Raw genomic sequence first — 1072412 nt, forward strand, 5'->3', positions numbered from 1 at the left:
AAGAATCGATAACCGGTTCGGTAAAAATAATATCTGAGGTTTTAATAAAACGAGCGGAAGAAACTAAATGTTTTTTTGTCATTTTTATTTTTAGGGTTCCGTAATCAAAGTGTTATCTGGGCCTACACCGGCTGTGTCTGTGACAAATGGCTAGTCTGAATAAAAAAGATTATCTGTCTGGCATTTGAATTACTCAAAGAATATGTGTAAACATCTCTATCATAACAAATAACAAAAACAAAAATAAGTCAACAGTGATACGGAATGTTTAGTCGACGAGTTCGATTCGCACTTGGCCTATTTGTAATAGGAAATAGCCTACAAACGATCACTATAGACCCAGGTATTATTTCAAAATATTTATATTTTTAGATATGAATATTACAATTATGTTTCTAAGCAGAGTTTTATGAGGATTTAGAGGACATAGGTAGACATAAACAGATAAAAATAATAGAATGTTGTTAATTTTATCTAATAAAAAGATAAGCTTTATCGCCATAACAACTGTGCTGTTTTAAAGCATGAAAAAAATACTACGCACATGTTTTTTTACGTGTGTAGGAGCGTTTATTAGATAACATATCACGCGTGTGTGCGTTTAAACAAAGAGTAAAACAATAATAAATGTTTTTAATTTTTTTACGTCAAAATTAAATTTATCTTTACATTTTGAAAACATTTTGCTTATAATTAGAATTTGCTAATTACGTTATATATGAAACTAGTTGTCGCTCGCGGCTTTGATAAAGATTATAAATAAATATTCACATTTATTATATTTTGAAACGCCTGTATTTATCAATACTTTGATTTTGTGATATAAACCTAAAGTAACTCAGAGATATGATTATTTCTATAAGGTTAGGTTAGGTGAATGAATGCAACTAATGAGAATAAAAACTATTATTCTACAACGAGTTAAGAAATAAACATAAATGTTACGATAAAAAATAACTTTGTTCATTGAATTTTTTTTTAATCTGGAACGTTTCAGTTCATTATTTGCTACTTAGTATAGTCAGTTACATCTGTCAGCAAAAACAGTTACACAAGCAAAAACAGAACCTATTTACATTAAACAATCTCGTCCCATTTTTTTGAAAATCGCCGAAATCTTGTAAAATAGCAATGTATCAAATTAGACTGTTTATATATTTTCCCTGAAATATTGGTGTGAAATAAAGCAATACAATCGTATTAAATAATTTACTTAGACAGAGTTTACAGAGAATTAATCTAATATTTCAAAGGCGAAAGTTTGTATGTATGGGTGTTTGTTACTCTTTCACGGAAAAAACTACTTTTGCGTACTGAATGTTTTTCCATTAAATTTTACAATAATACCATCATAGCATATATTATGTAAAGATAATATATGAATAATACTTGTCAGCCTACCTCCAAATATTCTACCGCTAAACTACAGTACGCAGTATTGTTGTCTTCCGGTTTGAAGGGTGAGTGAGCCAGTGTAACTATATGCACAAGACATAGCATCTTAGTTCCCAAGGTTGGTGGCGCATTGATGATGTAAGGAATAGTTAATATTTCTTACAGCGTCATTGTCTATGGGTGATGGTGACCATTTACCATCAGGTGGCCCATATGCTCGTTCGCCAACCTTATCTTAAAAATACCTTAACCAACCATACCTTAAAAATCGTGAGTGAAGTTGCGGGCTAAAGCTAGTGAATAATAAATCACTTATTTACATCTATTTAATGATATAGTATGGGTCAAACTCGTTTCGAGTTATTTCCAGAGTTGTCTCTCAGAGTTACTCGAATATTATGTATAAGTAGTAATCCGTCTTATCTACGAGTATATTCAATAATAAATATTCTATGAATGTTTTGATGGTGCACACTTATACATATATCTCATGTTTACACTGTCACGGCTCTGTGTGCGGGCTAAGCGGCGAACGTATTTATTTTAGACACCGGCGTGCCTCGGCTCAGTTCTTGGCACTCCGATCAGCTAGCTGTGTGTGATTGTGATTTAATACTTTAATAAAAGGGAATATAGTTGAAAATGTCGGCGTCACCAATAGCAAGGCAAGCGACGCACAGTCAAGCCATACCTTCGAGGAGAGTCCTCGTTACAGACCCTGCCCAAATGCCCGATGTATACTCTAGCACACCAGGAGGCACCATTTACTCTACCACGCCTGGAGGTAGCGATTTATCTTAACTCTTATTTAAATACGTACAAGGTTCAGTTTTGCTATTAGCTTAGAACTGGCCATATATGAAAAACGTAAATTAAATTATCAAACTCATTGTATTAAGTGCGTCTTTATTACTAGTTGTTCTAAGCACGTGTTATTAACCTCAAACAAAAAGGTTCATTCACGCAGATATGTTTCGCATTCCATTTTTGAATTGATATCCGTTATCACTAATTACATCACTAATGTCAATAAACATCACATTACATAATACCACGTGTTCGAACTGATAGTACCATAAACTGGGTTAATAAGCGTTGTTAAGGTAAATAACCTATGGCTTAGAGTTAATTGAGTTAATTTGTTCAATAAGATTAATATAGCCTCGCTTTGCACTTGGTAAAATTAGATGTGACGACGACCGCGTGTTAATCGGTTATGTCAGACCTTGATACCGTATTGCGCTGCGCAATATATGTCGATAGGATAATTTTGGTGATTTTGTGTGTACAAAATTAATAATTAAAAAAAAGGAGGTTGCATATGACACGGATAGCAAGTGAATTAGTATATTGTTTTTTTTTTTATTATTTTCGTCAAATGCAATACACGTTAAATAAAAAAATATTATGATATGATAGTTTTGTGATGTTTGTTTAGGTGTAATCAAAATTTACATAAAATATAAAAAAAAAAAATATTTAATACAATCGATAAATTTCAAAAAAACATAATATATAATAAGTTTTTAAATAATATCAATTATACAATATTTTTATCAAGACTCTTGGTCTTAATTGATATTTAAAAAAAAATATTTGTGTCAATATCATTATTAATATATATTAAAAAAAATATTTATTTTTTTATTAAATAGCCATACCATTAAGATTATATAGAACATTATTATATATAATTTATAACACAAGACTTTTATTAGTAATAAAAAATAACTAGCCATTTTGCATTTAGTTCCGCGTCACACTTGTTTATTAACATTATGTAAATAAGACGCCATGTTTGAATTTAGAATACATATTTTATAATAGAATTTAAATTCGTTACTTGTTTTCATAACAATGTACGTCGCAAAATTTATTGCAATGTTTTTATAGTACATCGCGAATCTTCAGATACAAGAGTCTGTGAATAGAAAACGCCCACTTACATTTAAACGAACATTATGAAAAAAAACACAAGAAATTTAATTATATATCTATGTAAAATTAAATTTCTATCTATTCTATTATATAAAAATAAAAGTAACCTATAATAATTTCTTAATATAATAATTTTCTCGTTTATATTTGCTCCACTTACGCGTAAAATTACTAAAGTATTACCCGCAGAAAAAATTAAAATACTAAAAAAATATTAATAAAAAAGCTATTGATCGATAACAATCAATAATAATATATCGATATAATTTACATGGCGATACGGTTTTGTGCAAACTGATCAGATACTTTCCGCTAAACAAACAATGTTTAAGTATTTTGTGTTCCGATTAAAGAGATGATTGAGCCAGTGTAATTTCAGTTTCAAGTGACATAACATCTTCCTAGTTCTCTAGTTCCTACAGTTCAAGGTCAAATTTCTGACAGCGCCAATGTCTGTGTATAGTGATGACCACCATTTTGGAGCTTCTATTAGTCCGTCGACCTATCAATACCATAAATATATTAATAATCGTTTGAATTAATTCAAGTAACGTTGATATTTGTTCGCGAAAAGCAAATATTAGCTCATTATAAATTAAAAATAAGTGGATAACTTTATATTCTTGCAAAAGTCATGAGTTTGCTGGTCCTTCTTTAAAGGATTCTATAAGATATCTTTAAAATGGTGAAAGCATACGTTTTGTTTCTCACTAGAAATTATGATATTAGTGCCTTTTTTCAAAATTATATTGACAATAATACCGAATTATAATTATGAGTGTATTAATTTGCTTTTTGTGACATTTTCAGTAACACTGTTTTTCTTTTTTTTTCAGGCACTCGCATAGTCTATGAAAGGTCTTTTATGATGTCACTACGACAGTCACCAATATCACAGACACCACCCAAGTGTTCTCTACCTGCTGCGCTCTTAAAGAACCCATCGAACGCACAGCCATCCCCCGCGACTCCTGCGCAGAAACCACGCTCGAATTCCATTTCATTCGACGAATCACAGGAGACGTTTAGTATGGATCTCTAATTCGTATAAGTTAGTACATAATTCGTGTCTTTTAAAACCCCTGAAAAGAAAAAAAAAACAAATCAATCTCATTGGATAATATCCGTCACAGATTGGATCACACCAAACGAATAAGCGTAAACAAACTGATTTGATTGGCTATTATTTTTGTGTATTTGTTGTACATATTGTGCATATATACATAGGTATCACAGAGGTCATTGACGTTTCAATTGTAATAATATCACACGATGCTCTGGCGACTAGTCAAATGCCAAGAAACGATATCAATAATTCTTTATAATATTAGTTAGTCAGTTACAAGATCTACGATTAACATAAGTTATTTGGTTATTGTTTATGTTATTTTAAGTAACCTAAGTTAAGCCAAACTTAACATAAGATGTTTGACTGTCTATATGGATCAGTAGCTTGACCGAGCAGTGGGGTGAAATAGTTACTGAGTTTTCATAGTATCAACCCGCTGTTTTGTATGTGACTGAGTTATTTTTAGCCGTGTAAGAGTGCACCTGTATCTGCGCAAAGACTTTGTATAACTCATTGATCTCCATTTTATGTATTTTTTTAATGTAATCTGGCAAGAGACAGTATCTAAGACGAGTTTGCTGGTTCATTTTTATTCGCTTGGTGTGTCATCGACATTATTTTTTTATTAAAGGCATGATTATTTTATTGCTTGGCCAATATATTATGTAAAATTCTAGTCACATATTATGACGGGATATTTGGTTCATTTTTATTACTATTATTTGTGTAATAGTAACTGTATTAAGATCGACAATTTTGTTATTTTTTTTGGCTGTAGCAAGTATTTGTTTAGGAAGTTATTGTTAAAAATAGGTTTTATCTTACGCGTGACTGAAACGTTTGCGATAGGAATACAATTCTTTGCCAAAAAATATTAATAAAAAAAACACAATTTCTAATGGAATGGCTGATAATTGCGCTGGTTATTTATATTAAAAAAAAAAAACAAATTTTTAATGTCTAAATATGTAATGTCACACGTATTTTTTTAAAATCCTACATATGAAGCAAAGGACACATGTAAATACGACCTAGATTTAAGCTGCGTATAACGCACAATTATAAAGTATTTTTCTGTATTTTAAGCAAGTGCCATTGTACGATAGAAGATAATTTTAGGATAATTTTCTTCTTTAAATGGTGTTGCGATATGGGTAATCTCAGTATGTTTGAGATATTCGGTAAATGATATGTATAGGTCACATTATTTAATGTTTTAATTGATGTACTATAGTTACAGGTCGCTTAAACAATGAGATAATATTGAAATCAGAAACAGCTTTGTCTCTTTCTCGCTTATTGAACTATTAAATAGATTTAACAAAGTGAAAAAGAGATAAATGATTATTAGTATCCATGGTAGCGTTGAAACAAAACAACTGCGGGGCTGTTATTTTTAAAATTTTTAATTTCTGTCTGTTCTGCTGTTACTACATTGTTAACAAACACACCCAGATTATGGTGTGTAGTTATGTTTGTATCAGCATAGACAAGGGGTTGTTATGTGAATGTCATAACTAGTTTAAAGCGAAAGGGTGCATATTTTAAACAAAAAGGTCGTTTATTCTCACTAGTGAATATAGTAAGTTGTCTTAAAATCTCAAAACTTTTGGCTTATGCGGCCAGTAACTTTAGATATATTCCTAGTTTTTTAAATGTTGACTTTCTTAAAATTTAATTATGTTAATAATCAGACTGTAACTCAAAGTTATTCGATTTGTTGATATTGGTAATGGTTCTAGTGTTGAAAATAAAGTAATATTAAGTTCGTGATTATTGTCCAAATGTTGTACAAAGCATTTACCACCATTAAAGGATATTTCTTGTTTTAACCACAGAGTAAGTATGAGTATATTGTTACTATTAAATTGAAAGATACAGATAAAAAATGTACAATATACATTTTTATTTTTTTATTTCTAAGAAATATGTAACATAAAGTTCTCATAGACAAGTAATATTTTTAATAATCGATTATTATGTATTTTGATATTACATTTTATGAACTGCCAATAATTACAATTAAAAATTAAATGTTTAAGTAATATTTCTTGCTTTTTTTTTCCAACGGACATAACAGCTTATACCTTATTGAAATCTTCCTTGGTCTGGATATGTACAGTTAGGATTATTATATTACAGTTAGGACATAGGATAGCTACAGTTTATTTCAAATATAAGAGGACCGGCCAAAATAATAAGGAAAGCCAAATAAGCAATAATTGACTAAGATTTGACGTATTCGAAAGCTTGAACTACTATATACACTATGGCTTAAAAAAAATCCACTATGAACGTCGACAAACCTGTTATCTGAAAGTAAAATTCAAGGATATGTGTCGTTAATTGGAATAGCGTCGTATTATAAATAATGACATATCAAGTCACTTGAAAAACATAAATCAAATAATTGTTTATCTTAATTCCTTCTTCGATAGCAATCTTGAATCTACTATTCAGAAATATGATACTCCTTTATAATCTCTGTATTACAAGGTTATATGAGAGTTGAGATAGCCCAGTGAGAGTCGAGATGTCGCAGTGGTAAAATGCGTGCATCTTAACCGATGATTGCGGGTTCAAACCCAGGCGAGCACCGCTGTATTTTCATGTGCTTAATTTGTGTTTATAATTCATCTCGTGCTCGGCGGTGAAGGAAAACATCGAACCCTGCATGTGTCTTATTTTATAGAAGTTCTGCCACATGTGCATTCCACCAACTTGCATTGGAACAGCGTGTTGGAATATGTTCCAAACCTTCTCCTCAAAGGGGGAGGAAGCCTTAGCCCAGCAGTGGGAATGATATAAAAATAATTATCTGTTTAATGCACACCAAATCAGTCTCGCGGTACAGAGTCCCGACAACGACTTGAACTTTAATAAAATCTGAATCTTATGATTCTTTCAATATCTTTAAGGTAATATAAATGCTAATATTATGTATAGTGTTATCTTTTCGTATTGAGTTATATATGCGCTTAACATTCCCTCACCCCTCATATTGCAATCAAAAAAGCAAATTTATTTCGAGCCCTACCGTCAGTTAAAACTACATATACTTAGAATTTTAAGTACATTTCTCTTAACTCTGGAGGGTGAGTGAGGGTCAGGCTTAAAACCTCTTCAATTAAAATGACAATGCAACACCAACGTTGTTTTAGAACACATATATGATGACGACCTCCGTGGTCGAGTGGTGTGTACACCGGTTTGGATGGATACGCCACTTCGAGGTCCCGGGTTCGATTCCCGGCCTAGTCGATGTAGATTATCATTACTTTTCTATGTTGTCTTGGGTCTAGGTGCTTGTGGTACCGTCGTTATTTCTGATTTTCCATAACACAAGTGCTTTAGCTACTTACATTGGGATCAGGCTAATGTATGTGATGTTGTCTCATATTTTATTTTTATTTTTATATAGGCGTATTCGAAAAAAAGAAACGGTTTAGGTAATTAAAAAATATATATCTCTACTATTTACGTTTAAAAAATGCCTCTACATTCTACAGTCAAATCGGAGTATAGTATGTACCAACCAATAGAAATAGCTCCCTATCGCGCCATTCGACGCTATTCGTCGCTATAGATTCTCGCGTCAGAGAAAGCAAGTGCATGTAAATCGACGTGTCAAATTGACGAATATATTAGGTCATATGATATTACAAATTATTACGTTTGGGCAAAGATCATATTCGCATGAGAAATAAATATTGATAATTTGGGATAGCGTACTCAATTCGGATGTGATCGGTTTTACGAATTTTGCCGATGCTACATCTAAGTTGTGTCGTACTATAAATGAGAACTGGGTAAGCGGAAATATTCTATTAAAGAGAGTATTTATAAGTGAAAAACACAAAACTGAATAAGTGATAGGCCTCTGTAAGTGAGATTCATTGTTATACTCCTATAAGCGACATTTTAACGCGTTTAACTTTTGCTATTTATAAACCATTCATGAGCTGAGATGGGCCAGTTAGCGTGCATCTTAACCGATGATTGCAGGTTCAAATTCAGGCAAGCACCGCTATATATGTGTTTAATTTGTGTTTTATAATTCATCCCTTGCTCAGCGGTGAAGGAAATATCGTGAGGAAACCTGCATGTGTCTAATTTCATCGAAATTCTGCCACATGTGCTTCACCACGCTGTTCCAATGCAGCCCGCATTGGAACAGCGTGGTGGAATATGTTCCAAACCCTCTCCTTAATGGAAGAGTAGGCCTTGTCGGGAAATTTACAGGCTGTTACTTTTACTTTACTTCAAAACATTCATAAACTTCGAGAGACTTTTATTTAATTTCAAACCAAATGCGCGTCTGTTATTGTTTTCTCTAGTTCTTGGAACTTTCATTGTATTCAAATTTCCAAATATGAGTCTGTTATTATAGTTCGAAGAACTCATTGTTATAAATTAACTATTCAAAAATACATATATGAGCCGTATAGACCTTTATACGTTAGACAGACCCTTTCCGTAACTCTGTAAGCTAGAAACTCCGTTTAAAGAGAAAGATCTTTAAGAGAAAAAGAGTTTGTGGTCCGTTGAACTCTATTTATACAAGTTTGACTGTATTTTAAATGATTTATTTCCTTTTGTGTGAATTGTAGTCCTCCTGAGTTTTGCTATTCCCTATAATACAGTCTCAAACCGTCCCTATTAATAACTATCATTTGGAATTATAGCAAGTACTATTGTATTTAAAATTGTGACGTGACTGATAGGCTACTTCATTGGTCTTGTAGTCCGTTGCAGTAAGGAGAGGGTTAGATCAACTCCCGTCCCTGAGGAGAACTCCGCTGAGCCACGAGCGAAGCACAGTACGGGGCCGCGGATAAGTTATGTCGATAAGAACTTGCGGCTTTTAAATCTGTGTTCAAGACATTTCGAGAGTTGGAATGATTAAGAATTCCACTTTTGTGGTTTTTTTCTGCAGGTTTAGGAAAAAATATGCGTTGTATTAACTTTTGTCACCAATGATTCTTCGCCAATTACAAGATTCATAAGTTTATTATACTATAAATAATTAGGCAAATTTATTCTTCTGACGACCTCCATGGTCGAGTAGTGTGTACACCGGTTTTCATGGGTACGCCACTCCGAGGTCCCGGCTTCGATTCCCGGCCGAGTCGATGTAGACAATTCATTAGTTTTATATGTTGTCTTGGGTCTGGGTGCTTGTGGTGCCGTCGTTACTTCTGATTTTCCATAACACAAGTGCTTTAGCTACTTACAATGGGATCAGAGTAATGTATGTGATATCCAATATTTTCAGTATACTTGAATCACGATACTTTTTTCTGACCAAATATATTGATATTTGGTGAGAAAACTGTCGTCTTGTTAAAGTATAAAATAGATTTCCATTGAAATTCTAAGTCAAAAGATTCAATCAAATTAAACTATATACGACTGTTCCGTTTTAGTATATATTGGAGTGTATGTTTGTCTTTACGTTGCCTGTCTTTCTTCTATCGTCTAAACTAGTATTTTTACAAAAGTATGTTTTCATATAGGTGGCAAATATAGATGTTCACCTAATGGAAAGAAACTAGCACGGTCCATAGACATTTGCAACACCACCTTACCGAAATGTCAAGTCGTATCGGTTCGGAAAAACCGCCAGCGAAAGATTTCTCAGTGGTTACGCGAGGCAGAAATTTCTTAAAAATAGCGTTGTTGTAGACTTTCTTAAGAAAATATTGTAAGAGTACCGTTTACTCCGGGTTTAATTAAAATCTAGGTTGACTCAAAAAAAGTTATAATAACTGTTTATAGTTCTTAAGCTTACAATACATTTTTTAACTTTGTTAAAAACTGTTCCACTATTGTTCAAAATTCTCTCGAGAGCAAACAAGGCATGGTTTGTGTTACTAGTATTACTAGTACTAGTTTAGTTTGAGTTTTATAATTCCATTTATATTATAAATTTGACGCTGGTAAAAAATGCGGGCAAAGCAAGCTAGTTACAATTTTTTTTATGACATAGGTGGCAAACGAGCAATTGCCGTTGCCGGCCTTTAAGGAAGTACGGTTCGTGTAATTGTAGGGTTATCATATTATAATTTGGTAACATTTAATATTGAATTTAGTGGCATTGCCCGTCTGGGTAGGTACCACCCATTCATCAGACTCTTGTATTCCAGTTTGAAGGGTAATAGAGCCAGTGTTGGTGATCGAATTGGCAATGTGAGGAATGTTTAATATTTCTCACATGGATTTTTTTATGGGAAGTGGTGACCTATGTCATAAAAAAAATTATAACTGAGCTCATAACCGCATCGATCGACGGCAATAATGTTAATTTCAGGGAATACATTTCTAGGTTAACAAACGAACCCTCATTGTACGAAATACATTGCGTCATTCGTAGGATTGGTTTGTTTAATTAATTCACCTTTTATTTATCATCATACATAGTTTTTCAAATTCAAATAACTAACTAACTAATATAGAGAGACGCTTGCTTTTATATGCTTTAAAATATATAGCCTGTGGATTTTTATTCCCTAAGTAATTGCACATAAATATTTTCCGTACGGTAAAGCTTCAGTTGGAAAATAATAAATGGTTTATAAAGAAGAAACAACTTGAATAAATGCATTCGATTTGACTAAACATAAAATTTTACTTTCAGGAACCAGTCTATTCTGAATTAGTGACCTCCAATTTTCATCTTTAAACTAAACTCAGGGCTTTTAGTGATCGACAATGAATTGATCGACTTGAATTGTTTGTCCCTTCGAGAAAGTCTTTGTCGTTGCAGAAGTAAAATATTGCAGTACTAACGCTTTGGAAGAAATTTGTCTAAAAGGAGGACTTACTCTTTTTTTTTTCTTCATATGTTTTTTTTCTATAATATTTTCAGGTGAAATATTTTGGTTACGAACCGATTTTGCTAATTCTCTTTGTGTTGTTCAATATAACTGTTAGTTGGTTTCACCTAAATGTCATTTCTATTCTACTATTGTACATGGTCAAGTTATTGTGTGCAAGCAATTATTTTTCAATTTATGTTATCAACATTGTAAGGTTAAAAATGTATCAAACCCCTGGTAACATGTTCCCGTTAAGTTTCCCTTCCGAATCTTTTTGTGAAAAACGAACCAGCCCCCCAATTAAACGCACAGACAGTACATACGTATAAATTTAAATTAAGAGTTGCGCAATACGTGTATTTTTAGATAGTGAAAACATTATACTGCAGACCAGGCAGATTTTTAGAAAATCAATAGAAATAGAAATATGGCTCGTGTGTTCTTTGTTACAAGACAGGCACCTTCTAACTCGTGTCTCTTATCCAGATCTTGTTCAACCAAGTCGGCTGTGCAATGCAACGAAAACTCGAAAATCATTTGTACTTTTTCAACTTCCTAAAATATTTTACACTTTATTACTGACTTTTGACACACTAACACTTTCAGAGTTTAGGTTAACACTAATTCAGAAGTCAGGGCTGCACTATTGTAAGATATAACAAATGGTTAACAATAAAGTATTTTTATAATAATAATTATTATTTATTAATATTAAAAAGGTTTTATTTTACTATTTTCATTTTTATTTTAGTTAAGCCTTTACCTTTATCAGATGAGAAAAAATGTCTTTAAAGATTTCATTGTCAATTAATCTTCAAACCTTATTTCCCAATTCTTAGCCTGTCTTGTTCCAGTCTAGGCCTGTCGGACCCTTAGGCAGTTGTCTACCTAATTAATAATCCGGCCCTGTTTGTATCGAATACGAATAGTAGAATTGCCTGACAGTTGTATTGATTTCATATACCTTTAGTATGTAGTCTCAAATTTGTTCCTAGTGAAATTTAATTAAAAAAATAACATTTAGGTTTTTTGTTTTAAACTTTATGAGTTTCTCGATATTTCTTTTATATAGCAAATGCATTCAACCGCATGTTGCAATTTATTATCGAATCATAATTTAACGAAGGTCATTGGCCTTATGCGTGATGGTATACTAGCAAACCAATGCATCTGTACAATAGTATAATTTTAAGCTCTATTACGCAGTGTGAAAGTTGAAATTTGTTTGGTCACATAGTATTTTAACCCTCAATTCACCCTCGCCCTTCGTCACTAATCTGTCTGGGACTAATCGCTCTTGATATTTACTGTTTTGTGTACAATATAGGATTAGAATTGAAATGTCATGGCATTTGTAACATTTAAAAAGATTCAAAGTAAACTTTAATGTACAGTTTCGTATTTCATTTCAAATATGTGTCTATTTAATGCGTGCTATTAATAAATACTCATTAGTGTTTCTTTTGTTTTTTTTTATTACTGGTCATTTAATGGAGGCCGTTGCTTTAACATCATCAAAAATTTATCTAATAAGGAAGGGACCAGACCAAAATGTCATTTAGGTTAAGACTTATGATTTTCGCCTTGCGACGGTGCAAAAAACACTATCGGTTGCTAGTAGTTCTTTCAGGGTTTTAAAAATATAGCAAGGTTTTTTTTAAATCTCTTTCTTCTATTTATAAACATTTAACATTTAATTATTAAATATTTTTCATTATTATGTGAGTGTCATTGAAGTATATTTAAAAGTACAAAAATTGGTGTATTAGATGAAGCTACCCCGGGTCGGAAGGTAAATTCTACCTATAACTACTGATCTAACATTTAAAAAGGAGGACTTACGCCTTTCCCCACGCTTTCCGACCACTTTGTCCTTTATACACGAGCACGACTTACATATACAATTTAATACTTAATAATGTTACATTGTAATATGTCTTAATTCAAGTTTTCTACAAAACGATTACCAGCTAACAGCTATCAGCAACCTTGCTGGCGCATTGGTGATGAAATGGATTATATTTCTTGCAACGCAAAGTCTATGGTCAGTTACGAGCATTTACTATCAGGAGGGCAAACGTACCCCAATCTATTAGTACCTAAATCTTTGTTTACGTTTTTTTTTATTGTTGGCGGACGAGCATATGGACCACTTGATGGTAAGTGGTCACCATCACCCATAGACAATGTAAGCCGTAAGAAATATTAACTATTCCTCACATCGTCAATGTGTTACCAGTCTCTAGTGCCTGTAGTTACACTGGCTCACTCACCCTTCAAACCGGAACACAACAATACTAAGTACTGTTATTTGGCGGTAGAATAACTGATGAGTAGGTGGTACCTACCCAGACGGGCTTGCACAAAGCCCTACCACCAAGTAATACTATATTATAATAGTAACGTGTTTTTCATGCAATATAAACATTTAACATATACCTTTATTCTATCTGTGCGAAACAGTGACGAGTAGCATTAAAAAGTTCAAAACTTTACCTTTTACGGTACTTTAAATTCCACCTTTAAAGTTCACCTCATAAATATAAGTGTGCGTCTACCTACCTACCTTTAACATAAAAGAAATGGTGTCCGTACGACAGAGGGGATCCACTGGCACTCAAGATTTCATCTCAGATCTCTGTCATCGAGCTTTGTACTTCATATTGCGAGAGACAAAGATTTTAAAAATTGCGTCAAAATCTCTCTAGAGATGTTCGTCGCCTTGTGACGGTGACGTAATGACGATGTCAAATAATTTATACTAGTAATCCACCCGAGAAATTCTTCAATTAAATTCAATTCTTGGTTTAATGGCTTTTAGTTATGCCGACATGGCACAGACTATTTCGCCAATGTCACGTAGGAGAAGACACGAAAGAAATTAATCGGAACAGTTGAGGAAACGAACTCAATTAAATTTTGAAGACTAGCAAAGTAGCCGAGAAACTTCAATTCAATTCAATTCAAGAATTCAAAAACCTATGACACGTTTTGTTCTGATTCCATTTCAGTTTAAACCGCAGGTCATTCATCTATATTGGGCGATAAAATGATCAAACTTTATTCAAATGATTTTTTTAATGTCAAATAATTTACTTTAATTTTGTTTACGTTTTTCTTTTTTTTCTGATTTAGCCGTAGCACCGCTCTCTAACTGCCCAGTACTTTTTTTCTGCTCTCAACAATTAATTCTATGTTAAATTGTAATAATTTAGTAAATTTCAATCGAGTATCCTCTTTAATTTTCTGCACATCTGTGGCCAATTTTTCAAAATAAGACCATAACCGACTTTCTATTTGGGGCTATCGTCCCATAATCGCTGGGATAAAAATCAGCTTATGCTTATAATATATACGATGACACGACCGGAAATTACGAAATTAAAAAAAACTGGCAACTCTCAGAAACTGTTAAATATTTCGCGGCGATTAAGCCAAATATTTTTTTAAGAGAAATCTAAACTGGACTGGAAACGCCGTGTAAAACACGTATAGTATGTAATAAGTAGATCGTTACAAATAGATCGTCATGTCTGTATTGAGAGGCTTCGATAAACTCATTAGCGAAGACCTGGCAATAGTGACGTTCAATTTGTTTATATCAATTAACAACCCTTCCGATAATATTCTCGAATTATATACAATTTATGTATAAAAAAAATATATATAACAATTATAGTTAATTTATCTGTCCTTTGATATATAGGTTTCATTTAGAAACTTTTTATTACGTTTTCTAATATTCGTTGATTATATATTTCACTTTTATTATAGTATAGGTTGGCGGACGAGCATATGGGCCACCTGATGGTAAGTGGTCACCATCACCCATAGACAATGACGCTGTAAGAAATACTAACTTTTCCTTACATTGTCAATGTGCCACCAACCATGTGAAGTAAGATTTTATGTCCCTTGTGCCTGTAATTACACTGGCTCACTCACCCTTCAAACCGGAACACAACAAAACTGAGTACATTTATTTGGCGGTAGAATAACTGGTGAGTGGGTGGTACCTACCCAGACGGGCTTGCACAAAGCCCTACCACCAAGTAGAAGTCTGTTCATATATGTAGTAGTCTGTTAATGTCTAATAGCTGGCCAAATTTCTACCGCGCTTCTCTAAAGCAGTTTGGTGAAAATATGCCATGGTAGCGTGCGAAAATAATCTCGTGGGGGCCACCGAAGAGACAGGAAGGGCACCGCTGCTTTGTATATTGTAGGAGGCATTCCGGTGAATAGTACGACACAACATAGATGTAGCATCGGTAAATTCAATAAAACCGATTACTGCCGATTTATACAACCAGTAGAAATATCTTCCTATCGCGCCATTAGACGCTACTCGTCGCTATACATAGATTCTCGTGAAATCAACGTGTAAAATTGACGAGTATATTAGGTTATATGATATTACAAGTTATTATGTTTGTGTTAAAATTCATATTCACATGAGAAATAAAAATTTGGGGTAGCGTACTTTGGGGTGATCGGTTTTACAAATTTTGCCGATGATCTAAGATGTGTTTAACTATACTTGTCGTCGTGGGCGCCATCGAGACCCACGCTTGGAGGACACGCGTAATATGAGTTTTTCCAGCGAAAATAAGGTAGGTGAAGACACGTGGCAGATACTTATTCGCCACGTGCATTTCTCACGGTATTTTCCTTCGTCGCCGAGCACGAGATGAATTATAAATAGGAGCAAATACATATATTCAGTGGTACCTTGCTCCGTATTTTAACTCAGATTCAAGTCCTACAACCGAGGGGCCATTGGGTCTCCCCTTTATTAAATTAAAATAAATTAAATAATTATAATTTTTTATTACGTTAATGGTAATAATATGAGTTGAGGTGACCCAGTGGTTTGAACACGTTAATTTAACTGAGGATTGCGGACTAAACATGGAATTTGGTACTGAATTTTCACCTGATTAGTTTGGTTATAATTACACTTTGTTCGTTCGGATAATTGCATTTGTCCAATGAAAATCTGGTCCTTATGTGGACAAGCATTCTCATCAAGGAGGCATTGTTACCTTTCTATTTTAGACAAAAAAATGTTCTTTATGACGGTAAAATTATCTTAAAGAATTAAAACTAAAATGTCACAAGTCAAAAGAATGCCATCTAATATAATTGTATGGTAAATTCGTCCTAGATACGAGCTCTCTGCCCTTTGTCCATAATAATGATAACAGTTTCATAAGAAATTGCACTGAAAAAGTGGGTCACTTGACAATTCGCGTCCATTTACGTGAAATATTGCTTTTCTTAACATTAATAATAGAATACGACAAGCTCCCTGTTTCAAAGAAAAATGAAATTAAAACATTTGAAAATAGAACATTATTGTAAATTATGTTATTTATTTTATGTACGTTAAATTAAAAAAAAATTAGTCGCTGTTTTAAATCAAAATTCTTAAAAAATAAAATTTTCAAAAATAGAACATCTTTATAAATTTTGTGATTCATTTTATGAAAATTAAATTAAAAAATATTTTTCTTTTACATTTTTCTCATAAGTTAATTGAAGATTTTATATTTCTTATTCAATATTTGTTGACGTTAAGTTTGTTTGTTTTTTTTTATTATGAAATATTCAGAGGCGTTTCAGTCACGCCCACGGATGTTATGTGACAAAAATTTCAACATCAGTTGAAGGGTTTTCAACAGACATGGAATTTTACGCAACTTGTTTTTCTTTTGAAACAATTTCAACGTGATAAATACAAGCAAAGGATTTGTAATCATTTTATCGTAATATTATTTATATAATATACTCTAGTTCTGAAACAAAAGTCCTTTTGAGTTTGAAGTGTACGGTTGATTTTTCATTGTAATTCAGTACATCATACATTCGGATTAGGTTAGGTTAGCTGAGATGGCCTCGTGGGTAGAACACGTGCATCTTAACCGATGATTGCGGGTTCAAACCCAGGCAAGCACCACTATATATATGTGCTTAATCTCGTGCTCGGCGATGAAGGAAAACATCGTGTGGAAACCTGCATGTGTATAATTTCATTAAAAAATCTGCTACATGTGCATTTAACCAACCCGCATTGGAACACCTTGGTGGAATATGTTCCAAAACCTCTCCTTAATGAAAGAGGAGGCCGTATCTCAGCAGTGGGAAATGTCCAGGCCACTTTACTTTACTTTTCTAATATTTTACTAAATAAACAAAATTAAACAATTAATAATAATAAAGCAAAGAAAATTTGCACCAAATCATGATTAAAAATATACTTTTTATTTTAAATACGAATATATGAGACAATGCAAATAATTATATGTTTTAATTCTCGCAAAGTTTAAATTTTATTTTTTATATTTCATCTAACGATACAAGACAACAAAGCTAAACAATAGAACTTGGCATTTATGGCAAAATTTAAATTTACTTCATGATGAAAGAAAGTGGACAAGCGAATGACATTTTATAAGGTCCAATCTATTGAGCCAAACCAGCACTAAATCTTATATTGAACGAATCTTAACGTGTACGGAACGTTTCTAAGTGTCGAGTGACGCCACATAAGTCCTTTCTATGAGCTATTACTCTCTGGGCTATGTGGATAATCTTTTTGTCGAATCATCTCATTTCTAATACGATCCATCAAAGAAACTACAAACGCTGCACCTTTTCAGCTCTCCCTCCATGTTCTCAAAATAGAATGTGAAAATCAATACATGAATTAATAACATTTTGTAACCGGCCATAAGTGTCCATATTGAATACTTTTACATTTCGAAAATAAAGTAATGTTATTTTATACTTTATGACCTAGAATATAAGCCTCATTTTCATATAATTTTCTTTGAAGCACTCATCTTACAAATTCTTTTTGTTCACTTGCTAAAGACCCATTCTTATATTCATACAGTATTTTAAGCTCAAGATTATAATTACAGACTTTTTTTTGTATTCCCTAAGATCTAGTTCTAAAGACGTTAAACATAGGGACTAAGTTGCATTGAAGTTGAATTTTGCTTACTTGGTTCTATACGATAGCCTCTTGACCTCATACCTTCAGCTTAGTTAAAGAACTGAAATGGTATTAAAAAAAAAGAAATTCGGTCAAGGGCAAAGTTAAATTTCGAATGTTATTTATGTGTATGCGTATTATTTATTCGAATGCATTCGATATTTAAATTTTGTACAATCTTTGGAATATATCGCATGTCATTATATATTTTTTTAAATAAAATATATTTATTTGAAACACGTCATGGTGTTTCAAATAAATATATTTGACCCATGACCTCATCATAGATAGTGAAAGATTTGCTAAATTCGTTTTCTGAAATATTACAATTTAATAACCGATAAAACATAAAACTCAAACCACTAGAGTTTTCATAAACAGTTTATATAATGGTACTCTCGTATTAACACTATCGTAGCAAAAAAAAGGTTGGTTTTAGTTTTCAACCTCACGATTTTGGGAGAACGAATTGTTGTTGATATGTAGATGTTTGGTCACTGATTACAGCAGTATGACTGTTGTCGTTAATTTTGACAAATTAGCTAGTCCTCAGTCTCTACAGGAGCTGCAGCAACCGCCCGAAGGAAACTTAGTTCCGAAATTGTTGACAAAAACCCAATTTCAAGATGCAGGCCATTTCTATCAAATTATAAAATACAAATTCTGGGATTGAATACATCCATAAATTATAAAACATGACCTTGTATTTATTTTGACGAGTTAAAGACCTACCAAAAATTATTGGAAAAGTAAAGTTCAAGACACGTTTAATGCAAACGTATCTTATGTTTTGGAGCTGCTCTGTTTAACCTTTGTTCAATTTAGTAAGTGAATTTATTGGTACATTGAACTTTGTACTCACAAATTAAAATCATCTTGGTACAATGTCAGGACAAAATGAAATCATGAAATTTCCTTTTGAGTGATTACAGAGTGATGGAAATCCTGAGACTACGTGTGAGAATCCGAACAAAAGTATACTGACTCATAATTTCACCACAGATTTGGAGGTTTGAAGGTCGCGGGGCTACAAATGAGTCGAGACTCCTAATGATTATTTTACAAATAATAAATTTTTAGTGATGATTTGTTTTAGTTATCTAAACATATATTATATTAAAATTCTTAACTTCTCGGAACTTCTCTTGTTTAGGTCCCAGGCCAGTTCACGGTTCCCCTAAATTCGGCCCTGGGTAATCTGATGATAAGAGTCGAGATGGCCCACTGGTTAGAACGCGTGCATCTTAACCGATGATTGCGGGTTCAAACCCAGGCAAGCACCGCTGATTCAAGTGCTTAATTTGTCTTTATAATTCATCTCGTGCTCAGCGGTGAAGGAAAACATCGTAAGGAAACCTGCATGTGACAAATTTCATAGAAATTCTGCCACATCTGTATTCCACCAACCCGCATTGGAATAGCGTGGTTGAATATGTTCCAAACCTCAAAAGGAGAGGAGTCCTTTGGCCAGCAGTGGGAATTTACAGGCTGTTGATGTTGTAATCTGATGGGATGATTGACAATCGAAAAAAAGTTTAGATACCAAATGATTAATATATACGAGGAGCGAGAATGTTAATAAGTTGGTTGGTCTTGATTCATCAGGTTTATAGATCGTTGCCCGTACAATGCCAGTGTAATGCCAGGTCGTGAACCCGAATATGACTAATTAGTGTACATACGAGGCAATCCATCAATTTTTTACATATTAACATGAAATTTGCTAAGAGACGTAGCACATACACATATTTTTTTATGTATTTTATTCATAATAATTCAGAATGTACGTCGTGTATATAAAATTTACTTATATATTTATGAACTTTTTTTATTACCAAATATAACTTTCATGGTAAACAGGAATTTATACATAACATAGAAGAACTTGGTAGAAAAACATAATAGGGATATTGGTACTATACCATACCTTATTTTACCTTTATGCGAATGGAATGAACGCATCCAGACTATTTAAAAAAAAGAAACAACTTGTTTTTGCATTGAAAATTGAGACAAAAAATATGGCTGACTTTCGTTGTAGTTCTTCTCGGGTTATTTTCGCCAGCAGCATTTTCGGTGGCAGATTTTGAAAAATCAATAAATAAATTTAACGTTTCTATATTAATAAAGATTTTGACTTTGACTTAATATCTAAGTTGATTGAGTGACTTCGGTAGAAAGCGAAACCTGACCGTTCTATAATGGAGACAGCATCAAATTACAGTCTTTCTCTAACACGAAATATTTTTCAAGAGCTTAGTATTAATATTTTCGCTATAAGAAATTTTGTACAAAAAAAATCGAATAAAGATGAATCGTGCTTTATTTCATGTATAGTTCTTATATCAAATATTACAGGCACAAATAAACTGAACCGCACATACCTTCATCCTATGTCGATGTATAGAACTATAGATAACTATAGAAATTATAGAAGACTTGCTGTTACCCGCGGCTTTGCTTGCGTAGAATATGAATATATTTACAAATTAATTTCAAATATTACGTTGATGATTGGTATACAAAAAGGTTTTGTTTTCAAAATAGTAGCCTATGTCCTTTATCAGGCTCAAGACTATTTATGTACTAAAGTTCATTTAAATCGGATCAGTAGGTACTTTTGGCGTGAAAACGAGATAGGTAGGCAACAGAGTTACTTTTTAATATTAATATGGATTAATTAAAATATTTGCGTCATTTACGCCTTTTAACATAAAACGAAATACCTTCAAATAATCAAGAGTTACATTGGCATTTGCTTTATTTACCAAATTAGCGTAAATGAAGCAAATGATCTGATTATTTTTAATCAGAAAATCGCGGTTCGATTTACGCGTCGTGGAAATCGAACAATTAATGCGCATAACGCGACATGTTACACGAAGTGGTGTCGAATAATCTTTTAATCAGAGAAATATTGGTGTTTTTGTGTAATCTGTGTAATTAAAGTAACAGCCAGTAAATGTTACATAACTAAAGTTTCATATCCTTTTGAGGCTTTGGGCATATTCCATTGCGTTGCTCCAAATGCGGATTGTCATACGATATGTCACATGAGGCAGATGTTCATACGATACACACGGGTGATGGTGTCTGTCACCACTGAGCATAGTAAATTACAAAATATTATATACACATGAAAATAAGGTGATACTTGGTCGGGCTAAAGATCGAGGACCTTAAATCGTTGGTTAAGACTCCCGTATTCTGATCAATGGACGATCTTTTGTGTTTTGTTTGTTGGTAAATTCTGAAGAAATATTTAATCAAGCTCATTAGATCGTCTCAACGTTCGGGTGAAAAAAAAATCAAACATTTCATGATTTATTGTGAAACAGATATCAGATCAATCACTCTTATTTGTCAGCTCAGCAAAATTGTTTGAAGAGAATGGAAAATGTTTAAAGTTGCTTGTTTTTTTTTTATATCATAATAAACTGATAAAAAATGAGCATGAATTGGTCAAAATATTTTCTTATGTCTTATAAATAATAAAAATGAATACGAATTCATAATAAATATACATATAATGTTGACATCATATGAACAGTTGTACGGACTGGAAGACGCAGCGGTGATAGGCCCACAAGGTGGTCCGCCGACCTGGTGAAGGTCGCGGGAAGCCGCTGGTTGCGGGCTGCACAAGACTGGGCGTTGTGGTGACCATTGAGACAGGCCTATGTCCAGCAGTGGACGTCCTTCGGCTGAAATGATATCTTTAGGTTTAATATGTGGAGCAAAAACTTTGTATCCCATTTTAGAAATTAACGTCTTTACAATGCATACATTAAATTAATTAAAAAAAAAAATACATACTCTACAATGTGTTTGACACTACATATAGAAATGTTAATAATTAATAAGAAAAAATATTTTTATGGTTTTTATTTGTGCCTGAAAGGCACAGACTATTTCGTCAAATACACGAGATACGAAGAAGACACGATGGTGATTGATGCGATCAAGATTGCAGACTCAATTGTATTTTAGGCATAATATTAGTAGACTCTTTGTTAACACATAAACTAAAACAATATAATAATAAGTAATTGTTATTAAAATGACTCAAAAGAACAATCACAAAACTATTCATACCTTCTCTCATTACGCTCAATGTAATTTATATAAATTAATACAAAGTAGACCAAACACAAACGTTCAAAATTAATTGGACGAAGGACTTTAGGAGAGAGGACGTCGATAATGGAATGGAGGAGATTGGTTCAGGAGAACAGGTACGGGATAAGGAACTATTGTATATTCACATTCACACAAAGAGTAATAAGAAACATTCTATAGGCTTGTTTTTTGCTTTTATGTGCCTAAAAGGCATTAATTGCTGAAAAGTGACACTGCCAATTGTGAAATATATGGTGTATTAGAAGACGTTTCACGCTTGTTATAAGCATAGGTCCGTAAGCACAGTTTGAAAGGAACACTAAAATGTGAACTTAATTTACATTTATTTAATATTATTGTTTTCTATTCTATTCAACCTAAACTTAAATAAACCTAATAGATATCAGCATATAAGGAACGTGATCGCCCTTTTCTTGAAGGTTCCCAAGTCGTATCGGTTCTGAAAAACCGCCGGCAAAATCTGGTTCCGCAGAGTGGTTGTGCGGAACCAGAAACAGAAAGGCAGAAAGTGTTTAAAAAACCGCGCTGTTGTGGATTTACGGACATCTGAGTGGTGCAAAGGCTAGACTACTTATTATTTATAACAAGCTTCGCTTATCAGTTTCACTCATTTCAAATAAATACCATTGAGATGACATGCGTGAATTTCACATTTTTGTTAATAACTAAATAGTATAAAAAAAAACTCTTCTGCCCCTTTTCATTTCTGTTTCTTTGAACGTGATACACATAGGACTGTACAGATTTTTATAAAGTTTTCAAGAATGTATAGACTGTAACATGAGGAAGGTTAAATTTGTTTCTAAATCAATAATTCGACTTACATCTCTAAATAAACTTTATGTAAGTAATGATCTACAAGACGATCAAGACATGTATAGGAGTTAAAATAATATTGTGATAAACTTCAAAATGAAAAAATAAATGATTTCACACATACAAAAGCTTCTATGAAATGTCATTCTCGATAGAAAATTAGATTTGAAGGGACGTTTCAATCACATAATCAAACCTTCCTTTCGTTTTCGAGTCTCCAATTAGGGAACATCCATAAATGACGTCACACTAAGGGGAAGGGAGACCGAACGTGACGGGGTGTGATGAGGAGGCAAAGTGTTGCTAGCTTTCAGACGTGATATTTAAAAATCGAAATCGACGGAATTCCCGCGAAAAAAATAATACAATTATGAATAAAAAAATCGTGTCAAGTGTACAGGGCTCGTAACTCAGAAGGAAATCTTATAAAAGCTTTTTTTGTACTGGTCATAAATAAAGGTACCTTTTCGTAAGCCTTCAGAACTTCTGGCAATTTGAGTCATTATAGATGACGAATAATACAGGTAATATTTTTATTTGTGCGTTGACGATAATCTTCAGAAATAATTTAACTGATATAAAGCTACATTATTCTCGTAGTTATAGGAAACATCCGCACCGTATACATTGAACCCGAGCTTGGTCGGGAGTGTATAGTAAAGTATCTTGTGAACCAATCTTTATATATTTCTCAGCGATGTTGGCTCTATGAAATCCGCTTACTCGAATTCTTAATACAACAACAGCCTGTAAATTCCTACTGCTGGGCTAAAGGCCTCCTCTCACTTTGAGGAGAAGGTTTGAAACATTTTCCATCACGCTGTTCCAATGCGGGTTGGTGGAATACACATGTGGCAGAATTTCTATGAAATTTGTCACATACAGGTTTTCTCACGATGTTTTCCTTCACCGCTGAGCACGAGATGAATTATAAAGTCAAATTAAGCACATGAAACTGCGGTGCTTGCCTGGGTTTGAACCCGCAATCATCGGTTAAGATGGACACGTTCTAACCACTGGGCCATCTCGAATCTTAATAGCTGCACAGGATATCTTATAGAACCTTGTGTATTATTTGAGTGTATCTCTCTTCTCTTATGTACTTAATTATCGTACGACAGTGATTTATAGGTTACTTGTAGTTGCCTGTGACTTCGACGGCTTTTGAACTGGTCAGAAGAAGTTATGCATATCAAAGTCTGTTTTCCTTGAATTTGAAGGTTGCGTCACATAAAATTTCATAAAATTCAGTTCACGGATTTGTCCGTGAGCAACAGACTGGCAGAGTTACTTTCATATTTATAATAGTACTAGCGACCCGCCTCGACTACCCACGGGTGCAATGCTGATACTAAATATACTACAGAATTTGTTTATTTACGATATCACATAAGAAACTTCTAAAATTATTAGTGTTTCTTTAGTATTTTGGCCATGTATTATAAACAAAAACATCTCGAATCATTATATCTATTAAAAAAAAAACCGCGACAAAATCCCTTGCGTAAAGACGGTATGCGACTTTGTTTTATACTATGTAAAGATTTTCGTCATATTAAACTTCCATGTTTATTAATTTTCTTCAACTTTTATAAAAAAACCAAGCACGTTTACGAAAGGTAGTAATATTGAGCCCGTGAGACAATGGAAGTTTTCCTCATTTCGTTCAATTTATGCCGAGATAATGCAACGTGACGCGTGCCGCGGCGTGAGCAACGAACGAGCAACGAACTGTAATGACTTGATCTGAATATTCAGGATGCAATAACTATATATTGATCCTTAGATAGGTTTTCTTTAATAAAAACACATTAAAATTAACTTTACATTCAAGTAACCAAATTGGCATCAGTGTTTTATAAGATATCCTTAAATGTATATTTACTTAAAATTTTGAAATTAGATTTAATAAAAAATTAAAATGAGTGGTGTCTTGAAACACCCCTCTTTTGAAATAAGTATCAGAAGATTGAATAAATTAACAACGTCTGAGAAAAAAATGAACAATAGTAAAAATGTTATAGATTTCATGTTATTGAAAACAATAATAAAATATAAGTCTTAAAATATAATATTTAAAATACAATAGAAAGAGATAGAGGAAAAGAGAAAGAGAGGACAAGGTCGCCTGGGTGACGGCGTCTACCAGTTTACTCTATTGTAAGCTGCTCAAATTATTATAAATAGAATATATAATTCATTAAATACTTGTTTTAATCTTACACGAAACAACCAATATTCTGGGCTTTTTTATATGTACGATGACGATATTGAAAATGAAGTTGAAAAGAACTAATTGTCATAGAAAACTATATTAATAATGTACCACAAGTGTACGCACACATCCATATGTACAATAAATAAACAGCCAAAGGTTGACAACAAGTTGAAAAAATAACTGGCTACTATTGGCCACTACGGACACGCACACTAGTAAAGTAATACAACGATTGGCGAGTTTCTAGCGTAGCTGTCACACACACCAAGATAATAAAGATGGTTTGTTAGTTTTAGTTATTATGTAGTGCGATATTCTATTTAAATAAATAATTGAAGGTGAAATCAAGACTGATGGGACTCCAGATCTTGCACGACGAGAATGGTGCTTGCGTAGTTCGATTACTAAAGACTTTACGAGCTTTTTAAGAACCGTTTTGTTAGCACGGTCAACAGGGGACAAATTCTACTAACAAAATGTCAGGCACCTATTCTACTAATATAACAATCCAATTGCGGTTCGATAGAAATGTAATCTGTATCGTATCGTAATCGATATAAATAAGTGGAATTGACCCTCAGTTATGATTCAGCTGATATTTATTTTTGTAAGAAATTTTCAAAGTCGAATCAGAATCGGCAACGTATTACATAACCATTAGGTACACGTTTGCCCCCAGAATATGTCGTTGCTTAATTTAAATTATTTCTTATTGTTAAAATCCGAGGGCTCAACACAAAACCTTCTGTTTTGCGGTCATAAAAATCTACAGACTAATTAGGCAGGAAAATCAAACGACCTTTATATAATAGATAATAATATACTTATGTACTGTTACCATGCGCGTCACACTCGAAATCTACTAAAGATATTAAGTAGTCCAATGTTTTAAACTGTGCTGTATCTATTTACTGATCAAAGAAATTTGCCTTAATAAATATACAAACAAAATTTGTTGCTGCATAAGATCTATTATATTGGGTCGATCAAACGAAGTCGTTTTTATTATCCAATGCACCAAAGAACTATTTGGGTTATATATTTTTTTATTCTAGTACATATTTGCCGAAAAATGTCATATTAAAAATTCTATATTTAAATAACGCGCGAAAACGCTACTTGGACAATATGGCGCTGCAATGGGGTCGATGACGTCACTTTGCTGTATTTTAATCTATGGTACATAAAGTAGAAAAGCAAGGTTTACAAGAAAGTGACTTCATCATAAGCCCGGCCAATCAGGGGAAATAAAAGATGAATAAATTAAGTATTATTTTCAAATTTCGTTAGTAATAATGGTTATTTATAACCATTTCTAAGCTCATAATATACACTGATTCACATATAATAATATACAAAATTTAGTATTGGTATTGTCAAATAGCCTATAATTGTATCGAGTTTATTTAAATGATTTTGTATTCTTACCGATAATAAACGAGGGTAGGTATAAATAAACAAAATTCCCAGTCTATTTGAATACTAGTACTAGTAGTCGCCTACGGTTTCGCTTGCGTTTTGCGTTTAGGACGTTGTTAGACAAAAAAAGTAGTAAATGTTCTTCCTCGGAGTTCAAGTTTTCATCACACCAAATTTCATCAAACTCGATTCAGCGGTTTGTTCGTGAAAAACCGACAGACAGACAGTGGTATTTTCACATTTATAATATTGATACGGATTTTATTTATTTATACAAACTCTTTTACTCATTCATTGGTATTTAATAATAACAACTATATTTTTTTTAATATTACACGGCCTTCTTTGTCTAAAGTGTTTTTTATAACTAACCAATTTTTGAAATAAGAATAAATTAAGATTGTGACGTCACGATACAATGGACAAGTATTATATGCTTATTTGATATTTGTTTCCGCTTTTGTTTCGATTTGAAGAGTACTGGCTTGCTCTAGCTCACTTGAGCATGTGAAATATGCTCTAGAGGTCTAATTAGCTGTGTATTATCAATGTCAGGGCCTAAAGTAAAGCATCTAGAATTACGAATTTCAATAGCCCACACCACAAGCGTATTATGTTACGTGTGTATGTTACTTATAGATTATATACATGACATAATTGGTTTGTATGTATAAGTATATGTTCTTTATATTGTAATGTTAAGGTTTTATTGAATCATATTCAAGGTGAATCTTTAATGATAGATGGAGGATAACGTTTTCATTATCTTTGTGGTAAGAATTTGTGCGTTTTTTTATTGAATTACCACACTTACAATTACAATACCCACAGGCTTGCCGATGCAGTACGTCTGGGTATGTAACACCCAGTGATTACAGATACTACCGACAAGTTACAATATTTAGTATTGTTGTGTTCCGGTTTGAAGGGTGAGTGAGCAAAGTAAATCGCACGTATATAGCCGGGACGTAACACTTTACTTTCTCACGTCGATGGCACATTGGCAGTGTGGAACATGGAAGCAATAGTTAATATTGTAACAACGCCAATGTACATATATGAGCGGTGGTGACCATTCACCATAAGTGAATCATCCTACCTACTTTATTGTATATATAAATAAGTAGCTATTTATAAACATGCATAAATGTAAACGTAAATATTATTTTTATCATTTAATTTGCTACTTTTTTTAGGAAAATTGTATTCAGGTCAGTCGATGCAGATGTAGGTTGAATTTTGTCGACGAAAATACTACAGGGAAACTATTAGAGAGATTCGATTATAGAAAGCGTAGTCAGCTGTGCCGCCTGACGATGCCGCAATATTATATAACGACTGCAGGTTCATCATCTCAGTTTGATTGAATACCTTCGAATAGAGCTCAAATCAGAGCCGAGCCCATCGCTGTCGTATAGCACTCGACGCACTGGACAGCGATAGGGCCGACCGGCTTAATTGGAACCGAGTGGATTCTCGATCGGTAATTCCGTGATTTACCGCGGAGGTGGTGTTGTTTACCGGGCGGCGGGCGGCTGCGCGCGGGCGGGCAGGGTGTCGCGCGTCGTGGGGCGGCGGCCCGCGGTCAGCTGGATGCGCGCGCCGCGGTCGATACGCACGTGGCGCAAGGCGCAGGCGCGCGGCTATCGAGCCTGCAAACGGGCCGCTGCCACCGCGAGCCACACACGCGATGCATGCGGGCACCTAGCGGATACACGCGCGCGGGCCTCATGGGCACCGTGCTGAGCTTCAGCCCGCGAGAGCGGCGACCGCCCGCAGCCGCTCCGCCGCCCGACCGCGCCGCGCTCGCTTACTCCTACGAACGACTCAACAACGCCAAGAACCGGGAGAACCGCGATGAGCGCACACGGGACGAGCGTCGCGCCACCCTCGACGACGCCGCCAAGATTATCTCAGAAAAAACCGCCCTCGAGAAAAACCTCAAGAAGCATTCGTTGTTTATCAACGCGCTATCGTGGAAGAGGTTCTCAACCGCCAATAATAATAAGAAAAAGTTAGAATGCAAGAGCAAGAGCGTTTCGACGTTCCGAGCGCCCCTCACGGACAATGCCCCACTCGATAGGAACAAGAATGTCAGCGTCGGGGGTGCGATATACGCGCGGGCACCGGTGGCACCTCTTCCACCACCGCCGACGGAGGTAGCGCGCACCAATGCGCTAAATAACAATGTGTGCTACGCGGAGAAGCTGCCCACAACGGCAGTGGGGACGGCCCCGGTGCCGGCGCCGAGGAAGACGGTGATACAAGCGTCGACGTCGGAGCTGCTCAAGTGCCTGGGCATGTTCCTGCATGCGCGCTGCCACCGCCTGCGCGACTTTCAGGCTGGCGACGCCGTCATGTGGCTGCGAACTGTCGACCGATCGTTGCTCCTGCAAGGTTGGCAGGTAACTATGCTTGCAAATTTCTTTAATACTCTCACTTGAATCGTTTAATAATTAAAATAATAATTATGTATCTGTCAATAAGTTCTTTACCATTTTTTTCTCTCTTACTTAATCAGTCGTTTATTCGGAATAATGTCCTGCGCATTGCGCAATTTTCTCTGAATATGATACATTTCAGAAATTGGGTCTAGGTACTTATGACGTCCATATTTCTAAGAGAAGGTGAGTGCATAGCATCTGCATCGTGTCCGTGACATGTTTGCGAGTGGAGAGTACTTCCATAGCCATGAATGCGTAATACAACTGTTCAGCCTAATCGTACCGCTAACATTAATGCACCACATTAATATAATTACCTTTGCAATTGTAACGCGTCCTTGTTGTTAATAAACGCAATATATAATTAAAAAAATAACAACTTAATTAAAAAAAAAATTGTCTCATACAGTTTTTCATGTTAATATATCTCTCTACTAATTTAATTTATCGTGTCGATTCTCGAAATTAATTAATAACGGCAATAAGCATATGTAAATAGTGGTCAGATAAAATGATAGGCTGTTATAACCTTTTGTGTGGTTTTCGTAAGGATTTTTCTTTATTTGCATCGGTGCATTCATTTTTTCGTTTATTATTTATTTAAGCTAGGTATCCATAAAAGTACAAATGATAAAAATGTCTTATTTGTATAATAGTAAGCTTGCTAATAGCAAATGCCAAATGGACGTACATTTCATCCAAAACTTGCATGTTTCCTTATATTGTTATGTTTCACCGTCATACACGAAAGATAAATCAATAATAACAAAAATAATTTATCTCTCGTGTGAAAGAAATAAAAAACATGACAAACTTTGTGGTTCGTCCGGGCTTGAACCCGCAATCTTCGGTTAACATGTATTCTAACTACTAGACCATCTCGGCTTTTGGCGACAATCTATACAATAATTACGTCAATAAAAATGTCGGCGATAATTATGCGGGGAGAACTCCCCGAAGCGAGGAGAGGTCCCGATTTCCCGCTCCAATTTGTACATACGCAGCGCTCTTGCGCTTCAGACAACACCTGACAACACCTCACGCCATGCTGTTCTAAATATAAGTATTAAGTACGTACTACACACTATAAATATTTGTTTTTTTTTTTATTTGCAATTTGCGTATTTTGATCGTTCGATTTTTAAATATATCGAACTCTAAAGCAATGGTCAGCGAACTTACAGCCAGGGTTAATGATTTGATTTCCGGTTAAAAAATGAAACGGCGACACTGTTTGAAAAAAAACATCTAGTAACTTTATCTCACTTTATTAATAAAAAATGATGACTGTGAGTTTTTATTAAGCATAATAATTATGGTGCTATTGCATTTTTTTGGCAGATAACCTGATATACGAGCGGTATTTTATAAGTAATAAAAATAAAATAATCCTAAAGCAAAACCATATTATTTTATTGATGTGTAGAACAGATTCAATATTGTTTTCAATTGGGTGTTAGCATTACTACAAATTAAATTCTTTTGACTCTTTATAAAAAAAAAAACACGAATTATACTATATATACACATATGTTTATCAAATATATTTCATCGTCGGAATTGAGATGTTTTTAATTTTGTTAATTTCTGTTTCGGTTATATCCCCATGATACCCATCCCTAAATCTATTACTGCTTTCGCACGTACATTCCTATTAACTTATGGCTTTGCCCCCTGGTTGGATACAAAATACTTTTCTGTACCTCAGAAGTTGATGCAAAAATTAATGATGATTGCATAGTTGAATAGTTAAGACATCAAAGCGTAACAAACAAACAAACTTATTTTCGCATTTAGGTAATAATGGTACAATAATAATAATAATAATACCTGATATACTTTAATTGTCTGTCTGCCCCACTTATCAAACAGAATTATAAATTTGCTTGCCAGCCTAGAGGTAGTCTAGACTACCTCTACACTAATATCGTTATCTAACTACTAGTAGTTAGATAACGATATAAGTGCATATATATATATAAATAAATATAAATATGAGACAACATCACATACATTACTCTGATCCCAATGTAAGTAGCTAAAGCACTTGTGTTATGAAAAATCAGAAGTAGCGACGGTACCACAAACACCCAGACCCATGACAACATAGAAAGCTAATGATCTACGTTGACTCGGCCGGGAATCAAACCCGGGACCTCGGAGTGGCGTAGACATGAAAACCTGTGTACACACCACTCGACCACGGAGGTCGTCAATTTATATAGAAATGACAGGATTTAATCAAAAAATCACGAAAGAAGTCGCCGGGAACTTGTAGTTAAATAAATGAATACGTAGATCTAAATGTCAGTCGTTAGTTCAAATGATGCTTTGCGATTCGAAGCATCTCTTTTGTTTACAAAACCCACATCAGAGTAACCTGGAAATAAAGCTTTAGATTATTTTTCCTAAGAGGGGAATGGGTATGTTTGTATAGCGGAAATAAATTAAGAGTTTCATTAAAATGTAATTTTGTAAGTTAAAATCCTGCATCTGAAATGTTCATAAATTACATTCTACATCCGTTGCGGATGCGTTTTAATACGACTCCATTTGCCTTTGAGGATTTCACATTTAATTTTGTATTTTAAATGTTGCAATATAACATAAATATCATTTTTAAGCACGCAAGGCACAGATATTAAACCTAATTAAGAAGTAAAATGAAAGTAGTATAATACTTAGTATTTATTTATAAGGTTTAATGTCCTGTAATTTATTCAAGTAATATTAACTTGGTTCAAGATACAACACTAATCTACATATAAAATAGTATAGACATATATCTTATTGACTAAGGCCGTAATTCTGTGATGTAGAATAACACAATTATTTTTTATCTGTGCAAAAACATTAGGCTTTATAGAATGCAATTTATGGCAGGAAATCGAATGTTTTCAGAAGATACTGGTTTATTTTTTTATTAACGTCAGTTGTCAGTCTTCAACAACGGATTTAGTCTACAATTAAACATGGTAGAAGGCACTGGGTTACCATTAAATTACCAATAATTTTAACGACAAATATTAAAGCCTCTTTGTCACACGAATGATAACAATCGTCTCATTTTAAAAAACAAAGGTCTTTACCCTTTAACGTATTAAATACTCAATCGATCAAGAATATTACATACTTGTTGTAAGGGATACAGATAATACAAAGGGTAACAACACCTACTTTCTGGTATTCTTGACTAATGTAAATTAATACCACAAATGATTATATGTTCTAGAAATTCCTATTAACTAAAAACCTAAAAGCCGAAAAAATTAAGGCAGCTATTTTATAGCTATATATATATAATAACGAATGTTTTCCTATTTTATTATTCATTAACAATACAAAACTTGTGAAATTTATTTTGCCTTTTTTATGCAGCATGTATGTTATTATATTATCATTACAATATTATAATAACCTCATTATGTACAGATGACTTAATACTATCCAGACCTGTTTAAGAATTCAGAATGCAACCAAAACAAATATTTAAGGCAGATAACTGCCACTCCACAATAAATAAGTCATGATAAAAAAAAAAAAAAAACATAAGAATAATTTTAAACCTGAAATTTAATCGTCATCCTGGCCATAAATAAAAATATAGAAAAAAACAAACTTACGAACTCGATATAATAGAAGATGAACCAAAGACAAAATTAACACATCTGTGCAGATTTGAAAAATTGAACGTTAGCTTAGGAGTTTTAATTTTTGCACACTCTTTTCAAATTAATTTCTTGTATTCTTTATTTAAACTAACCTAAATTATTATACCTTAAATTATTATTATATTCATTTGAAGATTTCAATTCTGATATATATATTTTTTTTATTATCCGTGGCTAGAAATCGACCCATCAGACAGATAGGATTTAAAAGGAAATGTATTTAATGTCGAATATAAATAATATGAGTCGATTTCTAATGATTAAATTTACACTAATTTACAAGTATGTTTTTTTATTTAAATATCTTCACTGTAATTATTGGATTTTGGCAAAATGAAAACAAAACGCATGGCAAAGAACGGTTTCCCAATCGAGCATTCCATAAATTCCTGGAAGCAATATTGAATAAATATTTAACCTGGCCACGTGCTCTAGGAAGCCATAAATAATTTAAAACCTTCAATTGATCTGGTAAATGTCCAAAATATATATTAGTCTCACCTAGCCGAATATTTCAACTAGATATAAATAAATCCGATGATAAATACATTTTAATATTATTAGATTAAAGCGTTTTAAATATATCTCAACGTTACTGTATAATTATTTTGATCGAGTCATTACAAAAAAAAAAATACATTTAAATATAAACCTTTCGTTCGCCAGATTTTCCGTGCGATGTATTTAGCAGATTATTTATTTTTAAATTAGGAAGCCAAAGGAACATTTAAATATCGAACTTAGATACTGGGGTTTTAAGAGTTATAGGTCACTTTTTGTATCCTCAAATTGCCATCGATATTGGAATCTTAAATGTGTTGTCCTGGATTTTAGTACTGTTTGTCGGTAGAATAAATAGCGAATGGGTGGCACCCAATTTGACAGGCAGACAACCTATAATGTAGTACCGTCCTTTGAAGTTAATAATTATCAGTGAATTAATTCTTAAGTGTGGTCTAACTAAAACGTCTATATTATAAATGAAAGATTACACGATTACACTAACATTTAAAATTCTGGCTCACGAAATGTCTGAAAGATAAACATATTTATATCAATTAAGGTAATTATGAAAACGTTAATGAGAAAACAAAAAATATAATACCGGAAAAATACAGTAGCTTTTTTATTTATTAATATGTTTTTATATCCTGATATATTAATTAATGATTAATGATTCTATGGGTAATTTGCAAAGTTCATGTATGGTTAGTTAGATTAATAAAAATATTTGCAATAGGATTTTCTCTGGGTAGAAAATAAAGATTTAACTCGACCCGAATTTTCTTGGATATAGTCTCGGTGAAAATCTTTGGTGAATACTGCGGATGCCCACATTGCGGATTCGGGAAAGCAACATCACGATAAATATATGAATCAAATATTATTCTACGAAATACTTATTAATACGTACAAGGGTTAGAATAATATCCATACCTTCTCCTAAATTCATATATATGAGTAAATTCCTTATAATTCACAATACCCAAAATCTATATTATTTAATTAACTAAACATGGTTAGAACGCGCGCATCTTAACCGATGATTGCGGGTTCAAACCCAGGCAAGCACCATATATACATATGTGCTTAATTTGTGTTTATAATTCATCTCGCGCTCGGCGGTGAAGGAGAACATCGCGAGGAAACCTGCATGTGTCTAATTTCATCGTAATTCCGCCATCGTAATGGAAAGGGGAGGGGGGGACATGTGGGATTCCCCGGTTTCCTGAACGCCTAGTGCGCCCAGGTCCACCGGGTTTACCCACTAAAAAACCAGCGGTACCCTCTCCGTCTTTCGGCGGACGCCACAGGATCGCTCACGCATGCTACCGTGGCGCCCTGATTACTCTTATACCCGAACGAAGCCGCCGGTGACTACTAGTTTAAATATAGAACGCCAAAGTAAAATGTATTTTATTTCATAGTAAAATACCCCAATTCCAGTATACATTTTTTATATTCCATTGATTTTATGTTAAACATCACGTGACCACAATCGCGTTGTTACATCAGCCCTTTCATGCATTTAAATTTATTTGCGTCACGACTGTATATTGATATTTAATTAGGTCATTAAACCCTTCACATACATATGTGTATTATATAACATAACCGTCAATGTTATAAATGCCTTATGTTATTGAAACAAAACTTATTTTATTTAAGTTAGTTAAAAATTTTAACATGCTATTTCGATTACTCAAATCAAATCAAATCAAAATATACTTTATTCAAGTAGGCTTTTGCAAGCGCTTTTGAATCGTCATTTTACAATTAAGTGAACGTACCATTAGTTCGGAAAATAGGTTCTACCGAGAAGAACCGGCAAGAAACTCAGTTGTTACTCTTTTTCACCATTTAAAAATACAGTCATTTTAGTTAATTACAATTATATATGTATGTAATTTATGCTGCCTGGAAGTCCACAAGTATTATACTACAAAATTATTATAGGTTTGGTATTAAATTTATTATTACAAGTTAATTTTTGAGACGTATATTTATGACAAAGCTGTGTATTGCAAATATGATGTTTATAATTACTAAATTGCTTTATTAAACATCGTTGCGTGAAAGGTAGCAATTATGTTTGAAAATTAAATTGAAACGATATTTATTATATAGTCATTGTTCAGTTAATGTACAAAGAATATTCCAAAAAGAGAAAAATGTTGGAAAATTATTTTAGTAGCTTATGTATTTCCTTCACTAAATTTATTTTATTATTAAATCGAACTTGATAATACAAAAAAAAACTGTAAAGATATTTTTCGAAATTATGCAAAATGAAATTTCAATTTCACTTTTTGAATTAGAAACGAAAATAAAAAAGAATAAAATTTATAAGTGCATCGAGGAACAAGAAGTTTTTTCATTGAATTCGCATTCCATGAAATATATAAAATGCTTAATTTAATTGGATTAGCTTGTAGCGTTCTAGCTAACGTCTTTGAATGGGCGAATGATGCAGATATTCTGCAGTGGAATGATATAACAAGTCAGCGAGATGTGGAGCCAGGAATTATTAAAAATAACTGTATTCAATATGAATTTTTCGTAACATTTCTAGAATTTGGTTGACTTTCAAATTGAAATGTAACAAGTGATTGCCAAAATGGCGCAAAGTCTTTATTTATTTTTGTATTGGAAAACATATATCATATATATACATATGAGACAACATTACATACATTACTCTGATCCCATTGTAAGTAGCTGAAGCACTTGTGTTATGGAAATCTGAAGTAACGACGGTACCACAAACACCACAGACCCAAGACAATATATAAGTAATCTAATCTACATCAACTCGGCCGGGAATCGAACCCGGGACCTCAGAGTGGCGTACCCATGAAAACCAGTGTACACCACTCGACCATGGAGGTCGTCAAAACCCTTTTTAAATATGTAAATCGACGTGACAATATCCTATTATTGTACTAAGGGATTTTCTTCATTGAAGTTTGAATCTTAATCACGCTGTTCCAATGCGGATTTGATGCACATGTAACAGGTATACCTAGGTCGAGATATAAATTATGAATCCAAGTAAAGCACACGAAAACTCAACATTGCGTGATCGTTTTTGAACTTCATAACGTGTAACGTGCTCGAATTTTAAGAACTGTAATGATTGAATTTCCAAGAGGTCGAATAAGTTACAATAAATTTGTTATGAATAATGCTAGCTATAAATATTGTATGAAAGCAGTGGAGTTAGTGTCTTTGACAAATAAGGTGCTTTCTAGACATTCTGAGATTCATTACTTTGACAGTAACCGCCATATTAATAATTTAGTATAGTATACGGCACAACTTAGATGTAGCATCGGCAAATGCGTAAAACAGAACCACCCGAATTAAGTAAAGTAACAGCCTGTAAATTTTCCCACTGCTGAGATAAGGCCTCCTCTTCCATTAAGGAGAGTCGGGTTGGTGGAATGCACATGTGGCAGAATTTCGATGAAATTAGATACATGCAGATTTCCTCACGATGTTTTCCTTCGCCAGCGAGTACGAGATGAATTATAATCACAAATTAAGCACATATATATATAGTGGTGCTTGCCTGGGTTTGAACCCGCAATCATAGGTTAAGATGCACTCGTTCTAACCACTGGGCCATCTCGGCTCCAAATTAAGTACGCCATCCCAAATTATCAATATTGATTTCTTATGTCAATATGATATTTATACAAACGTAATAACTTGTAATATCATATGACTTAATATATACGAGTACATCAATTTGACACGTCGATGTATGTCAGTGCATGTAGCACTTGCTGTCTCGGGTTGAACTGACGCGAGGATCTATAGCGATGAATAGCGCGATAAGAAGCTACTTCTATTGGTTGTGTAAATCAGCAGTAATCGGTTTTTATTAAATTTGTAAGTTGTGTCGTACTTATAACCTAAAGCTTTAACAAAATGTCTCATAAGAAATATTAAAGTGTTTATTGTGTATGAAAGTAGTTCGTGATGATAATCGATTCTCAACTTTGTTACACGTGCCGCTTATGAATATTTTATCTCGTAATAGTGGGTGGTTAATTTGTCTTGACATTTGATAAATATAAAGTGGGGGAAATTAAAATTAAATTAACCTCAAGCGTAATTAGTCTTTAATATAATTATTAAATTGTTCCACGTGTTTCGAAATAAATATATTATATCAGAAAAAAGATTTTACTACAATATGAAATAAAATATTCCCTTTGTATTCAAGTACAGTTTAAAAATATACTGTAAATATTATCACGTCACTTTATTTAGAAATGCTCGACATGTTTAATTAACTCTAGCCTAGACTATTGTCATGGAATAGACGCGTCATATATACATACTGACATACATACATACTCTATATGCGGATGGCTAAATATATAATGTTCGTAGCGTAGGTGCCTTAAAATAGTTTCTAGTTATATAAGGCAATGTAAGGGATTCTACATATGATAACTACATATGATAAACGTTACGTGGTGTAGTCATATATACATCTATATTACAATTTATAAATAGTTAATTACATACATTTGAAGCATAATTCGATAGTTGGAAGCTGATAATTGTATAATTCAAATACTCAATCCTAATAAAAATAATATGAACATACTTATGGTATTTCACAAACGTCCTAAAACAGAGCATACTAATCTTTTAAGAAGAAGCTTTAGAATTTAACATGTTCTATATACTGGATCAATTCAGTTCGGGTATAGGTACAATATTTATAATGCTACCTATTTGAAAATCGTTATATCCCCAATATCAATTCTTCAATACAAGCAAGGAGCATACGTAATGTCTCAAATATATCAAGGCAAAAAGCGCTACTCAACTTGATAGCATAATTTTTCACCTCCAACAGCGGTTACGTTCATTCAATATGGATGGTGCGACCCCTCAATCGATACTCGTCTACGCTTTCTTGGCGTGTCGGGGTTTGTTTAGAGCGGGACGGAGATATTGCGTGAGCCGTACTTGTGTGTAAAGAGAAGCCATTAAAGAAATGCGCAGTACAATCAATAGGAAAATAAATAGTAGCGACCAATACTATACGAAATTTACAAAGTTTAACAATTGATGAACAAATCCTTATGTTAAAACAACAATTAAGGTAGAGGCTCTCTAGTATATGTAATTAACTTCTAGGTAGCTTTAAAAAAGCAAATATAAATATATATAACTTAAAGGTGACTGACTGACATAGTGATCTATCAACGCACGCCCTAACCACTGAAGGGATCGGGTTGAAAATTGGCATGCAGGTAGATGTTATGATGAAGGCATCTGCTAAGAAGGATTTTGATCAATACTATGAAGAGCCCACGAAAGTTGAACCACAAATGTGGTTTACAAAGAGGTCTGGTATTACTTATAACCAATTTCCACGCGGGCAAAGCTGCAGGCAACGGTTAGTCAAAATATGAGGAATATTTTTATTATTTAAATAGGCTCATAAAAGCTTAGCAAAAAAATTTGAAACTTCATGTTAGAGATGTCGAATTAAATGTAAAATGAATACAAAAATACAACCAAATCATATTTTGTTATAAAATTGAATGTTCAAATTCTAATTCCTTTATTCAATGTAGATGCATTACAGCTACGTATTTATAGTCAAAGAGATTTTTGTCTAATTTTGAAAATGTTTACAGTATTCAATATGATAAATAAGTAGCCAGGACATGATCGCTAGATTTTCAAGTTAATATGTATTATATAAGATACAGGAAAAGTTTGACCAATTGATGTCATAATATAAAAGAAGACTTGATGCCAAAATAGAATAACATAAAATACGACAACTCAGATTTTATCTTTGCGTGGAACAAAGACAAAGATATAAAGTGATGTTATAACATTGATAAACGTATAAATTATAAACCATAAATAAGATTTTTTGTTGAGTATTTTAATAGAGCTACGAGAACTCTACAGCTACGAAACGCTTGCACAGCTTGTTATACAGAGTTATTGTTTATTATAAAGTCTGTAACATAGTTAACTGTTATTCCATCCGCGTAGAAATGGTACGAACATTTCTATATGGATGGACATACTCATTTAATCAATTTAAATCTTCATGATTCCCCTGACTTTATCCGCGTAAAATTTATGCTTCGGTTCAGCCCTAATCGCCATTACAGGCGTCCGGATACAACCAGTGGTCTAGTGATTTCTCATAAAAGGTTTTGCTGTGTCCAAATTGAACCAACATCGGCGAGGCATCTACTAACGCGTGGCCCAATTTTGGACCCCTTGACATAAGACGGACCAGTGTCAAGTAAAAACACGCTTCACGTTTAATTTGCGAATAATCTAAATTTGAATCGGATGTAACTCAGAGGCTATTCTTACATAACAATATGATATACTAAAATCATCATTGAAATATGCTTCTTCTTCTCTTATTTATATGTGTATCGGTATAATCGTTTGTTAGTTAAACATTAAAAGAAAGGAGTCGACGACTTCCATTTATTATTCTGGATATCCTATTTCAATGCGATCGATTCAATGGCTTACTCTTGACAAGATCAACATTTAGTAAGCACATTCGCATTTCTAATTGAACCACCAATTGGAAGAAGGGAATAAACGCCACTTTTCGACATATTCACTTTTATACACTCTTACATTCTTTAGATATAGGGCTAAATATTATACATTTAAAGCAGGTCTGTCGGTGAATAAATCAGGATTGATATTTTCTTAATAATCATTGGAGAGTCGAGATGGCCCAGTGGTTAGAACGCGTGCATCTTAACCGATGATTGCGGGTTCAAACCCAGGCAAGCACCGCTGATTCATGTGCTTAATTTGTCTTTATAATTCATCTCGTGCTCAGCGGTGTAGGAAAACATCGCGAGGAAACGTGCATGTGACAAATTTCATAGAAATTCTGCCGCATGTGTATTCCACCAACCCGCATTGGAACAGTGTGGTGGAATATGTTCCAAACCTTATCCTCAAAGGGAGAGGAGGCCTTTACCCCAGCAGTGGGAATTTACAGGGTGTTGTTGATGTCCTATAAGTTTATAAGTTGAAAGCAAAAAGTTAAGATGTTTTTTTATTATCTCCGTTCCTATTTTTTGGATTTATTCCCTTCTTCCAATTGGTGGTTCAATTTTAGTATAACACAGAAACGCCTTATTTACTATTTTTATTGTCCTGAAATACTGCTGATTATAAAGTAAATATCCATTATCACTTTATGGGTGTAATACAATTCCCGCAAACAGTTTTCTTTTACATTGTTTACATTGGGTAGATATCCCCGGGATAAGCGAATTTCTTCGCTGAAGGGCTTCATTTGTATTTGCCTTTGGATACAACCCTACCGATTCAAGTGTTAATATTTGATAATGTTTGTATACATTTACTTACTAGGTCTTATTCGTAATTCGATACGGATTTTTAACAAAAACATCCGCTTGTATGAAAGAAGATATGGTTGTTAAGAATGTTAGTTGTGAAATTACGTCCGACAGAGAAGTACGGAAGGAGAAGACATGCCGACCCCAAATAAATTTGTAACGTATTGTTAATTCAAGGAGGCTTTTACAAGCACTTTTGAATGGTCATTTAACAAACTATAAGTATATTTAAGAATGCCGATTCTATCGAGAAGAACAGTAGTTACTATTTTTAATATGGTGCGTGTACAGTGAGCCGACATGTCCTAGTGGTCAGAATGCGTGCGTCGTAACCGATGATTGCGTGTTCAAACCCCGGCCAGTACAACTGCATATTCATGTGCTTAATTTGTGTTTATAATTCATCTCGTGCACGGCGGTGAAGGAAAACATTGGAATTAAGGAAGGAAAAAATTGGAGGAACGCATTGGAACAGCGTGATGGAATATGTTCTGAACCCCCTCCTAAAAGGGAGTAGAGGCCTAACCCAGCAGTGGAAAATTTACAGGCTGATGTAGTTGTTGTTGTACGTGTACAGTTGAAAACTGGTCCTTTCGATTTTCTCAGTTGCGACAGTCTATCTAAACACAAAAATAATTATAGCTCTTACATTAGTAATTTAATAGGCACTGTGGCATATGAATACAATCCAGCCCATTAGCAAGTGGAATCAATAGTGACGTTTGTTAGGCAGCGAAAAATAACATAAAAGCTGATATTATTGTCACACGTAACGACGTAATAGTATATCGATTAAATTTAAGAATCTAAAAATACCATTACTATATTTGAACTCATAATTTTCATGGCTTATGTCTTAGATAAATTTAATATTATTTTGTTTTGTTATCTGTATTTTTTCGTAATATTTTTGTAATTGAAAATTCTTTTGTTATCTCTATTTTTTTTTTAATATTTTTGCAGCTAGATAGTAATCTTCAGCAGGAAATAAATAAATTTTTGTTACATAATAGTTTAAAAGAACACTTATGTAAACCAATGAAAGTACGATGAAGATTAAAAGTGAACGGGCTTAACATAAAATGCTTCATGAAAAAATCAATCTATTTCATTGGTTATTAATAATGACTTCATACAAATACTTTTGTATGGTATACTAAAAGTGGTCGCATACATTGTGTCATATCCTTTATTTTATTTACTAAAAACATAGTACATTGGTTACGTATTGATCATCGAATATAATTGGCCAATTAAAATTCAGTTTAAATTATGAATGAAAATACATATATGTATTCGTTTGACATCTAAAGATAAGAAAGAAAAAATTGTGTCATTCATTAATAAAAATTGATACACAGAAAATAACTATTTATCATTCGATATGTAGGTTATAAATCCTCAACACTCACTAAGACTTTTATAATACATCAAACCAAAGATATTCTAAGGTCTGGTTGCACGTGTATTTTTCTAATACGATTATCACACAGATCAATAACAACATAATATAGGTCACTTGAAGGTGAATACGGCTTAATATTGTCTTTGAAATTATTCCGTAGCTGGCCATCAGAATTAATGTAGGTAATATGGATAACTGATATACTTTTTTTTCTATCGAGGTCAAAGCAATGCAAATAACTGATTTGGTATCGTATCTAATTATATTTTTTTAATTTTGTAAGTCAGGATTAATTTTAATGTTGTCTTAAATTTTTGCGATTACACATTGAAATAAAACTAGCTATAACGGATTTGAATCGCGTATATTAATTATTTTTAACATCCCGACGTTTCGAGCACTTTACAGCGTTTGTGGTCACGGGTAGACTCGTAGTATCTACCCGTGACTATGGGTTGTTGTTGTATGGGATGTTAAAAATAATTAATATACGCGATTCAAATCCGTTTTAGCTAGTTTTATTTCAGGATTAATTTTATTTTTAAAATGTTCTTTTTAAAATGTGATTTCAACTGAAACTGTTTAATTTCAGGACGTGGCGTTCATAAACCCAGCGAACGTGGTCTTCGTGTACATGCTTGTGCGTGAGCTGGTCGACGGGGAGCGGATAGCCCGTCCACAGGAGCTGCAGGCCGTGGTCCTCACCTGCCTGTACCTCTCCTACTCCTACATGGGCAACGAGATATCCTACCCCCTCAAGCCTTTCTTGGTAGAGGACTCGAAGGACAAATTCTGGGATCGTTGCCTTCTCATCGTCGACAGACTGTCATTTAACATGTTAAGAATTAACTCCGAGCCTGGTTTCTTCACTGAGGTGTTCACAGAGCTGAAGGCGTGCGGTGCTGTGGATAGCCCCCCGCCGGCCCCTCCCCACCCCGCACCCGCGCCCCCACACGCGATGACAGCTGCCTGACATACAGAGGTCGCTGTGCTCAGGCTAGCACTAACTGACCGCCCAAGTCGTGTTTGATGTCGGCTTTTTACTACAGAAGCTCTCGGTCAATCGTCGATTGTAAAGTGGACGACAAATCAGACGTATAGATAATTTAGAACAGAATTGAATATTAAATTAATATTGTATAACCTCGTGTGATCGATGTATGCAAGGCTTGTATTAGACAAAATGAAATTTCTTTAGATTCCTTCAACTAAATTCCAAGGAAATAAAGCCTTATTTATATCATAATTATATTGGGTTAGGAAATTTGAAAAAAAACGTTAAAATATAAACGATCAATTGCTAAGCATTTAACGTTTTCATATGATTGACCGAGACTTTCTAATAAAAGTAGTATCAAAACAAAATGGCGGTAACTATAACAGATGCGACTATCTAGACGAAAGCGTAATATTCCAAAGATTTTAAAATGTGATAATAGCAGAAAAATGCAATTATTAAGATCATTTAAAACAAAATCGTGAAATGTGACGATTCATGAAACAAATTACCGATGCAGTCCCGTATTGTAACTTATAGAACTGTCTCAGTTAAAATAAAAGCACCTATACCTCAATTGTTTAGTTTGAAACAGTTCTATAAATACAGCCAATCCAAACACTTGATTAAAAACATCAATAATTTTCGACTTGACTTTCGAACGTAACGGTAAGAGAATATAAAATGGGTACCTCTCGTCGTACGTTTAGAAACAATTGAAACGATAGAACATTAATACGTTCACTTGTGATTTCTTCACACTGAATAGTAAAACTGTACTTTCTATGTCTGTATTATGGTAGGTAAATGTCTGATAATCTTATTTTCCAAGCTGCTCACTTATAGCGGCGTTCTAGTCCAATAGCGCAGCGTTAGATAGTAAGTTAAGAGTTTCGTAATGTAGTGAATGATTGTATTGCCATATAGTTAGATGATATTAGCGAAATGTCTGGCAGGCGGGAGGATGCAATAATGCGGGAACACCGTCGTGATTTACCGGGAAACCCTTCTAAAATGTGTACGTACGTATGACCGGCTCAAAGCGGAATGACCTATTAAGGCAATGAAATATATTGTATTTAAAAAAATAGGTGAAATTTTGCGAATGATTAAGCGTTTTGTACAGTAATAACGATTAAATATATTAAGTCCTAATAATAGTCTAGTTTAGAGAAATGGCAGGTATTAAATACGCCTGAAGAGACACTCGGTCTAAAAAACTGAACTTCATATAGCTTAATACTTGAAATAAGATACTTATGAGCTCAGACTTTTAATATTGACGTCATAGTTACACTGTAATGATAAAAATGTATACCTTAAGATATTGTTCTTGAATTTATCGCACTTAATAAATATTTATCAAGTCGTTTGTTTTAAAGATAACTATAATTTATAGGGCGTGGCATTTCCCAATTATGAGGAATATTATATTAAAGCGATTTGTAAGTTCTGAGACTAAAATTGAACCAGACTGAAAATTGTCAACTATTAAATGTTCACCAAACGGTGAAGTGTAAAATTAGGTATTACGAACGCTGAGGTTTCTCGGTACTGAGTGTACCATTTATGAACCTTGGTGGCGAAACAACTACCTTTTTTGATTCTGTGCATGCGATTGTTAAATTTTCTATGAAAATTGTTATAAGGTATACGTTTTAGGGAAAATATTGTATAAATGCAGCATTTTTGTGACATGCAGTCTTTTCGTTTGTTTTAATTGACAATAACGTTAAGACTAAGTTATTGGATTTAAAAGATAATTAATTTGCTTCTAATTTCTTCTCTAGAAAAAAAAAAGTGTCCTATTTTGTCCATGTGACAGAACTTTCAACGTCAGAGGGGTTGCACTCAAAGATAGAACGTCTAGGCACTGAAATTTAGGCAAATAAATATTTCCATTAAGAATTTAGAGATTCCATCATAAAATCTCCAAATAACATACGGATACATACCTTAAAATAACAATTGCAGTAAGCGAATACTAATCCAAGACACATTTATGTTCGAAGAAAACAAGGTGTAATAAAATACACGTGAAAGTTTTTACGAATTTTATAATGGATGTAAATTATTTAAAACGAATTAAACTATCAAAAATTTTTTGGACAACTGTATCATCTATATCTTCTGATGTTACTGTTCTATTTGCGTCTTAAGACTATAATATGCATCATTAATCCTACTGAACTGATACTGGATTATCCGTCGACATTTTCAGTAGGAACTCGGAGCCCAGTAGGGACTGTTAATAATTATTATCAGGATCCGCTGATCCTACACTTGAACTCTTATTAATAGCGTCGGATTTGCCGTTTTATCGGTTATTATGAGGTTGCACATTATTGTGCACAATAAAACATCCTGCGCATTTAGTTAGTCTCCCCAGAGAAAGACTCTGCTGCCTAAATAGGTCAGGAGGACGTCATCATCAATTATTTATCTGTAGCTTAAAGCTTAATCGTTGATGCGATAATTAAGGCACAACTGAATACTAACGATCGTTGGAGTAGTAACTTTATACTCGAATTAACAGTAAAGAGAAAATACTTCTTTCAAATTAAATAGTATGAAAATGCTACACGTAACTTTCGAAAGGTTTAAATTATATATTAAAATTCTAAATGCGAGTCGCAGCCAAGCGTTAAAGACTATTATTATGAATATTACCTTGAACATGTTACATATAACATAGTTCTAGAAACGACTAACGTTATTTAATTATCGAATACGATAAAGCATAGTTTGAAGAAAATAAAAAAGGTTGCATAAAAAAGTTTATATGTTTAAATAAATTAATTTGTCTTCAAGAAAGCTTAATGCCTGGCCCTATAACTCGATACATATAGAGGTTAAGATTTTTTTAGTAATAAAACCGAGTGTCCTAATGTAAGGAAACTGTTTAGTCAAGTGAATGTCATAAGGATAGAAAAGTATTTATTGATTAAAAATAAAAGAATCTCAAAAAAAAAAAATATTCCAAACTCTTAATTAATTGGGTAAAGTAGATGTCTGTGATGTTTATTGAATTTAAAAAGCTTTTGTTAGTGTTATTTACGACTATTGTTTTATTTTTGTTTTTTACTTTGCGATTTTTGTTATTCTAGTATATTGCCAGATTTAAAATATAAGCTAACGATTAGGGTGACCATATAATTTGTTATCTAAAGTGTTATAATATCCCGTAGAATTAAAAATAATTTGATGCCGTCTTTATAAATATGTCCTTAGTATTTATTTTCTAAAAGTCTGTTATTGTTTAACCTGGCTGTTATTTTTGAATCATGCTGAATAAAATTAAAAAAAAAGAACCTCATTCGGCCGCACTGAGTGTTGATTGTATTATTATTTATTTTAAATTAAAATGTGGAATAATTAAGATAGTAATGTACATTCCAATTTAATTAATAATGATCTATTAAAAAAAATAAAATATAAGCCCCGAAATTCATTCATGTCCCAATGATCTCCCATAAATGTAATTCGATATTTGGAAGTGTGGATGTGCAGACTTTGAAGGTAATACAGTTCAGGTACCTCTTCTAATTATTCATGTAACTCACGTTTGTTAATTAAACTACTGTAAATAAAACCTTATTATTAAAAAAAATTTCGTATATACAACTGGTGGTGTTTTATTTTTCTTAAATCTAATAATATATCCGTCCCGGCTTCACACGGGTAGAAAAAGGTATGAGTGCCAAATGTCTATGTCAATGTGTATTTATCTACATATTTCACATTTAAAAATGAACTAATGTCAAACTGCTTTAAAATCCGTTATGTAGTTGAGTTGTTTTTAATAATCCTGAGATAGTTTGTTTTTGTCATTAAAAAAATATTTTTATATTTTTTATACATAGATTAGGTAGAAAAGGATTCTGTGATCTTGATCGTGTGCTGAAAAACGTAGTTCTTTGAAATTATATTAATTAATTTTATTAACCAACAAATAATAATGACTAATAATAAAATGTAGGTAGCTGAGATGAAGATCATGATTGATGGAATGTTTATTGTCATTGACCTATGTACTTCAAAGTAACCGCGAATACCTATATAGCATATTCCAACCACAAGGTGACAAAAGTCAAGTAAAGAACATTTATTAACATTATTAATTTCGAGATATTTACCATGTTTTTATTTTTGTTCGGCGGAGCTCGATATTTCGACATTATCTACGAATGTCAGGTTCACAACATTTACTTGGTGGTAGGGCTTTGTGCACGCCCGTCTGGGTAGGTACCACCCACTCATTAGTTATTCTACCGCCAAACAACAGTAGTCAGTATTGTTGTGTTCCGGTCTGAAGGGTGAGTGAGCCAGTGTAACTACAGGCACAAGGGACATAACATCTTAGTTCCCAAGGTTGGTGGCACATTGACGATGTAAGGAACAGTTAATAATTCTTACAGCGTCAATGTCTATGAGCGATGGTGACCACTTACCATCAGGTGGCCCATATGCTCGACCGCCAACCTATACCATAAAAAAAATAACCATGTTAATTTAAAATCTTACATAAAGAAAATTTGCATCGCAGATGCGATATCCTCTATGATATTAATTATGGATGAGCTAAGAAATGGCGTGTTCACCGTCGACAAAGCCGTTGTTGTTGAACTTTATGAAAGATAGTGTATATATGATATGTGTGTATAATAGATAAAGATATATTAATACATAACAAAATAGCTGAGCTTTCAGGAAATTGCAAGCAATACATTAATCTAAGGTACCTATTGTAATATTTCACAAACCTAATGTTCCAGAAACCAATTGTTTTGCTAATAGGGTACTATCGGTGGTAAATAACAAATTATGAAAGTTGATAAAACTTAAAGATTATACAGAAATATACTTCTTATTATTACTACTTATTCAGTCATGAAAGCCATTATTATTTTATTACACTAAATTAAAAGTCGTAATTTTTAATCTACATGTCACGTGACCTAAAACACGAGCCGTCTTGGTGTGACGTAAGTGCGGCAAATACCTGACGTATTCAGTGTTATGTTATTAACAGCTAAGCTATAGCTATTAACATTAACTTCAACAATTTACTTTAATAAATTTAAAAAAAAATCAAAGTAAGTTTTTTTGGACGTGCGTATTTATTAAAATGCAAACCGGATTTGTAGAAGCAGAATTTATGAATATGGACTGTTATTTATACAGGTGTGACGTCACCAAATGACTGACAGTGTTTTTGTGGGAATAAAAAGGCTTAAATTTTGATTTCATTTTCGGGCAAAAAAGTTTATTTTGCCAAAATATATTTTTTGTGGCTTTATATGAGGATATACATTTTGAAGTACTATTTTAAACACCGCAGAATACCCTATAGGGAAGATGCGATATTTTTTTTTTTTGTGTTTAATTCAAAGAACTCCATATAGGATAGACTACATCATCATCAGCCTGTTGTTGTCCACTGCTGGATATAGGCCTCTCCAAGCGCACGCCACTGTGGTCTTTCTCCGGCTACTCGCATCCAGCTCCTGCCTGCCGCCTTGCGCATATCGTCACTCCACCGTGCCTGAGGATATCCTACACTACGTTTGCCGAGACGCGGTCTCCACTCTAGAACACGTTTTCCCCAACGGTTGTTGGTTCTACGACAAATATGACCAGCCCACTGCCACTTCAGCTTACTAATCCGGTGGGCTATGTCGATAACTTTGGTTCTTTGACGGATCACCTCATTTCTGATGCGATCCCTCAGAGAAACGCCGAGCATAGCCCTTTCCATAGCACGCTGAGCGACTTTAAACTGGTGGACTAGCCTTGTCGTGAGTGTCCACGTTTCAAGACTTTCTTAGTCTTAAGGCACTCCGGGATTGACGATGTAAAGATCCGACGTAACTTTCCAAACGCTGCCCAACCCAGCTGAATTCTTCTATTCACCTCGTCCTCAAGGTTGTTTCTACCTAATCGCAAAGTCTGCCCGAGGTAGACATATATTTGAACAACTTCGAGGACGGTGCCGTGTATCGCAGTCGGTTCCGGTAGAACATGTTCATTGAACATGACCTTGGTTTTACCCAAGTTCATCCGTAGGCCGATACGCATAGAAGAATCAGCCAGCTCGTTCAGCATATGTTGTAGGTCCTGCAGCGTCTGCGAATCTCAAGTGAGAGATGTATTCGCCATTGATGTTGATGCCACGTCCTTTCCAGTTCAGCGTCTTGAACATATCCTTCATTGCATTAGAGAACAATTTGGGGGAAATAACGTCCCCTTGTCTCACTCCTCGATGCAATGGTATGGGATTTGTTTGCTGATTCTGTACTCGGACGGACATGGTGGCAGCTTCATAGAGACATCTCATCACTTGGATGTAGGATAGTAGGATAGACTACAAATTAATTAATTTGTAATTTACGGCAAAAAAACGGATCTATATTTTGTATGACTTCACTGTTGCCTGGCACTGCCCCTCGGATCGTATATGTCCTCGCTGACTTTCATACTTATCCATTTATTCTCGACCTTTGAGATACTTTTTTTATAAAAATTTAAAACGGACTATCGATACTTCGCAAATAAGCTTTGATGACGTATGTTTTGTGCCATTTGGTTCATCTACTTCAATAAAGTTTTCGAATAAATGATTTTTGACTGGACTTTTTTTTTCTTTTTTTTTATTGTTTATTGAGGAACAATTGCACAAAAAAAGAAGTGGTAACAAAAGTAGTAATCTAAAGATAGGCTTAGTATTTGTACAATCCACAACATTGTCCACGGATACATTAAAAAATATAAGGAACAAAGACAGACTATATAAAAGTAGATTACGCGTAAATAATTATATTCTTATAAGATAAACATCCCAACAACATCACGTTCAATCACGTAAACATTTAAGTAAATCTAATTTATACTTTCTATTGTTATTATAAACAAAAATATTAATTTTGTTAAAGGTTTCATTGTAACTTTGCAATAAGCGATATAAAGGTACTCGTTTGCCAGCATTGGAGTTACTCTTTTTGATAGCGAACAGTCTAGCCTCGCGAGTCTGTCGCAACGGTCTGGTAAGTATCAAAAAATGTATTTCACCTAATAGTTCTGCAGTCGATTTTTGCGTTACATATATTGTATAAAGTCGTCGCATCTAGGAGCTTACGCCTATTATTAGGAGAAAATAACTTGTATTTTTTAAGAAGTTGGTCATAGGATAATCGGCAGTGAGAACATTTATAGCATACGAAACGTAGGAATTTATGTTGAACGCGTTCAATTTGGGCTATGTATTTATTGTAAATAGGGTTCCAGATCTGTGAAGCATATTCAAGATGAGGTCTTATTAGATTACAATATAAACGTATTATTATTATTATTAGAGTTTTTAAAGTCATTAGTGTTTCTCATGACAAAACCATACATTTTAAACTCATTATTTACAATATTGTCTATATGAAGATAAAAAGTAAGTTTTTGATCAAGTATTAAGCCCAAGTCACGTACATTTGAAACTCTTTCCAATTCAGATTCTTGTAAACAATATTTATATTGGATAACGTTATGTTTTTTTGTAAAAGTAATTGTATTACACTTAGATGGACTAAGGTATAACTTATTTGCTGAACAGTAACTAGAAAGCCTGTCAAGGTCATCCTGCAACTTTAGGCAGTCTGATACGGTATGAATTCCTAAGTAGACCTTCATCATCATCTGTATAAAGTAAGAATCTACTGTGTTTAAAGCATTTGTATATGTCATTTATAAATATTATAAAGAGTAGGGGACCAAGAATAGATCCTTGGGGTACACCAGATGATGCAATATATGAATCTGACTCAAAGCCATTAATTACAACTTTCTGAGACCTTTTAACTATGTAAGAAGAAAACCAGCGTAAAAGATTACCTCGAATTCCGTTGAATGCAATTTTTTTTAACAGAATTTTATGATCGACCTTGTCAAAAGCTTTTCGGAAATCTGTGTACACAGCGTCTACCTGTATTCTGTTGTCCATATACTTTTGTCTGGACTTTCTGACATAAAACTGAGATAAAAGTGGTTTCAAGCTGAAAAGAGAAATCTCGAGTCTGCATTGACAAACCCAACATCTATTTTATTTCGAAAAACGCAATTAATTTTCGTTTCAATGTACAATTTTTTACAACTATAACCTCAAATAAGTAGTCATAACAGGAGTGACGTCCCTGAACGATATATTCGTGTTTTGAAATAAGTTCCGTTTCACGTTACTTTACTTCGTAATTATTGTTAAAAGACAAATATGTAACATATATAAACCTTGCAATGGGCCTTCTTTTATATTTTTTTAACATTGTAATACCAAATTTTTCATAAATATTATATTTACATGTGGATGTGGCAATCTATCACGATCACTCACACCCATTAGGCACTTGAATATATTTATCACAGATATTTAATAAAACTGGAGCATCGAATATGGATAAAAAATTACATTCAGTATCTTAATAGATATGTCTCAAGTTTCAAATCATAATATATCTAAAATATATATATATCAATAACCTAGCATATTCATCGTCAACATCACTCCAAACACGGAAATCGACATTTTTTATTCGGTTTTCTGAGCTATTTAGATGCTAGTTTATACATGTATTTTTGGTTAAATATAGTCTCAAAGGTGTAAATAATAAGGGTACCGCATTCAATTTTTATCATATTACACAATATTATAGTAATTTTTATTTAAATATTGCTTACTTTTTTGCATTCGTCGTCCATACATTTTAGTATGGAGAAAATCATTTGACGGTTTTGATTTTTTATTCGACATCGCTGTCAATAAATCTTCAGTCCCTCCCCAGAGCTCAAGGTGAGAGCACGTCAATTTTGTTTCGAGCCGAACATTATAATTACGCGAAACGTCTACGCACACATAGATAAGCGAACATAAGGGTGGGGCCCGAGTGTCGTGGGACGCAATTGTCAATTTTTACTTTTCAAGGAAGCAGATGAACTGAGCAAGTATGATTGCTAATCGGTTAATGTTTTACTTATCGTTGCTTATTAGTGCAGTCATTTCGTCGAAAAGGCAAATAAATGACGATGAAAGGCCATGAATTCCGGGGCGCTAAGGCCGCCATCTTGAAAAAATGGTAAATTTGTTCAAAAAAAATTTGTTCCCGGCAATAACTCGGCAATCCGATGAGATTCGAAAATTTTTACGAGAACCTTTTTTGTACCTTTTTTTGTGCTCTACAATGATATCTTAATCATTTTCGCGTTCGTCGTTATCGTCATCATCGTCTTCATCGTTATGAAAATGTCGATCAAAAAAGTCAAAAACTCAGCAACAATTTTTGTTTAATTTTTATTTTTGGTCATAAATATCGAAAAATTTGTAAGATGCAACGCGTAGCTCGATCGCCCGTTCGCTGGAATGGATATTCGAGTTGTGGAGATCATGTAGCACAAGTCTCGTGATTTTGTAGTTTGTCTGAGCCCTGTCTGATGAAGTAGATGGTTACCTAGTCGCTCCTGCATGAGCTGCGGAGTCTCTGCTGAAGGAATTTCTTGCCTTCATCTCGCAGAATTCCTACCACTTGTTCAAGTTTCTGGTAAACGTCGTCTGTGGCTTCCAAGGCAGGGAATCGGTTGCCATCTCCGGCTTGAAGCATGTTAGGTCTAAACGTAAACTTCATCAAATAGGCACGTGTTCGAGCTTGAAACGAATATCCAGAGTGCCTCGTACGAGTTGGTGGTCACTTCCGGTATTAAACCCGGTGACCAAAGAGACATCTCTTAGTATCCGTCGCTTGTCCATTATGATGAAATCTATCTAATTTTTGGTCATTGTATCGGGGTTTTGTCCTGTCCACTTCCGTTGGGCTGTTTCTTAAAGAATGAATTCAGATTGCTCCTCTTTTTCTAGGAAGTTCCACTCTTGATATGCCTTGGTACATATTTTTCTCTTCATCATCTGAAGGTGCCTTGTTGGGTGCGTAACCTGTACAACTTTGAAGAAGTACGCAACCCCTGTCAACTCACTGGAGATTTCGACAACGTTATTAATGAGATTTAAAATTAACATGGCTATTTTTATCATGAGACTCATGCACAAGACATTCGTAGATAATGTCGAAATATGGAGCTGCATCTAATAAACATAAAAAATATGGTAAATATCCCATTTGTATTAAAGTTATTAATGAGGTCCTTATGCACCAGAAACCAGGTCCCGCCTTGAGATTGTTGGTTTCCCTCCCTGAAGTTCATAAGAGGATCCCAATCTAAGTGATTTTGTCCTCTCCCTCTCTTCGGACTTCGCAAAGACCTCAAAGGTAATATCTTATATATTTCAGTTTCTCTTCCAGTTGCACCAGATGTTCATCAAACCTAATCGTTTGTTAATTGTACGTCACCAGTTTAGTTGAGTCGAGATGGCCCAGTAGTTAAAACGCGTGCATCTTAACCGATGATTGCGGGTTCAAACCCAGGCAAGCACCACTATATATATGTGCTTAATTTGTGTTTATAATTCATTTCGTGCTAGGCGGTGAAGGAAAACATCGTGAGGAAACCTGCATGTGTCTAATTTCATCGAGATTCTGCCACATGTGCATTCCACCAACCCGCATTGGAACAGCGTGGTGGAATATGTTCCAAACCCTCTCCTTAATGGCAGAGGAGGCCTTATCCCAGCAGTGGGAATTTACAGACTGTTGTTGTTGTTGTTGTAGGGTTTGTTTGTTTGTGGGGCCGTTTGTAACACGGAGTTTCTTAGCAGAGCCTGCCCTACTGTTACTGTGGCCACCCCCGTAACCAAGAATAGAAGTGTTGCCGTGGACTGGGGCCGTGGATATTTTGGTCCTTTTTGTGGGGTAAATGCTATACTCGCCAAGCTTGGCTTTCGGGCTAGAAATCGCAGGGCGTTCACGCATAGATGACTATGCTGCCCGTCACCGGTCTGTATCACTTATTTACGCTGTTTCAGATGGTCATACCGCCATCAATCGGTACAGGGCCAGGGCCTCGTAGATCAGGGTGCACCACGTGCAGGTGTGGATGACTTGGGGCACTGAGATGAAGTTGCGCCCCGTTAGGTACACTTTTACGAGCAATTACAGAAAATCACAAATCGCAATTCGGCATTTGGATACATGATTGCAAGCATCTTCAACTTTTAAAAGAAAAAAAAATCTTAAATCTTAATGTGCAAAATTTGTAATGTCGAATTAGAAATACAAAATTGTGAGGATGGAAATTGTGAAAACCTGAATATAAATGAGACTGCTGTGTCTGGTTTTATGTCGAAAGGTACTGGTTATGCTGGATTAAAACAGGTTTCTGCTTATTTTGCAATACCCTGTATGTCTAAAAACCTGTACGATTAATGTTATACATGGAATGGAAGAAGCTGCATAGGAATTTGATTTAGTGTTACTAGACGTCGCAGTAGACATTAACGGAATACCTGTGATCACAGTAGTAGCTGATACATGCTGGTCTTACAGATCATATAGAAAAAACTACACGGCTCTATCATTTAATCAAAGTCACTCTATCGTCATATATTTTTAAAATTATATTCCAAAGTATTATTATATTTCTCGGTTGACTTCACTGGAGAGTTTTACTGCCTTGTAGCTGCTGTTTTGTGGAGGATTTGCTGCCTCACAGTTGCCTAATTTTTTTTTCTAAATTCTAAATTTAAAACGAACGGTAACTCATACCATTGCTCATGATGTTGATGACGTTAGTCCGCTTAACTCTTAATTCTTTAACTGCTTTATGAATACATTAGTTAGTACATAGTGCTAAGCAAAAATGTTGATATACATTCCTCTGTGTATTGATGCTTAGTACCTTTTATGACCAGATCCCGTCAACGACCCAACCCCTATATTTTTATATACCTAATATAAAATAATTTTAATTGAATTATTTCATTAAAAACATTTTCTTGATTCATTTACTTGTTTAACTAAGACAAAGATTTTTTATACCCCATAATACCAAACAATTTTTTTTTGTTGTAAATGTATTATTAGTTTTTTCTGCCTCTGATTGTAATTCATAAAAAAAAATTGTGTTAGATATTTTTTTCATATCGCATTTATCGTAATAATTGTCTAATTGTAATATTTTTTGTGTTTATTTAATAGATTTTAGTGAAATGAAAAAAAAAAACAATATAATTAATATATGCTTCCGTTATTTTTATTTATTAAATATTAGTAAGTGATTATTTAATGTGTCTTAAATATTCTCAAAATAATAATTATTTATTTAGAAGCAACAAAAGGAGTTGAAAATCTAAAAATCATTAGGTACATTAGGCATCTTTTTGCACTCTGACCGCACCCTTTGCTAACAAACAATTTAAAATTCATTTTGCGAGTGACAACCTCATAGCTAAATACATTACTCGTATTTAAATGTATTTTTATAAATCCTACGTTTTGAATACGCAATGAAAATATAATTTATTTGTTGCAACGACAAAAAACAAATGATTATTTCAGGGGATGCGTACGATACACCGTGAAATGCAAATGTATTATTGTAAAATACCTAATTGTGTGTGTTCGAAAATAAATTCCCACGCTTACAGACTGCGCTCTTAAACTTCAAATAATAAAAGATAGGTGTACACAAACCGCGGTGACTGGTGTTTTCTTAAAGTTATATTCGTAAATGTGATACAGATTTTACTTTAACAGATTCATCATAATTGTTTTGTATTTTGACATACTCTGTAGATTGAATTCCTTGACAATTCATGTCAATATGACATTAGTATTGTCAAAATTGACAGAATAACATACACAAATCACAAACCAGCTGCGACCTGAGTTTTGGCGGTTAAATATTTTATTTTAACTCTAAAAGGAAAAATTAAATGTAATACTTATGAGTTACTCATCTTGATTAATCATAATACTTTTTAATTTATTAGGCTTGAGTTATTAAAATCTTGTAATCCCTTTATTTTTGATGATTTTGACTAAGTTGTTTTAAGCGAATCATTAAGTTAAAAAACCTTCAACATATAGAGTTAGTAAACTAAGTAGAAGTAAACAAGCACAATGGGTGATTATCCGGATCCCGATGAAGAATACGAGCTCATGTATTCAGACGAGCTCGATTTACTACGTGACATGGATGAAAATGCAGGTAAGGCATTATCAAATACAATGTATATACTCAAAAATGCTATGTACAAAAACCTTAATTAGTATAACTAATTTTAATTTTAGATTCGAATCCGGTCAGAAAGAAATTGTTGCCCGCAAAGAGAAGCTTGGATTTTTCAAGTCCTATTGCTACTAAGATTCCAGTTGTTAGTGAAACATGTAGCACTAAAGCCCCTGGCACTGATAATGTTTCAATCAGCTTAACTCCGAGTCTAACAGCTTTAGACGACATTCTCTCTCCAAATGTCTCCAATAAAAGGACAGTTGAGGATTTATTCGGTGATATTAATGATATTGATTTCGATAATATACAATTGCCGAGTAAAAGACAGAAGACCGAGGAAGAAAGTGACATGGAGCTAATAGATAAAATAATTGAAAGTAGGAAATTGAGGCAAATACTAGCTGAGCCAACTTCTAGAGCTGTAGCTGATAGTGGGCCAGATTATGATATAAAGGAAAATCTGACTACGAATGTTCCAACGTATGTATAATTGTTTACATTATATAGTGTTTGTAAAACTCTTCTAAGTTATTTTATTTTTATTTAAGCTGGCCTTTTATGTCATTTACCACATGGAATGGAGATCGTGCCTATGTGAGATTGGAGTGTAAAGATTTGTGGGAAAAGTCATTGGATGCTGTAACCAATCAGCTGTCACTGAAATCAACATATGCATCAGTTTGGGAAGAAGCTAGAAAAATTGTAAGATTGTAATTATTACTCTAAAATTTACTTTTTCTACACTTGTACTAAAATACTCAAGTCAAATTTAATCAATTTTATTCAAGTAAACTTCACAATGAAGTATTTTTGAATATTTATTAACATTTACATTACTTAATTAAATGTAAAGTTGGTGATAAAAAAACCTAGTAGTAACTTTTCACTAAAATGCAAGATGGTGTATGTTACTTACTTTTATATTTAAATATACTAATCCTATACAAAATAATTGCTATAGTTAACCTAATGATGATCAATATAGCTTAACTGACTACTACAGTTATGATTCTGTGATTTAAACTTTTGTAATTATGTATTATTCTATCTTATTTTCAAGCTGTGACTTTTGGTCTATATAGACTTAATACTAAGAATATTTTATCTAGTGTGGCAACACTCCCTCATTTTCATCGACAAATATTTGAAATTTTAACAATTTTTGAGAGGCAAGTTATCTGGTAGTGGAGCTTTGGTGGTGTGGTTAAAATGAAAAGAATATATATTTCTTGCACATTTATTATAGTTTACTATGTTATAATATTTGATTAATTTGACTCTCATATAATATAACTTTAGCTGGAAACCAAGAAACAGCAGCAGGATACACCTGATTTATCCGAGGAAATACTTACCAATGAAAATGTGAATGAGTTATGGGTGGAGAAGTATAAGCCAAAATCATATGTGGACTTGTTGTCTGATGAACCAGTTAATCGGGCTGTGCTGCATTGGCTGCACTTGTGGGATAAGGTACAATTATATTTAAGCAGACAATAACAAATTGGAGACTTCGATTTCTTAATGTAGATAAGATCATCAATCTTATTTTTTACTGGTGGGGTTGTGCTTAATATTCTGATGTTTATCAATTTGCAAAGCAAAAGCTGTGACAAGTAGTGCAATTTCTTAAACGCAACCCTTGTACTTTATATGAGAATAGCTATGTTATGTATTTACTAAAATTCTTTATACATTTTGTACTTACACATTAAAAATACGGAGTAAATGTTTAAATTTATTATTTTAATATCTCAATAAATGGAACAATGAAAATGGACTTATTTGCATAGTTAGACAAAGTAGCTAATAGGCCACCTGATAAATAGTCATTACCCCCTTCCAGCATGTTACCGAGCTTGGAAACTAAGCAGTGATGTCCCTTGTGCATGTAGTTACACTGACTTACTAATCATTAAAACAATCCTAAGTATTTACTTGGTGGTAGGGCTATGTGCAAGCCCGCCTGGGTAGGTACCACCCACTCATCAGATATTCTACCGCTAAACAACAGTATGCAGTATTGTTGTGTTCCAGTTTGAAGGGTGAGTGAGCCAGTGTAACTACAGGCACATGGGACATAGCATCTTAGTTCCCAAGGTTAGTGTCTTTGATGATGTAAGAAATAATTAATATTTCTTAAATCGTCATTGTCTATGGGTGATGGTGACCACTTACCATCAGGTGGCCCATATGCTCGTCCGCCAACCTATTCCATAAAAAAAGTATTAAGCTGTCAAAATGTATGGTGAGGTTACCAACTCACTGAATTGGGCTTGTATGAAGTAAGATTTTACTCTCACTCTTTCTCACTTTCGTTTTAAATATTTCAGGTTGTATTCAAGAAGGATGTCAAAACAAAAGAACCACATCAACGTAATGCATTCAGCAAGCGTACAGGACAGTTTCAATTAAGCAATAAATGGAAGGGGAAAAAGGAAGATGAACCAGAATTAGATGATGACGGACGTCCACATCACAAAGTGGTACTGCTGTGTGGACCTCCAGGTGTTGGCAAAACGACACTGGCACATCTTTTGGCTAAATTGGCAGGTAATTTGGGATCATGCATATTTGTAATAATTGTCGAGCAATTATTAAACCAATAAGTTATATGCAGAAAATGCAATTTCAGTAAAACTAAAAATTTGGTGATTAAAAAAAAAACAGATTATATATTTTTTGTATTCATTTTTACAAATTAATGTTTAATATTTTTTTGTGACCAAACCTCAAATTAATGTTATGAGATGTAGTTTTAAACACAATGGTAGCCTTACATCTATATAATAATATTTTATTTCTTTGTGCGTCCATGACATGGAAACTTTTGAACATATCAATATGAACAATTGATACATAATTGTCAAAGATCGATCGAAGCATAAGAGGTGGGTAACAGCTAGTTGTTTAATAGCATATAATTGTACTTGCTCATAATGATTTTCTTTTAAATATTGTAATGTATGTGATACCTGAACTTGGCTGACCCGCTACCGCGTGTCTAGATTATCCTTACTAATAAATGTTATAAAAAAGGCAGATCATCAGAGCATCTTCTTGAATGTCACATTCAATACAGACAAAGCATTAAGTACAAACATAATTCTATAATATCATACGCATACATTTGTATTTTTTTATTTAATAATACATATAGTGATATATTTATTTTCTTACATTATTTTTTTAAATTTAATTAATAGACTAAATATTTTATTTATTGACTTATAATTTCTAGGTTACCGACCAGTTGAACTAAACGCATCAGATGAGAGAAGTACCGAAGCCTTCCAGACAGCTTTACAGAGTGCCACACTGATGCAGTCGGTCATAGACAGGGAGAGAAGGCCTAACTGCCTTGTGTTAGGTAAACCTTTATAATCACTAAAATATTAAAATTAATAGGCTATTTGACAATGCGAAAAATAAATTGTGAATTATTGTAATCAGTGTATATTATGAGTTTAAAAATGGTTATTTACTAACGAAACTTGAAAATAATACTTAATTTATCAATAAATAAAAATGCATTTTTTTTCAAACGTTTGTCACGTGACACAAAACGCTCCTGATTGGCCGGGCTTATGATGAAGTCACTTTCTTGTAAACCTTGCTTTTCTACTATATGTACCACAGATTATAATACAGCAAAAGTGACGTCACCGACCCCGTTGCAGCGCCATATTGTCCAAGTAGCGTTTTCGCGCGTTATTTAAATATGGAATTTTTAATATGATATTTTTCGGCAAATATGTACTAGAATTAAAGAAATCAACTTTTACTGGGTTCCTTAACCCTTCTAAATAATATAAAATTGATTTCAAAAACCAGTCAAATAGCCTATTTCCATTTGTTAAAAAATATTTGGGGCTTGTATTCCTTATTTGACACATTAATAAAAAATTCAGAAGGAAAAAAATCTTTTGAAGTATAACAGCATGCTTAAGTCTTGAAATTTATCTCAGCACTTTGAAAAAGTTTATAATACAATGTAGAAAAATCAGCAGTACACTTACTGTCACTTTTCATTACTATCATTACTACTTACAAATGAGTTTTTGTGTTCATGAGGTATGATATGATCTATGATGTCATAAAAATAAGATTATATTTGTTAATGCACAACGAAAATTTAATGTGGTTAAAACAATATTATGTATATTCACAGTAACATTGATCTCTTTGATAGATTCAGTGATAATCATTGTATGTGCGAAAGAAGTAATGATAAGCTTATAACGCCAAGTTTCCGACTCCGTAAATTCAATAAATCCTTCTTGGGGCAAGATATTCGTTCCTGTAATAAAAATCCGCAGACATTTTTAACTCTGCCGTTTCGTAATTTTAAATGATTTGTAAAAAATATATTGATAAAAAGGCATATTATTTGATACAAGATTTTGTAGATGATAAAATAGGGTGGAGTTAATACCTGTTGACTTCTAGGCAGGGTATGTATGTATGTATGTATTTTTTAAATGTTGAAAAAGTACTGAGTTTTTTGTCGGTCCTTCTCAGTAGAATCTACTTTCCGAACCGGTGGTAGCTTCACTTAATTGTTAAATGACGTTTCAAAAGTGTTTGTAAAGCCGTACTTGAATAAAGTTAATTTTGATTTTGTGAGTGAACAAATTATATTGATACATATTATTTAAATCAGTATTTTATCTTGATGGTTTAATATAGTATTAGAAATAAATAAGAGGAACAAACAGTACTGATACTCATAGATTACTAAACTGCGTCCAAGAACACTTTTCTTATATTTGTAGAACATCAACCAAACAAAACGGTTAAATGATCAATACTCTTTTTTTAATTACAGATGAAATCGATGGTGCTCCAATACAAACCGTGGAGTTGTTAGTGAAGTGGTGTACCACTAGCGTAAAGAAGGAGGAAGGCAAGAAGAAAAACAAGACGCAGCCCTTAAAGAGACCCGTTATTGCGATATGCAATGATTTGTATGCAACTTCATTAAGACCTCTGAGGTACTGTCATTGTTAAAATTAATCTGTATGTATTTATGAAATTTAAAATATCTACGTATCTAGCAATTTATGAGCCAAATTTGATATGTTTATATGAAATACTTTCATGGGCCTTACCTGAGGTACTGTTAATATAAAATTGTGTATTTATGAAATTCCAAGTAGCTCGCAATTTATGAGCCAAATTTGATATGTTTAAATGAAATACTTTCATGGGCCTTAAAAATGGCATTAGATGTATTGGAGCGTGAACGTTGAACTATGTATACGTTTTTACAACAGGATCCCAGAAAACGTTCTACAATATTCAATCATAAAAAAGAAGATTCAAAAGAATCGTTAAAGAGCGTTTGTGTGCTAAAGGATATTACAGCACTAATGTCTTTCTAGTTTCTCCAGGCTGTTTCAAATAACAAAAATATGTGAAAATGTTTATTATTGTATATTGACATTATAAAAAAAAGAAAAAATTAGATCCCGCTGAGTTTCTTTCGCCGGTTCTTCTCAGGTCATATTATATTCCGAACCGGCGATAGATTTTCGACAAACAATAAGAAAGTGTAAACACTTCCATTTTGAATAAAGGTTTTGGACTTTGACTTTGACATGATTCTGTAGTACATTGCTTGACACGCTACTGTGTTTCTAGTAAGTAATCGACTGGTGCGTCTTTTTAACGTGTGCAATAACTTCAGAAACTATGTGAGTTTTACGCTATCCTCAACAGTAGATATCTTATTTCTTAAATAAGGCTTACGTGTATTTAATAATAATAATAAATATGAGACAACATCACATGCATTACTCTGATCCCAATGTAAGTAGCTGAAGCACTTGTGTTATGGAAATCAGAAGTAACGACGGTACCACAAACACCCAGACCCAAGACAACATAGAAAACTTATGGTAATCTACATCGACTCGGCCGGGAATCGAACCCGGGACCTCGGAGTGGCGTACCCATGAAAACCGGTGTACACACCACTCGACCATGGGGGTCGTCGCTACTATGACGCGGCGTGCGCAGGGCGGTGGCGCTGGTGGTGGGCGTGCGCGGCGCGGGCGCGGCGCGCGTGTGCGCGCGGCTGCGGCGCGTGGCGCGCGCGGAGGGCGTGCGCGTGTCGGCGCGAGCGCTGGCGGCGCTGGGCGCGCGCGCGGCCGGCGACGTGCGCGCAGCGCTGCAGCTGCTGGCTTTCCTCAAGAGCCGCGCCGACGGAGCGGTCGGTCATTTTATATTTGAAAGTTCACTGACCTCTCGTCTATGCCATTAGTTGTATCTTTCATTCATTTTGGATCCTTCAAGAAAACGCTCAGCGCTGCAGCTGCTGGCTTTCCTCAAGGCCCGCGCCGACGGGGCGGTCCGTCATTTTATATTTGAAACGTCACTGACCTCTCGTCTATGCCATTAGTTGTATCTTACATTACTTTTGGATCCTTCAAAAAGAGAGCTTAATAATTTCTCTAAGGCCGGCAAATTACCTGTAAGCTCCCAGGTGTTGCAAATTTCCATGGCCAGGCACTGTCTCTCCTGATGAAAATTTCATCTATGAACATCATGTATGCTTGGCACATATGCATAACATAATTTTATAATATAAAACTAATTGATATTGTACCTACACCATAAATCTGTATTACAGATAATCTCCACTAGATTCAGGGTTTCTGGAAGAGATCTCTTGTTAGAGATAAGTTATCCCTATGTACACATTTTTCATTTATATAATTCTCTGTTTACTCTGTTGGTACATAAATAAATAAATAAATATGCCATAAAAGAAAAATTATTGAACTTAGCAATTTTAAGTGCCTACATAATATCATTATTTTCGAAGGCTCTCTCACTCATTATGAGGCGTTTGTTCCAATGTTACTGCCGGTATGTGTTATTGAAAAAGAGTGTATTAGTGTAAATCGTTCACTGATTATAACTGAATAAATTAGAGCAAATAATTGGTAAATTCAAAGTCAATTTATTATTTCAGATAAATATAGAAGATGTAGAGAACGCAGCGATCGGTACCAGAGACAATACAACGAGCATGATGCAAGCGCTGCAAGCTATTTTCACCATAAACGATAACAACCCCAATTCCATACTGAAAACGATTCAGGCAGCGGGAGAATACGATAGGTTTGTCAATTATACAAATGAATACATGTTTTTATTACTTTAATCTATGTAACCAATATCGTTAGTATTTAAAATTAAAAATCTATAAACAGCTATACGTTTTTCGGCTGAATACCAATTACATTACGGTAAATTTTTTAAAGCTATCATTCGCAAAGAGGAGGCCTTTGTCTAACAGTGGGACATTTACATGCTATTACATTACCTTTTTTTAATATTATCAAGATTGAATACTTATAAGATTGTTTACTTATAATTAAGGTTAATAAAACGCAAGTCTTGCTTGCACGTTTAAATAAATCTGATAAAGTTTATTTTGATAGTTAACTAACCTAACCTAACCTTTTATTCAAATAATTTTTAAGTGTAAAATTAGTTTTTGAGTAAATTTAACAGTTAGGAATACTTAATAGAAAATTTAAACTAAGAAAGATTCTGTTCGATGTGTTTGCTTGTATGTGTGTTCGGGTGTTTCACTTGAATCTTTAATTCACAGAATAATAGAAGGAATATTCGAGAACTATCTCGCAGCGAGAGTGGACTCGAGACTGCTCATCGCGTGCGAGACGACGTCGTGGCTGCGAATGTACGACGCCATCAGCACCTGGATCCAGCGGAACCAGAACTACTCCATGTACTCCTTCCTACCGCTCTGCATAGCGAGGTGTCACGGTCTGCTGGCTTCTAGGCAGACGACTAAAGTGAAGTTTCCCATGCAAGCACAGGAGGTACTTATATCACTTAATTACAGTTTTAATTTGAAGCTACACAACCTAAGAATTCAACCCACTTGTCTTGTGCCCAATGGCGAGCAACAGCAAAGAACAACAACAGCAGCCTGTAAATTCCCACTGCTGGGCTAAAGGCCTCTCCCTTTGCGGAGAAGGTTTGGAACATATTCCACCACGCTGTTCCAAATGGTTCGTGGAATACACATGTGGCAGAATTTCTATGAAATTTGTCACATGAAGGTTTCCTCACGATGTTTTCCTTCACCGCTGAGCACGAGATGAATTATAAAGACAATTAAGCACATAATTCAGCGGTGCTTGACTGGGTTTGAACCCGCAATCATCGGTTAAGATTCACACGTTCTAACCACTGGGCCATCTCGACTCGAGCCAGTATAAAAGATGTTTTTTATTTCACAAATTAATTGGGATAACTTAGTGTGTGTAACGTGTGTGTGTAACGTGTGTGTGTGTGTGCGTGCAGGCGTCGCGACGGCGCGCGGAGTTGGAGGGCGCAGTGTGCGGCGTGCGCGCGGCGCGTGCGGACGTGTCGCGCCTGGCGCTGCGGCTCGACCTGCTGCCGCTGCTGCCCTACGTGCTGTCCCCCGCGCTGCGCTCCGCCAACGTGCAGGTGGGGAATCTTTTTTTTTTTGTGTGTTGTGTATTGCTGTTGGCCCTACTGGCCTTCACAGCGTCACCTGACTTTCGGGCGAGAACTAATGTCCCCTGCCCTGAGGTTGAGCGCGGGGCTCTAAATTAAAACTAAAGTTCGTCCTGAGGGTGTCTCCTATGAGATCGCACCTCGGGTCAGAACGAAATCGGTGGGGAACGGTGGGGAATCTACCCCCAACCTATTTATATTATCTGATATTAGCCCATCCTACCCTCAAGTGAAATCACCTTTTTGAAGTTCCCAAATGCAGCGCCATCTACCGGTTTCAAACTAAACCATCAAAGGACCCATTCAAAAACAAATAAAACATTTTAGTTCATATACAAAACAACGACTCACATAAGCAAATATATGAATTTGTAAATTTTATCCAGTTCGTGACAAATAGGTCACAGAAATGTTCATAAACACATAAAATGAAAAGTTTACTTCCGTGCCATTGAAAACTCTCGTCCTGTTTTATGTTCATGAACTCTTTAAAATAGGCTATTTGACAATGCGAAAAATAAATTGTGAATTATTGTAATCAGTGTATATTATGAGTTTAAAAATGTTTATTTACTAACGAAAGTTAAAAATAATACCTAATTTATTCAAAAATCCATAAATAAAAAAGTATTTTTTCAAACGTTTGTCACGTGACACAAAACGCTCCTGATTGGCCGGGCTTATGATGAAGTCACTTTGTTGTAAACCTTGCTTTTCTACTATATGTACCACAGATTAAAATACAGGCAAGTGACCTCACCGACCCCATTGCAGCGCCATATTGTCCAAGTAGCGTTTTTGCGCGCTATTTAAATATGGAATTTTTAAGATGATATTTTTTGGCAAATATGTACTAGAAATAAAAAATAAACTTTTACTGGGTTCCTCAACATCTACTAAACAATATAAAATGGATTTTAAAAACCAGTCAAATAGCCTATTACGTCGACCTTTACAATAGACTATGAGAGTGGCCCGTGTACTTGCGCACACACTTGACAAAATCAAAATCAAAAATCAAAATAAACTTTATTCAAGTAGGCTTTTATAAGCACTTTTGAATCGTCATTTTACAATTAAGTGAAGCTACCACCGGTTCGGAAAGTAGATTCTACCGAGAAAAACATACACACATAGAGCCATCTAGTGACTACATAACGACACTGGCTTACACGCGTGCGCGTGCGCAGCTGTTAGTGACTACATAACGATACTTGCTTATGCGCATGCGCAGCTGTGCAGCGAGGCGGAGCGTCGCTTGCTGCGCGCATGCGCGGGCGCCATGTGCGACTACGGGCTGCGCTACGTGCAGCAGCGCTCTCTCGAGGGACTGTACGCCTTCGTGCTGGAGCCCGACATATACAAAGTCGCTTTCTTTGGTATGCTTTGCTATTATTTAATTAATAAATTAATTTGTTTAATTTTTAAGATGACTAGACGCAGCTAGCACCTTTGTTTGCGCTTTACGTTTTAGGTTTTTTGTATAAAAAAGTAGGAAATGTTCTTACTTGGGTTTAATCTTGATTCGTACAAAATTTCATCAAATTCGGTTCTCCGATGACAGACAGTCAGAGTTACTTTCGTATTTATAATATGACTACAGATGGTCAAGAGGAAGAACACAACACTTTCGAGTTATTGACGTTACAGATTATTTATATTACATTTAGTTATAATTGATTTGAAGGCTGCACTAAAGATGTTTGTTTGTTAGGTAACGAAGAGAAGATAAGACCGCCTCCCGCCATCCGACAAACGATCGCGCGCGAACAACAACTTGAAATCATAAGGAGAAATGAAAATATGGTAATTATTTCAAACAACTACTACTATCTACTTGGTGGTAGGGCTTTGTGCAAGCCCGTCTGGGTAGGTACCACCCACTCATCAGTTATTCCACCGCCAAATAACAGTACTCAGTATTGTTGTGTTTCGGTCTCAAGGGTGAGTGAGCTAGTATAACTACAGGCACAAGGGACATAACATTTTAGTACCAAGGTTGGTGGCACATTGACGATGTAAAGAATAGTTAATATTTCTTACAGCGTCATTGTCTATGGGCGATGGTGACCACTTACAATCAGGTGGCCCATATGCTCGTCCGCCAACATATACCATAAAAAAACCACACACACACATAATAGAAATGGAATATGTACGCATTACAAAGGTTTTATTTAACCGTTGCAATGAAATTCCATTAATTTTTACTTACATTGCGTAACAATAAATTTCCATTCAAAAAGTTCCTTCTACTACAAGGCTCTAGTGACACTTAATTAACAACGATACGAAACGATACACTTATATTCTACTTGTTAATTTAACTGTCGCGTTTCAATATATTTTACTTAAATAAACAAATGGTGATAGGAATGACAACTAAAAGTAAAGTAACAGCCTGTAAATTTAACACTGCTGGGATAAAGCCTCCTATCCCATTAAGGAGAGGGTTTGGAACATATTCCACCACGCTGTTCCAATGAGGGTCGGTGGAATTCACATGTGGCAGAATTTCGATGAAATTAGACGCACGCAGGTTTTCTAACGATGTTTTCCTTCACCGCCGAGCTCGAGATGAATTATAGACACAAATTAAGCATATATATATAGCGGTGCTTGACTGGATTTGGACTCGCAATCATTTATTAATATGCACGCGTTCTAACCACTGGGCCATCTCAGCTCTGTATGACAGAATGACAACTGTTTCCCTTGAATAATTACTTCATAAATTAATCATAAAAAAAGTATTTATATCAACAAAATGATGATAATTTTAATGTACTTGTATTTTAGATGAACCGGATGGGCGATAAGACGCAGAGTTCCGAAGTTAAGCAGAAGACGGACAAACATACAGCTAATAAAGACTCCAAGATCCAGTTGCCAAATCACTTGCAAAGGTTGCAGCCGAAAGTCATCGAGAAGACACCCAGTGCACAAGTAAGTCACTCACTCTCAAACAAATATAGATGGCCCAGTGGTTAGAACGCGTGCATCTTAACCGATGATTGCGGGTTCAAACCCAGACAAGCACCACTTTATATATGTGCTTAATTTGTCTTTATAATTCATCTCGTGCTCGGCGGTGAAGGAAAACATCGTGAGGAAACATGCATGTTCTAAAACCTTCTCCTCAAAGGGAGAGGAGGCTTTTAGCCCAGCAGTGGGAATTTACAGGTTGTTGTTGTTGTAAATTTCTTTATACATTATAGAAGCACCCAGACGAGCTTGCATAAAGCCCTACCACCAAGTGTGTGAGTGTGTGCGTGCATTTTTGAGTGCGTACGTGAACACAGGTGCTATATCTATTCCGTTATTCTCACAAACCAATGTGACGGCAAATAAGATAAGACTGGTAAGAGTTTAAGCGCAGGACTTATTTCTTTACGTGCTTTACGGATAACGGGGATACGTACTTCCAGCCTCGGGACGATGGACTGAGAATTTTACAACAACAACAACAACAGCCTGTAAATTTCACTGCTGGGCTAAAGGCTTCCTCTCCCTTTAAGGAGAAGGTTTGGAACATATTCCACCACGCTGTTCCAATGCGGGTTGGTGGAATGCACATGTGGCAGAATTTCTATGAAATTTGCCACACGTAGGTTTTCTCACGATGTTTTCCTTGACCGCTGAGCACGAGATGAATTATAAAGACAAATTAAGCACATGAATCAGCGGTGCTTGCCTGGGTTTGAACCCGCAATCATCGGTTAAGATGCACGCGTTCTGACCACTGGGCCATCTCTGCCAATCAAATTTTGTCTGAGAATTTTTGCCAAATGAAATTTTGTCGGCCCGATCAGGGGCTTGTATCCAGCATCTTGGTATCTGCGACTTTATATCTAGATTGACGAGACACCATTTTTATATATATATTCGTTAAATTAGTTTTGAATTAAATATAAAGTGTTGCCACAAGCAATAATAAGATGAAAAAAATATTTATACTCATGAACATTGTATATTAAATGATTCAATGACAGCTGTTTTATGTGTATTATTAAGTAATTGGTAAGGACACAGGGTCAACTGATGGTAAGTGCTCACCATCGTCTATAAACATTAAACATTTCACCAAAGCACCACCCTCGGAACTAAGATGTTATGTCCTTATTGCCTGTAGATACATTGACTTACCCTTCAAACCGTAATAATATAATATTAAGTACTGCTGTTTGGTGGAAGAATATCTGTTGATACGGTGGTACCAAAGTCCTACCACCAAGTAAATATGCAAATATAAAAGTAAATAATGTGCGTTTTACTCTATAGCCTAATAGATGGCGCTGTATGTTTTAAATCGTGTTGATCAAAATTATGAAATATATTATAGATGATAAAACACATAGTTAATACTTATTGATTTCCGGTATATCCTACATATATTAAAAGAAAGTAATAAAGATTACTAGTTTTCATGCCGGTAGATGATAAAAAAGCCTGGAATGAACCTGTGGACTTTCAGGCAGGATACATTACATACATTGTATAATTGTATTTATCTAATATGATTGTATTTTTTAAATGTTGAAAAAGAGTAACTACTGAGTTTCTTGCCGGTTATTCTCGGTAGAATCTAGTTTCCGAAACGGTGGTACCTTCACTTAATTGGAGACGATTCAAAAGTGCTTGTAAAAGCCCACTAATTACAATCGATATTACTATATAAAATTAAAAAAAATCTTCGTTACATTTTTGTTTTATAGATCTTTTTTTTTTTAACAAAAATAACTGGCTACTTATAAAATATTTAAAAAAAAATCGTTTGGTCATCGCAAACACCAGTCAAATAAAGATTTCCAGTGAAAGTTTCCAGATACCACTACATCGATGCCTCAATTTCCTAAAATACGGGTCATAAACAAAATAATTGGTTTTGCGTTAACGGATTGGTATGTTCCTGATTTGTTTTTTATGTTAAAAGTTGGCAGCAAATATGCCACTTGATGGTAAATGATCACCGTCAATAGACAATGGCACTGTAAGAAATATCTATTCCTTATATTTTCAATGCGCTACTAACCACGGGACCTAAGATGTTATAGAGCCGAGATGGCCCAGTGGCTAGAACGCGTGCATCTTAGCCGATGATTGCGGGTTCAAACCCAGACAAGCACAACTATATATATGTGCTTAATTGTGTTTATAATTCATCTCGTGCTCGGCGGTGAAGGAAAACATCGTGAAGAACCCTGCATGTGTCTAATTTTATCGAAATTCTGCCACATTTGCATTCCACAAATCCGCATTGGAACAGCGTGGTGGAATATGTTCCAAACCCTCTCCTTAATGGGAGAGGAGCCCTTAGCCCAGCAGTGGATAATTTACAGGCTGTTATTTTAAGATGTTATGTCTCTTGTGCGTGTTATACAGGCACACTATACCTCACCATTTAAAACGAGACAAAATAACGCTGAATACTGTTATTTGGCGCTAAAATACCTTACCCACTCTAGATACCCCGGGTATCCGGGATAGCCGGGTTTGTACAAAGTCTTACCGCCAAGTAATCATTCTATTCCGACATTGACGATTCCTAACAAAAATTATCCTCTATTTAATCAAAATTGAGGACCAATTCTGATTACTTACATTTTGATTCCGATTTTAAAACGATCCAACTTGCCCGAAACTGGATCATTGCATTCGTAAAACAATAAAACGCCCGAAGAGCAACGATTACGTTTTGATTTGATTCGTATAATCTCGATAACGTATTACGTAACCAATTAAATGAATGCTAGGAAAACGAAGTAATTTGAAGAAATGTGTAAAATCTGAAAGTATTGGTCCAAGAATTCACACAGATTTTGTACACAGTAATAATATGCAATATTATAGTAATAACTTTTTATGGTAAGTAATTTGAAAAAAATATTGAGTTTTTTACCAAATTCAATGAAAATGTCAAAAAAAAAATGAAGTAGCAACGCCATTTAAAAAAAAAATGAATATGATGCCGAAAAAAGGATCGATACCGCGATTGAAGCGACTCATTTAGAATTGTTTGCCGTATAAAAACCCGAAAGACCTTGGCCCAGCAGTGGGAACAAGCATTATACATAGAAAAGAAATACAATCTACTTTCTAGTTGATGGCACACCTTGTGGACCTTCAGGCTGTTTCAAATAACAAAAATACGTTTGTTACTGTAAATGTAACATGATATTAATATTAAAATAAATGATCCCGCTGAGTTTCCTTCGCCGGTTCTTCTCAGGTCTGTGTTAAATTTCGAACCCGTAGTAGATTTTTGACTATCAATAAGAAAGTATAATAACTTCTATTATATTTTGAATAAACATTTTTGACTTTGAATTTTAATCCAAATCATTAAACTGTAACAAAATAATTAAAATAAGTTTCATTCTATAATAAATTATTTACATAACTCAGCTACAGATATACAAATATTAATAATTAAAGCACTAAGTACAGGGTGTTCACAAAATTTCCAGTGTCAGTGCACACAAGTCTACGAATGTCGCTAATTAAAACTGTGTTTGCTGAATCGCATCTCATTGTACGAGCCTGAAAGCTCTTTCAGGCGTCTTGTCAAAGAATAAAAACTTATTTCGATAAACCTTTTTTCTATATTACTTAAAAACCTATTTTTGTCAAAATATTAGGTTATGTTATTATTAACCAATAATGTTTTTTATAAAAGGCTTATGTATTAAGAAAACGATGCATCATGTCGCGTTACCGATCTATCTGCCTTTGTTTTAAAATCTAATATAGGATTATTAAAAAGTTATTTATTTCGAGAGTTATTTATTCACGAGACAGTCTCGTGAACAAGACATTCGTAGACAATGTCGAAATATCGAGCTCCACCGAAAAAAAATAAAAAACATGGTAAATATCCCGAAATGAATAACTTTAATATTAAAAATAATCATGTTAATTTAAAATCTGATATAGGATACCGTGTTTAAAATACGTTTTAAAAATATATATTAAACTTGAAAAACACCCTTTATTTCTGTATTTGACCTTGAAAATGAAATTTGCGGGTATTTTGGTTATCACATTCATTATCAGCGTACCAAAATACATATACCTATCAAAATTCAGGGCAATCGGAGGTATGGGCTTTTCGGAATTATATCCATTACTTTAGCTATTTAATACTTTATATGTATCTACTCTCTAAGATTTGAGTTCAGGTATGTTTCGTTATTGGATCGGTATTTCATTTGCATTAATATAATAAAAATAAATTTTCACATAAGTCAATACTATGGGGCATTTTCGTATTGTGTAACTGAAAAATTAAACCAATATACATAGAACGTATAGCGTGGGATGCCGCGCGGCTTTTGTTTAATTGTGTTAGATTAAAATGTTTTTTTTTTTTTTAAATAATAAGATAGAAAAATTAAGGTAACTAAGAAAAAAAAAGTAACAGCCTGTAAATTTCCCACTGCTCTAATAAGGCCTTTCTTGGAACATATTCCACCACGCTGTTCCAATGCGGGTTGTTGATGTTTTTCTTCACCGCCGAGCACGAAATGAATTATAATCACAAATTAAGCACATGAATTCAGCGGTGCTGGCCTGGGTTTGATCCCGCAATCATCGGTTAAGATGCACGCGTTCTAACCACTGGGCCATCTCAGAAATAATAAGAATTAATAAATTATTTTTAGTAGATGTTGCCAAAAGATACAACATTCGAAATATGACAACAACAACAACATGAACAGCCTTTAAATTCCCACTGCTGGGCTAAAGGCCTCCTCTCCCTTTGAGGAGAAGGTTTGGAACAGATTCCACCACGCTGTTCCAATACGGGTTGGTGGAATACACATGTGGCAAAATTTCTATGTAATTTGTCACATGCAGGTTTCCTCACGATGTTTTCCTTCACCGCTGAGCACGAGATGAATTATAAAGACAAATTAAGCACATGAATCAGCGGTGCTTGCCTGGGTTTGAACCCGCAATCATCGGTTAAGATGCACGCGTTCTAACCACTGGGCCATCTCGACTCATTTCGAAATATATGTAATTATAATTAAAATTACAGTTATTCATCTTCTATTTATATATCTATTATAATAACTTCGTGCAGTTAGTCTTCACTTTCCACGACAAAACATATGTTTAATAATCATAACATTTATAAAACAGTTTAATGATAAATATATGTTTATTTCTCCCAAACGAAACCGGGCTTTTATCTAGCAAAATATATCTTAGGACGTCAAATTGTATATAAATTGGTTAAATATAATCCATTTCATTATATAATTTTCCTTTATAATCTAGAATATAAAAAATTAAATAAATTTGACTTACTAGTAATAACCGGATCAATTCGGTAACAATGAACATAAATCACTGCAACAAATGGATACGTCACATATCTCAGCCCCTAATCTTTGCCACGGAGGTCGCGAGGTAATCACAGCTATCTCCCACTGAGGGCTCGCACAAAAAGAAATAATTAACCCATCTCATTCCCACTCACTCATTTCCACATTCGCGTTTCATCGCTTTCATTTAACTCTTTCAAACGTAAACCAGAAATGTAATGAAAGAAGACACGCTTCTGTCTCCATTCACACGACTCATTACAGGACTGAATGGTTTAAAGTTCAGTACGTGCAATAAATACGTTATTAACTATAATTTTATCTCTATTGTAGGACGTTAATGAGATGGCCCAGTGGTTAGAACGCGTGTATCTTAACCGATGATTTCGAGTTCAAACCCAAGCAAGCACCACTATATGTGCTTAATTTGTGTTCATAATTCATCTCGTGCTCGGCGGTGAAGTAAAACATCGTGAGAAAACCGGCATGTGTCTAATTTCAATTTCGAAATTTTACCACATGTGCATTCCACCAACCCGCATTGGAACAGCGTGGTGGATATGTTCAAAACCCTCTCCTTAAGTGGGAAAGGAGGCCTTAGCTCAGCAGTGGGATATTTACAGGCTGTTACTTTACTTTACTTACTTTTTTTACAGTTAAATTGTCATGTAATTACTTCATTTTAAAAAAAGTTGAAAACCAACTCATATTATATGCAAATGTTTTAAAAATTACAAGTAAATGGGCTATCTTCAATTGCCTATGTGACGTGGCCCAATCGAGAGTGCTTATTTGTTGTATGAACACCAGGTGGCAATTGGTCATCACCACTGTTCATGTATTATATACACATACCTTCCCCTTGAATCACACTATATATTAAAACAAAACCACAAAGAAAGAAAAAGCGACTTTGTTTTATACTATGTAAAGATTCCTTAGAGTAAAGTTAAATATAAATGGCAGTTATAAGTCAATTTTAGATATAACTATGTGATATATTCCTGGACATTTAGCGGTTTATTGTGGCTTTTTTTTTATTTACGATTCGATAATACGGTTACAATTATTGTTACACGACACTAATTATGTCATAGAGAATTGGTTGATATTCGCAAAAAAGAGAAGGTTTAGAAGACTAGAGTATCACTTTGTACCGACATCAATATACAGTACATACTTTTTAGATTATGATTTTTGCTGTTTCCCGATCAGTTTGCTATACATAGAGTGGGGATGACCGTAGAACTATACGACAGTATACAATTGATTTGAGAGCGTTATTGAAATTAAATTCCATCGATTCATAATGAATTATTAAAAGGGAAATTGGTCAGATCACTATCGAAAATTATTTCAATAAACATTACGTCTGTAAATAAAAAAATATTTATGTACATAAGAATTATTGACATTGAATGAAAATATCAAATGATAATAACAAATGAAAATGACAGTTTACATATAATTAATGTAACTTGTATCTTGGAAACGAAAACTCGTGGAACGTAAATGGTGATGTCCTTCTGGCAAATTCCGACTACAAACATTCTTAAGATTAGTGCACAAATATATCCAAGCACAGTTCTCTATTTCTAGATTCTCATAATACGTTTAAAAATCTAAAACAACCGGATATAATTCAGGTGTAAGATTATTGAAGTTACGTCCTTTTAAAAGCGAAATAGAGTAAGCATTGTCAATTTTCAGATTCTTTCGGTCCGTTACGAATAATATATTTTTTTCTGGTGTTTGCTACATAGTAAGATGGTTCAGTTTAGTGTAAATAAACTATACAAATTGAGAACGAAGTCGGGCGCATAATTAGTTACATGTATTGACTGATTTTCTAATGAGCAGGATTAAGTTGTAATGGCTAACTAATAAACATGACCGCTAATGTAATATTATGCGTATTTGCGTATGAATTGTTAATACGGCTCACGTCATTGATTGTGGATTACAAATGTCATTATGTAATGCAAACGATGCGTGCTCTAGCTATACCCACCTGTAGCCGTCACGTGGATGTGGAACAGAGAAATGTATAGGGCTGTTGTTCGTTTATAACGCTTAAATTTGATATATCTATCTCAATTCATAATGAAGAATTATTGATATTTTGGGAGCATAAAATAATACGAAATTAATATTAAGTAACTTTAATTCATTTTACTCGGTGGTAGAGCTTTTTGTAAGCCTGCCTGTGTCGTTACCCACACCCACTCATCAGAAATTTACCGCCAAACAACAGTACTTAATATTGTTGTGTTCCAGTTTGAAGGGTGAGAGAGCCAGTAACTACAGGCACATGAGCATAACATCTTAGTTCCTATAATTTGTGGCGCATTGGCGATTTTTTTTTATGGAATAGGTTTGCGGACGAGCATATGGGCCACCTGATGATATGTGGTCACCGTCACCCATAGACTTCCATTCCTTACACCGTCAATGCGCTACCAACCTTGGGAACTAAGATGCTATATCCCTTGTGTCTGTAGTTACACTGGCTCACTCACCCTTCAAACCGGAATACAACAATACTGCGCTTGCACAAGTCCTACCACCAAGAAAAATGCGGTGTAAGGAATGGTTAATATTTTTATCAGCGCCATTGCCTGTTGGCGGTGGTGACCACTTACCATTAGGTGGCCCATATGCTCGTCTACCAACCTATAGCATAAGATACAGTAACTCATTTCAACACGCTGTTCGAGTAAATACAAAGGAGAAATTAGTCTGACGCGTGCAGTGTTTTAGATGTTTTTGCTGTTAGCGACATGCGTGAAATGTATTGCAAAAAAATCAACGCTTATTTAGCCAGTGGACCATATTGATTTATTGCTATGTTAAAATTAATATCATTTTAATATTTATTGATTTTCAAGACTATAAAAACACAGATATGTAGATTTTAATATAAAAATTTTGTAAAGCAGTATATTTTAATTCTTATTTGAAATATTCATATGGGGATTGCATTTATTTTTAAATATACAAATTATTGAAAATATAAAAATGTCTTCGACGAATCTGCAAGTTTTATTAAATGAATAGCCTCTCCATTCATTTTCGCCTGTGACAATCGTTACCTTGCGTTGTAACATGATGTTTCATTATCTGTGTCATCTATACTAACATGAAAACTACAAAAGTAACTGTTTGTCTATGCTTTAGTTTTTAAAAACTATTAAACCATATTTGTAGAAATTGGTCAATTTGTAAACTTAAAGGAAGGTTAGGAGTTTTCGGCGTAACTCTTAACGACCAACCCAATAACGCGGACGACAAATTCTAAATAAATGGATCTCATGGAAAAATATATTAACAGCAAAGTATTTAAGTAATATAATATTAGAAAAGATTTATCGATTACAACTATTTGATTGAGTATATTAAAAACAACCGTTCACAGTTAGACCCTTAAGCTTTGTCTTAACTAAACGATCATTAAAGTAAAAAGTAAAGTAACAGCCTGTAAATTTCCCTCTTCCATAAAGGAGAGGGTTTGGAACATATTACACCACGCTGTTCCAATGCGGGTTGGAATGCACATGTGGCAGAATTTCGATGAAATTAGACACATGCAAGTTCCCTCACTATGTTTTCCTTCACCGCCGAGCACGAGATGAATTATAAACACAAATTAACCACATATATATAGTGGTGCTTGCCTGGATTTGAATCCGCAATCATCGGTTAAGATGCACGCGTTCTAACCACTGGGCCATCTCAGCTTACGCAACGATCATTGATACGATACATTTATTAACATAATAAGAACGTTATACTATCTGATATTATTCATAAAAATAATTTTAGTGTCAGGGTTTTTTGCAAGCCCATCTATGTATATCTACCACCTATTTATCAAAATTCTATCGCCAATCAGCAATACTTAGTATTTTTATAGTCCGGTTATAACATCTTAGATTGATAGTACATTGATAGATTGAGAAATTATTAATATTCTTGCAGTAACAATATCAAATTAATAATTAAGTGTGACAGTGGGCATTGGTGTTGCTCTTATCATAAATTTGCGATTTCACCTATCTACCTATGTGCTAATTATATAAGTGGAAAGGTGAGGATAGACTTTGTGAATGACAGTAGAGTCTACATTCCGAATTGCCAGTACCGTGACATTAAATAAAATCGATTAAAAAGTACTTACCTTAATCACAGTCCTGTCTTAAGTAGTATAGCCTAATTAAATAAATTGTTTTGAATTTATATTTTGAATGGTCAGTTTATTAGTACAAGGGTAAGTCACGTGATATGGAAGTGAAAAAAGAATCCCTCTGGCCAAGCGGTCAGTATAACCCCGTATTAGTGCACTCAGCGGCCATTAGGCGGGCGGTTCACGCCCAGCTAATAAATTTAGTCCCATTTGTCCGTGGCACGCGCTGACTATTTGTAATGCTGTGTGAGAGCATTTAGCTGTTTTTATTGTTGCTCTAATTATTTATGGGATTAATGAAGCTGCTGGGCTCCGGGTTGCGATGTATTTGTTTGTGTTAGAATTATTGTACTGTACTAAACTTTGCTAGGCTAGGCTAAATAAAACTAAATGTATTTTGCAATTTTTCAACTATTTTCTTATGGACATATTTTTATTTTTTTACTAGCTAGGAAGAACAGGGGTAATAGTTACAAGACGTGAATCTTAACCGATTAATCTGAGTTCAGACCCGGGAAAATCATCACTGATTTCATGTGCTTAATTTATATTTATAATTCAACTCGTGATCGGAGACGAAGGAAAACATCCTGAGAAAACCATTTTTATGTTTGTTTCAATCTAAAATTTTTATATAGACCATTATGGAACATTAATTTATATAGTGTAATATTATTAAGTATCTCATAATTTTACGTCAGGTAAAATATAATCTAAATATAAGTCTAAATATAATCGTTTTATGTTCTGAAATTTCGATCGAAACTCATTAACAAAATTAAAAATAGCAAAAGTATCCTTGATTGAAACATTATTAAATAAATATAAAATCATAATGCGAGTGTTTAATTCACGGCGGAGCGGATTTGTGGTGAATTGACGGCCGTTCTGCACGCCATTAGCGGACTAGAAAAAGTTATAGGAAAAACGAGACAAGCGCAATGTACACAGAGACGATTGATAACAGCTGGCATTCGATTTTTAAAATTAAATTCTGTAATTTTTATTATTGAAATAGATTGAAAGTATTGATGGTTCTCTGTGACTTATTTTCGTGAAATTTAATGATCAATTGGACATAGTTTCTCAAAAAGAATCCAACTCAAAAAAGTTACTTTTGAGTCATTCGAATTTTAAACGTTATCTGTATTTGTTCATAGTTGTGCTTGTTTATATTTATTGCTTCTTTTTATATAAAAAATCTATTGCATTGCATGATTTAAGTGGTGAACGTAATTATCATTATGAAAATAATTGTAAGGTAATAAAAATATTTGTGATGTTGTAACTTAATACTCTTAATGCATAATTCTACTTGATAATAAAACTAGCTATAACGGATTTCAATCGCGTATATAAATTATTTTTAATAATTATGTTTTACTAAAACGGTTTGATAGATTTTAAATTGCACCACCTAAACACTTTTGGGTGTTACACATTCAAACTAACCTACACAAAAACATGCTACGATAAAAGTGAATAGCGACTTTTTAAATAATTCTTTAATATCAAATAACTTTCATTGTGCGTTGCACTTCAAGTTACCCTCCAAAAGAATTCTTGGCGAGTTTTTAATAGCGTTGGTCTGAACCCTTTCACAATGATTAGATGTAACATCCAGGGGCGGGGAAACATTGACAAATTCTCCAAGCAGCCCTCGAAGTAAATTAAAAATAACAACTTTTGAATTTTGACAATAGCGATAATATCGTTGGCTCGACAACGATTTTACGTTTTTTGAAAACATTTTCAATAATAAATGTTTCGTAATTGAAGAAGTAATTTCTTGAGAGGTATCAGCGATATCTTATTTATTTCGTATCTGATTACAATAATGATTCTTTCGTAAATTCAAAATCATGATGTTTTTTATTCAAGGCTCATAAAAAGTGTTTTTTATTTAATGTTGTCTTAAATTTTCGCGATTACACATTGAAATAAAACTAGTTATAACGTATTTGAATCGCGTATATTAATTATTTTTGGCATCCCGACGTATTGAGCACTTTACAGCGTTCGTGGTCACGGGTAGACTGAGTCTCAAATCCGTTATAACTAGTTTTATTTCAGTGTTTTTTATTGTCATGTTGCATTAAAGTAAATATACCGCTACCACCTATTCGCGAAGTAGAATTAACGAGAAAACTGGCAAGGAAGTCAATACATAGTCATACACTTTTTTACATACATACCTACATTGCATATTATAGAGTATGTCAATAATGTCATAAATCTGTGTTTATCATGCTTAAATTCAAGACATAGTAAGATCACGCGTTTTATCATTAATAAAAATTGTTTTGTATATTTAATAAACCTTATTTATAATTGTATATGTATGCAGTTTGGTAATAAATTATGTTCGTTTTGGGCAGAATTCATAAAATAGACATAGTTAAATCCTGAACTAGAAAAACTTTACAATAGATAATGTATGATATAAGAAAAGTATCCAATAAAGTGATTTAAACGTGTTAATATTAAATTAAGATTGTAGGCAACACTTGACCACAACACACACGTTCCTAATATGTGTATGTAACCAATTTCATCCTCGGCTATTAAGGATAACATTGTAAGGAAATCATGTGCCCGTTGAAAACCTGCCAACATCCATTGGAACAGCGTGGAATAAGTTCCAAATCCTCTAAATAAGAGGCTCAGCTGTGGGATATTGATATTTCTGTGCTTATAAAAACTTTTACATTAATTTAAACAGATTTAAATGTATCTTACTTTTTCAAGTAAATGAATGTACTTACCTAGGTAAAGTAAAGTAAAGTAACAGCCTGTAAATTTCCCACTGCTGGGCTACGGCCTCGTCTTCCATTAAGGAGAGGGTTTGGAATTGGAATTCCACCACGCTATTCCAATGCGGGTTGGTGGAATGCACATGTGGCTGAATTTCTATGAAATTAGACACATGCAGGTTTCCTCACGATGTTTTCCTTCACCGCCGAGCACAAGATGAATTATAAACACAAATTAAGCACATATACGTATATAGTGGTGCGTGCCTGGGCTTGAACCCGAAATCATTGGTTAAGATGCACGCGTTCTAACCACTGGGCCATCTCAACTCACTATGGCTATGTTGTTGTTAAGATAGTTGCTATATAGTTGATGCTATGTTAACAATGTGATAATACTTATTAAGAAGAGGGAATAGAGATAAACACACCGTAAATATTTCATGCGATATGCATTATAAAAATTCTTGATTAATATAATATATCTTCATAAGCACTACGCGTTTTGTACAATACAATTTAAGTACTTATATCCACTTTAATTTTAATTCAAAATTCCAGATAACAACTATGCTGGCATTTTTCCGCGAATCCATAATGATATCATAGATTATACGATCTCGATCAATGATATGGTGTCAATTTAATGAAAAGTAGTTAATTCATTATTACTCCTCTTGTTGACTAAAAGGGATTACGTCATTATAGCAGGCAATCTTTATGTCGAATTTCATCGTAATAGTTTCACAAGTTTAGTCGTAAATAGAGTTAATTTTGCGCCTTCACTACCAAACCGCTGAACCCAATTTGATGAAATTTGTTATCAAGCAAACTTGAACTTCAAGACACAGACTACTTTGTTGTCACATGACTGACATGACTGACATGCGAGCGAAGCCGCGGGCAACAACTATTATCAGTTTAAAAAATCATGTAGATTTATGATCAATAACAAAACAGGCAAGTTTTGTTTTAAATATTATAAGTAACTATAAATACAATAACATCCACAAGGTTTAATATCAATTTATCATAAACGCATATTTAAGATCACGCAACAACAAACAATTAACTACATGAAAAACAGCAATAAAACGTTAAAACATTTATTTGAAACGTTAACCTCCATAAAGGCACTCCACGGAAGACTTGCCCCCTAAATGCCCCAAGTAAACGAATATACTGGGAAATTGCTCTCAGAGCAGATGTGATTGCGAGGCCCCGGATACTGGCAATCATCAATCTACCCCCTCACCCCCTCACCCGTATAAATCACGCTCACAATGGCCGGAGGAAGTTCTTAAGAAGAAAAACTATAGGTCATATCCTTCCTGGGAGGCGGCCAATCGGAAACGTTCGCTCCCTCGCGAAGGGTTATTCGCTTAGGGCGATATTTTTCCACGTCGGCCCTCTGACGTCGTATCGTTCGTCATCCCTAGATTATGTAAACGGAATTGATAGTGTATGGTAACGCGCTCCTGAATTATTAATTATGTTTTTTTTTTAAGATCATGCACAAAGTGATCTGGCTCGATTTGATTTTCGAACAATGATTAAAGTATCATTATTGTCATTCATAGACTAAATAGAATGCTATATTACTTAGTAAATTAAAAACTATACTATTCATATAAACCTGACTATTGTATTCACTGAACTATTGTATTCATATAAACCTGAAAAGCAAAAATTTATTGGGTTTGTTCATAAAATATAAAAAAGAGTCGACTGCAATATAGATATGCGTTACTCAATATTCACAAATTCTCATTAAAATAAAACCTTTTTGGAAATCGCATAAAATTAAAATTGAATAAATTAAAAAAAAAAAACTGAAAGCGTAAGCTAAAATCAACATGAAAATATCATTAGATACGATACACAAATTTCTTTTCCTAACGGATTCATTTGCGGCGCACGGTGGAATTTAGACGCTTTCCCCGCGAACAGCAAATTGTGAATTAGAACGCGTTTCCATTGTAACATTTGAGTCTCACGTTTAATAGAATTAAGGTTACAATATATTTATATGTTTGTATTATGCTATGTTCATTCGTATATGTGTTGGCTACGTCTGCTAGCTGCCTTCCCCTTTAAATGATAGTAAGCCAATAAGGACATTATTTTTTTTTTTTTTATTAGGTAGTATTGACAGTAAAATTACAATTATTCATTGTAATTTTAATTTAATTACAACTGAGAGATGATTTATTTTTGTTAAAATACCAACCTATTTGGATATTGGTGACCATTAAATTATAAAAAAAAATGGTATTTTTTCGTGCGTTTTATGAATCTCTTTACTATCTTTCCAAAATATAATCAAAAATAAAGAAACGCGAAGTAATTTTTAAAATGTTATGTCTGATACGAAGTGAGGATAGAAATTTATCTATCTTGTAAATATATGTATTTATTACATAACAATATTTTTTTGTCTAACTAATTTTGCATAAAAGGTTACTGAAACTAAAAGTAAGTCTACAATTCCCCAACTGATCGTAACTTATGGTAAGTGTCCTGCCCATTCACGCAGTGATCACTACTGATAGACCTTGCTTTCGTATGAAATATTAACCATTACCTTAAATCGAGCCAAGTTGGCCCAGTGGTTAGAACGCGTGCAACTTAACCGTGGTCGAATATGTTCCCAGCCCTCTCCTTAATGGAAGAGGAGGTCATTAGCCCAGCAGTGGGAAATTTACAGGCTTTTACTACTTACTTTTCCTTTATATCGCCAAAGCGCCACCAATAATTATTAAGATGGTGGCACTTCTGTTAAGACTGAATTTATTGCATTGAGTAGTTTTTTTTTTCTTGATTAAAGAATACGTTCTTTTTTCAAATGCAATAGAATTTTTTCGTCCGATGGGCACGGTGCGTCAGAGCGCCGCGGGCGCACCGCTCCGCTTGTTAGCTAGTTTTTACGCTGCAACCCCTTTGTGGCGAATTGCATCAATGTACATACATACGGCGGCTCGCGCTTATTTAGTCTGCCAACTGTTGTTATTATTTTGTCTTCAATCTTTCGGCTACAATTATATTTATGGTAGTTTAATTTTTAGATTACATTTTTACTAATGTAAGGTACAAAATAAGTTTTTTAATTTCAATTTTATTATAAAGCTATACTTTAATGCAAACCTGTGCGTTCCTTTTTTAATTTTAAACGACAATTTGAATGATGATACTCGATATTATTTTGATATTGTATTAAACGAGTAAATCATATAGTGTAAGAGAGGAATACGGTTTTATGTTTGATTTCTATTTGATGTAAAATAATAAAATAATTATGACAATATTTTTGCTTCGTAGAGTATTTTAATTTTATGTAATTCTTCTTTCAATATTATCAAATTATCGCTAACACCCCGGAATAGGCTTCCATAATGTCATTTGACATTACGAACATAACAATTTTCATTTCTGTCCGCATTACGAGGATTACGGTACCAATTTTCCGTCCCCTCGCACTCTATTATTGTAAATAATCTTGTCACTAATCCTAGTCCGATTACCGAACGGCGGTTCCAAATTCAAATAGGCTCAAATAATGCGGTTCGAAATTTAAACACGCGTGTAATTTACAAAATTGCCAACGCGCCATGTGCGGGGCCTGGGGCGTGACGTGTAAGTGCGTAACATTATTCCTGGCGCCGTGATGGCTACCCGTTCGGAAACCGAGCGACTTGCTAAACGAGCGTAACGCAAATATTCACGGGTGGCTTGAACAGATAATAAATTTACTGGCTTTATAGTTTTATGCCTTTGACACAAACGACAATTTGGCATGACTGCCTATTAAACGTCACGTGTAAAGAATTGCATTTTTAGTTATTAGTTCATTAGTGAAATTTTAACTATTAAACAGAAAATATTCGTATTATGTACTTTATGGTTTTAACGAGTAGTTTTATTAACACCGAGTAGGTATAGGCTACATTTGTGAATCCATATATAATATCGATTTAAATATTTTTGAAATTAATATAATTGTATGATACCTACTTGTCTAATATGGTAAGTTAAATTCTGCTAAAAAATCAGAGCAATTGTTTGAAAAGGTCAATGCCTTGTAGACAACTGATATGTAAACTAAAAAATACAGAGTAAACATTTTACGGTTAACATGCCCATTAGGTGTGCATAGGCTAACATTTTACATTATTAATTATTAAAAAAAAAAAAACTCTTTTTGAAAATGGAACAGTTGCGACGCGGTTATCGTACTCAAACATGTGCCATATTGTTGTGTGAGTTTGATTAGGGCAAACATTGAAGGGCAGGTCTCTTTGACCGAGGCGCTGCAGGCGTAATGAGTAATGACCCGCACGGGTTAACTGCAATTTGTCTGCTGGTGTTTCTTTTGTGATTTAGGGTTGACTTGATTAGGTTGTGGCTTCTGCCTTTCTGAAAAAAGTCAGAAGATATTATTATGAGGATTTCTATACACGATTTATAAATTTAAATATACCTAATGAACGTATTTACGTTATCTAAATTGGGTGAACATTAATAAGTTAGATACTTGCCGGTTTTTCTCCGTAGACTTTTCATTCCGAGCCTAGGATAGCTTTACAAATTTATAAAATTAAGATTCCAGAGCGCTTGTTAGAACTTTAATATTGATATTATCATACATGACATACATAGGTATATAATATGAATTAAGCTGATTCTCTGCGCAAGGGTAACTAAAACAATGACGCCTCAAATTCCAAGGTACTTATCGTACAACACAACTTAGATGTAGCATCGGCAAAATTCGTAAAACCGATCACATCCGAATTGAGAACTCTATCCCAAATTATCAATATTTATTTCTCATGTGAATATTATCTTTACACAAACGTTATAACTTGTAATATCATATGACCTAATATATTCGTCAATTTGCAAGTCGATTTACATGCACTTGCTTTCTCGGGTTGAACTGACGCGAGAATTTATATATAGCGACGAATAGCGTCGAATGGCGCGATAAGGAGCTATTTCTACTGATCGTGTAAATCGGCAGTAATCGGTTTTATTTTCATTTCATTGCATTTTCCGATGCTACATCTAATTTGTTGTACTATACTAGGATCAAATCCTTTTTTATATCGCTAAAAAAACGCACTATGCGTTTCTTCCACTAAAAGTTGTATGTGCCGGTGCACTGGAAGCCTAGTACGCCCTAATACCCACTAAAAACCCAGCCGTACGCCGCTTATGTGTAAGTAGCGTTCAATTTTTTAAACTTCGTTCAAATTTCAGAACGAAATTGATGAATGTTCATGTAAAGATATTAAACAGAAATCGTCTAAGATATAAAGTCACTAGCATGTATAAATTAATTCTTGCTTGTCGCGAAATCAAAAACATTATTCAATATTAAGGCATAGTTTAAACATAGTCAACATATTATTTAACATAGCGAAATGCAGCACAGAGAACTTTTAAAACAAACTAAGTTTTGGTGCTAATGGTCATAATATGTATCGATGGTATTATTTACAGGAGCATTTTTTTCAATGAACTTTAGGAGTTATGATTACCATTCACTCACCATTAGGTATTAGGTAGCTCAATATTTTAATGTTCTCCAATGTTATATTGGCACAGCTTCAACATATATTATAAATATGATTTATTTAAGTCCATTAATATAGAATTTGTTAATATACATAACAAGCCAACTGTGAAATACTGTCTAGACAAAACAAATATATTCTGTGACTTTGTCGTTCTGAAGTTATACAGACATATAACCCGCCGATCAATATATATTCATTATAAATAGAAATGGTCCGCGCGTCTGTCTGTCGTAACGTGCTAGTCATATAAACTAAAACTTGCCACATGTGTGAATGAAGAGATCATAGCTTCGTCGGTGTTTATGACAAAAATATGATATTATGTATATATATTAGAGATAACCATCATGGTATGGGCATGTAATGCAGAGGAATGAGGAACACATTGTGAGGAAGGCCTTGAGCATGGATGTGGATGGATATAGTAGCTTCACTTAATTGTTATATGGCGATTCAAAAGTACTTGACAAAAGCCCACTTGAATAAAGTATATTTTGATTTTGATTTATAGAGGTAGAGGACGACCAAGGAAACGATGGATGGATTGTGTGAAAGACGATATAGCTAGAAAGAATGTTACTTGTGAGATGACGTCTGACAGAGAAGTATGGAAAAAAAAATGATGTTAGAGATAACCATTTTACACGGGTGTATAGCTTCATTTATTACAATGACCATAAAACAGAACGTGATTAACGTTGAATAGGTTGTCAGTGGTGAAATGTCAATTGCAAAAATAAAAAAGGGACACGTGTGTTGGTTTTCTCAGCTGACTGATGGAAATATAAAGATTTATTGAGTAAAGAATAGATGGTGTTAGTATTATCCGTCAGAGTGTTCCTTTGTGGAATGAGGCACTTGGTATCTTGATCTTGAGACAGCACCAGCACCAGACGTGTGAATTGGTAAAACCTACATGTCGGGCGACAATAGATATAAACATGGCTATCCATTTGAATCACATACACGCGATATATTTATTGTATAAAGTATACTAATAGTTGCCTGAGGCTTCGCGTTTTAGGTTGTTGGTTGTCATGTGTCAGGCAAAAAAGTAACCTATGTCCTTTCTCGGAGTTTAAGTCTGCCTCATCCCAAATTTCAGCAAATTCAGTTCAGTGGTTTGGTCGTGGACAGACAGACAGACAAACAGATTTGCTTTCACATTTATAATATTAATATAGATGTGTGTATATAATTTGCACACATCGATGTATTTCGGTTAAGATGCACGCGTTCTAACCACTGGGCCTACTCGACTCAATTTTGAACCCGCAATCATGATGATTGCGGGTTCGAACCCAGGTAAGCACCGCTGATTCATGTGCTTAATTTTGTCTTTATAATTCATCTCGTGCTCAGCGGTGAAGGAAAACATCGTGAGGAAACCTGCATGTGACAAATTTCATAGAAATTCTGCCACATATGTATTCCACCAACCCGCATTGGAACAGCGTGGTGGAATATGTTCCAAACCTTCTCCTCAAAGGGAGAGGAGGCCTTTAGCCCAGCATTTTGCATGTGTCGATATTTCATTAATATAGTATTCTTGGTACACAACTATTCTACGATTTGACTTAGTGACTAGATTTTTGAGAGATATTTAATGGCTGTTTTTTATTTATAACAGAAACTTGATGTGTTTTTTTTGTCACATAGAATTAAATTCATTCAAATATAGGTACTTCATAATGACATAATCTTATTTGTGTTGAGCGTCAAAAGTTATAAAATTCGCTTCGAGAATTATCCCTCTAATATAATTGTCGAATTTTATATTTAATTCATCCGCATCGATCATTCATCCCCTTGAGGGAGTATCAGTTATTGGTTTTAACTTTATAAGAAATCGTTTTAACTAATGTAATATTTGTAAAAGTGTTTTAGAAAAAAAATACATTTTCTTTAAGATTATAAGTTAAAGCTCCAGAAATACTATAAATTATTATATTGTCGAGAATGCTAGAGCTGAGATGGCCAAGTGGTTAGAACGCAAGCACCATATATATATGTACTTAATTTGAGTTTATAATTCATCTCGTGCTCGGTGGTGAAGGAAAACATCTTGAGGAAACCTGCATGTGTCTAATTTCATCGAAATTCTGCCACATGTGCATTCCACCAACCTGCATTGGAACAGCGTGGTGAAATATGTTCCAAACCCTCTCCTTAATGGAAGGGTAGGCATTATCCCAGCAGTGGGAGATTAACAGGCTGTTACTTTACAAGAATGCTATCTAATGATAGTTGTGTATTTTTAATTATAACTAAACTTTTACTTTAAGCTTTTATAAGAAGACTGCAGTCAAAAATCAATATTATAAACAGGCATGTAAGGAAAATCTCCGGAAATCATGGTTATATTTTCACAAGTACAAATCTACATTGTTTCTGAGTGCTAAAGATATACATTATAATTAGATCATATCGATTTCTTTTTAAATTAATGCTCTGTTTCTCTCTAATTAAGCTTATATATGAACTATACATATACATATACTCTTTCACTAAGAAATATAATGTTTTAAAATATTTGATACGACATATAATCATTCACTACCAAACCGCTGAATCGAATGTGATGTAATTTCGTGTGAAGCAAATTTGAATTTTAAGAAAGGATGTAGGCTACTTTTTTTGCCTGACACATGACAACCAACACACTAAAACGCGAGTAAAGCCGCGTGCTACTACTAGTATATAATATACTAATACGACAACAGGAAAATATATATTTAAAAAAAATACCTTTAATATAGGAAAAAGGTCGAGGACACAGGCCAAGTGTATTTAACCGTTATTTCCATAATATTTTAGTTTTATCGTTGGACCTTTGTGCATTGTTTATGGGCTAAAAGGTCGGCTCTCCGGCGATATATTACCGTTCTACTTTATTACACCCACCATTAGAAATAATATGAAGACCACTTACAGTATCAATAGGATTTTGCGGAACAAAAGATACTTTTATTATAACCATGATTTTCTTAATGGAAAAACAAAATATATGCAATTATAGAATTTACTATTTCCTATATAGGTAAAAGTGAGACGCAAGCTTAAGTATATTTTGATTTTGTTGTATTTATTTACTCCTTTAAAGGGAGTAAATAAGTATTTTATTTTTTACTAGCTGAAACTGCAGCTTTTCCCGCGTCAAAATTATGAAACAAACTCCCAACGCGTTTAACCCTTTAAGGGTGCAGTTTAGTAAAATCCGTTATTTTCGGAAGTCGGTGATATAGCTTCTGAGACTTCTGTCGTTAGTCAGTGAGTGATATTTCCTTTTAAAATATACTTTAGAATTGTATGAAATGTAAAGCTAACACAGTTTCGAAACCAGTAGTGTCACGATACCACAACTAAGCTAAGGTTTTTTGTTATTTCACTCTAATCTGACTGGATACATATAATTCACAATTTTTCCTGCCACATCCGTCCATAGATCCATAATTTCCATAAATAATTGCATAATAATATTTCTTCATACAAGTATAAATTTAATTTAATAAAATAAATACTCGTGGTAATATTTATATAGTCAACAGTTTCTTTATTAATAGTCTTATAATAATTTAATTAACTATATACGTAATTATTAGCGGTGTGCTTTCATAGCGTTCAGTGTTGCGAAGGCATGCTAATAGATACAACGAGAACGTCAACATTGAAACAAAACCGTCAGTACCACTAATGTATCAGCTAGCAATAAGAATATAATACGAAATAATTTACATTTGAACAATTGGAAACCTTTCAACCCTATCTCTCGGGGTTGTTTGTCAATTTATCTTTCACTATTCCCATAAAAAGTTTCCAAATAACCTCCGCCCGTTCGAATCGCTCGTAAACACAATATCGTAAGTATTGTGTATTTACGAACAAATAAGTATTGGGAGCGGGCCTCGGGCTCCGGGAAACTATGAAAAATGACCGGCGGAAAATTGTACGGATTCTAGAGGATTCGAAAACGATACGACCTGATCTTGAAAGAAACTTGGGCCGGATTCGAGACGATTTTAAATTGTAATACTTTCATTGTTTTCAGAGAATAGGTCTCTTATTAATACTTGGTGTTTATTTTGTTTCGTAATTTAATTCCATTATTACGATGTTTTTGATATCGTCAACTCAGACATCTATGTGTGTGTGTGTGACCAATCAAATAGTTGAAATAAAAATAAATTATAAACACAAATTAAGCACATGTAAATTCAGTGCTCTTCATTAAAAAATTACACGTACAATGTTGAAAAATAACAAATCTATTGTTACTGTTAAAAATGCATAATGATTTGTCAGTTAACTTATGAGTTTGTAACTGCCGAGGTTCCAAATTCAAATACCGGTTTCAGTTGGAAATTCAGTATGACGAAAGCAGTAATTCTATTTGTTTGTAGAAAACAAGAACAACGGCTGACCTTGAATTATCTTTTCCGGGTTGCCCTTTTATTGGATTTTAGGAGTCAGAGAACAGAGTACTCCTTTTAGAACAGTATTGTGCACTAATATTTACGATGGTTAGTTTTTGAAATAAAAACTTTTTGATCATCAATTATATCTTATATATTATTAGCGTAAACCGAGTTTTCTCCCAGTGATTATGGGACTGTATCTGCACATTCTACACATAGAAAATCTGTTATGTTCTCATTTTGAAGAGCTCTAGTCATGTGTAAAAAATATGTGTTAAATAAAGGCAAAGTTTCTCGGTATACCCACTATTTATGATTTAATTTCAAAACAAAATAAATAATATTATCCTTCTGCGTTTTAATCTCACGTGTGTTTCTACATATAAGTGAATGATTACTTGCCGTTAAACAATAAGTGTGAATTACATACTTGAAACAACCCTCTATACATAAAAGCAATTTAAACATAATTTGTATCAAAGCCGGTCCTGCATCATCGTGCACTCTATTTTCCTATTTGCGCGGCAGATTGGTCGTGATTGTATTGTTTGCGACCTCACCCCCGCGCCACCCCCCGCGAAGTCGCGCGGAAAATGTGTTGACTGACTGCTGAAATATAATGTTGAGATGCAAGACTAGCTTACGGTTAGACATCGCTTGGAATATTATGAAGTATAATAGGGTTGTAGATCGTATGAATATTATTAATTAAAATTAATATACTTAGGTAAATTGCTGGAAAATAGTTTCTTGCCAGTTCGATGGTAATCTTGTGATGAATAAAATAAAAATAAAATGTTTCTACGAACCTACTCGAATATAAAATTGTAAAAAATTAACAATGACTAATTTACGTAACGCTTAATCTACACAAAGATTTTGTATGTATGTGTGCAAATTTAACGTATATTGACACATACGAATACACACACACATAAGACATACGTATCTATTTAAGACAATAAACGCTTCATATTATCAGGGTCGATGTAAGAGGTAAAATCCTCTTACCCCATAAGGACTTTTTGATCATCTCGTGATTGACAATAACGATATAACATACACTTGCTAGCCAATCACCGATCGATGGGCGTTACGTGTGTCGTAATGTGTAAGGATAACTTTTATGAGAAGAAAATTGTGTTTATGCTCGCGTGTGTCGCGATTTACCGCCGCTACCGAGGCCCGTAATCAGAAATATTGCTATACAACGAAGTTACGCTCTGCCCCAAGGCATAAGTGACTCGTATCGGAAATATTACATTTACTTGATGGGGCTTTGTGCAAGCCCGTCTGTGCAGATATCAACCACGCATATTCGACCGCGATGCAGTAATACTTAGATTTGTTGTGTTCCTATTTTAAGAGTAAGTGAGTCAGTGTAGCTAAAAACGTAAAAGACATAACAACTTAATTACCAAAGTTTGTGGCATATTGGCGATGTAAGGAATGGTAAATTTTATAAGGCAGTTCTGAAAAATTATAATCTTCATTCATATCATAAATATTCTTGCATATTTTTTTCGTCTATTGAAGTATTAACATTCTCTCCAACACTCGAATGATACATAGTACCTAACTGACGTAACATAAATGTACTACTACCAATCATATCAACCAACGTGCCAAACTGTAGCTAACGTACTTATCATTAATATGTGTTCTTATCTTTGATACAATTAAAAGCCATATAATCCAAGAATTCAAACCATTTTATACGTACATATAAAACCATAATCAATAGCTACATTTTTATTTATTTTATTTAGGTTTACCAAAAGTTGTTTACACTGAATATAACACATAAAACATTTAAAATATATACATAGAATAGCGTAATAACTAATTATAGGTAAACACCGCTTGTACCAACACATAAAAAGTAAAAAGTAGCTACAGCAAATTCATTTAACACAAAATATAGATAAACTAAAACTTAATTACAAAAATAGACATGAAGAAGAAAAAAAAATTTTTAACAAAAATATGTATACATAAAAGTAGTTATTTTATTAATCAATGTAAGATAAGCCAGTACAAGTTGCTTTCAGCTTAGTGAGGGATTCATAATGTAGATCGATTTGATCACTGCAAGCATTTATCACTTTACATAATCTAGAACAGGGAGAGATGGCACCTAACACAGTCTTTCTAAGAGGTGGACAGAGTGGTGTGATCGAGCTGCGAGGGAGCCTAGAGGGTACACGCAGCTTGAATAGGCCAAGAAGCTGGGGACAGTCAATTTTGTGGCAAAAAATTTTACCCGCAAACATTGCATCCAGTATATGCCTACGATTGGCTAGGGACTTCATGTTGAAGTGTTTAAGGTGACATTTATATGAGCGTATTTTTTTAGCTATGCCATTATGAAACGCAAGGTGCCATACAAATCGTTTTTGAATACGCTCAAGTCGCAGTGAGTGTGTAGCATAATGTGGTCTCCAGACCACGCTACAATATTCCAAGACACTACGAATCAAGCTATTATAAATTAATATTTTAGTTTTTTTGTCCCGAAATATCTTACAATTTCATAGAACAAACCCCAACATGCGAGAACCTTTATTTATTATTGTGTCCATATGAGGTATAAAAGTTAATTTTTTATCATATACCACACCGAGGTCGCGAATTTGATCTACTTCCTTTATTATATCATTGTTAATGTAGTAATTAAAAGCATTCAATTTCTTTTTCCGCGAGAATTTAATATGATGACACTTTTTAGAGTTTAAGTGCATTCCATTGTATTTGCACCATAGTATGAGCCTATTGATGTCGCTTTGTAAACGTATAGAATCTTCATTTGACTTAATTACACTGACAAACTTTAAATCATCAGCAAACAAAGACGTTAGAGAAAAGAAAACAGTTTGGAAGATCATTAATAAAGTAATTGAACAACACTGGTCCCAAATGGGAACCTTGAGGAACACTTGAAGATATTTTTTTGTATATTTGACTCATAACCATTTACTACCACAAAGAATTGTCTGTTTTGTAGATATGAACTCAACCATTTTAGAAAAGAACCAGAAATCCCGTATGCACGTAGTTTGGAATTTAAAATGTTGTGAGGAACTTTATCAAAGGCCTTACTGAAGTCGGTGTATATTACATCAGCATGATGGCCCGAGTCTATTGCGTCAATTAATAATTCTGTAAATGGAACCAGATTTGAATTGGTGGATCGAGAATCGCCAAATCCATGCTGATGATCGCTTAAATATAATTTGAGGTGCCTATTGATGTAAGGACAAATTAATGATTCGAATATTTTTGCGGGTGTTGATAAATTTGAGATTGGTCTGTAGTTGGAAATAGACTCTTTTTCGTCTGATTTATAAACAGGAACCACCTTTGCAACTTTCCACACTGATGGAAAAACTCCAGACTCTACAGACTTATTAAAAATTATTGACAGTGGATGAGCTAATTCAGAGCAGCATGCAGCGATAAACATCGGTAGAATTCCATCAGGACCGGGACCCTTATTGATGTCTACATTTTTTAGTTTTTTAAGTATAGACTCTTCGTCTAAAACGGGCTGACATATAACCCATATGTAAAAAAAAAGGTAAATTGAACGCCGTAGATAACATAAAAACATGTTACGTGTAATCACAATAACATTTAAATCTTCTAAGAGATAAATATAGATGATTGACGAGTGTAATGTTTGTATTTATTGACTTTCAGGCAGGATAACTTAAATAAAAATGTCATGTAATTGAAATGAGCCCTCTCAACCTAAGTTATTATTTTGGGTAAAAAATATACAATTAAATGTACATATATATCGTCAGTTGAATATTCGCTTCAGCGTATGCTACACGTCCAGCGCCATCGCTTCGAGCCGTTTCAATGTTATTGTCGATCTCACTCGGATAACCAACAAGTTATTGGCTTGATATTGCCCGATCTTCGGTTCTGATATTGTTTTGCGATCGATCTTATTTGTCTCGATTATAGTTTATTTTAATGTTGATTTGATATGCACCCAATAAAATGTTTTAAGTAACACCCCAGTGTCCACGTACTAGACAAATATCATCTCTCCTTAAAAGGAAAAGACGCTGCTCCAAATCAGGCTTAAGCCCGTGACATCAGTGGTGTTTGTCCTAATTTGAATGAGCAAACTCGATGGTAATTATAAAAATAACGATCAAAGACAATCTCTTAAACAATCTCTCACAATCCAACCTATAAATTTTTTTGGTAAATGATCTTAAAAACGTCTTGTTTGTAAAAAATTATTTTGTTTCAATTCTAATACTACAATATAGGTACAATCTCTACGACGAATATTTGACAAACAAATATTAGTGTTCTATTATTAATTAATTGTCTCAAATCAGATGAATGATTTGTGACTTTAAAAATATAATGATGTCATCCAGACAGATTTCGGTCACGGCACAAGTGTGCACGATAATATGTAAACGCAGGGGAACTACCTTTCTTCACTCATTATCCAGTAGTCATAATCCAGTAGTCCGGAAATCGGACACGACCAGAAAGATTGTAGTGTACGGCTTCACATGCCTTTCAAGGCACGGAGGCCTAAAAACTTCTAACTTCCAGGATCTCAACTGGACTGAATTTTTTTAGACAGAAAAACCCAACAACGTTTTATTGACCCGTCCTAGGTTTGAACCCAGGACTTTAAGATCTGCGTGCTCATATCTAGCCACCGGAGTGATGAGACAGTCACTGATCAGAAAATTTTAGAAACCAATTTAAAAAAATTAAAACTTACAATAATTTATTTCCTTTAAAAAAACTGCTACGAAGTGCTACGAGTGTTTCATAGGTATCTTAAACTTTACTTTTACGATTTAATTCAATGTTGTTCATAATGAACGTTTATCAGATTACGTCTAACTTAAATAATTTAAAGATGTATCCTTTTTTAAATACACGTTAATTACCTAAAAACCTCATTGTGATAATAATTCGTAGCTCGAGTCGAGAACATTCCACTCGGAACATAGGTGTAACAACATCGTTACCACAATCACCACTAACGATGTCTCACATCTAGACACTCAACTTTACCTACATAAACTACTCGAAACAACCAACCAACTTTAAAAAAAAAACACGCACTAAATTACACCATAACACAAGACAATAGATGTCATATTGCCTTGCATTAATACTGCTTAGATGATGTGGTTACCGTACGTATTATACGAGGTTCTATAATAAAACTCGGAATTGTATACAAAAAATATTAAGCTGTTTTCGTCTTTAGTGGCTTACGAATAGGTATGAAATTAGCGTGAGGCAATAATGGAGAGTTGTGTGATACGTGTGGCCGTCTCGTTGTGATTTCTAATTGGAGCGGCAATGTGTTGTGGCCGCGGGCGCTGTGCAGAAAGCAATTTAGAGGAAAATGTGTTTTTTAATTGTACGTGACGCGACGTGGTTTTATGAGTGGAGTAATGAGACGTGTAGTATTTGTATTTTAAAAGTATTTTGCGTTTGTATCATATGTAACGTATTCTGCATTGTTTCAGGTTCATAAGGATTTCTTCGGGCGCATTGTACCGATATCTCAAGTACATAAGCAAGGTAAGATTTGTAATACACTTGATATGATAAGCATGTGTGCGTGTATCCTTGTGAATCACACACAAAATCAATAATCATAAATAATGTCAGTTTTGTTTTTATATTTTTTAAATAAGTTCAAACTCCTTGAATTTCAAAGAACATAGTTGAATGAAACCCGTAGCTTCATTAATTTCCTTAAACCCTATTATAAAAAAATTAACGCAAATCCAAAGCCTAATGCTATATAGATTTTTTGTGGTATAGATTGGCGAACAAACATATGGGCCATCTGATGGAGAGTTGTCACCACCGCCCAAACACAATGGCGCTGTAAGATATATTAATCATTCCTTACATCGCCAATGCGTTACCAACCTTGGAAACTAAGATGTTATGTCACAAGCTTGCTCACGCACCACACCGGAACACAACATTACCGAGTACTGTTACTTGGCGGTAGAATATCTAATGAGTGGGTAACCTTCCCAGACGGTCTTGCACAGAGCCTTACCACCAAAAAATGGTGGAGATAAAAGTTTAAATTAACATTAAAAGTAAGCTCTAACTATCTAAAAATCCTAGGTTGCAATGCCTTAATATCATTAAGGACATATTAAAAAAAAAAATAAACGAATATATCTCACAAGTCACGTCCGTAATTAAGATAAAACGCGTTACACGCGATCGTTGTCATTAATACGCAATGTCGTTATTACATATTATTCCGAACATTATCACATAACGCTACAAGTGAGCCTATTATTTTCAATTACGCCCGCCGCCGGGAAGGGTTGTTAATATTCATTTGACGTCACCCGCTGGAATCGAACACCTGATCCCGCCGTAATTGTCCGCGCCTAACCGATTGTCTACCATTTTGTATATTAAACGTATAATTCGGTCGGGGAAACGTCTTAATAGACATCGTGGAATTGTTCTGTTAAAAGGGTTGGAGTTCACTATTTAATATTAAAATCATTAAAAAAATTACTATTATAATATTTAATTCGATTAATATATATTGGTGCAATTGTACAATATAGTTTATACAAAAACCTTCATCTCGAATTACTCCGCAAAAAAACCGTATCAAAATTCGATGCGTAATATTAAAGATCTAAGCATACATAGGAACAGAGTGCAGTAAGCGACTTTGTTTTACACTATGTAAAGATAATGATAGTGTAAAAATTAGCCCATATAAAAAATGCCTTGCTGAGTCTCTTCTCAGTCGACATATGTACACTGTAAGCAACAATGACTGTAATCATTATGATATTAATATCATCATGATATTGATAGTATATACGAATCAAAATAGCGTATCGTGCAATTGGTGATACGAATTATCTTTAAGAATAGAACTGCAGGTCTGATATTTTTCATGTTTAAGTAGAGTTTTGTCATGACATAAATAAATAAATAAGAACTTCAAAATTGCGGTGGATACTCTGTTTTTTTTTATGGTATAAGTTGGCGGACGAGTATATGGGCCACCTGATGGTAAGTGGTCACCAACAGCCATATACAATGACGCTGTAAAAAAATATTACCTAATCCTTACATCGTCAATGCGCCACCAACATTGGGAACTAAGATGTTATGTCCCTTTTGCCTGTAGTTACACTGGCTTACTCACTCTTCAAACCGGAATACAACAATACTGATCACTGTTGTTTGGCGGTAGAATAACTGAAGAGTGGGTGGTACCGACCCAGACGGGCTTGCACAAAGCCCTGCCACTAAGTACTAAAATAACTGGCCATCTCCGTTCTGGTATAATATGTTTAGAACAAAAAAAATATCTATTGAAATCTGCATTATGGAGTTGCTTAAATCTAATTCTCAAGGTGTCATTGTTAAGGTGAAATTGCTTTGTATGGTATCTTAAAATAATATAAAATTTATACATGTATGCTACATGTATAAATTTAATAGCATTTCTAGACCGACCTTTATTCTAAACGAACACAAAATCCGCTTAGATTCTCGTGCATCCATCGCTTTATAACAATTGCTTTGACGCGCTAACTTGCCTAGTTAATAGTCTCAACGCGATTTGTAATGGAATAGAGAGAAAATTCATCCTCCACCTACGCAAATAGTAACGTCAGCTTGGAAGCGAATATTTGATACGCTTTCATACTTCTATCTTGATAATATTACGATTGGCTTTTAAATGAATTAACAACGATTTGATGAGAAACAATAAATTGGTCTTTATTTAATTAAATCCTTCGTAGCAATCTGCTACGCTGCTACGTGTCTTGTATAAAAGATACGATTTTATTTGAATATAATTATAGGTTTGTGTTTTTCTTAAAAATATTACGTTGAATATTCATTGTAAATTATATCGTATTACAATTATCAATTATGACTTCATTATTTGACATTGTATATTAACAATTTATTTAGTAAAAAAAATATTTTACTAACTAAATTGTGCTTATCTTATTCTGTTATCTGTATTATTGCAAAATTATTAATTGCAAAATCAACTTTTTTCAAAAAATATATTTATTTTATTGAAGCTTAGTTTTTTAAAAAACTACACTTTATCCACCAACTTCTGCAGTCAAAAGAAGTAGACCCCAAGTCCCACTACAAAGTGGAAGCATGTGTAACCGATACTTTTTGTTTTAAATTTAATTTAACATAAAAACTATTTGCACTGAGATATATTTATATGTTTTTTAACATATGTACCTGAACAAAAGTAGTGTAGTCTATATCTGTGTCGATACTGATGCTAAGATTTAATGGTTTTTGGGCGATTCAGCTAATCTCAGGAACAACTGGCTTTCAAAGGTTTAAGCCTTTGTTACTCTTTACGAAGAAATAAAAACAAATCGAAGCTGCGAGGAGAAGCTATTATTTATAAATATACATACAAGGTATCGAAAGTGTCGACTGTAACTGGAGTACTTTTCCATCCATTCATTGTTGACATACTCAAAAGTCGAACTAAACGATTTGTCAGCTCGTTTTTGGTAAGAGTCGCTAAGATTTGCAACGACCTGCCTGCGTCTATTTTTCCTGATAAGTTGAACTCCGGAGCCTTTAAGAGTAGAGTGAACAGGTTTATTTTGGATGTGCGTGTACCACCTTCGTCTTTATCACTTTCCATCAGGTGTTAAGTATATATATATACTTGGTATCAAAACTGTCGACGATAACTGGAGTACTTTTCCACTGTTGACATACCCAAAAGTCGAATTAAACGATTTGTCAGCTATTTTTTGGAGAGTCGCTAAGATTTGGAACGACCTGCCTGCGTCTATTTTTCCTGATAAGTTAAACTCCGGAGCCTTTAAGAGTAGAGTGGACTGGTTTCCTTTGGATGAGCGTGTACCACCTTCGTCTTTATCACTTTTCATCAGGTGAGATGGAAGACAAACGCCTATTACATGTAAATAAGTAAAAAAAAAAAAACAAACCACTACATTACAAACAGCCAGTAATAAAAATTATATAGAGTCAAACACGCTACCATTATCTTCGATTGACATCGACTATCGCAGTGCAAGACGATTCTCATTAAACATCTATTATTTAAATGAAACATGTAATAATTTAACATCCACCAGACCGTTCCCCCGACGTAACTCCGACCAAGTTATAATGAAGCGGTCTAAGTTGATTGTTAAACGAAATCCATTGTTTGATTTAGTCTACTCCCATTGTATTCGTTTCACTCGATTTAAGTTAAATATTATTAATTCTAAGTTAACATTTATCGTTGAATTGATTTTCGTATTTTGATTGAGTTTCGGTAAGTCTATGTAATTCCATGTTATATGGGTTGTTTGCGTGTGTGGAACTAATTTTCTCGTTGTGTAATATATCTGCTTCGTATATTTGCGTTTATGGTTCAGATTTCCAATTAATTTTATTAGCGATGACAATTATTTTTTTTATAAATGGCTTAATTGATAAATTTCCATTTACGAAATTCTTTGCGACACATTTTGTTTAAAGATCCTATGGTCTAATTGGACAACTGATATCAAGTAACTTGTGAGTGTCGCACTGGTGGGCTAAGTCCTGCTTGCTTTCGCGAATTTAAAGCTTAATCCACTACTCCAATGATGGATTTATTATATAACGGTAGCTTAATATAAGAAACTGTTTAGCTACGTTCGTATAGTTATCTAACAGGCTTTCCTAAAGCTCCGTTTGAGACACTTCCTACGGATATACGAATAACATATGCTTAAAGTTATGCATAAGTTAAATGTATGAAAAAGAGACTTGCAATAAAAAAAATTGTAATCGTCAATTTTAATTGTAATTGATAACCCTTATCAAGCAAGACTAATCGTTGTTTGAGTGTAGTTAACAACCGCGCTATTGTTAAGTCAGTTATTTTAAACATATATCAGTTGATATACAACGCATTTAGATTAAAGTATATAAAATTGTTAAATTCTCACGTCTGAGATTGGGGGGGGGAGTAGATGTTAGGTTACCCCAGAGAAAACAAGGGCTTCTGTACCCATGAAGATATGGAAAAATTCGTGATTATCTTTTGAGAAGTTGCAACTTGAAAGTATAACACGAAACAAAACTTACTTTTGCATTTATATATTTATATAATAAATAATCCATTAAACTAAAATATAATGAAAATAAATTAAACCCCTTTCAGTTACCGTTTGCTTCACAAACTATTTCTATTAAAAACCCGCGTATGAATGTAGCTCATTAAAGCGATCTTCTCATCAACTCCGCCTTTAATTCACCGTCGTTCGTATAAAGCCTGCCTAAATTAAAATGCTACACTAGTTACCGAGTCTCGCTGTGAAGCGGAGCTATTAACGCGAACCGGTTAAGTGTAAGTTAGTTCATACGCTGCCGGGTCCCCGCGAATATTGTCCAATTTTTATTACCAATTTATTATCTGTGAACAGCTAACTGCATCTTCGTCTAGTAGATGGCAAATATGCCTTGACATTCTGAATGATCTGAGTTCAAATCTGGAATCTGATCAATATATTTTTTTACGCATATATTTACTTGGTTGTAGGGCTTTGTGCAATTCCGTCTCGGCAGGTACCACTAAGTCATATATTGTACCGCCATGCAGCAATACTTTGTATTTTTTGCGTTCCACTTTGAATGAGTGAGCCAGTGTAAAAAGCCAGAGTGTACAAGGAACTATGGACATAACATCTTAGTTCCCAAGATCGGTGGCGCATTGGCGATTTGAGGAATATTATTTTTAGTTTTTTTCAGTGCTGACTTCTTACCAACAGTTGGCCCATAGGCGTAATATAAAAATAATTTACATAGTAATACTATTTATTCTGGTGTCATAATCATTTTGAAAACCAATGAGCTAATTTTAATAACTAAGAAATTTATAAAACGCTGGTGAACTTCATCTGACGAAATGGGTTCATATATTACAAAACGGCTGTTTCATTTTATTATCAACATGTATTCCTATCTACAAAAACTTTAATACTTTATTAATACAAATTACAACTTAAACTACCTACAATCATTTAAACACATGTAAAAAGAGATTTTCTTTATGGAAAAATAATGTGAAAATCAGCACAGGTTTGTAGACTCGACGCGGTATTCCGAATCCCCCTCGTAAGAGATTACATAATGCGATAGGTTTGTTCAGCGCAGTCGGTGGGCGTCACAATGCGAGCTATTAGCGTGTGCAAACAGGCTCGGCCTCCGTGTAATTATACAAGTTGATTATGTTCCCGCGCACGCCTCCCGCCGCCGACTTTGACTGGCTTTCATGTTTAAAATCCTTAAGGCTACGACCATATATTCTGATAACTTTGGAACAATTTCGTTTTTGCATTTTGAAGTGAAACTTCTTGAGAATCGTTGTAATTTGAAACTCGATGTGTCGGAAATGAATTACGACAAAAAGACGCAACAAAAAACCTTATTGAGTTATGTATGTCAATTTGTCCCAAAACCTATTAAAAGAGAGAGAGAGAGAGAGAGAGAGAGGGGTTGTTAATTGTTGTTATTAGATGAATACAATAAAACAGCGTGGAATTAATACTTGTTGACTTCCAGGCAGGATAAATTACATGCATATATAATTGTAATGAACTAAAATAACTGTTGTTTTGAATGTTAAAAAAGAGTATCTATTGAGTTTCTTGCCGGTTCTTTTCGGTAGAATCTACTTTCCGAACCGGTGGTAGCTTCACTTAATATAGTTGTTGGATGTGATTCAAAAGTGCTTGTAGAAGCCTACTTGAGTAATGTTTATTTTGATTGATTGATTTTATTGTTGTTTTTCTCAATTTTATCTATTTCCCAGATGCTGTATCCGATGTCATATCTTCAAGCAACGTGTTCTACCAGTATAGAGAAGGATTCAACAACGCGGTGCGTCGTAATGTCCGTCTTCGTGACTTATTATAACATTATATTTGTCAAATAATATATTTAGTATATTGTCATCGTTATCAGGCAATTGCAGTCCATATAGTTAGACATAAGCCTCTCCTAATTTGTGTAAAAACTTCCGGTTTTCTGGTTCTCCCAGCTTCAGATAATTGGTCCAACATTGCTTAATTTATGTAATTATATAAATTGAATTTTACACTAAAAAAGCTTGGACACCAATCTGGTTGGATCGGATGTACCAACTGACCGTTTGTTCCAATCAATAGTACTTCGCATTACTGTGTTCTGATACGAAATATGCTGAGTCCGATTAGTGGCCAATGTTGGTGCCATATTGGCGATTTAAAAAATGGAACCCTCTTATAGTTAGTGCCAACTTTCAAGATGACCATCTCATAGCGGCTAAAATAAATTTTAAACAATGTATTGTCCAAAAACATGTTGTTCTAATATAAAATTAACTTTTTTACTGTAATATACTTCGATGTGTCAGTAAGTAAGCCACAGCCTATGAATGTCTCACTGCTAGGCTTTTCCGATTGAAGTGAAGATTATCCACCATGCAGCGCATTGGCGCTGGTACAATCTTGGTGGTGAACGTAATACTTGTTATAAGATAATTAGATACGTTCAGTTAGGTTCTCGATGTGTTCCTTCATGCCAGGCTCGAGATGAATTATTACCATTTAAGCAAATGGAAATTGCCACATGGAAAAAGCAAATGGTGCTTGCTAAAGTTTGAACCCGCACTGGGCTGGTCGTGTATGTGTGTAACAATAAACTTGAGTTAAACTCGTTAAATAACTTAAATGTCATTAGGAATTGTACAATCGTGTAAATTAATGTTATTTAATATTTTTAAATAAATGTAATTAAATAATACTTTGTTTTACTAATAAAATCTTTCCCCTTTTTAATTGCTATCTTTGATTTGTTTTATATGGAGAGGATTTGATTTCCTTTAAAAATACAATTAGCTAATTTCCTAAATATTTTCGAGTGTGTAGTAAAGACCACAGACTACAACAATAGCCACAGACCACAGACTACATAATCAAAATTTCGCGATTATAGCGATTCTAGAATACATATATCGGTTTCCTCTATTTCTTAGTAGTAGATCTTTGTGCCCGTTGTGGATATGTACCATCGGCTCATCAGATATTCTATCACCAAACAAAAAATACTCAGTATTGTTGCTTTCCGTTTAGAAACCAGTATAACTACAGGCACAAGGGACATAGCATATTCGTTTCCCAAAGTTGGTGGTGCTTTGGAAATGTAAGGAATGGTTAATATTTCTTACAGCGCCGTTATCTATGGGTGGTCTTACTATCAGGTGGCCCATATGCTCGTCCTCTCTAAAACTCTAATCTTCAAGGTTCTACCTTTCTGTTTGAACTAAGCTTTTATAAGACATTCGTAGCATCGAACACATATGTGTACAGATGTGTATACCAGTCGCACCTGAGTCTTGATATCTAAATAATAGAGCATTCAATTTTAATGCATTGTTCTTCCATCAACGGCCATAACTCAAAAACTTTAACGCAGCCGACATCACCTGCATTAGTGTTATTAAAAGCGTAAGCGTTGAAATCCGCTGCGAACTTATTTCATAAATTCATCACAAATATATTTACGAGTGTTCGCGTCAAATGTTATGACAAATGACTTTTGTTTTAATGAATTATTGTACTTCTTCGTAATTGTTTAACGTTCGGTTAGTAATGAGTCTTGAATGTTGCTTTGTGTAAAATATGCATCCCTATGACAGATCGTTATAGTTGTAGACTCACAACATTGTTTGTTAAAACATCTTGATCCTAAAATTGTATCTATAGAGATATATAATTATATATATACATAGTTTTTAGTGATATATGTAACTATATATATTTGCTATGTGAGGTATGGGCTTGTCAAAACAATCACATAGTTGAAAAGGAGAAACACTCAGGAATTATTGCCTGAAAAACCTAATATAGCCTTTTGTCAAGGGATAGGACACCAGGACACCAGTATACTGGGAGCAGCAGCTGAGCAATTGGACCCAGGCCTACAAAATTAAAATAAATAATATACGTCAAGCATTTATCAAGTGCCTGACGTCTTAGATTAAGATTTTGAGTAAAATCTATCGACAGGAATTATCGAGAAGAAAATTTAATGAACGTACAAGTTTTATAAATAAGATTATAAGAACTCTTACTCTACACAAAGAGTTGCATCTCGCTATCTCATCTAATTCTATGCGACGAAAAACTTGTAGTGAGTTGATGCAGACACCAATCAAAGCGAGACGCATATCAACAAAACAAAATGTATTACGTTTTCTCGATTGAGGTTTTTAAGTATTTATTTTGTATTTAATATTCATATCTTTTGTATGACATAAGTAGGCGGACGAGCTAATAAGTCACCATCAGGTACGTGGTCAGGCAATGGCTCTGTAAGACATGTTAACAATTCCTTACCAACCTTGGGAATTAAGATGTTATACCCTACCTGTAGTTATGCTGCCTCGCGCTTTAAACCGAAATATACTGGTTTGTAGTTTCTGTTTGGCAGTGGCAGTGGGTGATACCTACACAAAAGGGTTAGCGCAAAGTCTTAACACGTAAAAAGTTAATTATTTGGTTGTGATTTTGTTGTAGTGTAGTCCGTTTTCGTAAGTCAGCCGATTTAAAATTTATTGTGATTATGGTGTTAAAATATTATAAAAGTTACTCAACATCAATTCAAATATTGAATATTTTTATTAAAAAATATATTAGTGGTCCTCTCCCAAAAAATATCTAACAAATTTATGTAAATACATGTAATATGAATAAAATTAAATTGGTTTTATTCTGGAGTCGCAATTATTTTTTATCTTAGACACGTTTCAAGGTAATAAACATATCAAAAATTCGATGCCCTCGTGTACGTAACATAGATTTGAGTTGGTATGTAAAATGAAAATATTCTTTATTCAAGTGAGCTCATAAAATCACATTTGAATCGTCATTTTACAGTTTGAATTAAATGTAAAGCAAATCCGGGTTTAAAGTATTTAGATTGTACCGAGAACAACTAGAAGAAAGAAAGAATATACGTATCTTTTTAGTTTCGTTTATATTATAACGATAATATATATTGTTATTGTATTTTAACACACGCCCCTAAAAGAAATACATCTTAAAGTTGTAATATTCTTAGTAATAAATAAAGTATTTATTTGTTAACGAAAAACGTTTTTAAAATTTTATTAGTCGTAAATTAACGAACACGACTAATCACTGATGGTAGATTGAATAACAATAGTACAAGTAGTTTTTTGTAATTATTAATTCTGTGTATATAATCCCAGATCATGTCAAAATAATTATACATATTCTGGCAAGAAATCCTCAGCATTTCCTTTCGCAGTTTCCAAGGCCTTACAAAGCAACGTCGTTGATCCAGCGCCTGCCTGCTGCAGACGGAGATAACGCCTGTAGCATCGTATTGCTGCTCCATTAGATTATAAGAGTGTTTACGGATTGCGGAGTTTGTTTGTCTCTGACAATAATTCGTGTGACTGAAAACAGTCTCAAAGATTTCAACAGTCTCAAAGATATCACAATCCGCTATTACGAAAGGAGGCGATTTTCATCATAATGAAATACTGAAAATCAATAGTCAATTCCGTATGGATCAATAATCACATTACGCCAAGATTTCTACACATGCTGTCTTCTTCTTTCCAATCTCAAATCAGTGTTAACGGAAAGAGAGAAATCGATATTGAATTAAACGCCCACTGAACAATGCAGGGCGGTTTAAAATTATTTCAGTCAATATTTTATTAATTCAACTTTTAATTTGGGTAACTTCAAAAGCAATCGTTATGATTACCGTGATGTTCACGTCATTAAAGTTATTTTTCTGCAACAGATATGCGATTAAAAGTTTATTTTTCTTTCTTATTTCTTTCTTAAATGTATGCATGTTAACGCTTAACCATTTGTTTAACCCAATAAACTATAAATATGTGTAGTAAAATAGATAGCTATTAAAAAATAATTATGATTGTTTTCTATCCAATCTTTTTCTAACCAACCGTTTTAACTCTATACGAAGTAGATAAACATATTTGAATAAGAAACCACTACAAACTTTATTTTTGCAACATTTATGATTTGTGTTCTGTTGTCCTCATTTCATCGGCTTTTTCCTGTTATTAATGATTATATTTCTATAGATTTTTTTTTCCAACTCGCTATGTAGTGGATGGATTATGGACGTAATGTGTATACATATGGTTATAAGTTATTTTTTTTATTTCTCTAAGATAATAACAATTTTGGGCTAACTTTGTCGCCCCTCTAAATCTGCCGTCCTAGGCTCCAGCCTACTTAGCCTATTGGTAAATCCGCCACTGACTAAAAACTTAAATCTTACCCATTAATTAAAATTTATATTTCTTATTCATTGCACGAATTTTTATTTATATACGATTAAATCTTTACCTCATTAAATAAGTGTATATAAAAAAAGAAATTGAAGTAATATTAAATTAATCTTTACCATTAGTATAGATAGATAGGGTTGTAAATAGATAGACAGAGACACATGTACACAATATTTTTTTTATTTTTAATAATGTAAACAACTAAATACTCGAAGGTATCTACGCAAGCTAACTACAACATATTATATACAGTTAAATAAAACAACCAGACGCCACAATTCCACGTATCGTGCATAATGCAGTTCAACTTCTATCCCCACTTTCACTCGTATTTACAAAATGGCGTCCGGTTTTACATATACTATGAATAATTATATATTTGTAAGCCTTTTAAAATTTTAAATTAAATTTTTATCGTATCTTATATTAAAAATAACGGATGCTATGATTACTACAATAATACACTTCCTTCTGTAATATAACTCCGACGCCATATTTAGCTCAATTCAGTAAATTACTTACAAAGTTTGATGAGCAAATTCTATTTTGATACAATACTTTTTATGATCTTTGTCATTTATGTGAAATGAAAAAAAAAAACAATTAAATACTGTAACATCCTTGGTTCGAATGAAATGACTTAAAATTTACATATTCTTTATTGAATTTAAAATAAAATTAAATAAAAAAAAGAATCAGGCTTCTTTATTGTTATTTTTACACATATATATAATATACTACCATTATACAAAGAATAATAGTGATTTAATGTAATTCGTAAGCTAGTCCTAGGTATGTACAAAGCGATCGAACCTTTAACGTTAAAACGTATCTAAATCTAAAGATTATTATAACTGGTATTACTGATTATATTATTTACAATAAAACATTTTACTTCTACGAATAAAAAAAATATTCACAACAATTTTGGTCAAATACTGATTTCGGTAAAAGATTATTATTTACAAAAAAATATTACATTGCTTAAAAATAATGAATTAATACTGAAAAAAATATTAAAATAAGTCGACCGTATAACATTACATCTTGCGCAAAATAGTTTTACTTTAAAAAACAAAATTAATAGCTACGATTCTACAGTTAACATGATTTCAAAACAAAAAGGAATGTTTATTATGGAAGTGTGAAATATAATTGTTTATTTTATACAGCAATACTTGTTGTATTCCTATTTAAAGACTAGGTGAGCCAGTGTAACTACAGGCACAAGGATCGTATATATGTAGGCTCTCTGATGACAAGTGGCCTCTATGACCGAACGAAACCATTCCTTACATCGTTAATGCGTCAGCAACCTTATAAACTAAGATGTTAGTAGTTACACTGGCTCACTCATATAATGTATGATGTGATGAGTGAATGAAAAAAATAAAATTACCTTTTTTGACAGTGTGTCAGTTTGTTTCAGATTTTAACGAATTCGAAAGGTAAGTAAAATGAATGGCGCACAGGTAAAAATCCATCCACTTGTAATTAGCATTTCATTTCATCTTTAACTTTATTGAATACAGTTTTAAATCTATTTCATCCTCACTTCACACGTCATCGAATTCATAGCACTCAAAATACTGACAAGACTAGTTTAGGTAACTGAAATACACAAACAAACATACGTATTTACGTTCTTTATATTTTATTACATTGTATTGCTTATTTAATTAACTATTTAATATGGCACATTATAATGGCGTAAATGGCAATTATGGCAATAGAGAATTCACGATGATTTAAAGTAACTTAATATATTAATCTTTTAAACGTGTTACGTAAGTTTATGACATGCTATTATCTATATTTATATTTTTAATTATTTTCCTATTATAACAAAATGTTAACAATATTACATTGTTCATATATTATAATTCTAAATCTATTTTTGTGCAGATTTTGTGATATTTCCAAACATTTTTTAAAGTGTGACCATATCGGATAACTATATTGATATATACTTTGACGGTTGTATTCAGAGCCTTAAAGCGCGACCACATGCCACTGGAAATCGTTTTACGTACTCTTTTATTTACCTAACTTATATTCATTTGAAGTTTTGAAAGGAATGCTTATTTTTAATCTGTACTTTCTTTATTTAAATCGTCTTCCAACAAGCTATTGATTAAACGTTAATTTATCACCTTCGTTAACCGTTGAGAGTCATTACAGCGTGGTCAGTAACATGTATCTTACGTTGGTAACAAACATTGACTTTATATCCTCTTAGAATGAAATGGTACCATCTGATGGTGAACTCCAACGCAGCGCGATGATTGGTCCAATCAAATAGCGCGTTACATACTTCCGTCCCTTTTCTCGAAAGCGAGAGGGAAGATGTTACATAGCAATAAAGAAGACATTATTTATACAGTCACCCCCTACATTTATGAGTATGTTTATTTTCCTAGTAATATGTGATGTATATTAAAAGTGTTGTTTTTTTTAATTTTAAATGTGCCGCAATGGTTTCAGTTATAGAAGATTTAAATTTAGAATCTTCGAGAGCTAATATTGAAGTGCAGTAGCTACTTAGCTTTACTTAAGCCTTCTTATTCTAAGTGCTTCGGTGGGTCCGGTGGTGGCGCTGTAGACGGCGGCTCGTGCAACAGTGGCAGCGGTAACGGTGGTAACGGTAGTGGTAGCTGAAAAGCGCGTGATTGGAAATTTGCTAACGACTGCAGCAAGGCGGCGGAGTGTTCGTGCGCCTTGCGACGGAGCTCAGCTACGCTGGACGACCGCGCCTCCTCTTTGGGACAGCACGGACAGGGAGCGCCCCAGCCTGGAATACAGGAATTAATTTATCCATCCCTTTGATTTACCACTCCTAGTGTGACATACTCATACCAGTTATATAAACAACAACAACAGCCTGTAAAATTCGCACTGCTGGGCTAAAGCCTCCCCTCCCATTGAGGAGAAGGTTTGGAGAATATGCCACCACGCTGCTCAAATGCGGGATTTACATGTGACAGAATTTCGTTGAAATTAGACACATGCACGATGTTTTCCTGCACCGCTGATCATGCCTGGGATTATCCCGCAATTATTGGGTAAGATCAGTATCGGTACGCGTTCTAACCATTGGGCCATTTCGGCTCGACCAGTTATATATAACACACGTAATTCATAACTAATATCACAATATGAAAACAATAAATTGATTTTTGATTAAGAAACTGATCTTCAATTTATTGTTATTGAAAAGAATGAATAATTTTTATGTTTAAGTGTGGAGTAAATAGTGTTGTAATTTTCTATCGTATAGTTACCTTTTAAAGGGAAGAATGGCTGCGATAAATGATTCAAGTGTTGAGAGAGATGAGACAGGTGAGGTGGCAGGAACAGTGGCGGAGGTGGAGCGGGAGCGTCAGCACTGCTCGCCGGAGACGAACGGAAAGCGCCACTGTAACAGAATAACACTTGTAAATATTTCACTAGCTCATAATCTTATATATTAATAGCGTATCCGATATTTTTCCAGCGATTATGGAATAGCTGCACATAGTAAATTGGTTATGGTGTCATTATGAAAAGATTTAGCCATAAATGTGATTAAAATAATATAGAGGAGGAAATAAAGAGGATTCCTGAAGCAGGAAAATAAAGATTTTCTTGTATTTAATGAATATTTTATGTTATCTAGTTTAGATGGTGGTACTACGACTGTATGAGAGAAAAAAATGAAAAACGTAAATAAAATTAAAGACGAACTCCGATTCTTTTGAATAAACGCAAAGTTCCGTGGGACACCTACTAGTCGTAATAAAGCGGAGAATTCTTGCATTGGTAAACTATCACTTAAAAGAAACCTATTTTAAGCTACACTGCAAAATAATATTTCTGTCGATGTTTACGCACCAGCAAATATGATGGTAAGTGAACACAACGTCGTGGCATCGTATTTTCAATATGGTATTTATAACTATGTCTAAATTTCAAACAAATAAAAAAATATGAAACCAGAATTGAATATTCAATGTTTTATTTCTCTCTAAGTGAATTTACAATTCCATCTTTATTAACTTAATCGAATAAAGTGAACGTACTTCAAACGGAAATCAAAATAAAAAACCGGTATCGGAATCTGCGGTCTCACGACGGTTTGTTAGGAGGGGATTTGTGTACGTCAAAGGGCTGACGTCTCATTGCATCAGCGCTACACTCCCGTCGTTACGACCACTGATAACTTGAACTGTAAATATCGAGAGAAAATATCAATTCTATTCGACTATTAGAATTCAAGTGTCATTTAGGTATATGTTTTTTTTTTCTAGATCATGATCGGCCAGTCTAAATAGAAAAAATATTTTTACGTTAGTTAACATTCAAAATTGAGACAGATTATATACTATTACTTATAAAAACGATTTCTATTTTACGTTGTTTTAAACTGTTTAATTATGTCAAATAGAAAGTAAAAATAAATATAGAAAAAAAATCGTAATATCTTTAAATAATTTTCATCAGTATATATTATTATATTAAACAACTATAGTTTATTTGTTCAGGATTAGTAACAAGATTGATCCCAGTATAAAAGCATTTGATAGCCCATATAATCACTGCTTTAAATATGAACCAATAGAACTTCATAAGGTTACTTGCGTTACATCTTATAGTTCAACGTCAAAAATCTAGCGTTTAAACAGTGTAATGTAAATTTCAAACTATATAATAAGGCCTAATAAGGTTTTTACACACTAAAGAAACATTTACAAGGTAAGACTGTGCAAAAATATTGAATCCAGCAAGTCCTGGTATAATGTATTTATTGAATATGAAATTCTAAAAGCATCGTAAGGTAAATATAAAATCGAGTTGAATAAATCAGAATGAAAGCTAAACGACACTAGAGAGGTTCATCAGTGCAAAATTCAAAACAGTAGATCGCGTCAGAGGACAGATTGAGACAATGAAATGAATGGCCGAGGTGTCGCGCCGCTCCGACATTCCCTTAGTGCATACTTGATGTACCGCGACGGCGCGCCGCGAGACACGAGCGGCGGCGGGGACATACGTACAGTAACTTATATTTAAATATCGAATGCTCAAATCTCCAAAGAGTTTCCACTTATTCCCATTTAAAAATATAAAAAAAAAATAAAAAAAAACATACTGGTCTATAATATAGCTTTTTATTAATCACTAGTAGTCGCCCGGCTTAGCTGGCGTTACAGGGTGTTGGTTGTCATTTATCAGGGAATAAAGTAGCCTATGTTCTTTCTTGGAGTTCAAGTTTGCTTCATAAAAAATTTCATCAAATTCGGTTCAGCGGTTTGATCGTGAAAGACAGATCGACAGAGTTACTGTCACATTTATAATAATATAGATATTTAAATTTTTAATACTCAAACCTTCAAAGATTTTACATTTATCCCTATTTAACGTTTTTTAATGAAAAGAAAAACAATCATACCAATCTATTGTTGTTTATTAAAAATTGTATTGAATTTAATTTAATATATTAAAGTTATCGATAAGGAATCAATAGGTACAAGCTATGGCATTTCTGTTGCAATAATGTAATTAACTTATTATAATTACCATAAACTAAATAATTATAAAAGTCAATAACCAACATAATTCAAACAATAAAACGCTGTCAATCATCGCTTTCGCTTGTAACTTAGAAATAAAATTCCCCCGGGCACTCGTTCAATGGAATCAAAGGATTTGCGTTCATTACAGATGGTAATAATTGATGGATGGCACGGGCGCGGCCACCGCACGTCGGAGACGCTTTCACTGATACGCGAAACGCTGGCACTCTGAACGTACCTCGTGATATAATAGAATCCGACTTTGCTACGAGCTAATGCAACTTGTTTAAAATGAATGGAAAGAAATGTTTTACGCAATTTCGTTTCGTTTATCTTTTATGGAAGTTACTTTTGAAGATATTTCGATTAAGTTTTGTTAGTTTCACCTTTTTTAGTAAGATTCAAAAGATTATTTGCTGTGGTAATTGCGCGAAAACAAATAGAAGGAAAAAATCAATGAAAGAAATGTAAAAGGACAAAGTAATTACTTTACGACAACAACATTATCCTACTATAAATGATCTATTTTAAGTCTATCCATAGTATACATAAGACAATGTTGTGATCATCTTCTCTTTACATGCGTTAAATTTTCCAACAAAACTATTAAAAAACCGAAACCTACAAATGCATAGAGCGGGCATTTAAATATTTTATAATAAGAATCTCACTTTCTTAGTGATAAAACAGATTTGCCTTTTTAAATTATTTTCTTGAATGACTAGTACATTTACCGTAACATAAGAAATTGTTACTTCTGGATTTCGTTCAAATATTGTTGATTTTTTAAGAGTCAGCGTCTTAAATGAGACGACATTATGAATTAAAAGCATTAAGCATTTCTTAGATATTTCAAAGATTCTAGATCCATAGGCAGGCCAGACGTGAGAGTATATTCAACGTTTAGGAACATTCCATTACATGAGATAGAAGATACGATATAGAGACAAAAGGAAAGAGAGGTATATATTTTGAGTTTGTACGTATCAAGTGGACGGTAATGCACGCGAAAATATCTTTTTTTTACGTTTTGATAAGAACACCCAATACGGCTTATTTAAATATCTTAAAATCTAAAATGATTTCTGATGTAATAATTTAAATTGGAGTATAATAATTCGCTTCACCATCTTTAATACCTAAACACAAGATTCCATAGCAAGGGTCAATCCCAAAGTTTGTCGTGTAACGAAGCGTACCTCTATTAATTGGTTTGAGGGGGGAGATGTCTCCCAAATTGTCCTCCTTGAGGAGTTGATAATATGAATATTCAACTAGCGAATTGTATACAAGGCGTGGAACAAAGAGAATTGATGCTATCTTAATACCGTTACTAATTTTGATTAAAGCGCTCGAGGAATTGAGTGAAGTGACTGTTTGTTTTGTCTTTGATTAAATAGTTAATTAAATGTGTTTAATTTGTAATCGTGGCGTTATCAAATTGTACGAGTCACTAATTTTGATATCATATCACGTGCCTTATTTATATTGAATCCTAATATGTGTAAGTGTATACAAATCAATATTAAATATAGCTAATGTACAAATACCGCGTTGAAAAAAAAACTACCGGCATTTATAAAAAATAATTTACTAAATATTCCAACTTCTTGATCATATATAATAATTATTATTAACATATTATTGTATCTCTAAATCATTCACTTATATGATAAATATATATCATTAATAAGTTTATTGATTTGGCCGGGTTGATAGTCTTTAAATTCCGTAGCGATTTTGAGCTAATTAATAATAACTGCAAAATCTAGATGCGGCTTACTTAATCCATTCTTAATTTAAATGAGTACCGTTGATAATAACTGCAAATTGGTTGGTTATATATAAAAAATATACATATTTAACCGACTTCAAAAAAAGGAGGAGGTTCTCAATTCGTCGGAGCCTTTTTTTTTTTATTTTTTATGTATGTTACCGAATTACTCGAAGATGGCTGGGCCGATTTTGACAATTCTTTTTTTGTTTGAAAGGGCATGTTTTACAGGTGGTCCCATTGTCAGGAGATTAGGATCTGATGATGTGATCCTGGAGAAACCGAGGGAACTCCTCAAATTTTAGAGGCACACCTATAGTGATTTCGGTTTTATTCAAAGTGCCTTGGTTATATGCTCACGAAAAGTGACATTTGATGAAGTGGAACTGATGATGAAGACCACAACTAGTAATCAGAACCTATTAGTAAGTAACTATTTTACGGGCTTAGTTCTATTTCTTTAAGATAGTCGTCAAGCAATTGATGTTAGTAAACATGCCTATGATGAAGTCTAGCTGATGGTGGACTACCAGGAGAACTCCTCAATGATTAACGGCATTAAAGTGAATGACAAACACTACCAATTGTAATAATAAATAACAAAACAACACTGAAAAGCAGTAAATAAATTTTTATAAATAAAAAAAAAACCGCCTTCAAATTTTAATGCCTTTTGTGATTAAAAAATCATAAATTGGATATGGATGTAACTGATTATTTTTTTCTTTTTAGTTAATTTTTGAAGGCGGTTTTTTTTTATTTATAAAAATTTATTCAATATTATAATGACATACGCTGTTTATTGTTTTCGAATAAATTTAGGTTAATAAACACTTTGTTTTAAGTGTTAGCGTCGTAATGTTATAACAAATTAATCGGGTCTTTGTAGTTCCTAATATGAGATATACATATATCGATACTTCTACACTAATATTACGCGCACGCGTTCTACCTTTAACTATTATATATATTTTTGTAATTCTTAGCTTGTTTCATCTTATAACTTGAATTAAAGTATGGGTGTGTTAAGGAAAAGCGACTTCTGGCGCGGGAGCTCACGGCACTCAAAGGACTCCTACACTATTCTGGGTTGGCTGGCAGAAAATGCTGTTCTAGCGTTAAGTCCGCCCTTTGTACAAGTTTTATTTGTGCAATAAAGAATAATAAAAAAAAAGGAGGAAGTCAACCTTTGAGATGTTATTGTACCGTCTTGGTTATTGATGAAATAAACAGTTATTATTATTATTATTTATTATTATAAATGTGAAAATAACTCTGTGAAACTCTGTCTGCTGTTTGTCGCCTTTTCACAATCAAACCAATCGAATCGAATTTGATGAAATTTGATATGAAGCAGATTTGAACGCTAAAGACTGTATTTTCCTAACACATGACAAACTACCCTCAAAACGAGAGCAAAGCCTCAGGCGACAAATTGTTTCAATATATAATATAAATACCAAATCGTATGGAATATATAATAATAGTATATGCAGTTATATTGTGGACATATAACCGAAAATATATGTAGAATCTATCGCAAGTAACAAAATCCTTCTTATATAAAACCTTCCTCGTAGGTAGAGTGGATAAAGCACATAGGTAGAGTCGGGTGTAATAACAATGTTCAATTATTCATGCAATTAACTGATTATAGCGACACAGGGGCCACCCCGAACTATCACGCTGCGAGCGTAAAGTGTGACTGACTTCACGCTTACATACACCAAGTTATATCTTTTGCATATAAAGTTATATGTTTTGTATAAAACGGATTTTGGTCTACTTCTATGAAATTAAATGGATTTCGGTAAATATATGTATATAGGAACGTTTTTTTTTATAGATAGGAAATGTATTCATAAAAAAATCTGCCATTAAATGTTCTAATTTTGAATACGAGATATACTTACTATAATTCCGAACCGGTGGTAGATTTTTGAATATCGATAAGCAAGTGCTTCATTTCCATATTGAATAAACACTTTTGACTTTAACTTTGACTTGTTACCGGTTTAAATAATAATGATATAAATAACTGATCAGGATTACTAAACTAGTGGACATTTCAACGTTATCAACTTGAGTATGTGAAACTTATTACGGCTGATATTGATTCCGACACAAAAAAATCTGTTGAGGAGTTGTCCACAACAAAGGTAAAAGATTATAACAGTCCCACGACTTAGCTAGGTTCCAGTCTCTGTCACTTTTGAGAAGAAGGAAGAAGAAGAAAATAACTTCACAGCGATGCATCAATACGCGTTAGTATACTGTCAGATTTTCATCCGCCACAAGTAACATCGATCGCGTAAGGAATTATAATCACAAATTAAGAACTTATAAATTTCCGGATTTAAGTTAAGATTCTTGTCTTTTAATCACTGGACCACAGCTTATGATTTAATATTACATCCATCCCCAATTTTATTTCATTCCTGTCGCCTATTATTTTGTCTGCGGTGAAAATTATCGAATTACTTTACAATTATCACCAAAGCAAATAATAAATATTATACTGATATAATATTCTCATACATATAAGGCAGCTTTCATGTGGCTTTCTGCCTGCCTACTGAAAGTCTTAAGACTTGTTTCCAATATAAAATGTATCTTTATGTAATTTTTCTTACTCTGTATAAGATAGAAGCTACCCATTCGTAGAATATAAAGATAGAAGAATCGAGCTATAATTAATGGGATAAATTCATTGGCGAATTAATTAATAATGTCAAACCATTAATTCCCAATTATATTAACTCAGCTTAATATCAATATGCGATAATATACTTATAATAAAAAAAGGATATTGTAATTTTACAAATGTAAAAGTCAGTAACGTATTCGACGCGAGCCCTTGGGATTAAATCATTTTATACAAAAATGGCTTTTAACGAAGGCTCGTTAAACTCTTTCTCATTATTGTAATAATATACAATAAAACAATTCGCAATGAACACTTTTTAAGTATACTTTATACACAACAGTCTGTGAAAAACTGAAATCGAGGAAAGTTAAATATTATATAACCCTCAACAACAGTATATTATTATTAATATATTTAATATAATTATTAATTGTATCGATAAGAACATTATTAATAATGTAGAACGCTAAATTCCAATAGAATTTCATTTATTATCACAGATCGAAACTTTGTTTTATCTACAAATCTCAAATTTTATTCTTTCATCTACAAATCTTTACAAGATTATCACACATTACTCTTATTTAGAAAAGTTAAAACTATCTTCTTTAAACAAATATCTAATATCTTTTTTCTAATACTTTATGTTCTTAAGTTAAGATGCAATAAATTTAGAGAAGATAGAGAGATTGAACAATAAAGATACTTTATTTTTAATGCAAAAATAATAAAATTATGCTCAATATAAATATATCGACGAACCCGCATCGTAGCACCGCAGTGGAATAAACTTAAAGCCTCCTTATAAGCAGAAGGTCTTACACGCGCAATGTTACACATACAAGTTTAATTTTCTAAAAATAAAATCCATCATTTTTGTATATCACTCGCATTAAGTTCTGATAGTTGCGCGTTTATATTCCCGCCAAGTGTAATGCACCCGCCCCATCTTGATGTTATTAACACTTAGCGTAGATAACAAACAATAACTTTGTCACTTTGCTCCGCTCCGCTAAATTACCGCCAATTTATCGTGTTGCATAATTAATTATCATTTTGCATGTACACACGTCTTGTAACCGAACATTCAGATACATTCAAGTAATTTATTTATACGGTATTCTTTTAGACATTCGCGTGAAACTAGACGCGTATAATGCACTTAGCTAGTCTTGATATTATTACCACTTAGCGTATACAACAAACAGGAACCTTGTCGCGTCGCTTCGCTAAATTAGCGTCAATTTATCGTGTTGCATAATTAATTTTCATTTGTGAACGCGTATACTGTTACGGTACAACTATATTTTGATCATTTATTCATAGCTCCGTGTCAGGCATTTCATGACGCTGAATTTCATGTGCAATTGAATAAAGCGCATGGCTTTTGCTAGTCACTACGGAATTCGTTTTAAGGTGACGTCAGAGCTTGTTTGATTAAGGTTTATCATGTATGGAACTGAATTAGTGAATAAAATTATATCATCGCTTATGAGGTAGCAGCTTAGTTATTCATATTCAATATATATAACAAATTATTTACATTGAATTATACTTATAAAAGATAAGTATTTATTTATCAGTAAATTCTTTAAGCGGTCTCTGATTATCAATTTAAAAACAGAACTCTCGCCTTAGAATTAAACATGAATATAAAACAAATTAAAATACAAAAGTATCAATACTTATTATTTCAATAACAGGTTTAACCATATATGTATGTGAATCGTCACGATTGTGGTTAAAAACACCCATCATAACCGAAGACCATGGGCCCAACTTTAAACAAAATCCAATGACATTTGTTAATAATTTATTTTCTCGAAGTTTTCAATGAAGAGAAAAATTCTGACAAGATTCTGTAGGTATCGGTATGGAATTTGGTCTTGAATACCCACCAAAGAGGGTGATGGAACAAACTCCAAACATCAGTCATTCTTAGTGTAAACGTAATTAGTTTAAACTAGAAAAAATAACTCGAAACGCTTACACGTGACTGTAATAACTCAAAGAGAAAGCTAAAACGTTCCAACACCACTTTATGTACATCTTTAAGGAGAAAATTTAATTTTAAGTGAAAGGTAGGCATGGTAGGAGGAGCTCCTAATTGCCAATTTTCTCTTTACGCCATTTTTTTCTGCTTTTAAGGAGAAAAATTCGTTAATGCATATTTAATCGCCGTAATCGCCTCTCCCTCACGAAATTACGAGACGCCCGCTTTTTATATTTTTAATATTTAGAAAGTAATTATTAGATTTTTTTTCATTTAATGTTGATATTACTTTAGTAGATGAATTTATTATTGTCTTATTAATTAGGCACTGGTGTAGTTTTTTATTCATTTCTTATAAAGAGGGATATTATTCGTCTCTTTATGGATAAGTTTTAAATACCTGTATATTTAACCTGCCATTTACGATATAGTACTACCATATATACATTTGTGAATTGCTCATGGCTTAGTGGTAGTGATTTGTACAAAACCATCTGATTAGGTACTACCCAGCCATTTTATATTCTACCGGCAAACAGCAATTCTAGTATTCTTTTGATCCGGTTTGGCATTGGATTGGCCCAACAGTGGTCCCACGCACGTACCTATACTATAAAAAAAAGTTCAACACACTATACCCTATAATAATTTGCTTGTGACAATAGTAACTAGTGTGCTAGACTTCATGATTCTTAATGATAATATAAAATACCGCTTTAAAATATAAATACATTTTTAAATTAGAAATAGACCGGAAACAAACCCAAAGTTCTTCAATCGCTTTATGCTTTAAAGTAATTTAAATGTTTTAAATATCAGACTTCTTATTTCTCTTATTTCTTTATACATACAAAGAATAAATGAATCTTATACATAACACACACTCAAGATAATATATAAAACAATATTTTCATATGGACTTGCAATGTATGTGCTCACTTAACGCGAAAAGCTCCGTATTTATATTTTTCGCGATCAGTAACAAGCAGCGCTGGTAATCTACATTACTATCCCAGTCAACTATCCGGTCTCAGGGGCACACAATCATTTTCTTTGAGCCCGCTGTAATCCACCGTCCCACCTCATGTATAATGCGTGCATATAAATTTCAATTTTAAACCCGCGCTGGCTCCAGTTACAGCCATTTGCGGAATTACGCCGGCCGGGGGTTAGACCTCTACGTGACGGCTGTTATACTTTCTTTTTTAATATTAGATTATATAGCTCCGAGTAAGTTCATAACTTTGAGATGCTACACAATATTTATAAAGGTTTCGTGAGAATAACTCGGGAATTTTTAAGTAATGTTGCAAAGGTCATTGATGCCGCTTTTGACTTCAATCCTTTAATATACAAATAGCTACAAAATATTATACAATTGAATTGCCCGATATCACACTTATAACATTATAATACTAACTAGCGACCCGCCCCGACTAAACGTAATCTTTTTATACCTAACACCTGACCAACCTCTAAAACGTAAGCGCAGCCTAGTATGATAACTAGAATATTATATATACTACGATCTAGGATGGAGCCGTAACGTTCAGTGGGAACGTTACAGGAAATTTCCCACTGCTGGGCCTGCTCTACCTTTCTTTTGCATATTCCGCCACGCTTTCGTTAAAATTAGTCACATGCAGGTTCTCTCACGATATCCTTCCTCACCGCCTAGCACGAGATGAATTATAAACACAAATTATGCACATGAAAACAGGTGCTTGCCGGGGTTTGAATTCGTGATGATTGCTTAAGATTTACGCGTTGTAATCACGGGGCCATCTCGGATCTGCTTAGCGGTAGGTATCGTATTATATAAATTGAATAGTTATCGTATTGCAGTCGTCCCGTTGTGTGTAAAAGCATCAGGTTTCATAGTAGTGGCGCAAACGCTAGGCACGTAATCATGTAATGTGTTTGCGACGAGTACGAACACCCAAACGCTTCAGTTATATTTCACTGCGCATTCGTTTTGACGTATAAATTGTATTAAATATATTTCGCTCGCTAAGGCACGCTGAAATGAAAATTGATACGAGCTAAATTAGTTTTACTTAGATGCGAATATAATTTAACATAACGTATTTTGTAGATGAATTATGCAAAATAAGAAAATGCTTTTGAAATTTTGCGAAATGACTAATAATATATCTATCTAAAACTCTTACAAAAGGTAAAGCTATTAGGTATTAAGTGAGAATGAAAATATTTGAAGCGTCAGGATCGAAGCTAATACTGTAACATTAGATTGGGCATTTGCGCATTTAGCCCACGTATATCATAGGTCTAATAATTTAACCTTGCAAAATATCTTGCATCCTAAGAAAGGAACTTTAGGGTTCAAGATTGCCTGTGTTTGCACTGATTTAACTCTGGAAACACACAGACAAATAAACAAACTGATTTAATGTCGCATTTATAATATTAATCAACGAATAATTTAAAAAAAATGCACATGTCATATATAAGTTTCATATCAGAGGGTAAGCAATACACATATTTTACCCTTCGGGTGCACATAACTGGTTATAAAAATGATATATTCCCCAACTAAAATAAAATGAAACGAAATAAGTAACAATGGCAGCCGTCAATAAGACAAAGACTGGCAGTCAATCCGCGGTAATCCGCGGCATGATAATAACATTTGCGATCCGAGCTAATGCAGCGCCCTGCCTCCCAGCGGACTTTAAACTGCTTACGGATTTAAACGACCCGCTCGCTTTGTTTATAAGCAGCGGTGAAGGTAAGTGGTGAGGCTTACTTACGTTGAGTTCTTTTCATACATACTAACTTCGAATTTCGATATCAATTTTAGATGTACTGAAAAAAACACACGACTAAGTACATATAATCAATAAAATATGCTACAACTTTACTTTAGTCCTGTGCACTTGGTTAGTCGCTATTGCGAATAACCGCCATGATCAAAAACGATATGAAGAATATCATTACCTCTTTGACAAGATCAAGTATATAACTAAGAATGATTGATCAATAAAAAAGCATTCGATATAATTATCGGAAGCAATAATTTAAAAATATTACAAAATCTTTCATAACGAACAGCTAAGCAAGAACACATATGTAAATCTTCAAATTAAAATATTTAACATTCACAGCTTAAACTATGACAAATGAAATCACTAACTCGAACGCGTCCGTAATAAATAAAAGATTAATATAGATTAAAGAGTCGAAAAAGTCAAGAGATTCTCACAATTAGAACAATCGGTCACATTTGTTCGTATAATGTGTATAAATTGATATAACAATTTCATCTCTTCCGTGCCCCATAAATTCTAATAAAAACACAGCTCACTTATCAAATTAGAAAAATTAAATGTGATAAATAAAGTCCAATTAAAAGTTATTGCGTAAAAAAGGCATAAATTAATTCGTTGAATACGGATGCGATGACAAAAAAAAAACAAGTGAGCGAGCGCGCGTCAACTCGTGTAATTTTCGAGTGTTAAGAGGGCGGACACGTAGAGGTGTCACATTGATTTTGAATGAACGAATGAATGATAGTAACAAGATTTAAATTACGCGAATTAATTTTTTTATTAGTTTTTTTAAGTTTTAATACAATCGTTTTTTTATACGTCATGACAGTTCAAATCTATATTAAAAGATAAAACAGAATTATTTTTTTTTTGTTTGTTTGTATTTTTTTTTGTTTTGGCTCTTGATGAGCTTAAGTCATATAAAGTAAGTAAAAAGTTGCCAGTACCATTTTTTATGTATATTACTTGAGGAGTGATTCCTAACTCGCTTTTTCAATAATTATTATGGTCTAAGGAAGAACGCGTAAGTAATATGCTTATGATTCTGATGTAGACGAATTTAATGAAAACAAATACAGGCAAATTACCTTTCTTACATAAAATTAAAATAATGAGTCACTTCATCACACGTGTCTAAATTACGAGCTAAATTGTATTAATAAGGCCGCGGCTTGAAAGGGTTCTGTCAAATTAAATTGCATTACGGTCATATTCATCAATTTCCGATTTAAGCAATTTGAACCTTATCGCATTGAGAATAGAGTCATAACCACCGGAAAAAAAAATTATGTGGGTCATTACCATAATATGAACTTTATTTATTAATTGATATTTGAGTTATGTTTTAATTAAGAGTAATGAATGATGTTGATATTAAAAGGATAAAATGATAGAGTTTTAAGTACGTAAGAAAATAATTGATTTATCTGTTTTTTTCATATTCACTATACTAAAAGAAAATCAATGAAAATCGTGGTCTTTTGATTCATAGTATCACAATATTAACTGTCATTGGTTTGATATTTCCATTATCGATAAGAAAATATTCATGAGATTGGTAAACTTTTCTCTAATTAAATTACACCGTTGTTGTCTCTAAATATGTTAAGTACATGAAAATTAACGAAAACTAATTTCTTTATTACTATATGTTTAAGTAAAGTTTAAAGTTATAGTAGCATCATAATAAAATAAAATACTACGAACTAGACTTTAAATACAGGATAAGAAATTTTAATTCTTGAAAATAAAAGTTTGAAATTTCAAATCACATTTGGTTGATATCACCAAAACAATCCTACGTTCTATGTTAAAGTAAAGTAAAGTAAAGTAACAGCCTGTACATTTCCCACTGCTGAGATAAGGCCTCCTCTTCCATAACCCTCTCCGGGTTTGGAACATATTCCACCACGCTGTTCCAATGCTGGTTGGTGGAATACACATGTGGCAGAATTTCTATGAAATTTGTCACATGCAGGTTTTCTCACGATGTTTTCCTTCACCGCCGAGCACGAGATGAATTATAAATACAAATTAAGCACATATATATAGCGGTGCTTGTCAGGATTTGAACCCGCAATCATCGGTTAAGATGCATGTGTTCTATCCATCTCCATCTCAGTAAGTAATGTTAAAATAATTAATTATAATAAAACAATATTAAACATCTAAAATTGAAGAACAGAAATTAAAATATATAAAAACAATCTGGCATCATATTTCAATAAATATTCGCTTCACTCGCAGCAGTTATACAAAATAACATTACGCAATTCTGCAGCGCTTATGCTCGTATAAACGTAATTTCCAAGACAATTTCCCTCGTAGCAACGTAAAAATAAACTATAAGGATAAATAACGACGGAGGCGTGCCTGGCAAGGAGGCTATTATGAAAAATCGTAACGCATTTACTGAGCGGACTCGAATGTATTATTCATGGAAGATATTTCGCTACGGATACCTGTTATGCCTACTATTTATAAACGCTTGGGGTGCCACGCCCTAAGGTCGGTGTGCTAGTTTAGGCATGCTGTGCCTAACGTTTCTTTCATAAATTTTGTAATCTGTCAATCGTTTTTATGAATAATTTGTAAATGCAAATCCTTATTGCATATTTTCAACCTTTTACAAGCTAATCAAATCTAACTTTACCACTTTGTGTGGGTGAAAAACGAAACATGTAGCCTATGTATTTTCTTGATTGAAAATTGTCTTATATAAAATTTCGTCAAAATCGATTCACTGGTTTAGCCTTAAAACCGTAACCAACGAGAGAGTTGTTGCATTTGTAATATTGATTACTATTGTTTAGACGAAACAGTAGGTAATAATAAGAATATTATAAACCATTAAATTACTCTTAAGTTTTTTAATTAATGCAAAACCCATACATTTATAAGATTAGTAAAAATACACGTAAAACCTATTTGAATAATTTTTTTATATCTCCATAATATAGATAATATAAAGTTTGTCTTATACAAAATGTCAAGGATGTATCTCACAAAGTTCCTAATTCTTAATTTAAATAGATACCTAACAACAAAGTAGTTCTTAATTTAAATACATAACACCGATAAAGAATGTTTATCTGACAATTGTATCAACCTACATCTCAATAGAAAATCCAAATAAGAGTCGAAATAAATCCATAAAATTCGTTTTGTCGTCGTAAATCAATGCGACACGATTGAATATCAAAGAGCAACATTATCCAGTGTCGCGCGACGGTAAAGGCATACTAAAGCGAGTCACGAACGGTCGCGACGGTAACGCGTTTACCCCACAAATACCCTGATTGCTAACGACCCGGCCAGACGCCAAGGAAATCTTATTCCGTTTTTCTATTTATCAGTAATGGCCTCCGATTGTCGCTACGAATCTTAGTGTATCCTGTTAGCTGAAATAACTTTGATTTCGCTATCGAGAAACGATCGCTTTTGTACGGTTTTTATTTGGAATCGTGCATTGAAATCGATTCGATCGTTTTGAAATGTAGACAGATATTGTATCTATGTATTGATATGATCATTTAAATATATCTTATGTCTGAGTAATGTATGCGTTATTAGGTCATTAAAAATATATGAATCAAAATAATGTGCTGTTCTAGGTACTGTTTTTATATTTAATTTTTTGTCAGACGAGCAAATGAACTTTGTGGTCAATGGTTGCCGTCACCGCCATGGTGACTGTGATCTTTAGTACTCTGACGCCTAATTACTGGCTCACTTGCCATTTGAACTAGATCACAGCAACAAACTGTTCGCGGTAGAATAATTTGTTTGTGGGTAATAATGGTAACACCCATTGCACGGGTCCGTACAAAGGTCTCAAGCTGGTAAATCGAAGGTTATTATATAATAAAGTACTGAAGTCAAATTAAAAGGCTTATATAAGGCATAACACAATTATGATTTTCTTCTACCAGGTATAGAGCTAGTCAGGGTAACTTAATGTTTCTCTAAGAGAATTTCGCTCTAAAGCGATAAGCTCTCGGCGCGCAGTCTCGCTCACCGTAAGCAAAAACTCAATTATCATATTTTATACCTCATAATACTTACGAAAAAGATATTCAATTATATAATTTTCCCTCTGGAAAGGGAATCCCTTTTCATTTCTCATTTGGATTTTTCTCTTAAGCAATTACGCGCGCGCCTCGGGGAGCGCGAGATTGGTCCGCGAGTACACTCGTATTTCTGCGTCCGACGCGAACGCTCTAATTTATCTTTTAACAAGCAGTGGAATGTTATGTTAACTTATGCACGGACCGCGTTGGCTCTGTTTTCGTTTAATAAAAGTGTATTTCGCGGATGATTTTATGAGTTTCGGCGAGTTATGAATTTGTTTGCGCGCGGAATAGAAATGAGCTCATTTCATGCTCCCGGCCGATGCGTTGCGCAGATTAAGAGTTTTCTTTATTACCTGTTTACATGCATAATACTTGGAAATTAATGCTGAGATCCATCTCTATTCATGTTGGAATACAATCATTGTTCCCGACATTTATATTGCCGATCGATTTAATTCCCCATTAAAATTTATATAGAATTTCAAAACTTTTTGTGATTATAACACAACTGCTATTATAATGGATTACACAATTTCGGTCAACAATTCGATCCATCGAAGCGGTTCCCGAATTCGATTCTAGAAACTGTCGAATCGGATTCCGGGAAACTTGTGTAATCGCATCGCGCGGCCGGGAACACAAATTATTCGAGCGCCGAAAGTCGGTAACTTCGTCAACCCTATAAAGGAGGTAAAGAACAAAGCGGAACCACAATTGGCCGTACCCTGAACCGATCCTACCTGAGTAGATGGAAGTTTTAAAAATGGCGGCTCTTTGAAATGAATTCGATAAGGCCTCACCCGTGGGACGCGTAAATGCAATTTGCCAGGAATCGCTCGTTCCTTTGACGTCCTCGCGACTCTTCGTTTGAAGATTTGCTTGTTTGCTCTCGACGCTCGCGTGTGCTTACGTAAATAGGCTAGAAAAATTTAATATTGACACGAGTGGATCCGACTACGAGAAATAAGTTTATACATCGGTATAGCGATTTCTGTTTCATGAAAACTTAAATATCAATCTGCTGTATCAATAACAGCAATTACAGCGACGAAGACTTTTTCTTTCTTTTTTAATCTATCAAAATCGATACTATAGATAAAAAAGAACATATATAAAAAAAAAAATCCTTGATTATAAAAATCAGTTGTCAATAAGGAAGACAAACGACCAGATTGCTAAGACGTTTTTTTTATGTTTTCGCTAGCTTTATGTTTTATCCAGTGCACATATATAAAAAACTATTTTTTTAAATAACCTAACAATCAAAACCTTATATAATATTATGTATATACATTAAATATATTATTTAGAATAAAAGTTAATGAAAGGGAAGCGTGCTGCGCAAATTGTTAGCTAGCTGGAAGTGAGGAGAGGCGTAAATGGATCAGCATAATTTTTATTAGGTAAATCAGTCTCTGGGAGGGAGTGACGTGAATTATTTCAAATGCCAACTTTGTAAGTGCCTGCTTACTCGCCACCCGATCGTAGTGAGACCATGCTACGGCCGTTTTCAGTCACAAAATATATTTCTATGAATATGTTCCAAACCTTCTCCTCAATGTTTTTGTATTGTTGTTGTTTTTCTTAAAGCAATCTTAAATCGACGACCTCCATGGTCGAGTGAGAGTACACCGGTTTTCATGGGTACGCCACTCTGAGGTCCCGGGTTCGATTCCCGGCCGAGTCGATGTAGATTACCATCAGTTTTCTATGTTGTCTTGGGTCTGGGTGTTTGTGGTACCGTCGTTACTTCTGATTTCCATAAAACAAGTGTTTCAGCTACTTACATTGGGATCAAAGTAATGTATGTGATGTTGTCTCATATAAAAAAAAATCTTTAATTTAAAAGCTACTGAACCGAACGACATATATATAAAATCGCTGTAAATGCTAATCGAGAATATATTAAGAATTATTATCATAAAAAAGTGAGTCTATTATTAAAACTAATCACAAGTTTTAATGAAATAATAATGACAGGAAATATTCATAACATTATAAGGAACTAGTTGTGGTCCTCGGATTCGCTTGCTTTTCAGTTAGTCGTTAAGTTTTAGGCACACAATTCATAATAAATTTCATCCAATTCGGTTCAGTATTTGGTCGTGGAGCAACATACAGATTTACTTACGAATTTATAATATTAGTAAAGATTATATTCAGTTAAATTAACTTCAATGTATACAAATACCTGAGAATAAAAGAGAGATCTTCGAACAGTTGCACAAAGTATGGTTAAATAATTAAACGTCTAATTATGTTAATTAGTGATGAACAATATTATTTTGTAACAAGAAAAATGCACTCTGATTAAATATTAGAACTATATATTTTTTTAAAACAATTATTGTATACTCTCGTAATAACAATTTTCTATAAAATATCGCAAAAAAATAATAAGTTTTTTCTATATCGTCGGTAGGCGGTCTCGCAAAATAACTACCCATAGACTTTGGCCCCGTATGAAATTTTAATCATTCATTTTATTACCAATCTGTCTCCAATCTTGGGCACTGAGATGTTATGTCTCTTTGCTTGTAGTAACACTAGCTCAAACAAAACAACAAACAGCAACAGCCTGTAATTCCCACTGCTGGGTTAAAGGCCTCCTCTCCCTTTGAGAAGGTTTTGGAACATATTCCATCACGCTGTTCCAATGCGGGTTGGTGGAATACACATGTGGCAGAATTTCTATGAAATTTGTCACATGCAGGTTTCCTCACGATGTTTTCCTTCAACACTAGCGCACTAACTCGATAATACAGAAAATAACTAAATATAATTGCTCGGCGGAAGAAATAGAAGTCTCGAGGAGATTGAAAGCATGGTCACCGTAACGTCCGCATTGCGATGCAAATTGCGGGGAACGATAGCGAAACTCTGCGCAAATAACTTAGCTAAATTATAATTTGTTATTTGGTTCAGACACAATTAACGAACTCCTAACTTCGTAACGCTCTGTGACTGGCGTTTTAATTTACTGATCTGCAAGATGAGTTCCGAATCTTATTCTCTTTGTTTGTGGCTTCGTCGAGATTTCTAGTATTCATCAGGATTCAACTGGTCACCATGTATACTTATTAACATAATCTCACTTTTCTATTCAACTGTACTACAACAACACAAACAAAATTAAAAGCACACTTTAATCAAAAAGTCTACAAACACAACACAAAAGTAATGTTATCTATACATATAATAAAATTTTAGTGTCTGTTTGTAATATTAAAAAAGGCATCTCTTTTTTATTCAATGCATATGTATTTATACATGGTCCATATACCAAAATAACATTTTTTACAATTTTTGTCTGTCTGTCTGTTCCGGCTAATCTCTGGAACGGCTGGTCCACTTTCGATGGAAATTTTACTGGCAGATAACTGATATAATAAGGAGTAACTTAGGCTACAATATTTTTTTTATCAAATTCAAACGCGTACAAGGTAGAGGGCACAGCTCGTAAAATAAATAAATCCTAAGCTACATTCGATTTAGATTGTAATTTGTATTAAGAATTAATAGCAAGACACTCACGTTACTATTTACATTCAATATAATCGTACTTGTAAAAAAATCGACTCCAGATAAAAAAATAATTTTAAGTTACGTTATTAAAACTTTTTAGACACCCTAATACATTGTTAATGAGAAATAAATTTTGAAGGAGGCGTATTAAATTATTTTTTAACGTTTACGATTAAACCCTTTGAATGTTGTCTGATTTGCAGCCCGCATTGGGTCAGCGAGGGTGGTGGTGGTGCCACTCAATCCGACTGTGAGCTACTGATTTATGTTACCACTTTAAACGTTTCCTTGTATGCAGGCGTTGCTAATCTCAAAAAGGGGTAAAGGGTATAAAAGATTTAAAAATAAAAATATAAATTTTTTAGATTCCTTATGATTTGAAAATTACGAGAATACATCATACATTATATTGAACTTCTTTAGTAACTCTCGGCTGTATAAAATATGATTACTATCAAGATATATTTGCGTAATAAAAAAAAATAATAAAAGAGATCTAAATCTAAATTGTTATTGGTTTTGTAAGTCAATCACTGCCTTTGACATTATCATTTTAACACGAACACAAAGCTCTTCCACTTCAGTTCAGCGTGTCAAAATATAAAGACAAGAACACACAGGCGGGTGGCACGCGCGCGTCACGTGCTCGCCAAACTAAGAGTCCCGTGCCTCGAGCCAGCCCGCCCAGCGGGGTGCGCGCTATTACACACCCAACAGTGGTTGTTTTTGAATATTATAACAATATTGTTTGGTGTTTACGATCGTTACACTTAAATTAATCATATATTTGAAAATTTCAATATTATTTGAATAATATGTTTGATATCTAAAAACCTTCTGATTATATTTTATGACATTCATATCAACCGACTTATAACTAAGTCTAAAGAAAACTGAAAGAAATCATATATCATGAATAAAAACCCTTTAAAAATTAATTAAAAATAATGTTTTGTCAATATTGAATTGGTGCTTACGTCACTTTTATGACAGAAGGTGTATTATGTCAATCTGTTAAATGAATCAAGAAATTTTAATAAACTTCAAATGACTTAACAATAGCGTCAGCCTTCAGGAAATCCAAGATCCAATTACGGTACATTTAGCATCAATAGTGAGCGCACTCCAGCAGTCGCGTGTCATTTACTTTTTGTTTATCCACCAGAGTCGGCTCAATTTAGCGTTAAGTGATCGCTATTGCCTCTAGGGCGACACCCCTGTGGCTTAATGACTAGCTTTCCGCTTTTTTTTAACGCGCGACGGGTCGCTGCGATTATTTACGGCGAGTGTAGACGCGCCCTATTGTCCGAGCACTTGAAACGAATCTGTTACGCTGATTTTGATGAAGTCGACGATTTACGATTATTGATTATTTTGACACGATGTGATTTTTATTTTGTGGTCGTTCAAATACTCCCTTTGTTGCTTCATTTCATTGACTTGGTTTTTATATATATTACTAGTTATAGCCCGCGGCTTTGCTTGCGTTTTAGGGGTTGGTTGTCATGTGTTAGGCAAAGATTCTAGCCTGTGTCCTTTTTTTGGGGCTCAAGTTTTCTTCATAAAAAATTTCATCAAATTCGACTCTTTGGTTTGGTATTGAAAGAGCGACAGACAAACGGACAGTCTTGGAACTAGCGCGCACTGGTAACTCTTGTCACGGTGACTGTTTCGTCACTCTTATCAAGTCCGTGAATATGTACAGATGCAGACACAAATGTAACGTCGTAATGTGCGCGCACTTCCATACATATTCATGGACTCGACAAGAGTGACGAAACAGTCACCGTGACAAAAGTTACCAGTGCGCGCTAGTTCTTACTTTGCCATTTAAAATATGAGTATAGATAATAGTAATAATTATATATAAATGGTCTAGAAGGCCTTTAGTCTAAAATGTATATATATGTATGTATTATATTAACTTAACAACCTTCCAACATCTAGAATCCTAGATGTTGGAATAGAGTTACTATAAACACAATCGAAAGCAGTTGTTAAAGATTTCTTTTTTATACTTCCAGTAGTTATATAAGAAAGATTAACTAGAATTAGAAACCGACACTGTACCTTCTATATGCTATCTTTGAACAATTACGTCCCAACTCCAACATAGTAAGGATATTATAATATAGGTATAATTACCATCGCACATAGCTTTGTACGTACATAGTGTTGTGTCGGTCTGTCGGGATGCATGATCCAATTGTCGTCCGCTAAATTGATACCCTATTTGGCCCAATTAAACATTAATTAAAGCCACAAATGAACACCGAGCCGCTCCACTGTTATGCGCACTATGACATGACCACTAATCATGTTGCTTTTATGTACTGAGAGAATTGAGTTTTTAACCGACTCGGGATGTATTGTACTTTTTTATTAAGGTAAGGTGTTGCTTTTGAAGATGAATTTAAATCTACATATGCAATGTATGAGAAAAATCATTTAGCTATCATTTTGATTGACAATTTAGATATTGTAAGAGATAATGTAAAAACTCCTTTCTAAATTAAAAAAAAAAACTTTTTCTGTGAGATTTATGGTTGTATGATATGTATAATTTCAGTTGAAATATCAAATAAAGTTATATTATTTATTTTGTTTGTAGAGGATAACGACTAATGATAAAATTAAAAAAAAATAAAATTACTGGTAGAAATTTACATCATTCCTGAGTGCCACAGAGTACGACCATACCATGTATAGGCGAGTCGCAAGTATGTAATATTAGAGCTTCTTACATGCTTTTCAAAATAAATAAATATTATTATTAAAAGTCTTACAAACAAAATATTATTCTACTGATTTGCTTAAGTTTTGAAACACGAAAAACTAAGTAAGCTCTTACAATGTATGAAAAATATACATTACAGTTACCTGGGAAGTGACTGCATGTCTTAATAAAATAATCATCTGTAACTAACTACGCCAGAAGTTACTGTAACATTTATTTAAATGACAAGTTGAATGAATCGCATTTAAGTAATAATAACAATTTATTTTTTAATCCCCTACATAATAACGTAGGTACGTAAAACTATCTCTAATATTTTATTTCTATAAGCAGTTATTTAGATTAAACGTTAGTTTTGTTAAATTGGTAATTAATTAATTTTAATATATTGCTCAATAAAAAGGCGTTTGAAAAATCTACGGTTTAATAAAGTTTAAATTAAAGAGGAGGGTCAGTATAAATTACATTATTTATAAGATTAAAATATGAAAAAGAAAACATATATACAAATTTTAAATTACGTCAAATAATTAAACATTGCGTTATACCATTGAAAGTATCATAAAGATGAAATAAAATGCGTCTCAGAATCGTTTCATTAACGACATTACAACGAATTGACTTAACTAGTAAAGCAATTAGGGAATAATCAACGCGCGTCCATTGTTGCCACTGCGATGTGGATTAGGTGATCTCAGTACAGTCAATTGCAATTTAACATAGACAGAGACAGGGATTAAGAAGGGTTTCAGTTCGTAATATTATAATTATGACGTACTAGCGATCTTCCCTGAATTCCCACGGGTGCAATACTGATAATAAACATACTACAGAATTTGTGTATTTAAGACATCACATTAGAAACTTCTACAATTATCAGTGTTTCATTACTATATTGTCTACAAAAGCCTTCCTCTCGAATCACTCTATATATTAGAAAAAAACCGCATCAAAATCCGTTGCGTTATTTTAAAGATCTTAGCATACATAGCGACACACAACGGCAAGCGACTTTCTTTGATACTACATATGTAATGAAGATGATGAAGTAACAAACGTTACCTACATCCTGGAATTGTTCCACTGCTGGAAGTTTCATCCTCTGATTTGAATGGAATTTAGAGCCTATTCTTTATATATTTATAATTATGATATTCGTAAGTGCATGAGCAAATGGACCACCAGTTGGTAAGTATTCTGATAAGTTTAAGGCGCCGTAAGACATATTATACCATTCCTTGCATCGCACCTTGGGAATAAATATGTTATGTCTCTTGTGCTTGGAGTTACACTGGTTCAATGACCCTTTAAACTGTTTGCCAGTAGAAAATCAACTGACCCATTGTAAGCATGCAACAACAGCCTGTAAATTTTCCCTTCTCTCCCTTTGAGGAGATGGTTTGCAACATATTCCACCACGCCATTCCAATGCGGGTCGGTGGAATACTCGTGTGGCAGAATTTCTATGAAATTAGACACATGCAGGTTTTCTCACGTGTTTTCCTTCACCATCGAGAACGAGATGAATTATAAACACAAATTAAGTACATTAATATTCAGTGGTGCTTGACTTGGTTTGAACCCGCAATCATCGGTTAAGAAGCACGCTATTTGAAATGAATTGTACATTGAAGTGTCACAAACTATGCTTCTTAAATAATCTCGTTGTCTTTAATTAATCGTTATTAAATATGACAATTGATCTGTTTGTTGCTTTACTACAAAATGTATTATAGTATAGACGTTATTGAAGTAGTATTCAAAATACTAGCTATAATAAATCTACATTTTGGGTTACACGAGACAGTGAGTCGAACTCGCGAACTTTTGTATATGTGTATCTCATAGAGATAACCCACAATATCATTTTTATAACCCTTTTACTTGGTGGTAGGGCTTTGTGCAAGTCCGTCTGGGTAGGTACCACCCACTCACCAGTTATTCTACCGCCAAATAACAGAACTCTGTATTGTTGTGTTCCGGTTTGAAGGGTGAGTGAGCCAGTGTAACTACAGGCACAAGGGACATAACATCTTAGTTCCCAAGGTTGGTGGCACATTGACGATGTAAGAAATATTAACTATTCCTAACGCGGTCTTTTTTGTAAACCTTTTTGAGGTGTACAATACTGTACATTATTTTGGTCTATCTCGTAGGGTTCAGCCAGCATTTGCTATGTTAGCGCAAAAAATGTGTTTATTTACGACATCTTATTGGGAACCTCTAAAATAACCAATGTTTCTCTACTATGCTGTGCATGTGTTATACCTATAAATCTTCCTCTTTAATGAAATTCCATTTAAAAAAACCGCATCAAAATCCGTTGCGTAATTTTAAAGATCTAAGCATACATAGGGATAGACAGTAAGCGACTGTGTTATACTATGTTATAATGATGATGATTCATCAGTTATAAGTCATCGCGCCACCTGTTGTTATAACTGTTAGGAATTAAACTAACGACGCTTAATCTTGTTTTTCCACATTAAGCATCTGGCATCACTGGGCGTTACAGTATTAGCGAACACGTACGTCGACAAATGCGCGCTAACAACGTTAACCCGCTGAAAATCGACACACGTGGATTCCCTTTAACGCATCGGCTTTAGATACTTTTAATGTCACCGATTGTTTGTCTATTTTCATCGGTTTGATTACCGCGTTTTCAAGTTTATGCCGAATCAAGGCTCAACAATGAATTACTTCAGAATAATTGTTCGTCGTTCGTTTGTATGGCAGGTTTATTATTATTTATTCACAAACGTATATATTGTGTTGAATATAATTAAAAGGATTATTATGTCAAATTTTAAAACTGACATTGAATGCCTTGATTTAGTTTTTTGTTGGCAAGTAATTTTACAATTACTAGTATTTATTTTGAAATGAAATCCATTATTAAGAAATTACAGCAATTTACAGTCGATACAAATCGTAGCACAACTGCACACTGACGTAATTACGTCACTTTTATTGAACGAATAGCGCTGGGTCGAATGCGATGCCCTTAGCGCGAGTCGCGAACGGGTTTATTGGCGCGCGGGTGAAACGGACTGATGTAAATCTATTTGTCATATTAATGTGGGCAATTAGACCGGCATGCGGGCTGTAGGGCTGCCAATTCAATGTATACTGTATACACATATTATATTCATATCATATAAACTATATTATATATATTTTTTGTAAGTAATTGTTGTATTGCATATGTATTTTCCTTTGATTTCCATGAATAGTAACCTATTCATAAAAATACACTAGAAATGTTATTGTAATACCTTAGAAGTATTATTATTTTTCTTTTATGACAGAATAATAATATTTTTTTTGTTATTATATCACGGTGTATTTCTTGCTAAATCCATCAAACATAAATCAATATTCGGTCTGACAATCATATTGCCATTTTAAATATTTTATTATTTTTTCCATTTTAAATATTATATGTATTTCTAATTTGTTACTGGCAACCCTAACGAGAAAGGGTTGCCGCGAAACAGTCGCGGGTTCATTATACCGTACAATTGTACAAATGAAATGTTTAATTGACGCGTTTAATTAGATCTCACGATCATAATACGCTTTTTTGACTAATCAAATGAGTCACTATGATCCGTCTAAACTGGATCATGAGATAATAAAAATTAATTTGTTAGTGTATTTACTGCATGACACTTATTCCCATTATTGGACGTAGGCTTAGCCATACTTCTATCCATCCTCTGTTCTAGTCCGGGACTCAAAATGCTATCCCAGAATAATTCAGTCTTTTGAAAGTTTTTGTCATGTAACTTTTCCTCTCATTTCCTTGCAATCTGTGTGAGTGGTTTTGTGAAAAGGGACGGAAGTATCTAACAGCAAGCTGTATATACGCGCGCTATTTGATTTAACCCATAAGCACACGCGGTACTAGAGTTGGACAAAGGTACAAACTATTTTCTGACATGATATGTTAATATTGGTCATTAACAAGTTATTTCTGCATGTTGGTAGATATATTCTACCAATGATGAGTAATAAGAAATATTAGATCTTATCCCTCCTTTAACCAAGGCACTGTTTTAAGAAGAACTTGTCTTGACACTCTACCGCGTGTCTAGATAACTTTTTTTTTCTATTGAACAGTTCTCAAAATGTTTAAAACTCAAAAGATACAAAGTTATATCACCCTTTAGAAATGAACTTTATGTGTTTAGTAGGTCTGATAAAGTAAAGTAGTAAGTAAAGTAACAGTCTGTAAATTTCTCATTGCTGGGATGAGGCCTCCTCTTCCATTAAGGAGAGAGTTTGAAACATATTCCACCACGCTGTGCCAGTGCGGTTTGGTGGAATGTACATGTGGCAGAATTTCGATAAAATTAGACACATGCAGGTTTCCTCGCGATGTTTTCCTTCACCGCCGAGCATGACATGAATTATAAACACAAATTAATCACATATATATAGTAATGCTTGCCTGGGTTTGAACCCGCAATTTTAGGTTAGGATGCACGCGTTCTAACCACTGGGCCATCTCAGCTTTTTTAAATGTTACAAATTAAAATGTATTCAATATAAAATCAATCTGACCGAATGTAGGGCTCGAATACGTACGGCATATTATATTTACATGTTCGCAGATTTCGTGTGTAAATTCCTGTCATAAGCCCGACCGCTCGTCGCATTATCGTTCGGATGCTGTACGTCGTTGGATATAATCCGAACGACCGGTACGAATATAAACATATTCTCACTTACGATACAAATTACTTACAAAGACTTTTTGATTATTTTTTTCTTGTTTTTTTTTTTTAATTGAGAGGTAATAAACAAGCAAGGAGTTTGTTTTATATGGATACAAAATATACTACAGATTATTTTTTGTCACTACTGAACCGAATTTGATGAAATTATTTGCAACACTAAGGAATGATATAGACTACTTTATTATGTATAAAACAGAGTAGAAAATTGATCATAAATTTATGATTTAAAAATAATGTGTAATAAAAAAGAAAATTAAAAACTTTTTGCGTGAAAACTTTTTAATGCTTTTTCATTACAAACATCGCTTGCATCGTAAAATACCCGCGCACAATGTTTTAAAAAGGTAAACCAATTTTAAAAAAATCGGAATTAGTTTAATTCAAAAATTTAAATTTTTGTATCAATTGCGTCAAATTTAATCAAAGTTTAAACTTTGAAAATGTATTGTCTATTACACCGCACAATATATTTGATCAATAAGCCGTGATGTTAACACAGCTCCAACTCTTAAGTTATTAAGTGAAACGAACTTAACCCTAGCCGATCATTGGTAAGTAAGCTCTCTCGATTCGATTAAAGTAAATCTTTGAACAAGTTAAATAAACTTTACTAGAGCCGGGCGATGTTTCAGTTCAAAATTCAATTAATATCGACACGAAGAGATGTCAACGTCTAACTAAATTGCGTTTAATGTTTTAGATATATCCTGCCATTCATCCATTCATTTCGTTCATTTAAGCGACGTATTTGTTATACAATTCATTCATTTAAAAGCCATGTAACTTATGACAGATTTCATAGTCCAATTATCTTAGCTATACGAAATGAATTTTAAATAACTATAAATAAACATTGCTATAAATTTACATTATTTTTTTTTAAATAAACTGTTCTTAAAAATAAATTAACTAGAACACAGCAAGAAAAGAGAATTCTTTGTATGAATTCGATTATTGTATCTTCCTTGGCAGATTTTTTTATTTAATTAAAACGACAATATTACCAACCTTGACATTTAGAATCAAACAATCACTTTTTTTTATAAAAGTATTTGAAACGAATGACTTTTTGTTGAACAAGGAGAACGTAATGAAATAAAAAGAAGCATTATTTTTTAATTTTAAGTAAGTGATTTCAATTCGTCGGTATACAGATATTTTTATGTGGGTCTAGTCGTGTATAATTTTATCGTCTATGAAGATAATATTAATGATTATTTTTACGTTTAGTAAGGTGGTCTCATCCCATTGATATTGGAGTTGTTAAGTTTTATTTGAAGCGAAGAATTTTACTATAATTTACATCAACAGTAATGAAACATAGGTACTAAAACCCAAATCATACTTGATTCTATAAGTTTTATGTGTATCTGTTTCATAGTTTTCATCGGTTAGGCATTACAGTAAAACCTTGGCTCATTTATTTATTACCTTTGCTATTTCTATGTGTTCAATGAATTAAAAAAAAAGTAATATTTGTAAAAATCAAATGCCACGAAACTTCAATCAGGGCTGCCACCTTAATTCAATGGAATCTTACGACAATGAGTGACCCAAATATTGCAACATTAGATATTATTGTAGCTGATTTCAATCACTGTCAATCAATCTAAGGTTAAAATGATTTTGATGTGTCTTATTACTGTTAATTAAGTTTGTATTGTAGGCCATAGCTATTCGCGATGACCTTGAGAAATGAATCGGTAACAAATAAGTCATGAATTTTTTGTTCAATTTTGAATGCGGTATTGAAACACTAGTTGTTGCCTGCGACTTCGCTCGTATTTTAAGGTGTTGGGATGCCATGTGTCAGGCAAAGAAATTTGTCTATTTCCTTGTTCAAATTTGGCTTATACCAAATTTCATCAAATTCGGTTCAGCGGTTTTGGTAGTGAAAGAGCGACAGATGGATAGACATAGTTATGAAACCGATTTATAATATTAGTATAGATGAATGATCAACTATTTCTGGTAACATTTATTACTTATTGGTTTTTGGTAGAGGTAAAACATGTCTTAATATAATACTTGGAAATGAAAAAGATACTTATTATCTTTTACTCATCATACATATGTAGAATTTTTTTGCGTATTATCATCAGCTCACTGCTGTCCACTGCTGAACATAGGCTTACCCCAGAGCGCGCCACGTTGTTCGGTTTTTTTGCGTGTGTTACATTTATTACATGTGTGCGTAACAATCGTGAGGTAACATTATGTTATGTTTGTAGGTTAAATCAATGTTATCATAAAGTAAACACAGATTGTGGTCTATCGTATTAAACGCGAAAAATTTTCTTTATTGCCTCCATTACTCTAACCCGTTCATTTATGAGCGTCAGCGCAACATTATTACCGTTCATTAGACTAACGCTCGCAGTAGCCTTAATGAAGTAATTGCTGAACAACCCATTCTAACACCGAAATCGTGCAATGCAATTTATCCTTTAAACTTTTGATATAGAGTCTAGATTTCCAAGCAAACGTTTTACGGATAGCTGTGGGTTGTTTATGTACCCGTCGTCATAACTCGACCACCGGCAATGACGATACACGCTACGGAATTGGGTATGATTCATTTTGGTCCAGTAATTAAATTGGTTACTGTACGCTTATGAAGTAAGACAGTTGAGTAGATGAAGAGATCTAATCATTTGATCCAAACACAACGATTACAATCATATTTATATACTCTTATACACGGCCTCAAAATCAACGAATACTGACTTAACAAATATTATCTATTATTTTAATGTGGCAGACAAAATTACTCTTAGCTAGTTTGAAAGCGTGTTTGTTCCATCTTGGATTTATTCGGAATATTCTAACAGATCCTTTGCCAGAATGCTCCTGGTTATATTTAATGGCTATTAATAGTAAATAATGCGAAAACAAAATGAAGAAGGTACAATAGGACTGACGTACCTGTATAGGACAAAAGTCCCAAAATGAAATAAGAAAAAAATATATATATTATCTATGTAATTAAAGAAAATTAATGCTATGATCTCGATTTAAAGTTCCAATTTAAAAACCAAAGAGGTTAATTATTATTATTTTTGTTTTTTACGATATTTAAGTGTTCATAATGGACTTACTGGTCAAATGGTGAAAATATATGATGCGCTGGCCGTGGCTCCGGTGGCGCGTCCCGGGAGCCAGCGCTGCCCACAGACGGCGCTGGTGACGCACAGCTCGCCTCCGATCTGTAATGTTCGTTTTTAACAAAAACTGTCCATGTATTTGACAAATATCGATTTTTGTGATCTAAGATCTCTATGACAAGTCATACGAAAATACACATCAGCTATGAAAATATTAAGTTGCTATTAATGTAAAAATATTTATAATTATATTTAAAGTTAAATCTTCCATTATTTATCTCATAATATATTTATTAAATCTTTAGATTATTAAACTTGCTCTAACGATGACGAATGTAACGACATTTATGGGTTTATCCGAATTATCCACAGAGATTTTCCAAAAAGACGATTTTCGTCAAAATGCGTTCAGTTGTGTCTGTAGGAACACAAGTAATTAAAATGTATCATATAACAACAAAGTGACGTGTATCATCGTAAGTCATCATCATCATCCTCATGCCCTTATCCCAATATTATTTGGGGTCGGTGCAGCATGTCTTCTCCTTCCATACTTCTCTGTCAGACGTCATCTCACATATAGCATTCTTTCTAACCATATCTTTTTTCACATAATCCATCCATCGTTTCTTTGGTTAGTTTATTGTACAGTCAGAGTTAGAAAACCTCCTCAGTCTTCATATTCACTCCTTTATCAAGCACTTAGTATCTTTTGAATTTAAACATGAAATCATTGCGACGCGATATGTCATTCTCAATCGGTAAAGCAGATGATCGCTTATACTGAGCACACGAAAATAGATCGTAAGATGACGAAACTTTTCTCATCCCGACTTTACAAGGGACCTACAATATATACAGTAAATTTAAATAGAATCTCTGCCTACCTATCGTGTCTCGGAGACCTGTTAGGCGAGCGGTGCGGTGAGCGGCGCGGCGAGCCCGGAGTGACGGGCGGAGACGCGCGAGGCGATACGCCCGCGGACATTGGCGACGCGTCCCCTGATCCGCGAGACATGCCACACTCGGAAGAACCCTGCCAATAAAGTCACAATGGTTTTACAGATGTCACATTTTATTGGTCTCTGTCACAAAACAGACAAAGTTGTGATAAAGTGATCGATTTATACATATGAGAAGTTTGTAACAATATTTTATATAGTCCAGCAGTTGACGCCCGCATTTCAATTGCATGGATGTTCAGATTTCATCTTATGTCTTTTTTATACTACTGACAGAATGTTTAAGACGCCAAAGCGTAACAAAAATCAAATTTATTTTAACAATTAAAATATTATTTAGAATAGCATTTTTCAATAAATGACCTATGTAACGCCAAGTCTAATCGACATCCCGTATCAATTGTTTTATCACCAGACATATTGAAAAGATAATAATTTAAGTGACTATGTTAAATATACCTTGTCATCGGCAAGGTCTCTTTTCGCCATCACCTCAGCGCCCTCCCGCTTCCGTTGTTCCTCTTTCAACCTTTCCGCTTTCCGCCATTTCGCCCTTCGATTTTGAAACCAGACCTGTTAAAAAATATTTAGTATGAAAATATATTACATTTACATTTGCTTTAAATCCTAAATTAGCAAATATATGAGACAAACCTAATGAAAGAGTAGCTGACTGACATTAGGTAACAATAATAGGTAATAGCCCTACAAGAAAAAATAATGGAAAGTTCAACTGCTAAGCAAAGGTGTCTCTTAAAGGCGAAGTTTTAAAACTTGTTCCTCAACACGTGTAATAGTTAATGGATACACATGTGGCAAAATTATATCAAGCACAATTATATATAAATACATAAAACCTCCGTGGTATTTAAATTCTCAAAATTGGAACTCTCAATATTCAGAAATCTTAACTAGACTGAGACTACCGATGTGTAGGCCAATTTTTTTTTGACTGTTATAAGTATTGATATTACACCCTAAATTTTAGTAAGTTTGTTCGCTTATGTCCCCGTTCCAGTCAATACATACACCACAGTGATTTGAACACAAAAATATTAAGTGTTGCTCTTGATGGTAGAGTACCTACCCAGGTGGGTAAAAAATGGATCAATAAAAATTTCAGAAATTTGACACCTACTTTTTTAGCGATATCGTTATATTTACAATGACTTTTTACATTTTACTCGGAGTCTGTCTATTTTCCTATCACGCCGTATCATCCTAGAAGTTTGTGTGATAAGGGTGTTAGTACGCATATGATAAAGATCACAATAAAAGGTTATTTTCGCGATAAATAATCTTAAGCAATTTATATTCTGACATAAATACAACACATCTACCTATATAATGAAATTTAAAAAACCATACTAACTTTACTAAATACTTAACAAAATGTATGCTATAAATGATTTTTTAGAAAATATTAAAATTGAAAATATCATCTAACTTTTATAAACATCATAAAACACGCTATAAAAATCTATGAGCCTTTATCCTCTAGAACCGAGCTGTCAACACGAGGCTTAAATAATACATCATTACAACCCTATTTCGTTGGTATTATAACTCAAAGATTACCCATCACCAAACCATAAGGGAGCGAACCCCAACCAACGAAACCGAACTCTGTTTCAATGGCTGAAACAAACTTTTGTAGTTCAAGGTAAATTGGATGATGTGTAATCAACGCTAGGATTAAAGAGCCTTATATTAGAAGATGGATTGTGCTACGAGGGATCAAGTTGTGCTGGCTGCTGTAAGCTGGTTAGTGCGGCGAGAGGCGAGCCACATTTGCCGGTGCAATTTTCGCAATTTACTTTTAATAAGCCCTCTGCTGGGAGAGTGCTATGAAATCTCATAGCGATGGTGTCAAAATTCGTGTAGACTCGAAATTAGGCACTAACTTAAATTTGTTGTTACTTTCATGACGGCGTACAATGTTTGCTTTATTCGTATTCAAATGTTTTTAGCGTACAATGCCCGCGGCTTTGTTGATTGGAGAATGAATGTACGATTTTATGACCGTACTCTCTAGCAATAAAGTAACAATCGTACTTTGTGTTTCCGAAAGATACACAGTGAGCTTACTTTATGTGCATTATAAAACTGTTCAGCACTTTCAATCAAAGTACATTTAATAATAAATTGAATAATATTTTTTTTCAATTAAATTTAATTATTGAGAAAACTAAAAACAATTTTATGTATAAGTATGGGTGGGTGTCCTGACAGAAAATATAGATTAAATAGTTACTAAGATTTATTTTAATTTAATAAAATTCCATTCTGTAATTATAATTGATTTTCAATATTAGATACTTTGTAATTACCTATTATTAATAATAGTATTGATTTCAATTTAATAAATTAAATCATTAATGTTACGACGAAAACTATTCTGGATTAACTAGTTATTGGTTTTATACTAAAAAACTCATATAAAATTAATTTTTAAATAATATATGCGTGTAGGTATATTATACAAAGTCATACATCTACATATTGTATTAATCTTTGACACGTCTCAGCTCGTAGTGACCCTTAACGGCGGTAAGCTAATTCAGTTAAAATAATAATCCCGCCATAATCCGACGAGCCCTAATAGTTTTTATCTCTTACGAGGGTGGAATTAATATTTCAACACGTTGAGACTACCCTCCCCACTTGAATCCTTCTTGAATTACAACAGCCGGGCTATCAAATAAACCAGAGTACGTTTGTTCGTTACCGCTAATCTCAAAAACGATCAGATCCCGTTTAATGGAATTTAAATGACCTACTTAATATAATTATTATAAAATACAGTTTTAATTTCACTAAAAATATTCGGAAGTATCTTAAATTATGTTTAATAGGTATTAGTGCTAAATATTAGTAAAACCGTGGATTATCCTGTTTGCTGCCGAAGATCACGGGTTCAAACTCGGCTAAGTACAACTGTATTTTCACGTTTTAATGTCTGATTGTAAACAATTGACCTCCTGCTCGGTAGTGAAGGAAAGCCGAGTCTGATGATCATGTACCTCATAAGTACTACGCATGGAAGCAACGTAAATGAAACAAGACTTGTCCTCAGCGCAATTTTATAGGTAGTAAGAAGTAAGTAGATAGGTAGTAGTAGTCTAATCTGCAACTTCTAAATCGGAAAGAAGTCTTTGAAACATTTGCGGGTTTATTTAAAACTATTTGCTTTTGAAATATAATAAATCAAAGCATTTGTTATTTTAAACTTCAGGTAATCATGTCAAACTTGACGAAAAATATTTTCTATAATATCTGATTCATCCCCCGTTGTGACAAGGTTTTAACCTTTAAAACACATGTCACAACATAAGACTATGTCACTCTTAACTAACATCAACCATTTCTGAAAGACACCCTTCATCTCTCGCTACTACCACTTAAAGTACGCGTAAGGGGGAGTCTAATAAATTGTTATGGACCAACGTAAATTTGCCGTATTATAGCTAACTTGTAGCGCAGATTTTGGTCCTTATTTCATTCGAGTTAAGGTTGATTTTGGTGGTGATTAGTTTGATTACAAGGGGTGTTCCGAGCAGTAGGGGCGCGGTAATTACCTACTGTTCGGTAAGCAACGATTGTTTGCGTTTGCTACACGCTATGAGTGGAGTTAAATAATAACAAATACATTGTTTGTTAAGTGTAATGAGCCTTTAGCGGGCGGTCTCGTAATAGCTTCTTTTATGAAGGTGCTACAATAGATTCGAAAATAATAGCAATGTATTGTGTTGTTTCAACGAGTTTTATAGCTATTATGTTTAAGTGATTGGGTGTGATGTTTGTAAAGAGACCGACTACCGCATTTATTTTTAAATTAATTTTATAAGCTATCCTTTATTATAAAAGTTTAGACAAAAGTCAAGTACTACTGAAATTGCATGTGCTTAATCTTTGTTTATTATTTATCTCGTTCTCGGCAGTGAAGGAATCGTGACGAAACCTACATGTCTCTGAGGAATCTTCCACGTGTGTATCTATCAATCCGCATTAAAACAGCGTGATGGCATAAGTTCTAAAAGTTCTCCTCAAGAAGTCTACACAGTTTAACTTAACTATTGATATATATATATATATATATATATATATATATATATATATATATATATATATATATTATTTAAGAACATCTCAAGTAAAATTTATTAAAATTAAAATTTTCTATTTAAGGTAAAACACAAATAGGTTATGTCACATTAAAATTAATCTTAACAAATACAGACGTATAAAAACTAATTACACATTCACACAAGTCGCGAACTCGCCACTTTATGGAAACGTTAAAACTTAAACCTGCATCAGCAACTTAAAAAGACTTAAAACACGCCTGACTGACTTTAAAGTTACCAACAAGCTAATTGCGTCAACGTACCGTAATGTTTTAAAACACTTCATACGAGAGTTAACGCGAAAGTTAACGTTAAAGACCGCTGAAAATATGTTGAGAAAATCGAGGGAAATTATTTACGAGGTGACGTTTTAATGTTTCGATACGATATTTTTATTTTACTTCGGAACTTTTATTAGAAATCTTCAAAAATTAACCAAATTTTTGTAATTTTTCTATTTATATTCTAAGGTATATTTAACAAGAAAATCATACAAAGCAAACATTTTCCATCTATTCAAATTTGAGTATGGAATTACATTGAAGTACAAACAAATAAAAAATAAAGATGATTATAATTGTCAAAATTACTGTTCAATATATAAAAAATCACAGAGTAACTTTGTTTAATAGTTAAAGTATTACATAACAAATTACATTCTTCTTAAGTAAATATTATTTTGTGTTTATCGTATCGCTGGAATCTTTATCGCGTCGATACATGATTCCGTGTATCGTATCGTCTGGTATGAAGTGGATTCCGAAGACTGAGGACTGAGTGAATACGTACTCGTAGCTAAGTGACAGGTTACATGTCGGGAAGTTCTCGAGTTATAGCTAATGTATTGAAATTGCGTGTTTCAGCCTCGGCATTCGAATTTGATTGATGTAGCGTAAAATGACGTATTCCCATGCGGGGGAAGTTTAAAATCTTAATGGAAAACAATTTTGGTTTCATATATGTTTGGAAAAATATATGGATATAAGGACGTTTATGTGTTACAGTTCTAACTCACATAAACGGATATAAATATTTATTTTAAACTATAGCCCCCATATGTGAGAGCTGAGTGGTCACCGCCATAGTAGTCCATAGACACTGGCGCTGTAAGAATTGTTAACCATCCCTTGCATTAGCAATGCTCTACCAACCTTGGGAACTAAGAGGTTATGTCGCTTGTGCCCGTAATTGCACTGGCTCACTGACTCTTCAAACCGGAACACAACAATACTAAATACTCTTTCTCTGGCGGCAGAATATCTGACCACAAAGATTAAAAAGCGAGATTTATCGAATAATCTTCTGCGAAAAGAATCTTAGTGTTCTTGTGTTTTGAATTGAAAGGTGATTGAGCCAGTGTAACAAAACTTACAAATGACATTAAATCAAAGTTTCCAAGTTTGCCGGCGAAATTAAGGATTTGTTGTTATTTCTTACAGGTCAATATCTATGAGCAGTGGTACCATCAGGCCACATTTGCTCACCTACCTAGACTATAAATAAATGACAATGGTTACATAAAGCTTTAAAATTCACAGCATCAAACTGAACCAATGAAACCAATCCTAATAAAAGTAATAATTAATCTTAGTAACTGTATAAATCTTGATCGCGTGGTATTATAAGAAAGTATATATAGTATTATGAATTCCAACTTTTTAACGTATGCATTTATTATGTTCAGCTTAGGCACTATCTCAGTAAGTATTCTACCACCAAATAACAGTACTTAGTATTGTTGTGTTCCGGTCTGAAGGGTGAGTGAGCCATTGTAACTACAGGCACAAGGGACATAACATCTTACATCTTAGTTCCCAAGGTTGTTGGCACATTGACGATGTAAGGAATAGTTAATATTTCTTACAGCGTCATTGTTCACCATCAGGTGGCCCGTATGCTCGTCCGCAAACCTATACCATAAAAAAAAAACGAATATACAAAAGACTCCTTTTCATAACAGACAAAACGTGCCTTATCCGAAATTACTTGTTTAACGAAAAGCCAAAAAGTTTGCTATGTAAGTTGTATCCAGAAGATTCGACTAATCCCTAAGCGTGAGATCCAATTTGCTGATTCGACGATAAACTTTTCCGTGTTTACCTTAATAATGTATTCGAAATATTATTTATATATATTTATTGCTTACTAGTAGTCTCCCGCGCTTCGTTCGTTTTAAGGTATTGGCTGTAATGTGTTAGGCAAAAAAGGTACCCTATGTCCTTACTTGTAGTTCAAGTTTGCTTCGTACCAAATTCCATCAAATACGGTTCAGTGGTTTGTTCGTGAAAGAGCGACAGATAGATAGACAGAGATAGATATGAGAGTATAGCTTCTACCGAAATCGATGACTAATCGAATAATATCGAATAGAACAGGTTCAGGACAAATGGCTTTACGTGTCTTCAGACAATTTAAACGTAATTTTTTACAGATTTATAAGGATTAAAAGAAAGGGTAAGGACATTATAGGCGCCATTTTTAAAGTTTCAATTTTTAAATATTTACTTTTAAAAGTTCTTATCTTAAACTGCAAAACAATTTTTTGTTTGATATTGGTATTCTTTATAATCGCAATAAATACGAAATATTTCAGTAAAAAGACATAAATTTCCAAAAAATATATATATTTCGGTAATGCATTATAAATAACGCGAGCATCTTAACCGATGATTACGGGTTCAAACCCAGGCAAGCACCGCTATATGTGCTTAATTTGTGTTTATAATTCATCTCGTGCTCGACTGTGAAGGAAAACATCGTGAAGAATCCTGCATTCTACCAACCAGCATTGGTGGAACAGCGTGATGAAATGTGTTCCAAACCCTCTCCTTAATGGAAGAGGAGGCCTTTTTCCAGCAGTGGGAAATTTACAGACTGTGACTTTACTTTTACTTTTATTATAAATAATAATTCATATTTCGAACTCGATATTACCCGAATAGGAATAAAAGTTGAAAAACATTCTTATCACATCATCAACAAATTAATCTCCCGCTCGGATTATACGAATCATTCTGATCCGACTAACATCACAAACTTCTTAACGTTTTGCGCAGGATTTAAGAAACTTTGGATGTGGCTTTTTATATATTTATTACATTTATATTCATCATGATGTCAAAAATCTTTAAATTTTATTAATTAATACAAAAAGTAAGTAAAGCGGATCTCAGACCCATGAGATTGTGAATGAGTCTGTGTATACAAATCACTACATACTATAAAACAAAGCCTCCTGCGTTTGTTTGTCTTAATGTTCACGATAAACTCGAAAACTGCTAAATGGATTTTCATGCAGTTGTCACTAATAGATAGAGGTTCATAAGGAAGGTTTAGGTATATAATTTATTAAAATTATTGTATAAATAAGTTGAAATAGAACGAAAATTGTTAAAAATACTCAAAAAAAATTATGTCCACCCGTGCGAAGCTGGGACCGGCTTTTAGTAAATAAACAAAAATAGATCCTCGTTTATACTTTATTCTTGTTATAAGTACCTATTTATAATCAAAATTTAAACTTTTAATCGATATAATATTTCGTCGTAACATAACCTAACCTTACGTAGATAAAAAATACATAGTTTTTTTACCAAAAACCGCATCCGAGTTTATATAATCTTAACCACATAATAATTAGATTCCTCGTAGAGAGTGGTGTAATTCGCGTAAAATGAAACGTGTATCGTAGCTAACATGTTTACTCGCAAATTATCCACGTAGCAGCGTCTTCAGGATGAGGAAATTTTAATCGGATGTTTGCTAATTGCGGAATATTTAAGACTGGATAACAGTAATTTCGTGAACGTGATCCTGATCTCGGTTTGAGGATTCTCTAAATCAAATCAAATCAATCTTATTCAAGTAGACTTCACAATGAAGCGTTTTTGAATCGTCAATAATTAAATACTACCACCGTTTCGGAAAGCAACTTCTAGCGAGATGAAACGACAAGAAACTCGCATAGTTGCTCTTTTCAAATAAACAGATTTACAATGCTTTTATTATCTATGATGGAACCCGAGCCTAACTCCAGGCGTTTCTTTCTAAAAAAGTACTCTTTTAATGAATAATATCATTTATTTATTATTCAATATTCCGTATATCATATCACATAATTATGATTACTTATATTGCCTGTGTTTATTTATTTAATTATAAATAAACTTGTTACTTATAACTTGGTTGTGTTATTATTCTTATTTGCTAGTTTTCAATAAAATCTATGCTAGAGGTGTGTGAAATGGTTGAATTTTGTTGAAATACTGTGGGTGCATCTAACAATCCCTATTGGAGCATGGTCTGATATTTCTCAAAAACTTTCTCCGAAAGAGGAGAGAGGGTCTTTTACAGGCTGTTGTTTCATAAGGTTTTTAATTTTTTATTCATTAAAGTTATTTGTATTTCTCTATCAGTCAATGAGCTAAAATATATTCAGGGCTCAGTCATTTGGGCGTTCGTTTAAATAGATTTTTATTTAAATATAGTATTAAAATTAAATGTCAAATTCCATTTGAGATAAAGTATTAGGTACTGAAATTTCAAGATGAAACTCGTCAAAATCTACTTTTTTAAATCGGTAGTGCCAATACATTCGATAGAATATGATTTGATATTATAATATGAGCTTACATTAACGACGATATGTATAAAATAATTTCTAATTAACATGGATTTCTGTAATTAATTTTAATAAGACTTAAAGTAACTCTTTCTTCATATATTATGTCATCAAGAGAAATACAATTTAAATACAAATAAATACTTGTACTAAAGTCGCGTACAATACCAAGTTAACACAAGTATTGACTTAAAGTTGAGATGAAATTGAAAGAGCATATTAGTGGAAAATTACCTAGCCTTAATCCTTATTGCTCAGAGATTCTGTTTAGTTTCGAATATAATCTATTTGAACTTGACTCGATATGATGCTAGTTATCGTTTAAGGAATTTACTGTAAGATTTATTTAATTTCATTTTTTTTGCAATGCGTTGAAATGATTGCCAAACAATAAATGTGCTTGTTTAAAGTAGGCTGTTTTGTCATTTTGTAAAAATATATTAAATGTAAAGTGTATATGTATAATATCGTTAATATCTCTATGTTACTCCATATACGAAAAATTAACTCTGCGTGTTTAATTTAATAAGGTTAAATTGTGTGAATTTTAAAAGTAATTTACATTTTTAACATTCAAATTAACATGAAGGTAACATTGGTAATTAATAATGCAATTTTGAAAATAATACATTTTTAATATTATTTCATTGAAATCATGTATGTCAGCGTGAACACGTGTCCAGAAATGATTATTTTAATAATAATAATAATTTAAACTGTTTGATTGTTAAATTAATAATTTTTAGTGAATTTTGAAATGTTAAATTTGTCTAAAATATTTTAGTGTTTGTAAACAGCTGTTATGTTGAGTGAATAAGTCTACCCACCTATTTTTGTTATAAAAGATCAAGCGCCCGCCGGTATCGACAGGCTTGGTCGAGCCGTCGGAGCGATCGGACCGCCTCATATTGGAATAAATCAGAGAGGATTATTTCCTGAGTTTAATTTAGTTTATTCAAACTCGTAGCGTCAGCTATGCTGATACTATTCATATGAAGTTACTTATAAATAAATTCTTATTTAAAAGTTAGGCTATACTTACTTTATTGATTAATACATTTCGGGAAATTGATCATAATAATAGCAAATAAATTGAATAAAAATAGCTTTGACACCAAGTTTAAACACGAACTACGGCCCAAGGACAATAGTTAAATAATTAGGGGTAACAAAACATCCCACGCGTCTAGTGTTACATACAATGGTAAAGGATTAAATCAAATTTGTACTTATAAATTTATAATTAATTGGAAGCTGGTCTTGTATAACTCGCATACAGTTTAATACTACCTCACTTAGTGTAGCGTGTTGGTGTTTTTGTATCAACTGTCCGAAAAGATACCTATTTTTTTAAGAAAAAAATTGTAGGTACATATTATATTTTTCTGGCATTATATTGGTTACATTAGTCAAAAAAAATTAGAACCTTTTTTATGATGACCGCATGTAATTTTTTTTTTATGGTACGGGTTGGCTGACGAGCATATGGGCCACCTGGTGGTAAGTGGTCATCATCACCCATAGTCAATGACGCTGTAAGAAATATTAACTATTCCTTAAATTGTCAATGCGCCACTAACCTTGGGAACTAAGATATTATGTCCCTTGTGCCTGTAGTAACACTGGCTCACTCACCCTTCAAACCGGAACACAATAATACTGAGTACTGTTGTTTGGCGGTAGAATAAGTGCAAGCCCGTCTGGGTAGGTACCACCTGAGTGGGTGGTACCTACCCAGACGGGCTTGCACGAAGCGCTACCACCAAGAATAGCACAATATATATAAATATATTTAGGGTTTAAGCATCATTTCATTATCAGACATGATATTTAAAATGTAAGTCTAGTCTTGTCTTAAATTTTCGCGATTATTACACATTTAAATAAAACTATTTATAACGGATTTGAATCGCGTATAGTAGACGGGGTCTACCTGTGACCACGAACGCTGTAAAGTGCTCGAAACGTCGGTATGTCAAAAATAATTAATATACGCGATTCAAATCCGTTATAACTAGTTTTATTTCAATAAGTCTAGTAGTTCACGTTCGTAATCTCTTTTTTCAATATTCCATCATTCTTCTGATATTTTGACGACCTCCGTGGTCGAGTGGTGTGTACAACGGTTTTCATGGGTACGCCACTCCGAAGTCCCAGGTTAAGTAGAGTTAATGTAGATTATCACTAGTATTCTATGTTGTCTTGGGTCTGGGTGTTTTGCCGTCGTTACTTCTGATTTTCCATAACACAAGTGTGCTTTAGCTACTAACATTGGGATCAGAGTAATGTATGTGATGTTGCCTCATTTATTGCATATTATCATATCTATTTATTATATTGTCAGTATGTTCGATAAAAAATAAATAAATTCTAATTAAACTTTTTGATGCATCGATTTACATACACAAATGCGCTTTAAATTATAAATGACTATGACTTAATATATTAATACTTATTTTTTCTTATTACATTTTAATTCCCCTATATAAAGGCAATTGTTTTGAATAAAAAAATGTATTCTAAGCAAATGAGTGCGTAAGGAAAAAATGTCGTTTCATTTACACCCCCGATTTAATTTGCAAAGGGTGTGATTGATAAAGAGAGACGTGGCGCTCGAGTGCCTTACACACGAGTACGAGTAAAAATATGTTAATTAAATTGAATTCGTACATTTTTAGAATGAAATAAATACATAATAATATTTTAATTTAATAATAAGTAGTTTTAAATTTGGAATTAATTCCATTCAAAATAATTCCAATTTTAAATTTAAAATATTTTTTTGGAATGTCATTGTTTAACAATGTATGTTTCTTACTATTCGATATATTGGTAAATCAAAATTTAAATAAAGGTTGACTGACGTGCGTTTTTGTAACTATAAAAAAGTGTATTATTTACAGGTAGGTTCGATTTAGATAGTATTTTGAAACCATTCTTTGAATTCCTCATTGTTGTAAGAAAAACAATTAGCCAAGGTTACATTCTTGTTGATATGACTCACAGTAATTATTCAACTTTTTTTTATTTATGAACTTAACAAAAGACAAAATTCATGCAGCATAAATCTAAAATTATATGCATACTTCTTCATGCTACTTTTACCAATTAGCCAGAGGCTAAATTGTTTACGAAACTATATAATTTTTTTTTTTATATCAACGAATATTTGACAGTGTCGTCCCGTGTTATTCACCCCAATGGGTAAAAAACAGTGGTGCTGTGTGTCGCGTCGTTAACATTTGTCGCACGGGGTTGGGTTGCACCTTTGGGATTATCATATCACAAAACTTTATTATGATTAAATCAAATTATACTTTGACATCGGCGATAATTTTTAATTTATTATACCATTATATATTCTGTGGTATAGTTATTCAATGTCAATCCTCCGATTTTGTTCCCATTACTGTTTAACAGATTTTATGTTTAAAAAATCCAGAAATTTCATACTATTTTAGTTGGATAAATTTAGACATGATCTTCAGTAATTCTTTATTTCGATACATCACAATAAAGCTTATTTACCTGTATTCAATTAGTTTTTATATTTCGATTGATTCTGATATTTTTTTAAGCGAACAGATTCAACAGTAGTACTTTTATTCATTTATAATTAACTAATAACAGTCATATCATACACATGACATATTGAAAATCGTATTTAGGATCAACAATCGTGAACAATAAAGTTTTAAAGATAGCCAATGTACCTTAATTATATCATTCATTTTATATATATTAAATAAAGAACACGTATTCAATAAAAATTATTTTAAAATCTTACGAGTACTACTTTTTTCTGCTTGTTTAATTAATTCAATAGCTCATCATCAGCACACAGTTTACAAAGCACTCAAAAATAACAACTCAAGAACTACTTCATAATAATTAGAGCTTCATTGGCAGCCCTTAAATTCCAATAAGGTTACGCTCTTCCAGCCCCCCGTGCGAGACGAGAGCTGTTGTGACGCCCTTGTCCTTTGTTGTTTGTTGTTTACACGCCATTTGTCTCTGTTGTTTTGTTGTAGAGTGCTTCGTCAATGTCATTGAGACGGAATTGAGAATTTTTACCTCGTAATTAGAGATTTTCGCTTTTAATTTGTTTTTGAAAACAAAAATCTTGGTTCATACTTAGATTTGTTTTCCATGTAATTCAATATATCTACTTTGTAATGACTGTACTATATAAATATAGAAGCAGTATATGAAGTCCATCGATGTTTGATAAATAGTTTGGTTAACTCCAAATCCACAAAATTTAAAAGCACCCTTTAAAATAACTAGTTGAATAAAACTTTATAATTGAATAAATATAACTCAAGATTGAAAGTCAATGATAGTCTTAAAAGTAAAAAATAATGACTTAATTATTTAATTAAATTGTAACATACACATTAATTGGACCTAGTGAGCATGTAATATCAGTAAATTCCTTCTCTTCTCTTTAAAAGTCTTCGATACTATTTCTCTCCCCCTCCACAATGGGTGGTAAATTTAAATATAAAGATTGGTATGTTCCAATATAAGCAAATTTTCACAAGACATATTCCTTCACCAATTCGCTAAAATTGCGTAAGCCGGGTTCGATACCGTGATCTTCAACCAACATCCACGTATCCCACCAACTTGACCAAATATGTCAAGAAAAGCAATTGTAATATTCGTTTTGAAATAAAGTTTTCGTATAACACAAGATGTCAGAAAACATCTAATCATAACAGAAAATACTCTGTCGGAGTGAAAATTTGATACCATTTAGGGCATTTAGCGAAACGGTATGTTACTGACGTAATCCAATATGTCGGACAGCTGCGCCTTTTTATATTTTTCGGGCGAATTATCACCGACACTCCGACGAGGATGCGAATCAAATTGAAAGCCGACTCAATTATACTGCTACGAGTATAGGGATGTCTGTTTTGTTTCGGAAAGTGATTAAAATAAGCCGTTTGTGATGTTATTTATGGACGTTTTTCCTGTTTTTCAATTCTCACTTTTGACGATATAGTTTATTGCTTACTTTAATGTAAGCAATAACTACTAAATACATTAAAAAATGAATAATTATGTAACACATTCGTAGTTAAATTAAAATTTATAAAATCCTACAAGGATATCACTTCTTTGAAGTTGTTACAACGGAGTATTTTTTTATGCTATATGTTGGCGGACTAGCATATAACACTGGCGTTGTAAGAAATATTAACCATTCCTTATACCGCCAAAGCGTCACCAACTTTGGGAACTAAGATCTTGTGCCTATAGTTACACTGGCTCACTCGCCTTTCAAACCGGAACGCTACAGTTCTGAGTACTGTTAATTGGCGGTAGGTTACCTACCCAGACAGGCTTCCACAAAGCACTATCACCAAGCATCGATCAAAAATATGGAATCAAAGTATGTAAGGGATGACGTATTAAACTGGAATAAAGACAAATTACATCCATAAATATTTATAAGAAGATTGTCTCAAGTTTAGCTTCAGAACCTCTCGCAGGGTTAAGATCTGGGTCAAACCACTAAAATGTTTTTAAATATTTCTGACGTAATTAATGAAACAAATCTCAATTGAAGCTTTGTTATTTGGATTACGGATAGTTTGCCTGGATTCTTTTCTGTAGTGTTGAATTTGATCGTATCGGATAGTAAAAGTGTAAGAACAGGCAGAGTTTACGCACACAGCTAAGTCACTTCACACACTTCGCTTTATGATTTCAATTTGACGTCAAAATCAGACGACAGAAAATTGTTATAGACTTGAGACTTTTTAGAAAATGACTGAAGAATTATAAAAACTAAATTACAATTTATAGAAACTCTAACAAATTGCTTTGATAAAAAACTGTCAATGTTTACTATAATCAATATTAGAATAATAAGGTACCTTAGAATGAACTATTATCCTGTAACTAAGTAGCCGATTTAAAACTTATTATCTTTAAAAATTATGAAAAAATCTTTACCCCTCAAAATCTCCTTTTACATTACGTAAGAACATTACAATACAGAATAACTTCAAATTGTTATAGAAACGATCCAATTATTACAATAAGTTAGTTTTTTCTTATAAATTTCATGCATTGCATTCAAAGTACTCGTAGTTTTACTAAAATAATATTTACGTGACATAACGGAAATATGCCAAGAAATAAAACTTACGAAAATATAACATAAATATTTATTTATTATTTCCGGACAAAAATTCATTTCAATCTACTTAAAATCATTCAAGGTATACCAGGTAACCAGTTTAGACCCACTTAGCTAACGCGACACCCCTAATCCCAGGGCATTCGGTGGAAGGGGCATACCGTAATACCATTTCGAGATGAGCGACTTAAACGCGTTATAGATCGCCAGCATAAACTGGCCTTTGGCACGTGTGCCCTGTATATGTATGCACCAATCAAATTAAATTTATTCAAACGTTCAACCAATCGTTTGCTGATTCAATCATATTATAAATGAATTAAATAGTTTCTTTTAATCTTCTATATTCCTTAATAAAATGTTATTTTAACTAAAATTAAAACTCGCAAAATTTATATGTATACGTTATTTATATCAGTATGATATGTAATATATTAGAGTTTTCTTTCTATCTCCTTGATGCTTTCCCGTTTCAAATAAGCGATATTGATACAAACATACCGAGTAAAGTTAGTCGTCATTTCCTCATATTTAAAACGAAACTATTGTTCTTTTACACATAACACTATTACATATAACATTTATATAATGTAAATTGCATTAATAAAATAATGGTAATTGAAGAAAAATATAAATATTGCATTGCTCTATCACTAAAGCTATCATCTGGGCATAGTTTAACTTGGTGATAAGCCTTCGTTAGGTTGGGTAGGTACCACTCCAAGTCAAACAGAAATACTTAGTATATAGTTTGAAGGGTGAGTGAGCCAGTGTAACTACACGCACAAGGAAAATATCATCTTAGCTTCCAAGGTTGGTGACGCCATTTAGGATGTAAGGAATGGTTAATATTTCTTACAAGCACACATATCAAGCCGTCGAATACCAACTGAGATAAGAAAGCGTATAAAATTTTATATCGTTTGGCCTAAAAACAATGATCGTAAACCTGCCTACCTATAAAAGGACCTAGAGATATTAATAGGTTCCCTCTACAATAGCCGACAAAATAGTCAAACAATAAGCATGATCTTATACTATAAATAAAAATAATAACAGCCTGTAAATTTCCTACTGTTGGGCTCCTGTCCCTTTAAGAAGAAGGTTAGGAGCATGAGCACCAATGAGGGCTAGTATCCACTAATGAATCCTTACATGTCGCAAATTTTTGTTGAAAATAGACACAAGCAGGTTTTCTTACCAAGTTTTTCTTCACCGCAGAGCTCGAGATGAATTTTAAACACAAATAAAGCACATGAAAATTCAGTGGTGCTTGCCTCGGTTTGAACGGGCATTCATCGGTTAAGATGTACGCGTTCTAACCACTGAGCCATCTCGACTCCATGATCATATGTTATATCAAAATCTATTAAACAAATAGTTGTTAAAGTCAAAGATGTAATTCTCTTTTGAATTCTCAAGTTTGTACATAACACTGAAAGGTCAAACACGACTGGTCGCCTGGAATCCAACTCAACTGTTTTGCGGTTTTGGCAATTGAAGTGTATTCTGACAATACTAGTTAACTAATGGAAGTGGATATCGTACTACGATCGAAATTCAATATCGACTAGTTTTGCTGAGTGTACTTGTTCGGTACAATTTGACGTGTGACTGTTTTATGTGGGCTTGATGTGATATACGGCTGTATTAATACGAATGAAATGATATTTGAAATACGTTCGAATTTATTTTTCATACATCAATGCTTCGTTAAATGGTTAAGTGGTATAAAGATTGATACGTGCATTCGATATTACCTCTTAATTGACATTAAGCTTTATTTCAAGTGATTAAATTCTTATATTAATGTTCATTTAGTGATTATTTTTGTACTAAAACTCTTTGAAAATAATTGATTTATTTTTTGAAATTACTAATTCGTTATAAATTATTACAGACGATTAACGCTAATGGGCGATAAGGGTTCCTAAATGCTGTCTATAGGAATAACATTAAAACCGAACCACACACTTATTTAGTACTAAACCCCTTAGAAATCGTAAAGCGTTACCTAAAACCATTACCATTCAACTGATTTCCGAGTCACATTCAAAGACCATAAAACGCGCACGGCAGCGACAGCGAGCCACTAAATTGTAGCTTTTGCGTGCTCCGCCGGCGGAATTGGGCAATTTTTACTTCGGCATAAATAAAACACGCCCGTTGCGTCGGCCAATTTCACTAAAACCGGGCGTGACGGTACCGCCTGTAACCGGTTATATCCGGTTGAAACCAGAACGTAAGCGTACATAATGTAAAAGACATTACAGGCTTATGAGTATACTCAAGAATTGTACGATGCCTGTGACAGGCCAAGGCTTATAAGAACAGGAGCCTGAGACATTTTAACTCTATAAGTATGTATAAATACAGAGAAAACAACATGATATTAATATAAAATATTTTCAAGATGAAACACAGTTGCATGATAAATTTCGAAAACGCATGGAAATTTGCATTTACAATATCTTCAAGTATTCATGTTCTACGACACTTTCCATATGAAGGTTAAATATCGAAACAAATATATTCTAGTTTAAATTCTATAAATGAAAAAAGCAATTACTACAATCAGCAAAATGCTCTTATAAAATACGACTTGAATTATCAAATATAAATGTTTTTTCTTTATAACATTTTAAGCACAGATGGATCTTACCTGTACTCTCGCTTCAGTGAGATTGATTTTGAGGGCGAGGTCTTCTCTTGTGAAAACGTCAGGATAGTGTGTCTGCGCGAACGCAGTCTCCAGCTCCTCCAACTAGATAATAATCAATCAATCAAAATTATTCAATAAACTTACTTATTGATTTTCAAACTAAACATGACCATCGCTTTGGAAAAGAAAATACGACGGATCAACATAAAGCATTAAGTAAATGTTAAAAGTACAGTTAATATAATCGAACTTAGGAGTTTAGTAGTAGGTAAAGGATACCTTAGACGGGTTCTTACAAAGACAAAAACAATAAAAAATAAGTAACTATGGAAAAGAGGTATCTTTCGCTCTTTATAAATACGGTTTTTATTAATTTCTTTAAAAACTTTATGCTACATTACCGTGTAGCTTTCTTCAAGCTATTTTTAACAAATCATATACTGAATAAATAAAACTTTTGTGGTGTTTTTTTCACATTCAGTACTTAAATCTAATATAAAACTATTTTAATATAATTATTTTAATTGTATTCAAAACACGAATCAGTTTGAACATTATCAATAATAAATTATCTTAAAAATTGTAAAACGCAATGAGTCTGAGTATGTTGGTGAAATCATTTAAGAGTATATTAAATATCGATCACATAAAACCTTTTTTTGCCTACCATAATAATCTGCCTTTTACCTGTTGTAACGTAAACGTAGTGCGATTTCTTCGCTGTTTTCTACGAACGAAAGTGTCATCGTGTATCGCCGGGTGATAGGAGTAGCTTGTATCTGTAAAAAAAAACATTTAATTGTATATTTTAATCTTAATATAACTCATAAAGTATATTATTACAAAAATAATATATTCCAAATTGTAATATCAGTGTACGTTAGCCATAAAATAGCAAAGTCCGGAAGACCAGTCCATTACGTCAGAGTGCTAAATCGTAGATCGCCCCAGACATTATGTTTGAACGATACCAGCCGTGGAATTGATGAGGTGGAGACACCATTGTAGGGTGCATACAGAGTAGGTTTTATGACTTTCTGTTTAACCACTCGAGTGCTCTCGTGGATAATGTTTTTGAATAGAAATAAATCATGCCGTATGTTTCGTGCTTCCCTTTTTGTAGACGCTAAACCTTTTGTATGCTATAATGTTTTGCGTGTTATATACGTAGTTTGAAAATTGTTTAATAGAAACTAAATTAATTAATATAATAAGATTTAAAATAAATATACAACAAGATGTTTTTAAAATTATGATTTTATTAAACGTATTGACCTGTTTTTAGGTTTATAGCATATATGCAGTAAGTAGTAGTAGTATAGTAGTAAGTATTATAGTACATATAAACGTATACATAACAAGAATGTAACTCATCCTTGTGTCAAAAACGTTAATTAAAATTTAATAATCTTTGTTGTACATACCACTTTCGTATTTTATTGTGCGCCGTACACAAATCTTATGTGTAGTTAAAAAGCTATGTCTGCTGGATTATTTTTAGGAATAGGAAGTAGCAAGTTTGAGAGTGCGAATCTGTACCTAAGTCTACATACAAAAATCACTTAATTCCGCTGAATAATTAGACGTAAAGTTTGTACCATTATATAAAGCGTGTTTCAGAAAAGGTTTATGTTTAATTATTATCATTCAATATAAATCAAAGTAAACACTACCGCGTATATGGTGCCGGTGCTGGTGACTTATAAAATACTGCATTTAAAATTATATTTGCCTTAAAAAATGCAATATTTATAACAGGTCAATTGATATAAACTAAAGACGAGAATCGCTGTCACCCTAGTGCGATAGAATCAATGACAAACGCTAGGGCGCTCCCCTTCATAGCTTTCCTATTATTCTAGCCGGTAATGTCATTCCGTTACGAGAAGAAATTACCCTCAATGCGTTGGATTACAGCTGTCTTCGGCGGTAATGACTTTATCACTTCTGTTATTACTTGCACGATTATGTGTGTTATTGAATAAAACTTGTATAGTTTTTTATATAATTTTTATACATTTTATTTATAAATATATGAACTCAAAACCTTTTTATGTATGAGGGGTAAACGAATTGTTGTTATTAATAATCTTCTTATACATATTACACAGCGTATTTTAATAAAGTCTATGCTATAATTTAACCCTTAACCTATAAATACCTGATCGTATATGTTTAAAAATATTTTTTATTTAGTCTGACCGACATTTAATTTTTACCTTTCTGGAATGGACACGGTTCGATTTCACATATTTTTTTATAAGTGACTGCTGGTTAAATGTCGATCTTGTCGGCCGGATCGCTATGGTTACAATATTCTTATTGATCAAAAGGCTGTGTGAAAACTTTAAGAAACTATGACCCTCAATCCCGTATACAGGATAAATAATAAGCTTAATATTAATTACCCATATGTAGTGTTTTTTTCATTATACAAGTCGAAAAAAAGCACAATTATTAATCGTCTAAATAATCGCAGTAATTTAATATGCAAAATATCTAATTGTTTTTTTAAACTTATCTAAATTTATGAAACGTATTTTAATCATTCGAAAAGTCTTTACAATTTAATACTTATCCAAAGCGCAGATTACGACTTTGTAAATATTATATTAATTGAATATAAATAATTAAGCGTTCATCAGCGAGTAGAAAAATCCCTCGGCGGCGGAAATTAAAAAGTATTCAGCTTCCGGCGGAACTCGGGCCGCTTTAAGTGCAGCGGGAAAGTTTGACCGCGTCGAGAGCGATGCAATCTGTAATACTGTTGGGTTCCGCATGTTTCTTGACTATTTTTTTTATTATATATAATATTGCAATGAAATAAAATATGATTTTACTACTTAATCTATCCCTAATTTTGTTATATGAAAATATTTTTAATCAATAGTAGCAGAATATTAATTTTTAGGTCGTCGTTAAACATCAAATTTAGTCTATATTTAATATGCCTTACTATTGATAATTATATTTTCCTGATAAGAATTGTTTGTTTGTTATATAATTATAAGTAGATATAAGTGTAAATGAATAACGACTCCTTAGGAAGCTTGTTGATCTTCCCGCAGACAGTCAAATAAATATACACTTTTTAGATAGTTATTGTTTTTTTTGTATATTTTCATTAAGTCTACATCTTACAACTAATATTTTTTTAATGTTTATTATTTAGCTAAAGTACATCTAAAACTTTACTATTATTATTCTTTGTTGAGTGATATTTCGTCCGTAAATAAATAAAATCATAATTCATAAAACGAAGGTAATGAGGTGTCCAGTTATTGAGTCCGTGATTGCACTAATGAGACCGCGGCCGGCGAGAGCTTCAAATTGCCCCTACATATTTAATACTTTCGCTTAAGCCGCTTTTTATACCCGCTTTTAAAAAGTTCCTCCGCTCCCAATTCGTTAATAGATTTTAAAAATTAATAAATTTACCCAATTCGCGAAACGGACGGTCCCCGTCGTTTTACTAATAAAATAACTCATTTAAGTTCCTTTGATCGGTGCGTTAGTAAAAATGTGACGCGCCGGGGCTAATCCGAAGTGACATGATGCTTATTAGGTTAGTTTGTAACAGAGTTAAAGCGAGCGGCGGCGCGACTCAAAAACTATTTTATGAATAATAGATGGCGCCGGCGGCGACCAATCCCGGGGGACCTGCCACGCCCCCTGCCACCCTACGCAACCCCCTCTCGGCTCCCGGCACCCCGGCCTGCCTTCTATTCATTAGCACATTACCACCCCTTGGAGTTTGGACACGTGAACCGGTTAGGATGGAAGAATCTGATTTTTACCTCTTTAATTCAACTTGTTACGGAATTTGAGTTTTTCACTGGTCTATACATCGTTACTCAATGGTATCTATTTTCATTTCATACATTAAAACGAATTAATAATTTAAAATACAGTAGTTTTTAAGGATCAATTTATTCTATAAGGAAAATTTTAATTCAATTTTAAAAACTTAAACACAACTACAGATTTCTTAAAATAATAAATAACAAACAAATTATAACATTAATTTAAGTTAATTTCTAAAAATAACAAATATGATTACGTTCGAATGAAAGTAATCAAAATAGAATCCAAGAAGTGAAATTGAATAGCGAGTTGGAACAAGAGAATGATGAACCGGCGTAACGCAGTTAGTCTGGGAGCTGTGGCTTTTACAAACTGAGTTAGGGAAGTTTGCCAACCTACAAGTGAACTAATCGACGCTCTTGGACTATGCAATTACGGTATGCAGTTACTACTTTACTTGTATGTGTCGGAACGAATTTACGGACCTATCCTATGTATGTGTGACTTTACGTATCTGTTAGGCAATTCTATAACAAGAAACTTAAAATTTACCATAGAACACGAACTTAAAATATCAGAATGCAATATGTGATACTGACTAAAATATTTTTGTTCCGGTGATTATGCGATAGCACGTAGAAGATCGGTTAAGTTCTCATTTTGAAGATCTCCTGCCCCATATGTGCAGGCAAATAAAGATTATTCTTGAATGCAATTTCATTAGATATTACGTTTTTAAAAAAACTTAATTTTAGCTATAAAAATACTAGCTGGTTATAGAGCGGAGCTGTATAAAAAAAAACAAATGTAAAACGAGCGAACAGACGTCGTCAGTTTACAATGACATTGAAACCAAAACCAAAACGTCAGTCATAAGATTCGATATTCAAAAAAATCTGTAGAATAAACGAGATCTTCTCGTAGGCGACACACTAATTTATAAAATTTCCAGGTTACACGTATTAAAAATGACGTATGTCACTGTAAGTCAGTTGTCAATATTTTACGAGTTTGATTCGAAGCGATTTCTTACTGCATCGCACTGCTATAATGTAATCTTACAATTAATTTCATTTTATTTGCTAACTTTAAAGTTTCTTAACGAGAGGAGTATACTACTCCATACATATGTATACAAAAAAAATTGAAATTTGTATGCGTTGAATTATTAAATTATTAATACTTTTATTTTAATTGGTAAAATTAGGTAATACCTGATACTTTTTTAAATGACTTGAGCTTCACGTTTACTTTTACGATACAAAAGAAGATTCAAGTGTTTATAAGAACCTATTTGAATAAAGTATAGTATAATCTTGTGTACTTTTTTAACAATTTCTTCATAAGCCCTTGGGGCGTGGGTGAAGGCGAGAACTAAGACATGACCAAAAAAAACTAAGACACGGAAAAGTTGAACAACTTCGGCTGGAGGATATAACATTCTTATATGTTTTTGACATACGTCTATATGTTACTGAAATCCTACTAAACGGCTGCGGCGATTTTAATGAATCTTTGTGTGTGTCTCTAGATGATTCAGATACCCGTTAGGTGGCGCTACGATCAGGTACCACAACAGCAACAGCCTGCTAATTTCCCACTGCTGAGTTAAGAACTTCTCTACCTTTAAAGGAGAACGTTCGGAACATATTCTACTACGCTGCTCCAATACGGGTTGGTGGAATACACATGTGGCAGAATTTCTTTAAAATTAGACACATGCAGGTTTCCTCACGATGTTTTCCTTCACCGCCGAGCACGAGATGCATTATAAACACAAATTAAGCACCTGAATATTCAATGGTGCCTGCCTGTGTTTGAACCCGCAATCATCGGTTAAGATGCACGCGTTCTGACCACTAGGCCATCTCGGTGATCAGGTAATACAATACTGATGCCATGTGTTCCGTACAAAATCAGGAGAAGCCGTTGTTTATTTATAAAACTCATTTTATTAAAGATCGTTTGTTATACGGCCTTTTTCAAAGAAATATTGTTAAAGAATAATAAATGTTTATTTGGTTCTATTGCATTTAATATATTATTATCGTTACGTGGCTCATGAACGTGTTAAGAGCAAATCTAGGGTGAGCGTTAGGATCGTGTGTAACAGTTGAGTTAATAATATATTAACGTATCAAGAGACCTTAAGATCCGTTCTTTAAATGTATTTTATAGCCTGGCAACATTATTAGAATATGACAAAGGAACGAATGATTATTTTTTAAACATAGATATATTTTTTAACTATTTTTGGGCGTTAGGCAGACTTAATAATAACTTGCAGATTATTCGTTTATTCTGCCAATATTGAATATTAGATTACTCAGTGTAAATATCTCTCAAAATAATATTAGAAGCTCTTATATATAGGAAAATATTTATGATGGACTGACAAAATATTAATACAAACAGAAAACTAAATATATTTTTTTAATGTAAACAATATCGTATTAGTTTAAAATAGATATATGTATAGATGGAGCACATATTTAATTTGTATAGATAGAAAAATTGTTACTCACAAGGATGTGAAGCCGTGAAAGGATACTCCAGTGTGGGCAGGCGATGCTGGTGCGGCGGCAGGCTCGGCGGGCAGTGGTAGCAGAATAATCCACGACCAGCAGCCCCGCCGCTCGCCAGCTGGATAAATAGAAACAGAACATTATAGTTCATGTTTATAAACAAATAAGTATGTATATATTTGTCACACAACAGATATAGGAATGGTGGAAAGAATCCAAGTCTTCGATATTTAAAATTTGGTATATTAGGCAAAAAATATTCCCCAAATATTATAGTATATGATTCGGTAGCTTGGTATAAATTTAATTGTTCGATAATCTAAAAAACGCCTTTAAAAAATTTAACGTTTTACACCCTGTGTTATATAATACACTCTACGTCGATGCCTCTACATGGAGGTAAAGTCTCGAAATAGATTTTTTGAATATTAGTGATTTAAAATTTCGAATGATATTTTTATAATTGCAACACCTTCATTTAAATTAACTCACATGATGCGTAGTACACTTTTCAGTATGACTGAATGAAAAATACTGATGACGTCACATTAGAATGATTACCCAACCATATTAAATATACCTTCCAAACATATCCCATATGCATATTTAATACGAAACATTGCAAACATCGCTCTACATTCTGATCACGTATAAATATCAATGCTCTTAGCACTCCGATCTAACTACCCACATTAGCATTAGTGCAAACAGACCGACATACACTAATAATAACAAGGCGCTGCAATCAAAGGTGATCGGTATCGTGCATAGAATCGCCTATCATTTCAACAATAGCGCGATTGTATCCGCTCCGAACCCCAATACCAGATAATTTCATCTTAGTTACATAGTTTGATTGAATATTAAGTTGCTATGCTATGGACGGCTATCACGATGATAAATGAAAGTTTCCTTTCAATTTGTAACGCTGTCGTCTAAGAAATATATCGTGATTGGAATTTCAAATGAATAATATTGTTCTGAAATAGTAAACGTTATTTTTGGTATTTTATATCTTTAAAGTAAATGTATAAATTATGTAGTTTTTTTGTTATGCGTTCTATTAAACTAATATGTATAACTTATATCAGAATACACAGGAAGCAGAAATGTTTCGGCGAAGGTTTTATTGTATAGCACATCTAGTACTTTGTAGTTCAGTTGTCAAAATATTATTACAGAGATAAAAAATTACTTTATGACACTTGGGCCAATTTTTTCATATGCTCATATCGTATATAAATTATACAAACAACTTAGAAATAAATGCATTTTTAATGCGTATATTATATTTCTATCTCATGAAACCGTAACTAAAATGGTACGCGTTTATATAGTATCGGATAATTTAACTCATACAGAATTTGAAAGGCATTGGAATGCGTGCTTGTCTTATTAAGTAAATGATAAAAAAATAATAATATATGTATGTTGATTTTTTAATTTAAAAACATTCCGAACGAAACGATTTTCACTAAACTAACATTTAAGTGATGTTTTAAACGTGATAAAAGCTTTTTTAAATAAGTAACATTTTCGTTAACTTAATTTAATATCATCCTGATATAAAATAAAGTCGCTAATACGAATTATGTTATAATATAGAAGCAATACACATCCATATAATACCGCTAGTCCGTAACATCGTTCACTGCGATGCACCAAAGCAATTTGCTGATCGAAATTAATTGATTTATGTGTGTCGTGTCCTTTATTGCAATAGTAGTGATGGACCGCGTCCGCTAGCAGACCGCGCAAAAAAGTTGCATTATTTTTTTAACGCAATTGCTACGTAGTAATTTATTCAGATTTATTTTAGTACAAAATCATAGATAACTCTAAAAAAGTCTGAAACCGATTTACATATCTATATGTTTGCCAATTAATAAATATTTAGTAAAGTGTTAGGATGGCTAGGTTTGCTATGTTTAAAAATTATTAAATCATGCAAAAGTATAAAATTTTAATGATATTATTCCATTTTATAAAATATTAAATATAAAATAATTAGAAAAATATATTAACCGATTTTTTTAAAGTAACTTCTTGTCGACTATTAAAGTTACGTATGATTTTAAAAATACTTGATGGTTTTATGAAATTTCCGAGGTAAGTACCTTGATAGAATATATTCTATCTCCAAACTAAAATACTTTGTAATGTTGTGGTTTCGGGTACTAGTGTAAAAACAGTGGAACAAGTGAATCAAGGGTAATATGTGATCATGTGCTTTTAATACAAAAAAGAATTCAAAATGTAAGTAGTCTATCGAATATATCGAAATTAAAAAAAAAATATCAAATCAAAATATATTTATTCTTCTCAAAATACATATCTCACAGAGGCCCTGTTCCCTATAACTAGGAAAACCCGTATCTTAGGGGCCAGTGACTTCCCAATCAATGTTTTAGTTCAACTTTAAATTGAATGCTTAAATCAATAAAATAATTAAATTTAATGCTAAAATAGTTACATACATTTCCTCTATGTTTTTACTTCCGATCTTATTCATCTTTAATAGTTTTCTACACATACTTCGTAATATAACTTTATTTGCGAAAGGAATATGACAATGAAATTCAATTGTTCACATTACTAGTGACCCACGTGCGAATTCGCGGCGAGTCGTTTATATAAATGACATTAATGGAGCAATGAATCGACTAAGCGATGCGCGGGCGCATTCGACGCCGCTGATGACGTCAGCGCACTGTGGTGACTTCGGATTTTTTAAACAAAATATTTTACTAATTTTTGCATTTATTTTAAGGATAAATTAAGTTTCATTTTAAAATATATTTGTATTGGATACATTCACGTAATTACCAACAATTTACTCATTACAAATTTATTTCAATTATAAAAATTTTAAACTAATTTAAAAAGTTAAAAAATTGATTATGATATTATTTTAAAAGCTGCAAAAAGATTCTTATTTTAAATTAACGTTAGCGATAAATGGTTAATTTTAAATCAACATACATGTGTATTCTTTGTAAAAAATATAGCAAAATAGAAGATATTTTGCTATATTTTTATTTCCAAACTATCAGCTCAACTGTGTCGGGTCTTGTATTGGTTCGTCCTGTCTACAAGCGTGGGGTTTAATCCTCTTATCCTATCCATATTATCGACTTGTTACCACATGGAACACACGTGTTTTGCTCCAACCTTGACGGCGGGAATTTGATTAATCCAAGGTAACTTACATTTTTCTTGTTCAATGAATTTAGGCGTAATATACTTATTTTAGATTTTGTACATTTAATCACATTGACGTAATATAAATTTAATGTCTCCTAGGATTGATTTTAAGATGATCTTTCGTAGGTTTACTTATTATGTAATTTAATTACAATTTATTTTCTATTGATGATGATGAGAAAAATCCTGACTTATTAAAACCAAAGCAAAAATATCCAAGGTAATCCAACAGGAAGAAGTACATATTTATGATATATAGACAGATGAACTAGGAAATGGGATGCCTAATGGTAATAATTTTCAATACTGTAAGAAATATTAATCATTCCTCATATTATACCAACGTATAACTAAACCTCGGAAATAAGATGTTATGCTTTTGTACCTGTATTTACACTAGATCACTCATCCTTAAAACCAGAACTTAACAATTCGAGAACCGTAGCTGAGGTGTATATGAAGGCCTTATAACTCAGTATGTTTCTTCGCGGAATATACTGAAAGTATTCGAAATAACCTTAGTTTGTAGAATATGATCTCTATTTATGTTATAAATGTAAAAGTAACTCTGTCTGTTTGTCTGTCTGTCTGTCACTCTTTCGCGATTAAATCGTAGAACCGAATTTCATGAAATTTGGTATGAAGCAAACTTGAACTTCAAGACAGGACATTGGCTACTTTTTTGCTTCACATATAACAACCAACACCCCAAAACGCGCACAAAGCCGGCGACTACTAGTCTAAAATATGATGATATCTATCACACTAAGGCAAGGCATTTTAAATAACACATAAAAACATAGTGGATAAAATTTGACATATAGCTTTTTGTCTACAAGTTTTAATATAGAGATCACTGTGCTGTACAGTGTATTGGCTCGTCCTGTCTACGCGCGTGGGGCCCAAACCACTAATCCTATTTATATTATTGTGTCATTACCGCATTACACCCACCGCAGCATCCGTATCTGCTGCACCAACCTTGACAAGAGGGGGGGGGGGAGATTGCATTTCGTTACGCCAATGAAATTCGCTAATTCTATTTTTATTTCAGTTTTGGGTACATGAGAATATAATTAGTATAACATTCGATTCTCTTTTATATGAAAGGATAATTTAATTTGCTGAAATGTTTAAAAATAGGTTACATTATGACAATCAGCGCACTGTAATTTTGCTTACATCTCGAGTACAAGTTTTAAAAACCAATAATCACAAACTTGGCTTAATTTATATTGTTATTTGTCCATATTATATAAAATATAGTTCAATGATTGCTATATTTGTACTTCAATCATTATAGTAATTTGTTACGACCACGTTAAATTGTGGTAGAGATTAATCAAAATTCCTTTACGTAATTATAATAATGTGTATAAATGTTGGTCTAGTAGCTAATACAGGTGGTGCTAGTATGTTATTTGTTTAAACCAAGATCAAAATATTCTTGAATTCAAGTAATCTTTTGCAAGTACTTTTAAACGTAATTTTACAAAATAAGTATATTAAGTGAAGCTACCACCGGTTCGAAATATAGATTCTACCAACAAGAACTTCACGCAGAAAAATAAGTAATGTTAGTTAAATACAATTATCTATATTAATATTATAATTGTGAAAGTATAATATATAAGTAAGACTCTGTCTGTCTGACGCTCTTTCATGGCCAAAACGCTGAAACGAATTAGGAATTAGAAGGGACATAGGCTTATAGACTTTTTTGGCTGTCCATGACAAACAACATCCTAAATGCAAGCGAAGCCACGAGCGACTACTAGTATACAAATAGCTGGTCTCACTTAAGAATGGACTTTAGGAAGACATCATCGTAAGCTATGCAAAATTTATTCGCAAGATTACGAGCTATTATTATAAAAAATCACGTTGTCAGAGATTTTTTACTATCTTAAAGCCTATTTAAGATCCAGACATACGTCAATTCAATCTTGATTAACCATTCATTGATATTTTAAGATATAATTATAAAAGGTTCTCACGCGATTCTCGACAAAAACGAGATAGGCATCGCACTCATTCAGCTACTTATTTCATTAACAATATAATGAATATTAAATCTAAAGCTTGTCATACATTATTGTGAATTTCAAAAGGAATTTTTCGTTTTTCTAGCATTTCTTTTTTAAATTTTATTCTGAGGCGAGACTATCGACACCGGTAGGACACTTGAGTGCTATGTCAAAGCGTCTTTTGAATATTGCCGGTGTGTTCCGTGTGAGAACTGATTTTAATCTTTAAAAAAAAATTGCATCTAAAAAAAAGGTTTTAATGTTGTTCTAATTGGACTAATTATTTTTTAAATTTTTGGAACGTTCATGTGTGTGCTTAGTGTATGATATTAAAAAAGTGAATTGAATGGTGAAATTGTGTAATGTTTTACTAGCATTGTCAGGAAACATAGATTTTTCTACTGACATTGCTGTGTCCGGGCCAAAAGATGACTGAAACAGTATAATTGCATGCACAATATTATCTTAGCCAAGGCAAGTGGCGAAATCGCGCAGTATAAGGCATATTTAATATTTCTGATCAGGTCTATGGGCGATGGTAGCTATGATCCCAAATCCTAGGTAAGTCTACAAATTAAATCTTTATCTATATACTTTTGGTAGTTATTTAACACAACAGGATATCTATCTCAAAATTAAAGACTTGTAGCAGTATATGTATAAATTAGTTACTGAATAAAACATAAACAAAAAATGCTAATTTTAAAATAATAAAAAAAAATCATTGATTGTAAATAAATTTGAAAATGGAAGCTTTACCGATTTAAATTATAATAACGAATCCAATTAAAACTAAGTACAACATGAAAGCCACTGCATAATTATCCGATTTGATACGAATTAATCCAATTGATTCATCGAAGTCGAATTGAAATTAAACGATACAAAATGTAATTTCGCTGTAAATTGTGTTTGCGTTCGTTATTGAGATTGAACCCGGTATTTGATCAACGAATGCTGGCAAGATATATTTAAATTTCATTCGTTCGATTTTTAAATATTGTTACATAAAGGATTTTTTTAAATTGAACCATGATCACTATAGATTTAAGACTGGCAGGCTTTTGTTTATTTCGACCTTTATTTTTTTCTCGAGACTTAAATAAAATATATTAAAATACATTTTACGAATAAAAACAATTGAAATTAATAAATATATAAATATGTTTTCGTTAAATTATGACATAAATTTAAATTAGCGGGAGAAACGAAGGTGAAACAATATATGACATACCTAATTTAAATGCAGATCGAACGAATGACGTATAAATTCATTCAATCCAATTGAAACAAATTATTTTACGATTCAACCCGCTTGGTATCGAACAAAACAATCAATAATATTTAATCACAGTGCCTCTACAGCTCGTTCATTTAATATCGGAGTTTTATAAAGTGTAATGGAGATCAATTGAACAGTTTAAATTAACTATTAATAACGGACAATGATTCTATCGGGGCGCGACAATCGGATCCGTACAGATAAAAAATTAAACAGACTATAATAATTATCCAGACAGATTAAAAATATATCCAATTGGAACATAATATTTGCTGGATAAATTATTTTATTCTTTTTCATTGACTACATTCAGATGAAAAAATTGTCAAAGAAGGATTTAAGAGTGAGAACAACTAAATCACAGCAATCCCATTTTTTTATATCTGTGATTTTTCCCCTCTTGGAAAATGAAATCCTAACCTTTTTATATGGTTAGTCAAATAATTTGTGGTGAGTTAAGATATTCCAAAACCCAATAATTTAGAACGAATGAGAAAAATAAAACGAAAGATAATTAATTATTATTATTGATAAGGTTACAAATACAATACATTATTTTCATTACTACTTTTGATTACTGCTTGTTTTACGTTGAATACTGTAACACGGTTGGTAGAAGTGGATTAAAATTTAATAAAAAAATGAGTGTTAGCCCTGGGTGTAGCTGTCAGTCACAATTTGCGTAAACGGGTCTCTGTGGCCTCTAATCGGTTTATAGGACGATATGCTGGGAATTCCTTTTGATCTGTTCGTATTTTTTGACATTATCCATTAATACTATTAGTACTGAATTGTACAATTGAAATGCTACAATGTTTCCCTTAAGGAAACGAACTTGTGGTAAGTTATAAGTTGATACATATTTGTAAGCTAAATTTTAGTAGAAATTGATCCAAATACACAATTTGTTATACTACGTACTATAATTATAAGGTAATTGATTTTGAATTTTCATTTCGAATCTCATTTAACTTATATGTTTTGTTATTATCAAAAAAAAGATAGAAAACATGATATCGCACTAAGGTTGTGCAGGATAATAAAATCATAAAAAGATGAATTATTATACATAGGTAATGAATGGACTGGTGTTGTAATAAAAAAGTACCGACAACATAAAAATGTATGATATAAAATCTGTAGCGACAGTAAGAATTTTAGTATGAAAATCAATTACCAGCCAAACTGTTTTACTGTCGATTACGCTAAGTTGATTAATTAAGAAAGGTTACAAAAAAGTAAACTTATGTCCGTAATCATAAATATTACACATCACATCGATGAAACCTATGTAGGTACTAGATCGTACTCAAAGCAATTACAATCAATTATAATGCGGACGCAGCGTCGCGACGCAATTGTCGTTTTATTGAATAAAGATCGCTTTGTGCTCTCATGACATTGTGCTCTTTTATTACGATTATGATATCTGTGGACCTTTTTCTAGGGCTAACGTAAAAAAAATTAAAACTTTTTTTTAGGCGTTAAGTAAGTATTAAGTCCTATTTATACATGGCCAGTTTGTTTTTTAGTGTTACTAATTGATTCCATGAAAATATATTCAATAAGCTATTTATATATATCGATTATTGTAACTTTAAGCAAAAAGCGCTCACACTTAATGTTGAATTTACAAATACTACTCTTAGACTATCCCTAGGGACTCAGTCCAGTTTGATAATACTCTCGGTATTAAATCTTATTAATATCTGTTTCGATTATCTTAACTTATACTTAATTTATCTAATATTACATATAAGGAAAGCACCTTAATCAAAAATCAAAATCAAAATAAACTTTATTCAAGTAGGCTTTTATAAGCACTTTTGAATCGTCATTTTACAATTAAGTGAAGCTACCACCGGTTCGGAAAGTAGATTCTACCGAGAAGAACCGGCAAGAAACTCAGTAGTTACTCTTTTTTAACATTTAAAAAATACAACGTCATTTTAATGAAATACAATTATTTCAATTAATGTATCCTGCTTGGAAGTCAACAGGTATTAACTCCACGCTTTTTTATCATCTACAAAATCTTGTATCGAATAGTATGCTTTTTCTACCAATGTATTTTTAACAAACGATTTGAATCTACTAAACGGCAAAGTTAAAAATTTCTGCGGAATTTTATTATAGAAACGGATACCTTGCCCCAAGAAGGATCTATTGACTTTGCGGAGTCGGAAACTTGGCGTTATAAGTTTATCCTTACTTCTAGTGCATATACAATGATTATCACTGATTTTATCAAAGTGATCAATGTTACTGTGAATATACATGATATTGTTGTAAATATATTGCGACGCAACAGTAAGTATTCCTACTCTGTTAAAAACATCCCGAAGAGAGTCTCTAGCTCCAAGATTAGAAATAAACCGAATTGCTCTCTTTTGTAAAATAAAGACAGATTCAATATCTGCAGCGTTACCCCAAAGTAATATGCCATATGACATAATACTGTGAAAATAACCAAAATAAACTAAACGAGCGGTATCAATATCAGTTAGTTGTCTAACTTTTCTAACCGCGTATGTTGCGGAGCTGAGTCTTCCTGTTAGGGATGATAAATGAGAAGTCCAATGCTTTTTTTATTAAAATTTTCAATCTTGGCTCACTTGATGGTAAGTTTTCACCACCCACTAACATCGGCATATCGTGAATGCGCCATCAAACTTGGTAACTATAATGTTATGTCCCTCCTGCCATTTTTATCACAGCACTTACTAGTTAGTACTGATTAGTGGTAGAATATGATAGTAGTGATACCTTACTAGACGAGTTAATATAATCCCATTCACCCTGTAAAAGTTGCTTAACGATTATCGTTTGATATTTCTATATAATTTATTATTGGAGAAACTCTACGGATAAAGATCAATGTATATTGCTTCTGGTGAAAACTTTACAATAGAGCTACATTATCGAATTTATTTCAACAATAAATATCGATTTTTCCTCTAAATTTGTTTTATTTTATTTGCAAGACTGTTACAAACAATAAATGATGTCAAAAGACGTCTCAAGCCAGAATAAAAGTTATAAATTATAGTGTTGTCTTAAGAACGATTTTGATCGATAATTTTAAACGATATACCCCTAAATAATACAACGTTAAGGAAGCCTCTCTTAAGAAATCACGAAAAATGATTATCAATATTAAATGGTAATTAATTGATAACATTTTAAGTGATGTCTTGATATGAGCATGATTTAAACAATTAATCTATTAATACGATACGTCATACGATACGAGACCTCATAGAATATTTTTTTGTTAAATTAAATTTGAAACTGACGTCCAAATAGAGTTTTCATAAGTTGTAATTATGTATATCTGGCGTAAATGATTTTGAGTGTTAAAAAGTTGCTAAGATATAATTTCCATTTCAACAGAAACGTACCTTTAAATTATAGAATGTAAGTAAGGCTCAAAGTTCGCAACATAATTTGTCACAAACTTAATACCGAAGTATCGGGATGCTGTTCTGAAACCGAGTCAAACTGATTACATAATATCAACTTGGAACTGATAGTCTTGAATAATATTAAGATTATTATATCATGATAATCTATTAATGCTTAATATATAATACAATTTCTGTAATATATCCAGTAAAGTAAAGTAAAGTAAAGTAACAGCCTGTACATTTCCTACTGCTGAGATAAGGCCTCCTCTTCCATTAAGGAGAGGGTTTGGAACATATTCCATCACGCTGTTTCAATGCGGCTGAATGGAATGCTTATCTGGCAGAATTTCGATGAGATTAGACACATGCAGGTTTTCTCACGATGTTTTCCTTCACCGCCGAGCACGAGATGAATTATAAACACAAATTAAGCACATATATATAGTAGCGCTTTGAACCCGCAATCATCGGTTAAGATGGGTCATCTCAGTTCGATATAATAATATATCCAACATGGAGGTCTTTAATTTATAAGAATCTTAAGCACGTTATATCTCCCAGTTTGTTCTTACAATATATATCTATAATCAATTCAATGACATCACCATCATCATCATTCTCCTGCCCTTATCCCTTTTTTATTTAGGGTCAACGCTTCATGTCTTCCTCTCCCATTTTTTTCTGTTGGACATCATCTCACAAGTAACATTACTTCTAACCATATCGTCTTTCACACAATCCATCCGTTGCCTTGGTCGTTCCCTACTTCTATATCCATACACATCCACGCTCAAGACCTTCCTCACCACATGGTCCTCAATTAAATGACAGTGGAGATAATATTTATTATTATTTTAGATGTTTAGTTATTATTAAATGTCCAAAAAATGTTACACTCAAACGAACTACTGATAAAACACATTATTTTCATTTTATGTTAGTAATCGTATACACTATAGTGTATATTCTTTAAACTTTTTATTTTATCTATGTATAATTTAACATTAATTTAAAGCTATTTTTTCCAAGCTATGATATAACATACCATATTAATAATGTAAATTTGAAAAAATATTTATATAAAGGCATAAAAGTACGAAACATTTGCTAAGTATAATAATAATTAATAAGAAAAACAAATTAATACAATATTATGTGTTAAAATTAATGTTAGGTATATTAATAACCATACATAGTGCAAGGAATTCAAGAGCGATGGACAAACAACTAAATTTGTACTACTTAACTATTCACAAAAGCTCATAATACGTGGGGTAGTGTTCAAAGCGTGCACATAATTCCACCGGTAGTAGGTTTAGTGGGATCGAGTTAAAGTTAAATTTCAAAGCCTTTTCACCTTCCTCAAACAAAGTTTACCTACTTCAAAAGTTCATGTATTGGAGTTACTAATGTTAATAACAAATATACTGTTGAATATTTGAAGTAATATGAATGCTAGTGAATAAATGGTTCTAGTTTTGTATTTTATTATATGTTTTTGTTTTTTATGTTATACAAGAAAAACTGATTTAGGTAGGTGGAAAGGAAAATGGGCTATATGATGGTAAGTGGCCATCACCTATAGACGTTAGCTTTGCAAGAAATTTTAATTATTCTTTCATCTCCAATGTTATTATGTCCCTTGTGCCTGTAGTTACACAGGCTCACTTATCCTTCTAACCAAAACACAACAACACTAAGTACCGTTGTTTGGTTTTTGGTAGAACATATCATGTCTGGGTGGTACCTTCCCTTGCGTAAAGCCCTACCACCAATAAATTACTTAATTATATTTCAATTGTTTCTTACTTGAGAGATGAATATTTTGTATTCTTTTTTTTAATTTTAAACGCTGATGGAAAATGATAAATTAGCGTTCCTTTTAAACAGCGAATGACATTTATAAGTAAAGACTATAATTATTGAATTTGAATTAATGAAATTTGAGTGAATGAATAAATTTCATTCCTTCCTGCAAATCTCAGCTATATTGCATAGTAGAGTCACTAATGCATTAACTAAAACATGTTCGGCACTAACGATTTGTTAAATTGAATTTGACAAATTAAATTATTTAGCCATTGCCAGATCCGCTTCAATAATTTAATGGACCACACATAAAGTTAGCTAACTATCGTATAATAATAAATTCTAAAACGAATTAGGTATAAAAAATCGAACTCAATTAATTTGTTTACAATTCATTCTTAGGAATAAATATAAGTACTTATTATTATTCATAAAATACTTTAAAAGTAAAGCATTCGATATTCTACAAAACTATCAGATCAAAAAATAATAACTCGACTTTTTTTTATCTCAAACGAATTTACATCTTTCGTAGCACTTTCGTAGAGCCTCCGTAGATCGATATCAAAGACGTCTTAATATTGCGTAATAGATATCATTATTGCGACGGGCGCCAGTAATTATAATCCAATATGTCGATTCCAATAGGACTGGTGTAAGGCCGTTTGTAGTATATATTGAATAAAAAATAATCAATAACATTTGTAAAATATTTAAGTTAAATAAATTTCATTAAAATTAATTTCATATGAGTACATATATTTGCTGGGATAGTTTCATCTATTTTGACTATATTTTCATGGATATCATTAATGTTTTCAAACTTAAGTGTTCTATTTAACTATTTAATATCTAATCAAGTACATTGAGCGTTTTATTTCATGCGGATACAAGTAACTATTAGAAATTTAAGACACATACTGTTATATCAGTCAAGAGCTTTTTCCTAATTTATGGAAGACTGACCTCTTGACACATTACCTATGTGATTGTATGTTATAGCTTTGAGATTAAATCATTGTCACTGTAAAATTTTACACACGCGTCCTATTTCAAGGTCATTCTTCTCCAAGTAAGAATTTTGCTCTACATATGTTGTACAAAAAGATAGATGATAATTATTATAATTTCTTGGTGGTAGGGCTTTGTTCAAGCTCGTCTGGGTAGGTATCACCCACTCATCAGTTATTCTTCCGCCAAATAACAAAACTCAGTATTGTTGTGTTTCGGTTTGAAGGGTGAGTGAGCCAGTGTAACTACAGGCACAAGGGACATAACATCTTAGTTCCCAAGGTTGGTGGCACATTGATGATGTAAGGAATAGTTAATATTTCTTACAGCGTCATTGTCTATGGGTTATGGTGACCACTTACCATCAGGTGGCCCATATGCTCGTCCGCCAACGTATACCATAAAAAAAAATTACTTATAATAAAATATATAATACACTTCATTCTTTTATACTCTTACAAGCATTTTCAAATTAATATCTTATGAGATATCTCACCGATTCGAATGTAGAGTGCGGAAATCCGACTAAGAACTCAGTAGTTACCTTTCACCGACACTTATATAATATAGTTTAACTAAAAAAAAAATATAATTTCCCAGGAAATTAATCTATGCTTATATTCCTTGCTTATATTACATTACTGGCTCACTCATACTTTAGACCTGATCTCGTGGTATATTATTTAATGGCCGTACATGAAACGCTACTACGGGTGTTTTAATTATGTAACCCCGCTCAAGCTTGTAGAAGAACTTATCTTTGGAATATGTATTTAATTAATTGTATATAATTTATGTATGATCGTATGTACATCACATAGCGCCGTCATAATTGCGTCGGGCGCCTGCAATTGCATTTCAATATGTCCACTGTAATTGAGCTTATTGCTGGCGGCCTTTTATTGGCCTTTATTGTATTACGCGACTGATTGATCCCGCTTGTTCGATATTCATAATATTTGGCGTGTCGTATGCGATGTATCTATTTTATAGTCACGTACAAAATATTATAAGCATATTGCGGAGCGTTATACTTACTTTCATTTTGATAGTCAAAGTAAAGGCTCACAGAACGCAATGACTTGAGAGTACTAGCTAAAGAAACTTATCCTTGTTTCTTACTTTGCTTTAATTTGTGTCGTTTTTATAACATGGCGTGGTAGACGGGCAAATAGATGAACCACTCACAGACATTGGCGCCGTAAGAAATACTAACTATTCCATACACCATCAATGCCCTTCTAAACTCAAACTCAAATAACTTTATACAATATAGAAGCATTACACTTTCTTATTGATGGTCAATTGATACACTACCAACGGTTCGGACAAAAAAACACCCTGACCTGAGAAGAACCGGCGAAAGAAATTCAGCGGGTATATAAATAAAATTTAATATGAGATGAAATAGCCAGGAGGCGATCGTTTCATTCCCAATCGCTTTAAATCAAAGATTATTGCCTTCATATAATTACACCAGCTTATTCACGAATATACTATGAATGGGTGGTACCAGAAGGTTTTCACGTTTCCAACCACCAAAGGAATGTATAATCGGGTACAATTTTTAGTATTCCTATGTTATTTATGTTACCGATCATGAATGCTCATGGATAGTAGTACCATGAAGATCTTATAACAAGAAGATTTTTTTATTAGTGTCTGACTTTTTAATCTGCGGTTTTGCCAATTTAGCCTTTTTTTTCAATAAAAAAATGAGATTAAATGTATTGTTTTAAGTATTAATCAATTTAAGATAACTGTTTTATACATATTATCCTTTTCATCTAATGTTATCGGTGTCACTATTATTATTTAAAAAGATTTTAAATAAAACTAATTATAACGGATGAATGACGGGTAGAGTCTACCCGTGACCACGAACACTGCAAAGTGCTCGAAACGTCGGGATGTTTAAAAATAATTAATATACGCGATTCATCCGTTATAATTAGTTTTATTTAAATGTGTAATAATCGCGAAAATTTAAGACAACATTATTTAAAAAGCTTACTTAATCTCCGTTTAGAATTTAAAAAAAATATTGTTTTAAAATATCTAACCTTTTATTTTATAGATGCATATAAAATATAATCTAATAACGTAACTTTAAAACAATAAAAAAGGTTTTTATGATATTATTAAATGTTTATAAAATTAATTAAGTATTTTTTTTCGTTTTTCAATATCATCAATGTCATAACTTAAAGAAAATTTGTTTATCATTTTGGTTAAAAAAGAACACAAATTAAAAATCTCATTATAAGTGACGTATCTTAATAACAAAACTAACGCAAAAATAATTAAAAAAAATACCAATAAAATCTAAACGCAGAAACGATTAATATCCCTATTAAATATAATTTCATCCGTATTAAGTAATAAAATATATTTTTAACAATAAAATTAATTTTATTATCTTAAATATATACTCTTAATCCTCTTAGGAGCCTTTACGTGATTCTTATAACAAAACTAGATACAATTCTAGCAAAAAGTTAAAGGTAATTTGATGGAACTGGTCATAGGTCGACCAACACATACAAAAAGGTAAAGTTAAATAAAATCTTGTAAGAATAAATATAACTCTTGAACATTTCAAATTAAAAAAAAAACACTTATTATAATAAGTATTTAATCTTTATCCAATTTACCTTATTAGCGTCTGAAAATATTTTGTTGCGTTGTGGGCGGGAACTTTTCCCGCCTTACCGCGTACGAGAAAGCGCGGTCACCGCGCTGACATTATCACCGTGCGTTCAGAAACACGCAAACACTCGCGCGCCAGACGAGCGACTGGCGACCGACACCGCACTCGCCGCGAATACCGAACTGCGAGTAATCGTTCAGAAACCGCCCTCGCCAAACATAACCCCACCCGCCGTAAAGAGCATTTTAGCACGCGCCACCCCCGCTCCCGCGCCCTGATTTAATAGCGAACGCGGGCACTGATTCACTTAGCGGAACGCAACTACGTACTCCGTCTCACTCGCTCCTGCTTCGAAGTCAATCTACACAGTTCTCTTTCTCTTTCTCCCGTGCATGCACAAGACGAGCGGAGGAACGAGACGGCGACGCGGTCGCGGACACTTCTTTCTTTCAACTCGATTTGCATGCGGGGGTCGCTCAGCAAACTTTATGTCCTCGTTTCGTAAATTATTTATACGTTTGGAAATACTTTTAACGTGCTCGGGACACCGAAAAAGATTGCGAGTGAATGCGAACGAGATAAATTAAGTGACCGGCCGGTCGGATTACAGCGCGGGACGCGGCGATGATAATCAAATTTGTACTTGTTCTCTGATCAGTTCTGAAACTTAATTTTGATGTTACTCGATCCGTTCCTTCAATATAAATCAAATTGACGTCAACTTTTCTTTCAAGTTAGATTACGGTCGCCACTTCTGTCGATGCTAATATTTATCAAATTTAATAATGTTTCAATTATACAAGAAATTTTCTGAAGTAAATTAAATTAAACATATTTCGGTAACATTCAAAATTAAATTGATAAAATCTTAAGCCAAAACGAAAACTAAGAAAAAATATTATTATTACAACATAACTCAATGCTAACGCAATACTTATTTTGATATTATGAAAAAATAAATTATATCGTGCTATTTTTTATGTTAATCCAAGAAATCAGAAATCACAGATCTTATTATTATAATCATCAGAAGAATCCAATTAAGTATTATAAGCAACTTTCTTCAGAATATTATCCTTGGTGGCATAACACGTTATAAATTATTAAACAAATTCAATACATAAAAACTCTATAGGTAGTGTTCGCTCGTATTTAAGCACAAATTATATATCCATTTGTAACTAAGTTTAAATTTCTGAATAATTAATAATATAATTAATATTATTAGCAGTGCAGAGAAAATAAGGATAGTACTGAAACTAAAACTCAATTAGTGTCCGCCTAAAACGAATTCTATTTTATCTGTATTTCAGCCACTAACACACCTTATTGGTCTCAAATTCCCAGTTCAGTTAACCTATCCAATTAGCAGTATTGCATTATCTGTGGTAGAAACTAACTTCTAATGGCGCTCGTGACCCCTTTAACAACTCAAGTTACACTGGTGTTACGTTCATGGATTCTAGTATAGAAGAATAGACATTAAGTATTTTATATTGTATTAAGATTTAAGAATATTTTGAAAACAAATATAATTATAATAGAAAATGACACAAGTACATATATAGATATATAAATTATTACATAATCGCGTTAAATTATATTTTTAATAATTATAGTCCAATTGTAGTTAGGTACAAACTTCTACTAAAGAAAAATATAATTATTTATTGATGCAATGATCTTTGTGTTGACCCGTCGTGTATGGTATCACTAGTTTACTAATTATATACATCAAATAGTTTCTGATATTAGTAACTTGTATAACTGACACAGGGAATATAGCATCATCGATACCATAATTGGTTGCACGTTAAAATAAGCTTTACACGAAGAAATTTCTCATGTTCGTGTCCATTTTTAGGCAACTGTGATCACTGATTGATTAATTATTTATTTATCTAACCACCAATGTGTCCATTTGTTTTCCCAAAATAATTTCTATATACATAATTACATATGTTAATTCCAGTACGAGTATAAACAGGGAAACACGAGGGCATACCTTACTTCAAGAAAATGACACCATTGTACGCTGTACCAAGGAAGAGCTGTAGCAAATACAGGCAAAAAAGAAAAGGGTATCTACTGATAAGCTGAGATCATCTTAACAGTTGATTGCGGGTTTAAACTCAGACAAGCACTATTGATTTTTCATGTCATTTGCTGGAGCTGGTGGTGAAGGAAAACATCGTGTGAACTGCCTGTGTCGAATTCGATCGAAATTCTGCCTCATATGACTCCACCAACCCACATGGATGCAGGCTCTATGGGTAACATAATGCGAATAGTGAACATAATTATATAAAAATTCAGTTATGCAATCTGCATAAGAATATATTTTCTTAGACAAGAGACCTGTACCTATGTGTATATCATTAAGTGACATTGATTTTTCCTTATTATTTATAGCAAATTCTACTATTCTATAAAATGATAATTGAATTATCATTTTATGGAACAGAAAATGTTAACTGAAAATCTCACCAAACTACATAATAGATCGAGGTACAAATAAGCAACCAGATATATGTTACGTTCAAAAGTACTCAGAAGTTCTACTCTGAAGCCTCGAAGCAGTTCGATCGCAGACAGAGGGAAGATCTATAAAAGAGTAATTTCTAGTAATATCTTATAAATAGACTTCTAAGCTTCAACAATGTTTTTTTACCACCAATTTTCTCACTTCGGAGCGAATTATGCTCAGAATATTCTTTATCCCAAATTAGAATTATCTGGAGACGTATCAGAGTTATCGTTCAAGCTCGTATAATTGGCACACTGATGTTGCAGTGTAGCAAATAATTAGTTTCAAGTATCCAACCAAAAAAATTATGACTGAAAAAGGTCATGAACCGAGTGAATTCAAAGGACCATGAGCTTAAGCGCACCTTCAAAGATATCTTTTTCCAGGAGTGGATACAATCCCTCCGTGATGATAATTGTCACTGCAACACCAAACGTAAAATCTATAAAAAAGCGAAATATGAACCAGTCACTGATTCGTCACGAAGGAAACACCTACAAACTTGGATTTTGGCAGGCAATTACGAGCAAATTGTTATTCCCTTTAAATATGCTTACTTCCGTGCCGTTTTCAGACATGAGCCTAACACGTATGTACTTGTACCAAAATCGAAGATAATAGTACCAATGCGCCTTTATGTATCTACTTAATTTGTGTTAATAATTCTTGTAACTGGGGTATGAAAGAAAATACGAGTTTCTTTAGGAAATTTTAGTCTCTATATATATCAAAAGGACATTCTTCAGTATTGTATCGTATTTATTTTACTTTATTATATATATAATGCATAGTTACGATGCGGTTATTATTTATATTTTTTCATTGACAACTTGACGAATATTTCACAATAACTTATTTTATTTATTACTGATTTAAATGCGTTAAAATGCTTCAATTTTTTTTATAATTAAATACTTGACATATACTTAAATGGTGCGTTGGTGATAAAAATTACGAAATATTATAACAATTTTTTTCCATCATCATTTTTTCCATCCTTTTTGATATATTCCGCAGTTGGACACAATGTTTTTCCTAACTGGAATTCCCATCTCTGAAAATCAAGTATTACTTATTCCGACCACAAGGGGATAACATCCAAATACTTACATATAATTTACCACCTAATTGACGCGAAATCATATTCAATAAGTATTTGTAAAAATCACGTTTTAAACATCGACGCATCTTTATCGAAGTTTTAAATGGAATAGTGTTGCAATTATAAATAAAGATATAAAAATGTTAGAGAAGTAAAACGTCTCTTTATTTTTCTTAATTATTCCTTCGTTTGGAATATACATTACATAACACATTGGTTCATTAAATTTACATATGTACACATATAAATGTACCTATACATGTATACATATAAAAATAACTCAATCGGATGAATCGTAGACATAAGACGAACGATAAAACATAAAAAATATATTTAAGAAATTAATTTAATCACACTAAATGAATCCATAAAGGCAACCCTCTGTAGTAGTGTGCTCGGAGCCATTCTCGAATTTAAATTTTTTGACCAAATAAAAAGAATAAACAATTAAATATTACTACAACAATGATTACTATTAGTAGAATACAGAAGTTGTTTTCCGAGATCATTAAAGGAATTAATTTAAGGCAATCCCAAATAAGCTAACAAAACACAATGCCGATTTAAAATGTACTCTGTCTTATTCGTACGACGTTTGATCGCAGAAGACATTGCATTTTGAACCTTACGAGGTTCACAAACTAACTAGGATTAAAGGAAGAAGATTTTCAACAATAAACAAATCTTTGGTGAGGTGTAAGTGACAATAAAACGAGAGCTTAGCTCTCGGGGCCGTCTTGAAGTGGAACGGTGAGGGCATGTGGAAGGGGGAGAGGAGGAGTCGTACGTCTATCTCTGTCCCTCTCTGGCGGGTCGCGAGTCGAGTCATCCGTTTTATTTCTTGTTTGTCTGTTGTGCCGTCCCCATTTGCTACATAATTTATTTTGAGCGAGCCGCATTTAAAAAATTGCCGTTCGTTCATGTTTAGGCGGCAAAATGGAGTTTGCGGACACCGAGGAGTCGGAATGAAAATAATATGGTAAATGATTTCATTTGAACGGTCTTTTCATAATCGTCGGCTTAATGGCGCGTGAGCCAAGACGCCATTGTCCGTTTCTATTTACGCTGAATTTATTTCGCGGCTTTTTATTTCCCTCGGCTTTATCGTTTAAGCATCTCCATACATATTTAATATTCACTTTGTTTGTCTCATTGAGACAATGACTTTTATTATAATTACTAATATCTTGAACTATTAAATTTCTTTATATAGAGTACGACACTTGCGTCCAATAAATAATACATATATTTATTTGTTTTCGTTTCAAATTTTTTAATATAAGCAAACTGTTAGCATGAACTGATAACGTGAGATACAAATAAACCATCTTATCTACATCTCCATTGAGCCACCAATTTTTGGAACTAAAATGTTCTTTGGTCCTGTTATAACACTGGCTCTCTTACACTTAAAAAGTAAATCGGAACATCACAACACTAAGTATTACTATTTGGTGGTAGAATACGCCATGAGTGATCGGTATCTACCCCGATGAGCTTGCACGAAGCTCTACCATTAAATGATTGACAATAAATAATATCTTTACCACACAGTGTCTAAACCAAAACATTTATGGGAATACTGCGAAACACGAACTTTTCAGCTCTGACTATGTATAAAAGAAAAACGAAATACGTCATAAATCTATTATTCCTTAACAATGCATAACGACATGAGTATGTTAAATTATTTAAAAGTCGACATGTTAAGCAAGTATTTAACGTAGTAAGCATAACATTAATGCCTTAAGTTAATCAAAATTTCAACTTAAACCGGGTTATACATTATTATTAAGACAAATTAATCCGTAGATCAGCTTCGCTTAGTTAATTTTTCATGCTTTGTAATTTAAGACAATCTGTGGAGTTACTACCACAGATAATAATAGGAAAATATCTAAACATAACCTTCTTGGATTTCGTTTCAAACATTTCGTTGATTATTATTTTCATTACCTATTCCATGCATATAGTTAACTCATTCTATCGATTTTTAAATTTGTGAGAAATTTAAAATTTCAATATTTACTTATATATCTCGAATGCATTGAAACACATTTACTTGGTGGTAGGGCTTTGTGCAAGTCCGTCTGGGTAGGTACCACTCCCCAGTTAATCTACCGCCAAATAACAGTACTCATTATTATTGTGTTCCGGTTTGAAGGGTGAGTGAGCCAGTGTAACTACAGGCACAAGGGACATGACATCTTAGTTCCCAAGGTGGGTGGCACATTGACGATGTAAGGAATAGTTAATATTTCTTACATCGTCATTGTCTATGGGTGACGGTGACCACTTACCATCAGGTGGCCCATATGCTCGTCCGCCAACATATAGGTACCATAAAAAAAAATTAAAAAAAATACATGTAAACTAATTTCTCAATAAAGAGTCGAATGTTCTCAAACTCAAACTCAAATGTATACATTATGATAGCGTGGAATGCTGGCAGTGGCAAATTTAGCTCAAATTTGTTATTATGTTACAGAAATAAAAAATAACTTAAAACTATATGTATACATATTATGCCCGTAATCCATACGGATTACGGGCATATTACATATCCAACCCGCTATGTAGTGACAAGTATACACTCGTCACTACATAGCGGGTTGGAAAAGTAATTTAGTAACTGACAGAAATATCACCTAGCTTATAATCATACCAATACCGGAAAAAAAAACGATGTAATGAGGACGATAGAACACAAATCATAAATGTTGCAGAAAAAAGTAGGGGCGGCAAAAATTTAATAGCCTACTAGCCACTGAATGGTGGCAATAATGCTAGCAGCATTTCGTCGTTAAATCACAAACTGGTCTTCGAGGCAAAGAACGAACCAGCCGTTCCATCACCAATGGAAGCAATAAGACAAGATGTTATACTTTTAATGAAGATTTTTGCTCTACTATTCCAAGAGACACGTGTTATAACAACAAATGGGACAAAAAAATTGGAAATTACTTCAATTGTAATATTGGTGACAACCTGGCCAATTTGCCCACGGTACCAATCGACATATCCTACTCAACTAGTCTTTCATGAGTAAGATATTTCCGACCAGGCTACACTTTAATAGCCATTAGGGCCAACAACAATAGTCAGTCCGCAAATAAAAAGATAAATGTATATTAATCGTCAAAATTACCAATGATATGCCCCAGTAAATATACAGCCTGTTAAAATCCCACTGCTAGGCCAGGGTCTGCTCTACTCTTGAGGTGGAGGCTCATAGCCTATTTGGTCTACAAACACAACACACACACTGCTCTAGTACGATTTAGTACACTTGTGTTAGATTTTATAAAAGTACAAATTTAGGCGATAAATATTGTAATTTTCTTTTTCTTTTTTTCTTGCTACATAAATGTTAATTCAGTGTAATCAATACTCATAATATAAACGCAAAAGTTGCTCTATATGTCTGTTTATCACAGACAAACCACTAAACCGATTTTGATGGAAATTGGTACGAAGTAACTTTCAATTTAAGGAAGGACATCGGTACGCTTATATAGCCTAACAGCTGAAGATCATCAATTGATACAATATGTGTAATAGCGTACCGAGCATCACACCGTACAATTTATTAATTCCATTTGTTTATTTTATTTATGATGCCAATGACCTTTTACATCAACAAGTAAATAAAGCATAAAAACCCCTGTATGAGGGATGACAAGTGTGAGAAGGGAATAACTGAGTATATTATGTAAAGAAAACACTACACCGACAAAAGATAACAATAAATAAGTCAAATTAGGGCTAGTGTTGATGTGAAAACAAACCAAATATAAGACATTATAAACTGAAATGTGTAATCTGAAATATGTAAACGTAAGTCTTCTTCTTCAAGCCAAGCGTGTACCTATATCCTAGATCTTAGAAATAAATAATACTTAGACCAATAAAATAGACAAAAAAAAAAACAAAATTAATCGTTTTTTGATATCATTATAAAGTATTCATTTATGTATAAAATAATGTAAACTAATATTCTGTCTGTCTTTTCGTTTCTATCTCGAATTTGATGAAATTTGGATTGAAACACACTTAACCCAAAAGGAAGAACACTTAGATTACTTCCTTCTTTATACGTACTTATTTATAATCATTTATTTTACGGAGTAAAAAGTGTATTTTTATAGAGCGCCTGTATTCTATTAAAAGCATGACAATTATTAAAAATCTATAAGATGTGTTGTAGGCAAAGACGTCTTATCTCACTGTAGATACAAATTATTTGGAGAGAAATCATAAAACATAAACATATTTAACAATAAAGATAACAAAAGGAATAAAAAAAAGCATCCACGTAGATTTTTCGCAGATTATAAGGCCCGACGAGAGAATATATGTGCTATATATATACGAGGTCAATTAAAAAAAAGAGTGTATTGCGTAATTTATACTAACATTCTAAATAGATAAGATTGTTTGCTTTTTCATTATCAGCATAGTTGCGATGGGCAACATTATTAATATATTTAATTAATTGTTACAATGTTTATTAAATGTAAACCTAAAATCTGCCCAGAAAGAAGATTATGTAGAGAAAAACTGTCAAGTTAATCAGTCGTTACTCTTTTCCCCCATTAATTATAAAGTATATAAAAATTTACATATGTATATCCTGCCTAAAAATCAACAAATATAAAACCCGTGATTTTTATCGCTGACATAATTAATAATTAATTAAATTTTGTATTGAATAATGTATCTGTTTTATAAATGTTTTTTTTTTTTTTAATATTTAAGAAAATAATAGACCAAGTTTAAAATACGGTTATTTTAAACTTGAATCTAAATGAAAGAAACGAATAGTAATAATAATAAAGTAAAAGGTAAAAGTAACAAGTAGTGCACATGTGGCAGAATTTCTATGAAATTAGACACATGCTGGTTTCCTCACGATGTTTTCCTTCACCACCGAGCACGAGATGAATTATAAACGCAAATTAAGCACATAAAAATAGTGGTGCTTGCCTGGGTTTGAACCCGCAATCATCGGTTAAGACGCACGGTTCTAACCACTGGACCATCTCAGCTCAGTAATAATAATAATTGCCATTAAAAGCTTAAGAAAGATTTCATTCGATCATATGAGTAACACGTGAACGTATTTTATAGCTTTAGAAATATTTACTATTAGGTGTTTTAAACATAATGTTGGTTCTTGTCCCCATGCGCAAAAACATATCAGCAGCTTTATTAACAATAACTTTGATACTGTCTATTGCATTTTCATTTCCTGCTATCTTCCTTTTACAATAAATCTTTTTTTTCTGTCATACAAAACATCAAGCCCTATGGTATATTGGAATCCGATGCGGTCACTCAATACTTATAATAAACCCACCCCTATTAACTATATTTATAGTAATATTGGAGTGTCTGTATGAAACATTAAAATTTTACTAAACCTATTTTTTAATTTTTGTCTGTCTGTCTGTTCCAGCTGCTCTCTGAAGCGGCTGTACCGATTCTGGCTGGATTTTCACTAGCAGATAGTTGATATATCTAATAAAGAGTAACTTGGGCTATAAGAACTCTTTTGTTAAATACAAAAGCGCACGAAGTCGGGGGAAGTTTATTTATATATTTGCCACCATCTTACTCTAATTAATCTAAAATATTTTACCAAACAGTATTGGTTTTTTATTATTCAATCAATGCACTATAAATTTTGTAATAATTATCATGAAATTTACACATCAATATGAACATACAAAATATATTAAATTTACTTTTTTTTGTTAAGTCAAAATCAAAGAGTCATCGGAATACATGATTATTTCATTTTGACTTAATTACTGCACACTATTTTTTAACATTAATATAGCCTTCTATCAAGTAATATGCCTTTTTTATAAACGATTTTTTTACATAAAAATCAATGATTAAATTGAACTATTAATAAATTACTACTGAGCTTCCAACCGACTGTCTGTAATCTATGTACACCTATATAGAGTACATATTTCACATATATATATTTTTTTAATGGCTAGTAAATTAATAATTAAACTCCTTGTAGGAAAATCTATCTGTATAAAGTATACTTTAATTTTATTATTTATAAGTGATCAAGAATTTAATATCTGTCAATGAAAACCCTTATCGAAAAATCTTAATTAATACGTGCTTCTAATCATTGCTATAACAAAACTGTGTATATAAATTAAAAACCGATGTATAAAAAAAAATAAGTCACGTCCAGGCACTGATCTGTTACATACAGCTTAATTTTTTTTTTAATATTTTGTAGAACATCTTTTAAAACCATATTTTATTTCATAGAATCTATCGAATTCTATAAAACAAATCTAACTGTTTTACTAACGAAAGTATTACATTGGTGAAAAATAATGACAGTCGAATGACTCGGCGCAATGCCTAATCGCTCCATAATAACTACATCAGTGTTGCGTAATTGTATATCCTTTGTCCGCACCCCCACAACGAAGGGCTTGCTTCCAGTGATTTATTAAAGAAAGCTTTTAAACCCTTGCGGTCTTCGTAATGTTAGATATTTTTGTCTTGAATTGCATGGATCATTACGACCCGATTTGCCCTAATAATTCAATGTTGTTTGAATTATTTTTGTAATTTTATATTAATATATATTTCGATATTATTATATTGATTATTTTATTGTAAATTAGGGTTTAAAATTTATTAATTTGTTTGTTAAGTTTTAAATAAACTTAATATGTTGATAACTCTCTTATACAAAGAAATGGGACAATTCTGTCGTCCATTTCTAGTAACTAAAATTAAATGAATGTATCTTCAAAATGGAAATTTGGTATGACAATAAATTTTTGGGATTCAATACGTATTCATTTAAAACTTCTTATCATTATTAATCATCTCTTCTTATAATTATTAAGCATCTCTACAATTTTGAATTAAACACATTATTTTTAAAATGTAAAATGTCAAATTTTATTTATGTTTTCACGTTGTATTCAGTGAAAGAAAGCGTCAGGATATTTCATCAATATTTACATCACGTTAATCACCTCGTTTTAAATTTGATTTTGACATTATGATTTTAATTAACCATTAATTTATTATTTTAGAAAACCAAGTGGCATAATTTTTTTCAGACGTAGGTCATTAATGTCAACAACATTTTAAAATAAATAAAATTTAACAGTTTAATTTAGCCTTACCCACAATAACCATTTTTTATACGAGAAATAATGGATTATTTATGAATCGATTTTATGCAAAAAAAAATATTAATCATTATCCAATGTGCATTTAATATAGATAAATATGGTCCCTTGCAGTATGTAATATAAATATTTTTGAAGAACATGTAGCGATTTGTATCGTCTAACGATAAAAAAGATGTGAAAATTGTATATGAAGATATTCTGTGGAATATTTTGTATCAGTTTAGCACCCGTGCTAAGCGGGTCTGGGGCGGGTCACTTGTTATAATAAGGTTTATACCCGTTGAACGACTGTTTTTTGATAAAGTTTATAAGATCTTAACCTATAAATGGTGGGAAGCTACGTTGTTTTAAAGAGACAAGTGAGCACTAAAAGGGGTTTCCTTGCATATCTCCAAATACGTGATAAAAATGGAAGTTCAACATTCCTAATGCATGAAATATGGAAATTAGTATTTTCGCTTATATCAATTACTTTTAAAGAAATACATAAAAAGTTTTAAAAAAATCTGCTAAGAGGATGTCACTAAGGATAAAATTATCAAAGAATCAAAATATTCTTTAGTCACGTAGGCTTGTACAAGCATCTTTTAATCGTCATTTAACAGACTATTAAGTGTAGCTACCAGTTAGGAATGCCAGATACTACCAAGAAAAACCGGCAAAGAAACTCAATAGTTACTCTTTTTCAAAATTTAAAAATGCAAGGTCATGTAAGTTAAATTCAATTATATATGTATATAACAAGGTGCTCTTTTCCAGACAGGGTGTGTCTGGAAATCAACAAGTATTAGCAGCTAAGAGTATTTTTATCATCTTCATAATTATTAATTGTAAGAAAGATCGTTTTTTAAAATGAAAAAATATGAAAATCGGTATTCAGGCTTCTGAAGCGTCACTGCAGATATCTGTTTGTTACCACATCGCCCTTAAGTAGATCATAATAAAATTATATATTAATATGTGGGGACTGTCATGTGGATTAAACTTAAAATGAATAAGCTCAAAACTCTAAAAAATAAAATAAACACTACGGTTAAGTAATTTTAAAATCAAACATTTAATAGCTAACAACGCCATCTACCTAACAATAGTACTATAAATTTATAATAACAGATTATAAACAACCTTTTTGTACTGGTTAAGTTTAAATATTTCTAGTTACAATGGGATTTTACGCCAATGGATTGATAATATTTAAAAGATTTATTTTGTTTTGGTGTAAAGTGAAAATCTGATAGATCAAATAAATTATTTATTATCTGTAAAAATATCAATATGTGGAAGTTAAGTACGCGTCAACCTATGTGCTCGTGCTGCCATCTCTAAAAATTGCTGCCAAAGCTGTTGTCGGTAAAACAGTACGTATGATTACAAACGAAAATAATTTATTTTATGGTTTCTTTTTATAAATATCTCATTAATTCTTAATTTTAATATCTAAAATCGAATTTTAATTAAATCTGTAAGTCTTATTGTGAAATAATTTATTTAAAGACGTATTTTAATTTCAGAACTCATATTTCGCGCCATTAAGAGTCAGCCATTTGGCTTTACTGCGAACCCCGCGACAGGAAGTGAGTGATGAAGGTGCTACGCAGGCGCAAATTGACCTTTCGGTTGAAGAACCCGTCGGTCACATGTGAGTGTCGATAAATATCTTAGTTTTATCGTGTAACTGCTTTCAATAGTCTTAATAATTGTTTTCGTAAGTATTTTCAATAGTGAATATAAATTTGTGAAATCAGCGCAATGTAACAGTGTGATTTATGTGTAAAATTAGAAGATAAGTAATAACGCGGCGCCGGCACGTTTGTCAAAATTGCTATTTTTCTTTTATGATCTTAGTATTGCTTACAAAAGATGACATTTATTGTAAATCTTATAAATGAAATGTTTCTTTGTCATGTGTAGAGTCGTTACAGTTTTTTCGAATTTTAAAGAAATCAGTGTAGATTCGCGAAGACACGATCAAGATGTCCCTTTGAAAAAGGCACATGTTCGCTCGCATACCACACGGTGTCATACATATAAATTAAAAGTGCTATTTTAAATCCGTTTTTCCTTAATTTTCGAAGTTATTACATACATAATATTGACTATTCTGGTTTTTGTACAAAGGTTTAGGTTTTCGCTATAAAGCGCTAGGTGGGGTTAGATCGCCTGAATTTTCGTACTGCATAGGTAATATTTTCATATGTCTACTGTCTAGATAACGAAGACAGGCGTGACTAGTTATTGTCTAAAAGGCTTTTGTGATTTTTTATTTACAAGTGCGTATTTTCTATGAATATAAATTGTGTGTAATGTGTACAGCACATTTTTTCGATGTACCAAATTATATCGCTTTGCATGCTTTTCATATTTTATAGTTATATTAATTTGTAAGAACTATCATGAGTCATGTCTTAAATTATTTTTTGATGTGATTAAGAATCGTTTCTCACACTGCAGTCACGTTGTGAAAATAATTATACGTTTTCAATATTTTTTTAAAGAATCTGTGATTCACTCTACTCTGGTTAATTATTATCTGTGCTGAATATGCAAGTTCATGTAAAAATGTGATCAAATTTTAATCAATATGCTATCTGTAGAAAATACAATGTGGTTAGGTGTGATGATATATGAAATCATCATACCTTTTTCTTTGTGATATTTGAAAACAGTTCTCTTTTTGTTTTAGGTAATATTGAGATACAGATAATTAAAAATTCATTTTAAGTAGAATTGAATTTAATTTTGAATATAATCTGTGCTCTATATTAATTAATGATGAACAATAGAATTTGCACACCGAATAACATTAAGCCATATGTATTTTAAGTTATCTCTTTGTAATTGCATTAATCCTTGAACTCAAGCTAAGATAAAAGACAAATTAACAAGTAAGGCATACATTTTAATTCAAGCATTTCATGTAACATATGGATATTAATTAACACTTAATATTTATATAATCTATGAAAATAGATTAACCGTTAGTGTCTTCAAATCAACAAGGATGAAAGAAGCGTTTCAATATTAAGTGTTCATACAAATTTTGTTATTTCAAAGCATCGCATATAATTTCTTCTTACAAAAATTTGAATATTTTTCTGTTTGTAAAAAAAAAACACACTTTTTCAAACCTCATGGTAAGGTTCATTGACATTGGAGGTCAATGAACTGTGCTAATTTTGTCAGATCACTTGTGTCATGTTCCATGGTTAATGGCATTGTTTATCAATTAGAGGGTTCTATCAAAGGTATTTGACTTCTGCACTGCTCGTAATAAGTTTGGAATTAAGTATGTATTTACTTTTAGTAATTATAAATTAGTCCAAAGAATTAGATCTCTAATCTTGAGCCCATAGAGTCGCAATGGCAGTTAAATTATACTGTTATTGTGCTGCGGGTACTCAGAAATGATATACCAATTCCGACTATGCGTCTCATTTCACAACTGTGATATGGGATCACCGTCTAGGAGTACAAACTTTCTTTCAATTCTAAAATTAATAAAGTGTTGTTTCATTTTAATTCTTTATTATCTACTTTATTACAAGTTATTCTACAAATCGTTGTCATTGCATCTTTCACAGTATTTTAATATAACCAATATATTTTCAAAGTTTTTGTAACAATGTAAACATATATATTCACACTGATTACTGATTTTTGTAAATTTAGATTTATAGCCTTCCTTATACATATATAAACAAATGCATAATATTAACTAAAAATAATAAGATCAAATGAATTTTCCCAGATCCACGTATCTAAAGCACCGCACACAACATGGGTGACATCGAAGACACACACTTCGAGACCGGGGACTCCGGCGCCTCCGCGACCTTCCCCATGCAATGTTCGGCCCTCCGCAAGAACGGTTTCGTGATGCTGAAGGGACGTCCATGCAAAATCGTTGAAATGTCCACATCTAAGACAGGCAAACACGGACATGCTAAAGTCCATCTCGTCGGAATTGATATATTCAATGGAAAGAAGTGAGTACATAATCATTTCTCATTTAATTATAACAATCCATAATCATTTTTTTATAATGATTCAGGTATTAGATAAATATAAATAGTTAGGGTCATAAAAACTATACATTTTAAACAATTGTTACTAAAATCAAAAATAAGTTTTATTCAAGGAGGATATTACAACTTTGGAATTTTAATTTAAATGATATTACATATAAACTAAGACCAGTTTCAAATTTATGTTAAGTTAGTTGTATTCTAGTCATTTTTCCTTATTAATAATATTTATATATTAACAGTCAATGTAAATTATTTTAGAAAATTTTTTTTTACATGATTTGGATAAAAAAAGTAGACTTACTATTATTTTACTTTCATTTTGATATAATCTACAATTTTAATAGAAAATATATATTCAATTTGATAACCTAACATGACCATTCAAAAATGCTGAGTCAACACTTTTTTAATCTACTTGAATAAATAATATTTTGATAGTGACAAATGAACTTGACCTTTATTAAATATTCATCCTATAACATTTCAGAGGTCAACATGCCTTGGTTGGCTTTCTTTAATAGTGCTTTAGTTTATTTATTTTAATATAAGACATTATATGAAAGCTTAAAATATTTAGGCCCAGTTATATATAATATATACCTAGCCGTTTTCGGCTACAGTGACTTAGCTTTCTTGAATTTGTAATTAGTAGGTAATATTTAAAGCCTGCGATGCGACCTCACATGACTAACATACCCAATCTTTGCACTAAACGTGCGACCACATGTGTCGCAAGTGAGTGTACCATTTACATAATTGTATGTTATATTAGCAGGTGGACGTGCTTTTATTTTGTCGCGTTTGAGGTCTAGTTCTATTTTCCTGTTATCTTCATAGGCATGTACTTTTTCATGTACATGCCGTCTCCACTCAGATCTGTTTTCAGTGAGAGATTCCCAGCGAGAGGCCTCAATGCCGCAGCTCTTCATGTGTCTTTTCTGAACATCTTTAAAGCGTAGGTACTGCCCCCCGCGTTTTCGTTTACCGAACTCTAATTCAGAAAAGAAGATGCGCTTCGCCTTTCGCTCGTCTGACATTCTCGCAAGGTGCCCGCACCAACGCAACTGACGCCGCATCAAATATGCCTCAATGCCGTAAACATTAGCTCGACGAAGAACATCGGTATTGCGAATCCGATCCGACCATTTAATGTTTAAAATTTCTCGGAGGCATCTTAGATGGAATCTGTCAAGCATGCGTATTTGGCTACGATGTAGACACCACGTCTCAGATGAGTACAAGATGATGGGCAGTATGATCGCCATATACACCTGTATTTTGGTACTTAATTTGATATTATGGGATCTGAACACCCGGACTTGGAGATTACCAAAAGCAGCCATTGCAGAACCAAGTCTACTATTGATTTCCGAATCAAGGTCGCCTTTGGCTGTTATGCTGCTACCAAGATAACGGAATTTATCTACTTGCTTCAAGTTATTTCCGTTAATGTGTAGATTCAGTGGAGCCTGATTTCCGGCACCCATAGCAATCACTTCGGTTTTTGCGATGCTAATTTTTAAACCAAATCTAACACATGTGGTATTAAGTCTCGTGATAAGCGCTTGTAGTCCTTCAGAAGTATCCGCAACAAAGCACAGATCGTCGGCATACATGAGTTCGGTAATAAGATCGTATGATACCTTTGTGTGAGATTTAAGCCTAGCAAGGTTAAATATGCCACCATCCGTACGATACCGTATTCGAATACCTTCTGTGTTATTTTTTAAACTTTCCTTCACAACGACTGAGAAATACAGAGCAAAAAATGTCGGTGCCAATACGCAGCCCTGTTTTACACCACAGGTGACGGGAAACTGCTCTGACTGCGCACCGTTCACAAGCACTCTACACGTCATATTCTCATGAAGAAGCTTTATCAGACGTATAAATTTGTCAGGACACCCCAATTTCGATAGAACAATCCATAACGCCTCACGAGGCACACTGTCAAAAGCCTTCTCTAGATCTATGAAACAAAGGAACAGAGGTTGGTACTGCTCTCTGCTTTTTTCCTGCAATTGCCTTAACGAGAAAATAGCTTCACAGGTGCCTCTGTTTGGTCTAAAGCCAAATTGTGTTTCAGGTAATAACCTTTCTGAGAGATCCATTAGGCGGTTTAAGAGTACCCTAGCAAACGCTTTTCCAGCGGTGGAGAGCAATGAGATACCTCTGTACGAGTTACACTCTGAGCGACTACCTTTGTTTTTATATATGGCACAAATGAGCGAGACACCAAAATCAGAGGGAATTTCTTCCTCCTCCCACATCTTTTGAAAGAACAACCAGATCTTATGGTGTAGCGCATCTCCTCCATACTTCAGTAATTCTCCAGTTATGTCCCAGAGGCCCAGTTATGTTCACATATCTGAAAAGAAATATATTTAATTCGAATAAATAACATATTTAATTTCTAATATTCAGTGTGCTCTATATAGGTTATACAATTATAATAAAAATAATATAAATTAAATGAGTTATATGTAGGTGTTGTATCTAATAATTCATTATTGACAACATAAGATAAATTACTAATCACATAGTGGTATTAAAGTATTTTAAGTCGATGATAATCCATGGTTGATAAGGGCTCACGCCCAATTCTTGATATGATTAGTTTTACCAGTGATGGGTATACGAAAATCGAACAATCGACCAAAGAATCTTACATTCATTCAATCAATCAATGATCTTCTCAACATATCAGAAAAGCATCAGTCTTATTTTATATTGAATTATTTAGAATTCGATTAAATAGTCGTTTTCCGACAATTCCTTTCCGAAATATTCTTTTTTTTAATAAAATACGAGCCCATAGAGTCGCGAGGGCGATTTATATCGCTTTCGTGCTGAGGGTACTCGAAAATTGACCACCAGTTCCGGCTATGCGTCTCATTATACAACTGTATTATGGGATCACCGTTTAGGAACACATTTTAAATCTTATATAATAAATTCGAAATCATTCAAATTCAATAAACACATACTTTAAATACATACAAAATAAATACAATTAAATGCTTAGTAATTATTAATGGTAACATGCATTTTGGTACCAATTTAATGGTCCCATTAATATTAAGGATATATTAATAAGGTGAATCAATTACCTCTTGATGTATATGTAATCAATAATTTAAATTATGTATTTCGACAAGTCTACAATTTTTTTTTTTTAATTTCGTTTAGCAAATATTTAAAATGTAAATTTCATAATTCAATCAATAGCAAAATGCATAAATATTGATCATGTAAACAAAAGTGACATTGTTTAATATGATATGCTGAAAGAACTCCATATGTGAAATTAATAAACGGTCCCACGAAGGTTAACATTTATTATTCATGTTAAATGTTGAACCTAGTTCTTTGCGATGTAAATTATTCAGACCTGCACCTCGTGTAAACGAAACTGCAATCGTTAAAGATCGATATTATTTATGAATTCAAAAATAGAGCTCTTATTGATTTTTCTTTACATACTCTACTTATTCATAGCTTTAAGTTTCTTTTTATTTATTAAAAATTATGTTCAGAAATATACACCTTCGGCTTTTAATGTAAGATCATGACCTTATTTAAAACATTATTTTGTAATAAGCTATTATTTAATACTTAGAAAATATTACCTGCAATTCTATATTATGAGAATTATCCTTTGTTAGTTGTTCATACGAAAATTATATCTTTTCCATTAGGTCTTATTTGTTCAGTTGAAATTATACTTTCCAAATCTATTAATCAATATAAATATTGCAACAATCACATAAAATTTAATTCAGTGTCACAAAAAAATGTTAACACACTGTATTTAAACCTTCACCAGATATGAAGATATCTGTCCATCAACCCACAACATGGACGTGCCCCACGTGAAGCGCGAGGACTACCAGCTGACCGACATATCGGACGACGGCTACCTCACCCTGATGGCCGACAACGGAGACCTACGCGAGGACCTCAAGATACCCGACGGAGACCTCGGCACCCAGCTGCGTTCCGACTTCGACAGCGGCAAAGAGCTGCTGGTGAGATGACAAAGACATTCTTTTTTTTTTTTTATATTCTTTGATACACAAATAAAACATGTACAAAGGGCGGAATTAACGCTATAACAGCATTTTCTGCCAGCCAACATTCTTCTTAGTAACAAAACTATAACTAATTTTGGTTCGTGGCACATAAGATATACCAGCATTTCACACTTATTAATAGTAATGGCTCATGGCAATGGTGTAGTGATGGTTCGTGATGGTCATAAAACCAAATTAAAAAAAAATGATTCAAGCTTGCTTCATATCAAATTCAGTAAGCTAGGCCGTGTAAGCGTCAAATAGACAGGAGTTAGTTTCGCATTTAATAATATTGAGACGATCGTATATTCTTTGATGATTAAAAGATGATTTAATCGCACCTCCGTATTAAAACAAGTACAAGTAACACTAGTAGAAAAAATCAATAACAAAAAAATAACAAGTTTTGTTACATCGAATAGCCAATATTGTGTTACATCGTTTTTATACGCTTTTTTTTCTATTCAATTCGCCTGTGTCAGAAGAGGCAACTGTTCTTTCAAATTGGTTGATGATTATTCATTTAGATTATATGAAAGGTTTAAATCTGCTAATCTGAAGTATTTGAACTTCATTTTTCTTATTTATTGCTTTTAGAGTGGTCATAATCAAATACATACGGCATTGCCTCGCTCGCTTTTAATTTAATTCGCATGTAAGCTTCTGAACAAATTGGATACTTTTTTCAATCAGCGCTATACCATAAAAAGCTACCGACCGATTTACCCCACTATTACCGATTATTATAATATTTTATCTTTCTGGTTTGTTCGTTCGTTCGAGTGTAGAGTCTCTGACATATTTAATAATATGTTGGTGCTAAATTAACTCGTAGACAATAATTCCGTCCTTTACCTGAGCTAGTATTTCTTGCTGGCTATATGGACAATGGGTTTTGAAGACATGTATGATAAAATTTTAATTAGATTGTCTCTGCATATTGCATTGTTTTGTGAAGTGACGTTATTATTAATAATTTAAACTTAAAATTAGCAATCGCTTAGTACTGGTTATACTATGGTAATATTGAGAAATTGAGTGGTTTATTATTGTTAAAGTTGACACTCAGTCTAGTATCTCAACCCCAAGGGTCCATGTTAACAGAAACAATATGTACAGTATAGAACGAGTAATACACGACATTAAAACATTTTCCCAATTAAGGCTATTTTTAAAACTAACAATAAGATATATTGATTAATATTTGCTTTTATTCTGGTTTCCGATCTGTGCGTCTTTTCGATATTATTATTACTTCAATATTTAAATTTTTAATTTAATTAAAATTCGTAATCGACTCAACAAATAATACACATTTATAATATAAAGTAATATAGATTTCCCGGTAACATTATGTATGGTAATTTAGTATCTAGTCAAATAAATATATATAATAATAAATCTTATCATATCATTCACGGTTTTTTGCCTCTCGATATCTACGAAATAGAAATAATTTTTATGGTTACCCAAAATAATTATGTAACTTCATCATTTTGAATATGAGATCGTCCAACCAAATATGGTAATGATTTGACCCAAAACTTTGGACGGGTCAAATATTTATCGTTTGGCCAACGTCCACATGACCAAGGTTTTCTGAATTTTGATAATTATGGTGTCCTTTGTTTCAAGATATTTCGGTCGCGTTTAATATGAAATTACTTTCGAGAAAGCTTCTTTTATTAGAACACAAATTTTATTTAGAGCCAAGTAAAATCAAGAAAACGATTTTGTTTACGGGTATTACAATAATCTATATGATTATTTTTTTTGTTTTTTGTTAACAGCAAGATAAACAAACTTTTTATTTATGTATTCCATGTGATTTGATAATGGCGAAGGTATATTGTGTAATGCAACGAGTTCTTGATTAATATACCTCTATGTATATGTATTTTTTATTACAAAGGAATATCCCAATTTAATTCTCAACTTTAATTTCACTTATAAGAACTTCGTCGATGTTTGAAGTGCGCTTTTATCAAATACCATAAACTATGAAATTTATCTATATTTATCTGTAAACAAAACGAAAGGTTTCTTTATTAAGCATGCATTAATATTGGTGTTGGAATTTTACAAATTGTGGAAAAATATAGAATTTGTGCGCTTCTAATTATGTAATATATACCTTCCATTAATATGGGATTTTTTCTTGTAAGCTTATAGCATTTTCTTCGAGTAATCAATGAATACAAATGTATTGATAATGATGATTGATGTCATTAAAACTTATTTTATATAAATGTAGCTCATCGTTAAAATTGTTCTTATCAGGATTAACTGTTTAGGCTTACTTCTTAAAATAATAACTTTCAATACAGGTTAAAATGAAATATAACCTTGTAATGTGACTGTATTTCTCAGTCAAATAACTAATCTGACTTTATAATATCTAAGTGAAATATATGTTATAAGATTTTTACAATACTTTGTTTTGTTGTTCCAGTGCACCGTGCTGAAGTCCTGCGGCGAGGAGTGTGTGATCGCAGTGAAGGCAAACACGGCTCTCGACAAATAAACCAACTCAGCATTTATAGGGATATAACAAACATATAATTTTTTTACAATCAACAACTTACATAAATGTAAAACATAATATTATGTATAATTTAACGTAAAATATGATCGTTCGACGCCGGTCTGTCGACGGACGCGGAACTTCACGTTTGTTTTGTTTTGTTTGTTCTCTTTTCGCTTACTACGTCTCATAGTTACATTGCGAGTCGCCGAGAGTTTGCGAACGACATCGGTGCGATGCCGCGTGGACACCGTCGGGGAGATGGACGCAAACTTGAAGTTATCATCGTAATTTAACGCTAATTTAATCGATACATATAACAGGACCGATAAAAAAAAGGATAAAAAAATTTACAAAAAAATAGAAATAAAGAAAAATTCTTGAATGATGTGTGTGATTGATCTGTCCTCTGTGTGAGTGCAGCGCCGGAGACCTTCCGCGTAACACTTGTCATCTGTTCAAATTATTTCGACTCCGAAGCTTACTTTCGTATAGCGCCGTCTATGCTGCATGAATCACCTCCAAAATTCGCCGTCACGCATCGATAACGATCGGTGACAAAGACTGACCACTGTCACTTGATAATACAATATCTTCAGTCAAGACTGAAATGCATTTTATAGATAAAATAGTTGATTATTCTTATATAAACTTAGCACTAGATGAATACGTGCTGATGTCGGCCTTTCCTTGCTCTCTTTGATTTGAACATATGATCTATGTTACCGAATGGCTCGCTATAACTTTAGGTATAGTTCCGGCCGTCGTATTGCAAGTGTTGCCTTCGAAGGCCACGTAGGGTACTATGCACTTGTATATCCTTGGAATTATCGATTTTTAACATCAGATTGTCAAAGACGATATGATTTACTAAATATTATGTAAGAATGTAAGGTAAGGCCCTATAGAAAAGATATTTTTTTATGCATTCAAAATTCATACATCGCAAATTATAGTTTAAATTTTAGAATGTTCGACTAGAACGAGTAAATTTTGTTTTGTTCTCATTTTGAAATGTACATTAATTTCGAAATTGCATAATCGTTATTGTTGGTGAAGTTTTATACTTAGCAGCTTGTAATCAAGTTTTTTATTTATAAAACCGAACTAAAGTATTTGTAAGGACATCAACCGATGTAAAATAAAAATACTTTAGTAATGAGTATATTTTTCTTTTATGGACAAATTACATTTTAAACCTTCAAATCGCTTCCACTGAGTTCGTTTATAAGAATAATATTAGGTTGCATATTTTCGTAGTCTACGCTCGTAAGAGGTGAATTTGTTGTGAAACCATCTGTCTCGGTATTAGCAAACGCTGAAGCGCTTTATAATAAAATTACTAATTCAAAAGTAGCTTGGTGACGATCGAAGCGATACTTGTCAAGTTTACAATGTAAGTAACTATTAAGCAATTATTTACTTTTTTACGGGGCAAGGGTTGGATAGTTATCTGTGAGCGACGATATTAAGTGATGAATTGTATATACGTAAGAATTGAATAAAAGAATAAATATTCAACATTTGTGCAATTTTTTACGTATATTATTTTGTCATTGTGCAAATATGACCGAATTAATAGCATCGGCTAACAAATATATGTGAATGCAGTAACTATTTATTAAAAGTCTGTCGAATTAAAATCTGTACAAAATGAATTTCCGTGATTTGTAATTCTTGTTATTTTTTTTTAGTTTACCCCTTTTTGTTTTTTTTAGTAAATTAAATATTATGATTGGATTCAACGGAATTTGTGCGTTAGGATATAGAATATACCTTTTGTATGATTTGTATAGAACAGACAAATTCTCCCGCTGTAATCCTCAACAAACAAGCGTGAGTTTTAGCTATTGTGTAACCAGTAAGTTTCGTCAGAAAGCAAGTTATACGAACTATTAGTCGTCGAGCCCCTTTTTACTGATGAACAGAGATATAACGATAAATCGATATTCAGTATCATATAACACGAATGAATTTGTTTTGTTCATTTAGCCTAATCAATTTAATTCCAACCTAACCGGCCAACCAACACTTTGGTCATAAATTATCGATCGAAGTCCTCATAAACCGGCCAATCACTAGTATCGACTAATACGCAAGCGTAGAACTGAAGAGAGCTTCACGACTTTCTCCCTTATAGTCTGTAATGTATGAACGTGCACGGCCGAGCCAGCGCAGTATCCAGTTCTAAAGCAGAGTTATGGTAATTTTACGCCGCCGACTAGACTGCTATGAGCCAAAAAAAATGTTTGGTTTGTGTAATCTATAAGGTTTGATAAAAAACTGTATATTGTTCATCAACACTTACAAGTAATTTTGTATATTGAAACTTCAAGGTATTAGTATTAATAGTTCCATATCGTTGACTCGCTACTGTAATTTCAGTAGTTCGGGATGGCCAAAATAATATTATCGTTTTATAATGATGCTTCAATGTCTCTATCTTTCGTTAGAATGCCCCACGCTATCGTCCAATTGTTTTATAATGACAGCTCAATCATATTTAAAACAAGAAATAGTGTTACATGCCAGTATTAAATGCTATGCCATATAAAATAATAATAATTACAGTTTTACAAATTTATGATCAATTAATTACAATAATAATTGTATATAATAAAGTAAATTCAATAGCTCCTGCTATATTAATAATATGCAATAATAATGTGATTAAATTATGATATAGAATCAAATGTCATAAAACCGTATTGAAGGCTCAGGTAACTCTCGTAACACTATATAGTAAGTGCCGAAGGCTCCGACGCGCCTTGGGGAACGCCTATGTTCAGTAGTGGACTGATTCAGGCTGATGATTTTGAAAAAAACCAATTAAATGATAAAAAAATTAGAACGTTTTGTGCTAACAACGAAGTTTAAAGTTGCGGTATTAATTATCTGAACCACTTTTAGCAAAAGAGTTCCTGAAAAATAGATTTTTCTTCGATTGAAAAGAAAGTCCTAAAATATATATTAGTTGAATTTTTGAATTGAGTTACACTTTATTTAAAACAATATAAGAAAGTTAAAATTGTTTAAAAATATTTGTTTAATATTCTTGGGTTAATAATCAATGATGTTCTAGTAAACAGATATGTCATTAACGCGCAAAAAGTGAAGACTAGAAAACGTCCTAATTGGGATGTTTGCCTTTAGTCGTTTTCATCATAATTATGCCAGTAATACGTTATAATACATCATAATTATGTAGTAATACGTTGTACGTAATTAAAACATCTAGTTATCCCTTTTACTTATTGTTTTTATCAAGCTATCCTTTTTACATGTAACGAAATTTAAAACAAACGGTCTCCGGCGTGGCACATTTTTTTCTGTTGTTTAGTATGGGTATAACATATCTGTTTATTAGAATATCATTGGGTATAATGAAATCGTTTCTAAATTTATACCTATTATATTTCTAAAAACGTAGCGGCATATGATTTGCTGCCACAATGTCTAAACAATCAATTCAATAAGTAGTATCGTGGCATCATTTATTATCTTTATTTATTAAATTGCATTTGACACTCGTTCCGTGCGAAATATCAGAATCTATATATATAAAATAACGAGTCCTGACTGACTGACTCCTAAAGTTAGGCCCTTGAAAACTGGTGAGAAGGATGGATTTATTGAGTACGCACCCTCTAAGAAAGGAATTTTGGAAATTCTACCTCTAAGGGAGTGAAATAGGGGTTTAACGTTTGTATGGAAGTCCGTCGGTAGTTTTTACCCTACCCAATGTTAGAAAGCAAAATTATAATATATCTTTAAGCGGTGGCCCGCTTGATGTAGCCGATACTACTACGATGTTCTTGGGAATAGAATTGGATTCCAGACTTCAGTGGAGTCGCCATTTGTCGTCCCTAACAGGGAGACTCAGCTCCGCAGCATACGCGGTTAGAAAAGTTAGGCAACTAACTGATAATGATACCTAAATAAAACTAGTTATAACGGATTTTAATCGCGTATATTAATTATTTTGGACATCCCGACGTCTCGAGCACTTTACAGCGTTCGTGGTCAAGGGTAGACTCAAATATACGCGATTAAAATCCGTTAACTAGTTTTATTTAAATGAGTAATAATCGCGAAAATTTAAGACAACATTATGATATTGATACCGCTCGTTTAGTTTATTTTGGTTATTTTCACAGTGTTATGTCATATGGCATATTACTTTGGGGTAACGCTGCAGACATTGAATCTGTCTTTATTTTACAAAAGAGAGCAATTCGGTTTATTTATAATCTTATTATATTTACAACAATATCATGTATATTCACAGTAACATTGATCACTTTGATAAAATCAGTGATAATCATTGTATATGCACTAGAAGTAAGGATAAGCTTATAACGCCAAGTTTCCGACTCCGCAAAGTCAATAAATCTTTCTTGGGGCAAGGTATCCATTTCTATAATAAAATTCCGCAGACATTCTTAACTTTACCGTCTCGTAAATTCAAATCGTTTATAAAAAATACCTTGGTGAAAGAGGCGTACTATTCGATACAAGATTTTGTAGATGATAAAAAAGCGTGGAATTAATACCCGTTGACTTCCAGGCAGGATATATTAATTTTAATAATTGTATTAACTAACATGACTGTATTTTTTTAAATGTTGAAAAAGAGTAACTACTGAGTTTCTTGCCGGTTCTTCTCGGTAGAATCTACTTTCCGAACCGGTGGTAGCTTCACTTAATTGTTAAATGACGATTCAAAAGTGCTTGGAGAAGCCCACTTGAATAAAGTATACTTTGATTTTGATTTTTTGATTTTGAAAGGGGTGAAATAAGGGTTGCCATTTCATATACACGGTTATTGGTAACAAGACGTATATCCGTTAAGAGATCCTTCTTTTTATACATTTTTGGAAAGCTAAGAAAATGGTTATGTTTTTAAAATAATCTGCAGGCCAAGTTTCATAAAGATTTTTTTAGTTTTTGAAGCATTTTTGAGGAAAACAAACCAAAAAAATATTGAAATAAATTCGTTTTCCGTCTCGCATTTTTAATGATGGACCGATAATTATTATTTAAATATTGACAAAAATCCAGTTTAATCGTTTTTATAAAACAAAAGACAAAAATAAATTTTAATTGAAACTTTTTTTAAATAAATTTTTGAATATGCATTTTTGACAAATTTTGAAACAAACTGAAAAACGTGATAACTCAAAAATGGTTCACTTTTGGATTATGCATATGGTGGTTAAAATTATTGCAAATAGCCACCCTTATAACCTCCTAACAGATATACGTTGAGTTACCAATTCGAGCACTTTACAGCGTTCGTGGTCACGGGTAGACTACCCGTTTTATTTCAATGTGTAATCGCGAAAATTTAATAAAATATTTAATAAATAAAGGTCTATTATTTTGAAGAATCCAATAAATACTTGCGTTTTGTTTGTTTAATTAGCGCAAAATGGTTTTTTGATAGTACGATAAACACGTCTTTTCTTGACTTAGCGAAAAAATGTGGGGGGTTTTGAACCAGGCCAGGCGGTTAGGTAGAAATTTAGTGACAAACGAAAAATTAACAAAAAAATCTTTAAAAAAAATGGATGGTTGGGGACTTTGGCCAACTCGTATTCTTAAAATGGGTCTCCAAACACGTCCTTGATTTGTTGAACCCTCTACCAAACACTGTATATTTAATGGTAATTTTTTTACATTAACGCCTTTGTTATACATTAAAAAAAATCAAAAATAGTTTAATCATGACCACTTGAACTTGTAGCAGCATATCCCCGTTGAATCGCAATACCAACCCTGCGCAACGAACTAGCCCTTCTGTCACCAATGGAGGCAATAAGGCGGGTTTTTGCGTTACTTTTCGAGGTGCAAATTTTATTTGTTTAGGAAACTAATAGTTATCATTTCTATGGCTTAGGTCTATGTTTAGAATATTCATTCTCCACCTCTACCATCACACAGCTTGTACATCTGCCCTTATAATCTTTAAAAAACTTAAGAAAATAAATTCTGAAATAAGATCAATTAAACAAAATATCATTTCATAAATTATGTATTAAAATTATAAAATATGTTACAAAAATAATATCAATCATTTATCATACATATTATTCAGATTCATCAGAAGAGCTATCCGAAATTTCTATGATAACAAACGGATCTTCAATCTCTACTACAGTTGTATGATTTTCACCAAGCTCTTCTAAAATTTCATTCAAGCTTAATTCTGGTTCCTTTTTCACCTTTACCATAGACAAGTCATTTGTTTCAGCTTCAGTGTTTCCTTCTGTTATAACATTTTTCACATTATCGTTTTCTTGAGGTGTTTCATTGCTTGTGGACGCTGTTTGTATTAACCTATTATTTGGTGAGTCTTTATTTTCACTTTCATCAGACGAGCTGACAAAATCACTGTCTGAATTGTGAGAACATTCGTCATCATCTACTTGATTACTCACCACTTTATCTCGTTGGGGTGGCATATTTTGCATCTTCGTGTACCTGTAATTTTATACAACCCTTTTAAAATCCTGGATTATTTGTATTATTGATATTACTTGTTGACATAGTTTCATGCACATATAACACATCTATGAATAAAAATAACTATGAAAATATACCATATCCCCAGATAACCTTCAAGAATTTATTATTTAAACAATTATTATTATTTCCAAGGCAAATAATAACACTTGTTACATTGACACCCAGTCGGAACCCTGAGAACTTGTATCATAACAAAGAGATCCTTATGTTTTTGGTAAGGAACTGGACTTTATACCTTTCAAGTATCTCCTTTTCCTTCTTCACTGCGGCTAGCTTGTTGGCTTCAAGCCTCGCCAGTAGCTCCGGGTCGTTGTCAGCGGGGTCATCACACTGCTCCAGCTTCACTTTGCTGAGCAGATCACGCCATTCGCGTTTCTGCCGCCGCTTCTGCAGCGCACGACCGCAATGTGTGAACAGTGCACTAGCTGTTTACGTTTATTGTACAAATAAAATAATATTTAAGCTGGGACATAAACTTCGTAAATTTACTCATACTTCTCATGTTTATGCAATTATTGTTACTGATTTTATCAAATTAATAACAATATTATACTTTGTTTATTAAATTAATTAGTGTACAAACATTTCCATACATACTAATAAATAACTCACTCTTTAATATTAGTAACTCTTTAAAAATAGACAACAAATGGAAATACATTTCATATTTCCGAATATTTAAGTGCATAATTGACTGCAATAATAAATTTATTTTATTTTAATCTGTGAAAACTCTAAGAAATCTCAAGTTAAAATAAACCCAAATTATTATATATTCAATAACCCACAATAGTACAATGTGTTAGAAAAAATCCAAATCTATTCTTTATGGATTCTAGAGCTCCCCTTAGTGTATTGTATACATATAATACATTTAATAATTAAAGTTATTAATTCTTTATAAAGTAAAAAGTTAGTTTAATAATAAGTTAACTGATATTTTAATACCTTCTTTCATGATTTGCTGTTTACTCCATCCAAGATTATCTTTTTCATTTGCTTTTAGTACACACTTGACAACATCACGAAAGTTTGGAAACATTGGATTACCATCACTACCAACATTTTTATTAAGGAATCTTTCTAATCTCAACACAGCACCTGCCGGGTGACCATCCCTTACTTTTAAGTGTACTTTCGATGTTCTTACTGGCATTTCCCCAGTTAGCTTACACAGTTCCTTATATAACGAGACTATACGAGCTTTAAACCTTAAAGAATAGAATAATAAAAATATAAATAAAAAAATGCAGTCAGAAAATTTTGACACTTGAAATAATTTTTATAATATTAAAGTATTGTTAAAATGTAGAGCTGAGCTGAGCTGTGAGTTCAAATGCAGGCAAGTACCACTGAATTTTCATGTGCTTAAATTGTATTTAAAATTCATCTCATTTTCTGCGGTGATGGGAAACATCGTGAGGAAACTTGCATGAGATTTCTTCAGGATGTTTTCCTTTACCTTCTTGTTCCTATCTGATTTCAACTGAATTCTGCCTTGTTAGGATCCACCAACCCCCATTGTGGATTATGCTCCTAATTTTCTCATCAAAGGGAGCAGATACAATTAGAATATATTACTACCAGTTTCGATACTTTTAATTAAAAATATATGTTCTGAATGACAGACATGTTACATAAAAGATGTATAAAGTACCCTGTCAGTTATATTTAATTTCAAATACATTAATGTACATACATAAGTACCATACAAATACAGACAAGCTTACAAAAACACTAATAATGTACATTATTAAGATTTAAAAGGGAAATCATTGTTTAAATAACCAGTCTTAGTTAAACTTCATTTTATGTATTTTAACATGTTTTTCTCTATCAAATATTAATTGGTTTTATTAAAACCTCTGTTGATTGAATTTCTGCACAATAAAATGCTGCTATCGCTAATGAAATGCATTGATAATATTTAATCATTCATTGATTATCTTTTCCTTACCTTTCACATTTGAGATATGGTGAATACTTGGTATCAAAACATACTTCTGCTTCATCCAACCGAGCTACGACCTTTTTACAGTATGCTATCTCTTCTTCAATTTTAATAATTTTCTCATTGACATCAGTATGTACATTTATATCATATTCTAATTCCTTATGAGGTACAAGAAGTGTATTTTCATCAGTATTTTTGATCGGGCTGCTTATATTACTATTTTCTTTCTCTCTATCAACCAAACTATCATCTGCACCCAATTTTCCTTCCTCCTCATTATCAATTCCATTGATTGAAATATCTTCAGACAAATCTAAATCTATGATGTCTGTTTTCTGTCTTTTACTATTACCATCACTTTCACTTTTTCGTTTACATGATAATGAAGGCAGTTTATTTTCTGAAATATTTTCATATTGAAGCTTCAATTTTGAGTTGAAAAAATAATTAAAATTTTATAGAAATAATATGATGTTTTGATGTCATGCCAAGATAAGAAAAGAAAGTATTACCTTTGATATTATTAGTTAAAGTTATAATTGGCACTCTTTTCTTTGTGTTATTTGATTTAAGGATATTACATAAATCTTTTATGTGAGAATACTTATAACTTGGTTCTGTCTTTAGAAGATTATTCGCTCTTCTCAAAGCTTTTTGAAATACCTGTGATTGTGTAAACCTTGCATCTGTTTTCCTATAAATTTTCAATAATGTTTTATTGATAACTTTTATCATTTCTACTGAATTTTCTAATTTCAAACATATGTCTATAAATTCAGTCAGTAAAGGATTATCATTAACGGTTTTATTTAATTTTGCATCTTCATATATCACCGACTCTAAAATCTAAAATAGATATTGTTGATTTACATTATTTTGAATTTTATACGTTATATTCCACATGCCCATATCACTGGTTCAAGGTTAAATGGCATATTATCTAATCTTTATTTTTTCGCAAATTACCAAGCTCGAATAAACGGTACAAGGAAAAACTAATTTGGAAATAGTCCTTAAATTAATTTGTTATTTATTTAATAAAATTAATTACTCTTAATAACTAAGAATTCAAATACACTTACACAATCATCGCCTTCGTCGTTTTCTGATAATTCAACTACTTCCAGATCATTCATATTTTTTAATATTGGTCTTGGTTATTTCTATGGAACAAAACAATGCGTAAAATTATTTACAAGATTTGACACTTTGACAGTTTTAAATTTCCGTTCAGCCGTCGGCACTCGAATGTTGGCGGTCAGAGAGATGTCAATGTCATTTATTTTGTAGTTGTACATAGACTTAAGACTGTAAACCATAGATCACACTTCTATTATGAGTTTTCAGCTACGAGTGTCAACCGAAATTAGGGTCAAAATCAAAAATCAAAATAAAATTTATTCAAGTAGGCTTTTACAAGCACCTTTGAATCGTCATTTTACAATTAAGTGAAGCTACTATAAACTATATAATTTACTAGAAATGGGAAATTAACGTTGCGGTTATCAAATAATATTTGTAAATTTTGTTAAAGTTGTTTTGGACCTTGACATATAATTTAAGAATTCTATTTTCTTGTCAAATGTTATGTATTGTGACTTTACTATGTACAATTCTTTAAGTTAATTAAAGCCAAGTTCTCTTATGGTTTTGTCATTTATGTATCAGACCTATAATAATATGCCTAAAATTAAATTTGTCTCTAAATATTATTAACACCTTTAACCCCAAGCTCCATTTTGCACTGTTAATACATAAATATCCATCTTCTTGCCGTAATAAAATAATAAATTCAAATCCAATAAACAATATTAGATTTGACGGAGATATTTAACGTAAAAAACATATTCTTAGATTATTAAAAAGATCATTTTTTAATAATCTAAGAATATGTTTTTTACGTTTCCTATTGTAATAAAAAATATTTCCGGTAGAAGCTGGATGAGGGAAGCAGAAGACAGCCAACGTGGCGCGCTCGGGGGAGGCCCATTTTCAACACTGGACAACAGTAGACTGATGAATTAAAAAAAATGAATGAATTGTAATAAAATAAACTTAAAATAGAGCGAAATAGAAGAAAAACTAAGCATTTTTATTCTCCTTCTAAATTGATACCATCACTATATTTCTCATTCAAAAATAACAATAGAAGTTGAAATTATATTTTATTTATTTATTATATTTTTTTTTTATTATATTATATTAAAATGATTTAAAAGTATTTATGAGCATATGGATGAAAAAAAACGCCGTGACTAATTTATTGTATATCAAATTCAATACTGCAGATTATTGAACCCATCCTAACTTAAAAACTTAAATAATTACTACTATTTTTCTTAACAACTATAGAAGACACAGTTAATTAAAGTTGGTATTACATTTCTAAAAATATCAAATACATAGAAAAAAAAAGAAAATATATCTGCCTACCTAAGTATAAAAAAATTATGATATCTCATAGGCAACCAAATTTTTTTTGAATCACTACAAATTAACAAAATGCTAGAATGTGAGGTGAATGTGAGTTATATCGATACTACAGTCAGAATTTTTATATGAGCACTCGCACATTATATAACAGATAATTAAATTCACTTCCAACAGGAAAAACTATTTTAATCAATTCAATTATTTATTTAATGAATAATATTACTCATCAATACTTCTGCGTAGCTTGAGTGAACTGGCTTTTAGCAGTGCTTCTGCCACGTAAGGGATAAGCGTCGACGCCCGGAGGGGTATACCACTTTTCCCTTACGTGATGATTTCGATCATTCGATTCGATCAACTGCAGTATTTCAAATACTCGATTTTTTCACTATTTATTGGATAAAAACTTTATTTAATATTGGAGTTTTTCAAACTAGGTATAATACGACACAACTTAGATGTCGCATCGGCAAAATTCGTAAAACCGATCACATCCGAATTGAGTACGCTATCCCAAATTATCAATATTTATTTCTCATGCGAATATGATCTTTGCACAAACGTAATAACTTGTAATATCACATGACCTAATATATTCGCGTCGATTTACATGCACTTGCTTTCTCTGACGCGTGAATCTATAGCGACGAATAGCGTCGAATGGCGCGATAGGGAGCTATTTCTATTGGATGTATAAATCGGCAGTAATCGGTTTTATTTTCATTCCATTGCAGTTTCCGATGCTACATCTAATTTGTGTCGTACTATACATATTGATTTCTAATTTGAATTACCCCCATATCTTTAACATACTTCAAGATTGATAGTCTAAGGTTTTTTTTAAACTGACTAGGCATTTATTGTTGCCGGTCTGTTGTTTCCTGGACCATGACTGTATCATAGGAGCCTCCACGCCGAACCTTCGCGGGGTAACGCCACAAACGTCTCAAGCTATGCTGGTGCCCTTAGTAAATAATTTAGGAATATTTATATAGTTAGGCAAGGCATTAAGTATAGTTTAGTAATATTTAATTAAAAGAAATGGTGCGGTCATTTTCGTAAATTCTTAAAAATCTGATTCGACGACAATTGCTAATAAAGTCTAAAAACTTATTGTTAGACTTTGTAATCCATATAAAAATAATGATTATACAGTAGGTTTTTATTGCCTTCGTTGTTCGATTGATATGTGGCTGCGCAACTGAAGCACATTGCGATACAACTCTATCATGTGTGGAGCTCACCGACAGAAAACCGAAGAGTGAGCAAAGCAACTAACACGAATATTCGCGTTATCGCGATGAATGCGGCCCAGACCTTATCAAATTCTGTGGACTGATATTTACATAGTATTCATTTTTAACAGATACAAAAACAAAGGAGATTCTAATGTAATCTTTAGGCATGTCATCGAATACAAATAGCAACAATGTATTTTATTACTTTAAAGAAGGTTGTCTACCTTTCGCCTTGGAAAAGATACAGATAATGCAACACCGACCATCGAATCTTGAATGATTTGTCATCTCTTATGTAGCCTTTTTAAATTAGTAGTGTAATAACAGACGTGATTAATGCTCGTTTAATAGGAACGGGACCTTTACCGTCTTGAATGTGGGGTGTTACTTACGAAAAAAAAGACACACCGCAACGCATGCCGGGCATTTAATATTAAATTATTAGACTATCGTCCGTTTTGCTCATTTTAGGGGGTCGGTTGTTAAAAGTTAGATAAAAAAGCCTCCTTGGTGAGCTTGCTTCACAACAAATTAAAAAAAATCGGTTCATTGGTTTAGTCGTGTAAGAACGGAGTTACTTTCACATTTATAATATATAGATTACTAAATACATTGTTTAAACTGTAATTTAAAGTAAAAACAAAAAGAGAAAACTTTAGGGGATAGAAAATATATATAAAATCGTCAAAATCAGATAAATATACTTTATTTAGAGAGGCCAATCCAAAACTATTATTGTATTATGAAGAAAAACATTATGTTCTCTGGATACAATTAATATTGCAACATTAACAATTGGCTTAGAGCTTACCATGCATTAGAGTTACATTAATAACATACTGATATCTTAATTGTATAGAATATCTTAAATTTAAAATGCGATTTTCTAATTAACAATAAAAAATACTAAGCAATAAAAATGCAATCAAAGAGATGGACACATTATTTTGGGCTAATTACATTTTAACTAAGCTTTTATACGAACCCTCACTACTTATTTAAAATAACACAATAATATGGACATTTATGAGCACCATGACGGATGCTTATAATAAAATTTTACAATAATGAATTGTGTTGATACCAATAACTCGTATTATTTATAATAAAATACTACAATTTTCATGATTCTTGAACGTTTTCTATGTCGTTGTTAAATATTTAACCCAAAATCTCCAACTCATCTGAAACAAATGAATCCTTTATAAATTACCAACTGATCCTGTCGCTTTACTTGCGCGAAATTTATCAAACTATAAATAAACTTCAATCCCTCGTTTTACCCCTTTAGGGGAGGAATTTCGAAATATCCGTTCACAGCGGATGTGATGGGAAAATTACAAGTTATATGTATGTTTTTCTGAGATTTTATAATTAATCAGTAAGTGGTATTTCGCTTTTATATATAAAGATATTATGAGTATTTTGAGTCTCATTTTAACAGAATCGTAGCGTGCCTTGACGGGGCCCCATATAAAAAATTGTTTGGGGGCCCTTTGGAAAGATAAAGAGTTCTTACAAAAATTATTGCATAAAATTTAAAGAAATATTTATTCATCATAATTCTATTAATTACATTATATATTATATTATTCTAATAATATGTCTGTCGTAATCATAATTATCTGTCTGTCATCTGTCTTTTGTTTACGTGTGCTGGGGGCCCCCGTAGCCCGGGGGCCCCGTATAATTGATACGGTAGATACGGCGGTAGCTACGCCCCTGCATTTTAAGCACAACTAGCATCCAGTTGCAATGTTCTTATAGTATTATTATTATTTATTATATCAGATGATATTCACCAGAGTAGTCACAATCTCAGTCGGCGCGAGTGACTTGTCTGCGCTGGAGCAGTGCCTCGGCTAAGTCGTGCTGCAAGGCTGCCTTCTGTCGTGCCACATTAGCTGGCACCGTTGATCGTAGACCATTAACAATGTCTTTTGTCTTTCCTTTAAAAATACACCAAATTATATAAAACGGAGAAGAGATTAACACGAATATAATTTCAATAGTTACACTGTAACCTTTGAAATACATACATATTTCAAATGGAACATGGAGAAAAAAAATTCACACTTAGTAGCTTTCACTGGTAACCCTAGTGGGTGGTGTCATAAGTTGTAATATAAACTAAAAGTACAATTAAATATCTACAAGAATAACAATCAAATAATAAAATTCCGCAGACATTTTTAACTTTGCCGTTTCGTAAATTTAAATCGTTTAAAAAATACATTGGTAAAAAAGGCGTATTACTCGATACAAGATTATGTAGATGATTTATATCCACGCAGGATATATTAATTTAATAATTGTATAAACTAACATGACTTTGTATTTTTCAAATATTGAAAAAGAGTTTCTTGCCGGTGTGGTAGCCTCACTTAATTGTTAATTGACGATTCAAAAGTGCTTGTAAAAGCCCACTTGAACAAAGTTTATTTTGATTTTTGATTTTGATCAAAATATGATGTTATAAAATTTTATATAATTTACATGAATATTTATCCCAGTATTGCTTACAGCATATTAAATGAGTATTTATCCTCGTTTCAATATATTTTAAATTTATCCGAAAATATGTAAATTTGAATAGAAAACTTACCAAAATAAATGTCATTTAAGGTATTACGGATCTTATTTTCCATATCTTCAACCATACGGCCAATATTAGCAATGTGTGGAGTGACATCACTTACTGAAGAATCTTGTTCAGCCTGTTAGAAAAATTTCATATTGTTAATAAATATTGTTTAATTTTACATATACTAAAAGTAACATATCATATAGAAAACAAAAGTTTTAGGATATTTTTAAATATAGTTTAAGCTATATAGTATGCAAGGATAGTCTCAAGCACATATTTTTATTTATTGTGTGGTAATGATTTATGAGATTTTAAATTAACAAGGTTATTTGAATTATTAAAGTCATTAATTTCGGGATATTTACCCGTGGATATGTTTTTTTTAATTTTTATTCGTGAACAGGACATTCGTAGATAATGTCGAAATATCGAGCTCCACCGAATAAAAATATAAAACATGGTAAAGATCCCGAAATTAATAACTTTAGTAATGATTTATGAGTTATAACTATGTAGCTGAAAAAAAAAAAAAACATGACAATCAATTGCAATGAGTTAAAATCTTCGCACAGTGGCGGTTTTACCAATAGGGCGGCAGATTTAGCCCAAATTTGTTATTATCTTAGAGAAATTGAAAAACAAAACTTATAACTATATATATAGACATTACGTCCGTAATCCATATACACGTCACAACATAGCCAGTTGGAAAAATAATCTAGTAACTGACAATAATATCACCTAGTTTATAATAATACTAATAACGGGAAAAAATCGATGTAATGAGGACGATAGAACACAAATCATAAATGTTGCAAAAAAAAGTAAGGGAGGCAAAACATTGAATAGCTTACCAGCGGCAGATTTGTAAATCCACCGCTGTTTTCGCAAGAGGTATTGAGATATGTAAGTTTTCATATAATTACATGCTGTATTCACATTATAAATTTGGACATGCTCTGTAGTAATACTTCGGGACGACATTCTTACAAGACCAGTAAGTGGATTCCTTTAAGACCAGTCTCTTATTTCCTTTCCATCTTCATCCATTCCATTCTCTGTTTATCTTATATTAATTAAGTACACATATATATGTATGTAGTAAGTTAGACATTTAAAATTTCAGTTTGTCTGACTTATTGAAATATGTTCAAATCACTGAATAGTTACAAGGTCAAAATATAAATAAATATTTTATTGTCATAAACTACTAACAGATCAGAAATAAAATTAACAGACTTGAAAAGAGTTGAGTTTTTTTTTCATTACCTGTCTGGTGAGACTTCCCCCTAAGTTCATAGTTCCACTCCCCTCCTTGTTAGTTTGAAGCCAGAGCATAGCGGTTGAGGTCAGCTTGTAGTGAGCATTGCGACCTGAACTCTTTTCCACCACTTCAACGACATGGATGGAGTCCCAGCAACCTTTGATTTTTTGGGATCCATCTCCTGCTTTTTTTATTAGAATTACACCTGTAACCAATTGATTATTATGCATACATTTATCACAAAATCCATTTTTTTTAACCTCACCACAAGTATAAATACAATTGCAATGCATAAAACGTTAATAATTTATTAAGAATTGTAAAAATAATCTGTCCTTTTTATACTTTCACTTTTCAAAACCTGTTTGGATAATAAAACATATTCATTGTACATACTACAACAAAATGAACATACCTGCAAAGCCATGATCCATATCCCATAAATATACAGAGCTAACTCCACCTTCGAAATACATCTCCCTGTACTGATCGAATGCCTGATTTGCCTCCATCTCTAATTTTCTCAGTCTTTCAGATGGCATAGAGCCATCTTCTAATGGAGGATCGTACGTATTCGACCATGGAGACCGGTACGAGTCTCCATCTCTGTTGTAATCACACAGTAAGTAATCTTTTCCGTTACTACGGTCCTGTGCAATCTTTAACGGTTGGTCAACCGATGATAACAAGTCCTCACATAAACTCGGCACTAAGTCGATCAAATCTGTCAAATTTTTCTCGATTTGTTGAGGAGGCAACCTCCTCATCAAGTCTAGGGCACAATCCATCTGCTGTTCTGTCTGTAATTATATATATGTATGTATAAATACAAATTATCCTAAATAGAGCAAGTATTAGTCATCATAACAAATATATCATATTGTTATCGAATATTCGTAATATATTTACCATGGTTCAAAGCAAACTTTAAAACGCAAAGTTAAAAGTGTTTATGAAACTTAAAATTATTTTAGAATTTATCTGGAAATGCAAAACTAAAATATTACTAATTCTGTGAGTATGATTTATGAACTTCTTGAAGTTAGTAAAGTGACATTAGCTCAATGTTGCTTTCGTTAAAATTTCAAAACTACAAATATATTTCATTTCCAAGGCATTTGGTATGTTCAATATTATTTTAGGCTACGGACAAATTATAAACAATATGTTCTTTTGCAGAAATTTATGTATATTTTTAAAGTTTTGTTTTTTTATTTATATAGCAATCATATATATAACAATAATTAATAATAAGTATTACCATTCTTGTAAAATTGATAGCTCAAGTTCCTATTGAAACGTATGTTTATCTGTCCCGGTCTCATTCGATTCAATTTCTTAGGTAAGACAAGGATAACTATAGTATTGTGTTATAACTTCTATTATTTGTGCCACTCTTTCATGTTTTTTTAACCCAACTGATTCCATATCCTGTAAGTAAACTGTCAGTTTGTCAATTCAATGTTGTTGTGTCAAACTTTTGTTGATACTACTTTTTGAATAAATAGGTATTGTATGCTAATTTTCCAATAACTTTTTAAATGAAATAGTGATTTAATTGAAGCGATGTATGGTTATTCATTCATTAAAGTGTTTTTCTGTGTAAACTATTCTTTGTGCTTATCAAAATGATTCATGATATGGGAATGTTCGGTGCGATATAACACCTTAGCGCCTGTTACACTTGCCGAAACGGGAAGTAAACTTCATAACTACATACCGCTGGACTCACACAATGATCAATTATTAATTATAACGTTATCTTTTTTAATCATCTTTGAAAGGTTATGCAAAGAAACCTTCTAAGAACTTGAAACCTTATTAGAGATTTGGGAGTCTGTAAATCTTATGAGGAGTAAACAAGTAACTTTTAAAGAAAAGTTAGAATCCATTATTATTATTATTCTTACAATTTTTTTTACGGTGTCATTATTATTTAATTTTGTTTTGTATGAGTTTTAAATATATGGTTAACAAATATTGATGATTAAACTATTGTTTTCAGATAGTATAGTATAACTGTCATGATGCCAACTCAACTGGTGGGACAGGACAATCATTCTAATGATGTGCGTGTGAAGACAGTGTACAGCGGAGATGTGTTCATCACTTATATCAACCATAACATCACATTAGAGGAGTTCACGCAAGAGATGATGGCGATTTGCCGCTTTATTCCTGATCAGGTATATATAACATATCGATTTTGCTTTCAAAGAAAAGATAAAAAAGCCTAAGATTCAAATGTTTCAAGTTATATGCTAATTGTATATCTTTATTTATTAGAAAACTATTCCGTTTAACTATTTATATACAACTTTCTGATTACAACTTTATCAATATTCACAATTTCATATCTGAGATGTATTATCTTGACTACTCATTTTAAATCAAGATCAAATTTGTTTGTCTTTACTCTTCCTGTGTTCGGAATAAACATACATAAGTTCTTAAGATGTGTGGCATACCTTAGTACTGAATTAATTTTTTATTTTTATTTACTCGTCTGTTTGCAATCAGAAGTTGATATTTTACATGTGACCAATTATTTGTTTAAAACATTTTAAATTTTGTATACAAAATCATTTTTTGTCATTTCAAAATTTCCTATACAAGTCTTAATTTTAAATTTACACTACAAAGTAAAATAACCTATTGTCGACTATTATATAATGTTTGTTATAAAAATAACAACAGGAATTAAAAGGTTTGGAACGGAAGAGCTGAGAAATTTACTTTAAAAGATAATTTACACATAATATAAGTTGTTTTTAAAATTCTATAAGCTAATTTGTTTGCATATTGTTTTTTTTAAATGATGTCATAATAAACTATTGGCCCAAAGGCCTACTATGTTTACAACCTTATGTAGGTTGTGTTTTTTTAATTTTCTACATAATCCATATTTCATAATCCATATTTTCATAATATATTATTCTGTATTATATAATAGAAAAAGTTTTGTCTGTTCATATTTTATTTTTTAAGCGGTTTTTTTTTTAATTTAAATTATCAAAGCACAAATCAGAAAATAAAACTTATGTGCATTGTAGTCATTGTAATTCAAGTAACCTGGTGTCATCGCACTTGTAATGTCACGCTTCGGTGCAGTTGTTTAGGCAAAAACTAAATGAGTACAATTTTAGGTGAAATAATATAAAAAGGTGGGAATAATATATAACTTAACTCATGATTTAGGTTGAAGTGAAATCACAATTTAAAACCCGTTTTAAAAGAGTTGGGACTTCTTGTAATAGTTTGTCTTAAGAATCACAGATGGCGCCAGCAACACTGTTTCAATAATAATTGTTTAGATTTTTTAGATATTATAAAATTCGTGTTGATTACACAATTTTTTTTTTTTCAATGGATAGTTTTTAATCTATTTATTTAAGAATAATGTTTTTCAGCATAGAATTAATTTTATCATATCAGTTACTTGTTTTGTAATAAAAATGTTTCTCTATTTAATAAATATAATTATATTAAGAGATGCAAACGATGGGTCTAGCATGGTCTAGAACGAACCCAGTGGCGGATTTACAAATTTGCCGCTAGTAGGCGATTCGATTTTTGCCGCCCCTTCTGACTTAAAATTCGATACGTTTGTTTAGTTCACAATCACAATTTATTCTGAAAATGAAAATTTATGATTTGTTTTCTTTTGTCCTCATTACATTGGCTTTTTCCCGTTATTAGTATGATTATGAACTAGGTGATATTTCTGTCAGTTACTAGATAATTTTTGCAACTCATTATGTAGTGACAAGTATACGGATTACGGACGTAATGTGTATACGTATAATTATAAGATTTTTTTTATTACTGTAAGATAAAGACAATTTGGACTAAATTTGCCGCCCCTCTAAATCTGCCGCCCTAGGCTCCAGCCTACTTAGCCTATTGGTATATCCGCCACCGATCGAAACTATGAAATATTTTAAGGCAAATCATAAGGCAAGTATCCCGTTAGGCTAGCTAGATTTCAAAAGACGTATTTTAGTTTATTGGCTATATGTTAATGGCTATTAATTAGTACGTACTAACAAGCGTTTATTATAATAAAGTTTTATTTTCTTGTTTCGGTTTTATTACCTATAGGTCGTGGATTCTTTGAATAACATAATTTAAAATGGGGATATAATTTTTTCGCATAAAAGAAATAATCGTAAGTTAAATTCTGTAGGTCATAGATAATATTTTTATTCCTGTAGATTCACTTATATAAATTAGTTCATGATGACAAATTGTCTTCATCAATTTGAATATGCCTTTACAAACCGTGATAATTACATGTAAACATGTTTTGCCAGGTTTTTACGATGAAATGGGTGGACGAAGAAGGTGATCCTTGCACCATATCGACGCAGTTGGAGCTGGACGAGGCCTTGAGGCTGTACGAGCTCAACCGGGACTCGGAACTCACTGTTCACGGTAAGTTTCGTACAAATTTTAAAAATGATTCGAGTTCACACCTGCCCTAAAATAAATTCTTTGTCTATGGTTTATAGACTTACGTCGTTTATTACCAAGGAGATTCATTTATTAAATTAATGAGATTATGACGTCATTAAATTTACTGTTTTTGTTATTTTTTATCCCTAAATTATTTAAATATAACCGGCACGATAGCACTTCAGCTGTTTCAACTAGCGACGACAAAATAATTTAATACGCTCGCTGCGAGTGAATGCGTCGGGCTATTATTCAGTTTTGAGATAATTGTGTCTCATTACCAACATTAACATAGAAACATCGCTAATTATAAATAAGTATATATTTTTTTTGTTAGTAATTTTTCGAATTAAGAATAGACAAAAAAAATAACTTTTTTTTAATTGTAAGAAATTTTGTGCCAGTAGTTTATATGAATATTTTTGTTCGATTTATTTGTTTGTCATCCTCAATCGAAACATTAAAAGCAACATCGGTAACGTTATCGAGCGCGCCGCACTGCCCCGACACCGAGCTACGTACTTATCGGGACATTTCGCGTAAATGTACCTATTTTCACACTGTTTACCCGGGAGGGTATTGTGGATTTTCGCTATAAAATTCTTATCTGCCCGCATTGTGAATCCGGTCGGTCGTCATTTCCATATTGAGATTGGTATTCCGACGTTGCCGTTCCTCTGCTTTTTCACCGAAAACCCTGATCACACGTATATCGAGTCACGTCCAACGGCTGCGCGACTAATAAGTTTGTTCCTATTCGGTTGATTGGTTTTTTTGTTTCTCTATCATCGAAAACGCGACGCAACGGATCATCGAACGTTCCTACCTCAGATATTTTTACTTTTCATCCGTATGTCACATCAGCGTTATTGTCTTTGTGATGTATTTGTTTCTCGTAAATACCAAGAGCATGGAGTGGATATTGTTCGAACGTATATCCCGTGAGGATTTAGGAGGGCCGTTAAAGTTGGAACGCTCCAAACCGAGGGTAAATAAAACGGAAGCGGCCCAAACTTATATGCAAACAGGGTCGGAGAAACTTGCTCTAATAAAGAACAAACATTGCGGAACATTTTGGCGCCCAACCTGAGGTCGAGTTTGGGCGAGGCTTGTCGCTGTCGCAGCGTAATTAGGGATATTTTAATTAACTTTGTGTGCGTTATGAACGCCGATTTGAAATCCTATTTGTGTTAATTGAATGTATGGCCCGTGTGTTGAGCCGCCTTTGTTTGATATTCATTAATACGTTCGCTCCGCCAGTTTTATAATTGCTTCTCTGGCCGATGTTAGAAAATGAACAATGAAGTATGAAATGTATATTGCGATCTGATGCATTCTATTTTTAAATAACTTGTGTTTATTAAAGGCTGAAATCGAATAATAAATTATATAAGATCTGTTTTGTGCGCTGAAGATGTCTAAAATTGATAAGTTATTATTAGAGGCGCCTATAAAGTGATTTTGTCGGAAATGGGTGAGCCCCTTGCTGGTGAGATAGCGTCACGAACTTGCGCGTTAATTAATGTATCCTGGTGTAATTTCGCGCCACCCGCCTCTAAGTTTCAAGTGGCGTTTTATTAAATTCATACTTAGACTGCGTCCCGTTATTTCAGCTTCATTTGTAGTTAGATTTTTATATATAAGATTTTAAGATATAATTATCTATTATTTTTTTTATTTCATCATCATTGTTACCATCACGCCCTTCAATAATTATTATAGACTATAATAATAATTAAAAAGCATTAGTAGCGGGATTTCTTTCTGAGTTTTTCTTCTAAAATTAAATATGGCAAGATTTTAAGTTTCTTTGAATAAGTGCCAGAAAAAAAATTCGCATAATCGTTGCTATATGGTTTTTTCAACAGATATTTCCTCATTTTTGGCACCGTTAAGGCGAAAATTTTAGTACGGGAAAAAATCAGAAATAAATTTGGAATAAAATATATTCGAACATTAACAATAACGAAATAATATAAATGTTTCGTCTGTTGTCTGTTGTTTTATTTGACGTATAAAACGAAAGGCACAACTGGATGCAAGGTAAATTTGTGGAAAACAAACTCGCACGACTTCATTATACGAGTCGGGGTTTGAATATCATTACGTTCTACGCGGTTGTTGTATCACGTGACGAGGTAGAAACAGATAAATAAAATACGTTTTATAATGAACTTGGAGCATTATCATCAATGTTCCATAATTACCGACTCTCGTAAATATGATTATCAATTAGCATTCTGTAATTTGGAGGATACCGTTAAGGGTTATTTCTGGTTCGTGGGCGTACACGCACACAAACAAGATACATCTTGTATTGATAAGTTCTAGTTTGATGAGTGATTGTACCAGAGTAATTAGAGGCACAACAGACACAACATATTGGGTTATATGGGCGTGACGCTGTGTCGCTAATCATACCTGATTAGTCCTTCTTGTATTGCTAGTTTGGGGATCTATTATTAGGAGAATCAGTTGCTCCAGTTAGTTGATACAAAATTTGTTGCTGATAATTCATTTCGTGCCGTGTTTGGACCTCAGATTTTAATATACAAACATGATAAGCAATGAAATAATTTTCAGATAATTTTTCCCGTATCCTTTAGTACCTTACAGTATAATTGACTTAACATTCTCTCAAAATCAAAATATACCTTATTCAAGTAGGTTTTTACGAAAACTTTTGAATCGTCATTTAACAAGCTATATTAAGTGAAGCTACCAGTGGTTCGGAATGTAGATTCTACCGAGACGAACCGGCAAGAAACTCAGTAGTCATTCTTTTTCAACGTTTAAATTAACTGTATTCTAATCATTCTGACAGTATAATTCAACAAATATAAATTCGGTATATCTTAGCTAAGGCAAAGGTGATCATTTCCAAGTGATCTGTTCGTCTAATTTATTGCCATCCATAAAAAAGTATCTCGTCTGCTTAAACAACGCCAGCGAGTGTCGAGTTGTTAATTTAATCGTCGACTATATTGCTTCGCGCCCCAGTTACAGTTAAGTACTCTCTGTAAATAACGATATTAAATACGAACTTTAATGGTGCTACTATTATTCGAATGTCGAATACTATTTGATTCGGCCGAATATACACTTACACGTAACCTTGTTTCTCTACTAATTGACGCCTTGGAATGCAAACGTCTTTCGCGGAATATTCGGCGTTAGACTTGAGAGCGTGGCGGAATATTTGATTTTTAGTATTCGTCTAAGACTATAATCAGGACCGTAGTTTCTAGATTTTTGTTGAAATTTTTCTTTGTACGGCTTATTTTATCATCATCATTATCAACAGCCTGTAAATATCCCACTGCTGGGCTCAGGCCTTGTCTCTCTTTAAGAAGAATGTTTGGAGTACATTCCACCATGCTGCTCCAAATCGGGTTATTGGATATACATGTGGCTGCCTTTCGTTGAAATCAGACGGATGTAGGTTTCTTCACGATTTTCTTTGACCGTCGATCACGATAAGGTACAAAAACAAATTAATCACATCAAAATTCAGTGGTGCTTACCTGGACTTGGCTCGGCTATTTTATGATTACAAAAATGATCATACTTTCTAATTTACGATGCCGGTATCTTCTAGATTACAAATACGATCGCACAAAGTGTTCTTACTTGAGAAATTCTTGAGCACTGCTTTGTGAACTGGAAGCAGCGTGCCGATATTCCACAAGAATTTATCATTTAGTATTACTGGCTAACTTCGATTAATTCATTAGCTTTATTAAGATTATTGATTAACTAGGGCGTTATCCAGTCAGGTTAGGTAACCCACCCGTGTTCCAGTTAGTAACGTAAATGAATCATAGAATTAAATAAAGAATATGTATATGAAGTATTGTTAAAGACTACATAAAGTAGAATTTTTGATACTGAAGTTAGTTGATGGCCAGTAAGTGTGTAGAAAGTAGTTTGAAGTATAGGTTAGTTTAACATTAATTGCTATTAGACACCCCATACTGCATAATAATTTCAATCCATCACCAAATTCATAAAACATGGCTTAATATTATCGCTACCCGTCGTAAGCGGTCATCACAGCCAATAATTGAGCAATATACATTAATTTCCTAAGAAAATTTAACCATTCCGTACATATGAATTAATATCCTTTGTGCATGTAGTTACATTAAATCTACTCATCTCTCAAATCGCAACATAACGGTATTAAGTACCGCTTTTTTTTGTTTGTCTTTGGAATATATAATGATTGTGTGGTACCTATGACCAAAGAGACGATGGGTGATTTGTGTGATAGACGATATGGCTGAAAAGAATCTAGAAGAAGACCGGCAGTGCCGAACCAAAATTAAATTGGGATTAGGGCACGAGGACGTTGATGAAACTTACGGGTAAAGCCCTACCAAATAACACGACTATATAAAATAGTTCATTAGATAGAATGAAACGAACACAGGCCTAATACACTATTTGTATTTTGTACGATAACAATGTGTATGTTCAGAATTTAATCCGGTTTGAAAACTATCGCATAGTTGGGGGTGATTGCATTTCGGCAAATAACCGTGTATTTAATTTAGCTTAGTATAATTAATTTACTAAACAATAATTACGACCTTAAATATGCAATTTTCGCACAAAATTTGTTACACGTTTATACTTCTAATTATAAACGTATTTACAAGGTTTTTTTTAATTATCAAATCTCAGCTGAAGTTATGTTTGTGCCTTTGGTGGGTATATATATATTAATGTTTCATTTGTTGTGTTGTTTTAGTCAAGGTTGCATCACAATCAACATTCCAAGACTACTTATTGATCACTGATATAATTATTTAATTGAACTCTAAATCCTGTTATTTCATCATGATAATAATGACGCTATTTGAGTTTCGAGATAAAATAGTTACGTGTGAGATACTTAAATTGTCGAATGTTGAATATCTCATTACTTCAGAGTTGGTGTCAGAGATTTATTTAATATGTTAAATATACTCTGTGGGTAATTCTTGCAACTGAATTTAATACTTGTGGAATTGTATGGTACAGACTTTTGACGCCGGTGATAATGTAAAATTTTCTAAAATGTTTTAATCTATGATTATTAACTGATGAAATGACATCGGTTTTAGTGATTTAATCTGTTAAACGTCTAGATGAAAACTAAGTGAAATATATAAACCGAAACAAATGCGGTTTATCATTTATTTTTTATGAAATTTTCGTAAACGTTATTTTTATTAAACGTCAATATTTTCTATTTAAGATAGTAACATTCATTTTTTACATATCTTTCTGAACGCAACCGTAAATGTCAAAGATGGCCGCCCGTTAAACTGTCTTGTCATTGAATTTCATGGATTTTATATTGAAATATCTCGATTGTACGAAATTTGCGGATTATCGATTAAAAACTCATTATTTTTGACGAACTATAATTGTTTCAATCGGGTTTATGGCAGACCCTGCACGAAATTATTAATATAGATGAGCTTCCTTTTACTGGAATTTTTTTTTTAATGAATGTTTGCTGATGCCTGTCTATGTGATATTAAATTTTAAAGGAAAAAAAATCAGTTATAGCCTCACGCGCAACATTTGTTATTTCCTTGTTCCTTGTTCATGCAGCATTTTTTACACACTTCGCTCCTATTTATCATTAGTAACAGCCTGGAAATTTCCCACTGCTTGGCTAAGGCCTCCTCTTCCATTGGTTAGGTTTGGGTAGGTTTGGAACATATTCCACCACGTTGTTCTAATGCGGGTGGAATGTAAATGTGACAGAATTTCGATAAAATTAGACACTTGCAGGTTTCCTCACGATGTTTTCCTGCACCGCTGAGCACGAGATGAATTATAAACACAAATTAAGCACATGTTTATACTGGTGTTTGCCTGGGTTTGAACCCGAAATCGTTGGTTAAGATGCACGCGTTCTAACCACTGGACCATCTCAGCTCTCATATTTGTCATTAGATAGTCCTATATGGACTATAGCCTTCCTCAATAAATGGTCTACTACTTACTTACACTGAAAGAGTTTTTCAAATTGGACGAATAGTTATCGAGATTAGCGTTCTCAACAAAACAAATAAACTCTCCAACAAGTAATATAACTCAAATAGTTTTGATATAGATATTATTATTCCGTATAAGTTTACAATATGGAGAAGCATTTCGTTCATGTTGATATAAATAGTAACAGCAGAATGACTTATCGATTCTTCTCAGGATTCACATTCTTCTTGGATGAGTTATCAGAACTGAAATAGTTTTATTCAATAGAAGAATTGTTCCTATATGTTAAAAATCTCTGTACATTTCATTCATGACGTAGGTGAGGTGGCCTGAATGTAAATATGTATATGACTTTATCTCAGAACAAGGACCACCTACTTCACCTCAGATGAGATGGTTAAAGTAATTAACGGATCTTTTACATTTCTAATTGCAAGTATCAACTATCGTTTGCCTCAATCTTGCTATGAGGTTCCGATCTCGAGGTTTTGAGTCACATTCCCGTGCCTCGGATAGCACGTTGGAGGGAACCTACGCTCTTTCTGGTCGTGTCGGATTATTGAGGAGTTAGGGAACATATAGGGCACCTGTGTTTGCGCACACACTATTTTTGTATGCTATAGTAGGCGTACGCTGTTCTCCCTTAGGATTAGTCGCTGTGATCGGTTAGAACTTTCATGACATTTCTTATTTCATGATTTTTATTTATAAACATTAAATTTAAAACCAATTTTTATTCTTAACTTAAACTTGATTTCCGAGTAATTTTTAACGCTCTTTAAATTTTTTTATCTTCTTTTTAATTTGACTGATTTAAATAATGTTTAGAGTTTTATAAGTGTTATTGTTTGTAAAGTTAGTTTTTCTGTATCGGTCGATGGAAATTTAATGTTATTAGCTTTCGTAATAATAATAATGACAGCAGATACAAAACGTAGATAAGGAAAGAGATTTTAAAGGTACATTATAAAAAAAATTGAAGCACAATTTTAATTCACTGAAAGCTCTTTCTAAAGATTGGTTTCAAAGGATAGTGAAAGCCTCCGTACATTACATTACAGTTCTTTGATTTGAGTCAGCGATTTAGCTGTGACGGGTAATACCATTATGTGCCGTGTAACTCGTGCGGTAGATCTAGGCTCGCTTTGAACTCCTATCCAAATCCTTTTATGGTATTGAGCCTAAGTTAGCTTTCGTTGCAGTGCATTCGTATACAAGTAAAACGTATCTCGTGTGTATAACGGCCTTTAAATGAATACTTTATTCCTAGGTACATGCAATTCAAAATTACTTTGAACATTGACGCGAATATTTGATGTAGTCGGGCAACGTCCGCGCCTATGCGGGCTTCGTCGCTCCGATCCCGTGACGTCTCCCCGTCCCGCGCCAATTTCAACTGCTCATAAAAATTATGATCCAGTTCATACCCGACATCATTACTAGCCTTGGCCAATCATCTCGAACGATCGAGATAAAGTAATTATTCATAATTTGCGACAATTATATCGTTACACATATTATTTAGGCTTTGTTTTTGAATTATGTAAAACAACTTAGGTCATTGTTCCAACTTTGAATGTTATTTCCATTTTAATGATCGATGAAGGCCGTGACGTCTAATTGGCGGCTCCGCTCTGACTCCGCTCGCATCGCTCGAGAAACGTTCGAAACAGTGTCGCTGTGAAAATCTCTGCGCGTACGCGTGTTTTTCGCGCGCCAATGCGCCATCTGTGCTCGATCGCGGCGGCGACCGAGCCGTCGTCGGTGACAATTTCGCATTTTGTAATGTCCGCGCCGATGCAGTGAACGTGGAGTTCGCGAGTGCCGTATTTATGTGTTTCGTTGGTGATTACGTGAATTGTGTGGCCAGAATGGAAGCGTTGACCTCGACGGCGATCGTATCGTCCGGGACGTCAACGGCTCGCAGTGCGACCGGCGAGGTGGTTTTGTGTTTGTTTTTGATCGATAGCGTTGTTTTGCGCAACGTTCTCGACGCGGCACGCTGTTTCTGCTTTTGTTTATGCGGTCCCGCCGGTCCGGTGTCTGTGATAATACGGCGGTTGACCCACATCACGCTGTACCGGTCTTCGAAATTTCACCCACTTTCCGTCACGGGTTTCATTAAACACGCTCCCAGATAAGACAGTTGCGTCGTATTGTTTGGGTGTTTGTTTTGTACCGGTAAATAACCGGCGTAATGTTTGCGAGTCGTGTCGTGTTTTGGATTAAAATCGTCCGTGTTCGAATTGAATCGGTATCGATAAATAGCAGTTGTTATAGTTACGTGAGTTCGTTGAATCCTAATTGTGTACAGTTTGCTATTCATATAGAATGAATTCTCTCATGCCGTTATCTAAACTGAAATAGTTTATGAGAAATTATCAATGTTGTTTGGTACGCATTGCAAGAGCCTTTATGCAGCTGACTAGATGTAATAAATACGTACCAAGTTGACCTTCTGATTACAAAAAGTGTAAAATCTCAGCTAACAGCTCGCTCGTGTACTGTTTTCTTAAGTAAACAAAATCTTCTAACGAATTAAGCAGATTTGAAGCGCTTCAATAAAAACGAAAATACAATATATTATCCCATCTCCCGCTAAATTTCACGATGACCGCTTAAATAGTTAAGATGTGAAAACTTAAAAAATAAACAAAGTAACTTTCGCATTATGATATACTAGTTGTTTCCTATCCTGCCTTGTTATAACAAATTTCATCAAATTCGGTTCAGTAGTTTGAAGTTAAAGAATAACAAACAGACAGACCGACTTTCGCATCTATAAAATTAGTATAGATATTAGTAACACAATGCGCCCAAATTATATAGTTTAGTATAATTGTAGCTGTGTGTAGTAATTCCTTTTTTAAATTGTTTTTTTTTTAACGATGTAACGACGTTGATAAGTATCTAGCCTTGCATCGAATTGCGTTGACAGCCGGCTATTGTTATATATACACGGAATATGCATGAAAATGCATATTGCTTACTCGGTAACATAATTATTCGCGAGCCGATTCTTGATCGAATTGCATTTTGATATTTAAAAAAATAATCGCAATCAATATTTCTCTCGTATCGTATAAATTTGGAATTAATTACAATTTTAAAAATGAAAAGTGAATGAATTTTTTTTGAATAAAAATGCACTTCATTTTTGCATTTTTCAAGGTTAATTCTTAACAATAAAAGTAATACCATATTTATATTTGTCTGTGTGTATATTTGTCCCGGGTAAACTCAGGAACGGCTGGACCGATTTTGACGGGGGGATAACTGATATAATATGGAGTAACTTTGGCTACAATATTTTTTTTTGTTAAATTCAAACGCGGACAAAGTCGCGTTCTTAGCTCCTATACATATATAAAGTAACAATCGGTAAATGTTCCACTGTTTAATAAAAATCGCCTTTCTTCTTTATTTTTCTTATAAAGAAAAGGATAGTCTAATACTAAACTTCAATGTTTAAAATAGTTGTGTGTCTTTAGAGAACGACTGCTCTAATACAATTTAGATTTTGTGGCGCAATTTGATTAAACATATGTAGGTTTCTACACGATGGGTTCTTCACTCCCGAACACGAGATGAATTAAATACAAATTAAGTACATGAATACTCAGTGAGGCTTGACTGGGTTTGAACCCGCAATCTCCGGTTAGAATTAACCCACATCTGTTTGTATGTATGTGTAAAAATGAATGTTTCTTTGTCTCGCATACGATATGAAACCATTCCAACCATAAATATTGTATGTGTGTTGATACCTGTGTTGGAGGTTACCATATTATATCAAAGTAGGTACGACAGATGACGACCTCCGTAGTCGAGTAGTGTGTACAACGGTTTTCATTGTTACGCCACTCCGAGGTCCTGGGTTCGATTCTCGGCATATTCGATGTAGAAAAAGTTCATTAGTTTTCTATATTGTCTAGGGTTTGGGTGTTTGCGGTATCGTCGTTACTTCTGATTTTCCATAACACATGTGCTTTAGCTACTTAGATTAGTATCAGAGTAATGTAGGTGATGTTGTCCAATATTTATTTATTATTTATTATAGTTGGCCCATGAGTCCTATTGGATAACTGTTTACAAATTAAACTATTAGTACGTATAGCTATATGATGGACCTACCACGATTGTTTAATCGTAACACAAGAAAAGTTGAATCTTAAAAGCTGATTCATTATTTGATCGTTAAATTCTAGTTCTGTAAACATACATATGAACATATAGGTATATGGTTACCAAAGGAAAAGGATTTCCATGTGAATTGTTAACATTGGGATTTAATATGTGTGTTAAGTGTATATGTGTGTGTAAATTCATATGAGGTATGAATTACCTTTCAACGTTGATAATCAGAGGTCACTATTTCTGATGATATTGATCGACTCGAAGTGAATTGTTAATAATTAAGATACGTATTGTATATCATGCTTCAAGGTAATTAATTTTTTTATAAAGCGAGCTTATTTGACTATAGGTATTTGTATTATCTTACATTAATATTAATTTTTCTATTTCAATCTTGTCGGGAATCTGTCTTATGAATACATACTTGTACGTTTTTTTTTCCTATTCTGGCGTGTATCTATGATTGTTGACCGTAAAATATTCTGTCATTGTCACATGAGTGATGACACATGTACAAAAGTTCACGGTGATTGGTCTAACGTTATCGAAATTTGATTGTCTTTTATTCCGAATCCGAACAAACCTTCAAAAAAAGAGCGTACTCCTTCCTTTAAGGCCGGCAACGCACCTGCAAGCTCCCCGTCATTGTAGATGTCCATGGGCAGTAGTGATCGCTTTCCATCAGGTGATCCTACCGCTCGTTTGCCCCCTATAACATAAAAAAAGAACAAATCATAAACGAAGATTGCGAATTCATATCTGATCGAGCATAAGTCAATTATCATGTGCTGAATGTACTTATCTACACGTGTCGAATGATTATCTTCCACATGTAAATCTTCCATCAGTAGTGGGACTCATATACAGGCTGTTACTTTATAACAACATCAAACTTATATGTATATAGATTTGTATGTTTTATCTCGTTCGTGTATGACTCATACAGATGCGGGCCACTCAATAAACGTGTACCAACAACTGGTTCTCTTTGTTCCGAATTATTAAGTTAAGGAAGTAGTTGAATACGGTGTAATTTAGTTTGGAAATTTATAACTAAATTAATCGCAGATATTAGATTTTGTTTCTTAATTTGAAATTCTAGTAATCACGTTCAAATGTAACGCTTTACTTATCAGCCATCTACATCAACACTGGTACATAAAACGTATGTTACCATAATTAGTAAAAATAATTTTTTATAGTAGTATTTTTATAATCACAAATTGTTTAAAGAATGTCTTGAAGTGAACTCCGTATAAAATTATTACAAATAAAATTGTCGAAAACTTAATGTATTTTTTAAAAGTAATTTCCTGGATTGTCTACTGTTTGCCATTAGTAGATAATCAATAGATAAGTATCAGTAGAGAATTCCGACCATAAACAACAATGAAATTTTTTTTTCGTGTTTCGAATTTTTATTTGTCCACTCTTAATATCAATATTTTTATATACTACACTAAATCTCGTCAATGTTTCAAACAAAATGACGGAGAATCGATTGACAAACAGTGTAGAAAAAGTTAGTAACGTAAAACTTGGTGGTAGGGCTTTGTGCAAGCCCGTACCAGCCACTCATCAGTTATTCTACCGCCAAATTACAGTACTCAGTATTGTTGTGTTCCGTTTTGAAGAGAGCCAGTGTAACTACAGGCACAAGGGACGTAACATCTTAGTTCCCTAGGTTGGTGGTACATTGACGATGTAAAGAATAGTTAATATTTTTTACAGCGTCATGTCTATGGGTGATGGTGACCACTTACCATCAGGTGGCCCATATGCTCGTCCGCCAACGTATACCATAAAAAAGCGGTATTCTAGAAGAAGAGACTTATTCTTCATAATAAAATATTAGGATGCGCTTGTATATATAGACCGTAAATCGGTTGTCAGCAATTCACGAATGAGATAAAAAGTTAATTCTTACAGAATATCACGGCTGAATTGTTTCCTCTTAGCTTATTTATATCAATTGAAATCGTTTTAGTTACGTTAATCAAATGTTATAAAAAAAAATCTATAAAAAATATCTGATCTGTATTGTACATTGTAAATTACCTTTTATTTATATAAAAACTTTTTTGTTTTGGTTGTGCTAAAAGAAATGTTTTCAAGGATAAGCCTTTTATATTTAGTTGTACTTTTTGTGTTCAATTATTTTGCTTTGTTTTTAAGTGTTAGATAGGAACCTCTTTGTTGAAATTTAATCGTTTCGCATGGTTTAAGTAATATACAGCTGATTTATCAACGGTTTTTTTCTCATACAAACCCGTTTGAGTCGTGAACAACTGCTATCAGAGTGCATTATCAGATCGCCTAACCTGTACCACGACCAATAAATATACATTTATGTAATGTTTTACGCAAATAACTTTGAATATCAGTCGATATTATTGCTGTCTTTTTTTTAATTTAATTTCTAATGCGTTTGAAATCCGAATTTTGACGAAAAACAAAATAATTAAAACAAATGAGGCTATGAGTATTCGCTTTAAGTGTTATTGGGTATATAGTACGGCGTAATTAAATTAAGAAATAAATTCGAGTCATGGATCTGTTGATGTTTTTCGTTTATAATTAAACGTAGACAAAAGTTGCTTATTAATTTGAATGTTTTTTTTTTTCTAGCTTTGTATTCTTCGTATAGGTATTATTGTGTTTCGTTTCGAAAAGTAAATGAGAGATGTTGGTGTAATATATTAATTCTCAAGTTGTATCATATTGTTGAAGTAAGGGATATTTTTTTTATTCTCATTTTAAGAGCTGAGTTACTTAGGTGACTATGTTGCTCTGGTAGATTTCACAAAGAAATTATATCCTTACAATAATTACACGTATCATGTTATCTAGTGACCCTTATGTATAAGGGATAATTGATACTTACAAAAAAAAAGAAAACCTCATTTCGTCTAATTCTAAGTGGCCAGTCTGCCTTATACATTTGACATAAAATGTGTATTACATCAAATACTTCTTTTTATCGTTTTTTTTTTATTTCATACTGGTCTCAGTCCTTAATATTGTGTTTTAATGCAATTAAAGAGCTATAACAAAGGAACTGATTCAGTGTTTGCACTTGTTTGCAAGTTAACATTGCGCGTTCACACGGCTGTGTTTGAATTGCCCAACGTTTGTTGAACAACAAAAAAACTTAAAACGAATTTGTAATTTAGTTATTACCTATGTTATTTAAGTGTCGGTAAAGATTACCTAAGTCACTTGCCGCGTTAACTTTAAATTTGACTTAATATTATAATATTTTTGTGTACTTGCTTGAATAGACTTTATTATCATTTAATATGAAAATTAAGAAAGAATAAATTAGTCTTATTTTAGTTGACGATTGATTGAAATCGTCCTGTGTGAACGTTGTTTAATTTTACATTATGTATTTCAATTAAAATAGTTTACGATTTCCGCCGGAAAATAATAAAAGTATAATAATTTAATTGAGGATGACGATGATTCTTTTATGTATTCGCATATTAATGAGTGTTTATTTTTAACACTAAATAAGTTGTAATCTAATATATAGTATGATCATAAAAAAATTAACATTTATGATGGAGTTTGCTTTATTAAAATGTTTTCATACATAGCTGTTCAAATGTAGAATCAGCTTATACTTGATAGCTTTATATGTATAAATAGCGAAAGAATCGCGATGTCAAAACGAACAAAGAGCGAAACCTTTAGATTATGAGAGAACGCGTGGAAAATTTTTCAATTGAAAGAAATTCAAATCGCTTGGCGTCACGGCGCGCCGCGATAACAAAGCGCTGCCATTAGGCGCTGCGATGACACAAAGGCAGACATAAAATATATTACGAGTATAGTACGACACAGCTTACACGTAGCATCGGCAAATCCAATAAAACCGATTACTGCCGATTTATACAAACAATAGAAATAGCTCCCTATCGCGCCATTCGACGCTATTCGTCGCTATAGATTCTCGCGTCAGTTCAACCCGAGAAATACGTTTAAATCGAGTGTCAATTTTATTACATATATATATATATATATATATATATATATATTTACGTTTGTGTAAAGATCATATTCACATAAGAAATAAATGTTGATAATTAGGGAGAGCGTACTTAATTCGGATGTGATAGGTTTTACGAATTTATTTTGCCGATGCTACGTGTAAGTTGTGTCGTTCTACACCCGTTTTATATCTTGAAAGGACTATGTAAATATTTTCATCTAATTTCGAGCCTTTTGATTTTGTTTATTACGTATATATAAATATAATCAGACCGTCGACAGTCGTTCTCTGCCATTTAGTATATGCTTAAAGTGTTTGGTGTTTTTTGAGATAGGAAACCGAAATTTTTTTCGATTATAAATATAGAAGGATGTGTTGGGATATTAATTTGAAAAACAAGGAAACTGTAAAGGCTAAGAACTGAATTAGGATTGCAAAAATCTTAAATCTTGAAAAGAGTTCGTATATAATATTTTAAAGATATTTTAATTGATTTAAGATTTTTTAACTTTAAAGAATACATACAATTTTTTTTTCATATTCTCTTCGGTAAATAATTATAAACAAATTAACATACGTCATTTTGAAGTTAAAGCGTAACTTAATTTTTACATACGACCTCCACTAACAATAGTTGAATATTCTAAACAGAACTTAGGCTATTTATGTGCGATGACCTACAAATCTTTAGTTTTATTTAACATACAGTACAAATATTTCGCCTGTACCAACTTCTTTAATTTGAATGAATATTGTTAATTTTTGCTTGTTTTAAATATAAAACAGAGACCGCTGTCCGTCTCTATGTATGCTTATATCTTTAAAATTACGCAACTGATTTTGATGCGGATTTTTTTAATAGATGGAGTAATTCGAGTAAAGGATTTTGTGTATATTACATGGACTATTTAGTAAAGAAACCCTGATAATTTACATTGTAAATAAACAAAATTTTATAGTATATTTAGTATCAGCATTGCACCCGTTCGAAGCCGGAGCGGGTCACTAGGGTCTTGTTTAGAAACGTTTGCAGCAGTACCTATACTGTAATATAATCATAGGTAGGTAACATATAAATTACAAATAAGTCTAATTGTATTATTTCTAATAGCATGTCTCATTCAATTAACGACCGATTCGTTTAAAAATGCGAAATATATATTTATTTGGTCATTAAGAGTATCCGCGAATTTTAACGCTTTCGTGCTTAACGGTTGTTAAATAAAGAGGTTTGATTAATCCCTGTGGGGAACGAATTATGAAGTGCTACCTCAGGGTGTTGCTGAACAAGAAAGTTTTTTTTTTTAATTTTTTTGTTTATGAGATTTCATCATTTGTAAAAAATGTTACCATAGACTTAATTGTGTTTGATACAGAATCCAGGCGTTTGCGTTAATATTTAAAAGTTGTATGTTAACGATGTGGATTAATATACATATAAATCTTTTTTTTTTCAATGACCTAGAATTTCGAGCGATATTTAAAAATAAATATCTTCAAAAGTAAATTATAACAAGTTTATTTACACGCGTGTTACAATTACATCCGCTTTCACATTTTTCACATGCCGTTGCAGAGAGAAGTTACCTACTTAACGAATTATTCGATAATTTCAATGACTCCGAGATATAATGGTCCTTAATCGACTATTATAACATGTTTACAGTCAACCGTCAAATCTTGCAACAAACGACCATGTGTTCCGCGATTACTTTCACTCAAGGCCGAAATATCTATTCTGTCAATCTAATCTGAACTTTATTACGTTGAAATAAAATACATGTCACATAAGACATTGCGTCATTCTAATTTATATCTTATGGTATTGATATAGAGTTCAAATTGACTAAATGATTGAAGTTCTGCATCACTTGATTTCCATGCGTGCAGTGCTTGTGTCACTTTCCCTCCTATGGTATTTACTAGAGACGGAATCAGGGTTCTAGGTATAACACGATCTAGACTATCGTACTTAAGAGAAAGTGAGTAATGTGAACGTTTGACAGCTTTCTATAAATGATTTTCGTTTATTTTTAGCTTATTGTCGTTTAATTAAAATCAAGAAACAATAATACGAATGACGCTTTTCAGATCTTGATGGTAGGGCTTTGTGCAGGCCCGTCTGGGTTGGTACCACCCTCTCATCAGTTATTCTACCGCCAAACAACAGTACTCAGTACCGTTGTGTTCCGGTTTGAAGGGTGAGTGAGCCAGTGTAACTGCAGGCACAAGGGACATGACATCTTAGTTCCCAAGGTTGATGGCACATTGACGATGTAAGGAATAGTTAATATTTCTTACAGCGTCATTGTCTATGGGTGATGGTGACCACTTACCATCAGGTGGCCCATATGCTCGTCCGCCGACCTATACAATAAAAAAAAGATAAATCTGTTATTGTAAAACTGCCTTAAAGCATTTGTCATTTTACTAAATCGAAATACTTTGGGATATTTATTACTTAATCGGGTTTGAACGGTTGGATAGTTTCTAATCAAATTTGTACTATTTCATCATCAATAGTTCGGTAAGTTAATTAGCAGTTCGGTAATTTAGTTTAAAACATTCGCTTGTTACAATAAATTATTTAGAAGGAAATATTATTTGTTTATTTTTAAAATACGATCAGTACCGTAATTGTGTAGGAAATAATAAAAAAATCGTGTTAATAACTGTATTTAGCATTGATTACAATGCCAGTCAAATGGTACGTTTGATTTTAAAAAATCGGGCCAATGAGGACCGGTCGTACGCACTCGAGCAAATACTTGTAGTGTATCGAAACCGCTTTTTCTTTCGAACGCAATGTTATTTATTTAATTGCACAAATAATTATTTTTTAATTATATATATGATTTGCCGTTTCATAGATTATTTGGATTCTTTCGTTTGCACTATACAATCATTGGAGAAATAAATAATTGATATGAAACGCAGTACTAGTTTCCAGCTGGTCCCTTTAACTCGGAAATTGCGCGTACCTATAAACTTGTCTCTAAATTTGATAAAAGAAACAATAACTCTCTTGGTAAGTACTGTCTATGATCAGTGGTTACCTCGTACCGTTTGGCTACCTATCAATACATATTATAATAGAATTGAAAAAGAGTATGTACGTATGTTTACACGGTACTCATACCAAAATGGATCGGCTGGAATGATTTTGACGGGAATTTTACTGGAAGATAGCTGATGTAATAAGTAGTAACTTAGGCTACAGCAATAACTTTTTCGTTAAATTCAAACGCGGACGAAGTCGCGGGCACAGCTAGTATAACATGAAGTATTAAAACACATGCGTATTGATAAATTAAGTTAAAATTAATAACAAGAAAAAGGGTAACAGTTGTCGATATTATATTGAATTATTTTAGTTTCAGTTAATTTTGTGTCTGTTGTCTGTTGTAAAAACTGTTGTATCTTATTCAATAAATGTGTTGACCCTTGTTATATACAATAAAGGAACTCCGAATTACTTTGACCTCCAGGGAGGATATCCGAATACAAAGGAAACGGAACAATTACAAAGAATAAACAGTCATTACACACGTGCGTGTTTTTTTATTTACTTCGTTCAATTTAATTAGTATACTAGCTGAACCTGCGAATTCATGTACTCGAAATTCATAAAACTACCGATGTATATATAGTATACGTGTTCCAGGACTGAATTTTACTGACTATTTGACTGCTGAATACCCTATTTTTTTCTCTGGGATAATTTAATCAAAATCGATTCAGCGAATTAAGCGTGGAGGGGTTACAGCGGAGACAGAGTTACCTTCGCATTTATAATATTAGTAAAGATTATTTGTGCGCCGTAATACGAGTTTTTTTTTATAGTTGTAGGGTAGTTGAAGGGAGAATTTAAAATGCTATAGCAAGTTACTCTATTACAACAATAAGAGGAGAAGCGCCTTATTTGGTTATTTGACAAAAGATTGACTCGATACCAATGGTCGATTAATCCATAATATTTAATATGAAATTGCGTAAAAAGTGGCGTTTTAAACGTCAACGAAGCTGTCGGAATATTGGAAGAAAAAATATAGTGGACTATATAGCTTTAAATACTTTAAAATTTATGTCTTTGAACTTATATGATATGCAAATACTTAAAGTCAAATTGAATGTCTACTGCTTACCTACCTATGTACTTGTCCCGTTAAAAGGGCAACGAATAATTTGTTTTGATATCAAACGTCCAATTGAAGCAAGCTGTGCCCCAGTAGGAAATTCAATTATTATTAATAGCACGATTCAATAAACTTTTTCAAACAACAATCATGCCAGCATCCTTTATTAGAATGGTAAGGTTATAAATTCTCGTATATGGATTTGTGTCCCCTCTCGTTCTAATCAAGGATGACGTCAACAATCAAGATGCCCTCTCCCATGTCGCGACGAATAACTCACACGGCTAATGTACCAATTTATTTTAATATGTTAGATATTAAGATGGGGATACACCAAGATATTGTTTTTATCAACCGACTTCAAAAAGGAGGTAATTTTTTTTATGGTAACCGTAACTCATAACTTTTAACTGGGTGAACTGATTTGGATAAATTTTTTTTGGTTTAAAAGGTAGTGCCTCCCGTGTTAATTTAGTTCAGTTGTGATGGTGATATCTATGTGAAAACGATATATGTCTTACATTTGTGCATATTCATTTGTTTTAAAATAGTGCTGTTTGAAGTCGGTTTTTCTTTTTGTTACAATTTGTTAGTAATCGAATAGTATGTCCCAAAATTCAGTAGACCGGCGAAAAGGCGAAAAGTATCGTACCTCCTTACTTTTAATTCATAATAACAATTTTGTGACTTGTAATTGATTCCCGTTCGAGTCGATGTAGAAAAAGTTCATTATTTTTCTATGTTGTCTTGTGTATTTGTGGTACCGTTATTACTTCACGATCACCTTAACACAAATGCTTTAGCTACAAACATTGTGATCAGTGCAATGTACGTCACATTGTCCAATATTTATATTCATTTATTTATTTATTGTCAAAGTTTTATTTATTACATAATGTATAACGAAAGAGACTTCATATCAAACGTATGTTTCATAGCACTTATAATTACTTTTATATTTGTTTTAAATGAAACAAATAATGGGTTAAAATATGATGCGACGTTACTAAGTTTCCTTAGTGCTAAATATGTTTACAGTTCCTTTTTGTCGTTGAAATATAACATTGTGACCAAACTTTTATGTATCGGCTTGTAAAAGCTCCCACACATTTATATACGTTAATCTGCAATGGAGTAGAGTGCTGGATTTATGGCTCTACCCTTCTACGTAACGAAGGGGAATGCCTTTACTACGCAGTGACTCATTTGAGGGATATTACTAATTCAGTATGTTTATTTTTATTGAAAATTGTTAAGGGAAAGTGTGATTCAAGGGATATATTTTAGTATTTAAATAACATTATATTCACTTTAATTTATTTTGACTTGGTTTCAAGCATAACATGCTTATCTATGTATGTTAGTAAGACATCCTTACTTATACATAAGTATTAATATTATTAGTATTGTACAATATGAAAAGCAGCATATTGTATTTGTATTTATTGTAATAGTATAACACTTAATAATAATAAAATGTATAATTTTTGATCATATAAACTAAGCCTTGGAATCAATTTATCAACAGTTTTCATTAAATTCATAAAATGAATTACTAATAATTAAAACGTAATATTATCTGTAATCAAGTTTTTGATATAAATTTAGATGAAATAATGACTGCAATTAAACTAGATATACGCTTTATTACCATTTAATACAACGTTTGTTTAACGATTAATGTGTCAGATAAGGACAATGGGCTCAATTCAATAGATTGTTTGATTTGGACGCAGCAATGATAATATGTACTTTCATTTATTACGATTTGAATATTACATTACTAGCAACCCGCCCCGGCTTCGTACGGGTACAATACTGATAAGAAATATAGTAGTTTATCTGTAGTGTTTCTCAACTATATTGTGTATTTATTACTCATATAAACCTTGAATCAATCTTATCAGCATCTGCATCAAAATCCGTTCTGAAATTTTGTTGATATAAGCATACAAAGGGCAGATAGGGATAGACAGCGGCAAGCGACTTTGTTTTATATAATATGTAATGATTTTCCTAAAGTACGCATGGTTGTTGTCATTCTATCGTTATTGATTTATTATTTGTTAAACTAATCGCCCCTTAATGATATTTATTATATCTATATTCATAATTAGTAACGATCCCTGTTTGTTTATTATAATTTCGAGTATAAATCACTGAATCAATTTTAATGAAATTTGTTACGAAAAAAAAACCATGAGCCTGAACATAGGCTACTTTTTTACCCTTTAAGAGCGAAAAGTTGTAGTTTGAGGTTTTTTTGCAACTATTTGAAATATTTACATCAGAAACTTAATTCTTCGTAGGCAAAGGGAAAATATTAGTTTCATTCGGCATTCGAGCATTGATTGGGTTTTAAATTTAATATAGTTATAGCGATAATGGTTTACAAACAAAATTGAAAAATCATTGCAAAGGACAATTAATTAGTTTTAAAAACGTACTATTAATTTTCACTCATAAGTCTCATCACACTTAGATTCATACAAAAGTGAGTTTATTACTCTTAACTCCTATAAATATTATTGTTTATTTTTTTCATTTTGGTTTATAATTTATCAACGAACTGAGTGTATCTAATACCTTAATATCTGCTGAGATAATTGGCCGCAATTGCTCAGACCTCCTGTGCTGATTTAGCCCAATAAAGTGACTACATTCCAAATAGTGATTTTGATGTGTATTAATGATCAAGGAAAAAATATCGACATGTTATTCGAAGTTTTTATTCCAATACAGTTGCTTGTTGATAGAGTAAATTAACTTTACGTCTTAGCCAAATTAAAATTTATGTATCTAAATATTTGATTAGTTTGAGTGGTTTATAAGGCTAGATCCAGGTGTTCCTGGATAGGTTAATCGAAATCATTTAAATATTTACAGACATTCCATTCTTCGATAAAAATATAGAATACCGTTACCAATCAATTATTTTTAAATGTTTTTAGTGACCTTTTTTGTGATTGGTTAAAATACAACTCCTTGACTAGAATCGACACCAATATGTTTGTAAAACAGTATAGAGTATATCTTAAGCGTCTTATTTATTACTTTTATAAATCGTCGGACATTAATTTCTTATTGTTTTGAATAATCTATTATACTCCTAAATTGAAAATACTGCAAGTCCTGTTTCAATAACCACATTAAAAAACAAAACATTCGATATCTTGAATAATACGAATAACCGATTTGTTATATCCATAATTATAGTCATAAATTAATTCCATTTAATATTGATACGAATAACATATTTAAAATACAATGAAAGTATGTTTTCTAAAACGGTATTGCAGCCTAATACGAATGTTCGTGTCACATTTATCTTGTGTTTGTTTTATACATTTAGCAAATGTAGCGCTAGATGTACACAGCGTTATTTCTGTCAAAGTAACGAGACGCTCGGTCATGGATCGCTAGCCGTATCCGGTGTGAAAATAGCTTAACTAGCATCGAGCTAAGCCGCTGACACACTGGAGATGAATATAATAATCATAAATGTTTGTACATACAATGTTCTTATTGTTTGTTTTATGAAAGTCGAAAGCTGATGTCTGACCATTAACGTATGATGATTTCGCCGAAATTCGAAATACAAATGTTTTTTTTTTTCTAAATTTAAAATATGAAGTTTAAAGACTTTCAATAACATGCCGTTTTCGATTGGATTTCTATTTTTGAATTTTCAAGTTGTCTAATAATCATTCTCAATGACAATGTATACAAAGAGCCGGACACTTTCGTTTCGTAGGTAAAGTTACACAGCTAATTTTGAAAATTGTACACTTGAACACCAAAGGATGTTAGATCAAAGTGATTTCACGTTCGAGTCCTCCGCAAATAACACATGAGTTATGACGGCGTGTAACATTATAGTATTAGGTGTTTTTATTGCATTCAAAGTTTATATTTGTAGGAATATTTTGCTTGACATTTTTTATTAGAGACGCTTGGTACTTTAAAGCCCAGTAATTATAACTCATGCGACATGATTTATTTAACTTTGAATAAATCTATATTAATATTATAAATGCGAAAACTCTTTCTGTCTGTGTGTCGCTGTTTCACGACCAAACCGTTGAACCGAATTTGATGACATTTGGTATGAAGAAAACTTGAACTCCAAGAAAACCAAAACCCTAAAACGCGAGCGAAGCCGTGAGCTATTACTAGTTTAAATATAATCCATAAAAAACATTAGTAAGTAAGACTTATTACACGATATAAAAAGTATGGATGATTAAAAAGCGGGACGTTAATACTCATTGATTTCCATACTTGATATATAAATGTATAAATTGAATTGTGCGTAATGTACATTTATGTAATTTTATTTAAGTAATTATTTGATTAAGAAATTTCTTGCCAGTTCGTCGCTATTCTAAATTCAAACATGGAGCTAGATTTATTTAATCCAATGTTGTGTCGTGACTATTCATAAGTGTCTATAATAATCTACTTGAATAAAGTAGATTTTTTACTTTGAATGACCGCAAGATAATGTGATAAACGGCTTCAGTGAAAATGTCCCGTGTCGTTACCTATCAGCATAACTCTAAGATATCACGCTGTGCGAGAAAGAGTTGCAAGGTGTGTTCTTATAGAGGTTATAAACATATAAGAGACTGTATGATAGATTCCGAAGTCCTAGCTAGCTTCCGGTACGAGATAAAAAAATGTTGGTTTTTTAGTGTATTTCTTAGAGCCTACTTGGATTTATAAAGTTGGCAGATATACATTCTCGTGTCTCGTAAAGCACGTAAATCCATTACTCCGCCTGGTTTCTTTCCGGCTTTTCCGGTGGACGAGCAAATAGGCCACCCAATAGTAAGCGGTCACTACTGGCCGTAGACATTAGTGCCGTGTGATATTTTTTTTTATATTGTCAATGTGTCAAGATTGTATTGCCTTCCCATGATTGAAGGCATAAAGATGGGTTCGTGTTTTGGTACATACGCACACGTTTTACGCGAATTATACAAAGAGATTATTTTATTATGATTCTTATAACTTTTGCTTTGTAGCCCTTTACGGACTGATAATTTTGTGTTTGCTTTAATGAGTTGTGACCTACATAGATACAGCCTAACTAGAACTTCTTAAAAGCGCTAGATTCTTCGATAGTACTGTAGATTTTTATCTCGTTAGGATTTTTTTTCTTTACATAAGTGTAAAGCTTTGATTTCCATCATTAAAAAACTCACTTATCAGTATAATCATGGATACTTTTATTTCGAACCTCGAAATCATCTTGGTGATTCTTTTGAAATTTACACGGTCCTTATATTAATTAAAGAATGTATTGTTTTACCTACAAATTTCGCTTCGGAACAATTAAATTTCAATTCTTTTTTAAATTAAGAATGAGCATTTGGATAATAAAACTACGCGTACTTGGTGATGTCTCAAAGATGTGACAAGATTATCATATAAATAACGTTTTACATATTACCGAATGTGTTTCAATCATGTCGTATCAGAGCCGCCAGGAGCGAGATGGAATCGTAAACTGGAGACGACTTACTGCCTCTAGGGAGATTCCACTGAAATCAGGAAATTGCTAAAATAAAACGTTCTTTACTTTCACTGTTATTTTTAGGGTACCTATACACGTGGATCGTTAACTATCAAGGAAAAATTTATTGCCGATATGACCTTTGTTGATCTGGTGAAAATATTTGGTTTATCCAAAAATTGACAAAGTTGGCAGCCATATAGCTTTTGGCTTAATATTATTGTGTTTGCTAATTTTATATGTAAAAGTTTTGTAGACATAACAACCAACTTTGTTCGGGTACAATACTGATTTTCTCTGGATTTATAATGAAGAGACATTATTAGATCATGTATAAAAAAATATGAAGAGGTTCTAGTGAATAAACATTGAGATAATTTTATGTGAGAAATCATCATCATCCTGCTTTTATGCCAATTTTTTTGAAGTCGGCGAAGTATTCCTCTTTCCATACTTCCATATCCTCTTTCACCAATCCATCCGTCGATTCTTCGGTCGTCCCCTTCATCTATGAGAAAGGTCTTGAGCATGGATGTAAGTACATTCCTGCTTAAGACCTTTCTCATAACATGGTACTCATTCTTCTAAATATGTATTATATATAATATAATGGTAACAGTTTACCAAGTCGATCTACTGCATCATTACATAAATATAAATTGTTCAAACTGTTAAATAATTATGACCACGCGCAGTATTTTATATATCAAGATGTTTCACATTTTAATTTATTTTTATTTTTAATATCAATTTGATTGTTTTATGTTAGTCATAATAATTTCGACCTACTAATTTAACTCATGAGTGGAGCGTATGTGATCAGCTTAATGTCGACGTAACGAAATCACCTTGAGAAGACCTTGCGAATTTTTTGGAGAGGCAATATTCGACTTGATTACCAAAACGATTAGCGCATTATTTAAAGCTGTGGGAACGTCTGTTTGCATTGTTTCTTCGAACAAATACGAGAATATATTGGTTAGATTATAATATTATTTTATTTAACGTTTAATTATATTCATTTACAAAAGATATTTTTTTTGGATTTTTATTCGTGTAATTTGATTCGTTTATTAGTTGTATTATTCTCGAACAATAACTAAAAATGATCCATAACCTAATAATATAACTAAGAAGACTCGGATTGTCTATCGCTGTATGAATATTTTATATCAGACGATTCGAAGTCTTGCACGAGCGAGCCAAAATTGTTATCTGAGATTGTGTTCAAATAGCGGAGAATAATATCGATAAATTATACAATTGTTTTGGTATTATCCGTTCCTATACACTTGGTACTTGCTTTGTCCACAGTTCTTAGAGGAATAGAAAACCATTTAACTTTTCAAGCTATTGAGTATAGAAGTATTATAGAAAGGAACGGGTTGATAGCTTTTAATGTTCCTGCTGCGTCTGAATGAAATAAAATTTTACTGGTTGACACTAACGGACTCCAGATTCCATAGCATTATATATTTATACCGAACCGATCCAGAATTAACCTTTGATTCGATAGTCCGAAGTGATATGTTATCTTATAAATACTTAAGGTCTGACACATATTAGGACTGTCGTTGATAAACTAAATCGAAGCGTTTCCTAAAATGAGCATGTAACCTTTCGATCTGTCACGTATTCAGATTTATCGGGTAAAGATTTCTTGTAGTTTGCTAAGTTTTTTTACACATAATCTGGTGGCGCGTTAATTCTCCTTTTATTGGACTTCTGAAAACGAATAAAAAGTATACATTTATTATTTAATATTAAGGTTCTCTAAAATGTTGATTATATGACTCATATAAGGCACTAAGTATACAGAGAATATTTAAATATTAGTGAAAATATTCAGCTTCCGTTTTAGACCGGAGCTTGTAGGAGCATGGAGCTTTAGTATCACTGATAACGTTTACGTGTCTGTAATTTTATCACGACACCGCCCAGACAATGCCGCTTTATTCCTGGTGACAGATGGGATTTGCCACCCACCTCACCTATAACAGTCTCAACCTAAGATAAGCTGACTCACTTTGAATTTAAGATAGGACTTAATGTAAAATTTATTAACCTATTTTCTTTTTAAGCATAGTACGACTATGCAAAACCTATGTTAAACCCAAAATAACAACACGCAAACATTACATTTTCTTTTTAGAAATTTAATTGATTTTATCATCAGACACAAAATTACCTCGCGTTGATTCAGTGCAAAGCGCCAAAAGTGAAATAAGGAATGCAGTGATGGAATTTATAAGTCACCTTGGTACATTTAAGATAGTGAAAATGATCGTGCTTTCAAACATATTCCGCGGAAGCCATCCGCAACAGCAAATATCCAATGAATTGACTGAAAAAAATGTTCGAGAAAAATCATCAAAACTAATGACACAAAGTTCGTTAACTTTAAGGCAGCGAACAAAAACTCACGACAATATAAAAGAGACACTTGAATATGAAGACGAACCAAAAACAGTTGTTAGTGAAAAAAGACTTTCAACCAGTGTTGATGCCATAGTTACACACAATGATGCCAAATGTAAAGTGATATGTAGTGCCAAAGGTTTATTAGAAACAAATTTAGATGATCTTTTTAATGATATAAAAATAAATGACGACTGGAGTGTCGAACCAAAGAGTTTAGGTGCAAGCGAACCTATTTTAAGTTTTAATGAGCATGATACAAAAACTATTAACAATCGGGAATCTCTCGTGTCAGAAAATGACAGTGATGGTGATACAGCGACCGATAGTGATTGTATGGACGAAGCCGCTCGTGAACAGAGGAAATGCATGGGTGCGCGCCGCTTCGGACACATGCTGAGAAGAGTTTTATCTCGTAACGGTAAGTAATTGCCTGAACAAGATATGTTTTTTTAGAAAGTGATACTAACGTTTTTGTCAACATTAGAATGATTATCATTAGTAATAGATCGCTACTATAATGATATTCATTAAATGTCATTGTGTTCGGAAGAAAAACAAATGGTTGGAAAATATTTCCCATAACATTTAACAATGGACTATAAGTTGATGTAACTTTCTACCAAGTGATACAGATATCTTTCAATAACAAATATCTAATGGTCCATCGAAAGAAAATAAAAAATCATCGACAAAACGTCGAGGTTGAGCGTGTTGAATTGGAGCGGCGTCGTTCATTTATTTGTTTTCAATTGTAGCAAATTGCTTCTGTCGCTCTGATTGAGATTGTCTCGTAAAATCTAGTTGGGTACGTGGCGATCTTATCTTCTATCCCTTTAAATGCTTCCGTTAATATTTTTTTGGACTTATTATTTTATTTATTGCTTTTTTTTTAACCTTTTCTAATATGATCAGTATTGTGTAGTATTAAATGTTATACTATTTATCGTACATTTGTAATAACGATAGTGCTACATGCTAATATTTTCAAGTTTATTTACCCTTCTTATATGATATTATCTGAATTCTTGCAAAAATGTCCAATGAGTCTATTGTAGTCGATAAATATTTTTAATATTACGAAAAATTTGTTTGCCCCTACATCTATAAACGTACATTTCTACGATTTGTTTTATAACATATCTTGTACTAGATATTTAATCTAAAATAAAATGTAAAAATATTTATCGTTTTTATTTTATGACCAAATCATGTAATCTAATTAAAAATGGTAAGTAAGTCAGACCAGTCCTCCATTATATTTTAAATTAAGGCGCTCCGAAGAGCACTTAATGAGCAGAAAATATACTTACCCTAGTAAAATTTACACATAAGTGTGATTGCAGTGACTTGCAATGTAATATAAAAAAGTATGTGAGACTAAAATTGGTAATGGGTCCCCTAACATAGAAACGGCGCGTTTGACTTAGTTCTTTAGGCACTCACCTCAGCTTTTACTTGGTGGTAGGGCTTTGTGCAAGCCGGTCTGGGTAGGTACCACCCACTCATCAGTTATTCTACCGCCAAATAACAGTACTCAGTATTTTTGTGTTCCGGTTTGAAGGGTGAGTGAGCCAGTGTAACTACAGGCTCAAGGGACATAATATCTTAGTTCCCAAGGTTAGTGACGCATTAACGACTTAAGGAATAGTTAACATTTCTTACAGCGTCATTGTCTATGGGTAACGGTGACAACTTACCATCAGGTGGCCTATATGTTCGTCCGCCAACCTATACCATAAAAAAAGCTGCGGGCAATTTCAGACTTACTCTTTTTTACTTTATGATATAAATAAATTACGGTATTATTTAAAATTTCATATCTTATAATATTTGCTTAAAATTATCTGTAGGTCTGTTAATATTAATATTTTGTGCAATTCATATCCCGCCAGGTGACTTGTTCGTTAGTTAATTCGTCCAGCAAGTTTCTATGCTCAAGTGCCTCATCAATATTACCTGAACCGGTAGCTATATCATCGGAATTAGTTGCGCTGGAACCGTTAAGCTGTGACGTCACGATATGGTTTGGATAATTCTCTTAGTTAAGCATTTTAATAGCACTATTAAATTAACGATAATTTGCATAAAACATTGTTATAGTCAACCAAGAGAATAGTATTAATTCATAAATGTTATAATTTAACCAATAAATCTTTCCTTAAATATCGATTTTTTTTTTAAATAAATTGACCTATTGATACGCGAATTTGACGTTTAAAATTTTGTATAGTTGTTCGCTGTTGTTATTCTAAATTTAGTCGATATATGTGTAATTTTATCAATAAAATTCCTCGAAATCGAACAAGTTTCTCAGAATATACAGTAATGACAACATAAACACAGCACCAACAATATCGCCACAAGCCTTAATAAAGAAATACTGAAATAATATGTCTTCAATTCAGAAGGAAAATAATGGAGCTCATTGCAATATTTTCAAAGTAGGGGTTATTACGGTTCTTTTACTAATGTCGTCCTAACAGCCACTGATCGACTATACTAATCAGCCCCCAACTATGTAGGATTATTTCTTACCTTACCCCCAGAATTTCAAAGGACGGTTAACCGAGTTTAGTCGAGTCGGACTAGAAACAGTACAAGCGCAGACATTTCCAACTTCGGACTCTGGACTGCTACTGAGAATTTTTCGATAGAAAGACTTCCCGACCTAGGCTTTGAATCTTGGAATATGCCTGTATTATAGCCATAACACACATAAAAAAGCGTTAATGTAACATGACTTTGTTTTTTAAACGTTGAAAAACCGGTTTTTGTCTGTGGAATTTAAATTCTGAACCACTTAATATAGTTTTTATATGACGATTCAAAAGTTCTTGTAAATGCATACTTGGCTAAAGTATATTTTGATTATTGATTCTCGACTCTGTCGATCTGTCTGTCTTATCAAAAATAGAACAACGAGGTGTAAGTGTTTTTTGATTCTCGACTCTGTCGCCTAGTTGTCAAAACTAGAACAACGAGGTTTCAGAGTTCTTTTATATCTATATAAAGTGAAAAGGTTACATATAAATTCTGAAAATAACTTCTCCTTTATTTATGCCTTGTGTTGTTAAAATTAAAAAATAAACGTCTCTCGCTCTTCTAATTGTTTTTGCATCCTTGTCACTCTATATAGGTAATTATATTGTTCAACGTGAACTTTATGCGACTATTTCGTGTTTTGTCAATTTGGAACTTCGTAATTTAATTATAGAGTTTCGTATATTATACATGAGCGTGCGATTTCTGTGATGTAATGTTTGTGTTTTAAAGCATTTTTTATTCAAGCTATCATATCAAGTGTTTGAATGTTTTAATGGAATTCGAAACGATTGTATAATGCGAAAGTTAATTTATTTATTTGCTTCGCTTATACGCTTATACGTTGTCCAGTATCACAGAACCCGGAAATGGGGGTATCTAACACTTCCCTCACACTTTTCACGCGAACGGAAACTAGTTTCTGTATCAAGTGGTATGGGTAATATAGTTAGTCTATTGTTATCTTTTAAAGTAAGAAAATATTTCCATTAAAGATGATGATTTCCTGACCGATTTAATTTCGATTCGACCGGTCGACTTTCGGATTCTTTGCGACTAATGTCATTCTTTCGACGGAAAAACCAAATATTCTTTTATTTGACCGACTCGGGCTTGAATATAAGACCTCAAAATGCAGTCGAGAAAGTGGTTTTCCCTTTGTTAATGAGCGGGTGGTTAGTTTAACATATAATCTGAATTTAAATAACTTTACGTCCATTAATTGTTAATTGTAGTAACAAGAAGTTTAGCAATTTGATGATAAACCGGTTACGCCTTCAGAGCTTTCTGTTTAATAGTCGTAACAGTTAAAACTCGTTAACTAGCGGATACTGGCACCAGCAAACCAGTATACGTTACGTGAATTCTACTTGCGCTTTCAGTGTAGCAAAACTTTAAATAGAACTGCCGTTATAGTTTATTAAATTTATGAAAGTTCTATATTCGAAATTCAAATAAGTTTTTCTTTATTAATTTTATGAAAGTTCCATATTCGAAATTTAAATAAATTTTTCTTTATTAATTTTATGAAAGTTCCATATTCGAAATTATTTAAATTATTATTAAAGTATGAAATGAAATCGTATTTTTAAGGTAATAAATGATATAGAATGAATGATATATGTGGCCAGCGGCCGACCAGATTTCATTGCTATTGAATTTATTTTAATGAATATTAAATTAACCGACTGTTCCTATTGGTACAAAATATTTACACATATACTGTAAATAGAATAAAATTGGATTATTATGTAATTTATAATGTTTTTGTATCACTTATATGTACATGTGTATTTATATAGTTTGACTCATATGTTTGATATTCGTGGAGCCTCAGAGGCAGAGGAGACTTAAGACCTGCTGTTGGACATTTACAGGCTCTTAATTGTACATACTATTGTTATTTAAATCTACAATTTAAATATATTAACAACTAAATAGCCCATAATAGGATTAACAGTTTTTCTGTAAAACGAGGAGAATTTGACGTTATATTGTTTTATTTTAAAAATAGAACGACACATAAATTGATCTAGTGACCTAAAATGTCGTGAAAGGGTCACTAATTTATTTATAAACTAACAATGCACCATTCAACTGATTATGTCCGATGTGGATTCACTCATAGAGTTTACGGTCTAATTAATATGTTAAATAGGGCACAAAGTTGATTGTCAAATTGTTTTTATCAGTATCAAAGTCAATATCTACATTCAATATTTTAGCGTTAAATTTGTTTATTGATAGTCAAAAATGAAATTATTATTATTGTTTCAGCTTTATTTAATTCCACACAAAATTATAATTCAAAAATTCAACAAGATATATATAATTCATAACATGCAGATTAACAAAATATAAAAAAATAACAATCTGATTTCATTATTGAGCATTTCGGGTGCTGTTGTATTATTGTGTGGACTCCCTACGGGTAAAAGTCTCCTCCAAGGAATTCCACCTTTCTCTATCCCTGACCTATCAAAAATCAAATACCGGTTCGGAAATAAACACCTCTGACTGAAGAACTAGCGAAAATACTCCTCTGGATTTTTCTTATCTGAAATTTACAAATTTAAGCTTTTTTTTATTTGAAATGGTTTCGATTCCATTGTTTTATTACTAATTTCTTAAATGGAAATATTTTATAATAACTTTTGACTTTCTGTTTAATTGGAACATTGTTGAAATGTTGTTGCGTATTTTCAAATCAAACCAAACAATGTTTCGATACAACCAGAAGTACCAGGAGTACTCGAGAATCCAGATTGAGCCTTGAGAAAAGATGTTACATTATTTCTTTTTTTTTTTGAGATATTTTTTTCAGATATAACCTCCTTTACATATACTCCTGTAAAATAATACTCTTGCCCTTATCATTAAATGTGTAATATTATTTTTATTTATTTAAATTACTTTTCTTATCTCTTAATTATATTGGATTGCAAGGAGATACAAGCTTTACGTCTTTTTTGAAGTAAATAAAATAAATATGAGACAACATCACATACATTACTCTGATCCCAATATAAGTAGCTAACACTTGTGTTATGGAAAATCAGAAGTAACTACGGTGCCACAAACACCCAAGACAATATAGAAAACTAATGATAATCTACATCGACTTGGTCGGGGATCGAACCCGGGACCTCGGAGTTGTATACCCATGATGTACATACCACTCGATCACGGAGGTCGTTAAAAGTTGTTCTTTAGGGCGAAAAAACATAGTGTTTTTTTTATAATATATGACAAAGTTGCTCGTTTAACCGCCAATGAAGTGTCAAGACGCTATAAAGACAAATACTTGCAAAATATCATATAACAAAGATTCAAACTGTTAATGTTTAAATTTGTGAGTCTTATAGCAATGGTGATTAAAGAAATTACATTTATCATAATGATCTCTATTTCATTGTAATTAATGTAAATGCACTTGAAAATATTATTTAATAACACTTAAGAAGTGGGTAGCCTTGTGCAAGGCCATCTAGGAAGATACCTCACTCATCATATTGTACTATACCAAGTAGCAATACTTAGTGAACGAGACGTTCGTAGATAATGTCGAAATATCGAGCTCCACCGTCACCACAGCTCATAGATATTGGCACCGTTGAAAGTCTTAATGCAGAGAAATGATAAGATGTTATGTCCCCTATGCCTGTAGTTACACTGGCTCACTCACCCTTCAAACCGGAACACAACAATACTGAGTACTGTTATTTGGCGGAAGAATAACTGATGAGTGTATATGTATGTATGTAATATAGACATTATACAAGTAAGTGACTTTCATTTTTAGTGTAGTGTAAACCAACCACAGGTTGGTACCTACCCAGACGGGCTAGCACAAAGCCCTACCACAATCAGAAGTCAAACAAAATCGTTCGGAGCGTACAAACAATTAATATTACTCAATAAAAGTCTTTGATAGTATTAACAACGGAAGCATCAAACGAAATATTGTATTTCGTCTCGATGTGCGTGACCGAGTTAAGCATGGCTTTCTTTACGGCGCACCTACGCTATGGTCTATCAAGCAAATGGTGCGGGCGTGGCGGGCTTACGAGTTATGTTAGCCATGGAAAACCATAAATATTACCTAGTGTAGTGTAGGCGAACGGAGTGGAAAACGTAATAATATCATTTGCATGAAAATACTTCATTGTTACTTATGTAATTTTATATAAATTTTATGGAGAGAATTAATCACTAGTTATTTTAAACATGTGTGTAAATAAGAATAATAGTAACAGACAAAGACCACACATAGGTCTGGGTAAACTAAAGATTGCTCCCGATATGTCGAAACGACAAAAAATTAGGTATTATCTAAATGCTTATGTATGTATACACATTAAATACCAAAACTTTTTTTTTACAATTTTTGTCTGTCTGTTTGTTGCGTCTGGAACGCCTGGTCTGATTTTAACGGGACTCTCACTGGCAGATAGTAGATGTAATAAGGAGTAATTTAGGCTACAACAATAACTTTTTTCGTTAAATTCAAACGCGCACGAAGTCAAGGGTAGAGCTAGTTATACCATCTAAGAACGTCATTAAACAAATGAGACTTTTAATAATATTGTCTATGATATAAGTCATATATATACTCTGTGTATTGTAATAATGTAAAAGAGTGTATGTAGCTTCTCATTTTCTAGCGGTTTCGTCTCGGTAGAATTCACATTCCAAGCCGCTAGTAGCATTCGAAAATCAGACGAGACATGAATTGCGAAGTAACGGTACAAAAGTTCACATGAAAGTCAATTTCAGTGAAGTATTTCAAAATTTGAGTTAACATTTTATTTTTAAATACCACACATCGATCGAAGTAAAAAAAATATGGAGATAATTCTAGACGTTTCCGGCAGAATTGAAACATTGAATTATTGATGACATCTCTCATCAGTACTTGGTTGTAGGGCTTTGTGCAAGCCCGTCTGGGTAAGTACCACCCACTCATCAGTTATTCTACCGCCAAATAACAGTACTCAGTATTGTTGTGTTCCGGTTTGAAGGATGAGTGAGCCAGTGTAACTACAGGCACAAGGGACATAACATCTCAGTTCCCAAGGTTGGTGGCACATTGACGATGTAAGGGATAGTTAATATTTCTTACAGCGTCATTGTCTATGCGTGATGGTGATCACTTACCATCAGGTGGCCTATCTGCTCGTCCACCACCCTATACCATAAAAAAAAACATCAAATAAATATATTTTTCTCATTATTACAATAAATCAGTATCAAAATAGCTACTTATATTGTACTGGTAGGCGTTCGCGACTTCGCTTGTGTTTCAAAGGTTGGTGTTGGAGTTAGGCTTAGTCACGGTAGCATCCCTTGGTGCCTGCTGAAGAGATAGACAAGATACCGCTGGTTTCTTAGTGGTTATTCGGGGACAACAGCTATAACAGTTTTTAAAGTTTTTGCCTGTGTGTCTGTCTGTTTGATCCGGCCAATATCTGGAACGGCTGTACCGATTTTGGCGGGACTTCACTTGGTGTAGTAGAAGTAACTTGGAGTACTTTTATTTAAGAATTATACACAACATTTTAGTTTAACTCAAATGCTCACAGTAAAGTATAAGTCACGGTTACAGCTAGTTGATAAAATAGGCAACGTTAAGATAAAGAAAAATAAGAAAGAAAAGCAATTCTGTGTATACAATATACATGTTATAAATAAACTTCTATATATGGTAATAATCATCATTTCAATTTAACACTGCTGTACGTCTTCATAGAGACAGTTTATTTATATATTTTTTTAAAGTAAACGTGTAAACGACGCGATGGTGTCGCTTTGTGTGACCGCACAATTAACAAGCTCCAGCGCTGATTGTTCGTTAATTAAGCTAAAAACGGAAACATTTGTGAAATTTTACCTTTAATTAATCTTACTCAAATAGTATTGTATATTATAAATATGAGACAACATCACATACACTACTCTGATCCAAATGTAAGTGGCTAAATCACTTGTGTTATGGAAAATCAGAAGTAACCACAGTACCACTAACACCCAAATCCAAGACAACATAGAAAACTAATGATAATCTCATTGACTCGGCCGGGAATCGAACTCGGTACCTCGGAGTGGCGTACCCATGAAAACCTGTGTACTCACCACTCAACCATGGAAGTCGTCAAAGGAGGTATTATACGGCATAGAGTATATTTGATTGCTTCACTTTTATTTACTCAAAGTTATAAGTTTTTGGAATAATATGAATATATAATAGAAAGTGTATAGAATACATAAAATACGCTATTACCCACAGACGCAGGGCAGTATGTATAACGCAGCTGAACCCCGGAACAGCAGCTATTATATTTTATTAATACATATTTAACAAAAGTCTGGCATCTCATCGTCTATTCTCCTTCTAAAGTATAGAAGGTTGTACCTTAATATCAAGGAGTCAAACGAAGCCAAGCGGATTAGCACCTCTGTAGTATATCTTTCAGCGCAGACTAGCGATCTTAAGCCATACTAGAAGAGGATTTTGCCTTCAGACTCCCAAGATCGCGGTCTGTCACCCCCTTTGCTTTGACTTGAAGAGGATTACTTCGTAAGACATTTATAACCCTCGAAGAGCTCGGTTGCTGAGGAACGCTTCAGCTACAAACGAAATTTACTCATGATTATTGCTTGAGGAGCAAAACCAGATTCAGTTTATGTACAAATATCAGATACTAGCATAAAGCAGTGTGCCATCATATAATACGGAATATTGAGTTATTTAGAGTACAAAAGTCAGACATCATAATATTTTTTTTCGAATCAATTCATAGAAACTCTTAGTAAGATTCAAAGTAGCTTCAAAAGCATCACCAGGTGGTTGTGAGTTTTAAAGTACTGTGTCAAAATAAAGATCGACGGAAGATGCTAAAATTGATAACGTATTTATAATCTCTAGCTATTTTGACATACTCGTTCAAATGTTTGTGCATGCATTGGGAATTCTGGGCGTTTATGTGCCGGTTTGAAGGGTGAGGTAGTGTGAATACAGGCACGAGGGACATAACTTAGTTAGGGTGCTGTATTAGCGATTTAAGTAGAAGGCGTTGGTGACCACATACCATCATGGTACTACCTGTCTACTTGCCAATGGCTTAAAAGACACTTCGTTTTCGAATGTCGACACAATGAAAGCAGGAAGAGTAAAATCAGCGTTTAATTAAACATTCGCTAATACAAGTGAGATCGTTCATATATAAATACGTCACTACTATGTGAAATAAGTATATGCGTGTTAATTAAAACTTATTAAAGTGTAGCCGAGTGGAAATGTTTACGATTTTTCCTATTGGTTTGAATGTCAAGTAAAATATAAGCAGTACAGTTCAATTGATTGAGAAATACATAATGTTTCCAGCTTACTTCGCTGTGAACTATTATTATATATGCGTGTGTACAAACACTTGAAGTTTTTAAAATAAAAATAAATGTTTTATGATGTAAATATTAGCAAACCTAAACAGATACATATATTATAAATCGTACAATAATTAAAGTTTTAATTTATTAATTTTAATGTATTTAAAATAGAATCTTTTATTATATTAAAGTAGTTAATTTTTCTTTAAATGTTTTTCTTAATTAGTGATTAATAAAATACTGATTTAAAAGTATAGATTATTTTGCAAATGTAAACGATGCTTTACTAACACGAACGTACTTGACTTTAAAATGTGTTATATCTTAATTACTTATTGATAAAATATTGATTTTAGGGTGTAGATTCTCGTGGAAATATAAAGTTATAAACGCAAAACTTTTAATTACTCAATTTTAATCTTCATTAAGAAACTCACAATTAATGGCTGACTTTATGTTGGAATTTTGTTATAATTACACCGATAACTTTTAATAATTATCTTATATAAAATATCAAAATGAAATCCTAGAAGGTTTTATATTAAATGTTTCTAAGACGAAGCGACTGTAAATATATTTCTCGAGCTTCTTTTGTTGTAGACAAAATTAGTATGACGTCACGTAAATTATTTCCAACAAAGCTGGAACATTCGCTTCGGGTAAAAACGTCTTTCAGTTTATTCAAACGATGTGAATTAAAACAAAAGTACGCTAAGAAACTATTGTCCACTGTTAGAAGTGTCATCTGGAACGAGTAATCAGTGAGCCCAATCCATCGCAACAATGGATAATAATTTCCATGTTCCAAGATAGAGGCATTCATGGCGTTTCAATAGTGGCAATCTCGAGAGTGGTCCACTATCTGGACTTAGACCATTGTGCTCGATAAGGGCCGACACATACTGTGGTCTGTGTGTTATCCTCTTTTAGTCTTACTTATCTGTTTAAGGATTTCTTTCAATTATTTTTGTAGTAATGTAGCAGTTTTTTGGACTTTAAACACATTCGATTACGACTTTTTAATTGTAAATAAATGATTATTTATAATATGTAAGTTATTTATATATTAGTTTGTATACATAAAAATGTCTACTAAGATACAGCAATGAACTGATTAATTGCTGACTGATTGTAACTGATTCAATTGACACGTGTATGAATTAATGTTTATCAATATGAATCAATTTGTATTTTCGTATAGAACTTGTCAAAATTTTCTAACTCAACTGTGAGGCAACACATTGAAAGATTCTTTTTCAGTTTCATACTTTAGCGAATTTAAAATACGAGGTAAGTAAAATTATTTAGCTAACTTTATTTTATTTTCTATATAGTATTAATTTAATTCAATCATAAATATCGATCTTATATAAATAACTATTCGTAGCCTGCGGCATTTTCGGATTGTTCGTCAGGAGTTATGCATAAAACGTAGCATGTGTATTTACTTAGAGTACAAACACGCTTCATACTAATTTAGAAATAACCGCCTATACATATACAATCAGATCTTAATTAATCTATACATCAAATCTATATTAGTAAAGTTAGTTTAGAGTTTATTACATTTAACTCAACGAGAGTCCAAACTTCAGTGTTAAAATCAAAATCGTCTTCACCTTATAGTACGACACAACTTAGATGTAGCATCGGCATCGGCATTCGTCAAACCGATCACAACCTAATTTAGTACACCTTCCAAATTATCAATATTTATTTCTTACGTGAATATGATTTTTACACAAACGTATTAACTTGTAATATCATATGACCTAATATATGTGTCAATTTGACACGACGATTTACATGCACCTGATTTCTTGGGTTGAACTGACGCGAGAGTCTATAGCTATGAAAAGCGTCGAATGGCGCGATGGTGAGTTATTTCTATTGGTTGTATTAATCGGTACTAGTCGGTTTTACTGAGTTTGCCGAACTAAGTTGTGTCGTACTATATCCAACACGAAAAACCCTGAATATTTACACATTTATGTATTTATATTTTGTTTTATTTTCCATTTGGCGTTTTTGTTAACACAGTTACAATAATTGTGCAATGATATTTGACATGACATTCATTAAAACATTTTACGTTCGTTATTCGAAGTTCAAACGGTTCAAAGCTACCCGAATACCCAATTAAGTACAATCACGTTTAATTGAAATAAAGTATTTAGTTTTATACAATTATTAACAACACTGTACTTGTTAGATTATATATAACTAAAATGTTGACGTTATTTCACGGAGAGAATATTTTAGTACAAATAACTATTTAAAAAAGAAAGTTTTCGTAATATAAATATTATTATTACCTACACAATATATCACGGTACATGACAGTTAGATTACTTTGTGGGTTTAGTGGCTAAAAATTATCATTTTTTGTTTTCAATCCCATCTAAAAGTTATAAGTTCCTGAGCCTTGACTATATATGACCATATAAAATTTCCGTCTAAACGGATTATATTAATAGAGAACAGAGAGAGCATCTATGTGTTTGCAAAAACCGGAGCACACACATTTTTAATATTTCACACGTAGTTGCCTCCTGGTACAGAATGGTTCAGAAATAAATCAAAAGGATATCAGTTTCTCAAGGAAAGGTTTTTGAGTGGTAGTGCCACACTGCATACCTCTCGGTTGCAGTCGAATGGGCCGGCACGCCCGGGGAAGTACCACTCTCTCACTTAAAATCGGCGTGAAGTGGTAGCTATGCTACCGCGTTTCGTCCGGTAAGTGAGAGTTCCGGAGGCCCGATCCCTCTCCCCCCAAAACATGGTTGTGCAGAATTTGGTGACATTACCCCAGGAGGGTACCATCAGCGACTGCGATGGAGAATCCCTCTCTGGGCATCCATGCTCAGGACGTACACCGCCTGAGCAGGGATGCCCAGGCTGCCCTCCGAATTCTGGGGGGGGCAATTTTGCGCTCGCCACTGTTCGGGGCAAGCGGAGCAGGCATCATAAGGCAACCCCTACCACACTCGCTGTGGACTTCTGCAACATAAGGGGACTCAACTCCAACTTGAATGCCGTTCACTTTCACCTTGAGACGGCGAAGCCGGCCTTGCTCTTTCTTACCGAGACCCAGATATCTTCTCCTGCCGATACGTCTTTTCTCTCTTACCCCGGGTACAAATTGGAGCATACTTTTGTGCCACGAGCTGGGGTGTGCGTTTACGTCAGAGATGATATCTGCTCTCGACGCCTCGGCAGCCTTGAAGGGCAGGACCTATCAATTATCTGGCTGCGCGTAGACTGCGACGACCATCCGCGAATCTACGCGTGCCTTTATAGGTCCCATAGCGGTAATGCCGAAACCGACCGACTGGTTGAGCACGTCCAATTGGCTACAGATTCCGTGCTGCAGCAGACTCCATCCGCAGAGATCATTATTCTGGGCGATTTCAATGCTCATCATACAGAGTGGCTTGGATCACGCACCACTGATCATGCGGGTAGATCTGTTCTCGACTTCGCTTTGGCTTATGATTTGACACAACTGGTCACCTCGCCAACGCGAATACCGGACGTGGAGGATCATACACCTTCCCTGTTGGACCTTCTGCTGACTTCGCATCCGGTCGGCTATAAGATTGTCGTCGATCCCCCTCTGGGCTCGTCGGACCACTGTCTCGTCCGGAGTACAGTGCCAGTTACACGATACTCACGACCTCGTTTCGCGGGCTGTCGTCGCGTGTGGCACTACAAGTCAGCAGATTGGGATGGGATGCGGTCCTTCTTTGCATCTTACCCATGGGGGCGAGTTTGTTTCTCGATGGATGATCCGAGCGTTGTTGCTGACTCTGTCGCCGATGTGGTGCTTCAGGGTATGGAACTTTTCATTCCATATTCTGCGGTGCCCATTGGTGGCAAGTCCCAGCCCTGGTTTGGTCGCCTCTGTAAGACGGCTTCACGCCGAAAATGGGAACGCTACCAAGACTGGGCTAACGCATCGGCGTCTCGTGATACAAACACCAGCACATTCAGAAAGGAATATAACTCTGCCTCCAGGTCCTTCAAAAACGTGATAGCTGAGGCGAAGTCGAAGTACATTGGCAGAATTGGCGAGAGACTGGTGCGCTTCCCATCAGGAACACGTGCGTTCTGGTCTCTCGCTAAGGCTGTCCTAGGGAATTTCTGTCAGCCTTCTTTTCCGTCTTTGCACAGGGACGGTGAGTCATTGGCCCATACCGCGAAGGAGAAGGCCGATCTTTTAGGGTCTCTCTTCGCGTCGAACTCGACTCTGGATGACCAAGGAAAGTCACCTCCATCAATCCCGCGATGTGATACGACGATGCCGGAGGTTAAATTTCGGCAAAGTGCAGTTCGGAAAGCACTTCTTTCCTTGGACATTCACAAGTCGAGTGGACCCGATGGCATCCCTCCAATCGTGCTACGGACATGTGCTCCCGAGTTGGCACCGGTCTTAACGCGTCTCTTCCGGCAATCCTACGCATTAGGCGTCGTCCCGAACTCCTGGAAGACTGCTTTGGTGCATCCGATCCCTAAAAAAGGCAACCGCTCAGATCCGTCCAATTATAGGCCTATAGCCATCACCTCCTTGCTCTCCAAGATAATGGAGTCCCTTATTAACTGCCAGCTCCTGCGGTACCTAGAGGAGAATCAGCTGATTAGTGACCGCCAGTACGGTTTCCGTCGGGGTCGCTCAGCCGGTGATCTTCTAGTTTACCTTACTCACAGGTGGGCTGAAGCAGTTGAGAGCAAGGGGGAGGCATTAGCAGCCAGCTTGGACATAGCGAAGGCCTTCGATCGCGTATGGCACAAAGCGCTTCTTTCGAAGCTTCCTTCTTATGGGCTTCCCGGGAAATTATGCAATTGGATTACCAGCTTTTTGGCAGATCGGAGCATCAAGGTCGTTGTCGACGGTGCATGCTCTGACTTAAAATTCGTCAATGCTGGTGTTCCACAAGGCTGCGTCCTATCACCCACTCTGTTTCTTCTGCATATCAATGATTTGTTGCAAATCGGGAACATTCATTGCTATGCAGACGACAGTACCGTTGACACCTTATACACCGGCCGCGCTAATATTTCTCGGGAAAACGTCGAAGAAAACCGGAACAAACTTGTGTCTGAAATCGAGTCTTCGTTAAACGAAGTCTCGAACTGGGGCCGGCTAAATTTAGTCCATTTCAACCCTAAAAAGACGCAAGTTTGCGCGTTAACCGCTAAAAAAACACCATTTGTCGTATCTCCACGATTTGAGAACATCCCGATAGCCGCTACAGGTAGTATCGGAATACTTGGCGTTGATATTTCGAGCCTCGTTCAGTTCCGCGGTCAATTGGAAGGCAAAGCCAAATTGGCTTCAAAGAAGCTCGGTGTGCTCAGCAAGGCGAGACAGTACTTCACGTCGGCCCATCGCCTAAAACTTTACAAGGCGCAAATTCGGCCTCACATGGAGTACTGCTCTCACCTCTGGGCGGGTGCTCCCCAGTACCAGCTCCTTCCATTTGACCGCATCCAACGTAGAGCGGCTCGAATTATCGACGATCAAGCCCTTTCCGATCTCCTTGATCCTTTGGCTTTGCGTAGAGATGTTGGATCACTCTGCATCTTCTACCGAATTTTTCACGGGGAATGTTCCGAGGAATTGTTCGGATTAATCCCGGCTGCTGAATTTCACCTTCGGACATCTCGTCAAAATTCTAAGTTTCACCCGCACCATCTTGATGTCCGAAAATCCACAACAGCGCGATTTCTTAGACATTTTCTGCCTCGCACAACCACTCTGTGGAACCAGCTGTCGCCGGCGGTTTTTCCGAACCGATACGACATGGGAACCTTCAAGAAAAGAGCCTACTCCTTTCTCAAAGGCCGGCAACGCACCTGCAAGCCCCCTGGTGTTGCAGATGTCCATGGGCGGTGGTAGTCACTTTCCATCAGGTGAGCCTCCTGCTCGTTTGCCACCTATTCCATAAAAAAAAAAAAAAAAAAAAAAAAAAAGGTCGATACATTACGAGAACACCGTATTACATCCTCATCCAATGGGTACATCGATATCATATCACAAATTTAATCGTGATTCGTATAAAATGTAAATTACTAATACTGATAATAATTAGCAACCAATTTTCAATATGAGAATGTTACAATCGATGCTATTTCTATGTTATTCATTGGTATAATATATCAATCTCATCATTATTTCGTGATAGTGGTTGTTTGGCGATTGTGATCACTTTCCATCGTATCAGATGTCAATTTTAATCAAAATCATTTCAATATCGAAAACAATGATGTAATATGATGAAATAATTGAGCATGTACTGACGTTGTACAAGATTGTGTGTTTCTCAATTAAACATCACATGGTCTGTGTAACGTTTATATTTTTTCTTTATCGCGTTGGGTAATCGGTGTAGCTAATTGTTCGTTTGATCGTAGCTCACTTTCCCCATTGTTTTTGACAGGCGACCAGTAACCGATACCTGACGCTTTTACTTTATACAACATCTTTGTTGTCCGGAAATCAAAACATTAATGACCTTAATGAATATAACAGGAAAGATGCACGAAAATTAGAGAATATACGCGTATAGTTTCAATAATAGTAAAAGTTGCAATATTAACGTGAGAAATTAATAAAAAATCCTGTATTTTTCCACTCTTAGGGGGTAGCATTTTTTCATCGAATTTGAATGATACGAAATTCCCAAAATCTTTTTTTAGTTCTACGAAAAAGAGGACTTGGAGTTCTGGTGACAAACATAAAGAATAGAATCTAACTGAATTGAAAACCTCCTTCTATAATACATTTTGAATTTGGATATAATAAGGCGTTCTACATATAACTGTAAAGTTAAAAATGTTAATTCAATACAATTATTCAGTTAAAATTTATATGCTAGTATTTTAAAAAGTACTCCCTCTCATTCTGAAAAGTAAGCCCTCAGAAGAGAGAGAAGAAAAAAAAACACGAATATTAAAAAAACGAGGGTGCGTTGCAGGAAACTACTTCCACAGATTGCAGGAAATATGTTACGCGTCCAAAAACAAACGAGCGTATATGATATGTAACATATGACATCTCACGTTAGACATAAACAACATTAACATTATATCCTCTCGGAACTGTGTACCGTTTGACGCCGAAGTCAAGTACCGTGTGCTCATTGGTCAAAAAATATCGCGCACTTCCCCGATATCCCGTTACAGTCTTCCGTCCTTTTTCATTTTGTTGTAGTAAAGCGAGAGATAACATGTTAAACTATAAACACGATGGTACAAGATACCAAAGATATATGTAAACGAGTATTTAAAAGGTTGCTATATCATGGAATAATTTCAGTTAGATTATAATATAATATGTTAGATCTTATTTATTTTAGTCTTTTTTTATCCCTTTGTAGTAATTTAAGTCATTTTTATTTCATTTTTTTCTACCTTTTGTTGATTGCGTCTAGTTGTGTTTACATCTCTTACACACTGAATTGCTGTGTACAGTTGTAATTGGAAAGCAGATTTATTGTAAATATGTTAAGTACTATCTCATGTCTAATTTCATAGAAATTCTGCCACTTGTGCATTCCACCAACCCGCATTGGAACAGCGTGGTGGAATATGTTCCAAACCCTCTCCTTAATAGAAGAGGAGGCCTTATCTCAGCAGTGGGAAATGTACAGGCTGTTACTTTACTTTACTTTTACTATCTCATGTATCTAAATGTTTTAATCTGTCATCTGTTACTGTACCAAACAAAATAAATAAATAATAGTGTGAATTTATACTCAAGTGAAAGAGTAACTCGCATGTGTCCCAATCCTGGGCAAAAGCCTGCTCTCTTAAGGAAATGATCGAAGCTTAGTTCACTTCGCTGCTTTGATATCGGATGTTACACATGTGGCTGAACTTCCGCTACACATGCAGGATTTCCCAGTATGATTTAGACAAGATTTTAAAATAATATTGTTATTTTTATTATTAGGAACAGTTATATTGGTTATTTTCCATGTCTTTTATTTTTATTTCGAGGAGTGATGAATGTATAATAGAATTTACAAGTATCCTATTACATATATCTGAATTGCATTAAAGGAATTGTTTATATTTTGTGTTGTTTTTTTTATTTTTATCAATTTAAGTAGCAAAAAATTAATATACTTGTAACAGTGTGTTTTTTTATCGACATTATAAAACTTAATAAAAATTTTAAATAACGGTACAACCCTAATGGCCCATTAGACCACGATGCAGCTTATAATACTTCTTCCCTTTTTGTAAAATATATTAACATAATAAATAAAATTTCCATACCAAGAAGAAAGCTGTTAAAAAGCAAATAACGTCAGTGGTCCGGAAAATGATCTTCGTACAGAAAACCTTTGAAGTCCATAAGCCCCGTGACGTAGGAAACATTAATGTGTGTTTATCGTTTTATTGAAATTTTAATTTTATAAATTTTATTATTACAGGTAAGTGCCCCGATCTGACCTCAGGTAATATTTGGAACTTCCCGGACGATTTAATTAATGCGTTCAGCGTGAGATTAAAATGAAAATGTGAGTATGAGCAAATGTAAATTTAAAATTGAACGATCATAATTATTTTTATCTTGCATGATTTATTTGTAATTAAATAATCAACGAGGCTTAAATATTTTTATGTTTGATTGACATATATATTCAAATTAAATTTCGTGTCAACATAAATTGAGGTTAGCTTTATTTAAAAAGTTATTAGTCGCAATGCCTTAATGTTTTAATTTTGTCAAGATATTATAATCGTTTTGAGAGTTTAGGAAAAATTATACACTCAATAGTAGATATGAATATTTTTACAACCGGGTCTCACCCGCAGCTGCGCTAGCGTTTTACTTGATAGTTCTTGCTAGTTTAAAGATCAGGTATGGGTTTAAAAAAATAGCCTTTCTTGGGGTTCAAGCTTGTCTCATATTTACAACCAAATCCGAACCGAATTTAATTAAATTTGTTAGTTAAATTCGGTTCGGATTTGGTTGTAAAGCGTAAGAGACTTTAGCATATTATAAATGCTCAGTATAGATTAAGAAATCACGTACCAGGCTTGCATATGGTTTATCTTTACTATGACTTACAGTCGTATGAAGTAACATATATTTAATCTTATTTCCGCAAAATTTTTGGACATAGAATAACTTCTGAATGAAACTCTCAAATAAGACTGATTTTGGCTATAGCGCCAAACCCAAGAGAGACTTCGCACAAAATATTACTCTATATTTACCAGAAGAGATGGTCACGTCTTCTTCGACCAGTGATAGTTAAGGTACTGGACCAATGTCATTGCATTCTCTCCTAAGCAAGAAAGCTAGAACGGCCAACTGGCAAACTTCAAAGTTACACTTAGAATTTTTAAACATTAAGTCTTTTTAAGATTGATATGGCGATCTGAAACATTATTCGAGGTCCGCGAGATTTGTAATCTTATTTACATTCCTACAACCTAACCAACGGGACAGACGTTGGGAAACAGTCAGTAATACCATTATCCAAGTTCCCAAATGGTCTACAATGGGCCTTACTAAATTATTTGCTTCAACTATGTGTGTAAAGCTAAACAATTTATTAGGTTACTTCTTGGTTATATCACATTGGTAGCAATAAGCTTTATTATTATTTACGACATTCAAAATCAAAATATACTTTATTCAAATAGGCTTCTACAAGCTCTTCCGAATCGTTATTAGACAACTATATTTAGTGAAGCTACCACCGGTTCGTAAAGTTGATTCTACCGAGAAGAACTGACAAGAAACACAGTAGTTACTCTTTTTCAACATTTGAAAATACATGTTAGTTAAATACAATAAATATATAAATATTGGACAACATCACATACATTACTTTAATCTCAATGTAAGTAGCTAAAGTACTTGTGTTATGGAAACTCAGAAGTAATGAAACCCAGACAACACAGAAATCTAATGAACTTTTTCTATATTGACTCGGTCGGGAATCGAACTCGGGACTTCGGAGTGGCTTACCCATGAAAACCGATGTATACACTACTCGACCATAGAGGTCGTCAAAAATATATATATTTGTTTATATTATATCCTGCCTGAAAGTGAACAAGTAAAAAAGTATCAAATATGATTTCTGAATCCGCCCCATCATTAGTTATGTTATAACGTAACGAAATACTAGCAACATAATTATGTAAATAAAGGTACATTACAGTTATTTCTTTCCTTTCTAACAAATAATCATTCAATATTTATTTATATGTTCGAATACTGTTCACGTAGAAACACTTATAATGATCATGTATACTCGTGATCACGTGTAAGTCTTATTATGTTTTAGCGGGCTATCCATTCGGTCTCACACGGTTACAATAAGGATTGAAACTAAACATAAAAATAACTTCTTGTTTATTTCCGACTGGGAATGTTGAAATTTTCCCTTCTTCCCTAGAACAGTAATCGATTAGTAAATCTTAAAACAGTTCCATACAATATCCTTTTAAACAAACTTCTTCTCTTAGATGCATATCAAAATTGTGAAAACAATTTAAAAATAGAATTTATTCTTTCAAAACGAAACTCGAATACAATAGAGGTGAAAATTTTTACAATTTTAAAATCATCACATGTCCGCAAACAAGACATAATCCAGTACAGAATCTCATAAGCGTGCTCGGCTGCAAATATATCATAAATCTTCCGAAGATAAACTGCTTTTGAAAATGTTAAAGTTTTAGATGTATTTCAGCGCATGACGTCGTCGTACATTTTCTATATCATCTTCGAACCGATCGTCACTCATTTCATACTTGAGCCCTCAAATTCATTTTAAATTTAAATAACTTATTAACATGTGATCTTAAATGACCAGACTTTTTTGTGATAATAGGTTTATATCATAGGTTTTTGTTATTATGATACTAGTGCCGGCTACGCACGGATTCCATACTGATTTACTTAATGTACTACAGATTTAAAATTATCAGTATTTCATAACTATATTGTCTATGTATTATATAAAAAAAATCTTCCTCTGGAATGACTCTATCTAATAAAAAAAAACCACATCAAAATCCGTTGCGTAATCCTAAAGCTCTAAGCATACATAGAGACAGAAAGCGGTAAGTGACTTTGTTATATACTATGTAATGATAATGATGATGATGAGTAGCTGCGCTTTACGGTTTCATACGCTTTTAATTAAAACTATTGACGTCACAAGCGTGAATTAATGTTATTATAAATATTATTAATAAAGTATTGTATATTGAACGTCACTATATGATTTTGTAAGTGATTTAAGCGACGAAAATATCATAAATCTTTTGAAGATAAACTACTTTAAAAGTGTGAAGTTTCAGCAGGGCTTCAGCGCTGTACAGCGGAGTCGTGAATTTTTCGTAGCGTTGCGCAGCTTCGACGCTACGCTACGATGCGATTGTCACTCTCCCCTTTCATACTTTATACATATTTGAAAAGATTCTAGATGCAAACCGCTTTATGCTAAAAATTCATTCCTATTCAGATTTTATTAATCTTTGAACAAACTGAATCTTAGGCTCTGAAACTATTAATTATTATATTATTTTTATTATAACGTGTGGTTTTTCTTACGGAGTCTTATTGTTGTGAACTTTGCAAATGTTCGCCTCCGTTCTTGTAAATATAAAATAAACACATTTTTATTTACCTCTGTCAATCTGCGATCACCTGCAATTCCAAATATTGTTGAGATGAAGAGTTAATGTGTTTGTATATTTGAATGAACTTTTTCTTAATTCCCTTAAGTAAGGGTTGTATATGAGAGTCGCCGGTGATTCCAAGGCAAGGATTCCCAATGCCTTAGTACCATACCCAGTAAAAAGCTAGTCATACTCTCTCCATCTCATTGGCGGTCTCCACTGGATGGCTATCGCATGCTACCGTGATATTTGGACGCACTATTCTAAAGCTCTATATAATTAAACCAAGAGAACAGTAGGAATTCAACGCAAGTGAAATTACGAAAAAGAATTAGTTGTAGACAATACCTACTTTGAAATTATAGTGAAAGTCAAAAATCTTTATGCAATATGGAAGCGATTACACTAACTGTAATTTCAAAACGTAAATAGATATGTTATTATTAATGTATACTGAAGTTGTATAAATGAGTCGTTTGATAAATTAATGTTATGAAATTTTAATAGGTAATGTTTTATACCATCTTTCCGTTATAATAATATTATTTTTTAACAAAAGCGATGTCTCGTCTAATTTGCGCTGTCCGTTTCGCTGTGAATATTTTATTATTTCATACCGAACATTTACAAGGTAGACAAACTTTGGGCGAATCTTAACATGACAATACTTATTGGGATTGTTTAAAAGTGTATCATATTACTAAATGAGATCGTATAATTATTAATAGCATTTGATATTATACCCTAATTTTGGTTTTGGATACAAACATTTACTTTACAAAAATAAAAATTCGGTTTCTTTCCCTTATTTCTTGATAGAAGAATCACTTACAAAACTCCGACATGTTCTATTGTTGTATTTCGGATTGAAGGATCAATGAGCAATCACGAAAAAATACCTTAGTTACCTGTTGTGAGAAATACATAATACTATATGTTCCCGTGACTTGTTGGGCGTTTGAATTAAACAAATATATACGTCAGCTATCAGTCACTGAAAATTCGGTCAAAATCGGTCCAGCCATTCCAAGAATTAACAGGAACAAACAGACAGGCAGAAAAACACTTATTATAGTATATGTACCGTACAAACATGCATATGTATTTAGTAGTATCCACATTTTATTATACGTATAAATGTTTCTAGTGTGAGGGTCTAATGGCACAAATGCACATTTTTAATACTCGTATCTTGTTATATAGAAATACTTTATTACATATACTTAAGTTTTATAATCAATTAAAAATAGGCTCGGTTACTATATCAATGAGGTTAACACGTAAGCATTTTATGCCTTTGATAAATCTTCCTCTCGACTTCACTAACCCAACACACGTTTTCGTTAGGAGTTTTAACGTTCAGTATAACTCTAACAAATGCACGTAATAATTCATACATCATAACTTCAAGAATAAATACGTAACGTTGGAACCATTTATTAAAACTGGAGCAGTTAACGAACAGACAGACTGACATCTCCTTTAATAAATACTGACGTAAAATATCTTTTGGATTTATTTATTCTGTTATGTTTGTACTTTTAACATGAAATTTAAAACGACTCGTCGCGTCGCTACAATTCTCTCTAACTTCCTCGAAGAGATTACATTCGTTGTAGATTATTTAATAACTAGAATTGCTATTAAACATTTTAAAATTGAATAACTGTCATTTAAATGTTGTTTTATAAAAAAAATAATGTTATGTCTCGTGAACAAGACATTCGTAGATAATGTTGAAATATCTAGCTCCACTGAACACAAATAAAAACATGGTAAATATCCCGAAATTTATAACTTTAATAATAAAAATAACTATGTTAATTTAAAATCTTATATAAAAACTAAATGGCCTTTCGGAAAGAAGTGGTAACTTAAAACATTCTTGAGAAAAGCTTTGGATAATATTTGTATATTATGTATATTAATAATACAATGTTAGGCAAGGTTACTTATTAATAAAATATTTTATTGATTATGAAATATATTTTATACTTAATTATTTTTTTTTAAATTGGTAAACCATAAGAAGTTTTTTTAAACTTTTCATATAAAAAGTTCGTTTAAAGTACAGCTATTTTATAAATACTTAATCATTAATTGAATTGTGTCTGACAGAAAAGGTATGTTACAAGTTTCAATACTTCTATTGGGAAATGTTACTTTTCTATTGATAGATAGATTCCAGCTGATCCACCTATAGCCATAAATAAACTTCTTCCAATACTCTAAAATACTTAAGAGATTCTGGATTTGTATCTCAAGCGAAGATTGTAGCTGCAAAGCCAGACAATCGTTTATAATTCATCTCGTACTATGTGAAGGAAAACATTGTGAGGAAACCTGCTTTTGTCGGATGATCTACAATGCTTGGTCATAGTATATACCGAACAATGTGAATAATCTACATACCTTACCACATGGAGAGCGCGCTGTAACCCTTGCTGGTATATTGTAGGTTATTATTTTACCTATTTCATTGTCCTTATAACAAACAAATTCCTGCAATACGAGCTCAGTGTAATTCCATTATCTTATTTGTACTGTTCGATATTGCGAAGGAATTCAGGGGGTTAATTCTACTAACACATAATGGAGTGAATGTGTGATACGTACCCGATGCTATTCCGATCCAACTTTGACCTTTCCTCACAAAAATAAACCTCAGCTTAATCGTAACCGAGGAGTAAAACGACGGAACGGCCACGATTACGTTTTGATCCGATTGCGATAAAGTAATAATTTGTTAGTAGGATTGGCGCCCAGTATTGTTGGAAACTTTGCCTAACCATATTCGGGTTTATTGTCTCGCATATTGGTTACGATTATTGCCATTGCGAGGGTCTTTGAATTGGTATCAACATTGTATTGTATGCTAACTTTGGTTTGAAGAGTATAACGTGGCTTAGTGGATAAATTGGGAGAGTCTTAATCGATTACGAATTCATACCCGACCAAGTAGAACTGATATTCATCTGGTGACACACAAGTCTGTATGTTTTATTTCCTATTGCCCAACGCCCATAAACATTGACGGCATTGTATGTAAGAAATATTAAACGAAACAATATTAAGACTGAATTTAATCGCTCGTTTAGCTGTTTGTTGTGTGGATACCGTTTCAACTGAATCAAATCAATGTTCGCAACCAAGATTGTTTGTTGAACCTTGTTGCTCGTGAAATATATGTATGAGTTTATGTTACCTCGTATCCCATCAACTATCTTATTTTAACGGTTCTTTCACTGGCACCTGTCAAGCTATTTCAGAGATAGGCCGACTCGAAGAGACAGACAAAAATTGCAAAAAAATGTTATTTTGGTATATGTAATGTACACATACATAAACATTTAGTAAAAAGCGGTTATTTTAACATTACATACAGACATACCAATTTTATTATAGATAAAGAGTATTTGTTTGATTTTTACACGATTAATAGCATTTTTTGGCATAAGTAATATTTTCCATTACGTAAATACTTTTGAGGAAATGTAGCATCGTAATAGTGCAATATGGCATTTCAAAGTTCGAAATCCTAAATAATCGTTACTATAAACAAGCGCGAGGCTAGCAACGACGTCCCAACCTGAATTCGTAAAATACGCTAAAGGCCCTCCCGGCAGGCAATAACCAACGCCTCTCGTAGTTTTGGACCAGCACTATAAACTTACCTATTATTTAGTGCCGTGCCTTAACTTGGATAGAATTTACAACACGATGACCTGAGAGGATTTCGACCCGTGAATATATCGAGTCTTGAGACATTTATTAGCTGACTTTATGCGTCAAAACTGCTTTGAACTATATTACTTATATAATGTTTATTTAAATAGTAAAAAAGTACTTTTTATATTACTAAATATGATGAAACCTATCGGTATAAATACTTTTTATATTAATTAATAGAATGGTTCAATGTTTTTTTTTTTATAAAAGTATATAAAAAAAAACATTGTGTACACCGACATACGCTATAATTAAAATGTTAACTTGGCTGTTATGTATCTTGTCTCTAATTACACTGGCTCACCAACCTTTCTAACCGGAAAACAATACATAATATTTCTATTCGGAAATGGAATGGTGATGTGGTAAGTTTAAGAGATATCTTTATTTTCAAAATCGCACGAAGTCGCTGGCAAAGCTAGTTTCATAATAAAATTGGTTAAAATTTAAATTCAACAAAAACAAAGTTTATAGCGTATTGAAAAACATAATTAATAAAGTACAAACTAGTTCTTTATACAAATTAAATTTGGAGACGAGATAAAGTTATTTCTCGAGGGGAGCCTCCGTGTATGCGCTCGAATTCTGTTTAATTTCAGTCGCATGGGAACGTTTGCGGGCTGTAATGAGAGTAAATTAAAACTTTCAGTGCGAAAAGTTTTTTATGTACGTAAACGTTGGTTACATTAACCGTACACATCTGCGATGATAATTGTGTTTTCTGTGTGTCCTGTTGTGTAATACCGTCTAATGAACACGCCGTTATGTTTTTACTGTTTAGGTTTTTATTTTGTTTCGTGTCTGTGAGTTATTTTAATTATTAGGAGCTCAGATGCCTCAGTGTTTAGGGATGCATCTTAAACGATTTTGGCAGGTATGCAATGGTATGCATGCACCCAAGCATGCGCTACTGATTTTTCATGTGTTCTTTAGTGTTTATAATTCATCTCTTCCTCAACGGTGATGGAAATCATCGTGAGGCATGTTTCTAATTTCTGTGAAATTCTGCCACCACTCTGAAATTGTGTATCCATCAATCTGCATTGGAGTAGTGTGGTAGATAAGCTCAAAACTTCCCTTCAAATGAGAGATGTTAGCCTTGGTTTGTAAATGTACGTTTTTATAATTAAACATAATTTAAGATAATTCAATTTTAGAATTTGTTGATATTATTTTGTAATGAGATTAATGTATTTGTCCATCTACTAAATATACTAAAAATATACCCTGATAGACTTTGCGTGCGAGAAAAACGTCTAATTAATTTATAAGAAAAAGGAAAGTGATAAATAGTAAATATATAATTTATCAAATTTAATTACATCACGATCACATAAATAATCAATTTAAGTACAGTATATAAAAAATATATAAATATAACTATAGTAATAAAAGAGTTCCTTTAAAATGTAAATCGAAAAGAAATTTGATTAAAATATGTTCGAAACTTATCAAGTTTCCAAGCTAAGGATGTTTTGATTCTTATACAAATCGCTGGAGCGAGCTCGGTACCAAATTGCGCAATATGAAAATAGGTCAGTTGCATTCGTGGAGCACCGCCCGGAAAGTTTTGGAACCTATCGTCGAACAAAAACTATCAGCAAATATCGTTTTACTAAACGCTGCGGCTGAATGTAAATGAAAATTTTTTGACCTTTGCACACACATTTTATGCGGATTTTTAGTTAACGTTTAAAAATTTTGCAAGCCTTTGGTTGGTTATGTAGATATCAAAGTAAGGTATGTCGTACTAAAAAAGAATATATCTGTAATGAACTTTAATGAATTAAACATTTATCAAAATCATGATCTTCGAATATGCAAATCGGATTGGGCGATTCCTCAATTCGTTTTTATAATAAAAGTGAATTTGTTTTAACTAATTTGAATTCGTATTTATAATTTTCTTTAATTATATTCAACGACATAACAAATTAAAGTTTATTATATTTAAATGGAAACAAGTCATGACAAAAATGATATTAAACTGTGTACAGAAGACTATTTTTAAGATGTTATGTGACAACTCTTTGATCTAATGATTAATTTAGGCTATAGATTTTGAGGGTTTCCATACAAGTTTCTAATTTAGCCAATAAAAATGAGATTATTTTTTACAAATTAATAAATTCTTAGTGCCACTTAAAGTAAAAAGGATGAGCGCGTTTCATATACGTACCTTGTAATAAAGCACTTCCCCTCACTGGTCGTATCAGTTTTTCACCCCATTTTGCTCTTTTAGTGAGAGAAGAGATGACGCATCTATGTATGCATAAATAGTCTTTGATATTGGCCTTCGTGGACGAAATTAGTTTAGAAGAACATTACATTTTAATTCGAATTACAAACGCTCCAAATAAATTGTGTGTTTATGAAACGATTCTGAATATAATGTGAAGCAAAATTCAAACTTAAATATTAATCGAGAGTAAACAAGCAGGAAAGCGCTCGTAAATATTGCTCTGACTCCACGGGCGGGCCGCTTTCCGCCTGTTAAATTTAATGGCCAAATTAACCAACGTAGGACTCACATGCCCCGCTACAATGTGTTCTTTGTATCATAGTTAACAGCACATTTATTTTAGATCTTTCCCTAACATTTAGACGTGTATATTTTTGTATCTCTCAAACAAATTAACTTCGTGTTATAGTATTTAATTTGTCGGAATTCACTAGCGATAGGACTGTGTGCTGTACTGCTGAATAGCAATTGCTGTGTGTTGGACTTGAATGGTGTAGGTATGTATCTCATAATGTCTTAAATTGGTTTTTTACTCGCCAGTGCCAGCGTCTATGGTAGTTGGTCTACATGCTCGTCAACCGTCCTTTTATCAATGGCAATAACGCGTTTCCCTCGCATGAGGTTAATATGGAGCGTGAGTCTTACTGGTGATCATGATACTCTGACGATTAGCCCGCCCATGCAGACCTCCAATACCTAAGAGATATGGAGGTCTAGCCTCAATTCGCTAGCAGTTCAAACAACTTAAAAAAAATGTAAAAATAATTTTTTTTTGTTAATTACTATCAGTTTATTATACCTAATCGTCTTTATTTAAAACATTTATACAAAAAACATATTCAATGATTGTTACATACAAACCAAATAAATATGCTAATCGCCGGTAACACCTTGCTGTTGCCACCTAACACTGGCAGTACTACTAAAAAAATAACCCCAGGTAAAATAGTATAGTGTAATAAGGTGTAAGTCATAAGGAATCTCTTACAGGCAGACATATTGTCGGATTATTATTATTATTAAAATCCATAGGTTTGATAAATGGTCTTTAATTAACCCGAAACTAACAATACAGCGAGTTCAATCAGTAAGAAACACGTACGTATGTGATGCTCAATTGTCTTTATTAAAATTAGTCCTTTTGTCTAGGTAATATGCTCACATTGTCGATCGCGTCGTGAACGAGGCGTCTATAACAATAAACGTCGCCTAAGAGCCTTAACTACGATTGCCTTCTCAGGGATCTGAAACAACATACAATCAGCGACGATTGCCTATATTTTTTTAGGTTCCTTGTATATTGTATTATATAAGAAACGATGTCATTTTAGCCGGTAAATAAAGGCCACTCCAGATTGGGTGGTTATTCTGCTAGATCATGTTAGCCTTTTATAAATATTATCCGTGTAAAATGGGAAGTTAATCCCATTTTAACATTCAAGGGGTGAATTAAAATATCATGTGTCTTTTCTTAGGGCTTAAGCTTGTTCCCCACCAAATTTTGTAAGAATATGTTCGTACCATAGTCGTGAAATGTAGATCGACGGAATCACTTTTGTATTTATAACACGTTTATGAAGTTAATCTATTTTTGTTTGTATAAGCTTTTCAAAGTAGAAAATATGATTGCTAGATATAACCTGAAATGATGATTATTTTTTTGTGATTCATGTGTCCTTGTTATTGAGTCGTTTTAGTCATATGATCGTTGCTCACATGTGGAATGAATATTATTTCGTTTCTATATTATTATTATTTTTTTATTATTTACTACCGTCATCTAGTTACTGCGTGTGAGATGACAAGGTTGTGTTTAGGTGGTAGCATAAAAAGTGCTACCTTAATATACTATTGCAGACTATATACCTCTTTGCCCGATATCATCCATTCGTTCTGACGTTATGTATAAAAAAAATCATCCAATCAACTTTTCGCTTTCATCTATATTAATATTATAAATGTGAAAGTAATTGTTGTCTGTTTGTCGCTCTTTCACAACGAAATCGAATTTGATGAAATTTGATGTGAGCCAAAGTTGACCTTCAAGGAACATACGTTTTTTGCCTAACACATGACAATTAACACCCTAAAACGCGAGCAAAGTCGCGCGAGAATTAGTAATATTATAAGACAACTCAATATAATATACAAGTTTAATAACATACATTAATAAAGTTTACTTGATAAATAAGTGCATTCAGAGAATGCAATGTGCAAGTTAGTGTTACTGTTTTCTCGTCGTTTCTATCAAAGCCCCGCGTTTATTGTGCAGTAACTGAAAACAGTCCCCGTCGAGTTGAAAAAAAAAAGTTTCAATTTATTTATGTAAACGAAGAATTAGTTTGTTATTCTAGTATTTCGATACAATTTTATTAAACAAATACGTAAATGTTTTTATACGTTTTCGTATTTCTTTTATTTACTTGCCTTTGTGAAAATTTTATTATTTTTAATTGTCAAAACTTGTTGACACGTTTTCCGTTTAAAAACTTTAAAAAAAAAAGTAAAAATGTTTTGTAATTGATATAACACTTGTTTTTAATCTTGTTTGGCGCTGTTGTTGCATGTACTTGAGGGTTTTATTGTTGCTTTATATATTTTTTACGTGCCAAGGGGCGTTTTTGTAGTCGTTATTATTGTCAAATACTACAATTTATATTAAGTAAGGCTGTGCGTGCGTTATATTAAATAAAGTTTGAATTATATGTATAATTGTTTGTTATTAACATCGGGTTAAAATGTTGTATGAATTTATTATTATTACTTATGATAGAGCCAAGTGCCATGTCTTAACATAATATACTACCTTTTTGCGTTTAATTTCTTCATTTCTTAATATGGTTTTTGCTTTATTTTCAAATTTGAAATAGGTAGAATTGCAATAGGTTCCTGGGTAGTATTTGGTCACCAGCTTCCATAGATAATGGCATTGTAAGAAATATAACGTATCAAGTACAGTCGAGGAGAACAAGAAAGGATTCGTCACCTTAAGATCTATTTTCATGTGCTCAGTATAAGCGATAATCTGCTTTACCGATCCAGAATGACATATTGCGTCGCAATGATTCGATGTTTAGATTCAAAAGGTACTAAGATTTTAAGACTTGATAAAAGACTGAATTTGATGATTGGCGAAGGTTTTCTTACTCTGACTACATAATTAACGCTTCACCAACCTTGAGAACATAGTGTGTTATGTTCCTTGTGCCTGAAGTTCACTGACTAAGATACCCTTCAAATTTTAATAAACAATACTAAGTATTGCTTTTAGGGGGTCGAACATCTGTAAAGTGGGTGGAACCTCCCCTGACAGGCTAACACAATGAACAAGTAAATTAATAATTAAAAGTCAGTGAAGTTAATCATGATTAATATTAAACTTAATTCGAAGCTTAGTACACCCGCAAAATAATGGCGAATAGCCGCTTCAGGTTTGAACCTCTCTTAATAAGAGAGCCCATTAATTTAAGAAGTCGCTTACCAAATATTCCCATATTTGGTAAGCGACCTCTTAAGTCTCTCAAATCGAAAGAAAAACGAACCTACCATCAAAACAAAAGGCATCCTTTACAGAAGGGCGCACGCCTTAACGCCGATAACGGTTTGCCAAATGTTTGGCATTGAAATAAATAGCGTAAAGGCAAACGAACCTACGCCATTTGCGTATGCATAATACCCCATCACGAAGTAATCTTTTAAATTATATTGAAATCTAAACGATTCGATCGTAAATTCAATCAACATTTTATATATCGACACAATGATTGTTTATCGCTAAACACAATTAAACGTGTAAACACGTGGAACAACATTAAACAAAGTTAAATTACTTCACCCTTAAACGTTTTTCGGTCGATTCCGTAGCGATCACATTTATCGGATTTTAAATCGAATGAGTTTCGCATCGGAGGATTCAAGATTGAAATGTATGAGAACAGATAAAACACACGCCGCAATGTAGGCTAATGTGCAATTCTCGATTTCGTGCCAATTTTGAAAACGCTTCGAAGGGAAAGCTTTATAATGCCTTTGAATGATTTTTATTCAGTTATTGTTCTTGTATATCGAAGTGAATTCGCGATTAGTGCAACTATGTTCGTTTGAATTGATTATTACCTAACAACAATTTATTGATGGTTTTTTTTTAGTTATCTCCCAGTACATCTGGATTAGGTGATTTGTTTTGTCAATCAAAAGGAATACCAAGTGTATTAAGTGAAGCGACCACCCGTCAGAATAGCTTATTATAATATATTGTAATGAACTACTCTGACGAGCCAGCACAAAGCAATATCTTAATGACCTTATATTCTAATTATTAGTTTTTAAGTCTTCGAAAACTCTTTGATATTTTCCGTCGCTTCCACTATTAAAACTTTGCACAGTTTCGTCTCCAGTTTGTCCTACATATCAATAAGCCCGCTCTCGCCTTCGCCTATCACTCGCTTAATGTCATAAAATATTTTAATGACCCTAAAATATATCTTCGAATATAAACACATCAATAAAATCGAAGTGTCTGATTGTTCTATCTGTTACTTTACTAAATGTATATGATGTAAACGATACTATAACAAAACAATTTATGTATTTTTTTCGAATGTTTGGTGGTTCTAGTTAATATCGAAAACGGCCGATCCTAAAGACAATTTCAAATGCATATTTTTGGTGTTATGAGGAGTTTAGGTCAAAATAAATGAGACTCACGATATTATTATTAAAATTCTATTGAACTTCCACGCAGACGAATTCGTGGGTAACAGATAGTTGTTAATATGAATAATAAATTTTTATGACGGTTCGAGGGCGAGTATACGTAACATATTGATATCTTGTTATACAACTAGCATACTAGTCATGTAATAAAACTAACGTGGCCGAGTCTATGTATGTAATCTCCAAAGAGTTATGTTCAAGTGGCTAAATTATAACACCGCAGATATATAGGTTCTGGGATCAAACCCACGATCGAATCATTAATAATAATTTATTCGGAATAATTCTCTGAATGGTACGATTTATTCAAATTAATAAAAACTTTTATAAAAGCTTTTGTGTCGTTATTATTCGAGATATAATTAAACGTGAATCTACCAACGGTTTGGTATATATATTTTATTCAGATGGATGTTATTTAAATTACAGATACTTTTTTTTAAATACAATTGTGAATTATCATTTAAGGTATACAAAAGACGTCTTAGTTTAAAATTGCTATTGATGACATTCATGGCATTGGCAGTGTTAGCCACAAAACGATATGTATGTATATAAGTAGTATTAGTAATTAAAAAGTATTTGAAAAACGCAGTATCATTTTATTGATTATTTATTGCTTGTCAATCAATTGGTACCTTTTGTAATATGTACGCAGAGTTACATGATGATCGGTTGATTACAAATAAACTCAATTTCGTATTAAAATTGGGACTTGAATGTTTCTATGTTGTAAACAATTTCTATTCATTTAGTTATTGGCGCTGACCCAGTTGATAATTAGCTGCAGCTAAGCCAAGGCAATTTTAACTCTGACAGAGTTAATAGCCTAGATAGTAGCCGGCTTTTCGCATTTGCCGCAAAAACATTTGATATACGACCCGAGCTCCCTTCCAACTGGCCTGCGTCTAAAGTATAAACTGGTCAAGTGTTTTTAACAACTTGGTAGAACTGAAACATTGTTTTATACGAAGTTTGTGCTATCTTGTTCCAACGTAGTCGAATGTTTTATATATATATGTATTTATTTGTTTCTTTTGTTTTACTGAAATAGCGATACTCTAGTTAGTTTGGTTCGCTTTTATTTGTTACAAAAAATATATCTCGATTTCTTCTTATAGGTTCGTAGGTTTATTTTTTATTCCATACTAGTTGTTGCCCATAGTTGTTGTTGGTCGTCAGTTGTTTGGGGCGGCAAATGTAACATATGATCTTCCTCGGAGTTAAAGCTTGCTTGAAAGAACAACGATGAGGATGAGGAAAGAACAACATACATACAGATAGGCCGTAACTCGGCGTTTCGCATTTATAATATTTATTTAAAAATGGACGCGCTGTAAAATATGCCACCTTAGATAAGTAAATGGTCAACACAGCATACAAGAAATATTAATATTCTCTTACAACAGCAATGTGCTTCCAATCTTAGGAATAAATGTTTTACTATCTCACTAGCCCTTCAAACCGAAATGCAACGACCCTTTGTATTGGTGCACAAAGATCTACCAACGAGTTTGACCCTGGTGGCTAAATTTGGTGGTAGAGCTTTTCTGGTTAACATATTGTTTATAAAATGATTTTGATAATTCGCATTGAGTTCAGTAACTATCCCAAATGGAGCCATCTTAATTTCTTTGGTAGTAGATATAGTTAAGTTTATTCGGGCAATAGTTTTTTAATAAAGTCTGTTTATATTGTTGTATTGTGTGTATTGTACTCCACTTAAGGCCTTGCACATTATATTTACAAATCATTCACGAAAAAACGAGATTAATCAGAACATTATATGAAAATTCAATTTTTGAATGGAATAATATTAAATGTTCAAGCTAATTTAATAAAGATCTCTTTAATAATTTAATATTGTTATTGAGTAATATCATTCTTTATGTGTTGATTTATGTTTTGTGTTCTCGTTATATTAAGGACGTATATATCGATGTTCCTAAATTAATCTAGAAACATGAGCAAAGCTAATTTCACGCAGGAGAAAATACAAGAAACAGACGGCGTTTCAATACAGTGCATTTATTTTTACAAAGAATTTCACCCGCGTAAAGCGCAGTTGTTATTTCTCGGAGGAATTACTTCAAGTATTGAGATATTAGCCTCTTTTTTGCACTGAAAAACGTCTGCGATAACTTTAAAGGTTCTATCTTTAGTATCAAGATGCTTTAAATCTGATACAAAAATAAATCGACACAAAATGTAACGTAGCATTTTTACTGTACTGTTTAATATGATAATAATAATGAGTTGTGTTTTTTTTATTAGCTGAAGTAAAATCAACAGCCCTTTGCCTTGCAGTAGGATATGTATAATATAAGTTAACCATAACAGTATAAACAACTTTGATATTGAATTGACGCGATATAATTGGTCGAGATCTTGAATGATCTATAATATTGATTTCTGATTGGCGGATATGTGACGTTTTAAAAGTCAGCAATTTTTTTACTTTGGAACTAAAATTGACATGGCATGAATTATGTGAATTTAATATTTGTTCATTGTAATTCCTTCTTCATTTGGAAAAGCATATTATAGTTATTGTATACACATGTGGGAGAATTTCATCGGAAATTTTTCCGCAAGATGTTTTAGTTTAAAATCGATGAATGAAACTATAAACATGTTTAAAGTCTATGGAACTTTATAATTCTTGTATTTGTCTGTTTTAATAAAATTTTGCCACATATATATCCACGAATCGGCATTGTAGCGAATTGGTCAAATAAGCTCCAAACATTCTTCTTATAGGCAGATAAGACCTTGGCACAAGAGTTGGACATGAACAGGCTAATATTTTACTTTTCCCCAAATAATTGATCAAAAAAAGTCTAGAGATATGATCGTATATCTTAATGTTTTATCAAAATTCAAATGAATGAAGACTAAAAGTTAAGTCAAACACAATTCCATCTAGCAAACGACTTTTTAAAGTCTCCGTGACCTCTATACAAAGGCTAAGCGTCCTTGGCACACGACGCGATTCCTCGAGCATAGCCACTGGCCGCGGGCTCACCTCCCCTTTATAAGAAACATCAATCATCGTTAAGCGGTACTAGAGAGACATTTACACAGTGCGATACTTTCGCTTAAATCATTTAAACTATGTATGAAGAATGGATCTAAACGCGGTTTTCATCAATAATACATGTATATATTCTATTAGATAAGAGCAAAAAGGATAGGTCGTAAATTAATTGAATAAATGTATAAAATTATTTTCGATATATTTTTTGTCATGTTTTTATAATTCTTTCGAAAGAGTACATGTCCTAAGCATTGCTTATTAAACCGTTATACCACTATGCTTTGTATGGCTACGCTCAGTTTTGAAGGGTAAGTGTACCATTGTAATAATATACAAAAAAGAAATAACATCTTGTACCCGTGATCGCGTCGTTGGTGGCGTAATACCAGTAAAATGTGTGAGTTATCTTTCTGAATGTTTTACAGAAACAAAATTAAATATACTTTATTCAAGTAGGTAGGCTTATGAGCCTGATTTCCTTTACAGTAGACGTCTTAGCTACTCTTCCTAAAAGTGTTTTGTTTATACTTTTGAATGCCTATTTTCGAATCGTCTTCATACAAGAGTTCGGAAATTCGACTTATCGAATACTATAGAGAAGTGTCTCATTAGTAAACAAGAAACTTAGTAGTCTCAACTTTCAAGGGGCTTCTTAAAAACATTGAAGTGAAATATTATTTTAAGACAATTGTGTATATATTATTTTTTCAACGACAGTAAAATATCGTATCGTTTGGAAGTCGTGTCGTCGCAGTGAATTATAAAGATAATAAACTTGTTAAAAGTTTCTCGAAAGTTTGGGTAAAGAGAAAAATGTGAAATTGGACATATCTCGACTTCTAACGTTTTTAAGTATAATTTAATATAAATGGAACTAAATGACAATAAGTACGTTCTGTGTTATATTGGTTTTAATATTTTTGACAAATATCAAGAACGTGATTGGACGATTGATCAAGGAGTCGCTGTCCAATTTTGGCAATAAGGCACTTGAAGATACAGCTAAACCTTATACTTTTTTCAATTTTCTTTGTCGTGTAGTATAATGATGGTTGGAATAATGGATAGTGATTTTCGTATGTAGCATGATCTCGGTCGACCTATAATGATATTATTATGCCATCGACGATCAGTGATATTTTTATGCGTTTTATATGAAACAGTTATACGTTATAGAGAATATATTTGTAATACGTGTCATGTGAGCCGGGACGGTCCAGTGGTTAGAACGCGTACATCTTTACCGATGATTGGTTCAAACCCAGGCAAGCACCACTGAATTTCATGTGCTTCATTTGTGTTTGTAATTCATGTCGTGCTCGACGTTGAAGGAAAATATCGTCGAAAACCTGCATGACTGTGTCTAATTTCTAAGAAAATCTGCCACGTGTGAATTCACCAACCCACATTGGAGGAGCGCGGTGAAATATGCTCCAAACTTTCTCATCAAAAGGGAGAGGTATGCTTTATTTCTTACTACTTAGCTCAGCAGTGGGAAATTTACAGGCTGTTATTGTTTGTTGTGGTTATGTCAGGTACAGGTTGGTAAAGGTAAAAGAAGTAAGTCACGTGCGTTTAGGCTATTTATCTCAATGCCGTCTGTATTATAGTAAGAAAAAATATTTGGCAAAACTTTTATTGGCGCCATTCCGTCAGTTAAGCCTTATGTAAAAGGATTACCTTCATTGCATTGATGGTAGGTTGGTTTTCCTATACGAGAGTTACGAGGCTTACGTGCTCGCTTACAGAATATTCCCTGGGCTCTCTTATTGAGATACGTTGGTTAAATCTTGGCGTGGGTATTTACTAGTATTATATATATACTAGTATTTTTATATTTTTAGTATATACGGCTAGAATGTATCAAGATCATGTTTGATTTTATACATGACTAGTAGTCGCCCGCGGCTTTGCTAGTGTTTTAAGGTGTTGGTTGTCATGTGTCAGGCAAAAAAGTAGCCTATGTCATTTATTGGAGTTAAAGTTCATAGCAAATTTCATTAAATGCGGTTCAGCGGCTTGGTCGTGAAATAATGACAGACAGACAGAGTTACATTCATATTTGTAATATTATTATAGAAGTATAGATTAGCTTTACTGAGTTTGAATTATTACTTTAATGGAGTTTTGTTATAACTCATCATATGTTCTGGGGCCAAGTACTAGCACGTAGTATTGTTCTCGCTTGAACGAAGATCCTGTGGACTGTGTAAACTACAGGCACAAGAGACATTATATATTGACATCACATGACAGCTGTTCTGTCAAGATTCTATGTCCCAAGGTTGTAGACGCATTGACTATATAAAGATTGCTTAACATTTCTTACAGCGCCAATATCTATGGGCAGCGATGACCACTTTCCATCATATTATATTCGCCTGTCCGACTACATAATAGAAATCTATCCGTTTATAAAAAACAACATTTTATGTATTTTTTGTTATTTTATTAATAAAATAGTCTCTTATTTTATAGTGCTACAGAATAAACAAAAACTAACAACATATACGTGTTTCGAGTAAATATTTGCTACGGGTAAGGAAATATACGTCCCGTCAATAAATATTGACATTGTCATTCAGCAAACTTCTGATAATACATTGGTCTTTACATAGAACACAACTCATGTGTTATAACTCTTCGCAATTCATTTAGTTCTAATAAGACAAATATTGAAACCAAATGAACTAAAAATTTGCATCTTTTTTTAGATCAACCGATTCATATTCACATTCAAAATTTAGAAATTCAATTTGAAAAGGTCGAAATACCCTAAGGAGTCGAAATTTTACGTCATTTAAGTTCCGGTGACAATGTTTTTATGGAAAGCATATGATTCATTAGACAAAGGAAATCCTCAACGATGAACAACATAAAAACTATATTTTTTATAGAAAAGCTTGTATTTAAAACGGTTATTACTATTAATTTATTTCCTAATATTTCTATGATATTTAAATAACATCTTATGATAATTAAATACTAAGTAAATATATTACATTGCCGATCAGGAAGAACCAGAATAGAGCTTCCTTAATATTAATTTTAATCATAAAAACAATATGTTCTTACTTCACTCAAGTAGGTTAGTAAGCCTTTTTGAGTTATCGTTTTAAAATAAAAATACTTTAAAAATGTCTAAATTCTTTTTTTATAAATACGGTAGTATCGAATAGGTTTTGGTAGCTTTACATTTATTGCAATTTTGTAGAATGAGTTTTAAAAAACTATACTAATATTATGAATGTGAAAGCACCTTTCTATCTGTCTGTCGCTCTTTAAGCCAAATCAATTAATCAAATTTGACAAAATTGGTATGAAGTAAACTTGAACTCTATGGAAGGACATAGACTACTTTTTTGCTTAACATAAGACACCGAACTTTTATGTGATTTTAATTGGTTGATTTAGACGACTGTGGTGTTTTTGTGTCATGTTCTCACTCACTTTTCGTATAGAAAGTCAAAAAGTATTAGAAGTATCAAATTAGAGTAAATTCCACCATGCTGCAGTGTCACATTTAAGTTGTTACTAAATTATTATTTTTTTTTAAATATTCGACAACTTCACATTCATTACTTTGATCCCAATTTAAGTAGCCAAAGCACTTGTGTTATGGAAAATCAGAAGTAACGACGGTACCACAAACACCCAGACCCAAGACAACATAGAAAACTAATGATAATCTATATTGACTTGGCCGGGAATCGAACCCGGGACCTCGGAGTAGCGTCAAATTACTTTGTTTAATTAGTCACTATAACTGTATATATTATATAAGTAAATTAGCGTCTGTCACAGAGCGATGTTCGCGACAAGTTGACGTAAACCGATAGCAGAGTCCGCGCGATTTGCGGTCCTATCATGTAATTGATCAATCTGCTTCGACAGTCGCCAATGACGCCAAATTGTGTTTGTGATCTTCTACAGTCCGTGAAATGTTTTCTTAATTAAATTAAGCGCGCTCTTTGTAAATATTTGTAAGAGCTACCTGCTCAGAAATGGTCGGTCGGTATGAAGAGGCGTTTCAAATGAAAAGTGAAACTTTTCCGTTTTGATACTATATCTTATACTTATATAAAAGGTAAGATTTGTTTGTTTGTTGATCACATAAAAAATTTGAAAACGATTCTTAAAACCGTTCACTTCAAAAACCTTACTTATTCCAAAGTAACAAAGTCTATACATACTATACATATCGAGCACCGACAGCTGATTTATGTATGAACTGTGTAGTCAAACTGAATTCCAAGCGAAAGAAGTCGACGGTTTAGCTAGTCTACAGTAATGTTAAAGTTAAATATTAAATAATTTCCTTATTTTTACTTGAACAAAAAAAGGGTTATTGAGAGTAATTGTAATTCGTCAGTATTATAAATTGAATAAAGTTATTTAATTGATATCACGTTTTGCGTAAATTAAATTCTTAATATTGTTAAGTGCATAATGCACAGACGTTAGATATTTTTATTAAGAGCATAAAAATACTTGATTATTTTTTTTCTTTTTTGTATAGAACATTAATTAGCACATGTATTTTTATCCTTTGACGTTTCCACATGAGCACACGGTCTTATAAGAGCCGGCGGGGGATTTTATCGTATTACATTAAATTCACATAGAGATTGCTACGTTCAGTTATAAATTACAGCGCCCGATCGCTGGGAAATATTTTTGCTCTCCTTAAAATATACGAGAGTCGAATTCGGTGTATTCGTCTGCGTCAGTTTCCATTGTGATGCGATTTCTCCGGAAGGTAATTCTTGTTATGTTATGAACGATCTATTCCTAGCCCTTTACGATGAATTGAATCACTAGAATTAGCTTTATGTTGTAGTGTGAATGATGTTGAATAAGCATTAATACAAAGTGATTTCAATATTGAGATTATACGGGATATAAATAAAGTTGCTTTGGAAAGGTTACAATTGAATCCACCACGATTGTGTGAGTTCGTACTCAGACACGTGTAAGAATGTCATTCGACTCGTACAAATTTCCTCTTCCTAATTTCTTTATTTGTTTCATCTCCGAGCTCGGGATAAATTATTCTAAACAAATAAGACCGTGAAAACTCTGCGGCGTTCGAGCGGATTTGAACTTTCGACTTTCGATTAATTTTCACGTAACGTAATACATGACGCTCGTGAAAAATTAACTTTACGTTTTACGTTACGTTAACGTTCTAACAGAACGATACTTGGAGTTAAGGCTGTGTGCAAGCTCTTCTAGGAATCTAGGAATACATATAATTACTCATGTAAAAGTAATGTAAAGATGTATACTTAATGTGGGTATGTATCAAGTAATCTACTTCAAAACATAATTGTCATATTTCGACTTGAAGGCTGAGTTAGTTAGTATAACTTACACAAGGGCCACGAAAAGGATGCTTAATATCTCTTATATGTAATATGCCCAACAGTATCATTATCTATGGTACGTGGTGACCATCAGTGGCCGATATATCAGTCTGCTCATCTTTTATACATAATAAATGCGTTATACAACCATCTTATATACGTATACATTTTATAATTATACAAGTTTAAACATATGAACGTAATTTTAAATAAAGAAATGTTTAAATTTATACCAAATTATGCAGCTCATATTTTAAATGATGATTAATACATGTTGCTAAGAAATTATGATGAATACCTTAAAGGCTTTAAAACATGGACGATCTAACACGAGTAATAATTATATTTAATCAATTTAATTCGTTTTAATGTTACTAGTTGCATTAAATATTGTGTATTTTCTTACCTCTCTCAATAAATGTCTATATTGCAACAAAATCATATCCTCTTTGGTCCCTGAGATAAATGCGTTCATCCGTAAAAACTCTTCAACTTTATGTGATATACTATCTGATATAGAACAGATACTATATACGAAGGCGCGCGCCTCCTCATTAAATTATATTAATTTCTTAGTGTGCGTGAGACGATCAAAAGTACAGACAACAACAAAAAAATTGTTAAGAAAAAGTATTGTTTTTAAAGTAATGTTAAATTACTATAATTAACGTCGAACAAAATAATCTTATTTTAATATAGTTGTCAACGGCCTACGTTTATAGATGTACCACAGTATAAAATTATTAATTTTAAAGGTGAACTCCTAACATAATTTGAATTAATGGATTTAATAAAAGCCAATGAGTTAGAAGTTTCGTAAGTAATGAAGGGGTTATCTCAAAGAAATCAAATCGCAATATGATTTTTTGCGAGCCCTTTTTTCCGTTATATCTCATTATTTATTCTGCCCTAGAATATCAAAAATGTCGAGGCCGAACGGTGTGAGAGACCGCTGCAATAAATAAAAACCGGTGCAAAAAATATGTGGGATGAGCGTCAAGCGTCGGTTTTAATGTTGCCAGTTCGATTTTTACCACTTATATATACATTATTTAATAAATAAATCTTTATCAATATTATTACTGTGTAAATTAACTCTCTCTGTCTGTCTGCCTGTCTGTATGTCTGCCTGTCTGTCAGTCGCTCTTTCACGGCTAAACCGCTGAACCGAATTTGATGAAATTGGGTATGAAGAAAAATTGAACTCCAAGGGCGAACATACCTAGGCTACTTTTTTACGTAACACATGACAACCAACCGCCTAAAATGCTAGTAAATCATAAATTTAGATAGCTAATCTTCAAAGTTCTCCTGTCAAAAAAAAAACATACCAATATTCTTAGCGGATTTAATTTGTTTCTAATTTTACGTTTGTTATATACATTACTTGGATCGCGTGTGCCTTAAAAATCACTGACTCGAATCGCATATCGGTAATGTACACGTGCCGACAGCCTTTATATTCAAAAGCAGTTCTTTATTCAAGTTATGAAAGTTATTGGCCGATATTAAAGATCGTATTTTAAATAATTGCTTCATACACGAGCTAACACTTTGTGCTCTATTTAGTTTCCGATATGGAAGCCATATTTCTTGGTTTGGTGTCATAATGCAGTCGATGTGAGGAAGGAAGATGTTGTTTCTACCTCGTAAAAATGAATAAATTTTAAATAGATATTCGCCTTCTAACATTATAGCACAGGTTGTAAATATTATATTTTTTATTGATGTTAGAACAAACGTAGCATTCAACGAAATTATGAAAAAATGGGGAATATTAATGATGATGAGGATGAAGATAATGATGATGCTGATGATCACAATATTCAGATTCGCTGTTGGCTGGTAGAATACTTGATGAGCGACTGGTACCTACTCACACCTACTACAAAGTCCTATGATCAATTAATTTCTTCATTCTTGACTCAACGTAAATTAACTGTTCAACATTGTTTATGACGGCCTCCGTTGTCGAGCAGTGAGTTCATCGGTTTTCGTGTGTACGCCACTCCGAGGTCCTGGGTTCGATTGCCGGACGTGCCGATGTAGAAAAATTTCGTTAGTTTTCTATGTTGTCTTGTGTCTGGGTGTATGTGGTACCGTTGTTACTTCTGATTTTCCATAACATAAGTGCTTTAGCTACTTACATCAGCAGAATAATGTATGTGATGTTGTCCAATATTTATATTACTTTTTTTTAGCATACGGAGAAAAAAACTTGTTTAATTAATATGTTTCTTACGTGAACATTGGTTTGACTATTCTCGCGACTAACGTTTTCACTCCCTAATGTCTCACATATAAAAACCTTGTTTGTGTAGTTTGAATCAGGTGATAATAGTTACGTCATTATAAATCGGAACACATGTAGAGTATTCTTCTTTCGAGAATTTTTTTTTTCTTATATAAATATAGGGCCGTCGGTATCGTCTGAAAATATATTTTTACCTTTTGTCATTTTTGAGTAAAATTCTGCTGTATAGGAGGACCAAAATTCAAGAAGAGTTTGTAAAGTTGAAATCCACTTTGTCGGTCGGTGGCCGAGTGCGGTTTAAGTTATTAACTTAATTAATATTCAAGTGACATTTTAGGGAATGTAAAACATTATATTCGTATTTCGTGTCGCAAATATAAGTTAGTATTATTCACTATTATTATTTTTGTTTATTGTCCATTCGTTATGAGGGTAGGAATAATTGAACCCTTTTCCTATGCTGAGTATCATATATGATTATTGTGTATTGTGTTCAAGTGTCTAGATTTAAAGCCGCAGATCCCTAGTTATTAAGTTCAAACCTCAGGTCCGATTTATTAAGAGTTATTTGGTTTTTCTATTGGAAAATGATAAATAACAATAAAGATTAATAACCATAAAATAATGTACGACAGTTACAGTTGAATAATAATAAGTTCTTTAAAGTGAATGTCGTTTTAAAGCGGATGCTTATTTTCGTTGGGGTTTCAACGTGAAATAGTCATATAGGAAAAAAATACACTAAATATTCCTAATAAAAAAACAACAGCTTATTGTAACATACCGTTTACCAATTCGGGTTAGGAAATACATGTTTGGTAGAATTACTTCGAGTTGAATAGTAAATAGTAAAGATCTCGATAGTGATTACCCTGATAGAATCTCGCGTTTAATCTTTTAATAATAGTTTACTAATTAATTTATATTAATTTAATATTGTGTATAGAAACGGCAATTATCTCTAGGACGTAGTTGATGACTCCTTTTTTCCAAAGAGTTTTATGCAATAGCCACTGATCTTCTTTCAGGATCTGGCAAGCGTTCCCATTCGAGATACAATACAAAATGTGGCTTAAAGTACTAAGCAGGCTCAGCCGTAAAATCGGGTAAACGCTAATTCTAAAAATATTAACATACTTTAATGATCAAAACTAAATTACAAATTCTACTTTTGATGTCCGTTTTTATGTACCATTTGGTGTAAGTGATTCTTGCGTGTTCATGCACGTTCTTGCAGTGGATTGCCACTACCTAATCGTCGTATATGATACGACCAAGTACCAAATATTTAGTGTGGCTGAGTTCTGGTTTGCAGGGTATTGAAGTCTATGGGCAGTTGTGGCCACTCTCAATCAGAAGATCATTTGCTCGCCTACCGACGCTAGTTAAAAAAATCACTTCTTATCAACCGACCATTATGATATTCTGCATGTTTCAAGGGGTATATAAACGGACCTAGCCCGGTCCCGAACACATTATGGGAAATTATAGATATACGCGTTTCAGAACTAGAACCCTCAATCTCGGGCTAAAGATCAAGGTCATCTTTCCATTCACTATATAACCTTTATACAATAATATTTACCCATATTTCTTAACAAAAGGTCTTAATACAATTCTGGTTATAAATAATCCGAATAGTTTCCTGCTCCGTGATAAACTATCCTCTCGGCGCCACACTTGCCTAATTGAACTGTACTATTTTTAGAACACCTTTTTGTTTGTCTTTTAAGCTTGCCCATCAAATGTATATTTTCTTTCTGTATTTAATTGTCAATAACTGCAATGATCACAAGGAAATAGGTTATTTCTTTTAATTCTTACCAATTTAAAATGGTGAATTTCTGACAGTGATGTATGAAAAATCCATTCAGACGAATGTTGTAGAGAATTTTATACCCTACAACTTTTATAATAAGTGCAAACCTCATTTAGGCAATAGAGAGTGAGATATTCACAAAAAAAACCGTTTTTTTTTTACCTTTGAACTCCGATATCTTAAGATGCGGACACGATAGCACTTGTGATTTTTGAGACATTTAGAACGACAAAACAAAGGTTTATATCACTCTACAGCTCATTATTTTTTTTTCACCTTATTATTTTGCTTTCATTCCGAAGTGAAACTCCTAATTTGACTGGGCTATAGTGTTTATTTCGACTTTGATTTTGAAAAACAGGAACTTTTATGATTTTCTCTTGGATAAATGTAACAGATTGAGTATGTGTGCGCAATGATTTGTGGGCTACCTAGCCAAGTAAAAAGACGCAGGTTCGATCGTGACTCCTTGGGATTTTGTCGTCCTATCAATAAGTTTAAGCTTAATTGAACGCGTAAATAAGAATATTAGTAGTCTTTAAAATTGAGCATTGTTATTATGGCATATAAAAAGGTAATTTATACAATATCATCTTCCTTTATTTTAAGACGTTTGCCAGAGTTGTTTAAATTATTGATCTGATTTTTGAGTTAATGTTTGTCATATCTCAAAGACACTTATCCTAAAATAATAAAAACTCATATAATATGGATTACGTGAGCGATATCTCAATCCCTTGTCATAGTATATGACCTAAATTACCCCAACAGGCATGAACACTTACGCTGGAGATAAATCGTAAGAGAATTTTTTTACTGCCTTAATTTACTGCTTGCTCGGCGCCAACGCCAACTGTCATACCTTCGTCTCATTGTTTACACGCTTCTGACGTCACTACCTCTGGATATTACGTGATAATTTCTCGAAATTTAGTTCAACATCTCAATCCTTTCCAAATGTCAAAGATTAGAATAGATACTATAAATACAATATTATTCATATTCGTTTTTTTTATGGAAAAGGTTAGTGGACGAACATATGGTCGACCTGATGGTAAGTGGTCAACACCCCTAATAGACAATAGCGCTGTAAGAAATATTAACCATTCCTTACATCACCAATGCATTACCAATCTTGGGAACTAAAATGTTGGTTTTTTTATGGTATAGGTTGGCGGACGAGCATATGGGCCACCTGATGGTAAGTGGTCACCATCACCCATAGGCAATTATGCTGTAAGAAATATTAACTATTCCTTACTTCGTCAATGTGCCACCAACCTTGGGAACTAAGATGTTATGTCCCTTGTGCCTGTAGTTACACTGGCTCACTCACCCTTCAAACCGGAACACAATAGTACTGAGTACTGTTATTTGGCGGTAGAATAACTGATGAGTGGGTGGCACCTACCCAGACAGGCTTGCACAATGCCCTACCACCAAGTAAAGTGGTGAGTAAGTCACACTGACAGACTTACATCAAAATGTAAGTCTGTCAGGCATTACACTCACCCTTTAAACCGGATTACAACAATAGTGAGTACTGTTATTTAGATATAGAATATCTGATGAGTGGGTAGGTGCCCAGACGGGATACACAAAGCCCTACCACCAAATAAATTTAATTTGAAAGATCTTATTTAATATTGGTTTATCTATAAATTTAATTACACCTTACACGCTGCTGACTGTATATGTTGTCGGTATGATATAGACTACGTTCTATGTGTTTAGGTTTATAAATTGTTGAATTCTTTGACTTTAAACTCGTACCATATGTAAATATGAAAGCAGCTATGTTGCAGTGTAAGTGGATAGGATATAATAATTTAGGTACAGTATGTATAGGTATAGCCAATACATATTTGCATAATAATTTCGAGAAATAACTTCGCACATCTCAGAAAACTTTACTTGCACTTTAAAATATTAGTTTTTGACTTAAAATTCAGAACTTTTAAATTAGTTCGAGTGGTTCTACCGAATGTATAAAGTTTTCAGTTGTACGAGGGTAAAGACAAAATATTTTATTGTTGTTGGATTAACTAGTATAATTTGAAAATGCCGGGATTATTTTTAAGATTTCTCTGCAATATGTTTATGTTTTTGTTTCTATGTAGATACACATCTATAATATTAAAAGGGTTTCAAATATTACACAATTATAAAATCATATTCATAATAAACTACACTAATATATTTATTACGTCGCGACTTCGATTATGGAAATTGTTTTAGCTGACCGTGAGTCAGGACATGTATTAAAATATTTGAGTAAAATTTGTTAGTTTGTATGTGATAGGGCTCGGGAAATTTTTAGAACTAATGTTAGAGAACTGATAAGAGTATACATTATACTATATATATCCTTTACCATAATAATGAATTGTACCCGTGCGGAGACTACGCAGGTAGCTAGTGTATATATTTATACACATAGCAAGATATTACAATATAATATGATGTAAAAGAAATTCCTAACAAAAAGCAATACAAGTATACAAACACAATCGTTAGTGGCTTTCCGAAGAAATGAAAAAACTACAAACCCAATAATTGCTAACGGAATGAATGAATGGAAAATGTATTAATTGGTTGCGTTCGAAACAATTTCTAGACGGTTGTTTCGCCGTCGTATTCCTATATAAAGTAACTTATCAAGAGTGTAATGTTCTATTATAAATAAACAAATAGTTTCTGTTTTGTATTCTTTATCGATCGCTCACAGCCCTACGGATAGAAGAGCCCCATTGAAATGGATTCATTAGTCAAAAAGACGGGTTCCAATATTTTAGCGAGTGAATAGGAGAAATTATTTCGCATCGCGACAGCGGCGTTCATTCGATCGCGACGCGTTGCCGTTCCTGTGTTATTTGTTGGATTTTAATCTTTATTGTGTTGGAATAAAGCCTATCTAGTTAGTCATTTAAATTGACATTTCAGTGTATTCATTTTTAACTCCGCGGCTAAAGAGGGCGTTTGGTGCGTGAATTTACGTAGTTGCATGGATATTTGATGGGGTTTTCTGGCTATCGGTCCGACTGTCAGATGCGTCCACAATGCTCAGTAATAATTCAAAACCGTAATAAATATTTGTTACGGTTTTTTTTTATTTTATCACAAAGATCCAATCACTTAGGCTGTTTTTTATACCAACAAAGAATGGACCGTTCGGTGTACAGTATTTTTTTTCATTATTTTTTTCCTCGGATTGTTGAAAAGGGTAAAAAATGTTATGATCATAATGTTGTCACTATATTTTAAGGGCCTGTTTAAATAATTAATAATAATTTATTTTGTGAAATTTCACAATCTGATAAATGATATTGACTTTATTATTACAAAATTCCTTACACAGACGTTTCAAAATGGCCGCAAGGCTGTGGTCAACGTTTCACGAGTGACTTTAGAATACTGATATTTCTTTAATAAATTCGTAAAAAAGATAAATAAATCTTTTATCAATACACTTATTATTTTATTAATTTAGATAGTTTTAATTTAAGATACTACACATAAAATGCACCGGATCGTGACACTTTGAAATAAGTAATAAGAAAAGACTATTTATGTTTGCGTGTATACGTACAGACTTTCTCTACATGTTTATAGATAACAAAAATAAAATATAGGTAAGTTACTCAAAAGGCGATAATTGATAGTATTTGTATGAATAGCATATAAGAAATTATATAGAAAAATCTAGAAACAAAGTTCCATTTAAACCATCTACAAATGTTTTCGAGAAATATTTAGGGTAATATATCCTTCCATGTGTCAGTGTTCGTAAACCTGAATGGACGGTAGGTTTATTTTACATGTACCAAACAAAGCGAAGCATCAATACCAGGGTTAAGGAATACATAGGATATGTCAAAAACAGACAGTGTTTCAATGTCGGCGGTTTCTAAACGTGTTCAGTATAAACCGAACCGTTTTATTCACATTGATAGTTCAAACATTGTTTGAGAATATCGATTCATGCCTGTGATACGTGGAAATGTTCGAAATTTACAATATCTGAATTTCATAACAAAAAATAATCATATTTTTATTACGATTATTCGATGTTGATTATGATTACAATCTGTCTATGACCAATGAAGAGTCGGACTGAAGATTAATTGATTTGATTCGTTTTCTATATTAAAAATATTGTAATATTTAACATCAGTTTCTGTAACCGAGGTCTAAGTCTGTTAGCTAATCTGGCTTTTTTTATATGAGACAACATCACATGCATTACTCTGATCCCAAAGTAGCTGAAACACTTGTGTTTGGAAATCAGAAGTAACGACGGTATCACAAACACCCAGACACAACACAACATAGAAAACTAATGTTAATCTACATCGACTCGGCCGGGAATCGAACCCGGAACCTCAGAGTGGCGAACCCATAAAAACCGGTGTACACACCACTCGACCATGGAGGTCGTCAAAGGCTTGAGGCTTTTATTCTTACTGAGTTAGACTAATGAGCGAAAGTCAAATTAGTTAATCTGACTTTGATCAATGTTTCAAAAACTACAAGAACAACTGCAGCCCGCAAATTTGCCACTACTTGGATAAGGCCTCCTCTCCCTTTGAGGAGAAAGTTTGGAACATATTCCACCACGTTGTTCCAATGCGGGTTGGTGGAATACACATGTGGCAGAATGTAATTAGAGACATGCCGGTTTCCTCACGATGTTTTCCTTCACCGTCGTGACATGAATACTCATTGGCGCTTACCTGGGTTTGAATCCGTAATCATCGGTTGAGATACACGCGTTCTAACCACTGCGCCATCTCGAAGAACTAGAGTTAATTTAAAAATAAAATACAATAACAACATCATTACGACACGTCAGTGCACGGAAACAGCTTATTGTTGAGTGGTATGACTCTCCATAATCGCAGAGCGTGACAAATCACCGAAACGCTTACAAGAGCACGAGATTTATATTTGATTTATCATTCGCCATTACTTTATATTGCCACGAAGAGAACTACTGGGTCTAAATTGCTTTCGTCTTCCCCAGACACTCTGTCGACATATGAAAATGTCCATAGCCGCACGTCCCGACTTCGTTCGATAAAAGTTCTCGCAGAGTTGCCCTCCCATTTACTCCCCTAAAATTTATAATTTCTAAAAATCGTTCCTTAACGAATGCTGTGTCCTGGGTGCACAATCAGGGTATGCAAAAAAGGCATTGTCATCGGACCTCAATCAACATGCGAAATTTCCGTAAAAACTCACAAACAATGCAGGTTTTTTTTTGTTATATTGATCATGCAAATGGGCCACGTGATTGTAAGTGGTCATCACCGACCATAGACATAGTGCTGAAGAAATATTTAGCAATCCTTACATCGTTAATAGGCCACTAACCTTGAAAACTTAGGTGTTATGTCCCTTGTGGCATTTTCAACCAGTTTCATTGGCTACTTACTCTTCAGAACGGAACACAAAATTACTAAGAATAGCTATTCGGCGATAGAATATTTGATGAGTGGGTTTTACCTAACTATACGAGCTTGTCCAAAGTACTACACAGAGTACATAAAAAAGGCTCGTAATTTCTTTTTTTGAATTACTTTTCACTTCCATTATTTTGTTACATATCAATGACAAATAATTGATCGTAACAGTTGTGTAGGGTTCAGTTAATTGATAAGAAATTATTGGTGGTTTATTTGTAAAGTTGTATAGGAACGTTACTAATTCCATAATACAGAAACGGTTTGACAGACGCCATTCACGCTCACAGCGCCAGTACATCTTAGGGTTGATTACAATAAGTTTTATACGGAATTTAGTGAAGTGTTAAGATTTCAGTGAGTTTTGTTTTATTCAAAATGGACCGTAGCGTAATTAGAAATTAAGAAATTAATTGGTACTCTGTTAAGTTAATTGTACAGTTAAAATCAAAAGATTTCTAACTTAATGAGCCAATTCTAAATTTACCGTTAAGTTATTTTGGTATATAATTTCTTTATCAATAAAACTATATAACAATTTAATGTTACGTTTTCACGTAAAATTTGATGACGTCATATTTCTTTTTTGTTGGACGAATTCAATTACAAGACTTCACTTAAGAGGTTGTTTATTTCATCGCCCGTCAGTTAACAAAAACAATACGTGATACTAAAGCATAAATAAAGTTGATTCGAAGTGACAACCCTACATTCAACTCAAGCGCTCCAATTTCCTCATTTCAAAATACTCCACTCAACAAAACTATTCTTTCCTTACAGGTAAGTGACTGGCTTAATTCTACCGTGAATTAGCTCGATTCGACAACCCTACTGGATAAATAGTGGCAGTTATCAGGTATGTGCAGACTTAACGATTATACTGAGAAATACTTTTGAAAGTTTAAATGCGTGATTAACGATTTAATTAAAAAGGGAAGGGATATAATTATGATACATCAATGTAATGTATTTTGTTTTTAATTTTACGTATATCTTTTATCTTTGTACTATAGGGATTATAATAAAACTGGGTGACTTGAAATAGCGTTTTCGGATTTATTTATATAGCTGTGCTACAATCTATTGCTTCTATTAGGTCAACGGGTGATCAACTCTTTCATCATCATCACCAAAATATGTTTTAAATCCCTTTCCGAAATAAACTGTTTGCTTTTTTCAATTTAAGTGGCTACTGGCCTCAATACTTAGTATTCATTTGATTACACTGCCCAAATTTCAATCCAAGGAATACCGGCCTCAATATTTACTTGGTATTAACTTCATGATACCACTGTCAAATTAATATTTTTCTTTATACGTTTGTTTAATATAAACTTTTTATATAGATACTTTTTGGTAAGAAAAAAAATTGTTTATCTATTCTTACATATATGCTTTTAATTATATTGATTATTAGTCATAGATGTATTTTATACCACTTCTAGTATTTTTTTTGTTCTGAATTCGCTACTATCATCTGTATTCACCTTTATTGTACGGCTGACGCTATAATTTGGTTTCGTTGAGGGAATTTTAAATGAGGACTGACAAGAAATGGTCGTACTTTTGGTGAATTTACACGTAAAGTTTTTTTTTTCGATTTTTATTTCCCAGTAATGAGTTGGTTCCCAGTAATAGTAATACAATATTAACCAGTTTTGTCTGTCGTAGGGTATATTATTTTCTATGTTATTTGCAATTATGATCCAAAATCACTTTATTTATTTAAGATAACCAACTAAACAGCACACTATATCATCATACTTAATCTTAATAGGACTTAAATAGCTGTATATCTAACGCGCTACGTGTATTTATTAATATAACTATGCATATGAAAATCCGGTATCGCACGAGTGAAGTAAATACAACCAAATAAATAAAAATATGGATTAAATATCAAAACATCTCAATTATAAGGATTTTGAGAATATATGTTATCGACTAAAAAATATTGTTTTAACTATGTATAATTGTGGATAAAAGTAGAGTTCGTTTAATAGAATTTAAACTTAAACCAAGTAACTATGTATAATTGTGGATAGATTTCGACAGAGTTCATCGTAGACCTGCACGAAATTATCAATACAGATAAGCTTAAAAATATTAATTATTTACGCGAACAATTAAATATAATATAGTGACTTAAATATACTCAGAGTTCTTGTTACATTAAAACTCTCGTTATAAAATCTAATTTAAATTTTAATAAACAATGAAATGATAAAGTTTCGACATTTTAATACGCCATATAATATGTAACACAATGTAATGATCGTTACTTTATATACCCTGCAGCTTTTTGGTAGCCTGCCTTTATTATCGCTCCATAAATCCCAACTTTAATATTGATGTACCAACGTTATACAAGCAATAACAACCCTTATAACGTCAGTCCATAACCTAATATTGCTTGAAAATCAAGGATAGCTTTTAGTCGTTTTTTTACGGTTTAAAGTATTAAATATAGGGAGTTACTAAAAATCCTTTGTTATTCAGCATTAATTAAACATTTCATTTGCTCCGAGATTTCGATGGTATTTTAGAAATGTGCTGCTTTAATTTTCTTATAGTCTCATTATAATAAGTATGTGTATATTTAAAAGAAAAATACATAGTGTGAAATCCGAATATTTTTTGGTATAATATTTGTATTTTTCCGTTAATTCCTAATTTTATTTGAACTTATACAACCTCCTTTAAATTATAGTAATGATTCTTTATCCGTATAAAAATAAATGTATATTAACTATACCTGGCAGTTGTCATAATTTTTTTACTTATCAATGTGTTTCTTACTATGCCAAATGTCACTCTTCAATTGAATCATTTTTTCATATACTAGATAAGCGATATAGATATAAGCATCATCAATACGCCATACCATTTTTGAACCAAGATGTCATTCATGTCTTTTGTGTGTGTTGTTAAACCGGGTCACAACAATAATAAGTATTGTTGACGATAGAATAAATGATCGAGATGCAATAAAACTTTTTTAAATTCAATAATATTATAACTTACTATTAATTAAAATAAACTTTATTCAAGTAGGCTTTTACAAGCATTTTTGAATCATTATTTTACAATTAATTGAAGCTACCACCGGTTCGGAAAGTAGATTCTACCGAGAAGAACCGGCCAGAAACTCAGTAGTTACTCTTTTTTAACATTTAAAAAATACATATAAAGTCATGTTAGTTAATATAATTATTTAGATTAATATGTCCTACTTGGAAGTCAACAGGTATTAACTCCACGCTTTTTTATCATCTATAAAATCTTGTATCAATAATATGCTTTTTTTACCAATGTATTTTTTACAAACGGTTTGAATTTACGAAAAGGCAAAGTTAAAAATGTCTGCGGAATTTTATCATAGAAAGGGACACCTTGTCCCAAGAAGGATTTATTGAATTTGATTACATTGCCCAAATAAGTTATGAGCTTATCCTTACTTCTAGTGCACTTACAATGATTATCACTGATTTTATCAAAGTGATCAATGTTTCTGTGAATATACATAATATTGTTGTAAATATACTGTGAGGCAACAGTGAGTATTCATACTCTGTTAAAAACATCCCGAAGAGCTAGCTCCAACATTATAAATAGACCGGATTGCTCTTTTGTAAAATAAAGACATATTCAATATCTGCAATATTATTACATACGTATTTTCTTCCTATAATACTATATTATAAATGCTGGCATTAAGATTCATACATGGTAGCTTCACTTAATTGTAAAGTGACGATACAAAAGTGCTTATAAAAGCCTACTTGAATAAAGTTTATTTTGATTTTGATTGATTCACTGGTATACGAAATTAAATCAATCTAGCTTTTTACTCGCGGAAATTTAAAACAAAAGCTGTGATTATAGCCGCATTCGAAATAAATGAAGGCGTATATAACTTTCATAGACCGAAAAATTTGGTTTGAAATTATCAAACAACTTATTTATTGTTCGTATGTATTGTTCCGGCGAGTTATCGCGTTTCTGGACACTTTAAGGCACTCCAGGGTCTCCTAAATCCTTTTCGGATGTCGCCTGCGAAACTTTGCGAATGGGCTGTTATTTAACGTCATTTTTCATTTGTATATTCTATTTTCCAGTTGACAAAATATACAGCGATTGTATAGATTATGAGTTTGTTCATTTAATAGAATTTAAACTTAAACCAAGTAACGTAATCTTCTAACATTTTAACAATATTTTGATATTTTCTTAGTTTAATAGTAGGTACTACTAGTGCATATCGTCATTTATAGGTTATGTAAAAATGTTCCCATAATTATGTAGGTTTTAATAGAAAAACCGACCAGGCATTCAATAGTTCTCCTTTTGTATGTTCAGATAAAATAAAAATGTAAAGTTTATAATTTAAATATGTGTGAGCGTAGTGATATAATGCTTGTGAAATAACTTTGAAGTTTTTTCATTTATATTTCCTAATTATATATCATGGAGACCTCTAAGATCGTTTCAGCCTATCGTTGAAGCCACTTCTGGGCCAAGGCGTCCTCTCCCTTTGAGGAGAAGGTTTGGAACACATTCTACTACACTGTTCCAATGCGGGTTGGTCGAATATATACGTGGCAGAATTTTTACGAAATTATTCACATGCAGGTTTCCTCACGATGTTTCCCTTCACCGCCGATCACCAGATGAACTATAAATAGTAATTAAGCACATGAATATTCAGCGGTGCTTGCCCGGGTTTGAACACGCAACCATCGCTTAAGATGCACGCGTTCTAACCACTGGGCCATTTCGGCTCGGAATTAGAGCGACCGGGATTAATTCTCAGCCCGACTGAGAAAACACCCACAGGACAAAAACGAAACCCTTAGTCGCCAGTGATGGATGTATGTCTTTTACTTGTGGTATAGCACATTTCTACCATCGATTTGTTCGATCGACATTAAATAAGGCATGTTAGGTGTAAATAATTGGCTGTCGTTCAAAGGGTTAGCCCATAAGCGGTTTTGGACAGATCCAAAATGTATTTGTAGCAAACTAAGTCAATTGAGCTGCATTTTGTAATCGGTGAAAGTAACTGATTTGATTAGCAAGTAAAGTTGTATTGATTTTTATAGAAAACGAAATTTAAGTATGCAAAATATTTAATGATTTTCACAAATAAACTTAAAAGATTATTGATTAGAAATATTATTTTTACTCCAACCGATTTTACTGATTAAATTATAATTATGTATAATTATTTTACAAGCATAAACATTTCCAAGCTGATCAAATATCTATTTATTATCTGATAATTAATTAAATAATTCTCATCATTAAGTTTATGGGCATTGCTGGTGGATTTAGTCATGACAAAAATATATACTGACAGAATAGCTTTCGACATTTGTCTTTCTAAGAGAATATATTAAAAAAAAGTGTATTTTAAGTCGTTTTTAGTGGTTCTATTTTTAAATATATTTTTAAATTAAAATGGAATAATTAGAGCGATGGTCTGAAGTTGACGCGATTTTTTCACGATCCGCTTGGAACTGAGGCCAAGGTGTTTCTTGGGCCTCATTAAGATTCCCTCATTATCAAACCATGAGTGGATTGAATAAGAATAATATGGGATTTTGAAACTTATTCCTTTAATCCTGAGGTCAAATTCAGCTTACAGCTATTTTGGGTTACGATTTACAAAACAAAACGAAAATTATTTAGAGTACTGATTAATTTTAATAGTATATGTGTGCTTCAATATATTATATTACTCTTCTCACATTTAGTCCTTTTGAAAGAAAACTAATATCTGAATACATGTTCTGCGATTTCGGCGGTCTCTCCGGTCCTGAAGCCATAGCGCTTGATGGCGCAGCTTTTCCAGTCTGCTCCGACTTCCGGTATCTCGGTTCACTCATTCAAGGCGATGGCGAAATAGACCGAACGGTGAAGCACAGGATTAACATAGGATGGATGAAATGGCGGCAGGTTACGGGAACAATTTGTGACCCCCGTATTCCCCTTAAACTTAAGGGGAAGATCTATAAGACCATGATCAGACCTGCTGTCCTGTATGGATCAGAGTGTTGGGCTACAAAAGGGATGACTGAAAGACAATTGCATGTTGTGGAGATGAGAATGCTGAGAGGAATGTGTGGTGTTACGCGAATGGATAGAGTAAGGAATGAGTATATAAGAGGAAGTTTGAAAGTGACACCGATAGCCGAGAAGTTATGTGGAAGGCGGCTATCATGGTATGGGCATGTAATGCGGAGGAATGAGGAACACATTGTGAGGAAGGCCTTGAGCATGGATGTGGATGGATATAGAGGTAGAGGACGACCAAGGAAACGATGGATGGATTGTGTGAAAGACGTTATGGCTAGAAAGAATGTTACTTGTGAGATGACGTCTGACAGAGAAGTATGGAAGGAGAAGACATGCTGTGCCGACCCCAAATAAAATTGGGATAAGGGCAGGAGAATAATGATAATGATGATGATCTATTTACAAAAAGGCATGTTAGTTCAGTTTGTTTTTCCTCTCTTTATTAGCTTATTTACTTTGTTTTTATTTTGTAAGCTTTACTTTTCCAATATTTAATTTTGGAAATAAGATTATAAACGAAAACGTTCGAATGCATTTTCATATGATTTTTTTTTAAATCTTCAATAATTTGTTTGAATGTCAACTACCGGGTACTGTACCGGCTTCAGAAAAAGTACAATAAGTGTCTATATGCATCTTTTAGATTTAATATTGATTAAAAAAAACTTGGTTTTTTCTGTTAGGAAAGTCAAATTGGCGGCTTTTCTCTATTATAATATCTATGTGTATATATGTGTATTCTAAATATAAACCTTCTTCTTCAATCACTTAGTGTATTTATGTAAACCGCATTAAAATCCGTGTCGTCGCTTAAGAGATCTATGCGTAACGACGCGCAACGGCGGGAAACCATAATTGATTCTATGTAGAGACGTCGACAAGGAAACATATTTATTATTAGTGGTTGCCCGCGGTTTTGCTCGCGTTTTATGGGATTGGTTTTCATTTGTTAGACAGTAAAGTAGCCAAAAATAGAAATTAAAGGAAGGACATACCTTCCTTAGAGTTCAAATTTGCTTTATGCAATGTTTCAGCAGATTTCATCAAATCCATTCAGCGGTTTCGTAGTGAAAAAACGTCAGACAGATTAGTATATATATATTTATTATTATAACATATAAAGTCTCCAAAAAGTACTTAAAATTTTATTGTTTGAAAATTTTAACAATAAAAATTTCCACTATTCAATTATTTTCACGAAGGTTATATTCATATTTTAAACGGGTTTATTGGAGTCAATAAAAATATATCTTCACAATCTATGGCGAAATGCGACAATTACTTTGGAAAGTTATTTATGGAATCGGAAATGTGACGGCTGTTGTGAACGCTTTTGAAATATATGTTGGAACGCTGATGTGATAAGCGTTATTGATTAACATTTTGTACTTCATATTCTGCGTTTGTTTGTATGTTGAAGTAGTTATTCGTCAAACTGACATATCGAATTATATACTGGAAAATATAATAATAATTCACGAATTCAATTTTCATTCTCAAAATAATGTATATTGAAGCGTCAATAGCGCAATGATCTAAATGGTTTAAAAAGGCACAGGTTCGATGCTGACCAATTGAACTATTGTCGTCCCTACGCCTAGTACAAACTTTAAGCTTGGATTAACATAAAAGAGTATTAGTAATTTCTTAAAAGAAATGTTGCTTGTTTCCTTATAAAAATGGATGAGCTCAGATGGCCTAGTGGTTAGAACGCGTGCATCTCAAACGATGATTGCGGGTTCTAATCCAGGCAAGCACCACTATATATATATGCTTAATTTGTATTTATAATTCATCTCGTGCTCGGCGGTGAAGGAAAACGTCTTGAGGAAACCTGCATGTGTCTAATTTCATCGAAATTCTGCCACATGTGCATTCCATCATTCCGCAATGGAACGACGTGGTGGAATATGTTCCAAAGCCTCTCCTTAATGGAAGAGAAGGCCTTATCCCAGCTGTGGGCAATTTACAGGCTGTTACTTTACTTTACAACTTTTACTTATAAAAATATAAACATTTGAGTTTTAAAGTCAATAGCTACGAAACAAAAAAATATAGGTGTCCTTGTCTTGTTGTTGTTATACCAGTGGCGTAAATAGGGCGGTGCAACCGGTGCTCAGGCACAGGGCGTAGACTCTCGAGGGCGCAAGAATAGACAGACTGGGCAGGACTATTGTTTTTTCGTTTTGCTCTTGTTGAGATTGTGCTGAGTCGATACCAATACAAACTTACCATGCTAGTATCATTAAATCATATATCACACTCAGAAAAGGCTATTTGCGGCAATGTTCTATACCATCATTGGTTTTCTAATTACAAACTTAAACGTACTGTGTGTTTTTTGAACGCTTAATATTATATTTGCACTAAATATAGTAACTTGCATTTTAGAATGTTATTTAAAATTTCATAAAAAGGCAAAGATAGATTTAGTACTTAAAATATATTAAAATATTTATACAGCTTTTATACTCGACGATTTGATTCTACTAGTTTTACCACGCAGACGCAAATGTAAATATAGACTTTAATCGAATATTGAAATGCAAAGACTCAAACAATCAATAGCAAAAAGGAAACTGAAAGAGGCACGGACGCGAACGTCTGATGTAATGCTACCAGTTAAAAAAGACTTCAAGTTTTATATTATTTAGTCGAATTGTCCAACGAGTGTAATTTATTCGAATATTGCGGGTATAAAACCAGAGAAACATCTATAGAAAAGGAAAACATCAGTGGTGAATGCGATATTGTTAAATACGTATTCAACGGCATTGAGGCAGTCTTCTCGGAGAGAAGAAGCTTTTGCTTAGTAGTAGGATATCTACTTTTATTTCATTCATTTTTGTACACCTCGAACGCGCATCGAAATTTTTTGTTTGATAACATATCCATTTATTTATATTACTGAAATTTTTACTTTGTTTATTATGTATTATAATTTATGTCAATTAAATTTATTTTCACGTAATTATTAGAGCTTCTAGTTACAACGTAGCATTTTATGTAGGAAATTATTTATGCAGGTAATTTATTTTATTTTCCTGTGGAAATTGTTTTATATAAAGCATTGTGAACATTGCTATTATTTCTTCAGTTAACGTGAACTCCGAATTCTCGCTGTTATTACTTAAATTCAGAACAGAATTTCTTGCGAAGAATACTGTTAAAAAAAGTATTTATGAATTGTGATAAAAGAACAAACTTTTTAACATCATGTGTAAGAGAAATAGCTACTGTTTCTGTTGTCCTTTTAATATAGTATAAAGATTGTTTATATTATGTCAGTATTTCACATGTCTTTTTGTTTAGTATAGTACGATACAACTTAGATGTAGCATCGGCAAAATTCGTAAAACCGATCACATCCAAATGGTAATACGCTATCCCAAATTATCAATATTTATTTCTCATGCGAATATGATCTTTGCACAAACGTAATAACTTGTAATATCATATGACCTAATATATTCGTCAATTTGACACGTCGCTTTACTGCACTTGCTTTTTCTGACGCGAGAATCTATAGCGACGAATAGCGTCGAAAGGCGCGATAGGGAGCTATTTCTATTGGTCGTGCAAATCGGCAGGAGTCGGTTTTATTTTCATTCCATTGCATTTTCCGATGTTACATCTAATTTGTGTCGTACTATACTTGTTAAAATGTCATATTTCATAATATGTGCCTTTATGTAGACGACATGTCAGGCGCCGTTCGTGATATGCTTGTTATACATATATGTCGAAGCTCCAAGGGTGATAACTCGCTAAAATTACGACGACGCCTGCTCTTCATTAGCGGGCGCTATGGAGCGTGTTCCACGATTACTCCCCGGGACTCATTATAGATAAAATATAATTTTAATATAAATTTGAAAGATAATAATTGCTGGTAGGAATATTTTTTCCCTTACCTAAAATTTTAATCCTGATCCGATAAAATAATTAAACAATTTAATATCAAAGTTTTCTAAGGAAGACGTCTTCGTTGTGTTTTTTTTGTTCTATGAAAATAAATTTTAATTATAACATAAAAGTAATATTCAATACTTTCCATAGTTTGACTTTTTAAATTGATACCTTCCATATTTAATATTGATTTACTCAAAATGTGATGCTATTTGTACAGATTATTACTATAATAATAACTCTCAAAATATTGTTGCTTTCATAGATACAAAATATCGTTTCAATCCATTAGCTTGCGGTTGACCGGTGTTATGGAATAAGCTACAAATCTTTACAGGGGAATTACTGTACGTTAAGATGTTGTAACAGATGAAACTGTGTATCTCTAAGCTGAGCGGCTTGCTCGTATATCATCATAGTTGTCTAGAAGTTTTCGTTCTGGAATTGCATAGTTTCCCAAGTATTAATCATTACATAACAGAGATAGTACACAAAATTGCGAGTGGCTCTTAATCAAGTAAACCACCTCGCCGAAGTTGAAACTAAAAGCTAATGCACACATAAATCTAATTTACAAATTTTAACAGGTCGGTACAAATCCTCGCCGGAGGTCGGAAAAAATGTACGAAACATTTCGAACGAACGAACATTTTCTTCTTCTGTTTATTGGAGGGTTTTAAGTATTTTCTATCAAGATACTTCATAGCGGATTTGCTGTATGTACTTATGCTATATATCATACTTTTCTTTCACAAACGAACACAAATATTATTCAAATAAAAAAATGGTGCTTATTTCGCAACGTTCGGTAACATTTCACAGGTTCGATCCATTCGACTATCTTAGCTCTTAATTAATAAATATAATCATTGAATATTATTAGTATGGAATAATTTAAACAATGTATATTAAGATGCTAAATATGTGTATTAATTTCGTTCTTACATTGATTAGTAAAATTCTTAAGAAAATTCTCATGTTTTCTAAGAAAATCCTGAGCCATAAATATACGCTGGAGCGACGGAACGGTGGATTAAGCATAGATCTCTATTCTTTAAAGAAGAGGAATTCCTTCCACTTGCTTTACAATATTAAACTAGAGCCTTTTTTTGTTCTAGGTTACAAGATTCTTGAATATTTTACTTTTTGTGAGTTTAAGCACAAAACTTATAGCATACTTAGTCCGGTTTTAGAAAAATAATGATCAAATAAGACACTACATTATTGAAAAGAAAAAATAATATTTTATTAGTTATGTAAATATTAGATAGAGATATTTCCTTTCCTTAACGACATCGACAATGTTGAATTAAAAAGAATCGCTCTACTGATATGGTCGATTCGATACGGGAATCGATTTTATTCTTATCATTATATTTTATTCCGTGAGTCGCTAATTACTGCATTAATTGATTGATGAATCTTCGTTTTCTTATTCGTTATCCATATCATGGAATTGAAGAAAAAGAAATTAAAGTGAAAACTTACAAATAATAAAGAAAATAGAGATATTATTATTTTTTTAGGCTGACGACTGATTGTTTCCAAGACATATAATGATTAAAAAGCGATTATTCTTTCTTCAAATATTTTTAGTATATACTAAATATCAAAATTTTTGTGTATGTAGCTAAATTTTCACTTTTATTGTTAATTAATCCAACAAAATCAAATTACTTAATTGAATCTAAATCATTACACTCACAAAGATTGTCAAATTAAATACTATCACCGCACAAAAATCAAAAACCGCAAAAATCTTTAGTACATTTTTTTATGGTATAGGTTGGCGGACGAGCATATGGGCCACCTGATAGTAAGTGGTCACCATCACCCATAGACAATGAAGCTGTAAGAAATATTAACTATTCCTCACATCGTCAATGTGTCTTGGGAACTAAGATGTTATGTCTCTTGTGCCTGTAGTTACACTGGCTTACTCACCCTTCAAACCGGAACACAACAATACTGAGTACTATTATTTGGCGGTAGAATAACTGATGAGTGGGTGGTACCTGCCCAGACGGGCTTGCACAAAGCCCTACCACCAAGAATATGAAATGAAAATGAAAAGAATACTATTAAATTGATTATAATAAAAATAAATACAATTACTTAATTGATATTACATTTGTATAATGTGAAATGACAATTAAATTGTTACAGTAAGCCTCTACATAGTTTCAACCGATAACATTCGTTGCAGATACAACATTAAACCATGAAAAATGAATGTATTCAGACGATATAAAAGATTTTACGATTTATAATTTAATCCTACTGCTAACCACAAGCGAATATTTCGTTTTAACTTTGTGTATGTGAAATACTGGAACAAGTTACATTAATGGAATTAATAAATATTATAAAAGGGATATCAAACTTTACTTTTTTTACTGAAGTAGTTGGTGTAATATTGATTCTGTAGAATTTATTTGTTATATCCATACTAACACCCTATGCTTCACGATTTAATTTATAAAGAAAATTATATAATGTAATTATATAGTTTTTCAATTACAATTCATGAATAATATAATTTGATAACAATTTTTTTTAGAATTGGATCAATACAAAAAAAGATACTTTCAGTAAGTTAACCCTAAAATAAAAAAACCAAAATAACAAATTATTATAATTTATAACTAAAACAAATAAACAATAAAAATGCTGCTATTTTGTAGTATCATATTCGTTATTGGCGCGTCGAAATTCTTGTTTATCAAAAACTCAGATCAATCGGAGGTATGGGTTGAACAGAAATGATTAATTAAAATAATTGCATTGTATGTTAAATATATTACAATTCGGATTCTATTAGTTATGCCAGACGAATGAAAAACTTCATATAAATTTGCAAACAGTTTTTAATGATCGCTGTTGATAGTGATTCTTGGTTAGGATTCCATGTGAGCAGAAAATTTTGATTTTTTTTGTATTATATTTGCGTATACGTTAAATCTGGGAGTGGAATTACTATAAAAATAAAATAAGAAAATCAAAAGTCGTATAGCCTTATCAGTGAACAGAGAATCGGCTACAGAAACTGCTCAGAGATCATCTGAATGACGGTTTTATCCTCTACAATCTCTTTCGTATCTTCTCCATCCTAAGTGACTTTGACGAAACGATCAGTGCCTGCATGCCACAATTAAAAGCCATTAAACTAAGAATTGAATTATAATTATGTTTTATATGCCCGTAACGTATACTTGTTCTAAACGTCCCAACAAATTTGATTTTTATAGATATTCTTAAGCGAAGTCTTACCTAACATACCTAACATAAGTATCCTCCGTGAGCAGAATAGAGCTAATTCGTCAAGAGCGCTAAAGCAGCCTCGCCAGCATGAAAAAGTCGTCGTCGAAAGAAACGGTTACTAAAATATAATCTTATTATATTAAGATTCGACGTGGTACGTAGCCGTAGCTCGTGGCATTCGTAGCACGTCTACGAGTGCTTAAGTCGACCAATCGCTAAGGAATCCACTCGGAATACATTCGCACCAATATTATTTATTCATTGCTTACCTGTCGAATAAACGATTCATATTCTTATTTATACACATATTATATAATTATTTGTTTTTTATGCTTAATAATAATTAACAACAGTATACTAGAGACTTAAATGTCTAACGTATGAAGCTTTAAGTACGCATTTGTCCTTTTTATGCCATAAATTAGCTGACAGGCAAATATATTTTAAGCCTGATTATAAGTGGTCACAACTGCTGGTAGTAATAATATATAAAACAAATCATTCTTACATGCGGTACAGATAGCGATTGGCGGTTCAGCGATGTAAGAAATAGTAATTACTTCTTACATGGCCAATGTTTATGTCAATGATGACCACATACCATCCAGTACATCTTAGCGTGTTATTCTAACTAATGAAATAATAATGTATACATATGTACTCGTATATTAATAATATTCATATTTTAAGCATATGGTTTTTGAAAAAGAGTAACTACTTAGCTTACTGTTTCACCGTCGTAGGTTTAGTAGTACGCCGTCTTGTAAAATCACTATTATGCTAATAGTGCATTACTTAAATAAAGTATATTTAGTTTTTTAATAATTGTAAATATTATTAAAAAGGGAAAACCTAACTTTTTGAATTAAAAGATTTAATAAAATTACTTAATGAATCAAAAAAAGATATAAAAGCTAGTTAATCAAAATGTTCAAAGGCTATATTTAACACGATTCAATTCAATTCGATTGTAATAATATAAAATTAACAAAGAAATCCGACTTTTATATTTTCTTGATTAACCATTTTGTTGCCGTTTAAATTAATGGCAACAAAACGGGAAGAATTTTACAAATGACTTCATTAATGACGGAGTTAGGTTAGTGAATTGATAACTCAATCCCTATTTTACTGAAGTCGGTTAAAAATGAAACATTAAATGATTTAATAAACGCAAAGCCAGGGATTAGCGCGTTCGTATCGTATTGAAACGAGACGCTAAAACCGAGTTCAGTGGTTTTTTAATTAATTTTTCATCTCTGGCAAGCCTCGCGGTCGACGGATGGATCGTTAAAAATGTAACTGTCCATGTGCAAATGTATGTATTTCTTTATGTAAGGCCTAAACCTCTATGTAACGTCAGATGTTTAAGTTTTTATGCTCGAATATTTCTATAGATAAAAGGTTCATGTTTTATGTTATACATTGGCATCATACGAATGTTTATATGTTTTTTTTTTATCGGATATAAAACCGCGATTATCGGTGAAAAACTTTCCACTGAGCTTCTTCGTCGTAGGTATGTATCTTGTTGGATCCCAAGGTTGGTGGCGTATTGGTGATGTAAGGAATGACTTATATTTCTTAGATGGCCAATCGTGTCCACTTAGCATCAGTTGGCCCGTTTTTAAGCTTTTAGTCAAAATAGTAAATAAAATCAGCACATGTCGAAGATGGAATCGTATTGAATATAATCGTATTATACGAGCCCTGCATGCCCATATTTTTAGACGAATGCGTCTCTCGTCTCCATCAGTTATACAATAGTACGTGGACGAAATTGTAATTTTTCCAATTTTCTCTCACGGACGAGGGTACAAATAGATAAAGTGGGGATCGTGCTTGATGTAGGTAATGTCAGATGATTTTATTAGCCTGTTACGTTTTACTCCGATCCATTTTAATTTATATAAAAGAACAAAATGAAAAGAATACTATCGATCATCTATAATAAAAAAAAAGTTTGTCTATATTTAACTGGTGATTGTGTGTGTACTCTTTGGACAGTAACCTCCTTGACCCTCGTAGCTTGAAATGTGTTCCGGATATCCGAACGGTAAAATGTCAGTCTTTTCAAATATATCAGCCCGAAAACATCACCCGATAGTCTATTAACACGCGATTAGCCTTGATTACAAGCAACAGGTATGATTTAATTAAGGAATTACAAAAAAAACAAGTTGAACCAGTTTAAGAATTTTATAAACAAGGTGTCTTAAAAATGTACGGGTATCCCATATTAACGTTAATATTAATTAATCATTTAAATGCAAAGAAGAAAAAACTAAAAGTGCGTTTTTTGTGTCTACTAGTATCTTTATTAACATAAAAATATGTACAATTTTATTCAATATCTCAGGTCACTTCATTAGTATGTTTAAAGAGTAATGAGGTTAAACCAAGAAGACCAAATAATTGTTGGTAATAAAAATATCCACTATAAAATAACAAATACAAAAAAAAACGAGATAATCAAAATCAAAGATGGTATGTTAGTGGTGATAATAAATAATAATAAAGAAAATAATTAAAACTAAAAAAAACCCTCGTTGACCAATTCAAACTCCACCGAGACGCGTTCGGACCACGATGCTAACCGGACAGCGGATAATTATGTAAAAACCATCCTGCAACTTCACTGAATCGTTTCAAATATAGCCATCACAGGGTTTACACGAGTAGGAGGTAAATATCTCATATATCTCACTTAGCTCATGTGTCAGAGTTTTTACCTTTTCCTGTTTTTGAGTCATATGGTAAAGAAGTGTTCCGTAGCTATAGACGTTCTATTTTGAAAATCAAATAATAGGTTGTAGGAAATACAAATATTTTCTGTAATGCCAGTTTAATTTTTACCTCAGTACCTCAAAGACTGCTGGGATTTAGATTTGTAAATTTTGGATTGCAAAGCGATGTTGAATATGAAATTTTATCCTTATATCAGATAAGGATAAAATTTAAAAGCTTTTGGCTAATTTAGAGAAGACCAAAGTCAAAGTCAAAAACCTTTTTTCAAAATGGAAGTGTTTATTTACACTTTCTTATTGATAGTCATAAATCTTCCACCGATTCGGAATATAATACCTCAGACCTGAGAAGAACCAGCGAAAGAAATTCAGCGGGATCTATTTTTTTTTATAGTACCATAAATAAATTACTTAAAAAAATTCTCCATACACAACTGTTAAAATAGACAACACGTGTGATAATTGCCAAATGAAGCGAGACAACGTGTCAATTGAAACCTTGCCACTTCCTTTATTTAAAATTCTCCTTTCAGTGATCAATTAACACGCGATTAAATGCGATTACAGGCAACAGGCAGCGGTTAATCAGACATCCTCGGGTTGCAAACAAAAAACAAATTTATTTCCAGCCTGTTGTTTATCAGAGCGTTTAATTCTATCCGTCCGCGTCCGACTATAAATATTTTATTACGTCTTAATCGCTTGAACCCGAGAGTAATCTCTGTTAGATTTGTAATACATTCTCTCTTATGCGAATTTGCAATTATCATTTTCAACGCTCTATTAAGAGTCACAAACGTTTATCCATTCATTTACATTTTACTTGGTGGTAGGGCTTTGTACAAGCCCGTCTCGGTAGGTACCACCCAGTCATCAGATATTCTACCGCTAAACCACAGTACTCAATATTGTTGTGTTCCAATTTGAAAGGGGAGTGAACCAGTGTAACTAAAGGCACTAAGGACATAACATCTTAGTTCCCAAGGTTGGTGGCGCAATGTCCATGAAAGGAATGGTTAATGCGCGCGCCATTGTCTATGGCGGTGGTGACCCGTCTGCCAACCAATAGCATAAAAAAAATCTATACATACATATATTTCGCATAATATGTTTCATTAAGTAAGCTGATTCAGAGTTTCCACTTTCCCGGAGGAAGATGGATTATTTCAAGTTGACGTTCGTTGATACATGTAATGCTTGGCGGTCAAGATCTCACTGATCCCACTGAGGATAGATCTGTCGAGCCGCGGGTTGAAAGGCAATGAATGCGTACTATTTGTCCCGCGTAGCTTCCGAGCCGTGTCGAGGACGGCCATCATACGGTTTAAAGTGGTGTAAAATTCCATATACTCGCATCTGAGTACCTCCCAAAAGTGTACCTTCTGAAGATTTATTCCCCGTCACATTCGTTGATGTATCAAAATGGCCCCAGTGGCTAGACCACGTAACTCGTAACCGAATATTCCGACTTCAACTGCTTTGTGTTCATAACTAATCTTGCAATCGACTGTGAAGACAAACATTCCGACAAAACCAAGTTTCATCACGACAACGTATCGGATGCGGTCCTGGCACATATGAATCCAACAACCCGCTGTCATCTCAAGGTCACACGACGCTTGAGAAGAAGCACATTTACAGGAAGCTCAGAAAAAAAATGTATTCATGACACTTTATTAAAATTTTCTCGAAAAACAATAATATACTTGTCAAATATACACGATGATGTCAGATTATGGTGATTGCAAGATATCCCGAGAGTTTGGGATCGAACCGGCGACACTTACATTGGTAGGCGACCTGTGAACGACTGTGCTTTTGTCACTATCCATATCCACACGTTTTCATTAGAAACGGATTATGAGGTCAGGTGTATTTGCAGACGGTTTTATTAGAATTTATGTTGCAGCCACGATGCATCTGCTTTTGTGATAGCCGGTACCTTTTAATATATTGTGCTTTTAGTTTTGAAATTATTCTCGTTCATAGTATTTATATTATTATCTCTATTATAATTAATATTTATACTAATTGAGTAGTAGTAGTAATAGTGTATACTCAATTTATTAACTTATTTTTATTATTATAATTTAATAAATCTTTAAAAGGGTCCTATTGAGCTCGAATATAACTCCCTGAAAGTATTTGAGTTTATTGCGACCAATTTCTAGTAACTCCCGCCAGCAAACCTTATAGGAAACGTCATAATCATATGATAGGTGCGGCGCATTGCGCCCACCTGTCGCCGCGCGTGCGTCCCGCGGTGACGTCACACCGACCGCGCCCGACCGCCGCCGGGGCCGCCCGACCGCCAGCCAGCCAGCCGGACCGGATTGATCCGCCAACACACCACCGACACCTCGCCAACTGCTAATCAAATGAGTAAAAATTCTCGATATCTGCAACAATATAAACAACAGCGGACTTACCTACCTGGAGTTTCGTATTCTCGTAGTAAATATTTTTCAGCGCACTCCAAACCTAATAATCCCAAATTAAAACACATCAGGGAGCGATCTCATGGCATGTCTCGCTGGCTCCTTATCTAGTTCTTAATCCAAGATAAATATTACATCAATCGGGGGTGGAGACGGTGGCGCACGCAGGCGCGAACGTCGCCGGCCCAGTCCCGCTCCGGCCGCGCTGCCCGCCGCACATCGCTCTCGCGGGCGCCCGACCCGGCGGCGACTCGCTCGCTGCCTTCTAGGACTCCCGTAAATAATCGCGCTACCGTTATCGAAGTTCGGACCTCCGCTGAGCGTCGAAGTCGAAAACGCGCTTTGAAATCCACCGCCGACCGCGCCGTATCCACGTGCCCATCTCGTTGCGTAAGTCGCGAAATCTCCGAAAACGAACTGAATCTCCTTTGACACACAAGAAAAACAAATAGCACACATCGAAATCGATCAGTGTATCATTCCTGGTTTGTTATTGCAGCCATGTGTGTTTATATGGCGACCGAAGTAAATAGTGTATCGGCCTGAGCGTGTTAGGGAGGTTAGAAGTGGCTTTCTTTTTTAATAGGTTAATCCGCAGACTGCGGGCGCGGTCTTTTTAACCTTACAGTACAAAAGTGCTGGTTGACCTTAAAACCGCGCGGCGACACCTGATTTGTTTGCGGCTAGAAACGGTTACAACTATGTTCTTTAATTGACGCCCCAAACATTCAGATTTGCGTGTTTACATCACAAGATTATGTTATATGTACGCTATAAAACAAACGATACTGGTATGACATAAGGTTAATGTTTACGAGCGCCCTTATGTGTATAAAAAATAAATATCCCATCTACCACTCATCACAGGCGGTCGTTAATATAAACTACACACGTATAAGTAAATGAATAAACAAACTTAATTTGAGTTCGGAACTTTTATATTCCAAACAGCCACTTGAATTTTTTTTAACCGTCTTTAACGACTTCTTACGCTAATTAATGGCGTCTGACGCTTAAGGAATTAGAAATTTCGACAAAAATTTATATTAGCTCTTAACGCCGCCCTATTAACTTTAAACTTAACTTCGTTTTATATTTAATTATGCTAATTTTATCTGTTTCTTTTGTTTTTTTTTTTTATTATTTCATTCAAATGCAGCCTTTTGCCATTGTCTTCCTTCCTTTCCTACAGCCCTGCTATTAAACACGCACCATTGCCATTTCAGAGTGAAATGGAATAACTGCAAATAATGCTTACAAAAAGTATTTAAGGCTTTCGGTCGTTCAGAATTAATACAGTATCGATTGAGTTCGTCCGAGTATTATTTGAGCAACGTTCTTATATGCGGTAAATAAATTGGAATAAATATACACTTATTATAGTAGAGTATGCAATATTTGTGATTTGTATATTCGGGCGGCCCGACACTGCCAAGAATAGACTACAGTTATCTTCATAATGAAATAAGCAATATGAAGGCTCTCTGACCGAATTTTGGACGCAGCTTTAATCTCAAGGATTCAGTTGTGTAGGATAACTTACACTGTTTATTTACACAGATTATATCTACTTCTCTTTACTCTTATAATTAATCAGTCTATACGTTAATTTTACATGATTTCAAATGACTTCAAAAAGTAAAGAAGTTGTCAATTCGGCTCCATTTTTTTTGTATTCCTTAGGTACCTCATTATAATACGTCACATATTAACCTATTTGGAAAATTATTGTTTTCGTTTGGAAGAGTATATTCTTCTCTAGGTCTCATTTAAATAAAAAATATATGTACCACCTATAAAGGTGAAGAATACGAGATGAAGTTATTTATGGCCTCGAGCTTTTACGCTGACTCTGAATTTTAGCCCAGGACCTGATCTATGCCTTATATGATAACGCAGCAATTAATAATATACAAACATTGTACATAATTAATAAAACAACTTACCAATGAAATTCTTTTGATTGAAAATAACTTGGAAACAAAAACTGTTCAATAATAACAAATCTACGTACTTGTAAAGTTGATTAATTTCAATGTTCAATAACCTCGATACAAGGATCAATGAGGTATTGTCTTTTTTAACATATGTAGCTAATAAGCTGATTTGCTAATTTGGGCTTTAAATACGAATTAATATTTTTTTTATGCTTCATTCCTCCTAAGGCCTCTTCTCCTTTTGTGGAGAATGTTTGGAGCATTTTCCACCTTGCTACCCCAATTCGCGTTGGTGGATTTGGATGTGGCAGAATGACGTTGATATTAGACGCATGCAGGTTTTCTCACGATATTATTCTTCACCGCCGAGCTCGAGATGAATTATAAACACAAATGAAGTACATGAAAATTCAGTGGTTCTTGTCTGGACTTGAACCCGCAATCATCTGTTAAGGCTATTTTCGTTGAGGCTTTTGAGCCACCTATCCATTGGTCTACCTGTCTAGAATAGTTACATTCTTATTATTGATAAAAAAAATTGTGCATAATGTATAAATATTTATTTGAGTACGTGGAAATAGTGTTGGAACTTAATGTAAATAATGTATGTTAGTCAGACCAGTAATAATACCAACTTTAAAGCACCGAACAATCAGATTTACTATTCTGTATCAATACTAAATGCTTATTGGTTGGTTAATGCTTCATCAGCTGCCGTTGACCAATGAGCATTTAGATTAAAGTCAAATTAGTTAATCCGACTTTGATTAGCTTAACAGAGACCGGAGTATAATCTCTTAATTATTGACAGACAACCGTGATATCAATCAGACTGAGTAAAGATGATCTTTGTCTAGATATAAACTTGAAATTAAAAATTGATAAAGAAAACGATTAATGTAATTTGCTTACGTCATAATGTTGTTCTTATTTTGAATGGTATTTAACCATCTTTAAAATGTGTTTTTGTTTTTGCCTTAGAACTCGTTTATTTATGAAGCGATTTGGAAAATTCTTTGTTTGTTTGAGAGGATAAACGACCTGTTTGTGTCCCATTTAAATTTTAAGAAAAATAACTGTCGTCTAAAAAGGTTTAATATTTTTATAATTAAATTTTCAGTGTTATTTAAAATATTATTATTGCTATTTATTTTCTTATATTGATCGTAAACGAAGATAAGGTATTGGCTTTCCTATAATACGACGAGATGAAGAGATGGGTTAATTTAGTGCAATGAAGCCATTTCACAGTGTAGCAGTATTTCCTATATATTTCCACAACACAAAGGAACAATATATTCAAACGGAATTGCATTCTACCACCATCTACGAACCTAGGGTTATGTGTGTTCTAGAGTTATTGGGTACATAATACTGTGTACCTATATAATATATTGTATATGAGTAACATATAGCTGTAAAATTTCTACATCAATCAAACACTTTAATGTCAGCAATTGTTCATTAATAATGTTGATGTTTTTTTTTATTATGTAGTTAGCGGACGAGCAAATGTGCCTACTTGATGGTAAGCGGTCCAAGTACAGAATAAAAATTGGCGCTGTAAGAAATATTAACTTCTATACATTGGCAATACCTATATTGTCTCACTCACTCTTTCAATTGGAGCACAGCAATACTAAGTGTAGCTGTTTGACGGTAGAATCCAATGCTTTGGTAAGTACGCAGACGAGCTCAGAGCCCTATCATTAATAATATATTGAAAAAAAAAAAATGATACATTCAGTATTACATTGCATAAATTTAAAATATATTGTTCGCGTCGTCATAACAGACCAGTCTATCTATGTATATCTATTTGTTGTTGTTTTTGTTGTCGTAATTGTTGATGCTCTTTTATTTTTCTACATTTAGTGAATGCATATGACATTATTCATATAACTTGTTAAATGTTTGCATACGTAACGATTAAATATATCTACAGTATCCATATAACTGATTGGCAATTCAAACGATTCATAAATAAAAATAAACCCAAATGACACACCTATGCGATGCGCTCGCATTCGTCTTTTTTTCAAAGGCCCGTTTCCGATTAGCCAATTAACTTTTTTTGGCTTCTTTTAATTGATTATTTCATTTGATTTCCGCGTTTAAGCTATACGAATTTAATCGATATAACCGTTTGAATACTTTAATCGAGGTTGCGATTGAGAGAACAAAAATCGATTCGGTTAAACTTAGCCTCTTTAAACTTTTGTTGATTCTATTTTTGTATTTTTCATTTGTTAGATATTTCTTGCTGTGCAATAAAAGTTGATTATAAAATGGAACCGGGCGATCTCTCTCTGATCTAGAAACGAAACAGTAATTGTTAGTTGAAGTCACTTTGATTTAAATCAGTTTGTTTCGGTCATTTGTGGATAAATATTATTACGGCGATAATATTTTCATGTCACTTTAAAACGATGATTATAGTTTGCAGTCAATGTAAGGGATTGCGTGCAGAATCGCGATCTTACTTTGTGAACTTTGGGAACCACTGTTTAAGACGATTTATTTCTGATGCTTAGCAATAGGGGACCTCACATCCTGATGTTATCTCTTTACATCTCTCCACGTGAAACGTTTGCGCTTTATTCCGGTAACGATATCAAATAAAAAACAATGTATACATACGTGTTATTTCCGTAATCGAATGTGAAATTTGTGTTAATTACGTTTTTTCAATTTCGCCTGATAATAGTATAGGTTTGCAATGTTAGAATTTAAAAAACTTTTGCGTATAACTAAATTGTTAATAACTCAATTGTTAACTTACTTAAGCAATACACGTAAAAGGTTAGTACGTAAAAGATTTGTCGCGTTTCGAGAAAAAAATTAGCATCTGTTATTAATAAATAATTAATAAAAGATGCTAAAATTTTTCAAACATTTTTTTAAACAAAAAAGCTGTCCTTCGTAATTCCATCTGCTATTAACTATACTAGAGGCTAGATAAGGCCACAGGTCGTGGGTTCAAATTTAAATACTCAGTTAAAGTCTCCCTAACAACCCGGTGTTTGGAAGTTGGAAGTGCACACTTCCGTGCCTTGGAGAGTAGAGCCGTACTCTCTCTAAATTTCGAGAGTGACGGAATATAGAGAGTATCTGTGTTTGCGCACAAACCTTTGCACTATTACCTGTCTTGCGTAGTTGGGTAATTTTCCTTGAGATTAGCCGCCTTGTCGGAAATCGATCAAGACTAAACAATAACTTAAATTTAAAACAATGACCTCCACTGATTCCTAAATAGAACAAATTAATTATTTCTCTATCGTGCTTGAGTTTTTAGATAAGTTTTTATTATTATTAAAGTTTCTAAAGCCAACAGAAAGGCTAATGTAACCGTAAAGTGAGTAAGTGGAAAAAACTCAACGTTCAATGTTTTGATATCACGAAACCCCGACAATGTATCGAACTGCTGAAACGTTTCTTGAAAATAAAGCAATAAATTTTTTAATAGTTCAACGTAGTCTAGCAATATTAAAAAGAACGTAGGTTCAATTTTAAAACTTTATACCTATTATATGTTATAAATGATTATTTAATGGACAGTGAAAAACATTATTTAAACACGATCAGTAAAGGTATCTGTTCTCTGTTTTTGCAAGGTCGATTAATCCTTCTTTGGACAAGGTTCAAGGAGCTGAGATGGCCCAGTGGTTAGAACGAGTTTCTCTTAACCGATAATTGCGGGTTCAAACCCAGGCAAGCACCACTATATGTATGTGCTTAATTTGTGTTTATAATTCATCTCGTACTCGGCGGTGAAGGAAAACATCGTGAGGAAACCTGCATGTGACTAATTTCATCGAAATTCTGCCAACCCGCATTAGAACCGCGTGGTGGAATATGTTCCAAACTCTCTCCTTAATGGAAGAGGAGGCCTTACCCCGGCAGTGGGAAATTTACAGGCTGTTCCTTTTTTTTACTTTTTGTTTGGACAAGGTTCAACAAACACTAAGTATTTGCTTAACAATTAATATTTTTCTATCACTTGTTAATAAGGCGTATTATTCGATAAACGTTTACATAATAAAAAAGTGTAAGTTAGCCTTCGTTGATTTCCATGTGGAATAACTATATTCCTCTCTATGTAACTGACTGTCGGAAAAGAGTAATTATTCAGTTTCTCGGTAGTTCTTACGTAGAAATTAGATTTATAACCGATGGCGGTTTTTCTATGTAATTTAACAATTTAAAATAACGATTCTAAAATGTTCGCAAGGGTCAAGCTGAATATTTTGACTTATTTTGCTTTTCACGTTTGAGGTATATGCAACTAATATTAAATTTTTAAATTCGTGTACTGGAGAATATAAAAAAAGGTATTACTTTTTGTGTGTTCAGAAAATATCCAAAGTCAATCTTAAAACTACGATGAAAAACTATTCATATATTAAAGATATGTAGAGTTACATTATTAACGGCGTATAAGTTGGTTCAAACGATTGTCACAACAACAACAAGGCGCCCAGGGTGCACCACAGCTGTTCTTCTTTGCTAATGAAAGGCTTAACTAAAAGGAATGATCTTTAAAAGTGATCGAGTACATTTACCATATGTTACTGTTACTTGTAAACGTAAATTTGATAAAATGAACTTTTGAAGTTTTAGGCTCCGCTCAACATATAATAAAATTGGAGCTATACATATAATAAAATTGGAGTGTTTTGACTATAAATATTACTATATATATATATATAGTCAATCTATATATATATATATATAGTCAGTCTGTCTATTTGCTTTGCGGCTAATCTCTGGAGCGGATGGACAGATTTTGACGGGACTTTCACTGGCAGATAACTGATATAATAAGGAGTAACTTAGGCTACAATAATATTTTTTTAACTCGTGCTAGGTCGCGGGCACAGCTAGTTAATACATATAAACTCGAATGTTTTAGACACATACATATGTATTATAAATGAGAGATATTAAATGTAACGAATTTCTTGAAAGGGTTATAATACCCCGCAAGCTGCTAATCCCATCTAATTTCAACAAAAGGCGTTTAGTGTTTAATTAAACGTTCTAGTCTAGAACTCGATGACGTTAGCACAAATTGAAGAGCTCTTTGATACGCTCCTAATGAAATTTACTAATAGTTTTGAATAAGATTCAAATACCGTTGAATATATTTGGTACATTAATTGTTTACAGTTTTATGTCTTAATTTAAAATTATTTTATCTGTATTTGTATCAGTGTGTATGTGTTTATTAGTGTCTATGTATGTGTGAGTTTGTGTTTCGTCATCAAATGTTTTTTTAGTATTTCCTACTTATTTTATTTTAATATATCGACATATTTTATCAACTAGCTTGATAGGTTTTTCAATTTCGAGTTTCTTGATTCTTCTATAAGTTGATTGCAATAGATTTTGGTTTAAAAACTTACGTAGTGGAAAAAAGTTACGATGGACAATTTTACGACTTACGAATTAAAAGTTTTCCCCGTCGGTTTTATGACGTTTAATTTCTGAGGTAAAGCGCGACGTGCGTGCTAACAGACCGCCAATAAAACTAATTGAATTAAAAAAAGACTTATAATACCTCACTCGAAGTATTTCAAACTTTATTGCTATAATTTGTGAAAACGTTTAAGAAATGTACAAATTGATCTTCGAATTATTATTACTTTCAACGATAAAACCATAAGTGGATTATTTTTCTTATCAATAATGTACTTTGTACAAATATACTTCAAATTCTACTACGATTTAGTAGTAGGAAATGTTTTGTAGAAACAATAACTTAATATATATAAATAAAATTTTAACAAAAAGAAAAACCGACTTCAAACAAAACACTATTTTAAAACAAATGAATATGCACGAAAAAGTAATAAAAATAATTGCGTATTCAACATATTTTTTAGAGTCTTCCTAAGTTAAATGAAATGAAAAATATTAGACTACTTAAAAGTCGATTAACGATTATATCATGTAGTTATAGTTATTGGTATCTTTGGAGCCGGTGTCAGCCACGGTGCCCTTGCCCAACAATCAAAAGAAAGAAGCGATACGAGCCCCTTGATTGATCCAGTATATTATTGTGTAAAAGGTAATTTGCAAAAAACATATTTGTCAAAGTATTCTCGTATTGTTTTTTGATAGATATACTGTAGGGTTTTATTGGCTGACACCGACTCCAAATATAACAAACTATATATTTTAAACTTTTTTTAAAAGATAGTGTGATTCAAGGGGAAGGTTTGTGTATATAAAACATGAACAATATAGTAAAGAAACACTGATAATTTTAGAAGTTTGCGATGTGATGTCGTATATAAACAAATTCTGTAGTATATTTAGTATCAGTATTGCACCCGTGCGAAGCCGGGGTGGGTAGCTAGTTGATTATAATATTCGACTATGATAATTACATACACATAACCACATTACGGAAGGTGACTCAAATATCCAAATAACCTATAAATAAAAGATTCGACCGAGTATCGCTAACGTGCTCCTCAGAATTGTTCCGTTCCCTTCCGTTCCGTTACTTTGTCATGGATCCTGTGCTCAGAACCTTACCAAACTTTCACCAAATTACCCTTGAAGTATATATTTTATAATAAAAAAAGAATTATCAAAATTGGTTAACGTGATTTTCAGTTATTCACCTATTTGTCGCGCATATACATAATGCAAATTTAAGACTTATGTCGTTTTCACATGGATACCATCATCGGAAAAAAAAATAAAAAAAATGGGACCCCACGGGAAGCACTACCTTTCAAACAAAAAAAAAATTATCAAAATCGGTCCACCCAGTGAAAAGTTATGAGGTAACAAACATAAAAAAAAAAAAGAAAAAAATACAGACGAATTGATAACCTCCTCCTTTTGGAAGTCGGTTGAAAACAACCCTTAGGTATGTATCTCTGAAAAGTGTCTGATGTACAGTACGACACAACTGAGATGTAGCATCGGCAAAATTTGTAAAACCGATCACATACGAATTAAGTACCCTCTTCCAAATTATCTTTACACAAACTTAATAACTTATAATATCATATGACCTAATAAATTCGTCAATTTGACACGTCGATTTACATGCACTTGGTTTCTCGGGTTGAACTGACGCGAGAATCTATCTATAGCGACGAATAGCGTCGAATAGCGCGATAGGGAGCTATTTCCATTGGTTGTATAAATTGGTACTAATCGGCTTTATTAAATTTGCCGTAGCCACATCTAATTTATGTCGTACTATACAATTGTGTCTATTGAATGACCTATCTATGACGTGTACAAACAGACAGACAAATCTCAATAATAACCGAATAATTAAACGTCACTGCTAACAAATTAGTATCAAAAAAGGATGCGTGTATATCAGTGGTGACTCGAATTTCACATGAAATTGTTCCTACATAAATTTGGCTTGTATATTTATTGATGGTTAATACACTTGCTTTATAAACTTCAATAATCTAGGCATCTAGATATGCTAGGCACCTATAAACCTAGGTATGCTAGGATTACATAGTTCACCTGTGTTTTACATTCAGGTCAAGCGAGGGGATTACACGCAACGCGTTGCTAATAAACAATGAAGATTGTCTTGATTGGAAATGGTATCGAAGAGTATATCTGATCTTATATGTATAATATAACTCAATTTATAGATACCATAAATGTTATCTTTACTTAAATTAAAATATACATTTCAAATCGTCATAATTATAATACCTAATTCTACTTGATATTTTAGTTTACCTTCCTTTTAAAACTATACATATAATAGTATTATTTGTCATTAATAAGCTGTTAATTAAATGATGTAGCTTTTTCATGTGTCTGCTTTTCTTTATATCAATCAAGACGTCACACAATGGTCACGTTTAATGTTTATTTTTAATACGCCAAGATATATAAGTATGTTCATATGTTTATGAGAATACATATGATATGCACAGTTCCGCTACGAAAGAACTAATAGCTTTTTTATGATATTCGAATGTGGATGGCAAATAGGTACCGCTAATCGCCCAATAAGCAATATGAACTATTCCTTGCATCGCTAATGCGCGCCAAGCTCGCTCACCCTTCAAACCGTATCACAACAATACTTATTATGATGTTTGGCGGTAAAATATCGGAAAAGTGAGTGACCTACTCAAACGAGCTTGTACAAAGCCTCCAAGGAATGTGTGGACGAAGACAGTCACAACTAATTAGGATTATAAGAGTTACATATGCATTGCACTAGCTTAAAGACAAGCTTGGCTAACCTTAGACCATTTTACAGCCTATTTGTCGTATATACTAGTAAAGTGTATAAACGTGAACGATATCAGTACATACAAAAGCAAACCCTATGGTTTATTTCACTTAGAAGCAAATTAGTAACAGGGTTTCGCATTTCTATTAACAAGTCAGTGTTAGGCTGGGGGTCATAATCATCGTGGAATCGCTATCGCTATTCACGACTATTGATCGGAAAACACGTTAGGAGTTGTGATGTACGCTTAGTAGTTATTCTTAACAGTTAGTTGGAACTAATCATAAATTATGCAAAGAGTTTGTAATGAGCATTAACGCTCTGTTCACTTGTTTTTTTATTCTAGTGTGTGTATCCGAACGGCTTTAAAATAATACCTATAATTGAATTTTGATAAGCGTTTTCGAAATAGTATATTAATAAACAATAGCGAAGATTACCTTTAGATAATTTAAACTCGGACGTTGTGAAAGCTTAACTAACTAACGACGGGAGAAAATAAAACATAAATTTGGCATACAATAAAATTAATAATATATCGTATTATATTTAAATAAACTAGATATTTTTATCAAATGATGATGTTTAATAATTAATATTAAATATTTTCATACGTTTTCATATCCGAACACACCCGACTTATTTCCTCAACCGAGAATTAACTTACGTCGTAAAGAAATCCCGCCAAATTATTTTCACAAATCATTTTAAGAAAGAACAATGCTGGCTTTTTTATCTCTTTCTAACAAAACGGGTAATAGAGCGTAAGATAAAAGACAATTAGAGTTTCACGTGAATGGCTTTATTAAATAAAACGGGGGCTCCGTTTTAACTTGGGATAAGCATTACGTTTCCGAGAGGATCCTTCGGGCTATGTGACTATGGCTTAAAATGTGTGGTATTTTTATATGTAGCTTAGGAGTGGCAAACACCTAACACAATCAAACCGACTCTCTAAATACAGCATTATTAAGAGTACTTACGCTGATTATGATGTAAGCAAAAAATAAGGAATGGTTAAAATTTCTTACAGCACTAAGGGCGGTGGTGACCACTACCCTTCAAATGCCCTATTCGTCCGTCCGTTGTTAATAAGCAACTACTGTGAAAAAACTGAATAATATACAGAACCCCTTCGATTACTGAATGTTACATTTGAATCCAAGTATGTCTGAGATTTTCTACTTATTATTCTTACCCATAAAATGTACAATGCAATGGTTCATGTAATGAATCCTACGAACTTTCGACACATTTATACAATCCAATTAAAAGGAGAGTTGAGATAAAGTATAACGCATTTATAACACTTATTAGGGAAGAAGCTTGTATTAAACATAATAATATCTTGCTCAACATAGCCTTTGCTTGTCACTGGGAAAATGGCTGTGTTTTAATTTAACATCTTTAAGATACAGTCAATAAGACTATTTCAAAAGAGAATAGATCAGGAACGTAATGATCTCCGTCTGTTAGAATGTCGAGCATTCCTTGATTAAATATGTAATAGTTTCATTTGGTATAAAATATCCAAGAAGGGAAGGGAAGTAATTTATTTATTTAGTACTTTTAAAGATCATCTTTGTAACTGTTTTTAATATCAGAGATAAATAAAGTTAAAACTGTAAAGTTTTCGTCTTCGTAAAGTCAATAAACCCCTTCCCAGGGCGGAGCATTTAATTTTATATCTTGTAAAATATTAACCAATAAATAAACATAGAGCTCATGTAAAAATAATCAAAAATATAATTTTGTATAAGATTATATTGTTTAAGATTTTCATATAGGTGATGATATTAACAACGGTGTTCTTGCCGGGTTTTCTAAGTAGGTTCTAGATTCTGATAAATGTAAGATTGCAGTTATTTATGTCTTTTAAAGTAATATATATTTTAAAGGTTTCGAACATTATTACGGTATTAATAAGTTTTTTTTACCGTTGATACATCTGTCTGTCACACAGGTTGTATCTCAAGAACTGCAATAGTTAGACAGTTGAAAATTTAACAAATTATGTATTTTTGTTGTCGCAATAACAACAAATACTAAAAATAAAATAAATATTTAATGGAGGTCCCATACAAAGAAATATTTTTTACCTATTTTTGCTCGATATCAATAAATATCTGGTACTTGAATTTTCACAAAATGCTTAATTGTGTATTAAATTTTATAATAAATCATAAAAATATAAGGAAATAATAATAATGTTACGGAAGCCTTCGTGTGCGAGTCGACTCACACTTTTTCTCGCATTTTTTTTTAGTTTCTATCCGATCATAATAATAATTCGAAAATGATGGAGCTATATATTGTTATGCCTACAGTTTCCGGATTATGAAAACCCGTTCAATATTAACCCATATCGGCTTGTCCTAACCCAATAACACAATTCCCATACATCCTAAATAGGACCACGAGCGTGCTGGCTCTCATCGCAGCCTTAATATTAACATACATGACATTTCCATTTGTTTGCGATGCCCGTCCCCTGGCCTTGTTTTATTATGTATAATGTAAGGAAATATAGGCCCTCGGTGTATAGCGATAGAGACGCAATTTCGTCTGTTTTTTATTTACCCTTAATACCTTTGTCGATGTCCAAACGCAAGACGTAGAATAAATGTTTGGAAAATTTGATAGTGTTGAAGGGTCTTGCGAATAAATATGTACCTGCGTGTGTATTTTATTTAGTTGGTTTTGATGAAATAATTCAATATAAATTTGCTTTTAAATATGATGCTTAAGTACGCGTACTATTAATGGTCTGCATACTAATAAGCGATAACCACTCCCTATAAACATTGAAAATTCAAGAAATAATTGTTATTGCTTAATGTATCATATTCATATCGTCAATGCGCTTACTTTTGGGAACGAATATGTTATGTTACTTGTCGCTGTGGTTACACTGGCTTACTCACTCATCCAATCAGAACACAAAAATACTAAGTAATGCTGTTTATTTAGTTTAGTTTAGCTGTAGTTTATAACATTTTAGCTAGTATTGAGAGCCGCGATGACCCAGTGGTTAGAACGCGCATCTTAACCGATGATTGCGGGTTCAAACCCAGACAAGCACCACTGAATATTCATATGCTTAATTCGTGTTTATAATTCATCTCGTGCATCATGTGTCTAATGTCATAGAAATTCTGCCATATGTGTATTCCACCAACCCGCATTGGAACAGCGTGGTGGAATATGTTCCAAAACCTTCTCCTCAAAGAGAGAGGGAGCATTAGCTCAGCAGTGAGAAATTTACAGGCTTTTGTTGTTGTTTGTTGTATATATTGGAAGCTAAACATTATCTACGAAATAAATTAAAGACACATCTTTATACTAATAGCAAGGTGCGTGGTGTTATGTAAATCCGTTACATTTATGTAAGACATCTTTATAGGATATGTCTATTGATCAATCATGAGATATACATTTTTTCCGTTCGTCTGAACACAGCTCCCGTGGGTAGCAGTGTCTGACTGGAGATGGATATTAATCAAACTCTCCACAGTGATATTTATCCTTAACATTGGATAGAATTATAAAATCGTGCGCAATACTTCGTGTATTAAATAATAATGTTATTCTACTAAAAAACGAGCTATAACTTTTAACAGCAGTATAACAATTATTGAGTAAATAATAGTGTAATAATTAATTTTAATATTATGTTAAAAATAATAGAAATAAATAAAGCATATTGCTTTATATACGATGAGGTATATAAGGGTTAAAAACTTACAGTCGGTATAGCGTGATTACTCATACAATGAAGTTATTTATCAAAGAATCAGCTTAGATTTTTATTTTTTTTAATAAGTAGGGATTTTTACATATTTCCAACATGATATTATGTGGTCACCGTTATTAAACATTGGGATATGCTGTAAAAATATTAAATATTCTTGACAACGGCGATGTCTCCAACTTTGACAGCTAAGATATTTTTACACTTATATATGTAATTACAAGCTTGACTGCTCTGCACTCTTGAACACAACAAAGCTAACTACTGTTGTTTGGCGGTAGAATATGTGCTTAGAGGTTGGCACCTATCCCTATCCACCAAGTAAATTATATAATTTTGTATGATAATGAAAACGATAGTCAAAACAAATTGATTGTTTATTGATATATAACATAGGTGAAGCAGAAAGATAAAATAATAATATTACGTTGTATAGTAACAAAGAAAAGTATCTCAGTCAGTTTGTTGTACAGTATAATCCTGTTTCAAATCGTGTGGTGCAACCGCACAAGTCTGAAGAGGCTTAGTGTGTCGCTGAGGTTCGAGCGGCTCGTGGCTTCTCAAACGTTTAACTTGTAGTATTTTATGATCTTACTATTTTGAAAATACTTGGACGTCATATGAAATATTTACCGAAAGTTATACGGATGTTATAAGACACTAAGTCTTAGTATCTCTTTGGTCAAGAGGCTAGTTCATTAGGCTGCGGTTTCTGATGTATGAAGGAAATCTTCATTTTTGAGTCTGTTTTTTATTGTATTTAATACTAGTAGTCGTCCGTGGCTTCTATCGCGTATTAGAATGTTGGGTTTCCTTCCTTAGAGTCCAAGTTAGCTTAATACCAAATTTCATCAAATTCGGTTCAGTGGTTTTGTCCTGAAAGACTGACAGTCAGACTTTCACGTCTCACAGATGAAATTTACTTTCACATTTATAATATTAATATAGATATAGATTGTATTGAAACTTCTTTGACTCAAACAAATGTAGAGTAATTAATAAATACTTCTAATTCACTTATTATATGTTTGAAATTGTTCAGTCTCATCTTATATGCTACATATAATAATTGAATTTATGAATAGCGTAATTATTATTATTTAAAATTATGAACTTCCGTCGTGGTTTCATCGGACTCTTTTGAACTCTGTAATATTTTAATAACATTACTGTAATGCCTAATCGCAACGTGGTTGAAACCTTCGTCATGAGAGCTTATTGCTCGAATTTGATTTACGTGACTAAGACATTTAAATATAAGTGGTTTTTTAGTGGGGTAATTTTGTTAAAGTTACAAAGCATTAACTTCGAGGAAATGCTAGGGATCAATTAAAATTAAATGTCCTATTGCCTTGCTAAGGCATCTCGACCCTCATAGGATTTTTTTTTGGTTTTTATGCCATCACACAGTTCCAATTTAAGTTAAGATATACACATGTAGCAGAGTTTCATCTCGTAAATGTAGGTTGGCTCATGGTGCGTTCGGTTAACTCCTTTATTTTCCTGAAAAAAATATCCGTCTACGTTCGTTTTCTATATTCAACGACGATGTACACCAGTAGGTACTCGATTGTTTTTGATTCATGTATAACGAGCCTTAGAAGTCATTCCTGTGTGATAATTCACCTGAATGTGTTACAAATATATTCTCAAAATGTTTTCCTAACCCGCTGAGCATGAGACGAATAAAACATAAATTAAGCTCATTAAAACTCAGATTGGATCAGATTTGAACACGTTGTAAACGAATTAAGGTCGTCGTTTTTGATCCACTGAGCCTTCTCAGCTATATTTTTGTGATAGATTTTTAGATTTTTTTTAAATATAAGGTTTATTATACAATGTAATAGTTCGTTAGTGTTATTTAAAATTAATGAATCAGCGTTTTATAATTAACATCGCGTAACCACGCACCCTACTCAAAAGGGTCTTAATGTGTCACTCTGATCCATGGGGATTCCCGCCGTGAAAATATTGGAAAACTTTTTTACATATACCTACCAATTTACTTTTAAATATTTGACTCAATGATACATTTTGTTATAAGTGCGTATTTTAATTATAATTACATCACATGTATTACTCTGATCCCAATGTATGTAGCACTTGTGTTATGGAAAATCAAAAGTAGCGACGGTACCACAAACACCCAGACCCAAGACAACATAGAAAACTAATGATAATCTACATTGACTCGGCCGGGAATCCGGGACCTTGGAGATCCGTACTCATAAAAACCGATGTACACACCACTTGACCACAGAGGTCGTCAAACAATTACAATAATAATACAAAATTGAAATGTATTACTATTCATTAAATATTATTGTAAATATTTATATGTTGACAAGATTCAATAGAATATAGTAGTTTAAAACCGGGCATTTTCATATGCTTAATTCGTCTTTATAATTAATCATGTATGAATGTGTCAGTGTCATAATCACTGGCAGTCGTGGCAATACTGATAGGAAAGGAGGTCTCTTTTCAACTGTGATACAGATTCACACTGAAAACTTTTATTTAAAATATTCGAAACCGAAATTTAAGTGTAGGTGTATCCGTATAGAGTTAAACGAACTTGTTGATGATATAAATAACTTGTTAATTATATAATACATATAAACATGTTAATAACATTCTCAAACTCATAGTAAACTATTCTAATTCGGTATAAGGCGTGGGACCTTAAGGCAAAGGTTACACACATAAATATGAACTTTACTTGAACAGCCAAAGGATAAACGTTTATAAATATAATAATTAATATGTTACAACAATCAGAAACGTAGTAATGAATTAAACACGCTTAATGTATATATTAAGGAATGATACAGGGTGTTCAAACGGTTAATTACCAATGTGTAATTAAGAATTTATACCAATTAAATAAGAATTAACTTTTAACAAACTTTCAACTGTATACTTTATACAGTCTTTCGATATATATATAATTAATTTTATATCGTTTCTTGTTAGTTATGTTCGTACCTGCCGAGTTGTCTATTCAAACTTCATTCTCATTAAAATTTTACTTCGGAGAACTAAAAACTTGTTTTCATAATAACCATCAACCGTGTAAGCTCAACAACTCTGAGTCTCGTTCCACGCAAACAAACCCGCCGGCAACGTATAGTTGTATAATAGAAACGTAAATAACATCCAAACAAGTCCTCGTAAAAAGCGAAGGACAGCGCTCGAATGGCCCGAATGGCCGAGCTATCACGTATCGATCAAGCGTATCAATGAATAGAGCGGTCCCTTGTTTATCGCCAGTATCGGCGAAGTTTCCATCTCATTTAACGTGATCTGAAACATGCCCGGCATCGCTAAAGACGAAAAGACGCGTGTGTACATGATTATAAGATTAACTTACCGAGACTCATCTCAACACTAATAAGTAGGTTATACCTACACTAGGTGTTAGGGCTTTGTGTAAATCCGTCTGGGTAGGTACCACCCACTCATCAAATATTCTACCGCCTAACAACAGTACTAAGCATTGTAGCGATCCGGTTTGAACTGCGAGTTAGCCAGTGTAACTACAGGCACAAGATCTTAGTTCCCAAGGTTGTTGGGGCATTGACAATGTAAGGAATGTTTAATATGTCTTACAGCGACATTGTCTATGGGCGGTGATTACCGTTTATTATTAGGTGGTCCATATGCTCTTCCGCCATTCTATATCATTAAATAAAAATAAAAAATAAAATCAATGTTCATGGTCGGTGGTGAGCCATTTGCCTATAATAACTAAAAAACACATTCTCTATTTCAAGATGACCGAGTAAGCCTCGTTTATAGTTACAGCAGACGGAACTATCGTCGTAACGTCTTTGTGAACGGACAGCTGATGTCTTCTTAACCATCGATTGGTTCATTTGTAACTTTTCAATTGCATTTACATATACTTTTTGCGTGGTTTGTGTTATTTACTCCTTTCGGCTAGAATAATGTCCTGTGTTTAGCAGATCTGCTTTTCACACCATTCGTACGGAATAAATTGAGATTCAAATATATATATTTCATATGAAGTTTTTCAATACAAAATAGCGCAACAAAGTAATTCGTGTACCATCATAAATGTATACAAGATTTTATTGTTGCTGTTAGCACGAATGAGGCGATCGAGTGTAGTGAATATGCATCGTTTTTGATTAAACTATTTTGATGGTCTGTTTTAATAATTATGCAATTTTTTCGTTGTAGTGGAATACTTATTGTCTCTAATTGTATTTATTTTTTACTTCACTTTATATAAAAGTCAAATGAGTGTCTTAATCACTGTACATAGAATTTGGCGCCGTCAAATATTAACTACTCCTTTTATTGCCAAAGTCCCACCAACCTTGGGAGCTGAGATGACTTACCTTTCAAACAGGAATATATCAATGCTAAGTATTACGGCTTTGTAGAATATTTGGTCAGCGAACCTCGCAATATCATACGTAAAGTTTATTTTATGTCTGTTTCCTTGCTACAGATATTACATTATTTTATATGAATATGTTGTTTTTCTTTATAAGAACACTTCGATTCGTTTCACGAACGTGCGATGTCGGATGTTCAGTTCGACCAAATACACATTGAAACTTTTAATCATCATCATCCAACCCGAATCCACTGCTCGATGTAGGTCACTTGGTGGTAAGGCTCTATGCAAGCCCGTCTGGGTAGGTACCACCCACTCATCAGTAATTCTACCGCCAAATAACTCAGTACTCAGTATTGTTGTGTTCCGGTTTGAAGGGTGAGTGAGCCAGTGTAACAACAGGCACAAGGGACATAAAATCGATGGTGACCACTTACCATCAGATGGCCAATATGCTCGTCTGACAACCTATACCAAAGAAAAAAGAAAAGGCCTCCGCATTCGGCTTTCAATCTTCTAATCTCTGAATTAATATTTTTTGTAGTCTTAAGGCAACTGTCGTTAATTTCAATTGGTCCAGATCGTGTGGAATTGAGATTGAAAAATGGTTATAAGCAAAAGTATTTATATAATAAATAAACTTTGTTCACTAAATAACATTCGTAAAATATTAATTTTAATTATTTTTTTTCGATAAACAGAAGAATTACAAAAGAATTATAAACTTATGTTCCTTGCGTATTCTTATGACATAAATATATGTAGAAATAAATCTATACTATCTATTTTTAGGATGGTCACGAGTTTAAACAACGATATTCTTTCCAGGTTCATTTATTAGCACTATTTTCTCATTCATTTTATCCACTATTTCATGTTTTACAATACATCCCGTATTTTATATCTAAATTTAGCTCCTCATTCTCATTATTTCCAAATCAATAATATAAAATAGCACCAAACATTGCCACCGCATTCGATTTCTTGACATTCTCTTTTTTACCGGCCAGTATCAGACAATCCGCCAGTATTCATCGTGGACAATTAAAATATTACATTACAACATATTCTAAAAATAGTCAATCGACATATTATTAACTAAATTATTCTAATAAATTTTAGTTATACAATTTATAACAAAAATAACTCTAACACTATACTAATATTCTTCATGACTTTCTGTTTGGCCTAAAGGTTGACTGGTAGAGAATGCCTTCAGGCATTAAGTCCGCCTTTTGTCACAACTTATTTTGTTGGTCAATAAATAATTTTAAATTAAATTAAAATTAATATTATAAACGTGATAGTAACTCTCTCTGTTTGTCGCCCTTTGACTAACCAAACCTTTGAACTTTGGTATAAAGTAAATTTAAACTTCAAGGAAGGACATGGGTTACGTTTTTGTCTCACATATGACTATTAAACCCAAAAACATAAGCGAAGCCACGGGCGATACATAGTTTACAAAAATAATATGTAGCGTTAAAATTATGAGGCAACTGTTTTAGAATATGTCAGGCGGTATTCAAAAACTTTTGAATATGACGCATGTGCATTCAGAAAAGTTAGACCACATGTGTTAAACCGCTCGATTAATAAACTTTGTATAGTTTCATAGTATATTAATTAATAATGTTTCAGACTGTCAGTCTTAACAAATATGTTTTTTCGGTTGCTACTCGAGATACTTGCAATTCAATTTTACTCCAAAACTTTAATATTGATTAGATGGATCGAAATATAAACATTGTGCAAACACGAGAAGTAAAGATAAACAAACTCGTAACACCAAGTTTCCGTCATCGTAAAATCAATACAACCTCCTTTGAAGAAGGTTTATAGTAAAATCTTGCTATACGAATTGAAAAATTAAACTCTCATGAATAACAGCCTAATATTCGTTGGTGTTGATGATACATACATAATCATTTAATTGTATGTAATAATGTTTATTACATTAGTTAGTGGTAATTATATACTAATATTATACATGTGAAAGTTAATATGTGTGTTTCGCTTTCAAGGGTAAATCTTAAAACGAATTTGTTAAAATTTGTTATGAAGCTTTGTCCCCAAGGAAGAATATCGCCTAGTTTAATCACCCGCAAGCAATATGGTGTTGCAGATTTCTTTGGAATGTGTTAGTCCCTTTCTATCATATGAGCCTCCTGCTCGTTTGCCCTCTATAACATAAAAAAAAAATTTACTACTAGTAGGTCACAATGACTCGGATAGCAAGAATATCATATACAGCCGAACTTGCTGTAAAAATTTTGTCAGTCAGATCAATGTCATAAAACTGTCTGGCTGTTTACGAAGCTCGTGACGGATCAACGTGCGACCGCATCATTTTATCTGCATCTATGCAAGGGAGGCATTGTCCGACAGATGCCTGTTTTGACAACCCTTAGATTTTAACATTACAATTTTTTATCTGATTGCTCCTAAATAAAGTTTTGTTGGTCGATACCAATTTTTTTCACTTTTTCCTTTTTTTTTTTCTATACAGCCGTAGCCGTAGTCTCTGAATGGCCAGTAACTTTTTTCCGCTCTTTAATATTAAATCTTTGTTAAATGACAACAATTTAATAAATTTCAATTAAGAATCCTCTTCTTTTTCTTGCACATCTGTGGCCAGTGTTCTACAAAATGAGACCATAGCAACTTTTCTGTGTGCAGCTTATATCACCAAATAGCTTTCTTACAAAAAACTCAACAGTATTTGTTAATTTTTGCAAATTATAATAGAATATCAATAAATTTTGTATTATATTGTGAGTCAAACTGTTACCAGAATTAACCTCTGTGTATTTTCCAAACCGTATAAAGCGAAATATCACTCGATTTTATCAGCACAATGAGATATAAAATGAGGCTCGCCGGTCGTGAATGGAAGGATTATTCGTGTGCCCGAATTAATCTCATCGCTACTGTATCGCTAGTTTGTTCTCGGTCATTTAGAGCGTTATATCTGAAATTGCGCCAGCGTTGAAGCTTCATATATCCCATCATACGTATACGTATTTCATCAATGTTTATCTTCTATATAATTTATTTCGATTGAAACAAGCTACCCGCCCTGGCTTTGCATGAGTGCAATATATTTTCGATATTACATTAGAAACTTCTAAATTTATCAGTGTTTCTTTACTATATTGACCATGTATTATATATACACAACATCACAATACCTTATAACCCCCCTCTCAAATCACTCTATCTATTAAAAAAAACTGCATCAAAATAAGTTGCATAATTTTAAAGATCTAAGCATGAATATTGACAGATAGCGGTAAGCAACTTTGTTTTATATTATGTAATGTATATACTATGTATAAATAACATTTTGTCACAAATAAACGCCGGCAAAAAATTAAACACCACAAGAAGGCGCTCCTCTAACAAGTTTCATTTGTTTCCGTTACCGAAATACAATATTTGCGTCTCGATTACGACCGAAAACAGACACGATAAAAACGTATTACGCGGTCTGAGGGCGCCTTTCGTTCTGAAACGTAAAGGCACCACAACGGAAACTTCCGCAACGAAACGCCAAACTTTCCCCATTCGGAAGCTACGATCGTGCAATCAATAAAAAACGTACTGATTGAACGGACCGCCACGCCCGTACAACTCGGACTAGGGGATTAAAGAATAATAAGAACGGCTATTCATTTATCTAGTATTTCTTTTTTTTATTCCCTTCTCTTTTGTTATATAAACTTATACGACTGTATATCTGGTGGCCCTAGGTTGAAATTCCTTGTCGGGTCAGTGAGAACAAAATTAATAATAAGTTTGTTGTCAAGAAATTCTCAATAAGTCCTAAGAGCTATGAAGTTTGGCAGTAAAACGGTTATATTGGGACTATAGAGCGTTTTTGTGTTTGTGGCGCACATTTGTGGACTATAACATTCGGATTAACTTTGAGATTGGCCGTCGAGGCCTTTATTCGGTCAGAAGTATCAAATCAGGAAAAAGTAGAATAATCATTAATCTTGGTTTGAACTGGCAAAACTAAGAAACAAGTCTAGTAAACATATGTGAAGTAAAAATGTGCTCATTTACTTAGTAAAGGTACTTTCATAACGCGTTTATAAAGCTTTGTTTCGACTGAGTCGTCAAAGGAGATCAGGTTCGCTTACATAGTCCTCTCCCCGCTCTAATGCTTTGTATTCTTATAGTCAACTAAGTCTTCCTATATATGGCTAGTGGTCAGTGCTAAACGGTGAATAGAATATATAAATTAAAATGGCGTGGGGATATTGGTCGGCATCTTCTGTTCTGCCCGATCGCGGCCGGAGCCCGCGCCGAGCTGGCACATCGGTGGTGCACTCACACCCCAATCCGCCGACGGCGAGGGAAGTTATGGAAACACACGACGAAAGCATTATTCACACAGCGTCAACGTCTAGGGACAGCCGTGATCACTCCGCTTCCCCGCACTCGTCGTCAAATGGTGGTCACTCGCACCACCACGAAGTGCGACACGCTGTGCCCGCCAGCGCTTTATTCGGCGAGAGTTATGGAGAACTTTCTAGAAGGCCCTCACTCGATCTCGGGTCAGTGCGAAGTGCTTTAGCCTCGTGTTCGGGCGGGGGAACGCTAAGTGCAGGGTCTACTTTGACGCGTGGTGGTACACTCGCTGATTATCTCCCGCCGACGCCCTGTCCTCACCACCACAGAGTGTACGTGGACCACCACAAACACTACGAACAGCCAATTCAACCTGTACATGTGGGCGTGCCTCATCACTCACATTCTCACGGCTCGAGTAGACACCACACGGACGACGAAGACGATCTCGAACCGGCTTACGCAACAGGTACGCTTTTGTAGAGTATTGTATGAAAACAAATCCTTTCCTTTTCATATATGTGTTAGTTAGATAGATTAAGTTTTTCTTTATATTTGTCTGTCATTTGTGTAACCGTTACGGAATTGGATCGTTAGTCGGGCGTGGACGAGGACGCACCATCAGGCGCCGAATGGAAACCCGCGATGAATGGTCCGACGGAAGTAGGCCACAGGCCACGAAACACATTAACGGAGTAAGACCGAAGTTTAATTAACACGATACTTGGGAATTGTCGCCAAATTTCTGAACTTTTAGTGCGCTTGCCCACGATAACGTTCTTGAATAATAAGTTGTACTGCTGAAATATTATAGCATTCTTAGAAGTTATTTTCATCAGTCTCGTGTATGTTTTTGGCGATAAATTATTAAACAAATATTTTTTTTTAATAACTGTAAGAAAGTGTTTCATTGTTATATTTTTTATTAAAGAATTTGTATGTTTGAATGACATAGGGAATCAGATTAAAAGTGAAGCATAACTGGTACCTTCTGTATCTTATAAACAAAACACTTTTCTTTAATATACAAGATGCATAAGTGAATTATGTTTATTTAATGTATTATGTAATATAATGAGAAAGATGCATTAATTACTGAAACTACTAAGATACTTTGATCATGAATATTTTCATCTTATGCTATGATAATTTCATTATTTTTCATAAAATTTTTTTTTTTATTAAGTATATATTTAGTTATTTACCCAGCCGTGGATGTGTTTCTTTAAAAAAATATATTTTTTAAAGATAAATTGCGTATTTTTGTTTTAAGTAATGTATTTTTATAATAATTATATTGAACGATTACTTACAATATGCGACATGATAATGAATAATATCATGAATGAATGACATGAATAATTTTATTAAAACAAAGTCAAGTCAACGATACTAACAAAAGCTAGATCGGATTAAACAATAGACGTGGAAAGACATAAGCGACTGTGGGCCTTGATACGTCACTCGTCTTACTTTCCGATGACGTCAGATAATTTCTCTTGAATGCACAGGATATGGATCTATGTCGTTATAAGTTAAAATTGGATGATAAGAAAAAGTTGCAAATTTCATTTATTTGTAATACTATTTTATGTCATTCATTTGTTTTTGCCCAGTTCCCTTCGGTGATTTATCGATGTTTTTAGTCGAATGTTCCCAAAATTATCCTAAAACGAGTGGTACTTTCGAGTAAGAAAATAAATGATAATGAATAATAGGGGTATATATTAATTTATATTAGGCATATTTTAAAATTATCCCCTTTTAAGACAGGCTTGTAAAAACAGATTTTATTGTCTATTTAATTTTAGGACAATTAAGCATGTTTTGTCCATAAACATTTGCAATATGCCAGATGTAAGCAATAATTCTTATGTTATTTATTTAAAATATTTTGCATCCACCTAAAACAATACATTGCAACCCTCGTTTGTTTTTACAAACACCCACGCCATTTTACCACAACTGAATCGAGCAAAACATTTTTGCCCTCAATAAAAATATAAGAAGAGAAACGAGTCTTTAACGTAACGACAAATTTTATTCCCATAGCACAAAAGGCAGCAAGCGAAATTACTTCAAACGTTTTAACAATGTTCAGGTAACATTGTAGGCGTCCTAGCCCCTAGCGACGTAGGCCTTACTTCGACCTACTTTGAACTAGTACCTATTTGTACGAACACGTTAAAACTTTTAAAATGTTTCTTCGGGCTGTGTAAACTGAACTATTTTTACTAAGTGAAGGCAACATTCTTTTCACAGTCTAGCTGAAGTCATTAGCATCACTGTCCCTCACATCTATCTCTTATCTTTTCAAAGATATTATATATATTTTTTGTCTATTCATACGATGGCATCAGTATGATGGATGCGGTATTTTCATTCGCGAATGAAATATTTATAAATCAATCTTTTCAATTCATTTTAATAGATGATGTGCGCTTTTGAAATGTCTATTGAAGTTATTGAGTACTTTTAATATATGCATGCATTCATGTGTTTAAAAGGACTGTTTTATATTAATGTTTATCTTATACTTTTAATTTATATAATAATAATAATATTTTTCCTACTTAGGAATATAGTAAAATTTTTAATATGTATTTAGTATCGTTCTCAACAACACTATAATTTATTTTATATAAGGAATACTGTTAAATTATATTTAGTTAATTATGAAAAATATTATCATTTATGACATTAACAGTACTTAAGAACTTTTTAATTATGCAATGTTGTGTCTTATTCTTTCGAATGTTATATTACAAAAAGAGATAAAACAATGCTTAAATAAATATAGCTAAACAATGCCTATAAAGTAAGTTAGTTGATATTAACGTTTAATTATTGGCATAAATATAACAGCAAAACTAGTGGTGTTTCGACACCTTCGAAGACATTAATATTAAACAATTACCAAAGTTATTTTAAACTTACTACTAAAACTAAATATACAAGATAATATTTAACTAAGTTTGGTCGTTCTTCAAACTACAAGTATCAAATATTTTATAGAATAATTCTTATAAAAATATCGTATGATAATTGGTAGCTGAAGTCATTTGTAAGGACATTGCATAAAGCCCTCATTTATAAAATCGAGATAAAAAAACGTATAGATCTTGTCTGCAATAACACTAAAAGAAAATAAAATAACTGTCTGTATGTGGGGCACAGCTGGGCTTTAGCCTTTTCAGGAGATGGCTTAAGGTATTCCTCGATGCCATCCATCGTGTGTTCGATACATGTGGGTTTCCTCATATGTTTTTCTTCGTCTGCGAATCGAACAGGCTGCTGGATCGTCCTGTTATAATGCATCTGTGGCCCCTTTGCTCCTGATGTCCCCATGAGGCAACGGTTAATTTCGTTCCTTTGCCATTACTCGTCAGTGCGTTTTTCAGCGTGCCCATCCCAGCTGCCGATTACTTTTGTGCAGTCTTAAATAAAAAACGTGTAGTCCTCACACATCCCTGGTCCCAAGGGCTATGCCGTATTTTTTAACCTGGTAACGTCGCCTGGCGAGATCCATCCTTCTTCAAAGATATTTTCCAAAAAGCCGCGCCTGGTCGTTCCTGTGTTTGTCAGAAGGTTACTTGCCAGTAGAACTCTGTCCATAGTAACTCAGTCTTTGATAAAGTTACATCCAATTATATTCCCATGTCAAAAGTGAAACTGGAAGTTCCAGTTTCAGTCTGGAGCAGATCAATAATAAAAATTAAATTAAATTTTGTTCATAAGCGATCCACATTTTCATAGCTGAGATATGAACGGTTGACTGAATGAATGCAAGAACGTTTCGCGGCGAATGTAATTATTCTCATTCACCTGCCGGGTAAGTTAACAGCGACCGAGTTGCGACCTACTTCACTTCATTCAATTATTTATTTTACGCATTTTATAAACGGGTTACCATTTAAGTTATGGTATATTGTTTTGGAAATTGAATTTTTTATTTTTTATTGCTTTAATGGTGCATGATGCTCTTTCTATGATAAATCTTGATCCTTATATATTCGATGTATTTGAGAGTTTGTTAATGTTCAAAGGATCAAAAGTAATTAAATTCAAGACATGATGTATATTAGTTATAACTTAATTGGTATTCGCTTGAAGTAAATTTACATCCATTAAATATCTGGGCAGGATAAAGGCCTTCCTAATGGAGTTAGAAGCTTATTCTATCACGTTAATCCATTGGGGGTTGATAAATTTTCGATGTATGCAGATTATCTGATGATGTTTCCATTGCTGTAGAGCACGAAAATAAGTATAATATATGTTTTGTTTTTCACTCAATTCTTATCGTTTCTATCGATAATCGAATTGACGCCTAAAAGTTTACTTCAAAGATACAAAACCACAATCATATAGAAAAAAACACATAACATCGAAACGTCAAGAAAAATATAATTTAGTACATCAAATGAAAAAAACCTTACCTTTTCGTAACAGAAAAGTAAGGTAATTAATTTTTGTAACTACATTCGATCGTTATATATATTTTTTGTAATCGTACTCGAAACACTCGAAAAGCAAGTGTAATGTGATTATAAATCCTATTTTCTCATTAATCACAATGCAGCTCAGTTATCTAATAAAAGCAATAATTGGAAGTCGGGTGTCAGTTATATTGACTGTTGTACGTTTCGGAACGCGCGTTAATCTCTCGAATGTCATCACATATAACATTAGACGACGGTATTATTATTATCGAATATACGTCTCATTAAAGTTGAACACACGTTAGCCCCACGAATTCCACTCTGGAGACATTTCGCTCGTAACGTTCCATTCGAAAAAAGAATCTGCTATTAAATTGTTTTTTTTTATTCCTATTAATAACTGATTCAATAATCAATCTGATCTGATATCGAAGAACTGAATAATATAATATTCATTATGAATTTGTGAAAAATTGCCGTTCTGAACTTTAAAAAATTAACTTAAAATAACTTAGCATTGCTCTAGCTGTCTAAGCTGTCATATAAAAAAACAATGATGTAGATTATTTTTTTTTAATATAAATTTTGTATACATACATATATATGAATAAGTTCGTGCAGATCTACGATACATACGATAGATGTAAAATAATAGCTCGTCGAAAAAAAGACGTTTTAAATCGATAATTCACAAAATTCGTATAATCGAGATATTTTGATATGAAATAAATTCAATGACATGATAGTCCAAAGGGCGGCGTGTTTACGGGTACATTCAGAAAGTATATATATTTTTCTTTTCTTTTATTTATTTTGCCTGAGCGAAGCCAGATCTAGATCTATCCGGACTTATCTAGTTATTTATATACAACAATGATTTTTTTCCATATGAAATAATTCACTAAACAATACATTAGCGTAATTTATAATCAACTCGCGAACCAATGATTGTTCCTATAAATTCAATACTCAATTTCGTTGCGGAAGTAACCGTTCATACCGGAGCACGCGTTTATACACCATATATATGAAATATAAGCAACTTTCCTATAAATTATATATTAATATCCGAATATTATAGGCATTGTTCTGAAATGAATTAAATGCCCCCATGTTTCGCGTGACTCAATACATTGAACGTAGACGATTTTTATGTATTTAATTAACTGTAATTTATCGTTCGTAATTTAATGTGAAGTAAGCTTTTTGCGGCCAATGTGTTCTTCCAGGAAATATTAACCACTTGTAATTGAATATTTTTCGACGTGCGATAAAATCTTTGAACGAATTGATTCATGTCAAGGAAATATTCTTAACCATTTCTCTGCTAAAAAATATTTACTCTAGCCTAAATTTTTTTTTAGCCTTTTTAAATGAATTACTGTTTTTTTAATCTATCTAATAAATGGCTCGTTTTTTTGTTTCAGAATATCTATGCATAAAATAAAATTGGAGTGTCTGTTTGTAATATTAAAATATGTATTGATACACATACCAAAATAACATTTTTTACAATTTTTGTCTGTTTGTTCCGGCTAATCTCTGGGAAGCTGGACCGATTTTGACAGGACTTTCACTGGCCGATAACTGATATAATAGGGAGTAACTTAGGCTTAATTTTTTTTTTTTAATTATATTTAAAGGCGTACAAGGTCGCGGGCACAGCTAGCATTGGTATATTATGTTCCATTAAATAAAATATTAGAATTAATTGGGTCCTATAAAAGGAATTTAATAATCAGGCGAATATTTTTTCCTAACACCAGCCTTACCAAAGAATTACTAGCAATTAAGTTATGTAAGACTTATTTTAACGTTAACATTTCAACCATTAATTTTAATCGGTATGTTGGTATACCTGTATTTTAGTAATGGTACGGTTTGTTAATGTTGGCAACGCGAGTGTGGATTGACAGGATGTCATTAGACGAGCAGTGTGCAATGACCCGGAGCGATGCATCCGTAATTATAATATCGAAAACCTTGGCACCAATAGAAACCTCCGGCACTTAATCAACATCCATACAAATAATTTATGTTCACAACTCGTATACGCCCGCGGCTTCGCTTTTAAGGTGTTGGTTGTCACGTGTCAGGCAAAAATGAAGCCTATGTCCTTTCTTCGAGTTCGGTATTCGGTTTAGCGAGTTGGTCGTGAAAGACAGACAGATAGACGAGAGACAAATAGAGTTACTTTCACATTTATAAGAAATAAAATAATATAGATTCTGTCTCTATATTAAATATTAATTACTAGCTGTGCCCTCGACTTCGTGCGTGTTTAAAGTTAACAAAAAAGGTTATTGTTGTAGCCCAAGTTACTCCTTATTACATCAGCTATCTACCAGTGAAAGTCCCATCGAAATCGGTCCAATCGTTCCAGAGATTATCTGGAACAAACAGACAGTGAAAAATTTGTAAAATAATATTTTGGTATAAGTACAGCGTATACATATGTACATGTGTTAATATTACAAACATACACTACATTTTGATTATAAATGTGATAGATTATTTACCTATATGTAGGTATATCAATTATAATATATTTACAGTTGTCGCTTTAATTCTTACGAGTCAATCCTTAAAAGGAGCCCACTGAAAAAATCAGTGTTGAAGCTCGAGAGTCTGTTATGTCGGCTTTTAGGTTACGGACATAAGCTGAGTGACTATCCTGTTTGTGACGTCACACTGCTGTGAAAATAAAATGCAACCTGCTTTTGGTTATTTTATAAAATTTACTTTTTTATCTGTGTTCTTGTAATGATTTTAATAAATGATGTCGTTGTTATTTTTGTCAGTTGAATATATCTATTCTATTATATCTACAAAAAGAATAATTTACCAGATAAATAATAAGCCATACGATTCTTCGTGGTCTATTAAGCCATAACAAACGACCGCAAATATTATTTCTACTTTTGTCTTTGTGAAATATTTTTTCACCGTCTACATATTTATTTTCATTTCTTTTACAATTTCCAAACGTATAAACGAAATCGTCTTTGCAATAAAAGATGTCATTAGTATAATCTCATTTGTATTTTTTATCTGTGTTACTACTACTACTACTGCATTCATCTCACGCACACTAATACATCTTGCGAACGTGAGGGTCACTCATACTAATACACGTCTATACGACATAACGTTATACAAATATACGTTATATACTCGTAATATACTATTGTTATCAACCATAAATTATTATTGAGCAGTATTTGATGTTTAGAAAAGGTTTTTTGGATAAAAATGTTTATCAATTCGTTAATTCTTTGATATCATTGATATTATAATTTAATTTGGTTATTATGTAAAAATGCTGTTACTTGCAATATCAACGTTAATTATAATAATTTCATGTTATTGAAGATTTTATCAGGAATGAAAGGCGGTCATTCGGAAACGATCCAATATTTGAAGTGAATGGCCCCAGAGATCTATCTCAGCACTCACCAGATCCTATCTCACAGCAACAAGTTCACACTTTATTGTTACCGTTGAAAAATCGACTTTAATGTTTGTCAAATAAATCTTAAAATCAGTTGTTCAATAGCATTCGAAAATCGTCGATAAAGAAAATTCAACTTTAGGTCAAGTCGCTTAGGTATAAATTCGGTCAGAGGAATTTCGTTACAATAGATCTTGCATTTATACTCGGAAATAGAAATTACTCTTCAAGTTGTTATTTTCATTACAAAGAGTTCCTCTCGATTGAGTTTTTCGATGTTGGCGAAAGAATCGGTCTGTTGATACAGTTTTATTAATTGAATTACAAACAAGTTCGAAATTTAAAATTAATTGTAAAAAAAAAATAGCTGAATTAATTGTCAACCAGCGTCACGTGGCAAGATTTAATTTGACCCCCAATAAAAAGGTCATTTATTTTCAATGACGAGACTGACTGTATACCTTGGGATTATTAATCGTAATGTTTCTTGTACAGGCTTATACAGAACCCTACAGTCGAGTAAAGTTCAGGCTTTATCGTTAACGAAACAAATATTCAATAGTTTAATTTAAGTTTTTAACTTTTAATTATACATTGAATTCTGAAGACAAAGACTGATTTTCTACTAATTAGCAAGTATTGAAACTACAATTGTCGTCTGAAAGACTTTGTGAGTTTTTATTGATTTGGGAAACATAAATAAGAGACTTACAGTTTAGTTGATGGTGTTGAGAACGTCCGTCTGGGTAGGTACCACTTACCCAATACATACTCTACCTCTATACATCAAAACATAGTATTATTGTGGTCCGGTTTGAAGGGTGAGTGGACCAGTTGAACATGCATATGGCAATTATGTAAGGAGGGGTGAATATTTCTTACAGCATAAAGGCTATACGCGATGGTACCATCTACCATCAGGTGGTCAAGTTGTCTGGACAGACAACCTATTTACTCCGTAAATAAAAGTGATATGTGATATTTTCTATAATGATTTCGACTCGTTAAGAATACACGAATCAGAATATATCACCGTAAGTCGAGTTTAAATATTTAACGAGATACAAAGTGAATGGCACAGCTGAGAATAAAGATGAAATGTAGGATATGGTAAACATAAATTAAACACTATGACCTATTTCCGAAGATATTCCAAGAAGCATTATTAAGGTCAAACTGGATTCGATCCAAATAAAATTGGAAGCTATTCAGCAAGTAACATCGCGTAACCTAATTACTTTGCGAGCACTCGGATACTAGATCATACGAACAAATAAACATTTATCGAATCGATACGACGGGCCGTAATGGTTCAGTTGATAGAAAATTGCGTCCTAAGTGAAGGTTGGGGGTTCACAAATAACAAAAGTTCCTAATATTATTATTAATAGATCGGGGAGATTACGGTCCCCTTGGGGTCCGAGTGTCGATGACGTGATTCCAACGGCTACGCCCACCGACGGAAATTTTCACTTTATAATTATATCGAGCATTCCTCGATAATAATTCTTAATGAAAATAAATTCATCATCATTACATAGTATATAACAAAGTCGCTTATCGCAGTCTGTCCCTATGTATGCTTAGATCTCTTTAAAATTACGCAACGGATATTAATGTTTTTTTTTTTTTGTAAATACAGTGATTCGAGAGAAAGGTTTTTGTATATAACATATGGACAATATAGTAAAGAAACGCTGATAATTGTAGGAGTTTCTAATATAATGACGTAAAAAAATCCTGTAATATATTTAGTATCAGTATTGCACCCGTGCGAAGCCGAGGTGGGTCAACAACAACAACAGCCTGTAAATTCCCACTGCTGGGCTAAAGGCCTCCTCTCCCTTTAAGGAGAAGGTTTGGAACATATTCCACCACGGTGTTCCAATGCGGGTTGGTGGAATACACATGTGGCAGAATTTCTATGAAATTTGTCACATGCAGGTTTCCTCACGATGATGTCCTTCACCGCTGAGTACGAGATGAATTATAAACACAAATTAAGCACATGAAACAGCGGTGCTTGCCTGGGTTTGAACCCGCAATCATCGGTTAAGATGCACGCGTTCTAACCAATACGAACGAATGGATTAGAACTTCAAATTTAATTTGTATTCAAGCGTAATGTGATGGAAAATGTCAAAACCGGCACGTATTATTTCGGTTTTAGACGTGTTATTTGAATCTGTCCCCGCTGCTCATTTAATACACAGAGAAAGCCTTTTATAAAACACCCAGTGGAAGTATTTCGTTTACTGATTACTGGTAGTCGCCCGCGGTTTCGCTCGTATTTAAGGGTGTTGGTTTTCGTTTGTTAGACAGAAAAAGTAGCCTATGTCCGTTCTTGGAGTTCAAGTTTGCTTCATAACAAATTTCATCGAATTCGGTACAGCGGTTTGGTTGTGAAAGAGCGACATACAGACCGAGCTACTTTCACTTTTATAATATATATAGATAATGTATCTGTAAGTGTTTATGATTATAAGTATATTCAATTACCATTTGGTATATTTAGTGCAGATTTTTTTTAGTTATTTTTTTGTATACATACATGTTTCTATTTTATACGTTACTCCGCCGGATACAGGATATCGGGGTTGGTCATGCGTGAAACGTTATTTAACTCAAATAAATATATAAAGATAATAAAAATAAATGATTGTCCATTCGCTGTGACCTGCTCGAGTCGCCGGGCGCAGATTAAGATATATTATATTGTTTGTATGTAATTGTTTTGCCATCGATTCGTGCCGATTTTTGTCCTAAGTGAGGTAACCGCCTCTTTATCAGGTAGTTTAGCGTCTCACAATAAGTTCATAATTGATTGGTAGAATAAAGATACATCTATGATGATACGATTGTGTAGGACAGTCAAATGATAAAATTAATAAATTACTTCGGTTGAGAAGTTAAGCGTTACTACTACTAAAATATAAGAAACTCAGTAATTACTCTTTGTAAAAATGACTGTAAATTACATAAAGCTTAACTAGCTTTATTTAACGAACATAATATAATCAGCATAATATCAAATCTCTTAGAACGGTTAATGTATGTGAATGAATACATTTATAGTAAGAGCATCATAATTGTTCAATTAATTTAGAAATACATAATATTTAAAGCTCTTTGATGTATTTATTTGTAAAAAAAAAGAGAAAGATTAACTGCTGAAATAATTATCCAACTCAATAAAGACTAAGAGTAACTCCCCTCCTTTTACAATTAACGGATTATAATTACCGGGGCGGTCACGTCGTCCACCCTATCCGCTACGCCGACTGAATATATACGAGCCGTGCTCCTCGCGAACCTTGGCCCTAACTCCTCGCCAATATGTTTAGTTATCTAGATTTATCCCGGTCTATGAGTTACCATTAATTTGTTACGTGAGAAAAATGTTAAAGTTATGTTTATACGAGTTTTCGTGCATGACAGTACGTATGAAAGTTATGACGTTATTTTAATTATTTTGTCAAATCAGTCTTAAAAACGACTAATATAAAAGTATATATAATATATATTAGAATACCTACTTCTGTTGAGATAGGTAGACTGTATTTTTTAAATGTTGAAAAAGAGTAACTACTGAGTTTCTTGCCGGTTCTTCTCGGTATAATTTACTTTCCGAACCGGTGGTAGTTCACTTAATTGTTAAATGACGATTCAAAGTGCTTGTAAAAGCCTACTTGAATAAAGTTTATTATGATCTCTGTTTAAACGATAAGGCTGCCTGTTGTACATCTTTCTTGAATGTGACTTACGTATGTGTTCATTGGCGTACAATAAAGAGTATTTTAAATATCTGAATCTACTCGTATCTAAACATCGGATATTAAGTCAATGATTAAAAATGAAAGCTTTTGTTAAATATAATACAATAAAAGTGTTATTTGAATTTATTTAAATATATTATTATTTCATGATTGTTTAACTTCTTGTTACATGGCTTTTAGTTTAAACAGGTTTACGAATAATGTAGACTTCATAAAACAGCAGGTTTACATCGAAATTATAATATTAATTAGTTTACGCATGCCCCACACAATAGAATATCTAAATTATTTATTTGATCCCAAGTTCTCTCAGCGTTCGAGAATATTGCTATTTTGTACCGTCAACAAAACCCTTAAGCATCCTGAAAAATAAAATAAAAATATCAAACAACAATTTTAGATTCCCTTTCATTCATAAGACAATGGTTTGAATGTGAAATTCTCTTAAATTATATTAAATTTATGATTTTCATTCCTTTGCCATAATGCATTTGAAAATTCATCTCAGATTGATAAATGGCTTATAGCGTATCTATTACATTTGGAGTCGGTACTTCCTGTAAACTCTTTAGATGGGATTTTGAAGAATCATTCCAATGGTCATTTAAAAAAAAGTAAAGTAACAGCCTGTAAATTTCCCACTGCTGCTGCTGGGCTAATGGCCTCCTCTCCCATTAAGGAGAGGGCTTGGAACATATTCTACTATGCGGGTTGGTGGAATGCACATGTGGACGAATTTCAATGAGATTAGACACATGCAGGTTTCCTCATGATGTTTTCCTTCACCACCGAGCACAAGATGAATTATAAACACAAATTAAGCAAAAATATATAGTGGTCAGCTAGCCTGGGTCTGAAACCGAAATCATTGGTTAAGATGCACGTGTTTTAACCACTGGGCCATCTCGGTAATTTGATATGCGTCAATCCCTTTTTGGATGATACTTTGAGTCGAACCTTCGAAGCTACAATACGGGACGCTGTGAGGCTTCCCGGCCGTGTCGATGTGATGATGTGTGTCGTGTGGGTGTTTGTGTCCGTTGTTACTTTTGATTTTCCATAACACAAGTGCTTTAGCTACTTACATTGGGATAAAAAAAATCACTTAATATTTTTAAATAACACAGACTCTTCGATTATTTGCGTTGACTTTCGTAAAATAAAGTTTAAATACCTATTGCATGAAGATTACTTCAACAAAAACAGAAATTAAAATAAATTCATTAATCAAAATAATAATATTTACAAATCAAATTGAGACACGGATTTGAATAATGGGATATTTTTTTTTTATGATTTTTATTTTGGTTATTTTCACAGTATTATGTCATATGGCATATTACTTTGGGGTAACGCTGCAGATATTGAATCTGTCTTTATTTTACAAAAGAGAGCAATTCGGTTTATTTATCATCTTGGAGCTAGAGACTCTCTTCGGGATGTTTTTAACAGAGTAGGAATACTTACTGTTGCGTCGCAATATATTTACAACAATATCATGTATATTCACAGTAACATTGATCACTTTGATAAAATCAGTGATAATCATTGTATATGCACTAGAAGTAAGGATAAACTTATAACGCCAAGTTTCCGACTCCGCAAAGTCAATAGATCCTTCTTGGGGCAAGGTATCCGTTTCTATAATAAAATTCCGCAGAAATTTTTAACTTTGCCGTTTAGTAAATTCAAATCGTTTGTTAAAAATACATTGGTAGAAAAAGCATACTATTCGATACAAGATTTTGTAGATGACAAAAAAGCGTGGAGTTAATACCTGTTGACTTCCAAGCAGGATACATTAATTGAAATAATTGTATTTAATTAACATGACGTTGTATTTTTTAAATGTTAAAAAAGAGTAACTACTGAGTTTCTTGCCGGTTCTTCTCGGTAGAATCTACTTTCCGAACCGGTGGTAGCTTCACTTAATTGTAAAATGACGATTCAAAAGTGCTTATAAAAGCCTACTTGAATAAAGTTTATTTTGATTTTGATTTTGATTTTTGATTTAATTGTAATTAACTTGCTATTGCTGACCCTACCCTACTACCAAAGTGAGTAGTTCGCTTTGTGGAACGGGAAAGGAGCTAAAGCCACACGTCTACACTAATGAACAAAAATAATTAATGTGTAACCGTCAAGAAAAGAAAGCATCTTACCGAAAATAATATTAAAGATTTAAATTAAAAACAATCGCACTTCATCTTTTTTCAAAATGACAAATATAATAATATAGTTGTGTTTGTGTTGTGTGTTTCTCTTAGCTGCTACCAGATACCATTACCTCTGTGGAAGTCCTGTTATTTAAGTAATCTTTATTACGATTAAAAATTCAATACTATTGAATAAAAACAAAAAGTTTCCCATACAATAAATGGTTTACATTTATTTACTTACTCATTTAAAAAATAGTATATTTACAATGTATACTTTAGACTTTGTAACTAATCATAGAAGCAATCATATATCCATTCAATTTTGACCCAACATTTACAAATTTTAAAATGTAAACTAATTTTAAAATATGTTTAAATGACATCTACTTGGTGGTAGGGCTTTGTGCAAGCCCGCCTGGGTAGGTACCATCCAGTCATTAGATATTCTACCGCTAAACAACAGTACGCAGTATTGTTGTGTTCAGGTTGGAAGGGTGAGTTAGCCAGTGTAACTACAGGCACAAGGGACATAGCATCATAGTTCCCAAGGTTGGTGGCGCATTAACGATGTAAGGAATAGTTAATATTTCTTATAGCGTCATTGTCTATGGGTGATACCACTTTCCATCAGGTGGCATATATGCTCGTCCGCTAACCTATTCCATAAAAAAAAATACTCACATTACTAAAGTAAGTATCATGCTAGTGTTAGCATTATATCATTTGAAACTCAATTTCTTTTCAGAAAAACGTCTTTTGGGGAACATTTTAACACGTCAAACATCACCGCACCTCGAAGTGTTGTCGAACTTGTAACGACAAATTTTATTTCATTCGGTAACCGTGTGCAAATCTCGAACCCACAGCTGTGGACATAAAACTCGCCGACACCGTGTAACCGCATCGAGTGCTTTGAATATGCAAATACTAAGTTGGCTCTAGCCCGTAGTGCTCTCGTCTCCAACTTCCATCTCTAGTGAAAATATTATCTTACCTACCGTTATTATATTTCGGAGCTCTTCCCGAAAGGTTTGGAGTATTGTGGCGTACACTTATTCGATACATATATGTACATATGTTTATATATTCGGTTTTGTAATTGGTAATATTTATTATATACTAGTAGTCGCCCGCCTCTTCGCTTGTGTTTTATGGTGTTGGTTGTCATATGTTAGGCAACAAATATAGCCTATGTGCTTTCTTGGAGTTTAAGTTTACTTCATACTAAATTTCATTAAACGATAAGCAATTTGGTCATGAAAGAGCGACCGATATATAGACAGACAGAGCTACTTTCACATTTATAATATTAATATTGGTTACGAAATGGACTGCTGGATACGTCAGCACATGCATTTGTTTGATATGATTACTTTATTTTTTATAATCATCTCGTATTCTATGGTGAAAAAAACCTCACTAGGAAACCTGCATGTGTATTTACCAGCATAGTGGAATGATATCCAAACCTTCTCAAAAAGAGAGGAAGCTTTATGCCAGAATCGAGAGATTCACAAGCTAGTACTTTTTAGGTTTCCGGACCAAAGAGTAAAACGGGACCCTATTACTAAAATTACGCTGTCCGTCTATCACCAGGCTGTATCTCATAAATTTTTGTCGTTATAATTATATACTATAACAACGTATACTAAAAACAGAATAAATTATATTTTTGTTGTTTTTATATATAATGATACGGATCTCTAGTTTTTCTTACTTTTACATGAATATATAAAATATAATTGTTATAATATTTATGACGCATCGGCAACCAATCAGTTACGTTAGCAAATACCGAGGTTTGTTTTATTGAGTAAACGAGCTAGTGTATTTTCATACAAGGGATAATGAAATAGGTATCGTGTATTGCCTCAATTATAACTAATATCTAGAATATATACATATCAATACTGTGAAGCCGAATTTAGAAACATTTTAGAAACATTTTTTTATATGTTATAATGTACAACACATAATGAATTAATTAATTAAAATTATTATATTATATTGTATGAAGTTTTTTTTAAATTATGTTATTAACACACGCACACAAAGATGACTTAGGATGCGTTATGTTAAAACGAGCGTTGCTTTTCAGCTTGATCGGGGTTGAGTGTTTAGTGGCTGAGAATTCCAGGTAGGCAATCTGCCGCACGATTGAATAACTCTCTGGAAATCATGACCGCGTGAAAAATATCCCAATAGTTGGTAATGTTCTCGTATAATCCAAACACACCTTAATCTGTCAAGACCCTGGCAACCGCAGGGGTAACAGGGTGGCAGGGTCCTTTGTGTATATAATTACAATAGCCTACTCACCCTTTGTACCGAAACACAGCTATTCAATGCATTATTGTTTAATGGTATAATAACAAATGTGTGGGTGGAACACACACATACTGGTATATACTGGTTACTACCTGTTACGTAAGTAAATACTCGATATTGAATATAATTAGTATGAACATACAAAATAATTTAATTATTACAGTTTAAATATAGTGGTCAACTTTAATATTCCCAAGAGCAATACGTATAGTGATTATAATAAATTATTTGTCTGTCTGTAGGTACACAATAGTTTTGTTAATGTATGATAGCAAATATTTTATATCCTCATTTCGATTTTATGTAACATTTACCAGATATAAAATATTAGCATTATTGAAATAAACCGCGTAATTAAAAATATATTATACACGAGAGTCTTGAAATTTTATTCCTTTTTTTTATTTTCGATTTGATAATGGCTATTGGTGAATATTTGCCATCATATGGTCATTTACAAGTCCAACCCATGATACAGACAGACAATATTTACAAAAATCCGAAATAATATTTATAACAAGAATGTATACTATTCTGATTTACATATGTTTAATAGTTTATATAACCAATTCAACAACCTTGAGAACTAGGATGTTATGTCCCTTGTGCCTGTACCCCGGCTCACACTTATACGCTAATAATGCACGCTGTCAATAGTTTAACATAGAGGAGCGCGAGTGAATAAAAGATAAATCGATTTTAATTATGAGTTTGTTAAATTGTTTTTGTACAAGCCATAAAAACACTTATAATATCTTCGATATATTATGACGTATGCAAAACATCAATATTCATTTTATTTAAAGCAAAATAAGTGTCGAATACACAAGAATGTCAAAAATATACGTTGAAATTTTAAGATATTTCTAATATACTTTAAAGTCAGGTTCGTTTTATTTTGATACGTCTAGATTGTACTTGTTATGTTGGTAGTGAACATGATAACAAGATGCACCTTTACCCGCCAATTTAACTTGAACTACACGTAGAGGGCAACTTCCTACATATGATACTAACTTGAGAGGTGAAATATACTTGGTTATTTATTATTTCGTGTTTCTCTTAAGCCGTGGTAGAGCAATGATTATGTCGAGTAAATAATTACCGAGGATTATAGGTTCGAATCCGGTTCATAATAAACTGCTGAATTTTCAGGGATAATCCATGAATCATAGTTTAAAAATATTAGTAGCTTACGTACTTATTACTGTATATTTTTTTGTAAATTTAATCATATTTGAATGGGTGTTTGATCAAACTCAGGATCAAACTCTAGAGTAGCGTCTTTAATGTTAAGAGTCACAAAAAAAATACATTAAACGGAGTAGTAACAATTTAACTGAAAATGGGAATCTATTTACTATGAACAAGGTCTATACCGCATTCTTAATATTTGATGACCTATTTAGACATTCGAGAGAAACTAACTTCACAACTTAACGGTAAATTTATTCGGTGAAACGACTTACTATTTATAGTCCACGTACATTTCGTGCTGCTTCAACCGTGAGCTTCTACTGGGTAGAAACAATTAAGCTATACATACATAATACGGTTCTGTATGTACTGCGCTACATCGTGAATATTGTACAATTATATGGCCTTGTCTAAATAACAAATATAAGAAAAAATTTTACAAGTACAGCCCATTGATTTGCCATTTCTGAGTTTTATGGTTATACATGCTGGTTTCCTCCCTCTGTTTGCCTTCACCGAAATAAATAATAAATACAAATTAAACGAATGAAAATTCAGTATTGCTTGCTTGGATTTGAATGCAGAGTTATTTAAAACCACTGGGCTCTTACGGTTCATGTATAGTGCAGTTCCTATAAATGCGTGGTATCACACTAACCAACAAAGTCAATGTCAGTAGTAAAAATTAGTCTGAAATTGGCTTAATGTCCAAAGGAATTGGGATGCTAAGGGTTTTAAGAGTATTGCTGATTGACGGTAGATGTATATAGAAAAAGAAAAATTACTGATTTCCTGGCCAGTAATTCTCGGTAGAAGCTATATTCCAAACAGGTGCTAGCTTCGATCAATATAGTTGCCTAATGACGATTCATAAGTGCATGTAAAATCTATTTAAATAAAGTACATTTGATTTTTATATACTCAGCCGTATCACCAAGTTAAGAACGAGAATCGATTTACAAACAAAAATGTTAAACTCGAACGTACATAAAGTGAAAATCACCTTTTACCGGAAAATCCTCAAGCAAAACGGACACTGTAATAAATAAAGGATGCTCCTCACGAATGCAAACCGTTCAATAATTCAAATCAACAGCACGTCTCCAGGTCTCCAATTCGAAGGTAATGCATGAATTAATGTCGATTACCTATTAAATCCTGACAAAGCTCTGTCGGCGCAATATACACGCCTATTACAAGCGTGCATGTTTGATCTCAAATATCATCTATTGTCAAGCAACACAATATACGGTATTGAGTAAATGACAATATTCGAATCTTGTTGTTGTCACAACAAGACAACGTTATTTCTTTGTATACGGAGAGCAGAGATGGTTCAGTGGTTAGAACGCTTGGATCTTAACCGATGATTGCGGGTTCAAACCCAGGCAAGCACCGCTGTTTCATGTGCTTAATTTGTCTTTATAATTCATCTCGTGCTCGGCGGCGAAGGAAAACATCGTGAGGAAACCTGCATGTGACAAATTTCATAGAAATTCTGCCACATGTGTATTCCACCAACCCGCATTGGAACAGCGTAGTGGAATATGTTCCAAACCTTCTCCTTAAAGGGAGAAGAGGCCTTTAGCCCAGCTGTGGGAATTTACAGGCTGTTCTTGTTGTTGTATCCACCAACCCGCATTGGAACAGCGTGGTGGAATATATTCCAAACCTTCTCCTTAAAGGGAGAGGAGGCCTTTAGCCCAGCTGTGGGAATTTACAGGCTTGTTGTTGTATACGGAGATATTTCTGTGTATAGTACATTCTAATCTAAGAAGGGATAAACAAACCAAACAAGTCTTACGTACTACATGCGTTCTTGATTAATGTATACGTATTTAAAAATACAACACTATTCCACTTAACTACTTTTATATTATGTCCACTTAACTTCAGATAACAGCAGCGTCGATTTTTTCTTAAATTCATAATGATAATCATACATTATTACGTTCGATGTCAAAAGTTGATTATTTGGCATTTGTTCACTTGTGTTGGAATAGACTGTACATACATGAGTTTTTTAAGGTTAATTGACGATTATAACAGTAAATCGAATTGAGTAGCAAGTACAAACGCGTCATGCCTACTTGAATAAAGAATATTTTTTATTTTGAATCGTATTATATCTGAGGTACGTTAACTGAATCGTTTATTTCAAGGATAGACAGATATTGATTGAAAATATATTTGCTGTAAATATATGCATATGTATATTTCGAACTAAATAGGTACGTTATCAATATAAGACAACTCTAACATTACTGTCATAAAAGATTTATATGTATGTATATTTAATGAAAGCCAAGTCGTGCCTTTATGTATATACGTATTATTTTAATATACATAGATACATAAACATTTCATTATCATTGGAGCGAATTTCTTTTACGCGGCTTACACTAGAATGAACTGGCAGAAGTAGTAAAATAAGGAAAAGGTGGTATGCTCCCTCTAAGCGGCCTTTCCCTCTCTTTCTATTTCTTTCTGTCTCGCTCCCTTATCCATGTTATGTATAAAACTGGCTGATGATGTTTCGCTCGCGTAGAAGCTGAATATTGATAAATTAACTTAAAATATTACGTTATTTTAAAATTTTGTATACGACATTGGTGTGTATTTCGCCGAGTTTTGTAGTCCAGAAACGCTTAAATACGTCGATAAGTATGTAATTAAAATAGGTAGATACGATGTTAGATATACTCACTTTTATCTGTACGAGTATCCCAAAAATAAAGTATATGATAGTTTTGATATTGTTTTAGTTTACACGAGTTATAACAATTTTTTTTCTTGTCCTGTGTAATTGTTTTTAAAATAAATTTTCTTTGTGTTCGTTATTTAATCAAACTCAAACTCAAATATCTTTATTCAATATAGAAGCATTACACTTTCTTATTGATGGTCAATTGAAACACTACCACCGGTTCGGAAAGAAAATACCCTGACCTGAGAAGAACCGGCGAAAGAAACTCAGCGGGTTTTTTTTGTTGTTTGTCTTATGTAGTATATAAATAAACAATTTAATATGAGATGAAATAGCCAGGAGGCGATCGTATCATTCCCAAGGTGTGCTATCGATCATAAACTCATTAATTGTATAATAACCTTTTCCACACAAGCGTTCCTTAATATTTTTTTTAAATTTGGCAACAGAGGCATTTTGAACGCTTTCTGGGATCCTGTTGTAAAACCGTATACATTGCCCCACAAAGGAGTTACTGACTCTATGTAGTCGAGTAACAGGAGTAACAAGTTTGTGTTTGTTCCTTGTACCAATGTTATGAGTATCACATTTTCTCATGAAATCATTAATATTTTTTCGTACATACATAACATTAGAGAATATATATTGAGAAGCAACAGTCAATATCTTGATTTCTTTAAATTTATTCCTTAACGATTCTTTAGCTCCTAGGTTGTAGATTGCGCGAATAGCCCTCTTCTGTAGCACAAATATGGTATGGATAGCGGCTGCATTGCCCCACAGCACAATACCGTATGACATTATACTATGAAAGTAGCTGAAATATACTAAGCGAGCCGTATCAACATCGGTACATAATCTAATTTTTTTGACCGCGAATGCCGCAGAACTCAGTCTACTCGCCAATCCGTCAATATGGGGGCCCCATTGCAACTTGGCATCAACAGTAAGGCCAAGCAACTCAGCAGAATCAATTGGATCCATCGATTCCCCATTGATGAGTACATCGGCTTTTACATTTTGTACATTTGGCGTACTAAATTTCTCAATTTTAGTTTTATTATTATTTAGTTTAAGATTATTTACGCTAAACCAATGTACTATATCAGCTACAGCATTGTTTACGTCGTCGTACTGTACCTGTTTTCTATTAATTTTAAAAACTAAGGAGGTGTCATCAGCAAACAATACTATATCATGTTTGTTCCCAACAAGAAAGGGCAAGTCATTTATATATGTGAGAAACAGAAAAGGTCCAAGAATTGATCCCTGAGGGACCCCCATACCAACTGAGACCCCAGGAGACCTTTTTCCTTTAACGTCAACCCTCTGAATTCTATTGTTAAGATAGGAAGTCAGAAGGTCGAGCGCACATTCTCTAATTCCATAGTGATAAAGTTTCCTGACCAGAGTCTCATGTTGAACACAATCAAAGGCTTTGGATAAGCCACAGAAAATCCCTAAGGCATCCCGTGACTCTTCCCAGGCTTCATAGATATTCTTAATAAGCTCGATACCAGCGTCTGTAGTCGTCGACCCCTCGTGAAGCCAAATTGTTTACTATGAAGCAGATTATGTTTGTTAAAGTGTTCTAATAATTGGTTTAGAATTATTTTCTCAAATATTTTGCTCAGGGTAGGTAGAATTGAAATTGGCCTATAGTTGTTGGGGTCTGAAGAACTACCAGATTTAAATACATAATACATAATATAAACCGACGTTGTTGCAGCTTCTTTATCATTTTAGCTTCGAGCTCTTTTTGTCTCTTACCATTCGTAACTTTATAAATATTAATAATATGAAATAAATATCCTCTAATATATTTATTTAGTACACGCATAAAGTATATATCGAACGGCTAGTATGTTATTAAAAGAGAAAATAATGTATCTTACGAAATAAAATCTTTAATGGTATCATGTTTCAAACTCAGTAATTGAATTTGAAATACCGTTCTCTCTTTTCCGTTTGGTATTTCGCCCATTAAAATCATCCCATTGGGTGTAACGAGTATAGCTGAATACGAAATAAACAGTTAAATTTACTTCCGATATAAATTTACGATTTTTATTGGGATTCAAAATTTTTACTTCAAACATTTTCTTTATTTTAATTTTACTTACGTAACTGAAGATAATTATTAACAATTTATAAACTAAGTAATACCACTATTTTGATATCGAGGTTACTTTTCAATACTTTAAATAAAGATTTTAAAAAAATAACAGGGTCAATTTTGGGACACATGTTCTTATTGCCACCCATTGTCATATACGTTTTATAAATTGGTTATATTTTTTTCTTATGAAAATAGATATGTTATTTAAAATACAATAATACCGTGATCAATTCATTGTGTCACAAATTTGAAATTACTATAGTTTTTCAAGATACGATTCTTTGTAACGTCTACAAATGCTGATCCTAAATTCAATTTTAATTTTTGACTGTCATTGTGGCCAAAAAGGTTCATATAAGACGACATCATCGATCGTCATTTATCGTCGAGAATGTTTGCCTTTTATTTTAAAGTAATTAAACATAAATACTAATCGATATGGTAAATACATAATCTTCATTAGCGACTGTTGTCGAGTAATAAAGCGTATCCTTATCTGACGTTAATGGTGCTTCGCTATATAGAGCGACATATGACCCCCACTTGAATAGCTCTATATGATCCTTTTGGATGTCCGCCAAGCATTTGTTTATATACGCGTTTGTTTAATACCTCGTAGGTCTAGTGGCTAGATTGTAAAGTTTGCAGATCTTGAGCAGTCTTGGTGGTAGGGCTTTGTGCAAGCCCGTCTGGGTAGGTACCACCCAGTCATCAGTTATTCTACCGCCAAATAACAGTACTCAGTATTGTTGTGTTCCGGTTTGAAGGTTGAGTGAGCCAGTGTAACTATGGGCACAAAGGACATAACATCTTATTTCCCAAGGTTGGTGGCACATTGACGATGTAAGGAATAGTTAATATTTCTTACAGCGTCATTGTCTATGGGTGATGGTGACCACTTACCATCAGGTGGCAAAAAAGTCCCGGTTCGGGTCGAGAAAATTAATTTGATTTTAACTGACATTAGTCATTATTCCTAATATTTCTCAAATGGAATGGATGTTTGATCAATTGAACTATGATAACATCTCCCTCTTAGTTTGATTTCATTGTTTATTACAAGACAACGTCAGGTAAGCTTTCTTAAGCGCGTATACAAACAGAAACTCAACCGAAACCAAAAAAGGAACACTATTTATTTGTATAAAGCTCAATGTAAGCGGATTGTCGTACAGTTCGCAGTGCAATGAAAAATGCTCAATACTTATACAGTCGCGGTTCAATCACTGACGATTTTTCTTTTTGTCTATGAACCGAGGAAATCTTCGATAGCATTTTTGGCGGTTGGATTTTGTTTGAATAGTATTCAAGGGGGATACTGTAAAGAGTCCGGTTGTTGTTTACTTCAAACATTTATTTTCTACGTGTTCGTTCAATCGTACTTCGTTTTAACATTTGTTTTAGTCTATGAATTTTTCGACTGTAATGTGCTGATGTTTTTTGCCCTTTTGAACGTTACCTTTGTTCTAAAGCATAACTGGTAAAATAACAATACAATAACATTATTTATGATGAAGCAAATTATGACGTAGTTCGTATAAATGAAAACTATCGTGACGTACAAAAAGGGGCTGATGTCCAAATTTGTTACTTTATCTTAATCTAAAAAAAAATAAGTAACTTGATTTTTTTTTAAATTATAACTATATGCGTACTCTTTACTACGTTAATATAAAACTGCCACTATTAAATAAGTCTTGTTACAGTACATATGCAAATACTCACTAAACATTGGGCATACGCGATGGTAAGGCTTCGCAATTGCCTCATTAGTCTAGTGGCTTAAAAACTTGCAGATTCCGATGTCAAAGTTTAAACTTCCGGGTCAAACCGATAAAAGTTACCGGGCGTTTTCGTTGGAACTAATGAACCAATGTAATGACAAAACTCTTAACCACCTGTAATGCATTGTTGGTAAAAATAATGAGGAAAAACAAGCCAGAAGCTTAAATATTTATGATAAGGCATCATGTTACCCATTTATACAACATGTCATTTATTGTATTTTACCACAGTATTCAAATTACTTGTTAGTGATGTGCGTCACCAGCCAAATGTAATGGAAATTTATTGAACACATATTGTAAACGACTTCAAACATAATATTATTGTGTGTGTATAAATCCACTAATGAGTGACAGATACAATAGCTCGCTTTTCGTGGAATTTAATATTGTTGCTCAATAATATATATACGTTTTAATAAATAGGAAAAACGTCGTTTTCGTAAGATATGAAAGGAAGAAATAAATATTTATTTAGGACACAACGCAATTATAAAAATAAAAGTATGTAAAGTAACAGCCCGTATATTTCCCACTGCTGGACTAAGGCCTCTTCTCATATTGAGGAGAGAGTTTGGAACATATTCCACCATGCTGTTCCAATGCGGGTTTGTGGAATGCACATGTAGCAGAATTTCGATAAAATTAGACACATGCAGGTTTCCTCACGATATTTTCCTTCATTGCCGAGCACAAGATCAATTATAAATCCAATTAAGCACATATATATAGTGGTGCTTGCCTGGGTTTGGACATGCAATCATCGGTTAAGATGCACGCGTTCTAACCCAGTAGCCATCTCTTGCTAAACAGGTGTACCATTCAGATTTCAAGTTGGGATTCAAAAACTCAACGCCGATTTTCAATAGTATCCTATTATGCTCTACTTTGCTTTATTCAATTTTTTATCAGAACTATTAAAATAAACCGCTTAATTTTTGATTCTATATTTAATAATTGTGCTATTGAATTATCATAGCCAATTAGTGTCGGTTTTATTAAGTAATAAAATCAATTATTGTATAATTAGTATTAAATTATGTGACGCTACATCCGGCCTACATTCAATATATTTGTCATTTGAAACGTTTGAGTTTATGTTATTATATATTTATCATTATAAATGCATATATACGTATATAGAAAGAGAAAAAGACGAAATGGTTAGAAATAATGTTACTTGTGACATGAAGTCCGACAGAGAAGTATGGAAAAAGAAGACATGCTGACCCTGACCCCAAATCAAATTGGGATAAAGGCCGATGGTTGATGATAAGAGAGAGAGAGCGCGCAAAAAACCTCGCCGGTCTAGTGGCTTGCATTAAACGTTGGACACACTGAGTTCAAAGTCCTGCGATGAAATGTTCAATTAAAATAATTTGTCGATAAAAATCAATAGCAGCTCTTAGTCTGAAAGTGTTTAAAGTATTGGAAAGATGCCAATGGTATAAAAATGTCAGGTGTGTATTTAATATGTATCAAAAAAATTATAATATATTACACATTTAACATATTAATTTCGTAGCAAGTAATGCTAATATGAAGGATTTTTTTTACAAATATTCTTAAGTATATCCACAGAATGACTACATTTTCCAACCGCCCCTTTGTTTACGCTGTAATTTAAAAACGTGATTCAATTCCGATGCACTCTAAAAATAGGAAGCGACGAAAGCGCTTAAAGTAGTTTGAAAGAGTGAATTAAAATTTGCATAATACTCGTATCTCGCTACCGTCGACGGAATATGCTTTGACGAAATATTTCGAAGCTCACCATCCCAGATATTTATTTACCTGCCGTACTAAACGAGAAAATAAAACGGAGAAACGCGAGAAATTTGAGAAAATAGAGAAATCCATTCATCAAAGGGACGCCCAAAAATACCAACGAATGTTACACTTGCAGTACGCCTGTACCTGTGCCTTTGATTCGAGGATTTTTGTAACAAACACTTGAAAAATGTTTCGTATAATTAATTCGAGTCCGGTTACCGTGAACGTAGAAATGGGATATTTTCCACGTGAAAATGAAATGTATGAAACGAGAATAATTCGCGTGTTGGGTTCACGTCTTCCTTTTATAATTTTTAATTAATTTATTGCATACAAAGAATAATTTTACACGTTGTACTGTTATAATGCAAGGAACACTGTTGTATTTTATTACATAAACACAATCTTGCATATAAATAATTTGCCATCTTTATTCGCTCTGGACTAGTACCGATAATTATTTGACGTCACCAGTGTATTTTTTCTTATACCGACTTACAAATAACGAATCTGACTATCTGTTCCTCGAAGTACAACGACTTCGATTTGGTATGGAGCTTCCTAATAAAATATTAATTATAAATAATTCGATACTCTTCTCAGTGAGAGAATAATATCATCTTCATCGTATACCGGTCAATGACCCAGCCCATTCATCAGTGTTAAATCGCTGCTTACGTCAATCTCTTACAGATATTTGCAAAAAGAAACTTGACCACTTGACTTCCGTTTCAAGCTGGCTTCGAGCTTTATAAGCAATGCCAACAATGCGGTTAAATACAACATATAAAAACGTAATAAATTGTACCAATTTTCAAGAGAAAAACTAAAACATAAATTTAACTAAATCCGTTTGTCTGGAAACCCCATTCCGTGGACGATTAGAATGCTTGGAAGGTTTTCTGGAGCAATACGAAGTACGATACTAATTGCTTTAACGTTTTGAATGTACCGCGTACATTTGTTTTGTATTCAAATAATTTGTACATTAATCTTTTTATTTGTATATTTTAATTTAGAATTTGTATTATCCAGACATTTATTTGTAATGAAGCCTTAATATAAGACTATCAATGGAAAAATTTAGTTTTTCATAATATACTTATTTTTTCAATTTAGTAAGCGACTTTGGTCTTGTTAAAATTATAATGTAAGTTTCGATAAAAGTGTTCTATCTAAATTATATTTTAAAAACTGTTACTTTAAACTATTCCTTTTTTTCAGGTAAGTGCTGTTTCATCCTTCACGCTAAAAGCTTCATTGTGTAAGTCGCTTCATTTCTAAATATAGTAGTCTAGAAGTGAGAAATTATTTATTACTTTAATGTAAATATTCATCTTAGGCGGCAGCCTGATACTCGTGTAATATTATCAATAAATAACACTGATTGTGTTTACTTCGATTCATGTAAACTGTTAGTCAATATTAAATAAAAATCCTGTGTGCGTGTGTTCGTTAGTCTTCTATGCTTGAACGGCTTGACCGATTTCTTTAGTTTTTCACAACTGAAAATACTACCGATAGTACTTAATAACAAAATGGCTCCGAATTATACTTGGACCCGAGGTAGAGTTGCCGGCATCCAGATTCCGACAACGTATTAATTTTAAGTACATATTCAATTCTACACAAAAAGAAAACAAATACAATTTTTTTAATGAATTATTTATTTATCTACATGGTGAAGGGAGTATTAAATGCTACATAAATAAACAAGTGAAATGAAAAAATGACAAACGGCATATATGATTACAGTCGATTAAATTTTATTATATAACCGATTCTATTCATCGCATGTCGCAACTACTAAACAAATTTAAATACTGATTATGTAAATAGTTCTAGACAAGCGTGACACTTCAGCGCGACCCATCGCCACGTCAGCAATGCTCTGTATATCAGGCACGCTTGACTCGCTGTCAGACCGATATAGAATTGTATATTTAGATTTCATAAGCGTTAAAATTCTTTCATGCCTTTAAAATACTTTGATAAAATCAAATATGATTTAATGCATTAACTGTTTAGTCACAATTAGACACTATTTGTACTTGTTTGTGGTCTCTATACATAAATTAATCTATGTTGTAAATTAATTAATTTGTTTGTATCGTATGCATTCTTAATTTGAAATTTTAATCATTCGTTTATCTGTGTTGATTTTAATGACAGGAAAATTAAAGGGCAACGAGGCGTAATGGTAAATAGTTTAAAAAATAAACACACGCAAAGCAACAAGATAGTTTTAAAAAAATCAATGAGGTAAAAGCAATTATTATTATACATCAATGACTAAGCAATTCTCTACAACAAATGCCATTAGGAAGCAATAAGTACATATTGGCAGACCGTAACTCGTTTCATACTGTAACTAAAATTATCTTCACAAAAATATCAGTTTGCAGCGTATAAAGTGACTAACGAGCGCACCATTCGATCACCACTAATGTCATGAACAGAGGACGGTGTTTAATATAAGCGATTGTGGTCTATAACTGTCTATTGAACCACTGAAATCCATCACGTTATGTGATATATAGTGAGGAGATTTTGACAACGGAATACCTAATAAAAACGAAATCTGTCTTAATATATCAAGAGTACTTATTACTTTTCAAACTTGGGTATATATAGTCAATACTTTTTCATCTAACGCATTATTTTATTTCGAACATAATTGGGGATGATATGTTACGAATAAATGTCGAATTTTACTTTTGCATATTGCTAATATATACTTTTGTTTCTGTATGATACTTTTTTCACAGACGTGCTATCTGTTCTCTTTTTTCATTATATTAGCTTCAATTGTTAATATATTGTATTATCTTAATGTGCCTGCTTCTTTTGTCAGGCAGCATCAACTATAAGCATTTGCAAAATTTACTAAAAAAACTCATTTCAAAAATCTGTTTTAGGTAAAGTATTTTTATTAAAATTTCGGAAAATTATAAAAAAAATTAAAATATATTTATTCAGCTTATTTCGTCTAAACATTAAATTTCAAATTATTCATTTCAATGTAAATTTCAAAAATTCATGTTATAGTTATTTATTATAAAAGTTATACCATCGACTTATCACTAAACACTTAAAAATAATCTTTATATGTAGGTTTAAACAACATTATTAAGGGTATAACGTATTATCAATATTCTAACGAATTCAACTTCGCTAATGAGACACTAACATTACACAAAGGATATACTATCCTATAGTTCCCATGGTTAGGGTATAAGATATTATGCCATCTAAGGCAGCAGTAGTACATTCAATCTTTAGTACGAATATGTATAAGTAATGGTAATGATCTATTAATATAGAAACATAATAATATATCGTCGTATAAACATGCAGTAGACACAACAGTTTAATCTTTCTCAAAACTGAGCTTTGTTTTAAATAAATGTACGCTCAGAGAAAGCGGCTTCCGTCAAAGAGTAAAAAGTAACGTTTTTGTATCGCTCCTCTTGCAATCTATCAAACTGTCTAAATTTTCTGCAACGTCGCTTCCAAGGCATCGTCTTTTACTAGAATAGGTATACAGAATCGTGAATCTAAAATCAGAAAATGACGTTCGATCTTTGGCTTTATTCTTAAAAAAATATTTATATATATACATTTTTAATATTACTTGATGGTAGGGCTTTGTGCAAGCCCGTCTGGGTAGGTACCACCCACTCATCAGTTATTCTACCGCCAAATAACAGTACTCAGTATTGTTGTGTTCCGGTTTGATGGGTGAGTGAGCCAGTGTAACTGCAGGCACAAGGGACATAACAAGTTAGTTCCCAAGGTTGATGACACATTGACGATGTAAGGAATAGTTAATATTTCTTTCAGCGTCATTGTCTATGGGTGATGGTCACCACTTACCATCAGGTGGTCCACCTGCTCGTCCACCAACCTATTTAATTGTGTGTATTTAATGATTAAATATTATTTATGAGCCTAAATTAGTATAAATAGTATTTACCGTGTCTTGGAATGTGTTGAATTTTTTTTTTCTCAACTTTTTGTTTTATGTAGTCCTGTATATGCAATAGCGCTCTTGAGAGCTTACTTGGATTAAGAATTGAATGACGAAATGCTTACTTGAATTATATACATGTATAACAATAACACTTTTGCAGAAATATAAAACACGTGTAAAATATAAAGTACCTACCATATCTACTGTGTATTCGTACTTGTAATTTACTTGTAAACAAGTTTTTTTTATATATCTTCTAAATCTGTGATACATTTAAAGTAAATGAAAACTTCGGTCGCCCTGAATCTTTAAAGCGCAAAGCCTTTATAAAAGTTTAGAGGATAAAACGACGCCCATTCATTAAAGTTATGATAGCGTTTAAAGGCGTTCCCGTAAGATTTTCTTTCAACGGTGATATATTATCGCTGGCAAGTTGGCGAGGGTCCTTGCAGCGTTGAGCCGTTAAGTATCTTGCTCTTTTTATTGTATCGAAAAATTATCGAGCATTCATTTTAAGAGAATGAACGAGTAATGAACGATCGTTGAAGTTTGTACATTAAATGGTTTATTGCGTGTTCGTGTCGTGTTGGTGCAAATTTATCATAATTCCTCTGTTTATGGTGAAAATGTATTGTTCGGCGATAAATATATTTTTCAAGTATTGTAAGGATTAATACTTGTCCGCGTAAATGTACCACTATAGATAATCGTAGCGCTCGTAGCTATACAGCTACTGCTTACGAGCGCGTAGCACCAGCGTAGAAGATCGTAGCGTTATATTATAGCTTGTGGTGTTATGTAAAGATTATCAGTTTCATTTCTATTAAGTGCATACAGTTTATATGGCAAAAGGTATATGTTAAGTATAGGATCAAGCTTTTATTGGATACAGTTTAAGATAAACGCGTTTGTTGAGACGATTCGACCTTGCCTTCAAGATATTATCGTCTGTACAAATAGTCATTCGTAGATTATTTTATAAATATCTGCTTTAAAGTTACAGAAGAGTAAAGTAACAAATGGTGTACATATTTTAAGAAATGCATCTTTTTTTTTATAAAGTTAGTTCTCTGTATCAATATCACGTGTTTGCATTAATTTTGCATATGTTTAATATATTAACGCAATAATGTAAGCCGTTACAATCCTAATGGCACAATCAAATGGTATTAACTCTAGCGTTCCACAGCTGTGTTGCCTACACGATGCTTGCAGTAATTATCACTGCGCCGGTAATACTAACTCGAATACAATACTTATAAATGTATCGAACATTGCAGATTTTTTAATTTAAAATACTTCAATCGGAACCCAATGAATTATTATAATGGTTTTGTAGATATTTTTGATTGGCGATAAATGTATGACTTTTTAAAATATGTAATCTTTACGCTTTAAAATTTACAGTGTGCGCCTATTGTAGCTTACCGATTCATCGGCACTCCGTGCCCTCATTTAATGTATTTATAATATAAATTTATCGTTCATAATGAAGCGATAAATTTATACGGAGTTAGAGTCTCTATTATAAATTTCGTCGGTCGGTCGACCCACGAATTTGTTTTCTTACATCCGTATAATGAAGGTATCTTAGCTGAAAAAAGGGCGAAATTAACGAGAGTACAAAGACAAAGATAGGGACAGTCGGATGCTGCTGGATACGGACAATTTGCAAACTCATTTGCGCTATTAATAAGTCCAACGTCAGCGACACTGAGCCAAGAACGCGGCCACAGCTCGCTTATCACAGGTTTTTAATAGAGTCCTCGCTTTAAATAAAGGACGGTAGGACGGCAGATAAGGTTTTGTGACGTTGCCAACAGGTGTCGCCGGTGCCGATAAGACTGAATAGTTTTTGCGGTATCGGTGTGCCGAGATAGCGGCGTGAATGGACGAACGGTAACGCACTTCGGAAGAGGGCCCGTGTCACGTCCTTAATGTTAAGTAAACTGCCTTTGTTACGCCTTGTGCTGTTGTCGGCCGCCACTCGAAATGATAGATCATTTTTGTAAAACCTTTTTTTATTCTTTTTTATAATGACAATATATTATTTTTTGAGCGATAAAATTTTTTTTTAAGACGTATTTTAAAAAATATATAACAAAATATAGTTATATTAAATTCATTCATTTTATACTTTACGATATGCACTAAAAACACAAAATGTATTTATTGTTCTTTTATCTTTTGTTCAATCATTAAAAACTAAACTTCTTACTAACTTCCACAGGAAAAACTAAACTAGAATATTTTAAAATAACCCTGTTAAGTTTTATGTATGGAATTTTCAATATTCTCCGTTGAATTGGCCACCCGACTGAAGAGTTCTTATATAATCGGCTGCAGCCTCCGAAGCGTCTCGAACGCTAATAATGAGAGTCCTCGAGAAACTTACCTCTAATACTGCTTTTAAAATGATTATCTACTTATAAATTGTCTTTTAATGGTGGCCGTCTCCGTGTAATAGCTGTTTTACTATCGCTCCTAGAAGTAGTTTGCGGGCTTTTGTGTTTAAAATTTGCGGATTTTACTTCGACTTTATCGAAATAGCTTCGGATCACATTATGGGTTAATTTGAATTTCGTAGAGTACTGTTTATATTTTATAACATAGTTTTTTGTAATAGTAATGTTTGCTTGGCCATTTTTACGTATTTATGTGTAATGTATTTCATGTATGTACAAGAAATAGGGTGTAGTTTATCTATATATGTACGTACTTTATAAAGCCGCTAGTCAAGTAATTTGAATTTTGGATTTAAACCTTTCGTTAAATTTTGGGTTTAAGCCTGTAAATTTCCCACTGCTGAGATAAGGCCTCCTCTTCCATTAAGCAGAGGGTTCGGAACATATTCCACCACGCTGTTCCAATGCGGGTTGGTGGAATGCACATGTGGCAGAATTTCGATGAAATTAAACACATGCAGGTTTCCTCACGATGTTTTCCTTCACCGCCGAGCACGAGATAAATTATAAACACAAATCAAGCACATATATATAGTGGTTCTTGCCTGGGTTTGAACCCGCAATCATCGGTTAAGATGCACGTGTTCTAACCACTGGGCCATCTCAGCTCAGAATCTGTGTAAATAGAACTTAGGCTGTGATTGTTTCATTATTATTTTTTTACTTCTCTGGAGATCAAAATATGTGCACGTATTATATGAACAAGTAAGCTTAATGAATTAGTAATAGTGTAAATGATTGTATCATAATTTAATATTCAATTAATTTAGGTTTGTGCTAAATTCAATTAAAACGATTCGACTAATCTAATTGGAGAAGTTGAACTTGGAATAATCCTTGTTTAGCTTATTGCATGCATTAGACAATCATTGCGTTCAAATAATAGACTCGTTATGAATGCATGAAATATTCTATATATTTGAACTATTTACACGCTTTCAACTTGTGGAATTATTACACACACGGGAAACTTAATTAAGATTTAAGTGATTCTCATATTTGTATCAAGTGCTTCTATAATTTGAAATGTATGTTAGTGACGGATAAAGTAATAGGTAATTCAGCATTAAAACTTCCTCTTGAGTATAGAGTAAGAATGAACCACTACACAGTTATGCTGACTCACTCACTCTTTAAATTGACTTTAAACAATACTACTTATTGATGTTTATATAAGTATGTTATGTATATGCTATTTATATCTGTGTTAGTACGATGTAAGTATAACTGTAAGCCTACTATATCTATCCAATGTTTAATAATTGGACATCCCACACCTGAACAGGTATAAGATGTAACGCAATAGTTCCCGTGATAACAATGCATTGATTTTGCATGATATGATAAGGAATGGTTTATACTCGTACTCCCTACAGTGTTCATATCTGTGGGTAGATTGACCACACACTATGAACCATCACTCATCTTTTTTTTTTCATATATATCTAGCATACCATATATTTATATGCTTCAACTAATACTACAATCATATTCGGCATGATAGTTGTTAAGTAGTTGTCGGTATTATTATCACTATTCTCCAATATATAGATATATATAATAAAAGTTTTTTAAAAATTATTCATTAGTTATTTAAAAAAAAGTATAAAATCATAAAGACGATATATTAGACGAAGTTACAATATAATAATAAAATATTTGAGCTTAATTTATCTTCGCGTTTTCGACGAAATTAAAAAACTTACTAATAAAGTTTTACGGTAAAATAAAAAGGGAACTTCGAATATAATAAGCCTCGACATACGGTATAGGCTTCACAAAGATAATAAGTGTATGCGTAATATCCTTGATGGCGCAGTGGTTGAAACGCCTGAATTTTACTCAAAGATTGCGGATTCAAATCCAGACGAGAAAAATTGAAATTTGATGTACTCGACTAGTATTTAGAATTCATATCATAGATCATCATTTGTCATTATTTGTCTTAGTTCGTAAATATTAATAACGTAAATTTATTATGTGCATGGATCTCACGTTATTGTTATGTATGAATAAGATAAAAGTGGAAATTAATTAATATTGAATGCACATAACATATGCTATATAAAATAAAATAAAAACATTTACATATCAAACCCACATAGTAACGTAGCGCGGTGTGAGCTTCAAACATTTTTCTCAAAAGCCCAGCTGTGGGACATCTACAGACTGTATATATATACACATCCTTAGTAAATTATAATGTATTTTAGCAATCATTGGTATAAACTGAGAGATATCTTTTGTATCTTATTATATAATTATTATATAAAATGATGATTTACACGGTGTCGATTTTTTTTATCAACATGTGTCCGTAAAAAGAATAAATATAACATTCTTGTTTATCAAATGTACGTAAAATTTATTTAAATTCAAGCGAGTAAGCCTAACCAAGCGTAAAGCATGAAAAAACTGTAAGCCCAGTAAGTTTATTACAATTTAAAACATCTGAATGGACGCGTCAGGAAAAAAGATGTGGGCCATGTGGGAAGCTGTATAAGTATTAGCATAGAATACATTTTATACGTAATAAGTAAATCTAGCAGAAGTTTAAAATTGTTTTTAAAGATATTTTATGACTGAAAAATAAATTATTTTTCACTTACTTGACTGCTTATAACTTATAACATATTATTATTTAGTGTAACCTATTTCAGAAATGTACTAAGAAAGGGTAATTTTACCGTAAGTATTATATGATAATCTATCTTCAAGTTAAAGGAGCCTCATATTGAATAACAATATTATTCGATACAAGATTTTATAGATTTGATAGATATAGATAGAAAAAGAGTAACTACTGAGTTTCTTGCCGGTTCTTCTCAGTAGAATCTACTTTCCGAACATGGTGGTAGCATCACTTAATTGTAAAATGACGATTCAAAAGTTCTTGTAAAAACCTACTTGAATAAAGTTTATTTTGATTTTTTTTTTTGAATAAGTAACGACACAGCCTTGAAAAATCAGCAGCTAGAATTATATATTTTGAATTAAAAAATATTTAATATTCTCTTTATTTTTCTTTTTGCGTAGGTAATTTATTGTCGATTTGTCCTCGTACAAAGATTTTAGTTCTCCGATCAAGATGGGATCGGGTGTGGGGAAGTAAAATATGGTCCAAAATATTTATTACGTAAAACATATTTTTCATTATTTTTTTATCTGACGTCGAATAAATACAGACTTTTTCGATATTCGGTCCAGTTTTATAATGATTCATACAATGTTGTTCGTCACTCGAATATATGAATTATGTGTTTTAATTGGAAAAACGGAATTTTTTATTTTACTTTCAATAATCCATTTTAAATAAATGAAAATAATATAGAAGCAACGTAATTGGTCTTTTTTATTTTTGTATATGGCAATACTAAAAATGTTTATTTTGCCAATAATCTCTCGAATGCATTTTTTTTTTTTTCGTTAAAAGCATGAACCAACGTGTGATTAACTTAGATTTATTTTATTATTATTATTATTAATAAAAATATTATTTAATTGTGTTAATAGTTTTATAACAATAATTATTTGTATTTATTTTTCATATCATATAATTTATATTCAAACATTCAAATATAGAACTCAAATTTACAACAAAGAATATATAATAAAGTTCAATCATTTTTTATACGTAGACCTTCGTAAGGTATAAAGATTTATCTTAAAAGGCCGGCCCGCCCCTTCCACGTCGTCGCCGCAGCAAAAACAGACTTGACCTTCAAGAAGTTTTTGCACTATTTTGTCAACGTTCATGCGATCTAGCGCATATTGATTATTTAATATCACTTAACACTAACTAACACACTCAAAGAAAGGAACGGGACTGTAACTCCTTACTACAGATAATTTTATAAACTAGCGAGAAGTACAGTGCTACCCAATTGATTAAAATGAAATTAATTTGTACAAACTAATTATACTAACTGCTCTGTTCAATCTATTTATAAGGAATATTTTATTTATTATTATTACTTAGGGTAACGCAAACAGGAAACGGGTAAGAAATATATTAATTGATTTAATTTATTCGCTTGCATCGGTATTAGAGACTATTTTAGTAACTACTTATATTGTTCCAAACAGGTAAAATAAGGATCTGCAAAAAGGATTATATCTTATGATAAAAAGACGAAAAATAATAATAGTGCAATCATTTCTCAAAGCACGGGACGCAACTGGAAGCCCCCCGGTGTTGCAAACGTCCTTGGGTTAGTCACTTTCCATCAGTGAACCTTTTGCTCGTTTGCCACGTATGACCTTAAAAAAACATATATATGTGAAGGGTGTGAGCTAGGGTAACCACCGGCACAAGAGATAACCAATGGTTGGGTTTGGTTTGGTCTAAAGGTAGTGGTACCCCTTAGCATCACGTGGTGGCCACTTTGACCGTCCGCCTACCGATTCCATAAAAAAAAGATAAGTGGTATATACATATATATCAAATGATAGTTAATGTTTAATATTATCTTTGAAGAATATATAAATCTTCTATATTTTGAAAAATGAGAATTTTTCAATGACATAATCATAAAACTATCCAATTTACAGTTAACAATTGTCGTAAAAAATATACAATAAGAACGAATACTAAAAATTAATATAAAATCGAATATCAATTAAAAATGTAGAGCAGCGAGCTTAAAGGCTCTCAAATTAAGTGGTTTTCTCTCGTGTCGTCTGGAGTGTTCTCTACATTCTTATGGTAAATACTTCCAAGAATCACTTATGATAATGTTGAATTAAAAAGTAGGTGATGACTGATTGATCACCGTCTTTTGTTTATTCGTATAAAGCGTTTATTCGATTGGAACGAAGCGTTCAGTTGCAGGACTAAATGTTCTACGTGCTTTCCGAGGCACGGAAGTACATAATGTGGCCACATTAAAACTTAGAGCCAAAACTGAGAATTTATTAGCAGAGTAATCTAATATTAGGAAGCAAGCTTTGCCTAGCTTTGGTTTTACTAATAAGTTCCTATTATATAACCAGACTTCTTAAAACGTCCGAGTCTTATAAAAACATAAAAATCGCATAAAACCTAATACATTTTAATGTCGTTACAAACTCAACGGCAAAAACTGTATAAAAATCACTTGGTATTTTCTTATATAATCATTTAATTCTTGATTCTGTAGAAACCTTATGATAAGCTACACTCTCAAAAGTCTTCTGCAAGTCTGTGTGACTTGCAGAAGACTTTCATACGCTTGTATAGTGTTCGATTACAAATACTATTATTCGTTGGCCAGAATCAGATATTATTATTTCATCTTTAATAAAAAGAGTAATTAATTATAAGTTAATTCTAAATCCTTAAAATAAACATTTAAATAAGACTTTAAAAGTTGTTTTAAACAAATGTAAGTTTTAATTAAAATCTAACGTCGAATGTAGTTCTCTCTTCGGCCCCAGACTATTCTTTCTGAGATAAAAATAAATGTTTTCCTAATTAGGCTTTTGAAGTTTTTATTGCTTTTGTTTAATTTAAGAACACAAAATGAACGAAATCTCGAAAACTGAAAATGCCTGTTTGTAGAACACTCAAGTATACGAACGGCAAGGATTAAATCCTCGTGCATTTTATTTACAATGAGCTAACGATTTTTTCATCAGAACATTTGTGAAAGGGTTTTCATAAATAACATAAATGAAATGTTTTATTAATGGCATTAAATTGATGGTAAAGAATTACTACTAAGTTTCTTGCCAGATCTTCTAGAAGCTACCGTCTAAGACTGAAAATTAATCCTGTAAAATGATGACTTAAAACTTCTTATGAATAAAGTTTGATTTGATTTTGAGTTCTGTTACTATGCAAATGGGGGAAGATATTCGAAATTAAGAAAAGTATACCCTATGTTTAGAAGAAAAATATACCTCACGATGAGCGGTATTTCGCTTATTTAGGTATTTAATTACGCAACATTTATTTTATTGTTAGATTTTTTTTATGGAATAGTTTGGCTGACGAATATACGGGCCACCTGATGGTAAGTGGTCACCATCACCCATAGACAATGACGCTGTAAGAAATATTTACTATTCCTTACATCGTAAATGCGCCACCAACCTTGGGAACTAAGATGCTATGTCCCTTGGCTGACTGGCTCACTCACCCTTCAAACCGGAACACAACGATACTGAGTACTGTTATTTGGCGGTAGAATATCTGATGAGTGGGTGGTACCTACCCAAACGGGCATGCACAAAGCCCTACCACCAAGTAAAAGCTAAGCTAAGATTTGGACGCTTTATAAAAATTGTCAGTAGTAGTCTGACTATTTAGTGTTAAAACTATTTTCAACTCGTTTAGTTACTCGTTCGTTTAGTTTCGTTTAGTTACCTTGACCTACTTCATATTATATAGCGTACTATATATTTATAATCTATATAATGCTTGGCGCCACTCTATGCTTTGAATTTATATCCCAATACAATCAACATTAATATTCCGAGGAATTGTTCGTATTAATCCCGGCTGCTGAATTTCACCTTCAGACATCTCGTCAAATTTCGAAGTTTCACCTGCTCCACCTTGATGTCCGAAAATCAACAACAGCGCGATTCCTTAGACATTTTCTGCTTCGCACAACCACGCTGTGGTACCAGCTTTCGCCGGTGGTTTTTCCGAACCGATACGACATGGGAACCTTCACGAAAAGAGCGTACTCATTTGCTAAAGGCTGGCAACGCACCTGCAAGCCCCCTGGTGTTGCAGGTGTCCTGCCCGTTTGCCACCTATGTCATAAAAAAAAGGTTGGACAATTTTTAATTATAGTATTTCTCTGAACTATCTACATTTCTAAGGCGTGGCTTTAAATTTAATGTTTTATATTTCACACTAATTTTCTGTCTCGACTTTGTTGGGGTAAAGTTCATACAAAGCTACACTTTTAATTTCGCTTATTTATTTTCTGAAATTTTTAATTAACTACGCAATTTTCTTAAATTTGCGAAACAAAAAATTAAATCTTTAAAATAATATGACTGAAATTAGTAAAGTCGTTGTCGACTTACATTGTGACTAAGGAATATTGGGATACATTTTTATATAAGAGATTAAAGAACAAATGTCAAATAGAAGTTTCGAGTTAATTAAAAAAAAACATGGCGTCGGATATGTTCTAACTGAAAGGCAAACAGATATAGTTGGGCTATATTCATCGGATAGAAAGTTTTGGACTGAAATGTTTTTTTTTTTCTTTTTTTTGTAATCTATGCACGCTAAGCTTTTTAGGTGAACAGAGTAGTGTGTAGTGGATGGATTTAAAAGTAGAATATATGTACATATTTCGTAGTTAATAATTTAGAGGATATGATGATGGATTGGCTTTTCAGTATCACACGTTCTATAAACTCCTACTGAATCCGATTTCTATACTTATATTTTAATAAGGAAAGTAACTGTCTGTTTCACGGCCAAAATATCCAAATTTGGTGAAATTTGTTAAGGAGCAAGCTTAAACGGAGAAATAAAAGACATCGCATACTTTTTTACCCAACGACCTAACGAGAAAACTATATAATAGCGCTGCGTATTCCATTTGAAAAAGTAATTATGATCACCGATGTCATATGCACTATAGAGGCCTATGTGTGTACTTACAAACCTTTCACCGACCAATAAATACGAAACGTATTCGCATTTAACATTTTTAATTTATAGCTGTAATAATTTAGCGGCTTCTACTCAATAATCAAAATGCACCGCACATTCGTTTGACTTGTCGTTATTTACAACCACATCGCATACATCGAGGAGTCAAACATCCGAATTAGGCCGGCAAATAGCCGACCGCAATGTTCGTACATTGCAGTATATCACGACCGTATTCCGCAGTGCGCATTACATCGACGCTCAACTTAGTTGCCACGGGCCTAGCTTACATGGTAAAACGGCAATGCAGACGGAAATTAGCCGTTTAGTCGCTTACGAGGTTGAGCCTGCCAGCGGCAGTGACATTATGCCTCGATTTTGGCAGCGTTAAGACTGTAAAAGTTAGTGTAATTTTCAGAACAACGTCATATGTAAACTGTTTTAATGTACAATACGCGTTGGAAATCAAATTTAATTACAAATGAAACTCTACAACTATACAGCGATAAATATATTCGATTATTCATTTCACAATATCGAGTTGTATCTGAACGAGAAGTAGTCATATTGTATAAAAAATTGTTATGATCGAGATAATCGTAGGACCAACAGGAAAAATCGTATGTTTTTTCCTCTCGATATGATCTCAGCGAAAGAAAGAAAATTACGTGCCCTCCGGGGCACTAAAGCGTAAGTAAGATAATTAATTTCTTGCTCCCGAAACAAATAATGCTTTTTTTCTTTTTATTGTGATTGTTTATATTCAAAATCAAAATTTTATGATCCGCATCCATAGAGCGACACGGTTCCTTAAGATTAAATTTGTTATGTTAAAATTTGAAAATTGTTCGTATTGCACATTTCGATTCTTAATCATTTGTAAATATACATAAAATTGCAAATGCAATTGTAAATTTTTAAAGTTTCGACGTCTCAGTTATTTCCTTCCGCGCAAAATATTCGTCGCCGATTCGTTGAAGACTTATTCCATAATCGATTCCATAGACTATTATATTAGCTTCTTAATAAGCAAAACAAAAAAAAAACCGTAAAATTATGTTTCAGAATACGTTCGTTCGTATAGTAATAGTTTACTTCGAATGAAACTTAAAACGTCACCACACTAATAAAATTCAAGCTATTCCCGTAGCCATGAATCAGTCGGCTAAGCCACGATATAAGCTAAGCGCGTCACAAATGCTGTTTGTCGTCTTTGAGCTTATGCTAATGTTGTATAAAATGGGGATCAATGTGCATTCGTTTATCTATATTACTAGTGAAATATGTATAGTTGAAGAGGTTGTATATTATCTGTTGATTATTTTTTATATAATTGATGAGGTATTAAATGAGTTGTTTCCGTTGATGACGATGATGTTGCTCTGAACGATAAGGGCAGTCTATATCAAGAGAAACCGGCCAACACTGCACATAGGGCTTTTGTGGTCAAATATATATGCACTCTCGTTCCGTTTTTGTCATAATAAAATGAGACGCCAAATCTGACACGACAGGAAACATTTAAGGTACAGAAACAATTCCTTGCATGCTTCGTCGGCACAGGAGAGCAAACACTTCTGACATAAAAACTTTGGGGTGTAACAAACTAATAATTTTTCGGCAGAATACCCCAATAACCTATTCTCGATATCGTATATATTGAAATTGTTATTGTAAATCGTACTTAATCGTGATCGTGATAAAAAAGATTATGGTTACGTGACAATAGGCTGGTGTCTCACCTGATGTAAAGTGACTACAACAGCAAATGGACATCTGCAACACCGAGGGAGATGCCGGTCTTTAAGAAAGGTGTAAGCTCTTGTTTTGAAGGTTCCCGAGTCGTATCAGTGATGATAATGATTATTATATTTGTTATCAACACGATCAACTCTAAGAACTAGCGCGCACTGGTAAAGGTTTTGTCACGGTGACTGTTTCGTCACTCTTGTCGAGTCCATGCATATGTATGGAGGTGCGCGCACATTACGACGTGACATTTGTGTCTGCATCTATACATATTCACGGACTTGACAAAAGTGACGAAACAGTCACCGTGACAAAAGTTACCAGTGCGCGCTAGTTGTAAATGTATAATAATAGACACCATTTATAAGATATATATGTAAGATATATGTAATGAATAATGAAACCCATGAACATAACTTTAAACGTCAACCGATAGCACTTTGTATTACAAGTTTGTTACACAATCTATGCAAATTTTCATTAAAGTCGGATCCAAATCCGAAATGGTATGAATATTCAAAACTCTAAAGATTCAAAGTGAAACCATTGTAACATAACGCAAAACCTTTAGGTATTTGAATAAACTATGTAACCGTGTACCGTTATAGGTGAGGGCGTTTTGAATTTTTAAAACGTTAACTGTTTTTTTATAGTGATTACGAATTACGTTACTTGAACTATTAATCATATGAAATGTTTTTCGTATAATCTACACGAGAGATGAAGGTAGTGTAATGTTTTTCGATGTAGCTATAATGTTTGATACTGTTTTAATATATTAATTTAACAAATATATACTAGCTATATACTAGCAAATCCGATAGACAGGAGTCCATGTATATAAACACAAATGAGTAAGGCAATTGTTTAAACGGTATATTATTTGATGTGCTACATCGATTGCTACGTCTAGTAGCGACATGATGATCTTCAATTAAGTTCTTTGTATGCAAATATATACAAAAATGTGGTAAACAATTTAACTATGAAAAAATACTTTTACAAATATTCCAACTTTCATGGGACGATGTCAAAATCAATTGACCTGTAACAGATACGCACATGAAATTTTATTTTTGTAACTCTATATAATTCTAGGAATGGCTATATGAAACAAATAGTAACATATATGTATATACATATACAATATATATCTATATAAATATCGTTGTCGTAGTTCGTAATAGTATATATATCGTAATAGTGGTTTGTCATTTTTATGTAACGTTTTTAATATCGAATGGAAAACAGACAAGAGTAAGATTTCTCGTCTGAATCGTAAAATATCCAATCGTAAAGTAACCTCGTAAACCACCAATCGTTAAGTTTTATGGAACATCCACGCTTTGCCCAGGTTTCCAGGCTCCAGGCTTTGTTCGTTTCCGCGGAATATCGATAGACAATATACGTATATACATTTGATAATGTACGTCAACAGACAACAAGCTAGGTGATTTTCTTGTTCAACCTGCTTCGTTACATACTACTTACACGGAAAGAGCTGAGCCTCCTAATAAAAAAAATGGATCTGATAAAGACTATCAAGGACCTGTCCCAAGAAACATAGAGTCGTCTACGGCGATGAGCCTTAAATATTGTAATAAATAATATTTAGTTATTTCCTCTCTCTTTCCTGCAGTCTGTGGAAGTGATTTTGTGAAAAGGGACGGAAGTGAGTTACAGAAAGCCGAAGCAGCGCGCGCTAATTTGACCAATAAACGCGTGCGGTTTTAGAGTTGGCCGTTAGATTATGCCAATCCATTTTCCGAGGGCGTATTGAATGTTAAATATCCTAATTAACAAGTTAACGTGTCAGATGTTACCCATCATCTATGCGATTACTGCACACCTCACTATTGTTTATAACACAATTGTATGTAAAACTTACAGTTTAAATATAATATCTACTGTACTAAGTCTACTGTAGATACTATGCTGTATTTTATCGTCCTTCAAGAGTATTTAGCATTAAATTCACAACTTTGCACTCTTGTGGTTTGCCACATACACATTTGACTGAATTTTGTTTAACACGTACAACTCAGTGGTTCTTGCCCTTATTCAATGCATGGTATAAATATTGACAAATAATTTGCATAAATTACAATCAAAATAAACTTTATTCAAGTGGGCTTTTATAAGCACTTATGAATCGTCATTTAACAATTAAGTAAAGCTACCATAAATCAATTGATACTTCTTTATTATTTATTAATTAAAAGAAGATCATTTTCAAACGGCACGGCGCTGAAAAAGTTTGATTATATTGTGTGTAGAGAATCGTAAGTTGTGAAAACGAAATATAAATGCAGTTTGGATATTTAGACTCTGCGATGTTTTTCTTCGTTGTATTTTGTCGTTCGGGAACATGTTGCTAATCGCTCCGCTGCACGCTTTTAAATATTTGATACTGATTTTTTACCGAAATGTAGCTATTTCGAATTACGTCACCGGTGGAATTATTTGAAATTGGTTATTGCACTGGAATGTCATTTAATTCATGTTCCTTTTGTATCTTAGCTTAATGCAAAACTCAAAACTTGAATAATTGAAATCATATGCAACTCCACATAATATTTGTGTATATCAAAGGTTTGTTAAATTTCAAGTCTTAATTTATGACATATGGTTTATCCGTAATAACTCACTTAGTATTTCACTCGTTAGATATTGATAACTAAACTAGATACACTATTGTGTTAAGGCGTCATATGACGTTCTCATTCTGGTCTACAGAATGGTTATTAATATAACAATAATTTAACAAAGCCCTTTTATAATATTAAGCGTTCTAAATTTGAAATTCAAGCTCGTTATGGACTTGTAAGATTACACATGACCTCAATCACCTGTTTTGAAATGATGTTTTAGATAAAGTGTCGCTTTCGATTCTCATCTCTTACCTTCGAAATTCGAATTATAATACTCAGGAAATACAGACGCCTCATTCGTAAAATCAATTGAAAATACGAAAGTGAGTTTATGGCTTTCTTTCCTTTAAGTAGCAACAAAGCAACCGATTGACTTGATTTTTTTGCACAGAGGTTATTTTGTTTGACAACCTTTGTCTATCGGAGTCTCAATGCATATCACCAGTGTTGTATCACTCGCTTATGGACAAAGGCTTTTCTACCTTAATTCCGCAATCTAATGTTTGCTGGATAGTACCGGTCTTTTTGAAACATTGAATTTCATCCCCAAATATATGAAAAAATAAATAAACTTATAATAGCTCATGTAAAATTCAACACCGACTACAAACATTATATATATACTAGTTAACGTTTCCGTATGCCCTTTTTCTCCCTTTTAAAACATGCAAGTGGTATGTTGGAGTGGGTCTGTGGGAAAACCCACTAAAAAAACAACTAGTACACTCAGCTTTGGCATCGGTAGTATTCGTGCGACCATTTCTGTACCCTTGAGAATGTGTTTTCCAAATTTAATGATGACCGGTTAAGTAAGGCAAGAAACATGTGGCTGTGACAAAACTCACTTTCGCAATACAACAACAACAGCCTGTAAATTCCCACTGCTGGGCTAAGGCTCTCCCTTAGAGGAGAAGGATTATAACATAATCCACCTCGCTGTTTCAATGCGGGTTGGTGGAAATTTCGCATTAAGAGCGATTAAAATATAAGTATAAAATAAAACTAAATAAATTCTAAAACTCCAACAATAGCTCCACTGAAATTTTTAGTTACATTGAATCAATCAAAACTTTACAGTAACCGAGTTATATTCAAAACCGTGCACTGAATCCGTCATGAAACACGTCTAGTTTTAAAATAAAATCGAGACTGCCGTCTGTGCACTTCCACGTAACCTCACTTCACGATGTATAAACACGTTTTTCCAATTACGCCGGCAAACTGCGAAAGCCGTGCGCCCGAAAACTGTAAGCTGTGCTTCGTGTTTCAAATTGTTTTAATTCAGCCGAATATGGAGGCAGTCCATTTATTAATATGTACTCATGTGTTTCATATGTAACCAACGGTCGCTTTATTATATCACAGTTATATAATATTGTTTACTTTTAAGGTATATAACAAAGTGTATATTTCAGATGATTAATGAGTCGAGATGGCCCAGTGGTTAGAACGCGTGCATATTAACTGATGATTACCACTATATATCTTAATATATAAAAATCCAGTGTCACAATGTTTGTTCCCAGAGAACTCTTCACCAACTCAACCGATATTGATGAAATTTGGCAATTATGTGTAATTTGGTCCAACTTAAGAGATAGGATAGTTTTCATTTCGATTAATGGCCTCAATGATTTATAAATAACAATAAACTGATTATCAAAGTTGATTGTTGTTATTAATTGTAAGTTACGAAAATTTCGAACAGATGGCGCCCCACATAGGAATTTCTTACAGAAATCTGTCAGACCGTTTATCATTAACTTATCATAGATGGCGCTACCGTTGAATTTTAGATTTCATTTTCCACTACACGTGGAGCTGGCCATTTTTTGATCGATACTCTCTGTGACATCGCTTTTTCTGGATCATTTTTCATTTTATTTTCATTTGTTGTATATTATTTTGGATATCTATATAGCTACTAATTTACAGTTACATAATGCAGTGAAATATAAGAACAACAAAATAATAGTACAAGGAATTTATTCACATAAAATTTTCAGTAAAAATAAAATTTTCACCAAAAAAATCTAACCTCAACAATGCCCGTAGCAAAAAAGCTCGACAACGGCGTCTTGAAAGAGCTCACGAATCAGTCGAACAAAGAGCAGAAAGAAATGAAGCTCAAACAATTCGCATAGCTGATATTCGTGCGCATGAATCAAGAGAACAGCGTGATAATCGTCTCCAAGAATATTTATCGAGAACAAATCCAAATGCAATGTGTAACATTAAGAAAGGGAGCGGAATGGCTGCAGTATTACGGAAGAGTTCAATCATAATTTGGGATGAGTGTACCATGGCTCATAAACATTCGCTCGAAGCATTAAATAGAACTTTGCAGGATTTAAACAGTAATAACAGACTTTTTGGTGGTGCTATTTTACTATTATCTGGTGATTTCCGGCAAACATTGCCTGTCATTCCTCGCTCTACTTTTGCCGATGAAATCAATGCATGTCTAAAACAATCATTTTTATAGAGAAACGTCAAAACTCTAAGATTGACAAAAAACATGCGAGTACAACTCCAAAATGATCCGGCAGCACAAGTTTTTTCTCAGCAATTATTAGATATTGGAAACGGTGAAGTACAATTTTATCAAGATACCCAATGCATACGATTACCAGAACATTTCTGTACTGTTGTTTAAACTAAAAATGAACTGATCGAGAGTGTATTCCCAGATATAATAAATAACTATCTAAATCATAATTGGCTTAGTAATCGTGCTATTATTATTATTACCAGATACAACAACTATTACCAGGTGATTTAATGTCGTTCAAGTCAATCGACACTACTGTTGATGAAAATGAAGCAGTGAATTTTCCAATTGAATTTTTAAATTCTTTAGACATAACAGGAATGCCTCCACACAATCTTCGAATCAAAATTGGATCACCGATTATTCTTCTGCGTAATTTGAACCCCCCTAAACTATGCAACGGTACACGTTTGGTAATAAAAAAAATCACCGGAAATGTTCTCGAAGCAACTATTTTGACATGAAAGTTTAAAGGAGTAATCGTTCTGTTACCACGCATTCCAATGATACCGTCAGATTCTCCAATACCATTTAAAAGACTGCAATTTCCTATTCGTTTAGCTTTCGCGATGACTATAAATAAGTCACAAGGCCAAAAAATGTCTATTTGCGGCTTAGATTTAGAGAATCCATGTTTCTCCCATGGGCAATTATACGTGGCCTGTTCACGTGTAGGAAGACCATCACGTTTATTTGTGCTAACAAAAGACAGGTTGATCAAAAATATTGTACATCGACTGGCGCTTCAGTAAACTTTAATGTGATAAACTGTGATTTATTTTAATTTAAAGGTTATCAGAGTATTTATAAATAAAATGAAATTAAAAATGCTATGTTAATTTGTGTTAAATTTTGTCTTTTAAATCCTTCCTTAATCACTCAGCCACAGCAACGCGTGGCCGGGTCTGCTAGTACATATATATAATTCATCTCGTACTCGGTAGTGAAGGAAAACATCGTGAAGAAACCATCGACATTCCGCGTTGGAACAGCGTGGTGGAATATGGAAAACCAAGCCCTCTCCTTAATGGCAGAGAAGGCCTTAGCCCAGCAGTGGGTAATTTACAGGTTTATTTGATGCATTCGAATTCGACCTTGTATTAATTTTCGCACACAAAGGAGAGATTAATAAAAAAATATACTCGAAGACAAACAAAAATTTTAAATCTTCGTTAATATAAAATGTTTTCATAAAATAACAACATATAACCAACACGAAATATGTGTGCAAGTTTATGACTTAATCAGTAATATAGAACTGGTTTAAAATTCAATGCAGGTTCTGTCTCTCGTATACTAACAAGAGAAGTTAAGTGAAGCATGAAAATTGGGGAAATTTTCATCGTTCACTCCACGACGAACACTTTCTGATATCTAATAATCCCACGTCTTCGCTCAACTTTATTTAGTGCTATAATATGAAATAATTAAATAAATGATACGTACTTGGCATTATTAGTACTTTTTATACTAATTTTATTTATATAGATACATTTTTATTTTGTGTTGATTTATACATATATGTAATTATAAAGTTGTTCAATTCCATATACTTGAATTAATCTATTCAAATATATATAAATAAGAAAGTAACAGTACATAAGTGTGTTACACTTTCAAGACTAAAAAAAGAATGAAGTTTAGGGAAGGACGTTATTACTTTTTATACCAAACCCTATAAACAAACGCAAGCGAAGATTCAAACTATAAAAATATAAAAAGGTAATTCATTCAATAACGTATTACTTGACATAAAACTAATAGGTATATCAGACATAAAGTACCTTTACAAGTACACGTACAGTACAAATACCGTCGGTAGGAGACGTAAAACGCGGTATAAAAGAGCAATATCTTAACACACTCCGTTCGTTACTTAACTCACTCGAGTAATAAACGTCGGGTATTCCATAATTCCTGAGCCGAGTGAGAATTCAATTTTTTACCGTCGACCGACGTCGCGTGATGGAAAACAAGAAGGGTTTAACGTTATTGCCGAGCGGGATCCATGCGGTAATCGAAATGTCCTCACAGCTCACCCCTGAATCGACGTTTCGAGACTTTGATTCATTAAAATTTAATTTTCTGTTTTTAATTACCATTTCTTGTGATTCTTTTGTGATGTATTTAATTTTGATTCGGGCTTTGTTGGCAATATATTTTATAGAGTACCTTAAATAAATAGTCGTAGTCGTAGTCGGTAGGTAACAGCTACTCATCAGATATTCTCTTCCGGTTTGAAGGTGAGTGAGCCAGTCTAACTACAGGCACAAGGGACATAACATTTTTGCTCCCAAGATTGGTGGCGCATTGGCGATGAAAGGAATTGTTAATGTCCAAAGGAATTGTAATTCACTGACCACTTACCACTTAGGTACCACCAGTAGGCTCATATGCTCGTCCGCCAAACAATAAAAAAATCGATTATACGTTGTTATTTTTCAACACAAAGATTATATAACTGTTCAATTTAGTGTTCCTGGGTTTTAATTCAAATCAATGTAATATAACGTTCATTAATCAATCGTCTGTTGTGGATTAACAACGTTCTGCTGTAAATTTCAAAAGCAATTTACCCAGTAGACTTTCTTACCGTGAAATTGATGTAAAAGTATATTTATAAATGAATATTTCCAAATAGCTGCCACGAAGATTGTTCGAAACGCGAATATCACAGCGAATTGTAACGCCATAGTTTTGACGGCTCTCCACTGTTATTGATTTGTGAGAAAACCACAATTCTCGCATACCAAACATTCATGTTGAGCCGTGTTCGTATTTATATAATTTCATAACCACTTGTATGTATATACGAATGCTATTAAAATTGAAATTGTTTAATTTCCGCGTTTAATTCTGAAATCAACCACTTATTTAGTTTGCGTAATCGCTTAGCAGCTCGAATAATTATTATAGCGCGCCCCGCAATCAGGATATTTTTCGTTTGGATAGCTTTCAGTGAGAAAATGTTCGAAATTTAAAAATATTAATCATTATGAAAGAATGTTTCCAATTGAAATTAATTGTGCTTTTTATCGCCGTACTAGAAACTCTGTAGTTCGAAAATCAAAAATTAATCGAGTGTTTTTTTTTTATTTATACAAAGGAGGCGGAAGGCGTAAACGGTAGAGAATTTGTGAGATTATCTAAGTTACAATATAATTAGTGTCTGTAATTATACTCGCTCGTTCCACATTCAAACGGGTCATATTGGGTAGTAAAATAAATAGTTAGTGGCCTATGTGTTACCTACACAAAAAAAATTGTGCAAAGCCAACCACCACGCAAAAATACCACCGGTTTATATATTTTCCGGTGGTAGTATTTGCTTCTGGTATTTTTTAATCAACGCAAAAATAGGATTATATTATAATAAAGTTTTTTACCGCCGGTCTAAATTCGTCGTCTATCAATTTATATTGGATTTTTTAGGTTTTTTATACAATATTGGAAAAAATACTTTTACATATATAAAGCCAAACAGAAAGTCATTAATATACTACTTTTCGTTTCGTTCCAATTCAATAGATTTTAGCAAAAACACATCCACACACATAAATAATTCACATCTGGACTAATATTAGGGGAAAAACTGTCTGTTTTTCATTGCACTACTAAACAGAATTTTATGAAGTTTGGTATTAAAAAAGCTTAAACATTGATACAAGTTAGGAGAAACTTCTTATAAATAATACCTGACGATCGACGATTCAAGCGCAAGGGAAACCGCGGGCGGTAATTAGTTTAAAATAATTGAATATAACGACGATCAAAAATTGCTTAGGCTTCTTCAATATAGTAGTGTTTCAATTTTATATGATGATGAGCCTAGATAACTCAGTGGTGAGAACGCGTACATTTTAATCGATGATTATTTCGATAATCGATGATATTCAGTGGTACTTGAGCGGGTTTAAACCCGCTCAAGTACCACTGAATTTTTCATATGCCTAATTTGAGTTTATAATTTTTCTGGAGGTCGGCAATGACGAAAAACATCGCTGGGAAACCCAGGAAATCTACCAACCCGCATTAGAGCAGCGTGTTGAAATATGCTCCTAAACTTCTCCTAGGTCTTAGCCCAGCTGTAGGAAATTTACAGACTATTACTGTACTGTACTATTAACTAAATTTATACTTATATTTAAAATGTGAAATTAGGTATGAAGTAAATGTGAGGTCCAAGGAAGTACATAGGCTACTTTTTTGCCTAACACATGACAACAAAATCTCTAAAATGCGAGCGAAACCGCGGGCGACAACAAGTACGCCATAATAGAATGTGTGCATACCTCGCCGTAAAGTTCTAACTCGTACGGTCTGTGAAGCTCAGTGTGATAATTACACTCGGCCGCAATCTGGACGTTTGTCCTTCTCTGAGTTTAACGGCCTTCGTACGAATAGTGTTGGAACTTCTCTTTGCGCATTATCGACTTTATCACCCCACGTGTGGCTAAGCTATTAAGGTAAATCTGTTTCGTCTCTATTCCAAAATCTGCCGTGGGTTTATTGGGTACCTTAACATTGTTTTGTTTAGATAAATGACATGAATATTTCTAAGAATATAAAATAAATGAAACCTTTATGATTAATAATCATTACATAGTATAAAACAAAGTCGCGTATCGCTGCCTGTCCCTATGTATGCATAGATCTTTAAAATTACACAACGGATTTTGATGCGGTTTTTTTTAATAGGTAGATTGATTCTAGAGGAAGGTTTTCGTATAAGATACACGGACAGTATAGTAAAGAAACTCGATAATTTTAGATGTTTCTAAAATGTTGTTGTAAATAAACAAATTCTGAGGACTATTTAGTATCAGTAGTGCGACGCCGAGGCGAGTCGCTAGTTTGTATATAATTAACATGATTTTACGTTAATATAATTCATGCCCTAAAGCAATAGAATAATGTAGCTTACTACTAGTATTTTTTTTTATCAATTGGGTAACGCCAGAAGTGACATACAACCAAAAAGAAGTTTACATCTACGTGGTATATCTTTCAGCTTCAATTATTCTCATAGAATTGTATTTTTGTAATTATTTTATACTGACAAACAAATTTAGTATCATTTTTTACAGCAAAATCTCTATCAGAAACTATACAATAACAAAAACTTTAGTACAAAATGCAAATTATATTCCATAATGTATTCATGAAATGCTAAATAATAATAAAACAATATAATTACAGTATAAAGAAAAGGAAATTACTTAAGTACGGTAGATACCATCATAGATCAGATCAGCTTAGTATGAGCGATAATCTGCTTTACCGATTGAGAATGACATATTGCGACGCAATGATTCGATGTTTAGATTAAAAAATACTAAGAGTTTAAGACTTGATAATGGAATTTGGAAACTGACGAAGGTTTTCTTAATCTAACTGCACACATTTCGTAAAGAATAAACTGTTTAAACTTACTCTAAATATATTTATTACTAGCTGTGACCTCGATTTCGTATGTGTTTGAAATTAGCACAAAGAACTCCACAAAGTTACTCCTTAATACATCAGCTTTCACTCAGCGAAAGTCTCGTCCGAAACAGTCCAGCCATTCTAGATATTAACCGGAACAAAAAGAAAGACAGACAAAAATGATATAATGAAATGAAAAAAAATATATATAAGTACGATACGTAAAAAGCGGTTATTTAAATTTTACAAACAGACACTCCAATTTTATTATACGTAGTACGTTAGTAAACGTGACAATAATATCGCCGCTATGAAATTTATTATCATTATTACACAATTTTGGTTTAGTTTCAAAATAGTTGGGCACTAAATTCCAGGGTCGGGCCGACCGCGACAAGTCCGAACTAAAAGGACTCCATTAGTTTCTGTGTATGAACTAATATGCTCTAATGCATGCTCGCTTTTAACACGCTTAAGTAACATCCTTATGTGTATAATGAAGACAAATTCAGGTGGTGGTGGATTTGTGTAAGCCCGCCTGTGTAGGTAACCTCCCACTTATTCCATAATCTATCACCAAACAGTAACATGAGTTAGTTTTGTCGTGATTCGGTTTGAAAGGTTAGTGAGCTAGTGTAACTGTTAATCACTAATCACGAGGTACATGAAGCGTATTGGTGATGTAAGGAGGTGATATATATTTAAAAAAAATAGTATATTACAAATAAAATAAAATATTCCTATTACACATCAAATTAGGCTTAAAGTTTGATTACAGTGTCAATATATGGCCGCTGGTGACCACTTATCATCAGGTCATCTGATAAACGACATTTGCTAATCTGTCAAATAACACAAATAAATGTAAATGTACATATACATATACAATGCTCGAAAACAATAGCATCAAAATGCACAGTGTAGAGAAGCGATTTGTTCAATTCACAAGACAAATTTAAAGGATCTATTGCGAATAATCGAAAAGAAACGCAATACATATCTTTCATTCTTATTAGGCTTATGTAATAATGGCTTTAAGTCAATTGCCTCTGTTAACAGTTCGGCTCTTTAAAAGTTTATTATTAATACTGTTTTGTAAATGGTGTAGTTTAGCGAACTCGATTGGTCTGCGTTAGATTCATGCTGGCCAACGTATATCGCTATGTACGTGTTTATTACGATTATGGTAAATACCATTTGCGTGCCCCGAAGGAGACGTTTACCGAATCAGTCCTCTATCGCAGAACAAACATTCGGTATTAATTGTTGGCAATAGGTTCAAAGATTAACAATACGATACATTCCATGAACTAAATCAAATCGACTAAATCCAGGCGTTTTTTGAGAGTAATGTAATATGTCTATCTCACATTTGTTAATCCGCCAACATATTTATTCAAAAGAAAGTTGCCGGCTAGATCTTAAATTTAAATCTAAGATATCGGAATATGCAGCCCTGTAAGCCAAGCCATTACCTCGAAATATACATATATAATTATAAAAAAGTACATCATTTATTTGCACTAATATGTAACACCAATTCACAATACATAGCTCTACGTTACGAGACCCTGTATCAGTCTAACGTGACTCCATTAGCCTGTCTATGCTTTAATATACATTCTGTTTTTACAGCGGTCGTGTGACGCAGCCTTTTGTTTTCATGTATAAAAGCTTAAATTTGTCTCGAACAACATCTATATTTTGTATTTATTATGTTATCAAATAAGTATCAGAGGCTAAATTACTTTCAAGCGATCTCAAACAGATACCTACTAAATATACGGCTTTAAATAATATCAATGAAATTTCCAGTATTTAAAGCTAAGGCCAAAAATTAAAAAGCTAAGGCCTTCTTTCGTTTACAGGAAAAGATTTGTAGATACCTCCCCGTTGATACAATGCAAATAAAGTGGCAATTGTATCTTCACATGTAGCGAAATTTTGTTGAACTTAGACACATACAACCTGCACGTGTCTAATCTATAGTTCTTGCGTTTCCTTCACCGTAAATTAAAAAAAAAATAAACTCAGTGATGCTTGTCCCGGTTGACCCTCAATCATTGGATAAGAGATACGCGTTATAATCACTCTCATGTCAGCTGTTTTAGATGAAATACATTTTAATGGAAAATTATCTTTATATAACGAGGAGTTAGGCTTCAACTCATTATCAGACATGATGATAATCGAAATATAAGTCTAGTCGTTCTCGTTCATAATATCCCTTTCTTTTATTATTCCATTAAATATGACTTTTCGGCTGTCATGTGTTCTAGGTCATACCGACGTTGGCAGCGTGTACGATAAAAAATAAATAAGTCCTAATTAAACTTTTTGATTCTTCGACATATGTATGCATGTATATGTGTATTATCGTGAGTAGGATTAAAACAAACACTTCGTATAATGTTCATCAATATATTAATTGGTTTACTTCCAATTATGCAGGGCTGTTAACACTTAGACCTCACCCTTGTATGTAATTTACATCACAATATACATATTTCACTGTAATACAATAATGTCGATAGTATAAAATAAGTAAAAGATTCACCAAATTCGTTTATTCTATTATGTATTATAATATATTATATAATATTTCGAATGGTAACATATTATAACTCATTAACTATTCACATATACGATCTTCTGCAATATCTACTTCAAAAGTGTTTGAATTCACACACATTAAACATAGTATGAATAATATTAATCTATATAATTTGAAATGAGACGTAGAACTAACAGCTTTACGAGCTTTCCAGGCTCAGTAAATACATTAAGGCATTAGTTCCACGTCTGTTTGTTTTCAAATGCTACTAACACTTTCAACTCTTTAATTTCAATTTTTTACTGATAACTTCTAAGTGATAATTACGAAAACATTAATTGACTCAATTCGGAAATTGAATCTTGTACTTGTCACTAGACAAAGAAGTCAGTAATACATTATACAAATAGTAATTACATCGAGACTTGTTTTTAATTTTTAAGGTATTGTAGAGCCGAACATTTCAACGATGTGTAATTCTCAGCCAACCGTTCAAAAAATATTCTTTTAACTTCCCCAGTCGGCACGTCCTGTTACTAAATATAGGCGAAATTGTTTCAGCTACCTGAGCTTGGATTTTGATAAAGAGTGATGCTATTTTAAGAACGGTTTATAAAGATTTACAACGAATTAATATTAGCTGGAAATGTTTTTTGAGTTATTGATAAAATGTTTCATATTTGCAAATATTATTGTAGCATTAAAGTGGCAAGTTATAGAAATTGAAGGTATAATAATACCTGACATGGCTCAATGGCAGAACGCTTGATTTTGCGAAAATTGCGAAGATTTACATGGGCTTATTTTGTGTATGTAATTCTTCTTAGATGAAGCCATGAGTCGGCTGGAATCTTCCACGTGGGGCGACGTGGTAAATTCTAAAACATCATCCTCAAATAGAGTGGGGCTTCGCCCATAAATTGAGGGCCGTTAAAGATTCAGACGCTTTTTTTTAATTAAACCTTGTCATCATATATTCTGAATTCTATACGAAAAAAAATATGTTCGTTCTTTTTTGAATATTTGAAACAGAACTCTGTCCCAGGCCAAATTGTTTCCGAGGCGGCAAGGATAGACAAAAACGTTTTTCATTAAATCTAAATAAAGCGATGTTTTTTCGGGACGGCCTCGGATGGAGAGTTAACTTTCAGCGCCGTCCCTCCGCTGACGAGTTGGAGAGATTTTTTCACTCCACATATATCTTTTGTGCAACGCTTTTTTTGTGTTCGGAAAATTAAACTTGATATATTTTTAAGGGAAAATTTATATATCGAAGCAATCTGTATCGACATGCTATATATGTATAATAGTAGCAGTAAAACTTTTGTATTACTTGAATGAAAAAAATACCAAATTAAAAAAATCGATATGATTTTAGTATTTAATATTTAGCGTCTGTCGTCTTTGTACAAATAATAGCATATATAGAGTAACATATGTATATATGTGAGCCTAGATGGTTCAGTGTTGAGAACGCTTTTGTATACTTACTGTCTTAAAATATCTATGTGAATTTCTGTTATCTACATTTCATTATGATTAGTCAAAGTTATAATATCTTAAGATTTTAGTAGTTACATTTATTTATCAATTAATACAAACTGTACAGAATTGTAACCTCAAGATAAGCCACTCATAAAAATAAGCCACCAAGTAAAGACATAACATAAACATTTATAAAACGAACGTAAGAAATGATTTCGTCTTACAATGTTATTTATTTCAAATACCCAGTGAAACGCTCTTTAACGATGAACCCTCTCGAGCTCGATACGTCGATACGCGAACCGTATTCTCGTATCGTAAAATAATGAGTTGTTCCTCCATAAACATACATATCCTACACTCCGAGGACGTGTCGAACTCCGCTCATATTTCGACCTCGTTTCGAGAATGTCTTTCTTCGCCTAGCATTTTATCTTCGGAAACAAAAGAGGATGCTTTTTGTTTTTTTTTTATGTATACAGTTAGGACACGTTGTTCGTAGTTCTGTACGAAAATGTACAAAAACTAGCTTATAAACCGCAAGGCGCCGTTGCGATTTATAAACATAAAGAAATGCTTCTTTTTTAAAGAAACGTTTGTGCCTCCAAAATGTACGCTTTAAAATAAAATACTCTTTTTTTTGAATAAATATATAAATATTGGACTACATCTCATACAATACTCTGATCCCAATGTAGGTAGCTAAAGCACTTGTGTTATGAAAAATCAGAAGTAACGGCGATACACAAACATCCAGACCCAAGACAATACAGATATTAGTGAACGTTTTCTACATCGACTCGGCCGGGAATCGAACCCTGAACCTCGGAGTGGCATACCCATGAAAACCGGTGTACACACTACTCGACCATAGAGTCAAAAGTCTTATACATTTTTTTTAATGTAAAAAATTATGATTTCAATTACATATAAATTATATTATGTAAAAAATGAGTTCATATTTTCGTCTTATATAAACTGTAAGCGTGTTAAGTAATCTTCTACCGCGGCAGATATTACAACACTTTTCGCATCCTTATGCGGGCCCTAACCAAGATTGATTTCGTCAATAGCTGGCGGGTTGAGCATCAATCAAACTGACGGCTAGTAGAAATGAAGGGTTCCCCACTTAGAGGCGCTATTCCTCGAAAATAACTACTCATACTAACTTCATAATCTTATATGTTAAGATGGATGTTGCTTTCTTCTACGATATAAATAGACTTGACACTGGTTTACTGATCACTATGAAAGTTTGTATGTGTGAACGTCATCTGCCTCGTATGCCTTATGGCTAGATATAATTGATTATGTGTAACATATATATAAAATACTAGCGACCCGCCCCGTCTTCGCGCGCATGCAATACTGATACTAAACATTCTACAGACTTGGTTTATTTACGACATCACATTAGAAACATCAAATATTATAAGTGTTTCTTTACTATATATCTTCCATGCATTATACAAAAAATTTCCCCTCGAATCACTCTACCTATAAAAAAAACGGATAAAAATCCGGTAAGCGACTTTATTTTATACTATGTAAAATATTAATCGAAATGTAATACTGAACCAAACTTCGTGAATTTTAGTATGAAAGAAATGTATATCCCAAGGAAAGACATAAACTAACGATTAATCCCAAAAATGCAAAGCCGCAACAACTCGTAACTATGAAAGTTGTATGAGAAATAATTTATAACGATCATTGAAAGTGAATTGCGAATTTGAGTTTCAAAGATTATGAATCAAAGACCGACATCCCCGCCTGTCTTGTGTCTTGATAAATACTTCGTACGTTATGTGACGATTTGTTTTCATTTCCTCACATAGCGCATAATACTTTTACTTTGTTGACCGATTTTAAATTAATAAATAATAAATTTCTTAATTTATATAACGTGTGTATTGAAATTCTAGAGGATCGATTTGTTATATACATATTTTAGCGAGCTCATTCGTATAATTGTATTTATTAATTGAATATAGATTTAGAAGTAAGTTTATGTATACTCAATTTATGGTTCTCAAATATCATCATATGAAATAAATAATAATAAAAAGAAGTACAGCAAAGTTCTTTGAGTAAAAATCTACTTCAATACAAAGAGGTTCTAATGCAATTCCGGCTATTGAGGCTGGTAAGTGGCCGGTGAGCCACTTACGCAGTATATGCATATTATGTAATGCAAATGCATGCTCAGACGATGCCCGCTTTATTCACTTATTCTTATATTCCTATATCTAATATTATATTGTGTGAAAGATGATATGGCTGGAAATAATTTTACTTGTGAGATGACGTCAGATAGAGAACTCTGGAAGATGAAGACATGCTGCACCGACTTCAAGTAAATTGGGATAAGGACGGGAGTATAATGATCTTATATTGCAATGAAAAGTCAGTTTGACAATGATAAAGGCCATATTAGGCGTATTATTGATCTCCAATAAATTGTTGATAGTACAATTGGAACTCGACTTATACGAACTAGGAGTGATATAGTGCTCGAAGGAACGGAGAGGCTACCGCTGGTTTTTAGAAGGTAAAAAAAAGTAAAGTAACATCCTGTAAATTACCCACTGCTGGGCTAAGGCCTCGTCACCCATTAAGGAGAGGGTTTGAAACATATTCCACCACGCTGTTCCAATGCGGGTTTGTGGAATGCACATGTGGCAGAATTTCGATGAAATTAGATACATGCAGGTTTCCTCACGATGTTTTCCTTCACTGCCAAGCACGAGATGAATTATAAACACAAATTAAGCACATACATATATAGTGGTGCTTGCCTGGGTTTGAACCCGAAATCATCGATTAAGATGCACGCGTTCTAACCACTGGGCCATCGCGGCTTTTTTTAGTAGGTATTTCGGCAATATATTGCCAATCAGTCCCACTCTTTACGGGGTACGTTTTTCCAACGAATAAACCAACGCAGCGACTAATTTCCTGACCTAATACCATGCAATTTAATATACCTGTAAATGTTACTTAAATAATGTACTTAAATATTATATGTATCAGTTAACCAATATACGTGTTGTTGGTGTTTGGTTTCAAACAACTGTAATGATGTATACAACACTCGCATGTTTTATCGGTGTTTTTGTTTTCGCCGCAGAAAATCGTGCCATTTACGGCAACAGATGGATTATAACTTGCAAATAAAATATAGTAATAATATTCTATATCATGATAATAACGCTTCATATATATTATAAACCTTATTGTCACAGGTCGTGGTGCAAACCCCAGTCCGGACCGATAAACAGTTATTGGAATATTCTCTAAAATATTCTCTTAAACTCATAATTTTACGTATTACTTTCACATTGTTTTTTTTTAAACAGACATCGTAAATATTCAAATATAAGGACCGTAAATTTATGCCTATATTTCTATTTCATATAAAAAATTTTATATAGTAGAAGTAGAATATGGTAGTAGTTTTGGGTCATCGAAGTATAGTCATATTAACAGTCACACAGTGTGTACACCGGCTTTCACGGGTACGCCACACCGAGTTTCCGGTTTCGATTCCCGGCCAAGTCGATATAGAAAAAGTTCATTAGTTTTCTATGTCAACATGGGTCCGGGTCTTTGTGGTACTGTCGTTACTACTGATTTTCCATAACACAAGTGCTTTAGGTAACTAAATACATAGAGATCAGAGTAATGCATGTGATGTCCAATATTTATTTATTTATATTTATGGAATTCTCGGAAAAGCTTATTTATTATATATTTAATGTAATATTCATAGTGGCAACGGCTTAAAACCAGAGCGTCTTTTCATAGCACGGCCAGAGACAGACTCCATATAAAGTGTCGTTACATAAATTCTTTCATTCAGGAATGACATATTTTTCAATTTTTAATTTTAAAGTGCAGAGGAAAATGCTTTCAGCAAGAATTTTAATTTTAAAGGCAGTATGCAAACTTAATTAGAAACTGCTGCGGGGCACTTCTAGGTCTTTTAGACCCACACACGAGATTAATTCGCCTCGAAAATTTTATACATAAATGGATGTTAGCAGTTGTAATGAAATAACATCTAAGTGTTTCGAATGATACGAGCTTGTAGGTAATTAGGAAGTCTGGCAGTTGATTCAAAGGGATTGCCGGATTAGATGGCTCGATAATGCGTACGACCCTTGAACAATTTGTCCTAAAGGCTGTGTATAAAACGGTAAAACGTTTATTAATTTTAAACTGCCTTAGATGTTTCACGGCTAATGGTTCTTCTTTAGTAACTTTCGTATAATAAAGTTAACAGTAATTTTAATAAATGATTAAGGACACTCATTCTGTCTAAGCAAAGCTAATCTAAAACAATTTTCTCGTTTATAATGTAATAATACGTCATATATGTTTGTTGAAAACTGTAAATGAACACACATAATAAAAACATATAATTAAAATATTTTCAATAGAATCCATTATTATACTATGACCAAATAAAATTATTGAGTCATATATGATACATTTCCGTTTCAAACAAAATCGATGGCTTTATTTTGTACCTCCATAATAAAAAAAAACTGAAACCATAAACACAAAAGTACTCAACTTAATATAACGTTCATCGTCACCAAGATATTACTCAGCGATTTAGAGCTTCCACGCATTGTGTGCGCATCAGAAGTGACAACTGCCTGTGGGTACCCATAACCCATAACCCAGATGCCTCTTCTCATAATAAAAAATCCTTTTCATTCCATTTTAACCCTAACAAAATACTAATGTAACGTGTCTATTAATTATAGCGTTTTTATGCTTTTTACAGTCAGTGCGTAATCTTAACTAATTAATAATACGTAAAAGTTACCAAAGATAATTACGAAAGGGTACCAGGTGCGGGACACTGTCTAATGTGTACATAAATGAACGTAAATTGCTCTGGAAGGGCTCGTGTACGTTTGAGTGTTATAATTTACTTTGTATAAAATGTTCTGCTTTTATGTTTATTGTATACACGCACAAAGTTAAAGTGCGTGGAAGTTCTGAAAGTAGAGTAAATATTTAAAAAGGGTGAAGCGCCAATGTCTGTGGGCGTTGGTGACGAATGACTACAGTCACCTTTATCGGCCCGCCTACCTATTTTAGTATTAAACATAAAATATTTCCTTAAATCCGCCTTCGCACTGGCAGTGTGAATTAATCGTGTAATAAGTATTTCATTGAATAATCTTCAGATTACACATTTTTTTATTCACATAATATGTATCATATAAATAGTTTAACTTTAATTTAAATAACATACCATTAATGTTGGAGTTTATACCTTAATTTAAATACACCTCTAAATCGTACGTAATCCTTCGATGTAGTAAAATAAGATAGTATACTAAATGAACAAATAAGTGCTAGACAACAATACATAAGTACGTTACTCTGATGTCAATGTAAGAAGCTAAAGCACTCGTGTAATGGAAAATCATGTAACGACGGTACCACAAACAGCCAGACCCAGACAACATAGAATGATTTTTTTTTTCTACATCGAATCGGCCGGGAATTGAACCCGGGACCTCGGAGTGGCGTACCCATGAAAACTAGTTTACATGCTAGGAGATCAAGGAGGTTGTCAAATAATAATAGTTGTAATTGCGTCGAATGATAAAAAAAATTAATAATAGTTTGAACCTGCGATTCCAGAATTTCGCAAAAAAATACGAGTATTTTATTTCTACGACACGTAAGAGTATTTATGGTCATCTCAAACCATTGATACTGACAGCGCAAAATATAATGCCCTACCGGCCCTAGATCGTTAAATTGAATTTGAACGTAGCTATTCTGGCTCATAGCCATTGGCAGAGAAGAAAGAGCCATCCCATCTCCCATCGGTGTCGTAAGTGGCAATTGATGGATTTTGCGTTGAGTGCATTCAACGATGGGACACGTGCGTGCCTCACACGGAAAGTGATGGAAACACATACTCTACTACCACTTAAAATTCTGCCAAATTATCTTCTATCTCGTTCAGACACAATGCTGACGATAATGATTCAATCTGTATCCATGAAATATAAAGAAATGACTAGTCTGAGATGTCTTTTAAAGTCTGCCAATCTTTTATGGATTATAAATGTAATAATGTAAATATGCTGAAGGTCATATTTTGCAAGAACGAAAAGTGTTTTTTTTATGATATAGTTAGGCGATTGTCCAAATGGGCCAAATGATGGTAAGTGTTCACCAACGCCATTAACATTGGTGCTGTAAAAATATTAAGCAATTCTCTACATCGCCAAATACCAATCTTGGGAATTAAGATGTAATGTCCCTTGCCCCTGTATACTGGCTGACAAACTTTTCAAACCTGAATACAACAATACTAAGTTTTTCTGTGCGGTTGTAGGATATCTGATAAGTGGGTGGTACCCATACGGGTTTATTCAAAGACCAACCACCAAGTGAACAACAGCAGTAAACATAAGTGTAACGATTTTTATTAAATAGCGGGTATTGCAACGCAATATTATGCAAATGCGGGAAGACTGCGTGCCGGCGGCGATTTGGCGCCGGTCTCGTTCTGTTTGGCCTCACTGACAGCGGAATGACTATTTTGACGTTAATATTCATATAACCTTTGTTCCATTACTAATCTTTTTGCTATGCTAATTTTTATTTTTAATGCTGCGTATCTGAAATATTATGTAACTAGTTTGTGGAGTTTTTTTTGTAACTATACCAGATTATACCAGATAACGGAGTATTTATTATGACAGTACAGGGCGATTGTGACACACAATATTCACATAATACATACATATTATAATTATTTTATTTAACTGTTAAAGCGAGTTACAAAACTTTACTTGTATAAAACAAATGCGAATGAGATTATGTTCTTATGATTAATCGTTACTCAATCACGCTAAGGGCTTGTTCCCCTTTTGAAGAGAGAACAGTTAGATTTTTATGCGGTAACTTGCAATGTTTTACTTCACTTCACGAGTTATAAACAAGAAGAGAGAACAAAAAAACTCAGTTATGAGTGAATGGGTTAGGATCTCCTGAACTTCATCTAAAATTCATGTATCGTAAGCTACGGGGCTATCTTGGGTCATATCGAATAAATGTCCTATTTAATTATTAACAATTACTTTCAAGTGCCCGCTCATACTGTGGCCGCACGTCGTGACAAGCGTTTGCACCAGCTTTATGAAAATCCGTAACCCGAGTCGTTCCACTGCATTTCTCTTAGCTCGGCGATGTTTGTTTTTATGCATAAAACATGTTCATATCTAAGCTATATAAGAGATTTATGAAGAAAATGGAACATAATCTTCATATTGTTATCGTTACCAACGTATGTTTGTTCCATTGTTACATAAATATACACTACTAGATAAACCTACGGCTATACCCGCGGAAAATTTATAAAACACAAATTTTCTATCCCGTTTTACTGGCCTTAGAGGTGTAGTTTCATTAAATTCGTTCTTAGCGGATGTCTACACTATATAAGGAACTAACCTGCAAAATTTCAAGTTTGAAGGTATTATAGTTTCTGAGATATGGTGTTCGTATGTGAAATTGGCTGCTCCGCGCAGTTAGTATGTTGCGTTTAACGTTATTACTCTGTCGATCGTAACGTTATATTATGGACTTATAGACCGAAAATAAAAATAGAAATGGCCTGTTTTTTTAAACCGGATATATCATATATTACACTGACAAACAGCAGTGACTAGTATTGTTGTGTTTTTTTTTTTTTGAAGGGTGAGTGTGCCCAGTGGAAGAGTCGAGATGGCCCAGTGGTTAGAACGCGTGCATCTTAACCGATGATTGCGGGTTCAAACCCAGGCAATCACCGCAGATTCATGTGCTTAATTTGTCTTTATAATTCATCTCAAAACATGGTGAGGAAACCTGCATGTGACAAATTTCATAAAAATTCTGCCACATGTGTATTCCACCAACCCGCATTGGAACAGCGTGGTGGAACATGTTCCAAACCTTCTCCTCAAAGGGAGAGGAGGCCTTTAGCCCAGCAGTGGGAATTTACAGGCTGCTGTTGTTGTTGTTGTTGAGTGTGCCCGAGTAATTACAGGCATAAGGGTCATAGAATTTAAATTCCTAAAGTCGGTGGTGTATTGGCGATGTAAGAAAAGGTTTTGAGATTTTAATGGCTGTGGTGACAAATTCTTCAACTGTACATTATTATAGCACAGAGTTCAACTTGAAAGTTTGTTTAACATTTTTTGTCAAAGCTAAAAGTAAAATGAATTTGGCAATCTTATAGTTCAAACTATAAGTTTGCCAAATTCTGGCAACTGGTAACTGTTTTATTTGTCCATTTACAAGAGCACGTAAAAATATAGTAGTGATTGTCGGAATTTAATCCCCTACATTCGGACCCGTTTATCCCCCCGGCTATCCCCGATAATAGGCTGACGACGAGTACTATAATATATGTATTATTATAACGTTATATATACATATATAGTTGATTTATAATATAATGTTAAAGTTATTAATTTCGGGATATATACCATTAGCTGGCTATTTCATCTCATATTAAATTGTTTATCTATATAATATATGAGACAAACAAAAAAAAATGCCCGCTGAGTTTTGTTTCGCCGGTTCTATGAGTCATCTATGATGATCATATATATAAGTACAGCCAATTTTATATCGGTCCGTCTTTGAGTGTTACTCTAAACTTCTTTTATTTACATGAAAAATTAAAAAAAAAAAAATAATTAACTAACTTAAGTATATTTTAAATTAAAATTCCATCTTCTTGATTTCCTGATCTGTTTTTGACGCTGAAAATTAAGTTTAATTCAATATACATATGTACATGTTAAGGTAATTATTATTAAAAATAATTCTCATAGAAAAATAAATTCCACACTCTGAATTAAAAAGAAAATACAATATATTGCATTAAGTACCAATACATTATCATGTAAATTGAATGCATTTTACGTTCCCAAGACCTCTTGTTTAACACTCGAGTCCCGGCCACGTTTTTTATTACAGTAATTAGTTTTACTATTTCCATTCGTTTACTGTGGGATTAAATTATTTGTCTGCATTCATTCCGATTAAATAACGATATGGTTCAGTGGATATTTAAGGTTACTTTTCACCGATAATCGCAGATACAAATTCATCTTTAAGTCTTCGAATTTTAAATTAACCTTTTTTTTGGTTGGTGTACGAGCATATGGGCCACCTGGTGGTAAGTGGTTACCATCACCCATAGACAGTGACGCTGTAAGAAATATTAACTATTCCTTATATCGCCAATGCGCCACCAACCTAGGGAACTAAGATGCTATGTCGCTTGTGCCTGTAGTTACTCTTGCTCACTCACCCTTCAAACCGGAAGACAACAATACTGAGTACTGTTATTTTACGGGTGGGTGGTACCCACCCAGGCGGGCTTGCACTAAGCCCTACCACCAAGTAAACATAATATAACATTACATTTCGTGATCGATGTATATAGGGAATATTTATTCCCATCTTATTGAAGAATTTCTGATTCATATATTTGTTCCAAAGACATACAGTGGAGTGCCCTTCCCTTTGACGAGAGGACTCTCCTTAACGATCTCTCAAGACTGAAACAGCTAAGTAGTCTTAAAGGATAATCAGAATTTAGTCGTCTACAATCCCGAACAGTACAATATTGATTTAAAATACTTGGAAATGAATTCGAGTATTACTTTTTGAACTTTATATGATTTACAATGTTATAAGCAGACTTCTATGCATATAATAAAATTGGAGTGTCTTTTTGTAATATTAAAATAGCCCCTTTTTACTCAATGCAGAGATGGCCTAGTGGTTAGAATGCGTGTATCTTAACCGATGATTGCGGTGCTTGATTGGTTCAAACCCAGGCAAGCACCGCTGATTCATGTGCTTAATTTGTCTTTATAATTCATCTCGTGCTCACGGGTGAAGGAGAACATCGTGAGGAAACCTGCATGTGACAAATTTCATAGAAATTCTGCCACATGTGTATTCCACCAACCCGCTTTGGAACAGCGTGGTGGAATATGTTCCAAAAACTTTCTCCTTAAAGGGAGAGGAGGCCTTTAGCCCAGCAGTGGGAATTTATAGGCTGTTGTTGTTGTTTGTTATCTATACACGGTACATATACTAAAATAACATTGTTTACACATTTTGTCGGTCTGTCTGTCCGTCTGTTTGTTCCGGCTATTCCATGTAACAGCTGGACCGACTTTGACGGGACTTTCACTGGCAGATAACTGATATAACTGGGAGTAACTTAGGCTACAATATTTTATTTTGTTAAATTCAAACGTTTACGTTTTTACGCGGGCACAACTAGTTGTTAAATCAGATAAATCAATATTTACAATAAACCTAATAAATAATTATTAATGATTATCAACATCTAGTGAGTGTCTTGCCGGTATCTTCTCGGTAGAATATACTCTCCGATTATAGACAACGGTTGGTACGATAGATACATGCTGTTATGAACCTACTTGAATAAAGAATATTATAATTTGATTGAGATAAGTTTCTGCTTGGTGGTTGAACTAACTGATTACATAGTAGAACACCTAGACATAACGTAATTTATTATTTGAAATCGTACCATCGGTAAATTATAGATATAATAAAATATCAACAGACACGAAAAACGATTTACTTAAATATAACGACTGCGCAAGTGAAGTTAAGCACTTAAAAGGCTGAAATAAAATACAGTTTAACAACTTAAAATACCGACATTATTTTAACTTGAGCTGTAACGTTTGTATGTGAAAAATGGCAATATAATTTTCACACATTTCCACTTTTCGTTTTGCTTTAACTATGTAATTTAATTAATTGCACTGATATAATTATTTTATGGTGTCAAAAAAACCGCGTATTTTGTTTTAGAGTTGTGTGGTTCGGAGCTAAAGGAAAAATTTGATTTAAAATTAAACACATAATACACTAAGTTGAAGGCTGTTGTCTTATATTAAAGAGTGTGAATGTGTAAAACAGATATATATCTCGATTTGGACCGCCTGATAGTAAGTGATCAATGAACACAGACGATGACGCTTTAAAAACATTAACAATTTCTTACATCCCCAATGCACCAACGACCTTGGGACCTTGGCATGGCGTCTAATAAAAACATGCAAGTAAGTTAAAATAACGTTAATTCCTTTTTGTTATATATAAGACAACGCGGCTGTGTGTGCTATGTGTGTATGTATATGTCTCAGTATTCATACACATAATCTTTCCACCTAGTAACGCGATCATAGATTCAATCTGCATTGTTTGTGCATCCTTATTGACACTGTAGAAGTAGGTAACAGTTATTAAGTGCGGGATATTTACCATGTTTTTTATTTTTATCCGTTGGTGCTCGATATTTCGACATTATCTACGAATGTCTTGTTCACGAGAAAATAAAAAACTTGGTAAACATCCCGTAGTTAATAACAGTAAAAATAAAAATAACCATGTTAATTTAAAATCATCATGTAACATTGATAAACCAGTGGTGCCAACTAGTGGTTATATATTTGTATCAATTTATATGAGTGTTTGTTTACGATATAATGCTTTAATTTTTTATCGCCGAGTCTGCATACAATGGTAGCCTTCAAATAAATATAAAATGTTAAACTCCATAACTGGCCGGTAGTTTTATTTGTTTCCGATGTTAGGCATCTGCCGCCGAATAAATATTGTTATTTGCCATTTTATCGGCTGCCATAAACGGGTATCTATATTTTTGTTAAATTTAAAACGAGAAAATTGAATGCAAAGGAATATAAATGTTTTCATGTTTATTTCAGAGATTAGGAATTTTACTTTCCTCGACTCTTCTTCACCGACGCGGTAATCGGCTTAAACTCTTACCTTCCTCGTTTGAACGGATAACCTTATCGATATTAGAGTTTAATACATACGGATACAAATGTAACAAATTTTTCACAGTGCCGGTGTTATCCTTCTGAATTGAGTAGGTATAATTCCGGTTCAATTTTTCTAATCTCCCGGAAACATTTTATATTTGCTCCAGATTAAATACTTGAATTAATTATGACATTATATATTTACTATTGGCTTGGAAGAATATTTTTATTTAAATAGACCATTTAGAGTCAAGAGTCGAGATGGCCTAGTGATTAGTGATTAGATGGTTAGAACGCGTGCATCTTAACCGACTTATTCATGTGCTGAGCAATTGGTCTTTATAATTCGTCTCGGGCTCAGCGGTGAAGGAAAACATCGTGAGGAAACCAGCATGTGACAAATTTCATAAAAATTTTGCCACATGTGTATTCCAGGCCTTTAGCCCAGCAGTGGGAATTTACAGGCTGTTGTTGTTATTGCAGACCATTTATTGTGAATGGTAATAGAGTGACTTAAGTCATGACTTTAAATGAGACTATGCATTACGATACAATTTCTATGCGAATCTTTAGAAGATGTTGTAACTAATTTCGTACTCTAATAATAAGATATAGAGGTTATTTTCCAGTATGCATAAAATGAGTTGTTCCATTTTAAGATCAATTGTTGAATCGTCTACTTCGATACTATACCCTTCACAAGCTTAGTGATAAAGTTAGCAAAGAAAATTTAGAGTAATACTGATCATGCTAGCTACACTATGAGACCTTAAGTAAACAACCTTTGTTAAGGATGGCTAGGTAATGACTTTATTAAATTTAGTAAAATATTTTGTATGAGATTAGAATACTATTAATTTTTTATTACACCCTTTTCTTAGTGGTAGGGCTATGTGCAAGCCCCTCTGGGTAGGTACCACCCACTCACCAATTATTCTACCGCACAAATAACAGTACTCAGTATTGTTGTGTTCCGGTTTGAAGGGTGAGTGAGCCAGTGTAACTACAGGCACAAGGGACATAAAATAATTATTAGTTCCCAAGGTTGGTGGCACATTGACAATGTAAGGAATAATTAATATTTCTTACAAATTCATTGTCTGTGGGTGACGGTGACCACTTACCATCAGGGGGCCCATTCGCTCGTCCGCCAACCTATACCATAAAAAAACACCCATATCACACAGAGAAGCTAGGCAAGAGACTCTAGTGCAACGTAACTAAATTACGTAGGAACCTTTGAAGCACTGCGCGCTAATTTAATCTTAAGCATTAATTACAGTTTAAAGTGTATTTAATTAAATTGTATCATTTAACTCACTTTAAACTTGATTAAAACCATTTCATCTTAATGGTTTGGATCTAATAACTAAATCAAATATTACATATTTCAATTTTATTTTATAAAATTTTATACAACTGTATGGTTACCGTTTCTGAACCTTACATATTTATTATATTGGAGTAATAATTGTGTAATCTTTCTTTAAGTATTTTTGATAAATAGTAAAAAAAACGTCTGTGTTTTAAGTAGAAATAAATTATTGTATTGAATTGGAACCATGATTTATTTATTGTATTTTTGTTTTAATATTATTAATTTTTGATTAATAAATGGTTGATTTTAATGATATATTTCAAACTTTATAATATATATCTATTACCATTAAATGTGGAACCAAATACTGCATGTATGTAATATTATTTTTATATTTTAAAATCTACCATAATCCAAGCGCAAATAATTCGAATCAAATTATATTAATTAAATAACAAAGCGAATAAAAATCCCAGTAAACCAAAAATATAACTGGGCTTAATAACATTTTAAAACGACTAACATACATCGCACTGAACTGGTGGCTCTAACAGGACGATATTTAACACAAGAAATCCTTATTTGAAATCTAAGAAAGGGGTGAATTTTGTACTAAAAATTGATATCGAAGGAGATTAAATAGGGGAAGTGAAAGTCGGCGTGGAAATTCGCATTTTAACCCGAAGTCATCGGTTAAGATGCACGTGTTACCACGGGGCCATCTCAGCTCCTTCTTTCATTTTATCGTATTTTATTGTATGTATAGGTAATTATATATGCTATCGTCACATTATTTGCTAAAACACTGTTTGAATTAATGATAATGAATGGTTGATATTTGTATATAAGTTTTATTTTGTTATGTGTATGTTACGTAATCGTCGAGTGTAAAGATACAACCACATTCTCGTTTTATAATATAGTTTAAGGTTAGAATTTAACGTGACCGGATGTGTGGCATCTATTTTAGCAGGACATTTAACGCGTTGGTCCGCATGCCGTTATCAAAAGACTCCGGTTGAAATCCAACCGGTTATCCGGTCACCGTATTTGTACGCTAGATACCAAAATTGCCTGCAAAGATTTAAATGTATGTTAATTTTATCGTTAAGTTTTATTCTTTGGTTTAGTTTTCGTATAATGTTATTTTTTTTATTCAAATTTTACATTTGCAAGTTTGTGTATATTTAATTTTGATTTTCGTTTACAATTAAATTAAATTGGGATTGTACAGTTAAAGATCAATAGAGAAGGTGCTTCTCTGTGTTCTTAACCAATATGACATCGTTGTCAAATCTCTTCTCATTCTATCTTCAATGGAGACTTGGTCCTTCTCTCCGGGTCACATGAAAATTGTGTGATAATATGCTTTGTTAATTGTATCAGTTAACTCTGTAACGGGCAGAAAAAGTATATATTATTTTTAATTTGGCACATATATATGTATATGTGCTTAATTTGTGTTTGTAATTCATGTTGTGCTCGGCGATGAAGGAAAACATCGTGAGAAAACCTGCATGTGTATAATTTCATCGAAATTCTGCCACATGTGTATTCTACCAACCCGCATTGGAACAGCGTAGTGGAATATGTTCCATACCCTTTCCTTAATGGAGGCCTCAGCTCAGCAGTGGAAAATTTACGGGCTGTTACTTTACTTTATTTTTATAGCATTATTTCAAATAAACAATATTTTATGTATATTTTAATTCAAAATCACACAATTTAAAATTTTAACCACATGGCATAATTATGAACATATTTAAACGTGAATAGACTCTCGTGTAACGCTGTTAGTTGAATTAAATCGATAATCGATCAAGCCCTCATTTCGCTTCGTAACACACGTTCATACTAAATTGATATTTTAAACAAAACGTTCGCAGTAATTTAGGTGACTTTTTTTCATTGACGCGATGACGAGCGGACAGGAAAACAATTTAGGGGAACTCTGTATCGGTAAATTTACTTGGTTATTTATGTCCGAGCGATCAGGGAGCCCTTTGTGAGTTGGGAATTTAAATTAACTTAACGCTCAGGCTTTTTTTAATATATTAAATTATAACACTTATAACATTTTCTTGGTGGTAGAGCTTTGTGCAAGCCCGTCTGGGTAGCGTCATTGTCCATGGGTGATGGTGACCACTTACCATCAGGTGGCCCATATGCTCGTCCACCAACCTATACCAATAAAAATACGCATTAACTCGAAAGCTCTACGTTTGTGTGTCATCATTACATAGTATAAAACAAAGTCGATTACCGGCGTCTGCCCCTATGTATGTTTAGATCTTTAAAATTACGCAACGTATTTTGATGCTTTTTTTTAATAGATAGAGTGATACAAAAGGAAGGTTTCAATAATATACGGACAATATAGAAAATAATTTATATGATATACTAAATATTACAAAGCATATGTTAATAGCTACGAAATGATGAGCTATATGTTACTGATATAATTAATTAGAAGTTTGTATGATATAAATAATTGCCACTTTTGATAATGAAACTTTTATAATTAAAAATCGTTAATAATAGTCCTAAAATAAAAAATAAATATACATTTAACAAAACTGTTCTCAAAAAATGTATATAGACAAATTTGTAAGAATTCTCACAATTTATATGTTCGTTAATTAATAATGTAATAATTATTAACCTTTTCAGTTAAAATATTCGCAATAAATAGAGCAAATATTTTCCCCAACACTAACATCGGTAACAATATAGTTCCATTTTCTATGAATAAAAACCTCTTCATCGGTAAATAACTTTGAGAATTTCCTTTCAAAACAATACGGCGTATTGAAAACAATCCATTTCCCGGTGGAACTGGTTGAACTCATATAAATAACGTTACAATTAGAATTACGTCTAACAGGTGCTTTTAGAAGTCATTCATCAAAACAGTAACGAGTTTCGGCTATCAGTCACGCTACACGCAATAACGGACCGTAGTAACAACTGTTTCCTCTCTATAATGAGGTATATTGTTTTTCCTCAATACGTTACGTATATTTCGATGTAGGTATATCAATTTGAGCTGAGATGGCTCAGTGGTTAGAACGCGTTCATCTTAACCGATGATTGCGGGTTCAAGCCCAAGCAAGCACCGCTATGTATATGTGCTTAATTGTGTTTATAATTGATCTCATGCTCGGCGGTGAAGCAAAAGGGAAGGAAGGTGGGCTGTTACTTTACTTTACTTTATTTATATCAATTTGGGCCAGCAATCATTGTGGTTTTTACGAGGTTATAAATTTCATTAAGATTCTCTGATTTTACAGATATAGATGGTTGTTGTCCGCGACTTTGCTCATGGTTCAAGTATGCTTCACAGTAGCATGCGAAAGCAGCCCCGTTGTGCCCGCTGAAAAGACGTAGAGGGTACAGCTAGTTTTTAGTGGGCAGGTATTCCGGTGTGCCGTTTTGCACTCGGCGTCCTGGGCACCAGCGAATCCCATATACACGCTACTTCACCTGTTGGAAAGGCGTACAGCGTTTGTCCAGCGACAAAAAATGGGTTCAAATAAGCTTCACTACAAATTTTATCAAATTCTATTCATTGCAAGATTTAAAAACTTCTTTACACTTCTTCAATAATTACATAAGTAGTAGATTTCTTCCGACCCACATGCAGATTCCATCTTGACTCGAGATAATTAATATACACGAATTAAGCACATGGATGTCCATTATTCAGTATGCTCGGATTTGAATCTGGGATCCGTGGAAGATAAACGTGTTCTATACGGGTCATATCAGCGTCATTGATAAATGTAATAAATTTGAATTAACATATAAATCAGTAAATTTGAACCCTCGGGACACATAATACGATCACAAAACCCTCTCCTCGTGTACTCGTATATATGTATACAATTATTGAGTAATCAGTGTACGGGTATAGTATAATCTTAACTCCACCCAGAGCGGTCACGCACGGACTGGTATCTAGAGCTAAACGCGCCTCATGTGATCCATTAACTTACTCCCGAGGCTTCTTCGGCAATACACACGAACATCGCGAGTGTACTTATCGCTTGCAGTTTAAATATAAACATGTATTTATGCTATATCTATGTGTGTGTGTGTGTGTGTGCGTGTGTGAAAGAGAGTGGGTTAGTTGTGGTTGATTTTCAAACATATATAAATTCTATTTTATGTTTCATTTAAATTGAAACAGCGTCACTATTTTTATCTATATATGTAGTATAAAAAAGTCGTTTCCCGCCGTCTGTAGGTACAATTAGATATTTTAAACTACGATTTTGCAGTTAAATCGGTTTTCATCAATAAACATAGTGACTCAAGGGAAAGTTTCATATATACTACATCCATAATAATAACCGATGTAAATGTCTTAACCGGAAAAACATATTGGTTTTTTTTTCATGTTTGTTAGATAATCTATAAGTTATATCTATATGTTGTACTAAGAAACTGAAGAATGAGCTATGTTACAAAATCAAAATTTAATAGCGTTTGGAATATGTTACTTGAGTAAAATATGTTTTGGATTTCATAAAACATTTCAAAAGAACCGGATGGATAGAATACATGAATATTAACCGAAAATTGCGACCTTAAATCCGGCCGAGATTATGATTCATCTCGTGCTCTGTGCACGAGGAATACACAGCGAGAATCCTACATTAATCGAATTAAGTTTAACAAACTCGCAATGAAACGGCACAATGAATACGTATGTGTATTCATATTATATGTGAATGTATCTCTGTCTGGATGTCTGTTGCTCTTTCACTGTCAAAGTAAAAGTAAGTAAGTAACAGCCTGTAAATTTCCCACTGCTGGGATACGGCCTCCTCTTCCATTAAGGAGAGGGTTTGGAACATATTCCACCACGCTGTTCCAATGCGGGTTGGTGGAATGCACATGTGGCAGAATTTCTATGAAATTCGTCACATGCAGGTTTCCTCGCGATGTTTTCCTTCACCGCTGAGCACGAGATGAATTATAAAGACAAATTAAGCACATGAATCAGCGGTGCTTGCCTGGGTTTGAACCCGCAATCATCGGTTAAGATGCACGCGTTCTAACCACTGGGCCATCTCAGCTCATCTCACTGTCCAAGTACTGAATCGAATTTGATAAAACGAAGGAAGCAAGCTTCAATTCCTAGAAAGAGCATAGCGTACTCTTTTAGCCCTATCAAGCAATAAAACTCGCACCCAATAATACACATAAAATATATATTATATATTTAGGAAACTCACTTCGCCGACTAAGGGGTATTCTGTTCGTTGACTTGGTACAGGACGGTAGCTGAAAGTATTCTTGTTTGTATCACCGATTGGTGTTTTATTAACCGACTTCAAAAAAGGAGGAGGTTCTCAATTATAAAAATATAGTAATCAGAACCTATAAGTAAGTAACTATTTTACGGGCTTAGTTCTATTTCTTTAAGGTAGTCGTCAAGCAATTGATGTTAGTAAACATGCCTATGATGAAGTCTAGCTGATGGTGGATTACCAGGAGAATTCCTCAATGATTAACGGCATTGCATCGGGAAAAATGGTATTGTCTAATTGGCGATGAGCAGTTAACAGTTAACAGTTAAGGCTTTTGTAACTTAGGTAACGCTTAATTTGAGTTGCAGTCCACATCGTATTAAAACGGCGTTGAGTTATGTTTAGAGTCGAAAGCCGAAATGTACTGAGTATAATAAAGTGAATGACAAACACTACCAATTGTAATTATAAATAACAAAACAACACTGAAAAGCATTAAATAAATTTTTATAAATAAAAAAAAAAAACCGCATTCAAAAATGAACTAAAAAGAATAAAATAATCAGTTACATCCATATCCAATTTACGATTTTTTAATCGTAAATTGGATATGGATGATAATTTTTAATTTATTATTATACTCTAGTGTAAATATTCTTATATTACAGTTGTTATCTACTCTCTCTATCTCTATCTGCACTTACATGTTTTCGTTGTAAGCTCCTATCAACAAAGGTTGTCTGTGAGAGATCGCTATAAAAGATAAGACCATTTTACTAATTCTTTGTGTTTCTCATCAACACATGTGCTGTGCAATAAAGTATTTAAATAAAATAAAACTCGAACGAAGAGCGCGTAACTGCATACCTTGTATAACTATATTTCACTCGTAAATGAGATACAAAAGTGAGTTTTTGAAGTTTCAAATGGGATACGAATTTGACTTCAATTTTTTTTACTTTTGATTCCTGAAGCGATCAGTTTAAGCAAGTATAGTAACACAACTTAGATGTAGCATCGGCTAAATTCGTAAATCCGATCACATCCGAATTGAGTACGCCATCCCAAATTATCAACATTAATTTCTCATGCGAATATGATCTTTACACAAACGTAATAACTTGTAATATCATATGACCTAATATAATCGTCAATTTGACGCGTCGATTTACATGCACTTGCTTTTTCTGACGCGTGAATCTATAGCGACGAATAGAGTCGAACGGTGCGATAGGCAGCTATTTCTATTGGTTGTGTAAATCGGCATTAATCGGTTTTATTTTCATTCTATTGCATTTTCCGATGCTACATCTAAATTGTGTCGTACTATAAAGGTTCGTAACATAAGTGATATCGAAAACATTTTATATTTATGATAAATAATAAAGTCGACCGAAACTATGCTTTGACTAAATGTAATATCCGTATGTACGGAACACAGTGCCTTCGTTGAAGCGAGGACGGCCGAGATTAATAAGTTCACCGCGTCTCACATCCAAGTTGAGTCTTAAAGACAAGTTTCGACAACTTGACGCTTTCGAACCACACGACTCACAACTTAATTCGAGAACAAGTGATCTTATTCCAAATGAAAATATACGGCGTTCTATAGAACTTGTTCGTACTATCGCATTATTAGCTACTTTCTACATAAAATTGTTGTTGTTGTCCACCATAGCTATTGCTCCGGTTTAAGGGGTTGGTAGTCAGATATCAGGTATAAAAAAATACAGACGAATTGATAACCTCCTCCTTTTTGAAGTCGGTTGAAAACGTAATCAATATACTTCTTTAGAGTTTAAGCTTGCGTCATTTCGAATTTCATCAAATTCTTCTTAGTCCTATGGCTGAGTAGGAACAAAAGATAGACAGTGTTACTTTTACATTTATAATATATATTATAATAACACGAAATTTCTATTGTAACTGTCAGTTAATAAAATACAAATTAGAACACAGTGTCACACATTTAAAAAAAAAACAATTACGGTAATATTTCGTTTCTAGTGCGGGTGACAATCTAGATGTCAAATGTTTCAGCGAATGAAAGAACATCCTCCGTTATTACAGGGCTCAGGCTCAGGTGCGGTTGCCGCTCCAGTTGCCGTCGTGTTGATGTGTGAGTGACACCAAATACGTGCGACGTACCGGCGTGACCATAGCCTGTTTTAAATACACAGAGGAAATTTTTGATATAGGCTGTTTTTCTTTTGACTACATCACTCGTTTGGTATTCGATACCTAAAGAAGACGGCTTGCACTAGAGTGAACTGGCCGACATTATGATGTAAAGAAAAAGCTTTATGACCGTAGCGATATTTCTCTCTCTTTCTTTCTTTCTCCCTATCTCTTTCTATTATATAAGGTTTTGTATAACATTATGAAAAATTAAATTTACATTTACACAGGATTTAAATTAACAATTTCATTTCGTGCCATTTATACATTCTCATAGTAATTGAGAAAATAAGTTTGTTCCGTTAACCGGGTGACTAACGTTTTTATTATTTTGGAATATCACATATAAAAATTGGACTCAAATTAAAATCACGAAACTGAACTGTTCGTATATATTAATAAAATGTATTAACTCAAATATATAACTCAATATCGTCGTAATAGAGTTGAAATTCCAATAATACTAAATATTACAAACAATACTTCAAAATTAAAAAGTCAACATTATCAAAATAGTAACTTACATATTGGTAACGATTTAAAATGTTCAAGTTAAATTTATGACGCAGGTGTGCGTGCTACCCCAGTTATAGTTGCCAAAATATATCGCGTAAATATGCATTCAACGTGTGATGCAACGCTTAGACTTTTTATTTTTCTATGGAGTATGAAAATTTCAACTCTTTTATTAAGAGGAAATATATATTGTTCCCATCAACTTTCTAAATTTATCTTTACATATACAATTTTATTAGTTATACTAAAATAATACTGGATATCTTTTTTTCTTTCAATCGCTTAACAATAATTGGAAGAGTTAAAACGCTCATATAATTTCTTTGTTGTTTGAATTACCTATACCAATAAAGACGTTATGTCATAGGCAGCGTGATGGTGGATGGTACATTAATCATTTATCTTATAAACAATGCACCAACAATCTTGGAAACATACAACGTCCTTATAGCGTTGTTACTCTGGCTCACTTACCCTTCGAATTAGAAAAAATAATACCAGTTATTACTTTTTGTCGATAGAATAAGTATTGTATAATTACTACTTTACTTTTTTATACTTTGGTTTTGTTTTAGTTTTTTTTATTTTTTTATGTTATTTTTTTGTACCTACTTATATTATAGTCTTATTATATTTTGTTTCTTGTATTCAATGTTTGTCAAATATTTATGTCCCAAATAAAGATTTACTTACTTATTTACTACCAAAGCCTTACCAAGTAAAATAAACATTTGATCTTTTGTTAATTGATAATTTCGAACTATGGACTAAATAGTTTGGCAACGTATTCAACGCAAACAAATAATTATTTCTTTCTTTATTTCCAATATGAAAGAAAATCCCCGAACACTAAATCATCTCGGAACTTCGCTTCGTATTTTTCATCATGTCACTTTCGGAACGAATTATTGTAACATTCGGAGCGATTCGCTCAGCAAAAAACATAAGCCTTTGTACATGAACTCGACTTGAAAGCATGGCCAGGCCCGGGGATAAAAATAAGTGAAATATAACTCGGACTATTCCAGCGCTCGAGCCTTAAGTGACTTACCTAAAATTTTCGTTCTGACGTAAATTTTAAAAGAACTCTATATTCGTCCAATTGCTATGCAAACTTAATGTTTTATTCACCGAACCATTTATTCGAATTATCCCGAAGCCAATATTTACCTTTAACCTCGCGATGGGCACTTTTAAAAGTTTGGGTTCAAAGGAATTTTCGTAATTCGTCCCTTATTACATAGTTTTTTTTTTTCTTGCGAAAGGTAATTTTCTGTGTTTTATAGTAAACTAGTTTCCGTTAGTAGGAAAATTCTGCGCGGAAGTGATTAGAAGTTTTTGATAGTTATATATTTTTCAGTAACAACAACAACAACAACAGCCTGTAAATTCCCACTGATGGGCTAAAGGCCTCCTCTCCCTTTGAGGAGAAGGTTTTGGAACATATTCCACCACGCTGTTCCAATCCGGGTTGGTGGACCACACATGTGGCAGAATTTCTATGAAATTTGTCACATGCAGGTTTCCTCACGATGTTTTCCTTCACCGCTGAGCAGGAGATGAATTATAAAGACAAATTAAGCACATGAATCAGCGGTGCTTGCCTGGGTTTGAACCACTGGGCCATCTCGACTCAGTAAACCTGATAACATATACGCAAAATTTCACTATAATCGGTTGAGTAGTTAAGTCGTCAAATTATAACAAAGAAACAAACTCAATTTCGCTTTTTAAATATTTTTATAGCATAGTAATTAGTGTAATGCTAAACAATGTCAATTAATAGGGTTTGTTTTCAAACGTATTATATTTAACGTTACGTTAGGATTCGCGCACACCTCCCTGTGCGTTATTGATTTTATACTAATATATTACAAACATAAATGGGAGGGTTAAATAACGGTACAAAGTTTCAACTCAATTTTGGTTTTTGATATTCCTAAAAGTCAATAAAGATAATAAAAATTTAATATTTTTGATAGAAGGTTTAAAGAATCTAAAAATAAACATAACGCATTTAATATATTAAGAAGTGATACGTTTTCTCGACTATATTTCCTGACAAAAAATCATTCGTCCTTCCTTAAATACCAGAATTATCTTACAGTAACTATTTATTGTTTTATTGAATCACTCATCTATGGCATATTCTTACTTTAACCCTAATATTCATTATTCGTAGCCCTCGAAGCCTGTAGTAGCACGCCAGTGCCGTTTGTATTACGACTACTAGACAATTCTATTATCCGTAAGCAAAACGAATCGTTTCTTGAATATAGTAGCCAGGCACAACCTTTACGTATTAAACGTGTAAACATTTATTTATTATTTTTTCTTAAATCCTAAACTATGGTCATTAATTGGCTGAACCTTTAACATTTCTATATTTTCAATTTAGTATATTTAATAAAACATATGAATCGTCTCCACGCGACGGTGATGGACAGTATTTGGACATTGCAACGTGACTTTATTTATATTTTATATATAATTCTAAAATAAAGCCAGAACAAACGTCTGTCTGCGTAGACAGAGTGACAAAAATTGTTATTTTTTTATATGTACCGTGTATACATATATATGCATTTAGATCAAACAAATACTCCAAGTTTATTGTATGTAGGTAAAGATAAAATCATAAGAAAGTAAAAGGATTCAACGCAAAAAGGAGCACAAAACGTACAGAAATACAGAAAACGGCCAACAATAGAATCTGATTGAATTAAATAAATAACACACCGTCACGAGCGCGAGAAACATAAAGCTTTATTGCTCTAAGGGTGATTTAATAATGCATTAGGCCGACCACATACGAAACGTCTTAAACGACTTCGCGTTTCTTCGGCCGTTTCTCCACAAAAAGGCGTAAAAAATACCTTTTAAAAAAGAGTGGAAAATTCAAGGTCAATTTTCAGAGTATTTTTTTTAAATTTGACATTCCAAAGATTTCACTTTGAAATTATTATTTTTTTAAATGACTTTGATTCGTTTTCGTTTCATCTTTAGTTTAATGTTGAAAAAAGTATTTAATAAGGTTTTATAGGAAGGAATATGTATTAAATATTACTAAACGTCTAATAATTACTTGTTATGTGCCTTCCATGACCAAGCTGTTATATGATTAGTTACACTCGATTGATTCGATTACATCGTAACGTTGCTAATAATGCTGGTACGCCATAAAGTAGTAATAACTATTGCAACTAATAACCCACCTGTTGTAATTGTGATCAAGATTAATAAACAGACACGCCATTAACTAAGATACATAGATGAACATTTAATATTACATGATCTCGTTACAAGACTAAGATGGCTACTGTTGCAAATTTTGACGACCTCAATGGTCGAGTGGTGTGTACACCGGTTTTCATGGGTTCGCCACTCTGAGGTCCCGGGTTCGATTCCCGGCCGAGTCGATGTAGATTACCATTAGTTTTCTATGTTGTCTTGGGTCTGGGTGTTTGTGGTACCGTCGTTACTTCTGATTTCCATAACACAAGTGCTTCAGCTACTTACATTGGGATCAGAGTAATGTATGTGATGTTGTCTAATATTTATATTTTATTTATATAATTGTACTCACAGTCTGTAGTCAGCCTAAAAATTTTAATTTAAATCGTCTTGCGTTGAAATATGCTAATATTTCTCAGGCTCTGGCGACACGCGGTATTCATTAGCTAATGTTTCCAGTACAGCCTCCAAGGGAGATGCTTGAAATCTTATAAAGGTTGATGAACATTTCTCGATTAACACGTGGAGCCTTTTAGCCCTGCGGCCCTTATTGTCTATTAAAGGACCGAGCGAGCCTCACGTTCGCCATGACGGCTTAATGGCTTGGTTTTTGTAAAGCAACATTGTCGTAGCGTTGTATAGAGTTTTATCTCGGAGACTTTTCAGTAGTTTATAGTCGAGGCGGGAGAATGCCACCTTAAACTTCCCCAGTGCCTTTAATTTATCGCTCTGATATTAAGTTTGAGTTTCTCCCCAATATATAAGCGAAAAACAATTACTCTTATTAATAAGAATAATTTCTGATAAAGCTTAAATAAGAACTTAAAAAAATGTATTGGTTAAAATCACATACATTACTCTGATTGCAATGTAAGTAACTCAAGCAATTGTGTTATGGAAAATTAGAAGTAATGATAGTACCACTAACACCCAGACCTAAGACAATATAGAAAACTAAGCAATTTTTCTACATCGACCCGGCCGGGAATCGCACCCAGGACCTCGGAGGACGTACCCATGAAAACCGTAGTACACACTACTTGACCACGGAGGTCATCAGCTTAATTATTTGTGATACTAAAATAGTTATTTGAAACCTAATCTGTTAATAATAATAGATATTTCAAACCTTATAACTATACCTAGTATGTTTACTATACATAGTTGCTGTTTCGCGATAGAATATGTTATAAGTGGGTGGTATCTACTTAGACTACAGAAAAAGCCCTACTGCCAATTTATTTTCACTTAAAGCGTTATAATAAAGTATAATAGTTTTATATTGGATTTAAACCCATAAATGTTTTTATAAATGCACCGTTTATAAAAGCAATTTTTAATTTAATTAATAATTAAATTTAATTAAATTCAACATTAAAAAAATAAAACTACAGACTGCTTACTCAATCCGATATTAATTTCATTAAGAACTTACATTACGAGCGCGCTGTACAATCAAGAGAAACTTTGATCTGAAAAATATTTATTAAAAATTGCTACTTTCATTTTATTTATTTATATACATTTACGGGAAACCCGATATCATATAAAAGGTCTACTTTGCTAATTGATTGACATTGTTAATATTATTATTTACTAGCTGTTACCTACAACTTTGAACGCGTAGAATATTAATATATTTACAAATTAACTTAAAATATTACATTGATGTTTGGTATACAAAGGGGTCTTACATCTTTTTAAAAAAATAGCCTAGGCTCTAGACTATTTGTGTACCAAATTTTAAGTTAAATTTATATCATGCTAAGTAGTTTTGGCGTGAAAACGAGACAGACAAATAGAGTTACTTTCGTTATAATAATAGTATGGATGATATAGCCTTGCGTTTTTTTTTTTTGTAAGTAAAAAATTACGACGTTTTTCAGTTAGCTCTGTATATATTCCTGACCAAACCATTACTTGTGGTATCAATATACTCGCACGTAAACAAGCTTACGTACCCCGCCGTTAATATGTAAGTTACTGTATCAGCCGAGATAGCCGGATGGCTAGAACGTGGGATTCGTAAAGGAAAATTGCGCATTGGACCACGGTCAGGTATCTCTGAATTTTTAATGCATAATTTGTGTTTATATCTTTGTGTTAGGGTTTTTCACATACCCATCTGGATCACCCACTCATTATATATTTTACCGCCAAACACCAAAACAAAAGTCTGGAGAGACCTACTTGACCAGGCCATGGCCCACAAGAGACTGTAGTGCCGGAGATGATGATGATGATGATGAAACACCAAAACTTAGTAGTGGCGTGTTCTGAATTGAAAGATACTCACCCTCATCCAGTGTGGCACAGGCTTAAGGGATTTAACATCTTATCTCCAACGCTCCCAAAATTTTTGAGAAAAATCTCTTCAAGCCCAGTATTGGGATATAAATAGAATACTCACAATGCGCTTAATATTCCTTGCGTCAAATTTTACAACGTAATTTTGTAGTTCGAATTATAATCATCGTTTAAATTATGTTTTTGTGTGTGTGTGTGTGTGTGTGTTACTTGAACACATGCAAAGATATGCATGTGTTTGAGTAAAAACATGTTCGTTGTTCTTGTCCGTGTGATTGTACCTCGCGCAAACAATATACGCCTCTTATAAAATTCCATCGTCATGAATTTTTAATACTAGAGTTATGCTCCCCGCGTGTCGCTCCCAACGACTGTTTTGGGAATCACGTGATTTGCATCATTCCTACCCTATATGTGGATGTGTTCGGAATATCGGATATATGCTGTCATTTTGTACGGCATCAAGGGACTTGTATTACGTGATGTAATAAAATACTATGTGTCAATTTTATTTCGGTTTTAATAGGAATATCATGCTTATCCTTTTACCGGAGTCCAGGTTTCGATGAAGAATTACAAATATGATCATTGTTAAATATTAGAGGAAAATATCACACATGTGAAGTGTTTTTGATAGTTTTATTTCTGAATTGGTCAATACCAACCAGAAAACCGCGAAAAGCACGAAAATGCGATTTTGTGCAATCTATTACATAGTGTTGAATTTAACGTAATTATTGATTTTTTAACATTCATTAACATATTTTGTACAGTAGATATAGAGAGTTTATTCATTTGGGAAACAAGCGTTGATATTCTGCGTGGTTGATTAAACGCCAATCCACTATCCTTAGAAAATAGGAAGAGTCATTATTACTGTTTGTCTCTCTCTCTCTCTATTTGTTTCAGTGGAAGTCTATTACATATTTTATTCAAATAGTACTCTGGGACAGTCTGGCTTAATTTTAACAATTCAAAATCAATTAAACTGAAACTATTCGAAATCACCAACCCTATCGTTATATGTATCATTAATTCTACGTGTATTTAGGGAAATAATTTTCGAGCTGCTGCAACGAAGAGCGACTGAAAAAAAAAGTTAAAGCTCGTTCAACTCAGTACTCGCGACAGAGGTGAAGCTTTATTGCGTCATATAAAAACGGTGCACTCAAGTTTGGCCTTGAACTGTTACACTAGTTGAAATCAGATGTTTTTTTATTAAAAATTATTTTATATACATATATACATATTAAGAATGTGTTTAATATTTATGGAATTAAATGTTAAGCATATGCGAATGCCGTTGGTGCTCTACATCTATACAACTAAAATATATCAAGTTACTAGCACCGGCTTCGCACGAGTGCAACGCTGATACGAAATATACTACAGAATTTGTTTATTTACGACATCATATTAGAAAATTATATATTTATATATAGTATTTTATACATAAGTTCATAACGATCGAAGACTTTAATTTCGATTCGCCAAGTAACCGAAACCCAGTGTTCAGTTTAGAAGAAATTCGTTCCAAAAAAATAATTAAATGTTATACTGAATAAAGATACGCTATAATAAATAATATATATATCCAGGTATATAATAATGCACCACGTTAAAGTATTGTTATGAAAGATTTGAGGAAATGCACTCTCATGTTTCCGTCGCAATGGAACGCTTCCATTTTAAAAGTCACGTGGTGTGACAGTTGTCACCGTCCGACTCGGGTCGCCCCCGTCGAGACTAACGTTGACTCTACAACACAACATATCTAAAATTACACACAATTTGTGGAATACGAGAGGATTATTATATTGTTAACAATATAACTGTTTATTTTATTTTATTTTTAACTATTTATAATTCTCTGATTTATGGTTGTAAGAGTCGCTGCTTTAGCAATAACTTTCTTGTTCAACCAAATTCGACAACGTACATTCAATTTTTTTGTGTAGCAACCCGCCCCGCCTTTGGGTGCAATGCTGATACTAAACTTACTTAATTTACTTGGTGGTAGGGCTTTGTGTAAGCCCGTCTGTTTAGGTACCACCCACTCACCAGTTATTCTACAAACCGCTACGTCTTACGACATCATTTTGGAAACTAAAATTATCTGTGATACTCTACTATATTGTGCCAATTATACATGTAAACCATCCCCTTGAAACAATCTATCTATAAAAAACCGAGTCATAATTCGTTGTGTATTTTTAAGGATCTAAACATACATAGGGATTTTATACAATGTAAGGATAATGATATGTCGTTGGTTGTGGTGTAATAAACATATGACTAATGAATATGTTTTTTTTTTACAGGTAAGCAACTTATGAGACTCCTTCATTTTCCGGTCAAGATCCGTGAGTATAAGATATTGTATCCAAATAGAACAACAACAACACTCTGTAAGTGACCATTGCTTGGCTAGAGGCCTCCTCTCCCTTTGAGGAGAAGGTTTGGAACATATTCCACCACGCTGTTCCAATGCGGGTTGGTGGAAACACATGTGGCAGAATTTCAATGAAATTAGTCACATGCAGGTTTCCTCACGATGTTTTCCTTCACCGCTGAGCACGAGATGAATTATAAAGACAAATTAAGCACATGAATCAGCGGTGCTTGCTTGGATTTGAACCGGTAATCATCGGTTAAGATTCACGCGTTCTAACCGCTGGGCCATCTCAGCTCTTATAAATAAATTTAATCAAATTCAATTTAGTAGTTACAATCGCATTTATGATATTACTATATAGGTACTATTCAATAATTACACATATTTACATTTTGTAATATAAGTATGATAATATTTAAACAAGTTGAATGAAATGAGTAAATCAATATTATTTACTAGTTGATCATCCAGAATTAAGAATTCTGGATCAGATCACATCGCCGCGTCACATATCAAATCCAATCTAAACCGACCATCTCAAATCAAATACACGAAAAAAACATGAAAATTCGTCCAACCGTTTCAGAGTCCAATGTGTTGAACACACGGAATAATAATATATAAGAAATCACCGTAGACACATTTCCGATCGTAGCCTACTTTTCGTTTGATATATTGATGGTCATATGTCAATTATAACAGAGTTTCAGTAAATCGATCATCGCCGAACGTCGTCATAGACATTTCTAAACTTGACGTCCTTGGTTGTTATCGATAGAAATCTAGGGCAGTTGATATGTGCTCTAAATCAATATTATACCGATCATTCACGTCTCTATCTCCATACTAGCTACTACTAACTGTTACATTTCGTGCTGTATGTACTAGTGAAGTGCTCCAAATGTGTTAGTGTTCCAAGGAAATAGTTGTCGATATTTATGAATTGTTGTGATTTGAACAAAATATATCTTTAATATTTGAATATCGAAGTGAAATTTTCGAAACTTTAAGCGTAGCATATGAAGATTTTCGATGTGCAAGTTTTTAATTATTAAACAAAAAGAACTACTGATTATAAAGTTTAATCATTACGGGGTAGAATCAAAACAATATCCGGAAACGAGTAATAAGTTCTTATTCGAGCGCTTCCTGAAAAATATTTAACTTTATAATTACTGCAGCTCGTTAAAAATCAACGTTCACATTAAAAAATTAAAGGCATAAAAATATACAGACTCAGACCAATACATTCTTTATGAACAGAGAAATCCGAATACTGCATTGACTCCGACATTTCTACTCTGTATATTTAAAAAATATATGTATGCAAAAAAACATTTATTAAAGTAACACGAGTGATGGCTACATCATACTTATTTTCAATATTGTTTTAAAATCGAACAATGTAGCTTCAGTTTCAATATAATTTAAATAATAAGAAAAAACGCAATATTAGCATTGTGAAACTGTAAAGACACAGACTAATGATGGTTCAGAGCAAACACGACGACTGTCTCATCGAGCTGTTAGCTCTACTCTGTGACCAGAAAAAACCTTTAAAAAGGAAACAGACGAGGGTCGGTAAGTAAAGAAACTTAATTAAACAGAGTTTTTTTTTCTCGAGATCTTTATTGTCTTTGTATAAGATTTAAGTTTTCTGAATCAACTTAAACTTGATCTCTCTTGAGCTGAGTTCCTAAACGCTTCATTAATTTTAGTTCACATTTGGAATGATTTATTATCTGTTTTCGTAATACAAACTTTATGATGTTTTTTTAATGATATAAAGTATTTATCGTGACCTACATTTCCAATGCTCTATCATTTGTCATTGAATGAAATTACAAATTCATTTAACTGTAAACAATACGAAGAAACAAGTGCTGATTGTTCAATAATACAAAGAACTAATTCATAGTACAAGGGATATGACTAAAAGTTCATTAAAATAAACAACGAATCAAACCACTATATCCCGCGTAATCTATCACTATCTGCTGTTTCACCTAATTGTTGTGGGCGAAACTTATCAATGCGATAGCGACTACGACCTGATAACGATCCTACAGTCGCCCGCGAAGTAGCGCGGCCTGCTTACACTCAATACTAATATTTATTTCCATTAAAAACTTTTTCCTCTTGACCTCTATATTGTGACAAAACGATACCGCGATTACACTGTTATATTTAATCTGTGTCGCTTACCCGCGTTTAATTTATTTACAAACACTGACCGACGAGACGCGCGTAATAATATTTGCGAAAAACAAAACCCGGCGTAAATTTAATTCGAAGGGTTATTTCAAAAATTCTGTTGTATATTCCATTTTTAAATTTCAATATTGTAATGTGCGAGTTGAGTTAAGTGATGTGCATGATGTCGGTTATCGAGTTATCGATGCGCGCGTGATCGCGGGTGCAAAATGAGGGGGTTTTGGAGTGAGATCCTGTATGCGGCTGCAAGCCACCCATTTCCGTCGGTGCCCGGCGATCTCATATCGCCTTTCGATTTGGATCGGAATGACGACTGTTAGTATTCTGTTTGCAAATATTACCGGTTCTGTTATTGTGCGGACTCGATTGCGGCTTAATACGATTCCTTTGTGTGTATGACATACAGAAACTTGTTAGTTTTGAATTGTATTTTCAGTTATATGCTTTGTATAGTGATTATGATTTTTTCTGTGTATATCATTAGCCCTATAATCCTAATTACATTACTTTTTCGTTGCATATAAAATATTAAACAGTAGATCTTTAATACATTTAAGTTTGTCTATTGTATATGGTATAATAGTATTCTTAGTGATAGACACCCAAATGGCCATTTTTAAGAAGGAAATAATTTTCTCTTAATCTTCTTAGCTATCTTTTCTAAAGAAAATTCTTTGTCTCTCTCTTGCAATAGTGCATTTTTATATAAAAAACATACATACTTGCTTCGGTGTTTTAAAAGAAAAAGAACGTAAGAGAAAAGCAATATATTTAATTATAACCGTTAAAATAATATTCCTGTAGATATTTTCAAGTAAAGAGAAATGGTATTTTCTCTTTTTTATATGACTATTATAGATTAATATATTGTGCAAGATGTATCTTCCTATCTTATCAATCGGATTATATTTTACCTTTTCGTTTTAAGATGACAAACCAATGAAGAAATGCTATATTAAATCATATAAACATCTATCATGTATGTACACAAACATAATTGACGTTATCAAAAGATTATCACTCGTTCAGTATCCTTTGCCATCCAAAATGATTCTCTATTTCGACTGGTGAATACATATTATAATAATAACACTGTTTAGGCACTTTTTACATTTTGATATTGAAACAAACAGGCAAATGCAAGCAATTCGATTCGAAACAATTGCTATCGAATATCTTTTACGAATCTTTAACTATGCGACATCTTTTGATTAATTACCGTAGAACTATTCCTTTAAAAAAAATAGTAGCCCAAATTAATCAACAACAACAACTGCCTGTAAATTTCCCATTCCCACTGCTGAGCTACGGCCTCTGCCTTTTAAGAAGAAAGTTTAAGCATATTCCACCACGCTGTTCCAATATGGGTTGGCGGAATACACATGTGACATAATTTCTATGAAATTAGATACATACATGTTTCCTCAGGATGTTTTTCTTCACCGCCGAGCACGAGATGAATTATAAACACAAATTAAGCACATAAATATTCAGTGGTGTTTGCTGGGTTTGAACCCGCAATCATCGGTTGAGATGCACGTTTTATATCCACTGGGACATCTCGGCTCCTCCAAATTAATGAAGAAGTTACTAATAGAAGGGTAAGTAGTAAACTTACCCTCTTTTTAAGTTAAGACTTGTGTTAGGTGGGGGTACGAAAATAGCTAAAGGGATCAGAATTGATCCTGCGACGTTATATCGCTAGGCGGCCTGTAATCCATTATACTATTGAAGCTTACATTTAAATGATTATGTTATTCTATTTAAAATGATATGCGAATGTGACTCTAATGGCGATAATATACTAAGGAAACGCGCTTCAAAATAGCGCATCACTGTAAGTTTATTTGAAAAGTAAAATTCAAAGTGAATTATTGATGTTTATTGTTGTCTGACGATTTCGTCATTCGATGACTATACGCTATACAAGATAGCTTGATCTTTTTGACAAGTGTAAATTTTTCTGACTTTGTAAAGACGGACATATTATTTTCTTAATTTAGTGATTTTAAAAATTGTTAAATATTAAAAAAAATACATATAATACAAAAAGTTTGAAGCGTTACCCAAGAATTTTAAGACTACTATTACATATTTTTGCTTCAAAGTAGAGACGCTTGTACAATTTTACACCAGTCGGACGGTAGGCACGCAAATAACAGGCAGTAACTGCTACAAATATCGATTACAAAAATCCTAATTTGAGATCATTGTTACGTTATTGTTACGAACGGGGGTCCTTTTGGTTGGGGCCTCTTTAGATGGTATAACTCGTTTTAGAAAAATAAGTTATTTTTTTTAATTCTAATTTAAATTACGCATTCCATCGTTCCATCGACTGTTATTTTGTATATTTTCTGTTTCTAATCACTAGCCCGTCTGTCAAAAAGATCAAGTCAACTTCAACAGTTTGCATCTGCTATATACCTATATACGGATTTATTCTTTGTTTAATTATTTTATGGTATTTCACTTAATATGGCTTTCGCATGCTCGCAATTACAACAATACGTTATCAATGCAACTGATAAGAATTAGTAAAACGCGTTACTCTCATTGTCCTAGTTCAAAAGTAGTTAATGTTTTGAGATCATGAGACATCTTATAGAAAATAATACTTACATGTATTATATTTAATGTAGACAAATAATTATTAAGAAGATAATTAGAACTGTTATGAAATATTATGAAAATTCTATTGAATTAAAATTTTAATGTTTTCTCAAAACTTATACACATGTATCAAGGTTCAAATGATATTTACTGGAACATATTTGCTACACATAAAATAAATACAACTATTAAAAATGATAAAACATTTAATCTTAGCAATTAGGTGGAAAAAAACAAATTCAAATTAAACTTAAGCTACGTTTAAGCACACGCCTTGTACTGCTGTCAACGTATATTATCATTAATTCTTATAGTTACAAAAATAATTGTTAACCTACATCACTATAAAATAAACAAAATAATAGGAATAAGAAGATAAAAATCTTTCTAAAAGTAAGAATACATTTTATAGAAATTTACACAATAATATAAATCAACTTACATTAAAAAATATTTCACTGCAAGAAAATTTATATAAACTCAAGCGTAATCACTATACTAATTAAATAATTAACGTAGAACTGAAACTAATATGTTAATATTACGAAATAATCAACTTAATAACCAAAGTCTGGTTTGCCTCCGGCGAATATAATTATATTAAGTATAATATATCAGTTATTAATTATCGTAAATGGTGTGACGTTATTGTTTATGGTTATAGGTCTTTGTTTAGTTTCACTTCGTTGGTTATTGGGTTGGATTTATAATCATTACATAGTTTAACAGTGCATCTTAACCGATGATTGCGGGTTCAAACCCCGCAAGCACCACTATATATGTGTGCTTAATTTGTGTTTATAATTCATCTCGTGCTCGGCGGTGAAGGGAAACATCGTGAGGAAACCTGCATGTGTCTAATTTCATCGAAATTCTGCCACATGTGCATTCCACCAACTCGCATTGGAACAGCGTGATGGAATATGTTCCAAACCCTCTTGGAACTCCCTTAATGGAAGAGGAGGCCTTATCTCAGCAGTGGGTAATGTACAGGCTGTTACTTTACTTACTTTACTTTACATAGTTTAAAACAGAGGCGCTTACCGCTGTCTGTCCCTCTGTATGCTTAGATCTTTAAAATTACTCAACGGCTTTTGATGCGGTTTTTTTAATAGATGGAGATAGAGGAAGGATTTGTATATAATGCACGGACAATATAGTAAAGAAAAACTGATATTTTTTTTATGTTTCTGACGTGATGTAAATTAAAAAAAAACTGTAGAAAACTTCAGTATCAGTATTATACACGTGCGAAGCCGGGGCGTATCGCTACTAATATATTTTAAATTTGGAATATAATGCACGGACAAATATGTATAGTTAAGAAACACTGATAATTTTAGATGTTTTAACGTAATGTAAATAAAAACAATCTCTAGAAAACTTTAGTATCAGCATTATATACGTGCGAAGCCGGGACGGATCGCTACTAATATATTTTAAATTTGGAATATTAACTATTTCGTTTTTCTATGAGAAATAAAAATCTAACACTGCGGGTTCAAGCCCAGACAAGCACAACTGAATTTTCATGTGCTTCACTTGTGTTTATAATTTATCTTGTGTTCGGTGGTGAAGTAAAAAGTCTTGAGGAAAGTTTCTGCATTCCACCTCTTTGAGGCTTTGATGGGTTGAGTCTAAAATGATTTATACTCTAAGCAAAAACAACTATTGTTGTCATTGTACAATTATTGTTTACTATTATACGATAATGTTCACTATATCTATACTTATATTAGTTGTTTCTTTGTATGTGTGATTGATCTTCGATACAAAAATACCAATTTTATGTTTTATAAATAGCACCTGCACGACGCCGAGGGGGTCGCTAATGATAATATAAATACAGTTAAATATAGAAAATAACATCGTACCGATATGTATTTATTCAAATAATTTCTATGTAATGACGATACTTTTGGTTATCAAAATTTACCTACACGATAAAATATTCAAAGCAACCAAAACATACGATACAATACGAATAACCTAATTATTCGTATATTAGTGTAGTTTTGTTTGTAACGATAGCGTTACGAAAACTGAAATTTCATAGCATTATCACACCTACGGCTCTTATCTCCGAATGAAAGATAATAAGCGACCTTCCTCCAACGCATTGTACTCGTTTATGAAACCACCAAGTATGTCAGTACCATTTCCAACTCAGATGAGCTATCATACTCCTTAAGCCACATTATCTTATCGATATAAGAAATATCGATATACATTGAAATCACGCGCATTGTTGAATCGATTCTATTGGATCGCAGTTTATCTAATCTTTAGTTCAGTCAAAGTTTTACGATCGATTCGAATGGAACGTGTTCTAAAATCGAAAATGAAATTGTGAAAATGATTTATTTATAAATCGAATTTAGTGTTGTGCGTGTTTGTCGATATGCGACTGCCGTCGGTGTCGTGGTCTGAGACGGCGAACTGTTTGCGCGATTGTGCGTGGCAGTCGATGTATTGTGGGTTGAGCCTGTGCGAGCGGTTCGCTGTAGCTCAGCATTTGTTGTCGCAGCCCTACCCGATCTTCGATGTCGTCATCGGCGCCCCCACTTATAATCAGAGACGTTAGTAACCAATACCGACTTTTAATTTACATCAATTAAGAGATATATTATGACATCATTATAATATTAAAATGGCCTAGTGGTTTGTATTCATGAATCTTAACCGAAGATTTCGAGTTCAAATCCCGGAGGTACATACCTACATTTTCATGTGCCTAATTGTTTTGCGGTGAAGGAAGACTGCATTGGATATATTTTTTACATTTGTACGCACGAGCCGGCATTGGAGCGACGTGTTATGTAAACTCCATGGAGACGAAAATTTTTTAACTTTCATAAATATAATGATTTGTTTTTTATACAAACTCCTTTCCTCCTTAATCTACTTTGTTTTAAATAAAAATGGTGTCAATTTGCAGTGAAATATTTCCTGAAATCATTCGTACTTCAACCTAATCAGTCTACAAGGATAGCGTTTTCGATTGTCTGTAAATGAAATTCAATGCCTTTTAAACTTTATTGGATAATAGTTATTATTTCCTAATAAACGTAATGAGGAAACTTGCTTCTATTGGTTGAAAACTTAGTACATGTGTATTCACTGACTCGTAATTTGCTGAGAGGAGAGCTTAACTTAGTTAGGGACTAATATTTACAACATGTTCTTTCTTTATTTTCCAATAGTTACAGGCCCCGGCTTCGCACGGTTAGAATCCAGATCTACATAAAATGTCTATATCGTAATATACATCTCTATTGGTCGCCATATTTTTCCGGTAACTTTAATAATCATCATCATCACTCCGTTAGCGAAAACCGCATCAAAATTGATTTCGTCGTTCTTAAGTTTATTTTATAATGTGTGTTAGTTAAAAATATAATTGAGAACAAGTGCTGACATCTCTTAATGAGTTATAGACGTGTCCTAATAAACGTGGTCCCTTACCCTGCCATTAGGTCCAATGGACCCTGGCCCTTTGGCAATGACACGGTAGCCACGAGCTACCATAGAGGAAGCGCCCAGGTAAGGAGGTTCGCCTCGAGGCCCGCACCCAACCCTGGCCTAAGCCAAGGTGGAAGACCCGAATGTGTGTCCCTTACCCTCTGTGAAACTTATATTTCTCGAGAGATCGGTAACATTCATTTTCAATTTTCTTAATTGCTGTTTATAATTCATCTCGTACTCGAAACGATATTGTAAGTAAACCTTCATGTGTTGGATGAAATTTCTTTTCATTTGTAACTTCCTGTGAAGTGACATATTCTAAACTGTATCCTTAAATAGAGAAAACTTTCTCACCTAGCAGTAAGACCTTTACTCTCGTACAGTCGACTTTAAATCATTAATAGACCAGTAATTATATTCGTTTATATAAGTAAATTAACCGATAAAACTTATTTTTGTATATGTTGTAGGCTTTGAAATATCACTTTGAAATATCACGATTTCTTAGTGCGATCGCTGCCATTTTGAAATAAAAGGGTTGAATTTCGTATGTTAGAGATAAGTCGACTGTGAGTCGTGATATGAGAATTATGAAAATGTGCTTCTTTGATGCTTCATTTTCGCTCTACACTTAAGGTTATATACTTTTATTATATATTATAACCATCGTTGACGGTTATAGAAATATCGAGGGTAAAACTAAAAAATAAAGTCATCGTTCAATCACCTGCATTTCTCGGTTTGTGTTTTCGTATCAAATGACTGAAATTCTATCATTTTACTAATGTCTGTAACTACAGGCACAAAGGACATAACATCTTAGTTCCCAAGGTTGGTGGCACATTGACGATGTAAGGAATAGTTAATATTTTTTACAGCGTCATCGTCTATGGTCGATGTTGACCACTTACCATCAGGTGGCCCATATGCTCGTCCGCCAACTTATACCATTAAAAAAAACATATCGTCATAGACAATTTTACAAATACAATATACCTTTTATAAAATGCCTTTTTATTGTCTAAATACACGGCCATTTAAATTCAATTAAAATACTAAATTACTGGATTAATAAAATCAATTATAAATATAGTCGATAAAATTTATTCGATTGATTTAAATGCAATTACAAACTATATTTAAACATCGGAATATTCAATCAGAACAGCAAACAAATAATTGAACAGTTGGAAGGCAATCGTCAATTGTTTATTTGTAAAACTATAAACGAGAGGTAAATGATTGTTTACTTAGTTAACGAGCCGAACCGAATTACTGAACGCTGTGCAAACTTAATTTAACGTTCAGATCTTGTTTCTAAAGTCAAACATTGGGACATCTCGCCCTGTAAAAAAATATTTCGGTATTCCATTAGTTATGTTGTAGTTTCAGTGTCAAATCAACTTTTTAATTTGCCACCGCGTCCGGCATTTGTGGAACATCGGATGCGGACTTTTTGGGAAATTGTAATAAAAAAAATAATACCGAAAATTAAGTAAAAATATTATCTCGTTAATTTGATTACATTTATGTTATTTTTATATTTATTAAACGACGAAGTATACATTTATAATGAATGATGAAGTCAAGTTTTTATTCGTTTTTATTTATATACTAACTGTGCCTGCGACTTCGCAGATTTTACTGTAACTTATTAACTATATATTAGGCAGCTTTTGTGATATTAAGATGTTGGTAGGAGGCATCTGACGTGATAGCCGAGTGGTGGCATACGCGAGGGCTGCACGCGGTGTTGGACAGTATTTGGACATTGCAGCGTGACTTTATTATTATATTATATACAATTCTAATATAAACTGGCCTAAGTTACTCCTTACAACATCAGCTATCTGCCAAGTCTCGTAAACATTAGTCCAGTCGTTCCAGAGATTATTTGGAACAGAAAAACAGTCAGACAAAAATGATAAACAATGATATTTTGGCGTTTGTTCCGTGTATACATGCATTTGCATTTATAAAAAACCGCTTTTTCTAATATTACAAACAGACACTCCAATTTCATTATATGTATGATATATTTGTAGTATATACGTCTATTCAAGACAAATATTACAACAATAGGTTGAAGCGTTGAGTCGAGGAAGCAGGAAAAAACAATGAGACTTATGTTAAGGAGGAGAATGGTTGTTATAAAAAAAAATGCCCTAAAAGAAAATATAACAATACAAATGTGTGCGGACAGAAATAACATTTAAGTCCGTTGTAAATGTTCATTCATAATTCATGAATATTATTTGTTTTTGCATGCTGGGAAACAACTGCTTATTTTTTCGAAGACTGACTAGGAAATAGCCTATCTGATAGTTTGGTGATCATCTTCGACGGTAAATAATGTAATAGTATAGCCACGATCAACCGCCACATGATATATTTAATATACCCCTTTTGGCTTTAATTATACTAGCTTTATTCCCCCTACCATCAGATGGAAACACAAGAATTCATCTTAATGATGTATTGTTAAATAACGGATCGTTAGCAACAAACGCGAGGCCGGCATCACTACATGTAAATTACATTCAGCTAAAGCAGGAAGTAAAGTCATCATCATCATGATCAGTCTGTATTAGTCCAATGTTGGACATAGGGCTCCTCCAAGTTGCGCCATTGCGCCTAGTCTTTGGTCCTCCTCATCCACTTTCTACCGTATCATTGCTCCACCGCTGCCACATATATACGTGCCTATACTATGCTTTTCAAACTATTCGCGGTCGCCACTCTAGAATTTTCTTGCCTCAACAGCTATCGGTTCTTCGATAGTTGTATCCCCTGGCGTATCCACTTCAGCTGGCTAATCCTCTGAGCTATATTGATTACCTTCGTCCTCTTTCGGATCACCCCGTTCCGAATTGGATCCTTTTAAGAAAGTAAAGTATGTGTCATTTCTGGGCTAAGATCTCCTTTCACTTTGAAGAGAAAGTTTGGAAATTATTCCACAACGCTGCTCCAGTCCGGGTTGTTAGATACACGTGGCCGAATTTCATTGAAATTACGCATGCAGTTTTTCTTACGATGTTTACCTTCACCGTTGAACATGAAATTAATTATAAAGACAAATTAAGCACATGAAAATTCGGTAAAGCTTGCTTGGTTGCTACTCGGAATCATACATCTCGGTATTTCAAGTAAAAATATTGTTCAAACCAGGTACTTGAATTCCGAACACGAATTCTCTTTACTCAACTCTGTCATTTCAAGCTGTATAAATTTTATTTCGTAGTAAAATACAGCTCAAATACTTTCGAAATAATATAAATCGTATTTTAATTAATAAAAAATTCACGAATATCTCAATTACAAACTTTTCAAATAATCCGAACCAATTAACAATAAACAGATTGTAGAGAACAATGGAATGAATTCCATTTTTTTTTTGTTGTATAATGGAATTTACAACAACTGTGCTGCACAGCGCGATCCGCGATTCCACGATTTGAAATTTTAATATGAATTCCGTGATATTTTTAAAATGAAATAGCCTCCACTGTCACACACGTCGTCTGTTTGTTTCGAATTTCACTGTTTGCGATTCCCTTTGCTCGTTGCTTCTACATTTTTATGTTTAAAAAATATTTTCGTACGAAATATTCTTTTGATTTAACACATCAGTTTTTTGGATACGGTCAGTGACAAATATTGGAAAGAGAAGTTCTCCCTTTCCGATCGAGATAATGAATCGTATGTATATGTTTGCTGTATATAATCGTTTGCTGATTTAAAAACTTCAAACCAAAGTATGGGAATCTGCCATGTGTAACTATTGATTCACAATGAAGCAGCGTGGTCGAAGAAGTTCCAAACCGTCTGTACAAAATAGAGAGGAGACATTTTCCCACCAATGGGTATTTCTTTTTCTTAATAGTGTTCATTTATTACGATCGAACAAGAAAAGCAAAAAGCTGTCTTAATTAGTCAGTGACTTCATATAAGGATACTATATATAGTACTAATGTAAAGTAATGCCAGTTTCCTATACGTTTATCCACCAACTCGCATTAAAGCAGCGCGGTGTAGGAAGCACTAAAATTTGTTCCCAAAAAATAACATTTATGCTCAAACATTGGAGCCCAGCCTCAGAATATTTACTTAATACGTATTAATACAATAAAATAACCATATACATATATACCATGCATTGCCTTTGTTAAAGGTAAGGTTTGTTCTATGTAACGTTGTAACAAGAAACGCTTATCGCTGGCTTGTATAAACCAGTTTGCACAGTTAAGCGCGTTTATGCTGATACCGTACCTAATATAAGCGCGACAGGTCGTAATCGTAAAGATTTTGCCAGCACGGTATTTGAATAGTACAGCTTTACATACATACTAAGCGAAATAATATAAGATCTCTCTTTAACCAGAAACAGTATAACGTTCTGACTCCTTGCATTTTTTCGTTGTGTTTATGTGAGCTATTCGAGGTATAGAACTGTTAAATCGTTTGTGTTTACACAGCACAGGTTCATAAGTTATTTTTTTTTTCTTTTTTTTATGGAATAGGTTGCCGGACGAGCATATGGGCCACCTGATGGTAAGTGGTCACCATCACCCATAGACAATGACGCTGTAAGAAGTATTAACTATCCTTTACATCTGCAATGTGCCACCAACCTTGGGAACTAAGATTATATGTCCCTTGTGCCTGGCTCACTCACCCTTCAAACCGGAACACAACAGTACTGCGTACTGTTGTTTAGCGGTAGAATATCTGATGAGTGGGTGGTACCTACCCAGGCGAGCTTGTACAAAGCCCTACCACCAAGTGAAGTAAAGTTTTGGGTTTTATATAGTGACTTGTGAATCGAGCAGAGTTTGATGAAACACAACTACATTATACGCTTGTATTGTGGCTGTTGGACGAAAACATTTAACCTTTTTTTTAATTAGAATTTTAACATGATACAAATATTTAAAGTTTCGTTTTATTTACTTACAAATTAATAAAATATGTTTTACACTGTGTTATTAAACCAATGGAAAACTAAAAGCACATTTCAATTTCAATTGAACTATTTTGATAGGTTTTTTCGTACAATGGCTGTCATATAACTAAGTGTTGTGAATACTTGTTTGTTCCAATTTAAAAGTATTACGAAACTGTTGTATTGGTTTTATTCAAAATACTTTTAACTTAATTACATATCAATTATTAAAATAAAATATACTTGTCGCCATACCATGTAATGTCACCTTAAATTACCAAAAAAATATTTTGTAAAACGTTTTGTCCAATAAATATCTACAAACAAAGTTACGAATAAAGTATTTTGTATGACTCGTATAAAATATCAAAAGAGGTATTTCTCATTGTGATTATCTACACTCTTACCGAGGACGTGATAAGATAGGGCAGTGATAACTACTGTTGTGCCTAAAACCGAATGATTTGAACGATTCTAATCATTCGATATTACAACATCGTCTTAAATTAATTTCTGTTAAAGGAAGTCATCATGTCAGCCAAGGTTGCATTGCATGCTTTTAAATATTAATAACCTAGTTTTATTATTTTCTTTCAACAAATACTAATATTCTCACAAGTGTTTCACAAGCATCGAGACAAAAATAGTTTACGAAAATTACTTTTAAATATATGCAAGAGATACGATTTTTAATGATTATGTAATTTATTTAACAACATTGTTGTAAAATATTAGTTATTCAGAAACGCATTATGCTGTGAAATAAAACGTATGCAAGACTAGAGACTATTATATCGTCTTCATATAATCCAGTGTTATACCAAAATCAAATAACGGTACGGTTAGGTAAAGGGAATACGTAATAATGTGAGCTAATGCTACGAGGTACGTAGACCGCTAGGGGCTACGATGCTAACGCGCTACGATATTACATTCTACGCGCAATCCTGTTAATCTTACATTAGCCGAACTACTTAGCTAATTTATTAAGCAATACCCATATTAAATAATATTTTATAAATAATTATTATTTTCATATCTTCTGGTAGAATATAGACTAAGATTATTCCAACAACTTTAATCAAATTATATTTTATTCAATATTTTACTGTCTGCAATGAAATGTATGTCACTATAGACACAAATAAAAACAATAAATGCTATGGAAACCTGTTTTCCAATATGGAAATCATTATCATCAGCTAGAACTTTTAAACACGGTTTTTATTACAATGTTATTTTACAAAGAATGTTGCTAGCTCGCCAGTGTAAGATGTGTCAGTACCACATACAATCACATCACGCTTAACACTCGTTCTCATCTCGGATCTCGCTAGAAAACGCGTTTATGCCTTTTATAAATCAAGTGTGAAGAAAAAGCGATCGGCGTTTCTCATATTGTATTTTCGAAACATAAATACTTTGTATTGTTATACGACAGACCAATGAGGGATGAGAACCGCTTACAACCAAGCGGTCAATTTCCTCGTGCCTCTATTCAATCAAAAAAACACATTTTTCATATAAATATTTAATTACGTTAAATACAATTGTATTAGTAAATTATTTTGTTTAAGTTTCAAATAACAGTCTGTGCAATAGAACATGATAAATGCATTTCTTCGTGTCAATGTTGTTGCGAGTAACTAATGTTATATCGCATTATTTGTTATGCGAAGTAAATAACAAAAAAAACGTGTTGTCGTATCGATAGCATTATGCTTCGAGACTTGGAAAGTTGCTAAAGTAATGACAATAAATACTTGTACTTAGTAATTTTATTAGATGACAAAGCTAACTCCATTTTGTAAATGTAAATATAGATATGTAATATGTATGTATAAGGACTTGTAAACTAACAGTCTTTTTCTTGTATAAACGGTACATATTAATTATACTGCTAAAACTTTTTTTTATTACATTTCTATTTATTTAATATGAAATTTAAATTACATCTCAAAACTGTCATATTTAAAAATAATAAAAAGAGTTCCAAGTAAAACAAACTAATTATTTATTCTTAAAATATATAAAACATTTATTATTTCCCAGTATAAACGTACCTTATTTATTTAAATTAACTTTTATCTTTTATTTGCCCGACTATACAATATTAGCCCACAGAATCGATCTCTACAGCCTTAAAAACTAGCCACTGTGCCATAGATCAGTCATATGTATATAAAAGCTATAAAGCATATATCAAAACGTCGTCCTGTTTGTTTCGAAGCAATCTATCGTTCTAGAGCTTGATTTACAGTTTGTGAGTTAAAGCGAATTGTATGAGCTAAAATGTTCGGAACAAATGTTGTTACATTTCTGCACTTTCCATTAATTTTTACTGAAACGACGGACAATACTAGAATAATGCTTTTTTTCGTGCAGTCCGATCTAAATTGTTCTATACAAATTATCTATACTAATAATAAAATTGGAGTGTCTGTTTGTAACATTAATATAAATATGTTTTACTAAATACGTATGTATGTATATATATATATATATATATATATATATATAACAATTTAGATCCGGTCCGATCTAAATTGTTCTATACAAATTATCTATACTAATAATAAAATACGTATATATATATATATATACACGTTACATATACCAAAACTGTTTCTTTTTTCAATTTTGTTCAGGGTTTGTTCAGGGTAATCTCTGAAACGCCTGGATTGATTTCGACAGGATTTTCACTGGTAGAAAACTGATGTTATAAGGAGTAACCTAGGCTACAATAATAACATTTTTTGTTAAATTCAAACGCGTACGAAATTGTGTAAATATATAGTATACATAAATATATAATTACTTTGTAAATAATTACTATCTATTACTAGTTTCATAGTATAGAATATGTGGACTTTAACTGATGAGTGCGCACGGCTTTTCTTGTACTTAATTTGGGCTTATGATGAATTAAAAGCGCTCAACGTTGCACGAAAATATCGTGATGTATTCTACATTTGTCGGATTATATTTTGCATGTTTATCTATAAAACGTTTGAACAGCGTGTTTGAATAAGCTCCAGCTCATTAAGAACGAAGTAATCTTTGCCCGTTTGTGGGTCATTTACGAGCTGTAACTTTAGAGTAAGGAAAAGAGTACGTACTGGTTTTTTAGCTGGGTCTTTACTAGAGAGATTATGTTTTGAATACATTTATTAATTTAATTAATATGATGATTATGTACAATGATTACTAAAAAGCGCTTTAAAGCGTCGCAGATTATTACATTATTTTTTGATGGATTCTCAATTTCCAGCTCCCAGTGATTTGAGTTACAATAACTCCAAGTATTTTTCCTTGATTATATAGATTTTTTTTTAATGTAGTCTGTTTTAAACTTTTAAATCGACATGTGATTTTTAAGTTGCTATTGTAGTTTAGTATAATACATACGATATTAAAATATTGCAAAACCGGATATTAAACAGGACGTCACGTCGGTAGTTTGAAAGCATAAATGAACAAAAAAGGCATCAATTCACACGAAACCCTTGTTTAAATTACTTCGATTTGGAATGCTTATTAAGTAGATGAATATAACAGATTTTACTAATATATAAATAACGTTGTTATATCATATTGCGTTTATAAAGATTTTTTTTTTAAATTGCTGTCCAAAATTTGTAAATAAACCATTATTATATATAATACTATACATGTTTTTTTATAAATTATATTTTTTTGCACCCTTAAGTCTTAAGTCAAGTCATTTTAGTTAAAAAAAAAAAGAACTACTATAATATTTAGTTCCACTTTGCCGATTGAGCTTAATATTACTTACAGTCACTAGATATGTATAATACGACATGATTACTAAATGTTGTAATTCATTCAAAATGGACGCCGATACAAGATGGCGGATAAGCTTTTTCTTTTTAAAAAAATATTTAACTTCTGCTAAAGCCATCTAAATATATTTATATATCATCTAAAGGTATAAAACAAAAATATCATGGTTCTACTTATTTAAATTTGATTATTAAAAAAACTTGACTATAAAAAGTTTTTATGACATTATTCATGAAACTTTTATATTTTACATTAAGGTATTTATATGTAATCTATAGTCGGAGGTGTATGTGTCTACCGTAACTAAAGTTCGAAATAGCATTAGACTGCGGGTAACTAACTCAATTCTAGACTGATGAGGTAAACTAAACGTGAACAGGAAATAAGGTGGTGTGGATCACCTTGGAAATGCGATACCGTGTAGTTGTGTAAGACTCTTGATGCATTTCCATAGTATAGTTGGCAAATTCTATTCGGAATATCACCAATATTACATTAATGTTTATTAACATACGTTGGATATTATATTTGTGACCAAGATTGGTCTTTGGTCGTTGCTATAGTGACTTGATAAAAGGCCACAGATTCTGAGATTCCAAGTTCAAATCCTTAATAGGGCCGCTATCTTTAATATACCCTAAGTCTGGAAGTTAGAAGTGTGGACGCTCTGATGCCTCGAAAAACACGTAAAGCCTTTAGTCTTGCTCCTGAAATTATGGTCATGTCAGATTGGCCATAATATCTGATTGTGAGAGGGACAGAATAGAGAGAGTACCAGTGCACTATAATATGTCCTGCGTAGTTGGCTGGTCTGCCAGGATAGCCTACGTGGATGTCGGTAAACAACACATCGGTCAATCGAAATTCAGTTACACTTATTAGTATGTAAAAGCACTTTGTCATTGTATGGGGATCGTATCTCGCTATTGACAGTACATAGGGTTGGTGATACAGGACATCAAAATAAGTTTCAGATTTTCCAATGTTTTAAACAGAAAAATATAATCGTAAATACAAATCATTTGTAAATATAATCGTAACTGACTTCGTGTCTCTGTGTATTTATAACATCAATACAGTGTTTTGACGAAAAATTGAAATTAGATTCTTGCCTTGAAATATACTAAATATTATATAAAAAATAAAGCCCTGATGTCCCCAGGGATCTCGTCTGCTGGGATTTGTTCTATCACGCTGCTCCAATAAGGATTAGTGGATACAAATGTAGTAAAAATTAGACGTAAGCATGTTTTCTCACGATGTTTTCCTTAAACTCGGCGGAGTTCGACAAATTATAAACACAAATTAAACTCATGGAAATTCAGTCGTTCTTGCATGGAAAAGAAAATATATAATTGTTGTATATTTACGTACAGACTGAAGTAAAACCTTTTTGTATTTAAAATGTTACACGTGAAACATTGCACTAGACTCTATCACTTACGCCCAAAGAAGTTTCACTTCAAGTTTTAATGTAATTGAGAAGTTAGTTGCCAGCCCTAGCTCTCAATCGCATTATATCATGTGCACAACACGAAAGGCTAGTTGTTCAAATACACTAATGCATCGTATAATTGAATGGTTCCGAATTCAAATTTTCGTATCGATTTCGGATAGAATTGTACGTGAAACAGTAATTTCTAATTCGTAATGTTACTTTGACTTGAAACTTTATTTCCCGATATAATCGAACGGATTTTATAATAAACTGGCTGTCCCAACTTTGTCCATAGCATAATAAATAAACTTACACTCTGTGCAAGATCCTCTGTACAAGTACTCTCATCATTCATTATCTGTATCTTATTAATTTTCATAGCGTTTTGTTAACTTGGTATTGACTACAGTCACTTTTTAGACACTTCTTCATCTTAAACTTTTTAGCCCTCGTAAAGCCGAGGGAATACTCAAAACTAAATATAATATAACTATATATAATTAAAAATATTTTTGTCTCGTTTATTAATTATTTTTAATTAACAAACAAAAGTGAATTTTATTCCGCTATGTCATACGCAGTTATCTTTTGTGTCTACAATTCTATTTCCTTCTAAACAATTAAAGCGTTTCGTTTACGTAATTGTGCGATCGTCTCGAGATAAAACTACGCAGGATAATGAAATGGAACAAAAACGTCACATCCAATAAATCGTATTCTTTCGAAAATAAAGAGCGCGCTATCTTCCCCGTATCTCAGCAATAGACGAATATATTGTCTAGCTGTCTCGTGTATTTGTTCAATTAATTGTTGGTTTCGTAAATGTGCTGTTTTAAGTCGTTCTTTTATAAATAATCAGCAGCATAGTGTTGTTGTGTTCAGGTTTGAAAGGTTAGTGAGCCAGTGTAATAACAGGAACAAGGTATATACAAGATTTTATAGATGATAAAAAAGCGTGGAGCTAATACCTGTTGACTTCCATGCAGGATATATTAATTTAAATAATTGTATTTAACTAACATGACGTTGTATTTTTAAATGTTAAAAAAGAGTAACTACTGAGTTTCTTGCCGGTTCTTCTCGGTAGAATCTACTTTCCGAACCATTGGTAGCTTCACTTAATTATAAAATGAATGATTCAAAAGTGCTTGTAAAAGCCTACTTGAATAAAGTTTATTTTGATTGATTGATTGAAGGGATGTATGTCAGAAGGTGCTCATAATAATGGTGATGAAAGGAATGGCTATTATCCCTTCCAGCATTACAGTCTATGATCGGTGGGCCTAATTATTTTGGTGCTCAATTTGCCCAGGAAAAAGAATTAAGGTTAATGAGCAAAACCACTTAAAGCATCTGAAAATAAAACATTTGTCTATAACAAAAGTCCCGCTGAATAAATCAAATAAAATAAATCCTCCATGTAAATCCTGCAAGCGAAAACTTTTTATGCCCGTCCCAAGACGTTCCGAACTTAAGTTATTAATAAAACTTACGTTCCGCTAGTTTCCCTGTTGTTCTATTTCAAATGCATTAAACTGATTGCTCTCGGTTCTCGTCTGCGTTTATTTTTTTTCTTTCGTTGCTGTCAGCGAAATTAACTTTGCTCTTACAAATAAAGCTCCCGTAGTGCGCCGCGTCTAACGTCTCTTTGTGTTTCATCTCGTCCTCTAGGAATTCCGGGATAAGGTGCCCGTGAGCGGCTCATTATGTCCTTAACTTAGTTTGCATTAAACTACCATTTACCATTTTCAAGTTTATGTCTCATTTTTATAAATTCTCTGAATAAAAATTCTTAATAAACATTTTAGTCTGATTTGTGATTTATATCCAATAGTTAGTCAAAGTAAGTTACGGCGTATAAGTATACCACAGCTGAAATGCCACATTTTCGTTAATTGAAGGTTGGAGCATTTTTCACCACGCTGCTCCAATTCGGTTTGGTGGTTTAACTTGTGGCAAATTTGTATTTTAAACGTGAAGGTATCCTCACGACGTCTCTTTGTACTGCAAGTCAATAAATACAAATTAAGCTCTTGAAAATACAGAGCCATTATATTAGTAATGATTGCTAAAATATTATATGAAATGTTGAAATATATTTTTTCTCCTTTGTATTACATGTAGACATAATACACGTAGGCTTATTATATACAATAAAGGAAATAGGAAATCATAACACAAGAAAACGAGAATACACATGTATAGTACGTCACAAGTTAAATGTAGCATCGACAAATTAAAAAAACAAAAACAATTAATCATCAATACTTTGTTATATGATATTACAAATTATTACGTTTGAAATTAATAAACATAAATGATTCTAAAGACACTCTTAATTCGGGTGTGATCGGTTTTACGAATTTCGCCGATGTTACCTCTAAGTTGTGTCGTACTATACAGTAATAAATAAATATAAATAAATAAATATTGGACAACATCACATACATTACTCTGATCCCAATGTAAGTAGCTAAAGCACTTGTGTTATGGAATATCAGAAGTAACGACGGTACCACAAACAACCAGACCCGCGACAACATAGAAAACTAATGAATTTTCTACATCGACTCGTCCGAGAATCGAACCCGGGACCTCGGAGTGGCGTACCCATGAAAACCGGTGTACACACTACCCGACCACGGAGGTCGTAATATCATTTGTTATTGTTAGTTATTGCGATAAATACAAGAAAATATTGTGAGAACTGTCAGCTTATACAGACATATTGTGTGTGCTGCAAAACTGAGCCGCCATTCACTCCAACAATAGCGAGCGAAGTATTAGCAAACAATATTTAAAGTTAAGGTTCTTACCGTGGAAACTTATATAGAACATATTTCTACCAACAATCACATACATATGGAAAAGTAAAGGTAACAGTAAATATCCCACACTTGGACAAAATGGCTCGTCTCAAGGAGATTTTGATCTTAAACCAGAAATCTTAGTAAGCCACTTGTAACTTCATTATGTTTTTTGAATGAAAAAAAAATGAACGTGTAATCAATGTTGATTATCTGACCTTGAATCTTCATAAAAGATTCACGTTTTTTAGCCATTGACCTACCTCGGCTCTTACATACACAATCCACATAAAACGTATTATCTAAAGATTTTTAATTAGATATTTTCGATAAGATATAGTTGTAATGGTTATATATATTTTCTTTTAAGTAAAGTAAAGTAACAACCTGTAAATTTCCCACTGCTGAGATAAGGCCTACGCTTCCATTAAGGAGAGGGTTTAGAACATATTCCAGCACGCTGTCCCAATGCGGGTTGGTGGCAGAATTACGACGAAATTAGACACATGCAGGTTTTCTCACGATGTTTTCCTTCAACGCTGAGCACGAGATGAATTATAAACACAAATTAAGCACATATATATAGTGGTGCTTGCCTGGGTTTGAACCCGCAATCATCGGTTAAGATGCACGCGTTTTAACCACTGGGCCATCTCTATTTTCTTTGATTCAATATTAATATAATTAAATTCACATTAAAGGGCAAGTGTACCCTCTTCATCACAACATCAAACTGGTTTGTAAGGAGCAATGAGTACGCTAATAAGCTAGTATTTGAATTTTAGTCAAGCAATACATGATAATTTAATTAAAATAAATAGCTATCTATTCTATGCTATCCTTCCTTCGATTGGATGAGCTTTATATTAAGCAATCTATGTCAAAAATTTTACAATGTTGTAGTAGCGCCACAAGCTTAGTTGAACATTAAGCTCACAGCTCCGTTTCAAAGTTTCGATTAAATTGGTAATCAAATGCTCCAAGCCCTAACCAACTTACCCAATACCGAGTAAGTTGTATGTGAATATCTGAAACGGTTCAGTGGATACATTGATACCTAATATCGTGGGTTTATGTCTGGACAAACACCACTTAGTTGATTTTTGTTTCTAAAATCTGGAGAGCAAGAAAGATAACAGTCTCGAATATGATTAACTGACCAATGATATTAAAAGACATTCATTTAATTCCCTCCTCCCATTTGTGAATACTAACATAATGTGAATGAAGAACAAAAATGATTTTATTTTATTTTTAATAAAATAAGGCATACCTCCAATAAAGTAGCTGAGCCTTTTTTGACTGTCAGAAATATAAGACCGATTCTGAAAGAAATATCTCCAACTTTTAAGAAACAAACCGATAAACACTAATGATGAAAATGACGGATTTCTACTGATAACTTGTTCTAAAGTTACGTTGATTTATTGTCTTATTTGCAAATAGATTATCTTGTTAGTAATTTTTATCAACATGAAAATCTTTATTGTCATCACATAAACGATATATTGTCAACCTTATTTATTTAATTATAATTAAATGAAGCTCGAAGTATTAATATAATTTCCTGTTATTATACAATGATCTTATTACGGAGTCGGTCAGTTAATGGCGCTCGAATTGTCCGAGAGGTATAATTGTCCGGCGGCTATGAGGACACTCGACGCGGGGTCGAGGCATCGTAATCGCTGCTACCGACACTCGGAACTCGCCAGTATCCTTAACAGCTTACTTTTGATACCGAAAGAGCTAAATGGAGTTTTCGATTAAATATATTTCAATAAAGTTTTGATACCTTGTAAATAGTTTCGTAGGCTTTTATTTTAACCAGCGACTTAGCAAACCATAGTAGAATAAGATATGAATATTTGTCACCATACTGAGTGGTCTCGCCCAGCTGTGGGAATTCGAAGGCTTTTAAGTTTACTCTATTTTAACACTCTTCTAAAAATTATGTAATTACTTCATTCTAATTTAAATTATATTTATTTAAATGACAAAGGTTTCAAGTTACAAGCTTTACAAAAAAGAGTTTTGAATCCTTTATTAAGAAAAAAATGCGTACGCAAATTGATAATTTTAAACTATTGGTAAATAGATTTTTGCTTACAAATTAGTGGCCGCTGAAAAATAAGGTTTTTCTGTATTTAAATAAACAGAAAACATCCACCAGACAAAAAAATATGTGTACTTGTCACCACGAACCTGCGAATATATTGTTCAACAATAATAACGTTTTAATTTTGTTCCAGTGTTTCCCAATGTCCCGGCGGCGCCGGGGATGCCCTGCGCGGGGGAGGACCGTAAGTACCGCCTTTGTTTTAATTTAATTGCATCGCAAACAAAACTCCCGTAATGAGGGCCATTACTCACTCATTGAAGAAACGAAAACTGCTCAACGAAATTGCAGAGTAAATACGCTCTTTTGTAAATCAGAAACGGAGGATGTTAGGTTGGGTTGGATTACTTTCATACCGTTAAAACCATTTTGTAATACATTTATATTAATTATAATATTCAAGAACTGATGATTTTCACGCTTGTAGTGACGTCAATAGTCTAATCATTGCGAAGCATCTCTTGACTAAATCCTCCATAGTATATTGGGCGTAGTTATTCGGTTAGGCATTGCAAAGAAAACGATTGTGAATTTATGACTACAGACAAATATCATAGTATTTATAATAATATATACTATTTATATGTATATGTTATTTATTATCCTTCAAGACTTTAAAGATTATTGAGAATTAATTGCAGTCTGCTTTAGAGTTTAGACCAAGTCTATAAAATTCCCGTGTCGATATTCTCTATATACATACATATGTACTAGATTTATATTCCTGTGTATATAATACCTACTTGTAATGTTTTGTTAGTAAAAACTTCAATAGTTTTACACACAATGCAACTGTATTTTCTTCGTGACTTTAATAGAATGTCATATGTACTACATATGTGTATTCAAATTGTACCCGTCACCCCATTAATAAATCATTCACCGAATGTTACAATTTTCTTTAGAGGAACACTTGGAAAGGTCAAATAAAGGCAAAAAAAAAAGAATTGCGTACACGTAGGCGGGATTTTTTTACAATTTTTTTACCTCGAACATAAACGTTCCGTATTTCGTATCATAACGCTCGGAAAGTACTCAAACAATCTACACGAGAGGCGAGAGCGCCCGCTTGCCGCATTACCATATGAATATCGCCCTACACGCCTCCCGCTATTGTCCCTACACACAATTTGCTTGCCATAACAATACCACACGATTCAACACGTGTACACCCTCGATGCTTGTGTTACAACAAGGACTATTTTCCCGTGCACGATGAAAGTTTGAATTGTTCAAGTTATTTATTATTTAGAGGAATGTGTATGAGATACTGTTCGTTCTAGGTCAAAGTCAACGTCCTCGCTGGAGCATAATAGATCGCATACACGTTAATAACGTATGAGGTTCTAAACAGCTCATTGTGTTCCATTATATACTCATATGAAGATTTACTTTAATTTCTCCAAAGTTTCAAAGGCTTGTTGCCCAAAATTGTATTTTAACATCAGTACATAATCATTTAGATTTCTTAGATAATTTATTTATGTATTTAAAGGAAATATTCAATTGTTAAATAGTCATAAATTAACCCATTTTAATATCGTCATTAACGACTGTTGACACTGAAAATTTCGAAGTTTAAAAAACTTCTGAAACCGTCATGCTTCGCCAAAGATGGGATTTAAGACGACATAAACCTGGAGCCTGAAATCATATAATGGGAACCCAATTATACTTTGTCTTCTATTTTACTGTGTGTGTAAGTGACTTTTAGTTCCAGGTAAAGCGTAGGAGTGACTCAATTCCTTTATGATTCCCAGATGAGTTCGTTCACATCGTAAGCCTCTTCACGGTTACGTACCGTAAAATCCATTCTTATCGAAAACTTATGAAGCATAAGGAACTTGCGTACCAAATAACTAGTTAGCTAGGTCGTATCGTATCTAAGTGGTACTCGACTCGTAGTTCGCCCGCCTTTAACCTCTTTAGAGTTGATTGCCATAAAATTTATTCTTCTCGAGAATGCTCATGTTGTCTAAAGAAATAATTAGCTAATTAATTTCGAGACTGTACATCTTACATTTCAAAGAAACTTTGATGAGTGATCGAATGATAATAATAATAATAATAATAATAAAGCCATTTATTCCATATTTCAATATAACATTTCAAATGAAATTAGTAGTTTGTTAGTAAGTTTTCTTAATTTATTGTTAGTGTGGTTAGTCTCCATTGTGTGAAATATGGACCCCTTTTTGGGTAAAGGCCTCCTCCAGTTTTTTCCATGATATCATATATATATCATCGAATGATATCTCTAATTAATCTATGCTTATATTAGAAATTCAAGAATGCTCTGTCTGTCTTACTCTTTTACGTGTAAACCCCTGAACCGAATTTGATTAAATTTGATATGAAACAAGCATGAAGGAAAATTGGAAGGACAGGGTGCAATGGTGATACTAAATACACTTAATATATCTTTATATAAAATGTTCACAGCTGTTTTGCCATGAGACAATACATACCGTTATGTCCCTTGCGGTCGTCCGTTTTGTATTTTTAAAGATGATGAGATGGAAAGACAGACAGTGGGAAGCGACTTTATTTTATACTATGTAATGATAAACATCAGCGACTCATATCCGCATTCCAACACCAACATATTTTACATAATATGTTACCTCACCTCTTGTCTGGAATTGTCCTGTTTAATCGCAGGCGTAGATGTACGTCGAAAACCACTTAAATCATCTCTTGTTCGTAACAGAACCCTGATGATGTTAGTGTTCATTCGCTTACCATAATCCCCATAATTTGACGTCGGCAATGCTTTATTGCGAGTTTTGGTAGATTTCGTAGTACCAGACTCTTGAGTAACTTCCAGATTTTGTTAGTGGGTTGTTCCCACCGTAACAAGGATTGTTAAGAAGTTTTACAAGAAACAAAACCCAGAATTGTGTTGAGATAGAATATAATCCTATGATACTCTACTGGAAATCACACTTAAAATATATTAGTCACATTTATTTCCTGCTCTATATTGTCAGCCAAAATCGACTTCCGTCGACAAAACGTCGTGTATATATTGTGTTTACTTGGAGTATGACGGATGAGTAGCTGCCATCCACTTATCAGATATTCTACCGCCAAACAGCAATACTTGGTATTGCTGTGTTCCAGTTTAAAATATGAGTGAGCCAGTGCAATTACAGACACTAGGGGCATAAAATCTTGGTTCCCAAGGTTGGTAGCACATTGACGAAGTAAGGGATGGTTGATGTTTTTAACAGCGCCAATGTTTAGCGTTGGTGACCAATAAATGTCAGGTGGCCCAATTGCTGATCCCCTACATATTACATAAAAAAGATGGACTTTAAATTAAAAGAATAAATACTTTATAGTATTATTGAGAAAAACTGTTTAATTTGATTTGTTTAATATTGCATTTGATTTAAAATCGATATTATTATTGTTAATCATACGTAAGTAATGAGTGAGCTATATCTACGATTCGTTGGATTATGACGAGATTTATAATTAGCAATGATTGATCATGATAGCAATTATTATTAATAAATGTTCCTCGAAATGTATATTCATTCGTTAAGCGAGAATCTAGTTTCGATTGTCAGTCGTGGAAATTCGTTCAGTTGATAAGATATCGATAATTATGAACGACAGTCGGTACCATGCCTCGTTCCATCCATGTCTTGTTCGCTGGATATTGCAACATTTTTGACAGGTCTAACTTGTTTTTTTAATGGTTTTTAGTGATGTCAGGCTCAGATAATATCTGTGATGCCATGGAAAACGTTAATTTGAATTAACAAAGTGACTCGTTCGCCCAACTTAAATTTTGAAAATATTTCGTTTTATGTTTTTATTTTGTGGCACGTGAATACTCTAATCTAATATTTATTACAATGCTTTATCTAGTACATTACATGTGTTTTGTAGTATCTGTTATTTTATAAGAGATGAAAATTCTTCAGTGTTTTTTTAGTGTTATTTCGATTTATTTTTTGGCATATACTTGCTTGTTCAATTAAACAGTAACTGCTAGATATCGATGAGACTTATGTGTAAATAATATTAAATAAACGTATTTATTACATTGCAGGCAGCATCTACAGGCGAGGCGCTCGTCGGTGGCGGAAACTGTACAGAGTTAATGGTCACATATTTCAAGCTAAACGTTTTAATAGAGTGAGTAAAATAAATTCTACTATACCGTAACTGTCTGTTAGAAAATTGTTTTGCTAAAAAAAAAAAACAAGTAACGCCTCCTTTCAAATAATTAGTTATAGTTAAAGGGTTCAGGATATAACTAGTTGAGCTGCAGAGGATTTTCTTAATTTATTTATTTGATTTTGGAAACGATGAAAATGAGAAAGTATATCTGCCTGACAACTCGGTTGTGTTCATATACCGTTTTACAAATTAATTAGATTACCCATTCCAAGATTGTATCACGAGACAGCACGTTGCAGTGTTGTCTTTCGGTGTGGAGATTGAGTGGGCGCGGAGAGATATCAATTGAGGTCACCTTGTTGATAAAGCATCGGGATTGCAAGGCGCGCTAAATATCTCTTACTATGCTAATCTATTAAAAAAATAATAATTTCCTATCAGGTGACCCAATTATTGGCAAAATCTTCTATTAAAAATAAACTTATTTCTGTTATTTCTAAACTTCAGCGAGCCTTCTGTGCCTTCTGCCAAGACCGTATATGGGGACTGGGACGGCAAGGATTCAAGTGCATCCAGTGTAAGCTGTTGGTGCATAAGAAATGCCACAAGCTGGTCCAGAAACCTTGCTCCAATGAGCACGTCGATCCCATCGAGGTTAAAGATGACGCTAACGGGGAGAGTACGCTTGGAAGGGCTTCCTCTGTTAGGTAAGATTATTTACCTTTGCTATAGCTTACTTATATGCTTTTTGTAACATTTCAAGCATATTTGGAGTAATTTTTCTCCATCATTTATAAGTATTTTATGATTGTCAATCTTGTTCATGTCCATTATGAAAACAATTTGTTATTGTGATTTTAGGTCTCGCGCAGATCCCGAGCCGCCGTTACCGGAGACTCCGCCGGCGCCTGCCTCGGCGCCCGTCCGCAACGAGGACCTCGAGCCGGGCTCGCAGCGCCAGTACTCGCTAGATGACTTCGAGCTAATCAGAGTCATCGGTCGTGGATCTTACGCCAAGGTATATTTTACCATAGATAATTTGTAATTACAACTTCTTGACAATCATCGTCTTGTAAAACTAATTTAATAGCATATTCTGTCGTACCTTTCGTTTTATAATAATTACAATTATATTTCATTTCACAATTCTTTTCAAGAGTCGAGATGGCCCAGTGGTTAGAACGCGTGCATCTTAACGGATGATTGCGGGTTCAAACCCAGGCAAGCAGCGCTGATTCATGTGCTTAATTTGTCTTTATAATTCATCTCGTGCTCAACGGTGAAGGAAAACATCGTGAGGAAACCTGCATGTGACAAATTTCATAGAAATTCTGCCACATGTGTATTCCACCAACCCGCATTGGAATAGCGTGGTGGAATATGTTCCAAACCTTCTCCTCAAAAGGAGAGGAGGCCTTTAGCCCAACAGTGGGAATTTACAGGCTGTTGTTTGTTTTTGTTTTTTTGTCACAATTCTAATTATGTGATAACATCTCCAGGTCTTAATGGTGGAACTGAAGCGAACGAAACGCGTGTACGCAATGAAGGTGATCAAGAAAGCCCTGGTGACGGACGACGAGGACATCGACTGGGTTCAGACTGAGAAGCACGTCTTCGAAACGGCTTCGAACCACCCGTTCCTGGTGGGATTGCACTCGTGCTTCCAAACGCCGAGTCGTCTCTTCTTCGTCATCGAGTTCGTGAGGGGCGGTGATCTTATGTAAGTAAATAAATAATAAATAATAATAAATAAATATGAGACAACATCACATACATTACTCTGATCCCAATGTAAGTAGCTGAAGCACTTGTGTTATGGACATCAGAAGTAACGATACCACAAACACCCAGACCCAAGACAACATAGAAAACTAATGGTAATCTACATCGACTCGGCCGGGAATCGAACCCGGGACCTCAGAGTGGCGTACCAATGAAAACCGGTGTACACACCACTCGACCATGGAGGTCGAAGTGAATTTTAGTTTTTGGTCGTATGATTAATATGTGGAAATATGTAATAGTGTTAAATATTTACTTACATTTTAAACACGTAAAATGTTTAATAAGAATTACACTATTAATATAAGAAATGCGTCTCGAAATATATACTTCATATGTTTCTCAACAACAAATGAAAATGCTAATATATTACTATGATGGAATGTTTTCTTCTTTTTAAATAATTTGACCAGTATTTTTACCAAACATTTAGAAAAATCTCCTTAACTATTTTAAATGTTTATTTCTATATTAATTTGGAGTATTGGTTAAATATATATATTTAACCTCGACGACGACGACGACGACCTCCATGGTCGAGTGGTATGTACACCGGTTTTCATGGGTACGCCACTCTGAGGTCCCGGGTTCGATTCCCGGCCGAGTCGATGTAGACTACCATTACTTTCTATGTCTTGGGTCTGGGTGTTTGTGGTATCGTTACTTCTGATATCCATAACACAAGTGCTTCAGCTACTTACATTGGGATCAGAGTAATGTATGTGATGTTGTCTCATATTTATTTATATATATGTCTATCTCGTATGTGTGTGTTCACTCGTGTGTATGTGTGCGTGGTAGGTTCCACATGCAGCGCCAGCGCCGCCTGCCGGAGGAGCACGCGCGTTTCTATGCGGCGGAGATCTCTTTGGCGCTGCACTTCTTGCACGAGCGGGGCGTCATCTACCGCGACCTCAAATTGGACAACGTGCTTCTCGACCACGAGGGGCACATCAAGCTCACCGACTACGGCATGTGCAAGGTAACCCGATTTACCAGGGGCACATCAAGCTCACCGACTACGGCATGTGCAAGGTAACCCGATTTACCAGGGGCACATCAAGCTCACCGACTACGGCATGTGCAAGGTAACCCGATTTACCAGGGGCACATCAAGCTCACCGACTACGGCATGTGCAAGGTAACCCGATTTACCAGGGGCACATCAAGCTGACCGACTACGGCATGTGCAAGGTAACCCGATTTACCAGGGGCACATCAAGCTCACCGACTACTGCATGTGCAAGGTAACCCGATTTACCAGGGGCACATCAAGCTCACCGACTACGGCATGTGCAAGGTAACCCGATTTACCAGGGGCACATCAAGCTCACCGACTACGGCATGTGCAAGGTAACCCGATTTACCAGGGGCACATCAAGCTCACCGACTACGGCATGTGCAAGGTAACCCGATTTACCAGGGGCACATCAAGCTCACCGACTACGGCATGTGCAAGGTAACCCGATTTTACCAGGGGCACATCAAGCTGACCGACTACGGCATGTGCAAGGTAGCTCACCTTACCAATACATACATTGATCGCGAAGTTATATCTAATTATGAAATAATTATGAATCTTTTCTTAAGAGCAGAGATGGCCCAGTGGTTAGAACGCGTGCATCTTAACCGATGATTGCGGGTTCAAACCCAGGCAAGCACCGCTGATTCATGTGCTTAATTTGTCTTTATAATTCATCTCGTGAGGAAACCTGCATGTGACAAATTTCATAGAAATTCCGCCACTTGTGTATTCCACCAACTCGCATTGGAACAGCGTTGTGGAATATGTTCCAAACCTTCTCTTTAAAGGGAGAGGAGGCCTTTAGCCCAGCAGTGGGAATTTACAGGCTGTTGTTGTTTGTTGTTGTATCAGGGCTTATCGTATTGGAGTACGCCGTCTTCTCATCGTAACATAACTACGTTACGATGAGAAGACGGCGTACTCCAATACGATAAGCTTATTCTGAAAGAATTTCATGCAACATTTGCAAGTTGCATCACTATATTTACCTTTACTGCCGAGCACGACTAAATCAATACCCTAAATCAGGTATTTAAAAATTCTGTACCACATGCATAGTTTTTAACCGACTAAGCAGAGATCCAGGATCGTCAGCAAGATCCGGGTGACCTAAGCACAAGAGCATTTCATCAGTATATTATATACATACTTATAAGATTACATTTTTAAAGATAATAAATAGAAACTCTACGTCGTTAAGTGATTAAATTCAAAGCGTAACATTATTACAATAATTACTTCCCAGAAAACATATTGTACGTATTTTATGGCAAGAGAGAGTTTGCTAACTAGCAAACGCAGTGAAACCCCCTTGTCTTGTAGGAGGGCGTCCGGCCCGGCGACACGACGTCGACGTTTTGCGGCACGCCCAACTACATCGCGCCGGAGATCCTGCGCGGGGAAGAGTATGGTTTCTCGGTGGACTGGTGGGCGCTCGGCGTGCTCACCTACGAGATGCTGGCGGGCCGCTCGCCCTTCGACATCGCGCACGCGGCCGACAACCCCGACCAGAACACCGAGGACTACCTCTTCCAGGTACAAAATCAATATCAAAATAAACTTCATTCAAATAGGCCCATAAAGAAATCAAAAATCAAAATCAAAGTATACTTTATTCAAGTGGGCTTTCACAAGCACTTTTGAATCGTCATTTTACAATCAAGTGAAGCTACCACCGGTTCGGAAAGTAGATTCTACCGAGAAGAAACGGCAAGAAACTCAGTAGTTTTTTAACATTTAAAAAATACAAAGTCATGTTAATTGACAGAACACCGAGGACTATCTCTTCCAGGTACAGAATCAATATCAAAATAAACTTCATTCAAATAGGCTTTACAAGCACTTTGAATCGTTTTGCAATTAAGTGAAGCTACCACCGGTTCGGAGAGTAGATTCTACCGAGAAGAACCGGCAAGAAACTCAATAGTTTTTTAACATTTAAAAAATACAAAGTCATGTTAATTGAATACAATTATTTAAATTAATACATCCTGCTTGGAAGTCAACAGGTATTGACTCCACGCTTTTTTATCATCTATAATATATAATAAATCTATATATATATATAATCTTGTATCGAATAATATGCTTTTTCTACCAATGTATTTTTTACAAACGATTTGAATTTACTAAACGGCAAAGTTAGAAATGTCTGCGGAATACACCCCAGGCTATTAAACTTTTAGCTGTCTGCTGATTGTTCTCATTGGATCCATTTCGTAAAGTACATTTCCAAACAATATTGGAGCTGTTACAAATGATACTCCATGTTTTTCAGGTGATCCTAGAGAAGACAATTCGTATTCCCCGATCGCTGTCGGTGAAGGCGGCGTCCGTACTGAAGGGTTTCCTCAATAAGAACCCCGTGGAGCGGCTCGGCTGCGGCGAAGCGGGTTTCCTGGACATTGTCAACCATCCCTTCTTCAAGAGCATCGAGTGGGAGATGGTACGTATCTTATTTCAGTTTGTATGAATACTAACATTGGTGGACTTTGAAACAGTATCACCACCTAGTTCTATTATTTTTTTTTTTTTTTTATTTAAAATACAACATCCACAGGCTCGCAGATGCCCGTGCCTTTTTTTACATTTTATATTCAATTACATTTTGGCGTTTTATATTTATACTAAACATCAGCAGATCTTCGCTGGAAATCATTTTTGTCGTCTTCTTGGGAGACGTGGCCCACACTGATTTTTTTTTTTTTTATTTATTATTAAATAATATATACTAATGTATAATAAATAATATATAAACTATAATAAATAATATATAATTAATATATAGCAGTATATATTCTAGTTCTATTGTTTTGTAATTTACGAATGTAAATGTATTTTTCAGTTGGAGCTGAAGCAGGTGGTACCACCGTTCAAGCCGCGGCTGGAGGGAGAGCGCGACCTCGCCAACTTCCCGCCGGAGTTCACCGACGAGCCCGTGCACCTCACGCCCGACAACGAGTAAGTTGCTTCCTCGATCATCCCATACGACCGACCATTGAATGGTCATGTTATAAAACCAGTCCTCCCTCCTCAGTTCTTTAAAATCTACAAAGTACTTCTAGGCTAATGATTATAACACATGGATCCCAATGGAATAAATACTAAAGCTCGAAGCTCCAAGCATTAAGCAACTTAAGAACGCTTTTGGCCCTAAAGGCATTGAAAAAGAAATCGGACTCCTTGTGATCCAAAAGATACTACACATGTTCGTGTTATGGGATTGAGCGAGTACAAAACGCACCTGTGTTTTTGCTCATACTTTTGCACTATAATGTTTCCTGCATAGTTTGACCGTCACCATTGATATAGTTCAAGAGTTCAATGTTTGAATTCGGTCAGGAGATTACAATCATGATGTTCTTATTTGCCCGCAGTACCGTGATCGCCGATATCGACCAATCGGAGTTCGAAGGCTTCGAATACGTGAACCCGCTACTCATGTCGCTGGAGGACTGCGTGTGACAACACGCCTGCCGTCTGCACCCCCACCACCACCACTTGCACACACTACACGCGCAGGTACACACACGTGGTCGTATGACGACCCCGACAGAAGTAACAATGGTATCTCCCTCCGTAACATTAATTGAAATAATTGTATTCAATTAACATGACGTTGTATTTTTCAAATGTTAAAAAATAGTAACTACTGAGTTGCTTGCCGGTTCTTCTCGGTAGAATCAACTTTCCGAACCGGTGGTAGCTTCACTTAATTGCAAAACGATTCAAAAGTGCTCATAAAAGCCTACTTGAATAAAGTTTATTTTGATTTTGTAAATGCACGTATGGATGTCGTATATGATCATGAGTCGCGTGTCCGCAGGCCTACGGGTACGCTCCGGACTCGTCGTCGTCGGACTACGACTCGGTGTGCTCGGAGCTGCCGCGCAAGCCCACGCTGCTGCAGCACATGTTCTGCTTGCCGCTCAACTGACGCTAAGCGCCCCGCGCTGCGTGCTCACGAGGGCACGGCGTGCTCACGCGAGCCCCCGTGCTCACTGAGCACTCCGCGGCGCTGAGCACTCCTCGCCGTACGCTCACACTCGCTGCACACACATTGACGGATACTCGTTGAGTGGACGCTCGTCCGTTTGCTGTTCTACGCGTAATACGCCATCCGGTGACTCCGTTTCATTCGATATCTCTTTAGCGATCGCAGTTCTCGCGACACATTCGGGAATGTGTGTATTTATTTACTTTTAATGTGTTAGTTAATGTTATTCTCAAAAAAGTATTATCCGTGTAAATGATTCGTTAGGTTGGAATTAATTTCGTAGTTTTGTAATTTTTAATTTACGTGATTCCTGTAAATAATGAGAGTTAAACTACACATAGGTATATTAACGAAAGCAATCCTCCAGTTCTTCCATGAATAGTGAAATACGACGGAATTGATTCGATTGGTTCGTAGGGCGGACGGATGTCGGTGCTCGGAGCTGTGCGCGTCTGACGGGATAACTACATGTAGCCACGGTGCAGACCATCGGCAGGCATTTGTCAAAATTGTACATACGATATTCGACCTTAACGGTCTGTAATAAAGACGATATTAGAGATTAAAGGTTTTGCTGTTCGTATTCGCGTTGTATTCTTTCGTTATTAGATGAACGTAATCGGTTTAAATGCTTGTGTACATAAAACTATATAATGTACTATACGAAAAAATATTGTATAAATAATTTTTTGATTATCTGTAGTGTGTAACACTTTGTTATCGAAATTATTTAATAATTATAACAAATTAACGTGATGCGATCTCATCCAAAGTTTTTATAGAAATTCCGAAATATATTAATCCGATTAAAAGTACTGACTCTCGTAGAATACAATTCGCTCGACTCACACTTTACCCGTGCCAACTGTGATCAATGACAAAACGCATCACGTTTCCAAACTTATGCTAAAACGAACGTTTTAAGCAATAATTGTATTGTAGTAGTTATCTATAATGGAGACAGGCAACCTGCTCAATGAAAGGCACGTGAGGAATTAAACGTAGTGAAAAACCGCCCCGAAACGGAGCTAGTAGCGAACCGGTAGAACTTCCCTAGTATAGATTAAGCTAGTGCATAGCATCACTTCGAGCACGAGTCACGTGGCGTGTACATTTGCAAAGGTCGCTGTTAAAGTCTAAGCCTTCGTGTTACCGAAACAGATTTTCAAACGATACGACACTCGCGACGATCGTGACGTGATCGTGTCGTGGTCGTGTCGTTTTAAAACTTGTTACTCGAATTGAAAATTTCGCGTGAATTTGTTAGCAATGTGTAAAGTATATAACGAGGTCGTACGGAACACTTAAAGATTCCTATAATATTTTTAAAAGGCACGTTTCATTATCATGCTAACGTACAACGTAGACGGTTTAGCGGCATGAAAGTTTAATATTTATAAAAAAATAATATTTTTAATAGCGACGACGACGTCGATTATGTGTTACTAAAGGCATTGAAAAAGAAATCGGACTCCTTGTGATCCAAAAGATACTACACATGTTCGTGTTATGGGATTGAGCGAGTACAAAACGCACCTGTGTTTTTGCTCATACTTTTGCACTATAATGTTTCCTGCATAGTTTGACCGTCACCATTGATATAGTTCAAGAGTTCAATGTTTGAATTCGGTCAGGAGATTACAATCATGATGTTCTTATTTGCCCGCAGTACCGTGATCGCCGATATCGACCAATCGGAGTTCGAAGAATTTGTTAGCAATGTGTAAAGCATATAACGAGGTCGTACGGAACACTTAAAGATTCCTATAATATTTTTAAAAGGCACGTTTCATTATCATGCTAACGTACAACGTAGACGGTTTAGCGGCATGAAAGTTTAATATTTATAAAAAAATAATATTTTTAATAGCGACGACGACGTCGATTATGTGTTATCACACTCTTTAGATATCCTATTGCAACGTGAGATTATTCTTATAATATTAATGTAAAATATATTCCCTATCGTAGATCCTATTCTCCTCTCGAAAGCTAAATCACTCCTCTAGGTAGCCAACGAATTTTATACAACGTTTAATCGAACGATGTTATCATAAACTGCACTGAGAAAAATTTAAATCGTGTATATTATTATAAAATCTCGGAATTATAAGTCGGTTATCGAATATTATAACAGATTATTGTTAACGTAGATGAAAAGACTTTATATATTAAAAGTATCGTAACGGGGCGCCGCGAAGCGTCCACGACTATTCTAAATAGTGCGTAGAGATATCTATTAGACATTTTGCACCTATATCATAGTGATGTTCCACACGCGCGTCGATTCTTTCCGCTCGATATTATCGTATTGTTGAGTGTTGTGTTGTTGTGGTCGATGCGCCATCGGCGCTCGGAGCCTGCGCGTAGAGTTTGTGTTATTTTAAGTATTTAATTAATATTTTGATACTTTTAGGTATTAACGTTTAGTTTTTATAATTGTTAATCATTCCACGGTCCGAATGCGGCGTTGTATTGGTGCATTTTGTATTATTGAAGTGACATCACATGGCGGCGTGTTTAAGCCTAAATATTATTGCAATATTTGCGTTTTATTGCATTTCTTTGAATGTATTAAATACTGTGTATTAATTGTTTAGTTTAATTTCGTTAAGGATTCACAACCAAACATTGTTAATCGTATGTAAATCACTTACTAACTGCATGACAAATGACATTAACGATTATTGTAACGAGGATATCCCACAAATGTAACACTTACTTAAGTTCGTGCAGAACAAATATTGTATTTTAGTTTTGTGTTAAGTTAATTTAGTTACGTGAACTCGCATGGAACAGTAACGTCGCAGAAGTTTATATATTATACATTTATACGAGCTGTAAGTGGGTTTAGGTGTCGTATTTGATTTCTGTTCGTGCGTGTATTGTAAACACCAATAAATAATGTAACTTGTTACGATTTCTCTGTGAAATGCTTGGTGCGTGAATGCGACGTATTGTCAAATTAGACTGGAGAACTTGTGGTACTGTACTATTCTATGCTTAACTGAAAATAAAGAATGATTAATCTGATCGAGCTCTTTCATTGTATTCCCCTTGTTATATATTTACCCACCACATAAGAAATGAAAATACCCATTTTATTGATATTGTAATGTGAAGTTTGTTTTGCGTAAACAGATTCAAAAGGCTATACAGATTATTATATCACAACAACAACAACAACAGTCTGTAAATTCCCACTGCTGGGCTAAAGGCCTCCTCTCCCTTTGAGGAGAAGGTTTGGAACATATTCCATGAAATTTGTTATAAATTACGCTTATTGTCGTGGTTGACACATTGAGATCGCGAGTATAATTATTACGGTGTTATGTGATTATTGACGGCTATTTGTGTTGTAGACTAAATGTTTTTCTTTTGTGGTAGATTGATTTAAATTAAAGATAATTGTTTTAGAGGTTAACCTACTTCCTACTTCTGGTTCTAAAAATATTTATTTATTCAACACTTTACTAAAATGCCGGATGTTTTGACAGATATTTTACTCTCAGTCTGAACGGCATTTTTTCACGAATCCCTAATCAATACCATAAATTATAGAAGTCGACCAGAGATACTTTGTCAATTCAAGGTCAAAGTTGTTATTTTATCTTTAGTTCACATAGTACGTATATTTAATTGTAGTTAGTACAATATTAATAACATTAAATGCTTAACCCTTTCACCGCCAGAGTCGGATTTATCCGACAAAACATTTCGGGCTCATTCCGCCTGAGTCGGATTTATCCGACGCAAAACCCTGTCTATTATATATTTAATTTCTAAAGGTATTATGATGTTTTAGCCTAAAATACATATTTTTTTCGAAAGTTTATCTATTTAACCTTTTATTTAGTCTTATAATTCACATTTACTATATCAAGAAACAAAATAAAATGCTATTTCATTACGGTAAATTTACTAATATTATTCAGGAGAAAATGCATTGACTTCCAACGCCTGTGTCGTATTTATCCGACCGTAGTGATGAAACATAATGTTAAAAATTTATAAGATATGGAATATTTATTAACAAAAATATTGTATTAAAGACCAACTTATTTAATAAAAAAGCACAAAAGCAAGTTATTGTTATTTAATAACGTGTTGTTTTTACTGTGTAAATATATATTTTTCTAAGAAATTAGCGATTTAGTTATTTCTGTATGGACAACTATAAATGCAAATTCCCATTCCTAGACTGTGTCGATTTTGCTAATATAGCCAGCGCCTGTGTCGGATAAACACGACCGTTCATGACGTCACAACCGTATGGAACTTTCAATTAGTGTTGCGCGTGGTTTTGTAATAGTTTTATTTTAATTACCATGACAACTGCTGAATAATTAATGCGGATTCTAGAAGTCGATGACGATGATGAATTTGTGTCAGACGAAGATTCTATTATTGATGAACAGTAATTATAATTTTTATTTTATTTTTTTTAGTTTATAATAGTAATAGTATAGTTATTAATAATTGTAATGTATAATTTTTTAAATTTTCATTCAGTAGTAGTAGTAGAGTATACTGTAGTAGGTAAGTATGTATGTAGTTGTTGGTTAACCAAGCTCGTAAATACAATATCATTATTATAGCGAAATATCGACATCAACATAAAAAAATGTACCCACAACCCTATTTGTTGTAGGTATTATTTTATTGTTAAATGTGCCGGGCGCTGGGGGCACGCATATCGGTAAAAAGTCTGGCGGTGAAAGGGTTAAATATATGCAAATATGAACTAAACTAGTTACTGTATAAATCTTGGCCGCGTGGAATGGTGGCAAGAACGCTAGCAGCATTTCCCCGTTTAATCGCAATTCCGATCGTCTGGGCATTTTCCCCTCTGTTCACATTCATATTGATTCAGATCAAATTAAAAGAATCTTTCGCAACTGGCTTAGTTCTATCTTATATCAATAAAAAACTTGTTTTATTTCAAGAATAAGTTTATTTCAATACAAGTGCATACAAGTAAAAACAACACATAGCCTTTGGAAATACTACATAAACATAATTATGTTATTCTTAAATAATCAAAAATAAAAATAAATACTATGCGACTGTCGTACAATTAGAAGCAAAAAATACCCACGATTATTACTTGCATTTTTTTTCCTTATTTTATGCAACCATCAAATATTCTAACATTTGATATAACTTACAAAAGCATTCTAATTGTACATCAGACTATTTTTAAGTATATTTCACTTTTTTAAATGATCTAAATTAAACGTTTGTACAAATTTTGGTAGGACGCATTCAATAAGATTAAATTTTTTTAACAATACATTTATCTAAATGTAATTCTATAAATGCATTTACACAAAAACAAAACTACATTATTAAATACTGGGTTTATCTAATACATCAGATTATTTCTTAATACTGTTTCAATATTAACGGAGATTTTTTGAGATTAATAAAATTACACTATTTTTTTTTTATATTTTTCCTATTGGAGTAGGCAAACGTTTTGCACCATACAGGCTTGACTTAGTAATACAGATCCGAAAAGAATATATTAAGTCTTTAACTTTAATAGTGTATAAATATAATGTTATTTTTATAAATTTTCTATAAAAATATTGGCAGTAAATAATGATTTCTGAACAATCTAGACTGAAAGTGAGAAAAATTTATAAGATCAACACTTGGAAATGGATTTTACATTTAGGCTTTTATTTAACATCATTATTATTTTTCAATATTTGTAATCCATTCCCTTAAATATATTATTAAAATTAAGAAAATGTTGCAAGCAAAAGTCTTCGCTTAATTGAAGATTCTAAGTTATGTAAAGTCTAACTTTTTTTGCAAGTGATGAAATAATCATTTTTATTTTCATCAATTATATGTAAAGACATCAAAATATAAAATATTTTTATTAGCGTTTATTTATGATAGGAAAAATATATAATATATGACTTCTAGAAACGTCTTCGATAAGTTCTAGAATATAATATATACATACATACAACGTATGAACTTTCCTTTGCAGACTAATTTGTTCTATATGAATTAAAATAAAATGATTCTTTTTTATTTAATTTTAGATAAAATAGGAATGTAAGCGAATACTATGATGGATACTAAACTAAATTATAATGATTTCTATTCGAAATTATCTAAACAGATCACTAAAGCACAGCCGAAACAAACAACAAATAGTAACGAAAATACTTCTATGAATGATTAAAATATATGGAACTAAACAAACTTAATTCATAATACGATTATCGGTAAATTTCAACAGACTCAGCTTATACGAAAATCACAACTTAAAAGACATTAAAAAAATATAATATTTGTGTGAAAACGTCACGCTTCTGAAGCGTCCAATCGTTTGTGCTTCGCATAACTAAGGAACGATAAAAATAACTCTGAGATAAAACAAATAAATATTCTCTTCTAGAATCCAAGGCTCTCTGTCATATGTATCTTATATATATTGAAATATATTACTTATCGCCATTCTCCTGGGCTAACTTCTGCCTCTTGGTAGGCGGCGACGACTCGAACATGACACCCGAGCGCAGATCCGACATCAGGAACGGAATCTGGAATGGGAATACTCATATTATGTATCCAACAATGAGTGCGTATCGTTCGTGTAGTCCATTACAACGGGAGGAGGAGTAAAGATAAATGAACAGCTTCGAACTTCAATCGAATAATCTATCGGCGAAGGAAGTGCCTTTTACTTAAGAAGTAAATTTAAAGTATTTTTTTTTATTTATTTAAAATTCTTTATTGACCAACAACATAAGTTGTGACAAAAGGCGGACTTAATGCCTGAAGGCATTCTCTACCAGTCAACCTTTAGGCCAAACAGAAAGTCATGAAGGCGGTAACAATAAATTTTATAATAAATACGATAGTAATAATAATAAAACAAGAACATAGAGGTAATATTGTATATATGCATAAGAATACACATTTATAACTATATATACATACATGATATAAAATAACAGAGTTGTAATAGAAATTATAAAAACACAGCGTAGTGAGAAAAAAAAAGAGAAAATTAAGAGAGGTTTTTAATAAGATGATCCTGTAAACGACGCTTGAAGAATGTCTTAGTAGGAGCCTTTCTAATTTCTACCGGAAGTATAAGTCAGCTCATCAACATATCGGGCAGGTACGGTGCGTGTGCGTGTGCGTGTGCGTGCGTGTGTGCGTGTGTGTGTGTGTGTGTGCGTGTGTGCGCGTGTGTGTGTGCGCGCGTGTGTGTGCGTGTGTGTGTGCGTGTGTGTGTGTGCGGGGTGGGGGCGGCACCTTGTGCTCGAGGCGCATGCGGTGCGCGGGCGGCAGCGCGAGCGCGGCGCGCAGCAGGTCGGCGAGCGCGGCGCGCTGCACGGCGAGCGCGTGGTCGACGGGCGCGCCGCGCGGCACCAGCGGCGCCTTCAGCAGGTAGCCCAGCGCCGACAGCACGCCGTGCATGGGGCTCCACTCTGCGGGTTTATTTTTTTTATGTTATAGGTTGGCGGACGAGCATATGGGCCACCTGATGGAAAGTGGTCACCATCACCCATAGACAATGACGCTGTAAGATATCTATATACCTTACATCGTCAATGGGTCACCAACCTTGGGAACTAAGATGTTATGTCCCTTGTGCCTGTAGTTACACTGGCTCACTCACCCTTCAAACCGGAACACAACAATATTGAGTACTGTTATTTGGCGGTAGAATAACTGATGAGTGGGTGGTACCTACCCAGACGGGCTTGCACAAAGCCCTACCACCAAGTAAACACAACCATTAGTGCCTTACTGACGGAAATTACATCGTTCAAATTCACTTGTAAAATTCAAATGGTTCCATAGGGGTCCCTAGCCCCTTTATGGGTCCGAGGCCAGACAAACTTCAAATGCGGCCCCGGATCCACGTGTCGTATGTTACAGTTTTGTTGCCGGACCCGCCCCGATGGCAAATGTGACTCGATGATGATGGTCGAGTCACAGTCGAACACTATTTACTTCACCATGATTAAGATTTCTATTCTTTCAGCTTAGACTATGAATCTTCATCTTTAGTTCATACATGAGAACAAATACATAACATTACCAAAATATGACTCAAAGACAATACCCATGAAACATTTATATCAGTATCATACCTTCGGTATCGTTCTTGCGGAAGGAGAGGCGGCAGAAGAGGTCAGTGAGCACGACGAGGTCGAGTATGAGAGGCACGGCCAGCAGCGAGTCCTCGCACGTGTTGTGCACCACGAGCGTGTTGGTGCCGTGCAGAAGGATCTCCGACGTGTACTCGTCCATGGCGCGCTTCGAATCCCCTGAATCGAAACATCACACAATGTATCGTGAACTATTTAAACATGTCGGCGCATCTCTCATCGCGTGAACCGTCAAATAAAAATATCCATAACGAACACTGAGAACTAAAGGGGGGGGGGGGTCTTATAAAGTAACAGTCAGTTTTGGATCGTCGCAAAGCACGCATTCACGTGCTCAGTGAACATTACGTTTTAATTTTATGTGAACTTATATTATTATACGATGGTAGAAATCAAACTGTGTAAAATATTATTGTGTAAAATGTACTAAAACTGCTAGAACCATAAGCTGAAGTGATTATTATAGTCATTTTTATTGTTCTACCGTCTCCTTATTCGATAATCTACGCCTACCCGAAGATGACCGAAAGTTATGATAATGTTGATGACTTTAAATACATGTATTGATTTTAATTATGTAATTCTGATTTAGAGATGGTAACACTGTGGCGTCGTGGCTGGCTGGTTAAGAAAGCCGACTTTGATCGAGGAGAAATAAAAAAAAAAACAGAAGAGAGCGGTCGGTGGTCAGAATCCGGGGTTTTTAACGGGGTTATCATGAAAATTAAGGGTGATTGATTGTACAACTTGGAGTTATGCCGATTGAACCAATTATGTTAAATAAATCTAATCGAGCTGAGTTTGGATTTATATAATACATATTCAATATTTGGTAACACATCGTAGTCGTGATAATTATAATAAAAATTATGCTTTGTGATAAGTTTCACACTCAAAAAACAGAGCAAGATTGTCTTTGATTATAGCCTTAAAGGTCAAAATCTAATGCGTAAGACCTCTGTCAAGGACTTAGGAGTAATTTTTGATGAGAAATTAACCTTTAGAGATCATTATGATAGCATTATAACCAAAAGTTGCAAGCTTGGCTTCATCACTCGATCCACTGATGACTTTAAGAAGCCCTCTAGTATTATACAATTATATTACTCTATGGTTCGGAGTATACTCGAATACAATTCAGTAGTTTGGTCACCCTATTATGGTGTTCATCGCGACCGTATAGAAAAAGTCCAGAGGAAATTTATGAGGATACTCTCCTACAAACATCTGAAGTATCAGCAGTTGCTGCACTATTCTGAGAGATTAAAATACTTCCACATGCAATCCCTTGAATCTCGCAGAACATATTTCGATGTTTCATTTCTACATAAAACCATTCACGGTTGTATTGATTGTCACGATTTATTGCCCACTATCAATTTTAACATAAACTGCAGATTTAGAAATCCTAAAACATTTAATATCAATCCGTATTTAAATAAGGTATCCCATAATAACCCCATTGCGAGAATGTGTCGTACTTACAACGATATTGCCGCTAATAATGACTCCGTTGACATTTTCGAGGGTAAGTTTCGTATATTTAGAAGGTGTTTGACGAATTCAATCTTTAAGACTTAGTATGTTATATATTTGACATTGTTATGTAATATTATTTATAAAAAAAATCTGCTATTTTTTAAACTTATTGCCTAATTTCTCAAAAAAATTAATATTCGTGTGATTTTTTTTTTTCTTTAATTTTTACTTGTAATAGCTTCAGCCTTTGTTAACTGTGAATTAATGTATTCTTGCTTGATGTGTACACAAATATTAGGGTGTAACTAATCTTCGAAATTTGTAATTTATTTTCTAGATATTTATCAGTTATTACCTGTCTTGTGTGCCATACGTAATAAATAAATAAATTCAAAATGTAAATGTCCGAATACTGACCGACGTAGGGCACGTACTTGATGACGACCACGTGGTCGGGTTTCTCCCCGGGCGCGTACAGCTCCGAGTTGGAGGCCACCATGTCGTCCACAACGTTGCTCTTCGATATCTGGAGTCAGATTCATCACGTTATTTGTTAAATCTATTATTTTTAGGGTAAAGTTTGAATTTTATGGTAACTTTTCTATACCCGTGATATTGTCAATATATTAACAAACAATCATCAAAATCAAATAGTTAACACTTGATATCGTAACAAACTGATTCGATATCTGGAGTCAGGGTCGTCACGTTATTTGTTATATCTATTATTTCAAAGATAACAGAGTAAAGGTTAAATTTTATGATTGCTTTTCTATACCCGTGATATTGTCAATATATAAACAAATTGTCAAATAGTTAATACTTGATATCATAACTAAGTCACTTTTGCATTCATATTATTTTAGTTTAATCAAATCAAGTATATATCTATCTCACTAGAAACTCTTAATATAAAACTATTGAGGTAAAAAATAATATTTATAGTTTCCATAAAACGAAAGGGGGGGAGGGGTAAATATAAAATAGTATATAAAAATCGCTATAACAGAAACTGAATTGTTCATAAACATAGTTACAATACAAATAAATGTAAAAAATTATATGATTTTTTTATGTTTACATTTTATAATAAAACAAAAATGAGTGATACCGTATTTTTCGAATATCAGTGTCATTCTGAGTCTTTTGATGGTCAGGTCACCAACGCCCATAGACATTGGTAATGTAAGAAATATCAGTCATTCCATACACCACCAATGCGCTACGAACCATGGGAACTTATAAACCCTGCGTAGACACATTGCATTGAGTACCATAAAGCCTGCAACACAAAGACAATTATTCAAAATCATTAAAAACTCTTTCTTATTACCTCCTTGGAGCGAAACTGTCTCGGGGCGGAGAGGTTCTTGCCGTCGTTGTTACCGAGATGGTTGTAGCTCACGATCGACACTGGCTTCAGACCTGTTCGCGGGGATTGAATTTCAACTTATATAACAATCTAAGACCATCTTGTTAAAGAAAAATATATATTAAAAGTAATTAACGAACTAGTATGTTTTGCTGTTTATATATTTATACATACATAAATATTGAATAACATCACATACATTACTCTAATCTGAATGTAAGTAGCTAAAGCACTTGTGTTATGGAAATCTGAAGTAACGATGGTACCGCAAATACCCAGATCCAAGATAACATAGGAAACTAATTAACTTTTTCTACATCGACTCGGCCGGGAATCGAACCCGGGACCTCAGAGTGGCGTAACCTTGAAAACCGGTGTACATCTTAATCTTAATGTGACATTGTTCTTAATATTAAGTTAAAATCAAAAATCAAAATCAAAATAAACTTTATTCAAGTGGGCTTTTTAAGCACTTTTGAATCGTCATTTTACAATTAAGTGAAGCTACCACCGGTTCGGAAAGTAGATTCTACCGAGTTACTCTTTTCCAACATTTAAAAAAATACAGCCATGTTAGTTAATACTATTATTTAAATTAATATATCCTGTCTGGAAGTCAACAGATAAAAAATCAAATGTTTCACAAGCGGCGTCGCACTCACCCGCTGACACCAAGAATTCAACCAGCACGGACTTCAGCTTCGTCTGTCCGGACTTGAAGTCGTCTCCGGCGACGAACACGCCCATTTTCTCGGCTCGCTCCACGACTCCGTCGACGATCGTGTTTTGCGGCGAACCGTTGATGTAGCAACACTGGAAAAATACATACGAATATTTAATATTAATGTTGTATGTACGCATCTCCTACATAAAGATAAAAATTGTAAATGTAATGCAATCTGTATAGTCAACAAACAGTTTTATCTATACATATAATAAAATTGGAGTGTCTGTTTGTAATATTAAAATAGCCCTTTTGCTCAAATTTTTTACAATTTTTGTCTGTCTGTCTGTTTGTTCCGGCTAATCTCTGGAACGGCTGGATAGATTCGGACGGGACTTTCACTGGCAGATAACTGATATTATACGGATAACTTAGTCTACAATAATATATATATTTGTTAAATTCAAACGCGTATAAGATCGCGGGCGCAGCTAATAAATAATTAAATCAGAGGATAAATAGTTTTAAACGTAGATTCACGTGTGAAAGAGTTAGTGAGCATTTTTACTTGCAGTTAATAAAAACATAGTTCGAAAACTGATTTTAAACGTGTTTCCGTACTTTTTGTACCATTACAGTTGGTAAAATTCTGCAAGGTATTGCCAAGTATGTCTACTACAAATTCACTTACGGTGACACGCCAATTTGATGGCTCATATCAATGTCTGATACACACTCACCTGTTTTGGTGGTGACTGACGACTTTAATCTTACAGAACCGCAGACCAGAGGTTGTTTAAAAACAACTTTTATAAAGATGGAAACATTTTCCCAGCAATGTGAAAGTATCGGCCCGTTAATTCTTTTTACTCACCCCTTCGTCGATGGCTGCTAATGCGAATATCGTGGACGGCGATATTTCGAGATTATTCTGACGGAGTGCGCGCTCCAAATTTTCAGATGTGTCGTGAACTCCTTTGGTGACTTCGCAGAACCTGTAAATAACAACATTAAAAAATAAAAAAAATATCACATACCTAGCTCATATTTCTCCCGAAGTTCGGAAAATACTTGGCATTTTTCCCATACATGAAGTTGTTCAGTCCACGACAGAAGAAATAAAATGTAAACCCATACTTGTCAAAATCATATCCATATATGCATTAATGCATACCTGGAGAGTTGACTAATCTTTGTTAAGAATCACCACCATGACGTCACTTGTGCTATAACCGTACGTCATCTGCTATTTTACAACCTACCGCCTCAATAACTACCCATAGATAAGACCTATGTTATATTCACTTCTCAACCTTCTCAAATTCAGAAACAAGAAATTAAAATATATAATATTTATTTACAGCATAGACTCATCAAGTCACCCTTATAAAATTTTTAAACAGGTATTATAAAATGAATAATTATGTTTCCAATAAGCAATAAATAGGTCGATAATGTGATAACAATAACTCTATAACTTTATTTGCGATTCCTATCGATTACGCATCAGAAAGAAAATTATATTTAGTACAGTCGAATATTTAGTAGTAGAATACAGCAAAAGAGACAAGACTATTATTATTAGTTAAATTTTACCTTCATATATACTACTAACTACTTTATGCCGGCGTGATAATCGTATGATTAACAAAAATAAATAAAAAAGTGAATTCGAAAGCATGTAAAAGGTCAGTAAGTTATCTTTCACGAAACTTCTGTTTAAGATTTAGACATTAAAAATCCTGGCTATAGTTAAAAGAAAATAAAGAAACAAGTCCTTTGTTACATCTGCATAAACACACCTACATACATACTCGTAAGCATATAAATAGATGCATATATAATAATGTGCTATGCAATCTATCTACGTCGACTACGCAATACATTCGCAGTTGCAAGCTCTCGGGCGTGCCTCTACAGCCGAGCGTGCGGTAATCGCTATGATTATATTTACACCATGCACACTTCTCAATGACCTTTGAAGGACAATCGTATATAACTATATTTTCATATTGAAATAAGTTCCGGAATTTCCCTTGCCTCAATGTCCAGTATGGCTAGCATGATGTATCGGTTACTTTGTCAAGAAACTTTAAGCAGCACAATATAAAATTGGTTTAAAATCTATGTCCTGAATCTAAAGTCACTCCTGTTTGGGTATTTTTGACAACTCATAAAATTATTAGAGATAATTAAAGATTGAGGAATAGAGTGCATCCGTACTAGCGCCAACATTTGTGCCAACATCTCCTGCGTAATTGGCTCCTGCGGCATATAAATGGATGGCATTACACATTATGTACATATAACATGCACCAACCAGAAGTTTGTGCTAAATGCACAAACTTTATTAATTAATATCCTATTTCAAATTAAAGTTTATAAAATGTGTCTGTAGCACAAATATTATTGGAAGAAATCTAGTATTATGCTGGATTATTTCAAATGTGTGTGTAATTTAATTACTTGATTATATATGAAACATAAAGTGATGCAAATTACATGTCAATAACAAAGTTCCATCGTATCGTATAATTTTACATGCGTGTAGGTAAAAACCTATTAATAGTTAACCTCGAAAACTAATCACAATATCGATAGGGCTAGCGCTATATCGATAGGGCTCACAATGAAACGAATTTATTAAAGTAAACAGTATTCAATATTATGAGAAGGCTCATAATATATTGAGCCGAAGTTGTCCACATAATCAAATTAGTACAAATATATATTATGCAAATATAATCAAATAAAATATAATATTTGTTTTTATTCGGGAAGCCAACATGATTTACATATTATCTAATTCTTTAAAACATCAAAGTTTTAAGAATAGTACAATGTACAGTCGGGGTAAAAAAAGGTTCGTCACCTTAAGATCTAATTTCGTGTGCTCAGTATGAGTATCTGCTTTACCAATCGAGAATAACATATTGGGTCGCAATGTTTAGATTCAAAAGGTATGAATTGTTTAAGACTTGATAGAGGAATTAATTTGAAAACTGACGATGGTTTTCTTACTCTGACTGTACATCACTCATAAAGGCTAACTAAAAAGAAAACAAAAAAAAATCTACTGCGCAAAGAAAAGTAGCAATCAAGCACGAAAATAAATATTCGACTATCAAATAATAAAAACAAATTACACTGTACAAAAAATATTTAAGGTAAATAATCTCATGACAAGCATGAAATATAATTTAAGTAGAGAAAAATCATCAACGTTATTATTCGCGAAAGTCTTGCTTAAATAAGAACAATTTTAGATAAATATTAATTTGGAGGAAAATACATTTTTTATACAATACATTTTACGAAACGAAATTAATTTAACAAATCAAAAAACGTAAAAAACCATGTGAAATCGTTTGAAACAGTTATTGCTGCATAAATAGAAAAAAAACGTAAATAGAATTACATAGATTTGTTGAACTGTAATTACACGGTACATTGACCTATAGCCACGCAGAATTTAAAAAAAGTAGATTCGAGTGTATGGAAAAATGAATTTTATTATATTGTGTCATGGCTCAGAGTTGAATAATTATTCCGTGCGTACGATCATCGTAATACGATACTGTTAATGTAACACGGTTGCAAGTTCAATGTCATTGGAGCCTTTAGGTAGCGGAAAATTAGAGTATGATGTGTTACTGATCGCAGTTTGTATAATTTAGAATATTAATGACTTTTACTACACAATTAGTTTAACTTGCGGATCTACCCGTGAGATATTTAGACTTCATTACATAGTATATAACAAAGTCACTTACTGCTGTCAGTCCACAGTCAACTGATTTTAATACGGTCTGTTAATAGATAGATTGATTCGAGAGAGGAAGATTTTAGAATATAGTTCACAGAAAATATTGTAAAGAAACACTGATAAGTACTGCACCCGTGCGAAGCGGGGGCGGGTCGCTAGCTAACTATTATAACGCACGAACCGGACCAAACCAAAAAAAAAAACATTTCAACAACAGACCATACTAATTTCATATTTTAAAAATATATATTCCAATACAAACAATTAACAAATGAATAACGTAAATAGAGCATCCTAGTCGAGATGGCCCAGTGGTTAGAACGCGTGCATCTTAACCGATGATTGCGGGTTCAAACCCAGGCAAGCACCGCTGATTCATGTGCTTAATTTGTCTTTATAATTCATCTCGTGCTCAGCGGTGAAGGAAAACATCGTGAGGAAACCTGCATGTGACAAATTTCATAGAAATTCTGCCACATGTGCATTCCACCAACCCGCATTGGAACAGCGTGGTGGAATATGTTCCAAACTTTCTCCTAAAAGGGAGAGGAGGCCTTTAGCCCAGCAGTGGGAATTTACAGGCTGTTGTTAACTAACTAACTTGAGCATCCTAGTCTCCATTCATTCAAATGTTGGCTTTGTCACTAGCCTATTTAATCTACCTAGCCTAGCTAGTATAGTTTCACTATTCTGAATCCCTATATCAGCAACATAACAATTACCTTTCAGTGTTGGCCGTCCAAAGCACAATAACCCTGTCCAGCTTGTTCTTGTCCCGGAAGTCCTTTATGTCAGCTCGGATTTGAAGATACTGCTCATATCTGGTTCCCTTGATGAGGTTGACTGCGCGATCCGCCTGAAATACATACAAGAATCATTTTAAATAACCTGTCCCGTCTTATTACAGGGGGTGCAAACCTGACCTGACCGAAACTGATGATAGCTCATCGAAACTAGAACATTGAACATTTTTGCACCCAGACGCATGTTGTACTTAAGATGGAACCGACAACTACCTCGTAAGATTCTAAACTGAATCTTAGCTAATTATTGCAGATTCAGGCATCAATGAGTTTGAACATCTTATGCTCGGCTCGAAGGAAACTATTGTGATAACCATCCATGTGTATGATTTTGGGGGAATTCTGCCACCTGTATATCCACCTACCCGCATTGGAGAGTGGTGCTACTAAGCAGCAAATTATTTTGGCACAAAAGGCCATGTTTATATTTATAAATATATAAATATATTTGAGACAACATCACATACTTTACTATGATCCCAACATAAGTAGCTGAAGCACTTGTGTTATGGAAATTAGAAGTAACGACGGTACCACAAACACCCAGACCCAAGACAACATAGATAACTAATGGTAATCTACATCGACTCGGCCGGGAATCGAACCCGGAACCTCAGAGTGGCATACCCATGAAAACCGTTGTACACACCAATTGACCATGGAGGTCGTCATTTATGTAGCGATGGGGAATATACTAATCCTACTTTACGTATCTACATCATAAACATTTATAGATATAATAAATCTGTAAGCGGTTTAAATCATTGTATCATAATATACGGAATTATCTAAATCCTGTAATACTAATCCCAAGATTAATAATTAACAATTTAATCCCTACTATTATGTTCGTTTACATAATGTAATTAATTTTGCATTATCAATCTCTTGTGCTTCTCTTCCGGGTGGATTTATCTAATTCCTATAAATGAATCTTATAAATATTTCTTTTTTAGGTTAAGTTTCTGATACAAAAGTTTGACTGGAAAAGATTACTATTGCGAAGATTTCACACGCTTTTAAGGCATAACCTACTATGTCTTTTTTAACGCATCGGAAACCTAATGATATAAAACTTCTTTTTCAATTTGTTTGTATTTTCTTTTGATACATCAAACCTCCTCCGTCAATTATGTACCGACTGTAATCGGCTTATAAATAATGAAAAAAAAAAGTAAAACATAGTCATCATAATCTTAAAGAAGTCTACATTGAAATGAAAAATAAGTAAATAAATAATAAAATAAAAAATAAGTAATAAATTTGAGTTAATAATAAGAACGAATGACTTGACAACATTTAATAATCTAACTGAAAACAAACCCTACATGAAAACCACAAACGAAAAACAACAGGACAATTAAACACTTATGTTATAAAATGTATTAAAATTTACTTTATTAATAAAAAGACATTTCTATGAAACTAATAATATCATATATGAATCGTCTTATAACTTAGCATTTGACTTAAATAAAACAAAAACTACTCGGTTTTTTACTGTAATCCATGATAATAATATAACTGCGAAAAAAAACCCTTAATGTTACATATTCAAACCTAAACTACCTTTGACACTTCCAACAACCTGCTAATACCCGATCCAGTAGACATATAATTTTCTCAATGAAATTTTACTAACATATTTCTATTATATTTCAGTATATAAGTCATGAAAATTATTGTACCCCTCCCAAATTTGTTTTTACAAATAGTCAGCTGTCCAAAGGTTGCCTGAAGAGATCGCTGTTTTACGAGAGAAGGCCGCCTGTTGCATTTATGCAACTTTTGTAAATTTTAATCCTTATGTACTAAGTAAATAATAAATAAATAAAAATGTTCTCATTCAATGGTACTCATAGTACCAAGATATTTCAAAATGGAACCAATACTAATAGACAACTCGAATATAAAATTGATGAATGAATGAAAGAATGAATAAATAAATGAATCCAGCATAAAGATCTAACTCTCTGAATAATATCTTTGGTTATAGTTGTGGAATTTTAAAACATATATATATTTCGAATTTCAGCGAATTTGTTATCGAAATAGCAATAGCTTCTACTCTCAATTAACACAAAGGCTACCTCACACCGCTCTCTCCTCAGCACCGGACGGAAGCTAGTGTTTGATATAAATAACTCTTACACACAATTCACCGTTGGATTACAAAAAAAAACCAACAGTAACTGGAAGGAGCAAAACAAACGTGATGTTTTAAAACTATTACAGATCGACCGATGTTCTACTGACATAATATGTTACATGTTTGTAAAACATTACAACGTCTAACTTTGTAAACATACACTCACATAAGCGATCAACGATCAACCATAGATAAACAAGTCCTTTTGTGATGCCATGTTGAACAACTGTAACAATCGTTTATGTGATAAAAATCATCAATGGTATATTGTAACAATTTTCCGAACAAAGAAAATATTTGCATTTGAATTATACTAATAAAAGATTCGAATGCATTTTTCACCTGTACAAGCTGGTCAGCTATAATGAAAATGTTTATTTATACTTTCAATTATGTGGAATTTATTCAGTAAATAAAACTTAAACTAAAATTTTATAATATAATCCGACACAAACATGAATATATGCATTATATTTAACTTTTTAATCCACATAATTCCAATGCTTTAAGTTGATCATCTGGTATGGAACCATATTATTGTTATAACATTATCATTATCTTAGAGGTTGCTCATATATGTTGAATAACTAGATGAACTAATTTTCTTTAATCATAGCTAAGAAAATTCTCGATAAAATAATAAATCAAAATCCACCACAGACAATCATACAGATATAAACGTCAATCATATACCACCTCTTTTTCTACACCAGGGAATTAAAAATAAAATTAAAGAATTCCCCTGTTAGAAGTGTAACATTAAAATTTATATTTTTAAGGTAATTAACAAGTCTATCGAAACTTTAATTACAGGCTTAATTACCATGAGAGACTTCATTATTTACAAATTTTATTTATCGAAACATTTAATAAAGTTAATAAAAATTATAACACCTTTAAACCCAACAAGCAAACATAGCCATTGACTTTTTTTTTAAATAATAATAATAATGTCCCATTTAAAGAATTGATAAAATTCAGTTAAATCTAAAGCTTATGCTCAGAGTGTGTACAAGATAAGCCAACAAAGGTCAGAATCGAATCTACGAATTTAAACAAAGGTATCCCGAATACAATTGCGCTATAAACGATATAAGCGAATTTTAAGCTCTTTAACGACATTATAAGACAGTTTTGCCACAAGATCTAATATTCTGTTTCTCATGAACCATTCATCATTACATAGTATAAAACGGTGTCGCTTACGGCTGCTTGTTTCTATGTATGCTTAGATTTTTAAAATTACGCAAGGGATTTCGATGAATTTTTTTTTAAAAGATAGTATGATCCGAGAGGTAGGTTTTTGTATATAATACATGGACAATATATCTTTTGTGGTATATTTATAATGAGTATTTTACCCATGCGAAGCCGGTACAGGTCGCTAGTATACATTATAAGGTATGAATATTTCATGGACGAGAAAAACGGGTAGGTACTGGCTTATGTAAAGTGTTCCGTTTACGATCAACGCCTAGTGGACATGAATGATTTAACATCGGCAAAGGCAATACAATAGAGCCATTGAATTGACCCGTAATGCTACGCGACAGTTAATGTTTACGCAACTGTTCCGTTTCTATTTGATATTTTTTTTTATTATTAACAACATAAAAAGGTTATATAGGTTAGATTACAGATTCAAAAGTACTAACTTTTCTTATAAAATATTTGAATTTTCTTAATTTCGAAGTAATTTTGTTACCACGCAAGCACACTGAACGTACAAAGTAACTCTGTCGGTCTGTCTATTTGTTACCCTTTCACGGTTAAACGCCGAAACTAATTTGAAAAGTATATAGATTGGACATTTTTATATCTAAAATCTACGACAATACAAAGACCAACCAGCCCTTTACCGACCGAAAAATTATCGATAATAATTAAGCCCAAATAAAACTCGTAATAAATCAGAAGTGCTTAGTCAAATTTGAATCTTAGATTGCGACCCCGTGTAACCCACCAAACATCACGAATTATCAAACGACCAATTTAAAATAACAAAAAGGATATAAAAAGACGTGAAAGAGATGGAAAATAACCAAATCAACGATCATAATTTCAAAATTTTCACAAGAATAAGTAAAACAATCCGATTATACAATAACCCCCCAACTAAACTTCGTCAAAGTTCAACGAGGCCTTAGACATTTCAAGGCTCTCTCTAGTTCATGTTCTGAAACGTGCCGTAACAGCCCAACTAAGGACTAAAATAGATGTCAAACTTCGTAATGGGATTATGTGTTCTATTCCTCGAACGTTAGATACGAAAATCGTATTTGTGCTATTTCACTGTGAATAATGTCGGGTACGCTGTAACAGAGCACGTTGCACTGACGTAGGACATAGCAATTTACACGCGTTTATCGCGTTCAGATTTAAACGGAATTTGTTGCTCTTAATACAATGTATTGCGTACGACTGTTACTAAGTCATTGTTGTTTCAACATAAAGTGTAGTACTTTTTTAAAATATGTGTATCGATACAAATATTTAGTACAAAAGCCATACTCTTAAACTCAAATCAAGGTTAATCCGACTGGCGTTCTACGCATGCGTATAAGAAATATTGTTATTTTTTTGTTTATAGAAGCAAAACTTTAATTTTTTATTTATATTTCAATGAATAGCCGATATTTAAATAAGAAATATAACATTGGCAATAGTCCGAAATAAAAAATAAATAGATAATTATATCCCTATAGATAACATCTAACTACGTCGGTTGTTTTATCGTATAACGATAATCCTGCCAATATAAATTATGTATGAGACTATGAGTAAGTAATTACATAAACAAGGAATAAACTTGGCATTGCAATAGCAAATATATGATTAATAATAATTAACATAGTGCCCCAAGATCCCGCGTTTGGGAGAACTGTCTCCATTTTTAGAGCAAAATTACTCGACAATGCTCAAATACATGGAAAAAACTGGGAAAAAAATAAATGACGTTACATGAAAATCGACGTTTTTATTTACAAATTCATGAAACCCATTTACTAAAAATAATACTGATACGTTGAGAACAGTGAGGCCTAATTACAATAGTAATCCTTAAATTAGATTATGTTTGTTTCGTATTTCCTAAAAGACGTAAGCACAACACTGAAAACAGGTGTTGTAAAATATATTTACTAAACTACTTCTATCAATCTTCTTTTTATTTCTATCTTTCTACTACCTAATAAAGATTTATAAATTTTTTTGGATTTAAGCTACCTACAAACTAGATGTGTGTACCTGGCGTGATAATTATATCACTAAAACTATAGATATAGTTATAATTAATTATAACCATACGGTTATAATTAATTATTTAATCAATTTTCATATAATAATATGTTATTTAATTAAAATGCTGTTAACAGCGAAACTATTAAACGATATTTCCCTATTTGTTTTTAAATAAAATTAAATATACAAAAAGATAGCGGCAGCGCATTTGGAATTACGTTTAATATAAAGTATTAATATGTATGTAAAATTAAATTCAGTGCATTTCCCTTCTTATGTCAATATATGTATCTAATGACTCTCAAAGGTGCACTCTTGAATTATAAGCTTTTAAATCAAATTTACACACGATCCCATCTTGTACACGAGCACACGAGCACGAGTCACTCATACAAATGGAAACATGGGGAAAACGAAGGGACTGGCGAGTGAATAGATCTATAATTTAGTTCCTTTTAAATCTAACATAGCCCAGCGGCTAAACACATGAATTCTACCCGAATTTTGTAAGTTCAAATACACCATAGATATTTTTTTAATTTAAGTGAAGCTGATGTAGACTAATTTTTCTTAATATGGATAGATTAAGTGTGCCGTTTATATGAATCAGAAACTACTTCGGGGATAATTTCAAAAGAAACTTTCGAATAAAGCAAAAATAGACTTTCGAAAATGCGGCTTTAATACGTCATGCGGCATAAACTACAAATTACCACCCTCGAAAGAGCTGTAATCGACCTCAGTAAAAAACCTTTGCAAAAGAGTTAATATATGTCGTACATCATATGGCATCACATCATATACACAAAATTTGATTAAAGACAGTAAATGATACTGCCCCATATCGCACCATAACTGTAAGTCGATTAGGAGTTCCATCACTACATAGTACAATACAAAGTCGCTTTCTCTGTCCCTACATTTTTAAATCTACGCAACGGATTTTGAAGCGTTTTTTTTAATAGATAGTGTGATTCAAGGAGAAGGTTTGTGTATATAATACATGAACAATATAATAAAGAAACACTGATAATTTTAGAAGTTTGCAATGTGATGTCGTAAATAAACAAATTCTGTAGTATATTTAGTATCAGTAGCACCCGTGCAAAGCCGTGGTGGGTAGCTAGTTGATTATAATATTCGACTATGATAATTACATAAACATAACCACATTACGGAAGGTGACTCAAATATCCAAATAACCTACAAATAAAAGATTCGATCGAATATCGCTAACGTGCTCCTTAGAATTGTTACGTTCTCTTCCGTTCCGTTACTTTGTCATGGATCCTATGCTCAGAACCTTACCAAACTTTGACCCAAGTACCCTTGAAGTATATATTTTATAATAAAAAAAAGAATCATCAAAATTGGTTAACGTGATTTTCACCTATTTGTCGCGCATATACATAATGCAAATTTAAGACTTATATCGTTTTCATACGGATACCATCATCGGAAAAAAATAAAATTAAAATGGGACCCCACTACCTTTCAAACAAAAAAAAATTATGAAAATCGTTCCACCCACTGAAAAGTTACGAGGTAACAAACGTTGGTTGGATAAAATTTGCTCACTTGATTTTGACTAATTTTAAAATTCGACCAACTCATTGGTGGAATTGTTGTTAGTTTAGTGGAAGGATTTTCTTTTAAATATAACTTAAGAGAAAAGGCATCAGCTAGCATCAGGACAATTTCAATTTTTATTTATCTACTAATATGATTTAATCAATATTAACAGTAAAATACAATTATACTACATTCTAACTCTTGTGTCTTGCTTTAGGTACGGTCATTTACAATTAAGATTATAAATATATTTTTTTAATTATAATTAGAAATACAAAGAAACAATGTTCCATATAAAATACAATATTTGGCGATCACACGCAGATTTCCATAAGACGTGCCAAAACCAAACGTCATCAACTCTTATTTGAAACACGTAAGCGTTTATCAAGAATTATTGGCAACGAATCTAATATAGCAACAGATGGAAAATTATGAAGACCTATCGTCAACCAAACGACATCAAGAGATCCTTTGCCAACATGCCAACGTCAACCGAACGACTTGTAGGGATCCTTGGCAGATCCTTTGCCAATTGTAACTCATGGCCCTACTGAGAGATCTGCATGTAAACTATCGACAACATTGGCTAAATAACATAGACTTTCCGACCCGGTGTTGACATCACTGAATATAGTTGTTAAATGACGATTCAAAAGTGCTTATAAATGCCTATTTGAATAAAGTTTATTTTGATTTTGATCTTGTTTGACGTTCTTTACAAATGTCACATATTTTAAAATTTCCCTTTAAAGAGTTAAATGATTTAGAAAATCAAGAAATCACTATGAAATCATCTAAATATACAAAATGAATTAGATGCTTGGCAGGCTTGTTGAATAATATAACGCCCATCTATTATGCTTCAAACGAGGAGTCAAAACATTTTCAAAAGACAAGTGACCCAATGTAAATAAAGACACATCAACAGCAACAACAAGCAGTGGCTGATTTACAAATCTGCCGCTAGTAGGATAGTACGCTATTTAATTTTTGCCGTCCCTACTTTTTTTTTGCAACATTTGTGATTTGTATTCTATCGTCCTCATTACATCTGTTTTTTTCCGTTATTAGTATTATTATAAACTAGGCGATATTTCTGACAGTTACTAGATTATTTTTCCAACTCGGTATGTAATGACGAGTATACGGATTACGCACGTAATGTGTATACATATAATTATGAGTCTTTTAATAAACATAAAATTTGCCGCCCCTCTAAATCTACCGCCCTAGGCTCCAGCCTACTTAGCCTATTGGTATCCGCCACTCACAAAAAAATATCTTAGATAATGTTATTGATACCAATGTACCGAATGATTCATTGTTAAATAAAGCCCCATATTTTTATTATATAAAAGATAAGCTGAGGGAACCACTAATGCCAACCATAAAAGGGTGATAAAAGTGGTGAAATTGTTGTGAAAATATCGTTCCAACAGTTACTTTCATTATTACAAAACAGTTCCATAAATTTCAGGAATTTAAACTGTTAAAAAAATGGACAAAATTTGTGTCTTTTTAAATAAAATATAGCAGTTTTAATTTTTTTCAAAATCTGTTACCATAAAAGATACAATAAGGGCGTCAAAATGTGGAATAGGAGTGCAATTATTTTTATATTAAAAGTATAACAAGTGATATGTTATGTCACCATAAATAAAGAACACGTTTTTCAAGGTCTCTTATTCCTATAAAGGGTAAAATATGAACTTATAATCTGTAGAAGAACTAATAACGTCACTTTAATGTGTTCGTTCATTTTTATAATTGTTACTTATGCATGCACAGCTGTTTATGGATTAGACTACAAGGATTTAGAATAAACTTGTATATTAAGAATATTAGTCGTATACGTGAAGAACAAACGATAATTTTGTTTAAATTAAATTATACTTTTAAATATACATTTAGCGAGGCGAAGAAGCTGATAACGACTAGTGCCTCATACAATGGTGATATAGGAATCTATCAGAGGCGCATAGACCATTACTGCAATAATGGAATGGAAGACGAGTTTAGTTATCGTCAAACATAATTAAGAAATTGTATAAAAAATATCCAGTAATCTAACTTACGAATTACGGTTACGTAATTTGAGCACCAATCCTAATACTAATTGAAAGAAACAAGTATTAAATACGCCAGTAGAAAGTATAATATTTATTTATTTCAGGTTTTATTTTTATATTATTGCCCCGAAGTTTACAAATCAAATCTTTTACAATAATTATTCTAAAAAATGTTCCATGCGTGACTTTCTCTTGTTTTTTTAATAATCCGTTTTCGCGGGAAAACATCTTGTATTATTTTATACAGCCATACCAGTTTTAAAATCGATTACACTTATGAAAACGGATACACTAAAAAAATATGAGTTTATTAAATATATAATTATAATATAAATGTATTAGCATAAAGAATTATTTCTAACACAAGAAATAAAAGAACAAGTATAGAGGTTAATAAGGACACGATGTTCTTAATGTAAGTAGTTCCTTATTTAGTTAATAAGAAGCAACTACACTAACATCCAAGAAGAATCTGTGACAGTATCTAAACGAAACTTTTTTTATACCGTCCTTTTTTCAACAATAATATTTGCCATAGCATTTTTCGTATTCCTATTAAAGCGATTTTTTAATCCCGAGGTGTGTTATGATAGAAGAAGTCATAGATTTAAAAAAGATCGTAAGTATTTTTTTTAATTAAGAAAATTTTCTGTGGTGTTTTTGGTTTAAATATAAATCTTTTCCATAACAAATTATTATAGGTGTGCATTAGATGTTTTTTTTTATAAGGCGACTAGCGGTCGCCCACGGCTTCGCCCGCGTAGATAACGGTTCATAATCAGTCTTCTAATATCCCTACTGCTGAGGCACGGTTACATTTGAAGAATTACTGCAACCGGCGCTTGGATCTATTGTGATAAACCTCAAATTCGTGATCACAACACCTCAGCCAGACCAACATCAGCCACGAATCTGATGAGGTTCTTAGGGTCGGAGGCCATTATGCCCTCTAAGGACCGGAGTTAGAACATTTTATAGTTCTATCTTTTATAGTTTAGGCATCATACGCAAAAAATCAACTTTTGGTAGATTTTTTCCTTTTTTGTCGAAGAGTTTTTAAAATCGGTCCAGTAGTTTTTGAGCCTATTCATTACAACCAAACAAACAAAGTTTTCCTCTTTATGATATTAGTGTAGACTATGAGACAGTACAAGAGACAAAATAAGTGTTAAATTTTTTACATTAAAAAATAATTAAATTAACGCAGCAGGCAAGTGCCTTATTAAGTGAATAGATCAATACCTCAACCATTCACATTAAGCGGAACCATAATTAATGTACTACAAGTTACAACGCTATTTCGAGTTTAAGCCACCATTGAGTTATAACCTTTTATCCTGTAATCACTTTGTTATATTAAACCACTTAATTTTACCACAATTTTAATTACAGGATTACGATATAAATATTTACAAATAAATCATTTCATTCCGCATACATTTTTTTAATTATTTAAAACTTTTGAAGTACATGAGTAGTACAATTATTGATTTTCATACGAGATTCATAAATTGAATTGAAAATGAATATTCTGATTATCTTTCCTCTCGCTTCCTGTAGTCTTTGGGATTGATTTCATGAAAGGGACGCAAGCGTGTAACACAAGCGTGTAACACAAGCGTGTAACACAAGCGTGTGACAGGCGGGGAGCGCGCTATTTGAACTGACCAATGAGGGCGCACGGTGCTAGAGTTGCCTGTGACATAGTATCAACGTATTTTTCGAGAGGAGTAACATTTTCCTATCAATGTTATTGTTATTTAATGTTTATTGACACTTTCTATTTGCTATATATTACTAAATGAACACTCCAAGGCTTATTCTTTTTTAGTATTTTACATACACATAATTAAATCAAATCAAAATCTTTTGAAACGTCATTTAACAATTAAGTGAAGCTATTACCGGTTCGGAAAGTAGATTATACCGAGAAGAACCGGCAAGAAACTCAGTAGTTACTCTTTTTCAACATTTAAAAAATACAATCATATTAGTTAAATACAATTATATATGTATGTAATTCATCCCGCCTGGAAGTCAACAGGTATTAATTCTAAACTTTTTTATCATCTACAAAATCTTGTATCGAATAATATGCCTTTTTTACCATTGATTAAGAAGAGTTATTAGTGTCGATAATTGTTAGTGGTAACAACATTCGTAATCACAACTTAACACGCTTCAGATGCAAATGATTTAAACCTGTAATACTATTCGAATAAACACAACTTTGACTGTATTTTATTTGTTACAATATTGGTACTGACCTGGTTCGCCGCAATGAAGTCAGGGTCGTATATCGCGGGACGGGGGCGCATTGTCGCCATTTCCTTGCGAAGCTTCTGCTGTAGGTCATAGTCGATGACCTTGGCGCGGACCATGGCGTCTGCGAGATTCATTGGACTGATGTCCCATCCGTCGATCGCTATTGAGATACATGAATGAATGAATGAATGAAATATACTTTATTATACACCAGGGAAAGTACATAAAATTTTAAAACAGAAAAAAAACAATGTTATAGAGTATACAATCGGCGGCCTTATCGCTAGAAGAGCGATCTCTTCCAGGCAGGTTGGCATAGGACATTATAACAAATAAATAAATTTAGGGTGGAGGTGTACTATAATACAAATATAATAAAGTAGTAAAAATAATACATACATATATAATGAGAAAATACACACATAACTAGTAAGTAAAACATACACACAATTTTAAAATAAATGAGGATTAGAGGAGGAGAAAGGTAAGGGATTATACATTACAAATGAATGATCGAACGCAACTGAGGATCCAATCAAAACAGTTTATAGTGTGTAAATAGCTTTTCACCAATAAATACCAATTTCAAATGTTTTAATATCAAAGATAAATAACCAAATGCATCTCATAAAATAAATACTAGTTGCGTTTGCCGTATTGGGTTAAAGGTACTGTACGGTCGAAGTTGTGAACCTATACACCTTGATAGCTTTCTTTGTATGCGTGTTTCTTTCTTTGTGTGTGTTTTTCAACAGCGTGTAAACACCCCACAGCTGAGGAAGGAGTATATCTAAATGTCTTAACTGTAACTCTTGATAAAGGAATGAATTTGAAAACTGACGAAGGTTTTCTTACTCTGACTGTAGATAAATCCAATCTGTGTCGACCGCAAAACATTTAAATCATATAAGACTAAATGCTGTGTGAATAATAAATAAGACTTAGGAATAGTTTAGATGTTGAGATATATCACGTTTAATAGATGATGATTGTTATTGTTTTGTTAATCGCGATTTATTCTCTATTTTTATTCAGATATATTTTATTTTAAATTGAAACATTTGTTTTAATGTATGTTTTATCGTAAAACTACGGATTATTCATTGAGTCAATATTCGTTTTAAATAAATATAACTTTTTATTCCATTTTTGTAAAAACTAAGCATTTGGAATCATAATTCCGATTCAGCGGCATCGATTTTAGCCCGCGTTCCATTTGCTATTTGCACGTATTTAAAATAGTACGACACAACTTAGGTGTAGCATCGGCAAATTCAATAAAAAAGAAAACACCGATATGATCTAATACTAAAGAGACGCCTCAGCCTTTTAATATTCCTTAAATATTTTTTGCGTTCAACACAGATTGGATTTATGTACAATCCGAGTAAGAAAACCTTCGTCAGTTTTCTAATTCATTCCTTTATCGAGAGTTACAGTTACTATCACAATACAGAAAGAATAAAAATAATTTACAAATTGATAAACCATAAATTGAGTGGAAACGCTTGCATCTAACATTTACTGTCGATAAATTACACGTAATATGCTACGCATAAGTATTCGAAGCGATTATATCACTTTATATTGCATTGTTACAAAGAAACAAGCAATAAAATCGCTTGAGACCAGAAGTACCGACTACATTATTTTCAGGCTACACTAATTGACTTAAACCCTAATGTCCAATAACGCCAGAATAAAGAAAGATTTTTTTACTTTAATAGGCTATTGATATCAATTATCAATAGCCTATTAAGGTAAAGAAATCTTACCACTCGATAATCAAGCTCTCGACCAATGATATCGCGTCAATTCGCTATCACATGTTGTTTATTTGGCTTTCCTCCTGTTACGGTAGGAAGAAAGCATACGCAACTACATAATCCCTTAGTATTGATACATAACTTGCAATTACGATTTAGACTAGTTTTAAGGATGTAGATGTAAGGGTTTAAATACCGAATCGGGCCATTAAATTATCGGATTTTACTAAGTGACAATCCTATATATAGAAATTGGCAGCGTTTTTATTTCCGTACACGTTAACCGTTTCCATTCATGTCCGATTTACATCCGATCGGATTACGCAAATGAGATGAGTCGAGATGGCCCAGTGGTTAGAACGCGTGCATCTTAACCGATTGATTGCGGGTTCAAACCCAGGCAAGCATGTGCTTAATTTGTCTTTATAATTCATCTCCTGCTCAGCGGTGAAGGAAAACATCGTGAGGAAACTGGCATATGACAAATTTCATAGAAATTCTGACACATGTGTATTCCACCAACCCGCATTGGAACAGTGGTGGAATATGTTCCAAAACCTTCTCCTCAAAGTGATAGGAGGCCTTTAGCCCAGCTGTGGGAATTTACAGGCTGTTGTCGGATTATGCAAATGAGAGAATAGAGTGCAGTTATTAGACGCTTTATCTTCCCGAAACAATCGAAAACAAACCAAAATCTTCAAAGTAGCATTACCTAAGCCACCACACATATTACAACACTACTCACCCAAATCATCCGGATGTACCATCGGCAGGAGTTTAGACATCGTAACGAAAACATCCTGTCCTTTCTCGTCGATACCGAGACGTACCGTCGACGCTTGTGTTATGGAACCCAACCTAAACAAAAACGGTACTTTGATCAACAGAATTTAGTTCATTTATTAACTGACTTTGTTGTACACTCAAATCACTCACTAAAAAATTATTATATCTAGTATTGTATAATATTACAATGGAAAAATGAATTACGTATAATTTAGATTATACAAATCGTCAGGTTGAATGAAAAAAAATTAACATAAGGATTGATGCACATGGCGCTACAATGGGAAGCACGACTGAGCTACCTAAATTGTATCCATATAAAACCGCACCACAGCCTCATAAGCGCTGCGCGTCAGCCTTAAATTCCTACATTTAACAATAGTAATCCATTAAGCAATTACCCGAAAAAAAAAAACTGAATAACGGATATCAAAAATGATATATATTGACTTTTCACTTTGACTTTGATATTAGACAAAATTTTATTTAAAAAAAGATTTGAACTATACTTAAAACATAAAGATACTTAACTAAAAGGCTTACCGGCAGTGCCAACACAACTGCCGATGAGCTGATCATTTTTAATATTTCATTATAAACTTACAATCCATGCCCAAAGCTGTTAATGCATTAAAGTTGGTGCGGCCAGATAAAAATTATTCTTTAGTTGTTATGTTAGTTTATTCAATACTTACCAGTTGGAATCCATTTGACCATTCTTAGTGTTCCACGTGAGCTGATGCTTGTTAGCCAGGACAGCGGCTGTGAATGTGGAACCATTGTTACCCCCCCATCCCACTAGCATCACTCCCACTTTTCCTATTTTCCGGCCAGTGCGGATAGATAGCGATGTTTTGTATGGTTTGGCCTGTGGAAAATTACAAACTTTACAGAATTATTCATCAATCTTAAACTAAAATATAATTAAAAGAATTTGTTGTAATTCACATTTTTTATTAAAATACTGATGTACTCACAATAATATTTTTTTAAAAAATACACAATATTAAAAACATTCAAAAATTCATATAAAAAATGTATCTTATTTTTATTATATGAAATATTTTACAAAAGTTATTGCTTTTGGCTTATATGCCAGGCATAAAATAATCATTAATTAATTAATTTAAAAATAAAACATCTTAATGGCCCAGTGGCCGGAACAGAAGAATTACAACCAAAGGAACCAAACCAGGGACAATATTTATTGGGGATGGTGACCACTTATCATCAGGTGGTACATTTATCAATCCCTTCATAAATATTCTTTAAATATAAACCATTAAATATCATCACTATATAAATAACTGTGACTTTACTATTAGTACTAGTGCCTTTTTCATATCTATTACTTACTAAAAATCCAGTTAGATTATATACAAGTAGGATGAAATACTATTGGATCATACATAATTAAACATCTAACAAGAATCTCATTCGAATATTGAGAAAATTCTATACATCATTTTGGTGTTCACTAATTAAATGTTTAGTTTTATGTTTGGGTACTTTTCTATTATTTTATGATAATAAATTAATAAGTTCGACCATTGAGACGATTCCGTGAGTTTCCAGGAAAATCAATCAATCAATAGCCGGCGCAATTCAATACAAATATCATAACATTTTACTTACCACAATTTCATTATCCTTTTTTGTTACTAATGTTTCGTTATATTCGTATTCAGAAAATATGTAATCGTCAGTGTATTTCACGTGTGGCGATGAAACAATCAAGTTTGAGGTTGTACTCATTTTGGATTTTTTAAATATACTTTTAAATACTTATGTTTATTTCTATTTAAGTTTTATTTTGTTGATTAATATAATAAACGAGTACTACTAAGTATTAATATGTTCTATTATATTATATCAACGAAATCTTTTGCCGCAAATATTTCGTGGTTTCAAATTCAAAACCTGAATTCCTGAACCTGAACACACGTAAATCTTCGCGACAGCCAACCACAGACTAATGCAATTTTTAATTTATTACATGCGAAATGAGAATGCGATAGGTGGATGACGGAAGTCAGTATGATCTCACACCACACGTATGAAAATGATAATGGGCTAAAATTAAGTCACATGTGTAGTAAAGGCATTACGATCTAATAAGAAATGATTATAATTATTCTAAATTATAAAATATCTTTGTAGAAAATATATTATTTAATATTTTTACCGCTAAAACATAAACAATTTGATAATAGGTAACGCAAATTTTCATATTTTTACATTTCAATGTTTAAAAAGAAAAACAGGAATAGTTTTCAGCCTTTAAATAAATAATATTTATTTATTAAGTTTAAACTTTTAAAATAGTTGTATTTTATTTTACCTTTCTTACAAAGGTCTAAAATATTAATTGTTAAATCATAACTCATACTCAAATCTTTCACCATTGACAGTATCTGACAATATGATAGATTGTCATAATTTTTAATTATTCCTAAATAAATAGCTGCTGGAAAGCTAAATAGAACTTGATTTTTGTTATTCATTGTGGCGATTCATAATCTAACACATAATAATTACGCAGTATATAATACATATATTAGAATAAAGATATTTTATCCTATATTATGGCAGGTAATATAAATTACTTATAACACCGGTAAAAACATTATTAAATTAATTATTCGAAATTAAAAGTAATGTTTGTTTTATGTTTTTTATGTAAATGTTTTATTCAGACAACCAAGATACCCCAATGGCGAACAATGAAGCTGATGTAGTACAAAAAGTGGTGGCAGTCAGGGATAATAGGAAAGAAAATGACTCATCGCCACCACCACCAGCGACTCCACCACCAGGTGAAGAAGACACTCAGGAACTGATAGTGGTCAATGAAAACACCGAGCTTCTCGACCTTAACCATGGCAGAATTGGTAAAATTGAAAATCTCGAGCAACTGAAAAACTTAGAAAGGTAATTAGTATGCTATGAAAGTTTTTATTTATATAAGCAATACATATCATATTTTATTTCCAAAAATTACACTATGATAATGATTAAGCAATTTTAACTCAAGGTGAAAACCTCAACAATTCAAAAAAACATTTTGTTTAAAGAAACAGTTAGAATTTGAAGGCAAAGGCCTTCTTCTCAAAAGCTTAAAGGTTTTCATGTTAAAATAATTTAAGCGTCCATTTAAAGCATTTACCACATATTTTTCCTCCAAAATAAAATTAATAAATGGTATCAGTATCTCTTTATCATAATTAGTTTCAAATTAATGAGTTGAAAAGGTTCTCTTCTGATCAGAATCTTTTCAGAAGTATGGTTACCAAATATATTGTACAATTAATTATATATTTATTTTCAGGTTATATCTCAGATGGAATTTTATAAAAAAGATAGAAGGGCTCGACACTCTCACTAAATTGGTGGAACTAGAACTCTATGACAATCAAATTGTGGTCATTGAGAGTTTGGATAATTTGGTTAATTTGGAGTAAGTAAATATACTTATATTAAATTACCAGACTTTGCCTGGTTATAATACATATTTTATTTACTTCCCAAACACGAAGCGACCCCTTGGTCCAATTTTAACCAGCTAGGGAACCACTACATACAAACTGGTCCAATTATTTGGTATTAGTGAGTTAAACACACATATACAGGAGAATATGCATATATACAAAATGAGGAGTCCTACATTTTTTATTTTCATGGTTGTGAAATATACCTGTGTTAATATCTCCATTTTTATATAGAAAAGCTCAATCTCTTATTAACTTTTCATGAGAGTTAAGGACCTTATAACTTAGAACCTTGAAGGACACACTATGAATGAACTGTCATTTAAAACTATTTAAAATAGTAAACATACATTCTAAATCAAAACATTACATATACTTAATTGTATATGATCAAATATATTTTATTACTATAGCCACAATAGTTCTATAAAAGTTATAGGCAGTTGACTTCATTCATTGTTTGCTTGTTCTAAAATTTTAGTTACAGCTGTAGTTCAGTATGGTGCCTTGCAAAAATATTAAGGACTACTATTCATAACATTACTATTATTGTTACAATTAAAACAATATTTTATTTATTAATTCATATTCAGTGTACTTAATAAATGTCCTTACTTTTCAGGATTCTAGATTTATCATTTAACAGAATCAAAGAAATCACTGGACTGGAAAATCTTCTGAAACTGCGTAAACTATACTTAAGTTCAAATAAAATTACTGAAATTAAGAATGTTAATCATTTTCCCAAGTTAGAGACACTTGAGCTGGGGGATAATCGTATAAGGGTATGTACTTCTTTGCTGCCTTATTCTTGAGTATAATTAAATATACAATATCATTAATTATTTTTGAAACAATTTAGTGAATGAAGCATGAACATACTTGTATATTTGAATGTAATCAAAATTATATTATGTATAATAAAAAAAACTATGCCAATTATTTGGCAAGAGTACCCATCCCTTAATGAGAACCACGATTTTAAAGTCACTGAACTGCAAGAAAGTAGCAACAAAATAATGTCTTATTTTAAATACCTCAACTATTGTTTTTGCCTTTTGTTACATATCCATCTTAGCATGCTTGTCTTGGCTGCAATGCAATCAGACATAGCCTGGCACCTACTCATTATGTTTTGGATGCTATTACTAAACATAAATAAGATTAGGATTTGTAATACTTATTTTTATTATAATTTCACAGGAAATAAAAAATCTTGAAGGCTTAAAAACACTAAGAGAGCTTTATTTGGGCAAAAATAAAATAACGAAAATCCAAAACCTCGAAGACCTCTCAAGCCTAGAAATACTTGTCCTCCAAAGTAATCGCCTCACAAAATTAGAGAATCTTGAACATTTAACAAGTTTGGAACATTTGTATGTATCCGAGAATGGCTTAACTGCTATAGAAAATCTACAGAATCAGGTCAAACTGCAGACATTGGATTTGGCTGTTAATAGGATTACGGCAATTGATAATGTGAGACATATGACTGATTTGGAAGAATTATGGGTAAGTTATTCTGAAATTAAATCAATGTCCTATGAGTACTGATATGTCTATCAAAGCTTTCACTCATACCAAGATAGTAAAAATGGCTTGCTTGACTTTCAAAGTAGACTATCAAGCTACATTCGTAATATAATTCTATTCTTATATACATAAAATTTTCTGACAGCCATTTTGTTTTTGTTATATAAATTGCCCAAAAGGGTTTGACAAAATTTACTGATAACAGAACTAGAATGTTTGTAAATATAACTAATTATTCAATCTTAAATCATCATGAGTGGTAATCCAATAACTGCAACGATAAGATTGTGTGATTTTTCAGTCAAGAATAATTTATAACATCTGCTCAGTATATTTGAGTTACTTTTTCATACATATTATATATAACACAAGCTCATAACAAATTAGTACGCAACATTCTTAAGAATCATTTTGGTAAATCTGATTGCTTGTGATGGTATAACAGGAAACTTTCGCGCTTAAACTAGTGACCTTGAAAATAGTGTTCTTAAGTGATAAATTATGAATTTCTCAGTATTTAATTATATAGATTTTTTTATTTACACCAATACATACTACTTAATTACTTATGTAGAAAACATCATCACATAGATTATAACAATAAACTAATTATGATAACAAAATAATTTTTACTACTCAGTAAATTATTATCTAGTGGTTTTTTATTGAAATAGATTTTGTTATATATTAGAATCTAATTAGAATACCAATATGTTGTGACAGCCTGTGTGATTTGATATATATTTTCAGCTCAATGATAATCAAATATCCGAGTGGTCATCAGTTGAATACTTGCAAGAGAACAAGAAGTTGGCAACAATATACTTAGAGAGAAACCCTATAGCCTCGGACCCGGCTTATAGAAGAAAGATAAAATTAACCCTTCCGTCGCTGCAGCAAATCGATGCTACTTTGTGTAGATAAGAATTTAATGCATTAGTAGTTTGAGTATCATCCCAGAAATGTAAAGTATAATGCACATTATTTTGGACCAAAATTATTATTATATGTATCTATATGAACATTGCTAGAATATTTCAAATACCCAAAATCCATTTTAGTTCAGTAAATTTTAGTATTTATTTATATATTTGATGATTATCAATGTATATATATCCATAATATAGACAGACACTCTAAACATTTTATTATTTATTTTATATCTTAAACAATTAAATGGGTAGCCTATGGTAAAATTAAAGTAACGACCTGTAAATTTCCCACAGCTGGGCTAAGTCCTCCTCTCGCATTAAGGAGAGAGCTTGGAACATATTCCACCACGCTGTTCCAATGCGGGTTGGTGGAATGCACGTTTTCTCACGATGTAAGTTTCCTCACGATGTTTTCCTTCACCGCCGAACACGAGATGAATTATAAACACAAATTAAGCACATATATGTATAGTGGTGCTTGCCTAGGTTTGAACTCTAAATCATCGGTTAAGACTCACTCGTTCTAACCACTGGGCCATCTGAGATGAGATGGCCCAGTGGCCTATGGTATGTATGGCATATTCCTTGTCCTCAAATTAAATGGGCTAAAATATAATGTGTTAATGCTGGGCATTATAATAAATGATGATGGGTCTATGGAACAAAACTAAATCCATAAATAAAGTAAAAATTGTGAGGATTTCTGGAAGCTTTCTAGAGGTTGTTATTGTTTGGGTCGTAGTTGTGACTTTCTTTTATTCTAGACGATTCTTATCTCGGCAAGGGCAAAGGTAAATAAACAATTTTGACCTTGTGTTGAATTTATATCATTCGTCTTTGTAATTGTCTATGCTATTTTTTATTTTTAATGTTGGCGAAGTTTTTCGACTCTAATGAGATCAATTAAAATAAATGTAAATTGTTAAGTTGAATTGTATTTTATTAGAAATAAAGATATTATAATATTAATCAAAAAGTGTATATTGAATGATATAAAAGAGCTATAATGAGCAAAATTCATGGAATATATAAATATACTATTAATTTACACTTACTTTTCTTGCTATTAGCATATAGTATAAGCTCATGATTATATAATGTGTATAAAAATATATATGTTGCATAATTATTTGTTTTTTGTGTCTATTAAATAGTGTGGCAGTTTATTAGTTGTATTGTATTAGACATTACGAGTAGCTATAATTAATTTGCTTATATATAACATATATTTTAGACCCATTAAAAGAAATATTGTAACTTTGTTTAAACATTTATCAATGTAGCCAACTTTAGGCTACCCACATTTTGAAATATTATCTATTATAAGCAATTTATTTACAACGACATCACCTGTCGTTGTAATATTGTGCGCCTGTCGAAAATATTTCTCCTAAACCTAAGTCTCATCAATATCCGTCCGCATTTTTCTACATTTACTCGAATGAATTTAGATTTCTATTTTCGTCAATACCTAAAATGTATTATTCGTGAGATTACATCCCATGAAATTTATATAAATAAGTTCCTATAAAATTAATCCTTAATAAAAAATATTGATAAAAATAATAATTAAGAAGTTCGTGGTAGATATCGATAATGTTATAATTGTTCTTCTCATTTTTTTAATACTGATTATAACTGAACATACTCTGAATAATATTTTTGTCGAATGTTAATAATTTTCTAAACAATACTATAGGCTCGCGTTTTCAGGCAGTCGCGGAGTCGTACGCCAGCATTGTCCACAAGGATGCTCCAGATCGCCCCCTCAATGCATTTAGTAAAGTAAATTTCTAAGTATAATTACAATGTTATATGTTATGCCTTTGTAATAAATCGGATAAAACATATTTACTATTTTTTATTTCAATTCATAATTACTTTCATTTCAAAATACTTTTTAAACGTGATTGATTTAATATAATGTTAAAGTAACTGTGATTACCACAGTAAAGTGCTAGTTTATACTGAAGGAGTCAGCAAAACTATTGTCAAAGAATAAGTATTGAGTTATACATAAATATGTTACTTAATTCTGAAATTTGTGTTTGATCGAATATTATAAAATGAACAATAACTATTTAAAGTCATTAAATGATAATAAAATACGGGACATTTGTTAATGACTAATATAAATATATTTTTCATAAATTAATACAATGCATAATATCATAAAGTAATAAAAATATCTTTATCTGTACTGAAAATGACAGTAAATAAAATTTGAGACAATTTGAAGTTGGCATTATGGCAAGCTGTCATGAATCAATTGTCATTTTTTACGAAGAGAAGTATCTGTTTTTCTGCAATTTCACGATTGTACGGTTTGTTTTAATTAAGTCCAAGAAGTGAATTTATGATATAGTATCGTCGCAATTTTTATATAAATCATCGCCGAAACGCAAGTTTACATTTTTATTATATAATTGTTAGAATAGAAGCAGTACAATAAATTCGTAGCAACATAGCCGTCCACGCGGAATTGTTTGTTCATTGTAATGGAAAACCTTGATCAAAGTAACAATAAAAACGTGTCGCTCAGTTTAATTGCCGAATATGGCTCGGAATCCGACTCGGAGGACACGAGATCGAATGATAATACAGGAAATGAAGACTCAGATGCCGTGGAACTCAGCGAGATGGTATTGAAGAATAATATTATAAATGCCTGTGCTCACGGGCCGCTATCGGAAGGTAGTGAGAGCGACGTGGGGGTAACGAGACATATGATAATAGACAGCTCTGAAAGCGGAGTTGTCGAATATGATGTAACGGAGTACAGGGACGCGGACAGTGATTCGGACTCCAGTTCAGATGACTCTAGTGATAGTGATGTAGATTCAGTCAAAGATATTGAAGAATTATCTAGCGGGTAAATTTATTTACATTTTGTATGTTTAAGATCTTTTTTTAAAATCCTGTTTATTTAAGTTATCTATATAAAATCTTGTATATTTTTGCTGTTATCTTTACTATTAATTTCTAGAGATGAACTGGAGGGTAATAATCGTGGGAAGCTCGATCCTCTGAAAGTACACGGTGAACTAGGTCTGGATGACTTGCCACCTATAGAAGATCTTGCCATTAGCCTTCCAGCACAGGAAACCACTAAAATTGGAACCATTGCCAGTGTAGTTGATAGATTAGGTAAATATATATTATTTTTTTAATAGAGGTTTTTTGTTACTAAATTTTTAAAATGTATATTTCTATGTAATATATAATATATTACATAAAAAACAAAAAATCAAATTTCATAAAAAATATTAATGTAGTGTCAATAAAATCAGCCATATGTATCATAAAATGTTGTAATTTTTAAATTTAGTATTAATTTCTAAAAAAGTAGTCTATCCAAAGGCCTGTGCCTTTAACTCTCAAGGTTGTATCACATTTGTCATATCATCATCTTCCTGCCTATCCCAATTTTATTTGAGATCAGTGCAGCATTTTTTCTGTTACAATATCATCTCACAAGTAATCCTTTGTTTCTTTGGACTACCAAATATTGTTATATCCACATCTATGCTCAAAACCTTCCTCACAACATGGTCCTCTTTCCTCTGCATAAGATGCTCATATCATGACTGTTGGCTGCTACAGAGCTTCTCATTTACCAGTAAGACTTTTAAACTTCATCTTATGTATGATGATGAAACGATGATGATTAATAATTCTTGATAAGCCAATATCTTTGGGCAATGATTACCACTTACTATCAGGGGCCTTATGTGTCTACCATATTTTAAGCGAATAATTAAAAATATACAAAATTACAGTTATAGTTCGGGCATTCCCTGAGACTCCAGCTGTGGATTTGGACAGCATTCTTTTTCTAGAAAATGGAGCAAAAGCATTAGGAAAAGTTTTTGATGTTTTCGGACCAGTAAGTATACTAAATTAATAAGTTATATGATTGTTAACTGTCAAGCTTGTTTCAGTTAAAGTGGGTTCAATACATTAACATTAACTTTTAAATGAACGAAAAATTGCTCTTTCAATGTCAGTCTATTAGAGATATAATTATTAATAATATATGGTATGGTAATTGTAGTTGAATAATTATATTTTTTTAAATAATCATTTAAATTTTACACAACTAAGTATTGATTAAATTATATAGGTAACGGAGCCACATTACTGTGTACGTTTCAACTCCCTGGATCATGTGAAGGAACGCGGCGTGCATCCCGGCATGGAGGTGTTCATCGCGCCTCGCAGCCAACACACTAATTATGTCTTCCTCACTGAACTTATGAAGTGAGTTTTTATTATATTTATATCTGATTCTCCATAGAACTTTGCCATTGTTTTGATTGTATTGACTCAATTTTAAAGTGCCTGGATGTTATTATTGCCAAACAATGAAAAGCCATTGATATTTTCATAAAAACTAGCAAGACTTTCCACAAGCCTTATATATCTGCTACTTTATATTATATGTTAGTTACCCCCAAAACTCAATGTCTATGCTCTGGTCTATAAATTGACTGAGCCAACGACACAAGCACAATAAATGTAGTCGTCTACGCGATTTTACTACAATTACAGAATAAAATGTTGTTGTAAGATGGCTCATACAGTATCTTCATTTTCAGTAGTTTTAGTAGCAGTAAAACGTAATATCGAAATATACATGTTTCCAGGGTAAAAGGATCTGATGCATCATGGTTGAATGATATAGAACCTCCACCAAACCACATTGACTATTCAGATGATGAGGAAGAAAGAAAAGCTAACAAAGCAAAGAAGGATCAACAAAAACAAAATAAACAGCCCGATTCGAGTGATAATGGGGAAAATTCTAAAAACCCTCCACCAAGGAAGATGCTCGAAGCGAGGCGCAATCACCGACCTTCAGACTCGAGCAGTCGGTTTGGGGGCTCAAGTCGTGGCCGCAGTTCGGTCCCGCCCGGTTTTAGACGGAACCCTCCTCATTTTGCAAGACCTCAAAGACCATGGGACGATCAAGAGATGAGAACTCCTCCACCGCACCCCAATGTAGACCCTGGTGGTCCATATCTCGCTCCCCCAACATTCAATCCCATGTATACGCCCTTTAATCCTGTAACACCACCTCCATATGTGATGAATAACAGACTTCCATTTGGTAGAAATCCAAGAATGCATGGAATGCCCCCAATGAATATGCCTCCGCCCTTCAGACAGAATCTGCCTATATTCGGGTCTAATTATTGCAACATGCCCGGACCTCTACCGCAATGGGTCCATGGCCCACCCCCTCCCCCGGGCACGTAATTACACTCAGTTACACAGTTCAGAACATATAAATAAATATATTTAGTCAATAGCTAGTGCTGTGCTAAACAATACTGGTTTGCTTATCCAAATATCTATATTTATAATTAATAAAAACATGGTAAAGAGTGAAGCTGTTTTTATTTGTTCACTTTCAGTGTACTTAAATAAAATAAAGATATAATTGCAGGCAAATATACACTTGTAACACTGAACTGTAATGGAAAGGCATATTGTATAAACAGCTTGCGTCATCCTTATCTTCGTGTAATGTTTACACAAAATATAACGTGATTGCAAAGTTTCATATATAAGATGCGAGATTTATACAAACTATAACTCGTATTTTATTTAAGATTAATAAGATTCTGTATTAATAAAAGTACCATAATTATTTAAAATTAGTTTTTGTTCTATGGTTGAAATCCTTACACTAATTTGATAGGATTCAAGGATATTAAAGTACAATATCTTCATGTTTGGGGCTAAAATAGTCTTAGAATGTATTTCATATTATCAAATTAGTTTAAGAGTTTGTGTACAAGAGATTCGTACCATTGTCTAAAGTTGTGAATTATATCTGGTTATACAATTATTATATTTTCTTAAAAAAATAGCAGCTGTTATTGTTTTATTGTTATAAAATTTACCATCACTTCCCACTAAGCAATCTCGATTTTTTTTCAACGACCTATATGTTTTTGTACATTTTTTTATGTTACTAATATATATTTAGAGGATTTAGAAATAAAATTAATACACAAGGTAAAAATTAAAGACGAATTATATTTTGTGATTTCTTTATTAAATATTTCATTGTTAGAAATTAACTAACGATCGAATTTCATAAATGTTAAAATAATAAAAAAAAGTTTATAATAATAAAGACTACAGCTAAAAAATACTGCTCTTGGACTATGCAGAACTAAACAAATGTTATTATTTCTGCTGCCCTTATATTGACGATAGTCAACGAAACTGGTTAAAATAATTAAAAAAAAATTTTGCACTCACATGATCACAACGTAAAATGATAGCCATTTCACAATACAAGAATATAAAAATCTTCTCACATCACAACTAAACATATTTTTCATCTGTTGTCTGAATAAAATATTGATTTTTGATTGTTATAAAACATTTCGAGTATAATTGCGTAACTTAATCTCGTCAAACATTAGATTATTGATACTTAAAATACATATTATATAAATTACTAAATAGTAGGTTATGACGAGATACAAAACTATTATTAAAACAGAGTTATATAGGTCGCTTTTAATTTGAACGCAGTGGTATCGTTCAATAATTTTTGCATCAATTAATTGGCAGTGAACAAAATAAATTTCGAATATATTAGAATAAAATTGATTCTAAATTTAAAATGCACTGTATATTTGATAGTTTGAATGCGAATATAAAAATAAATGCAAATGATTTTTCTCAATTAATAATCTGATTGTACCACTGCTGATGTTTCGATAAAAAATATAATGAGGGAAACAATAATAAATGCAATCAACCGGGCAATCACTCTTCTAACATTCCATAAATAATTATTTTTCGATTATTGCCAAACCATAAGGCCTTTGTTCATCAATCAACATCTGATTCACTTAAAAACCTAAACACTTTAGTACAAGAGCGTACACGTAGAGTCACCTACAAATGTTCCTACATCTGACCACGGTTCCGTACCGCAAAGTTCTCCAGTATAAAATATATCGAGATAAAAAAGGCACGTTTCGTCATAAAGTTTCATTATAAACCACGTTTCTTTCCGATGGGATTTAAACAGTATTGACACAATGTTTCGCCTGTGTGTTTGTCATATGTCAAGGGGTTGTGTTTCAGCGTGGTTATAATTAAACAGATGTTGATTGCTAATCAAGTGGCAAAGGAAACGTACTAAACTTAACGACAACACAAAGCCAATAGGGCCCTTGTAATTTTAACTTAAAATCGAACCTAATCTACTAAATGTGGGATATAAGTTCACATTGTATGGGAGTAAATGATCGCATTAACTTATCTTTAGTTATAAAAATACAGATTCATTTCGTTAAATTAACACACAGTAATCTTAGCTTGCCGTTTGAGACTCATGACAATAAATGCCTCTTGGGCTTCTTACATTCGTAAGTCGATGAATCGGTCTTAAATAAAATATTAAAAAACCGATGAAATCAATTAGAAAACGGTACAGAGCAGTCTTCCATTAAATACGTAATAAAATATCCTTTAAAGAAAGCGTACCTCAAAACGATTCGACGATATATCACTAGTAGTGAACTACGATTTAAGAATAATTTGATCTCATAATATAAACTTAAAGACTAAAAGAAATTATATTTAATCAGCTACGATTAGTTGAAGGGTTACATTTTTGTATCGATTATACGTTAGGAACTATACTACTGTACAGATATTTGAAGAAAATAATTTCTTAAAAATATTCATAGTAGCGAGTTAATACTTTGAAGACGTCCACTATAATGCGACACTTCCACCGACATGAAGCGTAAACGAACATAGAATACACTTAAAGGAACATAAACGAACTCCCGGGGGGGGCTGTCTCACAGCCGGGGCTGTCGCGAGGGCGCTGCGGTACACTACCTACGGTTACACGTCACAGCAAAACCATTAAACAAATATATGTCACTATATATTACGTCCGTAAAACGTTCTGCTAAAATAATTAGCTAACATCGTATCACTTGTTCGTGTGGTGTTGCCGTGTTTATAATATTTAGAATATTTTTTTTTTAATCTAAGACACTACGCTCTACGATCTAATATTCACAGAGATTGATACATTTAGACATGGAAAGGCGAAACAGCGTGTGCTTACTACACGATAACTCCAATACTTCAATGGATTCGTTTTAACATCGTTTTATTATTAGCAAAATAATTCAAAAATATCTCGTCTTTATTCATAACGCGGTAACGTATCGCCTTTAACAAATATATCCCCGCGATATCGATAAACACGCTTATTAAAACTTAGTTTACGAATATTAATTATAATAGACAGCCAATCAGACGCTACTTATGAATAATTATTAAAACTACTAAAAAATTTCGATCCTAAAATAACGATTTGTCAGTATTTTTGGGGGAAAAAAGAATATTGACGTTTTCGTCAACGAAATCACCTTTTATGTTTCTTAAAGTGAACGCTACCCACGTAAGCGTACATCGTATTGTATAGACATCGTAAAATTAGGCTTGATAGTACAAGTCAAGCTCACTGAGATCTGCAAGCCGCGTCGTACAGGCGGCGGCCTAGTGGGCAACTAGCTTAACATAAGTACGAAATACGCTGAAGGCAACACAGTACAATTTTATATATCTACGTTCCACCATTACAATATTTAGTAAATATTTATTACTCCTCTATGTAGAGTTTCGGAAAATATTATAAATCTATAGTGATTATTATATATGATACATTGTACATGAAAACCTCCTTATATATATTGCATTCGAGTCTCACTAATACATAATAATATGGAACCTACGTTTTCCTACTCCACAATCCTTTTCGATTATTACAAGCAATCGTTTCGTGTACAAACTGGCAGTTCTCCCGGGTTTTCATGTAGAATGTCGACAATTGTGACTTTTGTTCTTAATGATTGTGTCTGAATGAGTATATCTGTTGTTTCAACATATAAAAAGCATGGCATCCGTGTGTGACATTAGGAAAATACCTCTACATACATATAAAATCTTAAACTATAACTATGTTTAATATGGCTCAGATTATACATACTGGAGCGACGGGCGGCGACGCGGGGCGCCGGGGCCGTTGCGTTGCTACCTGTGAAAAAATCACATCGATGCCATGCTTCCTAATGTCTCTGTAAAGCTTTAGCAATTACAATTAAATCTCCAGTTCAATAAATTACATCACCAATTTAAATGCATTTTCGACAGTCACTTAGTTTTATATTTCATTCACTTCGTAACGATCATTGTAGTAGCATTTCAGAACCACGATTAGGCCGCTGAGAGTAGACTCCGCCGAGGAACATGGCCGCAGTACGTATAGTGTACGCGATACTCAGTAAAAAGCATTAACACTAAACAGTTAGGAAGACATCATAATTCTAATTCCACACACCTGTTCCATGATTGCGATAATGATTTCCTAAGACACTTAGGGTCTCGAGAGAGATGGCACAAGCATTTTCTTATTAAACGATCAAAATCTACCATCCATTAAAGCGCTAATGAACTCGCATCAATTGCTCCGGGATATGAAACGACAACGGGCGACCGACCGGCCACACGAATGCTACCACAATAATATTTCAGCTTAGCGTCTACCCCAGAAGTACAAGAGCGGATAGTAAAGAGTTTCATCCATCTCGTTAGAGCCGTTGCAGGAAGACGTTCGACCTATACGAATATAGGATATTTTGTTCGGAACAAAATGGACGAAATCGGAAACTGGTATAGATTGTATGTCTCTATTACTTATTTAATAGCGACATATCGAAACTGTTTGGTGAACGAACTGTTTTAAGTTTTTTTTTTTTTAATATAAGCATAATTAAAAAGTTTACTTTTAAGGTATTACAATTCAGTGTAACATTAAACGAGGTCAACAAATAATAATTTCAATTACTCGATCACTCAATTAAATTATGGAATGTTGCGCAAAAACATATCAGGGGCCGAAGTTCGAAAACGTAACACAGGACACAACGTCCGTTCACTTCTCACGTTTCTCAATCTATTTCCACTTGAAGGGGATCAAGAGGACGGGGTAGACCCTAAGGTTCTCACATTATGTGTTCTCGACGGGGCGGATGGTGCAGTCGCCGACGGTCGCGATGGGCGTGATGGTGACGGCGCTGGGCGCGGGGGGGGCGGGCTCGGGGGGCGCGGGCTCGGGCCGCTCCGGATCCTCGGCGGGCAGCTTGACGATCTGGCAGTCGCCCACGGTGAGCACGCGCGCCTCCGCGTCGTCGGGCCCCGCGCGCGAGTCGTCGTCGGAGGAGGACGACGACACGTCGATCGTACGCTCCAGGTCGCCGCCCGACTGGTCAGCGTCCACGTTGCGGTCGGGGTCAACGCTCGTCACGTACGGGTACGACAGCGGGTTGTACATCATCTCGGTCAGGTACGAGAAGTCGCCGAAAGGCAGGTTCGTCGCGTTGTAGTTCTCGTTGGGACGCCCGTCTGCAACGCATTCGCGCATTCAGAGCGTGCTACGCGACGCACTCACTCCCGACTCACATACATGCATATATTAAAACTTAATATACAGGGTCACAGGTTAAGTCGACCGAAATCCTTTAAGAGAGGATAGATTCCATCATTCCTAACCGATTTGACTATGAAACCCCATATCCTAAACCTAACCCTTCTCAAGTTATTGGCCTTTGAATTTATTTTATAAAAATGACAGATTTTTTGACGATTACCTCTTTATTTTCGTTTTGTGTCCCAATTTTGAATTCTTTTTGCTATTTTTGAGTAGAAGATTAGTTGCTTTATTATTTTAAGCTACAAAACTGCCAGTAACTATACCAAATGAGTCGTAGTAGACAGTCAATTGTTAAAAAAAATAATTACATTTAAAAAATAGATTTTTTATTTCTAAGATATCTTTAAAAAAGTCTATGACATATGTACTGCAGATATTTATTTTATTTATTTATTTTATTTATTTGTAAGTAAGTGAAACAAACAGCATATTTTATATTACATAAAACTTATAAACCTTAAATAACACACATGCCAATACAGTTTCCACAAATAATTAATCTGGAAGTGAACATATATATAAAAAAGATAAAACAGTAAAATTATAAATGTATGGTAATTAAAAAAAAAAAACAAAAATCTAACAACTGTATGAATGTATATAAACCAAACTTATATCATATATATGCTAAAAAATATCTACGGCTCTTCAGCTTTCCGATAAGGTATAATAACATAGGGTATTATTAGAATCCTTGAAAAAAATCTTTAAACAAAGACGCCCGAGTAACAAACGTTAAGCCGCTCGCAGCGCCTGTTGCCTGCAATGAGTGCGAGCGGGACATTTTTCAATGTAAATAGGTACGAGAGGCGTAGGTAAAAACTATTTTGTTGTTATTGTGTGTGCTTTTTGATAATTTCTTAATTCCTTATTCAGTCTGCTTACGCGATTCGTCCGTGATAGATGCGATACATAGTGCTCTTGGTTTTTTACTCGATTTGGCTTGTTTTCTGGACTGTTTCTTCCTATTCGTGTCTGTGCTTGTTAACTTGTGTGTTATGATAATTAGTTATCCCGTCTTGGTCGAATTTTGACTCATCAGTCCACAAGATTCTTCTAAATAACAACGGATCTTCTAAATCTGCGTTGAGCATAAATCTACAGAAGTCTAGTCTCCTCGCAGGATCTCCTTCTTCGATGATATGTACTGTCGTGAAGTGGTAGGGGTAGAGACCAGCAGTATGCACTGTAAACCACATTTTCCACTGTGAGAGTCCAAGTTCTCGAGCAACAACATTAGTTGACATAGTGGGATCCTGTCGAAATCGACGAATTATCTCATTATCTTGCTCTTCGTCGTCGACATGAATTCGTGGTCTGCCTACGTCTGTTCGTTGTCTTGAAACAGAGCCAGTCTCTCTAATTTGCCGATAAGCTCCGTCAAAGACACTAATATCCGGTATACGGCGGCCAGGATAACGTACTATGTATTCTTCACGTGCTCGTGAAGATACACAGTTGCAGTACCCATAACAAATCAGAATATCAGCATATTCTTCATTTGTAAAGGTCGTCATTTTCAACAGTTCCAAATCAGAAATACAAATCAAGGTCCAGTTAACAAGCACAGACACGAATAGGAAGAAACAGTCCAGAAAACAAGCCAAATCGAGTAAAAAACCAAGAGCACTATGTATCGCATCTATCACGGACGAATCGCGTAAGCAGACTGAATAAGGAATTAAGAAATTATCAAAAAGCACACACAATAACAACAAAATAGTTTTTACCTACGCCTCTCGTACCTATTTACATTGAAAAATGTCCCGCTCGCACTCATTGCAGGACAACAGGCGCTGCGAGCGGCTTAACGTTTGTTACTCGGGCGTCTTTGTTTAAAGATTTTTTCCAAGGATTCTAATAATACCCTATGTTATTATACCTTATCGGAAAGCTGAAGAGCCGTAGATATTTTTAGCACATCTGCAGTACATCTGTCATAGACTATTTTAAATATATCTTAGAAATAAAAAATATATTTTTTAAATGTAATTATTTTTTTAACAATTGACTGTCTACTACGACTCATTTGGTATAGTTACTGGCGGTTTTGTAGCTTAAAATAATAAAGCAACTAATCTTCTACTCAAAAATAGCAAAAAGAATACAAAATTGGGACACAAAACAAAAATAAAGGGGCAATCGTCAAAAAATCTGTCATTTTTATAAAATAAATTCAAAGGCCAATAACTTGAGAAGGGTTAGGTTTAGGATATGGGGTTCCATAGTCAAATCGGTTAGGAATGATGGAATCTATCCTCTCTTAAAGGATTTCGGTCGGCTTAACCTGTAACCCTGTATATATATCACTCGGGTTTCGGATTAACGCAATGGAATCGTTGAACGACTCCATTCCATCCACATTATGTATTTTACATTCCACATGCAATATTTTATTATATTTATTATACTTACACGAGAGAGATAACATGTATACTTTGTATATAATTATGACTGGTTAGACACGGGCGAAGCAGGCATGTTAGTATAATTTTTTTATACAAGAATTCATATGGCAATTAATTTATTAAAATAAATTACATCATTTACAAGAATACTCCCCGTTATATACTTAACCTATATATAAATAAAACCATCAAATTCCCTTCAAAGATACCGCCACCAAAATAAAATAAACATATCTACAGAAGTAAAAGATTTTTTAGTATAACGTAGTATACAAATACCGATTAGTACTGACACTTTCCCAATGTATGTATTTTACAATTTAGTTTTTCATGCCATTTAATGTATGATACTAACAAAACTTGCTCATTTCCGCGGCTAGCCCGTACTGGATCGGTATTGACATATCCATACCTAAGGAAAGACTTCATTAGCTCAGCGTCTTGTGTTCAGCGCAGTCGAGTTATACTCATTAAATGTTTGCCATTTTTGTTTTAAATTCAGAAGTCGTATAATGTATAAAATAAACTCATCTACGCCAAAACACATATCACATTCAATCCATTATGTTTTAAATTCGTTTGTTACGATATTGTACTGCTGACTTAGTTATAAATCAAATCAAATCCAATTTCTATAATCATTATGGAATAATTACGATTACTGATTGATTGTCAAAGTAAATACTATCATCGGTTTAGAAAAGTAATTAAATCGAATCTGTTAAGTTATTTAACTTTACTTAAAAGCATAAGTTATGGTCCTTTTCAATACACAATGTAAGAAAGAGAGAACGCTATTGCTAATCGTTTCTAATTACAGTGTACGATAGACAATCAGCAACAATGGTATTCTAATGTGTTTCTTTACACACAAAAAACAAATGGATTGCATGAGATATAAAAAGAAATAAAAAAAAACAATAAGCAAATGCTATGAGGCACAGTATTTGCACACACACACACACACTCACTCACACGAAACAATAAACTCTGTTAAATTTAAACATCCTCGACAAATTAACGGGGAATTTGTCAATTGATTATAAATCTTATTACAAAGTAATAAGATTTATAATAGTTTTTATGTTATGATATGGAATGTTTGGTCATTGTTCATGTTTTATTAGACGATTAATCATAGGTAAAAAATGTTGAGTCACTGTAGTCTTCCGTATGAATTTTGGACAAGATTAACAAATTATAACGACCTGTATATGGGTTTTTTCCTTATTTTTTTTTTATGTATTTGTCATTTTCGTAATAAAAATTTAGTTAGTCATATCTTGTTTGTGAAAATCTACGAGGTTTTACAGTCATTATTTTTTAAGTATATATGTATATGTATGACTGCGACTTTTATTCTTTTCAATCAATTAGAACATATTGTAAATAAAAATGAATTTGTTTATTAAAAATTAACTTAAATTTTTCATTATATTTTAGTTATTAATTTTTTATTAATTTACATGTGGTGTACAAAAGATCTTTGTTAAGAAGCATTTTATAACCTAAAAATGCATAAAAAAAAACAAAAGATAATTTTAAAATAAGAACGCTTATGATTTTTCTGTTGGCACAGATTACATAAACAAAATAAAGATATGTTTCTCATAGAACCAAGAATGATCTATACCTATTGGAAATATTATGTAGTCGTTTATGAAAACAAAGACGTTGCAATTCGCTATTTACTACCGAATTAATTTATTTAAAAGGCTAACGTGTTTTTATAGAATAAAAATCCTACAAAAGACTACATATAAGAAAGCAAAGGCGATAATAATATAATAAATACACATATATAATATATTTAAAGGATTTTGCAGGCTGTTGGCGGTGACGAAATCCCCTATTCACTATCAAAATGAGTCTTTTTAAAATGTTTTTTTTTAGTGGAATTAAATCGATCGGGGTGTCATCAAGTGTACTGACCTGATCGAGGCAGGAAGTAGTTCTTCGGCGGCCGACCGCGTTTCCGTTTGAGTAGCAGCTGGTGGCCCGTGAGCGCGCCGCCGGCCACCGCGCCGCTCGTCAGCACGCAGCCCTCCATGTCTGCGGGCACAAGGGGTACACTGCGACGGCGCCCGGGGGGGGGGGGGCTCAAACTCAAATAACTTTATTCAATATGGAAGCATTACACTTTCTTATTGATGGTCAATTGAAACACTACCACCGGTTCGGAAAAGAAAATACCCTGACCTGAGAAGAACCGGCGAAAGAAACTCAGCGGGGTTTTTTTTTTTTTTTATTTGTCTCATATATTATTTAAACAATTTAATATGAGATGAAATAGCCAGGAGGCGATCGTTTCATTCCCAAGGTGTGCTATCGATCATAAACTCATTAATTGTATAGTAACCTTTTGCACACAAGCGTTCCTTAATAATTTTCTTAAATTTGGCAACAGAGGCATTTTGAACGCTTTCTGGGATCCTGTTGTAAAACCGTATACATTGCCCCACAAAGGAGTTACTGACTCTATGTTGTCGAGTAACAGGAGTAACAAGTTTGTGTTTGTTCCTTGTACCAATGCTATGAGTATCTTAGTAGTATTTTCTCATGAAATCATTAATATTTTTTCGTACATACATAAACATTGCAGAATATATATTGAGAAGCAACAGTCAATATCTTGATTTCTCTAAATTTATTCCTTAACGATTCTTTAGCTCCTAACAGAACACACCTAATGTTGTCTTAAATTTTCGCGATTATTACACATTTAAATAAAACTAATTATAACGGATGAATCGCGTATATTAATTATTTTTAAAACATCCCGACGTTTCGAGCACTTTGCAGTCTACCCGTGACCACGAACAATGCAAAGTTCTCGAAACGTCGGGATGTTTTAAAAATAATTAATATACGCGATTCATCCGTTAGAAGACACCTGAGTGCGGTACTCACCGAGCGAGGTCTTGGGCGGGCGGCCGCGGCGCTTCTTGACCTTGGGCGTGAGCGGCAGCGGCGTCTTGCGCGGGCGGCCACGGCCACGGCGCGGCGGCTCTAACAGGTCGTTGGCCAGCAGCTCGTTGCGCACGGGCTCGAGCGTGGAGTTGAGCACGACTTGCGCGCGCGGCGGCAGCATGACGTCACCGCTGGCCGTGAACACGAGGTGTCCGGACTCGCGGTGCGTGGTGCGGACCATGCCCGACGTCACCTCCGAGTTGTTCTCGCGCTTCACCTCGTTGGCCATGTCCACCGTCGGGTCCTCCTGGAGAAGTTTTATTTGTTTTGATTGCACCTAACGTTTTGAAATAATATCTGATTAGCGTTGTGTCCTCTTTGGCTTTTTGCATCGATTTTAAGCTTACGTCGATTAACCGAGATATCATAGAGATTTAGTTTTTAAAATATTTAAATTTAAATAACTTTTTACAAAATATGGGAAACTTCTAAAGTAATAAAAAATATTTTTTAAATTTCAAATAGTAATTTCATTGAAAAGCGTGCTGTTAAAATGTTAAAGAAGACAAAGAAACTTTAATCGTTGAAAGACTTATTTTTTTTTATCACTCGGTATTTGTATCGATGCAAAAAGTATATGATATTACAATAACAGAACAATCGTTTTAGTCGGATAGATATTAGTATTATTTCAAAGCGTTAGTATTGACATAGTGCAATCGTCGTTGGGTAATAGGAGCTCAGGAACAGTAAGGAGGGAAAAGGAAACATGCAGAGGGAAGTGGTAAATACAGGTGCGTGCGTACTGACCCGCTCGCAGATCTTGGTGTGCACGCGCAGCTTGTCGGAGCGCGCGAAGGAGCGTCCGCAGCCGCCGCACGTGAAGGGCCGCTCGCCCGTGTGCGTGAGGCGGTGGCGCGTCAGGTGCGACGAGCGCGCGAACCTGCGTACACGTGTACGGGGAGTTGGTTTTAGTTTATTTTCGAAACGCCGGATACTTTGTGATAGCGTATACACGTGATAGTACACTCTCAATCATGGAATCTGAATGTTGCGTCCCTTGTGATGGCTATAATTAATGGCATGGCAAATGTGAACCAGCAATACAAAGGTTTCATGTAACAAGTTCTATGGAACAAGTATTGGTACTACTAACTCAGTCGAGCCTGCATAGAATTTATCTGGATAAAACTAGATTCATAAGTCAGAATTCAGAATTTAAGAAGCTCTGAAGTTATCATCTGTAAAGACATTCTGATATTTCATGTTTGTATTTCGTTAGTTTGTCGTTTCTTATTACAGACTACCCCAATAGCTAAATATCACAGATCCTGTTCCTGATCCAGACCCCACAACAATAACAGCCTGTAAATTCCCACTGCTGGGCTAAAGGCCTCCTCTCCCTTTGAGGAGAAGGTTTGGAACATATTCCACCACGTTGTTCCGTATGAAGTATGTGGGTTGGTAGTACACATGTGGCAGAATTTCTTTGAAATTTGTCACGTGCAGGTTTCCTCACGATGTTTTCCTATACCGCTGAGCACGAGAGGAATTATAAAGACAAATTAAGCACATGAAACAGCGGTGCTTGCCTGGGTTTGAACCCGCAATCATCGCTTAAGATGCACGCGGTCTAACCACTGGGCCATCTCGACTTGCCAGACCGCACGAAGCAGCAAAATTTGTACCCATAACGTAATATGTTTCTTACCTAACGTCGCAAATGTCGCATACATGTGGCCGGCCGTCCTGCGACTCATTAGCCGCTGTGTCTGATAGTGAGCCACTCGAATCTGTTTCCTCGTCGTCGTCCATGCCTTGTTTGCCTTTTTCTGCAACATTAATCAATCAATTCCATGTGACATTGTTTCTTCTAGGCATAGCGTTTGTTATTCTACCGCCAAATAACAGTACTCAGTATTGTTGTGTTCCGGTTTAAAGGGTGAGTGAGCCAATGTAACTACAAGAACAAGGGACATAACATCTTAGTTCCCAAGGCTGGTGGCACATTGACGATGTAAGGAATAGTTAATATTTCTTACAGAGTCATTGTCTATGGGTGATGGTGACCACTTACCATCAGGTGGCATATATGCTCGTCCACCAACCTATAACATAAAAAAAAACTACTAATTAAAAGTTATATATATATGAGTTTGTTTATATCTTTGTTACGCTTTCATGTCAGTCACAATGGATTGTCATGAAAATTTTACATACACGATGTCAGGCGTACAGAAATGTATATACCTCTCCCTCACTCACGTGAGCGCTGCTGCGAGCGGTATGAGATGGAGATATGTAGTCGAAATATAAAAAGCTTTATCTGTTTTAGATGCATATATGTGTTGATATACAAATGAACAGCGAGCTCTAGCACCTCACCGTCTGAATCGTCGTGTTCATTGTTGGTGGGTTTTTGCAGAACCGCAAGCTGGACCACTTTGATGCCACCAGCCTTTAAGTCGTCAACCTTGGATTCATTGCTGCCGTTATTTGAGGTTGCACCTACAACAAAAAAAAGAATTAAAGGCATTCGAATTTTAAAAAAGACATTCGTTTGGAACGAAATCACTTTCGCCATATTATGTATTAAATAAACAAACAAATTAAATGTCAAGAAAAAACATTGTTTTTAAAAAATTTAAATGTGAATTAAAACAATAACAAAAATAATATTATATTTAACCGTATATAATAGAAAGAGACAGAAAGAGAGAGGGAAAGATTGCCTGGCATTACGCTTTTTCCTTACGTAACGATTTGCACCAGTTAACTCTACGTTTAAAAAAGGAACTTCTTTTAAAAATCGAATACAATACATGACTATAAAATAATCTTTACATATTCCGCTGGCTTCTCCTGTTACGGTTTGATGAGTTAGTTAGGCAGCGTAACTACAGGCACAAGGGACATAACATCGTAGTTTTGTCGACCTCCGTGGTCGAGTGGTGTGTATACCGGTTTTCATGGGTACGCTACTCCGAGGTCCTGGGTTCGATTCCCGGCTGAGTCGATGTAGATTATCATTAGTTTTCTATGTTGTCTTGGGTCTGGGTGTTTGTGGTACCGTCGTTACTTCTGATTCTCCATAACACAAGTGCTTTAGCTACTTACATTGGGATCAAAGTAATGTATGTGATGTTGTGATGTTGTCTAATATTTAAAAAAAAAAGTTTCCAAGGTTAATGGCACATTGATGATGAAAGGAACGGAGAAAGTTCCTACGCTAATGTGGTGGTGGTAACCATTTACCATCAAATGGCATTTACCCTTCCACCTATTTAATAAAAAAACGTGTGTATTCAATTAAGTAGGCTTATCATTTTTTGTCAAAAACCTATTATATCAGCATGAGAATTAATATTTAAATGCGTTACGAAGTTAACACGCACATAGGACACGCACTTACAAACAATTATTTTGTTCTTGATAATAAATACAAGCATTACAATTACTTGTTTCCCTTTCATATTTTCTAAATTTATATTTCGTAACTTATTTTTTTTACATCAAGTGTATTTTTATGCCATATTTGTACACTCAATGTCGTATTTTTACAAGTATTTATTTGATTTTAATTTTATTTTACAATCACTTTTTATTTAATTTACGTATCCGGTGTTTACAGACTATTTATAGATTTATATATTATTTTAAAACTCTCCAAGGTAAATCGTACTTTTTTAAGTATTTTTGACAGTTATTAATAATAAATAATAATTAATATAATATAATAATTATTCTAATATTTTTGTGTCGTATAGTTATATATAAAACAAGCCGTACCTGTGGCTATCCTTATAACATACAATCGTTAACAGACATTATATTCCCTCGAGGGGTCCACCATGTTCTTTGCGAGGACTCAAACTACCCCCACAGAAAAATTCATCTAAATCGGTTCAAGGGTATATATTAGTATAGACAAAAATGAGTATACAAAGAAAAGTAAATTACTATCCTTAATACATGAAATAAATACAGTGCTTTCAATATCTGTCCAATAATTTATAATTCAATATACTTTCGTTTTTATTTACACATTGCAGTTATTTTTGTTCTTCATTGAAATTGGATTCGATTTATTTTTTTCATCCATTGCGTCATGTAGTTTGTACAAAATTAAAAACAATAAATTCTCAATTTCCTTTTTTAAATATTCGATTTTCAAAACATTGATTGGTAAACGTATTCAAGTAAAAATATTAAAGATGTTTCCTTGATTCTATAATTTCTATTTCTCACTAATCCTTCAAATGATAATGGATAGAGAAACACAGGATTGTTTGTATGTTGAATCTTTATGTTGTAAGGCAATGATGTTGTAGTAAACAGATATGTTATTAACGCGCAAAAAGTGAAGATTAGAAAACGTCCTAATTGGGACGTTTGCCTTTAGTTGTTTTACGTAAGTAATACATCATAATTACGTAGTAATACGTTTTGCGTAATTAAAACATCTAGTTATCCCTTTTACTTATTGTTTTTATTAAGCTATCCTTTATACTTTTAACGAAATGTAAAAATAAACTAATATAATCGGTCGCCGGCGCGGCACACTTTTTACTGTTGTTTAGTATGCATATAACATATCTGTTTATTAGAATATCATTGGTTGTAAGGTAAGTTCTCTGTTACTCTTTCTCGTCTTAACAACTCAACCAAGCATTACTAAATTGGCATTCAAGTTGCCAAAGGTATCAAAAAAGGACATAGGATAACACCTGCCTAATCACGGGAACGAAGCCGCAGGCGAAAACGATTAACTTACAAGCGAGAGGCACCTTATCAGTTCAATCCTACTTATATTATAAATGCGACAGTTGAGCAGGATTGATGTATGTGTATTTGTTACTGTATCAAAACTGCTGAACGGATTTGGATGTAATTTTACAGTAATATAGATAATATATCTGAATAACAAATAAATACACTACAATTTATAATGATTTTATGTTATTTGGTCATAATATACTAAAATGTGCGAAGCCCGGTCGGGTCGCTAGTAACTCATATAGTTTTTTATACTTTTATAATTAAAAGGGCTATTGCCACCAGTTTAATAAGACCTCTGGAATAAATCGTAATAACGGCACATCTAATGGACGGATAGGTCTGAGGAAAGGAGTCCTTTTATTTCATGCGTTGTCATATTGACCCCGTCTCACATTAAGAAACAAATTTAAGCGCAAATAGTGAAGCGCAAATATTCTTCTAATTGCAAATTATATCGTTAAATTGAGTGTGTGGTATTTTGACAATTAAAAACACGAAAAAAAAAACGCTTGAATTTACTAAAAATACTTAGATACTGAAGAGAATAGAACAAAAACTTATATTAAATAATAAATAAATAAATATGAGACAACATCACATACATTACTCTGATCCCAATGTAAGTAGCTGAAGCACTTGTGTTATGGAAATCATAAGTAACGACGGTACCACAAACACCCAGACCCAAGACAACATAGAAAACTAATGGTAATCTACATCGACTCGGCCAGGAATCCAACCCGGGACCACAGAGTGGCGTACCCATGAAAACCGGTGTACACACCACTCGACCATGGAGGTCGTCGTAAATACATTATATTGTCTAGTTCTTGTTTCGCCAGAGAATCAGAATTGTGTTTCAACGACCAAATGCTACTAACATTCTTGCTACATTTGATTTGTATATAATATTTATTTAAATATACAATGTTAACAATTCTTATGTAAATACTGTTTCATAATGTCTTGTATGATTCTTGCTCTATTCGTAAGTAACATATTTTTTTATTACGCCGACGTTACATAGATTAAAGATTTACAATAACATTTATACATAATATGTAAACTACTAAAGAATTTAAAAATATTCCTCCGTAACGACTGTTCTTGCATATTAATTTCAAAATAAATTAATTTTCATATTTTTTTGAAATATATGTCGAGTTGTATGAGTTATTGCGTACTAAGAATATTATTATACATATGTCTATACTAACATCCGCTTGTATAGAAAAAAAAATCATTTTATTATCTGTATGAATTAATTCTTTTTTTGGCAAGAGTGACAATGTTCCCTATTACTAATTGTGACTTGCCATAGACATTGGTCGTATAAGAAATATAAACCATCCCAATTTCCAATGCACCAATGACCTTGAAAACTTTGTATGATCCTTTTTGGGTGAATTGAAAATGGGCACGCTCACCGTTCAAAACGTACTACGGATTGCTGACGTGATGGTAACACAATGATGTAACTACGAATATTTGAATAATTATCAGACTAATATTTAGATCATTTATATTTATTAAGTAAAAATATATACTTTATTTACAAGAACATTAAATTAGTTTTTTTACGTCAATAGTTTAAAGAGTCGCACCGGATTTCCAGACGTTGGTGTATTTATTGTATAGCTAGTTGAATTTGAAATGACATAAAAATATTTATGCTGCGAAAATTTCTCCAAAAATTCAAATGCATAAGATTTTTAAAATAAGGCGATTTGTGCTTTATTGACAAAGGTTTTCGGTATGTTCATAATAAAGACAACAATATCAAAAACGCTAATGCATTCAACGCCAACGTGTAAGCCCGGGGAGGCACTTTCAATCGGGTGAAATTTCAAAAGACAACTAACTGTCTTTAATAATAAATGTATATACAAAAACCTTTCCATTTTCGAAATACACTACATCTTCTATATTATACTTAATATTACGTTTATTAGTATTTTTTTTTAAACCGGCAAATGAAATAATACATAAATACAGTTGCTTTAAAATAAAAGACCGTTTTAAAGCATGACAGTGTTTCCCATTTTATTGCAAGTATCTACTTACAAGCGGAGACTCGCTATTAAATTGTGAGCCGTGAAAGGAAATTACACTAAATTATTGTCTTGAGACCATTCTATTGTTGTTTCGCCTCGCGAAATAAATGCGTCATTATTATCTTAAAATTATTAAACGTCCAAGTTTTATTATATTTATTTTTCGTGAAAAATATTCAAATATAATCTTTGCATAGTATAAAACAGAGTCACTTTACCTGTCCCTATATCCCTTTGTATGCTTAAATCTTTAAAATTACGCAACGGATTTTGATGTGGTATTTTTTAATAGATAGAGTGATTCGAGAGGAAGGTTTTTGTACATGTTACATGAACAATGTAGTAAAGTAACACTGATAATTTTAGAAGTTTTTAATGTGATGTCGTAAATAAACAAATTCTGTAGTATATTTAGTATCAGTATTGCACCCGTGCGAATCCGGGCGGGTCGCTAGTATTAAAAGCAGGTGGTCCAATATAACGTGCTATATTCATTTCGATTAATTTAAATTTGAATTCGTAGAGGTTGAAGTTCTTATAATACTCTCAAAATTTTTGTTAAGCTTATCTGTAATATGGCTGGCGGTAAGTGTATCTGACGATTAATACTGGCAATGTTAGCCTTAGTAATTAAAGCTGCCAGTATAGAGCCAAGAGGTTATATGTTTTGTAATTATATTGAGTAACCCTCTATATACAAAACCTTTAATAATTTTTTTGCATGCATGCATGTGTGTATGTGTGTTAAATACGAATATCACACTTTTGTTGTAACTTTGTAACGGCCTGTTATTTATTTCATGGGAAGATTTATAAACAAACCAAATAAAAAAAGTTTTTATTTTTTTATTTTAATAATAATGTATTTAATGTAATGATAATATAATTAGATTGTTTTTTTTTTTTAATTAAAATTATAGTATATTTATAATTTATGGTATAAAATGTTTTCGTTTTCGTTTATGAATAATTTGTGTCGTATATTTCATATTATATTGTGTTTCAATATACCCGTTTTCGTATTAACTGAGGATCTCATACATATTTATGAGCATAAGTCGTTTCGAGTTGCTTAAAAAAAGTATTTCAATTTTTTTTTTTCGAATAAAGCGTGTTTTTTATTAATTTTTATAAAGGATTATTTTTATGGAGGAATGTCATTTATCCTCGAAAACATATCTGTAATAACCGATGCCTAATCCGTAATATTAAATATTTAAATAATTTAAGTGTTGACCCAAAAATGACCTGTTATGATCAAAAACCTTCATTTATAAACACAGCCATAAACGACCTTAATTTAAGAATATTTAATTTTTTTTAGCCGTATTATATTTTGATGATAAATTTAAATTTTAATATTTATGTAATAAAAAATTAAAAACCTGTCACTTTAATAATTTAAAACTTGTTTAGTCGCTACAGTATAATATTATCAAAATATTTTGGAAAACCCCAAATAATATAAGCTTGGCAATTATACCAAAAATAAATTATTAAAAATAATTATGATATACTAGTTCCGCGCTGTAGAGTCTCTCATTTACATTTTTCATGTTTCATTTAAATAATTTTAGTAATTAATATGAGTACTTAAATAATTAATAAATAAATGAACCACACAATTTGTTCGTAACACGATCGGCTTCTTAAAAGAGGTAGTAAGAGTAACCATCGCACTGAACTGATCAGCGTTTTAGAGTTGCCATTAAAAATAAATATAAATTTGCGACTTTATATAATTGACACAGACGATGGCAACCTCTACGGTTTAAAAAAAAATGAATTTCAATCTTTAATAATTATCGATACTTTTATGAATATAAATATTATGCTACCATATTAATTATATTTTATATCGAGAGCTCGCTTTGCAATATTTCATGATTACCTACCAAATTTAATTTGAATTTGTTTACGTTTGGGTGTGACGGTATGACAGATAATAAAAACCTTTCACGTTTAATAATATTAAGTAACATTAAAGAGCAATAAAAATTAATTGTTTCGCAATCAATTAAAAGTATTTAACGAATTAACTCTCAATATAATTAAATTTAATAAGAAAAATATATATTAAAGCTAATATAAAATTAAAATATATATTATTTATCTGTTCATTAGCACTAATGATGTATATAATTATGTTTGAAATAATCTTAGTCGTTGAAAGTATTTTATATAGTTAATTTGTTTACGTAAAACAATGTTTGTCCGCTAATTTTAATTTTATTAAAAAAAAAATTAAGACAGACTATATGACACCGTATCCGGTTTATAAATAATAAATTATATATATAAGAAAAAAAACAGTTTCCTTCGATCGTTTATTCATTGTATTACGTTCCGGCAGTAGATTTTTGAGAATCAATAAGTGAAATGCTTACATATTGAATAAAGAAGTTGCCCTTGACTTTCGACCTTTTTGATTTATAAATATCGGGGTTAATACAAACGATCCACTACACATTACCCTCTCTTAAGAAACTACGCAGTCAACACGCGGCGTCGGATTATAAAATACTATAAAATTTATCATAATAAATATCCGGAATACCTCGTGCATATAAAATTTTAATTAAATAAACTTAATTTATAAATGTAATTTGATTAACCATTGTTCTAATTTCATCCTTATCTATCTTAATGAGATTAAAAATATATTATTCGAAATTCCATTACGCGATGAAGTCATAATTTTATTACAATCCGAGTCGCCGTCTCGGCAAATTAACGCGAGCGCTCGAAATAAAATATAAATAATGTTTGCACGAAAAATATTTTCATTTAAAAACAACAATGAAATAACGCTTTAAAAAGTGATATTTGAGAACGCGTCGGATTCAATTCGAATAGATTTAATAAAAATATTTGTTTGCAATTGATAACAAAAAAATTTATCCATCGCGTATTTGTATTAAAATAGGCTTCCATTTAACCTTGGAATCATTTCGTATTGTTATTTAAAATGATACAAATAAATAAAATCACACGTATCGTTGCTACGTACGACTGATTTATTTTAAATATTCAAATTTACATCAATTATATGTAATAAAGATTTAGTTTATCTGTAATTATATATATATTTTTTTTTTAAATATGAGACAACATCACATACATTACTTTGATCCCAATGTAAGTAGCTAAGGCACTTGCGTTATGGAAAGCAGAAGTAACGACGGTACCACAAACACCCAGAACCAAGACAACATCATTGTATATGCACTAGAAGTAAGGATAAACTTATAACGCCAAGTTTCCGACTCCGCAAAGTCAATAGATCCTTCTTGGGGCAAGGTATCCGTTTCTATAATAAAATTCCGCAGAAATTTTTAACTTTGCCGTTTAGTAAATTCAAATCGTTTGTTAAAAATACATTGGTAGAAAAAGCATACTATTCGATACAAGATTTTGTAGATGATAAAAAAGCGTGGAGTTAATACCTGTTGACTTCCAAGCAGGATACATTAATTGAAATAATTGTATTTAATTAACATGACGTTGTATTTTTTAAATATTAAAAAAGAGTAACTACTGAGTTTCTTGCCGGTTCTTCTCGGTAGAATCTACTTTCCGAACCGGTGGTAGCTTCACTTAATTGTAAAATGACGATTCAAAAGTGCTTATAAAAGCCTACTTGAATAAAGTTTATTTTGATTTTGATTTTGATCGAAAACTAATGGTAATCTACATTGACTCGGCCGGGAATCGAACCCGGGACCTCGGAGTGGCGTACCCATGAAAACCGGTGTACACACCACACGACCACGGAGGTCGTCATAATGATTGTATCATGTGTTCTACTAAAATATGGTAGATTAAATAACTATATATTAATTATAATTATGTAGTTCTACATAATATGTATTCGTTATACGTATATATTATATAGTTGACGTTTAACTGAAGCTACAAGGGTAACTATGAGAATTGACTTGTATTTACTGTCTCGTTAGTTGAATGTTCTCTAAAGAAACATCATGCGAGCTAAAGTTGCATTACTTATTGATCGGCTTTGAACTAAACCCGACGGTAACGCTCTCGTCCGCTACGATCGTGAGGAATGTATTTTCATACGTTAATACGTATATGAAATGAATATAAGACAAGAAAGAAATGCTGCTAGTATTCTTGCCACCATTCCACGCGGTCAAGATTTATACAGTAACTAATTTTATTTGAAATTTGTATATATTTAAGCATTTAATGTTATTAATTCTTATGTTAATAAATATATCTAACATGAAAAAAGTTACATACTCGTAATATTTGTCGGTTGGTGGCGTGTTGGCGATGTAAGGGTTAATATTTCGAAGTATCAATGTTTATGGTCAGTCGTTACCATCAATTGGCCTTTTAGTTAGGCAGGCAGCCTACTTATTTTAAATAAATTAAATAACATACAAAAAATTAAATCAAATAAACATTTAAATCTTGCTTGAAATTTAACTAATACATTGTTATTTATAGTCTTATTACAGCAGTGTACTGTAAAGAATTACTTTGTATATCAATCGTGAAATGTTGACAACCGACTTAGGGTTTTACGCGATTTTGATACGTGTATCAAATACATTTTATAATAATTACAATCAATGTTGCATATCAGACGTTGACATATCACGTTCGCGTTTTGTGACGAATTTCGATTTTCTTACGGAATAGCTCTCACTTACCTGGTGATAAAATTTTGGCAGGGCGTTCATCAGTCTTATTGTCTTCTTGGAAGCGAACTGTCATAGCTTTCTTCTTTGCACGTAACTTCTCGTCTTCTGGGGACATTATCGAGACGCGTTTCTTCGGTCTGTCATTCTCTAATTCGTTTTTCATTTCTGACGCTGCAGCTGCTGCGGATTGAATTTGATTTGCGACGATTTAATGATAAGAAACTATGTGAACATATTTATGGCACCTAATAATATTAAGCTATGACTACATTGCGTAATATCAGATCCCTTCTTGTTTAGGTTACACGTAGCTTTGACTATTTCAACAACAGCCTTTATATTACCCTCTGATGGGCCAAGGCCTAAGATGGTAACTAATTACAGGTTCGATAAACGTTTAAATAACGAGCCATCTGTGGGTATACTGCATAAGACATGTCTCAGAAACAGCTATAACAATTCAGCCGATATGCTTAGTAAAACGAAAGTAACCTAAACTAAAATAGACGTATGTTAGGTTACTGACTTTAACACAAATAGCATTGCACCAGATAGTTCGAGAACATATTCATTAATGAAGAAAATTAGCAAGAAAACATTATATAAAAATAATTATTACACAAGAACTGATTCGAACAAATTTTTTAAGTTAACAAGCAGAAAGTAACAGCCTGTAAATTTCCCAATGCTGGGCTAAGACCTCCTCTCCCCTTAAGTAGAGGGTTTGGAACATATTCCACCACGCTGTTGCGGGTTGGTTGAATGCAAATGTGGCAGAATTTCGATGAAATTAGACACCTGCTTTCCTCACGATGTTTTCCTTCACCGCCGAGCACGATACGAATTATAAGCACAAATTAAGCACATATATATAGTTGTGCTTGCCTGGGTTTGAAGCCGAAATCATCGGTTAAGATGTACGCGTTCTAACCGCTGGGCCATCTGAGCTAACAAGCAGAAACAAAAGACAGTACAAGCGCGAAAGTGCTATAAATGTTCTACATGAATATTTTTCACGTTCCGGAAAAATAGGAAAGGAAGCCGGACCGGTCCCCAGTCGTAGTTCACCGACATGAAAACTTTAGACTACATGCAGCGCCACTTTTCTTAATGAAAACAGAATAATCGATATTCGTATTAATGACATCCAATTATATTTTATGGATGCAATATCAATGAAAAGGATGAGATAAATGAATGTTCGAACTGCCTACGTAGTATTAGAATAAATGTTTTATTAATTCTTAATTAATAGCCCAATTAGTAAATTATTGTCGAAATATATACAAGTTTTTTTTTAAATTCATTCTAAATCACTAATGACGCCTTTATTATAAATTAAACTATTTTATTTTTTAAGTCCTTGCTCAATAACTAATTATAACGTCATTCAAAAAAATGTTTATCAACCAAAATTTTCGGAAATTTAATTCTACAGACGAATCAACAAGACTTGGTAGTTACCACTTTTATCAAAACATACATATTGTCATTATGCATGTTTTGATAAAAGTTCACATATATATTGTTGATATAAATGATCTATAGAATCTTGTATCGTGTACAGATCAATTAATTCTCTAAGACGGGGTGTCTTCCCCGTAAATTAATAGCGTTTTAATAAAAACAACTTAACTAACATGATCTTATTTGTACTTTTTTGCTGTCTCTACTTTTATTCGTCTCACACACACTAAGACACATCAAAAGCACAAGCGCACTCATACTAATGCACGTCGATAATAAATTTAACATTTAGGAAATCGTTACAAAGTACTTGTATTTATCAAAACATATTGTATGATAAAATATCATTCATACGTCTTTATTCACTTTCATAATTTTATTAAATGAAAACACGCTCAACGCTTAATATAGAAATCGGTGTTCGAATAACGTATTGAAAAACATCGCTCGTCATAATAAATTCGAAGGAAAAAATAAAATAAAAACCGTAACATTATTATGGTAAATATTGATAAAACAAAAATAGCTTTTACGCTAACGTCGTATTAAACGCTGACAACCTTCAGAGAACAAAATTATTATTGGGTCCTTAACTACTATCGAATTTCGAACATTTATTTATAAACATTATTATTATAAGCTTGACGATAAATGGGTTCTTAATTAGATTTGACGTTGATAGGATCTTACGTTTTAGCCCACACAAGCAATTTGTAGTCTGTGGCTAAAAGGACCAGAGTAGATTTTAAATTTAGAACGAATCAAACCGAAAGGACATAGGCTACAATTCTCTGCCTAAATCCAAAACGACCTACCTCTAACGAGCGAATCCACGGGCGGCATTATTTATCTTCTGATTAAAAGTAAGTGTGTTTGACATTGGACCTTTTAGCACCAGGCCACAGAACTGTTTTTGTAAATTGGCAATTATAACCCTTGAAGTTTTCAGTACCGCAGCTATTTTTAATTTTAATTTGAATATAAGCACTTATTGTCCCCAATTTAATGAAGTAAATTAAAATAATTAAGACCCAATTTAAAAGCGGGTGAAATTTAATTCTCCATCGAAGACAATAAAATGTTTTGTATATCTGAAAATATCTGTACTCTAAACTAGTTATTTATTATTTAGATTTATATATTAATTTAGAGGTTGATCATATATTTGGCATAAAAGTAGCCTATTTCTTTTCTACGAGTTCAAGTCTAGTTCATACGAAATTTCATCAAATTCGATTTAGTGGTGTAGTAGTGACAGAGCAACAAACAGATAGAGTTACTCTCACATTCATAATATTAGTAAGTGTAGATTGTTTTTAGAAACACAGCTTTTATTAATTATTATTATTGTTATCAATGCAATCGTCGAAACTAGGTATATGTCTCTCATCCTCCAACTTTCAACTTACCATCAAATTAACCTCGATGTGACATTTGTAATGGCAATATTTTGGCAACTTTACCACGACTAACCTTCTTGCTCAGTCTGTATACTGGCAACGACACGTTCCCCTGTGCGCGCCGCGTGTCTCGCCTCCTCCATCTCCCTGGCAGCTGCCGCCAGGATGTTGTTCACGGCTGTCTGGGTTGTGGGCATGTCTTCGCGACGCCGTCGTCGTACCTCCTCAGCTCGCATCATCGACTGTTGGTACATGTGTATCTGTAATAAGTTTACTAATTATCTCTGGGTATTTTTGTTGCACATCAACTCAATCAGACCCTACCCTACTACCTTAAATAAATAACTAAATATTAAAGTATTTAATAGGAATTTATAAATATCGTTTTTATAGATAAACTAGCGACCCGCCCGGCAATGCACGGGTGCAATGCTAATACTGAATATACTACAGAATTTTTATATTTTCGACATCACATTAGAAACTTCTAAAATTATCAGTGTTTCTCTATTTTATTGTCCATGTATATATACAAAAACCTTTCTCTCGAATCACATATTAAAGATCTAAACATACATAGGGACAGACAGCGGTAAGCGACTTTGTTTTATACTATGTAATGATGATATTCCAGTAATACGCTATTTAAATACACATATTCTTTAAATTTTATAATTATTAAATTCAATTTTGAACTATTAATTTCCAACATTTCATTTTTGTGATTGTTTTTAAAGAATAACCTACAAAAAGCGTTGATCTGTCACCTATGTGCTTGCATCAAGTCAGCTACATGACAATAGGAAATAGTACCTACTCCGATACTTGAATGTCGAGAGTTACTCTTTAAAAACCGTAAGTAAAACAAATAATTATTAGCAATATTACGAATATTATATTCAATTAGTAGCCGATTGTAAATAAATAATGTCCTTAAAATCGTATCGAAATGCATTTTTCGATATCAATACAAATACTATTAATAAATATTACATTCGGCTGCATTAAAACACGTGAATTCCATAACAATATATTGGTATTACGTCGTATTCCAGTTTTAAATCATTAATTAAAATTGGTTAAATATTTAAAGTCTATAAGTAGAGGTTTTAATAATTATTCGTAACATTTGACACATGGCCTCGATTTATTAAGGCGATTAAATATATTTAAACATTAAATGTATAACGCAACACTTAAAATAATGTTAACTTGTCAAAATGATTTAAAAATAAATGATATCAGCCAGTAAGTCGTGATAGTACTGTTGAATACACGAATAGCGTCGAGAGGTGCCGTTTCAAATCCGTGGGAACTTTTTAAAGTGCCAATTTATATCTTGATGTAAATTTTAATTATTAAAATAATAATTATTACAAAAAAAAACAAGATATTATAAACGTGAAGGCTAAATTTAAACTTCGAATTCTAATTGGAGTAAAAGTCATTGTATGTTTGATCTCACTCATACAATGGAAATAAAAATTATTAAAAAGTAACAAAAGCAAGGTAACGGTATATCAGATGCACAAAAACTAACAAAGCATTTGTAACAATCTTAACTCAGCTATGATACTCCTTCGTTTAATTATAAATGGAATTTAGTGAATTAATAGTCGTCCTTACCAAAAATAATTTATCGTACTAATGCAAAAGTATTACATACGTGTATACTGAAAAGCATTGGAGGCGCGTGGTGGAAAAGCTCTAAGCCCTGAGCGTGGCAGGCACAAGTAATGTAACACTTAGTTCCCAAAGTTTGTAGCGCATTGGCGATGTAAGGAATGGTTAATATTTACAGTGCCAATGTATGTGGGCGGTGGTAATCACTTACCATTGCTATTCATTAATGCGGTTACACATTTGAACTAAAAAAAAAACCTTGTACACAAAATAGGAGGTTCTACACATTTTACTGAAACGTATAACTTCATTCTCTTTTCTCTCGTCTCATTCGTTTCATATTTAAAAAAAAGAGCATCGCTTAAATTATCACTCCTTTATATTTATAAAGCCGTAAATATAAAACAAAAACAAATGACCGAGCTTTACTGTAATAGCATATTATGTGTTACATCTGAGATCTTATTTTAGTAATTAATGATATTATTAATTCATCATTATATCTCTCGGGGTTGGTAACAGCCGATAGTCAACTCTAACACCGTATGCGCTCATTGGTCAAATCAAATATTGCGCGCTTCCGAATTTCCTGTTCGACACTTCCCCTTTTACGAAAAAGGGACCAAAAATGGGAACTTCAACTTCAAATCGCTCCTACAGTTTGCAGTGAGTGGGAAGATGCATATCCAAAAATGATTATGTAATTGTTGGTGACTTTTAAATTGCCAACAATCCACAGACCATAAGTACGATTAAAAATCATCATCCTCCTGCCCTTACCCCAATTTACTTGGGTTCGGCGCAGCATGTCTCGTTCCATAGTCTATCTGACGTCATCTCCCAAGTAACATAATTTCCAGTAATAATAATAAGTACGATCTAAAATATTCTATTAAAATGAAATATTATAATAGTTCATCTATGATACCGAGTAAGTCAACTGTAGACTGCTTCGCACGAGAAGTACAAGTTATGTACGATAAAAAAGTATATATTATAGAGTTTACCGGACCGTTACAAGCTATGTATGCGATTTGTACCGTTTCATTAGTATTGCGAATCTGTTGAACCCTAGGAAAACGTTTTTTCCGGTCGTTGCTTGTTGCTTTGATTAATCAACTTGTTTATAGTATCGCTATTTGTAAACCTTCTCAATGGCAGATAAGGTTCTAGTAGCAGAAGGACATCTATGGGTCTTAACTGTTATTTATGCTCTTTCATATAAGTATATTAGATAAACAGGGAACACAAATATTTTAAGTTATTATATTATATTAAACCCTTCTAAAAAGAGAGGTCTTTCCTCAGAAGTGGGTTATTTAAATATTACTACTAATTTACTAACTAAATATAAGGGTTATTTTTTTACAAATCATTGAGTGTTTTCACAGCGATATAAGAATGGATGCATATTATTATTATTTTTATATATTAAGTGTAAATAACAGGAGGGCTTGTTCATTTATCAAACAGAGAAAAGAAATTGCTATCCAACGCGGAAATGCTTAACGAACCTCTCCCCGAGACTTCATTTGTAACGCAAGTATTTTTTCATTTTAGTTTAACTATATAAAAATACAATCGTATTATTTTGTTTTAATTTAAAAAAGATAGATATACTTGCAAAGGGTATGCCTAATGGTAAGTGGTCAGTCCAATCACCACACGTCACCACAATCCATACACATCAACGGTAAGATAAATTTAAGCAACCCTTTGATGTTATGTCCACTGGTAGTTCACAAGAGCTCACCCTCCAAACAGAAACACGAAGATACTGAGTAATGCAGTTTTTACGGTAGAAGGTGATGAAATGCTGGTATCTAGGCGACCTCCGTGGTCGAGTGTGTACGCCGGTTTTCATGGATACGCCACTCCGAGGTCCTGGGTTCGATTCCCGGCCGAGGAGATGTAATAAAAGTTCATTAGTTTTCTATGTTTTCTTGGATCTAGATGTGTGTGTGCCTGAGCTACTTATATTAGGATCAGACTAATGTATGTGGTGTTATCCAATATTCTAGATCTATCCAAACGGACTTTGAGAACACCCTACCAACAAGTAAATTAACTATTATTGTGGATTTAATATTACTATATATAATAGTTATATAACGTAACCCAACGAAATAGAGCATAGAATATTTACCTACATAAAGACACTCATGCATGTCGTACTATTAACATAACGGAATGTTTAATTTATAATATAAAATATATTATCTCAATCTAAATTCGTTGTGAAAAATTGTTTAAACTTTGTCGAGACGAAGCATAAGATCTATTATTTTTTTGTAAGTCGTTATTTTTAATTATAATACAGAACACGATTCTTCACAATTGTCAAAATATAGACCGTTAGTTACAAATGTGGTTTTGTGTTAAAATAATGGCGTTTCGAGTTCAACGACCTTATATAAGATGACGTAGCATTTTCATCGCCAAATATGTAAGTCTTTGTGAGAGGTCATATCTATTTAGTAAATAAAATTTACAATTAGTTTTTTCCGTTTAAGAACACGACTCTAAATTAGACTAAGTCAAAGATTAGATAGAATTATATTTACTTTTTCGACTAAAACTTTTTTTAAATAATAACATGTACAATCATTAGCAATACAAGAGTTTTTATGAAGAAATTAATTACTTATAAAATTATATATGACTTGTTATCTTAAGTAGTTGTAGCTGAGTGTGTTCTTAAATTCGTGAGTATTTTTTTAGCAATAAGCCCGTTATTTCATTATACTTAACAATGGCGTAAAGAAGTTATAAAATTATTTTTCGTTTATTTTCAAATTAATTTACATTTTTATTCTGTCATAATTATAACATACCTGACATATTTTATTTCATGAGAACTTTGTACTTCAGCAGACTTGTTACTATAATAAAACTTTCCTGATGTTGATATAGTATTTTTTTAATTTAAGCCTAACTCTACCCACCTAGGGTATATAAGTAAGCCCACCTATTTTGGAGACTAAGGAGTCCTTTATATCTGTAGTACATATACATTCATCCAGGCAGGCGAGCCTCGAAAAGGCCATAAAGGAATTTAAAATATTTTTTTAAGCTTGAAAAAGAAACGAGTAATCATAAATAATAAATATAATTAAAACTATATTATTAAATATAACATATGTGATGATTCGATATATATATTTTTTAATTAAACCGCGGCAGGTTTTAGAAGGTTAGACTCGGGTTGGTAACAAACGGCTGCATTAGATATTTTTTGTAACTTGGTTTATCCTCGTCATGATTTTAACATCTGCTTTACAAATCTCTTTGGAATATTTATTTAGAAACAATTGAACCACCATTTGGAAGAAGGGAATAAATTCAAAAAATAGGAACGGAGATAAGAAAAAAACTTCATAACTTTGCTTTCAACTTATAAACTTAATCATCAATGATTATTAAGGAAATATCAATCCTGATTTATTCACCGACAGACCTGCCTTAAATGTATAATATTTAGCCCTACGCCTAAAGAATTTAAGAGTGATTAAAAGTGAATATGTCGAAAAGTGGCGTTTATTCCCTTCTTCCAATTGGTGGTTCAATTATATTGATAGTCACTGCTGGTCATGGGTACGGTTTTGATTTTGTTTTTATACCGTAATCCACCACACTGTTCCATTCTAAGTTAGTGGATAAACCTATGACAGAATATATATCATCCACCACGTCCATATCTTTGATGTTTTCTTTTACCGGCGGACAAAATCAAACTAAACCACATCAAAACTCCATGGTGCTTGTATGTATTTGAACCTGCGGCCTTCGGATTATCTACCTGCGAATTCTTCCAATTTACAAAGGTTACGATTAGTCTCCTAATTTCGAGGCAATTGCATCGTTATTAGTAATTCTAGAATAGTAAAACGGCTACATATATACCTCTTCTTTTTATAAGGTCAGCTCGGTTAAATTATTTTAAATTCTGACTATAAATAACAGGATTTTTTAATCCTAATTAAGATACTTCATTAAGTTATATACAAATGCTTTTGTAATTTGATGCCTATATAAAAAATGCTTTTGTAATTTGATGCCTAATAATATGTTTTTACATATACGACCACAATAAATATTTTTATTTCGTGGCGCTTGATATTTCGACATTATCTTGTTCACGAGACACAAGGCATTCGTAGATAATGTCGAAATATCGAGCTTCAACAAGTAAAAAGTAAAATGTGGTAAATATCCCGTTTTAAATGTTTGTATAAATAAATAACCATATTAATTTATATTCTTAAAAAAAAACATTAAATATGTTTATCCTGTGACTTCCAGACCTAAAGTAGTAAAGTAACAGCCTGTAAATTTCCCACTGCTGAGATAAGGCCTCCTCTTCCATTTAGGGCAGGGTTTGGAACATATTCCACCACGCTGTTCCAATGCGGGTTGGTGAAAATGCACATGTGGCAGAATTTCGATGAAATTAGTTTGTTCCCCTCACGATGTTTTCCTTCACCGCCGAGCACGAGATGAATTATAAATACAAATTAAGCACATATATATAGTGGTGCTTGCCTAGGTTTGAACCCGCAATCATCGGTTAAGATGCACGCGTTCTAACCACTGGGCCATCTCAGCTCAACTTCCAGACCTATATTCAATATTATAAGTTCCTAACTTATCAGCATGTTTCGTTGCCTAGATCGAGTCAATAAAAACGAGATAAAATAGACTTATACAGGAGCTGAATTTAAAGCCGGTTGTAATGTAGATTGGACTAAGAAAAACCAGCAATTCGGTTGTTTATTTTCAGTTATGGTAATCACGTCTTAAGCTACCTTAAGTTACTTGAGCTACGCATATGAATTCGGTACTAACCGCCCCCAAACAGGCGTCTGAGAATGTATCGCAGCCCTCCACAAACTTTGTCATTATACATATTATTTTAAAATATCTTAAGTCAAAGGACAAATTAAGGCAAAACGTATGTGTCAAGAGTGCATAATTGACTTTTATAAAATGTTGATATAAAGATAGAACTTTGTAATATTTTATTGTATTGAGAATACTTACAAACCCGAACGAAATTGTAGTCTTCTTAAAAATAAAACGGTAAGTCTTTTTAAATGTTATTCTATTTTTTTTTTTTTTAAATGAACGCAACTTAAAATTTTAAGGGGATATAAGATACTCAAGTTTAAGTACATCTGTTATAGTTCAGCCGTTCGTGACGAAAGCGCCCAGACCGGAGATTTTCTCTGCAACTGCATTGACGCAATTAACTATATTATATTTTACAACATATGAACAAGACCAACTGGATTTCTACATGAATAAAAAAACAGGAATTGAAACTATTACCACTTGTATTGGGAGCGGATTTGTTTGCGCCAGATAGGAAAAATATCTATCTAATATTATAAATGCGAATGTAACTCTGTCCTACGACTAAATCGCTTAACCGACATTGATGAAATTCGGTATGAAGTAAGATTAAAAGCCAAGTAAGGTAAGTATAGGCTTTTAATTTTTTATATCAAAACCTATGATCGCCTCCTTAACACGTGGGCGAAGCAGTGGTCGAAAATTTGTATGTTATATTTATAGGTTTGTCGGCTCATGAAGGCGCGCCCCTCCAAGTTAAATTATCAGCGTGCACAGTGTATCACGCATGCTAAGACATCTTGTAAGGATGAACGTCGCTAAGGCAGGCTGAAAATTTTGAGTGGGGGGGCTCGCATTCGTAAGTGAATAGAATTGTACTAACATTAAAAAAAATAGAAGTTTCGGAGCATCATACAAAACATCAATTTTTTTATTGCCTTCTTATTTATAAATAAAATCAATAAACCAATATAAAGGCGTACCTTTAAAAAAAACCTAAGCGACGTATTATATAGTAAGTATATAATTTTGCTACGAAGAAGCAACGATTTACATATATATATTTCATATATAGACATATCACTAAACACACAGGCATAACAGAGCGTCGTACCGTCGGCCTTACCCCCAAAGAGCGCTAATCGATAATTTACGTAAAAAAAATTACCTCATTTAAAATCAAAGCGTTGTACACTTAAAATCTATCCTAGTCATAAAATATTCCTTAATATGTGCATGAAAATTTTTACCGATTAAGGACCCTTAGGAAATATTTAACGGATTAAGGATCTTAACTTAGGAAACAACTTAAGCGTGTTCAAGCCCGAACAAGCAGTTACTTTTTCGTATTCAAACTTCGTACTCCGTTAGGGGATAAAAACATCGACAGGAAAATGCATATGTCAGGGAAATTCGGTCACAAACCTTTTCTCAAACAGAGGGTTTTGTATATGCGTACACGTTCAATGTAAGCTTTGTTTTGAAACATAAATTTAATATTCAGTTGGAAAATAGAATTTTATATTCTATTTTAAAGTTAATCTTGATTGGGTTGTCTGGAAGGAATGGCTAATTAGCCATAAGAACTTCCTTTGTACTCCACATTAATTAGCTCTAAGCACTTTTCTTTATTATTTTCTTCTGGTGTACAATAAAGTATAAATAATATCTATGCATCGCAAGAATACTGTAATCCAGTACCATTGTTTTAATAAACATATAACATCAGTTTGTTTTAAAAAAATGAATTAAAAACATTATTTACTTATCAATATTGATTTTTTCTTATAACACTTGTTATAAGCAAATTTTCCACTTAATAACATATATACGATTATAATAAAAATAAACAAAACAAATGAAATAACTTATCGTGTGGGTGATACAATATTTTTTTTATTATTATAGCCCAAAGTTATCAGAAATTCAATATTTATCTTGAATTTAAGTAATGTTTTATATTTAAATTTGATAATACGCCTATAAAATATACGTAAGAAAAAAAATCATAAAATGTATATATAATTCTGTGTTAATACGTATTTAGTATAACAATAATAATATACATTCGGTTTATGATCGAATTGGATGCGTTTGATTATGATGCTTCATTTAAAAAGGTCAAATAGGTTGGATTTTTCAATTAACTAATAACGTTTTATTAACATTTATCTTATATCAATACAATGTTATTTGTGATACGTAATTGTAGCGACTTCAAAACCGTTTTCATCGTAGAAAATATGATGGAGAGAGCCGCACCCATTTTCCAGTTCAATTTTAAGCGTTACCATATTTACCATATATATACCATACCAATTTTACTTAAATTTGTTATAATAATAATTAATTTTTTTTTTCTAATTTGCCAGTTCGTGATCTAAGATTTTTTTTTCACGGCTACGGCAAAAGCGTGATTGACTAGATTGATTCTTAATTAATTTATACAACCGCGACTGAAATATTGTTGTATCCAATGCAAGGGAGAGTAGCAGTGCCAACTCCCTAACGTTGTGTTTTTTGACTTTTCATGCTTTTAATGACTCGAATGAGGTCTGAAATCAATGGTTCAGAGTGTACTTTATATGTACTAGATCACATAATAAGTAAATTTAAATGATGATAAAAAGTATCATGGTCTGGTTGAAAATGCTTCCTCTACAAAGTTCGTTCGGGAAAAATCTAATCTACGTACACAATAAAAACTGACACTTTCATTAGACCCACGAATGGCGTGACGCGATACGTTAAGTTCCACGACTGAACTCTCGAAGCGACGAACTTGATGAGTTTTCCTGATAAAATTTTTAATGCTAACAATATCGTAGCTCCTTTTTGACTAATATGTAATAACACAGCATTTTATAAAATAAAGTACCACGTATGTATGTCTGTACGCAAGGACTTAGCACTACTACGAGAAGTATGAATTTTTTTTTAAATAAATGACTACACTTATTGGGGACAAAGCAGTTGTTCTTTTATTTGTTATAAATGGAACTGAAATCAGTGCGCAGACTCCAATTGATAACTTCGTTAGACTTCATAAACTCATATGAATGGACCTATGTGGTAATTATTACCATATGCATGTAATATGCAGTTTTAATGCAAAGCTTCGACATTCAGCATCAGCCGTAGAGTTTTATTCAAGTATCCAAAATAAATAGCATCTCAAATTAACAAGTATGTATGCTCAGAGCACATGCATTTTACTCTATACGGGTTCAACGTTATTAGAGAGAGACATAGCCATTTGTTTTTTTTTAATTCGTAAAGGTATATAGAAAATTACCGACTTCAAATGTCGATTGGGACCAAACAAGAAGTATACAACATCAATATAAATAATTATTTCTTCCCTAAAATGAGGTAACACGCATAAAAAACACAACTAAATTGATAACCTCCTTTTTTGAAGTCGGTTGAAGTTAAACATACTTGACATCATTATTACGTCAAACATCTAAATACATTTTTTTTAACAATTTTGTTTGAAACCATTTGAAAAGTGGAATATTATAAAATTCCGAATAATTTGTAGTTTTTGTAGTAGATATATTATAATTTAATTTAAAAAGTGGTAATTAATTAAAAATTATAGATATGGACGAGTACTATCACTCAAATTAAGTAACGAGATTTAAGCAAGCGATTAATGTACGATAAATTATTCATATGTTTTAGGCGTAGCTACGTTATTTATTTTTATATATTTCTTATGTTAATTTAAACGACTCCGTATTTAATATAATACATTTGCGCAAATGATCTTTTTCGCGCGTTTTTGTGCGTAGATTATAATCTGTCTGATAATACGGGCCGTAACATTAGTACTGCGAGTGTAAAATTAAATAAATGAGTAATACTTCCCGTCATTATTAAAGTTCATTAATGCAAATTCAACTATTGTACGTAATTGTTTCCGCAGATGTTTACATAAGATGAACAAAACATTTTATGTACTCATAAAAAAATATTATGTTAAGCCATAACAGGATATCGATTTTAGAACGCAGATTTATATTTTTTTATTAGATACAAGTCAAGGAATTAATAAATCACTGGCCGAGAATGCGAAAAAAAAAGTTTTGAGATATCATAACCAGTTTTGGTTAATTTTAAAATAATTTATCGTCAGTGAAAATATCTTTTAAAATATTTAATACCAGTATTATTCGGCGAAAGTTATGAGGTATATACAATAAAATACGTAAAGAAATAAATATACTAAAAATAAGCGTGTAAAGTATTCAGTTTCGAGAAAAATGACTCAGTGCCCCATTACGTCATTTCATTCAATTTAGCAATCACGCGTAAGACTTAAATTAATCTTAATATACATAGATGAAAAATTATTACACAGTTTTAAGACGAACCACGAACATGTGTTATTTTTTATTATATAAAATTAATTGGAACCTATCTGGAAATTAACATTATAACAAAAGAGAAACAAATTATCTGCGTACATAATTATTTAAACGATCTCGAATGTTCAGTAGAAAGTATAAAAAAAATAAATGATTGTACCGACATTTCCAACGTCATGTTTATTTTATGATAATTTTAGCGATAAGCAACAAATCACAAACAAATAAAAATTCTGTTAATTAAAAAATTTTGACACATTGTAAAAAAAACGGTTTATTAAAAATATATTAAAACGTATGTGATTAATGCTTCTTTATATTTTAAGCGACTTTATTTAGACATTTTTATGCATTAATTTTCTTTCTGATGTAGTTTATTTATATTACTTTTAAATAACAACTGTTCCGACCACAGACATTTAATATTTTTTCCTTTTTTTCGCCGTTAAGGTCAAAGTCTTCAAAGTATTGTCTAGCACGCTTAATAGTTATTCGGTTTAAAATATTTTTGTTTTAAATTATTTTCGTCCAGACGTAGGTTAAATAAAAAAAAAGACATATTAAATATGAAATAAACATTAAATACCGACATTAAATAAAACGTGGCGCAATATTATATTATTTATTATTCATTACTGCTCAACCCACAACAGACTTAAACAATGAATGTTTTATTTTCATTTAAAACAACTCACAAGTATTAATATGAAAACATCTGATTTCATTGCGATTGAATTTAACAATTTTTCATTACTAAGAAACATTCGATTGCCCTTTAATAATTTATTAAATATAATTTGAAATATATTCAAGCTGATTTGATTTATGTGTAAAGCGTTTGTTTAACGCATAAGTTTATAATTGTACATAATAGATATATATAATTAACTACGATGACAGACTGCGGCACTAAATATGTGATGTTAAAGTCAATATATAAGTACAGTACCAATGCATTGCATTGTATAGTAATTCATTTGATTATTTTAATTATTACAATCGGTGTTTAAATATATCCCACATACATAAGTTTTACCTTTAATATAAAAATACTGGTTTGTTTATTTCACAGACAGCCGGGACCAATAATTCAAGACATTCGAGATTAAAGAGCTGAGATATTGTAAACCCTATGGCGTATAGCATAATATGCTTATGTGCGTCACGACACGACCTAGGACCGGCTTTTTCAGTCCACCGTAAAAGAACAAAATGGACGAAAAAATACAAATCTGACAGAATCAGTCCTACATTTTTCTCTTTGTGGAACAAGGAATTGTTTTAGCTTTTAAAAGGGCTGTGTTTTTCGATTTCATTTGCGAGACCTTTTTTTATTGTAGATACTCTGTTACGCGGTATAAATACCTGCCTTATATCATGTATAGCATTAAATACCAGCTTATATAACAACTAATTATTAAGACCAGAAAAATAAAAAAATAAAATTACGAAAACGATCCACTTCAATACTAAATTTTACTAAAAACCGACAAGTCATTCGATTATGATTCAATAACAAACATCTACGCACAAACTTTCTCATTTACAAAATTACTAAGATAATCCATACAGTGCGAGAATATATTTTGTCTATACAATAAAATAAATTATGTAATATCTCTCAGCATGTCTTGTATTCATCCATCATCCATCATCCATAACGAACCACGTTTAAGAGGGGATATTACTCTGCTCTAATATGAAGGAGTCTGTATTGTTTTGATAAGGCGGCATTTGGATAGCTCTTAGACTCACAAGTAAAGAAAGTTCGTATTAGATAAATAAATTCGAACTCGTAAACTAAAAATTGAAATGTGATGTGCATTTCAATTTTTACCATTTCAATTGGAATTACGTAGAATCATCTCCTACGAATTGACTAGTCTAAATTTAATTTAATTTCTAAGGAATTCTTTTTTTTAATAACTCATTCTATAGATAACCTATAAAGTCTATACATAAGGTATAGAATCTAAAAATAAACGTAAAAAAAAACACAAAGTTTTTTTCCTACCGCGATTATAGCATATAAATTATATGGTTATATAAATAACTAAAAACGATTTCAAATACTAATTAAATAAAAAGGTTCACAAATCGATAAAAATATTTAAATGCATATTGGAAGCCTAAAAAGTAAAAAAAATCCTGCATGATGCATGTGAAATTTTGTCGCCGATTATGTTATTAAAAACGTTTTCCATTAAAAAACATTTTATTCGAGTGCATATTTTTTTTTTTTGAATGAATTATGTTTGAAAGCGTCGGTTTGAATTAATTAGGATCTTTGCTTTTAAAAAGATAAACATCAAGCCTAATTACCATTTGAAGACCCAATTACTATAACTAAGGTACCTATTTTACAAATTATAAGAATGTAATCATTTTTATCAATTACGTGTTTCGTAATTAAGGTCGAAGTTTTATTGTAAAAACGTTTAGGGATCTTGCCGAAAATTAAAGCTTAGCTGAAGATTTTTCTATAGCTATACATGAATTGCAATTAACAATTATTATGCTAATTTAATGGGTGGAATATCAAATAAGAAATAAGGTTTAACCTACATAAAACCATTAAACTGTAAATATATTTAAAATGCTAGTTTAATTTAGCCTTTATATATTTAATGAAACATTTTCAAAGCAACTATTTAAACTTGAAAACCTTTAATTTATTGTACTTATTATTTATGTACATTAAAAGCATATCAAATGATATTTAAATACAAGTATAGTTTGGAATATTTAATTTATTTATAAAATATTCAGTACAAGTACTATTAATAATGATGAAACATCAGATTGCTATTTATTCTTATTTTAACCTCCATATTATTTAGCTTTTTATAATGTGTATTTAATGTTATTTTAGTAATAATGGGTTAGCTAATTTATACAAAGTTTAGTATTTAATATTAACCGTTTAAGTAAAAATTCAATGTCAGCAGTAAATGTAATTAATATTTGCTTATTTTTTTAAAAGTCAAAATAGTTGTCTATGACATAGGTAATTAATTCCTAAGTTCCTTCACATTTTATTGCTAGACAATTATAATTTAAAATGTATTGTTGCAGAATAAAATTAAAAAAACTGTAATATTTTTTTGCATTTATATACAAGAAACTTAATTCCAGTTTTAAACAAGCTCTACAAGTATTTCAGATCTAGGCTTGAATTCTAATGCCAGACCTGTTGATTGTCCTTTAAACATTGTGTTATATCAGCTTTGAACAAGTTATCTAATAAACTTGCTTAGGTTTAACTATATTACTTGATTCCTCAAATGTTAAAACATACTATACCTACTGTGTGAAATATTATGTTACAATTAAAGGAATTAATTATTTCAACATATTTATCCACTGAGATTTTGGTCGTCTAAATTTGTACCTTAGAATTAAACTAAATTTTATCTCACCTGTTTCAACCTCTCAACATCTGTGCGAGCTTGAGGGTATGTCTGTGATGTGGAAACTGTTGCTGATGTAGTTGCAGTTGCTGTGGAAGCTGCATTTTGTCCGTAGGCGGGATATTCCAAATTCACATTCAATAGCTGCGCAGCATTATCACGGGCCTCATAAGCAAGACCCCTGATTTCCAGTTCTGAAGCTGTGTGCATCAGTGACTGAAGATCCAATTCTTGCACATCCACAGAACCCTTGTACATGAACTCAACCAGGAGATTTATCTCCGAGAAGGGTATTCCTTTTAGAATCACGATGGGGTGCTGACATGGGTTGTCCCTAGCAGGAGTTATTTTTTGTCATATATTCAACATTTCACTAAATAACAACTTTATCAGTAATCATTTATAAATTGAATAATAAATTATCTGGATATTATTAAGTGGACATTAATTTTTTTCTTATCATTAGATAAAACTATTTTTATAAAAATATTTTTATATAACTAAATTGTAATACATAAATGATTTTATTACTTTTGTTATTTTACGTTAATTTTACAAACATTTTTCATAATTATTATCCATGTAAAATTAATAAAGTTAAACTATGATTCATTTCAAAATTACTCATTATTTTTAATGATCAGACGCAACAATGACTATTGGACTTACTTGAATATCTGTTCGAAGTAAGGGCTACAAGCTGAAAGGACGAGTTTGTGCGCCTTAAGAGTCCCATCGCGGCAGGAGAGCGTCACGTCTGCCAGCGCTGACGACGAGTAGATGGTCGTGAACAGCTGGCTCAGGTTCTGCAGGTGGTTGTTCCACTTCAAGTGGAACGTCTTATCGCTCACGAGCCCCTGCATCTGCACCACCACAAACACTATCAAGCACAAATCACTCACTTCTGTCCGTAAAATAAAAAAATCGACAGAAAACCGTCTCTGCTGCGACCGCTACATAAAATTATAATTATTACAACTTATTTTTAGAACGATGCCCGTAAAAAACACTATACGTACGCGGTATGACAGTGTAATACTGTAGGTACGCGCCGCCGACGGAATTTAGAGCTATAAAATTTTATTTATATTATATTCGGCAAAACGGAAATTTTGAATTAAACCATCGCAGTAAAAATTTCTCACCTCGTATTCACTTTTCCTACTTCCCAATTTTTCACAAATAACACCGAAACATTTCACAAAATTTTTAAATACTTATTATGTTACACAGAAAGCCGTGTCGTAAAAAACAGAGTGGGGCACGCCGTGGCCCCCTCCTTGCCCCGGCCCCCTCGCACACAATCAATATACGGAATATGAGAGCGCGGCGCGCCGCCTCGCCCCCCCGCATGCTTTATTATACCGTAATTAAATATATACAACTTTATAAATTGTACACTAACGTTCATACATTCCAAGTGAAAAGGTTCAAAGTTAAGTTATGCTAGTCATTTTATAATTTAATATTGAAATAGAAGATGAATTTATTCGACGTCTTACACGAAACACCTGCATTGATTTTCGTTGCACAGGTGTTTTTAATTTAATTGTAAATTTTGAATCAATGCGTCTACTGCAACTGTTTCTTAGTGTGCGCGCTGCACATTAATTTTTTTATAGCTTATGAAGAAATATAATTATTTTTGTTTGTATATATTTCAACCCAACTTGGCCCCTTCCTAATAATAAATTGTCGGGTGGGAAGTATGTGTGTAAAAAGTACTTCAATCTCTTTTCACTACATGCACAGACGCACGCACACATAGACAATAGATATAATAGACGGATTCAGAGTCTTCTTTTTATTAGATTCCATCCTTTCGTTTACAAGTACCTGCCGCAGAATGCATTTCTATACTATATGTACCTACATTGTATAGACAATATGTTATAGGGGTGGGATAGTAAACATCTATATTATACGTATGATGTTGAACACATACATATATAATATTATTATTTATAACATGGACTTGAAAGAGAAGGGCGCATGAGCGTTTGCATGAATAATATTTCTACCCATTACCCACACCACAAGCAATATTAATATTAAGGTGGGTTTGTTCTATTTACTTTTTGTTTTGTACCGCGTTACCGTAACCGTAGACTCGAGTTGTATTACCATCTTAGATCTGTAACTTAGGTACTTGTTATTTAACATTATGTTATTTTTTTATTATATAGTTATTGCGCGTTATATTTGGACATCATCACACATATTATTTGTTGTTTAGCCACTGTTGCTATTCTTATTTAATATATATTAATTTATACAAGTATATTTGTGTTACATTGTCGTATTTCCTATAAACTTAATCCTTTATTATTACTTGATTATGTTGATGAATGTAAAATATATATCCGCCCAGTTTAAATCACCGTTTTAAAAAAAACCTTTGAATAGACTAGTCAATTATGAAAGGACTTTAATAAAATTTCAATACTTAATATTGACCATTCATATTTTAAGTGGTTTTGTTTCTAAAATGCATATATACAAACTAATTACAATAGAGCCGGCTGCCGGCACCGTACAACTTTGGGCAAGAGTGAAAATATCGGTGATCACTCGAAATCAAATAAATGACTTCTTGTTCGTTAGTTATGTATAGGTAGGTACTCTGGATAAAAGAAATAAGAAAGTGGAGTATACTATACAGTCAGTCTGTAATATTTATGTACTAATATAATTATAAACCAACACATAACATCATTGTTATGTTATTTAAAATGACTTTAAGAAAAAAAACTTTATAAGTTGCTTTAAAAATATTTTTTGTATTGTTCAATTATTTTGTTCCTAAATCATTACTTTAATTACAAGAGTAATAGAAATTAATAGAATACCATATGTTACATATTGTAAAGGTGGAACCTTTTTAATCGTATCGTACTTATATATTTTTAATGCAGAAGTATTAACTTCTCTATGAAAACTATATAGCAACGTTGCCGAAATTTAACGATTAATATATTAACACACGTTTAATTTTTATTTAGAACAGTTTTTTTTCAATTCCACAGAGGGCGACACCTGTTCATCTCTGTACGATCTATACTCGAGTGATGTTTATGAACAAAATTAAATCATAACTTTAACAACCGCGTCAGAACGAAAGGAAATATACATTTTTTTCTTTCACAATTTATCTTGAGTAAATTGAGTAATTGAATTAAAAAAATATACTTACTTAGTTTATGTTGTGCATTAAACATAATACTGTACTTTAATTTAATCACATAATTAGTTAATTTTATGTTAATGTAACAGTCTGTAAGCATAAGTACACTTTTGGTGAACTACTTGAAAATTTTAAAATGTAATAATTTCAAGTATGTTTTAATTACTATAACTACAAAACTTTAATTTTATTTATCTTTGTGACAAGTGTCAGTTGAAAGATCACCAATTTGCAAGGTAAACTTCATACGAGAAATAGCGCGTCAATTTTAAATTAAAAATGATCAAATGCCTCGTGCCTCGGTAGGTCAAAAATTAATGTGTTCACGTACGAGTGTATCGCAACCAACAAACGTTAGATCACAGCCTCCACAAGCTTAGAGCGACTTAAGTTCTGCTAATAACGTAAGCTACTGCATTTTTTCTTCAGAAACTCATAATAATATATACGGGTGATAATAGTAGGTGAAATTACTAACTTATCAATTAGGTACGGATCAAGAGCTGGCTCTAGTAGGAATTAAGTTGGAAAGCGTTATAGTTGAAATAATTTTATAAATTATATTTCTTTCATATTTGTTTGCATAAAACAATATTTTACCCATGCTAATTCGAAAATCATGAAATGGTATCTAGATCGGTTAGTATAATCATGTGATCGTATACCTACTTGGCTTCAAATACTATTACTTTATGCTAAAACTTTGATGTAGTCGTTGTTTCATACAGTGTTAGGGATGAGTGCAAGTCTGTCTAGGGTACCCATTCATCACATATTCCACTGCTTAACATTAATACTTAAGTATTTTAATTCGATAAGTTAGCGAGTGTAACTATAGAGTATAGTCAATGGAGTTAACACCTTAGAATCCTTCGTGAGCATGGTAGCAATTAACAGATTAAGTACTGGTTAATATTTCTTACGTCACCTAAGACCACCTACAGATTGTAAAAAAAGTGTCTAAATACTAGGCATACCCACTAAATGTGTTACAAGCTCATATAATGATAGCTCTATTTATATTTCTGTTGAATGTGTGTCCTGTGATGAAAAGTAATATATGTCTTGCAGTATTCAATTTTGATGTTGCTTTATTTATTTTATAAAAATCTGGATTATTACTATGATTAATTAACTTTTATTACAAATAAATAATCAAAATATTAAGTAAAACGGAAACTAACAAAAAAAAACATTGAGGATCATTAGTTATTTAAAAAATAATAAGAAATAGTATTTTCAATTTAATTTAATTGCTAAATGAAATTAATAAAAGTATATGACACAAAAATACATTTTTCAGATACAAGGGTGACAACAATAAATATAACAAAAAACAAAACTAAAATTTTATTTATCACAATCTAAAAAAATTGCATTAAAACACACACTTGGCAGTGACACAAGGTGAGAAAAAACTAAATCACAATGGTGAAAATCTTGTATCGAGTTGAAAAATAATGATTTATTCTTTAAAAGGCAAGGCTGGCAGGAGTTTTCCTTCACATTTTCCAAAACCAATTCGGACACCCATCTCATTCACACAATAACCTCGCAGTATAACAGTGTCTCCATCTTGTAGGAATTTTCTCTCTTCACCATTTTGCAAGCGAAGAGGTTTTGTGCCTTTCCAGCTAAGTTCAAGCATGCTTCCATATGAATCAGATGTCTGTAAATAAATAAAAAAATATAACAGCATGTAAATGTCCCAATGTTATGCTCTAGGACTGGGGCTCTCCCTTTGAGGAGTTAATTCTACTTTCTAATATAATAACATCTATTTTCTGAAGTGTTGATCAAATTTAGATTGATTTAGCTTAAAGCCGAATGGTTTTCGGTCATTAATTAGTATTATGTGCAGTGAAATAATATTCATGAGGTTTTTTGTTACAATTAACGTAAAATTATTTTATAAATTAGACATAGCATACAAAACTAAAAATAACTTACGTCACCGCTAATAGTCCCAGAACCTAACAAATCGCCAGGACGCAAGTTGCAGCCAGTTATAGTTTGTTGAGCCAGTTGTTGCTTTGCTGTCCAATACAAGAAGCGGTAGTTTGATCGGCATATAGTGGTCAGCACTGATGATTTCTCAGCTAAAATTAAAAAAGAAAAACATTTTTAAAATCTTTCTTTTATAACATTAATTCAAATAACATTTAACATTTTTTTCCTTTATTAGTAATTTTTTTTCCCCGACTTTGGGGAATTTCGCCTAGATTTTTGGGGAATTAGGTGAATAGGCATTGGCAACCCTGCTCGGAATTTTAACGATATAGCTAAAAATACTTCATTGCACATACTATAAAAATGTTTAATAATGAGTAAAAATTAAAGAAATATTGTTTGCTTAGAAATAAATCTTAGTTTTGAACTAAAAGATTTATAAACGGATGCTGTTGCATTTACGTGAGCGAAAGAGACGACAATTTAAGTTCAGAGTTTCGTACGTGTTACTCCTAATTCTACGACCGGAATAAAAGAAAAGTATGGAACAAACAATGAAATATGTTATAATATAAAATTATCATTTATATGATTGTTATTAATATTCATTAAAATTAAATTAACTTACACTTTAAGTCCACCTCTAGTTTAATATCAAAGTTGAATTTGTCATCATGCTGCAAGTAAGGGAATGGAATTGGATCCTGAGGATAGTTATCCACAATGTAAGGGCGAAGAGCTTCCACAGTCACAATCCATGGTGATATAGACGTGCCCAAGTTTTTGGCTGTGAATGGTCCCAGTGGGATGTATTCCCATTTTTGGATATCGCGCGCTGGAATTATTAGAAATTGTTTATGTTAACAGTCCGCTTTCAAATAGACATTCAAAATAATTATTAGTGATTTTAATCTATTCAAGACTAAATGGACCTCACACTCATTCTAATTTCATTATAGTGAAACCTGGTTATGAAATTTGAGTGTTTTGTCTTTATTAAGTTGTCTTGATAGTTATATATATATAAGATTTGCACAAACCACTCCAATCGTTCATGAGGACAAATCCAAAAATGCGATCTTCAGCTTGTTTGGCTGTAATCCTCTCTCCAAGAGCAGTCGGGGGACCACCGATAAAGCAAGCCATTTCCAGTTCAAAGTCCATCAGACGACAAGGACCGAAATGAGGGTCGGCTCCTAAAAGAGACAGAGGATCGCAATTTGTTGATAATATCAATTATGTATTAAACTTATTTTGTCATATATCGGGTCAATAAGTTATTCTGTCATGAAATGCTTTGGGAAGCACTTACATGAACCAGAGCTTTATCAGTCGCTCATGTTGAATTACCATCTCATTGGATTATGTAAGTTCTTCTGCAATTAGCTAGTTTCCAATGAATTCTCAATTACCCAAATTAGTTAGGGAATATCATCGGCACATTGACTAAACTTGTTTCCTCGCGATGTTTTCCTTCACCGCTGAGCACGAGATGATTATAAAGACAAACTAAGCACATGAATCAGCGGTGCTTGCCTGGGTTTGAACCCGCAATCATCGGTTAAGATGCACGCGTTCTAACCACTGGGCCATCTCGACTCACAAAGTATATATGACAATGGAATCTATGGAATTCGACTTGTTGAAGAACGATTCAATAAATTGATTAAATATATACTATCGTCTAAAAATATTATAAAATTAGTGCCTGTTTGTAATATTAAGATAACCGCTATTTACTAAATGCATCCACACGATACTTATACCAAAATATCAATTTTATTTTTGTCTTTCTGTTTGTTTGTACTGGCTAATCTCTGGAACGGCTGGACGGATTTTGACGGAACTTTCAGTGGGAGATAGCTGATGTAATGTGTATTAACTTAGGCTATAACAATATCTTTTTTATTAAATTCAAACGCGCTCGAAGTAGTTGGCACAGCTTAGTAGTAGTAATGCATAATTTTAATACCACCAGGAAAAAATAAAACCTTTTTTCCGCTGTAAAACTCTAGTAATATATTTTTAATTATATCGATTTTTCTAATGTTATGTAATCTTTGTTGCATAATATACTGGTTTTATATTATTCTTGAAATTCTATACTTGAATTTATCACACATCTAATTGGAATATCGTTTTGTACAATTACCCTATTGCAACCACTTTCGCAGCGTTCTTGGCACGCATTTCGAGTGCCTTAAATGACTTGTTTTTATTTAATTTCAAGTGTATTCAAAATAAAATTAATGCGATATTATTTGTCTATCTTCAAATTCGTGGTATACGGTGGATAAGTAGTTAGGTTAAGCAGTAAATTAATCAAAAAGTGTTTGTCGTGTGTAGCAAAGCAGTTAGGAAATAGCATAAAATTCTTAAAGGAAGCCTCGTTTATCTTTACTGCTTCTTCCGTGGAATAGAACATATTCTTATGTTCTATGAGAATCGAGAGTTGGAAGAAGAGTTGAGTTATGACATTAAAAAGTTAAGTTATGCCATTTTTAGTCCAAATTTTACCTTCGACTGGCAATGTCTGTCCCATAGGTCTTGTGATTGAAGTTCCAGATATAACGATGGAGCTGGATCGGCCATGGTATCCGACTGGCAAATACTTCCTGAGGATGTACAAAACAATCTTTTAATTTTGTTTCCAATAGAAATATAAATAATTCCCCTCAATTACTTCTCATAGAAATATTTTAACATATTTTTATTTCATGCCAATTTATAGTTAGTTTGAATTTGAAAGTAATATCTTGACTGATCGCAACATTATGCTAAATCTAAAGAAATATAAATTCGATAATTAATATTACCAATTAGGCATCAAAGCATTCTCCTTGCTCCTGAACATGATTCCCACGTTGGTGGCGTGGTGGATAGAAGAGTAAAAGTCCGTGTAGTCGCCGATTTCTGCCGGCATATGCATCGTTGCATCACTCTGCTTAATAAAAGCTCTGTAAAGTTAAATATTACAATCATGATACTCCGAAGTAATGAACTTTTATTTATCGTTATTCGAATTTTAGTCAACATGTTTATACAATATTTGTCTACATTATTAGTATGACTACAGCATTTAAATATAAATGATTTACTCTCTGATTTAAAACCAGCTAAGTAGAGGATTTGTTCTTTAATGGAGTTCTTAGCCGGAAAGCACTACTGACTTTATAAGCAATCTTATTAGGAGTGACGAATAACACTGAGGAAACTTTCATGTATGGGGTAAAACTTAGTTATATGTGCATCTCGCCAAACCGCAATCGAGCAATGAGATCAATCTTTTATCTTATTCAAATTAGGTGAAAACCCTCATTTTAAAAAGAGATGTTTGTGATGTTTGTGTGTGATATTTTATTAGAATTAAATTGATTACTTTTGTCGTAGTTCGTTATCATTTTTCAATTTGGTGTTATTAGCGTCGAGAAGTTTCTGTATGGTATTTCTCGCTTCAATCCAATGTGGTTTCGTCAAACCCATAAACGCGTTCAATTTTTCTTCCTGTAAACAACAACAATTTACGTTAATAATTTAATAAAATTATTTATCATTAGTATAAATAACATGAATAAGTCTCATAAATTATGAATAAAAACTTCGTCAATAACACTAGTGGAAATTATTGTATTTACATAATGTTTTGCAATAACAAGTCTAGTAAATAACAAAATGCAAATTAAGTTTATAAAGTACCTTAAAAACATGTTGTTTGTCTTTCAAAAGCGCTCCGGTAAATAGATGCGAGATTGTATTCAGATCTAGTATCCATTCTCCAATGGCAACACCGATGTGTCTTTGGGCCTGAAAAAATAATTTATGTATAGTATTGCGTAAATATTGGCAATAATGTTTTAACAGGAAACTTTTTTGTTAGTATACGAACAAGGACATGCTAAATGTTTTCGTCCTATGAATATTAGTTTATGGTAACTTTTTTTGGAAAAAAGTGACCTAGCAAAGGATACTAAGGAATCGGCGCATTAAAATACTAAATTATTTCATGTATATACTATCAATATTGTAATATAATACGTATTCAAGTTAAATACAATATGTATGCTGTTTGCATCGTAGGTCTTGTGCTTAGATGATGTCGTTAAACTCGAGGTGCTGGCGGACCTACAGTCTAGTCAGTTATTGTTTTTTTTCAGTAGCGAAATTCTCATTAATATCTGAACTGTATTGCCGTCCTATTGGATTTTGGGAATAAGGGAATAGAAAGTGCATCTGTGTTTGCATAATATTATGTAAAGACGAGGCATGGCTCCTTCGATACTAGGTGTCGTGACCGAATAAAATTTTATAAAAAATATAGGTTAGTATTATAAATTGCTATGGAAAACAGGTTTTATATGAAATATTAAACCGGCAGGTAAGTGTTTTCAAAGACAAAAAAAAATTTACGCTTTGGGTTTTTTTTTATTTTAGGCATAGGCGGTAGTTTTTTTAATAATCGAAAGAATCGTAATTCTGTTATAATCATATCAACGTATACGTGAAATTTATACTTTAATAACCTATTTCAATTCTATATATAACTTTTAAATTCATTATTGTGTTTATATTAACCATCGAATTATAATTAGGTAGGCTTGTAGATACATAAATAAACCTGTTCACATTTGAAATAATACGTCGTTGTAAAGATTCTTATTAAAAATTATATGACTGTGCTTAAAGTGAAACTTGTATAATTAAATTTTAAAAATATATGATATTGGCAAAGGTTGTATGCCTTTATCAATATGTTTTAACTTAGGGAGTGAGTGTTTTAAAATGTTAAAAAATAAATTAAAATATATACTTAAAAGTTATTATACCTGATTAAACTAAGTATATTTAAAAATATATATATAAGTATGCCATTTCTTTTTTTCTGACCTATTTTTTTATAATTTTGCGTCTAAAAGTGATGTACCTAAACGTAAAAAGTATCTAATTATTGTAAGTAGGTATGTAGTGTAGAAGTAACTGTGAGCTACAAAATCATGAAATAGAATGATAAGATTATATATGTTTACATAACTCGACTTTCTGAGTGGAATGATACTCATTTTAATCCGTTATTTATTTAATATCTCTAAGCAGTTGTATAACGAGCGATGATTAAAAAATACTAAAGAAACAAAAGTGTGCCGCTTTAAATTTATAAATAGGCATTAAAGGTATTCCAATACCTGAGACAAGTCGGTAAAGAAAATAACAAAAGCAAAACCAACAACACTGTATAGTTGAATGATAAAAAAACCATAACAAAACAGATAACATAAACTTTTAATCTACACTCACGTTTTTAGGCGACGTGAATACACCATAAGGCAAATTTTCTATAGGAAAATCTGTGTTTGCAGAATATTCTATGAAGGATTTCATTATTACTGACACGTTAGTTTTCTTCGAGTTTCACAGTAAAAGTGTCTTCTTGATTTCGTAATTCTAATTTACGTTCGCTATGGAAATAAGGCGGAAAAACAAGTTTGGTCGCCGGCCGGCGAACACAGACTGGATTCTTTATGAAGTCAAGGTCGCACTACGCTGTTGCCTGTTAGTTGACTATGACAGTATTTGTTTAACACTTGTTTTAATATTAATTTGAATTCGTATCATATTTATGCTACTATCATCACAAGTGATAGCACGTAAGAGCCCACATAAACCATGTTTATTTTGGATTATTTTAATTAGATTTGAGTATATATATTATTATAACAAAAGTAACTTTGAAGAGTTTGCAAGGAGAAAACTTTTGGGACATGAAAACTTTAAGTTAAGACCATTGCAAATATTCAGTTGAATGCAAATCTATTTTTGCATCCAATATAAAGTGTAATGAACTGCTAATGATAATGTATCGATGCTTTGTTTTATTGTGCAATAAATAAAATAAAGAGTAAAATATTAATGTCTGAATAGGTAGGCAGGTATGAATATTCAATTTTGATTTTAAATTTAAATGAAATAAAATTAATGTTAAGATCATAAAAGTTATGATTTAATTGTTAACCATCTCGAAAATAAAATTAAAAAAAATATGATTCAATTGACAGCGAGGTTTTCTTTGTTCTAATTCCGTTCCACTCTAAAATCTCATCAGGGACATCTACTTCAGAATTAAAACGTATTGGGTGTCACTCGTTTTATATTACAATGACAATAACTAACGCAGCTTGCACCTTTAGACCAGACAATCTGGAACTGGAATAACGTAAAGTACTTAACTTTAAAACTAAAAAGTATGAGCTCAAGTAGACTTAATTTTATATCATTCTTATTTACTCGGTAAAAATAGTTCAGATTTTATGTAGTTAATTTTGTGGGTCCTAATTTAAGTAATTTAACCTGTATTGACTTCTTTATAAGATTTGGTTCTATGCGGATAGATGCTGGTGGTAAAAAATAAATTGGGGACGATGAAATAATATTGAACGGGGTTTTGTAACATGAAAAAACAATGTCATGCCATTATTTTCTTATACATTATACGTCCGCAAATATTTCTCATGGTCTTAATTTAAGATTTTAAACATATTAGTAACTCTATAATGCGTCTTTTGGTGTCGTATGAAATTTTAAGCATTTCTTACATACCAAATTCGACTTTGAAACTGAGATATTATATCCTATGCAGAAACAAGTGACAAGTAGTTTAGTTATAAACTACTGCTAGTTAGACTGGCTTATTCCGCCTTCAACCCGGAACACAACAATAGTCATTAGCTTAGTTAATTCTAGTGCCTAACTGATAGGTACTACAAAAATACTCTAAAGAATAAAATAACCTTATATTAAAAGTAGCAATTTTCTCGTAGTTGATCATGAATATAGAAGATCTCCTTCTTTTCGACAGAATTTAAGTTATCAGATAAAACCTACATCTGTAAGTTACTGTATAAGCATAAAATGAGTCTTTACTAGTAATCTTGGTCTTTAGTAGTAATAGTGTCTCTTTAATTTAATTTTGCCCTGGAAAAAGCAAGACAAATATTATCAATATAAAATATACCTGTAAATTATATTATAGTACAATATATAATCTCAATTAAAGTTCCTCTACGTAGTTCGTTTCGATAGCATAACTAAAATAAGAAAGAAAAAGAAATGGTCATGAATAATATTATTTAAATAAGTTCTATTACCTTTACTGTAAAATTACCCTATAATACTTACATAAAATATCCCGTAAATAATAATTATTGCTGATTCATAATCGATATATGTTATACTATGATCTGTTGTTTTATCGGTTGCTATTGTCAATGTCAATTGTTGATGTTTTTGTTTTGAATTAATCTCCGCCAAATTTTAAAATATTAAATAAATAAGGAAGATAATGGTAATAAAAGTTAATGATAATGTTTTTTTTTGAATAATAAAATTACTTATGGCAACAGTAAATCAAGGTGATAATGTAAAAAAATATGATTTAAAACTTAAATCTAAGCCTAAAGATGGAGTTATATTACAACTTCATCATACAATTCGAGGATCGAATGGAGAGAGTAAACGTATTCGCTTTACGATTGGAAGCTTTGAGGACACACAAAATAAGTTAGCATGCGCTGATAATGTCGGCAATATTTTTTTATTAAACTTTACCGATTTACAATTTTGGAAACTAAAAAACCTTGGTCCATGTACTGCATTGCAATTTGTTCCCTACGATTTGGAAACTCTAGTAGTCGCCACGACTAAGAACTTGGAAGTCGTATTTGTTGATAGTGAAACTACAAAGATAACGCTCACCTTGACGGGTCACACAGCTCCTATAAAACACTTATCATTTTCAAACAGCAAAGTTAACAATTTACTCACAGCTAGTTCCGTTGAGGCTATTCTATGGGAACTCAAAAATTATACTAAATATTTTACTCTGAACACTAATTCGGGCCCTCATATTCAACAGATCTTATTTACACCAGCTAGTGAATATTTGGTTGCTTGCTTTCAAAATGATACAGTTCAAATTTGGAGGCATGAGACTATGAAATCTGTTAAACAAATAATACCCAGTGAGTTGAAGCATTTAAAAAGTGTAGCGTTTACTATGAATGGCAGAGCAATGGCCATGTCTGGGCTGGCACCTGTGTTGATCTTATTCAGCATGGACACATGGAAAGCATTAAAATCTATTGATTTGCTAAAATATAATATTTCAGGAATTCAACAATTATCTTTTATACCACAAATGTTTGATGGAGGCAGTAATAAGATTCTAGCTCTGTTGAGTAGTGATTGTATTTTATATTTCTTGGATATTGAATCACTTAAGATTATACATACAATTCATCCAGAGTCATCAGGAATAAGAAAATTTGTTGTTAGTCCTACTGGGAAATATTTTCTTTGTATTTTACAGCAAGGAGAAGTGAATATTTATAATTCATCTTATGTTATGGATTATGCTAAAAGTTCATTGGATGAAACAACATCGAAAAGTATGTTGCCTTATTCTTCAATATCTCGTAAATGTGTGGAACATTCACCAAAAAAAGTAGAAGTCCAACAAAGAATGAGAATTTGTATGGACAGTGCCAGATTGAGAAGAATTTTAATGCAATATGGGGAGTATCCTGATAAATTCCGCTCTATAATTTGGAGATCACTACTGGTTACTCCGAGAAATAAAACAGCTTACTCTGCTTTAGTTGATAAAGGAATTCATCCTGCTTATAAGGAAATTGAGAATCAATTTACTATTCATAGCTCTGTCACTCTAAAGAACTTGAAAAGGCTTCTCTCTTGTCTTGCACATTGGTGTCCTTTATTTGCAGTCATGAAATTTTTACCCAGTTTTGTGTTTCCATTTGTAAAAGTACTTCAAAAAGATCCACTTTTATTGTTTGAAAGTGTGGCAACTGTGTTGTTAAATCAATGTCAGCTCTGGTTTGAATATGCTCCTTTTCCTCCAATTAGTATCTTAGCAATGATCGAGAATATACTAGCTGAACATGACCAACAACTATTAAATCATTTTTGTGATTTGGGTGTAACAAGTCAGACATATGCATTAAAAATTTTAGAGACCGCTTTTAGTGAAGTTCTGACCTGCTCAGAATGGTTAATACTCTGGGATCACATTCTTAGTAATGAACCAGCATTTATCCTAATGACTGTTGTGTCCTACAATATTGTTCAAAAAAATGCTCTTAGAAGATTACAGAGTCATGAGCAGGTTGAAAAATTCTTTCACATGCAAAACCCAATAGATAAAAAGTCTTTTTTAAAAAAAGCATATATTTTTCTAAATGAGACAAGTGATGAGATACATCCTAGAAGATTTTTCAAAAATTTTACGGCTCTGGACAAAGGAACTTGCTATCAACAATTTACTGGCTATCCAAAAGCAACAATTTGCCTTAAATTAGCTAAGAAAACAAGACAAAAAGCACAAAAAACAGATAAATATAGTTTGAGAGAACTTACAACAAGAGCTCAGGAAAAAGAAATAAACAAAAACAACTCATCTAAAAATGAGTCTATTGAATTTGAAAATAGTTCTGAAACTGATTTGGAAGAATATGATAATTTTCTAGATGGGCAATCCAAAAGTTATAAGAAAAATAATCACAATGGTCAAGGCAATGGAGATCATAGCAATGCAATAAAAGATGATTTAGTTAATAATATGCATTACCAATCTAATAAGTATCCTCACAAATGTAAACAAAAAACTCACAATAAAACAAGTAAAAAAGAGTGTACAGACTATAAAGCCTCTTCACATTCAAAATCAACTAAGCGAACATCAGAAAATAAACATATTTTGGAAAAGGAAGTTGAGAAATTGATCAAAAGTTACAAAAACTCTGATAGGTCTGAGGATTAAATAGTGTCATACAAATAAAAAAATGATTTTTATTATTATAATTAATTTCAGTATTTATTTAAATAAGAAATTTGAAGTGTTTTCACTCTTTTTTAGAAGCAGGCCTTGGTATGGTAGACTTTACATTACTAAATTTCTTTCTTGAAGAACTGAGATTGGCATTAACATCAGTAGTTGTTTTGGCTGCTCTCACTGGTGTTACTATTCTTGGCTTGAATAGACCTTAAACATATTAAAATTTTGTTAATGAATTAATTAATACTTTATATGACTCTTAAATCTTAGTAATTTAAAAAAAATAAAAAATGAAATTTGTGTGTTTAAATCTTGAGCTATTCGTGGATTATGGATATTTTTATCATTCACTGCTAAATAATGAATATATTTAGCAGTGAAAGATAAAAAATAAGTCTGGAGTGACAGTCATTTCGTTTTCATGCAAATAGTTTTTGCGTCATGTTATATGACCTAATTGTTTTTTTTTTCAAACTGCAGTATAATGTACACGCATTTTTAAATTCGATTTATATATATTTTATTAAATACTCAAAATTAAATACATACTATTTAATTTGCTGCTTTTTGCGTCATGAGGGGTTTTTTCCTTATCAGTTTTGGCAACATTAGGACTGTTTCTTAATTTAAATAGATTTGGAGATATTCGACGAAGTTTGGCCATTTTTCCATCTTTTGGTGGCGGTTTGGGAACCAAGTTGGATGTCGAGGCACTGTCAACTCGTTTTAATCTTTTCATACATTCATCTTGAACTGCTAAGCCTGATAAGTTAGGACTGGATGCAAACTGGATTTTCGAAGATTCAGTACCCTGAAGTATGATGAGGAGTATTTTTTTTATACACTTCATTTTCAATCTTAATATTTTATTATAATATATGAGAGAAGACGTACTTTACCAGGTTTATTTTTTTGTTGTTATTATTAAATTTAAATTGTAATTAAAAACGGCAAATTAATAGTATAAGTTGTGCTAAAAATAGACTCACAGATATAAACTTGGTGGTAAGGCTTTGTGCAAGCCCGCCTAGGTAGGTACCACCCACTCATCAGATATTCTACCGCTAAACAACAGTATGCGGTATTGTTGTGTTCCGTTTTGAAGGGTGAGTGAGCCAGTGTAACTACAGGCACAAGGGACATAGCATCTTAGTTCCCAAGGTTGGTGGTGCATTGACGATGTAAGGAATAGTTAATATTTCTTACAGCGTCATTGTCAATGGGTGATGGTGACCACTTACCATAAGGTGACTCATATGCTCGTCCACCAACTTATTCCATAAAAAAAAACTACAAAAATTTTACAAATTGTATAATTAAAAGTCGACCATTGAAGTGTTATAAAAAATAAATAAACAAACCCTTAAAAGTGATATTTTCGAGACGTCCAGCGCCAATGAAGACATGGAAGAGTCGAGCTTGCCATCTTCGACTATTTCTTTTATAACATTTGATATTTTATTTCTCAATTCCTCAGCCGTTTTTTCTGCTCCCATCAAGCTATCTAGTACGGAACTCGATGGGACTTGAATAGGACTAAAAATATTGTATTTAATGAACTATTTTTCTAATTTCATTTTTGTACCTCTGACAAAGTGTATGTAAAATTTTATGATTATCCGTTGAGTAGTTAAAATGTGAAAGCATTTACCTAAACAAAAAAATACTGAATCTCTTGCAAAATATAAACTTGGAATAAGCATACTTTACTTGTTGTCTTACATGTACCACCCTCTGATCATATATTCTATCATAAAGCAGCAATACCTAATATTGCGTTTCGGTTTGAAGGGCAAGTGAGCCAGAGTAACTGCAGGCATAAGGGACATAACATCTCAATCTCTAGAGTTGGCACTGTCGATGTCAGGAATAGTTTGGTTTTTTTTTTACGACGAGAATGCCTATGGGCAGTGGTAACCACGTACTAACAAGCAGACCATTCACTCTTTGACCTACCTATGCCAAAAAAGGTAACTACCTTTCTGACTAAGATCACGCCGATTAAGAAGGCAGTAAATTTATGTCAGAGAATGTAACCACAATAATAATATCATAAGATTTAATTATATTCATTTTTAACTTATTTATTATTGTTACCTTGATGTTTTGTTACGTCGTCTTGAACTGCCCGGCGTCGACGAAAGCGTATATGTACTTTGCCTTTGACACATCAACTGCAAAAAAAGAATATTAGATTTATTACCAATATTATTCAATTGTTGACAAAATATTGAATTTGATGGCAAAAATAATTTTGAATACATAAAAGTATTTTAGTTATTCCGAGGAAAATAAATATTGATACAACTTTTTTGCCGTCTGCGTTATCTTCAATCGTCTCTTTCAGTAACGGGCCGGGCGTAGGGAGTTGTTCCGGAGCCATTCCACCTGTCGTCAGCGTATCCAACGAGCGGTAACGGGTTGGCGTTTGAGATGTTATTTGGTAATGTCTGCAATATAGAGGCATTTCGTCATAAGACTATAAATTAATAACAGTTTGAAATAAGTAGTGATTTCGGTAAAGTATTAATTCTGTAAATACTGTAAATTATTCACAACAAATGACATTGTATTTACTCAATAGCTTACCGTTTTTCCGGGGTCTTTAATTCAATCATGCTAGCAGACTTATTTCCTACCCCATCCTTGTGTTTTTCCCCATCTGATTCATTGTGTTCTTTGATACAACGAACGATATCTTGTAGCTGTGACGTGAGTCGTTCTCGATGTGCTTTAGGGAGTGATCCAAGTAGGGCACTGCCACATTCCTGGAAATATTTAATAAATATAAGAAATTAATAAAACGCGTTTTCAGTGACTCCCACATTTCCGTCAGTGACAAGTGCATTTAATTTTAAATAAAATACCTTACTATACTGTTTTCCTCCTGTGACTCCAGAAACTTCCCAAAATCCGCTATTTTGGTGACTAGGAGCCATGGGACATGAGCAAGTAGCATTTGTGCTTTCCATTACAACGTGAAATCCAGAAGCCTGGAAGATAATATATTGAGTAATAATTTTAATTTATTTATGAAGTAATTAAATTAATAGCTATTTTATTTAGTATTATCTTCATATAGATTTTTCAAAATTGATTATCAGCCAAATTCAGTGTACGTTGTGTCTGTGTTCAACCAACAGACGAAAATACATACAAGAACATTTTCAACTTACCTGGCAGTTAATTACCACAGTACGCGATGCACCATCTTGGCTGATGCTCACATCGGTTGTTTCTAAAGACTTTATACTGAATCCTAGGCACTGTAATAATGCGCACAACTCCACGACATCTGTGTAGGCATTCTAAAAGAAATTATTATAATAATTCATAAATATTCTCAAAGGGCGTAAATCAAAAGCTACCAAGCGTTGCAAAGTTTAAGCAACGCTCTTTCTGTTGTCTTAAATTTTCGCGATTATTACACATTTAAATAAAACTAGTTATAAGGGATTTTAATCGCGTATATTAATTATTTTGGACATCCCGACGTTTCGAGCACTTTACAGCGTTCGTGGTCTACCCGTGACACGAAGTCGTTCTTAAGATAAACCTTTTTTTTAATAGAATGACGGCATGGGTCCTTTTTAGTTACAAGATGGGCTTATAATATAGACACTGATGATATGCAAGTAGGTATAACCAGGTTTATAAATAAATAGTATCGGTGATGAATTGATGATCGAAGACTTAAATTTAAAAGATAAACTTTATACTACTTAAGCATAATCAAAAATAATTATCTCATTGTGAATGGATTTTAATATTATGTTTTAGGACTATTTACATTTAGGTCAGTTTATTGTTTTATTAAATATACTAGACGTCAGCGCGTTTGAGTAAGATAACCGTTCATTTAAAAGTATTATACTGACAAATTAATTGTTAACGTTAATCTATGACGGGTTTTGAAATAAATAAAACAAAAAGGAAAGGCAAGTGAAAAAAGTGCCCTTCATTACATTTAAACATTGAATAACATAAGAGGTCAGATCATTATAATATATAAAGATAGTTTAAATTAGATTAATGGCAATTGAATCTATTAAATTGAAATCATATCGATTAAGTCAAAATTAAAATTAGTGGAAACTTACCGTTTGCACCATTTTTATGTTTATATATGAAAAGCGGCCGAAACACAATTATTAAATAGATATTATTACTTGAAAAATAAATAAAAAACTATTTTATTAGCTTCATGCGTAACGACCTGCGCTGACACAATTACAGCAAGTACCCTCAGTTTTTAAATAAATTTAAGCCATAGTCGAAAAGGCAATATTGCCATCATAAAAAACGCTGTTCTAATTTTCACTGTGGTTTGATTTTTTTAAATTGATCTGCAGATTTTAAAATGATGTGTAAAAATGTTTGATGTTGTGATTTTTTATTTATTTATAAATAACAGAATTACCTAGTATATACGTATTGATATTTAGTCTGTGGACAATTACATGTCGTTACTATAATGTCGATTTATATTCGTAGCAATAAACAGTTTATTACATCAAAGAAAAATATCAGGGATGAATAAAAAAAAATATTAAAAACATCAGTTTATTTATTTTTTAATTACAATTAGGAAGCAGCACAAAGGTACCACAGATATAATATAATTATTGTTAATCTAGTTGTAGGTCATATATCTCGGCGTGGCTGAAAACTTGGCATATGACTTGATGACCTTGTTGACGGCTTCCAGGAAGTCCTTCTCGGTGGCCACCTTGCGACGCGCGCGGATCGCGAACATTCCCGCCTCAGTACACACAGACCTACGACCATTATGATTACGGTTATAACATTAATAGTTTAGTGCTGATTGTGGAATAATGCAGTTAAAACATAATTATTGTAATACAGGCAGTCCAGGCAGTCAGACACGATTTCCGGCATAAAAGAATTCACTTGTAGCGAGGTAAATGTCATAGCAAGAAGAAAAAAACGAGGCAATCTCATATGTCTCGATTTGCGTAGTGTCAACTTGCGTCGCGTATTTCGAGAATCTAACATGCTTTGAGCACGAGGACTGGCTGTAATTTAATAATTTTGATCGCCCAAAATATTTATATTTCTGCTTTGAATCTGCATAAAATTTTTCTGCATTGTGTATTTATCTTTTTTATATGTAGCGTACATTAACTACAGCAAATTGTAAAATTACTCTGACATTCCTCAAGGCAGGAGACATTTTCCTAACCACTGTTTTATGTTGACAAGGAAAAATAAAAAAAAAACTACGATTGGAATGGGGGGGGGGTTACACAAGCGTCGCGATACCTGATCTCGGCGCCGGTGGAGTTGGGGCAGAGGCGCGCCAGCAGGTCGAAGCGGATGTCGCGCTCGACGCTCATGGAGCGCGCGTGGATGCGGAAGATGTGCGCGCGCCCCTCGAGCTCCGGCAGCCCGAACTCCACCTTCCGGTCCAGCCGCCCGGGCCGCATCAGCGCCGGGTCCAGCGTGTCCGGACGGTTGGTCGCCATCAGCACCTTTGAGGAACACATCTTGTTCATTTCACCTCATTTAAAATAAGTTTTGATTCCAGCATATTTCTTTAACCGAGTATCCGAATTTATTTTTCCTTTAAGATTTGATACCAGTATATTTCTTTAACCGAGTACCCGAATTTCTTTGTTTCATAAAGTTGTGCATCTGAGAAATTTCTTCATAATGTTGTCTTAAATTTTCGCGATTATTACACATTTAAATAAAACTAGTTATAACGGTTTTGAATAGCGTATATTAATTATTTTGGACATACCGACGTTTCGAGCACTTTATAGTGTTCGTGGTCACGGGTAGACTAAGGTGGCATGTGTCTTTGAATATTATTAACAACTGGTCAGTTGTTAATAATATTTCTTTTGTTCTTCAAATAGACAAATGCCACTTTAGTCTACCCGTGACCACGAACGCTGTAAAGTGCTCGAAACGTCGGGATGTTAAAAATAATTAATATACGCTATTCAAATCCGTTATAACTAGTTTTATTTAAAAAAATTCTTCATAAGAGCTTTTGAAGTGCCCTGGATAAAGATTGAAGGGCACAATACCAAGAGCTAGTTACGTGAGAACCTTCGAAGTACTGTCATCCATAAGTTGCGCTTTGACGATACTTTTAGCTTGAGTTCAATACATTTTAAGATTCCTATAATAATATTTTTATTAAACGATACAAATTAGGGGCTAGATAACTGTTTAAGTAATTTTCGCAGTAAAACGCTACACGAAAACAAGAATAGAAAATTAAATGATGACTTGCAAAAAAATAAAACTTACCTTAATATTTCCTCTTGGGTCGAAACCATCGAGCTGGTTAATTAACTCCAACATAGTTCTCTGGACTTCGTTATCACCACCGGCTCCATCATCGAATCTATTGTGTAAACAGATAAATTATTTTAGTGATTAAAGTCTTAATTACTACTACACATAAGGATATGCGGAAAATATATTGCAAGTGTCTGTGTGAAAGCACAAAATTTCTTCAAAAATTTACGTACTTACAGAGGCAAGAAATATGGACGCTGATAACGTCTAAATTCCGACCAAGAATCAATATGTATTACTGACAAATTATAGACCCATATGCATAACTACATAACATAACAATACATAACAACATAACATATGCATAACATAACCCACTATGTTTTTGTTCGTGTAACTGGCCTCTTAACTGAATATGGTAGTTCTTAGATTTACATTACCTGGCTCCACCAATAGCGTCGATTTCATCAAAGAAAATCAGACAGGCTTTCTTGCTTCGAGCCATCTCGAACAGTTCTCGTACCATTCGAGCACCTTCACCCACGTATTTCTGAACCAACTCGGAACCTAGGACATAAAGTAAAATTCAAATAACATATAATACTGAAAGAACTAAGCATATGAATGAGATGGTCACCATTGTAACTGGCATTAAATAAAAAACCTAATAACTACTCCTACTTCTTTTTTGCTTGGCTCAGGTTTAAAATTCTTACACATTATATATAAATAAATATTAGACAACATCACATCCATTACTCTGATCCCAATGTATGTAAGTAGCTGAAGCACTGCACATATGGAAAATCTAAACTAACGACGATACCATAAACACCCAAGACAACATGAAAATTTATGAACTTTTCCTGCATCGACTCGGCCAGGAATCGAACCCGGGCCCTTGATGAGTGGTTAGTATGGTAATCATTAAAACCACTCATATGTCGTTTTAGTTGTGCAAATATAAGATTGCACGATTCATTTGATAACTTTAGATTAACAAATGAGAATTATCATCTGTTTTATATGTTATGAATGTGAATAAATATTACAAATTTCCAAAATTCGTTCGATTACAGTCTGACGAGACAGATCCGATCTTACAATAAAACCGGCCAATCAAGGAGAGCTTTCGACAGTTGACAATTTGACGCGGGACAGATTGTAATCTAACAGCGACATATAGCGAAAATACTACGTTAAATTGCAATCATATTTCACAGTTCACAATATTTCGACAGTTTACAATCTGTCTCTTTAGATTGTAATGTTAAGAATTTTGTAATCTTACGGTGACATACATTTAGAACTGTTCCTCAATGTGTAGCTTTGTCAATAGAATTCAAATTGCAAAGTTGTTCAAAGAGGTTATTGTTTTAGGAGAGTTGTATCAGAATAACATCTAGGCTTATGGGTGACACTCTTTCTTTACTCTCCATGTAAATGAACATATGTTAGTATATAGGTGTTCTTACCGATGACACGAATGAAGCATGCGTCAGTGCGGTTTGCGACGGCTCTGGCGCAGAGCGTCTTTCCTGTACCAGGAGGTCCGAACAGCAGGACACCTTTAGGTGGCTCAATGCCAAGCTTCACAAACTTCTCGGGCTAAGAATTTAAAAATAAATAATCCAAAAAAGGTTTTAAAAAAAGAGTACACATTTTGGTATGAATGGTGTAAATTCGGCACCTGGCTAATCCGACACTGAATATTGTTTTGTAATTCTTTGCTTATGAAAATAATGTATGATTGTACAGGCTACAACATGCGCGCCACCACTATTGTGATCGACGCGTTTTTTGTTTTGATTCTGATTAGTCCAGGAAACCACCAAAAATCGGCCCGCTCTGCATAAAATCCTTCTATGTGATTTTTCGATTGGATTATGTCAGAGGATGCCTCCTAAGTATAAAACCGAGTTTCGGTTGCTCGAAACCGCGAGCGTTAGCCGCCATCTTGGAAACAGTTTTTTTGCATATATCTCGGAAACGGTAAGTTTTACGTTACGGACATCTAAAAATCTTGGACTAGATTGCTTAGTCTGAATTTGACTACATAGCTATCACTTCTTTATACTTCAGAGTATAACAAATAAAATCTTATCATTGGATATTTAATTTGTCAGATTACAAGGTACTACTATTTTTTTCAATTTCGACAGTCCGACACTGCCTTGCAAAACTTTGTCGGATTACCCGGGTCCACTGTATATGAATTGTTGTTGAATTAAAATAATTAGTTTGAAGTAAGAATAGTACCAAAAACAAATTTACGATATTCATCATTAAAATATGTCCACTTACATGAAGCAATGGTGTTTCGACTACTTCTCTTAGCTTTTCTATTTGTTCCTTACAACCTCCCACATCACTGTACGTAACATCTGGTTTCTCTTCAACCTGCATCATTGTCACCGTTGGATCTATCTTAGGTGGTAATGGTATGTGGATCTGGTACTTGTTGCGATCAACGCTGTGAAATAATCAATATATAAGTTAGTCAAATCTTATATATATATATATAAACATGGATATCGGTTTGATTGACAATGACACACTTTGGCACTTATGTGTATTATTTCAGGAGGCATTTTTAATATGCAACTACATGGAGCTAAATCATTGTTCTATTATCATTGTTCTTCTCCAAATATATATACATAGAAAAGTAAATGGTTGTTGGGTTTTTGCTAGTAATACATACTATTAGTTGCACACAAACTATAAGCAATACATACAATTCAAAATAAATTATGAAAAAACAAACTTTAAAGATGGTATTCTCTAGTCAATTATTTTTTGTTACTATAATGTTGTTCAAGGAAATACCTCAATAACAATTGCTTAAGTTATCAAGTGAAAGTTAAATGAACATTTTAATATCGGAGAGTTGTACCAGAAATTTGTTTATCTTAAAACAAATTAATTTCTTTACTATCCAATTACATAAAGTTATTTAATTTAAATCCGAAGCCTGGTGCTAAGAGAGTCTATTTCAATAACCCTTACTTTTAGTAATCACAATAGACAACAATGAATAGATATTAGTAATGTTAAAATATTTTACTTATAACATTTTTGGTTTAAATTTTACTCAAAAATTTGCTTTGATACTTTCAGCACCTGGCCACATATTATTTAAATCTTATCTGGTTTACTGCACAATAAAAATTGATGACATGTTTATTATTGATTTCTCTTGTAGCTTCATAAGCCAGAACTTTGATTTGGTATATGAAAGTCACAGGTTTACAAATAATTGCAATTCAACAATAATCCATACAAGAATGAGTGTGGCACCATTATAGTACTTCTGAAGTTGAGCCTTACTTTACAGGCTACTTAATACACCCTGTATTCTAATGACTAAGTTTTTGTTATTACATATATCATACATTAGAAAAAAATATATACAATTATTTTCTATTCTTTTTAAATTAGTTGGCATTATATTTTTTATTATTAATTTAATCAACATATCATTACAAAGGAATAGATTTTATAAAATGAGAATAAATTATAATACTAAATAAACATAGGAAATAGTTTGAATTTAATAAAGTAAGCAAAAGTATTTTATTACTAACAAAGACAATACATTCATAATAGATCATATTTAAACTATAAAAATAAAGTATACTCACCCAACCCTCATCCCTTCTTCAATATCGGTAGGTGCCACTGAGTCTGCTAAATCAACCACAAACTTTGCAAATTGCTTGACATTTATTATATATTTAGGGTCATTTGAATCTGCGTTTATAATTTTTGTACATCTAGCGACCTGAGGAAATGAAATTTAATATCATACACAGATTAAACTCCTCAAAGTTTTAATGCAAGAGATTAGGTAGAAATTTTTAAATGTGTTATCAATATAATGTGCATAATAATCTAACCTGTAAAGGTTGTTCATTTTGAAGTGTTTGTTTATCAGCAGCCAAATCCCACAAAGCAGGTGGGGCCAAACCAGTGTCAGATTCCTTAATGCCAGTCAATTCATTAACTCTTTTCATTACGGTCTGGATGCCATCTTCAACCTCTTTGATGATTTTTGTATACTGTCCCTGACCCTAATACAAACAAATAGCATAAGTTTTCAAAACGGGTCAAAAAAATGCCAGTCATTGTTTCAATAGCTTTGATTTTGCCAAATATTGTTATGTACTGAAAACCTTTACTTACATATGACTTCAATAATGCTATGTCTCCTTCATCCAGGGCTAAAAATATAAAAAAAATGATAAAATAAGATTACGTAGATGTTTAACAAAATGGTTATAGCGGAAAGAAGCTCCTCACATTTAATCTCTTTTTCTGGTTCTTCTTTATCATCCTTCACTTTTCGCATATCATCTCCGAGATGGTCAGGCATTTTAAGTGTTCAAAATATTTCTTGAATGATTTAAACGAGAGAAATACAAAATATAATTCGTTTCTTTTGTCAGTTTGATCCAAAACTGCTTATGGCTTATTGTCAATTTGTCACATCATAGTGTCAAATAAAAATACATTGCGTGGAATGAAGCAGACCAGAGAATTCATTAAAAATTTATTACTTTGTTTAAGTCTATAAAACTCTTTCTTAAGTTTGTTTTTTTTCCTAATATATCAACCAAATGCATATATTTTTTAAAACATTTGGTATCAAATAGTTGGCTACATTAAAAATGAAACCGAAACCAGCATTAAGCAACTATAACCGTATAAAGAAATTTAACAATGACAAGCAATAAGCATGAATGAGGGCTTCATTCAAGTTAAGGCAACCTCCTATATTAGTATTTCATTGACCGAAATTATTTAAAAGAGTATTCAAATTACTCTTTAAAAAAAATCTAATTTTATCCTTTAATTTTATAATCTCTTGTCATTGATTAAAATATCAAATACTAATTTTTGTATTTTAAATTTCAATAATATTGAAAATGACATGAGGAAAGTCAATGACGCCTCCTGGTGCCTTATGTCAGTACTAAAATTTTGTATTCGTAGTGCTGAATGGAGAATCACATTTATTCACGTTTTTCATGAATAATTTCTTCTGATATTTCAGTCTATCTTTTTTAGGTAAGATAGATAAATAACAATTCTAATGTTTATTGATAGTTTATTTTTCAAACGGTTCTTGTAAGTTGTGAATCTCATCATGACCCAGAATGTAAGTAATGTCAAATCCCGGTTTTAGAAGCGTTTTACTTTTGCTATATAGCATTTTTTTATACCAATTAGAAATTGCAATGACTACCATACGTAGGGGTAACGGCTTCAACCATATTTAAACATGTTGAGAACTTGTGAAAACAATAACACGATACGATAGTAGCCCGGTTTGTATACTAAACTGTTTCTTAGTGTCCAAAAGATTTAAGATTATCTTATTGTTATCATTAATGTTATCTTTCATCTTATTCTTTTCAAAAATACTTCAAATGGCCAGTCCGTCATATGTGTATCTACTATGTTTTGTATATTTAGGAAGGTTAGTTGAAGAAATATTCTTTGTCATATTGTGATATTATTTTCACGCAATTTGTAACCTAAAAAAAACGTTTTTGTTGATTTGGCCGTTTCACCCAATGCTTGTTGTTTAATTAGTTAAAATTTTGATTTGTTTCATCATAGTGTTGATAATTTTATTATCTTAACCTTTACAATTATTTCTGATAATAGATGTACCCTCAGTACTTATTATTATCTTTTTTATATAGGAACTTGCTTTTGTTAGATAAGTACAAAGTAATACATAATTAATAACTGTCTCAGTTTTAGTTATATTCATATATATAAAGGTATGTGTTGTACATAATAATTTGACATTATTTATGTTCTTTTATTTTATCATATAGATATATCAGTAGCATTAGTTATTGAATGTTTTTAATTACCTCTAAATTATTTGTAATGTTTAAATTGTATATAACATTTATTTCAATGTTCTATATTTAAAATTATTGTGTATACTGTATCAATAACAAAATATTTGTAGCTTAAAATAATAACACATAATCATATAAGAATTGATAATTTTTAATATTTGATGCAATATGGTTAATCTACGATCCAAGTGTGCATTGTCTATCACTTCAAGATGGTTTCTTAATAGTAGTTCTGCGACCTTGAAAAAATCACTTGTTGCTTCTTTATAAAAGTCCTCTAATAATAAATATGGATTTTATTACATATATCTGTGTGTAAATTAAAAAAAAAATGTCTCATGAATAACCTCCAATGTTCCGAATTGTATTATCAAAAAGTGCATTTCATCTTCAGTGAAAGAAAAATATCAATTGAAAATAGCAACATTCAATCTTTCACTCACAGTAGTGTGTAATAGTACAGTGTGTGTTTATAGATTAGCGTGTAAGCATCATGTGGGATGCTTTCTATAAATAACTATTCACACTCACAACTCAAATGTGTTCAGTCTTTATTCTTGCATCTAATTTATATATAAAAGAACCTAATGATATTAATTTGTGTGTCTTTATATAAAATTGCTTTTAAATTTTGCTTTTTTAACAATGGTTATCATGCAATTGTTTTTTTGACTTTTAATTAATGACAGTGAAAATGTCATTTTGTGCAGTGATGGAATTTAGCTTTATATTATTGTGTTGTAATGATTGGATTTAAGAATTTATGGAACAAGGTAGGGTTAGTATAAAAATGTATTGTTTGTGTTAAACCTATTATGACCATGAAATGTTTAAACAGCTGCATACGATCATACTATATAATTTTATATTTGTATAAAAAAAAAATTTAGTATTGGATAAAAACTTATTTTTTTGTTATTGAAAACAATGGTGATTAATGAAAATATGTGCCAATGGCTTATATTATATGTGCATTTGACCGATAAGAAATACACTAGTATTGTCTAATAAGATGTTGATCTATTTATTTTGTAAATAGCACTACAATTTCAAGTAAACTGCATGTTCTTTGTATGAATTAACTGGAATAAAAATCTAATCATTATTTTGAACCAATTAATATGTATTAATCTTTGAATGATAATGAAAAAATGTATATATATTTACAACATTATCTAATGTTGTTCATATATAGAACAAATAAATATGACCTAGTACACCTGGCACAATTTGTAATATATACCCATTTATTGAAGCTGCAACTGTATACATATTTCAAACATACAAATGTTTTTGAAAGCAGCATTTTAATATAATTCAACAAAGAGATTATAGCTCATAATCATGAGCTATTTGTCTGTTTATTTATTGTTGTATTATTGTTGGTTTCTGGGACATGTTTCTGTATATAATTATGATAGGTTATAATCAAGCATTTGTTTACATTACAAAATAACAACCTATGTGTATACCATTGCTGATCAAAAGTCAACATTGTAGTGTGCAGATAATTATATGATTGCTTTGTACCTTTGACCAGTGCTGCTGGCGAGTCGGCGAGATGCACACAGCCAGTACCGAAGGACAGTACCGCGGTGCCAATGGCGCGGCTCACGGGAAAGATAAGGTGGCCATACTCGACGCTGGATCACAGTATGGAAAGGTATCTAACAAAAACATAATATATTTTCCAAATATATAGTATCCTCTTTGGAGTTTATTAATATTAACAATACATAATCGATTTCATTTATTTTTCATGTTGTTATAACTTCTCTTTTTTTATTAAGTATTATTGTAAAAATATTCAGTTTAATTTACCAGACTAAACATTTGTTATAATCCAATTACAACACCTGATCAATATCATGGTACTATGATGTAACATGATTAAATCAAACAGCCAGTCCGTCACAAAGACTAAATAGCTAACAGTATTATAGAAATATTTAAAAGGCTTACGTTAAACGACTACTATATTCTGACATTGTGAATAATATCCAATTTCGTTAAATGAACATTTAATCCACAGGTGATTGATAGGAGAGTTCGTGAATTATGTGTGGAGTCAGATATCCTGCCTCTAGATACGCCAGCTTATCATTTAAAAGAGGCGGGATACCGCTCAATCATAATATCCGGTGGTCCGAACTCCGTATACGCAGAAGACGCTCCGAGATATGATGCAGATATATTCAAGATCGGTCTACCGGTACTAGGTAAATTAATTATCTTTTAAATATTTATATTTGAGAAATTTTGAAAAAGAAATACAAAATGACCGGAAAAGTGTACCTATTTGTAACTGTCTCATAAAGATTGTATGGCACTATACATGGTGTTTAGTTTTCTTTGAATGAAATTACATATTTTCTAATTATTTGTTACTAGTATGTTTTTAGATAACTCTACATATTTTGCTCTAATTTTTACTTATGAAATCAATTTAAATGTTTACACATGTGTGCTTATGGCTTCAGTGACGGCAAACAATAATCTACGTTAAATAAACATTTTCACAGATCATGTTTCTGTTTCCAGGTATATGTTATGGTATGCAAATGTTAAACAAAGAGTTTGGTGGTTCGGTTTTGAGGAAGGAGGCTCGTGAAGATGGACAGTATGAGGTCGAAGTTGAAACAACATGTCCTTTATTTAAGTGAGTTGTAGTTGTGTAACTTATAAGAATGTTAACATATAAAAAAAATAAAGTTCATAGTCTATGAATATGTTATTGTTTACTTGGTGGTAGGGCTTTGTGCAAGCCTGTCTGGGTAGTTACCACCCACTACTCATTATTCTACCGCCAAACAACAGTACTCGGTATTGTTGTGTTCCGGTTTGAAGGGTGAGTGAGCCAGTGTAACTACAGGCACAAGGGACATAACATCTTAGTTCCCAAGGTTAGTGACGTATTGACGATTTAAGGAATAGTTAATATTCCTTACAGAGTCATTGTCTATGGGTAGTGGTGACCACTTACCATCAGGTGGCCCATATGCTTGTCCGCCAACCTATACCAAAAAAATATATATATTAGTATAAGTATGTTGGGATTCATTAAAGTGTCTAATATATTACCAACAATGTATTAAATAGGTAGATAATCTTAATAATACTATATCAACTCAATTAGGCTAGAATTAACTGGTTTGAATGAAATCAATGAAAAATGAATGAGTTCAATTTCGTAGTATTATATATATATCAATCACTAAATTATTTAATTATTCAATGTCTTTCCTTCAAACTGGTTGCAGATAAGCTACAAATAAAGGTCAAGGATCATTTTAATTATTGAATAAAATATATTTGTAAGCAAAAATAAACATGTGTAACTTATCTGATGTATTATTATGTTTAAAAAAAAATACTAACTAAGGTAATAATTAGGAAACATAACACTTCGCTCGTGTTTTAGGGTGTTGGTTGTCATGTGTCAGACAAAAAAGTATCCTATGTCTTATTTTGGAGTTCAAGTTTGCTTCATACCAAATTTCATCAAATTCTGTTCAGCGCTTTGTTCGTGAAAGAGCGATAGTCAGACAGACGGTTACTTTCACATTTATAATATTAATATAGTATAATTTGTTTCTATTTTCAGTCGATTAGAAAAACTCCAGCCAGTACTCCTGACGCACGGTGACAGTGTACAGAAAGTCGGCGATAGGTTTAGAGTCGGAGCGCAGTCGTCCAATCACCTCATTGCTGCCATATACAATGAGCAGATGCGTTTGTACGGCGTGCAGTTCCACCCAGAGGTAGAGAATGACCACTAAGTAGCGCATCATGAAACTGTTATTTAACAATAGGCTATTTGACTGGTTTTTAAAATCCATTTTATATTATTTAGTAGAGGTAAGGAGCCCAGTAAAATTGTCTTTTTTTATTCCTAGTACATATTTGTCGAAAAATATCATATTAAAAATTCCATATTTAAATAGCGCGCAAAAACGCTACTTGCACAATATGGCGCTGCAATGGGATCGGTGACGTCACTTTCCTGTATTTTAATCTGTGGTACATATAGTAGAAAAGCAAAGTTTACAAGAAAGTTACTTCATCATAAGCCCGGCCAGTCAGGAGCGTTTTGTGTCACGTGACAAACGTTTGAATATTTGCATTTTTATTTATGGGTTTTTGAATAAATTAAGTATTATTTTCAACTTTAGTTAGTAAATAACCATTTTTAAACTCATAATATACACTGATTACAATAATTCACGATTTATTTTTCGCATTGGCAAATAGCCTATTGAACCACCAATTGGAAGAAGGGAATAAATCCAAAAAAAAGGAACATAGATAATAAAAAAACACTTCATAACTTTTTGCTTTCAACTTATAAACTTAATCATCAATGATTATTAAGAAAATATCAATCCTGATTTATTCACCGACAGACCTGCCTTAAATGTATAATATTTAGCCCGACGCCTAAAGATTGTAAGTGTTTAAAAGTGAGTATGTCGAAAAGTGGCGTTTATTCCCTTCTTACTCATAATATACACTGATTACAATAATTCATAATTAATTTTTCCTATTGTCAAATAGTCTATTCTAACTGAGTAAATCTTTCCTTGTTGTGGGCAGGTCGACCTCACACCAAAGGGCAAGCAGATGCTGTCAAACTTCCTGTTCGACATCGCCGGCATGTCGCGCACGTTCACGCTGCGCTCGCGTCGCGAGGCGTGCGTGCAGTACATACGGGACACCGTCGGCGACAACAAAGTGCTCGTGAGTGTGGCGTGACACGGCCTCTCAGGGCCAGATGCTGTCCGACTAGTTTGACATCGCAGTATGTCACGCATGTTCACTCTACGCGCTATGTCACGCTGCGTCGGAGACCATAGAGCGACCATCAGTGGTCGTTACGTCATTATTAATACGACTCCGATTTGAAATTGCCCGAGAAAGAACCTTGATACAACAACAACAGCCCGTAAATTCCCACTGCTGGGCTAAAGGCCTCCTCTCCCTTTGAGGAGAAGGTTTGGAACATATTCAGTGGCGTAGCTATCGTATGGCCAGGTGGTGCAGTGCACCAGGGCCCCTGAGTTCAGGGGGGCCTCTAAACTAAACCTTACGCTTCTGAAGCTGGAAAATAACGATCCTGCGAACAAGATTTCTCATTTGGTGTCTATAATTTTAAAGGGTAATTATTAGTTAAAGAGGTATGGGAAAGAGGAGGTGAGGGCCCGATTCTTTTTCTATGCACCGGGGCCCTTTCTCACTAAGCGAGAAAATCACGATCCTGCGAACAAGATTTCTCATTTGGTGTCTATAATTTTAAATGGTAATTATTAGTTAAAGAGGTATGGGAAAGAGGGGGTGAGGGCCCGATTCTTTTTCTATGCACCGGATCCCTTTCTCACTAAGCGAGAAAATAACGATCCTGCGCACAAGATTTCTTATTTGGTGTTAATAATTTTAAAATTATCAGTTAAAGTTCCCATCCCGGGAAGGAGGGGGTGAGGGCCCGATTCTTATTCTATGCACCGGGGCCCTTCCTTACTTAACTACGCCACTGAACATATTCCACCACGCTGTTCCAATGAGGGTTGGTGGAATACACATGAGGCAGAATTTCTATGAGACATGTGACAACATGCAGGTTTCCTCACGATGTTTTCCTTCACCGCTGAGCATGAGATGAATTATAAAAACAAATTAAGCACATGAATCAGCGGTGCTTGCCTGGGTTTGAACCCGCAATCATCGGTTAAGATGCACGCGTTCTAACCACTGGGCCATCTCGACGTCCTTACCATGTTGAATACACCGGTTCTCGTTCGATCACCGAAGTTAACCTTGATACGATTATATATAATTCAATGTCATCAGATATATGATACATGCTTTGTTATATTTTCAATGCATTAATCTATGTTAGGTATGGATGTAAAAAAAACAATTTATGTAGGTGCTAGTCAGTGGTGGTGTCGACTCAACAGTATGTGCAGCGCTATTAAGAAATGCTTTACGTGAGGACCAAGTCATCGCTTTACACATTGATAACGGTAACTTACTTTTTTTAAAATATTAAATATAATAGACGCAACTCAATTCTAAAGTTCATTGAATAAAACACCCTTAAAATATCATATACTTATTTTATTTTTATAAAATCTACTTAACCTGATTTTTAATTAGCCAATTTTTAGAGAAGGGAATAATAACACATTTAATTCTGATTTTCAGGATTCATGCGCAAAAACGAAAGCGCCAAAGTGGAGAGGTGTCTGCGAGAACTCGGAGTGCGTCTTCACGTCATCAACGCGTCGCACCAGGTGCTTACACGATAGTTATTGTATTATAATAATACTTGGATAATATTACTGAGACATAGTTTTTTCTAACATGGAATTATAATATACTATGCTATCAAATACTAATCAATATATTTTAATATTTTTTTATATTACAATGTTTTTGAAATTTCTGTAGAATTGTAACTAAAAATCGTACCGAAACTAAAACCAAAAATATTATCTATAAAAGTTTCTAGTTGTAGTTAATAAAATAAGGGTATTTTCTCCTCGTATTATACCATTTAGAATGTAGGTATTATAATATAAAGTGTAACTAAGAGTGTGTCTCGTTCGCGCAGTTCCGGCAGGGCAGCACGACGGTGCGCGAGGCGGGCGGGCGCGTGCGCCACACGCCGCTGCTGTGCCACGCCGCCGCGCCCGAGGACAAGCGCCGCATCATCGGCGACGTGTTCGTGCGCGTGGCCGAGCACGCCGTGCGCGACCTGCTGCAGCTGCAGTCAGTACCGCATCCCCCCCGCCCCGCCCGGACGCTCTTCAGGGTTGCCAGATTGGGCGATTTATCGCCATTTGGGCTACCTCGCCGACGAAACGGCGATATAAAAATATGAAAAATCGCTTGTCGCCCAAATGGGCTACATGAGATTTTATTTTGACGATTTTGGGCTACTTCGCCCAAATGGGCTACATGAGATTTAATTTTGACGATTTTGGGCTACTCCAGCTTTCTCAAAATTTTCATTAGTCATAGGGATATATATGCGTGAACATCTAGCAGGTGGCAACACTGAACTGACTGACTCGTTTGACGCTCTATATCGTAGCCGTGTCGCAGGGAGGAGCAGGTGCTGCTGGGTCAGGGCACGCTGCGGCCGGACCTCATCGAGTCGGCGTCGGCGCTGGCGTCGGGCGCGGCGGCCGCCATCAAGACGCACCACAACGACACGGAGCTCGTGCGCGCGCTGCGCCAGCGCGGCCGCGTCGTCGAGCCGCTCAGGGACTTCCACAAGGACGAGGTACGCAGCCCGCCTAAAGTAAAAAAAAGTAACAGCCTGTAAATTCCCACTGCTGGGCTAAAGGCCTCCTCTCCCTTTGAGGAGAAGGTTTGGAACATATTCCACCACGCTGTTCCAATGCGGATTGGTGGCTGCGGGTTTCCACCAACCCGCAGCCCGCCTCTTGGCGCCATAATATACGTCCGTTGGAATGTCTCTGTCTTACTTGTGAATTAAGATATTGCGATTGTAGTAACTACTACCTGGTGTTGGGAATGAAACGATCGCCACCTGGCTATTTCATCTCATATTAAATTGTTTAAATAATATATGAGACTTCTTCATATATGAGAGGTTCTTCTCAGGTCAGGGTATTTTCTTTTCCGAACCGGTGGTAGTGTTTCAATTGACCATCAATAAGAAAGTGTAATGCTTCTATATTGAATAAAGTTATTTGAATTTGAAGGCTGAATACAGTTTAGATAGAATTGAATTGAAATTAGATTTTATATTCCCTTGCACCCGTGCGCCGTAGATGGATCACCAAATGTACTACGCGCATATTAATGTAAAATGTTATATTTTATTTCATTCCGTAGGTTCGAGCTATTGGAGCAGAGTTGGGGCTTCCGCCGGCGCTGGTGGACCGACACCCGTTCCCGGGACCAGGGCTCGCCGTACGTGTGCTCTGCCAGGACGAGCCCTACGCGGACAGGGACTTTGCAGAGACACAGGTACGGGGGGAACGATGCTATTATGGTTTGTTTCGCATGAATCCATCCATCATAACTACTATGATCTATTTCAGCATCCACCCGAGGCTACAAAACTGTTTTGTCAAATAAGTTATGGATCTGAGTGAATACTGTATTTTTTTTTATTTACCTCTAGATCCAATGACAAACTCTCTTTGTCACGTATTTTACAAAATACACACGATAAAGGTTGTGATTATTTTTTATAATTTTAAACGAGTACCACTGTCTTTTAAATCTAAAAATCTCGTTTTCATGTATTGATAAGTATGCGCAAGACAATTTTCAAATACTTAAATATATTCTTATTTGCAAATGTGCAGGTGATAGTGAAGATAATGGTGGAGTACGCGTCGATGTGCCAAAAGTCGCACGCGCTGCTGGGCCGCGTGTCCAACGCCACCACGGCGCCCGAGCAGGCCGAGCTCAAGCGCATCTCGTCGTCCAGCGTCGTGGCCGCCACGCTGCTGCCCGTGCGCACGGTGGGCGTGCAAGGTACGCACTAACTTTGTTAAATTATTCGATATTTGAATTTAAAAAAAGTAACAACGTTTTTGGGAGCTGAGATGGCCCAGTGGTTAGAACGCGTGCATCTTAACCGATGATTGCGGGTTCGAACCCAGGCAAGCACCACTATATATACGTGCTTAATTGTGTTTATAATTCATCTCATGCTCGGCGGTGAAGGAAAACATTGTGAGGAAACCTGCATGTGTCTAATTTCATCGAAATTCCAGTTGTGCATTTTCACCAACCCGCATTGGAACAGCGTGGTGGAATACGTTCCAAACCCTCTCCTTAATGGAAGAGGAGGCCTTATCTCAGCAGTGGGAAATTTACAGGCTGTTACTTTACATTACTTTTTACTTTACAACGTTTTTAGTCGACAACATATCATTTTCATCGTTTTCATTTATCAAACTACCGATTTTAACTAGCGACTCAGTCTGGCTTCGCACGACTAAAATTGTTATTGTTTCTCTATATTGTGCTGAGTGTGTCTATATTATGCATGTGTTATACATTTAAACCTTTCTTTCGAATCACTCTATCTTTTAAAACAAACCGCATCAAAATCTGTTGCTTAATTTTAAAGATCTTAACATACATAGGGACAAGTAAGTGTCTTTGTTTTATACTATGTAAAGAAGAAGCTATTGCCAATGTAATGAAATAATGAATAAAAAAATTTAATGATACCTCAGGGGATTCCCGTACGTACAGCTACGCCGTGGCGCTGTCGACGGAGCGCTACCCGCCCGACTGGCAGGACATGCACTACCTCGCTAAAATCATACCGCGCGTATGTCACAACGTCAACAGGTACACATTATATGCAGAATCAGAGGGAAAGAAACTGTATATTAAGAAAGAAAGAAATGTTTACTAGGGCATGAGACACAATAAAAAGAAAAAAAGAAAGTATATTAATTAATTTATCATAATTGGAGATTATTTGACGAACGTATAACGCATGTGTGTGTATGCTAACTTGATCCTTAGACCACTTTATTGTAAAGTATTATGGTAAAGGTGAGGACCATCACACGAGGAGTCGTGGATCCCAAAGACTGGCTATAAGAAAAAAAAACTTTATTAGTAATCGATAATTTCTCTTTCTTTCTGAAAGCGCAGGAGTAGACAGCCACATTTGATTGGACATAATATTATGAGCGAACATGTTGTGTGTTTTAAATTAATCGCTTTTTTCCACTTTTTTGATTAGTAACACCATAACATTATCTTATTTTTTATCAGGGTTTGTTACGCATTCGGAGGACTCATAAAGGAACAAGTTACTGACATCACGCCTACGTTCCTCTCACAGCAGGTCATATCTACCATACGCCAGGCCGATGATCTTGCCACACAGGTCAGTGAATTGTAGATTGATATATTTGAATAAATAAAATATTAATAATTAAATGAAAACTATTAATATTTCACAGATAATAAGACACTTGTATTAAGATTTTATTTGATATAACACAGTTCATTATAATGTTGTCTTAAATTTTCGCGATTATTACACATTTAAATAAAACTAGTTATAACGGATTTTAATCGCGTATATTAATTATTTCGGATATCCCGACGTTTCGAGGTCTTTACAGCGTAGACCCAGTCTACCCGTGACCACGAACGCTGTAAAGTGCTCGAAACGTCGGGACGTCCGAAATAATTGATATACGCGATTAAAATCCGTTATAACTAGTTTTATTTAAACAGTTCATTATGTGACAATAATGTTATTGATGGAAATTTTAAAAAGTGATTTATTTCTTTTTGACGACCTCCGTGGTCGAGTGGTGTGTGCACCGGTTTTCGTGGGTACGCCACTCCGAGGTCCCGGGTTCGATTCCCGGCCGAGTCGATGTAGATTACCATAAGTTTTCTATGTTGTCTTGGGTGTTTGTGGTACCTTCGTTGCTTCTGATTTTCCATAACACAAGTGCTTTAGCTACTTGCATTGGGATCAGAGTAATGTATGTGATGTTGTCTCATATTTATTATTATTTATTTCTTTGACACTTTATCTTCTGCCTGTTTGCACGTATCACTAACGCGGGTGTGTAATCGCAGGTGCTGACGTCTAGCGGCGCGGGCGCGCGCGTGGCGCAGATGCCGGTGGTGCTGCTGCCCGTGCACTTCGACCGCGACGCCGGCGTGCGCGCGCCGTCGTGCCAGCGCTCGCTCGTGCTGCGCCCCTTCATCACCAACGACTTCATGACGGGCGTCGCCGCGCTGCCCGGCTCCGACGCCATGCCGCAGGACGTGAGTCACAAAATTCAAATAGGTTTATTCAATATGGAAGCATTACACTTTCTTATTGATGGTCAATTGAAACACTACCACCGGTTCGGAAAAGAAAATACCCTGACCTGAGAAGAACCGGCGAAAGAAACTCAGCGGGTTTTTTTTTTTTTATTTGTCTCATATATTATTTAAACAATTTAATATGAGATGAAATAGCCAGGAGGCGATCGTTTCATTCCCAAGGTGTGCTATCGATCATAAACTCAAATCACTCAATCAATCAATCAATCAAAGTATACTTTATTCAAGTGGGCCTTTACAAGCACTTTTGAATCGTCATTTAACAATTAAGTGAAGCTACCACCGGTTCGGAAAGTAGATTCTACCGAGAAGAACCGGCAAGGAACTCAGTAGTTACCCTTTTTCAACATTTAAAAAAATACAGTCATGTTAGTTAATTTTTAAGTTAATACAATTATTAAATTAATATATCCTGCCTGGAAGTCGACAGGTATTCACATATACACTCGTCTTATATACGTCTAACTTTAATTTAATTAAGCCGTATATCAAAATATACTTTGTTAAAGTATGCTTTTGTGAACACTTTTGAATCGTCGGATTCAAAAGTGCTCACAAAAACCTACTTGAATAAAATATATTTCAGAATGATATAAAGTGAACCTACCACCGGTTCGGAATGTAAAATCTACTGAGAAGAACCGATAAGAAACTCATTAGATACTCTTTTCCAACATTACTTGCATAACTTTACATTACTGACATAACTAATTAAAGTTATTTTAGTTAAATTCAATTGTGTGTATTTAATAGTCAATATTTTTACATAAAATACTTAAAGCAAATATTTCCTTATTTACTTTTGACACGAGCAATTAAGATCTTATTTTAACTGCCATAGACACAAACATAGGTAATGTAAGCATAAAACTAATCATGAAATGTGTTCGCAGGTCGTGGACCGAATGTTCAAAGAGCTGATGAGCGTGCCGGGCATATCGCGCGTGCTGTACGACCTCACGGCCAAGCCGCCCGCCACCACCGAGTGGGAATGATCGCGTACACTTTTGTATGTTTTGTACTGAGACAACGGATGCACTGGCGGCAGTGGTCACGATAGCATTTCATTACTAGCCAAATGTAAACAATATTATTCTGTTAACGTTCGTGGTGTGTGCACATGACGAAGCCCAGTGTGTCTTATACATTTCAATCCAGTTTGTACAAATCGTAAACAAAGTCGAAGCATTAAATAGATTGGAAAAAATGTAATCAAATAAAGTTTAGTATAATACATATTTGTTTATATTTTATACAAATTAGATTCAAATGAACTTAATTTTTTGCTAATTTGTGTATTAGGAAATTCGGTTTTACAAGCGTAGATCGTTGTTGTGAATGTTTACGCACTAAATACCGACTAAATATTGTTTCAGTGTATTCATGTTGTTTTATTACATTTATAGTTGAATATCTATGTTTTTTTTTTAACGGAGTTACTAGTTTTACATGTTATTAAAAGTCACTGTAATTAGTCATCGAAGGCTGAAGGCACATTCGATACGAATTGATACACTGTTTTCTTTCTACACATCACAATTTGTTTGTACACATGAAGATGAATAGTATTTGTTAATATATCCACTTTAATTTTAAAATATTAATTTGAATGTTTTGTTGAAATGTTTTAAAATAAATTAATATTCAATAAATAATAGAGCATTCAATGTGCCCTGTCTTATATTGAAAATGAACTCAATTAAGTAAATACTTTATAAGCTTTTATAAAATATAATGGACTGATATGCAATTATAAGGCTGACCCTCCAACGGATGTATAGTATTGTTGCACATCGAAATGCTATAAATTTAGTTGACATGACAGAGTAATTTTTGATGTTTTTTTTTTCATAAGAGGTAAATGCATAACATCATACTATGCATCCGATGGATTGTTAGTTTAGAATATGTTCAAGTTTAATGATTTATTTTTATTGTTTTTGGACCACTGCCCCTAAAATGAATTTTTGTAAATACATTGGTAAATAGACACAAGGAACATTATATGATATTGGTGTCACATTATTGTTAGCTCCACTGATCTGTTTTGTAACATGTAGTAAATAATATCAAAGGCTGTGTAAATTATTAAAGCCATGTATTCCGCACCCCCAACATATATAGAGGTTGCAATTTTATATGAAACTACTGTGTATGTGGCCTTAGGATAGTATAAAGATTGTTAGGACTAAAAGAGGACACTTATATGTTTCATTGAAATTGTCATCATCTATTAATCTTCTATGAAATCAGAGACATTGTGTTTTATGGAATGGTTCAGTGTTATTGACTGGAAGTTTCATAATAAAATTATATTATGCTTTATTTTCATTTTGTATTTTATTTTAAAACCTTATCATTATTTTATTTAAAAATATATCTTAGTTAAAATATTAAAAATAATACAATAAATTATATTTGATTAAAATGGTTGTGCTTAGTTTTCAGGAACCAATAAGTTAATATTTTTCCCTGCGCCTACTTGTCCACCAATGAATGTTTCTTCCTCCCCTCTTATTGATAGACCATCAGACAAGGAAGTGACTTTCTTTTCTCTCAACATTGGTGCTTTAATCCACCGAGATCCACTGCAATTGCCACAGGAATGTAATGGCAGTATTTCTAGTGACACAGTTCTATTGTTGCAATCAGCACACTTAAAGAACCTTTTAAAAGTATCCAGGACTTTAAGAGGATGCCTTTCATCCTTACAGATCTGAGCAGCCGAGAAAGCAGTGTATTTGCATTTAGCACACCGTACTGCTTTACAAGCCAGCTTGAATGTGTTGAGCATTTTTTCTTCCATAGCTTCCTTTTTCTCAAGTTTATTGAAATATTTCTCTTGTTCATCATCTTCATGCTGTTTTATTAAATTCTGATGAGCAGAAGTAGCTTCTAATATTTTTTTAAATCTTTCAGACATTACAGGTTTAAGTTTCTTGCACTGCTCCTCAGTGAGTTTAGGTTTTTTCGAGTCATTTTCATCACCACTGGAGTTATTTAACTTATCTAGTGCCCTCTTTTTGCCTGCTTCGGTACCTTTTACATTATTAGGATCTATTTTTTCTATACCTCCTTTTTGTTGAATGAGTTTTATCGCATTTAACTTTGCTTTGTCAGCAAGTTTTTGTCCGTATGACAAATTTAAATCTATCACACCACTGCCTTTCAATCCAAATCCTTTTCCTAAAGTTGGGGAATTAGCTACTTTCTCTGCTAAGCTTGGACTTTTGGAGTTAGATAAATTGTTAAGCCTCTGTGAGTCACTCAGTCTTTGCGATGTGGGACTGTGTAATATGCCATTGTTATTTTTTAATAATCCAGACCCCATTGGTGCTTTGTTTGTCATCAAAGTATCTACTTCTGTTTTGAAATAATCAGTCAAAGACATAAGCCTATTTTGATCTCTGTCTGCAAATTTCTTGTGATTACTTGGTGGTGGTGCAGTATAAGACTTCCCACCATACATGAATGTATTCTTTCCAAAGACCTTGTTTTGCAAACTCACTAGCCCTTTACCCATTGTTGATGATTGAAGCTCTTGTCTCCGTGAATATTTCTGATATTCTTGTTTAACATGATATATACAGTGTTCACACTGACTTAAATTAACGAATGAAGTACATGGTTCTCCATTCTTCTTTTTACTTCTACATATACCAAAGTCTTTTGATTGGCCTAATATCATTACTCGCTCTGGTTTTTCCACACTTAAGCAAGCCTGCTCATTGCTGTTTTGAGATCTTTCAAGTAAATTAGGATTTAAGATTGCTACAACTGTACCTTCTGGTGTCTTCCACAAGTCATTATATGCTTTACGGAATAAAAACATAGAAATAGTTTTTAAATCATCCTTTAAATCACTAAGTGTCCAAATCATAAAATTATTGCCCTTTTGGGACTTTTTAGCACTGCTTTTCTTAACAATAACTCCAGCTATTACCCAGTCTTTTGATAAATCCTCATTTTCTACATACCGTTTTATTCTGAGCATATTAACCGCTTCTCTGCCTTGCATCCGATCCAGCAAGGCAGAACTGGAGATCAAGGGCTTTGTAATTCTAATTCCAAATATAGGATCAGTGTACACGTCACTAGTAGTTTTAGCTTTTGCTTCAGGAACACAGAAGGTACTTTTGTCATTTAAATTATTTTCTGTCTTCTGGGAAATAGTGGATTTCTTAGTTTTTAAGTCAATATTTGTCTGTCGCAGTCTGGTTTCAAATTCTACTCTTCTATTTATGTGCTCTTGTTCTTGCTGGTCTAATGTTTTTTTTATTTGACTTCCATAATCGTTGTATTTTCTTTCCGTAAAATTCCTTTTTTCCTCATCATCAGAGGAGTCAGTATCACCATTGTGAATTGCAGATTTCAAATCTTTATCTTTTTGTACGTTTTCTTCGATAACTTCATTTGTTTCAAATATGTTTACCTCACGTATTTGTACGGGTTTTTCTTCACTTTCTTCATTAAGGTCAGCACGTAGCAATTCATCTAATTGATCTAATTCATCCACTTCAACCATTTTGGTTAAAAATATTATATAAAAGTTAACTTTTACTTAATAAAACATTAGAAAAATTTACCAAATAAAATGCGCGGGAAATAGTTTTGAGCTTACAGCTGGCAGCTGCTGAATGCTGACTAATGTCAACGTCAAATCACAAATGACCCAGTTGAGCTGATAAATAATAATACGCGGTGTTGCAAGCTCAAATAATTAGTTGTACCTGCTCCTGCTTATAATAACAGCTTTATATTAATTTATAATTTTTATACATTTTAAAAAAGATAAAAGGGTTTTTGCTAAATTAAAATAGCCTTCTTTTATTCAAATTGATGAATAGGAACGTATAGTACGACACTATAATCTTGGCTGTTATCCCATTCATCCTTCTCTTCAAAGGGAGAGGAGGCCTTTAGCCCAGCAGTGGAAATTTACAGGCTGTTGTTATAGTACCTAAGTTGCATCGTACTATATGTAAAGATATAAACTGATATAACATACATATAATTAAAAAACACTCCGCGTAATTAAAAACACTGAAATTTAACAATAATGTTTCCCACACCCAAATCCTTTATAGTCTCACCCTTATGATATGTTTAAAAGTATATTTTCAATAGAATTTTAATAGACTATAGCCATGATTACCCAGTGGTTGGAGAGATGAGAATCTTAAGTTACATTACTAGATCTCTATATTGTAAACTCAGGCTTTGAACTAGTGTTCAAAGCCTGAGTTTACAATATAGCGAAAAGTAAAGCGTTACATTGCAATCATGTTTCAAGGTTAACAATATTTCGAAAATTTACAAACTGAAGGTCATTTGCAGGTCTCGTCTTAAAGACAACGAGCGCCCGAACGTTTTTATGGCGATGACAAAAAAGGGTTGTTAAGTGAAAAATCACCAATGATAGTCAGCGAGGCATCAAGCACGGCGTTCGGGTTTCTTGCACCTCCTGCACCCCGAATCAAAATAGGTCAGGAGGCTGTCACACCTGCCACTAAATCTTTAACTAATCCTTACTATCGACATACTTAAATCTAACTTTGCGATGGTATTATATGTTTATCTCTCGGAGATAACCCACAATGACCATTTTTTATCCTTAACTTTTCCATAAATGCTGGTAATTACGAAGTGATTTTAAGCAATACAGCATTATTTATTAACCAATACCTTAAATCAACTGTCTATATAATAAAGATCAATATGGCGCTTTACAGAGTTTATTTAATGAAATATTTTCGAAGATATTACGTACTTGATTTGTACATAAAGACATCCGTTAATATGTACTTAGTAATACCCATGCAAAATCGGGGAGGCTAGTACCAAAATTGTGAATTATTGTAATCAGTGTACCTATATTACGAGTTAAAAAATGATTATTTACTAACGAAAGTTGAAAGTAATCCTTAATTTATTCAAAAAACCATCAATAAAAATGCATTTTTTCAAACGTGTCACGCTCCTGATTGGCCGGGCTTATGATGAGGGCTTTTCTACTATATACCAATAGCATACCATACCATATATAAAATACACGAAAGTGACGTCACCGACCCCATTGCAGTGCCATATTGTCCAAGTAGCGTTTTTGCGCGCTATTTAAATATGAAATTTTTAATCTGATATTTTTCGGCAAATAAGTACTAAAAATAAAAATAAAATCAACTGTTACTAGGTTCCTTAACTTCTACTAAATAATATGTTACCAAAATCGGCTAGCAATCGACGAAGACATCGCGTGACATGTCTTAAATTAAATCGAACTGATAACCTGTTTGTTTTTCTAAGTCGGCTGAAAGAATAAAAAATGAATATTTTTATTTATTGTTATGACGGTCAAAATCAAAATATATAGTACTATAGGAATTGTTTTAACTTCAAGCTACGACCAGTTTGGATTGCAGATTCTTACGTGAAGAACCAGCAACAAACTCAGTAGTTCATCTTTTTTAGCATTTTAAATACAACGTCAATGTTATTTTAGTTAACCAAACACAATTAGTTAAATACTGTATGTATATCATGTTTGCGATATATTGCATGTTTACACTTAAAATAATAAAAATATTGTCTTTAATTCGCTTGAGTGAAGTAGATGGTTCGTCGGCGACTTGATTAGTGACGGTCACGGGTTGTTAGCCGTCATTAGAAAAATAAAGGAAAGAAAAATATCAAAATATAAAAAGAGAATAAACGATTTTAAAAGAGTAAAAATATGCGATGTCTCATCCATAAGTACCTATACCTCCTTATATATAATACGTCGTGTAAGTCAACCAGTGCGCTTTTTTATTACTTTTATAATCTTATGATGAATAATATGCCTTATAAATTTATCAATCAGCAATGTAAGATAGATAATTAGAGAAAAACGCGTTGGCCAGTGAGAACGTTGATAAATGTAAAAAAATATATTTTTTAAGTTTTAATATAATAATTAGTATATTTTTTTATGATATGATTTATATTATAATTTGATAAATTTAACTAAGAAAACAATTCTAATATGAAAATGGATAATACGTGTTCTGATTGATATTATAGTTTTCATAGCAAGCGCTTTCCAAGTTTCCAACGCATATCGGGCAAAAGCTAGTTGCTTAATAATACTCTTAATGTTCATTTTATTATGTTTATGACAATAAATTTAAATACTATCTATCTGTTTGTAAATTTATTTATTCAATTCTATAATTCAAAATCTATAGAGCATATTTGTTTTAGTTCATTGATTTAAATAAGTTATGAAGTATTTTAATAAAAATATTATCATATTTAGTTTCCGTCTTGTATCTAAATGAAATTTAAACAAAAAAAATTAGAATAATCATTAATTTAGTTACGGGGCCACCGGTAGTCAATACATTTTGTTGGTTCGTTATTAACACAATTCCTAAACGCTGTAGATATTTTATATTTCATATAACACTTAAAACAGCATTAGCCATGGCTCGTGACACTATTTTGTCTCAGTTATGCCACATTTTCAGTGCGATAAGTTCCGTTTTTTTCGATTGTCGGGGAAATGCGAGTTAATTTGACGTAAAGCGATTACGGCCGGTCGCGCTGCGCCGGCGCAGTGTGGCTACAGACGTGACGCGCGCCACCTCCCAATATCTCTACTTAATCTGGCCGGTATTTTATCGAGTATAACGTAAAACCAATGTACTCAGTAAAATTATTCATTGCTAGCTTTCAGTCGGAAAGTTTAAATAATGAAAATTATTGAATTGCTTTCATCTTTTATTGAATTAAAATGATGTGAGATGGGGTACAATATTAATAACAAACTAATATATTACTCGGACAATGAAATGCGACAAAATTCCTATCTAACGAACCGGCTACGCGTTCAACGACGACAGTGAAATATTATATATTTTCTCTGAAAATTCTTCATGGCGAGCAGTCGGTCTTATGCGTGGTTGTAGATTTGCCGATCGACCGCATAAGACTGAATATACCGTGGGACAAAAATGTGCTTCTTAAACGTTTTACGTCTACATGTGTCTCAGAGTCAAAGGCAAAAGCGTCTTTATAAGCAATATATGGAACAATTGGCTGGAGCCTATGTCGAGAGATGTCCCGAAATGACAATGCACTGGGATTCTAGATACAACTACAGGATGCCAAGCCCTGAATGGCGTTACTCCTTGCCGTGCGACGAACGATTTTTCGAAACAGAAGAGCAACACGATCTGGCGTGTTGTTTAACGGAGTGCTCTGATAGCGGGCGGTGCTCTTCGCCCTGCTGCTCAGAAGTGATATTCAATGGTGGGCAGCATTTCAGTGGGAAAGCTGGGCATGTATGCCGACGATATCCCGTTTGCTATCCTGGAAATTTTGGGTAAGTTATATTCTAAACTTAACGATTTAAAAAATGTAAGTTGGTTATCGTCAAAGTTATAGATTATATTATTTATTATTATTTAATTCCTTCAATTAAAAAAAAAGATCATACAACAAATATATCGTCTTCACAGTGAGTAAATTATCTGCCCCAGTATTGAAAACGTTCTTGTATGTATGATGTAGTCCACTGTCAAAAATTTCATTGATTAAATAATTATTTCCAATATTATTAAGCTTAATAAGCGTCAGTGTTTCTATAAAATATTAAATGTATTGTTTGCAATTAAAATCATTTAGAAATAGATTTGTGTTAAGAGTTTTAGATAAATGCATATACACTTTTTAAAATACGTGTATCACACATGATATTTAACGAATATGCATTATAGAAATTACGACATCAAAATGTCAACATAGTATAATATGAAAAAAAAAACATAAAAAAGAATCGAAATTATTTTCAAAGCATTTCTCGTAAACGTTACACAAAACTAGGTTAACTTGTGTCAAACTCCGTTGTACAGCTTTGTTAAATGACAGCAATAGTCTGCGTATGCAATAGAAAAGTTGCATCAAAGTCAGCGAAGCGGAAGAACAGCACGCATTGACTGCTGTTTTATTAATAAGATAGCTGAGTTATTAATGTACAGTTATATACCTTATAAACAATGGCCTTATACTAATATCGGAGGTGTTTTTGTACACCTATCTATGTATGCACTTATCCACCCATGCATTCTTCTTCTGCTATTAATGTGTTCCTTTGGACAGATGTGTGTGCACGTGTCATATATGCTGAGGATAATTACCGGCCATAAAGGGGTTGCCTAGAGTGCCTTTGGTCACGTAAATGTCAAAAGAAGTTGGTCATATTATTGTAATTACTTTAAAGGTCATCGTTTTCGGAAATAAATAAATATTGGACAACATCACATACATTACTCTGATCTCATTGTAAGTAGCTAAAACACTTGTTATGGAAAATCAAAAGTAACGACGGTACCACAAACACCAAGATCCAAGACAACATAGAAAAGTAATGAGCTCTTTTCTAGGCAAAGAATCGAACCGGGGACCTCGGAGTGTCATACCGATGAAAACGGTGTACCTACACACTACTCAACCAAGGAGGTCGTCAAGTAATTCACAAGTACGGTTGTCAGTCGCGTCTCTCGTCCGCTTTAGGGGTTGGTCGCTTACATCTTTCAAGTTCAAGCTATCTAGCTTCTATCAAGTCCACGAGCGCTGCAACGCACGTGAGTTGCAGCGGACGTGCTGCGAAAGCGATCCCACAGCCTCTCCGTTTTCTGTGCTGATGGCGGCCATCGCAGGGTTTTTAGTGAGTAAAATCTCACATAACCCGACATCCCCCCCAGGAGTGGGGTATCTATGAAGAATTTCACTGCGTGAAAAAAAGAAGCTTCTTACAAGTGTCAAAATTCATTGGATTCGTATCCAGTGTTTTGTTGGCTGTAAAGGACAAGAAACAGAAAGATAGAGCTTCATTTGCATGTTTTTTCCTTGGCCTTGTACCCCTAAACTAGGAGACCTCGTATCTTATGGGTCAGTGACTTTGTGGCCCATGATTTATTATATAGGATAGATTAAAATAGCTACGAGAAAGCATCATCATTTTCTATTACATTCATTTGTATGTATGATGTTATAACTTTGTTATGTATGTGTAGTTTTATTTTTTATTTTAATGATATCTCTACATATTTTTATAACAGTGCCATTATTAGAGTGTTATTTTTTTGTTTTTTCTTTGTCGGTTCGTTGATTACCTACGAATTTCTAATATATTATATACATATTTATCTACATTTAGATATTATATAATTCTATTTAATAACATTCTTACACTTACCCAGACATTATTATAGTCACAGTTATTTGACAGACAGTTATTTGAGTCTTATTTTCGGATTAAGATGTTATGTACATAGTTTATATTCATATTTTTTTAATTTACTTTTAAATAATAATCTAAGGTTCACGAAATAAATCCTTTTTGGAACAAAAACTCTTTGATCACGATAATTTTGCATGAATATAAAAGTGTTGTTTGCATGTTTGTAACAAGAATAAACCCTATATAACTCAGTCAATGATGGCAATCATAAGTCATAAGTTTAACATATTTAAAAGGTAAACGCCGAAGAGAATATATTATAAATATAATATATATATTTTCTCTACATTTATAAGACTATTAATGACTAAATTACTTACTGATTTTTTTTTATCAAAACGATAGTTTTTTTTTTAATTATACCTGTAATACTATCGTATCAGTAAAACTTTCCGAGTGCTTCTTTTTTTATTTTGATCTTTCCGTTCGTTATTTATATAATTAGTATTTACATAAATAATAAAGTTTTTCTTTGTATTAGAAATTCAAAATAAGTCTTTAGCACATCAAGCCTATTTTTTTTTATTTCCCATAATACAAAAATATTCTAATTAATTAAAAAATGATATAATTTTTAAAAGGACGTGGACTTTTAAAAATAATTATTTTCGTGGATTAGTATGGAAACACTGATTTAAAAAAAATATAACATATAAATTTCTAATGTATTATTTTCTATTATAAAGGTGTCATATAAAAAAAACATGTTTATTAACTAAAGAGGCCGTTGTCCTCCGAGAGTACATCTAGTGTAATGAGAATCGGTAAAGCGTAAACAATGCGTGAATACTAAGTCGTGATCATGAAAGAAAATATGGTATAATTTTAATATTAATGTCTTAGCCTACTTCCGATGTAAAAAAAAAATATTTTGCATTTAAATTTATTCGAATTTTAAACAATGTCTTTACGTTTACTTATTTTTAGTAGTTTCATACTTTCCTTTCGCTATCTTCAGCGCGTAACATTTATTGTATATATGTGATCTAAGTAACTTCAATTATTTATTTCTAAGATATATTTGGAATTAAATAAATATTCGGCTTTAGATTTGTTATAAAAGTCAACTGATGTATTTCACATATGAGATGCTTACTTTTTATCATCAAATAAAAACCTGGTTAATATCCCCTTTTAATTACTTGCTGTAATAAAAATAGCCGCATTTATTTAAAATCTATTTGGGCTAAATCGTGAAATTTGTTGAAAAACGATTTCAATGTGACGAAAAATTAGAATATTTCCATGATTGCTTATTCATGATATATGCAATACCCGTTTATAGTTCATTCATTTATTTTTTAATATTTTGCTTGCTCACACTTTCTGCTACTGCTTGTTCATATGATGGTAGGGCTTTGTATAAGATTTTTATATAGGTTATCACTCATCTTAATATTTAAATATTCTACCGCCAAACAGTAATACCTTTCATTTTATATTCCGATTTAAAAGACGAGTGGACTAGTGCCGCTGTAGATTCCAGGGACATAATATCTTAACTCCCAAGGTCGGTGGTTCAATGACGATGTAAGAACTGGTTAATATTTCTAACAGCGCCAATATCTAGAAGTGGTGATGACCACTAATAATTAAAATAAAAATAAAATATCCATAATGCATAAAATTCTATATTTTAAATTTATAAAAAATATACATAGTCTATGGTTATAGTCTATGGTCGTAAATGTTATGTAATGTGTATTACAAATTCTTTCGGTGAAAACTTGAGACAATTTGCCGTCTATAAGTGTAATTTGCTCTATCCGTTAAGCACACCATTTTATAATAGGTGTTAACGACGTGCTTGGTCTTAAATCTTTTTAGGATAATCACCTCTATTTCAATATATAAAGAGTTATATTTGCGTGCATTACTATGTAATGGATATGTATATTTTGTTTTTAGTTAGATTGTATTTTTTTTTATTATGTAAATTATGAGGTTAGAGTTGGAAAGATATCGTTGTTTCTTATTTTAAAATTATACGTTATTAAGTATGGGTTAGTTTTATTCAAATGTCTGACCTGAATTACTGTTTTTTTGCTCATATGTATTTAAATTTTAAACCATTATTGTACACACTATAACATGAGGTCATAATTGCGTATGAGTTCGAATAAGAACGACTTAATTTCATGTCGTTCTGTGTTATAACTCATCTCTTATACATCGGTGAAAGCAAACATCATGAACCTGCGTGTGCTTTGACTTGTTTCTTTCGCCGGCTTTTCTCAGGTCCGAGGTTCTTATTTCCGAATTGGTTGTAGACCTTTGACAATCAACAAGCAAGTGTATAACTAGGGCTATAATATAGGGCTTATATATTGAATGAAGGTTTTTGACTTTGGCATTGGTGTATTCTTACATTTGTGTATATTTTAGCTCGCGTACCTACTAATATTATAAACGTTATTCTACTAATATTATAAACGGGTAAGCAACTCTGTCTGTTTTTGGTCGTTTCAACTCACTGAACAAAATTCGATGTTATATGGTATAAAGCAATCTTGAACTCACAGTCCAATGTCCTTCACATTAGACTTTTTCATGCCTAATGTCTTGGAACTCTTCCAACGCGAATGAAACTGCGGACAACAATAAGTGCCCTATACATGGTATCTATTACAGTAATAGATACCCTATTCGGCAAATACTTTATGCATACATAGTCTTCTGACTTCTTAGTATTCATAGATCTTAATAATTCAGTTCTATAATAAATTGAGTTGATAAAGACATATAATAATACTTACCGTAGCGGTATAAATACAAGACACGTATCTTTGAGGTTTCCAACTAACCGAGTGCAAACGAACTATTTACTATTTGTGGTAAATGAAAATATTGTGCAGAAAATTGCATATCACGCGAGAAATTGAGACATGTACTCACGTAAGCTCGATTGAATCTAGTAATTTACAAAGAATACATATTTTTGATTAACTTAGAAAATTTCTAAGGCGTAGTAGTTACTTCTTGCGGTAAAATATTCCACATGCCCACCCACGCGAAGGGTCACCGTATTTGGCCCCTTTGTTATGTTATGTAGGAATACCCAGGACGCCTAATGTGCTGTTACGCCTAGTACACCAGAATACATATTAAAAAAACCAACAGTTCCACAAATCACTTTCGCATGCCACCGTGACTTCCTGACGATTGACCTTCCCCTGTGTGGTCCTCCAATTCCTAGGGATGATTCCCAGGGTACTGAGAACCCCTAAGTACCTGAAACGCCTATTAGAGTGGATTCAAGAGTGGTCTGGTCCTTAGTTAATTTAAAATTGACATAAATATTTGACAGCGAATTGGCAATGTATAGGAAAGAAAATCTTAAGATTTTCTAAAGCGTTAACCCTGAAGATAATCGAGAGATTTTATAATGAAGCCGATTTGTTAGTCTAATTAGTATTTTTATTATTTGATCTAAATTTAATCTTAGTTCTCAAGGTTAGTGGCGCATTTGTAGATGATAAAAAAGCGTGGAATTAACACCTGTTGACTTCCAGGCAGGATACATTACATACATATATAATTGTATTTAACTAATATGATTGTATTTTTAAATGTTGAAAAAGAGTAGCTACTGAGTTTCTTGCCGGTTCTTCTCTTTCCGAACCGGTGCTAGCTTTACTTAATTGTTAAATGACGATTCAAATGTGCTTGTAAAAGCCCAGTTGCATAAAGTTAATTTTGATTTTTGATTTTGTTTGAACTTTTGCATTGGAGATGAAAGTTTGGTAATATTTCTGATAACACCATTGTCTATGACCATGTCATTGTCTATGTAGATGGTGACCACTTACCATCAGGTTTTGCTCCTCACCAACATAAGAGTATATTATAAAATAAGTTATCACGCTGCGGTGATAGTACACGATAGTAGATCCAATAAGTTTTTCATTCGGATAAATGAGGTTTTACATGAAAATTTACACCGAATATGGTTGAATGTTTAAAGCAACATTCCTGTTATGTTATATTACGTTATAGAAAATAATAAAAGCCATAATGCTTTCAAGACATACAATTACCAATCTAAGGTACAAATTCTCACGTAAATGAACCTAAAAATATCCGTGACGTATTTTTTTTTATTTTTAAAGAAAAGTCGGTCAATACGAATTGATTTCGGTCGATTACACAATCTGTTAAATAAAGAAATTGATTATCTGTGCAAAACGAGACCGCGAAGTTTTGATTGGTACTCCTTTGTAGGTGTAATTTGGATTACGAATATTACTTTCTATTGATTATTTTTTGTTTAAAATGTCAAGTAAGAAATACTGTATTGATGACCTTACTCGTTATGATTTATAAATAGAATTGGTATAAAAACTAGCTGTTCTAAATGCTGTTAGGATACGATTTCGTGAGATGCGCGCCAGTGCATGTTAAAGTGGCGTAGTGTCAGAAAAACAAACGAATAACAGATTTTTTAAACGTCAATTTTTTTATAACATAAAATGCGAAGCAATGATGCATATATAGAAATTTGTTTAAAAAGTTTATATGTAATTTAAATTGACAAATTGATCACTTGATGTAAATCTTCATTATGCCCATAAAAATATTCGTTGGAATATTAACCATTTCTTACATCCCCAATAAGATGTTATATATTTCCTCGTGCGTTCAGACACACTGCCTCACTCACCCTTCGAACAGGAACATTTATAATTATTCTTGTTTTGCGTTAGTGTGTGGTGGTTACCTACTCAGATGAGCTTATTCAAAGCCCTCCCACATAAAACACATATATTTCTTTTACAAATGCTATACTAGTTTGGAACACTACTGTTTACCCCAGAGTTGCAGATGTCCATGAGCTGTGGATATTACTTTTCATCAGATGGGTCTTCTGCTCGTTTGCCACCTACATCATAAAAAAATCTAGTTTTCAATCATAATCACCTGAGTTTAACACAGGCACTTTAGTATACTAGGATAATAGACAAATGAACAATATCGATTGTTTTGCTCACGGTACATGCATGATGTGACGTCATAAGCTCCATTCCAATAGGTCATATTCCAACAGCAACGAACAATAATATTATATGACGTAAAAGTATAAATAAAAAAGGCAAGCTTTAAAAGCATATTGAATACGTATTGCAAAACGCTACGATGGAATAATTTGAAATTGATTTCAAATGATTTATTGCATTAACTTCAAAGAGATTTAATTCACATATAATATACACTTCCATTTTACTGTACTTAAATTACACTGTATTTTTAAAGAAGCCTTAAGCTGTTTATGAGGCTTGAAGGGAATGTCAGCTGTTATTTAGACACGGCGAAGGTATTATAGGTGAGTTTATTGGTAATGACGGTTTACGTCGCCAATGAAATCTGTTTACGCTAAGGGCAATCTTTGAACTAAATAGGTAATTTTAGAGTTCGATGGACCGTGTCGAAAACACTTTCCATTCGATTATTATTTCCATTGCTTACATTTCCAGCGGTCAGTGGAAAGTTCCGAGATTAAACTAATTTGTAAATAAATAATGAAAATTTAGAAAGTTTATAAGATACTTAATGTTAATTTTAGTCTTCGGTTATGTTATATGAGATCGAGTTCTGTAATAACTAATTCGCTCAACTCAGTCAGCAAAAGTGCAATTTCGAATGTATCCTTAATACTGTTCGAACGTCTGGAAACTGCAATCAAAATCAAAATCAAAATAAACTTTATTCAAGTAGGCTTTTATAAGCACTTTTGAATCGTCATTTTACAATTAAGTGAAGCTACCACCGGTTCGGAAAGTAGATTCTACCGAGAAGAACCGGCAAGAAACTCAGTAGTTACTCTTTTTTAACATTTAAAAAATACAACGTCATGTTAATTAAATACAATTATTTCAATTAATGTATCCTGCTTGGAAGTCAACAGGTATTAACTCCACGCTTTTTTATCATCTACAAAATCTTGTATCGAATAGTATGCTTTTTCTACCAATGTATTTTTAACAAACGATTTGAATTTACTAAACGGCAAAGTTAAAAATTTCTGCGGAATTTTATTATAGAAACGGATACCTTGCCCCAAGAAGGATCCATTGACTTTGCGGAGTCGGAAACTTGGCGAACTTGAAAGATGTCGATCATATTATAAAGTAAATAATGTATAGAATTCATTCTTATTTATTATCAATAGTCTAATAAATAGTTAAATATATTTATTATTTTTTTGAGTGAATATCTATTAAAATAAAGCTAGAAATTTATATGAACAAAATAAATGTGTAAGTAACTCTGTCTGTCTGTCTGTCTGCCTGGCGTTATTTGACGACCAAACCAATCAAAACGAAGCGAATTTTATGAAATTTGGTGAGAGGCAAACTTGAACTCCAACAAAGTACATAGGCTACTTTTTTGCCTAATATATAATAGCCTACCCCTAGAACACGAGCGAACCCGCTGGCGCCAGCTAGTAAGTATTTAATATTATTCAACACTCGTGGTCGAGATTTATCCAGGCTGCATGTAGTTAAGTGAGGAACCTCCTTACTTTCTTTTTATACAACTTGCTCCGATAAGTAAGCTAAAGCTTTAGGCGTTCGTCGGGAAACTTTCCTATAAGTTTGTTTTCCACGCAATATACTTATTCGCGAGCAAGTTTTAAATATTTATTAGGTGATCTAGTCAGTCATCCTCCTGCCCCTATTCCAATTTTATTTGGGGTCGGTGCAACATGTCTTCTCCTTTCATACTTGTCAGTCAGACGTCATCTCACAAGTAACATTCTTTCTAACAATATAGTCTTCATCATCGTCCATCCAGCGTTTCCTTGGTCGTCCTCTACCTCTATATCCATCTACATCCATGCTCAAGGCCTTCCTCACAATATGTTTCTCATTCCTCCGCAATACATGCCCATACCATGATAGCCGCCTTCCACATAACTTCTCGGCTATCGGTGTCACTTTCAAACTTCCTCTTATGTACTCATTCCTTACTCTATCCATTCGCGTAACACCACACATTCCTCTCAGCATTCTCATCACCGCAACATGCAAATGTCTTTCAGTCATACCTTTTGTAGCCCAACATTCTGATCCATATAGAACAGCAGGTCTGATCATGGTCATAATTAGGTGATCTTGTATATTAATATTTTTGTAGGTACTTAATCTAGTTTTACTAACATTTTTTTTATCTTATGCTTAAAAATATTCTAAGTATTATGAAATAAAACATTTACTAAGTATAGTTAATTCAAGATGGCTTTATAAACGTCTGGCGCTGGTTAGGTAAATTGTTATGTTCCGGCACGATAGCGATTGAGCCGGTGTGATTACAGACACAGGGGGAATAACAATTTAAGCTAGGTCACACAGTGGGAAGTGCCAGTGTAGAATTGCTTCTTGCGTTGTCTATGGCAGGAGCAGCGCAGGTGCGCTTACCTAATTGCGGGGGAAGTTCGAGTTAGCGCTAAGACGACTTTTGGGTTCGCATCGTTGATTCTAACTTTATATAATTATCTTAATTTGTAATATATGTACTATACCAAAACATGAAATTGAAAAAAAAAATAGTACCATTATAGTACTACTTGTCACCTATCGTAGTATTCTTAGTGTATTTTTTAATTGATATAAATCATATAAAAATACTTTAACATTACCTATATGATTGATTGTGTACAAATAACATTTATAAGAGAAATGATAGTACATTTAACGATAACGCTTTTATAGTATTCTTAGTGTATTTTTTAATTGATATAAATCATATAAAAATACTTTAACATTACCTATATGATTGATTGTGTACAAATAACATTTATAAGAGGAATGATAGTACATTTGACGATAACGCTTTTATAGTATTCTTAGTGTATTTTTTTAATTCATATAAATCATAAAAAAATACTTTAACATAACCTATATGATTGATCTTGTACAAATAACATTTATAAGAGGAATGATAGTCTCTTTCCACTAACGCCATCTGTTAGCGATTTTATAAATTAAGCATTTAGTTTTGCTACTTAACGATAGATGGCTTTTGTTGCGATAAAATTGAAGGCTAATATTTTTCTAAGATTCACACCGGATAAAAACAGCTTTTGTTTTTTTTATAACAAATTGATTTAAATTAAAATAAAATTTAGCCACAGTTTATGTATAAGTAAAAATCTATGTAAGACAGTAAGTCAATATATAGATATGGATTACATATTAAGTCCATGATCTAGTTCATATGAAGTTATTTCTTGCGAAGACGATCACGTTATTACCTTATTTAGTCCCGTTTCTGTTAACTGTCCGTCATCAGCGTTATACTTTAGAAGATAGCCTTAACTATTATATGACAAACTTGTAAATATCTGTTTACCTAATTTGTAGCTTCGCGTCGCGGATTACACGCCTGTCAATTCGAAGACGTAAACTAATTATATAATTATACCGCGGCTTCAATCCCATTTTAGGGGTCGTTCGTCAGAGCTCATCCTTCCTTGAGGTTTAAGCTTGCTTCGTATCATATTTGGTTTGGTGGTTTGGCCGTGAAAGAGTATTACACAGACAGATAGTGTTTCTTTTGTATATACAACAAGCTGTGTCCCCGACTGCGTGTGCGTTTGAATTTAACAAAAAAGTTATTGTTCAGTTTGCTAATTTTACTATCTATAAATTATTTATTATTGTATATTGCAGCTTTTCAACCGACTTCCAAAAGGAGGAGGTTATCAATTCGTCTGTATTTTTTTTTTTAGCCAATAAAACCCTACAGTATATCTATCAAAAAACAATACGAGAATACTTTAACAAATATGTTTTTTACAAATTACCTTTTACACAATAATATACTGGATCAATCAAGGGGCTCGTATCGCTTCTTTCTTTTGATTGTTGGGGCAAGGACACCGTGGCTGACACCGGCTCCAAATATACCAATAATTATAACTACATGATATAATCGTTAATCGACTTTTAAGTAGTCTAATATTTTTCATTTCATTTAACTTAGGAAGACTCTAAAAAATATGTTGAATACGCAATTATTTTTATTACTTTTTCGTGCATATTCATTTGTTTTAAAATAGTGTTTTGTTTGAAGTCGGTTTTTCTTTTTGTTAAAATTTTTATTTTGCGATATCAAGTCGTTGCTAGGAGGCACTCGACGTCACAGCGGAGTTTATTTGAATTATTATTATTATTTTGTCTATAATTCTATAATAAAAGTTTTTACAATTTTTGTCTGTTGTTTGTTCCGGCTAATCTCTGAAACGACTTAACCGATTTTAACGAGACTTTCACTAGCAACTATCACATGTTGTAAGGAGTAACTTAAGCCACAAATATATTTAGTTTGTTAAGTCAATAGCGTACGAAGTCGCGGGCACAGCTAGTAAATATAACCCAAAGCAGGTTTGATACTTTAAACGTAATAAACTAATTTAAATGTGTCACTTTCTGACATTTTACGGTCGCGTTCTTTCGTTTCATTTTACATCGATAGACGCATTCTGTCATTATTAGCTTCTAAACACTTTCTTTCAATAAAAAAATGTTTAGTATACTTTTATTCGAACGAAAGTAGTACGATAAGCATTTAATCATTATATTATTTTAGTGTGAACGTTAGATCACAAAAAAACGTTCAGATTAATTTATTCGTAGCGGATTTTGAAGATGCAACTTTCCTATTTTATATTCATTGCCCGTGTTTTAAGTTTCTTTAAGATCCATTCAATTATTTTTGATAACTTTTTATTATTGAAATAGACAGATGAAGTATTTAAAAAATATATGTATCCATTTTTTTTTTGTAGCCAAGACTTTATTTAGGGCGCTGTTAATCTTATTAATTAAGACAATTCAAAGTGTTGCTCATCAATTAAATACATCTAACCAACAATTTATAAAATCAAAACGTCATCGATAATAACCACACTGAATAGTAGCACCACATTTTACTATAAAACAGTCAGCTTTCACAGTTTTATTACTAATGCATGCATTTAATTATAATTGAAATAGTCGTTAAATAGTTTATAATGCAAACAAAATATATTTATATGATAAACAATTAGTAATGAGAACGCAACGGGTTCGTAAAATATCTAAAATTATAATAATGAAAAATACAAAGACTGGCACTTATGTGGTGCTTAGACGAAAGAAAATTTAATTACAAAGAAAATTTGACTAGGGGTTATACACCAGGTCACACCGATGGAAAGACAGGAAAGTTATCGGGTTTTCCATTGTAACCACCAAAGTAATAGGCCGAGTATGGGAAAAAGGAAATGTGTATAATGTCGTGACTCGGAAAGCGCGTTTCGAACGTTCTATCGGATTATGAGTGAATTCGAATGCATTCAGAGAGTGTAAGTGCACCTCCCATCGCTCACATCAGTGAACCCTTGTGTATATATGTTGCATAGCTACTGTTGACGTTGAAAGGACGTCATCATCATAAGGTGAAGTAAAGTAAATACTCTTAAAAAAGATCCGAATTTTTTTCCATTATATTCATCATTACATAGTGTAAAACAAATTTTACCGCTGTCTGTACCTATGTATGCTCGGATCTTTAAAATTGCGGAACGGATTTTGATGCGGTTTTTTTCAATAAATACATTGATTCAAGTTACGATTACAAGTGTACAGTAAAGTAGGGAGACACTGATAATTTTGAAGGTTTTTTTTAAAGTTATGTCATTATTACATTAACTGTCTGTAAATTTCCCACTGCTGGGCTACGGCCTCCACTTTCTTTCAAGAGAAGGTTTGGAACATATTCTACCAAGCTGTCACACACACAAGACACAAATAGGTTTCCTAATATAGTTTCCCTTAACCAAGCATCAGACGAATTATAAGCACAAATTAAGGACGTGACAATTTAGCGGTGATTGTCTGGGGTTTGAACCCGCAAACTTCGGTTAAGATGCACGCGTTCAAACCACTGGACCAACTGGTTTTTATTTTTTAAATATATTTTTTATCTATACAAGTAATAGAGGCTGAGGCTCTTCCAAATATATTGAAAATAAAAGGGCTATATCTATAATTCTGTAATTAAATTCAACTTTGCTAATGATAATTAATCGTTCTATTTGAATTTAATTATATAATAATTATGGTTGTCAAAATGTTCGCCTTGGTCATGATTACGAAATTGTTGAAAGTATTTAAAAAAAAAAAAATCCTAAAAAGAGTTCAACTTAATTTTCTGGTATTTTTTTGTTTTTATCTGTGCACAAGCAAATTATTACATATTATATGTAACATTGCATAGTTTCCAAAACGTAAAAATGAATTTAAATCCAAATAAAATTCGAATAAGATCTTATTTAAAGGTTCCAAAAACTTTTCAACCATCATTTAACGAGTTAAACTATAAATTCTACCCAGAAATTACGATCATACAACTCGTGTACAAAGGCCAATTGTCTTACGGAGTCTGTTTTACGTCCGTGCGAAGATGGGACGTTTCACTTGCAATAAATAACAACATTCGATATGTCTGAGTTTCTATATTTAATGGAGTTTGAATCGATAGCTGGATAAATTGTTAATGTAAAACTGCGTAACCTTTTACTTTCACTAGGCATGTGATAATTTGAATAAATACATTTTATATTTTACACTTTTATGTAAAATTTCTCTCTCGTCATTTTGTAAACTACACGCGAAATACTGTTAACATTACATAATATATATACAATATCCCTTTCATATGATATATGTAAAATTAGCTGTCACCCGCGGCTTTGCTTGCGTTTTAGGTGGTTGGTTGGTGTTAGGCAAAAAAGTAGCCTATGTTCTTCTTTGGACTTCAAGTTTGCTTCATCCCAAATTTCGTCAAATATGCTTCATTGATTTCATCGTGAAAGACCGACAGACAAACACAGCTTTTACGTTTCTATTATTAGTATAGATAATAGAAGTTAATGCATAGCTGTTTTTGGTATATTCGTCTATATTTATGAAGTCAAAATGGCTAAAATTAAACAATTTAAACTTCGGCGGTGAAGGAAAACATCGCAAGGAATATTACTATTATCAGATATAATTCTGATGTGCATCTTGAAGACACGTGGTAGATTAGGCCGTAGTGTTGGCCTAATATATTCATCAAAATAATTCAGTCTTAAGTGGTCAATAGAATGAACCACTAAAATTCACTCTGAAGTCAACTTTCGTTATAAAATTGTATATGCGTTAATAGACAATACTTTCCCCTGCCGCGACCGGTTACTCAAGGTTTTTCTCTATAATTTAATTTCTAAATCTTCCTTATTTAATTAAGAGTATACTGGATTCATTCTAGATTCCTAAAGCGATCTCTTCTTGAGATGTTTTATCTTAAACGGTAACATGAAAGCCATTGAACGAATAAGCTGAATCGTATGAGCAGTTTTTCTAAATCGTTTCTAATATTCTAAATTAGAAAGTGAGTGTGTTTGTTTGTTACGCTTTTACATCTAAACTTAATGAGACAACATTACATACATTACTCTGATACAATAGTAGCTAAAGAACTTGTGTTATGGAAAATCAGAAGTCACGAAAGTACCACAAACAGCCAGACCCGAGACAACATAGAAAACTAAATATAATCTACATCGACTCGGCCGGGAATCGAACCTCGGCATGGCATACCCATGAAAACCGGTGTACACACCACTCGGCCACGGAGGTCGTCCAGTACATTTTATTAAGGGAACACATATAGCATCTTAAACCTCCAAAATATTCTCAGAAACGTAGGTGACAATGACGCTATGGGCGAAAACTTATCGTTTCAAAAATAACGTCAACAGCTATAATAGGTTATGTATCGCCTAGTATTTTAAAAAGTAGGGGATCTGTCCTGACCCTTTGGTCTTATATCATCTCCAACTCTAGAACTGCTCCGACATTAATATTGTGTAGAGGGGAATATCGGGATATGCGCAATATTCCTAGAAGAACATGTCCTTAAAAAGAAACAAATAATTAATAGTACCGTTAAATAACATTGATGTACATACTGGTGGCTCACCTGATAGAACGTGATTACCACCGCCCATAGACATCTGCAACACCGGGGGGCTTGCAGGTGCGTTGCCAGCTCTTAAGGAAGGAGTACGTTTTATTCTTGAAGGTTCGTTAATCGCATCGGTTCAGAAAAACCGTCGACTAAAGCTGGTTTCACAGAGTGGTTGTGCGAAGGAGAAAATGTCTTAAAAATCGCGTTGTTGTCGATTTCCGGACAATCATCATCAAGGTGGATAAATGTGGTTTATTCTCAAGTACCTCGTTCGTTAGTCCAGCTTGTTTGATAATTTCTATACTGAAACTTTCAGTAAAATTCAAGTCATCTTCATAAATAATGGAACAATTCAAATATATCTGAGGCTTTAACAGTGACATCCAGACACAAAAATTGCTGACAGTTTGTTTTTAAATATTAACGTGTTCATATTGACTGTGTCTCTCTTTTTCTGTCTCTGACTGTGAAAGACAGTAAATTTTAAAAGTTAATATAAATTATGTTTCTTTATATCATTTGTCATGTTATGACAATATATTATTCATACTAATAATAATTTTCAAAGTTCTTTTTTATCACGGACAGTCGCAACAAAGATTCTAGAGAGCTAACATTTGGAAAACATCAGGTTTAAATGGAAAGTTTGACTTTAAATTAACATGGTTATTTTTATTATTAAAGTTATTAATTTCGGGATATTCACCATGTTTTTTATTTTTGTTCGGTGGAGCTCGATATTTCGACATTGTCTACGAATGTCTTGTTCACGAGACTGTCTCGTATAATTTTAAAGTTTGACTTTGTATACAATCTGTTTTTTTTACGGCATAGGTTTTTTTAGGCGAGCATATGGGCCACCTGATGGTAAGTGGTCACCATCACCCATAGACAATGACGCTGTAAGTAATATTAACTATTCCTTACATCGTCAATGTGCCACCAACCTTGGGAACTGAGATGTTATGTGCCTTGTGCCTGTAGTTACACTGGCTCACTCACCCTTCAAACCGGAACACAACAATACTGAGTACTGTTATTTGGCGGTAGAATAACTGATGAGTGGGTGGTACCTACCCAGACGGGCTTGCCTAAAGCCCTACCACCAAGTAAAACGTGAATCAAGTACGAGAAATTAAAATCTTACTGAACAATGAGACACTTAAGGTTTAACAAGCCTGCACAGTAACCAGTAACTAACTAAGTCACTGTTACGCAAAATATTATCCCGTTAATGTGGAGCCTGACGTATCATAACGGTTTGGCATACAGGTTTCAGAATTTATTCCCATACACAGTTTTCCAAACTATATCTGTTGTACCGGATGAGAAATTAAATAAAACCATTGCAATTAAACTTTAGTTTAGAAGTATTTCAATAACAAGAGAAAATCTGACTTATTTAAGAGTGACGAATCACAATAATTAGAATAACAGTAGACGAATGCAGTGTGCAACCGTTACGGGAATTTACACCAAAACCTTTAAATCGCTTAAGAATGTCAGACCACGATTTGGAACCTTTTACCTTCATTTAATGGAACAGATTATATCTTCACGACTAAGGTCATTCGTAAGATGAATGATGAATGAATGTATGTGTATTACTAGTTCCCGCCGGGCTTTGCTTGCGCTATATGGATCTCACTGAGATAGTGTGAAATTGCTATTCCACCGGATTAAAATTATTTATTCGTCCTTGAAATCAAGCCCGATTTATCCATTAGGCAGAATAGTCAAATGCTTAAACCTCGCATGGATTAAAATGAGGCAAAAAAAAAAAAAACAAAAAATCTGTAACTAATATTTATTTCATTTGATACCTTCGTATTATAGTAAAACCTTTGATCAAAAACTATGAATAAAATTTTATAAAGAAAAGAAAATATTTTTGAAAATTATAAAAGTATAAAGAGGCCTCGAGATATATATTGCCTAGGCAGTGACTTAGTTAATCCGGCCTCGATCGAGATTGCTATTCGATCAGGACTTTATTCATCAACAACCAGTTACATCCATCATAGCGTCAATCTCTATTGAATATAACACGAAGAAATAATATAGATACTTTATAAAATAATATGTTATTCAATAAATTTAATTCAGTATAATTACAGTGTACACTATGTTGTGATATTACGAAATGCTAAGCTAAGAAACAAGAAATTTATTTATGCAATATACTATGTGATGTTTATTTAAAGCACGGATTGAGATCAAGTGTTCTTGTGACCGTTGAAGAAGAGCTATTTGAAAACGATTAGATACTTCGTACATAACTATTTCGCAATGTTTTGATTGTTGCATAAGTAAAGTTTTTTGTCATTCAACGAGTATCTACAATATACTCTAGCTTTGAAGGTATTTTAATGAGATATAAAATGATTTTTACTTTTTAATTTATAACCGGAACAGGGTGATATTGTTTATGCTAAAATTACCATATTTATATTTTTATAATAACAGGTTATACGGTCAGAAATAAATATTGTTATTACGGTCTTGAACTATCATTAACGTGAACAGATTTTGTGTGTTATTAAATTACAAAACAGCTCCCTAATGATTGTTTTTGTCGTCGTTTAATTCATCAAAAGGCTAGGCGGACGGCGAGTCCATTAAAAAAACGTAAGCTCGGAATTTCTGTGTTACTAAAGACAAATATTACCGTAACACGGAGCTACGTAATGTGCCATACGTGAATGCGATAGAGACGATACCATCACGGCATTCGCCGGCCAACTGAACGCAGAGCCGCGCGCCGACGATGACCGCTTATTCAAATTTCGAATGCGAAATATATTTTTTTTTTTAAATATTTGTTTTATTTTTAAAACAATGAAACTTTTTGGTTTGAACATTCTGGTGTACTTGTGTTAGTGCTGTGAATTGTGTTTCTGGATTGCGTCTATATCAGTAAGTTTTTTAATCTATGTTTTTGCATAAAGATAACGTAAACGTATTTTTATAATAACACAGTAACATTGTTACGAAATTTTTGTTATATTTGTGAATTTTACACTTTAGTTAAAATAAAAATTTATGTATAAATATAATATTAATAAATACAATATCAATATATGAAATATGAACTGTACATAACATCGAAATAGTTTGATATAAAAACGAAAATACTCTTTTTTTATCAGAAAATTGCTAGTGTTGTATTTGTTTATTTAAAGTAGATTAAAAATAGGTACAATCAGTTTGAAATATAGATACTAACAAGAGAGTAATATTCCGGTAATACAATAAAAGATCTTGATATTTAATAAACATTGCGTACACGACTGTAGGCACTTACGTGCATGATGTTACGCTAGATTATGAAAACCGTTGGGAGCAAATGATAAAATCATTACAAATTTACAGTTTTATAAATAATGTAGCCAGCTATAAAAATTTAATAATTTTTCAACGAAATAAAAATTCACTGTATCATATAATTGAAGGATTAACAAATTAAAAATCATACACAAGCGTGATCCATAACAATTGCTAGCATCTATGAAAAAAAATTGAACGATCATTTTAGCGGGAAAACTTTATTTTTTTATTCATTTTCGTAAGACAGGCAAAAGTTGTTATTAAGAGTATTTTTTAAATAAATTTTATGTTATATAAAAATAAATAAATTAATTATATAAAATAATTAAAAAAATAAACGAATACTTAAATTATAAGTAAAGTTTATTTAAATTCGGTGTTATAATGAAAGCTAAAAAATAAACCTAAATTCTTATACGAACTGAATAAAACTCGCTTTAAATGATAGTCGAATAAATTAGTTTCTTAAGAATTAGGTTTTTCATCAAACTTTGTAGTTATGTTCGAATGATCATAAACTACTTACGATTAAGAGTAAGACAGTTTATTTTTTAATAAATTTCTATTTCCATTCTAGCTTTTTGCCTTTCTTATTTTTTTATGAATTTATTTAACTGTAAGTATTAATTATGTAAGTTATCCATCGAACTCGTAATCAAAAGCAGTAATTATGTTTTTATATTTACAATTTTACAATTTTTAGTGTTACTAAGATAAAATTAAAACCTTATTGCCTTATATATATAACCTTTCAGATGAATAAAAAATTAAAGGTATCTTCGTTCATTAATTAAAAAAAATATATTTTGTTTTATTTGCTGTTCTGTGTAATAATATAATTGTGATAACTTATATTAAAGATAATTTCAAGAAATAAGAATAAACAGCCATTTAAAAAAAATGAGATTAAAAAAAGGCCAAATTTTTTTTAGCTCAAAATAAAGTATTATTTAAAAGAAGTAAATAATAAGTATAGTATAAATATTTAATAATAAGTATCCGATACGTAAACAATTTTATTAATTACTATAAATAATTCAGAACTGATGCAATAGTGATGTATCTATGATTATGAACTGTTATGTACGTTCGTTGAAAATGCGTTACGATAGTTATTTACTTGAGTTCACAAATTAACACCTACATGCGATCGTTGTGATATATTAATGAGGTTTTATTAAAACAATTTGATGGTTCCGGCGTTATGATTAAATAACCCACTGGGAATATGGACTAACTGTTTCTTAATTTTAATATTCATTAGCAATGTTTGGCTCAAAACTATAAATATAATAATAAAAACAAACGTTAAATTTACAAATTCCAGGCGATAATAAGCAAAACATATAGTTATTAATAAATACATCTATATTTATAATAGAACACTATTTCACTTAAAAAAATTATACTTTAATTTTATATCTAAAATTTCGAAAACTTTTTACAAAAATTGATAATAATTCAAGAACTCAACTAACTCAACCATGTATTATAAAATTATGATATATTTATAAATAAATAATAGGACATAGATATATATTTTTATAGTATACGCTATAAATTTAATTATAAATAATTTTTGACAACGTTAGTGTATATTGATATAAAATAGTTAGTTAAGTTATTTTATAGATCTTGACCGCGTGGAATGGTGGCAAGAATGCTAGCAGCATTTCCCCTTTGAATCCGATCCTCTGGACTAAAAACGAACTCAGTGGAGGCAATAAGGCGAGGTGTTATACTTTTGAGGAAGCTTTTTGCACTTTTATTTTTTTTATTATTGTGATGATAATTCTGATTTAATTTTTTGGACAAATAATTCGTTTATCAATTAACCAATTCAACAATTTATTATTTAAAAACAATTTAGTGGAATAAGAGACTTCTCCTTAACACAAAATAAGGCCTTTGACCAGTAGTAAGAAAAATACTGTTACAAATGTTGCCATTTTCATTAGCATTTTTTTATTTTTACATATTTTGTTAGCAACCGGTGATCATCAACGCTAGCTAGTTTTAATCATAGCGATTTATTTCTGTGTCCGATTTAATTTCTATCTGAAATAAAAAAAAATAAAACTAGAATTTCTAAGCATTATGCCACGCCTCGTCAGACTATAAACAACTTTTTTTTATTTTCTGTACTAATATTATAAATGCGAAAGTAATCTGTCTGATATCTCTCCATGTTTATTGAACCGATTTGGATTGGAGATAGTTTGAGTCAAGAAAAAGAAGACTGACTTTTAAAATTTTTCTTCGGGTAGGATAAAATGGAGGGTATAACTAAAGTTGTATAAATTAATCGCGGCTAAATTCGAAGCTGGATGCGAGTATGCGGAGAAAGACCACAGTGGCGTGCACTTGGAGAGGCCTATGTCCAGCAGTGGACGGATACGGGCTGATGATGATGATGATGATGAAATTCGAAGACTTTTTTAAATTTATAAATAGAAACAAACAATTTTGCAACGGTCCTTGTTAAATTTATGCCTTGTTTTTGTAGCTTTAGAATTAAAAATAAATTTTTGTTATGAGATTTCGTCACACCCATTTGTTTACGTACGATTTTTTTTGTGTGCTGTATCGGGAAGATCGGGAAGTAGAGGGAAAAATTAAGAAATTATAAAAAAAATACTTTTAGAATAAAATACTTAAATCCCAGACTTGGCTTACTAATTATAATTTGCCTTTTAAATTACGAAAAACAGTTTTGCAAAATTACTTTAGAAACTCAACGTTTTTCGCTCAGTTGAGTAAGTGGTAGAGTCTGGCTTAGAATCTGGCGTATGTATTTTTTTACTCTTAATGAGATATTTATGTAAATAAGGTTTTATACGCTTTTGTTTTTTTTTTTTAATATCAACTACTAGCTTATAATGAGTATGACTGAACGATTTCTTTAGTTCTTGTATTATATTCATCAAAATAAAATTTAATATTATTGTTGCGTTGATTTGAGAAACAAAGAAAGTTAGTTTCATTTTTATTCATAACTAATTAAGAAGCAGACTTGAAATTTAAAACACTTTTTTTAAGAATAAAGTACTTGAACATACGTCATTTATAAAATCAACATTTTAATTTAATTTAGATTAAAAGTAAAGTAAAAAGTAAAGTAACAGCCTGTAAATTTCCCACTGCTGAGATAAGGCCTCCTCTTCCATTAAGGAAAGGGCTTGGAACATATTCCACCACGCTGTTCCAATGCGGGTTGGTGGAATGCACATGTGGCAGAATTTCGATGAAATTAGACACATGCAGGTTTCCTCACGATGTTTTCCTTCACCGTCGAGCATGAGATGAATTATATACACAAATTAAGCACATATATATAGTGGTGCTTGCCTGGGTTTGAACCCGCAATCATCGGTTAAGATGCACGCGTTCTAACCACTGGGCCATCTCAGCTCTATTTTATTATATATTTAATTTAGATTAAAAAGTACATTAAATTCACCCATGTCACAAAAATAGCGTACTAACTTAAAGTGTTTTAAATTGCAAAGCTTTATACTAACACCTTCGTAAAATACATTGCATATTTTCGTAACAGTTTTATGTATTATGGTTCAGTAGCTTTACCATTTATTATTATACTGATATAGATATGGATATCGATATAGATATTTGAATGGTTTTACAAGAATGTGGATTCTATTATAAGGAGAACGAGTGAGGAACTGAGTAGTACTTTTTATGATAACTCTACATTCTATACAACAAAGTCGCTTCCCGCTTGTAGGCTTGGATCTTTTATAACACGCAACAGATTTTAATGCTGTCTTCACCAATAAACAGAGTGATTTCAGAGACATTTATTATATGTAGTATATTTATAGTATTTTTTTATTTTTTTTATGGTGTAGGTTAGCGGACGAGCATATGGGCCACCTGATGGTAAGTAGTCACCATCACCCATAGACAATGACGCTGAAAGAAATATTAACTATTCCTTACATCGTCAATGTGCCACCAACCTTGGGATTAAGATGTTACGTCCCTTGTGCCTGTAGTTACACTGGCTCACTCACCTTTCAAACCGGAACACAACAATACTGAGTACTGTTATTTGGCGGTAGAATAACTGATGAATGGGTGGTACCTACCCAAACGGGCTTGCACAAAGCCCTACCACCAAGTATATTATATAGAGTTGTATATATAGTATATGCTTAAGGAATATTATAGTAGAGCAAAGACGAGCATTTAAACTTTCCAAGTAGGAAATAAGCAATAGTTTTACTTTTTACGTTTGTTCTTTAATTAAGTTGTATATGTATTTACTTATTGAACCGTGTGAAGCAGCTATGCGTGTGTGTAGCTAAGATTACATAAATAAAACAATTATAAAATACGTTTTGAAAACCGTTAAGTGAAATGAGATAATTTGAAATGTAACACGCTTAACTTATCGAGGTTTTTGATCGGCGTTTCATAGTTATTATAAATAATGCCGGTCGGTCTAAAAACAGCGTTGAACACGCTCTGATTCCCTGTTGTACGGTGGGCAAAGGAAGTCTATGAAATTTTTTTAAGTACAGTCAGAGTAAGAAAACCTTCGTTAGTTTTCAAATTAATTCCTTTATCAAGTCTTAAACTCTTAGTACCTTTTGAGTCAAAGCATCAAATCATTGCGACGCAATATGTCATTCTCGATCGGTAAAGTAGATTATTGCTCATACTGAGCACACGAAAATAGATCTTAAGGTGACGAACCTTTTCTTACCCCGACTGTACAATACGGTAAGAATCGTGGTATAGAGATGATATTGATGTCATGGCAACAAGTTAACTACCGTAATCGTATAATATTTCAATAATAATATATGTTTAAGAATAAATAATAATATTTACGAGTACGATTTTTATTTTGGAATGGTAATAGATTTGGAAATTGCAAATATATTTCAAGTAGTTATTTGTAAGTAATTATAATTCAGAAATATCAATTAAAGCCTCCTTTAAGCCCAAAGGCGGAGGAGTTCAGTCTGTGTTAACGCTCTCCGTACGCAAATATATAATAATGGTTCAATTTCGATAGTTTGACTTGATCATGAAAAATATTAACAAATAAACCGTTGCTTCAATAATATGATAAAATAGTGATAACTATACACATAGTGTTATTGTTTCAGTTTTTTTAGTTAATATTTTTTTGGTATGGCAATCTTTTTTCAAATGTCAATATAAAAATGCGTTCCATATAGTTAAACTTCAATTACATAATTTGAACTTTATTATCAGAATAAGATTAAATATACTGTATTAGTAGAGAATCCCAGTAACCTAGTTAATAGATCATTGATTATAGCAGTCTGTAACAACCCACCATTGTCTACGTTATATCTATATTTTGCTGAACATAACAAAAGACAAATTATTATAGAAATTATGATATTACCTTTCTCTTTCTTGTATTGCTTGTTTTTTTTTAAAACAAGCTATGACCGCTTTTTAGGGTTCAATACTAAAAGAAACCCTATTAGGAAAGCTTCGCTATCCGTCTGTCTGTTACGAGGCTGTATCTCATGAACCGTCATAGACACTTGAAATGATCACGGATTAAATATTTAATATTGTTTCTGCTATAACAGCAAATACAAAGACAGAATAAAATAAATATTTTAGGGGTTTCCATAAAACGAACGTGATTTTTCGGCGTTTTTATAACATAAATATAATATACGATTTTCCTTAACAATAATATTATTGCAAATAAATATATTTATTTATTTATTTATTTATTAGGTTTGCTAGCAGTTGTTACATTTTAATGATACAATTTATTAATTTACATACTAATTACTTTCTAAATGTACAACTATATTAAAGCAAACACGACATGTACGATTAATATATACATCCTGTTTAAGTGGTTCTAATTTGATAAAAATGTAAAAAATGATCACATGGTAGGAAAAATTAAAATTATTACAATTACAACTATTAAAATAAAGTTAAAACGATTTTTTACAATTTAAAATTTAAAATAAATTGGTTATTTAGTTTTCGTGTGAACTGGTGTATCCTCGTTATTGCCTTTTGATACGATATAGAATAAATAACCTATCAAATATGGTCATAGAGGAATAATTTCGTATTTTGAAGAACTGACTAGAAACTTAGTCGGTAACTTGGTGTAGGGCTGAATAAATGTTCGTCTGGTTCACTGGTTCGTTCTAACGTCAAACAACAACACTTAGTAGTATCATATTCTGGTTTAAAAGGTGAGTGAGCCAGTAATTATATCGGCCAAACTTTTACAGCCAATGTTTTTGGGCGTAGGTGACTAACCATTCGGTTCATTTGTTCACTTACAAAATATATTAAATATAAAAAAGAATTAAAACAAAATTATCAAAAAATATATGATGCTAGATGTAATAAGTCATAAGTAACACGAACGGAGTCAAGATGTGTACGTATAACGAGGGTTTGAAGTGCATTTACAAAACAATACAACATTCTTAACACGTGCGGTATTGAACGCAATGATCGGTGCAAATTGCTCAATCAATAACCGTATTCCATCAGCTCGCTGTGAGCATCTAGGTTATAACCGACATAGTAGAATGAAATATATCATATTATATACGAATCAATTCTATATATTTCATTGATATTTACAAATAGTTTTGGATATTGAAGCGTTACCACTGGATCGAAATGTGATGTAGTGCAACCAGCATGAAAATTAGTAGTTATTTTTTTACAAAATATATATTTATATGTATAGATTTTCTGTACCTGGGAGGATCCTGGACCGATTTCGATTTTTAAATTTATGTTGTGTGTCTTAGAGCCTCTGAAGATAGGACTTGTTAGGTGGAGCTTGGTTGGAAAGCTAATAAAATTTTGATTTTAACTGGATGAAGTCGAAAGGGCAGCTTGTTCTGTATAAGTTATTTACTAGTGACCTGAGATGGCCCAGTGGTTTGAACGCGTGCATCTTAACCGATGGTTTCGGGTTCAAACAGTTCAGGTGAGCACCACTATATATATATATGTGCTTAATTTGTGTTTATAATTCGTCTCGTACTCGGCGGTGAAGGAAAACGTCGTGAGGAAACCGAAATTCTGGCACACGTGCATTCCACCAACCCGCATTGGAACAGGGTTTGGAACATGGAATATGTTCCTCCTTAATAGGAGAGGAGGCCTTAGCCCAGCAGTAGGAAATTTACAGGCTATTACTTTACTTACTAGTACTTTAAAATAAAAAAATAATAAAAACAATTGTTTATTGATTCTCAAATTTCTGTTACAATCATAAGGCAGAGACCTTCTTTTAAGTTTAAAACCTGTGTCAGAAGGACTCGCTCTTCCCATAAACATACAATATTAATTATAAAAATTCAAATTAATAAGATAACAATAAAATAAAATAGAAAAAAGAACATGCAAAAAATGCGGAGTGAAAGTGTGTGTGCGTGCGTGCGTGCGTGCGTGCGTGCGTGCGTGCGTGCGTGTGTGTGTGTGTGTGCGTGTGTGTCTGTCAGTATGTCTACTTTTCTAGCATCAAAAGAGCTTCTGTCTGATCATATGTTAAATTTAGTAACCATGAAAAAAGTTTGTTTTTACAATGGATAAATATCTAAAATATTGTTAATCCTGTTATATATAACACTTGATTTTTTATTAAATTGATTGGAAGCAAACACAGTTTTAGTTACAACAGTGGGGACAATAAAGCGGGTTTTTCTTTTATAAGTATATTTTGGATCGACATGTAGTTTTTTATGACGTTTAAGAATGGCATGGAGAATATATAATTGCCTTACTGTTAAAACGTTACTAATTTTATATAAAGGGTTTGTGGGGTATCTATAAGACTTAAAGTGCATTACCTTTAATAGATAGCGCTGAGCTCTTTCTGCTTCCAAGAATGTAGTTTTAGCTGCACCTCCCCAAACTGATATACAATACGTGATAACAGATTGGGCCAAAGCCACATAGATTCTATGAAGTAAGTCAGTTGGAGCAACACATCTTAGTTGTTTGAAGATCCAGGTTAATTTTCTAACTCTGTTAGCAACTAATTGTATATAAGGATACCAGGATAACTTCTGGTCGATAATGACGCCCAGATATTTAGCAGAGTATACTTTCTCAATGGTAGGGCAATAGCAGCGCTCACTAGTTGTGTCACCACATTTGTGTAAAATAATTCTAAAGTCGTTTTTAGGTTGGGAGCTATTTTTTATTGTAAAACACATAAAATTCGTTTTTCTAGAATTGAGAGTTAGTAGGTTCAAGTTAAGCCAGGTAGCGATTTTAGTCAGTCCTTCTTCGGTAAAACTTTTAAAACTAAAATGAGAGAGCACCTATTCAAATCATGCATTGTTGTCTGAAGAGGCTTTACTAATGAGATTGTTTTAATAGTAAATTGAGGCGAGCTATTTTTCAATTACGGTTCTACACTACCAAAATATTACGAGTTTTTAACAATCCGACATATTCAGCTGCATCTAGAATAGTTGTAAGATCAAGTTTATATATTCCCAAAGTAATGACGTAGCGTGAAGCTCGCAGCTCAGTTTTAGAAAGTATCATTTATTTATTAGTATAATCATTAATTTTTATTACTTTTAATCGTTATCTCCTACATTCAATAACATTTTTTAGGTCAGTCTATTTTATATCATTCTACTATTATTGTTGTATTAATTTTATAATCATTATTATAATTATATATTTATAGATTATTTTATTGGAGTAAATATAAGTTGATTTCTTCGCAGGATATATTTAAATGTAATTGTAGTTTATAGAGATAAATTGTAAATAGAGTTGTGAGAAAGAGTTACTGCTGAGTTTCTTGCCGGTTGTTCTCGTTAGAATCTACTTTCTGAACCGGTGGTAGCTTTACTTGAATAAAGAATGTTTTTGATTATGATTTCATTTCCAAACCAAACTCTCAGCACAGTTTTAGTATGTCTTTGTGTATTTCCAGTATAAATAGTGTGACAATCTAGGAAATGTGAATCTGTTTAAATAATAATTATTAAAACGCTTATTATATTTCAATCAACGAGATTGGTGAATTAATAATGGGATATAGTTCGTGCAGCTGTTTGTCTTACATATCGTGAAACCATTCCGTTTACCGCTTTACCTATCAGACCATACGTGAGAATATTCTAGCACTTGTGTTTGTATATACGTCTTTACAGAAATAAAAGCCCTGTGTGGTTTGATAGTTTATATCAAGAATAGATGGTATGACCGAATTCATCATCATTACAATGTTTTTAGAGAAGACTGCAGGCTACTTTTCGTATCATATTCGTTTACCATCCTTCATTTATAGTACGACACAACTTAGGTGTAGCATCGGCAAATTCAATAAAACCGATAACTGCCGATTTATACAACCAATAGAAATAGCTCCCTATCGCGCCATTCGACGCTATTCATCGCTATATATATAGATTCTCGCGTCAGTTCGACCCGAGTGAGCAAGTGCATGTATCAATTAATAAAAAAAGAGTAACTACTGAGTTTCTTGCCGGTTTTTCTCGGTAGAATGTACTTTCCGAACCGGTGGTAGCTTCACTTAATTGTTAAATGATGAATCAAAAATGCTTGTAAAAGCTCAAGTAGGCTTTTACAATATAAATTTTATTTTGATTTTGAAATTGACGAATATATAAGGTCAAAACACATTACAATTTATTAAGTTTGTGTAAATATTATATTCACCTAAGAAATAAGAACAACAACAACAGCCTGTAAATTCCCACTGCTGGGCTAAAGGCCTCCTCTCCCTTAGAGGAGAAGGTTTGGAACATATTCCACCACACTGTCACCTAAGAAATAAATACTGATAATTTGGGAGAGCGTACTTAATTCGGATGTGATCGGTTTTACGAATTTTGCCGATGCTACATCTAAATTGTTTCGTACTCTAACTTTATATTGATTGATTAATTATAAACAACAGCGCCATCGAGGATTATGTTCAGTAAGCAACTGTTTTAAGTCTTACATATTGCTCGTTATAATAGAGCGTGACGACGAATTGTTGATTGTTAACGTTAGATGGTAGCGCTGCGCATGCGCAAAATGGGTGCACTATTACCTATTTTAATTTTGAAATAATGATTAATCTATGTATGTATAATATATATATATATAGGAAGCAAAATACCATTCACTGATTGCGTCTGATTTTTAGAAATTTTACGAAAATCCACCCCCTAAGGAAGTAGGAAGGTTTTATTTAATAAATTTATCGTAAGTAATGTTGCAAGTCCAGTTGGTATATCTATATAAAACTAAGTTAAATGCTATGGCATATTAAAAAAAAAATCTACCGTAAATATTAAAATGAAATGAATATATAAAAATTAAATGGATATAAATAAATCCGAGAGTCAAGATAGATACAATACAAGGACTATAGACAAAGATTGTAGCTTTAAAACCATCATATCGAAATCATTGTAAGGAATCAAACATGTGTATCAATCGTAGTGATATAGCGAGGTGTTTTATAATCTAAGCCATTTATTTAATGCGGAAAAGATTCCCAGCAAGAGTTATATACGAGCTGTGCTAGTAAATAAATTGAAGTTAGCTAGCGAATTTAGATAAGTCGAACTCTCAAGATTTTATCAAAATTATATGTTATTCTAGAACTCTGTGCAAGTGAAAGTGTCATCAGTCATATTAAAACGAGTTTCCTGTTTTTAATATAACTTAATAAAGTATAATATACACCTGTCATATTGATAAATGTATGTTAGTATGTTCATATTTTAATTTCCCAATATAATAAAGATATTATATCTGTAGCTCGCCTTGGGTGTATCTTTACTTTCAATTTGGATTTTTTTTTATTTTAGTTTATTTTTTTTTGTTTAAAGATGTGTCTTGATGTTTTATTCCATTTTTGAAATTATGTTTCATCGATAATTACTTGTATTTTAAGATATATTCAATACTTAAATAATCTTCAATTTTATTGGTAATGGGGGTCAGGTAAGGTATAATATGTATAGTACGGACTATCACTGATGATCGTACACTATTCGCTCTTCCCGTCTTAGTACCACGCGTCAGAATTTCTTGCCATTCAGCAATACTTAGATTTTATGGGCAGTGGTGATCGCTTACCACCAGGTGGTAGGGAGCTTTCAAATCTTGCTATTTCTTTTAACTGCTATACATGAGAATGAGTTGACAATATTTGTAGATCTGTCAAATAGTTTAGAATTACCTCCATTGCTTAAAGGTTTTTAAGTAATAGTATTTCTTTATGTTCATTAATTCCTTAATTTTATTTTAGAAATAAATATGATCAATGTAATGAAAGTATTACAACTGTCTCCATATATGTCTAAAAGAACTTGAAATTAGTCAACCCAATTAATTAGAAAACGTAAGGAATTAATTAATAAAAATTAACTCGTCTGACGTTTGATAACCAAAGATAATTGGTATGTTATTAGTTTCAATTACGAAAGCAAAATATTTTATATTGAAACGAAAGTGTATGTATGCTCATTCCGTGAATAGTAACCAAAAACTGATGCACGACTGAGCACACAGAGCAAGTGAAATATAGAGACATCATTGCGTCGATTATTTTGACAGCTGTCATTTATAATCTGTTACAACAATAGGTATTTTCCGTTCTCATCTTTGCCATAAATAAGTATACAAATCAAAATAATAACTATGTTTTTTTATTTTAGTACTATTAGTATGTCCAAAATGAATCACAATGCTTTCTGAAAGAAAACTGTACCATCCTAATTGTTATCAGTGGAGATAAAAGAAAGGTGTTATCTATTGTAATAATGCTTTTGCATGTCACTTCAATAATATTCGATTTAATATGATACTAACAAAATATTGTAGTCTTAATTAATTATGCGCTGGTACTTTTTTTGATATTACATAAAATTAAAGGAAAACTTTCTTACTTAAAAGATTTTTGTTTTGTAGACTGTTTTTGTAGTAACTGTCTTCTTTGTACGTTACAATGAAATCGAAGGTTAACGTAATAACCTTTTAATATATTAGTAGATGTAACTTCCTATGAGTGTGAAAAAGTACGTTTGAATTATGTTTATTTAAGCAAATCTCTGTTTACGCACCCATTACACTGTTTTCTAGCGATAGTAGCGCCGCCATATTTATCGAATACATTACATAGAACCGAACAAAGCACTCAAGCGCACGTCATCTATACTTATGTACATCTGCTTTCACATACGCGCGAGACAATACTATTTTTGCATTTAGTTCACAATATTCATAGGTTACACAACGAAATTTTAAAAATAGTAATGTTAATTTGATTTTTGTGTTTTATCTGTACGTAAATACTCTGTGATCGTTGAACCTTAAGGTCGTGATATTTTGACATTGTTGTTATGTGGTATATAATAGTGACGTTGTTTTTAATATGGCTGTTGGACAACTTCCGCCGGAAAGAGATGACCGACTCGTTCTCGCATCACTGTGTACAAATGTTTGTATCGTTTATAAGGTTTAAATAGTTTTTGTTTTGTTAATAACTTAAAGAGTACAGTGACCGTATAAAGTTTGACAGTAAGTACGATTTTAATGAAAAAAAAAAACGTATTTTATAAAACGTTCGGTTTATTTCTGCTTGACGTGTATATTCAAAAAAATTAATGATTAACTTTCTATTATTACCCCTGAACGTAACGTAATAACATTATTGATTTTATAACAGTATACTTTATGCTATATTGCTTGTATACTGTATGATATATTGTAACAGATATATCTTATCTTGAATGTTAATCTAGTTTAACTATTTTATTCCGAGTTCCAATTTATATTTTTGATATTCCTTTTCCTAGCTTGATAAGAGATCTAGAATTGATCATACCATCTGTCAATGTGTCTTCGTATACCATCCATATTCAAGCAATCATTATGACATTGATCATAGTGAGAGTTATTTGTTGAGAAAAAACTTGGTTTTCTATAACTAAAACAGCAAAGTTATTAGGAGTAACTGATGTAGTAGTTTTCTCTCTACATTAAAGTACAAGGTATCAGAATCAAAAGGCTTTATAAATTGCTAGGCAATCCGTAAAACAATACGATATTAATACGGTGTGTGGTGTTTGTATGTTAATTGTTAATGTGTCAAAATCTAGATTAGTTTTTACAAATCGAACTGCCTCGTAAATCCTCATGTCTCAGTCTCTCAATCCTAAAATATAGGATTTTTCAAAATTATGGGCAGCCTACAGTTTGAGTAATGAAGTGGTTAGAACGCGTGCACCGATGATTTCGGGTTCAAATCCTGGCAAGCACCGCTATATATATGTGCTTAATTTGTGTTTATAATTAATCTCATGCTCGACGGTGAAGGAAAACATCGTGAGGAAACCAGCATGTGTCTATTATTTATTATGAAATTCTGCCACATGTGGCATTTCACCAACCACCCACCTACCCGCATTGGAACAGCGTGGTGGAATATGTTCCAAACCCTTTCCAGAAGAAGACTTATCCCAGCAGTGGGAAATTTACAGGCTGTTACTATACTTTTCTTTTTTTTTAGAGTCACTATTCACATTGCCTAACATGCGTCGAAATGCACATAAAGCTTTTTTATGTCTGTGATCTTTCTTGTCTCTGATTTTCCGGTTAATGGGAGGAAGAAGAAATTGAAGAAATGTATATAATATATATCCAGTGCAGTTAGGTAATTTCCACTAATATATCTGAAGCCAGGGGTGATTTCTTAAACAATATATTTATTGTTCTTTTATTGAGGTCTTAACACTCAGCATGTTCTTCGAATTACCATTTGGTCAAGTTTCATTATGTTTTTAGAACAGTATTTTTGTTTAGTGCTAACTGACTCATTATCTTATAACTTGACAAAAACGTACAATATTTTTTATAAACATTTTTCAATTGAAAAAAAATACAATATATTTTAATCTAGTATACCAAACCAAAATACATTTTGTCGTTGGAATCATTGGTATTTACAAGACCGCCTTTTTTTGTTAAATCTCCAGACATCTAAAAAAACGATATCAATGATAATGATAATTAAAATTTCACTTTACAAAGACGTCGCGTTATTAGATCATGAGATTATTGTTTTTGTCCATATGTTCGTTTTATAATTGATTGTCTCGTGTGATTCTTGGAAGATTGACTAACCGTGACTTACTGTGCTCTGCTCGAGTGGAGATGGGTTATTTGAATAAACATAATTTGGACGAAATTATTTCAATAATACGTTTTGATGTTCGTAGTTCAAAATTATTTTATTATTATTATTACGTCATTTTGAATGAATTCATCCACGGTGGCATAAGGGACACCAATCTCAACTAAGCAGGGTATATTATAGTGCAAAAGTGTTTGGGTAAATACAGATGTACTACCTATTGCTTCTCTCTCATAATTCGACGAAACGGCAAATCCAACACCGGAAAGACTTCAAGCGCATGACCAACTGCTTTACCAGCTTTCCTAAGCACGGTTTTTATCACTTCCAATTACTAGATTTCAGGCTGTTAGTGAGCATTTTCTGATAGAAAAACTTAATAAATTTTCGTCTGACCGACTTGGGATGTCAACCCAGAACCTCGGGATCTCATACAAGACCAAGCCTAGCATTATATCGTATTGGAAGTTCCCGTGTCAGAAAATGAGAATGAGAATTGATAGTAATTATTATTTTTTTAACTTAGGAAAACTTTTTAAAATAAGTTTGTTAATCCATTGCCTATATATATATTGGTTAATATGACGCTAATCATACGTACTTTATTATATGTCTTGTGGCTACCATTTAAATATATATCTTGCATATAACATTCAATGTTGTTTAGCGGAAGAATAAATTAACAAGTGGGTGGTACCCACCCAGACGGGTCTGGAGAAAGCTCAACTACAAATCACAAACATGAAAACTGGTTTTGTTAATAAAGAATTTAGAAAAAAAACTATTTTTCTATATTCTGTTTAAAATTATAAGCAAGTTATACGAGGCATATATTAAGCTAATAAGACAATAAGGTGATATATGTATGTGAGTGAACATGAGGTGGGAAAATATTACTACAGAGTCTTGATATAGCGCGTCAAGTGTAAGTTGGCGTGTGGCAAAAACATGTACTAATTTTTTTTGTTCATTTATATCTTATTTGTTTTATTTACCCTTATTAAGAAAACTTACCCTAAATCTATTAAAAATGATACGTAGAGAATTATTTTCTAGGGATATATTGGTAAATAAACAAAAAAGTGGCAAGACAAAGGGTGTAGCAGGTGCTGCCACAGGAACGCCAACTTATACTTGACAGTCTGTAGTAAATCTCATTATCGAAAAGACTTAAGTCATGCGTATATATCAACTCGAATGTGACGTTTGTCTATTAGTAAATGCAGTTAAAAAAAGTAATACATTAAATTAATAACTTAAAAAAAGTTTAGTAAAACTAAAATAATTCATAAATCTCATTATTAATAAAATAATACTTTTTACAAAATAACGCCTGATTTTAGGTTGGTGTTCCATCACACAATGTTTATATTCAATCTGTTTATTTGAAAAGTATGCAAGTTTCTTATCATTTCTTCTTACTAGAGGTTGGTTTTCGAAACGGTAGTGTTTAAATATTGATGATTGAAAAACGCATCATTATAAGTTAACTCGAATAAAATACATTATTTTGATTTGATTCGATGGAACTAGATCATATTTATATAAGTAAATTAGTATCTACTTATAGTAGTCCTTTCTTGGACTTCAAATTTACTGCATACCAAATTTCATCAAATTCGCTTCAGTGGTTTGATCGTGAAAAACGGCGGACAGAAAGACAGTCATAGTTACTTTCACAACTATTAATATAGAAATTCAAATCAAAAGCAAAATAAACTTTATTCAAGTAGGCTTTTACAAGCACTTTTGAATCGTCATTTTACAAATAAGTGAAGCTACTACCGGTTCGGAAAGTATATTCTACTGAGAAAAAAAAACAGACGAATTGATAACCTCCTCCTTTTTGAAGTCGGTTGAAAACCGGCAAGAAACTCAGTAGTTACTTTTTTTCAACATTTAAAAAATGTAAAGTCCAATTAGTCAAATACAATTATTTAAATTAATATATCCTGCTTTTTATCATCTAGAAATATAGATTGTAATTTCCATTTACATTACGTGTTAAACATTTAGAAGTGCAGATATTAAGCAATGTTACAATAGTATTGTATGTTGTAGGATCATTCATTATACGATTTCGCAAATGAGTTTTGGAGCGGAAAGTTAAGTTAATTTAGGTTCATCACATAAATCGTTTTGAATTTAATGTATAATAAATATATGAACTTAACTTATTTCTACAATTCATACATAGTCTTTATGTATGATATGCACAATATATTTAATCAAATGTGGAAGAATATACAAATGAAATTGTATTTTGCTAATTCTAAGCCCATCTTCATCCAGTGTGCAAAGGGAATGCAAAAAATCAAGGCGGCGCTCGTTGATCTTGCATCATTGGAATTGGCTAATTGAAATTTATATTGGGGGTCGGGAGAACGACAATATATTTTTCCCTTAAAACGGATCTGGTTTTACGGAATTGGAAACACTTTTAAATTACGATTATATTTTCTTGATCCTGGTCGCTTCGATCAATGTTAACGGAGAGTGGAACTGTTCATGACATAATACACAAGGACACACAACAGTATATATAACTATCGCCTTTATCTGATTTCGAGGCATGAGAGTATGTAAGGAACAACTTGAAGATGTCTAAGCTCTAGGCAAGGGTTTCCTCTTTTTGAAGATGGTATGGAGTTTATAGATGATAAAAAAGCATGGAGTTAATACCTCAGTGAGCTGACTTATTTACCTTTTAAAAATGATATCCCTCGATAATGAAATCCCAAGACGTCAGCCTCATGAATATTTTTTGTAACAGGATGAATCAGGTATTATTTGTTTTGTTTTATTATATAATTTAGAGGCGCTATAAATCAAATAATGAATGAACTAAATCGATTTGCATTCATCTGAATTTTAATCGTTTTCAATATCTATAATCAAGTCATAATATGTTCTGCATTGTATAAAAATTGATTTAATACTTTGCTGATCAATAGTCATTTGGAATTAATTATTTAAATAATAAATATAATTCAAATATTTTGAGCAACATTTTTTTTAAATACACTAAGAATACTTAAATAAAAATCAAAATTACAATGTACTTTATTCATGTAGGCTTTTTACAGAACTTTAGGATTTTAATTATACAGAACTGTGTTAAATGTAGAGCCATCTTCTATCAAGAAGAACTAGCAAAAAACACTTACTTTAGCAGTTACTTATTTCCAGCATCAGACATACGAAGTTACGTCAGTTAAATACAATTCATATAATATATCCTGTATGAAAGTCAAATATTAATCCACGCCTTTTTATCGTCTAATATTAATTACTTAAATTCATGCATTAAAATTGAAATAGTTAAAAAAGTCGAATCGAAACAGCTTATGTTATGTTTAAAAGTTTGTTATGCAACTTGTAATTATTGTTTTTTGTCACGGAGGTAAAAATTAAAAAACAAATTAATTACTTCCCAGAAGATGCTCATCAATTCCTCGATAGATGGCCATCGGGCGTGCGAACTACCACTCAGCTTTACCTGCCGTACTGAAACGGGTACTGGTTATACAACCAATTTTAGAGTTACATAGACAAATACTAAATCCGTATTTGTCCTGTTTTTCTGGTAGCTTCATAATTTCCTCTGGTTATAATTAATGTTGATTACATTTTGCATATCAGTATCAATGATACTGATAGATGTTACAATAATGCAAGACATCTCTTTATATGTATTTATAATTCAAAATAAGGAATATTTTTCCAAAATATATGTTGTATGAACGTTTTAAATAGCAATTTTTTTTACTATAAAACTTAATATTTATGTTTTTGGCCTAGATATAACAGGTTATTATAACATTTTAAACTGGTAGCTAGGAGATGTAATAATGCATAAATGTGAGTAACAAAATGCACAAGACACATTTAGTTACATTGCACAGACACAGGTTATCTAACGTATACGAATGTTCGGGTACAAACCCAACCATACCGTGTAAAACAAGGGGCTGTAACACTCTCTAACCCCTTGTCATTGACACTATGCTTTCAAAAAACTTATGTTGCAGAATTACAAACACCAAATTTTAATATCAAGGGCAGTTGGCGTTTATTAAATACATTTTAGAAAAAAAGACTAGTTAAATACATTTTAGAAAAAAGTTGAAAGTTATATTTTTTTTTTATAAAAAATTATAAAAGTAAATCTGCATGTCACGGATTTCACTTTTTATTTGCTTATTAACTAAAACAAACGTTTCGCGGCGGGAAAACCAGTCAACGATGATAAATTATCGTTAAATACATAAGTAATGACATGTATAAATCATAGTAACGAATTAAAAAAAAAGGAAAATTTAGATAAAACAAATATATATATGTATACTATATCTTGATAGAAAAAAAAACTATGCTATTTAAAAAAAAATTAACGTAAGAAAATTTTACCAATATTGTCTCCCTATTAACAGAATCAAAAGCAAAGGCAGTCGTTGAACAGACAAAAAATATATAAAATAATATATTTGGATCTCTTTGATAAAATCGGCGACATTATTCTGCAGTTTAATTGTTAATTACCATCAGCGTCGATCATCAGTTATGTAGGAATGGGAGAAAGAGCGAGGCTGGCCAGTGGCGCAGTCGTTACACACGCGCAATTCGACATGGTCAACTGTACTTATGAACAGTACAACATTTGGTGACCGTCAAGCAGCGTGTCCCGTGAACGATTTGGCGCGCTTTTTTTGACATTTACATTTCTTTTAATTTATGGCATAGACTATCCATGAATTATCGGAACGAGTTTCGTGTACGAAAGTGAATTAACATATTGATCGTGCCGTGAGAGTGAATGTGAAACTATGTGTTGCATAAGCGATAATATTTTTGGATGCTGATGGATTTTGTAAATTTTATTCGATATTCAATCTTTTTATGTAAATTATTATTATGTTAAGGTAATATGCATAGTACATAAATATAAAAAGCCAATAAAAAGACACATGTTTTTAATAAAACCGTAATTAATATTAACCTTCTCCGTCTCATAAAATGTAGATTTTCTTTATTTTTGATATTAACAGATGTTGAATAATATTAATAGTAATTTTTTTTGTCATCAGTATTATGTCAAAAATATAACAATTTATTATTGTCGATTTAAGATCAGAGTATTGAGTTTTTAATTGTAACAGAAAATCTCTTCTTCCAGATATTTATTATTATAAAATATTTAAGTATTTCCCTAACATATTTAGTGTTAATAATTGAAATATAAATAAAAAACTTCGTTCTATTTTTAAACGACGTAAATAATTTGTATCTGTGATGAAACTAACAAAAAATATAATTTTAAACGTTGATCGATGCGCATACTTGTGCGATAAACAACGGGGCTGTTAAAACAATACACACCACAATTAAATTTCTCTTTAAAAAAAAGCATCAAATAATTGTCTAGAATTATTTGATTTATCTTTTTAGACTATATTTCTAAAAGTAAACGGTCATCAGATACATGCATAATTAAATTCAATGGAAATTAACTTTCGTTTTATTCATATACTTTATGTATGAGGATTTTTATTTTCATGTTTACGTAAGAGCACGTCATAGATAAATCACTTTAATTTTATCTCATTATAATATTAAAAAAAATTACATTTTAAGAATAGAACGTAACGGAATTATTTTTTTTTTTTATTTGAAATTGGATTAAAAAAGAATAAAATTTAAATTTAAATGGCTGAATGGCCTTCAGTCTATTATACTCACGATATTAAAAAAAGTAGATTGTATAATGGCGGGAATTTTTATCTTTAGGGTTTGTAATTAAAAGAATATTATTAGCATGCAACATGAGATAGAAAGTAAATTGTTGAACTGGTACCGTCGTGTAGTTATTACACGCTCAGTGGGCAGGGGTTGTTAAAATCATGTCGTTAATGGTTGAAAAGCGGGAAACAACAATAAGGTAGCCATGTTTGCTGAAAAAATGGCGCGAAATATTACAAATTAATTATTTCAAGAAAAGTTGTATCTTACTTTGCAGCTATCAACTACTTTTTTTACTGGCTTTTTTATATACATATAGGACATGGCTAACGTAACTTCTTTATTTTAAACGATAAAATCTTTCGTTGTATCTTCCAACATATAGGCTTACACCAAATAAGCCAATTAAATTAAATTAAATTTTGTTGGATTTTTTTTTATGTAAAAGCATCACATTTACTCGTATTGTAATATTTTTTGAATTTATAGCTTTTTGTAACTGACTTTACATTACGGTGCAATTTTGTTTAAAATTTACACGTGATGTCTAATTATACCAACTTATACAAATAAAGATAAATAATTATATAATATATAATTGTTTATTTTTATTTGTATAAGTAGTAATAATACTAAATATAAAAAAGTTAAAATTATAATTAAGTATTTTAATTCAATAAAAAATTATCGATTTCTGAATCTGCAACTATCTTTCGCCGTTCAGTGAGATAAAAAACTATACAGCCTTAATATATTTTTAATCAAACCAGACTCTATTTCCTCATATGTGTGGGCGTTGACACTATTTTTTTTAATTCCACACCACACTGTAATTTGCCTAATGTAATTTTCTATTTATCGTGTGACATAATCAAATATGTGTATACAAGAAAATCGTTTCATTAATCGAACGATGAGTTTTTATCAATCACGCGATAAAAAAACCTGTTCTGTATAATTTATCAAACAGTTGTTAAGTGCGTGACGTTGCAAGGGGTCATTAGTTTGTAAAAGTAAGAGTTGTAGTCGAACAACTTGTTAATATTGTTTTGGGGTATCTTATGGTAGGTCTAATTAAAATATGTAAATATATTCACGTAATAACACGTCTATAAATCAGAACTGTCTTGACGACTGGAATTTTGTCACATTTTTTTTTAATCCGTTAAAGGTGTCATCTTTGTCTAGAATTTTTCACAAAAAAAAAAAATATATTTTGTAAAATTCAAATATTCGATTTACGTTCTGGAAATCCATTTTACTCGTATAGTATTAAAGTCTAAGTTTCCATTGTTTTCCTAAAGATTAAAATGGTATTAGGAAACGTACTATGCATAATACTTTAACTGTATTTCCTTATTGTTTTCACAAATTGAAAAGTAAATGGAAAACATTTCTTTACAATCATTATGATTTACATTGTCTTGGTGTTTTTTTCTTGTACTAGCTTTTAACTACGGAATTGCGTATGGTGTTGATGTTTTTGGTTGTTATTACTCATCTGTTAATGCAATTGATGCCATTATATTTTTTATTTGTTGATTTGAAATGTTTTGAATTTCGAATTTCTGTAAAAGTCAGTGTTGCTCAAAATCTCCTATTAAAGGGATGGTTTTGATTTTGACTAATTTTATGGCGCTGGTTTGTATAATGGTATATACACGTGGCATAATTTTATAGAAACACGTGGCATAATTTATTAGACATACAAATTTATTCACAATAATTATCTTTAACAATACTAGATGATTATTATAAATCTAAATACAGTAAATGAAAATTCTCGCCACAAACTTTGAATCTGTGATTAGAATTAAATTTTGTGTCTATTGGACAATTTTTTTTCATGTAATATTGCCACCAGGTTTTAGTAAACTTAGCTGGAATGTGGTTATTTAAATGATCAGACATATACGCAAAGCTTAAGTTGAAAGCTAGTATAGGCATGTTAATAGAGTTAACATCGACAAGATCTTTTCTCCTCAGCCATGATGCTTCACATTTGACGCTCGTCACTTACATAATATCATTGTATCTCTGAGAATACGGAAGTTACCGAATAAACCTCGTTTCTAATTACGTTCAACTTTATTATATGCACTCATTACAACTCTGAGTGCGCTCTCAAACATTCGTACAAGTGTGTTAAATGACGAATAAAGAGAAAAATGGAAAAATGCCCAAGGAGAGATCAAAGTCTGACAGTTGCAACGCTATCGCTAGGATTTTGAAGGATTTCTGCAGTTGTTCAGAGAACGCAGCGTGGTCACCGGATATGACGTCGGACCGCAAGGGTCCCTTCTTGAAGAGCGAACTGACAAACATGTCGGGCATGCGGAGACGAATTATGACGATAGCAAAGAGGAAGAACAGGAATACTTCACCCGAACCGAAGCTGAGTCGTGACACCTTTGACAACAAATCAACGCTGACATCGAACCTCATAAATACAACGTTAAGTTCACAGACCAGTACAATAGGCAAAAACATCGATAACTTCCTAATATCTCGGAGGATGGTCGCACTGGATGAAGACATTTACGAAAAACCAATTCAAGTCAAGAATTCATCGTACGGAGAAAATTGGTCGCTCAGCAAAGCGTGGAAGAACAATAATTTGGAATTCTTCAATCGATCACCGAATCTAGAATCGAATAGATTAATCGAACGCAACCTTCCGCTGGAAAGGATAGACGAAGTACCAAAACGGAAACGTGATAGAAAGTTAAAGGAACAACTGCGTTACGACAGGAACATCAAACGTCATATACGAATACGCGTAATGCTGTCATTAAGAATGAGACGTTACGTTAAAAAGAGATTAAGAAAGCAGCACTTACCACCCAGTCAGAATACAAATGTGCCTCCGAGAAAATTCCCGCGTGGGACGCCGGCTACTTCTAGTTTTGGGACAAGGTCGTATCGAAGTGTAATGACGGATAAGAATAGTGATGGGACGGTATTATTCGATGTGCATGAAGCAAGGAATTCAACATTAGAGTTGTGTCACGACTACGAAGAGGACCTCGACACTTTGGATGTTGCTTTACGCGCCGGTAATTTTAGGTAGGTTTTTTTGCTCGTATTAAAATGAAGCGCCAAATGTATTTATGATATTAATAATTGACCAGCCAATTTCGAATTGGGGAGATTGTAACTATTTCCAACCTTATGCGAATTAAATTCTGATTATTTGGGTGAAAATTTTGATCTTACTTATTGTTTAATTAAGTAGCTATTAGTATAAATGTTCTAAGCATGATTAAACAGTCATTTAATGGAACAGAATTCTACCATAATTTATCTTTTGCAAATATAATCTTACTGAAATAACCAAGAAGAACTAAAAGAATCTTATTATAATCTGTGGTTTTCCGGAAAGAATTAAACACCCACATAAAAGTTATTATGCAAAATTGGATACTCTCATTAACTTACGTAATTGCTTAATACCATACAATGTTCGAGATTTTTTCGCAATTAAAATATTCAAATTAATTTATGCGTGATACGGGCAAACGAAATATACGGATGTTATAATTACGAACGATGTATCTCAACTACTGTTAGTCATTGAACTTACGGGTCAGCTGACAATAGCCGCGTCACGCTGTCTACGCTCATATCCGGAGTGTCCATGTTTAGGTATTTTTTACAAAATATTAACCTAATTTGAAAAAAATACATCGTTATACGTATTGCTTATGTTAGGCTTACCGGTAAGAATAGAGGCGAGAACAATGAAAATGATTTAAGTACTCGTTGCACCACTACAGATAAGAAATTAATGACAAACATTTAACATATTTATAACAATTAAATATGTAAGATTTTAAATTGACATGGTTATATTTATTACTAAAAGTATTACTTTCGGGATATTTACAATGTTTTTTATTACGAGAATGTCAGTCTCATGAACAAGTAATTCCTAGATAATGTCGAAATATCGAGCTCCACCGAACAAAAATAAAAAACATGGTAAACATCCCGAAATTAATACCTTTAGTAATTAAATATGTATTTTTAAACTAATGCGCGTGCAACTTCTGATGTGACATAATTGCACATCATTGCGATTCTTCAATTATAGTCTTTTCGCGCCTAAAATACTACCTATCTATCTTCTTTACATAAAATAAAATTAGAGTGGCTGTTTGTAATGTCACATAATTACTTTTTACTAATCGTTTGTGCATTTATAAACGGTACATATACCAGTAACATTTTTTACAAATTTTGTCTGTCTGTTTGTTCCGCTTAATCTCTGGAACAGATGGATTGATTTTTGACGGGACTTTCCCTGGTAGATAACTGATGTAACAAGGACTAAGTTAGGCTACTTTTATTTTATAATGATATATAATATAACAATAATATCCCCTGCAATATCCAATGAGCTGAGATGGCCCAGTGGTTAGAACGCGTGCATCTTAACCGATGATTGCGGGTTCTAACCCAGGCAAGCACCGCTATATATATATGTGCTTAATTTGTGTTTATAATTCATCTCGTGCTCGGCAGTGAAGGAAGACATCGCGAGGAAACCTGCATGTGTCTAATTTCATCGAAATTCTGCCACATGTGCATTCCACCAACCCGCATTGGAGCAGCGGGGTGGAATATGTTCCAAAATTTCTCCTTAATGGAAGAGGAGGCCTTATCTCAGCAGTGGGAAATTTAATAGAAAATAGGCTGTTACTTTACTTTTTACTTTTTTACAATATCCAAATACTATCCAGTACCGCGCTATGCCCTCGTGCATGCCATCACTTTGCTTCCACGTCGGGTGCTTCCTACCAACGACATAATAACACAAAAGCTGTCAAATACAGAATTAATAAGTTATAGTGAAACTGATCAATACATTTTTGTTAACCTCAAACGAGAATGAAGTCGCGGGTACAACTAGTTTGTAATTATTAATATTATTACAAACTTACAAATTTAGTGGAGAAAAATTTAAACCAACCAATATATTTTATTGGTTAAAAATAAACTTTATATTACTTACATGTACTTTACAATAAACAGTATAATACAATTAATGTCCATTGAATAATAAAATAGCACAGAAAATCTAAAATTACACGAATGAAAACGCTCATTAGTGGTTCACGTGGGGTGGATTTGGAATGAGAACCTATAATTACGGAACGGAAGTTATTAAATAAAAATATGAATCATTGAGAGTTTTTTTTCGCGGTGTTTCCACGTTTCACCCTTGATTGACAATTTTATATAACTTATTTCAATGTATTTTTTGCGTTTTCTATCAATTAAATGAAATTTTCGAAAAATACGTAACTTTGATTAATCTCCATTAAATGATCTGTGCAACAGTATGCAAACTATCTATATTCTAGAACTAACAAAAGTATAAAAAAAGTTGTTGATTTGAGAAGAAAAAAAATATGCATATAATGTACAAATACATCAAAATAAATAAATTAAAAATGATATTTATATAAGTTATATTATTTTTTAGTTCATAAAATTATATTTTTGATTCTTCTTTATTGAAGATTAATAGTTAGATCGATTACCCTGTCGATTCTGTATATCTATATTTTATAAGGTAAAATGGTATATAGTGGTAATATACACGCTCTGATTTAAAAACAAATATATTGTAACTCGCCGCTAGATGGCAATGCAATAACTATACCATTCAAGCGAGGAATCAAATACGAAATATATAGAAAGCATGAATATAAAATACTATTTTTTCAAACATTAGTAATTTTTAATCATTTAATGTAAAATCGGTGTTAGTCCAGGAAAGAATCAAAATCAAAAGTGGGCTTCAAGTGGGCTTTTATAAGTACTTTTGAATCGTCATTTAACAATTAAGTGAAGCTTTCCAGTTCGGAAAGTAGATCCTACCAAGAAAAACCGGCAAGGAAAGTTCCTTAGTCGTTACTCTTTTTCAATATTTAAAAAATACAATCATATTAGTTAAATACAATTATATATGTATGTAATGTATCCTGCCTGACAGTCAACAGGTATTAATTCAACAAACAAACATATAATCGTAATTTTATAAACTTGTTATGATTATTTGATGAACAATCAAATATGTATCAGAATATTATAAGTAGATCGACAAATGGGCTACCTGACGGGTAAGTGGAAACCACAGATAACATCGGCGCTGTATGTAAATCCTTATACCTATAACACTGATGTGCCACCAGCCTTGGGAGCTAAGATGTTATGCTGTTGTGCCTTTAGTTACTCTGGCTCATTCACCCTACAAACTGGAATACGATAATGCTAATTATTTATGTGTAGTATAGTAGCATTAGTAGTTTCTGTCCAGACGGGCTAAGCCCGTTTGAGCAAACATGATACGAGCGAAAAAATAGAAAAGATAATATTTTTTTATATTGTAAAATTATTTTCGCTGTTGAATGAATAATGAGGCATAATTTACAATACCTATTTAAAAAAAATAGCAAATTGGGGATTTTATGTGTTAATTTGATTTTAAAATAAAAGTTGTTACTTACTTTCATTTAGAGCCATTTAATAGTGTTGTTTTAACATAATAAAACTTTAGTATTGCGTTATTAAAACAACACCACTTGATGACTCGCTTCATCGCATGTAAAGTGCTACTAAAATCATCGTAATAAAATGATTATTATATATACTACATGTGTATCAAACCGATTTAATGTTGTAAAATCGTAAAGTTCTGTATTTAATACCAGTTACGTGAAAATGGGCTAATCGTCTAACGGTTTGCATTAAGTATACGTGCAGCGCCATCTAGTGAACAGTAGCGTAACAAACAATCTCTACATTCAATATAGTTCGATCATCTGAAAATAGATGGCGTTGTGCATGTTACAAAAAAGCGTTGAAGTCTTTTATACGTGTAAAACGAAGCTTACTACGAGCTTTAAAAATGCATTGTCTACTTATTTCAGTGATTTTTAACTGATACTAAACATTTAATGTATTGGTTAATTTACACCTTAAAGAAGCTGCTTATATTAATAATAATTTGAGATAATATTTTATTGTGAAAATGTAGATTATGAGAAAAAGTGAATTCGTTATAAATACAAATTTGAAGGTTTTGATGTGAAATTCTTACAGGAGCGGTCGTTTAGCTGTCGAGGGCTGGTGGTGTGGGCGCGCGATGGCGGGCGGGCGCGCCAACAACGGCGCCTTGGCGCTCCACTACGCAGCAGCGAGGGGCTGCCTCGACTGCGTGAGGCTTCTGGCCAATACTACACCTGATGTTTCGTAAGTTTTAGAAATATAACAATAAGTAAAAATGTATCCCATTAAAAAACCTAAATGTAAAATGAGAGCCCAGTTCAATATTATGATATACGACTAGAGAAGTGAGATCTAAATAGGTGCCAAGTTTAGTGGTCCTTTATGAAATTTGTTTATTACTAAATAAAATATAATTTCTTCTTATAGCTTAGGATAATATTTTGTCTCGATGTATTTTTTGTCTCAATCAGCGCCAGAGGGAATATTGAAAAATCGTATTTTGATTCTAAATGTTCTACGTTACGAAATATATTAATTCTTATTAATAAGATTTCGTTATTACAATAAGCACAAGCTTATTGTAAAGCGCAATTACATCTGTTTTTAAAGCGTTCGTTATTTATTGAATTGAGATCAAAACCCGCAGTATGTTTTTAGTCTATTATCTATTTTCAGTAACAGTACAGTTCATAGTTTATGGAACAACGATTTACTATTTTATATAAAAATATACACAAATATTCATTACTGATTTTGTAAAAAGTAGTAATTTATAATGATATGTCATTTGGACTATTGCTACATAAAACAAAGTCGCTTTCTCTGTCCCTATATCCTTATGCTTTAATCTTTAAAACTACGCAACGGGTTTTGAGGAGACTTATTTTAAAAGATGCATTGATTTTAGAAGTTGGTAATGTGATGCCGTAAATAAACAAATTCTGTGGTATATTAAGTATCAATATTGCAACCGTGCGAAGTCGGGGCGGGTTGCTAGCTGGTAATAAATTAGTCTTGCATTCGGAGTAGGACCGTTGCACCATATCTGTATCGCCTGAGGCTGACATTACTGCCTCACGTACATAATGAATACACGAAATATATCGTACCAGTCTGTCTCAACTCCACTTGCATTTGATGCCTCGATATTAACTGTGCAATCGATAATACGTACTAAAATTTCACCACTAAATACTTGACTATATTTTGCGTGTGAGTGATTTAAAAAAAATAGCAAGCCATATTAAATTTTATCATATCAAATATGTGTACACCTCTTTTATTAACGCTGAATCTATGTTGTTTTTATTTATTTTCTGTGGTGTACAATCATTACATAGTATAAAACAAAGTCGCTTACCGCTGTCTGTCCCTTATGCTAAGATCTTTAAAATTACGCAATAATTACGCAAAATTTTGATGTGTTTTTTTTTATAGATAGTGATATTCGAGAGGAAGGTTTTTGTATATAATACATAGACAATATAGTAAAGAAACATTAATAATTTTAGTAGTTTGTAATGTGATGTTGTAAATAAACAAGTTCGGTAATATATTTAATATCAATATGGGACACGTGCGAAGCCAGGGCGGATCGGTAGTATAGTATAAAGTAAGTAATTATCTTTAATTGGCCATGCCATGTTTTAATTGATACGTGCTTTTTATATTCTCAGAAATAATAATAATTGGAAATGTAATCTCATATGCGTTTCAAAACCGTTATAAGATTTTCTAGTACGTATATTTTATAGAGGTTAATGTTTGAAAACGACTATAATACATTTTCTATCACAAGATTACTGAATCGTTGATATAGTTTAGTCACAGCTTCAATAGCACCACTGAAGCGTTGTATGTGTGGTACGTGTATGGTCATAATGACTGAGCTTTTTGTATGATTATCAGCCAATAACTGTCCAATCACGAACGGTAACGGACCCATATATAACAGTTTGTAATAATTACGAATTAATTACTATATTTATTAACCAGTACCGTGACTGGACTTTAGATAACTTTTAAGCATATATATATTGTATGATATATACAGCAGTACTATTAGCTCTCGCGTGTTAAGCGTTCATATATCATAATAAAAACGTTTGCGTTAATGACATTTGGAAAAGTGGCCATAATGATTACGTTGAAATACATATCATCATATGAATAGTTACTTTTTTATATTCATAAACATATACAACATAAATAAAAAAATACAAATCGTTGCTCAATACTTCTGGTAATAATACTCTTTGCAATTAGTAATATATTTTCATTGCTTATCATAATTAACTTTATGAATGACAGATAAAATGAAACCATTAAGTGATTTTTTTATCTATGATTACACGAAGACATCGCATCTCAATTTTTATTAAATGCTCTTATAAGAAACGCCAGTACCGGTGAAAGCGTTACCGAATTAATTGCGCTTATCCAAGATCGTACAATCAGAGCATCTTCACACTCGAAGGATCGCTACTACGCTTATGAGAGCCTGGTACTTTAGATCAGTCAATCTTTGCATATAAAGAGGCTTTTGTCTTATATTTGTTTCTTTAAACAGTCTATTCTAATCAGCAATACTGTTCTGATATAACTAACTCACTTTAAAATTCATTTGTGGAACATAAGATACTGACTGACTGATTATTTTAGTCAATGTCGTCATAAATATCTGACTTTAAAGAAAACGTTCCCTAATGTGTTTTGAGTTTGATGTTCCAGAATTACCTCTGTATAATTTGTACTTAGTTAAAACGAGAAATTTTTGGACACACAAACTCAACCAATGAATTACATTAGATTGTAATCCCAGTAGAAGTTCTTTTAAGCCTCTTCCGTGCTTTATGTATTAATCACATGAATGTGGCACGAAATCATATTATCAAGTCAAAAGGCAGAAATAAAGACGTAACCTTAGCGTGTTCGTTTAACATTTTCATAATGCCATAAATAATTGGGCTATTGTAAAATGTCAAAAGTTAAAAACAGATATTTAACTCGTGAGCCTAAAAAAAATAAAACCACAAATCACAACACAGTGAACACGAGATCGGTTCATTCTAAATATTTTTTCTTAATGTGCCTCTAATCCCTAGATATAAAATTACATAGGTATAACACATGTTAGCAACCGCTTGCCTGTAGGTGCCACTAAAAGCCTAATTCAATAAAGCATACTTTGATTCCATCATAAAAAATCGTTCGACGCGTCAAAAATTTTAGTTTTATTATTTATTTTATCTAGGTACTTTGTTCATGTAAAGTAAAGTAAAGTAAAAGCCTGTAAATTTCCCACTGCTGGGATAAGGCCTCCTCTGCCATTAAGGAGAGGGTTTGGAACATATTCCACCACGCTGTTCCAATGCGGGTTGGTGGAATGCACATGTGGCAGAATTTCGCAGAAATTAGACACATGCAGGTTTCCTCACGATGTTTTCCTTCACCGCCGAGCACGAGATGAATTATAAACACAAATTAAGCACATATATATAGTGGTGCTTGCCTGGGTTTGAACCCGCAATCATCGGTTAAGATGCACGCGTTCTAACCACTGGGCCATCTCAGCTCTGTTCATGATAAAACTATTAATTATTATTAATAGCGAGAACAGTCTTAACGACTAAAAAAATACTTTAATCGACTAATTATAACAGAAATTATTTTAAAAAGGAACTCATTATGATCTAGCCTATTATGCGTGTATAATTAATACGTATTACTTATTGTCACCGTCAGAAATAATAGCCCTAGAGGTTAAATTATATGTTTTAAATATAATGAAATATTACTTTAATATATAACTTATTATCTTTCTGGTGAAATGCTTTTAAATATATAAAAATTATGTAAAATCACGCGAAGCTCTATAAGTAAGTGGGTAAGAACTCTTTACTAGAAGGGAGAGAACATATTATTTAAGGAAGCGGATATAATACCATCACTATGAATATATTGATTTTTTCAAATTGTATTTAAATGATTGTGTATTTTAAAAATGGAATGATTGATTGAATGAATGAATGAAAAAGCAAAAGAATGATTTTGTATTTTTTTTTAATAATACGTTACCCCAACCAAAAATTACAAATTTGGCAAATTTTGTTATTATAGTTATTTATTTATTTCTAGTAGTGGTTTTCATAACAGTACACATAATATAAGGTTACCTTTATATATATTTCATATATCGCGTTACGTTGCACGCATAACAGTTATATTTAGTAGCGGACATCAAGAAAAGCGGATTAAAATTGAGGTGGAAATGGGTCGCTTGTGGCTATGTTAGCAGCTTGAAGCATAATGTCTATCACTTACAGCGCTTACCTGCAGCTACTAAAAAATCCGCTGCCGTGTCCCGCTTCGCTAAATACTATGCTACGTTCTAAGCAGAACTCATTTGCTCACCTAGAATTGCATTAGTCGAGTGAAATTTTACACTGCGAACGCTCGTACCGGGTGCAATGTGCGTGAGTGACCGATTACTGGCTGTTCTGTCGTCTGTATAATATTTTTGTTAATCTGTGCTCATTTTGTGACGATGACATTTGATTGACATTACTCATTAGGTTCTTTTCGTGTTCAGAATGCTTTTGAAGGTGTTTTTTCATGTACATACATAAATCGAAATTAATTTTTGCTTTTTAATTTCTAAGTGTTTTCCAATTAGTTTTTTTAAAAACCTTTTTATCTAGTAGTTTGATAAATTAAAATATATATATTCAATTTCCAATATAGTTTGTTATATTTTGATATGTTACAGAGTTAATCGTTATTTTTAGTCTGTACCTGTTACTTTTACGGAAGTGATATCAATCAGAACATAACAATAATATAAGTATTAAGGTCAAGTGCATACACAACAATAAGTCTCTTAACAATGAGCGTTTGTTCATCTTGCGTTCGTAATCTCTCTTCCGATTGAATTAAAAGTCGTAATAATCACAATTATATAGAGCAATGCACGTTAATTTTAGGTCACGTGATTTCGAATCAATTTTTTGCAAATAATATCAAGTCTTTAATGACAGACTTTTAATATGTTATAAACATATAGCATTTACATAATCTACTTTTTTTTTAAATTTAAGTTGAGTTTATACATCGTTCCTATGCATAATAAACCGAAGTCATATCTGTTAGATCATCATCATCATCATCATCCTCCTGCCCTTATCCCAATTTTATTTGGGGTCAGCGCAGCATGTCTTCTCCTTCCATACTTCTCTGTCAGACGTCATCTCACAAGTAACATTCTTTCTAACCATATCGTCTTTCACACAGTCCATCCATCGTTTTCTTGGTCGTCCTCTACCTCTATATCCATCCACATTCATACTCAAGGCCTTCCTCACAATATGTCCCTCATTCCTCCGCTTATTTTATTTTATTATTACAGATTATTAAGTCATATCTGTTAGATAATAACCGGCAATTTGTTATTTGGTACTGTCATTAATTCATAGTTACAACTTTATTGATTTATAATTGTTAAGTTAATGCTTAATTTGTTCAATATCCCATTAGCTTATCTTTGATTGCCTTACCAGCTGAGTACCACCCACTCATCAGATATTCAACCGCCACACAGCATAGCATTACAAGGAATACACCTTAGTTCCCAAAGTTGGTGCATAGGTAATAAAAGGAATACTTAATAATTTTTTACATCGCCGATGTCAGTGGGTGGTGGTCACCGCTTAACATCAGGTGGTCTGGTCTGTTGTCTACTTATAGCGTAAAAAATACAATCTTTCTTTACAAATTGTATTATTTTTCGGTTTGTATTCTTAATTTATTTTTACCATGTTTTTTTTTAACTTCAATCGTCAGTATTGAATACTAATACCATTTCAATCCTAATCGTAACTTAATTTCTTTTCATTTTTACTGTGTTATATAATATAAAATATCCAATGTTGTAAATAGGAAAGAGTTTGCTGTTAAAGATACGAGTATAAAAACTAGACCGTAATATTTTAAATCGTATTAATAAAATGTTTTGTTCCGTTTAATTGTAGGGAAAAAATCGTTTGTTACCGGTTTTATTCTGTATACGGTAAATGAGGCTTAATAGTCCATTAATTTCTTTCATCGTTTCAATAAAAGTAATAAATTAGCAAAATATTATCGTTAGCAGCAATTGTCTTGGAATGTTTTTTTTTTTTTAAGTATGAACAATATATTTTACGTAAATATGCAAAGGTATCATTTATGAGGTTTCATAATTAATCATTATGTATGTACATATATGTATATGAAAGCCTATATGCCGTTTTTTTAATTTTAATTATCTTTTAAGGTCTATTTTCGTGTTCAGGTAATTAATTACCTTTTTAATTTAAGGCCTTAAATTTGGTTTTATTAATTGATAATATTTGTTTATTAATAATAAGTTTAATTCGATTAGTGTAAAGTTTCAAATACCTTTCGATATTTCATACAAACTGACAATGCGCGTGCGCAAATGTGCCGCTTCGTTTCCTCTCAGCTATTTGATAAATCTTTCTGGTTCTAATGGATTACTTGTCAATTGGAAAATTGTTTTTATGTACGTCTAACTTGATTGCATATAAGTAGACGTTTTCACTTGAAACGAACGTTTGTTACAATTTATCTGTCGTATGACAGGTATCACTTAAGTAAATAATATAAGAATATATATAATGTAATGTTACAAGTTTAATTTTTGTAATCAATGTGATGTGAAGCTGTAATGTTACGCTCACTTTAAATATAGATAGTATACAGCTATAATTATGGAATAAGTAGGTGTGTTGTTAACTCTCGTGACGTCACAAAATGACCACAGATTAAAAATTGTTGTCAGGTTAAACTGAGAACTTTTGAAAAAAAGTTTTATCTTGTGTGTAACGAACACGGAGTTGTGTAAAAGAGTGCGAACCAAGCGATTTGTATAGTGATGATATTATGCTCTAAGAATTAAACTGGAAATCAAGATGGCGACTTGTCCACGCCGCGAGCGCCCTCTCCGGGCTTCGACTACGCGGCTTAAGTATTCAAAAACAATACCCGCTAGTACTGTCAGGTAATATCTATTATATGTCCTTTCAAATTATACTTATACTACTACTACTACACTGTAGTAGTGACTCGTCCTGACTTCGCGTGTATCCAATAACATATGACATTACAGTAGATACTTATAAAATTAACAGTGTTTCTTCACTAAACTCTGCATGTATTATATACAAAAACCTTCCTCTTGAATCACTATATCTATTAAAAAAAACCGTATTAAAATCCGTTGCATAATTTTAAAGATTTAAGCATACATACGGACAGAGTGATAAGCGACTCTATTTTATACTATGTAATAATTGTATACCGCACTGAAAGTACGAAAATACAATATATTTAGCGTCGCACCCCGGCTTTACACGGGTGCACGATATAAATACATATATCTTATACCATACAGTACACAAGTATTAGCTTTCTACAAGTGAAACAATTTCAAGTATTTCATCATTAGTTCCGGATGTTACCCCGTGCATACAAACAGACCAGCTTTTCCTATTAATAATGTCAGTATAGATTTAAAATTCAGTTATGCTTGTGAAAATTCGTATAAAAATGTATACAACCTCAATTAAATTGCTCAATTAATGAATGTATAATGTGAAACGTATTTTTTATAGTGTTATCGAATATTAAATCAATACACCACGTTACCCAATCACGATGGATCCGGTGTACAATTAACGTATTTCATCTTATCGCTTTTCAGTTGAACACCCTGATATATTTATGACTTAACGCGATCGCTTAGTAATAATGAGTCTATTGTTACATTTTTAGTTAAAAATCTTGCTTCCTTACTGTTTAAAATAGATTATATAATAAATAAGATATAAACTATGTAACGATTTAACTATTATACTTTTTCACTTACAAAAAATCCAATGGAATAATAATATCTTCTTTATTACTAATATGGAAATACTTATAAAAATAAACATTTTTTTTAATAATTGATGATTATACGTCTCTTTTACGTCTTTAAATATATACAAATACGAATTAAAAATAGTTACTGTATAAATCTTGATCGCGTGGAATGGTGGTAAGGCTAGCAACATTTCCCCATTGAATCGCAATTACGATCTTCTGGTTAAAAAAAAAATTAACAAAAAGAAAAACCGACTTCAAACAAACACTATTTTAAAACAAATGAATATGCACTAAAAAGTAATAAAAATAATTGCGTATTCAACATATTTTTTAGAGTCCTCCTGAGTAAAATGAAATGAAAAATATTAGACTATTTAAAAGTCGATTCACGATTATATAACGTAGTTATAGTTATTGGTATATTTGGAGGCGGTGTCACCACCTTTCAAACAAAAAAAAAATATCAAAATCGGTCCACCCAGTGAAAAGTTATGAGGTAACAAACATAAAAAAATAAATAAAAAAATACAGACGAATTGATAACCTCCTCCTTTTTGAAGTCGGTTTAAAAAGAAACAGCCCTCCTGTCACCAGAGGCAGTAAGATTGGTGTAAGGAGGTGATATATTTTTAATAAAGCTTTTTGCAAATAAAAATCGAAGATGAATCGATAGATAGAATGTAATCGAACTGAAATGGCCCAGTGCCCAGAACGCGTGCATCTTAACCGATGATTGCGGGTTCAAACCCAGACAAGCACCAATATATATATATGTGTGCTTAATTTGTGTTTATAATTCATCTCGTGCTCGACGGTGAAGGAAAACATCGTGAGGAAACCTGCATCTGTCTAATTTCATCGAAATTCTGCCACATGTGCATTCCAGCAACCGGCATTGGAACAGCGTGGTGGAATATATTCCAACCCTCTCCTTAATGGAAGAGGAGGCCTTAAGCCAGTGGGAAATTTGCAGGCTGTTACTTTACTTTACTTTTTACTTCAGACTGTAAATATTACATATATTTATAATAATCGCATCAATTATGTAACGAGCGTTATATTGAAAGATTACTCAGGAGAAATTGCGTCAATCATTTTAGCATTACAGCACGAATGTCCGCTCTAGATGGTGTTTTTTCTGAATTAAAAAATTACGAACGTGACAAGTGACCGCATTCCTCAGAAAAACTGTTCAGTAATTATAATTACAACAATGATATTGTCACTGTGGGTGGTAAGTCATTAGTGGTGATATTTATTATCATTGGGTAATTAATTATTAGTTGTGTATATGCAGACCAGGCTTTCAAGAAATAACGTGGTTTTCAGAATCTGATTATAATCGAGTTACTTAAGATGATTAAAATCCTACTAACATTATAAATGCAGAATTTTGTGAGGATGTATGAATCTTGTTACTCGTTTACGAAAAAACGATTAAACGGATTTGGATGAAATTTTGTATTAATATAGATTACACATCGGAATATCACATAGGATTTATAATGATTTTATGTCTTTTGGTTATAATATAATGATACATATTAATATCAACACAGTGTCGATCTAAATGTTACGTCCATTGCGTCCATGAAAAATATCGTACTGGGCAACAAAAATGAAGTCTAAGTTGATACATCCTGTCCCATATATATATTTATTACATCGTTTTTTTTTTTTTGTTTTTCCTTTTAATTAAGATTGAAATAATTTTCTAATTAGGTTAAGATATTGATTGTTTTCTTTTAGTGCATGCTGTGTTCTTCTATAAGTAATTGTGACACTTAGAACAGAATGTTATTTTTGTTATATTTTATTATTATAAACAGTGTATAAATTTTTGAAGAACCAAATAAAATAAATAAATAAAATAAATAAATTAAGTACCCGTTCGAAGCTGGGGCGATTCCCGATCAGTAATTAACTGAATATAATTATAATAGTAAATTTATGTATTAGTATTTCAGTAAAAAAATAATATTTTAGTGACAGTTTATTAAAGTCTCACTGCTGGGCAAAAATATTCTTTCTTCTTGAAGAGAAGGTTTAGAGATTATCCCACGCGTCCAATAATGTATTATTGTGGATATATTCGTGATAGAATTTCAATAAAATTCGATACATGTAGGCTTCCTTACGATTTCTTTCTACACAACACGTAACTACAGCACGATACCTTATAAATATATCAGATTAAAATTCAGCGGTACTTGATTGCGTTTGAAATTATCGTCTTAATTATATATATTGCATATTTATGTTATAATAATTTTATTATTAATAAGTATTATTATTAATTTTAGTAGTAGTTACAATTAATAGTAAATTTATTACGAAGTATGAAATTAAAAAAATAAATAAAAATAAACTCCAGAAGAAAGAGAAAGGAATACATAGAGAAAGAGAAACAAAATCTGATCATATAATAGCCGAATCTAGATTATAGAGTCGATAAACGTTTGGATATTTTGTATTTTTTGAAGTATAACCCGATTAATTCATAATAGTCAAAATAAAACTGCAAAAGCATTGGTCCGGAAGACGGCGTCGAAAGGAACTCAGCGGGACTTTAATCTTTTCAAACTTTCATTCATTTCATTCAGAACGTGTCATTCATTGTCATTCGATAATACTAAATGACATTTATGTTTATTTTGTCTATTAATACATTTTAATCTCACGCTAAATAACTTTAATAAATCTTATTACTCAATAAAAAATATACAGATCGTGAAGTATCGTTGTATAATTCGTTGATTTTTATCTTGAATGATTAATAGTCTATACTATAATTTTACAAATGTGAAAGTAACTCTGTCTGTGTGTCTTTAACGCTTTCACGGTCAAACCATGGAATAGAATTTTAGAAGGCACTATTGCACCTGACTTAGACTAGCACCTGACGACCATCCTTAAAATGCAAGTGGTGTCGCGTGTGATACGGAGTTCCATTCTGTTTTTTCTCGGTATCTGCGTCTCTTGTTTTACCATTTATTTTTTTACCAAATTTAATATTGCAACTTGAGCATATTAATAGCTTAAACCAATTTTTGTCCTAGTCTTTATGGGACGATAGCTGCACATAGAAAATCGGTTAAGGTCTTATTATGAAGCTCCACCCATACATGTGCAGAAAATTAAGAGGATTATTGTATGCAATTTATTAAATTGTTGCGATTTATCATATATTTAATTTAAGAGAGGGGAAAAAAAGTTACTGGCAGTATAAGAAAAAATGACAAAACCGAATTGTAACTGTACTAATGTATGTAAAAAAATTTCATTTATGAAGGTTTTATCACTTTGGCTTCACGACGAGTGACTTGCAGTTACAATGAAATTAACTCAGAACAAAACTTGTCATAGACGTCGAAATTCATAAAAATCTTTTGAATAAACGCGAAGTTTTATTGGGAGAACTCCTAGTATATACCTATTTGTTTAACGTTACTCGAAGGTAAACTTATCGTTGAATGTTTAATGTATTCGCTGTAGTAAAATTATATCAGAGAGTTTATTTTTAATACAATCGTTGTTAAGGTACGACCTCGTCAGGGTACTCATGTCACTTATTCTACAACTAGTGACCCGCCCTGGCTTCGCACGGGTGCAATGTTAGTACTATACGGACTACAGATGTACCATGTATGATGATGATGTAACATTTATAATTTACAAAAACTTTACTCTCGAACTCTACCTATTAAAAAACCGCATCAAAATCTGTTGCGTAATTTGAAACACTTAAGCATACATAGGGACAGACAGCGGTAAGCGATTTTGTTTTATACTATGTAATGATAATAATGATAATTAAATACTCGTAACTTCTTTCCTGGGTGAAGGGTTATTTAGTCAGATTAATAACACAAGAAAGATCTTTGTTCCAATGTTGGTGGCATATTGGCGTTGTAATTTTCTTGGCACGAATATCTATTGCCGTTTTTGACCAATGTCCATCAGAGAACACATGGCTCATTTGCCAAACAACCTACCAATTACAAATTTAAGTATTACGTAACATCCTTGTTTTAGAATTTGATTACATCTATTTAATTATATGTAAATTGAAGAACTTTCGAAATAATTTACATAAAACTTCGTAATTACGATTACCTGGATTTATTTCTATGTCAACTGGCTTCGTTATGAGACCCTTAACAAATACTGACGTAACATGTAAAAAATCAGTTTCGTTAAGTTACAAATAATGATTACAATATGTAACTGATCGAGCGTTACATTACAAAACGAGGTGACCATTAACAAAAACATTCGATTACTTTCCCTAATTACACATTATTCCTTACACTGCTTGCATATAATTAAATGTACATATATTACATTTAGAAGGAAATAAACTTTATATCAAACTTGATAAGGTACAAATTTGTTTAATAAATATGTAACGCTTTTTATATGTCTCCGTTAAACAATGGGTGTTTTTTACAGCGCCATCTGTTGTCGAATAGAAATGGTGGGAAATATGGAAGAAAATCTTTTGACATTGTCAGGTGTTTTCTCTTGTTGATTATGTTGTGACTATTTCAATGTTGAAGGTCAATTGCTTGAGTTGAAAGTATACTATCGTACTTGTTCAAACATGTAATATCTTAATCAATTTTAAACGTCATATACATAATTATATACATTAATGATTTTAGTTATCATTGAGTATAAAATGAATTAAAAAAGTATTAAGGAATGGAAGATACCTTAATACTTTTTTAATTCATGTTTCAATTATATTATTCTTAATAAATATCTTCTATACTTTTGAAAGAGAGAATTATTTCCATCTGTAAATTTTAATAACAAGCATAGTTAATTTATATCGCCATAATCTTACAAACTGGCATCACTTTCGTTATATATGGCTTTTACGTAACGAAAGCATAGGAAATAAAAACACTTTCATTGTTTTAGATGTCATAATAAAATAATCTGAATCTTAACAAAAGACCGCGGGTTCAAATCTACTAGCGACACTTTTGTATGTGACTAATTTGTATTTACAAATTATCTCGCGCTCCACGGTGAACATTATGAGGAAAACTACATAGAAGGGATGATAATTTACCACATCTCTATCCCGCATTGGGGTGGTGACATAGTAAACTCCCGTTCTGACGAGGAAAGGAGGTCTTAGTAATGAGACATTTTTGGCTGTATTTTTTCCTGCCTTTGTCTATATAAAAAAATATACACGTCAAGACTATTGTTATTATTTAATCGTACAAAACTGCCGTAATGCGAATCATTTTACAGCCAAATTTAAAATCTCAAAAACATCAAAGCTCATTAAAACCAAGGCTAACACTTGAAATGATTTTGCAACAGAGCGGAGATTTTATCTGAAGCAATTTGGAGGCACTCGATCGGTGTAGCGAAAGTGTTTGTACGAAACAGCCATGTCATGTAGCGTGGCGACGGACATGCTGAGAGAAACGTGTCTTGGTCCAAGTTATGAGAATGCTGAGTCGTTTAATTTTATGCTGGACGAAGATTTCTATTGTTCTGAGTTTTGTAAGGATTCTTTGAGGATGTAAATCATATATATATGACTATTAGTCGCTCATGGGTTCGCTCGTGTTTAAGGGTGTTGGTTGAGATGTGTTAGGCAAAAACGTAGACTATGTTTTTTCTTAGAGTTCAAGTTTGCTTCGGTTCGGTTGCATGAAAGAGCGACAGACAGACAAATAGTTACTTGAACATTTATAATATTAATATGAATAATAAATGAAAAAAAAACACATAATTATACTCTTAAAATTGTTGACGTAATTATACAATAGTAAAATTAAAAGTACTTAACGATGATGATTCTGTTATTTTTCTTTTGCTCACACATTTGAGAGAGATCACAATATGTGTCAATTCTTAACTTATAATAATTTACTTAACACTACTCACAGGCAAAATAACAGTGCAGACAATTATATAGTCACACGGAATGTGAATTAATCTTAGAAACAAAGTTTAAATATAAAAAAGTAATACTTGTCGTACATGTATAATTAATTATCAAGTTATTGCGTCAATAAAAGTACTAATCATTGAATTAAAATATTAGTAGTATTATTACTTGGGCCGAACGCCATTTCACGAAACGCTACGTAATTAATGTCAGACGAAATAATTCCAAGTCGAATTTGTTTCTTTTTGAAAATTTTGAAACGCTGTGATGCCTTTCTTTGTTTTTTGTCGTGTTTCATAAAATTTGTTTTTCTGTTTATTTATATATTTTAAATAACAAATATGCTCAAAAATTGTCACACGTTAAATATTGCACATTCAGTAACGGTAAATATTACCAGTTGTCGTTCACGGCCTTGAACCCGTGGGTGGAACGCGTACACCTTACCACTGAATTTTCTGTGCTCGATTTGAGTTTATAATTCAAATCGTGCTCGGCGGTGAAGGTAAACATCGTGAGAAAACCACTAATGTCAAAGAATTTCACACGTGAATCCACCAACCCGAAATGACGCAGCGTGGTGGAATATGCTTTTAACTCTCCTCAAAGGGAAAGCCTTAGCCCAGCAGTGGAAAATTTAAGGGCTGTACATACTCACAGCCTTGCATGCTTTTTAGAGGTTGCTCGTTAAATATTAAGCTAAAGAAGCATACGAGCTTGGGGTTCAAGCTTAATTCATTCCAAATTCAGTTCAATCCCATTTGTTACACCAGAAAGTAAATTATTGATAAATTAAAAAAAGAAAATAAATCTGTTGACATATAGAGTAGAAAATGTTAATAATAGATATAATGTGCATGATTTAATGTTGTGTTAGCTTTTGAAATAATTGTATGTTAACATGTTCAACATAGTAATAAATAATGGTTAAAAGAACATTGAATGTAGTAATTTATTTATTTTATTTATTTATTATGTTTTCATAAAAAAATCTCTCAAAAATAATACTTATTTGTATAATATTTGATGTTAAAAATATACGAATTATTCAAGAAAACTATCGGCTTCGAGAGGCAGGAGAGTAAATAATTATTCGTTATTTTAATACTGAGATGTTAAAACATACATAGAAATCGATTTTCTACATAAATATATACAATTAAATCTGAAACATGAACAGTTGGAGAATAATGGTGAACAAATACGTTTAAAATAAGAACGTTTCAAAACTACTGCACTTATTCGAAATAATAATTAGAATAAAATATAAGCTTCTACTATTAAATGCACTAATTATATAGCTATATATATAGTTTAGTAATCGTGGCCCAGTGGATGAAACTAGTCTAGTAGATGAAACAGATTATAATCGCGGTTTCCAAGTCGAGTTTACTCTAGCGAGTTTTAATTTGCTCATAAAATCACAATCGCTTCGATAGTCAAGTAAAATTTTTACACGTGTTGAAGTTGTGAGCTGAGATGGCCCAGTGCATTTTAACCGATGATTGCGGATCTGAATCTGAAATCGAAAAAAGAATCATGAAAACGTTGACAGTTTGACTAAGTTTGGTATTATTGTGTATTATAATATTTGTAAAAAAAAATAAACATATTCGAAGGCCCAAATGTATGGACGACGAATAAAATAAGAGATATATATAATCTAACCTGCTTATAGCACTTAAACATTGTATTAAAATATAAAACTATGCCTTGTTATATGAATTTTAAAGTTATAAAATTAATGTATCGATTATCTTATTAATTACTAAGACAATGGTAATAACAGGTTAACAGTCTAGGACTTATTTTTTTTTAGCTGAATATCTGACCTACATGTATTTAACATAGGTAAACTTTTTTTTTTAAATTATACTTACTCCAAGGTCGTTAAATATCCAATATAATAAGGCAATCTAGAATAAAACATTAATTATAAATTTAATATCCTGTCATAGTGGACGATTGTCATTAGTTATGTAATGATCTGCATAGATCAATAAACGGGAAACGTGTCATTCAACTGTTTGTGTGAAAATGTACGTGTCAACGAGAGCACTTTCGCTTTATTTTCGCGTGAAAACCTCGAAAGCCTATAAGCTCTCAGTGATTCGTCGACTCGCGGCGCGCGCGCATGTTTCATAACGATTTTTTTTTATCATTATACGATTTCGTTTCCGTTTGTGTTTGTTGTGCTGTGCGTTTGGATATGACGCTCATTTTGTTTTACAAAACGCTGCTGTCATGATAATTGGAAATATATTCTCGGATTATCGATTTTATTATTAGAACGTAAACATCGATTTTATCAGAATGACCCTCAGTAACACGCACCCGCCATACAGTCGGGTTACGAATAAATTCTTCGGTAAGAAAAGCAAGAAGACTAAGAAGTATGTGAAAATGAAAGCAGGGACATATAATGGTCGTGAACGGTAATAATTAAAATATTTAGAATATTATTATGATTCTTGAATCATTATTTTTAAAGTGAATCTGTACGTTGAATTTTATAGCGATCGAATTTAGAAGAAAAACGTTCTAAAGTTCTTGTATATTACGGTAACTTAGTTCTTTATTTAAATAAATTCAGAGTCATCCTCATATAGAAAATAATTTAATCATTCAATTGAAATAAATAAACAATATACAAGATGTTATTGTTTCCAGTGCCAAAAGTATTTGTAAGTCCTAAGAATATCATTATAATTCAAAGTAATAAATACGTTTATTTCTTCATATGATAACCATCCGGGCACTGAACCTACAATAGCTTAGACTTGTATTGTCTATTGATAAAAGTATCTAAGAAATGTTTCAGTCAATTATGTGTCTATAGCGGTAAGCTATTGTATAAAGTCAATAGAAAACTTGTTTTCTTAAACTAAGATAGACGTGTGTAATTGTCTTACGTATCGATAATGTTGGTAACTTTTTATTTTTGAAATTAGAATTATATAATTACGTTATGTTCTGTTTCATATTTTAATGTAGTTCTAAAAACGGTCTTAGTATTTTTTATTTTTTTGGAAATGTAAACATAATCTGTAGGGCAGATTATTTCCTTATACATATCATTATGTATGTAGGTATATTGTAGAACATTTTGTTTTTTTATTTTTTTTATTTAATAAATTTAACTTTAGTCACAGAAAAACTCTGCGTTGCCAAATTTATATGGCATTTTTAAAAAGTTGAAATATATATTGAAATTCGAACGACATAAATGTAATTTGTTCGTAATCGATAATAATAAGACCTGCTGTCTTTATTTACCATTTAAATTAGGCAGAGATAGCGCTATAATAGATTAACTGTGCGAGTATTTGGATTGACCGTCAACGACTGTCAAAGTGACAGTTGCATATTTCATGCAGACAGCTTCAGTTATTGCTATACTGCAACACATAACCAACATCCATGATAAGATAGGTAAAAATTGTTCTTGAAAATCAATCGTTTGTCATTTTTGTCTTGTAAAATTCGTTTAGGAAATATTTACACATGAATCGTTTCGTTTCTTTATGTAGATTATGATGTATATTCCGGCGAAAACCGGTTCTAATCGTTTCGTATTGAGCAACACTCGCTCGTGTCATCAGTGAAACGCTATAAAAGTGAAAACCTCGTAATACCTATTGATGTTTAAGTAACGGATCTTGTAACAGGTGTAAGATTATGTCATAATTACAACTAGAATATATGCATTGAGTTGACGTTCGTTGTCTGTGTGTTGGATTTGAGTAGTACTTGATTCTTGTGACGGTTTTCATGAGATTTGTTCCATATTTATAAAATACTAGCGACCCGCCCCGGCGTCGCACGGGTGCAATACTGATACTAAATATACTACAAAATTTGTTTATTTACGACATCACATTACAAACTTAGCTGAAATTGTCAGTGTTTCTTTAATATATCGTCCAAGTATTATACACAAAACTCTCCTCTCGAATCACTCTATTCATTAAAAAAAATCGCATCAAAATCCGTTGCGTAGTTTTAAGAGATTTAAGCATACATAGGGACAGAGAAAGCGTCTTTGTTTTATACTATGTAGTGTTATACATCAGTAAGATTTTTTTCAAACTAACGTCTCTTGAACATAACGAATGAATTTGAAAACGTAACTGTTTTTTATGTATTTAGTAATTCTAAATTTGAAACTCCAAGTATTTTTTTTTAAGTTACCGTTATAGATTCCTGAACAATAAGCAACTGAATAATGACAGTTAGTGATGAGTGTTTTTTAGATGCAATTAATTTTAGTATTTGATTTCAAACTGTTACTACTATTGAGGAACTGCCTATAGGTTTTTCTTATTGCTTAACCTTACAAGAACATCAAGAGTATAATATTTTACAGAACGATTATAATAATACTTAACTCGTGGAGATTTCTCATAAAAAAGTTCCTTACATAATAAGTCAGGATACATAACGAAACCGCATCCAGTTTCCTAAAAATACAACCCATAGTTTCCGTTCAAACCGAACACGCAGACCTACACGTTATACGGACAGATAGGTATGTTGAAAAAATAACAATATTACTCAATGAATATGTGCATATTAAACATGTAAATACTAAGCAAAACTAAATTAACTCGATTTTACTAATGTTATGTGACTATCAAAAAAGAAAGCTACTTTTGAACTCAGCATGTCAAAATCAACATTGCTTTTATGTTATATATTTTATTTATGTAGAACAGCTTACAATATATTTCGACAGTGCTTACATTAAATTTTGAAAAATCGACATTATATTTCGACAGTTTTTTAATTTAAAAAACCGACTATACACATCGCACGGGTGCAATACTGATACAAAATATACTACATAATTTGTTTATTTACGATATCACATTAGAAACATCTTAAATTATCAGGGTTAGTTCTAGGGGTAGGGTTAGTAATCACTCTATCTATTAAAAAAAAGGGGTTGAATCCGTTGCTTCATTTTTAAGATCTAAGCATACAAACAGGGGCAGCTGCTGTATCTCTGTAAGCGACTGTCTCAACAATAGCCTGTAAATTCCCACTGCAGGGCTAAAGGCCTCCTCTCCCTTTGAGGAGAAGGTTTGGAACACATTCCACCACGCTGTTCCAATGCGGGTTGTTAGAATACACATGTGGCAGAATTTCTATGAAATTTGTCACATGCAGGTTTCCTCACGATGATTTCCTTCACCGCTGAGCACGAGATGAATTATAAAGAAAACTTAAGCACATGAAACAGCGGTGCTTGCCTGGGTTTGAACCCGCAATCATCGGTTAAGATGCACGCGTTCTAACCACTGGGCCATCTCAACTATTTTGAATATTTTATTGCCATTTTTTCAAGAAGAGAAAGCTTAGAGGAAATAATAGTAAACAATTGCAAGTTACATTTTTGTAAGCCCTCCCGACACAATTTTTAAAGAACACATCTATAGATATAACAAAATTGAAGTGTCCGTTTGTTACATTAAAGTAACAGCTTTTTAGTAAATACTTATATATGTTTACAGGGGATATTATCTATAAAGCTATCTATCTATCTACCATAACTATCACTTTAAAGATAGCGAAGTTCATTCTTTACCAATATCCTACAGGATTTGGATACGAGTTTATGATTGGTGGAATATATTCAATGAATATTAACGCATTACAATCATTAGCTCAATTTACAGTACACGAGCAAAACATTACAACTGAATATTGATTTTATTTAGTATTCAAGGTTTCCAGTAGAAATCAAAACAATACACATTTTTATGAGTTATTTAATTTTTTATGTATTTTTGTGTATAATTTTGTATAATACAAAACTTTGCTTTTTTATGGTGGTATTCTATACTGACTATGCGCAGGAGTGGTCGCAGCGGATTTTGGGAGCTAACATATTGATTACACGTGGGGGATGTCTATCAGAAGTTATCTATCCTTATCGTTCAGTTGATATTTGAGATCTTGATTGCTCTTGACCAAATTTTAACGGCTTAACAAATATACGAAATGTAAATGTGTTTTGACGACCTCCTTGGTCGAGTGGTGTGTTGCGGTTTTCATGGGTACGCCACTCCGAGGTCTCGGGTTCGATTCCCGGCCGAGTTGTAGATTATCATTAGCTTTCTACATTGTCTTGGGTCTGGGTGTTTGTGGTACCGTCGTTACTTCTGATTTTCCATAACACAAGTGCTTTTGCTACTTACATTGGGATCAGAGTAATGTATGTGATGATGTCTCATATTTATTTATTTATTTTATTTTATTTATTATTAACAAATTATTTATACAACAACAACAACAGCCTATACATTCCCACTGCTGGGCTAAAGGCCTCCTCTCCCTTTGAGGAGAAGGTTTGGAACATATTCCACCACGCTGTTCCAATGCGGGTTGGTGGAATACACATGTGGCAGAATTTCTATGAAATTTGTCACATGCAGGTTTCCTCACGATGTTTTCCATCACCGCTGAGCACGAGACGAATTATAAAGACAAATTAAGCACATGAATCAGCGGTGCTTCCCTGGGTTTGAACCCGCAATCATCGGTTAAGATGCACGCGTTCTAATATAATCTAATATATACATTTATTAAAAAAAATCGTAAATTGTAATGACTCCTATGACCCTCACGAACACGCCTGTTTACACGTCGTTCGTTTAATTTGAAGTTGAAGTTTTTGCTGTTGTTACTTGCACGTATATTTTGGCTCCGTAACATCTAAGTAATATAGGAAACGGATATGTCGTATTGTATAACTGTATACAAAACAGGTAAAACGGGAAACGCTCGTATAGAATTGTATATTTTAATAATATTATATGCAATTATATAATCATTTTCGTATTTAATTCAATAAATTATTGATAGATTAAAGTTTGGACTATTTTCACGTGACATTGGATATGAATGTGGAAAGTGTTCCGTTTTGCATTCTTATGATGAAATTCTGCCTCATGTGTCTAACACGTATTGGAGCATGGCAGAGGAGTAATCTCCAAAATAAAATTTTGAGTTCCATTTATAAAAAATATATTATTTTGATTATTGTTTAGGATGATACGTCGATTATAAAATAAACAGATTTCAGCATGATGGTTCAATTGTTGGCTCTATTTTTACGACTTGTTGAGACCTGATCATCTGATTAACACAACAAATAATAAAAGGTCACAAAAGTTTGACATTAGAGAAATATATTGCATTTATGTGTAACTAGTTTTTGCCTGCGGTTTCGGTCGCTTTTTATGAATTAGTCGCAATCTGTCGTTGGGATTCAAGCTTGCCTTTAATCAAATTTCAGCAAATTCAGCAACAGCTAGATAAACAGGCGGAATTAAATTCGCATTTACAGAATTAGTATAGCCAAATTTAGAAAGGAAATAAATATATAAGAAATTGTCTTTATTTGTATCATTCAAGCGCCACGACGCGCTGCAATATTTTTAAATATGTACAAGTTTCTATAGTTGTAAAGCGCTGCAACGAAAGTTTTAAGTTTAGCGTAGAGAGTATTTTATCGCAGGTCATTGACACGAATATTGTTAGCGAATGATATAAGATTTACGATCGCGTGGAAGAAATTCGTTTTATCTATGTTTTATAGACTTTTATGAACTATGGTTGTAACGAGAAATAGTGATAATACGTTGAACAATCATTATTAATATTTGAATATGAGATGAGAGTCTTAGAAATTGTTATTTTACTTTTATTGAAAATAGTTTCTCTGGATGGAATTGAAGTCAGTGAAAACACAGGGTTTAATCAAAGGTCAAGCTTCGATCGGTCTTGATCTGAGCAGGCATCATTAAGTTATATTGCTTATTTCGTTGTTATTATTATGATTCGTTTCGTGCTCACGGAGAATTAATAATCGAGATGGCCCAGTGGTTAGAGCGCGTACATCTTAACAGATGATTGTGGGTTCAAAACAGGAAAGCAACACTGAATTTCTATGTGCTTGATTAGTGTTTATAATTCATCTCGTGCTCGCCGGTGATTGAAAACATCGCGAGAAAATCTACATGTTTAATTTCAACGAAACTCTGCTACATGTATCAATCAACCCGCATTGGAGCTGCGTGTTGGAATGTGCTCCAAACATTATCCTCAAAAGGGTAGCCTTAACCCAGCAGTGGGAAATTGACAGGCTGTTTATGAGGAAAATTAAAGTATTTTAAAAGTACCTACTTATTCCGGAAGAAATTGTAACAATTTTGTAAGTCATTTGTTATAGGTAGGCTGTTAAATAGGCCACATGGTGGCTGTGACCATTGCCAATGGACATAAATATTGCAAGAAGTATTAATAATTCCTCATATCACCGATGCGTCACTGATTTTGAGATTTAAGATGTTATATCTATTGTGCCTGTAATTGAATTGGCATGCACATCGTCCCAACTGTATGTACTAAGAATTGCTGTTTAGTATGAGGGTGGTTCCAATCCAGAGTGACAAGCACCAAACCCTATCACCAAGTTACATCTATAAATCCTCTGCGTTGAGGAAATCTTAATAGTGAAGGACTTTGTTCAATTAAATTTTGTTCTTGTTCTTGTTCTTATATGTTCTTTATGTAGTCATTTATTTATCAACAGTGCCAACACGGCTATGGACAATGATGTCACGCCGGTCTACCTCGCGGCGCAAGAGGGACATCTCGCTGTGCTCAAGTACCTCGTCCTCGAGGCAGGAGGACGGTTGGATGCGCGCGCGCGAGACGGAATGCTACCCATACATGCGGCTGCGCAGACTGGCTGCTTGGACTGCGTCAAATGGATGGTGAGTTTAATTATAACGTTTTTACAATTTGAATTGAGTCGAGATGGCCCAGTGGTTAGAACGCGTGCATCTTAACTGATGACTTCGGGTTCAAACCCACGCAAGCACCGCTGTTTCATCTGCTTAATTTGTCTTTATAATTCAACTTGTGCTCAGCGGTGAAGGAAACCATCGTGAGAAAACCTGTATGTGACAAACTTCATAGAAATTCTGCCACATGTGTATTCCACTAACCCGCATTGGAACAGCGTGGTGGAATATGTTCCAAGCCTTCTCCTCAAAGGGAGAGGAGGCCTTAAGCCCAGCAGTAGGAATTTACAGGCTGTTGTTGTTGTTTATTGTTACAATTTGAAGGTACTAAAGAGGTTGCAATCGAATTTATGTAATTTATATTCTCCTTGATCTTGCGATGGACCAACAGTGGGTTACATTTTTTTTTATTAAAAAAAGTAGTAGTACGCGTGGAATGAGGCAACTGATGATATCCACTACCCAATGCCGCTGACAGAAATCTGTAATAATATTATTATAAATGTGAAAGTAGCTCTGTCTGCCCGTCTGTTTGTCGCTTTATTACGACTAAACCGCTGAACCAAATTTGATGAAATTTGGTATGAAGCAAACTTTAACCCCAAGAAAGGATATACGCTACACTTTTTGCCTAACACGTGATAACCAACACCTTCAAATATGTATTCAATCCGCTTCGAAACAGAATAGCAGAAAACGTTCCAAAACTTTTTAAAGGAGAAGCATTTGGCACACATTTACATGCACTCGTTTTTCTTTTGTTTTTGTAAACAGTTTCAATCTTGTCATATATAAAGGCATTATATCACTACAGCAAATTTAAACTCAGTCATTTCATAATCCGATTAAAGATAAGAGTATGCTCAAGTCACAACAGAGTTGCACAAACACAGCACAAGATAGAATAGAAGATATTAATCAAGACACAAGACGTTTTATTTAAGAAATATCTCAGCTATATTTGTTTCCTTTGTTTCATGTTGTAATAAAAATTGGTACCATTGCTTCATAAACATTCTGTTGAACTAATGATTGTTTAATTAGTATCTATCATATTTGCAACATTTTGTAATTACTTTACTGAGAAAGGTTAATAATGAAACAGCTTATTACATGTATGGAAAATATATTTCTTAATAATTGAGTGTATATGCCAATGCCATTAATATATTATGGTCTGTTGTCAAAAGAAAGTTAAAACCCTTGAAGACGACGACCACGGAGGGTCGAGTGGTGTGTACACCGGTTTTATGGGTATGCCACTCCGAGGTCTCAGGTTTGATATCCGACCGAGTCAATGTAGAAATATTTCTTTACTTTTCTATGTTGCCTTAGGTCTGGGTGTTTGTGGTAACGTTTTTACTTCTGACATTCTATAACATAAGTGCTTTAGCTACTTGCATTGGGATCAGAGCAATGTATGTGATGTTGTCCAATAATAAAAAAAAGGCGGATACTTTAATCGCATGTTAGAGTCCCACTACTGGGTCTCGTGTCCGTTTGCACATCACGTTACTCCAATATGATAACGTGATGCAGTTATTGCGATGTTTTTCATACCGAAATGAATTATTAACTTAAAGCAACATAAAGCACATGCAAATACAGTGATACTAGTCCGGATTTAAACAACCAAACTTTTATTAAGACAATATTCAATTATAAAATTCAAGAGAATCCCTAAAAAGCGTTTGTGTGCTAAAGGATATTACAGCACTAATGACTTTCTAGTTGACTGCACACCTTGGTAATGACATGATCGCCTCCAGACTGTTTCAAATAACAAAAATATGTTTATTATTGTATATTGTAAATTGATATTATAAAAAAAAAATAGATCCCGCTGAGTTTCTTTCGCCGGTTCTTCTCATGTCTGAGGTATTATATTCCGCACCGGTGGTAAATTTTCGACAATCAATAAGAAAGTGTAAACACTTCCGTTTTGAATAAAGGCTTTTGACTTTGAAAAAAAAAAGCTTCAGTAGTTCTAACCATCGGGCTATCTCAGTTTCTGTAAATATACTCGAAAAATACATACTCGCATAAATATAACACGGTTTCTGTGGTTTCTTGTTATGTTTAAGAATTGAAAATATATCTCAACAAATGACCTATATTATTATAGATTATAATCTATTGAATATTATGATATCGAATTGCTTTTGCAGTATGTCGCAATTCTAAGCGAAGGTCTTGTATAAAGAAAAATATTGTAATTTCGTATACTTTATGTAATTCCAAGGTCTGAAACGAGATTTGCTGTGTCAAAATAGAATGTGCGAAGTTCTGTTCGACTCGATTTTTTATGCAATTGCTGTAATACAAATAGATGAAGATAACATTGCAGATTAAATCACATACAGAACCCTGCAGCTATATTTTCACAATTCATATTGCTTTGTTGAGAAACGAAGCTGCGGGCTTTAGAGATATCACGCGATTATCATAGCTCTTCCAAGTAACTAATACTTACAAACATACATACGTACAAGTAAAGCATTAATATGTTTTAGTGTTAAAGTGAAAAATTGTCTTAACTTAAAACTTTATTCTGACGTCATATTAGTAAAAATTAGTGAGCTGAAATGGCCCAGTGGTTAAAACGCGTGCATTTTAATCGATGATTTCGGGTTCAAACCCAGGCAGGCACTATTGAATGTTCATGTGCTTAATTTGTGTCTATAATACATCTCGAGCTCGGTGGTAAAGGAAAACATCACGAGGAAACCTGCATGTGTCTAATTTCAACGAATTTCTGACACTAGTGAATCAACCAATCCGCATTGGAACAGCGTGGTGGAATATGGTTCAAATCTTATCCTCAAAGGGAGAGGAGGCTTTAACCCAGCACAGCACAGCACAGCACAGCAATTGACAGTCTGTTGTTGTTGTAAAAATAAAATACGTGTGCATCTCCGGATGCCCGACAGAAGTGATAACTTAAACTCATCTGTGTAGAACTATTTAATATTTAAATTTGGAATCACTAGCTCCATTAACTTGTTTGGCGCCGTAACGCGTTACGTAACGAAGTCGTATACCCTCCCATAAGAAATTATCTCTTCTTAATAGAACAAAATGACTAATTTCCATATGTTACATAAGACATATGCATAATTATGTTTTTAAGCCACCACAATGCCTATATCTTACGTAAAAGTAACTCACAAGAGAAAATCTACTAATTAGAGTTCAATAACTTTCCGCAATCAATCACAGAGCGGGAAACGATTAGTGCGCACGCGCAGATTGTGATACCGTGATTTGTCTAATGACTTGACAGTTCGTCTGTTGGAGAATTACTCTTTATTGTTATATCTTTCTTTTTCTTTATTTACTTTTTATATGAAATGATTTTTTTGATAAACGTTTGATCTTATTTGGTTCCGTAATTGTAGACTTGCAACATCTTTAATATTAAATAAACTTATTTTCTAAATTCGTGAGTTGATTTGATTGTATTGGCTTTTGATGCGAATAAATCATTTTTATTAAAAGAAATATTTAAAATTTATAATATATAATTTATAAATATTAAAAATTTATAATAAAATATATTATTCATAAGACTACTGAACATGACGATTAAACTTAAAATAGATTTGTTAAAGATTGGCAGATGTATTTGGCATGAAAAACCTTTGTCTTTCCATGTAGTTCTAAGTGGTTTCGTCATAAAGGAACGACAGATTACTTTGGCATTCGAAAAATTAGTATAGTTTATAACTGTAAAGCGCGCTTTGCTTGTTTATAAAGCCTTGAATTAATTATTATTTATTTACATTTCCTTACTTTTTATTTTTTCTATTTTGAACCAATTACATAAAAAAATGATTGTTTATTGTTCATGGCTGTACCAATATTGCCAAGTTACATATTATGTTAAAGTAAAGAAACAAGTGGATTATAGGGAACCCTAATACATTTTTATTTTTTTGTTTTCAAAAAATCAAAATCAAAATAAACTTTATTCAAGTAGGCTTTACAAGCACTTTTGAATCGTCATTTTACAATTAAGTGAAGCTACCACCGGTTCGGAAAGTAGATTCTACCGAGAAGAACCGGCAAGAAACTCAGTAGTTACTCTTTTTTAACATTTAAAAAATACAAAGTCATGTTAATTGAATACAATTATTTAAATTAATATATCCTGCTTGGAAGTCAACAGGTATTAACTCCACGCTTTTTTATCATCTATAAAATCTTGTGTCGAATAATATGCTTTTTCTATCAATGTATTTTTTACAAACGATTTGAATTTACTGAAGGCAAAGTTAAAAATGTCTGCGGAATTTTATTATAGAAACGGATACTTTGCCCCAAGAAGGATTTATTGACTTTGCGGAGTCGGAAACTTGGCGTTATAAGCTTATCCTTACTCCTAGTGCACATACAATGACATATATACAATATTATGGATGAATTCGAAATCGAAATATCAAATGATTATATCGATATATGTTATGTTAGACTTTCATAATCGATTTCATTATACGGTTTTGTTTTTATTTTTGTTTAACTATATTGTAATTTCGAAACTAATTATTTTCGGTGAGTTACGATTTTCTCATAAGATCAAAACTATATTTAGGTTTAATCTATACCATTATATTTATATCCCGTCTAGTAGGTTTATAGAGAATTAAATACACATGTGCATCTTTAATTTCCATGTATTTATTTGTATGAACTACTAAATCAAACGTTAGTGTTTATTACTATTCGTCTCAACTTATTTTTATATTTAGATAGATTGTTGCGATATAAAAGAAGTATATTACCTTAGCAGCTATGCTTCACTCAACCCCATAATCAATAAATCTAATTTTTTATTGAAGTAGGCTATTACAAGAAATTTTTAAATCGCCAAACGCCATACAACTTTGATCATTTGCATATGCGACATCTATTCAGCTTTGACAGTCTATATATATCTAGATATATAAACAATATATCTATACATAAACAGGCCAAGATAAAACGGTTTCAAATTTCCTCTGTTTATCAAAGATTGATTTTGTTTTGTATGGTATTAACGAGAATAAGTGCTGCTAATAAATAATATTGAAAATAGCAGTAGAAATAAAGTTTAAAGATGCATATTCGTTTATTATTATATAGTTTTCCTTAAATCTATATATAAAAGCAAAATACTACTTACTGGTTAATTAAGAAATCTCAGAAACTTTAACATTTACAGACTCTGAATTTGGCAGGTAGGTTCCTTATGTGTTGACATCCGGGAATAATTTTAACCTGAAACTCTAACCATTAAGGGATAAAATGGGATTTGAAATTTTGTGTTTTCTAAATTTCGCGCGGGTAGAGACGCAGGTTCAGCTGATTTTCCATAACCATTAAGGTCAACCTACACTAGTTCTTATTAAAATTCCATCAATACTTCCCGATAAATAAAATGTTTGTAAATCGACTCCCCAATAGGCTATTTGACTAGTTTTTAAAATTCATTTTATATTATTTAGTAGAAGTTAAGGAACCCAATAAAGTTGATTTTTTTACTTCTAGTACATATTTGCCGAAAAATATCATATTAAAAATTCCATATTTAAATAGCGCGCAAAAACGCTACTTGGAAAATATGGCGCTGCAATGGCGTCGGTGACGTCACTTTCTTGTATTTTAATCTGTGGTACATATAGTAGAAAAGCAAGGTTAACAAGTGGTTATAAGTGACTTCATCATAAGCCCGGCCAATCAGGAGCGTTTTGTGTCACGTGAGAAACGTTTGAAAAATGCATTTTAATTGATGGATTTTTGAATAAATTAAGTATTATTTTCAACTTTCGTTAGTAAATAACCATTTTTAAACTTGTAATATACACTGATTACAATAATTCACAATTTATTTTTCGCATTGTCAAATAGCCTATTAGGAACGTGGCATTTCCTCGTTCAGTAACGTATGTGAATAAGTTGTACAAATCTATAGAAATGAAGCACATCGGCATGTGAGAGTAATTTTATTCTTCAATTACACTTAGAAAGGATTTCCTCGTTTCTATAGTAATGACAATTTAATGTTATTAGTTTTATGACTGTGGATGTAATGGATTCCGTTTGAAATTAGATAATAAAATCAATGAGAGGATATTCATATATCAGTCAACTTTTACTGCCTGTTATGAAAATGCCTTTTAAATAATATAGTAATGGACACACGCGACACGTAACAATTCGGTCCCACGATATCAGTTTCGACCACTTCTGAGGCTACTTAATGTATGATGTAGGAAGAAAATTGTTGTATATTATATATATATATATGTTAAACTTACTCTGTCTGTCTTTCTGCCGCTCTTTCATGACCAAACCATTGAACCGAATTTCTTGAAATTAGTTATGAAGCAAACTTGAACTTAAGAAATGAAACCAAAATAAACTTTATTTAAGTAGGCTTTTACAAGCACTTTTGAATCGTCATTTTACAATTAGGTAAGTGAAGCTACGATCGGTTCGGAAAGTAGATTCTACCGAGAAGAACCGGCAAGAAACTCAGTAGTTACTCTTTTTTAACATTTAAAAAATACAAAGTCATGTTAATTAAATACAATTATTAAAATTGATATTTAAATTAATATTCATAAGACATACATTTTGCCTGACACATGACAACCAACACCCTAAAACGCAAGCGAAGCCGCGGGCGACAAGTAGTGTAATATATGAAGATATTATTTTTAAATGTATTGTCTTCTCTTTCTAGATCGTAGAACGTGGTGTCGATCCGAATGCGAGAGACGGAGATGGCGCTACGCCACTCCACTTCGCAGCATCACGTGGTCATCTGTCGACGGTGCGTTGGCTACTGCGCCACGGAGCCCGACTACACTTGGATAGACACGGCAAGAGCCCTATCAACGATGCAGCTGAGAATCATCACTTAGAAGTAAGCCCTTTTTATCTTCACAAAATAAAGTTTTTTTTTTTAATTAATCAATCACATCGTTAGATTAACCTAGATGGCCCAGTGCTTAGAACACGTACATCATAACCGATGATTGCGGGTTCAAACCCAGACAAACACCACTGATCTTGCACGGCAGTGAAGGAAAACGTTGTAAGGAAGCCTGCTTGTGTCTAATTTTAACGAAATTCTGCCATATAAATCCACCAACCCACATTGAAACAGCGTGGTGGAACATGCTAACCTAGCCTAACCTAACCTTCTCCTCAAAGGGAGGAGGTCATAGCTTAGCAGTGAGAAATATACAGGCTGTTGTTGTTGTTGTTGTTGTTGTGGACTTACCTACCAAAGGCAATTAGGCAGGTATCATCTAATCAAATTAAATTATCTTATAAAATTGGATAAAATAATATCTGTCTAAAAATAATTTCAACGAAAACAATAGATTCGTTTGGAAAGTGTATCATTTCGAAGCGTTGTAGTTATTTGGATACATAATTGCGCACGCGCACGGCCGGGTTTTCTCTTTCACTTAATGACAGGCCCTTGTATAATAATTCATATTATATTTCAAAATGAAACTGTTTACATTTATGTGAAAGTAATTATTAAGATGAGCTCTTAGAAATTTTTAAGAGTTTGTTGAATCAGATGATGTTCCATTTTCCGATGCTGATGAGTAAGCTCTTTTATCTTTATTATACTAGAGACTCGTCCCGGCTTCGCACAGTTACTTGATATGTATTTTATTATGACCAAATTAAAATTATTATAAATTGTAGCCTGTGTTATTCTGATAAATAACCTATATTAGTGACGAATTTCATCCAAATCCATTCAGTAGTTTTTATTGAAAGAAGAACAAACATACGTACATACATCCTCATAAATTTTCACATTTATAATATTAGTAAGATGTGTGGCTAGTTGCTGTCCACGAATTCGCATTGAAATTCGCATTTAAACATATCCAGTATGATGCAAGATCTTCTTGTTAATAATGTTTTTTTTATTTCATCTTACAAAGTTGGGACGGATAGCTTGTCGTAGTGAGGCTACTTTTTTGTATAATTACATATACAACCGAGGAGCTGAGATGACCGATGATTTCGGGTTCAAACCCAGGCAAGCACCACTATATATATGTGCTTAATGTTTATAATTCATCTCGTGCTCGGCGGTGAAGGAAAATATCGTGAGGAAACCTGCATGTGTCTAATTTCATTGAAATTCTGCCACATGTGCATTCCACCAACCCGCATTGGAACAGCGTGTTGGTATATGTTCCAAGCCTTCTCCTTAATGGGAGCGGGCCTCCTCTCGCATTAGCCCAGCAGTGGGAAATTCACACTTTACTTTTTTTTTACATATACTACCATCTGTTTGTAATTTGTTTTACATATAGTTGTAGATGAGCTCTGAGAATCAGTTCTAATTATCCATAATAATTGTATATAAAATATGGTCGTGTAGAAATAATATTAACCTCTATTGTTTTTTTTTTTTTGCATTGAAATAATTCAACGTTAGCGACGAAGTTTCTAATATGTCGCAAAGGGCGATAAAGCCCATGGCGTTTTCAAATGCTTTATTGACTTACCAAGGTCTTTTAAAAACGATAAAAAATATTATCAGATATACATTTAATTGTTTGTATTACAAAATATCACCACGCAATGGACTGAGTGAAATGAAATACAAAATTGTATTGTAACATTAAAAAAACCAATAGGCTAGATATGATTTCTTTTTCATTTTAGTTACCAACTTTTCAGGAATAAATTTCTTATAGAGGTATTGTAAAAAAAAGGAACAAAAACATATTCCTTTAAACCTTCTTCAAAACGCGTTCCAACTTCTGGCATATATTATAAATGTATTGGTTGAGTAGTTTTTCATTGTAAAAAAATCCTATATATCATGGAACAGAATATAAAGAACGGTTTTACATACATCAGAGACAAATTCTACCAATAAATCGATAGTATATCGCAATCGAATTCAGTCGATTTCATATTCTATAAACTATCCAGTGGCGATGTGGTCAAAGTCCGAAATAGTATAAGTAGACATCGAACCTCTCGTCAAAATTAAAAGTTCCAGGCAAACTACCTACATGCCCGAAAATCTACAACGCGATTTCTAAGGCATTTTATGACTCACACAACCACTCTGTATAACCAGATATTGACGGCGGTTTTTCCGAATCGATGCGATATGGGAACCTTCAAAAGAAGAGCTTACACTTTTCTTAAAGGCTAGCAACGTATTTACAAACCCCACGGCTTTCAGACGCGTTGACAGTCCCTTTCCATCAAGTGCATCTGTAGTATAATATCTGTAGTATAATGTCTGTCTAGTCTTAAGATATTTTTATAAAATACGAAGCATGTTGTGTTCTCCTATAATTGTGAGTGCATAGGTATAGGTTAAGTTTGTGAATGTATTAGTGTAAGTTTTTTGTGTACTAACGTTGGAGATCCTTATAAAATAAAATAAAAAATAAGTGCCTTTCCTCCTACCTGTTTGCACCATATCTTAAAAAAAATAGTAGAATTAGTCCTCAGCTACAATTGATCTGAGATGGAAGTTAATTGCATTGTATTGCAATACATAATTATTACAGTTATAAGTTAGTAGAATTTCCCCCAGGTTAAGATTATTCCAAACTGCGTTCGTGGTGTATATTCTGTTTCTTAAGTTAATAGCAATTACAAGTATTTCCTGAGCAGTGGCTTGTATCAATCAGGCTAATGGTATTCGTTTTGCTTCATTTGACATAACCGTTGCTGAATGTGATGAGCGTTCAGTAATTAGAAAATGTTTCGATTGACTTATTTATAACGAACATGTTTATGGCAAAAATTAAGTTTTAGGTATTTGTGTTCTTTATTTAAATATATTTACAAAAATCGTTAATGACGTTTTTATAAATATTGATAATGTAATGTTTTATAACAATAACAACAGAAGCCTGTAAAATTCTCAGTGCTGGGCTAAGGCTTACTCTCCCTTTGAGGAGAAAGATAGGGGAATATTCCACCAAACTGCTCTAGTGTCAAATCAAAATAAACTTTATTTAAGTAAGCTTTTACAAGCACTTTTGAATCGTTATTTTACAATTAAGTGTAGCTACCACCGGTTCGGAAAGTAGATTCTACCGAGAAGAACCGGCAAGAAACTCAGTAGTTACTCTTTCTTAACATTTAAAAAAATACAAAGTCATGTTAGTTAAATACAATTATTTCAATCAATATATTCTGCTTGGATGTCAACAGGTATTATCTCCACGCTTTTTTATCATCTATAAAATCTTGTATCGAATAATATGCTTTTTCTACCAAATGTCGGTCGGTGGATGCACATATGTGACAGAATTTCGTCAAAATTAGACACATGCCGGTTTCCTCAGGATATTTTCCTTCACCGTCGAGCTCGAGACGAATTAGAAACACAAATTAAGCACATGAAAATTCATTGGTTTCCCTGGGTTTAATCAGCAATCACCGGTTACGAAGTACGCGCCCTAGCCAATAGGCCATCACGGTTGTTTTTGTTTACTTTACATATTTTAATTGAAATAATTGTATTGTAATTAAAAATAGGTAAAGTTAAAGAAATTTGTTTTCCTTTAAAACGCTTTGTAACGCCTTTTCCAGAGATCGAAAGAACTTCTTAAAAAAATGTAAAAACAGATGATTAAACATCCATTTTGTTCTCAGTGTTTGAACGTGCTGGTAGCTGCTGGAGCGGCCGGTGCGGACAACAAACAGCTTTCATCATACAAAGCGATTCATTCCTGCGCATGCGTACCTGGAGAGGCGAGAGTAAGTTATTTTCTAATATTCATTTTAAGTATAATACACTTTAAAGGTTTGTTGTGATAATATATACAACTTTACTATGTAATTATAATAAACTAATCTTAAATCAGAAAAGAATTATTTGAGACTTCAAATATGAAAAAAGAATTAAGCTTAGTCAAAACTAAGTTAAATGTGAATTTGTAAATGTGCATTTTTCCTTACTGTAACTAAATACGTATACCTATTTATAACCATACGTGTTACAATTATCTTAATTATATAATTATTAATATGGTATAGTTATATATATAATTTTTTATCAATATTTTATTTCGTCTAAAATATTCTAAATATGTTTAAAATAAGTCTTTATTGTTTAACTATAATAACTGAAAATTAAACTAATCTTATATACCCAACAGTGTGTATGAATGCCTGTTAAATATCTTTACAAAATATTTTCTTTTATTTCAGTGTGCTCTACAAAACTGCATAAACGCAAATGGGACCCGATCCCCGTTCTATCTCCACGCTCCCGAGCGCGAGAGACGCAGTTCACACGAACGAAGAGGATCCTTATCATCAACTGTGGGTTCCATCAGCTCGGCCAGATCGGGACCAGCTGATGGACTGTACGTCAACCCCATGCAGAGGAATTCAGCCACTAGCGCAACGAATCACAGTTCTTCTGGAGAGGAGAGTTCCGGTACGTACTATAGCTTCATTAGCTTCTAGTATTTATGTCATTCGTTTTATATAAAAGCCGAGATGGTTCAGTGGATAAAACAAATGCGTCCTAATCGATGATTGCGGGTTTAAACCCAGACAAACACCACAGAATATTCATGTGCTTAATTTGAGTTTATAATTGATTGTGAGGAAACCTGCGTGTGTCTAATTTCATAGAAATTCTGCCACGTGTGTGTTCCAACGAAACGCATTGTATCAGCGTGGTGAATAATGTTCCAAATCTTCTCCTCAAAGGGAGAGGAGGCCTTGGCCCAGCTGTGGGAAATAGGCAGTCTGTTGTTGTTGTTTTTTGTTACTTTACATAGGAAAGGTTGAGAATACTTGGACAAAAAATTGTTGCATGAATTTATATAATTATTATTGATAATTTATAACGTAAAATTGGTAAACAGGTCTCGAAAGAAAATTCTTGTGATCAGAATTGAAGGGACTTATAATAAATGATAAACTCGTACGATCTGACGTTTTAATAACAAATCTCAATCCACAGTAATTTTTTACATAAGAATGACTAATATTAACTCCTATACTGTATACGAATAAAAATTAAAAATAGTTACTGTTTACATAATGTTATCACCTATCATGTGGGTAGAATGCTATCATTTTCCCATTGAACCGCAATTTCGATCGACTGAGCAAAAAACAAAGCTCCTCTCAATTCAATTATTACATTAAATGATTAATAATAGCAAACAACTAAAATGTCATATTTTAATGATTCAGAACTGTGTGTCCAAAGCATCTAACTTTCGCGCCAAATGGACACCCTGGCGTATATGACATATGACGGGCTATCGAGCTTCTTTTTTTTTATAAATCGTGATGAAGGTTTGATGCATTGGGCGGTAAGGAGGTTTTTAGAATTTATTGACGATATTGTTTTAGGGTTCGAAATATTTATAAAAAACTATAAATTTAGAAGTATGTAATAAATATGAAGTTATAAATTTTAATTATTAGACAGGCTTATATTATGAATGGCATTTATTGTTATCGTAATTTTTGATCTGAACAATTTCAAAAAAAAGCTTTGTTCAGGAAATTGTTTTTTCTTGATATTAGATTTATATTTGTTGATTTGTTAGGTTGCTTACTTTATTCAGTCGTAGTATCTTTTAAAGGTACACCTTCTAAATTAGTGCCTTAAAATATTTGCGATTAAAATAAAATTATTGATATTGCCCACACACACAACGCGCCAGCAACATACAATCATCCTGATTTCAAGCAACACATGATGAGAACCAGAAATGATAAATTATAATGTAAACGTATTTTATTTATTTAAAATTATTATTTTATCGATATTAGCAATGGCCATTTGTAAAGTGGCCACTTAGTTAAAATTGATACTTAAATTAATTTTAGCAATTAGAGTCATTATTAATTAAAATTTAGACTTAAAAGAAACCTCACAGTGTAATAAATCTAATAAATATTAGAAATAGCATTGAATACATCGATTCATCGTGTTAAATATAATTGTTACAAGTAATTTAACGCTTTAATAATATATTAATTTATAGATAAAGACTTGAGTGGTGTAACTAATCGACAAACGCTAACGGAAGTAGGGTGTAGTGAGCTGGAAAACTCAGGAAATGTGAGTCTAGGTGCGCTGATTCGAATAACATTCTTAGTTTCGAAGCAATAGAGTCAGGTCAATTCATAAAAATGTCAAAAAAATGGAGTTTTGGTGTTGAGGGAGTTACTGAGAATGCAAAATCCATCAATAATAAGATTTAGAAGGAAAATATTAATGTTAAACTCGATATCAAACTAGTGCGATGTTGTGTTCCGGTTTTAAATGTAAGTTGTCCAAAACTTGGCATTCATTAATACTATAGACTATGTGATTATAAATAATGTCGTGATCGGTGGAAACAAAAAATATCGTGACGATACATGCATGAGTTGTCTTGTGGGTCCTATAACTTGTGTTGATGCAGCATGGTGGAGTATACTATAATACTATATACTCTTTAAAACTACTTAATAGGAAAGGTGGTTACAATACAGCCAGTCGTTACATCATGTTATTGCTTTAAAAGCATTTAACACTTCAAATAAATTCAGTACTCGGATTTCTTATTCTATCTAACAAACTAGAAAACATATTCACGACGAATAGGTACTTTTTCAGGAAAATATTTGACGCAAGTACTTTATACAAATCGTAAATATTTATTTAAAAATTTAAAAAAAGAATCAGTTTTTAAAATGGTATCTATATAGACTATCAATAATAGCAACCTATAATTTCTCAGCAAAAGCGAATAATAAACTAATTGCATGAAATTATTCGAATATGTGGGCTGTGTCGAAATATTTCGCTTGTAGCAATTAATCCAAATAGGGCGAGAAGGCCAATAGATACATCAATAGTTAGGCATTAAATTTATTATATATGGAGGTAACATATATGAGTTTGTAGATGTTCCTCTGCTGGGTTTAGTCTTTCCTTTTTTATAAGTATTGGAACCTTTTCCAATTGAGAAATGTCTAATGTCAAAATCAACACAATGATTTCCCAAAGTAAGGGGAAGACGTGGTAGGAGTTTTTGTTAGACTATCTGCAAACACTCGTCATATATTGGACTGAATAAAATACTTAGCATTGCTGTTTTATGAGTGGGTAAGCCAGTGTTGATAAAAGGGACATAAAATCTAGTTTCCAAGGTTAGTGGAATTGGTGAAGATTCTTATAAATTCTTACAGAAGCTATTTCTTTGGGGGTGATGACTGTTTACTGCAATGTGACTGTCATTTATCTGTCTGTCTTGCATTTTCATTAAAGAAAATGTTTGTTCCATATATTATATCCATTCTACTTGAGCAAAATAATCGTATACTTATTCGGTACTCAAGTCACTGCCAGATCAGCAAAACCATACCTGATTTTAATACATGGAAATCGAAGCAATTATATTATAGTTCATTCTTAATGTCGTGTCTATAGGTATATCTTAAATTACCTCTAATAGTATGTTAAGCTTATCGGTCCCGATTATTGTCACCAATATTTGTTCTTAGTGGGCAGCATCGAGTAGAATACCTGACCATTTTTACCTGTAGCCATAAGTACATTTCTAGAATATTACGAGTAATTGTTGAAATAAACTATTATTTGTCACTATAATTATTTAGATTTAATTAGTATTTTTATTACAGCTTGTTCAGCATCAGAAGCTGAAACAGCCAACACTGGGGGCTGGTTTCTTCACAACACCAACTCGAACGCCCCAGCAGCTTTATATCAGCGAGTCCGGGACCTGTTCCATTCTCGTTCACCAGGTCCACGAGTCCCGGCTGAGGGTCAGGAGGCTCCTACAATGACTGGTAAGAATCACTTACCTGACAAGTAACTTGTGGGATCCTTAGACAAAAATTTTTGGGCTGTTTTGTAATGACGAAGTACATTGATAACCAAATCATCAAAAATCATGACAGTTTTTTTTTATCTGTGCAGTAAAAGCAGAGGTCCATGGAACAACAGAAGTGACTCAAACACAGGAAAATTCAGACAGCGACAGCGGAGCCGAAGCGACCCGTCGCGACCATCACTACGAAGACATTTATTTGCCACGAGAGGAACACCAGAGGAGAAGGTACCACTACCATTCCATCTTATACGTGCTTTTTAAAAATATTTGGAATTACACGAAATATCGAGTTTATCATCATCTTTGTGACCTTTAATAATTCTTTAACAAGTCGCCATTTTGGTAATATTAAGAACTCGAGATTATTAACTTTGTAAGTGTGTCAAATAATAAAATAGATATTTAAACATATGGCGTAAAAGGTTTAAATATATATTTTTGTAGTTACATCAAAAAACGGTTCAATTAATGAAATAGATATTGAAACATATTGCGTTACTGGTTTAAATATATATTTTGAAGTTACATTAAAAAACCGTGTAAAAGTCCTTTCGATGAAAACACGTTAAAGTAGAATTTATATCAGTCAAATTTTATTTGAATTAAATGCAATAAGTTCTCATTGCCTCCTAGAACCATATTTTTAATTTAATACATGCATGACAGGAGCAGTTCTCGGGACTCAGGAAGTCACAGCAGACCTGGAAGTGCTGCCTTGATAGTTGACTACGGCACCAAAGAGAACATTGAAACGTAAGTAAATTTAAGAAAACAATGTCTATCATGATGAGATCCTATGCCTTCGTATATGACGACTTTGTTCTTGAGGATAAAGATTAATGTTAACGATATGCATTATAACTCCTAAAGATCCAGAGTTCAGCGCCATTACATAAGTTGTGAAGGTTTACAAATTCGAAAACGGTTGCTTCAAAATTATTCCCTTCAATTCAAATCTGCAACACATAATAAGCAACACCCACACGTTGAAATGTTGTAGATTGTTCCAAGCTACAGTTTCAATGGGGGAAAGCCCAGGCATAGGGCGCCGATCTTGTAAACTACCTATTATTAAAGTTACTGTCTTAACGACCATCTAATCTCCATAATATTCTCCAATAGAAGCCAAAAATAATTGTGATCCAGCGCGCCAATCGTAATCAAATAATGAATTTGTAAAACGATGAGTATATTATATTTGTTCCATTTTTTTTCTTCTTCTAGTACAAACAAAGCATACGAAGAAGTATCTCCACCAGCACCTGACAGTCAAACGAAGTCCACACTAGCAACCAAATTGGCAGCGCTCACCCACAAAGCTCAGAACTTTGTAAGTATTGACATTTTTGTAGAATTACATTACAAAATTAGATAGGAGAGTAATTGATCTTCAATCACTGAATAGTATTTAATTATTCATTCTATTATTATATTAAATAGACCATCATTTTACTATTATTTATAATGGAATTAGATATTCAGATTGTACAGCAAAACCTATATTCATGTTGTAAATATGAAACTAACTCTGTTTGTCTTTCGTTCATTCCCGACCAAACCCCTGAACCGAATTTTATGAAAATTAGGTATGATGCAAACATGAATTCCAACAAAGGACATAGCTTACTTTTTTGCCTGAAACATAACAACCAACACCGTAAAACGCGAGCGACTACTGAGCTAAAACTAGTTTTAAAATATGTCTTTTTAAACATTTAGGCTAGTCGTATATCGTCAGCCGCGGGTAGCCGTCGAGCGTCAGTTTCTGAGGAACCCATCGTAGTCCAAGCGTCCGCTTCATCCGGTGTCTCATCAGCTGGATCCACTGGCACCAGTTCTGGTGATGAAGCACCACCTCCGCCGCCACCACCTCCCCCTCCAGTGGTGTTGGAGGAACCAGCTCTCAAGCCATCAGAATTAAAAAGTAGGCTGGGTAAGTTTTCGATTATACTAACATTACCTAACATATAATATTATTAATGGTTTTTTTATTTATTACTCTAACATATATATTTCGTTTATAATGAACTTCATAATAGGATGATTTAAAATTTAAATATTAACACCTAACGTTATCTAATTCACTTTCAATCTTCCTTAAATTGGTTCTAATCAATCACTAGAAGAATGGTATAACAGAAAATGTAGAATAAAATGTAAAAAAAATTATATATTTTATAATTTTATTTATATAACAATCACATTGATGGCATAAATGTGTCTAATGAGACAAATAAATATGAATATGTACTTACTGTAGACATGAATGTCGTTATAAAATTTGACAAGCAATGCCAGAACACGAAAAAAGTTCTTCCCTGTGAAGGCAAAGATACAGGTTATATTACGTTATAAACAAAACTACAAGTAATTATTTTCACAAATCTCATCATAGTTTCTTTTTAAAACATTTGGTTAGCATATTTAAGATTGATAGCTCAGAAAAAATATTATTTATCTGTGACTTCATTTGTTGAGTTATAGAGAATTTTAGTGTCTATCGAATGTCAAAATTTGATGTCGAATATTCTAAATTTAAATATTATTTCCGGTGTAAGTTAATAAAAACTTCATCATTCATCGGTTCTTATTTTAATAAAATTGTAGCATATTTTTTTTATTTTACCATATTTGCGGTATGATAAATTCTCGTAAGAAAACTATCATAATACCGGTACTGGGCTTAAGAGACCCCGTAACCTTAAAGAAATTTACTTCTTCATTGTGTTTCGTGGTTAAAGATATCCCGTATTAAAGTATCTACATCCTAGCGCACGTTTTTTAATAGGCATCATGTTAATAATTTATCACATTCCTACAAAATATATAATCAAGTAGATATTACGATAGAAAAATTCAGAAATGCGACTTTAGTAGACAAAACATCTGTAGAAGCTGTAGAAGCTCGCGATAGATTGATATATTTTTAAAATAGAAAAATATTTTACAATTGTCTAACTACATATTTACACCTATCTACATTATGTATATTATGTTTACATGTATGTATGTAATGTATGTATCTACAATATGTGTCGTTTTGAACAATAAAATTATAACATCAAAGTCTGACTACTAATTGGCCTTGTCTACATTTTTGTTTTGTTATATTGTATTTTCGAAGGAATCAGTTTAAAGTTTATACGAACCACTAAAAGATCAAATTTTTTCAAATATAAAATCACAGTATGATTGTAAGTATACTTACATAAAACTTTAACTATAGCAAATAATTCATCTTAAGCAAAAATCTATAAGAGAGCACCAAAATTACATATAACTAGATTTTCTATGTAATGAGTAAGAAATAAAACTGTAGAAAATAATCAAAACATCACCAGTCCGGACGGAGGGGCGATTCATGTTCCTCTTCATCACCTTCATGCACTTAATTTTCTATTAAAATAGTAATTCAAGTTATTGTTAATTTTATTTAGGAATTATCCAACAGTATCAGAATCATTTGGTAAACTTTTCTATACTATGTTGTCAAAATGAGTTTCTTGGGATATAAATGGGGATTTCACCTAAGTTTAACATCTAAACAACTTAAACCCAAAGTTTTAACAGTATTTTAATGTGATTAAGATCAGCATTATTCAATGTTGGTTTAAATTTTACTTCCGTGTATTAGAATAGAGCATGACGCATTTTATATTCGTTTTTCTACTTTAAATTAAGTAATTTAACGTCAAATAACAAAATATCACAAGGTATTTAACATAGGAAGATCATTTATAACTGCCAGAAATAGAAGGGGACCTAAAATGGATCCTTGTTGCACGACTTAATAACGTTCTACCATTTTCACTTTAAAAAATTCGGTATGTAGTTAGAAAATTTCTTCACAGATGTGTTTAAGTTAATTTTTGTTTTGTTACAACCAATGAATTAAAATAAGTCCATCTGTCTGTTCTTGTTAAAAGTCAAATATACGGAAATTACATATTAATGAGATCTTACTGCCTTAATTAAGTTCGTTTACTTTCTACGTAGTTTAATAGGTTATTAGTTTCGTTCTGATTCGGACGCGTTCAGACAATAATATGTAAAATTAATTACTTTATAGAATAGTTTTACTTTCCATTTCGCCAGTTAAATTTTCTGTTGCCATCTTCAAATCGTTTTAGGGAATTATAGCATTGAATCCTACAAAAATACAATATTTTTTGATGGATTTCTCGAGTGCATTTGAATCATAGAACTATCATGGCTGTTCTTTGTGATCCCATAAACGAAGTTATCGAAGCTGATCGACATATCCGGATATGACGTCATTTACGATGATTTTTGGCAAAATATTTTTTTTTCTGATAGATCAATGTCGTTTCAATTAAACGCATTTATGCGTTATTACATGATCGTATAAATAGAATATATAATTGATGACAAGACACGATCAAAAACTCGGAAAGAAAGTCTGAAACAAGAAAAAATAATCGCATATAGAAACTTGTTTCTGTCAAAATGATATTGAAAACATTTTGCAAATTAACTGTGTGTACGAGTTGAATGACTTTGTGCATTAACATAGATTCATTAAATTTATGAATGTATTGTCAGTAAAATTTGAAAGTTTCTAACGTATTCAACTTCAGGATGTAGAACTGGATAAATCTTCTGATTGGTTCCAATATTACAGCACACTGATCAAAGAACTTTCTTGGAGTTTTCATTTCGTTCCGTGAGGATGATGCTTAGCCGTTTATCTGACTGTGTCTCAAATTTTTTGTACTTCAAGAAGAACTCTTAAAGGTCTAAAACAAAATACTTTAAGAGTTATTCACTCAGAAGTAAGTGTTTTTCCATATTTCATCGACGTGACAGTTAGGATACTAATTTTTCTTATAATGTTCGCATAGCCAAGTTTTGTCAGACTTCATCTTAGTATTAAAATCATAGTTAAACCTCTCGCTATATTTATCGTATGTTCTTTAAAATTACGTTTCATAATACAATTCGAATTTCAAATGTGGGAGATTTTTTGGTCGTTTTAAATAATTAAACATTTTCGCCTTAAATTCATAATATCCATCACAAAAAAATAATATAATTTATTTCCGAGGCATTTCTAATTAAATTGAATTACGTATTCACTAAATATTCTCGTTTCGTTTTTAAACATTTCTATAATATAAGTTGTATAATATACTGCATCCTGTGGACAGTATTTATCATTAATACACTAAAGTTATATATCGAATTATGTACTTTTAATTCAAGACTGTTAAATGCTTTCAACGTAGTGAAATAAAGCGATAAAATGTGAGGCTCGAGGCTTTTTATCTCTTTATTTTATTAATCATAACTACTTTCTACGTAAGTATCATTTGTGAAAGACACTTGTGTACGGAAAAAGAATGGCGTCACATATTGATGAACTGACTCATACAGTTTTTTGTGTTTCTTAGGATGTTTATGTGTCTGCTTCATTATTTCAGAAAATATAACAAAAATCAAAAAATTTGGACATGTTTATGAATTTGTTGATATGATTTGTAGAAACTACTTCGATTCAAATCAAATAAAATGTCAGTAAGTTGTTTTTCCAAACTGAAGACAGTTTTATTTTAACAGCGCATGTTGTTATATTGCTTGTCAACAAAATGACGTCACAATTTTCCCGATGGAAAGTCATGGTCAATAATGGCCATGAATGTCAAAGTAATGAAGCATGTCGCACATTGACAATGGTGTACGATGGGTTATTGGACTTTGTACAATAATTAAAACAAATTTGCATGAGCGAATTGAGACTTAAAAACTAGCAGATTTTTTAAATTTAATAGTTATTCTGTATGCTATGTTTCTTCGTAATACATAAAATTCAATATTCATATATGATTTTTTTTAATGATTAAATATGGAATCATTATGCGTACATTTCTGCTTTTATCATTATAGTAATGTAATTTTCATTACTTCAATGTCTCTGAGTAAATTATCTTTAAGTAAACGTCGGTCATTTAGTTAGGAGGTTAACGGAACTAGAAAATCTAATGAGAAAATATTGTTTTGTAAATAAACTTGTTGAAATGTTGACATTTTGAAAGTAAGTAAAGAGTTAGCAGTTTTTAAGTTACTATAGATTACATAGTACATTTTTATGCTGGTAGGACTTTTTGGAGCCTAGATAGATACTACCCACTGTTATATTCTACCGCTAAACACCAATGCTTAGTATTGGTGTGTTTGGATGTAAAAGTTAAGTGAACCATTGTACAGGCATAAGGCACATAACATCTTAGTAACAGTGCCAATTGCAGTGACCACTTACCATCAGGTGGCCCAGTTGTCTTTTTCTCAACCTTTATAATATTCTGGGTATTAAATAAAAAAAGTAGAAGACGAACATTCCGCGTCGATTGGTGACACTATGATCGATACTTTTAGTAGTTTTCACGTGATTACATAGAAGAAATCATAATACATCTACAGATAAATACGTTGTGAATTAATTTGTTAGTCATTTTGATGTTTTAAGATTATTAAAAAGTGTGTCAATAAACTAAGTTTTAACGAGATCGCTCAGTGCATTCACTAGAAAGTTGAGATCGCCTATGATTCATTTAGACGTTAATATTTTATGAGAGTCTAAGCAACCTTAGAAGATTTAATAAGAGACTGTCTTGAATTAATCTCATTTATGCCCGACGTCGTAAAGTAAATATGGATTTATTTGCATAATTTCTTTAATTATCGAAAATCGAAAATTACTGTCGGTTTTATTATGTTGAAAGTCGATATGGCTTTAGCATAAAACGTTGGGTCTTCGAAGATTACGGTTTCAAATCTCGGCAGTAATATAGTTAGGAGACCTGCATTTGATGTGACAGTGTCTTACGTCAGATGTTACGATACGAACTTTCGATTATGAATTATTAAACATGTTATAAATATATTGGTAGAATATTTAGCCTGAAAAACGCGCTGTATCAATAAATGTCGTGCTTAGCTTAAACTATTTGCTTAGGGTCATTGATGTATATAAAATTGAATTAAGATCTTTGCTCTTCGATTAAATTAATATTGATTAGGTCTTAAACATGTGGACTTTAACGAATCGTCCACACTTTTATATATGATTAACTCGTCCGTCTAAAATTTGATATGATTATATACATATGCACAGCTGTGCTGATAAAACATTATACATAGATCAAAATACGTGAAGTTAATTCTTGTAGACTTTCAGGCAGATATAAAATTAAGTATTGAACTAACGAAAAAACAAAAAGAGTAACTAGTAAATTTCTTGCCAGTTCTTCTCTGTGGAACGTACATTTCGAATCAGTGGTAATTTTACTTAAACTAAGTAAATTTTAATTTCGAAAATAGTAGAAGGCTTAACTTGAGAAGCAGCGTGCTTTGGATTAAGTTCGATAATGGAGTGCCATACCAATTGGATTACGGGCTGATTTTAAATGTCTTTCTTCTGGGAATAGAAACTAAATAAACTTAAATGGCCTAAATAAATAAATCAATATAAAGTGCCCCTCACACTCACACTCTCACAATATAAAATCATTCGATCTGTATCTTTCGTACTTTGCGTAATTTCGTATCAATATGAAGTGAAGTTAAGCCTGAATAAATGTCAATTATACGAAATAGTTTCTTATAAAATTTGGCCTTAGAAAAAAGTACAGTGAAACTAACTAAAATGTACTTCCATATTGCTAAATCAAGGTCGAGTTAGTTTTATGTGTTTCTAAACAGTTTTCAAGTATTACAATAAAATGCTAAATATTAAAGAACTTAAAGATTATCATTAAATGAATGTTTGTTATCGTTATTATCATTTATTCTCATTGTTTTTGTTTGGCCAAAACACATGTCTTTCAAAACCATTTTACATTATACATATAAATATAATTTATTTTATTTATTTTACAAGGTATTTGGTTAATTTAGAAAATCAAATTTCCTTTATAAAAAAATAGTATTAGTTTGTTCACGTAATTAGACGTTCTTTTGCGCTCGATCGCCTCGACTTTGGTTGTTTATTACAAGAAAACATTTTCTTTGCACCGCGAATGCGTTCGTTGAAGCATGCCGTTTCACGATCGCATTGCGTATGCTATGAATATTCTAAAATTTCAATAATTCTTCTATAATTAAATACATTCGCTCAACAGGAATTTATTTAGGTCATTATTAAGTTGCTTTGAAGCGACGTCAAAAATAGATGAAGTTTCACAATTCAGTTATGCCGTTTTTATATTTTATCATTCAGTACTTCGTCATTCATGAACCGATTGGAAAATTATTTTTTGTTTGGCAGTATGTACTTCCCGCTAAGCTCCATTACAATTTTAAGAAAAGAAATGCTTCTATTATTGAAAAAAAAACGAGAAATCGAATTTGATTTTGTCGTCCGTTTTTTTTATTAATTTTATTCAAATATTAATTTGTATATAGTATTGTTAAACGTCACAGCTCCAGTACCAAGATATCTATGCCTTTCCTATGCAAAAAGAATGCCTTATTTAATTTTGGAATTTTTGTACTACACAGATACGTCAGTCCCTAAGTACCTTCTTAATTTTGCTTTAACATTATTTACTATTTATTCATAGCCAATAAATATAACTCCAGGAGCATCCTAGTAGATTCTGATAAAGGATCTGCTGGAATACTCTGATCAAATCCAAGACCGAACAAACTAGATAAGAGTGACTTTCTCTGATTCTGAGTCTTGCCACATCCCATCAACAAGGGATATAGGTCTTTAAAAAAATAATACTTTAAAACGGTCCGATTCTTATAACAGCACGTTTGGACAAACATATTTTTCAAATTTTCTTAACGTTATGTATCTGGTGCAAGCCACATGTCCACCACAGAGCGTCTATGAACTAATGTTGTGTCTTTTTGCATGTGTGCGTAACAATGGGTCTCCATGAAACACGACACACACATACCTGTTTTGCATTAGAATAATTGATCAGTGGGCTGTACCTGCATAGATCGGCAACTATCAAGGATATCCGTTATTTTATCTCTTAACAACAATGATTTAATTTGTTCGTTCCAACGGTGTAAGGTAGTTTATGCACAATGTATATATTAGATTATATAGTATAGCGTAGTATACTTAATTCAAATATACACTTTGAATTACTATTTACGGGATATATAAAATATATAATGATATGTATCAGTCTACTACTAAACTCATTACGTTGCGCCTCGCCTTTAATCGTTGATTTGCATAATCATTGATTCTTATTATATAAAAAAAAATCTTAATGAATAAAAAAAATGAAGGAAATAATTTAGAAAGACATTATACATTAACAATTGTAATGTTACCTTTTTATCCGACTGCCCAAATAAGTGTTACAAATTTTAGTTTCCATGTATCAATGTTTCTTTATTCCAACAAAATTCCAGCAGATTTGGACGTGTCTTTAGAATCCTTATCAGCTCGTATTTCTTTTACATAGTATTTCGTATTTGTATTTCTTTTTTAACTTGGAATTGCATCCAATTGTTCGGGGTCAATTTAATCCAGAGAACATTGAGAAACATTGCTATAATTTTTGTCACGATTCTACGTCATTATGATTTGTAACAGTTACAGTAACTATTATAACTTTGATTCGTATATTCTTATTCATGTCATGTTATAAACCTACAGTTGAAATTCGCCAACACTGACTTAATTTTCTATGGCCTGATTTTTGATTGTTATGTGATTTACGTTACTTGTACAAATGTCATCCTGTTTAAAAATAATGTCCCATACAAACCTCTCTAATTAGTTACAATTAAAACGAAGATGAAGTAAATAAATCACTTCTTAATTTGTTCAAGTAATACTCATTATAATTATAGCTATAATAGCAAGCCAGTTCAGTAATGTGTATTTTATTATTAAAGCTGCTGTTTTAAAAATCAATGCGCATATAATTTCACATTCAGTGAGTTGTATTGTGCGTTTTCTAATGTTTATTCATAAAACGGCAATCAATCTTTCGACGACGCAGTATTGACATAGACGACATCCGTTTTTGTAGGTGCCAATTAATACGTCAACATTATAGATCTCAAGCATGCGATAAGTATATTCGTAAAATATGTTTAAAATTAACAAACTTCTTGGAAACAAAAATAATTAGCTAGCAACGTTTTATTTTAGTAAATCTAGACTATTCCGAGATTTAAGTTAGATTACCTAGCATATATCACGCTCAGTGCGTCGCATGCGCGGGGTGCCTGCGCGGCGATGCGCGTACTTTCTCTCCCCGCTAACGGTGCCGTGTTGCAGCGGGGCGGCGCGGCTCAGCGGCATCGGCAGACGACGAGCGACCGCGCGCGCCCAACCTCGTCAACAAGCAGCCCGCGCTCCCCTTCGTGCCGCCGGCCTTCCCGAACAACGCGCCGGACCGCCTCATCAAACCCTCGGAGTACTTGAAGACCATCACGGCGCCCTGCAAGCGCGACGACGGCGCGGCGGAGGCGCGGCCACCGCCCCCGCCGCCCGTCCCGGACAATGTGCCGCCGCCGCCGCCCCAGCCGCCCTTGACGCACCAGCCGCTGGCGGCCATCAGCAGCGCTGAGCTTACAGCTGTGCGGCTGAAGATGACGGCGACCAAGACGATGTCAGCTCCACCGCCGACGCGGTCCGTCAGTCTGCAATGCCTACCGAGTGCAGCAGATTTCAGAAGCGCAAAGACTGATCTGATCGAGGAGCTGAAGATGTCGAAGGATATCACCGGAATAAGGAAGTTGAAGGTGGAACGAGCGAGGCGGGAGAGCTTGCAGGACAAGGAGACGTTCACGGAGTTCACCAAACGTTTCACGGCGGAGAACTTTGTCGATCAGGTAAGTGGTTCAGTTCTTGCTCCCATTCGAAGTGACATTGTCTTTGTAATGTGAAAATTAAGATAAATTAATTTCTTTGTTACACTCTCTGGTGCAACTGCATCCGCGCATTTAACCCACTGATCCACTTCAGTCTTCTGTTACTCGTCTAATGACCGTGAAATAAAATGACTAGTGATTTAAACGAAATTGCGTATTTTTACGCTCCGGTGGAGTTTTTTAGAGAAGAAATGTAGTCTCAGTATCCGAGTCAAGGTTTTTTGTATCTTCAAAAGATTTGCCGTCTTTTGTAATCGCAATATTAAATTATCGTTTATCGATCACCTAGGTTGAAAATAAGTGTACCAATATAAATATTTTACAGATTTTACGTGTAATTCAAGTCACTAAACAGTTTTGTGTACCCTCTGATAGTTATCATAGCTTTCAATGTGTTTTTTGCAAAGTGTCTTCCTTTGTAGATATGGCCCATAAGTTTAAATGGATTTATTTTTTTATTTGGCGGACATTAAATTATGTCGTGGGGTAGTCATGTAAAAAGCGTAAAGAAAGTATTCTATTAGGAATTCTTGGGTTTATCTTTCTTTATAAGCAGGCAGTTTTGTGATACCGTTTTTCAAATTTTAAGTTTGTTTACTGGTCTGATGCGCATTCGCGGCCAAACCACAGAAGTAAACTTGATGAAAAAAAAAACAAGAAGCAACATAGTCATTTTATTTACCAAATTCTTAACGGCTAACCTCAGGAAACTTTGGCAAAGCTAAGAATATAAATCTTCTATACGTATAGTAGCTCATTTATTAAACGGCTGGATTGATTTCGGTGAAATTTGAAAGTAAATATATGACCCGGACAAAGTCGAGATATGTACCTGGTTTACTGTAAATAAATACATAGTTCCAAGATACTCAATGTCGTTTCAACGTTTATTTAAGACAGGAAAAACACAAATAAAACAACAACAGTCTGTAAATTTCCCACTGCTGGGCTAAGGCCTCCGCTCCCTGTGAGGAGATGATTTGGAAAATATTTTACTTTTAAAAGAAAAATGGATATTAATATATCGGAACAGTTTTTATTTTTTACCGTTTTCTAATGAAATTATCTTAAATAACCTCGTAAGTGTAGTAACCAGACTGACCGTTTGGGAATCATGAGTTCTCGAGTTCGAGTCTTTTGGTTATCTGGAAATAAATTGCCAGCAACAGCTAGCAACTTATCAGTCATATAAGTTAAGTCACAGTACACTCAATATTTTTCTGGTCCTGATGGATTGCTCCCCACCATTCTCCCATTCAGACCCTCTTTTGAGACAGGAATTAGAGAGTGCAACTGGTCGCACATAAATTTGCACACCATTATCTCTGCACAGATAACTAGACTAAGAACCAGAAATGATCAGCTGCACAGATCTATGATGCTCCATATGTCTTGCTCATGAATAGATAATATCTTAGAATCTTTATCATAATATGTATAGTTTTAATTTGAAATGTTGAAAGTTCATTGACCTATTACGACGATAATGAAAGGTTGTAAGATTATAACTGTTTTCTGAAGAAGTTTCTGGAATGCTGCCATGATATCTGATCACAACAATGAAAGCGAATTCGTCTAATTCTCAAACACACTTTGAATTAATTATGAAACACTTTTGAGAAATTTAGTGGTATACAAATATAATAAAAAGTCTATCTAAGATTGCTTTAATTAGCATAAATTAACGTTGCGAATCGGAATAGTTCGGATGATCTAGTGATTACATTTTATGGTTGAAATTTTCCTCGCAATGTTCAAGATTGGTTAACGGATATAAGTGCAATATCGCGCAAATCAGAAGCTGCAATATTAAGCAAAATAAGATCACCTTCTTTATACATTACTAGCGGCCCGTCCCAGCTTCGCATGGCTTATTTATATTTTTTGTTGATTTTTTCCGACATGTTTAACATTTGTCGTTCTATTTTAACGTATACAAAAACTTTTATAAGTGATATACCTAAACCTTTCTTATGAATCTCTCTATGTATTAGAGAAAACTACATGAAAATCCGTTCAGTAGTTTTGGAGACAGGTCTTGATTGATGATTTATACATACTATGTCTATGACAATATTGTTGACAGATAAATTCTTGTTTTAAAAGTCTAATCGATAACCATTTTTAGGTTATTTTGTACAAAGAATGACAGCTAAAGGTGGTAGTTTTAATAATCTGTGATATTACCTAAATATAAATTTAATGCAGTAAACAACCAAAATTTTTAACTGTAAGGATATGTAAGCGATTTCTGCTTATAGACAAGGATCATCGGTCGTAAGGTGTTAGTCATAAAAATGTATCGTATGTTCCAAATTTAAAATAAAAATGTTCTTTGGTTTGCCCGTGAAAGAGTAACTGAAACATAGAGAAAGATATACAGAGTACTTTCGCATTTATAAAATTAGTATAGATACATAGATGTAACATGAATTTTTAACTTAATGTTCAAACTTTATAAGCAAATAATTTCACAATTAGAGAAAGGTGGAGAATGTGTTACAATAATAGTTGCAGCGCCGAGCGATTATGCAAATCGTATCATCGTTCAAAACCAAATTAGAGGAGTTTTTGTAAATAAACATAGACAATAGAAACGGCGTAACTTTTTTTTTAAATCACTCGCAGTTCATAAATGACTATTATTAAATTAAAGTATTTTCCTTCTTAATATCATTGAATCTCGTACGAACTTTGTATAAATAAATAATTCCATAACAACTCATTATACTCTTTTACATAGCTCATTTCCGTAATGATATATTCAATAGCTTCGGGCGAAAGTTAACTTTATGTATCATGTCAATTAGGCCAAGTTTTGAATGAAAAATATTTCAATTTTTTTTTTCGTGGCAGTAAGCGCATATCCGTTTTCACGCTTTCACTGTTTCTGATGCTGCGTCTTGAATCATGATTCGGTATCACGATTTTTGTTTATCTTCGAACAAAACACTCGGATGAAATACTGTTTTACATTGTTTCAGAGTCGTTATGTTTTCAATGACTCTATAAATGTTATAGGAAATGATGAAACGCTTATAATAACATCATTTTCGATAACAATGCGGCGTTAAGTTACGCAGGCAAGTTATTTCTATTGAACTCAGTGAAACAGAATCACTCGTTCAAATTTTGTTTAATTATTTAAGATTATTCGTCATTTATTTTGGAGGTTGTGGCCACGATCATTAAAAAAATTCTTTTTAAATTATTGAAAAGAAGTAAAGTTTCTATCACATTTGATAATATACCAGAAATCTAGGTAAAATTGTGTAGTTTCAATGCTGAATAACTCACATACTAATGACAAATGGTGAACTATTTGAATTTTCATCTTTAATCGTCACCCTCATTTTACTCCCTGAGGGGGTGAATTAAAAACAAGTTGTCATTATCCGCTTGCTAGCCTTTATACCGGACCTAAATAATCTCTACAACAAATTCCATTTAATTAAGTCCCCGAAATAGGCTTTTTTTAATGCACCTCTCAAGGGAGTAACATCGGGGGGTGACAAGTGGTGTGCTATAGGTAAAGTTGGCTTTTCTCGCAAGTAAAGCCACAGCTTTATTTAGTATGTTATAATTATAAAAGTGAAACAATATTTTTAGCCTGTTAACTTTGATAAAAGCCTTTTAGCGTTTACATATTTAAATAGTTATGGTAAAATTGTCAATTAAGTTTTTCATGCCAAAGTTGTTTGCGTCCGGTCAACTTGCCTTTAGCTTAGTATCATTAGCTTTAACACATATATACACACATATATATATACACAGAAACACACACACACATCCGCTTAGGTTTACGTAAGTACACACGTACAATGTTATAAATATTAATTTGTGTTATTTAATAAGAATTTTAGTGTTGCATAATTATATAATCAGTATCTATGCTACACCTATTGTTAACAGAAAGACTTGGAAAAATAATTTTGTAGCAAGTTTTGTCTGGTATTGCAATTCATCTTATATATATTAGCAAAAGATTTGAAGATAAGTATAACTCTGTCAAATTAAATTGTCATCTATGACAATGGGCAAGTTATTTACACAAGAAATATAAATGTAACTTAATATGGTCACATAACCAGGTATAGCCATATTTTCACGTAGAGAAAACAGGCTGTGATTTTGTGAGTTTCGTCCAATGTCATAACTTAAAGCTATAAGTAAAAAATATATAAATATGTCGCAAAATTGACATTTTAATAAAGGCATCTAAACGTATGTTACATTTAGAAATTTCTTGTAGTAATATGAGAGAGTTGTATTTTAAGTTAAAAACTTTCTTTCGAGTGCGCCGGCGCCGGTGGAAATGATCGCAATCGAGAATCGTTTTCATTTCATAAGAGCTACGGCAATTATTATATATTATTTACAAACTTCAATACCTGTTTGAACAAGGCTTTCGTTGCGAACGTGTGTTTGCGTAATCGGAGAAAAAATCAATATTTCGTCGGGAGAAATTGATGAAGTCGAATATCGATTACGTGATGTCATTTTATTAATGAGGTGATAAAAGATTTATACTCGATCAATATTTATAATAACTTGACGAAGACGGATTTTGTTACCGAGATTTCTTTGAAGTCTGTTTTTCTTGTTATAATAGAATTTTTTTTGAGAGTATAATGAGCCTATAAGTAAATAGCCAATATTGGTCGAAGGCCTTCTGAGGAGGTTTAGACTTTATTCCACTACACTGCTCTAGTATGAATAAGTTGATTACACAAGTGACAGATTTACATAAAACTCATGCTTTTCCCAAGATTTAATTTATTAAAATAATGTTGAAATTAGCTAATAATTAGCGCCCAGATTTTAACCGGCAATCATCGATTAAGATTTACTTATTCTAACAACTAAGCAAAAGCAAATAATATTTTAAATTTCGAACGTAATTTCGATACTATAATTTTCACAAAAAGTTGTACCTAACTAAATTTTTTTTTAAACCAATTTATTTTGGTTGCCCTGTCAAATCTGACAGTATAATTTTCGTTTAGAGATAAACAACCACAGAGTATATTTCCCACTTGTAAATTATATATGGCCGAAATTAAAATTTAAAGAATAAAAATCTGGAATTAAATTAAGATAACGGGACATTAAAATGTATACAATTTGTTACACCTCGAGTCCAAAGATTTTCCTGGACATCCATCAAGTCCATCCAAGTTACCGTTACGGTCACGGCGTGCGTATCGCGTGTGATGTAAGCAATAATCACCGCTAACGGTATAGAATGCTATAAATATCTCGAGATATTGCTATCTCAGAATCGATTTTTTCATCGATGTTACTAAGACTTTATTGGAATTAGTTTCGGTCAGCTGGGCTTGTTTTAACATTTTTATTATACTTTTAACAAGTTAATGATTTAAGATGTGTCAAAAAACTAGACCACGGTATAATTCGCAATCAATCTTCAGTTATTTTTGTATCTTATACGCTAAAGTTTTTCATCGTACGATACGATGAATTATTATCATTACACAGTATAAAACAAAGTCGCTTACCGCTGTCTGTCCCTATGTATGCTTAGATCTTTAAAATAATGCAACGGATTTTGTATATAATAGACAATATAGTAAAGAAACATTCATAAATTTTGATCTTTCTAATGTGATGTCGTAAATCAGTATTGCTTCCGTGCGAAGTCGGGCCGGGTCGCTAGTATTAAATACTAGAATAAAACCTCGTCCGCTGTTTTCTCGCTTATCATTGATCGGGTTTTTGCACGTTACTTTTATATAAGATCGTCATGTACGTACGTATATAAATATACAAAGACGGGTATGACCGTCCGTATAAAACTATCTAGACAAATCTAAAATAATTATTCATTAAAAATTACACTCTTTGATACAAGGCTACATTTTTACTACGGGACTAAACAAATGCTAAATAGGTAGGTACGTTTATACGAGTACTAGAAGACAATTTTTGATTGTCCACTTATATAATACATGCGTGGAATATATTCTTAAACAGAGTCGGATTTGCAAGGCTCTGCGGCTGCAAAAGAGTGGAGGCCCTGGATAACAGAGGCATCTAATTATTATCATTATTTTACAAATTACTTTGAACAAATTTTGTTACTAATTTCTTAACTATTATTATCTGTATCTTTTAAAATAGAAATATTATTATTATTCGATCATATCTCCCTCTCTCGTCTCGTCAGAATTTATATTATGGAGGCCCCAGGGCATTTACCCCGGTTCCTCTCCCCCTAAATTCGGCCCAGTTCTTAAAAGAAAAGACAATGTCACTCAATATTTTATCGATATAATTTCATTATTATTTATTGAAAATATATCGATAATACAGTAGTAATTTGTCCAATATATGGACTTAAATCCGAAAACGGATACTTGAAAATGAGGCGGTTGGTCGACGGCAGGGTTTTTCACAGATCCCAGAACGAGACACGGCTGGTAACATCATACCCGCCTGGAAGCGACAGATGCTGGCACGGAGAGCTGCTGAGAAGGCAAGAAAAGATCTTGAGAGAGAGCTCGCCGGAGAGGCGGAGAGGCGACGTGCTGCGTCGGTGCCGGCTTGGAAGAGGCAGTTGCTCGCTCGGCGGGAGGAGGCGGAGAGTCGTTTGAGGTATCATACATAATTCCGTCAAGTTTTTGTAAATATTCTGGGGTATCTGACAGTGATAAAGAGTCTTGGTAATATTTAAAGCTGAAACTATAGATTTGGCCGTTTTGGTCTGTTTCCATAGCAAAGTTTATTACTTAATTTCGAAAATTAACTAAAAATATAAAGAATGATATTTATTTTGGACACGCCACACTTTTTTACATTTAAAAAAATATATTAATAATTACCATTAACATTAACCTTAGCTAACATAATAATAGATAATTCTATATAAATCTGTTAACATGTTATTCTTTATAAATTTGAATGTTCTGTCTGTATAATGTAGTAAATACAATTATTATCTCATCTGGGCGAAATCAGGAAGACCAGCTAGCATATTATAACGGACGCGTGTTTATTTTTTCAATAGACTACACGAAGCTGACCTAATATATTTTTTATTTATATTTTCAGGCAATCACTATACACTCCTAAAGTTGAAGAGACAAATGACACAATGAAACAAAACGTAGACTGGCGCGCGTACCCCGGCTCGCAGCGCGCCGTGTCCATCGACAACATTTCGCTCTGCTACGATGCGCCCGCGCAGCCCATGCGAGCGCCCTCCGAAGTCAAACTCTCCTCTGAACATTGCAATGGTAACTTACCTTTGTCGATTTACAATGGCATGTTTAATCTGTGGTTCTTGGTAATTGAGTGATGTGGTTCATTAAAAAATACATAAAACATCCACAAGTATTACCAGAACACTATTTTTGACAATATAAAATAACGGTTACATCAGTTGTGTGTGATTTGTTTCCTTGCACTTATTTCGTAATATAACCGCAATAAATTAAAAAAAAACTATACCGTTGGGTTTACCTGATTTAGGTAATATTTGTAGGTAGTAATACAAGTCTTAGAAAGACCAGGAAATCTTTGGAGAAATTGTAAATAAATTATGTAATTAATAAATATTTTTTACAGGCCACTCCACCCTCAACGGTCATCACGAGAACGAAGAAGAAAACGCTAAAATAATCCCCTGGCGAGCTCAGTTACGTAAAACAAACAGCAAACTCAATTTACTTGAGTAGGTTAATTATTGGTAGAAATGGCAGGATTCGTATAGGTCGCTAGTTACAGTAAACTTTGGTTTTTTTTATAATGGCAACGTTGTAAAATATAATCACTATATTTTATACGTTGAAATTAATATTCGAAATGTTGTAATTTTGTCTATAACTAATTTCGAGACGATTGTTTTTTTTTTCGATCTTTATTTCAAATGAGTGTTGCTATACTACGACGGTAGATTTAATTTTTATGCCTTAGGAAACTAAAGTGTGAAAATTATAACGACATTTCATGATAATTTTATAAAGAGTACCTTAGTTCTATCACGATTTTTAACTTTAAAACTTTTATACTTTTTTAATGTAACATATTATAAGAAGTAAGAAAGTAATGTAAAAATGTAAATCTTATTTTTTTTTAAATTGTATAATCACGAAATTATTCAAATCGAAGAAATATTTTTTTTTTGTTGTCATTTAAGAAATATTTATAGATTTTACTAATATGCAAGTGATATTAATGTTGCAATATTAGTTTTAAGCTTAACATACTTTTGCTACAATCATGTAAGCTACAATTACGATTGAGTAAGATTTAAATCGATTGAACAATGTTAATAAAAATGTTGCTTTAAATTTGTTGTTTCATTATATAATAATTACGTATATAATAATTATTGTTACATATTGATTAATGACTTTGGTTCTTTATGTAACTTCTAAACACGAAATTATTTTAGCCATCTAAATTGTTTTTATATTTCAAATTTATTGCTCACGGATAACTTACGTTAGAGCAAAAATCTTTAGCGGTATAAGTGTTTTTGTAGCCTTTTTATGATAATATAAAACGAATTCACATAAAACGTATGACTTTTTATTGAAATCACTATATGAAATAGTTTAAAATGCTTCGTAGAAAGAAATGTTTCAGTACGTTCTTGTATATTGGTAAGTGTTTGAGTCATAAAATTAAAAAAAAAAAAGACCTGAGTAAATTTAATTTCAAGTTTTCAATAACATTTTTTATTATAAATTTCAGTTGAATGTTTTCTAATTTCAAATATATTTATAATGGAGACCAAGAGTTCACAAGTAATAAAAGGTAGTTTACCTGATCTAAATATGCTTTTTAAATTATTCAATACATTCGTAGGACCAGTACTAAGATCTTATCCAGCTGAAAAACCAGTTATAAGATCCATAGAAACAGAAATTGACAAAGTTATTCGACAGAAAATAGCTCAATTACGTTATTTACTACAGGATAATGATGTTAAAAATCTTGAAAACAAACTTTTCCTGGAAGATCAAGATGAAACGACAATCATAGAGTTTTTACCCAAAACAGATAATAAAAATAAAGATAGGGATGACGCATTTAAAACACATCTTAAGAAATATAAAAAAATACGCGAGAAAATAAACAGGGCTCTAATAAAAGAATCGGTTTCCGACAAAACACAAAAACTCGTCGTTAAAACGTTGGACGATTTAATACGAAATCTTGTTGGGAGTCAGTGTAAATGGAAACGAAACCTTCGCGCTGACGGATATGAGGAGCCGGCTATGATAGCTGACAGGTGGAACCAAGGATTGCATAAACTTAGAAAAGTTCTAATCAATCTATTTAAAAATGATTTCAGACGAAACGATGACGTTCCTGTATTCCTAGACAATTTACAAACGTTGTTCAATACTGTTACAAAGGATGTTGATACAGTATCAAAACGATATAAAATCCAATGCGAATTTGTACCAAAATCTCGGTCCTCTCCTTTAAAACACGGACCAAATGCTTCCAATAGTTTGAGAAACAGCTGGGATAAGACAGACGATGAAGAAAATAGGTGTCAAAGTGTTGTAATATGTTCCAATGAGTTGAAAGAATTCATGCAAAAATTTTACTCAGCTCTTAACGATACATCTATCAGCGTAATTAGAAATTATGCTGAAATGTACCGTAGAGACGTAACCGGTGACGATGATAATGATAAAAATACTGTTATTGTAAAATTGAACACACTAAGTGGTAAAACCATAGATAAAATTAAAAATATATTCGTGAAAGAAACGAAAATGTTTACACTTGACAAAGGAAAAAACAGAGAAGCCAATATAGACGCTTTAACGAATTATGTAAAAAATACAGTAGAGCATGTTAAGGAAAATATTAAAATTAACTTAAATTCCGATATATTTAAACTTGGAGAGAAAATTAAAACAGTTATAAGTGACGATATAAATGTAAACTTAGTCGTCGATCTGGGTAACTTGGAAAGGGAATTTATTTCAAAAATCTGTAGTATTTTTCGATTTTGTAACGGCAAATACAGCGGCAGGCGTTTCTTGTCTCAAAATGATAAGAACAGCTTATACGTCCAAGTACAACTAACTATGGACGACGTTATGGCAGATAATAATAATTTCAGAGCAATTATCAAAGATAAGACAAATCTTCAAAATACCACGATTCATCAAAATGCGTTTGCAAACGTAACTAGAACTACGTATATTTAAAACTATGTTGCTATGACATAAATACCTTTGCCAAATATTACTAAGATTTTTAAATAAATAAAAAAAAAACAAAATAAAATAAAACCTCATTTATTCTATCTTACAAAAATATTAAATTATAGGATTTTAATTCCTCAAAGAGCCATTCCATTTTTCACATTTGTCTTAGTAAAAAGGTTGCATATTTTTCTATCAAATCCGTCTTATTTAGACTTAATAGCCATCTGTATAAATAATGGGGAAGTGTTGTATCCTCCCACTTGACCAGGCGATGGTTAAACAGGCGCCATCTGTGAAGTTTTGTTGGAATGCCAATGTTGATGGCACTTCATTTTCGATGCCGGTGATGAAACAACTAAAAACATATATTATATTATTAAATTAATTCGGCTATGTGTTACATTCATTTGTTAATGTTACGTTTTTGCTGCATTACTAGAAATCATATCAATTTTTATATGATTATATAACTCTGGGTGATAATTATGAACTTGGTCGGTAGTGAATTAAAAAATGAATCCATAGATCGTCGAAATTATTATCGATAATTCCAAGAAACAGGAGACGTTATCGCCGTGACTTCTAAACAGAATTTGTATCTGATTACTTGCAAGAGAAAACAAGGCAAGTTAATAGGCAATTTTTGAAAACAGTCAAAAAACAAAAGTTTTTCTTATAGTGATAATAATAGTTCTACAAAGCTATTAAGGTTATACAGTTATATACAATGATATTCTAATTAACAGATATGTTATACCCATACTAAACAACAGAAAAAAGTGTGCCGCGCCGGGGACCGTTTATTTTACATTTCGTTACAAGTAAAAAGGATAGCTTGATAAAAAACAATAAGTAAAAGGGATAAGTAGATGTTTTAATTACATAAAACGTATTACTACATAATTATGATGTATTATAACGTATTACTGGCATAATTATGATGAAAACGACTAAAGGCAAACGTCCCAATTAGGACGTTTTCTAGTCTTCACTTTTTGCGCGTTAATGACATATCTGTTTTCTAGAACATCATTGGGTAAATATGTATATTTTTAATTTTTTTTTATATATATTTTAATGGTGAGCTTAAGCCTTGCTTGCTTTAAGAGGTTAATAATAATGTAATACCAAGCTGGTATATTTATATACAAAACAAGAGGCAATAGCCTTTACTACAATTTAAGTACAATATATAATAAAGAGGTAATCTGACAAACATTTTGCAGAGCTGTGTTGGTCTATCGAAATTGTCAGACTATAGAGTATCCTAGGTCTAAGACCCCCAATAGTCAGGATTTTGTTACAAAAGAGTACCTTGTAAATCCGAAAAACTGTATATCCAATAATAAGATTCTATATTATAATACTCTGCAGTATAAATAAGTGATAGTTATCACATGTAGTCAAATTCAAACTAAGCAATCAGAAACAAAACAACAACAAAAAAGCTAAGTCTACAGTCACAAGTGCCTATGATTAGATGTTCTAATCATTTATCTAAAAAACAAACAAGCTTTAATGAGGTGAAAATTTTTAAACCATACTAACAGATTAATTAAATATTAAATATATATTAAAGAATAGGCGGTTTAAATTTTGTAACGGTACCAGTTCCTATGGACAATAGTGACAATATTGAATTAAAAAACCTACCATCATTGCTTGGTTAAAAAAAAGATATATAAACCAGCTAAGTTTAGAAGAGTATGTTAAGTGTAAGTAATTGTAAATTCAATTGACTCACCAGGGTGTCACACTAAGCTGCATCATGAGCTGAGTGGTACTGAACACAGCTATTATGTGTGACTCTTCAAATAGCAGAGCCAAGTAGCGACCAGACGGGTCCCAGCTCATATCAAGAATGGGTCCACCAACTAAATCTCCTGAAGGCAGTTCTACCTTCGTCACATCTAGGACTGGCTGGGCTTTACTGGTTTTTGCTCCTGAAAGTATAAATATTAAACTAAGTGTTTGTAAACAAGCAAAAAACATATTTTTTATGAACTTGTTTGTCTTTACTGACCAGCCAGAACTATTAACTTTAATAAATTGAAATTTGAACCAAATGTTAAAATTATAACGTAAGGAATTAGGAAATTAGGATTTTTGAAGATTAGCTATTTTTTTTAAAGGAAAATGGAAAAGGATGAGCAGCCAGATCAACATAAAAAACTGATTAATATTATACCGTTAGTATTTTTTTGTACTTTAAAATCTTCAAAAAAGAGTTTTCTCTCTTTTTTGAAGATTTGACAACAAAAAAAAACTAAAATAATAGAGAGAAGACAACAAAAAAAAACTAAAATAATTTATTGTCTGTTTAAAAAAGTAAACATTTATAGCTTGCTTTGTAATGCCTGTCTGTATATAGTGTAATTTTTTATAAGATTATTTTTCAACTGTAGAAATGCCTTGCTCAAAATGTAAGTTGGAAAAAGAAAAATATAATACTAGATAATTGTTGTACTGACTTACCATTCATCAAACCAGTGTTATTAAGAGCATAGACAATGGGTTCTCCCTTAGCGGCAAATAACACTACATCCTTTGGACCCCAGCATGCTGCTACCACACGACAGCCTCGGGCACACCACCTCTCTGGTGTCCAGCTTTGGGTATCCCATACTCTGAAAATTAAGTTAACTTTTTAAAATGGGTTTATTATTATAAGGAGGTATTATTTATTTTTCTTAATAATAGAAATATGTTAATTAGAATTATTAGCATTAAATTAAATATTTTAAATTGAAAACAGAACCTAGACATGTTTTATTTCTTATATATACCAATCTGTCTTTGAGTTGCTTTATGGAATAAAAAAATCTCAAAGGGAGAGAAGGCATTAGTCTAGTAGTGGGATATTAAGACACTGTTACTTTTTATGTATATCAAATGTGCTTGAAAAAAGCACATCATGCTTGATTTTGATAGGATAAGTTCTATAATTTTTTTAGTCATAATATTATTTGTTGAAATAAATTTAATTTATAAATGGAAATATCATCCCTATTATTCAACAGAAAATTAAGTTTGAGATGTTTTTTTTAATACATATAAAAATTCTTATATACAAATATATATAATTATTAAAAGTATATTGTCACCTGAATATAATGGATGAAGTAGCTGCAAATATTTTATTAGCTGTAAGTGACCACCTGGCAAATACTATGCCACCCCCAGCAACTCTACGTAATGGTATTGCTGTTTCCATGGCAACATCCCAGACTAGCATTGAGGTGTCAGCTCCACAGCAGCTAATTAAGAGATCACCATTTGGCGACCAACTGACATCTGTTACTGGACTATGACCGGCTCTGAAATATTTTTTAATTACGGGTGATTTGAGTGATTTTTTTTATTTAAATGTTTTATTCTTAGTTTATATTGACAAAATAGTTGCATTATGGTTATTATGTAACAAGGCCAGTATTTGATTTGATGTTTCCAGTCCGTACTGGTTCACATAATGTTGTCTTAAATTTTCGCGATTATTACACATTTAAATAAAACTAATTATAACGGATGAATCGGGTCTACCCGTGACCACGAACACTGCAAAGTGCTCGAAACGTCGGGATGTTTAAAAATAATTAATATACGCGATTCATCCGTTATAATTAGTTTTATTTAAATGTGTAATAATCGCGAAAATTTAAGACAAGGCCAGTATTTTTTGGTAAAAAAAATATCCATAGCAGTCGCATAATATTATGTTTTGTAACACTTATGAAAAGCGAGCCTTTAAAACATAGGTTATTAGATCTTACATATTTAAAGCAAGATCTGGTTACCCCTAAACAGTAAATCAATACTATTATTTAACAACATTATGTAGTTTGTTTGTGAATTACATTTAATTATTTTAATAATAAAGACATAGCTCACCTTTTTAAAACAACAGCATTGCTAGAAGATGGCTTTGTGAACATTGAATTAGGGTCCACTGTCCACACTATAACGCCCTGTTCACAGCCAACGGCTATTTCTGAGGCAGAGTACGGCCTCCAACTCAAAGATGAGACGTGACCTTGAGCCTTGCATTTTAATGTTGAAACAAAAGATACTTCCGAACAATAAACCCGTACATTATCATCGGCTGTGGCTAGTGCAATTTTTGTTGTATGGGGATGCCATGCTATGCATTTTACGGGAGAACTGCCCCAATTCCTCGTCCTTGAGTATTTCGATACAATCTTTGGCCCTATATCCTTTAAATGCGGTTGCATAAAGTACCTTAATGCAGTGAACAAGTTTGCCACTTTTAATGCATATGACGCTGTAATGGCGAGGGTTTTGCTATCCCTATTCACATTTGGATCAGCAGCTACACTCAATGCTTCAACAAAACCTTGTTTGTACCATACACTTGTTATCTTTTTTAATAAATTGTCCTCAACGTCAACGTACATGGATATATTTTCGTCTGATAATCTATGATGGTGTAAGTCCTTTGTCACGTTAATTTTTGGATGGTTCTTTGTCTAGAAGAAAAATATTCCATGTTAGTAACATAAAATGATAAGTAACTATTGAAACAAAAGTTAACCTTACCGAATTCGTAAATGTTGAAATATTTCCATATCGAACGTTACCGCAACAATATACCTCATTTATTTTACAAAATGCCGTTTCTTCTGGATTAGGTAACTCCGGAAATCCACTGAAAATAGACATTATTATTTATAATATTAATTCTACTTTGTCCAGCAGCGTCAAACCGGCGAGAAAACAAGTAATTCAAATTCAAATTTGACGTAGGGTGTCAACGTCGATGTCATACATTATTATACAGATAGGAAACAGAATAAAAACAAACCTTGTGTAGTATTTAAACTGTTGTGTAGTATATTCAGTGTCTATTAATAAAATAGGCAGAACAAGAATGAATTACAAAAAAATATATTTGTTGAGAATATAATTGATGAAATCCCAAACTTACGAGATATTACTAACGCAAATAACTAATAAGATATTATTATATATTACTAACGCAAAGTAAATTAATGCAAAGTTATTTTAAATAAAATATAAATGGCAAATGTAAATAATTATTTTGCTGTTTTGTAATGCAACTAAAACATGTTGCAACTTGCAAGTAAACATCAGTGTCATTTACTGGTACAAGTGAAATGCGATAGTAATTTAACGCTTTCCTGAGGATAAATCTACATTGACAGACTTATAAGCTGCATCAATACTCGAGCAATGCACCCTTTTTTTATATTCAAATATTTCATATATATTTAAATTGAGACCTACTTATATGGTTGTCACATTGAAAAAATTTGAAGTATTTTTTGTATACAGTATATATCTACAGTTATGGGAAATCGCTGTTCTTAGTAAGCACAGGATTTCTACCCTTTTTCAATACCGTAAAATTTTCGTGCATTGATCCCATGTAGCGTACCACGTGACCTCCTAAAAACTCTGTTATATAGCTTCTAAAACCCCTGTCACATCAAACCACCTCTTTTATTATTCTGACAAACCATGTCGATGAACACAAGTTCCGTTCGATTATTGATATGTCCCATCCCATACACGAACTACCTTCCAAAAGGAACACGCTTCTCAACGCCACTTTGAGCATATCTCACCCCACGTCGATGAAAGACTCTTCTGCGACTACCTGCACCAATTGACATGCCCAATGTACATTGATGAACAATGTGTACGCTTCAGCCCATTTTAAGATGTCCATGCGAATATCTTAGACGAGCTTGTCTATGTATCAGTTGCAGACGGCTTTGGACCTTTTGCTGGTCTGAGTGGTGGGCTAAAAGGGGTCATTGCAGCTTCCTTAAACCTCCCTATTATTATTCGTGTACCTCACACTTCATTCAGCTCTGCTTTAATGTTTTTTGGCGCGAGGAAACGATTTCGTAGGGAATTTATAAAAAAAACAAATCGTTCGTCAACAACTCATGGGGCTTTCTTTTATAAGAACCTGTATCTACAAATATTCGTATAATTTAGAAACCGCTAACTGGTTAAAATTAAATTTCTAGGAATCGTTCTTTAAACCAAGCCTTCCCGCACCAATGCCACAATTTGAGCAGCTTTTTTGGATAAAGCACCCATATTTATGGTTATGAAATTCTTGTTAAGTTTAATAAAAGGCTATCATTATAAAAGAAAGTAAAGGGCAAATTAATCAGTTTTAAACTTTACACTTAAAATAAGCCAGTCAGTGTATATCTCGTATACTGTTAAAGTCAAGGAAGAATCGATGCTGTTTGCAGACCCGATGCTCAGGCCTTTAACAAACCTTTAGCCGCATATAGAGCCGTGGACACGAAAGACAAAATCGTACAAAACAGTATATTCAAAGCCTGTTTGAAACACTGTTTTATTTTTATATATTCATTAAGAAAACACAGTGGCGGATTTACAAATCTGCCGGTAATAGGCTATTTAATTTTTGCCGCCCCCTACTTTTTTTTGCAACATTTATGATTTGTGTTCTATCGCCCTGATTGCATCGGTTTTTTCCCCTTATTAGTATGATTATAAACTAGGTGATATTTCTGTCCTTAACGGCTGTGTAGTGATAAGTATACGGATTACGGACGTTGTGTGTATGCATATAATTAAAAGCTTTCTTTTATTTCTGTAAGACAATAAGAAATTTGGGCTAAATTTGCCGCCCCTCTAAATCTGCCGCCCTAGGCTTACTTAGCCTATTGGTAAATCCGCCATTGACAAAACGAAACGAAAGTTGGTCCGCAATATTAATAATCATTTGCCATTTGTCGTGAAGATTATGTAAAACTTTATTAATAGTACAGTTTATTCTCCACAAACCTTATAAATTGTAATATTTTATATGATAATAATGAATATAAGAAAAGTAATCACATCCGAAAGGATTCAACTAAACAAACGTTACACTAAGTGCTCCGTATTTTCATTATCTATTAGAATAATAAAACCATAAAGAGAATTATGAAAACCATTGTCTGCATTTTCCGAGTAATTTCAAGTTACAAATATTTGAAACGCAAAGATAAAAGATTCTGCTTTCGTTTCACCGTGTAATAACGCGCTTTGGAAAATTTACAGCGGGTCCGGAAGATTTATTTGAAACGTAAGATGTGACACCGGGGTAATTGATTTCCTGTGCTTTGCAGGTGAATGAGAAAATGTCCTTATAAAATATGAATCGGTTTCGGAAATCTTAATTTCAAGGGGTTTTAATCTTTTAATTGTAGAAAAAAATCAAAATCAAAATAAACTTTATTCAAGTGGACTTTTACAAGCACTTTTGATATCGTCAATTAACAATTAAGTGAAGCTACCACCGGTTCGGAAAGTAGATTCTACCGAGAAGAACCGGCAAGGAACTCAGTAGTTATTCTTTTTCAACATTAAAAAAATACAAAGTCATGTTAGTTAATACAATTATTTAAAAATTTAAAAACGTCTGTTCGCTTTTTTCGCTACCAATTTGTGCTCAACGTTTTGGTAATTATGTCCTCCTGGTCATTTTTAGTCACGCCTGATAAAAATTGTGGGGACGTAAGACATCCTTTACTAATTACTTTTAAGTGCATTCTGTTACGACAAATCAAAGAGAGTTCAAATCGCAAGCCCAACCTCGTACGTGTTTCCAAACTCAGATTTTTTTGCTAAATAAATAGTATAAAAAAATAAACGGTTCGGGCCGAATACCTTCCGGGTTTACAACGTAAAGTCGGCATATTCATAATTAAAGGTTTAGCGACATTAGAGGTTTTTTAATCAAGTTATAAAGGTTCTTTTATTGCTTACGCTGCCTAAACAAATTATAGATATGTATATAATATTTACGCTCAACTGTATGTGTCTTAAGGAAAAATACAGAAAAGACTAATATGAAAGTATTTATATATCTTTTGTGGAAGGTCAATTCAAGGATAATATATTACTATCTTTTCAACCGACTTCAAAAAGGTGGAGGTTATCAATTCGTCTGTATTTTTTATGTTTGTTACCTCATAACTTTTCACTGGACCAATTTTAATTTTATCCTTTTCCGAGGACGGTTGAAAACGATATAAGTATTAAATTTGCATTATGTATGTGCGCGATAAATAGGTGAATATCTCACCATACCGGCTCCAAATATAACAATAAATATAACTACGTCATATAGTCGTAAATCGACTTTTAAGTAGTCTAATATTTTTCATTTAATTTTACCTAGAAGGACTCTAAAAATATGTTAAATATTCACTTATTTTTATTAATTTAATGCATTTTTATTTGTTTTAAAAAGTGTTTTGTTTGAAGTCGGTTTTTCTTTTTCTTATTTTTTTTATTTATAGTACTTCAGTTTTAATTCTTATCAACGAAGTGTTATATTATCTTAACAAAGTTTGTTGACAATAAAACAGTTATTATTATTTACAATACAAGCTTATGTTTCAAAGTCAAGTTCAGGTTTGGTACCACCATAGATATCTAATGTATCACTGATAAGATCTTTTTACTGCTAAATATAAATACGCTTAGAACGTAAGATTTCTAAAAAAACGATGCCCCGTTTTTTGTTAAATCTAACGTTCTAATTTCTTTTTTTGAAAAAAAGAAATAATGAAAATAACATCTTGTAAATAATATATTGGTAAGATTTCTTTTTTTAAAAATATTTTTTTTCGACAACTACAATTGAATCTAAATGAAATATCGTAAAAAATGTTTGTATTGTATTATATTTAAATTATTCTTTTTTAATCGAATAAAAATATTTAAACGTCTAAAGTTACTGTGGTAGATTATACCTCTTCCAGATTGATTTATAACTTAAAGTTTAACTTAATAAGATTCCGGTACAGAACAAATTAGTCAACAGAATAATCTAACTTTATTCTCACCCGCTGCAACTATACAAAGACTTTGTTTTAATTTAACTTACAAACCAATTTATTTTAAATTATCCTTCCTTTATTTAATTTTAAACTCTCATTACTGGCTTCTCATTTAAACACTTTTTTAATTATCGTTTCAGAACAGAACTGCAAATTGTGTTCGGATACATTCATGTTATTTGTCAATGTCATAAAAAAAAAGATTATCAATTTACATGATCTACATGTAAAGAGGTTTAATATTTATTTTTTTATAACTTAACATTTTATAGAATATTGTATTAAATTATTACAATGCACCGATTATAATTTTGGCTCAGACAGGCCACCACTGCCCATTTAACGCTATAAATAAAATTTACCATTTCTTAAACCGCTAATCTACCATTAACTGCAGACTGGCACTGTACCGGTACTATCACTGGCACAGACCGACAAAATTGACCTTGCAAAAATAACGATACATACAATATTCGAAGAAATCAATATTGGTATTTAGTTGATAATAAAAAAGATTTTATATAGTTATTTTATACCACGTTAATATGCGAAAAATAAAATAAGTAATAATTATTTGAAAGAATAATGAAGCTAAATTAGGAGCAAAAAATTATACGAATTGCAATAAAATATACAATGGGTTCCGTAGTGTAATTGTATTGTTTGGCTACGAATTTAGTACCAGATTTTTTTATTTCCAGTATAAAGGATTTGAAATTTAGAAGTCAACGGGCGTACGACCGAATTACCCAATAGATTTTGATGATCAGAGCGCAGAATTAGCATACTCCTAAGTCCTATAATCAATTTTAATGGCGATAGGAGTAAAAAGAGAAAAAATATAATAATTTCGTGAAACATGGAAGTTTGGAAGTAAAATAGAAGCAAGTTACAAATAAATAAATATTGGATAACATCACATACAAGTATGTAAGTAGCTATGGAAGTAGAAGTAACGACGATACCACAATAACCAAGACCAAAGACAACATAGAAAACTAATTAACTTTTTCTACATCGACTCGGCCAGGAATCGAAACCGGGACCTCGTAGTGTAACCATAAAGACCGATATTAACTCTACTCGACCACGGAGGTCGTCAAAATGTATATTAATGAAGAATGTTACTGAACATGTTTTACTGTATATTAATGAACAAAGTTAAGTTATTAGCTTGGGTTTTTCTACCTTTGCTTCTCTTACCATTGAAATATAATATGTCTAAATTCCCATAGGAGTACCGTATATTGGTCAATGTCTGTTGATGCGTTGAGAAACTTTATTGTCATTTTCCTTATGAGAATAAAAATTAACTATGTGTTATAAATTTAAATTTAGAATTGTAAAAGAAAACGAAAAAGACAGCATTTTTTTTTTTAAAAGACAAGCATGTCAAGTCATTGGTCTTAATTTATAGAGGATGAAACTGTGAAGCATATTTACATACCTACTGAATAAATACTTATCCAAAACGCACTGCATCCTATATAAGGTAAGTTCGATATAGACATACAAAATATTACACAACAACAACAACAGCCTGTAAATGCCCACTGCTGGGCTAAAGGCCTCCTCTCCCTTTGAGGAGAAGGTTTGGAACATATTGCACCACGCTGTTCCAATGCGGGTTGGTGGAATACACATGTAGCAGAATTTCTATCTATGAAATTTGTCACGTGCAGGTTTCGTCACGATGTTTTCCTTCACCGCTGAGCACGAGATGAATTATAAAGACAAATTAAGCACATGAATCAGCGGTGCTTGCCTGGATTCGAACCCGCAATCATCGGTTAAAATGCATGCGTTCTAACCACTGGGCCATCTCGATTCATACAAAATATTAGTATAGATTTTATTGTATTATAGTTTATTTAATAAATAGTGAAACACGGTTATAAAGTATTGTACGCCAAAACATAGCTTAAAAAAAATTGAGACGTGCATGCTTTCTACTCTTTCTTTGTGTTGAAATAACTGGCGTCGAGTGGTTAAGCTTCCTTCGTGAATCAATGATATTGACTTTAGGCTTATTGTAGATTAAAATATTTTTATATTCGGCATTTATAATTTGACACTTACATGAGTTTATGATCGATAGCACACCTTGGGAATGAAACGATCGCCTCCTGGCTATTTCATGTCATATTAAATTGTTTATTTATATAGTATATGAGACAAAAACAAACCCGCTGAGTTTCTTTCGCCGGTTCTTCTCAGGTCAGGGTATTTTCTTTTCCGAACCGTTGGTAGTGTTTCAATTGACCATCAATAAGAAAGTGTAATGCTTCTATATTGAATAAAGTTAATTGAGTTTGAGTTTGAGTTTAATTATCATACAAACTAACTTCTATAAATACGTGTTTACTTCTATAAATGTACGAAACCCTAATAATGAAAAATGAACCGTGAAATATTGCAGTTAATTAAAAACAAATCGTAGTCGAGAAATATTTCCGAGTGCATTTAATCGTTAAGGTTTTTAATTAATGTTTTAATTAAAGTCTAAGGATGCGGTGTATTTTCATATTAATGTCAATTGATTTGATACTTAAACAAAGTTATGTAAACACCTTTAATGCCCCTTCAATTGTTTCGATGGAAATTGACTCGGACTTCGGGAATGATAGGTTTGAAACGCCGTATCATTTTAAGGTATATTTTTTATTTATTTATTTTATGATTGATGAAAATTCACATATGCCCAACTGAAAAACAATGAAACCAACATGAATATTATTTATGTATAAGTTAATATAATATAATATAGGTTGTAGTAGGTATGTAGGCTAAATGGGCTAACTGATGTTAAGTTAAATTATCGCCATATGCGCCACCTATCTTGGGAACTAAGAAGTTACGTTTTTCACCTTCCAAGCCGAATCACAACAATACTAAGCATTGTTGTTGGATGGCACAATAACTAGTGAGTGAGTGGTAAAAAGTTCTCGAGTGGATACCACGTACCTGCAAGGGCAGCGTAGGGCGTCCCCCCACGAGATGGACAAATGATCTGATCAAGTCCGCGGGGTATCGCTGGATGTATTTTCAGCAGTGGACGTCTTGCGGCTGATATGACGATGATGATGATGTGAGTGGGTAGGTCCCAGACATCAAACCCTTACGAGAAGTTTTGTATCATCATTTTATGATTAAAAATGATAAGCCAGTTCGGAATGTAGATTATTATCGAGATAAACTTTTTATTTCATTCACGTAAAACTTCTGATCGTATCGGTATGAGCCCAATTGACGCAAAATCATATGTAGCTGTTTAAAGACTTTTTTTTTATTATATCAAGAAGACACAACAAGAAAAGTATTTACTACCTTTCGTCAATCCTAAAAATATTACAATAATTCTCAATTATTTATCTGTGTTTAATTTAAATTAAACGGGTATAATTGTTTCAGAGATATTTCATGAATCTTGATAAAGATACAATGTTAAGAAACAGACGGTTAAGCCCTTATCCCTTTGTGGAAGTCGGCCCTGGGTCGTTCAAGGCGAAAAATCCGAAATTGTCCCAAGATCATATAATAAATCAGTTCAAGAATTTACTGGCGATTAAGAAGAAAATGAAGGAAAATAATGAATAAGATTTGCGTTTATTAAAAATAAAGTTAAATTGTTTCGATTGTAAAAGTTTTTAATAAAATTTAACACTTAATACACAGGCGAGATGACCCAGTGGTTAGAATACGTACATCATAACCGATGATTGCGGGTTCAAACCTAGGCAAGCATCACTGAACAAATACAAATTAAGCACATGAATAATGTGCTTAATTTGTATTCATAATTCATCTCGTATTCGGCGGTGAAGGAAAACATCGTGAGGAAACCTGCACGTGTCAATTTTTTTAGAAATTCTGCCACGTGTGTATTCCACTAAACCGCATAGGAACAGCGTGGTACAATATGTTCCCAACCTTCTCCTCAAAGGGAAAGGATGCCTTATCCCAGCAGTGGGAAATTTAGCTGATGTTGTAAAATTTAAGGTTGTCAAGTCAACTGTTTGTTATTGTAAAATATTCTTAATTATTTAACATGTTTAAATGTGGAACAAAATCTAGATTTCAGTAATATTAAACTCTTCGATAGATTCAATTTACCTGAACGTATATTTTTCTACAAATATAATTAAAGCGGTTTAAAAAATAAACAAAATGGACACTGCTACACGTACGTACTCAGCGACATCGAAATTTTAATCAAAACTTCAAACCAATTCCTTTTAAACCTTTCTTCTCTTTATTTAATCTAAAGTTCTCATTACGGACGATAACAGCAAAAGGACTGAGATAAGAAAATGAATTTTTAAAAGCATTACGTTGAACAAAGAGATTCAGCACTGAATCTGCATTTTACTTACAACTAATTTCGTACCACGACTCTTTGTAGGTTGAGTATATTTTTTGTTTTAACCAAAAATTTTGCATACGTTTTTAATATTTCCACACGTTTAATAGCTATCATTTAATTTTTAAATAAAGAATTTGACTTATTTCTTTAATTAAAAAGTTTGGCTGAATAATGTGTTGCTATAGGTCAAAATATTATTTCAATAATGAAAAAATCGTCTTAATACAGTTAAAACTTTTTTGTTAATATTACATCTATAAATAGGTATGTTCCTAACGAAAAATCGACAAAAAAGGATCTGCTGAGTTTCTTTCGCCGGTTCTTCTCAGGTCAGGGTGTTTTTTTCCGAACGGGTGGTACTGCTTTATTTGACCATCTATAAGTAAGTGTAATGCTAATATTGACTAAAGTAATTTGAGTTTAATTTTGAGTTTAACGTCGGCATTACTCTGTTCTAAAATCTTAAAAAGTAAGAAAAAGAAAAAAAATATTAATATTTGTCAAGTAGAAACTATTAAAAAAAAAAAACGTTTTTTAGCATTCATTTGAAACGTAAACGAATTGAATAACGTTTCAAAAAACGAATGAAAATATTAAAATTTATTTTAATAAATCACGTTATCAATAATTATTAGTTGATCGTCGAGATAAACGTTGAATTTTTGTTTATTTTAAAGTCAATATAAAATGCGCTCTCCGCGCTCCGGTAGCGAACGTTATCAAATATTTGCAAAGGGGTAGATAGCGGACGTTCAGATGACTGGATTCTTTAATATCCTGTTGCATTTCATACAGATCTCGGAGAAATTTGTATAAAGATATTTATTAAAAATTGTTTGAATTTTCTCTTGAAGTTAGTTATTATTTCGGTAGAATTACGTAAAATTAAAGTAAAATATGAGTGGTTATGAGTCGAGATGGCCCAGTGGTTAGAACACGTGCATCTTAACCGATGATCGCGGGTTCAAACCCAGGCAAGCACCGCTGATTAATGTGCTTAATTTGTCTTTATAATTCATCTCGTGCTCAGCGGTGAAGGAAAACATCGTCAGGAAACCTGCATGTGACAAATTTCATAGAAATTCTGTCACACGTGTATTCCACCAACCCGCATTGGAACAGCGTGGTGGAATATGTTCCAAACCTTCTCCTCAAAGGGAGAGGAGGCCTTTAGCCCAGCAGTGGGAATTTACAGGCTGTTGTTGTTTGTTGTGTAAAGTAAAATATAACAAAACGGCTTATTTTGACCTATAAAATATTGTTAGTAGATTTATTTGAATAGATTTCAATAATTTCTTGAATTTAAGCATACCTAAATTACATATCTGGATAACAAGATACATTAAAAAAAGCAGTGTTCAACTTGTCATAAATATTCCAGATTTTTAGGTTTTGCTTTTTGTACTCAATTCTTTAGGGACTTACTCTACGCACTAAAAACTACTTAAAGCTGGTTTTCGTAAGGAATGTTTTACACTTTTCACCATCATAATTATCATGAGCCAATCTCAATCTGCAGATGGACATAGGTCTTTCCCAAAGCGCACCAAAAAACCCGATTATCTGCCTTCTGAAAAACACTGGTTGAACGAACACAGTATGGATTAATATGGTCGACCTATCCTCAAAATTAAATACACACATAGAAGTTTTTCGGGAACAGATGAAAAAACATTCGTAATATAAATCTTACTCGTCTTTTGGTTTCTAACATGTAAAAAAAAATACAATCCACGTAAGAAAATCGCCATAGCGACCCTACGGGTGTAACGTTGCAAATGTCGTAAGCAAAACTGACGCTAATGTGATTAGAAGCGCTGCGGACTCAATGTCTCGAAAGCATTTACTTTCATTTACCTGATACTGATAAACCTCGAGTTTAAGGTGCATGCGCTTATCTTACTTGTAATATGGAAATGTATAACACTTTACATAGTAGCATAATACTAGAATGAACGTTAAAGAATGACGATACATCTGACAGATAAAAAATGGATGATATTTTAGTTCATTCAATTTTTTTATGTTCACATTTTTGGTTGTCGTAATTTATACCCCCTAAGGTCCTGTTTCAGCGTCTATATATAAATACAAAGGGTCTTATCATTACTCACTTGTTCTTATCCCATTTCTTAGGGGGACCGTTATGAGCGCCACCTTAAATCCAACCTTCTATGAAATTGCTTTTCCTGGTAACTCGATCTCTGTCTTTCTCTCATAATTGCTTTGACATTCAAGAGGAGACATAATTGTTAAACTAATAATCTATATCTATACTTATTTTATAAATTGTATAGTAGTTATGTCTTGAACCGCGCAACCGATTTAGATGAAATTTGATATGGAGATACAGTTTGAGCCATAAAAAAAATCGATGTTACTTCCTGGTAATAACATCGATTTTTTTTATGGTCTAGGTTGGCAGACGAGCATATGGGCCACCTGATGGTATGCGGTCACCATCACGCATAGACGCTGTAAGAAATATTAACTTTTCCTTACATCGTCAATGTGCCACCAACCTTGGGAACTAAGATGTTAAGTTCCTTGTGCCTGTAGTTACACTGGCTCACTCACCCTTCAAACCGGAACACTGAAACTGAAAAATACTGAGTACTGTTATTTGGCGGTAGAATAACTGATGAATGGGTGTTACCTACCCAGACGGGCTCGCACAAGACCCTACCACCAAGAATGTGATTACTTTATTTTACCCCTCGAGGGGGTAAAATTTGGAGTGACAGGATTTTTCCTATTGGTAAAGTATATAAATTTCTCGCAGCAAAGCCACAAGTTTAGCAAGTATCATACAAATAACATTCCGCAATTTTGACAAATACATTTGTAATCTCAATAGCTTAAGAACTACAATTTCGATCAATTTATTCCTTCGAAACGCTATGCAGACTATTATTCATGTCCCGTCAATTTATTATTCAATGATCCTCTAAACCCACACAAAGAAATAATCCTCGATGGATACGACATTAAAAATGTTTTAAAGCATCGTATTTTTGATATTCAATCTTTAATTAAATAATATAATTTAATTTTAAGAATCAACAACAACAACATCCTGTAAATTTCCCACTGCTGGGCTAAGGCCTCTCCCTTTGAGGAGAAGATTCGGAATATATTATATCACGCTGTTCCAATGCGGGTTGGTGGAATACACATGTGGCAGAATTTCTGTGAAATTAGACCCATGCATGCAAATTAAACCCATTTTCTCACGATGTTTTCTTTCACCGTTGAACACGAGATGAATTATGAACACAAATTAATTTTAAGAATCGTTCATTTTTAATTACGATTTAAATCGGACGCTATGATTTAATATATATTTATAAGAAAAAATATAGCCAAGGTACATAAAACTTATAGTGGAAGAAGAAGGTTCTAGAATCTAATAACTGCTTTTTTCATGCACATATGATAAGGGCGCTCACTGCGCCTATTGACCGAGGAGGAAACTAATACAGATCTTCGATTATTTATCTATGTCTATGTCTAGATAGACCTGTCATGTAAACAGTTGACAAAGTGGTATGACTTTTGGAGTGTGTCAATCGTAGCTGTCATGAACATCAAGATAATAAAGTTGACCAGTTTATTTAAGTTCTTTTGTATTGACTCTATATAGATAATATGGAGTTCTATATAAAACTATAGTTGTATCTATGTATCGTATAACAGTTTCTGTAAAATATTTTTTTTCTGTAATCGTATCGTTTTCAAAAACCGTAATCATCCTTCTTGGTTGCATGTTCCACCTGATCATCTGTCAAATCAGTACACAGATATTTCGAATGTATAAAAGGATCTATCTTAATTAAATCTTACTTTCTCGCTATTAGAAGCATGCTTTTGGGTTTGATATTTTTAAAATATACATATTTTACCCTATTGTATATTCAAGCCTTAGCATGGACAGATAAAAAATATAAAATGTAATTAAAAAATCGATTTACGATTTATATTATGAAAATCGATAAAAAATTATGATTTGAAAAAAGAACAAAATATAAATCAATTACACATTTAAAAAAATAATTTTCGTATAGTAATAAGTCAAATTTTTTTTTTATTGTCTGTTTGCTAAGCACATGTTTGCACTCTCACGCGAAGAATGTTAATTATAATTGCATTACCTACATGTGGTTACCACCAGCGTCGGATGTAATTCTATTATTTTCATTCTTAAAACGGTTTAGTATAAAATGTAATCCCGGGACAACGGATCCGTAGTTGAGTGTCGTTCGCGTCTAAATTAAGACCGGGTTACGGCCTCGCGATGCGCGCGCGCACACCCACCGTTCGCTCAATAAAAACCAAACGTAGCACGTATTATATTTTTTACCATCGCGAATTTTCCGAAATCCCGTAGCTGGGTGACGATTATCCCGGACCAAGGGGATTTATCATGGTGAGTAACATCCCTAGTTTTGTGCTAAAAATAGAACACTAGAAATACTTTTCACTGCCAGTTCTATAATGGATTGATACGTTTGTATCCTAATAAAATGTTTGTTTCCAGTCTGTGATGTGAGAACGAAGTGAATTTCAAATTTCGAAGTACAAGATAACCCCAACAATATGAAGTTCACGATTGACGTTTTGGGGATATTTTTGAAAGTAGTCGTTAGGGTAAGTTCACGCTTTGAATTTCGAACATGACGAGTATTAATATTCCTTTTTTAAAATTTACATTTTAAATAAATTTAATTTTTCATTATAATACGTATATTGTGAACTTCGAAATGTAAATTATACTATTAGTTAGATATCAAAAGCAATTTTAATATTGCCACTAACCTCTAACTGAACATTAAATAATAATAGTAAATTTATGAGGAATCATATTTTTACCTTTTTTGATATTAAATGAATTATTTAACCTTTCCAATAACAAAAACAGCTGTCTTATTTGTACATATGTTCTTACTAATTTTATGTTAATTCGTTTTAACAGATAATGAAAATTTTATGTTTACATACATTTATAAAAAAAACTTTGAATTAAAGTCTTCTTAGTATATTTTTTAATATTTATTACAGCGATGCAATAAAACGGTTAGTGGGTCTAAATATATTCCTTAACACAGTTACAAACTGATTCACGGTCAAAGCCTTGTACGAAAATAATCTGCTTTCGTGCATACAAATTATAGTGCTACGTACAAACTAAACGTTTAACAAATGTTGCAAGTATTAAAAAATCTGAGCATATTAATTATTTTTCTTTATTAGTAATACACTTATAAATTCTAAAATGGACCTTTATTATATTTAACTATATTTTATGAAAGCATAATTTAGATATACTCGATGTATAAGAAATAATTAAAGGCATTTTAAATTTAATAGATTTAATTTAAGAGTAATAATTGTAATTAAAAAATCAAGACTTTTTCATCGTGTTTGTGATCCAGCTATTTCGGCAATTTCTTATATAAGATGAAACCAATAAGATGGGTTTTCAACCATGCGTCTCCCACAAAAATGCTCACCTTGTTCAAACCATTGGTACTATCTTAGCTAACTCCTAATGGCTCAATGGCGGAAATTGTCATATTTAAATAATTAATACACATATTAGAATGTGCTTGCAATGTTTTGCTAAAATGTTTAGTAGGTGTTATCGATCTAAATTATGAATCACTAATTATGAAGAAAAATGTGTTTATTATTTATTAATTATACGCATTAATTTCGTATAAAGTTCAATCGTCGAATAACTGAATAACTACTGAACTAAGTTGCGTAACTGTTAGAAGAACGCATTTTTCAGGATTACGTTTTTCAAATGTATAGTATGTATAGATAGATATATATGTATAGTGTAATGTATTGCCAACTTCTGTAATCTTGCGTGAGTGGAAACACGCATATGCTGTAAAGAGTGTTTCTTTCGTTTATTTGACGATTAAAATACCTACCTGTTTATATTTTTTTTATAAAAAAAAAAAACTGCTGAATTGGGCTTCTTCGTTCGTCTAATCGACTGGTACAAAAATACGGTGCAAATAAGAAGATTGCTGCGGTCACTTATACGGATAAAATATGGCCAAAAAATATGAAATATGAAAAAAGGAAGTTCCATTAACTCGTGTCCTTTTTGAACATTATATGCACTTTAAACTCATTTGATTTAACCTATGGAGGTGTAACAATGTACCAAAGTGAAGTCTTTGAGCAACAGCAAAAGATTGCCAGTTCGACAATATTATCCAAACAGACGCGTAGCTAGGTGAGGAAGGGCCCCGGTGCATAGAAAGAGAATCGGGCCCTCACTCCCTCTTTCCCATCACTCTTTAACTAATAATTACCCTTCAAAAACATAGATACCAAATAAAAAATCTTGTGCGCAGGGACGTGATTTTCTAGCTTCAGAAGCTTAAGGTTTAGTTAAGAGGGCCCCCTGAACTCCGGGGCCCTGGTGCACTGCACCACCTGGCCCTACGATAGCTACGCCACTGTATCCAAAATATCCATTGTAAAATTACTTTGGAAAAAGAAGAAGTAACCTCAACCTAATCCACAATATGATCTACTTATGATCTAGTTAGAGTTGATCTCGTTATATCTATTGAATATATGTTTGTCTATTCTCTGCCTGTTAAAGAGGCAGATGGATTTAGTCCTCAGTTTGGGTATTGATCAAATAGAGCTTATGTGACGATTACATTTTTTTTGTTATCTGTCAAATATCTATCTACTGTCTTAATGTTTATCTGAGGATTAAAAAATTGGCTCTTAATCGTATGAAGTTTATGTATGTTCCCGCCACCGAACCGTCTGTTTTATCGGAAGACGACGGCCGGACGTGTATTTTCACTAACATACCAGTCGGTTCTAATCAGTTTATGTTTAGTCATTGAACAAGGAAACATAGTTATACCAATGCGAGGTTACTTTTTTTTAAGCAGAAGATGTAAAACCAAATATTGGTTGCATACCACTTAGACACACACAGAATATTTTCGGCAGAATCATTATTAACATTAATGGTTGAATTCAGAAAATGATGAAACAATGATTTTACCTACTTCCTAAAGTCTCTTCCTACTTTTAATGATCTATTTGGACGAATTTTAATGATTCAGAGAGTTCATTGCATTTCTTTCGGATTATGATAGTGATAGATAGTGAACCTGTGTTTTGGCACATATTTTTCACTATGATAAAATAAACTACGCAGTACATATTATGGCCTGCGTAGTTTTATGGTCTATCTCGTTAACCGCTGTTGTAATCAATCAGGAAGATATCATCATCATAACCTCAGTAAATAGTTTATCTAATGTAAGAATATATATTATAAACTAAAATTGATAAATTCTGAAGTTTATGCATTCAAACAAACGTTTCAGCTTTATATAATAGTACAATAACATAAAAATCAAATCTAAGACTTGCTTTTATATATATATCACATAATAAAACCTACATCGTCTGTGTAAGTTTTATGTATGTAGGTATATTGTTTAAATCGGTTTTCTTAGGCATTACAACAAGATCAATCCCCAATAATTGTATTGGTAACCATGTACATATTTGAAGTGTTAAAATGATTATAACAGTAATTTCAGATGTCAAAGTTTTAACAAAATATACGTATTCCATATCAAGATTTCAACTCGTTACTTGAGAGTTGAGATTAAAAGTATTTTAAAAAGAAACGCGTCATGAGCAAGCGTACGATCCATAACTTAAACAACATCCGTTTCTGCGTTTTTGTGTAATTTATCAAAGTAATGCATTTGTAGCGTGAAATATACAAGTTTTTGAACTGTCTTGAACATAGAGGGAGTGTGAGCTGGAAATGATTAAGACGTGTGTGTTGCACAGCTAGTCAGTAAGAACAAGCTCGAAATACAGTTGATCACAATAGTGATCTACTTTAGAGAATAATGTACAGTACAGTAAATTTCCCACAGCTGGGCTCAGGCAATCCCTTTGAAGAGAAGGTTAGGAGCATATTCCATCACGATGCTCCTCTGCTTGGTTGATTCTCATGTGGAAGAATTTCGTTGAAATTAGACACATGCAGGTTTCATGATATTTTCCTTAACCGCCGAGAACGAGATGAATTATAAACACAAATTAAGCTCATAGAAATTCAGTGGTCATTGCCTGGAAACTCTCAATCATCGGCTAAGATGTTACAGGCTCTAACTATTGGGCCATCTCTGATGTTGAGAGCATGATGATTAATTATACGTTAATAAAGTCTCATAATAGATCAAATATCATAAGGGGTAGCAATGAGGCGACAGCGCCTGAATATGTTTTTAATGTTTTAGCTCCGCTAATCATAGGCCGTCTGTTAGTATGCGGTCAACTTTACTTTAAATTGCGACTTGTGCCTGTAAGTAACACTGGCTCTTTAAACATTCAAACAAAAACAAAATAATTTGTTGTAGTTAGTTAATTAGTAGTAGTTTTAAATTGATGTTTCGTCGTAGAATAATTGAATAATGGGTGATACCCAATACTCAGTCTCAGTCGTTATTAAAACTTTTGAAGAATATTTAAGAGTATATAAGTAATTAAGTATAATACAAGATGCAGATCTGTTGGAAAGTTGCATGTGTTATGAACGCTTGCTTATATTAATTCCTTCAATTGGAACAAGGAACGGATTGGAACAAAACTAGCTTTACTCGGTCTCTCGTTTGGAGGGAGATATGCCTCTGGATACTGATATGATTTCATTGTATTTCAAGTGAATGAAATGAATATACACAGAGTAAATTCAGGTACATATTAAAAGTGTTATTGTTGTTTATTTTAAACGTATGCTTGGCAACCGGCCACTGTATCTTACGTCATGTTCCTATTTGTTAATGGGTGCGAGTAGTGTTAAAATGTATGTGAAAATGAAAACTTGGTGCAAAACTATTTACCGTCTGAGATTTTTCGTGTTACTATTTGAATAAATAACTTTATCTGTATTACTTATATATACTTTTTATTTAATATAAATGTAAAAGTAACTTTGTCTGTCTGTCTGCCTGTCTGTCTTTAGCTCTTTCACTTTTCATTTGTTATGAAGCATACTTGATCTCGAAGAAAGGACATAAGCTACTTTTTTGCCAAACACTTGAAAACGAACACGCTAAAACGCGAGCAAAGACGCGTGCGACTAATGTATTTTAAAAAATTGATTGTAGTGGCAGTGTTAACACTGTGTGGTCTGGAAAGCAAGTGATGCGTCCTGCAACCATACTTTCTCCGGTCGTATCGTATTGGCCGTCTTACAAAATTTTCAGATCAGAATTGCCACAACCAAAGTCTTAAAAATATAATCATCAGTTAATAAATTTCTGTCTGATAATAAATACGCCTGTTCTTGATAATAATTATGCCTTCCAAATCGATTTTGTTCACGGAGGCCAATCATTGGAGACCAGCCCATTATTAATCTCGTTAGAGACTACTGAGGACGTAATTATCATCTCTCATAATCTGACACGATGGGAAAAAATTTAGGCACAAAATTATGTAATATCCGTTTTTCTGACCTGTTGAACCTCTAGATCCATAAAGCAGTCAAAAATACATAGACAATAAAAGTGCTATGCCAGGACTTAGCGCAAGCTTGTAAAACTATACTATTATTTTCATTATATAAGAACAAGAATGATTTCAAATTTATATATACCGAAAGAAATATTTTTTTTATCGAACCATAATCATGTCACGTCATGTCATTAAAAAATATGTCACGTTTATGATACTTATATTTCATTCGAAGTTTAAAATAAATATAATCTGTATCGTGCGTATATTCTGTGGTGTATTCGCTACCAATTCTCAGAACCGTCTAGGGAACTGGGTTTGAACGGTTGTTGCTTGTAAACATACGGTAATACTAACTGCTTTCTAATAATTACTATTTATTTTCTTTTAATTATACTTCACATGACGTTAGATGGTAACCGACAGCGAAATAAAGAATTATTACGATTTTAACTGTATATATGTATTGGAATCCATATCTGCCTACTGCTAATTTCATTAGCTATTTATAATATTTTGACATATGAGGTATAAAAACAATATTTAAAAAAAAATCAGTACGTTAATAAACTACATCCATCCAAATTACATTTTTTTTAAAATAATTTTTCGTTTCTTATTTTAAATTTAAAACGATCTTTCATATTCTGCATAATCTATATCTTTTAAATATTTATTGCTAATTACATATAATTTTATTTAGAAAAAAAAAACACATATCCCCAAACTATAACAAACTATATCATAGCACAAGCATTTTGTAATTTTAAGATAAATTATTCAACTTTAGGAGAGACTTAACATCCGTATAACTCACGAAATATTCGTCAACCGTCGAATTGGTGTGTAAACATTTTCTGACTCAAATTCGATTTGACAACTTGCCTCTGTAGAGACTACATAATACTAGCTAAAGTTAGGCGTTGAATTGAAATTCGTAACGTTAGGACAAATAGATAGAGGGATTACACGTTGGTAACCAAACAGTGAATACGGAATACGACTTAAAAATAATTACTTGTATTAACAAGTGAATTAGGTAAACAGAAGAACTATGCTTGTCGTTTTTTCTCGCTGGAGGCTCGGAAACTGTGGTAGTGTTCAAATATTCATGATTCAAATATGCTTTTGTTGTAAATTTTACTTGAATAGATTTTTACAGATTTGATTTGAGTTTTCGAAATTTCAATGTGGGAAGTTCAACGCTGATTTTCAGCGATCGCATTAGAGCAGTGATTCCCAAAGTGGTCCAGGTGGACCCCCAGGGGTCCACGGGAGACATTATGGGGGGTATTTGTACGCGTGAACTCAGAAGTGACACAAATTTTACTTTTTGGCGACTTTAAGAATGTGGTAGAAATGTAGCAACAGGAACCAATAAAATTTTGAAAGAGCTCCACGAGAAAAATAAGTTTGGGAACTACTGCATTAGAGGTTAAAAAAACATATACAATACGATGGTAAACATCGTAAGAAAACTTGTATCCTGTACAGGGTTTCTTACGATGTTTACCATCGTATTGTATATGTATTTTTATATATATTTTTATTATATATATTTTTACTCAAATTAATATGACATGTATTGTATTTAAACCTATGAAAAGTATTGTTTAGATTTAATTTCATTGTAAACTTCAAGTCACTATTGCATCAGATAATTGCTAACTTTAGTGAAAGCTTATATGTATAGATTTCAATCGAGTGATTTCGTTCCTTTTGTTTATTTGCCTTCTTTGCCTGATATTATGCGGTGCAGTGTTTAACCAAATATTTAACATCCTATTCCCGTATGAGAGGCAAACAAATGGGAATCCTTATAATTTAGTCACGTCTGTCCATCTGTCAGGCTGTTGTTCTCGTTCAGTTTGTACAAGTGTGGACAGACGTGAAATTTAAACGCAAATCAATTCGGAATATTTGCTACGACTAGGTTCTAATGTTTTTTATTTCACGATTTGGACGTGATCATGAGAGCTGATTTTACGTACTTAGTTTTTAGGAAAATGGAACAATTTCACCTGGTACCTAGATCAGATGAAATTCTTCCATATTCACATGATGGTGATGTTATTCAATTTCTGAGTAGTTTTAACCTCACCGGCTATTTTCAACGGAGAATATCTGACAGGTATTACAATGCGCAACACACTGTTTCCTACTTTACACAATTCTTTCCTATCTTTACCTATCTGCTAACAAAGTAGAAAACTGTAATGTTACGTTTCTTGTATCTACAATTGCAGTGGCTGAATCACCCTTCAAACCGGAGCATAAAAATACCACTGCTGCTTGGCGAAAGTATGTTTGATGATAAGGGAGGTACCTAAAGACGAGCCTCTTAGACTTGCATAAAGCCTTACCAACAAGTGGTAATCAATTAGTTTCGCAATCCGATATAAAGGCAATCCAAAAAGACTATCCAGTATGTTGGTTCTTATGTTCAAGCATAAGCTCAAACTGTTTAAGTGCTTCTCAATATTGTTAGAAAAATACTACGCTCAGGAGATTTTATGTTAAATACATTCATTAATACTGCTAATACAGAGTGCTTCAACTTAGAAAGCGGGAGTTTAACCAATATGGTTAGGCGTAAAAACATTTTTTTTTTATGAAATGGTAAAAGCCTTCACGCATTGTCGTAAAAGAAGCTACCCCATGAATTTACATACCACTCAAAGGACAATGCCCAGTACTCTGTAAAAATCTACCTTTGAAGTTTAGCTTGTCATATATAGCTTTTTTTTGTAGACTAGCTGTGCCCGCGACCTTGTACGCGTTTGAATTTAAAAAATAAAATATTGTAGCCTAAGTTACTCCTTATAATAACAGTTATCTGCCAGTAAAAGTTCCGTCAGAATCGGTTCCAGAGATAGGCCGGAACAAACAAACAGACCGACAAACCGCCAAAAATTGTAAAAAATGTTATTTTACCGCGCATTGAGTAAAAAAGGGCTATTTTAATATTACAAACAGACACTCTAATTTCATTATATGTTTAGATATATAATAGACATATAATAAATTATATAATAAAGATATATAAATGACATTTTTTTTATTAGACATGGTCTAGTCCGTGAGTAAGTAAACATCTGTAAACACTAATCTGTCTGACCACGCAGTTTAGGTATAAAAAGTAGCGTACCTACGTTCTTTCTTGGGTTTTGCATTCTTTCTATCAATTTTCATCTTATAAGGTTCAAAGGTTTAACCTTCAAAAGACAGACATACATAGTTCCTTTTGCATTTATAATATTAATATAAATAACTAAAAGGCCTAACACTTGCACTTTGTTTTTGTATTTTTGAATCAAAGAATAATAATTAGATTTAGTTATTTTTTATAGCAGTAGTTGCTATATAATAGGTTGGGGAAAAAGTTTCTTCGTATTTTATATGAAAATTCAAAAAGTTTTTTTTATAGTTTATTTACATTTGACTAAAGTATGTACGTGCCATTTTGTTCCATAACTTTTTGCCATCTTGTTGGTAGTGACATGATCCCATTGCTGTAAAAATTTTGGGGCTTTTGATTGAAAAACTGCGACAAGTGGTTTTGGCAGTCCTCTCGTGATGTTAACCTGACACTGCCTAAGGAATTCTGCAGAGACCGAAACAGATGAAAATCTGAAGGTGCAAGGTCAAGACTATATGGCGGATGCATTAATACCTCCCAGCCAATCTCTCGTAATTTTTGTTGAGTGGCTAAAGATGTGTGAGGTCTAGCGTTGTCGTGGTGAAAAACCACACCCCTTCTGTTGATCAATTCTGGCCGCTTTCTCTCAATTTCTTGCTTCAATCTCATCAATTGTTCGCATTACAGTTCTGAATCGATGGTCCTGCCGGGCGGTAACAGCTCATAATGAATGATGCCCTTCCAATCCCACCATACACACAGCATTACCTTGTTGCGAGTTAATCCGGGTTTTGCCACAGTCTGTGAAGCTTGACCGGTCTTTGACCACGATCTTTTTCGCACGTTCTTGTCGTATGTGATCCACTTTTCATCACCAGTTATCAGCTTCTTCAAAAATGGTTCGGTTTCATTACGTCGTAATAAAGAATCACAAATGAGTACACGGTTCATTAGGTTTCTTTCAGTGAGTTCATGAGGCACCCATATATCGAGCTTTTTTGTGTACCCAGCTTTATTCAAATGAGTCAAAACCGTTTTGTGGTCAATTGCCAGTTCTTCAGCTACATCGTAACTACTAATATGCCGATCTTGCTCCACTTTTTCAAAAATGGCATCAATTTTGTCCGTAACAGGGCGACCAGAGCGAGATGCATCTTTGATATCAAAATTTCCGGCTTGAAAACGCTTAAACCAAACTTGCGCTACTCTCACAGATACTGCATTAGGTCCATAAACATCACAAATTTTTTTCGCGGCTTGAGTTGAATTTTACCTTTTTTATAGTAAAATTTTAAAATGTATCGAATTTCTTCTTTAGATTCACTCATTTTAACAACAACAAAAACAAATGAAAATCACACAAATTCCTAATTTGAATTTGGAAGTGCCTTCTTTAAAATTAAAACTTTTTAATGATACCAAAACCAGCCAGATACAAATGGTATAGCCAAAGAGATTTTATTACAAGTTCATACATACTATATGCGAAAAGACTTTTTCCCCAACCTAATATTAATGACATGAGCTGAGATGCATATCTGTAGCATGCTGTTGATGCAAATGCGACATTTTGTGATAATGCATTACAATTATTTTATTATAAATATATATAATATATTTTTATATAATAAAAAAACGTTTGGTTTGTTCCAAATAATCCAAAACATTAAATTAGGCCCAGCATTCAGCTGAATTTCAACCTGCTAAGGATCATTAACCTGGTGTAGTCTCATCGGTCTTCTCATCGTGCCTACGTTAAGCTCTTAATTAAAGAACACGTAGTTTACACAAACTTGATATACCCCAAAGCCTTTCTTCATTCAAATTAAAATCCATAAGTAATTTATTCATACAAAATTCCTTTACATTGATAAACCTCGGGCTGAATCTTAATACGATACGTCGTATTAAGATTAAATACGGTTAATTCGAGGTTCTAGAATGTATTTAAAATTGAATCGTTTTTAGCTGAAAGTTATGAAATGGTAACCTGGCAACCATCAATATAATAACATTTTAGAATAGAATTTGAATTTGCAATACTCATGTGGTATTTTTAATTACTTAACAGATGAAATCATATTATGTTTCAGTAACTAATTGAATGTATATTTGTCATCAGAAAAAACAGGTTTCCGTCACTTTATTTACAGAGTGCACGCCAATAAAAGACAATTCTTTAAATTCAATACTTTCTGGAAATCAATAAATATGAATTACCCAGTTACATCATAATGTAACTATGTATATATATATATATATATGTATGTAATGTAATATGTATATATGTATATCAATTGTAATCCAATATATTTTAAAGTTACCGCCATTACTTAAAGTCTAGAGAAACCATAAATAAACATTCTTATAACTCTACAGTGCATCGCGTCTTAATATAATTTAGTTACACGTATAGTACGGGAGGTAGCACTGTAGTTGAGAGCCATTTTATACCGGTTGAAAATCATGAATAATAAAAAACAACAACTATTCCTGACGCATAACAGCTCCATACGTCAGCTGCTCAGACATCGGTGGAGTCAAAGGAAACTGGAGACAGCATGAAAAAGTCAATGGAAATATTATTCTCCGATGATTTTTATGCCGAGTAAAAATATATTGAATTATTCTTTCGTTTACAAAAGAGCCGATATGGCCCAGTGGTTAGAACGCATGCATGCCGGTTCAAATCCAGGTAAGCACCACTTGTTTTTCATGTGCTTAATTTGTGTTTAAATTTAATCTCGAGCTCGGCGGCGGCGTAGCAAGGAAACCTGCATGTGTCTAATTTCAACGGAGTTCGGTCACATGTGAATTCACCAGGCCGCAATGGAGCAGCGTGATGTAATATGCTCCAAACCTTCTCCTCAAGGAGGACTTGGCCCAGCAGTGGGAAATGGACAGGTTGTTTTTGTTACATTAATAAAATCGTCAATGCACACTTAGTCACGATTATGAAACATAAAATTTTGCCATAAATATAAGACTGAAACCTTATGAAAATTCTATATCTAAATTTATTTTGAAATAAAAAAATGACGACCTCCATGGTCGAGTGGTGTGTACACCGGTTTTCATGGGTACGCCACTCTGAGGTCCCGGGTTCGATTCCCGGCCGAGTCGATGTAGATTACCATTAGTTTTCTATGTTGTCTTGGGTCTGGGTGTTTGTGGTACCGTCGTTACTTCTGATTTCCATAACACAAGTGCTTCAGCTACTTACATTGGGATCAGAGTAATGTATGTGATGTTGTCTCATATTTATTATTTATTAAAAAGAATGATCATCAACCCCTTAAAAGCTAGTATAACGTTGGGCAACATGACTTCACATATAGATATATTGTACACATTTAAACTGAAAACACAATAAAATTAACAATTCAATTCGTCCGTAAAACACATTAATTTGAAAACGATATAATAGACTAAGTTATACAAGTAGGTACTATAAAATGTACGTTTATGAGTTATTTTGAAGCGATAACTCATTTCGAAGCGCATTCTATGCGAAAGCTATTTGAATGTTTACAGCTAATATATGAACGTGTTTGTTCAAATAAAATAGATCGTAACTCTATACTGTATACTTTGGAAGTGCTTGTAAACAATATTATACTTGATATCGCCCTGTTTAGTATTAATATATTCATTTAAATTATAGAATACTTTAACTGTATATAAATAAAAGTCGAGATGGCCCAGTGGTTAGAACGCGTGTATCTTAACCGATGATTGCGGGTTCAAACCCAGGCAAGCACCGCTGATTCATGTGCTTAATTTGTCTTTATAATTCATCTCGTGCTCAGCGGTGAAGGAAAACATCGTGAGGAAATCTGCATGTGACAAATTTCATAGAAATTCTGCCACATGTGTATTCCACCAACCCGCATTGGAACAGCGTGGTGGAATATGTTCCAAACTTTCTTCTCAAAGGGAGAGGAGGCCTTTAGCCCAGAAGTGGGAATTTACAGGCTGCTGTTGTAAATAAATTTTTAACCTTATCTTAAATGGAGATTTTATATTTATAATTCGTGTCGCGGTAAAGGAAATCATCGAAAGAAAACCGGTGTTAGATGAAAATTTGCCTGTTATGTACCACCAATATGCATTTGAGCAACGTGGTAGAATATACTAATGTACTCTCCAAACCTTATCTCCATCAATGGTATATTTGGAGTTGCTTTTTTTATAGTTAAAGAATTTGTTCGATGAATGGAATCACAAATCCAGTTAATCAACGTGAATTTTTATAGGTTGGCGGACGAGCATATAGACCACCTGATGGTAAGTGGTCACCATCACCCATAGACAATGACGCTGTAAGAAATATTAACTATTCCTTACATCGTTAATGTGCCACCAAGCCTGGGAACTAAGATGTTATGTCCCTTGTGCCTGTAGTTACACTGGCTCACTCACCCTTCAAACCGGAACACAACAATACTGAGTACTGTTATTTGGCGGTAGAATAACTGATGAGTGCGTGGTACCTACCCAGATGTGCTTGCACAAAGTCCTACCACCAAGTAATAGAAATAGTCGGTTTATCGAAATAATAAATTCACTTTATGCCTCGGATTTTAATATTATTTAAATTCAAATATACTTTTAAAAGTGCTTATGGATTGTCCACTATTTGGATACATGAATAATCTTAGAAGTGTACAACATATCATACACGCTACATACCTCTATCATAACTCTTAAGAATCTAGTTATAAACAATATTTTAGGTTAAATTAAAATCAGCTTACAGGGTCATCAAAGTATATAAAATAACAAAATTATAGTCTATTTACTTGTATTTTTACAGGTTTTCTATAAGTACATAAGTTACGTCTTCGATGTAATTAGTATGGCTTATTCGAGTGTTATATATGTAATAAATGCCTTTGACAATTCAAAAATCGATCAACTGTGATACGTTTATTGAATTAAGCTAGAGTATCTACGCGAGTCGCTCGTACATACTAAATGCATTGAAATATGATGCATTAGTAATTATCGAATATGATTTTGGAATTTACAAAATTAATTTGGATATTAGTAGTATAATTGAACCGTGAAACTAATTTTAATAAAATATACCTACACAAAAGTGAAATAAAAAAATACAAATTATACGATAAGATACATCAGAGGAACGGGCAAGGTGTCTGTAGAGTTACAAATATAATAATAATATAACAGAATTATGTCTTAAACATTACAAAATTCACAGTCAAATATATTATTATTATTATTTAATGAAATAGTTGACAAAAGTTGAATTCAACTATAACTCTAGATTTCAGTCACTTCAATAAACAAGTACATAAAATATTAACAAAAATATTTCTTCTTTTCAGATAAACAAAGTAACTTTCGCACCTCTCGTGGTGTCCACGCTATTCATCTTACTGACCTCTTTACTGGCGCACTGCGCGAGGCGGCTAGTGCAGAAGACGATCAAAGAACCGTTCGTAAGGCTTCTACTGGAAGAGGCGATAGCAGCTGCTGAGTTATGCGGATGCTGCTTCGAACTTATTATTGGTGAGGATTATGATGAAATAAGGATATTTTTGCCTCGTTGCAATGTTCAGATTTTGTAACGTTTGAAGAAATACTGCTTAATAAATAATGATACATTTGAGATGGTCCAATAGGATAACCACAAAACATTCAGTTCAGTAGCCTATTATGACCTTCCCTGGAGTTCAAATTTGCGTCATACCAAATTTCATTAAATTCAGTTCAGTAGTTTGATAGTGAAAGAGCGATAACCAGACGAAGTTACTTTCAATTTAAAGTAAAGTAAAGTAACAATCCTGTAAATTTCCCACTGCTGAGATAAGGCCTCCTCTTCCATTAAGGAGAGGGCTTGGAACATATTCCACCACTCTGTTCCTATGGTGGAACGCACATGTGGCGGAATTTCGATGAAATTAGACACATGCAGGTTTACTCACGAAGTTTTCCTTCACTGCCGAGCACGAGATGAATTATAAACACAAATTAAGCACGTATATAAAGTGGTGCTTGCCTGGGTTTGAACCCGCAATCATCGGTTAGGATGCACGCGTTCTAACCACTGGACCATCTCAGCTCTACTTTCACATTTATTATAATAAGTATAGATTCTAAGCAGCAATACTGAATATTGTTTTTCGGTGTCAGTGCAAGCAGAAGTATTTACAAGAGCAAGTGACATATTAGTTCCCAAGATTGAGGTAATTTATATTTCCTACAGAGCCAGTGTATATTGGCGGTTCACCTTCATCTTCACAAGACTGACAAAGATCAAAGATTCTATCTGGATTCCCATAGAAAATTAGTAGATTCTTACTAGTATTTATAAGTATAGATAGATAAAAAGTAGCCAAAGGTGTCCACTTGGTCTTGATTAGTTGTCCCTTTACTACTTGAGTAATAATTGACTAATCAATAAACAGTATCGTTTAACCTATTAATTAGTCTGCCTTAATTAAATAAATTTGAAAAAATATCTGTGTATTTAATTTTAATACCATTTTTTTAAAAATGCTATAAGCATAAAACTTTACTTTAGGCCCTTATTTGCGGCCCGAATCTTCTAACAGTGAAACATTAAAATATACGGTTTTTTTTTTCTTTTTACATTATTGTTATGTATGTCTTTCAGTTGCGGATAACTTTGGCGTGGCCACATATGCCATATACCTGTTTGCTCTCACGATTTGGTGGTCACTGAACTGGGGAGATGCGACCGCCTGCCCCTACACTCACATCGAAGATGTTATCGAAGGTAAGATGTGTTCATTAAATAATAATACCTCATCGGAAATAATGGCGGAATTTTACAAATAAACGTCGTAGCCTATTTCAACTAAAGTTGACATTTGAACATTTGGGACAACGAGTAACAGAAGTTCCTTGGCGGTTCCTGTCGATAATATCTCTTTTAATTTAACTTACATTTTTAATTTAACTTACTGCTTATATCAATCATCAAGTATTTCTGGTAGAAATGAAATAGAGAAACATTTTGGAAATATGGACGAATATTTGTGACGTATGTTCTCTTGAGTATTTTTCTCTGGCTCTGAAAATGGTTCTCTTAAATGTTTATCAACGGCCAATGTATCATGGACTTATATTGGGTATGAGGATCGTCTATAGGCAAAGTAAATAAGTAAATGTTGTGTGAAACGACATATTTTATTGTTGTTTTTCTATTTATAGGTAGAGGCGACATACGTAAGGCTCTTATAAAGACTTGGGCAGAGTTGGGTGGAGGATTATTAGTGTTTAAATATGTACAAATGTATTGGGCACTGGAAATAGCGGAGACACACAGGAATAAAGCCTTTGAAGATTGCACGGCTGATTTACAGGTAGCTCACAGTAAACTGCATTTTTTTAACTGCATTACTTATTTTTTAATTAAATATTTTTTAGTATAGCAAAGACAATTCGAATAATGTTCCATTATTGTATTATTTTTAAGTGTTTTTATAGAGCGTTATGTCAATTTGTTTAAATTTTCGAACCTTTTATTTAAATTACAATAGCCTTTATCGTATGAACGACGCTCATAGTGATCATTCAATAATTGAGAGCACTCGAAAAATATTTCAGCATTAAGATGAGTATGTTTAAAATTAATGAAATGTGTTACGTTTTAACTAGCTTTAGCCTGTCGATTTGCTTGGTAATTTAATTTATTTATTCATTTAGTTTTAGACAAATGAAAATACTTAGATTACTTTCTAGTTGGAATTGTTATAAATATCATTTAATTAGTATAGTGACAGTCCTATTCGGAAACTTATGCTCCGTTACTTTCGACAAATGATTCGTTTTAGTTATGTAATAAGCCTTTATTATGACCTTCGACGTACGAGGAAATCAAAGACTTTTTAAGGATATGGCAACAAGTATCGTTAGTATACGTTTCAATAATAAAAATAAATAAGACATTTCTAATATCCGTAAATAAAACGATTTGTTATATGATTATGGAAGTTTTAATCAACGTTTTGGAACTATTTCACTGGTATTTAATTTGTTGCTAATGTGATATTGCGTGGTCAATATTAATACACGAACTTTTGTTATCATCATTTTAGACAAATTATAATTAGTTCAGTTGATTGAATCTTAAAATAGGTTAGTGGTTTCAAATCTGCGTAAGTTTTAATTAATATTTATATGGTTTAACCCTTTTCATTATAAACTAATTGAACCCTTTATATTATTTTAAATTGTGTTGGTAAAATATCAACGTGTCATTATGAAAATTATACATTTAGTTACATAGGTGCTTACACTTAAACCGGAATTCAAAGATATTAAGTATTGATGTTTAACGGTGGAACATTTGAAGTGTGGGTGGTACCTTCTCAGACACTCTTGCATATAGTTAAAAGTAGACTTTTTTTAAATTTGTGATTTATTAACATAAGAATTAATAACATTAAATGTTTAAATATATACAATTATGAACTAAAACTAGTTACTATATAAATCTTGACCGCGTGGAATGGTGGCAAGAATGCTAGCAACATTTCCCCGTTGAATCGCAATTCAACGGGGAAATGCTGACGAACACACGACAAAAACGAACCAGCCCTCCTGTCTCCAGTGGAGGCAATGAGGCGAGGTGTTATACTTTTGATGAAGCTTTTTGCACCACTACTCCAAGGGCCAAGCGTTTCGACAAGTAGCCTTTTAATATATATACATATCATCAATACAGTCATAGTTAAAAACAAAAATACGATACACTTAAGTATGTATACATATTTTGTATATATTTTAAATATTCACAATTTTCTGTGCACCTGCCATTTCATTTAATGCTTTTCTAACCCTAGGGTTGCTTGGAAGAAATCCCTATTACGCGATCACGCTGCTTTACTGTACAAACGTGTGTATTATGATAAGTAGTACTCTATTTGATTTATGTGTGGTGTACGATAATTTATTGTCTATCTATTCATAACTAGAGGAGGCAGTCATTGTAATAATATTTATATTTTATATTAACAATGGTTTTTATTGATAACCACCGTGATCATGGTGGTACACCGGTTTTCATCGGTCCACTACGAGGTTCCGGGATCGATTCCTGGCCGAGTCGATGTTCATTAGTGTTCTATGTTGGCTTTGGTCTAAGTTTTTGTGGTACCGTTCTTACTTCTGATTTTCTAAACCAATTACATAAATTGAAATCAGAGTAATGTATGTGACGTTATCGAATGTATACTATATATGTATTTGTATATATTTTTTCTAACAAATATTGCAGCCAAAATGTAAATCGAAAGATCTAAGTCTTTTGGTTTTTACGTTGGTTGCTATATAAGTCCTTTCCAGACAAGGCTGCATTTAAATAGATGCCAGTTCAGAGTCCGTTAGGGCACATATATATAATATTTATACAAGTTTATTATATAGTAAATCTTATATTTGCTACTAATTAAATTTTAAAAGTGTCTTAATATGAATTGCAACTGTAATGTATCTAAATCTTTCCTTTATCTAAAGATTTTTTTTTATTAAGCAATTATGCTCAGGCAGAGTACTATAGAGCCATAGCATTCCATCTTTACATGCATCCTGCATGTTTTTATTGTTTTATTTATTATAACTTGTTTATGCAATAAAATTTAAAACAATAAAATTTTTTTTAATAAATTGTTCTCTATTATGTTCTTTGAAAATAGAATAATCAGTCTCGTTGCAGACTAAAGTCAACGTAATTTAAAAAAACAACATAGATATTTCAACAATTTATTCACGCTCACAGAATTAATATCAGAAGAAAACTTTATCTTTAAATTCTTCGTTTAAATTATTATATACTTATTTAATTTTCAATCGAGGACTTTTAATACGTGTCAAAAACATATTTTTTTAATTTCAGTTATGATATAATAAAAAATTATAACCCAATTCCATTTTTGAATTTTGCTCATATCGAATTTTCGTCTTATTTATTTTAGGTGCCAGCTTTATACGGAGCTATTGTTGAAGGCGTAGCTACATGTCTATGCAGGCTTGCTTCAAGGTCACTCAGCGACCTCAATCCACGTTACTCCACAGCTATCGACTCTTTCATCGGCACCTCCCTCGTCGTAGCCGGTGAGTTTATCTTCTTGTTTGCTTTTTATGGCTTTTGAGTGACTTTCCTTATTTCTCCTACATAGACTTTTTCGAGATTATAAGAAGAAATTGCGAATTTTTTATGCATAAATCGCATTTATTTTTATAATCTGTTATTAAAAAGGTGTTTGGATTAATGTCACCAAATAACATTTGAATTAACGTATTCAAAAATAAACAACCAACGTTAATTAGTGAACGTATTTTGATAATTTAATTAATTAATCTTTTTAATTTTAAACGAATATACTGGCTTTTGAAAAAGACATAGACTAAAAATCATGTAAATGAGCAGAGTTTATATTTTGACACTGAATAAATGACAGTAACTTTTCAAATAAATCCAATTCAAGTCCTCTCTATAGTAATGTCATAAACGTAAATTTTTAAAATTACTATTAATAAGTAGTCAAAATATATATATAATAATACATCGTATATAGTCCATCGCAGAATTATTTCTGGTTAGGTAGTTTTAACATTTTAATGATTACTAAGTAGTCTAATATACCCTAAGGTTACACTAACGGGTTAATTTTTCCAGGGGTCCTCACTAGGCACACGGTACTCACCTACCGCTATGAGGATAGTAGTGCTAATCCGGACCTCAGTGTGTCTGTCTATTGCAAAGTCCATGTAGGAAAAGGTACTCAATTATTTGCATTCCGAATCACATGCATTTGTTCTAAATTGAACTCTATTTTTAAAGAAATAAGAATTGTTTAATGAATGTATACAGAATCATTTATCAACAACGCCTATTCCTCTAATGAAGATTCCTTATTCGGATTAATAGACACAGTATTTTTTTTTAATAAATGTAAGGCACCCGTTACACATGATGAAGAACGATGTTGTCTACGAAACGCATTGTATAACATTTTGTGTTTATTGAGTTAGATAGTTTAGCTGAGTTTCTTTCGCCGGTTCTTCTCAGGTCAGGGTATTTTCTTTTCCGAACCGGTGGTAGTGTTTCAATTGACCATCAATAAGAAAGTGTAATGCTTCTATATTGAATAAAGTTATTTGAGTTTGAGTTTGGAAGTTTTTTCAAGTAGGTAACCAGCAGAATTTCTTCTAATTTTTAATATAAATATTGAATAAAAAGAGCTATCATTTTTTTAAGATTTTGCGTTTGATTCGGACATGTAAAACTATATGTATGTCACTTAACCTCGCCTATATTTAATTTGTAACAAAATCCCACATCGGCTAGTTGTCAAAAATGTATGCGATATAATTTTTTTTTTTTTTTCAATTGGAAAATAAAATTGTACAGCTGGAATCGTTTCATGTTAAACCTCTAAAGATATTAAGATTTTTCTTTCCACGTATAAGGAAATGTGTACAAGATTTTCCATTGAAAATTTAAATATTAACATTTTCGACGGAGCTCTCAGAATATATTATTGAAAAAGTCTTTTTTCAGAGACCTTTTGAGACCAAGTGGCATGACCTTTGGAAACCATGTTCAGAGAAAGCATGAACTGATTCCAAATGTTAATTTTAGTAGATTTAAGGCTTACTTGAAATTCAATACAACTAGCCTAAATCTTGCGTTATATAAAAAAATGATAGTTTTAATTTTAAACGTATGAGTTCGCAATTGTTTTTTATTATTAATTTATTAACTCCTTAATTAGTGAGCATGACATTTGTAAATACTAAGCTTTTGACTTACAACTTTACTAATAAGTATTGTATGTAGATACGCCTGAATAGTATACATATCTTTGTAAATATATATTATGTTATTGACGTCAGAGACTTGACCGAAACTAGACGAAGACAGCGCACTATTTTTTTATAGTATTTAATTTTATTCACCATAGCATCTTTGGTATTTGTATTTATAAATTTTAATATAGAATTGTATCTGCTTCCTAATATTTTATAAGATTGTGTGATTTTATGGGTACGTAATATTATATGCGTAGTAATATTAAAAAAAGCCCTTTTTTACTCAATGCATATGTATGTGTATAATCGGTACATAGACCAATATAACATTTTTTAAGATTTTTGTCTGTTTGTCTGTTTGTTCGGGCTAATCTCTGGGACGGCTGCACCGACTTTGACGGGACTTTCACTGGCAGATGACTGATATAATGAGTAACTTAGGCTACAATAATATTTTTTTTGTTAAATTCAAACGCGTACAAGGTCGCGGGCGCAGCTAGTAATAAGGATAATTCTGGTTAGTCGCTAGTCGCTTGATCGCACGTTAACAATCCTGTATTTTGGCGATAAGAGGCACAGATGGATTCGAGAAATGAAAATAAACTCGACTGAAATTATTTTTCTTCATATTTCATTGTACGAAATCGTTGTGGTGTAAAATTTCGATCGTCATTTGTCGAACCGTATGAGTTTCCACGTGTGTCTGCGATGCTTTATTCGAGCTACGGTTTCATATATTCACACAATTTAGTGTTTATTGTATACCAAACTTTACGCTTTGAAAAGTACTGCGATAAATTATAGGTTATATAAAGTAAAGAAGTTTCCTAGTATGAAAATATGTCAGACATATTTTTGAATTTATTTATTTACTAGATTATATTGTGTAATGTTTATTTATTTGGTCACAGCGTTCGACTATTCCGGAGGTTACTTCAACCCAGTATTGGCTACATCATTGAAGGCTGGCTGCGAAGGTCATACTTTGATGGAGCACGCAATGGTCTATTGGCTCGGCGCATGCGCGGGTTCTGTACTATCAGTGTACCTATATAAGCTGCCAGTTATCCAGAAATACGTCAGAGGCACGACTGAAGTGAACGGCGACAGCATCTGGGCAGATAAAGAAGATTAATACACAGAGTACATATTTCGAAAATATTTATATTATTTGTATAATTTTCTCTTTAAGCAAAAATATTCTAGTAATTTACATTTAACTATGTACAATCTAGTCATATGCTTAAGTTATTTATTCAAATCTTTATATACTTTATTTTAATTCTATCTGTTAAACGTTTAAAGAAAGCGAATTGTATTTTTCCGATGATTATATTTTTTTTATGAATATAATATGTGCTACGTTATCTTGTTATAAATAAAACCTTTAATTTATTATTTTGTATTTATTGAACTTATTTCATTTTCAACCGACTTCAAAAAGGAGGAGGTTATCAATTCGTCTGTATTTTTCTTTATGTTTGTTACCTCATAACTTTTCACTGGGTGGACCGATTTTGATAATTTTTTTTGTTTGAGAGGTAGTGCTTCCCATGGGGTCCCATTTTAATTTTATATTTTTCCGATGATGGTATCCGTATGAAAACGACATAAGTCTTAAATTTGCACTATGTATATGCGCGACAAATAGGTGAATAACTGAAAATCACGTAAACCAATTTTGATAATTCTTTTTGTATTATAATATATATACTTCAAGGGTAGTTTGGTGAAAGTTTGGTAAGGTTCTGAGCATAGGATCCACGACAAAGTAACGGAATGGAAGGGAACGGAACAATTCTGAGGAGCACGTTAGCGATACTCGGTCGAATCTTTTATTTATAGGTTATTTGGATATTTGATTCACCTTCCGTAAAACATAACCATGTTTATGTAATTATCATAGTCGAATATTATAATCAACTAGCTCCCCACCCCGGCTTCGCACGGGTGCAATACTGATACTAAATATACAACAGAATTTGTTTATTTACGACATCATATCGCAAACTTCTAAAATTATCAGTGTTTCTTTACTATATTGTTCATGTTTTATATATACAAACCTTCCCCTTGAATCACACTATGTATTAAAAAAAACCGCATCAAAATCCGTTGCTTAGATTTAAAGATATAGGGACAGAGAAAGCGACTTTGTTTTATACTATGTAGTGATGGAACTCCTATACGGCTCGCAGTTAGGGTGCGATATGGGGCAGAATTTCTTACTATCTTTAATCAAATTTTGTGTATGTGATGTGATGTCATATGATGTAAGACAGATGTTAGCTCTTTTTCAAAGTTTTTTTGCTGAGGTCGATTACAGCTCTTTCGAGGGATCCTTGTAGTTTATGCCGCATGACGTATTAAAGCCGCATTTTCGAAAGTCTATTTTTGCTTTATTTGCAAGTTTCCTTTGAAATTGTCCTCGAAATAGTTTCTGACTCATATAACGGAACGCTTAATCTATCGATATTAAGAAAAATTAGTTAGTCAACATCAGCTTCACTTAAAATCAAAAAATAAATAAAATTTTAACAAAAATGTTGTGCATTTTTATTTGTTTTAAAATAGTGTTTTGTTTGAAGTCGGTTTTTCTTTTTGTTAAAATTTTATTTATAGAAAAATAAAAAGAAGTGTGTATAGTGTACGTGAAATGAGAATGAATTTTGAATATAGTATAGACAAGGGAGACATCTGTAAGTAAGGCTTTATCGACCTTTTACTCTGAATTTTATCCGCCATCTTGAAAAAAGGGGTATTCTTAGATTTTGTAACTTTACAATTGATGAGGATTTAAAATATAGGTAATATGATTTTATTCCTAAAGGTCGATCAAAGTTATTTGGCCGAGTGATTTTAACTTTAAACTAAAATTTATTCAGGTGTATTAATTTAATTTCATTTTCGAATATCATAATATTCTACTTATATTCATTAGATGTAATACATATCATACATTTACTTGATTACAATGCGTCGTTAAACGATCAGTATATTTCAAAGGTATCACGTAAAAAGGCTTTGTTGTGACAACAATGTCTAATTGATATTTTGTTACTGAATGCCATCGGAAAGAGAATAGGCTTAAATTCGAATAATTTATATTATGTTACATTAATTTTTAAATATCATTATAACATATATGATTTTTGTTATTGTCTAAAATTAGTTACCCGTGCTGGCTTCTCACAAGTTAAAATGTACCGCTGCTAAGACCTCCCTTTTGAAGAGGTTTGGACTCATACCACGCTGCTCCAATGAGAAAGAATTTCATGTAACATGCACATGTAAGGTTTCTCAAGATAAATTACAAGCACATGAAAACTAAGAGATGTTTGCCTGGATTTACAAACGCAAACGCCACCCGACCTGGCCTCCCATGGGAGAAATGCTGATACTAAATATAGTAGAATGTCTAAATTATTTCTTTAATATATTGTCCACACACATATTGTATACCAAAACTTCAAATCACATAATCTATTAAAAAAACCAAATCAAAATCTAAGCATACATAGACACAGACAGCGGTAAGCGACTTTGTTTTATTATATGTAATGATGATTAAGATGAAGATGCAAGATGTTTTAAACAATCTGTTTACATTGTAATAGGATATTGGTTTGCCATTAAACCTCCTTGTTTCTTCAGATATATTCAACAATCATCATCCAGACAATTTATATGAAACCGAAATATATTATACAATGAAACCTTTTTCTTGAAACGCTGCATCTGTGGGGGGAATCATATAAAAACCCCTTAGATGTGTTCGAGTTTATTGCGTCAATACACACAGATGCAACGGGTTAACATTGTTTTATAATGTAGAATGTAATCATGAGTAATATAAACGTAATTATATAAAAAGCAAGCATAAGCTGGTACAATAAATACTAGATAGGATTTTTGATTACTTAATATATAAAAATAACTTGTAATAAATTAGATAAATTGATTTGAAACATTGTAAGAAATTTTAATCATTTTTTACAAAAGAAATCGTTGGAGACTATGATACTTTAATTCTAGTCTCAAGTCTGAATTACGTCTTGCACGAGTATAGTATAAAATAACTAACAGTGCATGATTTTTCACGGCCCATGTCTTCAAGGAAATCTTAATTAAGCACTTATATTTGTAGTTTATTTGACTGCGATTATGCGGAACCCTGGTACATAATATTATACGGATCATTGGGGTTCATCGGGCACATGCTAAGAAACCCTGCACTAATGGTTCGATAAATAATTACATATTACTATATGGGGTGATAAAACATTTTTCTTGTAAAGAAGAGTGGTTAGTTTGTCAATATCAAAACTATTAAGAAATATAAATTCTATGATACGAATATTATTGTATTTATATACAAATCTATTTTTTGTCTGTTTTTTTATACGGATCAAATTGCTATGAAATAACAAAGATAATTATGTATACTTCAATGTGTTGGATACTTTAAGGCCCAATTAACTAATATAAACATATTTAAAAAAAAAACATGAAATAATTTAACGACTTATTACTGTTGCCTATTAATTAATTATATTTGTTTTCCATCGATAAATTCAAATCCTATTTAGGTTAATTTATAATTTCTCTATGGCAACTAATAATGATTCGTTATCCTTAAAAAATCCTAATTATGACCACCTGCCCCCTTTGTTTCATATTTTCTCAGTTATATAACAATATTAAACATAAAATTTAAACCTGTATGTAGAAGCCGGGGAAATCTCTAGTTATATTTGAACATGTTTAAGTTATTCCATTCTTAGGTCAGTCGTATTTTGATCGACATGTCGTACATAGTATTGATAACTATTTTGATACATAATATACAAACCAATGCAAAATTGATTCCTCAACAAAGTGATAATAAAATTTCTCCTCTTGCGACGTGCGTTACAGAAATTTACAATATCCATGAAAACTTTTACAAACTCACACTTGTTATTTACGATACTGAAACTGACGAAAATGATCCGGAAAATATATTTAAAAGAACCATGATAAAAATGGCCATCGAAAACCACATTCCTCTCTTTAAAACTAATAAACTACACGAAATATATGAAATTAAAGATATAAATGAAAGCACGTTGATAATTGTGATTTATTTAAGATCTTGCAATGAATTAACAATGACAGAACCGCGCTCATTTGATATCAAGTTCAAGTATATAATAATAGTGGATACATTTCTAGGAGATGAATGCTCTGATGCTGTAACAACGAAACTATCTGAACTTAATAATTATGATGTAACACTTATCACAGCTGATGGAATACCTGGAAAATATAACTTCCTAACTGTCATACCTGAAATTGATGAAGTTACTTGTAATATCACTGAAACAGTACAAATGAAAGTCATAAACAATTGCACTAATGGTACTCTCGACGATAAGCAATTAACGCATATTTTCCCAGTTAAAGCTCCGTCAAATTTAAAACTGTGCAATTTTAATGTAGGTATGTCTATATTTTATCCTTATTCAATGACAGACGAACCAGATACATTAAAAGAATTCGATGATGGTGGAAACTTCTACGGAGTGGATATCGAGATAATGAAAATTATGGCAAAAAAGTTTAACAGTACTTTGAAGTTACTTTATATTTCAAGAAGCGACTATAATCCAAATCTGCGTAAAGTTTTAGTTCAATACGTACAAAATGAAACTCTGGATGCATACGCTGGTGGAGCATATAGATTATACGGGGATGAAGTTGGTTATTCTGGTATTTATAGTCGACAAACAATTATTTGGGTTTACACTGTGGAACGGAATAGAAGAACCTGGCAATCGCTTATTTTCAAAATGAACGGACTGTATATATTTTTAATAATCTATCAGTGCTATGTGATTTCATGGAATTTAATTTGTAAATTCGATCATCAGACTGTGTCAGTTCTTGATACTTTTGTTTATGGTTGGGGGGCTTTGTTTGGCGGTGTGGATTTACAGGAGGCGAGATCTTTAAAACAAAAGTTTCTTAATATAGTGTATCTGATAGCGTGTTTGCATCTATCAACTTATATCAGCACTCAAATATATTATTACCTCACAATTGATAGACCTCCTCATGTTTACTCATCAGTTGATGAATTAACATCATCAGAGAAAATACCGTATCTAATTCCAAAGGAAAAATACTTTATAGATGATAAGAAACACATCGCGTTTGCCAATACATCTCGACAATGTGAAACGTTTTTAAATTGTGAAGAACTGATGTTAAAAAATGACGGATCGACTATCATTATCGACGCAGAACTGGCTACCTTACAATCCTCATCAGCTGTAAATGACGAAGCGAGAGTTTTGCAAGTACCCGAGTATATATTAGTTGTTTATCATGAAATGATTATAAGGAAAAACAGCACTTTGGTCAAGAAGTTCCAAGAGTACACACAGAGACTGTTTGAATCTGGTATTTGTGAAATGTTGTACGTTCAAGCGATCGGTATAACAGTTGTTGATAGGGCAAAAATAGCGAATCAGAATATTTTGTCTAATAGTTATAGTTGCACGGTAGGCTGTGAAATAACTCTGTCCCAATTAGCTGGTTTTTTCTATATTTGGATGGCTGGATGCTTTATTTCGTGTATTGTTTTTATCATGGAGATTCTAATTAAAATACCTAGTCTCAAACATTAATTATCACTATGAATATGTGTTAATTTTACTGTCCAGAAAATTGTTGCAATTTGGAATGCTACTTTATATTGTGTATCCTCTTTATGTTGAAAATTTTAACAATGTATTTTCTTAGATTAAACTGAATAAGGAGAAATTCCAGCGTATTTCTCCGGGAAAGTATTTGGTTAATTAAAAAGTTAGAAAGTCTCCGTCACTTTTTTTTTTAAGAAAATACTTCCGACGTATGGAAATTATATGCTTGGAATTTCTTCTTCAAAATTAACAAAGGTTGCAGATGGGCCTTATTTTACATTGGGCCCGAATTAACTCAGACAAGAGATATTTCATAATGAAGACCATTGTGGCGTAATAATACAAATTATATTTTAAAAATAAAGAGAGAAAAAAAATTGTTAAGTATAACCTTACAAAATTAAAGATAAAGTTTAGGAAGTATAACCTTACTAAATTGAAAATATGCTTTGTGATAATAGATACTCAAAACTCTGGGTTACGTTGTTAAATTTAAGTAGGCTTTTGACTATGACAAAGGTATATTCGGGATAGCAAATTATCTTAAAATACTAATACAACTCTGTTTCTAATACCAATAAGAACTATTTTGCAATAACAATGGCACCATATGTCTCACTAGTTTTATTCAAAAATGTTTCATCAAGATTTTACACTCTTATACCAATGGTAATACGGTTCATTTTGATATAACATTAAAGGCTTACGTGATTCTGTTGCATATTAGTCTCTGCTGGCTTCAGCTTTCAACTAATGTGCTAGATGTCTAAACAAACGCGTGTTCTGTTTAGGATGATATTATTTCGTGTTTTACATTTGGAAAATGTTTGAGTTGGAATGTTTACTTAATTAATTTTCCCTCTTTATTTACTTTAGTATTATCTGAAATGCATAATAAGGGTAATGCTCCAATGCATGTCTATATTTGCTTGCATTTAATGTCAATATAATTTGTAGTGTGAGTTACAATAAATATATTATACGAGTTTCGTATTGTATTGTTATTATTTTTTTTTTATTTTATAATTTGCTTATATGTTTTATCTTAGTTATGTCTTAATTTGATTTATTAAATAATTGAGTTTGGTTTTTATTTGCGAAGGTTTATGTTGTTTACCTAGAAAGATCTCCTTGAATGTTACCTATATCGAATATTAATTTTAAGTGTTTAGTGATAAGTCGATGGTATGACTTTTACAATTAATTAATATATAAAACTAAATAATAAATATAAATAAACTACTAATAAAAATAAAATACGACGTAACTCTGTCTGCGTGTTAGTTTCTTTTGAATTGAAAAAAAAAATCATAATAATAATTATAAAAATGTGAAAACCGTCAAAGAATCCATTTTTAATGGACCGTATTGTACAAAAATGTACCAACCCACAAATATTTTTTTTAAGGTTAGCATACAATCCTAGTTATAGTGACTTTGTAAATGAGTTTTATTTCATGACATTGTTTTTCTATTTAAGACCTTAATAAGATGTTTTAGTGTTTATGTGGGAATATTATTGCAAACGGAAATAGGGTAGTGAGATATTGTTTTGATGACTCTTGTGGTGTAATCACTCTTAGGACGATATTTCTTTAATACCATATTTGTATCAAAAATTGTTATTTATTGTACGATCCAAGATTGCTTTACAAACTAATCACAATAAGAATATCTAAAAAGCTTTAATATATAGATTTCTTAGTTTTCAACCGACTTCAAAAGGGAGGAGGTTATCAATTCGTCTGTATTTATTTTTGTTACTTCATCATGATTTTATTATTTTTTGTGCCTATCAATAATTTTAATGTGAGCTGGGTGGAACTTAAGTGTGATGTGTAGTATTTTTAATATTTATATAAGTTAAATATATGATGTTGTTAGTTGAAAAAATAAATTATAACTTAAGTAATTTTGCTTGCCATTTGCGCGGGTTATTGTGCTAAGCATTTTGGCATACCAACATTGTACAGTTCAATCCGCAATAAATTGAAATACAGACGAAATTATTTTGAGCATATTATTTTAAGAATACAATGCTATTTTCTTAATGTTTTACATTTTTGTTGTTTAAAATCAGTACATATTTTTATGCTACTTTTTCAGTGTAATATACAAATTCATATACCTGTACTTTCCCGTAAATCCCGCATTTATAAAGCCTCCACCAGGTCCTAGACTCTCTCCAGGCCTCCAACTAATTATTTAACTTCTAACGTGGAATATATTATAGTGCACACATATGTGTTCATTTTCAAATCTCACTCTCATCATCCAATGGTACAGCTGATGAGAGTTTAAGAGCAGGACCGGTATATCGTGCTTTTCTAGGTTCGGGAGTTCCAACACGGTCAACGTTCCAAACTCAAGCTGTTACATAGAAAAATCCAAGACTATAATAATAGTGTGACCCAGACTTCGAACCTAGTACCTCAGCATCTGTCGTATAACCTAGCCACTGCACCAATGAGTATATAGGTATTAGTCTGATGAAAATTTTAATAAATTGAAAACAATGCTTCATCAAAGTAATAATTTAAATTGAACGCTGAAACAATGATGAAATGTGTAAAATACATTTTTCAATATGGATATGAAATGAATTTCACCGATAAGGCATAACGTGTGCTTCAAGCCGTAATGTTTTAACGTTTAAAATGTTTCCCTTCAATTCAAGAAAGAAAATAATATTCATTTGTGTAAATTATTTCATATTGTGTAAGTATAATTTTAATATTTATATTTTTATTGATCTTTTTGTACCAAGAATATATCTCTAATGATAACAATACATAATACATATTTATAGAATACATATCAGGATAAAAACTGTTGATTTCTTTAGAGTTGATGTGTAATAAAACTTAATGATTTTCCATAACACAAGTGCTTTAGCTACTTACATTGGGATCAGAGTAATGTACGTGATGTTCAGTATTTATTTATTTGGTCTGTAATATTTACTTTTGTAATATGTTTTATTTTATGTAATTTTTTATAACATCCGAAAGGTGTATTGGCAAATGGGATACCTGATGGTTATGACTATCCATAGACATTGGTCTAATCACTACATATTATAAAACAAAGTCGGCTGCGTCTGTCTGTCTGTATGTTGGCGATAAACTCCAAAACTACTGAACGAATTACATGCGATTTCCACTAACAGGTAGAGTGATTCATGAGAAAGGTGTAGGTATATAATTTCTAAAGGTTTTTGTGTAAATAAGTTGAAATAGATCGACAATCATTAAAGATGTCGAAATAAAGCAACAAAAAAATATATGTAAATAATTGGTACTGCACCGGTGCGACGCCGGGACGTGCCTCTAGTCAGAAATAATAAAAAAGCCTACCATCGACAAGGTGCCACCATTATTGGGAACTAAGATGTTCCCTTATTTATCGCTGGCTCAGACGCGTATTATTTTTTCCATTATTGTTATATTCTGGTATGAGGGAGACTCTACTGGAATTAGACAAAACCATCCCACTCAGAGGACTTATGACATGACGGCTTTGATTCTAGTTCTATGCCAAACATATTCACAAAGAAATGTCAACAACAATTACATACAAAGTTACAACATTACAAATTTTACGCATGACTGGTTTAGAAGTTCATATGGGACAAACAAAGGAACTTTTTAAAATTCAGTTGAATAGATGAATAATGATAATGATGTACCCGTGGTGGATTTAACTACTAACTTTCTCCACAAAGGCAGAAGAACGCCTAAGCCCAGAAATGTGATTTTTAAAGTTACTTTACTTATAATAATATACTTTTCTGTTTGCCCATACCAGGTCAGATGAACTATGTAGATGGTGCTGTTCCCATTGATATTGAAATAGTAAAACCAGGAGGACCAGTTCATAATGAACCAAAAATCGAAATGATGATACCAGATAAGAAGCCTTTAATTTCAAGACGAAATAGCAATAAGGATATCACATTTTAAGGCTTAGATTGCCAATATAGTATATACATATATCTGTATATAAATAGCACAAAAAAAAGTATTTTCCGTTTCTGTCTGTATTTACTAATTTCTTCTAAAGCACTCAACATATTTTGATGAATCTACAACATTTGTATCGTATCTAGATTTTTGTATCGTATCGTATGTCAGTATTTTGAAATTATATCAAGAACATAAAACAAGATTACGACTTATGCAATAAAATTAGATTCTTACAACGAAATTTAATTTGTTATTCACTTCAAAATCAATTTAGGGGATATTAAAATATCGAGAGAAATCTCTGAAAACCATCTGATTAAACGTAAAAGAGTCGGGTGAGTTGAGATTAAAACTATTTCCAGTGAAGTGAAGTGAATGCGACGGAGCGTAAACTCCATCAAAAGTTATAGAAAAGATCTCTTTGAAAAGCCTCCGAGCGTCATGAAAAGATGCAGAATAATCTCCTAAGAATGAATATCTTATCTCAAATTATATTCTAAGTGAATCTTGATACCATTTATTTTACAGGCATTGTCGTTTTTCTTAACATGACACATCATTTTAAATTCAGTAGTAGTTTATTTATTAGTTTTACTACATAAAATTACTTGTAAATGTAAACTAGTATTGATTGGTTTGTCTGTCTTATTCATATCTACACGCCATTGGAAAATCAAACCTATGTGATTATGAGTAAATTAAATTTAATTAATTATAAATATAATACACATAAAAACGAACGTGGAGCTAAAATCTAGTATTTATATGTATTTATTAAATGTGCCCATGACTTCGTGCGCGTTTGGATGCTTGGGAATTTTATTATTATTTTATACATAATTTTAAAATCAAAGTAGCTAAGATACTTCTTATTTCATTAGCTGTCTGCCAGTGTAAGTCCTATAAAAATCGGTCCAGCTGATCCAGAGATTAACCTTAACAAACGGATAGACAGACAAAAATTGTAAAAAAATATTATTTTGGTGTATGTACCATGTAAACGTATATATAGTATTAGTAAAAAGTTGTTATTATAATAACACAAACAGACATTGCAATTTAATTATATGGTATAGGTGTTCGTGTGACCGAAACTCGATTTTAATAATATTTTCAACAATCATTTTACAAATATACATGGTGATGATGACCTGTGCCACGGTACCCAATCCCAAGGGAGAACAGACAAAAACACGGGATACATTTCTCAAGTGTGATCGTAAAACACAGATTCACTCTTATAATCGGATGGGATGGCATATCCTAGACGATCAGAAATAACTCAGATGTTGGACAACAACTTTACATGCTTTCCGAGTCACGAGATTATACACACTTCCAGACTCCGGACTGTTATCAAGAATCTGACGATAGAAAACATTAACTCTTTATCAGCCCGACATGGTGTTGAAGCCAGGACTTCGGAATATGCAGCCATTTATCTAGCCACTAGACAAAGAGGCAGTCGAGACATACAAAATGGTACTTTATCAATTTATTTGTATTTAATTAATGTAATTTAAAACCCTCTTGTCTCAGAATACTTGTAAGTAAATCCTTCAACTAATAGAGCAGCTTGGCGTTATTAAATACCGAATCCTTTAATACGAAAGAGGCTTTCGGCTAGAAGTAGAAAACTTCAGTAGCGAGTATTAAAACGATTGTGACCTAAATTTGTACTTTCGTTTTTCCGTAGCCACTGCACATATCCCAGCAGTAACTTCAAATGGGTCGAAAACAACAGCAATATGTTACGAGCATTCTTGGGTTCATTCCACGCGTTCATGATTTGTACTGTATCACGTAGATTTTCCATGTAAAAAAAGCTGTCTCGTAAGGAAAAACGTTCGAAGCGTGTTGCTACGCTGAGTTAGTGATTGTGCATGTGCTCAGGGATACATATTGAGGACACAAAAGTTGTTGGTACCGTGAACGATCATCAAATCCATTGTTCAGCTATGGCGCTATTTCGTCAGCTGTTTTGGCTGAACAGAATTATAGATACTTATGCAAGGAGTTTTGATCTGTATATTGTACATTTTTCTATAGACTAAGTATATAACTTTAGTTATAATATATAAAAATTAAAGATATTATGAATTTCCTATATGAGTTCACATTTACCCCATTGTGATGAAAAATTTTGGGTTCTTCTGCTGATCAAGAAATTTCCTGGCCTAAAAACAACATAAATAAACTTCTATAAAAACTTTTTATGCAGACCTTTTTTCTATATATAGAATACCTTTTATTCTGTTTTATATAAAAATATAATATATTCTTTGTCATATGAAAGTAAAGGTAATAATAGACACATACGTAGCCTTTGATCTGTATATTTGAACTCTGGACCCCATTTTTCTCTTCAAAGGCTCAATCAAAGCCTACGATCCGAGAAATGGCCTAGATCTCCACTCAATCCACAATAGAGACTCGGAGCCTTTTTCATTTCGTCGTTAAGTCTATTTTATTAAAAGGGCATTATGAATCTTCAAATGACTTTTATTCGCTTAATTTCATGATGGAGTATTAGTTCTTCGAAGCGTGATTTAAGCTCTAACATTTTTTTAAAGGAAAACGAAAACAATAGTGATTATTTTTTCTTTTAACAAAAGTTCTTTGGTTTGATATTTCATATTTTTCATTTGTATCTTCTTTCTCTAAATATTTAATTTATGTTCATCGTATTAAAATGATTGATGATTGCGGGTTCAAACCCAGGCAAGCACCGCTGATTCATGTGCTTAATTTGTCTTTATAATTCATCTCGTGCTCAGCGGTGAAGGAAAAACATCGTGAGCAAACCTGCATGTGACAAATTTCATAGAAATTCTGCCACATGTGTATTCCACCAACCCGCATTGGAACAGCGTGGTGGAATATGTTCCAACCCTTCTCCTTAAAGGGAGAGGAGGCCTTTAGCCCAGCAGTGGGAATTTAGAGGCTGTTCTTGTTTGTTGTTGTATTGTATTAAAATATACTTCATTCAATGAGGCCTTTAAGCACTTTTGAATCGTCATTTTACACTATTTAAATGTAAAGCACCAGTTCGGTAAGAAAGAAAAGAAAAAAAAGAAATTCTTCTCTAATATTTAACTACAATTAACTTTATACAATATGAACATACAAAGCCTGAAAGTCAACAAGTTTTCGCTCCACGATTTTTATCATCTATATATATTCTTATGCTGAAAAATATTTATTAATGTTTTAAAAAATCTCTGTGAAATTTATTGCAGAAACGAAAATTTCTGGAAGGCTTTATTGACTTTTCGGAATCGGAAACTTGGCGTTATAAGCTTATTCTTGCTTATCGTATTTTTGCAGTGATTATCACAGACACTTTCAATGTGATAAATTTTACTAGGTATATAAAAATATAATTAAAATTACTTGAATATATTTTATGAAATATCGGAAACTTTTATTAGTTAAGTAAAATTATGTGTCTTTTTCTTTTGAATGTCATATTGTTGTTATCAGAAAGAGAGAAAAAGTGTTAATCAAAAAAACCACGTTACCACTGCCCAATATATCATTTTTGTATATTATTGTGTCTGAAAATGAACAGTAAGCGCCATGTGGTTTAGCAACATGGGTTCTTTTGTTAGGTTTGTGGCCTCGCATAATGTTGACCATCATCCATAGACATTGACACTGTTAGAAATGTCCCTTCCAGTATCAAAGGGCCACCCGGCGGAACTAAGATGTTATGTCCCTCAAGTAGGGATAAGATTGTAGTTACATTAGCTCACTACTCTTCAAAATGCAATAATATTAAGTATTGTTGGATGATGGTACAATATTTGATGAATGGGTGGCACTTATCTAGAAGGGATTTTTTATATACCAAGGTTTCTATAATATTTTGAAGTGATAACTTCTTATTGGAGGGTATAACGCTTCGTTACGTAACGCGTTACGGTGGATATCTAGCTTCCTTTTCTCTTACGCATACGGCACCAGTAGACAGGCTTCTTCTTTCTCTCTCTAACGCGTAGCACTAGATGTATTTCGGATATACGTTTTTTATAAGTTATCACTTCTGTTTTTCAGTCAAATAATTATTTATCAGCTCCGAAGTTTCGTTTAGCTACATTGTTTAGCTTTAATTAAAGTTATTGTTCATGTTTAGCGAACGTTTGCGAGAAACGTAATAGTATTACACTGTAATAGATGAAATATACATTTAATTAGATATAATCAACATATATGTATAGTAGGGGACGAGTAATAACTGAGTTTCGTACGAGTATTTCAATAGAGAATATTGACATGGTCACCATATACTTCTAATTAATCATTTTAAATAAATGTATCCTAAGATCAACTTCCAGGTTAGACGATGTTCTGAAGAAAGTGACGAGACCTGATTGGATGCGGAAGACGGACATTGGCGGATTTTTACATTCCCAGGGAGACGCACGCATGTCGCTGTCTATGAATGGATTGTGATAGGCGGATGATGATGAGATGGAATTTAGATTCTCTAGTGATTGCAGCGATATATTTTATAGTGGAGTTATTACGAGCAAATGGGCCACTAGATGATGGTCATCACTGACCATAGGAGTTGGCACTGCAAGAAATATGAACCATTCGTATATCACCAATGTCCCTCCAACCTTGTTATAGTCTATTCCAATGGGAAGAGGAGAAAAGGTAAATAAACAACTTTGACCTTGAATTGATATGTCATTTGCGTTCGACTAGTGAGTAGAAAATAATTGAATAAATGGGTAATTAATGCTAAAGAACGATGTATTTTTTTTATTTTAAAAGTAATTTTCCGTTTAAACAAAGTCAGGTCGTAATAAAAAACTTCAGAGAATTCCGAATATGCATCCGTGCACATGATACGAAAGATGAGAGACGAATGTCTTTCTTAACATTGTATTATTTTCAAAATTATAAAATTGCTATGCACAAAACTGATCTACATTTCGAGATAAGAGATTATTTTTAAGTAAAATAATTCTTTTAGCATTTTTGGTAAAAATATTATTTTTATGTAAAAACCTTACTGCATAAAAATTACTTTTTTATCTATCGTTAGGTAACTTTTTACGTTTCTAATAAATAATTCATATTATATATTACAACCAATTAAAGAAATATATTTAAAAAAAATATCTATAATGAATTTTAAAACTAAAATAATATATTTTTTATCTGTATAAATTCATTCGTCTACATTCGTTTAGCGAACATGCCTAGTTGAGGCCTCTATTTTTAATGTTCGTAATCGAGAAATGGCGTCTTGAATGTCGACAAAACTGTTTTCGTTACTTTGGAAGTGAAATTAAAGTGGATCTATGTAGTTTAGTGAAATATTGTTATATTACAAATGAAGATATATTAATCAAGAACTGTTTGTAGTTAATCTTATAGTGGAATTATCAACAAAACACTTGTTATATTGAAAAATACGGTATGTTTTGAATGTTTCCTTTTGTCATTGGAATGGACTATAGGTATGATTGTGCATGTAGTTACATTAACTCACTCACCGTTAACTCGGAACACATAAATACTAATTATTGTTGTTTGGCGGTATAATGTATGGTGAGTGGGTGGGTACCAAGGCGGGCAAGTATTTTTAGTGCTTATACTTAACGCCTTAATTATTGTTATTATTCTTCATAACCACATCATATTATAACGCCGCGTCTGTCTGCCTTGCGATAAACTTCAAAACTGCTGAACCGAATTTCATGAGCTTTCACTAATAGACATAAGGAAGGTTAGGTGCATAATTTTTTAAAGTTTTTGTTTAAATAAGATGAAATAGAAAAATTGTGAAACATTCGGGGGAAAACAACAAAAATACTAATGTCCCGTGCGAAGCCGGAACGGGCCATTAGTTTATATTCTAAACAAAGGTTTGATTTCGTTCGGGTTAAGATAAACATGTTCAAATTTGTTGTATTAAAACTAAGAATTAATTACGCTTTAAACGCAACACTAACCGAACTCAAGCTTAGTCAGCAAAACTATCGCTCAAACTTCTACCGCCGATGCTTTGGCTAAGTGCTAGCTAACTAATTCTGGTCTAAACTAACATTACAAAGGTCGTACTAAGGCATGTGGTTGTGGCGAAGTATTTGACTGATCTTAGAGTCTTCTTTTGAGTAAATGTCACAGAGTTATTACAATTTGTAATCTTGAAACGATGTATTTGAATCCATCGGCCTCGTATTCATCTTCCTAATGTATACCAATATTATTAACGTGAAAGTGTCTCTGTCTGTCTGTATGTCGCTCTGTCACGACCAAACCAATGAACCGAATTTGATGAAATTTGTTGTGCAGCAAACTTCAACTCCAAGAAAGAATATAGGCTACTTTTTTGCTTCAGACAGGATAACTAAGTCCTAAATACAAGATAAGTCTCGGGTGTGTGTATTATCATACAATTTATCCTGTTTTTGACGTAATTGACATCATTGGAGATTAGCGTACTGAAGGAACAGAAAATAACAGCTGAAGCAAATTATGCAAGGCAAAGTTTCAAAAGTGAAATTTATAAAACTCATACCAAAATATTTTGAGGAGATCTAAATAACAGCCATATTGTAGAATATTATATATATTATATATATATTAATATTTTTGGCTTTGCTTCAGGTATCTTTACATTAATGATATTAAATTAAGTAGCTATTTAAGGTAATAAGTAAGTATTTTTATTTAAGGTAATGTACATATTGAAACTTTGATAGTCCACCGTATGACGTACTTCCCTTCTCGTGTGGGACTCGGCAACGTGGTTATTATTAGTGCGCCGCGCTTGAAAGTTAGGTAGTGTAACTAACAATTATCCTTCTCCTATCCTACAAATAATGTGATCCATTCCTTGGCAAAATTCTTCAAGTGTACGAAGACCCAGGAACGTTACCAAGAAGAATGTGCCCTTGAAAGGAAAAGTCCAGATTTGAGGGTATCAACTCCAATTTTTACTTATCACAATGCAGTCCTTTTCTGACTAAAGACTCATTTTAGTGTTGGAGATTTTTAAAGGCAATAAATAATAAATAAATAAATGAGACAACATCACATACATTACTCTGATCCCAATGTAAGTAGCCGAAGCACTTGTGTTATGGAAATCAGAAGTAACGACGGTACCACAAACACCCAGACCCAAGACAACATAGAAAACTAATGGTCTATGTGTGTATGTGTATGGCTACATCGACTCGGCCGGGAATCGAACCCGGGACCTCAGACTGGCGTACCCATGAAAACCAGTGTACACACCAATCGACAACGGAGGTCGTCCTATAATAAAATTCAGACACATTAAAATAGCATATAAATATATTACTAGTATATATGTGAAAGTAACTTCGTCCGTCTGTCTGTCTGTTTGGTTTTTAAGACAAAAACCACTGAACTTGATGAAATTTGGTATGAAGCAAACTTGAACCCCAAGAAAGAAGGGCTACTTTCTTGTCTAACAAATGACAACAACAACAGCCTGTAAATTCCGACTGCTGGGCTAAAGGCCTCCTTTCCATTTGAGGAGAAGGTTTGGAACATATTCCACCACGCTGTTCCAATGCGGGTTGGTGGAATACAAATGTGGCAGAATTTCTTTGAAATTTGTCACATGCAGGTTTCCTCACGATGTTTTCCTTCACCGCTGAGTACGAGATGAATTATAAAGACAAATTAAGCACATGAATCAGCGGTGCTTGCCTGGGTTTGAACCCGCAATCATCGGTTAAGATGCACGTGTTCTAACCACTGGGCCATCTCGACTCTTAACACATGACAACCAACATCCTAAAACGCGAAAGCGATGCGAAGCCGCGAGCGACTACTAGATGTAAATAATTTGACATAACAAGCACTAACAGCAAGTCATTGGAGAAATAATAATACACAAGAAGGTTTTTAGATTTACTTTAATAACATTTCCATGAAAAGCGAAGATATACAAATGAATTTTCTAGAAATATCTCTATTAGTCCGTAGTTAAGACGCGTGTAATGAAGTTTCTTTGAAATGGTACATTGAATAATAAACCGCCCTCGCCTACGTTCGTGATTTTTAATATCCTATTTTTTTGTTTCCATAACAGAGTATTTATGCTAATTAATAATAGATTTAAGATGTGGAGGATTCAGAGAAAATATTTCGCATTGTCTGATATGTTGTATGACATGGTGTTAATAGCAAAATCAACATGCATTTGTTGCTGATTCTGTAGAAGTTATAGTTTTAAAGAAATTAAAAACAGAACGATGAGTATGTAAGTCTTTATAGTACATACATTTAATTTAGTTTCGCGTAGAGGTAAAACGATGAGGTAAAATTTATAACAAATACTGATGTTTACGTTTTCTTAAAGCTGTGAAAAATTTAACTTATTAGTCTACGCAATTAAAAGATAAGAACACTTATGTATATGTATTCGTATATATATACATAGATAATCAAAGTATATATGGTATAGTAATATTTCCAGCACACCATTGCATATCGGACATAGTGACCACTAACATAATATATAATATATAATGTAAATAACTGTATTTAACTAACATGACTTTGTATTTTTTAAATGTTAAAAAAGAGTAACTTCTGAATTTCTCGCCGGTTCTTCTCAGTAGAATCTACTTTCCGAACCGGTGGTAGCTTCGCTTAATTGTAAAATGACGATTCAGAAGTGCTTGTAAAAGCCTACTTGAATAAAGTTTATTTTGATTTGTTTCATAACAACTGGATGAAAAAAATCGGGATGTGGATGAAGGAATGACTAGCATCATTTATTTTTGCTATTTTATTAATCTGGGTGAGTTAGTAAATAGTGTAATAGGAAGAATATTACTTATATTACAAGATCAGCAACGGATGTGGTTCCGTAATCTTTGATCAATGTTTACTGCCAGTTAAGATAATTCCAGAACAGCTATACCTATGTCAACAGCGCTTCACAAACAAGATTTAGATGTGCTTACGTTCACTGTACTAGTATTTGAGAGCTCAGGATGTCTCCCGAATTCATTACTGATGGCTAGAAATCCTTACTGATATTATGAATGTGAAATCTGTCAATTACGTTTTCATGACTGACACTGAACCGATTTTGATGAAATTTATTACTTAGTATAGCTTAAGTCTCGAGAAAAGATATGGGGTACTACTTTCATTTACCCCTCGAGGGGTCAAAATTTGGGATGAATGTTTTTGCGTTATCGCGTTTTATAAATTTCACGCGAGTTAAGATAAGCGTTTATGTATGTTTAAGCAAGTAGCTTGTAAATTAATTTAATTCGAGTTTTGAAGGTTTTGCTCGTTTAATAAATCATTACATAGCGTTTATCGTTAGTATTTTCCTTGCGTCTAGACAAAGCAAATATTGTATGATGAAGGAAAATATTGCCTTCGAATACTTTTTAAGAGATACGATAATGTTACACATCGTATCGTCTTGCGGCATATTTTATTAACAAATAAGTTTTTCTGGTATATTTTCTTATAATAAAGTACTAAGTGCATTATGGTTAGCGATATTACTACACAGCATGAAACAAAGTCGCTTACCGCTGTTTGTCCCCATGCATGATATTATATCTATTAGATAGTATAGGTATCAGTCATAATTGTAGATATTTCTAATGTGATGTCGTAAATAAACAAATTATTTCGAATATTTAGTATCAGTATTGCGACCGTGCAAAGCCGGGCCGGGTCGCTGATATTTCATATGTTAAATTTACTAAACGTATACAGTTTATTTAACACTGTTTTTGCATAGCAGTTCTTCATACTGAGTACCACTCAGCATCTCAGCTTTGTAATACTGTAACCGTCTCATGGTGTCAGAATTGTAAAGAATTAAACATCAGATTCCTTCTATGATAGCGTCAAATGAATCGTGTTTTACTCTAGAAGGTAAACCCGCTGCTAAGGTTTTTCCAAAATAATTCTTCGTCGTCCGAAAATGTAAGAGAACTCTTAAAATAAATTCCATTTTAAAATAACATTTATATTCTGTTCATATGTGTGTTGTAAAAATCAAATTAGCTTGCTTGTTAAACACAAATTTTGGCGATACAAGTTTTTGATATAAATCGAAATTTTAAGTATTTCAGTTTCTTTCATACCTTAACGCTTTTATTTGCAGTTCTCACCCCTGTTTTAATTACTACTTATTTCCCACACTTACGATAAATTTTGTCAAGAATTGGACTCATTTCATTCATTCATTCATTCATTAGAGTCGAGATGGCCCAGTGGTAAGAAAGCGCGTATCTTAACCGATGATTGCGGGTTCGAACCCAGGCAAGCACCGCTGATTCATGTGCTTAATTTGTCTTTATAGTTCATCTCGTGCTCAGCAGAGAAGGAAAACATCGTGAGGAAAGTTTCATAGAAATTCTGCCACATGTGTATTCCACCAACCAACATTGAAACAGCGTGGTGGAATATGTTTCAAACCTTCTCCTCAAAGGGAGAGGAGGCCTTTAGCCCAGCAGTGGGAATTTACAGCCTGTTGTTGTTGTTGTTGATTTCATTTCAACGCTTAGCTAAAAGCTGCATTTCATATTGATAAAAATAACCTACTCAAGTTGAATATATTAATTGAGAACGCTCTAGAACGTTGGCCACAAGTGTGAAGAGCTCATTTCGTATTCCATATGTTAAGATAAATCGCGTCACGGTAACTCCAACTCACCTGTACTAATAGTATAAATTCGAAAGTAACTCTGTTTATTATTAATTTGCTGCTCATTCACGACCAAACTATAGTACGACACAACTTGGATGTAGCATCGGTAAAATTCGTAAAACCGATCACATCCGAATTAAATACGATATCCCATATTGTCACTATTTATTTGTTGTGTGAATATGACCTTTACACAAACGTAATTGTAATATCATATGACATAATATATGCGTCAATTTGACACATCGAGTCGAGATGGCCCAGTGGTTAGAACGCGTGCATCTTAACCGATGATTGCGGGCAAACCCAGGCAAGCACCGCTGATTCATGTGCTTAATTTGTCTTTATAATTCATCTCGTGCTCAGCGGTGAAGGAAAACATCGTGAGGAAACCTACATGTAACAATTTTCATAGAAATTCTGCCACATGTGTATTCCACCAACCAATATGTTCCAAACCTTCTCCTCAAAAGAAGAGGAGGCCTTTAGCTCAGCAGTACTAATTTACAGGCTGTTGTTATTGTTAATGTTGTTGTTGACACATCACTGACGCGAGAATCTATAGCGACGAATAGCGTCGGATGGCGCGATAGGAAACTATTTATATTGGTTGTATAAATCAACAGCAATCGGTTTTATTGAATTTGCCGATGCTACATCTAAGTTGTGTCGTACTATACCTAGGTACTAGTTCACAGAACTATATTAGATAAAATTTAGTATGAAACACGCTTGAACTCCAAGGCCATAAATATAAAATGCAAGCGAAGCCGCGGGGACAATTGGTTTAGATATAAGTTCTCCTCCAAAGAGAATTGGATCAAGAGAATATGTCGTATCAATATGTAAATTACATAGTTAGCTACGAAATAACTTAGTTGCTCAAGGTAATTATTGTTGTTTATGTATGTGGATTTGGAGATCAAATCAGTGGCTGATTTTGTGCACAGGTACCTAAACCCTTCAAACGCATTTATGTTGTAAGCATGACAAATCTTAAAGTAAATTTGAAAATAATTAAACTTTTAAGAGAGTACAGTACAACCGAAGCAAAAAAATATTTTTTGTCCTTTTTTGTGTTTACTTTGCTCATACCTACTCCCTGAAGGGTCAAATTTCGAAACAACAATCTAAGATCCGTCACACAGGAGATCATATATCACGACAAATTCTAAGTCTTCATGAGCTATAATTAGTACCTGTTGTTTACATGTACGAATTACGATATACATTAAGATGTGATAGGTAGTGTTTATTCAGTATTAAATCTCCGACCTTCAGTTAAGATTAAATCTATCGTCTACGCATCCATCTCAATATAATATGAAACAAGCGTGTTCAAACAATCAAACAAATTTCTCAATATTAAAATCGAAAGTTAACAAACTTCACTACATATTGAATATTTTTCATAGACGATATATGTTCTATATAAACACAAGTTTATTATTCAGAAGTAAACATAAACAAAGTTGATCAAACAATGGAAAGTATAATTTTTGTTATATACTATCTGAAACTGCGGCGCTACCCGCTCGAAATTTATGAAACAAAAAATCTGTCCAACGAACGTTTTACCCCCTTAGGCCACTCCTTAGTGTCGTAAAATCCATTGTTAGTGGATGTCTACACCCTATAGATGTCTGTAGGTGTTATAGTTTCAGAGATTTTGTGATTAATCAGAGAGTAGTATTTAGCTTTTACATATATTTATAGATATAGATTTCTATAGGACATAATTATAATGGATCAATATTATTTTACAATTTCATTTAGCGGTACAAGTTTTTGCAAACCCCCTTCGGTAAATCGTCTAACCCACTAATCACATATTCTACCTTCAAACAGTAATGCTTGGTATTGTTTCATTTCGATGGGCAAGTGAACTGGTACACAAGGGACTACTTACTTTCCAAGATTTTTGGCGCATTGACTCTGTAATCTATGGAAATATATAAACGCGAAAGTGTCATTGTTTGACTGTTCTTTGATAAAAAATGGTAAGTACGCTTGAGCCCCAAAGTATAGGCTACAAATATAGGCTACTTTTTGTACCTGAAACCCACGTACCCCAAACAGGCGAAACTGATGGCGAAAACAAGTTAAATATATATTCTATACTAATATTATAAATGCGAAAGTAACTCTGTATGTACAGTCTTTCACTTCTCTTCTTTAATCTTTAAATAGTTTAGAACCTGAGAAAGGACATGGGCTACTTTTTTGGTATCAAACAAGTAGGACCTCTTTGTATACCAATCAAAACGTAATATTTTAAGTTAATTTGAAAAAAAAAAATTTTTTTTTATGGTATAGGTTGGCGGTCGAGCATATGGGCCACCTGATGGTAAGTGGTCACCATCGCCCATAGACATTGACGCTGTAAGAATTATTAACTATTCCTTACATCGTCAATGTGCCACCAACCTTGGGAACTAAGATGTTATGTCCCTTTTGCCTGTAGTTATACTGGCTCACTCACCCTTCAGACCGGAACACAACAATACTGAGTACTGTTGTTTGGCGGTAGAATAAATGATGAGTGGGTGGTACCTACCCAGACGGGCTTGCACAAAGCCCTACCACCAAGACATATTCATATTCTACGAAAGTAAAACCGCGGGTAACAGCTAGTGTCAAATAAATAACTTACTGTTTTAAATAGAAAACCTTATTAAAACGTTATATAAATTCATAGGCGTATTAAGCCCACAGGATAATGATATTAGCATAAGTTTTTGTTATACGTGAATCACAGATCGAAAACAAAGAGAGGGAGATTAACTTGTTGCGTTCTGCCGAAAGTCAAAGCCAGTTAGTTACAACGGCTTGATTAAAGGCACGTAATGGGTTTAATTAGCGATGCGATGGTTCTGCGGTCGTAGATAGAGGTTCCTGGGTTTGGCTGTTCTTTGTATTTGAACTATGAATTCTAAGGTACTGTGAATATAAGCTTAATTAATACGTGTTTACTTTCTTGTAATTATAGTTTTCCTGTGATAAGTTAATTATTAAATTGATGTTTCTTTACAGCTGGGTTGATTTTATTTTGGAAGAACTTGGTGCTCATTTTAACAACTCCAATACGTGGTGATTAATCATGTATCAGATTTTGTATCAGATATGCAATATTTTTTAACACAATTTAAACACAATATATTTTTATTAGAAGGTTATCTGATAATGCTTCTTTGATATCACTAATCTGGATCACTTCTAGTGAGACAGTTCTAAGAGTAGCTCATTGGTATTTTTTTGCTACATTTAACAATGATACAATAGAATTGCCTTTGGACCCAAGTACTTTTTATTTATTAAAACGTAATAAAACGCAGAAAGATATATTTAAAATAAGACATTTTTGTTTAGGTCTAAGAACCATTAATTGACAAACATTACAAAACTATTTAAGCATATGTAAGGTATTGTCCTTTGTAATTACGTTACTTCTCGATGAATATTTGAAGTTAAAGAATCTAAACTTCTATACAAATATTATAAATGTGAAAGTAACTCTGTTTGTCTGTCTGTCTGTAGCTCTTTACAAAATTTTGGAAAAGATTAACTGCTGCTATTTTGCCGGTTCTTCTCGGGAAAATCTACATTTCGAACCGATGGCATACTTTACTTCTAATATAGTTCTGAAAAACGACTAAAAAGTCTTAAAAAGCCTACCTGAATAACGTATGTTTTGATTTTGATTTTCAATTATAGGTAAGAATTTAAAGAATACACGCAATAAATATTATGTTGAAAGGATTGCCATATTTTATTATTATTCGATGTGCTAATACTACGTGTAGTACCTGGCCTATGCAGCCGGTGTATGAGGGTTCCGATCACAAGGAGTACAATGCGTTCACTCGGTGAATACGAAGCAGGAACGTGCAAGTAACTGACCGGACATGTCGAGACCTGACGGCTTGGCTGCCTTTGTACCGAGAAATTGACAATATTGTACAAGCATGGCATAACATACAAATGGTGTTGCATGAAATTTAAAGTGATTTTTGTTATTGTATATTTATACAATTGTAGTTCTTTAATTATGTACGTATAAATACTAGTTTTGCTTGTCTGTTATTACATTTGTGTTTAATCTTATATAGTAATAGAGTAAGCCGATTTTTGTCTCAATGATTTAGGGACACATACTATATGCACATAGAAAAGGATTACAATTTATTAAATTGATGTGATTTAACCAATTTCTACTTCTATACTAATATTATAAATGTGAAAGAAACTGTGTATGTCTGGCTGCCGCTTTTTAACTGCCAAACCGCTGAATCGAATTTGACGAAATTTGCTATGAAGCGAACTTTAACTCCAAGGTAGGACATAGGCTACTGTTTGCCTAAATTATGACAAACAAACCAATAAAACGTGAAACGAAGCCCCAGGGGACAAATAGTATTTAATATTAGAGAGCGGAAAAAGTTACTGACCGGTAAGAGCGCGGTACTAAGGCTATATAAGAAAAAAAAAAACAAAAATTGCTATCGATATACAGTTCTTCGACTGAGTCGAGATGGCCCAGTGGTTAGAACGGATTATTGCGGGTTCAAACCCAGGCAAGCACCACTGATTCATGTGCTTAATTTGTCTTTATAATTCATCTCGTGCTCAGCGGTGAAGGAAAACATCGTGAGGAAACCTGCATGTGACAAATTTCATAGAAATTCTGCCACATGTGAATTCCACTAACCCGCATTGGAACAGCGTGGTGGAATATGTTCCAAACCTTCTCCTCAAAGGGAGAAGGAGGGGAGAGGCTGTTGTTGTTGTATACAGTTCTTCTAGTAGGTATTCCTTTATGGATGTATTCATGTATAATGTATAAATATATATTGATCTTAATGAAGTTATTATAACAAAGAAATAACATACAAACGTTTACTCAGTTAAATTTATCTTCTGCCGTTCTACACATAAATGTTTTAATATAAAACAGGTGCACGAAAATGTTATCCGATATCAAGAAAATAGTTCGAACAGGTAAATAAACTTCAAACTACCTCAAGCCGAGAGATATTGGGCGCTATTCTCGAACAAACTTTAACCGGTAATATATCACAGGAGAAACTTTTAAATTCTTTAATGTACTATAGTTTATGCCAAATACACGTAATTAATGAGTTTATTGTTACTTTCGAACACTAGATGGCGGTATCTTAAACTTTGACATTCCTACATCGCGATGGCGAGATTTGCTATACATAGTACATATATAGTACATTGGGAAGATGGAAGTCCGAAGACCCACCACAGTTTGCCGATCGCTCTGTGGCGTGAACCTTACCCAGATCAGATACAATGGATAGCCATAATCCACCCAATGACCCGTCTGTAGTTGCAGATGGAGTTGCTTATCGTCCCGAGCAGTTACCCCGGGACCCATGCCCGGGTCTGCGTTAATATCTCACTGGGTAGCGGTCTTCCAGAGCATTCCAGGCATCCTTAGGACGCGCGTTGTTTGAACCCTTAAGGGGATTCCCACCAGGTTTGCAACTTAAATCGCCTCCCCCACCCGGTGTTGCTGATGACGTCATAGAGCCAACAGCAAATCAGTTCGAAGATAATTCTAATTAATATGGCGTCGAATTGTTTTATTCATAAACGTTAGTGTCGTGCAGTATCCTTAGGATCCATTGAGAAAGTTCAAGATCAAGTAAAAATAAAGAGACTAATGGCTTAATAAAGATAATAATTTACTTTTTTATTAAAATGTATGTATCAAGTAACTAGTGGAATAACAGCATAAGCGTCAAAATCGATATGCCAAATTGTACGACTAAGTTATTTACTAACTATTCAAACGAAGAAAATAAAATTAAAATTAATCTTAGATTTACGTATTTTTTTCATTTGCATAAATTCTATGTGAGTAATTAAGTGTAATATACAAGAATAACATACATTTATATACCCGAGAACATTCGATATCAACTTTAAATTCAATATTGAATATCATAGATTATTCAAGCTCTCGACATCGAATGTCGAATGCTGTTTATCTGGGTTTCGTCCATCTGGGGTTGGAATAAGCTATAGCCTAATATTTCCTTTACATGCATACATACTTTGTACATATATTTTTTAAAGCTTTAAGAAAAGAAAGATATACAATGTACTTGTTTTTAAATTAATTATAATTAAATTAAATTTTAAGCATAATATAAGGATTCAAAGTTACGGGATGATAATTTATTCGCTTGAATTTTACTTATAATAGATATAGACGTAATTTTTTTTTAAATATAATATATCTGCTATTACCCGAGTCGCACACAACTACATCGTTGCGTCTAATTCGTGGCTTATAAGGCTGTAAATCACGAGATCTAAGACTCGTGCCAATAAAATATTAACAGGCTTGACCGTAAAAAATATCAGTAGTTGCTTGCAGTTTTGGAGTTGAATGTGGTAATAGCTGTTGGCATAGAACGCAACCTTATTTAATTTAACCTTTAGATAACGTTAATTTTATAACCAGCTTAATATCAATAATACGATAATACTGACCTCCTTGGTCGAGTGGTTTTCATGGGTACGCCGCTCCGAGGTCCCGAGTTCGATTCCCTTCCGAGTCAATGTAGATTATCATTAGTTTTCTATGTTGTCTTGGGTCTGGGTGTTTGTGGTACCGTCGATACTTCTGATTTCAATAACACAAGTGCTCTAGCTGTCTCATTGTTGTCTCATAATAATAGCATTCCCTTAAAAATCACATCAATCTTTGGATGAGGTCGGTGATATAGTGCACCTGTGTTACAAACACACTCGTGAGGTATATCGTCTCCTGCACTGTTGGTTGTTCTTCGGTTAGGTTACATAACCATCGATAAATCTACGCCACAAGCAATTGCGAATCTGCCGCACAGTGTACGAAGCTTCAACTCAATCGCAAAAGTCAGGAAACAATATTTTCTACGAATTATACGCTGACAGTCAACTCGTGATACCGACAATGTTTTAAAAAGTTATGACGGGGGTTAAACCGGAAAATAAATACAAACAGACAAATTATCATGTTGGATATTATATATGTTACTTAAATTCCGCAGACATTTTTAACTTTGCCGTATCGTAAATTCAAATCGTTTGTAAAAAATACATTGGTAGAAAAAGCTTATTATTCGATACAAGATTTTATAGATAAAAAAGCGTGGAGTTAATACCTGTTGACTTCCAAGTATTTAAGTAACACGACTGTGTATTTTTTAAATGTTGAAAAAGAGTAGGTAACTTCTGAGTTTCTTGCCGGTTCTTCTCGGTAGAATCTACTTTCCGAACCGGTGGTAGCTTCACTTAATTTTTTTTATGACATAGGTGGCAAACGAGCAGAAGGCTCACCTGATGGAAAGTGACTACCACCGTCCATGGACATCTGCAACACCTCATGATGAGTATGCTCTTTTCTTGAAGGTTTCCATGTCGTATCCGTTCAGAAAAACCGCCGGCGAAAGTGGTTGTGCGAGTCAGAAAATGTCTAAGAAATCGCGCTGTTGTGGATTTTCGGACATCAAGGTGGTGAGGGTGAAACTTAGAATTTTGGCGAGATGTCCGAAGGTGAAATTCAGCAGCCGGTATTAATCCGAACAATTCCTCGGAACATTCCCCGTGAAAACTTTCGGTAGAAGATGCAGAGTGATCCGACATCTCTACGCAGAGCCAAAAGATCAAGGAGATCGGAAAGGGCTTGATTTAGTTATCGACGTAACTCGAGCCGCTCTACGTTGGATACGGTCAAATGGAAGGAGCTGGTACTGGGGAGCACCCGCCCAGAGGTAAGAGCAGTACTCCATGTGAGGCCGAATTTGCGCCTTGTAAAGTTTTAGGCGATGGGCCGACGTGAAATACTTTAATTTTTAAATAACGATTCAAAAGTGCTTGTAAAAGCCTACTTGAATAAAGTTTATTTTGTTTTTAATAGATTTGATATAAAAGAAGGCAATGTTAATTTTTAATAATTAAATGAAACACCTCACACTAAAAAAAGGTTACAAGAGCGCGCTGAACATTAAAGTAAGGCCTGAAAAGCGAATACAAATGTATCACATGATACGTCAAAAGAGTTATCATTGTAATTATTAATAATTAAAGTTTTTCCAATAGGTAATTACTACGTTTTATCGAGAGTTTAATAACTAATTATTGAATTATAATAGAACTCGAGATATGTTTCGTTGCTTTTATTTCCTTCCTGGATAACCTTGCGCTAGAGATAAATTTATTTTCAATTATTTCATTTTAATAAATCTAGTTTTTTTTAAAGATATTATATTACTATTTGCAAAACAATACTAGATGCCATATAAAATACTAACTGTTAATTAGAAGATGAAGAAACAGATTCTTACTCATTTATTCTACATGAATAAGAGAATAAATATTGATAATGATTAAGAAACTATCTGCGTGCGGGTTTGATGTAACCAAAAACGTTATTGTTAAGCATAAGTTACTCCTCATTACATTACCTTTCTGCCAGTTAAAGTCTCGTAAATATAGGTCCAGCCATTTTAGACATTAGCCGGAACAAATAAACATACATACAAAAATGTTATTTTGGTGCAGGTACAGTTTATGCATACATACGCGTTTAGTAAAAAGCGTTTATTTTAATATCGCAAATATACACTCAAATTTTATAATATGTGTAAAACATAACTATGCATATTGCATATATATTTGTTTTAGAACAAGTATAGTGAGTTAATAAAATTGACAATTGAAACTTTATTTGCAAAATCGGAGAGTTGCCAACAATTCAAGCCAAATATGACACGGTCATACCACTTGAAAATTTCCGTAGCCTTTTAATTTAGTCGCATTGGATATTTAGACATACCCTTAAAAAAAATCATTGTCAGGTGTAGTAATTTATCTGAATTCGTTTAGAATTATTTTTCATTATTCACTGACATTCATAATCATCGTGTATTGCTAACTGGTTGTGTCCATATGGTCGATCCTAATCACGATCACCATTCTCTGTATGTTGAGACTATATACCAAAAGCCTTCAGAGCTATTTCTTGAAAAGTCGTAAAATGTATTTTTTATGGTAAGGTACCTGATGGAAAGTGACTACCACCGCTCATATACGTCTGCAATACCGGGAGATCTTGCAGGTGCTTTGCCGGCCCTTAAGAAAGATGGTCGCTATTTTTTTTTAAAGTTGGAAAGTCGTATCTTTTGGGAAAAACCGCCGGTGAAAGCTGGTTACACAGAGTAGTTGTGCGAAGTAGAAAATGTCTTAAAAATCGCGCTGTTGTGGATTTTCGGACATCATAATTATTACATATTAAACTTTTTGGCAAATGCTACACAAACTAAATTAAAATAAATTGTTGATGCTTCATTAGTGTCCACTTTTGGGTGTCACATCCTCAGAGGGGCCAAACTTCTCCCAAACGCAAATCCGATAAGGCTAGATATATATTGATCATCATTCGCGAAGACATTTGTTAGACAGGTATGAGATGACTGACGTCAGAATAAAGACTGCAATACATACCTATAAATGTATTTGCGGGGAGAAGGGCGTCTTCGTAATTAACCATATCTGTGCTTGCTTTCTTAGAAGGTTCTAAACAGTACCAACTTCTAGACCCCAGACTATTAAGAATTCCTTGACAAAAACTCAATAACTTTTAATGATACGATCCCGAAGTTCTATACAATATAATAGTATAGAAAAGTTTTATCCCTCATGAACTTTCTAAATATTTTAGGTCAGCTTAAAATTAGGGTATAGTTTCGAACTTAGGCCTTTAGGTATATTCTAGAACTATCTACGGCTAAAACGTGGCTTGTGACGTTTTTCATCCCATTTTCAGTAACTGGGCTATATGTTAAATACAAATTATAAAACTATAATATTTAAACGTGTTAAAATTCAAATATATTGTTTCCCACTTGCTTTTGAAAAACTTGGACTTTGGAATTGTAGTGCAAAAAGATTCATTAAAAGTGTAACACCTCACCTTATGACCTCCACTGGTAAACTGGCTGGTTTGGTTTTTACAGAAGGTTTTATCAGAAGATCAGAATGACGATTCAGCAGGGAAATGCTGGTAGCATTCTTGCCACCATTTCGTACGTCCACCATTTCAAGATTTATACAGTAACTTTTTTAATTTAATAGTTGTGTTAACATTATTCCTTAAATGGAAATAATGTTAAGAATCCTTATGTAAATAAATATGTCTATTAATAGGAATGTTAATATAGAAACTCTTTGTAACTGATACTCTTTACACGAAGTCGATCAAATGCCATGTGCTTAAGTAACAATTTGCGTCAGTTATCTCATAAATTCATCTCAATTTACCGAGAAATGTTGGAACAATTACGTACTTGTCGCTATTAATCCTAATTGTCGAACAGACATACAGAACGAGTAAAGACATAAACATAGCGTTACTATATCTGTTATTATATGCTTATAATAAAGTATATATACACATACGAATATTTAATTGTTGAATTATATTATGATGTATTAAAAGTAAACTACTAGCCTTACTTTAAGTTTATGACTACTATCAAAAATACCCTATTTTATTTAGATTAGTTTAGACACAGACTATACAACTCCCAATATTGTGTATAGTAATTGACGACTCTTTAATACGTCAATTGTTAATTAGTGAACGTAGTAGGACGTTTTCAAGAAGACATCTTTTCATTGACAATGAATATCATTCGCTTTAGATTTTGTAATCGGTTTTGTTGCTTCATTTTAATGTTGAGCGCGCTCCGCCTGTCTTTTGTTTTATTATCTGAAATTTTGTATTCAAATTATCATATGTCTATTCTGGCCGTTAGGACGTTGGGTGAGTGAGCCAAGAATTACAGCCATAAAAGGCTGCAACCTGAACCTATCTACTCAATGGATTGATCTTACCTACCAAATTTCAAGTCCCTAACTTTAATACTTTACGCTCGGCGATGATGAATCAATCTGTCAGGGCTTGTTATTTTATATATGTAGATATAAGTTATAGAAGGAACCGGAGTAAGTGTCTGTAATTGAAGTTTTTTATATATTTTAAAATATGAATAGGGCAGACTTTTAAAACGTGATCGGAGTACGTTTTAAGAGTCGTTTTTTTGCTTTTTGACTCCATGGCACGCTAAAAGGAACCCTCGATGGGAATAGTAAACCTCCATTTCAACAACAGCAGGTGAAGCAGTATACCTGACAGTAATATGGAGTTTGCTACTATAACGTAAGTCTGCCGATCACTGGCTCTTAGTCTATTATGTATATGTCAAAACAATCCTCTAAAATCTATTAAATGCAAAAGTAACTCTGTCCAACTGTCTGTAACACTTCCACTTAATTTGATGGATGATAAAGAAATTTTGAAGGAATGACTGACTTTTATATACCAAAACCTTTCACTAACTAATACCTGGGCGAAGACGCAGACGATAACTAGTAGTATCTAAAATATATTTTCATAGAAACAAAATGTATAAAAACAAAAGAAAAATAAAACTGAACCGTAAACATTTAAAGTCAGCGGAACGGAAAATATCTTTCTTTTTGTATCGTAGAGAGCATTTAAAAAAAAAAGATATTTTTATTTTTTTATCTCCAATGCAAGATTGTTGAAGGTATATTTTCATAGCATCAAAGTTTCGAAATACGTTCTGATTTGCTTTAAGCTGTTTCTTTCGACTTACCTCGCTTTTCTACTCTTTCTAGAAGTTATCGCATGGAATTCTTTTTATTTGAACACAATACATCGTTCAAGCACAAATCTCTGATGTTATTATACATAAAATATTTCATTTGTATTTCTAGTTACAGAAGTAACTTCTGCAGTGTATTTGTATATTCAGTCCTCGTCGACCTCGTGGCTATCTTATGAAACAGCTTCTTCCGAGTTCCTGAGTTCATGTTGGGTCGGCCAAATATTAGAGATACAGGGATTGACAAATTTTTAGGTTCATTTCGAATTGTGACAGTAGGCAATCTTCGAATCTCAATACTGGGTGTGAACTCCTGAACCTGATCTCACTTAAACATGTACATTATTTATTATTGAATTATGTTTTCTTAATTTAAAAATTAAATTAAATTATATAAATGAATAATATAATTTCATGCACCTATTAAATATAAAAAATTTCTTGTTTTGTACTTACTTATGATTAATTTATAAATGGAAACTGTTTTGGTTTAAGAATTGTTTTATATTTTTTATTTTATTGTAATTATTTCACTGTTTGTTTCCTGTACACTAAATAAATAAATAAATAACGTAATCTTCGTAGTTTCCAACAAATATCTTCAGTAAAACTTCAACTTTCTTCTCTTGAATGAGACGAATTTTTTTTTTGAGATTTTTAGCATCAACACGTTCACCGTTAAATATGCGTGTCGGTTTGAGTGATACTTAACAAAATGAAACAACGCGAGTCTTTTTTTGCTGTAACTTCGTAACAGGTAGAACATTCTTGAAAGGAATTTTAATTATGATTCACTTCATATATTTTAAGTAACATTAATATTCATTCTAAGCTGTTAATACATATCGAAGTGATATCTATATTTTATTACTTTATTTATCTTTCAATGCGTATTTATTGTGTCGAGTAGCGAATACAATCTCAAGAAACGACTATGCTTTCATCGTGATTACTTTTCATATACAAAGTGTATCCTTTGTGTTGCTCTTGAAATAAATAAAATAATTTAATAATAACATATTTTTAAATAAACAACAGACAAATGTTTGGTGAGTTTTGTACATAGTGCTTCAGTTTTCGGCTGGGAATGAAAGGAGGGCTTTCTCATGCCAAATTTAATTGAATAGTTATTTTTTGTCTGTGTATTTTTTGTATCTGTTACCTGACGCTAAGTGGTCACCGCAACCCATAGACATTGGCTCTATAAGAAATATAAACGATTCTTTATTCGAATGTGCTTTTGTAAATACTTTTGAATCGTTTCTAAGTAAAAAGTACGTTTTTAAGTCATGTAATTAAATGCAATTAGACTACACTACTCTCGCTTACCCAACTTATAAACTGGAACACAGCTACACTAAGTATTGCTTTGTATATTTGACGGTAGAACATATGTTACAGGTAGTAAGGTATAAAAAATCAAAATATACTTTATTCAAGTGGGATTTCCAAACACTCTTGAATAATTGTCATTGTCAACAACTATATCAAGTGAAGTAATCAACGGTTCTGAAAGTAGATTCTACCGATAAAATCGGCAAGAAACTCAGAAGTTTGGGCTTGGTTGGTAGGGTTTTTAAGCAACCCTTTTAGGCGACCAAAAAAATCCTACTACCAAGTATGTATGTATGTATGTATGTATCATCATTCTCCTGCCCTTATCCCAATTTTATTTGGGGTCGGCACAGCATGTCTTCTCCTTCCATACTTCTCTGTCAGACGTCATCTCACAAGTAACATTCTTTCTAGCCATATCGTCTTTCACACAATCCATCCATCGTTTCCTTGGTCGTCCTCTACCTCTATATCCATCCACATCCATGCTCAAGGCCTTCCTCACAATGTGTTCCTCATTCCTCCGCATTACATGCCCATACCATGATAGCCGCCTTCCACATAACTTCTCGGCTATCGGTGTCACTTTCAAACTTCCTCTTATGTACTCATTCCTTACTCTATCCATTCGCGTAACACCACACATTCCTCTCAGCATTCTCATCTCCGCAACATGCAATTGTCTTTCAGTCATCCCTTTTGTAGCCCAACACTCTGATCCATACATGACAGCAGGTCTGATCATGGTCTTATAGATCAGAGTAAGTATGTATGTATGTATGTAAGTATGTATGTATGTATGTTATTTAAAATATATAAATAGTTGAAATAATATGCATTTCGGGTTTAATATATTTAATTAACAAAAAATACATTTATTTAAATACTGTAATATAATATAAAAGTTAATTTAAACTTATAAAAGCCTGTTTGAATAAGAAATAATTTGATTCGATCGGAACTTGGTTATTCATCGGCATATTATGTAAGTATCACAAGATATATTTAATTGGTATTTATGTTGTTTTGAGCTGCTTTGTTTATATATCGTATTTACACACTATATAAAGTCATAATACATTGTATGTGCGTATAGTTGATATGTATTCGGAGTTTCCTTTGTATGGTGCTTCAGAACAAAGTAACGAATGCATCGATCTGTTTGGACAAGCTTGCTGTTCAGGTCTCAGGTCGTATGATAGCTGTGACGTCACAATGAATTTTGAATAATGTATCACACAAGCAGAGGAAATTAACGTTGTAGCAATTATGTTAATTACATATTAAAATCGTATAAACTATAAATTATACAATGTGTAGCTACTTTTATAAAAAAAAAAAAAACTATTTTTATAATTCTTAATAATCTTAATAATCTTTTTTTAAATATTTAAATGTAAATTTTTATGACAAAGCGAGTTGAAAATTAAATAAATATATATCTTCTGCTTCCTTACTATTATTAAGTAATATTACAAAGTACATTATTCTTGAACACTATTGTTAAGACGCTGTGCTTTTGATGCGAGCGAATATAAAAATTTCACGGTTCAATCATCTTAAACATCGAAATATTTCCGTCTCACTCTCGTAACGCTTCAACGCATCTTGCTATCCTGCTTTTTTGGGGATCCTAGACGCAGAGCTGATATCGACGCAGCCTTATCACTAGTATTAGCTACAACCGATAATTCGTTTTATATATTTCACAATAAAGGTTATATTCAAATGTATTAGATTTGTCTAAGAGGTTGTTCACATACCTGAATGGCCGTATCTCGTAGTATTCAAGAATGGGGCTCACGCCTCACATTCACAATCAGTATTGCTCCGACCGCGACCAGGGACGGTCGTGTGTGACGCCGTAAGCCGGCACCCGCGTGTGTAAAACATTCGAAAACGAATATCGCTTATCAATATAAAGTGCTCACATTTTAATACTTTCTAATTAAAAGTCTTAGACTATGTGTGTGTGAATGTAATTTTGTGTTTCGTGAAGTTTTATTTATTTTTTTGTTTTGGACTGCATTCGGGGAGTGGATAAACGCATCTCGGAGGTATGTCAACCAGTTTCTTGGTGTAGTTTTTAATAATTACTTATGTAGAAGCGGATACGAGTGATTTCCTTTTGGTATGCAATGTAAACCTGTTTTTCGTCCGGTCAAGCGTGGGAAGGAATTTCGTTTTCGATTTTATAATCACTATTATTTGCATTGTTAACACATCATTGTGTAATTGTTGTTTATCAATATGAGATTGTTGTGTTGTTCTAATTTCAAATTGCGTTTACGTTTTGTTATCTTCAATAGATCATGTCGTGTCTTAATATAGATTTTGAATGCTATTTGCGAACGTTTTGTGGGGTATTATGATAATGGCCCTTGGGACAAAATAACCGATTCATCTTAAGTATCAATTCTCGTAATGAGGCTCCTATTATTGAACCGGAAACAATGGGTTGTAAGATACAAATATCTACATAAATACGCACACATGCTTATAACTGAATCTCTATAACATTTATTTAAATTTTATTTACAGAATATTTTTCTTTTACTCACAATTTGTTAGGTTATGTTAGCTGACCAATATTCTAAATACGAAAGTGAGTTTGTATGTTAGTTTATTTGTTACGATTTTCGTTGTGATTGAAATTGTGCATACACGTTGTGTGGGGTATAGAAAAAAAAACATAGAGTAAACTAAAGTGAATAGTTTTGATACTTTCAAATATAGTGTAAAATTTTTGTAATGAAACAAAGAATAGTCAAATTAAATTCCCTATCAACAAACAACGAAGAGAAAGGCAAAGAAATGTCATTTATTTTCTTGTTGACATTCACTGATCCCATTGGAAGTTGCTTCATGGGTACAAACTTAACTTTATAAAGTAAGTCGAGATAGTTTTTTATTGCTTTGTCTTTTAAAATTCTTATCATTAGTTTTTATCAGAAAACTTTTGAGTAACTGGTAAGAATATACTTAACTATTATTAGGAAATAGGAACATTGTCTGTGTTTATATGATTAGTAATGTGTAGTACAAAATTTTATAGTACGTTAGAAGTATATTTTGAAAACTCTGTAGTATATTTTGAAGAATCAGTATGTACCTTAATTACCTAGTAGTTAAATAAATCAAGAACTCAATAGCGGCAACAAAAATATTGAATAAATATCAATAGGACATATTAAGTATGCATAATAATATGTAGGTAGTTAAAAAATAATAATTAAAGCGCTTTAAAGTAAATTAAATTAACAGCTGTAAATGTAACAGTGCTGGGTTAAGACTTTTTTTCCTTTAATGTTTTATCCACCACGCGGCTTTAATGCCGATCGGTGGATACACACGGCATACCATTTCAAAAAAGAAACATTCTCTAATCCTCTCAATGTTTTCCTTCACCGCTGAGCTGATTTATAAACACAAATTAAGCACTAATTTCAGTGGTGCTTACCTGAGATTGAACCCGTAGTCATAAAGCACATGTTATAGCCACGAGGTCAGATGCTCCAATATTAGTAACAACTTATCAATACAGTATTTGTATTGATCAGTTCACTTCAATCATTCTCTTTGATATCGATTTCAAATGTATTTTAAAAATAGAACTTGTATTTTCATTCAGTAGGTATTAAATTTCGCTAAAAATAAATCATTGTTCGTAAATGAAAGCGCTTAAAGCACAACGTCGGTGAAATTGCCTAAATATAATATTCTATTTTTGTGACATATTTTCCGATCATTATTTATATTTCAATAATGGGAACGTTTCGGGAGCGTTATTTATTCTTTGGTAACGTTCTGCTTCGACTTTTTAACTGATTTCGAAAAAGGAATCTTTTATAAATTCGGCTCTCTTTTTTTACATAATTCCGTTATGTTTTAATTATTCCTTACATCTCCATGCACTATCACCTTCTGGGGAACTGAGTTATTATGTCCCTTGCTGTTGTACCACTCTCCCTTAAAACCAGAAAAACAAAGAAAGTACAATATTAAAATACAAAAATTTTGTTATAATTACATTTTTTTAAATGTTATTGATATATATTTTCAATGTTTATTTATTGATATTAGTCAAGATTATCAGCCACTCGTTGACTCCCGCGGCTTCGCTTGCATTTTAGGGGTTGGTTATCATCAGTTAGGCAATAAAGTAGCCTATGTCCCTTCTTGGTGTTTAATTTGCTTCAGACCAAATTTCATCAAAGTTGGTTCATTAGTTTGTTCGAGACAGAGCGCCAGACAGACAGACAGAGTAACATACACTTTTATAACAATAGTATTAAAAAAGTTTGAGGTCCTTATACAGAATTTGAGTTTCGAACCTCAAACCTCCATCGTTTAATCTAGCGACTAAGCCATCCAGCCAGTTATTTAAAATATATAATCCCATTAAAAATAATGGTACGTCATTTACCCTAACTGCCAAGCATTTGTTATGTCTAACATTTGTTTAGGTTATAGAAGTTATTCGATAATTATCTACCGTTGAAATTAATGGCGGCCGTATAATGGAGCACATTCGGTTTATTCGGAGACAAGTTGACGGCTATTTGGATAATAATTAAAGTTATCTGCGAGCTTTGGTCATTTCTCTATTGTATCAAGTGATTAAGGTTGCGTGCTAAAATAATTCTATTATATAGGTGTATTTTTGGGATAAAGTTTTACCAAATTCAGTTCGGTGATGAAACAGACTGACGGACGGTATAGTTACTTACTATAACTTCAGTATTATAGATTGGTTTCTCTTATACAATTCTATGTATATTTTTTCTAATTTCAACGTAGATCCATCAACCCGCATAGGAATAGCGTGTTGGAATATGCGAATAGCCTTCTCAAAGGGAAGAGGGAAATTTACAGGCTGTTACTCTTACTGTTTACATAACATATAATTTTTAGATTGAAGAACAAACAATAAAATATTGTTTTTTTTTTTACGCCAGGAAAGTTAAAATGCTTGTTTTCTTTAGTCTAATATTCATTAATTCTCTTGAGTCTCTGTAAGTATTAAAATTCGTTGCGTATTTAAAAACAACCGTTTGACCGTACAGCGACTGTTTCATACTGGAAACATATATATTTGTAGAGATATAAGTACCATTATATAACTATGTCTTTCGTTCAATTGTTTTTTTTCTAGTGAAATCGCCAAACAAAACTTGTGATTGAATCTCGAAGATTTCTTTTGGGAAATGACAGTGATTTCTTTACACAATCCTGATCTCCTAAATTAGGCTACAGGGGATTCCTTCAAATTCGAAGTAATTTTTTATTTTGTTAAATTTTTTTCTATTCCATTCTCGTTTAATATAAAACGCTAGCGAACAGATGCAATTAGATACGTTATTATATGTATGATATAAATAACTTTGCCTAATTGCATAATTTCAATGTTGTTTTAAAATAATTACGCAAATAAACATTTTATTATTATAACAAAATAACTCATAAAATGTAATTAATATCAGATTGTGATTGAACCGTAAATATTTAAATACTGGAAATAAATTAATTTCACCAAGCTTTTTACTTAGGTTTCTAATGAAATTAGTACCATGAATGTGTTTTTAAAAAATAATATAGCTTCAGAATATTATACACCGGTGTGAGGAAAGAGCACGATGTAAATGATTACAGGATGTTATGTAAAAATTAGCATACTGTACATATGGCATTTTTTGCAAATTTGTTTTTTTTTTTTTATAATATGAAGACTTTTTGGTGCCGTTTCTTTTCCTGATTTAGTGAAAACGCTCTTCTGTGCAAGAACACGTGAAAATGAAAAATTTTAATACAATACTAGATTATATTAACAAATATTACTTTAAAATGGATGTAACTTGACTTTATTATATTATACCTTAAACTTTATGGAATAGAGTTGAAAGTAGTCTAAATAGCAAAAGCAGATCTGTTTAATTTCGAATCCGTTTTTTTACTAAAGCTAGACACTTTCCTTGTTCATTTAACAAAATCTCCTGTAAGAAAGTCCTGTAAAGTTTGCAAAAACTCTTGGCATAGGCTATTTATTAAGTGAGGTCATAAGCTATTGATCATATAATTGAGAGCGGAACAGTTACTTTGATACCCGAATGTAATGTATGTAACGCTGTAATGTAAGTATTAAAATACACATAATTTATTAAATATTGTTTCCCGAGTTAAGATAGTATAGTACGACAGAACTTAGACATAACATCGGCAAATTCGGTAAAATCGTTTAATGCCGATTTATACAAACAATAGAAATAGCTCCCTCTCGCGCCATTCGACGCTATTCGTCGCTATAGATTCTCGCGTCAGTTCAATCCGAGAAAGCAAGTGCATGTAAATCGATGTGTCAAAAAGGTAGTTAGTCATATGATATTACAAGTTATTACGTTTGTGTAAGGATCATATTCACATAAGAAATAAATATTGATAAATTGGGATAGCGTACTTAATTCGGATGTGATCGGTTTTGCCGATGCTACATCTAAGTTGTGTCGTACTATACATTAATGTTACAAGGTTAGTCGTAATGCAATTTTATGATATCGTAAGAACTGTAGTAAAAACCACAATTATAAACTAATTATATTGGATTGAACAAGATATGTATTGCAAATATAACGCTAAGAAAACCGCGAAGTTATTATCTTACCTATTCTATTCGAAAGTCTTATTAGATGTTTGTTTTTTATTATTTAGGCATTTTTTTAGAAGCAGCTTGTTGTTTTAGTATTTGCATAATTACATCGCTGTGATGCCACGCCACGCGCACATTTGACTAAAAATTGTAGGCTTTTAGAACGATTAAATGAAATTTATTCCTTTGTACTTATTTCGATGTAATATAGCTTCTTTTATTATTTGAGTATTTTTAGTAGATATTTACTTCATGAATTTGTGTTTTTGTTATGCTAAGTCATAATGTAAAACAAATTCGTTCACTACTGTCTGTGCCTATGTATGCGATCTTTAAAATTACGCAACGGATTTTGCTGCGGTTTTTTTATAAGATAGAGTGATTCGAGAGGTACGTTTTTGTATAAAATACATGACAATATAGTATAGAAATAAGAAAAATATGTAGTATATTTAGTATCAGCATTGCACCCGTGCGAAGTCGGGGCGGGTCGCTAGTTATTCGAATAGTTTTTTAAGTATCATATTAAATTTAAGAAAAAAGACCAATGGTCGTTTGACGAATTTTTTATTCCCTTGTTTATGTATTATGTAAAAAAAATACTGTAAAATTTCAAACACACAAAAATCTATGTATTTTCGTTATTTATAATTTAATGGTTTGATATTAAGAAATATAAAAGAAGTCAAGTTTAACGCTCGTGACATTTTAATAACCAACTCACGGTGATACTCTATGTTTACGCTAGTATACTCTAAGTTTTAATAATCATTGTAGTCAATACAGTATCCGTATTCTGTTGCGATTGTGTATTCTTGCCGGTTTGTTTAAAATAGCCCTACAGGTATTATAAAAAATATAACAGCCATGTAGTGTTTACCTACCAATATGTTAAAGTTGACGACCTCCATTGTCGAGTGGTGTGTACACCGGTTTTCATGGGTACGCCACTCTGAGGTCCCGGGTTCGATTCCCGGCCGAGTCAATGTAGATAGATAACCATTAGTTTTCTATGTTGTCTTGCGTCTGGGTGTATGTGGTACCGTCGTTACTTCTGATTTCCATAACACAAGTGCTTCAGCTACTTACATTGGGATCAGAGTAATGTATGTGATGTTGTCTCATATTTATTATTATTATTATTTATTACTAAAGTTTCGATGTAAATAATCTATACTAATATCAATGATGTTCTAGTAAACGGATATGTTATTAACGCGCAAAAATTGAAGACTAGAAAACGTCCTAATTGGGACGTTTGCCTTTAGTCGTTTTACGTAGTAATACGTTACAATACATCATAATTACGTAGTAATATGGGGTCGGCATTAGAAATTCGCATCCCGAATTTTATGATAGTAGGGGTTGTTTCTTAAAGGGGTTGTTCCCCTCTCTCGAAATTTACCACTCCCAACCCGCGGAAACCCATAGTTTTTTTTTAATGTGCGTTTAAAGTTACGTGTAACGGATCGATATTTTACATTATAATTAACCTTAAATCATTATTTTTATGTTTATTAGCTTTTTTCTGTATTATATTTTAACAAATACTATATACTATTTACTATATTATATTAATTTATAGTAAAAAAAACGTAATTTAATTTAATTTTGTAGTGAAGCGATTCTTTTGTAAAGAAAATAATAATCACCCAGAAGATTTTACGAACATGATAATAGAATACAATATAACATAAAATATAAAAAAGATCCATTTATCGCATTATTAAATTTAGTCAAGTATATATACAGATAAATGGTTCTTATAAATTTCTAAAATATACCTATTGTTGTTTCTATTTTTCAGCCAAAATTAACAGCTGTGAGGGGCACAGAAGTGGCGAAGCCACTCCGGCAACAAAAATAGTAGATAGTTATAGTAGCTAAGGATAGGTTAGGTTAGGTTAGATTTTATGACCAAACGCTGCGCAAGCCGAGCGAGCGAAGCGAGCGTGCCGCGGCAGCGGCCGGCGCAGCGCCAGAAATCACATTGTATACCAATAATTGGAATTTTATATCTCTCCCCTTCCAAAATTTAACTAACAGTACGAATTCTGATGATTTTAGTATTGAAATTTAAAAATTGAAAAAAAAAAAAATAATGATTTCCGCGTGGGGGGAGTGGTGGTGTAGGTACTACACCACCCCCCCTTACCCCCCACCCCTTCCCCAACCTTAAATTCGGGATGCGAATTTCTAATGCAATCCCGTAATATGTTTTGCGTAATTAAAACATCTAGTTATCCCTTTTACTTAATGTTTTTATCAAGCTATCCTTTTTACTTGTAACGAAATGTAAAAAAAAACGGTCAGCGGCGCGGCAAACTTTTCTGTTGTTTAGTATGGGTATAACATATCTGTTTATTAGAATATCATTGAGTAATATTATAACTGTGAAAGTAAATCTGTCCGTCCTATGAAGCAAAAGACCATCTGGCCAAGAGTCGAGATGGCCCAGTGCATGCATGCATGCGTGCATCTTAACCGATGATTGCGGGTTCAAACCCAAGCAAGCACCGCTGATTCATGTGCTTATTTTATCTTTATAATTCATCTCGTGCTCAGCGGTGAAGGAAAACGTCGTGAGGAAACATGTATGTGACAAATTTTATAGAAATTCTGCCACATGTGTATTCCACCAACCCGCATTGGAACAGCGTGGTGGAATATGTTCCAAACCTTCTCCTCAAAGGGAGAGGAGGCCTTTGGCCCAGCAGTGGGAATTTACAGGCTGTTGTTGTTTGTTGTTGTTGTTGTATGAATCAAACTTGAACTCCAACAAAGGACATGTTCTACTATTTTGCCTAACACATGACAACCAACATCCTAAAACCCGAGCGAAGTCGCAGTGGACTACTATCGTTATAAATCGTTAAAAAATAACAACTTTTAGTCAAACATATATTTATCCCGTAATTTAGATGATCGATATTAAATTCAAAAAATTCAATGACATGACAGTTCAATGGGCGGCCATGTTTGATATTTACGGGTGCGTTCAGAAAGTGTGTTCCAAATAATGATTTCGTGCAAGCGTGCAGTACTTTAAATTTATTTTTGTTTTGATTTATTTATTTTACCTTTATAAATAAATAATGTTTTATTAACTTTTAAAAGAATGATTTAACTTATTTTACTTTAAAATCGCAAATCAAACAATTGACTGAAGCTTACCTTGAACTAGTTGCCAATTTACTTATTACAAAATGACCTTAATGGATACATTTTATTATTTCATAAAAATATCAATGACGACTTTACATGACTCAGTACGTGATAATGCACGTTGCGTAAATGCCTTAATCTCTGAACGACGGAAGCTGGTGGGTAGTGACAATACGAGTTGGGAAGGTCATAAGATGGGCGTTATAGATCTCAACACTTACCTTTTGATTCTGAAACGCTTGTCAATGTCAGATTTACTAATCTGTAATCATTGGACGCTTATTCGTCATGGTTACGACTCGAATTGTGTGTTCAGCTGTAATAATACAAATTTTGACATTTCTTTATTAAATTCCAACCGTGTAAAGTCTGAGCGGATAACTAGTCTCTTTGTGTATTACTCAGTTTCAGAATATATGTAAATCTGAACATAAATTGCATGATTGCTGTTTTATTGTCAGTAATTAATATAAATGTTTTTTTTTTTTAAGATTATTTCTTGCCAGTTCTTGTCGGTAGAAACTGCTTTATACTTTGCGAATCGAAACTATTTGTAAAAAGTATGTTTGAATAAAAATATATTTTGATTTGTTCATCTACCATTTATAGGTTTGTCTGTATAACTTCCTACTTTGAACTGATGAAAAAAAAAAACAATGAGATTACATACCCGAATTATCCTCTTTTGGATTGAACATAGGTGTATTATATGAAGATAGTTAAGAGTTTCGAGCCAAATTAAAAAATAACCAAATTAATTCGGCAGTTGGCTCGCGTATAGAAAATTTCATCAATTTCGGTTCAGTGGTTTAGCCGTGAAAACGTAACAGACAGATAAACAAAACCACTCTCGTATTTATAATATTAGTAATATATATCGACAGTTAATTTAAAAGTAAACGTCTGCATAAACATTTTTGTCCGTGAGCTAGTCTTAGAATTGTATTAGTATTCGCGATCTTGGCGTTTTTATTTTTTTAATTAATTTAAATAAAGAACAATTACAGGTTTTATTCGAAAATTAAAAAAAGGAATGTTGATTACAACTAGCTTACATTAAAATACTTCAGCGAAGGTAAATGCATTTACTGAAATTATAATTCCTCTGAGAAATGTTGGTCTGCAAATCCAATGTCAGCGCTGAAAGAATGTTTACTAGGAATTCACTTCTGGCTAAATCTGAATGCGAAATTATTATTTATAATTCTTTACAATTTACATATGTTCCCAAATTCGAAATTCGAACGGAATATCTTTTATCGAATGCTCTAAACATTAAAATGAATGATACGAAATATCGTTCTGTTTTCAAATAAAAAATGAGTTTCCGTCGAAAAAGTTTGACTAGCAGTTGTTTTTTTTTTCATTTGTTAATGATTTATTTTGATCGCGATCATATTTATAACAACCATTTTAGCTTTTAAATAAGTCTTAATTACTTTGAAAAATATTTTCATTACTTTTAATAATCAACTTATAATTTTTGATCGGGTTTGGTTTAAAATGATACCATTATCAATTTATCAAGCCAACGTTATCAATCTTAGCTGTTTATCAAATATTAGCTTTAACGTTATTGGTGGGTAAATATTATTATCTATAACAATTAAACGGTGAAAATATATCAAGTGTATTTGGTGCATTATCCGCGGCATAATAAATTACTGTCAAGATATTTTTGTGATAAATAAAAATTTTAACCTATATTTTAGTTAAAAGGGTTTTATATGTGTATATATATTTCTGTTTGTAGTCTAGTATATCTATTAATTGTTATTTCAGTTAAATCAATGTTGATAAAGCAAACAGAAGTGAAATGGCTTATGTATAAGACGATTTCAAGATATCAAGCAAATCGCTGATTATATCGATCTTTTTATTATTATTCTGCAATGAGGTTACTTTAAAAGAGGTTGTACCGAATCGATTACAAAATAGGTCATCTAAATTGTTTTGAGTGTTCAATTATGGTGTTGTGTTGGAGTGAAGTGAGTGCGTATATAATGTAGGCCATATTTAGAACCATAACACGACTACGCGAAAGGACACGTTGCGAATTCGCGCGTTTTTATACGAAAAACTAAATAGAACAAAGGCCGGCAACCTCTTGGAAGGCAAAGGCTACAAGGCAAAATAAACTATAGGCAGACCTCAGTCATAATATTAACAAGCCCAATATACCTAAGCATAGTTAATGTTAATTAGTCATGTTCCATAATACTTACATTATGTTTGGGCTTTATAGCTAGAAAAATAAAGGAATGAAAACTACAAACGACCGAAATAGGAAATTATTTTTATAAATTTTAGTGTGATGTGTGTTTGAGACGCTATTTCTTGTACGTTATAGTACGGCAAAAATTTGATGTAGCATCGGCAATATTTGTAAAGCCGATCGCCATCCGTATTAAGTACGCTATCCCAAACTGACGCGAGAATCTATAGCGACGAATAGCGTCGAATGGCGCGAAAATTCTATTGGGTGTATGAATCGTCAGTTATTAAATTTGCTGATGCTATATTTAAGTTGTGTCGTACTCATACCTGTTATATTTGTCAATTTTTTTACAAAACATTGACGGGCCGCAAGGAATGTATTCGCGGGCCCCGCTGACATAGAAAATTAAACTACAAGCGGTAGTTCGTGCGACATACTGCGCTAATGGGTTTTGCCACTTAAGAATAGACTAGTGAATGAATTTGAAACGAAATTTCAGTCCGTTAACGGAGTTATTCTTAATTTTGACACGTTGACGTAATCCTTGATGTATTTTAGTGACACTTATCTCCCACGTGCTCGCCTGTGGGCACGTGCATTAATTATGTCATCGCAAATATAGGATCATCTAATTTTATCATACACTTCCTCACACATAGTTCAAAACATATAAAATTGTACGATTGTATGTGTGTGTGTTGTGCGTAATACTCTTTTGGTATTTAATATTAAATATGCATTATTTTTTAATATTCTTAAATTATTTTTTTAATTAATTCACTGTGAACCTTAAAAATATCCGCTATTTTATTACAGAAACGTATGTATAGTTTTATTAGGATTTATTGATTTTATTCTTTGATAAAACTGTCATTATTATTTTTTGTTTATAAACATTATTACACAAAACAACGATACAACGTCATAACTTAGAATATACATCATCATACGGGTTTAATAACATTCAAAGGGATCTTTATCACTAAGGCGTGATATAAACTAAACTGTAACAATAAAAATTATATAATAATTGCTAACATTAGTTCCTGCCTTTATGTTAATATAAGCTTTCTATAATTTTGGTGTCTTTAATAAATTAATCAGGCTATATCACTCAAAGAACCGATCCAACGGTCTACCCATTTCGTTACATACGGACCGATCATAGGGAGACTTCTAGAATCTTAGGATACCCACTCGATACCAAGTCTGGGACCGCTGTAATGTTCACAAATGACGTCATCGGGCATATCGCTCGGAGTACCGATTCAACGATCTTACCCATTTCGTTACATACAGACCTATCATAAGGACACTTCTAGAATCTTGGGATACGCAGACGATACCACAACTGGGACTTCTGTGGCTCTCGAATGACGAAATCACAAGAGATTGCAAAGGTATGACAAGATCTCCCATATAATGCTTCTGGAAGGGGTCAGTTCTAGACTGGCTTTAGGAAGATCCTTAGTCTTTGTTCAGCTTTGGACGTCACCCAGCTGATGTGAATAGAATAATAATTATATATAGAGTATTATCAAATGCTGTGTTTCATTATTTTTATCTCAACATGTACTTAAGTTAACATGTTCAATACGTAGTTATGATAAGTGTAAGTGTTAACTGGTATTTGATTGTTTTATTTGTTTGTTGATGGGATATAAATATACATTATTTATTGACGGAAGTAATATCAATATTTATGAGAAAATGTGATTATCTTGATTGCTAGAGGTAAATAAAATAATTGCATTAGTTACACGAAACCGAGCAAGCACCATATTTCTAGGAAAAAACCGTAAGGAAATATGTGGTGGTCGGACTTTGTACAATCTCAGCCGAGTAGGTACCACCCGTTCAATTATTTTACCATCAAACAACACTGCTTAGTGTTTCAAGGTCATAACATCTTAGTTTAGTTGCTCATTGGTGATATAAGGAATAGTTACCATATTTTACCTCTTCCAAGAGGTTACAGAGTTTACAGGTGACCACTTACCAACGAATGGCCTATTCAACCACCGCATGAAAATCAGCCACATTTTATCAATCAAACTTTAGTAGACAGTCTCCTCATTCGAGATAAATCCTAAGCCCAGCAATGGGCGATTAACGGGTTGATACTCATTCTTTGTTACCAATATCCTGTAAAGATTTTCGTAACAATATTCCATATCGATGGGAGATGCGTCATTATTCACGACCCGTAGAGTGGCTCATTGCGTGATGTATCGAGTTAGCTTTACAATATACCGTTTTATTATCCACTGAATTTTCTGAAGGAAAACCGGTTCGTAGGTTGTTTTTCTTTGAATATTTTACCTAAACTCCGTGTAATATTCATGAAGTTTCGAATTGAGGTTTATTTTGGGTATAGGTTTTTGCAGGATTGACTGTCTTAAATTATCTTTACGGTAGTTATTCAATAGAACAGATGTTCATAATTTAGTCGGTTTATAATTAATTCTATCTGACCGACTTATAGACGTGGGTAGTTACGTTTTAGTTGATTCAGCGAAATAGTAAGCCTTCTAAAGACGACTCACAACAAAGTGAATGTGTGTGTGTGTGTGTGTGTGTGTGTGTTTGTGTGTTTGCGTTTACATGGTGAGCGTGTGCATTTGCCTGATTTAATGGTGATCGGACAAAAGAAGGACCTCGAGGCTGTGTGCAAAGAGGGTTGTGTGTTTATAAAATCTTAGTGTGTAAGTATGCCACATTACCCGGCTCCTTCCACGAGACCCGGATAAACTCAAAAAAAATCACGTACATCAAAAAACAAGGTCAACCCGGACATAAATCTATTCCCCCTTTTTATAGTAATAGTGGACATATATAAACATTGAAAAAACATAAATTAATAGTGTAGCAAATACTTTAAATTCCTGATTCAACACCTGAATAGTGATAAACACAAGTTATCTAATTACGTTTTATTAATAAATGTTATAAATTGTTTACTAGTTTTATATTTGACTTTTTTTTAATAATTATACCTTTTATTTAAAAAAATTTAATACTTTTTTCCGACATGTTTAACGAGTGTCGTTTTGTTTCGACCTTCCACATTAATCATTCTCTCTATTAGTGAAAACCGCATGAAAATCCGTTCAGTAATTTAAACATACAGACAGACAGACACGACCGGGCTTTGTTTTATAATATGTAATGATTAATGAGTGAGTGAGTGTAATATAGTATGTAAAAATTGTTTTTAATAAAAAAAAAATCTCTAAATAAATAGTACTGTACTTACAGACAACGCTCGTTACAGTTTTATAGATATAACAGTTGTAGACTTAACAGTATACAGAAACATGATAGGATTGCACACATGCATAGGTTTTCCTGGATTTTCGTGTGAATTTTCACACGGCTATGAAGTTGTATTCGGATAGAATTACGACCAGTAATTGTGTCATATTAATATTCAATAAATGTATAACGTTTGTTTGAGAAAAATCAACTATTTTAGTAATTAATATTCGTGACGCATCACATGTATAGCATAAAAGATTTGAGAAAGTAGTTGTTCTCGAGTCTGTTTGTGATTTTAAAATAATCGCTTTTCACCGAATGCATATATATGTATACACCGTACATACACATCTTTGTCTGTCTGTCTATTTGTTTCGGTAAACTCCGGAACGGCTGGACCGATTTTGATGGGACTTTCGCTTTCAGATAGCTGATGTATTAAGGAGAAATTTAGGTTCTCTTGACTTAAATATAAATAGTATAATACAGTCACGTTGCAGTATCCAAATACTGTCTAGAACCTTGCACAGCCGTCGCGTCCCCTAGTCCCTACCAACAACTGCCTAGTACAGAATTATTAACATTACTAAAATCAGCGAATTAATTAAATACAAATCCGCACGAAGACGCTTGCACTGTTAGTCTGATTATAGAAGTAAAAGAATAGAAGTACACCAGTGTATTGGCACATTCACTTGCCTACAATAATATGCCCTGAGTAGTTTGCTGATCTGCCAAGAGAGTCTCCCTGGATCATTATGTATAAGAAAGTCCGCAAATGTCCTTACTAGTGTAAACAGGCACTTTGTCATTATATAGGGTACCCCGTTATTGACAACATATAAAGTTGGTACATGAAATCAAAACCTGCTTTAAGATTTCCTGGTTCTTTAAAGAGCTGGTCTTCCTCAAAATTGACCGTTATAGACGTTATTTTTCTATCTTAAGTCACATCGGTTATTAGAAACCTTCGCAAGTGAAGTTACGAAGTAAACTAACTCATCAAATAACACATCTGAATAACTTCTTAATAGAATTTACGTCAAAAAAACCTCATAATATAAGTTGTTATTTATTCAATAAACTTGCTCTGGTTAATATGTTTCGGGACGTCGAGTAAGTTTGTCTGTTAAAAGTCGGAAAGTTGGTAAAGTTAAGGGCAATGATTTAAGTTCCAATTGGATACGGGATCTTAATAAAATGCATCGTCTATTAACTGGATGTTTTCACACCGTTAAATATTTCCAATGTGTTTAAATACATTGTGTTTATGTGTGCGTTTTTAAATTTTCTGGAATATATACTTTAATGTGATACAACAACAACAACAACAACAATAGTGTACATTCCCACTGCTGGGCTAAAGGCCTCCTCTCCCTTTGATGGGAAGGTTTGGAACATATTCTACCATGCTGTTCCAATGCGGGTTGGTGGAATGCTCATGTGGCAGAATTTCTATGAAATTTGACACATGCAGGCTTCTTTAGGATGTTTTCCTTCACCGCTGAGCACGAGATGAATAATAAAGACAAATTAAGCACATGAAACAGCGGTGCTTGCCTGGGTTTGAACCCGCAATCATCGGTTAAGATGCACGCGTTCTAACCACTGGGCTATCTCGACTCTTAATGTGATAACGTAGACTTAAACATAATATAATATAAACAATGTATCTAAGAGAGATCGGTCAGTGGTTAGAACGCGTGCATCTTTTTTTATTTATTTATTTAGGTTTATCAACAGTTGTTACAATATAAAACTTACTATAGGTACAATTAAAATAAACAAAATATCAAACGCAATTGTACAACTAATTATAGATAAACACTGCATGCTAATATGATATATATATATAACCGATGATTGCAGGTACAAGCCCAGGCAAGCACGACTGTATGTTCATGTGCTTAATTTGTGTTTATAAATTCATCTCGTGCTCAGCGGTGAAGGAAAACATCGCGTGGAAACTAGCATCTGTCTAATTTCATAGAAATTCGGTCACATGTGTATTCCACCAACCCGCATTGGGACAGCATTTCTTACAACGCCATTGTCTATGACCGGTTGTGACCACTTAACCTCATGATACTTTACAAATTCCCTCTCCCTATTACGTATACATATATATAATAAAAAAAGTACTCTTGGTTTTTTATATTACAAGCTTTATTTCTATTTTTAAAAAGACTTATTTGTTCTGCAACAACAATGTTTCCTCAGAGCATAAAGTAGACTAGAAATGACACATGTATAAGTTGAGATTCCGTAAATACCTACTGAATTGATTGTTGGTTCCATATGAGTGGTAACTTTACATATTGCAACATGACGTTTCAAAAGTTCATTTATGAGCCTACTTGGGTTTGAATAAAGAATATTTTCATTTTATTGCATTGTACAGTCAGGATCGAGAATGATGTCATTTCTACAATATATTATTCTAAGTACAGTCGGGATAAGAAAAGGTTCGTCACCTTAAGATCTATTTTCGTGTGCTCAGTATGAGCGATAATCTGCTTTATCAATCGTAAATATATGACACTGACAGACATATTTTGACAATACAGTAGAAGATGCCATATCTAATTTAAATTTATAATGACTAATTACGCCATTAAAAAAAATCACATTGATATAAAACTAGACGTACTCCAAAGATTTTATACAATTATGAATCAAGTTATCATACTGTGTATGTTTAATTTTATATGCAGTTATCAGATTAGCGGTTTATATTTCAAAAGGTACTAAGAGCTTAAGAATTGATAAAGGAATTAATTTGAAAATTGACGAAGGTATTCTTACTCTGACTGTACATAAGCTCAGTCCTCTGGCACATTGCATGTATATTCAATGCGCTGCAATGAATCCCAAGGGCCGAAGCACATGAGGGCATGTGGGTGTTATTTATCGGTATACCTTATAAAGAAACTCAGTACGTTAACCCTTTATTATTCAACGCAGACTCTTCTAAGAAATGCTTAGAAATAATATTCTACAGAAAATAAAGAAACTCATATATGCTTTAAAAGTAAATCTATTCGGATTTTAGCAATATTAGTACGTACTAACTATATGTATACATATGATATAAAATATATTATACGTATACAATTTATAGATTGACGAACAGATATAAAAATATTTTTTTTTGTTTTTTTATCCGGCTAGGAAAGTTGATATTGTGAAAAAATCATTATAGTACTTTGTAGATTATTTAACTAAATTAAATTTAATTGATTCATTTGTTTACATATTTAAAGTTACGGCTAATTATAAAATATATAGTATATTAATTTAAGTTACTGTATTTAACTAACTTGACTTTGTATTTTTTAAATGTTGAAAAAGAGTAACTACTAAGTTTTCTTGCCGGTTCTTCTCAATAGAATCTACTTTCCGAACCAGATTACGATTCAAAAGTGCTCGTAGAAGCCTACTTGAATAAAGTTTATTTTGATTTTTATGTTAATGCAGTGTATGTATTACTTAAATGTGATGTAGCGTGGAGTAAAATGTTTAGTAATGGCTGAATGGCACAACACTATGGGTATATTTTATTAAAGGTACATCATCGTTAAAAAAATAGTGTAAAATAAATCCTTGATAGTGGTGTGGTGTGGTTTGATCAGCTAGTTCTCATTATAAATAAGAAGTTCGTTACAACATAAAATCTTATCTTCTTAACGAACCAGGATCAAACGTAATCGTATCTCGTCCTCCTCAACTTGATAAGAATGACATTTTCTTGAATTGTGATGAGTTATACGATAAAACATATAATTATGTGGTAGATCCAGTCCGCTGATTGGTTAATTTCAAGTGGGTACATAATCCCACGCGAAGTATGAAAAGTATGAGAAAGAACACGAAATAAAAATACACAAATTGCACTTGAAAGATTCGGAAGTTTTTATATTCACTGTGACCAACTTTTATTTAGAGAAAACAAAAACTAAAAACTTGTTTTTAAAGTGCATATTATTCGATAGACTGACTTCATCGACTTCAATTTAGAATTCATCGACCTCAACAAACCGTTAATTTGTATTAATTCCATATTTAAATATTTCGAAATGCAACGATAAATATAAAAATTCCATAGTTCTATCTTTAAATATATTTTTTTAATTTATATTACAATATTTGTTCGACTCTTTTGTTGAAAAGTGAATTAATTTTTTTGGACTCCTCGTTTTGTTTTATAACGATATTCTTGCAAAGGTATCACACTTATTATATTGAAAATAAAATCGATTAATCATTTGATTATTTCTCGAGTGTATATAAATATCAATATAAATATATGTGTATTTAAAAAAAATTATGATAGATATAATTGAAATAAATAAACGACACTGATTTTGAGACAAGATTTCAAGACGCTGTAAATAATATCCTTTTGTTAATAATACAAAAAAAAAAAAAACTTTTCAAATATATCATATGTAACTGTAAATCTGTAAAGTCGATGAAATTTAAATTATATTATATGTGCCATTTGAATTATTTTCCTTGAACAAATATTGGATTTTATATCATTATTACGGTGCGGTGTGACCACGGACCATCTCTGCAATGAATCTGTTGGTTTGCACGGTACTTGTTCGGTTTATTTATAGCAATGCCTTATATGGACCTTGTTACTATCCTTATTTATTGGGAGTGCTCCCTTGTGTTTTTACTTACAGTTTTTACACGGAACTAAAACTTTTACAGAAATGCCATCTTTCAATACCAAACTTCATATTTACTGTCAATTTTCCATTGAAATTTTATATTCTTAAATATAATATTTTGGTAAGGTATCCATAAAACTATAGCTATAATAAGTCATATAAACGAGTAAGTATAAGTTACAAATTGTATTGTTAAATATATTGACTCCACAAGAATTTGCATACCTATTTTTCGGAAAACCACGAAATATTTAAAGAAAAACCGTGGACGTAATTGAAAATATGTTATTATATTTGACCATACAAAACTACCAAGTTATCGTTGTGTATATAATACATATAATGTACATATATCTTAGGTAGAAATTAAGGAAGAAAATTTAATTTTCAAAGTAATATGAAATATCGTAACATTTTTTTTTATTTGTTGTACAAATAACAATAAACTGTTACTTATATTTTCATCACTTAAGTATGATATTACCTTCTACGCATATACAATAATTGAAATAACTTTCAATAATTACGACATTGTAACAATATATTTTTAACAATCCTTAAATTATTTTTACTGACGTAAGAAACTCTTGCGCTTTAATAATTTTTCGTTATCACTTCTGATCTATTCATGATCTAAGGTTATACCGAAGATGGTCAAGAGAGCGTCTTATTACTGATAGATTATATAGCGCTTTGGCGTGCTGGGAATTAAATAGGCTGTTTATATAAATACAAGTTATTACCCGCAACTATATCTGTGTTACGTTTTATGTTGCTATACTAACATATTATGATTGGATTTTCTTTTATTAGCCATCAAATATATAGAAAAACTATTACATTGATAAGTCTTGATACTTCTATTATTGTTTATTAATAATATAATATTTAAATGAGTTATTAATTGTGTATGAATATATTAACGTCTGAACCAGACGTGCGATTAAGGTTAATTACATTGCAATCAATACCCCGGTAGGTTCTAACCACGGATACTGGAATGTTATGTCCGTTGTGCCTGTAATTACTCGCTGGCACGGCGCTGGCTCACTGGCAAACCGGAAGACATTATTCAAAGTATTATTTCATTTATGTATTTGGGAAACATACAATTATTTGCTATTTACTAATAACATTATCATTACATTCTATAAAACAAAGTCTCTTAATGCTGTCTCTATGTATGCTTAGATCTTTAAATTTAGGCAACGGATTTTGTTTCGTTTTTTTTTATAGGTAGAGTGATCTGAGTCGAAGGTTTTTGTATATAATACATGGACAATATAGTAAAGAAACACTGGTAATTTTAGAAGTTTCTAATGTGATGTGTAAATAAACAAATCATATAGTATAATTAGTATCAGTATTGCACCCGTGCAAAGCCGGGGTGGATAGCTAGTAAATACATATACGATAGTAGATTATATTACGAAACTTTTTAAATACCCGTAAAATTTTTCAGTGTTGCCACTGTATAATAATTACAAAGAACGTACTCAGCGGACGCGACAGAATACATTACTAAGGATAATAGACAAAATTACAGTTTGTTTTTTTTTTAAAAAAAGCAAATTCTTTATTTAAATTTTGACGGTTAATGTGTTAAATTTATAACTTAACGGTTCTAGTTTCAATAAAATTTAAACATATTGTAATCTTAGTCGAAATTTTATTAAAAAAAATGTTATAAAAATACTAATAAAAAATCGACAGATATTTATGTATGCACTAAATGCTTGAGTTATCGAAGGTGGTTATAATTTTATTTGAAAACTGATGGTTGATCAGCTATTTTAAGTGTTTCTGAACGAGATCGCTTTTACGAACTACTTTCACATTTGCTAGAGAATATCAATACACATATTCGTGATTGATATAAAACTTAGACTAGGATTTAAAATCTAGGTCAAGTAAACAGAAACATTCTAGATAATTATTTTTTTAAATTATCATTTCATATATCTAGTTCCTGAGTTGTTCTTGTACCTAACTAAATGTAATTTTGACTCGACTGTGTCGAATCTGGATAACAGGCTGTCTTAGGACACAATGAGTTTGTTGGTCCTGGTTTTCAACAATTGGATAAAGATTACCTCATATTCCTTTCAAATTACTTTTACATGGTAATAATAGTTTTTTTTAATAAAAAACAATAAAATGTCTAGAAATGACTGGAAATAACGAAATCAATGATAAAGAAACGATGGCTGTACCTTAAAATTACAAAATAAATTTTTAAAAGCCTGTTTCAAAATTATTATCTATATACGGCCAGCATTATTAAGTTCCAATTTAAAAAAAAAAACAAACAAACCAAAAAACTATTATTAAAGACCTAAAAATTAGGTCTTTACAAATAATCTTTGTTTTTAAAAAACGAACACCGCCCAATTGGATGATACGGGTTAACAAAATTTTAAAAGAACGTAAGAGTACTTGAAAAGTACTATTGAATATTATTAGCATAGATTTAAAAGACGCATAACCTTCGGCTTCCAGAACCAGTTTAAAACTAAGCCATGCGGTTATCCGGTATCTGGTTCAGATAAGATCTTTAAAGTGCAGGGTCTCATTGCAATAATTAAAAACAAATATACTCGTTTTTACGCACGAACGAAACTGACCTCCATATTTATTTAATTAACAATTAATACATGTTTAAGCTTCCGTTTATCTGATGAAGAAATAGTAGGTTTAATGTTAACAGCATTTTTGTTTTTTTATTTGTAGCGACTATTTTTCGATACTCTGTGAACTAAATGAGGTAAATTTTTGAAACTTTTCTGCCATATTATGCAAATCTAATCTAGCTTCATTTTATAATTTGTTAAATGACAATTCAAAATGGCTTGTAAACGTTTACTTGTACAAGGTAAATTTAGATTTTTGTTAATATCTCTGTAATATTTTAATTATTAACAGTTCAAATTGAGTTGGGAAAATGTCATGAACACCTGTATGTATGTTGCAGTAAAAAGTAATGTCCTATTATTTATATATGTCCTGGTTATGTCTCGTTGAAGATATGGTTTGGAGCTTAGTTTAACACACAGTTTCCTCATGATTTCCTTACCGCTGAGCACAAGATAAAATATAAACACAAATAAAACAAAACACATGAAAATTCAGTAGTGCTTACTTGGGTTTCAACTTATAATCACTGGGACTCAGCTTCAAAAACCCTGTTAGTGTTGGGATGGAATAAAAAATAGGAGAATAATTTTCGTTCTCCCACTCCCTGAACTCGTCAGGGAGTGGAGTCGTATTTGTCGGTATTTGTGATCTCGGTCACGTCCGTAACAAAACGAAACCAGTAAACGTACAACTGTCAAAGGACTCTGCTTGAACGGGAATTCCCCTTTAAATCCAATCCTCTATACTTGTCCAGTATTCTTGTATTTGTGTACTGGATAAGTTTAGTTGATAGAACTACCATATGATCGTCTAAGAACAATCTTGGACTTTCTTCACTTGTTGCATATTATTTAGTTTTACTTGTGGTGTTTCTCTTTGAGAGAAATTCAAATTATTTTATATCGTTTATCTTTAAATCTGTCACTTCATCTTGATTTAAGAAAAATATCATTGTTGTAGTGCGGATGCCCAAAAATAGACTGAAATATTCTTAAATTTGTTTTGCCTAGTGAAGTAGAAGAACGACTTTTGGCACCGACGACTGCACATTTTAAGGGTTGGATAGGTTACTAATACCTGCCCGTATTAAAAGCGGATGTCCTAACTTGTTTTCAAGTTTGCTTTCAACCAAATTGTGTGAATTTAATTGGTTCATTATAGATTGGACGTGAAAGAGTAACACACATACAGACATAATTCTTATCATATTTATAATATTAGAATAGACTAACCGTGTAATATTATTGTAGCCTAAGTTACTCCCTGTTATATCAGTTATCTGGCGGAGAAAGTCCCGTCAAAATCGGTCCAGCCGTTCCAGAGATTAGCCGAAACATACAGACAGACAAAGAATAAATATTGTAAACTGAAATTTTTTTGTTATATGTACCGTGTATACATACACATTAGCCGCGACAAATAGACAAATAGACAGACCGGCAAAAATTGTAAAAAATGTTATTTTAGTATATGTACCGTGTAAGGACATATGCATTGAGTAAATAAGGGCTATTTTAATATTACATGATTAGACATAGATTAGGCATTTGTAATAGTTTTCACTTTACTGAAACATTGATACGATGTTTGTTAATGAAACATATAAATATGACCAAATGTATATGTGTGTATAAACAGGTTTTCTGTAAAATCATTTATTTTCCTTTGCACAGCAACAAACATTTTTGCATTTCTCAAGCTTGGTTGCAAAAGAATGCTTTTAGCTTTTAGCCTTTTATAACATATATTTTGTTTTGTAATATAAAGTACATAGTAGATATATTATAATATTATTGAATAAGGTATTTTTTTATAATAACTCAAGTTTATTTATTTGTTATGATTTTGTTATATTTAACGAATTAACATATGTTAGCAGTGGAAAGTGCGTGCAATTTGAAATATACGCTGTTATAGTAGATTACTTGTCGATTGATAATTGTATATCATTGTATTATTAGTAAAGATCAATTCATCTCAAGGAGACAATAAATAAAAATATAACCAAATCTATATTTTGTAGCTATGTACAGTTGTATCACTCACACTAAGACATCTTGTATGCCCGAAAGTCAGTAACGCACACTACGATAAATCTTTGCATTTCAAATGCTAATATTAATTAAATTAGCAAACACAGGCGCGCTCTCTGTCTCTTTACCCTGGGAAGGCAATCTGACACGACCAAAGACCACCATGTTCCTTCTAACTCCGGTCTGAGAAATTCTGGACAGAAAAGAAACAAATAATTTGCATTCTTTTAAGTCGCTAATACAAAAACGCGTAATAAATATTCATAATGTAAATTTTTCAATAAAAGAGTAAAGAATTTGAATTAATTTAAATTTTATTCGTTTTAAAATTAGAATATTCAAAATCGATTTCCAAATTTAAAAAAAATGTTCGATTCTTCAAATTTATTCTAGAAGAGTTATTTTACGATGTGTCTCGCGTTGGATGTTATACCAATTCTTGAAACCAGTAATATTTTGAATTTTCTGCTAATTGAAATAAGGATCATAATGCTTTGTTGTCACGTCATAAAACACGTTGACATACCTAAGCGTATTATGTAATTTATCTATTGAATTAGCTCTATCATTGAATACTAATGGCATTGCGATTAAATTTTTATGTCTAACGGCGAAAGTGACGTTACGAACCTTGGAATTTTAAACAGATAATAAAATGTTTTTTTTTTTATTACTTAATGTATACATGGGCAAAGACAAAACAATTCAGTACTTAAACATCTGTTCGTAAATTTTTTCTGTTATTCGTTAGACATTCACGTTTTTAGAGTTACCATTAAATTGCTATATTTCAACCAACGAGAAATAACAAGTCTTTTTTAAATATTATGTTGTATATAAAATATAGTTGTAATATATCAATAAGTTAATTACAAATAACAAGTAACACAGATAACATATACAGTTAAATTTTAACGACGACTAATGGAAAATTGGCTTGCTTTTAGCGTAGAAGAGATAGAAGCATATGGATTATCTTACAGATAAGCATACTGCGTATGGAATAGCTATTTCCACCCTTTTGAAAGGCTATATAAACTAGAACATTTTCATGTATTGCATATACTTTTATATGAATATAATAAAGACAAATCTATTTATATATGTATAATAATATTAATGCGAATTTTACTTTGCCTGTTACACTTTCACGGCAAAATAACTGAATCGAATTCGATCGAGGTTGTGATGCAAGTGAATGCAATAAGCAAAGAGTGCCCTATGCCCTTTATTTGGTGAACCCTAATAAAGTGCATAGGGCACTTTTTTATATCTAAACCCTGACATACAAGCAAAGTCACCGGAACACCTCGAACAATTAGAAGAATGATATAAAAAATAGATTACGTTTTGAAAAAAGAGATTGTAAATATTTTACGAATAAAATAAAAAAGTCATAAGTCATTTAGGTACTAACTCTGGTCTACTTATGATCTGATAGTGTACTCTGTATACTTGAACTGTTCCTTTAAACTTTATATATTTATCAGCTCCATTGATGGAACTGAGATGGCCCAGTGGTTAGAACGCGTGCTTCATAACCGATGATTGCGGGTACAAACCCAGGCGAGCACCACTATATAATGTGCTTAATTTGTGATTATAATTCATCTCGTGCTCGGCGGTGAAGGAAAACATCGTGAGGTAACTACTGTATCTAATTTCATGGAAATTCTGCCACATTTGCATTCCACTAACCCGTATTGGAATAGCTTGGTGGAATATGGTCCAAACCCTCACCCTTATTGGGAGAGGAGGCCTTAGCCCAGCTGTGGGTAATTTTCAGGCTGTTACTTTACTACAGTCTAACATTAGTGCATTACTTTCACGGCACTATCAATAAACTATCGATACTTACTGTCGGCACTTCTACTTAGTGTAATAAGGTGTAAATAATTGCAAGTATTCTTCTTTTACAAAGAAAATATATCTTCTGAGCTATTTCCACAATGGAGGCAATTGCCATTCCAATTTATCGCAAGCCAAATAGCAGTCGAGTTCCACAGAGTCTTGTATTATGCAATTTTAAAGAAACATCCGTTAAATATTAACGTTAAATAGTAACGTTAGCGAGCGTGGCGACTTCGCATTTTCATATTTCTCGGCAGCAAATCTTCTTTCCATTTCAATTCAGCTTCTTTGAAATGTTACGTTACTTTTTGTTATGGAATATGAGTAATATTTTTGAATGTTTATTCGCTTCAATTTGAAAATATGCTTAAATTTCATCAAACTCTGACTTATTAGTATTATTTATACAAATCATCATTACGACATAAATTCCGTAATATTTGTTAGTATTGAATTAATAAATATGTGTACTTATAACGAATAGTTTATTCATTGATCGCAAATCCTCTTATTTTAATTTACATTTATACAACAAATAATCTTCATATATGAGGTATAAAGTGACATTTGTGACGTGTATTTTATTTTAGAGCCGAGATGGCCCAGTGGTTTTAGAAAACGCATATGAACCGATGATTGTGAGTTCAAAACAAGGCAAGCATCACTGAATTTTCATGTGCTTAATTTCTGTTTATAATTCATATCGTGCTCGGCGGTGAAGAAAAACATCGCGAGGAAACCTGCATTTGATTAATTTCAACGAAATTCTGCCACATGTGTGTCCATCAATCCGCATTGTTGCAGCGTTCTGGAATATGCTCCATTCTCCTCAAAGGGATAAGGCTGTTAATATACAAATGTAAATGTATTTGACATTACAAAAACATACTTATTCAATAGAATGATCATTTGGTAATCTTGGGACAATTTTAAGCAAATGCAATGTTTTAAACAAGGGTCTTCAATTGAGAACACTGTGCAAACACAGTCTTGGAGGGACGTTTTATCTTAAGTTCAGGTAGTCTTTTACAACCATTGAGGTACCTGCTCTTATTGTATTCTGGATTAAGGCAGTGGTTTCTTGGGAAATTTGTTATGCAAAGCTTATAATTGAAACTATTTAAATAACTTATATAGATATACTGTTTATTATTAACAGGAATACTAAATATACACCTGTCACGTTATATACATACGAATATATACACTAAAGCTTTAGAAACACTCTGAACATTGTAACCGTGTATAAGCTTAATATATGTATATTGGTTTATTAAATTAGTTAGGTATTACGAAAGCTTGGATATACTTATTTTTTTAATCATGTAACTCAAAATAATTGTAATCAAAATAACTTAACGTTTAAGGTCACACAAAAACTGGTTTAGAGCAATTGTTCTATGTTAGTATCTGAAATCTGCTTAAGTCAAGTAGAAAATCAGAATTTTATATTCATTTAATAAAATGATAATATTGTTGGCTAACTGCTACTCAAAAAGAAAGTCACAAAATCCCAAACCCAACTTCTTTTTTACTTGGTAAGAAGGCGTTGTACACCGCGGTCTGGGTACCACTCACAGATAATATACCGCAGTACTTAGTGTTTCTGTGTTTTTAAGTTTGGTTGTTTAAGTCATAACTACAGGCACAAAGGACATAACATCTTAGTTCCCAAGGTTGTTGGTGCATAAATGAAAATGACGATATTTCTTACATTACCAATGTTTATATTCTGTACTAACCAAGTAACATATTTGAAAGAAAGAAAAAAATGTTTATTAGGACACAATACATAAAAGAATAAGAAGTATGAAAAATTTAAAACAAAAAAAAAGAAACACAACAAAAATAAAAACATTTTAACCAACTACTACTACTCACTAACTTAATATAAAAAAGCAACAACAACAATACAAAACAATACAATGATACTTAACGTATCTTAAAGGTTACCATTCAGCTTCCAAGTTATTTCCAAGCAGACAACCCCTATTTTCAATGGTACCCTGTGTGGGGGGGTGTGCGCCGGTCCTTTTACAAAATAAATAAGGCAATCTATCGATCTTTGTTTGCATTTTATTCTAATTGACATTTTCTAGGTACGCCTAAAATACCACGTTACTTATTCGGTATTGATAATGTTACACCTGCTCTATTAAACGTCGGTATTACATATTAGGGTAATTACTTGACTTTTTCAAGGAATGTGACGGTTACAGCACAGGTGTAAACACACCTTTAACCCTTGAATATTTGTCATGTGTAACATACTTTAATTCTCATGTGACATTTCATTAAATTAACATATATAGAGTTATAATTAACAGTTAATTTTATCCTTGAAGATATATTGCAATATTTGGCGATAGAAATATGTTTTATTATTATTTTTGTTTCATAGATTTATCGCGAAATGATATTGTGTTATTAGTCTTTGAATAATCGATTTTTTTTTTATTTATTCATATCATGTGATAGTTGATGGTTCGTAAAACAATTCCTTTCAGAGAAAATCTACTGAATTACTTACGTACGAATAAAGTTACTATGTAATAATTACTTAATGTCAGTAATTCCTATATGAAACTCACGTGCGGCTTTACCCGCGTGAAATTATAACACACAAACTTGACACCCACATATTACCCCCTTAGGGGGTGAAGTTTTGTAAAAACCGTTCTTAGTAGATATTTTATGACATTTTTTTCGACATATTAACAATATTCGTTCTATTTTAACCTATTTATAAAAAAACCTTTATGAATTATATTACAGTTTTTTTTGAATTACTCTATCTATGCATCAAAATCCGTTCGGTAGTTTTGGAGTTTATCGTGACATACAGACAAACAGAGGCGATGTTGGAACATTGTTTTATAATATGCAGTGATAAGTAAGATGTATAATATTATTTCATAATAACCAAATACTGTTTATCTTCAAGCGTGTTACAGAATTATTTTCTTTTATTTACGTTCATATTTTTAATTCCATAGACGATTATATAATAGCAACTATTGTTTGAGTTACCGGCGCTCTGCTTGCGGGAAATAGAGAAATTTTGTTCACAACTGGGTATCTTATTAAATACAATGCGGTCCTGACTGCGTTCGAGGAATTTTAATTTTGTTTGTATGTATTATACAATAAGAATATTCTTAGTGAACATAAAGTTTTAATAATTAAATTACATAAATGTTTAGCTTTGACAGTGTAAATTTTATTGTCATACATAGTCATAGTCATACAGCCTGTACATTTACCACTGCTGAGATAAGGCCTCCTCTTCCATTAAGGAGAGGGTTTGGAACGTATTCCACCACGCTGTTCCAATGCGGGTTGGTGGAATGCACATGTGGCAGAATTTCGATGAAATTAGACACATGCAGGTTTCCTCACGATGTTTTCCTTCACCGACGAGCACGAGATGAATTATAAACACAAGCACATATATATAGTAATGCTTGTCTGAGTTTGAACCCGCAATCATCGGTTAAGACGCATGCGTTCTAACCACTGGGCCATCTCAGCTCAAATTTTATTGAAAGTTTGTGATCAAATCCGCATAGACAATTATATTTTGTCGGAATCTTGGTTCTTATTTGATATGACTTTGTTTCCGATTTGAAGGATGAGCTACTAGGCGTAAGGGACATAGCATCTTAATGCCCAAGGTAAATGCCGAATTGGCCATTCAAGGAATGGTTAGTCTTTCTTACAGCGCCAATGTTTGCCACTTACCATGAGAGTGCCCATTTGCGCCTCCATCTACAATATATTGTATTGCCTTATTATTCTATACGTGTATTAACTGAACTATTTTTACAACTGATATAGATGTTTATTATTTGTGATTAAGTAAGTCCTTTAAATTGGATGCGACTGGTGTAGCTGCAGGTTCTAGGAATATACCTTCAATAAACGTTATCTTATTTCCCCTACACATCTATGTATTATTAACAAAACAAAACTAATATAAAATAATGAGAATTAATAACAAAATACTTTAATCAGTTTGTAGTTCGCTAATATAATATTATTACAAAACAATATAACAATGATACGCCTGACGCTATTTCGCGCTTCTTCCCGCCAAAATAGAATGAATTTAAAAGCTGTCAGCTTGACGTTTGACGTTCGGAAAGTCACACTAATGTTTTCCGTATAACATAATATTAAAAAAAAACATTAGTAAGACTATGAAAAATTTTCATACAATATTTTAAACCTTATTTATGATATTTAAAACATTTCAATTTCGTGTAAAAACATATTCGAAAATCTAATCGAAAATCGGCTTATATTTTACACAGTAAATTTGTAATCGAATACAAAATTGATTCGATATTAAACCATCGTCGAGTGGTTATCGACTAATGTATTAAAACACGTAAATGTATCGAGATGTAGTTTAATCATTTTAATGCATCGAACACTGAAATAGTTGAAACGATTAAAAGCAAATTGCGTGTTTTCGTTGTTCGTTTAATGTATATTTAAAATTGTGTATTTCAAACGTAAATGTCATGGATTTCGGTCGATTTAAACTTTAATATAATATTTGTATAGTATTTTAATTAAGAGTAATACTCACTCGGTACTTTAAATGGTTGGTTGTATTCAATATTTTACAATAGTCTGACTTTGTACGGGTTATTGAGATTTTATTTAGTTTTCTATTAAATGCTATCCTAAATCCAAGATCAAATGTTGACTTGGGCTCACTCAGAAACACAAAAAAACATCAAAATCGATCCAGTCATTTATCAGTCAAAATTAAAATACTCTTTTTTCAATTAGGCTCATAAAGGCATTTTTGACGAGATTGTTACATTCTTCCGACAAAAACTGACAAGAAATTTTACTTACAGAGTTGTCAGAAAACTACAAATATTTTTATCAAAAAAAAAAATTATAACCGTCATTAAAAGTGAAAAATAAATACTAAGTCAGCGCTTTTTTATCTTTAATATGAGTACGCGAGTTAGCGTCGTACACACGTAGAGGAGAATGATATATATGTTTAATATTATCAAGTAAAACCTTATGCTAAATCAAAATAAAGAATAATTTCGGTATTTCCCTTCCACGAATAAGACAAACAAAAGATCAGAACTCGTTGATGGGATTTGAAATCGCGATCCATAGTTGGCATTCCCGTATTATATCCAAATAAACTATTCGTGGTTCTCTCGTGTATATTGTATCAATATTGCGTTGCAATACATACATTGCTTTTTTAACTGGAACTTTTATAACGGCTGTCGTAAAATAGTACGAGTATTTAGTAATGAACGCGTCAGACGATTTTGATGTTTTTTTAACGAATGTTTATTTGAACGTTCGCCTTTCAATCGTGTTTTGCATTCTCTCGTGTCTTTCGAATGGGTATTCTATTTTCAAATATTCAGACGCCATCTTGATTTGTTTTATTGATTTCGCCGACCCCCGGGAGACCAAATGATAATTGAAATAACTATGATATACTGTAAACTATACTGTATCTAGCGATCCGCTTCGGCTTCAGACGGGGGTAATACTTATACTAAATATACTACAGATTTTTTCTTTAATATATTCTCTATATATTATATACGAAAACCTTCCTTTCGAATCACTATACCTATTTTTTTTTAAAAAAAAGTATCAAAATCCATTTCGTTGTTTTAAAGATCGCAGCAGGCATAGGGACAGACAGACAGCAACTTTGTTACTAACCCAAGTCGATAGAGGCGTAACCTTCCATTTCCAAAAAAAAAAAGTTGTTGCTCAAATAGTTTTAATCAATATTAAAGTAATTTATTATGATTTTATTGTATGACTTGATTGACGTCATTGTGTCGTCGTCATCGTATCATAATACCGAATGAACATATGGTATCTAACCTACTACAAATCTGTGGGCAGAAGACACTGGGTCAATAAGACCCTGAACGTCTGGGTCAAAACCCACTGACAAGGTAGCTCTTAGCCGCCGTTGATGAAAGTCCGGGCACGGAGGTATACCTCGAGGTCCGTATCCGACTTGATTTAAGACCAAGCAGGAGAAACCAACTCTCTGTAACATAATGATATAAACTTAATACGACTTCAATATATTTTCGAAATTAAATTTGTTACAAAGATTTGTGGTCAATATAACGAAAGGTTGAGTAAATTTTCAATATTTAATTTAAATTTTCACAAAGAAAAAGAATTTATATTTTCATTTTAAAATAAAGTTCGAAATAATTAATAATTCTTATTAATGTAATTAAGCTTTCATCATAATTTTTGTTAAACCTATATTAACCATTATTTATATGATATTTATATATGTCTATATTGTGAACTGAAATTGTCAAAAAATGTTATCCCGTATATGTCGTTGTCAATAGGTGGCACGTGCCACAGACTCATCATCATCATCATATCATCCATTATCCCTGAGCCCTTAGCCCAATTTTATTTGAAGTCGACGCAGCATATCTACTTCTCCCATACTTCTCTATCTGACGTCATCTCACAGGTAACATTCTTTGTACCCATATCTTCTTTCACACAATCCTTCCATCGTTCCTTTGGTCGTCCCTCTCCTCTATTCATCCAAGTCGATGCTCAAGACCTTCCTCCCAACATGGTCCTCATTCCTCTTACCACAGACGTACGCCATTAAAAATACTGTTCAATATATATCAGGGTCGATATGACTCAGTTGTTGGATTATTGATTCTTAAGTAGAGGTTACGGGTTCACACAGAGTTGGATGAAATACAACCTACTTTAGCATTTAAATATTCTATATCATGTGAAGAAAACTTATTTAACTAAGTCCTTCTAAATTTTTGTGAAGTAAAATTCATAAACATTTCATTTCCATGTAAATTGTAATCGCGCTTAAAGTTCAAAGTACGAAAGCTCGCATAAAGCTTTGTGGAGCTTCGAAAGATGAGAAAGTTGACGCGGTAACACTTGCGTCAAGTCAGAAAGCTTCTCACGCTTTCATTGTATAAACTTGGTCGCCATTTTTATAATGTATCACGTATAAAATATACTATCTTAGTTTTGTTGATATATATATATATATATGCTGAAAATCACAGGTTACACAGCTTAGAATATATTTATTATAAACTGTCAAAATATGTAAACGGTGAATATTGTTTTTAGAACAAGGGATCTGAGTTTAATGGACACGCAAAAATAATCTAAAAAACTGTTAACTATTTAAATTTTATACGTTTTGCTGTTAACTGGATGCTCCGGTCACAATTTTTTGACAGCTTTTAATCCGTCTGCATTTATATTTATTGGAAACTAACGGTGCTTACTACATGACGGTGACATACTACAAGTATAATGTTGTACTACAGAGTAACTAAAACATAATAGTTAACGCTCAACTAAACTTGACATTCGCAAAACGTCATACTACTTGACAAAACGCGTTTCGAGTTTTGACAATATATCTAGACGTATATTTAAAGATTAAGGTTACATCAAGACATTTCCACAATATGAAACTAATACAATTATTTTCAATTTAAGTTATTATTAGTTTTTAAAACACTTCAAAAATATGTGTACTTCCTATAACAATTAAAACATCACACAGAGTAATATTAGACAGATAAAATAAAACGGCGAATGCTTAAAAATATATTCGATTCAATTACCAATATTACTTTTGCAATACTCGCTACTTTCACTACCCTGCTCGGGGTCGATGACCGCTTTGTGCTCCACTTGACTCTGAATGCTGCTATTGTATAGTAATAGCTTTTATTGCAAGCTATAAATAGTCTGATCGTGACATACCTGTGAGGAATTCAATAAAAATCGTAATATACTAACAGGAACTAATGGATAAGCTGTTTTTAAGCCAGTCACAGCATACAATTGAGCTAAATAACAATAAATAACATGTTAAGCTATTTAACATGATATTTAATAGCATTATTTATTATTTAGCAACAACATAGTTATTTTTCATTGCTGCAAAAGCCTGCCGGTCTTTTGTACGGATTGGAGCGGCTGTGGCACTTATACTCGCTCTGAGGGTACGGCAGAGACACCTCTTCTCCCTTCTGGCCATCCCTTCTCTTATTTTTTTTGTTCCTAACATTCTTCTATATATTTAAAGCATTTTTTGTTCGTTAACGTATAGTACATAAGTTTTTCAACCTCATTAAAACGTCTTTACCCTCAAAATAAAAACATATCATTTATTGAAATATGAAATAGTAACTATGTATCACAGTACATGATACAATGAAAATAATAATAATAATAATATACCAATTAAGCATCATCTTCTATAATAATTATATTTTACCTTACCTTCTTAAATCTTACTTATTTAAATATTTTTATTTTACCTACAACCTACAAGCTCTCGTTCCTACATTAAGATTGCCTGACAGAGAAGCCAAGCCTTATTTACAACTTATTATAATTATATTTTGCATAAAATATATAAAGTCAGTGAATTTGCTATAAAAAAATCACACAATTTACAATCCATTGCTTGGCTATTATTCATGTGGATAATTGTTACGATTTTTGCATCTTACCTTTTTCTATAATGTAAAAATGAACATATGGTACCCAAGACCACCACACCTACTCTCAAGCGGACGAAATTAAGGGAACAACTACAATGCATTGTACTCCGCACTATATTGACAATTACAAAAGGCGTGGTTTATAGCCGTTATGTTCGTGCATCATAATTTATGGTCTATTTTTACCTAACATAGAGGAACAGTTTTCCATCGTGACTGTAGTGCCAGTTCACTTTCACTTTCATTTGAATTAAAGGTAATTAAAGCTCGTTCAGAAATAACTTGGATAATTTATGTCAGAGGAATACTCCATCCTAAATCATGGACTCATATATCTGACATTTAATTTCCCCGAAGAGAGTTTATTTATGAATCTGATGTTTCAACCAGTATTAGGCTCGGTGTTATTGGTTATCTTTGATTTTATTAATATATGTTATAAATGTGAAAGTAACTCTCTCTGTTTGTCTGTCGCTCTTTCACTACCAAAGCAATGAACCGAATTTGATGAAATTTGTTACAAAGCAAACTTGAACCTCAAGGACAAAAGCTACTTTTTTGTAACAACTAGTCTCAAAATATATGTGTTCATTTTAAGTCCTGTCTAAAAAGGTTATTTTATCTACTTTTAATCGAACACCCCTTGATAATTAATATGACCTAATCCGGAATCTTCAATCATATATTTATTTCATCGACAAGGCTGTTCCTAATTCATATAACATACACACCACAATATTTGAAAAACTAAGTAAATATCTTGCCATTGAAATTAAAACTCAATGGCAAGTACAAATAAAGGTCATAGTCCTTTTATAGATCGTACCAAAATCTCTGTCAAAAAATCTGAAATGCCAACATATAAACTCCACATGCTCCAGATAGCCATAATTCTTAACTCTGTATCACCCGAAAGTTTCCATCATCTTGCAACTCCATCGTCCGCGTTCGTAACACAAACACTCCTTAAAGCTTAATAGTGGCCTGCGTTTTAGGTTTTAATAATACTTTTAATATTTTATTTATACCTATTTTTATTAAACTAAAATTAAAGTAACTGAATAATACTTTTATGTTATGTGTATGCACTTTTAAAAACGCTCATTTATCAGTTATTAAAATCTAAATAATAATAGCTTTCGAAGTCTTTAAAATTTGTAATCATTGTTAATATTGTCATAGATTTTATGATTAAACGTTTGAAGGACAAATAAGTTAAACTAAAGATACTTGGGTTACAACTTGGGTTAACTTAGCCACATTAGATTCATTGCCAAACATTAAGAATTAAGATTTGTGACGTCTGCTAAGTTATAAGCATAACACTTTCCATTAGTATCTTTGTTTACAAAAGTAAACAGTTTTCTCTTATCTGTGGCTCGCAGAAGTTGTCACGGCGTTCTATTAAGCAATTACTGTTATACAATTATATATATATATACATATATATAAACAATTACCTTAAATAAAGGGAATTTAAATGTATTTGAATTTATCAACGAAAGATATTCCAATTAATAAAGGTGGTAAACTCCGAACCGGTGGTAGATTTTTGACAATCAATGAGAAAGTGTACACTTCTATTTTGAATGAAGATTTTTAACTTTGATTTTGACTTGATTTTATAGAATATTCAAGATATTTATAGATAGATAATGTGCGGAATCTGCAAATATGTGTAATGTAGATTGTATGCATTTCCGAAAAGGTGATAGTTTGATGGTGACGGTGCATTATTCGCATGATGATTTATACCTAACGTATGTTTGGTAAGCCACAATAACATTATATACCATTTCGAGTCAACACTAGCACCGTTCACGCTCATTGGTCAAATCGAATATAGCGCGCTTTTCCGGCTCTTGTTACGTACTTCCGTCCCTTGTTTGGAAATCACTCTCATCGACTACAGGCAAGCAAACGAGAAGAAAAGTTTTAAAATTAAATAATAAGAAATTTAATTTGGAATCATTTTTATAATTTATTATTTCTTAAAATGTGGTGCAGAAAACCAACTTCACTCCAATGCAGTCTAATTAAATATTTGATGATTCTAATTCTCTCTGCACATGCCAGTGACATCTTAATTTCGCCGCTTAATACTAAGCTGCAAAATTAAGATGCAATCATACTAAGTTCATATTATTAGCTGCTCGTGATTTTATTCGGGTTTTATCATAAAGTATTTTTTTTTAATATTGAAGAGTATATTATTTTTTTTAAAGTCATTCTTTTAAATACCCTTTGAATTTAGTAGGTTTATATCGTATTTGAATGTTGGTAACAATTTAACAACTGACATTCGATACGGATAATTTATTTGAAATTCGATCATTACAATAAAATGAAATGAATATGAATTCGATAAAAAAGCAAATTCAATCCTATAGCTTTAACAGCCTCAAGTGGAGACGAGCCTTTTGTTATTGAACATTATTACCTTCGTGAATGCATTATTTTATCACACGTGAAATTTTAAACGGTGAAAACTGAATACAATAGTTAAAATTCATACAATTTTCTGATGATATATTTGAATTTAAAGCCTGTAAATTGATTGGTCAGCTTGTAAGAGTCGAGATAAATAGACACGTGGATCTTAAGGTGGTTCTCATGTGTAAAGCAGCTTTATTTAAATCGTTTTAAAATATATCGTATATCGTATTGGAATAATCCCAGTATCTTTTCTATACAAAAAGAAGCTTTATCCCTTGGACATAAAGGCATATTTTTTACTTGGTGGTAAGGTAAACAACAGTACTCAGTATTGTTGTGTTCCAGTTTGAAGGTTGAGTGAGCCACTGTAACTACAGGTTCAAGGAACATAACATCTTAATTCCCAGGGTTAGTGACACAGTGGCGATGTAAGGAATAGTTAATATTTCTTACAGCGTCATTGCCTACGGGTGATGGTGACCGCTTATCATCAGGTGGCCCATATGCTCGTCATATCCCATAAAAAAAAATAGCTGAAGATTCCAAGATCAGGTTTTCAGTCATGCATTTATCCTGAATAGTTCGGAATCAGAATATTGTCAGTGGTTACAGTGTAGTTGCGGATAATGTCGTTTAAGCTGCCGCTATGTCATCAGATAGCTGATCCGTCTAATTATAGTGTAATGCACTCTCTGTGAGCAAAGTAACTTGCTTATAGTGAGTGCTTTTGTCCATGATATTGGATGTCGTGCCCAAAATTCGAATCGGAATAAAATAAAAAAGTCATTGTTATAGCCTGAGTTACGCCTTATCACATCAGCTATGTGCCAGTGAAAGTCCCGTAAATTTTGGTCCAGCAATTCCAGAGATTAGCTGGAACAAATAAACAGACATGAATTGTAAACAAAGTTATTTTGTTATATGTACCGTGTATACATACATATGCATTTAATAGAAAGGGGTTATTTAATTATTACAAACAGACACTCCAATTTTATTAAGGTTGTATATATATTTGTAATCTCAAATATATTGATACAAGTATTTGGAGGTTGTAACATGATCTACCACTAAGTACTTCTGATTTGAAGGGTGAGTGAGTCTGTGTAAATAATGAAACAAAGGTTACCATTTTTTTTTTATTCAAGCGTTCCTGGTGTATTGATGATGTATGGGATGCTTTATATTTTCAATAATGGCAATATTAGTTGTTGTTGGTATCCAGATATTACCTGCCAACCTACATTAATAAAAAAGTAAGAGTATTTCATGAATTGAATTAGTATTGTAAACAGTCATAGTAACGACCATGAGAACGCCTATTCATCGCTCTGTATTGCCATTGTCTTAGTAATTTCACTTTTGTTAAATAATAACAAGCATTATTCTTCTCTAATAAAGGCATGAATGAGATTTGATTTACATAATTTAGGGTTAGCCATAGCGAAATTTATAAATAGACTAAAATAAATCTGATTTTATTTTAAAAGTAACTGACAGCATCAATAAATATTATACCTTTAAATCTGTATACTTATATATTTTCTATACTTATAATTAGGATATAATGTAAAGTATATTATAGTTGTATTGAAATAATCATATATATAAATATATAGAAGAAACGAAAAACTTTTATGGTACGGTAGATACCCCGTGCTATAGGGTCATCGTAAGTGGTCATCACCACTCTCAGACACTGACCATTCAACCATTCCTTACATCACAACAATTTGCTACCAACCTTTGCAGCTAAAATGTAATGTCACTTGTACCAGCATTCTCACCCTTCAAACTTGAACACAACAATATTGGGTAATGTTGCTTCATGGTAGCCCTAACTTAAAGCCTTACCCCACCACCAAGTAAAACTGTCAGCTTAATTTTGACATTATTTGTTTAATAAGAATTATAATCAATTATGAAACCTTTTTACTCATAACCTTTTTTCTGTTACAGGTATATATCCGCTTCTACCGAAATACCAGCCATTTTGTTAATCAAGGTAAATGTCCTCATATATGACGCATGAATATACTTGAAGATCTGATGATTGATGAATTTATGAGCTTCGGCAATTACATATTGACAGTATGTAATAGATAAAAAGAGCACAAATAAATCATTTTAAAAAGCTTGCACATCTTATATACTCTATTAATTGTTTTATATTTAACGTGTTAAAACATTAAATTTACTAAGTTTAGAAAAGAAAATAAAAATACAGATTAATATACCTAAATATAGAGAGGTAAGTTTATAAACGTCTTCCACAAAAAAAAATCATTTTGTTTTTTACTTTCCTGCGAAAATATTATTTTTGCTTTTACTTTAAAACACTCTTCAAACAGACAATAGTTTTACTACTTTTATTTCAAACACGATGTATATACTTCGTCTGGAATAGATGCACATTCTTATAAAGTATATTCCCTGTTAGAAAACTTAAAAATCCATACACGCATCTCAGATAGGTACATCAGGATGTAGCCCAGTATCGTGACAGCTTACAACTTGTATAAAAATATAGTATCTTAGGAATATAAATCCCTTCTAGCTTGTCGTCAAATATGTTTATGAAGCCTCAACAGATTTCCAGTATATATACTATCGTATATACTCATATAAAATATTTTCATACAAAAACTCTCAAATACACAAAATATTGTTGGTTTACACGGTGCATGGAAGTAAAATACTCAATTTGTTTCGACAATCAGCGCCAGATTTTATTCAATTTACCCAGAAAATTATTGAATTGAACACCTAAACCTTTCTCACAACCCATTCTACCTAATAGTGAAAACTGTATAAAAATCTATTCAGTAGTTTTTTAATTTATTCATATACGAGACATTATTAAATAATGTGTAGTAATAAGAAACAGCTGTTGCATTTACATTATTTTTTTTAAATGTTTATGTATACATAGTACATATACGTAATGTGCTAGGATAATTTAATTATGGAATTAAATGAGATAAGTCACAGAGATCAGCACACAAAGCATCATTCAAATTACATTTTAAATGCCGCGTAGCATTGGATTAGCTATGAGTGTAGTTGTGTTCAAGTTCTAAGTAACAAGACATAGTGCATGTCTAAACTTTAGAAGACAATTCAAAACAACATAATTAATCCAACTGCGTTCCAACTGTAGTACGACTTACCTTACTTTTGGACTAAACATACATTGATGGATAACGTGCTTAAAATGTTTAAAAACAAAAATAGTATTTTAATGCATGTTTATCTAACATATTAAATAACATATAAATTAAAAATCATTTAAAATCCTGGCGGAATATATTATTTAAATATATAATTGTATTTAGCTAACATAACTTTGTGTTATAAATGATGAAAAAGTGTAGCTACTGTGTTTTTGCCGGTTCTTCTACGGAATCTAGATTCCGAACCTATAGTAGCTTCACTATAATTTGTAGAATGACGACTCAAAAATTCTAGTAAATGCCTACTCGAATAAAGTTTATTTTGATTTCATTTAGTTTAATATTGAAAAAAAAATATACTCATATCAACCTTATGTATTTGCTGGGGTTATTTAACATACATACATTTTCAGTATGAAGGGTTAATGCCCCAAATAACGGAACCAATTGGCATAACATCTTAGTTTACGTAGTTAGTTGGGCAATGTGCTTGTAAGGAATGATATGTATTTGTTGCAAAACCAATTTTGGTCTTTGGTCGGTGGCCATATGGTATATAGGGTAGATGGAGTATTTGCTCGTCCTTTATTAAATAAGTTGAATATATTAGTATGTAAACAGTCCTAAAAAACATGATTCTAGCAAAAAGGTTTTAAGCTTTGAATGGTTTAAGTCAATATTAAGAAATTTTGAGATTTTCGCACACATTATAATTAGATATTTATTAAACTGTAATTACATAGTTTTTTACTTGTTTCTCTCTTTTACTCTGTGCTAATGGTTGAATTAAAATCAACAGTATTTAAAAAGACTATGTCTAATCTGAAAATACACAAACGCAATATATGATATAGGAAAGTGATAAAAAGTAACAGCCACTAAATATCCCACTGTTGGGCTAAGGTTTCCTCTCATTTCTCAACGCTGTCAATACAAGTTGAAAAATGTATATAATCCCAATCATTATTTATCATCGTTTATATAATATAATAATCTTGTATATGTATATTAATGAATAGTTCCAAAAATATGGTAACGTGTAAAGTATTGTACGAATATATTAACGTCTTTGCCATATAAAAAGTAATTCATGATAAATGATAAGATAATCGCTTTGAGTGACTGACAATAAATACATAGGACGTAACGTTGTCTAATCTGCCAAAGTTATTAGCGGAATGACGGTGTAAAATATTCTTATTAATTCTTACAGCGTCAATATTCACGAGCGACCACTTACCATAAGATGTCACTTGTGCCGAAAAAATTAAAAAAAAAAACAAAACGCAATACTTGACTGGTTTTTAAAATCCATTTTATATTATTTAGTAGAAGTTAAGGAACCCAGTAAAAGTGTTTTTTTTTTTATTTCTAGAACATATTTATCGAAAAATATCATATTAAAAATTCCATATTTAAATAGCGCATAAAACGTTACTTGGACAACATGGGGCTGCAATGGGGTTGGTGACGTCACTTGCCTGTATTTTAATCTGAATTACATGTAGTAGGCAAGCAAGGTTAACAAGCAAGTGACTTCATCATAAGCCCGGCGAATTAGGAGCGTTTTGTGTCACGTGACAACCTTTTAAAAAAATGCATAATTTGCAACTTTAGTTAATAAATAACCATTTGAGTTTAAAACTCACTTGTGAAATGACGATCTTCGTGGTCGAGTGCTGTGTATACCGGTTTTTATGGGTACGCCACTCCGAGGCCCCAGGTTCGATTCTCGAACTAATAGTTTATCATTAGTTTTCTATGTTGTCTTGGGTCTGGGTGTTTGTGTTACCGTCGTTACTTCTGATTTTCCATAACACAAGTGTTTTAGCTACTTACATTGGGATCAGAGTATTGTATGTGATTTTGTCTCATGTTTATTTATTTATTTATCCTAACAAAAGCCTAACGCTAATGACATACAAAGTCTTTAAATACGAATTAATAAGTAATTGCTAAACTTAGTATCAAATATCTGAGTCGGGGTCTCATAATTCGGCCATTAATGTCTTGACAACGCCATAAATATCCCCCATTATAATACCTTGACCCTCGGGATCGTGACCGAAATATATGAGATCGGTTATTTATCATGAAGGTTTATTAAGGACCCTGGCGTTTGTCATTTAAAGATCGTTTTTACATCAACACGAAACTTATTTTCCGAACTTTTCATGTACCTAATAGTTTTATTTGTTTTTTTATTATGATTGAGTATGAGTATTTATACGTACCAAACATATATATTTTCCCTTTTTTTATATTTATATAATAGTTGACGTATTTTTATTAACATAAGAATTAACAACATTAAATGCTTAAAAATATATATGTACAAATATGAACTAAAACTAGTTACTGTATAAATCTTGCCCGCGTGGAATGGTGGCAAGAATGCTAGCAGCATTTCCCCGTTGAATCGCAATTTCGATCCTCTGGCAAAAAAAACGAACCAGCTCTCCTGTCACCAGGCAATGAGGCGAGGTGTTATACTTTTGATGAAGCTTTTTGCACCACTACTCCAAGGGCCAAGCGTTTCGACAGCAAATGGAACAAAAAAGTAATTAGATATAATACACGAATATTTAGTTATTTTTTTGGCTTCAGCTTTTTCCGCAGCGGCACCGGCTCTTAACATTGTTTCTCGGATATGAGATGGAGCCAACGTGTCAACACATGTAGCGTCCCACACAAGGGCCCGACCTCGTTCCCAGGGAACCAATGTTAATCCATCAGGTCTCTTACCATCATCGCGACTAATTCCACGAGGCTCAGTAAGAGCAGGAACGTCGATGGTGGCAAGAGCCCTTTTTATTATGTCATTAAGAGAACCGTGGCGGAAAAGCCTACCTGGGCAAGAGAGACCATATAAACCGAAAGAGTCTACCTCCTTTCCACACGGGCATCTGTGTTCAGAACACAGAGGTTTTCCCAGTCGGAGACCAATCGATATGCGAAAACATTCATTATCTAAAAGTGTCCCAATTTTCCCTTTTTGATATTAGTTAGGCAAAAGGCCACAGAAAATCATTCGGTTAAAATTACACTTGATAGTCACGAGCTAACTGCTTTAAAACAAAGGTGGTTTCATTAAATATGTATGTACAAAAGATAACCAGAATCCTGCTGATATTGTTCTTACATGTAAACTATTTTTCAATAATAGTGATATATTGACCGAAATAGAAGTTGCCAGTTATTCAAATCAAATCAATTTCATTCAAGTAAACTTCACAATTAAGCGTCTTTGATTTAAACACATTCGGAAAGTAGTCTCCAGCTTGAAGAAATTATCGCATTTTTCAAATAAACAGATTTACAATGCCGTTCTTCATAATAATTAGTGATTGATAGAGTCTAAATCCAGGCGTTAAAAATAGTCTTTTAATGAATAATATTAGCGGGTTACAACAAACGATACTCTTTATATATACGAGTATACGTTTTTTTATTTACAAACGTTATATCCGAATTTTGTTTATTTAATCTTTAATTCGTATTTGTTATTTTAATTTCCACGTTTTTACTATAGACGAAACCGGTCGAGACTCTTTCGATGTTTCTCCACAGGTTTGAGGCGTTTATTTTCAAATGGACTGCAGATATATAATAATCAATAATAAAGTGTACTGCATCTGTATGTTGCATTAATAAAATTTGATTTTAAAATTATGATAAAACTCGACTTATCTGTAACTTTGTGTATTAGAAAATGCTAGGAAATAGATAAATTGTCCCAGGTGAATAGTATGTAAGAAGGGTCAATAATACAGGGCATGTTTGAACAGAACAAAGCTGGAGCCATTAGCAAGGGAAATACGTATGGAAGTGTCGAGAGCAATCTACAGCTGACAAACGTCCCTTTGATTAACGTAGGGCGGAGATTGCAGTTTGTGTTGTATGTGCGGCGTCAATACAGCGTGATGGTAACTTCTGTGTCATCTAGAAATCTGATTGAAATGACTGACACAAGCAATTAAAGATTAACAATTTTATTAATATTGTGTGACGAGCCAACCCCCCCCCCCATTTTATGTAATTTCGTTATATTATAACGATATGTATCGTTATAATATAACGAAATTACATAAAATCATTATAATTTGTAATCTATGTTATTCTGATGTATAGGGAAAGATTAACAAACATACATACATCCAACCTCACAAATTTATGTGAAAATTTAATATTCGTAGGTAATGTCTATGGTAGAAGGTTCTAAGGTTTCTCTATATGGTATCTCTTAATTCCTCATTGAAAATATTTTTTTATGATGAGTAAATAATAATCTGTCTGTGTAATAAAATTGCGTTTGATTGTTTCGGCTTATCTCTGGAACGTCTGGACCGATTTTGACGGGACTTTCACTGGCAGATAGGTGATGTAATAAGGAATAACATAGGCTACAATAATAACTTCTTCGTAAAATTCAAACGCGTTCGAAATCGCAGGCGTAGGTAGTATAATATTTATGTACAGTAATCACACCAAGAGTTCTTAACTTGAAATAAGCAAAAGGTAAAAAATACCATATAGGTACGATTACATGTTTATCGATAAAAAAGGGTTTTATGAGAATTCCTAATTTGAAATTGGACATTACTGTTAATTATAGCATCTACCCGGGTATATCCCAGGGAACGGGTTATATTGTTTTTCATACGAACGAAAAATACAGGAAGAAAATAATAAAAAAGTATATTGGAATACGTAAAACCTTATTAATTCGAGTGCTTAATTAAAAATTTTCTCGTTTCAAATTACATCACAAATGCTCAACTTTTGCCCTGATACGATAATGTTATTTTTGAGAGTATACGACACATCTGTTACCTTATGGTAAGTGATTGTTACCATAGACAATTTCAATTCAAGACGTTAATATCACTCCTGATCATCAAAATGTTGCCCAACGTGTAAATCAAGTTGTTATATCTCTCTGGCCGAGATGGCCCACTAGTTAGAACGCGTGTATTATAACCGATGATTCCGAGTTCAAACCCATGCAACCAAAAAAATGTGATGTTTACATTTTTTTTTGTTATTTTTTTCTTCATACATGGTGGTAGGGCTTTGTTCAAGCCCGCTACCGCTAAACAACAGTACGCAGTATTGTTGTATTCTGGTTTGAAGGTTAAGTGAGCCAGTGTAACTACAGGCACAAGGGACATAGCATCTTAGTTCCCAAGGTTGTTGCATAGACGATGTAAGGAATAGTTAATATTTTTTACAGTGTCATTGTCTATGGGTAATGGTGACCACTTACCATCAGGTGGCCCATATACTCGTCCGCCAACCTATTCCATAAAAAAAATGTCGACTTCAGCGATCTTGACAATTTAATAGTGTTTAAAAAGGCTTCTTCAATAAAGTATATTTTGAGTTTGATTGCTTCTTGCAACGTAATGAAACATTTCGGCGTACGATACTTCCCTATGTATCCTCCCGCTCTTTACCTACTGCATGCATCTCGTATAAGGTACGCATAACGTACCATTAGCGAAATGTGGAAGGATGTGGGCACAACGCCGGGAAGTGTTGAGAGCAATCAGACAGCTCTCAACGAATGCCGTGTTGTTTTTCTTTTGTAATATCGGCATATGGAACGGCGAGTGGTTTTCATTTAAGTTGATTTACCTTTATTAAACTTTTGTTAAATATTCGTAAACTGCAACTGTTTCTTGACTTTTCATCGATAGTTAAATTTATAAAAAAAAATGTCTGTACATACCTTACTCTGTAAAAAAAATCGCAGCAACATATGAATTGTAAAAAACAACTCTCTTCTCTGTAGTACTGAATCACCTATGATATATTACTAACTTAAAAATATACAAATACGATACTTGGATTGGTTCGTCTATGCTTAGAAAATTTAAAAACAAAACTCTCCTTTTATAGAAGAAGGATTTTCCACCAGTTTCTTCCAAGTTTGAACGCTTACTCTTTGTTCAAAGTTCACGTGTTATAACTACTGGACCATTCAGACTTCTAAGCGGATTTATTTCAGTCTGAAGATATTTATCAAGCGACCATCTAGAAGCTATTGGAAACAATACTAGTAACTATAGTTTCGAGTTTCTACTTACGACACTTAATAGGATACCAGTATATGATTAGTCAGATTACAGAATATGACATCTTAGATCTTGATTACACTCACTCTCACACTCATACTCACAAGTGACAGGGTGAAAAGTTATTTATGATTCTTTAAATTCCTGTATATTTTAGTTTGGATAAACCAACCTATTTGTTTGTCTATCTTTCTTAGATAATTTTGTCAGAAAACTCGAGCATGAAGAATTATTACGCCATTAAATGAAAACTTTAACAGTGTATGGAGATGAAACTTCAGTCAAGATTATGCTTACAAAGTTACCTCAACTGTAAAGTAATTAGCACACTATGTAGCTGACTAACAAACTACAACATCATTATTACTAGCTAACCGTCCTGACTTCACACGCGTAAAATATACCCTATATCAAATAACTTTTAAATTGAAGAAGAAATTAAAAAATATAAAATACTATTTTTTCCTGTTGGGAAAGTTCCTGTTCCTTAAATTTATACGTGTAATACATATTCACCTTTCCTCTGGATAACTCTGTTTGTTGATGAAAGATGCATTGGATTGGATGGGCTTTCCATTGCGTAGTATAAAATATCTAAACATACAGACGGGGGAAGCGACTTCGTTTTATACTTAGTTGAGCATACATCATTCGAATAACTTAGTACCTTTTTTTTCGAATTTAAACTTTTTTTTATAGAATCAATATCATGATATACATTACAATAATATAAGATAATCTATATTAATATTATAACAACAACAGCCTGTAAATTCCCACTGCTGGGTTAAAGGCCTTCACTCCCTTTGAGGAGAAGGTTTGGAACATATTCCACCACGCTGTTCCAATGCGGGTTGGTGGAATACACATGTGACAGAACTTCTATGAAATTTGTCACATGCAGGTTTCCTCACGATGTTTTCCTTCACCGCCGAGCACGAGATGAATTACAATTAAGCACATTAATCAGCGGTGCTTGCCTGGGTTTGAACCCGCAATAATCGGTTAAGATGCACGCGTACTAACCACTGGGCCATCACGACTCTTAATTAATATTATAAATGTGAAAATGACTCTGTCTGTCTATCTGTCGCTCGTTCACGTCCGAAACAATGAACCGAATTTGATGAAATTTGGTGTGAAGTTGAAATCAAACTTAAACTTCTAGGAAGGACATACTACCTTTTTGCCTAACACGTGACAATCGACAACCCAAAACGCGAACGAAACCGCGGGCGACAACCAGTATATGATAAAAAACTTCGTTCGTTTTAATGTCTGATAAATAATGATTTACATTTTACATATACATATTATATATTATATATATTATATATACATATTATACTACGTATTTACATGTTTTAATTTGTGGTTAAGAGAAACTACTGATTTTCAAGCCGATTCTACTTGGTGGAGTCTACATCTTCGGTTGTAATTTTGTAATTAACAACTCTATAAAGTGACGCTTTCAAATGCAATCGAAATTTTTTATATTAATATTAAAAATGCGAAAACAATTATGTTACCTCTTTAAGTTTAAACCGGTGAACCGATTTTGATGAAATTCGGAACGGAGATAGTTTGAGTTCCGGGAAATGATACTCTATGTAGGCTAAAAAGGCTACGTATTTAATTAATTCATCGAGGGGTTTAATAATTTTTTGGCTAAGATTATAAGTATAATAATACTATAAATGTGAAAGTAAGTCTGTTTGTCTGTTATTTCATAGGTAATCTATTGAGACGAATTTGTTAATATTTTATTTAAAACAAGCTTGAACACTAAGGGCATAAGACGACAAGGACATTTGACGACCTCCATGGTCGAGTGGTAGGTACACCGGTTTTACATGGGTACGCCTCTCCGAGGTCCCGGGTTCGATTCCCGGCCGAGTCGATGTAGATTATCATTAGTTTCCTATGTCGTCTTGGGTCTGGGTGTTTATGGTACCGTCGTTACTTCTGATTTTCCATGACACAAGTGCTTTAGTTACTTACATTGGGATCAGAGTAATGTATGTGATGTTGTCTCATATTTATTTATTTATAAGTTTTTATAAATAGACTCTACAACCTCAAGTGTCATTATAAATATATGTGATACCATTTCTATATTTCCTCTTCTATGATTATAAACTACGTACACCCATTAGCAAAGGAAGTACGGGTAATGGGGAGTGTCGAGGGTCGTTGGTCTGCTTTCAACATACCGTGCTTGACGTTTGAGATTTCAGGGTAGTTTAAGGCGATGCAAAGTGTTACCAAGTTGTATAAATGTTACGGTATATACAAATTTACATTCTATTTTTACGAAATAGGTAAACAGACTATACATGGAATAGCAGTTGAATTGGTAACTTCACATTTGAAGTATTGTGTACTTTAAGTATAATAAAATTCCACAGACAATTTTAACTTTGCCGTGTCATAAATTTAAATCATTTGTAAAAAATACATTTTTAAAGAAGGCATATACAAGATTATACTGACGATAACAAAGGGATTAATACTTGTTGACTTTCAGCCAGGTTATATTAAAGTCATATATAATTGTAATTAACTAATAGGTATGACTTGTAAAAGCCTACTTGAATAAAGTATATTTTGATTTTTTTCAAGGAGGTATAGTTTAAATAAACTAATTGATGATATTTTTGTTGTAAGTTAACGAAAAAATTTTCAAGAATGATGAATGGAGGAAAACGATGAATCTTTCAGGGTAAGAAGGAGTGCTAGAAATGAGATAAGAGTAAAAACAAGATATCATAAGAATAAAAAGCTGTAAAGAAAGGAAGATTTTTGGAAGCCACCGTCCATCAAATTGCCTCCCCTCCCCCCACTTTCTGCTCAAGTTAATATATTATCCTTCATATCAGAACACAACACAAAGTTTTGTCATTAACATTTTTTGATGACACATTATCCGGTAGTGAAAAACTTCTCTGAAGTAGCTCATTTATCGGCATTATAGTACCGAAATTATGAACAAAAGCTTAACTTAATTGTAATCTAAAAATATATCACAAAACACCATTAATACAAGCACTAATATGATGACAGTGACGATTCAGAATTCTGATTGCGAATTGCTCGGGAATTTTCGTTTTTTTTCTTTTTTGTATTACAAACGACAGATGTAAAGACTGTTAGACAATAGAAATTTTATAATATTATGGGATTTTTTGGAAAAAATTATAGATGTATTAGAGTTGTCGCTTATGATGTTAGTAATATGGTTCTCTTTTATTATTTAGAAGGAAGTCGGCATTTAGCTTAGATTCACTTGCGTTTTATTTTACAATAAAATAATGTTATAAAGGTAAAATTGGGGTAAGAAATGGGACCCCCCATTTCTTACACCAACAATCTGTTTAATTTGCTCAATGGGTACATTTTTCCTACCATCCACGTCAGGTGTAAGTATTGAATGTGATTCTTCGTGTCATGTTACCTTATTTACATCTGGTACCTTAGGTTGTAGCTTCACTTAAAACAGTTGTTAAACGACGAATCAAAATTGCTTATAAAAGCCTACTTAAATAAAGTATATTTTAATTTGATTGGATATGCTAGTAATGCCAGTACCACCTCAGTATAAATTTCGGAAAATTTTCGCCTAAGAAAAGCTTATGAAGAAGTGATTCAAATTTTAAATGATTTATGATTTATTCCTAATCTCAAAACAAGCAAGCGAGTATATAAATTATGAAGAAAACTTTAATTCAAGTATCAAAGAAGCGGTCTAAAAGGAATGTAATGTGGCCGGCGCTGGGACCCAGCATCATTCGTCTTTCTAAGCCTGATTTAACGTCGGCAGGCGTTACTTGGCTTTTTGCCAAGGGTGTGAAGAGTAGACTTAGTTGATACACTATAATCTATTTAGTGTGGATTTTAGGGTGACAGTTTTTTTTACTTAGCAAAATGTTTTGTTGGTTAAGTAAATTAAAAAGCCTTTTTAATTTTGTCTCATATTTCTGAGTTCGTTAAAGGATATCAACTATGTTATTTGGGGAGTTATTTACGCGGCTTATAGTAGAGTTAACTGCCAGCAATCGTTACATAGAGAAAATTATATCCATAGGAATTTCCCTGCCTTTCTCTTTCGTTATATCTATTTCTATTATATGACATGGAATTTTTAAGAATATTTGATAAAAAAAGTGTTCAAACTGCAAAAAGAATAGTAAACATTTCTTATAGCAAAGAAAAGTTACATGAAAACAGTGTAGCATAATAAAAAATAATAAAATAACACCTATAATTCCCTACTGCTGGGCTTAAGATCCTCTCCTTTTGAGAATTTTAGGGGCATTTTCCACCACGCTGCTACTATGCCGGAAGTTGGATTCACATGTGGCAGAATTTCGACGAATTATAAACACAAATTAAGCACACGAAAATTCAATTTGAACCCGTATTCATCGGTAAACTTAGAACCGTTTAGGTGCAAGAGATATTATGTGTTCAATACAAAGGCATTGATGTTAGAAATACTAAACATACGATAATGCTTATATGTATCTAAGAGGGCGGTATTTAGGACATTTAGTTGAGCACCGACTATAAAAACAAACGGTATCCTCTCTATTATAGTGAGACATTATGGGATCGCTTGTTAGTATAGCTTTAGCCAACAAAGAGAGCTCAAGTAAAATGGACAATAAATAACTAACATCGTACTTTGTATTTTGGATAATTGGCTCAGGAGATTTAATGAAACTATTAAAAAGGGTATAATGGGAAAGTAAAACTAAATATTTTCTGTAAAGTTTTAGTTTTTTTTTTTTCGAAAGTTCTCAAACTTTCATCGGATGGACAACTTAGTTCAAGATAACCTGGATATGAAACGCAGTTTAAAATAGCTACTCTTAGCTTCATGTAAGAACATAGCGTTGAGTACCTTCGTTTGAAACTGTAATAAAAGTGTAAAAACGCTTAAAACTAAAGGACATGAACTCGAGTTTTCTAGCATATGGTCCGTAAAATTCATGTAAGTATCCTGGAGCGACTGTATGACTCCTGTCTCCTTATATGCTTATAATAATAAAAGAGACTATATTAGAAAATACCACTCAGAAGTTGTACTTTGACCGACCAATCCTTGTAGACAAGATTACACATTACAATAGACAACAATCCAGTCCAATATAATACCCCACTTTAAGACAGATGTGCATTTGGTCTAGGCCCGTGTTTGTCGACTATAAAAACAATGAATAATTATAACACCAAATACAATACAAAGTGTACTGATTCGTATATCAAAATTAAATCTCAGTGGTAAGTGAATAACGTAAAAACTATACCCATTATCATCTCATCAACTGGAGTTTTTCCTCATTCACTGTTCTGCAGCTTACAGGCGCTTGGTATTCATAAACTCACGTTATTTTTCGACGGAAAGCAGTCATTCTCAATACTTGAAAAATTGTTCGGAAATTCTTATCTAATGTTTAGGTAGTCCTAACCGTTTTCAACCGACTTCAAAAAGGAGGAGGTTATCAATTCGTCTGTTTTTTTTTATGTTTGTTACCTCATATCTTTTCACTGGGTGGACCGATTTTGATAATTTTGTTTTTGTTTGAAAGGTAGTGCCTCACGTAGGGTCCCATTTTAATTTTATTTTTTTCCGATGATGGTATCCGTATGAAAACGACATAAGTCTTAAATTTGCATTATGTACACTAATATTTTTCATTTCAGTTTACTTAGGAGGACTCTAAAAAATATGTTGAATACGCAATTATTTTTATTACTTTTTAACGCATATTCATTTGTTTTAAAAAAAGTATTTCGTTTGAAGTCGGTTATTCTTTTTGTTAAAATTTTTATTTATTGATTGGACGAAATTCCGCAAATACGGAAAATAAAACCTCGATAAATCGAGAGCATCAATAATAATAATAAATCATTTATTTCAGACTTCATGTCCATTTTGTTAGTAACAATTATGTTATACTATTGTTAGTTACAATAAATAATACTAAAGAAGAAGAAAGAAAAACTGCTAACAATCACTGCTGCTTCATACCATTAAAGATTGCATAGCAATGATTGATATACAAGCAGTCAAGTTTGGCGGCGATCGAGGTAAGTTGAACTGACACTTTACGCATCTTTTACGCGGCATAAAAACAATTGACCCGATCTTCCGCGAACATTCCCGATGCACAGGATCAGGGCAGCCCCATCAGCACCCCTATTCATATCAAAACGAGTAATGAGAATTAAAAGAAGAAAAGTATGTATACATTACAGACGACCTCCATGGTCGAGTGGTGTGTACACAGGTTTTCATGGGTACGCCACTCTGAGGTCCCGGGTTCGATTCCCGGCCGAGTCGATGTAGATTACCATTAGTTTTCTATGTTGTCTTGGGTGTGGGTGTTTGTGGTACCGTCGTTACTTCTGATGTTCCATAACACAAGTGCTTCAGCTACTTACATTGGGATCAGAGTAATGTATGTGATGTTGTCTCATATTTATTTATTTATATTTATTTATATGTATGTGATACATTTTGGCAAAAGTCTCTTCTTTTTTACCAGAAAGATTGGAGCCAATTCCACTTCGCTGGTTCAGTTCATATTCTTGAGGCAAATATTAACTAGACGAATTATTAGCTAAACTTAAGCGTGTAACAACTCCACATCCTGTTTCCACTTGTGGATATATTGGCTCACAAATTATATACACAATTATAATTTGTGAGCCAATGATAATGTGTAAATAAAATATGGTGTTAATGTTAGGAGGCACAGTTTTCCGAAATTTTAATATCAATCTGTTTTCTGATTTTAATTTTTCAATTCGTAAAATATATGGTACAATATGTTAGTGGCAGCTTTTTAACATTACAATTCTATATTATCAATCTGTATTCATAAGAGCTTGTTGCTATTTTATAAAAAAAAACAAATTGCTATAGGTATAAATATGTATCTTGTTTTAGCGCTCATTAAGTCAAAGTTTCTACTTATAATAGAATGTTTCTAATCCGTCCAAACGCTATGCAAAAATCTCTAAAACTTTTCAACGTACATACTTGTATTTTTAAAAGATAGCTGTTTCGTATTACAGTTTCATATAAAAGTCTGTCTCAAGTGCGCCTCCACAAAGGTGGGTAGACTGTAAGGCGCCAACATAATGCTTTCATTTGTATTCTCAGCGTCTCACCGGGATCTCCAGACAACCGTGGAAATGACCGACGTTCCGAGTACGGTTTTTCTAATTTTAGTACGGTAAAATAATAAAGTAACAACGTAACTTTATATATAATGGAAGTTTATGTTATTCTCAATTTGGTCAGAGTATATGATGTCAATTGTATGAAAAAATGCCCGGAGTGTTTGTCAAAATTTGCTTTTTAATAGTATAAGTAGACAGAACTCAAATGGAACACCTGATGGCAAATAGCCATTACTATATCACAATCATCATCGCGCTATAGATATATTAACTATTCTTAAAACGTAAATGCGCCACCAACTATAATGAGCTAAGATATTTTGTCCCTAAAAGTACTAGCTCACTCACCCTCAAAATAAGATGTAGTAGTAGCTGTTTGCCAGTAGAATAGCTGATGATTGGGGCTTGCACAAAGATCTATCGCCATGTAATTGTAATCGTTAAGATCTCGATGCTCTATCGCCTGACCAACTTGACGCTTGGAAATAAGGTTTCATTACGGAATAAAATGTAATATTGTCTAGCAGCGCCGATGAGGAGAATACTAAATGTTTATTTCTGTTCTGTGAGAAATTTTAATCTCGGTACGTCATAATTTACTTAATACTTTCTTTATACTTTTTTGTTTTTTTTTTTTTACAAACACATGGTCGTATAATTATGATAGATTTTTTTGTGAAAATAAACTTACTGTGACTTTTAATAACGTGGCGAAACATTTGATTTAAAAAAATAGTTTAATATGAATTCTTTAAACTTTTTATCTATTATATACACCAATAATATACTGGCCACTATATATTAAATTATCGATGTGAATTACGACTTATTTTTGCTGTGTTCTTACAGTAGTTCTTACACCACACACATACACTAATATATCTTGTAAGAACGTAACACACACAAATGTAAGCTGATCATTTAGCGTAGTGAGGCACTCATGCGTGAGTAAATAGATTTTATCGTTTAACACAAGTGAAATTACATGGAGCTAGTTTTGTATTAAATATATAATGCAGTCGCTACACTCAAATTGGCAGGCTTCCCAAGCCATTCAGGCTAAAGAGGCGATGAAATAAGAAATTATGATTAACATATATAAATCACGTGCCGCCTGAGACCCTAGTATATAGTCCTGATCAAAAATAAAAAAGTTTTTTAAGATTAGAACCAATGCCCAATAAAGGAGTTTTTATTATTCCTGAGTTACTAATATTAATTTTTAATCCTATATTAATGCAGGTTGTGTTAAGAGTGGGGCATGAAGGTTTTTACTTGGTGGTAGGGTTTTGTGCAAGCCAGTCTGGGTAGGTACCACCCATCAGTTATTCTACCGCCAAATAACAGTACTCAGTATTGTTGTGTTCCGGTTTGAAGGGTGAGTGAGCCAGTGTAATTACAGGCATAACGGACATAACATCTTAGTTCCCAAGGTTGGTGGCACATTGACAATGTAAGGAATAGTTAATATTTCTTACAGCGTCATTGTATATGGGTGATGGTGACCACTTACTATTAGGTGTCTCATATGCTCGTCCGCCAACATATACCATAAAAAAAATGAAGGGATGACAATAACCCAAGGGAATGAGATCAATCTGCGACTTTTACATCGGTAGATGACCTAAACACCCTTGCTCCAACGCTATTGATCGATTTTTCATTAGTCGCGCTGTGTACACACTCGTCAACACTAACGACCAAGATTTTAAAAATCCATACCAACCTGCATAATAACTTAACCGAATGAAGATTCTGATTATTAGAAGTACCAAAGAATAAGCAATAGCCATGTCTCATTGGCCGAGAACAGCCACGACATCAAATCCGCTCTCTGATAATATGGAAGTATTCCAAATATTATTGATTTCAAATATTTCTGGTCATATGGGCAATTTTAAGATACTTACATCGAAGCTTGTTAATTTAAATTTAAAAACATGAACAAAAATAGCTGACACTCTGACAGTAGAAAGAAGCCTTCTCCGCCTTCTGAATTGGCAATAGCCTTACATTTGATTTAATCATCTTAAGTGATTCAAAAATTCCAAATTCTCATTTCGGTTAACGTTTCTCAAAAGAGTTTACTTATTGCCTCCACCAGTGACAGCTTCATTTTTCGTCTAGATAATCGAAGTTGCGATTTATTTAGGAGGCCAGCGACCTAACCACCATTCCATGCCATCGTGTTTTTTTGGCATTAATTATTTTTAGTTAACTAGTAGTAGTAATATAATATTCGAACCTAATTATTTGAAAAATAAGGGAACATAATTTGTATCATAGTTTGAGTCGCTTCGTAATTCTCTGTGAGTGATTTACGAGTTTTTCCATAGTGATCTACTGTTGAGCCCATTTGTGGACAATTACCGTTTTTCACGCCCAATTTATTATGAAAATCGTTGAAAGCTACGAGCGCTGCGCTCGTTGTTTCTCTTGTGGACAATTGAGGTTGCCAAATTAACTTCATACTGTATGATACTTGAAATTTTGTGCATTTCAACGATTTGTACAGCGATAACCTTTATGTTCGATAAGTTTTCCACAATTCCATGACATTTGATTCTTTAAAAATGATATATTTTCCAATTTTATTTATATAGAAATATCTATTGGAAAATGCTTGACTTAGAATGTTAAGGAGCTCGATGCGAATAAAATAATTGGAATGTTTCAATAGCATCCTCTATTTTCTATCTCTGTCAAGTACTATATATAATAAATAATGTTCATCTGACTTATTTGAGATATTAAACCTTTTTGGTTCGTTCGTGAAGTCTACCTTCAGATACCTTGATGGCACTGGGTATTTAGTTCCAGGATATATTATAATTCATTGATAAACATATTTGATTTGTCAAATAATTATGTTAACAGTTCTTACTTATTCTTGTATATCATGTATGCTGTCCGAATATCAACTCATTTTCTGCCTAGCACAACTACTCTGTGGAAGCAGCTTTGGTCGGTTTTTCCGAACCTAGAAAAGAGTGTATACATTTCTTAAAACCCGACAACGCAAGTTCCCCGGTGTTCATCAGGAAGCCTCCTGTTCGTATACCACCAAAAGCATAAAAATGGATGACTTGCCCAAAGTCACAGATTAGAATTGAATATAACCAGTACACATTTAATATACAGATAGATATATGGGTAGATTTGGGTAGAAAATAAAGAAAGATCGAATACGCATTCGAATCCCATATCACAAGACAAGAGGCTATTTGCAGTCAACTGCAAACATCAAGTGTCATCAGCTGAGAAACCCATCTCAAACGTCTATTCCAAAATAATTGAAAAAGTTGCCATAATACGGCAGTTTATAAAATACACATGAATAATTCATATCACATAACGTTTAATGCCTTTGGAGATTTGTTGGGTTATTTTTTTTCGCGTATTTCTAACCCATATTCCGTGAAACCGTATGCCTCCGTTAGATTGATGACCGATCGTCCTTTACGTAGTCTTATCTTTTTCTAAGCTTTCTTTAATACGAAATATATATTTTCTGGAATAGTTTTTAGTTATTCCATTTACTTTAATAGCTACATTCACTGGTTAACATTTAAAATAACTTCATTTTCATGATATCACATTGAAGTTTTTTTTATAAGTACATATTCAGGTGGAATGGGCGTTTGTCTTCCATCTCACCTGAAGGAAAGTGATAAAGACGGAGGTAGTACACGCCCATTCAAACGAAACCTGTTCACTCTACTCTGAAAGGCTCCGGAGTTAAACTAATCAGGAAAAATAGACGCAGGCAGATCTTTTCAAATCTTAGCGCCTCTCGCCAAAAACGAGCTGTCAAACCGTTTAGTTCGATTGGGTATGTCAACAATGTATGGATGAAACTTTTGTCTACGCCTAGTAGTCCGATAGAGGAATGGAGATTGCTCAATCACTTTGAAAAGAGACACTCTCCAAAGTTCTATTTAGATTCCATCTAAGCAAATCAGTGTAACTTAGAAGTAATACTTGGTGGTAGGGCTTTGTGCAAGCCCGTCTGGGTAGATACCACCAACTCATCAGTTATTCTAAAGCCAAATAACAGTACTCAGTATTGTTGTGTTCCGGTTTGAACGGTGAGTGAGCCGGTGTAACTACAGACACAAGGGGCATATGCTCGTCCGGCAACCTATACCATAAAAAAAAAATGATACTGTTTTCCACCAATTCAGATATGTTAACGAAATACAGTTGAATTGTGATTCATTCCGAGTGAAAATTACAGACTACTAACACCCCGATTTTGTGATGTTTAAAATTTTTTCTCCGCCATACTTTTAATATCGTTTTTTTTATTTGTCTGTGAAACTAAAAGTAATATTTACTGCCAACAAAACTGCGGGCTGTATTGAAACTTTCATCGTGCGACCCGTTAGTTGTCTGTCTTCCTACTACTTCAACACTTCTATACAATCACTCAGCACTTTTAAAAAGAATGAGACAAGAATGATAATGGAAATAAAATAAATTGTCAGTATCACAAAGAAGTCGCAAATTTAAACTGGCCCTTAGCCTATTATCGACCACATATAGGTTAATTGGATTGTCAGTACTTACTTAAAATTAGGCGTTGCATTATTTTAATTATTGACTTTGTCCTGCTTTTATTGGAAGCCTGGCTACCCTACGTATGCAATGCTAGAATGTTGCTCATGTGTAAAGTTTGATTGAGGCTAAGTAATTAGAGACAGGGCGGACATAACAACCAGATGTCACGGTAGATTAACTATATACATGTGTATATACGTATACTTGCAGTTGTTGCTATGTGTTGTCCGTCTCTCAAAAAGTATTTTCATTTTTGTTACATGGACACTGTTAGGAGCTGAGATGGCCCAGTGGTTAGAACGCGTGCATTTTAACCGATGATTGCGGGTTCAAACCCAGGCAAGCACCACTGCAACACATACATATGTGCTTAATTTGTGTTTATAATTCATTTCGTGTTCGGCGGTGATGGAAAACATCATGAGGAAGCCTGCATGTGTCTAATTTCATCGAAATTCTGCCAAATGTGCATTCCATCAACCCGCATTGGAACCGCATGGTGGAATGTTCCAAACCCTCTCCTTAATGGAAGAGGAGGCCTTATCTCAGCAGTGGGAAATTTACAGACTGTTACTTTACTTTACTTACTACATAGAAACGCAGGTGTACACATGTGTATACATGTGGCTATTACTTAGGAAAGAAGTTGCTCAGGCCCGAGTAAAACCGAATAAAGGAAATTATAAAAATAAATCACATATTTTTGATGCAGACATATTGTGAAGCAACTCTATACACACTTTATTAAAAAAATCCCGACAAGAATCTCGAGCTCCAAGATTATAAATTCAATTTTAATATCTGTAGCGTTGATACCAAAATTCCGTGAGACTGAATACTACGAAAGTAACCAAAGTGTACTAATCGAGGAGTATCAACATCAGTTAGTTGTCTAAGTTTTCTTACCGCGTTTGCTGCAGAGCTGAGTCTCTTTGCGAGCGGCCATAAATGAGGATTGCATAGAAGCTTCGACTCGCAAAGTGATTACTAGAACTACTGCAACATCAGTTACATTTTGATCATTATTTATTGTTTAAAGATACCTCTACATTTTGCCGTCTTATAATAGGTGATTCAAATGGTACGATTTTTTGAATTCAGAACTTAATTTTTTTTAAAAACTTTGCGTTGGTGATAAAGCATTATTTATACCACCAGCATTATTAAAAATTACCTTTTTCCTGTCAACTTCAAGAAGTGACAATGTATCATCGGTTACAAATATATTATTTCAAATATCTTATTAGAAAATAGGAGTTTTAATGTTCTTACAATTCCTAAAGTTAGTTAGTAGTATAAATTAGTATTAAAGTTTTATAAATTATGTTTTGCGTTGAGCAATGCAGTATTAAATGAATGAATAAAATGTTGACAAATATTCTATAAATATTCATTAAATTTTGCAACTGCGGAGATTACAAGCCACTTATTCACAGCGTTGATTTACTATTTGCATAAAATTATTACTTATTACTGATCCGCCATTACCGGACTATAATTATTAAAGTTACTCAGACGTAGTAAAAAATTGATTGCGCATAATATAATTTGCCTACATACATCTATACTTAAATTATACATGCGAAAGGAACTTTCTCTGTCCGTCTAATAGTGCTCCACAAGCCTTGAACCTCATGGAAGACCATGGGCATAAAAAAGTCAGCAAATTTACTAGAATCTCAATGAAATAGAATCTGGGTTAAGGATATATCCAAAATTAAGGACATAATGATTTCCAGTGGCAAAATTTTGTTAAGCATTCATCTCATGTTCTGAGACGAAGAGAAGCGTTAAGAGAGCCTGCAAATGACTTTACAGAACTTTTGCCCCAATATAAACTTAATATTATCTCCTTTAATTCACGACTCGATAAAATTTAATCGCAATCAGCGTTTCAAATTTAAGAATTGTTAAAAAAACGCTCAAAACGATGTGTAGTACGACATAACTTAGATGTAGCATCGGCAAATACAATAAAACCGATTACTGTCGATCTATATTTCATCGATATATATTTCTATTGGTTATTAATAACCAATAGAAATAGTTCCCTATCGCGCCGTTCGACGCTATTCGTCGCTATAGTTTCTCGCGTCACTTTAATTCGAAAAAGCAAGTGCATGTAAATTGACGTGTGAAATTGACGAATATATTAGGTCATACGATATTCCAAGTTATTATGTTTGTGTAAAGATCCTATTCACATAAGAAATAAATATTGATAATTTAAGATAGCGTACTTAATTCGGATGTGATCGTTTTACGAATTTTGCCGATGCGACATCTAAGTTGTATCGTTCTATACAGAAATCATAAAATCAATAATCAGTTGCAATCACAGGAGTGACCGATCGCAGCTATCACTTCTGTAGCAATCATTGATTTCCTTTGTGGAACTAAAGTAATCATATCAAGTTTCAATTTCAGTTTTCAAAGCCTTTGAGAGTTGGTTTGCAATTCTTGAACGAGGTTTGGTAAAACGTTTATCAATAAAATACTATTTGTAAGCAAATATTCTGAGGACGGATCTTTTTTAACCGCCTTCAAAAAATATTAAAGTTATCAGTTCGGTTGTGTTTTATTTATTTTTAACTTTGTAACAGTGAGTTAACCGATTAGGATTAATTTCTTTTTGATAGGGCCCAATTTTATTTAAAAAAAAAAAATACGAGAGGAATGTATTAATTTAAATATTTAATTACAGTTTATTTCAATAAAAATGTGTTATATACTAACAATTACGACCTCCGTAGTCGAGTGGTGTGTACACTGGTTTTCATAGGTACGCCACTCCGAGATCCCGAGTTTGATTCCCGGCCGAGTCAATGTAGATTATCATTAGTTTTCTAACGACAACAGTCTTGGGTTAGAAGTTTGTGGTACCGTCGTTACTTCTGATTTTTCATAACACAAGTGCTTTAGCTACTTACATTGGGATCAGAGTAATGTATGTGATGTTGTCTCATATTTATTTATTTATTAATTAAAAAAATTATTGATTAGTGCTTATGCGCTTAACCCGTAATCTTCCATTAAGATTCAAGCTCGATTGGACAATCTCGGTTCTAAAAAATATAAATTTAAATTTTAGAGTCTTCGAATGACATTTACTTATAAAATAAACAAACAACTTTTAAAAGCAATATCGAATTACATTGAAATCATTAAGAGTTCTTTTCGAGACAGAAAAACAAATGACATAATTAAATGTTCAATTTAAAATATAACGAGCAATAAAGTTATCTCGGGTTTATCTTTAGCCTTTTTAAAGATGTTTGGCATTGGTTGGCATACTCGATAATTTTCAAAATGCTGAATAAAGTTATTTAGGCGGATTTTGTATATTTATCTATAACCATAGCTTTTACCATAGCTGTACATCTGGCACTAGTTTTTCAGACTATGTTTGGATAATTCAAACAAATAACCAACATAATCAGTTTGACGCTGAATGTTCCAGATTTCCGTATAACGTTTTTACGCCTGGAAAAGGTGTGACCATATCCCTCAGTTACTTATAAATTTGAACATAACTAATTATATATATAACTATAATATAATAACTAAATAAATAATAATAATAAATAAATATGAGACAACATCACATACATTACTCTGATCCCAATGTAAGCGGCAAAAGCACTTGCGTTATGGAAAATCAGAAGTAACGACAGCACCATAAACAACCAGACCCAAGAGAACATAGAAAACTAATGATAATCGACTCGGCCGGAAATCGAACCCCTGGACCTCGAAATGGCGTACGCATGAAAACCGTTATACACACCACTCGACCACGGAGGTCGTCAATATATTATATATACTTGTATTACATATTCGAAATTTAAAATCATTTGTACATATGTTTTACAATCAGTTCTCTGCTCAAAGGCTGTCTGAAAAAGATCGTTGCTTTAGCGATAAGGCCGCCTGTTGGACTTTATACGACTTTTGTTAATCCAAAGATAAAATTACATGGTACATATGCATTGATGTTCAATAAAGGCTGGTTAATAAACAAAACTATGTAGATTATACTAAATAAACATATATGATAAAAAACGCGATTATGATTATTAATTGTCGTTGATTATTGTTACTTTAAACATATTAATACTTATTGGACAATAATATATATTAAAAATCATGTCTTAAATTTGAATTAAAAATATCACGTAGTTTCCTATTTCCTTGATAGTCCTTCTTTATAGAATCTACGCTTCGAACCGACGCTATCTTAACATTTTATTTTGTAATAAGACGATTGGAACGAAATTCTATTGAAAAAAATGTAATCCTCATTAGAATTGGATAGGGAAAGACTCTTAAGCTTTCGTTAATTTAATTTAAATACTAATTAAATTGTAGATAAGCTGCTTGCAGTGTACGTTATAGCTGTATAAAAAATATATGTACTTGGTGGTGGATATTTGTGTAATAAGTATAATTAAGTACCACCCACATCATTGTATCTTGAAGAGTAAGTGAGCCAGTGTAACTACATTCATATATGTAACATCTCAGTTCCCAAGGTTGATAGGCGCATTCGTTATAGCTGTTATTTGGCGGTAGAATAACTGATGAGTGGGTGGTACCTACCCAGACGGGCTTGCACAAAGCCCTACCACCAAGTAACATTAATGCTGATTCCTAGAATACTAAACATTTATTTTACATACCTCCTCAGAGAGCCGAGATGGCCCAGTGGTTAGAACGCGTACATCTTAACCGATGATTACGGGTTCAAACCCAGCCAAACACCACTATATATATGTGCTTAATTTGTGTTTATAATTCATCTCGTGCTCGGCGTTGAAGGAAAACATCGTGAGGAAACCTGCACGTGTCTAATTTCATCGAAATTCTAAAAAAAAAAACGTCCCAAGCCCTCTCCTTAATGGAAGAGGAGGCCTTATCCCAGCAGTGGGAAATTTACAGGCTGTTACTTTACTTACCTCCTCAGTAGTTTCTTTTTAATTATGAACGTGCTATTGATTGACATAATCACCGTGTCCTATCACTAATTAGTATTATTCATCTCTGCTTGAATACTATTGCTCTATCATACTAATTAAAAAATAGCGGTCACCTTTACTATAGCTTAAGAGTAATTAGTTTCAGGTCAAAGAACTAACGCTACATAGTATCTAAGTTAACCTGTCCTTTATACCCTTAATTAAATATTTAATAGAACTAAGAAACTAGAAACTATTTTTTTAATGTTTGTATATATGTAACAAGAAATGTTATTTGAAGTTAATTAATTAACTTTAGTATAATTTATAAAGTCATTGTACGCCATAACTTAGCTGCCTTTAAAAACTAAGCGCCATAGTATGTTTTTATATTTTTGTATTTTTTAACCTACTTAGTTGATTTTTTTAAGTTTGAAAAAAATCTTATTTAAAACTGCTTTGTCCGTAAGAGTGAGAAAAATTGTCTTTTATTTCAAATTGTGTGTTCAATATATGTAATAGTAACTCAAAATTTTGATCTTTAACTTAGATTTTATAACGATTTTAGTAAATTTTTTCGTGTAATTATTTTAGAGATTATATTTCAATATAAATCAAAATTATATTTAATTTTATTTATTACTTTAATTAGCCTAATAATAGTACGAATCAAATGATTACTTTACAAAGTGGACTGTAAATTAATTTACGAATAAAATACACTAATGAGTCGGCCTGTACGTAGTCACTTCAAGCTTTCTTCTTCAACACGTGAACTTTCTCTACATGGCGGAACTCTTGTGAAATCTAGGATACCTAGACGTGTTTTTAAGCCTATCAAGCTAGGCTAGTCTAAACGATGTGACACTATAAAATATAAAAAAAACACTACGTGGTTTAAAGTAAATGTCTATTTGAAAGAACGTTTCTTTTATTTAGTTTGTATATATGTAAAATATTTGTTCAGTTTTTTAATTATACAAAATACTATGAGTTTCACGTTTCATGCTCGTTCCGTCAATAATATTATTTTTTATGATGTAGGTAGACCCCCGTGCCATCTGTTAAGTGGTTACCACCTCTCTTAGGAATTAGCTCATTCCTTACAACACCAATGTGCCACCAACATCGAGAACTAAGTTGTTGCTTTACCTTCATACCGGAACACACTAATGCAAAGAATTGCTGTTTGGCGGTACAATATATGACGTTTCCGAAATGCGCGGGAATTTCTGTCTTATAATTTGTATGTATCATGTCATTTTATTATATATATATGTATCATTTTCATTATTATTAATGGACTTTAACGAGAGCCGATATGACCCAGTGGTTAGAACACGTGCATGTTAACCAATAATTGCGGCTTCAATCCCGGTCAAGCACCACTAAATATTAATATGCCATATTTGTGTTCACAACTCATCTCGAGCTCGGCGGTGAAGGAAAACATCGTGAGGAAATTTGCACGTGTCTAATTTCATAAAAATTCTGCCACATGTGTAAAATAGATTAATAACACACTTATACATAATATATTAATATGTGTCATATTAAGCATTTGTCATAAATTTCCTAAAAACATTGATATTATTTCAAATAAAAAAATTAAACTTTATGTATATTATTCGCCATGAAAAAATCCAATAAATCACGTACCTATTGATAGATATATTTTTTTGTCTACAAAACTTGGCATCGGTCCACTGTGTGCCGGCTGTGTCCAACACTTGCTTATATAAATGGTTCCGTTGTAGTTTTCTTGGTGTCAGCTGTTTTCAAAGGGGTACGGACGGAGGTCACTTTCGATATTGACACAATATAGTTCGAAATTTACGAGTTACTGCTAATAATTATTAAATTCCTGCAAGCTCCCGAGATGGTGTGTACTTTGTTAAAATAAACTAATACAAAAACACAACCATTTAATTTTGTAGTATTGGCTAAATAGGAAAAGGCTATTTCCCAAAAATTTATTATACAGTTACAGGATGTTTTTTTTTTCATACATCTTTATCTGTACACATATTGCCTTTCTTTTTTTTAATTTTGAGATAGACTTTTAACAGACTTTATATTAGGTTTTATTGTGAAACATAATTTTATACATTGTAATTATAATATATCCTATAAATACTAAATAATTATATCCTAAGATAATTGTCGCCGCAGCAGGCGTTAAGTTAAAGTCAAGACCCTATGTCCTTTTACAGAGTTAAGTCTTGTTCATACGAAATTACATCAAAATCGGTTCAGTGGTTTAGCCGTGAAAGTGCAACAGAAAGGAAAAAATACTTCAGTTATTCACAGCACACCGACTCTATATTTTTTTCCATAAAAAATACCGCATACTATCACAATCAGAACTAAGATCTGCACTTTATTGCGTATTTAAACCTTATACTATCGTGTCTCAGTTCAGTTACAATGAAATATAAACAAAATTAGCTTTTATTATTAACATGTTAACGTTCAAATCGTTTGTCATTTCGCTCGACATGTAAGCATCAAATAACAACCGGTTGGTGACCAATTCCAAATGCGTTCACTCCGCTGAGCATTCGTGTCGGGACACACGCACCGTTAAGTTTTGTCCCAGGCTTCTCGAATTCGCACCACTGTGCAGTTCAGGTGATCTAATTTACCACTCGTTTAAGCAATAAAGGGTTCATGTTACGTCTTATTAAGAAATAATACTATGATCTATAAAGAACTATTTTATCAACACAATTGATTTATCGTGTTTTTTGATTTTAAATAAGAAATCTTTATAATTAATTTATATAAAAAAAAAGATTTTTCTTTTTACTTTTAATGACTGATAATTGAAATAATATTATAATGAGCTTAATTTTTTATTGTTTCTTCGGTATAAAAGACCCAAGTCAAGAAAAGGTTCTGTATTCCTCATTTATAGTACATAATTGTTTACATTAATAAAATGACGCCCTTGAGAAGCCAGGGCGGGTTGCTCCTTAGTATAAATCTAAAATCTATCTATTAAAATACTAATACTAGAAATGATGACGTTGTGGAAAAAGTGTTGCTAGTTATAATTTTAAATAAATAGATTAGTGTATTTTACAACCGAATCATTAATTTTTATTTTCAAAATGATTGATAATATTTGTTTTTACAATTGACTGTATTTATGTAATATTTAGTGTTGAACGATCGTACATTCAGAGTCGTACATCGTTCAAGAGCGTTCGAATGATTCCAATCCATTAAGAACTGTCAAATGAACACAATTATACCCTTGTGTTGCCATTGTTGTATGTAAAGGACATCATTAAATTTGAAAAAAACCTTTTATGTACGGATAAAAAGATTCCATTATTCTCGGGAAACCTCATTAGCAGTTTATTAACGCAGCCGACTTCAATGAAGGTCTTTTTAAAATTTCTCAAGGAAAGGTTTATTGACCCCTTTCATTTGAACTCGACTTGTGATATCCAATTAAAAATAATGACGTTTTACAAATTATCCTTTTCTCTTAAATCACACCGTTCTAACTAATAAGAAAAATACGACCATAAATATGTTTGTTGGCTGTTCAAGCTATCAATGTATAGTACGACACAACTTAGATGTCGCATCGGCAAAATTCGTAAAACCGATCACATCCGAATTAAATACGCTATCCCAAATTATCAATATTTATTTCTCACGCGAATATGATCTTTGCACAAACGTAATAACTTGTAATACCATATGACCTAACATATTCGTCAATTTGACGCGTCGATATACATGCACTTGCTTTCTCTGACGCGTGAATCTATAGCGACGAATAGCGTCGAATGGCGCGATAGGGAGCTATTACTGTTGGTTGTGTAAATCGGCAGTAATCGGTTTTATTTTCATTCCATTGCATTTTCCGATGCTACCACTAATTTGTGTCTTACTATACCAGACTGAATCTCCCTTTAAATTTGTGTATTCAAACGCAGCAAAGTCGTAGTCGGAAGCTAGTATTCAATGTATCGTTGTTTAATAAATAATACATCAATAATCTGCAAGACTGATTAAATTTAAAAAAAAAGCAATGATATATTTAGTACTAATTGTCGCCCGCGGCTTAGGGGTTTGGTTGTCATGTGTTATGCATAAAAGTAGCCTGTTCTTTTTTGGAGTTCATGCTTTCTTCATACCAAATTTCAAGAAATTCGGTTGAGCGGTTTGGCAGTGAAAGAGCGACAGACAGATTCAGAGTTAGTTTCAGATTTGTAATATTGATATAGATTAATATAAAACTGTGAACTAGGACTTTTTTCTTTATTTACATAAGAATTATTAACATTATGCTGTTATTTATGTGGAAATATGAATTAAAAATAGTTACTATGTAAACCAAGACCGGTGGAATGGTGGCAAGAATGCTAACAGCATTTCTCTGTTCAATCGCAATTCCGATCCTCTGGGCTCAATCCACTATGCACTCACTATATTTTACATATGTTTTAAACGATTATACCCAATCTAAAACGAAGGCTCTGTAAAGACACTACAAGAAAGAAGTACGTCAAGTCATTTGATCAGAAGTGTAGGTCTGTAATAATAAACTCGAGGCTTACCGCAGAACACCGTAAAATCAAAACGTATTATCTTTGGGCGCATCAACATTCCAAAAATTCACAAGTGAGATACGAATCCAATGAGTTTTATAGTACTGGTTTATTCTGGAGGAACTGTATTATTATTACGTAATGGTATTACTTCAACGAATAAAAATATCTATACGCGAATAATTTCATTTACTTTTTGTGTTTTGTTTTACTATTTCTTCATCACTATATTTGAAGACATATCCTATATAGTACTTATTACATATTCTATCAGCTATCCTTAACCTACAAACATGGTTGCCTGGAAGAGACGCTACGTAGCGATAAGGTCACCAAAATGGTATGCACCTTTCATTATGGTTAAATCTATGTTCCATTTTTAATCTATATTTTTTTTCTCTGATTTGTGTACAAAAAAGTATAAAGTAAAGTAAAAAGTATAAAGTAAACCACACCCATAAATTCTGGCAATGTAATAAATATTATATATATAATATGTTATCCCGCAACCAACCCTGGGATGATTAAGATGTTATCCCCTGTGCCTGTAGTTCATTATATCGAATAACTCCACTATCTTCCCGGAAGAAATTACGTCAATTATGGCGAACATTATTTGAGTTCTATCCCAGTTGAGAAGTAAACGAAAAGAAAAGTCGATATTATTGTTGATAATCTTCATATATTGTTAACAAAAACAAAAAGAACTATAACATTGTTTGTCCTGGGAATTCAAACTTTACCGCTATAACTTTAAGATTAATATTCCTTTACGTCTTCTTAGGGATTACCGCTGAAGTGTTTCGATATCTTCAAAATTAAATTGAATTTGTAATCTCAACCGCACCAATCAATCTCCCCGTGCCTGTTCCATCCTACGTGACAGTTAAGAAGTAATTTAATTCTTTTTTATAGAATTTATAAATAATCCTGGCAACTAGTTTGAACTAGTTTCCTAATATCGTATATTCATAAATGTACGTAATTTGAATTTAAAGTACACAAGTATGGAAATTAACACGTAATAATATCTACTACTGCGCTGTTCCATAGCATGCTGGTCAATATCTAAAATTCAAAGAGAATGGTTCCTGTAAAATCCAATAAAACCAAATCAAAATTAATCACATACATAAAACGCGTATCTGAAACCTAATCCCTGAACGGTTCAACTACAACAATTACAACAGTCTGTAAATTTCCCACTGCTGGGCTAAAGCCTCCTCTCCCTTTTTGAGGAGGAAGTTTTGAACATGTTCCACTACGCTGTTCCAATGCGGGTTGGTGGAATACACATGTGGCAGCATTTCTATGAAATTAGACACATATAAGATTCCTCACAATGATTTCCTTCAACGAGCACGAGATGAATTATAAACACAAATTAAGCACATTAATATTCAGTGATGCTTGCCTAGGTTTGAACGCACAATCATCGGTTAAGATGCACGCGTTCTAACCACTGGGCCATCTCCTGAACGGTTAGAATCGTAATATTCAATAGCAATTGTTAAATTGACGGTTCAAGAATAAAACAAATTCGCAGTAGTTTCTTGAGCAGTTCCTCCAGCTAATTGGGACGTTAAAACGTTTCCACAGTCCGAACCAATTAATACGAATTAGTTCACTCCGGGAATTAATGTCTTCGTGAAAGAAAAGTTAAGTTAAATGAAGTTATATTTCAGCTAACGAATTCTGTGTCCCATATTGTAAAGTCACCTTTAGCGAACTTTTCTGAATTACTGTTCAGTGAATATGAACACGGAATCTCCGATTATTTTGTGAAATTTACTATTTTCATGGAAATTACTGGTTTTATTATCTTTTTTGGTTTATGACTGAATTATTTTCATTTGTTAGTATTATGGTCGGACGATTTATATAATGAGTCTATTCTTCTATACTAATATGATAAATTCGAACATACTCTGTCTCTGTTTCTCTTTAACGACAAAACCGCTTAATTGAATTTGAGGAAATTTGATATGAAGCAAGTTTGTACTCTAAAGAAGGACATGGGCTACTAATTATGCGTAACATCTGACGATCACATCTAAAACCTAAAAAAATATACTTACTTAAGTTTCGTATATATAAATTTATTCGATGGTTTAAACCACCTATAAAGTTGTTATCTCGTTCTATAAAAGGAGAATTTCAACAGCTGAGCCCCAAGTGTTGTTTTTACATTGCTTATTAAAAAAAAAACTCCAAACACAAGTCTTAGGACACGGTATTATAAAATACCCTCTGGACAGGAGAATCTTTCATTAAGCAGATCGACCAGGGCCTGAGGGAAATTGTCAATAAAAAGTAATTGGAACAGAAGAACAGCTGCGACAGACAATTAATAACATAGGGGATGAAATATTCGCTTATAAAAAAAATAATACATTTTTTCCACGACAATAAATTTGAGGGCATTGTGCGGCGATTAAGTAATTGTTAAATTAAACGCTCGAAACAAATTGTGAGCATTTGTCTCTTGAAACGTTTAGTTACTTTTGACAGAGTTCATTTGTAAAACTTAGATGATTGAATACTGTTTTGAAGATGGCTCAGTCCTTTACAACAGACACATAGATATACAACAAAAGATGGATTTCGTGAATTTTATTAAAATCAGGAGGACAAATTTAGACAGGGGACGAAAGAAAGGGAGAGAGAGATAGATTCACGTTGGGGAGAATAAAGATCCAATTCCAAATGGAGCTTAATTTCAAAGTTAGATTAATTACAAGAAAATGGGACGAATGTTGATCAGAAATAAAAGGTAGGCTGCGAAAAGTAATGTAACGAACATTCGTTTTTATACGTCATTTCCAAACACAATTCCACTCCATATTTCTTCACTGTCATAATCTGATGTGACGGCAGATCCATCACTGGAAATAATTCAGGTTCAGTACGAACGCCCTTAGACCCTGAGCAACCGACATTTGTTGGATCAAATTCTGCCACGAGCCAATAAATCTGCATTCAAACAGTTTGTTCCTAGACTTTTCCTGTTCCTAGTTTAAATAGGAATATGTTCCAAACATATATTTTTATTAATGGAAGTAAAGTCTTAAATAATTTGGTGTATCACGGTTGAATTATGATTATTCTTAATGATACCAGAAAAATAGATCTTATACTATAATTATTAGATTTCCTGCACAATGTTTGACCTTGAAATAAATGATTAATGAAAATATTTCCCCTCGAAAGTGTCCCATTTTGCGGACACGTCAACAAAGTTGGAAAAGGTGACGGGTTTGATTAATTAACTGTCTTATACATTCCAACAGAATAATATACAAAGGGGACAAAACTGAGTTTCCTTTTTATATAATAGGTAAGCGGACGGTCAAATAGATCTGATGTTAAGTGGTCACCATTATTTCAATGGCCACTGCCAATGCGCCACCAACTTTGGGAGCTATTTCACACTCGTCCACTCAACCTTCAAACCGGAACACAACAATACGTTACTATTGCTGCTGAGCGGCAGAATACCTAATGAGTGCTTAATTACCAAACCAGACGGGTTTGTATTGAAAGCCCCACCCTAAAGAAAACTGTAGTAAAATAATTGATAACATTTTAAATCATCTTTACGAAAAATATTGGTGGTTCAAACATTTCACTAGATTTTGAACTATTACAATCGAACTGATTCAATTTTGAACACACTAAGTCAGAGGCGGATTTTCAAATCTGCCGCTAGTAGGATAGTTATTATTCAATTTTCGCCGCCCCTACTTTTTTTGCAACATTTATGATTTGTGTTCTATCGCCCTCATTACATTGGCTTTTTTCTGTTATTATTATGATTATAAACTGTTACTAGATTAGTTTTCGAACCCGCTATGTGACGAGTATACATATATATAGTTTTTTTAAAGATAATAACAAATTTGGGCTAAATTTACGGCTCCTCTAAATCTGCCGCCCTAGGCTCCAGCCTACTTAGCCTATTAGTAAATCCGCCACTGCACTAAGTGCTGGTAATATTTATAGTCTAAAATATCTGCTAATATTTTTTCATCAATACGATCAATCGATTCTTCCAAGATTTGTGCAGTTCTCATCACAATCGAAACGTATGTTATGTGTTATGTCAATTGGAAAAATCTTGCATCTTGCACTAGCTTCATATCAGAGATGTGCGCTTACTTTATAAAGTAGGTAATCTTTAAAGAGTTAACTGGGCTGTGAAGAACCGTTGTTTAAAAATACTTACACCAATTGATAGACATAAGACAACTGTAGTTGTAATTCATTTAATGGATAAAGAATAACATTAAAACGTGAGTCGACAAAAGTGAAAAGCGAGTGACTAATGTATCTCTTACAATGTTGATAAACGATGTTACGCCCCAAGTCTCCTAAAATAGACAGTACGCTGGAGATCTGGCAGGAAATTAAGTACGTTGACATTGTTTTTAAACTATTTAGACGATATTGTATAATTAGCTAATTTAATAACAGCAAAAATAGATATAGCACATAAATTTGAAATTATTACACACTGCAGGTGTACCTACTCGACTACCTCCGTGGTCGTGTGGTGTGTTCACTGGTTTCATGGGTACGCCACTCCGAAGACTCGGGCTCGATTCCCAGCCGAGTCGATGTTGATTTTATCATTAGTTGTCTATGTTGTCTTGGGTCTGGGTGTTTGTGGTACCGTCGTTACTTCTGATTTTCCATAATACAAGTGCTTTAAGAGTAATGTATGTGATGTTGTCACATATTTATTTATTTATTTCAGAAATCAAGTTGTATAAAGTCAAACAGTGCTTCATAAAAGCAAAGTCACGCTGTTTTACATAGTTTGACGCGCAATGAGCGTTATTGTTCCATCCCTGGGGTTTAACAGCCTGTTTTATAGTCTATAACCTTTCTCAATAAATTAGCTGTTTAATGTTTTTAAATCGAACCAATATTTCCTGTAACTAATGGAAATATTAGAATTTTCCATAGCAGAATGTTCCGTTTTGACGTCCAAATGTATTAACTCCAGCTTTGTTATATTATTGTAAACTAGATTGTACTCGTGGCTTCATTCGCGTGTTAAGGGAGGATGTCGTTGTAGCCGTGACAAACAGACAGACATTTGAATTTCTTATGTTATTAGTATACATTATTGACTTACTATTAGAGCACTGAGTCGAGATGGCCCAGTGGTAAGAACGCGTGCATCTTAACCGATGCATGCAGGTTCAAACCCAGGCAAGCACCGCTGATTCATGTGCTTAATTTGTCTTTATAATTCATCTTGTGCTCAGCGGTGATGGAAAACATCGTAAGGAAACCTGCATGTGACAAATTTCATAGAAATTCTGCCACATGTGTATTTCATCAACCCGCATTGGAACAGCGTGGTGGAATACGTTCCAAAACCTTATCCTCAAAGGGAGAGGAGACCTTCAACCCAGCAGTGGGAATTTACAGGTTGTTGCTGTTGTTGTTGTTGTTGTTATTAGACCACACGATTTTGTGCTGTTTTATAAATTATTTGTTATTTTATATACAATAATCTGATAACGAACATCTCGTTCTTCAACCAACCGAAATAACAACCAATTCGCTACGAATTACTTTGACGTCATCTGTTATTACTTTTTGACAATGTTGAATTATTTGTGAGAATTCATTTAATAGGATACAACTTATGTGATGTTTTTAAAATACTTTAGCTTTTGGATTAGGTTTTACTTTAGCATTTAGGACTAGCAACCCGCCCCGGCTTCACACGGGTGCAATACTGATACTAAATATACTACAGAATTTGCTTATTTACGACATCACATTGCAAACTTCTAAAATTATCAGGGTTTTTTACTATATTGTTCATGTATTATTCATACAAACCTTCCCCTGAAATCACAATATCTATTAAAAAAACCACATCAAAATCTGTTGCGTAGATTTAAAGATATAGGGACAGAGAAACCGACTTTGTTTTATACTATGTATTGATGGAACTAGTATAGTAAGCTCTAAAATTATCACTGTTTCTTTACTATATTATCTATGTATTATATACAATAACCTTCTTCTTGAATCATTCTATATATTTAAAAAAAAAACCCGCATCGAAATCCTTTGTGTAATTTTAAAGATCTCAGCATAGGACATAGAGTATTAAGCGACTTTGTTTTATATTGTGTGAATAAATAAAACATAAACACAATATTTTATGATTTTGTAAATTTTTTAGTACTGGTAATACTTTTCACCGAAGTTATCCAAAAACCCACTAAATGCTTAGTTATCTATTAACTGCCCAAGAGGTTCCATGTTGAATGACAACCCACATGACATTTGAAAGGTAAGGGAGTATGTGTACAGACACAAGGGGCATAACATATTAGTTCCAAAGTTTGATGATGCATATATGAGATATTAATATTTTGTAAAGTATGTGTCTATGGTTAGGCCTGAAAATTTATCCATCTTATATGTCTTAAAAGAAACATCAAAATGTGTGTGTCTACCGTTTAAGCCACTGAAAAATACCAATTTTATTTATTTTATTTCTGCGACATTGAATTTTAGACGATTGTCAAGTTATATGCAGCCTTTTAAACTATTAGACAAACAAGGCTACTATCTACCTTTTGCCTATCTAGATTACTTTTAAAAGAACATATTTACTGCATTTCTATTCCAGTATTTAAATAAGGAACTTTTACTTGCACCTTGTTGACAATTCCTTTCTCGTTGGGTATGAACACAGATTTATCCCCATTTTCTATTAAACACGTCGTATAATTTATAACTGATCTGAGTTCTACAAAAATACCGATGGACATTGTTAGTTTTTACGTTTTCGATCACACAAACAATATTTACAACAAATATGCTCTGCCACACGACTACGAACAAACATGTGAATAGAAAAATAAATTGACAATATTCAAACATAGTTTTTCGACATCAATTAAAATGTCCACGGGAAAAATATTCCAGGCAGTGGTCTATGAAGTTTATTATTCACGGTACACTTTTAATACCTTGTTTCATATAAAATAACCTTACCGTCGGAGAAAGCATCTGCATCTGTCGGATTAAATGCTACATACCTTCGACCTGCGCTGGAATAAGCTTAGGAGAATAAGCTACAAAAAAAACTTCTTCTGTGTACAGAGCATTTTTCCTGTAGTAAAAAATTGACTGACAGTCATTTATTCATTAAAAACCACGCTGATTAATGAACGAATATTCGGGTCTTTTGTTTTATTGTTGGTGCAGAGGAATTATGAAAGCTGCATAAAAATACAACGGAATCGATAACCTCCTTCGTTTGTCTCGCTTAAAAATCAACAGAATTGGTGCACGTATCTTTGCGAGAGTATTCTCTCTGTGCGTTCAGAGCGATGAGATGTACACGTAACAAATATACGAAATGTTGACTGGGAACGCACACGATCAGTTGTATTATGCAGGTGGATCCGTGTACGCCGTGTACCCTCTCTCAGGACACAATGTGGAAATACGGATTGTACACAAAGTTTGATTGACACTGAGCTGTCCCGCGAGAGTTCTCATGTTTCAATTGGATCTACTGCTCCCTGACTTCAAGGAATCTTTGGGTTTTACGAAACTTGTAGTTTATATTTTTACATTGTCGCTGCAAGAAATATTACTCATTAATATGTGATAATTTGTACCAATACACTGACTCACCCTTCAAGATACAACAATACAAATTATTACTGCTAGGCGGTAAAATAGCTGATTAGTTATACCTACCCAGACAAATTGGATAGTATTAACTCACTTCGCTTGTAACATATGTAGTAGTAACCCGTGTCTATAGCAAGTAAAGTTTATTTCCACGCCTTTCCGACACGGTTTTGGAATTATAAGAGTGAGAGAATAGAGTGTACCCAGTGGTGTAGCTACCGTAGGGCCAGGTAGTTCAGTGCACCAGGGCCCCGGAGTTCAGAGGGCCCTCTAAATTAACCTTAAGCTTCTGAAGCTAGAAGATCACGACCCTGCGCACAAGATTTCTTATTTGGTGTATATAATTTTACTGGGTAATGATTAGTTAAAGAGGGATGGGAAAGAGGATGCCCTTCCTCACCTAGCTACGCCACTGAGTGTATCTGTGTTTGCCAATCCCTTGTTCACTGTAATAAATACTGCATAGTTAGCCGGTCTTTATCATCTCTATCAACTTAGATCAAAGTGTAATCAAAGAAATTGTTCCCAAGTATGACGCTTAGATATTTTATTTTTCTTTGTTACGGAATGAGAAGATTGAAGAAGATTACTATCTGTCTGGATTGTTCGATCGCTTCATCATCTAATGTCATATGTGATCCCTTTTGCAGTCCAACTAAGTCTAGGGGATTTAGAGAACCAGACTCGCCATTACAGCCAGTAGTGGTAGTGAGATTACATTAGTTTATCATAACAATCTACTTAAAAATTTCCAAGACCAAAACCTAAATTAGTTTATGGTGGATTATGAACACTCTTGATTCAAGCTGTTATGTTATTAAATTGGATTATATGACATGACTTCTAACAATTTGTAAATCGATAAATTCTTATCAATTAATGCCTTTTTTAATTGATTAACAAGTAAAGTATATTTATTTTTCTCAAAAATCGAACAACGAAGCTTCTTTTCTAAACAATTAGTACAATTAAAATTGTTATACGAATCTCAGAACGCTGTAGCTTTAATTGTTGCAAATGAAACTCACAAAGCGCTTTGTTTACTGAACTGTCCAATCAAGGGAGATCAATTAAACGTTTATTCAAAACAGTCCTGGTTAACTCTTATCAATTCGGTTATCTGATTGCTTTCGACGTGTTTAATTATTGTTACATTTTTACGAGCGGTCATCCGCTCTGCGATAATAAATCAATTCGTGAATTTATAATCCTTATTAATATTAAAACTGTTACATTGTTGTATTATGGTGTATCGTTTGATATATTCGTTTTATTAATGAACATTATGTATGAATATATAATGTGATGTTTGTCTGTGTGTTACATACACACAGACAAACATCATGTATACATCATGTTGTTTGAAAATTTGCTCAGCTGATTTGTATAATTACTTGAAGTTTACTGTTTTAATAGCGACAATGTGTTAATGTGGCTCTGTTTTATTGGATTGTTATTTATAAAAACAATTATTAAGACATTGCAAGCTAATCCGCACATTAGATAATTATTAATAAAAAAACCAAGACGCTACTCTCCACAGTAGTCAAATTAGACGGTCTTTGCATTATTTTTTCTAAATGTGTACTTCTGAAAAGTGACAAATATATTAGTATTCAAAGCCTGTAAAGAAATATAATTGTGATGATAAAACAAAATATTACCTATATTTAAACCCTGAATGTGCTATAAATATATATACTAATAAATATATATACCACAACACTTTAACTCGATCAGACCATCAATCCTAGCTGATATTGATATTTCAATCTAGCAAAAACACAGAGAATTGCGACGTCTAAGGTAATTGTGATGAGAAAATGCTGTATAAATAAAATTTTAACAAAAAGAAAAACCGACTTCAAACAAAACAGTATTTTAAAATAAATTAAAATGCACTAAAAAGTAATAAAAGTAATTGCATATTTAACACATTTTTGAGAGTCCTCCTAGGTAAAATGAAATGAAAAATATTAGACTACTTAAAAGTCGATTTACGATTATATAATGTAGTTATAGTTATTGTTATATTTGGAGCCGGTGTCAGCCACAGGCACACGCTTCAACAATCAAAAGAAAGAAGCGATACGAGCCTCTTGATTGACCCAGTATAATATCGTATAAAAGGTAATTTGTAAGAAACATTTCTTAAAGTATTCTCGTATTGTTTTTTGATATATATATGTAGTATAGGGTTGGCTGACACCGACTCCAAATATAGCAATAATTATAACTACATTATATAATCGTAAATCGACTTTTAAGTAGTCTAACATTTTTCATTTCATTTTACCTAGGAGGACTCTCAAAAATGTGTTAAATATGCAATTATTTTTATTACTTTTTAGTGCATTTTAATTTATTTTAAAATACTGTTTTGTTTGAAGTCGGTTTTTCTTTTTGTTAAAATTTTATTTATTTTTTGATTTTAAGTGAAGCTGATGTAGACTAACATTTTTTTCTTAATATGGATAGATTAAGCGTGCCGTTTATATGAATCAGAAACTACTTCAGGGACAATTTCAAAAGAAACTTTCGAATAAAGCAAAAACAGACTTTCGAAAATGCGGCTTTAATACGTCATGCGGCATAAACTACGAGGTACCACCCTCGAATGAGCTGTAATCGACCTCAGTAAAAAAAACTTTGCAAAAGAGCTATTCGTATGCTATGTCGTACATCATATGACATCACATCATATACACAAAATTTGATTAAAGACAGAAAGAAATTCTGCCCCAAATCGCACCCTAACTGTAAGCCGTTTAGGAGTTCCGTCAATACATAGTATAAAACAAAGCCGCTTTCTCTGTCCGTATATCTTTAAATCTACGCAACGGATTTTGATGCGGTTTTTTTTAATAGATAATGTAATTCAAGGGGAAGGTTTGTGTATATAATAAATGAACAATATAGTAAAGAAACACTGACAATTTTAGAAGTTTGCAATGTGATGTCGTAAATAAACAAATTCTTTAGTACATTTAGTATCAGTATTGCACCCGTGAGAAGTCGGGGTGGGTCGCTAGTTGATTATAATATTCGATTATGACAATTACATGAACATAACCACGTTCCGGAAGGTGATTCAAATATCCAAGTAACCCATAAATAAAAGATTCGACCGAGTATTGCTAACGTGCTCCTCAGAATTGTTCCGTTCCCTCCCGTTCCCTTAATTTGTCATGGATCCTGTGCTCAGAACCTTACCAAACTTTCACCAAACTACCCTTAAAGTATATCCTTTATAATAAAAAAAGAATCATGAAAATTGGTTAACGTGATTTTGAGTTATTCACCTATTTGTCGCGCATATACATAATGCAAATTTAAGACTTATGTCGTTTTCATACGGATACCATCATCGGAAAAAAATTAAAAAAAAATGGGACCCCAAGGGAAGCACTACCTTTCAAACAAAAAAAAATTATCAAAATCGGTCCACCCAGTAAAAAGTTATGAGGTAACAAACATAAAAAAAAAAAAAAATACAGACGAATTGATAACCTCCTCCTTTTGGAAGTCGGTTGAAAATGTAATATTACTTACAATATACCAAGTTAGTTGAAGTAAATAGATTTTGAAATTTATAAACTAGCTTATTACTTGCCCGCTTGTCTCGACGTTAATTAAAATATAACACAACGTTGCTCTTTATATAACACATAATAGGATTCAGTTACAAGTTAGAAATATCGAATATAATACATAAAAGTTCAACGTGTATTACAAAGGATAAATCAGAATTTTAAATCTCTTACAGATCTTATTGAGTAGAAAATAAAGGATAAATCCTGAACTATTGTAATCCTCTAAACGGTTTCATGTAGAACTAAAAACAATAGAAGTGACTTTTCAGTAATCAAACGCAAAATAATGTGCGAAAAAGAAAAACAAATTCTCGTTATTTATATTAAATACATTTTAACTTAAACAACCACGGATCTACTCTTGAAAAATTTGTATATCACTCCTGTAATCTTCCAACCGTGTTTTCTGAATTTGTAATATTACTAATGTCATTTATATGAATGGCGTCCTTCCAGTGGTCGATTTTCGAACATAATAATAATTATTGAAAACTTGCCCGACCCGACTGTGTCTGAGCTACGGATGTAAATCGTTTACACACTCTGTATTGCTGTCCTCAGATCGAATCTGATCGATGCTTGAGTGAGCGAATGCCAATGAGCCAAAACGGGGTTAATATTTTATATCATTGCTATTGTCTATATAGAAAGAACCCACTTAACATTAGTTGACTTATTTCCTGTACACTTTTATTAAATATATATACATCATCATCATCATAAGCCCGTTTCTTTCCACTGCTGGACATAGGCCTCTTCAAGTGCACGCAACTGTGGTCTTTCTCCGGCTACTCGTATCCAACTCCTGCCTGCCGCCTTGCGTATATCGTCACTCCACCATGCCACAAAAACATATATCATATACATATAATATTTTGTTATATATACATATATGTATGTATTTAATAACACATTAAAATTATGTTCTCACTCTTGCTTTTATACAATATCTACTATTTCACAAACATATGTTGTCCTTTCTAACATATTCTCAAGTCTATGACGCACCCTACTCTTATTTAAGTCGTGTCCGAAAAGATTTACTAAAATGTAGCGTAAGTTATCCGATATCGTCCCTTTTATATACTTCATGAACGATTTAATATCAAACAGGCTGTAAATATCCCACAGCTGGGTTAGGGCCTCCTCTCCTTTCGAGGAGTCTCTCCTGCCAAATTAACTAGTCTCCCTTGAGAATTTCCGGGGTCAACATTTGTAGAAGGATATAAATAACATGACAATATTAAGTGTTTTTAGTAAATTTTCAGCCTCAAGTCAAGAGGCCAATTATTATTTATGAAACGCCTTCTCTACCGTGACCCCTTGGACCAATCATTATCGTTTCTGTTTATTCAATACTTATTCAAATTAATTCATTTTTTTATGGAATAGGTTGGCGGGCGAGCATATGGGCCACCTGATGGTAAGCGGTCACCATCACCCATAGACAATGACGCTGTAAGAAATATTAACTATTCCTTACATCGTCAATGCGCCACCAACCTTGGGAACTAAGATGCTATGTCCCTTGTGCCAGTAGTTACTCACCCTTCAAACCGGAATACAACAATACTGAGTACCGTTATATGGCGGTAGAATAACTGGTGAGTGGGTGGTACCTACCCAGACGGGCACAAAGCTTTACCACCGATTAAATACTAGACGAATTCAAATGAATTATTTAAAATATTTTAAAACCGCATCTATTTTTCAAATACATAATACGAATTATATTACACATAAATCATCTTTATAAATAAATACGTTATATTTTTTTGTTTCAGGTAATTTCGCGTAATCAAGCTCGGCGAGATGGCATCTGTGTCCAGATGTTGGGATAAGGGATTGTGTTATAATGACTATTAATTCTATTCCGGGATAACATTCATTTCGTCTGGACGCCCTGGCGCTATGCCATCCCGTGTTTATTGTATATTTTGGTTAAAATATGTTATCATAAATTATATAAATTGGCCTTATATATTTATAACATCAAAATTTTGTTTTGGTGGAAATTTTAATAAAAATAATTAAGTGAATGTTTTATGTTATTAACAATTATAAGGTATTTAAATTGTCTAACGCAATTAATTTAAATACGAGTTAGGTTTATGGAAGGTAGGTCCACACAATATGTAAACGAACATAGATTATGAATGATTTTTAGTGTACAAATAGGTATGTATATGCCTGGTGGGCTTTTCTTGTCTAGCGCTTAAATTTGTATTGCTGTGTTCCGGTTCCAAGGTTGAGTGAGCCAGTATAAAAACGGTCGCAAGAGACATGACATCTTAGTTCTGGTTCATTGAATGTAAGGAATGATTACAATTTCTAACATTATGAATCCGTAAGTATGGCGATCACTTACCATTGTGTGGCACATTTGCTTATTTTATATAAAAAACAATGTTGGGAACGAAGATTTTATACCCAGTGACGTAAATAGGGCGGTGCCACCGGTGCCCAGGCACAGGGCGTGGCCTCTCGGGGGCGCAAGAATTGGCAGACTGGGCAGGACTATTGTTTATTCATTTTGCTCTTGTTAAGATTCCGTTGAGTTGAGTACTCGATTCCAATACAAGCGTACTTACATGCTAGTATCATTAAAAACATACATCGCGTTGAAGTTTTAGTGAGTGAGACAGTAAAATAGGCGCAGGGTCTGCTTAAATAGGGCCCCGTTATAGAAGCTCACACAGAGCGCAGAAAAGGTTATTTACGGCACTCTTTATACCCCTTGTTGTTCCACTGCATCACTCATCCTTCAAACTGTAACACAACGATACTAATTATAGCTACTTGGCAATACACTCACAATGAAAGATACATTAAGTAGAAACGCCATTCCTTAATTGTTAATTAAAGCATTCAAAGGAAAACTTACAACTTTCCTTCTATTAAAACAACAACAGCCAACGAAAATAATTTAACACGAAAACATGACTTTACAGTCGCACCATGAAATAATGAATGCAATTGAATAAAAGTTTCGAAAAAAAAAATGCACGATGATAAAAAATTCTATCCTCAAAAATGTTTCCGGTTTTTCGTTATTCAGTTACGAATTTCTCACGGTGGACGAAAATTTGTCTTTGGATTTCAGCATTCCTGCTATATATACTTAAAATTTTTTTTATCTGTAGTACAGCTGAGGTTTTCCTGGACGTTTTTTCAATGTTATACCTGTAGTCACCAACCACAATACGATAAGAGCCAACAAAATCTGCCATGGAATTGACGCGACGTCATTGGTCGAAAGCATGAATAAAAAATGGCTATTTAAACGTCTGCGAAGCTATTATTAGAACTCTAGAAGAAAAAGGTGCTAAGTGTTTAAGTGGATTATAAATAATGAATTAACCAATAACTGTTAGTAGTTCACAATATAGCTAAGCTAATCAAATCGCATATAATATGTATATTTAGGTGTGTTTTCATTCCTTCTTCGATTGGAATAGATTATTGTAACTGTGCCTATTATTGCTACATTTTAGTTTCAAACCAAGTATACTTTATTTAAGTAGGCTTTTATAAGAACTTTTGTATCATTAACAATTATATTAAGTAAAGCTACCACTGGTTCGGAAAGTAGATTCTACCGAAAATAACTGACAAGAAACTCAGTAGTTATAGTGCCAGTATTTACAGGTCATGATTACCACTTACCATCAGATGGGCAATATTATTTTCCAGCTTTTCCAATATTAGGTTATAAATATATAATATACTTTAAAATAAAACTCGCATAACAGTCAATATACTGTTGGGGATTTTGTTTGGAATTTTGATCTAATAAAGAGAACAATTACAAGTTCAATTAACCAAGCTATGTTACTATGAGCTTACATTAGACGCCTCATTGGTCTAGTCTAGCTAGGCTAACTTAAAGACCCCGAGGTCTTAATGAATATAAAATATATCAGGAATTAGTTCAAATCGTGTCGCAGTTTCATCGAAATGCCCTTATGTTTGCCCAAAGAGTTATGCACTCTAATATCCCTTGCACATGACTACCCCTAGACCTAGACCCCTTAAGAAGTCTGCTTTTTTATGAAATAAGTGGCAAACGAGCAGGAGGCTCACCTGATGGAAAGTGACTACCGACGCCCATGGACATCTGCAACACCAAGGGTTAGCAGGTGCGGTGACGGCCTTCGAGGAAGGATATGATCAAAATCGCATTCACGGGCCTTTGCCCGCGAGTTAAACATCAAATTAAAGATTTTAATCGGTATTGGTGTTAATATGCGTTTATTTTAAAAACTTCAATAAACAATTAACTTAAGCCTTTCTTGTATTATACATATCAGTATGAACTTCAGTAGATATGACTTTTATTGTACTGGACGAGGTTTTGTATAAATTGTGAGTGTTTATTTGGGTCAATGGTTCGCAGAGAGCGTATGAGATATCTCCATAAAGGTATGTCTACGTAAGTATTTTCGAGAGAAGTGTTTTTGAACTTACGACAAATAAAATGGATTGTTCTAGAATAAATCGTTTAAAAAATATAAATAAATCAAAGAAAAACCTTAATCTTCGATTTATAAGCAAGTCTCATCTATTCTACAAGATATAGTTTGCAGCTTCCAATACACTATGGATTGTTTTTTTTTGTGGTTGAAATTCCATTTTTCTATGCTTTCCTATAGATTACAATTACAAATAAAGCATATGAAAACTAAGCGGTGATCGTCCGGATTTGAACCCATATACTTCAATTAAGGTTATTTTCTAATCACTCCATCCATCTTGCCACTAAAATAAAAATATAATTTCCAACGTCACGATGACGTCAGACTTCATATTATTCAAATATATTTTTGTGGCCTCAGATTGAATTACTTTTAAAAGCACGATTAGGGAGCTTAAGACCGTGACCTTTTGAACGAAGAGATTTTTACTTAAGTATTGAAAGTCGTTACTTGGAATTAAATAAGTGATTAGGTAACACTGACAGGTCAAAAAGTTTCATTAAATATGCTTACTTTATTCTTTATTGTCCACCATACATATAAAATAAATAATTATATAGAAATTTAGCTTTAATAAAACAGAATTATTTTGGCGACCTTATCGCTACATAGCGATCTATTCCATGCAACCAGCGGTGTAGAGTATAAAGAAGCCAGTATAACTACAGGCACAAGGGACATAAGATCTCAGTTCCCAAGGTTGGTGGCGCATTGGCGATGAAATGTCTATAGGGAGTGGCCTAATTGGCCAAATCATAGTATGATTTGGCCAATTAGGCCACTTGCATACTGATGCTGAAAAGATGCTTGCCAAACACGGCGACAAGGATGCTGACGCGTTTTGTTTTTGCTATTTATTTAAAGATCATCATCATATACAAACGGTATAGAAAATTGGAAATTTCTGCCAATCTCAAAACTCTGTAATGTAATGCACAAGACCCATTGCTTGGCGCCGTTAAATCGCTCACTCTTAATGATCTGAGAGGCCAACGTCCATGACGGATGACGATGACGTCACACCCTTAGAATTGCATGGTATTGCTACATATCCATTTCACCGATTTCAGACAATTCAGCAAATCTCAAACTGATCTGTCTGTCCCCTTACCCTCGTAGTCCGATCAGACGGCAAACCAAACGGGACATCACACGCAAAACCCACAGCTTTTAATGCTTTGCGAGACACGGGAATATTTCACTGCCAGGGCTGGATTTAGAAGGGCAACAGGGTCTTTACTGCTAAGCAATGTTCACATAAATAATAACGGAAATACTCTGCTATATAATTTATGACTACACGAAACCTGATCTGACACCTTCACAAGTTCATATTACTAAAATAGCCTTTATTTCCAGACAAAATTTGGAATTTACATATTGTTTTTCTTTCGTCGTAGAATTGTATACATTATCAACAGCCTGTAAATTTCCTACTGCTGGGCTAAGGCCTCCTCTCCCTTTGAGAAGAAGATTTGGAACATTTTATTCCATATACATAATATTAACGAAAGAAATTAATTAAATCCATCGAGTCAATATATTTAATGTCAGAAATTCTAAAGATATGTAAACAGTAATTGAAAAAATCAGGTAAGTTTGGACGCCCAGTGCTGGGCAAAAGCCTCCTCCACGTATTACCATTTTTGTCTCACGCACGCTGGACTATCCCTGCACATTTAAATTTAAACTATATCTAATAAACCAATGACACGGTATTCCTATCATCGTATCCAACGAATATATCTATTCACACACGAAGCCGCTCTTCAATAAATTATTTATCGTGCATTAGTGTTAGTAAGTGACGCTCGTGCTTACAATATGCTATTCTGTTGTGTGCGTGAAACGTCAAGATTAAAGACGGTAAATAAATACAACATAGATTATATTTTTTAATAAAATAAACTTAATTTATTTTGAAGTTATATACTTTAACGTGTACAGTCATGCCTTCTTCTCTTATAGTACAATTTCATGTTTTTGTGATATAGGTAGACAAGCAATGGACCATTCGATGGTAACCTACCATCGCCCATAGATAGTGGCGCTGTTTGAAAAATTAACCATTTCTTACATTACCAATGCGCCACCAACCTTGTGATTGCGATTTTATGTCCCTTGTGCCTGTAGCCCCACTGGCTCACTCACACTTCAAACCAGAACACAACAATACTGACTGCTATTTAACGGTAGAATATCTGATAAGTGGATGGTACCTACTCAGAAGGGTTTGCACATAACCTTACCGCCAAGTACATAAATGATTATAAGCATTGTTTGAGCTCTATTATAAAGATATAATTTAAAATTGAAACATGGTACGATGGTAGATTAACGTTCAAAGGTTTATTTTCTTAAGCCCTGATTATTAATCAGCTTAAGAAAGACATTACCTAACTAATTTGACTTTAAAACGTCATTGGACGATGGTAGCTCTTGACACAATAGCCAACCAATGAGGATTCAGTATTTTATATTACAGTTAATCTGACTTTAATTATGACAATTTAAAATGTTTTGAATAAAGAATATTCTCGTTTTGATTTCGACCCTATTAAATGTAGAGTTCTAGCAAAAACGAAGAGTTCGAGAGACAAAATCCCTATTTTCATAGAGCTTACACCCGATGCAGCGTTTCGTGCTCATATTACACGAGTAATCTTTCCTCCCCGCCCCAATATAAGACTCAGACAGGATAAGACACTAATCATATTGACAAGCTACAGCGATTTTGTAATTATATTTTATTTTAGTATATTTTTCAATATGTCATTTATAAACAAAACACAAATAGTTAAATTTTACGTGTAATAAGTAAATGTAAATTGTTCAATCTTTGATTTAAATCCTAAACGGTTTAACAGTTTCAATATAAAGCTTTGGTCATCTGTCCTCGGTTCAGTTAAGTAAGTTAAACAATATAATAGAAATTTAGAATCTGCAGAAAGCAGATAACATAAAATTTATTTAATATATTATTTAAAACTAGTGACCTGCCCCGGCTCCGCCCGGGTGCAATGCTGATACTGAATATACAACAAAATTTATTTATTTACGACATCAGTATTTCTTTACTATATTGTCCATGTATTACAAAAACCTCCTTCTCGAATTACTCTATCTATTAAAAAAACCGCGTCAAAATCCGTTGCGTAATTCTAAATATCTAAACATACATAGGGACGGTCGCACCGATTGCGGTGATTTTTTATGTATTTCGATGGGTGATTTAGATTGAACTCGATAGTGATCGGGAAGTTAATAAAATTCTTATTTCACCCAAATGAACTTCAAGAAACATAAAATCGTTCCATTTTTAAAATAAATAAAATTATCGAATATATAAACGCTCAAGCAATCGTCTCCGCTTCCGCCGGTACTGTGCTCTCCTACCATCTAGACAGCCTTAGTGCTTGCATGCGTACCAAATCTGAGAACATAAGCACCTCGTAAAACACCGCCTTTTCACTTACATCGGTGCTGTGAAGGTCGATAGCATTTCAGACATCATATTAAAATATTTTATAGTTCCCTATCAACACATATTAACAAACTTTGCAGCCGTTACATAATTGAAAGATTTAATTTCCTTGGTCTTGTGCAGGATTATATGGGTAGGTATTACCTACTTATCAGATATGCTACCGCTAAACTAGAGTACTCAATATTGTTTTTTCCGGTTTGAAGAATGAGTGAGACATAGTAACTACAGGCATAAGGGACATAACATATTACGTCCCAAGGTTGGTGACGCGTTGGAGGTGTATGGTTATTATATATTTTTAGCGCCATTGTCTATGGAAGATAAGCACTTACCATCAGTTGATCCATTGGTATCATTCTATCTAAAAAGTATTATGTAACATCGCTAGCATTTTTCTATCTATATATAAAAGCCAGTTTAATAACTTATATGCTCATAATTTTATGTGAATGCCTCGTTAGTCTGGTGGCTAGATATAAGATAACAGATCAGGAGGTTCCGTCTTCAAACCCCAGGTTGCCAAGGGTTGTCGAAAAATTCTAAATAACACCATGGAAGTTGGAATTGTTAACACGCTTGCCTTACAGAGCACGTAATGATGTTGATCCTGTTCTTGAACTTATTTTTTAAATGTCAATACCCAACTAACAATGATACGCCATTTTGATACATATACTCTAAACATTGTATAATCATTATATTCAATGTTGCATATCAGATTCTAAAATTTCACGTCCATATAGAATACATCTACAGACTATGTTACAATATTATCTCGGAAATGAATTCAACATTAAATCACATTACACCATCTTATATAATATACAAAAACAAAACAACTCTCATATTTTCGTAATACTACATAATAGAGGTTATATTACAAGGATTATTACACCCACAGTTCTCATACGAAAAAAAAAACAGAGTTTCGTTAAGAAATTTCAGTAAAAGCGCATTAGGAATAATGTAATATTAGGCTTAGTGTACATGGCGCCGCGAACAACAAAATCGCAAAACAGACGCATTAAATTCGCTCCAGTCCTGCGATTTACAAAGTACTACTACAAAAAGTAGCCATAAAGCTAATTATGTAAAGGTCACCGATACGCTGGTATTCCATACATATATTGGATGGTGGATCAACCAGTCCTTACATCGCCAATGCGCCACCAAACTTGGTAGCTAAGATTTTATGTCCCATGTGCCGTTACACTGTTCAGCACTGTACAGTGTAGTTTCACTGTATTGATAGGTATATATATATATACACATTACGACACATTCAATACAATGTTACACAGATGATAAAACTACATATAGTTACATAATATTGCTTATTTTCAAGATATATAACATTTTATATATTTAATTAAGCGCTACTGTATTCCTGAGTGTAGCGTTTATTATATTATTCACATCAGATATTTATTTAATTAATTCGAAGCCGGTAGAATTAATTAAAAAAAAGTGTATAATATAATAAAGTATATACAAACAAATACAACATATTATATGTATGTATGTACTATGTATGTATGTATGTATTAGTATTAAAAATTTAAGATATTTATTCACCAAATGGTTCAACAATTCGAGTCCACTATTTTGATACTCATAAAAAATACATTTGAAAAGGAGGCATTAGGATAATAAAATCAAAATCAAATGAAAATCGAAATAAACTTTATTCAAGTAGACTTTTACAAACATTTTTTTGAATCGTCATTTTATAAATAAAATTTTAACAAAAAGAAAAACCGACTTCAAACAAAACATTATTTTAAAACAAATAAAAATGCCCTAAAAAGTAATAAAAATAATTGCATATTTAACATATTTTTGAGAGTCCTCCTAGGTAAAATGAAATGAAAAATATTAGACTACTTAAAAGTCGATTTACGATTATATAACGTAGTTATAGTTATTGTTATATTTGGAGCCGGTGACAGCCACGGGTACCCGCTTCAACAATCAAAAGAAAGAAGCGATACGAGCCTCTTGATTGACCCAGTATAATATATATTTCTTAAAGTATTCTCGTATTGTTTTTTGATAGATATAGTATATATAGGTTGGCTGACACCGACTCCAAATATAGCAATAATTATAACTACATTATATAATCGTAAATCGACTTTTAAGTAGTCTAATATTTTTCATTTCATTTTACCTAGGAGGACTCTCAAAAATATGTTAAATATGCAATTATTTTTATTACTTTTTAGGGCATTTTTATTTGTTTTAAAATAATGTTTTGTTTGAAGTCGGTTTTTCTTTTTGTTAAAATTTTATTTATTTTTTGATTTTAAGTGAAGCTGATGTAGACTAACATTTTATTCTTAATATGGATAGATTAAGCGTGCCGTTTATATGAATCAGAAACTACTTCGGGGACAATTTCAAAATAAATCTTTCGAATAAAGCAAAAATAGATTTTCGAAAATGCGGCTTTAATACGTCATGCGGCATAAACTACAAGGTACCACCCTCGAATGAGCTGTAATCGACCTCAGTAAAAAAACTTTGCAAAAGAGCTATTCGTATGCTATGTCGTACATCATATGACATCACATCATATACACAAAATTTGATTAAAGACAGTAAGAAATTCTGTCCCAAATCGCACCCTAACTGTAAGCCGTTTAGGAGTTCCGTCAATACATAGTATAAAACAAAGTCGCTTTCTCTGTCCCTATATCTTTAAAACTACGCAACGGATTTTGATGCGGTTTATTTTAATAGATAGTGTGATTCAAGGGGAAGGTTTGTGTATATAATAAATGAACAATATAGTAAAGAAACACTGACAATTTTAGAAGTTTGCAATGTGATGTCGTAAATAAACAAATTCTTTAGTATATTTAGTATCAGTTTTGCACCCGTGAGAAGTCGGGGCGGGTCGCTAGTTAATTATAATATTCGATTATGACAATTACATGAACATAACCACGTTCCGGAAGGTGATTTAAATATCCAAGTAACCCATAAATAAAAGATTCGACCGAGTATTGCTAACGTGCTCCTCAGAATTGTTCCGTTCCCTCCCGTTCCCTTAATTTGTCATGAATCCTATACTCAGAACCTTACCAAACTTTCACCAAACTACCCTTAAAGTATGTCCTTTATAATTTTAAAAGATTCATCAAAATTGTGCCAACCAATTTTGAGTTATTCACCTATTTATCGCGCATATACATAATGCAAATTTAAGACTTACGTCGTTTTCATACGGATACCATCATCGGAAAAAAATAAAAAAAAAATGGGACCCCACGGGAAGCACTACCTTTCAAACAAACAAAAAAATTGTCAAAATCGGTCCACCCAGTAAAAAGTTATGAGGTAACAAACATAAAAAAAAAAAAAAAAAAAAAAAAAAAAAATACAGACGAATTGATAACCTCCTCCTTTTTGAAGTCGGTTGAAAATTAACTGAAGCTGCCGGTTCGGAAAGTAGATTCTACCGAGAAGAACCGACAAGAAACTCAGTAGTTACTCTTTTTTTAACATTTAAAAAAATACAATATTATGTTAGTTAAATACAATAATTTAAATTAATATATCCTGCTTGGAAGTCAACAGATATTAACTCCACGCTTTTTTTCATCTATAAAATCTTGCATCGAATAATATGCTTTTTCAACCAATGTATTTTTTACAAACGATTTGAATTTACAAAACGGCAAACTTAAAAATGTCTGAACTAAGTATTTTGAAATTGCCTATATAAATGTTTAGACAATGTAACAAATTGATATAATAATTATAACTCACAAAAATGTGATGTTGTGGCGGTACAGTCCTCACGAAAAAATTATTCATATACACAACGTTTTGGTGCGGCGCCGTTGCGGCTGCGGCGCCATGTACACAAAGCTTTATAGAATAACATACTTTGTTTGTATAATGAACAAGAATCTTTACTTAACATTGTGAGAACGTTTTAAGAGGTTTTTTCGTATAATCACGTTGGAGTGGGGGTACCAATAGGTTGACGAAGAGTAAAATGAAATAAACACGACAATTATTACACACACACACACACATACAAGTGATCGAAGTTTAGATTCTTTTAAAATAAGCGACCTGCCCGGATTCGCTCGTTTGCAATTCTGATACTACACACAAATACACCACAGATAGTTTTTCTTGTATATTCTAGTAGATTTTTCTTGTTAAAAACCTTGCTCTCGAATCACTCTATCTATTAAAAAAATATATTTAAAGATATAAGTATACATAGGTATAGACAGAGGTAAACGACTGGGTTTGATACTATGTAATGATAATGACGATAATATTAGTCTTTATAGATTATTTTATGACCTTTTACAATTTAACCTTTATTGGGAATGAACCAAATCGTGACGCATATTTAACACTATTTGAGAAGTTAGGTTAAGTTAGTACTACTATTCTTTTTTTAATGTAATAGTTAGACGGGCCAGCAAAGAGGCCATCTGATGTTTAATGGGCACCACTAGCCAGAAAACAGCATTTTTAGAAATAACTATAACTCATATTTCATATTCGCCACTATTCTTGGGAATATTATTCGTGTATAGTCACACGGGTGACTGGATACCAAGTTATGCTGTTTGGAGGAATATTTGATAAGTGAACCCTACCCAGACTAGCTAATACTAATTTAATACGTATTACTTAACTTGCAATAAAGTATTATTATCCTTGTAAACTCAGTATATTGTTTCAAGCCGAACTCTTTTCAAAACCACAACCTTCGGTTATGAATGGTTTCCATTTGCTGGTCCATATCTCATAAGATTTCATTCAGAGGTCATTTTGAACCAGATACAGATCTTAGCTGTTTGATAAACTTGTTTAATTTTTGCTTGGCATTTGCTTGCTCATGTGTTAGCAAGGCAAAAAGTAGCTGTTGTTATATAGGCTAATTTTTGCCTGACTCATGACAATCAAACCCTAAAATGCGAGCTAAGCGGGTGACTACTAGTAAATTATGTACCTAAACCTTTCTTATTAAGCCCTCTGTTTATTTGTAAGAATCCTGAACAGATTTTCGTGTGATTGTCACTAATAGTTTTTGAGTGTATCGCGAACATACAGACAGACATACGTTGGGGCTTTGTTTTTCTGAAGTATTTCTCTCCACTTTACATCTTATATTTCAAATTAATATCATAAATGGAATTGATCCATAATAAAATAAATGAATCCATAAAATATTTTCGACCGATCAGAGAAAGTTATAATGTACTGTTATCCGTACAATATGAATATTTAATTGATCGCTTATATTTTGTTTCGTGTAATTCATAACATATAAATTACATTTCGATTATTTATATGTTATGAATACATTAACTTTATCGAATTATATATGTTTATAGAGTAGCTCTTTCGTTATGTCAGTATTATTGGATTTTTTGTTTCTTGCTTATGGATACGGTCTTAAAAGTCGAAATGAAGCAGGATAGGAGCACATTCCACCACGCTACGCCAATGTGATTTGGTGGTTGTATGTCACATGTGACATAATATTGTTGAAATTAAACACATGCAGTTTTCATCACGATGTTTTCCTTCACTGCTGAGCTTGAGATGAATTATAAACACAAATTAAGCAAAAGAATTTTTATTAGTTCTTGACTGGTTTGAACCCACAATCGTCGGTTAAGATAAACGCGTTCTTACCAGTGGGCCATCTTGGCTCTCGTGGGTCATATTTGGCAAGTAGAGAGGCGAAATATGAAAACTCCGATTCTCCTTCTTCTCTTTAAAGGTAAGGCTTTAACCCAGCAGTGACATACTAAAATATTGTGACCATTCTTTTTTATTTTGTGCGGCATACAAGAATTGTCTACAAGACCTAATTCAAAAGCATCCCAATAAAAAACTATCCTCAAGTTTCAAAGTCGCATGCATCCCACGTATCGAAACGGTCGACTCTTTACTCGAAAACTTACTATATTATGGATGTTTTAAATAGGTAATAAAATAAAACTGCAAGTAAGTTTACACATCAGTCAATTATTTTTATTTCCGATTTCTAATCATTGAGAAAATATATTTTATATCACTAATTTAATATACAAAAAGATTTCTTGAAATATCTTTAAATCCTGTTAATAAAATTACCAAGCTAACTAATGAGATATCATAATGTAATATGTGATAGTGACTGTATAATATTATGAAACTCACAGGACACGTATAAGAATATCGCGTATAACCGTTTCATTCATCAGTCATATTTTCACGAGTGAGATACGAGGTGAGTTGTTACAGAATCGCACAGATATCAAAAAGATCTGTCATACGTAAAATGAGATACTAAATAATAATCAACCAAGCTTCTTATGAAAACCTCGAGCGACCGCAGAACAAAAAAGTTATATAACGAGTACAATTTGTCCTGTTTATTTTTCTTTAAGAGATAACAAGCTTGGTCTGGAATTTTATCTGGCTTCTGATACAGTAACTTTACAAACTCGACTCCGAATTTATTCTGAATATCATGTTTATTCCGGTTTTATATCAGGGTTAAGCATTGGGATCAGAATTTTATAACAATAGAAATTTACCCAGCAAAATTCAACTCGTTAACTACTTTTTCTTTTAAAAATCAATATATTCTTCAAAATTTTCAAGTATACTCATAACAGCACTTTTGAATAATTAGATTAGAATTGTTATCACCAGTTCAGAAAGTTGATTCTATAGAAAAGATCCGACGGGAAACTCAGTAGTCAGTAGTATAATTTTACTAACCGAAATAATAGCACCAAAGTCAGAAGAAATAATCTTTAATTTACTCACATTTCTAAACGAAATAACACAATCGTTAACAAGATAAAACAATAATTAAAACCTATGTATACTTATATACAAACAAATAATACTACAAAATGACGAAAATATCAAAATTTCAACGGGTAATCGTCCGGAGTACATAACTTGATTGTTCAGAAGTCTAAGTTGAAACCAAAGCCGAAACGCACTCGTCGCTGTCTATCTATAAGAGTGCTGGCCACCAATCGTATCATTCGCACATCGTTATGTGGCTCGTAAAACAAAACATCCCTCTGATAAGTGAAACCACCGCAACGCTGTGAGTCGACAAAAATTTTCAATTCTGATCCATTATCATAGCTCTTGTGGAGAGCCAGACCGATCGAAGCTGAGGTCCTATTATTCTCATTGAGAATGGTCGATATCCGTAAATCTGGTGTGAATTGCTTGAAAAGGCACACTTGGAATCCAATTCTGCTGATAGTGGAAGAGAGAGTGAAGGATGGCCTCTCGTATCTCGTACTAACTGAAAATTCGGGGGATATCGGATACGATAAGGGCATCAAACCGAGCTCGCTGCCAAAACTTAATTCTGGCATCACTCTATACATCCACTGTGTTACTAGTTTCAGGTTATTTGGGTCGACGTCTTTTATGGAGCACGAGATGGAACTAATCGACTTTTCGTTCTCTTTTTCGAAAACTAATTCCGTCTCTGATGATACTAAGTCTTTGATCTTTGATGTGAGTCTCATTTCGTAATCGTCCATTGTTTCCTTGTATGTAGCTGTAGCTGAACCCATTGAATCAATTATTAGGCCATCTTCAACATTTTTCGCGGCCATTTCCTTATGTAAGAGATGTGAGTAGCACTTGTATGTCTCTTTCGTTTTACTGAAGTTGTAACTTTGAACTAACTTGACCTTGTCCATTATGTCCCTGGCAATGACCAGCTTCGCGCCAACGAAGCACTTCGGGAAAACACTCTTTGCTTCAGTGTGAACATCACTCAGTTTAGTCAGTGTGGATTTGTCAGGTGCGATAAATATAATGTCCTTTTTCTTCGGTAAAAGTTTCTGCAGTCTCGAAAGAATGTTACTTACTTCCTCTTTGATTACGGAATCGTTAAGATCCATTTTGATGTTCGATTGTATTTATTTTTTGTGTTTTTATTTGTTGTGTAACAGGTTTAACGTCATTGACCCGACAACGAATATTTTTAACCGCGAGTTTGACGTGTGGCCAGTCACACGCCGCAAGAAGTCTGATTAAATTTAGTTCGTAATTAATATCGTCGACTTACGTTTGAAACTAGATTGGTTTCGATATATCATTGATCATTGTTTCTGTATTTCGCCACGTTATATGATATTAAACAACAACAACATACAACAACAACATTAGCTTGTAAATTGAGGAGAAGGTTTGCAACATATTCGACCACGCTCTTCCAATGCGGTTTGGTGCAATACACAGGTGGCAGAATTTCTATGAAACTAGACACATGCAGGTTTCCTCACGATGTTTTCCTTCGCCTGAGATGAATTATAAACACAACTTAAGCACATGAATATTCAGTGGTAATTGCCTGGGTTTGAACCCGTAATCATCGATTAAGATTCGTGCATTCTAAGCACTGGACTATCACGGCTCTTGATACATTAACCAAGAATACTAAAACGTTAAAGTAAAAGTTAAAACAATATCATTTGCTTACTCATTAAATAATTTGGTAAGTCGACTATTTTAAATGGTATGACAATTTATATACCTCCTGTATTTCCCGAGTGACGTCTTTAATTTTCCACTATCTTCCCTTAATCCTGGAACTGGGAAGCGTAATTTATTATTTCAGCCGGCAATTCGCCACCTGTCCCCTCTAGTTCTCTCGAGGAAACCCCTTTTAGGGTATTGCAATCAGTGAGTTACTACGTAAAATTGCTGCAAATAAACAATTGGCTCCATCCTTTCTACTGAGAAATTTCGTTGCAAAATACCAAAAGACTCCGGACTGTTTATACTGATTGCCCTCGGTAACTGAATGAAATATTTATCCTATTTTTAGAATCGAGATTTTACTTTTATAAGAATTTTTTTTTTACTTTTAATGTTAATTAAATTGCCTACATTTTTTTTAGTTTCGAGAGATTTGCTATCCTATGTTTTTTAATATTGTAGTTAATTTATTGCGACATGATGTCAAATCAAAATAAAAACAAGAGGTGTTATTGCCTTTTGTTTAATAAATCATAAATTATTCAAAAATATTCTTAATTACTTAAAAAATCTCCACTTTTTAAAGTAGTTGACGTCAAATGAAATTCAAAGCTACAGATACACAACAGCAGCCTGTAAACTTCCCATTGCTGGGTTAAGACTTCCTCTCCCTTTGAGAGGATTTGGTACATATTCCACCACGCTGTTCCGATGCAGGTTAGTGGAATACACGACACCTATAAAGTACACAACATAGTAAGTTCCTTATACATACGTAATACTTACTATAATGAATATGACCTTGAATTTTAAACACTTTGAGAGTATACAATGGAACGGATATGACACTACGACTTCAAAATTTTAATTTTATATTTTGTTGTACATATGATATTATATTATCAGAATCATATATGACAAGTATGCGCTTCCAGTAATCCACGTTAGTCAGATCTATTTACGATTCACTACTTAGAATCCGGGACTTTCAACTCGGATAATTCAGCTATTTCGGTTTCGCAAATTTACAAATTCTAAATTTAATAGCGTAACCAATTCATGCGGTAGTCGCCCATATTCCAACGATATATAAAACAAAATTGCGTGAATGTTACACGCATCACAACGTTCAGTGTGTTGTGAGTCGTAAATGTGTTTATTGACCGTTAAATTTTGATTACTCGATTCAATTTGTCGAATTGAAATTCGATTTCGAATTACTTAGCCGGGATCTGTCCTGTAATTATGTTCTTTAACTTTCAATTAACTTCACCCTTTTGCCACTACGCCGTTCAAATTGGATTTAAGATCGAAAAACTTATCCAGATATGTATAATAGAAAAGTGTACGAATAATCATTACTTGGTGATAGGGCTTTGTGCAAGCCCGTCTGGGTAGGTACAAACCATCAGTTATTCTACCGCTAAATAACAGTATCAGTACTCAGTATTGTTGTGTTCCGGTTTGAAGGGTGAGTGAGCCAGTGTAACTACAGACACAAGGAACATAGCATCTTAGTTTTCCATATTTTTTACAGCGTCATTGTCTTTGGGTGATGGTGACCACTTACCATCAGGTGGCCCATATGCTAGTCCGCATATTCTATTAAAAAACTCGAACGGAGTTCCTCTCCGTTGATAAGTTTTCTTGGAACAAATTCCAACACGCTGTTCCAATGCGGCTTAAATACACATGTTGCAGAATTTCATTCAAATTAGAACCAGCAGGATCTCACAATGTTTTGCTTCATCGTTGAGCACGAGATGAATTATAAACACTAATTAAGCACATGCGAATTCATTGGTGCTTGTCCGGGGTTGATATAATTATTGATTGCACTCGGTCTAACCACTGGGCCATCTCAGGTGAACAGTATTTGTAAGGGCTTCAAGCTTTCTATTAATTCTATTTCTGGTTTTGGGTTATCTTGCAAATTGATTTGGAAATATTATATTTAAATAAAACTAATTATAACGGATGAATCGCGTATATTAATTATTTTTAAACATCCCGACGTTTCGAGCACTTTGCAGTGTTCGTGGTCACGGGTAGACTTTTAGGTAGGCGATTCATCCGTTATAATTAGTTTTATTTAAATGTGTAATAATCGCGAAAATTTAAGACAACATTATGGAAATATTATATTATATTGTGATATATAAATAATCATAAATTGATATGAAAAAATCACGTAGAGTTTCTTGCACCGGTTCTTCTCAGGTCAGGGTGTTTTCTTTTCCGAACTGGTAGTGTTTACTTTACTTTATTGTACATCACACAAAAAATAAATAAATACAACATGGATTCAGTCTGAATAACAAAAGCATATAATTTTGGCGACCTTATCGCTACTTTGCAATCTCTTCCTGGTATCCAACGGTGTAGCTCATAGAATATGAGGTGGATGGTGCTGTAATAGTAATTAGTTAATAGTTTAATATGACAAAGAATAAGTAATTCCTCTTTCTTTCCTCGGAATTGAAATGTCACATTTATTCACTTTCGATATGTTTTTTTTCTGAGCTGGTTAACGCCCAAGGTTGACCCCTGACGAAAAAACTTAGATGTAATAATTATATTTCATATAATAATGTACAGTCGGGGTAAGAAAAATGTCACTATAAGATCTGTTTTCATGTGCTCAGTATGAGCGATAATCTGCTCTACTGATGGAGAATGACATATTGCGTCGTAATGATTTGATGTTTAGATTCAAAAGGTACCAAGAGTTTAAGACTTGATAAAGGAATGAATTTGAAAACTGACAAAGGTTTTCTTACTCTGGCTGTGTTTCATTTGTTTACTTTTACTACATCGATGTATTTCTATTTGTCACTATTTTTTAACTTCTAGGCGGCCTTTAAAAACTATTGTTGAAGTTTGGGAGTCATTGTGTGCTCCCCCGAATTTCAACATAAGGTGGAGACTTTATTTGATGTATCGATACACTGTGGTTTACCTTATTATAAAAATAGTCGCCCGCGATTTCGCTTTTTAGAGGTTGGTTGTCATGTGTTAAGCAAAAACCTATGTCCTTCCTTGAAGCTCAAGCTTGCTTCACACCAAATTTCACCAAATTCGTTTTATTGGCTTTATCGTGAAAGAGCGACAGCTAGGCAGCAGAGTTACTTTCACATACATAATATTAATATAGATATAGATAATATGACGTTTTTCTTTTGTTATATATTTTTTTAACTGTGTATGCAACAGCAGCCTGTAAATTCCCACTGCTGGGCTAAAGGCCTCCTCTCCCTTTAAGGAGCAGATTTGGAACATATTCCACCACGCTGTTCCAATCCGGGTTGATGGAATGCATATGTGGCAGAATTTCTATGAAATTTGTCACATGCAGGTTTCCTCACGATGTTTTCCTTCACCGCTGAGCACGAGATGAATTATAAAGACAAATTAAGCACATAAATCAGCGGTGCTTGCCTGGGTTCGAACCCTCAGTCATCGGTTAAGATGCACGCTTTCTAACCACTGGGCCATCTCGACTCTTGTTAAACTGTGTATATCACAAATAAATTCATCCATACTCTATTCATTCATTTAACAAGGTATCTTTGACTATCGTAGCGTACAGATTTAGTATGACAGTATAAGCGTGTCAATGACCTATCTCTCGATTTTAACGTTTCTCCCGATCGTTCTAAACAATCCAAACTGTAATTCCACAATTTGCTAGGATGTTAGATCCGATTCTGTTGCTTTCATGCCGAGTTATAGTATTCACAACTCACTAATTCGTGTCATATAATGATCGTTAATAATAAATTAACAGATTTGTCATATGCTATATTCATATATCTGTCAGTGCTCAATAGTTACTGATAGATTATAATCTATATCGTGAGATCGTAAACTAATCTAACTTATGCTTACAATTAAACTATTCTTTTAATGATAAAATCTATCAGAGTGAATTTTAGTTTTTTTTTTTTTAACATCTAAGGTCATTATTCACAGTTACATAACAATTCTTACATCACATTATATACATTAATTAATTTCAAAAATTTTAGGGTTTCGGAATAACTTGATTTAAACACTATTTTAACGTTTGAGGTACATTGCATATTCTTCTTTTATTATTATAAGACATACATTCGACTAAAAGATGGGAAATTGTCAGGTCGAGACCACATTTACATTTATTTTTAATACGCAGGCTAGTAATTATTTCAGTTTAGTTTGTTTTCAGTACACTCTACCGAAAAGAATCGGGAAAAAACTCAGTAGTAGTAACTACGTTTTCAACAAACAAAGTTAATATATATCCTGCCTGGAAGTCAATAAGTATTCGCTACGCTTTTTTCCATCCCTCAGAATTCATAAAGCGTTAGCTTATTCCAACCTCTGCGGTCGAGTGGTGTGTACACCGGTTTTCATGGTTACGTCACTCTGAGGTCCCGGGTTCGATTCCCGGCCGAGTCGATGTAGAAGGTTTATTAGTTTTCTATGTCGTCTTGGGTCTGGGTGTTTGTGGTACCTTCGTTACTTCTCATTTTCCATAACACAAATGCTTTAGCTACGTACATTGGGATCAGAGTAATGTATGTGATATTGTCCAATATTTATTATTATTTAGTCATGCACTCTTATCGTCATGTAGGTTTCCTCACGATGTTGTCCTGTACCGAAAAACGTGATGAGTTATAAAAAGTAATACCAGATTCTAATCACTGTCATCTCAGCCGAAACTTTCCGCTTAGCCTTAATTAAATTTTGTTTTGTCGTATTCGACATTATAATCGACTTCCACCCACGTCGCATAAGACTGATCGCGCATTAAAATTCGTTTAGTTTGATCATGATTGAGTAATAAAGTTCCTAAGATACAGACTTTTTGTACTTATAATATTAATCTTAATACTATTTGCCCGCCAAACTTCACGTTTATTCAACAGATTTTTAGGAATTTTGAAACGTATGACAGGTTTTGTTTTGATATAATTTCATTATAAACTGACGTCATCTATTCAAACGTTTTACTTTTGTTTTTATTTATATACCGCCGCTCTCTACCCGGCCAGTACCATTTTTCACTCTCTTAAATATTTCTTTCTTTAAATCGTAATCATTTGTTAAATGGCAATCAAGAATTGTTTTTATTTTTCCCCCTATTTCCGCGGGAGCTCTTGACAATAAGACCATAATCGTAGAGGAAAGAAACAGGGATAGAAAGAGGTAGTAGGTAGGGGAACATTAAATAGTAAAGTAAAGTAAAGTAACAGCCCGTACATTTCCCACTGCTGAGATAAGGCCTCCTCCATTAAGGAGAGGTTTTGGAACATATTCCACCACGCTGTTCCAATGCGGGTTGGTGGAATGCACATGTGGCAGAATTTCGATGAAATTAGACACACGCATGTTTCCTCACGATGTTTTCCTTCACCGCCGAGCACGAGATGAATTATAAACACAAATTAAGCACCTATATATAGTGGTGCTTGCTTGATTGGGCCATCTCCATTTAATCATATTTATTTATCTGTTTTGTTTAATTATATATTCTTTCAACAAACATCAATGTTGATGTTCCATGAAGCGGGTGTCCGATGTTAATATAAGAATTTCGCGACAGAAATTTACAAAACGGTGCATGCAATTTTGTAAATGGTACCTCGTAACTTTACATTTAAAATAATATTTTTAATCAACCCAAGGAATTATATTCAACGAAAGGTTCTCTTCTGTTTCAATTTTTCATTTTGATTATTTAAAAAATAAAAAAACTACCGCGAGAGACGCGTTAAATGAAAATTTAAAATTGCTCGTTGATTAAAGTAAATAGTGAAATTTAATTTATAGTTATGTATTGAGTTTCAATACAGGTTTCTCACGGTTTCGTCGCTTTTATTCATTTTTATTATATGAGGATTAAAAACATATGTATATTTTTTACCCTTTCACGAAAAAATTACTGAATGGATTTTGATAAACGTTTACACTAATTTAGGTTATACATGAGAATAACACACAGGCTTAATAATGATTTTATGAAATATTGTCATAATATAACTATACACATCAAGTATATTTAAATGTTTAAAAGAGTAACTACTGAGTTTCTTGCCGGTTCTTCTCGGTGGAATCTACTTTCCGAACCGCTGGTAGGTTCACTTAATTGTTAATTGACGATTCAAAAGTGCTTGTAAAAGCCTACTTGAATGAAGTTTATTTTGATTTTGATTTTTTTGAATAACCGTGCGAAGCCAGTGCCTGTAACTAGTATGTTGTAAAAACACGTACAACGAAAGACACTAAACAAATGATTTATTTCATCAGATATGTTTCATTCAAACGTTACATATTAAACGTTTCAATAGGGTATAACATCCATCTAAAGAAATTTCATTAATTCTTATCTAACTTACAATTTCCGTTTATAAATGAATAAATAACCTAAACACAACAAATTAATGTTAATTAAACGTTGAAACGGAACAAAATTAAACTTAATGTAATTATATTACAAGAATAAAACTTATCGGATCTGGAGATACTCAAACGGGCAACAACCATTATGTTCTCAGCGAAATTTGTCAATTTGCCTAACATTAAAAGTTTCACGATTAGAAGATCTCCTTAATTCCTTTTCGACCCTGCAAAAGAGAATTGTTGAAGTTTAAATAGATTATATCCTGATTGAGCTTATATATATCTTTATGTTGAACGTCTGTCGTTAAATGTGAAGTTTTAAATATTGATTTATATTAATGCCTACCAGCACAGGTGTTCCCCTCCACTTATAGCTTCGTTCCGTTCTTATCTATCCGTTTCTTAAAACGTATGTGAAGAGGCATGGCGGGAGCTTCCGGACTGTAAATAGGTACTGGCCGTCTACTTTTAACATTGGAGCCTACAACCACTGTTGAAATGGAGTCATATTCCCAGACCTGCCTTTTTTTCTCGCTGGAAAAACGCTTTAAGCGCTTCCCTCACATGATGAAAAGTGGGGAGTGTGTGGGATTCCCCAGCGCTCTTGACACCGAGAGCGCACAAGCACGCCGGGTTTACCCGCTAAAAAACCAGCGGTACCCTCTCCGTCTTTCGGCGGACACTAAGACCTGCCTGCCTAGCCATACAATATACAAAAGACAAATTGGGTTATTTGATTGTAACCATCAAGGGAAGATCTTTATGTCACCACACGATCACGCTGATAAAATACCTATAAAGTAGAAATACATTTTAAAAAACGTAGTTTTCCTTACGACGTGTTCGATCACAGCCAAATACGAGACAAATTATGAATATATAAACATTTCAAGATCACATTAGGCAATATCACTATATTATATAACGATAAAATACAAAAATAAATCTTATAAAAATATTCGAAAAAGTTTTAATAACGTATACGAAAATAGACTTTACAGATAAATATATTTGCATGCAAAACAAAATACATTCTCTCAAAGTTCTATCCAGTACGTCGTACACAGACATCTAAACAAAGTAGATCGAAAATACTCTCGAGAAATAACACCTCCGTGTACCGGAAATCCGCAAACAATCTCCTGGCAACTCTCCAGCGAGATACTAGACCGATATTATATTCCTGTCCGTCGGATATGTCATTCTCTCGTACTTTATTCGTATTCGTCATTATCTCGCAAAATATTTCGCAGATATCCTTCCTTAATGCCTTATTAATACTATGATAATGTCGTTTTAAACTTTTGTATAAACGAATTACACACACAACAATAACAAAATATATATGACTCTTAGCGTATATTGTCAAAAAACACTGATAAAATGTCTATGTTTTATAGTTAGCTAGTAATCGTCCGCGTATTTATGGTCGGTTAGTAACATACAACAGTTAAAGTAACTTGCAAATTGTCGTCAAATATTTAACCCTAATTAGGTCCATCTAAGTTCGATATTTAAACAGAAGATTAAATACCATATATTTCATATTCTAACTTTATTACAATACGTATAAATAGTCATTTCCTGTTTAACCCTTCTATACCTCTTATTTATTCTGTGCATTATTTCATTCTTCTCGATTTTGTGTAGGCTGTGCATTATTTATCTCGTGATAAGTTAGGGCTAAAATCTAAAAAAAATACCTCTTATAAATAAGGTTTTTATTAAATTCTGCAAAGTTAAACCGCAGATTCAGCTAGCTACATATTTATTAACACATTCTCAGACAAATACATTTTTCTATCCCGCGAACGACGTGAACCTCAAAACAAAAATAGAAATCATTCAAATTCATAACCGTGTACAAGTCAAGTTGACTTTATATAAGGTAAAAGCTGAAGGTTATTTTATCAATAGCGTAAACCCCGAAGTCGTACAAATATATTTATTTCCATTATAATACAGTAAGCCGAGATAAAGCCTTGATATTTCAGTGATTAGAACACGTCTTAACCGAGGAATGTGGATTAAAACCCTGGTAAGCATTCATATAGAACAGATATGGCCCAAAGGCCAAAGTTCATCTTAACCAATATTTAAGGGTTTAAATCCATCAATCCAATCCAATCCATCCATCACGAGTTCGGCTTGAAGGAAAACATTATGAAGAAACCTGCTTGGGTCTAATTTAAATGAAATTCTACCATAAATGATTCACCAACCCGCAATGGAGCAGCGTGGTGGAAAATGCTCCTAACCAAAACAAACTTATGGTATAAAAAATTATGCCGAGGAAATTATGCCCCAAATTTCAACCAATTGTAAGTGAACCCCATACTGGGGCAGCGGCTTGGAATAAGGTCTTAAAACACATTACCAGCTGTAACTTCACTTTACTTTTACTAAAAGTATAATTATGATCCAACGTAATGTTCCATGTAGATTTTTTGGTACCCAACGGGTTAATATCCCTACCTGTCCCTAAAGTAATTTAACATTTTAAGGACGCGTTTTCGTGATACGTTTTCCGATCTACGGGGACATGTGTAATAAATTTTGTTCAAGGTTATAAGCGTGACAAAGTTTCATACGTGAACGTTCGTGAAAAAGACAGTTTTGTGAAGAAGATTTGACAATGTCACTCAATGGTAGATCTTTATTCAAGAACGTTTAGGTAGGTCACCACCCACGCATTACTTATGCTGTAATGCATTTTAGTATCTTAACCGATGATTGCGGGTTCAAACCCAGGTAAGCGCCGTTGATTCATGTGCTTAATTTGTCTTTATACTTCATCTCGTGCTCAGCGGTGATGGAAAACATCGTGAGGAAACCTGCATGTGACAAATTTCATAAAAATTCTGCCACATATGTATTCCACCAACCCGCATTGGAACAGCGTGGTGGAATATGTTCCAAAACCTTCTCCTCAAAGTGAGAGGAGGCCTTTAGCCCAGCAGTGGGAATCTACCAGCTGTTGTTGTTGTTGATGGTGGTGAGCTAGTGTAAAGTATAGTGTAATGCGTTGATGTAAGCATTGGCTAAAAATATCGTAAGTTCAATAAATGTATATCTAAGGACAGTGGTGACCATTTACCATAAGGTGACAAATTTAATAAAAAAGACCTTGAATATACTTTAAGAAATTCTACTGTCTAAATTGAATATAGAACTTAAATGAAAAGTTCGTAAGTTGTGCTTAAAGTTAAATGAAAAATTATAAATTAAATTTTCTTCAAAATATTTAGCTACAATTTCTAGTATGAGAACGAAATTAAAAAAAAAATGTCCGATTTCGTCACATATTGGTACGTAAAGGTGCTTCTACAGTGGCTGTTTGAGATTATTCTGTAACTAAATTAATCAATTAATTTTGTTTCCACCTATTTAAAGGTGTATCTAAGTGTGTGTGTACCAACACATTTGCATTGTGTATTTTTTTATGTTTACCGCCTGAAACGGAAACTTGACTTTGGTGATTAAATTTGTTTTTTACAACTTAATCCTAACTTATATTATGCAATAGTGAATTTATCTCTTATGCTTTTACGTCTAAATTACTCTACCGATCATTGTAAACATATCACCCGTGAAAAACATAGGGTAACTAACACTTTGCCTTCAAACTAACAACAACAACAGCTTGTTAATTTCCCACTGCTGGGCTAAGGCCTCCTTCCTTTGAGAAGAAGGTTTTGAACATATCCCACCGAGCTTTTCTAATTCGGATTGCTGGAATACACATTTGGCAGAATTTCTATGAAATTAGACTCATGCAGGTTTCCTCACGATGTTTTCCTTCACGGCCGAGCACAAGATGTATTATAAACAAATTAAGCACAAGAGTATTCAGTGGTGCTTGCCTGGGTTTGAACCTGCAATCATCGGTTAAGTTGCACGCGTTTTAACCACTGGGCCATCTCGGCTCTTCATTTCACAACCTAACACTAGACTAAAATATTATTTCGACTCTACATATAGTGTAGATACAACCTTTGCCAATTTCCCATCAGTGTGAACTTAGCTTTACATATACGTAGGAAGTCTGCATGTTGCATTTTAATTTTAATCAAGCATATTGATTTTATCGTCACTCGACTAATGGGATGCACTTTGCGTTAATTAATGAGACGTATTTATTTTTACACTAGCAACACGCCCCAGCTTCGCGGTGGTGCAATGATGATACTAAATACACTACAGAATTTTAATTGAAATAATATTTATAAGTACAATTATTGATTCGGTTATCGACACTTCATTGTGGGACTCCCGTCACTTCCTTTACTGGTACTGCCTGGCACGAGAAAAACAAAAGGCGGTGGATTTTGAAAGGGCAGGGCGGAAGAAAGCTACATTCGTGGATGGGCGGGAAAAGGATATAATTATATACAATAAGCGGATAAATAATATATGTATCGATTGATAAATTAATATAGTGACATAAATTAATGTTGTGTTAGTAGTTTTATTACATATTGTACATCTATGTACATCTATTATAGACAAAATTGACGACGACGAGTAATCTGTACGCCGGTTTTCATGGGTACGCCTCTCCGAGGTATCGGGTTCGATTCCCGGCTGAGTCGATGGAGAAAATGTTGGATCTGGGTGTTAGAGGTACCGTCTTTACTTCTGATTTTCCATAACACAAATGCTTTAGCTACTCACCTTGGGATCAGAGTAACGTATGTGATGTTGTCCAAGATTTATTTATTTATTTATAAAATCCTTACTCTCGAATCACTATCAAATATAATATATAATTTTATTGATCTAAGCGTACATAGGGACAGACAGCAGTAAGCGACTTTGTTTTATACTACCTATCTAATGATAATGTCACAATGTAAACAGTCTTCATGTTTATAGTGTTGCCAATATATAACACATCATTTAATTGGTGGTAGACTTTGTGCAAGCCCGTCTGGGTAGGAACCACCCACTCATCAGATATTTTACTGCGAAACAACAGTACTCAGTATTTTTGTGTTCCGGTTTGAAGAGTGAGCCAGTGTAACTACAGGCACACGGGACATAATACCTTAGTTTCCAATTGGCGCATTGGCGATGTGAGGAATGGTTAATATTTCTTACAGCGCCATTGTTTATGGATGTTGGTGACCACTTACCATTAGGTGGCCCATATGCTGCTTGTTCTATCTATATTCTATATTATCAAACTGTAATATGAAGAACAATATCTGTGTCTTTATGTAAACCGAAAAAAGTAATACTATGTATAATAACTATGGAAAAAAATAGGCACCTAATTAGGGATATGAATATAGTTCGTTTAAAATAATCTACTTTTAATACATTACATGTTATATATTAATAATAACTGAAAGTTGAATAGGTACTGCCGGATAATTTATACCTAACAAGGGTATACGATTACAGGAAGTGGAGTATATATTTAAAACCCCAAGTTACTTTGTAGGCCCATAAAAATAATTTGACTCATCGCTACTAGCCGGCGATTTACGAGCCCTTCCGATTATATCGTTCATTTTTAAGGCTAACGACACAGAAAAGACGAAGGTTTATGCGTATAAAATATTCTCTCGTAAAAAAATATACTACAAATCGTAATATTTATATGGCACCACGCATTTTACATAATAGTATGTGTTTTGTTATTACACTGTTAGTTATTAAAAAAGTTGAGTCCATTTTTTTCTAGTGCTCCGTGATCCTGTAGTGTGTATACCAGCTTACATGGATATGCCACTCCTAGGTCCCAGGTTCGATTCCCAGCCGAGTCGATGTAAAAATCTGTTGTCTTGGGTCTTGGTGTTTTTTTGGTACCGTCGTTACTTCTAATTTTCCATAACGCAACTTTACCAGCATTGGAAAATATATTTGATGTTGTCCAATATTTATTTAATTATTTTTATAATATAAATATTTCAGTAATTGAAGGTCGGCTTACAAATGCCTCCTCAGTGTCGTTTAATTATAATTAATAAAGAAAGCAAAAGAATTGTATCGTCTGATATATCTATAAAAGATATAAATATTTTATGATGACTTGTATCAAGATCCTAGAACCATACTAATCGATTTATAATTAAGAATTTTCGTAATCGAAGAAATGTGCTAAATTTTCCCGTAGTTGGTGCGCATGCGCAATCAGCACCATTTTGAGTTTAATTCTTTACAGCGTAAAATATGTCATTACGTCCTGTGGTTATACAGTCACTACCTTGTATGTGTGCTTGTTTGCTTATAACAGACGATAATTTTGGGATATGTGTAGCGTTTGCTGTTTGTGCCTAGTTTCAAAAGAGCATCGACGGGGGATTCACCCAACGAGCGGGCTTGTTAAATTCAATTCAAACTAGTTAGTTAAACCCCAATAACTAACGGTCCTAGCGACGTGAAATCCCCTATTGTGGTGGTGGAAATCCACCTGGTATGACTTAACGCTTCGAAAATTTCAATATGACCGGTGAATATTACTTGAAAATAGTCATAATTATTTAATATTGATTAGCGCATATATTTATACTCAGAAACAAAATATAATATATTAGCATTGTTTAATACTGATTCACAAATACTTGTCTTCCAAAAACAAAAAGTCATAAGTCCGAACTAAGAATACCCTCACATCCACTTTTTGTTATTTATCAACATTTTTACTAGTGATATTCGATAATGAATACTAATCTTCATAAAATAATACTTCACTATCTAACTAACAAATCTGTATTAATATTATAAATGTGAATGTTACTTTGTCTGTATGTCTGTCCGTCGCTCTTTCACGGCCAAACCACTGAAACCAATTTGATGAAATTTGGTGTGAAGCAAACTTGAACTATCAAAGAAAATCGAATATCAAAAAAAGAAAGGACATAGGCTTCTTTTTTACCTGACACATGACAACCAATACCCAAAACCGCGAAGCCTTGGGCGACTACTTGTAATATATATAATCATATATTGAATAATATGCATTGTTTAACACAATATATACTAAAGATTTTTACTATTGTTATACATATTATGGTACTACGTATTGATATGATTATCTGATGGTGTCCAAGCAGCCTTAGGCAACCGTTACCGGTAAATTGCTGTTCACATCATTTAATTTCTGTAAGTATTATTGCAGCTTCATTGTCTATGTATACTTATATTATTTTTTCACATGTACAGTCAGTGTAAGAAAACCTTCGTCAGTTTTCGGATTCATTCGTTTATCAAGTCGTAGACTCTTAGTACCTTTTGAATCTAAACATAAAATCATTGCGACGCAATATGTCATTCTCGATCAGTAAAGCAGATTATCGCTCATACTGATCACACGAAAACGAATCTTTTCTTACTCCTCGATAGAATTTGCATATATTTTGATTTTGATTACAATTAAATAAATTAACAACCATTGAGAATAAAGAAATAAAAGTGAATGATACTGTCCATTAAATATCGCTTAAAATTAAAACCAATACAAATTAAGTTTTAATAAAACTGATCGAATAAAGGTCGCCTGAAAGGGACATATAGTTTTTTTTTCTTTGCGTAACTATTTCTGCTAGTTCACTCTGTATACCGCGTAGAAGAAATTCGTTGCAAAAAAAACTTTTTGCCGCAATAGATCGTTCCAGCCTTACGGGCATTGCTACGCTACAATAGTTTTAACTAAAAATATGTTCGTGTATCCGAAATATAAATTTAAATTTGGAATATGTATACATGTACCTATGTATTTGGAATGTGTATAATTAAGTATGTGTGTAACTTAATGCATCATTTGTAACTAAAGCAGGTGTTGACATCCATTATTATTTTGTATCCTGTGAATATTTTTATTGGGTTCGAACGAAACTGGTTAGTGTTGCCAGAATATCAGCGCTGTAGTAGTCAAACAATAGCCATATCACCGTAACAGTAACCTTTGCTAAAACGTACCTTAATGTAACACCAATCATTATATTGTTTCGTAGTTTGATACATTAGTCTTTTTATTCTGTATCTGTATTGTTACAGATAAATAAAAAACAAACTGAAAATTTAATTTAATTAGGATAGACCAAGGAGTAAAGTTAGACAGCCATGTCATAATTATTTTTATTGCAGGTTTTCTAATATTGTCTCCAATTAAATGCCATATCTAAAATTCGCAGAAATTTATAAGCCTTAATTAATTTTATGCCTTAATTAAAAGTATTAAAATTCACAATTCAAATGCCATTTGACATCTGTCATTACTGAACAATAACCCAATATAGCGTACAGAACTCAACAATAAAGATGAGTACTGTATACACGTACACGGTATACATCAATATCTTTATTCAAAACAGTATTAATTATTTTGATAGAAACAGTGTATAAACAGGAAGTACAGACAAACTTGTAACCAAATTTCCGCCTTCGCGAAGTCAACAAATTCCTTCGGCACTCGCTTCTATAATTAAGTACCACAGACACTAATAACTTTACCATTAAAAATATGTATATTTAAAAAAAGAAGTCTTAAATAATGCTATCTTTTTCTTCCAAATGTCAAATCTAGTATGACAGAGAGAAAACAGTGTCTAATTAACACACGCCTAAAAAGTTTACGTTTAATGTCGGAATTGATTTTGCACATTTTTTTTGTATTGTTAAGTTACTATCATAAAACCTGTCTAAGAGAGATTGCTATAGCGATAAGGCATACTGCACGCTTTTGACCTGTCGTATATTCCTGTACTGAAATAGCTGGGCAGTTAAAACGCATTTTAATCGATGGTAGCGGATTCAAACCCAAGCAAGCACCATTAAATTTCCAAAGAGCGTTTTTTGCAAGCCCAATCAATACATATTTTTATAGTGTTATTTTAAGGATAGGGAGGGACCCCAGGTGCACATATTGCCATTATAATATGTATAAAAATATATTCTAGGTCAAATAAGGTAGTTTAAAAGTAGAAATACTATTTTGGTGTGGTGCCAACAGGCCTTGTAGATAGAACCTACTTCGATTTGAAGTAAGCGTTTTGCTCTCCATATAAAGATTTGTTACGAAATTCAAATACCATTTTTGACAAAACACTGGCCGGTCAATGCATCATTCTATTTTTAATTTAGAAAAATAAATGTGTCCCATAGACCTAATTCTATAGATTCGTATTATACCTTTCCCTGAAATAAAGGCGTAACTGAATATATATTGTCCCTACCGTATGTAATTATATAAAATTCTATAGAAAAATGGATCGATTCTTTCTTATAGCTTACGTGATGAAAATTTTACATAGAGGGCGACCAAATACAAGATAGACAAATGTGGTCAACATTACCTTTGATCCTGCAACGTGACTGAAACGAAACGATACGTCACCAACAGCCTGTCAATTTCCCACGGCTGGATTAAGGCCTTCTCTCCCTTTAAGGACAAGGTTTGGAACATATAACACCACGCTGCTCCAATGCGGGTGGCTGGATTCACATGTGGCAGAATTATTGTGAAATTAGACACATAAAGGTTTCAACACAAGGTTTTCCTTCACTTCTGAGCTGGAAATGAATTCCAAACACGAATTAAGCACATGAAAACTAAGTGGTGCTTGCGTGGGTTTGAACCCGCAATCATCGGTTAAGATGTACGCGTTCTAACCACTGGGCTATCTCGACAATCGATTAGAGCAAATTGGAGGCATTATACTAGGGAAGGTAGATCCCACCATTAATTAGATTGGAATTATAAATGCCCTAAAACATGTAAGGACGTATTGTTAACTCCCCTAATTCGAGCGACGGTCGCCTAACTGCCTATATTAGACCTGATGTGTAAGGCTAAATATAATTACTCAATCAATTATTTACTTATATGGGCATGGAAAATGGCTTATAACAAAAATAATAATACTATCTTAAGGCAGTTTGCATAAAACAGCTGTAAATAATTGAAAACAATCTATATCACTGGTGTGAAGGTTTCATTCTTGCTCATACATCTTATTTTCGTAATATTATACTTTCACACACACAAACGTTGTTTTAATGATTGTTAAATATATTTTTAATTATATCTGTTTATTTGAAGAGAAATATGTGGATAAACGAAGATCGCGGTCTAATAGAATTGTTGATGGTTCTTTTAGGCAAAATAATTTTAGCATTAGTCATTCTTGTATGTGTGATATTAAACATTAATACTTTGTCCACAGATTTTCCTGTAAAATGTGGTCGGGCAAGAAGTGCTCGGAGGGAGGCGCTGGTACTCCCACTGAGGAGGAGATCAAAGTTGTCCTGGTCGGAGACACACAGTGCGGCAAAACGTCGCTGGTCCAGAGATTTGTCACCGACAATTTTGTGGAGGTAGGTCATTTTTAAGCAAAAAGATCAATTGGTTTTTTTTTCATAACTATATATCAATCTTATGCTATTAACATTATAGCGTACCTTTTTAATTCATAATCACCATTTATACTAATGAGTTTGTTAAATAATTCAACTATGAGTTCCAATTCTGATTAACCCGCTATCCTTTTTTTTCTACTTTACTACTATGAACTAAGATGTTATGTCCCTTGTGCCTGTAGTTACACTGACTCACTCACCCTTCAAACCGGAACACAACAATACTGAGTACTGTTATTTCGCAAGAATAACTGATGAGTGGATGCTACCAACCCAGACGGGCTAGCACAAAGCCCTACCACCAAGAAATCCTATTTCAAATGCAAAGTTGGTCGAGTATAGTCTGTTCCACAAGAGTACAAAATTCAAATATTCTACGTTTACATCGAATTGACGCGATGTCATTGATCGAGATACAAATCTATGTATAATATAATATATTCACTATTGATTTATGAAAAAATGGCGTTTTGAACTTCAATGAAAATGTCATTGCAACTTTGATTGCAAAGAGGATGTAGGTACTTAAGTGGAATATTGTTGTATTATAAATAGAGATACATTAGTAAGGAATTTAAGCTGAGATGGCCAAGTGGTTGGAACGCGTGCATCTTAACCGATGATTTCGGGTGCAAACCCAGGCAAGCACCACTACATATATATAAATATATATGCTAATTTTGTGTTTATAATTCACATCGTGCTCGACGGTAAAGGAAAACATCGTAAAAAAACCTGTATGTGTCTAATTCATGTGCATTCCACCAACCCGTATTGGGACAGCGTGGTGGATGTCCCAAACCGTCTCCTTAATGGGAGAGGATGCCTTAGCCCAGCAGTGGGAAATTTACCAGGCTGTTACTATTTAGTAAGGAATTCTCAATAGTGCGCCATATAGCAAAGGGCATACACAAATATAAGGTTTGATTAACTTTATTCTTTGTTTGAAACAAACTATAAGTAAAATATCGATATCACAAATATGACAGTAACTCTGTCTGTCTGTCTTTCATGACCAAACCAATGAACCGAATTTGATGAAATTTGTTATGATGCAAACTTGAACTCCAAGGACATTGGCTAGTTGCCTAACACTTGACAACTAACCCCAAAAATGAAGCGAAGCGGCGGGTAACACATAGTTTGTTATAAATTTCAAAAAAATAAGCCTACCAGAAGAATGTATAAATCCAGCTGAAAAAACTCGTACTATATAAAATTTTATTTTAATTAATCAAAAACACTTAACATTATCGCATGTATCTTATCGTAAAATATCAAAAACAGCCTTGATAGAGCTTTTGTTTATCGTCGTAGGGAACGAACACAATATCCGTGGAATCGTACAAACGCTATACGATAGTACGTTTTGATGAAAGCGTTCCACTTTCGAACAGAAGTAGGTCTTGCGTTTCGGACTTTGTTTTTAATTTTACATTTGTATATCGGAGGTCTTATCAATATTTCATACTGGCATGTATGAAATTATAATTTACTTGGTGGTAGGGCTTTGTGCAAACCCGTCTGGGTAGGTACCACCCACTCATCAGTTATTCTACCGCCAAATAACAGTACTCAATATTGTTGTGTTCCGGTTTGAAGGGTGAGTGAGCCAGTGTAACTACAGCCACAAGGGACATAGCATCTTAGTTCCCAAGGTTGGTGGCACGTTGACGATGCAAGGAATAGTTAATATTTCTTACAGCGTCCTTGTCTATGGGTGATCGTGACCACATATATCAGGTGGCCCATATGCTCGTCTACCAACCTATACCATAAAAAAATACATATCAGGAACGTTACGAATCTCACTTCGTACCTCACTCGTGGAGTTGAAAGCGACTTATAGTGATAGCCTGTCTTGAGCTGGATATAGTTGAAGAGGACGACCAATGAAACGATGCATGGATGGTGTGGAAGATGATATGACAAAAAAGAATGTTACTTGTAAGATAATGTTAGGTAGAGGAGCATGGAAGAAGAAGACATGGTACGCCCCAAGTGAATTGGGATAAGGGAAGGAGGATGATGTAATGTCGACGGTGATGTCACTTTCTTTTTCGATTTGCATCTGTTGATATTATTTTATTGTTTATACATAACAAAAGAAATCAAAATCAAAATGAACTTTATTCAAGTTTATTTAGACGACCTCCAATGTCGTGTGGTGTGTACACCGGTTTTCATGGGTACGCGACTCTGAGGTTACGGGTTCGATTCCTGGTCGAGTCAGTGTTGATTATCATTAGTTTCCTACGTTGTCTTGGGTCTGGGTTATTGTGCTAACGTCGTTACTTCTGATTTTCCATAACACAAGTGCTTTAGCTACTTACATTGGCATCAGAGTAATGTATGTGATGTTGTCTGATATTTATTAAAAAAAAAATTATTATTTATTATCAAGTAGGCTTTTAAAAGAACTTTTGAATCGTAATTTTACAATTTAGTGAAGCTACCACCAGTTCGGAAAGTAGATTCTACCGGGAAGAACTGGCAAGAATTTCTGTAGTTACTCTTTTTTACATTTAAAAATACAAATTCATGTTAGTTAAATACAATTATTTAAATTAATACCTATATACTGCTTGGAAGTCAGTGGGTAACAACATCGAAAAATTCAAAGTCATTGCATAAGTACTCTTAAGCCTACGAAATAGATCATAATAATGTACTCCAAATCTCTAATATTGTACACCTTAAAATATATATACATAAAAGTTCGCGATGGTATATGTCTATATCTCAGGGATAAACCACAATAACCATTTTTTATCCTTAACCTTTTACGAGAAATAATGGCTTATTCTCGAAAAGATTTTAGGCAATACAGCATTAACCCTTAATGGATAATTACTTAATGCATAACCATTAAGAACGTTAAATACATTTTGCATTAAATATATATTAAGATGGCCCTGAACTGACTGAAAAAGCAGATAATCTTATATAGTATATAGATATTCTGTAGTATATTTAGTATGAGCAATGCACATGGGTTATAAACTCAAACACAAACTCAAATAACTTTATTCAATATAGAAGCATTACACTTTCTTATTGATGGTCAATTGAAACACTACCACCGACTGAATAACTACCGGGCTATCACGGCTATGGTTGACTTTTATTTCTTATTTTACTATCAACCCGCCCCGGCTTCGCACGGGTGCAATACTGATACTAAATATACTACAGAATTTGTTCATTTACGACACCACATTACAAACTTCTACAATTATCAGTGTGTCTTTACTATATTGTCCATGTATTATATACGAAAACCTTCCACTTGAACCACTCTATCTATGAAAAAAATGCATCAAAATACGTTGCTTAGTTTTAAAGATATAAACATACAAAGCGACATAGAGACAGAGAAAACGGCTTTGTTTTATACTATATATGTGTGTGTATGTATTTATTCGGTTTGTACGTAAAAGTTATTAAATAATATATAAAATTCTTGTCCTCGTATCGTTGTTTGAAGTAAAACAGGGAGGTTGCTTCATTTTTCATCTAGGAACACAAAATTTCGATTCAATCTAGAAATGCTTTTAGCATTCTTTCCAAGCTCTCTGCGGTCGTAGTTGGTATAGTATAGTAAAACAGGCAGTTAATTTTCGACTGACCAATAGCAGACAAGCAAATTAGCTAATGGAAAAGCGATTGGTTAGTCACCATCGTTTGTTTTTTTTTTCAATGCCACACGAGACCAATTTTAAACACATATTAAGCTTGTGAAAATTCAATAATTCTTCCCTTGAACCCGCAATCATTCGTTAAGATGCGCGTGTTCTAACCACTGGGTCATATCTGAAAAAGAGTAAGTACTGAGTTTCTTGCCGGTTCCCTTGGTAGTATCTATCAATAGTAGCTTCACTTAATATAGTATGTTAAATTACAATTCAAAATGCTTATATGTAGCTTCCTAAATAAAGTATAATAAGTATGTATTTAATTAATAAATAATTAAAATATATAAGTCTGTATTTTGATTTGATTTGATTTGGCATAAATAAAATAAGACTTATTATTGTTCCACGTTAAATTTAAATTAGACAAAGTAATAACAATTACAATCTAGATCAGAAGGCACCAGACACTACGTGGAGAGATTACATAAAGGGAGACGTGTCTGAAATGATTATTACCCTGTCAAATGGAAAATATATTTCGTCTACATTCCTAGACATAGGGACTGACGTATTACTGGAAACGTTTTAATGTAATACCGATATCACTATTCCAAATTTGAAATATCTAATTTCATGGAATCAGATGGTACAGAGATTAAACGAGTGAAGTTAAACGAAAGGTCGTGAGTTCAAAGCGAGCATAATTTGGCTATATTGTGTGTAATGTTGTGTATATTTTTTTTTTCAAAATTCTTTGAAATACGGACTAAAAACTCTTTTGTTGTAACAAAAATTTATGCCTAGTACTCTTTAGGTAGAATTAGAAGAGAAATTAAAGTTTAACTTATTTATGTTCTAAACAGTACCTAAATAACTTATGATCAGTTATCAGCACCGCCAACAGGCTTTGGCTTTTTAAAAGGTATTATTTTTCAAACATCAGCAACTCTTCCCTCCACAAGGGAACTATGTAATGTCCCTTGTGCCTTTAGTTACACACACTCAAAAACCCTTAAAACAATATCATAATAATACTAAGTATTGTTGTGTGTACAAAATATGGTGGGTGGTACCTACCTATCCAAACGAGCTTACAAAAAGCAACCACTACATTAATGAAAAGTAATGAAACATAAATGATATATTATATTCAAACATTATACATATATTCTTAAATAACATAACTTTGTACTATGAATGTTGATTCTTGGTAGTATTCATCAAATTGATAATTATTGAATTTTTTTCTCAAATTAAATTTACTATATGATTTTACAAAAATTACCAATTTATCTTGTATGAAATATAGAGGCTCAATTATAAATAATTTTATTATATACTGTCGAATCTAAAAATGACTCCAGAAATTCAGTTAAATTTGATAAAAACTTATCCTGTACTGCTATCAAAAACTATTTTACGAGTAAACAGCGGTATGACTAAATTTCCATTACAAGAGTTCACGTACGAACCACAAGGGAAGCTATTAAAAGTTCAGAAACCCTCTGGCACTTACCTACATACATATACAATATAAAAATGCTATAATAATCTCTACATATAAAAAGTCACCTATACACTTCCTACTAATATTATAAATACGAAAGTTTGTGAGGATAGATCTATGTGTGATACTCTTTCACGATGAAACTACTGAACGCATTTGGATGAAACTTTACAGTTATATAGTTTATATATTAGAATAACACATAGACTACAATTTATAATTATATAAAACCGTGCAAAGCCGGGGTGGATGCTAGTAGATCATATATCTAAATGGATTCTAGTGTGGTTTATATTAATTACAAGAGTGTTTGTAAGGTTATATGTTTAATATATTATGTGTTAGGTTTATTTATATTGCCTTGATACATTACTTTTAAATATTTTGAGAAGAATTACCATTTCTTCATGACTTTATACCATTTTAAGTTTAGAAGACATTAAATTATTTTATGAAGCAATAATACTTATTCAATCATAAAATAGATTGATACTGTATCTTGATAATGGCAAAAAAATAATACATTATCAACAACTTAACAAGCAATAACATTTATATAAAACAAACACGCTTTATAATAACGTCCTTCCTAGAAAACTAATTTTACTACAAGGTTAAATCCACTTAACAATCAAAACAGCCCTTAATGTAATTACAAGCGAAATTTGAACGTGTATATCAGCTTAATATAAACAATAAACTTTCAAAACACACCCTTAAAATAACTTGACCTTGAAATTTCATTTCCATGGCTGTCAATAAATAAAAAAAACCGATGACATCGTTCGAGTCAAAATCGATTTCGGATATAATACAAAACTCGATAAAACTAGCTCATCGCCCGAAATATAATAAAATAAAAGTTTACACAACACGTCCTAAAACAACATCCTGTGGGCTGTTTGTTGCCATACTTTGTGTAATCTATATGTAAAGGATAATGGATTCCACTAAGGGTTTAGTTATTTTCAATAGACTTTTGAATTTGGAATTGTAATAAAAAATAAAAACTTTTTGTGTTTGGAAAAATAAAATAACTTCACTCATTATTAATTAATCTGTAGGCAAAGTTCTTCACCTTAAGATCTATTTTCGTGTGCTCAGTATGAGCAATAATCTGCTTTACCGATCGAGAATATATGACACTGACAGACATATTTTGTCAATTCAGTAGAAGATATCACATCTAGTTTGAATTTAATGACTAATTACATCATTAAAATATTTCATGTTGATCTAATGCTAGACGTACTCCAAAGATTGACACACTATTTTGAACCAAGTTATCATACTTTGTAAGTTTAACTTTACATGCAGTTGTCAGCTTAGTTACAAAAGGTACTAAGAGCTTATTTCTTGATAAGGCAATTTGAAAACTGACGAAGGTTTTCTTACTCTGACTGTACATAGTACAAAACAATTCGCTCTCCGCTGTGTTTTCGATTAGATCTTGTTAGCTACGCAAATGATTAAAATGCGGTTTTCATCAATAAACATATGGATTCAAGAGAAAGTTTGATATGTAAAATATGTGCATAAGAAAATTCATTTTCCTGTCCGGAAATAAATAAGAATGTTACTTATTCGTTTGTTTTTAAGTTGTATAACATATACAACTTATTGTACTCATATTTTATGTAGCTAGCCAATTCATTGTAAAAATAAAATAAAATTACCCATCATATGAATAGACGGAGACAAAAGTTCAGCCCCTCTCCTTTCTCTATGTCTTTATTTAAAGTCTTGCTTTGCATTCTTTTTTTAAATATACTATCATCTACCTAATATCAACATTAATAATTTTACTTTAAGGTAATCCTTAATTTATGTTTATAATTCATCCCGCGCTCGGCGGTGAAGGAAACTTGTATTTGTCTAATTTCATAGAAATTCTGCTACATGTGTATTCGACCAGCCTGCATTGGAACAGCATGGTGGAATATGTTCCAAACCTTCTCCTCAAAGGAAGGGGAGCCTTAGCCCAGCTGTGGGAATTTTACAAGCTATTGTTGTTGTTGCTAAAATAAGTATTTATATACGTGATTAAGGTAAAACATTACTCAAATCATGTATACTCTCCTTAATTACGTAGCACTTTGACAAATCGATTGTTTGAAGGGTGATTGGGTACATACGTCCGCTGATTCGGTGTATGCGCCACCCACTCACATAATACAGTGCTATCTTAGTGTCTGACAGTGCAATTAGTCAGTAAGTTACGTTTTTAATGACCATTACGAGTAAACATATCGCAATTGTACTGCGAGGGTCGTTATAAAAAAGTGCCAATTTAATGCTTAAAGTATGTGGTACTGTTGTGTTACGTTTTAAGTGCCGTGATGGTCCTGTAGTCTATATTGCGAGTTCAAACTGAATTTTGATGTTCAAGATTTTCTTGTCTTTTATCTCGTGCTTAGCGATGAATAAAAATATCATGACGAAACCTCCATGTGTATAATTCCAACCCGTATTAGAACGGCATTGTATTAGGCTCCAAATCACTCTAAAGAAATGGGCGGTGGTGACCACTTACCATCACGTGGCCTATTTGCTCTTTCGCCAATATATATAAAGAAAAGAGAAAGAAAAAGTTGAGAAATATTCTAATAGTCTCCTATGAGGCAAGGACTATATCTTTATTTGATACGGTGTAGTGGGGTGTTACTTTACCTTACTTAGCAAGTCATGCTAAGTAACGTAAAGTAACAGCCTGTAAATTACTCATTGCTGGGCTAAGGCCTCCTCTCCCATTGAGGAATGGGTTTGGAACATATTCCACCACACTGTTCCAATGCGAGTTGGTGGAATGCACATGTGACCGATTTCAAATTAGACACATGCGGGTTTCCTCGCGATGTTTTCCTTCACCGTCGAGCACGAGATGAATTATAAACACAAATTAAGCACAAATATATGTAGTGGTACTTGCCCGGTTTTGAACCCGAAATCATCGGTTAAGACTCACGCGTTCGAACCACTGTCCCATCTCGGCTCTGTGACTTGCTAATATGTCATATTTTAGTAACGTTAAGTTTATTAGTATCATATCTATGGTGAAGGATCATTTAACATCAGGTATAATCCGCGTATGATCAAAATTGGATCCGACGTTTCAATACTGAGACACGCGCGGTCCGGTATCGGTTTCGTTGACAAACCGGCGTCGATGACTCACGAAACGTTATAACTTGTTTGGACTGGATTTTTGATTGAGATTTGGTATTGCTTTATTTACAGTTTAAGCCATTTTTTTCCAGTGATTATGGGACGATAGTTGCACAAAAAAATTGGTTATGGTCTCATTTTGAAGGCCTCCAGCCATGTGCAGAAAATTTAGGAGTATTCTTAATTGAAATTTACTAAATTGTTACTATTTAACAATATTACTGGCCGGTTAGAGACTGGTACTATAGCTGTATAAGAAAAGAAAAAAATCAAAGGACTTTTTGCCTCATCATTTCGCCACCAAATATACATTGAATGAAATAAAAAAAAATTGTCATAAAAAAATAAAATCGAAAGAAAAAAAACGAAATTCCTAAAAAAATCGTTTGAATAAACGTGAAGTTTCGCGAGAGATCCAATAGTTATTATTTAAACTGTATCTATCTCACTCTGTCAGAGGCTGATATGTCCAAAACACTGGCTGCGAAGTTGATCCAGCCTGTGTCTCTTTAAATAACAATCTCTCACCCTTAATAGAAAAATAGTCGTCGCAGGTCTTAACTAATCGCTGTATTAATTTGATCTTTCCATATATTTTCTATTTATTAACATAGGTTATGTAAATTTACAACATTTTAATATATTTCAACAAGCCGTTCTGATATCAGCGGAGTGAATGATTTCTAAAACAAAATGGCCGAGAGCGAGTGAATGATTACAGCCATGTATTTCGAACGTGATTTGATTGATGAATGCGCGTCGCTCTTCATTCTCCGCTGGGCTATTTGTTTAGTGCATTTGATCGACGCTTTTGTCAAATATCGAAAAAAAAAAACTATCGTGGACAGCGTATATTCATTTTCTAAAACTGAAACTTTATCAGAAATGCCCATCGCTAGTTTAACGATAAATTAAAAAAAAATGTGAAAGTATTCCTTTTTTGAATTGCACATGTGGTCCAACAAGAATTAATTGGAATTATGTCAAATAATTCCGTCGAATATTTTCATAGTTCAATGACCTTTTGACATCTGTGATCCATTTGTCCCAGCCGTAATTGTTTCTGTCTAATTGTCACTGTTGCTAGCATATTGAAAGCAATTTACAGCGAAGTAATATATAGTGTTGTGTACGAATCACTTTGTGTATCTTTAACCTAAAATCATAAATATAAAAACATATTAATGTTTTTGTGGTGAGATTATTTTTTATGGTATAGTTTGGCGGTCGAAGCTGTAAGAAATTTCAACTATTCCTTACATCGTCAATGTGCCACCAACCTTGGGAACTAAGATGTTATATCCCTTGTGTCTGTAGTTACACTGGCTTCACCCTTCAAACCAGAACACAACAATACTGAGTACTGTTATTTGAATTAGCGGTAGAATCAGGCTTGCACAAAGCCGAGTAAATTCGACCTCAAATATATATAACAATATACGATTTTTAATGAACATGGTCATTTTTATTATTACTGTTATTTAGAACGGGATTTTTACCACTACTCTAAAAAAAGTCTTCTGAACAAGACATTCGTAAATAATGCCGAAATAAAAAACATAGTAAATATCCCGTTTTAAATAACCAAAATATATAACGATATTTACATAAACAAAATGACTTTATGAATAAACATTATGAAGCTTTCGTTTTAAACAAAAGTAGTAGGATTTTTTAATACGAAGTACGCACTACAAACTTAAGCTTATGTGCTATTATTAATGTTTCTAGTACCGATAAGTCTTAGAGAAAATATATGTTATTCAACCTCGATTTAAACCAATGTAGTTCGATTTTTTAATACGAAGTACGCACTACATACTTAAGCTTATGTGCTATTGTTATAAATGTGTCTAGTACCGATAAGTCTTAGAGAAAATATATGTTATTGAACCTCGATTTAATAAATCATTTTCTCTGAACACAACAAGGAGTTGCAAGATATTAAGGGGAATCAGGGAATAAACATGAGTAATCCAACTCAGTGACTTGAAGTCACGAACGTTTTGTTCTTGAAGTTATTGAAATTATTAAATTATATTCGATATAAATATAAACTGTATTGCTCTTAAGAATGCAAAGCAAGAGACCCAATGGTTAGAAGGCGTGCATCTTAACCGATATCAGGTTCAAACTCAGGCAGGCAACGCTGAATTTACATGTTTTTTTATGGTATAGGTTGACGGACGAGCATATGGGCCACCTGATGGTAAGTGGTCACCATCATTAACTATTCTTTACATCGTCAATGTGCCGCCAATCCTGGGAACTAAGATATTATGTCCCTTGTGCCTGTAGTTACACTTCAAACTGGCACACAATAATACTGAGTACTATTATTTGGCGGAAGAATAACTGATGAGTGTTTGGTACCTACCCAGGCAGGCTTTATGCAATGTGCTTGATTTCTCTCTACAATAAGCGTGGTGGAATAATCTTTAACAAACCGAAATACCCTCTGATTAGTCACGAAATCTCAGAAACGATAACATCTACAAACTTGAAATTAAACAGATAGGTTCCGTATATGGTTTAGACATCCGGTAAGGATAGATTTTACGAAACTAACCCTAAGGGGGTAAACGGGTATGGAAGTTTTTGTTTTATAAATTTCTCACTGGTAATGCTATAAGTTTAGGTAGTAATATTCTAAACCGGAATAAAGATAATCGTTTTGTTTTACTATTTATTAATAAATAAACATTTTATTAAATATATGTGAATATGTATTTTTTGCAATCTAACTTTCTTTTGCAAACGGTTTTAAACGCAATTTTCAACGTCATTAAAAGGTTTTATGTAACGCGAGAAAGGATGAATGCTTTTCTGTATGTACACATTTTATATTTACTTTTTCAAACAAGCATTTTTCAAAGGAGCTTACTATATTAACGTAATTGCCCGCCAGACGTCGAGACGACTTAAAATATTATAATATTAAAAATCTCTTTTCACTCGTGTATAAATTAATTAAATGTCGAGTCTTATGATATAGTTTTTTTATAATGTTTATTTTGTCGACGGTACTTAATATTACATGTTGTACTTAAAAATAAAGTAACATAACTAACATTTTTAAGCAGATACTGTATGTAAAATAAGAAATTTGTTTTTTTTTATTGAAGTGTGTTTCCAAAGTACATCAATCTGCTATGTACTCACGATTTTTTCCTTAACAACCAAGCACGAGATGAATTATTAACACAAATTGAGCATGATGATTGAGTGGTACTTGCGCGATTATGTACTCGGAGTCACCCTTTAATATTAAAGTCTTCTAACCCGGCTGCTTTTAACAAGCGGGTAGATACGCATGTGGCCGGATTTGATCCGACACAACAGGCAGCGGTGCTTGCCCGGACTTGATTTGAGAACCTCGGATAAGATACAGGTTAACCACTAGGCCAGTTTGAGGTAATATATACTACAAAATAAAGTGGGTTCAATGCTGCGAATTTATTGATGACGTTTTTTAATTATCGTTACAAGATTAGAAATTGTATATTATTACACTGTTCATTAAAAAGAAAAGTACCGTTGTAAAATGGCCTTAAATTTTTGAATCACATACAAATTCCTTACAAACAAAATTGGTTGAAGTTGCCAGCGTTGAGTTCAAACACTTCGTCCGCTTGATGAGATCTCTTCGTTCTTAATTAAGTATTAGGTGTAGACTTGAAATTGAAATCCATTTGTTGTAACTTTTATAATTTTCATTCGTATTTATTTTGTAAAAAAGGTTTCATATTAAAGTTAATATATATTGGACATTTTTATTGCTAGCAACATTAGTTGAAAACCCAGTATAATTATTTATTTGGTCTTATAATCTAATAGCAATTAAGTACTTATAACATATATAATTGAAGCCACAAACCAATTATTCGTAAATATACATACAATAACCATATATACGTGCGGCACATATATGCACGCCATGCTTTATTTTTAAAGTATTGCCATGTCTATCTCTGATAAATAAAGTGAATAACAATATCATTCCTGTTATTAATAATGTGTAAACTACGGATTTGTGCAAGCCCATCTTCATAGCTATCGAGCTCTCATCAGATATTTTACTACCAAACAACCATACTCAGTGTTGTATTTCGGTCTAAAGTGTGAGCAAGCCAATTTAACTACAGGCATAGGGTACAAAACATCTTAGTTTACAAGTTTGTTGACACTTTGATGAAGCACCTATAAGGCCTCCGGGATTACAGATGACCATGGGCGGTGGTGATCACATTTCATCATCATGTAATGCTCATTAGTTTCATTTTATCAATCATATTCATCGTGATTGCAACATGATATATTAAGATATCATTTGGATTTAAATATTAATTTTTCCGCTCATCAATTTATCATCTCATTCAAGCCATGTACAGAAATAGAGTCAAGTGATCTCTCTGCCCCTCTTGAGGACACTCCCACGCCATTTTTTCTGATGCTTTCTTGAGCTTAACTATCAGAAATTAATAATTCCAAATACAATTTTAAGCTACGATTATAATTTGTGAAAATTAGTTAATTTACCCGTGATTTTTCATAAAAAATAATCAAACACCTAACCTTACAAATATTATCACATTCAAATCCTAGATAGCTGTTCTAGTTGTCTTCTTTAAAATATTGTGCCCTTATTTGAGAATTTAAATGCAAATTCCTAAACTGTGTTTAAGATGAATTGTGCTTGTATAATTCTGCGCGGAAGGTTCCTCCAACTGTGACACCGGTATCTCTTTTACAATATAATAATAATATATTAAATGCTATTCTATAATTCAAATCAAGTGATGTTGAAAAACCAATGATATGTAAATTAATAAATAAAAATAAGATTATTTTTATTATGTTGGTTGACGAACATTTCGACCACCTGATAGTAAGTGCACATGGTTAATGCACCATCAAATCTGAGAGCTAAGATGTTATATCCCTTGTTTCTGTAGTTACACTGGCTCACTCACCCTTCAAACCAGAACACAACAATATAGAGTACTGTTGTTTGGCGGTAGAATATTTGAGATGTGGGTACTTACTCAGATGGGGTTGTACAAAGCTCTACCACAAAGTGAAAATTGACTTTTATGTTACTATCGAGAGGCTCAGGTATAAGCGGCTTGATTCAATTAATTCGAGAAGCACGACTTCAGATTCTCGGTAATAATAACAATTCAACAAAGGTGTGACGTTAATTAATTTTCACAGAACTTCTAAAATCGTCCTGTAAATACGTGATAAATTAATATTTAATTAAAATTGTAGTAATTTATGACTTTGAATCTAGTTGCTAATTGCTTGAGGATTTGGATTTATTTATAGTTGTGAGATTTACTGTTTAAATCGTGATTTATGATGCACCTGAAACTTATGAACAGCAAACGTATAATCAAAAGTGTCTGTCAATATCATGTTCAAATTTATGGTACACTAGCTGTGCCCGCGACCTTGTACGCGTTTGAATTTAACAGCCTAAGTTACTCCCTATTATATCAGTTATCTACCAGTGAATTACCGTCTAAATCGGTCCAACCGTTCCAGAGATTAGCCGGAGCAATCAGAAGGCAGAAAGACAAAAATTGTAAAAAAAATGTTTTGGTATCTGTACCGTGTATACGCACATATGCTTTGAGTAAAAAAGGGCTTTTAATATGACAAACAGACACTCAATTTTTAATATATGTATAGATATTGAACTAATATTGTTACCAGTTACTTATGGTTGCCTCTGAAAACTATCAAACGAGGCCGTATCACATTGCTCAAGGAAAAAAGTCGAGTTAAAGCCGTTGAATAACCCACAGGATGCAGGCTCGAACTCTTTTCATATCGCATATATGCATGGGGAAACAAACAGCAACCCTACACGAGAGAAAGTACAGAACAGGATCAATAGCTCTGCAGTATCGGCATATTTCAAACTTTAGGTTGATACTGAGAATTTACCAGGCAAAAAACTCCATAACTTTTTTCGTCCAATCCGAAAATTTTACCAAAGGTTATGTTTACAGAAAACTTAAAACCTCATTTCTGATTTACGCGTGTCGTTTAAGCTTTTCTTCCATTGATGAAAAAAATATACTTATAAATTCATAGTTTTCTTAATTTAAAATTATGAATAGACTGAACTTAAAAGTTAGTCTATTTATTATTTTGAATATTTTGGCTAGACTTGATCGAAACTAATCTACAGGGTTTGTCTATGTTGTCAAATTCATGAAACTCTAGGCAGCTGTTCTAGGTGTCTTCTTTAAAATATTGAGGCGATATTTGAGCATTTTCAAGGCATAAGAATTGAATGATTAAGTATATACAAATATGAATTAAAACTAGTTACTGTATAAATCTTGATCGCGTGGAATGATGGCAAGAATGCTAGCAGCATTTCCCCGTTGAATCGCAATTCCGATTCTCTGGGAAAAAAACGAACCAGCCCTCCTGTCACCAGTGGAGGCAATGAGGCGAGGTGTTATAATTTTGATGAAGCTTTTTGCACCACTACTCCAAGGGCCAAGCGTTTCGACAGCATATTACGCATAGATAATAATAATTATGTATTAAAGTCATAAACTGTCTCGTCCGTTTTTAGGAGAGCTATCGTCTGAAATACAGACCTAGGTTAGACGGTTGGTCCGATTGTAAAATTTTTTAAGTATGTATTGTTCGCCTAACATAGTTGTACTCTAAGATTACACTTGTAAGATTTACGCTAAAAATATTTTAATGTAAAGATTATTATTATTATAAATCAGTTCTCCCGTAATATTTTCAAGTACATGTAATACGTTTTACTCTCGATACACATCGTACTCCTTCAGAATAAACATATGAGTAAGAAATAAGATATTCCGAATGAAAATACTGTTAAAATACGACGTCAAAAATCCAAGAATGTGTTAAGAATTCAAAAACGACGCATATAAATGGCGTTTCAATATGGCTGCGAAGTAGCAAGACTTGTCTGTGCTCAACGCGAGAAAATATTTATACGTTATATATTTTATATCACACTAGCTTTCTTTTGTATCTTCGTTCGCGTGCTCTTTTGATATGTTGATATTCTCGACGGCTATTGTAAAATGGTTGTCCTAATTTGCAGTTGTGCAAAGACCGTCTCATTAAAGCTTACAAGATACTGGTATTTGATGTAGGAACGCATGGGGGGAACAATAGTCGTCACACCCATTTACTATATCTCTTTATTATTAGCCAGATGAAGTTTTAGATTTAATAGATCGGCGGCCTAGGGACTGGTTCATCTGATAACTGCGAATGCCTACAGACTTAGCTATTAAGAAATATCCACTGTTCCTCACATCGCCAAGGTGTATTAAAGTCAAAAGTGATAAGGCAATTACATACATAATAGCTGCATCTTCCTCCCTTAAAAGTCGATATAGTCAAAGGCGCGATCTAAAACATCTATTAAATGTTAGTACCAAAAGATCTGCAGATTCTTAAGCATGTTTCATTTATGGTAAAAAACACCAAGTCGTAATGCGTTTTGTTAAGCTGAGACGGTTTTCTATTGATTTATATTTTAAGGTAATTAAAATTTTAAATTGAATTTAAATTAAAATTGTTAGGGAATATATTCAACCTCATTGTATTTTGATAAAAATTCAATAATATATAAAATATTATGTATATAATAAGAAATAGTTTGTAAAATGCAACATCCCGAACAAGCGCGCGATTAAAGTTGGGTATACAAACTCAACAAATTAACATTTACTCGAAAAATGCGGAAAGTAAATGTGTAGTTACTACTTTATGTCGCAGTTTATTCAACTACCCCATTATCAAACCAAATGAACGCCATATTGAAACATAAAAAGGCTCAGTTCTCGCAAAATCAGTCCAATACTCGTTCAATAGCAAAAACGCTAATCACCTCATGGTAACGTTAACAAAACGCTTATAACCTTTCACTCGATTTCCATCTCTAACTCTGTTGTTATACGGTTGATTTCCTATTGCACGTTTACAAGAAGTTTGCAGATGAGCCTTTTATCGATAATAGACTTAAGGCTATCGAGTTAAAGTCTTAAATAGGAAAGCAGCGGTTAAGAATAACTCTGATAATACGTTCTGAAGTAGGATTTCGTTGAAATGTTTGCTAAGGCAATGAACACACGCCATAATAAGATTATTGATGGTCCATACAGGATCTCGTACCCTATTAATTAAATAACACATGTTTGGGTTGATTAGGACTCCTTTAATTAACTTTTTCTAATTAGAATTTATTCTAGTATTGTAATTGTTCTAATATTGTAAAACGATTTTTTATATTAATTTACTTTTAATTTCAAAATGGTCATCAGAAACAAAACATCAGTCATAGTACACATAGCACATTTTTCATTTACTTATGTATTATATTCAAATATATATTTTCTAGATAATTAACATTATTAACGCAACATACTGACCACAATCTTATTTTAACTCTTAATTTGTATTAAGAAAAAAACCAGGCAACTTAAACTGCATTTTTAAGTGTATATTACTTATGGGTTATTACTTATGATTAAATATGGGTAACCATAATGGTTTTACAAATTTGAAATGTTGAAACTAGAGACCTAGAAAAATGATTTCTATTACATATATGTATTACACGCAACCTGTGTATAGTGAGACAGACCTAATTGGTACTATTATGCATATTCACTTATCGGATATTAACGCCAAAACGATCGAAACTTAGCGATATAGTCTTCCGGTTTGAAGAGCGTGTGAGTCAGTGTGACTAAATTGACGTACACAGTTCCCAAGGTTAGTGGAGCATTGGTAAATACGGTGCCAATGACTAAAGGCATAGGATAATCACCATCACGTGGCCCATTTGCTCGTGAAACCCATATTGTGCAAAGAAATGATCCAAAATTTCCAAAGCAGTTGGACACTAATTTTAGTCGTAGTTAGATATCGTTCGTTAATCAACCCTTATATAAAAGACTTACGGAAGATGGTTTATATTTCAAGGGAATTAAAAATCTGTCTTCGGGTACAGTAAAGCCTTTAAAGCTCCGAGCATCGACTCGTAAATAAATCCCTAAGGAAATTAAATTGTTCTTTATATGAAGTTCCTTCAAAACTCATACCATAAATACAATGGCATTATTAAGGCTATTATGCGATATGGCAGACTTCAATTGTGATGTTTTGTATCCCCTAATTGGCTCTTTTAATTATTTATTGCTATGCTTACTAGAATAATTTGACTTTTTTGGAAATTTTGGTAAATTTCTCTTCTGATTAAATATGATACGAATTACCTACGAAGATTTGGGTATCCTTATGTTTGAGGGTGTCGTTATCGACACTAAAAAACCGTCCGTCCCTTTTGCCTGTATATGCACAAGTGTGCCCAATACTAAGTATTACTGTTTAGCAGTAGCTGGTAAGGACTTTTGTTTTATAAAAAGTCAATATATAAATGAGTAAATAAGCTCTAATTTTAAGTAACGAGAAGAAAAAAGAACTCGCATAAAGCCCTACCGCCCTGTAAATCTATATCCATAATAATATTATAAATGTGAAAGTAACTTTGTCTGTTATCTGGTGCTCTTTTACAACCAAACCGCTCAACCGAATTTGATGTAATTTGGTGTGAAGCAAACTTTAACTAGAAGGAATAAATAAAAATAAGGTTAATTTTATGCCTGACAACCAAAACCCGAACACGCAAACGAAGCCACACGCCACAACTAGTTGCATATATATCACGTCTTATGTGTCTATATGTGTACGACGACTTTTCACATTAACAGAAGCGAATAATATTTCAGTACATCACCCATCCATCAATATTCCTAAAATTCGTCAAAGGCAGTAAATATTTTTGTACAAAAACCATCCATCAATCAAACAGTCTGTCCAAACTAAAAAATTTACCAAGTAAATTTAAAAAAAATAGTCTTAATTTTTATCTGTGGTCCATTTTATATTCTGTAAAAGTGAGTCAATAAAATACGTGGATTAAACGGTGAATACCAAGTGGCTTTATAATCACAATTTTAATTGGAGTATTTATACTGCACGTTCAAGTTCCTTTCGTGGTTTTAAAAAAATATTACGAATAGAACTAATTTAAACTATTATGAAATTTATTTTCTTAATTTAAAATTGTGCAATTTTTTATTTATTTTTTTCATTTTAGACGAACATAAGTATTTCTCTATTCAGCCAAATATTAAAACCATCTCCAAAATTTCTATACCTTTTAATGTCATATCTTTTTCGTTAGGAGATAATATGTTATATCTGTATTTAAATACATTTTTGCTCTTTAGAGTAAAAAGTGACATATGTAAGGAATGGTGTCATTATGATAATTATACCTAATTAGTGGGTCGGAAACCTTTGTGTTACACAAAAGTTGCTAATCAGTGTACTAAGACGTCCCTTAAAAGCTTTATTTTTAAAAAGTGCCGCTTTTTTTTCCTCGAGAAAAGGTACATATTTAGGAATTGTAACGTTTAATTCTGCTAAATATTTCATTGTATTGAAAGCTGGACCTGTTTAATAACAACCTGTAAATATCCAAGTGCAAGACAAAAAAAAAATTCTTAATTTAAAATAAGCTGAGTAATTTGTGCAATTTTTATTCATTTTTTTCATTTAAGACGCACATAAGTATTTCGTTATTCAGCCAAATATTAATACCGTCTTCAAAATTCTATTTATTTATTTTTTTCGTCGAGAAAAGGTACATATTTAGGAATTGTAACGTTTAATTCTACTAAATATTTAACTACTAATTATTTTATTCTCAAAATACATATATTTAAGAGAATACCCACTTTTGTAGCGATTAAAATACACACAGATATTTTACTATATTCTATTCCGTTCCTAAGTATGTATAAGGCGAATATATTTTTTGTTATTGTTACATTTATCATACTGTTCTCATGTAAGTGAATCTGTCTTTTTGAGAATAAATTTTTAAACCTCAAATATTTCATTGTATTTAAACATGGACTTGTTTAATAACGTCCTGTAAATATTCAACTACAAGACAAATGATTGCTGGACATATGATATGATTAATAAATACTAAAGTACTAGTAGCTATGGGAAATAGTGACCACTTAGTATGAGGTGGTACAATTATTAATTAAGTAAACTACTAAACATTGAGTTTGTATCATTTGTGACAGTAGCTACTTAGTATCAACTCAATCCTATTGACCATTTCATCTCATATTAAATGTTTATATATGTTTATATGTATAATATATGAGACAAATAAAAAAAAACCCGATGAGATTCTTTCGCCGGTTCTTCTCAGGTCAGGTTTATTTTCTTTTCCGAACCGATGGTAGTGTTTCAATTGACCATCAATAAGAAAGTGTAATGCTTCTATATTGAATAAAGTTATTTGAGTTTGAGTTTGAGTTTGATTCTGTTTTTATTATCCACGACATATTATGTAAAACGTATTATATGGCGTTAAGTAATAAGAAAGTAATTTTTTGTGACCTATAGAACCTTATGTAATAAGTCTTTAATGGTTACCTTATCAAAGTAGCATATAGTAAGGTACCCAAAGACATTTATTCATTATAATAAGTTTTCGTAGTTCTATGACTCAGACTTCTGGTTAACAAATAATTATTATAAATTACCTAGATATTTATTTTTAATAATAAGTTCTATTAAATATTACAATCCTAAAAATTATAAGACATTCGTTATATAAAAGTTTGTATACAACTATAGATATCATACATATGTATATTTGTTAGGAGTCTAATAGATGGAACGTAAAAACACATTAAATAATGAAATAGGTATATGAATAAATCTTACTATGAATTAACTGATAGACTTAATCATTGAGAGATATTCTAGATAACAAACGAGATTACGTCTACATCTAGAAACTATAAAATTATACTTTTGCGTGTGAGTTATATGTTATTAATACAAACTCCACACGATGTATAATTGCGTGCGGAAATTAGGTCAGTTTTTGTCAATACTAATAAATTTGATTACTAATCATGTGTTGTGTGAGTAAAGTAAAAAAGTAAAAGTAAAGTAAGAGCCTGTAAATTTCCCACTGCTGAGATAAGACCTTCTCTTCCATTAAGGAGAGGGTTTTGAACATATTCCACATGTGACAGAATTTCGATGAAATTAGACACATGCAGGTTTCCTCACGATGTTTTCCTTCACCGCCGAGCACGAGATGAATTATAAACACAAATTAAGCACATATATTTAGTGGTGCTTGCCTGAGTTTGAACCCGCAATCATCGGTTAAAGTGCACGCGTTCTAACCACTGGACCATCTCAGCTCATCATGTGTTGTGTGAGTAAGAATTATATTATAAAGTATATCTATACTAATATCAGAAAAGTGACAGTAAGTTCATTTTACAATTAAGTGAAGCTACCACCGGTTCGGAAAGTAGATTCTACCGAGAAGAACCGGCAAGGAACTCAGTAGTTACTCTTTTTCAACATTTAAAAATACAAAGTCATTGTTAATATGTTGTTTTATTGTAAGTTGAATAAACGTTCACAATCTTTCGACAGTTTACAATTACGCGAGATAATATAACATAAAAATTTATGTATATATATAATTAAGATGTATAATTACGATAGGTACTATAATATAACGATATCTACAATTTTACTGTTATATATACCACTAAATGAAAACGAACTTCAAAGTACCCAAAATTGTGTTAGACATATAAAATATTCCATAAATATATTATATATTGTACGTTTCGTATCTGATGTTTAACTATGACTAAATTTCAGACGAAAACCGCAGACGACATAAATTATATTAAATTCAACATTTCTATTTAAATTTTTGAATTATTACATTTTCTTCCATGACATTAATATTTTTATGAAACATTGTATTTACGAAATTTAGGTATATTTGAAATGTGCTCATGATATATTTGTTCACTACCTGCTATAGACACAGCACAGTTAGAAATATCAAGCATTCCTTCCATCGCCAATGCGACCATGATAACTAAGATGTTATATCCCCTGTGAATGTAGTTACACTGGCTCACTCACCGTTCTAACCGGAACACAACAATACTAAGTGTTGCTGTGTGGAAATAACGATTCAAACACTATCATGTAAATATGTATGTTTTGAGTAAATATAGATCAGTAGGTGGAATTTGAAAATACAGCGTTGTTTCGTATGAAATTCTGCTACATATATACCCACTTGTGTTGGTGGAATACCATTCAAAACTGCTTATCAGGAAATAAGATCCTTGTGGGACATTTTAGTTCTATCATTGATTAATAATATCGATTAATACTTACTATAATTATCGATGCATCGGTTCAAAACCACCATTTTCAATAGACAGTAATCGGCTTTGGAATTTGAAGCAGATATTTGTTTCGATATCGTGTAATACGAACTGTTTGTACGTCTGTGCTCTTTACTTTGCACGTGGCACTAGAATATAATATCAGAGCAATTTAATTAATTACTGTAACGTGTTCATAAGTATATTAGAAACTCCTTATTACAAGTTTTTTTTTTATTTTAATTTCTCTACCAGAAATGCATCGTGAAGAAAAACATTGAGGAGAAACCTGCATGTGTCTGATTTCATAACAATTCCATCGTATTAAGTTAAAAATTAAAGTAATCTTAATTACCTACTTAGTCTTCTTCTCCGACGAGAAAGTTAGAAGGTGTTCCATCACGCTGCGCCAATACGAGTTGGTGGATGCACGCGACAGATTATTTCATCATTACATAGTATAAAACAAAATCGCTCACCGCTGTCTGTCCATATGTATGCTTAGGTCTTTAAAAATGCACAACTAATTTTGATACGGTTTTTTATTTTAATAGATAGATAGATTCAAGAGTAAGGTTTATACATATATGTAATACATGCACAATATAGTAGAGAAAATCTGATAATTTTAGTTTAGTGATGTCGTAGCGGTTTGTATTGTCAAATGACTAAAAAGTCTGAACGTTGTAAGACATTCTGTTGTATATTTAGCATCAGCATTGTACCCGTGCGAAGCCGGGGTGTCTCACTAGTTAGACATATGACGGTTTTCGTCGCCGCTAAATACAAAATGTAAACTCAAATTAAGCAAATGAAAATTCTTCGGTACCAACCCGGGAATCATTCAGTTATTCTACCCACTCATGTGTAACTCTCTTATAACTTATTAACAAACATAAGGGCCCACTTGATATTCTAATAATCAAATTACCTCACATCTGAGTAATTAAAATTTGTTATTCCATTTCGTGAACTGTTAATATTTAATCAAGAATTTTCTCGATTGTTCTACAAATGTAATTTAGTTCTGAACATCGTTTAACAAATTACGATTCGCGCCAGAATCTTAAATATTTAATTATACATGCTCATTTCTTTTGGACATACTCATTGCTTACTTATACTTTAATAATCATTTAGGATAAAATTAATTACAATTTTTATTTACAATTTTATTTTAAATATTTCACCCTTACTCATTAAACTGTATTTAATAGTTTCTGTTTAATATAGATTAATATGGTTAAAATTTTAGTGTTTAATGTTTTTGCAGTTTATACATATGTATATATTTTGTGAAAGGACTTTGAGATTTTATTTGTAATGTAATGGCTAGAATGTGAAAAATTTGAAAAAATAAATTAAATAAATAAATCATTGGCTCAGGATTCCTGGGACCTTTATTATATATTTATATAATGCTTGACGCGATTGTAAATGTGCTATGTGCACCTGTTTTCAAATGATGTACTAAATATAATAAATTTATGCTTACTTTTAGGAAGAAAAATATTTTTTTTAGAAAGAAAAAGAAAGTGAGGCATACTTACTTACTTATATATTTATTACTTATATACTTTTTCCTTACGTCACAACGCCAACTCTACTGTGAGTCGCATAAAATAAGCACATCTATCTGATACAGCATTCATTTTAAATAACTATATATAATATAGTTTCGTTAGTAATATTCCTCATTGAGATGTATATACAAAACAACTTGAATTTCGTATTGTTTCGCTGAGGACGTCGCTTACTGAATACTTAATACCCGTGGGTACGACGTCTGATAATTAAAATCACGCCACGAAAACAAACATATACTATGTCATATATGTCGACATCACAGACATCTTTGTTATTTTAATGGTCATTTACTATATTCAAGAAACTACTCATTTTGTGTACTAACACATACATTAACAGCCTGTAAATTTCCCACTGCTGGGCTAAGACTCCTTCTCCCTTTAAGAATAAGTTTTGGAACATATTCCACCACGCTGTTCCAATGCGGATTGGAATACACATGTAGCAGAATTTCGATGAAATTAGACGCGTGTAGGTTTCCTCACGACGTTTTCCTTCTCCGCCGAGCTCGAGATAAATTATTTATAAACACAAATTAAGTACATGAAAATTCAGTGGTGCTTGCCTGGGCTTGAATCCTGGGCCATTTCGGCTGTGTGGTATATACCTAATTAATAATTATTTAAATCCAACTTAACAAAAATTTTTTGCCCATTGAAAATTTGAGGCGAATTCATTAAAAAAATAAAGGATTTACGGATGAACAAAGTTCTTGATATTGTTTATCTTACTTCCCAGTAACTGAACCCATTATGGCGTTAAATGCGCCCTTATTGATCACAAAACGCGCTACCTGCGTGTGGGAACATCCTTTACAAATGTTAACATTTTGAAGACTCGCATCCCCTGTTTTTACACACTTGTATTTAAAAGCATTACAAGTGTTAAACGAATTTTGTTAAAGATAATTTAATCTTATACTTCAGTTTCATCTTATACTTATACTGTTTATAAGTTAAGTTTCCTTGAGTTACAAGATTTTGAACTTATATATTTTAAATGATTTTGAAATCAATTCTATTTATCGAGTTTTTATATTAAAAATAAAATATATCTATTTTTAATAAAACCATAGAGTTACAAACTCTTAGAGTTAACCACTACCAATTTTCGGGTATAAAAAATATATAACTTCACTTATCGACCACAGAATAAACAAACATGACGTCGTATAAAACAATGTATATATATAAATATAATACCCATTATCCGGACCACCCACTATGGTATAGTCGTATCGCACACCCACGACCGCACGACTACACACGGTGTGCAAACGAAATTAAATAACATTTATATAGTTCAATAAAAATAACATTTATTTTAATAGCTAATATAATGTTGGCTTAGTGGCTTATAATGTTATAGAACCCGTGGTTCTGGATTCAAAACAGAGTTTAATTATATTGGTTTTTCTGACTCGAAATATTTACAAGCAAATTTAACAAAAAAGTTATTTCTTTAGTCTAAGTATGTATAACTAATATAGGGTATATTATATCAGCTTTATAACAGTGAAAGTCCCATCAAAATTTGTTTAGCCATTTCTGAGATTAGCCGGAATAAACAGACAAAAATTGTAAAAAATGTTTTTGTTATATGTACTGTGTATACAATTACATATGCATTTAGTAAAAAAACGGTTATTTTAATACTACAAACAGACACTCCATTTATTTATTGTGTAGTCTTAAGTTGAGTCTTAGAGTCGGTCACATGAAGCAACCGCTACAATTGAATAGTGACGGTTCGTGTGTATGGCTAGTATGTCATAAAATTAATTATTAATTACCTTTTCACTACACAATTAACCTGAATCAATTAAAGAGTAGACTAAATCGAAACGTTACTATCACCAAAAGTACGTAATTTTTTATGAATTCGTGTCATTCATAAATTTATCGGTATATCATTTTACAGAGAACGCCTCGCTATACATCTATATGACATATGTTTGCCTTTATCCGTTCCAAATACCAATTGTGATGAAACTTAGATAATTTCTTGTTTGTGTTGTGATTTTCCAGGTAAAAAATAAACAATAATTTTGTCTTTGTATTTGTGTAATACAAAAGTTAATATAAAAGTTATGTACGGCTATTATACCCGATCACCGATGTGTCACGAGGTTTAATTAAAAAATCAAACATCAGAAGCCGCAAGCAACAATTAACTTCTATAAAGTTTTCAAACTCAGTTACAAAAGGTAATTACGTTTTCACGAACACGTCACAAATATCAGACGCAAAAAAAAAACTTTGAACTCGCCGATTCGTTTTAAACTCTGAACCAATGGCCTGTGTGGTCTGTTTTATTTGTGAGTGTCTGTGTTTAAATCTATGCTCATTTGATTTATAAAAGTTTTATAAAAATATATTAAAAAGAGTCGAGATGGCCCAGTGGTTAGAACGCATGCATCTTAACCGATGATTGTGGGTTGAAACCCAGGCAAGCACCGCTGATTCATGTGCTAAATTTGTCTTTATAATTCATCTCGTGCTCAGCGGTGAAGGAAAACATCGTGAGGAACCTGCGTGTGACAAATTTCATAGAAATTCCGTCACATGTGTACTCCACCAACCCGCATTGGAACAGCGTGGTGGAATATGTTCCAAACTTTCTCCTCAAAGGGAGATGAGGCCTTTAGCCCAGCAGTGGGAATTTGCAGTGGGAATTTGCTGTTGTTGTTGTTGTTGTTGTATATTAAAAAATCTTTTTGCCTTCTAATTACAGAATATTAGATTATCTCTCTGACTCTTATCTGAAGATCGTGTTCAATTCCTGAGAGGAGCTCCTTGAAGGAATGACGGATGCGTTATATCAAGACGATCCCGCAGCCTCTTCAATCCGTGACGAAGACCCCCACTTAACCTGCTCCCTCTACATCGTTTCTAAAGGAATTATGTTCAAATCTGAGCAAGCTCCACAATAAATGTGATTTATCTCTTACTTATGTGTCAAATATAATATGACATTTTTTTCTACAACCCGGAGTGAGCATGGTGTTGAGCCCAAGAACTCCTTACGTCAAAGTCAAAAATATTTATTCAATACAGTTAAAAATATAAAAGCGGTTTGGAAATTACCACATTGGACCTCAGAAGAACCGGCGAAAGAAACTCAGTGTAACTATGGATACAAGAGACTAGTTTTTTTTAATGGTATAGGTTGGCGGACGAGCATATGGGCCACCTGATGGTAAGTGGTCACCATCACCAATAGACATTGACGCTGTAAGAAATATTAACTATCCTTACATCGTCAATGTGCCACCAACCTTGGGAACTAAGATGTTATGTAGTTACAGGCACAAGGGACTACAATAACTAGTGTCTTAGTTTCCATGGCTGATGGAACTTTGGCGATGCAATAATCGATTACATGATATATATTTCTTTAAAATCATCAGATGTCCGGCCCGCCTTTGTTATATTTATATGTGTATAATGAAAAGATAAATATTTTCTAAACAATTTGATTTGATAGAGTTAAAACGTAAATAAATCTACGCTACCAAACGAGCGGGTTCGCGTTTATGATCTTCCCAATACCCAACAGCCAGTTTGCAAATATTTTTTGTAAAACCAATACGAGAATACAGTTATTTTTAAAGTCCAATTACAGTAAAATTCTAAAATCCTCTGAAACGATAACTGCACCTCACCAAATTTTTATTGGAGTTGAGTTCGAACCATACTAATATTATAAAAATGAAGAGTTCCTTTGGATGAACACGCTAACCACAGGAACCGCTGGTCCGATTTGGAAAATTATTTCTATGATAGACCGCTAAAAAGGCAGGCTATAGGTTATATACTATCATGGTACGACCGATAAGAGCTTAATCATAAAAGACAGAATCTCTTACATAGATCTCTAAGATAGCAACTATTATGTAATAAATGTATGGAAAAAATCATTACTTCAATAATAATCAATAGAGTAATCTTTATAATAAAAAATAAAAAGTTTGAAATTGGTGACACGAAATAAAATATTTCTACGCTTAACAAAACCATATGAACAAGAGAGACAAATATATTTTTCTTTGTTACAGGCATACACACCGACAGGCTTCGAAAAATACGGCTACACCAGTCCAGTAGCCGATTATAGAGTCAATTTCTCAGTATGGGATACTTCAGGTAAATTTACTTAATTATATAATATTAATATAACACTTTGAAACAACATTCCAATTGGATAAAACATATCACAGTTGTAGTCATTCCACAATGAATTTTCATTAGTTTTTTTTTTATGTTTAGCGTTGAAAGGATCAACCTATTTTACCAAATATGTTTTTATCAAATAATTCTGTTAGATTCAATTTAATTAAAATAACCCAAAGTGAGACATCTACTACTGATACTCATCACAACAAATATATCAAATATTGTCATATTTAACACGAAATATTTCTTGCAGTAGTTTTTATAAATTTTTTTTCGTACCTACTAAGCATATATTTTGATATAGAAATATGGACATATCACGACAAAAAATAGACATATGTATGTGTAATAAATGTGTGGCAAAGGTTATATTAATCTATCTTAAGGCCTTGAAGTCTCAAATACTTAGGGTATTATACTTACATAAATTTATACATACAGAAACAAGTCACCCAATTCGACTTCCGGCGGGAAATGCAAATTAACAGAAAAAAGATATTGTATTACAAATTAAAAAAAATACATTGCGATAAATAGTTTTAGAGCACACAGAAAAATTACGCAAACATTTCTCAAATACACTTGGATATAAAATAATATTATATAGAAGTTTATGCAAGAACAAAAAGTATATTTTTAATTAATATAACGAAGTCATATGAAATATGAATAAGGAAGTTCAAACAAGCATGTATTCAAAGTTACGACAGTCGTCTCATTATTTAAATATTTGACTTTTAAGCGACACAAGCATGTCCACCGTCTATCATACATAAAACAGTCGCTATCTCGCAAACACACGCATCCAGCGATGAAACCGCTGAAACTGTAATGCGGTGACATACGACTATTTGCATACGATGTGTACCATATTACCATTAAAAGTTTTTAACTGGCTTTAAAGTTACGAACTTATTAATTAACGTTGTCTAGCGGTAGACTCTTTCTTACAATGGTAATTTGATATATGAAAGAAAAAGACAAAACATAAACTTAGTGAACCTTCAAAGGCAGGTACACTAACAGCTTTTCTTGTTTTTTGCCAACGTTCTTTACGCTTCTATGCCGATTTATCGTTTCTGACGACAAATATTAGGTCAAAAGCTTGTGGTATTGTGATATGTATTGTCACAGAAGGTATTCTTAGGTCTCTTCATATCACCATCAGGTCAGGATTGTCTCAGAAAATGCCGACCCGATATTACTTACTAGGGCAGTAACAACAACAAACAACAGCAGTCTGTAAATTTCCCACTGCTTGGTTAAGGCCGTCCTTCCATTTTAAGGAGAAGGTGCGAAACATATTGCACCACGCTGCTCCAATGCGGGTTGATAGAATTCAAGTATGGCATAAATTCATTGAAATTAGACACATGCAGGTTTCCTCACGATATTTTCCTTCACCGCCGAGCATGAGATGAATTACAACCACAAATTAAGCCCATGAATATCCAGTGGTGTTTGCCTCGGTTTGAATGCGCAACCATTGGTTAAGATGCACTCATTCTGACCACTGGGCCATCTCGGCTCAAGGTCGGTAGACCGAACTGCAAATCACAATTCAGAACAAAAATAGACCCAATCAACTCCGCTCTGCTCCACCGGAGATAATAACAACACTGTGTGTCTTTTATTTTAAGTAGAATTGCAGAGTTCAGCTCGGAGTAAAATAGGCATTTTTGACTCACAATTTCACAAGATTAAAAGCCAAAATAACTGGTTTGAAAAGTGAATTGTACCGAAAATAAAACCTGTAACGAATTCAGAAGAAACTCTTTAAGAATTAATTATTTATTGCGTTCCAATGAACAAAACTTATTGTATAATGTATGTATTAAATTGGTGAAATGTGCAAAGTTGCATTATTTGGAACAGACGGCTTTATCAACAAAGCAGCGATCTCTTCCAGGCAACCTTTAGGTAGACCGGTTTTGAAGTATCTGAGTAACGGAACACATATAGTAATATTTATTTCAACAAATTTTACATTGCTTGCAATTATACGTTTTGTACATTGAATTCTATGAAAATAACGAGAATGTCCACGCCTTCTTAACATACACTGGTTATTTCTTGTGGCTGCACTGGCGTATCAGTAAAAAGTAGCCCGTTTTGTTCCAAAATCAGTGCAATGATTGGACGTGAATGGGCAACAAGCAGATAACAGTACAAAACAACAGCCTGTAAATTTCCACTGCTAGGCTCCTCTCCCTTTCAGGAGAAGGTTAGAAACGTATTCAGCCACGCCGCTCCAATTCAGGTTGGTGGAATACATAGGTGGCAGAAATTCGTTGAAATTAGAAATACGCAGGTGTCCTCGCGATGTTTTTCTTCACCGTCGAGCTCGAGGTGAATTAAATACATACAATACAATAAACACAAATGAAGCACGTGAAAATTCAGTGGTTGCCTGGGTTTGAACCCTCAATAATCGGTTAAGATGTGTGCGTTCTAACCACTGGGCCATCTCGGCTCACAAGTAGTAGCTCAGATAGATACTCAAACACTAGTTATTTTCGCATTTATAATATAAGTATATACATTATTGTTATCGAATGATATTGATTAAATTTCCAATATTTTTAAACGTAAAAAGTATTAAATTGAAACTGTCTTTCAGGAATTTCATTAGATAATTAATTAGACATCTTACCGCGAAGGATTAATTAACTTTACGTCGGAAACTTTGTGTAACAAACTTATCTTCGCTCCTTGTTATGAAGGAATGTTTGTCTTGGTACCTTTCACAATAGTCGATAGTATTGAAGACAATAGTTGCTCAATTGATCCTTTTATTAATCAAATTGTTTTAAACCTATATAGTTCGAAATTATTGAGTTTAATATTTGTACTTCTAGATTTTTTGGAACGATGCTTTCTACGCTAGAGTGAACTGTCAAAAAGCGTTATGCTCCAGCCATGCGGCCTCTCTCTCTTTTTCTTGTTCTATCTCTTTCTATAGGATTGAATATAAAAGAATTGAAACTCATTTTTGACATTGTTTAAATCACATGGGCACTTTAATAAAAAAATAATTTACTGTCTTCATATTGTTCTCAGAATACAGTACAGTACAATACATAACAGTTAATATATCGTTGAGCTATGCCCACTTTCTTAACAGCTCTGGCCCATTACGCTAATGCCCGTACCTACACATTAAAAACAAAGTATCTAAACAAGCATGCTGCTGAATTTCACCTTCGGACATCTCGCCAAAATTCTAAGTTTCACCCGCACCACCTTGATGTCCGAAAATCCACAACAGCGCGATTTCTCAGACATTTTCTGCCTCGCACAACTACTTTGTGGAACCAGCTTTCGCCGGCGGTTTTTCCGAACCGATACGACATGGGAACCTTTAAGAAAAGAGCGTACTCCTTTTTGAAAGGCCGGCAACGCACCTGCAAGCCCCCTGGTGTTGCAGATGTCCATGGGCGGTGGTAGTCACTTTCCATCAGGTGAGCCTCCTGCTCGTTTGCCACCTATGCCATAAAAAAAAAAAGCATTAATGTATCCAGCTGCCATAATTACAACTTAACTAAATCCGTAAATACACATAAACAAAACATCCGGAGTTTCTTAACCTATTTGTTTATTTTTATTATCAACACTGGCCAGTGTACGTATTCTGTAATAACAAACTCGAAACTCACCGCGGAACACGATCGCGCAATGGCTGACAATGATATGAAACACAGGCTATCCTTACTAATTTTATAAAGGCGAAAGTTTGTATGTGTAGGTGTTTGTTACTCTTTCACCCAAAAACTGTTATACAATAATTTATATTATTTATACTTATATTATAAATGAGAAAGTAACTCTGTATGTCTGTCGCTCTTTCACAACCAAACCGTTGAACCGAATTTCATGACATCTGGTACGAAGGCTACTTGTTTTGCCTTACACATGACAACCAATACCCTAAAACGCAAGCGAAGCCACGGGTTACAACTAGTATATTATTTATACATATTAGTTTTTAAACATACAATAATAATTGAATAAGGCTCTCATATTTATAATACGACCAAATACCAAGGCAATGTCCTATTAGGATAATATTGTCTTTCCTTTTATTTTAAGGCAATTAAGTCATATTCAAACTTACGTTCAGAATTTTTCTTTTAAACCAATTTATAATAGGGTTTTTAAAAATTATAGGGTAAAATAAAGGTCCAGATAAATAACTATGAGCCAGCATAACTATATTCAGAAGGGAACTACTCAACTTGGGAACTAAAGTATAGTTCTCAAGGTTAGTGGCGCATTGATAATGTAAATGATTGTAAATATTCCTAAAGCGCCTAAGTCTATGGGCAGTGTTTGATAGGCTACCTATTTTCAATGAATTCAATATTATTAGTAGACAAATCAAGATAAGATTTCACAGCTATATAACTCTTACTCGAAAGGCAGAATATTAAATGCAGGAAACCGCGAGTGACATCTAGTATGTTATATATACATATTAGTTTTTAGACAATGTACGTTTCGACATATTTTAAAGCGTATTCATTACGCAGTATTGTTTCCATGTTCCAATAACGCATAACGTTGTAATATTTTTCATATCCCCCGGGAAATCCCTTCAGTGCCTGGTTTAAATGTATACTATATACAACCCTATATGAGTTATTAATATAATAACTTTCAACATAGTCTATCTCATGGGAACCTCCTATTTGTGTACATCACCGTAAAATTTTGAATGCCGTTACATTATAATCTATTGGGCGATATTCAAATCAACTTTGAAACTTAATATGTTTTGTTAATTTTTTTTGTTCGCTGTAAATCGCTAAGCAAAGCAACTCGATCAGACTAAATTCGTAACGAAACGAAAAACAAATTGTTTCATATTTACAAGGAGAAACAATAATTTATACTTCGCTTAATTTTCATAGCTCGTACTTTCGTAATGGTCAATCGCGAAGTCGAACTTCTTAAAATTTAATTTGCTACAAAGATATTTGGTTGTAAATTACGAGACCCTTCGAATATTTCCGAGAATATTTCGAATTTTTTTAGAGTTCGTCTTTAACTTGACCTGAGATGGCCCAGTGGTTAGAATGCGTGCATCTTAACCGATAATTGCGGGTAAAAACCCAGGCAAGCACCACTGAATATTCATATGCTTATATTGTGTTTATAATTCATCTCGTGCTCGGTGGTGAAGGAATACATCGTGTGTCTAATGTCAAAGAAATTCTGTCACATGTGTATTCCACCAACCGGCATTGGAACAGCGTGGTGGAATATGTTCCAAGCCTCCCCTCAAAGGGAGAGGAGGCCTAAGCCTAGCAGTGGGAAATTTTCAGGCTGTTGTTGTTGTTGTTATTGTTACCTTTATACGAGGCGTTATATTCGTTACGTCTACCTTGGAAACATCTGAAATCATCGTGTAGTGTGTACACCGGTTTTTTTCCTTAGGGTTCAAGCTTGCTTCACACAAAATTCCATCAAATTCGGTTTAGTGATTTGGCTGTGAAAAAGCATAGTACATACAGACGGAGCTTTTGTCTCATTTATAATATTTCATATCTGCTTCACTCGAACGAAATTAATAAAACTTTACTACATTACATACATATATAATCGTATTTAACTAATATGATTGTATTTTTTAAATGTTGTAAAAGAGTAACTACTGAGTTTCTTGTCGGTTATTCTCAGAAGAATCTACTTTCCGAACCGGTGGTAGCTTCACTTTATTGTTAAATGACGATTCAAAAGTGCTTGTAAAAGCCCATTTGAATAAAGTTTATTTTGAATTAGATTTTTTTGATAGCACACACATCGCTAAATGAGATGTAAATAAAAAAGGGGTTTTGTATAGCCTTTTAATTCTAGGATTAAAACTACCTACAAGTTTCGTGAACTAACAGTCAGAACAGCATTTATGATATTTGTATACAAACCTACCTACATAAAATAGTTACACTTAAATGTATATAATGTATGTGTATACTATTTGATATATGAACAGAAGACTAAATGTATATGTGAATTTAGTTTGCATTCAATATTATGAACTATAACATAACAATTGATTTTCAATTAGGCACCTATTTAATATTAAAATACATGTAGCCTCATTTTAATAATAAAATTGTTTTATAGATATTCAAGCATTATATTGTGTAGTTACAATTTTGCACATAAACCTGTATTAAAGTCGATAGCTAGTAATGAATTATTAATAGGTCAATGGTTCCAAACAACTCGCGTTCATTGATACGAGGCTTTCATTACGGCGGTAATGTAAAATTTTAATTAATATCACTTGCGTTTAGCCGAGCGAATTTTATAAAACATTTTTTTTTATAGTATAGGTTGGCGAACGAGCATATGGGCCACCTGATGGTAAGTGGTCACCATAACCCATAGAGAATGACGCTGTAAGAAATATTAATTATTCCTTACATGCCACCAACCTTGGGAAGTAAGATGCTATGTCCCTTGTGCCTGTAGTTACACTGAGCCAGTGTAACCACATCAAACCGAAACCCAACAATCCTGAGTACTGTTATTTGGCGGTAGATTAACTGATGAGTGGGTGGTACCTACCCAGGCGGGCTTTCCCAAAGCCCTACTACCAAGTAACTACCTATAGAAATAAAACTTTACCACACATATAAATTATAGCACACAACCCCTAAATGAAAAGTGTATAAATAAATATGTCTTTTCCCGGAACTAAAACTCTACACCAAATTTCATCTAAATCGGTTCAGCGGTTTCAGTGAAGAGATAAAGTTACTTTCGCAAATATAGTTGAGCTATAGATTATGTAAAGTTTGTAATGTAAAGTTTTATCGACGTACATCTACAATACAAGTAAAGTAAAGTAACAGCCTGTAAATTTCCCACTGTTGGGATAAGGCCTCCTCTTCCATTAAGGAGAAGGTTTGGAACATATTCCACCATGCTGTTCCAATGTGGGTTGGTGGAATGCACATGTGGAAGAATTTCGATGAAATTAGACACATGCAGGTTTCCTTACTATGTTTTCCTTCACCGTCGAGCACGAGATGAATTATAAACACAAATATAGCATATTTAGTGGTACTTGCCTGGGTTTGAACCCGCAAACATCGGTTAAGATGCACGCGTTCTAACCATTGGGCCATCTCAGCTCAGCATCTACAATGTACGTTTAAAGAACTCACTATTTTATGGTGTTGCTACTATGGCAAGATAGTGCTGAGGACCAAGAACTGTCTCGTCTTCATCGAGTCTCGCTTTGACAGTCGGCTCGCTAATGATGATAAATTCTTGGACCAAGAGTAAGACGCCACATGTCTCTTAAGGAACTAACGACAAACCTGACAGGGGCCTCATCGCTGAGCACCAAGGCTTATCTAAAATTACATACGTTTTAAAAACAGTTAAACCTCTTGTTAAATACGTAATAAATTTGTAAGCCGTAGTTTATCACAAGGAACTTTATTTGCCTCGTTTTTTTAAATGTTTATGTTTTATTTAAAATCTCACAAAACATCGTTAGACATGGTTTCTATAAAGACATAAAAGTATAAGTAACTGTTTATTTTGTTTTATTTAGAGAGCCGAGATGGCCCAGAAATCTCCTAAAAGGGAGAAGAGGCCTTAGCCCAACAGTGGGAAATTTACGGGCCGTTGTTGTTATTTTTTCCTTTCCACATATAAAAACAGGCACAACATTTTATACACTCGAGAAGTAAAATCACAATATTGTAACACCAAGTTTCAAATTCCGCAAAGTATCTTAAGTAAAGTGTTAGTACATAAAAATCAAATTACTTTATTCAAGTAGGTTTTTCCAAGAACTTTTGAATAGTCTACGGATCGGTTTGGAATGTAGATTCTATCGATCAGAATCTAGTCTAGTCAAAGTCAAAATCTGCATTCGATACTAGTTGTTGCCTGCGGCTTTGCTGACGTTTTAAGGGCTTGTCAGCTGTTACTGATCTAAGTATCCGACGTCTTTTCATGGAGATTAAGTTTGCTTCATACCTAATTTTATCAAATTTCGTCCAGCTGTTTGACCGTATTTGTAATATTTGTTAATATAGTACATTGAACTTAAGTATCGTTTTTTCTTCATCTTAAATTAAAAAATAATGTGAAGTACATTAGTTTATTTTTATAAGTACCCTGGATGCTATCCTTTCCCAGAAATAAATTTATATTTTGCTTCGTCAATTAATTAATTAAAATTTCATGGTAAAAAAAACGTTATCAATTCAAGCGTATTTCTCAATAAAATATTTATAATTTAATTCCTGAAACAGATCCATGTTAATTTAGTCTTATAAAATAATAAATAAAAAGTACTTGTAAAAGCCTCCTTGAATAAAGTACACTTATATTATACTGAATAATTGCATTTTGGCTTAACAAAATTAGACACAGAAAGAGTCGGGATTGGCCAGTTGCCTTTTTCAAATTTTATATTTTATTTTATTATTATATTATTATTTTTTAAGTTTTATGTATAAAAACCTTTCTCTCAAATCACTCTATCTATTTAAAAACGCATCAAAATCCGTTACGAAATTTTAAGATCTAAGCATACATAGGGACAGACGGTGGGAAGCGATTCTATTTTATACTATGTAAAGATAAGCTAATGTTATGCATAGACAAAGGCTTCGTGTATCCAAAATATATATGGATCGTATATCATATAAAACAAACGGCATTTGCAATAGGCTATTGCAGTAAATCGCAGCAAAAGCAACATCGACATTACAAGCGATCGAATGACATTGCACAAGTTGAGTAATCGCATACACTGACATACATTAAGTCATACAGTAAAATATATGTCAAATTAATATGTATATAAACAATATCTATGTGATGACCACTTTAGTAGGTTTTACTTTCTCACCTCGTCCTTCGATGACAACCTCTGCGGTCGAGTAGTGGCAGGGCTTTGTGCAAGCCCCCAAATAACAGTACTCAGTATTGTTGTGTTCCGGTTTGAAGGTGTGAGCCAGTATAACTACAGGCACAAAGGACGTAACATCTTAGTTTCTAAGGTTCGGGGCACATTGATGATGTAAGGAATAGTTAATATTGTCTATGGGTGATGGTGACCACTTACCATCAGGTGGCCCATATCCTCCCCCGCCAACCTATAAAATAAAAAATAAAATAAAAATGGGTGCGCAACTCCGACGTCCTGGCTTCGATTCCCGACCGCGACGATGTAGGAAAAGTTAATTATCAAAAAAACATGTTTAATATCTCGTATTGAATAACTGTAATAATAAAAGTTAATTAGTTTTCTATGTTTTCTTGGGTCTGGGTATTTTGTGGTACCGTCGTTACTTCTTAACATAACACAAGTGTTTTAGCTACTTACATTGATATCAGAGTATGTGATGTTGTCCAATATTTATATATTAACAGATGGCCAACGTGCCTATCTGCCTACCTAATTTAAAAATCTTGCATCACGCTTCAAGCCATGAGGGCGTATCATGTACGCGGGCGATACTACGCGAAGTAACTAGTCAATATCATTACTTATAACGCCACCTACATTATGACTTAATAATTTGACAGATACATTGATCAAACTCCGAGCTCGTTATGGTATTTTCTCACGCCTCCACGCAAATGCAAGGTTGATTAATTATATTAATAATTATTTAAACCGAGATAATATAGCATAGTACGACACAACTCAGATGTAGCATCGGCAAAATTCGTAAAACCGATCATGCGAATTAAATACGCTATCCCAAATTATCAGTATTTATTTCTTATGTGAATATAATCTTTACACAAATGTAATAACTTGGAATATCATATGACCTAATATATTCGTCCATTTGACACGTCGATTTACATGCACTCGCTTCATCGGGTTGAACTGACGCGGGAATCTATAGCGACGAATAGCGTCGAATGGCCCGATAGTGAGCTATTTATATTGGTTGTAAAAATCGGCAATAATCGGTTTTATTGAATTTGCCGATGCTACATCTTAATTGTGTCGTAGTATCATTTTATGTCATAGTATATCTTACTTTGTATCTACGACACTCGATATCGCTAAAACTAATCTTGGCAAAGTAAAGAAATTTCGATGACTTTAGGCTGTATTTTATATTATAGAATACAAATGTAGTATTCATACATTTTGGTACTAATAGCATTGATAATCCGTGTGACTTTCTCTTGTTGAAATGATTCGTGATAGACTAGTATTCGCACGCGGCTTCGCTCGCTTTTTAGGGTATTGGTTGTCATGTGTTACGTAAAAAAGTAGCGTATGTATTTTCTATTAAGACAAATATATAAATAAATCATATTATTCATTAAAAGAGTACATTTTAGAAAGAAACGCCTGGAGTTAGGCTCGGGTTCCATCATAGGACACTAATTACTGTAAATTGCACATTTACAACAGCACTGTAAATCTATTTATTTAAAAAGAGCAACTATGCGAGTTTCTTGCCGTTTCTTCTCGCTAGAAGCTGCTTTCCGAAACGGTGGTAGTATTTAATTGTTGACGATTCAAAAATGCTTCATTGCGAAGTTTACTTGAATAAAATTGATTTGATTTGAAGATCATCTTCGCTTCATATTAAATTTCACGAAATTCGGTTCAGCGCGTTTGGTCTTGAAAGAACGACAGACAGACAAACAGATTTTCTTTCACATTTATAATAGTAATACAAATTAACAAACAGTACATTCGTCTTCTCTCCATGATAAAGACGATGACGACCAAACAAATGCAGATTCCTAACTGTGAATACTATTCCTTGTGAATCTGATTCTGTAAAATAGCAACAACGCGAGTTACCGTTTCTTCTTATATTGCTTTCCGAATCAATGGCAGAGATTAATTATCGACGATTTAAATGCTTTATTATAGAGTTTACTTGAATAAATATACAGAACATTACTTACATGTACAAGCTTACCTTTTTACTTATTTCAAGTTATGAGTCCTCTCTGTAATATCATCTAAGAGTCTTTATTTCATAAAACCGATCAGAACAGAACAGTAGCCATAACCGTTAAGGTAAATTAAGTGTGGACTTGTTATGTATCGTATATTTAATGTACAAATTTAAGGTCTAAACACCGCCGTCAAAACTGGTTAGTGAACATATACGTAAGTATACATAATAATATGTATAAGAAAATATTTATATCATACAGATAATGACAAGTAATACATTTATCTGTAAAATTATTTTTTTATTTTACATTATTGGGCACATAAGAATTAATAACATTAAATGAATAAATATATACAAATATGCACTAGTTACTGTAAAAATAATTGAAATATATAGAAAGCACAAATACATATAATATTTTCAACATTTATCGTATAGCCGAAATAGCTCAGTTGGGAGAGCGTTAGACTGAAGATCTAAAGGTCCCCGGTTCAATCCCGGGTTTCGGCAGATTGAATATTTTTTCATTATTTTTAATAAGAGTTTCATATCAATTATTATCTTATCTTACATGAATATAAACAAAACTACTTTAAATGATGATAAAATATAAATCTTGTATCAACGAGTACAAAACTTGTTTATAAGAGCAGTTAGCTCTAACAATATTATTAGGTCACAAACGGCATTGCTCACGGGACTTGAAAAAACTCCGTAAGGCATCCCGCTTAGAAAGCAAAGTCTAGAAAATGCATAAGTACATAGCACAGGAAAATAGCACCAATATACTTCAATTAAAATAGTTGTAATAAAGATTTCGCAGTTGATATGTAGGTGTTGGGTTTGTTATGCAATCTTACAAAATTTCATCAAATTCAGTTCAGTGGTTGAGCCGTGAAAGAGACAGACTGAGTTACTATCGCATTTACTCGTATAATATTATTTATATAATTTTTATCATGTCAAAGATTTTTTTTTCACTCGCAACTGGAAGTTATATCTCCAAGTAATTGCGTGTGGCTTCCTATAAATACACAAAAAAAAGTAAAATAAAAAGAACCTTATGGGTGAAAAATAATATTAAAATCGATTCAAGTTAATTGATTAGTAATAAACAATTGTTTGCTTTCAATAATCTATACATATAATAACATTGGAGTGACTGTTTGTAATATTAAAATAGCCCTGTTTTACTCAATGCATATCTATGTACACGGTACTTATAACAAAATAATATTTTTTACAATTTTTGCTTGTCTGTCTGTCTGTATGTTCTGGCTAATCTCTGGAACGGCTGGACCGATTTTGACGGGATTTTCACTAGCAGATAACTGATATAATAATAAGTAACTTAAGCTATAATAATGTGTTTTTTTATTAAATTCAAACGCTTACAAGGTCGCGTGCACAGCTAGTATATATATTTTTCAAGTAGCGAAAATAGTTTTGCGATGCAGTTTTTGAAATTATAATGGTATTCTTTGTTCACAGGCACAACAGCGTACGACACAGTCAGGCCACTGGCTTACCAGGACGCGAAAATATTTATGTTATGTTTTAATATCGCTGAACCGGAAAGTTTGAACAACGCTGCTGCTAAGGTAACATAGCCAATATTTATTTTATTTTATACAAAATTCATACTAATATCATAAATGAGAAAGTTACTCTGTCTGTGTTGCTTTCACGCCCAAACCTAGAGTCACGTCTTTTTTTTAAATAAAAAAGAAATTCGAATGTTATTCTGTCTATTTGCCTCTCTTTCACGCCTAAACCAACAGGAACGATTTAAATCAAATTTGTCTTTTATTTTATCACAAATAGTCTATAGCCTGAGAAAAGACATAGGACACATTTTTGGAAACAAAGACCGGTTCGTATACCGATCATAAACGTAATATTTTAGGCTAATTTGTAAATATATTTATATTCTATGTGAGCATAGCCACGCGTAACGGCTAGTACATTATATTTATAAAAAAAATCGCTTGCCAGTCTTGTATTTAGATCATAGGTTTAGCTTCAAATTCAAATGACAATTAAAATCTTAGTCTGAACGGTGAGTTTCCTTGGTTGAACGTACTAACCTCAGGAACTAGAGGACCGATTTGAAATATTATTTCAGTGTTAAATAGACCACTTATCGAGGAAGGCTATGTGCTATATATACCATTACTAACAGAAGAAAATATATGTCAGACAGAATCTGTAATATACCCAAGTGAAGTCAGGATGTGCAGCTTGCAGTTGATACTTTACAAATAACCCGTATTAACCATGATTTCGATTGTATTGAACCTCCATGGGTCACTCTTAAATACAAGTAAAATACGAAAATTTCTTTTTTAATTAGTTTCCCATCCGGCAAGCTACAACCTACATCATATATACTACCCCAAAACGACTGTACTATACCTATATATGTGTGATTGTGTTTGTGTATGAACGGTGAGTAAGTCAGTGTACAGAGTAAAGGGATTAATTGACATCTGACTTTCCAAGATTATTGGCGCGTTTTTGTAAGGACGTTTAATTCTTGTTATAATTCCAAATGCCAGTGGAGTCGCACTGGAACACTTGTCAATCTGTTTTGGTAATACAATAGAAAACCTTTACAAAGTATAAAACAAAGTCGCTTACCGTTGTCTGTCCCTATGTATGCTTAGGTCTTTAAAATTACGCGACGGATTTTGATGCGGCTTTTTTAATAGATAGAGTGATTCAAGAGGTTTATATGCATAATACATACACAATATAGCACAGAATTACTGAAAGACTGTGAACGTTGTACGACATTCTGCGGTATATTTAGTATCAGCATTGCAACCGTGTAAAGCCGGCGTGGATCGCTAGAAGAATATAAAACTATAAAATACAATAGCAGAATATCTTTGAGTTAGCCCAGTTGTTAGAACGCGTGCATCTTAACCGATGATTGCGGGTTCAAACCCAGGCAAGCACCACTATGTATATGTGCTTAATTTGTCTATATTTGTCTTATAATTCGTCTCGTGCTCGGCGGTGAAGGAAAACATCGTGAGGAAACCTGCATGTGTCTAATTTCATCGAAATTCTGCCACATGTGCATTTCACCAACCCGCATTGGAACAGCGTGGTGGAATATGTTCCAAACCCTCTCCTTAATGGAAGAGGAGGCCGTATCTCAACCGTGGGAAATGTACAGGCTGTTACGATACTTTACTTTACTACAATCTTATAATTATAATGGTACCAGTTTATCAACTGGTCCGTCGCAACTCTTCGAATCTTCAGTTAAACTTATAAAATTCTTCGAAACGATTTAAAAGATTTTCCAATAAAGTTCAAGCTGCGTTAGTTAAAAACGTATTATCATTTTATTCATTTTATTTATCACGAGATAACCACGCCTCGCTTCTGGTCAAGAAATAGTGCTTCGGATAAAAAGTTACTCGTTTCCCTGCATCCGGGAATTATAACGATCGGAATCTTTTAATACGAGCGTTTTCTTTTGTCGTTTTAATGCTTTACGGCTGTCAAAAAACAATACATTAAATTGAAAAACGTTTTCTGTTATATCGTTTGATTTATTATCTTATTTGCCCGTCCCGACTTCGCACGGGCACATAAGTTTTTTTTTAAATATTTTTATATTTCACAATTGTCGTTCCATTTCAACTTAACACACAGACACCTTAATAAATTATGTACCTAAACCTTCCTCATGCATCCCTCTATTAGTGAAAACGGCATGAAAATCGGTTTACGAGTTTTGGAGTTTATCGCAAATATTGAGACTGACTGACGCGGTCATAGCTTCGAATTTCTAGACATAAATGTCTTAACTGGTTTAACTTTTCGGGTATTGAAATAATGGTTTGATTTATTTTCGTCTAAATTATTTAATTTTTAAAATATATTAATGGATGAGTGTATAGCCAGCATCATAAGGGAATTTAAGGATTCCAACAATACACCATACATCCAAATCTGTTTAGACATTTCAAAGTTATGCTGGAGTAAAATACATCCAAGAACTCTGAACCATCGCCAAATTATTGGGGGTATTCACGTGACTTTTATTAGACAAAATCAGCTGTGAAGTTATTACTTCTTCGTCTGTTACTGGCAAACTCGCAATGCTTTCAGCTGAGTCACATTTTGTCGTGGACTGAATGTAGGATGATAATTATATTAGTGTTCAGTTATAGAGTCGTATAATTCCATCTGGTTATTTAACAGGTACTATCGCTAATGGAATATCTCCCACACTTCGCCAATAGCGCTCGTGAAACCTTTATATCTAAATTGTAGTGCGTTGGTGACAATATATGATTATGTACCATGTAATATATTATTTCAAGACACTATTAGAATGCATTTAATGTAAATATATATCTATCTTATCAAAAAACTAAGATTTTTTATGCATAATAGTAGTCGCACGTGGCTTCGCTCGTGGCTCGTTTTGTGGTGTTAGCTGTCATGTGCTAGGCAAAAAAGTAGCCTATGTCCTTTGGGAAATTGACTATGTCTGTCTGTCTGTCTTTCTGTAGCTCTTTTACTACGAAACCGCTGAATCGATGATGATTTGATGAAATTTATTATGAAGCAAACTTGAACTCCAAGAAAATTCCCCTTTTTTGTACGTATACGTACAAAAATGTTCGTAGTGGTAGAACTTTGTGCAAAACACGTCTGTGTATCTCCTATTCATCATGTACGAACGCTATGCAGGAATACTTGACATTGTTGTAATATTTTTTAATAGAATTTCTTGGCGTTCTTGCATATGGGCCACCTGATGGTAAGTGGTCACCATCACCCATAGACAATGACGCTGTAAGAAATATTAACTATTCCTTACATCGTCAATGCTCCACCAACCTTTTGAACTAAGATGTTATGTCCCTTGTGCCTGTAGTTACACTGGCTCACTCACCCTTCAAACTGGAACACAACAATACTGCGTAGTGTTGTTTAGCGGTAGAATATCTGATGAGTGGGTGGTACCTACCCAGGCGGGGTTGCACAAAGCCCTATCACCAAGAGAAAATATGTATGTATGTGTTATTGTAAAGGATGAGTGGAGATGTAAGGAATAGTTAAAATATCTTGCAGCACCAATATCTATGAGCAGTAGTCACCGCGTACTATCAGATAAGCCATTTATTCAATAAATAGTATTAAAAAAAAGTTGTACAGTGAATTTGCGTTTCGGTGAAGTTATCCAATAAAAATACTGTTATTTTCAAACGCATCACACAACATCCGCTGAATTTTTCGACGTGAAATTAATTGTTACATATTCAGCGTATTTCAGGGAAGGTTTCTAGCTAAACATTATCGTACGATATTATTCACGGTTTAACGTAGCCAGAGCAACGCGTGGCCGGGTCCGCTACTATTATAATATAGGTGCGCTGCGCAGTTTCACTCGCTTTAAATATGGACTATTTACATGACAAGCATGAATTTCACGTTCCTGTATTCATGTCATGTGTCACAATGTCGATTAACCCTTTGTCCTTATGTATGCTTAGATCTTTAAAATAACGCAACGGATTTTGACGTGTTTAAGAGTGATTCCAGAGGATTTTTTTGTATAATACATGGGCAATATAGTAAAGAAACACTGATGATTTTAACTAATGTGATCTAATAAATACACAAATTCTGTAGTATATTTAGTATCAGTATTGCACCCGAAGCTGGGCCGAGTCGCTAGTGTACTAATTTTAAACTTGCTCTTGTAAAGTCACAGTCAAAATCAAAAATCTTTATTCAATATGGAAGTAATTACACTTTCTTATTGATCGTCAACAATTATCAAGTTCGGCAATTAATAACTCCGACCTGAAAAGGACCAGTGACAGAAACTCAACGGCACTTTTTTTTATAATATTTAGATAAATTGGTTGCAATGTAACTTTGAAACTGAATAAATATATTTTTTTTGTTTCCAGTGGTATAGAGAAGTTCGCACACATGGAGGATCCGCCCCGGTACTACTATGCGGTTGTAAAGCTGACCTCAGACACGACAAGGAAACGCTCACAATGCTGTCGAAGCTAAGAACACATCCAGTCACCAGCGAAGAGGTATGTCGCATACATATTTGATAAATATAAATATTTGACAACATCACACACATTACGCTGATCCCAATGTAAGCTAAAGCACTTGTGACGCACTCGCACAAAATCAAAAATAATGACGGTAACACAAACACCCAGACCCAAATCAATGAACTTTTTCTCCATCGACTCGGGAATCGAATGAAAACTGAAAACAGGTGTATACACTACTCGACCGTGAAGGTCGTCATTTGATACAGCACAAACAATATATAACCAGTAATGTTTTGAGTAACAATCTATAAAATAGGAAACTGCTGGGCTAAAATCTACTCTTATTTTGAGGAGGTTCAAATACCAAATACACACGTGACAGAATCTCATCTGACTTATACAGGTTTCCTAACGATGGTATTGTTTCACCAATAAACTAGAGAAGACTTATAATCAACTCAAGCACACCTTCGGTTACCATAAAAATTGGTAATGCGTTTCAGTAATGAAACTCAGTATGTCTTGCCTATATACCAATGTCATGTCAAAACACATTTGTCAAATGTTCGTCTATATATAACCTTAGATTGATGGTATCGAGTAATAAATATTAATCAGCCTACGTCCAATAAGAAGATAGCTCAGTTGGTAGGCGGCACAATATTTGATTTACGCTTTGTTGTTTCATCAAACTTTTCATAAATTTAATCTAAGCATAACGCTTATAATCTCATAGATATTTTAGGATAAGCAATCTTTAATATATTGCTTTAAAAGGTTATAAGGCTGCAGATTACGAGGTCATGACAACGAATATTGAAATGGGTTTATTTAAAAACGAGAGGTGATATAGGGCATCTGGTTTAATCAGTTTTGCTTTGGATAAATATTGTTCTCTAAATAATAGACGTAAAGATATTAAACATCCTGTGTGAATTAAAATACTAAAAATAGCTTTAAATATTGCCTTATACGAAAGAAAGAGAGGAAAAGATCACGTGAAAGGGGCTCAACTGTAAAAGAACTTCGTTCTTAATATATATATTCAAGAAATTGACAGTAATAGCCCGTAGGTTTATAGCCGAACTATTTAAAATACCTTTTCACGGAAATCCCTGATTGTGTCGTATTTCCATTACATCGATAACTAAATTTAGGCAATAGTGTAATCCTGGAAATTTTGTGGTAAACTTGTGCGGTATACTTGTGCAATAACCTACATAATTGACCAGGGAATATGCGCCGTAAACGAAACCGCTCACATAGATAAAAGTAATCTTTCAAATGTTTTGTCCATTAAATTTTCTTATAAACAAAACTTCAAACCGAACTCTACCGCTAATGGTCTTAAACATTTCATTGATAAAATAGTCTGAATGTCATTCCAATGATAGTCTACGAGACAATTGACACCAGCGATTTGGGTCACCGTACAATTATTTCAATTAATACGAGGTCCTGTCGATGTAAAATAACAATGAAATTCTAGAATGCAAGTATCGCTCGTAATTTAGCAAAATTGTATCGAATTTCCGAAATGGCTCGTATCGAAATTTTTATTAGTTTTTGCTACATTTTTAGGTAAAAATATTACACTAAATTTTTTATTAAAATTTCAAATTTGATGTTAAAAATTATATGTGTATTTATATATGTTTTTTATTACAGGCTCTATCGGTAGCGAGACAGTTAGGAGCAACAACCTACGTGGAAACTTCAGCCCGTGCATCCAGCAAAGGCGTAAAAGACGCCTTCGAGGTCGCAGCTTTAGCAGCTCTAGGAAAGCTGAATAAACAACAAATAAAACAACAGGTAACTAACACTTGATTTGAATATAAATTAAAAAAAAATCTCCAAACATATAGCTAACTTAAAGTTAATTTAACTGTAATAGTATTGTTTTCTTATATTGACTTTTATTTTAACAGAAGCAAGTCGGACGTAGTAAGAGCAAGCGTGACTTGAAAGCTGAGCTGAAAGGACGGGCGAAAAGCTGTTGCGTCATGTGATCCGTAGCCGGCCACCCTTCAAGGTGGCCGCACGACTGCTAGGCGACCACCGCCCTTCAGACATCTTTCTACCCCCTTTTGGAAATAAAAACAATTTGTTCCAATGATATGAATAAGGAACAGTATCGGGCCTAATGATGCGCCTTGTTGAACCCCCGACCACGTGTTGCACCGCAACCTTCTATTTAATGCGATGAAATATACGAAAGACTTTATTTAAAAGTTGAAAAAAATTTACAGTGTTCTATTATATACGAAATTTATTAAAACGAAAAAATAATTTCAAGGATGAATATAGATAAGTTGGGTATAATATCTTTAGTCTAATTGGAACCGAGTTCGTTTAACTAAAATTGTAAGGCGTAAGGAAATTCCTATAAGATTCGTTGGAACTAAGGTGCAATGAAATAAACCCTCAGGGTTAGGAGCGTGAAAAGCCTGTGATAATGTTTAAATAGATCATTTTGGTAATGGATATAGACGAGACTAGAGATTGGAATTTAGAAAGGCAATCGACGCTCATTCTCACAATCACAGGATATCATAAAACATTTAATAAGACAGAAGTATCTATAAGGGTTTCTATTTACAGAAATTTATGTACAAGACGAGCATAAAGTAGCTAAATGTGTGTTTTCATATACAGAAAATAGGATTAAAGTTTATTTCACGATTTTTTTTCTAATATAGAGGCATTAAGGTATGCTATGTAAATACCAAAATAATTGTTAAGTAACTTTCGGTAAATTCGATGTGCTCAAACTTAGCAAAGGCATTTTTATTGAATATTGAAATTTAGATAAATGATTTTTAATTAAATAGTCGATGTTTTTTATTTGTGATATTAATACGTAATGTATAAAAAATGAAATGCACAATGATGGACAATACTAATTGATACGAAGGTCCATAGTTAGTTTCTCGTCCATTTCGCTGTTAGATTAGATTTTTGTACGTTTATTAATAAAATGGTAAATGTCGCTTATGTCACTTAAATATATATTTATCATTACAGACGCAATTAAATAGTTTATTTTTAACTGGTCAATATATCGTTTGAAATTATCAACATTAATTAAATAATTATATTACAAGTAATGTTTATCAGGAACGATGTTATAAATGAGCATTTAAAATTTCAATCGTTAATATATTGACCAGCTTAATTTTTCTGTTTCGCTTAGTTTGTAATATGTGGTTGAATAAGTTATTAAAAGTATTATAAATGATGCTACTCTAAGTTTGAAATGTCAAATGTTATACTGTTTCGAAGTAGACGTTTCCAAAAAATTATTTGGGAAAAATAATCACTTCAAATTTGATCAAATTCGAGAAATACAAAAAAAGTTTAGTAAAAATTTAAAAACGTTTTACGGAAACAGATCGTTTTATAATTTAAATAATCATTACATATTATTTCAATTATTTATCATAAGTCGATATAAAGCTTTAAATTACTTAGCTTTAATTACCGAATAAAAGTTATTATTATATTTAAAAGAATGTTTCATTAATAGTAACTTTTATTTTACTAAAAGTAAAATTATGTAATTTAAGAAATCAAAATTCATCTACCATAAATAAATTTATTTCATATAAAAAATAACGATTCATTATATTTGGTTTGTTGGTTTTTTTTTTTAATATTAAGTAATAGGACAAAGCACTGATGTTTTCAGCCCGTTTTTTTTTATTATTGTTATTTACACCACAACATTTGAGAATGGAATAAAACCAGCATTTGTACACAATAGTTTTGTCTGACAACAATTCCACAGTAAATAAATGTTTTTTTTTATGAATATTGTAAATGGATTTGGCTAATAGATATAGTTTGCAGTTAAGCAATATTTTAATTAAACTTGTTTTGTTCTTTACAAATTTAATTAGTATAATTGTAATATAAAACAAGATTGTTTTTATGTCTAGACTGTTTGATTAGGTCTTTGAATGTTTCTAGACTATTGAATATAGCGTTCAATGTTTTTAATTACAAGTTGTGTTTTATTTCTTACATCCATTCATTCATTCTTTCATTCATTCATTATAAAACGAAATAATTTATTGTCAGTAACAGCCTGTAAATTACCCACTGGTGGGCTAAGGCCTTCTCTCCCATTAAGGAGAAGGTTTGGAACATATTCCACCACGCTGATCCATTGCAGGTTGGTGGAATGCACATGTGGCAGAATTCCGATGAAATTAGACACATGCAGGTTTCCTCACGAAGTTTTCCTTCACGGCCGAGCACGAGATGAATTATAAACACAAATTAAGCACACATATATATATATATATATATAGTGGTGCTTGCCTGAGTTCAAACCCGCATTCATCGATTACGCCGAGCCATCTCGGCTCTATTATTGTCAACTATACATTAAATAAAAGATTTACAAAAAATAAATAAAAATTTTAACAAAAAGAAAAACCGACTTCAAACAAAACACTATTTTAAAACAAATGAATATGCACGAAAAAGTAATAAAAATAATTGCGTATTCAACATATTTTTTAGAGTCTTCCTAAGTTAAATGAAATGAAAAATATTAGACTACTTAAAAGTCGATTAACGATTATATCATGTAGTTATAATTATTGTTATATTTGGAGCCGGTGTCAGCCACGGTGCCCTTGCCCCAACAATCAAAAGAAAGAAGCGATACGAGTCCCTTGATTGATCCAGGATATTATTGTGTAAAAGGTAATTTGTAAAAAACATATTTGTTAAAGTATTCTCGTATTGTTTTTTGATAGATATACTGTAGGGTTTTATTGGCTGACACCGACTCCAAATATAACAATAACTATAACTACATGATATAATCGTTAATCGACTTTTAAGTAGTCTAATATTTTTCATTTCATTTAACTTAGGAAGACTCTAAAAAATATGTTGAATACGCAATTATTTTTATTACTTTTTCGTGCATATTCATTTGTTTTAAAATAGTGTTTTGTTTGAAGTCGGTTTTTCTTTTTGTTAAAATTTTTATTTATTTTTTGATTTTAAGTGAAGCTGATGTTGACTAACTAATTTTTTTTAATATGGATAGATTAGGCGTTCCGTTTATATGAGTCAGAAACTACTTCGAGGACAATTTCAAAGGAAACTTGCGAATAAAGCAAAAATAGACTTTCGAAAATGCGGATTAATTACGTCACGCGGCGTAAACTACAAGGATCCCTCGAAAGAGCTGTAATCGAACTCAGCAAAAAAACTTTGAAAAAGACCAACTATATTTCGTACATCATATGACATCACATACACAAAATTTGATCAAAGATAGTAAGAAATTCTGCCCCATATCGCACCCTAACTGCGAGCCGTATAGGAGTTCCATCACTACATAGTATAAAACAAAGTCGCTTTCTCTGTCCCTATATCTTTAAATCTACGCAACGGATTTTGATGCGGTTTTTTTTTAAAAGATAGTTTGATTCAAGGGGAAGGTTTGTGTATATAATACATGAACAATATAGTAAAGAAACACTGATAATTTTAGAAGTTTGCGATGTGATGTCGTAAATACACAAATTGTGTAGTATATTTAGTATCAGTATTGCACCCGTGCGAAGCCGGGGTGGGTAGCTAGTTGATTATAATATTCGACTATGATAATTACATAAACATAACCACATTACGGAAGGTGACTCAAATATCCAAATAACCTATAAATAAAAGATTCGACTGAGTATCGCTAACGTGCTCCTCAGAATTGTTCCGTTCCCTTCCGTTCCGTTACTTTGTCATGGATCCTGTGCTCAGAACCTTACCAAACTTTCACCAAATTACCCTTGAAGTATATATTTTATAATAAAAAAAGAATTATCAAAATTGGTTAACGTGATTTTCAGTTATTCACCTATTTGTCGCGCATATACATAATGCAAATTTAAGACTTATGTCGTTTTCACATGGATACCATCATCGGAAAAAAAAAATAAAAAAATGGGACCCCACGGGAAGCACTACCTTTCAAACAAAAAAAAATTATCAAAATCGGTCCACCCAATGAAAAGTTATGAGGTAACAAACATAAAAAAAGAAAAAAAAAAAATACAGACGAATTGATAACCTCCTCCTTTTGGAAGTCGGTTGAAAAGTATTCACATGGAGATATTTTGAGAGGCTCGTGAGTGTAGCGGTTAATTTATATGGCTGATGATTGTGAGATCTTCGTATCATATCAGGCCAGTAAAAATTAGATGATTTTTTTCCGTTTAGAAATTCTAAGTGACAGATGGAATTTGACAGTTTATACTCTGAACTTTAACCGTTCTTGTTGAATTTGCTTTGATGAAATTGAAAGAGGAATATACAGAATATAATCTTAATATAAAATATCTTGCGTTTGGCTTGGAATGGCAACCCCGATCTTAAATGGAGATCGATTGACATCGAGATAGGCTCATAATTTAAATGATTTTAATGATATAACATAGTTTATTTCTTCAATATTACAATATGTTCACAATTTTTATTGTCTACTGATGATTTAATGGGAAACATACACGTTTGTATTTCATCACAAATAATACAATACAATGAAAAATAATGAAAAAGTTCATATTTCTTTCATTATTTTTTGACCTTCTATTATATTTTTTTATGTAAATTTTAACCCACATGTATTATTATTTAAAAATACTTCAAATATAAAATACATACTTCTAACATTTTTTGTATTTTAAATTTAAATGAGTTGTTTCAAATAACATGACAAATCAGTAAACAATCATATAAATAAGAATATTATACCGTCGCCCTGACCAATTTGGGCCACGGTGACGTCTAAAAGGAGACCAGCTAACTAACAAACTAGGTTAACTTCTAAAATATACCACAATAGAAAAACATTTAGTCTACAACACAAATAACCATCAATTATCACATTACACCGTAATAATTATATTTGCGATCTAAATGTGTCAACTACGAATCTCCCGCTTTTTTTTTAAAAGGAAGTTGTGTGTGTGATATATATATACCAAATACGGCATGGGAGCCTTCAAGAAAGAGCGTACTCCTTCCTTAAAGGCCGACAACGCACCTGCAAGCCCCCCGGTGTTACGAATGTCCATGGGAGGTGGCAGTCACCAGGTGCCTCACCTTCTCGTGTGCCACCTGTCATAAAAAAATGCAGAAAAAATTTTACAAGTATGTACGCAAACACAGGTATTATACATATATCTATTCTTATGGGTACCTAAGTAAAAAGAACCTTGAAATATCACATTACCTCCACATAGTATTCCATAGAAAATATTGTCGTAAAATTGAATGATACAACTTGCGAGGATTCTGTGGTTACATCCCATTACAGTACATTATCCGTAACTAAATGCTTAAAGGAAGTATGACATACACATATTTATGTTAACGTAAAATTAATTTAATTGACACATAATTTCACATATTTAATATTATCAAACTATATATTTTTGAATTTAAAAAATAGCAGCAACGAATTAGGGATGCAATCAAAAAATTATGAAAAATATATCCGCTAAAGTAAATTTAACTATTTTCCTTTGCAATTGTACTCAAGGCGCTGTCATTATTATTTCTTAATTCCAATCTAAGCTAAATAGGTATAAACTTATATCTGATTTTGTAATGAATAAACGAGATAATAATAATTATATAAAAAAAAGTTACGTTTACTCCTACAAAAAAATAATAGCAATTGCCATACAAGAGAACTGTTGCTATTTTAAAATACTTTCCTTAATAATAGTAGGAATAGTACGACACAACTTAGATGTCGCATCGGCAAAATTCGTAAAACCTATAACATCCGAATTAAGTACGCTATCCCAAATTATCAATATTTATTTCTCACGCGAATATGATCTTTGCACAAACGTAATAACTAGTAATATCATATGACCTAATATATTCGTCAATTTGACGCGTCGATATACATGCACTTGCTTTCTCTGACGCGTGAATCTATAGCGACGAATAGCGTCGAATGGCGCGATAGGGAGCTATTTCTGTTGGTTGTGTAAATCGGCAGTAATCGGTTTTATTTTCATTCTATTGCATTTTCCGATGCGACATCTAATTTGTGTCTTACTATACCTAAATGTTTTAGTAAATACAAGTGTATCAATAAGATTTGTGATATATGTTTGCGAAGTTATAATCAATATTACTTTTATATTTGTGCATGGCAGGTACATTCTTCATTGTTAAGCCCTACCAAAGAGTATAATATATATTTATTATATTCCATAAGAATTTTCCGCATATTTTCAGACCTTTTTAATAAAAAACCCACAACCGTTGACAATATTAAGGGTCACTACTACGTGACTGTATTAGCTGAGAATTTGTCTCGTGATATTAAAGAAAATAGCAAAGTTTAGATGTTAGGCCGACAAGGGTTCCGTAACTTATTAGTCGTTCATTTTACTTGGTAATTTCGTAATAATTTGTTACAAAATTCATGTAATAATATTTAAATTTGTTTTATGCTGTAAGTTTTAATGAACTTATATAATTAACAGACGAAATGTGGTATAAAATTGTTGTTATTTTTTATGTATGTACTAAGCCCATAAGACTGAAATTTTGAAGTTCTGGGATCCAATTCCTGGTCGAGCTAAAATATTTGATGTTGGGTATTGGCAGTGTTGACACTCTTCGGAGTTAAGCCATTTGTTCTGCGCTTAACTTCAGCAGTTATGATTAGTCATTATTTATTATTATCAGTAACACATCTTAGATGCTATATAATTGTAAATTAGATCTATTAAGTCAAGCCTCGCGTTAAATTAGTATCTGTGTGCATTAGTATGAGCAATGCTCGTACTTACAAGATATCTTAGTGTGTATAAAACACATAAAAGTAAGTCAACAAAAATACGAATAAGATTGGATTTCACGAGTTTCTTTTTTATTAAAACGGGTATATTTCCACGTGGAGAGGCACACATTTGTATGAATAGATCTAATGTACACATTGCAACGACTTAAAACTTATTCATAAAATAATACACAATGTTACTCGTGCTAAAATATTATCCGAGATCGATTATTAATTAATTGTCATGACGATCAATTACAGGTCATGAGTTGATGTTCTGCAGCGCTATCAAGTAAAAGGAAAAACACATTTATGTCAATTTTAACGGTCTGTCCGTCTCTCAGGACCAAACTGCTGAACCGAATTTGATGAAATTTTGAATGAAGCAAACTAGAATTCCAAAAAAGAAGATAGGCTACTTTTTTGCCTGACATGACAACCAACACCTTAAAACACGAGCACTAGTTAAATCATATAGAATTTAATCCCAAACAGATATGATAAGGCATTAACCATTTATTTCAGTTATTTATTACAATTTATTTGAAAATATTAATTAAGAACGAAAAATAGGAATAAATAGCTCCTCGTAAGTTGAAGACGAACTCTGAAAAAGTTCGAAATATTCGAAGGGTCTCGTAATTTACAACCAAATATCTTTGTAGCAAATTAAATTTTAAGAAGTTCGACTTCGCGATTGACCATTACGAAAGTACGAGCTATGAAAATTAAGCGAAGTATAAATTATTATTTCTCCTTGTAAATATGAAACAATTTGTTTTTCATTTCGTTACGAATTTAGTCTGATCAAGTTGCTTTGCTTTTTTTTTGCCAGAGAACCAAAGTCATCGACATAGCCCACCGGATTAGTAAGCTGAAGGGGCAGTAGGCTGGCCATATTTGTCGCAGAACCGATAACCGTTGGGGGAAACGTGTGCTAGAGTGGAGACCGCGTCTCGGCAAACGTAGTGTAGGACGTCCTCGGGCACGGTGGTGTGACGACTTACGCAAGACGGCTGGCAGGAGCTGGATGCGAGTAGCCCAAGAACGATCTCAGTGGCGAGCAATGGAAGAGGCCTATGTCCAGCAGTGGACGGAAATGGGCTGATGGATGGAAGTTGCTTTGCTTAGCGATTTTATTTACATTGATGATAAAAAATTTCAATATTAGCATCATGGGAGTAACTTAGTATGCTACTGAAGTGTTGTTAGCCGAATTACGGTGATACATTTGGGTACGTATGGAGTGCACTTAAAACAAAAAGAATACCAGCAATGCCCCATATTAATCAAGACCTTTCTAGTATTCCTATTTACCTCCTCCTCCTCATCCTACTACTTCCTTGTAGGCTCAAGAGTTCAGGAATGATCCTGAGACTTTTCCACCGCTAGGCGGCCCGTAAACCATCGCGCTATTAACGCTTAAAGAACTCTGTGAGTCTGTATTCTATAATTAATAATATAGTCAATGTCACTTCTGACACATCAAATTCCAACATTTCACGTTCGATCCCGCGGTGAGTTTCGAGTTTCTTTTTAGAAAAAACCTAGTGAGTCAATTATTTAGTTATTAAACGCAATTTATCGGCGAATTTTATTGATTATCATTTAAATACGCGTAGTATTATTCCCGGTTACTACGCTAATGAGTAATATCGGTTTACACCAATTTGGAGGATTTGGACTACAAGAGGACAAAAGTGATACAAACAACATTTGTCATGATTTTTGAAATATACTTATATAATTTGAATTGAAATAATAATATTTAGTACGGCTTTAATTTTTAAATACGTCTTTATTTGAAATAACATTTCTTAGTATGTATATTGATTCGGTTATCGATACCGTATTGTGGGACTCCCGTCACTTCCTCTCGTGGCGTGGTGCGGCGAGCTGGTACTGCCTGGTACGAGAAAAACAAAAGGCGATGGATTTTGAACGGGCAGGCGAAAGAAAGCTATATTCGTGGATGGGCGGTAAAGGGATATAATTATATACAATAAGCGGATAAATAATATAGGTATCGATTGGAATTAATATAGTGACATTAATTAATGTTATGTGATGTGTGATGCAATATCATTGATAGAAAGCTTATATATACTATATTTACTACGGATTTTTGAAAAATTGCGTTTCAAATGTTGACGAAGATTTAATCGGAACTTTGGAAGTAAAATACAAGTGGACAAAAGTAGTTAAGTATATCATGAATAAATATATGACGAGCAATATTGTTCGGTTCGGTGTCATCATCTTCGTCTTGCATATTCACGAAATAATACATCAAATCGATATCAATCGATCGTGTATTGATTTTTACAATATTATAAGCCGCGACACCATCTGTCATCTTCTTGACAGCTGTCATTCTTTGTTTTTTCTAACACGACATGACAAAGATTTTGACCTCACAGACCATCCAGAATCAGGTCTTTCAACTAAGTGATTACAATCAAAGTATTTATTTATCTGATGCTACTGACATACATATATTAATAAAAATCAGTTGGTAACGCACAGTAAGTACAGCTATACTCTTAGCAAACGATATGGAATACACAGTGCCGGATTTACAAATCTGCCGCTAGTAGGCTAGTAGGCTATTAAATTTTTGCCGCCCCTACTTTTTTTGCAAGCTTTATAATTTGTTTGGATTGTAAACTAGGTGATATTTCTGTCAGTTACTAAATTATTTTTTCAACCCGCTATCTAGTGACGATTATACGGATTACGGACGTAATATGTATACATATAATTATAAGTTCTTTTTTTTAATTTCTGTAATATAATAACAAATTAGGGCTAAATTTGCCGCCCCTATAAATCTGGCGCCCTAGACTCCAGCCTACTTAGCCTATTAGAATATGCTATATAATAAAATTGTATGTAGCGATTAGATAATTAACCGCTTTGCTACCAGTTTAACTAGTAGATCCAATTATTGCACTCCTTTAGACTACGGAACCAATTTATCACGCATCGTTTGCATTCCAATACGTACCTACCACGTGGAAAATACCTATTTCGAAGAATCCTTTTATTATATAGAGCTTGTTAATTAATTGGATTTGTTTATTTTAAAGCATTTCACTTATGAAAATTCGCAAAACATTTTTTTTTAAATTTATATATAAAAGAAGTAACTTCCTGTAAATTAAAGAACAACACTCAGAAGTGTTGTGTTCCGGGTTAGAGAGTTAGTGAGCCAGTCTAAATACAGGCACAAGAAACATCATTACATAGTATAAAACAAAGTTACGCCTACTGCTGTCTGTCCCTATGTATGCTTAGATCCTTAAAGTTACACAACGGATTTTGAAGCGGTTTTTTTTAAATAGATAGATTATTTCAAGAGGATTTTTTATATGTATATGTCGAATTTAAGAAAAACACGATTTAAAACTGTTTGATTGTTAAATTAATAATTTTTAGTGAATTGTGAAATGTTAAATTAGTCTGAAATATTTTAGTGATTGTAAACAGGTGTTATGTTGAGTGAATAAGTCTACCCACCATTTTTGTTATAAAAGACCAAGCGCCCGCCGGTATTGACAGGCTTGTTCGAGCCGTCGGCGCGATCGGACCGCCTCATGGAATATGAGGCGGTCCGATCGCGCTGACGGATCGACGAATCAGAGAAGATTATTTCCTGAGTTTAATTTAATACCACCGAGGATGGTTAAAGATGGAAACCCTGACACGCGTGACGTCAGCTAAGCTGACGTCGCACAATATAGTAGAGAATGACTGCACAGCTGTTACCATTTTAAGACATTCTGCAGTATATTTAGTATGAGCATTGCAACCTTGTGAAGCCGGGCCGGGTCGCTATTAACATCGAAATTCCATAGGGTGATGTGAGATGTCGCATTTTTGTTCTAGGAACTGGTTAAAACTTGTTACGACTCCAATATATAAGGGTAATGTTACAAACCATCAGATACCCATTTGCCGGTCTGTCTGAGAAAATACCCCATCTTTAAATTTAGAGCTAGCCATATTTTAATCAATGCATGTTCAAATTTTCTTTGAGAATGTATTTTCCTGATATTTTACTTCGTCGTCAAGTAAAGTATGAATTTTAGACACAAAAAATACATATGAAAAATAAGGATTACCAATTTGAACCCTATATTTCGGTTGGATACCATCCAAGTGGTCACCATAATCCATATGCATTGGAACTGTATGCCAATAACATAAGGAACTAAAAATTACCACCTTACCTGTGACTAAACTGACTTGTTCGCTCTTCATATTGGAAATCAAAAGCACTGAGTAGCGCTGTATGCGGTATCTATACGACGTTTTTGTATGTTATAGGGGACAAAAGAGCAGGAGACTCACCTGATCGAAATGGATCACCACCGCCCATGGACATCTGCTACACCTGGGGGCTCGCGGGTGCGTTCATGTATTCATATGTACAGCATTAAATTTCTAGTATGTATGATTGCCTTTATAGTATAAAACAAAGTCTAGATGTCTTTTAAAACCACGCAACGGATTTTAATGCGGTTTTCACCAATAAACAGAATGATTACGACGAACAGAGAAAGAGTAAGGTTTGTCATATTACACAAGCTTACCTACTATAGTAGAACAGCCGTGATTAAGGTAGCTACTACTAAAATGTCAGAATATTGAAGAATATTTCTTAAATATATTACGTTTTGTTCAATACGATTCTTTATTTTTCACTACCGAAAGTTCCTTCAATTTTCTTAGCGGGAAAAAAATAAAACATTATCATTTTTATTTAGTATTACAGTTTTACTTCAATCTAAAACTTGTATAAACGTATGTTGACCCTTATTGTACCCAAGTGAAGCCGGGACGGAGCAAGTATAAGTATAAATTGGATCGGGGCAACGGGGGAATAAAATCGGTTTGTCTAACATTTCAGATAAAGTCTACAAATATGAGCCGTATTCTACAAACCGGCAGTTTCATCAGGGAAATGGCGTCGGTTTCCTTGCGTAACGCTTTCCTTTAATCTTGACGTTTTATTTATTCAATTCATGTATTTATTTATTTCTAAACTGTTGATATGTGTCATTTAACACTTTGATTGCGTTCAATTAATATCCTCTGCCAATAAATTAACATTCCAATTAAATTAACATCCTATTGAAAATAATTGGCGACGATTAATCAGTCTTTACTATAAGGGCACACGGGACACGTAATCAAGGCCCCCATCCTGAAGGGGCCCTGAAAATTTATACATGGCATAAATCTTCGAGGTATATAAATTATCGGTGGTTTATACATTATTTGTACATCGTTGTCAATATACCAAAAAGACCCCAAATTAAAAGGTGACCAAGGGCCCCAGCAAAGCTTGAGACGGCTCTGTTATTAATGGGTAATACTAAAACTGTTGAAATAAATAAATAAGCTAATGAAGCAAGTGACCAAATTAAATACTGAACACGGTGAATACATTTACTGATTGGCCGAATTCAACACGATATGGGCGCTTGTTATATTGGTTGGAGCGCCTAATAATTGATATGCTGTTCGTTCTATGTCACTAGATTTGTATTTTAAGTCGCCATCTCTAACATTTGGTAGACAATATTTTATTTATTGGACAACATCACATACATTACTCTAGTCCCAATGTAACTAAAGCATTTTTATTATGGAAAATCAGAAGCAACGACGGCACCACTAACACCCAGTCCCAAGACAGCTAATGTACTTTTTCTAAATCGACTTGGCCGGGATTCGAATCCGGGACCTCGAAGTCCCATACCCATGATAACCGTTGTACACACTACTCGAACATGGAAGCCGTCTGATATATGTATTATTATTATATTCTGCGGAAAAAGCCGAAGCGATCCAATTTATCCTTATTCCAAATTATATTTTTATCCCATTTGCTTTTGAAACATTTGTATCTTGGAGTAATAGTGCAAAAAGCTTTATAAAAAATATAACACTTCGCCTTATTGCCTCCACTGATGACAGGAGGGATGTTCCTTTTTTGAACAGAGATTCGAAATATCGGTCCAACGCGGAAATACTGCCAGCATTTTTGACAACTTTCAACGCGATCATAATTTGTCCGGTAACTATTTAAAATTCTTATTTTATATAGCTATAAGGACTGAAGGCGGGTCGCTAGTTACATTCTTTAATAATATAACTAGCGTCCCGCGCCCGTTTCGCACAGGAGCAATACTGATACTAAATATACTACAGAATATGTGTATTTACGACGTCACATTAGAATCTTCTAAAATTATTGTCAGTGTTTCATTACTATATTGTTCATATCCGCTGCACACATATGGACAGACAGCAGTGAGCGACTTTGTTTTATATTATGTAATGATAATAAATATTATATGAGAAAGTAAACTTATAAATTAGCGGTGAAAAATAATTATAGTTCAATATTGTTCGTGATGAATAACAAACCCGTGTATGGAAAGCAAACAACAGTTGGGACGTGACGTTGCGACCATAATCAGAATTGAGTGCATCGTTCTGTGTTGAGGATTTACGGGTGTGGTAGTTACGAGTCGCGGCGAATTGCGGTACAGGTTTTTATTAACTTTGTTTTTTATAGCAAAATGCGGTTTCAATACCATTCATTCGGATAACTATCATCTAATTGAGAATTGTTTCTGAACGTGAATATAAAATGGCGCCATTATTATTTAATCCAAGCTAAAAGTTATATAGTTGAAATTTGCCTTCTCAAAGTAGCAAGTTGTGATTCTGAGTTAGAACAACAGCTATTTATTTCATTTTTTACTTATTAGAAAAGGTTTAAAGTTATATTTATGCTTGTGACGAATAGCCTCATGCATCAATATAACTCAACAGAGTTTTGCCATACACCTTATGCCGTCAACAATTATATAATATATAATAATTCCATGCAGGTCTACAATAGACCCGATCGAAACCTATCCTATTTTATGGATCGTTAAAATGCAACATTTACTATGTATACTAAATCTATAAAATTCAATGACATGACAGTTCAACGAGCGGCTATGTTTGACGTTTACGGGTGCGTTCAGTAAGTGAGTTGCAAATAATAATTCCAAACTCATCTACAATAAATTATTATTAATAAATGATTAGTTTTATTTATTTTTCCAGAGCGATGCCGGGTTTTCATCTAGGTTTTATATATCTTCAATAATTTTCCATACTTTAAAAACTTTTAATGAAGCAAATAGTTATCTCAAAATGTAAAGACAATTTATTCCTAGTAAATGCTTAACTAGCATATTTCGAGCAAGAATGTTGCTTTGGGTTTCCATTATGGCCCGAAAAACAATCGTAATTTTAAGACCACGGATTTGATTTGAAAAAGTTATTCTATTAGGTGGAACATTATATATCTTAGTTTTAAACTATGCTCTCAAGAATTTGTCCAGACATTACTTATCATTAAGACAAATTAGAAAATGGTTGCTTGTATACGTTCAGTTATCAGTAAATATGATTGTCAAATCAGTAATTTTGTAAAGTATATTCACATAAGTATATAGTAGCAAGGCAAACTTGCTCCGCGTCGCTCCCATAATTTATATTGATATATTTTTTGAACACATAAAAAAAAGTCTTTAACTATTCCTTTTTTTTTTAAAAAGAAACAAATCTAATTAAAATATATTTTTTACCAATGGGATTATACAAGCACTTAAACCAAAAAACTATCAACAGTTTGAAATATAAATTATACTGAGAAGAACCGACAAGAAAATCAGTAGCCAAATTGGCAAAATTCAATACAAAATTTGAGCCAAGGTGTAAGAGAAATTTACTTCCACGATATAACGTTATGTGTAGACCAGACTGTCTCGTTTCATATTATTACTGCTTATAACATGAATCTAGTCATATATATTAGAAAATTGGAAATTTCAACAAATACTCTTGTTTCAAGGTGTCCAATAGTATAGCTGGCTAGAAGTATCATGCGTGTGTTTTCCATAAACTACTATGTTATGTAGCCTAGTTATCATACAAAACATTCGCGTGAATATATTTGAAACAAATTCATTGCATTCAAAGTAATTACAAAACCTAACTTCTTGTTAAAATCATAGGGATTCGTGAGGAAAGTTTAGGTATATAATTTATTAAGGTTTTTGTGCATGTAAGTTGAAGCAGAACAATTGTTAAACAAGTCTTAAAAACGCAACAAAAAATATTTAAAAAAACTTATGCTCACCCGTGCAAAGCCGGGACGGGACGCTAGTAAATAAATAAATGGTAAGATCTTACACTGATTTAGATATACACATAAAGTCGCAACAAATAATGAACGTGAGGAATGCTGGCGAGAATGTCAGTAGTATTTCACCGTCGAACTGCAAATCCGATTCTCAGGGCGAAAAATAAAGCAGCCATTTTGTCACCAGTGAAATAATACCAACTTGAAAAATGTATTCACCAGTGTGATTCTGTTACAATTCACCTCGTATCTCACTCGTGAAACCGACTTACAGCGATACAACATTTAGATATGTGGATATCACAACCTGACATTTCAGGCTCGTTTTTCGAATTCTTTGTTACAGAATACGGTTACGTGGCTATAAATATGTCGAGAGTTTATTGATTTAAGTTTGTCAAAATCAAAATCTATATTACACTTATAGTATAATATATTATAATTCAACACAGGCTCGGTGCTAAAGGAAAAAAATTAAGGAAACTTTCACTTGTTGAATTTCAATGGTTTTTCCAAACCGATATCACTTGGGATCCTTCAAGAAAACTGGATACTCCTTCCTTAAAGGCTGGCAACGCACCTGCAAGACCCCGGTGTTGCGGGTTTTCATGAGCGAAGGTGGTCACTTTCCATCAGGTGAGTCTTCTGCTCGTTTCGCTCAATAAATACTAAACTTCTTGTATGATAAAGGTGCCAACATACAAAAAGCTTATTATTTCTGGAATTTTAGCCCAGTTGAGAATTACAAGTTCTTTGTATTCAGTACTAATTCTCGTCTGCGGCTTTACCATCGTGATAGGGGTGGGTGTAACATAACCTTTACTACTCTCCTGGCAACCTGTATGCAATATTTCATAATGATCGGTTGTATAATGCTGACTGACGATCTAACTTACCCAGTAAATAAGAAAATTATAATCCCTTCGATTGGTGATAGTCCCACACCTATACGGTCAATAGTTTTCACGTGATTGACGCACCAAAAAAACATTATATACATATGTAGTATGAATCTCTGTATAGATTGGATTCCTTATCTTGTATATTACGGTTTAAATAAAAAACATTATGCACACTATGTTCCATTTTAATACGCTGAAGTTTTTACAATTTGTCTCCGTACAAGCTACTTTGTCCCAATAAAACTTTACAGAACGAAATGGCCGGACATTATTGCTGTGAGTCCAAATTGGTACTTTATGTTCGGGTATAAAGCCCGCGATACGAAGTGATTGCCTCGTTGGGTAATGGTTTAGCGCACTTTTAAAACATACTAAAAGTGATTTGAAGTTTATTTGAATTTGTCATATTAAACCATTACAATTTATGCATAACTAAGTTTATAGAAAAATGCTGAAACGTCCCAATTTTTTGGTCCCATTTCTTCCAGTCCTCTTAAAGAGATTTGGATCTGCCATTGTAACAATCTACCAATATGGATACGTGGTTGTAGGACTTTGTTCTACCTAGCCGGGGTAAGTTATTTGACTCAGGGAAAGCGGTTTAACTTCAATAAGAAGAAAAGAGAAGAAAAAGTTTATTTGAGGCACGAGTAACAAAAACATACTATTCTCACATCTAACAATAAAATAGATACAGTATACATTAGATAATCTAAACAAAAGAAATAACAACACGAAGAAAAAAAAATTATAATTAAGTAATCGTGTCCTAAATAGACGTACCATTCAGTTTCCAAATTAGATTCCATAAGTGATTTTCAATGGTTCCCTTTGTAGCTGTGACATACTGTGACTTTGTGCCTATATCATGACACAAGTACGACTGACATATTACATACTGTAATCACCAAAAAGCCACTCGTAATATTGGTGTGTTTCAATGAAAGATGAGTAAGTATTGAGCACTAGGGACCTTACATCTTAGTTCCAAAGATTGTTCGCACAATGGCGTTGTAAAAGATCGTCAATATTTCTTGCAATGAGATAAGAGGTATAGGAGAATAAGAGGTGACCACAGTCTATAGATAGTAGTCTATAGACTGTGGTCACCTCTTACCAAGAGGTGGACCATTCGTCAGTCTGCCTACCTATTTTAAATTAAAAATCTTTATGTTACTCGTGCGAGTCGTGTTAAATCTATTATAATAACATCCCTTATGCAAAATGGCGAATGAAAATACCTTTAAAATTATGCAAATTCCGTCGGACTACAAAAGTTGGCGTGTGTTAGACGTCTAAGTTAGGAGCACTTAACGCTGAGTGTAAGATAATAATCATTGCAGATGTAATAAGCTTAAATGGACTTTCTGACTTTTAGGTTTATACGTAAAATAATTAACACTGACATCCCAGAAGTGGACATATATGTCCCACTTCTGGGATAAGGCCCATATCACCTTTTGAGAGTTATTTTTGGAACATAATTATTCCATTATGAAGTAGATACACATGATGAAGAATGACATTGAAATTAGACATATGCATATTTTCTCACGATGACGATTATTTAAAAAATATATATTTTTGATCTTTGTTTACATTAATGGATTAGTTTTTTTTTATTTAAATACATTGAAGTATAAATATTTAAAATTTATATCAGGCATTAAAGGCCCTTCCTTGGGGTTAGTCTTGTTTCGTATAAAATTTCATCAAATTCGGGACAATTCCTCGGCCAATATGAAAGCATAATAGGCATAGTCTCATATTTATAATATTAGATGTATATTAGATAGATAGATGTATATTACATAGAATTAAGGAGGGTTTTTTTTATTTTATTGTATAGCTTGGCGGACGAGCATATGGGCCACCTGATGGAAAGTGGTCACCACCCACAGACAATGACGCTGTACGATATATTACCTTACATCGTCAATATGCCACCAACCTTGGGAACTAAGATGTTATGTCCCTTGTGCCTGTAGTTATACTGGCTCACTCACCCTTCAAACCGGAACACAACAATACTAAGTATTGTTATTTGGCGGTAGAATAACTGATGAGTGGGTGGTACCTACCCAGACGGGCTTGCACAAAGCCCTACCACCAAGTAAAGGTTAAGTTTTAGTTATTGTATATTGAGTCGAGATGGCCCAGTGGCTAGAACGCGTGCATCTTAACCGATGATTGCGGGTTCAAACCCAGGCAAGCAACGCTGATTCATGTGCTTAATTTTTCTTTATAATTCATCTCGTGCTCAGCGGTGAAGGAAAACATCGTGAGGAAACCTGCATGTGACAAATTTCATAGAAATTATGCATGTGTATTCTACCAACCCGCATTGGAACAGCGTGGTAGAATATATTCCAAACCTTCTCCTCAAAGGGAGAGAAGGCCTGTAGCCCAGCAGTGGGAATTTACAGGCTGTTGTTGTTGTTGTTGTTAATGGAATGTAAATCTAAAATGATTTAACAGTTCGTTCATTTTTATTAGTTTGTTTCGTTTGTGCAGCACAAACTTTACGTACGAAATTCAAATAAATCCAAAACGCAAGAGTTTTTATCACAGTTTTATAAACTTTTTTTTTATTATTTATTTGCCGATTCCGTGTTTTTATAGTATCAGCATAAAGAAAAAAAAACATCGACGAAATTAAGTTACAAAAACACAAACTTTATCTGGATTAATTTGTCTCTTGGTAACAATAATTTGAGTCGAGATAGCTCAGTGGATAGAACACGTGCATCTTAACCAATGATCGCAGGTTCAAACCCAGGCATTCATTCATCTCGTGGCCGCTAGTGAAGCAAAACATCGTGACGAAACCCGCATATGTCAAATTTCATAGAAATTCTGACACACGTGTTCCACGAACCTGCATTGGCACAGCGCGGTGGAATATGTTCCAAACCTTCTCCTCAAAAAGAGAGGAGGCCTTAGCCCGGCAGTGAGAAATTTGCAGGCTGTTGTAACTCTTGGCCTTATAAATAAATAATAATTATACTATAGCTTAACAGAAGTTAAGTGTATCCGAGGCTTTAAAATATATTTAAAGATTTTAAACAAAACATTTAGTTTCATTTAAACCGTTTGGAAGGAAACAATGTTTGTACATCATGGTGCCAAAACTTAATTTTATGGGACACTTATGGACTTCTGTAACATATGTAGGTTTACGTCTAGCTCATGAGTCAGGGACTTCACTCATCAAAGTAAAACAAATGAAAATATACTTTATTCAAGTAGGTTTTACAAGCACCTTTGAATCGTCATTTTACAAACTAGGTATATTAAGTGAAGCTACTATGTTCGTAATGTAGATTCTACCAATAACCGCCAAGAGATTCAGTAGTCACTCTTTGTTACTTAAATACAATAGGTTGTATGTATTTATATGTATGTATCCTGCCGGGAAGTCAACAAGTATTAGCTTCCCGCTTTATTTTCACATTTTCATATTTATTTTCTTTTACAAATAATTTGAATTTATGGATCAGAAATGTTAAAAATAGCTGCAAAATTTTATTATAGAAACGTGTCTAAATCATAAAAATTAGAAAATTAATCCTAGAGACAAAATACGTATTCCGGAAAAATTGTAAAAGTAATCCATCGTTCTTTGTTAAAAAATTCAATATGGCAACCCTACAAATACGCCATCATTTTGCGGGCCGACGCAGTTACATCAGGGAAATGGCGTCATTTTCCCGCGCAAAATAGTTTCCTTTGGCGCTAAAGTGACATTAGAAACGACTTATTTACATTGTGCCAATATCAAATAGCATGTAAGGCGATAAGGCGGCGTGTTTTGTGTTTCGTGATTACCATATTACGATTATTGTTTTCATAAATCCATCTTTTATTCAAATATGAATTACACTTAACTTTCTACAAAATGAAAAACTACTACTACGCAATAAATATGACGTCCCGAACAAAAAGACTGTTCCCTTGAACTGAACTGCGGTCTTTTCAAGTCGATCTTATTGACTCCTGATATTAGTATGACTTTTCCATTCATTCAGTGAAAACATTTCGGAAAGTCTTTATTTCAAATAAAGCAATCAGATTAGTAGATTTAACGCGAATACACTCTATTTGTAATTATTATTATACTGAGTTTAGGTGTATTTTATGATACAGTTTAAACGGCTTATTCATTAATCCATATTTATCAGCGATTGGTTAGAAATAAATACAATTGTATTAAACGTAAACAATGAATTGATTATGGAACGTGTCATCGCAACCGTAAGCCGCTTTGCCCTGATCATTGTCTGATATTTTATCTGTGTAGTTTCAACGAATTTATAATCTGTAATATTATTTTGTTGAGGTTTTATGTTCGTAATTAAATAAAAAATAATTTAAATCGAAACTTATACCCGAAGCTGTAGCATTTTGGACAACATATTATTAAATAAATTCTAATTAATCTTAACGTTTTTTTTTTTTTTAATGACTCATGTCATAATTTTTTGAGCCAAGATAGCTCAGTGATTATAACACGTGAATCTTAAAATAACTAAACTGAACCGTTAATCTCTGCTGAATTTGTAATTGAACTCAAAATCTAACGAGATTATTTCACCTTTGTATCATATCCATACAATAACCATGAAAAACATTAAACATCATTTATTGAATTAAATTAACACAGCTTAAATGTATCTTACATTTAAATATGATTTTGTGTGAATAAAGGTGAAAAAAATTAAGAAAAATCAATATGTATTTCAAACTTTAATATATAAAAGTGAAGCTTTTGTTCTGCAAAGCAGGAAGTATTATATTAAAAAAATACATCAAAATTAAAAATTTAAACTAAACTTTATTCAAGTGAAAAATTATATTTATAGCTGAAAACAAAAATTGTTGTATTTAAAAAAAAAAAAAACATTCCCGCTAATTTTCTATCGCCAGTTCTTTTCAGAAACGAGGTGTTAATTTCCGAACCGGTGGTAAATTTTTTACCTTGAAGTTGACACGTTTTGGAGGTTTTTGCTAATATTATTATATAAGTAGATGCACTTCGCAGTAACACTTAGTTTAAAATAATAATATTGACACGACAAGCGTGTATTACATGTTTTTGCATCGAATATAATAAGTTTAGCATTGATTTGTTCTGTAAGTGTACGAAAATTGCACTGAAACACTTATTTCTTCAATAAACAATACAAGACTAACAAAAATCCACACATTAATGAGACATGATAATATATAAAATAAGATCGAAGTGGAACGTAAGGCAATCATTCTGCAACGGCGTGTGATCAAGCCGTGCTCAGAAGTAAGCAAGTATTGTTCTTTGTCATCACAAATTGAAGTTACAAGACAGCAGGAAAATTTTGTTTCCATTTACACGTCGAACGAGTGCATCCGATAACTGTTGACATTGTGAGTATTACATTTTTTTTTTATTTCTACGACATGTAATGTGCCTTTACCTTTCCTAATTATTTAATTGTTTGTATATAGATAAATTGAGCGGAGATGGCCCAGTGGTTTGAACACGTGCATCTTAACCGATGATTTCGGGTATATGTGCTTAATTTATGTTTACAATTCATCTCGTGCTCAGCGGTGAAGGAAAACATCGTGAGGAAACCTATATGTGGCTAATTTCGATAAAATTGTGCCACATGTACATTCCAGAAACCCGCATTGGAACAGCGTGCTGTAATATATTCCAAACACTCTCCTTAATGGGAGTAAAGGCCTTAACCCAGCAGTGGGAAATTTACATGCTGTTAACTTACTTTACTAAGATAAATTATTTGGTATTTTTATCTGTCATGTATAATTTCATGATGATTGCTTTAGTAACTTAAACCGTACCTACCGAATAAACTAACTTTTTAAATAACAATAGAGAGTCATTCGTGTGGTGGTAGGGATTGGTTCAGGATTGTACATGTACGTACCACTTATCAGATATTTAACAAACAACAATACTATATATTGTTGTGTTTTACAAAGAAATTATATCTTATTTTCCATGGTTGATGACGATTAGCGAACCACCGCCAATATCTATGCAGTGGGTACCATATACCATCAGTTCCACTGACGCATCCACCAATCTACGTACCAAATACATACACTAAATTATTAACATTATATTTTGTGATTAAATTTTATAAAGAGTTGTCCATCATAAATATAAATCAGAAATCATTCATTCCGTTCCTTCATTTATTCCGTTCCTTACACTACGGTAGTTCACAAACGAATGCCCGTAAAACAATAGAGCATCCCTTTTTATTGATAATCGAATCAAAATAACAACTAATAATAAAGTACTCATAAGTTCCAATATTATACTTACATATTAATACTATAAATGTCAAAGTAGCTTTGTATATCTGTCTGTCTGTCGGTATTTCGTTAAACCTTTAAACCGAATTTGATGAAATTTGGCATGAAGCAACTTAAAGGAATGATATTGACTACATTTTTGTCTAGCACACAACCAAACACCCTAAAACACAAGCGAAGACGCGGGCGAGTACTAGTGTTATATAAGTATATTATATTACGGTGTTCCATAAAAATCGCTCGAATCCAATAAAATTGTCTATTATAATTTTATTTGCACACACTTAAAAAAAGTTACAATTTTTTTAAGGCAAACTTACCGTTTCATCCTTTACGATTTTTAAATTATCTAATATTCGCAACTGAAACTTTTTCAAGCATTGGATCACAACAACAGCCTGTAAATTCACACTGCTGGGCTAAAGGCCTCCTCTCCCTTTTGAGGAGAAGGTTTGGAATATATTCCACCACGCTGTTCCAATGCGGGTTGGTGGAATACACACACAATTTCTATGAAATTTGTCACATGCAGGTTTTCTCGCGATGTTTTCTTTCAACGCTGAGCACGAGATGAATTATAAAGACAAATTAAGCACATGAATCAGCGGTGCTTGCCTGGGTTTGAACCCGCAATCATCGGTTAAGATGCACGCGTTCTAACCACTGGGCCATCTCGACTCTCCAGCTTTGGATAATCCGAAAAAAATATCGTATCTGTAACTATATTTGAAACTGGTAAAATACTATCACATCCGTGTTCATGTCCATATACATACATGCCAATAATATCCTTTATGATCTGCTTCAAAACACGAATTATAAATTTGAAATTTGACATTTTATTAACAATAACGGTTCCAACAAAACAACGCAGATTGCAACGGGAGCGCTTTACATTAATTAATAAATGAAAAACTCTAACATAACGAAACGTTCGAAACGAACTTTTTAATATTTCATGACTTTTAATTAATTTTCATCGACACACTTGTTTATTTTGTAAACAACGGGATCGCTGCCATCTTTGCCCGGTTATAGCCTCCGGCGTAACAGCGGCCCGACCATTTGGCTACTAAAATCGATTGGATATTTAAAATTTTACATCCTTATATACCAGTGTTTTTATTTTAGCAACTGTTTTTAAACGTCCAAAAATGCTGTTTATTTATTAACGGCTATATATTTGTTATAGAATATTTCATTATAAATATGAATGGAAGTTGAAAGTACTTTGTGATTTTAGTTTAGGGCTTTGCTTTGGGCATAAAGTAAAGGAGCAGCCTGTAAATTTCCCACTGCTGGGCTAAGCGACATATTCGGTTAAACATATTTGGAACACATTCCACCACGCTGTGGTAGAATTTCGATCAAATTATACACATACACACACCGCCGAGCACGAAAGCTTCGGGCATATCATTCAGCAATTATTCTATTACAAACGAAATATAGCTATGTGCCTATGCAATTTTTAAATATCGAATAAACATTATTTTATTAAAAAAAACTGTTATAATTTTATACACAGAGATGGTGCAATATATATTTTAAATAAAGAACAAAATAATACCAGACGTTAAAAAGTCAATAAATTATGATTGGCTAATTCGTATTGTATATGGAATGTGTTAATATGAAATGTATGTATGAAATGTATTAATATTGCATACACTCCCAAGGTATACGGCAATCGTGATCATTGTACAATCAATTGCTGGCCTGCTTTTCTAAATAATAATAAATAAATAAATATGAGACAACATCACATACTGATCCCAATGTAAGCAGACAAAACACTTGTGTTTTGGAAAATCAGAAGTAACGACGGTACCATATATATTAAGACACAAGACAACATAGAAAACTAATGATAATCTACATAGACTTCTCTGGGAATCGAACCTCGGAGAGGGGCACCCATTTTTTTCTGGAACACACATTTTTTTCTGGAATCTGGTTGAGCGAGGTCAATCGCTGATTAGGAGATGACAGATGGTGATGATGATGCGATAACCCAGCTATCGATACGTTGTATTATTTCATGAATATATAACATGAAGGTGGTGACCCCAAACAAGACCATCTAGCCTGCTTCCGTTATATACAATATTTGATTAATACAAACGTATATATTTATTCAGAGACATAAGAATTAACAACATTAAATGCTTAAATATATATATACAAATATGAACTAAAACTAGTTACTGTATAAATCTTGACCGCGTGGAATGGTGGCAAGAATGCTAGCAGCATTTCCCCGTTGAATCGCAATTCCGATCCTCTGGGCAAAAAACGAACCAGCCCTCCTGTCACCAGTGGAGGCAATGAGGCGAGGTGTTATACTTTTGATGAAGCTTTTTGCACCACTACTCCAAGGGCCAAGCGTTTCGACAGCATTTTTTTTTTTTTTTTTTAGGGATAATCGCAGAGGTCAACCCATTCGCAGTGCAATGAATAGGCCTCGCTCTGGGGGAACCGCCTTCATGATCACGGTATCCCCTACGCCAGGTAAGTATAATATTTGATTTGGAATTTTTGTATGCATATAATATTTAATAAATCATTCTAAATCAGGAAAGGTTGAAAGTTAAAATTATTCTAATCAAAAGGGCACACAAAGGTTGCACTAAGTGTAATATAAATCTTTATAAGCCGTTCCCTCAGACATTTTAATGTACACCGACGTAATAACAAGGTTTTTACGGAGATAATCGTGTAATTTTGGTTATTATATTTTCCGAATTTATGGACAATATATCTTCAGTAATGGATATAAGTATAGTACGACACAACTTAGATGTAGCATCTATGTATGTATGAATGATGTAAATACATATTAAGAATTACGGAAGCGAAATAATAAACTATTCTATGAATTTAAAATTGGAAATCGACTGCGTACCCTTTAAATATTAATATCATCGTATGCTATTCCGCATATCATTCACTGACATTTTTAAATGTATGTATTCCTTCAGTATAACTCAATTTCAGAGAGCTCCAAATTACGATATGAATCTTACTAGACTGTAATAAAAGGCTTTATTGCTAAATAAGTAAACTTTATGAGTTGGATTGTACGAAGGTTGTCTTATTAAAACGAGTAATGTTTTACAAGATCACGTTTGTCATGAGATAAATATAAAATGCACTATGTATAGCGCATATGCTGCGGATATGTTAAGTACTTAAAATTAAATACATTTTTGTATGTGTGCAGAAATGATATTACAGTGGAGTCCTGATAATCCGGCCGTGACAAATCCTGCACCCCCCGTAATCTTATTATCATTGAATATTTTTGTACCATCTTCGCTAATGCAATAACGCATGATTGGGCAGGTACTTGTACGCTACACCTCAATTGTGCTCGACGCGTTTTTAGTGATTACACGCGAAAGCGGTGCGACCATCATTCATTATGTTTGGTACTTCAGAATATGACATAAATATTTATCATTGGTCATGTAATTGGTCGGATGACAAGGTACTCTACTACTACTACTCTAAAAATTCCAGACAATAGAGTCTTGGGCAGTATAAGTACTGCCCAATCGAATTTATACGATTATTGAGATAATCGGACAAATTCGATACTCACTCACTGTCACTGTCCTGCAAAAGGTTTGTTGGATTACCGGGAGTACACTGTAATTAAACCCGGCTGATGAATTTTACATTCGTACATGCCGTTAGAACACACACCACCTTGATGTTTAAATCCATAGAAGACATTTCTGCGTCGCACATCCACTAGGTTTTCCGAACTAATACGACTTGGAGACCTTCATGAAAAGAGCCTTAATTCTTAAAGGTCAGCAACCCTGGCGGCGTTGCAGTTCATGATAGGTAGCTACTTTTCAATGGGCAAGCATCCCACTATTTTGTGAACCATGTTGAACAGTGGAACTCCTCAATCAAACTCAGATGAATCTTTTGATCTTCCATGTGCTACTTCCACTGAACTTTATTGGTTTAATAACACATATTTTCTAACATTCAGGATATTACATGATTCCTCTAGGCCCAAGAGACTCGCTCCACTTACCATTAGACATCCTATGAGAATTGCAGTTGTTGAGCGTAAACATTTATCTATCATTACACACATTCAAAGGATATTCGAATTCCAAAGCAACTAATAATAGACTAGATAAAATAATATGAACTATTAAAAAAAACATTGTCTATGAGCAGAGCAGGTAAGTTATATTGTTGACATTATCTGTGGACTTCTCTCTGATAACTTCTGGAACACTCTTTCTTGGTAGGGCTTCGTGTAAGCCCGTCTGGGTACCACCCACTCATCAGATATTCTATCGCCAAACAACAGTTCTCAGTATTGATTTGTTTCGGTTTGAAGGATGAGAGAACCAGTGTAATTACAGGCACAAGGGACATAACTATTTAGTTCCCAAGGTTTCAGTCGTATTGGAGATGTGAGTACTATTTCTCAAAGCGCTAATATCCTAGGTCTTTGGTGATCAAATCATTCATATTTCATACATCTCTTAAACGTAATAGTCTTAAATGTAAAATTTGATATTCATGCTTAAAGGACTAAAGAATATTTTGGGCAAATTGTAAATTACGTTTTCCAATTGAGGACCATTTAACTTTCATCTGTTTAATTTGCTTTCAGGATATTACTCTGATATTATCAAATGTACATAATGTAAAAGCCGATGTACTCATTAACGGGGAATCTATGGATCCAATTGATTCTGCTGAGTTTCTTGGCCTTACTGTTGATGCCAAGTTGCAATGGGGCCCCCATATTAACTGAGATAGATGAGTAGAACAACATGAGTAACATGAATAGACTGAGTTCTGCGGCATTCGCGGTCAAAAAAATTAGATTATGTACCGATGTTGATACGGCTCGCTTAGTATATTTCAGTTACTTTCACAGTATAATGTCATACGGTATTATGCTGTGGGGCAACGCAGCCGCTATCCATACTATATTTGTGCTACAGAAGAGGGCTAGTCGCACAATCTATAACCTAGGAGCTAAAGAATCGTTAAGGAATAAATTTAGAGAAATCAAGATATTGACTGTTGCTTCTCAATATATATTCTGCAATGTATGTATGTACGAAAAAATATTAATAATTTCATGAGAAAATGTGATACTCATAGCATTGGTACAAGGAACAAACACAAACTTGTTACTCCTGTTACTCGACTACATAGAGTCAGTAACTCCTTTGTGGGGCAATGTATACGGTTTTACAACAGGATCCCAGAAAGCGTTCAAAATGCCTCTGTTGCCAAATTTAAGAAAATTATTAAGGAACGCTTGTGTGCAAAAGGTTACTATACAATTAATGAGTTTATGATCGATAGCACAACCTTGGCAATGAAACGATCGCCTCCTGACTATTTCATCTCATATTAAATTGTTTAAATAATATATGAGACAAATAAAAAAAAAAAAACCCGCTGAGTTTCTTTCGCCGGTTCTTCTCAGGTCAGGGTATTTTCTTTTCCGAACCGGTGGTAGTGTTTCAATTGACCATCAATAAGAAAGTGTAATGTGTAATGCTTCTATATTGAATAAAGTTATTTGAGTTTGAGTTTGATTCTGTAATATAAAAATCATCCATACTGATATTACAAAGAAGGTAATACGTGTTTGTTTGTATGAGAGCCGAAATGGCTCAGTGATTATAAGGCACACATCTTAACCGATCACTGCGGGTTAAACTCAGGCCATCACCATTGAATATTCATTTGCTTAATTTGTGTTTATAATCATCTTGAGAGGAAAGCTGCATGTGTCTAATTCTGCCACATGTGAATTCCACTAACCCGCATTGGAACAGCGTGGTCAAATATGTTCCACACCTTTTCCTCAAGGGAAAGGAGGCCTTAACTCAACAGTGGGAATTTTATTTACTTTTGTGTTTTGTTTTTGTTGTAATTTGAATAAAGAACGATTGGTTTTGTGTTCATGAAAATTCAGAGTAGCTGTCTCGGATTGGAACTCGCTTTCCCAGTTTACGTTTCACACGCCCAAATAAGCCGACTCAATACGATGCAAGGGTTTTAAGTTGACTAAAGTACGGAATCAGTCTATTCTATGAACGACAAAGTATCATGAATTATTCTCAAACGTTCGTCCGTGTCATGGACTCTCATTACTGCGACCCACAAAATATAATGAGACGGTTTTTCAAGTGAAAATATCAAATTATAAAAATTATCGTTGCAAAAAAATATTTGCGCTACACAGAAATATATTTGACTCGACTATATTTTTTTTAGCGCGACCATTGATTTTATATTTCGTCTGAACTTTTGGATCTCTCGTTAATATAATAATTTAAGAATAAATTGCTTTCTTATTAATTAAATTTATATAATTAGGATGTTTTTTTTATATTTTTACGTTTTATTGGTGGTAGGGCTTTGTGAATTTTGTGAATTAATTTGTCTGGGTAAGTACCACCCACTCATCAGTTATTCTACCGCCAAATAACAGTACTCAGTATTGTTGTGTTCCGGTTTGATGGGTGAGTGAGCCAGGGTAACTATAGGCACAAGGGACATAATATCTTAGTTCCCAAGGTTGGTGGCACATTGACGATATATGGAATAGTGAATATTTCTTACAGCTTCATTGTCTATGGGTGATGGTGACCACTTGCCATCAGGTGGCCCATATGCTCGTCCGCCAACCTATACCATAAAAAAAAAGATATTTTTTATTTGCTTTCTTCTGACATGTTTAACAATTGTCGTTCTATTTCAACTTATTTACCTTTCTCTTGAATCACTCTATCTATTAGTGAAAGCCTCACGAAAATCCGTTCAGTAGTTTTGGAGTTTATCGCGAACAGACAGACGCCGCCGGAGGACTTTTTATTGTAATATGTAGTTATGTAGACGAGTGATTTGCAGTGTACAATAGGATAAAATCAAAATAAAACCTGTCATATGTTTTGAAATTACTAACAAATCATGCAAATAAACGAGATTTCGCGTGCGACCCGCTAGTAATATATAATGAATTCATATGAGTCATAAAAACTGATATAAAGTCATACACAGTAAATTAGCATTAAATGATTATGCCGAGAAGATCCAGTGGTTAAAACGCGAGCACCTTAACCGATGATTATGGGTTTAATGCACCCATGAATATTTATGTGCTAAATTTGTGTTTATAATTCATCATTCACGTGCTCGACGGTAAAAATCGTAAGGAAACCTGCATGTGTCTAATTTCATAGAAATCCTGCCACATGTGTATCCTACCAACCCGCGTTGGAACAGCGTGGCCAAATCTGTTACACACCTTCTCCTCAAAGGGAGAGGAGACCTTAGCCCAGTAGGCAATTTACAGGCTGTTGTTGTTGTTCGTTATTGTTGGGTATGCTTAAGAGTTATTATTCTGTAACATAAAAAAATCTATGCTAATATTATAAAGAAGATAAAATATGTGTGTTTGTATGTAGGGATAATACTCGTTACTAATTGCGACATCATTCTTGAGTGCTCATAAGATGTGGGATCTTGATCTGTGCTGGATCACAGGTTTGCACTTTTGAGAAGGAGCTATAGAGCTTAATAGGTTGGTTAGATATTAAAGCCTCACAACTTTAGTTTAGTAAAGAAAAAAAATAGTCATAGACATATATAATCGAGATAATTCGATATTAAATCCATGAAATTCAATGACATGACAATTAAACGGGCGTCCATGTTAGATATTTACTAAACTTGTTTTTGATATCAATAATTAAATTTAATGTTCCCTTTAGATTTCCACGTAAACCAATAACACCATTAGTAAGATCTTTCCGCAAAACTGTTTTAGGAAGCAATTCACCTGTATCTCGCTTATGTAAAATTTTAAATGAGCACAGTGCTGTGTTAGACTCTTTTGGAGACTCATCAAACAAGTTTCACAAAATAAATTTATCAAAACTGTCAGCTAACCAATTTATTTTGTTTATATTTGTATGTTATTATTTTACTATTGTTGTTAATTCTTGTCATTTTTAACCTTGATTTACTAGCAATTAATTATTTGTAAGTTTGTCATCTCCAACTTTATCTTTGCAAGTGTTATTCACCTTAATAGGTAATGCATTTAGTTTTAAGTTGTATTAAAATTGTATACCTTTGTATTTACCACTGGTGATTCTTAAATATATAAAATATTTACGGGTACGTTCAGAAAGTGTGTTCCAAATCATCATTGCATTCGACAGTTAGTTTATTTATATTTTTATTACTTCAATGCTATTAACCTTTCCCGAACAAAGCCAGTTTCTCATCTAGTAATATACAATATAAATATATACTACCTACATAATATTAGTATAAATTTTATATTAAAATAGATTCAATAAGATTTGGATCGTTATTTATAAGTTTTTTATTATCCCAGCGTTGGAAAGGAACGCCTGCCTTTATCATACAAAATATAATATACTACTAGTATTTTATCTAAAATTTATCGTAAGCAGACCCATTGTCTGATATATAAATTTGAGCTCGTCTTTGTATGTGGCGTTTATTTTTATTTATAAGCATAAATGTATTACAAAAAGATATCAAAACTGTATTGTATCTTAATAATCTTGTAAGACATTGTTGTCATGTGGTTATTTTTTTCGTTTTTATTCATAAACAAACCAAAAGTTTATTAAACCTTTAGATTATATTCGTTTTTGAATTACTCGCGATATTGTCTCTATAGATACCAATGTATTATTAAACATATACCTATATAAATAAAATCATCAATTAAAACTCGGCAAACGTAGTGTAGGACGTCCTCGGGTACGGTGGAGTGACGATTTACGCAAGGCGGCTGAAAGGAGCTGGATGCGAGTAGCCAAAGATCGATCACAGTGGCAGTGCTATTGGAGAGGCCTATGTCCAGCAGTGGACGACAAAAGGCTGTTGATGATGATGATGAAGATGATGATACCTATATATAGCTGTAAGAAATATTAACCGTTCCTTAAGTCGCCCTGAAAAGGAAGTAAGTTGTTATGTTGTGTCCGTAGTTAATATAGCTCACATTCAAAATTGATCAAAACAAGTATTTATCATAGAATATCCGAGAGATTTTAATCTTATCTAACACAACCAAACCGAACCAAAGAGGTTTCCACAAGGTAGTATTAGATAGAAATACGACAAAATAGTTCCGTCTTATATCGGAACAACAATGCTCTGCAATGGAACTAAAGCCGAATGAAACAGTAAAAATATTCGTTCTTTTCTAAATGATGATAAACACTTGGATCTTTGTTGTGTTTATAATTCATCTCGTGCGGTGAAGGAAAACATCGTGAGGAAACCTGCATGTGTCTAATTTCATTGAAATTCTGCCACATGTACATTCCACAAACCCGCATTGGAACAGCGTGGTGGAATATGTTGCAAGCCCTCTCCTTAATGGGAGAGGAGGCCTGTTGCTTTTACTTGGATCTTGGATGAATAGTGCAATACCTTAGCTTATTAAGGCTAACTGACGATAGAAGTGATTCTCTTTCACACAGATAAATCGGAATAGAGGTGGCAAAATTATATTCATCTTTCGCCTAGAAATATTGATACTATATTAATTGAAACGTTATATGTAATATCAGTTTAATCGAAGGACATATTGCCGGCTTCCATATTATATTTTGCCTAAACTATAACACATACAAAAACACCTGTACCTTTGATTGTAAATCTCTAAAACGACGAGGGAAAAGTCTGAAACATAATCATCAAACATATTGTAAAAAATTAACAATAACTATTTTTATTTGTATATTTTTTATAAATAGTGATATCAACTTCAAACGTGTTATGTTTTCTTTTCATTGATGCTATATAAAAATAAACATTTAGGTAACCTTTGCAAATTACATCAATAATATATAACATATTACCTAAAGATATTTGAATAAATATATGAGAAAGGATACGTCTCTCGAATCTCGTCTCATATATTATAATATATTCTATAATAAAAAGAAAAACATACTGCGGTTTGATTTTTCCTAAACAGAACGGGTTTTAAGATCAAGTAGTGTTGTGTTGTTTTGGTTTGCCCAAGCTGTAGATCTAAGGTACCTCTAAGTTGCTCTGACACTCATCTGGTGTATCAGAAGACCAGGTTGTCAAAATTAGCGCATCATCGTCCAGCTCATGAGGGCCTTGATAACGTGCTTAGTGGTGAATTATATATCATCTATATTGATATTATAAATGTGAAAGTAACTCTGTCTGTCTGTCTGCCGCTCTGACACGACGAAACCGCTGAATCAAATCTGACGAAATTTGGTATGAAGCAAACTTGAACTCCAAGAAAGAACATAGGCTACTCTTTTTGCCTGACACATGACAACCAAAACTCTGAGACGCAAGTGAAACCGCGGGCCACTTCTAGTATAAAATAAGGATAATTTTAGTACACAGACTTTAGTCTTTCAATCATTTTTCTACGTAAAACAGTCCCCAGTTCTATTGTTTGTTTTGATAACCTCCGTGGTCGAGTGGTGTGTACACCGGTTTTCATGGGTATGCCACTACGAGGTCCCGTGTTTGGTTCCCGGCCGAGTCGATATAGATAATCATTAGTTTTTATGTTGTCTTGAGTCTGGGTGTTTGTGGTGCCGTCGTTACTCCTGATTTTCCATAACACAAGTCCTTTAGCTACTTACATTGGGATCAGATTAGTGTATGTAATGTTGTCTCATATTTATATTTCATTTACTTACTTTCATACTAAATCTTTATAGTAGTACATGTATGAAATGTACATTTTTTTTTAAATAATGAAGTCAGATGTGTATACATCTAAACACTCACGAAGGCGTCATCCCCCCCACCCCCTATATCGCCGTTACCTGTATCGTTATCGCCGTTCATTAGTATTGGATGACGCCCGTAACAAGCAAAAATCGTACTAATTAGAGTATACGATTTACGTGATCTTCCTTTTTAATTTTTAAGTTTATCCAGTATTTATATCACCTGTATATAGTATAAAACATCTGTGTGTATTATCTGTACATAGTATAAAACAAAGTCGCTTACCGCTGTATGTCCCTATGTATGCTTAGATCATTAAAATTACGTAACGTATTTTGATGAGGATTCTTTAATAAATTGAGTGTTTCAATATGAAGGTTTTTGTATACAATACATGGACAATACAGTAAAGATTTACAGATAATTTTGGAAGCTTTTAATTTGATGAAAATAAACACATGATTTGCGCTTACACCACCCGCATTGGTACAGCGTGGTGGAATATATTCCAAACCCTCTCCTTAATGGAAGAGGAGGCCTTATCCCAGCAGTGGGAAATTTACAGGTTGTTACTTTTCTTTTTTTTACTTTTGCACTTACAATGCAAACGATAGCTGAACCAGATCTATTACTATTGTATTGGACCTGTGCAAGGTCCGGGCGGGTCGCTAGTTCTTATATAATATACTAATTACTACTTTTTAAATATTTACACCCATTGCTAACACATTCATATTATTTTAAATAGAAATTGGGAAATACCAAATAAATAATTACCATGTACGTAGTTCTTTCTTCAATTTTTTTTTTATTTGTAATGGACAGTCTCGAAATATTCAGTTAAGTCTAAAAAGTTTGCATTTTTATCAAAAATATTAATTTCAACACTTAAATGCAATTTATGTGACTAACAGTGTAATTATTTATATATTTTTTTCAATGATCACAAATGTTCGCGCCTGCGATTTTTATTTTAATTATATCTATATTATATAAACATCAAAATTTATTTAATTTTAATTAACTTTATTTTGCCATATATAAAATCTTTTTTTACAACATTCAAAAAGAAAAAGTAAAATCGAATGTTCTGTGATCTTCTTTTGTTTTTTTTATTCACTTACTAACTTTTAATGACAACGAAACAATGTATAATTATATTGCAATAATATCAAGATTAAACTTGTTTTAAATCAATTTTTTGCTTGAGTTCGGACTCCAGTGTCTAAGTAATAAACATAAGAATATAGTACATACACACATAAGTTTATGTTTCTTATAAACTTAAGAATATTTAGATTAATAAATAAAGTTAAGAATAAAACTCTACGTGAAAATCGATTCGAATCAACCGCCGAGCTATTAAAACGACCTCGCTATATTTAACACATAACTTAAACGAACGACTAAGGTATAGTGTTAAAAAAAAAACATAATACCGTCTGAGTTATCGAAACCTGTATTCATATATTAAAATACTTTAGTCTCGACTTACGAACAGTTGTAGGACATGATCGAAAGTGTGATGAAGTGCGTTACACATAACATAATTACGAGTATTTAAATAGTTATGTTTTGTACGTATTCAAGTGAAGTGGTGATCTGTTATTAATTAAAGTTTATTTGTTGTGAGTATATATATATATATTTACTAGTATATTATTGTTCACTTTGAATAGAAGAATGTAGGAAATACTTAGAAAAAGATATTGTGTGTTACAAGGAATTTACTGATACTGATATTAATGACAATATCTTTTACAAATTGTATAATGTTATTAAAAACAGTACTTACTTAAAATTATTAGCGTAATCATGACATAGTATGAAACAAAGTCGCTAACAGAGTCTGTCCCTATGTATGCCTAGATCTTTAAAATTACGCAAAGGATTTTGATGCGGTTTTTTTAATAGATAGAGTTATTCAAGAGGAAGGTTTTTGTTCTGTAAATTCTGTAGTATATTGAGTATCAAAATTGTACCCGTGCGAAGCCGGGGCGGGTCGCTAGTTATTAATAAAATCGATGCAAGATAGAGCTTGTATAGATATAACATGACTTACTTGACTTAAAGTCCTATGACCCCTAGATGGGGCAGAGGGCGTCCACAGAGGTTCTCCATCTCGATCTGTCTTGAGCTTCATGCTTCATCTCGCTCCACGTCATACCGATGCTCACCGATATAACATAAAGAATATATTTTTTTAAGTGTTTTAAAATTAAAGTATACGAGTAGAATCATTAAAGCGCTTTCGAAGCGTCGTGTTACAGTGTCGAATTAAAATAAAGAAATTGCTTCTGAATGTAGATTCTACCAAGAGCCGGCAAGAAACTCAGTAGTCTTCATTTTAATTACAGAGTATGTCAGTAAAATACAATTAAATTTTTAGATAATCTGCCTAGAAATTAATTAATACTAAAGTACTTTATAAGATTTTAATTTATAATAATAATTAAGAATAATTAAGTTACTTACTAATATCTAGCTTGGTTTTAATATTTAGTGAAGCGTATTGTTTTTTAGGGTTTTATGTAAATAATAATAAAGTAAACTGGTGTGATCTTGCAATATGTAAATGTTTATTTATTTATATGTATATTGTATCATTAATATAAATAATAACTATTATAAAGTTGATAACATGTATTTATTATGGTAACAACATTCATTCATAAGTCATTTGTATAATATTAAAGTTCAAGAAATGTATCAACGCCGTACGACGTATGAGATTTATAAATATACGAAAGTTTGTATTACCTTAAAAAAAGTTGATTTAATTAAATGTTAATGATCATTGACCATATTGCAACATTATAATATTAAAAGTATTTCCGTATAATTACCATTTAAGAAATATCATTTCGAACGGTACGCTTTCATAACAAAATATTTTGGAAAAACAATGATGGATAAGAATACACGAATATTATTTGAATATTTTTCAATCTAGAAAAACACAAATTATCGTGATTTTTTAACTCGTGCTTGATTTAAAAGAAAAATATCGTGGCACACTCCATATATCAGATGTAATTCTGACGCATGTGTATCCAGAAACAAGCGTGAAAAGACAGATATTGTTATCTGTCTTTTCACGCTGAAAAGCTGAAAGCAAAGGGGGGAGGGAAGCTCCAACCTATTTACAATACAATTTTAAATATATATATAAATCTTATATACAATGCTTTACTTAATTACATATATTGATGATAAAAAAGAGATTTTGTGAGATATAATATATAGATATTATGTATTAAAATGAGTGAAATGGTGAGTGAGCCAGTGTAACTACGGGCCCAAGGGACATAACATCTTAGTTCTCAAGGTTGGTGGCGTATTGACGATGTAAGGAATAGTTAATATTTCTTACAGCGTCATTGTCTATGGGTGTTGGTGACCACTTACCATTTGGTGGTCCATATGCTCATTCGCCAAGCTATACCATAATAAAAAAAAATAAAGATTAAATCGTTACAACCCCCCCCCCCCCCCTATCGTGTTAAGCTCACTTCGACTGGTCTGTTTTCAAGAAATATCCTTTGTTACCCAGGGACAATTTGAATTCGACCATTTAAATTATTAATTATCTATCTGATGGATCTGATGCATCAATTAAAATCCTGTTTAATTATTCAGACAATGGAAGGATAAAACCGATGGCCTAAACAATGGACGATCGAAAATTTTGTATATCGTTTTTCCTGTATTATAGGTACATTATTAAATAATTCATAGGAAATCTATAACTACCATATAAATCGGGATGTTTTTAAAAACGTAAAGATATTATGTCATATGGCATATTACTTTGGAGTAACGCTGCAGATATTGAATCTGTCTTTATTTTACAAAAGAGAGCAATCCGGTCTATTTATAATCTTGGAACTAGAGACTCTCTTCGGGATGTTTTAAACAAAGTAGGAATACTCACTGTTGCGTCGCAATATCTTTACAACAATATTATGTATATTTACAGTACATACATTGATCACTTTGATAAAATCAGTGATAATCATTGTATATGCACTAGGAGTAAGGATAAGCTTATGACGCCAAGTCTCCGACTCCGCAAAGTCAATAAATCTTTCTTGGGGCAAGGTATCCGTTTCTATAATAAAATTCCGCAGACATTTTTAACTTTGCCGTTTCGTAAATTCAAATCCATTAAAAAAATACATTGGTAAAAAGGCGTATTACTCGATACAAGATTGTGTAGATGATAAAAAAGCGTGGAATTAATACCTGTTGACTTCCACGCAGGATATATTAATTTAAATAATTGTATTAACTAAAATGAATTTGTATTTTTTAAATGTTTCAAAAGAGTTACTACTGAGTTTCTTGACGGTTCTTCTCGGTAGAATCTACTTTCCGAACCGGTGGCAGCTTCACTTAATTGTTAATTGACGATTCAAAAGGGGTTTGTAAAAGCCCACTTGAATAAAGTTTATTTTGATTTTGATTTTTAATTCTGAATTACTCACTATGAAAAATATTATCTGTACCGAAATGGATAAGAAGTTGATATAAAATATTTTTTTCAAAAATTTTACTTAAAGACATGAAAATAGGAGTATTGAAATAGGCCTGTAATTACTGGGATCGCTTCTATTTCCATTCTTAAAAAGTGGTAAGACTTTACTACATTTTAACAAGTTAGGAAATGTACCCGTGACCAAACTCTTGTTAAAAATGACTGCTATTTACGGAGCAATATATAGTATATGATGTTATTAATGAATTTTACCCAAAATGTCGTTAGTTTTTTTTTTTAATTTTGAGTGTTTTGAATACTTTTTTATTTTAAAACCTATAAATGGTCTTTTGTAAGTTGTCCTTATAAATAAATAAAAATAAATAGTCATAATCTGAGCAATCACATAAATTCGAAGTGAGTTCTTAACACTGCAATCGTCGTATTCTATCCCTGACACCTATACTACTCGCATTCCTCTCTTCCGGTACAAGGGACATGACATTTGGCTCGCAGTTGGCAGCCATTGATGTGGAGCGTATACTTCCTGATATGCCAATATCTACGGGCGAAGGTGATTGGTGAAATTGTCTCTGCACTTAAATTTAAGTTGAAATTCGATATATATGAACCCATAAAAAATATAATTTGAATATTAGATATGTAGAACCCAAAAACCGTTTATTATATTCTTTTTAGGGGTGTAACTAAGGGAATTTGTAAAATATAATAGATTAAAAAAATACATTTTTATTTTTCGATTATTAAAAAGTATATATAAACTAAACTAATTATTAGCGTTACCTTAATATCTGTGCAAATATGTACCACGATTTTATTTTTGAGCCTGATTATGTGTTTTAATTATTTTAATTATGTTTTTTTTTTATTCATTACCAAGATAGAATATGAACTAACCAGCTTCATTTATAAAACATGTTTTATAAAACATTTTGCCAAAGAAACATAATGTATGTTATTATTTTTTATTATAAAATTAAAATTTTATAAATTTAAGTCCAATATATTTTTCTTCTGGTGAAATCGATTAATTAATATACTAATTTATACTAATTCATATCTATATCCTATTGAGAAACTTTATTTTACATAGAACAAAAAATATTACGTTCAATTAACGCAACTCTTGTCCTTGATTAGAAGAGGTAATGTTTATACTAGCTCCTTGCTTTATTGTGGTGTGTGTGCGTGCGTCACAATTTATTAAAAAAAATTGTCGAAGAAATCAGTATTTGAATTAATTTTTTTTTTATTGTAGACTTAGTTGGATAAAGGTCGTATTGATATCGGCTGTATTAACCCTAAATAGCATCCCAGCGACAGGACATTATACAGCGAACGTAACTAAAATACGCCAGGCTGCCTGCATCTACATTAGTTAACTTTTTTTGCAACGTGTCGACTTGCCAATCCATTAGAGGGACCCGTTAAGTCTCAACATCTATAATGATCAAGAATTAATGTTTTTCTGTCAATATATTCCATCTCTTCTTATGTAGAAGTGTTTCTCAGCATTTAAAATTTGAATGATTCGTAACGCAAAAGGGTATTTTTTTTTCTTGAATTGTAAGTTATTATTTATAATATTTTTTTTTTATAAAAATAAGAGGATGTTTAGGGCCAGTTGTAGTAATAATAATCCTAGACGTTCGTAGTATAATTTAATAATATTTAATCTTATTAGTTATTAATCTTTGCAAGCCCCAAAAAAGAGGGAAATTAGAAAGAATCCGACGTTAAACTGGTATTTTTTATAAATATTCGTAACTCTGTATATGTATATATTTATTTTTGTACGCCTTTAGCGGTCGTCATGACCTTTATACCAACGTTTACTAATGCTGTTAACGATTTTTTTTGTTAATATTTTTATCTACCTGATACCCTAACATGAAGGCCATTGGAAATCGTTCGTGATAACTATGCCAGATAAAATACAAATTGTTGTTATTGTTGATCTAAAAGGTCATGGATTCACATTAATTCACTTATGAGCGTCAAACCATATAATGTTATTTTAATACGATTAGAAAAAAATATATATAAATATTTTCTATTGTTATATAAATATATAATAATAGAAAAAAATAACTCATTTGATAAGACTTAACTTTTATTTTTCATACTGATATCAAAATTCTACTGATTCAAATCATAGGATCAAGGATAATTACTTTTATGTATTTTTTGCATTATTAAAGTAATTTTTAATAACCTACTATTTCTTGGTCAATAGTTTTTTAATGGTAACATTTTTATTTCCAAACTAGTTATTGCCCGAAAATTCGCTCGTGTTTTTGATGCTGGCTGTCAGGTATTATACACAGACTATATTTATAAATTATAGCCTGGGTTATTCTGTATATAGGCTATATAATTGTAATGTTGCATTATAATTCATCAACTAGTTTTTATGTTAAAGTTTGACAAACATACATACATACTTTACGCTTTTATAATATAAGTGAGGATATAAAATTATTATATTTAGCTTGCCCCAAGTTTGTGAGGAAGATTATTATTTCAGTTCAGCACTTAATCTGGACTAAATCCAACAGATTATTAATACTAAGTTCTTAATAGTGATAAATCCAACTTTATTGGCGCAAATGTTTGTTCAAATCTTTCATTTAATTTGTACAAATTAAACAACGCTGTGCAATACCAACTGTTGGTGCTAAAGCATGTGTGTATTCGCGTACTGGTTTATTTGCGTTTCTTATCGGTCTGATGGCTAGCAATTAGTCTTCAGGTCTTGAGTTCCAATATAAATATTGGACAACATCACATACATTACTCTGATCCCAATGTAAGTAGCTTAAGCACTTGTATTATGGAAAATCAGAAGTAACGACGATACTACAAACATCCAGGCCCAAGACAACATAGAAAACTAATGAATTTTCTACATCGACTCGGCCAGTAATCGAACCGAGGCCTCAGAGTGGCGTACCCATGAAAAACGGTGTACACACTACTCGACCACGGAGGTCGTAATTTCTTTTAGATTTTTTTCTGGAATCTGGATGAGTGAGGTCAGTCTCTGATTAGGAGATGACAGATAGTGATGATGATACGATAATCTATCGATACGTTGTATTATTTCATGAATATGTAAGACGAAGATGAATGGTATTGTCTTTCAAGAAATTCTGAGTAGTAAAGGAATGTAACAAAGATAAAATATGGATGAAATCACCACGTCGCACAATTGTTGGTCCAACCTACTAAATAAATATACACAAAATGCACTAGAATAGCATCTATAAAATTAAAGTAGTCTTTAATAAGGTTTTTAACGTCATAACTGACTCTGCAATTTAATCTATTTAATAGCGAGATAAGATGGCAGTTTCAATCTTCACTGAATTTTCACGTGCTTGATTTGTGTTTAAAATTCATCTCGAGCTCGGTGCAGGAACCCGTCGTGAGGAAACCTGCATATGTCTAAATTCAACGAAATTCTGCCACATGCTACCAACCCGCATTGGAGCAGCATGGTTGAATATGCGCCAAACCTCCTCAAAGGGAACACCTGTTGCTACTATTATTAATATTATGATATCCATCATCATCCTCCTGCCCTTATCCCAATTTTATTTGTGGTCGGCGCAGCATGTCTTCTCCTTCCATACTTCTCAGTCAGACGTCAACTCACAATTAACATTCTTACTAACCATATCGTCTTTCACACAATCCATCCATCGTTTCCTTGGTCGTCCTCTACCTCTATATCCGTCCACATCCATGCTATAGGCCTTCCCCACAATATGTATGTTCTTTTTTTTTTATTTTATGTTCAAAGGTCTACAAAAATAAAATGACAATCAAAAGAAATATGATTACATTTTTGGTTATGTAGACACGACATGCTTTAAATTTAGTAACAATTTGCTTCTAATTAATGACAGCAGCTTACAAATGTTTTATTTGTTTTGTTTAGTTATTTGATCTCTTGAAACATTTTTTTTAGAACAGTTTTTATTGAGACTATAGAATAACACTAATATTAGTATTATGATGTATGTAAACAATTAAAAAAAAACACCCAAAGGTACACGTTCCTCCGTCAATTATGTCGGATCGTTTATTTACCCAATGTCATTGTTTTCCGATGGCAGTACATCTTCCAATAACCCTGAGTACCGAGGCAGTCGTTACGTATAGCGTGATCACAATTTCGTTACAAACTTTATTAGTGACAAGGCACACACTATATCTTGCAGAAGCTTTTAGCTCGTATATATATTTGTCTACAGTTTCGAGATACAATAACGCTATCTTTATTTATGACAGACGGGAAGCATAGAGATTATTTAAGAGTGACATATTATGTAACTAAATCGAAGGTAACGAAGATGATATATATACATATAATAAAATTGGTGTGTCTGTTTGTTATATTAAAATAGCCCTTTTTAATCAATGTATACACGTTACATATACCAAAACAACATTTTTTACAATTTTTGTTTGTCTGTCTGTCTGTTTCTGCTAGCTGGTTTCTGTTTAACGGCTGGACTGATTTTAACGGGACTTTCACTGGCAGATAACTGATATAATAAGGAGTAACTTAGGCTAAAATAATATTTTTTTTGTTAAATTCAAACGCGTACAACTTTGCGGGCACAGCTAGACTCCAAAAACTATCTTTATATAAACACTACGAAAACTATCTTGATTAAGAATAGAAGAACAATGATAAAAATACGGCCTTCGTAATCAAGTAGTGTGTACACCAGTTTACATGGCTACGCTACTCCGAAGTCTCCCGGGATCAGTTCGATTCCCGGCCTAGTCGATGGAGAAAAAGTTAGTTTTCTATGATTGTCTTGGGCCTGGGTGTTTGTTACTTCTGATAATCCGTAACACAAGTGCTTTAGTTACTTACATTGGAATCAGAGTAATGTATGTGATGTTGTCCTATATTTAATACCTGTTGACTTCCAAGCATGATTTATTAATTTAAATAATTGTATTTAACTACCATGACTTTGTATTTTTTAAATGTTAAAAAAGAGTAACTACTGACTTTCTTGCCGGTTATTCTCGGTAGAATCTATTTTCCGAACCGGTGGTAGCTTCACTTAATTGTAAAATGACTATTCAAAAGTGCTTGTAAAAGCCTACTTGAATAAAATTTATTTTGATTATGATTTTGATTTTTTATTTAGTTTCATAAATGAGCAAAACACATTTTTCCAACGTAAGCACTCCTATGATATATGTCGTGGAAAATTCAGTTCATTTATTTTTTGGATTGGAATAATTATTATTTGATGTAGATATAATATCAGTAAATAATAAAGGTTATATTTAGCCTAATTGTTACTCGAATAAACTAATTCAATGACGTCGAAAGTTTTTATTACATCAATACCTTTACCCGCGACCTTGTATACGCGTTTGAATTTGACAAAAAAAAATATTAATGCTACCTCAGTTACTCTTTATTATATCAGTTGTCTGCCAGTGAAAGTCTCGTCAAAATCGATCCACCCTTACAGCGATTAACCGGAACAAACAGACAGACAAAAATTAAATAAATGACAGTTTGGTGTATACACATTCATATGCATTGAGTAAAAAAGGGCTATTTTAATATTACAAACAGACACTCCACTTTTATTATATGTATAGATATAGATGTATAGGTACATTTAATATTACAATATAAAACGTTATGTAAGTGTCATATCGTTTGCATAATATAAAACATCATTCATTTTGGCTGACAAAGTCGTATAGTCAAGAATTACTGGCATGTAAGGATTTGACCAAAAACTATATGACATTTCTTTAAAAGGAGCAATTTTATGGTATCATCTGAATGTCCTTGACTAGTTAAGCAAGACCGAATACTTGATATTTTGATTATTATCCACTGTAAGCCGTTCATTTGAAACTTTGTCTAACAAAACTATCACAGAATTGTTTTCCACTAAGCAAACTATTTCTTTGTTAATTTGTCAAGCGGTTATATTGTATTCAGAAATGCAAATAATATTTATAAGTACCTATGTCACAATATCCTTGAAGCATTCTTCAATGCGAGTTTAGGTATTTATACACGTATATATGTACATATAATGATATATAATATATCACTAGTCTATACGTCAAAGACAATTATATCTACTATATGTGCCCACGACTTCGTGCGTGTCTGAATTTAATTAAAAAAAAATCGTTGAAGCCTAAGTTATTCCTTATTACATCAGCTATCTGCCAGTGAAAGTCCCGTCAAAATTAGTCTAGCCGTTCAAGAGATCAGTCCGAACAAACAGACGACAAAACAACAAAGGCAGACAAACATTTAAAAAATGTTTTGTGGTTATATCATTTATTTATTCTTTATTGCACCCAATCTTAAAACTAAAAAATAACATTTTTGTTACATAAAAGTTGCATGAGTTGCAACAGGCGGCATATCATTATGTATTTAGTAAAAGTTATTTTAATATTGCAAACAGACACTCCAATTTATTTTATATATCTGTATATATTAACAATGACATTCATATTTGCTTACATAATCGTAAAATAAAATGTATTCAATTTTTTCCTTAAAACTTTAAGATGGAAAATTGAATCGACTATTTATTTTCGCATATGAAATATGCTTTCTCACAATTATAACAAATAACTTTGTCGTACGATGAACTTGAACACAGCGTCCAGTCTCAAAGCACAGTCAATTAGGCAGGAAATAATAATGTCTGCAGTAATCCCTGACTCTGTTAATTCAATGAATCCGATCTCTCCAGTGACATCGGATTACTATATGAAAACTACGATGGGCCAGATGTTAGATGCGAATTTTAACCGATGTTTCCGGGTTCAAACCCTAACAAGAACTGAATTTTCATATACTTAATTGTGTTTGAGTCGAGATGGCCCAGTGGTTAGAACGCGTGCATCTTAACCGATGATTGCGGGTTCAAACCCAGGCAAGCACTGCTGATTCATGTGCTTAATTTGTCTTTATAATTCATCTCGTGCTCAGCGGTGAAGGAAAACATCGTGAGGAAACCTGCATGTGACAAATTTCATATAAATTCTGCCACATGTGTATTCCACCAACCTACATTAGATTAGCGTAGCGAACTAAGTTCCAAACCTTCTGCTAAATTGAAAAGGAATCCATAATATAAGGAATCCAGTAGTGGGACTTTTACAGGCTGATCCTGTACATTTGTAATTATATTTATAACATCAGAGAGAGTTGAAACAAATCGAAAAATCTTCCGTGATTCTTATAATATGTAACTACTAATTTTCTTGCCGGATCTTCTTGATAAGATCTACATTGCGAACCGGTGATAGCTTTAATTTAAATATAGTTCTGTAAAATAAAGATTCTAAAGTCCTTGTAAAATGTAGGTATATTAATGTATATACAAATGATATTAACAAATATTATTAATAACGTTATTTCAGATCAGCATGATTATTGGACTGCAGATCACTCTACCAACCTGTCTCCTTGCTGCTGTGCTGTTCTGGACGAATTCCGCAGGTTATTTTGACAAATGCTACCCTCCATTACCTATCTATCTTTAATTTTAAGTTATTTATTCGTGGTACATCCGATGATTTATTTATATATGATAAATGAAATAAAATAAATATCAAAATCTTAAACTATGAACACAAATATTAGATTTATTAAAAACGGTAACACTTAAACGATTTCTGAACGAATTTCGATCGAGCGTATAAATCGCTGGAGTAAAGTCTCCATGCGATTTTTTTTTATGTTATAAGGGAGCAAAAGAGCAGGAGGACCTGATGGAAAGTGATTACCACCGCCCATGGACATGCACCGAGGGGCTTACAAGTGCGTTACCGGCCTTTAAGTAAGGAGTACGCTCTTGTTACTACGCAATTAAATTTAATTGATCGTGCAAATGGCATCCGATAGCGAGTGGTCCTTACCACACATCACCATTGTACCACCAGCCATAGGTACGATATGAGTATGTTCCTAATACCTAATATCCTCATGGTTAAATACAGGTATTTAACCATGAGGATATTACTGTTTTGCAGTAGAATATGGCTGGCTACTTAAAGCCCTATCCTTCCGGAGAGTAGATAGATGTTCGTATTAAGTTACTATTAATGCTGACACGTTTCACATAACTGGAATATCATGGTATATTATGATATATTAAGGTAAATCTGAATAATAAATACATTGTCCTTATAGATTCATTCTTTAATTAATACTCATGGAAATACCTATTTCAATACAAATTAACGCGTACAATAGGTTATATCATTATTTTATATAATTTTTTTAAACACACTGTTGTCTAGTCAAGATATAAGGCAGCAAATCCCGGGGGCTGAGTATCCCAAGTCACACGGATTAAATAATATTTTAATATTTGGCCAAATAAAATTCAGTAAAGTCCCGGTTTTCGGAATTTGGAAGTCTGTGTAAGACTTTCCGTTACATCAGATTATGACATTCTGTCAAAGTTAAGGGATTATGTGTGACCTCTTTCTGGTCTTGACTTTTAGAATGAGCATTATAAAATGCACCAATATTTGAACAAACATTTGTGCTATAGAATCTCTAGCGTTGTTGCTAGTCTCATTGGCCGCCATGGCCAATATCGACCAGGAGATCTTTACTCTGCTCTACTCTACTCTATTTTATACTCAAAATTGTACCCTGACTGACGCACAGAGAACATTTTTAAATCTTAATCTAATCTAAAAGTAACTACTGAGTTTCTTGCCGGTTATTATCAATTGAATCTGGATACCGAATCGGGGGTAGCTTCGCTTAATATAGTTTGTTAAATGACTTTACAAAAGTGCTCGTAAAAGCTTATTTCAATATAGTATATTTTGATTCTGATTTTAATAATAGAGACATAAAATGTGACTAAATAAAATTGTCTCACTGAGAAACTCAATTATTTACATAACGCACTAGCCATTTTCCCTTATATATCGCGCGTATATTTCGTCTTACGTTAGGTCTGGTCTCATGTCATCTTGATTGGAACGATCAATGTAATCGAAATTCAGCAATACTACATCATTACTTAAATTCAGTTAATTATCGATACATTTAAATAAAAAAGCGTGGAGTTAATAGTTGAATTCCAAGAGTTTCCTGTTGACTTCCAGGCAGGATATATTAATTTAAATAATTGTATTAACTTACATGACTTCGTATTTTTTAAATGTTGAAAAAGAGTAACTACTGCGTTTCTTGCCGGTTATTCTCGGTAGAATCTACTTTCCGAACCGGTGGTAGCTTCACTTAATTGTAAAATGACGATTCAAATTGCTTGTTAAAGCCTACTTGAATAAAGTTTATTTTGTTTTTTTTTTATTTTTATTTCTTTCAAAAGTTATAATCAATTTGTAACATTTCTAACTTATGACGTGTTTCGCAGGTGTTTTTATACCAAATCTAACAGAAGCATGCTACCGTTGCCTCTGTCACGTTTCAACTCGTTGCCTGACGTCCCATGAGTGCACGGGGGGTTATTGTGGACCATTCAACATTTCGAAAGTCTACTGGATAGACTCCGGCAAAGTTACACTACCTGATGACGACCCAATAAGAAGTCATGGTAAGAATAAAACCATTAACCTGTATCATGAATATTCAAATGTTGTATTTCTTTACTTATATTAAACTAAAAAATACTTATAATTATATTATTGGCATCAGAAAACATGTATAGAATAGTAGCTTTATATGTTTCCTGATGCCAATAATATCATTATAAGTCTCTTTTAGTTTAATATGAGTGAAGAAATTATAGTTTGGATTCACAAGTTCAATTTGGTCTTTAAAGCAAAAATATTATGTGAATACAAAACCTTACAAGCTTGGTGCTATGGCCACCATGCTGTGAAAGATTTTGGGCTTAAACAACAACAACAACAACAACATAAATATCCTATCCTATCATATTATAAATGCGAAAGTTTCTAAGGATGTATGCATGTTTGTTACTCTTTTACGAAAACACGAATGAATGGATTTGAATGAAATTTTACAATTTTTGCAATTTGATCATAGTATAACGATATATATCAAGTGCTTATGCGAAGCCGCTAAGGTCGCTAGTAATATATATAAAAACATAATTTTTCCACGCGACTCCATCCGCATAAAATAAAGTTATTATTTCCGTAATTGATGTACCGTAACTTATCCAAAACCCAGGCTACTATGTCAGATCTTTATTACGGTACACTCTCTCAAGTGAAATAATAAATTAATAGAGTAAAATATTATATTTAACTTACTTTTTCTATGCATAAATAAACCTACAGCATTTACGTCTAACGAATTAGGCCGCTGTTAGTCCTACTAATATAATAAAATGGTAAGTCTTGTTTAATATGTCACTTATTAAATATTACTTATCTGATTTGTATACAACTATAATATATACACTCAAATGGAGTGTATCCCTTACTACAATTGTCTTATATTGTATATTTGTTGAAATAACTCTTTAATTGTTTAAAAATCGCCAAAAATAACGCCAGCTTCAACAATTTGCCAAAAACATTGACATATATAAATAAAATTTATAGGTACGGGAAATACGGACAAAATGACATAAATGACACACTGAACAAAAATAAAAAACATGGTAAATATCCCAAAATTAATAACTGCAATATATTGATTGGCAAATATTTATACCTCATTAATAAAAAGAAATCCTTATTTCATCCGAACGTAGTCGAACTGGTACAACTATTATTAAAAATAGCAATCACAGTTAATCACACAAAGGTGTATAACAGGTACTATATAAAAACAAACACAACCTTGACTTTGTAATGTTATTTATTAGATTATTCATTGTCAGTGTCGGCACATCACCTCGCCATATTATACTCGATATATCAGGGTTGCCACAAAAAATAGGTATAATATCTGTATAATTGTTTAGGTATTTTGAATCCTTTTTGAAATAATGATTTATTTGAAAGTATGTACATTGGCAAATAAGTGACAGGCATCTGACGGTAAGTTGTCTTTAGTAAGTGGAAAATGATTCTCAAAGGTATATCCATCCATACATAGCAAAACCCCACGAAACTAAGATATCATATCCAATTAAAACTGGCCCATTCCGGTAGAAACCGGAACACAACAATACTAGGTATTGTATTTTGGCGTTAGGTTATGTAATAAATAGGTACCCACCCAGCTAGCTATGCACGAGTGTCGATTGACATCAAATATTGTCAAAAGATTAGGAATTTTTGGGCTTGATGAAACATTTCCGACACAAACCAGTTTCCGCGTTTCAGCTTTATGGTCTGCACTAAAATTTATAGGACTCATTTGAATGTAGATATTGTTGACTTATGTCTTAATTACGTTCTTAATTGCGTTCGATATTTAAACGATGTTTTTTTTTCAGCGTGGGAAGACTGCGCGCGCAGTTATTATTGCTCGAAGCGAATAATAGAAGGTTACTTAGAAAAATTCGGTAAAGTAAGTTTATATATTAATTATAATATTTTTCCACAACCTATCCAACAATGCAAACTATTGTAACATTTATTAAATAAACAGAAAACATTTATAACTTCAAATCCATCCAATCTTCCACGTTTAATTATTATCGTGCATTAGTGTGAGTGACGCTCACGCGTACAAAATGTCTTAGTGTGCGTGAAACAGTTTACATAGAGTACCGACAGCAAAATAATGATTAAATGAATGAAATATAATAGTAGTATGTGGTATTTATATTATAAATTAGTTAACATAAATTCAAATCAAAGGTATCAAAAATAATGGATATAGCTTATCAAAATACTACTTGGGTACAACTGATCTACAGAATATGTTGAATATACATTCTTGAAAATACAAAGTGTTACTAGTATCTAACCTAACAGCGTTCGTACGTACGTGTATATATTCAACGTATAAATAGTAACCTAACAGCGCTACTGTTACATACATTACGTACATATATTCAATGTACCAATAATATGTTATTGTTAATTTATGTTTAAGTATCTACATTAAAAATTAGTTTTTAGTCGTCACAGCCATATAAAACCATATAAAACCATTGAAAATTAGCATTGGGTTTTGGGAACCCAACTTAGAAGCTGGAGGGTATACTTATTAAGGACACAACTACTCTGTAATGGCTTACCAAATCTCTTTTCAACCGAATCTATTCTCGTAGATCTCTTGATAGATATGCTGTAGGGTTTTCTTGGCTGACACCGACTTCAAATATAGCAATAACTATAACTACATTATATAATCGTAAATCGACTTTTAAGTATAGTATTATATATTAATTAAGTAAGTCTAATATTTTTCGTTTCATTTTACTTAGGAGGACTCAAAAAATGTGTTGAAATCGCAATTATTTTTATTAATTTTTAGTGTATATTTATTTGTTTTAAAATAAAGATTTATTTGAAGTCGGTTTTCTTTTTGTTAAAATTTTTATTTATGTTTTAAATATTGTCTTTCCCTTTTTGTTGTTTTTTTTATAATTATTATAAATATCGTTTTTTTTTCTTTCTTTCTTTCAGCGTGTCAATTATTGTGGGAAAAATTGTGCTCTAACCTAACGTATATAATAATCCAGCATTTCGTATTAAACTCGCTCACTCGGTAGTTATTCGCCGGCTTAAGTGTTTAATTTGGTCACTTAACATTTTAATTGCTAGCTTAGTTTATTTATTGCCTTAAACAGGGCATTTTACTTATTTTTAAAGAATTATTATCATATTAGCTCGGATTAGTATTAAAGTATCCCATTATAGTAACAGCCTGTTCCACTGCTGGGCTAAGGTTAGGAGCATATTTCACGACGCTGCTCCAATACGGTTTGGTTAGGTTAGGTTAGGTTACTTGTGACAGAATTTCGTTGAAATTAGACACATGCAGGTTCCTTACAAAGTTTCCATCATGGCCGAGCGACAATTCATCTCGTAAATTATAAACAAAAAATAAGCACATTAAAATTCATTGATTATGAAACGAGAGATCATTTTAATAGAGTGAAAAAATGTTACTGTCTGGCTAGACAAGTAACGTATTTGACATTAAAAAGTTTATTTAAAAAAAGGTTTTATCATTTTAAAATGAATAAAAAACAATTCCGGTCATAGGATTTAAAATACCTAAAATTTTCAATAAACACGAAGTTTCGCTGGTGACAAACTGGAATTAATTATTATTTAAGAGCAAGTGCAGCATGCGGAAAAAGCTGATGCAAAAACAAGAACTAAATATTCATGTCTTATGTCAAATTACTTTTTTATCCCATTTGCTGTCGAAACATTTTGCCTTTGGAGTAGTGATGCTATAAGTTCCATCAAAAGTACAACACCTCACCTTATTGTCACCACTGGTGATGGGACTGGTTAGTTTTTTGCCCAGAAGATCAGAATTGCGAAGAAGAAATTCAAGAAACAGAAGATAGAAATTCAACGGAGAAATGGTGCTAATATTCTTGCCACCATTCCACGCTGTCAAGTAACACCTACAGTAACTTTTTAATTGGTATTCGTATATATTTGTAAATTTAATACTATTAATTCTTATGTTAATAAAATATATTTATTACAATGACATTTATTTATATAAGAATAATTAACATTAATTAAGGCCTTAGAAATATAAAAGGTACGTAACAAATCATTAATGTTCCACCGTGTGGAACGCAAACACAGTAGTACCATCTCTCCTTTGAATCGCAATTCTGATCCTCTGGGAAAGAATGAATCAGCCTATTCAATATTTGTTAAATATTCTCTTGATTTTCAGGACTGTAACGGCGATGGCGTGACCAATTGCTTCGACTACATGATGATTAACGGCAACGGGGGCTACGGGTGCACCGCGCCGCTCAATCGCACAGAGAACGGTCGACGGTGGCTATCACGTTATGAGGAATGCAGACATTCACTTGAATAACCTTAAACGTTGCTGAACTACAATAAACACATTGATGCCTTATTTGTTTTATATTTCCATCGAAATTCTTGATATTTTAAGTGCGAGCGTTATTTTTTTTTTTTTAATATAAATTAGGATAGCAAGGAAGGTGTTATGTACATTAGTGGTGTATGAAATATCAATATACTAGCTGTTTCCTGAGGTCCTTTTGTAAAGACGTATGAATTACTTAGATACTTACATAGATCGGCTTTTGAAAAGTCCTTGATGTTTTAATCGTAGCAATATTCTATATAATTAATACAAATTCAAAATCATACTAAATCCTAATAAAGCAGTTGCATATACTGAGTATTGTAAATAAATCATATCAAAATTCCTATATTCAGTATAGAACCTTACGTATGCACTGTCAAATAAAACATTACCGAATGCAAATACTTAGAAACTTTTTACTTTTTTTATCTAATAACCAACATACATAAATATATGTTTGACATTATACAAACCTAAAATCTATAATCTATAGACTTATATGTACCTATGTACAGTTTTAATCAGCCATTAAACGAAGCGCATAGCTTTACTAAACGATCCCGTTCAACCAACGATTGCCAACCAATTCATCTTCCACACATAGAATTAGGTCGCACATCAAATAAGGTTGTATATCGACAATTTCCAAACTCGGTGGTTTCAAAACTCTTGGGAAGAAACTGACAACACCACATAGAGTTAGAAATAACAGAGGCGATATTTCTTGCTCAATTTTAAAAAGTCCAAAGTGCATATAGCCTATAAACGAAATATGTCCTTCCAATGCTGTTTAATCGGCTGATTTTAAAAGTCAGCTGCGACTACACGTAAAAACAAATGATAATAGTGTTTTACACTACAGTTAATTTCAAGTGCATTATACGGGACTGAAAATAAAAGATAGTTTTATATTTATGGTGACACTTGCTGAGCCCGCGACTTTGTGAGCATTTCAATTTAACAAAAAAGATATTGTATAGTTAAATACGCAAATATTACTATAACTTATTAATTCAGGTGTTACGAGAGTAACCTTAGCCTTCAATACGGTGTTATGACATTTGATTCTATATCATAATTTATATCACATTGTAATTGCATACTATGAATATAGCATTGCGTGGCCATGGCAGCGTAAATTTATTATTATTACACATATACTAAGTTACTCTCTATTTCACCATCTATCTGCCAGTGAACGCCCCGTCAAAATCAGTCCAGCTGTTTCAGAGATTAGTCTCAATACACAGACAGACAGTCAAAAATTGAAAATAAAATATGAATATTTTGGTATATGTACCGTGTATACATACACGTTGTCGTTTTAATATTACACACAGACAATCCATTTTTATTATATGTATATATAGATAGTCATTTATTTTATCATAAAAAGGGAGGATTAACTATTGTGTCTGAGGGGATAGGCAGTGTAAATTTGTTTCCACACACATAACTCTGTAATATTTACAATGGCCATCGCCAGCCTTTGAAATTGCGGCGTGGCCGAAATTTGGTCAGGAGGACGCTATTATTAAAAACTATAAAGGCATTGTCACATACGTAGTTAAAAATATATTGCATTTATATTTGGATTGATATTTTATATTAATGAAACTTATTATCATTTAAATTCATCTATGATAGTGTAGGTGCGAAAGTAACTATATCTGTTATGCTTTCACGGTCAAACTACTGAACCGAAATTGATTAAACTATGAAACAAGTTTAAGCTAAGAATTAAGTTCTTTGACAGTACAGAACTGGCATAAAATGTCATGTGAGTTTAACGTTATGCCACCTTTAGGCGACCTTAAACTATGTTTCTCTTTCTCTTAGTCTCTTTTTATTTTTAGTTAACTAGCGACCCGCCCCGGCTTCGCACGGGTAAATACCGATACTAAATATACCACAGAATTTGTTTATTTACGACATCACATTACAAACTTCTAAAATTGTCAGTGTTTCTTTACTATATTGTCGATGTATTATACACAAAAACCTTCCTCTCGAATCACTGTATCTATTAAAGAAAACAGCATCAAAATCCGTTGCGTAGTTGCGTATTACAGATTTAAGCATACATACGAATATAGGGCCTATCATGAAACTCCCCTAATTTCTAAGCAGACGTGGCTAAAAACTACTTTACATGTATATTGCAAGGAAAACATAAACATTCGAACTAAATATTCGTTTATTATATCTAATTACTTTTTTGTTCCATTTGCTGTCGAAACGCTTGGCTCTTGGAGTAGTGGTGCTAAAGCTTCATCAAAAGTATAACACCTCGCCTCATTGCCTCCACTGGTGAGAGGAGGGCTGGTTCGTTTTTTGCCCAGAGGATCGGAATTGCGATTCAACGGGGAAATGCTGCTAGCATTCTTGCCACCATTCCACGCGGTCAAGATTTATACAGTAACTAGTTTTAGTTCATATTTGTATATATATTTAAGAATTTAATGTTAATTTATTGAAGCAATGAATTCTTATGTTAATAAATTTGTATACTTTGAAGAAAAATATTAATATCTAAAAAGAAAGCGGCTAATTTCTGGAATGCAAACAAAAACTAACTGAAAAGCGAATGAAACTCCTCTATTTTATTCCAGGAAATGTCCGTTAAAGTCGCGTGGATTTAAAAAAAAAACCGCAAAAAGTAATCTAAAACCGAAAATAAACAGCACCGTAGCGCAGTTCCGACTCCACAGAACATTTTCACAACTCCTGCCCGAATGCATGTTGTTTCAGGTCGAACGGAAAAAATGCCATTTATTTTCTTTTCCGCGCTTTTTTTGTGGCGAGGTGGCCCAGTGGTTACAACGCTTGCATCTTAACCGATGATTGCAGGTTCAAAACCAGGCAAGCACCACTGAATATTCATGTGCTTAATTTGTTTTTATTAATCATATCGTTTCGGCGGTGAAGGAAAACATCGTAAGGAAACCTGCATATGTCTAATTCTGCTACATATGTACTCCACCAACCCGCATTGGAACAGCGTTGTGGAATATGTTCAAAACCTTCTCTCCAATTAAAATTTCGATTGGTCGAACACACAAAATTGAAGTATTATTCACAATAAACTAACTTCATATATCAACAACAGTAATTTATACAGTTAATTAATTTCATGGAAACATCATCATACGTTTGTTACTGAGACCGTAATAAACCAGTTTGCACTGGATAATTCCAGATATCGAATATTCTGTTCCCATTTAGCTATTAGAGAATAAATTCCTTCCGTAATTGTAGTTCCAGAAAGTTCTACGTGGAATGCTTTAATGGAAGACCAACCAAAACAACGAGTTTAAATTCAGGAGCAACTTTAACGCCGCGCAAAACTAAATACTTCTTACGTGAAGGATACTCTGGACTTACATAAATAATATAGTAACGACACTTTTATATACATGAGTTGGTTGTTGAACATATGGGTTACTAATAGTCGGTGGTCACCACTGTTTATAGGCATTGAAACCTTTCGAAATAGAGATATCACGTCTCTTGTTCCTGTAGTTAAAATGGCACATTCACCATTCAAATCAATACGACAGTACTATTTGAAAATGTGAAATTTATACAATAAGTGGTACATACCCAGACGGGATTACACTATCTACTTAAACTACCACCAATAGCATAAATAAATGTTATGGTCATTGTCATTACCACTGTGTATGCATTTGCACTACCACCCAAACTACTTAACCGATAAATTCCTCCATAATTTTGCCTGTAATAACACTGCCTCATCCACACTACAAATTGTAACCTCTTTGTCTATATATTTTTTGTTTTGTATCAATATTTTTATTATTGTTAGGCAAACAAACAGTTTATCAAAATCAAAATAAACTTTATTCAAGTAGGCTTTTACAAGCACTTTTGAATCGTCATTTTACAATTAAGTGAAGCTACCACCGGTTCGGAAAATAGATTCCACCGAGAAGAACCGGCAAGAAACTCAGTAGTTATCCTTTTTCAACATTTAAAAAATACAAAGTCAAGTTATTTAAATACAATTATTTAAATTAATATATCCTGCTTGGATGTCAACAGGTATACTTACGTTTTTTTTTTATCATCTATAAAATCTTGTATCGAATGTCATGACCATTAAAATATTAATTCTAATTTAAATACGTAGCAATAAACTTGCATTTCAGTTACATTACAAATATTAATTCAAATTATTAAAGTATATATTGGACTATATTGTAACCACTTGGAACGCTTCGGTTCGAATGCTGTCGATTGCCAAAATTGACTAAGACATTTGTGTTCTAGGAGAATACATTATACTCTTTTTCAGTATCGTAGGATATGGAACAAATTTATTCACAGAAAAATGACCTGATTTATAAGTAAGTTTGCCGGTCAGACTCGCTTGCACGTATAAACCACGTACGACAGTGTGGTCAGCTAAAATTTAAAACTAGAAATGTCAACATTATTTTATTACTGGTAGCACTGAGAGAATTTTAAAAATTCACAGCTAGGATCTATAATTTCAAATGTTTTCTTAGATATTACGACTTGCTGTTTTTTTTTCACCAATACCGTATATCAAGGAGCGACGTCACATTTATTTTACAATCGTCGTTTCTCGTTCGAAAATCTTTTATAAATGAACCTTCACTTGTCTTGACATTATCCTCTAAGTTTTATCATTACCAAGAGTGCAATAATATGTACTGATACTATTATACTAGTAAGATTAAAAAAGAGGATTAAAATGACTGCTTGTAAACGTCCCACTGCTGGAAAGCCTTCTTTATAGGCAACGAGTTGGACCTACTTCCACTACGCTTTTCCAAGGTGGGTTGGTGGAGTGGAATACACATGTGGCAGAATATCTATAAAATTAGATACATGCAGGTTTCCTCACGCCTTAGCCCAGCAGAGGGAAATTTACAGGCTGCTGCTGATGTTCTTGTTGTTGTAAAATATTTGACCTTTAATAAAGGTTTTATTGAGTCCTTCATCCTATCCCCCGTAGTTGATTTGGGTAGGTAGGTAGAGATTTGTACATAAAAAAAATCACTCAAAGCACTCCATCTCACGAATCATAGCCCAACAATAATTAGTTCTCTTTGAATCGTACCATATGCGGAGTTTCTATTCAATTTGCATTTACTTGTTCTGTGTTTACAATTCAAATTTCAACAAAAACAACCAAACAATAGAATTACTGACAGCTACGGAATAATTGTAATTCATATTTGTGTAACAATTATTATAGAACAGAGATATTTTTAACTTTGCCGTTTAGTAAATTCAAATCGTTTGTAAAAAATACATTGGTAGAAAAAGCATATTATTCGATACAAGATATTATAGATGATAAAAAAGCGTGGAGTTAATACCTGTTGACTTCCAAGCAGGATATATTAATTTAAATAATTGTATTCAATTAACATGACTTTGTATTTTTTAAATGTTAAAAAAGAGTAACTACTGAGTTTCTTGCCGGTTCTTCTCGGTAGAATCTACTTTCCGAACCGGTGGTAGCTTCACTTAATTGTAAAATGACGATTCAAAAGTGCTTGTAAAGCCTACTTGAATAAAGTTTATTTTGATTTTGATTTATGATTTTCTGATTTTTTGATTTTGATATGTCTGTGCTGAGAACAGGTGAATCGTAACCGAATATTACGGTTTAACACCAGAAACTCTGTGTTTACATGTGCTTGAGAAAACATCGTCAGGAAATCTGAACATTACGTCTGAATACCTTCCACGTATACATATGTTTATTAACCCGCATCTCGAGATATAACAAAGTCGTCCTGTCGTCTATACGCGTAGATCTTTTAAATTACGCAACGGATTTCAATGTGGTTTTCATCAATAAGTAATTCAAGAGGAAAGTTTATATGTATAATACATGCATATTAGAGTAAAGAAGAGTCGAGGATTTCATGTTTCTTAGCCGGAAAAAAAGGTTTTTCATTTTGTTTTTGTTTTTCATTGTAAAAGTTTTTCAGACCCTAATTGACCCGAGTTGAACAGTTAACTGGTACTGCATAGTGATGTTAAATTCACGCTTTTTTAAAAGGTAAGTACGTAGCTTTGATGAAAATGAAATCTAACTAATAATAAGCGTACAATCTTTACTATGTTAGCTTTCAAACGAAAAAAAATAATTAAATCCTTAAAGAGTAAATTCAGAATCGAAAATTGTATAAAATGAACAATAAAATATAACAAAACTATCAAGATCTACCTATATAATATTTTCTATATTATATTAACTAATGATAAAGCCTTTATAAATATTACAAGCTTGTACCAAAACGCAGCAAACGTCTATCATCTGATAGCGTCCGCAATATTCAATTTCCGGTGACGTCACAGGCCTGTGACGCTTGACATCTAACACCTCATTGTACGAAATCGGTTTACATGGCTGCACTGTTTGACCGACAGCAACCGTATACAATTACGATGCTCCCAAAGATATTTTAACAGTGTCCCTTCTATATAACATATAGTAGTACCCTGTGTGCAGATATGTATATTAAACCCTAGCAACTATTTTATATCTATATAATCTTGCTGTATATCATAACTAGTTGTCGCCCGTCACTTCGCTCACGTTTCAAGGCTTGGTTATCATATGTTGGTGGTAGGGCTTTGTGCGAGCCGAGAGGGTAAGTACCACCCACTCATCAGTTATTCTACCGCCAAATAACAGTACTCAGTATTGTTGTGTTCCAGTTTGAAGGGTGAGTGAGCCAGTGTAACTACAGGCACAAGGGACATAATATCTTAGTTCCCAAGGTTGGTGGCGCATTGACGATTTAAGGAATAGTTAATACTTCTTACAGCTTCATTGTCTATGGGTAATGGTGACCACTTACCATCAGGTGGCCCATATGCTCGTCCGTCAACCTATACCATAAAAAAAATGTTAGGCCTATGCCCTTTCTTTGAGTTTAAGTTTGCTTCACAACAACAACAACAACAACAACAGCCTGTAAATTCCCACTGCTGGGCTAAAGGCCTCCTCTCCCTTTTGAGGAGAAGGTTTGGAACATATTCCACCACGCTGTTCCAATGCGGGTTGGTGGAATACACATGTGGCAGAATTTCTATGAAATTTGTCACATACAGGTTTCCTCACGATGTTTTCCTTCACCGCTGAGTACGAGATGAATTATAAACACAAATTAAGCACATGAATCAGTGGTGCTTGCCTGGGTTTGAACCTGCAATCATCGGTTAAGATGCACGCGTTCTAACCACTGGGCCATCTCGACTCCATGAGTCGAGTTGCTTCACAGTTCACACCAAATTTTATCAAATTCGGTTCATTGATTTGGTCGTGAAAGAGCGACCGACAGACAGACAGCCAGAGTTCCTTTGACATTTATAATATTATTATTAAAATGAGGAATATCTTCCTTTTATTTATTAGTAATATATATAAAACTAGCGACCTGCCCTAGCTTCGCACAAGTACTTGAAATGTGTCGTCATATTGTGACCATATAACATAAAATTATTATAAATTGTTGTAGTCTGTGTGTTATTCTGATGGCAACCTATATTACTGTAAAATTTCATCATAATCCGTTCAGTAGTTCTTTCGTGAAAGAGTTACAAATATCATCCATCCACACAAAATTTCGTATTTATAATATTAGTAGGATAAAATACACACACACACACACATAAAGAGAGAGAGACAGAGAGGGGGGGTTGGGAGTTCTAGAAAGGATACGATTGGATATGCCGCGCCACTGTAGGATTAGATCTGTTCACTAACGAAAACGCGGTGCATTAAAAAATATAATCTAATTTTTGGCTGTCTTAATTTTTACATTCGTCATCTCACACACACTAAGACGTGACAGTACGAGCGTAACTCACACTAATGCACGGCTATAATTCAGCTTGAAGGGGCGCCTTTGTGAGTGAAGAGATCTATATGATATGCTGTGTCACAACACGATATGGAACACGAGCCTCGCTTTTGCTTCTATTCTTACATTCGCACAAATTACATAGAGTCATAACTACGAGTACCTACATTTTTGTAGACTGTACATTGCAGCTCAACAGCGAAACTAACGTACACACAGTGAAAGTAACTAATCATAAGGTGTTTAACTATTTTAAATCTCACATATAATTCGCTAAATAACAACTGTAAAACTAAACATACATCTATAGTATTTTAAATGTGAAAGTAACTCTGTCTGGCTGTCGCTCTTTCACGAGCAAACCGCTGAACCGAATTTGATGAAGTTTTTTATGAAGCAAACTTGAACTTCAAGAAAAGGACATAGGTTATTCTTTGCCTAACACATGACAACTTCCACCAAACCGCATTGGAACAGGGTAGAATATGTTCCAAACCCTTTCCTTAATGGAAAAGGAGGCCTTAGACTAGCTGTGGGAAATTTACGGGCTGTTACTTTACCTTTTTTACATGACAATACCCTAAAACGCGGGAGAAGCTGCGGTTGACTATTAGTATAAATATAATTCATATAATATACCAATTTTATAATTTCTACAACATCAAAACGTGTCCAAAATTTCTATTTCAGCACACTAAATACTTTTAGTATGCTGAATGCTTAACACACATGAAACTCGAGGTAACACATGATCATATCAGATCAAACAATGATTTGCGAAATTGACAGCAAGAGATATAATATTTGAATGATACAAGAATCAAAATATTTATCACAGTAATTCGACTTTTAACATTTTACAGGAGATCGTCAGTTTTTTTTTTTGTTTTAGGAAAAAACATGTTCCCTGAATAATTACAACTTTTTCTCTGTTAAAATTCAAACATCGTTTTGTTAAATAATTCCATGTACATAGTAAATATCTCCCTAGCATAATACCTTTTATTTTTAAACAGCTTTCATATATTTATATATATATCTGATACGTATAATTATGAAAACGAACAAAAAACAAAAAACAAAAACAACAAAAAGCTAAAACAATTTATATAAATCTTATATCAATCTTATATCGAAGAAGAAGTCAATAGGTATATAGATATGAGCTGACATGGCCCAGTGGTTAGAACGCGTGCATCTTAACCGATGATTTCGGGTTCAAACCCAGGCAAGCACCACAATACATATGCGCTTAATTTGTGTTTATAATTCATCTCATGCTCGGCGGTGAAGAAAAACATCGTGAGGAAACTTGCATATGTCTAATTTCATCGAAATTCAGCCACATGTGCGTTTCACCAACCCGCATTGAAACAGCGTGTTGGAATATGTTCCAAACCCTCTCCTTATTGGGAGAGGAGGCCTTAGCCCAACAGTGCGAAATTAAACCTGTAAATTTCCCATTGCTAGGCTAAGGCCTCCTCTCCCTTCGAGAAGAAGGTTTGGAACATATTCCACAACGCTGTTCCAATGCGGGTTGGTGGAATACAAATATGGTTTCCTCACGATGTTTTCTTTCACCGCCGAGCTCGACATGAATTATAAACACAAATTAAGTACAGGAATATTCTGTGCTGCTTGGCTAGATTTGAAACCGCAATACCACCACCATCCTCCACTGGGTCATCTCGGCTCTTTTTACTGCTTGGATAAAATAAAACCTAAATCCGAAGATCCGGCTTAGTAAGACAAACTGAATATCTGTTGACCCAAATCGGCCAGATTGCTAGGCGTTTTTGTACGTTTGTAATAGATGATCCGCACCAACTTTTAAAGGAACCATCTTTGATTTTCAGACCAATTTATCATGCTATATGATTCTTTTCTATATCTATACTTACCTATTATGAAATTAAAGTGTCTTTTTATAATATTATACCGCATTTTTTAAACCCTATATTACATTAGAAAGAGTTGGTTTGAAATTTTAGAGTTACATTCTTTATATATATTAATAATCTATTATTTATTTATATATTGTTATCTTCTTAGAATAAATAATTCAACAAATTATATAAAATTAATTTCCAAAAGTTTAATCTGATGTAGATATATTTAAATACTATAATATTTTCCTATAACATAGCTGTATATATAAATCTTTATCATTTACATAGATATATTTCGAACAATATAACTTATATGAACGTTTATGTAACATACGCTTTGAATTTATTAATTGCGAAAGTTGCCTAAGAAATACAAAAGTTACGAAATTATACTTATTAAAATTAACAAAATTTCAACTGCTGTTGTTCCAAAAGTTTTACTAAAATGCCACATTACTCGCAGATTATAGCACAAATAACTCAATCTAACTTTATTAGAGTTAAAGTGAGTTGAGTGAGTTGCTTTCGAGACAATGTGGTTGCGTAAATAGTCACCTTTCGGTATTCGGATGGCCGCGGCATTACAAAACATAAATGACCTGTCACATAAATTAGTGGCCATGACAGCGCGGGAAATGGACGAAATTTTCTGTGACGAAAAAAAAAATACGTTCAGAGTCCTAGTCCGCTCAGCCGTGGTGCCTTTGTTTTATTTTTTATTTTTTTGTATAAAAAAAGAGGTCGTATAACTATTGTGATAAAAATAATAAATCACAGTGTAGTCGGTTTAATAATTATTTTGTAATTTCATTAATTATTTTGCGGTGTGTCGTCGGTTTATTTTATTTGCTAATTTTTCTTTTTGTTGAGATATTTTTAAGCTGTAATTTTAGACATAAATAATGTTAAAGGAAGCTTCATAAAATAACAAATACAATACCAGCAACTTGTCAAATTCCAAATTAGTCTAACTTATGTATCGCAAAAAATGTTATTTTACTTTGTCATCAGTTAATAAGACTGCTTGTAGCCGAAACTGATATATACAACAACAACAACAACAGCCTGTAAATTCCCACTGCTGTGCTAAAGGCCTCCTCTCCGTTGGAGAAGGTTTGGAACATATTCCACCACGCTGTTCCAATGCGGGTTCGTGGAATACACATGTGGCAGAATTTCTATGAAATTTGTCACATGCAGGTTTCCTCACGATGTTTTCCTTCACCGCCAAGTACGAGATGAATTATAAAGACAACTTAAGCACATGAATCAGCGGTGCTTGCCTGGGTTTGAACCCGCAATCATCGGTTAAGATGCACAAGTTCTAACCACTGGGCCATCTCGACTGATATATAACTTTCTGTAATTATGACAGATTACGACAATCAAAATTGATATTTTTTACCGTTTTATAAAATCAAAAATCAAAATCAAATAATAAAGTTTGTATTTAAACTTTATTCAAGTAGGATTTTACAAGCACTTTTGAATCGTCATTTTACAATTAAGTGAAGCTACCACCGGTTTGGAAAGTAAATTCTACCGAGAAGAGCCGGCAAGAAACTCAAAAGTTACTCTTTTTCAACATTTAAAAAATACAAAGCCATGTTAGTTAATACAATTATTTAAATTAATATATCCTGCTTGGAAGTTAACAGGTATTAACTCCACGGTTTTTTATCATCTATAAAATCTTCTATCGAATAATATGATTTTTTTACCAACGTATTTTTTACAAACGATTTGAATTTACGAAACGGCAAAGTTAAAAATGTCAGCGGAATTTTGTTATATTATAAAACTTATGCTGTAACGTTGCCTTTATAATATATGCTTCAAAAATGGTCCATAACTACAGATGTGACTTTCAAATGACTTACTCCAAGGCTGTCTAACATCCTCCATTATCCATATTATTTTCGTTTGTCCTTAATCTTATGAATAAAAAGCAAATCTATTGAAATTAGTAAGCATTGTTCATTTCATTAGTATTCAGTTAATATAAATTTTAAAGCGAAATCAGCAAATCATTACTCAGTAGATTTCTTTAACGACGTTAAATATACGATCGATATTAATTTATTGTCGACTTCTTTAGGTCGATAAACGCCACTCCGAGGTCCCGGGTTCGATTCCCGGCCGAGTCGATGTAGAAAGAGTTCATTAGTCTTCGATATTGTCTTGGGTCTGGGTGTTTTTTACCGTCGTTACCTCTGATTTTCCACAACACAAGTGCTATAGCTACTTACATTGGCATCAGAGCAATGCATGTGATGTTTTCCAATATTTATTATTATTACTTATAACTTCCAATAATTACAGAAACACAGCTTACAGACAAATACATTTTGAATATTATAATACTTCTATCTATAGTATACTGGCTGGTTCATAACAATACAAAGTATTCGTGTTAAAGCAACGTTAAAATTTGTGATAATTCCATTTCTGTTCCTAAGAAACATTACCGTCATCCTATAATACATAAGGAAAGTACAAAAGTTATATTTAACCACCCGTTTAATCCATCCACGTCGCATTATCTTATAACACAGTCATTTTAAGAAGAACACCTAATTTCATGGCACATCAACGAGATTATGACACGGTGAAATTAGCAATATAATACGAGGGGAACCTGCATGATATACGGTCTATTTTTGAAGTGTAACTTCATCTGAAACTCAAGTTAACGTAACGCAACCGCTGCTTTTACTTGGATTTATTCTATTTCATTTTGAATCTCCATTTTATCCTTTATCATTTTGAATTAAGAAGTTCAAATAAATGTTGCTAGTATTAAAAAGTACCCCAAAGGGCTTGTCTTCTACACAAGAATATGAAATTCACGCTTGTCAAGTTAACAGTCTAAAGCGGGTGAGCAGCGAAGCGCGAATACATATATTATGATATTATAATATACTAAAACCTTCTTCGAAATGCTCTGCATCTTCTGATATAAGATTTATGTATATTAGTTTTGTATTTCTTTCAGTTAAGTTACAATCATTAATCAGTTAGATACAAATTCTTACTCATAAATTATAGTTATATACTTTAAAAATATACATCAAAAACGGCGACTAAAAAATTAAGTAAAGATTTTATGCATACATAGAATATCTTCTAATTAATATTGTTTTATATATTTTCCGGCCTAACACAACCATACCCTGTAGCATAATACGTTTTAAAGAAAAAGCGCGCCGTCGACTGTCAAGTTCGGAGGTTCGGGTTTACTTTTGGCGCGAAGTTCATTACTTCGGACATACTATTTCTGAATCACAGATAATTTATTGTATTAGTTGGTTTCCCTTATTAATTATTATCTATTAATTAATAAATGTTACTGTTGATTGTTTTGTTGTTGCAATTTTTTATTAAAAATGCAGATAGTTATTTATGAATTATTTTTAGTCATTTTATATTTAAAATTAATTATTTAATTTAGTGTAAATATAATTAGTATAATACAATCTACTTGATTGTAAAAAATAACCAGAACAAGAGGACATACAACCTTTTACATCGAATGTTTTTTGTTTATTCTGAATTTAACATCCGAATTCCGTTTGAAAAACTCCGTTTGAAATCTGTACATTTGTTTATTTTTTCTACGTTTATTTGCAAATAACAAAGATCACATCGCATTCGGCCATGTTTATTTAAATGTGAACTGTACCTTGCCGAATAAGTCCGAATATAAAATCAGAACTAGGTTCAACGTTATCACGTTAAACAGGGCCTGTAGGACTCATCCGGGCTCGGACAAATTTAATAAACATCAAATGTAGGGTGACCATTATTTTAGTATATTAAGCGAGACCTTGAACATTTAGCAGGGTTTTTGACGTTTGCATATCTGTTTTAAAATAATTATTGAGAACTTAACAATTTAATTCACCTAAACTGCTTTATTGATATATTCGCTGCTCGATGGTTGCAAATCCCAAAACTATGGATTTAAGCCCTAAAATCAGTAGCTGCCCGGATTTCGGGAAATGTCAATGCTTACAATCCCGGAAATCACATAAATCCTTTAGAACGGTTAAACTATTTCCGGTCGCATGAGGTTCGATTTCCCATTGAATTATGCGAGTAAAAAAATATATATTGTAAACGTAGTGAATAAACTTGTACACTATAATATATCTTACACAGTTGCAGGGAGCCAAACCACATTTCCTGTCAAAACATTTAACATTTTATATTTGATATCCAATATTAAACCATAGACAATATTTTTAAAATAGCTAAGTTCATGGTCACTCTACAAGTAGTCGATTCAGGGATTAAATGTTCATATCTGGACAAAGGTTACACTAACATCTACATGGCTACCCGGATTTCAAATCGGAATGAAATCGATGCATTGTTTCCGATATTATACGGATTATTCGATGGAAGGTCGAATTTTGCCAAATAAAAGCAAAGCAAAATTTTACCTGTTTTCAAGGGTACGCCACTTCGAGTTTCCGGGTTCGATTCTCGGCCGAGTCGATATAGATTATCATAAGTTTTCTATGTTGTCTTGGGTCTGGGTGTTTGTGGTACCTTCGTTACTTCTGATTTTCCATAACACAAGTGCTTTAGCTACTTACATTGGGATCAGAGTAATGTATGTGATGTTGTCTCATATTTATTTATTTGTTTAAAATTGTCTGAAAGACCGTCCCGTTAGAGTCACTTACACCATCCGCTAACAACTTTAATATATAACAAATTAAAAAGCAACAAAAGTACGTAATAATTGTACTCTACAAACAAAATTTTAATATTTTATCTAAAAGCTTCCTTCAAATATTCTCTTAGTATTTGCATATTCTTGAATGAAGTATTTTATCAACAACAACAACAGCAGCCTTTACGTTTCCCACTGCTGGGCTCCACTCTCTTTAAGAAGACCGTTTGTAACATATTCCACCAGGCTCTTACAATGCGGGTTGATGAAATACACATGAGGTAGAATTTCTGTGAAGACGCTGTATGCAGGTTTCCTCGCGATGTTTTCCTTCACCGCCGAGCACAAGATGAATTTATTAACACAAATTAAGCTCATTAAGTATTATATATTTAATTTAATTCTTATTTATTACTAATTTTATTAAAAATAAATAACATTATTTATTAAACATTATACACCACGTACTACAAGTATTGATTTAATTAAAAGAACATACAAATTTTGATTGCGATTTATTCGAAGAATTATTTCATTTTATTTATAACTATTACAATTTACTTTAAAAATAAATTTCAAAAATGTTAAAATGAAATGCACTGTCCGGGAATCGAACCCGGGTCGCAAGAATGGGAATCTTGCATGATACCACTACACCAACAGTGCTTGACAACCTTGGATTGAATTATTAGTCGTAATCCATTTAAGCTCTTCACCGTATGTTATATTTTCTTTTTAATAAAATATTTCTAAGCCTAAGTTTTTAATATTTAAACGCTTCACACTTTCTCTTTAATCACACATACTGCATACACAATTATCAAAGCTTTAATCAAATTGAAGCTACAAAAATTGACTCAACAGAGCTTAATCTATCAACTTTTATTAAAACAATTTAAATTATAATTTATTTTTAATTCCCAATCCGTGAAAAAAGTATATATATTAGGCACGGGCGTTATCTGATTTTTATGACATCGGTTGTTAAACGGATATTTGGATTAGATATCCATGTTCATCCAATATCAGATGTTGCCCTGTTTTGTTTAACTAATTACTTTACATTGTGAAAATAAATTTGATATCGAAATCCGTTTCATATTCGCTTCATCTCTTTCTCACAAACGAGTTACCGTTAAGTTAAAGAGAGATACGATTAATGTTATCCTGCTTTAAATGCATTGACGCACCAGAACGATATTCAAGGTTTTTTAGATGTGAAAACGGTTACTCCTCGACATTAAATCGATGACATCTTATATTTCGACGATTTAAATCGAATAAATTATTATTAATTTAATTTAATTAGATAGATACATATAATGTATGCATTTTAGATATCAGGTACTGTACATTATTGTTTTTTAAATAAATTAATATTACACTGTATTTATTTATTATGTTTATATCTACTCTGTACACCCCTACCTCTTTCTATATCTGTTTTCCTCTACCTTAAGGTTGCCTGGAAGAGATCGCTGTGTTAGCGATAAGGCCGCCTCTTGTACATCTTTCATCTAACCGTGTATATGTGATTTATTTACTGGTGTACAATAAAGAGTATTTTGATTTGATTTTTAATTGATAAATTTTATTTAAGTATACTTTACATTTAAACTTTTTATAATCGTCAATATTTAAATACTGCAACCGTTTCGAAAATAAGTAAATCTTCTATAAAGTACCTAAGAAGAAAATCTCGTAAGATCGCGCTTTGGTGATGATGGAACCGGAGCCTAAATCCAGTTCTATTCTAAAAGGAACTCTTTTAATGAGTAATAAGATATATTTATTAATTTATTATTAACTTTTTAAATTAAGTAAATGGTAATGACACGTGTTTGGCAAAAAATGTCTTTTCTTGGATTTTAAATTTGCTTCACACCAAATTTCATCAAATTCAATTCAGTGGTTTGGTAGTGAAAGAGCGACAAACAAACATACAGACACAGTTACTTTCGCATTTATAATATTAGATTAGATTTCTTTAAGTTTTTCGCGTATTGATGTATCGAACACAAGCCAGCCAGCCAGCCACAGTATGTATATGTATTACGACAAACACACCAGGCTGACCCATTTACACGTTCTCCCTGAGTCTTCTTTATTAATGTTACACTTGACTTTTCCATTAATCTTAGGTGTCGTGTGTTCGTAGTGCGTAGTAAACCTCCTTATGCGTTATCGAGCGTGAAAACGACATAAATCGCCAATAATTTATACCAATATATTCGCTGCTATCAGTACCGTCCTTACAATAAGGGCACGTGACTGTGCCCAGGTCTCCTATTCTCCTGGGGGCCCGAAAGGTCACTAACGTTGCTTATTCTGTAACTTTTCATAAAAAAGATAATTAACGATATAAACCGTTTGTAAAAACAGAAAACAGTTTATGCAACTAAAAACACATGTCAGTAGAAACACAAAGAAAAACCGGACGTTATTTATAAACAACACACACACACAACACAGATTCGTTTTGTAGTTTTTTCACTAGTTGTACATAAAAACAAACACACACATAAAGATAAAACACATCTTGTGCGGAATAAGGTAATTGTATTCTTAATTCAAATATTCTGATACTTTTTTAAAACTTTATATTTCGACGATAGCAAACAAACAAAGACAACAAATAACCCACTTAATGGAAAGTCTGTGTCACCACGACACTGTCACTGCAAGAAGTATAAATCACCCCCACCGTCGCTCCCTTCCACCACCAACAATAGAATCGAATATGTTATATATGTCCCATTTATACTAGTAACCATCCAAACCAAAACATAACATTTGTTGATATATCTGATGGTGGAGTGGCTAGACGAACTTATTTGTTACTTGTAAACTTGTCTACCCGTGACCACGAACACTGCAAAGTGCTCGAAACGTCGGGATGTTTAAAAATGATAAATATACGCGATTCATCCGTTATAATTAGTTTTATTTAAATGTGTAATAATCGCGAAAATTTAAGACAACATTATGTAGCTCCTACTATGAAATATTTTCTTCATCTTCCATCGGACATGATATGTTAGGTATAAAGAGAGGATCCATTCATTTATGACTCAAGACTATCTTCTCTAGTTTTTTAATTCCATAATATAAGAAGAAAAAAGAAATGGCCATCCCCTCCTGTTTAAAATTTATAACGTCAGAATCTGAAGGGAAAATGAATACATGATCGGTTTATTTTAATGTTTATTTTTCAAGTAACAACTTTTTGAAATGTGTTTTTGTAATTTCAAAAGTTTTAAAGGTACGCATCCGAGCGAACCTCGGCAATCGTGCGGCTGGTCGCGCTTATTCAAATAATTTTAACTTTTCTTACTATTTTAATTTTACGCAAGAACTATATAAATTTCTTTCCAACCCACTTGCTAGGAAACGTATATGGTCGACCGCCCTAAATCGTCTCACGTAGCCAAGAGCTGAAGCAATAGAATAACCGTCGGTAACTATTTGATAACCAAGGTCCTCATTATTTCCGCATCTCCGCATATTTCCGTAGAGGTCTATTAGCGTTGAGGTCACGATACAAGTGCTCTCTGAAGTTCGGTTGCTAATGAGCTCGCCAAAACGTTTTATCACGACACGTATTCAGTAAGAGCCGAGATGGCCCAGTGGTAAGGGTGCATATTAACCGATGACTGCGGGTTCAAACCAAGGCAAGCACCACTGAATATTCTTTTGCTTAATTGATGTTTATAAATTCATCTCGTGCTCGGCGGTGAAGGAAAACATCGTGACGAAACCTGCATGTGTCTAACTTCATAGAAATCCTGCCACACGTGTATTCCACCAACCCGCATTGGAACAGTGTAGTGGAATATGTTCCAAACTTTCTCCTCAAAGGGAGAAGAGGACTTAGCCCAGCAGTGGGAAATTCACAGGCTGCTTTTGTTGATGTTGTAGTTGTTTTCAATGATACAACAAGTATAGTTTATATATCTCACTAATATTATGATTGCTACCTCAATGGTTGGATGTCTGATACTCAACCATTCCAGAACAATTGAAACGAAGGAAATTTGACACAGATATAGATCACACTTAGGTATAACAGACGGGTTCTGCTGTTCCTAGAAGATTGCACCTAACACGTTTATCGCTTCCAGCCATCCAGTGTAAATCCAGCTATAAAAGTCCATATCTGATTGTTTTTATCATTTTTAATATGACTAGTTTTATTTAATACATATTCTATAAATGTATAATGTTTTTGGGTATGTATATGAGTATTTTGGTATTTTATTGGTATTTTCTATATCCGATTAATAAATAAATATAAATCGCGCCTTATTTACATACTATTTGTTTTACAGAAAACAATATTACAGTAAAATAAATGTCAATATTATAAAAGCGAAAGGAACTGTCTGTCTTTTGCCTAATACGAAAACCTGATGACCAACATCCAAAACACAAGTGGAGTTACAAATAACGAGTACTTATGTATAATTCTATTTTATTTCTACCCATACTTATCCTTCATTGTATTTTATACAATTGTATTTTACTTTCAAATTAATTTTTACTAGTAGTCTGAGTCTTTGATCGCGTTTTAGGATGTTTTTTATCTCATGTATTAGGGCAAAAAAAATAGAATTTTCTTTCTTGGAGTTCAAATTTTCGGTTGAGCGGTTTGGTCGTGAAAGAACGACAGACAGAAAGGGTTACTTTCACATACAATATTAATATAGAAAACTTTTTAGAGTCCCATTATACACCAAAGCGGATGTTAGCATAGTCAAGAAGAAAAATAGATCATATAAAGCTGACAGGAAACGTTGGAAACAATATCATATTGTTTTTTGTCGAGTTCAAAGAGAAGAGAATTATCGAAACATTATTTTTCTTTCGCTACGTGATGATAAACAGCAATTGGCTCCATCTCTGTAAATAACAATAAAACAAAATAAGTAACTGTTTCTTTCATGTTTACAAGTAACAAATAAGTTCGCCTGATTTACACAGATGGCAGGTTGCAACTTACATTTTTCTTATATTTTACACTGAACAAAATTAGCTCACATTTTATTGAAACAAAAAATTAAAAGTAGTTTCCTAATATAAAACCTCTGTAACATACGTCGTTTATTAAAATAATACCTATTTAGGATTAAAATAGATTCAATGAATGTTCATTCAATGGTGGCGCCACTGTCGTATACTTTTTACGCATGCGTATTGGTTTTACTTTTTTTTCAACGTCCCTGAATTTCATGAATGGCGCTAGTTCACAACTTGTCGTCAGCACACCAATAAAATTAATTATTTAAATGTTTGAAAATGTTAGATCAAACCAATTATAATAACAGTGACGAACCACTTAGGTAGTGTTGTGATATAGTATAATATTACGCTCTTAAATTATTGACAATAAAAACGTAAGTAACCTTTTTAGATTTTTTTTTCTTTAAATCAATTTTAAATTTAGAATTAGATCAATTTATATTACCATAAGCAAGATGATTTTTCTTTGTTTTTAAAAGCATAGAGTATTATGAAAATTATGTTAATTTCTTCAAAACAAAACTGCGGTAATTTTATTGATTTGACACTTTACCCCAATTCAATGTTGTGAATCGTTTCTATGCGAACTTTTTATGTAAGGCATCAATCTAATGACTGTCAGAACGTGGGAATAGCATACTGCGGCTTTAAAGACGTTTCCGTAATAACTAAACATAAAAAAAACATGTGAAAATAATGCCTCATGTGTTAGACCTTCGACGAATTAATTTAAAAAAGTACACTACGTATTATACTGAGACGTGTCATTTTTTGACGCATGTATATTTTAAATATCGTTCATATTCTTAAAAAAGAACACGGAAGTCGGTTTAAAATCAGTGTTGCAGCGTAATAAGTAGTAAATTAGATCAATTCATGTCTAGTCGGTCTGTTTTTAGGGCAAGCGCACTCGTTGTCTACTTAACTCATTAATTCTTAATGATAACTTTTCCAACGCTGATTCTTTGGGTCTTGTTCCCTAACATCATGTGAAGTAGATCTCGGTCAAGGGCCTTTATAAGTGTACACGGTATTCATGTTTAAATATTTTATGAAAATATTTAACTAAATCTCTAACGTATCTCTTTAATTATTTAAGAATATTTTGTAACATTCCGTCTAAATTACCATACATTAAAAAAATGATTTTACCTTTATTTTAATTTACCTAATTTATTCATATTTAATATAAGGATTTCCAACTGACAATTTGTACATACGGATACACTTTGAGAGTCTGAAAAACCTTACTCATTTATTTAAAATGTCCATATAATTGTACCTAATTTTTTTTTTGTAATTTATAATGATGCACGAATATTTAAGAAACTGGCAAGCAAATTATACAATTTGACAATAAAAAAAATATTATTTCATAAGATTTATATTGATGTGAAATAATGCCTACCCTCCTTTAACTCTATAACTGTAAGAATGTAAATAACTTTGTAGTATACACGATGTCGAGCAGTCCGTTTCCATATACTTGTGAGCTATGCGGCGCAGAGGGCTTAACGGACGAAGGGATGAGATCTCACACCCTGGAAGCCCACGTGGCAGGGCGGCCAGATTGCCCTTTCTGCAACTGCACCGTACCCCAGCCCCAACTTGTGGGACACGTGCAACGTGCTCATTTACACTATTTAACGCCGGAGAGGGAACTAATGGCGTTTATAGATGACCAAAGTCCTAGGTAATTATTGATTATGGTTATTTTTGACTGTCAAAATGACAAATGTCATTAGTGTCATAATCAAGGCATATTTTTATGATATGAAATGCAAATATATTAATTATTAATTTATCGATAAAAATTATTACAGCTTTGATGAGGACTCTAAAATGACAACAACAGACAGTTGCAGCTACAATACCCCAGGGTCAATAAACGGATGGCACAGTCCAGATACAGCTACGTCATACCACAACGGTGCCATATCAAAAAACACATATTACAACGGCTTCCAAGAGAAAGACTATAAGAGTGAAAGAGACGACGATAAATACTCTAGGTCACCTAAAAACATCAATCTCACTAATGGACTAAAGAATATTAATATCAATAATGGAGTTATATCGAAAAAAAAATGCAGTAGGGAGAATTCCATCGAACGAGATATGATCAACGGTCGGGATAACAAAGGTAACTTCATATAGACAGTAATAATTAAATTCCAAAGTAATCACATACTCCGATAGAAATTTAATCAATGGATTTTATATCAATACAACTGTTATATGATTGTACGTATTTTTTTAAAGCATAAAATAATATAATTTGTTTCAGCTATTCATTCGAGCTCAAATCATAATAGCAATGATAACTCACCTAATAAATCAAAGGTATATTTCACGACCATTTTCTTCGTTTAACGAACTAGGGAGTAAATTATTCTTTTTATTAACATTCATTTAATTTTATTTTGCAGCTATCTATGGCAAGTGCAGGTCAAGGTTCTCCTCTTCGGTCACAATTGGCCCTTAAACTTAAATCTAATACACCTAAGAAATCTGCACCCACACCAAGCCCTACTGTGCAGGTATAAAAAATCGAATTGCTCTCACCTTAAAAAATAATTGTAAAAAATAAGGTCTTAATTTCTTTTTATATTAGGACCACGAATAAGTACCTTTGCCTTGTAATAGAAAATAATAAAATATAGCAATTCATTGTCATTACCGATTACGTCAATTTCGTCTGTCAAATCATGAATCTTTGAATCAAATTAAACGGCGCGCCAATATTTTAAATTTATACAACTTTACTAATTTTATCGTAATCAGTTTGGTTTCAATTACAGAATTTTGGTTAAAAAACTCAATAAATAAACAAAATACTTTCATATGTTATTTACTCTTTAATAATTTTGCTTTTAGTGTCTTTTGTGCGATTTTACATCAACATGTCCGAGAAAATTAGAAGAACATATAAACAGGGCTCATTTCGACCTCACATCACCTTCTATTTTGGGAAATGCTAATGATAATTCAAATACAACTAATAACGCGACCCTCGGGCTGAGTAACGCGACGGTAACACTTAATAACCCGACTTTGGCACTATCCGCGATGGCTATGTCTCCTGGCCCTCATACCTCGTCATATCAGTGCCCTATTTGTGAAAGGGAGTTCTCTAATGGCACAGAAGTTGAGGTTCATGTAAATGTGGAACATCGGGACATTTTGAGTCCACAGAAATCGGTAAGCAAAAAATTAACTGTACCAACTCACATCACGCGAGAGTATTTTTTACAAAGCACTTAACCTATTTTGATGAAGTTAAGTATGACTGTAAAACAGTTCTTAAAATTAAATAAAAAATATAGTGCCATAATGAAGTGTTAATCTATTGTAAATGAAAAAAAAATTGTTGTTTTCTATTTCTGTTAACTGAATGGCTTTGTAAAAGTATAAATTGCATATGTATGAAGTTACAGATTACAGTCGGTATGAACATAAATGTAAATTGAGCAATTAAAGTACAATTTTCGTTACATTTATTCAGAGAATCCAAAACAAAAAACAAGCAAGCAATTAATAAACAATTTAGTAATTGCTTGTGCTTCAAAACTTTGGCAACTATTAAATTTATTTATTTATTATAAATTATTCACAATTATGTGTGCTTGTAACAGCTTATTCGTTTTTCAGGACCAAGTGGATAATGCGTCTTGTGACGATGTGGTAATGGTGGAAGAAAGTCCAGTGAGTAACTGTCCTGTGTGCTGCCAGCCTTTGCCTCTATCTCAGCACGAGTTGGTATGAAAATGATCTTTCAATTAAAAAAAAAAACTTTGTATAAGTCATAAAACAAATAACTTTATTTATTGAAATTTGGAACTAATTAGAACTAGTATGAACCATTCAAGATACTTTACTGAAATATCAAATGTTCCATGGATGCCTTTTGCTATGTTGGCCACCAATATTTAGTGATTAATAAGGTTTTAGCAATATAGATTTTTACTCTAGACCTTTACCATAAGTTTCACAACACACTGTTAATAAAATGTGTCTTGTGTTTGATATTTTTATATTGTCAGATAATCTCTATGACCTAGGGGGTCATATTTTACAGCACTTCTAATTTATATTTAATGGATATAGTAAGAAGCAGCATCAAAAACATTAATGTTTTTAGATTCAGCATATAGAAGAGCACTTTGAAAGGGGAGAAGAGAGTGCCTCCTCAACACTAACGGCCGCCGAAAAAGAAGCTCAGAAAAACAGAGAGGAACATGAATTCCAATTGCTTAGGGTATGCATGTATTATTTAATTTGTAGATGTTAAAAAATATAATGATTTTTATATTATTTACCTAAGCAAGCTGTATATCCTATATACCTCATTTATCGGTAACTTAAAAATATAAATTAAATACTTGCTTCATGATTTCAGGCTCAATATGGAATGGAGGAAGATGAGGAAGGCTACACGAGTCGAGCTGCCAGCAGTCTCAAGCGTGCTGTGTATAGCGGAGCTTTATCAGTAGCGGGATACTATGAACGTAGTGTCGGTCTGCGCAAAGCCAGCGCTCAAGGTCTTGATGCAGGATGTTCCAAAACGAATGGTATGTTAACAAAGAATAAAATAACAGATGGCAATAGTTATTATTTTTAAAAATATACATACAGTTACAATATATAATTTATAAAAAGTTTCATTTATAGAATGATTTAAATTAATTTTAAAAAATATTTATTAAGTTTCTTATAATAATAAATATTCTTTTTTTATTTATTAATTTAAAATATTGTTCTTTAAAGGTATTTTAGAAAGGATAGCTCAACTAAATGCCCAGAATCCAAGCATAGTAAAGACCTACTTATGCAGCGCTGTGGATCACTATGCCAGTACATATGGGGACAGGGGCTGGGGTTGCGGTTACAGGTGAGAACTTATTGTACTTCAAACCTAAACCTCACATAATATGGATATTTTGTGACTCATAACTGGTTTTTGCTCTTACATCTATCACATACATAAAGTTCTATAAAAATTGTTCCAATAGCGTAACTCAATTCATATGGACAATCAATATAACGCTGTGTTTATTCTTTATCGTCATAAATAATACAAAACCTTCTAAATTAAAAACCTTATAAAGTTTTTAATTAATAAATTATTTTTCGAGTATATTTTATGAATTAAACATTATTCACAAACATTATTAATAACAGGAACATGCAAATGGTGCTTTCATCGTTAGTGCGTCACCCGCCATACGCAGCGTTGTTGAGCGGCGTCACGGAAAAGGAGTGCGATTGTGTGCCCTCCATACCTAGTCTGCAACTTTTAGTGGAAAGAGCTTGGCAGCTGGGGTTTGATACTCAGGTTAGATAAACTACTGTACAGAATTATTATAATCATATCTAGACACGCGGTAGCGTGTCAGCCAAGTTCAGGTAGCAGAACTGGCGAGTAGTACCGTGTGTAATTTTATTACATGAACCATTTGGAGCCACTTTTGACCCCCTCATAACTCAAAAACTGTTTGACATAAATGTGTCAAATTTGGCAAATATATTAAGACTTGCGAGATACATATGTGCTCCAACTGAACTTGGCTCTCATTTTACATTTATGTTTTTGATGGGATACTCAATTGCACAGAATGACTGAGAGTCAGTAAATCCTTCTTTAAAATTCCACAGACATTTTTAACTTCGCCATTTCATAATTGAATAATTTGTAAAAAATACTACATTGGTAAAGAAGGCGTATTATTCAATACAAGATTATGAAGACGATAAAAAAGCTTGGAATTAATATTTGTTGACTTCCAGGCAGAATATATTACAAACATATACAATTCTGAATAATTAACATGACTATATTTTGAAATGTTAAAAAAGGGTAACTACTGAGTTTCTTGCTGGTTATCCTCAGTAGAATCTACTTTCCGGATCAGTGGTAGCTTCACTTAAAATAGTTGTTAAACGACAGGTTAGGTATAGGTTTAAAAGTGCTTGTAAAAGTCTACTTAAATAAAGTGTATCTTGATTTGATTCGAAGTAAAAGACTGACGTAATTTATAATTCTCCATTGGTGATGAAATTCAGCTCACAGTCAAAAACCGTTCAAGTGCTACTTGGACTGTGATCTTTGGGTTAATTATAACTCTTTTTAAATTTTCAATATGATTATGTATTCTAACAAACCCTAAGATTAAATAAAAAAAATTATAACACGAATGACTAACCTATACTTTTCAGTTCTTTATTTATTTATAATTGAACACAATTACCCTCACACTACATAACTTTAATTGGTTACAAGAATATTTCAATACATAGACGGTTAATTAGTATGTACGTATGCAAGAACAGTAAATACCACAACCAATACAAACAGACTGGACCTTAATCGACCGACAGTCAACCGAACATTTAATCCGTTACTAAGCGTTCTGACGTATTTTTGTGATTCCTGTTTGAGAAGAGGGTAGTTCTTGTAAAAGTTATTATTTATCACTATTGTGGGTATTGTGTTAATCATACAGCCCTTTGTCAGACAGATAAAAGAATCAGGCATAGTAATAGGGTTCCATAATGCGGAATTACACATTGATATGGAATCCTTAAAATTGATTAAAATCTTGAAAAATTAAAGATGGTTGTCGAAAGTGTTGTAACGAATTCGCTTACCCTTATAATACTTAATTGGGGTTTTATAGTGTGTTTAATATTACTACACACAGTGGGCGTACCTACTTTTCCTTGTGTACTTGTCGCTATTCGATAGTAGTATTGGTCGACATGTTAAAAAAGCTTAAAAACCAGTAAATTAATAACTAAGAAAAGTCAATCAAAAATGAACCATAATTATATTAATATTAAGTGGTTTGTCTATTACAGGGCTCAGAACAGCTTGGCTGCAAACTCCACAACACTCGTAAGTGGATTGGTGCTTGTGAAGTTGTTACAGTACTCTCTTCACTCAGGATACGGTAAGAATCAAATCATATACTACGTCTGTTAACGACATTTGAAACATTGAACTATTTTATACAATGGTGTTTCTAGCATAAGTTTAAAGTAGACTATATGCATACATACATATACTATGATAATTGTCTCTTACTGATAGTTGGTAACTTATGTACTCAAAAATTTTGTAGTCTTTAGTGCAGCATTGTAAAATGGTATTAATTACATATTATTTACACCGACTGACAATTTTTTTTTTACTTTCGTGCAGTAGGGTGCGTAACGTCACTTGCCTGTATTTAAATCTGTGGTACATATAGTAGGCAAGCAAGGTTAACAAGCGAGTTACTTCATCATAAGCCCAGCCAATCGGGAGCGTCTTGTGTCACGTGACAAACGTTTAAATTAATGCAGTTTTTGTGGATTATTATATAGATTTTTGAATAAATTAAGTATTATTTTCAACTTTCGTTAATAAATATACATTTTTAACTCATAATATATACTGATTATTAATAATATCAATTATTGTTAATTGACACTTTATTTTTGGCATTGTCAAATAGCCTATTATGTTAATTCTGAATGTCCTTCGTCAGATGCCAGCTTATAGATTTCCACAAACCGACAGCAGCCGACGGTAGCCATCCGGCACTGTTCGACTGGGTGCTGAGGTACTTTCAGAATGAACCGAACGCCTTCAAGGCACCTCTCTACCTGCAGCATCAAGGTAACATCATATCTTTTTTATGTGTCCTATTATCATATCTTAATGTCTATAATTTATAAGACTGCTGGCAAGGATTCAATAAAACAAAAATTTAGAATACAGTAACATAAAATGTAATCACAAAAGAATTTACTATAAATATGTCTATTCCAGGTCACTCCAGAACGATAATAGGCTACGAGAAGCACAAAGACGGCAAGGCGACGCTGCTTGTGCTGGATCCATCGCATTCACCGGCTCAGGTCTGTATTATACGAGTGAAAAGGAAGAGGTTGTAGAGACCGTGTGTGTGCGTGTGCAGGTGCGGCAGGCGGTGTGCGCGTGTGTAGAGACCGTGTGTGTGCGTGTGCAGGTGCGGCAGGCGGTGTGCGCGTGTGTAGAGACCGTGTGTGCGTGTGCAGGTGCGGCAGGCGGTGTGCGCGTGTGTAGAGACCGTGTGTGTGTGTGCAGGTGCGGCAGGCGGTGTGCGCGTGTGTAGAGACCGTGTGTGCGTGTGCAGGTGCGGCAGGCGGTGTGCGCGTGTGTAGAGACCGTGTGTGCGTGTGCAGGTGCGGCAGGCGGTGTGCGCGTGTGTAGAGACCGTGTGTGCGTGTGCAGGTGCGGCAGGCGGTGTGCGCGTGTGTAGAGACCGTGTGTGCGTGTGCAGGTGCGGCAGGCGGTGTGCGCGTGTGTAGAGACCGTGCGTGTGTGTGTGTGCAGGTGCGGCAGGCGGTGTGCGCGTGTGTAGAGACCGTGCGTGTGTGTGTGTGCAGGTGCGGCAGGCGGTGTGCGCGTGTGTAGAGACCGTGTGTGTGTGCAGGTGCGGCAGGCGGTGTGCGCGTGTGTAGAGACCGTGTGTGTGCGTGTGCAGGTGCGGCAGGCGGTGTGCGCGTGTGTAGAGACCGTGTGTGCGTGTGCAGGTGCGGCAGGCGGTGTGCGCGTGTGTAGAGACCGTGTGTGCGTGTGCAGGTGCGGCAGGCGGTGTGCGCGTGTGTAGAGACCGTGTGTGCGTGTGCAGGTGCGGCAGGCGGTGTGCGCGTGTGTAGAGACCGTGTGTGCGTGTGCAGGTGCGGCAGGCGGTGTGCGCGTGTGTAGAGACCGTGCGTGTGTGTGTGTGCAGGTGCGGCAGGCGGTGTGCGCGTGTGTAGAGACCGTGCGTGTGTGTGTGTGCAGGTGCGGCAGGCGGTGTGCGCGTGTGTAGAGACCGTGTGTGTGTGCAGGTGCGGCAGGCGGTGTGCGCGTGTGTAGAGACCGTGTGTGTGCGTGTGCAGGTGCGGCAGGCGGTGTGCGCGTGTGTAGAGACCGTGTGTGCGTGTGCAGGTGCGGCAGGCGGTGTGCGCGTGTGTAGAGACCGTGTGTGCGTGTGCAGGTGCGGCAGGCGGTGTGCGCGTGTGTAGAGACCGTGTGTGCGTGTGCAGGTGCGGCAGGCGGTGTGCGCGTGTGTAGAGACCGTGCGTGTGTGTGTGTGCAGGTGCGGCAGGCGGTGTGCGCGTGTGTAGAGACCGTGCGTGTGTGTGTGTGCAGGTGCGGCAGGCGGTGTGCGGGTCGGAGGGCGCGCTGCGGCTGCTGCGTCGCGGCTCGTGCGCGCTGCGTGCGCGGCAGTACCAGCTGCTGTGCGTGCGCGGGCTGCTGCAGGACGACCGCGACTATCAGGTCAGTTCATCGACATCGATATAAACGAACTATAATTTTTATTGTGTGCATATAACGAGAATCCCTACAGAAACCTATAATACCTCTTCATTTAATATAATAATATTATGTATGTATATGTCACGAAAAATAATGCGTTAATTGCAAGCATGTTTCACAGTTTACAATCTAACGAGACAGATTGTAATCTAACGAGTTTTGTAATCTTACGGTAACATATACAATATAATTTTTATATATCTACCATACTTGTTCCAGGCCAGCAAGGTCCTGCAGTCGGTTCGTATCCCCTAGTGCCGGCCGGGGCTCCGACGCCGTCCCGACGGCAGCAGAGTACGAAAGGCTAGTGTTGTTAAAAGAAATTTCGTTATCCGTACATATGTGTTTATATTTATCCAAACTAGTTCTTAAAACATTAACAAATAAAATTCTAGTCCTAATTTATTATTGTCTATGAAATGTCTTCGCTAATCTTACAATGCAGTCGGCCATAAATAAAACACAAAATATACAACGCAATATTTTCAAATCAAATCAAATCAAAATAAACTTTATTCAAGTGGGCTTTTACAAGCGCTTTTGAATCGTCATTTCACAATTAAGTGAAGCTACCACAGGTTCGGAAAGTAGATTCTACCGTGAAGAACCGGCAAGAAACTCAGTAGTTACTCTTTTTCAACATTTAAAAAAATACAAAGTCAAGTAGTTAAATACAATTATTTAAATTAATATATCCTGCTTGGAAGTCAGCAGGTCTTAACTCCACGCTTGTTTATCATGTAGTATAAGCTAATATAATCTCTCTTATAATCTGTGTCATTTAAAAAATGTAAAATAAGCTTTGTAACATTTTTATAACGCGTGTAATTTACTTCACGTGATTGAGGTAAAACTTTAGCGTCAGAAATGTTGCATTTCGAACCATTACTATACACACGTTGCGTTTAATTAATTATTGATAGTTTGTTGTCATATTTAAGTAGTTGAATTTTTAAAACAATTCTTAATTTTTATAATTGTAGGTTAAACTAAGCGAGCTTCATGTTATATGAGAAAATACACGGTACGTTAAAGACTACCTGACGTGTACAAAATACTCGATGAGATAGTGTTGCGCTACTATCGATTCTATTAATATCGATAATCGATTTATACTAACGTGACCTGAAAATTATTGACTTTATCAAAATCAAAATTTACTTCATTCGAATAGGCTTTTACAAGCACTTTTGAATCGTCATTTTACAAAACTATATTAAGTGAATGTTCATTTCTACAGGTTCAGAATGTAGAGTCTACTGAGAAGAACCGGCAAGAAACTCAGTAGATTCGTTCTTGACGAATTTACGTCTCAGAAAGGCTTCTCTTTTGTGATCATTATCATTGAATCGTCTTTGATAAAAATGACCTATCACACTGAAAAAAAAGCTAAACCGATTTTGATTGTGTTGTAGATTTTAGAAAGTTCGACTTCAATTGTAATATTAGCGATGGCATTGTTATTTAGATTTAGTTGTCGTTAGATATTAATTCTACCTCAATATTATTTGTCAATTACTTTCGGTCAATTTGATTTAATTATAATATAACGAATATTTACAATGTCTAATATTTATTTACAATTTAACGTTCAATATTTAGTTAGCTGTCTTTCGTACAATAAATATATGTATCTGTGGTATATGTTACCAATAAAATAGCAGTTAAAAATGTTATCAAACATAAAGAGACACAGATATAAACATCGCTCTGTAATCGTAGATATTCGTATAGTACGACACAACTTCGACGTAGCATCGGCAAAATTCGTAAAACCGATCACATCCGAATTAAAAATTATCAATATTTATTTCTCATGTGAATATGATCTTTACACAAACGTCGATTTACATGCTCTTGCTTTCTCGGGTTGAACGCGAGAATCTATAGCGACGAATAGTTTCGAATGGCGCGATAGGGAGCTATTTCTATTGGTTGTAAATCGGCAGTAATCGATTTTATTGAATTGCCGATGCTACATCTAAGTTGTGTCGTACTATACGTAGTTAATTAATTAATTAATATAGCTTCACGGCATGCCTTCGTTTGATTAAGGATAGTGTAGAACACAGCCGCTGCAACACGGTGTAACTCATTTGCACGATCACTATAGTTCCTATAGGAATTGCGTTTAGTTGTAGGTGGGCAGAGGGGTTGTCTGGATGGGCCGCATTCAAAAATCGACTTTATATATATGTCGTCTGAATTGAATTTACGTTACGAAATTTGAACGTTCCATTTTTAAATTTGAATTTATTATATATATTTTTTAATATTTTTAGTATCGACACCTCCTTTCGTTCTTTATTTAAGTTTTAATATCTTAAACTATGTATATTTATGAAATTTAATTTCTACATGTTATTCCAAATATTTCACTGATGTGTTACAATAATTATAATAATATTATCAGATAATTAAAAGACAAAATTAAATTACAAAAGTTTTAAATAGATACGAGAATAATTATTATACAGAAGTCATTGTGTATCTAATTACACTGGCTCACTCGTGATCAAACTTGAACGCGATGTTACAAAGAGTTATACGGTATTAAATATAAAATATCTGTAATGAGTAACACCAGTGTCATAAAGTGTTGCCAGACTAAAAAACATTTCTTAAGTATAGTTTCATTTGTATATATTGAGGTGAATGTTATGTACGAAATGCGGCCCATTTAATGAAATGGCAAAAGGTTGGATCGGAACAAATAAAGGTGCCTAAGAATTAAATTTGTTTTAAAAATTGTTAGCAACTCAAGGAGATGATAGAGATCTTTGAAAAAGATTACTTATTGTTTTGTTATTTAAATCTAGTGCGGGAAAAGATCGATTTCAAATTTCGAACGTTATTTAAATTTGTTTTTTTTTTTTTTAAACAAATCTGGCTAGACGCTTACAGCATAAATGTTTTGGACACAGCGATCACCATATATTTGATCATTGTATACTCTTTAAATAGAAGTATGGAATTTTTTAAACAATTATCTTTACTCTCACAAACATTAATTAAAGATTTAAATTGATTTCCATAATAAAATAATATTGATAACTCACGCATTTATATTTGAAACACACACACACACAAACTACTATATGGGTATGTCTTTGACCATGTTGGCCTTATCCAAGGAAAATAACAATTTTAGTGTTCAATATATGAAGTCATTTTCAGTAAAAGGAGATCCTTAAGGACTCAGATACAATTAGAGTCAGAATTAAAAAAAATACTTAGATAAAGTCGAGAGTTTTGAAAATGGAATCTCTTGCAGTATATAAATTAAAATGTTAAACATATTATGTAAAGAAAACCCTTTATATGCTTCTTTATATTATTGCGTCTTATTTTATTCGTTAAACAGAAATAGTAACCATTAAATAATGTAGTTAGATAAATATTTAAAAAAAAAACCACAATTACCATAATTTTATTTACTCCATTAATATTGTTTGAATATATAAAAAAAAAAATATTTATCATGGTTCCTTTGACCTAAAAAACCCGTGTCTTTAAAAAATTTAATTATAATCTGTATATGAATTCGATATTTAAACATTCCATGCACTTGTATATTCTGGTAAATGTCAATTATTCGACATAACTGTATATGTATGTATATTCATCTTCGTTCGTTGATTGTTGTGTAATTCTAGTGAAATCGACCAAATCGTTGTTTCTCTTGATATTGTTCGGATTATTTCTAGTTTTAAATGTTTTAAATGTTACGGGCGGGGTTTTTGACGCGGTTCAAGGCTGTAAGGCAGTTCGATGCAACTAAAGTGCGATTACATTATACAATAACTAACAACAATATTGTAGAATTTGGACAAAGTTTTCCGAAAAACGTTTCTATTAAAAGGGCTAAAATACTTCAATGAAATTCTGCCACATATCTACCATCCACCATTGAAGCATGGTATGATTAAATTTTCCTCAAGAGGAGTGGTGGAATTTCCTCCTAAAAAGGAGATTTTTTTGCCCAATATTGGGACATTTTCGGACTCTTTCTCTTTGATTATATTTTGTGGTCATATTATTGTATAATGTGTCGCAATTTGTACATAGTCCTATTATTCATATACTGCACGCATTTATTTGTAAAATCGACGTCGAGTGCTAATGTCTCCAGAATAATATGTGCGATAGTTATTTCGATCATCATATGTACATCAATGTAGCTTAATAGGGTACGTGAAATATATACCGACTCATAGTTCCTCTAAAAATATGTAAGCCGACGTATTGTCTTTTCATTAATCCATACAACAAATAATCACTTATTTATATAATCATTTGAATATGATTCTTTCGGTTGTACTTCTTTTATAAATGCTCTGTTAGTTGTCTAAAATGCTCAGAAAGATCAGGCCAAAACCAGTTACAACTATATCGACCTCCTTCAAAATTGGCCCATAGCCTTTAACGAAAATGACATATGTCCATTAGCAATGATTATAGTGTCGTAAATTACCGTTAATTTGTTCAATCGATCGGCGCAATCCTCGCGTAAATACTGAGTAAGATAATGTCCATCATATATATACTTAAATAAATTTTTGAATACGTCAGTAAATGGAACTTATACTTTAGGCTCAGCGATTGAATAAGAATTCACTTCGAATTTTTATATGAAATCTTAAAAAAAACTTACTATTATTCGATATTTTGATGCGTGAATACTTGCATGCGTGAATGTTTTAATTGTATTCAATATATCACATCACTTTCATGAAATTTGACAGCGTGTTCAGTCGTCAGTTCCCAGTTAATTTCTATAGAATAACTACATGGAAAAAGTATTTATTTTAAAACGATTGATATCATTTAAAGTTGGATAAAGACAGTTGAGATCAGAAAGAATAAAAAAATAATGTCGAAAAATTTTACAAGCTATGTCTAAAGCCTAGTGAATTCATAATACATCAACCAAGTTGCCTTCATATATCACAAGGGAACTATAATTATAAATGTAATGATTATTGATATTTTATGATGATTGAAATAACTAAACATAAATATAAATATATTAGTCAGATCAATACTGATTCTGTTGATTTAAAAATGTTTTAATATTCGTAATAGCAGATCTTTAATTATTAGTCAAGTTTTGTACTTAACTTATTATTATATCTTAAGTGATTATGAACATCATAACTACAGGTAGTTCGTGTTTATAAAGGTAAACAAAATATTAATAATAATCCACAAAATTATGTTTATTTTGTTGACGGTAGTGCTACGTACACTACCGTCAACAAAACAAACCATACCCGTATTTCATCGTTAAATGTTATTATAGTTTCACAACATAATATTTGAACCCATCGTAATGAAATTACATATTAAGCTTTCCTGGGTCCTAAATCAGGTGATAGATAACCTAAAAAAATGTTAGAGCGTGGAATTCGTGAAATGTGCTAACCGTACCGTGACTTTACCTGTAAAGTGCTGCCCTCGCATTTAAGACCTGCTATTAAGAATTTTAAAGATTTTTAAATAAATAGTTTATTTTCTTCCTTGAGAATAGAGTATCAGCATTTATAAGCGTTTATAATGGTGTCGAATGTCAGACTACTGCCTTACGATATGTCATTCTTCTGTAATCACTTATTTGTAACTTGTAAATATACAACTAATCATTATCAATAATTATATAATTGATCATTTATATTTGCACTTTTTAAATATTATTATAATAGTTTCATTTATGTTGTACAATCATGGGCTCAATTAGAACGAGACAAATGTATGATAAGTCTAATGCTCTCTCACTAACTTAGACCTGTATAATGTTGCAAGTAACAAAAAAAAGTAAAATAAACAATTAAAAAATAAATAACGGTTTGAAAGTTATATAAAGAGCCTTTGATGACATGATAAATATTGTAGTTATAAACCTCGGATTTAAAGACAATAGTTGGATTGTACACAACGAAAAAAAAACAACCTAGGTTCAGAAATGTTAGATTTCATTTAAATAGATCATTTAATAGATATTGTTTTAATGTAACTACACATTAAAATGAATGTAATATGTGAAATAATCAACGCCATCTTGTGGTAGTAATTCCCCGTAAACAGATATACCAACCGCTTTCAAGTTCTTCCCAAAGTATCCTATTTTAATAACTTGGATTATTTAATAATTCATAACGTTAATTTATTTTGCATTTTGTTTAAGTGATGTATTTATTAATGTAATTATAATATACATAGATTAAGGTTAATAAGTTATTATAAATAAAGCACTCATTCATGTGATATTTATGCAGACAGATTTTTCGCTTATATTTTTTAAATTATATGACATTTCGATATAAATTTCAATTTCCATAATGACGTCACATCAAACACCAAAATGTTCTATATTCAAATATTATTAATAATAAAAAAGGAATGGAGTTTGTGTTGAAATGTTGTTACGTGTAATTCTATGTAAAGCTTTTGTCACTAATAAGAATATAGGCATCCTGTGATAAGCCAATCGTAACCAAGCTGATGATCATTGTCGATTGCTTGGAAATTTATTAAAATAAGTTAAGTTCACATGAAATACCAATTAAAATTGCCATGATTAAAAAATCAGGCGTTTGGGTTTTTTTTTAATAAAATTCAAGCAATATAGTTGGAGCAGTTAAAGTCACTTGCCTTGTATTTAGGGAGTGAGAGCTTCGTAGGAACAGCTAGGCTGTGCTACAATGTTTCTTCAATAAACTATCGTAAGTTACATTTTGTTGTTTTATTTACATACCTACATACCAACGTAGTATAAAATAAAGTCACTTCCCGCCTGTAATTAATACTTTTATGGAATAAAATTTATTATTCAATAACTTCATGTAATTAATTGTATATAGCTGCAAATAAGTTTTCAGAATTCGCCTCTCAAAGAATAAAGAGCTCCCTCTAGTATTCGATTGTGTTTTTCATCATCATCATTGACATTATTGTCATTTATACTTTTACCTGCAATGCAAAGAAATATATTTTTTGTGTAATTTTTTTTTTTTTGAAAAATCAGAATTGTCAAGTTTGACAAAAAACTATTTTTTTTTTTATTTGAAATCACATTCAATTGTTATACTATTAGTTAAATTTTTGCTTAGCGTGAACGTGAAGTAATTCCATCGCTGTCACAGTCGAGCGAGCCCGGCGATTGGCGAGCGGGCTCAGATAAATGCATTCCGAGAAGCGATTTCTTTCATTATTCTATTTTCACGTGATATTACGAAATATATATTCAAGTTTTAATGTTAGTTAACCAATCTGCCAATCAATGTGTAATTCCCATTGCAAGGCTCACAGTTGCCTTTCAGCTGGATGTCCTAGTTTTTTATTTGCGTAATTTCGTTATTTGTTAAAAAACAATAAGAATATTGTATCACAAATTTTATTTAAAACAAAATGGATAACTGATATACAAAACGAAAAAAAAACATTCAACATATAGGGTGTATATAGCCTAAAATTATGAATTTGAACACATGCGTAATCACAAACACGCATTGGAGCATTGTGACGGAATAAGCTCCAAATCTTGACTTCAAGGCCTTAGTTGGCACATTAACAAGCTGTAATATCGTCAAGTAAAAGAATCTTAAACTAATCCTATAGGTATACGTAGAACTAACCCACGCCCTAGTAGAAACTAACATTACTTTCGAGACATTCTGTTATTTATATATATCTGTTAAAATAAATCTATAAGAATTTGAAATGTTGACGATAAAGGTGAAGAACAATAAAATAAAATAAACAAGTAAAATTTTTCGAAAACTTTATTTAAAAAAAATATTGTTCACAAAAGTACATAAGTCAAAGTGACATTTAACAAATCGTTACACTAATATAATTATAATAAATGATATTCTTAAATACTTAATTACACACTTGCTAGCACTCGCGGAATACGTCTTGAACCTGCTTCGATACATCGACTGACGCGTTTTGGTATTTAAGCATTAAAATGCAGATAAACAGGCACAAAAATTGTTACAATTGTAAAAAACATCGATATAGTAATCATTATATACTATATCGAATGAGTTTCGTTTGATTTTTATAAAATTGATTACAGACTTTGTCATATTACATTTATATTTAATTAATGTTCATAATTTAAACATACATGGTAAGTTGTAATTATTATCTACTTAATAAAGAACCTAAATTAAACACGTGGACAGAATCTTGACTCGTTAAAAAACCTAAAATATTAAACTATTGCTAGTATCATTTAGTTCACTATATATTTAAAAAATACTATTGCCATTTGTAAAAATCAGTTTGTTATTGAGTATAAAACTGTCCATCTGTTTAAATACGTTGTGAGATTAATTCACAACTCGGTACTTAAAACTAAAATACCTAACGGCTCATTATGGTATAAAATTACTTACATTGAAATACATTCCACAGATAACATATTCGATACAGATTATAAATAAACGTATATTAATGTTTAATCTGTGGACTTATGATGTTATACAACAAGCGAACGGTTACGAAATACTGATAGTAATTTAGGAACTAATAATAACCATTTTAGGATTTTTATTTTTAATTCCGAAATTATAAAATAAAATAGCGGGCCAATAACTCATAAACAAATCTCTTTATCACAGTTGTCGAAATGCGCAATAAAATAACCTTCATTTACAAGAATACTAAGAACGACGGTCAACAAAATAATAATATTTTTTAAAGAAAGCATTACGAATATAGTTTAATACTTATTTGATGAAAGAACAATGCGTTAGATGAGCTGTATCTTATGAGAGAGTGATATATTATATGCGGATGAAACATAGTGCTGTTTTAACTAAACCAGATAGACAATTTAGAACGATTAATTAAACGAAACTGAAAACTAATTATAATAGTCTGAATTTAATGAAACGTCGTTATATATGAATAAAAATATTCGTGTAAATACTGGCTAATGCATTATCTCTTGCAATAAAGCTAAGTGCGAACATGGCTTAATCTTACTATCTATGTCTTACGTACGTAACGAGACTTGTCTATGGTCAAATTTTAATGGAGGCCAACGGAACTTCTAACATACTGAAAGTATCTTTATAATTCCATAAAAAACAATTTTTCTATAAGAAATCCATATGGCGAAAACGTTAAGGCATATTCCAAATTTAAAATAAGAATAATTAGGAATCCTTTTGATAAAATAATAATGAAAGTAAGTCGAACTATTAATAATATAATAAAAAATCGTTATAAAAGTCTCGAGTCCCGTAAGTCTCCATATAAAAGGCGTTCAACAAAGCTGAATAAATGGTTAAGTGTTTCCTAAACCGTCGATATAGAAAAATAAATAATCGATACTTACAAAGAACTTAATAATTTTTTATATAAAATTCCTAAGATATCTCGCGGTATAGTTTTTGGTCCCGAAAATAATTTATATCGTCTCAAATGTAGTTTACATTTTCGACGATTAAGTGAAAATTATAGACAACATTACTAAGCGTTAAATTTAAGAGACCTAAATTCGTCGCTTGTAAAATTTTAATTCTGAGTCAAAGTTTACATGTATACACGGACAAATTAAACAATTCATGAAATTAAATTACTTAAAAATGTAGTAACTACTGAGTTTCTTGTCGGTTCTACTCGGTAGAATCTACTTTCCGAATCGGTAGCTTCACTTATTTGTTAAATGACGATCAAAAGTGCTTGTAAAAGCCTTACTTAAGTACTTGAATAAAGTTTATTTTGACTCAGATTTTTTTGACTTATATTCTGATAGATAATTTTTTTTTGTCAACTTTAGATATGAAATGTATATCGTTCAATATATTTACTACTAAATAGATAATTTAAATAAAAAAACATGAAAGTCTACATGTTTGCAAATTTTCAAATTAAAATAAAATTCATCTGAAGAGAAAAAGCATGACCGTCGAGAGAAGAAATAAATCTCACTTGTAAAAATTTTTTGAAAGTATTTTTACTATAACTGTTCCTATTAAAGTTTCAATTTGTCTAAATTTGACCCGCGAGATATCTTAAGCCCTAAGCGCTAAACCTTTAACAATGAGTCGGGTTTCCAACTTTGTGATATACGGAGAGTCCGTTGCGCGTTGCCGGCACGTTATAAATACATCACAATCGTTATCAACAGCCTTTTTTTGTTTTTTTTTTAATCACCATAAATACGGTTACGTTGGCGGGAAAATGTTTGACATAAATCGAAATATAGAACTTTTTTTTATTCTGACATTTTTTGTATAAAAAACACTGATAGTTAACAGATTAAATATTAACGAAGAAATCAGTACAAATTAAAAAAAACGTCGTTATTGAAATCATTGATTTTTACCGCCAAAATCATAACCCTATTTATGTATTTTTTTTTAATTTTGCAAATAAATATTGCATATAACTTATAAGCCAAGTTGCTAATTTATTTGCTTTATTTTTGTTTTTTTTTTTTTCTTCTTTTTATCGTGTATATATATATAACAAGGCTTACTCGATGTTTTGTTTAAAAAATGTAAGCAAAACTGATCCAATGTTTTAATCTTTATCAAAACCAATGAATAAAAGTTTGTTATTTTAATAATTATTAATTATAATTAACAATTACTAACAGCCTGAAAGTTTTCGACGATATTTTGTAAAATGTAAAAATATGTATAAAATACTTCATTAATATTATTGTAATGTAGAAATTGTAAAATCGAACATCTTGTAACATCATTTTATGATAAAATATTTGATATCAATATTTATTATATTTTATTATGAACATATTATATGTTATATATTTTATACCTGTTGAATTGAATTTAATGAAACTATTTGACACACAAATTAATATTATTTAAATGACAATGCAGCTAAATTTGCCGCAGGCATTCTAATACACGAAATAATTCGCAGACTTGTTATTTGAACACAGTACAACCGTTTTTCTAATTGAGATTCTAAATATTTTACCGATAAAACAACTCGTGCAAGCGAAGTCAAATTTACTAAGTTTCACAACGCCGCCGCTAGATGGCGTTAGGTGTATGAATTTGCAGTCTTATAAGTCGATTGGTTTGTATCTTACGATTTATACTTTTTCTTCGTTCAGCGGTTGTTCCTCGTGTTTCTCTGTGGTTTCCGCTGATTGGGGGGAGTTCCAGGGCTGCAGTTCTCCGGAGCCGAATACGACGAAGACTAGAGCCCCACACATATAGGTGCCGGCTAGGATGAAGAAAACTATTTGCCATTGTTCGTATGTGTTCTGTGAAGAATATGAGTATTAATTAGTTAGTTATTTCCAAGTAACAAATAATACTACTACTATTAAATAATAACAATGATTTCCATTTGTTTTATTATTTTACCTTAATATTTAGATAATGAGGTAAACTCGTACATAATTTAAAATTAATTAAGAACAAAGTACACATATAATAAACACATAAGTTAAACTTTAATTATTACGTACTCAATTTCAGACCGCACCTACCGCACGTATTTACTAAGTCATTACTCCAATACATAGTATAGAAATTATTGTTTAGACCCTTCTGCAGTAATCACTGCAGATGTGTAATCACACATCTCGTATGTATCAATACATATAAACCTGCCTCTTGAATCAATCTATCTATTGAAAAAACCGCATCAAAATCCGATGTGTAATTTTAAAGATCAAAACATTTAAAGGACAGACTTCGATCTCTTATAAAACCCAATACGATTTATTAAGTTTTATTGGCCCAGGGTTTGAACCTCAAACCATGAGACTATTGGGCTATTTACATGAATTAATAAGCATACTTACATGTTCCTTAGTTAACTCGCCGACCATGAAAGTTGAAAGCCAGCCGCCAAACGAAGACAGCGTATTCGCGATGCCAAAGATTGTACCTTAAATTAAAACAAACACATGAATCATGAACGACATAAAATCTAAATAACGTACGATTATCATTTTTATCGTAAAGTTTGAACATGTCCTGACTGTATTCTGTTATTATCAGCGTTGATTAAAAAACGCGGAAACAGTTCTTATCTCGTTGGTTGATTTTTGTTAATCAAACAAATTAAATAAACTACGTTTTTATTATAACGCATATCTATACAATACATATCTGTAATGCTTTCACGGCTTAACCGATGAAGCGAATTTGATGAAATCTGTTTTGAATCAAGCAGATACCCAAGGAAAAGAATAGGCTACTTTAGACTGCCCCCCCCAACCTCCTAATTCGTGAAAGCTATTATAATATAGCTTGTAAACTGAATAACCCGTAAATTTCCCACTGCTGGGCTAAGACCTCCTCTCCCATTATGGAGATGGTTTGGATTTTATACATTAAATTCGAATCTACCTATGAACTATTCGCGTATTAGTCATGACAATTTTAATCAAAATCAGTTTAGTATTTTAATCGCCAAAGAGAGACGAATGGAGTTACTTTCGCATTTATAATATTTAGTATAGTTAATATAAGAAAGATTCAAAAATGTAAATTAAATTAATTATATATTTAAACTTAAGATAATTGATTGTTGTAATTAAATCAAATACTTCTTTAAAATGATCGTCATAAAACAAAATTACCTATTGTCTGATTTATGGAAAAAATCCATGACTCACGTCAGTTTGTATGAGCCATCCAAAAATATTCCAGGCGCTGACCTGATGTTCATTTTACACAATTAACCCAAAGGTACGTGTCCGAGATATTATCAGACACTCCAGAAAAATGTTTAACCTATACTAATATTATAAATTCGAAATTAAATTAATTCTATATGTCTGTTTGTTTGTTACGCTTTGCCGGCTAAAGCGCTGAACCGAATTTGAAGCAAGCATTAATTCCGAGGATATTATTTGCTACCTCTTTTCAAACTTAAAGCCTATAAACAACTAATTAATTCATTGTTTTTTTTTATAAAGTCACTAATAGTATTATTACAAAATTATACTATTAGTGACTGTATGTGTGTCGTAAAATATTGACAATCGACTTGTAGATACGCTATTCTGATATTCGTATCCTTTTCCTCGGGAAAAATTATATGCTCCTTCATTTCACCCCTTGAGGGGGTAAAATGGGGGTGACTGTGGGGGTGAATTTTGCGTAAGTAAAAAGCAGGGTTCAACCAGTAATTAAAAGGGTCAATGCCTTGTCAATCAATCAATCATTTTTTTCTTATAGGGTTGCCATATTTATCAACATTCCTACATTCAAATAAATGTCCTCAAGGCGTGGATTATATTAAGTGATCACGGTTAGGTCTAGTATCAAAATCTTACCACTGAATTTAGGCGCTATGTCCAGTCCATTGCCAAGGTAACCGGCGGTGACCGCGCCGTTGATGGTGAGCGCCATTGTGAAGATCGCAATGGACCAGATCCTGTCGTGGCCGAAGAACGCTTGAGCGATCATCATTAAACCTAATACACAAATAATGAATATACAAGTTATTATAAATAAACTATTTTACAGCTGATCTGGACGTAGCTTTTTAAAACCTATGCCTATGCCTATGATAAAAAAATCCGAATAAACCACCTTTTTGAAGTCGAAATAGGAACAAATAATTTTCAAATGAAAACTATAATACCGTATCAATAACATGAAGTCCAACTTAATAGACCGTTTACATAAACTTTTATTAATAGCGTAAGCCGAGTTTTGTCCCAGTGACTATGGGAGGACAGCTACACGCAGATCGGTTATGGTCTCATTTGAAGCTTCAGCCGTAGATGTGCAGAAAATTAAAGACGATTCTTAATTGCCATTTACTACATTATTGCTGTTTAGTGAAAGAATTAATTTAAGAGAGCGGAAAAAAGTTACTGACCAAGTAGAGACCGGTGTTATGGCTGTATGTAAAAAAAAAACGTGCGAACAGATGTTGTCATAAATAAAATAATACATAAATCAAAACAAAATCTGTGATAGTTTTCGAAATTCGAAATAAAAAGAACTTTAGAATAACCGCGAAGTTTGGCGGGAGACCCAGTACTATAAATAAAGACAACATTAAGAAATTCCATTTTCAAATTACCAGGTAGTCCAACAGCGAATCCGGTGAAGAGTTTCCTCGCCGCTGTCGTGGAGAGGCGTCCACTGCGACGGAGGGAGTCAGCCAGCACCGACGATGCCAGCGCGCAGAGGTACTTGCCGAGGTACGGGAGGGACGACAGCAGACCATTCTATAACGAAAAATGATCATTATTAAATGCTGCATTTCAATTATGTACTTGACACTAAGTCACGTGTAAGCATTGAAAAAATTTACACATATTTGTTTGTTTGTGTCACCCGTAATTTCAGCACAGGATTCCAGCTTGTAACCCAGGAACTCAAAAAATAGCCACGAGCCTTTGTCACGATTGTTTTGTACATAAGGTAATTATTTTAAAAGTATTAAATAAGATAAATAAAAAAATATTAGAGGTCTGCTGAATTCTACTCAGAATGCATTCTACGAAATATACTAAGGTAAATAATAGGTAGTGCCGACCAAGTGCGAATCAGATTCACGCACAAGGGGTTCCATACCACTATCTATAAAGCACCTCTCAAATATCTATTTGATTTCGAAAAACTTCTTTTAACACAGATTAATGTTTCTCTAAACAGGTTTCAGGATTTTTTGAGTTAACTTTTAGTCCTGACCAAAGTCATTGATTATATACGGCATATAATTTCCAATCTAAAATGAGGTTTTATTCCGCCATAAAAACAAGCGGATAGTTACCCAGTGACTATTATTACGCGTCTATAAATAGCTTGGAATTCATTGAAAATAGCTCCTAGAAACTTGGAATCTGCGACAGGCGCCATAGTATGTTTTTTTGCGATGTTTAAAACTGCTTAGTAGTAAATGCAAATCAGAGGCAATGAGGGTCGCTCACCTCGTTAAGAGCTGTACATAGTTTTAGAAACGTTTATGATAAGGTAACTGTTATGTAACTTGTGGTTGTATGTTGTTGGTGGTTTATTTGGGCTAGTCCGCCACCTCAATCAATATTTTACCTCCAAACACTTACTATAGTTGTGTTGGGTTTGAAGGGTGAATGATTTCTTACGGTGCCTATGTCAGAGGGCTGGGTTGACTTTTCATCGGGTCCAACTGCTCAAATGCAAAGATGCTTAGACATTGGCCAGGTTTTCATTTGAGACATACAGGTTTCCTTACGATGTTTTTGTTTTGTTTTTACGTGAAAAATTATATAATACTTTTGTCCATCGGAACTATCCTATAAATGTTGAAAATTTACAATATTTAGAGAAGAAATGATATATTTTACTGGCAGACCCGGCCATGCCTAGCCCGGCTACGTTATACGATAAAATATATAGTTTAACTTGTTAAATGAACTCAAAAGTGTTTATAAAAGCCTACTTGAATACTACTACTTAAAGTATATTTTGATTTGAAAACGTGTTTTATAAAACACGCTGAATATAATGGTACAAATTCAATCAATCTTTTGTCAAAATAATCTGCGGTTTTGATAGATGCACTGTTCGAAAACTGATCCTTTCATAAGGTAAGATTCCAATAACAGCAAAACGAATACATAACATAATCATGACCAATATGTACAATTATATGAGTTTTAGTGTATTATTTGGAAACGTGTATTGGTATAGTAGTGAATCTAACCTAATATTATAAATCAGTCTGTGTGTCTGTTTGTTACACCTTCACGTTTGAAAATCAGGATACAAAAACACACGAGTGAAAACTATTAATGAGTAAAACATTATCATTACAATAAAGAAGAAGTTTCTAATGTGACGTCGTAAATAAACAAATTCTGTAGTATATTTAGTATCGGTATTGCCCGTACGAAGCCGGGGCGGGTTACTAGTTTTAAATGATTTCCTGTACCGCCTTCCGCTACATAACTTAAACTTAAAGATGTGTTTAAGATTAAAATAATGGCTTTCTAAGTAGATTGTCACAGCTACCGGTTTTATATGTAAGAAATAATTTATCACGTAATTTAAATTTAACATAAAGTATTAATTATTTATTAATTAAAACAGGCTCAGTTCGATGACTTGTATGTGGTTTATAACACAGGCCAATACCCGATCTTAATACTTTTGTAACTCGTTTTTATTGTGAATCGAACTATGAATCATACAAACCTTTTACAGGCAAAAGCTACGTTAGGCTGTTCAAGTGCAGACTACTGTATTATTATCGATTTTTTATGGTATTAGAGCTTCATGCTGGTAAGGTTAGTTGAGTCGAGATGGCCCAGTGGTTAGAACGCGTGTATCTTAACCGATGATTGCGGGTTCAAACCCAGGCAAGCACCGCTGATTCATGTGCTTAATTTGTCTTTAATGAATGAAATTCTGCCACATGTGTATTCCACCAACCCGCATTGGAACAGCGTGGTGGAATATGTTCCAAACCTTCTCCTCAAAGGGAGATGAGGCCTTTAGCCCAGCAGTGGGAATTTACAGGCTTGTTGTTGCTGGTAAGGGATCTCCTTCGACCCTGACTCTCCAATTACTCTAACGTGAAACATACTAAGAAATTGTTTACATATCTTTCGATTGCATAGTCCAGGGACGAGGGAAAGCAATCACTAGTTGCCGCCCGCGGGTTCGTTCGCGTTTTTTGGATTAATCATCAGTTGGTAAGTTTTTTTTTTTTTTTTTTTTTTTTTTTTTTTTTTTTTTTTTTTTTTTTTTTTATGGCATAGGAGGCAAACGAGCAGGAGGCTCACCTGATGGAAAGTGACTACCACCGCCCATGGACACCTGCAACACCAGGGGACTTGCAGGTGCGTTGCCGGCCTTTCAAAAAGGAGTAGGCTCTTTTCTTAAAGGTTCCCATGTCGTATCGGTTCGGAAAAACCGCCGGCGAAAGCTGGTTCCACAAAGTGGTTGTGCGAGGCAGAAAATGTCTGAGAAATCGCGCTGTTGTGGATTTTCGGACATCAAGGTGGTGCGGGTGAAACTTAGAATTTTGGCGAGATGTCCGAAGGTGAAATTCAGCAGCCGGGATTAATCCGAACAATTCCTCGGAACATTCCCCGTGAAAAATTCGGTAGAAGATGCAGAGTGATCCGACATCTCTACGCAAAGCCAAAGGATCAAGGAGATCGGAAAGAGCTTGATCGTCGATAACTCGAGCCGCTCTACGTTGGATGCGGTCAAATGGAAGGAGCTGGTACTGGGGAGCACCCGCCCAGAGGTGAGAGCAGTACTCCATGTGAGGCCGAATTTGCGCCTTGTAAAGTTTAAGGCGATGGGCCGACGTGAAATACTGTCTCGCCTTGCTGAGCACGCCCAGCTTTTTTGAAGCCAATTTGGCTTTGCCTTCCAATTGACCGCGGAACTGAACGAGGCTCGAAATATCAACGCCAAGTATTCCGATACTACCTGTAGCGGCTATCGGAATGTTCTCAAATCGTGGAGATACGACAAATGGTGTTTTTTTAGCGGTTAACGCGCAAACTTGCGTCTTTTTGGGGTTGAAATGGACTAGATTTAGCCGGCCCCAATTCGAGACTTCGTTTAATGAAGACTCGATTTCAGACACAAGTTTGTTCCGGTTCTCTTCGACGTTTTCCCGAGAAATATTAGCGCGGCTGGTGTATAAGGTGTCAACGGTACTGTCGTCTGCATAGCAATGAATGTTCCCGATTTGCAACAAATCATTGATATGCAGAAGAAACAGAGTGGGTGATAGAACGCAGCCTTGTGGAACACCAGCATTGACGAATTTTAAGTCAGAGCATGCACCGTCGACAACGACCTTGATGCTCCGATCTGCCAAAAAGCTGGTAATCCAATTGCATAATTTCCCGGGAAGCCCATAGGAAGGAAGCTTCGAAAGAAGCGCTTTGTGCCATACACGATCGAAGGCCTTCGCTATGTCCAAGCTGGCTGCTAATGCCTCCCCCTTGCTCTCAACTGCTTCAGCCCACCTGTGAGTAAGGTAAACTAGAAGATCACCGGCTGACCGACCCCGACGGAAACCGTACTGGCGGTCGCTAATCAGCTGGTTCTCCTCTAGATACCGCAGGAGCTGGCAGTTTATAAGGGACTCCATTATCTTGGAGAGCAAGGAGGTGATGGCTATAGGCCTATAATTGGACGGGTCTGAGCGGTTGCCTTTTTTAGGGATCGGATGCACCAAAGCTGTCTTCCAGGAATTCGGGACGACGCCTAATGTGTAGGATTGCCGGAAAAGACGCGTTAAGACCGGTGCCAACTCGGGAGCACATGTCCGTAGCACGATTGGAGAGATACCATCGGGTCCGCTCGACTTATGAATGTCCAAGGAAAGAAGTGCTTTACGAACTGCACTTTGCCGGAATTTAACCTCCGGCATCGTGGTATCACATCGCGGAATTGTTGGTGGAGATTTTCCTTGGTCATCCAGAGTCGAGTTCGACGCGAAGAGAGAGCCTAAAAGATCAGCTTTCTCTTTCGCGGTATGGGCCAATGACTCACCGTCTCTGTGCAGAGATGGAAAAGATGGCTGACAGAAATTCCCTAAGACAGCCTTAGCGAGAGACCAGAACGCTCGTGTTCCTGAAGGGAGACGCACCAGTCTCTCGCCAATTCTGCCAATGTACTCCGTCTTCGCCCTAGCAATCACGTTTTTGAGGGACCTAGAGGCAGAGTTGTATTCCTTTTTAAATGCGCTGGTATTTACATCACGAGACGCAGATGCATTAGCCCAGGTTTGATAGCGTTCCCACTTTCGGCGTGATGCCGTTTTGCAGAAGCGACCAAACCAAGGCTGGGACTTGCCACCGATGGGTACTGCAGAGTAAGGAATGAATAGTTCCATACCCTGAAGCACCACATCGGCAACAGAGTCAGCAGCAGCGTTCGGATCATCCGGCGAGAAACAAATCTGCCCCCATGGGTACGATGCAAAAAAAGACCGCATCCCATCCCAATCTGCTGACTTGTAGTGCCATACTCGGCGGCACCCAACAAAGTGAGGCCGTGAGTACCGCACAACCGGCACTGTACTTCGGACGAGACAGTGGTCAGACGAGCCCAGAGGGGGATCGACGATAACCTGATAGCCATCCGGATGTGAAGTCAGCAGAAGGTCCAACAGGGAAGGTGTATGATCCTCCACATCCGGTATTCGCGTTGGCGAGTTGACCAGTTGTGTCAGATCATATGCTAGAGCGAAGTCCAGAACAGATCTACCCGCATGATCGGTGGTGCGTGAGCCGAGCCATTCTGCGTGGTGAGCATTAAAGTCACCCAGAATAATGATCTCTGCGGATGGAATCTGCTGAAGCACGGAATCTGTAGCCATTTGGACGTGCTCAACCAGTCGGTCGGTTTCGGCATTACCGCTATGGGACCTATAAAGGCACGCATAGATTCGCGGATGGTCATCGCAGTCTACACGCAGCCAGATAATCGATAGGTCCTGTCCTTCAAGGCTGCCGAGGCGTCGAGAACAGATATCATCTCTGACGTAAACGCATACCCCAGCTCGTGGTATAAAGGAATGTTCCAATTTGTACCCAGGGTACGAGAGAAAAGTCGTATCGGCAGGAGAAGATATCTGGGTCTCGGTTAGAAAGAGCAAGGCCGGCTTCGCCGTTTCCAGATGGTAGTGAACGGCGTTGAGGTTGGAGTTGAGTCCCCTTATGTTGCAGAAGTCCACAGCGAGGGTGGTAGGGGTTGCCTTATGATGCCTGCTCCGTTTGCCCCGAACAGTGGCGAGCGCAAAATTGCCCCCCCCAGAATTCGGAGGGCAGCCTGGGCATCCCTGCTCAGGTGGTGTATGTCCTGAGCATGGATGCCCAGAGAGGGATTCTCCACCGCTGTCGCTGATGGTACCCTCCTGGGGTAATTTAACCAAATTCTGCACAACCATCAAGTTTTGGGGGGGAGGGGGATTGGGCCTCCGGAACTCTCACTTACCGGACGAAACGCGGTAGCATAACTACCACTTTACGCCGATTTTAAGTGAGAGAGTGGTACTTCCCCGGGCGTGCCGGCCCATTCGGCTGTAACCCGAAGGTATACAGCGTGGCACTACCACTTACCAACCAGTACCAACAAGTAGCTTATCACCATTCTTGGGATTTAAGCTGGCTTCATACTAAAATTTAACCAAATTAATTTTAATAACTTAGTCCAAAACTAAAATACATTGACGGAATCCGACGGACATAATAAAATTTAATCTAAATACCGAACTAAGAGCAAATAAAACCGAAGCCATTTACAATTATACTTTCAAACCATTACTGAAAGCCAAGAAAGGCGTCAGATATTTTTACGACAGTCATCCTGTACTGCGATCGGATATCTAGTGGAGCTTCTCACGGATCGTAAAGGGGTCATCAGACGGGGGACTGACATCGCCTTTGCAAATTACAAGGGAATGACGCTTGTAATTATTGTAAACAGTTAGTGCTAAATATAGACCGTGTGGTACCAACAGGTTTACGATACGGTGGAATGCGAGCGCCACACATTGCGGCAATACCACGAGATCGAAACGTATGATACGCCATTACCAGCTAAACGAGTGTTTTATTGCTGGGAGAAAATCATTATATAGTAAAATATTTATATGTTTATAATAATAAAGGTCTTGAGCATGGATGTGGATGGATATAGAGGTAGAAGACGACCAAGGAAACGATGGATGGATTGTGTGAAAGAAGATATTGGTTAAAGGAATGTTACTTGTGAGATGACGTCCGTTTGAGAAGCATGGAAGGAGAAGAAATGCTGCGCTGACCCCAAATAATATTAGGATAAGGGCAGGAGGATGAGGATGATGAAGTTTCTGTTTTGTATAATTAGGTATAATGTTACCAATAACTTGTATTTTCTAAAAAGAGTAAGTTTTCTGTTTTATAAAGAATCTTCCCCATTAAATTCATTCTGAATCGATCGTAACTTTATATGAAATTTAAATTGTATTTTCGTTTCAAAAATAATGTTTTGCATTGATTTAATTTGATACAAATAAATAAATTAAGAAAACGTTTATTTATTGAAATCCGACTTTTACAATTTTAATATTATATGTACCTATTACCGATGGCAGTAAATACACGTACAGCCAAGACGTAAGATCTTTCTATAAATTGACATAAAGGGCCTCATTGCAAGTGATTACCACTGCCCATATACATTAGCCTCATAAAGCACAAATATATTTTATATGACCCTTCTTCCCTTCCAAACACAAGACGAATAAATAAAAATTACATATTACTTTCCCGACTTTCAAACCGCCCAAAACCCTCGACCAGTTCAATAAATTTATCAACGACAATTTATCAATCATTATCACGTGACTACGCAATTTACGCATATATGTTTGGTCGCGTGAAGCTGTATCCTTCGTTCGATCTTCCGCAAAGATATCGTTAATTCTTTCGAAACCTCGCTGCGAACACGTGTTTCGACAACCTAACCTCATTATAATTCAAGGTGTTTTAAATAATGTATTTAGATAATAAAGTCACGAAATAAAATATATGACATACTGATAGTCGAGTTCGGAGTAAGGCTAGCAAGCGACACATATAAGTATGTCAGAACTATAGACAAGTGTAACAATGTGAATCAGTTGTTCGGGATGGCAACATAAAATTACGTTTTACAATCATACCAATCTCTCTATATTTCTTTGCAATCATCCAATTGTTTTCTAATGACAGGTCAATAATTTTTAAAATAATAAATAGTGTTATATGCCATTATTGATTGCTATACCATATAAATTAATATTAATTACATTTGTACAAATTATTGATCAATTACTTACAATAATAATAATTTATTTATTTTATTTATTTATTATTATAGTAATTAATAAAAGAAAAATACATTGTCCAAACAGAAGCCAATTTCGGATTTACATTTTTTATGCTTATCAGTTATGGTAAACTAAGGACAGTAAGTTCCTGAAGAATAGAAAAAAAATACAAAGCAAAAATACAGTAGGTATACAGAACATTTTTGTTAATTGTATATAATAAATTAAATTAAATAGTTTTTGTTATATTCCTCACATGTAATCATAATGTCTTATAATTGATATAGAAACAAATGACATAACACCGTATTGGAGGCTAGGGTTAGTCTCTAACACAAGAATATATATAGTTATTGGATTCGGAAAGGCTAATTGCCTAGCCCCACTTATAGCAGGTAAGCCAAGCCCGGGTAAAGAGCTTTAGGCGATCAGGTTTTGCCAAATGATCAACTTTGCATCTCTCTTGCTGGTTTGTTTTTTTAATGCGTAGTAATTGCTTCGGGTCAGCTTTCTTGTTGGACGGATACTTTTGATTCAAATATCCGACCTGTCAAGACGAAGTGTGTAGCCCTAAAATGCGCGATGTCATACAACTTCTGTTCTTTATTAAAACGATATTATTGTGCCATAAGGATTTCCATAATTTTTGAGGAATACTAGGGATATTTCGAGAAACCACCTGCACCATATAATGCGACACCGCCTTATTAAAATGGATTCAGTAGTTTTCGCAAGGTAGGTTAAAACACGATAATCCATTTTTTGCCTAAAAATCTAATCTTATACAAAACAACGTTGCCTGAACTTAGTATTTTCATACACCATTTTAAAATATTATTTTATTTCATATTCAATGTTAAAATAAATTACAAACTGTTAAATCAGTGCCAAAACATATCGAATGGAATATTTTCGCGAATCTAAATTTTAGTACGATTAGCGATACGGTGATAAATATTTTCTAAGAATATACTTCCTAAACGTTTCGTCACGTTCCCCTTTAAGGATAATTTAAGTAAATAACAAATTTCTAGATTCAATTAGTTAACAATTTACCCAACAATACATAAATATTGGATTTATTTTTTGGTATGTATCCGAATACGAAACAATATTTACTTTTCTGTAACCAAGTATCCTTTATATAGCTTAAATAGCTTATTTACACAAATTTTATTATTTATGCGAGATGTGTAGGCTGACTGGCAACTGAGACAACTGGTAGAAGTGGCCAGCGTAGCTCATAGAATTATGTATTGTTTAAGAAATATATCATTAATAACTAAAGCGTAGTGACGATTAGCTATTCTGGAGTTACACTAGCTCACTTACTGCTTTATATTACATTACGTCCCGATTTTATTCGATTTTTTTTTCCCACATACTAAAAGCAGCTCAATAACTTTATCTTACAAAATACGTTTTAGACTACTAAGACCACTTAAATTGAGTAACCCTTTAAATGATAGCCATATTATAACACATATTGAGGGTAGAACCATAAAAAAAAGGGAACGTGTGCAGTTTGGAAGTACTTCTATTCTTATAACAATACAAAAATATATTGTACCTTTTCAAATTAGCCTTATAAATATTATTTTGTATAGCGTTGTAAAATTACTAATTAGTACTTTATCGCAATAGAAAAAATATAATAAAAAAAAAAATGTATGTATCGAAAACATATAAGCGAGTTTCAATTTTATTTGAAGCGACAATACGAAACGAAAAGCAATCAAAAGAAATAAAGTACATTTTACGTCATATTTAATTATATTAATTGCTACCACCGATTCGGAATTTATAAACCGCGAAGAACCGGTAAGAAGCTGAGCAGTTAATAATCATCGAATCAGTTATCAAATACAATTAATAATATTATTGGTTTATATTTATTTTCTTTATGACACATAAGATATAAGATAATTTGTAAGTGTTAATTCCTCTAACCCCTTAGAAACCCTTAACAATGGATACGACATGCCATACTTGTGATACGAGGAATTAACACTCATACGACTCGTTAGTTTACGAGTGATCTTGGAACGACTCGAGTGATCAAGCGTTAATAGCTTTATGGGTAAACCTTTAGAAGTACATTCGGCTTCATAATCTATAACTACTAATATTATAAATACGTAAGGAAAAAAGAGTAGGTACCTTTTTTTTGCTAATATTTTTTCTAGTGATAATTGGCAAGAGAAGAAAGATCTTTAAAGAAAGAGTCTTTTCTTGAAGGTTCCAAAATCATATCGGTTCGGAAAAACCGCCGTCGAAAGCTGGTTCCACAGAGTGTTGTGCGAGGCGAAAATCGCGCGATGTTGTGGATTTTCGTACATCTATCTATCTGTTGCTCTTTCACGGCTAAATCACTGAACAGAATTTGATCTAACATCTAACGATCAAACAGTGAAACGCGCGCGTACTCGCGGGAGACAACTGGTTTAAAATATAAAAAAACTAGCCTTTGCCCGCGACTTTGTTCGCGTGGACTTCAGGTTCGTCCCGTCTAGTCTAGTAATCGCTTAAAATCGCTTCGTAAATAAGCCATTATTTCTTGTACAAAGTAAAGGATAAAAAATGGTTATTGTGGGTTATTCCTAAGAGATAAACATATACCATCACGGACTTTTTTGTAGACCTTTTTAAGTCGTACAATACTGTAGTACATTGTTTTGATCTATCTTGTAGGATTCAGTAAGCGTTTGCAATGTAAGCGCAAAAAATGTGTTTTTTTACGACCTCACATTAGAAACCTCAAAAATTGTAGCCTATGTGTTATTCTGATGTATAAGCTATATTGTGGTAAAGTTTCATTCAAATCCATTCAGTAGTTTTTACGTGAAAGAGTAACAAACATCCATACATACAAACTTTCGCCTTTATAATAGTAGTAGGATTCTAATATTAATTAATGATTGCACTCAAGTGTACTATCTATATCTATCATCTATATATAACAAAATTGGAGTGTCTGTTTGTAATAACAAAATACCAAAATATTTTTTTTTACATTTTTTGTCTTTCCGTTTGTTTCGGCTAATCTCTATAACGGCTGGATTCGACGGGACACAAAGCAAGATAGCTGACGTAATAATATTTTTTTTATTATAACTACATACTGATTTATTTAAAAGGGACTCTTTATATGGAGTCAAAAAATCCTACTATCACAATATTGATTAAAATTTTCATTTATATTTTAACCTGTGCTCGTGTGTACACGTCGGGGATTACCAGAGCCAAGATTAGTGAAGATAAGCGTCGGGTCTTTGATTAATCTATGATGGCCGAACAGGTCTTAATTACTGAGCAATAAAGACGATAATGCTACACCTACACTGTAATTACGTCTAGAGAATCCGGCGCCACGGACTTTCAAATAAATGCGTTATTGATTGTTTATTTAGCGAGATCCATTTGATAGAATTTTTTTTTAAATTAGACTTTAATTAGAGGTGTTACAAAATTTCTTCTTTTTTCGACCGTTTTTTAGAACTGTTATTCGAAATTCGAAATATTCAGTAATGTTGCCCGAATCGTATAATCGGTGATAACGTTTTTTAAAACTGTTTCGGAAAAGGTTAAATCGCTTACCTTAATTTAAGTTTACGATTTAAAAAAAAAACCATCCCTAACGCGTTGAATTTATTTATTATATTACAATACTAGCCGTACCCGCGACCTTGTACGCGATTGAATTTAACAAAATAAGAATTATTATAGCCTAATTTACTCCTTATTATATTAGTTATCTGCCAGTGAAAGTCCCGTCAAAATCGGTCCAGCCGTTCCAGAGATTAGCCAGAAAAACACACAGACAAAAATTGTAAAAAATGTTATTTTAGTATATACACCATGGATTCATACATATGCATTGAGTGAAAAAGGCTATTTTAATTTTACAAACAGACACGCCAATTTTATTATATTATGTCTAAATATGTACACTAATTATGTCTAAATATATACTACTTGTATATATAGTAGTGGTAAACAAATATGTACGTAAAATTTATCCCTGTATTAACTTGTAACGATTGAACCCAGCCATACTGAAATATGCTAAGTAAGTACTATATACATATGTCACCGTAAGATTAGAAAACTCGTTAGATTACAATCTATCTGGTCAGACTGTAAACTGTCGAAATATTGTTAACCGTGAATCTTTTAAATTTATAGTTAGAAAATTAATTAAGACAGACATCTCAATTTCATTTATTTAGTATGGATTTTTGTTCGTATTTAATGCGTACGCTTCGCTTATCGGATTGCGTTGTGTGTGTCATTCCAAACTTCCCCGCGGACAAAACACATCATATCATAATGAAAAATTGTTTTGCTTCCTTTTATAAAGAGATGAAATTTTTAAAATTCAAGTTTATAAATATTTAGGTACTTCTGCTTATTACTATACGAAAATATTTAGCTAGTTAATAAATAATAGTTGTCACCTGCGGTTTGCTTTTCAGGTGCTAGGAAAAAAGAAGTAGCCTATGTCCTACCTAGGAGTTCAATCAAGCATTATACCAATTTTCATCAAATTCGCTTAAATGGTTTAATCGTTAAAGAGCGACAGATATACAGACAGACAGAGCCGTTTCACATTTACTATAGTAATAATAGTATTGATATATCCTTGTTATCATTTTGGCGCATAAAGCCGCATTAATAAAGGAAAGCCTGTTAATTGTCAGTGACATTCAATCTCCGCATACAAATGACATTCTCGTGAGTCTGCTTAACGTAATTTACTCCATCGCTTCATGGAAACGGTATTGAACTCATCCTTAAAGAGATTAAACATGCAATGACATCTGCTTAAGTTAATAGATAAGTAAATCTAATTATTGCTTGGATATACTATGAGGATAACAGCCTTATCCTTACATAATTTAAAACGTCGCTTAGCACTATCTGTCACAACACGTTTTGGAGTCTTCTCCGTTTATTACAAATGTTGTATAAGCTGCTGTGATATGGCCTCTCCCCTATGGAATGCACATGTGGCAGAATTTCTATGAAATTAGACATAAGCGGGTTTCCTCACGATGTATTCCTTCACTTGCATATAGTGATGCTTGCCTGGGTTTGAACCCACAATCATTGGTTAAGATGCACGCGTTCTAACCACTGGGCCATCTCAGTTCTGTTATTGAAATTTGATCAGCTATAAATTTAATTTATCTATCTCCATTCCAAAACAGTTGTAGGTAAATTTGAAACGTAAAAAACTTACCTAAATAAAGGATAATTTTATTCAAATGTTACCTACATATAATTATAATAGCAAAAACAAATTTCTACCGGAGGATAATACTTGCAACCGTCTGGATAGTCGACGTATCAAATAGCTGTCAATTCTAATGAGGTAATTGACGGTACAAATGTTATCGTATACGATCAATTGTCCTCGTGAGCACTAAGCAGATAGATGGGATGATGCATCCTGCGTCCTCATTCTACGATCATCTAGTTCCGGTACTTCATCGTTAACTCGTTATAAGGGTTTAACCATTATATGGAGCATTACTCTAGAAATGGTAGTATAGAATTACGGTTCCTAATCCTGTCTATAGAATTATAGGGTGTTCTGAGTGTATATTAAGTATGTACGCAATTAAAAACATCATCAATCAGATCAAATGCGTGATCAGAAATATTTGTTAGATGATTGTTTCGGGCTGGTACACAACAACAACAGCCTGTAAATTTCCCACAGCTGGGCTAAGGCCTCTTCTCCCTTTGACGAGAAGCATATTCCACCACGCTGGTTCGTGGAAATGGCTGGTTTGTAGACTTTGATTTGATCGATCGATTATCGTGAGAAATAAAGAGGATGACTTCTCTAAATAGCACGAGATCAATCAGGAACACAAATTATGTACGTGTTGGTACACATAAATGATTTTTATACGTTAGTTAATCCATACTGTATGTAATCCATGTTATAAATGTGAATGTAACTCTGTATGTCGCTTTTTCACGACCAATCCACTGAACCGAGTTTGATTAAATTTGGTATGAAGCAATTTTGAACTGCTCTTTTGGATAACACATGATAAAGCCCTTTAAACGCGAGCGAAATCACGGCTGACAACTAGTAACAATTATAATTGTAACTCGAAATGAAAATGACTTCAACAGCGTAAAAAAGCGCTACAAACTATGTAGATATTACGATTCCAGGCACAGAGATCTCGATATCGTCTCGTCGCAATAAAAATTGAAATGTTACTAGACCATCGTCTAACTTTGAGCCAACAAAGAGCCGCATTGAGCCGTAACTTACAATTACGTGCGCGGAACAGGGTTGCATAACAATCATCTGAAATGTACCAATGCATATACGCGGCCCTATCACTATACTACACAATATATTTCCAGAATTATACACGTTTTAAAGAAACAGTATTAAATATGTCGAATTGATAAATATATTTAAATTGAACTAATTTTTCTGGAAATGCTGACCACAATCGACATAGCTACATGCTCATTGGTCGATTGCAATTGATGACGTAATAAAAGACCAATGAGCGTTCTGATAAAAATAAATTATCTGTCTTGGATCTGAATGTTACAAAATTTTTATAGGGGAAGATATTTTCTTACTTTACAAACTATCACATGAACTAAATACAAAATATGTTACATAAAGCTTAGTCGATTTGAAAAAATATTTATCAGGTATACTATACCTTATATTTTCAAAGATCTATTCCTACCACACGATGAACAAAAAAACAACATTTAACGATATCATTGGTCCAGTATCTTCAATTGTAAAAGGCTATTGGATAAAGATTTGATTTATCTTGAAAATTTACTTGCATCGTACTCAAATTACATCGTACTCTTCATTTAACATAAAAGGTAATTAATATTTTATGACGTCATCCTAACAAAGATGTACTATCAAGTACGAAATTAAAATAATTCAGCTGATCGCGTTTATAGGTTGTATCATTCTAAGTCGACGCCGACTCCAGACGATTACCTCACAAAACGACAGCTAGGAAGGAATTTTATAGCGTCTGCGAGCCATATAGAACATTAAGGTCGTCTAGATGAACTGGCGAATGAAACAATAATAATACTTGCGACGCGTTAACACAATAAACCATTTAAATATGTTTAATTCGCTTTAAATGAAAAAGCATGGAGTCAATACCTGTTGACTTCCAGGCAGGATATATTACATACACATATAATTGTATTTAAATAAAATGATTGTATTTCTTAGTGTTGAAAAAGAGTAACTACTGACTTTCTTGCAGGTTTTTCTCGGTAGAACCGGCTTCTACATTCCGAACCGGTAGTAGCTTCACTTAACTGTTAAATGACGATTCAAAAGTGCGTGTAAAAGCCTACTTGAATAAACTTTATTTTGATTTTGATTTTAAACTATTCTAGTATATATGTAGAAAATGCAATGTTTCTAAATCATTATTCATTACACAGTATAAAATAAAGTTGCTTACCGCTGTATGTCCCTATGTATATCTTTAAAATTACGCAACGGATTTTCATGCGGTTTTTTTTTTAATAGATGAAGTGATTCGAGAGGAAGGTTCTTGTATATAATACATGGACAATATAGTAAATAAAGAAGAAAAAAACTGTAGTTTATTTAGTATCAGCATTGAACACGTGCGAAGCCGGGGCGGCTCACTAGCAATCTATGTATATAAATAAATGAATGTCTCCACATTTGTTCTCTCTGTGTTCTTAAATAATTGATATGATACGATTATGATGTACATTTGGAGGGTTATTCTACGCAAGCATACGTAGGATCTTAGACAAGAAAAGCCGATTTGAGTGAAACTTTTTATAAAACCCGTAGTCTTATTCTATTTATACGTCACTAGTTGTCGATCGCGGTTTCGATCGCGTTTTAGGGGTTTGATTATCACGTCTTAAGCAAAAAAGTAGCCTTTATCTTTTCCTTGGAGTACAAATTTGCTTAAAACCAAATGTCATCAAATTCGGTTCAGCGGTTTGGTAGTGAAAGAGCGACTGACAAACTGACAATACAGAGTTACTTTCACATTTATAAGAGTAGTATATATTATCAGCTCGTATAATAAACAATTACAGATAGTATGTACCATTTATAATATCTCTTAGCACTATCATGGATAATACTTGACACAATGGATAAGTAATGGTTGTAATCTATAGGCGTCCCCTGTCCCAGAAAGTTAGCATTAAATAATCTTTCAAATCATTTTGTGAATCCTATAAAATCATTGAGGTAAGGACCGAGAAAAAAACACGTCCGTGTCGCAGCTGGCACTAGGGTGACCATACGTTTAGCACAATAGAATATTGATTCCTTAACGACATCATTGTACAAACACAAGGGACATAACATCATAGTTCCCAAGGTTGGTGCAACATTGGTGATATGAGAATCTATTGATATTTATTACAGTACCAATGTTTGGCCAGTGGTGGCAACTTACAAGTGTTACAATTATTTTGTTTGCCTGAATATGTAGTATAAAAACCGAATCCACAAAACATATTATTCATAATAATTTAAGCATTTTCCTGTAGTATGATTATTTTGTTATCATTTTAATTCTATATAAATTCAACACTTAGTCACTCGTATGCGAATAGGAGTGACTAATTTGATCGAAATATTGTTGCAACCGCACTAGTTTGATGAGAAGACGTTTATTTATTTCATATAGGGACAATGTAACGGATAAACAATTTTGTAATTATGTTCCAAATATTCTGTTTATATTTATTTTCTGTCCTGCTATACTAAGCGTTGAAATTAGTTTTACGCAAATCACCAGAATACAGTGCCATAGAATTTTAAGTATAAGTATCTAATACTTTGTAATTATTATTTATATTATTTTTTTATATTTAAAATTACAGCGAATATAGTGCAACCCATGTAATAATCGACTGAATTTGATGCAACGTGGATTTACTCCTATTGAATAGATGTATACTTCCGATAATTATTAATTACTTGAAAACGATGAATTAATTAAATGTTAAAAAATATATGTGAACTATATTGATATTTAATTTCAGATTAACGTTGTACGAGTAATGATGCAACTATATGCGTTTACTGACCTGTTATAATTTTAGTATCTCTCAGAGTGATTTCTTCTTTTTTTATTACAATATTTTTACCATCAAATAAATTTGTTTTTCATATATTTTGTTAATAGCTAAGACTCAATTGAAAAAATACATATTTGTGTTAATAATAAATAAAACAAATGATAAATTTAATATAATTTAAATATATATGTTGATATTATAAATGTAAAAGTAACTCTGTCTGTCTGTCTGTCGCTCTTTCACGACCAAACCGCTGAACCGAATTTGATGAAATATGGTATGAAGCAAACATGAACTTCAAGAAAGGCTACTTTTTTGCCCAACACATGACAACTAAACGCTCAAAACGCAAGCGAAGCCACAAGCAACAACTAGTATCACAATATAACAGATAAATACGAAGGATACATAGATATATATCAAATATACATATAATATATTAGCGTTTTATAGCCAAAACAAGGTTGATAAGTATTTCATTCGAGATACTCAGGTGGGAAAACCTGCTATTTTATATAAGACCTGAGGTTGTCCACATGGCTGATGCAATAGAGTAAGAGTCTTGCATCAAACTTGTTTATCTCCAATAATTTTAATAGAGAGCAAGCAAAAATCAATTTAAGTATTTTGTAAATAGGTTACGAATGTAAATTTTATGTTCAACGTTAATTAACTTTAAAGTTATTCGAACAATTGGGACATAAATATTATATTATAAAATATCTAATAAATTATCTTTTTAACAACTCCATATGCAGACTTTGGCATTGATTCGAGTAAAAGAGACGTATGAAAAATACTTAGGAAAAACTACAATGATTAATAATTCTACTTTATTATAACTATGATATACGACAATTAATTTAATTAATTGTTACTCAGGTATAAATTAAAATAACCTTCTTTTTCGAGATACATTTGATTTGAACTTAATGGTATTATAAATGTACTAAGACATAAACTTATAGCAATTATAAAAATGTACATATAGAGCCAGAAGGAACTATATGCGATTAAGATTCTATGGCAAATAAAACATATGATAATATATGTAATTACAACAACATACGACAAGATAAAATCAAACATTAAAAATTAGTTTCCGATTAATACCGTTAGTTGTAAAATAATTCAAATAACAAGCAATCAGCTGTTTGTAGCCGGATACATCAAATATATTTTACATATTAATACCATGTAGTGAAATGTCGCCATTGAGACTATGTTATAACGACATACATAAAATTACAAAATATAATTATTTGGTCACGTATAAGCAACTAATTTTATACCTTATATTACAAAGACACGTGTCAATATTAGACGTCGCTTATTGATTTTTCTTAGAAATAATTTATCACGACTATTGAAATACATATGCACGTGGAATGAGTAAGTCCATATATATATTCATTTGATAAAGATCTTAAAAGTAATTATTATTTTATATTAAATTATCGGTGGGAATGTTTTGATTTGGCTGTTTCGACTCAATCGCGCTCAGTATCAATATTATTAATAAAAAACCTTTACAAATTTATTTTCAAATTTTGGTGTATGTTGAATCAAAACAGATTATAAAATATTCTTTTTTCAAATAAGGCAGACTTTATAAAGTACTTTAGAATCGAGATGTTGTATTTATATTTTGTCGTCGACTTTTGTGTAAAGATGATATAAATGTACAAAAGGTAACCGTAAAAGTATGTCATGCAGCACATGTCAGGCATTAGTTATGTATTTATAAAATATATAATTAAAAAAAAAAATTTCGTCGAGCACAAAAGCGGTTAAAATTTTGTAGACACAACAGCTAAGAAATTGTTATGACGCTTATATGTCTTAACTGCATTAACAGCTAATATTATTAAGGATAACTAACTAACCATAAAAAAGAAGGCACACAATATTATAATTTGATTTATATTTTTGATACGATCGTATCATCCCACAAAATATATAAAACTTGAGACTTGCCTAAAATTAAAATCTTTATGGTCACCCTACTATTGTACGAACCACGAATTCGTTATTGTGAATTTAATTACACCTCTATAAAAATAATTTAAACTTTATATCCATAGAAATAGAGTTGCGATTACATTGAAATGATTTATATATAAATTCGGAAGTAAATATAACCGTGTACCATGACTGAAACCTTCGCGAATCGTGGACGATGAACTTGGAAGATTTATTCAGAGATTCGTAAAGGATGTCGCGATTAACTCCGGTCAAAATTACACAGTCGAGTTTATCTTAATCATCTTGTGACTGGCGCGATGGCCCAGTGGCTAGAACGCTTGCATCCAGTGGCGTAGCTATAGTAGGGCAGGTGGTGGCACAAGGCCCCGGAGTTCAGGGGGCCCTCTTCACTAAACCTTAAGCTTCTGAAGCTAGAAAAACACGACCCTGCCGCTCAAGATTTCTTATTTGGTATCTATAATTTTAAAGGGTAATTATTACTTCAAGAGGGATGGGTGAGGGCCCAATTATTTTTCTATGCACCGGGGCCCTTCCTCGCCAAGCTACGCCACTGCGTGCATCTTAACCTTAACATCTTAATTGCTGGTCCAAACCCAGGCGAGCACCACTGAATAGTCATTTGCTTAATTTGTGTTTATAATTCATCTCGTGCTCGGCGGTGAAGGAAGACATCGTGATAATATATAATATAGAATATTTTCCAAACCTTCTCCTTAAAGGGAGAGGAGGCCTTTAGCCCAGCAGTGGGAATTTACAGGCTGTTGTTGTTTGTTGTTATTGTCTAGTGACAATGAAGCAACCGAAATGCGGAAAATGCTTAAAATATGTATTATTTATTCAACTTTATTATTAATATTTGTAGGCTAAATTATGCTAATGAATTGTTTATTTATAATAAAAATGAATCAATATTATAATTGATTATAGACTTTATTATCCTGTCTCCCAAGACTAGTATGCGAATACGACAGGCGCCTCATTAATTCAATTAAGATTGACAGTCAATAGTAGTCTTTAAGATACTTCACCTGTATTAATTATTTTAATATAAAATATATTAATTTAAACTTTAAAATGTAAATCAACTCGATTTTACAGTCTATTAGATTGATTACAAATTTGCCATAATTAATTACAAGGAATATCTTTTTTTTCAAGTATTAGTGAAATTAATTATGCGATGAATTAAGGACAGCTATTACTTTATTTAATAGCCACTGTCGCTGAGTAACGTTGATACCAGACATCCGATTGTAATTTTAGCGTAGTGTGACCGAGTCTTAAATATATTTAAAACACCGTTACTACAATGGCTTATACATTAGTACTCCTCAAGTGGTTAATGACTATATCACACATGTAAATGATTAATGAAAAATATTATTTTTATTGATAGTTTATTTTGATAGAATTAGCATTCCAAACCAGCGGTAGTTTTATTTTTAAATAGTAGTCGCTCACGGTTTTGTCCGCGTTTTTAAAGGTTGATGAAGTTTGAGGCATAGAAAAGGCTATGTACTTCCTTTGATATTATTTATTTTATTTATTTATTTAACTCTTTGTTGCACACCAATATAATTTCTATAAAACAAAATTGTCCAAGCAAAAGGCGGTCATATGGCTTATAAGCCATTTCTTCCAGACAACCTTTGGGTTAGAAGAATAATGTGTATGGAAGACGGCAATATGGTGGTGCAGTAAAAACTTACATTATGAAATAATAACGAATACAACTCAATAAATATAGCAAATACATAAATACCAAAAAAATAATACATAAAATATAAAGCAGCTTATAAATATTTATAAATAAATCATATATACATACATATATCTATATACGAGATATTAAATCTCGCTTAACACCAAATTTCATCAAATTCGGCTCAACGCGTGGTCTTTAGTCGTGAAAAATCAAAAGACAGAAAGATAAACTTTCGCATTTATAATATTAGTATAGTATAGCCGACTCCTAGTGGTTAGAACGCGTGCATCTTAACCGATGATTGCGGGTTCGAATCCAGGCAAGCACCGCTGATTCATGTGCTTAATTTGTCTTTATAAATCATCTCGTGCTCAGCGGTGAAGGAAAACATCGTGAGGAAACCTGCATGTGACAAATTTCATAGAAATTCTGCCACATGTGTATTCCACCAACCCGCATTGGAACAGCGTGGTGGAATATGTTCCAAATCTCCTCAAAGGGAGAGGAGGCCTTTAGCCCAGCAGTGGGAATTTACAGGCTGTTGTTGACATAGCCGACTCCAGTAAAATATATTTTGATTGGATGGATCGATGATTCAGTGAAATCTCTATCGTGCATTAAATTAGCAGTCCTATTTTTAATATCACCTAGATCTATCATCTAACTCAATTACTCACGTGTTTGATGTCGTAGTGCAGGATGCTCTCGATGTAGGTGGGCAACTGGTTGACGACCGTGAAGTAGCCGAACACGGAGGCGCCGTGCGTCACCACGATGGCCCAAACCGGCGCTGACAGCAGCATGCGCCGCCACGGTACCGCTGTGTGCTGCGGCCACAAACGTATTACATACCCACTTGATCTTATCTACACTGCGGCCACAAACGTATTACATACCCACTTGATCTTATCTACATTATTGATTGTGTATCTAAATAACCGTTTGAGATTTGTTTATGGAATTTCATAAAAATTTTGCCACATGTGTATTCCAAGCCGCATTGGAACAGCGTGGTGGCATATGTACCATACCTTCTCAAAAAGGGAGAGGAGGCCTTTAGCCCAGCGGTGGGAATTTACAGGCTGTTGTTGTTGTTGTTGTCGTTATGAAATTTGAAACACATATGTATCTCGTAAGTGACACTATATGAGCCAAATCTGACACGTGGATGTCAAATAGTTTTTGATTTATGAAGGGGTCAAACGTGGCTCCAAATGGTTCGTGTAAAATTACACACGGTGATGCTCGACAGTTCTGTTGACTGAACTTGGCTGACACGCTACCGAGTGTCTAGATAATTGAATACATTTGCACTTTTTTTTTGTTGGAGATCACGTAAGCCTGGTTAGGATTGGTTGGATTGATCAAGTTTTCATTCCTCAGTATTCTACGATAACCTCAATGCTTTTAGTATTGTTGAGTTCAAGTTTAAAAGGTGATTACGAACAGTTTCCAAGATGGTAGGTGCATTTGATGGCGGGCTGGTTATTATTTCCAACAGTGCCTATACCCAAATACTAGCAGGTCACCCATATGACTTACCACTTAACACTTTTATATAAGAAAATGTATTATTTTCATCGCAATCAAACCATTAGCACTTATAATTCACTGACGCTGTGTTTTTCCTATTTATCGTCATTGTTGTCACCTGCCATAGCGATGGCAATAAACGCCAACTATATGCCAAATTACAAATGCATGAAACGAATCTGCCAAGGCTACAAATTGAAATGCATTATGTAGGGTCTGATAAGAATGTAAATAGCAAAGCCCAAGGTGACATCGTTCGTTTGATTCATAATATAACATTTTGAAAAAACACATTTTCATACGGCCCTGAGTTTATTTTATCGATGTTTGAACTGGTTTGGTAAACAATGGAATTCTATGTACGTCTTTTATTCGGGGTTTTCAGGCATTTGAATATAGGTATTAAGACATTATCTTATACAAAAAAACTTATAAATATATTGTATAAAATTCAATACACGAATTTTTATTGTGATCAAAAGTATGAATGGAAATTATGTGGCATCTATTGTATAATTACGTTGCAGTGAGAACTATTTTCCGATTAAATTTACTTATCACTGAGAACACCTGACAGTATCTTTGGCTGATGAAATAAGTTGAGTTGGCTACAACCAAGTTTGGTGGACTTTTAAGGAGGTAATTCTCAATTCGGTACTATTCTTTTTTTTTCAATAAATTGAAATAAGAATACAACAATAGTCAGTTTACACACAATACCCAAACAACCAACCCTTTTGTGCGTTGAACAAAATAGATTCAAAGAAAGAGGTAGTATATCTGTAAGTGTTATACATACTCCTTTGTTAGTGTCCTGTGGCAAGGCCTTCATGAGGTAGTTCCTCTCTGTGTCGGAGATGCGCGGATGCTGAGCGGGCGAGTCGTACACCACCGCAAACCACGCGACCGACCACATCACGCCGATTATACCTGGCACACAGACACACATTATACATATCAACAACCTTTAATTCAACTAGTATGATTTTGTAAACTTCTCAATCGATTACACCATAATTATAAAAAAATTAAGAGCATTATTCACTGAAGCTAATCCCTGCTGCATCAGAAACGTTTCACTTATACATTACATATGAAAACGTTGCAGTTAGTTTTTATTTTTTAATGTAAACTAGGTAACACATACGCAAGCGCAAGGCATGGGCATAACACCTTATAAGTTAATTTGTTTTATTTTGGAATTGATCATATAAGACCATCAAATCTTTTTATGTCAAAATGTGTGGTTTTTAAGTATGTAAGTGATTGTGTGTTGCAGAGTGCAAATGTTTATATTATCGTGTATTGTCTATCGGCAGTCACTCATATCTTGACAACAACGATGACATCAAGTGCATATGACGCGAGTATCTTAACGACCGCCTGACTAACACTTATAGCATTCGATTCTACAGTGTCAAACATTTAACTTTACTGTTTATAATTGTATATCAAACCTAAGTAATCGATTCATCTATGTCAGGTTCTGCCATATACTAAAACTTGAGCCTTATTCGCCGAGCTCCAGGAATAAAAGCCTACCAGGATCCAGTAACAGTAACAGCTGCAACTATTTTTTGTTGGTCAGGCACACAGTTCCCAAGCAACCGTAACGAATTACAATAATTTAAACTAATAAGGAACCTACTTCATTGATAATGTTTTTTACTATTTTCGACTAATATACCATTCAATAGGGTATAAAATAGTAGGTATATCTCAACTATATTGTGTCGTATATTACCCTTTGACGAAGCCCCTAACCTAACCTATACCCTTGTCTAATGGGCCCTCAATGTGCATTTCAGTACCAGTAACATTACAAAAAAAGAGTTACAGTATAAGCCAATAAGGGACCCCTGATTATTATAATGACTAATTACGCTTTAAAATAGTGAAGGAATTTTAAATTTGTTCAATTTAAAACATGTAAAACTCTGTGTACAAATATAATTATGATAAGAATATGACTTACCAGTGAAATAAAACGCTGATTCCCATCCGAAGTGTGCGATCAGAAAACCGCAGATCGGCATTGTCATGGCTGCACCCAGAGATGACGCTGTAAAGAAATACAATTTTATAATTTGACTACTATAGCTCCGTGTGGCTATTCGTAACAACTATATAGTCTGATTCGTTGCATTATGTTGAATAGCTTTCCAAATAACTGGGCTATCAAACCTATACAAATAGCGTATGTATTCATTTATACATTAAGTTGCTATGTCTGCCTGCCTGTTATGCATGGTTTACTCGGTTAGTGACTGGGCTCAGAGACTCGGTACTTCGGGCCCAGTAATTGGCTACATGCATAGGATTAGTCATTTATAAAAAAATAAATATGAGACAACATCACATACATTACTCTGATCCCAATGTAAGTAGTTGAAGCACTTGTGTTGTGGAAATCAGAAATAACGACGATACAAACACCCAGACCCAAGACAACATAGAAGACTAATGGTAATCTACATCGACTCGGCCAGGAATAGAACCCGGGACCACAGAGTGGCGTACCCATGAAAACCGGTGTACACACCACTCGACCATGGAGGTCGTCAAAGTTATAAAACAGTCAGTTAGCTACAAAAATGTGGACGCTCTACAAAGAAGTGTCAGTGACTGCCAGAACATGTCCATATAACGCCAGACGCATTAAAGTGTCTAACTGGCTTGAAACTAAGTGTCTAGACAAATCCAATAGCTAGCGCTGGACTATTTAGAATATGTATATAAAATATAAATTTCGCTGTGCACATACACCATCTTCGGCGCGCGGCAATTTATCTATATAATTTTTCCCGCGCTTTGCGATGTGTCATTCTTGACGACAGATGCATAAATACACAGATAATAAATATTCATATGAAACATTAATCTAATACCAATGAATTCGTTATTATGTATCTGTGGACACTAAACTTAACATAATTGTATAGGAAAATATTGCAATTAGCATATAAGGAATACTATTAGCGAAAACACTATGGATAAGTCAAGGCGTGAGAGGCATTTCGTTTTCCTCAAGCGCACCTAGACCCAGTTGTGGGAAAGGACGCAGGGCGTTAAAGTCACACGTTTAATTACTTAGTATTAGGTTGAGGTTTTAAAACGCCTTGGACTCGATGCAAATTGATTATTCATTTTATAGCGATTTTTTAAGAGATATGAGGAATATTAAATGGAAAGTTTATATGTAGCGTTTTATTTTACAATAGCCTTTATTTTGCGTAATAGCTTTCTCTATGTACAGTTTCTTACAACTAAAGGAAATCTTAAAAAAGGATGGTAGGTTTTTTTTTATATACATACATACGATAACATTTTATTTTAACTAATAATATTCATTACAGATTTGCCAAAAAGAAATTACTTATAATTATATGTATACACATTACGTCTGTAATCCGTATACTCGTCACTACATAGCGGGTTGGAAAAATAATCTAGTAACTGACAGAAATATCACCTACATAGTTTATAATCATACTATTAACGGGAAAAAACCGATGTAATGAGGACGATAGAACACAAATCATAAATGTTACAAAAATGTAAGGGCGGCAAAAATTGAATAACCTACTAGCCTACTAGCAGCAGATTTGTAAATCCGCCACTGATGACAGAACGAGTCACGCTGACTATTGAGTATGACTATTGATTATTTTCATAAATGAGATTTTAGCGCTATATTTATGTAATATTATAAATATAAAAGTATGGATGTTTGTTGCTCAATCATGCCAGAACGTCTGAACGGATGCGAATGAAATTTGCCAGAGATGTCTGTGCCAAATTTCAGATTAGTCTGGAACAGCAATTTTATCCCGGTAAAAAATACACAAACATTGAGCTGTCTCCCAAAAATACATATTACCCTTTCGGAGATCCAGTAAAAAATAATTCCAGGAAAATGCTATATGGTAAACTTATTTGTATTGTATAATACATTGGTATGTATTTACAAAATACGTCGCAATATTCGCAAGGAAACTTTGTAATAGATAAGAAATATGAATTTATTTGTAAATTCGTACCGGAGATTCCAAAACACACTTCATGCTCGGCAAATCCAGCAGATGTAGTGTGTTAAAATCGGCAGGATATTCATAAATTTAAATATACTTTAAAATTGTGAAAAAGAGTAACTACTGAGCTTCTTACCAGTTCTTATCGGTAGAATCTATATTACATTTAATTCGACACGATAACAATAGATTCAAAAGAGCTTTTAGGAGCATATTTAAATAAGAAATATTATGATTTAGGATAATTTTATTAATGAAACTTATATACCGATATAAATTTTCAATTCAATTCTTGGTTTAATGGCTTTTAGTTGTGACAGGGCACAGATTATTTCGCCAATATCATGTAGGTACACTAATTTAATTGTAACCTTAAATGTTTTAAAAATGAAACAAATTTTCTATATATAACTTGCTTTCTATTTATATAATTTCCATTTTACTTTTAATCGAAAATGAATATAACATTGACTCGACTTTCAAATCAAATTTGCACATAAAAATCTAATGGTACAATGTTTCAGCTACATTGTTCAATCTTTCAGGATCAATCTGATGTGATTAAGAATAATAAGTACGTAGTTAAAAGACATTCGATTAATGAAGATTGACGCGTAACCTTGAAATTGTTTTCATACAGTAATTAGTGAATTAGCAATGGATAGATCACGTGGGTTTGAATCGAAGATCGGTGGGTTCAAATGACAAGCACCGGGTTGATTGCCTCATTAGTTTTTAATTATTTTCGTTTTCTTATGGTGTCAGATAACGAGACCATATATTTGTCTGTGTCTGATAATAATCTGCCACATGACGACCTTCCCTGGTGGTGATAAATTCACTAGTCTTTGCAAGCCCTCTTTTGCTTGGAATTTTATTTACTTAGAGTATATTGCTTATTTATTTCGTGCTTGGAGGTGATGAGAAAGGGAAACAGTGAGGAACCTTAGATTTTCATATACCTATTCTTACTGAGTTGTTGTACCGTTAGCAAAACAATTTTTATATATTTTTTTTTTATTTTAAATTATTCAGTAACAATAGTCAAACAGTTTTGTTAAACAAAGTATAATTATATAACAAATAATAAGACAAAATGGCCACGTTTTATTCAATCTAATTACAAATTATCAATACAAAAAACCTGTCCATATTCATGAAATGCAGATTACGAATTACTGTTGTATCTGTGCATATTTAATCGCCATTGTTATTATTACAACTGTTTTATTGAAACAGATATATATTGAAGAGTAACTACTGAGTTTCTTGCCGGTTCTTCTCGGTAGAATCTACTTTTAGAACCGGTGGTAGCTTCACTTAATTGTTAAATGAAGATTCAAAAGTGCTTGTAAAAGCCTACTTGAATAAAGTTGATTTTGATTAAATATTCTCGTGTAGGTGGAATCTTCGCGTAGTTGTCAAGTATTAGGTAACCTACATATATCCATTATAAAACGCTTAGTAACTTGTGAGGAAAACTTCATTTATTTATACATGTAGGTAGACTAGCATATGGGCCATCTGATAGTGGTCACCACCATACACCAATGACACATCAATCTTGGGAGTTAAGATCTTGTAACTCTATTGTCTATAGTTACACTGATTCGCTTTCCCTTCAAACCGGAACACAATACTAAACGCCATTGCATTTGGCAGTAGAATATCTGATGAGTGGGTGGTACCTATTAAATGATTGATTACTTGAGACGCAATGCATAATAAACAATTAAATCAACTCACTTTTGCATTTATAGTATTAGTTTAATGTAGTAGGTATTGGAAATATTGTTTTTTTTTTCTAGTTCAATCTTTTACTAACATAGTTTTATAGATTAGTACGTGCGGGTCCAAGGTCTGAAATAAATATTTTTTTGTTTTAATTTTCGCAATGGTATTCCTCTTCGTGTAGTTACTTTACATACTAACTTGTCATTAGGAAAGTTTAACAGTATTTTTTTTTATGTTTAGTAAAATATTTGAGTTAAGTTTAATGACACCTGATAACTATGTCAAGAATTGCGACGTGAGTCTTGAAAAACTTGAACTCACTTTCAAGGCGTTCTGGTTAACTGAATCGTGGATTTTTTTGGTAGGATATACCCTTTTGTGGTATTACAAACCTACGAGAAGGTAAATTATGTATTTTTTTTATAATTCCTTATCATTAGAACCTATAGTTTCAAAATTAAACCCAATAATAATTAGTAATAATAAATTAGGACTTTATTCAAGCAGGCTTTTAAATTAACTTCATTTTTAGGGTCTATACTTAACAATGGGCAAAATATTAATTTTATTTTAAAATGACATTTATATAAAATATATTTTCATGCCAAAAGTTCGCGAAGGTATTATTTTATACAGCCAAATAATATTTGAATTTTACTGCGTATTTATTTTTCAGTCACATACAAAATTACCGACCGAGTTATATTTCGACAATTCGAAAATTAGGTAAATCTTTAATTATATAATAATCAAAAAAAGTCGACCGATAAAAAATTGCAAATCATAACGTTTTAATACCAAAATATGTTATTTATGTTTATAATAATTCTCTTTTATGTTTTATGTTTTTATTATCTAACGTAACGTTTGTTGTTAAAAATATTTCCTTGTTATTTAATCGTTATCTGAAATGCATTAAAAACATCGATTTACGTAAATGTACAGATTACACCATCAATGAATCGTCATATTCATATCGAATGTTTATTACATACATAAATAATGACAATTATTTACTGATTACGCATAAAGTGATTTGTGTCGGAGGTATTCGATCAATGAGTCGTCTGTGAAACTTTCCTAATGACCCAAGTATCAGTTCACCTCTGTCCTGATTCGGAATGAGAATTTTGATAGGTTATCACTTAAAAATGTATTAAGTGGGTCTTTGAGTGAAGAGACTGTGAAAAGTGATAAATACAATTATTTTTTATGCAAGGAGATCTTTGTTGTCACTGTCCTATGTTCCATTTTTAAATCTCAGGTGCAGTTGAGTTTTCATTTTGTCTAGCGATTTTATCTCGATAATAAAGATGTCTGCGAAACATTATCATGATTGGCGACGGTGATCATTTGTGTATGATTATGCAAAAATTGCCAATACTTTACGGCATATTTCGAAATGATGCTGTATGGATATGACACCATTAACCTCGTTTTGAACCAAGTGGGAGCCAAGCGAAGTTTTTGCGAAGGCGTCACGTTTCGCAAACACGAGCTCCGAACATAACCTTGCTATCGAACTCATCGTCACCGCGACTGTCCCACACGAAAATAACACTAAGCAACATTTCTCTGAACTGGTTAACCGCGCATAGCAACCGTTGTGCAAGGTTAATTCACGCGGTTGCAAACCGGCGGCCAATCGCGGCGCGGTATTCGCGTGACGTCAGCGACCACGCCTGCGCGCGCCTCCGACGCCATGTTCCCGCTTTCAAAGCATATCGAAACGTTTACGCCGTACACGATAACAATCGAGTTCTGTGCCAGTTCATTTGACGTCGGATATTGGTCGATAACGAGCCCAGTTGTAATGGAAACGATCTCCGGTCAAGGCGAATTCAATGGATATTGCGTCTTATAACACCTAATTGACAATTTGTAAGCTACGTCATTTGCGAGGGGGCTCATTGTCAGATGTTGTTCGCAACGAATGTCAAAACAGTTTTATTAATTAACCGCAATTTATCAAGTGAACGCTATAAATAAAAGAGTGAGATCATTTAGATTCTTACCCATCATGTTGGACATAAACTTGGATCTGTCCATTGGCGGGATCCATTTCGACGCCATGGGTAAGATGGCCGGCCACGTGGCTCCGAGGAGGAAGCCGAGGGCGACTCTGAGAGCCACGATCCATCCGAAGCCGGCGGCTGCGGCTCCAGGCGACAGGAGAGTCAGGACACTGGCTAGAAGCGTGCTGTAGCCGAACACTCGCCTAGGAGAAGACAATTAAAAAATCTTTTAGTATTCAAATTACTATCTACACAAATAATATAGTCATCAAAATATATATAAAATCTTAGTAAGCAAAGATTTTTATGTCCAATCGCCCAGATGTGGATGTCGGACGTAATGAGTCATCTGCAAATATTAGACTCATACAGTAACTAACCTACAAACTTACTGCCACATTCACTATACCTATATTAACTTAATAAATATTGATAACGATTACCGACTACCGTTATCAAAATATTTAAATACACCTCACACTTATATGTACTGAAATATAAAAATAACTGTCAATAAACCCATTTAATACCTATCAGTTATCGATGGAAGTACACGACTTTAAAAATGGAATTTAAACTACATAATACATTCACATACATAGTGATAGAACAAAGATTAATGTTATTTTTTTTTTTCGTTACAAATGATTTAGGAAGTAATAATACAGACCTGTCACGCGAATAATTCTAAAGAGGTTTTAATCGACAATATAAATATTTATTTGACATAAGTATTCGTTAAGGCGTCATACATTCCACGTTTAAATTAAATCATTTTGAATTCAATTTGAGCTCTATTTTATACGTTAGGTATTAAACGATTTGTAACTTTATCTAGGGCTGTCGATAATTTAGAAAATGTAATATGATATTGCATTACAAATGAAAAAAGAATGACATAAGTGATACCAATAGAACAATGTTCTTTTCAATGTGAAACTATATTAAACGTTAAAAAAGTTTCTACATTTAAAATCGCAATAAAAACTTTCTGGCGTTGATTCGAGTTGCGAGCGCTATAATTTGTTGTAATCAAATTTTTTGCGCAACCACTTTCGATTGTGAGACTATAGACTTTTAGAATAAGTCAATAAATCATACAAATAAATTAACCTATAAAAAGATGTTTTTATACACCTATTTTTATAATTATTAGTTCAATTAATTTCACTTTCTACACCCATCTACAGTTATAATAACACGTCACACAAAAGTAAATCATATCTATCGTACTAAAATGCTTTGAAAACATATTTGAAATATGTATTTTGCTTACTTTATGTGGTAATTATTTCAAATTATGACTGACAACCCTAACTTTATCTAGAACGTTCCACATGATTAAAACGTAGTTATTACATGAATTTGAATTTTAGATCGACGCTACTAAGCTGAACTACACATTATAATCTGCTTTCTTTGTAAACGTTGATAGTAAAGAATACTTAAAGGAAAATATCCGATAATTACAATTAAAGAATTGTATTATGTGAAATTCGGTTGTGTGAAGAAAACTAACCAAGTCTTCTATTCTTTCTAACTCTGTACAAGCGAAAGAGATGGCAATACTATCACATTCAAAATTACTGTTATTGGACTGTACTATCTTTATTGCTTGCTTAATGTTTGCAAATATTTTTAATATTATTTTTATCTAAACATTCAATCGCCATAAAATAAATATCAGACGCATTTTGCGATATAAATAATTAAAACAACATTCACAAATTAAACAATTAAATATTGAATACTAACATAAACTCGACGGACATACATATATTACATGTGATAAAAATGTAACGGGGTCGTCTGTACGCGGCGGCATAACGTATCAAAATCACAATTTTTTTTTCTTCAAATACGATCTGTCGCGTGTCAATTATTTACTTTTTTATGTGTTCGGAGGCTAACCTGATGGAAAGTTACTACCGTCCATGAACATGGCAACACCGGGCTTGCAGGAAGTCACCATAACCTCAATCATTATTTTTTTAATACTGTGACCGTTCGATCTAAATTAAGACATCCATCATTTTTAAACTTAGGCTTGTATGAGTAACTAAAATGTTATGTCTCTTATAGCTGGCATTACACTGGCTCACTCATACGTCATACCAGAAAACAGTAGCAATACAAAGTACTAATGTTTGCATTTTTGTTATGTGTAATGTGTGTGGCTAGTGTCCACACACACACACCCGTTATAAATTATACCACCGTAAATTAAAGGAATGCCATATAAAATACTTTTGCTTTAAAATCATTAAAAGCTGACAAACATCGTCTTAATTAGGCGTTAATATTGAAGTATTTAGAGTAAATTGTTGCGTGCAGTTTTGCTTGCGTTTCAAAGGTTTATCGTTAGGCGTATTAAAAAAAAACCTATATCCTTCGTTGGGCTTCAAGCTTGCTTCATAATAAATTTCATGAAATTCGGTTATATTCGCATTTATAATATTAGTATAATATGACATACTAATACGAGCAATATTATTATTGACCTTGAAATTTTGTCAGACACAGATAAAAATATAAAGGAAAATACAACACATAAAGTAACAATTAAAACTGCATACATAAAAGATAAAGTACTTTAATATAATATGACGCGACTTATTCACTCGCGTTAGTCATAAAACCCGTCCCCTGACTCCGACAGCTGACGCTATATAACGATAAACTAACTGACACAGACATCCTGTGAAGCCTCGATATCGTATACGTGGATTTATTTAACTCCACCTGTTTTAGTATGGGTCAAATCTTTTTACTTTTATGCTAGTCTATGTATCCGATCGTATTGAATTTTTGGATGTATTTCAGGTCTGTTGACGATATAATCTGTATTAGTAATATTGTAATTTGATCAAAATAGTTGCCATGAATAGGTACTTTTTAAGATTCTTTTCCAATTATATAACTATGATTTTTCATCTGTATTTCATTATTAAATATTATTGTTGAGAAATCAATTATAATACTTATAACAACAATAAATGTATTTACTAAATCATGTATTACAATTATAATTCAAATTTCGAATTTGACTCCAATTACTAACATAAACCTTATTATTAATAAAGTAATGAAGCCAAAACCACAAATATTCAACTCATTTGAAAATCGAACATGACGTTCGTAATTTTTATTTACATACTGTCCGTAAATAGACTACAGACTAGCTAGCAACAGCCAACAGCTATTATACAATAGTAGCAAATAACCAAGGACCAAAAGTACATACATCACTCCTAGTTGACCCAATCGACCCATCTATTATGATTCTAGAAAGTTCGACGCGGAATCATCAATTAATTCATCGCATGCTTATGGATGGGTTCTCGCTAATAACATACTCAGGTTTAATTAAAACCATCTGGAATGCTTATATGCAATTACTAATATGCTTACTATGAACAAACGTCACACCCTGACTTCCCACGTGTATGATATCTACATAATACATATATTATTTGTTCGAGTTATTTAATAGAGTAGATGCCGTGGATCCTCGTTCTAATCCTGGGTCTGGTAGGAAATATTTGGTATTTTTAATAAAATTCTATGGTACCTCCGATTTTGAAAGTCTATTTAATCAAACCACAGTCCATCTTATACGCCGAGTTTAAAAATTTGAATTTGGAACGTAGGTGATGTTATAAAAAAAAATATCATTAACTTTTGACAGTTCTGAAATTCTTTCAATTTCATTCTCAAATTGTCATCCGACATTTTTATACTGTACTCTATATGATTTGAAAATAGAGCACATATTTACAAAGCTGAAGAGTTCGATAGTTAGTTAGAAGGCACTTTTATATATTCAGGACCCAGTATTATTTTAAGATTAAAAATTTGTATTCCATATTCAAATTACAAGTCACAAATAAAAAGATGTAGGATTATTTTCAATGCCCAAAAATTTATCTTAGTTATATTAAGACAAAAATAACCTTTCAATCTTAGCTGGAAAAAAACTGATTGAAATCATAATTGATTATTTTTAAGGTAAAATTAACATCCGTCTCAATAAGAAACCTTCGGTCAGCGCCCCGTAATGATTCATACGAACTTAATTCTACGAAAAGGAATCTTCGACATACCGGATAACGCTGTCATAATGCATTACATATTTTCTCATTGCATAATGACCTTTATTGGTAAGACAATAAGAGTTTTCGTTACAATTGAACACATTCCAATAGCCTGAACTATTGTTTCTTACAAAAAGGAATTTTACAGTTGGCGTAATTATATACGGTATTCATATTTTCACTTGAACTTTGTTTTTTTTTTTCATTCAAATTTTAAGTACAGTACAACGAGAAGCCGCAGTGGAATGATCAAACCATCACATAATGATAAATACTGAATGTATGAGTTGTATGAGTATGTATGAGTAACTAGCCGCAGGTCCCGGCTTCGCACGGGTGCATTGCTGACACTAAATATACTACAGAATCTCTTATATCATTGAATGTTTTTCAGTCGTTTTAAATGTTTCTTTACTATATTGTCCATGTATTACATACGAAAACCATACAATATCCGTTGGGTAATTTTAAAGATCTAAAGCATACATAGGGACAAACAACGATGAGCGACTTTGTTTTATACTACATAATGATAATTTACTATACCACCTATAAATAATAATATAAGTATATAATACATGGATTTATTTATCCAAAAATGCATAACAAATTCCCTCTCTCAGCCAATCAGATACGAGTACAAAGAGATCATTCCCAATACCAACAGCTTTACCTGCTGCTGCTGAATATATGAACCGAGAAACCTAACAGCTTCCATTGAACCGATCTCCGATAACTAATACTTTTATTTTTAGAATATCTGTGTACTAGCATACTTTCTAATATTGTATGAACAGAGGTTCTTTGGCAAACATTTTGATGAATTCCTTTATGAAGCAAGGTTGAACTCAAAGGACATATAATATATATACTATTTTTTATGCGTAATAGGTAACATCAGTACATTAGTACAGTACATAAACAGCCTGTAAAATTCCCACTGCTAGGCTTAGGCCTCCTCTCCCACTAAGAAGAAGGTTTGGAACATATTCCACCACGCTGTTCCAATGCGACTGGCATGTGGCATGTGGTAGAATTTCGATGAAATTAGACACATGCAGTTTTCCTCACGATGTTTCCCTTCACCGCCGAGCATGAGATGAATTATAAACACAATTAAGCACATATATATAGTGGTGCTAGCCTGGGCTTGAACCCGTAATCATCGGTTAAGATGCACGCGTTCTAACCACAGGGCCATCTCCGCTCTCAAATAACATAATAACCCCTAAATCTCAAGTAAAGTCACGAGCTGTATCAAGTCATATATCGTGTGTATATTCATTCATGTCCATCTTTTTGGACATTGGATTAGTGATGTAATAGCTTACCGTGCACCTATGACCTCCGCTAGTCTACCGCCTGGAACTTCTGTGAGCACGTATCCCCAGAAGAAGCAGCCCAGAAGAAGATTCTTCTGTTTCGTGTTCCAGTGGTATCGAGTCTGTTCTATGTGCTCTGGGTGCTGATAAAGAAAAATATTATATTAGACTAAATTCACAACATTTACTTTTAATTACACTTCGATATTTATAAGGCCAAGACATTGTCATATAAGTAATTGCTTCCAAAGAGGTTAAATTATGAATTGAAGTTTTATTTATACAATTTGATGTATTTCTAGTTATATCTTACCAATGAACTACATGGGCTTAAAATTAATTGATTTGCAAATTGGTGAACGATGTACGAGCTATTCGTATTAATTATTTTTTTATTAATTAATTTAATTATTTTATTAATTAATCGTAGCTATTTGACCAGGCCGTTTCAAGAATATACAAACAGCTGATTTACACGAAATAAGTTATCAAGTAGTTAAATTTAGTAAATCTATATATCGTCTAACTAAACAAATAAACGACAAAGTTAATGGACGAGATTATAAGTAGTCAAATGGACAGACAACTTTGATGATTGCTTACGCTTGCGCTTACTAAAAATTAAGTCACTCAAAAGATAGTTACTCCTCGAAAACTTAACGTGTCAGCATTAAGATGAATCAGAGTCGTTATTAAATTCGTTGAATTTTACAACATTGAACAGTAATAGTTTAGATGTTCTTAATACCGTTAATTTCAAAGAAACAAGGTCAATAACGCTTTGACAAACTTTACAAGCTGCAATATTATTGAGGAAAATAAATGAAAGGTTAAGATCGCATAGGTTCGACCTTTAGGGCACCAAATTAAGTAGCACATTCAATTATTGATCCATCAAGTGTTTTGGGGACCATTACAATTTTAATTAATTTGACTGCGGTTATTTTATTTAATCTTGATAATTAATTCCGCTTCGTTTTTAAAGAAGATTACTTTAATACGTTCTTGTTAAACAATTAAGATGTGGTTTTACTGATAACGTCTGACTCATCATTTCAATTATACCTAATAAATGTGTTTACTACCTGACAAATTATACAAAGACTATTAAAATATTAACGAGAAGATACCGTCATATTATTCAAAAAAGAGTTCGTAATATGACACAATCTTAAACGTCTCAAAATATTTTAACAACGTGGGCAAATAGGGGATTTGGCAAAAGAAGTACTGATAATTATTACTTCCTCACTAATATTATTTCGGCAACATCAAAGAAGTCAAACTTCTTTATCGTGGAAGTGTTACTGTCCAGTTCCAAATCACTGGCTGATTGAGAATTAATTAAGAATTAAGCTCAATATTTTTTACTAACCCGACCTAAAATTGGATACCAGTATTTTGGGATATAGATTCTTACCTGTGTGACATTGAAAGAATCTGTAAGGTTGGCAATGGTGTGATTGTCTTTGGTGTCGAAGATCATCTCGACGATGGCGATGGTCAAGTTCACGCGAAGAGCGTAGTTGAGCATGAAGCCGAGGAGTACCATGATGTTCAGCACTTGGACGCATGTTAGACAACCTGCGAAGAAAAAAATACTTAGTACAGCCTGTAAATTTCCCACAGCTGGGCTAAGGCCTCCTTTCCCATTAAGGAGAAGGTTTTGAACACATTCCACCACGCTGTTCCAATGCGGGTTTCCTTAATCCATATCAATAATAGAGCTCTTTTGGCCATAGATTAATATTGTCGTATTGTAGTCTAAGTTATATACATAAATTCAAAAAGTAATCTCGATTATGTGAGGTTTTCAAATGCCCAAATTTTTATTAACATATGTATTTTTATTTTTTCAGGTTTTTCTATACATTCTTTGCAACAGGCAAATAATTGTAGTCAAAACATTTAGTAAGTATGTTATGTTATCTATGAAAAAATTTACTCGTCTACCGAAATTATCTAATGCTAGTAACAGAATCCTATACGTCATATGGATATATTTTTCCGTAAGCGTTATCTATCTATTGTCTAACAATAGTGAGAGTGATGTAATACATTACTAAACTTTTGTACAAACATATCAACGTAAGAATGACGTACTATGACGTTAAAAATTTAAAGACGGCGAAGATTTTACTGCGTAAATTAAAATAATTATCATCACACTATAAAAGCGATCAAATTGATACTACATACAATTGTTATCTCTGACGTCAACTTTATGTGGTCAGGCTACAAATAGCTACAGACAATAATATTAGTTATACAAATACAAACTGCCCATACGTCTATCTGTGGCAGTTTTGTCTTCCAATATTTCCCTTTAGCATGAAATATTTCTAACGTACCGTTGAGGTTGAGCGGAGTCGCAAATGATAACATGCGGATTAACAGATTTGTAAGGTAAAAGGGTCTAGAAAATTAGCAAGCTGAAGTTACAGTTAACCGATATACCGATATAGTTAATCTATTCTGTAAAGAAAGCTAGTAGACATAGTAAGTCGAGACTTCGTTTTGGGACACGTAAGGCCTACATTCTCAGGCTAGTAAGAATACACACGCAAAATAGCTGGTGGCGATTGGAAGATTTTTGGGAGTCAAATATTGGTCTTATTTGTGTGCTCTGGCAGAATCAATTATACCAGTTTAACCAAGCCGATTACGACGAAACATTGTAGAATATACTCGATTTTAAATCGAGGAAAAATAATTTCGCACGCCAAATGTCAACAGGAAGAGTTTTAACTGCGAAGTCCTTCTGTTTTGTAAACTTACGGATTGACGCATCAATGTCTGTTTATCAGCTGTGACTATTACGGCGTGTAATAATGCAAAAGTCGCAATTTTATAAGGCAATATTATTAACTACTTCGTTTTTAAGTTATTTTTCGAAAGACTTAATAGGGGAAGGTTATGTAATGTCACATTATATAGTACTTACATAGATGGGACTCGTCAAAATTCTCGATAAGTATAGTTAGCTATGTGATTTCTGTGAGTACGATCTATGGCAAGAACTTAAGTATCTAGTATTTAATATAAAGTACTAGCATTTTACTTACACTAAACTTAGAATTTTATTTCTGAATGTTTCTTTTATTATTTTTTTAAATGTACCAAACTATTTTTTGGACATGCAGTTAATTTTATTAGAACACCTAAATTTTGAATTACATATTTAGAATGTCATATTTTGTTACGAAAAATACATGTATAGTATTTCGAAATACGAAAAATTCAATAATCAGCTGTTGCAGTGCTAATTATAATATTAATAAAATTATAATTATTAAGACGAGGTCGTTGTATCTAAAACCATATGTGGTCATATGTAAATACGACATTAACATATTTGTATGAACGCTTGCATAATAAACTGGTCACAACGATTTAACTAGCTCTGTGGTTTGTGTTCACATAAAACTGAACTAAATGTTAATGTCCCCTAGATGGGTTAAGGTCCCTCCTTTTCTGATTACAAATTTAGGTGCTACATCCAGTAAAAGTCAAGTACGAGGTAAAATATAAACACAAATTATAATCTAATCAGATTTGTGGTCGAGTAACCTCTGTTTTTGAGGTCCACGTATTATTAAAACCACTTGGTAGCATAACTCGAACACCTAACTTCAATGACGCTAAAACAATAACAGATTTGTTATATACAGTAGATAAATACAATGTTAATATGATTGACATTAATAATGTACATATCTAAATCACTACATATTATAAAAAATCACCCGGCCGCGTCTGTCGGTCTGTATGTTCGCAATAAACTCTAAAACTACTAAACGGATTTTCATGCGGTTTTCACTAATAGACAGAGGAATTCATAAGGAAGCTTTAGGTATATCATTTATTAAGGTTTTCATGTAAATACGTTGAAATAGAACGATAATTTTTAAACATGTCGGAAAAAGCAACAAAAAATATATAAATAAAAAAAAACTTATGTCAACTCGTGCGAAGCCGGGACGGATCGCTAATTAAAATACAGTTTTAATAGTATATGCTGAAGCAATATTAATTATTAACCATTTGAAATGAAACCCTACCAAGACTGAGAACTAAGAGATTATCTATTCGATCATAAAAGGCGAGTACTTTACTATTACAAATGTAATCGATTTTTTTTTGTGATCGTTAATCTTATGTTAAGACCTCACGCACACTAAAAACTTCTAAACGTTCATACTATATTAGCCCGGCTATACTCGCCCCGGCTTTGCACGGGTGCAATGCTGATACTAAATGAATTTATTTATTTACATCACTTCTAAAATTGACAGTGTTTCTTTACTATATTGCCCATGTATTATATATAAAAACCTTCCTATCAACACTCTATCTATTCAAAATAATCGCATCAAAATCTCTTGCGTAATTTTCATGATCTAAGCATAGGCATAGACAGCGGTAAGCAACTTTGTTTTATACCATGTAATAAACATTTAAAGTGGAGGGGCGCGCCTTCGTGAGTTCCGAGACCGTAATGTGTGGCTTTAATAAATCTGACTTACACACACATTCAACCAAAACACAACCACATACATAACTGCTGTATAGACGTAGTATATCTCACAAGAACACAAGCTAGCAAAATAAATATTAATTATATGAATGTGTGTGTAAAGAAAATACACAATTAAAGAAAAACATTTCTAATTATACAACAGTTTGTTTAAATCGTTTAATGCAGTCTATGATTAGCCATTATTCAAATCAACATTAACGGATGCTGTAAATCTGCCTGCCAAGGTCGAACAACATCGCAGAATAGCGTCATTGTTCGGGTAAGTCGAAAAAAATTGGCTCCCTTGCAAAAACAAGATCGTAAGCAACGGAAATAAGTCGGGAAGTATTTGAAATTACTACTAGACACACACACATACATATCACTAGAGACGCGTTGACACAGCAACGAAGTATCGTTCGATAATAATAGTAGAAATTTATTTACTAGACATTTTTTACATTACAAACATTTTCTTTTTAAAATTGTATGAAATATTTATAATCGCGAACTGGCAATATTTACGTTTAAATAATAACTCATAGACTGTGGTACTGTAAGAAGTATTAAACATTCTTCATATCAATAATTTAACCAGCTACGCAGTTTATTTATGTATAAACAATTATAAAATAAATTATCGGATCAAACTGTAATACATTTAGATGATAGATTTTTTTATAGAAATAAATATTTTATTGAAATTTACTTTAAATATGTGGATTCGTATCGTACATTAACCGCATACGCAAAAGGAAGAGCAAAAGGAAGAGAGATAACAGTGATGTCCCCCATATACGACAGGCATACATGATTGAGTTAAACCAATGGAAGACTATACAATACCTTGATCTGTATTATAGATTCAGTGAGAATAAACTCAGAGATAGATAGAGTCGAGATGGCCCAGTGGAGAGTCGAGATGGCCCAGTGGTTAGAACGCGTGCATCTTAACCGATGATTACGGGTTCAAACCCAGGCAAGCACCGCTGATTCATGTGCTTAATTTGTCTTTATAATTCATCTCGTGTTCAGCGGTGAAGGAAAACATCATGAGGAAACCTGCATGTGACAAATTTCATAGAAATTCTGCCACATGTGAATTCCACCAACCCGCATTGGAACAGCGTGGTAGAATATGTTCCAAACCTTCTCCACAAAAGGGAGAGGAGGCCTTTAGCCCAGCAGTGGGAATTTACAGGCTGTTGTTGTTGTTGTTGAATAAACTCGAAACTCACCGCAGATCGTGAAATATCGAAAAGTGATTTGAAACATATGATAAATAATCTTAGTAATCATCCTTAGTAAATATGTTTGTTCGTACTTATTCATGACAAAGACCACTTTCGATAAAAACAAGAATAAAAAATAACATTGGTAGTTTTTAACGAAACGAAAAATTCAGAGAATGTAATGAAAACGAAAGTAAAATACGTTATTTATACCGCGTACACGAATACCGTTACGCACGTAACAGCAGATACACATACGCACATATATTTAAAGCAGCTGTCTTCTGAGCGCGACGGTACTCGCGAATTAAACTCAGATCATAGAAGCAATATAATCCTGTCAATTTAAGAAGTTCCTGTGGGATATTAACTGTTATTACGACACAACTTAGATATAGCACCGGCAAAATTCGTATAACCGATCACATTCGAATTAAGTACGTTATTCGAAATTTTCAATATTAGTTCTTATGTGAATATGATCTTTAAACAAACTCAATAACTTGTAATATCATATGATCTACTATATTCCGTCAATTTGACACGTCGATTTACATGCACTTGGTTTCTCGGGTTGTACTGACGCGAGAATCTTTAGCGACGAAAAGGGAGCTCTTCTTATTGTATATTCTTGTTATATATAAATATGCAGTAAGGGGTTTTATAAATTTTGCCGATGCTACATCTAAGTTGTGTCGTATTATACACGTACGATAAATTACTTTGATAGCACAACGTGTTGCTATCTCTTAAATTCCAAGCGACTAAAAGAGGATAGAAAATATTCCGATTCTGTCAAATGCATAGCGAAATCAGCATCTAGGTACTGACGATTATAATAGAAAATATTGAGGACCGTGAAGAAAGTTGCACAATATATTCGAAAATTTTTAATTTTATAAAGAAATTTCTCTGTATAGAGGAAAAGAACACTTGTTAAGAGATGGTTGATCTTTGGTCCAAGTAAATTATAGTTTAATTTTTTTTTTGTTTTCTTTATTATTTTTATGTCATCGGTAGGTGGACGATTGAATCTTCTAACGGTTAAAGGTCACCACTATATAGTGGCGCCGTATGCAGCTGTTGTATTATTGTCCGCGCCATCAATCTTAGATAAGATTTGATAAGTGAAACGGGAACAAAAATACTTACTACAACTGCTTGACCGTAGATATATCAGTGGATGGTACCCACCCCAATGGCCTTGAAGAAAGCCCTACCAGCAAAACTTTTCCAAAACATCATTTTTTTGGTATTTAAATAAAAATGCCTCACGAAAAACACATTTCGGTCATTACCATAAGAATGTATGTATCAAATTGATTAAACAATGTATTTACATTCGTATCGTGACATAATGCGCCTTAAAATAGCATGCATTTCTTAGCTCCAAATAAAGTTCATGTTATACTCTTACAATTACAAAATAACGGACGCAATCTCTCTTAAAATACACACACAACGTGCGTTACGGATTGTTTTGTGTGTGTGCGTGCCAGCTGTAGGGTGGGTCACGGATAGGGTTGTCATTCGCATTAATTACTAATCCCTTGAACTTGCGGCAATTTATTTACAAAGTACTAGATGTCGCCCGCGGGTCGCTTGCATTTTAGGTATTTGATTTTCATGATTTAGGCTAAGAAGCCTACGTCCTTCCTTGGAATTCAATTTTTTTTTATACCAAGTTTCATAAAATTTCATTCAGCGGTTTGGCAGGAAAAAGAGACAGATAGATAGTTACTTTCACGTTTAAAATATTAGTATATATTTTCATTGACGTGCCAAAGAAACTCAACTAATTTTGCCAAATAATACGACAATGATTAATGACAGGCGCCATTTTGCACAAACTGTCATAGATTTGTTTACGTTTTTTATGCAATAAAGCGTTAACAATGTTTCAATTTGATTCTTACAAGTGACATAATATACTGTGTATTCATACGAGTGTGCGAAACATCCGTCTGTGTGTTTAAGTGCGTAGCGATTACAGATAAATATCACGAGTCAATTTGACAGGGTATTAGAGATTAGGGTTGCCATGCTATCGGAATTCAGTAAATGTGTTCAATTAAATCCTATATATTTATTAAGAGTTTTATAACATTGTCTGACATTTGTGGGGCCGTCTAAGTAGTCGAAACAAAACACAGCACTGTGAGACATTAACAAATACAATTTAAACAACCGCGGTCAAACCTTGTACTCCATTCGAAGTATCAATTTTCTTGAATATGTATCATAATCATGAATGATTAGATAATCCATATTTAAGAATATTTAGCCATAAATACCTGAACAGTATTATTTTTAAGGTTTTGAGGTAAAGCTGTGTAACGTGTAATTGTTTTCGTCATTATAAATAATACTTCTTAGCGATTACAGCTATACATCATGGATGCAGGGTTCATTTGTTTGTGCGCCAGCTGTTGGGTATAGGGTTGCCATACACTCGAATTTCCCGTAACTTAATATAATTGCAGTTTTTATATCTCCAGGAAGTTTCAATTTTAATAAGAAAATATTTTGATTGTGTTATCATTTTATCTCTCTCGTATTACTTTTTCTGATAAAGGCGGACGAGCAAATGGGTCAACTGATGGTAAGTGGTCACAATCGTCTTTAGACAATGGCACTTTCAAAATATTAACCATTCATTACATGGAGAATACGGCACCAACTTTGCGAACTAAGATGTTTATGCCCCTTTGACTGCAGTTACATTCCAAGCGCCAAATGAAGAATGAAATGAATGAAAAAAAGAAACTTGAAATGAATAACCAAGTTGTATTACTTAGGAAACATCGCAGGAAAAGAAACACTAAACAAGATACAGCCCTGCGACAAAAACATAGAACTTTCGTACAAACTTCCAACCCCAGCTTGATTCCCGTAATGGAGGAGTTTCGTAAAATCAGTTCTTATCGGATGTCTGCACCCTAGAGAAACCTACCTGGAAATTATCAAGTTTTTAGGTGTTATAGTTTATGAGATTTGATTAAGAGGCGAGTGGTATATATAGATTTTGATTTTTCCCTAAGCGTTGACATAGTCTACATATTATATTTATTTATGAATATTATTGCCAGTGGTTTGCAAACAGACACATCGATTATAAACAATAAACGTTTTTAATTTAATTAATATAAAAATAACCTTATAATACATAAGACTCCAGCAAAAGTCATTGTAAGTTTAAAAATAGAAATATGTATTAATATTTTTTGCAATTATAAAGTTGGCACTCCTGGCTCACAACTTTGTAATGAACAATGCGAAGGAATTCTTAGCAATATTACATAACTGTAAACAAACGTAACGCAAAGCTACAAGTTACGACATAGTTCAGGCTTTAGATGCCAAATGGTCAGATGTTTCTAAGCGAGAAAACGAAAACGCAGTTACAGATGTTATTTTAATTTATAGTATAAACACGATAGATAGGTGGATTTTGAAATAAAATTTGGAATAAAGATAGTTAGAACCCTAAATTATATATGGTTGTTTATTAATTAAAGATTTTTAGAAACAGGCGTTTCTAATCATATTTACATAAAAATAAGCGTTACCTTTAGAACTTATCCATTATCAATATATACAGTATCTTATATGGTTACAGCAGAATATTGCTGACTAATAGTTTGTTTCCAATGAAACGTTTATCATACCCATTAGTTTCCGCGTCCATAGCATTCACTTTTCTCGTAGTGTATTTGCGATGGCCATCATTAATCACAATAACACGACTACATATAAAAGAACGTTTGTACTTCACTTCCGGATGTAATTCAAAGAATAATCGCTATCACTACATCACGATATAACAACCTTATATCCAATGTTACAACCTTGTTCTTAGTCTTTATTATATTGCAGTAAGTCTTTTGAAAATTTAATTTATAAATCCCCTCTAATTCCTGCAATAGTCATTACTAATTTTCTAAGTATGTCTGGTAAAACTCACGAAGCTGTCTGCTCAGGGCTCCCCATGGTAACCTGGGACCCGAGGACGCGTTTGCGCTTAAATGGTTTAGAGAAACAAGCCGTCCCGTGCAAAATCAAAACCAAAATTAACATTTTTCAAGTAGGCTTTTACAAGCACTTTTGAATCGTCATTTAACAATTAAGTGAAGCTACCACCGGTTCCGAAAGTAGATTCCTTCGAGAAGAACCGGTAAGAAACTCAGTAGTTACTCATTTTCGACATTTACAAAATTCAGTCCTATTAGTTAAATACAAATGTATATGTATGTAATGTATGTAAGTCAATGAAGCTTTGAGTATTTAGTCAGATTAGTAAATATGTATATCTTAATCAATCGTTTCAAAAATGGAATTCATCGAAGATTCCGTTCCATGATTTTTTTTCATATATCATACAAACAACGACAAAATAATCTAATAAAAAATCATAGTCCTATAATCGGTTTAATATTTACAGAAACTTCCTATTCTATAACCTTTACCACGATAAATATAGTTCCGGATGTTAAACTAGGTTCTGTTGGCGACTTCATTTTATTTCCCTGACGTTTAGATAAATTGACTATTGTACCGTTGATCCAAGGTACCTACAACGTTAGACGGTAACAAGTAAATCCACAAACTATATGTGTATCTTAGATAGCAGTGTTATATCTCGCGATTAAATTCTAAATGTTTGTTAATTGCTAACCCTGTGTAATTTACACGTACGTTTACATAATAAGATATTTGAGGACGATGAGGAAAACGAAATAATATATGTTTCCAAATTAAATTGCTAAATACACCTCTTAATTATATGTATCGATAACTATTGCAGACACTTTGTTATCACTTGAATTTATTGGTATGAGTTTTAATCGTTTTGGTGCTCGTTAGACATTAAAAAGTTAAAACGTTATATATGACAGAATATATTAACAATTTTGTGACATTTTGAAACCGATAATTTATTAATTATTAAAACATTATATAACACCTCGCCTCATTGCCTCGACTGGTGACAGGAGGGCTGGTTCGTTTTTTACCCAGAGGATCGGAATTGCGATTCAACGGGGAAATGCTGCTAGTATTCTTGCCACCATTCCACGCGGTCAAGATTTATACAGTAACTATTTTTAGTTCATATTTGTAAATATTTAAGCATTTAATGTTATTAATTCTTGTTAATTAATTATTGAATGATATAAATAGATGTTAATTGCTAAGAAACATGTCTCGTTATTTTATGTATCGTTCCTATGTATATAAGTAGGACGGGGTTGCGATAATAATGAACTACATGACTATTATATACTTTTTTAATATTTTTCATCATTCCTTCATTATTATCGAACTACAATTAAGATATATTCAGCGAACATTAGCTATTACTCACAGTATTACCAAATAAAAAAGTTTATTAAATATTCAATCAAATTCTTGCAACGCCAAAGAGTTGCCACATTTTAGACAAATTTAATTATATGTATATCAAGAGTAATAGGAGAAACTCCTTAGTATTGATCAATAAACAAAGGTCATGTGATATTGAAATCGGTAATACGTATCCTGAACCATTTAATACGGAACCACACCTAACACATACTATAGTCTACTAGTAGCCGCTCGCGGCTTCGATCGCATTTTATGGCGTTGGTTGTCATGTGTTAGGCAAAAAAGTAGCCTATGCCTTTTCTTGAAGTTCAAGTTTACTTCATACCAAGTTTCATCAAATTTGGTTCAGCGGTTTGTTCGTGAAAGAGACAGACAGTCAGAGTTAACATTTATAACATTAATATAGATTTCATGCGGAGAAAACTGAACATATAAAAACTTTAGACTTATGTATTCACTACTAATGTTTCTTGAATGATATGTCTTTTTTTAAAACTCTCTTCTTCTCTAATCAATTCTTTGAATCCGCTTTTATTTTACTTCCAAAGTTCCGATGGCAGATTTGTTGACGTTCAAAACGCCATATCTTCAATGGCTTTATTATTAAGATTTCAAAAAGCAAAAATTAAAATATAGAAACTTTAGGTTCATGTATTCACTACTAATGGTTTTTGAATAAAATCTCATGTAAACAACTATTTAAACACACTTTTATTTTACTTCCAGAATACCGATAGTAGATTCGTCGATGTTCAAAATGCATTTTTTCCAATGACTATCAACTTTGCGACCAATGACATCGTGTTAATTCGTAATTTGGCCTTTGTTAGGATAGTAAAGTAAAAGTAAAGTAGCCTGTACATTTCCCACGGCTGAGATAAGGCCTCCTCCTCCATTAAGGAGAGGGTTTGGAACACATTCCACCACGCTGTTCCAATGCAGGTTGCACCACCGAGCATGAGATGAATTATAAACACAAATTAAACACATATATATAGTGGTGCTTGCCTGGGATTAAACCCGCAATCATCGGTTAAGATGCACGCGTTCTAACCACTGGGCCATCTCAGCTCTATTGTTGTTAGGATAGAGAATAGTTTAAAAAAGTGTTTTTCAATATGTGATCTACGAAACGCTTTGAAAGCTTACCACCATATTTTTTCCTGACGGGCAATTTTGAACGCCAATAATAATAATAACGTTATTTTAAAATAATGATTGTATAGGAATTAATTAAACCTTCAAATCGTGACATCATATGAACTATACTATTAATATATTTTTTTACTAACGTCTATCCATAAAATAAACATGGTTTTCCAAAAGACCGCAATTAAAACATGTTCAATGCAATAATTTTTCACAAAAATCAAGGTTTTCCTTAAATTATAATTCAAGAATAGAATTATTTTTCCTTATTTCCTTCTAGAGTTAAATAATAAATAAATAGATTGATGTAATGCAAGTCATTATATGTTAATTGAATGTATTGATTGTAACGTACCTACTTCTCATTACGTCGACATAACATAAACATATATAAATACTTATATAAACAAAGAATGAAAAAAAAAACGAATGATTAATACAATATTAATTCAATACAACAAAATAAAAATAGTAAATAAATTAACATATTTTATATAATCTTTTAAAATCGTAATTCAAAGGTTTGCTCGAAATATTTTGATCTCATTTACATATATTATATGTGAAAACTAAAAAACAATAGTCAATTAACAAATCGCATAATATGATAGCGAAGATCTAAAGGCCGATTCCAATCGAAGAAGAAATAAAGTTAAACAAATCTTTGATTTACGTCTTTTTTTGAGATTTACTAATAGTTCTTGTATATAGTACAGTACGAACAGTTCTTTTTCTACTTTTATACATTTTCACAAATCCATAATAAATGTCATAGAGATTTTTTTATGGAGTAGGTTGGCGGACGATCATATGGGCTACTTGATGGTAAGTGGTCACCATCACCCATAGACAATGACGCTGTAAGAAATATTAATTATTCCTTACATCGTCAATATGCCTGCCACCAACCTTGAGAACTAAGATGCTATGTCCCTTGTCCTTATAGTTACACTGGCTCACTCACTCTTCAAACCGGAACACAACAATACCGCGTACTGTTGTTTAGGGGTAGAATATCTGATGAGTGGGTGGTACTTACCCAGACGGGCTTGCACAAAGCCCTACCACCAAAACTTTCGACCAACACTATCGCGTCATTTCGATGTCAAATTTTATTAATTTAGCTTTTGTCCTCTTGTCTGGAACAGACTTTATGAATATAATTCAAATCTCAACTTTCAACTCGATTAAAAAAACCCAAACGTTAAAATTAAATCGACGAAACGTATTTCAATAATATATTCAAAACACGTGACCTACATAGTAATCCGCAAGTGACCCGCTATCTAATCGGTCAATATCAAGTGTAAACGGTCGTTTGACAAGAATATTTGTGACAGGGTGAATGACAGCCGGCTAATTTGATCTTATCGTTTAATTATTGACATAAATCGCAACCCGACACATTCACTTTCACTTTTTTTTTAATTTATCGTAGAAAACAAGATGAGCAAACTGTACTATAGATTTTGGGACGAAGGATTAAGATGAGAACCATTATAACTAAGATTAAACTGGCTCACTAATTATATAAGTCGAATAGAGTATTGATATTTAAGAATGCCCAGGTATACTTGAAACCACCTCCTGAAGATTCTGCTAGTTATTTTTTCTCAAAAATCATTTGGCGGACTTTTAAATTGCCTATCTGGTGGTATGTAGTTACCACTGCCCACAGTACGACACTGTAAGAAAGGTTAACCATTCCTTATTACACTGGCTCACGCATTTATCAAATTAGAGCAATGATATACAGTCACGTTTAGAGGCACAAAGACACAGACACAGGGCACAGTTTTACGAGACAAAACTTTGGTATTTTCTTAGTCTTAGAAATAAAAAATAATTTAATTGGAAATGAAAGATTTTCCCAATAGATAATCCCTCTGTGAAAACATTTCACACGGTTGTGCAATTTACTATTTCATTAACATGCACTTTGGCCGTGCTCAGTAATGCGCTGTGCACACTTAACGGTTCTAGCTGTTGACATGCTTAACAGCTTCACGTACGTGTCGGACATTAGCTGGAAGAATTGTACAAACTTCCTAACTGCACCTGAGTTCGCTTCAATCTCAAATTCATAAGCGAACTAGAAGAAAACAATATGCTTTCCAAATATATTTTAAATTAATATGAAATTTAGGCTTTTCGCTTAAAAACTGTAAATTTATAGTGAGAAATCGCGAAGCGAAGCTTTTCTTCTAAAACCTACGCAGAAACGCGCTGAATGCTCTGGTTAAGGTTAATAAGTTTTATGTGTTATTCATTTCAGTTAGGCATTCCAAAAAATATATCATTTATTAGTACCTATAAAGTAGAGTTGTCAAAAATAAAGATTAAAATTTTTAACTCGCTCTTGGAAATTATGGTGATATTTTGCAATTCCCTTAATGAGTTAGGCTCAAAAATGTGGTATATTGAACATGTTTAGTGTACTCTTTAACAAATGGAACTCGTTTGAATTATTTGACATTTTGAAGGTGCGACATAACACAGTTTGGCAAAATAGTCAAGTAGTACAATATTGATTTAAAAAAAATCAACAGAACTATCGAAAATTGTTATCGAATAAGTGTTAAGAGGGATGATTTAAAGAAAACTTTGAACAGGAGTCTAGGTAATGATATTAGATATCTAGAAGCCCAACCAGTTTATATGCAGTGACGATTTCTACAATACTTTCTCTTACATTAACCAGGCACGCTGGAAAGGACCACGTGAAATATGCCGCCGTGGGTGTTACGCCCACGTCAAGAGATATAATAGCATTCTACGTCCGAACACTGACGAATTTATACTCTTCAGAGTATAATTTAAAGTAATTTTATTGAAACCTAAATTCATCTACACATTTAATTTAATACTTTATATAACACTAAGTGCTTAAACATACGAGGGATATTAGAAAACATTTCTTTATTCAATAATTTTTGATTCAATGAAATCTAAAACAAATATTCCCTAAACATAATCAAAATTAACAAGCCCATTGAATAGACAAAATACTAGAATTTTCTCATTAAGCAATAATTCTGATGTTCTAAGCGAATAGTTTTTTGTCGCATCTGACATTATTAGAAGTAAAAGAGAACTTCACTAAACGTAACCCACCGGTTCGAAATTTATGGCTAAAATAGATTCTACCGATGTTCTAGTCGGCTAATAATACTAATACTCTTTGAAGTTTGCAAAATTCGCATCCAATTGCGAAACTAAGATCTACCATAGAATCAATGAAACTCATTTCAATTCACATAGAAGTAAACGCAAAAAATATATACATTGTATAGTAGCTACGAACCCAATAATAAGACCGAGTAGCCTCAAATTAAGTTCTTGTTTACTGATCTCAAATTCTTGACAGATGGCAATTTGATCCACTCACCGATTCGTGTCAGACAGCCTTCAATTTTATTTGCATGTTTTTTTTAATCTGTTCTAAATGGATGTCAATTACGAATTAAGACACATATGTTATCCGTATTGATTAAGCTTTGCTAGAATTGATGCTCCATTTCATACTTAATTAGCCTTAATTTGTTCTTCAGATATTATTTATAACAAAATATATGTTACTGCATTTTGACGGACAGAATTGGAATTTTTATGAAGAAGTATTAGTTACGATCTTGTTATTGCGGTTTGTAGTGCTGATTGATGTCAGGAATTAAATATTTCTATAGTTATTTTTAAAGTGATAATATATTTAGTAATATCAATCAGACATTATTTAAAAATATATATTTATGTATAATAATTAAATTGAATATTAATAGTATTTTCTTTTTATAAACAAACGTTATCTTAATCTATACGGCCAAAGCTTAAAGTTCGATGAAAATAAGTATTAATCTGACGAAGCAGATTAATAGTACCCGTAACATTTTTTTTTGTTAGCAATTATAATCTCATCTTAACATCTATTAGAGATATAATGGGAAATCTGAATGAAAGATTAAAACCTTTTTTTCTTATTTAATGAGTAACTTAAAAGTTTTTTATTTTGCAATCAGCTACATATAGTTGAGGTTAGCAAATTATGACAGAAGAGAAAGTAAAAAAAAACTCTAGACGAACTAACGAGCGATAATTCCTTTACATTTTTCGTTTTTTTTTTAATCTTAGTTAAATAAGTTACGGCTTCATCATAGGTAGTATAATTTTATTTAATAATGTCATCTAACTTTCATATATTTACCTATGCCATTTAATATCACTTCTGAGATTGCTATTGATTTTGATTTCTTATACGTAAATGTTCCACTCTTAGGCAAATATCTCCATTTTTTGAGGAGAAAATTTGACGTACTCAGGTTTAATTTTTTTTTTAAATCTCAATTATTGTAAACCCTATTTTCAGTCGCTGCTATTTTTGCGCGCGAATATGAAAAAAGTCGTCATTGACGAACAAATTTGTCAATGCAAATATTTATATTGTGTACAGACTTTTGTATCTTTAAAGAAAAAAATCGCAGGAAATGCCAAGCTCTATTCGAGATAGTTGAACAGCCTTGGCATGATTTAAAGAATCATTTTCGCTCATTCTACAACAAGTTTTTATTTGTTTACAAACATATTTACAGTGTAATTACGTTGACACGTCTTATTCTGGTTTTGACTTTGAAACGCGTAAAGCATATTTGTAATTTACGTAATGATGAATGAAGTTATATCTATAATAAAATATGTTTATGTTTATTCAAGACACTTGAAATTCCTTGAGTTTAAATTAATAAAAGCTTTTATAATATCTACAGTCTGTGCCTTAAAAAGCGGAAACGCGATTACGCGTAAGATAGGCGCGTTTATTTTCAAAATGGCCGTCTGCCAAGGGACCAACGTCACAGCGGGCGCGACCGCAACGTGAACACCACATCGCGAACAGTTGTGCAAATATAAATAGCTACATTATTATTATTATTATGTTGGAAATCATCGAGCATTCATTATATACACTTGGTGTTGCAAAAATAATTTTGGGTTGCCAGATAAAACGCTAAATTTAAAACTTACTATTAGAATTTGTGACTGATAATAATAACTTATCTGGTAATTGGAATTTATTGCAATTTTTATGTTATACTATTATTATTATCTTTTTTTTCTAGTTCTTTTTTTAAATGCCGTTATTTGCCGAGTAAACGTCATCATAGTTGCAGGATATTCTCGAAGTTTTAACATAAACATAAATTGTATTTATAAAGTAACACATTATCTGACCTTTCACGACCAACTGCGTTCTCATAATAATTTCCATGATTCATCTCAAAATAATCGCATTTTCCTGTATCAAATTTTTGTTATTGAAATGTGCATTTTATATTTTCAATGCTGTTGCTAACGTGACAATTTTCTTTTATTTATTGAGCATACGGACAAAAAATATAGAAATACGGTTTCTTTTTTGTGCATCACATAGATTTTTTGCAAAGTTTGCAACAAACTACAGGTATTATACATTTTCGATGTCAACGGTCAAAGTCATAAACAACTTCTTTTTTTTTATTTATGCACATTAGACAAAGACTTTGTACTTAAATATATACCTGTCTTAAATAATCAGTCTCTCGTTGTTTTAATTAAAAAATACATACTACGGTGCATATAGCTCTTAGTTTACTACACTGATCTAATAATACCTACAGTCCTAAAATATGAAACTTGTAAATTCGACACAGCTTTACATTGTACATTTAACTACAAATTTTTGAGAATATATAGCTAATAATAATAAGACACCGCGAATTATCACAGACAAGTCTCTTAGAAATTTCTGAGCATGACAACATATTTTTAACCCAAAAAAAATTACAAAATCGTATTAAGTATCATGTCGAAAATTAGGAGTATTTGTACCGCAAATTTGGGAGTTATATATAAAGTAGCAATAAAATAAAATAAATTATGTCATAAAACATCTTGTATATTATACAAAGATTTATTTAACATATTAATGAGCTCGATACTCCTAAAAACCGCTCTATACCAGCTTTTGTGTCGAGGTAAATCTGGTTTGAACCGGAGGAAAATATTTAAAGAATAAAATAAAACTTTTTTTTTCTTACCTGTAAAGTTTCTTGGAAAGGACTTCTCGGTCTTGGCCATGATTGGAATGAACTTGACTGGAAAAAAAAAACTTTAATTATTCATCGGATAACAATATTTCTAGTTTCTACGGTGTTAGCATTTTTTGATAGAATTATGGTATAATATGTAGTAGAAGTATGTGCATGAATTTATCCATATTAGTCGATTTTAGTCGATTAAGTAGCTAAATGTCTCAGAGCGCCGAGAAAGTAGATTTGATAAATTAATCGCTTTATTTAATAGACCTCCATTACCAGCCATGAGCCAAGAATAGTATATAGTAGATGCAGTATTTTATTAAAACGCTTGCGAGAACTTTATTTTTATACTATATTTTTTTATTACTTTTTTTAAATCTTGCAACCCTAGAATACCTTGTGCATTATATTTTTAAACGTAACCACATTAAACGTAATGGTAATAATGTAATTAGTTCAAAATTATTCATTCATCAATAAATAAATATCGAATACTTATTTCTGTTTGTATTAGCAACAACATTAATTCAAATTTAGAAATCAAAACTGAAATTGTTTCAATTGGATGGAATTAAATAAATTAATAAAAAATTCTGGCCGTTTATTGGTTTGGTTAATAACACGTGAAATCTATTAAAACAATATTAATTGTTGCATTTTACAAATTAGGTGCTCATATCAAGTATTTTAATTCCGTGTTCACATCGATTCGAGCACCGTTAAACATACAACTTCTTTTGGCGCCAATAACGGGGCATGTCTTTGCGTTCCATTTTAAGCAAATTGATTAAAATCGGATAATTATATTTTATTGACACTAGCGGACTAGATAAGAGTATTTACTCAATAATTATATCAATGTTTTAGAACTAAAAACTTTATAAAATTTAAAAATCGAATTTTGTCTGGATGGGGATTTTATTTTAGATACCTAACCTAGTTTAATTTTTTTATGCCCCAGTACCTAATTGCCGATACAAAAAATATAACCTACAGACTACAATGCACGGAGAATTAATGATTCGAAACTATTTGAAAGAAAGTTATAGCTGAACGTGATCTAAAAAATATTCGCACTCGCCAATCTATTTTGGTAAGCTCAAGGTTAAATGATACGTCAATATATATGTAGGCTCGTCAGTAGTTTTGTTTTGTGAGCTTGTCCAAGGTTTATTGATTAGGAAAATTCAAGTGCAAGGTTGTTTCAGAGTCAGCTTTTGGTTTTGAAGTAAGTGAAGTACATTTGCAATATTATTTTCGTCTATATTTTAATTTATTTAGTAAGTATGTAAGTATAATACTATTGACTTTATAATTTAAATTTATTTTCAATTTAATTTAGAGAACTGAACGACAAATGATCACATTTTAACATAAAACAATTCTAAATAAAAAAGGTAAATAATGTTAATTCGAACACTACGATTTCTTTTTTTAATCTGTATACAGTTAACTTTTCAACCTAACTTTTATTATACGTCTGTCACATGTTTTTAACGCGCTCATTGTAAGGCATGAGTAACACATAGGTCGTTAAAACACAAGTTTACGAAGAAACAAATCAATCAATCCGCCATTTTGCATTTTACCTGCGTAGGAATAACACAGAACAATGTCCCAGCAACAATTGTTATGTTAATCTTATGTTAATCAAACGTCATTTGACAAGTTCCTGTAAGTTTCTGAATTTATTAACAGTTATTCTTAATACATATAATGTTAAAGACTACCGGTTAATATATTTTATGTTATTGAACGTGAGAATGATAAAATGATCTATTTCGTTTAGTATTAATTGTTTCACTGAATATTTAATTCTTACTTTAAAAAATTAGGTAGGAATATATGTGTAACATTTTCATCCAAGCAACCTAACATAAGGAATTTTCGAAATTTTGATACAATCTCGCAATGTCAAAATTTACAACTTATACATACTTTTTTTTCTAGTAATATAGCTAAATTTTTGTCAATGATCTACGCCTATACTTCTAAAAAATATGTGGATAAATACATAATGATTTATGTATTTAAATATATCAGACGCTTGGTTAGATGCGGGTGAAATGAATAGAAACTCATAAAGAATTACAACTTTATATAAGTAGGTACTTTCTTTAAATCCTTATTAAAATGTATACTACATTTCGATCGGTTGTTAATACGTCAACTGTTAACATGTAAATATCGCTAATATAAATGTAACTTTGTTGCTTTGGTATGTATTTACATGTAATTATATATGTTTAACGTGTTCAAGTATCGAAATGCCAATGTCCATTTTATTAATTTGTTATTCCAATTTTAAAGTGAATATAAAATAAACAATATATAAATAAAATTAAATAACGTTACTGATATGAATATTACCAAAAATATTAATAAATAGATCTGATTTTATTTCATACACATTATTTACCATCGATCTAATGCACGTTAACATTTTTTATTTATACGGTATTATTATTAAATGGGGGTATGCAACTATGCACACCCTTAAATTTACTTCGACACGCCAAATTGAACTTTATACATATAAACCGAAATCTAAAAATAAGATCAAAGCATTTAAAAAAATACATGAATTTAATAAGAATTAAGAGTTTCGTTTTCTTTCCCATAAATTTAATCTCAAAATGATAAATATAAAATAATAAAGTAGAAGGTAATTTCTTACATTAATACTTTATTAATGTATGTACCGACAGGAATTTCAAATATCTAAAATATTTTCAACATAATTAATAGCCATAACAATAATACAGCCATAAGTCTTAAATAACTTTTGAGTCTATTACTCACCGTTGATTTATTTAAAAATCACTTAACTTAAAACTCACTAAACATACAAAATTCAAAACAATCAAAACACACTAAGAAGCTTAAACTTGCTTCTAAATTAATCTAGACGTATAAAGCTACACTTTTTAATTAATAAATAAAATATTTAAAATTATTAGCTACGTGAACTCGAGTCAAGAGTTACACACACCCAACACCGGCAAGCGCAGAAACCCGACTAATGCGACCTCATGTGGCGAGCGCCAAAAATACATTTCAATGGATTACGTTCCGTTCGTAATAATGGTTTCATTCATACGGACACCAACATACCGTTTTTTTTTTACATATTGGTCCTATTAATAATTGTATAAAAATATACTTATATAAGATTATTTTTGAAATATTTTTTTCCTTATTTTATTTATCATTTGTTTTAATAAACCACTAACAGCTAATAAGTAATAAATTAACAATTATTTGTTTTTAATTATATGTAAATGAAAATATTATAATAATATTATTATAAATAATAGCAGTTGGTTTTTTATCTACTTTCTTATAAATTAATTCAAAGAAATTTACTGGTTGGCGCCGTCTTGACGCCAACGTCCGGTGGCGGGACGACGTCTCATTGGTTAATCCGCGACAGGCCTCCATGTTTGAAATTACAATGTGAAAACAAAACGTAAATGTGCATTATAATGGCAAATAATATTATCGACTAATTACGAAACATAAACAAAAAATTTTGATTAAAAATTAAAATGATTGTAATCTAATTATAAAGCACACATTATTTTTATTAATTGCATGAGTAGCACGTAACACTGAAATGGAAAATAATAAAATCGAAATACCCTCCACAAATTATTTTTTACGTCTAATGAAGATTTGATAATTATTCTTGCTAGTTGGGCTTGGTATATCAATAAGTAGAGGTGGTTAAAATAAACTTATTAAAGTTTTACTAAATTTTGATAATAATTATGCATTAATTTATTCATTAATCGATTGTAAATATTAATGACTTTAAATTGAAATTATTTCATTATTTTATAATTTATATATTTCCACAATGGCGTCAACGAATTTCTTAACAGTAAAAACTCATCTCTCAGAGTTTAAAGGTAATTCCGATAAAGATACAATGAGCGAGGTGAGTACATTCTTTTTTACATACTTATTAATAGATACATTTTTTTGTTTCAAATCTTTTAAATAAAAACTGATTGTGTTCCGCCATTTTGATTTATAGCGTGGTACTGAAATACTTATACATTTTTTAATAATTATCAACATGGTTATGTGTATACATAGATAAAAGTAAGGTAGTTTATTAGAGTTTTAGATAAAAATATAAAATAAAGTCTAATGTACGAATAGGCATCCGAAAGTGGAACGAGCAATTCCGTGACGTCAGCAGAAGACTTACAGAAATTAGCAGTAATACTTGGACTGAATAGCGCTGAAGATGTATACCAGGAA

At 33.0% G+C, this 1072412-nt stretch overlaps 28 protein-coding genes, 2 non-coding genes and 1 pseudogene across 57 annotated transcripts; 17 read left to right on the top strand and 14 right to left on the bottom strand.

Moving 5' to 3' along the window:
- The first annotated feature begins 1930 nt into the window (after positions 1–1930).
- On the top strand, positions 1931–5280 carry LOC124536721 (eukaryotic translation initiation factor 4E-binding protein). The gene is made up of 2 exons (XM_047113290.1): positions 1931–2179; positions 4170–5280. Exons 1-2 carry the CDS (start codon positions 2038–2040, stop codon positions 4373–4375), a joined length of 348 nt encoding a protein of 115 aa, XP_046969246.1. The 5' UTR covers positions 1931–2037; the 3' UTR covers positions 4376–5280.
- Positions 5281–28444: 23164 nt separating this feature from the next.
- LOC124537130 (cyclin-dependent kinase 5 activator 1) lies at positions 28445–44877 on the top strand. The gene is made up of 2 exons (XM_047113866.1): positions 28445–29215; positions 42812–44877. Exons 1-2 carry the CDS (start codon positions 28505–28507, stop codon positions 43190–43192), a joined length of 1092 nt encoding a protein of 363 aa, XP_046969822.1. The 5' UTR covers positions 28445–28504; the 3' UTR covers positions 43193–44877.
- An 11128-nt stretch (positions 44878–56005) lies between these two features.
- LOC124537059 (chromosome transmission fidelity protein 18 homolog) lies at positions 56006–102954 on the top strand. The gene is made up of 16 exons (XM_047113771.1): positions 56006–56350; positions 56434–56854; positions 56923–57076; positions 57674–57847; positions 58708–58927; positions 59616–59744; positions 61203–61368; positions 62396–62588; positions 63354–63502; positions 63999–64230; positions 64718–64864; positions 66129–66273; positions 66609–66700; positions 67694–67840; positions 95677–95731; positions 102015–102954. The coding sequence occupies exons 1-16, from the start codon at positions 56263–56265 to the stop codon at positions 102116–102118; spliced, it is 2616 nt and encodes an 871-aa protein (XP_046969727.1). The 5' UTR covers positions 56006–56262; the 3' UTR covers positions 102119–102954.
- A 6105-nt stretch (positions 102955–109059) lies between these two features.
- On the bottom strand, positions 109060–179891 carry LOC124536920 (lysine-rich arabinogalactan protein 19-like). The gene is made up of 9 exons (XM_047113587.1): positions 179727–179891; positions 164333–164450; positions 158691–158782; positions 158004–158105; positions 140899–141012; positions 140365–140513; positions 139472–139579; positions 109820–109953; positions 109060–109329 (listed from the first exon to the last, which is right to left on the bottom strand). Exons 5-9 carry the CDS (start codon positions 140926–140928, stop codon positions 109100–109102), a joined length of 651 nt encoding a protein of 216 aa, XP_046969543.1. The 5' UTR covers positions 140929–141012; positions 158004–158105; positions 158691–158782; positions 164333–164450; positions 179727–179891; the 3' UTR covers positions 109060–109099.
- Positions 179892–192044: 12153 nt separating this feature from the next.
- Positions 192045–202325, top strand: LOC124536671 (eukaryotic translation initiation factor 5A). 2 transcript variants are annotated; one of them, XM_047113228.1, is made up of 4 exons: positions 192045–192177; positions 194287–194524; positions 198393–198594; positions 201092–202325. In XM_047113228.1, the coding sequence occupies exons 2-4, from the start codon at positions 194316–194318 to the stop codon at positions 201161–201163; spliced, it is 483 nt and encodes a 160-aa protein (XP_046969184.1). In that variant the 5' UTR covers positions 192045–192177; positions 194287–194315; the 3' UTR covers positions 201164–202325. The 2 variants fall into 2 exon arrangements, with proteins under 2 accessions (XP_046969184.1, XP_046969182.1); XM_047113226.1 differs by having other exon boundaries at positions 192121–192243.
- Positions 202326–207181: 4856 nt separating this feature from the next.
- Positions 207182–210879, bottom strand: LOC124536946. 2 transcript variants are annotated; one of them, XM_047113616.1, is made up of 6 exons: positions 210728–210879; positions 210158–210339; positions 209649–210045; positions 208640–208902; positions 207927–208116; positions 207182–207646 (listed from the first exon to the last, which is right to left on the bottom strand). In XM_047113616.1, exons 1-6 carry the CDS (start codon positions 210733–210735, stop codon positions 207253–207255), a joined length of 1434 nt encoding a protein of 477 aa, XP_046969572.1. In that variant the 5' UTR covers positions 210736–210879; the 3' UTR covers positions 207182–207252. The 2 variants fall into 2 exon arrangements, with proteins under 2 accessions (XP_046969572.1, XP_046969571.1); XM_047113615.1 differs by having other exon boundaries at positions 210158–210491; positions 210728–210873.
- A 3127-nt stretch (positions 210880–214006) lies between these two features.
- Positions 214007–218217, bottom strand: LOC124536917 (F-actin-capping protein subunit beta). Its single transcript, XM_047113583.1, has 6 exons — positions 218077–218217; positions 217583–217967; positions 217173–217372; positions 215922–216033; positions 215119–215265; positions 214007–214500 (listed from the first exon to the last, which is right to left on the bottom strand). Exons 1-5 carry the CDS (start codon positions 218077–218079, stop codon positions 215135–215137), a joined length of 831 nt encoding a protein of 276 aa, XP_046969539.1. The 5' UTR covers positions 218080–218217; the 3' UTR covers positions 214007–214500; positions 215119–215134.
- Positions 218218–218603: 386 nt separating this feature from the next.
- Positions 218604–458214, top strand: LOC124536838 (atypical protein kinase C). 10 transcript variants are annotated; one of them, XM_047113472.1, is made up of 13 exons: positions 218604–218675; positions 219173–219353; positions 221481–221601; positions 447917–447967; positions 451847–451932; positions 452425–452624; positions 452779–452935; positions 453417–453637; positions 454501–454681; positions 456047–456259; positions 457002–457169; positions 457569–457684; positions 458101–458214. In XM_047113472.1, the coding sequence occupies exons 2-13, from the start codon at positions 219192–219194 to the stop codon at positions 458186–458188; spliced, it is 1764 nt and encodes a 587-aa protein (XP_046969428.1). In that variant the 5' UTR covers positions 218604–218675; positions 219173–219191; the 3' UTR covers positions 458189–458214. The 10 variants fall into 10 exon arrangements, with proteins under 10 accessions (XP_046969428.1, XP_046969427.1, XP_046969424.1 ...); XM_047113471.1 differs by lacking the exon at positions 218604–218675 and adding an exon at positions 218873–219047; XM_047113468.1 differs by lacking the exons at positions 218604–218675; positions 219173–219353; positions 221481–221601 and adding exons at positions 229283–229556; positions 247554–248240.
- A 5443-nt stretch (positions 458215–463657) lies between these two features.
- Positions 463658–490786, bottom strand: LOC124536839 (inositol-3-phosphate synthase). Its single transcript, XM_047113477.1, has 12 exons — positions 490437–490786; positions 489497–489669; positions 488761–488873; positions 486252–486409; positions 474871–475004; positions 471257–471377; positions 470381–470531; positions 469680–469771; positions 468764–468872; positions 466850–467026; positions 466005–466180; positions 463658–465283 (listed from the first exon to the last, which is right to left on the bottom strand). Exons 1-12 carry the CDS (start codon positions 490554–490556, stop codon positions 465185–465187), a joined length of 1623 nt encoding a protein of 540 aa, XP_046969433.1. The 5' UTR covers positions 490557–490786; the 3' UTR covers positions 463658–465184.
- Positions 490787–491209: 423 nt separating this feature from the next.
- LOC124536864 (protein phosphatase 1 regulatory subunit 7-like) lies at positions 491210–494960 on the top strand. Its single transcript, XM_047113504.1, has 6 exons — positions 491210–491393; positions 491498–491732; positions 492130–492258; positions 492912–493074; positions 493493–493801; positions 494573–494960. The coding sequence occupies exons 1-6, from the start codon at positions 491387–491389 to the stop codon at positions 494744–494746; spliced, it is 1017 nt and encodes a 338-aa protein (XP_046969460.1). The 5' UTR covers positions 491210–491386; the 3' UTR covers positions 494747–494960.
- Positions 494961–497009: 2049 nt separating this feature from the next.
- Positions 497010–500632, top strand: LOC124536867 (H/ACA ribonucleoprotein complex non-core subunit NAF1). The gene is made up of 5 exons (XM_047113513.1): positions 497010–497626; positions 497741–497901; positions 498534–498640; positions 498878–499014; positions 499401–500632. Exons 1-5 carry the CDS (start codon positions 497253–497255, stop codon positions 500011–500013), a joined length of 1392 nt encoding a protein of 463 aa, XP_046969469.1. The 5' UTR covers positions 497010–497252; the 3' UTR covers positions 500014–500632.
- A 164-nt stretch (positions 500633–500796) lies between these two features.
- Positions 500797–540822, bottom strand: LOC124536866 (zinc finger and BTB domain-containing protein 49-like). 4 transcript variants are annotated; one of them, XM_047113509.1, is made up of 12 exons: positions 540388–540822; positions 539912–540105; positions 539252–539576; positions 525059–525245; positions 522128–522298; positions 513001–513123; positions 512327–512441; positions 511426–511558; positions 510616–510952; positions 509638–509757; positions 508061–508117; positions 500797–505209 (listed from the first exon to the last, which is right to left on the bottom strand). In XM_047113509.1, the coding sequence occupies exons 2-12, from the start codon at positions 540103–540105 to the stop codon at positions 504815–504817; spliced, it is 2157 nt and encodes a 718-aa protein (XP_046969465.1). In that variant the 5' UTR covers positions 540388–540822; the 3' UTR covers positions 500797–504814. The 4 variants fall into 4 exon arrangements, with proteins under 4 accessions (XP_046969465.1, XP_046969464.1, XP_046969466.1 ...); XM_047113508.1 differs by having other exon boundaries at positions 512327–512447; positions 540388–540814; XM_047113510.1 differs by having other exon boundaries at positions 510616–510922; positions 512327–512447; positions 540388–540785.
- Positions 540823–543761: 2939 nt separating this feature from the next.
- Positions 543762–549959, bottom strand: LOC124536859 (fumarylacetoacetase). Its single transcript, XM_047113500.1, has 9 exons — positions 549669–549959; positions 548073–548180; positions 547756–547880; positions 547193–547333; positions 546894–546991; positions 545417–545572; positions 545005–545211; positions 544377–544525; positions 543762–544095 (listed from the first exon to the last, which is right to left on the bottom strand). Exons 1-9 carry the CDS (start codon positions 549750–549752, stop codon positions 543892–543894), a joined length of 1272 nt encoding a protein of 423 aa, XP_046969456.1. The 5' UTR covers positions 549753–549959; the 3' UTR covers positions 543762–543891.
- Positions 549960–551612: 1653 nt separating this feature from the next.
- Positions 551613–554313, top strand: LOC124536938 (TBC1 domain family member 31). The gene has a single exon (XM_047113606.1). It carries the CDS (start codon positions 551761–551763, stop codon positions 554203–554205), a length of 2445 nt encoding a protein of 814 aa, XP_046969562.1. The 5' UTR covers positions 551613–551760; the 3' UTR covers positions 554206–554313.
- LOC124536939 lies at positions 554263–557177 on the bottom strand. Its single transcript, XM_047113607.1, has 7 exons — positions 557088–557177; positions 556810–556988; positions 556529–556670; positions 556318–556394; positions 555582–555756; positions 554770–555031; positions 554263–554427 (listed from the first exon to the last, which is right to left on the bottom strand). Exons 1-7 carry the CDS (start codon positions 557157–557159, stop codon positions 554288–554290), a joined length of 1047 nt encoding a protein of 348 aa, XP_046969563.1. The 5' UTR covers positions 557160–557177; the 3' UTR covers positions 554263–554287.
- A 1592-nt stretch (positions 557178–558769) lies between these two features.
- On the bottom strand, positions 558770–564986 carry LOC124536964 (26S proteasome regulatory subunit 7). Its single transcript, XM_047113655.1, has 10 exons — positions 564796–564986; positions 564679–564716; positions 564393–564566; positions 564138–564277; positions 562798–562966; positions 561969–562101; positions 560934–561060; positions 560503–560599; positions 559504–559712; positions 558770–558998 (listed from the first exon to the last, which is right to left on the bottom strand). The coding sequence occupies exons 1-10, from the start codon at positions 564866–564868 to the stop codon at positions 558854–558856; spliced, it is 1305 nt and encodes a 434-aa protein (XP_046969611.1). The 5' UTR covers positions 564869–564986; the 3' UTR covers positions 558770–558853.
- A 425-nt stretch (positions 564987–565411) lies between these two features.
- On the top strand, positions 565412–579560 carry LOC124536962 (GMP synthase [glutamine-hydrolyzing]). 5 transcript variants are annotated; one of them, XM_047113651.1, is made up of 16 exons: positions 565412–565563; positions 567913–568035; positions 568405–568591; positions 568914–569031; positions 569977–570133; positions 570966–571109; positions 572296–572392; positions 572574–572662; positions 572983–573140; positions 573477–573657; positions 574236–574370; positions 574715–574886; positions 575597–575714; positions 576150–576264; positions 576975–577166; positions 578123–579560. In XM_047113651.1, exons 2-16 carry the CDS (start codon positions 567934–567936, stop codon positions 578222–578224), a joined length of 2067 nt encoding a protein of 688 aa, XP_046969607.1. In that variant the 5' UTR covers positions 565412–565563; positions 567913–567933; the 3' UTR covers positions 578225–579560. The 5 variants fall into 5 exon arrangements, with proteins under 5 accessions (XP_046969607.1, XP_046969606.1, XP_046969609.1 ...); XM_047113650.1 differs by having other exon boundaries at positions 565455–565654; XM_047113653.1 differs by lacking the exon at positions 565412–565563 and adding an exon at positions 565712–565823.
- On the bottom strand, positions 578753–581849 carry LOC124536963 (protein MCM10 homolog). The gene has a single exon (XM_047113654.1). It carries the CDS (start codon positions 581752–581754, stop codon positions 579667–579669), a length of 2088 nt encoding a protein of 695 aa, XP_046969610.1. The 5' UTR covers positions 581755–581849; the 3' UTR covers positions 578753–579666.
- Positions 581850–584843: 2994 nt separating this feature from the next.
- Positions 584844–687463, top strand: LOC124536896 (espin). 6 transcript variants are annotated; one of them, XM_047113550.1, is made up of 16 exons: positions 622648–622886; positions 625742–626821; positions 630866–631015; positions 653209–653392; positions 660147–660329; positions 664070–664174; positions 664628–664859; positions 668078–668245; positions 668376–668514; positions 668956–669042; positions 669514–669619; positions 670009–670222; positions 678563–679119; positions 685577–685773; positions 686230–686414; positions 686746–687463. In XM_047113550.1, exons 2-16 carry the CDS (start codon positions 625905–625907, stop codon positions 686853–686855), a joined length of 3534 nt encoding a protein of 1177 aa, XP_046969506.1. In that variant the 5' UTR covers positions 622648–622886; positions 625742–625904; the 3' UTR covers positions 686856–687463. The 6 variants fall into 6 exon arrangements, with proteins under 6 accessions (XP_046969507.1, XP_046969509.1, XP_046969508.1 ...); XM_047113549.1 differs by having other exon boundaries at positions 622649–622886; positions 670009–670213; positions 685565–685773; XM_047113548.1 differs by having other exon boundaries at positions 622650–622886; positions 685565–685773.
- Positions 687464–687651: 188 nt separating this feature from the next.
- LOC124536971 lies at positions 687652–689457 on the top strand. The gene is made up of 2 exons (XM_047113661.1): positions 687652–687785; positions 687877–689457. Exons 1-2 carry the CDS (start codon positions 687743–687745, stop codon positions 689352–689354), a joined length of 1521 nt encoding a protein of 506 aa, XP_046969617.1. The 5' UTR covers positions 687652–687742; the 3' UTR covers positions 689355–689457.
- LOC124536972 (aladin-like) lies at positions 689429–694106 on the bottom strand. The gene is made up of 6 exons (XM_047113662.1): positions 693909–694106; positions 693243–693838; positions 692459–692671; positions 691830–691981; positions 691099–691297; positions 689429–689709 (listed from the first exon to the last, which is right to left on the bottom strand). The coding sequence occupies exons 1-6, from the start codon at positions 694029–694031 to the stop codon at positions 689568–689570; spliced, it is 1425 nt and encodes a 474-aa protein (XP_046969618.1). The 5' UTR covers positions 694032–694106; the 3' UTR covers positions 689429–689567.
- Positions 694107–706714: 12608 nt separating this feature from the next.
- Positions 706715–728440, top strand: LOC124536994 (aquaporin-11). 2 transcript variants are annotated; one of them, XM_047113693.1, is made up of 8 exons: positions 706715–706998; positions 707110–707219; positions 720588–720771; positions 721880–722002; positions 722440–722591; positions 725205–725343; positions 725909–726010; positions 727956–728440. In XM_047113693.1, exons 2-8 carry the CDS (start codon positions 707169–707171, stop codon positions 728177–728179), a joined length of 975 nt encoding a protein of 324 aa, XP_046969649.1. In that variant the 5' UTR covers positions 706715–706998; positions 707110–707168; the 3' UTR covers positions 728180–728440. The 2 variants fall into 2 exon arrangements, with proteins under 2 accessions (XP_046969649.1, XP_046969650.1); XM_047113694.1 differs by lacking the exon at positions 725909–726010.
- A 3754-nt stretch (positions 728441–732194) lies between these two features.
- Positions 732195–733715, top strand: LOC124537062. Its single transcript, XM_047113775.1, has one exon. The coding sequence runs from the start codon at positions 732195–732197 to the stop codon at positions 733713–733715; it is 1521 nt and encodes a 506-aa protein (XP_046969731.1).
- A 29516-nt stretch (positions 733716–763231) lies between these two features.
- LOC124536899 (rho-related GTP-binding protein RhoN-like) lies at positions 763232–922224 on the top strand. 2 transcript variants are annotated; one of them, XM_047113555.1, is made up of 8 exons: positions 763232–763476; positions 800839–800884; positions 873682–873832; positions 901145–901232; positions 913667–913776; positions 918121–918255; positions 919894–920037; positions 920154–922224. In XM_047113555.1, the coding sequence occupies exons 3-8, from the start codon at positions 873695–873697 to the stop codon at positions 920232–920234; spliced, it is 696 nt and encodes a 231-aa protein (XP_046969511.1). In that variant the 5' UTR covers positions 763232–763476; positions 800839–800884; positions 873682–873694; the 3' UTR covers positions 920235–922224. The 2 variants fall into 2 exon arrangements, with proteins under 2 accessions (XP_046969511.1, XP_046969512.1); XM_047113556.1 differs by lacking the exon at positions 800839–800884.
- Positions 855555–856637, bottom strand: LOC124536898 (mitochondrial import receptor subunit TOM40 homolog). The gene has a single exon (XM_047113554.1). It carries the CDS (start codon positions 856540–856542, stop codon positions 855580–855582), a length of 963 nt encoding a protein of 320 aa, XP_046969510.1. The 5' UTR covers positions 856543–856637; the 3' UTR covers positions 855555–855579.
- Positions 912613–912685, top strand: Trnaf-gaa. Its single transcript has one exon. It is a non-coding gene; the product is annotated as a tRNA-Phe (tRNA).
- A 19218-nt stretch (positions 922225–941442) lies between the features above and the next one.
- LOC124536852 (lysozyme-like) lies at positions 941443–971754 on the top strand. Of its 3 annotated transcripts, none has more exons than XM_047113491.1 (5): positions 941443–941569; positions 965202–965280; positions 967181–967360; positions 969182–969255; positions 971563–971754. In XM_047113491.1, exons 2-5 carry the CDS (start codon positions 965208–965210, stop codon positions 971710–971712), a joined length of 477 nt encoding a protein of 158 aa, XP_046969447.1. In that variant the 5' UTR covers positions 941443–941569; positions 965202–965207; the 3' UTR covers positions 971713–971754. The 3 variants fall into 3 exon arrangements, with proteins under 3 accessions (XP_046969447.1, XP_046969446.1, XP_046969448.1); XM_047113490.1 differs by lacking the exon at positions 941443–941569 and adding an exon at positions 954742–954891; XM_047113492.1 differs by lacking the exon at positions 941443–941569 and adding an exon at positions 964004–964094.
- Positions 944871–945009, bottom strand: LOC124537131 (annotated as a pseudogene).
- A 15015-nt stretch (positions 971755–986769) lies between the features above and the next one.
- Positions 986770–986840, bottom strand: Trnag-ccc. The gene has a single exon. It is a non-coding gene; the product is annotated as a tRNA-Gly (tRNA).
- Positions 986841–991423: 4583 nt separating this feature from the next.
- On the top strand, positions 991424–1001013 carry LOC124536841 (zinc finger-containing ubiquitin peptidase 1-like). The gene is made up of 16 exons (XM_047113478.1): positions 991424–991567; positions 992646–992886; positions 993017–993336; positions 993481–993536; positions 993623–993733; positions 994071–994394; positions 994845–994952; positions 995335–995451; positions 995593–995764; positions 995961–996084; positions 996375–996528; positions 998052–998143; positions 998723–998853; positions 999007–999095; positions 1000357–1000485; positions 1000744–1001013. The coding sequence occupies exons 2-16, from the start codon at positions 992654–992656 to the stop codon at positions 1000777–1000779; spliced, it is 2196 nt and encodes a 731-aa protein (XP_046969434.1). The 5' UTR covers positions 991424–991567; positions 992646–992653; the 3' UTR covers positions 1000780–1001013.
- A 10152-nt stretch (positions 1001014–1011165) lies between these two features.
- On the bottom strand, positions 1011166–1071177 carry LOC124536892 (sialin). Its single transcript, XM_047113543.1, has 12 exons — positions 1070946–1071177; positions 1068144–1068200; positions 1051235–1051398; positions 1049824–1049957; positions 1044399–1044601; positions 1038594–1038680; positions 1037418–1037548; positions 1035763–1035912; positions 1014565–1014712; positions 1013807–1013947; positions 1012325–1012410; positions 1011166–1011778 (listed from the first exon to the last, which is right to left on the bottom strand). The coding sequence occupies exons 2-12, from the start codon at positions 1068181–1068183 to the stop codon at positions 1011605–1011607; spliced, it is 1458 nt and encodes a 485-aa protein (XP_046969499.1). The 5' UTR covers positions 1068184–1068200; positions 1070946–1071177; the 3' UTR covers positions 1011166–1011604.
- Between the last annotated feature and the right edge of the window lie 1235 nt (positions 1071178–1072412).

This window comes from Vanessa cardui, chromosome 17 (assembly GCF_905220365.1).
Source record: "Vanessa cardui chromosome 17, ilVanCard2.1, whole genome shotgun sequence".
NCBI classification, from domain to species: domain Eukaryota; kingdom Metazoa; phylum Arthropoda; class Insecta; order Lepidoptera; family Nymphalidae; genus Vanessa; species Vanessa cardui.

What these genes read in the sequence shown, in the direction of transcription:
- LOC124536721 (XM_047113290.1), top strand. Translation starts at nt 2,038, where the DNA reads ATGTCGGCGTCACCAATAGCAAGGCAAGCGACGCACAGTCAAGCCATA. An exon ending in TTACTCTACCACGCCTGGAG is followed by an intron (nt 2,180 to 4,169) that starts GTAGCGATTTAT and finishes TTTTTTTTTCAG; the next exon opens with GCACTCGCATAGTCTATGAA.
- LOC124537130 (XM_047113866.1), top strand. Translation starts at nt 28,505, where the DNA reads ATGCGGGCACCTAGCGGATACACGCGCGCGGGCCTCATGGGCACCGTG. An exon ending in TGCTCCTGCAAGGTTGGCAG is followed by an intron (nt 29,216 to 42,811) that starts GTAACTATGCTT and finishes GTTTAATTTCAG; the next exon opens with GACGTGGCGTTCATAAACCC.
- LOC124537059 (XM_047113771.1), top strand. Translation starts at nt 56,263, where the DNA reads ATGGGTGATTATCCGGATCCCGATGAAGAATACGAGCTCATGTATTCA. An exon ending in GGCTGCACTTGTGGGATAAG is followed by an intron (nt 57,848 to 58,707) that starts GTACAATTATAT and finishes TAAATATTTCAG; the next exon opens with GTTGTATTCAAGAAGGATGT. An exon ending in ACTTCATTAAGACCTCTGAG is followed by an intron (nt 61,369 to 62,395) that starts GTACTGTCATTG and finishes CGGCGTGCGCAG; the next exon opens with GGCGGTGGCGCTGGTGGTGG.
- LOC124536920 (XM_047113587.1), bottom strand. Translation starts at nt 140,928, where the DNA reads ATGGCGAAAAGAGACCTTGCCGATGACAAG. An exon ending in AGGTCTCCGAGACACGATAG is followed by an intron (nt 139,580 to 140,364) that starts GTAGGCAGAGAT and finishes CGAACATTACAG; the next exon opens with ATCGGAGGCGAGCTGTGCGT. An exon ending in GCCATTCTTCCCTTTAAAAG is followed by an intron (nt 109,330 to 109,819) that starts GTAACTATACGA and finishes CCTGTATTCCAG; the next exon opens with GCTGGGGCGCTCCCTGTCCG.
- LOC124536671 (XM_047113228.1), top strand. Translation starts at nt 194,316, where the DNA reads ATGGGTGACATCGAAGACACACACTTCGAGACCGGGGACTCCGGCGCC. An exon ending in GATATATTCAATGGAAAGAA is followed by an intron (nt 194,525 to 198,392) that starts GTGAGTACATAA and finishes AACCTTCACCAG; the next exon opens with ATATGAAGATATCTGTCCAT. An exon ending in ACAGCGGCAAAGAGCTGCTG is followed by an intron (nt 198,595 to 201,091) that starts GTGAGATGACAA and finishes TTGTTGTTCCAG; the next exon opens with TGCACCGTGCTGAAGTCCTG.
- LOC124536946 (XM_047113615.1), bottom strand. Translation starts at nt 210,781, where the DNA reads ATGAATGATCTGGAAGTAGTTGAATTATCAGAAAACGACGAAGGCGAT. An exon ending in ACGACGAAGGCGATGATTGT is followed by an intron (nt 210,492 to 210,727) that starts GTAAGTGTATTT and finishes TATCTATTTTAG; the next exon opens with ATTTTAGAGTCGGTGATATA. An exon ending in ACAGCAAATCATGAAAGAAG is followed by an intron (nt 208,117 to 208,639) that starts GTATTAAAATAT and finishes AAACGTAAACAG; the next exon opens with CTAGTGCACTGTTCACACAT.
- LOC124536917 (XM_047113583.1), bottom strand. An exon ending in TATGGATCATGGCTTTGCAG is followed by an intron (nt 217,373 to 217,582) that starts GTATGTTCATTT and finishes AATTGGTTACAG; the next exon opens with GTGTAATTCTAATAAAAAAA. An exon ending in GGGGAAGTCTCACCAGACAG is followed by an intron (nt 216,034 to 217,172) that starts GTAATGAAAAAA and finishes TTTTTCTAACAG; the next exon opens with GCTGAACAAGATTCTTCAGT.
- LOC124536838 (XM_047113468.1), top strand. Translation starts at nt 247,640, where the DNA reads ATGGAATTTATAAGTCACCTTGGTACATTTAAGATAGTGAAAATGATC. An exon ending in AAGAGTTTTATCTCGTAACG is followed by an intron (nt 248,241 to 447,916) that starts GTAAGTAATTGC and finishes ATTTTGTTCCAG; the next exon opens with TGTTTCCCAATGTCCCGGCG. An exon ending in GCCCTGCGCGGGGGAGGACC is followed by an intron (nt 447,968 to 451,846) that starts GTAAGTACCGCC and finishes ATTACATTGCAG; the next exon opens with GCAGCATCTACAGGCGAGGC.
- LOC124536839 (XM_047113477.1), bottom strand. Translation starts at nt 490,556, where the DNA reads ATGAGTACAACCTCAAACTTGATTGTTTCATCGCCACACGTGAAATAC. An exon ending in GGTCAAATGGATTCCAACTG is followed by an intron (nt 488,874 to 489,496) that starts GTAAGTATTGAA and finishes GTTTTTGTTTAG; the next exon opens with GTTGGGTTCCATAACACAAG. An exon ending in GACAGTTTCGCTCCAAGGAG is followed by an intron (nt 468,873 to 469,679) that starts GTAATAAGAAAG and finishes ATCTGACTCCAG; the next exon opens with ATATCGAAGAGCAACGTTGT.
- LOC124536864 (XM_047113504.1), top strand. An exon ending in CAACTGAAAAACTTAGAAAG is followed by an intron (nt 491,733 to 492,129) that starts GTAATTAGTATG and finishes ATTTATTTTCAG; the next exon opens with GTTATATCTCAGATGGAATT. An exon ending in CTGATTTGGAAGAATTATGG is followed by an intron (nt 493,802 to 494,572) that starts GTAAGTTATTCT and finishes ATATATTTTCAG; the next exon opens with CTCAATGATAATCAAATATC.
- LOC124536867 (XM_047113513.1), top strand. Translation starts at nt 497,253, where the DNA reads ATGGAAAACCTTGATCAAAGTAACAATAAAAACGTGTCGCTCAGTTTA. An exon ending in ATTGAAGAATTATCTAGCGG is followed by an intron (nt 497,627 to 497,740) that starts GTAAATTTATTT and finishes ATTAATTTCTAG; the next exon opens with AGATGAACTGGAGGGTAATA. An exon ending in CAGTGTAGTTGATAGATTAG is followed by an intron (nt 497,902 to 498,533) that starts GTAAATATATAT and finishes ACAAAATTACAG; the next exon opens with TTATAGTTCGGGCATTCCCT.
- LOC124536866 (XM_047113508.1), bottom strand. Translation starts at nt 540,105, where the DNA reads ATGCAGGGGCTCGTGAGCGATAAGACGTTCCACTTGAAGTGGAACAAC. An exon ending in TACTTCGAACAGATATTCAA is followed by an intron (nt 539,577 to 539,911) that starts GTAAGTCCAATA and finishes AACTCCTGCTAG; the next exon opens with GGACAACCCATGTCAGCACC. An exon ending in ATGTTGAGAGGTTGAAACAG is followed by an intron (nt 525,246 to 539,251) that starts GTGAGATAAAAT and finishes AACTTATTACAG; the next exon opens with ATACACATGTACCAACAGTC.
- LOC124536859 (XM_047113500.1), bottom strand. Translation starts at nt 549,752, where the DNA reads ATGAAATCCTTCATAGAATATTCTGCAAACACAGATTTTCCTATAGAA. An exon ending in CCTCATGAACGATTGGAGTG is followed by an intron (nt 545,212 to 545,416) that starts GTTTGTGCAAAT and finishes TAATAATTCCAG; the next exon opens with CGCGCGATATCCAAAAATGG. An exon ending in CTGGGACTATTAGCGGTGAC is followed by an intron (nt 544,096 to 544,376) that starts GTAAGTTATTTT and finishes ATTTATTTACAG; the next exon opens with ACATCTGATTCATATGGAAG.
- LOC124536938 (XM_047113606.1), top strand. Translation starts at nt 551,761, where the DNA reads ATGGCAACAGTAAATCAAGGTGATAATGTAAAAAAATATGATTTAAAA.
- LOC124536939 (XM_047113607.1), bottom strand. Translation starts at nt 557,159, where the DNA reads ATGGCTCCTAGTCACCAAAATAGCGGATTTTGGGAAGTTTCTGGAGTC. An exon ending in ATAACGCAGACGGCAAAAAA is followed by an intron (nt 556,395 to 556,528) that starts GTTGTATCAATA and finishes CTTTTTTTGCAG; the next exon opens with TTGATGTGTCAAAGGCAAAG. An exon ending in CGAAAATATCACTTTTAAGG is followed by an intron (nt 555,032 to 555,581) that starts GTTTGTTTATTT and finishes ATCATACTTCAG; the next exon opens with GGTACTGAATCTTCGAAAAT.
- LOC124536964 (XM_047113655.1), bottom strand. Translation starts at nt 564,868, where the DNA reads ATGCCTGACCATCTCGGAGATGATATGCGAAAAGTGAAGGATGATAAA. An exon ending in ACCAGAAAAAGAGATTAAAT is followed by an intron (nt 564,717 to 564,795) that starts GTGAGGAGCTTC and finishes TTATATTTTTAG; the next exon opens with CCCTGGATGAAGGAGACATA. An exon ending in TCCACCGGCGCCGAGATCAG is followed by an intron (nt 558,999 to 559,503) that starts GTATCGCGACGC and finishes TAATGGTCGTAG; the next exon opens with GTCTGTGTGTACTGAGGCGG.
- LOC124536962 (XM_047113649.1), top strand. Translation starts at nt 567,116, where the DNA reads ATGATTGGATTTAAGAATTTATGGAACAAG. An exon ending in ACAACATGTCCTTTATTTAA is followed by an intron (nt 569,032 to 569,976) that starts GTGAGTTGTAGT and finishes TTCTATTTTCAG; the next exon opens with TCGATTAGAAAAACTCCAGC. An exon ending in GTATGTCACAACGTCAACAG is followed by an intron (nt 575,715 to 576,149) that starts GTACACATTATA and finishes ATTTTTTATCAG; the next exon opens with GGTTTGTTACGCATTCGGAG.
- LOC124536963 (XM_047113654.1), bottom strand. Translation starts at nt 581,754, where the DNA reads ATGGTTGAAGTGGATGAATTAGATCAATTAGATGAATTGCTACGTGCT.
- LOC124536896 (XM_047113548.1), top strand. Translation starts at nt 625,905, where the DNA reads ATGACGAATAAAGAGAAAAATGGAAAAATGCCCAAGGAGAGATCAAAG. An exon ending in AGAATTAAAAAGTAGGCTGG is followed by an intron (nt 670,223 to 678,562) that starts GTAAGTTTTCGA and finishes GCCGTGTTGCAG; the next exon opens with CGGGGCGGCGCGGCTCAGCG. An exon ending in CTCCTCTGAACATTGCAATG is followed by an intron (nt 686,415 to 686,745) that starts GTAACTTACCTT and finishes TATTTTTTACAG; the next exon opens with GCCACTCCACCCTCAACGGT.
- LOC124536971 (XM_047113661.1), top strand. Translation starts at nt 687,743, where the DNA reads ATGCTTCGTAGAAAGAAATGTTTCAGTACGTTCTTGTATATTG. An exon ending in CAGTACGTTCTTGTATATTG is followed by an intron (nt 687,786 to 687,876) that starts GTAAGTGTTTGA and finishes TATAAATTTCAG; the next exon opens with TTGAATGTTTTCTAATTTCA.
- LOC124536972 (XM_047113662.1), bottom strand. Translation starts at nt 694,031, where the DNA reads ATGTCTATTTTCAGTGGATTTCCGGAGTTACCTAATCCAGAAGAAACG. An exon ending in ACTTCATCCATTATATTCAG is followed by an intron (nt 691,982 to 692,458) that starts GTGACAATATAC and finishes CTTAATTTTCAG; the next exon opens with AGTATGGGATACCCAAAGCT. An exon ending in CAGCTTAGTGTGACACCCTG is followed by an intron (nt 689,710 to 691,098) that starts GTGAGTCAATTG and finishes ATATGTTTTTAG; the next exon opens with TTGTTTCATCACCGGCATCG.
- LOC124536994 (XM_047113693.1), top strand. Translation starts at nt 707,169, where the DNA reads ATGAAGTTCACGATTGACGTTTTGGGGATATTTTTGAAAGTAGTCGTT. An exon ending in ATTGCACGGCTGATTTACAG is followed by an intron (nt 722,592 to 725,204) that starts GTAGCTCACAGT and finishes TATTTATTTTAG; the next exon opens with GTGCCAGCTTTATACGGAGC. An exon ending in CAAAGTCCATGTAGGAAAAG is followed by an intron (nt 726,011 to 727,955) that starts GTACTCAATTAT and finishes ATTTGGTCACAG; the next exon opens with CGTTCGACTATTCCGGAGGT.
- LOC124537062 (XM_047113775.1), top strand. Translation starts at nt 732,195, where the DNA reads ATGACAGAACCGCGCTCATTTGATATCAAGTTCAAGTATATAATAATA.
- LOC124536898 (XM_047113554.1), bottom strand. Translation starts at nt 856,542, where the DNA reads ATGGATCTTAACGATTCCGTAATCAAAGAGGAAGTAAGTAACATTCTT.
- LOC124536899 (XM_047113555.1), top strand. Translation starts at nt 873,695, where the DNA reads ATGTGGTCGGGCAAGAAGTGCTCGGAGGGAGGCGCTGGTACTCCCACT. An exon ending in CTCAGTATGGGATACTTCAG is followed by an intron (nt 901,233 to 913,666) that starts GTAAATTTACTT and finishes CTTTGTTCACAG; the next exon opens with GCACAACAGCGTACGACACA. An exon ending in TGAACAACGCTGCTGCTAAG is followed by an intron (nt 913,777 to 918,120) that starts GTAACATAGCCA and finishes TTTTGTTTCCAG; the next exon opens with TGGTATAGAGAAGTTCGCAC.
- LOC124536852 (XM_047113491.1), top strand. Translation starts at nt 965,208, where the DNA reads ATGATTATTGGACTGCAGATCACTCTACCAACCTGTCTCCTTGCTGCT. An exon ending in CGACCCAATAAGAAGTCATG is followed by an intron (nt 967,361 to 969,181) that starts GTAAGAATAAAA and finishes TTTTTTTTTCAG; the next exon opens with CGTGGGAAGACTGCGCGCGC. An exon ending in ACTTAGAAAAATTCGGTAAA is followed by an intron (nt 969,256 to 971,562) that starts GTAAGTTTATAT and finishes CTTGATTTTCAG; the next exon opens with GACTGTAACGGCGATGGCGT.
- LOC124536841 (XM_047113478.1), top strand. Translation starts at nt 992,654, where the DNA reads ATGTCGAGCAGTCCGTTTCCATATACTTGTGAGCTATGCGGCGCAGAG. An exon ending in ATAGATGACCAAAGTCCTAG is followed by an intron (nt 992,887 to 993,016) that starts GTAATTATTGAT and finishes AAATTATTACAG; the next exon opens with CTTTGATGAGGACTCTAAAA. An exon ending in CAACGGTCGGGATAACAAAG is followed by an intron (nt 993,337 to 993,480) that starts GTAACTTCATAT and finishes AATTTGTTTCAG; the next exon opens with CTATTCATTCGAGCTCAAAT.
- LOC124536892 (XM_047113543.1), bottom strand. Translation starts at nt 1,068,183, where the DNA reads ATGGCCAAGACCGAGAAGTCCTTTCCAAGAAACTTTACAG. An exon ending in CTTTCCAAGAAACTTTACAG is followed by an intron (nt 1,051,399 to 1,068,143) that starts GTAAGAAAAAAA and finishes TTTTCTTCGCAG; the next exon opens with GTTGTCTAACATGCGTCCAA. An exon ending in GCGAGTTAACTAAGGAACAT is followed by an intron (nt 1,011,779 to 1,012,324) that starts GTAAGTATGCTT and finishes TATTCTTCACAG; the next exon opens with AACACATACGAACAATGGCA.